The 1049153-nt window shown below is 35.6% G+C and overlaps 15 protein-coding genes and 4 non-coding genes across 29 annotated transcripts; 12 read left to right on the forward strand and 7 right to left on the reverse strand.

Moving 5' to 3' along the window:
- Positions 1 to 52004: 52004 nt before the first annotated feature.
- Positions 52005 to 456166, forward strand: Smr (Smrter). 6 transcript variants are annotated; one of them, XM_069827907.1, is made up of 23 exons: positions 52005 to 53858; positions 232579 to 232810; positions 235942 to 236252; positions 243221 to 243368; positions 258672 to 258956; positions 264775 to 264831; positions 265216 to 265268; positions 271867 to 272173; positions 281363 to 282321; positions 325441 to 325538; positions 425356 to 425649; positions 427171 to 427478; positions 428308 to 428461; positions 429894 to 430096; positions 430530 to 430673; positions 433752 to 433965; positions 435029 to 435297; positions 438709 to 439038; positions 440709 to 440936; positions 442685 to 444485; positions 447031 to 447257; positions 449663 to 450129; positions 453112 to 456166. In XM_069827907.1, exons 1-23 carry the CDS (start codon positions 53761 to 53763, stop codon positions 454358 to 454360), a joined length of 8436 nt encoding a protein of 2811 aa, XP_069684008.1. In that variant the 5' UTR covers positions 52005 to 53760; the 3' UTR covers positions 454361 to 456166. The 6 variants fall into 6 exon arrangements, with proteins under 6 accessions (XP_069684008.1, XP_069684005.1, XP_069684007.1 ...); XM_069827904.1 differs by lacking the exon at positions 52005 to 53858 and adding an exon at positions 216920 to 217038; XM_069827906.1 differs by lacking the exon at positions 52005 to 53858 and adding an exon at positions 216920 to 217038 and having other exon boundaries at positions 433755 to 433965.
- LOC138701228 (B-cell lymphoma 6 protein) lies at positions 328336 to 331069 on the reverse strand. Its single transcript, XM_069827911.1, has one exon. It carries the CDS (start codon positions 330761 to 330763, stop codon positions 328730 to 328732), a length of 2034 nt encoding a protein of 677 aa, XP_069684012.1. The 5' UTR covers positions 330764 to 331069; the 3' UTR covers positions 328336 to 328729.
- A 2838-nt stretch (positions 456167 to 459004) lies between the features above and the next one.
- TRNAY-AUA (transfer RNA tyrosine (anticodon AUA)) lies at positions 459005 to 459076 on the forward strand. Its single transcript has one exon. It is a non-coding gene; the product is annotated as a tRNA-Tyr (tRNA).
- A 9419-nt stretch (positions 459077 to 468495) lies between these two features.
- On the reverse strand, positions 468496 to 468567 carry TRNAS-GGA (transfer RNA serine (anticodon GGA)). Its single transcript has one exon. It is a non-coding gene; the product is annotated as a tRNA-Ser (tRNA).
- Positions 468568 to 468665: 98 nt separating this feature from the next.
- Positions 468666 to 468737, forward strand: TRNAS-GGA (transfer RNA serine (anticodon GGA)). The gene has a single exon. It is a non-coding gene; the product is annotated as a tRNA-Ser (tRNA).
- A 1164-nt stretch (positions 468738 to 469901) lies between these two features.
- On the forward strand, positions 469902 to 726545 carry LOC138701230 (rabankyrin-5). Of its 2 annotated transcripts, XM_069827915.1 has the most exons (23): positions 469902 to 470137; positions 470233 to 470422; positions 471298 to 471407; positions 475931 to 476075; positions 479466 to 479589; positions 487570 to 487719; positions 678671 to 678836; positions 681678 to 681882; positions 687215 to 687416; positions 688596 to 688709; positions 691312 to 691534; positions 693216 to 693335; positions 696845 to 696965; positions 698392 to 698565; positions 701940 to 702053; positions 704451 to 704607; positions 706658 to 706858; positions 708475 to 708669; positions 711205 to 711550; positions 712027 to 712165; positions 714070 to 714168; positions 714786 to 714936; positions 723253 to 726545. In XM_069827915.1, exons 1-22 carry the CDS (start codon positions 470119 to 470121, stop codon positions 714913 to 714915), a joined length of 3444 nt encoding a protein of 1147 aa, XP_069684016.1. In that variant the 5' UTR covers positions 469902 to 470118; the 3' UTR covers positions 714916 to 714936; positions 723253 to 726545. The 2 variants fall into 2 exon arrangements, with proteins under 2 accessions (XP_069684016.1, XP_069684015.1); XM_069827914.1 differs by having other exon boundaries at positions 714786 to 726545.
- Positions 489272 to 647774, reverse strand: LOC138701231 (uncharacterized). Its single transcript, XM_069827916.1, has 3 exons — positions 647510 to 647774; positions 502817 to 502993; positions 489272 to 498973 (listed from the first exon to the last, which is right to left on the reverse strand). Exons 1-3 carry the CDS (start codon positions 647592 to 647594, stop codon positions 498684 to 498686), a joined length of 552 nt encoding a protein of 183 aa, XP_069684017.1. The 5' UTR covers positions 647595 to 647774; the 3' UTR covers positions 489272 to 498683.
- A 4348-nt stretch (positions 726546 to 730893) lies between the features above and the next one.
- Positions 730894 to 732026, reverse strand: LOC138701235 (cytochrome b-c1 complex subunit 6, mitochondrial-like). Its single transcript, XM_069827919.1, has 3 exons — positions 731875 to 732026; positions 731674 to 731763; positions 730894 to 731203 (listed from the first exon to the last, which is right to left on the reverse strand). The coding sequence occupies exons 1-3, from the start codon at positions 731875 to 731877 to the stop codon at positions 731030 to 731032; spliced, it is 267 nt and encodes an 88-aa protein (XP_069684020.1). The 5' UTR covers positions 731878 to 732026; the 3' UTR covers positions 730894 to 731029.
- Positions 732027 to 732180: 154 nt separating this feature from the next.
- Set1 (SET domain containing 1) lies at positions 732181 to 766361 on the forward strand. Of its 2 annotated transcripts, none has more exons than XM_069827913.1 (14): positions 732181 to 732426; positions 732689 to 732945; positions 733058 to 733150; positions 733251 to 733428; positions 733523 to 735698; positions 740726 to 740855; positions 746100 to 746294; positions 747441 to 747551; positions 750578 to 750864; positions 755279 to 756330; positions 758331 to 758452; positions 758621 to 758815; positions 762066 to 762323; positions 765491 to 766361. In XM_069827913.1, exons 2-14 carry the CDS (start codon positions 732691 to 732693, stop codon positions 765662 to 765664), a joined length of 5226 nt encoding a protein of 1741 aa, XP_069684014.1. In that variant the 5' UTR covers positions 732181 to 732426; positions 732689 to 732690; the 3' UTR covers positions 765665 to 766361. The 2 variants fall into 2 exon arrangements, with proteins under 2 accessions (XP_069684014.1, XP_069684013.1); XM_069827912.1 differs by having other exon boundaries at positions 732181 to 732362.
- A 342-nt stretch (positions 766362 to 766703) lies between these two features.
- Positions 766704 to 770756, reverse strand: MED21 (mediator complex subunit 21). The gene is made up of 4 exons (XM_069827917.1): positions 770337 to 770756; positions 770103 to 770220; positions 769928 to 770028; positions 766704 to 766990 (listed from the first exon to the last, which is right to left on the reverse strand). Exons 1-4 carry the CDS (start codon positions 770376 to 770378, stop codon positions 766796 to 766798), a joined length of 456 nt encoding a protein of 151 aa, XP_069684018.1. The 5' UTR covers positions 770379 to 770756; the 3' UTR covers positions 766704 to 766795.
- A 197-nt stretch (positions 770757 to 770953) lies between these two features.
- Positions 770954 to 773759, forward strand: RpLP2 (ribosomal protein LP2). Its single transcript, XM_069827918.1, has 5 exons — positions 770954 to 771277; positions 771558 to 771730; positions 772785 to 772886; positions 773277 to 773366; positions 773673 to 773759. The coding sequence occupies exons 2-4, from the start codon at positions 771559 to 771561 to the stop codon at positions 773348 to 773350; spliced, it is 348 nt and encodes a 115-aa protein (XP_069684019.1). The 5' UTR covers positions 770954 to 771277; position 771558; the 3' UTR covers positions 773351 to 773366; positions 773673 to 773759.
- Positions 773123 to 773198, forward strand: LOC138702335 (small nucleolar RNA SNORD51). The gene has a single exon (XR_011332843.1). It is a non-coding gene; the product is annotated as a small nucleolar RNA SNORD51 (small nucleolar RNA).
- A 640-nt stretch (positions 773760 to 774399) lies between the features above and the next one.
- Positions 774400 to 866967, forward strand: Chc (clathrin heavy chain). The gene is made up of 30 exons (XM_069827920.1): positions 774400 to 774595; positions 808037 to 808262; positions 810840 to 810989; positions 812161 to 812279; positions 813514 to 813675; positions 815094 to 815207; positions 817251 to 817601; positions 824553 to 824678; positions 827254 to 827442; positions 828260 to 828442; positions 830322 to 830571; positions 839856 to 840013; positions 841501 to 841647; positions 845668 to 845886; positions 848519 to 848784; positions 850175 to 850324; positions 851350 to 851434; positions 851623 to 851768; positions 852507 to 852690; positions 854002 to 854194; positions 854606 to 854763; positions 855276 to 855421; positions 856997 to 857123; positions 857340 to 857507; positions 857679 to 857828; positions 860264 to 860395; positions 861133 to 861414; positions 861887 to 862108; positions 862336 to 862411; positions 866010 to 866967. Exons 1-30 carry the CDS (start codon positions 774554 to 774556, stop codon positions 866120 to 866122), a joined length of 5034 nt encoding a protein of 1677 aa, XP_069684021.1. The 5' UTR covers positions 774400 to 774553; the 3' UTR covers positions 866123 to 866967.
- A 6128-nt stretch (positions 866968 to 873095) lies between these two features.
- On the reverse strand, positions 873096 to 880214 carry Pop4 (ribonuclease P/MRP subunit POP4). The gene is made up of 5 exons (XM_069827923.1): positions 880061 to 880214; positions 875752 to 875894; positions 874391 to 874599; positions 873491 to 873678; positions 873096 to 873415 (listed from the first exon to the last, which is right to left on the reverse strand). The coding sequence occupies exons 1-5, from the start codon at positions 880071 to 880073 to the stop codon at positions 873279 to 873281; spliced, it is 690 nt and encodes a 229-aa protein (XP_069684024.1). The 5' UTR covers positions 880074 to 880214; the 3' UTR covers positions 873096 to 873278.
- Positions 880215 to 880374: 160 nt separating this feature from the next.
- Positions 880375 to 906619, forward strand: PIG-L (phosphatidylinositol glycan anchor biosynthesis class L). 2 transcript variants are annotated; one of them, XR_011332481.1, is made up of 7 exons: positions 880375 to 880906; positions 881002 to 881095; positions 886646 to 886742; positions 895711 to 895810; positions 898538 to 898668; positions 900922 to 901125; positions 906483 to 906619. XR_011332481.1 is itself a non-coding variant. In XM_069827922.1 (6 exons), exons 1-6 carry the CDS (start codon positions 880573 to 880575, stop codon positions 901057 to 901059), a joined length of 894 nt encoding a protein of 297 aa, XP_069684023.1. In that variant the 5' UTR covers positions 880426 to 880572; the 3' UTR covers positions 901060 to 901207. The 2 variants fall into 2 exon arrangements, 1 of the variants encoding a protein (XP_069684023.1); XM_069827922.1 differs by lacking the exon at positions 906483 to 906619 and having other exon boundaries at positions 880426 to 880906; positions 900922 to 901207.
- A 3576-nt stretch (positions 906620 to 910195) lies between these two features.
- LOC138701241 (ankyrin-2-like) lies at positions 910196 to 931029 on the reverse strand. The gene is made up of 8 exons (XM_069827926.1): positions 930633 to 931029; positions 926861 to 927014; positions 920719 to 920846; positions 917217 to 917321; positions 915890 to 915941; positions 915677 to 915796; positions 914176 to 914337; positions 910196 to 912541 (listed from the first exon to the last, which is right to left on the reverse strand). The coding sequence occupies exons 1-8, from the start codon at positions 930690 to 930692 to the stop codon at positions 912444 to 912446; spliced, it is 879 nt and encodes a 292-aa protein (XP_069684027.1). The 5' UTR covers positions 930693 to 931029; the 3' UTR covers positions 910196 to 912443.
- An 88-nt stretch (positions 931030 to 931117) lies between these two features.
- On the forward strand, positions 931118 to 953062 carry Tes (Testin). The gene is made up of 11 exons (XM_069827924.1): positions 931118 to 931339; positions 932058 to 932146; positions 932732 to 932856; positions 933219 to 933358; positions 935480 to 935634; positions 938992 to 939052; positions 940863 to 942147; positions 943247 to 943398; positions 946185 to 946289; positions 946811 to 946969; positions 952313 to 953062. The coding sequence occupies exons 1-11, from the start codon at positions 931277 to 931279 to the stop codon at positions 952499 to 952501; spliced, it is 2523 nt and encodes an 840-aa protein (XP_069684025.1). The 5' UTR covers positions 931118 to 931276; the 3' UTR covers positions 952502 to 953062.
- Positions 953063 to 957693: 4631 nt separating this feature from the next.
- On the forward strand, positions 957694 to 972605 carry LOC138701240 (serine/threonine-protein phosphatase PP1-gamma catalytic subunit B). The gene is made up of 7 exons (XM_069827925.1): positions 957694 to 958104; positions 958411 to 958542; positions 958647 to 958877; positions 959473 to 959687; positions 964238 to 964351; positions 966342 to 966485; positions 971189 to 972605. The coding sequence occupies exons 1-7, from the start codon at positions 958050 to 958052 to the stop codon at positions 971282 to 971284; spliced, it is 987 nt and encodes a 328-aa protein (XP_069684026.1). The 5' UTR covers positions 957694 to 958049; the 3' UTR covers positions 971285 to 972605.
- A 6761-nt stretch (positions 972606 to 979366) lies between these two features.
- On the forward strand, positions 979367 to 1027949 carry Hira (histone cell cycle regulator-like protein). Of its 3 annotated transcripts, XR_011332482.1 has the most exons (19): positions 979367 to 979689; positions 979865 to 979927; positions 980357 to 980467; positions 981971 to 982072; positions 985400 to 985576; positions 987615 to 987775; positions 991263 to 991430; positions 993188 to 993469; positions 998716 to 998990; positions 1003309 to 1003557; positions 1007443 to 1007636; positions 1010270 to 1010587; positions 1014964 to 1015140; positions 1017885 to 1017990; positions 1018641 to 1018766; positions 1022846 to 1022997; positions 1025243 to 1025337; positions 1026999 to 1027587; positions 1027829 to 1027949. XR_011332482.1 is itself a non-coding variant. In XM_069827927.1 (18 exons), the coding sequence occupies exons 1-18, from the start codon at positions 979653 to 979655 to the stop codon at positions 1027116 to 1027118; spliced, it is 2913 nt and encodes a 970-aa protein (XP_069684028.1). In that variant the 5' UTR covers positions 979367 to 979652; the 3' UTR covers positions 1027119 to 1027949. The 3 variants fall into 3 exon arrangements, 2 of the variants coding, with proteins under 2 accessions (XP_069684028.1, XP_069684030.1); XM_069827927.1 differs by having other exon boundaries at positions 1026999 to 1027949; XM_069827929.1 differs by lacking the exons at positions 979367 to 979689; positions 979865 to 979927 and having other exon boundaries at positions 980421 to 980559; positions 1026999 to 1027949.
- Positions 1027950 to 1049153: the final 21204 nt, after the last annotated feature.

The following is a 1049153-nucleotide window of genomic DNA, read 5'->3' on the forward strand; positions in this document are numbered from 1 at the left end:
ACCATAGGTAATATCATGTAATAGAACCAGAACATTTTGATAACTAAGATACTGTTCTGTTTTGTCTTTTTGTCTCATTTAAACATTTATAATATTATTTATTTCAATGATGTATGTTATTCAAAGTTACGAAATCTTTCCACGCCGACCAAATGCTATTTCGAGAATGATGAGCGAGACTCGAAGCGCACGAGAATGGCGAGACGAAACTCGAAAGACAAATGCAACGAACACAGCGAGAGAGAGCGGCAGTTAGTTTTGTTCATCTATATTAAGTTTGTTTCTCCTGTCATATTTTCATCCCTTTTCCATCGTTATATCATAACCATTATAAAACATTAAGGGCCGTATTCATAGACATTTTTAGCGCGGGCTTCCGGTGGATGATCAGCGTTTTTCGTATTCATAAACCAGTGTTAGCGATAGGATATGATTTGAATTCTGTACTAGTAACCAGTGAATAGCCGGGGCTAGCTTAGTACGCTCGTAGTGCGTGCTGCGAAATGTCTATGAATAGCGCCCCTAAGATAGCAATCTGTAGACTAAAGTGCACATTTTCACGTAAAAGGAATTTAATTAAATGAAATAGCTATTACATTGGAGTAGCTACAATATCTAATCAAACGACAGCTTTATCCAAGAACTGTCTGAATAAGCATTGAAACAGTTCTTTCTAGTAGTTCACAAGCGGTTTTCTTAAGTAGGCTTATAATTTTTATTGCAATAACATCATTCTTACAAGCTGAACAGTATAATAACCATAACTGTAGTAGAAAATAAAATAACTACATAATAATAAATACACTAATTTGAATACCAACCTCATGCATAGTTAAGCAGGCTGTCAAGACATTTATTAACTTCCCATTCGTATAATAATTTTGTTACATTAAAACATAACAAAACTTATCGAATTAGCGTTCAGAAAGCAATTCTATTTATATCTCCAATCGGGATTTACCTTCAGATCTCGAAAGTCTGGTCGCGTTTATCAAATAGGCCTATAATTGATCATCTCATTGCATAAATTGTTGCACTTTGCATCACTGTCCCGTTCTTAAGATAACTGTAGCCAAAACAAATCTAACATTATATTCTATTATGCAACGTGTTTTGTTATTACATAATCAAATACTTAACCTTGTTACACAAAGTTTTTTTTTTTTTCGGACTTGATGACCCAAAGTTGCTACAACTGCACCATGAACACAAACGCATATTAATATTAGAGGAGAAAAATTCGCTCCGGCGCCGGGGATCGAACCCAGGTCCTTGGTTTTATGTACCAAGCGCTCTCACCATTGAGCTACGCCGAAACTCAATCCAGAGCACCGGATCGAACCCTTCTCCTCCAGTGTTTTCCCTTTGTGGCTGACTCCAAGTTGGGCATGTATATTGACATTTTACAGTAGCGTGCAAATTAATCCGAACAACGTAATTACTTATGCAAAAACACTCAAACGGGATAAAAAAAAAGGATCTAAGACATACCTCAGTAATCTATGTGACCTCCCTTGTTCCTAATAACAGCTCTGAGACGATTTGGCATGGATTCCACTAATTTCCCACAAATATTCTTCATTTCTTCATCGCGAAACCATACACCAATGAGGGTAGAAATCATCTTCTCCTTTGTAGAACAGTCCATTTTTTGCATTCTTCTTTTGCAAATTGACCACAAGTTCTCAATGGGATTGATGTCGGGTGAGTTGCCTGGCCAGGGGAGTACCTGAATATTCTTCTTGTTGAAGAATTCTGTAGTTTTTCGAGACGTATGGCATGGTGCCAGGTCTTGTTGGAACACACCTCTGCCATCCGGAAATGATTTTTGCAGCTGGGGTACGATTCTGGTTTCCAATAAGTGAATATATTTGTCAGAATTCATCATTCCCTTGATAGGTATTAATGCTCCAGGCCCTTCATGTGTAAAACAACCCCAAAACATTACTTTAGGGGGGTATTTGGGTGCTTGTTGGAGATGAGCTGCTGTTACTTTTTTGGAGCCTTTCCGTACGTAAGAAACACGGTGGTCGTGGACCTCGAAATGAGACTCATCGGAAAAAATTACATTCTTCCAGTCATTCACTGTCCAGTGTTGATGTCATTTTGCCCACATTAAGCGTTTTTTGCACATAACAGGAGTTAGCAGTTGCTTCTTAATAGGCTTACGAGCCCTTCGTCCAGCTTCCAAAAGCCTACGCCGCACTGTTGTGACGTGAATATTCGCCCCAGTGGTAGCCATTAACTCGCGGGTTAAGTCGACAGCAGTTAGTCTAGGATTTAATTTACTTTTCCTGACAATTAAACGATCATCTGCAGGTGAAGTCTTCCTTTTCCGGCCACAGTTTCCTTTTTTCTTGGGTGTGATGGATCCAGTCTCCCTGTATCGTTTTATGATCGAATTAACAGTAGCCAAACCGACGTGACATTCTGCAGCAATTTGCCTCTGTGTCATAGAAGAATGCACTGCTAATGTTATAATTTTAGACCGTTTTCGTGGAGTTGTATCCATTTGTGAAGACGACAGAATGTACACAGGATTGCAGTATTAAGTCTTCAACACAACTGAAATGCTTATAAGTACAAAACGACAGGCAAAATGTCACATATTATAAAAAAAATGATGACAGACCTTCAACAATGGAATTACACGTACTACAGATGTCAATTAAAGCGGTATGAACAGCTGTGAGGCCAACAATGGCAGAAAATGTAAAAATATGTCATGTTCGGATTAATTTGCACGCTACTGTATATTAAGTCAACTGCCATTGTACAAGGAGCGCATCCAGTTGAGTGACTTGGTGGCCGGGATTCCACAGTAATATGTACTGTTGCTCGAAGAATCTACGTAAAGATTTTTTTTTTCACTCCTACAGAATACATCTGTTATGGTAACAATATTCTTCGAGTAATTAACATTTTAAATAATTACAATACTTTCACAGATAGGGCTGCTACCCCATAGCTCCCTTACATCAGTCGCCACTGTGTATACGGAAAATTACAGGGAGGCAAAACTTAGATGACACAAAAATATGATCTTCAAAGGAAATGGGCATAGCAACCGTTCCAACTTCAAAATAGTTTTCTACTAAAGTTATTTGTGTAATGCTTCGTTTGTGTAGACAACATAAAGATCAATTAGTGTTGACAGTTATTATTTACTATTTTGTCTACGTTTCTTTCTTAATGTACTAGTATATTTAGCTTAATTATATAGCTGATCAGGTATGATGCCCACACGGTATATTCGTAGACTTTGTGTTCAAGGATATGTTGTTGTGCTAGCTGGCAAGGCCGAGCACTTCTAACGGCGTAGTGATAATGAAGCAGAAATGCTATATTGGTAGAAGATAGTAAAGGAAGCGGGAGAATGCCAATAAACCCTGTCCAGGTGAAGAAACAAGTTCAGCAGAGGATACAAGATGTTAATGTCATGCTGTACCAATGTGAAATCGTTAAATAAGCATTAATTCCTATACCACAGATTACTTCCCAGTTCATCAATGTAATTGCACAAGAACACAGACGATACAGAATTCTGACTCCACCTTCGTCCTCATTATTTACCGTAGCCCACTTAATAACGTCATGTACTCATATATTATGTGAACCATATCATTTAAATATTTCAGAAGTTCCTTTTACAACAGTTGTTGAACTTAATATTATTATGTTAAATAGTAAAAGAGAGGGCAAACTAAATTTCAAGACAAGATATTTTTAGTAATATGAAAGACCTAGGATCACTAAAATACTATAGGGAGGTGAAGCAGTTTTGGGAACAGGAAGAATATGTTAGACTAAATTCAAGGGAAGAGAGAACAGGAATGGCATGGTGGAGATTAGGTATCTGGAGACTCAAGAATAGGAGAGGGTACGTAGAGAAGGATAAATGTCCCTTGTGTGGACTAGCTGAAGACGCAATGCTTATTGCGTTAAAGTGTCAGGCAACGAATGATTTGAGAAACAGTTGGGTGGATAAAAAATTTCTGCAAATAAACGCTATAGTAGCTTATAAAAATGAATGGTCACCTAAACGCAAGCAATCTGCATAAATTAGGAAAATTTCTGTTTAGAGTTAAAATTAGATGGGAAGAGAAAGTCAAAGCTCTAACGGAGATGGAATTATAAATGTTGAGGAGTTACACGATAAGAAACTACGAAGAGTAGTCAGTGAAGTAATATAATAATTCTTAAAGAGTAGGAGTTTTAAATAAAAGAGGTATACTTATTAGTTGATTATTATTATTACTTTTATCATTATTATTATTATTTTTATTATTAGTAGTATTATTATTGTAAACAGAGGATACTTACAGAGATACGAATATTTGGAACATTTTTACTTTCTCTTATTCGAAATATTAAGAAAAAGTATTGTTGCTCTGTAAAAATATCGATATTTTCATGGAAATACATATTTCTAGCTTCCCTGATACTATGATGTCCTTTAACCGTAATCTATATCATAACGTGTCCCAAATTAATTGCTCCGATTTTAATATGATTTATTTCGAAAAGTATGTAAGCTGTAGGAACGCTGTCTCAATAGATAGATTGTTAGGAAATGGCGCTATCGAAACTTCAGAGAGCTTTTGTGTCCTAAATTTCGCAGCTCATAATTCTGTTGTGACTGCAGAAAGAGGAAAATCATTGCGAGCCACAATGTGCTCGCGAGTCACATTTTCGCCACGGCTGTTCTACAGTACTTGCAATCCATGCCATAATTCCCCTTTTCATCCCTGATATAGGCCCTATAGGCCAAATTTTTGCGTATCGTGGAATTTTCGGCCATCGTCATTTGATTTTATATATTGATAAGGCAGTATCAATTTAGTAAGCGATTTAGTTTTCTGGAATATTTTTCTTTCCGTGACTGTATGTAGACTTACTTCTTAATTCTGTCTGTAGTTATTAATATTCCTTTTTTGTCTTTAGTAGTAGTAGTAGTAGTAGTAGTAGTAGTAGTAGTAGTAGTAGCAGCAGCAGCAGCAGCAGTAGTAATGGAAATAGTATCATCAGCATGTTACTTTACTCACTTTTTCTATCTTAAACACTGTAAGTTATTGTTACAAAAGATTATACAGACGATACAGAATTCTGACTAGTGAAATAGCAGAAGCAACTTACGTTATCGACTTCATATCTCACCGCCATCATGGAGACAGTCTATCACCTGAAAAACGAAGCTGTCTGCAAGTAATGATCAGCCCCCATCTGTTTCATAAAAACTAGCAGGATGTTGAACCAGCAAGTGCGGTTCTAAGTTCGAGTCCTGCACATGCCGTGATGCAACTCACTCGTGACCACTATGCCTGGTTTCGTAAGAATCAGCAGGTTCCGTTGCGAAATCTGACACATTGCCACACTAGACTGCACTTCGCAGAGGCGATGAATCAGACCATTGTGAACGTACACAAATAAATTTGAATGGGAAGTACAATCATCGCCATTATCGTCACCAGCATCATCCCTCATCATTATCATCACACCACTTTCATTATCACTACTACCTTTATCGTACGTATGTATGTATGTATGTCTGTATGTATGTATGTATGTATGTATGTATGTATGTATGTATGTACGTACGTCTGTATGTATGTATGTATGTATGTATGTACAATGTATGTATGTATTTATTTATTTATTTATTTATTTATTTATTTATTTATTTATTTATTTATTTATTTATTTATTTATTTATTTATTTATTTATTAACACTACAATTGGGTATACACCCGGTGGCAGTGATATATAATATACGATAATACCATTATAATTCTACAATAATTACAGCAATAAAAGAAAAAAAAAGAAGGAAAAAACAAAAAAATAAAACAATAAAATAAAATAAACCTAAATTTATTTCTAACTATAAATAAATAGATGCAATAAACCTAGGACTATAAATAAAAACTATTCTATAATAACGCCTATAATAAGAAAAAGTAAACCTAACTTATAAGTACTTCTATTTCACCCAACTCTTACCAATTTAAGTAATTACATATCACCTTAATTAATTACAAATCAACTTAATTAAATATCATCTTAATTAATTACATATCACCTTAATTTATTTACATATCAACTAAATTACAATGTATGTATGTATGTATGTATGTATGTATGTATGTATGTATGTATGTATGTATGTATGTATGTATGTATGTATGTATTTATTTATTTATGTATGTATATATTCACACTGTAAATGGGTATATACCCGGTGGCAGTGGTAACTAATTACACTCAGTAATGACAATTAATAAAAAGTACAATTAATAATAAATTAATAATAATAATAATAATAATAATAATAATAATAATAATAATAATAGGGAGAATTCTAAATTAAATGAAGCACGATCACATAAAATAACATTTAAAGTAAATCTAATTTGTATCTTAACCTACGTTCGAACTAAAACCCACGAGTGGTCAGAGTACCCGGGGCCACTGCAAGACACCACACACGCTTGGACAATGGACAGACACCCAGTCCCCATGAAGAGGTCGAAATTAAATCTCCCTGACTTCACGACTTGCTTCCAAAAAGTGGATCTCACTTATCTGTTTCATTGAACATGAAATTTAACATTCGTTGTTGTATAGTGCCGTGTTAAACTTCAGTAGTTAGGTGAATTACATGCGTCGTTGATCATCCTCCTAACCTCGATAACATATCCATCCGGCCTGGGACGGTTTAATCAGGCTGCCATCGTCACCTCGTTACTAGCAGGACTGAGGATAAGGTGATCAAAGCGTGATTATGGTCATTTTATAGGATGGATTAGCGTTATGAACTGAGTCAAAAAATAAACAAATAGGAGAATATATTTGAATATACAGTATACCTCTGATTGAGGTTCTGGTTGATTATGTACATCTATTATCCTCACCTGGAATGTCTCACCACGCGAGAAACAATGAGCCACACCTCTTTTAGGAGGTTTTGCCCTTTAAGGGACAAAACGGCTAAATTCATTCATTCATTCATTCATTCATTCATTCATTAGCAGGCAGCACATCTCATTTGACGATATGTGTCAGAGGAAGGACAATTATTGTGTGTATACATATGAAGTCTGATTAGAGTAATATGTTGCTAGACAGCGATGTATGCAATGGAGGGGGAAAGGAACTAGCCACACTATCCCATTATCTCCTGGCTTAGTTGCCTCATGAGTGATGCCTTATTGGTGTCACTTATGAGGTTCAAACCTGTCTTCGAATAGTTCACTAAACAACAACAACAATAACTTCAATATAAACTTTCATTGACGCCAAATGGATCCAAGCCCATGCAATAATTGTTCGTATTATTATTATTATTATTATTATTATTATTATTATTATTATTATACTTACTTACTTGCTTTTAAGAAACCCGGAGCTTCATTGCCGCCCTCACATAAGCCCGCCATTGGTCCCTATCCTGAGCAAGATTAATCCATACTCTATTATCATATCCCACCTCCCTCAAATCCATTTTAATATTATCTTCCCATCTACGTCTCGGCCTCCCTAAAGATCTTTTTCCCTCCGGTCTCCCAACTAACACTCTATATACATTTCTGGATTCGCCCATACGTGCTACATGCCCTGCCCATCTCAAACGTCTGGATTTAATGTTCCTAATTATGTCAGGTGAAGAATACAATGCGTGCAGTTCTGTGTTGTGTAACTTTCTCCATTCTCCTGTAACTTCATCCCTCTTAGCCCCAAATATTTTCCTAAGCACCTTATTCTCAAACACCCTTAACCTATGTTCCTCCCTCAAAGTGAGAGTCCAAGTTTCACAACCATAAAGAACAACCGGTAATATAACTGCTTTATAAATTCTAACTTTCAGATTTTTTGACAGCAGACTGGATGATAAAAGCTTGTCAACCGAATAATAACAGGCATTTCCCATATTTATTCTGTGTTTAATTTCCTCCCGAGTATCATTTATATTTGTTACTTTTGCTCCAAGATATTATTATTATTATTATTATTATTATTATTATTATTATTATTATTATTATCATTATTATTATTATTATTATTATTATTATTATTATTATTATTTATGAGACTGATTTACTTTAACTTATACCTCAAGTGTTTCAGCCCACCCAGTGTTTTCCAAAAGTTGGCACTACTGTAAACATTAACAGAACACGGGGAATAGTTGGTTTCCAAAATCAGTAGTACACTAGAAGCAAAAAAGGACGCAAAAAGACATTATAAAACAATAGACTACTGAACCGCAACAGAACTATGAAACTTTTAACTTTGGTTATATTATCTTTCTATTAGATTACTTTATGGCGCTGTACGAACTATTAGGTTATTGACTGTCGATGGAATTCGTAATGGACGAAATGGTATTTGGTGAGATGAGGCCAATGATTCGTCATGTATTTACCTGACATCCGCCTTATAGTCTTAGGACCCACGGCCGAAAGCAGCTCCGGATCAACAGATAAAGGAGCTAACTCCTGAACCGGTGGTTATTATTATTATTATTATTATTATTATTATTATTATTATTATTATTATTATTTAACGACACTGTAGCTAGCTCCTGAACCGGCGGTTATTATTATTATTATTATTATTTAACGACACTGTAGCTAGCTCCTGAACCGGTGGTTATTATTATTATTATTACTATTATTATTATTATTATTATTATTATTATTATTATTATTATTTAACGACACTGTAGCTAGCTCCTGAACCGGCGGTTATTATTATTATTATTATTATTATTATTATTATTATTATTATTATTATTATTATTATTATTATTATTAGTTTCTCGTGACTTTTCATTCATTGACTCCGCGGGTTTCTTTAGGCCAAGTGAAGTTCAGTGAACTATATTTTCTTTGTCTGCTTATTGACTACAGCCCGTAAGTTGTTATGCTGTTAGGACGCTATTGCACGTACTCAACACAACAGCCTTGAGCATTATCATGAATGTGTTGTCACCGATGTCCAGTTATTTAAAAACCCTTTGAAGTGTACGTGGACTTACACCTGTTGCTGATATGATTATTGGCAAGATTTGCACATCAGTTATCTTCTAAAGTTGTGTAATTTCTTTTGTTCGGTATATTTTGATATTTGGTTATGCATGCAGACTGTAGTTACATTTCCATTGTCTGGAATTATTACTTCTATCACAAACTCTGTATTTTCCTTAATTTTGTCCACAACTATAATGTCACCACAAAATGAAATACTACATTTCGGCTACTAGATATTGATAATCGATCAACTGTTGAATTTCGTTTACGTTTCTAATTTATATGGTTTAAAATAAAACACTACATTTTCATCGCAGAAATAAAATGTCATTTTATTATTATTATTATTATTATTATTATTATTATTATTATTATTATTATTATTATTATTATTATTATTAAGACTTATCAATATCTTCAGTGTTGTGCTGTAGGCCTGTTAAAGCCCAATTGTTGCAACTCCCAATATATAGGAGAAGGTGGTAATATGGGACGGGTTTTAAAATGGAACACGGCGTTTTTCTTAAATTAGTGGCGCTATCTGTTACGTACAATAGCATATTTTCCTCCTCGGGTAATCTTTGTCTGCAGTGGGATGCAGTAAGTCCATCGAGTGAGAGTTGTGCATGACAGGTCATGTTCATTACGCCAGAGTTAAAAGTTTTTGCAGAGGGTGCTTTTCTCGGCTCTTACGCAGTAACAAATTAAGGTAGAGAAATTCTCTTTATGCGTGAAAAAGGTAGGATGTATAGATTTGTAATGTCCAGCATCATGGAAATCAAGTGCCATTGTAAATTAAATTTATTGAAGGTTTTATGCTATGATATGAGTGGTGGTATTATGGGATAGGATTGTCCCATATTGCAACATTACTCTTCGTGTGAGAAAAATAGATGTTCAAGACAAAACTAGAGTCTTAGAACCTTCTAATTTTTTTAAGGTACTGATAAACGTGTATGAAAAGTGTCGAGAACAAAACTAGGGCCTTCACCTATGGAAAACGGAGAACTTCATAGTTTTACATAATATCAAGACATTGACTTCCATATGAATTCTGTGTCTAATGTTTTACCAGTGTTCATGCTTTAACATTGAATGTGATTCAAGGCTTAAATTTTAGAATTTATGCAGGCAGTTTGTTTTGTCCCATATTGCAACCTTATTTTATGGAAGTCCAATTATGCGGCATGAGAACTTTCTAAAACATAACACCTGATTCCTTGATATAATCATGTTATGATTTTGCACGCATAAAGAGAAATGATATTCCTATAAGGGATCATCTCAAATCCCTTTTTAACTTCGTTGTTTTCAAATTAGGAACTGCAGAAAAAGAGTGTCCCATATTACCGTCTTCTTTTCTACTATATCGTGGGTCAAGACTTATAACTAGGTCCCGAATTTCAGAGTTTTGAGATAATAATTAAGGAAATAGTATTTGCACATACAACTTATTGTCACCCTGTGTAGGAATGCTACATATCGAACATTAAAATAAATGGGCCTTGTTTAAGAGACTATAATTGAGTCGCCTAGAATGAAACTGCACTTTATCAAAAAATCAGATTTTCCAGAAAAGACGAAAAACTAGTGCAGTTAAACTCAAAACAGTGGATTTTATTACTAAAGTTAAGGCAGATAATTTCCAGTTGAACCTCAAATGAGCAGTTTATCACATTCCCTGCAAAATTCTGCACTACCTTAATCCCATATTTTATAATTTGGAGAAAGTGCAGTTTGATTCTAAGGGACTCAATATAATAATATAAGAATAGTTTTTATAAAAATATAATCAATTATTTTACTATAATTATTAAGTACTTTCAGTCCCAGTACATATTTATTGAATTACTTTTTTGTAAATTTATTATTATTATTATTATTATTATTAATAAATTTAATTTCGCTTTTTATTATTTTATTTCATTCCATTTGTTGTGTTCCTTCCTTATGTGTTTTCCCTCTTAACTATTATACTAATTTAGTTATTATGTTGTTTTCCAGTCCGTAGATCTGTATTTTACTTTCTTGTATTGTAGTATTATTTTCTTTTTGTATTGTCTCAATTTTGTTATCATTTTGTAATATGTTAGTATTTTTTTCATTGTGTATTTTGTGTAAGAGTGTAAGAGAATACCTTAAGGCCAGTATAAATAAATAAATAATAATAATAAGTAAATATTATTATTATTATCATTATCATTATTATTATTATCATTATTATTCTTATTTATCTTACTACTTTTAGTACTGCTATTACATCTACTATTAGCATCAGTAAGGTTCGGATATTTATCACAGTTCATATTTTTGTTCAGGTTTTTGTTTTCATTCTGAATTCTAATCCGTCATTAATAATTGTGTTAATCTATACTGTTTATATTTTGCGTGTTTTATAATTATAATACATAATTTTGATTATGCATTGAGGATGAAGTGCGTATTTTGATTATATTTAGAAGATAAAATTATTTCGCATCTTGTTTTAACATATATATTTTGAAATGACTGTACTTTTAAGATAGAATCACTGTTTGGCATAGCTGTAGTTGGTAGTCTATGTGTACAGTACAAGAAGACAAGGCAGTAGCGGCAATTTCAACCCTTCGTAGCGAAACTAACAGCAAATGCAGGTAGCCTAGCTGCCGCACCGTCTAAAGATAATATTATCGAAGCCTGTACGGGTGACCTACGTCATAACTGAGGATGTTGAAGAGAAAGTGCATTCTTCACTTCTAGGTAATATAAAACAAAATGTACAAACTGAAAACACAACATATTTGTATATACTTCATGTTGTTTAACATCTTATGTATTTGTCCTGACTCGTAATAATAACAGGTAACCCACCAGACAACTTCCAGATAATGTTTCTGTCCTTTACATTTTCATTACCTTGCTCTTTTCATAACTGCCGCACTCGAACATACAGCAACTCCACTGTGGCATTAATAATCCTGTACTCTTCCTTCATATAACAAGTACATTTCACAGGAATTTACAGTTAATCTTCCAGTTAGTTTAGGTGCTTGAAAGTAAATATTTAAGTGATTTTATATTATACACATAAAATACATATAAAATCTATATGGATTAGTCTGGAAATTATCGTTACAACACAGTTCAGGCTTTCGGGTAAAAAAAATCAAACCTTAACTTATCTACGTATGGTCACCAAAACTAATCAGTTCTATACAATTTATTAAGCGTTTTATACAGCGAGTTTTACAAACATTTCAGTGTATTACTATAACTACAAGATTTCACTACAAAGTCACAAATGCAATACAAAGAAATAGTCCAGAAAATATACGAAGGTACAAACAGTCAAATGTCTAAACATTCAAATCACATGCGGATCCCGGCCAACTAGTCACTCATAACGAGTGCACCTCAGCACATGTGTGGACTTGAGTCCTACGTTCATAGACATCTATGACGTAGTGCAGAGGGCGGCCACTAGAGGGAACCCAAGAGTTGGAACTTAAACTGAGACGATTCTGTCCGACGCCGGGGTGGGTATCCGGTGTGGCTTAGTGAATAAAGCATCAGCACGTAGATCTGAAAACCCGGGTTCAAATCCCGGCGCCGGAGAGAATTTTTCTCCGTTCCATTACGCTTTCATCGTATGATGACGCAGAATATCTGCATGGAAATATCATATGTACTTCGGTACATTAAAATAATATATATGATATGCGTAAATCACTCCGTGATTTAAGACGGCGCTTATTTCGTCGGATCCCGGCCAACTAGTCACTCATAACGAGTGCACCTCAGCACATGTATGGACTTGAGTCCTACGTTCATAGACATCTATGACGTAGTGCAGAGGGCGGCCATTAGAGGGAACCCAAGAGTTGGAACTTAAACTGAGACGATTCTGTCCGACGCCGGAGTGGGTATCCGGTTTGGCTTAGTGGATAAAGCACCAGCATGTAGAGCTGAAAACCCGGGTTCAAATTCCGACGCCGGAGAGAATTTTTCTCCGTTCCATTACTCTTTCATCGTATTAAGTGATTTTGTTAAAAACTGTAGTCAGGAATATTTTAGTTCTGATTAAAACAATTCGGTTCTATGAACTTTGTGAAGTTAAAGCTATATCTTGGAAGCTATGAATCTGCAACAACATTGTGATACGGCAAAACGTAAAAAAAAAAATAATTCCAGCCGACAAAACAGTCACAAAAACCGTCAACGACTTTTGCTCGACAACACTGGAACACCTTTGCCATCAAAGAAACTATCGGGACTTTTTAAACGACATGTGTGGAATTGTGATTGAACAGAGTTCAAATTGTTATTCTTGGAGAAATACACCACTCAGTTAATTACATAGGAATCAACACTTCGAAAAAATTATGTACTGTATCTGTTTTTTATTTAAATATTCTAAATGGAATTAGATATGTTAAACAAGACGGAGACCATGGTTGTCGCAAGAAAAATAAAGAAGGTAAACTTGCGAATTCTAAATGAGGCAGTAGAGCAAATGAACAGCTTCAGATACTTGGAATGTACTGTAAGCAGCAACATGAGCTGCTGCCAGGAAGTCAAAAGGAGGATAACAATGGCAAAGAGCGTATTCCGAATCTCAGCGGTGAGCAATCTGATGGCATCACGGTGTTCCGAATTTCACCCATGGAGCCACTGATGCTCCACCGGTGTCGCACCGGTGCCAACAGCTTGCAGAGGTGGTGGCAGTCTCCATCAGCCGCCATCAGTGAATCTGATTGGTTCTTGTATAGGGCGGGAATTAGCAGACGAATGACATCGTGCACTGTTGTGTCATGGCCGTGTGTTCTGCTTTGGTTCTGCTGTATTGTTTGTAATGAGCAAAACGTAAAAACAATATGTTAATGGCTTATGAGCGAACATGTCAACGGACCAGTTATTACTACCGGTTCAAGAAATAAATTGTTTATGCTCTCTTTTCTTTGAACGAGATCGCAGTACGAAAATTTCGCAAAATTTTGCTAGCTCAGCACAGACAACAACTTATACAGTCGCCATGACAGCCATCGATCCTTCCAGCAGTTTTGTTCCTATTTCGCTCCAGCGTGACGTCATTGTTGTCCACCGGTCCGGTGAGATTCGGAATACTCTGAAAGGAAGCTTTTAATAGAAAAAGGAGCATCTTCTGCGGACTTCTGGAAAAATAACTAAGGAAGAGACTAGTGAAGAGAAACATGGACATTACGACGAAATGAAGAGAAACGAATAAAAGCATTTGAAATATGGATATGAAGAAGAAGGGAGCATGTGAAATGGATAGACAGAATACAAAATGAAACTGTGCCAGAAAGAGTGGGTGAAAAGAAAATGATGCTGAAACTGATCAGGAAGACAAAAAGGAATTGGTTGGGTCACTGGCTGAGAAGAACCTGCCTACTGAAGGATGTACTGGAAGGAATGGTGAACGGGAGAAGAGTTCGAGGCGAAAGAAGATATCAGTTGATAGATGGCATTAAGATATGTGGATTATATGCGGAGACTAAGAGGAAGGCAGAACATATGAAAGATTGAAGAATGCTGGGTTTGCAGTAAAAGACCTGCCCATGGGCAGAACACGTCTTATGTATGTATGTATGTATGTATGTATGTATGTATGTATGTATGTATGTAATAACTTTCGATAATCATTTAAAATGGAACCAACACATTAATTACCTTTGTAATAAATTACGTAAAATAGTATATTATTTTGTTTTATTGAGGAATTACTTGTCAATAAGTTTATTACGCACAATATATTTAACTTTATTTCAATCGGTAATTATGTATGGAATTATAGGATGGGGTAGCTCATTTATATCTAATTTTAATCCACTTTATTTATTACAGAAGAAAATAATTAAAATATGTCTTCATAAACCTATTGATTTTCCATCTCAAAATTTGTTTTTAGACTTTAATGTACTTAACGTAAGACAAATTGATTATCTTGTATTAATAAAATTCATACATAAAAATCGAAATTATTTTGAATTGTATTCTCATAGTTATGAAACAAAAGGTATGAATTCTTTTAAGATTGTTTGAACCAAAGTGCAACACTGTTACAGTATTTAATCATAGTAGTAATATAGGCCCAAGAATATATAACAAATTTATATTTAAATATCCTAGTCTTGTCAATTCTAATAGTTCTAGTATTAAATTTAAAAAGTTATGTATGGATTTTATGAAAATTGAAAAATTGTAAATTTAAATTTATGTACTATAATTGCATAGTAGACATACGACAAATTATTGTAGTGTATTCTTATTAATTTCAATTCAGGAATCCTCCCCTGAGCACGAGTTCTCCTCTTTCAGGGGCGAGCTAAAGTTTTTTCTGTATATACTATATGTTGTGTTATAATTATTAGCAAAATAATAATAAATATATATATATATAAATAAATAAATGTATGTATGTACGTACGTATGTATGGGCGACAATAAAACCTGGATTTCAATTCATTAATTTCATTTGCTATTGCAGATGATAGATGAAATGAGGGGAGGTGGAGAGTGTTGGTGGAATGATAGAGGGCAACGGGAGCTCCCTGACTAAAGCTCTGCAAAATCTGCTTTATCCACCACAGATTTCATCACGATCTAGCCGAGGATCGCCTGGATTGGAGATTAGCACGCTAGTACTTAAGCCATAGAAGACCATTCTTATCATTACTGACGTTATGAAACCTGTAGAAATTAAACTCACGCAAACATAATGTACACATACATTGTACAGGGACATCATTTTATTTTTACTTCAATTTTTATTGTACCTGCGTTTCTAAATGTAATTGACTCCCACCCCTTTCACAAATATCCTTGCTAACGTCAGTCACACAAACTTTCGGCCGCTGTTGCTAGCAGCGAAATAAACAGTACAGAGTACAGTGCGTTTCAGAAATATGTTGCATTTTCTATAGAAGAAAAAGCTTATATTATTGAAGTTTATTTTCACACAGGTATGGTGTGTAGCATAACTGAATTTATCTGTGTGGACTGAGCACAAGTGAAGATTAGAGTTACCGAAAGTACGATACCCTATAATGTGGTACGGTACTTAACAGCATTATTTGAACAAGAGTTTTGTTTTACTGTTTGTAGGTATGAAGGACGATGATGGAAACTGGATTATTACAATATAACCGAATGTGAACAACAGTTTTTTTTCCTGATTATATAATTACGAAATATTTTCGTAGAAATGTCATTAATATGGTAGATAAATTTAGAGCAACAGAGTGTACAGAAAGGAAGAAAAGTGTAAGATGGCGAACAAAGGTGACAGAAGATGCTGCAGAAGATGCTAGAGAAAGGATGCAGCGAGGTCCTAATAAGTCAGTCAAGAAGTTAGCTATAGAAATTGGGGTTTCTTACGGAAGTGCTCACAAAATTCTCAGGAATAAATGAGGTTAGTAATATGCTGAATAAAGTAGATATTACATAATGTGTATAACCGCCTGAAGAGTTGAGTTTGTGAAAAAAAAAATGTTGCTATTCTACTGTTTCTTTTTATAAAATACTGTAAAAGTAATGACCAAACTGAAAATCGTAATACTGTATTTCCCTGTAACATAAATGGATACACTACTTTTCTCTCCTCCTATAGCTAGTAAAAGATTTGTTTGCATATTGCACTAGCAACTCCAAACTCCTGTAATGGAAGAGGGGTAACAGTGTTTCCGAGTATAGCCAGGTTAATGTTAAAAATATTGGTAAAAATAAAGTGATATCCCTGTATATGGCATGTGCATACGTGGCCAGTGTAGGTTCATAGAGAAAATGCGACCATAGGACATCTAACGTAAGCCCTCTTATCTTAAATTCCTTATGAAATAAAGTTGCTCCTTTGGCGTGCATTATTATTATTATTATTATTATTATTATTATTATTATTATTATTATTATTATTATTATTATTATTATTTCAAGTAAATGACTTTGTCAAAATGTAACAATGCTGGACTTAATTAACATAAATTTCTGTAACAATATATTACACAAAGAGTATTAAGGACTTACTGGTGTCGAGTTCTATGATGCTCAGAAAAAAAATCGACTCTCGTAAGGAGTTAAACTAGTTTAACTAGTCTAGCAACTAATAACTATAACATCAAAAGAGACAGGCAAGATTCCTGAATTCTATTGAAGTCACTCTCAATAACTCATATTATATGGCGTATATATACATTATACATGTTCTCTATTATCTAGGCTATATGACTTAAAACTTTTAATGATGGAAATCTTCTCGAACAGAATTAGCGGAAGTTGCGAAATAAAGTTTAGAACTTGAACAGAATAGTTTAAGACATTTTTTTTTTTCCAAACCTTGTAAAGAAATGTGATTTAAAGGATGATCTCTATAGTATGACTTTTAATTTATAGTTCTGTTCTGCATCCACCTTTGTTAAAGAAAGGAAGAAAACATAAACTCGTCATAGTCTGTATTCCTGTGCGTGCATTAAATTCCTAAAATGTTTTAACAATGTTTTATTAAACTTGACAGTGAAACAATGCTATTGACTTGAATACTATACTATTAGCTTTTTTTTCCAGGAAAGGAAGAAAATGTGTATACTTATAAAATAGCATTTTGTGTGTATCTGTGTGTTCATTTTTAAAAGATGTTCCCGGTTTTATTTACTTTTTTTTCTGCCGGTTATTTAATGACGCTGTATCAACTTCTAGGTTATTTAGCGTCGATGGAATTTATGATGGTCAGATGATATTTGGCGAGATGAGGCCCGAGGTTTCGCCATGAGTTAATCGACACTCGCCTTATAGATGGGAAAACCTCGGAAAAAGCCCAACCAGGTAATCAGCTCAAGCGGGAATCGAATCCACGCCCGAGCGCAACTGCTGACCAGTAGTCAAACGCATGAGCTACGCCGCTGGCCCTGTTTTATTAAGGGGTTAGGTACAGCTTAAAGCAGTAAATTTTTGGAAATATTCAACATTTTTTCCTCCATTATTGTATCTTGTACAATAATAAAAATTGGTGTGTGTGAAACACTGTCCTTCTGCTACATGAAAAAAAAATATTTTTACGACTAAAAAAAATTATTTACATTTTTTTTTTAAATTCAGTTCACTGTGCAGTGATGAAGCGTTTCCCACATAACTCAAAAACTATTCAACATTCTGGGATGACATTTTTTGTGTGTATTTCCGCATGTCATATCTGCAATATGATGCAAGATCACTTCTCTACCTTTGATAGATTGTGTAATAAAAAATAAATTCATTAAACAAATGATCAGATATCAGTATTTTCTTCTAACACAAAATAAAAAAAATATATTATTTATTAAGGAATGTAGTTGAAAGAGCATGATATTGTAAACATGAGTTTCAGCAATAAAATAAAAGCGATTTATCTATCTATCTATCTATCTATCTATCTATCTATCTATCTATCTATCTATCTATCTATCTATCTATCTATCTGTCTGTCTGTCTGTCTGTCTGTCTGCCTGCCTGCCTGCCTGCCTCCCTGCGCCTGCCTGCCTGCCTATCTATCTATCTATCTATCTATCTATCTGTCTGTCTGTCTGTCTGTCTGTCTGTCTGTCTGCCTGCCTGCCTGCCTGCCTGCCTGCCTGCCTGCCTGCCTGCCTGCCTGCCTGCCTGCCTATCTATCTATCTGTCTGTCTGTCTGTCTGTCTGTCTGTCTGTCTGTCTGTCTGCCTGCCTGCCTGCCTGCCTGCGCCTGCCTGCCTATCTATCTATCTATCTATCTATCTATCTATCTATCTATCTATCTATCTATCTATCTATCTATCTATCTATCTATCTATATATCTATCTATCTATCTATCTATCTATCTGTCTGTCTGTCTGTCTGTCTGTCTGTCTGTCTGTCTGTCTGTCTGTCTGTCTGCCTGCCTGCCTGCCTGCCTGCCTGCCTGCCTGCCTGCCTGCCTGCCTGCCTGCCTGCCTGCCTGCCTGCCTATCTATCTATCTATCTATCTATCTATCTATCTATCTATCTATCTATCTATCTATATATCTATCTGTCTATCTATCTATCTATCTATCTATCTATCTATCTATCTATCTATCTATCTATCTATCTATCTATCTATCTATCTATCTATCTATCTATCTATCCGTCCGTCGGTCCATCCATCCATCCATCTAGTTATCTATTTATTTATTTTATTCTTTTTTATCTACCTATTTACCTGTCTATCTATACCTATATATTTATATTGTACCCTATTTGGTCTAAATCAAAACTATTCAGCAGTTTTACTGTTGTCGAATGAAATTTCAAAATAAATTTGTCGTAGGATAGATAAAATCTGTAAATCACAATTTTATTGTTCAGCACTGGTGAACTCATTGGAACATTACAAACATGGGTGTGATGAGAAACATTTGTGAAAAGAGAGAAATAGTGATAGCATATAGATAAAGATTATAGCTTGAGTTCCACAAGTTAAAAAACGAACGTAGCGTGGAGCTGACCAATCATCTCCTCTTAGTGCCGAGATCACCTAAACGTGCGAGTTCTACTTCTCTGGACCCGTGTGTCATCATGACGTTTAAGTAGGCATCTTTAATCCGTGGCGTGACAGCCCATGGAGGACTGAGGCCGACAAGTCGACTGCTGGCCTCACGTCCACATGCCACAATAAATGTGTTTTATTTTATTTATTTTTTATTTTATTGGGTTATTTTACGACGCTGTATCAACATCTAGGTTATTTAGCGTCTGAATGAAATGAAGGTGATAATGCCGGTGAAATGAGTCCGGGGTCTAGCACCAAAAGTTAACCAGCATTTGCTCGTATTGGGTTGAGGGAAAACCCCGGAAAAAACCTCAACCAGGTAACTTGCCCCGACCGGGATTCGAACCCGGGCCACCTGGTTTCGCGGCCAGACGCGCTGACCGTTACTCCACAGGTGTGGACAATAAATGTGTATGAATATCCAAGCAGGACGGAGGTAACATGTTGTTAGCACGATAATCCTCCCCTTGCCATAATAACTGGCTTACGAAACCAGATTTCACTAATCTGTACCTCTCGAATTCATCACAATTCTGGGCGGGCACCTGTCCCATACACTGTTCGAAATTTCATGAGAAAATTTCTTCCATGAGATTCCCAACCAGCGCTCGTTCCGTATTGCTAGTTCCATGAATGACGCCTTAGACCACGCAGCTACGGCGCGGGACGTGTGGACATCTTACCTTTTTTTTATGTAACTTTAGTACCGGTACTGCAACTTTATCCTTGACACAACGTAAAATAAGGTCAGTTGAAAGAACATAGTTTACTTACAAAGGAAAAATAATTTTCTCTGTACATTACGCTACATCTAGATATCGATTAAATTCAGGTTGTCATGATGACATATTAAAAAGTTCACAAACTAAACTACTTACCTACCACCGTTTGTTTCTGACTTTTGTCTATGGAATGAAAGGGGAATGACCGACACAACTTTATATAAGTTGGAACTTGAGAGTGTATTGTATGAAATATTTGTGGTTGAGGGGGATTATTTTATCATGGGGAAAATTGTCCTCCGACCACTCCCTTCGTTTATCATTAGCACGCGGCCTTTTGACATTCGTGAAGAATGGAAATTTTCGCTGACATCCAAGTAGGGCCTATATCAGATGGGAGGGAAGGTACTGGTTTCTTGTTTGGTAGATGTCGTCGATGAGGATCTTTTTCATCTCTTCTAGTCTGGTTGTGTGAAGAATTCTACTTCTGAGACGAGAGCAACTGTAAGCAATCATTTTATTTTTACTAACATTTTTAATATTAACCTGGCTATACCTTTGGATCAACGCCATTTGCTACCCCCTTCCACGACTGGAGTTCGATGATACTGGCGTAATATACAAACAAATCACTTTACTAGGTATAGGAGGGAAGAAAAGTAGTTCATCCATTTACGTAAACTAGGAAATATCGCGCTTTTGAGTTTGATCATTTTCGTTAGGTTTTTGTTTAATCAAAATACAGTACAGTATTAACAACGAGTGTTTTTACTCACGAACTGAGCTATCCATGTAGACGTACTCATTATGCAGCAGTGTACGAGTATATTATACTGTCTACAGCACATTAGTGTACAATATAGAGAATGAAGTTAAATTGAAAAATAATCATAACATGGATATTGAAACACATTTTTGAAAATAGTGGCCGTTCATTTCGATACAGGTTTCAGTTCTAATGTGCATATCATCGCACTATAGACTATTGTACCTAATCCCAATTACCAGTTTCGTCCTTCGTACTAGTAACTCAAGTTGAAATAATTCTGTACCTACTCTATAAAAGAGTACCTTACATACTGTAAATTCAATCTTCACTTCTGCCCGATCCGAAAAGATAAAATTACTCAGACATACTATCTACTGTCCAAGTGGTTATGTTGTAGGGTCGTAGAAAGGGAGGAAATCACGTAACAGTTAATTACTTAACGAGGCCCTTTTATTTAAGTTATTTTAAACAGTTGTATAATATTACGTAGACGTCCAATTCCTAACAGAAAGTAATGTTCTCAGAAAAGAGCTAAGACAGCCCAGCCACTAGCTGGCAAATAAAAGCTGGTGGGGGGAAACCGGGATACGACGTAGGCAAATGAACGACAGGACCTGTGCGAAAATGATTCAGTATTGAAAGCTCTTTCGTCACTGGAAAACGCGAAATATTTTTGGAACGTACTGTTTACTATGACCGTAAGGCTACTATGACTGTATATGCGGTCTTGAATCTGTGTGGAGGACGGTTTAACTTCATTAATAGAAGGGGTGGGAGTGAAGTACATTCAAAAACTCAGGTACAATAAAAATTGAAGTAAAAATACAATGATGTCCCTGTATAAAAGATGTGCATGATGACTGGAGAAGTTGAAGTTTTCGTAGGTAAGAAATTTTTCATTCAATTTTGCCTGAGACCCACTCTTGAGTTACATATTGTCGCGGTCATTCAGTTTCCTACCGACAAGCTTTGTGTTGAGTACTGTACATCATTTTTGCACGCATCAATACTTGTAATGTCAAGCGATGTTGTCACGTTTTCGTTGTGAAGAATATTCCTAATTACAGTTATTTTTATACCGACATCAGTATATTGTTTTCTACCACCATAATCCACAGAGAATAAATTTTAAGCTATAGGCTAAATGACTTTTAATTAAAATTGAAATTAAAATTACTAACCTTTTTTATCGTCCCGCGCCATGGCGTCGTGGTCTAAGGCATCCTGCCTAGGACTCGCGTTACGGAATGCGCGCTGGTTCGAGTCCTCATGGGGGAAGAAATTTTCTCATGAAATTTCGGCCAGTGTATGGGACCGGTGCCCACCCAGCATCGTGATGCACTTGGGGAGCTACGATAGGTAGCGAAATCCGGTTGCGAATGCCAGCTGGGGGGATCATCGTGCTAACCATACGATACCTCCAGTCTGGTTGGATGATCGTTCACCTCTGCTTCGGCATGTGGGCGTGAGGCCAGCAGGCGGCTGGTCGGTCTAGGCCCTTCACGGGCTGTAGCGCAACGGATTATTATTTATTATAACCTTTTTTGTCATCAATCAACTAGAGATTTGCGACGTTGTTTTATAAACTACGTGGAGTTGTCATTTGAAAATCTAACGCATCATTGGTATACATATTATAGGCCTAATACCGCTTCTTGTGATTGGAGCAATGTCCGAGAAGGTCTAATCAATAAACAAACTCATGTTTTTCTTCAAAGGAAAGCGTCCGCTTTTACAGTGGCTGGGTATTAATCCAACGAGGGTATTATAGTTTCCAAAGGAAGCCATTCCTATAACACATATGCATTAAACTTTTAAAATTCATTGTGAACCCGAGAGTCTCGGATTAATGACAATCTTGATAGCCTCTCGATTAAATAACGACCTTCTCTGAAGAGATGGCAATAACTTGTTTTGCTAAATAGAAGTGTTTTCGATACTCATACCAGATTGGTTATGTGCTTAAGAGCATGTGATTTGAATGTTAAGACATTTGACTGTTTGTACCTTCGTATATTTTCTGGACTATATCTTTGTATTGCATTTGTAACCCTGTAGTGAAATCTTGTAGTTATCGTAATACACTGAAATGTTTGTAAAACTCGCTGTATAAAACGCTTAATAAATTGTATAGAACTGATTAGTTTTGGTGAGCATACGTAGATATTTTAAGGTTTGATTTGTTTTACCCAAAAACCTGAACTGTGTTGTAACGATAATTTCCAGACTAATCCATATAGATTTTATATGTATTTACGTGCCCATGTCTGAACGTACAGTTTTAGCCGTTGCAGCGAAATTTAAGGTCTGTTTACACGGTAACAATTATTGGCTAGCCAGTTTCACAGTAGCTGGAATCCCCACTGCCCAGGAGCTACTGGATAGACAGTTGGATTGGCCATTGTTCGTCACACTGGTCACATGGTGCCAACTATTAGACAGGCAACCCTGATCACATATATCAGATTGGCCATTTCCATGTTATGAAATGGCAACATATAAAAGAGAACAACCATCAGGATCTCCACTGTCGAAAATGAATGTGTTGGTAACGAACGCTATTACCACAATCTAATATATACAGTCACGAAACTCAATACGTAGTAAATATGCATCCATAGATAGTTGCTAACCACTAGGATCGCTACTATCGCCTCATTACAGACAATGCGAAATAGTACCTGCACAGTCTATTGTTCCTAGTACCCTCATAAACTCAAACTTCGTGACTGTGTATACTAGACTGTGCTATTACTCTATGCAATTCCATTAGGGTTATAATGTGACTTTTTTTGCTGTCGCTAGATGGTAGCATAAAGAAATTGATAAAAGTTGTCTTGAAAGTCCATTAGGCTGGTCAATCTGTTATAATTATGTGATTATGGCAGATAGTCAACTCAGCCTTGATCTGTTATCCACTGTTTATAGTTGCGGCAAGATGCCTGACGAAGGGAGACTTCTAATTCATAAGGCAATACGATCATTTTCGTTAATGTTATGTTCTGAGTTTTTAGAGATTTCACTTGAGGAGAGGAGAAGAGTAAGGGAACTGTGGGTGATAGAATGGATGCGTAATAGATCATTGGGAGCATCTGTAACAATTTTGAGAGAGCTGTAGGCCTATATTCACGATCCACAGAAATATAAAGATGTGCTGAAAATAACACCCAACCAATTTCATGAACTGCGTGATACTGTATCAGCAGGAGGATGTTGGCTACAATATTAGCTTTTATTGCCTCCGCAACGAACTTTGTGATTTAAGACGGCGCTTATTCCTTCGGATCCCGGCCACTTAGTCACTCATAACGAGTGCACCTCTACACATGTGTGGACATCGTGCCACTGTCATACATCTATGACGTAGTGCATGAGGATAGGCCACTAGAGGGAACCCAAGAGGTGGAACTTAAACTGAGAGGATTCGATCCGACATCAGGCTGGGAATCCTGTGTGGCTTAGTGGATACACCGTCAGCACGTAGAGCTGACAAACCCGGGTTCAAATCCCGGTGCCGGAGATAATTTTTCTTCTCTGTTCCACTCTTCCATCATCATATGATGACGCAGATTTTCTACACTGAAATATCATATATACTTCGGTACATCGTAATATAGAAGTATAGAATGTTATTAATATTATCTTTTGAATATCAAAGACCTCTGTCTTTTTAAAAAATGGTGCCTGAAGTTTGTTATGCAATCTATGAGAGTGTGAAGGAATACATAAAAGTAAGAACAGCCACAGTTTTATTAATGTGTAACAAACGCAAGGAAGAATTCTGATTTAATTATATATTTTATATTTTCATAAATAGTTACTACACTAATGGACATTGTAAAAATATTTACGAAAATCCAAAATATTTGGTAGTGTTTTAAGTCTCGCAATTAATGAGTGTCGTGAAACCTTAATGCCATAAATATCTGGAATACAGAAAAAAAGATGAATAAAACTCCATTGTAGCCTTGAAATGTCTGTATTTCTCAATAATCACACTTATAAAGAATATTATACTACAGCCAATGTCTTTCGAGTAAATTCAGCAATGGGAGAACTTGTTGAACTCATAATCATTATCACGGCCATCTGACTAATCAGGTTCCTATCTACACATAACAGGATCAACTGTCATTACCGAAGAAAACATCGTTGCACTGCTAGTAGACGTATGTGACAATAGTGTTTCTGACCTTCAGTTTATGTTTTGAAGTCTGTATTTCATTAAAACCTGTTGAATGTCAACATTAGCCATAATTCTGTCTTTTATAGGTAATTCTCTTAGTTGTATTGCAATGTGTCTTCCAATTACATCACACTCGTCTTCTACTTTCAGTACATTTTGATCAGGAACGCTTAAAATTTTATTCAAATTCTTGAGTTCGCTCACAGCTTCAGTTATTGCACCAATTATTCGTGGACGTTTAGGCGATTTATTAGATGGTTTCTCCAACGTCCTGTTAGTCTGTTCAGCAGAACCTAAAGTGTAATTAGATTCACTTTCAAAACTTTTACTATCTTCGATGACGTCATCTTCTACTTCTTCATTTTTCTGTACATTGATCTTTTGGGAATCTTCTATTTCACTTTCACTTCTAGGCTGATTTTCTAGTTCCTGCAACAAAAGCAAAGTACTCCTATTAAAAATTGAGGACCGTTTTTGCAAAACTTGCTAACTGCAAAATTTGCAAAATTGAGATTTTGATGGATTCGTTAACATAAGGCAGGCCTCTACATGATGTTCAAGGCGTCTTAGTGAAATTGGATTATTTCTCTTCATTGTAAAGTGTCAAAGTGTGATCGTTTTTTCAAAACTTGCTTTCTGCTAAGTGAGAGTTATAGCAAAAATTTGCTTATTGTAGTGTTTTGTCTCTCCTGTAAAGTTTAGTTTTTTTTCAGTTAGCAAGTTTTGCAAAAACGGTCCTCAATTATACTAGTAAAAGTATAATTGAAGCGATAGTTTAGGGAACTAACTGAGGATAATACTTATAAAACCACCAACAAAATTTAGAGGGAAAAATAGAGATATACGAGTATTTTTAAATTTGTAAATCACAAGTAATGTTTCAATTATTATTATAGTTCTCAATTACCTGTGATTGTTTGTGCTTGGATAAATAACATCTCTGTACTATTTTAACAGGTAACTAATATAGAACTAAGACAGGAGATACAGATTGGGTTGAATGACAAATGGAACTTTCCTGAATGCTGGAAAGCATATATTAATTCAAGCACTTCCTATCAACTTTATACTTTGACTATAAAGGTTGAAATAGTGTCACTCTTCTGGCAGTTGTCGATTATGATTACTGCTTCACATATTTGGATATAGGGTCATATTGGTAAAATTCAGATGGAGTCTTTCAATGAAGCAGCATATATCCGTTTAAACGAATCATTACTTCCCAAAGATAGATATAGGTGGGAAATAATGCCTTCTCCTTAAAACAATATTTGTTAATATCCTATTCAAAACAACAGCTCACTAAAAAAGAGAAAACATAGAACTACAGGACGAGTAGAACACGGAGAATAGTGGAGAACGCATTTGGCATCCTGGCAAATCTTTTTCGTATTTTCAGTAAATCGCTTTCGATTAAGGTTGAAAGTATAGTGAAAATTACTGAAGTTTCATGTGCCTTACACAATTGGCTGCGCAAAATTTCGCACTCTACATACAAATCCCTCCGGACTGTAGATTGTGAAGACATCTTGAAAGCTACTATGGTTCAAGGTCAGTGGAAATCTGAGATGATGATGATGATGATGATGATGATGATGATGATGATGATGATGATGATGATGATGATGATGATGAAGAAGAAGAAGAAGAAGAAGATGATGATGATGATGATGATGATGATGATATTTATTAGTAGTCAACAGTAGTCAATAGACTTATATACAATACTATACAATGATCATTGATCATATGATGGCAGGACCGTGATCCATTTTCTAGTTGCATACCACCTCGGCGGGTCATGCTGTACATGATGTGTACCTATTGAGAGTTATGTCGTGTGCTAGGGTGAGTGTATGTGTAAGTGTTCGTGTAGGTGTAATGTATGGTGAGGATGATGATGAAGTGAGAAAGGGAGAAGGGGAAACCCGGTGCCGGCACGTAGCCTACTCCTGTCGAATAGCACCAAGGAGGCCGCCAAGCTTAACGTCCCCATCCGACGGACGAATCCACTATCAACAGTAACATATGCCTTCTCTTCATATGCACTGCGGAGAGATTTAGGATTTAACCCAGGCATATAGGTGCACAATTTAGTGACTAGAAGTTGTGCACCGCCATCTCTCCTAGTTCCGAGGTAGAAATTTTACATGAAATTTTCTGACCCCGCTGGGGATCGAACCCGGGCCGGCAGACAGACACGCTACCACAGAGCGGCGGACTATCGGCGGACTATTACTGGAAATGGATATTCTGTAAAATGATATTTACATAGAAATAAACATTTGAAATGTGGATTTGTAGAAGAATGAAGCGTGTGAAATGGACAGAATAAGAAATGAAGCTGTGCTAGAAAGAGTGGGTGAAGAAAGAATGATACTGAAACTGATCAGGAAGAGAAAAAAAATTGACTGGGCCACTGGGTAAGAAGAAACTGCCTACTGAAGGATGCACTGAAAGGAATGTTAAACGGAAGAAAAGTTTGGGGGCAGAAAAATATATCAGATAATAGACAACATTAAGATACATGGATGATATGCGAAGACTAAGAGGGAGGGAAATAGGAAAGATTGGAAAATGCTGGGTTTGCAGTGAAAGATCTTCCCTAGGGCAGAACACTATGAATGAATGAATGAAATAAACATGTTACTTACATGGCTGGTATAGGTTTCTTTCTCTTTTATAGTGGAATTCTTAATGATGTAATCCATAGCATGGAACCATTTTATTGTTGGTGTATAAACGTCATCAGCTCCAGCTCCACTAGCTTTACTCCTGGCGATTTTTGTAACCTCTAGATGGTATGTCGAGCGCAAACTCTTTATCTTCTTAGACACATCCTTCACACTAAAATTAGGCATATTCATTTCCCGTACCATGTGTTCTAGAGATGCCAGCCGGGCTTCACGATTTTTATATTCAGGAGCAAATACATTCCATAAACTTTCATAGTTCTTATACATATTAACAAACTTCACTGTTTGTTCTTCACTCCACCTGCCCGTCATTTTGTTTTATAATTAGCCTACAACAGTTATTAAAGATCATTCACAATAAACACTAAAGAAACATTCGATTATCCTGCTCGTGCCAATGTACGCCAGCAACTGGCGTGTGCTGTACAGTGTTTAAACGGTGACAGCAACTGGACTGTGAGGTGGTGGGGGAAAGGCAGTAGGCAGTGAAAACAAAAATGTTTTAATTAACTGGCATGGCCAGCTATTGTCCATCTGGTCTGTCTTGGCGGCCCAATGCTTGCCAACTCAAAAATCAAAATATAGCTGAATGGACATTTAAAAATAGTACAATTCCAATTAAAATAGCTCTATTTAAGCTAAATTTAAATAAATTATTAACCCTAATCATTTCAAATCAAACACGAATATCATAATTAGGGTTTATCTATATAATTTAGTGTACCTAGTTGCTTTAATTGAATGCAATTAACACAGATCTAATATAAAATATTGCCTCATTCATCTTCCATGTGAGAGAAAGCAAGTGGTTGAGAATCAACAACATCAAAATTAAGTCCAGAAACCTACTGCGTTGCATTACTGGAGAATAAATAATAAATGAGTGAGTGAGTGAGTTAGTGAGTGAGTGAGTGAGTGAGTGAGTGAGTGAGTGAGTGAGTGAGTGAGTGAGTGAGTGAGTGAGTGAGTGAGTGAGTGAGGGAGTGAGTGAGTGAGTGAGTGAGTGAGTGAGTGAGTGAGTGAGTGAGTAACTAAAAAAATCATTAATTGATCAATTAATTATTTAGTAAATGGTTCATTAATGAATAAGAATTTAAAAAATTTTCCTTAACTTTTTCAAACACTGGCTATCTTTCGTATTATTTTATTGCTTAAATACTACTAGAAATATTAAAATCATACCTGTTTCGATTCGCCGGACATGTTCCGATTTTGAAGCAAACGGTACGTTGCTAGGGTACAAATATTCAGTAGAATCCTTCTTATCCTGCACCAAAGGGACCAGACTAGTTCCAGATACGACATTTTGCCGGATAATTGATTAAATACCGGTAGGCCTATATACAAGGAAAAAAGTTCGTATTTCATGGTGCCAAATGTTGAAACTGCAGCCATGTGAAGCTTATTTCTCTATCACTTGCCCATAACTGAATGAGCATAAAAACTGTGTGGATTTTCCTTATTAAAACACATCATACAACAGAAATAATACACTAATTTTAGGTTCGAATACTCACTGAAAATTAAAGTTCGTGCGACCTTCCTAACGTGGCAACACTGACGGTCCGAAATAACTTACTTACTTACTGGCTTTTAAGGGACCCGGAGGTTCATTGCCGCCCTCACATAAGCCCGCCATTGGTCCCTACCCTGAGCAAGATTAATCCATTCTCTATCATCATATCCCACCTCCCTCAAATCCATTTTAATATTATCCTTCCACCTACGCCTCGGTCTCCCTAAAGGCCTTTTTCCCTGCGGCCTCCCAACTAACACTCTATATGCATTTCTGGATTCGCCCATACGTGCTACATGCCCGCCCATCTCAAACGTCCGAAATAACTAAATAAACATAAATGCTGTGTGGGTTTTCCTTATTAAAACACATCACACAATACAAATAATACACTAATTTTAGGTTTGAATATTCATTCAAAATTAAAGTTCGTGGTCCACACCTGTGGAGTAACGGTTAGCGCGTCTGGCTGCGAAACCAGGTGGCCCGGGTTCGATTCCCGGTCGGGGCAAGTTACCTGGTTGAGGTTTTATCTGGGATGTTCCCTCAACCCATTATGAGCAAATGCTGAGTAACTTTCGGTGCTGGACCCCGGACTCATTTCACTGGCATTATCACCTTCACCTCATTCAGACGCTAAGTAATCTAAGCTGTTGATAAGCGTCGTAAAATAACCTACTAAAAAAAAGTTCGTGTGATCTTCCTAATGTGGCAACACTGACGGCCTGGACATAATTAAATAAACATAAAAAGTGTGTGGATTTTCTTTATTAAAACACATCACACAACACAATACACTAATTTTAGATTCGAATATTCACAGACAATGAAAGTTCGTGCAAACTTCCTGAAATGGCAACACTGACGGCCCAGACAGTGGCAATGTGGCAGATTTAAACTTTTTTTTTTCGCCCAGCCAAAAGTGCCGTTGTTTTGGTATTGCTGGTTATTTGGGTGCGGGTTACGAGGGATTTTACTGTGTGCGTATATTTTTTTCATTCTTGGATACACTCTTTCAATACTTGTATAATCACTGATGAACGTTATTCAACAAGTAATAACTACGTCACTGTGTTAATACTGTAAATTTTGGTGGTAAATTACCTGGTTGACTAGTTTCTCGTCGTGAAGTAGTTATTACTTGTTTAATAACGTTCATCAGTGAGCACAGATATATTATGTTGAGGTTATCATTCGAAGGGAGTGACTGTTGCAACATTTCCCATGGCGTCTTAACCAGCACGAACCTGATAACTGCATTTACCAAATCAACACAATTCCTAGTCTCGTTTTTGAGTATCTTCAGCTGACTGAAAATACACTACACTTCACCGTTAGCACAGAAAAATACAATAATCGAAATTGTAAGCCACTAAGTTCACGGAAAGAGTTCTTTCCTCCAGCATCACGATATTATAATTATTGCGTTATGGAGAGGGCTGAGAGATGGAGGGAGGCCCATTGTTGAAATGAATATATATATATATATATATATATATATATATATATATATATATAACACTTTTTTTACAAACCAGCTATCTTGAAATGATAAATAATGCAACACGCTGTTTAAAAATGAAAATAGATAGAAAATAGCTTACCATATTGAAAAACTGCTAGAACTCCGGGATCCGGCTATAGGCTCCATGCTTATAAATAGCTAGATCTAGCTATAAAACAGCTGTATGAGTGACACTACTACTGGCTGATAAAATAGTACATTATGCTTTCGCTCGTTTCATAAACATCCATACTCGCTTCTTAATTACTATCATTATAGGCGCGTTTCATACGACTTTTTATGCTCGACCATATTTCTAACTTTAATTTATTGAGATCTATACATTTTATTTGTATCTGACAAGATCGGAAGTGACCTTGTTCTAGGTCGTGAATTGTGACATGTGCGCAGACGCGAAAGTATTGATTTTTTTCCGAGGAACAATAATGTCATTGACCTTGATGTAATCCCGTTAAACTTGATATAACCTTGATTATTGAATTCGACATTGAAAAACGAGATGACAAATTGAATTTATTTGAATATTATTTACAATTAACGCTAATTATTTTAGTAACAGAACATAACCTTCTGCGACAGTATTGGATTTCCAGCCTCCGTGACTTTTCGCTAATTCTTTTTCGATTGCATATCCGAGAATAATCGATACTTTCGGTTTTATAACGCTACAAAGCTGACTTGTCATTGGCTGAACACCTGTAAGCTGAGTTGTCATTGGCTGAACACCTATACTTTAATGAGTAGGTGTACTTTAATGACATGCATTAAAGGACTGCTACCATGTGTATAATTACTACATTTCGGCATGGTCGAGCATAAAATATAATTTTAAATAGTTTCATTTATCATCACAGAAGTGAAAATAATTTGAGTGGTGAAATGTAACATACTACGTAATATGAATTATAATAATAATAGTTTTATTTTCCCTGGCAGAGTTAAGGCCATCAGGCCTTCTCTTCCACTCAACCAGGATAAAATCACATACAAAAAAATACATACCGGTATACAAGTATTAACTTAAAAATAATAATAAACATAATTAAGTAAAAAGAGAGATTGAATGCATATGCACAATCAGTATTAACTTTAAAATAACAATAATAAAAAATATGTATATAATAAAAAAGAGACTGAATACATAATCACAAACAGGAAAATACATCTAGTATACAGTATTAACTTAAAAAAAATTAATACATATGAATATAATCTCACAACTAAAGGAATAGTAGAATTAGTATGATCAGCACAGCACGTGTTACATTGAGACAATGACAATTACCTAGATATAAGTGTTAATGGAAAAATAAAGTATTATAAGACTATACTATAAGATTACCATGATCATGAACAATCTGGAAGCATGCGGTAAAAGTCAAAGAAGCCTTCTCTAGGAAAGCTCCACGAAGAGTCCTCAAAAGAACAACAAATTTTGTGTTTTCTCTTTTCATATTGGCCTCTGTGAACGGGATGACTTCTTCAATCAGCGGATAAAGGAAAATAAACGAAGTCGGCATTACGCACAAAGACACTATCCATTACCACAATGATATGAATTCGAAAAAAATACAAAGACAAAAGATGCCGGTGAGAAACGTGAGGAAGACAATGTCAAAGTGCACATGATAACCGTCTACAGCCTTTGATGACTAGTAACTCAGTATCGACGCGGCGAGTAGCTAAGCAACACACAGTGTGTGGTGTCGGCGTGTCGTTTCATAGGATAGAAGAACTGAAGACTTCATATGAAGAGCTCGAATGAATTGCCATAAGTCATTCATTCATTCATAGTGTTCTGCTCAAGGTCAGGTCTTTCACTGCAAAACAAGCATTCTCCAGTCTTTCCTATTTTCTGCCTTCCTCTTTGTCTCCTCATATGATCCATATATCTTAATGTCGTCTATCATCCGACATCTTCTTTTACTCCGAACTCTTCTCCCGTTCACCATTCCTTCCAGGGCATCCTTCAGTAGGCAGTTTTTTCTCAACCAGTGACCTAGCCAATTCCTTTTCCTCTTTTTGATCAGTTTCAGCGTCATTCTTTCTTCATCCACTCTTTCCAACACAGCTACGTTTCTTATTCCGTCTCTCCATTTCACACGCTCCATCCTTCTCCATATTCACATTTCAAATGCTTCTAGCCGCTTCTCTTCACTTCGTCGTATGTCCATGTTACTGTCCACATCTGTGGAGTAACGGTTAGCGCGTCTGGCCTCGAAACCAGGTGGCCCGGGTTCGATTCCCGGTCGGGGCAAGTTACCTGGTTGAAGTTTTATCTGGGGTTTTCCCTCAACCCATTATGAGCAAATGCTAGGTAACTTTCGGTGCTCATTTCACCGACATTATTACTTTCACTTCATTCAGACGCTAAATAACCTGAGATGTTGATACAGCGTCGTAAAATAACCCACTAAAAATACATACATACATACATACATACATACATACATACATACATACATACATACAGTCCACACCTGTGGAATAACGGTCAGCGCGTCTGGCCGCGAAACCAGGTGGCCCGGGTTCGAATTCCGATCGGGGAAAGTTACCTGGTTGAAGTTTTTTCCGGGGTTTTCCCTCAACTCAATACGAGCAAATGCTGGGTAACTTTCGGTACTCCGGACTCATTTCATCGGCATTATCACTTTCATTTCATTCAGGCGCTAAATAACTTAGCTGTTGATACAGCGTCGTAAAATAGCGCAAGAAAATAAAAAATAAATACATGCATTACTTCTGATTATGTGGTGAAAGTAAAAATTTACTTCAGTTTCATGTTGTAGCTTGTTCAGTTTGACTAGACTTTGCGAAGTGTATGCATTTCGTTGAATAAAGGACACTAATATGACGAGTTCAAACCAGAGGGGAGTGAGTTCGATTGCTGCAGGAGACAGGAAGCTCACGTGAAAGTTGTAACCATTAAGGTTTCGCATCAGCTGCTGCAGCGTCAGCACCCATACAGCTGTCAGCACAGGGTCTGGGTCCCCTTATCTGAGCGCTCATCTCCCTTCGGAAAAATAGAATCATTGTACGATACGATTTCTATTCTTGTGATATGATGAGGCATGCGTAGGAGCCATTTCCTCTTAAATCTATTTGTAAACTGAGAAAATAAATTTTCGTACTGAATACCGTATAGGACAATCTGAGTTTCGAGTACCGGTAAGGAAAATGCAAAGAAATAGATCCAACTTCCTATCTCCTGTAAACCATCCTGATCGGCAATGATCGTTAGTCCACATCTGTGGAGTAACGGACAGCGCGTCTGGCCGCGAAACTAGGTGGACCGGGTTCGATTTCCGGTTGGGGCAAGTTACCTGGTTGAGGTTTTTTCCGGGGTTTTCCCTCAACCCAATATGAGCAAATACTGGGTAACTTTCGGTGCTGGACTCCGGACTCATTTCACCGGCAGTATCACCTTCATCTCATTCAGACGCTAAATAACCTAAGATGTTGATAAAGCGTCGTAAAATAACCTACTTAAAAAAAATTAAAAAATGATCGTTAGTGAACTCTAGCACGGTTTAAATACATAGTTATTTACGGAAATGTTAGTCAAATTTCATCTCTATACGTTTCCTAGACTAATTGACTCGAATACAATAAATATGAAAACAGTCTATCTGATAGCTTGGTAAAGTGATGTTAGCTTTGTCTATTGAACGGGAGCTGCGCTCGGGTGTGGGTTCGATTCCCGTTTGTGCTGTTTACCTGTTTTTTTTTTTCAACCTCAAAACAAATGTCAACTGATCATCACTAATCATAATGGCGACTCGTCGTCTCATCTCGCTATCACCAATTCCATCGACCTAAATAACCGAGTAGTTAATACTTGGTCACTAAATCACCGACTACAATTGATAGAGACTTATTACTGATCGGGTACTGGGAAGTTGAGGCTCTCATGTTAAAAAAATCGGCGTTAGTAGCAGTAGGGATGGTATTCCTACGTGCTTGCGCTTTTACCCACAAGGAAAAATTCTTGGTAATCATTTTTGTTGGAGGCAGAATTGAAAGATTAGGTCAATTGCAAAAAATCCATGATGCGATCAGGAATCGAACCCGCGACTTCCAACTTTGTAGCATAAAGGAATCGGGAACGCTGGAAACTAGTTTTCGTCAGAATTTTTAAAATTGATTTATTTATCATCAGGGTTCATCACAACATACGTAAAAGGAATTTGAAGAAAATACATCTGACACTACTTTCCAGACACAATAGAAAATGAACGTCAGTTGATGATTCATGTCGTTCCGTATGTGTTGTACACTGGATAGCAAAAAGATTGAGTTAAAGTAGTATTAAATTACGTTAGTATAAGTTGAGTGACTGGGATATGGAGGGAAAAATGTGACGCCGTTGCCAAGGCAACCGATTAAGTCGCTCAGTCACAACCGCGCGGTTGCCATGATGACAATACAGTGTTGCCTGCTGTGGTATACACAACTGATTTTACCTCTCATGCTTTGCGATAATAATAAGAGGCTCAGCTTATCTTACTTCGCATCCGAACCGTAGCGTGGTCTGCGTCTCTGCAAGGTCAAACGTTCTCATATACCACGAGGTTACCGCCACATTACACAAAAATGTCTATCGCATAATTATAATACGAATGTTTTGATTCGGGAGCAGCTGTCTGCATATTGCAAGAGGCGGGGCTATGAAGCCACACTTCGCCTTCTATCAAATGATTACCGGTGTTTTTCCCGTGAATGAAGATAGTCGGAGCACGATAAACTTAGCATTATGATCATAATGTTTCAATAACAGGAAGTCCACACCTGTGGAGTAACTGCTAGCGCGTCTGGCAGCGAAACCAGGTGGCCCGGGTTCGAATCCCAGTCGGGAAAGTTACCTGGTTGAGGTTTTTTCCGAGGTTTTCCCTCAACCCAATATGAGCAAGTCCACACCTGTAGAGTAATGGTCAGCGCGTCTGGCCGCGAAACCAGGTGGCCCGGGTTCGAATCCCGGTCGGGGCACGTTACCTGGTTGAGGTTTTTTCCGGGGTTTTACCTCAACCCAATACGAGCAAATGCTGGGTAACTTTCGGTGCTGGACCCCGGACTCATTTCACCGGCATTATCACCTTCATTTCATTCAGACGCTAAATAACCTAGATGTTGATACAGCGTCGTAAAATAACCCCCCAAAAATATATATGAGCAAATGCTGGGTAACTATCGGTGTTGGACCCCGGACTCATTTCACCGGCATAATCATCTCCACTTCATTCAGACGCTAAATAATCTGAGATGTTGATACAGCGTCGTAAAATAACCTAATAAATAACAGGAATGTGACTTTCGTAGTATTCTAGTGTAGATAAACTCAAGGAAATGAACAGATTCAATCTGCTTTTTGTATTCCTCATAACTGTTATGCAAACTATTGATCCACAGGCTTACCAGTGCTAATTGATCGGAACAAATGAGATATAGGTATAAAGTAAAATAGAATAAAATAGAAGTGGTGACAATCCTGTGTCTTCTAGCGCTAATCAAATTCACTCTAACAAATTCATAGGTATGTTTTCTCCGTCTCGTTGGTTTAAACACACGAAATACAACTCGTACTTAGACTGCAGAATGCTGGTAATATTAACTCTGGACATGAAAATATTATTATTATTATTATTATTATTATTATTATTATTATTATTATTATTATTATCATCAAGGTTCTACATTGGGACCTCTCCTATTTTTATTATTTATAAATGATATAAGTAAGAGAATAAGTTCTAGCTGTCTTTTATTTGCGGATGATCTCAAAATCTTTCGTAAAATTAATAGTTCGGCTGATTGTCAAATTCATCAAAATGACATTAATTCAATTTTACAATGGTCTGTTGAAAATGGAATGAAAATTAATAAATCCAAAACTTTTGTTATTTCCTTCTCACGGAAAACTACTTCCCAAAAATTTAATTATTCTCTTAGTAATGTCGTAATTACTAAGAAAGATTGTATTAGAGATCTTGGTGTCTTACTTGATTCAAAATTATATTTTCATGATCATGTGCAATATATTTATACCCATACATTAAGAATGCTTGGTCTAATTAGGTCTATAACTTATTTTTTTCTACTCCTATGTGTTTATTAATTTTATATTATACATTGGTTAGATCCAACTTCCACTGACTCGGCTAAATTGGAGAATATTCAAAGAGAATTTATTTCCCTGTGTTCTTATAGATTTTTACCAAATTTCGATTATAACTATGAGACTAATTGCGAATATTTCAATTGCGGTAGTTTGTTTACCAGACGTCAGGATCTTGATTATTTATTTTTTGTAAAGTCATTAAGGGTGATATTGATTGTGAATCCTTCATAAGCAATATCAGTCTTCGTATTCCTGCTAAGGGTTTAAGATTTCATAAAATGTTTTATAATAGGAATTCTAAATCTCTGTCTCCGGTCTGCAGATGTATTAAATATGCTAATTTGCATGGATTGAACTTGGATCCATTTAATGTGTAGTATATACTTTTCGAGTTTTATGTCAGTTTTATTATTTATGCCATTGTTAGATATGTATCATACTATTCTCGTCATTTGCATAACTTTACAATATTAGTTATATGATTCCTGTCTTCATTTATATGATTTCATTAATTCATTTGTAATACATTTTATTTAATTGCCATTATTTTAATTATATCACTGAACTAATTTTAATAATATTATTTGTGCTATTTATTTTGTTGCATTTTGGTCAATTGAGTAATGTAGACTATTATATTGATTGTATTTTCATCTCATTGCCATTTTCTATCATTCATTCTCATCATCATTTGTTGTTTTGTTTCGTTTTGTACCTGTGCTAAACTGTAATTGGCCTTGTGCTGTTGTTTCGCACATTAATATTCTAAATAAATCAATAAAATTATTATTATTATTATTATTATTATTATTATTATTATTATTATTATTATGGTTTTATTTAACTTTGCGGAGTTACGGCCATAGGGCCTTCTCTAACACTCAACCAGGAGTAAAACTAAGATACAAAGAACATTAAAATTACACCAAATATAGTACACAAAAAAACTGAAAGAGATAATCATAATACCACTGTCTAATATATAGTCACGAAGCTTGAGTTGTGAGGGTGCTAGGAACAATAGACTGTGCCGGTACTATTTCGCATTGTCTGTAATGAGGCGATATTAGCGATCCTAGTGGTTAGCAACTATCTATAGATGCATATTTACTATGTATTGAGCTTCGTGACTGTATATAGTATAGACTGTGATAACACAATGAAAGCAGTCAGCCAATACACTACGAACGTTATAAAAGAAAACTATTTTAATGCAAATTAATTCTATAATAATGTTTTACAAATAGTGGAAGAATACCTTTGTTTCAAGATTCTGATACAGACTTTAAATATTAGGATGCCACCGGCGTAGCTCAGTCGGCTACAGCGCTTGCATGCCGATCTGAAGTTGCGTTCGGGCGCGGGTTCGATCCCCGCTTGGGCTCATTACTTGGTTGGGTTTTTTCTGAGATTTTCCCAACCATAAGGCGAATGTCAGGTAATCTGTAGCGAATCCTCGGCCTCATCTCGCTAAATACCATCTCACTGTCACCAATCCCATCGACGCTCAATGACCTCGTAGCTGATACAGCGTCGTTAAAAACCAAGTAAAAAATATATTGGGATGCAAACGTAACACATACTTAATAAATCCAAAATTATTTTAGGATTATAATGCAGCATAGAACGTTATACACATCCGGGATGCAGGTATATAAAGATCGTGAACAAAACAATAATCCCGGACTCTTAATTTCAATAGCTCTTGAGTTACTATATTGACTTCTGTAGTGGTACCATGGATGACTACAAATGCAGAGAACATAGGTTCGATTCCCCCTACTCCATTATCTCCTGGCCTAGTTGCCTCATGAGTGATGCCTTGTTGGTGTGACTTGTGGGGTCCAGACCTGTCTTCGGACAGTTGACTAAACAACAACAACATAAAAACAATCAGTGTGTTTTCTTGTCTTGTGTTGTCTTGAAGCACATGCCCAGGAAGTTCCGTTAATAGTGAAATGTCAGTTCATATTCCTAAAAACTGAGTCCTTGAGGTAGATAATGGTGATAAATTCTGATAAATACTGTGAAATGATAAATTAGATCTTATGTTTCTTCGTTTCCATAATGTATATTTCACACTAAATACTCTGAATTTGTATATAGCTAATACAAAGTTGTAATTTAATAAGTCAGTAAGTTAATTATTTTTAATTTATTTCTACTCTTTATATCACTTACCTTCCCTGGTCCAGTAGTTTTCAGCAATGAACCAAATTATCGGATTTGTGTATTTTATAGTTTATTTCTTCCCATGCAGCATGAATATGTAATCATACACCGTCGATGATAATTAAATAATATATAAAGGGAAATTATAACTGACAGCTGTTGTCTGTGATTACAATGTAGAAGTACTAAATGTTTACTACATTACCATGGGTTTAAATATTATTACATAAAAATATACAATCCATGTCATAAGTAGAGCATTTATCTCTGTTGTGAAAATTCAACGAACAGTTTCACCCATTGATATAAAGTAGGCCTATACTTTTGTGCAATATGTGCACACAATATTCATAATAATACAAGCAAACCTCTTATATAAATAACATTAATAATTCATCCTGCTATGTACTGTATACTGTATTATTTTGTAAATGCTCGTACGCATGGAAAAAAAAAGGAAGAAAAAAAAGTCTTTCCTCAGGCTGCACATAAGCATTGAAACCGGGACTACTGCTACTTTCTCTCGTTATGATCTATCATTCCCATTTCCACATTGCAAATTTCAGGTGTAGAAGCTAAATCCTAATATGAATAACTATGTCCGGCAGGAAATCAATACTTTGTGCGCTATTTAGCCCTCTGCTTTGGAATACTCGAAGAAATATCAGACAACAGACAATTTGCTATTCTGGTAGTGATAGTTAAACTGGTTTAGTGTAATAAGAAATACTTTCTCCCCATGTTAAAAATTCCAAATTTAAAATTACACAACCCACAATGAAAGTTTTACACCAAGAGCATTGAAATCAATAATAAAGTATCTAATCACCGTAAATTCGACATTTTTTAACCTTCTGTTCTTCACGAGCATATAATAATTTTATTTCTCATTTGAAAGACTGCATATAATATATCAAATATAGTGTACACTGCTTCACTTAGTAATAACAGCCCCCCTTCGAATATAGAGTTGAACTTAATCAGAAAGCATATTGTTTCATTGTAAAAATGTATGCACTGTACAACTAGAAGACTTTTGTTGTATATTTTCGTACTACTGTATGATGTGAGAATGATATCACGTATTTTGCTTCTGTAAACATATTTAGGGAATCTGTATATACGTAAATGTAACTGTCTCAAAATTAGTATATCCTGACTAGTTCCTTAAATATACATAATTATGTAGGCCTACAAATGAATGTATACATATTCATTGTCTACCTAACGTGAGAAAATGTGTAAACTTCTTATAGAATCTAATGTCTAAAATGTAACATATCTTGTTCTTACATATTGCTTTAATAGTTATGTACTATAATATAATGAAAACTTTTGTAACTTTTGCGTCTAGAAGATGAATACTGGAAAGCGGAATCTTAGGCCATTTATGGTGCGTAACTCACCGTAAGTTCATATTGCCGTTACCCGCGCGTTGGAGCTTTGCTGGCGGTCACGAAGATTCGGATTATTCCGCACGCCGTGAACTGGTTGCAGATAGCCTACATTTGTTTCTAAACATTTAAGAGCCAGGAATTTAATTGAACACATATTTATTTACCTTTTAAACATCAGAAATTAATTATTAATAAATTCTTATTGAATAATAATGACAATATCAATAATTACATTAAAATATCACCAAACAAATTTGGCCTAAATATTTCTTCGAAGTATTTAACTGTCTATTATAAGTTTTGAGACAAATCCATCTTCGTGGGGAATTACTGAAGCTAATACGCAACTATAACTTCCATAATATCACATAATACAAAGTTCTTGCAATATTATTATGAAAATTAATTTGTGTCTGCGAACATTGAATTCTCGAAAATCTTTGTTTTACGAAAACAGTGTAACTGAGGTAAGTTTGTGAAAAATGGTTTGAAAATTAAACCAAACGGCTAGAATTCAACTAGAGTCTGGTCACATTCATTTATCAAATTAACAGAATTTTCTATAATTACTATGTATTTGAAATTGTTTGTACAGACAGTGAAACAAGGTATTACGTGCTCATCATCGTTAGTAATATTCAACATTATGAGCATATGTTTGTGAATGCATGTGTTTGTTATATAATGGAAATAGATTTTACTTTTTAACCCAAGTTTCTACGACCTGTTTACATACGCTCCAAGTTTCCTTCGTCTTGTACAGTACATTAAAAAAATAGACCATTTTTTTCTTTCTTCATTGATTTGTAATATTTGTATGCATCTCAACTAGCAGGTCAAATAACATTATTTAATATACGCCAGAGGATATGTTGTGCTCTCAAGTACTTCCTCACTGGAAGGTAGGAAAAAAGAGAGCACTCCTGGAAACTTATCCAAACATCATCTTCGTCCACCAAAAATTCAATTTTTAATTTGTCTGAATTTGTTCTTGTGCCTCCTTCTTGAAAATTCGATGTCATTGGGAAAACGTATAATAAAAAATACATTTCACTTGTCCTGAATTTGAAAGGTTCTGTATTTTTAAATGATGGCGATGATATTCAAATAGTGAAACTATAATACTAGATTTCTGATTTGATGTAACCTTCAGCATGTGGACAGAGTTTATTAAAAAAATAAAAACAGTAAGTATATTATATGTTAAAATCTAGAAATTCATGAAGAAGAAATATAGAATGTTGATACTTCTAAGTGAGGTCTTCATTTATAGAGTTTCATTTTACTGGAGTGTAGTAGGTGGGTGAGAACGAAATTCTTGACAATTAATATTCAAGAACAAACAAACCCAAGTAAATTTATGTTAAATCCGTATACATGTATACTTGTTAATCTAATGTCGGATATTGAAATATATTAATACTACAATGTATAAACTATGTATTGTAGTAGTCAGAGGTTATATGATTTTTTCTTTCTCTATTTGTATGCCGAGTTATATTTATTATTATTTTTTTTTGTTTCTGAAATATCCAGGGCCAGTACTTTTCATATAATTTAGGTCTTATTTTATCACAACCTTCATAGATTAAGTCTTTTCATCATACTATATAAGTATTTGTGCACAAAATCGCTAATCAATAACAAAATACAATCGAATTCGTCTCTCTCCAATTAAATATAAATTAAAAATAAATAATATATTAATAGATAACTGTATAACATAGTAGGCCTATATACCTGTAACCTATTATATGTTCTTGTTTAGTCAACTGTCCGAAGAGGACACCATTTATGAGGCAACTAGGCCAGGAGATAATGGTGTAGGGTGGCCAGTTCTTTTCCCCCTTCATTGCATGTATCGCCGACTAGCTACATATTACACTAGTCAGACTTCAGATGCATACAAACAATTGTTCTTCCTCTGGCACATAGGCCTATATATATATATATATATATATATATATATATATATATATATATATATATATATATATCCTCAGTTTCTTGGTTTCAAACGTTGTTATTATACACGGTACAGTATAATTTATTAAAATGAAGTTCTAAGAAAAATATTTGTTAACAATTTACTAATTGTTCTATACCAGTGCTTTTCTCAGTACATACTGTTGGTGGTGATGCTTTGCTATGGTGACCGTCAACATAAAGAAATGTGTAGAACTGTTCATTTATGTCTGTCGGTAATTGGAATATTTCCAGTAAGTTAAACATTGCTTAGAACTTAATTGAAGGACCTAAATTTCTCAAATATGAAATCTCATTCCTCAAAATTGTGTTCAAATATGATTGATTACCTTGATGATAAATAATGATTCTTAGATTCTGACAAAGTGTTCATGGATGTTAACTTCAAGGAACAGAAATTTGTATTTTCTAATACTGCAACTAGAATATTAAGAAATCACAATGTATATAGCTATATGTGAAATAATTGATATATTTTATTGTTTTTTTGTTTCTTTGTATTTATCTAACGTACACTGCTTAACTAGGTTATTAAGCAGTCAAAAAACATAAATTTCATTTTATGGATGTAACAGCTTTTAGATATTTTTAAACAACTAAAATATTTCTATAAGAACTCTAATCTACTCTCAACAGCTTAGAAACACTTCCAAATGAAATAAAAGCACAAAAATGGAAAAAGAGTGTAAGCACTTTCGTTGCAAATTTTAGCGGAAAGGAAGATGTGTTAAGCGGGAGTATTACTTTAGTAATACCGGGAATGGAATAATTAGAATGGCTTATTTTAGAAGGTCCAGAAATGCATATAGAGTGTTAGTTGGAAGACCGGAGGGAAAAAGACCTTTAAGGAGGCCGAGACGTAGATGGGAGGATAATATTAAAATGGATTTGAGGGAGGTGGGGTATGATGATAGAGACTGGATTAATCTTGCACAGGATAGGGACCGCTGGCGGGCTTATGTGAGGGCGGCAATGAACCTTCGGGTTCCTTAAAAGCCATTTGTAAGTAAGTAAGTATTTTAGAAGGAAAACTTCATCTTAGAATTCGAGATATGTATTATGAAATCAAGGTGAGAAAGAGGATGTTAAAAAGTTGAATTGATTTATTGTATTAAGTCTAACTACTGACAAGATTATTTGAACATCGAATGTAACTAATTGTAAGAGCGTGATAAATAGTAAACATAAACTCCATCTGAGAACTAAGAATTAATCATGTAGAATACAGAACTGGATTGCTTTGTTGCTTTATTGCTTTCCTTTCTGCATCAATGTAGACAATGATTTCATTTTCTTTTACTACTTCTCAACTACAGTTCATCTTATTTTTCTTTATTTATTTATTTCGTGTCTGCTCAGTCAGCCTGCAGTCCTGTGCTTGGGCCATAATTGATTTATCCTTCAACTCCTGTGTCTAGCCAACACTTGTGCATGCAGTCTTCCAGTGCAGCTACAGACAGTATGCTTCAGGAATTCAAAAACAATTATTCTTTAGATAAACTTGCCTAACTTTGTAGGAGCACAAAATCCCCAAGTTTATCAGATTATCACTAACACCATCAGTGATCATTACTGTATAGGCTGTTCTTAAACTCCAAGTACACTGGATTGAGTGCAATCCAAGACACTCGTTTTTATAATTCTTACGATTAAAAGTTGCTTAATTAAATACATTTCTCTCTCCAATGCTGTGGAGAGCTAATATTTATGAAGTAGATGTTTGTTTCTTAACATTTCCAAGAAATTTGTGGTTGTAAGGAATAATATTTTGGGGAAATTCTGCAGATAGTAAAAATATATTCTTATTACAAAAAAGAGCCATTAGAATTATAGTTGGAGCAAAGGCTAGAGAATCATGTAGATTATTTTTTTAAAAATTAGAGATTCTAACCTTAACAAATCAATACATATACTCTACAGTAAATTTCCTCTTATGTAATAAAGAAAATTTTCCAACTAACTCAGCCATACATAGTATAAATACCCGCAGAAGGAATGATTTTCATACGCCATCATCAAATTTATCGTGCTTTCAAAGGGGAGTACGTTACATGGCGATAAAAATGTTCAATAGTCTTCCTGAAGACATTAAGAATCATAGCCAAAATCCTGCATTATTTAAGGTAAAACTAAAAATTACTTAATATCTCACACTTTCCATTCTGTAGATGAATTCTTGACATTTCACAGTACTGTGTAAATATTATAATACTATTAAATGGTAAACATATTACATTGTATAAAATATTATTGTTATTAAGGTATTAATTCTGTACATATTCCATATTTGCATTTTATATGTATTACATTTTATTGTTAAACGTAAAAATTGGACATGTTCTTTATTCTATGCTATAAAGCAAATGTAAGAATATTATGGAACGAATAAATCTATCTATCTATCTATCTATCTATCTATCTATCTATCTATCTATCTATCTATCTATCTATCTATCTATCTATCTATCTATCTATCTATCTATCTATCTATCTATCTGTCTGTCTGTCTGTCTGTCTGTCTGTCTGTCTGTCTGTCTGTCTGTCTGTCTGTCTGTCTGTCCGTCCGTCCGTCCGTCCGTCCGTCCGTCCGTCCGTCCGTCCGTCCGTCCATCCATCCATCCATCCATCCATCCATCCATCCATCCATCCATCCATCCATCCATCCATCCATCCATCCATCTATCTATCTATCTATCTATCTATCTATCTATCTATCTATCTATCTATACGCACTCGGAGAAACTCTGCTCTAAAAGTCACTTAATTGAAATCAAATCTTTCAGTATGAATCAAAGATCGAACCCTAGTTCCTTTGATAAGAAACCATAAGATGTATTGAAAAGTCATGTTTTACAGAACTACGATGTAGCTCTTATTAATGTGTGACTGTGTTATAAATTATTATTTAAAATAATGAACAAAGGAGGAGTTAGGAGGAATGGAACTGATACTAAAATATTATTGTAGGTCACCTATCTATAATAAATGCTAAATGAATAATATTTGAACTTGAACGGAAAGCTAGTTCACCAGCCTATAATCTATGTATTCTTGTTCATTGCCTTGTACTATATGAATTTAATTCACTCGCAGTAGTAGTAGTAGTAGTAGTAGTAGTAGTAGTAGTAGTAGTAGTAGTAGTAGTGGTGGTGGTGGTGGTGGTGGTAGTAGTAGCAGCAGCAGCAGCAGTAGTAGTAGTAGTAGTAGTAGTAGTAGTAGTATTAATAATAATAATAATAATAATAATAATAATAATAATAATAATAATAATAATAATAATAATAATAATAATATACTTAAGACTTTGTTTTAGCGGTTTAATTACTGTAAATGTCTAGGATATCATAATAAATAATTCAGTTCAGATATCATGGTAGGCCTACTCATAAAAATATAATTTTTCTGTGATATGCATTATAGAGAATACGGATAGAATATTTAGACAGGTATGTGACAGAGATTACAATTTATTGAAGTCCTTAGTAATTACATTATAACGAAAGTCATCGTTGATTCTGGAACACACACTATGAAAATGATCGTTATTTTCAGCACAGTGAAATTATTGAACACGAAGATGAATTTTAATGTTTTTAACGTTATTTTTTATTTTCCATTTTGTAGGTGCCTCACAACTTTATATGCGTATACCACATTCAATATTAGACGCGAATTTGCGTATAATGTACGTAAAATTCATATACTCCTCAAGAAGGGCAGTCTTTGAGATTTTCCCAACTTAATTTCAAAGACACGTAGATCTTCCGTGAGAATGAAAACTAAACCAAGAAATTCGCATAATTTTTATTATCGTTTCGTTGGATATAACGTTGGCGAAATAAAAATTAAAATAATAGAATAATTTGAAACGTTGTGAAAATGTCAGACTTAAGATAGTCCTCATAACAATAAATGTTTTAGCAGTTGCAGTAATAATAATAATAATAATAATAATAATAATAATAATAATAATGTTACATTGTATTTATAGTTGCATATGACATAATTTCTCTCATGTATAATGTAAACACATAAAACCATTATATGCATAATACGTATGTGATCATACGGAGGTGATCCTTTTACATTTTTACCACGCATAAATAAATTTCAATTTGCGAACGAACTCTTCAAACTGTTCTAGAAGTGAAGAAACAGTTTGCCCTTACTGCAGAGAGAATGGCATTTGTTTGATCAGTAACTTCAATTTGCATGATTTTATGGCATAATAAAATTATCTTTTGAATGTGAATAGTTGATTATCTTTGATGAAGATATAGTCTGGGTGTTAATGGAAAAATGTACAATACTATAAATAACTATACCATACTGAATCTTCATCATAATGTTATTTTTGACGAGATAAATACGAAAAGACTGTAGTATATTTTATGTCAACAGTTGTGTCACTAATAAAAATCTTTGTTCTTTAATCATTCGATGGAAACATAAATGAAATAGGACTATGAAATACAAATGTGAACAATTTTGTATCAAATTAATTCATAATCGAATGCAGACAAATAATTACTATACAGCTGATTTTATACCAGACTGTATTTCCATCTTCCGACAAGTACGAAGATAAAAGCTGTAGTAGACAAAGGCGATAGTGAGACAGATTTTCTCGAGGTCTTACTGTTTCCTCTGTCGCCTTTACAATGATTCTGTACTTTCAACACCTCATCACATTTATGAGAAAGTTCAATGTTATTTTCACAAGTTTGAACTTAGTGGTTAGAGTCAACTTCAGGCCATCTAACAAGAGGCTGACTTGATTACATCTTCTGTTTAGAGGAATTTGTTACACGTACTGTATTAGAATAAAGCTTTAATCTTTCATACGATGAAATAATATATAAATTAATATATATAAAATAATATATATTTAATCTTTCAGCTCAAAACCGGTCCATCTCACAGTCTCACACAATAATTCAATGGTTAACAGATCTACCTTCTTTCATAAACGTAACAAAAATGAAACTGAAAATATAAATTCACTTTACACTTATAACATAGTGATTAAGTTTTGGCATTTTGTGCTCCCAAGCAGAAAATTATTAAATTTATCAATCTACCATAACCTTGTCAATAAATATTTTCTCACTATTGTTTTCTTGAGTACATCATCTTAATCTTTTTCTCGTTTCGTCTATTCTGTGTTATTCAATCAGCATTTCATAAATATCTTGTCCCCCTACCATGCATGTGATGTCCCATGAATCATAGCCATCCTAACCTAGAAACTATAAAAATGTTAAATATAAATTGTAAAACTATATTCAATTTTGCGTTCCTCATGCACAACAATGCAAGATAATAGTCGCAATTGAGATTTGTTATATCCTAATTTATCACTTATTAATAAAAGAAGTATTAATGCATAGAAGGAGATTTGAACTTGTGGCAGTTCAGTTGTTAGTATCAGTGTATAATAATATGGGAACTGCTTTCCAATACTATTGCATCTGAAAATTCAATAGAGCCTTGTTCACTTTGGTACATAACCTTAAAATTTAATCAAGGACATCACCGTATATTGTTAGTGATGAGGAGGCCTTTCATCATCATTGAAAACCTGTCGCTGGTCGCGCTGTTGTTTTGTTCCTGTACCTTCACTTTTTCTTTTATGGACCTTATGGTGCTCTATTTTTCATTCATGTATCTCAAGTCTTTTCTGACTTTTTGTGTATTTATTTATTTATTTTGCTTAGTACATTTGTAATTATTAAATAGTAATCATAAAAGTAGTTAATCTGATGGTCTTGCATGGAATTCATGTCCTTTTTTGAACATGGAAGTGAATATTTGGGACTATTTTTGTAAATATATATGGAATGTGAAAGTGAATATTTATGAATATTTTTGTAAAAACGCAAAATTAAGAGATAAAAAAACATCAGTTATTAACTCGATTTGTATTTTTTGTTGAAATGTTATATTCTATCGTCACCAATACTGTAACTGCTACCGTCTTTTAGAGTTTAGCTACTTTTTGATTAAATATTTCCACATACGTACCGGTAGTTGTTTGGAATGGTATAGCATCAGTCAAATGCTAGTAGTATTGTTTTCATGAATGAGTTCGAATCGTGCTAACTTGTAACTGAAATCTATGGTGGAAGACTGTGTGGTTTAGATTTTCTTCTGGTATCACCCTTTCTCCTGCCATGATACCCTTAATTCTTCCCTATCATTCGATATCAAACCAAAAGAAAGTAGGTGGTCTTACTTATCAGGACACAAAAATTGCTCTCAGATGTAGGCCTATGACTAATAATTTTATAATATCTTACTTCAGTTAAATGCAGATTAAGATGGAAAAATGGGAATCATATCTTTGATCTTTCTGATTCACAATATACTAGTATGTAGTAGTAGTAGTAGTAGTAGTAGTAGTAGTAGTAGTAGTAGTAGTAGTAGTAGTAGTAATAATAATAATAATAGTAATGATAATAAAACCGAATGTGCGAAAATATTACCAAAATTAACAATGAAATATACTCCAAATGAAAGAAGAGAATAGAACACCCACGAAGAAACTGTCTGCTGAATTCTAAGGGTACACTTGAAATCTTGATGATGATGATGATGATGATGATGATGATGATGATAATAACAATAATAATAATAATAATAATAATAATAATAATAATAATAAATTCTTGTGGTATGAAAATTGAACATATTTGATTCCGTCCGTATACTGGTGTATTAAAATACAGTAAAATGATAATAATAGAAATCCATAATCAATTCATCCATAGTGTTCTGCCCAAAGGCAGGTCTTTCACTGCAAACTCAGCATTCTCCAGTCTTTCCTATTTTCTGTTTTCCTCTTTGTCTTCTCATATGATCCATATATCTTAATGTCGTCTATCATCTGATATCTTCTTCTGCCCCGAACTCTTCTCCCGTTCACCATTTCTTCCATAATAATAATAATAATAATAATAATAATAATAATAATAATAATAATAATAATAATAATAATAGCCTATGTTTAACATTACGAAGATAAACTGTATTCATGTATGAACGAACATTGAGTTGAAGTTTATCTAGCAAAGTTTGGGTGAATGAATTTGACTATGCATTTATACTGTTGTCAAACAAGATTCATTTGGTTATACAGTGAAATCTCAGGACGATCACTAAGAGAATGGTGATTGTGGCATTAATCTATGTTTAATTTATTAATTTGTTACTGTAAATGCTTTGAGGCATTTATTTATTATGCCTTTATGGAAACCGGTTTGACGGTAGTTATCTAACAGTTTATTGTAGAGAATAATGTATAGAAAATAAAGCAGAAGAGCGAATTTCAGAAATTATTTTGTGGTCAAAATGACTCCGTGTTATCCGAATAATTATACACTGTAGTTTTGCTTATATTCAGTTATGTATATGACGCAAATTAAGTTTTTAACTGATTCCATAGTCTTACAGGTATTTCAGCGTTGTGTAGAAAGGATTGGTAAGCCTACTCCCAAAATACATTCTAAATAAAAAGAATATTAAATAAATAAATAAATAAATAAAACATTGCAGAGTATGATTACACAATAATTAACGTTCTCTCGTGCACTTAGGAATATAGTGAATTGCTCTTGGTAAGTCGTGGTTACCTTGCTCAACAATTTTCATCTTCCTTGGTTAATTTCCGACCAATGGCGAAGGGACTTTATGGTGATGAAATTCCGTAGCGCTGTTTCCTTCACAAGAAACATAAGACAGAGATCCAGTCACTGCGCTAGTGTGGGGGGACATTTGAGTGGGCAGAGCATAATCAGAGTTGGCAATCCCATTTCCTTGTGCCTCACATCGTTGAAATTATATTATGGAAGTACTAACAAAGGTAAATGTTTCTAATGGTAAATATTACAAGAAAGTAAAACATGAACATTGCCTGTATGCTAAACATTATAAAAAAAAATTGAAATAACGAGTAAACAAGTTGCATCTGCACTTCCAGTTTTTACATGGAGTGAGAGGGACAAAAGGGTAATTACTAAACCACCGAAGCCTCCATGAACTTTATTTTTAAAAGGGTTAGATACAAATTTTTCAGTCAATATGTTGCTAATTTACCATCAAATTAGGGAAAAATTGTATGCAGGTCACATTGTAATACATTGTCAATGGTGTCTCTATAATAATAAGGCAATCGTCAGAATGTGAAGGCTTTTTAGAATGTTGAAATTATCGATGTTATTATATAAGTTCGAGGAACAGTTTGGATAATTGGCAGTAGACTACTGTATTGTATTAAATAAAGACTATAAGTAGATACATAAAATTTCCAAATTTGGAGTCTGCTCTCTGTAGCAGTACTCAAAGTTATTGAATATTCGAGCATAAGACGAAATGTAAATATAAATACAAGTAGAGAAGCACTCACTTCGTACTACAATTGCGCATCAGCGGCTTTATTTTGAGGAATAATGTATACATTGTGTTGATCCGGAGATTCCCGTTACCATGGCAACCATCTCGCTCGCTCGCTCTCGGTCGAACGAGGAAGGAAACAAACACTCGGCCGCCATTTTGGAATCCCAAGTCGACGGCTGCTGCTCGAGAGTGAGCTGGCAGCCTCGCTCTGCAGCAGAAGGGTTGCTTGGCTAGCTTCTTCCAGCATCATGAGCCAATGGACCCGATTTTCCTGTTCTAGTAGACCCGAGAGTGAGAAAGAGATACATGTTCTTGATGGCAGGAGGGACATTTAATTTTATGTATCTGCCATCCATGCTGAATAGTTTTTACTTCCCTATTCGAGTTCAATTGCAGTCATCTCATAGAGATATATTTGTGAGTGTAGAATGTTATTTTGTGTTTCTTGTAATGCGTAAATTCGCTCGTATTGATTATAACACAGTATTATCAAGTTATGTAGATGGAGCTTATTAAAAGTATGCATGAGGATAGCTTACATACTGAACATGCACGAGTGCATGACCGATTGTGAGACGGCAGTCTTTTATTAGAGTATATCGACTTTAACCTTGAGAAAATGACGATTTTGCTTGGTAGAGTGGGGGGAAAACGTAAGGGGAAATTGCAATCAAAAAGTATAGTGCATAACAATAATATTCGAAAAAATACTGCAGTGTTTTGTTTGCATAGAGATTTTTTAGGTTGCCCCCGGTGGGTGGAATGAGATGCCCCCTGTTCAACCTTTACGACAGCTCTCCCCCATACCCTCCTCTCTTCTACTAAAGCCCCCTAGAGCCCTCATTCCCTCCGCACGTTCCTCCCTCTCCTCCACACGTCATCCCACTCCTCTCACTCCCCTCCCGCCCGGCGCCTGGTTTTCTCTCTCCGGGTCCCATTGATAGAGCTCCGAAGCACCCCTCTTCCCTTTTCGGAACATGGACTCGTCCAAAACCTGTTTGCAAGCCTACGAGCCTGCTGCCTACCCTGGCCCTCTACTGCTGGTGCTGGTTTTCTGTATGTGTGTGAGTGTGATGGTTTTCTAGGGCTAGTTCAATGACTTTAAAACATTTAAGGGAGAGGTATGGTAAAAGACAATCGTAAGACATTGGACCTCACGAGGGTAAAATCAAATTGATCAGAATTTAAGTGTCCACGAGTGTACATAATTTTTTCGAAGGGAGTCAATATTTGGAACGCGCAGTGGACTGGTGTGGTCTGATGACTGAATACCAAGGTCTGACGGACGGCTGTTGGTTGTATGTACCTCACTCCACTTCCATTTACATGTGTGGTCGACTACCGTGTGGCACAGAAGTTATTATTGTTGCAAGAACACATTGTTAACATGGCCGACCAACAGTGTCAAGTGTATTACTGCGTGTGATTCAACCATACATCGATACGTTACTATTTGTTTCTGCTAACTATTATATTGTGATAATAGTTTTCTGGTCATATTTTAAGACGTGAACAGAGCTGTAGAGGACAGTGTCGTCGTCTCGTATAGAATTATATTAGCAGATTTCTGCTTAAGTAGCCATAGGCCTATTTTACATACAAAGCAGCAAGGCTACGTAAATAAACATCGCATTGAAATAATATAAACGCAAAATACATATTCGATATACACGTGCAAGAATGGCGGCAAGATAGTGTGTTGTCACAGTAGTAGTAGCAGCAGCAGTAGTAGTAGTGATGGTTTCCTATGTCACACATCCAACGGGCAAAAGCGTGCAATTTCCGACAGAGACTCGTCAGTAATAATCCCCACATGTATGTTATATGTTATTGTTATCGGAGTGGTAACAGCTGCTGTGGCGAGCAATACGATTCAAGTGCGGTGTTCCAACAGGTAAGCACAAATAGTAGCAATGGTCGTCGACGATGCAAGAAGGCTACTACTACTGCCGAACAAACCACTAAGTCAAGCTGCTTCTACCACAACTCTTCTTCTCAAGACGAACAACGCAACGAGAAACAGCTAGCATTTTGTGCCTAGTATGGCCGCTAGCAAAATACCGAACTACAATGTAGTTGCTGCAACGCTATCACAGTTCTCGTCACTATTGCTTCCTTGTTTGCATCGACCCGTATTGTGAAACACGGGGTAGAAGATAAAAGAACTGCAATATGAGGGGGTAGCAGGTGTATGGCTTTTTTCAGCCGTTATTAAAAAACTCGTATTTTGAAACGTGAACGTAACAAGAAAGCAAGAGAAAATATCGCTACGGTGAGTGGTTTTTATGTAAAACTTTTAATTTTTTAATATCGTTCTCCACGTGCTGAAGAGTATATACGTGTGCATTGTTTTTGTTTCATCATCCACCAAGATTTTTGTCCATCGTGCTTCATAATCCCGTGCGTTGGATGCCACTTCTATCCATCTGTTTATGTAAAACGAGAAGCGTGCGAAAGATGAAGAGTCGACTAAAATCTGCTACGTTCTACGACAGAGGCGGAATCAAGATGGTGAAGTGAAAACGTAATCCCCCTCCCCTGTTCCCTAAAACCCACCCACCCCCAAAAATTAAGAAGAAACAAGAAGTTTTATAAGTGTGCAATGAATGAAGTGCAACAATAGGAAAGAGTAGAAAAATAAGTAATAGTTTCGTGTATTTTACTTGTGCTTAGACGGTGGCGGCGGCGTCGAAGAAGACCCAACAAGCCCTCGGGCCTCCCCCGCATTCATTATTATGGAAACTGTTCAACAATCAGTTGTACATCTTGAACATGGTGGAATGCCACCTCAGGCTCAGATGGCATACGCTCAACGGTCCCCAGCTCTTCACAGGTGAGAGAAGTCCCTTGCAAAAATGCATTTTAGTTTTAGTAATTTCATTTCAATGATTCATAATCATTTAAAGTAAACATAATTATTGTCGACAAGGAAGATAAACTAGATCGGGGCGGCTCGGGTGAAAGTACCGTTAATACTGTCGTGTGGTCCTATATTTCATTTACCTTTTTAATTCGGAAGATTGGTAGCAAATAGTTTTATTACAATTCATAAACTGGGAGTTTTTATGATGGTGGAATGTACATGTAGGGGCCACGATAGCCTATAATTCCGTAAAGTTCGTCTACTCTGCCGTAGTCTGAAGGTCATTTCAGGCGTTGGAAACAAAAGCTCGGTGATTACAGTTTGCGTTGCTTTTTAATTAGTCGTAAAAATAAAGTTTTAAGCTGATAGAATGGTCATTAGGAACGAAATTGATACCATGACATTGCTGAGTTTCCTTTAGTGCTGCTGCTTTCTTTCGTGTTTTTGTAAGAAGTATTTATTTATTAGATACAGCCTATTTATTCATTTTTCAATATTTATTTATTATTCAAGATTTATTTATTTTTCAAAGATACACAAATATAACAGTTCGTGCGTATTAGGGAATTTCGGTCATAGTTCCTGTTGACGTGGAATCTTGCAGGGCTTGTGAGGTGTGGCAACAGCGGTTGAACGAGTGCATGAGTGATTACATTGGTGCCAGTTCGCCCCGTCTCGTATGATATGGCATCATTGTAATCATAAAGGCATTCTGTACCTGGATTATTATTTTTGACAATAGAAAAAATGTTGGAGGAGACAAAGCGGGATGGTCGTAACTTTTTAATTGTAGTAAGAAAATATTCAGTACACAATATAGGTAGACTTCAGCTTCTATAATTGCATCTTGGTGTTAGGGTATTTATCAAAATTGATAAAATTCAGTACCTCATTTTCTATTTTCAGTTATATTCGCAATGGGTTGCCCTATTAGACATGTAAATACGGTAGCTTTGCGTATGTAGAACATACGTTCTACGTTTCTCCAATCTGCAGCTATCGAGCCTTTAAAATAACGTCGAAGAAAATTTATGTTATTGTACATATTGTCTGGCACAGTTTGAATAAATAAATGCAATAAATAATACAAGTAACAGAAAGTCTTTGTGCATTATCGTTAGCCACGCAGTCAAACAGTGCTAATGATAAATGCTAGCACAATGTGGCGTACTTTTTACGTAATGCTTTTTGTGGCGTGAGATCGATGCTTTTTTAAATGTACAATTCGTAGAGAATGTATGCATTGGGCTTACTGTACCGTAAGACTTTGGCAAAATTAGTGGCGTCCACAAAAAATTGTGACTATGTGCCTAAGTCATACGAACGACAAATCACTAATGGCGGAATGTGATGTAGAATTTTCGGTATAGGCCTACCTTCGTTTTCATAAAATGTAATATCTAGATATTATAGTAGATCACTTCATTAGCCGAGATAGTGAACATGTTGCTGTGATTATTCTGGAACTGTTTACTTTAGATTTCGTAAATAAGTAGATAAATTTAATGTATAGGCGCATAAATAATAATGTTTAAAACCACGTTCATTAAGAGGTATCTGGTATGAATTGTAGGCCTATTCAAAAGACTTGCGTGTAATGAAACTTATCATAGGTAGGCAAATTTAGTTGGTTCTACATTTATAAATAAGGAAAAATCAGTTTACAATGCCATACGAATGTGCAGTTACCCCTAATTTAATCGCCTGTCGAGGCTGAAGTGGACAAATAGGCTAGTGTTATCAAATGCAGTTTATTAAAAACTTTAAGAGGATTATAAAATAATTAAGTAATTATAACAAAGGCAATTGTAATGTGTTAGTACGCATACAGCGAAGTACAAAAATATGTAGGCTACTATCATTATTGACATAGCTTTTTCTTGTAGCGTAATGAGTTTGCAGGCATGCTATTTATGAGACTGAGATTTGATTTAATACATTTTTTCCATACTTTATGCACACTTCCATTATTTCGTGTTTATTTCTTTCATCCTCAATCAGAACTTCTCTTCTGAAATGATTTACATACAAATTTCAGGTCTAGAAAGAAATTGTAAATTATTGATATGTGAACACTTCGCAATAAAAGTGTTAGACAAAAGTTGAACGTAACTCCAGCATTCTTCAACTGGCGCAGATATTGGAATAACATTTTTTTCATCTGAATTGAGATTATTACTGCAATATCACCGCCTTGCACAATATTTTCCAACATTTGGACGATTTTCTCTTTTCCAAAGGCTGCAAATTTGTATCAAATGTGATCTAGTCGTCATGATCCATTTCACTGGATAATGTTCGTCGCAGTACATTTTTAACGAAAAGCATCGTTCTTTAAAGATTATAATTGAAATGGAGAAGAATGAATATAATAAAGAATTGCAATAAACGTTAGGCTTGTTTGTTGTAATGTTCTCAATTGGAAAAGCACCGAAAAACCATCGGCAGCCTCGTATTCGAATATTCCTTTTTACATTAACTAGTATAATTCTGTGGTATGATAGTTTTCACATTACTGAACTCGTATTAATATTGGTGAATTGTTGTATTATGTTTACTGTAATATTTAATTTAAACCATCAGGTCGGCTCTTCTGATTGTGAAGACTTAGCCACCGCTGTCCAAGCAGGAGGCCTTGCCCCACTGGGGATTTACGGCTTTATTATTATTATTATTATTATTATTATTATTATTATTATTATTAATATTTAACTCATTTGAGTGACTATGCTACGAATTTTTTCCCTGTTACATGTGCAGAGAACGATAATTATTATAGATATATGTACACCATTAAATAAATACTGATTATTTTACAGTTACAATTTTTAGAGCTTGAGACGTGATTCAAAACGAAAAGCGTAGAAATTTGTTCAGAAACATGCGAAAAATGTTCGAAGCCGACGAAATTAGGTTGCAGTCCAGATACTAATGTAAATAGTGTTAAGACGAATAATGTATTGGATCTTCTTCTAGAAGAAAAAGTTAATTGAAAAGTAATTTACGAAGAGTCGTCTCGTTACCACGATTCGAGTCATCTCATATTCCTTTCATTGGACGTAGTTTTTACACGCTATGTTTTAAGATACACATTTTGTTTTAGTTGTTAAATTTTCAACATTGGAATTTCCATTAATTTACAGTTAAGTGCAGAAGATTACAATCAGAAAGTTTTGTGCACTTTCACTTGTTTGTCATGGAAGTAGACTGTAGACTGTATTACGCCTAAAGAAGACAATGTTCAACAAATTCTATAGTTATCAGTGTATTGTTATTCGTATAGACACAAATATCCTTATAGAAATTAAAAAAATAACAATAAAAAGAGATACTGAGTTACTGTGATTTTAATAATTTTTAATTCGCATTTTTAAGACGTGTAGTTTGCATTGCGTGACGGGATCAGTATCAAGATTACGCATTTCTTCAAAATTACGTTTTCTACAAATTACTTATTTAGATAATAAGTTACTAACTTTTTATTAGTGATAAGTAATTAAAGTAATAATGGACCTGTAAAATTCTGCAAAATACAATTAATTAATACCCGTATATCGAAGTTAATCTCATTTTTTATTCGGTAGACCAAGGTAATGTTAGGACCTTTGGAATTTTATAGTATTGCAGTAGGCCTATAATATACAGTAGGCCTATATTCCTACTATTTTTTCCCAGTCTGACTAGATAAACACAGTGGGACTTTAATGAACTGGAATCAGCACGACTCCATATTCGTTGTATTAGATACAAATTAGAACTGTTATATAATAATACAAAAATATTTTAAAATAGGCCTATGTATTACTTCTACGGTATTTATTTTGTACCGCTACATCACAGAATTGGTAACTTGGGAACGTTCGAGTCTAAAAGTTGTAGATAGTATTTATCCACTTCTGGTAACGCTGCATTCAAGTAGGATAATGTTTACCATTAAGGGTAACTTTATACCACTAATAATTTTATTAGTTTCAGGTGACTTGTGTACCATCTGCTGACAATACTTTTTGGACAGTACTATAACTTTCTACGTTGTATTTCTTGTACAAACATTTTAATTCAAGTCACTTCAGTCGTAATTTCCAAGTGGTACAAAGCTACCCTGACTTGTAAGAAGTTACTGGAATTAACTGTAGTATTCCTGTAGAGAACGTATTTCGTCCATGAAAATCCTGTGTCATTGACATTTTACTGCAGAAACCATGAATCTTTTCTTCAGTAACTTTTATAAATATTGTAATTCTCCGTGTAGTAGCCTACTTCATTCCTGTTATTGATTAACATAAACGATAGTAACAGATAATTTATGGAGGAATATGCTCTGGCTTGTGAACAGAAATGATTCAAATTAAAAGTTATTATTTTGTAAGAATTTTGACTTACGGTGCATTAAGAAATTGTCACTTTCACTTTGGGAAGAAATTTAATTGATGTGTGTAACAATATTGATAAAAATTGGAAATTTATCCTTTGAAAAGGTGGAAAAGTTAAATATCTTGGAGCAACAGTAACAAATATACCTAAATGACACTCGGAAGGAAATTAGATGCAGAATAAATATGGGAAAATGCCAGTTATTGTTTGGTTGAGAAGCTTTTGTCATCCAGTCTGCTCTCAAAAAACCTGAAAGTTAGAATTTATAAAACAGTTATATTATCGGTTGTTCCGTATGATTGTGAATCTTGGTCTCTCACTTTGAGAGAGGAACAGAGGTTAAGGGTGTTTGAGAATAAGGTGCTTAGGAAAATATTTGGGTCTAAGAGGGATGAAGTTACAGGAGAATGGAGAAAGTTGCACAACGTAGAACTGCATCCATTTTATTCTTCGTAACCAGACATAATTAGGAATATTAAATCCAGACGTTTTAGATGGGCAGGGCGTGTAGCACGTATGGTCGAATCCAGAAATGCATATAGAGTGTTAGTTGGAAGGTCGTAGGGGAAAAAGACCTTTGGGCAGCCCGAAACTTAGATGGGAAGATAATATAAAAATGGATTTGAGGGAGGTGGGATATGATGGTAGAGAATGGATTAATTTTGCTCAGGATAGGGACCGATGACGGGCTTATGTACGGGCGGCAATAAACTCCGGGTTCCTTAAAAGCCATTTGTAAGTAACAATATTGACTTGCTGATTGATTTATCATTCATTCCCATCGCAGACTGTTTAACTTAACAGGTTATTATAAACCCAAGGAAATTCAGTTGAAATTGAACTTTTGCATGGCAATATTGTTCATCCTGGTTTTCAAAATTAGTATGGACTCTTAAAGAGGAAGAAGTATAATGATATCAGATAGATGGGCTTGGAATTTCGGTTAGTTGTAAGAGTTGAACACAAGAAGTAGGCCTTCATTTCTATGAAGAGATAACTTCCTGATCACTTCTACCTGTATATTACACAAATTCTCATATAAAACATTTAAAAGGATAATGATGGAAATATACTGTACATAGTTCATACAAACCTATGTACACATAAACTTCTAATGTGGTGTGTAATAGACAGTGAATAAAGAATATTTTAATTCTTTAATTCAGTGCATAAGCCCTGTAACCTTCAACAAATTACTAATGTTATTAGGTAATATGGATCCAGACCTTTTATTTATCATCTCTCTTATTGTGACTGCTGTGTTAATGGGCCTAAGTAATTACATCAGAGATAGATGAAAACATACTGCATTGCAATCTTGTATTGCAATTTTTTTTAACTTTGAATTTCTTAGAAGAAGCTATGTAAGAGTTACAGGGCCCTTGCACTGATCCACAGAATTCAGGTCTTTATTTCATACATTTATTAGAACATGAAAATCTCTGCACTCAAGTCATAATTGTGTGCAGGATACACATTTTACGTTGTAATGTGTAACACACAGTGGTTTATATAACAGAAGGTGAATTCTGTTGTGATTATTTCCGACAGGGAATAAAAAAATACAGTACATGAAATAGTAAAGAAAAAAGAGACGTTGCTTTACACATCGAAGATGTTTAGCCTTGAAATAACTTCAGAAATAAAGAGGAGTGCCTGAAGAAATTTGCACACGTAAATTTAGATCATTTTACAGCAGCCAAATGGTACATTTTATAAATCATTTTGAAGATATACATATAACTAATTTTTGCATATTTTAATTTAAATATTAATGTTTGTCTGTAGAGAGTGAGCACAAGGAAAATATAGTATATTGTAGGAATTTACAGACTACGCTTTAGTAAGCATTAAATGTAGAACACTATACGTAGTTTTGTAAAATATGCGCTTTTTGAAATGTATTGTAATCAACAATAGTGGATGGTCGTAATAAGAAAAGGGTCGGCAAGGTTAGATTATTTGTGATTATTTACACACAAATTCCACAATTTGGGACATTGGCCGAAATCTACGGCTGACCACTAGGATCCAGAATACAAAGCAGAGGTGAAATTAGAAATACAATATGATTGCGGAGAGAATACAGAACAATGATAAATTTAAAAATAAAGTACAATTTGATTTCGGAGAAACATGAGATGAAAATACATTGAAGAGTAATGAAATGAAGTAAAAAAAAATTACATAGTATTACTTCCTACTATTAACTTCTTGAATATTCAATTGCTGTTAAGAAATAATTGTAGTCTGTCGTAGGCCTATTATAACCACCGTCTGAAAATATAAGAATTTCTTCTCTGTGAACTAGTATTTTTTATTTTATAAAATCAACTTTGTACTTTAAGTAAATACTATAAAATGTATTTCTTAAATGCTTAATGTAAGAAAGGAATATACTATTATTTATTTGCTAATGATGTGATGAGTTTGCGATTTACATCTTCCTGTGTGGAAACGTTATCTGAGAAATTATAAGCACATTTAATTTTATGAAATGTTGGAAATGTTGTCTTAATTTTTATGAAATTCATTTTCAAGTATTGTCTTTTATGAAATCCCTATAGGCCTATTCTTTTTTTTAAATAGAGGCAGCATTTCCTACATCATTAATAATGTATCTATTAGTGAGGCAGTAAATGTAAATTGGCTTAATGTAAAGAATGTGTAGGCCTACCTGAACTGCCTAACTCATGGTATGATACAAGTAAATTTAAAGTAAGCCCAGCGTACGATTTCCTTTGTAAAAACTACAGTATACACAGTAGGTCTACTATAGTACTTTGTATGCTTTTGTCATTGTGAAACCCAAAACATGAGAAAATAATTGTAAAATGAACTGTCATACGAATATTTTATTCTGAAGAGTTGAATAATTGACAAAATGTAATCTTACTTGTAATGTTTTTTTTTTTTTTACATTGTTAGTATTACTGAAATGTTGGATATGTGTTATATGGCCTATGTTCGGAATTTATTGAATTTCTTCTTTTGCTACTAACGTAAATACACGACTGTTATTTAATCAGACAAAACTTACCCAAGAATTTGTTGTTTGACAGTTTCACATACAGTATTTGGCTTCTGAGACACCATTTTCTTTTAAGATCGTATGTTATAGCAAATCGTTAGCCTAGATCTAATACACGTATGTGATTTTTCCAAAAATTTCAAGAGAGACATAAAACTATTTATTATTTATACCACTGAACCACTGAAAAGCACAATAATCAGTAAGAATGCGGTACTCTTTACATTAGTTTGAAGTCCACCGCTGTAGAGTAATTTGTTTGACAGTTTCACATACAGTATTTGGCTTTTGAGACACCATTTTCTTTTATGATTGTATGTTATACCAAATCGTTAGCCTAGATCTAATACACGTATATGATTTTTCCAAAAATTTCAAGAGGGACATAAAACTATTTATTATTTATATCACTGAACCACTGAAAAGCACAATAATCAGTAAGAATGTGGTACTCTTTGCATTAGTTTGAAGTCCACCGCTGTAGAATAACAGTTAGTATGCCTGACCGTGAAACGGGCGAGCCCAGGTTCAAATACTAGTTGGAGCAAGATACTTGGTTGAAGTTTTTTTTACGAGATTTTCTCCTCAACTCATTAAGAGCAAGTGCTGGATAACTTAAGGCACTGGACTCTGGACTCATTTCGCCGGCATTTTCACCTTCATCTCATTCAGACGCTAGATAACCATATCAGTTGATAAATCATCGTCAAATAACCAATTGAAACATTAGTTTAAACCAGCGTCTGTGATTGATTGTCCAATTTGTAGTCTCCAAAGAATGACCTAAGAATACTCCTATCTCTAACACCCTGCCTAGATATTTGCTAATGAGGGTGGTAATAATCAGAATCTTATGTTATTTATTCGTGGAAATGCTGGAGCCTCTAATATTAATGGAATTAATCAGTTACCAAATCCATCAATTAGAGTTGGTATCGCTATAAATAAAAATATGTATCGACTACAAAACTTTTTAGCACGAATTCCGAGCCAGTCCCATCAAGTTATAAAATAATAAAGCATTGCATGCCTTTGTCTGGATTCTGAGCGTACCCGACATCAACCAGACTAACAACCGAAGGTGGAAAATCTTTATTTTCAAACATACATCCTATAGGATCTAAGCCAACACTGATCGTTACATTGTCGACGAAAGTGAACAGGAGAGGGTCAATATTGTCTTCGCAGCGAAAGATACATTTCTCAGAGATTTGTATACAGAATAGGTGTGTTTTATTCTGTTGTTAATCAATTTTTGTGTAGGAACAATCTTGTATAGAACGTACTAACGATGTGCGGAATGAACGTTGCTTAATTCTGAAACAACAAACTAATACTAAAAAAATGAGGTAAAATCAGTAACCTTACACCAGGAATAATGTTATTTGTACTCTAAGTTTGTAATAGTCTCTCTGTATATTAAGAGTTGTGACATGATCTGCAGTATTTTATTTGACAGTCTACTGAACATAGGGTAATCAGTTGTGATTGGTTGCACAAAAAACAATATTTTCTTTAGTCATACCATATTTAATCTTCAGATCAATTATTCACGCATAACTTTTACTGTGCTTTGTATTACAGGACAAACAAATGGAACATTGTGTTCTGTTTTGTAATAAAAGCGGAGTAATTAAAAAAAGACATCTGTGAATTAATTTTATGATTAAATATGCTATGGTTAAAGTAGTAGTGATTTTTTTTTCTAATTAATCAAAACTGATTAGCCAATGTCTCAGCTGTTAATGTACTGGGACTCTAGAGTAGGTATGGTGTGGTAACATAAGCATTGATTTTTGGTCCAACTGTCAATTGATTAACTATATGATGTCTCAACTGAAACCGTACAGGGACTCTAATTCGTAGCAGTGGAAAAATCATGCACTGATAGACGTTGAAATCTAAGCCTTTGTCACTACTCATCAGTAGGTCTATTATTGTGTGATGTATAGCCTACGTCTTGTCTTATAATGTTTTTTTGTTAACTAATTACGTCACACTTTGAAATAGTGTCATAGAATAACTTGTATTTTTCAGTTAGTTTTGTTATTTCCTCTATTGCAAAAGTAAATCGCAAATGCATAGTGTTATGTACAATTTTGTTCTGGGAGCACTTTCATAAAGTTTTGTTTGTGAGCAAAAGTATTTCTTCATTTTAACTGTTGTCAGATTTGTGGGCATTGAAAGTAAACAAGTACATTTCAGTAAGGCATTTTCTTATCGTTGTTAATATTAAGGTCCGTCGGGGTAGGTTAATTATGAGACAGAAAATAGTTGAAATTAAGAAATTTTTATTTTCTGATTAATAATCTCAATACTTCACATTATAGCCTACACCGATGTGATGCTTCTAAGGGAAGCATTCTTTTAATCATTTGTAAGCTACATTCTTCACATTGGCCACTTTTTCCTTGAATGCTGCATTTTTTCACGCACTTCACTTAAGATATCTTATACTTTGAATTTCTCAGTCTAAAATCCTAGGAAGATATTTTAGAGTTTGTCTAGTTCACGATTGAGTCTGATAATATCAATTTTGTACAATTTTAAATGTAAAATCGGGTACATATAAGTTAAAAATAATTAAAAGGCAACAGTGAGAAATTTTGTACACTTGTCCTCGTTACTTAACTATTTGAATTTCTACTTCTGTCTCGCTGCAGTCTTCTTGAAACACGATAGCTCTGCCATCCAGATTACGAATATAGCTTTGCCATTGCCTGTTGACGCCTCTTCTCGATTGCCTGTTGACGCCTCTTCTTGATTGTCTGTTAATGTCTCTCCTTGATGTAAGCCTATCTGCAAAAAAATTCCTTTGAGAGTATTCTTCTTTCAAAACTAAACGCACAGAAAAACATATGGCTAAGCAAAGAAGAGTGCACCCAACAGCAGAAGGTTATTATTTCTGAAAAGTTTTCCAACTCGTGAGAGAAAGACAAAATACAATAAAAAAAAAAAACTTGGAACTGTAGTAAAGGTTGACCATCAAATCTAAAATGGAAGAAAATCTGATGTCTGTCACTCAACTTCAAGTGAGAGTGAATATTAGGCTGTGTCTCAAAGCTCAAGTCCATTCTACGCACTAGTGACTAGCAACTAGGTGACTTGTAAACTACACACTATATAGGGAGCTTTGGACATATGTACTTGAAACATGGCCTTCTTTTATAGACTATTTTTCTAAAAACCATGACATCACGGTGCAGCACTAAATTAAGAAGGCAGTGTCCTAATGCAGTTTCATTACGAATTATGTCGAAAAGATAAGGGCTTAATATATTACAATAATGTTTAAAATATTGTACAGAAGGTACTAACAATGCCAGTGTTCAAAGTTAACGTGTTATTCTACATTATATTTACATTATTTCACTTCCAAAGCATTTTTAGATTTAATAACCCCAATTGCTGATGAGGTATCCATGTTTGTTTAGTGAACAAGTCAACAATCAAGCAAGCATTTTCGTTTACTAGCTACTACGGACTTGATTGCTATGCACTATGTAGCTTTGGATCATAACGTCTGACGTCACATCCGGCTATTTAGTCAACTATCTAGTTCACTTCAGCTGAAAATGTAGCTTTGAGACACGGCCTTAGCAGTAGTGGTGACAGTCTTGATAATATTAATTTGCTCGGCTGTAATAGGTCTACTATGAAAATTGCATAGCAGGTGAAGTGAATGCTGGCAACTTTGTGCTTGAACTTTTTGAGAGCTCTGCTAAGCGATATTTTCCAGTTATAAATTAGTTATGGAGGATATAGATATAAAACGATGTGCCTAAATTAAGGGAAAAACAACAAAGAGACTTTTTAAACATATTGAAATCTATATATCCATTAGTCCATAGCCCAGAACTAGTGACAGAAGTGTACATTCCAGTAACAACAAGGAAAATCCTAGGCATAACGTTTGCATTTTCAGGAACAGTAGAGGTTTAAGCAAAATACAAGGTTTATGTCACTTTCAGACTAAATAGGACACTGTTGCATTAATTAGGTCGTAAGAAAGATCGTACCAATAAAAAAGTTACATTTTTGTACCATCTAGAGTCCGGTTGACACTGACATTCTTTTCCTTTGGATGTGTAAGAAGTTATTAGAATGATACGAAGCTCATCTATCATATAGGCCTAGTACTTGGACAGTATAGTAATAATAATAATAATAATAATAATAATAATAATAATAATAATAATAACAATAACAACAACTTACAAATGGCTTTTAAGGTACCTGAAGGTTCATTGCCGTCTTCACATAAGCCCGCCATCGGTCCCTATCCTGAGCAAGATTAATCCAGTCCCTAGCAGCATATCCCACCTTCCTCAGATCCATTTTAATATTATCATCCCTTGATACAGCGTCGTTAAATAATCAACTAAAAAAATATATATATATATATTATCATCCCATGTAGGTCTTGGCCTCCCCAAAGGTCTTTTTCCCCTCAGGTTTTTCAGCTAACACACTATATGCATTTCTGGGTTCACCTATACGTGCTACTTGTCTTGCCCATCTCAAACGTCTGGATTAATAATAATTATAATATGAATAAAAAAATCCAGTTGGTAGACGTATTTCTCACAAGAAAACTACAGTAAACTATAGTCTCATTTTTGTAGTATAGAAATTGCAGTGTTGTTTTAAAAATAAAACTGAGCTATCTGCAGTGCATTAGCCTACAGTTTTTTTCTGCCTTCGAGCTATCTCACATTATCCCATTAGCTCTTTATGATATCGCAGGCTTATAATATGTCTCTTATTTTTTTTCTCTTACCTTGTCTCATATTTCTTCCCTTGGAGGGTTATAAACGAGACATTCATATTATAATTATGAAAATAATAATAATAATTATAATTTATACATTGTAATGAAACCTGACGTTATTTTTAATAGTAATTGTTAATTGTTGTAACATATTAGAACATCTTATTTTGCATAGTTCTAGCTATTATATTTTAGATTATAAGGAAAGTACTAAAAATGTATGATTTTACGTTGACTGACCATAATTTAAATTGTTTGCTAGGCCTACATCACGATACTAGGCCTAACTAGGTCTATATGAAGTAAGTTAATTCAATTTTTCACATGCATTGCTTTAGATAATTCATATAGCACATAATTAGCATGTAATCTATTAGCATTCAGGTTTTTCAACTGATATTTAGCTTGGTATTTATTCGCCGCTTCTATGACTGTTGTTTTAAATTTTCTTCAGTTTTCGAACGAAACAAAATGCTCATTTTCTTACGGCCTTCAAGACTGTGAGTCTTATTTAATTTGCAGCAGAATCTTCAATATTATTTATTCCAAAGTTACTGATATGCCTAAGTGTTAAAAGTGTGTAATCAAGATGTATAGAACTCTTTAATCTGTGCAGATAATTTAATCGCATTTCTTCATGTCCTGCTTTTTATTATAAAAATGTGGACTGCAACCTCTTGAGTTTTGGACAGAGTTTTACCGTAACTTGTAGAGTAAGACAACATGTGGAAAATAATGTTAAAGTTCTATTATTAGTATTATATTTTTTTTGTAATCAGCTCTGGCTACATTCCTTGGAAAAGTAGACAATTCCGTGATTCCTTCAACCTGTTATTTTAAACTTTCTTTTCCATTCGTTTTTATTTTGTTTCATGTAACGTTACTACATTTCCGTCGTGGTAAACCGATATATTTTACTAGAAAGGGTTTTTTTATGTAAAAGTTGCTGAAATAGTTCTTAGTGAAAACTAATTTTCCCGATACTACACTTAATCTTTTTAACCATTGTCTGATACAGGACATATAAATTTCAATAGGCACTACTTGTCCGTGAGCTATGTACATATACTTTTTGTTGTAAAAAATGCCATTATTCGCATTACAGTAGGATGGGTAAGACATTATTTAAATATAATAATGCAGTTCAATTCGTCTGATATAATATGATTCAATTTTGGTAAAAAAAAACTAGTTAGCCCCAAATATTAGTCTTCTACAAACAATAAACTAATATACAAAACAAATTTTTAAGTTCAATTGTTAGTACTGCATCTGTAAATAGAGTCGTTCTTATAGAGACTGTCTTCATACTTATGCTCAAGTTCTCTCACTTTCTACTCTACTACTAATGTTGCATTTGACTGTGTGAATAACCTGCACTGCAGTATTATCTCTTTGTCAGTTTTGAGGAGAACAATGGTGTTCTTGATATAATTATTCGTATAATGCATGCTGCTTAGAAATATAATACAAATGAAATTTTCTTCAAAACGAATGATGAAAATGGTTCCAGTTATTATTTCATTTCCCGTGTACGGTCAGTATACATTGTCTTTATAAGTAGTGTAGTTGAATTATTTTATTAAGTATCTGAAGCATATTTTTTGTGTTATGACTTCTCTGTTAAACAGAACAGTATTTTTGTGTTAATATTCACTACTTACTGCTCGGAAATGTGAGCATGAATTGTCATATTTTCTATTTAAAATAGAAGTAATTTATTTCAAAACACAAATGTGAAAGTATGAAAATGACATTTTCTTGAAATCTTGTAAGTCCCCCCCCCCCCATAATTTGTCCTCTGTTGAAGGGATAAAGTGAGTAATAGTGAGTGCAGCACTTTACTTGAAATGTTTCCATAATGGAATAATAAGAAAGAAATGCCGGGTCTGTTAATTGTATATAAATATGTTATTTCGAGAAGAGACTAACAGTTAAATTGAAGTGACAAGTTTCGATGATACGGAATAGTTAAAAACAAATGCTGCTAGCTTTTTAATTCCAGTAGGCTACAACTTGTATTCACGTTTGTGAAGTCGTAGAAGAATTTACATTAGAATGATTGTAAACTATTGAGTTGCCACAGACATTAGCAACATTTTGATTTATCTACAATTGAGGTCGGCCTGGGTGGCGCAGTCGGTAGAGTGCTTGCCTTCTGTGGCAGTTACATAAAATATAATTTAAAATTTTTACAATGAACAATGAAGACCTTAAAATTACAAAGGTGTTACGCGCCAAAAATAAGAAACAGAGTTATTTCAGAAAAACTGATACTAGTACAAAGAGCTATGGAGTACCTATTGTCCAGTGTCATACACTGATCATGGTTTGAACTGCTTAGAGGTCTCGTGGTACTTGTCTCGATTGATATGTAACCAGAAAAGGTACATAGCACATGTATCAATGTGAAAATCTGAATTTCGAAAAAAAAAAATCAGTTAACACCTTTGATATTTCAAACCCTCAATTATTGTGCATCATGTATAAGAAAAGTAGGAGCCATTTTATTCTGCACTTTTATTTTCATGTTCGTTGGTAGCAAGCATCTTACTTGTGATTTGAGACTTGTCACGGTGATCAATGTAAATATATCAATTTGCAGGCTTACAATTTACTTAATCAGGAAATTTGGAGTTTAGTGAAGATTCTGCTGCAAATACAAATGGAATAATAAGACATATTATCTTAAATGCAGTAGACCATAAAATAATGAGGATTATGTTTTAGAAACTCTGAAAGGGAGTGTTACGTTCGGAAATTGAAGGAAATTCAAGATAATAGTCATAGAAACGCCGAATAAATACTCTAGTTAAATAATCAGTTGGAAAACCAGAATGCTGAGAGATAGCATGTTAATTATATACTATTTCAGGAATCTCTAAAGCCATGTATGTGAAAAACTGGAGTGATTTAATTTAGTTTCGTCATGTAGAAAACTGTCCTAGATGTAGAGATGTCCAAGGGAGGAACATGGTCAACTCCATCATCAGGAAAGATGGGCGAAAGAGGAACTGGGAATGAAATACTGTGATACTTCAGAATACTTTTTCGAGATGTCGACCGAAATGCAGGTCTTCAGCATTTCCGATACAAGAAAAAAAAAGTTTTTGACATACTTTTCTTTCTTTCAAGATGATTTCTCATGAGTTACTGGGCGGGTTGTATTCATTATCTAAGGAATCAGAAACATAGCATAGTTGTAGTGATGAATATTTATGTCATCCGAGTATAATGAAGTGGAATATAATATTTTGTTTGTAAGAATAACGGATCTTTGTTTTAAAAAATGCTTCTGTATTCGTAATAGCCTCTTAACTACTACTCATGATTATTTTTAATATAATGCACATGGTATATGTATATATATATATATATGTGTGTGTGTGTGTGTATATATATATATATATATATATATATATATATATATATATATATATAACATTCCATAAAAATTGTTTGTGTTGTACATTGTAAAAAAAAATTGGACTCTTGTTTTTCCAATACAGTGATCGCTTAATTTTGCTGTAATTACGTTTGTGGACCTGTAGATAAGGCAGGATTTCCAGTAAAATAATCGTAGTTGACACAGATATTCGTAAAATATTAATTCAATTAAACATTGTGCAACATTTATAATGAAAGTACGAACAATTTAATCCTGCATGTTTCATATATTCATGTTCGTTAGTAGCAAGATTTTTTTTAGTTTAATTTTCCACTAAGTAGATCAAATAGGTAAAGGTATCCCCTATATACCCCATGAAGGCGCTTGGTGGGCTCCGTGCTTTTATTACCCCGGCACTAGAATGAAGTGGTGTGATCAACATCACGCTCCGACCTCCTTTTTAAACCTGGGAAAGGCCCGGTATTCAGTTTGATAGGAGACTAAGTGAACCTCGAGGCCATTCTGAAAGTTTTGACAAGAAAATCCCGTCACCACTCGGAATTGAACCCAGGACCTTACAGCTCTGCACTGCCTTTTACACTAAGTACAGAGAGAAATATTTTTCGAGATTTTGACCAAATACAAGTACTCAATATCCCTGATCAAAAAAAAAAATATAGCCTACTATATATATTTTTTTTTTGCCATACATAGGTAAATTATTGGGCGGATAGTGTTTATATTACCTACAAAATTAGAAATATACTTATAGTTGTGACACCAATTCCATCAACGCTAATAAAACCTAGTAAGTTAGTTGATCAGTTTTAGCGTCATTAAGTAATAAAAAAAGCAAATAACAAGTAGAATTTGTAACATACAATCAATTGCAATGTTATATAACACGAGGCACGTCCATTGTTTCGTCTAATAAGAATAACCTATATGAGATATTAATACATGTACCCATTGATATGTACACTGGAGATAGTATTTGCAGCATTTCTATGCACTGAAAAGTGAGACCGATGTTATTTTTCCTTCTCTCCAGGTAAAATTAGTCGACAACTTGCATATGCGCGTACCTTTTACCTTTTGTTCTACACACTAGTCCGCAACTACAGTCGAGTTGTACACTCTCACTCCCTATGACGGCAGTCTTACTTCCAGTTATATATAGAGTTTTATGTTACAATACAGTCGATTTTTTTGTCTGTTGGTTGTAGCACTGTCTAGTATGTACGGTCACGAAGCTAAATACGTAGTAAATATGCATCCATAGATAGTTGCTAACCACTAGGATCGCTAATATCGCCTCATTACAGACAATCCGAAATAGTACCGGCACAGTCAATTGTTTCTAGCACTCTTACAACTCAAGCTTCGTGACTGTAGGGCCTATATACTAAACTGTAGTATTAGTATTTTAGTATTAGTATTTATTTATTTAACCTGGTAGAGATAAGGCCATCAGGCCTTCTCTGCCCCTCTACCAGGGGATTACAACTATAATATGAAGAATAAAATTACAATTAATATTAAATTTAAAATTACAATTACAATAAAAATTAAAGTACGACAAGATTACCTGATTAATGAAAGCTAGACAATTAATCATAGAAGTTAAGAACAAAGAACATTTTTGTATTTACTGAATTACAAATTAAACCTAGAATAACAAAATTCTATAGTGATGAAATTACCATATATTGAGATATTTTGTGATAGATTAAGAGAACTGTGGTTCTAGCATGAAGTCTTGCTGTTCATCTATTTTATTGGAATCGTAGCTAAAATAAATTCCTTATAATTGGTACAAACACATTTTATTTATTTGTTTTACATTCTTGGGAAATATAAATGTAATGTAATTATTTCACATAAAAACTAAAACCCTTCTTACTGTCGTTTGTTGGTTCGTAGAATAATGGCTGTCGTTGGTTTGAATAATTGAAGTAGGTGCGAAGTAATGCATAATCCTTAGTTTTTATACTGTAAGATACACATTATGTACTGTAAGTTCTTCATTTATACCGTAAGACTTTTTTTCTCGTATGAATGAAGTCCAGCTAATTATATTTTCCGTTGCCTGAAATGTGTCTTTTGTATGATTTGAACTAGCCTTAATAAGAACTGAAGTTTGGACGATTCTAAAATGCTGACTTCAAAATTATTCTCATCTTATATTAACAAACCTGCCTTCAAGGCTTGCTATTAGTCTTTAGCCGAAAATCCTGTTCCAAATCCCGGTGAGTTCAGTCGGAATTTGTGATCCGTGTTGGGTCATATTTCCTCGCAGTACTTGTTTTCTCTTCCCACCAATCACCATTTCTCCATCATCTCCAAGTTATCAGGATCACCATCTAGTGAGGAATGTGTAACACATCATCAGGCATATATGAGCTTCATATTAACCAATAATTGACCTGAAAACAGGCGAATATACAAATAAAAAATAAAAATGAAGCATTGAATGGGTTATGCGTCGAGGTTTGTCATTGCTTAAACTGTTGGGGGGGGGGGGAACATTACTAGTTTTCAGTCTTTCACGGCAAAGGGTTTGATGCAAAACTAGTGGGTTGTACAGTGTTGAAGATAGCAGACTCAACGCTTTGGAAAACTTCTGCCATGAAGATGAAATCAGTAGGTTGTTGAATTTATTCTCAATACGGTACATATAGTCGAAAGATTTGACTGAGAGAGACTAGTATTATTCGTATCTTGTTAAATTCGAACTTACTAATTATGAAAACGACAGGAACCAGGAGAGCAGTGTCCTGTTTCGGATGCAGGGATCTATGTTAAACTGGGCTTGATAATTTTATGCCATCGGATATACGTACCTCTCTACAATACTTCCATTTGATATCAAAATGTAAAATGCGGATAGATTTTCTTATATGTTGTTGTTCAGTCAACTGTCCGAAGACAGGTCTGAACCTCACAAGTGACACCAGTAAGGCACAACTTATTAGGCAACTAGGCCAGGAGATAATGAGGTAGGTTGGCCAGTTCCTTTCCCCTCCTTTTTTATTGTAGAGTTATATTTTCATGATCGTAACATATTATTTTGTCTCAAAAAATGACTGTATTATGAAACAACAGTGAAAATATTGTAGAACGTGCACTAAGTTGTTATGAACGCCAGGAAAATACTACAAGTTTGTTTGTAAGTCCTTTATTGGAATTGTATTTTCATATTCATGACATATTACTTTGTCTCAACTGATAATAAAATGGCTGGATTATGAAACAGTAGTGAAAATACTGTAGAACGTAATTAAATTGTTACGAGCGCCTGGAACATACTAGAATTCTGGAAACATTAGGGACTATGTAAATGAGGTAAAGAGTAGACTATAGTAGAATAGGATAAATTGATCGTTGGAAAAACTAGCCAGAAAAATAAAAGAAAGGTGGACGAGGGAGACCAAGGAAGACATGGATGGAAGGGATTGTGAAAAGCATGAGAGCGAAGAGTGTAAAAAAAGTAGAATGAAAAGACTGGAACAAGTGGAGAGAAAAAAAGTAATTGTTAAATTGGGCACAGGAATATGTACTAAGCATCGCATATCTGTGTGTAATGTATTACATAAACGACCTACATTTACAAAATGTTCCTTTATATTATATTTAAAGGTTTATTATTTTAAAATATAAAAACCATTAGATACAAGTACTGTAATAGTTAAGAAAATTTCCTAAAGGTAAACGAAATTTCCCTCTGTTGTGCATATCTGTGGTCTTACTTAAACCTTAATGTTTATGTTGCAGTGTGTTTATTATCAATAATATGGCAAAAACGTTATTTGAAGTATTGTTCTTTTATTTTTGAAGTAATTTATTACAATATGCAAAATTGCATAAGTTACAGGGTAAATTTTACCACTCCACATCGTTACTCTATGATTATATGATATATAAAAGAAGATTTAACTGTTGTGGTGCGATGAAAGATCTGCTTCGAGATTTTCACTGAAGTACACGTTTTCAAGATCCTCGGTAACGGAACTGTGATTTTGACATGCAGTCCGTCCCTCTGGTTCTACGTCCGTGTATAGCGATTTCTCCTAAGAATCTGGTGAATATAGACAACTTGTAACGTTCCACGAAAGAGTTTGTCAGCATTTCTATCGATTGAGAAAGAAGACTTTCATAGGGTTGTTGACAATTATATTGTTGATGTTTAGAAAGAACTTTACTGTAGCAGCAGCAGTGGTACCATAGTATTCTCCGAATGAAAATATTAGATCAATATTATCACAGATGGCGAAACTAAACTGCTTAATTATTATATAACTTGCTTTACATGTGAAGTTATCTTTGGAAACATATGCACGTATGTAAAAATGCAATATGTCTCCAGTAGCCTAGTATTGAAGTGTTGCCATGTGAAAATACCTGATTTTCTACTGTCCACGTTATGTCTACCTACCCTAGAAAGTTCTTAGCTTTTTGTTCAAGTTTTATCCCAAATATAAATTTTTTAGGACGTTGTTATGTATGGTTGTGAAACTTGGACTCTTAGAGGAACAAAGCGAGATTAAGAGTGTTTGAGAATAAGGTGCTTAGGAAAATATGTGGGACTAAGAGGGATGAAGTTACAGGAGAATGGAGAAAGCTACACAACACAGAACTGCACGCATTGTATTCTTCATCTGACATAATTAGGAACATTAAATCCAGACGTTTGAGATGGGCAGGGCACGTAGCACGTATGGGCGAATCCAGAAATGCATGTAGAGTGTTCGTTCGGAGGCCGGAGGAAAAAGACCTTTGGGGAGGTCGAGACGTAGATGGGAGGATAATATTAAGATGGATTTGAGGGAGTTGGGATGTGATTGTGTGGACTGAATTGTTTTTGCTCAGGATAGTGACCGATGGCGGGCTTATGTGAGGGCGGCAGTGAACCTCCGGGTTACTTAAAGGCCATTTGTAAGTAAGTAAGGAGGTTAAGTTGATTTATGGAAATTATTACTTCATGCAGTTTTTTTACGGATTGAAAACATCATCTTAATTAACTTTTTATTCGTTATACTACTAAATGTGTAATTTCCAATTACATCCGAAAAGTGGTCAAGTTTAACCCGTTTTAGTACATAGAGAAGTAGCGTACAGAACCTGAGTGTGTGATATGTGGAATTGGTCGTATATTAACATTATGTATAGTAACTAGCTATTATATTTAACTCTTGCAGCACCAGAGTAACGGTATCTTGGTTTGTAAAATCGAAATTCAATACTTTTTTTTTTTCGGAAAGAAAGTTACTGTTGTAACATGTTAGATAGCTGCAAAAGTGTAGTTTCAACAACTAATTTTGTGTTCATTTGTGCAGGTCTTGATCGCATTAACAGTTCAGGTCTTGTATTATGTACAGATACGTTACTACGGCATTTATACAGTATGTAATATTGTGTATGTGCTGTCGTTGTTCGAGATGAATTTTGTATTGCATTCTTTGGAATATTGTTTGGAATACTACAGTCGACTTCAGAATATGGCATAATCAAAATTTGTGTTGTAACAGAGTAGAAAGAAAACACTTTAAATTAGAAATTCTGTAGGCCGAATGGGACTAGTCAAAGAATAGGTGGTGGTGGTGGTGGTGGTGGGAGGAAAGATAAGGATTGTGAGTTATTGCATGCATATGACTGCCCTTCTTTCCTCCTTCCTAACATTCTCTTCACATAAAAAAGCTGATATGATTAATTTAAAGCTTGCGGCTTGCCTGCTGACTGTATATGCTGATTACAAAAAGAAAATCGATTTGGTAACCCTCTGCCACTTACGGTAACTTACGCGATACTATATATAGGAGCAGCGTCGTACTTGCGTGTGTGAAATCATAGGAAACAACTGGCTGGCCTTTGTATCGGAGTTTTCAAAGTCATTGTCATATTACTGTAATTTGAGTAAATCGTCACTGATGAGAAATTAAATCAGGAAAATTTGCTGTAGAATTCAGCTGACCTCTACGTAGTACTTGCTGAGTAGCATATTTCCAAAACTGGAAAAATATATAAATTCTTTTTCGTCGGAACCAGAAAGTGCTATATTAGTGCATTCATGTATACAGTATAGTAGTATCTCCTGATATTTGGCCCCAGTATTGAAAACGTTTTGGTACAATTACATATTTTATAAATAAATTGTTACTTACTGGCTTTTAAGGAACCCGAAGGTTCATTGTCGCTCTCACATAAGCCCGCCATTGGTCCCTATCCTGAGCAAGATTAATCCAGTCTCTACCATCATATCCTACCTCCCTCAAATCCATTTTAATATTATCTTCCCATCTACGTCTCGGCCTCCCCAAAGGTCTTTTGCCCTCCGGCCTCTCAACTAACACTATATATGCATTCCTGGATTCGCCCATACGTGCTACATGTCCTGCCCATCTCAAACGACTGGATTTTATGTTCCTAATTATGTCAGGTGAAGTATACAATGTGTGCAGCTCTGTGTTGCGTAACTTTCTCCATTCTCCTGTAACTTCATCTCTCTTAGTCCCAAATATTTTCCAAAGAACCTTATTCTCAAACACCCTTAATCTCTGTTCCTCTGTCAAAGTGAGAGTCCAAGTTTCAAAACCATACAGAACAACCGGTAATATAACTGTTTTATAAATTCTAACTTTCAGATTTTTTGACAGAAGACTAGATGACAAAGGCTTCTCAACCGAATAATAACAGGCATTTCCCATATTTATTCTACATTTAATTTCCTCCCGAGTGTCATTTATATTTGTTACTGTTACTCCAAGACATTTGAATTTTTCCACCTCTTCGAAGGATAAATCTCCAATTTTTATAGTTCCATTTCGTACAATATTCTGGTCACGAGACATAATCATATACTTAGTCTTTTCGGGATTTATTTCCAACCCTATCGCTTTACTTGCTTCAACTAGAATTTCCACGTTTCCCCTAATCGTTTGTGGATTTTCTCCTAACATATTGACGTCATCCGCATAGACAAGAAGCTGATGTAACCCGTTCAATTCCAAACCCTCTGTGTTATCCTGAACTTTCCTAATGGCATATTCTAGATAAATAAATTGTTAGCCTACATTACCATTATCATCATTATCAATAATGATCATTAATATACTTCAAAGAACAGCTTGACTTAACGGCGAATGATTCATTTTCGATCATAATCAGATCTATTGTCGACGGATTACCTTTAGTTTTTCCTTTTGCAGCTTGGTGATCCAAAGTAGAGTTAGGTTTCTTCATATTCTGTTGTAAATGTATTTCAAATAGTTCGTCGTCCTGCTTGCAACATATCCAGCCCGTTTTCTTTTCTAATCTTAAACGTCATATTTTATCCCAATTGCGAGGAAATTACATGATTTTCACTGTTCGAGTTTCAGTGATAATATTTTGCATCATTGTCCACGTCTTAGCAGACTTTTTTTTTCCTAGTTACTGGTTATGTAGCACCATATTGTGCCCTGACAAGCTTGCTTTGTACATTTTGACCGAAGTGTTTCAGGCTGTCCGAATATAATAATTATTTCTTATTTCTACCAGTTCAGTATATCTGAAATAAAATTGACATTCATGGAGAACCTATATTGCAAATGTTTTGGTACAATTTACATATTTTATAAATAAATTTATATCCTACACTATCATCATCATTCATCATCATCATCTCAGGAAACGACTCCAGGCTCGTTCTCTCCTCATTATTACGAAAATTTTGAACTCGCGTGAGATATTTGCAATCAGTGTGACTATGACCATGTGATCAATATATCGCAAGGCCATAGCATAAACATCTTGGGAAATGTAAGACAAGTGACACACATTAATGTCCATGGAAGGGGGAGAAATTTCTAGTCTGCTGGGACAGGAACAGGATCCACTAGATTTGTAGTTCCATACGCACCGCCACTGTAATGCATATTTCTTTTCATTTAATTTGTTGGATGAGCAATCTGTGTTCAACACCGGCGTAGCTCATGCGATAGGCGCGTTCGCCTGCTGATCCGGAGCTGTACTCGGGCGTGGGTTCAATTCCCGCTTGGACTGAACTCTTAGTTGGGGTTTTTCTCGAGTTTTCGTCGACTGTCAGGCGAATATTAGGTAATCACATGGCGAATCCTGACATATCTCTCCAAGTACCATCTCGCTATCACAAATTCCATCGGCGCTAATTAACCTAGTATTTGATATAGCGTCGTTAAATAACAGATTAAAACGACCTGTGGATTTTGAGTGCCGAAATATGTATAATATTTGGGATATTATGTATGAATCACCGTAGTCGTCTTTTGTCTCGGAATAATTTGTCAGTCTCGTCAGTTTTCTCCTCGTCCTCCCCATATTCTCTTTCTCATTTTCCTGACAACAACCACCACCACCATCACCACCATAGTCGTTTTTCGTCATCAGCAGCGAGAATGATCTATTATCCTTCTCATCATCATTTCCTCTTTCTTTTCTCTCTTCCTCCTAACCACCATCACGGTCATTAAAAAGGAAATTATCTCAGAAAGTATCACTCTTAGGAATATTAGACAAATTTAAAAGGCATGATGGGCCGATAAGCTAATTTGTTATTAGTGACAATCAAAATATATTTCATGTGCCGTCTGTGCTTATCCTTATTTAACAACTATATTGGTTTTACAATATTTTGTTACATAATATATCAGTTGAACGTTTTCGGCTCTATAGAGCCATCATCAGAACCATGTATGCCCATATGTATGATATAAGTACACAATATATTGCCGTACAAGTGAACTCGATTAATATTAAATAACATGCTTCTGTATAAAATCGATGATTATATGGCAATAATTACATTATAAATACAAAACGGCTATGTAGGCCGTATTCAAATGTTAAAATTGTTAATGTTAAAATTACATAAAATGCTTTAAAATTATTATAATCAGAGGTAATTATTGCCATATAATCATCGATTTTATAAAGAAGCATGTTATTTAATATTAATTGAGTTCACTTGTACGGCAATATATTGTGTACTTATATCATACATATGGGTATACATGGTTCTGATGATGGCTCTATAGTGCCGAAAACGTTCAATTGATATATTATGTAACAAAATATTGTAAAACCAATATAGTTGTTAAATAAGGATAAGCACAGACGGCACATGAAATATATTTTGATTGTCACTAATAATATTAGACAAGTTTATGGCATTCCGTTTATTAAATTTGTTAACTAAAATAATTTTAAAGGCTATTTTTTAATGCAGGTCATTTTTGTTCTTTTGCACGAGTGTCTTACTTATTAGGTATTTGTCAGGTTGGTGTATAAGTTTGAGGCTAGAGGAGGACGCTTTGAGGAACGTTTTGAGTGGCATCAAGTAGCACGTGCTAACTAGTAGGATGGATATATTATTTAAGTCATAGACAAATAAATAGATTTAAATACACGAAATTAATAATCTAAGTACATGCCGATGTAGCTTTAATAGTCATACTCATAACGTAAAATATGACCTTTGCTCTTGTTAATTCAGGATTTAAATAGTTTGGAGAATGGACTTTGTTTTTAAACACCATTGGATCTATGCTCTTGCTGATAACGAAGAAAGAAGATTCCCATACAAAACAGCTGACAATAGTTTATAATTGATTGTGTCATCAGTCTTACACAAATTTGAAATCTTGTAAACAATCTTTCTAATCGTCATTGCAACATCGAGATTTACTCGTAGCACTTGTTCAAATTTGAGAAAACAGAGAGAATCTTAACATCGGATGCAAGACTATGTGCTGTCCGGTCGGATGTGGTTTGCGAACCTCTCTGATAGAATTCATGAAGTTGCGATAGCATGATGTTGTAAGTTATTTGCTTCAGTTCAGGAAATTCACGTGTGATACTCGAAAAAATGCCGGATTTTCCTCTTTTGTCATGCTTGCATTCATGTTACTAAATCAAATTTTTTTTGTAAATCAACTTTTAATAATAATTGGCTCGGATGTCGTATTTCGATAGCTGTGCTATTATATTCAGAACATATTTTATAAAAAATGTAACCTTTTGCTTGCTTTCAGGGAGGAGATAGGAAATCATATATAAGTACATACCTGCAGTGATGCATGTATTAAGGTAGCTTACAGCATGGGATCAGATGTACATTATTTTACATATTATTTTTAATTGTAAAGAAAAACATGTAACAATTTTTTCATCTCTTCATTCGTAACTTAGAATGTATCATACATGTTTTTTTTTTTTCTGTACGCTATACTTAATTAATGGATATTTAATTTCATTTAGAAGGGCAGCTTATTTAGAAATGAAGTAAGCGTATGTACTGTGCGTATCACTTTGCAAAATGTTAATGGATCCATTACATTAGAGGGGTATGAATTTGATTAATTTGTCCCAGTAGCAAAATTTGTTATGGATTTACCAAGTAACATTGATCACACAAAGATTAGAAGAGAAGGTCCTTTAAATTACAATTTATTGACAAAACTCAATATTTTACCAGTACATTCATAACAAAGTAGATTATGTATTGTTTCAGTGTAGGGGTTACTGCAAGTGTTATTGTCACAAGTGTATTGACGAAATCTTCACTACTAATTGAACTCAATTTATATTAAGTAGTAATCCTGAGCGTGACAGCCCATAGAGGGTCAAGGTCGTCCACATTCTTCAGCAGAGGGAGATGATCATCCAACCAATGCAGGGGCATCGTGTTTTTAGTACGGTGAACCTCCCAATGATAGCTGTTCGCGGAACCGGATTTCTCTATGTGTCGTAAGTCTCCAGATTTTTAACGATGCTGGGTGAGCATGGTGCTATAGATGTAGATCTAAATTTCTTCCTCTTTGAAGACTCGAACCAGAGCTCAGTTCGTAACGTGAGTCCAGGCATTATTCCTTATATCATGACGCTACGACGCTGGAAAATTATAGCAGTATTGGATATTATTCAGTTTTTTCATAGTAATTGTTTAATGAAGTTGAATGGGACCTCGGGTTATTTGGGTACCAAAAGACTTTGGTGACTGGCAAGAGATACAATTAAGAAATTCGTACTTTACATGAATATAAGAGAAACCAATTCGAAATTTAGCGACTGTTGCTCACAGTAAAAACATGTCTAGGTAATTGGAAAGGATTTCAGGTGTGAATTATTTTTATTTAAAAATTTGCAGTTTTGAGAAATTAGACAACTCTGTAATAGTTTCTGCTTATCTCCGCAAATAGGAACGCAGCGTCGATGGAATTGATGATAGCGAGATGATGCCGAGGATTGGCCATAGATTACCTGACATTTGCCTTATAGTTAGGGAAAACCTCGGAAAAACCCAACCAGGTAATCAGCCCAAGCGGGAATCGAACCCGCGCCCGAGCGCAACTCCGGATCGGCAGGCAGCACCTTAGCCGCCTTAGCTACGCAGATATCGAAGGTCCATATTAGTGAAAAGGGGAAAACCCTGAAATTTTCGATTTACTTCATTGGACTCATAGTTCGCGGGTTCAAAACCGGCTGAGGGCTATTTTAAAGGGTGACAACATTTTTAGCATAGCTTCCTCTGATATGGAATTAAAAGCTGTGGGAACTCTGGCCCTGATATAGGATCCAGGCAAAATTTGCTGGCCATTTCTCGCCCACCTTTAATTTTAAAATTGAATAATTAATAATCTGTGCAGTTGAAAGCATGTTAAATAAAACACTACCACTAAATTATTATTCTTGTATTTTTATTACAATTTTTGTTTTAATGTGTTTTTAGAGCGAGTACTGTGAATTGTAATAAATTAGTTCTTTTGGTCATGATTTGATGTACGAAAGCATATCCTGATTGTCTTAACGAAAGGAACCTTAATTGTATGGCAAATAAGATTTTCAGAATATCATGAAGTATGAAGTTACAGGATCAACATTCTTAATATTTGACATATTCTCAAAACCTTTCGTGGAACATTTGTGATATTTTTATAGATCAAGTTGAATATTACCTATAGGCCTATCTCATTATAGATTTCGTTTTATAATTGGTCCACTAAGTTGTCATTTTCCGGTTATGTATAACGTTAGAGTTCAAAAGCATTAGTGTAATGGTCAGTAGAAAACAGGAGACTGAATTTTTTGTGCTGATCTCTCTCTACCAAAACCATGTTCGGCCTATAAACTGTTTATAACGCTTCTTAATTTTTTTTTTAACGTTTTGCACAAGCAGAAGGAAATTGCTTATATTTATTTTTATGGAAATGTATACCGGACCATTCCATTAAGAACAATAAAATCGAAGTGGAATTTCGCATAACGCATGTATAATGCATGTAGCGCTGCAATGTTTTACTGGTACCAACCAATATTATACAAAGATTTAATTCTGAATCTAAATATTATATCCAGTACTCATTTCTGTTAAAACTAGGTAATTGTTACGGTTTGAATATTTATTTTCAGTCAGGTATTTCTTGACGTACACGCTTCGTTCCTCTCTCGTCTCCTCAAGCGACTTCAATTGTTCAGCTTTATTTCCCGCCGAATGTACGACTCTCTTTATTCCCTTGCAGCCCGCCATCTTGTCGACGAGTACTCCGTTCGCGGTATGCTTCACCATGTGGCTGGTTCCAGATGATGCAGGCTCGGACAGGCCGCGCTCGCTTTCTCTCTCTCTCTGTCTCACCCTCCCTCTTTCTCTCGTACTCCTCTATCTTCTTCTCTCCACGTCATTCTTTTATATTATCTGAGATCACGATATCTGTCCTCTCTGTCTATACGTATCTCTCTCTTTCGTCTCCACTCATTATACTTCGTTCAGGGGTCAAACAATCAGGCTGTGAGATTACGTAATGCCGACTCATGCATGTACCAAGAGGAATCGGGCGCCTATTTTTATCGAATATCTGCCCTGAGGGAAAGGAAGGCTTTGCAGAAGTCCTTGAGAAAGACAAGACTTGGAAATGTGAAAGTATTCAGCACCAACAGATGGAGTGGTGTTATGCATCACTGCCTAATCTTGTTAATAAACCAGTACATTTCCTTTTTCGTCGTCTTCCAAGTTTATAGTTACCGGCCTTATATTATCTGAATACCTGCTGGTAATGTTTCCAGGTCGACCATGTTGGTGAGGGGAATTTCCTGCAGTCAGTTCGCTAGAATGACGTGGGTGGAGACTTCGAGAAATCATTTTGGTGATCCCATCTGATGCGAACCCCAAGGACAACATCCATTCCTGGAAATTGATACTGTATGTTCCTATCCCATCACATTGCACGTCTCTGTCGTACGATAGTTTCCCAACTAGATTGCCAGGTGCACTGGAACGAGATAAGTTACAGCAGAATATTACAGACCATTAAATTAATAGTTACATTCTCACAGTAGAATGCTATTTATAATGATTTATTTTATGATTGCCTGTTTGCAATTTAAAATTCACGTTGTTCGATTAGATATTTTCTCGCTTTAGATATATGACAAAAGTCTTCACTTTGGTGTTTTTTTTTTTACATCAATTAAAGTGAATTTGAAAACTCTACATACGGAGATTGGAGCTCTATTGTTATTAGAATATGTATGTAGTCTACAGTTTTCATTGCAGTGCATACTAAAGTGAAGATTGAAAATACTTCGAAGCCAGTATTATAATCACTTTGTAAAACTGCTTTTCATTGTGAGAACACTTGATCTAAAAATGAGACAACGATCGAAGTACATAAACCAACAAAGCAATGTATTTCAAGTATTGTTTAAATAATTTACAATTCATGTTTTGATATTCAGATAAGTCGGTTATTAAATAGTATTAAATAGTTAAAATGTTTAATCTTATGGCTTATCAATTTAATATTAACATTAACATTAATATTACAAATTTATTTTATTGTATTAATAAAATTCATATATAAAAATCGAAATAATTTTGAATTGTATTTTCATAGTTATGAAACAAAAGGTATGAATTCTTTAAGACTGTTTGAACCAAAATGCAACACTGTTACAGTATTTAATCATAGTAGTAATTTAGGCCCAAGAATATATAACAAATTTATATTTAAATATCCGAATCTTGGTAATTCTAATAGTTCTAGTATTAATTTAAAAAAATTATGTATGGATTTTATAAAAATGGAAAAATTGTAAATTTAAATTTATATACTATAATTGCACAATAGACATAAATTGTATTGTATAATTATTAATTTCAATTTAGGAATCCCACCTGATCACGAGTTCTACTCTTTCAGGGGCGAGCTAAAGTTTTTCTGTATATATTATATTTTATGTTACGATTATTATCAAAATAATAAATAAATAAATTTGTTAATACACGTTAAATATAAATAATGTATAAACATAGAAGCAATATCTGATGATGCCGTAAAAGGCGAAAACGTTTGTACATTATTTATTTTTAACATGTATCAACAAATGTTAATACATTACATTGATAAGTCATAAGATTGAACATTTTAACATTATTTATTGTTTAAATGTTACCTTTCAACAAATCAACTGTGGAATATGAATGTAAGTGCCGCATATTTAAAAATGTTATAAGATGGAAGTTGTCCTAGTTGAGTGTTAGAGAAGGCCGTATGGCCTCAATTCTGCCATTATTATTATTATTATTATTATTATTATTATTATTATTATTATTATAAGCGAATGATAACCATTATTATCATTCGCTTATAATAATAATAATAATAATAATAATAATAATAATAATATTATTATTATTATTATTGACGCCCCACGTCATGCTGACACCACGTTAGTCTCTTTGCTGTATGTCGAAAACATGAGGTTTGGGTAGGAGTAATTCCATTTAGGAGGCATGAAAAATTCTCCGTAGTTAATATGTCCAAACTTTATGAAATTATGACAGTATTGGACTTCGGGAGTAGGAGCAAAGCTCACGGTTCTACGTAAGTACAGGATCCTCAAGTTGTTGAACTGCCTCTGTGTCTGTGTACACTACTAGCATTGGAATACCATATTTTTTCGCAAACGGATGCTACATCTTGGCAGCTGCTGTCGCCTGGCTCGTTCACTTACCGACAGTACACTGTTGCAAAATCGTGATTCTGTGCTTTTCCGACTTCACCGACAAATCTCCATATCAGATGCGTACCGGATGTTTTTTTTTTTTTTTTGTAAGTTATATAAATCTTTCATGTATATGCTGTACGTCGTAAGAACCACAGGCTGTTGCATAGAAACCAAGTGTACTTAAAGTAATAAATTCACTAGGCCCCTATTTTGATTGTAAGCTTATGGATTTAAGGCCGATTTTATATGCTGGAAGTTTTGGTTATTTTTATAGTTAACGTATTCAATTGAAAGTCGTTGTGTTTGTAGCGTGGTCATGTGGCACTGATAACAGGAAGGTAATTACAACACACTTCGTAATAAAAATGACGTAGTTCATGCCATACACTATACTTTAGTGTTGCAGAAACTGGGTAGGGAAATTCCTTATGATATTTCGGGTCCAATTGTGAACTTATAGCATAGAATTTCATCATCATCATCGTCATCATCATCATCATCATCATCATCATACTTCACAAATTAGGCCTCCGTAGACCTGTTTCGGCCCCATCTAGCAGTCTTCTAAAAGGTCTTCCTGGTCGACGATGTCCTTTAGGTTTATACTGCATCATAATTTTTGGGATTCTTGAATTTTCCATTCTTCTTACATGATCTAGCCAATTGAATTTGTATCTGCTGATTTTTCTTCTATTGGCTCTACTTCTAATTGTTCCAAAATTTCTTCATTCCTTTTTCGGTCTAAAAGAGTATATCCTGCTGTCCACCTGAAAATTTTCATTTCCGTTGCTTTGATTCTGTTCATGTCTTTTTTCTTTAATGTCCATATCTCACTTCCGTATAAAAGGGAGGGTAATGCTAGTGTATTATATATTTTTATTCTTGTAGATATTTGTGCTAATTTAGCTTTTAATGTATTGTTTATTATTCCTAGAATTTGTGTAAATTTGGTAATTTTCTAGTTCACATCTTTTTCATTTTGATAAGATATTTCACAACCTAGATAATTTAAATTTTGTACTTTTTCGAGGCATTGGTTATTGTGTATTATCTTACTTTTGATTTTTGTGCTGAAATTTCCATCCCAAAATCTTTTAATATTTTATTTAATGTATATAATCCTCTTTGTAAATTATCCTCTGAATTGGAAATTATGACTTGATCATCGGCATAGAGTAATGTATTTAATGTTAGAGCACTGGTTATTTTGATTCATGATGTGTAGATTTGGTTCCATTTTAAAATAATTTCATTTATATGAATATTAAATAAAGTTGGTGATAGTGGACAACCTTGTCGAACTCCATTATTAACTAATTTTCTTTCGGATATACAGTTATTTATTTTGACACTTATTTTGCTGTCTGTGTAGACTTCTATTATATTTTGTAATAGCAAATTTGGAATAGAATTAGAATTTAGTTGTCGCAAATTTGAAAATTTGATCGAAATAGTCTATTAAAACATAGATCATGTAGCTTACATGGTAAAGGAGAGCTGTGAGGAGGATCAAGTTTCAAAGCTGAAAGGAAAAGAAGAGCGTTATCGAGAAAGCAGAGCCGAATGAAAGGAATTTTTTTACAAAATTTTCTAGACCATTTATGTATAAACAGAAATAATTACACGTACAGTGCCTGAGGCCTTTAACTTTTGAATTTCATGTATTTTGTAGTGCAAGAATGTAGTTAGTGAATTATTCTATAAAAAGGTTGTGTAATGTTATTGAGTTTAACGTTTTAGTCTTGCTTCTTACATAGTGCTGCATCATAACGTTATTCGAATAAACACGTAAATACAATGATGTTTGTTCGGTCAGCGTATTTCGTTTCATGAAAAAATCAGTTTCGTAATTTTTAAGAAGATATGTTTGTGTAAATTGAAGCCTAGTCTTAACTGGAATGTTTGAGTTCCAATTCCATTTCGTCATTTCATGTTTGTTTTTGTAAGCTACGTTGTAAGTTTTGTCCGTATCTTTTATTCTAAGAAGATAACTAATCGTAGCTTATAAAGAGTCTGAAAAGATATATTTAAGATTTTGCTATTTAGATTACTGTGCAGTCTTTGCTGTAAGTTGTGTTACTTTATTTAACTATTAATAAGTTATAAAATAAAAAATTCAGGGCTGATTTTAAATTAACCAAGGATACTAACTTATTATGTTTTGTAGACATACACATAGACCTACCCAGCCCCGTATTTAGATACTGCTACACCTATGGAACCCAACAAATTTTGCGCCCCCCACGAAATTACGCAAATTTCAGACGTTCAGCATTCAAACTGTAAAACAAAGTGACATGTAGTAAACAATTTAAGAGGGAGGACAGGCGAAATGTTGGTCATTTCCAATAAAAAATATTTGCTTTTTTTTGTGAAACTGAATTAACTATCTCTTATTTATATGTTGAACAAGTTTCATTGCTTTGCAGCGCTTGGAAGCTTAAAAATTACGCCATATTTGAATATCTGCACTCTTGAATTTGAATTACATGCAGACTTTACAAGCTCTTTTTTTTCACACATTTTTCAGCACATTTCGTCATTTAAAGTGTAAAGACTGTTAAAATTTTGATGCTAGGAACATGACATTTTTACTGCAAGTTATGTGAACTGTGGTTAAGAAAACAGTAGTAATTTTTTATAAACTAAATACTTTCGAAATGAAATATAATTCATAGTTGACATTGAATTTTGAAATGTTGAAGACGCATATATTTTTAGAACATTTTCTTTCCATTTATAGAAGTAATTTTAAACACTGATTAACTTTGTAATTTTTTTACTTTGTTAATATAAGAAATTTACCTGGTTGACTAGTTTCGAAGTGATATTCTTCATTGCCTGATGCCTAGCATAGGCTTGAAGAATATCACTTCGAAATTAATCAGCCAGATAAATTCCTCATATTAACACAGTCAAGAAGTTACAAAGTTAATCAGTGATTATATAAGTGTTAGAAGTGTATATATAACAATGATGAAGTAAATATAAAATTCTGTAGACCTATACTTCTTTTCTGATTATCAGACATGTAAAAAGAGAGTCATGCATGAAACTTAAGTTTTGTAAGAGGATATAGATTTTTGAAATAATGCATTTTTTTCATTTGAATAATTGAAAAACCATTCATCTGATCATAATTAAGCTTATATGCAATAATTACTTATAGAAAGGGATTGAAGTGTATAAAATATTAAGTGTCTACATTAAAAATTGTAGAAAACAAAAATTTTTCCCGTCATCCTCTTTAACATATGCTACTACCTAAGGCAGACATCTACGAAGTAGGAAAATATCGAAAATTTATTTTCAGTTCGATTTTCTTTTCTTGTCTCAAAATGTTTTTGCCCCTACGAATTTGTCGCCCTGGGCCTGAATCCATGTGGTACATGAGTAAATGAGGGTCTACCCATTTTCTTAAGTTCTAAGTACTTATGTAGCCGTCAGTATTGATTGCATTCTACCTGTAGTAGGTTTGACTTTACTTTATTTGTAACCTTGACTTTAAGACTTTATTTTCTCCTGTGTAAAAAAAATAACGTACGTAGAAGGGAAGGTTTCCAGCAAAATTTAATATATAATAGGACCTACATTTGCTTTGTATGCAACGGAATGTGATCACTACCGTTTACGAACCGTTTAAGATTTTTCGCTGACATAACTCAATGTTTGTGGTTGATGTACAAAATCGTAGTTTCTTATTTTTGCTATATGAATCTCGCTGTTGTTTCGAAAGTGAAGTGGTGGTTAAAGACAACGTAAGACTTCGTCATCACATTACGTTAGTTATGGTGAACATAATTTTAGATTTTTTTCTTTCAGTAGAATTCTTGTTCATTATATATTAACCCATTGAGACTGAAATATAGTTTATCTTTGCTGAGAAGAAGTGAAATCATGTATGTTTAAATACCAGTAATTGTTATCATTAGAACCATAAGTCATTAACACTTGAAAAGTGGGACAAGATTAAAATAAAGTTGTTATATCTTGTTGAAAAAAAATGGACGTGGTAATTATTTGGGTGGAAGAAACCCACGAAAATTTACATTCAAAACCATACATCGGATTGTTTTTCTTCTCTTTCTTGTGCACTTAATAGATTATGAGAATCTCCTTTTTCGAATTCATAGAAAATCTTTCCAACTTTTTCGTGGTCTTCCTATATTTCGTGATCTCGACGTTCTATATTGATAGGCAATCTTGTTTTTCCGTTCTCTCTACATGTTGTTTCCAGTTAGTGGGGCACTGTTGAATTTCATCGTTTATTGAAAATATTTGTAAATCATTTCTAATATATTCATTTTTATACGATCTAATTTTGTGCATCCTTTGGTCCTTAGAAAATTCATTTTTGACTTTGTTTTCTATTTTTGTTTCTCTTATTGAGTGCCCATGTTTCACTGCCATACAAATGCAAAGGCAAGTTATTGTTTCATAAAATTGAATTCCTCTTTCTTAATGGGCCTCATTGAAATAGTAGCTATTTGTTCATTAATTGGAGACTTTTGAGGAATACTGGTGGTATCTTACACATGGTGTTAAGATGTATTTGAATGTATATTTGTTTTGTTTGTTTGTATTTGATTAAGCTTTGCACATATAGAACTGCATTGTATTTAATTAAAAGAGAAAAAATTATCTTGTAATCTTTCCAATTTTTTCGTGGTCTTCCTATATTTCGTGATCTCGACGTTCTATACTGATACGCAATCTTGTTTTTCCGTTCTGTAAATTGTAAATAAATTTGAATTTGAATTGCATTCACATTATGTTCTGTACATGTACAGCAGCTTTTATTATGTTTCATGTGCTAATTCATAATCAAATGGTACGTCCATAACAAAATCAAAAGTTTGATCTGTAGAATATTTACATAGTTGGCTAGAATAAAGAATGACAAAATTTCGGAGATAAAAAAAATACCATTACAACATGCAGTAAGTTATATGTGCATAGTGGCGCACGGAAATGAATGTGAAAAGAAAACTTCCAAATATTGAGTTTGAAACTTTTGATTGCACGTTGAAAAATATCTCAAAGGTATTACCAGAGTGTCGTTTGCATTTTGTTTACACTTTTTTATCTCTCTATACTGCAGACTATATTTGTTTTGTTTGTATGTATTTGATCAAGCTTTGCACATATAGATCGGCATGGTATTTAATAAAAAGAAAAAAATTAATTAAAACGTATTGCATATCAAATTCCAAAAACCTGGAACGTCCACAGTCGTTTTAATTAACAGAAACATACGAGCTATACTGTAATGTAATGAGAACTATTATTTACAGAGCTTCTATTGTCCTTTTAATGTTCACTGTTATTGCATACAGATTTTATAGGTTATTTCCGTATATTTAAGTTCGAGATGTAAGATGTCACAGTAAAATATTATTATATATTTATTAAATGGCTAGAAGTAATGAGATATATTGAGAAGGCTTTCAGAAAATAGTTCTTACATAGATCAGTCGGGAATTAATCTGGGAGATGTTTTATAGTGTTGCGACAAAAAATACAGATGTTTTAAAAGAAATTCGTAAAGCTTTAATATCACTTAGCATTTTCTTTTTTTTTACTTTACGAATTTCGTAACAATAACATGAATAAATTAAATAATTCTATCAAAATAATCCTGCGCTATTAATAGTGAGAGTAACTATCACAATATTAGCTATAATTAGAGAGACGAAAATATGATACGTGAGTTATATGTAACGTAAAGTAAGGCCATTTCGAAGAGCCTGTGATGGGGGAGAGAAAATTTGCTGCAAAAGGGTATTTTATGTCCGGTTTCATTTGTATAACTCATTTGTATAGCATAAAATAATTTTTATTTGCATATTAACGACAGTCATGAACGTGATATAATATTAATATATGTATAATATAGTTAGTAGATCTACATTTCTTAAAAAAATAGTTCTGCATATTCTCGTATTTATAGGCTATTTATTTGCGTTGTGTTGTAGACATATTTGTTGTCGTTTTTCAGTCAAACGGTTTTGTCCTTCTGAACCAATGAATTTGCCTGTGTATGTTATTCGTTAAAATGTGTAACCTTGATAAATAAACTTCAGTAATTTAAGTTTGGTGTCACTTGATCTAGATTTCTAGATCGCAGTGGTATTTAAATTTCTGAGGAGGAAACCAGCGTATGGCTCTTTTCTCGTTGTGGCATCAAAGATATGAATATCTGAAAACAAAACGCTGATAAGATATGTGTTGAAATAATAGGAACACAGAAGAAATTACGTAAAGATGAAAGCATTGTTGCGATAAACAAAAGTGAAGGTAGATTGGCGATTTAATTCAAACACATCGTTCGTTTGATTAGATGTTGATACCTTGGGTGGGAAATTAAGTGGCTAACTTTCTTAGAATATACAACTTCGATATGAGCTTGAAAACTCTCCATTAATAATAATAATAATAATAATAATAATAATAATAATGATAATAATAATAACAATAATAGTAATAATAATAATAATAACGCACAGTTTGAATCATTACTACTTACTGTAGAAAGCGTATGCTATGTGTAATGCTGCATTAATATGACATGGTCCCATGCCTTACAAATCTGTGATGTGCAGCAAAATTAAAATGTTTCTTGATAATGAAATTAATACTGGGATATAGCTAACGTAAGAAGAGTGATTTTGGAAACTTTCATACTGTTGAAATTGCTCATAGTGTAGTTATTCAGAATCTGAATAAAAATATGACTCGCTGTGACCATTCATATAATGCAATTTGTTAGGAGTTTTGAATGTTACATTATCCACGTGTAACTTTGGTAGTTGTACCCTATCAGAAATTGTAGTTAAACGTACTTCTTTCCTGTGTTCTAGATTACAACCTAAAAAATTAGGTATGTAGGAAATAATGCATGTATGTATGTATGTATGTATGTATGTATGTATGTATGTATGTATGTATGTATCGTCGTTGTTCCTGCAATAACTCCTATGCGACATATTTATCGATTTTCAGATTTTTGCTCTATTAAATAACTTAAATAGTGATACAGCAAATAATAAAATCTCCTATATGTAATTATATTTCTTTGTTTCGAAAATGTAAGAATTCAGTCTCCTATGTACGGCTGCCATAGGATGAATAAATGTGTTTTTTCTTTCTACTGAAAATTTTTATATTTTGAACATAGGAGTTATTGCAGGAACAACGACGGTATGTATGTATGTATGTATGTATGTATGTATGTATGTATGTATGTATGTATGTATGTATGTATGTATGTATGTGTGTGTGTGTATGTATGTATGTATCGTCGTTGTTCCTGCAATAACTCCTATGCGACATATTTATCGATTTTCAGATTTTTGCTCTATTAAATAACTTAAATAGTGATACAGCAAATAATAAAATCTCCTATATGTAATTATATTTCTTTGTTTCGAAAATGTAAGAATTCAGTCTCCTATGTACGGCTGCCATAGGATGAATAAATGTGTTTTTTCTTTTGTACTGAAAATTTTTATATTTTGCACATAGGAGTTATTGCAGGAACAACGACGGTATGTATGTATGTATGTATGTATGTATGTATGTATGTATGTATGTATGTATGTATGTATGTATGTATGTATGTATGTAAAATTCACTATTAAGAGTGGAATGAACTACTGAAGTATGTCTATTGTTCGTTAGATCTTTGCTTTATTTATTCGCTCTGTTATACTATTGGCCTTGTGGTCCAGCAGCACAACAGCAGAGAGAGAGAGCGAGAGAGAGAGAGAGAGAGAGAGAGAGAGAGCGAGAGATTTTTCATAATGTTGTACTGGAACCAGTCAGCTTGCTTTATGCTTGCCGGGTTTGAGCGGGGGAAGATAGATCCTGCTAGTCATTTAGTTCTCAGACAAGAGAAAACGAATTTGGCAACGAAGGCAAAGATTTTCAAGGGCATCATAATTTTCTTCATACTATACACGTCTATTTACCAAATATTTCAGGGTGTTGAGAACATTATGAAAATGATTGTCGATTACCATTAAAACATTTAATCAACAAAGATTTTCCAAGGACATTTGTAATTTTCTTCACACTACTATATACGTTGTCTATTTATCAAATATTTCAGGGTGTTGGTAAATTTGCAAATGGATCTTGAATACCGATATTGTTGTTGTTTAGTCAACTGTCCGCACACAGGTCTGAACGTCACAAGTGATACCAACAAGACACTACATATGAGACAACTAGGGCAGGAGATAATGTGGTCGGTTGGCCCCCTTGTTTATCATTAAGAAATTTAATCTTACTATTTAATTCATTTTTTGTTCTGGGAAATTATATAATGAACATACTGAAATATCTCCTTAAACGAAAAATGTTTGTATAGCCCAAATGGTAGTGTGGATTGTTACTTCATCAGACGACAAATCGATATGAACTAGTAAGAGTCTAAATAATTATATGTTCATAATTTCAAGTTCAATAAAAACACAGTCTAGTATATACAGTCACGAAGCTTGAGTTGTGAGGATGCAAGGAACAATAGACTTCCTGTACTATTTCGCATTGTCTGTAATGAGCGATATTAGCGATCCTAGTGGTTAGCAACTATCTATGGATGCATATTTACTACGTATTGAGCTTCGTGATTGTATATACTAGGCTGTGGTAAAAGTATTAACTTAATCTTATATTTTCAAAGTTTACAACTTCAATATGTCATCTCCATGGATTTTGCACAGTCGTAAGCATAAACCTACTGCATTAACTGATGGTAGTCGAAATTCGTTAATGCAAACTCTGTAAATACAAATAACATTTTTACCATAATTTCGGGTAGTTAATTTGTATCGTCAGTTCTCATAGTCTTCATATCTACAGTACACTTGATGCCTATATATATAGGCGTCATTCTCAAGTTAAAATCCGATTAAAACCTAAAATAATGATAGCACATACCAGTCATACTTGATGGTCTTGAGGTTATCATGCCGGCCATTGAGTCCAAGGATCGCGGGTTCGTACCCGGACGAGGGTGTTATATTTTAAAGGCCGATGAAATGCTTAGCATGGCTTCCTGTGGAAGAGATTAAAGCTGTAGATTCTGTGTCGTAGATTTACAACACATAAAAGAAGTTCCTGATAGAAGGCTCCAGGCAATCTTGACCATTTATTACCCATAATAACGTCTACAGTTAGAAGTGTCAAATAAAATATTGCTGCTGTTACTACTACTAAAGGGCATCAATAAAACGTCTATTGTGTGGCAGTTGCTTACGAATGTTACGTTGATATTTATTTTAAGCAGTAAGGCATCTTCGCTGTGACTAAGGTTGTCAGCTTTGAAAGTGAAAATAAGGAGGATTTTGAAAATTGTTATATAATTGTGTGATTTACACTGGAAATAGGGATTTAGGAAATATTTATATAGGCCTATAACTGTACTTGAAATTTTTCAGAGCATGCCTACTCAAAGCATTACGTATATTTGTATTCATTTAGCATCCTTCACATAATTTGAAGAAATATTCACAAGAAAAGTTGAAATTCGTAATAATTTGTAACTAAGCTTTAATGAGTTCAGCAGAACGTTTGTTTCTCAAGTTTGTTCTGTTCGCAAATACAAAAACATTATTAGTGTGGATATTCGATCCTGGAATACTGATCACTTTCGATACCCATAATCGAATAAGTAACACTAAGTAACAAATACAGCACATGGACTCCTTTTAGGCTTTACCACACAGAAATGATGCCGTGCAAGACAAGGAAGTATGCAAGCAGAGCAGCTGCGACAACTTCTTTTCGAAGACGGAACTTACGTCACGGAAGCTTACTAACAGGAGGAGAAAAAGATAATAAATTGAAAATGCAGAGTATGACGAATCTGAGGTTTCGAACGACATGAACATTTTGGCGGAATATTTAATAAATGAAACAAAAATGCACATGAAAGTCGGGAGAAGTATTATTAAATACGTGAGCCAGGAAGCTTAAGAAAATATGTGTGAAAGAGTAGAAATTTCAGGAAATCTACGAGACCAGGTATCCCTAGCTGTGACGTATACGATGGCGTTTTTAGCTACAGATCTAGCATGCAACAGATCTTAGAAGCTCAGTCGGCTGAGGCGCTTGCCTGCCGATCCGGAGTTGCGTTCGGGCGTGGGTTCGATTCCCACTTTGACTGATTACTTGGTTGGGTTTTTTCCCCGAAGTTTTCCCTAACCGTAAGGCAAATATCAGGTAATCTATGGCGAATCCGCGACCTCATCTCGCTATCACCAATCCCATCGACCTAAATATAAATAACCTAGTAGTTGATACAGAGTCGTTAACTAACCAAGTAAAAAAAGTAAGTGAAAATTATCTATTTTCTGTGGATATTGGTTGCAACCCTCGTCTGGTATTTGCCCTCTTTATCTGTGGCGATCTTACTCTTCGGTCTGTGTTCATTACTGTGCTCCAACCACGAGAAAGTCTCCGCCGGATGAGACGAAGGGGGGTAATGCTGTGAATGAATGTTGATGTCATAAGATGTCATAAGGTCACACACGTGGGTACTCTTATCTCTTTTGGCTAGCTTTCACAGCATAAACCATAACATTGATACAGACATATTGATACTACCCTAGTTACAAAATTAGATCACAGTTAATCTCCTGGTCTTTTAATCTCTTCATACAGGAAATAACATGCAGGAGAGCGCATGGTTTTTAAACTGGCGTTATAACGGTAATATTATTTATCTACTTCGTTCCAATAGATGAGGCAATAGTAAGCACATTCCTTTCACGGTTAATCTCCTGGTTGGAGAACAGTATGTAACTGATCTTGCTCATTTGATAGTCCTGGGTTTCTACGTAGTGCGGGTTCGTAGGCCAATTCTTACAGGAGTGAGGATGAAACAAGGCAAAGAGCTCAATACGTGAAAAGAGATTGTGGTGATGTTTATAATTGAAGAGTGTGATACCAAAACTCGCCCAGTGCATTTGGCCATTTTTATGATTTATAAATATACGAGTTTATGGTAATGTTTGAGACCTCTGTCATTATTATTATTATTATTATTATTAGTATTATTTATTATTATTACCGGTATTATTATTATTATTATTATTATTATTATTATTATTATTATTATTATTATTATTATTATTATTATTATTATAAGCTTGTTTTCTCCCAAAATAACGCCAATCTTTGTCTAGAAGTTTGTGTTATTGTGCATTTCACTTGAAAACCGACTCACTCTGTAGACCGGTGGATAGTCCTTTCATAAAAATGGACTGAACGCACTTTCATTTTTTCAATTATTATCATTATCATTGTATCGAATCCAAAACTTCACTTCATAGTTGGAACAAAAGAACTCAACTGCAGGACCAGTTCCTACAATGTTTGTGGTTATGAAGGTTTCGGACCCATAGTGGGCCAAGCGCCATTTATTAAAAACGGAGAATGCAAAGGTTAAAGTTAAGTGAATGCCATAGTTTAATGAAGATTGACATCATTTAGTTTTAATTTGTATACTTTATATTACTTGCTATATGTTTCCGGTAATAACTTCATTTTAACCCTTGTTTTCTACGGTTTTAGTAAATGGCGCTTGGCCCACTATGGTTCTGAACCTTTCATATGTCCTGGTGATTCCCGGTGGCAAGTGCGGACTGAAATCTGAATGTATGTGCATCAAATTATAATTAAATTAAGTGGCTTCGCAATTATTGTCTCTTTCTTTGGTCAGGATACATTTGTTTCGTACCAGATGACGATTAAAGAATGTAAGTTGGATTAAAAGAGGTAAATTGGATCACGTGCTCAAGGCTCGTGATTGTGAGTGACCTTCATTAGAATGTGTGTAAACTCTTTCACAAAAATCACACCATCCGATCATATCCTTGCAATCCGTGTATTTTGATTGTATTCTTATATAACTAAGCCATAAAAATAAATATACAGTTGTGATGTAAGCTGAACAACGACGTCTGTTTCCTGTTCCAAGGACAAATTTACTTCCCCCCCCCCCGAGAAGTCTGCGCATTTTAACAAATGTTATGTTTTGGTGTTTATAGTAGAGAGATTAATTTTCTAACGAGAAAGAAGGTAAATTATAAGTTTTCGGTGTCAGGAATTCATAGGATTTATTTTCATGTCACCCAAAAATCCTGTGACATTTGCACTGTTAGAAATAATACATTAGTACATTATGCAACGAGCCTATAATGATAGTAATTAAGACGCGAGTATGTTTGTTTATGAAACGAGCGCAAAATAGTTTCATAATTTTCATACGAGCGTCCTAATTACCATTATAGGTAAGTTTCATACGACTTTTTATGCTCGACCATATTTCTAATTTGAAATTATTCAGAAGTATTCATTTTATTTGTATCTGACTGAAGATCGGAAGTGATCTAGTGCATAGCTCGTGTGAGATGTGCGCAGACGCGAAAGTATTGATTTTTTCCGAGGAACAATAATGTCATTGACCTTGATGTAGAGAATAACATGAACTAATTTTTATATAACCTGGAAATTGATTTAGAATTGAAAAACGAGATGACAAATTGAATTTATTTGAATATTATTTACAATTAACGCTAATTATTATAGTAACAGAACATAACCTTCTGCGACAGTATTGGATTTCCAGTCTCCGTGACTTTTCGCTAATTTCTTTCGATTGCATATCCGAGAATAATCGAAAACCTGAACTTTAATGAATAGGTGTACTTTAATGACATGTTTTAAAGTACTGCTACCAGGTGTATAATTACTACATTTCGGCATGGTCGAGCATAAAAATTTATATAGGTACGTACAGTATATAATAAAAACTATTCATTAGAATTTAATATTTAAATATAATATTATGCATATTTCAGATTGACATCTGTTAGAATGTTTTTGTATATTTATATTTTCATCATATTTTAACTTAGTATTCTGACATATTTTAGTGAACTTTGTTTCTGTGATAAATGCAGTGTTTTTCTGTGAAATCGAAAAGAAATTTAATATTAATATAAAATAACGATGTCAGAAGTGAATTTTATTAAATTTGCTGTTTTCATAGTTATTTATAGAAACATAGAGAAACTTATTACGAATACACTATGGTCGTTTATGGACTATCGGACAGTGGATGTCTAGATACAGAGTAACTGGAATCTGTAATTAGTTCGTTAGATGCATGATTGAATATCCCTTTCATCAAAAGTATATTCATCCAGCTTGAATACAGCTGCGTTAATATTTTGTTTCTTAAAAGTCGGTCTTGTTGGAAGAAGAGCGTTTGGTTGCTTGTCTCGTCGATTTTGGTGATAGATCGCGTCTGTTATTTTAGCCATCCTTCGAATTCATGGCCAACTACTTCCTCTCTTCCAGTCGTAATTTGTAACCTTTTACTACCCTTAATATTGCCCCGGATCCCTGGCACTAGGATATCAGTTGTGGTGCATTTAAATCCACACCCATCTCTTCTGTGATTGGTGGACAGTAAATATGGGATTCAGGACTAGGGGAAAGGGTACCGCCCATCGCTCTCGTATTCACCTTCAAAAATTCAACTTTTAACTTTGGCATTTCTGCAAAATGGTAGTGTCTTCTTGATCTCTACCACAAGCGACCAATATATCTATAGAAACTCTCGAAAAAAGTTTATTAAAATATTGTTAAAGTACAAGTTTTAGTTCACGGCAGGACGATCCTTGGTTAATGATTTCATGGCGACCTACCTTCAAGGTCTAAGGCATTTAACAAGTCTAAAACTCTTTATTGTTGTTGGAAGAAATACAGGTTCTAAGAACATAATTTATTGAGTTTGGTTTACTTATTTATGAATGTGTTGGTGAGCTTTTACCTACCTTGGTAATAGTTTAATCTAAATGCTCCGTAAATCTAACAATTCGATGTTGTGAACCAAGAACAGTGTTTCTTCTTCTTTATCACCAGCCATCATTATCATCATCTCCCTTCAAGACGTAGCCTTTTAGTCCTATCCTCTTCCTCTCATGCGAAGCTATGAACCAGTACTGAGTTTGTGGTCAGCATTGCACAAAGCAACCGCTCAGACCACACAAGAAAATTTAAGAACAATTACACACACCGAGTACCCGAGAATAAAATCCGAGGCCGTAGTTACACAATGCTTAAGAAATCAGTATCATGTAATGTTACCATTTTACCTTTGAAGTTCTAAAGTGTAACTAAAGTATGTATGTATGTATGTATGTATGTATGTATGTATGTATGTATGTATGTATGTATGTATGTATGTATGTATGTATACAACAGCATGCTCCACCACTAGTTCCTGCAGTACTACATGCCTTGGTTTACATTTGAGAATATGAATATATCTATATACAATATTAACATGTCATGAATACTTCCTTGCTAACATTTAACGTTATATACTCACTAATCCTGAGCTATCTAATTATTATTCCTATTTACATTTCATTGAAATATACTGTTCATTGATTATAACATTGACTTAGCCTAACAAGTTATGGTTCTTATTTGCACTTACTTAAATTATAACTCATCCTAACAAGATGTGTTTCCTATTTTCACTTATAACACTGACTAATCCTGACAAGTTGTGATTAACATTTACACTCATTTAAAATAATATACTGTCCATTACAATCCTCTTAAGTTATTTCTATTTACACTTACATCACTGACTAATTCTAAAAAGTTGTGATTCCTATTTTATGTCTTTGTTATATCTTTCTATTGTAGTTTTCCTAGGTCTATACTATTCACAAATTTGATTAATTGTTTTGTATACTTATTAGCTAATTTGTATGTATGTATGTATGTATGTATGTATGTATGTATGTATGTATGTGTCTTAATAGTTTAAAATTCTTCATAAGAAAGAGCTATTCACTGAACAAATTTTCATGAGTGAATACTGAGTGCTGTTATGTCAAAACATGTATCATCTTCCATTCGGTCTTGTGCTTTAAACATTCTGACTCATAGAAGTAATGAATTTATATGCAATAACATTTCGTTACATAAAGCTTCACTGATATGATTACAAACACTAAATAAGTAAAAAAATATTTAAAAAAATAATGCTTGTGGTATAAAATACTTGACCATTATCTAAAAGTAATAGAAATAATATACTTATGAATAACATTCTTGCATATTCAGCCAAAAAATTAATTCGAATATTTGCATATTAAATCCATTAACTTGCCACTCATCTTTATTTTCTCGAAAAATAATCTTAATAGAAGATTCATAGCTTGGTAAATAGTCTTACTTTCTCATGGCTTTTTAGGAACCCGGAGGTTCGTTGTCGCCCTCACATAAGCCCGCCATCGGGCCCTATCCGGAGCAAAATTTATCCAGTCCCTATCATCATATACCACCTCCCTCAAATCCATTTTGATATTATCTTCCCATCTACGTCTCGGCCTCCCCAAAGGTATTTTCCCCTCCGGCTTCCCAACTAACACACTATATGCTCTCTGGATTTGCCCATTCGTGCTACATGCCCTTCCCATCTCAGACGTCTAGATTTAATTTTTATAATTATGTCAAGTGAAAAATATATCATGCGTGCAGTTTTACGTTATGTAACTTTTTCCATTCTCCTGTAACTTCATTCCTCTTGCCCCAAATATTTTCCTAAGCACTGTATTCTCAAACACCCTTAACCTCTGTTCCTCTCTCAAAGTGAGAGTCCAGGTTTCACAACCATACAGAACAACCGGTAATATAACTGTTTTATAAAGAGATTTGGTACTCGGTAAATAGTCATCATACGTACATAAATAAATTACTGTTGCACATAGCTTTTTAATAGTTTCAATAAGTACAGTTATAATTTTGTACTTCAATCACGTTGAACTGATTATATACAGGGAATATATAGTCGACAAGTGTAGGCCTATGTAATTTCATTATACTACGTTTTCAGAAGGAAAGAATTTTATTAGTCAGACTCACAATGACACATTCTCAGACAAATACACACAGCACTCATTCAGATCTTTCTTGGGATGCCCTCGTACAGTCCATATTCCAAGAGTGAAATGTGAGCTGTCTTCATCGGTTCATATTTCATGTTATTTTGTTCATCTTTGAGTCACCATAATCAATACGGATAACGTAATTGCTTCTTTATAAATAATTTTATCGCAAAAATACACAAGACAAACATCACAATTTTACTAAGTGTCTTTTATTAAAAGTTTTAAGAAAGAGATAAGGAAAGTAAGGCTGATGAGCTAGAGGCAATCTAATCTACAAATCATCAGATGGCCACCTTAAGAAAACGTTACTTTCACTTCCTGCTTATGAGATAGCCAGACATAAGAGGTATTTTCTAGCCCAACGACTCATAAACTGCTCTATCAAAATTTATAAACACCCTTTGAGTCTTTTTAAAGTAAACATGTTTTTTTTTTTTTTTCATGCAAGGCAATATGGACTATGACAATATACGTACGTAATCATCAACTATTATAATGTTTGTTCAGTTCGAGATGTCACAATCTGAGGCAGTATGGTATACCATATTTTCAGAAACCTATGAAACAATTTATATTAAAATAAAACTTGCGAATTGCCATTCTTTATTGGTTTTACATTAGTATCATCAAAGATTTTGTATCTGACATTTTACACAGACTTCTCGGTACTGTCATAGTTTTTTAAAAGCTCTATCGATAAAATATGTTATGAGTAAAAGAATTAACTCAGAGAAAAATAAGGATTTCTTTTGAAAGATGAAATTAATTATAAAACATAACTATTAATCTACATATTCATTTTGACCCTCGAATATTTATACACGGAACTCAAGTTATATGACTCGAATGTGTTATATTATTGTTCAGAACTCACCTACATTACCTTTGCTTGTGAAAAACCGAAGCCTACGACTTAAAAAAAAAGTAATTCATTAAAAGCAGTGAATTTGCATACATCTGTGTAAAGTACGTCTACATGTATTTTGTGATGTTTATATATGAATGTATATTCGTATGTGTATAATATGCGAGCTAATTTTAATCTGTGTAAGATTTAAATTATTTTGTTATCTTTTGTACCATCCATTGAATGTGTGAAATGAGTCCGTGTTGGCTTAATAAAAATTGCCAACTAAAATTTTTATCATTGGAGAATCAATGCAGCAATTCCATTGGACTAAAACAAAATTTTCATCAATGACATGTCTTTTATTACCAGTGTAATGATATCTGAATTTCCAAAACACGCTATGAAATGTTTAATAGAAAATAATTTTTATCTCGAAAAGGAAATAAAACCTGTTGTCTTACATATGGAAGACAGTAATTTCATCACTATACAATTTTGTTATTCTAGGTTTAGTTTGTAATTAAGTAAATATAAAATATTCTTTGTTTTTCTATGATAAATTATCTAGCTTTAATTAGTGAGGTAATCTTTTCGTACTTTGATTTTTATTGTAATTGCAAATTTAATACTAATTGTAATTTTATTTGTAATTGTAACTGTAAATTTAATACCAATTGCAATTTTATTCTTCATATTATAGTTGGAATCTCCTTGTAGAGGGGCAGAGAAGGCCTGACGGCCTTATCTCTACCAGGTTAAATAAATAAATACTAAATACTAATACTAATACATGTGATATGGACTGTTTTGTTTAATGTTAACATTGCAAACGTACACAATATAACATTGTTTCTAAAATATGCTGCAGCATTCCCTTACGACTGCATACTGATGCTGTATTTTATCATTTGGTTCTTTCTTAGAGGTTATGGAAGTCTGGACCGACAGTTCGGCAGTACTTGGCATTTAATTCGGTTATTCTCGGGGAATCTTGATCTCAGGTAGACTTGTCACAGTAATCTTTTATTCTGAAGGAACACCTTACTTTTGTGAAGCACGGTGGAAAGTGTACATTAGTGATTGAAGAACTGGGTAGCAGAAGACCTCAGGCTGTGCTCTATACAACCCTCAGCCCGAGTACAAAGAAGGGGAGACCTTGAGAGTAGGCACTTGTCTGTCAGGGAGGTATAATTTGGGATGTTTTTATGGTTCTGAAATATTTTACCCCTAGACCTTGCGTTCTAAGGCCGCTTGTTTGAAAGGCAGAAGGGTGTTCCTTCCGCAGGGAGTCATCTGTTTCTTTCTTTAGCCATAGCCACTGTACTCTCCAGCACCGACTTTGAAGGAACGGTTTAGAAACTCCGAGGTTGAGGGAGAACAGCGTCTGCTTCTTGTCCAAAATTTAGCTGATATTCTCTTCTGCGACAAGAAAAGAGAAGGACTAAATTTACTCAAGGAAAAGTTGCCCGGTGTGGAAGCGACATTAACGACACTGAAGTTGTTTTCACGTTCTATGCTTTCCGTAGCCCTGATGTTAGCAGGACATTTTATGCAAGGTAATTTCTGCCACCCGTAGTCATCTTATCATCATACATTTACAACAATGTTACCACTACATTCTGTATGGCACTTTTAAATAAATTAATGTCAGCAATACCGGACTTGATTTTTGCCCATTGAAGAAATTGGGTTGTCTCTAGTAAGTAGCAGTAGCGTTTTTTAACGACGCTTTGAACCACAGAGGTTATTCAGTGTCGAAATACATCGTGGGTCAGAAAAAGGTGGACAGATTTTGACTGGGGTGTCCACAGGGATGGGATTCTTTTATACGTCGCAAATATACATGAGTCTCTAAACTTTACTTTCCTCCCAAGGGGAAGCCATGTTAAGTATTTATTGACCTTTAAAGTCCATCCCCGTCGGTCGAGTTTGAACCCAAACATCGGACCTAACGGCTATCAAAGATGCCTCTCCAGTCAGTAAAGTAAGGCATTTATAGAAAATGTAGTCTTGGAAAACAAAGATAAAATAGTTGCAGAATCATAACCTTTTTTTTTTCTCATTTCTTAGATTAAAAGCCTTATCTTAACAAGCAGGGCTACGCCCTTTTCCAACGAATAGCTTATTAAAGATTTGATCCTCGGTGTCCTAGCATTGTTAGAATTATATTCTTTTGCATCTAATTTGAGAACGAAGTAATGTTGTTTGTTTGTTAAAATAATAATAATAATAATAATAATAATAATAACCGTAAAACAGCTTGTTACGAATCCATACAATAAGCCTCGGAATGGGTTAAGGGTGTTTGAGAATAAGGTTCTTAGGAAAATATTTGGGGCTAAGAGGGATGAAGTGACAGGAGAATGGAGAAAGGTACACAACACAGAACTGCACGCATTGTTTTCTTCACCTGACATAATTAGGAACATTAAATCCAGACGTTTGAGATGGGCAAGGCATGTAGCACGTATGGGCGAATCCAGAAATGCATATAGGCCCTAGAGTGTTAGTTGGGAGACCAGAGAGAAAAAAAAACCTTTGGGGAGGCCGAGACGTAGATGGGAGGATAATATTAAAATGGATTTGAGGAAGGTAGGATATGATGATAGAAACTGGATTAATCTTGCACAGGATAGTGACCAATGGCGGGCTTATGTGAGGGCGGCAATGAACCTCCGGATTCCTTAAAAGCCATTTGTAAGTAAATAATAATAATAATAATAATAATAATAATAATAATAATAATAATAATAATAATAATAATTTTACTCTAATATTGATAGTGTGACATCTTTCACCTTTAAGTTGTGTATATATTTTTTTAATTCTTTATCATCACCATCATTGTAATCATCCCAATCACTATCCTCGTCTTTGTCGCTCAGCGAGAACTTGAATTTGTGTTTGTCTGTGATAATGTATTTTAACGCACGAGTTTTACTTCTAAAGTAAAGTTTTGTATCACGTTTAGAAATAGGTTTTGGGCCACTTAGTTTTTATAATTATCTTCCGTCTCATTAAAATAGGCTAAATGCTTCTATGTAAATTAGGTCACGGTCGCTTTTCCGTTATTCCCGAATGTCTATTCTATACCCCGTCGTTGACGTTATTTGATCTAGCAATTTGTAGTGAAATGGATCACTAAGTAAAGCAAGAGATGCGTTGCACTGCGAGCGAGTACAGACGCATAAAAATCCTTCGGTCGTCTGTGTGATTGGCTATAGACGTGCACTTGCCGAGAGCTATAGTTATACTGGGAGTTGTGTGGAGAAAATATCTTTGCCTTAGGATCTAGGGGTTTGCTCTGATTAGGAAACTCATGGACTGTAGAATCGGGGGGAAGGGTTGGTTTTATAACTGTTCCATTGTCCCTGGAATGAGCTGAGCTGAGCTGGCATGAACTAGAATTTCCGGGAAAGATGGCATCTGGATGATGGTGGCGGCGGGGTGCTGGCTATTGATTGTATTGTTGGTAGTGGCGCCACCGTCTGTTTCAGAGTTCTCCAAACAGTAAATCCATTTTGAACACAACTAATGGTAGTGCTGTATGATTCAGTAACAGATCCGGACATATCTGACTGTCGAAATTGGCTCCTCTGCGGTGCAGTTCAGTCGCAAAGCATTCTTGCGCAAAATGTGATGCGCGAACCTATAAAGAGCAAATGTAGAGATTTCCAGCATATTGGTTTATTTAACGATGTGGTTTTGCTACGGCGATAAAATGGCAGAATGATTGTTCGTCATAGAGGGAAACTATAGTAGTTTGTTTCAAGATAGTCCCCTAGCATTTATGTGAAGAAAGCGAGCGTGGGTATGAACATCCTTATCGTATAATTACGGTAATCGAACTAGTTTCTTGGGAATACCAAATTCAGTAAGGATATTATATAAAACTTCTCTCTTAACTGAGTCATATGCCTTTTTGAAATCTATGAATAACTGATGTACTGTACCCTTATACTCCCATTTTTTTTCGCCAATATCTGTCGAATACAAAAAATTTATACCAACTATTATAGAGGACTAAAATTGTATTTCTAGAATACAAAATTGTTACTGGAATATGGGATTATGTTTTGATAACATTTTGCATAAACATTACAACCTTAGACCAGTGTGAAGGGCAGTCATCACCATCATCAACAGTAGGAAATTTCCTTCCGTTGGTTCTCAAGAGCGCTCTTGATGCCTCATTTTGATTACTGTGACACTCTCTACACTGACCTTAACATGAGACTGACAAACTACAGCGTGTTCATAATGCATGTGTTCGATTTTTTTTTGCAAAGTCTGTAGATCTGACCGTATCACACCTTCACTAAATATGCTGTCCTGGGTCCGTCTCAAAGAGCGAAGAACTATTCACTCTCTCACTTTACTCTTCAATATTCTTCAAACCTCTAACCCTAGCTACCTAGCTTCTCGTTTTCAACATTTGTCCTCATATCACGAAATAAATACTCGCTTACAACACCATATCACACTCTCCATTCCTAAATACAGACACCCTTCTACTCTTCATCTTTCACCGTCTCTGCAGCTCATCTCTGGAATTCTCTACCACAACATGTTAGAGACTGTCGGACATTGTCTAGTTTCAAAAATAAACTAAAATTGCACTTTTTCAATTCAGATTCAGTTATAAGCCCTTTTTCTCTGCGATTTTGTAAAAATATATATATTTCTTTTCCTTCCTTTCCCCTTTTTCGTTCTCTTGATCACCAGATGAATATATTATGATACCCTTTTTATTGTGAATTTTATTTAATTTTCGTATTTCTTTTTTATTATTATTTTATTGCATTCCATTTTGTTATATTCTTCCTTACGTTTTCCATATTAACTGTTTGTACTAAATGAGTTGCTTTTACTATATTCCGATGTATTTTACTTTCTTTTTTTTCTATTATGGTATTATTTTCATGTTATTTAGTGTCCATTTTATTATGCTATTTTTATTTTTTTTTGTAATATGTTAGTAATCTATTCTTTAACTTTTGTTAAATTTTGACTGCTTGTGTACTTTGTGTAAGAGAAGGCCCTATATCCTTAACTCTGCTAGTATAAATAAAGTATTATTATTATTATTATTATTATTAGGCTATCACCATCATTATCAATATCATTATTATCATTATCAGTCAATCTATTAAATGTGTCCATTGAAAGATTGGTGCCTTTGGCCTGTCCCTTTCTAAATATTGAAAATAAAATTATAAACCAGGACAAAGCATTGACAGAAGCTGGACTCTGGGTTATGTGGTCAGAATATCGTAAAGCCACTATAAGATGTCACAGAAAACAAGGCAGCTACATTCTCTCTTTCTCAGTCCATCTAGATTTCCCAGCTGTGAATGGAATTCGGTTCTACTGGGAATTAAAGTGCGCCCGGCACAGAAATGTGCAAACATTGTAGTGTGTTTAGATTAGTGTTACATAGGCATTCATATGTTGTCATTGCAATTATTTTAAACTATAGGATGCAAACGCAGTCATTTTTGTATCGTAGTCATAATATAGATGAATACAAGTAAACGTAGCGATAAAGATTAGTGTTACATAGGCATTCATATGTTGTCATTGCAATTATTTTAAACTATAGAGTCTACTGAGAGTTAGTGTAATGTTATGGAGATATTGTAGCAATTACTGAGCGTTAGAGAGAAGCCACAACTCTCATAAGAACGGTCGGGAATTGATACTGAGTCATAGGAACCTCAGAAAATTGACACTGACTCATAGGAAACGCATAGAATCGACGCGAAAAGATAGGAACCGCATCATAAAATCGAAACTGTCATAAGAGCCGCCGTGATCGATACCGAGTTACAGAAGCCGGAGGGAATCAATACCAAGACTTAGGAACTATCGGGGATCGACACAAAGTTTCTTTGATAAGAAGTCATCAGCTAACATTCAGAGTCAGAAACGAATCGTTAACTTGTTGGTACAGAGGTAATTCTGATATAGAAATAATTGTTTTAACGATACAATGAATTCGTAGAACTACGAAGAATTGTCCATGATTTCGAAATGGAGTGTGGATCTTGTGAATACATAGGTGTATTCGAAACTAGAGGAATTACCTCTACGGATGAGTGGTTGTATAGGTATAGGACCGTTGCTGATTACAATCGCTAAACTAAAATGTCTTGTCAAAATGAGTGCATATTGAAGTAAATGTAAGTTAATTGCTCCTTCCAAGTTACCTTTTCCGTATTATTCCGACGTGACTAAAACAAAGGAGATCTTGATATTTGATCTATGGGCCTCCCAATGTGAGCTGAACACGCAGAGCAATGAGTCATTCTGGTAGATAATATCACTTGGACTTACTGTATGCGATATCTTATTTAGCAAGGAACACATTTTTCATGAATAAGTTGAATAAAATTGTAACCCGTTTCGTCGGATGGTGAACAAAACATTTCTCTCTTAGATTGCTGGATTTATTGTTGTATTTTACATTTGAGTTAGATACTTCGAATATTTGTTGCTTGATCGCTTTGAAAGCAGAATAACAAAGGAATATTAGAGGGATCGGGAGAAACTGCAACGCAGTACAATTCAGTAAAGTTTTCATATATCAAAGTTGGAGGAAAGACCGGCCTTAAGTAGCTAGTGAATATCTATACATCTGTAATCACCGAAATTCGATATTTTTTACAAAATATTTTCCATTAAAAGAACCACCTTCCTTGTAAATGTTAAGTGACGAGTGCACGTAACCAGGGGTTCAGTTCTTGAGGATGATGATCATCTCTGTCTTTGAAGGTTATGAACGAACATTACGCATTCACAATAACGAGCTTTGCCTCTCCAGTCATATTTCCAGCACGGCTCAATACAAGATAAGGGACTATTTAGACTGTTAGAGGGAAATTAATTTTTAATTTCTTACTGAGAACCGAACTTTAGTCTGCTGGATTTTTGGCTAGCAACGCAATCGTTTAAACTATAGAAAATATGAGTAATAGGATTATGTTTGTGGTGAGTGTGAACCTTGAGCGTTACGTTTTAATGCGTTAAATTTATAGTGTATCGACAATAAATGGGACCAGGTTTTGATTCTAACAGCTACTGAGATAGCTTTTCCCTGACTACGTAAGTTCCCAATTCTCATTTCATCATTCCTCTATTGTATCATTTGCCTTAATCACGTCTGCTGTAAACAACCTTCTTATTTTAAAAGAGTTGTGTAACATAAGAGTTGAAAATATGCATATTTAGTATTTCTGAAAATTACCAAGTTCATCACATTTTTGGAGTGGGTCATCTGAGGCTGTTACAATGCTTGACCGTCTGCAAATACAGCATGTGTAGTCAGCAATGTGGGCTTATTGTATAGAATAGTGTACAGCTATCTTGCCATTAATTTGTGACATGGTTTAAGTAAAGATTAAAAAGGACGGGTGACAGTGAGCACCTCTCCTGTCGAATTCCTTAAAATTTTTTGTTACTTTTTTAGTTTTCTTTGTCAATCATATTCGTTTCCTTGTATTGCTCGTTTGGGGTGTTCTGAAAGGCCTTTCAATTGAAGTATCTCTCATAATTTGGGTTTCTGTTTACCATATGAAAAGCATTATTAAAAACTGTTACGGCGATGTAGATTGGAAGGTTGAATTCTTCCGTTTCTTCTATTAATTACGTGCTCTTAAAAACAGTCCTTTACGAAAACCATGTTATTCTCCATTAATATATATGCTGCTACGAATATTTAATGTGGTCTATTTTACATTATTTTTATTTAATATATTTTATATGGGAAACTTATTAAACTCATGTCTCTATAGTTTAATCAATAATTTACCAAGTTTTAATGGAAGAATAGCATGCGAATCCTTAAACCTATGTTACGTTAGGCATATCTGTTTGTGTAGTGAAGGTCGGAAGAAAAAAGTAAAAACAAGAGCTTACAATGAACTTCAATACTGTTATGAAAAGCCAATGATAAATACATGTTAATAACGCACTGATTAAGCATTTTTGTACGTATATGAAGTAAACTAATAAACTAACGACATGTCCTATTTTCCGGAATCCCAAAGACGCGTTTTACATGCACAAATTTGACTGCTTATGAACGTTTAAAAATGGAAATATTCGATCATCTTGTCTTGCTTTCTCATTGGTATAAGACCGTTATATTGTTCCCACCTTGGAGATGCTCGAGAGACACAAATTATGAGTTCTTGTGCTGTGAAATGCATGCATTGTGTGTGTGGAATTCCTGTCTCGAAGTTGGTATACGCCGGCAGTCCTTGGTGGCTTTCATGCACTTTATTGATTACTGCCCCACTCCTGCTGCAAGACGTACGTGGTCTCTACCTGCGCACCGGTCTTTGGGAAGCGTATTTTCTCCTGGGCGATGCAACCGGTGGCTACGCTCAGGGCGACCATAACTCTTTGTATGCTTGGAAAGCATTCGTAGTTAAAATTTCAACTTCGGTGTAAAACGTAAACGAAACAGACGGGCCAAGGGCGAGGTAGTGTATTGTATTGAATCACTATGCCGGAGGTCCGGGTTTAGGTCTATTCCAGAGTTCTGGTTTCTTAGTCCGTCCAGGTAAATTCTAGACTTGTATATCCCAAAATATAGTGACCATTCCTGTCCAAATCCTTTTCCCCAAATTCTGAGGTGTTTGGTCAGAACATGATAACTGCAAAAAAAAAAGCTGTTTTGAGATACAAGCATTTTTATTTTCAATTTTTTCTTTAAAAATCAGAATTCTAGTTTACATACAAATGTGAATGAAAATAACATAGATTAGGGCGCTATTTAATTATATGCACATGCTCATGCTTTTCCATACGTAGCGTCAAAGTAGCCTACCAGTAAGTGTAGATAGCAGGAAATGATCATTTTGGAGTTATCATGTTCTGACAGAATTAATATAATTAATAAAGAAAACCCACTGCAACAGACGCAGCGGTAGACAGCTTTTAAACGAAGTATTTTTTCAGCACCAGAATTTACAAGTTTAATTATTATAGGTACAGGGTTCCTACAAAAGACCTTTCCGTTTTCGAACATACGTAATTTACGTTACTGAGGTGCATGAAAATAGCACCAATGGAAAGAAACTCAAAAAGTTTAGTTGTGGCAACATTGTTTTCCTAGTTCATAACACTGCCTCATAATAGCGCATATGATATAATATGAAGAATCCACTGCAAGAATGATGGATGTCACTTCCTTGTCGAAAATGAACCAAGACTGTCAATGCATAGCTTAAGACATATAGAATGTACATAGAGAGTTATATGACATTAACACTGATAGTCATTGTCCAGTAATGATCGGAAAATCACAGTTAAGCTTTGAGCGCTAAGCATTTCAAACTTTCAATTGCTTCACCTGCAAAATGCATTCCAAATGACATCCATCATTCTTGCAGTGGACTCTTCATTTATGATATATATCTCTCAAAATCTTCGGTCCTGCTGGCTCTTCACATTTCTATATTCGGGCCAGCATTCCCTTACTTGCACTATTTACAACTTTAAACAAGACGTATTTTGACACTTGAAGCCTGTTCTTGTTATGTCTTTCATGTCCCTTCACTTTCACTTGACCATCCTTTTACTTTATCCACTACTATTCTACTTCCCTGAAAGCTAGTGCAAGACAAAACAAATATGTTAATAGGTAAAACGTAGAAATTGTTTTTAAATAATTATATATCTTTGTGTAAAATTGTTGTATGTAATGTGTCTGTGATCTATTATATATAATAAACCAAACTATTCTACTTCCCTTCTCTTATTCCCAGTTCCCTTAAAAATCATTTCTACTTCATAACTAACTTAATACTTTAAATAACAATACATATAACTTATGTAATATATAAGACCTAACCCTTGTTGACTATTTCACTAAAAATTTGAACTATAATAGCGCATATAAACAAATTTGTTAATTGTTGAAGCGAAATGGCTGCTATAGAGGACAGAAAAGCTTGATTTTCATGTGAACCAGTCGGTTATTAACGTGCAACGGCATTACCGAACAAAGTTTGGTACAGAGCCACCCAGTGGGCGTACAATCCCTAAATGGTATACTGATTTTAAGGCAAATTTCTTCGCAAGCGGTTGCAATTTCATCCGTACCGACTACAGTTGCTGCAAGCCCTAAAACCAGAAGTGCTACGAAGAAATGTGTGCATAAGTATGCAGTCTTTAATTGAAAACGATGATGAATTTATTCGTTCCGTAGTGTTTTCTGACGAAGCCACTTTTCATCTTTCTGGTAAGATGAATAGACATAACCTCAGAATCTGGGGGCCGGAAAATCCGCGTACCTACGTGGAACTTGACTGTAGGCTTGATGTGTGCCGTGTTACCAAGGGGGGGACACATTGAACATCTTTAAGGTAATGAACTAAACTTTTTCAGTTCCTCTTTTCATTGGTACTACTTTCATGCACCTCAGATACATAGAACGGTCCACATCTGTGGAGTAACGGTTAGCGCGTCTGGCCGCGAAACCAGGTGGCCCGGGTTCAATTCCCGGCCGGGGCAAATTACCTGATTGAGGTTTTTCCGGGGTTTTCCCTCAACCCAATATGAGCAAATGCTGGGTAACTTCCGGTGCTGGACCCCGGACTCATTTCACCGGCATTATCACCTTCATCTCATTCAGACGCTATATAACCTGAGATGTTGATACAGCGTCGTAAAATAACCTACTGAAATAATACATAGAAAGTAAATTACTTGTGTTCGAAACCGGAAAGGTCTTTTGTAGGAGTCATTATTATTCACAGAAAACCCCGTTAACTTTGAGCACTTGTGTGGATATTCCTGCTTCCGTAGTTAACCAACTATCCTGATAAGGTTGTCAAGTTTCCTTTAGCTAGGCGACGAAAATTTCGCATACTATCTTGTTCACAGTCATCATATTGTACAGTCTTAGAAAAAAGTTTTGTCGCACAGATACTTTTAAGTCCGAAAAAGGAGGCAGTGCGCATGATCAGACATACAATGAAACAAAACTAATTTTATTACCCCAACTAGTCCTTCTCTTGTGAACCAGATCGCTCGTTCTCTGATCATGCACACTGCCTCCTTTCTAGGGCATATAAAATACCTGTGCGACAAAACGTTTTTCTAAGACTGTACATAGATCGACTTATAATGTTTACCCCACTAAAAAAAGGCGCCGCATTATAATTGTTCACTTCAGTAGAAGTAATAGCAATATTTAATATCCCAAAAGTCTTGTGGGTGTTTCAGTGTTTCCTTGATGTAAAAAGGTAAAGGTAAAGGTAAAGGTATCCCCGTAACATGCCATGAAGGCACATGGGGGGCATGAAGGTAGAGCCCCATGCTTCCTATGACCTCGGCACTAGAATGAGGTGGTGTGGTCGGCACCACGCTCTGACCGCCTTTTACCCCCGGGAAAGACCCGGTACTCAATTTTATAGCAGGCTGAGTCGAGAAAAAAAAGCTTGTCACCACTTGGGATTGAACCCCGGACTTTCCAGTCCGTAGCCAGCTGCTCTACCAACTGAGCTACCCGTCCGCCCGTAAGAGAAAATAAGTAGCTAAATACTGTAATTATTGATAAATTCATATTACCTGTACCTTCCAGAAGGGTGTTTGCGATGTGAACTTTGTTTTATGGAGGAGGGGCCCAAAGGTTTGCACCGCAGCCTGAGACTTATTATTGTTACCACTCATGTTCTTTGGATGATATTTGTCGCCGAACTGCCGCGCTCATGTACGAATACAGCACGCTGCACCGTGAACTTAACCCAGGCTGTGGTAATGATGACAGTGACATTTGAATAAATGATTGCGAAATGAGTCCGGGGTCCAACGCCGAAAGTTACGCAGCAATTCTGCTTCAATTGGTTGAGGGGAAAACCTCGGAAAAACCGACCAGAATTTGAACCCGAGCCCGCTCGTTTCACACTCATACACGCTAACCGTTACTCCACAGCGGTGGACTGCGATGTGAATTTAGTATTCAGTAATAATTATTATTAGCCTTCTTCATCTTCAGGTGTATAGTCGTGTTTTTTTTGTCAGATAATGACGTCGTATTGGGTGTAACATGGTTGAAGTTTGTATGTTTCCCGACTACTGTTCTCCAACCAGGAGATCAACCGTGAAAGGAACGTGCTTACTATTGCGTCATCTATTGGAGCGAAGTAGATAAAAAATATTATCGTTATAACGTCAGCTTAAAAACCATGCGCTCTCCTACATGTTATTTCCTATATGGAGGGATTAAAAGACCAGGAGATTAACAGTGATCTAATTTTGTAACTAGGGTAGTATAAATATGTGTGTAACAATGTTATTGTTTGTGCAGTGAGAGCGAGCCAATAAAGATACGAGTACCCACGTGTGTGATCTTATGACATCGTATGACATCAACATTCATTCACAGCATTACACCCCTGCGTTTCATTCCGCAAAAACTTTCTCGTGGTTGGAGCACAGTAGTAACTGTTTTTAAATGGTGCAGTAGGTACTGTAAATAGGATTCAGTATTTTAGTAGTGCGTTTTGAAGAGGATAAAACCACGGAAACACTTGGGACGGTGGAACTATAGCTGAGGCAGATCATTTACCTGCTCTGATCTCATATCTGGAAAAGTAAATTACATGTCAATTAATTGAGGACGAAGTTGTCGCATTTCCTGTTCTATTAAATGAAATCTATGGGTGCTGGGGTTTTATACTGAATCATTCTAGAAACATATCTATCGTACCATTCTTGAGACTGATGATTTATTTTAGCTTCCTGCCGCCTACGGACCATCAGACGCCAACTTTGCAACTCAGAATAGAATTTGTGTTTGTTACCAGATGAGCGGATACATACGAACGAGCTATATGTCTGTACATTATGGCAGCGTATCCTAGACCTAGATCATTGCACGAGGATTCTAAGCTAGATGAACAGGGATAAACAAGGAAGTTCCTGAAAGTTCGTAAAGGATATCAGATACTTATAATTAGGGTATGGATTTTTAGGTCGTTAAAATGTAATTTTACGTGCCTAAAGGATAATTCACACGGGGATAGTTTACAGGAGTCAAGTGCTTGGAGCAAGTCTACTTTCCTTCAACTTTACCTGTGTGATATGGTCAAGACAGTAAAGTTGTGACTTGGCGGTCAAGCAGAATTTGAGTTGACGACCCGTCAACTTTTGTGTCCACTTTCCCGTCACGTGACCAACTTGACTCCACTACTTCCCCTGTGTGAATGCGAACTTGTAGCAACTTGGCAAGTAGAAAGTTTGTAGTTTTAGGCCTATTGTCGAAGTAAATTAATAATTATTAATAATGAGCGCCCCTAAGTGGAATTCCAACGATATCATAAAGTTTTTGGAAGTGTATGAGAAGTATGAACTTGTATGGAATACCTCAATAAAAACAAGCGGGAATTATTATTCCAGAAACTAGCCAGTGAACTCATGGAAGAAAGTTTCGAAAACATAGACGTAGAAGTGGTTCGAAAAAAGTTAAAAACCCTTAAAACAGGACTCATTCTGAGATGTTTCCTGTATTCTGCAGGATCTTCTTCAGCTAATTCTTTCAACAAGGTATTAGATGCACCGTGCATTATTCTTCTACGAATCCATTCCGTAACCCATATTCTCTTTTCCCTTTTTTTTCAAGAATATTTTGTAATTCATACAATAACAAGGCGCCAATTAGCTGCACACATGCTTGAATATGTGCTGGTGGCATCTTCAGTTTCACCAAACTAAAAATGTCAGTTCACTATTGATTTTTATTAACTATAACAGAATACAAGAATTCAAACACCACTACGAATACAACATTCAGCGCGCGCTTTTTTCAAGCATGGTTTCAAGTTTAATGTCTCCGTGTGATCACAAATATAGCATCAAGTTTAGAGGCTTCAAGCACTTGACTCCTCTAAACTATCCCCGTGTGACTCGGGTTTAAAAAAGGGCTTAAAAGTGTAGGAAATAGTCTCTAACAACTAGTTAGTTGTCTACTTATAAATTATACACCATCACTGAATGTATTTGATTAGAGTTATCATGACGCAAGACAACCTCCTGAAACAGCACAATGCAGTCAACAAGTCTCAGGGTGAAGTCATCATGACGTGAAACAAAAGTCTGAAATAGTCCAGAGCAATCCCAAACAGGACAAACTCTAAATCCTTAAGGAAGATACAGAAATGTGTAAATAATTTCATCTTCGAGGAAAAAATATTTCCATTAATTACGTATTATTATTATTATTATTATTATTATTATTATTATTATTATTATTATTATTCCACGAACGATTAGGGAAAAGACGGGAATTTTACTTGAAGCAAGTACAAGTAAAGAGATAGGTTTGGAAGTAAATCCCGAAAAGACAATGTATATGATTATGTCTCGTGATGAGAATATTGTACGAAATGGAAATATAAAAATTGGAAATTTATCTTTTGAAGAGGTGGAGAAGTTCAAATATCTTGGAGCAACAGTACCAAATATAAATGATACTCGGGAGGAAATTAAACACAGAATAAATATGGGAAATGCCTGTTATTATTCGGTTGAGAAACTTTTATCATCCAGTCTGCTGTCGAAAAATATGAAAGTTAGAATTTATAAAACAGTTACATTACCGGTTGTTCTGTATGGTTGTGAAACTTGGACTCTCACTTTGAGAGAGGAACAGAGATTAAGGGTGTTTGAGAATAAGGTGCTTAGGAAAATATTTGGGGCTAAGAGGGATGAAGTTACAGGAGAATGGAGAAAGTTACACAACACAGAACTGCACGCATTGTATTCTTCACCTGACATAATTAGGAACATTAAATCCAGACGTTTGAGATGGGCAGGGCATGTAGCACGTATGGGCAAATCCAGAAATGTATATAGAGTGTTAGTTGGGAGGCCGGAGGGAAAGACCTTTAGGGAGGCCGAGACGTAGATGGGAAGATAATATTAAAATGGATTAGAGGGAGGTGGGATATGACGATAGAGAATGGATTAATCTTGCTCAGGATAGGGACCGATGGCGGGCTTATGTGAGGGCGGCAATGAACCTCCGGGTTCCTTAAAAGCCAGCAAGTAATTATTATTATTATTATTATTATTATTATTATTATTTTATATGACTAATTAATAATAGGTTCGGGTAAAATCGAGGCTTCAGAAGTGGGAACGCTCCGACGCTTTGTTACTGTCATAGCAAACTGAGAGATTAGTTGCAAAACTGCGAAGCCCCCTCTTCGAGGCTAGTATCGATCTGTTGCTTTCGCTTGTATCACGTGCACATTCATCTGTAAGAAAATGTATGTATCTTTAATTGATCTTTTTTTTCCACATGCAATATGAAACTTAGCACAAGAACTTTGGAGGTATGTTTCATAGGGCATCGTACTTGATCTGGATGTTGCGGTCGTAATCGCGTCGCTGATTACGATAACAAAGTTCAAACTAAAAAGCCACAAATAACATGCGTCGCATTTTGTGCCACGCACGTTACATGCCCAGCAGAGGATGCGCTGTGGTTAGGACTACTCAAGTATCGGTGTACTCAATAGGAATTCCTGTGAACATGCATTTTCGTCGAGATAGCTGTGGACATTATACTGTTTTCTTTTCCCGGCGATGGATTGGAAGTGCATCTCTTCCAGCGTTTACAAGTCTGCCCCAGGCCTTATCTTCGTCTTTTGGTGCTTCAGGCGATGATCTGTATCGTGCTGACCACATTATCGGCAAGACCAATAACATTGAAACTCCTTAGAACGGGTCACCGGCGTGGCTCAGTCGGTTAAGGCGCTTGCCTGCCAGTCTGAAGTTGCTTTCGGGAGCGGGTTCGATCCCCGCTTGGGCTGATTACCTGGTTGGTTTTTTTCCGAGGTTTTCCCCAAAAGTAATGTGAATGCAAGGTAATCTATGGCGAATCCTCGGCCTCATCTCGCCAAATATCATATCGCTATCACCAATCTCATCGACGCTAAATAACCTAGTAGTTGATATAGCGTCGTTAAATAACCAACTAAAATAAAAATAAATCCTTAGAACGACAAATAGCATCGTCCTTTGACAGAGATGATGACGGTGATTATGATGAAGATGATCGTAGTAGGTCATTTTACGACGCATTATCAACATCGTAGGTTAGTTAATGCCTGAATGATTTGAAGGTGATAATGCCGGTGAAATGAGTCCGGGGTCCAACACCGAAAGTTACCCAGCATTTGCTCATATTAGGTTGAGGGAAAACCCCGGAAAATACCTCAACCAGTAGCTTGTCCCGACCAGGAATCTAACCCGGGCCACCTGGTTTCTCGGCCAGACGCGCTGACATGATCGTAGTAACAGTAATAATTAACGATAATTATATGTAATGGCCATTATTAATGTATAATTATATGTATTGGCCATTATTAAATTCTGAGTCGACAGAACCCTCCTTTCTCATATACTGTATTTGCATGCATAATTCATGCACATTTTTAAGCGATACTTTTATTTTCTTATTATAAGTTGCTATTTATTTAGCTACGAATACTGACGGTGATCCATTATACAGTCACTTCCTTCACCTACAGTCTTCTCCACACAACACTCTCATATTCCGGTAACTTATCTTTAAATAATTTTAAACATTTTTTTTTTTTTTTGGCCTCTTAGTGCTGTCTTCGATGCATTTGTTTGAGCAAGAATCCCTTTATGTTTCCTCGAATAGCCTGGTAATGAACTCAAGTTCAGCTGTTCTGTTGCCATGCTTTGGCTCTTATTCTATCACTTTTAATTTGAAACTCACATTACGGCTTGAATATTGAATTTTGTTTATTGTCGAATATTATGTGTAAACTTCAACACATTCACACACGTTATTTATTTGCCAGTCCACAAACATTACAACTGGATACGTACAGTTAGTAAAATACGAGGCGTCCACACCTGTGGAGTAACGGTTAGCGCGTCTGGCCGCGAAACCAGGTGGCCCGGGTTCGATTCCCGGTCGCGGCAAGTTACCTGGTTGAGGTTTTTTCCGGGGTTTTCCCTCAACCCAATATGAGCAAATGCCGGGTAACTTTCGGTGCTGGACCCCGGATTCATTTTACCGGCATTATCACCTTCATCTCATTCAGACGGTAAATAACCTAAGATGTTGATAAAACGTCGTAAAATAACCTACTAAAAAACAATACGGGGCGTTCCAGCTGCACACTTCACTGAACTGGTACAGAAAATTCTTTATATTGCTGAGTAAAGTCGCATCTATTCTTCTAGTTTCCAGCTAAACCAAATCTACTGTTATAACAACTGTTACACAGTTGCTATTTTTATTTTAGAAATACTCAAGGCTACTCATATTGCCACAATTCAATATGGTAGTAAGGCTCGTCAAGTATGAAGATAACGGTACCTACTAATTCATGACACGCATTTTGCAAAACGTTAAACGTATGAAATATTCGACTATGTATAAATATTTAATTTCATTGTAAAATTCAGATGCGTGAATTATGCGAGTAAATACAGTAGTACCACAGTCTAGTATATACAGTCACGAAGCTTGAGTTGATGAGGTTGCTAGGAACAATAGACTGTGCCGGTACTATTTCGCATTGTCTGTAATGAGGCGATATTAGCGATCCTAGTGGTGAGCAACTATCTATGGATACATATTTACTACGTATTGAGCTTCGTGACTGTATATACTACACTGTGGTTAGAGATGGCCGATATTTCACAAACCGATATTTTGTCACAGGTATTTTTTTGTCACAGATAAACCTGTGACTGATGCGAAATATCTGTGACAAAATATCGCTATCGAAATCTGCTCCGTATTCAGTACACTGTGACTGATATTTTCTCCTCTACGTCGTAGGTTTGCGCGTGCGCATGATACAATAACAGCGATCTGGCGGTAGTTCCTCCATCTTATTATAAATGATGTAGTTATTACACGATTTAAATAATAACATCATTGGTTACCAGTACTTAATCTTGTGTAAAATTCTGTCTGAACAACTGTTTTGTTTTGTAATTATTTTCCAATGTTTTTTCCGAATACTTTTGTTTCGTTAATTTTTATTCTATGACTGAATACTATAATGTTAATGCACGACTTAAAAATAATTTATCCATTATGTTATATACAATAAAAAGGATCAATTTTTAAAACGATTAGGATAATCATATAACCTCAATTTCTCCATACCCAACTACATTTAAAAATGATCAACTGGTTCAATATCTATAATATAACCTCTTGGTACATGAGGTTAACTTTCGACATGTTACTGTTCAGTTAAGTATGTATTTATCTGTTAATGGTACATGTACATAATTTCTTTGTTGGATTTTCCCATATAAATCACTGATGAGTGGTGTGTGTAGAGAAATCGTATTCATATTTCACTGCTCTTCAATATTTCCTGCTAATTTTTATCGGTGTGACAAAATCCCCGATAAAAGTCACAGATATTTAATTGTCACAGTCACAGTTGTCACAGATACTTGAAAATATCGTTTAAGCTCATCTCTAACTGTGGTGGTAGTACATATCTTTGCATATGGAGTAAATCGATTTGATCTTCGAATGTGAACGTTATCTTCCCCTCCTCCTTCACCACACATATTTTATTAGTATAAAAAACAATCTAATAGGTTGCTTGCGTCACAGCCCTTAGCCGTTCTGCAGATTATTTGAAGCAAATGGTTTCATTACTGATGTTATATAATCAAGAAGTAGTTTTTACGCTTGTACGTGTATCAAAAGATTCTGTGATTAAGGATCCAGCTTCTATACTTGATTTTATAACATTCTAGTGGACATTAAATTGTTATGGAACAGATTGTTTGATTATACTCGTAAATAGCAAAATAAAAAGGATATTGCGAAATCGCCACTGCCTCGTCTGAGAACATGCGACCTGATTGAAATATCGGACCTCCTACTATGAAATAAGTGCTCAGTTGCTAATCAGAGGTAGGAAAGCATCACTCATGCCAAGATGTGAAACCGTTATGTGCCATTTGTTTTACGACGTAGCATTAGATACTCAGTTGTGTTCAGAATCTTACATTGAGAATACTGTTATTTGAATTATGCGAAATAGGCTACTCTGCTGTTTTATTTGGTGAATAGAAGTATTGAAGAAAGTGGTTAATTTTCCATATTTGCATAGAACAATAAGTCCTTATTCAGATAATTCCCATGACCAATTGGATTCTAAAAATATATATTAGAATATTCAGCTTAAGTATTGTTTTTAGTTCGACAAATTACATTGAGTAACATATTGGCTATTCTTTTAGGTTTATGAAATCACGATTTTCATTATGGCCAGAGGAAATGGAACATATTCTATAACATCGCTGTAATATCCATAGACACAATAAACCGGCGCTTTCTTGGCAGCGTCTCCCTACCTAAATAAAGTATCGAAGATTTTTATGTCCCCAATTCGATTTTCATTCATTCATTCATTCATTCATTCATTCATTCATTCATTCATTCATTCATTCATTCATTATTTTATACCTAAGGGCAGGTCCTTCACTGCAAACCCAGCGTTATATTTTTTTGTGGAATGAATATTCAGTATTTTTTTAACCACGAGCCACAATGAAAAGTATGAAACTCGTTATACTCTACTATACGTATGTAGAAAGTTTTCCTTTGGCTTCGCGCCTCGAGTTAGGCATTTACCTTCCCTCTCACTTGAGCTCGCAAGGCCTTACACTGCAGAAACGGAAGTAATAAAGAATGGTTAATATTATTAGGTTGTCATAAGTTTGATTTTAAAACTTTTTTTTTTCTAGGTGTTCAGTTCTTATTGTTTACATAATTATAGAACTTTATATTTTGTTCACATACTTTGAAACTACGTTTTAAGTATACAAAATTAGGGCGAAGTTCACTACAGTATTAGTATTAGCAGATATTTATAATTAAATCACTGTGGCCCATATTACACTATAATATTATTGAGAAATTAGCTATACTGTGCACCATTATTATATTGTAGAGATGCAAACTTTGTACTTCGAAACCAGCAGGCAGATGTTTGTGGAAAAGATTTTCTGCTTTCCACAGTGCAGTACGAATGCATAACCGTCCCTTTCCCCCCATTAGTCTGCCATAAAATGATACCTACTTCTTGTGGTGTGGAATCTATTCATATGAAATACGAAGACCAGTTTTGAATCACTTGTAACGGCAAGTAGAAGAAATTCTATTGTCTCGCTTAGAGGACCTTGCAGTTGTTTTTATATTATTATTATTATTATTATTATTATTATTATTATTATTATTATTATTACTATTGACAAAAGAAAATAAAAGCATAAAGTAATAATGTCAAAGTTATATCCAAGTTTGTCCAATAAGATATGCTCAGACATTGTGGATTCCTTCTTAATCGACCCACCCTTACCATACAGACAATCCTCGATTTTTATTACTCTGCTAAATTATCAAATATGAATAAAGATTTACAGCTTGCAACTATTCTAGCTCTGTCACTGTTATTTAGCCAGGGAACTGAGCCTATGACTTTTAGCCTGCCTCAGGGATCGATAATAAAGCGTTCATTATATATGGTAGGCCTATTTTGGTGACTAGTACGAAAAGGACACACACATACATTTTCTGTCTCTCTCATTCAGTCACTCAATAAAATAGATGAACAGATACACTCGAAAATATTAGCTATAATTATGTGTAATTAATGTAAGTTTACATACACAAATTAATTAAAAATTTTTGAATAATACACGAGCCGGTCCCGACCACACGGTCCGAGGTTCAGTTTTCGACCTAGCCAATGGAAGAAATTTATCTGCAATGGAACTGGATGTTTGTCCATTGTCATGTGATGTCTCAGCGGTGACCCTGCGTCATGTCGATCTCATTTGTGAGATGTCTAGTTTCGATCTAATGAATGCCCTCCCATACTCACAGTGGTGTGCAAGTAGGATAAGAGGAGAGATAAAGCAGAATAAGAAAGAAAAAAATGTACGATTTTACGTAGGTCGTATCGTGAAGAACCAGATAGAAGTAGTTCGTTGCTGCTCTGTGCTCCACTTAGATGCAATAGGAAATAAGTAAGTCGGGTATTGTGAATCTGAGAAGTAAGCATGAAAACGAAGAAAATTGTAAAGACAGTGGAATGACAAACATATTTCTTTTAAGTGAAAGAACACAAAAGGAAACAAAAGGTGGGGGATATGTCTTCCTAGAAGAAATTGTTGATAGAGGAATTATCCCTCCCCCAGAAAAAAAAAACGTGCTATGAATATTTTTGCCTTAATATTTTGATGAAAGAAATGAAAAATAGAGAGGCGATCACGTTTATTTGTGTTCCATGGTTTTGAAACTGCTATCATTCGGAGAACTGAATCTGACAGACATCAAATGCCATGAAACTCTCTGCATTACTCGGGTAGATGTATAAGCGCTCTGTACTGACATTTCCAGAATACAAATAACAAATTTTCATCAATTTCTTTGGGGATGTTTTTAATCTGCTTCTGCGTTACTTATTGGAAAGATTTCTTTGAAAAATAAAACGTTCATTTGTAATAGCTATAATTTGTTTCATAAAACGAAGTTATACCGTATACTGTATGTAGAATATATATATACACACACACACACACACACACACACACACACACACACACACACACACACACACACACAAAGGAAACGCATAAATATGAGTACTAAAATTGGTAACCTTTCCAGCTAGTATGAAAATGAGACAATATTTGTATGTTTCAAAGACTATAATGTGAAGTTATTTGAAATTGAGGAAGGAAAAAACTTCTTTCTGCTTTCATCGTGAGTATGAGAAATTGAGCTAACCTACTTTCGCTCAGTTTCAAGTCATTCATAAGTACAACTTGTGTAAATTATAAGCTTCCCATTAGATAGATGGTTGGGCATATCGTTTTTTACATGTGGGACAGTCCTGTTCGTCGGATGTCTTAAAACGCCAAAAATAATTTCCCTCGAACCACAGGTAAACATTACAATTACGTGTTAAGACATAAGAAAGTAAGAAGGTTATTAATAAGTAGTCCTAGTATCCTCGAGCTGAAACAAAAGCTCTTGTGAAAATGTAAAAATAATATACGTTGCTCTGCTATATTTTCATTTCTATCAGAATTAATACACACATTGTTTGTGTAGAGAGAATATTAATTAATTAATTAATTAATTAATTAACTGTTAGGAAATAATCATATTTAGCGTCTTAATTTGCAAAAATTATTGGAATCAAGTAGGCCTACTGCATGTGGACAATTTACAGACATCTGTGTTTAGATTCGACGAAATTTTAAAGCTATGCGCCTTTATTCTTTCGGATATAAAATATATTGCTCATTCCGTACAGCACAATGTCGGACTGTTTCTGTATTTTTGTGACTTGATAGCGAACAGGTAGGATGAGTGGCTTGATCGTCAATTCGTCATTCTTCTAGTTCACGCCATTTTGTTATCACTGTTCAGTACTCACGTGTACACGAGAATGAGCTCTTCTTACATACTTTATGATAAGCAAGCACGTACAATAACATGCGCCTATTATAAACAGCAGAATCACTTCATATTTTTCTTTTGTTTCGCTCCGTTGAGATAAAGGCCCCAACGAAATTTACAATACAAAATATTCGAAGTTAATTTTTAACTGTGTCTAATAGGGTAGACCGGGGTAATTGTAAAGAGGGGGTAATTGTAAACAAATGCTGTGAGAAATACAAAACTGTCAATATAAAAATTTTAATTCGGAGAATATTTAAATTAACATGTTGGCTAAGCTACAAAGCAGATTGACGCCAAATAGGAGTAACTGCTTAGTTGTGAACGAATGTTTTGTAAGAGTCTACAAAAAAAAGTTGATAAAGAATTTTGCTTCATCTTCATTTTTGGCATTGTGAGTAAACGTACAGTGCTATTTTTAAGGTTATGTTGTTTTTATGAGTAATGTATGATAGTTAACATTTATTACAATGGTTTTGAGATCTCACATAACCTCAGTTCATTAAATTATGACGTGTTTACATTTGCCCCATAGTTTCAATTGTTTGGGGTAATTGTAAACATGTTTTACTATGGTTACATTTCGTACTTTTCAGCAATCAAAGAGACCTCCACCCAACTACACTGTAGAGGATATAGAGGGGGTTGTCACAGATGTGAAAAATGGTAACTACAGTTATCGTGAAGCTCAGGAGAGGTACTGAGTTCCTATATCCGTCATATATCATAGGTTAAAGGGACGAAATGTACCAGTAACCAAAACTGGAGTTGGAAGAAGTACAGCTCTTTCTTCTGAAACAGAATAAAAAATGTTGTCTTATAGCCCGTGCAAAAATTGGTGTTTATAATTGCCCCCCTCTTAAAGGGGTAAATGTAAACAGGTGAGGTAAATGTAAACTAGCAATTAAAATATGAAAATGTCAACCTTATTATTTTAAACCCATTTTCAGGGAAGAGAAAGATCTAAAAATAACACAATGTTCCTTTGTCATGATTTACGTTACTGAGGGTTGTGTAATGTTGAAATATATTTGAAATCGGTGAAAAGTGTTTACAGTTACCCTGGTCTACCCTATAGGAATATATACGTAACTATTGCAGTAGCATATATATTATCATGGGCTATATGTTACAGGTTCTCTGAAATCTGCTTTTCTGTGTTTGACCTCATCTCCTTCTGAGTCGCTCGAAGTTCCTCCTAGGCTATAGGAGATACATTGCAGATTGTTTTTCACGTTGTAGGATCCGTGGAAAAAGTACTAGGTTTTGCATATGAGTTAAAAGTAAAAGTATTTTGAATATGTAATGTAGCTACGTGAAAGCATGTATTATACATTGTACATATCCCACACAAATTTTTCGGATCGAATGTGATGCATTATTTGGTACACAAAACTGTTCCAAGTTATTGATTCTGTACGCTCAATGTTATTTAATATTGTCGACGCTATTTTAATGGAATTAATTTTGTGCATTCTGTAGGCTTATATGGGGGGGGGTGGCGCCACAAAGGGGGCTTAGCCCACCCAAAGTCAACCCGTGCCCCACTCCGCACAAATATGTGAATTGTATCGAGAATATTTTCAGAACAGTATCAACTGAATTTACTAATTGCTTTAATTATCGTTAGATTTAACTCACAATTTTTTCATAGCAATTACTACACCGCTTCCCTTGTGGGTGTGCATAAATTAATAAAGTACATGTTTTAATTTTTTTCTCTAAATATAAACTAGTTTTAGTTTCACTTCGCATGTAGGTGATATGCAAATGGAAAATGAATCGTAAGCTAGTAAACACTAATATCTAGTATTAGAAATATTTGCCATGAGTAGTAATAATTTAGTATTATACCAATGTCAGTAATATGGAGTACAAGGAACATTTATCCTCCCCCCCCCCCCGAATACCTTCCAAACAACAAACAAATCCGTTGCGCGACAACCCACGGAGAGCCAAGGCCTGCCAATCGACTTTTGGCCCCACGTCCCACATGCCTCTGTAGAGATGAACGATCATCCAGCAATTAACATGATGATTTTTTAAACGTTACAGCTGGCTTGCGAAACTACATTTCTCTACTCTCTGTAGCTCCCCAAATCCACCATGATACTGAGTGGTACCGGTCCCATCCACTGGCCGATATATATTTAATGAGAACATTTCTTACTCTATATAGGCTAGACTAGAGCCAGTTATCATTCCGTTAACACTATTCCAAGTCATAATCTACAACTACTACTATTCCAAGAGATGGTCCTGGTAGAACGGTACATCTTCTAGGATAATATGCTGACGTAGAAGTTTTCAGCTCATAAATGTTTTTGTTTCATTCTTAATCTTCTAGGTTTATATTAGTAAGTTTTTTTCTAGCCGACCGCGTTGTACTCAGCTTCCATTCTGTTTATGTTACTTCGAATCCCACGTAAGACATGGATGTGATGTGCTGAGTTGTCTTAGAAGTTCCGGTATCATATTGACCCCACGCCACGGGAATCTCGTTACATGTTCGTCTATTTCAAGTCACAGTAGACCAAAAAATTTTTATTTTATTTTTATTTTATTTTATTTAAATTTAAATGCTCTAAGGGTTAAACCTACGACGACGATTATTATTATTATTATTACTAGCTAAAAACACCCGGCGTTGCCCGGGTTTACCTTTCTGCTTCTATTTTGAATTAAACTGTTTATTAAATTTTCAGAAATCTCGGAAACCTAACTATACACAACCAAAACAAATTGTCTTTACTAAGCTTTCCTCGCCCATAAAGATGAGTCTTTACGTAACGTCACTTGCATGAATTAATGAAGTCCTTAGCCAAATGCCTGCCAGGGTTAACTCAATTTAAAACAGTTGTAAATCAGGCACCAAAAAGAAAACATTTCATCATGTGCCTGACGTTACACTGCTGTTTTAAATTTATATATTTATTTGTTTTTATTTATGTATTTATTTATTCTGGTGTAGTTAAGGCCATTTCGTGTTAAAATTTCCAAGGCCTCGTGAAAGTCGATGTTGAACAACAGACAATAATAAAAAACAATTGACTGTAGAAGATTTTGCATTTTAATATTATACATGAATTTTGATCTATTTATTTTTATTTTTTATATTTTTAATTAGTTTAACGTCCATTTGCACAATTTTAATGTAGCCTATGTTCTTCTCCTGGTTATGAAGGTTAAATGTGCAAACTTTGGCACATATCGGTCAAAGCGTGTAGATTTGTATAGAGAACACACATACATACATACATACATACATACATACATACATACTGTACATACATACATACTGTACATACATACATACATACATACATACATACATACATGCCCACATTCAGTTTTATATATTAAGATTATATACAATTGGCCGAAATTAAAACGTAACTGTAGCAAAGTACTAAGCGAGCAAAATGTGTACTATCATCCAACATGGAGTTTGTACTCAAGATTCTGTACACATTCATAATATAATTATTTGATTATCTCATATTGCCCAGCAGTTCGCTACAGTAACGCACATAACGTATCCCAATGCCCTGCCAATATATTTCACCGATTATAATTATAGAACGTTATAATGGAAATTCCACGAATTCCATGGCCTGAACTGTCTCGTATGATAATTCCGGAATGGCTAGTGATGAGCAGAGCTTGGAAGTTGGCACCAAAACTGTTCAGTTGTGGTGAGTTTGTACTATATCTCTACCGAAGGAAAAGTAAAGGCTGGTTCACATTAAACCGGGAACGGAAACGAGAACGAGAACGAAAATAATGTTAAAATAAATGTATTTAAATGTGAGCATTCACAGGAAACGACAACGAGAACGAGAACGAATAAATGTTAAAATAAATGTATTTAAATGTGAGCATTCACAGGAAACGACAACGAGAACGAGAACGAATGAATGTTAAAATGAATGTATTTAAATGTGAGCATTCACAGGAAACGACAACGAGAACGAGAACGAATAAATGTTAAAATAAATGTATTTAAATGTGAGCATTCACAGGAAACGACAACGACGCCTGAATGAATTATATTCATATAACCTATAGAAGCAAAGCTTGTAGTCACAATAACTGAACAATTAAACTTTATTGGAACTTAGCGTTTTAGGTATTTTTATATCTGTCTAGTTTGTAGTAAACGTAGATTAAATATGTTTATGGACGAGAGTGAGATTTTCGGACATGGTTAATTCATTATTAATACGTCTATTTTCTTTGAGTTTACAATTTCATGTAATGACATGAAACCTGCGAACTCAAAGGTCCCGGGTTCTTGCCCTGATGATGAATTAGAACGACACCGGGATACAGTCAACCTTCTGTCAAATTCAGTACCGGTCTTTCCGGGAGTAAAAGGACGGATGCAACGTGCTCCATTACCTTCTAATGCCGAGGTTAAAAAGAATGTCAGCTGTACTTCCATGCCGCCGTACGCCCTACCATACCTTACCCTATATCGTGTGCTTGTTCAGAATCTTGCAGGTGGAAGTTGATTTCTAAAGAAAAGCTGTGTTACATTACAAGACCTGTAAGTTTTAAGGATCGATAATTTAAATATTAATGACTCGAAGTTCTTCAAATTCAGTAGGCTGTGTTATGCGGACACATAGTTTGAGAGACTTAGGTCAAAACGAAGGAATGTTTTCCACAGTGACCTACAATTCGTGAACATAAATTCTATATCATTTGTTGGATCATTTGTTGTGACTGTGTACTTTTGTAGGAACTGTCCCGACACCGAATAAAACTGTTCCCTTATTTTGTAACTAGGTAATCCAACATAGCAACAAAAATAGGCCTATTTGAGTTGTTCTATATTTTAACTTCAAATGGGCTTATGAAATCGCTGCGAAATTTCGTAGGAAAAGAAACTGGGAAGAAGGTGACATATCTTAATGTAAAATGACGGTTTTGTTAGCTCCTATGCGAAATTTATGACCAGAAATGTCTGCAATTTCATGTTTCTCTCTCTCTGTTCGTATTAATTTAGTAATAGTGGTTATAGTTGTGTTTTAACGTCGCTTTTACCTACAAAGTGGGCGAAAAATGTCCAACAAATTCTGTCTGAAGCCGTCTGTCAGGAACAGAGTGCTTACTTTACGTGCCGTAAACTCATGAAACGAGACTGGCAGCTTTACTTCCCTCCCTGCTAAGGATTTTGTAGCTCTTAATCCATCGCTGGTGACCCGAGTTCGAACCCTCAAAGAACGGATCCAAAACCTAATATGGCAGCCATTTTACACCATTTGGGACCACTATATTGGTGTCAGATTAATGCCAAATTAACAGCGTTTTAAGGCATACTTTGCTAATTCGTAGAAAGTGAAGTAACGGCATTGTAAAATTGTTCTTTATCACATATGCAAGGTTTAAATAGACGAGATTTGGCAGGCTACATTTACTTGCAGTTTATATAAAAGTAATATGATCTATAATGTAAGAATTTCACATGCGAGATGTTTCTCAGTTCGAATAACATTACAGGATTGTCTGGTAGGTTCGAATCTCACGTGCGGTATGCGTGTTTTTCATCCTTGAGTGAGATGACGCTGCGCTGATTACACAACATATTCGCCTACAAATTCGTCGTCGATTAATTGCCGAGTAAAATGTGCAAATTTACCCAAAATGTTCATTAAATGTCTTCATTATGCAATTATTAAAATAGATGAAATGAATGTTACTTGCATCACATTAATTTGTACCTACTATATCTAGAGTTCAACGGTGGTCTCGCGGCTAGATCGCTGGACTTATAATCGTGTGGATCCGGGTTCGATCCCCGGTGTACACCCGATTTATAACTTGTGTTGGGCAAGCCCCTGGTACAGGTAAAGGCTGGTTCACAATAAATCGAGAACGGAAACGACAAAAACGACGAGAACGAGAACGGAAATATTGTTAAAATAAATGTATTTAAATATGAGCATTCACAATTAATTTTCACATTCCCATTCCCGGGCTCCGCCAACCTTCTCGTTAATTATGAATGCTTACATTTAAATACATTTATTTTAACAATATTTCCGTTTTCGTTCTCGTTGTGGTTTACGTTCTCGGTTTATTGTGGATCAGCCTTAACGTAGGGGTTTTATCCGGGAAGCTCCGGTTCTCCTGTGACATCCCAACAAATCTCCATAATCATCTCATCGCGGGTGTAGTGTAGACTAGCCTCCTATAGCGCACCCTGGGCAACGACTCTGTCGGTGAATTGGTCTACATAACTGGCTTCATATGGGTGAATGATGTAGTAAAGTATCCGCAATTAGTTAAAAAATATCTAGAGTTCATATTTGTAAGTTCACGTTGTAATGCGAGCAGTATTAGCAGACAGTAGAGTTATACGCAATCTGAATTCTTGTACTGGCTGCAGATAGATAATGAAATGTTTCGGTTGGCCTACATATCCGCAGGAAACGTAGAACACACATCATTCTCTCGTGCCCAGTAAAATTTGTGCATTTCATTGTCTCTTTGCACACATTGCAAGTATTTTATTGATGTTATTTGTGGTTCTTCCATATAGAAACTCTTCTTATTCTGCCAATACGCAGTTTTGGGTTGTTTCTCGTCTGTGAACTACAAATGAAATTGGCCCGTCCAACGTCGCTGAGGTCTGCCTAAATCTCTTCGTCCTCGTGGATGGTAATACAATAGTCTCTTTGGTAAACGATATCCAGTCATCCTAAGAAGGTGGTTTCTCCATTTACGTTGATACTGTTGGATGTCTGTGGTCATCTCCCCAACTTCCCACTAATTTCTTATGTCTTCGCTCCTAATGCGGTCTCGCAAGGTAACTCCTGTCAGTGATCGTAGAAATCTCATTTGTGATGCGTTGATTTTATTTATTTCCTTTTGCCAAACATTCACTGCCATATAACAGAGCTGGTTTTGATATGTTGTGAAATCGGATTTGGACCTCTTTTCGCATTTGTTTTCCAAAGTTCCTTCTCAAGATACCATTTAATTGATTATATTTCAATATATTTTTATTTATGTCTTTTTGATAATTATTATACAAAGAAATATGACTTTCTAAATATACAAAATCTGTCACTTGTTCTATTATTTTGTTATCAACCACTATTTTTGCTCGTATAATGTTTTAAACTCTTAGTGCATTTTTGAGAAATGAGAGTCGAACTAGCGTTCTTAACAATACACACAAAAGCAGAAAGCTACCACCGTACGTACTAAAATTTATGTACATTTATTTTAGTCATTTATTTATTTCTGTAATCGTAGCAGCTGTAACAACAAATGTTGTCTGCCTTAAGTTTGAGGCCAAATAAAAGAGGACAATTTTGTTTTAAACAGGTCATAGCCGTGTAAATAGAAGCAGATTCTGCGTGGTCTGTGGTAGTTGAATAACCCAAATATAGGGGAAGAGAGCAGACGATTGAGAGTTGAAAAAGGTCATTATAATCCATGATGAAGGTCAATGAATGACCTTTAGTAAGAAAGTCCCCTCTTTGCCAAGTGATAATAATTGTGTGGTGCGGAAATAAACAGCAGGCAGATAGTAACTCAACATGTGAGTGTCTGGCTGGACCAGCATCAGTAGTATGTCATGAGATCACGGCGCGTGACGCTGTGTTGAGCGGATTTGAATACTCGTCACCATATGTGCTCCTTTTGAAGTAGCATTTTTATCACTAGTGAAAGAGTCCACATTATAATTTTGATGAAGAGGATAATGCTCAATGCAGGAGAGTAGTATTTCTAATAATTCCAATCGCGTTGAAAGTTGTACTTCACTGAACATTTTGTACAGATGTCTTCCATCCTAAGCAGTTATCTGTAACCAGAGATTGCGAAGATTCGTCACGGTTCTGTATGCCGTTGGGAAGGTCTTTCTTTCATGCACAGACTGACGGATACCGAGAATCTGAGTCATGAACGGTACCTAACAGAAATATTTTCTGTCCTGTTTTCTTACAGTCTTACTAATAAATAGTGTATAGTTTTTATATGAGACTTATGTAGAGTTGAGACAGAAAACGTTACTAATAAACCGTGAATAACCTATGGACGTATAAACAGGCTGTAACTATACAATGGGAATTGCTTTGCAGTAATTATATACACGTAACCCCTTGTTTAAGCGTTGTATATAGGGAAAAAATGGCCGCCCCTCTAACAGCTGTTCGTATCGACTGTCATTTTATTATGATGGTTGCCTTGTAACCACAGAAGAACAAACCAAAGAGCACAAAATAATATTGCTGTAGCTTGTACTCTTCGACCAAAATATAGTGTGGTTATCGATTAGAGCCAGTTGTGCTATCGATACTTAACACGCCACACTAGAGCGCTCTACTGGATGCAATAGAGAACCTCAGATATTCTATTACCTTTCGTAACGAAATAATGACGAAACTATGACGTAGCTGTATAACAGTTATACTGTTATACACGACATATGTACTAATTATTAGTAAGGAATTTACACACGACATATAAACGAGCTACTCATTGTATAAGGCAGTTAAACGTCTGTATATAGAGTTTTTATTAGTAAGACCGTTAGTTTATAGCCTAATTTTGACTACAACGTCTATGTAGAAAATTACATACATTATATATATATATATATATATATATATATATATGGTATATTAATGTGTCATTTTTGGGATACGGAATTTTCGTCACCCGGTGATTTCGTCACATATTACATTTTTCCACTACAACATTTTGTCACGGATTCACTTTTGTCACCACCATATTTTGCTATCATTTTAATTTCCTCATCACTATTCGCCACCACAAGTTTTTCTCCTTTCGTGTCGCATCCCTTGCTGATACCTATATAAAATGTTATGGATGAGCTAACCTCAATCTTCGATTACTTTGAGAATAATTATGTCATGGGTCGTAGATGTGGCAGACGTAGGCAGCAGTCCATGTTCCCTCCAAATATATGGAATTGTTACATTCGTACCAGGGAAAAACCTGCCCAGAACAACAAATACTTGCGAAGCGCGGCATAGACTCTCAATACTTTAATGGGCAAAGCACATTCCTCCTTTTACCATGTCCTTCAGTTGCTACAGGAGGAGACTGCAAGGATAGATCAGGACATTGAGAAATTAGAAGCAGGTCAGTCTCCACCCAGAAAAAAGAAGAAATAGATTGATGGTAAAATTCATGTTCTGGGAATAATAAGTTAATTAAGTAGTAAAACATCGCTGCAATCGAAAAGTATTGGGAATAAATTTGAATAAGGAACAAAAAAAAAGTTTTCTTTCCGGGAAGGATTCGAACCACGAAATTCTTAGTTACCAATCTATCGTGCTCTGAGTGAACAAGGCTCTGAAATCAGTTACAAGGGTCGGTCCGGTTTTTTTGCCACTACTGTACATGATAGTTTTGTATTAAAAAGTTCTTCAAAACGGACAACGATGTGTTTAAACTTAATGTGTAGCGATTGAGCGTCTTTACCAGTACCTACCAGAAGTTTGCAGTTGAGAAGAGATACATATAGATTAGACTTTTCCCATTGCTGTTAATGAAAGTAATTCATGTTTCGATGTTTCGCCTTCAGTCGAAAGAAAGGTGAGAAAGGTCTCCTGCTCGTTGGGGTCGTTACAAACATATTCTGCCTGACTAACCCACTGTTTATTTACGAATTGTTTTGTTTTACATACAGACTGTCTCGTGTATGTTTTGATGAAAGCAGGAGTATGTTTCTTTCTCACTTGGATGGTCTTGGTTGAATTACACTTGGCCGATATTATAATCTCAGGGAACTGATAGGGAAGTTACGAAAAGCTGCAGTTAGACTACTATAACCGGTTGGTATGATTCAGTAACAGGATTTGCGAGCATAGCGTGCTACTTTATTTCAACCAGTTCCTCAATTGCTTGAAATTTTGTTTGTCACCGTGCTGATTCTTGTGGTAGGTTTAAAGTGTGTCACTTTGTTACTGTATGGGCCTTTATTAATGATATTCCACATAATGTTCACAGATATTTTCTTTATTTCTTGCATTTATCTAAGAAATAAACGTTTGTGTAAATTGTGTGAAACTTTGATCTATCTATCTATCTGTCTATCTATCTATCTATCTGTCTGTCTGTCTGTCTGTCTGTCTGTCTATCTATCTGTCTGTCTATCTATCTATCTATCTATCTATCTATCTATCTATCTATCTATCTATCTATCTATCTATCTATCTATCTATCTATCTATCTATCTATCTATCTATCTATCTATCTGTCTATCTATCTATCTCTCTGTCTATCTATCTATCTCTCTGTCTATCTATCTATCTCTCTGTCTATCTATCTCTCTGTCTATCTATCTATCTGTCTATCTATCTACCTATCTGTCTATCTATCTATCTGTCTATCTATCTATCTATCTATCTATCTATCTATCTATCTATCTATCTATCTATCTATCTATCTATCTATCTATCTATCTATCTATCTATCTATCTATCTATCTATCTATCTATCTATCTATCTATCTATCTATCTATCTATCTATCTATCTATCTATCTATCTATCTATCTATCTATCTATCTATCTCTCTGTCTGTCTGTCTGTCTGTCTGCCTGCCTGCCTGCCTGCCTGTCTGTCTGTCTGGGAATTCTCACTTGCAAAGCCTAACAACAATAGCTGTAAATACAACAAAAAACACGATCGTGCAAAAAAAATTGTACCATAAAAATAAGGAAACCCTAAAAAAATGCACTATAAAGTAGTTTAAGTCACATTGTGAAAGCGAGCGTTATTCGAATAGGAGATGATGATGATGATGATGGTGGTACAATCTTGCAGTCAAATGGACTAAATTATGGAAAATTGTAGAATATTCAGTAGTTTATCGTAGACACGTTATTTGAAATGTGGCACAGACAGAAAACAGTGATACAAACTTAATACGTACGTCGCCAGAATAACCCCGTTGTATGAGTGCTGAGGGTAACAATTTAACTTTGAATGAAAGTTTTTATATAGGATTGAATGAACATTAAAAGTTTTTATATAGGATAATAGATTTATTGGAAAGTAACTTAAATCTAGGATTTTATGTCTTGGTAACTTTATCATGTCGTGGAAGTTGGCCAGTAATGTAAAACTTGGTCTTGCATTCATAGAAGGTAGAAATTAAAAAATTGAGGAGGGGGGGGGCAAGACGCACGATACCAACTTGGTCACATGGCCATGCAGAAGTACGATAGCGTGCGTGGTTAGTGCGTGCGTTCACGCTACGACATCGATTTAGGGTTTCGATGTTTGGATCATTGATGTACTGGACTTTTACTCGTAAATGGGTCAGTGCTTACAAATTGGTGGGTTCTGGTTTATTTTCTTTTTAATTTTGGAAGCTATTCAAACGTAATTTGTATTTTTTTTTTCAGTTTACAATATGAACCTTAAAATATTTATTCAAATTTGTTATACAGGAGTAATAAATTACTTCTCAATTACAGAGACTCTTCAGTTGAATGCAGGAAACGAATGTTTTGTTACGTATGAGATACTGTAATATATGTGCCCGTTCTGATATCGAATTTCAAGCATCCATTTTATCATAATCGGTGCCATTCACGTTTTAATAAAATCACGCAGATTAACAATTTTTTGTATGTCGTAAAGAAATTGTCATTATTACAGATTGTATTGAGTTCTGCAGCAGAAGTGCTATGAAATCTACCCGTTCATTGGTTACTGCATTTACATCCCTGGCTCGATTTGCTTCAATTCAGAAAGTGTGAGAGAACTTTCTTTTTTCTACCAATTTATACTTCTTTCTTATTGCCGTTTTATAACAGGAAAGTGTTAACTGGTAAAATGCCTTCTTGGCTTGTATGATACGTACTTCCAGTACTAGGTGCAGAGGTTCCAGTCTGATTCACCTCTCGGCAAGTCAATGACCTCTCTTAACTGAGATCATTTCACAAAAAATCTCGGAATTTACAAGATTCGCTTGTAATTTCGACGTTGTTTTGTTACGAATACATTTGTGGAGTTGGAACATTCATACTGCAATAATTCAGGGTTAGTACAGTAAGATGTTAAACCGCAGTTTTTAAATCTTTTCTGATACTGCACAGGAATATACTATAGATCTACATTTTTCTCATTTTTTTTTTTTTTTTTAGTTGTGCCAATGTTAACTCTAGTCAAAGATTGAGAACGTCTTCTTCCATTGTTTTATATCCAGCTTGGAATAAAATGCCATCATGATTCATACAAACTTTTCGTATGATCGTGTTTAGTTGTCCTTTTAAGGATATATGTACGTGAACGACCACAAATATTATCAAAAAATGCAGGCTAAAATTTTATAAGAAAATGAACTCACAATTGGACAAAAATTACAAGGTACCACAACAAGACTTATTAGAATTTAAATATCTGATAAAAGTAGGCCTATAAAAAGGTTACTAATAATATTTTTCAAACCAGTTTTATCAGAGTATGGGGGGGAGGGGAAACAAAAAAATCTGCAGTTACATCATTTGGTAACCGTAACATTGTTATGGTCCCTTTGACATCTTTAATATTTTTCCTGCGTGTAATAACACTTATTTCTGAAAAGTAGACTACTCTCAGACATGTAGAGTTGTTTATTATAATACAATTAATTTTTTATTTGTTCTATATAAAATATATTAAAATTTACATAATATTTTGTGACCTAAATTTCTATTTTCAAAGAAATGGGCATTATAGTAGTCTACCGTTTGTATAAATGCTTGTTAAATCAGTGTACAAAATTTCAGAATTCTATCTCTAATGATTGTGGAGTTACGAAATAATATGTGTGAAAATTTTCAAATTTTGGAAAATTTAATTTATAGTAAAAAGTGAATTCTTAAAAATATTATTAATAACCTTTTCATACTTTTTATCAGATATTTAAGTTCTAATAAGTCTTGTTGTTGTACCTTATAATTTTTGTCCAATTGTGAGTTCGTTTCCTTATAAAATTTTAGAAATTTAGAGCCTGCATTTTCTGATAATATTTGTGGTCTTTCACGTACATATAGCCTTAAGAAAAGACTATAAATATAAATTTTGTCAATGGTTGTACCACTTACGACGCTGTATTTATCTGCTGCCAATTCACCTGACGGAATTTCCACGATGATTAGGAATTAAATGGCTATTATAAACTGTTATGTAATTAATATTTTTCTGGGATAGTATGAACTCATTTAGTTTAAAATGAACATCTTAAGGTACTCTGAATTTTCATGCTGTTTATGTTTAACGAACTTTATTTTATCTTGTATTTTACACTAAAGAATATTACTTTGTCAACGATCATGAGTCTTCATTTTGCACGCTGTTCCTTTTTAGTCCCTTTTTATGCTTATAAGAGTGCGAAGTACGATGTTCGTCTGTTTAATGAACATTACCTGGTCATGAGACTGGTGAAGTTAGTGCTGAATAAGCAGTGTAATGTATAAAAATAAGTTAATGTGTTTGTTGTATGCAATTATTGTCATTGATCATTATTAAATTCAATGTTGCTTTACATTACCATGCGATGTGCTTATACAGTGATCTCTTAACCTATACACTTGCATTTAACAGTCCCTAAAATATACAAAATATAGACGGTGTGATATTTCGACGCCTCAGAAATTACATCACAACATTCATTTAACAAATATGTGTGAGATACTCTATTGTAGACCATCTTTATTGTTTATTATAAATAAGACTGAAATAATTTTATCGCCTTTCACGATATCTAATTTCCACGGAAGTGTCATATTTGATATTGTGTAATTTACCGTTTTGCTTTCTGATCCGAACGCAGGGTGTGGAATGAGTTGCGGAACATTGCTGGCGCTCCCAGACTTCAAATTAAGTACAGTAGTGCTGAGTAACGTGGCAACATTGGCTGTTATCCCCTATGGTGTAATTACCTTCCCGGATGTTGGCAGTGCGGTGGAAGAATAAATAATGGAATGTATTAAGGAAAAAATAACACAGCCCAAATTTAAAACTGTGGAATTATACATATCTGTTCTGTGAGGGATCTAGGAAGCCAGATGAAGACGTTTGTCGGTATCTGAGTATGGACGAAGTCTGCGTATGAGATACAAACAAGTCGGTGCACGCATGTTTTGAACGTGGTTACGGAGTTGGCAGTGTGGGCCAACTTAATCTTGGTCTTGAAATAGTGCCGAGAGAGGCCAGAAATAGAACCCCACTCTGGGTTAGTATTGTGTGTACCGTCCAGACTTTCTTTCTAACTACAGGTTTTTAAGAAAGATTGTTGGCACGGAACTTATAGGAAGACATTTTGTTAAGGAATGAGTTATTTGTTTCGAACGGTGAACTTCACGTTGAAAGAATAAGGTTGAGAATTTCTTTTTTCTAAATGTAAGGGCCATAGAGATCACAGAGTTCATTGAAAGCCAACGTGTTTCCCTAGTAAACCCGCATTATGTCACTACAAACTACGTCATAAAGGCTTACGATGCGGGTCATATTTGAAGGTAAAATTGAAGTATTATACATTATGCATGCGCATAAGTTTCGTCATATAGTAGAAACTCTATAAGAATAGGCGGCAAGTTCAATACGTGGCATGGTGCAGTAACGGTTATATTAAAAAGTATAATCGTAATTTTAAGAAAGTGATAATCACTGTTAAGAGATGTGTAGATTCGGTTCCCATCTATTAAAAAAATTTTTTTTTCCTCATACAGGATATGCTTCATACCTACCCTACAGTACGCAGCCTCCGCTGTCTGTAAAATCTCTGAAAACGAATAGCAGCTAAGGGCCGATTGTATAAACCATTTAATCTTAAATCAGAGGTTAAATTGATCCTCGTTTAGCTGAACTTGGAATTTTGTGTTGTATAAAGTCTAATCTGAGATTTATTTGTCTTAAACTAAAGTCAACTTTGACTGAAGAAATTTCTCCAATTAAGTTAGATGATCCAAATTCAGTTATTTCTTTTCTGTTTGAAATATACGAGTGGCAGATTGTGCAAAAAGAATAACCATTATTATTAATATTAATATATATATATGGTAGATACATATATATATATATATATATATATATATATATTTTTTAATTTCTTGCCTTAATACACAAACATTTTTATATTTTATAAGTCTTGATCATGTTCAGCAGTATCAAATAACATAACCTATAATTATATTATGTTTATAACAACCATGAATTATTAATGAATATGATAGGTGCATTCATAAATTGTATGACAAAACGAAAATTTTCGTTTTATAAAGCTTTATTATGTTTACCAGTATCAAACACCATAACATAACAATTTGGAGAACGGTCAACCTTCTTATTATCCGCCATTATTTACATTGCACAAACAAACCAGTGTCTCCAACAGAGTGTACGGAAAGTCACCAAAAAGTAATTGGAAAGTCGCTAGATTTCTCATTATCAACAAAGAAAGATTCAATTTTGTCACTATGGGGTGCTAAAAAGGTCGTTAAATCCCTATTTAAACCATATAACAGTTAAAAGAAATTGTCGTTGAAAAAGAGTTAAAGTCGCTAAATTGGCAACACTGAGCAAACCCGAACAACATGGTCCGCGCATCACATACTTCACCTGTTTATGCGATGTTGCCCAATCCTTTTCACGTGAACTTAAATTGCATTTGAACCTAGGTAATTTGATCGCAGAAAAGTTTTATACAATAGAAGAAGTGTCTGAACTCGGTTCAGTTTCCGATCTTCGATCAAAGTTTATCTTTAGTCAGGGAGTTCTATACAATTGGGCCTAAATACTGTAGTAACAGAAGTCTTCGAAGAATAATGTAGTGCATTTTGTATGTTAAAAGATTTCATTGCTTTGTGTCCTCAACAGTTGAACCGTTTGGTTTGATAGAATATACTATACTCTTGATACGATAATATTATCTGAAACTTCGCACCTTGCTGGACGGTGTAAAGTCAACATCTCCAGGAACTTTAATTACTTAGGCACATGGATTCTCCCGTATAAAACAGCAAACTTTATTCCTTTCCGTGAAATGAAATTGTCATTGCTGCGAAGAGAGTGCAGTTTTCAAATGCCCTTGAAATGTTGGGTCACACGAACACTTCCTATCTTGTTGTTGATAGATGAATGTTTATTGTGTAACAGAGTGCCATACACATAACGCGCGTACTTTGTGCTACACCGCCAGGTTCCTTTAAGGTCAAGGACTATGTCACTTGTCCTTTGTGTTACTGAAATCAGTGTCGACTCTCCACGTACGTAGAATGATTTCCAGACGTTCTCGGATCTTGCCTTTTCTTCAATGTGAATAAAGTGACTTTGTGTGTGTTTTGAGATTTAATAGTCACGTGAGGGTCAGCCACGGCCTTGGCGTTTGCAACTATCGAAATGACAGAAACCGGATGAAGATACCGACATAGTAGTCTGATATATCGGTAACCTGAAAACGATCTGGACTGCACCAACATGTGGTTTTAAAAATATATACCGTAAATGGGGTAGATCTGTCGATCGCAGCTACACTGCTGGTCGTTTCTGTAAGTTTATACAGGGACATCATTTTATTTTTACTTCAGTTTTTATTGTACCTGAGTTTTTTAATGTACTTCACTCCCACCCTTCTACTAATGATGATGGTGATGGTGGTACTATTCTTTAAGAACTAAAAACAAGTGTGAACTGTCGCTTTGCTCAATTGTTTGAATCGATAACGGGAAGATATACAGGGACATCATTTTATTTTTACTAACATTTCTAATATTAACCTGGCTATACCTTTAGAAAACCGGAAACACCGTTTGCTACCCCCTTCCACGACTGCAGTTCGATGTTACTGGCGTAAAACACAAACAATCACTCTGCTATGTATAGGAGGGAAGAAAAGTAGTTCATCCATTTACGTAAACTAGGAAATATCGCGATTTTGAGTTCGATAACTTACATTAGGTTTTTGTTTAATCAAAATACAGTACTGTATTAAGAATAAGACGTGTTTTTACTAACGAACTGAGTTATCCATGCGAACGTATTCATTATGCAGTGTATATTATACTGTCTACAGCACATTAGCGTACAATATAGAGAAAGAAGTTAAATTGAAAAATAATCATAATATGAATATTTAAACACATTTTTGAAAATGGTGGCTGTTCATTTCGATACAGGCTTCAGGCTCCACACAGAATCAAGCCGCATATAGTAAACAGCACTGAGTTAGTGAGTATAGTACGTTCCAGAAATATGTTCGCGTTTTCCAGTGACGAAAGAGCTTTCAATATTTAATCATATTTTCGCACAGGTACTGTCCGTTTGCCTACGTCGCATCCCGAATTCCCCCACCTGCTTCTGCTCATCCCTCTGTAAAAGCTGGACTGTCTTAGCTCTTTTCTGAAAACATTAATTTCTGTTAGGGATTGGACGTTTACGTAATATTATACAACTGTTTCAAATAACTTAAATAAAAGGGCCTCGTTAAGTAATTAACTATCACGTGATTTCCCCTTTTCTACGATCCTGCGGCATAACCACTTGGACGGACAGTAGATAGATAGCATGTCTGAGTAATTTTATCTATGCGGGTCGGGCAGAAGTGAAGATTGAATTTACAGTGCGTAAGGTACTCTTTTATAGAGTAGGTACAGAATTATTTCAACATGAGTTACTAGTATGAAGGACGAAACTGGCAATTGGAATTAGATGCAATAGTCTATAGTGCGATAATATGCACAAAAGAACTGAAGCCTGTATCGAAATGAACGGCCACCATTTTCAAAAATGTGTTTAAATATTCATATTATGATTATTTTTCAATTTAACTTCTTTCTCTATATTGTACGCTAATGTGCTGTAGACAGTATAATATACACTGCATAATGAATACGTTCGCGTGGATAACTCAATTTGTGAGTAAAAACACGTCTTATTCTTAATACAGTACTGTATTTTGATTAAACAAAAACCTAATGAAAATTATCGAACTCAAAATCGCGATATTTCCTAGTTTACGTAAATGGATGAACTACTTTTCTTCCCTCCTATACCTGGCAGAGTGATTGTTTGTGTTTTACGCCAGTATCATCGAACTACAGTCGTGGAAGGGGGGTAGCAAACGGTGTTTCCGGTTCTCTAAAGGTATAGCCAGGTTAATATTAAAAATGTTAGTAAAAATAAAATGATGTCCCTGTATTTCTTCCCTTATCGATTCAAACAATTGAGCAAAGCGACAGTTCACAATTGTTTTTAGTTCTTAAGGAATAGTACCACCACCACCACCATCATCATCATCATCATCATCATCCCATCATCATCATCATCATCATCATATTAGACCAATGACATCTGTTCCGGTGTCACATTTTAAAACTGATAATGTAAAGCTTCCTTTAGTTCTCTAATGTGTTTTCCTGTCCTCATAAAAGAGTACTAGTCGCGGTAGTTCATTTGGTTCCATATGTTGAACATGCCTTTTTAGTAGGATTTTAATGACGCTGTACAAAGTACTAGGTTATGGATTTGGTGATTAGCGAGATGTTTTTTTGACGACATGAGGCCGAGGATTCGCCATGGAATTAGTTGGCACATGCCTCGGAAAATAACCAAGTAATCAACACATGCAGGAATCGAACCCACGCCCGAGTGCATCTCCGGATGAGTATGAAGACGCACTACCGCCTGAGCTGCACCAGTGGCTTTGAACCATGCTTGAAACATTATGAAAGCTTTTGAGTAGTTCTAACATTGCAAGGTTTAAAATGTAATTCAGTAATAAGACTGGTTTTAACTAGAGATAGGTCAATACCACATTTTCTCGATATTCGATACCGATACCTGTTTTAAAGCATCGAAACTCGATGTCCGATATTCGATGCTGAAACTTTAAAAAGTGAGCGTTTTCGTTTTCTTCGTCCTTTCGGGTAGTCCCGTAATCAGAGTAACAGTAGCGGTTAAAATTGTTTGCTGCACAGAGTCCTTTACACTTGATAACACTTTACTAATCTATTCCGCGCCTCATTGTCCACATCTTATTTGAGAAACAGGTAAGGAATTCCCAGGTAGAAATAAATTATTTTTCTGGGAAATACTGGACCTTGTCAATTTTAGCCAGACATTTGGACTTCATTCACACGTCTGATGTCTGACCGGAAGCATTGTGGGCGGACGGTAGCAATGTAGACCTTTTACAGTATTCCCTTTTTCTCTGTGAATTTCTCTTATGCACCACTACCGAGATTTTCGAAGCTCACGACTGGAGCTATTGAAATATTTGCATTTGTGAAGATTATTTTATAACCCACTATTATGAATGGTGGAAAAGAAAACAAGAAAAGTTTCGAGTCCTTTTCCCTAAAGTATCGACGGCTCAACTTTATCCTTGAGGACTAATTACATAGTTAGATCTTTATCTTCTCTACTGTAGCTGTTATATCATCCACAATGTCAGATAAAGTAGAAAACAGTTTTGAAAGCTCTATTTCGAACATAAAAACATCCTGCAATAAAAATAAGATTGTATTTTGGATTTGGCTGTTTGAAGATAATCATACAAACTGAATGCTTAATTATATTATTTCGTATGAGATGTTTCGCTTTCACGGTGATTTGTGTTCAGGAGAAAGTTTTGAGTTTCCATTGTGTCTTGAAATTGTCTCCATTCTGGTTGGATGATCGTCCACCTCGGCTTCGACATGTGAATGTGAGGCCAGCAGCCGGCTGGTCGGTCTGGGCCCTTCAAGGAATGTGGCGCCAAGGATTATTATTATTATTATTATTATTATTATTATTACGTAGGCCTACATACTGTAATTGTGGTTATTTTCCATTTGTTAATTGTACTATGATAATGCAGTAGTGTAATTTATTTGTGGAATTGGTAATTTTAGTAGTACACTGCTTCTGTGGTGATTCATTTTCTAATATGTTAGATATTTCGTGAATAAGCTAGAAATTGAATACCTAGGCTTGGAAGTAAATTCCGAAAAGACTAAGTATATGATTATGTCTTGTGATCAGAATATTGTACGAAATTGAACTATAAAAGTTGAAGATTTATCCTTCGAAGAGGTGGAAAAATTCAAATATCTTGGAGCAACAGTAACAAATGTAAATGACACTCGGGAGGAAACAAACGCAGAATAAATATGGGAAATGCGTGTTATTATTCGGTTGAGAAGCTTTTATCATCTAGTCTGCTGTCAAAAAATCTGAAAGTTAGAATTTATAAAACAGTTATATTACCGGTCGTTCTGTATGGCTGTGAAACTTGGACTCTCACTTTGAGAGAGGAACAGAGATTGAGGGTTTTTGAGAATAAGGTTCTTAGGAAAATATGTGGGACTAAGAGGGATGAAGTTACAGGACAATGGAGAAACTTACACAATGCAGAGCTGCACGCATTGGATCCTTCACCCGACATAATTAGGAACATTAAATTCAGACGTTTGAGATGGGCAGGGCATGTAGCACGTATGGACGAATCCAGAAATGCATATAGAGTGTTAGTTGGGTGGCCAGAGGGGGAAAAGATCTTTGGGGAGGCCGAGGCGTAGATGGGAAGATAATATTAAAATGGATTCGAGGGAGGTGGGATATGATGGTAGAGACTGGATTAATCTTGCTCAGGATAGGGACCAATGGCGGGCTTATTTGAGGGCGGCAATGAACCTCCGGGTTCCTTAAAAGCCAGTAAGTAAGTAAGTAAGTAAGTAAGTAAGTAAGTAAGGCTACTAGCTTCACTTTGCCATCAAACTCATCAGCAGTTGCTTTCTCGTTTTGTTAAAGATTATCGACCGCTATTTCAGAGGGTGAACTGGATGGAAAATAGGAACAATTGATCTGTTTCGTGCCAGACACACATGGCGGACGCGGTCTTTGTCCTTTTATCATGTTTTTGAGCCATGCAAACGGGTCATTTTACACATGAGCAATTAGATATGCCGCACGCGGACGAATTTTCGGTCTTTCATATATGTCATACAATCATACATGGGGCATTCTTTCACTTTTTTATTACTGCAGAGTGCAGCTGTATCGTTTCACCATTAAAACTGAGAAAGTTGTCTCGTGTTTGAGAAAATATTAATTTTGTTTTGGGCATTCGTTTTAACGGATTTTGTTTGAAATCTATGTGTTTGTGTGTGTGTGTGTGTGTGTGTGTGTCTAATGCCTACCCACTTCACTTACGTGATTCGGGTTCTACATACTGCGAATAGTTGGCAGGACTGTGACCCATTTTCAAGTTACCACTTCGGCGGGCCACGTTATGCATGATTTGTAACTGTGAAGAGCTATGTCGTGTACAAGGGTGAGTGTATGTGTAAGTGTAGTGTAAGAAATGAGCGAGGATGATGATGGAGGGGAGAAGGGGAAACCCGGTGCCGGCACGTAGCCTACTCCTGTCGAATAGCACCAAGGGGGCCGCCAGGCTTAATGTCCCCGTCCGACGGATGAATCACTATCAACAGTGACATATGCCTTCTCTTCATATGCACTGCGGAGAGATTTGAGATTTGACCCAGGAATATTGATGCACAATTTAGTGATTAGAAGTTGTGCACCGCCATCTCTCCTAGTCCCGAGGTAGAAATTTTACATGAATACATAAACATTTCTGACTCCGCCGGGAATCGAACCCGGGCCGGCTAGTCGGGAGGCAGACGCGCTACCACAGAGCTAACTCGGCGGACTTTGTTTGAAATGTTAAAAATATGTAAATTTTAAACTAAACTTTAAACGTCGTCACTAATTAACATTGTACTTTTATGAAGTGGAAATGAATTTTCGCTATACTGCATGTCTTAAATTAAAGAAGAAAAAATGCAAATTCTGACATATTGATTGTGCACTTAAAACTTACATGGAGTTGGATGTTGTGCATTGTGTAGTATGTAGGATCTCAAATCATAATGTGAGAATTTGTATTTTTTTTACATTTTTTGCTAGGCTGTATTGAAGAGGAAACTGAATGTAGACTGTTCATACTGTGAATTCGCCATCTTGGCCAAATGGACGTGAGTCCCATTGAATTGCTCAGCTAACGCGTCGGGCGTTGTGTAAACATATCGATCGTCCGCATACAGTCGATATATAGGAACTAGCGTCTGTACAAAACGTTGTTATAGCAACGGAGATAGTACTGGAAACGCGATAACATTGAAGATTGGGAAGATTGAACATTTAAAATGTATTTGTGTTCATAATTGTACAGTGAAAGATACAAGAATTGCTGTTCTAATGTGTTGCAAAGGAATGTCATCAAAGAATACATTGTGGAATCACCACATTCTTTATAGCGAATTGTCTGTTACTTCCTGTGCGTTAAAGGTCGTATACGATTGAAAGATTGAGTAGTGCATGCCGGTTGTTGTAATCACGGATAATATCAGTCGGCTGTTATCACTTTTAATCCCATACTAGATACTAGAACATTGCAAAAATTTGTTTGTTGTAATCAAAGATTTGGTTTATATTATCACTCTTTTATCAATTTATGAATTGCATCCCTCATTCTTATCATATTACCAGTACACAAAAGTGGTCATAATATGCGGTGTGTGTTGTATGTACTGTTTTACCCTTTTCCTCTCTTCAAATTAAATGCACAAGGCGCTTAGTTATTACAGTAAGTAGGCTACATTCTGTATTGTACATTTGAGACTCCCAAATTTAAAGTTGGCTATTATGTAATAACTGAAATTAATAATATCCTTTCACTTAGAATTCATTAACATTTTAAAGTGTGGTTACATACGGCATTTGTCACTATTTTTAAAACATGGGAAGGTGATGGTTTAAACGAGCAGGTGATGTTACTTCAACCGTTTACTCATAGTTAAGATTACTGTCATCCAAAACGACGTATAGCAACTGTGAAATGTAGTTATGCGTTGTGGAGGAGAATGAGTTGAAGAAATATTCGAGAATGAATTTTCAAATTATGAGCATTTCTTTTTCTTAATGTTTTATTGATAAGACAGGTCAGCGTCTCTAATGCAGTGAGATGATAACTTATGCATGACTTGACGAATATGAAAGAATTTCGGATGAAAGTTTCTGTATAACCTAGTGCTTTGCATTATTTTGTCAGGACAAACATACTACCATACAGCTTAGGCGTTCTTTTTAATTAGATATTCAAACACTCGTGATGCCCCACTTCGATTTTTGTGATATTCTGCTTACTGACCTAAGCGTTAATTCGGCGCAGAGACTACAACGTGTTCATAATATATGCGTCCGTTTCGTCTGCAATATTCGCCGGGCTGATCACGTAACACCATCCCTCGAAATGTTGTCCTGGCTCCGTCTAGAAGATCGTAGGAAGATCCGCTGTCTTTCCCTTCTCTTTCACATATTGCATTTCTCCACTCCTGTCTATCTTGCGTCTCGTTTTCAAAATTTATCCACCCATCATAACCTAGACACACGATCACAACACTCCTCAATATTATCCATTCCCTCCCATCGAACATCCTCATATTCATCTTCTTTCACTGTGGCTGTTCCTCGGCTTTGGAATTCCCTACCGAGTAATGTCAGGGACTGTCAGACATCAAACCAATTTAAGAATAGACTAACGAAATATTTTTCTAACAATTCTTGTTAACAATAATAGCTGTTTCAGGTTTCTCAATGTCTAATGGTTATATAGGCTATATCGCAGAATAAATATTTAAATTATCTCATTATTACTATTATTATTATCATTATCATCATCATCATCATCATCATCATCATCATCATCATCATCATCACCACCACTATTTCTTACCAATGTTCATTATTGTCACACTAACATTACTTATCCAATTTTCATTATTTACTTTCATGTTGTTTTATGGTCTAGATATTAATGTAATAACTATGTAACCAATTGTATTCAATTAGAATTAGAGTCTGGCTGGGCGGAAGAGAAGGCCTACTGGCTTTAGCTCTGCCAGATTAAATAAATTAATTATTATTATTATTATTATTATTATTATTATTATTATTATTATTATATTGGTGAAATATCGATCGCATTGCAACCCGTGTAGGTATAATTATTATCAGTAATGACGTTTACGAAGTTTCGTTCCGTTGATATGTGGCATTTTTAAAATGACTGTGCATTCGTGTGTTTTAACAACAAATTTAAAAATATCTGTTTGTTGAGTGACTCAAATATATCTACAGTCTAACAATAAAACTGCATTAATGTAACGGATTCCATATCAATATATTGTTAATTTTGATGCTGAAGTATGTACATGTTCATTGAGGAAGCCTCCCTCCCCGAATCCCTTAATTTTCAAGTTCCCGTTATAATTCCCAATGGTCTGGACAAGGTAATTCCTTAGCGCCCCTTTAACTGTTGGACAGGATCTCTCGAGGGACGTACGATGTTGTCGGATTTCCACTCGGCATGATAGTATGTGTATTCTCCGTCTCCCTCTCTCACCGCGGTGACTTTTCGAACAGGAGAGCAGTGTTGCCAGAGCGAGCAGAGACAGAGCGGAGAGCGAGCGAACGAGAGAGAGAGAATGTGTTTCCTCAGGGTAACCTCATAATACATCCAGCACGCTCCTCCTTCAAAGAGTTTAGATCCCAAAGAAGGCTCAATCTGCTTTCCGCTCTTCACCCGCATTCCTGTTTTTAGCACCATTGATGAGATGAAATGTGTGAACGCTGGAAGCGCCTACCTCCCGCAGCCGAGAGTTATGTTGTACATTCGTACGGAGATAAGAAACGTTGTGCTTTGAGTAATCACACGTTTCAAACTCTCTCTGAAATTAGTTTTGGACAAAATTCAGTTGAAAGAAGAATTCAAGACCTGCAGATGTCACATTCTCTTTAGCGAAGTTCACAGAGTGATGTACAGTTAGCTGTTGCAGTAGGCCAGCGGCTTCGTTTTTAGGGGAAGGGGCACATATCAAACGTTATGAGTATGAATGAATATGACATAAACATTAAGGTTTGTGAGTAAATTCATAATTCGATTAGCCACAGGTTTATAAAGCTCAGTTCTGCGCCGGACGTTCAGTATGTATACCTGACACGTTTGGCCATGCCTTAAAAACTGAGCACAAAATGAAACTTGAATATAATTTGAAATGTTTCTCTTGTAATCTTATTTTATACCCGTGTTGTTTGTAGCAGGATTCCTTTCATGGCAGTGTGGCCTAGAACGCGATAAGAACGAAATGGGACGGTGAACATGCGGAATTTCATATATGACGATAAACATATTATTTGTTGTAGATTCGTCGGGGTACTTCTTTATTTTAACCGCCTCCAACCTGCAATGGAAATCAATTTGCCTTATTATTTTGGTAATTAAAACGATAGTTGTTAAGGCCGTAATTAGAATTTAACAATTTCACTGTCCACACCTGTGGAGTAACGGTCAGCGCGTCTGCCCGCGAAACCAGGTGGTCCGGGTTAGATTCCCAGTCGGGGAAAGTTACCTGGTTGAGGTTTTTTCCGGGGTTTACCCTCAACCCAATATGAGCAAATGCTGGGTAACTTTCGGTGCTGGACCCCGGACTCATTTCACTAACATCATCCCCTTCATCACATTCAGACGCTAAATAATCTTAGATGTTGATAAAGCGTCGTAAAATAACCTACTAAAAAAAGAAAACAATTCCACTGAAGTTAGTTTCTAACATACCTTTGCGGGGCTGAATGGTCAGACCTTCAGACTGCCACGCGTTCGGCCCGGGTTCGATTCCCGGTTAGGTCTGAGATTTTTTCAATGAAAAAATCCACAGTGACACTTGTGGCGGACAAGGTCGCAGTTGGGGGTTTTCCCGTTTTTGCCCAAATTAGGCATTTACATAATTCTGTCACCATTTCTCCATTTTGTTATCATTCCGTAGCATTCTCCCAACGTCGGCTGGCGACGCATGGAGGATGCTAGCTTAGGGACGAGTGGGGTTGCCTGCTCGAAACCTGGGCACATAGAGAACCTTAAGGCTCATTCACAATGAAAATTAAACATAACGTAAGCGTTAACTTAAGAATATAAACGTTGCGGTAAAATCAAGAAGTCATACCATCATTCACGATGGGAACATAAACATAACAGCAAACATACTTGGTAACCATGGAAACATAACAACGACGCCATTTCCTCATATTCTGTCGTATACTTCAGCATTGTGTTCTGTTTACAAATCACGTAAGCATAAGCATGAAAGTTTGGAGTTTGCAAACTTTCATGTTAACGTTTTACGGTAATGTTTATGTGAATCATTGTGAATGATCCCATTTGGTAGCCTGGGCGCAAACTTCTGTGTTTATGTTATGGTTATGTTTAATTTTCATTGTGAATGGGCCTTCAGTGTTGTCAGTCGGTTTGGGAATTCGTCACCAGAGGGCAAACGCAATAGATCTTAACAGGTCGCAGTGCTGGGTCATAGTGCCCCCTCCGTTAAATTCAATTCAATTGTTTCTAACATGAGTTGTTGATGACACATGAAATGCAATAGACTAATGATTTATAATTTAAATTCTGTTCTAAATAAAATACATTTTCTTTAAACAATCTCTCTCGATCTCTTCAATAATAGGTAATGACTTGTACATTAAATTTACTGCAAAAAAGTGGGTTTAGTCATTGATGGTGACATGATTATGAACTAAGTAGACTTGGCCAAGTCATTTGCAATTTGGCTTCAACATTTTGATAGTTATCAAACATTAAGTTTACATGTGTCCTTATTTGATCAATTGGGTTGTGTGTTTATTTACTTACTGAAAGTTAATGCGCTGTAGTGAAGGAAAAACAAAGCTATGCTGTATGGCCCCTTTCCAAACTAAATGTTTCTTCTTTAGAGGGGGGAGTCGCATTGATTGGCAATATGTTATGCTGAGTTTAGAATCATATGAGTAACAGTATAATATTAGTTCAGTTAGAGTTAGACTTTGAGTATCTGTCTTTTGTCCAGTTGTTCGATGGTTGACTTTATACCGGGAGTTATATTAGGCTGTTGCTAGAAGAAACATTCTCATGTGAGTGACTTACTGGCTCGAATACAAGAATGTGTGCGTTGTTGCTCTTGAAGGAAATAAAAAGAGATAGGCATGCCATACGCGTAAATACCCCACGCACATACATGCACATGGGACCCGCTGTGCTTGTCAAGTGCCATGTGACGTCTCTCAGGTCGCACACTACCTGAATCCTTGTACATTCAGTTGGCTGAACTTACCTTTGGAACAGGTACATTTTGTGCTGGAAATACATACTACCTTAAGGTCATATAATTTATACGGAAACGAGTTATCACAAATGGGTGTTAGTACGTGTGCCCCTATTTAAAGTAGAAACATTTTATATAGGCATATCATCATAGATTTCTTTTTAAATCGTACTTACTAGAAACAACTTAGGCATTAGAAACGTCGTTGTTGCGTAATGAAGGCAAATATCACGCATGAAGGTAAAGATACACGCATTACTAACCGCGAGATGGAGGTGAGTGTCTGCTTTACTTATCTTTATATTAACTGATTAAAGAAATATTCCATTTTATTATGTTCAAGGACATAGGTTAAGGGTGTTTGAGAATAAGGTCCTTAGGAAAATATTTTGGGCTAAGAGGGATGAAGTTACAGGAGAATGGAGAAAGTTACACAATACAGAACTGCACGCATTGTATTCTTCACCTGACATAATTAGGAACATTAAATCCAGACGTTTGAGATGGGCAGGGCATGTAGCACGTATGGGCGAATCCAAAAATGCATGTAGTGTGTTTATTTATTTATTTATTCTGTTGTAGTTAAGATCATCAGGCCTTCTCTTCCACAACACCAGGAATACAAATACAATAATAGAAATAAACAGAAAAAATACACTATATACAAAATAAAGCTACACAAGAAATAAAGAGAGAGAGAGAAAAACACACTATAAACAATGTAAAGCCACACAAAAATATACACAGGTTGCAGTCACACAAACTTTAAATGAGCGATTAAGTATCGTAATTAATTGTATCCTAACTAATCAGCTAACATAAAAAAGAAACTTGGAATTTTAATCTAGATTAAAAAAGAAAAAGAAAAAAAAAACATCATACTTCTAGCAATACCTAAGAACATTAACTAAGACAAAATTTTCCAATTTAATTTTGAATTGTGATAAAGTCCGGCAGTCCCTGACGTCATTAGGTAACGAATTCCAGAGGCGAGGTATTTCTACAGTATAGGGAGATGAGTATAAAGACGTTCTATGATGAGGGATAGAAAGAAGTGCTTGATGTCGGTTTCGAAGAGTTGTAAGGAATTGAAAGCGCGATAACAGATAATTCGGAGTAGAAGTATGCATGATTCTAAATAGAAGAGACAGTGAATGTATTGTTCTTCGGTCCTTCAGACGCACCCATGAAAGTAACTGGAGGGAGGCCAGAGGGAAAAAGACCTTTAGGGAGACCGAGACGTAGATGGGAAGATAATATTAAAATCGATTTGAGGGAGGTGGGATATGATGATAGAGAATGGACTTTTCTTGCTCAGAATAGGGACCTATGGCGGACTTACGTGAGAGCGGCAATGAACCTCCGGGTTCCTTAAAAGCCAGTAAGTAAGTAAGTATTATGTTCAAGGATATTTCGGAGCTATTACATGGTGTTCTTATTTATTTATTTATTTATTTATTTATTTTTCTTTTGAGTAGTTTCAATGAGGGTTACTTTATGTCACATGGAATTTAAGGGATCATTTGAGGTTATAAACGTATGAAGTGAAATGAAACAATAATTTGTAGACGAATATGTTAGAAAGAACTCTGGGAAGTTTGGTTTTGAAAGTCTTATTCTTGCAAATCATGTGAATTTTATTAATATATTTAAACCAGAATGGGTATTGGAGGTTATGTAAAAGAGTCCTATATAAAATTTTCTCACCTCCGTTTTTCAAGGGCTCTCGGATTGGTGGAAAGGCGAGGCAACGTTTGTAGTACTGATAAGGGTTGCGTCGTCGAGTTTGGGGTTCCATTTAGTGTCGAGGACTCTTATTGATGCACTCTCTGTAACAGAATACCTATCCTTCATTGTTTGCTTGCGGTGAAGGGGCAATGTAGACATACTCGTATTTGCACAGAGACATTCACTCATTTAATTGTAGGACTAGAAGAGCAAAGCTTGCCTCGTCTCCTCGCCAATCGAACAGTTGACCCATCCCTCGCCCTCATTCTCTGGTGGTGACTTGGCATTTTTACATTATCTTTAATATGGAATAAAGAATCAACTCTGTGAAGTCTTTTTATCCATTTTCCTCTTCTCTTCGTTTCGGTCTTATCGACTATCGTGAGCCTTAAAGACGTGACTTTTCCCGCCTTTTTGTCAGGCGTTTCACGGTTCGTTCTACAATTTCAAAAGTTGGGAAGTATTCCAAAACGGAGTGTGACTTGCGAGAGGGGGAAATACAATTAGATGTAGGAACTCGAGGGTACGAGCATTAAAAACTGAACACCTGCTCCATTGCGAGGTGTGGGTGTTTCACGTGTTGAACTCAACGGCCGCCATCTTGAATTGCATGGGTGCTGTCATTAGTAGCCCTGTTGATTGTTGCATTAAACCCGCAATTTGTTAAACTTGACTGTCTGTGAAGCTGTGGCTGTGAAAACAAAGTGACACAGAAGTAAGAAATCAATTATTTATCTCCGATTGTGCGTTTTCAGAGACGCAAGGCTTGTGTATGTGTTCAGAATGCGTTTCTTACATTAAGTACAGTTCGTTTCATGTTCTGGAAGTTGTGTTACTTAAGAGAACTTACCAGCTTCTGAGTTCTTGATGAGGAAATTTCAGATTCATGTTACAGCTTATTTCAGGTATGAATATGAAATCAGAATGTATCCTACCTCCCCTACACAGGACAAGTGAGGCAAACTAGTAAAATGTGTCCTAGCCCCATTACACAGGACAACTGAGGCTAAGTATTAAATTTAACCTTCCCCTGTTGCAAGTTTATTTTTTGTATAATTAATGTAACTTATTCTGTAAAGTAAGGTTTTTTTTTTTCATCGTGTAAATGTCCACACCTGTGGAGTAACGGCTAGTGCGTCTGGCCGTGAAACCAGGTGGCCCGGGTTCGATTCCCGGTCGGGGCAAGTTACCTGGTTGAGGTTTTTTCTGAGGTTTTCCCTCATACCAATAGGAGAAAATGCTGGGTCACTTTAGGTGCTGGACCCCGGACTCATTTCACCGGCATTATCACCTTCATTTCAATCAGACGCTAAATAACCTGAGATGTTGACAAAGCGTCGTAAAATAACCTACTAAAAAATCATCGTGTAAAATAGTATAAACAAGAGACTGTAATTGAAAGTAACGTGGTATTAGACATGTGTTATTATTGAGATATTATGTCTGTAATGTATTACATTTCTGGAAAATTTTTCGTAGCACATGCCGTTCCATAGGATGAGTCCTAGCACGAAATTCTTATTTATGGCGAGCGAATAAGATTTTCACAAATTGTGCTTTTTATCTTAACTGAATCTGTCTTTCAAGTGATAACGTAATGATAGCCATGTAAAAAGTAAGTAAAGGTTTGCCCGTTAGACGCCCTGAAGGGTATGGTGGGCATGCTTTTTGTCTTTGGCATTAGAATGAAGTGGTGCTTCCACCGTCTTTTTTACCATCGGGAAAGACCAGGTAGTACTCACTTTGATAGAGAATGATAACCGTGCGACTAATGGAAATTACTGATATACACGCGTATATTCTTATCTACAGGAAAACCAAAATGGTTGTAAGGTAAACTCCGCCAGGATTATGAAAACCCATTACATATCTATATACTCTGTTTACTCGAAAATAAGACCCTTCCCTCTTTTTTCCAGATTTGTATTCTCAAATTTAGAAGGGTCTTGTATTCACGTTGATTTTAAAAGCGAATATTATGCAGAAGATTTAAAATGCCAAACGAGACTATTTAATGATTGATAAAAACACATTATATAAAATTATTAATACTGTAGGTATATAATAACATTCAAACGTTTAAATCTACCGATATATAAAAATTAAAATCATCACATTTTGTTCGTTGATCTGCATTTAGGCCTGTGTACATCCATTTTTCATCTGTCTGGAAAATATTACAAATTGAGACCGTGTATCACTAACTTGTTTTAATCGGATTTTTTATTCTAATGAAAATAATATTTTAAACAAATCACTGCAGTGAAAGCTAGAATAATTCTTAGATGTAGGCAAAAAGTGATATGGCAATCTTTGGAGAAAATAGAATTTGCGGTATATTGTACATTATGATGATATCCTTATTGTGGTAAAAGATGATTCGCATATGTCTGTTATTTTTCTCTCTCACCCATTGTTATGAAACACAATTCCTATGATTTTATACAGTCGTTCAAACTTTAAATGCTCGCTCCTGGAAAACAGCAAAAAATGACATCACATTTTTCCTTGGAGCCACAGAATTGTTTTAATTTACTCCAAATGTTAGGAGGGACATTTAATGGAAAGTTTTTATTTTAGAATAATTACGTTATGATACATAAAAGGCATGTATGTATGTATGTATGTATGTATGTATGTATGTATGTATGTATGTATGTATGTATGTATGTATGTATGTATGTATGTATGTATGTAATTTTACTGTGGTCAAGACGGGTATTGAGACTTGTTGCGTATTCTTTTTTGGACAGATGTGACCTGTCTTATGTGAAGTTTACACTCCTTGGATAGTTACCAAATTGTGCAGTCTGTTCACATAGTGTTCAGTCAGCAGATTTTACTGTCATGCCGACATAACCTCTGAGTTTTGATTTCTATTTTACAGTGTACTCGCATTGAATGATATGTGTACATAATACCTACGTTCATTTATAGCGAAATAAAACATTTCCTGTTAGAATGCGTCACTTGATGAGTTACATTCAGGGGCAGTTCTTAAGATAAGACGAGTTTAAGAGCATAAATCATAATGTTTGTTGGCGCTGTTTTCTTTCCGTCTTCTACGTAAGAGGAAAGTCTCGTAAGTATGATTCCATCTACGAAAGGTGTATAGTGGATAAATATATGACGTTTTATTTGCTCCTAATACAGTGTGACCAGATTCACAAAGATAAAAAAGAGGACACTTTAAAAAGGAGGACAGTGTTCGAAAAAAGAGGACATAAAATATGTACTTAGATTTAGGCTGTAGTCTATATTATACTTTAAATTACGTCAATATCTATTTTATTACAAAATATTTACAGTACAGATTTAAAGCTTATATCATACTTAAAAGTATGTTAATATCTATTTATTACGAAATTATTATAAAAAAAACTTGATAATGGTTTTACAGTTACGTAGCTACAAATGAAAGTCAAGGAAACTATAATTATTAAATAGGACAGAATTTTACATTCGCACTTCGATTTCTCAGCTACCTCAGAGCAATGACCGTAAGGAGGAGCAAAGAGAGTTATGATCTTTGGCAAAGATTATATTCCGTCGATGTTGCTGCCAACTACAGGCAAATTACTTGAATGGCGTCAAATCAGATTATTTCAAAATATCAGACATACAAGTTACGAAAAGGAGCACATTTTATTTTGTTTTCTTTTTTAAATCCGCCCGGACCCCGGACAAAGGCCTAAAAAAGGAGGACATGTCCGGACAAAAGAGGACGTCTGGTCACCCTGTCCTAATATAATATACTGTATTTCATATGGGTCGGGTTATTGGATGGAACTTGGATTTTATGAATGGAAGAATAATAATAGCTATATAGGTTACTTGCCTGGGAATTTTGGGCTGATAGTCTTACATATCGGTATTGATTCATATCCTCAAGATTCCGATATGAAATCCGAAATTAATCACATAAGAATTGGAGTTTGAATTTAGTACTCGAATCATATCCTTAACGGTATCCTGACACGAACATTATCACTCATAAATCTATCATAGAATAATGTTTAATTTGAGTTCTAATCTAAAGGATTGTCGCGCTTACATATTAATATTAGAGTCATATCGTTATGATATTCGTCTCAAGTCACCCACAAGATTCTTTCTTCACTTTTTCAAGGATCTGATGTTTTCTTCTGTTATTTGAACGAACGCAGGAGAAGAAGCCATGTTGACTTCGCTTGGCTAACTTGGCTAGTAGCGCCTGGATGGGTCATCACATTATGCAAGCTGCAGTCTTGGCCTCTTTTGTTGATGGTTGTTGGAATTGTTTTCTCTTTTTTGTGTTCCCGTGCCTCCTCCTTTTGTTAGAACCGAGGATGACGACTACGTCATCATCGTTGACAACGGATGGAATGAAACGAAGGAGAAAGAGTGGAATGGGTCGTTGACCGTTGCGCCAAGATAAATTATAATATTGTACATATTTAGTGGTATTATTTTATGATACATTCATGTGTGTATGCCATTACATGATGCTTCATTAGAGTGTTGGAACAGCCATTATGCTGTTCGACACGTTCAGAGGTAATAAACCGTATGCATAACCTTATGGATGGTGCCATCCCTCTTGCCAGAAATATCACTGATATGTCTTATGTCATTCGAAATTTGGACTAGATCTACCGCCTCTATATCGCGGGTTGATACGAATCTCAGAAGTGAAACTTCTCGAATAGTGACTTAATCTTTGAAATAGCTAGACCCTTAAATTACATCGCCTGAAAGGATGTGAGGGGAAAGTTGCGACAATTAGAAGGTAGGGAAACCTCCACTACAAAGGATGAACTAAAAATATCCAAGTTCTTACGACGAAGACTGGGGAGGGGGAACCTTAGAATTGAGAACAATACTTCTGTATGTACAACAGATTTATTAGACCATTGAAGGGGACAATGTCTCATAAAATGTTCCTGTTTGTGTACTCTGTCGTAGGAGGAGCTGTATGTTTTCTACAGGCCGTCTTCTCTTCTGTCCAGCGTTGTATGTAGGCCTATACTTGGAATTTCACTCTAAACATTTTATTTCCTTTTTTATGATTATGACATTTATGGCTAACTGTAATTGTCGGTAGTTTTTTTTCAGCCATATATTGGAGGCGAAATAATTTTGTAAAGTCTAAACAGATGTGATTTATTTGCGTATGCTCTGTTAGGTGATTTTTTCATTCGTGTATATGAAGAAATTATTACTATTATTATTATTATTATTATTATTATTATTATTATTATTATTATTATTATTATTATTATTATCATCATCATCATCATCATCAAATACTTGGAAGCAACAGTAACAAATATAAATGATACTCGGGAGGAAATTAAACACAGAATAAATATGGGAAATGCCTGTTATTATTCGGTTGAGAAGCTTTTATCATCCAGTCTGCTGTCAAAAAATCAGAAAGTTAGAATTTATAAAACAGTTTTATTACCGGTTGTTCTGTATGGTTGTGAAACTTGGACTCTCACTTTGAGAGAGGAACAGAGATTAAGGGTGTTTGAGAATAAGGTGCTTAGGAAAATATTTGGGGCTGTCATATATTGGAGGCGAAATAATTTTGTAAAGTCTAAACAGATGTACTTTTTTTGCGTATGTCTGTTAGGTGATTTTTTTTCATTTGTATATATGAAGAAATTATTATTATTATTATTATTATTATTATTATTATTATTATGATCATCATCATCATTATCATCAAATACCTAGGAGCAACAGTAATAAATATAAATGAACTCGGGAGGAAATTAAACACAGAATAAATATGGAAATGCCTGTTATTATTCGGTTGAGAAGCTTTTATCGTCCAGTCTGCTGTCAAAAAAACTGAAAGTTAGAATTTACAAAACAGTTATATTACCGCTCGTTCTTTATGGTTGTGAAACTTGGACTCTCACTTTGAGAGAGGAACATAGCTTAAGGATGTTTGAGAATAAGGTTCTTAGAAAAATATTTGGGGCTAAGAGGGATGAAGTTACAGGAGAATGGAGAAAATTACACAACCCAGAACTGCACGCATTATATTTTTCACCTGACATAATTAGGAACATCAAATCCAGACGTTTGAGATGGGCAGGGCATGTAGCACGTATGGGCGAATCCAGAAATGCATATAGTGTTAGTTGGGAGGCAGGAGGGAAAAAGACCTTTGGGGAGACCGAGACGTAGATGGGAAGATAATATTAAAATGGATTTGATGGAGGTGGGATATGATGGTAGGGACTGGATTAATCTTGCTCAGGATAGGGACCGATGGCGGGCTTATGTGAGGGCGGCAAGTTAGAGAATTTTTCTCCCTCTAGAGTCTTAGCACTCTCTTCGAATGGGGATCTAATTCGTGCATTTTGGGTGGAGTTCCCTATATCCAATTTTTCTGTTTGTTTTCTAGACATGTTTAGTTGCTACGGTACCTACGAAGCTTTGCTTTTGAAGAAACACCTTTATTTGTTTTTCTTTCACGCCACTTCCTTTCTGTTTGAAGAGAGAGTAGGCTTACAATATCACCGTGTGCTGTGTAATTGTGTTTCCCACCAATCATTTTTACAGACTAGTCGATTTTTAGGATTTTGGTACGAATATAACGGCTCGCTCGACGTCACTAATATAAACATCTTCTGTTGATGTCCAGTTTTAGTAGAAGTGGGAAGCATTAGTTCTACCCAATTAAGAATTTTGAACTAACGTAAGATTACGATAATTTGAAATGTAGATGTTTTCTTAATATTAAATATGAGGAACGTGTTTGAAAGCTATAACAAAGACATTGCAGTTTTCATTTTATACGTATATCAATAGATTTATATTTATTATGTTTGTGTATTTTTTGGCTTTGAGGTTCTAGCTGATACATTCATCACTTGGCGATATGTGTCAAAAGAAGAACAATTATTGTTGTTTGTATATATCTTCAATCTGATTAGTGAAATATGTTACCACTCAGCGATGTATGCAATGGATGGGAAAAGTAATTGGCAACTCTACCCTATTATCTCCAGGCTTAGTTGTCTCACAATTGATGCCTTATTGGTATCAATTATGAGATTCCAACCTGTGTTCGGGCAGTTGACTGAACAATGATTTGGATTATTTATTGAAATTTTGGTATTGGTAGGTTTATTGCATCTATTTATTTATAATTAGAAATAAATTTAGGATTATTTTATTTTACTAGCTGAACCCGTGCGCTCCGCTGCACTTGTTAGAAATAAATATAAAGTAATTACATAATTAATATAGGACATCTGGTCCAGGGAACATTCGTGTTGGATAGAAGGATAAATCATTTAATATGTCACTTAATTTAAATTTTATTTAAATAATTAAAATGCGATCATTTTGGTCCAGAGACCACTCATTTAGTGCAATGATAATTAACATATTTGTTAATTGTTATTACAAGCAAATAATTAAAATATGATCATTTGGTTCAGAGAACATCCGTTTTTGGTGCAATTTGGTTCCATCAATTTTGCTTGGAATGAAACGTATCGGAAATCATTTTTAAAGAAACTTTTGTTATGCAACATTTTTCACAAAAATTAATAATAAGGGAGATATTTCGATTTATTTAATTCAAGCCCCCTTATAACCTCCCTTTTAAATAAAGTATTTTGAATGCCATATAGCCTAAAATCTAAGTTACAACGAACTTAATTTATATTTCAATTTTCATATAAATCGATTCAGACATTATCGCGTGAAAAGGTAACAAACATCCAGACAGACAGATAGATAGACAGACAGACAGACAGACATACAAACAAAAATTACAAAAAAACGATTTTCGGTTTCAGGATGGTTAATTATACATGTTAACACCAATTATTTTTGGAAAATCGAAAATTACCAGAAAAATTTTGGCTACAGATTTATTATTAGTATAGATTATTCTTTTATTGCTGTAATTATTGTATAATTGTAATGGTATTATTGTATATTATATATCACTGCCACCGGGTGTATACCCAATTGTAATGATATAAATATATACATACATACATACATGAAATTGGATTTAATTGTAAATCAGTTAATGCTTTGTTAGCAATTTTAAATCAAGGTTGTATTAATTTATTTGTTACAAGGGCCACAGTGAGTATATTAGGCGGTGGATTTAGATATTGTGATTTTGAAGATTAATAGTAAGGTGTAGTTCTGAAGGCACAGTATTTCGTGACTACCACGCTTTGGGTTCCAGGTCCTTCTGTCTGAACATAAATCTTCTTGAACTCTTATCTCAGTGATAGATAATGCCATCATGAAGGATTGAGATTTAAGAAGTGAAAAACGACTGGCAAAGGTATACAGTAAAGGAAGATCTGTGTTTGCCACTATGGCTAAGACGACAGACTGAATTTTTCTATAATCAGTAACTAGTATGATTTAACATTAATTCAGGAACTATTTGTATATGTTGACTGTCCCAAGTGAGTGACCGATTTACGTCTTGAGTTAATAAAGCATTTAAATTTATAATTCTGTGTTCCGATACTTTAGTAATCTTTATTATGCATAAAATTAAAGATCATGTTTTAATTTTCTGTAGGCCTATTGTAGAGGTATTGTATGATAAGTATATTTTATTAACTTTAGGATACAGGCAAAAAAACAAATTTCAGTTTTTGTCTTTTATACCTGTTCCTTCTATTTTTGTATGTTGGAACCATAAAACTTAGCCTATAGCTCGAAAATTATGATACACATAGAAGTATACAGAGTTACGTGGAAATTATCGTAATGTGTTCTTAATATATTTTAGTATTAGTATTAGTATTTGTTTATTTAACCTGGTAGAGATAAGGCCGTCAGGCCTTCTCTGCCCCTCTACCAGTGGATTACAACTATAATATGAAGAATAAAATTACAATTAATATTAAATTTACAATTACAATTACAATAAAATTAAAGTACGACAAGATTACCTGATTAGTGAAAGCTAGATATTTTATCATAGAAGTTAAGAACAAAGAATATTTTTGTATTTACTTAATTACAAATTAAACCTAGAATAACAAAATTCTATAGTGATGAAATTACCATATATTGAAATATTTTGTGATAGATTAAGAGAACTATTTACAAGACACCATGTCTGAACGAGTCTTAATACTGACCAAGTGCCTAGTAAGTTTGCGTTTGATTTTTTCATCTTCTTTTGGAAAAAGAAAGAAACATGAAATCCGAAATCAGTTCTCCCACGACTTAACAGAATATACTTTCGGATAGATCTCACCCTAAGAAATTCAATAGTGCTATATCTCAAAATTTATACATTTGGACTTACACAGATTTGTTCCCTTGAGTCGTAACGGCTTGGAATCCATGGACAGTAAGAACTGGAGCCTGTTCCACAAAGATATGATGTTGTACATTACAAATTACTAATGAAAGATGTTGTAAAGTATGGAGTTATATCTTTCTGTTTCATGAAAGAATGAAAGTGTGCTGTACATTACAAATGAATCGCTACTAGTGACGTCATTCAATAAACATACGTCATAACATGAAGCAGCTGTTTATCTTCGTATTTCATTCATCTAATTAAGTTATATTTGAGACAAACGTAATGTATTTTAAGGTAGGTTATACAGCAAATATTAGTAGATTATATGAATTTCTTCGCTCCGGCGCCGGGGATCGAACCTGGGTCCTTGGTTCTACGTACCAAGCGCTCTGACCACTGAGCTACGCCGAATTCAATCCACGGCACCGGATCGAATTCTCCTTCAATGTTTCGCTTTTTCAATCTTTTCCTCGACCATGAAAACGTCAACATACCGCTCTTGTAACGTATATTACTATTAAAAAGTTACTGAATTTTCGTTGTGAGCTTGGTGTTAGCGTTCCAAAATTTAATCAAAGGAGCAAGAAGCAAGGTTATATTCCGTTTGTCAAATTGGCTCATGCAAGTACATTGCATAACACTAAAAAACTAGCAGAACTCAGAACCCAATACACGCAGGTACGGAAGTAAACATACATGGAAGCAGCAATATATGGCACCGAAGCCTCTGTAGAAACGTGTTTTTTTAATCTTCGTTTTCCACACGTTACCTGATCACGGGTGCATTTCTGCGGCTTCGTAACATTCAATATGGCGTACCTGTTTCCTTCTTCCTCACATGGGAACAAAGGCTTTGTGATATTCAAATTATCGCACAAGAATGGTAGAGGGTCCCGTGTCTGTGTCCTTTGTAATGCCAGCTGTTGTTGTGCTAATTAACAGTAGGCTGTTGGGTGTCACATTTTTGTGACTTCTTGTGCAGCTATAGTGTGCCGTTATGTGCTAGTTTACCTAGTTCCACGAGAGAATAGAGGTGCTTAGGATTGATTTATGAGACACTGTTTTACTAGACTTCGATTTGATAGTACGGTAGTTGGGTCATCTTCGCTATGAGCGTCATTCTTCGTAATGTTTGAGAATATTCATTAAGGGGAGAGGATGGTATTTTTTTTAACTTTTTTCCTATTTGGTGTAAAATATTAATTTTTGTACGTAGAGAGCTCATAGCTGTGGCAACTCAACCAAATAAAAATATTTTGAAAAAAAAAAAAAAAAGAAACATTTTTTGGGGGCCCAAATTTGAAAAAAATATATCCAATGCAGGATTGTACTAAAACCGATATACCTAAACCGTTTTTAAAGATAGATTCAAACAGTGTTTTGCAATGTATTTTTTTAGTGTATTTATTTATTTATTTATTTATTTATTTATTTATTTATTTATTATTTTGCTAATAATTGTAACATAAATTATAAAATATACAGAGAAACTTTAGCTCGCCCCTGAAAGAGTAGAACTCGTGCTCAGGGGCGGATTCCTGAATTGAAATTAATAATTATACAATACAATTATAGTTAATAATTATACAATACAATTTGCAATTATAGTAGTATATAAATTTGAATTTACAATTTTTCAATTTTTATAAAATCCATACATAACTTTTTAAATTTAATACTAGAACTATTAGAATTGACAAGATTAGGATATTTAAACATAAATTTGTTATATATTCTTGGGCCTAAATTACTACTATGATTAAATACTGTAACAGTGTTGCATTTTGGTTCAAACAATCTTAAAGAATTCATACCTTTTGTTTCATAACTATGAGAATACAATTCAAAATTATTTCGATTTTTATGAATGAATTTTATTAATACAATATAATAAATTTGTCTTACGTTTAGTACATTAAAGTCTATAAACAAATTTTGAGATTGAAAATCAATAGGTTTATGAAGACATATTTTAATTATTTTCTTCTGTAATAATCCTATAATTCCATACATAATTACCGATTGAAATAAAGTTAAATATATTGTACGTAATAAACTTATTGACAAGTAATTCCTCAATAAAACAAAATAATATACTGTTTTACGTAATTTATTACAAAGGTAATTAATGTGTTGGTTCCATTTTAAATGATTATCGAAAATTATGCCTAAATACTTAACTTCAAAGACTCTTTAATAATCGGACATTTACACTGTATAAGACAACAATCAGAATTATGTAATTTAATACTTAATATAGATGTAGGAGGTTTGTTATATTTTTCAGATAATGAGAATGGAATAATTTGCAAAAGCATGTTCTACAAACTGTCTGTAACTTAATTTTGATATTAGTCCCTACGTTTGTAAAATAAACAATTACAATTTAATAACAAATTTCTGGTTTCTTGCAAACAAACGGACGTATTTTTAAAATGAAATCAATTAACAAAATTCTGTTACAGAGACAATTTTTCTAGTAGTCTAAAGAATGTGTGTTCTAAATTTCATGCATGTATCTTTAATAGTTCAGAAATTATATCCATTTTTGTTTGACAATGTAGCAAAAAAAAAAAAAAAAATGAAGTTAAAAGAAACCGATAAAATCGGGCGTGTGATTTAAAAATCCGTAGCGCAGGAAATTTAAAAATGACGTCTCAACATCCGATAAGGGCACAAATACCCACAAAATGTTATGCAATGCATCCCACACATATCAAAGGTTATTTTAAAGAAAAAAAAATGAAAATTAAATTTACCGGAAACAACAATAAAAGTGGGAGAGTGATTTAAAAATCCATAACGCAGGAAGTTTAAAAATGGCGACGTAACATCCGATAAGGGCACAAATACCCACAAAATATTATGCTATGCATTCCACACAAGTCAGAGAGTATTTTAAAGAATTTTTTTTTTAATTTACTCATTTTTCACCAAAAAATACCATCCTCTCCCCTTAAAACCTCGCTAACCTTTATGATCAGTTAATGTTCACATTACTATTTTAAACGTGTAGCTTTATAATCATAAATGCGAAATTGTATATAACATACGAAATGTATATTTTGTTCATACGAAATAACAAAATTACATTTTATGAAACATTTTTGTGTTTTTTGTAAAAAAAAAAAAAAAGTCTTAACTAATGGTCCTACTACATGCAGTTTCTTACATTTTTTTTTCAGATAGTTTGCTGGCCCTTCCATGCTAACTTTTACAGTATGATTAGTAGAGGAATGTGACCTACCTGATACCCTCTTTGTTGTTATCTGTACCGTTATCTCGAGTTTCAACTAATCTCTTTGGTGCTGGTTGTAGAATATTTGTTGTTTATGCTATCTTTTTAGGTCCAGTATTTCACTCAAAAAAAAAAAATTGTATGAGGTAGCAGGTGATCATGTTAGAGTAAAAATATGGATCGGGATAAAATCACACGATATCTTTTGGCATGTTTCTTAATATTTACAATTTTACTGTAATTTTATATGTTCTTTTACTTATTTATTATTGTCAAGAATTTTAACCGGAAAATCTAGAAAATGCACTTGTTATCACATTGATGACATTGAATTTCTACAACCAAATTTTCCATAAAATTTTTTTCAATCCAAAAATGCTACGAAATGCTAAGTTCTAACATTGAAAGTGCTATTAAATGTTAAATCTAATTTCTAAAATGATAACTTTTTAATTTTAAGTTAACTTTAATTATGATTTTAACATTCACACCTGTGGAGTAACGGCTAGCGCGTCTGGCCGCGAAACCAGGTGGCTCGGGTTCGATTCCTGGTCGGGGCAAGTTACCTGGTTGAGGTTTTTTCCGGGGTTTTCCCCTCAACCCAATATGAGCAAATGCTGGGTAACTTTCGGTGCTGGACCCCGGACTCATTTCACCGGCATTATCACCTTCATATCATTCAGACGCTAAATAACTTGAGATGTTGATAAAGCGTCCTAAAATAACCTACTAAAAATTATGATTTTAAACTTTTTTTTTTGTATGAAGAAGTCTTCCTTCTTAAAAGCTCAGATAGGTAAACTTGCAGAAATAAAGGATTCCCAAGTGTTATTGTCTGTAAGTGGATTTTATTCTTGTTCATTATACATGAAATTCTGTAGTACGTATTAACCTCTATCAGTTGTTATAGAAGACATGAAGGAAGACTTCCTATAAATAACTTAATTACAAAACACTGTTTCCACTTCAAGTTCAAGTTCTATATAAAATTTCTGTGAAATCTGAGTGTATTCACTCGATGCTTGTTTACTTTAATCCCCATAAATGTCTATGTTGTACACACATCCATTATTTAATGAATTGTGTATATGTGTATAATATACATACGTCCAATTTTCATTTTTTAAACGTAGTACTTCTTTCGTGTTGGTATGTATCAAGTGGTAAGTGGCCATCTATCATGTAGACCTACACGATATTTGGTATGCTCATGGTTTGAAGACATTTCCACTTTTGTACGTAGAACGTGCGTGATATTTGTATTTTTACACCAAGAATTTGTACAATTCCTGAACCTCTACGTGAAGTCAAGGATGAATCTAGTTTCCCGTAATTGGGAGGAAACTATGGGAGAGGACAGTACGCCTAGTTTATCGGTACATGACATGCTGACCGGCATATGGATTTACCCACAGCAGTTATTGTGAAGTTAGCTGTCTGTACAACTGGGAACATTTTATTATCAAAATATTGTTCGTAATACCACAGTCTAGTATATACAGTCACGAAGCTTGAGTTGTGAGGGTGCAAGGAACAACAGACTGTGCCGGTACTATTTCGCATTGTCTGTAATGAGGCGATAATAGCGATCCTAGTGGTTAGCAACTATCTATGGATGCATATTTACTGTGTATTGAGCTTCGTGAGTGTATATACTAGACTGTGATAATACAGTAATTATTTCTAAGTGCTTATAAACAACATGAAATGGGGAGGTATATATATTTGAGTTCGTAGTTATTTTTGTGTGTATTAATAATTATTATAAGCTGCGAGTACAAATTTACACGATACAGGTTTTTGGAGCAATCTGGCTGTTCGCCTCTAGTATGGAAGTTCGAAAACGTTGTCCTTCTATTGAGGGTTGGAGCCGTACCTTTATTCCAACACTGTAGTTTTGTATTTGATTGCTTTGAATAGATAATACCGATCTCTGATAAGACAGTAATTGGATTTCAGAATGAATGCTCATAATTAATTTCAGTTGAATTTTAACTTACGAGTTTCCTTGAAGATGAGCCCATAACTAAAATGTCTTAATTTCGAGAGGGAGAATGGAAGGATTAGAACTAAAACTTTCGCTGGAAGGGTGCCAGTTGGTGTGTGATGAGGGATGGTTTGAGTATTCGTCATTTCGGCGTTGACACGTAGATTTCTCATTTAGCGAGTGTTTTTAACGGTAGTAGACATTCCGCACTGGAATTTCTTGTAATGTATCCTTTACTACTCTGTAAAATGTTTCTTCTTTCATTCGTCCCATCGCCATCGACTTTCTGACAATACCATTCCAGAGACGTTTTCTTCCGTCGTATATTGCGACCTCTTTCTTCAGCCCTCCTTCCTACATTCTTCACTTCACGAAGATTCAGCTTCCTTCCTCCCTTCAAGATATCATCCATTTGTTAAGACCTTTTCCGTGCAGATTTCACGGTTGTGTAACCGAGCAAGATAAATTTTCGTGTCGTACCTCATCACATTCCACAATTAAACTGCACAGGTACTGCGAGGAGTAGCGCAATTCTGGAAGACCATTGCATAGGAACTGTTGCACTTATTCGTATAACGCGTTGTGATGCTCATAATGATGAGAGTCCTCTAGATTTACAAACATTTTCTCATTTTATTAAAGAATATTAGGTTGTTGCTGTAATATTTTCACCAATCTATGTATCACTTCATTGTACAGTAGTGGAAAACAAAAAAAACCGGACCGACCTTTGTAGCTGATTTCAGAGCCTTGTTCGCTCCAGAGCACGATAGACTGGTAGCTAAGACTTTCGTGGTTCGAATCTTGCCTGGGAAGGGAACTTTTATTTTATTCTCAATACTTTTCGATTGCTGGTAAAATTCATATTCTTGGAATAATAAGTTAATTAAGTAGTAAAATATCGCTGCAGTCGAAAAGTATTGGGAATAAATTTGAATAAGGAACAAAAAAAAAAAGTTTTCTCCCCAGGTAGGATTCGAACCACGAAAGTCTTAGTTACCAGTCTCTGCTCTGAGTGAAGAAGGTCCATTTATGATTTCCTAATGCTCATGTGGAGGCTCCAGTTTCAGGTTCAATAATTTTGGCTGGTGAAATCAGCTGCAAGGGTCGGTCCGGTTTTTTTTTTGCCACTACTGTACATTAAGCTTTCTTCGTAATTCTTCCTCCTCTTTTTGGTCATAATATAAGCCTTTGTTTTTGTATGACAGTAAGTGTTTCTCTAGCCTGATTTAATGCGTTTATTTTCTACATATGTCCAATGATTGTCCTCTTGACAATTTTCCGAAAGCCACTCACTCACTCGCTCACTCACTCACTCGCTGTCACTCTCACTCAACCACTTACTCTCATTCAACTACTCTCTCTCTCTCTCTCTCTCTCACCCACTATTAAATGAGTTTTGCTTCCTTTAAGAAGAACTGTATGCCACATAGTGTAAGAAATTTAACTGGAGATTAGTAACTACGATCGGTACAATATTCCACGATGTACAGTACCAGAAAAAAGCAATGAGCCGACTCTTGCTAGTCGTTTCATAGCGCGATTCACACGATAACATTCGTAAGGACATTGGCACGCCTCTCAGAAGTGCAGCCTTTCCTCTCGTCTCAGGAGCTCAGACGGTTCAGACGTCTCTATGTCATGCGAAAGGGAGGATATTCGAGCCTCATCCCAGTGAGGTTTTTTTTTATTTCCTGAATAACGTTAAAATTGAGTTTTACAGTCTTGGGACTAATGTTTCAGTTTGTTTAATAAAAAGTGGAATAATTACTGCCCAACTCCTATGAGGTTATTAAGCTTGACCTTGAAGTAATGTTACAATGATTAGCGGTTAGAAAATTCTGCTGCAACTTTTATTTTCAGGTTTAGGGGCACAGATTGCTCGGAGAAAGGTATTGCATATCTGAGCAAAGTAGATTTTCTGAAAGGAAAGAACAAGTTCTTGACTACATACTGAAGAAACTAGATTTAGTGCACTGTACTGATGACAGTATGTCATTGTAAAGAATAATGATGACAATTTAAATACAGTGTTTAAAAAAATGGACAAAGTAATCGAACTCTTCCAAAAGTTTTAGCTGACACTAAGAGCAATCAGTGGTTGAATTATACTGTAACTTTCTCCGAAAATGCGCTAAAAGCAATTGCACCTTATGAAACACCAGTATCTTGTCCTGAATTGACACATGGTCCCAGCAAAGGAACGTCCTAGAAAATTGGGAAAAGCAGCAAGAAATCTAAGAGACCAAAAATAGAGGCATCATTAGCAAATATAAGTACACACAGACTAACTTACGCTGATCAGATTATTTTACGATCAAAATAACGTTGAAATGGAGTTTTAGAGGACGTCTTTGTTTTTAATAATTGTGTTTGTTTATTTTTATTTTGTTTGAGGAAGGCAAACTATCTTCCAATAAATTTTTTAGTTTGCTTTTTTGAGCCAGGTCAAGCGTAATAATAACTGATAGGAGTTGAGCAATAAGTATCTTAATTGTTGTTAAACTGAAATGCCGGTCCCAAGATTCTGTAAAACTTCATTTTAACGTTGTTTAGAAAAAAGAAATACTAAGGTGAGACTCGAACCTGCTCCTCTCCGCATGACACTCGGTTGTCTGAACCATCTGAACTACTAAGACGAGAGGTAAGGCTTTACTTTTGGGTGGAATGTCAATATCCTCACGAAGGTCCAAATGTCGAGAGATATTGTATATTATTTACAACAAATCCATTTTCTTCTTATCTTTTCAGGTGCGCGTTGGAACGGGTTACAACACTCGAAATAGAACCAATTTCAATAACTTCGTTAGCCATAGCTTGTGTGTCCGTGCTGTGGGTATTCTATATGCAGTATATTGCATCTTTGAATATTCAGGCGGCCCATTACTTTTTTCTGGTACTGTACATGTTTGTTAAATTGTTGTATATTGTGGCTCAAAATGATTGTCCACAAGAATGATTGTCAAAATCATAGCTCGTTTCCGACTTCCTAATGACTGCCTGTAGGGCTGATGGATGTGGCCGCTCCTACTGCTAACAACACTCCTGTTAGTTTTGCTGATAAGCGCGATGTTCAACACACATTGAAACTCGGAATATCACGTGACAGAAAGAATACATAAATCACTCACTATGTAGAAAAAGAAGGCAAAGGACAGTAAGAACTTTCAATTATCATTTAATTAGTGTGTTGTTCAACGACGTATTACTTTTTGATCAAGCGTGATGACGTCAATAATAATCTATATAGCTATTCTATATAACGCATCGGAAATACTGTATAGATCTAATACAAAGCACTCAATGTATCATAGTAAAGGCAGAAGAAATAGGCGGGTTTTTGGTCTTGTGCGGAAACTACTCACTCCACACTTTCTCTAGCGGTTTATGACCTGACGGTGAACAAAGAGACCTTCCTGTCGCTGCGTTCGAATGCTAGTTGTTGACAAGTGCCCGTCTGTGACATTACTGGGATATCATAATAACATAATAAACAGTATTTCAAAATACTAATCATCCAAGTAATCGCTATCATGTCTCAGTCGATATCAGAATTCATACTAAAGGCGTTATTTATCAAGTTTATTGTTTCTTGAAAGAATTTAAAGATTTTGAGGACATTAAAAGTGTCCTATCATCAACACAAACTGCAGCTGTCAAGGCGTGTGGTGTTTCTCAACGATCGTTTAAGAGAACCTGTGCAGAACGATTTTTTAGTCCTACTCATTGCGTTATTGGTTTTGTTAAGCTAAGCCATTCTTAAGTGTGCTTCTAATGCAGTACCTAAGTATTTTTTTATTACGAAACTCATTCTTGTTACAATAACTTACATTTTCTACACACAGTAAAATATATGAACTGTTTGTACTTTAATTTTTAATTTCCTCGTGATTCACAAAGTTGATAACTGTCTACACATTATTTAATAGTTATTATTTCAATACAATATTCTGAAAACATAAAAACAAACAACTAATTGTGTGTAATGCTAAATATTTTGATTTCTCGTATTAGGTTTACATTACATGATAATTTATTTATTTTTTTATTGGGTTATTTTACGACGCTGTATCAACATCTAGGTTATTGAGCGTCTGAATGAAATGAAGGTGATAATTCCGGTGAAATGAGTCCGGGGTACAGCACCGAAAGTTACCCAGAATTTGCTCGTATTGGGTAGAGGAAAAACCCCGGAAAAAACCTCAACCAGGTAACTTGCCCCACCGGGATTCGAACCCGGGCCGCCTGGTTTCGCGGCCAGACGCGCTGACCGTTACTCCACAGGTGTGGACCATTACATGATAATAATTATTACATTTGTGAAATGGCTAACTTGCGAAACATAAATGATAATATCATCTAAAGCCTAATTAGTGTAATATGTTACTATTCAACGATATATGAAATGGAGGGGGAAAGAAAATAGGCCACCATAACCCATTATCTCTTGGCTTAGTTACCTCATTAGTGATGCCTTATTGTTGTCATGAGTTTCAGACCTGTGTTCGGACAGTTGACTAAACAAACGAACAATATTCAGTAAATCGGGTATTTGTAATTACTAGAAATCACGTAATTATTTTATTTGTTCTTTTAAGTTTTTCTGTAGTGCAAAACGTGTGAATGGAGGAGTAAGTTATTTGGGACAGGACCACACACCAAGCAGGTTCTGAGGGGTATAGGGGTCGGAGTAGTGAATGAGAGGTTCGCCATACCCGCCTATTTCTTCTGCCCCTAATATAGTCACGAATGTTATTCGCAGTGAAACATACGTACGTCCGAAGTCACTGCTGTCTAGTGATTTGGTAGACTGGATATACAGTATCCAGATGTTGGACGTGTACTAACCTCAATTTTATTTCTCGACTCTGTTACATGCATGTACCTACAGTTGGGTTAAACAGGTTTTATCTTATTATTGATCGTGTTTTCTACACTCAAAGAGGAAGAGGAAAGGAAGCGAGAAGCTGAAATTCTAACTATTTTGCACAATTAATTATCCAGCTCTCAACGACTTTCACTGAGACAGAAGAGAGAAACCATAGCTGTATGAACAATAATCATTCTTCTCCTCTTTCTCTTTCCTCTCCGTACGCCAGTCTGATCATAGAAGTTGTGATTACGATTCATTTATTTGTGTTTGTATATCACGACTACATAATTACGGTTGAAAAATCAGTAACACATTATTCGTATAAAATTGCTATAAGAAACAGTGCAAATTAGGTTAAAAAGAAAACACCTTGCTCTTTCTTGGTCACACATATAGCAATGAAATTCCTCAAGGATCAATATTAGGTCCCCTACTTTTTCTAGTGTTTATAAATGATCTTGCCCCCCCTAATAAAAGATGTAGGTCATCCCATATTATTTGCAGATGACACAAGTATAGTAATTACAGCCAATAACTCCAACACATTCCAATCTGCAACAGAGGAAATTCTCTTCAAAATATCTGACTGGTTCTCAGTCAATAAATTGGTATTAAATTGTAACAAAACTAACATAATTCAATTTAAATCCTGTGAAAATTCAACCTCGCAAATTCCTAGCGCAATAATTAACAATAGATCCCTATTAGAAACAACAATAACCAAATTTCTTGGCTTAAAAATCGATAATGTGTTAAATTGGAAAAATCATATTAAAGAAATTACCCCCAAACTAAATTCAGCTTGTTTTGCTTTTAGATCTATGCAAAAGATAGTAAATATCAATACCTTAAAAACAATATACTTTGCATACTTCCACTCGATAATGAGTTTTGGAATAATATTCTGGGGAAATTCCACAGATAGTAACAGTATATTTCTATTACAAAAAAGAGTAATTAGAATAATGGGAGGTGCCAAATCTAGGGAATCGTGTAGGACTATTTAAAAAAAAATACAAAGAATGCCCATGGCTTGTCAGTACAGTATATCTTTTCATTAATAATCTTCCTCGTATGTAATCGAGAAAACTTTGTATCTAATTCAACAGATCGTAGCATAAATACACGTCAAAAAATGACTTTCATACTCCATCGGCAAGTCTATCGTGCTATCAAAAAGGAGTGCGTTATATGGCAGTAAAAATTTTTATAGTCTCCCTATCGATATAAAAAATGAAACTCAAAACATAAGATTATTTAGGGCCAAATTAAAGAAGTACCTAATTTCTCACGCCTTCTATTCTGTGGATGAATTCATGACATTCAATAACACTTCATGAAATTGATACTAAAACTTTGTGTTGTACTAGTAGACTATATTGTAAATCTCATCTGTATATATTTAATCTAGACTGTGACTATAAATTAAGACTTTATAATAGTATTAAGTTTTTTGACTTGTTCTATATTCTAGTTGTAAAGCAATGTATAAATACCATGGAATGTTAATAAATACAATACAATACAATGAGAAGAAAATTCAGTGTCTGTATTTCTAACAAAGTCGGACTGAAGGTTATGCTGATTTTGTTCATTCTGAAGAAGGAAGATGGACGTCGTCTCTTTCAGCCAACAAGCAGCAAGTTAGGCTATTTAATGCAGATAACAGTGACTGGGCTTACAGTGCTCACGAGCAGCAGTTCGGGATTCACTTCACTGAACTGTTGTAGTACAGATTCGGTTGGTTGAACGAGTACGAAACTGGCCAACCATTGAGTCAGGGTTGACCAATTTCGTATCCAAAGACCACTAAAATAAATTGACGATATCGCCTGTATTGTACAGTATTAATAGGCACTACGTTTCACTGCGTGCGGAAGGGCTTACTCGACACTACAATGCTCTTCCTCAGACCCCGTCGTCGTCATCGTCGTCGTCCCTGTTCTTTACTTCTTGCTCAAAACGTTGCTGCATTTGTTAATCCCGTTAGGTTTTTCAGTTGGCAGATGATTTTCGTAACGTACGTTTATGTACTTCTAGTTTGATACAACAGAAGGACTTGCGAGAAAGAATAGCATTTAGTAGACTTGGGAATTATATAATGAAATCTCGCATATCTGTTGCTAACAGCATATCCTATATAGAAGTTAATACATTCTAAAGAATCAAAGCGTCCGATCTTTCTTTTTTGTGTTCATCTTTCTGGTAGCTGATCGTTCGCCGCGATTGCTCAGTGAGTAGGCATAAAACTGCCAATGAAAGGATTCGATTTTTGAAAATTTCGTATTTTATTGTCATTTTTGTCAATACGTTGAGTACTGAGCACATACAAGAGGAAGGGAACGTAGGCCTATTACATTTCTTCTGAAATATGATTGCTAGAAGTACCACGAACATTTTATTCTTCTGCGGACGGTTTTCGAAAGAAAAAAGTTCTTTGAATAATTTCAAGGAAAAATTGTTCCGGAGCCGGGTATCGATCCCGGTACCCTTCGCTTAGCGCGCGAACGCTCTACAGACTGAGCTACCCTAGGAACTATACACGACACCTTCACAATTTTTCCTTTGTATCCACACAACTCAAATGAGCTGACAAGACGCCAGAACTCAACTATGAGTGCACACAATACTGTGTGACTTAATTTGTGGCTTTCTGTTAACGTACCTCCAGTAACGAATGCATTATACAAATATGGCTTTCAGGTCACACAGTAAGTATTGTGTGTACCGGTACTCATAGTTGAGTTCTGGCGTCTTGTCAGCTCATTTGAGTTGTGTGGATATAAAAGAAAAAATTGTGACGGTGTCGTGTATAGTTCCTGGGTTAGCTCAGTCGGTAGAGCGTTCGCGCGCTAAGCGAAGGGTCCCGGGATCGATACCCGGCTCCGGAACAATTTTTTCCTTGAAATTACAGGGAGCTAGTACCTGAAAGCCAGATTTGTATAAAAAAAGTTTTTTGTTAAAATTATGATTGCGGATTTAATTTAATTATTTAAAAACACGAGTTGTGTCTTTTGTAGAGGAGTGTAGAGTAAGCTATTTGTACATTATTTTAATAGTAAATTTAGTTATATAAGTACATGTTTGGAGTAATCACCTACAAAGAAATTGCAAATTTCCGTTCGTATAATGTACTAACGCGACTGGAAAGTCAGGTACACTGCAACCAGGGTACCTCAGGTAAAATTCACAAGCCAATCGTTTCTACATTAATATTCTCGAAAAAAATCATTCTCAATAAATTATTAGTAGTATCAAAGCATTTTATTTGACAAAACTTGCTCATAATGACCTGAACTTTAACTCATGTGAATTAATACAATATGTAAATGTCACAGAACCTTCGAAAATACAAACTTGTTGAACATTTCGGAGACAAGAGGATTTGTGTTCCATTGTGCATATATTAAAAAAAATCATATAATGGATAAACGTCAGGGGAAAAAATTGTGTGCCTGGAAGAGATAGAAATGTCAGGAAATTTTAAAAATAGATTTGGGTGGATACCCTGAATAAGAAAGAAGTCACATTTGATTTGGAGGTAATCGCTATTGTATGTAATTCTGCAGCTCCAAGATAAAATGTGATGTCATTTTTGCAGTTTTTCAGGAACGAGAGTCTAAAGTTTGAACGATTATATAAAATCATATCACGTTTCATAACAAGTTAGAAGATTAGTAGAATATGCATGTTCATCTTTTTCTACAATAAAGATATCCTCAGGATGCACTGCATATCACAAAATCTCATTCTCGCCAAAAATTGACATCACCGTTTGCCAGTATTGTTGATTTTAATTAGAGGTTCATTAATAATTTTTCAGCTTATGCCAAATCGCTGTGCACAGACAGATGGGCGGTATCTCAGAGCCTCTTCTTCGGTGTCAAGGATGTTGAAAACGTGCGTTTCCATGAAAACGCCTGTATCGATTTTTTGCAATGTCACCTTCGTATATTGAGAAAGTTAGGAAAACACACAAACTAAATTAAAAATCTTATTATAATATAATATATCTAACGACTAGTCCCGGAACTATTATGGCGACTTGAAGGAAGTTGAATAAAGATAGTCTAAGTGTAAAGGAGATAGACAGTATATAACTTCTGCTACCAGTATCTTGTCAACCTTAAAACGTTGTATAATTTTGCTTTGCCCTCCTTCATTGTACATGGTAAACGTCAGAGCAGAATAATCAGACAATGATCTTAGAATCTTCCTTCTGTGTAAGCTTGATCTCACACCTTTGTTGTGTATTGTAGTTTTGTATACTCTGTTCGATCCATTGGAGAATTTCCTTTTTTAGATTTTATAATTTGTAATTATGCATTTTACTTGTTTTCATACTATCACTTTTTCGATTAAGACTGACCTACTGTGGAGAAAAATTACCACAGTACCGGACTCTAGATTACTGTAATTTCTTTATATCTTGTGGTCTGCACACTCGATGTTGGCTTGTTTTAATTACAGATGTATGCCTGGATGTCAAGAACTTATGATTAGACAATGATCTTTCTGTGTACACACTCTTTTTCCTCTCTTTTCTGTCCGAAGACTTGCACCGCAGTCTGAGGCTTATTGTGGCTATCTCCTTATTGTGAGATGATTGTTGAAGTCCTTAGGATCGTATTCTTGTATGTGATTCACTTCTTGGTGCCATCTTATCGATTCAGCTACGGCATTCAGGTCTGACGAAGTCTCTCTGTTGTCCACAGCCTCCTCAGACAGATGCTGACTGTTGGCAAATCACGTACTACGTCCTCCTGCATCCTATATTGACCTGAAGATCGCAGTACTGTAAATAACGTGATTCGCCATTCTGCCATCTGTCCGAGGGAGCTACACAGAGCTACCAGATCCCTTGTCTGTTGTGGTCCGCTGTGGAAGCTCCTTCGGTTCCCTGGGATCATTCGCAACTCCCCAGACAGAGACATCTGTAGGTGCCACGTTTGTTTGATCTCCGGTCGACGTGAAACTATTGTAGGTCATCGTGATGACTACACGTTATTCCCGTATTGGTTGGATGGTCGTTCACTTCTACTGAGACGTGTGGAGGTGAGGCCAGCAGCCGGATGTTCGGCCTTGACCCTTCATTGGCTGTTGCGTCACGGAAGAAGAAAATCCTGTCCCTGATAGAGGACTTCAGGCAAAATTTGGCGGTCATTTCTCGCTCACGTTGAATTTCGACGCTGAAAAACCTCTACACTTTACATACCACTACCACTATTACCATTACTTTAAGATTGTTTGAACCAAAATGCAACACTGCTACAGTATTTAATCATAATAGTAATTTAGGTCCAAGAATATATAACAAATTTATATTTAAATCTTGTCAATTCTAATAGTTCTAGTATTAAATTTAAAAAGTTATGTATGGATTTTATAAAAATTGAAAAATTGTAAATTTAAATTTATATATTCTTACTGCGTAGTAGACATGAGACATTGTATTAGGCCTATAATTATACTTCTTAATTTCAATTCAGGAATTCGCCCCTGAGCACGAGTTCTACTCTTTCAAGGGCGAGCTAAAGTTTTTCTGTTTATATTATTACAATTATTAGAAAAATAAATAAATAAATAAAATTACTACTGCTGCTGCTGCTGCTGTTGTTACTATTACTGTTCTCCAACCAGAAGATCAACCGTGAAAGGAATGTGCTTACTATTGCGTCATCTATTGGAGCGAAGTAGTAGAGTCATACGCTCTCCTGCATATGTTATTCCCTGTATGGAGAGATTAAAAGACCAGGAGATTAACAGTGATCTAATTTTGTAACTAGGGTAGTATCCATATGTGTGTTTCATTCTTATTGTTTGTGCTGTGAGAGGTAGCCAATACAGATACGAGTACCCACGTGTGTGACCTTATGACATCTTACGACATCAACATTCATTCACAGCATTACCCCGCTTCGTCTCAGTCCCCAAAGACTTTCTCGTGTTTGGAGTACTACTACTACTACTAGATGGACTTTGTGGTAGCCAGGAACTGTTGTGTGAATTTCGATCGGGACATTCTTCTCCTTCCAATATAATATGAACATGTCCGATCATTTTCTTGGAACGAGTACCTGTGAGGATAGGAATTTGTAAATAGACGAATTTTCTGTGAACCATTCGGAGATCGGACCTGAACAGCAGAAATTTCGCTTTATCAACTGAGCGTGAATTGTAGAAAAAGCTCGTTTCTTGTCGAATATAACATTTTATTATACATTGAAATAAGCCGGTGGTTTGTTTCCTAGTAATCATTGACTAGATTACTTCACAACCGTGCTCAGTATAATGAAAAAGAGAAAGGAGTCTGTAGCTTCTGTAGATCAAATTTCATTTGTTGAATGTCAGTTCATTTTAGGACGGAAGACGAGTAAGAGATATCGTGTCCCTGAAAAGCAAATTCCCTTTGCCATAATAATATTAATACGCGTCCGTTCCTGGAATCTCTGTAAATTGAAGCCACTCCTTGTTTCTGCGGAAGCGAAACTGGATGCCGCAGGAACAAAAAGAAATCTTGGTTGTCTCGTGGTCTGATGCTGTAGTGTCGTCTGCCGTTCTCTTGGCTCTACATTTCTAGAATATCCAGTTCCTGTGCTACAGACGGAATTCACCGTCGTCATCGGGCTCGCAGGAGCTACCTACCCCCTTGAGGTGGTTATTACGGTGATTACTTGCTCCGTCCTTCCCAACAACCGGCGTGCCACTTACGTATGCGTATGCAATATCATTTGAGTGTAATGCTCACTTTCTCCTGGCATGTACAGTACAAGTGCTCTGATTCGTGCAAGTATCTCTCTCATTTTAGTACTATGATCAAGACTACAGCATATCAGTGAATCAAAGACGTAAAACACCAAATAATAGTACTACTAATAAAAAAGGTTTTATGCCCCTTTAGACGTCATGAGGGCGTATGTTGGACATGGAGATAGAGTTGCGTGCTTTCATAACTTCGGCACTAGAATGAGGTGCTGTGGTTGGCACTACGCTCCGACCGTCTTTTACACTTTTTTTTATTGAGGGCCTGAAGTTTTGTATCGTAGCCGAGGCTTATTGTGACGACGTCATTATGGGGACGTTTGTTGAAGTCCTCAGGACCATATTCCTGTAAGTATCGCGATTCACTGTTTGGTGCCATATGTCGATTCAGCTATAACACCCAGGTCCGACCGAATCCGCACGGAGCAACCAAGAACGCCCTTCTGTCCCCCTGGGATTGATGCCATCTGTCCGCGAATCATAGTACTAAATCCTGCTGCATCCTATATTGACCTGAAGATCGCATTACTATAGATATCATGATTAACTATGATGCTGTCGATTCAGCCATACAGCATCCAGATCCAACGCAGTCCATTATGAAAGCTTCTCCATTGCTTTGGTATTTATGCAGTTCTTTCATCTGCCATCTCTATGCAAAATACACTACTACATCTGCTGCATCCTCGGTCGACCAAAAACAATTAGAAGATGATAGATGAAGTTGAAATTAATGAAGGTCAAACGGGTCCGAGGTCCAACGCCGAAAGTTAGCCAGCAGTTATACATAAATTGGTTGAGGGGGGAAACCAATCTCCTGAGCAAGATTAATCCAATCTCTATCATCATATCCCACTTCCCTCAAATCCATTTTAATATTATCCTCTCATCTAAGTCTCGGCATCCCCAAAGGTCTTTTTCTCTCCCGCCTCCCAACTAATACTCTATATGCATTTGTGCATTCGCCTATACGTGCTACATGTCCTGCCCAACTCAAACGTTTGGATTTAATGTTGCTAATTATGTCAGATAAAAGAATACAATGAGTGCACTTCTGCGTTGTGTAGCTTTCTCCATTCTCCTGTAACTTCATCCCTCTTAGCCCCAAATATTTTCCTAAGTACGTTATTGTCAGACACCTTTAACCTCTGTTCCCCTCTCAAAGTCAGAGTCCAAGTTTCACAACCATAAAGAACAACCGGTAATATAACTGTTAGCATTTATCGAATAATAAGGGATTATCCTACGGCCATTGTCGTACATCATAAGAAAGTCAAAACTATCATACAAAATGATAATTTTATTGTCGTACGAGGTGGCAACACTGAATTGTAGGTCTCCTTAATAGTACGAATTCATTACCAGTCTCTCTCTCTCTCTCTCTCTCTCTCTCTCTCTCTCTCTCCACAGCTTGCACGTATGAGTTTTATGCATAATGTCATCAGCTTCTGTTCCAAGATACGTTATCTGTTCAGGAAGAATTACGTAATCGAACTACACAATGCATGTTTATTCTTAAACATCATTGACGTAGTTCTTTGCGTAACATTCATGCACACAATCTCTCTTTACCTTGAAGGTACTGTACCATTAGGTTTATAGGGCGAGACTAGGTAAATTTAAAGTGTATCTAATGCTCTAGCAAATTGGAATTGCAAACTTTTCTCATGGTCAATGAGGAACTTTGGAGAGGATTCGGAGTGGTCGTTTTTGTGTTATTTTGACAATGTAGCTACAACAGTGGCTTCTTCAGTTGCAGGGATGTTTTCTTTTTCTCAAATATGCATGATATTTTGCTACTAATGTAAAGGGAACTAACAATTCACTCGTGCTTTGTAATAGTAATATGCGTTACAAGAGCGGCATGTTGAAGTTTTCATGTTCGAGGAAAAGTTTGAAAAAGCGAAACGTAGTTGAAAGAGAAATTTCTAATTAGTTGCAATGAAATCTCCATCTTGGTTCCTGTTCAATGACGGCAATTTTGGAAAACAAAAATATCTATCTTCAACATTGTTGCTTTAAAATGTTTTCTGTGTTTACTATACTCCAGCAGGCCGTGATATACGTCTGTCTTTTTTTTTTCCCAGTCTATAAATGCGAACTTAAAACAAACGGCTTCCTTAATGTTACATGCATCACGAAATGCAGTAACTTTAGTGGAGTTGTAGAGTTTACTTAATTTTTGCAAATATTTAAAAACAATAATTAGCAGTGCAATTTAGGTGAAATTGCAGTGGTAAGTTTCCAATTTATAATTGTTACTATATTGAACGTCTCTAAAAGTAATATATTAAAAGCCTAAAGCAGTAAAATCAATATGTCACTTAAGCGGTAAGAAGAGGGAAATTGTTATGTGTGTTAGGTTGGGAATATTGTATGTGGAATTTTAGACTTTCCGCGGATTGGTTTTGTGCGGAAACCAAGCAAATACGCACGATCTCGCACAAAGTTACTTACATTATAGTTGAAGTAGATGCTGTACTTTATGCATGGTCACATTGTTTTCTTTGCTGTCGAGATATAAATATTAAAATGATCATGTAATTATAGTTTGTATATTTGATATAACTTACATATTTTAAGCTGGTTAATAGCGTTGTAATATATTTCTTAGAATTTTCTATACACTAAGTGTTAGGAAGCAGTACAATGTATGTGCACACTAAGATATGATAACTAGCATATCCACTGGAATCTTCCTTCCATTAGCGACTTAGCAACTAGATTAGTTCAGTGAATTCTGTCTGCTAAATATTTACCAAGGCTTTGCACTTTCAATCTTCTCTGAGATTTTCAGCACAAACAAGAAAGTAAAGGATTTTGTTTCACCTAGACCTGCTCTTGCTGCTGAACAAGACGTTTGCTCTTTGGGAAACTTTCACAATTTGAGTCTTCGTTGTGATCTTGGGTAATTTGAACTCAAGGAAAAGACTAATAATAATATTAATCCGTGGCACCACAGACCTTGAAGGGCCCTGACCGACCAGCCGGCTGCTGGCCTCACGCTCACATGCCGAAGTAGAGGTGGACGATCATCCAACAAGAATGGAAGTGTCGTGTGGATAGCACGATGATCCTCCAGCCGTTATAGCTGGCTTTTGCAACCGAATTTCGCTACCTACCGTAGCTCCCCAAGTGCATCACGATGCTGGGTGGGTAGTGGTCCCAACACTGGCCAAAATTTCATGAGAAAATTTCTTCTCCCACGAGGACTCGAACCAGCGCTCATTCCGTAACGCGAGTGTAATTCAAAATTAATAATTTGCTTGCAGCTAAGCTGTTCTAAAATGCAATGCACTCTACACACAATCGAAGTTTCTAAGTCCTGTCACTATAATAAAATGAAATATCCTGATTTGTTACGTTGGCAAGTAAACAAACAGAAAATTGCATTATAGTGCCTATATTATAATAGTTGACAGGCGGCGAAATTCGAGTTTAGCGAATGCATGGAAGCCTACGAACACTTCCTGTAACTTCTGCTGCAATCATATTGCAGCGTTCTAGTGACAAAATCTTATGCACGTGCGGAGGAGACAATAAGGTGGATTTTTGCTTTGAATAACTGTTCTTTGAATCACAACTTTCATCTGTCATAACATCCCAATATTGTAAAGTTGCACAGAGTCAACAATGTCTTAATATAATGCTTCCTTGGTTGTCAAGGATTTGTCCAAAACGATTCGCTGATAACAGTGCACTGTCTGCATGTTGTCAGATTGCAGTAAATAAAATATAAATCCTGTAACGTGTTTCAGTGCCTGAGTTTCTTCTGTATTCCATTTTTCCGATTTTCCGTATTAATGGTTACTAGCACTACGAACTATACGGAACATGGGGTGTTAGACCACATCTGAGTGTCGTTGATCTGAGCTTGTAGCGTTTTCTTTAAACATACTTATATCACAGTCTAGTATATACAGTCACGAAGCTCGAATTGTGAGGGTACTAGGAACAAAAGACTGTGCAGGTACTATTTCGCATTGTCTGTAATGAGGCGATAGTAGCGATCCTAGTAGTTAGCAACTATCTATTGATGCATATTTACTACGTATTGAGCTTCGTGACTATATACTAGACTGTGCTTATATCGTTATGTCTCTTTATTTTGAGAACTTTTGACCGTAAGATTTACAGAGCCCCTTATGATTTTTATCTTTTATCTTGTCTTTGAACTGCTACTCCCTTGACCTGCCCTCGCAGATATCAAGAGTCTTGTGTCTTATGTTAGTGCACTTCCCAGTTCAATTTAAAATTAAATTTTCCTTTTCTCAAAGTCTTCTTAGGCTTTTTAAGATTTAATTTTTTTTGTAACAATTTTGACTTTTCTTCACTTGAAATGGAATTTCTTTACGTACCTGTTTCTTTCCCGTTACAAAATGAAAAAAATAAAGCAGATCGATATCAGAAGAGGCAGTTGTCATCGAGACAAGGTTTGAGTTACTGTTTTCGATTCGAAAGAAAACCATTTCTTACATTTTATTGAAATAACGGACAGTAGATACTCTTCCTCCTTACTTTATCATAATAACAAATTAGGTACAAGTAACTTGGGTGATGATAGCAGACACGTGATGTCTATTTAAAGAAAGAGATAAGTATGCATATTAGGTTATAATGTAGAATTTTACTGGCAACTATTCAACAAAACTTGTCTTTAGTATACGCTGTGTTGACCCTTTTTCCTTGAACATGTCATAGATACTTGCAACTTTGCCTCCCTGATTGATTTCCAATTTTTTCAACCAAATACCCTCTTAACATTGATAGTCGCTCATGTTTCATTATCTACATATTGATTTGTGATTTTGAACTCCTTGTGGTTAACTACCCATTTGATACTACAGACGTGTGCAAATTATTAGACTCAACACCACATTTTTTACATTTTCATAATTATCATGAATAACTGGACACAAAATGATTCTGTAGGACTCTATGCGACAGGATCAGTACAAAAAGTCGTAGAAACCCGAATTTTTTCACAAATGAGGGACTGCTTCCCTGATGGTGACTGCGTCTTCATGCAGGATGGAGAACCCTGTTACAAAGCCAGATCAGTAACTAATTTTCCGGCTGAAAATAATGTAGACGTCCTTCCCAGGCCAGGTAACAGCCCAGACGCAAATCCAATTGAAAATCTTTGGCCTATCGTAAAAAAAAAAGACGTTACCATCAAGGTGGGCCTGATAGAAGCTGGCTGAAAATAATGTAGACGTCCTTCCCAGGCCAGGTAACAGCCCAGACGCAAATCCAATTGAAAATCTTTGGCCTATCGTAAAAAAAAAGACGTTACCACCAAGGTGGGCCTGATAGAAGCTGGCTGAAAATAATGTAGACGTCCTTCCCTGGCCAGGTAACAGCCCAGACGCAAATCCAATTGAAAATCTTTGGCCTATCGTAAAAAAAAAAGACGTTACCATCAAGGTGGGCCTGATAGAAGCTGGCTGAAAATAATGTAGACGTCCTTCCCAGGCCAGGTAACAGCCCAGACGCAAATCCAATTGAAAATCTTTGGCCTATCGTAAAAAAAAAGACGTTACCACCAAGGTGGGCCTGATAGAAGCTGGCTGAAAATAATGTAGACGTCCTTCCCTGGCCAGGTAACAGCCCAGACGCAAATCCAATTGAAAATCTTTGGCCTATCGTAAAAAAAAGACGTTACCATCAAGGTGGGCCTGATAGAAGCTGGCTGAAAATAATGTAGACGTCCTTCCCTGGCCAGGTAACAGCCCAGACGCAAATCCAATTGAAAATCTTTGGCCTATCGTAAAAAAAAGACGTTACCATCAAGGTGGGCCTGATAGAAGCTGGCTGAAAATAATGTAGACGTCCTTCCCTGGCCAGGTAACAGCCCAGACGCAAATCCAATTGAAAATCTTTGGCCTGTCGTAAAAAAAAGACGTTACCATCAAGGTGGGCCTGATAGAAGCTGGCTGAAAATAATGTAGACGTCCTTCCCAGGCCAGGTAACAGCCCAGACGCAAATCCAATTGAAAATCTTTGGCCTATCGTAAAAAAAAAGACGTTACCATCAAGGTGGGCCTGATAGAAGCTGGCTGAAAATAATGTAGACGTCCTTCCCTGGCCAGGTAACAGCCCAGACGCAAATCCAATTGAAAATCTTTGGTCTATCGTAAAAAAAACGACGTTACCATCAAGGTGGACCTGATAGAAGCACTTATCCAAATATGGCACAGGGATGAAGACCTCAAGAAACAATGTGAAAATATCATGAACAGCCTGCCAAACCGCATAAAATTGATGATAAAGAACAAAGGGGTTCATACTAAATATTAATTGTTGCAAACAGTGTGTAATAAATGAGTTTTGTAGAATAAATGTTACTTGAATCATATGTGAAGAGTCCACTGCAAGAATGATGGACGTCATTTGGAATACATTTTGCAGGAGAAGCAATTGAAAGTTTGAAATGCTTAGCGCTCAAAGCTTAACTGTGATTTTCCGGTCATTACTGGACAATGACTATCAGTGTTAATGCCATATAACTCTGTGTGTACATTCTATATGCCTTAAGCTTTGCATTGACAGTCTTGGTTCATTTTCGACAAGAAAGTGATATCCATCATTCTTGCAGTGGTCTCTTCATATTTTATCGTTTGAGTCTAATAATTTGCACACGTCTGTAGAACATTAAATACAAGTCATTTTTCATCACAAAAGCAAGAGGTAAATCAGGTTATTATTGCATGTTCGAGTTTCACAAATTACGCAAAGAATACTGTAATTGAGAAAAAGAATAATCAGTTTTCACTTTTTTTGAAACTATGTGAAACTCATCCACCGTACTTCTGGGATAACTCTTAAACACTGTAACGTTACGATCTGTTTAACACAGGTTCAGTTGTTTAGCTATATTTTTTTTACTAGTACTCATCATTAAAAATGAAATTTAATTAATTTCGAAGTATGCCTAACATATAGCTACAAAGTTCTTCCATAGAAGTAATTTCAGCAAGTCAAACATTTTGAGGGTGTTACAAAATATTACCGAACAGTGTGGCATGTTTTCATTTGCACGTAACTGTTGGCCATGCATAACATGGTTCAGTTTGAAAGAGAGCGTCATTAAACATCAGTGTGCGATGCTTGCTACTGGAACTCCAGCCAGGATGTGTTGGGGTTTCCAGCATCCAACCAGGCAGCCAGCTCGATGCATTACGTTCCTCTCCTCCCAGCCACGAGAAGCGGCAGTGATCAATACTCGCAGACGCACCTTTCCGTCCCGTCCCGTCCCACCTCTCCCCATTCGCGCACATGCCACGTTGCCGGCCCCGAACTAAATGTAATAATAATAATAATAATAATAATAATAATAATAATAATCATCATCATCATCATCATCATCCTTCACGAATTAGGCCTCTGTAGACCTGTTTCGGCCCCATCTAGCAGTCTTCTTAACGGTCTTCCTGGTCGACGATGTCCTCTAGGTTTATATTGCATCATAATTTTTGGGATTCTTGAATTTTCCATTCTTCTTACATGATCTAGCCAATTGAATTTGTATCTGGTGATTTTTTCTTCTACTGACTCTACTTCTAATTGTTCTAAAATTTCTTCATTCCTTTTTCGGTCTAAAAGAGTATATCCTGCTGTTCTCCTGAAAAATTTCATTTCCGTTGCTTTGATTCTGTTCATGTCTTTTTTCTTTAATGTCCAAATCTCGCTTCCGTATAGAAGGGTGGGTAATGCTAGTGTATTATATATTTTTATTCTTGTAGATTTTTGTACTAATTTAGCTTTTAATGTATTGTTTATTATTCCTAGAATTTGTGTAAATTTGGTAATTTTCTTGTTCTTGTAATAACTTTTTGAGGCTAGCAAAGTTAAATCAAATGTGTTTATCGTTGTTGGTGGTCCTATGTATGTATGTATGTATGTATGTATGTATGTATGTATGTATGTATGTATGTATGTATGTATGTATGTATGCGCACCGCTACCCCAATATATTTGGCTTCTCGTTTTCAAAATTTATCCGCATATCATCAGCTAAGTACAAGATCTCATTATAACAATTTACTCATTATACCCTACCACAAGACATCTTTATATTCTTCATCCTATACAGTTTCAGTTGCTAGAAATTGGAACTCGCTTCCGAGTGATATAAGGGGTTGTTGGACAATAGCTTCATTTAGGTCAAAATTACATAAATTCTTACTTAACAGATGAATTGCTGATTAATATTTGTTACTTATAATGAAACTAACATCTGTCCATTCTTATTATTATTATCTTTAATTTCTCTAAATAGATTTACAAAACCTCTAATGACAATTACATTAATATTCTCATTATAGAAATAGAAATATATATATTCTCCCTGTAACATAGTCCTAGTAAGCTTATATTAAATTAATTTTCATCATTTTACTAGCTATCTCAAATATTAAATTAATTATAATTCATTGAATTAAATTAGCTCATAAATTAAGTTACTACTTTACCTTATAGATTTATCTAAATTTAAATAAATGTGTAGTGAAGATTATTGCTGGAGAACCTTTTAAGTGTAGTGAAAATATTTGTAATTTAAATTTATGTATTGTATTGATTAAGGCTGGTTGAGTGGAAGAGAAGGCCTTATGGCCTTAACTCTGCCAGCGAAAATAAAACATTATTATTATTATTATTATTATTATTATTATTATTATGTATGTATGTATGTATGTATGTATGTATGTATGTATGTATGTGTAACTGTTGTACTTTTAGCACAGTGTACCTTTGAACATTTTTTTTTGTTTATTTTTTGCTGCTATCTAGAGGACTCAAACTGAAGTAGATAGTAGAGAAAGCCGCTAAGTAGCTCTGGTCGTAGTTTCAGTTGGCTTTACTGCAAAGTGTGAGTTCCGTGGACAAAAGAAGTTTTTCTAGCACCAAAAGTAAACATTTCGTTCATTGATATATGTTTTCTAACACGAAACCAGATTGTATTTGTTAATATCTTTCATGTAAAGGGTGTTCCCTATCATCTGATGAGTAATAACATATTTTAATTTCCATGATTTATTGGAATCTCTAGTTTTGGGAGCCATATTTGTTTAAACGTGCACCCTCTTGTACCTTTGAACACAAAACATTTTGTACCATGGAACATGTTCCAAAGTACACGATACTATCTATTTTTGTTTTTATTTTATTTTACGATCATGTCACGAAGTAAGTCTGGAATTAAAGAGGCCTTCAATTGATACGGATGTCTTGAAGAAAGTTGCTGAAGCAGCTATTGCTCCTCCAGAAAATAAAATCTCAATCAGAGAAGCCTGCTCTAGTTTATGATGGCAAATACATTTTAAATATGATTGTCAGTTTTTACAGCTATATTCCCACCTATATTCCATGTGTTCCGACTTAAAAGAGGGTATGTTCCAAGGTACATGAACCTGTTGTACCTTTGAACACATTACATATCCCTTCATTTTATTTTTTCCATCCTCAATAGATCTGTAAAACAGGAAAATATATACAGGAAGTTGTAAAGGAATCTTCAATAATTATATCAAGCATTTTTTCATTTAAAAATTACATTTCCCAAAATTAAAAAAAAAAATAATATGTGAAAAGTGTTTAAACGTACAACAGTCTCCCCTATGTATGTATGTATATGTATGTATGTATATGTATGTATGTATGTATGTATGTATTAGTCTTCTCTTTACATAGATATTTGAAATGGCTAAACCTTAATGATATAGATTGACATAACATTGGCATTGAGTTCTTAAACTGGAAAGGAATTCTATGAAAGAACACTAGTTACAGGACGTTGATGTTTTTTTTAAATTTCGAGGGTAGAAAAAAATGAAAACTAATTACTGAAAAGTTCGATTTGTTCATATCATATTTGGCTCTTAGGCCTACTATAGCCATTAGTGCCCTCAAAGGATCGGTTCAGATATTGAGAAATCATTTGTATGGGAGTTATAATGGAAATTTCAAGTTATCTTAACCGATGGCTATTGATTGGCTTAGATATCAATGCCAGCAAATCCGTACTATTATTTTTCTCGCGGTATATGGCATTCAAATCATTCTAACCTATCTGATGATATTTTTTCTCCCCTTTCTTAACTGTAAATGAGCACAAATGCTACTTAGGTGTAAATTTTTCTGACGTTTTGTATATTCGATTCCCTAACCGTTTCAAATGTAAATCATTTTACCTTTTAGGTGTGTTTCCAAATTATATGTAATACGCTTTGTCAAATCTGGCAACCTTTTCATAAGGGAAGCTAAATTTATTTATTTATTTATTTATATTACTTACTTACAAATGGCTTTTAAGGAACCCGAAGGTTCATTGCCGCCCTCACATAAGCCCGCCAGCGGTCCCTATCCTGTGCAAGATTAATCCAGTCTCTATCATCATACCCCACCTCCCTCAAATCCATTTATTTATATTACACTATCAAATTTATGTGTCACAGAAATTTGATTATATATATATATATAGGCTATATGTATATATGATAAAATCTTTTACAGTGTAAAATAACATCTTCGATCAGAGCTAGCTGTGACATAGTTCTGTGATAAAAGTTATGGTCATCATCATACCGTTGATAAAATCTGTGACTGAGAAGAAAGAAAGAAAACGACGGACATTAAGTACACATGGTCTGTGAACACCACAAAACTTTTAATATCACATTATGAGTCACATGAAATGTTTCATCATCCATTATTAAATAGGATTTCACACCTTCATACTGAAGTTCCGTAAGTATAGTTTGATTGATTCCTTTTGTATCTTTTCTCCCTACCCCAATCTCTAACCCAAATCGTCGGCTTAGAGTGTAAACCTGCTAGCCAACAAAAAGGAAATTTTACAGAGGAAACAAAAACTGAGTAACTCTGAAACTTCACCACCTGTACTTTGGATTTGGTTTAAAATTTCAGAGTTAATTTATACGGTTACTCAGTTTTTTCTCCTGTAAAATTTACTTTTTTTTATTAGTTAGCAGGTTTACACTCTAAGCCGACGAAATAAGTTCTTTCTTTGGTTTCTTCTTTAGTATTAATGCAATAACCATTACTGCATTTACAATTGCAACAAACATAGAAGTGCAGTGGATCCGTTGTTAGAACTATGATGAAAGATACGATAAAAGCTTTGACATAGTGTAATATACTCAAAATCTTACATTTGATCATATTTATTTGATCAAAAATGTTGTCATATTGTGTGACACAGAAATTTCATAGTGTAATATAGGCCTTACGGAAATGAGGAAGCTGTGTGATCCCATGTGATCAGTTTGACATTCACTTCAGACTAAAGAAAGGTAAATAAAAATGAAAAGCAAACATATTCGTCATTGCTTGAATTATTGTTTTCATTACGTACATTTAAATCCACCCGATATGAATTATAATAACAAATAAGTAGGCTACTATGAACTTGCAGTAATCACATAGTGCATGAAGACAGCGTATATTATGTGCAATATACTCTTTTTTATGTTATGAAGTCACCAGATTTGAAGTATAGAAACTTCCCATTTACATTTTGTATAATTTGTATAGGTATATGATTATGTCTCGTGACGAGAATATTGTACGATATGGAAATATAAAAATTGGAAATTTATCTTTTGAAGAAGTTCAAATATCTTGGAGCAACAGTAACAAATATAAATGATACTCGGGAGGAAATTAAACACAGAATGAATATGGGAAATGCCTGTTATTCGGTTGAGAAGCTTTTGTCATCTAGTCTGCTGTCGAAAAATCTGAAAGTTAGAATTTATAAAACAGTTAAATTACCGGTTGTCCTGTATGGTTGTGAAACTTGGACTCTCACTTTGAGAGAGGAACAGAGATTAAGGGTGTTTGAGAATAAGTTGCTTAGGAAAATATTTGGGGCTAAGAGGGATGAAGTTACAGGAGAATGGAGAAAGTTACACAGCACAAAACTGCACGCATTGTATTCTTCACCTGACATAATTAGGAACATTAAATCCAGACGTTTGAGATGGGCAGGGCATGTAGCACGTATGGGCGAATCCAGAAATGCATATAGAGTGTTAGTTGGGAGGCAGGCGGGAAAAAGACCTTTAGGGAGGCCGAGACGTAGATGGAAAGATAATATTAAAATGGATTAGAGGGAGGTGGGATATGATGATAGAGAATGGATTAATCTTGCTCAGGATAGGGACCAATGGCGGGCTTATGTGAGGGCGGCAATGTACCTCCGGGTTCCTTAAAAGCCAGTAAGTAAGTAAGTATAATTTGTATAGACACGAAATTTCCATCGTATTTCCTCTGGTCATTTACTGCGTCGTCGTTACCACCACCACCACCACCACCACCACCACCACCACGATGTAGAAGAGAGAGAAATTACCGGCAATGAAAAATAAAATATTGTTTCTACCAAAATATGAAATGTTATGTAATATATTTTTTTCTATTATATAAGTATTTCTCCGGGAATACTTCCATAACCTTTGCAAATATTCCAGAAAGTTACATATTAGGTCTACCATTTCGCAATCATCTCTCTGAGAACTGTCAGTTACGATTAAAACGCGTAATAATATTTGCCGGCAACACTTGTGGAGTAACGGTTAGCGGGTGTGGCGGCAAAACCACGTGGCCCGTGTTCGATTCTCGGTCGGGGCAAGTTACCTAGCTGAGATATTTTTCCGGGGTTTTCTCTCAACCCAATATGAGCAAATGCTGGGTAATTATCAGTGCTAGACCCCTGACTCATTTCACCGGCATTATCACCTTCTTCTCATTCGGACGCTAAATAGCCTAAGCTGTTGATAAAGCGTCGTGAAATAACCTACTAAAAGTAATACTTGACAAGACGAAAGTGAATCCACTCCTTCCCATAGTTTGAGTAAGACATTCAGAAATGTATAGAATCAATAGTAGTAGTGATGATGATGATGATGATGATAATAATATTAATAATAATAATAATAATAATAATAATAATAATAATATGCCTATTGTAAAATTCCGTATAGTGTAGTGATAATTTTTAGGCTATGTAAGCAATTGTTTTTAAATTATTTTTAGTCAGTGTTTGTTAATGAGTATTAATTAATTTACGAGACTTGTCTGTTCATTACAGCCTTCATCTTGTACCTATTTAGTTTGTGTTAGTGCGAAATTAAAAATAATGGTTTTAAGGAAAGTGTAGTAAGGCGCCGCACCCAAGCTTTGAAAAATGATGTGGGCAACGCCCAGGCCCGCCCAGGTTCGATTGCAAAGCTGCGAGCAGAGACGGGCAAAACAAAACCTTTTATATTTGTGATACCCCGATGGATTAGATCCGAAAAGTGAAGACTACTCAAGGACATCCACATCACATTCTGGTTTTTCGTCAGAAGTGGTTAAAGATCTCGTTTTCTCCGAGCTCCCATAAATAAAATTGTAGGTGGAAAATCAAGTGGTCTCAGCTACACAAAATTTCGTTCTTCATAAATTCCTTATACGTCGTTCAGGGAGTAGCGTTAACCTGTCCTCCCGAGCAGAGTCTGAAAGACTGTATTTGTTGGTAACTGCGCTGCTGTTCTCCAGCTAAGAATATGTTGAACGGGATACGTGAGTTTAATTTACGAGGGCAATACTTTGCCCAGTATGATCATCGTGGCGTTAATATTCTGGAATTCCTATTTTGTGTGAGGAAATGGAGTTAATCTTTAAATATTATGCAAAAACTATATCTGTATTAAAGTTCTTTGACAGCGTGTAAGATGAGAGATTCTGAAATTTTATTATAATATACACAGATTATCACTTTCCCTTTGAAATTGATATTGGAATCTAGTTTAAAAATAATAATTCTTGTTACTACTACTACTGCTGCTGCTGCTGATTCCGCATTCGTGTTGTAATGGATAATGCACGAAGTGTATTTTCATATTATTGTACACAGTGTTCCTAAACATAACGACCTATTATTAGTCCATCGCTGTGGAGTAACGGCTAGCAAGCCTGACCGTGAAAACGAGCGGGCTCGGGTTCAAACCCTGTTTGGGACAAGTTACCTGGTTGAGGGTTTTTCCGGGTTTTCCCTCAATCTATGAAGAGCAAATGCAGATAATTTTCGGCCCTGAACCCTAGACTCATTTTCGACATCACCTTCATGTCATTCAAACGCTAGATAACCACAGCAGTTGATAGAGCGTCGTAAAATATTATTATTATTATTATTATTATTATTATTATTATTATTAATTATGGTATACTCTGAATTTATTATTTTAAGTTGCTTAATTTTAACAACTGAGATTTTTAATTCAATTTAATTGGCTATATTTTCAATTTTGTTTAAATAATTCAATTTTGTTCAAATGGTTCTTTATACCTGTAATCATGTTTATGTCGCTCTTACGATGACCTCACATAATAGTTACAGTTCTTGTCATTTGTTCATATTGAATTTCCATTAATTTAGTGATTAAGTATTAACTTTGACTGTAACAGGAATACTGATCTGATATCGGGGATAGATAGATGCATGGATGGATGCAGGTCCTGATTTAGGCAGGAGCCTATGGTACCTCTGCTCAGGGCCTCATGATTCTGGGGGCCTCAAAATTTAGGAACAAGCCTTTATTAAATGAATTATGCAAAATGAAATAGACAACAACTCTGCCAATTGAAAATCAGAATTGAGGAAATAAATAATTACGTAATGAATTATGTTAGAAAACGCATAAAAATCACTTTATTGTTTTAAGTTTAGAGTCATAAGTTGATTGCAGAGTTTAATGTGTTCAACTTGTGAAAGTTGGCTACAATGTACAGGTATTCCAATTGTAACAATAGACCCATTTAAATAATAATATAATAATAATAATAATAATAAATTCATGCAGTCAAGGTCAACAACATTGTCAGTTCTCGTTGTATTGAGTGTCAAATCTAGTGCCTAGTGCTTATGTTCTTTGCAGCTTATCTAATTTCTGTTGGTATAGGACCATTTTCGGTGTGCAGTGGTAATGTTAAAATGTTTTCGTAGGAATGTCCATAATTAAAAATGGAATTCCCAAGCAAATTTGAGTTAGGAGCCAATAAAAGAAACCGGAAAGCTATTGAAATTCAACAATAGGAAAAACAACGCTGATCATTGAGAAAGTATGTTCGTTATACTAGTAGAGTCAGAAAGTACCGGAACTTCGGGTGGCAACGCCAGGCTCTGTAGGCAACTTCTCTGCCTTGTCCGTGTGGTATGTGGCATACCCTCCAGGCGTATAGACTCAGTGTGCCCGACCGATCAAAGGGGAAAGTAATGCTTTAAGTGCTCTTCGGTATCCAGGGTCTCGTAAATTTCGAGTTTATTCCTAAGGATCGAACTGTCAGTAAGGAGATGCATGTTGCAATTCTTCGACATCTTCGTGATGCAGTTCGACGAAAAAGACCCAATTTGTGGCAAGGACAGAACTAGGTTCTCCATCATGACAATGCCCCAACACATCGGTCGCTCTTGGTGAGCGATATTCCTTGCACAACACAAAATACCTGCCCTTTCACAGCCACCATATTCTCCAGATCTTGCTAGTGGCTGCCTGGAGAGTAGGCCACATGCCACATGGACAAGGAAGAGAAGTTGCCAACAGAGCATGGCGTTGCCACCCGAAGTTCCGATACTTTCTGACTCTACTAGTATGTTCTCAGCAGTAACTTCTTTACCCACAAGGACCCCAAGTTTCAAACAGTTAAGAATGTTTTAACACAGATTAATGAAGATGTTGGCATAGAGAGAGAAAAATTCGCCACAGCTACTAAATTGTGGAGAGCCAAGGTTTTTTTTTTTTTTTTTTTTGTATAAGCCTAAGCCATAATTTAGAAAAAAAATTAACATTCCTTTCAAACTCCTGCATTATTGCACTAGAGGAAACAAGGGATAGTACCGTTACTACAACCAATACAGTCAGCTCTGACCTGTCTTGTGGCCACACACAATCACTGATACCTTAGGGGAGCACTTTATTTTTAATCCCTCTTCCCAAAATAGAGAATTAATAAAAAATTACGTGAAATAAATGCATGGTGAAAGGAGATAGATGGCAGAATTTAAATGAAATAAGATAGGCTATTTATCATAATATGAAAAGAAGGGGCTCAGAAAGGAAATTAAGCTTCGGGCCTCTGAAATTATAAATCAGGCCCTGGATGGATTGAAGGATGGATGTGCTTTATTGAGTTTGGCTTGTATCTGCAGACAAACAAACTAAGTCAAAAGACAATCAAAATAAGTCAAAGTAACACATTCTTGAGCATACCATGAAAATCACTTATTTTTATAACATGGATGTTCGTGTAAAAGCAGCAATAACATCACAGTTCTGATTTCGAGCTACAGTGCGTAAAGAAAAACGATGGCTAGATAAGGAGAGATCTGTGGTCTGTCTATAGTTTTATGTTAATGTGGTATAATTCTTATGGCACCAGTTATATCCCTGCCACTGGATATTTTCAATACTTAAAACGCAGCTGTATTAGTCAATTTTTTATCGGCGTTTTTATGTTATTCTTTGTTCTGTTCCCTTTAATCAGGTATGTGAAATTTGATTTTTCAATTGCATAGCGGTCTCACATTTCATTGTATTTGTTCATTAAGATAATGTGACATTCGAAGTATCGCAAGAAGTATTGAGTTTTTTTTATTATTTATTAAGAAATAACGTTAATAACAATTGGAATCTCAGGTGTGGAGGCAAACCTTTTTGTCTTAAGGTTAGTGAAGTTTAATGTTTATTGTGAACTGATGTTACTGAAATTGTTTATGTTTGAAAATAAATTGTTATACATTTATAATTATATTAAATGGCTTGTTATAAATAATATGACTTTTTATAAAACAATTAAATTTTAACATCATAATATATGCAGTAATAAGAACATAAACACGTTTAGAAAATTATCCTAATTAGCAAAGTTTCACATATGGACACCGAAACAATGTGTTTTCTTTTCCTCTCTCAGATCTTATCACAAGCACACTTAATTGTTAACGCTAGAGTCTTCATGGCCAGCTCAAAGTTAATTCTTATGTGTCTGAAATGGGGTCATGTGACGTGAATCCTGTGTGACTTCGTAAGAGAATAAAGCTGTGATGGTTTAGTCTTTTTTTAATTATTACTTTATCACTTCCTGTATCAATTGTTTTTCTGGCTGTTAGTCTGGCAGTATGAAGGATTGAATTGCTCAGATGGGGACACTTGTAAGATCAAATGCATCTCTCCGATGGTAGACGATTCTACTTTCGTCTTCAGGTGATCATGTATATGAAATATTTCCTTCTCGTGGGTGTTGTTACAAATGGAAAAGTCCACTTGACAGATTCGTTACAATTTCTTGCTTGAAATTACGAGTAATACAATTTTGAGCGTTTAGATTTTGCGCTATGGAGCATACATTATGTAAAAGGTGTCATTATCAGCGCGTTATAATAGTACATCTTATCCTAGAACGGATTGGACTGTGTAGGTGTTTTACTTATTCCTGGTTTATAAATTGAACTGTGTTCATGCGATTGCTTTCTTTTGAGTTTTTGATGCATGTATTACCTTACATTATGTGTGATGTCATTATCAACACGTTATTGTACTATTCATCATCATCATCATCATCATCATCATCATCACTAGCTCTACAACTCATTGCTGAGTCTTCGTTTCCTCAAGGACTCGTCTCCAGCCATCGCGATCCAAAGCTACCATCCTCCAATTTCTCACCATCTACTCCATCAATCCATATAACTATCCAATTGATCCAATAGCATTTTAAGAGCTCCAGGTTTATACAGCGAGAGTACATTCCATGTCGCTAGCCTCAAATCTTTGCCCATTTTCTTGCCAGGTTCTGCCATTAATCGTGTCCGGCTATATTCGTGTCCTTGAAGTTTCGTAGCAATGTTTTTTTTTTCTGGGGTGGAGTCGCCAACCCCACGCCAAACCCCCAACCTGGAGGACCAGACCTCCACATTTATGTCCCCTGGAGACAGGGTGGCCCAGCTATACCCCCAGGCACTGGGTAGCTCAGGCACCTCGGGGTCGCCGCTCCCCGTACCCATCACAGTGGGCCCCTGAAGGGTATTGTACTGATAATACATCTTATTCTAGAACGAATTGAAATGGTTTTTGTTTGTTTTACTTATCCCTGGTTTCTAAATTTAACCGTGTTCCATGCGATTGATTTTTTTTTGCATGTGTTACCTTTTCTCATAGACTCTTTGTCTTCGTTTATTATCGCAACCGTGATCACATCATAGTGATAGTATCAATCTACTTGTATTTCTTCGATTCCCTGTACGTAGGAACGTAGGATACAGGCGTCATCTATAGTCTCTCATAACAAAGGATGCAGTCTCTACCCGCCATCTAGGATAAGGCTGGTTCACAATAAACCGGGAACGGAAACTGCAACGAGAACGAGAACGGAAATATTGTTAAAATGTATTTAAATGTGAGCATTCACAATTAATTTTCACGTTCCCGTTCCCGGGTTCCGTGAAGCTTCTCGTTAATTGTGAATGCTCACATTTAAATACATTTATTTAACAATATTTCCGTTCTCGTTCTCGTTCTCGTTGTGGTTTCCGTTCTCAGTTTATTGTGAACCAGCCTATAGTTCTTTTCTATCATCACTATCATTATGCACTTATCTAGTCCGTTACCCTAGGTGTGGGTCCTTCTCCATGTACATACAGCCGGATCAGCTGAGTCCAGGATTTTTAAGAGATGTACTCCTCTTTGGATCTTAAAATGGAGTTTGGATCATCTATCTGTGGCGAAGTTATGGATGAGAGTTTTGCGTACCTGTTGATTTTTATCATTATAAATGAATATTTCTTATATAAAGCATATTAAGTTATGCATAAAGTACCAATTCTTCGTGTTAATCGATGTAGGCCTGCAGTTGTTAGGTTCACCTATAAATCTATACTTTTCAATCTGTGTATGAATTTTGTGTCAAGTTTAGATGCGATTGGTGCATTTTTCTATACCTTGTTGCAGCGAGAATAAATCAATATTTGTGAACTTGCAAGTGGTGTGATGTGATGTAGACTCAGGAAAATGTTTAATGGACAGTATTAGGATAATACTGAAATCGTCTAATTAGTACTATGAATTCTGAATTCTGTAAGGACAAAATGTAGGTTGGCGATTTGACAAAAATAAAATGTATTTACGGAAAGTAAATGGTTATCAAAATTATATATATATATATATATATATATATATATATATATATATATAATACTTCATATTTTGTTTTATGACATTTTGAACTCATCGTAGAAACAGGAGAAATATAACTATTGAAATGTTTATATATATATATATATATATATATATATATATATATATATATATCCTTACTGAAATTGTGGTTTATTGGGAAGTTGTAAAATCATGTTGCAACAATTATGTTGAATATAAATAAAATTACTTTTTCCTGAAACTTTAATAATAATAATAATAATACTAATAATAAAATTTACCTCTGATTGAGGTTCTGGCTAATACTTCTACGAATATTATCAGGCAGTACGTCTCACTTTACGATGTGTGTCAAAAAAACAGTTGTTGCACACATCTCAAGTCTGATTAGTGAACATTATCTTTTGCTTAGTTGCCTCATGCGTGTTACCTTATTGATGTCACTTATGAGGTTCCAACCGTTCTTCGGACTACTGACTAAATCAACAACAAAATAATAATAATAATAATAATAATAATAATAATAATAATAATAATAATAATAATAATGATAATACTAATAATAATATAATAATAATAATAATAATAATAATACTGCTGTAAAAGTTGGAACTGAATAGTTTAAAAACATTCTTCTTGCATCACAGCACATTTTTTACCAGCTGCACCGAACTCCCTTCCCCTTCACACTGCCGGTCAAAGTACATAATGACTTGACAGAACCCTTTGGTTGTCAGCATTGACCTCTGTTTTGAAGCTCGTTCTTTGTTTGGATGCATGTGTTTGTCAGTTCGGCGGAGTGTCAAGTATGAAACTATTTTTTTTGCTGATGGCCTTGCTGAAGCGAGTATAAATATAATTTAAAAGTGTAGGGACGGGAAATTTGTGCCTCACATCAGGGAATGTAGTCAGTCAATCACTACTCTTAACAGTGTGGGTGAACGATAAATGCGTTTGCACTTGCGTGTCTGCGCATGTACCTCCTCTTTCTTTCTTTTTTTTAATCTTATCTGTGACTAATAATTTTTGTGTGTTATCCGTATTATAACTTATTTAACGACCTTGTTTATTTAGAAGTATAAGAAACAGAAGTAAACATACGTCATTCTTTTGTTCTCCGAGGTTTTCAGTCTGTGTGCCATCGTTTAGTGCTTTAAATTTATCCTAAAACGATTATTATACTGATCTTTAAACAAAGATATGCTGTTAATGCACTGAAAACAGTGTGTGAAGTTTATGATTTCTGTAGGTGAACAATACAGTTTGACTTGATTTAACGTTACATCCAGTTAATATAGAGTTTTCAGGATCTGTGATACTGAAAAGTGGTTTTTGGCATCCCATTTATCTGTCTGCTTGTGTATAGTAATTTCTTCTTAACCACTGGACGATTTTTTCTTTCATATTCATTATCTGCGAGTCAATTCAACCGGAACTGATACATACATGAAATATAATTTTTGCGAAATAATTAAATACCGGTAACCTATGTTTAAAAAATACCATAAGCAAAGTGATTTATTTCAAATAGGCTGTAACGGTTATTTTCGTTTATTCTTCTTACATATGATCATGTGATAAATGTAGGGGATAGCTGGATAGTATCGGACATCGGGTAATATCGGGCAGTGAGTTTCTTTCATCTACCACCAGATCGTAGTACCTGAATGACATGGTTACGTTTCTGTATGCGACATCACACAAACGTAACCATGTCATTCAGGTACTATCATCTGGTGGTATATGAAAGAAACTCACTGTCCGATATTACCCGATGTCCGATACTACCCAACTCTCCCATAATGATAGTCTGGATTTCCAAGCGCTATCAAATCTTAAAACATGCATTCATTCATGCACTCTCATGTGACAAAAGATTGTCAATGAAGCGAAAAAAAAAAAACAATAAAAATATGCACTATTAAATTCAGTTCTACATTATGTTACATTTTTATTTTCTTTTGAAACGCGCACTACAATTAATTTATCAAAATTTTCTTTACTTTAGCTCATTGTTAATCGGAAGCACGTTCTTGAACATAGAAAATGATCTTTCTATGTCACGAAAAGTGACGGATGCGAAGAAATTTGGGACGAAGTGAGGTCGAATTATAAGTCTTTTGCATTTCTGCATGACCATGACCCCATTAGGAATCGAACCCGCGACCTTCCGACTTCACAGCGTTATGCCTTAACGCGACGTTATCGCGCGCCCCAAAATACATAAGTACTTACGTCTTTATTACAACAATCACAATAAACTGCATCACCATTCGTCTTTAGAAATTCCTTTTCCTCAATCCATTTTAATACAAGATCTCTTTTTACAGTTCTAACAGGAACTATAGCAGCACTTCACAATTTGACACAAAAGTATACTAAATTGCAGTTTGCAAGCATGCTGCGTTTCTCTTCCTTTCTTTCAATAATTTGACCTCAGGCTTGTAACGAGCAAGAGTTGGGAGTTGGAAATTTCGGTGTAACAAAGAGAGAATTTAGTAGAAAGTCGAAAGACTAGTTGTCGGGTAAGATGCCGCGAAACCACATTACCAGTAGCTTTATTTTATTTTATTCTCAATAGACAAATAACGTGAAAATTCTACGAAGTAACATTCATGAAAGACATTATTAAGCAAGTTAACGTATTATATGCATTACAATCAGAAAAAAAGGACATAATATGCAGTAGAAAAGTCAAAATATGTGTTATTAAATCTAAAATCTTCAAAATATGCATTATGCACGAATTTACTTTCAGAAACGCCAAAACATGCAAACATGCACGGAAAAAGTTCCGTTACTTGGAATCGATGTCTTTACATGCATATTTGCAAACTTTGAGAAGTGTAACTAGCTAATATAAAAGCATGCATTTGCATGGAAATTCGGGTTCTAGTGATATTATAGTCTGTATGTCTATACTTTATATTCTAGACTGCTCGGGAAAAAGAGTATAAGTAAAAAAATGGCCAAAATAAGATAAGTCAATATTCTGTTGCACCATGACATGTTCTACAGATTGGTATAACAATATAAGTAAAATAATATAATTATTCAATTACTCGAAAACTTTGAGACAAAAATGTTAGGAATTAATTTTTTAGCTTTCACGGTGACTGATCAGAATTGGGTTTTGAGAATTCCACCGTGTTAGTGGCATTATAATTGCTCTCTTTTTAAGATTAATTATTGTTCAAATGTTATAATAATACTGTGAGTTCTCTCCCCATAGAGACTGATTAATGTTTTTTTTAGGTGTGGTGCCGACCACACCACCTCATTCTAGTGCCGAGGTCATGGAGAGCATGGGGCTCTACCTCCATGCCCTCCAAGTGCCTTCATGGCATGTTACGGGGATACCTTTACCTTTTTTTTTCATTGTGACTGTGATCAGAATTAGGTTTTTGGATATTCCAACATGTTTCTGATATTACTGCGAGTTTCTTCCTCATAGAGACTGATTATATGAGAAGTAGTGAAAAAATCTTCAGGAAAAAGAAAATTTCGTTGATTGTTCCAAAAACTTGTTTAATGATTCACCTTTCATAGCCTATTTTATAATTCGTTTATCCCTATGTCACTTAAGCCCTAACATATGCAGCTAGGCAGTTGTAAGGTGAATACATAATTGTGATGTGCGTGGTTTTATTTATCAGTCATTTTCTCAACTTTCTGATTTTCGTCACATTTTAAATTCAAAATACTCTAATGAATAAAATTTTTCTTCAGATGGCTTGAAATTTTGCACAGAAGGTCATACATATTTTGTAAAGAAACTGACTTATCCTGATTATTGTAGCTACTAATTAAAATATTGTGACCATCAATTGTTGAAGTTGTAATAGTTAAAAAATTGAAAATTAGAAACTAGAAAGTTAAATATATTTTTGTAACAAAACCTTCTTTCTAAAAGCAAAAATCATACTCAGTTTCCTTATTCATGTACTGGAAATATAGGAACTTTTTTTAAAGGAAAAATAATTTGAATGATAAAAGTTAGAGCATTATTTGTACGCTGTTAATACACTTAAAAATTAATAGCTTAAAAATGACAAGATACCAGGATGAAAATTTGTATGATGCTGAATCATATGGCCTATGCGTATTTAAAGTACGTTAGATATCAATAAAAACTTTGAATACGTGTAGCATATTAGTTTCAACAGACTGCATGTTACTTGAAAATAGTCTGAAAACAATTTTATAACGCAAATATTGTAACAATTAGTTGTATCGCGTATTAACATAAGTAAATTTAGTTTTAGGGTTGTAACAAATGTACTCTGTGTATATACATATAGCTTGGAAATGTATAATAAAATCGTATACATATTAACGTTGTCGAGTTCGTTGATCATTACATATTATTATTATTATTATTATTATTATTATTATTATTATTATTACTTTGATTACACTGTTACTGTATATAACAGTGTTCAGCATACAATATGCTGTAAGAGTGCCATGAACTTTCATGCTTTTTGTTACTAACGGTCGAAGACACGAATTGTCCCCCATGGTAACTCTCTTTCACAACAATGTGACCATTGTCAATACGCGAAAATAGTAAAATGACGTCATTGGTTCTAGTCGTACAAATACACGTTTATCGGACGCAAGAATAGCCCGAGTACACGTAAAAGAATGGTGCAACGGGCTATTCCTGTATGTATCTGCCGTCCTCCTCGCTCTCAGGCCGCTGTCCTACTCTCGGCGGCCATGTTGGTTCGTGCGGGCGGTCAGGGGTGGGGGAACCGTGGGACTTTTAGGGAAGGTCCCGATGACTCTTATAGCGAAGGGCAGAGGGAGGGGGTGCTTAAAGTTTGTTCCCTTATCTTCCCCTCTAACTCCGCCGCCATCTCTTTTCGTTGTATGAGACGAACACGGGGTCAGGGGAAGGGGCCCCCCCAAGGCCACAGACTTTGGCTGCCATTGAGAGCAACGTTGCCGTCATCGAAATAATTGTCTCCAGTGAGACCTGGCAACGTTGCGTCCGGGTGAATGTTTGTCTCTTTCTAATGGTTGTCCTGTCTCTTTTGCTTTTATTTCTTTCTTTCCATCATTACATGCCTTGTGTTTTCAAAAAGAGTGCTACGTTGCCAAGTTCTATTTGGTTTCACGACGTTGCTGCGGAACTGCACTGCATGTAGAAATCGAACCGCCAAATGGCGCCTAAAATGGTTGTTTGGTTCCTTAAAAATGTTGTTAAGTTTGTTTCAAGATGTAGGAAACTTGCGTTGTCTCTGTAACTCAATCTTTATGTTTGACTTTGGCGCAAAAACAGGAAAGTTTGTGGTAATAATTTTTGGAAGATATGATGTGTGCTTGGATTGCGACATTTTAGAATCTTTATGACATAATTTGAACAATTAATGTTAGTTTAATGGGATAGATAATTATGCCATCACTTGTAAGTCTTCTGAACCGATTATGTTTCAAGATGTTTTGTGACTTTTCTGTAAAAACTGAGAAATGATATTCTGCATAGCATTGAGTTTGAGTGTGAATATGTAAATTCGTGTATTTTACTGTACTGGGCACCAAGGATTTCCAGTAAAAATCTGGTCTGCTGAAGATATGCGAGCATTGCTTGTATTAAATTCGTGAATTATACTGGGTATACAGTATATAGCTACACACTCTGATGTTTGCGAAGTACGATATTGTAATGAAATGTCTAAAAGTATGTTTGCCTGCTAGGATACTGATGATGGCAAAGTACGATATTGTGATCGAATGTTTAAAATTATTTTTGCCCTTCATGTCTCCGCAGTATCGCCAGTTCCATGTTGTACGTTCTTAATGTTTCATGGACGAGTTTATATTGTCTAATATTGGAGTTAAGCATTTGACGTGAATGCGAGTCAACATGTTCACTAGATTTTTGCAGTGAAATGATGAGATGTCTGTATAATTCTACATTGTTTCGTCTACTTTGGCTTATAATAGAAAACAATGGCTTGCAACGTTCATACAGGTATGACAGAAGAGCTGATTATTTCGTGATTAAAAATCTAATTATAAAGGGATATTTGAATTTCTGATTCCTTTGTGGTTGATTTTTTCGTGTTGAAGGCTTTAATTGATGGAGTAATCTCTTTTTTTAATTCGATACTGGGAAAGGGTGAGGGAGGGGGCAGGCTTGGCGGAATAGCGTGCTTCCTGTTTGCTTTCGCGTAGTACACTGAAGATTTTCTGCTTCCATGGTTACGCACATCTAGTGCGCATTCGCTTTTACGCAGTCTGTATTTGCGCACACTCAGACCGAGTGTTCCATTTTTTTCCCTTCATTTTAAATAGCCGAAAGGCTCAGACCAACATGGTGGGGAGATAATGATGACGTATATTTTTGCGAGCCTATCTTATTATCTCTGCTTTTTAGTATATTGCGACCAATCAGAACTTCCGTCGCAATGCGCATGCACGGAGTATGTAGCCGTGATTGGCCGAGGGCGGGCTAGTACCATGAGTGATTGGTTGGAGGCGGTCTCTTATTGTGAGTCATCGACCACATGAGTTGAACTTGGGAAGCAGTTGCAATCAAGGATCTGTGTTGCGCACGTCTGTATGCTCGGGCGTCTGATAATGATGTTGCTACACGCAGACCGCATCTAGGCGGTGCACGGACAACATGTAAAGTTACAGATGTCCGTTAACCGAGGAACAACGTAGCGACTTCTGCATTGTTTCCGTATATGAATAAAGTTTTCCATATAATGACTTTTATCCCTCAGCAATTATACCCACAGAAAGCTATTGAGGTTTGATGTTTCAACTGTAGTGAATATTCACTATGTTTCAACGCATTTACAAAACATAACAGTGTTTGTAATCTGATAACATCTATGTCTAGGTATGTTGAAGGACTACGAAAGTTAGTTATTTTCATAGACAAAATGACAGGGATTTTATTTTACTGATTGTGTTACGGAGATAGAATTGTAACAATCCCTAGCTTCCCCATGAAAATTTTATTTCTCATAAATATTCTTTGTTCCACATTGTAATATCAAAGTCCTTCGGATTATTTGAAATACCGAAATAGTGCTGCTTCTAAGAATACTGTGACACGTTTAAAAGTATTGAGTGGAAGTACAGTGAGAGTATTTCTATAATTATTGTGGATGGAATTGTTTAATTATCAGTCTTTATGAAGTTATCGTCAGCGATAATAAGTTATAATCAGTTGGTAAACGTTACCCTGACTTACGAAAGTACCTGATAATTTTTTATGTACAGATGTGCATCATCTAACACACTATACAATGTGAAAGAGTCCTTTAGAAACAGAAGTATTGACATATCCTGCTATTTTTAATTGGTTTATTTTACAACGCTGTATCAAGGTTGATTATTGTAGCGTCTGAGTGAAATATGGTGATAACGTCAGCGAAATTAGCCCAGAGTCTAGCGCCAAAAGTTACCCATTGTGTTGAGGGGAAAACCCCGGAAAAAAGCCTTAACCAGGATTCGAACCCGGGCCATCAGTTTTGCACTCCGACATGCAGACCACTACTCTACGCAGTGGATTTCAGCTTATTATTCAGAAGTATGATTTAATGTGTTTGAAATGACTAATGACAAATGAAAAAAGAAATTGGTTTTCAGAAACTAGCGACTTGTGAAGTCTGTTTTCTTCACACTCCGACATTGGAAGAACAGAAATTCATTCTTCTGGTAATGGAAGTTCGTTAAGGAAATAATTTGGAGATGTTTTTGAAAGCAAAGAAATGGGTTAAATGTTGAAAGAGCATTTTGAAGGTTGTAAATATTAGCCTATCGAATCTCCAATATTCTTGCATTAAGCTTATGATCTTGAAAAGTCTTTCTCACATTTAATGTAAAACATATAATCACCGGTTATTTTTCTGTAATGTAAAATATTCGAGACTTGAAGTCAGTTTCGATAAGTTTTGGAGAGAAATTACAGAATATAAACATATATTACTGTGATAGACAAAAGTATGTATATTCCCTTTTCATGATTTTATGTCCTAATAAATTTACATCACCAAGCGAGTTGGCTCAGACGGTAGCGTTTTAGACTCGCATTCGGGAGGTCTTGGCTTGAAACCTCATGCCCGGCCAATCTGACTGGGGGTTTTCATGGTTTCCCTCAGTCACAAAGGCAAATGCCGGATTGGAAATTTACATAGGCCTACCATGATTCGTCACCGCCTCAATTTCAAAATCTAAATCAGTTACATGAACACAAACCTCTACAATACACAATAGAAATAAAAACAGGAACTCAGCTATAATAACAACGGCCTACTGGTATACCCAAAGATCCTAAACACGCGATATGACCACAAGTGTTAAAGCGTAGCCTAAATAAATAAACTTAATACCCAGTATATTCTGGCGTTCCGAATAATCTCTCTTTACCTCAGATTGTTTCAGTCGTATAATAAGCACCCCTCCATTAGCTCTGTGTTGAAGAGCGCTTTCATTTTTCGAACTGGGTTTGTTTGTGGGGGATGAAATCATAGGATGAGGTTCTGTTCAGAAATATTCCGTTTCCGTCATCATCACACATTTCATTTAATCAATTTCAACTTATATTTCTCACTTCATAGCCTGGTGATGGCGAATGGAGGTAGTCATCCAGATTAATGTTTCTCTGTGCTAGATGAAGAATGCTTTTCTGGCGGGACACGCTAGTATTGTAGGATGGTATGTAATATCGTGTGACCGTTAGCAGCCTGAGTCAGTTCTGCGCTATCTCCGGGGCTGTAAAGTCACCCATAGGATTTTAATTTATCTCATTCCAACCTCTAGGAGTCTATATGTATTGGTGTACATGCGGAAGTACGTACTTTGATCTTTTTTCTCGCTACACACATACACACACAATACCAGGGAAATTGCAGAACATAATATAAAGGCGCATTTCGTAGGAGGAAATTTCAGTTCTTAATTTATTACGCATACAAAGAGATCCCGTAGTAACCGAGACTTCTATCGCGTGTAGAAGATGAGGCAGCGAATGCAGGGTGAGATAGACGGGTATGCGAGTTTTTCGCAGACTTCCGTCTGCAATATTTTTTAGCGCCGTTTTAGTTGGGCATCTTCACCTACACGCAAAACACGGCTTTTACAATAACTAGTTAAATGCTAGGCAGGAGGGACTTCATAATGAGAATGGTACGCATGCCGTTTTAAACGTTTTACAGAATTTGTTTCAGGACCTCGAATGTTAGTAGAATTGTATACTCTATATAATTCGTCGTGTGCCCTGATGTCATACTGAGGCGTGAAATCTGTTGCAAGCTTAGGAGAACGTAGTAGTCCTACTGTTTTTGCTTAAGATATGCAATATAATGACGAAGAAGTTTCATATTGCTTTCTGCACTGCTGTTATTGATGACGGTAGATTGTAAAAAATGTCAAGAGAAATAGTTTTGCTTGATTATATTCAAAATGTCCGTAGTGATCTGTAAATATCATCTAATAGTTTCTATGTGTTGAGTTCACATACCGTGCGTTACATGACTCTTCAGACATCCACTGCCATTTATAATAATAATGGTAAAAAATTGATCCCTACATTTGAAAACGCCACTCACATATTTGATGCTTTAATACCACTACAAATTTTACTCGTCGTTATAATGTAAAATCAATACAAATAAAATTGCATACTAGAATCGGACAATTGCACTTGCTATCTGTATGTTAGTTAGATCTATTATGTTACTAATATTAATATGTTTACGATTACAATCCTAACGGATCGGGATTAGGTTTTTAGCAGAGTAGTGGAACGTTTATATATCCCACAGACACTGAGTATGTGTTCCACGTCTGTAAGAAGTGGTCCTGCGTCATGATGACCACATGATCATGGAGTATATCTACTTGTGAAGTTGTAGTGTATGTTAAATAACTCATGAGTAGGGCTAGGATTTTGATGACCTATAAATTATGAAAAAATGTCCTAAAAAGAATGCATTTATGACCTAAAATCTTTCAAAATTGCCCTAAAAATTGATCTTACATAATTGGCTTAGTAGGAAAAGAGGTTTTGTACTACTTAATATTTAGACTAGTAATTAAATTAAATTAAATTCTAGTACCAACATTTAAGTTTATTTAATTTTATGTATTTTTTATGTAGTACGCTTTAATTAATTATTCTACCTGATGTAGTTTCCATGTAGTCCACCACAAGGCCACTCTTATCCGGAATTAGCAGGTATAAAGGAGTCTATATTGAAGGGGTGGTTGGACTGATCCATTACATGGGGTGTACTACGTTAAAATGGCAATGTTTGTGTAGAAAAATGATTAAAATATTATACAAAATAATGAATATTAATGGACAAAATATGTAGAGAAAATATCAAGGAATATAAACATTATTTTACATAACTCAAAAATTTCTCGGGCTTCCAGCCAGGTCATAAGTTGGTGATCCACCGACGTTTCGAGGATGTTCATCTTCCTCATATTCAGGGTTACCCTGATCACGTCGGTGGATCACCAAGTTATGACCTGGCTGGAAGCCCGAGAAAATTTTGAGTTATCACGTCGCCAGGAAAGCTTCAGTAGTTATTATTTTACATTAATAATGGGGATTTATGGCCAAAATTAAATGAAAATGTCTAAAAAATGACCGAATAAAACAAAAAATACTCTTATGGCCCGAATAAAACAAAAAATACTCTTATGAGCCGAAACAGGCAAAAAATTCCCAAACAAATATGTCTTAAAATACTCAGTTTATCACATAACGTAAATACTAAAGCAGCAATGTTTCTGGATTACTAGAAAAAAGATGCAATTTCATCATAATCCTAACCCTACTCATGAGGGTGAGAACGTTATGGGCCAAAGCCTAAGATTTGAAGGCAGTGATGTATATAAGATTTGAATTGTAAACTGCAGAAACCCCACATGTCCATTTCAGTAAATTTTTCAGGAGACACAAAAAAACTGATTATCTTCAAAAGCGTTTGGTATTTTGAAATGTCTATTTTTTTTCGTTAAAGCATAATAATAAGATGTAACTTATTGTTTGACACATGTAAACTTGAATGTTTTTCTTTAGCATTTACTATAAAAAAATCTGAATTGCCTAGATGTGTGGGGATTTCTGCAATTCATGACTAGTAAAAATTATTGTATTCCTTTAAAACAATAATTAAATGGAGAAGTCTAAGAAGCTCAACTAAGTAGAAAAATTGGTGAGTACTAGTCAGAGATAAAAAGGTTTTTTAAGACAAACAGAAAATTAGGGATATCAGTAATGAAAGATGACAATGATAGTAGTAGAGATGGATGAATAGATGTAGACGAGAATGTTTCTATACAAGAGAATGATTGACAGAATTGCATAATATTCGGGAATGGGATTAAGGGAAGATAAAGAAGGTGCAGAGTTGAAAATACTGTACTTCTAAAATTATGGAGAAGAAATAGAAATAGGGTTTAACTTCACGCAATTGGAAGATACCGACCCTCACAAGTACTAACATTGTAACTCACTTTCTTACATTTTTCAGGAGATGAAAATAAAGTTTTAAAATGATCTTGTAAATTAGTGTATACAGATATGTAGAGTAACAATAAGATTTTACATACTATTGGGGAGGTTTAGAGTTACAATGATAGTACTGGAAGAAAAAGAAACAATTTAAGACCATATTAACTAGGATAACTCAAAACCATAAAAAAAACTGAGTTACAATATTAGTACTTGGGAGGGTCGATATGGGGAGATATAGATGATAGGAGAAATATATTAGGATATATGATTGACCGTATGCAGAAATGTGAAAGCCGTATGATGATAATAAATATGAAATATGAAAGAAGCTCAATTTTTTATCTTCTTAACTATTTTAAATGCACATTTAAGTCAAGAAATTGAAAAAAAAAGAAGTACACAAATATACAAAAATGGAAAATCCTTAAATTACTTTAAACCAATAGAAATAAACAAAGGAAAGGAAACAAACATTTTTTGGTTTCTAAAAATTCACATGTCCTGGACTTGTGATCTTACAATTCGCTGTAAGTTATTGCCACAGACAAATGTAGGCCTACACTGAGCACAGAAGTCCACACCTGTGGAGTAACGGTCAGCGCGTCTAGCCGTGAAACCAGGTGGCCCGGGTTCGAATCCCGGTCGGGGCAAGTTACCTGGTTGAGGTTTTTTCCGGGGTTTTCCCTCAACCCAATACGAGCAAAATGCTGGGTAACTTTGGGTGCTGGACCCCGGACTCATTTCACCGTCATTATCACCATCTCATTCAGACGCTAAATAACCTTAGATGTTGATACAGCGTCGTAAAATCAATAATAATAATAATAATATGAGCACAGAACGTGTGGGGTTTCTGCACCATTTGAAAGGCCTGTGTATGAATATTACAACCATATGAAAAGCTGAATTTGAGAAAAAATGTGACTTGTGGGGTTTCTGCAATTCACGATTCATTTATGTTCACAAACGCATGATTGTATGTTTAGGAATTCCATCGTCTGCACATGAATGAAACTGAGTGATTTTTTTCCACCCACTGTACAGAACTCTTGGGGAAGTGGGGATGGTGTTGTAACAAACTCCTCTCCCGCACCATGCAGTGCTGCAGGCCCTGACCTTTTAGTGTAAAATTATCTTCACTTAACCGTGTATAGGGGAGTGTTTCGAAGTTCATGAAGAATTCATACATAATACTAGGACTCCTCCTAATAACTGGTTCAGTGGTAGAACTCTAAACAAATGTTAGAATAGTACCAACACTGAGTGCAATTTCATAACCTGTGCTGGCGCAATAATTTTTGTGCGACCTGGTTTCGACCTTGAAGCTCGTACAAACTGCCTATACCTGCACAAGTGCAAGTAGATGAAACATGTTCAATGATCTTCTAGTAGGGCCTATATTAAACACTAAACGCTGGTTCACAATAAACCGGGAACGGAAACGAGAACGAGAACTGAAATACATGTATTTTAACATTATTTCCGTTCTCATTCTCGTTCCCGTTCCCGATGTATTGTGCACCGGCCTTAACATAACGTACTGTCCTAGGATTGGGGTTCACATACTATAGACCTACCAAACGAAAAACAGCGTAACAAGATTTCATACATAATATCAAAATTATTAACTAAGGCAGGGTCCACTGCAAGAGGATCTGTGTCACAAAATTCTGGAATATGAGATTTAATGTGTTTAGACAATTCCTATCATCTGTTGTCCTTTCTATCTAAACTATATAGATGTGGTATTGCACCAGCCAATGCTAGATCACCCTAATTCTAGGATACGGCCCTTTTCGTAAGTGTCTTACTTTTCTCCCTTTATGATTGTTATGGCATAGTTCCTTCTTGCAGTAGACCTCACATTTGTAAGAATTGCAAAAATTCAAACATACAGGTTTTGCCTTTGGGCGCCATGAAAGCGTATGGGAGGCATATGCTGTTATGACCTCGGCTGTAGAATGAGATGATGTCGGTACCATTCTCCAATCGCCTTTTTAACCCCGGTATTCAGTTTTGAAAAAGACTGAGTGAATCCCGAGGATCGTTCTGCAAGTTTGGCAACGGGAAAAATTCCGCCCCTGTACGAGATTGAACCTTAGACCTTCCAGTCCGTGTCCAGTTACTCAATCAGTTGAGCTATTCGGCTATCCGAAACGTATCGAGGTAGTTAGCCTAAGATACGTGGCCACGTGGAATTCTTTATGATCAGACATGTAATAATGACTCTTGTAAAAGGTAATATTATAGAGTATAGAGTAGTGACCGATTGCGAATAATGACTGTTCAGTTTTTCGCCACGGTTGATGGCAAAGACAGTTGCTTTCATTATTTTTCGAGAGAAAGTTGCAGGGAGTTGGACCTGACACATCTTACGTACCTATCCGAAATATAAGTTGGTGTAAAAAGTCTGTTCACTGTAGTTTTAATCCTGATGTAAACAAAACAAATTGTATTCATCCGCAAGCGACGACGGCTGTGACTAAAGAAATAACGCGGAATACTGATACTGTACTCCAACCACGGGAAAGTCTCAGGAGAATGAGACGCTGCGAGGTAATGCTGTGAATGAATGCTGATGTCATAAGGTCACACACGTGGGTACACGCATCTCTATTGGCTAACTCTCACAGCACAAACGATAACACTTATACATACTTATACTACCCTAGTTACAAAATTAGATCACTGTTAATCTCCTGGGGTACTATGCATAGACATTTCGCTAGCCCGCGCTACGAGCGTGGTAAATTAGCCCCGGCTATCGACTGATTACTTGTACAGGATTCATATCATATACCGCTAACACTGGTTTATGAATACGAAAAAGTTAGTTCGCTGATCATCCATCGGAAGCCCGCGCTAAGAATGTCTATGAATATGGTCCCTGGTCTTTTAATCCCTCCATACAGGAAATAACAAATGCGGGAGAGCGCATGTTTTTTAAACTGAAGTTATAACGGTAATATCATCTATCTACTTCGCTCCAATAGATGACGCAATAGTAAGCACATTCCTTTCACGGTTAATCTCCTGGTTGGAGAACAGTATGTAGACCTACTATTTTCATATGCCATGTGGTAATATATGAGTACTGTATCTTTAAAATGACCTCAAGCAAAATACAACAGTGGTGACAGTAAGATTAAGATTATTATACAGTAACTAATAATTCAATATTAATTAACATTACTTAGAGTAACAATCGCTGTCAGATATATGATACATACAGATATAATTTTAAATAAAGTATTTATCTGTAGGACTAGCCTAGACGTGGAAATTGGTATGTACAGTACTTGAAAGAAAACAATAGGCTATATTATATTATTTTAGACGCTACGTTAGTAAGTTGTTTGTAGAAATCATTCTACCAATGGCAAGAGAATAGGTACAAGTGAGTTTGTTGACATCAGGATTAAAAAATATATAATGAACAGACCGTATGTTTGTCAGCCTCACATTCTAACGAAAATCCGAATAACGGTATTAATTATTGTGCACTCTTTTACGAAACATCGCCATGTGATAACAGTGCATAATTCTTTCACGAATCCTACCTAGTTTGTGCTTAAATTTTGTCACGGATTGATTTTTATAGTATAGGCATTAAGAAACTTGAAGCTTATTTCTGCACTGAAATTTGGGGCGGGGGTAACTGAAGCCTTAACTATCTTTACGTGGTCCTAGAAACATTGAAAGTGAAAAGAGGGTGATAAAGTTTATGAGAAGTTTCAGCTTAATACTCAGACAGTATACATGATTCATCAACCCATCGCCAGCCGCTTTTTTATCCCACCATCTGCTCTTACCAGTGTCCTTCGTTTCTATGAAAGACTATGCTGTATAATGCAGTATCAGGAAATATCTTGGTACCGACAGTTTTTTTTATTCGTCTGTCAGTGTGGTGGTAGATTTGCTTTGTAAACTTCAATGACTGGCGCACAGTTTATCTATGAAACAGGAAATGTAGAAATTAACCTATTTTAAACCTTTGTTTTCCATGTTCCGCATGATGCTCACAGGAATCAGGTATTCCAGTTTGCGGGCCAAGTTCACATGTTTGATAAAGAAAATAACAAACACAAAGTTCTATCGACTGGTATGTTTTGTAGTATAAAATTCGTGTTATATGTTCAAGCATTGCTCAAGGGTTAAGTATGCTTAATCTGCTCACTAAAATGCTCTTTTCTGTTGTAAAGAATAAAAGTAATAGTTAACTTTGATTAGTATGACATCATGCGTGGTTAATTAACGACATTTTTTTTTATTTTTATAACATATTTAGCTAACCACGCTTAAATTAAGGACTGGGTAACGTCATTTTTTTCCTCCAAATATGACTTTCGCGTTTTGCAACAGATGCTACGCATTGGTATGTTATTGCGATAAATTGATTCTTGTAAGCCTTTCGGAGGTTGCTTCTCCCCACCACCCCTCACTACTTTAAAATCTCATTTCAGCTTCGTTTATGAGAACCCCGTTTCGGTTACTGGAGATTCGGATTACTTCCATCGAATTTTTTTTTTCTTTAAATAAGCGAAATTTGTTCAATTTCCTTGCTTCGCATACGGGAGAGTGAAACTGGGATTTGTTACATACGAGAGAAAATATTTGTCAACTGTATTCAATCAGTTTGCCTATTTACAAGGACTGTCATACTTAATTTAATGCAATATATGTTGCAATATTTTGCCTGTTTGAACTTGGTATGTATACATAATAGATTATATATGCTTTCTGCACTGTTATTCTCATCCGGAGTATATACGAGGCACACAGTGAGTGGACAATTTGTAGAAGCGTGAGACGAACCTGGTGACGTTAGCACGTTCATTAGGGCACAGAAAAAGTTTGAGTAATTTACATACAGACACGTACCATTGTCTTGCAAGTCTTGTTAATACTAGCCACGATTTTGATGTCAGGACAGTATTAGTCTGCATGACCCTGTCACAGTAGGTCTTTCAATATTCGGTTTTTTCAAAATTGCTGTTCTTTTAAGAAGTCTAATTTTGTTTATTTTAGCTGTGTATTTTTTGTCATACAAACCAATTTTTTACAATATCAATGCAGGTAATTTATTACTATATTATGATTATGGATCACTTATAGAGATTTTTCTAAATACAATTTGGGATTGTTTTTTGATCTTCAATAATAATGGCGTTCTCAATTACAATTACATATCATTGGTTAGACGGTGGGGTAGTTAATTTTGAAATGGAGTTGTCGTCTTTTCGAAATAGTGCCCCGGAATTTGGAGATAAAACGAAGAAATTTTATTGCTGTAATGATAACATGAGGATCTACACCAGAATTTTCACTACACAAAACCACAACACTTACTTACTTACTGGCTTTTAAGGAATCCGGAGGTTCATTGCCGCCCTCACATAAGCCCGCCATTGGTCCCTATCCTGAGCAAGATTAATCCAGTCTCTGTCATCATATCTCACCTCTCTCAAATCCATTTTAATATTATCTTCCATAACACTACCAAGTTCTTTATTTATCCATTTTTTATTAATTTTAAGGTAGTATTCAATATTTCTCTAGACCCATCATTTAGGTTAACAACAAATTGATACTAAAATGAGGCTAAGGATTTTTCGGCATAGCTATCGCTCAAGTAAAAAGTTTTTCTGTTTATATTTTTCTCCCTCATGATATACAAAATATAGAAGAATTATCTGAATGTCGAAAAATTATGTTATATATATTTTTTTTTATTCCGAAAATAGGTCTACATTCTTATAGCATTTCTGATGCCGAAAAATTGATTTTAACAGCGATCTCTCCTAAACTATTGGGCGGAATTTGTTTATATTAATTATTTACGAGTTACTTCTTTCGAAATGATGCACAATATGAAATGTAATCGTTATCATTAAACGCGAGTCTTCTTTTAAAAAAGGAATTTGTTCTTATTTATGATGAAGAGACAAATGGAAACCGTTCACTTCCACTGTACTGCTTGGTATGTGGCGAGTGAACAATTCTGTACTTAGAATTCTATTATAAATCACTAATACCGTTTCATATTTTTCAACTTTATATGCCCATTTTTGTAAATTTCAAAGTAAAATGATAAGTGTTTACAGTAGGCCTGTACTAACAGAATGTACAGTATAATATTAATTACTTTTCAACTAATACTCCAACGATGGGACTTATTTATGGTGTTTATACACCTTAATTTTTTAGGATTATGAAGTGTAATTTGGACGCAATACAGAAAACAGAAGTTCTGTATTTTTATTTGGGCGCATAGTAAGTTACTTAATTTACTATGACAATTGAATGATAGATTATTAAATAAACTTCATACGGAATATCATTTGCAACAAACTGAAAATTATTGTAGACAAAATGTCGTCTTCATGGCACTTTTTAGTCTTCGTTTTTTAAATAAAATTTAGTTCTAGGACCCTTCATAAAATATAATTATGGATTTAAAGAAATGTGTTTAAAATTCGGAAGAACATTACTATGATAGTGCCTAATATATTTTAATCTTATTTATATGAATTATGAACCGTGCAGTCCACACCTGTGGAGTAACGGTCAGCGCGTCTGGCCGCGAAACCAGGTGGCCCGGGTTCGAATCCCGGTCGGGGCAAGTTACCTGGTTGAGGTTTTTTCCGGGGTTTTCCCTCAGCCCAATACGAGCAAATGCTGGGTAACTTTCGGTGCTGGACCCCGAATTCATTTCACCGGCATTATCACCTTCATTTCATTCAGACGCTAAATAACCTAGATGTTGATACAGCGTCGTAAAATAACCCAATAAAATAAAAAAATAATAATAAAATAATGAACCGTGCAAGATACACAGCCAGCATGCTTTGTTGTAACCAGCTTCAAAGATGTTAATTAAACTATATGACGTCGTACATGTTTTGAAAGTTCAACACTTTTATATATTTTCGTGATAAGTTCTTGCAATCTCAACGTTGAGTAGCTCGTGGATGACAGTAAAACTGCTTATTGAATATGTTTCATGTTTACAGTTTTATAAATAACCTTTGATATACTCTTTCGCGGGTATTCGCACTCAATAGGAAATAGTTCAGTTTGTGTTCATGAAGAATGTCGTCTCGTATCGTGGTGCTATTAAACTTTTGACATAATTACATTTCCACCTGAAGAAGATCGCACTGTGTTATTGGATGTTTGTTGAGATTACAAATCCAAGAGTACCTCTGTTTATCTTGCGCTTTTTTCACGTTTTCCATTACGTACATCGAACGAGCAGCTGCTTGTTCGATTTGGAATCGTAGTGGGCACCCCTTGCGCATTGGCTTGTTATGTAGGGCGGCTGTCGCAGTAATGACCATGGTTATTTAACGACACTGTGTCAATATGATACAGATGGTGCAGTGGTGGAGTGAATCGAAGAAAAATGGAGCAACCCGAAGAGGTCTCCGTTGCCAAACGCTTGTTGAAAGCTTCACTGGAAATCTGAGGTATATTGTGAACAAAACAGTAGGCCTATGTAACGCAGAGAATGCGTCTCGTACAGTTCTTTTTTGTTTCAAGTTTGGTTTGTATGTATGTATTGTATGTATTTATTCACGCTGCAATGGGTATATACCCGGTGGCAGTGGTAACTAATTACACTCAATAATGACAATAATAAACTTATTAATTAAAATACAATTAATAATTATACTAATAATTAATACTAACAACAATAATAATAATAACAATAATAATAATAATAATAATAATAATAATAATAATAATAATAATAACAACAACAACAACAACAACAGGGAATATCCTAAATTAAATGAAACGATCACTTAAAATAACATTTGAAATATATCTAATTTGTATCTTAAACCTAAGTTCGAACTAAAACCCACGAGTATGATATGTTCATATCTGCACAAGTACCTTTCAACATTACGCTCATTTTGCTGTGAACTCACTCACTGCACTGGAACTACGACACATTTCACTGATTCTATCCTGATTTCACTAACACTTCAAAAACATTTCACTGTTCAAATACTTTGCACTGCCACTATAAACTAGTGCTCAAAGAAATTGTTGCATATTATTTTATCGAAAACTTATGAAGAAAGATGCAAATTTATTTTTGTGTTAAAAATATTCATATTTCTTTTTAAGCTGAATTAATATGCAGCAATTTTTTGAGCAAAAACAAATATATAACTTATCGCATTTTCGTAAGTTTGTAATTGATTAATCTGAGGAACAATTATAGTAGTCTAAAGATTATCGTAATAGGAACTACCGGTAGAAAAATAAGATCCTAACATAATGTGTTTGAGAGATGTGTTCGCTCAGACTCATATACACGAGGATTTACCGTCACTTACGGACCTTATTTCCAAAGGCATTCTGAGCAAAAAATGTCATAAGCATGTGTCCTAATCTCAATATTTTCAAAGTTACATTAATTTGAAGTTGTTAGTAAAATACCTTTGTTCTTTAGTTTTAAGGGTAAGAAAATATTACAAATAGAGAATGAACTATTCAGAAGTGTCATTTCTTTAATTGACTAGTGTTCTGAAGCTAAAAGTGTCGTGTTTGTTCCGCCTTCTTATAAAAATAATTGCTGTTCTCCACCCCCTTCGTAATGTTTTAACCGCTTAAGAATTTTAAGACATATTTTGCAATTCATTTTTCATATGAAGTTTGTAATATTTTTGTTGCTTCTGTCATGTTCCAACATTACAGGACACTAATTTCCACAATTTGAAAATCGCAGATTTTTTCATTGAATTTTCACAATATGGCTGTGAGTTACGTTTCTGATATAGCTACTTTCAATAGCGAAACGTTGGTGTTCCACTGATGGAATATATAGTTGCCCCACTGTTAGAGAATGGTTATGTAGTTCAACTCTATCCTATACTAACAACGCGTACAGTCAACAAATTCTTAAAACGACCCACATATTTTCGTGTCTGTTACTAGTGTGTGTGTCTGCCTGCCTGTCATTATTCTCTCTTTAGTCATTTAGGACCGTATTCATAGACATTCTTAGCGCGAGCTTCCGGTGGATGATCAGCGAACTAACATTTTTCGTATGCATAAACCAGTGTTAGCGATATGATATATGATATGATATGATATGATATGATATGATATGATATGATATGATATGATATGATATGATATATGATATGATATGATATGATATGATATGATATGATATGATATATGATATGATATGGAAGAGCTTGCGGGAAAAACGATGAATGTCACAGTTTTCTTAAGGTTGATGTCATTATCTAATTCAATGGATCACTGCGAAATTTAATGTTGTTGTTATGAAAAATGGTAAAAAGGAGAATTATCACCACGAATACAGTAATCCTTTCCTTTATTTTCTATAGAAACAGCACTACATCTTGCAGTTATAGACTCAATTAGATCATTATGTAATCCTTAATAGAAACGTGACATTCATCGTTTTTCCCGCAAGCTCTTATATGAGGTATATGATATGATATGATATGATATATGATATGATATGATATGATATGATATGATATGATATGAATCCAGTACAAGTAACCAGTCGATAGCCGAGGCTAGTTTAGCACGCTCGTAGCGCGGGCTAGCGAAATGTCTATGAATAGCACCCTTTGTCTGTTGCCTATACTGCCATGACTATTAGAATGGTAACGATGTAATGAAGTCCCTCCCTCTATTTTTGGTACCGAAACGAGTTACGATAAAGCCGGAATCGCAGTAGGGAATACAGAAGTCCTTGAGAAAATCTAACATTTACCCTACAAAGCATTTATAGTTGGACTAGTCGAGACATGAACCCAAGTCCTTCGGCACTAGTCATTCGACTAATGGCGCATCGCTTTTGTATGTAGATTGCCAATAAAGATCTAAGTTACATATCAAGTTACATAAGAATACGCCTGTAACAACTGCAGTTACTGCAAGATAGAAACAGACGCTAGGATTAGAATTCTTGGCCAGCGACATACATATAAGACAATTCAATGTGAGATCGAGAAACGGAGGTTTGCTTAGCAAGTTACTTGCACGTGTGTGTAAGAGGATAGTGTTTAATTTGCTTCGTAAAGCAGTTTTGTGTCTTGTGTTGTGAATTGTTACAACACTTGTACACACAACGGAGGCTTTTCAAATGGAGTATTATTTACTGTATGTAAGGAATGAAAGAATATCTTATTGAATTAAGTTATGCCGTGGAAAATTATTATGAATATCACACAGAATATATTTTTATTGTTTTTTTACTTTTAGATTATTATTCAAACTGATCAAGCTTACCAATATTTTATAACCCGACAAGTATGATAGGGTGGGACATGTAGGATGTGTGAGAAATCGTTCATGTATAATACTTGAGAGTTCTGAGAAATATACATATATATATATAAATATAAATATAAATATATATATATATATATATATATATATATATATATATCCACCGGCTTGGCTCAGTCGGTTAAGGCGTTAGTCTGCCGGTCTGAAGTTGCGCTCGGGCGCAGGTTAGATCCCCGCTTGGGCTGATTACCTGGTGGGTTTTTTCCGAGGTTTTTCCCAACCGTAGTGTGAATGCTAGGTAATCTATGGCGAATTCTCGGCCTCATCTCGCTATCACCAATCTCATCGACGCTAAATAACTTCGTAGTTGATACAGCGTCGTTAAATAACCAACTAAAAAAACTATATATATATATTATTTTCTTGTAGTTCATAATTTCATAATACATATAAATGTCTAAATAAAAGGAATATGTTTAAGATAAACATTTATTGGAACAGGCTATATCAATTTATTAATATTTATAATCTCGAACGATATGCAGGCCTAAAACGACTTTTTTTATATTTAATTTGTATTTATTTGTTGCTGAAAACATGCGAATAAAGTAATTGGCTGAGAAAGCTTTCAACATAACATCCACTAATAAGTTTGTCCTTGCAGATAGAAGTATACATGTATTTTAGCAGTGTTGTCACCTTCTGCTACTTGTTCCTGAGTTTTTTTAAGTCCGTTGCCATGGGGATGTTTGGAATGTGACGTCAGATAATATATTCTGTGATCGACTTCGTAGAACAGAACAAACAGTCGCGTACTGAAGTTTCTACAGAAACATGGGGCTCCGTCCCAATGTGTGAATTACAAATGTCACCAAGAACGGTCAGGGTATCTCTTTTTAGATGGATTTTATTTACCTAGAAAATGTATTTTATACTGATGAAAGATGAAATTTAATATAGGCCTACTTCATTAATTTTTAATTGGACAATGCCGCATTTATTATAGAAGAATTTCAAAAGACATTCCAGAATGATGTATTCAAACGATTAGTTACCCCTATGGCATATTATTACTATTTTTATATAATTTTCTTCTACTTATTTTCTTGTTATTTCAGTATCACAACAGTCTAGTACAGCGTTTCTCAAACTTTTTTGAAGTGGGGACCACTTTTTAAAGTCAGAACAGTTCCGCGGACCACCTTACTCTTGTTCCCTTCGAAAGCAAATTTATCATTTTCGTAGCATATTTTAATGCCAGTATACTTATATTTTAAAATTGAATTAAGGTTCGGTACTTTGGTCCTCTGTTATGAATTCGAGTGGTCCCTGGCTGGGTTACAGGCGCGGCGCTAGATGTGCAGGGAAAATATGTCGAGAAACACCACTATATAGGCTTTAAATCCCTCTTTTGCTGCTGAGAGTAGAATGGGAAGTCGGTAGACGGGTAGGGTAATAAATTTCATAAAATGCAGTACTGGGAGAAAAAGTGAAATTCGATTGCCATGTGTCATTTCCAAACTCTGAGATTTTAAGCTATAGTGTGATACGCAATTCGTTTGAATTTAATTTTTTCTTCTGTCTTTTTTGAAGGACCACAAAGGCAGACCTCGAGGACCACAAGTGGTCCGCGGACCACAGTTTGAGAAACGCTGGTCTAGTATATACAGTCACGAAGCTCAATACGTAGTAAATATGCATCCATAGATAGTTGCTAACCACTAGGATCGCTACTGTCGCCTCATTACAGACAATGCGAAATAGTACCTGTACAGTCTGTTGTTCCTAGTACCCTCAAGCTTCGTGACTATATATATTAAACTGTGGTATTACGTTCACTAATTAGACTAGAATAATTATATTATTATTTTAGCCTATAAATATTTTTAAACAGAAAAGAACACAAAAGTGATAAAGATGTATTAAGACAACTATCGCGCACGCTGTAGGAATACTTTCTTTTGGAAGGTGGAGCTAAAATACATTTTGCGTGGCATCCTTTCTCGGGAGAGTTAAAGACTTTATATTATATCGTTAATGCACCAATCTAGAAGCACTGTATTACATAGAAAGTGTTGTAGAATATTAAATATTTTTCTGTTAGAATCGTTCCCATATTATATCAAATAGTCATATGAGGCCGTAGTGTTCATTTGCACTCCTGTGGGAGAAAATCGAATACAGGTCCTTAATTGATGGTCACACTAACAATGTAGTTTTATGAATCGTAAGCTAATTGGGTAGGTGGAAACTGCACACTTTGACCCAGAAACTGAACACCGCTTTTCGAGGGACCCACTAATCCTATCCGGGTACTGCACACTGATTTACGAAGGTTTTACTAATCCTGTCTGGAAACTGCACAATTTACAAAATATGTTTATTTTGCATTTGGCTGACTTTAAATTGAAACTTCGCTCACTTTCTTCCTTCATTGCTTTGCAGTTTAATATAAGTTTCAGTTTGTATGTCCAAAAGTTGATTCACGAATTTATACAATGAAGGATGACTGCTGTAAAAACTGACAATAAAATGCTTGTGAAATGATTCACAGCCATTTGTTGTGCGAGAGGTCGATGCAGTCACGGTTGCCCATACAGTAGGAGGGAAACTTGCATCTTCGGAGATATATGTTTCTAGTAAATAATCTGGAAATTTCTCAAGTCTAGTAGCTATCGGTTTTACCTCAGCCAGTTCCATAGCGAAGAAATTCCTGACTTCCTCTCGATTCAAATACATTATTCCAAAAACTATCTTGAGCCGCTGTCTAGCTCACTGTCTTCTTTGTACTCTTTCGCCATTCCTACACACTGTATTTTACGCCACCATGCTTGCGCAAGATGGAAGCGGCAACCTACGAGTATAATAGTATCGTATTTCCAAGTTTTCACCACTGTAGCATGTATAGCTAGTTCAAAGTCTATTACTAAATTAGATGGAGTGAAGTATTTCAATTTCTTGGCTTTATCAAATTTACAATCCTCATATACCAGCACTAAATTTCCCCATTCACTTTCAGATGTAAACAAACGCTCCATTTCGAACAAAATTAAAATACTTTGATAAAATAGAACTATGTGTAGTATCGGCAAAGCAGGTAGAAAACATTTTGGTGTGCAGTCTCCATATGGCCGTAATCCAGGTAGAAAATGTTGATGTGCAGTTCCTATATGACCGAAATCCAGGTAGCAAATTTTGGTGTGCAGTTTCCGGCGCCCGAGCTAATTTTAATCGGTTATTTAACGACTCTGTATCAACTATGTAGTTGTGTAGTGACGGAGGAATTGGTGATAGCGAAATGATATTTTGACGAAGTGAATCGGATGATTCGCAATGGAATTACCTGACATTCGCCTTGCAATTGGGGAAAACCTCGAAAAAAACTCAACCAGGTGATCAAATCGAGCGGGATTCGAACCCACACTCGAGTGCAGCTTCGGAGCACGACTTCCGCTTGCTGACCCTAACCCTAGAATATTGCGGTAGTAATGTGAAATTAATAGAGGAATTAAGTCCAGATGTATTATTGTCATAGTCTCGGGTAAATGAGAAGTATCTTGCGTTTCTCTTTCGCGTGATTTCCATTTTCAGCAAAATTGACTTTTAACAGTGCATTAAGACTAACGAGAGATCATTAGCAGAAATGTATTCGTGATAGACTTCTTGTATGTGGTATTAATACAGCCTGTTTTCTGCCGTTAGTTTCTGCTACTGCTGCATACGAATAAAAATGCCAGTTTTTTTTTCGCGTTGTAAGTTTGCTGCAAGTTGCTGTTCCAGCATTCTGTTCGTAGGCACCCGAGCCGATTGCCAATACGCGTCCCCATGTAGTCGCCACGTCCATGTTCGAAGGCAAATTGACCGAGCATCGTGCGTTGAACTCTCCTGTCTTTCGCCTGAGGTGCATTTAAATTTGCTTAAAACTGTGAGTAATGATACAATTTCCATTAGCAAAGCGTTAAAAGCGACCGGCACGTTAAGTTGGAATTTTATTACGAGTTTTTCTAATCTTCCTTTGGCATCAACATCGGAATTACATAAAGCTACCTTCAGTATTTTATATTTTATTTGTATTTAATGCATAATCAACTCTTACATATCGGCGTTGTTCCTGCAATAACTCCTATGTGCAAAATATAAAATTTTTCAGTAGGAAGAGAAAACACATTTATTTATCCTATGGCAGCCGTACATAGGAGACTGTGAATTCTTACATTTTCGAAACAAAGAAATATAATTACATATAAGAGATTTTATTATTTGCTGTATCACTATTTAAGCTATTTAATAGAGCAAAAATCTGAAAATCGATAAATATGTCACATAGGAGTTATTGCAGGAACAACGACGATATTATACTTAGACATTCATTGTTATGTCTAAGTATAAATATATTTAAACGTCGACATTTTCTATACTTTCATATAGCCTATGGTTGCTATTAGAATTTTTAGATTTTGGTACTTTTATTGATAGACTACATTTAGGAATTGTGAGCATGCACATTTCAAGGCAGCTGTTTTCGTTTTGCTATTATTGTTAAAAGCTAATAGGCCTATAAACTCGGATTAAACTGGAAAATATGATCATTCATTTGGCCGGAGAACTTAAAATTGTTTATTGTTGAAAATAAAACATCAGTTTTTACTTCTATATACAATCGTTAAGTGAAACTGGAAGCTAAATTAGGTTTATGCAGCACCACATTTCTTTTCTTGGCTTGGCTGATACCTTTATTTTTTTTTTCAGAACTGTGACCTTATTTAATTAGAGTTGTAATTCTTAATGTAGGTACGTTAATCACGATATGGATTGAAGTAGTGGGTTGGGTAAACTTATGCTCACTTGGGTCACTCAGAGGGGCTCTTTGTAATACTTCCACATTTTTACGTGGCAAGAAATGATCGGTGATTCTGACCAAAGAGCGCGTTCTTTCACGTGCTGTGAATCTACGGTACGAGTATCTTCACCGGGTTTGAATTTGGCGAACCTTGGACCTAGGGGCATTCTGGTGGACGACCAGACAAAAAAAAAAAAAATACTTAACGTAGTTGTCAATCGTCATCGTCGTCACTACCACCACCACCGTCATTAGAGATTAGATTTTATGAATTCAGCCTGTAAGGTCATCCGCTCTCAAGGACGAACTGTTCTACCCACCGTTTCCTTGGTCTACGTACAATCCTCTTACTATAAAAATTATTTTATTACCAATCTTAAAAGCAATATTTTGAAATTAAATTGGGATTAATGTTCTATTTCAGTAAAAGATCTTCACTGCACATATTCAAAGTATAGAGAAGGCATAGTTTCCTTCTGTACTTCCGCTGTAGCGCGACATCTTGTTTGTTCTGTCAGCTATATTCGTTAGGCGACAGAGAGTTTCAAGTCTGCCTGTAGGTTCACTCATTCGCATTTCCTGCGTTTCCCTTCATATGGGAGTACCTCTGCGAAAATGTATGCAATCATATTACTGACAAGTTCACTTTTCATTTCTAAACTTTTTGGATAACTAGAATGCAGCTTTGAAATTATCTTTTTTATATACCATTTAAATACATATTTAACATACCTATTTTTAATAGAAGGCGAGCGAAGATACCTCAACTCAATGATATTTGATTTAATTTCTATAACGTACGGTGTAATTAGATTAATTACTTAATTATAATTAATTTCACACGAATTCATATCAAATAGCTAGTCGTATATTGTAATTATTTATAATAATTTTCTATGTATTTACAGAAATCGTATTTAAATGCCATATATAGGCTATGTCAAAAAATCTAGGGGAGACCAGGATAAAACGATCCCTGGAGGAGAGGGCTTCGGGACATTTACTAAAGGAAGCGCTTTCCTTGAATATTTTTCTGTTAGGTTTAGCAATAGTCTTTTTTAAAGTGTAAGTTATTTAGTATTTGAGAAGGTTTTCTAAAAAGTCACGGTAAATCTCGGAATTTAGTAGAAGCTTTCTTGGGCTTGACATCGAAATTAAGGGCAATATATAGTAATTCAATACTTATGCTATTTTATTGCAACATACTTTAAGAAGAGCCATTATATTGCAACATACTTAGGAAGAGCCTTTTCGTATTAAGAAATTAAGCAATTTAAAAATGAATTATAGTCATGCTGACCATTCGATTTATGTAAATGTAAACGTGGTTTTGTGAGCAGTAGGCCTACATACCGTTACTCGTGGCTGGAGAAGAGCTCGAAAAACCAGATGGAGCGAGAACAACGAAATGTGCTTGGTCTCGCTCACGCTAAAATCCCATTTCTACAGACATCTTCCATTTTTACATGCGTAAATTCATACATAGTTTACACATTGTTATACACAATATATAATCTAACAATTTTATCCGCGTCATGTATGTACCAGTTTTATGCCCACTTTTGTAAACAGGCAACAAAAAAAATCCTCAATATCACATTATTTTCAGCGATATCACACAAATACAGATTATTTAGGGTCCTTTCATAGACAGGATAGTAGCTTCAGCTTACCAACTGCGTCCATAAAATGTTTCACTTGATAAGAAGTTCGGTCATCAAGATGTTCATTTGTACTTGGACAGTCACTGCTGTATATTACGTTTAAGCCTACATACACATGTTATGTATATGTGCATTTGTATTGTGCTGTACGTATTTATTAACTTACAAAATACGCCTAACTCCAAACGATTGCAGCAATAATATATTATATAGAATACCTTCAAGATTAAGCACATTGTGTTATAGGTATGCATATTATATCTTTTGGCCTGCATAAATACATTTTAAGAGATCTAACAGTTGCAACACTCAAAGGATCAATAGCTATTTTAAGGCATCATACGTATGGACCATGACTTTAATTCGCATCTTCTTGACGTTACTTCGTTTATTATCATGTTTTTCAATCTAATTAAAATTGTTATTTTTCACTCTAACAACAATGTATCACTAAGCCTCAAGGCATTTACTCTATTTATTGTATCATGGTACGCTTTGTCAATGGCAACCTGTAGTGGTTACAGGAAGAAATAAATAAATAAATAAATAAATAAATAAATAAATAAATACCAGCGGATTATTTTGTTAATGGATTTTTACGTTTGATGTTATTAATGATATCCACGATCATATCACTGACAGTACGATTTTGACTATATTTGATGATGGTGGTGGTGGTGATGATAATGATAATAATAATAATAATAATAATAATAATAATAATATAATAATAATAATAATATAATAATAATAATAATAATAATAATAATAATAATAATAATAATAATAATAATAATAATAATGAAAGAGAGAATATCCTTTTTCTCGAGAAAATGTGTTTTATTAACTTTGTTGTATTTATATCCATCACAGATTTCGATATTCAGAATTGGAATTTCCAATGTGAAGAGTGAATATTATTGTGCAACGTCTTATTCGCTTTATAATGCTTGTAATTACGTGTAGTAGTCACTATTAAGATTTTTTCCTAAATTATTATTCAACATACTTATAATGATTAATTGAATAAACGGCATTTTTACAATAAAACGTTTTTTTTAAGTAATAAGTACATGGACTAGTGATTAATAAAACCAGTGGCGCCAACTTTTGGAAAATATTGGGTGGGCTCAAACACTCAAGTTATAAGTTAGCCTAAATAAATCTCATAAATAATAATGATGATAATAACACGAATTATTGGGTGGGCTCGGTCCCTATGAGCCCATATAAGTTGGCGCTACTGAATAAAACTATAATAAAAGTTATGTTGTATTAGAAACTTCATCATTTAATACATTGTGATACTTCCACTACAACAATGAAATTAGTGAATAAATGGATTTAAACTAGGTTTTCATAATCCAAGTAAAGCATTGTTGACCGGGAATAAAGAGGCATAATATGTTATAATCAAGGGTATAATAAGGACAAAAGGTTCTGGTGATTAGTTTTAAATAATTATTTGGCTTTTTCAGTTTTTGTGTTAGAGCGATCCATGAAAATTCTCGAGGAAATTGAAATGTGCAGAGGACGATTTGCCTCTCCAAACACTTCTTTCAGATCACGTGTGCTATACGAGTATACAGTGAACAGCAGTATTTGTTACCGTGACAGCATGTACACATTTTGGTTTTAGGCATTGGAAGATATACTGCTCTGATATAACTGTAAAAAAATTGTTACAACTAATTTAAATTCGTATTACAACTCTCGTTAAAAAAAAAGTTTTTAACGAGGAGAGTGAATGTGAAGATTTCTTCGAAATGTTTCTACATAGAAATGTAACTGGAATTACGAATGAGAGGAAAACATTAGAATGTATATTATGTAACGGGCATCATGTGCTATATATAAGGTATTGATACACACTTTCTGAATTACTAACAATAATTTCTGTGATCTGAATATTGGAAGGTTTTTTTGGACCTTCATCTCTGTTCTTAAATAAATGTACTGGAATGCTCTACGACTTCTTAGCCGACATTATTTTTTTGATCTCTTTCGAGAATAAGATCAAAGTCTTTCTGTGGTGTTCAGAGTTCAGGTAATATTTGATTCACAAGTCGTCTTTTCGCTTAGGGAACAGTGCATTTTGCAGGAAGTACTGAACATTTGAAACCAACCTTGCTTGTCCCATATTCTTTGTCATTCTTTCTCCACGTGGAGACATAAGGGATCTCACAGCTAGTATCAGTGTAGCCGTGGTGATGGTTGCGTGGAAACCACTCCAATTGCTGCTTCTGTCATTCATTAGGATGACGTCAATCACTTTGATGATGCTAGGAGTTTTGTGGTTGAGGAAACGCCCAGCCATGAACACGAACCCGTCACAAATAGGCCTACTCTGGTGACTGGAGCGATTGCTCAATGTACTTTTTCATGTTTGTGTAGCTGGAAAGACAAAAACTGAAGGTGCACACTGCACACTAAACGGCCTTTATTATGAAGTCTTCAGTAAATTTTAAAACGAGAAATGAACAGCTTTCCAATTTTAATGAGGAAATGGTGTACTTATTTAATTAACTCAACTGATATTGAAATTGTCAGAATAATATACTGTATAAAATAATTGTATGCGTCATTTAAAGATATTATTTTTTATTTCCAATTTCAGTAATGAATCTTTCTAACTTACCAATACGGTATACAATATGTTTCAATTGACAATGAACTGTTGCAGTTTAAGCATATTTCAATAATTATTATAAATGATATTGTGAAATGGAAAACCGAGGTATATTCTTAATGTGCGTTGCTCATATTCTGTAGATAGATAGTTAGAAAATTATCTTATGACGAGTTGCCAAACTAACTTACTATTATGACAAATGTTGTATTGCATGTTTCCACGTATTCACTTTTTTATGTTCTAGTGATATTTAACTTATTTTATATTTTTGTTTTCATATTTTCCGATAATGGTATATCTCTAATGTGATAAGTTGAGCTATATATAATCATAATTTTCCTTACTGTGTGTACTTAAAAATATTGTATTCATTGTATTCTTTGTACTGCACTATTTTATTACTACTATTAGTATTATTATTACTATTAGGCCTATTATTATTATTATTATTCTTATTTATTATTATTATTATTATTATTATTATTATTATTATTATTATTGTTATTATTGTTATTGTTATCAACAGGGAACGGATTTATATGGACTAAAAATATATGAAATATGTAAATATATATGTAGTTATTTTTACCAAAATATGGAATTAAATATGGATTTTTACCAAAATATGGAATTAAATATGGACTTAAAATTATAAAAAAATGACTATGTACGTTAAATATTGGTACATTTTAATCAAACTAAACAAAAAATATAATGGACGTACCTTATCTTCCAATGTAGTTTCAACAAAACACAATTTTTATTGTCTGTTACCATAACAATAGGTTACAAACATTTCTTTCAAGTGCTGAAAAGTGAATCTTCTTCTATTGTCTCTGAGGATAGATTTATACTGACTAAAAGAGCGTTCGACGTCACAAGAAGTAACTGGTACATAATTCAATTTCACAATGTCTGCTGGGGATAAGTCCAAGTTAATCTTCACTGTTGATTCACCACTCATCACAGCAACAACCTTTTGTAGTTCTTCATATCCAGGGTTTTTTGAAAGTACAGTGTCCACCTTAGCTCTTACTGCATCTGCAACTTTATCTCTACCACGATTCAGTTGTTCCACAGTACTATTTATAATTTCAAAACTTTCAGATAGTGAAAGGTGCCTATTTTGGAGACTTTTGAGCGTTTTTATGATGCATGAAAATGTATGCTGAATGTGAGCTAAGTCATTCTTCACACTTATGTCACAGGTAACTGTTTTCGCAGTATCAATTGAGACTGCATCTTCAGAGTCCAATGCAAGGAGAACATTGTTAATAGAGTCTATATGTTCGGCATAATATTCAACTGCTTCTAGCCATGTATCCCATCTAGTTAAAATTAGCTTTGGTGGCAATGGAATTTCAGGGTACATTTCTTTCAACACGTTAACTCTACTGGGAGCTTTGAGAAATACTTTTTTCACTGATGAAATCAACAAATCTACTTTAGGGAAATTGTCTCTGACCACTTCTGCCACACGATGAAATGCATGCGCCACACAAGTAAAATGAGTCAATTTAGGATATACAACAGATAATGCTTGTCCAGCTTTGACCATATAAGGGGCAGCATCGCTAATAAAGAATAACACATTATCGTACATAATACCCTTTGGCCACAGGATACCCATAGCTTCGTTGAACAGTTTAACTATAGTTTTGTTATTGCACTTTTCTAGAACATCACAATGTAAAAGAATTCGTTCAGAATATTGTTCACTTAACAAACCGATAACTACATTACCAACAAGTCTACCTTCTTTGTCGGGAGTCTCATCAATGGAAACCCAAATTGAACTATCTTTAATTTCATCTCTTATCTTCTGTATTGTCTCATCGTAGATGGATGGAGCATACGTCTTCCTAAGTGTTGACTCATCCGGGATTGTATGTTGAGTATATTTTTCAAGGAATTCCCTGAAGACCTTATTCTTTAGTTTGTAGAGAGGAATATCAGCAGAGATGAGAGAACGGCACAGGTCGATGTTAAACTCAGATCTTACATTCGATGTTGTTGGTTGTGTTAAAAACAATTGTCTCTGCTTGGAATTTAGTTGTTTGTTGGCCTGATGTTTACTAGTTGTAATGTGTTGTTGCACCAGGAACTTTTGTGTAGATGATACTGCACACTGACACAAATTACAAAATAATATTTTATTGTCAGTTGATAAACCATCTTCTTTAAATTCTGAAATGTAACTTGTTAGTTTTGATTTTAAATTGACTGAATGACGTACTTTTGGCATATTTACCGTCTTTATAGTATGATTTACAAAACTGAACCTATGTGTACTCTGACTGGCATTTAACTGTTGAGCTGCACAACTGAAGTCTGTTAAAAATTTTAAATTAAATTAATACAGTTTTGTAACTTACTTTCCCATTGTTGATAGGACTGCTAATTTTCAAATAACTCTGATGTTAAAGGGATTACTGAACATGTGTTTAAATCTCTATTGTTGAAATGTATTTTTAAAAGTTAATGGAATTTTGTTTTGTTTTATTGTTAAACCTAATATAATATGGACTGTTTTATATGAAATATGGAAAATATATGGAAATTAACGAAAATATGTACTAAACTCTAAAATATGGAAAAATATGGAAAATAAAAGTAGGATTTTTCAACCCTACACATTGTGAAACATAAAGATAATGCAAAATATAAATTATATTAGCTTTATAAGTAAATATGTATTTACATATAAATCCTTTCCCTGGTTATCAATAATTGTCTTATTTTTTTATACTTTGTATGCCTCATTTATTTTGACCTGCTGTTCACATTTTATTATGCTTTTTTCTTTCTTTCTGTATGTTATATATTATGTCTGATTTCTTCTTACTTGTTGTTTACATTTTATTATTATTATTATTATCTTATTCAGTTTTGTGTGTAAAATTGTAGTATACTTTGTAAATTTGTAGTGTTTTTGTAACGCAGTTTTTACTCCTGGTTGAGTGTTAGAGAAGGCCGTATGGCCTTAACGCTGCCAGGTTAAATAAATTATTATTATTATTATTATTATTATTATTATTATTATTATTATTATTATTTCTGTTTTACATTATTTGTTCAGGAATGTTTATTGATTTAAGTCTTTGTTCATGAGAAACTGTGCTGAAGTTATTTTATGCGCATCTTTTATGACACCCTTATATTTTAGAGAATTGCTAAATCGCTCCTATGGCAGTAGATTATGACTGTCCATTTTAAAACATTGCAGATTTTGTATTTAACAAAAAAGATTAATTTTTTTTTTTTAAACTGACGATGCTCTTAACTATAATTAATATCCAAACATAAAGAAAGTATGAGAGTGATACTAAAAAAATTTAAGGAAATCTTTTTGTAACTTAAATTTATGGAATGTATATGAATCGTAATTCTAACATATATGCAATTATATGTATTTCAAAAAGCAGCAATGTTTTCTTTCTCCAGATGCAAGTTGTTTATGTCACTCTCAATGTTGAAATCAGAGTATTATGCAGCTTACTAACTGGTTAGATTAAAAAAGAAAAAAAAAAAAAAAAAAAATACGTCCATAATTTTTAAAGTGAATTTTTCTTTATTGTTGCAGGGCATCGCAGCCGGGCGATGGTTCACCGTACAAACCACAACGCCCGTCAGTTGCCCCCAGTGCTGCATCACCATTGTCACCAGGTTCAGGGCGAGCTGGGGCCACTGGTTACACAGGCTACACGGGTGCTGCGGCCCGTGAAGCTACTGCTGCTGCTATGCGCTACGTACAGTCTCCATATGGGGGTGCTGTGCCCTATAGAGAAAATCCGTATACTGTACCTCGTAATCCGGTAAGGCAAAAAGAAAATTACTGATGTTAATTGGCTTCTTACAGTGAATTTCCATGTTAATATTTCAGATATTTCGTGCTGAATGCCTAATTATTATGGGTCACATTCATCAAAGTCTCCTCTGTGTAATCTCTTTCCTACTGATAGTAGCCTACCGATCTTATAAAGACAGTAGACCTTGTGTAACTTAAATACCAACTTCAACTGGAGTCTCAACTGGATACCTTCATAAGAAAATTGACGAATAACCTATATTGTTATTGCTGGAAAAAGGAAAGCTCTGGTACGTTGATATGCTTCTAAAAGAAATGGAGAAACATTCCCAAATCTGTATGTGGAGGTAAATTTTCAAAACTGATATGACTAACACATCCCAGTCCTACTTTAAGCATACTTTTTGTTCTCTACTGGTTCCTGTTGGTATAAAACACTTTACGCTTATTAGTACACCATGCATTGGCGCGTCCTCAGGTTGCGGTTAGAAAATACACAAACGATTAGGGAAAACATGGAAATTTTACTTGAAGCAAGTAAAGTGATCGGTTTGGAAGTAAATCCCGAAAATACGAAGTATATGATTATGTCTAGTGACCAGAATATTGTACGAAATGGAAATATAAAAATTGGAGATTTATCCTTCGAAGAGGTGGAAAAATTCAAATATCTTGGAGCAACAGTAACAAATATAAATGACACTCGGGAGGAAATTAAACACAGAATAAATATGGGAAATGCGTGTTATTATTCGGTTGAGAAGCTCTTATCATCCAGTCTGCTGTCCAAAAATCTGAAAGTTAGAATTTATAAAACAGTTATATTACCGGTTGTTCTGTATGGTTGTGAAACTTGGACTCTCACTCTGAGAGAGGAACATAGGTTAAGGGTGTTTGAGAATAAGGTTCTTAGGAAAATATTTGGGGCTAAGTGGGATGAAGTTACAGGAGAATGGAGAAAGTTACACAACACAGAACTACACGCATTGTATTCTTCACCTGACATTAATTAGGAACATTAAATCCAGACGTTTGAGATGGGCAGGGCATGTAGCACGTATGGGCGAATCCAGAAATGCATATAGAGTGTTAGTTGGGAGACCGGAGGGAAAAAGACCTTTAGGGAGGCCGAGACGTAGATGGGAGGATAATATTAAAATGGATTTGAGGGAGATGGGGTATGATGATAGAGACTGGATTAATCTTGCACAGGATAGGGACCGCTGGCGGGCTTATGTGAGGGCGGCAATGAACCTTCGGGTTCCTCAAAAGCCATTTGTAAGTAAGTAAGTACATCATGCATTGTATGAATATGAGAATCTGAATCACACTGACACTTTACCATCTTAATGATTTTCTTTACTGGTTATTTTACGACGCTGTATCAACATCTCAGGTTATTTAATGTCTGAATGAAATGAAGGTGATAATGCTGGTGAAATGAATCTGGGGTCCATTATCGATAGTTACCTAGCATTTGCTCATATTGGGTTGAGGGAAAACCCCGGAAAAAACCTCAACCAGGTAACTTGTCCTGATAGGCATTCGAACCTGGGTCACCTTGTTTCGCAGTCAGATGCGCTAACCAAAATATTTTATATTGCCTATTCAATGGAAAAGGTTTAGTCCCTTCTAGTCCATCCTCACATCGAAAGTATGGTGAAGTATACTTGGACAGTAAAGAAAAATTCTCTCAAATGAACAACGTCGTCGTCCTCCTCTTTTTCTACTTCCTCCTCCTCCTCCTCATCATCATCATCATCATCATCATCATACTTCACAGCTTAGGCTACACCATCTGTTCCAGCTCAGTATTTTGCTTCTATACTCTTCAGTGAAAAATTATTGTTTATTTGAATACTGTAGGAAAAACCGAAAAATATGCAGAAGTGACAAAAGTAAAGTTCCCATATTTTTTTTCAGACAACTGAATAATATTGAGACAAAATTATATGTGATTGTGAGTTGATTACCAACAAGAAACGAAAAAAATATACTATAGTTATTATTGTTTTTTGTAATATACTGTATTATATTTTGAGCATTTAAAACTTTATGTATTTTTTACCATTAAAGTCCACAACATTTCTGGTTTTCTGGGATAATTATGTGATAATTCTACATACAGCCAACCAATATTGAAATTTATTACATTGTGATTTTTATTTTTCAATTATTAAATCACAATGAATCATTCTTTTTATAAACTTGCACAGTAACAGGAAGGATATGACCTTGGCAAAAACAAAAGCACAAAAGAAGCATTTTAGGTATAATTATTAATTACCGATAATAAGAACGTAATAAATTGTGACATGGTCCATTCCTCGAAAAATAATTATTGAACCTTTAAGATGAGATAAATTACTCATTAATTTTTATCGGTAATGTTGGTTACAGAGTTGCTGTTTAAGATTGAAGGGTAAGCGGGGAAAATGATGAATGTCACAATTCTGGTAAGGGTGATGTTATTTTCTAATTCAATAGATTACTACAAACTTTAGTGTTGTTCTTATCAAAACAAGTAAAAAGGAGAATTAACACCACTGATATAGTAATTCTTTCCTTCATTGTCAGTAGGAACAGAAATAAATTTTGCAGTACCAATAGATACTGAATTAGATAATTATCTCACCCTTAACAGAAATGTAACATTCATATTTTTTCCTCCTGTAACCTTAATTTTTCAATTATTGTAAATACAAACGTAAACTTGTTTTGAAATTCAATCAGTCTTTCATATGATATTGCAAATAACATTATTATTAAAGTTCACACAATTTGCTTTGTGACTGAATAGCACCTGCAAAGTAGATAAGTGGGCAAGGGAAAAGATGAAAATTCTATGTAAAATTTCTGTTGAATTAGTAACATCATGAAGGAAGATATTAAGGACAGGGTTGACTTTGAGGTCTACTGCAAGTTAGCATAAAATCTATTGCTAACAAAAAGTCGAAAATGCACACTGTAGGACTGTTACCATCTCTTTTTCTCCAGAATTGTACGCACTATTGGATAAAACACTGAATAAAAATTGCTATTGGTTAAGTTTTTCATTCTTTGTAAGTTTTACATAATATATTTTTTAAATTTATCCATTGAATTTTTATTCAGTTTTATGTTATTCGAAATTGTTAGCAGGTTGTTGAGCGGCAACAGCAACAACAACAGCAACAGCAGCAACAACAGCAGCAACAGCAACAACAGCAGCAACAGCAACAACAGCAGCAGCAACAACAGCAGCAACAACAGCAACAGCAGCAGCAACAGCAGCAGCAGCAACAGCAGCAGCAGCAACAACAGCAGCAGCAACAACAGCAACAGCAACAACCACAGGTGGAATATGTACGGAATGAAGGTCCTCCTTCCCAGCTGAGGCCTCGCATCTCGTTGCTTCCACCACCACCTACTGAGTACCTGGCTGCACTTCCAAGAACGAGGATACAGCAGTAAGTGTGGTCAATTGCTTTTATATACCACTACTACTAACATCATTACAAAAGCAGTGCCATCACCATCATTATAGTCCTCAAAGTTCGATTTCTTTGCCCCAAACTATATCCCTAGCAGTCAGTATTATACATTCACAAATATGTGATAAAATTAAGTCCTGTGATTAACGTGAAGCAAGGCCACTAGTTGAGAGTGCATAAAACAAACACAAAATAGAGATTCAGTTCATACAGGATAGATGATAATTTCCAGTGATCACTGAAGGAATGGAACCTAAATCCGATTGGTTGGTAATAGGTTCGTTCCAACAACAGTCAGGAACCGTCTGTAACTATCATGAGCATGTGCAGTGCAGAAACAGCATTCCAACACACTCCAAACCAGTTCTGAACCAGAAACATGTACTGCAGTCGGGCGTTCCAACAAACTTTCGACACTGGTTCGGAACGATCAGAAGTAGTCAGCAGATTGAGGCATGTATTGAAGAGTACGCGAGACGCGCATGCGCATAACATCACCAACATCTCCTGGGTACTGAAGAAAGATGTCATCTACTGTTCACATCAGTGAGGTTAAGATGAAAAGTGACGTGCAAACGAATAATAAAACTAGAGATTTAATTTAAATTTTCGCCAAAACGAAAGAGAATGAAAATTATTTGGATATTGAAATAGTTAATTACAATTTCAACATGCAACTTTGATTAAAAGTATATAAATTAATACTTAAAAAAAAGAAACTATTTTTAGATGAGAGTTCCCCAGTACACAACATTGAATTAGCAGAATTCTTGCCTTCCATATTTTTTTGCCATTTTGTATAGAAAATGATCGAAATTCTATTTTCTGCAATTAGAATTAGCTGCGAAACGATAATAATTAAGCATCCCGTTCTTAGCAAAGATGATCACAATTATAGTACCTTTGGATTTAGTACATAACAATCCGTGAAAGTGTTCCAACAGCATCCATTCCAGTTTCAATCCCATAGCAGATGCTCAACTAGCGCATGCCCAAAAGTTAGTACAGGAACCGTACATGAACTGATCCATGAACCACTTGTTGGAATGAACCTAATTACACACCAGACATGTTGTTCAACAACAGGAGACAGTTGCATCACCACCATCACCCTCGTCATTATCACCACTATGATTGTCGTCGTCATCATCATCATTATCATAATCATCTTGAGTAGATATCGTAGTACAAAGGCCATGAGCTAGTCTGTATTGATGTGGAGAGTAAATTTGCATGTATATATGGTATTGCCATTGCTTGCTTATGCATAAGGCAAAGCTGACTTTAAAACGTGTATGACGTCCAGTATGATAAGCATATTGAATAAATGTGTAATACACAGGTAAAGTAAAGAACATTTTTAAAGACACAGATACTCCACAAATAGCTCCTGGATAATGCAATAGGATAGATGCACTAGTAAGAAGGAACATAGTAGGATATGATCAGTAACCACTGTCTACATCAGAGTGGAGAACTTGTCTATGTAGGACTGTACTAAAAAATCTAGTTGTATGGTACCATGCTAACTTCATATTTGGAGGTTCATTTACAAATCTGGCTATCTTAACTGATACTTTTTAGTTCCTGTAAGCAAATACCAGGATAAGGATAGTGAAGTAAACCATGACTGCTTTCTTCAGATCTCTCCCCTTTCTTGTAGTTCATAACCATACTGTTTTTACCAGTGTTAAATAACTCCCACCATTGAAAGCATCACTAAGTAAGTAGGGTTATTATATCACCATCACTGTAACCATTATTATTGACTACAGTTTTGTTAATGACGTGAATGTAATTGAAAAATGCGTGGCATTCTCACAAATGCATTCTTTCTAGATTCTTACATTCATTACAACCTGTAGAAGTGGAGTGTACCTTGCATCTTGTGCTTCTCAGACATTTTCAAAGATATGAAAGAATTTACACAGAGTCGGAGTTTGATCTACAGAAGTTGTTGTATGAAGGATGATGAAATGCTGCTGAACAAAGTAATTGTTCTTAAGGAATTAAACTTTATATCGATGATTGGTTTGATACAAAATGTTAGTTCATGCAGTACACTCATAGAGACGTAAAAATTGAACTGTCATGTTGGTGTCGAATTGAAACACTTTCCTGTAGGGGGGAAAATGTAAATTGGTGGAAAGTGGAAATTAACTGTAAGTAAAATGAATCCTGTGAAACAAAACAAAAGTAAACTAAAAAATCGCCGAATAAAGTGAACAGCATTTCTTCAAGTGTGTTTATATGAGATACTATTGCCAACCCAGAAATAAATTTATTAAGGAGTGTTTTCTGCAATCTAGATTACATTTTATACTCAGTCTTGTTCACACTTACTGTTTACTGTATTTCTTTATAAGGCTAGTCAGTTTTGTTACTGAAGAGGAACATAAAAAAATATAGCTGTAACATTGAGTTAAAATTTACCTTACTGCGTTAAATTATAGTGGAAATAAAAGGAAAATATTAAATAACGGGAGTAGAGATCTGAAGACTTACATCTTCATTTATCTTGAACTGTCATTTTTGATATGAACTGTTGTATGTTCAAGATAGTGATTTGAGATATTTAGTTCTCAAATAAACGTAAGCGCACAGATAATAATGTAAGTAGTTGAACTGAAATATTACTTTGGACGTGACAATTTTTTATACCAATGGTAGCCCTATAGTGTTTGTTGTTCCCTAAATTAATAATAATATATAATAATAAATATAATAATAATAATAATAATAATAATAATAATAATAATAATAATAATAATAATAATAATAATGGCTATACATATAATGAAAAATGATTATTTAACCATAGTTCATTATAGAACTACTCTCTGACTGAGTGGTTATGTCGCATCTCAGTTTCCCCCACCCTTTTCTGTTGGCCTAGTGGCTGAGCTTTTTCCTGAAAATATTTGCTGTACGGAATTAGAATTCTACGTAATATTATACAACTGTTTAAAGTAATTTAAAGAAAAGGATCTCATTAAGTAAGGAACTGCCACGTGATTTCCCCGTTTCGACGATCCTGCGACATAACCACTCAGTCAGACAATATGTTTGAGAGCAATTAATTTTGAAAGGTCATTTGTTCAGTTTCCCCATATACTGCTCAGGGACGCTTTAAGAGGAAATTCATTAATGTTTAATTGTTTATAAGTTAGTGATCGGTGATGAATCCTAATCTAGACTGCTGATATTCAGAATATATTTTTGAACGGGCCCTTGAAATACTCATGAGTTAAATATCATGCCTGGTTTATATCCGAGTCATTTTTTTGTCGAATTTTGGATTTATGTGGCACATTATTGTTTTGTCTCGCTATGTATTTTTCAAAGAAACTGAAATTCTAGATGTTAATCTATATTTAAACCATTTGCTGTAGATTTATAATACAGGCTTCCACAATACGCACTAGATCATAATTAAGTTTTGTATAATTTGAAAATTGGTTAAAATTTTAATTGCAATTCATGATTTTTACCTAAAACTTTACAATGTTACTCGTATACTGGGCTGCAAAAGAAATGCAGAGTCGAAGTCACTATCGATTTGAAATATTATCGTGTTACAAAGACTTAGCTGTATGTATGAAATAGACACTTGATAGCCGTTCGAACCAGGTTTTAATAATCGGTCTCCTAATCAATTCTAAATGAATATTTATATTTAATTGAATTATGTTTAGTTTTTGTTTTTAAAACGGTAGAAACCCTAGTTAGGTAGGCTATCATTGAAAAATTTATTGAAAATACAAGAGACAGTTTACAACATAAATTACATTTTATAGCGAATGTAATGAATGATGGTTGATTATGGAAATCGATGACTTCAGTGCAGTGGAGAATATCATCTCCAGGTTGCTGGCAGGAACTCGTAATTTCTGGAAGACTTCTAAGGAGTCCCATGGGATTGCACCTCTAGCCTCAACCATAATTCCAATAATGTTAGGCTTAAGGAGAATATTGACGAAATTACCATAAGGCTTAGGATGATGATGATGATGATGATGATGATGATGATGAAAAGAAGAAGAATAATTAGCCACTGAGATGGACTTTTGGAAAAGGGCAGCGAGAAAATCAAGACGAGATAAGTTTCAGAACACAGTTATACGGGAAATGTTAGAAGTTTAAATATAATGTTTTGTGGGTGACAGAAGAAAGAAGACTGAAATGGTATGGGCATGTTATGAGAATGTCGAAAGAGAGAATGCCAAAGAAAATTTTAAATTGGTATCCAGAAGGCAACAGACGAAATGGAACACCAAAACAAAAATGGATTGTTGAAGTAAAGAGAAGCATGCACAGTCATGGGCTTACAGAGGAAGATACAGCAGACAGATATTTATGGAACTCTAAAAATTAAGTTCGGGTGAAGGAAAACCATTATTTATGGAAAATTCCTGTTAAAAATAATAATAGTATTATATAAAATTATAATGTATTGCGTAAGTTTGTTTTTTTAAGTAAATATGTGTTTTTGCTGCATATTGAAAAAGAGAGGCGCATTATTGTAAGCTCAGATTTTGTATGCATGTGTGTATTTGGGACAAGAAGATTGTACCTCCATAATGTATCTTGGATTTGACTATAAACATTTCGTAAAAGGTTAGGTTACTGTCAGAAATGAAATGAGAAATGAATGGTAGTCTGGATACTACACAGCCATAATTCTTTGGATAAGTTAGTACCTTGGGATTAAAGGTCTGCTGAGCATGAAGGTACGTTCTATTTGTGAAAGTTTAAAGTTTTCTTTCTTCCTTTACAACTTTAGTGAGAATTGAAAACAGTGATGTTTTGCTTGACCGATCATTACACCTACTGCATTGTTTGAAGACTCAAGACATGACGTTCTACTGTCTTGTAATAGTAATTGTTTTTATATTTTCAAATTAACACGTTAATCACGCGAGTGTATCTTATTGGTTAACAAGAACGTACTTCTTCCTGCTGCTATTGAGGCTTATGTATGAAGCATTAGCAGAGAATCACATGCTTGACGTATAACCTTCATGCTGCTTGATTATGTTTTAATGAGATTTTAATAGGATAATAGGACAAGTGAGTGCTGTTTTGCTGAGAAGGAGGTTCATATCTAATCATTAATTAATGCTGACCATGTTATGAAATTCATATACAAAATACACACAGATAATAACAGTTTTATACAGTAGGCCTTATTGAAGAAATTCTAATTTATTTTTCACTGTGTTATGCAAAATATATAGAAAGTATTAACATAATGGCAAAAGTTGATTGTTGTTCGACGAAAATAAACATTAGCATAGTCTCTAACAACCAATTAAAGATTTTGTTCGTCTTTAGTAGGTAATTGTATTTATGCATTGCAAAGATAAGCAATAATTTTAATGTACAGCATCTTAAATTTCTATTTCCATTAATTAATGCTGACCATGTTATGAAATTCATATACAAAATACACACAGATAATAACAGTTTTATACAGTATTGAAGAAACTGTAATTTATTTTTCGCTGTGTTATACAAAATATATAGAAAGTATTAAGATAACAGCAAAAGTTGATTGTTGTTCGACGAAAATAAACATTAGCATCGTCTCTAACAACCAATTAAAGATTTTGTTCGTCTTCAGTAGGTAATTGTATTTATGCAATGCAAAGATAAGCAATAATTTTAATGTACAGTATCTTATATTTCTATTTCCCATTAATATCACATTTATATTAGTTTGTGGTCCTGGTGGTTGAGACATTGTCCCATGGTTTTATTTAATTGGATTTATTTATGTACTTTTTGTTATTTGTAATATCGTTTGGTTGAGTATGACCATTATACTATTATTAAAATTTGGAAAGCAGATATTAAGAATATAATAAATTGACATACAAATAAGTAACTCTGGGAAGTAGAATGTTTAATTGCAGTTCGTCGTCTATTAAAAGATATACGCACAAATAATTAGTTAATACTTATATAAACTGTGAAGTACATTATTACAAATTTAAGAATGTAGGTACTTAGTATGAACTGTGAAGTACATTATTACAAATTTAAGAATGTAGGTACTCAGTATGAACTGTGAAGTACATTATTACAAATTTAAGAATGTAGGTACTCAGTATGAACTGTGAAGTACATTATTACAAATTTAAGAATGTAGGTACTCAGTATGAACTGTGAAGTACATTATTACAAATTTAAGAATGTAGGTACTTAGTATGAACTGTGAAGTACATTATTACAAATTTAAGAATGTAGGTACCCATTATGAACTGTGAAGTACATTATTACAAATTTAAGAATGTAGGTACTCATTATGAACTGTGAAGTACATTATTACAAATTTAAGAATGTAGGTACTCAGTATAAACTGTGAAGTACATTATTACAAATTTAAGAATGTAGGTACTCAGTATGAACTGTGAAGTACATTATTACAAATTTAAGAATGTAGGTACTGAGTATGAACTGTGAAGTACATTATTACAAAGTTAAGAATGTAGGTACTCAGTATGAACTGTGAAGTACATTATTACAAATTTAAGAATGTAGGTACTGAGTATGAACTGTGAAGTACATTATTACAAATTTAAGAATGTACTCACTATGACTACAAATTTGTATTATGAATAACTTTTTTACAATGCCTGTTCTAACTTAGATACAGGTCTATAGGCGGTTAAAGTAATAGATCTAGGTATGATTTTGTATTTCTTATTTATCTTCATTGCTTAGAGACTTTTTTTTAGTCACGTGGTACAGAGATCATCACTTATCATGCCCTAATGTGAGATATAGCCTAACTGTTTATACACTCATACTGATAAAAGCGACTTTGACCTCATTGAAAGTTGAACTAGGAACTAAACTTTGCATGTCACCTTGCAGTTTAATATTTTCATTTTGCAATGTACATGCTTTCGTAAATTCAGAATATCGTGTATGTCTTTCAGGGCAGAACAATATCGGGATGGAATGGGACCTGCGTTGGTGCCAACAGGTGGTGCGGCTGTTCAGCTTGAATTGGGGCCTCCCTTCAAAAAGATCCGATTTGGTGAACCAAAGCCAGATGTTCAGCAACCACTCAGGATTGATACAAGGGTGAGCATTATGCCAAACTAATAATGAATTAAAATCTTTATAATGGAGAAGACAAATATAAAATTATTATTTAATGGTGTTCCATTATTATGGTCGAGCAATTAAAAGTAAGTAATATATTTTACACAAATGTAATTTAATTACTGTACATGGTTTTATTTTGAAATAACCAGACTGGTGCAGATATTGATTTCATCAAGAAAGTAGTTTGGATTGTTAAGATTATCTTATTTGTTGTTCCGTTAATTCGTAAAAGGATCTACTTTAAAACCATGTTTTCAGTGTTGTGTGGCACATACTGTAACTATGGTGACAACGGTTTTTTTGTGATACTGTACTACATATCTAGGATATGAGGAATTGTACTCTATAAATTGTACACAATGGTGTGCATGTGCGTGCATGCAGTCTCCACCATACTGTATACTGTACCAACTTCACCGCACCAGTACTGACACTATCATTACTACCACCACCACCACCACTACCACTGCTACAGCCACTATCACTACCATAGCTACCACCACTATCACTGCTAATTCCATTACTACTAACACTACCACTATTACTATCATCACAATCATCACCAACACTACAATCTCCAATTCCCATTACTACCATCACGATCATAATCTAGTTCTTATTTGCTTCTTCTCTTTAACTTTATCATTCATTCTGCTTACCCTTTTTGCTTTCTGTTTCACTCTCTTTTCTAGTGCTCTGTATCTTAATAAATACACCAAATTTGTTTGCACCTATTAATTTATTGATTGTTGATATTTCATGGTTGGTAATGAACTTCCGAGGATTTAATATGTTTACTTCGTATTCTGCTGTTTTTTCAAGTCAGCTCTCAAATGTTGATGTTTTGTTGATGTTATTATTATTATTATTATTATTATTATTATTATTATTATTATTATTATTATTATTATTATTATTATTATTATTATTAAATATAAGGGTCTCAGCCTTTTCAAAGCTCAATGGGAAGCATATTTACAGCATCTCAATATTTGCAACACATTATTGAGAACCTCGAATCCTCTTGTCGTTTCTACAAGGAACATAGCAGCAGAAAAGAAAGTATGTTCCAGAAAGTTAAAAATTCCACCTGAAGATCTGGATATAAGTAACATCAATGTCCATAAACTACGACAAAATCTTAGGAAACAAGAGTACGACAAATGGTGTGCGCTTCCACATAAAGGAAAAGGTGTTATTTTATTTCAAGAATATACTCCCGGAAATAAATGGATTTTTTCTAAGGAGGGTCTATCTTCCTCTGAATGGCGGGACACAATTAAGATGAATGCTAACGTAGCACCAGTGAGAAGTCTTCATGGGAGATCCTTGGACGGTTTCCGTTGCAGATACTGCAACGAGATTGAAACCTTAGCACACGTCCTAGGATCCTGTCAGCATGGAGAACTCCTGAGAAATTCACGCCATCATAACATCCGAAAACTAATAGCACAAGCCCTTAGAAACAAATCCTTCGAGGTCCATGAAGAGGTGCACTGCGTTGCGTCTGAAGGCGGCGGAATTAGAAGAGCGGACATCGTGGCTCTAGACAAGACTAATAGTAAAGGCTTTATACTGGACCCAACTGTTAGATTTGAGATGAGCCAGACCCAACCATCCGAGGTCAACAAAGAAAAACAACAAATTTATGAGCCTACTATTCCGTATTTTCGAGAAAAATATCAGATGGAAGGCACCTGGGAAGTACATGGTTTAATGATTGGAGCGAGGGGCACCATCCCACGATCAACTGTAAACACTATCAAAACATTTGGAATCCATGACATCATTCCAAAAATAATTACTACTTCAACCATTAAAGGGTCTGTGGCAATTCTGAAAAATCATTTATACGGAATATCATAATACCCCCCCCCCCTTTTCTATTCGTTAGTGTGTGATTGTTACAAATATATGCACAAATTTATTATTTCTTAAACTTAAGCTCCTAGTTCACATTTAAATTTGGCTCATCTATCTTACTGTAATCATTACTATTCTTATATGTGTGTTATTCTGTGTTTTTGGCAACCCAGGATGCCTGGGCAGACTATTTCTTGAAATAAATTATATATATTATTATTATCATCATCCATTCATTCCTCATGATTCGTCGTCCTGAGAGTTCAATTGTACTTGATTAATAGTTATTACTTGTGTGACAATATGTTGATAGAGACTGAAAGAACATTGTGGTATACAATTTATTTTGTACTTTCTAGCTTTCAAACTATTGTCTGTTGTTGCCATGACTATAGTTATATTTTAAATTTTTTAAATCAAGCCACAGTCACCATTTCTTGAAACATTACATTATTCATGGAACTCAACAAGACATTAGTAACGGCTAATACAAAACTGTATAAAGCAAAATTCTTTTACACGTTTCATCCCAAATTGAAGGTAATATGTGTTGGAAATGAAAGAAACTAAATGTGGTTGTTTTAGCTCAGATATCTTAGATTTCCAGAATGCAGTTTAAAGTTTTATAGATTTTCTAAAATAAAGGAAACATGGCAGACTACCATTATGTTTGAGGCACTTTATTAGTGTTATCATTTAATCAAAGCAAAGCTTTCACACTTTTGATATTTTTTACAAAATTGAAAGTCTGATTAGTGTAATATGTAGCTAATCAGTGAAGTATGCAGTGGAGGAGGAAAGGAACTGGCCATCCTACCCCATTATCTTTTGGTCTAGTTGCCTCATAAGTGGTACCTTGTCGGTGTCACTTGTGAGGTTCAGACCTGTCTTTCGACAGTTGACTAAACAACAACAACAAGTTACATGTTTTGCACAGTCTTACTTGAATTGTATTACAATATTCATATCGAATATTAATAATTTGAATTATTCTGAAAACACTTTCGTGTATATTAAACACAGCATTAAAGAAAGAATTTTAATTTTTTTTTTAACTCATTGCACAACGAAATACTTGCAGTGACTTTGGAAATAAACTCTCCTTTTCTGTTAAAATGCGCATGTTTATTTCAACAACTTGAATACTTGATTTTTGCATTGAACGAATATTATCTTCATGAATGAATGTATGAATGAAAAATAAAGGAAGGAAGAAAGAAAGGAAGAAAGAAAGAAAGAAAGAAAGAAAGAAAGAAAAAAGAAAGATAGAAACAAACAAAAATAGAGGGAGAGGGCAGGTAAAAGGAGAGGGGAAGGGAAAAAAAGAGAGAGAAAGTGATATATGAAACCAAATTAACAAATAAATTAACACAGTAAATAACGAAGTATAAACATTGAATTGGACATTCAGGATTTTATGGGTACTAAGTGCTGGATTTACGTTTTTATGTTGTCAACCTCCAATTTGAGCCATATAGACCCTATCAAAGTCAAACTTTAATTATCCAGAAGTTATACGTTTATACTGATGTAAACTCTCTATGAAGTGATCATTCTGAGCTGCTTAATTATTGCTGCAATCAGTCTTTGTGGCAAGATTAATATTTTTTCTGGTTATTATATTCGTAACATATTTATGATTAACATTTACCGTACAATACACATAAGTTTTAAGTAATGGACAGGTGATTAGAAGAAGGGAGAAAGATGTACGCACACATAGTCATATTACCTTCAAACATCATAAGCATAAGTTGTTCCTGAAGGAAACATGGTGATGGTGACTCCTGAACTTTGGAAAGTTATTGAATTATTGCTACATTAATATCCAACACTTTTAATTTAAACAAGAGAACTGTAACCTTAAAGCAGAAGTTCTTCTGAATTACTTTAACTGAAATTTGTTAGTGACCAATGTGTGTGCAAAGCAGAGAAGAAAATATTTGTGGGTAAAGACATCTAATCAGAAAAAAGCTGTACTCATTCTTTAAAGCTTGTGATCGAAGAGAACATTGTAAGCTTTTATTCAATGAAGTTGGAATTCTAACTCCTCCTCCTTTGTAGTTTTTTGCCAACATTATGTTTATATATGAACATCTACATGAATAAGATTCTTTAATACGGTACATTCTCGAGACTGGAAATAACTATAACCTAACTGTTCCTAAATGTAAATTAGTCAATGTTTGTAATAGCCATTTTGTTGTGGGTGTGAAACTCTTTAATAAAATTCCTCTTAACATTATAAATATTAATAATATTAGAATTTTTAAAACTAAATTAAAAGACATGCTCTTTAGAAAAAACTTTTACACAGTACAGGAATATATTGAATGTAATTTTAATCAATTTGTGTGGAAATAGTTTTAACTTTGACTAAGCCTATTGTAATGTTGTATTATTTAATGGCTTTTTAAATAACCTAAACAAAACAACAATGGAATGGATCTAGCTTTGTTCTTGGAAAATTGTCTTTCATTCTGGGGTCTACGATGCATTCATATCAATCAGCATTAATTTATGGTCATGGTATAAGTAATTTAGATGGCTAAGGCAGTTGGTTTAATAAGCAAAAAAGTATTTTTGTCTATGCGTATTCTATGGAATATTATTCACTGCAGAGTCATACATCTGTTTTATCTTGATACTCTTCATACACAGTGTATACATAGTATGTTATGAAAGAGTGTTGCTTGTTCATTATTCAAAACAGCTTGTATAGATAAAGCGAACTAGATCATTCTGGCATATGCACATTATAACCTACAATACATTTATGTTAAAAATACAATAAATTTTACGTGTGGCATACTACATGTTTGGAAATATGATAATCATATTTTATCATACTTAAACTTTACTTAGACTGAGAATACTACAGTAGAATATTTTTCTGTGAATGTTTCGTATTTTATATGGAAGGAAGGGTTTTGTTTTTTAGCATTTAGTTAATTTAATTAGCATGTATTTATGTGTTGTAACGAAAGGTCTAAAAGGTTAATCGGTTAAATGAATACTCTTCAAACAAGGGAGCACTCTAGTTATTTGTTAGCAAACATGTTTTCATGTTGTATACGCACTTGAGAGAAATGAAAACAACTGGAATTTTAAACCTAGAGAATTATTTCCTTTAAGTTTGTTTCTAGGTTTTAACTGTACTGCATTTCTGGATTTTAACTATTGCATGATTTAGTGATATTAATGCATGAGACCTGGAATAGCGAAACACAGCCTACATATTTCAGGTTGTTTAAATATAAAAATCTAACATGAATAACAATCGAATTCGATATTTTTAGTATTGTGTCACATTCATTATTTCCAAATATTGGTGAACTTTCCCACAGTTCCATTGTTTTCCAAAATTTAGTAAAGATAGCCTTAAATGAAACTTGCCTAGTTTTCTATAAAAGAGTCTACTGGAAAGATTGTATGAAAACATATATATTTGTACTGGTTAAGTTCTTTATGTGACATATAAACGTTTATATACACATTTGCTGTAACATTTTGTGTATATTTCTCTTGTTTTGTAAAGCTTTAGAATTTTTCTTTTCTGTGCTCAGCTGTTTAGCAGCGAAGCCATGCCAGCTTAAAACTGAATAGTGTTGAACAGTAACAGTCTAGTGTTGAACAGTAACAGTCTAGTGTTGAACAGTAACAGTCTAGTGTTGAACAGTAAGTCTAGTGTTGAACAATAACAGTCTAGTGTTGAACAGTAACAGTCTAGTGTTGAACAGTAACAGTCTAGTGTTGAACAGTAACAGTCTGAGGAATAGCTTAACAAATCAGTAGGTGGTTGGTATTCATTAGTAAATCCTTTTTCTAGAATTGTGTAGTAAGCCATATACTGTATGTAGGTTTTGGTTTAACATTACTTTAAAACGAAACTTGAACTATTTATCATTTTGTTGCTTTCATTTTCTAAAATAAATCCTTCAACGATAGTTTCGTATTTTTTTCTAACGTGTCAACCTAGGAACTTTCTTAATTTTAAGTTAAATTTATCTTTGTAACATGAATAGCGATTGATAATAAATGTAAATGGTTTTTACAACTTCAGATTTCATGGCTTTCTTCCATTGTGGTATGATATAATTATCAGATTTCAATCAAACTTGGATCTTGACGATAAGATTTTGAAGAGCTATTTGATGTCAAGTTTTGTATAAAACACATCCTGTGCAAATAAAATTTTCCTGTGGACATTTGGATAGACACAATGAAAACTTAAGTTACCATTTGCATATTTACTGTATTAAAAAAAAAAATCCAGTACAGTTGTAATTTTTGTGCAAAGAAAATAATCATACGAGAATTTGTAATAACTGAAGTACAACTAGAGAATAGCTTGATTCTTTTGCATCTTATTAGGTTATTTAGAAACTTCGGAATTAGAGTCAAGCAGCCTATATGACTTGCAGATTTCCTACAAAATACATTTCTTTTTTATAACGAAAATATTCTCCATATTTGTACTTGTGATATAGTATGAGAGGAGGTGCCATTTGTTAAGGTATAGAATTATATAAATGGAGGTTAGGACAAACCCCAAGGTTTTTTTTTACCATGGGCGATGAATATTGGCAGATTATCTGAAATACTCTCATTTATGGACAGGGTTCTTTTACATACTGCAATTCTTTGATACAGACCTCCCAACTCTACTTCCCTTGTGTAGGAAGCCATGCTGAAGTTTTGTATCACCTTTCAAACCTATCACCCTTCATAGGTTTGAACCTGGATTCCCTGACAAGCATGGTTAGCACTAAACCATTGAGGACCGTAGTTGAGATAGACATGGAAGATGGTGGTTGATATCTAATCCGTTGTATTTGACGATCATATCATACTCTGAATAATTTCAAGGGAAAAATTGTTCCGGGGCCGGGTATCGATCCCGGGACCTCTGGTTGAACGTACCAGCGCTCTACCACTGAGCTACCCGGGAACTCCACTCGACACCGTCTCAACTTTTCCCTTTATATCCACATAACTCGCGTGGGCTGACGAAACGCCAGAGACCCACAACGAGTGCACACAATCTCTGTGTGACTTGGAATTGTGGTTTTCTGTTAATGTACACAGTAACGTATATATTATGCAAATCTAGTCTTTCAGGTGAAGCTCCCTGTAAAGCAGATTTGAATAATTTCAAGGGAAAAATTGTTCCGGGGCCAGGTATCGATCCCGGGACCTCTGGTTGAACGTACCAGCGCTCTACCACTGAGCCGGCCCTGGAACAATTTTTCCCTTGAAATTATTCAAATCTGCTTTACAGGGAGCTTCACCTGAAAGACTAGATTTGCGTATCATACTCTTCATTCCTTTCAGTATTTAGTTCTGAAAGGTGATGACTGCACATATCAACAGATGTATTACATCATTTCCTCTTCATTGTCACAGGATGAAATTGCACGTTACTAAAGTAATGTGGAAAGATTGTGACTGAATTTGTACCCTTTGACTGTAGACCATAAATTATTCTGTTAGCTGAATCCACGTATGTTCTCTGTATGGGATGTGAATAGAAGGATTGATGACAAACATTACAATCAATCACCATTTTCGTGGAAACATCTTCCTTAAAGTGGAATAGTTTAAGCAAGTTATATAAATGAAGTGATAAACGTGTACCTACTCTTAGCAACACTGAATGAATTCATATTGAATTACCATTATTTAGAATACAGCTTCCTTCAGCAGACATTACTGATTTAATGTGACACTCGAGTAGCAATTCAAATGAAACAGATCGAGGGTCGTTGATCTGTTTTAATTTCGAACTTCAATAAATAATAAGGTTTTTGCTCTGAAATGTTGATTTAAGACTGACCTAAGAGTGCTCTTTTGGAACGTCTTCAGTGAAAACGGACTTTGCATTGACGACACATAGGCGTACAAGTGTATTGTTCTTCAAAACTTCAGCTTGTGCTAGTCTAGCAGAATTGTACACATGTATACACATTTGAAATCTGGTTTAATAATAATGAAAACTGTATATCAGAGAAGAAATGCTTGCAACTTTAAAAATTATGTTATTTCATCAGGATTCGTAAGTTCAGTTTCGTTTACTTACTAGCAAACATTCTCATGGGGGCAGATAAAAAAGTTATTTTTTTTTTCTTTTGCCATGTTAATAATGTCAAAACAAGCGCTTATACAAATTTTGGCCATTTGAACGCAATTACGAGGCTGTCCAGAAATTAAGTTTCCCTGGGATCTTTACAGAAATAAAACACAATTTCACGGAAAAATTTATTGGAACAGATACAGCAATTGTTGACTTATTTTTCAATACATTTTCCACCAGAATTGAGACATTGTGTTACTGTGGTATCAGCAGAGCGGTGCAGATGGCTGTCACACACTGGTTCTGATCCCAGGCGGCAGATTTCTGCGAAACAGGAATACAAAAGTTGATCCCATGTTATGACAGGTCTCATTTCCGGTGGGGAAAATGTTGAAAAATTGCTCAACAATTGCTGTATTTGTTTCAATAAATCTTTCCATGAAATTGTATTTTCATTATGTAAATAGCTTCAAGGAAACTTACTTTCTGGACTAATCTCGTAATTGCGCTTGAGTGGCCAAAATTTGCATAAACACTTGTTTTAACATTACTAACATGGTGAAAAAGAAATAACTTTTTTAGATATTTAAACCGAATTTCTAGTGGGAAGTTTTTTTAGTTTTTGTACTGTTATGTAGTTGTAGAAACATCCAACCTTTCACGTGCTCCATTAGGAAAATCAAAGAATGAAGAATCTACCATGAGCAAGAGTACAGGACTAGTAATGGATCCATAAATTCTTTGCTTTTCCTGATAATGGAGCAGGCATGAAGCTATGAGACATAAAATGCTTTATATTTAGGATGTTGTGCAGAAACCCTAAGGCCTCACACTGTGTTGAACACAATGGAAGCATAAAACAGAATATTGAATTTCTACTCCTTGTTTTATTGTCTGTTATTGTAAGTTGTACTTAGTATACTAAAATTCGAATTCAGACACCTGAGAACTGGAGCTTCCCTTATTGATCAGTAGTAGGCCTGGGTTTCTGAGAGTGTAATTAGCATATGTAGGTAAAATGATACTGACTTGTGTTGGTGAGGAAAGAAAGGACAGTATTTGCCAAGTGTATTATGTGAACTGATGTTGCATAATTTCTGCATTTAGATAGTGTTTGGTACATCATCTAATGCTTGTAGAGTTTTGTGTAGTTATTTAAAGATGACTCTCCTTTCTAGTAACATGCTTTTTCAAATTACTGTTCCGTAGAATAATAATAATAATAATAATAATAATAATAATAATAATAATAATAATACTAATAATAATAATAAAATAAATAATAATAATAATATCTATTTATTTATTCTGGCGAAATTAAGACCATCAGGCCTTCTCTTCCACTTAGTCAGAAACAAAAGAAGCTGATACAGTTTTACAGACTAATATTTAAAGAGCACTAATAAAAATTTATATAGTTATACAAGCACAAGTCGAGTAAAATAATGCGAATATACTAAATAATAATTACAAAATAATACAAAGAAAGTACTCGTAGATATTTATCTTGTATTTGCTTTTAGTGAGTGGCTTTGTTTGAACATGCTGTTTATTTTGTGGAATTTTATGTCTATAAAGTAAGGAGTGATTACATGTTATGTTTTTTAGGATTCTAATTAAATTATTGGAAGTAATGGTATTAATGTTCGTTTGGAATCGGGAAAGCTTCAACAGGAAGTGCGTACAGATTTATTGTGCGTTGTCGAATGATATAATAAAATGTTATCTTTTCCGTAATGAAAGAAAAAAAAATGGTTGTTATTACTATCTCAAAACAAGAAGAAAAAACATTCCCGTTATTGCGAGTTGTTATGGTGTGTTAAAACACATACATAAAAATTCGATGACGTCTGTTTGATTATTTGAAAAAGACTAAGAAAAATATCTTAAACAAAAAATTAGATAGACTATGTTAACCACGAAAACTGGTACCTGTATGTATGTTCGAGGAGTGAATAGTATGAAGCTGTAAAATGTAGCACAGTGAACTGATGATAAAAGTTGACGGAAAAAAAAAAAAAAAAAAATGTTATTGACGATTTGATCCTTTCCTAGAGGAATACTAACAACGTATTTAGAATATATACGAAGTACCCATTGTACGTTTAGGGACAGTACTCTACTGTAGTACTGTCATCTCTTCTTTAGGGAAATTGTGAATAGTGTGAAGCTGTAAAACGTAGCATAGTAGTGAACTAATGATAAAGTTGACGGAAAAAAATGTTGTTGACGATTTAATCCTTTTCTAGAGGAATACAAACTACGTATTTAGAATATGTACGAAGTACCCATTGCACGTTTAGGGACAGTGCTCTATTGTAGTACTGTCATCTCTTCTTTAGGGAAATTGTGAATAGTGTGAAGCTGTAAAACGTAGCATAGTAGTGAACTAATGATAAAGTTGACGGAAAAAAAAAAAAAAAAATGTTGACGATTTGATCCTTTTCTAGAGGAATACAAACTACGTATTTAGAATATGTACGAAGTACCTATTGCACATTAGGTACAGTGCTGTACTGTAGTACTGTCATCTCTTCTTTAGGGAAATTATGAATAGTGTGAAGCTGTAAAACGTAGCATAGTAGTGAACTAATGATAAAGTTGACGGAAAAAAAATGTTGTTGACGATTTGATCCTTTTCTAGAGGAATACAAACTACGTATTTAGAATATGTACGAAGTACCCATTGCACGTTTAGGGACAGTGCTCTACTGTAGCACTGGCATCTCTTCTTTAGGGAAATTGTGAATAGTGTGAAGCTGTAAAACGTAGCATAGTAGTGAACTAATGATAAAGTTGACGGAAAAAAAATGTTGACGATTTGATCCTTTTCTAGAGGAATACAAACTACGTATTTAGAATATGTACGAAGTACCCATTGCACGTTAGGTACAGTGCTCTACTGTAGTACTGTCATCTCTTCTTTAGGGAAATTGTTTCGGGTAAAGCTGTTGGGCTCTGAGCAGTTCCTTTCTGCACAATCTTGGCCAACCCTACATCTCCCTCCCATTCCCCACTCTTGTCTGCTTTTCTATTTATCTACTTCTCCTCCTTTCCCCTCGCTGAAGGTCAGTGGCACCCTCCCCTTCTTTCATTTCTCACCTCCTCCTCTCTCCCACCACTCTCCACCAGACTGTTGATTAGTATGCAGGCAGTGTACACCACTGCAGGAAATACTGTAGCTACACACAGTATCATTATTTACTATAGGAGGACTGTTGCAAGAATGAGGAGGACCTTTTACCAGGATAGCTTTTGGCAATAGTTTTTACTGGCCATAAAAATGCATTTACATTCTTCGAGTCATATAAACCCAAAACCCAAACTATTGTTTACATCCTTGAAAGGATGGCCCCAGTTAAATATAGATTTTTATTTACAAGTCTAAAAAAGATTTAGGAATGCGTTGCCGTGTGCTGTATCAATATAGTAACACTACCAAAACTAAGAAATGAAAAATAATTTTAGAACATTTTCGAGCTTGGAAAGTTTCAAATTTCGCAACTTACTGAGGATTCAACTATGAACTTCCAGCACATACTAAACTGCGAAGCTATCAACATTTCAGATAGGCCTATTTGTAAAATGACATCACAGACGTTTACTGGCATATTAGAAAACAAATGGAGAAAATCTGTGCATTTGATTAATGTTAATTACATTTTTTCTCTCTTGCTAATTTATTATCTTGTCATAAGCTTCCTCTATATATATATGATACAGAGCTTGTGATTTTATCTGGTCTGGATAGCAACTTGTAGTCTTGTAATAAATATTCTGAGCCAAAGCAAATGGAGAAACCTTTCCCATTTTTTGTTACTACATTATGTTTTGATTATAAACAATTTTGAAATTCTTATGCTTTTAAAATGGTACATGGAGATTTGTACTTAATTATAAGTCATAAGATTAGAAGTTGTAAATAAAGATTTCCTTATGATCTTAAAACTATTGTTGGCATTTTTTGGGGAGCTGTGTAGTGTTCATGCAATGGTTCATGAGATGTGGTCTCATAGTCTTCTCATTGTAATAAAGGAATAGAAGAAATTTATAGCACAAAAATATAATAAAAGCATAAACATTATACATGATGTAGATATCTTTACTTTGAGAAGGGTCTCTATTCATTCAAGTGTTAGACGGATTTTATACATTTCTTTATTGGTAGGGCCATTTCTCAGTTATTTTACAAGTCAATAAATTGTCCGTGTATATTTATAAGAAAATTGAAGCGCAGAGCAATGCATTCATTTAAAAGAGTCATTATTTTTTTTTAAGAATACGATTGTTTCATAGGACATTTATTAGATCTAATGCTGTTTATAGACCGTAGGTAATTCTTTACAATAATAAATATGTTGTTGTTGTTTTCTAATGCCAGGCGTTTGACAATAAAGTCATTTGATCTCTTGCACTCCAATATTTTTCAAAGATATTATCATGGCCAGCCACTGAGGCACAGATTTTGAGGTGTTCCGAATCCATTTCTTGGTTTGAGTTGCACAATGGGCAGTTAGGGGACTGATATATTCCAATTCTATGCAGGACAATAATAAATATATGCCACTAAATTTAGATAGCAGCATACATTGTTTTGTGAAAGAATGCTAACACGGTAAGCTACTGAATATTTTTGGCTGTGCTTGTATGGAATTATAATTTTCGGTCATAAATCGACGAGATACTTGGCTTAAGTCACTCACCCAAGTGTCCCCATGACGCGCCGAAGCTTGTAGTTCTTTTAGCTGCCACAAAGTTACTGCCTTTGGTGTACCAAAGGAGACATTTTATGTAACACTGTATAATGATGATTAATGGAGCAATGTTGGAATCCTGCTAATGGGAACGAGAGTACCCCGCGAAAACCTACCATCAGACACCGACCTTGTCCACTACAAATTCCAGTTGGATCCACCAGGATTCGAACCCATGGTTACTAGCATGGAAAACCGACGCTCTAGCTGTTCAGCTAACAGTGTGCTCGTAATTGAATATAAAAATGATTCTTTTCTTGTTTTGTTCTGTATACAGAGTAGATGATAACCTCTGCACCAAAATTTAAGAGGTGATTCTACATGTTTTTTTAGTAGGTTATTTTACGATGCTTTATCAACATCTTAAGTTATTTAGCGTCTGAATGAGATGAAGGTGATAATGCTGATAAAATGAGTCCGTGGTCCAGCACCCATGGATCAATTAATAAGACTGAAATTGCTCCACCTAAGCATTTTAATATAATTTATCATTTACGCAATTCTGTTTTAATCTCTGTTAGTTTGGTTGCTGGTATTGTTGAGTTAATTATACTTTACAAGCTGTATTATTCATGCCACATGCTCATTATAAATGTCATATTGTAAGTTTGGGATTGTGCGATTTTATTTTTGTTTAGATACCATAAAATTTACTTGCAATTATACAGCAAAATAGTCGTGCAGAGATTGAAATAGATAATCATCTGTACTGATAATATTGAGAATCCCTAGTCACCAATTTTCAGTAGCACTTACATACTGTACTGCACATTAACAGTTGTTTGAAACTGTTACTACGTATTTTTATACACTATATTATGTATATTAGAATAATAATATAATATAATTTAATTTTAAAGTGTTATAATTATGTAACAGTATTAAATATAAACAAAATTACACGTAGTGTTTGGTGGCCTTTTATTTGTTCATAGATTGATATAAATAAATGCCATGTTTACATATTTATACATTATTTATACAGCGTATAATTATAATTACAAGGTTTTCGATTGTTTATTGTGTAGTATAAAGCAAAGAGAAACAACTTACAATATGATGTTTTATTAATAGAAGATGAATTAAATAATTCTTTTGTGTTTTAGCTACGTAGTATCTAACTACGTGGTATCGAGTACAATAAAATTCAATAATTGTAAATAGACTTAAGTGACTAGCAATGTTATACTCACAGAATGCTTACAAGTTACTTACTTACTGGCTTTTAAGGAACCCGGAGGTTCATTGCCGCCCTCACATAAGCCCGCCATCGGTCCCTATCCTGAGCAAGATTAATCCATTCTCTATCATCATATCCCATCTCCCTCAAATCCATTTTAATATTATCTTCCCATCTACGTCTCGGCCTCCCTAAAGGTCTTTTTCCCTCCGGCCTCCTAACTAACACTCTATATGCATTTCTGGATTCGCCCATACGTGCTACATGCCCTGCCCATCTCAAACTTCTGGATTTAATGTTCCTAATTATGTCACGTGAAGAATACAATGCATGCAGTTCTGTGTTGTGTAACTTTCTCCATTCTCCTGTAACTTCATCCCTCTTAGCCCCAAATATTTTCCTAAGAATCTTATTCCCAAACACCGGTAGTCTCTGTTCCTCTCTCAAAGTGAGACTTAAGTTTCACAACTATAAAGAACAAGCAGTAATATAACTGTTTTATAAATTCTAACTTTCAGATTTTTTGACAGCAGACTGGATGATAAAAGCTTCTCAACTGAATAATAACAGGCATTTCCCATATTTATTCTGTGTTTAATTTCCTCCCGAATATCATTTATATTTGTTACTGTTGCTCCAAGATATTTGAACTTCTCCACCTCTTCAAAAGATAAATTTCCAATTTTTATATTTCCATTTCGAACAATATTCTGGTCACGAGACAGAATCATATACTTTGTCTTTTCGGGATTTACTTCCAAACCTATCTCTTTACTTGCTTCCAGTAAAATTCCCGTGTTTTCCCTAACCATTTGTGGATTTTCTCGTAACATATGCACGTCATCCGCATAGACTAGCAGCTGATGTAACCCATTCAATTCCAAACCCTCTCTGTTATCCTGGACTTCCCTAATGGCATACTCTAGAGCAAAGTTAAAAAGTAAAGGTGATAGTGCATCCCTTTGCTTTAGCCCACAGTGAATTGGAAACGCATCTGACAGACTGACCTATACGAACTCTGCTGTATGTTTCACTGAGACACATTTTAATTAATCGAACTAGTTTCTTGGGAATGCCAAATTCAATAAGAATATCATATAAAACTTCTCTCTTAACCGAGTCATATGCCTTTTTGAAATGTATGAATAACTGATGCACTGTATCCTTATACTCCCATTTTTTCTCCATTATCTGTCGAATACAAAATATTCTTACAAGTAGCAGCTGTAATATGTTTGATAGTAAGCCATGTGTCATTCATTGTTGCTTGAAGAAGCAGTGTTTATCGAATGTAGAAAATTTGGATGGCAGATGCTTGTTTTCATAGGAGCTCTGTTTTTCCAATGGTTTACATCACTGTGTGATTGTGGCAGTGCGTGCACCTAGTGAATATTGGTGCTTTGTTGCAGGAGCAGCCAGCATACAATCCTCAGGTGGAAGCAATTTCACCAACATTACCACCTGACTCCATGCAGGAGGATGCAGCATTCCGAGCAACCAAGGATGATTTACTGCAGCAGATTGGAAAAGTAGATAGAGAGATTGCTAAGGCTGAATCACAGATCTCTAAACTCAAAAAGAAACAGCAGGAACTGGAAGAAGCAGCAAACAAACCGTCAATAAAGAAGGAAGAAGAGGAAATAGCTCAGCCAAAGCATCAGAGTCCTGCTCAGAAAATCTATGCTGACAATAGAGTGAGTTATATCATAATGTAGAGGTAGATATTTACATTATAACTGTTGAGTTTCGTTGTACTGCTAGTGCAAGAGAATACAGTACAGTAGAACCCCTATTATCCATCACGCTATTAACTGACTGGCAGATTATCCGACTGTCTATTTCTCGCTCTTTTTTCCTTCTTCAGAAATAAATAACTTATGTGAAGTACTGTTTTGTACATCATATTAGTAGGTTCTACATATGTTTTTGCTAGAGACTGTTATTACAAATCTTTATCGTTACACAGCATTGTCTACTGTTCGAATTGCCGTTCTATAATATAACTTGTATATAAAAAATCTTCCACGGGTGTTAAAAGAAAACGTGTTGTGTTAAGTATCGAAAAAATATGGAAATAATTGAATGGATTGAGGAAGAGAAACTGTGGCTCATCTCACATCAAAATACGAGATTGGAGTTACAACTGCGCGATTTAATAAAAAAAACAAGGATAAATTGTAAAAAGGTACATAAATCTACAACACGAGACCTCCTTTATTCCTATCCTTCCTGAGACAATCATTACAAAGGGCTTCCTTGTTCCTTAAAAACCCATCATTGACAACCAGACTTAAATGAGTGAACTTCTGATTCACTACCTAGCGTGTTAAATACAAGACCATGGAGGAAATTACAAATTCTTTCATGGTACGGATTATCCTAATTTTTAGATCAACCGTTCAGTCCATCCCCTTCACTACCACGGATAATAGAGGTTCTACTGTATGTGCAATGTAGGAGAATGCACGGAGGTTTATGCATGAAGGTTTGTAAATGTTGAACCCATATTGTATGAGAGAAGGAATAAGGGAAGACTTACGTCAAGCCATTCCATAATTACAATGAGTTGTTATGAAAATAATTCATCAGTAGTACATGACAAACAGATTCTTCCTTTAGAAAACTTTTCATATATGCGACAAAACGAAGTAAATATGAAACTTAGGAAGAAATTAGTTCTCAGTAAACATTGATAGGGATAAAAAATAATATGACGAGGGCTGTTTTAACCATTCTGGGGCTATAGCCCAGGAGCGCCATTTGGGAAGGGGGTGCTGGGCCAGAGCAAAGAGGCAGCAGGAATGATTTTGTTATTTGTAAGTGTTAAAAACTAATACAGTAGAACCCCCCCTTTTTAACGACTCTCTGAGGGATTACTTTTCTTTTCCTTAAATAAAGGTTTTCTTTAAAAGGGAGTGTACATAAAATGGGAAGGCAAGGCTAAAATAACTAGTACTAATTGTGTGTTATATACCAAACTTAGCCACTGGCGTAGCTCAGTCGGCTAAGGCACTTGCCTGCCGATCAGGATGACATTGGTCATCAATTGGAACATTCTCCTAGAAAATCACTTAAGCATCTTTCACAACAAGTACGAATTTCTTATGGCTCTATGCAAAAGAGCAAATTATTAAAGTTGCAGCCATATAAAATAACTAAGGCACATACTCTTCACCCGGGTGATCCTAGACATAGACGCGCATTTTGTGAGTGGATGCTGAATAATATTCACAACGGATTAATAGACCCACCTCTAATATTTTTCTCAGACGAGGCATAGTTCCACCTCCTTGGTTATGTGTGTTTACAAAACAATCGTTACTGTAGTGTTGAGAAACCTGATCTCGTTCATGAAATACCTCTCCATGAAGAAGTACCCTATGCACCTTGGAAGAACTGAAATGTAATGTCTATTACGAAATTAACAACATTAATCGATAAAAACTACAACAAGTTTTGGGACATTTCATAAAGAGGTACCAAAAATATGTGGACAACGAAGGTGGTCAGTTTTAGCACCTCTATCAATAAAGTTGTGAAGTAAGGCACTTTTTAAAATAGTTACGGAAAATGGTTGTATCACCATAACTCTACACTGTCCGTTCCCCACCACGAGAGCATCGGCATCACATCTCATCTGAGCTTTGTAGAACAAGGGGAGGAGTATTGTATTGTATTGTATCATTTATTATACTCCATAGATCTTACATGAGCAATGAAGCTTTAAGATGTGGAACAAGTCAAAATTTTACAATATTACAATTACAATTTTTACAAATTTTTACATTTTACAATTTTTACAATTTTACAATTTGGTAATTTTCTACAATTTTTACAATTTTCTGCAATTTTTTACAATATTTTGGCGAGATGTAGTGAGATGAGGTGAGGTCCGAGGATTCGCCAAAAGATTACCCGACACTTGTATTTTATTTATTTACATTCCATGGTATTTGTATATTGCTTCACAGCTAGAATATGGAACATGTCAAACGACAAAAAAAAAAAAAAATCTTAATAGTATTACAAAGTCTTAATTATAGTCACAGTCTAGTTGAAGTATATATAGAAGAGTTTTACAATATAGTCTACTAGTACAACACAAAATTTTAGTAATAATACTTAATGCAACACAGAAATATTCATGAAGCGTTGTTGAATGTCATGAATTCACCTACAGAATAGAAGGCGTGAGAAATTAGGTACAGATGGGATGCGATCTTAGAGGCATTCAGGCGTAATCCCACGGATGGTAGCTTTGCACTACCGGCCCCTCGATCGAGTGCTTGAACCAAATGAGTAAATGCCTAATGATATCTAACCGAAAGTTTTTTTACTGCTTAAGACAAGTCTGATTGTGAAAAAGTTCTTTTTATACATCACATGATGTGACTAGAGTAATTCTAAAATGTGGGATATCAATACTTTGTGTTTTGTTTGAACATATAATATTCTGGGCTTTTTTAGAATCTAGCATTACATTTTATATAACACATCAAGGAAGATCCTAGGTTTTTTTCAAGTATGCTTTTCAGCCTTTGTTTCACTACCATTGGTAGATACAATAGAACCTCTATTATCCGTGGTAATGAAGGGGATTAATCGAAAAAATCGGATAATCCGTAACAAAATATTTTCGTAAATTAAGTGAATAACATTTGAATTTTCGTCATTTCCTCCATGGTCTTGTGTTTAACACGTTTGGTAGTGAGTCAGAAGTTCATTAATTTAAGTTCGATTGTCAACGACATATTTTAAGGGCTAAGAAAACTCCTTGTAATGGCTGTCAGCAGAAAGATATAAATAATAGAGGTCTCATGTTGTAGATTTACATACTGTATACACTTTACCTTTGATTTTTATTCATTTGCTCACAGTTGTAACATCAGTCTCATATTGTGATGCGAGATTACACACAGTTTCTCTTTTGCCAAACCACTTAATTATATGCATTTTGTTTGATACTTAGCACAACACATTTTATTTTAACACTCGTGGAATACATTTTATGTAGAAGTTGTAGAGTACAGCAACTCGAACAGTAGACCAAACTGTGTAAGTGTAAATGCTTGTAATAACACTATCTAGAAAAAAAAAACATATATTAATATAATGTACAATACAATCTACTTCGTATGTTTCTTTAGAAAAAAAAAAAAGGAGCGAGAGAAAGACAGCCGGATAATCTGCCAATCGGTTAATAGGGTGACGGATAATCAGGTTCTACTGTACATCTATTGACTGGTTAATTGTTTTAGGTAATTCTTCCACCAATCAATAAATTTTCTAATAGCTGTTCCAAGATTAGGCATTTAGCCGCTGCGATTGATGAACTGTCTTAACTATCGAGCATGTTAATTATTTTGACTTAGTGCAGTACATTGCAGCCTCCAGCCACTCTTATCTTGTGATATGAAACTGTCCACGTCTGTGTAGCTTGATCGAAATACTTCTCCTGCTTTACGCAGAACACAAACCAGACATATTAGGATGTTAAATAACTCACGTGTTTGTAAAAGTATTGTATATCTTCAGTTGCTTTCACCATAAATGTACTGCAGACCGAGAAACAAAATTCAGGTGGCCCAAATTTTCTTTCTGGGTCTGTACCATCAGATTAAAAAACAAGGACGTTTCCTCTCATGATTCCATTTGGCCGTAACGGAAACATTGATGTTTCAAACAGATTTGGTACAGATGTATGGTTAATTTTATAGAAAACCTCCATTGTTACTAAAAACAACTTACCCCACTATTAGGAGAGAGGATCCCAATAACAACATAGTGACATACCTTCCAGTTTCATCTGTGGTTTCGTTGAGAGCAACAAGAATTTTTTGTTTCCTGTCACTTCATTTCGTTTGTCACCTAATACTTTTTCATATAATACCATCAGATATCACATATGCAAGGTTCAATGGGAGGGAAGTTTTCTTCCTACGTATTTCCCCTTAAAAATGTCTGAAACTCTAATCTTCTAACTTGTAAAAAAGATGTTGGCACAGACCAACATTTTGCACAATTCCTGAGGAGATTCCGACTGTCTGTTTGGTGTTGGTTTATGTGACATTCCTTTCCTTGCTGTGATGGTATTACTTTGTCTCTCTACTATCCAGCAACTTTGTGTTTAAGTTACAGCATGTTTATGGCGTTGTAATGTTCCTGCATACCTTAGATCTTCGTCTAGACACATATTTGCATAACTTACAAAACATAGTTTCTCCATTTATGAAAGAACACTTGTTTTCAAAATCTTCTGCAAAAGTATTTAATTTGGATTGTTTCGAATGTACCTATTGTTTTTTGTAGGTTAATGTTACTACTACACTGTTAGTTTCCTGACCTGTTGTACTGGTCAAATTCTTTACGTACTGAAACGAACATGCAACAGAAAATAGATAGGAGTTATGTAACCTCTTGTGAAGGGAGTACTCCCACCACGTTCCCTCTAAGCTAGGTATGTGTTGTTTCATAAAGTGTACACGAACTTTTAAGAACGGATATTATTCGAAACTCTGTTTATTGTTAACTTGAATTCATTGTTCTGGTGCTAAAAGTACCAGTCCTAGTAATAAGTAGGAAGGGGGAAGACGTGAGGGGGAAAAAAAGAAAGATGAAGGTGACCAATGATCAATTACATTAACAACAAATCGTTAACCACAATATCGTATATATAAACTTAATTTTACAAAAGAATTGAACATTTAATACTGCTAACTATATTAGCCTATGCAAATCAGTGATCAATCTTCTTAATGTATCCAGCAGTTTGTTGACAACATAAAGTCCACTATAGTCCACTGTAGTCTATTCAGTTGTTGTTTTTCACGAGAAATGAGGGGTATTATGATCGGTCAATATATACTGCAGGGCTGTGTCTTCTGCAACTGGTACTGATGATTTTAATTTACTTCTTTTGTGGTTTATGGGTGGACAGTATAGAAGAGTGTGTCCAGATCTTCATCATGATTATTACACCACAGACAAGTAGGATTATCAGAAGTGTGAAATCGGTGTAGGTACATATTATGCAGAATAAAGAACTTAAAAAAATACTGTTGTAATGCTAAACAGCAATATACAATATATTATATGCAAAATAAGTTCAAAGTAAAGAAAGAAGAAGACAAAATATCATTTACTTATTTATGATATCAAATAATGGTGTAATACAAAGTGACTCCTTAAAAAAAATGACTTTGTACAACTGAAGTTGTTAGTAATTGTTACTTTTTAACATGTTTGTGTCTCAAACAAACCTAATAGAAGAAGAAAATATTCAAAGATCTAATATTGTTGTTGCTATCACCATCATCACTATCATCATAGTGCAGTTGCCAATACATACAATCACTGCAACATATTTATTATGGCTCCCCATTAAAACACACCCACATTCCTCTGTTTTTGCAGTTTTGTCATAAATCTTTCTCGTTGCTTGATGTATTTTGTGCTTTCTCTTATTTACTAGTACTGTTCTGTTTTGTTGAGCAAATTATGTTTCTTTTTCAGAAAAAGGCACAGGAAGCTCACTCGCTGTTGGAGAAACTGGGACCGAAAGTTGAGCTGGTAAGTAATATGCATGAGTCAGTAACTATCTTAAAGCAAAGAACGTTACTCTGTAGCCTTTTAATGATATCTACTTATTCAATTTGCAGTTTACTATGAACAATATATTTTCTGTTTTCTATTACAAGAGCCATATTTTGAAAACTACAGAAGTTGTTTTTCATAAGCATTTATGTTTTATTTACTTATTTGTAAAGTATAAAATGGATGACCTTATTCTCTAATTCACTTTCAGACTGTAGTTTGCTATAGTTTATCTACTTCTTCGGAAAATCTAGCATTTATATGAAGCTTAACTAACTTATCAATAGATCGTAGCTGTAGAAGTTATGTGTGTAAAGAAAAATGTATTAGTTTACAAAATGTTCTGTTTTTTGTTTTCAGCCACTTTACAATCAGCCCTCAGATACTGCAATCTATCATGAGAATAAGAGAAGGTGTGTTCCATGCTGTTGATAATCTATATATAAGTTAAGATAAAGATAAGTGACTGTACTAGTTTTTTCTTTCACCCTCCAGAGATTACAATGTAATAATATTTTATTTTATATTAACAGTCGTTTGTATAGCTGTGTATTACAAGAGTCATTTTCTTATGCAGAAGAAACGAATGCAAGAAAATAATTTGCAAATGAGACACTGTCAAACTAATACTGTTATTACACTGTACACGCATATGTTTCATATTTTAGTAATACAATCGTATAATTTTTTATTCGTAACATTATCGCCAAGTTGTAGGCTATTTAGTAATGAACAATTTTCAGAAATTACTATGGGGTAAATTTTCTAGCAGTGAAAGCTTCAGTTGCATGATATATATATATATATATATATATATATATATATTTGATTTAACACTTGCTTTGTGTGTTGTTGACGCATTGAAAAATATTCAGGAGGAAACTGACGGTTCATTGTAATTGTACTGTAATATAAATTAATATCCCTTGTGTTTTCTACATAAAGGAAGTGGATGCAAATTAATGATGCACTTGCCCAGTCAAAATGATAAAAAAAATTCCTGCTCATTTGCTAGTTCACTGCTGTCAGAATATGTGTTTTTTTTTTTATGAGAAGGTGGGTGGGGAAGGAGAGCAGAGGTGTTGGTGTGGATGTGTTTGTGTTTGTGGAGGTATGTGACTTATCCTAAGGTTCAGTGAACCAAAACCATGGGTATCTCTAGTGAATGGGTAATTAGTTGTTTCTGCTATTGATAATTAAATCTGTTGGCACATTACAGTGACAGTAAATCTTTGTTAAAGTTGCATCCTGGGTTGCCAAAAACACAGAATAACACACAAATAAGAATAGTAACGATTACAGTAAAATAGATGAGTCAAATTGAAATGTGAACTAGGAGCTTAAATTTAAGAAATAATAAATTTGTACATATATTTGTAACAATCGCGCACTAACGAATAGAAGGGGGGGGGGGATTATGATATTCCGTATAAATGATTTTTCAGAATTGCCACAGACCTTTTAATGGTTGAAGTAATTATTTTTGGAATGATGTCATGGATTCCAAATGTTCTGATAGTGTTTACAGTTGATCGTGGGATAGTGCCCCTCGCTCTGATCATTAAACCATATACTTCCCAGGTGCCTTCCATCTGATATTTATCTCGAAAATACGGAATAGTAGGCTCATAAATTTGTTGTTTCTCTTTGTTGACCTCAGATGGTTGGGTCTGGCTCATCCCAAATCTAACAGTTGGGTCCAGTATAAAGCCTTTACCATTAGTCTTGTCTAGAGCCACGATGTCCGCTCTTCTAATTCCGCCGCTCTAATGGAGAGATGATGGCAGAGATAGGTGAAACGAGAGTACACACTTAAAACCTTCCTCAGTACTGGCTTTGTCCACAACTATTTTTATTTGGATGCACTGGGATTTGAAGGCTGTTTTCTAGTGTGGAAAGCTGTTCTTCTAGCTGTAGGAACACAGATATACCCAGTACTTCATTGTTGAAGTTTAAAAAAAAAAAGTACTAAATATTGAAGTTTTTTTTTTTTTAAGTATTAAATAATATACAGTCTTCCTTCTTGGGACATAATGTTTATAGGTCACCAGACTAGTGAGGAATATGATCTTTCTATTTCAGTCTTACCTAAATTCTTAAACTCTTCTGCATGATTTTTTTTGTACGTCATTTATTACACCTGATACTTATCTTGTCATAGTAGAGCCCTGTTTGTCCGAAATAAAGAGGATAGAGCCATTTTGGATAACGTGTTTTTTTTAAAATAATCAATGATAAATATTTTCGATAAAAGTGGGAAGGAAAAAAGATTGTTAAGCATGTAAATTTTAAATAAAAGAAACAAACAAAAATTGATGTGCCATTACAATATTAAATTCATTGAATTTCCACACGCCTCATGGCTTCTAACTTATCCTTTGTGGATACAACAACATGTTTTCTTACTTGACATCGCACTCGCGTAATAAAAAATAAGATGTACCGATAATGCGATAACTGCAACACAACTAAAGTGAATGAGAAATTGGAAACTTACCTCGAATGCATATGCCAGGGATGCAGAATTTGTAGCATCAGGAAAGCATTGGTTCCTCTTCCACAGTCCACTGGCAATGAATGACTTCTCAGTGACTCGTGTGGTGGATTACGACAAACTCGTGCTCACGGAAAAAATGACGAAAGTTCAGAAATGAGACAACGTGCTTTGTGATTATTTTGAATACAGAAATATTCATTTTCCCCATTGCTCTTTATTTTCGACCGATATTGCTTTGACTTCCAACTCTAGACAATGAATACAAATCTTCTGTACCTTGTCATGTGGATGATGCGTGGCCTTGAGGGAAGGGAAGCTTGTGACGTATGCAACAATTGGAGCACACTTCTGTGCTACAATTGGACCGCACTTCTGCATCATTGGCATACACCATAATCCTGTAATTCACGGGTAGGTGTGAGGAGGGGCAGGGAAAGAACATCTCACTTAGGGACTGGCCAACGGGACTGACTGGCCACGTCTGGTTACTATACAAAACAAGTGTTTGGGTGATGGAGGTGGAAAACAGATGTAACCTTGCTGTGAGAATATTGACACTTAAATTTGTAGCCAAACTGTAGGGGATGAACTAAATATTGCAGGGATAAACAAAACGTTAGCTGGTCCCCCCCCCCCCCCCCGAGAGGTTTTACTGCAATTTCTCTGTAATATAATCGTAATAGTCTTTTTCATGCTGTGGAAGTTTAACAAGTTTTGAGCTACGTGTTCTGAAATACCTATTCAGTTTCAAAGAAGAAAATATCACCACCAATGGTTTTGGACTGATGTACAGTTGAGATGTGTTCCATATATTACAGTTACCAGATAGGTCACATAATAGTCCTTACCACGAACTCCAAATGTTCATTTATGGTTACATAACAATAAAATCGAAATAAATAATATCCAGGAACTAAACTAAATAACTGGCTCTATGTGTCAGCACACTTTGTAAGTGGGTGGTGCAGGAAGGCAACAAGGCAGCTAAGGCCCCTGTCTGAGACAAAGTGAATTAAAACTTCAAGGTTTCACGTACTACTCCAGCTGATGTTCCGATATGACCATAGCCATTAAAGTGCCAATAAATAAATAAAATTTTTAAAAGGATACAGTATATATCATTTTTAAAAATAAAATGATATAATTTTTATGCACTTTTTAATAGCGAGGTGGCACATACTTTCTGGACACGACTCGTAGAAAGAATTTTACATATAATCATATATAGCGACAGGAAGTAACATTTGCATGCAAGCAGAAATAACCTGTGGCCAGACTTCTGCCATCACATCCCACACAAATATTGGATGTGCGAATAGAACTTGATTCAAAACACTTTCGGTTCAATTTTCTCATTACAGTAAAACCCCAATAAGACGCTGTTCAAGGGACCGGATGTAAACCGCATATTAACTGGGACCGTGTATTAGGCGGGTATACTAATTTTGACTTATATACATATCTATTAGCATTTTTCTTTATTGAAATACATGATCCATGAAAGGTAATATAGTATTACTCCATTATGTAATTACTGTACTGTACGTCAAAGACATTTACAATAGGTGCTGTACTTAATTCTTTCGGAAAAAAAGTCATTTATAGTTGTTTGCCGTGTGTGTGTTCTCCAAGTCTTTATGTTTCAGTTTCCTGCAATTATATCCTCCCGACGACGTCACAACTGTAGTGATTGAGTCGCTATTTTTTATTATCATTCTTAATGTCGATGATGGGATTCCTAATGACTCAGAGTTGTTTCTGAGTAAGAGTATTGTTCTCATCATACTTTCGTAAGATTTCCAATTTTTCCGACACAGAAAGTGCTTTTCGTTTAACACTCATTGTAATGACATTCACAGACACTTCAATACACTAAAGGACAACAAACTGCCCAGCAAAAATTTCCAGAATTTTATTACGGCCGAGTGAGGAGTGCTGTTTGAGAGAGAGGGTTAGCAAGAGGGTGAGGTATTGTAACTGTATGTAGGCTTTAAGCGCGCAAGTAAAGAGTCGAATAAGAAAGCGTAACAAGAGGGTGGGGTATACTAAGGTATGAAGTATGAAGGTTTATACTTGTTTTTTTTAAAGATGGGACATGACAGGAGCGTTGCGATTGGAAAAACAACTGAATGTCACATAGCGTGGTAGACCTGTTGCTATGGTAACAACGGTTGAGTTGCCAAACTTACCGTTCCCACATGGTGAGTGCTTAATAGCTCTCTTGGCGACATTTATTGTGCACACAGTGTTAGCATTGGTACGTTTCGTCTTTGATTCTGTGCCGATTTTTGTGTTGTTTTCTTACCTTTGCGCCAATTGTCAATGAATGTTTTAACGTCAGCCATCGTAACGTCAATTGATACCTTCCATCAGCTGGCAGCGTGGTAGTCCATATTGGCAACATAGCACTGTAGTTCCAAGTTCGGCCGTTTAACTGTCATGTCCCATCTTTCAAAAAAACAAGTATAAATGTGCAGGTAAAGGGTCGAATACCAATACTTTTCAGGTTAATGGCACCAGTGAGTTCAGTGACCTTCATTACTGTTACAGTACATTGCTGAAAATTACATCGAAAATATTCCACAAAAACAGCGTATTATGTGGGACTTGAGCGCAACAAATGGGTTATTTTATAAAAGCGTTATATATGAAATGTGCAGGGACCGGACAAAAAAAGCGTATTACACGGGATAGTGTAATAAGCGGGCGCGTCTTATCGAAGTTTTACTGTACTTTGTTTTATTTTTTCTTGTGTTTAGTTCACAGTGTTTTCGTAGCATTAATTCACAGTTTTTTTATTATCTTATCACTGTACATAACCAACACTCTTGTAATTTGTTATTTTTTTTAGCTGTAACTATTTAAGTTTCTTTTGACGAGGTAGTGTGCAAATGAAAAATTGTATGACTTGAGGCTTTCCTGGCGTTTGATGTAGAATAACTCTTCTCGGGTTCTCAGCCAGGTGAGTTGGAGATTAGCTTCCAAGCTTTCGACGGCTAGTTCTGCCATCTTCTTCAGGGACGAAGTGATGTGGGACCACGTCTAGCCGGTATATATGCAAAAGTAGGGCTTCCCGCTGCGGGCCAATCAGGAGCTAGTTCCCAGTCCCGACCGCCAGGTGCATTCTGGTTGGTGGACACGTCAGCCAATCAGGAGCTACTTGCTGGTCCCGACTGTCTGCCGTGTGCTGGTGGTCTAAGCGTATTGATGACAGGTTTCCATGCTGTACTCAGCTGTAGACCCCCGTCTCTGTTGAAATTATTGTCATCTAGCTGGATTTCGATGGCTTCCTTGATAACTAAGTCCCAGTAACCTGATGTCTTGTCCAAGATGGTGGTGGCGCTGAAATCTATCTTGTGGCCAGTTTCTAGGCTGTGTTGGGCTACTGCAGACTTATCAGGATAATATAGTCTTATGCTGCGTTGGTGTTCCTTGCAGCGTTCCATAATAGTTCGTCCCGTCTGCCCGATGTAGCATTTCCCATACTCACAAGGTATTCTGTAGACACCAGGTGTCCTGAGACCAGAATGCGCCTGGCGGTCGGGACTGGGAACTAGCTCCTGATTGGCCCGCAGCGGGAAGCCCTACTTTTGCATATATACCGCCTAGACGTGGTCCCACATCACTTCGTCCCTGAAGAAGATGGCAGAGCTAGCCGTCGAAAGCTTGGAAGCTAATCTCCAACTCACCTGGCTGAGAACCCGAGAAGAGTTATTCTACAAATGAAAAATTAATCATAAGCTAATCAGTATTAGGTAATGTTTCAATATAAAAAACTTCTGCTTTGGCAAATAATTTATTTCCATAATAATTAATGATGTGTCCAACGAGGAAAGAGGAGTGTCCTCTTGGAATAAGTTCTGCTAGCGTAAAATGAAAATGTTGCTTGTGCTATACTGTTTGCTTTTCTGACTGGCGATTGTATTACTTAAATTTATTCAAGGAACTCTTGTCATTATAATGCGCCTGTCTGCATTTTATCGAAAATTATTCTTATGCACATTATATTTAGCTGCTAAATGAACATGACGGTGACTTCATAATTGTGAAACAAACACTATTACTGCTTGTTAATGTTTACTTTATAATTTTTCCTGTGCTAATAGCTACAGATGTTAGGAAAACTACATTTATATCCCCTACTTATATTTAATTAACAAGTACAAGATTGTAAGTTGTGTGATGCATTCATTTTATTGTGCGTGTGCGTGGTGATGTCTTTGTAGAAGATTTTCTCTCAGGAATGCAACAAATGAAACATAATTTTAGCAGTGTAATTTATTGAGTTATGTTTTTTTGTTATATAGATTATTGTAAGTTGTACGAATATTCCTAATTTCTTGACATCTGAACTAGGAGTGATTTTAATTTTACATGTACCTACTACAAGTGGAAAAGAAATCTGATTGATACATGGGGGATAATTTTATCTTATTGTAGCGAATATGTGAAAAGTCCTGAAATATTTGTCTCAACTATGAAGGTACATAATTGAATGCTGGTGATTTGTGCAGGCATTTAACATTCAAGAGGCGTCTGATGGAGTATTTCAAGAGGAAACATGCGGACCGCGAAAGCCGGGAGAAGTACCTGACTGCCACATACTCTAAACTGATGCAAGAATGGCTCAGAAAAGTCGAGAAAATAGAAGCATCACAGAAGCGCAAGGCGAAGGAAGCAAAAAATCGTGAATTTTTTGAAAAGGTGTTCCCCGAATTGAGGAAGCAACGAGAAGATCGGGAGAGGTTCAACCGCGTTGGTGCACGCATCAAGAGTGAGGCAGATTTGGAGGAAATAATGGACGGGCTGCAGGAGCAAGAGGTACAGATATAAGCAAACCTGATTTCAGCGGCTCAGGGGGTCCCCATAGGGTCCACCAGCCGTACGTCATCATCATAATGTGATCCAAATTCAGGAACAAGAGGTGAACTTATAATTGCAATGGCTGTTCAGTGAAGTATAGATAACATAGATAACATTACTCCTTTCATTTCCTCAGTTTTATGTTTTATGTTATCAGTCATAACCTTATCTTGAAAAATCACATGTGTCAATTGATGTTGATAAATTGCTTTAGTAGGGATAAAATAAGACGAACAGTTTCCTGTTGATGTAAATTATGACAATCATTCCCCACATCTCATCATTCCCTGATATTATAGATTATATAATAATACTCATTCATTCTCCCATGGTCAAAATAATAGGTTAAAATGATAAAAACATATAAGTATGATAATATAAGATCTGATTACTTGAATATCATGAAAGATCACAAGATAAAGCCGTATGTCGGTGTTTTATTTAAAAATAGTGATATACAAATTGGTTTTTACATTATCATTCATGATATAGACTAATTGTTGGCATGCAGAAAATAAATAGGAGTGATGATTATCTTATTATTTTGTTATGGCAAGTAAGAATCCTTCAGATTTGAAGTTCAACAGAAATAAAAAATATTAACACTTTGTGTAGAAGTGATACGAAAAGTTTGACCTGCATTTAAGGAACTTACTTGTGGAGTACTTTTGAATAAAGAAGTGTATATGGACTTGGGTCCAATTCCCAATATAACTATATATCTATAACAGTTTGAATCAGAAGAAAAGTAATAGTAATTGTATTAACTAGGGAACAAAATTAGATACGAAATACCCGAACAATGCTTGCCAGAGTATTATTTCATTAAAATGTGGGCTTATAGAGCATTGAAAGCTTTTAGTCTTGAAACTGCATAACATTTTTATATATTTTAGTCTGCAAAATTAATTTTTATTGTTACTTTATTTCACTGAACATAAAACATAAACAGTACTTTATGAATGACATGTTTGTATGTAGTAAGGTATGTTATCTTATTGCAAAATTACTTTACAGTAGATTTTCAAGAACTTCACTTTTCCAATCTACTGAAACTGTCTGCAAAAGTACGAATTGCATTGCCTAAAAGATCTGATTGTATAGTAGTACACCCACATCTGTTAGGGCTATGTTTGTTATGTCTGCTTATATGAGAAAATTGAAGGTTCACATTATGATTTTGAGTTCTTGGTAGCATATTCACTATTGCTTCTACATCAGTGTGATGGTTCTTGGGTATATTATGTGGGAGTTCACATTAACATAGAATTGTATTCTTTCCGTAGGTAAGCAAAACTGGTCGATCTACAGAAGATTGTTTTAAAATGACACTTTCAAAATGTGGAATCTCTGCATAACTATTTAGAATTGAACCCATATTCACATGAACTCTTTTACTGATATTTACCGCATGAATAAGCACCATAAATGTGGGTCAAACTTCGTGAATCATTTCGCATGTTGTGTCATATCGTCGTATCATATGTCATGTCATGTCATACATCACATCATGTTGCCTAATGTCACACGTCATGTCATATCATATCATATATCATATCATATCATATATCATATCATATCATATCATATCATATCATATATCATATCATATCATTCTGCTCAAGGGCAGGTCTTTCACTGCAAACCCAGCATTCTCCAGTCTTTCCTATTTTCTGCCTTCCTCTTAGTCTCTGCATATGTTCCGTATATATTAATGTCTATCATCTAATACCTTCTGCCCCAAACTCTTCTCCCATATACCATTCCTTCCAGTGCATCCTTCAGAAGGAGTTTCTTCTCAGCCAGTGACCCAGCCAATTTCTTTTCCTCTTTCTGATCATTTTCAGCATCATTCTTTCTTCCCCCACTCTTTCCAACACAGTTTCGTTTCTTATTCTGTTTGTTTATTTCACATGTTCCATCTTCATATCCACATTTCAATACGTCTAGTTGCTTCTCTTAACTTTGTCGTGATGTCCATTTTTCTGCCCCCATACAATGCTACACTCCACACAAAGCACTTCACTAGTCTCTTCCTTAGTCCTTTCTCCAGAAGTCTGCAGAAGATGCATCTTTTTGTATTAAAAGCTTCCTTTGCCATTGCTTTTCTCCTTTTGATTTCTTGGCAGCAGCTTATGTTACTGCTTATAGTACACCGCAAGTATTTGAAACTGTCCACTTGCTCTACTGTCTTATTTATAATTCTCAAGTTTACCTTCTCTACTTTTCTTCCTATGAACATGGTATTCGTCTTGTTTGCATTTATCTTCATTCCATACTGCTCACAGCTGTCATTTTGCTCCAGTAGCATATCCCTTAGTATCATTTCCTCTTCTGCTAACACCACATCATCATCATCAGCAAACGTATGCACTTTATTCTTCTTCCTACTATGACTCCTCCCATGTTCTGAAAACAGTTCTTCACTAAATCCTCCAAGTAGATGTTGAACAGGGTAGGTGTTAGAGGGATTCCTTGACATACTCCTCCTCCTATTTCGCTCCCTACTGACATTTGTTCTCCTATCCTGATTTTGACTGATTGTTTCATATAAAGTTAATTGAACAGCCTCCTCTCTTTCCAATCCACGCCAATTTTCTTCAGAATGTCCATCAGTTTGTTCCAATCCACACTGTCAAATGCCTTTTCTAGGTCAACAATTATATTCTTCTCGAGGTATCTTTTGCCGATTGTTCGTAGCAGTTCAATTTCATCTCTCGTACCTTTTCCCTTCCTGAAGCCAAACTGCTCTTCTTCCAACTGTTCTTCTATATCATACATCATACATCATTTCATATCATGTCACATGTCTCATGTAAGATGTCATATGTCACACATCAATCATGTATCACGTAGTATCGTATCATATATCATTCTGCTTCTTCATCCATGGTCTTTTGATTGGGAATACCTATCCTATTTTTAATCTAATATTCCTATGTAATGCCATAGCATATTCTATCATAACATTTTCAATAGGATGTTTATGTGACTGTCTTACAAACTTTTAGGACTGATAGAAAAGATCATTATGAAGAACTTTCATATAAGAACCTGTGTCTGAAAATGTTTCATTTGGTACATAAGGAACATGATCAGTGGCGGCTCGTGACGTAAAAGGCGTGTGAAGCAGTGTTAAGTCGACTTCTAATTTTATAACAAAAATCATGTATAGGCTTATGTATATTAAATACCGGTATATTTAAAATACGTGACATTGATGATGATGACGATAATAACAGAAATAGTAGGCCTAATAATAATAATAATAATAATAATAATAATAATATTAATAAATTAACGGTAATAAATAATCATACCAATTTTTTAAGACAAGTTGAATCCTTCTATTCCTGGCAACGAATTTATCACTAACATTGTTGCGGAAAGGATGAATTTTTTATAATTTTGTGCATAATTTGCTTCTGCATAGAAATATTTTGCGATTGACGAGCGTCTTTGTTGTGACATGCAAATACGCAAATAGTTTTTAATGCGATATAAGAAAAACCTCTTTCCGCGGAAAAAATTTGTTAATAAACAGCCCAAATCCCTAAAGCACGTTGATTTTTATGAACAAATATTACTCGTAATTATTTAAAATAGTCCTAATAATTAATGTAATAAGAACAGTAGAGAAAATAATATCACAATGCAAACAACGCGATCTTTATGCACACTCGCTCACGAAACCGCAGAAAAATTTAACTTTGTACATAGGCTACAGTAGTACCTACAACGCTAACGCTATAGCTGCTTTTCAATTCCTCTTACATTATATTTCCACTTTTTTCAAGACTCGTGCTTGCTTCTTTAGCAAAGCAGTTAAAAAAATTACAAATATATATTCATTTAGTAGGCCTATAGCTTTTCTATGGGTAAAATTAATTTTATGCTTTTAAATTTCTAATTTTCATTATTAGAGTTGGCTACCCTGAATAGTCCCTTTGTCGTTGATTGGCGGAACGTTGCGAATTCGTCTCTTCTACTATTTCACGTCCGACCAAAGCCACGATACTAACTATTGTTGCGGAGTGAGGGGTGTAGCCTTGTTGCCATGATACCATAGCTGAGTGAAACACCAACAGGAGGAAAATCGAGCTCACTTCACCGGCGCAGAACTTAAACGTATCAGAGTCTTGTTGCTACGGTAACCATAGCAAGCGAAATAGAAAGTCGCAATGCAAGAAGTGGATCCACCAACACTATGTTTGTTAATTCTTCAGCGCGGCGCGATTTTTGAATGTACATAAATAGAAATATAAAATCAGTCACACTGTGATGTGTAGTAAAAGTAAAGTGAATTTTTAAATTTTTTAAAATTCTATAATGAAGTTGTGCTTCACTTGGTTCACCTGAAAAGCCGCCTCTGAACATGATGTGTGTGTTTATCAGTCTAAATAACATAGGAGAGATACTGTAAAATAAGTCATTTTGTTTTCTTCAGTGTATGTCATAATGTTGCTGTGGTTATTTTTGTAAACATTACAAAGTTCATGTGAATAGGTACAGAACCTTGTTTACAACTTACATTAAAATAGCCATTTGGCATCGAATTCTGGCCAATACACTGGTACCTCACCTCGTAGACTTATTTTGGTTATTTACAATTTTTTTTTTTAATATTCTTGTTATGAGAAGATTCACATTAAGGGGAACTTGCTGATATGCATTTCATTTATAGAAGAGGAAATGGAAGAAAAGCTGCAAGGCTTTTATCAGACAAAATATTATTTACCATGCCAACTATCCCACACAATGTTTATAAGAAGTCACCAACATTTGCAGGAACAGACCTGTAACAAAACTTCAGAAAGATGTCTGGAGTTCGATGCTATACTGTTTTCGCTGTAAGAAAAATCCTAATGTAAACATAAGCACGTTGCTGTCATACCCGTGATTGGCTACCAGTCGAAACACTCACATGACGCAGGAAAATATAGTTCGTATTTGGAAAACATAATCTTGTATCATTTGAAAATAAAAAATTGAATTCTAGTTGTTAAATACGATAAAACATTTAACTTCATTCATTTGTAAAACGCTATGTAAAATAAATGCTACTTTTATATTTTGTTATGTACTATGAACGCGGATGAATACCAATAGTAATACCGAGGTAGTCTGTTCTTGTAACAAGCTGGCGTCACTTGAGCTCGTAGTTGTTCACGTAAGCACGTGGTACTGAAGTATGGCTTTTGCATTCTCAACTGTCCATTGTGAAGACATAAGACCTAAAAATAATTTTAATTATAGTAATTATAAAATAAATGTTTCCCAAGCAAACGAATGCATAGCAGTGAGGTTAGGCCTACTTGACGAGTAACGGGAAATGTTTAACATGAAACAGAATGTACAACAGTAGGCGGGAACACGTACTGAGAATCTATGGCACCAAACAGCGGCCAATGAAGCCTCACTTCAGTCACGTGCTATTGTTTACATTAGGATTTTTCTTACAGCGAAAAGATTATAGTTTGCTATCCTTACTACGCATATCAATTACCAAACGAAACATTTGCAGACATAGGTTCCTGTATGGAAATTGTTCATATAGACCACCTCTATCACACTTAAAAAAAGTTCGTAACAAAGTCGCAGAATTATCTGGGTATATAACATGTAGAAGAATGTGGGAGTGATTTCACTATTTTATCGAAATAATGTCTTGCGTGTCCCTGATACAGATAAAGACATCTAAGAATAGGTGTCTCTTTTTGTTCTGAAAAATTGATTTCTTTCTTAAATATTCTGTTATATGTAATTCTTAACTGTCTAGAAGATCTATTAGTAACGATGTCAACCTGATATTGGTTGAGTTTCTGAGAAAAGCAGAAACATGTCGATTCATAGACCTGCTGGCTACAGCACAATCTGTGTATGATCCCCAAAATATACTAGTAAAACTGTAAAAATTGAAAATTGTTATAACTTAGACTGAGATCAGTTGATACATAGTCATCAGTTGCCTGGTATTAGAAATCAAGCAGTCAACCAAACAGCACTCTGTAATCTATTCTGATGTGCAGTAAGATATTTTATTTCAAAGTAACAAACATTTAAATCTTTTTGTCCTTCTCTAGATATTCGGTGGCTTTTCGCAAGCAGTAAACTAGATTTCTTTTTCTTTTGATTATATGCTCTATTTTTTTTATTTTCTAAATCAGCAGTATGACTACATTAAAAATTAAGTATAATGTTGTGTAGATACATGAAGCATAGTGTTGTGGTAAGGCTGCACACTGTGTTTACAGTACGTGTAGTTTTCCATCAATAATATCAGCATAACATTTTGAAGTTCCTTTACATTTGGAATTATTTACTGTTGTTCTGGTACAGTGAAATTTATTTCTTGGTACTCTCTACAGATGAGTTTCTCCAGTTCTTCTTGTTGCATACAAAATATTTCTATTCATGTCTTTTGCAGAGTCATATGTTTTGACACATCATACATGTATTTTGAGTACTTTGATTGCAAAATATTTCATTACAAAAATTGTTCATTAAAAGATACTGATGATACTGAAATTTATAATCTTTAACGAGGTTAAGCATCGTGGTCTATTTTGCTGATGTTGACTTTATAGCTACTTTTTTTAAACTTAGGTATTTAATTTGTGTTTAGGAGTAAAACTGTATGTATTAAATGGAAGCATTTTTGTAGTATTATGAAACTTGTTCATAATGGTATAGCATTCTTGATATTTAAACTTTTCAGAGATTGGGCGAAGTTTAAATCACTTTAATAATCACATCATTCATATAGAAAAAGAGTATTTGTTTATATTTGCCTTTCATGATATCGATTTGAAGGAACATTTTGAATTTTATTTTTCCTTCTCATCTTTCACATCATTCCCCATTCTCTCTTTTTCTTCGTTTTCTTCTCTTCTTCTTCATTTTGCTCTATGAAGTTTTGAAGGCTGTAATATTACGTTTCCATATTTATTTCATTATAAGTCCTACCTGGTGATTGTCGCATCTGGAAGAGATCCTATTGTGAGAGTTTATCACATACATAGTGTCAGTTAAATTCATTGTCATCTCTAGCGCACATAAACAGTTGGGGAAGAGTGTTTTAGAGGAGGAGAGCAATTTAGTGATGTAAATCCCAGAACAAAAATCTCATTAACAGAGCCAAAATTTGACAATTTTCTTCTTATATTGTAAGCAAATTGCAGTTAATTTGTGTTTACTGTCATATAACTTACTTCTGCATGCCTAATTGTTTCCTCAATCATTTTATAGTTCAAGCAGTCATATTACTAACGAAATGCCTAGAGAATATGACATTTAGCATAAAGTTTATTTATCTGAAATGAATTGGATGATTTTAATGCAATTTGAAAGTGCTTAATCTAATGTAGAATAGATTTTAATACATATTACTAATTAAAAAGAAATGCTATCAGGATAATGCATTTATGGAGGTATTTTCAGCATATGTTTACCATGTACTTTTTCTAAATCTTTAAAAATCTTATTTTGTCGTGTTCATTTTCCAACTTGGCCTAGGAAGATAGACTATTATGATCATTCGAAATGGAAACAAAAAGGTTAGCATAAGTAGGTATCATTTTGAACTTTTTTTTTTTTTTTTTTATATTTTGGATGAACTTTTTACATAAAAGAATACTGTGTATGCGAGCTTTATAAATAGAAAAGAAAGAAATTGTAGTGCATCCGAAACTTAACAACTCCACTAGTATAATACTCTTTTCTCCAGTTGGAAGAATTGAGGGAGTCTGAATAATGTATCAAAAGTGGTGCTCAAAAGGCCGAGTTGATTTACTAGAGTACAGTAGAGAAGGCAAGACCTATCCTGTGACCTTATCATGTGTTGTGGCTATATGACCAATGAGTGTAGAGGAGGAAGATAGGTTTTAGTCCGAGATGAACTTCCGTGTTTGTAGATTCATATAATACAAACCCTCATGAAACAAACTCTCTTTCTGATAGATGATTCTTTCCTTCTCCCACAGCTCACATGCCAGGTCTCGCCTCCTCATCTGTACATTGGTCGTGAAAAACTTACAGTTAAGGCTGGTTCACAATAAACCGTGAACGGAAACAAGAACGAGAACGAAAATGAAAATAATGTTAAAATAAATGTATTTAAATGTGAGCATTCACAATAGTTAATTGTGAATGCTCTCATTTAAATACATTTACAGTAGAACCCCGATTATCCGTCACCCTATTAACCGATTGGCGGATTATCCGACTGTTTTTTTTTTTTTTTTTTTGCTACAGAAACATATGAAGTAGATTCTATTGTATGTTATATTAGTATAGGCCTACGTTTTTTTTTTCTAGAATGTGTTATTACAAGCATTTACACTTACACACTTTGGTGCACTGTTCGAGTTGCCGTACTCTACAACTTCTATATAAAATGTATTCCACGAGTGTTAAAATAAAATGTGTTGTGCTAAGTATCGAACAAAATGCATATAATTAAGTGGTTTGGGAAAAGAGAAACTATGGGTCATCTCGCATCAGAATATGAGATTGATGTTACAACTGTGAGCAATTGAATAAAAATAAAAGGTAAAGTGTATACAGTATGTAAATCTACAACATGAGACCTCTACTATTTATATTTTTTCGCTGACAGCCATTACAAGGAGTTTTGTTACCCATTAAAACTACGTCGTTGACAAACGAATTTAAATTAATGAACTTCTGACTCACTACCAAGCATGTTAAACACAAGACCACGGAGGAAATGACGAAAATTCAAGTGTTATTCACTTAATTTATGAAAATATTTTATGGTACGGATTATCTGATTTTTTCGATTAATCGTTCCATCAACCCCCTTCATTACCACGGATAATAGAGGTTCTACTGTATTTTAACATTTCCGTTTTCGTTCTCGTTGTCGTTTCCATTCCCGGCTTATTGTGAACTAGCCTTTAATAGTAATATTGGTGAAAAGAGTAATATGTCATATGTACTGCAGTGAAATATGAAACTGTTCTTCATGTTTGATTTTGTGCTGACTGACATATGAAACAGTTTCATTTTCATTTATATGCAACTGTACATCGATCTTATTCATTTTCATTTGTATGCAACTGTATATCAATCTATGAGGTCAGTATATTAGAACTTCTCAGTTTAATCGAAACTTTACTCTTTCAGATGGAGGACAAGAAGATGCGTTCCTATGCTGTAATTCCACCAATTTTACTGGATGCACGGCAGAGGAGGGTGACTTACGTAAACAACAATGGACGAATAGAAGACTTCACTGGAGAGTACAAAGAACGTCAGTTATTGAATGTTTGGACTGCACCGGAACATGATTTATTTAAAGAAAAATATCTGCAGCATCCAAAAAACTTTGGTGTGATAAAAACGTACCTGGACCGAAAAAGTGTGTGCGATTGTGTCCAACATTATTACTTGAGTAAGAAGACTGAGAACTATAAACAATTGCTTAGAAAGTCACGACAGAGGACAAGGGCAAGTCGGAACAATCCACATGGGAAACCGTCGAATGCATCTCAAAATAATCTTGCGGATGTTCTTAGTGGTCCAACAGGTGTTACAACACGGTTACAAAGAGAACAGCAGCAGAAACAGGAGCAGCCTAATAGCAGTGCTTCAAATGCTAATAATAGTGCTAGTGCTACTTCTACAAGTACAACTGTGACGACGACAACGACGACGTCGACGTCCAATTCCACGAGCACCACCACTAGCCCGACAACAACATCAAATGCCATCACTTCGAATTCATCGACTTCCACAACCACTTCAGCGTCCGCCATTTCCACTGCCTCAGAACAATCCCAACTGTCAGCGACAATAACAACTACAACGTCAACGACAGCGACAACCACGAACTCTACATCATCGGTTACTGTGACAACGGTTGCTCCTTCGACAATAGCATCATCGATATTAACAGTTTCTGTGACGTCCTCGAGTCCTGTCTCTTCTGTATCAACAACTGCCAGTGTGAATGTTGTGTCCAGTAGTTCTCTTAGTAACAATAACAACAACAGTAATAACAATAATAATAACCTCACACCTTCCAAGGATCAACATCTGCTCAACGATAAGGATGGTGTCGACAAAGAGAATAAAAATAACAGGTAAGACATTATTTTCATATTATTATGTAGAGTTATTTATAATGATTTATTTCCATCTTGTGTGAGCAGAGCAGTTCAGTTTTGTTCCTGCTTCTGCTTTGGTGGTCTGTAAATTTAACACCTTCACCTTAATTATTGTACTGGGCAGTGGCGGATAGTGGGTTTGAAAGTTGAGGAGGCCAAGATGTGACTGATGAGAGTTTGCATTACATGTATTAAAAATATAAAGCCTGTAATGTATCTCATTATCAAGCACAGAATTTATAGGTTTTAAGAAACTAAAATTAGGTTTTCCAATCTATGTTTTAGGAATTTTTTTTTAGGATTTTAAATCTCATGTTTAGGAGTTTAAATGATTTTACGGGGAAAATAAATAAAAATAAACAACATACTGTTAATATATTACAATACTATTAGAGTTATATTCAAATATCCGTTATTATATCTAGCTGTATATCATGGCTATAAATCTAAAAACAGCCTGCTGATTCACGTGGTGATGATGGAATGTTTTATGGAACTATTTACCAATATTAACACATATTAATAGTCTATTATGTTTACAAACTGTATCTTTATTAAATTATTACTCCCGCAAACCACTCATTTAAGTAGTGTTCCTGATATGAATTAGGTATCTTTAGCAATACAGTTGTCAGTGATAGGTAGGACGTCTCCAAATTCGGCTACTCTCGCGCGTTCTAGTTAAGTTTAAACACTCCGCTAACCAGCTAGCTTATTGGTTGAACTGCTGTTGTCATGGTTACCAGGGAGCAGAGTGATGTAGCTTCTCTCCCGCTCTCGCATAGACACTACAGGCTGCTAGATGTCGACTATACAGGTTACAGCGCTACCTGTTATTTTTCGGTACGAATTATTTGTACTATCTACAGTATAGCGAGTGGGCATCACCAACTGGATGTGGTCGACTTGATGTCGTAGTGAATAGTAAAATTAATATAAAAAGAAAAACGTTCAGCCTCCCTTGCCTCCCCTGAAAATCCGCCACTGGTACTGGGTGAAACCACGATGTGATGACCCAGCTCTCTGCCGAGCTATTTGCAGCTTTTGGTTATGCAGACAGCTTGCTATATGTGATATGCAATGCAGTATTAGTACAATAATTCGACATACCACAAACTATTAATGTAAAACATTACTAAATATAAGCTGTTCATGTACTCACCCAAAGTAAGAGAGGAGGTGCTGAAACTGTTTGCCATATTGTTCCAAATTTATGTGCCTGTTTATAAAGTGGTGCATTACTGGCTGCAGTCCTACTAAGAAATGAGGGTGATATATTCCGAATGTTATTTTCTAGTTCTTCCTGAGTATGTGGATTATTTTTGTATACATTGAAGATCCCCGGAGATAAGCCACAAGGGGTTAAGTCGGGAGATCAAAATGACCTCGCTTTCCTACTGATAATTTTATCCTCGAATACTTTCTGAAATTTTTTCATAGAATAGTCGGCTGTATTTATGTGCTGTCACAAAATCCTGTTGGAAGATGAACATGCTTTTGCTTTTTCCCAACAGGATTATGTGATAGTACACACAGCCGACATATAGCAGAATTTAACGAATTACTTTGTATGCTGCTGTAGAGCCTAGAAATGAGTTTTATAGATAGATTAACTCTTACAGTCAGGAGGCAACAGTGTTCGAACTTATAACATCCATAAATTTGAACTGGAATAAATATGGTGTCACACATGGCAAAGCTCAGTTTTAAAACTGTCTTACCAAAGTGGATAAGCACATACGCTGTGTATATGTACTAGTTCTTATAGTATATACCAGGGGTTCTCAATATTTTTAAGATTGTGAGCACCTCCCACATTAATACTAAGTGAGCGAGTACCATGAAATCTAAGAGGTTTAATATATGAATACATAAATAAATTAAATAACAAATAAAATATACATTTTTGAAACACTCACCAGTTAATGTGATCCATGAACTTGAATGTTATTAAAAATTTCAGTGATGTCCAAGTAGAAGTCGCTTAGATGTGAATAAGTAAATTAAGTGTGAACATCAGGTATTTCATAAGTGAGAAATTCTTTTCGCATAGGTAGGTCGTCCCGAATGTAGCTACACATTTAAGAGGAATACTCCATAGTATATTCTGCTTCCTAAAGGCTCTGCATTTCTACATTTAAAACATTTCAACGCTAAGGAGGACTGGAAATCTGTCAACTGAACTTTCTCACGGGCAGCCATATTATTCTCTTGAATCATCTTGATTTTTCTGATTAAATCCACAGTGAATAGAAAGGGATTATACACCATGAAATCCGAGAAGGGCTATTCGGTCGCCTAAATAGTATAATGAAACAAAGTTTGCATTGAAAACAGGACCTCAGGAGTGTTTGTGCTCCCAAGCAAATTTTTATTCACATGATGAGAGCACCAAATGCCATTAAAAGAGCACCATGGTAAAGACATATAAAAAATTTATTACTTGGTGTCGAAATATGTTACATTTCGGTGTGAAGAACAGGAATTGGAACTGAGTCTATAAAATTAGGAATTGCAAAAGTTGAAAGTTAATGTGAGATAATTTAAATTGAAGAGATTCAAAATTAGAACTCTGTAATAATAGGTTTAATATATATATATATATATATATATATATATATATATAATGCACAGTCTTGAATGGAGATATACAAATTCAAAACTGATCACTTTCAATTGATTGCAATGAATTCATTCGTGAAAATTTGAATATCTGAAGAAATGATTCTACCACATTGTATCGTTGATATTTTATGCTCAGATAGCAAGATTATGCAGTAATTTATGTTTTTCTTTATGATGCGGAGACAAGTAAAACATGTGGAATCATAACAGGTTCCCTTAACTGTCATTAATTACAAATTTGTGGGCAGGGTTTTAAGTGTCCATTTAATGAATTGGCAATTTGATCTTGTTTCATGACTTTCTTTACTCTTGATAAAAGCCCAACGAGCTCTGAGTACAAGGTGTAGAAATAATAGCTAAAGAATTGAAAGTCTTATAATGAATATTTTAGTTTACTAAATATCATATTTAAGCGTAATTTTTAGATATCTGCTAGCATAATGTCTAAAATTACTATTAGACCTATTTTGTAAAAGGCAAAACATTACATTAGTAATGATTCTAAGCTGTTTTGAAATGCAGATAAATTAGTGTGTGTCATGTTTACCATATGCAGTGCTTAGATTAACATAGCATTTGAAAATTAACAGAAAGGAATGAGACGAACTAGTTGGCTAGATCTGTGCTACCTGAACTCCAATTAATCTGTGCCAAGTATAAAAATTCATTGATCTGTTTTGACTCGCTCTTCACCATAAAGAATGAATGAAAATGATATAAGAAAATAAGAAGTAAATTTCTGTTCTTTTAAAAAGAAGATATTTTGGAAGTATTGAATATTGTATAATTATTATTCTTATTGAACTTGCTTTAGACAGGTGTTCAACAGTAATAATATTATTACACCAAAAGATTAAATCTGTTTGTAAGATGTTGTGCTCTGTAGCCTAGTGGTTGGTACTCTTTCCTCTGAATCCACGGTACATCAGTTCTATACTGGCCAAAGACAATGGATTGTTAGTTGAAAAAAAAAATCCCTATTGTAGTTTCTGTTGGAGAAATTACAGCTCTTGATCCCATGTAGTATGTTTACTGCATGTGGGCCTAAAGACTTTCGTTAATTCATAAAAGCGAAATTCAATGTTGAAACTCGCCATTAGTCTGTTCTCAACTCTTCTTAACGAATTTAACCATCCAACTCATCACCTGTAAGACAGAGCCTTACTGAAGTGCTATAGATCCATCACTGTGTAATGGCAGTCCGGAGTAAGCATTGATTGAGTGATACGTGCAACGTAAACTGTAAGCAAATATAGCCTGGTAGAACCAGTGCAATAAAAAATCCTGCCATGCTGATACTCGAAGTTGAGATGACCCTGGGTATGTCACTTGACAATTCACCTTGAAAATGTTGTTCGTTCTTTCTTCACCACCTAGGATTGCCAACACCAGGAAAACCAGGTATTTTTATTATGGCGTCAGTTATTGACAACCAGACAAAACTGTACACAGCATTAGGGTTGCCTAACTTAAAAGGATGGTTTTAGTTTGATGTTAAAGTAGCGTGCAAGATTTCATTCGTTCATTCATTATGCTTCTGTCTTTCCCTTCATTTTCTGTAGTATTTTTACTTAATGCATGCAAAAGGTTATTTAGTAAGTACAAGTAAGCTTCGCTAAGAGGATCAGAAAAGAAATCTTTGAGCACTTTAGGGAGATTTTCTTGTGACATGAAATAAAACTTCAAGGCTTCAAACAACTTCAAAAGTCTCTCTACTCCAGTAACTAAAGACCAGCCATCGTGTTTTGGTATGAGAAAGGACAGATTGGTACTACACTCCTACAAGATCGCAAAACTGTTTTAAAAGCTTTGTTCTTATAATATACATGTCCTATGGTAAAATGTGAATATATCTTCATAAGTAAAATTTCAATGTCAGTTGAGAACACATGAGAAGCAGTCTGCATTATGTTATATATCATTCTCATTTTCAATCACATCACCCAATGTCTTCTGTTTCATCATTGTTTCAACTGTCTTTCTTTGAACTTAGCATAAATCTACACCTTATTAACGCTTTTTGGAAGCCTTCCTCCAAAATTCGTTTTGTAGTTACTGCCATGAAAAGCAACACCATGGTTTCGGTTTTAATTCAGATGCTGTCAATATTTCAATGCTCATTTCTGCAATTGTATCACCTTTTTCATCAAACAAACAAGTAAGTTGTAATAGTTTCACTTCCATCCCATTTTCTCGAGTGAAATTCTATACAATAGGAAAAATGATTGCTTACATAAATTGCTGTTGCAGAGGGGTTAGCATTGTTTCTCGTAATATTTAATACAGGTTTTACTGAATGTGGAGCAATCACATTTTTTATTAATGATGCAATTGTTGTTCTTGCACTTGAAAACTTTTCAGCAATCTTTGAATCGAGGAAAACCGTATGAAAGAGGTTGTACAGTCATTCGTATTAAAGATGTGATGTTACTTTTATAACATGATATGTTGGCGTTAATTTAGCTGTTTGCACTTTATCCTTTTCATCAAAATTCTTCTTTAAGACATAGTTTCCTACAGATTCTAATGACAAAGTAAGTCGCAGTTCATATTTCCTGGTATTAGTATGCTGAATTATGTCAGACCTCCTGCCACGAGCTATGCTAAATTCTTAGCTACAGGACTTGCATTGACCATCAAAGTCTGTTTTTTTCCCCTTCCCATTCTTTTCCATACTCACTGCTAAATTCACATTTTCCTTTCAGCGTAGCCAAACAAACAATTTACAACACAATTCAAAAATAAATTGTAAATGAACTCAGTTTTTTTTTTTAAGATTTTATATCACATCTGTACAGCAGTACTACCTTCTAATGTGTGATATTTTCTGACTAGTGCTAACAACCTTTCCAATCCTGTTTTCATGTATAGTGAGGGTGACGTAAGAACAGTTCCTAAACATCACGTAAGAACAGTTCCTAAACAGCAAATATTGCCGTCTTGTCAGTGTTGCTAACTGTTACCAGATATCACCATTTGAAGTAAAATCATGCTCCTATGTACTGAATGACTTATTTACTTACCGTACTTTACTTTATGTTGGAAGGTTATTCTAAATAATTCAATAATTTGTAACATATTTTCGTAGGCAAACTATACGAGAAAGGGATCAACATGTTAGGTATTTTGTCTGGCAATATGACAGTCATTGGTTCGACTAAATAATTGATTCACGAGACCTAACCTAAAAATGTATTTTGTTTGACCGAAAGCCAAATATCACCAAAATATATATGCTTAAGTTATTAGGACCAAAATATATTACCTATATTGTTTCCAGCAATGAAATTTAATGAGAGTGAACATGCAATAGCTGTATCAATCTTCCGAAATTGTAGTACAAGCTTGTACATTGTGGCTTGTTAATGGCAATACCTTTACATAACAAAATTTGCCAGATTTAATTTTTTTTTTTAACTTTTTATTTTTTTTTTTTGCATAATCCTTCCCCACCTTTCATCACTAGAGCCCCTCGGTTATAGCTTCATCAAACACTAATCAAAAACTATTGTTGTTTAGTCAACTGTCCGAAGACAGGTCTGAACCTCACAAGTGATAACATCAAGGCACCACTCATGAGGCAACCAAGCCAGGAGATAGTGGGGTAGGATGGCCAGTTCCTTTCCTCCTTTGTTGCATACATCACTGACTAGCTACATAATACACTACTCAGACTATAGATGTATACAAACAGTTAATTGTTCTTTCTCTGACACATATTGTCAAGTGAGCTGTACTGTCTGGTAATAGAAATCAAAAACTGGCCCTGGATTTTTTGATGAGCTTGAAACTAGACGAGGAATATATTAAGATAATGTGAATTTGAGAGAGCAGTTGTGTGAATTTTGTTAACAGTATCGAAAAACTATTGTCTGGTGTATCGTAAAACATACAAAATGATGCACTAGAATGAAAGTGAAAGAATACATGTAAAACATTTCAGCACGGAAACGCGAATTATAGATAAACTGATCAGATGTTCCCCTTTCGGCAGGACAGTCCTGCTTTGGGAATGTTTGTTCTTCCATCTTCCACGAGTCTGGCAGGACGCCTAAATGTCCTCTTTTGTAGAATGTGGACTTCAAATGTCCCACTTTTCCTCAAAATGAAGAAGACTTAGTTAAGAAAGAAAATTTGGAAGAAACTGCAGTAACTATTTATAAAAACTGTGTAGAATATTTAGACAGCTGTGCAACAAACACTTGAAGAATTTAGATATTTTCTAGTAGGCTTCGTTGGAGCATGTTCCTCTGTGGTTTGATGTGAAAAAGAGTGCTGAATTGGTAGCTAAGAAAGGACTTTTTAAAATATTGATAGGATTGTTTGACCAGTTTTCCTGCCTGATGAAGAATGTAATTTCAGAACAAGTAAGTGGAATAGGTCAGAAGATTCTATAGAATGTCGACAAACGGAAAAAAGTATATGTTCGTTTCAATGTCAGACATCATCGTCGTCGTCGTCGTCGTCATTGTCATCGTCATTGTCATCATCATCGTCATCGTCATCATCATAATCTTCTTCTTTTGTGGATCATTTACTAATTCATTTGTCTTCTAGGTAAAAATGCATTTGTAAAAATAGTAAGTCTTATAATATTCCAAAATATACAAAATTTGGACATTCGAAAAATGTTGATTACAAGTAAAAACAGTAAAAAATTTTGTCATCCGATGAATATAAATATAAAAATGAAGGATAAAAAATAACACAATTCTGTCCTCTGATAAGGGTAAGCATATACTGTATCTGTAATCAATCATTAATAAAATGTTATTTGCATTGGGTACAATAATCATTGCACTTTTAATGCCATAATTATGATGACACATTTTCTTTCAAGTATGCAACTATGGCTGTCCTCCTTTGACCATCGAAAAATCTGGTCAGTTTAATTATAGATGAGCTCTTGACAGTGAGGAGGAGTTTTTACATATTCATGTGTGTTTTTGCAACTGTTTCTAAATGTTGTGAGGTCGTCTATCCATCTGAAGACTTCACTTTTGAGTTATTCGTACAATTTCACACATGTAAAAGCTCCGTGCTCTCGAGAAAGTGCTATTGAAATGAATCCGAAATTTGCATAGGCTGTACAAAATATAAAGCATATGGTATGGGTTGAACCCATTAAGGATGCACCATGAAGTCATGATAAGAAGCTAGCTACATTAGCACTGGAACTAGTGGGTAGGCTATTAAATACTTTTAGGTTTTCTATTAGTAGGTGGACCGTAGTGTTGACCACACCACTTCATTCTAGTGGTTAGGTCAAGTAATTATGGAGCTTCAACTTCATGCCTCAAGTGCCTTTCGCATATATAGGACATAATTTTATCTTTACCTTACTCTTCTTGTTAGAAAACAATACAAACTCACAACTTGGATTTTTTTTACAAAACCTTTTAGTCTCTGCTGCACTCATCAGAGATTAAATCTGTTAACTTAAATTTATTTAAATCTGGACATTGGTTTCTCTATTATAATTATAATTAAATAGGATAATATATCTGTAAGTTTATGATCAATGTAATAGTTATTACTGCATTGATGATTTGCATTCATTTATCCAAGACCTTAGTAAGACTAAGAAAGTAATGAAAGCAGAATTATAGCTAGTTAGTGAGATGAAGTTCATGTACCGAACATTTGGGTATGCTGTGTGCATTTGTAAAAGGAATGAAAACATATCACATGAACTTGAAATGGAACCAGTACTGGAATACATACATTACGTAAGTATCAAAATAAGTGGCGTTAACATGTTAACCAAATGTCCAGAGCAAGAATCCCTAGTGCAGTCTTGAATTAGTATAAACCAACAGAAAGATGACCACTGGTATGCCCCATGAAATGATGGGGAAAAACTTTTGTACACTGTAACAGTTCTTTTAGAGCTATAATCTCTCAGGATGATGATGATGATGATGATGATGGTGACTGGTGTAGCTCAGGTGGTAACGCGTTTGTCTACTGATCTGAGACTGTGCTCGGGTGCGAGTTCGAATCCCGCTTAGACTGACTACTTGGTTGGATTTTTTCGAAGCTTTTCTCCAACTGTAAGGCGAATGTTAGGTAATCCTATAGCAAATCTTCGGACTCATCTCACCAAATACCATTTCTCTATCACCAATTTCACCTACACTAAGTAACCTAGTCGTTGATAGAGCATTGTTAAATAACCAACTAAAAGAATAAAAGATAATTGACTATTGAAGCTCTACATAACAGCATAACACAGTAAAAAGTACCAAAACTGAAAACTTGATTTCCATCTTTTTGTTAATGAAGTGCTTTTTCATCGTATCTGAATTAGTTTATGTAATGAATCTACTATCTGGGGAGGGGGAAGCAGGTGTTAAGAATAGATTATGGAAAACGATAGAGGGGGAAGGAATTCGAGTATGGGAGATGGTACTTTAAAATCGACAGTGCTACCAGAGGGCTCAGGAACAATTGGGTGGACTGTACAGATCTTCTTTCAACCACAAATTTTTAACGTGTTCATGTATTTTGGTCTTTCAGTGATCTGCGTCCATGTGGTAGTTCTTCCAAAACTCTCTTAATTTTATTATTATAATGTATCGAAGTACATATGATATTTCCGTGCAGAAATTCTGCGTCATCATATGATGAAAGATAAGTGGAACAGAGAAAAATTCTCTCCGGCACCGGGATTTGAACCCGGGTTTTCAGCTCTACGTGCTGACGCTCAAACGTCACTCAAACGAGTGCACCTCTGCACATGTATGGACATTGTGCCACTGTCATATATGACGCAGTGCATGAGAGTAGGCCACTAGAGGGAACCCAAGAGGTGGAACTTAAACTGAGAGGATTCAATCCGACATCGGGATCGGAATCCAGTGTGGCTTAGTGGATAGAGCGTCAGCACGTAGAGCTGAAAACCCGGGTTCAAATCCCGATGCCGGAGAGAATTTTTCTCTGTTCCACTTACCTTTCATCTCTTAATTTTGTTTTCTTTTGAAGTTCTTACTAGCCTACATATCCTACCTACTTTAGCCTTTCAGCTTTGATTTTTGCAAGAACTGGGTTTTGCATAAAAACGTAAACTTCGTTTGTTAATCTTCCCCATTCCAATCTGACTGACCTTCAATTTCTGTTTTCTAATTGTCCAAGTTTCAGAAGCATGTCAGTACAGGAGCAGTCAGCAAATATTATGAATACAGATTGTCAAATGAAAAATACAGTCTGTTCTTAGACGTGTACGAATAAGAGCAGTAATTTTGAACTAAATTACTCTTCACGTCAGGAACTTCTTTCGATAAAAGCATTAGATAACTAATTACTTACGATACATTGCAGTACATTTGATCTCTTTTGTAGTTAGAGCTAAAAGAGACACAGTGCAGGTTAATTTGAGCAAACATAGACTATACAAGCAGCAGGTGATTCTTTACCACATTGATTTTAGCACTAGTATTCATAATGCAGAGTACGCTATTAGAATTTATTGAAATTAGCACTTTTTTATTTCTCACGTGTTTGAAGAAATACAGAAAGAAATAACACTTGTTTCGCAAAAGAATACATTTACAAGGATTCATACTTTGTGAATATTATCAAGTAATTGACATAATAGTGTGTTTGTAAATTTACGTAAAAAAATGACAATTGCCGAAATATCCGGAAAATAAAATTATGTCACTATATTGGGGACCCTGTAGTGCTTGCTACATTTATACAGAACTTTAGGTAAGAATCTATTTTCTTTTAAGGATAGAAATAATAAATCTTTCGTGGATATTTATGCTCAAATCTAGGGGTTTTATAGGACCCACAATGCGTATTTTTACGATAGCGACTTCCGCCCCCCCCCCATTTTTCTGTACTTTTCTGTTGTCAGCTATTTCGCCAATTTTTCATAGTTCAGTACGCAACAGCCGTAGGCTGCAATTACACTATCGAAGTTCTTTGACAAAGAATATGATAAAATATTTTATCAAAGGTCTTTGATAAAAGATAAGATTTAAGGTATTTTACACTACATAAAATCTTTTATAAAAAAATTATCAAAGATAACCTAAAATTAGGAACAAAAGCTCTTCTTAACACTTGTTCCACAACAGTGAACACGTATTCCGAGGATTTGTTGATACTAATATTTACGCGTTAAGTTTATGTTGTGTTGATAATAAATATTTACACCTTAAGGGTTTATAATTTGTTGATACTAATATATATGAGTTAAGTTTATAACACCATGAATGAAGAACAGTATTATGCTTGTCTAGCTACAATTAGTTCAGTTATTACAATATGCATGTTACTAAAAAAACGGAAGAAGAAACGCCTATGGGCTAAACCATGGATTGCAGAACGTGGTAAGTGAGGTATATCAGAACTTATTAAAAGAGCTACAATGCGAGGACTTGAAAAGTTATACAAATAATTGTTATTATTATTATTATTATTATTATTATTATTATTATTATTATTATTATTATTATTATTATTATATTATACAAATGGTTTATTTATAACATTTCATTTCCTTTATACTCCGATATCAGAAGTTTTGTGGTAGGAACAGTCCAGTTATATTTGCGTTGTGCCATATTTGTTTCAAGATATAGAAATCTTTTATCAAAGATAACTAGCTGCACTTACATTTTGTAAAAGATCTTTTATCAAAGAAACTTTTATAAAAGAAAGCCATTACACTGTCATATATATTTTTATGAAAGATCTTTGTCAAAGAACTTTGATAGTGTAATAGCAGCCATATAATAGCGTGTTGAAAGTTCGTGCATGTACACAAATAATTCTGCAATAATGCAACATTTAAAAATAGATCTACATTTTACGATTATTTCGCGTAATTATTTCGTTCGTATTGTAAGTGCGGCGTATTAAAGCAGCAGCTAAATATAAATGAAACCGAAGTGTCGAAGATAAAATCCACGAAACTCTTTGTGTTTTCAAGTGGCTTGAGAAATGTCCGCATTTTACGACTGATGAGAAAATATGTATTGTATCGAGCACAGTACAATGTAAATTGAAACACTCTCCAGTGATATAAGTGAATTAGAATTTTCGTTTACATCTTATACGTTAACTCAAATGACAGACGTCACAGTTGAAAAAAGGTTCTAGTAATTTGACACACTTGTTAATGTTAATTATATTTCCTCTGTTAACTGCATATTATGAGGGCGCTTGTGATTGTTTATTAGAGTCAAATTCGTAATTTCTTTAAGTTTTCTGTGTACTTATTTTTGGAGTATGTTTTGTGTTTGAGAGAACCAAATTAGCCCTCCTCAGAAAACTTGTTTTAGGCACCTACAATATAGGCTATCTACTTTTTACTCGATATCTAACCATTACACACGAGAATATTATAAATTGCGAGCAAAGCTAAAATGAGTCCATAAATGACTGTAATATTTATGCTTTGATTGTCACGCAGATTACTAAAGTGAGATTGGTTTCAGTATGACACTTCAATATAAATTATGAATCGTCAGGGGAAGCAGGCATAATCAATGAGAGCATGCTGCAATGATCACATTCAATGGACAGGACGTTAGTGTCTGGAAATTGTTTAGTTTGCCATTCACCCTCTGTTACAATCATAGTCATAAAATTGGTTTGGAAATCGCAAGGCTTTCTGTAAATTGAGAACATTGATCCACAAATAACATTATCCATCCATTTTGGAATGAAGAATTGATAAAATTTGTCTGTAGAATGATAATGTATATCGCATTATGAAATTGTTGCTTACGTATTGCAAGAATGTTCTCACTTTCTAAAGGTCAAAATTGTTCACAAAATTTTGTCTGAAGTATTGAATTTGTTTGAAAATTAACCAAATGAATACACTTCACCTGTTACGACTCTCGTCGCCGTGATCATCATCATCATCATCATTCTTGTTCATTTTTTATAGGTCTGTTTACGTGAACTGAATTTCCTATTGGTTCGCTAATTAATATAATATTGATAAAGAAGACTAGTGACTTACTGTACGAATTTATCATTATCGCGCAGTAATGTACATTTGTCCCGCGCCGTGGCGTCGCGGTCTAAGGCATCCCGCCTAGGACTCGCGTTACGGAATGCGCGCTGGTTCGAGTCATCATGGGGGAAGAAATTTTCTCATGAAATTTCGGCCAGTGTATGGGACCGGTGCCCACCCAGCATCGTGATGCACTTGGGGAGCTACGATAGGTAGCGAAATCCGGTTGCGATTACCAGCTATAACGGCTGGGGGATCATCGTGCTAACCACACGATACCTTCATTCTGGTTGGATGATCGTCCACCTCTGCTTCGGCATGTGGGCTTGATGCCAGCAACCGGCTGGTCGGTCTAGGCCCTCCAAGGGCCGTAGCGCCACGGATTATTATTATTATTATTATTATTATTATTATTATTATTATTATTATTATTATTATTAATGTACATTTGGTTCAGGAAGCGTCTCATTACATGATAGGTAAGATTTATGATGGGGGGGATAGAATCCTAGATAGAGAATACCATACATAAAATTATTATTATCCTCATTCGATACGGCTCAACGCTTGGTCGCACTTAGTTGCTTGTCTTGCATCTTGATCATAATACTTATATCCATGAGCAGGCTTAAGATAGGATATGTAATTTCTAAATTATTGATTGTTGTCATCTTGCTGATGATAAAATACATCAATATTACTTTCTTTGCTTACTTTAAACTTTATAAAGTACATATATTCGTATTAAAACAATTACATTTTGTGAGGGTGTATGGAAGTTATCCCTGACGGGGATGTTAATATGATTTTATGAGAGGGGGGATAACTTTGCAACATGGGGGGAAATCCCCCCCGTTAATTCGCACCCGGATTAATGTGTATTTCTGGTTGTAGGGTAACGGTACAAAGTTCAGGGACTGTAAGTAGCCTCTTAGGTAATCATTGGCTCTGTAATTAGTAGAAAGAATTAACGGAAGTTTTGAAAGCGATCTGTTTATTTAGCTACAGTCCAGTCGGTTGTTTATTATGGAATAATAGGTTCAGGAACTATAACAAAATCTATTTTGAAATTATTATTATTATTATTATTATTATTATTATTATTATTATTATTATTATTATTATTATTATTATTATTATTACTACTACCGTAAGCAAAATCTTAAGATGACAGAGTTATCTACAACTTTGGTACATTATTCATAAAGAAGTACACGTGGGTCAAAATTACCGATCGATCTTTGGATGAAAAGAAGATAATTTCAGAATCTGAGATGAGGTTGAACTCGTATTGTCACTTTTTCGAAAATTGTTATGGATTCAGTACGACCCCACTATACCATATTATAAGGAAAAATATCATCTAACGTCGATCGAAGTTATTGGATTACTGATTGGGGCTAGAGGGACCATCACAAAAAGATTCGCGCATTTTTGCAAGCAGTTTGGTCTAGACCAGGCCTGCACAAGGTTTGCGTTCTCCGAGCCGGCTCACAGCTCATGAGCGGAATGCAGATATTAGCTGCGCTCTGTATAAAGAGTGGACTGGAAGAAGGAGTGATCTCGTACAAAATATACACAAAAGGAAGTACTATTAGGTGCTTATGAAATGAATTCCCGTTCAGTATTTGCAAAACTATCTTGGACTATTATTAATTAATAAAGAAATATTTATTTTACAGAAGTAATAGAAATTATATAGCTACTTAAATGTACAATATCATTTTGTTATATTTTTATTTATCAGTACATGAAAACGAGGTTTTATGCTGTTGGCAGCTGAAAGGAACAGTACTGATCGTAATGAAACATCAGTTACAGATGTTCGTTGTCTGCCTTTATTAAAGTTGATTATAGAAAACAGTTGCTCAGAAATATAAATGTTGAGCCAAACATAGCAATCATTTTCACAGCCACTCTGTGTAGTAGTGGATATTATTGCTAATGTTTAGTCTTGTAAAACTCAACCAGGCTAGTAGTATTATTCAAACGATCTTTAGCCCTTATGTCACATTGAAGATCAATAAGTTGGAGCTGTAAATCGTTAAATGTTATGTTCCGTCTTTTAGATTCCTCCATACTGTACTGTAGTAGTAGGTAAGCAACGTGAAACAGTTACTGAGAATAGGCCTACACACTGCACTCCACTATATAAATGAGTGGTCGTTTCCCTATAACAAGTCTATGTCATTCTGACGTATCTTCCTCTCCGTTTCGGCGAGCGGTAAACACCGCTCTCCCGCTCCGAACGAGCGCGCGCGCTCTTTGAGCGCTGTTTGTGCAGGCCTGGTCTAGGACAAACTCTTGTGACTGAAATATCTCTATCTGCAGTGAAGGGATCTATAAAAATTCTAGAAACCATCTCTACACGTAAATATATTGATCTCTTTCCTATGGCGATCTGCTCACTTAAGTTGGGTCTTGCAACTAGTGCTAAATAGACGACTGTGATCACTAATAGCAAATAGATACCGTACTAGGAAATTTTTTTTTTTTTCTGGAATTATATCTTTTGTTTAGTCGTCTTCAATTATTTATAATTGTGTTATTTCTTTTTCTTTTTCTTCTCCATTGTTTTTTTTTTTATTATAATTGTATACCTACCATTTACTCAAAAAACAACAATTTTTTGGTGAGCTTTGTCTTCTAGGCAGCCTTCACTTGAAGGAAGCTGAATAAAAAAAATAAACATCATGTTTATGCTAGCATTGTATTTTTCGTTTAAATTTCTTTTGCGAGATGAACAGCTTCATTAAAATGCATTCGTGAACTTTTCTTGTATGAACTCTATCGTAAAATACGAACATTTTCACACGCCCCCTCTCGCTCTCTCTGTCTTTCTCAATTTATGTTTTAAAACTCAATTAGAATAATTGGCAGTTACAAAACAGTTCATGTGATATCGGAGGGTTTACGAACCCGCGACCGAGTAGTGAGTCATTACTAATTACTGCGGTTGGTACGATTCATTATTCAAACACAAAATAAGCACAATGAATACAAACAGCACCCTGTCCCCCCTCCCCCATTCTAGTTCCACAACCTTGCTAAAGTACAAAGGATTGACGCCGTATATATTATACTATAGATTATTCGGTTCGTGCGTCTGTGGTTGCATAGCTCCAAGAGCTCATACCGAAAATACCACTGCATCTATTGTATTAAAGGTTTTTGTGTCAGTCTAACAGATTCCAAAACTGTAGGGCCTTAAGATTTACAGATAGTTTACTTTTAATTGTATTTGCAAAAACTGCTGTAAATAATATTTTTAAAACTCTTTCAACTGCAGAAAGTAGTTAGACATTAGGATGATAATGTTTGGGTGAGTAAGAATAGATCTGGGAGATTTTTTATTTGGTTATTTTACGACGCTTTATGAACTACTATGGTTGTCTCGCGTCTGAGTGAGATGAAGGTGACAATGCTAGCGAGATGAGTCCAGGGTCCAACGCTGAAAGTTATTTGGGAGATGTTAGACCTACTAACAATTTAGGGAATTTTGTGTCCGAGGAAGAACGAACAATATCTACTTTGTGAATCTAATAGTGTATCTCGTATGTGGCACATAATATTAAAACCAATAATTGTTTTCAAGAAAATTTTTCATTTCTATTGTAATGACAGCTAGGAAGTTCGTGTCGTAATTCCGATGTTGAACTTGGACTGTGAATGCATAGCAACTCGAGACGTCAACATTTAACGAAGAATAATTCGGGAAAAAATAAACGTGTTACACACTCCTGTTTGCATAATTATTTAATAATAGATGAGTTTACTTTTTTGAAATCATGAATAATATTAACTTTACGTAAATATTACAATAATAACAATAGCTCACTTTGTTCAGAACCTAAAATATTAATATAAATTAACAATATTCTTCAAATTCAAATTATTCACGACTCAACATAGGTTCACAGAATGATACTATGCGTTGTTTATGTGAACTGCTGTAGTTTGTAGCAAGCGGGAGCAAGACGAGGCGCGGGTGACATCTATACTCCTCGCTGTATTCATATGAAATCTACTGTTTTGGTACGAACTTTCTACCTGTAGTAATGAGTGCCGAAATGCAAACGTCGGACAGTCAGCTATTTACGATAAACATTGCATTTTGTGGTAAATTTGTTATTAGAAAAACATGTTACGACGAAATAACGTAAAATGACAATGTAATGATTTTTAATTTTAAACTTGGTTATTTAACGAAACTATATCAACTACGAGATTATTTAGCGTCGATGAAATAATTGGTGATAGCGAGATGATATTTGAGGCCGAGGATTCGCCATAGATTACTTGACATTTGCCTTACGGTTGGGGAAAGCTCGGATAAAACCCAACCAGATAATCAGCCTAAGCGGGCATCGAACCCGCGCCCGAGCGCAACGATGTATTGATAAAGTAATAATAATATAATCATAAAGGTCTACTATCGGGACTAATGCTAATTACGGATAGGCTGTAATATTTTTGTACTAAAAACTCCCTTTACTCCGGGTTGAATTAAAATAATGTATCTACAATGATGTAAATAAATGATCAAAGAGATAAAAATAATAAATTAGCCGAAGGGTCGAACCCGGTTCCACGTACGTCACATCCTTTAATTTTACCACAGCGTAACTTGTAAGTTGAATTAGATCGTTATAATTGCTTTCTTGTTTGTTGCCTGTCCTCGTATTTTTAATTTATATGCTTTCGCGTGTATTAAAAATTAGTGAATTTCTTTCCATTCGACTAAAAGAAGTCGCTGACAATAGAGGTTATTGGTCACGCAAAAACAACCATTTTCAGTGATAACTTAATTTTGCAAAAATATATTGAAGAAAACATACAATTTTAAGTAAGAAACGTTCTGATTGTGAAGTTGTAGGCCTTAATAATAAAAATAAAACAGTCATTGCTGGGCATCGAACACGGAACATTTTCTTGACAGGCTAACAAGCTACCATTCAGTTTTGATGGAGATACGGAATGCATGAGTTTAACGTTGAAGCTGGTCGGTGTAGTAATAATAGTAATAATAATGTTTTATTTTCGCTGGCAGAGTTAAGGCCATAAGGCCTTCTCTTCCACTCAACCAGCCTTAATCAATACAATACATAAATTTAAATTACAAATATTTACACTACACTTAAAAGGTTCTCCAGCAATATTCTTCACTACATATTTATTTAAATCTAGATAAATCTATAAGGTAAAGTAGTAACTTAATTTATGAGCTAATTTAATTTAATGAATTATAATTAATTTAATATTTGAAATAGCTAGTAAAATGATGAAAATTAATTTAATATAAGCTTACTAGAACTATGTTACAGGGAGAATATATATATTTCTATTTCTATAATGAGAATATTAATGTAATTGCCATTAGAGGTTTTGTAAATCTATTTAGAGAAATTAATGATAATAATAATAATAATAATAATAATAATAATAATAATAAGAATGGACTGTGTTTATTTTATATTTTTCGATCAGCAAGGATTTAAACATACAAGTATAGCTTCTCAACATTCTTTCTAAATCTTGACTATGATGCATGTTCTTGTATGTCACAACATCAGAATTCGTTTTAATTGTATTATTGTGCTTTATATTCATGTTGAATTTATGTACCGATTAGCCGTCTGTTCAAGAAACACGGGTGGCCGCTTTGTTTCCGAGAGTGTACATGTAAATCTGGATAATACAGTGGTTTGCTGTAGGCCTAATGAATTATTTATATTTTCTCTTGTATTCAACTCGAATGTTTGGTAATATGAAGCACCTGCTGTATTTCAGAGAAGATAGTAATTGAGGTAACATTGATGTTTTTCGTATCTCGACACGAATTTATAAATACAATAATGGTGTGTATTCTTGTATAAAACGGTTACATTAAAAATATTCACTGTAGCGCATACTTGGAAAATTGCAAATAAAATCATGATGGATTCCGAATCTATCTATCGGAGCATTAATGATTTTGATACAAGGTTTATTTCTATTTTTGAAACCCGTCTGAAAACCGTGTCATGATTTTCATGAGTTTTATTTGTTTGATCTTGACTTTGATTGGCTTACGAATTTTACTTATTCTCTTTCAGTTAAGAGTGGTATCATTGACCCAAATATAGGAGTGTCAACGATGGCAGTAATGATAATAAGGATAATTATAAACGATAATATAATAATAATAATAATAATAATAATAATAATAATAATTATTATTATTATTATTATTATTATTATTATTATTATTATTAATGGTGCGTCCTCAGGTTGCGGATCGAGGAGACGGCCTCCAGATATGGAGGGTAGCTGTAAATATATTGAATAAGCAGTCGCGGACAGCCGATGAGGGGTGGTCCTCTAGCTTGGGGGTTGGGCGAAGGGCTAAAAACCCATCACCGTAAAAAACAGCTTGTTACGAAACCTTCAAATAAACCTCGGAATGGGATGGATTTGAGGGAGGTGGGATATGATGATAGAGACTGGATTAATCTTGCTCAGGATAGGGACCAATGGCGGGCTTATGTGAGGGCGGCAATGAACCTCGGGGTTCCTTAAAAGCCAGTAAGTAAGTAATAATAATAATAATAATAATAATAATAATAATAATAATCATCATCATCATCTGCCTGTCAAATAATAGGCCTAGTGGCCTATTAAGGTCTCTCGCCATCTTTGGAATGGTCGACTCACAGATTTCTTCCTCTGGGAATGTATCAGATAATAATATTAAGATCGGCGAAAAATAGTATGCATTACATGTGTTAAATGCGTAACAGAATCTCGGAAATAAAGAAGACTCGACTCGTCTCGTCTTTTCTAACTTTTCCTCGATTCTGTTATGCACTTACCACGCTTGTATCGTAATGTACTATTACTGTACTTCATCACGGATGGTGTCCAATAGGCCATCGAATATGTCTTCCAAATCGACCAAAGGGACGCAGGGTAAAGTAAAGAGTTTTTACAGTGACCGAGAATGTCTGTTACCGAAAATATACGGTGACCGAAATGTCTGTTACGTACAAGACCCTTGTTGATGTTGGACATACTGTGTGTGGACTTAAATTTGTGGACGATATGACGATGACCGAAAGGTGTACGACCATATTTTAGGGGGACAAACGGAAGTAACCGAAGTCTCCTGGAGGCCAGTGATCATATTATCTATATTGCATGCATATATGGTAGGAATTGAATTTGTCTCATTACATCGTGTAAGCCTACTTTCATAAGCATATTCTTGATATGCATTGAGAATCAGCTCTCTCAGAGTTATTTGAAGGACTAGAAAGAATCATTACTATTACCCTTACAATTTCGTATTCAGAACTGGGAGTAATAACTAAAGTGCGAGACTAGATCACGCCATGTTGGTGTGGTTCATATAATCGTTATGAAGACCTTTGTGTTGAGGACCTCAGGGAAGCAATATTTTCGTTTTGCTTTCTTCATAATATTACATACAAAATAATCGATCTTGCAGTTCTTTGAAGTTTATTACTTTGCTTTGATGCCATTTCTCGCCATCTCGCTTATAAATTAATGTTTTGGAAACTATTGACAATATGCCACATCTGTCCCGAGATAACTCTAAATGTTAAAAAATATTCTGATATTCCTCTTGCATATTTTGATCAATGTGTGGAATTAGCAGCTTGCATTAATTTAACGGTCTTATCCATAATAACATATACATACAAGAAAATCCGGTAGTACATATTGGACTTGAATTGACTTAGAAGTAAACATCCCGGAACTGCCAGGTCTATAGCTTTGAAAACTCTTGCACCGATAGGTGCTTCGAAACAAATGCTACACATAAAAGAAGCTACTAATGCGAACTGTAAGACAGAGAACTATTTCCAAAAGTAGTGTAAAATCTGCAATTGAGTATCTTTTTTGTCAAAATTGTTGGATCACACGTGTTTGACCTCTGCGATCCTTCTGTTTTCATCAGGAAGATCTATAGACGAAAGCATTTTGTCTTTGATCTAATTTATCATACTGATTTGGCTTTACGAAGGTTGATGGTCCGTACACTAAAGCACGTTTGGCCTATTGTGCGCCCTATGTATGCAATGATTGTCTAAGTCCGACAGGTGACCTGGGTGGCATTCGTGAATCCTACACTTACAGGTGGACGACCCTTCCTCAGCCCCTGATAAAGCCAGGTCCCGTTTCGCGGACGAATAGCCTAATAAGCGTGCTATTTGTGTAATTATTTTTTTGAACACTGTAACACAATATTATCGCATAGTTTATGGAAGCCAGTGCTGACCTTGCTGAAAAAAGAATATACTGTAAGCATAACGGTAGTAAAATCGGTACTATGTACCAAGAAAACGATGGGCAGAACAGTAATATTGACTGCTTGCTGCAGGCAGAGTTTTGTAATGCTTGAAGAATTATGATTATAATGATGTATTAAATTTATATGAAAACAATATATAGATACTTATTTATAAAAAAGGTAAGGTAAAGGTATCCCCGTAACATGCCATGAAAATACTTGGGGGGCATGGAGATAGAGCCCCATGCTTTCCATGACCTCGGCACTAGAATGAGGTGGTGTGGTCGGCACCACGCTCTGACCGCCTTTTACCCCCGGGAAAGACCCGGTACTCAATTTTATAGGAGGCTGAGTTCTGAAAGTTTGGCAACGAGAAAAAATCGTGTCACCATCTGGGATCGAACCCCGGACCTTCCAGTCCATAGCCAGCTGCTCTAGCAACTGAGCTACCCGGCCCCCTGTTACTTATTTATAAGTATTAAACTATTTAAACACTTGCAATAAAAATGTAGACTTTGTACGCTTAAGTTTTAAAGCTGCTGTTCTACAGATAGAGTGAATTCTGAATCACAAGCTCCAAATCTTTAATATAAATAAATAAATAAATTGATACGTAGATAAATAAATGTATGGAAAAATAAATAAATACACAAGAGAAGTACACAAATAAATGAATAAATAAATACTTAAATCTTATGGCCCTAAATGATATATATTTAGCGTCACACATTTCTGCAACGAGAAAATGCGAAGAAAGTAAAGTCTGTGAGCGAAATTACACAAAGAAAATTGTGAAGTGCACTCAGTTGGTGAACAGAAGTAAGAACTGCCTTAATTTGTAATAGAGATTACATTCAATATGGTGTAATACAAAATTCAAAACATATACGCCAGCATTAAACAGTAGTGTAATCTCTTCTTTGTAATTATAAAGGCAAGAGAAGACTTCAGTTTGTGTGTATAGGCTGTGTATGTATCATAAACACATACACATAATTGCCGAAGGTTGATGTGGTGTAGCGGTTAATCATGCGTCGAAATAGCAAGTTTGCGGCTTTGATTACAAATAATAATCACTCTTTTTGTAATTAGTGGATTGCATTTTATATATTCCGCAAAACTTTGTGTTTGGAAATTACCGTATCTGTTCGATTTGCGTTAATTTGTAGTAGTGTAATACAATTAGAAAAATGTTAATGTCACGAGAAGACACTGAAGCATGGGATCTACTTAGGATTACACGCGCCGCCTTTACGGATTAATTTGTCTATTAATTATATTGTCTGTCTATAATCTATAATTAACGAGCTTCCTGCCTCTCTATCCATTTGTACGAGTACTTCAGTACCCTTTGCCATTCTAATTTCACAGTTAGTGTATAATCTCTTTATCATCTCACTGACTTTGAAAAGCCTACATAGCTAAAATTATGCTGAAAGAAAGTTTTAATGTCTGTATCTATTTATTCTGTTCGTTATTCTATTTCGTAACTCTACATTCCTTCCCATTCACTTTGCTCTCTTTTGTTTTATGTTTTCTTTGTTTTAAGTCTACTCTGGAAATGAGTTGAAATATGTAAATATTTTGCTGAAACAAATTAAAAAATAATAATTTTATATATAAAGGAACAGAAAGGGCGCAATTCAGACATAATCTTGTAACTTCAAATAACTTTAGCTCCGGAATAATTCCATGGAGAACAATTGAAATTAAGTTTATAGAGTAGAACCCCGATTATCCGTCACCCTATTAACCGATTGGCGGATTAACCGACTGTCTATTTCTCGCCCTTTTTTTCTTCAGAAATAAATAACTTACATGAAGTATTGTTTTGTACATCATATTAGTAGGTTCTACGTATGTTTTTGCTACGGAGTGTTATTATGAGCCTTTATCGGTACACAGAATTATCTACTGTTCAAATTGTCGTTCTATAATATAACTTGTATGTAAAATATCTTCCACGGGTGTTAACAGAAAACGTGTTGTGCTAAGTATCGAAAAAATGGAAATAATTGAAGGTTTGAGAAAGAGAAACTGTGGTTCGTTTCGCATCAGAATACGAGATTGGAGTTACAACTGCGCGATTTAATAAAAAAACAAGGATAAAGTGTAAAAAAGTATGTAAATCTACAACATGGGACCTCCTTTATTCCTATCTTTCCTAAGGCAGTCATTAGTTCATTACAAAGGGCTTCCTTGCCCCATTAAAAACCCGTCGTTGACAACCAGACTTAAATTAGTGAACGTTTGATCCACTACTGTACGGATTATCCGATTTTTTCGATCAATCGTTCACTCCATCCCCTTCATTTATATTGATTTTGGCAAAGAAAATATGCCTTATGAGTTATGATAGATGCCTACCCAAACACTGTCCACGATGCTTTTAGTACCTCAGTAATTTTACTTTCTTGTTAGAGAAATTATACGAATTATGCAAAAAAAATCGAGATATTTTCGCGAAAGTATATCTTTTCTGAAATCTTGATATGGAAAAAAATAGTTTTGAATATACCGCTGTCTGTACTTTTGTCAAATGCATTCAGTATTTAGAATGTGTCGGAAAGAAAGCAAATTTGTTGCACCACCTATCGCCACTGAGTAAATGGTCATATTCTTCAGACAAACACATATACACTACGCACAGACTAATAATTCGTAAAGTATGCTGAGTGTGATTATAATGCAAAGCAGAACATAGATCCGAAAATTATCTTTTCAGTGGCCTTACTTTGACGTAGTTAACTATTTGGCCACTTTCTGCAATACTTCTACAAGCTCAGGAACACGTGATTTTTAAACAAGTGTTTTTCTCTGGAGAATATGAGTAAATATTATGTCAACCCTCGCCCGTGGCTGAGTGGTTAGTCTATCTGCCTTTCACCGTGGCAACCCGGGTTCGGTCTCCGTCTGGATCATGAAGAAATTTGTGGTGGACAAAGCGGGCGCAAGGGGTTTTTCTCGAGGTTTCCCGTTTCCCCTCACCATTAACATCATTCCTCTAATACTCCTTGATGAAGTTTTATCTATTAAAAGGTTTTATTAAACACAATTATACACACTTTTAATGGCAATTAATATTGAATTGCTTGTTCCCGTGACATCATCTTATGACCAACATTATATTAGTACTACATTTATCTCCTATTTTTTTATATATTAGCTTTATAAAAATCTGAAGAGCAATGTATCTATGAATATGCTTCAATGAAAAGTTATCTTCCTCTTTTCTTGAAAGTTGAGTAGAGCCTCCACTTGGTTCATCTTGGTTATTAGACGGTGCAAGATTTCTTACCTTGGTGTCTTTGGGTATGGGGCTGCTAATAATGAACAGTCGATTCTCGTCCATCAGGAAAACTGATACGAGCAGAACTTGGATTTGCCTCGAGTAACTTTACTTCCTCTACGAAAGACTCATTTAGACTGTCGAACAGATCTCTTCATGTCGGGGCTCAGTAGTCATGAAGGAGTAGAGAGTCCGTTTGTAGATGAGCGAGGATAGGCGAACGGCCTTTCATGGGGAGTCGTATTCGTGACAGTACAAAGAAGTGATATAACACAATGGAGAGCTTCTGATAGAACACCTTTCCATTTTGATATGTCAAGATTTTTTAATTTAAAAAATAGCTATTTTCCAAATGATTCCATTGCATCGCTCAACTTGACAGTTTCCATGAGTATTACAAGGTGCTGCATGATCTGTAGTTACTCCAATGGAAAGTAAGAAGTTCTTTGGTTCCTGTGATACAAATGAAGTTACACAATCTGACTATATGTACGCTGGTGTTCTGAAGATACCAAATACAGTAGCGTGCAAATTAATCCGAACAACGTAATTACTTATGCAAAAACTCTCAAACGGGATAAAAAAAGGATCTAAGACATACCTCAGTAATCTATGTGGCCTCCCTTGTTCCTAATAACAGCTCTGAGACGATATGGCATCGATTCCACTAATTTCCCACAAATATTCTTCATTTCTTCATCGCGAAACCATACACCAATGAGGGCAGAAATCATCTTCTCCTTTGTAGAACAATCCATTTTTGCATTCTTCTTTTGCAAATTGACCACAAGTTCTCAATGGGGTTGATGTCGGGTGAGTTGCCTGGCCAGGGGAGTACCTGAATATTCTTCTTGTTAAAGAATTCTGTAGTTTTTCTAGACGTATGGCATGGTGCCAGGTCTTGTTGGAACACACCTCTGCCATCCGGAAATGATTTTTGCAGCTGGGGTACGATTCTGGTTTCCAATAAGTGAATATATTTGTCAGAATTCATCATTCCATTGATAGGTATTAATGCTCCAGGCCCTTCATGTGTAAAATAACTCCAAAACATTACTTTAGGGGGGTATTTGGGTGCTTGTTGGAGATGAGCTGCTGTTACTTCGGATCCTTTCCGTACGTAAGAAACACGGTGGCCGTGGACCTCGAAATGAGACTCATCGGAAAAAAGTACATTCTTCCAGTCATTCACTGTCCAGTGTTGATGTAATTTTGCCCACATTAAGCGTTTTTTGCTCATAACAGGGGTTAGCAGTTGCTTCTTAATAGGCTTACGAGCCCTTCGTCCAGCTTCCAAAAGCCTACGCCGCACTGTTGTGACGTGAATATTCGCCCCAGTGGTAGCCATTAACTCGCGGGTTAAGTCGACAGTAGTTAGTCTAGGATTTAATTTACTTTTCCTAACAATTAAACGATCGTCTGCAGGTGAAGTCTTCCTTTTCCGGCCACAGTTTCCTTTTTTCTGGGGTGTGGTGGATCCACTCTCCCTGTATTGTTTTATGATCGAATTAACAGTAGCCAAACCGATGTGACATTTTGCAGCAATTTGCCTCTGTGTCATAGAAGAATGCACTGCTAATGTTATAATTTTAGACCGTTTTCGTGGAGTTGTACCCATTTGTGGAGACGACAGAATATACACAGGATTGCAGTATTAAGTCTTCAACACAACTGAAATGCTTATAAGACGTACAAAACGACAGGGAAAATGTCACATATTATAAAAAAAATGATGACAGACCTTCAACAATGGAATTACACGTACTACAGATGTCAATTAAAGCGGTATGAGCAGCTGTGAGGCCAACAATGACAGAAATTGTAAAAATATGTCGTGTTCGGATTAATTTGCACGCTACTGTAGTCGTTGAAGACAAACAATGACAGTCTCACTGGATAAATCAGGACATGGAAAGGCAAATGAAAATCTTGAGTATTTTCGCAATGCAGGTCTCCATCATCAATTTCTTTTTTTCTTTTTCTTAATTGCTTCCTTCTTTGTTTTCCTTTTTTTCATCTGTTTTATCCTCTTCTTTTAGTAACGACTTACAATAGAGGAAATTCTCTTCAAAATATGTGACTGGTTCTCAGTCAATAAATTGGTATTAAATTGTAACAAAACTAACATAATTCAATTTAAATCCTGTCCAAATTCAACTTCGCAAATTTCTAGCTCAATAATTAACAATAGATCCCTATTAGAAACAACAACAACAACAACAACCAAATTTCTTGGCTTAAAAATCGATAATGTGTTAAATTGGAAAAATCATATTAAAGAAATTACCCCCAAACTAAATTCAGCTTGTTTTGCTATTATATATATGCAAAAGATAGTAAATATCAATACTTTTGGAATAATATTCTGGGGAAATTCCATAGATAGTAACAGTATATTTCTATTACAGAAAAGAGTAATTAGAATAATAGTAGGTGCCAAATCTAGTGAATCCTGTAGGACTGTTTTCAAAAAACTAATGCTCATGGCTTGTCAGTATATCTTTTCATTAATAATCTTCCTCGTATATAATCTTGAAAACTTTGTAACTAATTCAACAGTTCATAGCATAAATACACGTCAAAAAATGATTTTCATACTCCATCGGCAAGTCTATTGTGCTATCAAAAAGGAGTGCGTTATATGGCAGTAAAAATTTTGATAGCCTCCCAATCGATATAAAAAAAACATAAGATTATTTAGGGCCAAATTAAAGAAGTACCTAATTTCTCACGTCTTCTATTCTGTAGGTGAATTCATGACATTCAATAACACTTCATGAAATTGATACTAAAACTTTGTGTTGTACTAGTAAGACTATAGGATATTGTAAATCTCGTCTGTATATATTTCATCTAGACTGTGACTGTAAATTAAGACTTTATAATAGTATTAAGCTTTTTGACTTGTTCCATATTCTAGCAGTAAAGCAATGTATGAATATCATGGAATGTTAATAAATATAATACAATACAATACAATACAGTACAATACGGTGTGGTGTAGAGGAGAGTATATTCATTATTTATCTTACGGTTGGTGTAGGGTATGCGATAAAATTTCAGATTGAGTCTCAGTTTCAGCTGCTGTTAACATGTTCGGTTTGGTGTTGTTGAAAATATAAGGAAGGGACAGAGAATGTTCAAATGTTTGCAGTTCAGCTGTAGAACAGCAATTAAATTTAACAAACTCGTGAAATCTCCCGCAAAATGGGTAGATTCGGAGGGAATGCATGTTGATGCCGAGGGTTGGAGGGTTGAGGATATTCTCACTTTATGACAAAAATATAGACAAGACATGTTATAAAGCATCGCCAGTGAAAATATGTTCTGTTTCAAATTAAATAAAAATGAAGTCTACGAACGAGAAAATAGAAAAAATTGAGTTTTCTAAGAGACGTTGTAGATTTGGAATCAATGAAAATAAGCATAACGTAGATAAAATATGTGCTGCTAACAGGCCTCATTAAATACTAACATTTCTCGTACTTATCCATTCCACTACTGAACCGAGTTGTAAGATGACCAAGTTGTGCTAATTGCCCGCACGTGGTTTTATAGCACCCGTGCATAAAGGAGGTTAACGTCGAAATCCCTCTCACTTCCCATACTCTACAGAAAGCGGGTGCAGAGTTTGAGTCACACATATTACGGAATATAGAGCGAGCCGAATGATTAAAAGCTTTACACTTGCCGTGTATTTTCCGAAGCAGAACCCTTTATGTATGTAAAGTTTCATTGTGCTCTAGTTGGTAAAATAGATCTGTCTTCCATCATAAATGCACTCGCGCATAGCATAGCATAGCATAATAATTTTTTTATGTTTGGAAGAGTTTTGATCTGAGGTACCAATTAATGCAATGTTGCTGTAAGGCCGAGTTCTTAAATATAGAATCTGGTCCAGGGAAAAATACCCAAAAATCACTGCATTTTAAGTGGAAATAGGAGAGTGTAATTTTTTGCGACCCAACTAAACAATTTTTATAAAATATTACCTAGCAATAGTCATAATCAGAAATACAAAAGAATTAAAAATAATACTATTGATACTCTATATAAAACTCTAGTTAGGAGTAAGCTAGAGTATGCGTCTGTAATATGGTCACCTCAGTTCCAGTTCCATCAGATGCAAATAGAAAGGATACAGAAAAGATTTTTACGTTATTTATATTTAAAAAAAACATCACGTGTCGTCTTATGGCAAGCAAATTTCATATAATCAGTTATTTTTTTAATTCAATTATAAAACTTTAAAATCTCGACGATTAATAAATAGTCAAATTTTACTCTATAAGACTGTTAACAGTATATTGAATAACTGCGATTTTTTTAAAATTCCTTCAGTTCAGTGTAAAAAAAAAACAGAATTACGTCATAGGCAACCTTTTGTTATTCCCATTCTTAGAACTGTTTTCTTCAAGAACTCTCCATTGTTTATGTGTAATACAAATCTGTCTTTAAACTGTGATTCTCAATTAGATTTCAGTTTAACAGTTGAAAAATTTCATACAATATTAAAAAGAATTGTATTTCCTTAGATATTTAAATTATGAAGAAGTGTATTATAATGTTTTTACTCTAGTTTTTAAATAATTTTGCATCATTATATTGACATTTGGCACTATATTAACTGCAATATTATATTCTAGCATCTATTACCGTTATGTATTTTCTTTCTTTCGTCTGTGTTTTTGTTTTTTTTTCTTATTATGTATTTTGTGTATGTATCTGTGTAAGCCACCTGTAATTGGAAGCCTGCTTCTGTTGGTGGTGGATTTAAATAAATAAATACATTAAATTATGCTACCTCTGATTGAGGTTCTGGCTGATATGTATGATACATATATTATCAGTCAGTACATCTCGCTTGACGATATGTATCAGAGGAACAACAATAATTGTTTGTGTACATCTGAAGTGTGATTAGTAAAGACGAGAATTTCATGCAAATGCATGTTTTTATAGGAAGATAGGACGTAGCTCAAACTTAGTACTTATCCATTTCATTACTTTCCGGTTTCAAATATGTGTACTTTTTCCGTGCGTATTTGCATGTTTTGGCCTTTTTGGGAATAAAAACATGCATAATGCATATTTAAGTAATTTTTAGCTTAATCATGCATTTAATATGCATTATATTCGGTTTAAGTGCATGTTTGAATTGTTTTGAGTGTATACCTCAGTTTCTCGATTTTTATGACCCTCATTTTAGCTTCAAGAATCAGAATTGAAAAAGGAAAAGAAAGAGAAAAACTAAATAATAGAAAAAGGTTCGTTCAAGTTTGCACCCATAATTTCTTGCGATGTAGAGAGGCCATTCTCTGCCTATAAAAACATTCTGACTGACAAGCGCAGGAACCTCACAGAATTTAGAAATGCGGTTAGTTGTTAACCGTGCAAAAAAAAAAAAGTGCAGTGAAATAAGAAATTTGGAACAAAAATGAAAGTGCATATTTTTATGTATTTTTCGCTTGATCGTGCATGTTTCATAGTTTGATAGTGCATGAATGCATGCATATTTTGGGATTTTATAGTGCATGAAATTCTCGTCTCTAGTGATTAGTGTAATATGTATGCAGGAGGGGAAAGGAACTGGCCATCTCACCCCATTATCTCCTCGTTTAGTTGTCTCATGAGTGATGCTTTGTTGGTATCACTTGTGAAGTTCAGATCTGTTTTCAGACAATTGACTAAACAACAGCAGTCATTATGCTCAGGGTTGGTCGCGTAAATTACATTATACATAATTTACATGAATTACACTCACGTAGAAAAACTATTTTGTACAAGATCTTCTACGCGGCGTAATTAATTATTTTCAGTGAAATAAATTAGTGAAAAGCCATGACAGTACAATCGGTAAGCATTAAATTTTAATTGTTCCGCTTGTAATCACTGAAATGAAAATAATTTGAGTGATTAAAAGTAATGTACATTACATTAATATGAATTATTATGAAACTAAACCATGATCACGAACTATGTAGAAGAGTGTAGTAAAAGTGAAAAGTGTCGTCTCTGGGAAAGTGTCCACAGAGAGATCTCAGACGGACAACAAATTTTTTATTTTCACTTTTAATATTGGCCTCTGTGAACAGGACTATTTCTTCTGTCAGCCGATAAAGGAAAATAAACGAAGTCGGCATTACACACACAGTCACTGTCCATTACCACAATTTATGAGTTCGGAAAAAAATATGAAGACAAAAGATGCCTGTGGGAACCACTGAAAAGACAAAATAAAATCCACATGATGAAAACAGTCGGCTGTCTTTGATGATTAGTAAACTCTGAGACCTGTATCGGTGCGGCAGGTAGATAAGCAACACGCGGAAACTGTGTGGGGTCGGCGTATCGTTTCAATGGATAGAAGAAATTACTTAATATGAAGATCTCGAAAGAATTACCGCAAGTACAGTAAAGCACGCTGCTAGTCTGGGAACTCGAATAACAACTTAACGCTTTGTTTATTACAGCAAGTTTTGAATTTATTACTCATAATTCATTTTCATTTTCAAGGGTAGGTATTTCACTGCAAAAATTCAAATACCTTGGAGCAACAGTAACAAATATAAATGACACTCGGGAGGAAATTAAACGCAGAATAAATATGGGAAATGCGTGTTATTATTCGGTTGAGAAACTCTTATCATCCAGTCTGCTGTCCAAAAATCTGAAATTTAGAATTTATAAAACAGTTACATTACCTGTTCTTCTGTATGGTTGTGAAACTTGGACTCTCACTCTGAGAGAGGAACATAGGTTAAGGGTGTTTGAGAATAAGGTGCTTAGGAAAATATTTGGGGCTAAGCGGGATGAAGGTACAGGAGAATGGAGAAAGTTACACAACACAGAACTGCACTCATTGTATTCTTCACCTGACATAATTGGAAACTTAAAATCCAGACGTTTGAGATGGGCAGGGCATGTAGCACGTATGGGCGAATCCAGAAATGCATATAGAGTGTTAGTTGGGAGACCGGAGGGAAAAAGACCTTTAGGGAGGCCGAGACGTAGATGGGAGGATAATATTAAAATGGATTTGAGGGAAGTGGGGTGTGATGATAGAGACTGGATTAATCTTGCACAGGATAGGGACCGATGGCGGGCTTATGTGAGGGCGGCAATGAACCTTCGGGTTCCTTAAAAGCCATTTGTAAGTAAGTAAGGTATTTCACTGCAAACCCAGTTCTCTCCAAGTTTTTTTTTATTTCTGTCATCCTTTTAATCTCCGCGTAGAAGAATTTGTTATATTTATTACATAAATTATACATTTTTACGCGTATTTTATGTCGTGTAGAAACCTATAACCTCCCAACCCTGGTTATAGTATTACACAAACATTATATACAAGATCAAGAGAGATTTGACTGATACGCGCTGTATAAACGATTCTTTCGCGAAATCAAGAAACTTCTGTTTACATAAATGTCCAGTCTGATATATTTGTTTCAGCATGTGTTAAATTGAAATGGAAACACTGTAAATTGTATAAATATTTGTGCTCTTTCTCCGAGTAAAACTCTACTGTTTTCATTTTTAAAATTGGTTATATAACGGCGTTGTATCAGCTGAGCTTTTTATATATTGTCGATTAAATTGGTGATGGCGAGATAGTATTCTGGCGGAATTAATTCGAGGATTTGCCATGGGGTTATCCGAATTCGCCGTGCAGTTGGAGAATACCACGTAAGAACCCCAAAGAGGTAAATTAGCCCAAGAAGGATTCTAACAGACGAGACGCCCGAGTTCAACCTGGGAACACGATTCCACTCGGTAGCTCCCTAGAACACGTTGGCTCTGCGTTGCTGTTTGGGTGAATGGTCAGAGTTTTGGCCTAGATCATATCATATTATATAATGTGATCTGGGATTTTGGCAGTCTGATAACATTTAACATCATTATTTTTACCGTCTACTTATAATTTTTTGCTGATTTCCCCTTTGTTTTCGGTGATCCAATCTCGTGAGGCCTAATAATTGTCTTAAAAATTCATTTGTGCTGTTTCTAACTTCTCTGCATTTCTTTTATTTAGCATCCAAGTTTCCCTGGTGTTGACAAGATATTATGTTACCGTAATTTAGTTTGAGCTATTCGCCAAAGTGTCCTTTAATTACTCCATTGATTTTGTTTGTATTTTTGTAATTTAATGATCCATCCGCAATATGCGGAATTAGATAAATACATATGCATGTCTTTTTCTTCACTTGATATTAGACTTTCAAAAATATGTGAAATTACTGTAGTTACTTGTTCTATTATTTTATCATTTAATAATTTTTTACTTTCTGGGGATGTTAACCATATATTACCTTTTGATTTTGGGTCTCAGATTTTCATATTATATTTTTGACGAATTTGATTTTATTCATTAGCAGCTTTCTCAGATTTGACAAATATAACTTGACCATCGGCGTATAATAGATTTTGGATTTTATTCCTGTTGTTGAGTTGAATGCCACTATTTATTGTTTGTTTCCATTCTTTAAAAATTGTGTTAATATAGATAAAATAAATTGGGAGGTAGTTCGCATCCCTGTTTGACTCCCTTATTAATGTTAAAAAATTGGTTCTGATAAGTTGCCATTAGAATAACTTATTTTATACACATTTTGAAATTCCTGTAAAGACTTTGAATTGTTTTTTGTAACTGAAGTGTTATGTTTTTTTCTTTCAAAGTTTACCATAATTTTTTCCTGTTTACATTGTCATTATGCTTTTTTTTATTAAAGGCTGTGTGATGTATCTTGTCTCACTGTGAAAAGAGAGAGAAAGGATATATGTCTTACTTCGTCTGTGTTATGGCGATGGGGGAGTGGAGCGATGCCGTCCATCCATCCAGTGGCGGAAGGGACTAGTTGATACATTCTGTAGCGCAAAATAAAATAACAAAATATCTCTCTTCGTACTGTGTAGTTCCGTCACTGAGCTTGTCTTTCAAGAAACTGAGTTCCGGTAGCCTGTACAAAAAGATTTTGAAAGGAATCCTGAAAATTTACAACTCTCCTATAATCTCCACTCTCATTTGAAGGGATTTGGTTTTATTGCTACTGAGACAAGGTAAACCTTACTAGGTATAATCAATAAATAAAATAAATATTTGCAAGTTGAATTCCCCCCCCTTTTTTTTTTCCAAAATTTGTTGTGAAAAAAATAGTATCTATTGTACTCCTCCCTTTTTTCAACCCACATTGTTCTTATAAGTTTTAATTCAGTTTGTACTTCACTATGTTGGAGCATGATTTTGCTGCAGCTGATATACTGTTATTCCTCGATAATTATTGTGGTCGTTTCTGGTCCGTTTTTTTATGTACACTTATTAGTGTTCCTGTTTCCCAATTCTTTGGTATCTGTTTGTACCATATTGTATTGAATAGTTTTCCACACCTATGGAGTAACAGTTACCTGGTTGAGGTTTTTTCCGGGGTTTTCCCTCAACCCAATATGAGCAAATACTGGGTAACTATCGGTGCTGGACCCTGGACTCATTTCATCGGCATTATCATCTTCATTTCATTCAGACGCTAAATAACCTGAGATGTTGATACAGCGTCATAAAATAACCTACTAAAATTTGTATTGAATAGTTTCAGCATTGCTTCATTTATACCCTACACTTAAATAAATAATTCAACATTAAAATTATCTATGCCTTGATATTTTCTGTTCTTTCATTTTTTAGTACAGTACTATGTCTAGCCCTTCCATTTTTATAATTTCCTTAATGTTAATGTAGGCCCACAGTCATCTTCAACGATTTATTTCATTCCAGGATAAATCTGCATAGTGATTATTCCACTTTTCTGGTATATGATTTAATCCGTATTAATATGTTCGTGGATTTTCAAATCACGGAGTCAATGTTTTTAGGACAAGGAGTGATGAGAAAACACGCACGTGGTTCAGGAAGGAAGGAGTTGTGGACATTGTTGACATTGTTTGTCAAACACAGATTTTAATCACAAGTAGTTCACAAAACCAGCTGTTAAAGCGTTGACTACCATTTCGACACTAATCACATCTGTTCTCTACCCCTATCCTTCCCAACTTCGAGGGTCGCGAAACCTGAGCCCGGAACAATAGCCGAGATAATATCACTGCTTCCGGCTTTTTCTCCAAAATGTGTTTAAAAAGAATAGATTTCGTGTTGATATGATGAAATAACTGAGAAATCTAATACCCTAAAATCTGAAGTTTTTAAAGCGTGACTCAAAGGCAAGGTATACTGTATTTTATTTCATGGAGTGCAGTTTCATAGAAAGGACTTTGCCGACAGACCTTCTACTGCCCCCCTACTAATTGGTTGTCATAAATAAATGTCTTCCTTACTGTGACGGAAATCTTGTCTTCTCCTGTCAGTAACCAATCACAACCCTCGTTCAGGAGAATTGACAGGCTCCCGTCAAATCCACGTGGAGGCAGAGGTATCGCATATTTTCCGAATTCCAAGAATCCCGTCAGTCTCATTGTCTCATTTCGAGGGTCACCAGGATTGTGGCAACTGTGCAATGTTGAGACGAGGGGACAGGATGGAATTGTCAGAGGTGTTTGTGTAGGAAGTCATAAATCTGTAAGTGGGCGTTCAAAGAAGCCACCGAACTGCACTCCTTGAAATAAAATGGAGTATACTATTGTACTTTTATCACATTCTTTACATATTCATTTAATTGCTGTTTTTAGTTACAAAAATGTTTATTGTTCTTTTGTAGATTTAAAAAAAATATATAAATCATAATATGTAGGGGGGAGTCGGGTAGTATCGGACATCGGGTAATATCGGACAGTGCGTTTCTTTCATCTACACCATATGGTAGTACCTGAATGACATGATTACGTTTCTCTATGCGACATCACAGAAACGTAACCATGTCAATCAGGTACTATCATCGTGTGGTAGATGAAAGAAACTCACTGTCCGATATTACCCGATGTCCGATACTACCCGACTCTCCCCTAAATACGATAAAAGCATGCTCATGTTGCAATGTTTCTATAGCTTTTACACCTTCTCAAAGCATTCATAACGCCTGTTTTACGTTCCAAACAAACATATGATTAGTAGAACAAATCGTCGTTCCTGCAATAACTCCTATGTGCAAAATATAACATTTTTCAGTAGAAAGAAAGAACACATTTATTCAGCCTATGGCAGCCGTACATAGGAGACTGAATTCTTACATTTTGGAAACAAAGAAATATAATTACATATGGGGGATTTTATTATTTGCTGTATCACTATTTAAGTTATCTAATAGAGCAAAAATCTGAAAATCGATAAATATGTCACATAGGAGTTATTGCAGGAACAACGGCGAAATATATTTTGTGGCTGTCGTCTGTAATTTATTAATACAGTAATAACCATCATATTTGTTATTATTTTATTTGATCCTTTCTTATAGAAATGTCATATCTTAAAAGTCTAATTTGTAACTGTGCTATAATATAATGTCATACATCTACATGAAAGAACTGTCAATCTCGATTGTATTTTGAGTTTCTTGTAAGTACGTTTTCGCTTTACTGGAGCTACCGTAGAAGTAGATTGTCCAAATGAGGCATAAATGCCTTTGATCCAATTTATAAGAAATAAGAATCACATATTATGAAAAAGAAGAGTAGCCTCTCTTGCTCTGTAGCTGCGTGGTGTAAGGTGTCATGCCTTAGCTTAGTGGTACCGAAATGGTGCTAGTTCGAGGCGTGATAGAGGAATAATTTTTCTCATAAAATATTTGACCAGTGTATGGGACCAGTGGCAACGCAGTGTCGTGATAAATTTGGAGAACTATAAGTAAGTAGCGAAATCTGGTTTCGTAAGCCAACTATAACGACTGGATAGATCGTTCTAACCACACGTTACTCTTGTACTGGTTGGATGACCACTTACTGAGGCATGTGGACGTGAGGCCAGCAGCCGCTGATAGGCTTTGGCCCTTCATGGGCTGATGCGCCACGGATTATTATTATTATTATTATTATTATTATTATTATTATTATTATTATTATTATTATTATTAGACTATGAATAGGCTACAATTACATTCTTACTTAGGAGTTTCGAAGGAAGCTACACAAAATAATTTGTTATCTATAGTTTATACCAGTAGTATTCAATCTTTCTTGCTAGCGTACCTCCAAACTACATTTTGTTTTACCTTCGTACCCCCAAACTGCATTGCAGCTCTATAACAAATAACAAAATATTATGTTTGATTATACAGTAGTTACTGATGCAATAATAATAGTATTGGATTAAGTAAAATGTTATTAGTTAATTAATTTATTTATTTATTCTGGTATCGTTAAGGCTATCAGACCTTCTCTTCTATACCACCAGAAATACAAATACAATAATAGAAATAAAAATAAAAATCACAATATAAACAAAGTAAAGCCACACAAAAATATACACAGGTTGCAGTCACACAAACTTTAGATGAGTGGAGTTATTGAAGCAAGGAAAAACAAAGAGGTGATGTCAGCCAAATTTCAGCAACTGTTAAGAACAATCAAATCAACTGTATTAAAGAAAGTTCGACCAGAAACAATTTTGAATTCTATAATTGTTACAATATTACGGGAGAACTTGGTAATCTTGTGGCTATCATGCTGACAGTTGGATCAGAAAGTCGCGGGTTGAAACATGGCCGAGGTCGATGGATTTTAGAGGACGATAATATTCTTAGCATGGCTTCCGCTGGGAGGAAAGTAAAACCACGGATCCCATGTTTGGATTTGTGCCATGTAAAAGAGCCCAGTGAAATTCTCAAGCGGTTATTTATTTTATATGATCGAGTTATTTTCCCGTAACCCGGTTGTCTGCAGACTTCGACTCTCATCTATTCGGGTGATCTGTCAGGGATCTTATCCCTTAGCCTTTGATGTACCAAAATCAACTTACAAGGTAGCAAGTCGTCCTTTGGCAAGAAAAGATAGACGAAGAATAAGGGCAGCAGAAATGAGATTTCTTCGTTTTCTAGCTTGGTATACTCTCATGGACCAGGTTGGAAACTCAGATATCAAAAAAGAATAAAAAATTAAGTCAGTTTTGGAAACGAAATAGAGTAGAGCATCGATTATCCGAATACCGATCCACCGAAACATCGGTTAACCGAAAGCGTTCCAGTCGGCAAATTCAAATTTGGGCGCTCGCCATGTGGAAGTTCCGCTAGCACTGTGTGCGAGATTTAGCGACAAAAAAACGAGTCTCAGCTCTGAAGAAGGAAAAAAAAAATAAAATAAAAAATAAAATAATAGAAATGAAAATAAAAAACAAGGACTTCTTTTCCTAAACTGTAGGCCTACTTTGATGGCCATTTTGAATTTGTCAAATTAGTCTAGTCAGTTCTTGTGTTATTTGTGAGATGTGATAAAAATATATGTACAGTTTTATGTTTAATATCAGTGTTTCTTTGTTTCATACTGCTCCTATGACACGGCACAGTTGCTTCGTAAACGATCGGTTATCCGAAATATCAGCTATCCGAACACCTCCCGTCCCCAACTGTTTCGGATAAACGATGCTCTACTGTAGATCGCGTTGGAGAAACTTGTTGTCATACATCTAAAGAATGCAAGAACTCGCCTTAATATTACAGTATCAACCAACAGGTCGTAGATGTGTAGGTTGACCAATGACAAGATAGATGGACGATCTTGACGCGTTAACAGATCATGAGGCCTAAACCTGACAGTATACGAGTATCATGTTGATGATGAAAAGAACTCTGTCCCTGATAAAAGGTCCCGGACAAAATTTTCAGCAATTTTTTTGCTGACGTTTGAAATTCGATGCTGAATAACCCTTGCAGGTGAAAGCGTCGTTAAATGAAGTACAATAGCCTCGATTATCCGACCTTCGGTCATCCGACATACCGTATTATCCGTCTCTGTTCGCGGTAGATCTCGCAGCGAAAAAACGTCAATCAGCAAGCAAACATTAATGACACATTTTTTTAATACTGTACTATAAACGTTTATGGGCGTAATGTGTTTTTCATTGTTCATTCACGTTTTGTTATACTTTTTTATTCAATAAGTAAAATATTTTATTATAACTCTTATTTTATTATTTATTTCTTTGTTATTCTGTATTATCCGGCATTTTACCTTATCCAACTCCTTCCAGGTCCAGTTTATGTCGGATAATTGAGACTACTGTACTTCTGCTGTGAGTTAGTTTACTTGCACAGAAAAACCTAATTGTTACGTAGACATGCACACTGTTTACTATACATTATAAGTAATATATTAATTTATTAATACTTGGTTACTTACTGGCTTTTAAGGAACCCGGAGGTTCATTGCCGCTCTCACATAAGCCCGCAATTGGTCCCTATCCTGAGCAAGATTAATCCAGTCTCTACCATCATATCCCACTTCCCTCAAATCCATTGTAATATTATCTTCCCATCTACGTCTCGGTCTCCCCAAAGGTATTTTTCCCGCCGGCCTCCCAACTAACACTCTATATGCATTTCTGGATACGCCCATACGTGCTAAATGCCCTGCCCATCTCAAACGTCTGGATTTAATGTTCCTAATTATGTCAGGTGAAGAATACAATGCGTGCAGCTCTGCGTTGTGTAACTTTCTCCATTCTCCTGTAACTTCATCCCTCTTAGCCCCAAATATTTTCCTGAGAACCTTATTCTCAAACACCTTAATCTCTGTTCCTCTCTCAAAGTGAGAGTCCAAATTTCACAACCATACAGAACAACCGGTAATTAACTGTTTTATAAATTCGAACTTTAAGATTTTTTGACAGCAGACTGAATGACAAAATCTTCTCAACCGAATAATAACAGGCATTTCTCATATTTATTCTGCGTTTAATTTCCTCCCGAGTGTCATTTATATTTGTTACTGTTGCTCCAAGATATCTGAATTTTTTCACCTCTTCGAAGGATAAATCTCCAATTTTTATAGTTCCATTTCGTACAATATTCTGGTCACGAGACATAATCATATACTTAGTCTTTTCGGGATTTACTTCCAACCCTATCGCTTTACTTGCTTCAAGTAGAATTTCCGTGTTTTCCTTAATCGTTTGTGGATTTTCTGCTAACATATTCACATCATCGGCATAGACAAGAAGCTGATTTAACCCGTTCAATTCCGAACCTTCTGTGTTATTAATAACACAGGTAATTAGGATAGAGGTGTGTAATCATATAAACGTATCTATAATATTTGAAATAGTAGGTAATATGGCCATTTAAACGAAAAATAATATCTTCAGTTTAGTTTCCTGTGGGTTACCCGTAAAACATTCTGGCATTTACCTAAGATAAATGTGCGGTTTGTATGGTGCGGTAGTGGCTACTAGTTTTGTTACAAGTAATAGCGGAAATTTTATATTTTATTATATTTTAATCACTCATTACATGAAATTTTCAGCGGATGGGTATAAATGGTTCTCATAATATACGTATTGATGGAAGTTCACATTGTAATGCAGTTTGAAAATGATTACCCTGAAATGCAGTGCAATGTCAGCAGAAAGAGCAATCCATTTAGTGGTTAAAGTTTGCATTTGAATGATCAAACATTGTTGTTCGGTTGGGAAGACATTAAGTAAATTGTTATGCAAATCATGTGAACCCCTCTTGCCTGCGAATCTCTGCTTCATATTCTCTATTTTGTGAATTGCTTTAATGAATGCAAAAAAGTATTACATTTTTGACATAAAGATGATCTTACTAATGGATTTGCTATGAATGGATGGATTTAATTCAATATTCCGTAGTGGATTTCTTGATCACTTTAATGCGAATTCATTTTTTAGGCGGTAACAACAGTATTGGAACCAATTAATTATTGTAGTGGAAATGTTTGTCTGCGGGATTTTCAATTTAATGATTACTGTTGCCCTGCAACTTCCATTGAGCTCATTCTGGGAATCCAGCAGGATATTTGCTAATTAATACTGACAGATTTCAGTCATTCAATTATACTTTATGGAAGAAGCATTGAATAATGGTTGGCGTGGAGTCCGTTAAGCCAAATTCTGCGGTGAGTCGCAAGGAGAGAGGAGTTGTGCAGTTTTAAACATTGGTTTCGCAATCTCGAAGTGTTTTGTCATTATTATACACTATATTCGTTTCGGTATAATTTTATTAATTTCAGTGTTTCTTCTGTGTTCAGATATTACGGTATTTAAGGTATGGCAATTGTGTTATAGGGAGGGGATATGAGATTTTGAGGGATAACACTTATTTAAATGCTAGCAATGGAATTAAAGTAGTGAATAATTGGCTTAACTCTAGTCTCCTGTCCTTAAATACTAATAAAACTACCTATATTCCATTTTCTTTAACCTATGAATAATTATCACTTAGTAATACATAATATTTCATGTAATGAATTAACAAATAATTATTGTGATTGCCCACACCTAACACCTTCCACACAAGTTAAATATTTAGGAATTATTATAGACTAGCATTTACGTTGGAATAAACAAATTGATTTCATGTGTACAAGTATAAGAAAGACAATTTATAAATTCATAATACTTCGAAATTTTATCACTAAGGAGGCATTGAGAATAATATTTTTAGCTTTGGTACAATCATTAATACAATATGGTATAATAAATTAGGGTGGAGTATCATCATCTATACTTAATCCATTAATTTTATTACACAGAAGATTAATAAAACTTTGACCAAAAATATGGATTACCCAACAAATTTAATTTATACAGATTTTAATGTATTAACTATTGAAGAAATTTATAAATATAGTTTACTAAGTTACTACCACAGAAATCAAATAAAACATAAATCTAATCGACATGAATATCGCACTCGAAGACAAAAGTCTACTTCCCCATTAACCCTTTCTTACCTATAGATACCATATGGCAATAATTAACTTTATAGCATATATATATATATATATATATACTTGTGTGTTACATATGAAGGTAAATTTTGCTGGATAACTTCTATTTCAATACATTTTCATCAATATAGTTTTGTTTCAAATGTTGCCACTCCCGTAACTTGGTCACTGAATTGGTCCTAATACAACTTTTTATTTCAACATGGATTGCTTGTAAATTTAATTTGGGTTAGAAAGGGTTAATTGAGCCTCAATGTCATACAAGTGCAGCTCTTAAACATAGTGCTAGTTTCGGCCCAATACTTTATAATAAAAATTACAAATCATTTTCCAAATTTGAAATATTTTAAAATTGAAGCTTTTAAAAAAGAAATTTGTAAAATTATCGATGATATATAATATTAACAAATGTATTTTTTTTACCTTTTATTTCTGTCGACTATATTCATGTTTTTATTGAATACCGTTGGCTTCTGTCGGATTGTCAATTTATATTAAATGTATATTTTTCTCTTTCTTCTTTATTCTTGCTCTTGTGTTGCATTTATTAGTTTGAATTAAGTTATTTACTGTATTTAGTCAACTGTCCTTGTAAATGTTATGTTATATTATTGACTAAGACCACACCGTACACGAGCCTGGCTCTTACGATAGTGGCTAGAAACATTTTTGTTTTATAAATTTAATTTGTACTTACTAGCTAGATAGTTAAATAAATAAAATAAATAAAGGTCCGCGTATTTTAATGCGGGTACATTGACCTCTTGTCATGGCATTAGAGTCTAAAACTATTTTCTTTATCTTTTATAATGTGAAGTCTGTTTCTAGACTGCTACATCAACAGAATTTCCTACATTGCAGAAAACATATGTGACGAAGTATTTTTAATTTATATTTTTTAATGTTTATAATTTTTATCTACAAGCTTTTCAATGAGGTGCTGAAATAAAATATATTAAAATACTTTGACTAAAAGTTGTATCTAACTTGGTATGAGTAAAAATTAATTTGGAATTTGGGTATGCAGCTTTTGAAGACGTAATATTTTTATAAAAAATGAACAGTTGTAGTCTTCGCCAATAAGTTTACTATATCCTTTTAAATTAAATTAATACTCTAAGCATCGTGCAAGAGTTCTTTTATGTGAATAAAAAAACGATTTTAGTGTCGTTGCTATGATCAGTGTGCCGTAACACGTGCATATAGTTTGTGAAATATTTTGTTTCAATATTAAAATGAACACTGATTAGACCATTGTCAATTTTTTTTAAAACCAATCGAAATATTAAAGGCAATAGGAAGTATACTTAGCGCGTAACAAATACATTAGTAAATTAATTTGATTGAAAATTACGTTAAGTGATTAAATGAATTACCCGCCTCTGTTATTTAATTATTACTAGTGGAGTTATAGGTAAATTTTATGTATTTTAAGCGAAAATGTGTATGACAAAAATATTGCTGCAGTAAGCCCTCTTTCAGCTTATGTAAGAAAACAATATGCCTATCTCCTATGACCATATTACTTAAGAAAATAATCATTGTGTACCTAAGGGCTGATATGTTTGCAATAACGGAGTGGTTTATTGAAAGACTGAGCTAAGACACAAATATTATAAAGAGTTCATTAGTTTCCGACCCTGACAGATAGAAAATGAAACTTAATATTCAGTATTTTATTTGTCTGACTACTTCTTTCGGAAGATAATCATTACACTTAGTAACAGGAACACATGTTCACAATTGCTCGAACGCGTTAGATTTTTTATTTCTCTTTTTGGGTAAGTTAACAGTTTCAGCAATTCAATAGTGAAGTATTATTAATTTTTTTTTGCTGAAAATGAAACACTTAGTGTTAACGATGATGATGATGATGGTAATAATAATAATAATAATAATAATAATAATAATAATAATAATAATAATAATAACGAACAGTCGTACGTACGTTTAAAGATACTAGGTTGCACGAGGAATTGTGTTCTGTGTTGTTTGATACTGTCATCAGATTGTTGATAAAATGTGAAAGAAATGTTAATTCATGTACGCCTTCGTTTTAATTTACAGTGAGGGGAAGATTGAAAACAAGAAGAAGGAACGCAGAAAAGAGGACAAGAAAAAGAAGGAAGAAATGGAGAGTAGCGACGAAGAAGTTGACACACAAGGTAAGTTACCTTTAACTTACTAGCATCCAGCAAGTCTAGATCGTTAATGATAACTTAAATTACCTAAGAACTTATTGAAGGTCACTTGAAGGAGGTTTATAAATAATTTTACACGGTTTTCAGGTTCGCAGTTAATATTGAAAACTGATATTTTGAATGAACTGAACCCTGTATTATATCATCAAGGATGATTGAAAATGTCTAGATCTCACTTCCATAATTAATTAATTAATGTGTATATGTATGTAGTTCAATTATTAAGATATATAAATTTACACAACTTCTAGTTTATATTTCTGGAAGACAAACGAACAGTGGATATTTTATTTTCCTCCTTCGTGGACTGATTGATTATGTGTTGTTGCATGTAACGCTCTTCCGCTATGATGACCAGGTGGCCACGGATCTCTAGTACGTGTGGTAATTTACTGTTGGCTCATAATGCCCACAAAATATAATGATCAAAAAGATGTAGTAGCCAAAATGGGTAATCGTGGTGATGACAATGTTGATGACTGCTTGATATAAAGAAGTAGACTATTGCGTAGAAATTCGATTATGTTGGGTTTAATGCTCTAAAAACCTTGGATTTCCATTTTCTTGGTATTTGTAATCTAGTATCCACTAAACTTAGACCAAAGCGCTAAATAATGTAAACCTGTGCAGCGAAATTATTGTAGTACCTCTGTCAAACATAATGCCGGTAAGAAAATTCTTTATCGAGTAACATGGTACTGGTAGTTATTGACACAGGCCAATGCTACAGATTTGAAATTGGGGTTGGGGGTAATAAGAATCATCATCATCATGCATTTATTTAGTTTACTACGGTAATATATTATTTGATTTCTAATATGTAAATAATTTATATACTATTATATTAATTTTTAATGAGAGGTTTTAATCCTCATTCTGAAGCTTTCTTTCCTCCATTTCTGCACAACCTTCTATTGACAGTCGTACCTTAAGAATGCACCGAATTGGTTAAGATCTGCATTCACACGTGGTGTGGTGTTAAAGACAATATTACCTACATTTGATAGGCCTACTATATCTCCATATTATTCTAATTTTTAATAATAATCATTACACGTACTTCTGATTGCGGTTCTGGCTGATACGTACATCTATTATCAGGTACTACATCTCACTTGACGATATGTGTCAGGGGAAGAACAATTGCTTGTATGCATCTGCAGTCTGATTAGTGTAATATGTAGCTAATCGGCGATGTATGCAATGGAGAGGGAAATAAACTGGCCACCCTACTCCATTATCTTCTGGCCTAGTTGCCCCATAAGTGGTGCCTTGTTGGTATCACTTGTGAGGTTCAGATCTGTCTTCGGACAGTTGACTAAACAACAACAACAATCATTACACGGTTTCTTAAAAGTGCAAATAAAGATTGCGGAATTTTACTTGTAACATACAACAGTGTTATAGAAAGTAAATGGATGCGTTTGGTAAGCAAGTATCACATTTGTCTTTTTCCAGTATTTACATCGTGTTTGTAATGAAGAAATATTTAAATTGCCACTAGTGTGTTTTATTTTGAATCTTATAGAAAAAGTAGGAACTGTACGAAAAAGGAAGACTGACAGCACGTGGTATTGTTTGGGAAGAATTTCCTGCTTTAAATTTCGTGTGATTTTATTAAAGAATACTGTTTAGAGAGCATTCACAGGTTAACAATGTGAACATGTAATTAAGTCGAAACGAAACATCGATTTCTCGGGTTTCCATGTTTGGTAGAGACGCTGGTATCCATGTGTGACACAAACTAATTCTCATAGACCCACTGAAACTGTTTAAATTAATTAAATACATCACACTTTATACGTGTTATTTAAATCTGATTTTTTTTTCAGTCAAATTTTACGCAATGATGTCTGTATGAGTTCATTGCAAGGTAACAGGTCATCTAATTACTATCTACTGTAGTCGATATTAATTAGTGAAGTGGATATGGCGACTATAATTGCACTTCAATTTGTATCTTGATTACATACCAGTGAAATGTTTTACAAGATGTGACGTTTTGAAATAAGAAAACTGCAATATTCCTTGCAGATTATAATTCATGACTGAAGTAAAAATTGTTCGGAATGAACAGTTTTTAAGAGGATAATTTGTAATGAGAATTCTAGCAATGTAAATTAATAGTGATTCATATATGAAAAAAAAAACATTTTGAAATAAGAAAAAATAAGAAACACTAGGAAGAGTGCCATCTACAAGTATAAAATATATTATCTCTCACATTTTGAAATTATTATAAGGAGAGATAGTAAATGATGACACAGTATTTAAGACAATTACACATTTTAATTTTGTCCATTATTGCATTTTGTTATTAAGTTTTCGTTTAATGACAACTAAAATTCAAAACACATTAAGATACACAGTATATATTTCATCACGTATATTTCTTATTATAAAATTTCCCACTGCAGTTCTCTAGAAGTCTAAATTTTGTGTTTCTTTTCGAAAATAATTTAGTGGACAGCCCTGTCCATTTTTTTCTATTGAAGTTTATATTGTATAGAATTTTACATAGAAGGCGACATTATATTTAGACTGAAATAACTGTAGAAATGAGGAGTAGGAAGATTTCTTTTGCGTTAAGCTTAATGCTAATATGTTAAAAATATTCTCGATTCCTTGAAGTTTTTATAATATATCTAACAATAATTCACACATAATCTAGGAAAAGAATGGACCCCAGGATAAATTTAGATATATTTCTTATATCTTATTGGTCCACAGACAGTGTAAATTGTACACTAAGAATATAGGATGCTTCTGGATTTGTTACATAATTGAATTAGGATATTTCAGAATATAGGAGCTGACATACATAAAATAAGTTAACATCGTTATTGTTTCGTTTGTGGTTGAGTTTTATTGTTGAGCTAAAGATATTTTGTTGGCTATTTACTGGTAACACTGCAACGAAATGTGGAGAAGATAGCAATTTACATGTATCATTTAATACACTGTTGAGCAAATGGAACTGAGATTTTTTCATAATTATTTCTATAGGTTCTTTAATACTTTTATTACTCTTTAAGTGGATAGTTTATTCTCTTGTATTTTCTAAGTTGTACGATATATAGCCCCCTACTATTGCACCACTGTTGTGTGGGGCAGAACCATCACATTATCAAGAAGTATGTAACACGCAAATCACGTCACACGGATGTCGCCGCCTGGGACTGAGAGCGCGATTCCTCACTTCCAACAAGCGATTCAGTTTCTTCATTGGCGTGACACATTTTGCGATGCTTGTGAACGAAATAATAACTCGGGAACTTTGAGCCACAAGTTTTGCACGGGTAATACTGTACATTCATGTCCAGCAAACGAACCTCTCTGCGTACGCCTCCTCCTCCTCCCCCTCCTCCTCCTCCGCTTCCGTTCACTTTATCCTTTTCTACACCAAGAATCTTGCACACTGCCACTCCTTTATTAGCGCCAAGTCTCTCTGCCAGCCTTGACAGATCTATCGTTACCGGATTGATGTGACGTCTGGCGTGTTTCTGGTAGCAGTAATGACTCTTGAATGTGTGGTTGCAGTAGAGGCAAGTATAAACAGTCTCCAAGTTACCACTGTTGCCACCAACTTTCTCACTCGTCATTGAAGCAGATGATGACGATGTGTTGCCATCACTGAGGTTCGGCGCCGAACTTTCCTCTTTGTTTTTCTCTGAGACTTGCGGTTCCGACAGGTTGCTCGTGTTTCTATCTTCGGAGCCCGCCGCCATGTCCGCATCCGTTGTGCCGCCCTCTTCGACAACAACGTGTTTTTGCATTGTGTTTTGGTCCAGATCGTCGTTAGTATCTATTGCCATTGGATGCTGACTGGTGTGCTCTTTTAGTTTTTCTTCTTTTTCTTCTTGGGGGTTTATGGGGTTGGGTTTGTGGACAGCTGAGAGGCGGCCCAGTTCGGTTATTTTTGGTTCCTGATTATTTTGAAGAGGTGAACTATCGTGTCGTGAAGTGTTCTCTTCAGGAGGTTCGCCAGCAAGTATGTCATCGAGGGTGAGGCCATAATTGTCGTTGAGGACTCTGTGGAAGCGCACGGGACCGTCACAGCAGGCCACGTCGATGATGACTTTGCTGTTGGTGCTTGTTCCCTGGGCACTCACGTCACTGGGTTGCTGTTTCTTGCACGGAGCTTTGGAAGATGGTTGGTGCTTCTTCTGAGGTAGTTGTTGCTGGTGTTGACTCCGTTCACTTCGCGGTCTGTGTTCTTTTACTGGAAGATCACTCACCACGTTACGGTCCTCGGAAGAGAAGGAAGCACCGGAGAGGCATGGTGACACGCTGGATGGCGTCGAAGGAGACGTAGCACGTAGTAGGACACTTCTTCGGCTAGTGGACGTCGAAGGGATGGCTAACGGCGACTTGGGGCGTCGTCTGGAATTGTTGACACTGGCATGAGGCGTGGGAGGTCGAGCCGGAATGTCGAGGACAGCAGGCTGCATCAGCTTCAGCGGTTCGTGATTTTCGCGGATGCTCTCTGTGTCCATTGCGACCGAGGTTGGAAGAACAGACCTAAAAGGTGAGCTATCGGCCGACGGGAGCATTAGTTGGGGTGGCTGTGGAGGCGGCAAGGGGTGGTGATATGTCGGAGGTGGCCAGAACGGAGCTGGTGGCGGCGGGGGCGGCGGTAAACTGCCCAGCCCTAACAGTACCGGTAGCATTTTCCGACTTGGTATGGGCTTCACCAGTGTAGGTAACGACGGATGTCCCATCTGCGGGGGAGGGTGCCGAGAGTGCGGTACTAGCGAGGTCTGTGATTGCGGTTGCTGGTTCTGTACCAGGAACGCCCTGCAGAGGTCCAAGGCTCTAGGCATATGCAGCAGATGCGTCGCCAGCAGCACTCCGTAGATGTTCTCGTGGGTGACGTCCAGGTAGCCGGTGTACATGAAGGTGAGGAGAGGGGCGAACGCCTCTGGGCTCACGTTGGGGACAGAGATGGTTACCGTGTTGGAGTTGCCCGAGGTCGGGCTGGTGGCAGCTGCGGTGAGGAGCGCCTTGAGGTAGCCGCTGTGCGACGCCAGCACTGCGCGATGCGCCGCGAACTGGTGGGTGGAAGTTGACCTCGGCGGTGAAGCGGCACCTCCGCTTCCTCCGACGTTGATGATGACGTCTGGTGGCGACGCTAGAGTGGCGGCTGCCACCGCGTCCCTCATCAGCCAGGCGCGGTACAGAGAATACATGTTCTCAACTCGCTATTCACATCGCAAATGTAAGAATTCCGAAGTGTGCCGCGACATTGCGGCGCTCCCGGTGGCCGACCACGTGAAGGATGTCCGCAATCGATGTGAGTGTTAATTAAGACGCGGACGGGCGTGAGTGTGACGTGTGTTTGCTGTTACACATCCCCGACACCGTGCGACGGTCTTATGAATTTGTATTTTAATACTGCGAGGTGGTCACTTGGTTTCAAATTACGATAATGAGCCGTGCAGGTTGCGTGATATCTGATAGCACACTGAATCACTCACAAGTCACAAGTGTTCGTATGTACTTTCACATTGTACTGCAACATATACATGACATTTGTTTCGGGGGGTTGTGCGAGTGTTCTGGGAGGGGAGCAGAGGGGAGGAAGAGAAATGAAGATAGTTATGATGAACTCGTTAACTGCCGCCCGCCGCGCACCCACATTGGTTACTCGCTTTATCACGTGCTTGAAAGCGGTGATTTTGGTTGGCCGTGGTGGGAGGAGCCTCATGCGCACCCAGTACAAATATTGGAACTTCTCATAACGATCTTTAGTTTTGACAAGCAATATTTTGTTAGAGAAGGGATAAAAATGGATAAATCAAATTCATAAAATCTGAATGAAGTCTCGTATATACTAAAAGGTTTGAAATAGTTGCCGCACCTGGTAAGGGCGAGGTATAGCGAAGTGTTATGCACGTTTCGATTATGCCGATAATAAATAGCGGGCTACTTTAGCATATTAAAATCCCTACCCTTTTATTTCGTTATTGACTTACTATCATTTCATTTCGTAACAAACACGCAATACTGTACGCCTCTATGTAGAAGGAAAAGCACTACAAACAATTTATTTTATGGCAGTTGCGACCAAATTGTGAGGCAGTTCCCGACAGTTGTCTCGTAGAAATCTACGCTTGTATTGCGAGTACCCAAGTGTTAATGTATTGCCGCTTGTTTATTTTTGTATTTAATGTAAACTTCCCTTGTGTTTTTAACACAGGCACGTAGCGAAGTTAGCGGATTGGTACGAGAATACACTATCGTATATGAATAAAATACTAGGGTTGTGATAGGCGTTGTTTTACGATTCTGTAACGCTATGAAGAATGTAGTAGAAATTTTCTTTTCGATTAGAAACCGGAAAATAAGCATTGCTATGAAGTTCTACATAAACGATCATTTTCGAGCTCGGTTTAACTGGACAACAGTTTATTGGTAAATATTTTCGAAATATAGGCCTATTTATGTATATCTGAAGCTATGGAATTCTTTTATGCAGCACAGACATGTAATAGTAGTATTGGCTTCTGATTTCTGGAGCTTAGATTAAACATGACTTTGAATAGCCTATTAAGTCTCATCATTATATCAGTACACAATTCGTATCCTCTTGTATGAAATCGCTCTCCTTAATTCCTGATCAATATTAGAATTGAAAATCACAAAAATATGTTTTAGCATCAGTGCAAGCAGAACTCCGAAGTATAGGTCCATATAATTTTTTGTTGAAAATGTAAGTTTTATATTATTCATTTTCATTACATTATAATGTTTCCCTTTGTAAGTTTTTGAGATGGCGTCAGACGGACAGATTCTGATATAATGTACGTGTTCTTAAACGTGTGTTATTTTGTAACTATAGTCAGATTTATTTACGCCCTCCCACTCTATTCTCTACTAAATTGTTACCATTATTGTAATCATGGTGATAATTATGATAATGAAATAATAATAATAATAATAATAATAATAATAATAATAATTGTTACAATAGGTAGAAAAACTTAAACCACTAACGAAAATAATTTAAGCCTGGTCCTTACTTTTCATTTGGTTCAGGAATAGCGAGTGACCGTTATATAAAAAAATCTCTTTCTAATTACTATATGCATTTACGATGCATTACGTACATATTATACATACATATATATTATAATAATAAATACCATGATTTTTTTTTTTTTGTAATTTAGAAAAAATAACACAAGCTTATTACCCCAAACATTAACGGATACAACCAATTTGAAAAGTTATCTGTGTGGTTTGTAGAAATATTTAAATTAATTATTAAAGTTTATATAATGTTCATATAATATCATCCGTTTTTCGAGAACAGCGTAGCAGTGCCGTATAGAGATAAAGAAGTCAGGACAGATATGATGATAAACTGTAATAAGCCAACCATCTTGTTGGAAAAATTCCAGAAGGAAACGTTACATTATTGCCGCTTCTTTTCTGCCAACTTAAAAAAAAATATTTGGAATATCTGCTCAGAAATTAACTTCATAATTTGAAAGCAGAGGAAATTATAGTTCAGCCAATAATTTTGTCAGTAATAAAACTATATCGTATTATTTAAAACAGCGTTAAAATTACTCTCAACAACTGCATTTGGAATTAAACCAAAACAATAAAGTACACATGTAAAATTACATAAAGGTGTCAGAAAAAAGCGCATGTATTGCCGTTTCTTGTCTGCTGACTCAAGGGAAAGAGGTCAGAAATCAAATTTTTAAGATCTGGAAGTAAAACGCAGTTGCATTGAGCCAATACTTTTATCAGAAATAGGAATAATATATCACTTAAAACTCAGCAGCAATCCAGACAATGTCAGATGACATAATTCCTTAATCTTCGCGTTAAAGCATCAGCTATAATAATAATAATAATAATAATAATAATAATAATATATTTATTATTACGAGTGTTACCATCTGTTCAACATTTTATCATGTCATAACTGTAGGCAGGTTAGGCACGTGTTTAGGTAGGCAACACGCACATTCGTAGTGTCGGAGAAGTTGCCGCATATGCAGGGAAGACAATATTGTCAATTAGCTACTGTATTATTTCTTGTAGTACCGGCACGGAAGTTTTTTTTTTTATTTCGGCAGGTTTACATGATAGTATCATTAACCTATGCAATCTTTAAAAAAGAGATTAATAAGAATCAATATAATATTACAAACTACTAAAATTACTACACATAATATGGATATATAAACAATAGTTATGTTGTCTTTGTGGGGATTCACTGAAGTAAGAGTCAGTCTTCATTTTTATTCTGTAGTACTGAAGTTGATTACAATGTACTGCCTTTGTCCAAATTCGTAATTTTTAGGTACTGCTTCTTACTAAATGAGCAGGGACAGGATTGCTCACGAATTACGTGCATACCTAAAACGTACATGCAGCAAAACATCATGTGAAGATACATAATACATTGGATCTCAACTTACTTCTTAGTGTTTACTGAAAGTTACGTAAAATTTTGCAACAATCTGCACATGTATCTATAGAAGTAAAACTAATTTTGACCGGTTTATAATAAAACACCTAAACAGGTCCAAACTGAGTATATTTCATCTCTCGTGGTAAAAATTGGTGAGTCCAACACTGAATGCGCATTTCGTGCACGGTGTCGTGACTGAAATATTTTTACTATTATTATTATTATTATTATTATTATTATTATTATTGTAATATTACGGTGCATAATGATCCATTGTAACTCTGAGGTTTATACTCGTGTTATTTCTGTAATCATTGCTCTTCTAATTATAAGTATACATCATTAGGTGGTTTGCGGGCTGTTCGTTGAGATTATTTCCTAGCAAGAGAGATTGACATTAATTTTGTAATGCTTTGTATTTTAAATAAATTAAATACAGAATAAATATGGGAAATGCCTGTTATTATTCGGTTGAGAAGCTTTTATCATCCAGTCTGCTGTCAAAAAATCTGAAAGTTAGAATTTATAAAACAGTTATATTACCGGTTGTTCTTTATGGTTGTGAAATTTGGACTCTCACTTTGAGAGAGGAACTTAGGTTAAGGGTGTTTGAGAATAAGGTGCTTAGGAAAATATTTCGGGCTAAGAGGGATGAAGTTAAAGGAGAATGGAGAAAGTTACACAACACAGAACTGCACGCATTGTATTCTTCACCTGACATAATTAGGAACATTAAATCCAGACGTTTGAGATGGGCAGGGCATGTAGCACGTATGGGCGAATCCAGAAATGCATATAGAGTGTTAGTTGGGAGGCCGGAGGGAAAAAGACCTTTAGGGAGACCGAGACGTAGATGGGAAGATAATATTAAAATGGATTTGAGGGAGATGGGATATGATGATAGAGAATTAATTAATCTTGCTCAGGATAGGGACCAATGGCGGGCTTATGTGAGAGCGGCAATGAACCTCCGGGTTCCTTAAAAGGCAGTAAGTAAGTAAGTTGTATTTTTAATAACGTTTTACAATTTTAAAATGAAACAGAGTGTGAATTTGGTAATGCTTTGTCTGTTGGAAGCGTGAATTTTGGCTGAAGAACTTTAATTCGGATTCTTGATGACAAGAATGAATTTCTTCAGGTATTATTTTTTAAATTTGAAACCAACTTGGATTAGAACTACCGTATAAATAAAGAACTCTTAGTAGGCGCTGAGATTATTAATGGGCCTTAAGGTACTTTCGCCATTTTTTAACTTAATACATGTTTTCTGTGAAAATCGTGTTTGCAGAGGTGTACCGAGGAATTTGACTCAGTTTCTTATTGAATTGTTTCGTCAGAATAAGGCATTTTCTGTATTAAAACCTCTATACCTGTGTGTTTTATTCTAACTTTTAAAATGTAAAAGATATGAAATATTAAATAAACAGCTGCAAACGGGTTTTGCAGAGTAGCAATGAAATTAAAATATTCTATCAAGAGAGACTGTAGAGCGCTTCAAGTTTTTGCTCTTTCGTTTTCTACAAGCAAGAATAAGGAGAAGAACTCTGTGATTTAATTAAATGAACCGTAGAGTAAACGGTGTGCAATAATAAAATGTAACAGGGCTCCTGCTTCTCCTCCGTGTACATAGTGGGCCCACTCATACTGACATGCAAGTCGGGTTCCCTCTGAATAATTGCCATGAGGAGAAATTACTTGCCATATCGTCTAAGGAAGGGCAATCAAAAGCTTTATTTCAATGTTTCATAAGAAATTGAAATGGAAAAGTTTCGGTCTATGTTAATGTAATGGAGTGTACAAATAGGTCATTGAACATCGCCGCAATAGCATATTTAAAATAATGCACTCCAATCGGCTCCCATTCGCAACCTGTTGCTCGCGGGCAGCGTGATATCCGTCCGTTTTTGAAGAGTGCTGGAGTAATTATTTCCAATGGATTGTCTGTTTTTAATTGCGTTTTGTGGTGAATATGGCATCATAACTGAGAGAAGTGTTGACCAAATGAGGTTTATCACAAATTGTGTAGAATTTAGAGTACGCAGTCCAAACTCTTACCTGAAGAACTGGATGTTGCGAAAATTGAAATCAAACTATTCTAATATTTTCAGTTAAGTTAAAATGATTATTGTTGTTATTACTGTTATCCGTCAGTTTTGATCCAAATAGTGATGTCACCTGTAAATTCAGCGAAGTCCGTTTCGATTTCCAACAGGGACTTAAAAATACATCTCCCTCTTATATGGAGTGGACTGGCTGGTCTCGAGTTTGCCCCACGTTGTTTTCGCTCTAGCCGGGTGCCATGTGAGCTCGAGCTCCACTATCTACGAATGTCTATTGTTTATAATCCTCTGAGTGAGAACTTAACGAACTAAAGGTCCCCTTCCTTGAAGGTAAATGTGAATGGTGTGTAACGATTTCGAAGTAATTTTTAGTTTCTCATTTCGATTTTATTAATTTCATTGCAGAGTTTTTAACATGCATTATATACATTTGGTGTATTACATCGTTTGTTTTACATTTACAAATCCCCAATGTTATTTATTCGTGATGGCCATAAGCGCATGCGCATGAAAACTGGGCTTTGAAAGATTTGAATAAGCAAAGCCTGCAGTTCGCAGAGATGAGATTTTCAAGAAATGTGGCAGAGTTGGACTGGCAAATGAAATAATGGTTTTATAACTAAATTAAAAGTTAACAGACTTAACTAATTCTATATTAAAAAAATACTATAGACAAATTTTTCATGAATATATTAAAAGTGTATACCAAAACAGACTTACAAAATATAGATATTTGGGAATGTAAAGCGAAAGTATAGATAGTGTTAACTATAGAGTGAATAGGGAAAGGTGAAATGATCAGCTGGAGTCCTAACAGGTTTAATTAGGTCTAATACTTGAAGAAGGAGAAAGGCTGTATTTTGTACGCTCTTACATTGTACTGATAGGCCTATATCTGTAGGATCCGTTACTAACGACTATTATCCAGAAGAACGTAAAGATCTCGCGCCACGATGAACACCGTGAATACCCTAGAGCAGTGGTCAGCATTTCGTCACTCGCGAGTCAACCCCTTAGTACACAAGTACGGCGGAGGAGTAAGGCATGATCTCCTTCCCCTTAGCCAACACTTGTTCATTCAACGCTAATAAGCAGTTTGGTTATCCTCCCCATCCTACTTTCCCTCTTTGCTGTGTATTGCGGGCTGCATTTTATTTAACGTAATCTTTCCCAACCACTGGCCTAGAGTGTACAGTACGATTATTTAGTCCTGACAGTCATCGGAGATGTGCGCTTGGGTCAGGCGAGTCCATTTAGTTACGCCAAGGGGTGTTTGGTTTAGTCACTCGCTTGCCTTCGGAGCGCTCGGATGTCATGCGTGCTGTAATGCGGTATGTTTCTAGTACAGGTAAGCTGCACTGCATTCCTTTACCGACCGCTCGACCTTATCTCTACTCCGGAGTTCTCCCCACTACTCCTATTACAGCCGCTCTTTCGCGTCGTTGAGCTGTCAGGACTAAATAATCGGTCTGTACGTACTTACACATCTGTTTATACTTACTTACTGGCTTTTAAGGAACCCGAAGGTTCATTGCCGCCCTCACATAAGCCCGCCATAGGTCCCTATCCTGAGCAAGATCAATCCAGTCTCTATTATCATATCCCACCTCCCTCAAATCCATTTTAATATTATCTTCCCATCTATGTCTCGGCCTCCCCAAAGGTCTTTTTCCCTCCGGCCTCCCAACTAACACTCTATATGCATTTCTGGATTCGCCCATACATGCTACATGCCCTGCCCATCTCAAACGTCTGGATTTAATGTTCCTATTTATGTCAGGTGAAGAATACAATGCGTGCAGTTCTGCGTTGTGTAACTTTCTCTATTCTCCTGTAACTTCATCCCTTTTAGCCCCAAATATTTTCCTAAGGACCTTATTCTCAAACACTCTTAACCTATGTTCCTCTCTCAAAGTGAGAGTCCAAGTTTCACAACCATAAAGAACAATCGGTAATATAACTGTTTTATAAATTCTAACTTTCAGATTTTTTGACAGCAGACTGGATGATAAAAGCTTCTGAACCGAATAATATAATGTGACAAAATTAGGGTATACGTAGGGTAAAGGTTGGCAATAGTGTGATATGAGTAATATTATGATAGTTCTTTTGAGAATTTATTACAGTTTTACTGAGCGAGAGAAAGATAGGTTTTTGCGTCATCGTATTAAGGGAATGTTCGTGGACAAGTTTATGCAGAAAACCGGTCCTTCTCTCACTCAGTAAAATTGTAATAAATTCTCAAAAAGAACTATCACAAAATTACTCGTTTCACAATACTACCAACCTTTACTCTACAGTGAAATTTGACTATATTTTTGTTAGTCGGAAGGAGGACCCCCCCCCCCAAGGCACGCTATAAATAAATACTAATTATTATTGACAAAGTAAGCAATATATTTTTAATAATAATAATAATAATAATAATAATAATAATAATAATGGTTTATTTTAACTGGCAGAGTTAAGGCCATTCGGCCTTCTCTTCCACTCAACCAGTATGATAGAAAATTACTACAATGCTATGAATATAACATAATTAATACAATACAATTCAAAGCAATACAGTACTACAATACAAGACAATATAATACATAATTAATATAATACAATGACAATTCTTTTCATCTTCACAACACCAATAAAATAATTATGTAATAATAATAATAATAATAATAATAATAATAACAACAGTAATAGTAATGATAGTCGTACCTAAATTAAATTAAATTTTTCTTGAAAGTGGTTATTGTCTGGCAGCCCCTTATCTTCTGAGGTAGAGAATTCCATTCACGGGGGACTGAGACAGTAAAAGAGGATGAATAGTGGGATGTTCTGTGGGCAGGAATTACTAGGATTTGGCTCTCCTGTGACCTGGTGTTTAGATTGTGATTGGAGGATAAGCAGTTAAACCGGGAACGAAGATAATTTGGAGTAGAAGTGTGGAGAACTCTAAACAGAAGAGACAGCGAATGAAGTGTTCTACGGTTGCTAAGTTGCAGCCAGGATAAAGATTTGAACGAGGGTGTAATGTGGTCAAATTTGTGAGCATTGCTTATGAATCTGACATTCATGCAAATTGTAGTGTATAAAATTTTATATATACATATTTTGTATAGCATTATCCATGTTATCGGCCAGAGAAGCTTTCGTCTTTGAAGTGCTAATCTGTACTGCATGCACGTCTAAGGCCCAATTGTATAAAACTCCCTGACTAAAGATCAACTTTGATCGAAGATCGGAAAGTGAACCGAGTTCAGACACTTCTTCTATTGTATAAAACTTTTCTGCGATCAAATTATCTTGGTTCAAATGCAATCTAAGTTCACGTAAAAAGGATTTGGCAACTTCGCATAAACAGGTGAAATACGTGATGCGCGGACCATGTTATACAGGTTTGTTCAGTGTTGTCAATCTAGCGACTTTGACTCTTTTTCAACAACAATTTCTTTTAACTTTTATATTGCTTAAGTAGGGATTTAGTGACCTTTTTAGCACCCCATAGTGACAAAATTTAATCTTTCTTTGTTGATAATGAGAAATCTAGCGACTTTACAACTACTTTTTGGCGACTTTCCGTATTACACTCTGTTGGAGACACTGGTTTTTTGTGCAATGTAAATAATGGCGGACAATAAGAAGAAGGGTGACTGTTCTCCAAGTTGTTATCATGTTATGGTGTTTGATACTGCTAAACATAATAAAGCTTTATAAAACGACAATTTCGTTTAGTAATACAATTAATTGAACATTTATGAATGTACCTATCATATCCATTAATAATTAATGGTTGTTATAAACATAATATAATTATAGGTTATGTTATTTGATAATGCTGAACACGATAGAGCCTTATAAAATATAAGAATGTTTGTGTATTAAGGCAAGAAATTGAAAGAAATATATATAAATGTACCTAACATATCTATTAATATTAATAATAATGGATATTTTATTTGCACAATCTGTCACTCATATATTTCGAACAGAAAAGAAATAACTGAACTTGGATCATCTAACTTAATCGGAGAAATTTCTTCAGTCAAAGTTGACTTTGGTTTGAGACAAATTAATCTCAGATTAGACTTTATACAACACAAAATTCCAAGTTCAGCTGAAACAAGGATCAATTTAACCTCTGATCTAAGATTAAGTGGTTTATACAATCGGCCCTAAGTGAAAGAGCTACCGTGCTTCGCAGTCTCAGAACTCAGAGGTTCAGGTGGTCGAAGAACAGAACCGGATCCACGAATCTGGAGTTCTTGGGCAAGACAAATAATACGGTGGTGCGATTATTAATAGTGTATGCAATCCGATGTTTTATTACTGTGGGACTCTGCGAGCGGAACAATGTGCGGCCTATGCATCGTGCATTCATTAAAATGAGACGCAGTGGCAGTGTTTGTGCAGAGTTACGTGGGCGGAGCGGAATTGGCATAACTCACATGGGACCGGTCTTGGAAAATGTCTGTGCAATGCAATGTCCCTTCTTCTTTTCCTCGCGGTTACTTACTGCTGCCTCCCGCGCCGCCATCAAATTTAGAGGCGAGCTGGCGGGCGAACAGGCGAAATGAAAAGATTTGATGGAAGGGTAGCCCCATAATACAGACACTATACTAACTTGGCGTATGTGTGTCTGTGGTCCCTTATGAATTGCTGAATAAAAGCACTTGATGTCGCGTTTTTCTAGTCTGCCTAAGCTCGGTTTCTATCGTTTTTACCGCTTACGCTCTGCAGCCCACAAAATTTATACCACTTCTTTTTATTGTTAAAACAGACTTTCTTCTTCACAATTTTGAGATATACTACGCTCATAATATTGTTACCTTCTTTGGCATAGGTAATTATCGTTATACTTCACTAGTAACATGGTTTATTTTTTTAGTTGGTTATTTAACAACGCTTTGTGTGGAGTAACGGTTAGCGCGTCTGGCCGCGAAACCAGATGGCCCGGGTTCGGTTCCCGGTCGGGGCAAGTTACCTGGTTGAGGTTTTTTCCGGGTTTTCCCTCAACCCAATATGAGTAAATGCTCGGTAACTTTCGGTGTTGGACCCCGGACTCATTTCACCGGCATTATCACATTCATCTCATTCGGACGCTAAATAACCTAAGCTGTTGATAAAGCGTCGTAAAATAACCCATTAACAACGCTTTAACAACTAGGTTCTTTAGCGTCGATGGGATTGGTGATAACGAGATGGTATTTGGCGAGATGAGGCCGAGAATTCGCCATAGATTACCTGGCATTCACCTTACGGTTGGGGAAAACCTCGAAAAAAACTTTCGGTGTTGGACTCCGGACTCATTTCACCGGCATTATCACCTTCATCTCATTCGGACGCTAAATAACCTAAGCTGTTGATAAAGCGTCGTAAAATAACCCATTAACAACGCTTTAACAACTAGGTTCTTTAGCGTCGATGGGATTGGTGATAACGAGATGGTATTTGGCGAGATGAGGCCGAGAATTCGCCATAGATTACCTTACGGTTGGGGAAAACCTCGAAAAAAACTTTCGGTGTTGGACTCCGGACTCATTTCACCGGCATTATCACCTTCATCTCATTCGGACGCTAAATAACCTAAGCTGTTGATAAAGCGTCGTAAAATAACCCATTAACAACGCTTTAACAACTAGGTTCTTTAGCGTCGATGGGATTGGTAATATGAGATGGTATTTGGTGAGATGAGGCCGAGAATTCGCCATAGATTACCTGGTATTCACCTTACGGTGGGGAAAACCTCGGAAAAAACCTAACCAGGTAATCATCCCAAGCGGGGATCGTACCCGGGCCCGAGCTCAACTTCAGACCGGCAGGCAAGCGCCTTAGCCGACTGAGCTACGCCGGTGGCTAACATGGTTTATCACTAACAAGCAAACGTTCTGATGGGGGCAGATAAAAAAGTTAAATTTTTTTCTTCCACCATGTTAATAATGTCAAAAGAAGTGCTTATACAAATGTTTGCCACTCGACCACAATTACGAGGGCCTTAAAAAAATAAGTTCGCCAGGGGACCGCTAACAGAAAAAAAAATACAATTTCATTGGACAAATTTATTGGAACGGACACAGCAATTGTTGCGCTATTTTTCAACATATTTTCCATCGGAATTGAGACATTTCTCATATCATGGGATCGAGAGAGAGAGGTGCAGACGCAGTCCAACGTTGGTTCCGATCTGAGGCGACTGACTTCTACGACACAAAAATTGGTCCTATGGTATGACAAATGTCTGAATTCCAGTGGGGGATATGTTGACAAATAGTGCAACAATTGCTGTATCTGTTTCAATAAATATTTCTATGCAATTGTGCTTTTCTCTATAAACGGCCCCAGGGAAAATCACTTTCTAGACTGCCTCGTAATTGCGGTCGAGTGGCCAAAATTTGTACAAGCACTTCTTTTGACATTATGGTGGAAGAAAAAAAAATAACTTTTTTATCTGCCCCCATCAGAATGTTTGCTTGTAAGCTTAAGGGTTAAGAATATTTTCAGTCGAAAACATGATTAATTTCGGAGACTCTCTTGTTCAGATGTTTAGACTGTTGTAAAAGATTTTGGTGATCCAGCAGGCTATAGCCTATTTCAGTTTATCTAGCTACTTGTTATTAGGCCAAGTTGCATGAGAGAACATAGGCAAATCAGAGTTTTTTCGTGCCATGAATTTGTTAAGCAAAGTTAAGAACTGCAGCCTTGATGACGAGTTCCTATTTTGAATGGCAAGTTCTGCACTGATTTTGAATATGCAGAATTCTTGTCAAGTATCACAGCGTGAAACTGATAACTATGACAACTAGATGTCTGTATTTTGTTGGGATAATAAATTTGAGCTTCGCATATGTTTTTGCATATGCTAAAGCAAAGAACAGTGTCACACTGCTCTAAATAATTATTGATGTTTATAAAATTCGTTACTTCTTTGAGTGAGACGTGTAATGCATTTATTACTACGATTGTTGTGTGTCTCATGGGGAAAAGGTGGACTGAAATATGTATCAAGAGTCGAGCTTTCATATGCGCGGGAAATGACGGCTAAATTTAGCTTCAAATTCGTTTTTAGAGTCAGATTCTTTTTCTTGATTTAAATATTCTCCCCGGGTCTTCGGCTCACTTCTCTTTCAAAGATAGTTATGCTCAAAAATTTCACCGCCCTCGATCTGATATGAATCCGCAAACCTCATTCATTCATAGTATTCTGCCCAAGGACAGATCTTTCACTGCAAACCCAGCATTCTCTAGTCTTTCCTATTTTCTGTCTTCCTCTTTGTTTCCTCATATGATCCATATATCTTAATGTCTGGGATCTTCTTCTGCCCCACAAACCTCATGTATCGTGATAAATATACGACGAGTACATTCATAATTATTTAAATTTGGAACTATGATTAGGCTATACAGGCTGGACTTATTGTAGGAGAACATTCGCCATATTCACACAGACCTACTCTTCCCCTATTCCAAATTTTTGATTTGTGTTTCAAACTCCGTTTATCCCGACAAAGGATCTCTTTGTTGACGGAGATGAAGAAACGCTAGTACACAGTCTGTATTCACGCTTAATATCCCCGATGTCAATTAGAATATGTGATAACGCATCGGTCATTGTTCGCATGATTTGAGGTGCATAGAATATTGTTGGTGAACCAGAAAGTACCAAAGTTCAGCTGGCGGTTATCACCCGTAATTTTGTAGGAGTAAAATTCGACGCAAGCAAGCATAAAATATATTTCCTGTCTCTTCCCTTCAGCCACAGCAAAGGCTACTTTGCCTTCGGTTGGTAGGATTTTGTTCCAGCATTGAACTGAAATTGTGACGGTTCGTGAACATAATATTCAGATTGTATGTGTAATTTACGCCATAAATTAAATAATATTTCTCCCAGCGAGTACGAACTGAACGCATCGACAATTTCTGTATTTACTTTTGAGTTAATTTTAACGAAGTCCATATTTTCAAGGCTCCAGATGTCTCTCTGTGTAATGTATAAAAGTAAGTTGGAGCAATAGAATTCTAATTCTAAGTAATGAGTTCATTTCTTGCACATTTAGTGCTTGTATTAGCTAAGGTTTTAAGTATTTAACACATTTTATTTACGTCAGTGAAATAATGGCATGGAAAACAGTTTTTATTATTATCTTCTTACAGTTAGAAATAGGAGGAATAAGGAGTCTTGCATTGGATTTCTTATTAGTTTCACTTTATTATTATAGATCTCACCTTAATGGCTATTGTGATTATAACGTACACTGCAATCATAGACTTTGGAACATGAGTGTAATTAGGTTAACAGTAGTAATAATTCTAATAGTAATATCACAGTCTAGTATATACAGTCACGAAGCTTGAGTTTATGAGGGTACTAGGAACAATAGACAGTGCAGGTACTATTTCGCATCGTCTATAATGAGGCGATAGTAGCGATCCTAGTGGTTAGCAACTATCTATGGATGCATATTTACTACGTATTGAGCTTCGTGACTATATATACTAGACTGTGGTAATATCTACTACTGCTGCTGCTTGGCATCACAGCCCAAAGCCGGGCCCTTGCTTCCTCAGTCTTCTTCCTCCACCTGTCCCTGTCCTGTGCTAATCTTCGCCAGGCAATTCCGAGATAGTTCTGTGAATCGATCTTTACCGCATCTATCCACCTATTTTTGGGTCTTTCAATTGGTCTTTTACCATATATTTCCCTTTCTAAGATCATCTTTGGTATTCTGTTTCCTTCCGTCCGATAAACATGACCGACCCATTCAAGCCTCCTTAATTTAATGAAAGTTTTTTTTTTTTTAATCCATTGCCACCAGGTTGTCTTTTCGACATTTCTGATCTTCTCTCCTGGCCGTGGCTTAGTTGTAACTCACTTCTGAGGTTGGGGCGCCTGGAAGGCGGAGTTACATTACCCCGATGATGTGATAGGATGATTATGATAATGTGAAAGTAATGAAAGTAACAATATCGAAACTTCTATATAATTTAGGTATATAGTTCGTTATTATAGCGTATTCTCCATTGCAGATTTTCTTGTACAGGTCCAAAAATTCTTCTGATTATGTTACGCTCAAATATACCAAGTTTAATTTCTGTCTCCTTAGATAATGTCAAAGTTTCGCTTGCATAACAGAGAATAGTAGTATATCAGTAACAACAAATTTTATTGTTGTCACGTCATATGACTTTAGATAATTTAAGATTAATGGACCAGCTACTCATCCAAAAATAATAGCTTATTTTACATGATACGAATGTAATTAATGATTTCTTCAGATAGTTAGAAATAGTTACCTCCCACTTTAATGTTTAAAGTAGTAACCGGTCTCGTTGTCTCACCCATCCTTGCATACGAGAGCTGCATCTGTCCAGACAGCTTTACAGTGTTGTCACAGCGCAGCAGGGTTTAAAATTCCTTTGCGGAACGAAAACTTCCATTGGTTCGGATAAAATTTCTGCACATTTAAAGGACAAAACTAAAATTCTTTCAATCATTTATCAACAGTAATCTCACTAGACGTTTTGATTTATCTAGAGAAAATCAAAACTCGAGTGGGATTTAATTGACTATTACACGATTAGAAGAAAGTATATAAAGATTAAAGAAGTACTCCAATACAATAAAATATTAATTGGCTTACGAAAATACAACTGTCTTCAAATGTATTATTGTACCATCTCAACATTACACATATTACGCTAGATGCATGCTAGATGGCAGTAGTGTCGTTATACAGACACTGTAATGATTACTATTCAATAAATCTTAATATTAAACAATCTCTGATACGTGACTATCCATAATATCATATAGCAGAAGTTCTTTTTATCCTCTCAGAGCAGAAGCTATAACATAACCTAACTAATATACACAAGTGTTAGAAAAGTTTTAATTAACGACGATGACATAAAAAATAAACATGAATAATTTTAAAAGGAATAATTATTGAATGTACAATTTTCAAATTTGAATGTGGTTGGTGGTTCAATTGATGTTATATTGGACGTGTGCGTAATAGAAGTAGAACTCGTTGATTTAGGCCTACATGGTGTATTCAACTTATTCAGAATTTCCGAATGAATAATTTTAAAAGCAATAATTATTGAATGTACAGTTTTCAAATTTGAATGTGGTTGGTGGTTCAATTGATGTTATATTGGACGTGTGCATAATAGAAGTGGAACTCGTTGATTTAGGCCTACATGGTGTATTCAACTTATTCAGGATTTCCGAATGGTGCTCTTCATTTATTCGTAAATCGGATTTCAGAAGATGCATAGGTATGATCAGTGATTTTTATTAATTCTTGTTCTTGAATGCCAATGCGAGTCATATTTGAAACTGCTGTGCATCGACTGGAGTGGTTTGTAATTTTATATATATATATTTTTGACGTCCAGACCAGCGCAGTTTCAAATGTTGGCAAACAAAGAAACAAATGCTAGGGACGCGATAAAATTAAACAAATGCTAGGGACGCGATAAAATTGTGCGATAAGCAGCCATGATTGGTTGAAATACGCCCTTTCGTACCGTTTTATTGGTCAAAAGTAGTATGACGTAGTAAGAGTGTAATAGTCATCATAATACACTCCTCTTCTAAACTGACTGAGCATATTGGGAACTAATTCAATAGCTTTCCCAAAATATGCTATGAAATGTTTCACATAAAATATATTTTTTTTCTCGAAAAGGAAGCACAAAGGAGCAAAATTGTATTTAACTTTTTTGTTTTAAATAACTCAAGGAATAACCCCTTGAAATTAATGACATTACTTACGGTTCAATCTGTATGTAAGTGGAAAGCTCGTTACATATCGCCCCTGTTATGTATGACTTTTCTAAAAAAAATAATATGCTAAAAACTATTAGTAAACTTTAAAATATGAAAGATGTCATTGTTGCAACTGAAAATAGTCATTATTTTGAATTAATGTCAGTTTGATAGCTCAATAGCTTTTATCATCCAGTCTGTTGTCAAAAAATCTGAAAGTTAGAATTTATAAAACAGTTATATTACCGGTTGTTCTTTATGCTTGTGAAACTTGGACTCTCACTTTGGGAGAGGAACATAGGTTAAGGGTGTTTGAGAATAAGGTGCTTAGGAAAATATTTGGGGGTAAGAGGGATGAAGTTACAGGAGAATGGAGAAAGTTACACAACGCAGAGCTGCACGCATTGTATTCTTCACCTGACGTAATTAGGCACAGACTTTTGGGAAGGCCGAGACGTAGATGGGAAGATAATATTAAAATGGATTTGAGGGAGGTGGGATATGATGATAGAGAGTGGATTAATCTTGCTTAGGATAGGGACCAATGGCGGTCAAGATAAATTTTTTCTTGTAGTATAAAATAAATGATTTGTAGGTTATCCCTTTTTTACAAAAGAGGGGCGATATGTAAAATAATTATAGTGCTCTTTGTTTTAAATTTGCCAGTTCAGTTTCGTAATATTAATTTGAAAATAATTGGCTGAATACTGTAGAACTAATTACTTTCCATGTAACACCAGTAGAGCCTCTGCTCATTGAGCTGCCGGAGTTCCGTTCTCAGAAAAATGTGTTAGATGTCTGGAGGACAAAAGCCAGTGGTAGGTTTTCTGCGAGAACTTCATTTCCCCAGCCTTTCTAGTTTAAAATTGTTATTATCGAAGTAAAAGGTAAAGGTATCCATAACATAGGCCATGAAGACCTTGAAGAACTTGAGGCTCCCGCGTTTTCTAGAAAATTGGCATTTGTAGTAGTAGGGATGTTAGTCCTTCTTGCTTGTCTCCTTTACTCCGAAGGAAATAGGCCTACTCTTGATACTTATTTCTGTTAGAGACTGAGTAAACCTAGGTCTGTAGTGCGGCCGGAAGATTTAGTTTAATGAAGAAAATCCATGACTATCAGGAAGGGAACCCGTGACCTTCCCGCTTGCAGCGCAGCGCCTTAACCGCGACGCTACCGCGTGCCCACTGATTATTTATCAAACTACATTATTACAGCATGTATTAGATATACCGCTGTTATTATCCTCCAACTAATTACCTTAACAATCTTTAGAAATGCCTTTTATTATCATAATTACCTTAAACCTTTTAACTGTGAACAGCAGATTAGAGGAAAGTCTTTTCTTAATTGTCGTGTGAACAAAATGATTACCAAAGAATAGCTATAACATTTAATTTTTCTGTGTTACATATCAGACGAGTCTAACCCTCTTCGGAATGGATAGACGCCCTTAAAATGGTAGGCTATGTCGCTCCGGTCAGAGCTGTACCGGGTAGAAGTCGGGATGGTACCCGCTGTAGGCGCTGTCTCAGCGAGATTGAAACTCTTCCCCATATCCTTGGCTTCTGCCCCTATAGTGAGGCCCTTCGCAACATCCGTCACCATGCTGTCCGTTCTATGCTGGCCGAGGCATTGAAGGAGGTAGGGTTTACAGTCCATCAAGAGGTACAGGGACTAGCCACACAAGGAAGTGTTCGGCGAATTGATATCATTGCCATTAAGAACAACTCGGCATACATTCTCGATCCCACCATCAGATTTGAGACACATGCAGATCAACCGCATGAGGTGGACAGTGAAAAGAAACTGATCTATGAACCAACAATCTCGTTCTATAAAGATAAATATAGCCTGTCCCACATAGATGTAATAGGTCTGATGGTGGGAGCACGAGGTACCATACCCTCCTTCTTTGCCAACAAATGTAAAAACCTGGGGCTAAGACACAGCATTGTGAAGGAAATAGCCATAAGTGCCCGCAAAGAATCGGTTTCAGATATTGAGAAATCATTTGTATGGGAGTGATAATGGAAATTTCAAGTTATCTTAACCGATGGCTGTTGATTGGCTTAGATATCAATTCCAGTAAATCTGTACTATTATTTTTCTCGCGGTATATGGCATTCAAATCATTCTAACCTATCTGATGATATTTTTTCCCCCCTTTCTTAACTGTAAATGAGCACAAACGCTACTTAGGTGTAAATTTTTCTGACATTTTGTATATTCGATTCCCTAACCGTTTCAAATGTATATCATTTCACCTTTTAGATGTGTTTCCAAATTATATGTAATACGCTTTGTCAAATCTGGCAACCTTTTCATAAGGGAAGCTAAATTTGTATTGTATTTATATTTAATGTTTTCAGAGTGCTCTGGTATGTGGTCGTAAATAAGTTTGTATTAACGAATTAATAATCTCTGGGTTTGATGTGTGCATTATACACTATTGAAATAAACACTATTCTGGAGCATAAAGTGGCGTGGAGTTCGAAACTATTCGTGACTTCGAGCTGAAAGTGCAAATGGCTGGAAAATAGTTTTCGAGAATCCTATAGTTTGGAATATTATTTTGTGTTACCAGTTTTCAGATTCTGGACTGATTTGGCTTTATACTGTAAGTTTCTTATATCGTGTTATTCTTCTTTATTTGACCACCAAATATGAATGTTTCAAATTCAGCTTTCATTTTATACTTCATTTTAAATGATGATATCGCGTTCCAGTGATCAGGATCGTGGGATTAAAGAAGACTGTGTAAGTTTTATTACACATTTCTGTCTAAACAGTAATACATTTATGAGATTTGTTCGTATTGACTGTTAACATAGATGTAGTTTGATTTTTATTGCTCTCTGTTCTTCTGTACGGTATTCATTATTGATAATAGTAGGCTATATGCTTTCCTTTTTTCGGCTTGTTAAACATTTTTCCACTAGGTCATAATGCATAAACAAGTTAATTTTACAAATGCGAGCAAAAACTAAGATTTGTGGTGAAATATAATAGTCCTTTATGAGGTTCAAATTGTTAAAAGTTCTGGCTGGACCTACAAAGACCAAATTAATAAAGGTTTTATCATATTTAAATTGAAACAGGGGGACTTTTTATTTTACTCGCATTCTCTGAGGTATAACGGCAAATATCAGGACGTGGACAAACTTACTTTTTCATGTAGGCTAATTCCACAATATTTTCTCAACTGTTATGTTTTAATAACAAACACACACTGTGTGTAAAAACGAGGGACTGAAATGCCATTCTAAAATTAATTTCACCACTTACATTCTACATTCGGATATAGGAAGAATTTTACTTTGTAGATGGTAGTATAACATTACATTCAAATTAATTGTACGTGGGAGGATCTCTTTTGACTCCAGTACACCAATAATTGTATTAACTAAAGACATTTTCTATACGCTAAAGACAGATTTCGTCGTTCTCAGTGGTCTAGGGTTAAAGCACTCTCCTCGAGACTTCAGGGTTGCGGGTTCAAACCCAACTGAGGTCGATAGATTTTTAGGACGCAAATATCCGGAGCGCAAATCCTCCGGGAGAGACTTTAAGCCATGTTATCCCGTGTTTTCCTTCCGGCACGTTAAAGACCTCCAAACCTAAATTAGAACCTCTGAACCAAATTTCTCCTCCCTCGCGTTCTAGTAATACCTTAGTTGGATACTACGTGGCGTTTTGAGGGGATGTCCTTCAGAGTTCGTGGATACCCAGAGTAGCGCACTCGGCCGTCATTGTTATTTAATTTCAATACGCTTGGGATAGAAACATTTAAAGTAAAACTCAATTTAGGCCAGTGTCTGTGGCCCTTAAAATTGAAAATATTTGACTCCAACATTTTGTGAACTCTCGACGGAAAAATTGCTAATATTCCGTCTGTTGCCTTAGTAGTTTATTAGATTGTCTTCCCGCGTTTTTTTATGCTTTTTACGTTAAGATAATTTTTCCATCTGGCACATTGATTTTTCCAAAATCTTACAAGTTTCTTACGGAAAGCTACAAAATTGTATGTAAGGTAGGTGCTTCTGTTATGGCCATGTTCCTGATATGGCCACCCCCCTATTGTGAGTTAGTTAACCAAAAAATCCACTAAATTGCAGCAGCATCCAGTGAAAGGGCATCCTGGTATGTCACTTGACCGTTTTCCATCCAGTCAGGTTGAGCAATATGGCGTCAGTTGCCTGTTTTGCGGTTTTCATGTGACCTCTTCTTATTTTTCTCTGGTAAGCCTCCTTTGTTTTATGCATGTTTTTCAAATACTTGTTTCATGAAAACCATCGTACTCCATTCCGTTTTTAATGTTCTGTTGATTGGTGTTGTAGTTGATGGCGTATCTTTTACAAGTTGTTCATAATCAAACGATTTTCGTGAAAGCTTACCTGCTCCTGATATGGCCATATCAAATGCACCATGGCCATATCGAGTTCATTTCACTTTTATTTTTTCACCTGACAAATTTACATGCCTTATAGCTGTGATTACGCAAAAATGTTGTATTTTAAGAAAAACAACTTAATTTTTAATGGGAAAACCTGTTTTGACTACACTTTTGAATTATACAAAAGATTATTCATTTTACACGAAAATTATTTAATTTTAACACAACTGCGCTATCAAACTGAAAACAATCACGATTTGTAGAAAATGGAACAAGGGTGGCCGTATCATGTGCACATGTTCCTGATATGGCCACTAGGCAGACTTTTGGAATTTGGGACTTTTTGGACAATTAAAGCTATTTTTATGGGGAAAGGAAATTGTTTTAAGAAAGTCCATTAGACTGAGAACGAGTAAGAAAAAAGTGGTTTACATTTTTATTTTCAAAATGGCGGATAGAAAAATTCTCAAACCTTAGCCTCGCCATATCAGGGACACCTACCTTATTAACGTTAGAATAAATTTTCTATCCCGAGATATTAAATTTCCATCGGTTATCTTATTTTATTGGTTGTTTGTTTTATTTTGTGGACGTCACTGGATTCCCGTCGGTCATTTTATTGTATTGTGTTCGGTATTCCAGAAATCTTGTGAGCTGTCTGTGCCGAGTTATTAATTTTTCGTCTTGTCACTTTAGCAATTGATTCGATTTAGTCGTCCGAAAATCTTACGACATTTGTTTCGGAATACGGTTCAGAATCGTCTCAGATTATTGTATATTTATATTATTATTTGCCGAGTATTAATTTTTCGTCTGTCACTTTAGCAATTTATTCGATTCGGTCGTCCGAAAATCTTACGACATTTGTTTCGGAATACGGTTCAGAATCGTTTCAGATTAGTATATATTTATATTATTATACTTTCTAAAAATGCACATCCTGTTAAAGCAAACAATGAATGGATATTAAGAATGCAGTTCACCGGAATGATATACGACTTGCTGCTGAACTTGGCTAAAGCTATGTTGAACTGAGTGTACACTCACGACTTCACTGAGCTAGCCACTGTAGCTTTAGGAGAGGAGAGCCTTTGGTCGTCTCTTTCTGGCCAATTAAGCCGCCGGGAGGTTTCATCGTGTTGAAAACAAAACGGCATAAAATATAAATCGCAATTACTGACGGTAGAAGAGGATTTTGTGTGTATATGTATGTGTCCATGTTTTTGCATTGAAGGGTAGAAAGAGATAGGAAAGACGGATGTATGAAAGGGGATGAGTAAAGGAGGTTTGGGGTTGGAAGGGAAATAGAGACGATAGATAGGGTAGGTAGATAACGGAGACCGAAAAACATATGTGTATATATAATAAAAGAGGTTTCTGGTTTGGCAAAGTTTACTCAAGAATAGATGCAATTTAAATAAAAGGTTTGCATGTGTGTCTGGGGGCCGTGTCGGCTGTTCTGTGAATCTGTAGCTAAAGTATGTATTGCACGGGTTGTATGCTCAACGTTAACCCTCCCGAGATGGAAAAGGTGGGCGTTATACGTTATATTAGATGATGTTGAGGGTGCCCCCGCGTTCAAACATGTGTTTTCAAGTGCTCTGTTAATTCGAGCAGGGCCATTGTGAAGCAGAGAAGATATTTTGGTGGCCTTATTCGTACTTCTACTAAGTCTCGTTGACCTTTCATAAATAACTCTCGATTAGAACCGCCCCTTACCTTGATTTGCTCACTTTGTATTGGTTGCGATTTCGTTGTTTTGAAATGAAGTTTCACAACCGTAAAGAACAACCGGTAATATTATAACTGTTCTATAAATTCTAACTTTCAGATTTTTTGACAGGTGACTGGATGATAAACGCTTCTCAACCGAATAATAACAGGCATTTCCCATATTTATTCTGTGTTTAATTTCCTGCTGAGTATCATTTATATTTGTTACTGTTGCGCCCATGTATTTGAATTTTTTCACCTCTTCAAAGGATAAATTTCCAATTTTTATATTTCCATTTCGTACAATATTCTGGTCACGATACATAATCATATACTTTGTTTTTTCGGGATTTACTTCAAAACTTATCTCTTTACTTGCTTCAAGTTTTCCCCAATCGTTTGTGGATTTTCTCCTAACATATTCACGTCATCCGCATAGATAAGCAGCTGATGTAACCCGTTCAATTCCAAAACCTCTCTGTTATCCTGGACTTTCCTAATGACATACTCTAGAGCAAAATTTTTAATATCATTTTAATAATTTTGTATGTTGCGTATTGCGGCTACTCACCTTATAGGAGTTTATCGAGGCAGTACACAGCATACGGTTTTTATTATTTCGAATAATTGTTATTCATACAGAGCTCTTGTGAATTTGCTTAATCTCCCAGGAAAGAATCCGAAATGGGTTACAAGAAAAAAACAATCGCTATAATCATTTCTTCAAATTTTGCTACTAGGATATTAATTTCTTTTATTGTTTATCTTTTTAATCTGCACTCCGTGTTATAACGATTATACAGTCCTATTTCTTCGTATGTGAGAAACACAAGAATCGTCGTATTTGGACATTGGTTAACTGGAGACTTCGAAAGTAACATTGTTCCCTGTAGAAGCTGGTATAATTTTTTTCCACTCTTCTTGCGGTCGTAAGTTCTCTTTGGTCGCTTCTATTTGAACAAGGAGGGCCCCGAAGTCAAAAAGATGAGTTGCCTTATAATTACGTTTATGGTGCTCAAAGAGGGAGGCTGAATAAAACGGGCGAATGAAGCCGAGTAAAAAGAGGCGGGGAGCGAGAAGCAAGGAGTGGAGTAATGGAAAGAGGGTAAACTCTATATTTCATTACGAAATACGCCATGAGTCATGTTTATTGTCGGTTAAAACGCATGATTAAAGCCATTTAATTAGGCCACCGTAACCCATCTTGCCATAGCTCATTTTCAGAGGATTTGAAAGAAGTAATGCAATTTGAAGGGCACTGATTTTAAAGTAAACACATGGTACACTCTTCTATTCATGTGGTTTCTGAATAATTTATATGTATTTGTTCCCCCTCGCAAGAAAGCAACAGAGGCACGTCAAACATTTCAGACGATTGCAACTGTGATTTCTTCCTTTGCCTCACTCTTATATTCACAAAGGAAGTGTATTATTATAGGATGATCCGAATATTGTCCCTCTGTTGTACAGTTCTTTATACATTTAAGCGTCCATATTTTATTCACACATGTTTTAATCGGATTATTGCTACTATCACTACCAATGATGGTATGGGCTCATTTTTTTTTTAAGTTCCCGATGAACTCGATGACATTGTATTTTCATCAAGTAAGTACTGACGACACCATCTCTATGCAGACGATCTTCAAATATACATAAAATTCCACACTGACGAAATAAATGATGCAGTAACTAAAATTAATGACGATCTGGACTCAATCTGGACATGGACACGGAAATTACGACTTAAACTAAATCCAGAAAAATCACAATCAATCATTGTGGGCCATTCACGTTTGTTAAGCACTATTACCATACCAAATGTGTCCCTGATTAAAATATACGGCACCGAAATTCCGTTCAGTGAATCAGTAAAGAATCTAGGTATTTATATGGATAAAAGTTTAAATTGGAACATTCAAGTTGCAGAAACCTGCAAAAAAAAAAAAAAGTATTCTCATTAATCCACTCGTTTAGGCGATTGAAGAATTTTCTACCCTTTTCCATGAAGAAAATGTTAGTGCAAACACTCGTGATGCCCCACTTCGATTACTGTGATATTCTGCTTACTGACCTAAGCGTTACTTCGGCGCAGAGACTACAACGTGTTCATAATATGTGCGTCCGTTTCGTCTGCAATATTCGCCGGGCTGATCACGTAACACCATCCCTCGAAATGTTGTCCTGGCTCCGTCTAGAAGATCGTAGGAAAACCCACTGTCTTTCCCTTCTCTTTCACATATTGCATTTCTCCACTCCTGTCTATCTTGCGTCTCGTTTTCAAAATTTATCCACCCATCATAACCTAGACACACGATCACAACACTCCTCAATATTATCCATTCCCTCCCACCGAACAGCCTCATATTCATCTTCTTTCACTGTAGCTGTTCCACGGCTTTGGAATTCCCTACCGAGTAATGTCAGGGACTGTCAGACATCAAACCAATTTAAGAATAGACTAAGGAAATATTTTTCTAACAATTCTTGTTAACAATAATAGCTGTTTCTGGTTTCTCAATGTTTAATGGTTATATATATCACAGAATAAATATTTAAATTATCTCATTATTATTATTATTATTATTATTATTATTATTATTATTATTATTATCACTATTTCTTACCAATGTTTATTATTGTCACACTAACATTACTTATCCAACTTTCATTATTTACTTTCATGTTGTTTTATGGTCTATCCGGCACATCCGGCGACGCTGATATAACCTCTGCAGTTGCGAGCGTCGTTAAATAAAAACACATATTTTATGGTCTAGATATTAATGTAATAACTATGTAAACAGTTGTATTCAATTAGAATTAGAGTCTGGCTGGGCGGAAGAGAAGGCCTACTGGCCTTAGTTCTGCCAGATTAAATAAATAAATAATTAAATTATTAAAGTCATTAAGAAATTCTTCGGAGCTCTGTGTGCTCGTGAAAATGTTAATCAATTTTCATCAGCATCAAAATCTTTTCCTCAAAGCGGGAACAGTGTACATTTCATCTAGTATGAAGAAGAATGGTAGATATTAATCCAAGTTAGATCGAGATATCGATGAGTGAGAACCAGACTGATCCAAGTCCATTTTACTACTTTTTTTTTTTTTTTCAGGAGAGCTATTTTAAATTTTTGTCTTTCAAAACTAGACACGGAACAATTTGGAATAGCCTCATAGCAAGCTTATGTGGAGGAATATTTACAATTTTATTCGATTCATATATGCAGACAAGGACGTGAACTCAATGAAACACAAATCTCCTTTCTCTAAAAAGTTGAACTTAGAATAGCCTGATTTTCAGCCGTCGATATGATGATGTGAATTATAGGTATTACAATTTCAGGCTATCAAGAGTTATATTTGAAGTTAATAATATTAATGGAATTAAAAAAAATTAACTGTAGTTTATGCAATTATAGTAAGTGTTCATTACTTATTATACAGAAGCATAGGATTTATTTCGTTAACCTGGATAACAGAGATTGTATTGATTAGCTTTCTTTCAGTTTTGTTTATTTCGTAATTTAATTTTGTTCTTGCACCGTATGTGCGTAGTCTAAACCACCATGCCTTGGACTAGCGTTGCGGATTGAACACTGTTTTCTTGGGAGAAGAAATTTTTTCATGAAATTTTGCTCAGTGTATGGGACCGCGATGAATTTGAGGAGCTAATCCGGTTTCGTAAGCCAGCTATAACGACTAGAGGGAATCAACGTGCTAACCACACGTTACCCTGTTACTGGTTAGGGTTAGATGATCTTTAATACTACTCGGGAATGTGGATGTGATGTCAGGAGTTGGCTGATGGACCTTGGTTCTCCATGGGGAAAATTCATTGCATTTCATTTTAATTCAATGTAATCTTTCGCGTGCCCACTATCTTCTCAGTGTTCCTGAATTCCAATTAGGCAATGAATAATATAACTAGAGACATGCAGTATGTTAATGTTTATACAGGCTGTTAAAGTAAGTATCCAGTATTTTAGGAGGTGCTAGTATGCATCAAAACAAGAAAATAATGTCTAATAAATATGAGTTCTACAATACATTTTCTGAGATCTGAACACTTGTTCATAGGAGGTGCTCAATGTGACGTCCATTCATAGCAATGCATTCCTCTGCCCTTCGGCGTAAGGAACCGTGCACTCTTTGAAATTTGTTTTAATACGTTAATAAGAAAGTCCTGATAATGATCCCCAACCACCGGCGTAGCTCTGTCGGCCCCCTGGTAGAGGGGCAGAGAAGGCCTGACGGCCTTATCTCTACCAGGTTAAATAAATAAATACTAAATGCTAAGGCGCTTGCCTGCCGATCCGGAGTTGCGGTCGGGCGTGGATTCGATTCCCGCTTGGGCTGATTACTTGGTTGGTTTTTTTTTTCTTCGGGTTTCCCCAACCGTAAGGCAAATGTTGGGTAATCTATGGCGAATCCTCTGCCTCATCTCGCCAAATACCATCTCGCTGTCACCAATGTCATCGACGCTAAATAACCTCGTAGTTGATACAGCGTCGTTAAATAACCAAGTAAAAAAATTAATAACGATCCCCAGTTAATCTCTGTGGTAGCACGTATAGCCCTATTAATCTATCACACAAGAACGCCTGCCCATAAGCTGATTGAGAATCGGTGCTGATGCCTTGTTTCTTTAGCTGCATGGGGATTTTCATCAGCCTACACATGCTGATTACGAAAATTCACAACACCATCTGTGTTGAACCCCGCTGATATCCGCAACCAGTTTTGTTTTCAGTATTCCTTGCGACGTATCATTATTCCATGCCAGGGATGTCAGCTATGGTATGATTATCTGGTAGTCTGCTGTATTATAGGGCAGAAAAATGCTTTGTCATACATGGATGTCACATTGAGCACCTCCTATAAACAAGTGTTCAGATCTCAGAAAGTATGTGTTGTAGGAACCATTTTTATTAAAAATTATTTTCTTATTTTGATGCATACTATCACCGTCTAAAATATTGGATACTTTTTTTTAACACCCTGCATACAAATCTTACGGTTCTTAAAGTGAGTTTCGACTTAATCTTAAAATACTTTCTTTGTAAAATATGATTTTGGTGCCGATGTGATATCCTGTGTTATTTTTGGTGGAAGTCCGCCGACATGCTGGTTGCACATTACTGAGGCCTCCATTTATTCGCCAGGTCGAGGAAACTTCCCCTTACCGAAAGAATAGAATACTAAATTCATCTTCCAATTCCTAAAATGGTGTAACAAATATATACATTTAATTTATATACAAATGTTTACATACCTTAATATAGTTACACTTTCTTACAATAAGAGGATTAGGCCTACAGCATCTTTTTTGCACAGCCAGCTGTCCGGAGTGTAGTTATAATCAAACGAAAACGTTCAGTAATCATGTTTGCAGAATTTCTGGATGTTTTATGATTTTATAATTGAGAAGTTGCCTTTTAAATCACGAATGCCCTAGTCGCTCATTGTATTTACAGTTTTGTGCTAAAATTATGTGCAATATTTTTGGTTTTGATTAGCACTTGCTACGTATTTGTTTTAAGATGTTCTCGCAATTACACCACAAAGTCTTTTCAATTAGAACTTATTTTGTTATTATATTTTTAAGTAAACTATTGCAGATTAACGTCGGGAAATAGATTTTTTATTTTTGTTTGCGTACTCCAATTTTTTCTTTTATGACATATACCTAATACTGATTTCTTTATTTTCGTCATGTGTGTATGTATGTGGACATTACATGCTACAAATACTACTCAAACGGAGAATTTCATTATTATTATTATTATTATTATTATTATTATTATTATTATTATTATTATCATCATCATTATTATTTAAGAAATTTTTGATAAATATTTCTTTTGAAATGCGTTGTTGAATGTGGTATAGATTAACTGATTTATACATTAGTGAAAGATATCATTATTTTGTTAAAATATAAATGAGACTGAGAAAGTAGAGTTAGCTACAGAGTTCCTCTTGTTCCCGCTCTTGATTTATTTGCGTTAGACGAAGTAAATGATCGTTAGAAGATAGACTACTCGACGCGTTTTCCTTACTTCCCTTGTTTTCCTTTTATCGTCGTTTTTCTCATTATTGTTATTGAAAGAACAATATAAGCGATGAGTGAGTGGTTTCGTTTGAGTAACGATTGTACAGGTTTAACAGAAAGAGAAGAATTTTTAGTGTCTCGGGGTCCCGCGGGACGCAGGAAGTACTTGTGGTTGGAGCCGGTTGGATGAATGAAGGAGTGGGCTGGGGAGTGTTTGTACATTTTGAAAGAAGGCCTATCATAACGATAACTGTTGGCGGAGGGGTGCGGAGGACTTACCTTATTCTGCTCAGTTAATTTGAGAAAAAGTCCTGCCCCATACGTTTGTGCTCGTTTCGAAATTCGTTAAATGATATTGCTTTCTGGCTAATGAACGTAGCGGATGCCATTTTTTTGTGTATGATATTGAATTAATCCCTTTTTTATAACGGCAAAGTTACTTCGATCTTATTACCATTATCTTGTACGGATGACAAAACATACGAAGGCTCTAATAAATACGAATAGCTAGGAGTTCTATTCGAATTTGGAATGTATCACCTTCATTTGTCTGTGAAACTTTTCAGAGATAGTTTGTTATATGTCAAGATTACAGTTATTGACTACATTTCGCTAAGTAGAAAACTGAGAACTTATAATAATAATAATAATAATAATAATAATAATAATAATAATAGTAATAATAGTAATGATAATAATAATAATAATAATCCGTGGCGCTACAGCCCGTGAAGGGCCTAGACCGACCAGCCGGCTGCTGGCCTCACGCCCACATGTCGAAGCAGAGGTGGACGATCATCCAACCAGAATGGAGGTATCGTGTGGTTAGCACGATGATCACCCCAGCCGTTATAGCTGGTATCCGCAACCGGATTTCGCTACCTATCTCAGCTCCCCAAGTGCATCACGATGCTGGGTGGGCACCGGTCCCATACACTGGCCGAAATTTCATGAGAAAATTTCTTCTCCATGAGGACTCGAACCAGCGCGCATTCCGTAACGCGTGTCCTAGGCAGGATGCCTTAGACCGCGACGCCAAGGCACAGGACGAGAACTTATAATACAGTATATGAATTATGAGTGCAGGCTGGAGCAGCCCACATCTACTAACGCCACTGTATGAGCACATTGTGCTAGTTTCTAATTTTGATGTGGGCAAGAATGGCCTGAAAATTTTACCTATCAACGACAGGATTGTGTTGCAGGCCGTAAATCTACGACATGAACCCTCCAGCTGTCTTCCTTTCCCGGAGGGAGTCTTATAAGGATATTATCGACCTTTCAAAATCCATCGCTCTCGACCGGGTTTGAATTCACGAGCCTGTTGTTGTTTATTTTACCTATCAGGGACGGGATTGTGTTACGGGCCGTAAATCTACGACACGAACCTTCCAGCTGTCTTTCTTTCCCGGAGGGAGTCTTAAGGCTGGTTCACAATAAACCGGGAACGGAAACGATAACGAGAACGAGAACGGAAACAATGTTAAAATAAATGTATTTAAATGTGAGCATTCACAATTAACTATTGTGAATACTCACATTTAAAAAACATATATTTTAACATTATTTCCGTCCTCGTTCTCGTTGTCGTTTCCGTTCCCGGTTTGTTGTGAATCAGCCTTTATAAGGATATTATCGGCCTTTCAAAATCCATCGCTCTCGACCGGGTTTGAATTCACGAGCCTGTTGTTGTTGTTTATTGACATTTCTGGCTTTGAGCCAGAGGCCGTTTTAGGGTCTTATACGCTCAGGATGCCGTCTCCAGCCATTGTACATAAATAATAATGAAAATATATTTACATATATGACACTATTTCTGGCATAAGTGCCAGTAGGTGTGTGAGTGCAGTGATTGAGTCCTTTTATTTTGGTGTAGGCCTAATTTGTTAATTTGCGATATTTAAGGAATGGTGAATGGGAGAAGAGTTCGGGGTAAAATATATCAGCTGATAGACAACGTTAAGGTATTATGTGGGGAGATAAAGAGGAAAGCAAGAAACTGGGAATAATGGGAAATGCTGGGTTTGCAGTTAAAGACCTGCTCTTGGCCTTCTAACCGGTTGCAAGCACTGAAGATAAAAATGGAGAGGGGTGAATCGCACAATAATAATTTTTCAGATTTAGTTCACTGAGTAGAATTAGTTTAAACGTTCGAACAACTCTTTTCTGTTGGTAATCCGCCTTTTAAGTAACCTGTTTTCTGCTTGTTAGAAGCACTTTCATTCGTGATAATGGATTTGATATGAATTGGGAAGGGTATAGCTTAGATTGTTTATTGTGTACGAATGCAATTTTGACGTCTGTACAGGATGGATGGTAACCTCTGCACCAAAATGAAACTGGTCATAGATCATGGGGAAAGATAAGAAAAATATAAATAAGTTTTTTTCTCTAACATTCACCGTTTTAGAGGAAATCGTTATCTTCTATAGCAACATCACGGCTACTGCAATAACTCTAGCAAAGCGCGGCCTGCACTCCTTACTTCCCCCCCCCCCCTTCCTGCTGTACTCAGTCGGTACCACGCGACATGCGCTGCGTTGCAAAATTTATTTCAACGATTTTCGCTATTATTCAATTTAAATTTATGGCTAAACGGTTTAATTTGCAAAAATAGATTCAAGGCATTACTGTTCAGATTACTTTTTCCTATGTGTTTGTATAGCAATCAGCCATTTCTCTTGGGACCATTACCGCAATAGAGCGCTGCAAACAATGGACAAAGACTACTTTTTTTTTTTTTCCTGCGTAACAGTGCTTATCGAAGGAAGAGCGTAATAAAAGTTTTGTTATATTTAACATGTAGAATCACCTCTTACATTTTGTTCCATCAGTCTCCTTCCACTCTTTAATCTTACTGTATAGCCCGTACAGTTTTTTTAATAGATTCTGGGTTTCTATTTTACCTTAGGTAAATGCAAATACAGTGCATCAAGTAAACAAATCGTTTATAGGTGTAATAAAAGGCAACGGGTAAAGTACGATTTACTTACACAGTTTTTAGTTTGTTTACATGATTTTTGCCTATACCTGTTTTTTATTTAGGTTATGAGTGGTTCTCTGGTTACTTTTAATTTTATTACGTGATATTTGGCTTCACCTATTTTGCTTTACGTTAGGTTTGGTTTTCTCAAGCTACATTTAGTCCATTTGCACGGTTTAAGTTTTTGTTTGCTTAAATTAGTTTTTGTTAACGCTTGATGGCAGCCCTCATGGTTGGTAAATTGAGTCTCACCTCGATTTAGGTGATAGGTAAATTGAGTCTCACCTCGATTTAGGTGATAGGTAAATTGAGTCTCACCTCGATTTAGGTGATAGGTAAATTGAGTCTCACCTCGATTTAGGTGATAGGTAAATTGAGTCTCACCTCGATTTATGTGATAGGTAAATTGAGTCGCGTTCTGTAACAGTCTGTTAGAGTTACCCAAGAAACACCGCGTGAAAGTTGGCTGGATAGTACCCTCAAAATATCGTTCTTATTGAGATACTTGTAATAGTTTTGCCATTCGTTTCGTTGAGATGTTTTCTTTCATCCTACAGGTAAAAATTTGAATTGAAGTGATTTCGCAAAATCAAATTCAGATATGTCATCTTTCCTCAATTTAACCATTTGTTCCGTCAAAAAAGTTCCTTTTTTATAATTTTGTTTTATTTCTTCTTGCTGTGCTTTGCAACTGAATATACACATCTGACAGTATCTTGCAGAACGTCAATAAATTTTTATGTAGTCTATATAAGTTAAAACAGGCCGTTTAGTTTAACATGTTTGTTGTACTGTTCGTGGTAGCTGTGAATTAGCCCGAATATCATTAACAATTGCATTTTCCTGAATGTATAGTATGTCTCCAAGATATAATCCGTGAATTATTATATTTTTGTATCTTCTGTAGGCTGTACGGTCATCAAATTTGTCTATGTCATCTGTGCTTAACAAGGGAGATTAAAGAAATATAAAAAAAAAAAACATGTGCCTTTTTCTGAGCTTAATTTTTATTCTATTGCTAAACCAAGTGCTTGTATTTTGCGCCACTTATTTTGCCGTAGGTGGAAACGACGCCTTTTCATGGAAACTGAAGACCAAACAAGCTTAGCGGCTATGTGTATGGCTGCCTCATGTATGCTCTTTTATGTTGACATCAGACGTCACAACCCCAAAGTCAATAATCTCAAGAATCTAATCAGACAGAAGCCGTTCATCTGAAATTATGAATATTAAATACAGTTGCATTAAGTACATAGATGTACTCAATTTACCACACCATGTTAAGAAATCGGAACTCAATTTACCACACCATGTTAAGAAATCGGGACTCACTTTACCCCATAGTTTAAGAAGGGTGGAACTCAATTTACCACTAAACTCATTTCGGACTTATTTTACCTAGACCCGCATCACTTGCTCCTGCTTCTCATTGGCCAGGTCGTTTCACGATGATGTACAGAAACGCCTGTCTGTCTTCAGTCTCTCCACACGATATTGTAATACTTCTTACCTCACTGCTCTTACGTTTAATATTCAAAATCGGGTTGACATTAATGACATCAATAAGTGAACAAATCCAAACGCCTCAATTTCCTAAGTTGCGATAGAACTAAATCGATGTGAAATAAGTTTATATCGAATATTCTTGGTATCGTTTTACTTATACTTCATGTTTATTTTCCATGTACGTTATTTTGAAATTAAATTTCGAATGTCATTGACACCTTGTGTCAAAAAGTCTGAAAGTTAGAATTTATAAAACACTTATATTACCGGTTGTTCTGCATGGTTGTGAAACTTGGACTCTCACTTTGAGAGAGGAACAGAGATTAAGGGTGTTTCAGAATAAGGTTCTTAGGAAAATATTTGGGGCTAAGAGGGATGAAGTTACAGGAGAATGGAGAAAGTTACACAACGCAGAGCTGCACGCATTGTATACTTCACCTGACATAATTAGGAACATAAAAACCAGACGTTTGAGATGGGCAGGATATGTAGCACGTATGGGCGAATCCAGAAATGCATATAGAGTGTTAGTTGGGAGGCTGGAGGGGAAAAGACCTTTGGGGAGGCCGAGACGTAGATGGGAAGATAATATTAAAATGGATTTGAGGGAGGTGGGATATGATGGTAGAGACTAGATTAATCTTGCTCAGGATAGGGACCAATGGCGGGCTTATGTGAGGGCGGCAATGAACCTACGGGTTCCTTAAAAGCCAGTAAGTAAGTATGTCATTGACACCATCAATATGCAAGTATAATATCTTAGCATCTCTTCCGACCGATCATGACTACGTATATTTTTAAATATAATATATTAAAACGATTAGTGTGTGGCTCATTCTTTTGCGGTTTAAATGCAATTATAGTGGTTGGTAATTGGTACCGATATTAGATCAATCGTCAAAGTATCAATCACATTTGGCTGTTCGGACCGATTTCTGAATCTGTTTCAAAACGCATAGTGAAAGATGTAGCGTGAAGTCTACTATCGTCATCGTTTTGCCTCGAGAACATCGAAAATAGGAGTGAATGTTAGATGTTGCCAGAAGTTGCAGGCAAACAGCGGCCAAAACTTGCTCTTGCATAGTTATACCGTATTTTTGGTAGCAATCTGGAGAACGCTGTTTGCCTATCCAGAATGTATGATGCATTACCCATCGACGTGGTGCTGCCACCAAAGATTGTGAAAGCGCTGTAGCAACAAAGTAATTTAGCGACCACCCGTACCCATTTGTGTAATTACCGCTTGCTTGGGACCTAGCTGCAAGCCACATCTAGCCCCCATATTGGAGCACACGTACAGAACACACCACACACATTGTTAACGGAATATGATATGAGCATTTTGCAATGAGTGCTGATGTATTATGCAGCACATTCAGAGGCATTTGTACTGCAGGTTGGCTTACTTAGCCTATTGGGGGATATCAGTACGGGGGCTATCTGCATACCCATACTGTCTAATCTCGCAATAATTAATCTCTTATTTTGAACAGCGCTACGCGATGATGCAACATCGATATCGATAAGATTCAATTTATACCCGTAAGTACGGCGCTAATACTTCTTTTGCAGTGTTTCAACGTCCGCTCATTTAACACATCCTATTTGTAGTTGAATTTACTGCTATATATTCATTATCATCATCATCATCATCATCATCATAGTCGTCGTCTGTCTCCCACTATCTCTGCTCTTTGACGCAGCTCATTAAGGGTATATGTACGTGAACAACTACAAATATTATCAAAAAATGCAGGTTCTAAATTTCTAAAATTTTATAAGAAAATGAACTCACAATTGGACAAAAATTATAAGGTACCACAACAAGAATTATTAGAACTTAAGGGGAGACTGTACTGAGCCGGTACTCCTATCTCTGCTATGTTAAATTGGTGATGTTCAAGTGCACATTACTAAAGAAATATTGGAGATAGACTTCTGAATTTTTTATATGTTATTATCTATGATTCTGTGAGCAAAAGCAAGCAAAAATCAATACTCATTTAATTTATTTTGAATTAATGTTATTTTTTTTTAAACTTTAAATTTTATATGAAATTTTCAACAGAAAATTTTTCGCCAAGAAAAAATTTTGAAATAAGAAAATGAACTCACAATTGGACAAAAATTATAAGGTACCACAACAAGAATTATTAGAACTTAAATATCTGATAAAAGTATAAAAAAGATTACTAATACAATTTTTAAACCAGTTTTATCAGAGCATAAAAAATAAAAACAAAGAAATTTTGCACTTATATAATTTGGTAACCATAACATTGTTATGGTCTCTCTGATATCTTTAATATTTTTTCCTGCATGTAATAAACACTTATTTCTGAAAAGTAGACTACTCTAAGACATGTAGAGTTATTTATTTTAATACAGTTAATTTTTTATTTGTCCTAAATAAAATATATTAAAATTTACATACTGTTTTGGGATCTAATTTTTCTGTTTTCAAAGAAATGGGCATTATTGTAGTCTACCTTTTGCATAAATTCATGTTAAATCAGTGTACACCATTTCAGAATTCTATCTCTAATGGTTGTGGAGGTATGAAATATTATGTTTGAAAATTTTCAAATTTTGGAAAATTTAATTTAAAGTAAAAAATGAATTTTTAAAAATATTATTAGTAACCTTTTTCATACTTTTAGCAGATATTTAAGTTCTGATAAGTCTTGTTGTGATACCTTATAATTTTTGTCAAATTGTGACTTCATTTCCTTATAAAATTTTAGAAATTCAGTGCCTGCATTTTCTGATAACAATTGTAGTCGTTCACGTACATATACCCTTAAGGTCCAGTTGTACGAACACGGAATAAAGTCCTGTTAAAATTAATTCCACGGTTATGCGAGAAATGTGTTGTACGAACTTGGAATAGTGCATTATTCGGAGGATAACTTCCGAATAAGCTGTTCCATGCTTCCAGTAGTTGTTAAATTTATATCTAGAGAATAAAATATAAAATGGCAGCAGAATTAGACATGAATCTCTGATAGTGATGAATTACATATCATATATTTTTGAGAGTGCGGAAACAAAGGAAATAAGGCACAGGCTTTATCTATTAAACGAGTGTAACAATGAAGAATTTCTGGCAAGATTCAGTCTAAAAATGGGCACTGCTTAAAGCGTGCTGGTATTGATTATTGATTATTGGAACATATTATAACACACGGGTAAAAATAGTTCACAATTTCATCATTGTAAACAAATTGTAATTTTTTAAATAATTAAAATTAAATTTAAGCAAATTCATAGCACAATATTATATCAGTATTACGTTTTGCATTATTATAACCTAGCTATAGACTCCCATGCTCTTGTCTTTTATTTAAAAGTTATGGCATCAGTTTTTGCTTTCTAGCACGTTCTTATAGTCATTCACTATCACAGCTAGCTTAAGTGTAATCTTCTATCTAATAATTTTGACTTCTAATTTATTTTGATTTACTCATTTCTTTATAAAAAAAATCTGTACACAAAATAATATGTTCAGAAAATAAATTTCAACAATTATTGGTATTCTGAATGTACTTTATAAACAGAACATCATCTAAAATATTGCCAACCTCTGTTCCAGCTCGGCTAACTATGGAATAGATAACATTGGAATAAACGAACGTCATACAACACGATACTCCATTTATTCTATAGTTAGGCTATTCCATGAATAGCTATTCCAAGATTTATTCTGTGATCATACAACTGGGCCTAAATGATGCAATATTTACTGTAATTAGATTTTGAAAAAAAAAAAAATTCACGGACTCTAAATTCGTCTCTGTGAAGTGAATTTCATAGGAAGAGTTCACGGGAAAAACGATGAATGTCACATTTCTGTTAAGGATTAGATAATGATCTAATTGAGTCTATAACTACAAGATGTAGTGCTGTTTCTATAGAAAATAAAGGAAAGGATTACTGTATTCGTGGTGATAATTCTCCTGTTTACCATTTTTCATAAGAACAACATTAAGTTTCGTAGTGATCCATTGAATTAGATAATGACATCAACCTTAACAAAACTGAGGCATTCATCGTTTTTCCCGCGAACTCTTCATATCCTATTGGTCATCGTAATTATACGAAATTACTTCTCCCTACGTAACTTAAGCAGGGATCAGGATGACCAATTCCATTGTTATACGCTATCTAGGTATGATAAATATTTGCCATGACTGTCAAAAATGCAATAATATCATATTTGTTGCAATTAAAATAATATTTTACTTATTACGTTTATAGATAAACATTTGCGAATACAATTACCGACTTATTATTACGAAGTGGTATTGATAAATTCTTAGCCTAACCTGGAAGAAGTTTCTGTATATAAGAAACAAATGTTTTTTTGTACATCAGCATTATAAATAGTCTTTACCTTTAGTCAAAATAGTGCATAATATGCCACATTATTGTACTAGTGTTGTAAAAATATTATCACAGTGTAGTATATAGTCACGAAGCTAAATATGTAGCAAATGTGCATCCATAGATAGTTGCTAATCACTAGGATCGCTAATATCACCTCATTACAGACAATGCGAAATAGTACTGGCACAGTATATTATTCCTAGCACCCTCACAACTCAAGCTTCGTGACTCTATTATACTGGACTGTGATATTATCATGCCAATTGAAACGTCGAGTTAACATTATGAAACGATTTGCCATGCTATAATATTTAATACACAATTGTGAGACAGTTGCAGGAAATAAGACCTAAAGTCGGATTTTTCTTTTTTTGTGGTTTCAAAAAGAGGATGAAATACTGAGCATTGTAAAAAATGCATGGTTCTTGGTGCTATAGTTTTTAATATATTACTTATTGAATGTTCATATTACATTATGTACTTTTCGAATATGTTTGTGTTGTCAGGTATCACGAAATTAAGTTGTGAATTTATTCTCTGAAGTCAGTTAAGTTAATTTGACATTACAAATGGCCACTGTTATTATTTTAACCGTCTCTCTCTGGGAAGGAAGAGAATTTTAAGTCGTTGCCTAATTACTGGAAACTCAAGTAGTTTTCATATCAAACAGAGAAAATGATTAGTGATCACTGTTGTCACTTGCATCTAACGGACATTTCTTAACTTGTCTAAAATGTGCTTCTTTGTATTTGGTGATGAATAATATGGTTATCCTCTGTTTTCTAAAATGTTTAAGTTGACTATTTCGTTCATATGACGTCATTCCATTTTCGACCCATGAAGTGTAATGAAATTTTGAATTCCAACCAATCACAGTCAGACTTTGCGATAATTTCTGCAGCTAGATTTATCGCTATCAATTTATCGCATGGTCGTCCTTTTGTTTAGTCGTTGTCGCCAACTGTTTCCCCGTAAATTGATGATCATGAATACATTAAGATGCAACTACACGGTTAAACTTTTCTTTCAACTTTAAAGCAATGAATGCAAGATTGATATTTAATATTAATTAATATATTTACGCAGTGAAGACCACGTTCAAAACGGCTCACCATGTAGACACAAAATCCTTACGCTTCTTAATTGAACGTACCTTTTAAACTTGATTCTATTCTTCCCAGATTGCACGCATATGCGATTGGAATATTGAACTGTGTAGATGCAGCTTTAGTTCCGTCACTACAGCGAGAATGCGTTTGTCGAGCTATAAAAAATGCTTTCGTGTAGCACTCATTGTAACGGTCGAAACAAGGCACAGCTGACATTGGTCCTGCTTTCACAGGTAGGCCTAACGTAAGCTATAAAATTGTAGCCTATAACATTTGTATTGAAATTAAACAATTAATAGACGTTCAAATTTATGTAACATCATCGCATATCAAACTCAAAGACCTTGCATAGTAATAATGTCTTTGATCAAACTGCCTTTCGTATGGCGTAATAGAATTCGTGTTTTAATTAGGCCTATCTATACAGAGATGGCTTCACTGTGTAGCAACATGTCTCGCTGTGAATACATAAGCATTGGTATATAGCTGTCCCCACTGTTACTGTTAAATTAAATTATGATATCAGCAGATAATGAAAATGTATTTGTTATAATAATAAGAGAAAAGTGCAGTACATGTAATTAACAATGTTAAACCTGTATTTCGATTTTCGCAATTGGCATTACTGAATAATAACATCGAATTTCTTTATTGCAATAATCGATATTCATCTACGAGTATTTCAACTTCACAATGTCTGAATAGGTTAAGTATTCGTTAATATACAATTATTAACATTTTGTGATCGAATTTTAGAGATATATTATTTAAATGTTTATTTTATTCACGAAATAGTCCTAATAAATGTCACTCGAGGTCTGAGATTTCCCAGATAAATCCACTCGCTTCGCTCGTGGATTTATCGGCAGATCTCAGACCTCTCGTGACATTACTACAGATAATATTACACAGTTGTTCCCATCCACGTAGTACATAACACCTATAGGTTTCCAAAGTCATTGCAATTTGTTTAATTTTGTAAGGTTAATGACTGATTAGACAGTATGGTGTTATTTAGTGATAAGAGGGGTTTTCTGTTAGTTGGACATTGCTGGGTAATTATGCGAAGAGGAATTTTGAGCTACCGCAGTGTGAGGGTGGGCGCAATGAAGGGAGTTCGCGGAAGGACATGATAATTACTGAAATAGAACCACCACACGAGCAAAGAACTGTGGGACGAGTTACTGGATGGGAGCAGAGGAAGGATGGAAAATTAAATACAGTACAGACTACAGGAATATACGAAAAACACGTTTGTTGAACCGCATTTACCTTGCATTTGGCATGGCTCTTCTTCCTAAAAATCTTGAATGTCAACCATAGTGAAAGTGTTATTCTCGTCACGGAGCATTTTGTGTTTAATTTTATTATACTTTAGGGGAAGATGTGTGAAGTCGACGATATCTATGAAACGTTACTCCATTGTCCGGTTAATTATTTAATCCTGTACTGACTGTACCTTATAACTACAATAACACTTCTGGTGATATTAGAAGTATGTTGAGTTGGCTCGAAAATATATTTCAGCAATGGATAATTTCTTCATAAAAGTTATTTGTACGTAAGCACATCCAAAATTGAAATGTGTTAGAACTGTATATATAAAACACTTATTAGTAAATAGCCTACATTAATTACCAATCATGTTTATTACTTTTTAGATAATAATTATAATATTATAATAGTACTCAATAGTGATGGGGAGAATCGAAAAATCTGTTCTCGAATAACATTAAGAATTGAATAATTTATTCGAATAAAAGTTCTCGAACACTTCTATCATTCGAATAACGATTTATTTGATTACTCACCGGCAGGTTCTTGCTTCTCGGTTCTTTTATCCAACATCCAGCATGATATCGTTGATGATAGCAGTGACAGCAGTGTATTGTGCAAGAACAAGAATTTACATTTTTTATTCTAATCACATGCTGTAGCTATCTGTAACTTTCGATAAAGATGTAGATTGCTGCGTTCCATAATTAGACGAGAGAAAGAAAGAGAAGAGAGTTGAGACAGAGAGAGAGACTATCTGGAGCAAGTCTTTATTGCATGCAACCACCTTATGTTTGTGGGTGGGGTTAGCCGAATGTATACGATTGATGATCAATTGGTGTTCTCGAGAACTTATGTTTTCATTCTTCACTTCTCGCAGCGTCTACCATGTGAGCAAAGTATTCGAATACTTATTCATGATTCGAGATATATCTCGAGAACATACAAGAATCGAATAGTTCATTTTTCTTTTGTTGAAATACTCCCATAATCGTAACATAATCATGAACATTTCTTATGCGATCAAGTTCAGAAAAAAAGCGGTAAAGAATCTCTAAATGTGCACTGCATCCAGAGAGACGTCGAACCTTGACGATGTTAGATGGGGATGCCCAAAGGGCAAATCTGTTGCTGGTGTATTGCAGTATGTTCCTGGTATTATACAATCACTTTGGGGCGAGTCTTGCTAGCATCTGAAAATACTCGTACTATCTCAGCTAGAAGTTCTAACATTTTGTACGGATAGCACAGGTATTTTAGTTACGTGCACAACGAACTTGGAAATTGACTGTAAGAGAATGATTAGTGTGATAAACTACTGTATATTTTATGGGGTAGGAATATTTTACATAGAACTAAAGAATTGAATACCCCCTCGGAATAAGGGTTTAGGCTAAATTATTTCCCTATTTAGATATACCCTTATTCTGGGGGAATATTCAATTAATATTTTAGGAATTGTTACAAAGTACTTTCTTATATGGAAACGAAACGTGGACAGTGAACAGACAGCAAGCCGAAAGATAAATGATGGTGCAAATATTTAAAACATATGCCAGAGAACAGAATTCCAAGGAAGGTACTGGATTGGGAGGCGGTAGGGAAAAGAGGGAAAGATGGTCCACGAGAATGCGGGAGGGATGGAATCTGAAGAAGTATGTAGGGATAGGGTCTATTTGAGGAAGATGCCATAAAAAGAGACCTGTGGCGGGAGAAGAACGCTTTGGAATGAAAGAGGACCATTGTATTGTAGAATATTCCCAATTTTTTTAATTGGTCATTGAACAACGCTGTAACAACTGCTAGGTTATTTAGCGTCGATGGGATTGGTGATAGTGAGTTGGTATTTGGCGACATGAGGCCGAGGATTCGCCATAGATTACCTGACATTTGCTTTGCGGTTAGGGAAAATCTCAGAAAAATCCAACCAAGCAATCTGCCCAAGCGGGAATCTAAACCCATTCCCGAACGCAACTCCGGATCGGCAGGAAAGTGCCTCATCTGACTGAGGTACGCCGGTAGCTAATATTCCTTGATAAATAATAATAATATTATTATTAATAATAATAATAGTTTACGTTAGTTTAGGATTTTAGTGAGAGGTTAAGTTAGGATTTTAGTGACAGGTTAGGTTAGGATTTTAATGACAGGTTAGTTGAGGTTAGTGTAGGATTTTAGTGACAGGTTAGGTTAGGTTTGTTTAGGATTTTAGTGACAGAATAGATCAGGTTAATTTAGGATTTTAGTGATTGATTAGGTCAGGTTAGTTTATAATTTTAGTGAAAGGTTAGGTTAGTTTAGGATTATAGTGACAGATTAGGTTAGGTTAGGTTTTGGATTTTAGTGACAGGTTATGTTAGTTTAGGATTTTAATGACAGGTTAGGTTGGTTTTAGGATTTCAGTGACAGATTAGGTTAGTTAGTAACAAAATAAATTTTACCTTTAAGGTATAATAATAATAATAATAATAATAATAATAATAAATAATACTAATAATAATAATGTAATATAATATATAATTTATTGTTATTATTATTATTATTGTTATTGTTGTTATTACTATTATTATTATTATTATTATTATTATTATTATTATTATTATTATTATTATTATTATACCTTAAAGGTAAACTTTATTTTGTTAATTTGTGCGAATGTAGAAGTTAAGCAAGATTATAGCCACGTGCAAAGGATCAGTTGATGGGAGTTTGAAAATCTGGCTGACGTAGTTCTATCATTCCTTACTTTGGGAACGTCTCTCGTCTTGCTGATGATTTGAGTGAGTAGATTATTGTCGCGTGAGTTAATTGGGATTAAGCAAATTAAAGACGGGGCCTTCTCCCACTCCTCATTAGACTGCGCGCTCGCTCAGGCTGTCTCGACGGACCAGCAGCCCGAGCGAGAGGTAACGAGTTCGAAGAAGCTGCCGCACACAATATTGAAAGCAGTCGGGCCGCTTTCGTGAATTATTACTGCTACAGTAGAATGCCGTTATGCGTCCTAAAGAAGGCGGAATCATTTCGGATAATCCATAGGTGCTATATTCGGTACCTAGTGAAAGAACTACTCAGAAGTAGTACATGTAACAGTGTTAAGCAAAGCATGCACTTTATTATAATACATATACTCTACACAACATACGTATTGTATTGTATTTATTAACATTCCATGGTATTCATACATTGCTTTACAGCTAGAATATGGAACAAGTCAAAAAAACTTAATACTATTATAAAGTCTTAATTTATAGTCACAGTCTAGATGAAATATATAGGCCTACAGATGAGATTTACAATATAGTCTACTAGTACAACACACAGTTTTAGTATCAATTTCATGAAGTGTTATTGAATGTCATGAATTCACCTACAGAATAGAAGGCGTGAGAAATTAGGTACTTCTTTAATTTGCCCCTAAATAATCTTATGTTTTGAGTTTCATTTTTTATATCGATAGGGAGGCTATTAAAAATTTTTACTGCCATATAACGCACTCCTTTTTGATAGCACGATAGACTTGCCGATGGAGTATGAAAATCATTTTTTGACGTGTATTTATGCTATGAACTGTTGAATTAGTTACAATGTTTTCACGATTACTTACGAGGAAGATTATTAATAAAAAAAATATACTGACAAGCCATGGGTATTATTTGTAGTTTTTTGAAAATAGTCCTACACGATTCCCTAGATTTGGCACCTACTATTATTCTAATTACTCTTTTTTGTAATAGAAATATACTGTTACTATGTGTGGAATTTCCCCAGAATATTATTCCAAAATTCATTACCGAGTGGAAGTATGCAAAGTATATTGTTTTTAAGATATTGATATTTACTATCTTTTTCTTAGATCTAATAGCAAAACAAGGTGAATTTAGTTTGGGGGTAATTTCTTTAATATGATTTTTCCAATTTAACACATTATCGATTTTTAAGCCAAGAACTTTGGTTGTTGTTGTTTGTAATAGGGATCTATTGTTAATTATTGCGCTAGAAATTTGCGAAGTTGAATTTGGACAGGATTTAAATTGAATTATGTTAGTTTTGTTACAATTTAATACCAATTTATTGACTGAGAACCAGCCACATATTTTGAAGAGAATTTTGTTGACATCGTGAAAGCACACACTTGATAAATCATTTAATACAATATGCATTAACATCTGTTTAACACCAACAGAATCACGGAATTGAATACACGTGGAATCAGTTGTCACCTCTAAATCATCCACAACTGTTTCCACAATTCTTGGGGTAGAGGATAGGTGAATCAAAAGGTACGTAAACAAAGCTCTCATTTTATGAGACTAACGTACGTGCCCCTTGGCCGCTAGTAAACCACAAAACAGGTGAACTAAGTAGATTTCTCTACCTACTGCATTTCTTTACGAGCATTCACTCTTATCTTTAGTCCTGCTGTGGGTTGCAAACAATATGGTAGCCATCTAATTCGTATGTATTGACAGACCTTCGGAACATATGTATATATCTTAACCCTTTGAGTGCCAATTACGATTACATCGTGATTTTATAATTGTGCTAGAAGTGCCGGTCACGATCTAATCCTGATATGGTTCAATGGAGCGGTTCACTTGTGTACATTTAAGCTAGGTGCTCACTTACCGGAAAAAAATTCGTTCGTTGTGTTCGGATTTTTATTACACTATCGCTCACTTGTCCGCATTTCCGAATTAATCATCAAATAGTGTTGTAATTTACCGCTAGAGCGCATTATTTCGTTATAGTGTTCTGAACTGAACCTGGAAATAAAATGAATAGCTTTGTAAAGGCTGGTTCACAATAAACCGGGAACGAAAACGACAACGAGAACGAGAACGGAAATATTGTTAAAATAAATATATTTAAATGTAACCATTCACAATTAACTATTGTGAACTCTCACATTTAAATACATTTATTTTAACATTTTTTTCCGTTCTCGTCCTCGTTGTCGTTTCCGTTCCTGGTTTATTGTGAACCAACCGTAACTTAAAGTATGAAGTATATAGGCCTACCTGGTTAATTTAGTATTTTCCCAGCCTCATTCCATAAGTTCTTTCTTAATATTACATTGCTATAATTCTATTTTCTTAAATATTATACAGCTCTTCATACAGTTGGACTTAATAAAATAACCTTCGCGTCATCCATTTCATTATGCCTTCAATATTACCGCGATTGGAGACCTTGAAATCGATATATTTGCCATGGCATTCCTTATTTCGATCTTTGACCGCACGGAAATGCGTTTAGAATTCTTTGGCCAGAATTGTGGACGGAATCCGGTCATGCCGACGGAGGCGATACGGCGAAGTGGACGGTGCTCCATTTAAAATAATGCAAAGAATGAAAATCCGAACGCGCCGTACGGATCCGTTCTGGTAAGTGAGCCGCGTACCTTTGCCTGGCATTTTTCACAGTAGTGTACTACGCAAAGGGGGTTGGTAATAAGAGGGTTAGCCACGGCAACTGATAGCATGACGTGTTGATTATTAATTAACATTAATGGCCGGTTTTTCCAAGTATTGTTAGAAAATTTAACGACTGTTAAACTCTAAACAGTTTGTTAATTAATAAAATTGTATGTTTTCAACACCAGTTTGGTTTAACAGATTGTTAACAGTTTGTTAATTTTAAATGTAGGATTTCGGGCAGTTAACTTGTTTAACAGTTAGTTAAAAATGGCCGATGTCTCCACAGCTGTTCGAACAGAAGTTGCGAAATTAATATTTTGTGTCTCTCTGTAGGGAATGTTTAGCATATGACTGGTAATATAACATTTAAAAAATACTTTGGACTGTTTAAATACATCAGTGTTATTTTATTTCTTTCGTATTTCGTATCCATAATAGCAATGAGGAAATATAACCTTATTTTGTAATTATTATTCAGCACGTCACCTACAACTTTCATTTGTCAACTGTTTGTTTATGGAGCGTGGCCTACTATAACAGGTTGTCATTTTATGCAAGTTTCATGACTCACTCTATAATATAGAATTTAAAGATTAATTTTAGCCAATCAAAAATTGTCGTACATGTATACGAGTAGAATCATTACCAACTGCTGTTGAGTAGTTAAAATAGTGCTAACAGACATTATAGCTAAGTGTTGGTTATCTTAAACAAAATTATGTTGAACAAATGGAAAATACATTAACAAAGCGTTAAAAATAAACAGACTGTTAATTTAACATTCGTTAAGCAAAATTAAACATTACTTGGACAAACTGGCCATAAGTCAATCAAAGATGTGTGATTAATTATAAATAGTAATATGCGTTACAAGAGCGGTATGTTGAAGTTTTCATGTTCGAGGAAAAGTTTGAAAAAGCTAAACGTAGTTGAGCTTTTTTAATTTCCGAGAATTGAAAGAAAACATACCGCTCGTGTATCGTACATTATTTTGTGCGAAGATCGTTTATTACATACCTGAAAGAGGAATTTATAATTAGTTGCAATGAAATCTCTATCTTGGTTTCTGTTCAATGACGGCAAATTTGCAAAACAAAAATATCTATCTTCAACATTGTTGCTTTAAAATGTTTTCTGTGTTTACTATACTCCAGCAGGCCGTGATATACGTCTGTCTTTTTTTCCCCCAGTCTATGGAATCTTGTTGATTTTTTTCACGGCTTCCTTAATGTTACTTGCATCACGAATGCAGTAACTTTAGTGGAGATGTAGAGTTTACTTAATTTTTGCAAATATTTAAAAACAATAATTAACAGTGCTATTTAGGTGAAATTGCAGTGGTAAGTTTCCAATTTATAATTATTACTATATTGAACGTCTCTGAAAATAATATGTTAAAAGTCTAAAGCAGTAAAATCATTATGTCACTTAAGCGGTAAGAAGAGGGAAATTGTTATGTGTGTTAGGTTGGGAATACTGAATGTGGATATTTAGACTTTCCGCGGATTAGTTTTGTGCGGAAACCAAGCAAATACGCACGAACTCGCACAAAAAACATTCCGCATTCATTGTAAAATGTTTATAAGATAATGGATAAGAACAAGGATTATCACCCTCACGACGTTTGTGCTTTTACCTGCCTATTTATCTGTGATTTATATTCGAAAAGTTCGGTGGATGTGTTACCATACACGTTCAATATATTCCTTCAATGTTTTGTTCGATACGTGCATTTTGAAAAGTAAAAATTGTAGTCAGTAGTCCCGATTTTGTGTCCGTTGAGCTCTTGGAGAGTTTTTTTTATGTACAAAGAGTGGTAAACGCTAATCTAGCAGATTTCTAGTTAGTTTATATATTAGAGCGAGATAGCAGGTCCTTGTTAGGAGGAACAGTGGAAAGTAAACATCACTAGTAACAGATCTGGGTTCCATGCTGTTGACTCTGCGGGCCCCGTGCTAATTAGTGGTGAGAGGATGATTAAATCCAGTTTCCGTAACTAGCAAGCAAACCTCCTACTGCTGATGTACGTATGATCCGAATCCCATCCCTCCCGTCTCTCCGCCCCTTCTCATCTCGTTTCCCTGAGCTTCGTGTCCGTTTTCATTTCTGTATCAGACTCGTATTGGCCTGATGGAATCAGCGCTGGGAGAGAAAGGGGAGGGGGTCAGACGCGAGCACAGGTAGATATTGTGTTCTCGTCACGTCAGCAAGTGGAGAACTTTGACCCTCGAAGGGGCGAGGAGTCCGCTGAATAATTTGGGGGAATTCTGTGATTGTGTACCACGGGACTGTAACTATTCATGCCGTGGTGGGAAAATCTGTCAAGTCAATTTTCAATACACAGCCATCCCGTGCCTTGGCACTCGTGGGAGGTGAGGAAGTCGTGACCATGACCTATTCTAAAATTTGATTTAAGCTATTTCCTTATACAGGCCAACCCATTAAAAAATTAATCCCTTATTTCTGTGTCTCAGAGAAATAGGTTCCCCGGCATAGTGGCGTCTCTTGGCCTACAATTTGTCCGGGGCTATTTGATTATAGTTTGTCATGCGTGGTACTACAACTAAAAATGTATTTCATTATTGCTCATAAAATTACATTATCTTTACTTTTATTACATTATTTTACCGCGACAGAACTGAATGAGCCCCAACCGAAGTCCCTCTCCCGACGCCTTCACTCGCAACATATGTGTTATAGGATCTAGCATCAACGTGCACTAAGCGCTACGCCGAACCAGGAACTATGTCATACTCTCCTCGTAAGGTCTATATTGGGGATCTGGCATCTCCGGGCTAGAATTTATCTGTCGCTTCCACAACAAAAGACTATAGCATCTCCTCCGCGCAGATGAAGTCCAAACCTTGACTATAAAGAGAACAAGTCTTCCTCTATATTTGAGAATTGTTCGTAAATATCTGAAATAATATATTACGCAAATTTTCTTGCGGGGCTGAGCCCCGAAAGCCCCAAAGGACGAGACGCCCCTGCCCCGCCGATTCGAGGATTTAGGAGAACGCAGAAATATTTGCGGATCAAGAGAAGTGTGGTGTTTCCGGCTGAGCAGAACACCCCAGAGCTTCATCAGGAACCATCTTTGTGTATTCTCTCCTTGAGTGAGAAGTTAAACCAGCAGCATTGTAGGGGACATACGTACATTCCTTCTTCCAAGATTCGTTCTTTCGAACAGCATGGACTAAACTTGTCAAATCCAGTCTGTACTTCCGATTTGCGTCTACAACTAGATCTCTTTCATTGCAAAGAATTAGAAATTTTGGCACTGTGAACTCGCCTATTGTGCTGTTGTCATGGGTGAAAGGAAACTTCTATTATTCTACTGCTAGTAATGAAATATTTGTCACAATTGACGACACCAACTGTACAATAACGAAGAATCTTTAAGCTGTTAATCTGATATTGCCTGCAGTTACTATACAACTGACTGAGTAATGTACCATAGTATGACACTTCTCGTATCCCTGTTCATAAGTTCGGCTATTTCTACATCTTTCTCCAATCACCAGAGCCGTAGATTCCAATCACGGGCAGTACTCATTAGTTATAAGTGTGACAGGAAGGCATTGTCTGTGTAGGATAAGTGGAGGTATTTCAATATTGCCATTAGTTTTCTGTTTTGGAAGAATGAGAAAGTTAAAAGGTTGGAAAATGTCTACAGTTAAGGGTGTATGTAAGGATTAAAATTGGATATCTTCTAATGGTACTATTTTGTGATTAAGAACATTATCAAAGGACACATTTGTGAAGCATACTGTTCACGTATGAAGTCTGACGGTTTTAACTGGAGTTGAAGAAAAGTTGAGTTGTAATACACTCGTCGATATGTAGGGCTATACGAGGAAATTGCCGACTTTCCAAAAATCCATTGCGAGAAATTTAGCGACACAAATTATTATATTGAAACATACAGTATCTTGCTGCTCCGTCGACGAATGTAGAATATTCTTCGAATGGGAAAATAGTCGTTTTAAGAATTATTGAAAATGTGTTATCCAGTGAAAATTTTGTAATGTAATACTAGGGATGATTATCTAAAGATGTACTGTAATTGTCTTTTCGATAACCATAAAGGCAGAGAGCTGTATACTACTGTTCTCAATATAAATAATTTAGGCTATATCTTCCGGAAAGTATATAATATTATGCATTAGTTACGTAGTTAGTTTAGGTAGTTACGATATCATAAAGTTTGGGAAATTGTGACTGGTATCGATAAGATACGAGTTTTTGGTCAATTCCATTATAATCAATGTCAGTATCGAATGCATATTAGTTATTTCTGTATGTAATGTGTTTATATAGAAAGATTTTGTTATTGTGGTAATGATCTTACATTTTAATTCTTACATTGTCTAGAATCTCATTGCTGTTGCCAGTGGAAATTATTTGAACTGAATTCCTACCTATATAGACCACATTTCTGTTTATGAAATCATTTTTGTATCTTTCGGCCGATGGTAAAATCAATTATTTCATATTCACTGTTTAATCGAGTAAGAGTTGCGGAATAATTCTTGGGTAAACTGAGGAAGTCTCTTAGCAGGCGTGTTACTTTTGGGAGGAAAATCGGCTGTATACAAACTTTTAGTCATTAATAATACCCTCATTATGTACATATGTATTGAATTTTGGAATTATGTGCATACGATCCCAGTCGAACCATAATTACACACATATCGCTGATATGGTTGGTATGTTGCTGATCAATACTGCACTATAAACACGGGGGCTGGGAGAAAGGGTAAAGGAAAAATGGCCAGCATTAAATTGGGTGGTTTTGATGTATAACATCAAATATTGAGTTTTGAAGTTTTTGTTTGTATACGGTTGAGGGAGTAACGTTTACAAATCGATATAATATGTATGTTACACTTGTCGCATTGACTGTAGGACTGGCATACGTGCGCGTTCAGATCGGCATTATTGCTGTAAGTGTGCACTTCCATTTGTGCGGAGTGCTTCCGGGAAATCCTCACCTTCTTTGTGACAGAGAAACTGTAACTTAATACCACTGTGTTAATACTATCGTAATCTCGTATTTATAACAAGGTCCTGTCTTAGCAGTTGTTTCAAATCTTATCATCACTTTACAGGCCTCACACAAACGATGTGGACAACTTGGGCCGTATTCTTTTGAGATCGCTATGAAAAGGCTTCGTGAAATACTGTCTTGCAATGGACTCTGTGTATTTTCTTGATCACTACGAGGTACAAAGGTCAGAATGAAGCAGTGGCGTACGCAGAATTTTGTCATGGGGGGGGGGGGATATTATTAAAACTGTTTACAATTTACATCATAGATATTTCAAATTGTGTATTATTATTATTGTGGTCCTCCAGCTTGGGGGTTGGACGAAGGGCTAACAACCCATCACCGTAAAAAAACAGTTTGTTACGAATCCTTCAAATAAGCCTCGGAATGGGACAAATCCACAAACGATTAGGGAAAACACGGGGATTTTACTGGAAGCAAGTGAAGAGATAGGTTTGGAAGTAAATCCTGAAAAGACAAAGTATATGATTATGTCTCGCGACGAGAATATTGTACGAAATGGAAATATAAAAATTGGAAATTTATCTTTCGAAGAGGTGGATAAGTTCAAATATCTTGGAGCAACAGTAACAGATATAAATGATACTCGGAAGGAAATTAAACACAGAATAAATATGGGAAATGCCTGTTATTATTCCGTTGAGAAGCTTTTATCATCCAGTCTGCTGTCAAAAAATCTGAAAGTTAGAATTTATAAGACGTTATTTTACCGGTTGTTCTTTATGGTTGTGAAACTTGGACTCTCACTTTGAGAGAGGAACATAGGTTAAGGGTGTTTGAGAATAAGGCGCTTAGGAAGATATTTGGGGCTAAGAGGGATGAAGTTACAGGAGAATGGAGGAAGTTACACAACACAGAACTGCACGCATTGTATTCTTCACCTGACATAATTAGGAACATTAAATCCAGACGTTTGAGATGGGCGGGCATGTAGCACGTATGGGCGAATCCAGAAATGCATATAGAGTGTTAGTTGGGAGGCCGGAGGGAAAGAGACCTTTAGGGAGGCCGAGACGTAGATGGGAAGATAATATTGAAACGGATTTGAGGGAGGTGGGATATGATGATAGAGAATGGATTAATCTTGCTCAGGATAGAAACCAATGGCGGGCTTATGTGAGGGCGGCAATGAACCTCCGGGTTCCTTAAAAGCCAGTAAGTAAGTATTATTATTATTATTATTATTATTATTATTATTATTATTATTATTATTATTATTATTATTATGTTACGGCGTATTTATTAATATTGCACTACTCACGAATAACCATTATATAATCTTTGAACTGTAATTTTTCACAGCCATCCAATTTTTAACAAATTTTAACTTCTGTTTAATTTTGTATAATAAAAAATGCTTGTCATTATTACACTTACCTACAGAATAATATATTTACTCAACAGTTATTTGTATGTGATAGGTAAGACATTTCAGTTTACATAACAGAGAAATCCATGGAAACAAATATATAGAAATAAATTAAACATAGGGGAGAGTTGGATAGTATCGGACATCGGGTAATATCGGACAGTGCGTTTCTTTCATCTATCACCAGATGGTAGTATCTGAATGACATGGTTACGTTTCTGTATGCGACATCACAGAAACGTAACCATGTCATTCAGGTACTATCATCTGGTGGTAGATGAAAGAAACTCACTGTCCGATATTACCCGATGTCCGATACTAACCATATCTCCCCTAATAATGAAACATGGAACCCACCAAGGATGAATGAAACTGGCATGATTATTTTGAAGGAGGGATAGGAGGACTAAGTCTTATGTCGATGTAGATTTTGTTACTCTGACAGTGAAAAATTAGAGAAGGGAAAACGATTATGGATAAAAAATACTCAAATCTAAATATGTCATTTTTTTAGTTCAAACCCGGTAACACCCTGGAATGAAGTGACATTGTGATATATTGTCATGTTTTTTAAATGTTTGTTGCTCCTTGTGTTAAAACATATTTTGTTATAGTTCTGGCAATAATTAGGCATATCTCACTCGATCACCCTATTTATAAAGACGAATACATGCAATATGGAAATTGTCTTAATATATTGTATGACAACTGAAGAAAAGTTGGCATACTTTGGTTTGGTATCGCCAGAAGTAAGACCGGTTTGTTTATTCCTACGTAGTTTATACGTCTTTATTACTTTCTATATTATTACGATGTATCGAAGTACATATATTTCCTTACAGAAATTCTGCGTCATCATATGATGAAGGATAAGTGGAACGGAGAAAAATTCTCTCCGGCACCGGGATTTGAACCCGGGTTTTCAGCTCTACGTGCTGACGCTCTATCCACTAAGCCACACCGGATTCTCATCCCGATGTCGGATCGAATCCTCTCAGTTTAAGTTCCAACTCTTGGGTTCCCTCTAGTGGCCTACCCTCATGCACTGCGTCATAGATGTATGATAGTGGCACAATGTCCACACATTTGCAGAGAGATCCCAAGAGGTGGAACTTAAACTGAGAGGATTCGATCCGATATCGGGATGGGAATCCGGTGTGGCTTAGTGGATAGAGCGTCAGCACATAGAGCTGAAAACCCGAGTTCAAATCCCGGTGCCGGAGAGATTTTTTCTCCGTTCCACTCATATTTCATCATTATTACTTTCTACTCCTTCATTAAATGGTACTTTTGTGTCTAAGAGATTTTGCCCAATCCTTCGTTATGAAATTATTTATTTGTCATTGTTTTATTTGTTCACGATTTTCTTTTCAGTTGAAAGTAGCCTACTTACATTTTCAATCCATTTTGTTCAGATCAATCAGCAAAATAGATGTTGCGAGTTACATTCATGTGAAAAATATTTATGATACGAAAGTTGGGAGTAAAAACTGAACTTTCATGTAATTTTTTAGCAAGTTTGATTATCATTGTAGTTTGTAATTTGATAGTGCATTCGTTGTGACCATACTAAAAGGTGGGGTTGTTTTTTGATTTTCATAGAATGTGAAGAATATTTTATTGCGTTCGTCAGATAAATTAGTGAGTGAGAGAACGGAATATAAAAAAAGCGAAAATGTTACTTTGATTGCTCGTAACTAGTTTGGCGAAACTCTTAGCGTTCTGTTCTTCGAGTTAAAGCATAGTTTTTGTGTTTGTTTTCCAAATTTGATATGAATTGTATGTAAGTGGTGGTTTCCCCTTTCAGTATAAACGATAATGACAACACACACTCGCTGCAGTAGATCGGGAAACGCATATGCACATCCTCACGCACGAACGGAACGGAGCGGGGAAGATATAGTGTTGCCGTGTGTGTATGTGGAGGGGTAATTTAATGGAAGTACTTTACTTAGTGACTATGAAGCTTATCTGGCCGCGCCATCTCAATCGTCGAGTTGTTTCAGAGCAAACAGCCCGGCCACATATTGATAAAAATCGTCGTGAAAAATGTATGAGTTGCCCGTCCGTCTCTGTCTCGCTCCATGGAACAATAATATGCTATATGGAATTTCATTCCGTGAAACTGTGTACACACAAGCGGACAAAAATGGATACAGTTCGTCGTATCTTCGGATTTAAAGAAAAGACATGCTTCATTTACGGAAAAAAAAAAATGCTACATAGAGAATCTGATTTTGTTTTACCAGCACTTCCATCCTGATTATAAGGTCGAAGTAGACGACTTTGGTATGGCATTATGCTTGTGCTCAGGTTCTTGTGCTTCAGCGACTTCTTGCATTGTCATATTCGTTAAAGCTTTTGTCTCAAAAATTCTGATATGATATCCAATCACATTTATTTCAAAAGAGAATCTCAAATACGCTTGATACGGGCCTGCATATTTTGGGATACTTCAAACATTTTAGCTCTGAACGTGTAAACGAAACCAACATGTCATAGTTAATTGAAATCTTATTCTAAAATGTGAGTGTGGAATACAGGGTGTCCGGGAAAGACCTGACGAAAAAGAAGTAATTATATATCTGAAACTGTTACAGTTATTACCTCAATGTTTTCACAATTAGAAAGAGAAACTCTATAAGTTTTGTTACCTAGCAGCATGTTACACGCGTGCGCATACCATTGTGCTAGGAGAAAACGAGAAAAAGCTCGTTCTGCGCGGCGTATATAGTTAGCCTTGCTCTCAGAGCTGGGAATGCAAGTTGTGCGTGTACCAAGTGAACAGCCGAACAATGTTTACCACAGTACAAAAAGCAGAATGCGTTTTATGACTGGCTGCATTTAAGTCAGTCAAGCGTGTACAACGTCGTTTCCAAACGGACAAAAGCTCACAGTAACAGGTAACACATACCTGGATATGCTGCGAAATTACGCTGTCCCACAACTACCACCAGAAACCGTGTTTCAACAGGACGGAGGTCCCCCCCCCACACTATACTAACCCTGTGCGCGCTTTCCCCGATGACACGTTTCCTGACCTTTGAATTGGAAGAGGCAAACCTACACCATGGCCATCACAGTCGCCGGACATGACCCCACTGGATTTCTTTCTGTGGGGTTTGTGAAGGACGTGAGTTACGTGGCCGAATCTACGAAGCAGTAAGACTAGTCACACCGGAGATGCTTTCGTATGTGTGGCAGGAGATTGAGTATCGCCTGGACATAGCCCTGGTCAAAAATGGTGCTCATATTAGAGGTACATTAAAACTTATTGTGTTTCTCTTTGTAAGTGTGAAAACTTCACGACAATAAATGAAATAGTTTCAGAGATATAGTTATTTATTTTTCGTCAGGTCTTTCCCTGACACTCTGTATAATCACCATGGAAGTTCGTACCAAAACAGTAGATTTGAGTTGAGTACAGCGAGGAGTATAGATGTCACCCGCGCCTCGCTCTGCTCCCGCTCGCTACAGACGATACACAATATGTTCACATAAACAATGCATAGTGGCATTCTGTGGAGCTATGTAGAGTCGTGATTAGTTTGAAGAATATTGTTAATTTATCTTAATATTTTAGGTTCTGAACCAAGTGAGCTATTCTGTTATTATTGTATTATTTACTTAATGTTAATATTATGCATGTTACCAAAAGAGTAAACTCATCTGTTATTAAATAATTATGCAAACAGGAGTGTGTAACACGTTTATTTTTTCCCGGATTATTGTTCGTTAAATGTTAAGTCTCGTGCTGCTATGGATTCACAGTCCAAGTTCAACATCGGAATTACGATACGAACATCTTAGCTGTCATTACAATAGAAATGAAAAATGTTCTTAAACAATTATGGGTTTAATATTATGTGCCACATATCAGATACACTATACTATTAGATTCACAAAGTAGTTGTTTATCTGATGATAGTAAGATATACTGTATCATATTTCAGATTTGCTCCAGGAACGTCTTGTGACGTAGAACGAATATTTGAGATACAAATATTGTTTTTTTTTTCTGAACATAAGAGTATTTCTTTTGATAAAATGGAAATGTCCATTTTTATTTGTCATAATGAGGCTAGAATCATAATTGTATACTTTGTATGTTATTTTTATATGTATGAGTAAATTATTTTAGTTTGGTAGTTACTAAGTTTATAATTACGAATTATTGCTTTTTTATTATCCGTTTATTATTTTCTTGTTCTAAGGCTGTGGACGAATGGAGCACATGTTTGGTTACCATCCGGTTGTACACGTTTGTCGTTCTGGATCACTGACTTTTAGAGATGCGCTGTTACTTTCCATTCGGTGGAGATATAGTCAAAGTTCACACAACTTAACGGTTTTAGTACCAAATTCCTAGCTCTGATAAGCACTTCAAATACACGTACTGTATTTCCTTATTACATGAATTCTCTCATTGTAGAATCGTTAGTCAACTCTTGTTATTTTTATTTTAGTTGGTTATTTAACGACGCTGTATCAACTACTAGATTATTTAGCGTCGATGAGATTCGCCATAGATTAACCTTGCATTCACATTACGGTTGGGGAAAACCTCGGAAAAAACCCAACCAGGTAATCAGCCCAAGCGGAGATCGAACCCGCGCCCGAACGCAACTTCAGACCGGCAGGCAAGCGCCTTAACCGACTGAGCCACGCCGGTGGCTAATATTAATTATTACAATGCGCTGCCTTATATCGTTTTAGAACAACGTTACTGTTTTGCTGTAACTGGTGAAACCCACGCAAGTTTTTGTAATTACTGCTTGAAATTTTGACGACTGCATGCCTGAGACAAATTCAAGTGGATTTTTTTTTTTTAGTGAAAAAGATGGCTTTGCACAGAACGTTCGTCATAACCCCGTTTCTGCCATTATGCCACGAATCTCCGTAATTCTCGATCATTTGGTGCAGAAAGCTTATGCCATTCGATCGTCCTTCCAGAAATATAAATTATCCTTCGAAAGGGAAATAAGAGCTGGGAGTTCCATGTCATGGATTTGACGTTACCTAAAGAAAAAAAATCTTTCCCTTGTAGAGGGTTTCAGGCAAAGTTTGCGCCATTTCACGCCCACATCAAAATCTGGAGGTAGCGCAGTCGGCCCATATGAGTCGATCATTATTTGGTTGCACGCGGCAGTCAAGCAAGCTAATTTCGTGACGTTGTCGTGAGCGGGGCAATACAAACAGAATACATTCAATAGAATGAATTGCTAAGGTAACATGTGGAGTGTTACCTTGTGTAACTGTACCTTCTGTGCCCTAGTACAGTAGATGTAAACACAATACTAGCACTACTGACATCAGGCGCGACCTACCAAGTCTTATTTGTTCACAGTATTCGTACAAAATGCATAAATAAATAAATAAATAAAAAAGGAAAGTTTTGTCTTCCTATTTTGTATTTGTATATAACTAACTTTGATTGGTTGTATAAACAAGTTTGGTGGTGCAGAAACATACCGTGTTACGTATATAAAATGTACACATATTTAGAAAATGAATGTATATAAATAGGCCTATGCCTACGTGTGTGTTTTCTCTTCAAAATAAATAGGAATTAGAGCCGTCTTTATATTTCAACATAATAATTGCAATTTGTCGGATAGTTAGTTTGTCCGAAATCCAAATTCAGTTTTTCTAGCGAATACCATGATGACCTTTGGATCTTAGGTTCGCGAGTTCAGACCCGACTGAGGGCGTTGAATTTTGAGGTGCGATAAAATCTTGAACATGCATTCCTCCGGGAGAGAAATGAAGGTGGGAGGGTGCCACGAAAACGGTTTTGCCCACGTTGAATTTCGATGCTAAATAATTTCTGCATCTGAAAGCCGTTAAATAAAGTACTAATGTATTTTATTTTTTATTGGGTTATTTTACGACGCTGTATCAACATCTAGGTTATTTAGCGTCTGAATGATATGGTGATAATGCCGGTGAAATGAGTCCGGGGTCCAGCACCGAAAGTTACCCAGCATTTTGCTCGTATTGGGTTGAGGGAAAACCCCGGAAAAAACCTCAACCAGGTAACTTGCCCCGACCGGGATTCGAACCCGGGCCACCTGGTTTCGCAGCCAGACGCGCTGACCGTTACTCCACAGGTGTGAACTAACGTAAACTTGTGAAGATAGCATGCATAGAAATATAACTGTGTTCGAACACCAATATTTTTTTCCTGATGCATACGTGGTTATAAGTTATAAAAGTTATGTTTTATTTAACGACGCTCGCAACTGCAGAGGTTATATCAGCGTCGCCGGATGTGCCGGAATTTTGTCCCGCAGGATTTCTTTTACATGCCAGTAAATCTACTCACATGAGCTTGTTGCATTTAAGCACACTTAAATGCCATCGACCTGGCCCGGGATCAAACCCGCAACCTTGGACATAGAAGACCAGCGCTATACCAACTCGCCAACCAGGCCGACACGTGGTTATATGTATATACAGGATGAACCGTAAGTATTATCATTAATTTCAGAGGGTTATTCTTTGAGATATTTCAAACAAGAATTTAATACAATTTCCTCGTTTTTGCTTTCTTTTCGAGATAAAAATTGTTTTATATGAATCATTTCATAGCGTGTTTTGAGAAAGCCATTGATTTAATTCCCAATATGCTCAGTCAGTTTAAGAGAACAGTGTATTATGGTAATAAATGATTGAAAGAATTTTAGTTTTGTCTTTTAAATATGAAGAAATTTGAACCGAACAAATGTAACTTTTCGTTCTGAAAAGGAATAAATTGTAAAATATTATATTTGTGGTGATCAAATTACTGCACATTTAAAGGACTAAACTAAAATTATTTCAACCATTTATTATCATAATACACCACCTCTTAAATTTTTTTATTGGGTTATTTTACGACGCTGTATCAACATCTAGGTTTTTAGCGCCTGAGTGAAATGAAGGTGATAATGCCGATGAAATGAGTCTGGGGTCCAGCACCAAAAGTTACCCAGCATTTGCTCGTATTGGGTTGAGGGAAAACCCCGGAAAAACCTCAACCAGATAACTTGCCCCGACCGGGATTCGAACCCGGGCCATCTGGTTTCGCGGCCAGATGCGCTGACCGTTACTCTACAGGTGTGGACCCTCTTAAATTGACTGAGCATATTGGGAATTAATTTAGTAGCTTTCCCAAAATACGCTATGATTGTTTCAGATAAATAATTTTTTTTCTCGCATAGGAAGAAAAAAACCAGCAAAATTGTATTAAACTTTTTTGTTTAAAATATAAAAAAAGGATAACCACTCGAAATTAATGACATTACTTACGATTAACCCTGTATATATAAGATTGTTATGTAACGTAATTATTGGTACATCACGATATGTGCAAGTGGTAGGAAATTGTCTTCATACTTGGAAGGCGCTCTTGTGACAAAAGCTGCTTATACCGAACCGAAGCAACGACATTACCAGTATATTTTCTACCCATTTTCCAAAGGTTTGTAATACACTTTGGAACCCGCACGACAAAACATTAAAGATATTAGCTATGGAAAGAACAGATATTATGGTCCCTAAAGTGTATATTGCTTTCCTAGTATGATGTATTGAAATTCGTGCTCGCTATCTGCGCTGCTGCTCGCACTCGAGTAGCGTTTGTAGATATGAATAATGAATTTCAACACAGGCACCAAGTGATGTAATCTGGAGATGGACAACGTAGTTAATAGCATGCAATGAGAGTTACCGCTTCCGTCACATGATGGAGGCCCCCCGTGGTCTTATGGGTCAGCTCTGTGGCCAGGGCTTAGACAAGACATCAACTTAATTTGCTTATTGACGTAATGAACCTTTATGAACGCCGGTATCTTGCGCTCTTAACGCTCACGTGTAACAAAAGTAATTACTCCCATGCCAGCATGTCTCGGCCCTCATCTCTTAAATGGAGATGAATTCCGTAGTGGAGGGTAATTTAGGTGGCGAGGATGACATTACCAGATTGTTGTCCTCCAAAATTCAATGAAACATAGAGATTGGCGTGTCAGCATACTGATTTATACTTAGATCAAGTATTTATTACATCAAAAAGTGCCAAAATATGTATGCAGCTATGCACTAAAATCTTATAAATATGCGCTAAAAATTAAAAATAAATAAATAAATATAGTAGAACGTCCATTATCCGTGGTAATGAAGGGGGTGGACTGAACGGTTAATTCGAAAAAATCGTATAATCCGTATAATAGAAGATTTTCATAAATTAATTTCACAGGCCTAATACATAGGTTGGATAAAAAGTAATGGCAACACTGTTGTCACGTGACGATGGTGCGTTCGAGAGTTGCCAGCTTTATGGACATGAACAAGGACTGTTAGATGAGTTAGTGCAGCCAGCGGCGACAGTACTCTGTCAATCTACTGCAGTGTGTAGAACGTTGACTTTGATAGGGATAGTGCGAGCTCCCTAAGACCACGTTTACAAAACTAGAGCAACGTTCCTGGATCAAAATTGAAGTGACACGAGGTCATAGTGCACAAGAATGTTTTCAGGGACTGCATGAAGCATATGCCGATGCAGCGTTGCCATGTCCCAGAGTGGCACGATGGGTTAAAGCGTTCCGGGAAGGCAGGGATGTGAAAGTGATGTTCATTGTGGCGTATGACATTGAAGGGGTAATACTGCACCACTCTGTACCTCCAAGGCAGACGGAAAATGCGGACTACTGGAACATCCACCGTACTCACCTGATATGATCCATGCGATTCACCAAAGTGAAAGAACCACTGCGAGGGACCCGGTACAATACCAGAGATGAACTTATCCTTGCTTTAGGGCGGTCAATACGGAACATCAACAAAGATGGACGCGCTGATGGTGTACGACGCCTTCCAAACATTTGGCAAAAGGTAATAAATAAGGGGGGCGACTATATAGAAGGTACGTAAATGTTGTACCCCTGTGAATAAAGCCATGTCAGAAATATCGAACTGTTACCATTACTTTTTATCCAACCCAAGTACTTAGACTATAGTTACGCAATTTTCTACGTGCTCTTATGCTTAACATGCTAGTTGGTGGGTCAGAAGTTCACTAATTTAAGTTCGGTTGCCAATGGTGAGTTTTAATTGCCAAGGGAATCCTTGTGATGGTTGTCTGCGAATAGATTGGAGTAGAGATATCGTGTTATAGATTTACATTCTCGTACTTTTATTCACTTTATCTTCGTTTTTTATTAAATAGCGCACAGTTGTAACGTCAAATTCGTATACCTTATTTTATTTCAAGGAGTGCAGTTCGGTGTTTAAATAAGCCACCGAACTGCACTCCTTGAAATAAAATAAGGTATATTATGATTCGGCATGAGCTATAGTTACTACTTTCCCTAACCCCTCAATTACTTGCACTTCTTTTTTTGGTTACTAAACAAAACACGTTTTCTTTCGACAGTCATGGAAGACATTTTGCATAGAATTTAAACAGTACCGCCATTCGAACAGTAGGACAGGTTTGCAATTGTGTGAAAGTTATTGGGGTGATTTATTTGAAAGCAGATAGTGACTATTTTACTAGTTGGAAAAACACCCCCTTCACAAGTAATAAGAGACTGCTCCTGTACACGGAAGTGCGCGGAAGCATTCCTATGAAATATTGTGTAATGGTAAAACCAGGGCGAGAAAGACAGTCGGATAATCCGCCGATCGGTTATTAGGGTGACGGATAATAGAGGTTCTACTGTAAGCTAACTATGGAACGCTTTAAGTCTGATAATACGTGGTACAGTCATTAAGTTCTGACACTTACGCCTGGAGGGTAGGCACCCACAAGAATCTGGATGTCTCAGAAGATGCCGCGTGATACGGCGTACACTTAAACAGATCGACATCCTCCCTCAATATAGTCGCCGTTGGCCGCTATGCACGTCTGCCAACGTTGGTATAGCTGCTGGAAGCACTGCTGAAAGTTGTTGGCAGGAAGATGCCGTATGGCTTCTCTTGTGGTAGTCATGACCTTTTCGGCCGCATAAAAATTACGCCCACGTATGATTGATTTCATGAGGGTAAAGAGAAGAAAAATCGCATGGTGCGAGATCAGGTGAGTACGGAGGGTGTGGCAAAACAGCGACCTGTTGCCTTGCAAGTTCCTCTTGGACAAGGATGGAGCGATATGCAGGGGCGTTGTCTTGTAGCAACAGCCAATTCTTCCTATGCCAAAGCTCAGGACGCTTACGACGAATTGAATTGCGTAAACGGCCAAGAATCTCTTTGTAGAGGATCTTGTCTACAGTTGCACCTTGTGGGATGAATTCTATGTGAACAATTCCATTTGAATAAAAAAAACTGTTAAAGCATCACCTTGCCTTTTGACCTGTCTTGTTGCGGATTTTTCTGTCGTGGAAATAATGGCGTTTTCCAGGTGGCGGATTGTTGCTTCAGTTGCGGATCGAAAAGGAAACACCATGTTTCGTCTCCAGTTATGATCGGTTATAGCAGTTTCGCCTAATTTCTGACAGAATGTGACGTTTGCTCGTTGCTCAAACTGCAACATACTCGAGTTCCGACGCGCGCATTCAAATCACCTTCACAACAATGACCGTAGTTCTCCTTACACTATATGCACGTAACTGTATGATGCTGCAACGAGAGACTAACTGACAAGGTACCATATCACGGCGCCACCTATCCGTTCTAGTGCACCACACCGCCACTATGCCCTCAGTCTCAGAACTTAATGAATGTACCACGTATTTCTATCTCTACTTTTACTTCAAAAAAATCTGATAACAAATATCAAATAATTTGGCTTGTTGTAATGCAACTACTTTTGCCGCAGTTTAATGGCAATAAACTGTAAGGGTTTTTTTTTTTTCAGGTTTTCTTTTGTGAAGGAAGGCCTTTTTTCGTTTAATAGAAGCCTGTATGCTTAAAATGAACGCTCAAAATCACAGGATGTAACTGGGCCAAACTTAAAATGAGGAATCCTTTAAGATCCACAGTACTTTCCCCAGTTCATCTGCACAATGGACCTAAGTGCAAGGCTAAGTACAAGGTTCTCGTAAAGCGAATTTTACTGCTGTAGTAGCTGCGTTGTCTAGTCCATCAACCTGTCAAGCAGGCTATCTCAATCATTGCTCTAATTTTTCATTGAAAAATCCATTGGGACACTTGTGGCACACAAATTCGCAGTTGGAGACTTCCTCGGGGTTCTCCCTTGCCCTCAATATAGGCATCAACATCATTCCGTCATATCCACTCCATTACCATATTCATCAGCCGGTCCACACCTGTGGAGAAACGGTTAGCGCGTCTGGCCGCGAAACCAGGTGGCCTGGGTTCGATTCCCGGTTGGGAGAAATTACCTAGTTGAGATTTTTTCTGGGGTTTTCCCTCAACCCAATATGAGTAAGTGCTGGGTAACTTTCGGTGCTGGACCCTGGACTTATCTCACCGGCATTATCACGCTAAATAACCTAAGATGCTGATAAAGCGTCGTAAAATAACCTACTAAAATAAAATAAATTCATCAGAAGTTATACGATTACTGATGACGACGTGAGGAAAAAACTGTACATGAACAATGGGCGTTGTTTGCTTACACCGTGGCTACTTAGCTATCTTTAGCCCAGTCGACTGATGTGGGTGAGAATTTTCTCTAACTAGGGATTAGTATAATAGTCCAGAGAATTGAGTTATAAACCTCCTCCCATACAAATCAGTCAGGATACAGAATTTGTAATTATTTTACGAGCATGTTCAACGTAACTGTGCCAAAAAGGTATGAAGTATACAGGTGCCTCCGTAGTGGTTCAAGCACTAGTGTCTTTGGCTAAAATGCAGGGAATTCGTTTTTGATGCCCGGTTGGGATGTGAAGATTATTATTTCCCTCCGGTGGTGACTTGATACGCCCTTGTCTTGTGATTTCTTAAGCTGTGATTGTGCGACGTGCTATCTAATGCTATTTTAGCCCACATGGTAAATATATATTTTATATATATTTTGATGTACCGAAGTACATATGATATTTCCATGCAGATATTCTGCGTCATCATATGATGAAAGAGTGATGGAACGGAGAAAAATTCTCTCCGGCGCCGGGATTTGAACCCGGGTTTTCAGCTCTACGTGCTGATGCTTTATCCACTAAGCCACACCGGATACATCATATGATGACGCAGAATATCTGCATGGAAATATCATATGTACTTCGGTACATCAAAATATATATGATATGCGTAATAAATCACTTTGTGATTTAAGACGGCGCCCATACCGTCGGATCCCGGCCAACCAGTCACTCATTCGAGTGCACCTCAACACATGTATGGACTTCGGTCCTGCGTTCATAGACATCTATGACGTAGTGGAGAGGGCGGCCACTAGAGGGAACCCAAGAGATGGAGCTTAATCTGAGACGATTCTAACCGGCGTCGGGGTTGTATCCGGCGTGGCTTAGTGGATAAAGCATCAGCACGTAGAGCTGAAAACCCGGGTTCAAATCCCGGCGCCGGAGAGAATTTTTCTCCGTTCCATCACTCTTTCATCATATGATGACGCAGAATATCTGCATGGAAATATCATATGTACTTCGGTACATCAAAATATATATGATATGCGTAATAAATCACTTTGTGATTTAAGACGGCGCCCATACCGTCGGATCCCGGCCAACCAGTCACTCATTCGAGTGCACCTCAACACATGTATGGACTTCGGTCCTGCGTTCATAGACATCTATGACGTAGTGGAGAGGGCGGCCACTAGAGGGAACCCAAGAGATGGAGCTTAATCTGAGACGATTCTAACCGGCGTCGGGGTTGTATCCGGCGTAGCTTAGTGGATAAAGCATCAGCACGTAGAGCTGAAAACCCGGGTTCAAATCCCAGCGCCGGAGAGAATTTTTCTCCGTTCCATCACTCTTTCACCACATGGTAAAGACATCGTGTGAAAGGACACAGTTATACAAGGTGAATACTGATAATTAGGACCAGGATTCATATCATCATCATCATCATCATCAGTTAGCGCTACAACCCGGGGTGGGTTTGGCCTCCTTAACAACAGCCTTCTGTCTTACTCTGTCCTTTACCATGTTAGTCCATCCTCTCACTCCCATAATTTCAAGATCTTGGGTACCCCATCCATCTACCTTAACTTTGGTCTACCCTTTCTCCTCCTGTTATATAGTCTACCCTTTAACATTTTAATAGGAGTGCGTGTTTCAGGCATCCTGTTAAATGTCCCAGCCATCTCAGTCTTTGAGCTTTCATAAATTTTACAACATCTTGACCTCCTATCAGGTTAAGAAGTTCATTGTTGGAGCGTATCCTCCATCCTTGATGATCATTGACTGGGCCAAAGATTCTACGCAGGATCTTCCGTTCAAAACTTCTTAAGTAGTTCTCGTCTTTCTTTGTAAATGTCCATGTCTCTGAACCAAAGGTAACTACAGGACGAACTAATGTTTTATAAACTTTAATCTTTGTCATCCTCGATAACAACTGCCAGGATTCATATGCAAATGCGTATTTTTACTGGCCAGTTGAAAGTTATTCAAAAGCATTTTATACCTGTTTTGAACGTCTGTAATGACGAATCTGCTAAGTTAATCGTGCATATTTTTACACATTTCAGGCGTTCCTGCATAGGCCTATAACAGACTTTTGTGCATATACTGTAGCATATTTTCAGGATTTTGTTGCATGAATCTCCAAATTTGCATATTTTGTAACAAAAAAAAATTAAGTTCTATGTTGTTTGGTTGCCAGCGCAGTATTTTTTTGGTTAATTGTACTTGATAGCTGGAAATTCCTTGCATGTGACACAGTATTTTCTTGATTAACTGTACTCGATGGCTGGAAATTCCTTGCATGTGAAGAGTAGCGTTTGTTCCACTTGCCCTTGAGATGGAAAGTGATGACATAGAATTACTGCACAACAAGAAACATTTCCAAATATCCCTGTCTATCTGTTCTATGTTTTAAAATATTATTCTCACTGCCAGTTGGCGCTCCAGCAGTCCGAGTGTCAAATGCGTGATTTTGTTGTATCCTGTGTGCAGTTTGTGTGACTGCGTTCCCTAACAAAACATTTTCCACGCATAAACGCCATTGGTGAGGCTGTAAAGATAAAACTAAACCTGGTGCTATATAAAAAACCTGGTTACAGCATTGTGCTCAAAGTATAGAAGGTCTTGTGCCATTGAAGAGTCGCCCTGGTTGGCAAGTTGGTATAGCGCTGGCCTTCTATGCCCAAGGTTGCGGGTTCGATCCCGGGCCAGGTCGATTTAAGTGTGCTTAAATGCGACAGGCTCATGTCAGTAGATTTACTGGCATGTAAAAGAACTCCTGCGGGACAAAATTCCGGCACATCCGGCGACGCTGATATAACCTCTGCAGTTGCGAGCGTCGTTAAATAAAACACAACATTAACATTAACCATTGAAGTGTGGCTTGCTTGAGCCTGAGTCTTACTAAATCACAGTTTCTACGCTAACATTTTGTCCAGCAGCCTCGGGTGATATTATTATTGTTTATTGTTAATAAAATAACATTGACAAAAATACAATCTTAGTTCTTCCCTGAAGGAGTAAAAAACTCGTGCTCAGGGAGATATCTAAACACAAAGATAAACACAAAGATAATTTTTTGACACAAACTGGGTCAAGAAAAAAAATTACAGGAATAAATTAAATTTAAAAATACAATTTTAATTTTAACAATTTAAGTCATACAAATACGTATACATATTAAAGCAATATATATTCTTTAAAAATTAAATTCCTAACGCTATTTTTGAAATTTATGATACTAAAATTTTCCAAATTTGGGTATTTATCAATTATTTTATTGCATAACCTTGGACAAAAGTAGGTACCATGGCTCAGAGCTGTGCTTGTGAAACACTTTGGTTCCTCTAGTCGTATAAAATCGGATCTTTTAGTTCCATATTTATGATGATACAATTTGAATTTATTACGGTTTTTAAGTATGAAGATTAATAAGACAATATAATAAATCTGTTTAATTTTCAAAACATTAAAATCAGTAAACAAAAGATCGTATGAGTAATCAATTGGTTTATTAAGGCATATTTTAATAATTCTTTTCTGAATAAGTATTAGTGAAGTGAGAACGATCATTTTCAGCATTCAAAAATATTCTTGTAGATAACAAAATATGACAACTGTGAACATTGAATTTTTTTGTTTTATTTTCTAACCAGAAAAAGTAAGGTGCACAAAAAAAAGTGTACAGACCCAGAAGCAAAATTATGTTTCTGGTTTTGTTCATATTGAACCATAATGTCAAATAAAAATACATAAGTTAAGCCTATATACTTACCTGACATCATTCACATTTTTTTAGGAAGGTAGTAAACCTTACAGAAGTTGAATTTTGTATGTTCTTGCATATTTCTTGTTTTGTTATGCATATTTCAGAATTTTTGTGCATATAAATTCTGACCTTACTGATGATGATGATGATGATGATGATGATGATGATGATGATGATGGTAGTGATAGCAATTAATTGTTTCAAAACATTATTGACTACTTCTGATTAAAAGTAGTCTTGAAGATTAAAGTAGTTATGTACGCAACTCTTTCTTGTATAAATTCATTTTTTAATATATTGTTCATTACAATGTAATCAAAGATTGTTCTGTTATGCTTTTTTCGAAACTCCATTCATTTGATCTATTGCTATGATATGAGCTGTAATAACGGCACGGAAGGAAGTTGCTTCAAACAATCAATTACAATTACAGTACGTATTAGAGACACATGCTAATGTAGTACCCTTTCATTGTTAATACATTTACTTTCGATAAATGACCATTAATGTCGTCATGTAACAGTTACCTACCAGTCATATTGACTTATATAAGTCCACATGCAACTGACGTCTTCAACTGGATAGGAAAGACATTTTTATCGGCCGAAAGCAGTCTTGTTTTCCTAAGCTATTTTTTAAAATTCAAATTGGGTTTTGTATGAGTTCGCGTGGAATAATCTGTGTAACAATTTAATAGAGTACGGTAATTCTTTGCATATAGAAGGGCTATGTGATTTTGATCTAAGGAACCAAATCCGGCAAAGGATGAAATAATTCGGAAAGAAGATTTAAATTAGAAAACCGCATAGTTCTTGATCTTATGAATAACACTCGCTATACTCAGACCAGCAGCTAAATAGTGTCCAGCACAGTTTTTGTTATCTGATAACCAGATGTTGGGCTATCACTAGACCTGGGATTTTTAAACCCTTAGGTAGACACTAAAAATACAGTTTAAGGGCTGTATTCATAGACATTCTTAGCGCGGACTTCCGGTGGATGATCAGCGAACTAACGTTTTTCGTATTCATAAACCATTGTTAGCGATATGATATGATATGAATCCCGTACAAGTAACCAGTCGATAGCCGGGGCTAGTTTAGCACGCTCGTAGCGCGGGCTAGCGAAATGTCTATGAATAGCACCCTTAGTGACTAAAATACAATTTCGGGCAGCTAAAGATACGATTTTATGCACCTAAACGTTTTTCTACCTACTCAAACTGCAATAACTATATAAAATTGCAATTAATTAGTGAATATTAAGCAATACGCTATACAGTGACAACAGTAGAATATTATTGTGGTTAAAAACGTTTTTAATTGTGTAGTAAATTATGAATAATTATTATTAATGAATTTATCGATCTCATTGCTCTATTTCTGCTGATACGTAAGTGTTGATATTTTCTTTATTTGAATGTCTGAAAGCAAGACAAGGGTGAAGTACGAAGCCCCTAGAATGAAGATAAAACTCCACTCACAGCAAGAATCGAACCACGGACCGCTTCGTTGAAAAACACACGCACTATGTACAGAGAAATAGTGACAGACCATAAATTCAACCTGTTACGAATTAAAGTCTAAAAATTCCTTTGCTTGAAAATTGAAATAGAGCGTATTTCTTAATATTCATGAAATAAAATACAATTTATGGCAACTTCCCTTTACGGGTTGAAGGTTTCCTGAATTATTTGTGTGTACTTGCCGCACTCAGAATGTGTCATCGTATGCGATCTTACCGTCATAAGATGTAGTATTGCAAATTCTCATACATATATCTTAATTTAACTACGAAGGCAAGGGATCTACAGTTATCATTCAGCCTTTACGTTTTCTATATGACCAATATTCGTCAAGTGCACATAACTATTTTTGTGCCAGAAAGACTCAAGAATAACCGATGTAAAGGCATAGTTTTCCAACTATAATCACATAAATTGTAATAATAAGAAGTGTGTTATTTCTTTTGTTTTTTGTCTTCTGAAGCATTAAGGACACTTTAGCGCCCAAAAAATTTTCTCTCACAACTCTACGCACAGCTTTTCTTTTTAAATTATGTTTGAAGAGCCTCTTAATTTAGAGTTGTTTAACTCTCTACTTCACTTGTACTGATTAGCTATTCGTGGGCATTATTTTAATTAAATAATTTAACTAGAAAAGATGTAATTTAGTACAAAAAATTAACTGACAATCAGAAGACGTTATGAAGCAGTATGGTCCTGGATTCGTTATCGAGGCAACTGTTTTGTCATTGCACGAGGGCAGGTTTACTCTTACTTCTTTGTTGAAATAATAAATAATTAAATCGCCTTCAAGTCTAGTCTATTAGCCTGTCAAGCAGGGTATCCCCTTTCGAGTCCCTGTTATACGTAGAATTTTCATTGAATAATTAGTAGTGATACTTGCGGCAGACAAGGGTTTTTTTTCTCGATGTTCTCCCGTTTCCCCATGTTAGGCTTTGACATTCCCGACCGATTCCCGTTTCATTCTCATATTGCATTTCTGCGATCGTGTTGACGACATGTGTAAAGGGCAAGTCTAGGAACATATTGCCTGCATGAAACCTGAATACGCAACGAACCTTAGCAGAGTCAACTGATGTGGCCGGGAGTTAGCATTTCACTACTAGGCCCTAGGGATTCACCCTCCGCCTTCATGTTAATAAATCGCCTTGAGAATAGAAAAGTCTTTCGTTACCGTAACTGGAAAGTTGCCGTTACCTACATTATTCTATTCCGACAACAAAATATCGCTCAGAAAAAGTTAGCAGTGCGCGCCTAGCTTTATGTCTGTTCGTAATCGTCAAAGCAAGCCTGAGTACAAATATCGCCGTTGAACATCGTAATCAATTAGTAGACATCGCCCACACTCACAAGTGACGTCCTGCTGGAGGGTCAGTTTGCATGTTGGGAAGTGGCGAGATTGTAGGCCGATAACAGTTCTCATTCATTGATTAAAACAGAATAACTCGAAAGAGATCTTGTGATAACCACAACATGCTGTCCTTAATGAGACCGAACTCTACACTCTGCTCGTCGGTTGTCGCGGATCGTTTTATGTAGAGCAGAGAAATAGCCACCATGATTGTCTTTGTTCAGCCTATAAGAGAAATAATATTTGTACAGGGACATCATTTTATTTTTACTTAAATTTTTATTGTACCTGAGTTTTTGAATGTACTTCACTCCCACCCCTTCTACTAAGGAAGTTCCAAATCCACACAGAACCAAGACCGCAGATAGTAAGCAGTACTGAGTTACTGAGTATAGTACGTTCCAGAAATATGTTCCCGTTTTCCAGTGACGAAAGAGCTTTCAATATTGAATCATATTTTCGCACAGATACTGTCCGTTTGCCTACGTCGCATCCCGATTTCCTCCACCTGCTTCTGCTCGCCCCTCTGTAATAGCTGGGCTGTCTTAGCTCTTTTCTGAAAACATTAATTTCTCTTAGGAATTGGAAGTTTACGTAATATTATACAGCTGTTTAATTTAACTTAAATAAAAGGGCCTCGTTAAGTAATTAACTGTCACGTGATTTCCTCCCTTTCTACAATCCTGCGGCATAACCATTTGGACGGACAGTAGATAGCATGTCTGAGTAATTTTATATTTTCGGGTCGGGCAGAAGTGAAGATTGAATTTACAGTACGTAGAGTAGGTCAGAATTATTTCAACATGAGTTACTAGTACGACGGACGAAACTGGCAATTGGAATTAGATGCAATAGTCTATAGTGCGATAATATGCAAAAAAGAACTGAAGCCTGTATCGAAATGAACGGCCACCATTTTCAAAATTGTGTTTAAATATTCATATTATGATTTTTTTTCAATTTAACTTCTTTCTCTATATTGTACGCTAATGTGCTGTAGACAGTATAATATACACTGCATAATGAATACGTTCGCATGGACAACTCACTTCGTGAGTAAAAACACTTATTCTTAATACAGTACTGTACTTTGATTAAAGAAAAAACCTAATGAAAATTATCGAACTCAAAATCGCGATATTTCCTAGTTTACGTAAATGGATGAACTACTTTTCTTCCTTCCTATACCTAGTAGAGTGATTTGTGTTTTACGGCAGTATCATCGAACTCCAGTCTTGGAGGGGGGAGCAAGCGGTGTTTCCGGTTCTCTAAAGGTATAGACAGGTTAATATTAAACATGTTAGTAAAAATAAAATGATGTCCCTGTACATTGTTATGTTAAAGTCCGCCATAGCCAATAGCTGCGAGGTTCGATTCTCGGCGTGTGCAATGGGAGAAATTTATCTTGAGTCCACGGGAATGGGTATTTGTCCTTTGTCTTGTGATTCTTGCAATGTTTCAGCAGTGACCATGCGTCATGTTGAGGCCCGCGTTTGTGAGATGTCTAGAGTGCAAACCAATGAATCGCCGTCTCTTAGCCCTTAGTGGTGTATAAGTCGGATGAAAGGGAAAGTAAAGCAGAATAAAAAAGAAAGAAGTCTTGTTAAATCGTGTTATATTCTACAGGATGTCCGATGAGTCCCGAATAATAGGCGAAATCATAAAATATGTTCAGTATGACCTCCGGTTTCCAGACATGTCTGGTGGCGGGACGTCATGTTATTCACAACGCGGTGTAGAATATCGGCGGTGATTCCACGACGCTTTTCCTTCATTCGTATTCGTAGATGTTGAAAGTCATTAATTTTCGCTTTATATACTGGAGGTCACGAATTTCCACTTATATCTTTTCCATCCTCTGATTGAGATACTGGGTGCTATGTAGGCCTACTTATACTGGGTGTTCATTTCAAAGTGTGTCATGACGTCACTGTTGAGTCAGCGATTTGAAGCGAGTTTCAGCTTTTTTGTTATAGAAGTTGCCTAATAATCAAGGCGTTCAATCTGAACTTGAGAACGTGTACGGTATAACTTGAACGTCGTAGCAACAGATGACGGTCTGTGTGCTACCATAACCTCTTTCGAACTGTGTTTTGCGCGGCCAAGTCGTACGCAGGGTATTTGTTATCATCGGTTGCGTACCACAACATTTCACAACACAAATCAAATATTCTGTGTCCATGTTGATCGTCGAAATTAATGTCAACAAATGCGTAAGTAATCGTCTTAACCCTCTCCCCATATCTCGACAGTAAGAAAAAAACTCACCTCAGTACATGTTTCGAAGCAGTTCACATTCCTGCCACTACCGGCGTTACCGTACGTATCGGTAAGTACTCTCCAGAATGAACGCCGTACATGTTATGCAACTTCTCTGGTACATAGGTAATACACCTCTGCGGAAGTGTAGGAAGATTGAATTCTCTAGGCTCATCGACTAGCCACATGACGGCATACAGCGAGCCATGACACACTTTGAACTGAACACCCAGTATTTTTAGGCAGTACATTTTATTTGACCATATGTGTCAGAGGAAGAACAATTTGTTTGTATGCATCTGAAGTCTGACTACAGTCTGTGTGATGTATCTTTTCTCACTGTGAAAAGAGAGAGAAAGGAGATATGTCTTACTTCGTCTGTATTGTTATGACGATGGGAGGACTGGAGCGATGCCGTCCATCCATCCAGTGGCGGAAGGGACTAGTTGATACACTCTGTAGCGCAAAATAAAATTACAAAATATCTCTCTTCATACTGTGTAGTTCCGTCACTGAGCTTGTCTTTCAAGAAACTGAGTTCCGGTAGCCTGTACAATAACAAGGTTTTGAAAGGAATCCTGAAAATTTACAACCTTCCTATAATCTCCACCCTCATTTGAAGGGACTTGGTTTTATTGCTACTGAGACAAGATGAACCTTACCAGGTATAGTGTAATATGTAGCTAGTCGGCGATGTATGCAATGGAGGAGGAAAAGAACTGGCCACCCTACCCCATTATCTCCTGGCCTAGTTGCCTCATAGCGGTGCCTTCTTGGTATTACTTATGAGGTTCAGACCTATCTTCGAGCAGTTGATTAAACAACAGCAATACATTTTCCTTAAGCTACCTCGGAAGGTAAAATCAAGTTGATTTAAGTCAAACCCCACCCTCAGAGACCTCTGCGACCTATCCACCGATCGAGGAAGTTTTCGAACCAATTCCGCACGAGTGTTCCCTGCACCAAAAATAAATAATTCAGTAATGCAATAACGACACTACTTACGCGGTATTCTGAAGTCGTTTCGAGTCCCGTTCCGCTGGAATCTCTCCTACAAGATATAGAACATCAATCCAACATCCAAAAGGGAAAAGTGGTGTCCTAACCTCAAAGCGAGAACTATATGCGGAACAACTGGATAATACGCACGGCAGACCAATATCGATAGTCGACTCTACTCGCTGGCCACTAGTCACCGGGCCGTACCGAGCCGTATCAAACAAAATATAATCGAAATGGTGGTAGTCAAATTCGCGACTATATTCTTAAATAATTCACTCCACTAGTCAAGTTCAAGGTTTTATGTAGTACAACGGCGGTTTTTTGAATGCATTAAAAGAAAATGAAGGTGTAGTAAGATAATAAACTAGGTTATCACAAGGAAATTAACAGGAAAAAAGGTGTGTTTCACGGAATACAATTAAAATGACGGAAAGTAAATTTCCGGTTAATGTTCGCCAAAGCGTAAAGTACGTAATTATGACGGCGTTGCTGTTTTATTTCTGGCCTATAGAAAAATACCCAGCCTTTTACGAAAAAAAATTTAAGGACCATGAAATTATTCACCGCTTTCATTATAGGCCTATTATTTTTTAACAATATTACGAATCAAAATCTGTCATATTATATAATTTTAACTACTATATGGACGAATCAAATCAAGCTAATCCAACCAAAGCTAACCTAACCTAACCAAAGCTAACCTAACCTAACCAAAGCTAAGCTAACCTAACCAAAACTAATCTAACCTAACCAAAGCTAATCTAACCAAAGCTAAGCTAACCTAACCTAAGCTAAGCTAATCTAGGCTAACCTAACATAACATAACCTTCGTAAATGCAAGGCCTGTAACCGGAGCAAAAAGGGATCTCAATCATTTAATCTGCAAGTACACGCAAAAATAAATTCAAGTAAGGATCACGCTCCCACTGCATGAGAGGTCCGCGCATGCGCTACAGCAAAACTGTTTCTGTCCCGAGCCTCTCATCTAAGGCACTCGTCATAATTTACTCGCAATATTTACGCAAATACACATTGTCGCTAACAGTGGTGCTATCTCTCAATAATGTTCAGAACGAAGGAGGTAGACAGAGAGAGAAAAAATTTCTCCCGCCAACTACGCCACACACCAACGTCATGTTCTTATGTTGGTGACATTGTGTATTTACTTAAATTTGGTGGTAAACGTAACGGCACGGTTCAAAGTGACCGTGCTAATTCTCCAGTATAGCGCTATATGCATTGGTTGCATACTAGCTGTCAGTTCCGTGCGTAAGCAGATAAGCACGGAATTTCTAAGATATCAGTGTACAAATGTGCCCACAGGGTAGTTGATGTTGTTAATAGAGTTAAATACGAAGCAGGTTTTTGATCACCAAAATGTTATTTACTGTAGCACAGAATTTTTATGCTGCTGCTGCTGCTGGGATCACTATGTTTGTGAGTTTATGGATGCAACATTAATAAATACTGATGGATCAACACAAAAAAATGAACCTGATTTTGTGGTTAGACATTGTCATTATTTTATCAATTGCATATTTGTGCGTGGATCAAATCTGTTATTTACTTATTTGACTGAATTTGGCGCTAACTTTGGTCATTTAAGTAATATACGTATTGGTATACTCGACCAATCACATCACATGAAACTCCATTGTCGCCAATATACAAAAATCTAAATACTTTTAATTTTTTTAACAATACTTTATATTTTCTGTTGGTGAAATATGATTCAGCACTCTTAGAGTAATCTATTTTAGTACAAAATATAAACATATGTATCGATAGTGGTAAAGATAGAGCGACTTAGCGATTTTTGTAAAGTGTTGTTGGCGGTATTTTGTAACCATAATGCTCATTTGTAAATTTCTTTAGCTGATTTTGTAAAGTTCGTCAAACTTTACAAATGAATAAGTTAGCATTGTGAAACACAATTTACAAGCATTTGTAATCTTTTACTTGTTATTTGTAAATTGTTAATTTGTAAGGATTGTGAAACGGGCCCCTGATCGCAGTGTTAGAAGAGCAGGGGCGGGAATGGATTAATTGGTATTATATCTAGAGCATTATGCCGGAAGGGCATCAACAAATTTTGCGTTATTGAAAAATGTTTAATGGAACCTATTTATGTTTGAAAACGATCTTAAGAATTACAGAGCACACGAGAAAGAATGAAAGAAAGTACCTTGCTATGTAGACAAGGATAGGAAATATCATTTCATATTTATATGGCTCTATATTAAGCTTGCAGTTTTGTTGATACGCCCTTCTGGCATGATGTCCTCGATATGTAGAAATATGTACTATACATGCGACGTGCTACTGACAAATCTTAGTGCAACTAAACCTAAGGTCAGTGTTTTGGGTCACAAAACTGATGTTGAGACGCTTTTCTCAGGGTGAGGCGAAGCACGGGTGAGATCTATACTTCTGGCTGTACTTAACTGAAATCTATTGTTTTGGTACGAACTATGCTAATCACATAGGGCCGTATTCATAGACATTTTTAGCGCGGGCTTCCGGTGGATGATCAGCGTTTGTCGTATTCATAAACCAGTGTTAGCGATAGGATATGATTTGAATTCTGTACAAGTAATCAGTGGATAGCCGGGGCTAGCTTAGTACGCTCGTAGCGCGTGCTGCGAAATGTCTATGAATAGCACCGTAGCGTTTACATACTCCTTGAATATCTTGTATTTGTTTTTTAACTTTTTTCTATTATCCAGGTACTCTTGGGATGGGTAATGCGAAGTGGCAGCTATCGTTACGATTTCGGAACAAATCTTGACTCGCGAGTAGAGCGGAAAAAACGTCGTATTTAATATTGATTTTCACACACAGTTTAAATAAAAACTGAAGGCATTTGCTTCCAGTCGCCTTTCCTTCGTCTCGAATTATCAGCAATATGATCGCGTTCATCAATAATCGCATTAGCAAACAAAATTTAATAATACTCGTCTCCGCGTTTTTGGTTTTTATTTACAGTTTTATTGCACATATCAGAGGAGGAGGAGGTGGAGAAGTTAGAATGTAAAGCGTCATCATCCTTTTGGTTAATCTAATTGGTTCTTGTTTCAGTGTTTATTTACTCGGGATAGAAATGTGTTTGTTTGTGGGACAGCGTGTGGAACTTTAAACGAGAATTGTTTTCATTCCCTGAAGATTGCCGTGGCGAACAAGAGTAAGCGAGTGAGTGAATAGGTTGGCTGAGGTGGAATAATTGTGTTTGCAGTTTCTAACGGACAGTTTTCCACGGCGGTACTAATTTGCTTGTATGTGTAGTAGCTTTTCGACCCATGGGTTCTGTCCACTCATCTGCGCTCTCACGTGGAAACAACCGACACCAGGCGGTTTGCTTCCATCTCTGCTTAACAATGCTATTTCGTTCTTGCGAACAGCTGTCAATAAAAATAGCGACAGTTAAAACAGAATTTAATTACTTCTGACCAGACGACGTTGATTTCTTTCTCTGTTATAATTTTGTTAATTGATGTACTGTACGCTTCAATTGAATATCTGTTCGTGATCCGTGATATTGGACCTCTTCTATAAAGTGTTTGAATAGCGGCATTGAAAATATTAATTACACTTTCGTAAAGTTCATTTATTGTTTTCACTCGCAAAGTTCTAATCTTAAAGATTACTGACGATTCATTTATGAATCACAGTCATAAAAGATGGGTTGGGAATTTTGACAGAGGCTTCATATTAACGCAATTTGTCTCCTAATGTTCCCGTAGGTGATAATGTGTCTGCTTGCTTACTTACATACAGAGAACCCGGAAGTTCAATGCCGCCCTCACATAAACCCGCCATCGGTCCCTATCCTGAGCTAGAATAATCCAATCCCACCTCTCTCAAATCATAATGTGTCTGCTGTTACAAATATGTTCATATTATGTCAATATGTAGGCCAAGAAATAATTAATGGCACATTCATAAATAAAATATGTAAATGCGTATTATTTTTGTTATTTACCGGGAATGTTCAGCATTATATGCGCCAGTACAATTCATATTACATTTAATTTATTTTAGTAGGTTATTTAACGACGCTCTATTAACTACTATGTTATATAAGATCGATGGAATTGATGATGGTGAAATGACGCCGAGAATTCGCCATGTGATTACCTGGCATTCGCCTTACAGATTGGGAAACATTTCATTTATTGTATTCCATATACATTAGCATTGTAGCTTTGAGATGTGAAACTTATAAATTATACAAAATAAATAATATTATAGCAAGTAGATTAATAATTTACAAGCATAAACAGTTTATCAGTTGAGAAGAAGGTATGGATATGGATACATTTTTTTTTTCCTATTTTACCTTCAAAGCTAAGATAAATACGTAACAATTTCCCCTCTGTTTATCTGAACCGAGGTAAGTTGATAGATTGACCAGCATGTTTGATTCTAAGCTGAAGTAAGGGATTTTCTCCTCCCTTTTCGATATAATTTTCGGAACGATATCAGGAGACAGTTCTTCTCCTGCCAAATAAATACCAGAGTTATTTTCTGTGGTTAAAAGTGCCGGTGCGAAGCAATCAACTTCTTTCTTTCTAATTTAAATTTTGAATACATTTTAAAGATTGTCAAATAAGTCGGAATATGATAAAGAGATAATATAGTTTTTGTTTATTTTCCGTCTTGACTTATTACGATGTTAACTTAAAAATATTTTGTTAACACATTTATTTTTCTTATGAACGTTTTCGCCCTATTGTGGGCATCTTCAGACAAAGATATTTGTACCTAAATTGCATAACATATGTTAAAGTACACAAATTAATTAGTTAGAATATATGGATACATTTAAAAATATTTTCTAAAAAGTATACTAAAACACAGCAACAAATTATGTAATAAATATGCATATTTAATGTCATATTCTTCATGTTAGCTGGGGATCCTGAACATGTTATTGTATTTTTTATTCCAACTAATTAATTTGTGTACTTTAACATATTTTATGCAATTTAGGTACAAATATCTTTGTCTGAAGATGCCCACGATAGGGCGAAAACGTTCATAAGAAAACTAAATGTGTTAACAAAATATTTTTAAGTTAACATCGTAATAAGTCAAGACGGAAAATAAACAAAAAATTATATTATCTCTTTATCATTCTTTCTTTCTGCTGCCACATTTATGAAATAAGGAATCTTTACCACCGTCATCTCTGTAGACCTTCATGAACTATACGTGTGTTGCCTTTGTTTTCATTATAATTACATGACTGAATTAATTATTGTGTTTTCATTAGTCAGAAGTGTGTATATTTAAATATTGACAGTGGAAACAGATTCTTGCCATGTTGTGTGTTAAATTTCTCCGCAGTCTTTGCAATTAACTCGCTTTTGGTTTGAGAACTTAACGTTCGATTGTCACATTTCCATGTTATGTAACTTAATTTTGAGCATTCGAATAGTTTATCGTCCACACCTGTGGTGTAACGGTCAGCGCGTCTGGCCGCGAAACCAGGTGGCCCAGGTTCGAATCCCGGTAGGGGCAAGTTACCTGGTTGAGGTTTTTTTCCGGGGTTTTCCCTGAACCCAATACGAGCAAATGCTGGGTAACTTACGGTGTTGGACCCCGGACTCATTTCACCGGCACTATCACCTTCATATCATTCAGACGCTAAATAACCTAGATGTTGATACAGCGTCGTAAAATAACCCATATAAAAATAGTTTATCCGAAGAACGAATGCCTGAAGCATGATGACTTCGATACAACGAATTGTTTTTTTAGGTCTAAGTAACAACAGCAAGCACTGTAACACTCAAACAGAAATTAATAGCTCTGTTAAGATTGTCTCCTCTCGCATTAAAGTTTATTTAATCAGCTCCAACATCCGAGATGGACACGATCAGTTGAACATCCAGTCTGTTTTGGCCCGGATTGTGAGTCTCAGCCAACATCAATTATCTTAAGACAATCTTGTTTGTTCTTGTATAAATGCTTGAAAGTCTATCTGTTAATTTGATGCACTGTAGGCTAATCTTTTGCAGCTCATATCCTAATTCGAAAAGTAAATATAGTAGATATGATGCAGAAAGCAATCCTACACAAACATTTTACTGTCGCTTGTAATGTACACGCCATTAGCAGTATTAACAGGACATTGATATTTCTGCGAGGTCAATCATATTTCTATTACTTCGCTTCATTCCACATTCAGTTATAACCAATAATCTCTGTATATGTTATTAATTTAATTAAAACAGTTGACAATCCAACAGTCGGTTGCGCCGTTCTTGGGCGGCAATTTCTCCGACTCCCGTGTGTAGCGGACAGTAATCCCTTGTGCCGTTAAGTCTTGATGTCGTTAGGATGTCTCTGGCACAGGTACACGTCCAGTCCGCATAGCATTCATTCAATTTCACTTGTGTTAATTCCCCGTATGTTTGCCGTGAAATCCGGTCTCCCCCACTCCTGCCCTCCCATCTGCCATGGCTTTGCCCGCCGTCATATCAGTTGTGACACGTATACCTAAACAGGTTAATTTAACGATAGTGCACAATTGTGAATAAATAATTGTATATTGGGTCGCTTTTATAGAACGCAGTTGATATGTGTGTATATTATGCTGTGTAGGAGAGAGGAGGGATGATATGAGTAATTTCAAGCCCTTTTCTGCTATGGAGTAATCATACAAATTTACGCATGCATTATTTAATCGCGTAGGGTGACCGTTTTTGCTGACCAAAACGGAATGTAAGCCGGGACGAGCCCAGTACATTGATTAGCTTAGCGATGCTAATTTAAATTGGTGCGCTTCATCCCCTATTTGTTTATGTGCCGTGATAGCGCTTTTCCCAGTCTTCGTCGTCTCATATTATTAGCCTCGCCGGTCTGCATGTGTTTGTAGGAGGAGGGCGGCTCAACTATTTCCAATTAATGTCTTCTTTTTACTTTGGATGTGATGTGCACGCGAATAGGTTTAGTCAACTCTCTTTCCGGTAAATTGAGTTATCCTCTTTTGATAATCACATGCGTGGCTGGGTTCTATTTCAGCTTTGCAATGGCTAATAAGGGATACCTACTTCGACGGGATCACGGTTCGAAACCAAGTCTGTTATATCTCATAATTTGACATGAATTGTCACGGACTCAAAAATCCACTCGAATGTGATATAATAAATAGTTTCATGTGCTTAAGTATTATTTATCTTTTGTCACATGAATATTTTTCTAGATATAAACCTTTCGAAAGTTACTGGAAACCTGCAATTCACATCCGTTTATTAGGTCTCTGTGAAAGCTTAAAGTCTTAGTCCATTTCTAAAATGATTATATGACAAACTTTTAGCAAATTATGTTTATAAGAAATTAAGCAACTTGACCACAGCGAGTAAATCTGTCCTGTCGGTGTTTTGCATGTGACTTTATTTATTTATTTTTTAACAATTTATTGATCGATCAGCGCATTTAGCGCTATACAGATCATTTCTAAAAATTACAAATACAATATATGACACTAAATTGAGGGCAGCCTAGATTGGGCTCCTCAATGAACAAAAATAATTGTTAATAAGTAATTGTTTACATAGGTTGGTGTGATAAATTTTGATTATAATATGAGGTCCATTGGAAGTCGGCTCTTGATTCTGGTGGGAAATGTGGACTTCTTTCCGAGAGAGTAATGGACGGCGCCTGGAACATTTTCTAGGTTGTCATAGAACTTCTTAGCTTGTGAATGAATAAACTGTTTGATTGTGTCAATACCAGTTTCTCTGTTTAGTTGGCTGTTACGGACAAACCAAGGAGAATTGAGTGAAATTCGTAGGACTTTATTTTGAAATGACTAAATGTGTTTAAATGTGACTTTATATCGATGGCTAAAAATGATACCTCGTATCTTCAAAAATGGTAATTTAAACTACATTATTATTACCCTATTATTATTATTATTATTATTATTATTATTATTATTATTATTATTATTATTATGTTCACAAAATTGGAAATTTAACTAATTATTTTGTTTCGGAATATGTATGATAAGAACTTTCTTGTGTTAAATTTTAACGTACCTTGTTAACATGTTTCGACCTATTTTCGGTCATCTTCGGAACTGGTCGTTGTTGGTCTTGGCGCCTCTTGTTTCCTGTGTGGGTGCGTTCGTAGTGTAGAGTCAAAGAGTGTATGTGTTTTGAAATTGAGTTGTGTATTGAGAATATCGTTGGGGTGTGTTTTCGTGTGTCTGTATATTTCATATTGTTCTAGTGTGTTGAGTTTCTGGCTTTTTGGTTGAATGTGCAGTATTTCCATGTCTGTGTTGATGTCTCTGTAGGTGTGGTTGGCATTTGTGATGTGTTCTGCATATGTGGAGGTGTTTTGTAATTTTGTTATGGCTGCGATGTGTACTTTGTAACGTGTTTGAAATGATCTGCACACACCCCAACGATATTCTCAACACATAATTCAATTTCAAAACACATACACTCTTCGACTCTACACTACGAACGCACCCACACAGGAAACAAGAGGCGCCAAGACCAACAACGACCAGTTCCGAAGATGACCGAAAATAGATCGAAACATGTTAAAAAGGTACGTTAAAATTTAATACAAGAAAGTTCTTATCATACATATTCCGAAGTGATACAGTGTTAAAAGTTGTGTAATCAAGATGTATAATTTGTCTTCGAGTAGGAGATCTTGCAAGCATATATAAACAGTTCGTCTATTTTGAGAAAAAAATAATTTTTAAATCTTTTTTTTTCCATTCAACTACAAATTTACAGATACGAGGTATGCGCAAAACTGCTTTAAGCAGAAACGTTTTTGCTGTACCTGAAAACAGTTTTGTTTCCCCAAAAAGCATTTTGCTTAAAATGGTTTTTTCTGGAAACAAAGACGTTTGCTTTTCCGAGAACATTAGAGTCATGGCATACTAGAAGCAGACACATAAACTGCTCTTGCAATGGCGGTGGAGATGATGTGTTTGTAGTGTTATGGCACTGGATGGACTCGGGTTGAAATTCACTATGCTTATCCGGTTTGGGCCGGGCTCGGGCGTTAAAGAAACGAAAAAATTAGATTTTTTTGCGAATTATGTAATGATTAAAAAAATAATACGAAGATTTCAATGCATACACTATTAGATGTCCACTCGGCACCCGTCCAGAACAGTAAACTACCGGTACGGTAAGTTATTTAGTTCGACTTCGTATTCGTAATGGCATTTGTATCGTGTCTACTGTCATAGACACAGAGCATAGATTATTTGTTTTACCTGGCAGACTTGTAGATTACTCTTTTTCAGGCTCCTACTGGAGTGACATTTCACATCTTTATGAGCTGCTTTATCTGTTCTGCATATTCCAAGCGCATGCGCACAACGAAATGTTTTGCCTTCAAACAATGGTCAGTGTTTGTGTGGCGAGCAGTCCCAGTTCTGGTCAAACTTGCTGTATCGTGCTGTACAGCGTTTTTGCTTTTTGCTCAGTCATGCTTAATCGTGCTATACGTTGCTTTTGCATTTTGCTCAATCGTGTTTAAGCCTGCTTAAACATGCTGTACAGCGTTATTGTAATAGCGGCATTCCTACATTAATCATTGGAAAAACATGTTTAAGCAAAAACGTTTTCGCTTAAAGCTGCTTTGCTAGATAAGTGTGCTTAGTATAGAGCTCACTGGCCCAGCCCTACTTGTGGAATGGAGTAGGCTGACGCATTAGATTGACAGTTGACTGTAGAGCCAATCCGCGGCAGAATGAAGTGGTTTCGATTTTTCGTATCAACCTTCTGTCCAAAGCCGTGCAGAACCTGAAGCATTTCAAAGTGAAACAGACGAGACGTAATGTAATTTAGCAGTTAAATATTAATGCTCCTTTGTTGTAAAATTGAATTATTATTATTTTTATTATTATTATTATTATTATTATTATTATTATTATTATTATTATTAAACAGTGTCAGCCTTCGTATTCCTATGAAGGACATGAGACATCACAAACTCTTCTATATTAGAAATTCTAAATCTTCCTCGCCGGTCTCCAGATGTATTAAACATGCTAACTTACATGTAGGCGATTTCGGTCCATTCAATGTATAGAAGTATTAGAATATGGCAATGTCTTTGCTAATATTATTTGCATAACCCTATATTAATTGGTAGTAAGAATCAACTCCTTTCCCTAATAATTTATTGTTTTAATTCTTGTAAATTAATTATTGTAACTATGTTCTTTATTTTGTTGTTAACTCAAGTATTTAATTTGTACCATAGTCGTTCATTTTAATGTATTAATTGTATCACTTTGCTGGACTTTTATTGGCCAATGGCTATTGTCCAGCACATAAATATCAATAAATAAATAAATAAATTATTATGCATCGATGGGAAATTTTTGTCGTAAATGACTGAGGAATGACACTCGTAATTCATATATTTGTTACATAATTCAGAAATATCTGTGTAATTGCATAGCCTATGTCTGGGAATCCCAAGAGCTGTTTTTATAAAGTTTACAAAGATGCATTTTATAAACAGTCTTGTCATGAGAACGTAAGCACTGCTGGCTGACTTTGTAGTAATGTTTCCAGTTTTGCACAATACGTTTAACAGTCTAAAACTCTGAGTTGTGTCATTATTTATATGTATATATGTCATTAAGGCGTACAGTTTACGTTAGTCCGCTAAAATATAGAGTTCAGCCTTCGAGTATGTTGAAAAAAATTCTCCACTGTAGCGCAAAAAGAAAGCTTCGCGATAGAATTACTGTGCAGGTCCCTTTTAATGTAGAATGCAAGATGTAGTCGTGTGTGATGTATATTTTAGTTAACTTGCGGTATACACTGCCCCTTGGTGTTCCCCCACCTCCCTTCACATTTCTGTGCTCTTTACTACATTTTAACTGTACAAGCTTATCCCCCTCCCCTCTCGTTGCCTAGACTGTTACGTACTTACCTTCCAACCTACTCAGTGGTAGGTAGTATATGCTCTTTGCCGTTGTAGGGTGGTCTTAATTGTTTGTGAATGTGATGAAAATATCAATTATTCAGAGACAATTGGGATAAATTGGTTGGGTTGCATCTAGTATGTAACAACTCCCACCCCTGCCTCTTCTGTTCCCTCATCCATAATGTTTTTAAGCTTTTGCAAGCCAAAGCTCTGTATTCTGCTCCCTTGCCATACATAATATCTCTTTTATATGGGTTACCTTTGAATATACCTTTCCAATGATGTTAATGCTCGTGGGAATGGGGTTGTGCATTCAATGATGCGATGCATTACACATATATTTTGTTAACGTGGCTGAATTTTGAGCATAGGGTGAGGCATTGCCTTGTCATGTATGGATAAAAGTTTGCATTGTCAATGTGGCTGAATGCATAGGTGCCCAAGAGGCATGTGATTACATTAGTGAATGGATAACGGCAGTGTGCGTTTGTTTCAATGCCATGTGCTCTTGTTAAAATACTGGTTAGATTCGAGTGTGAAACTGATTGCGGCGGGGATTGTGATTTTTTACGATTGGATAATGTTTATTTCTGTTCAAGAAAGTTCATAATAGCTTATGTCTGCTTTTTTCCCCCCTAGAATTGAGGCTGTTTGCGTAAATTTTCCCTGTGATGATATCGTCATATAATTTTTAATTTGTTTGCTAGTATGTTGGATGTTGTAAAATGTATGCTTTAGTTCTGATACATGAAAGCAACACAATAGTTATTGTCTTATTATAAATTATATCACACTGGATTAAACTATACATGGATTACTTAATACTTGTCTTTGTTTATGTTTCTCTACCCGAAGGAAATGAAAACTTAGCCTACATAAAGCAGATACTGGGTGTTCATTTCAAAGTGTCATGACGTCACTGTTGTGAGTCAGCGATTTGAAGCGAGTTTCAGCTTTTATGTCAGAGAAGTTGCCTATTATTCAAGGCGTTCAATCTGAACTTGAGAACGCGTACGGTATAACTTGAACGACGTAGCAACAGATGGCGGTCTGCAAAGTCTCTGTGCTATCGTAACCTCTTTCGAACTGTTTTGCCCGGGCAAGTCGTACGTAGGGTATTTGTTATCATCAGTTGCGTACCGCAACATTCCGCAACACAAATCAAATGTTCCATTCCATGTTGGCCGTCGAAGTTAATGTCAACAAATACGTAAGTAATCGTCTTAACCCTCTCGCCATATCCCGACAGTAAGAAAAAACTCACCTCAGTACGTGTTTCCAAACAGTTCACATTTCTGCCACTACCGGCGTTACCGTACGTATCGGTACGTACTCTTCAGAATGAACGCCGTATTTGCTAGGCAACTTTTCTGGCACATACATAATACGCATCTGTGGAAGTGTAGGAAGATTGAATTCTCTAGGCTCATCCGCTAGCCACATGACGGCATACGGCGATCCATGACACACTTTGAACTGAACACGCAGTAGAATCGCATATTACATCTAAATACAATAATTAAGTATTGCGACACATTCACTTGATGAATAAATTTAAAATATTGATCATGGATTTAAAATCATATTATGGAACTTCCCCCTCTTCCCTAAAGATGCAGAAGAGAATGTTTTGGTTGTCAAGGTTTATGCTATATAAGAAAGATTAATCGGTTTTGACAGTATAATAATTTTTTTGTAATATGAATAATTATATTTTTATTAGGGTTTTAAACATACACAATACACGTGGAGCAGTCTTGGAAATCACTTCAGAAAACATATATGCCTGTGCCTAATGTTGAAGATTTTGAAAAGATTGCCAAAGACTATTTCGAAAAACTGTTTAGTCAAAACATATTAGACTGAAGTATCCAGCTAAATCAGGTAATATGTTTTTCAATTATAAGCATTTTTCTCGGTAGTACTACTGGCAGTTCTTAATGCAGAATATCGATTTTTAATGATCGACGTGAACGTATATGGAAAAGACAATGATGTATGCATAATTTCATGACTCAGATATTTATCAAAACATAAAAAATGCGCTTTACCTCCCCCCCCCCCAAAAAGACTCCATTTTTATTCATAGGAGACGAAGCATATCCTTTAAGAACATAGGCTATCTAAATGGGACCCTAACTAGAAGACGAGTTCAAAACAAGATAACGGCCTCATATTTCAATTACCGTTTATCACTTGGAAGAAAACTATAGAATGTTGTTGAAATCTATTGAAACTAGTGTAGAAAATGTGTTTCATATTGTAAAATCATTTTCACAACGCTATAATTGACAAGGAAGAGGATATCAATGTCTCGGAAGATAATGTGACACAAGGAAATCATAACTTTCAGCCCTCGAAGGCCAACAGTCGTACCGAGAGGAGTAAGACATCTTTTATCAATAATTTTTATTGAATGCAATTTAAAGTTTAAGTATAGGCCAGCCAAGTTCCGATTACCAACAGCAGGAGTCCGAACTACCGAGCTCGTTGCACGTTTCCTGTTTGTAGCGATAGCAGCGACCTCATCTCCAATCGGTAATAAGAAGTTGATGGACCTATAGCAGTCTCATTATCACGGGTTTTGAAAACAATATACATTGCTTAAAACCTATAATTTATAAATACATATTTACTTCTTACTTAGGTAATTTAATATATCCCGTACTATCAGCCATAGAATCCCATTCTTTGTTAATACCTAAACGATCCTTGTACTGAGGGTTTCTTTTGTTCCACAATGCATTTCTTGCAACGAGCTAGAAGTATTCTTATTTCTAGCTCGTTGATTTCTTGTTTGTACTTCGGAAATTTAAATTCCAAACAACGCGTGCGGTACGGCTTCGCAGCATCTTATGAGTCGCACGCGTCACGTAATCACGATGGACAACTCCATTTATTACACACAGCTTGATCGTTAACGTCAACCGCAATGAACGCACCGCACGCACGCCAACCTTGGACATAGCGTTGTTGCTACCTCAGCCATAAGACCTTCAAAACTTTAACAAAGGATTATGGCAAGATTGTAACTGTTGAATTTATGTATATTGTTTAACATGGAATTCCCACATTAAATGTTTGTATGGTGTCAATTAAAACTTCGAAAATTTCGCTAACAATTGATGCACATCATATTATCGTATCATTAGTAGTTACTTTATAATATGCATATGAAATTGTTTCCATCATTTTGAATCACTCTGTACATATAACCATTTTTTGTACTCCAGCATTGTAAAAAGTGTTTATCGCTAGTCAAAATCGTGCATGTTACATTGTCACATTAGTGCTATAATATTATCATGACAACTAAAACGTCATGACTTTTATTAAGAAGGTATAGCTTGTATCATAAAGTTAACATTATGAAACTATTTGTCAACTCTATAATAACTTTGTTGTCATAGCAACCTCTTTCTTCATAGACCATTATATCAAACTACCTATCATTGCAAATCTGATGTTATTTCTTTATAAATTATTTTATAATGCTGTCGTACAAAAATAGCGTATGAAATTCATTTATAATGTTATGCAATTATTACATTACAAAGTTATTTCGTAATATACTATTATGCGAATTTCTAAAACATTAATTACACATATCTACTTGTTTGTTGTTTAGTCAACTGTCCGAAGACAGGTCTGAACCTCACAAGTGATATCAACAAGTCATGATAATATTATGGCACTTATAAGGCAACTATGCCAGGAGATAATGGGATGCTGTGGCTAGTTCCTTTCCCCCTCCATTGCATACATCGCTGACTAGTAATGTATTACACTAATCAGACTATACAAATAATTGTTCTTCCTCTGACACGTCATATCGTTAAGTGAGATGTACTGCCTGGTAATAGATGTACAGTAGTGGCAAAAAAAACCGGACCGACCCTTGTAGCTGATTTCAGAGCCTTGTTCACTCCAGAGCACGATAGACTGGTAACTAAGACTTTCATGGTTCGAATCCTGCCTGGGAAGGAAACTTTTTTTTGTTCCTTATTCAAATTTATTCCCAATACTTTTCGAGTGCAGCGATATTTTACTACTTAATTAACTTATTATTCTCAGAACATGAATTTTACCAGCAATCGAAAAGTATTGGAAATAAATTTGAATAAGGAACAAAAAAAAGTTTCCTTCCCAGGCAGGATTCGAACCACGAAAGTCTTAGTTACCAGTCTATCGTGCTCTGGAGTGAACAAGGCTCTAAAATCAGCTACAAGGGTCGGTCCGGTTTTTTTTTCTTTTGCCACTACTGTACATATCAGCCAGGAACTCAATCAGAGGACACATATATACTTTATGCGTACAATTTAAACATGAATTCAAATGTCTTAATTTTTATGAATGTGTAATACATGTAAGCCAGAGAACTAAAAGTTCTTATTTTTATATGGGTGCCTATTAAATTTCTTCAGCTTATGTCTTTTGAATGCAAAGTTCAAGAAAATAAACTAAGAACTGTAATATATTTCGCGCCGTGGTGAATGAGCTGAATTATTGCGAAACTCCTAGAACTTTTATAATGAGAAAGTATGTTCCTCCTTTGTGACACTTTCAGTCCATTGTTTAACGACGCTTTATCATCTGCATGGTTATCTAACATCGGTGGAATTGATGATAGCGAGACGGTATTTTGGTCAGATGGGTGAAAATATTTGCCATGGAATTACTCGCTTTAAAGCTGGGGGAAACTCGGAAGAAATTCTAATTTTATTATCAGCCCAAACAAGATTCGAACTCACGCTCGAGCGCAACTCAGAGCAAAAGTCCCGCTGGCTATCCCCTGGTCCATGCCGGTGAACACCTATCATATTATCTGACACATTACAAATTATAGTTTGTTATATGAATAATTTAGACTGTTTTTAAGAGTTTATTTAAAATTGGAGCAACTTTGTCATAACATTATTCAACACAAATACTCCTTCCTTTCCTCATTTTCTTCCTTTCTGTCTTCATTTCCTCCTTTCTTTCTTCATTTCATTTCCTTTCTTTCTTTCTTCATTTCTTTCTTCATTTTCTCCTTTCTTTCTTCATTCCCTCCTTCCTTTCTTCATTTCCTTCCTTTCTTTCTTCATTTCCTTCCTTTCTTCCCTCATTTCCTCCTTCCTTTCTTCATTTTCTCCTTCCTTCATTTTCTTCCTTTCTTTCTTCATTTCCTCCTTTCTTCATTTTCTCCTTTCTTTCTTCATTCCCTCCTTTCTTTCTTCATTTCCTCCCTTTCTTCATTTCCTTCCTTTCTTTCTTCATTTCCTTCCTTTCTTCATTTTTTTCTTTCTTTCTTTCTTTCTTCCTTTCTTTCTTCGTTTCCTACTTTCTTCATTTTCTCCTTTCTTTCTTCATTTCCTTTCTTTCTTTCTTCATTTCCTCCTTTCTTTCTTTATTTTCTCCTTTCTTCATTTCTTCCTTTCTTTCTTCATTTTCTCCTTTCTTTCTTCATTCCCTCCGGTCCACACCTGTGGAGTAACGGTTAGCGTGTCTAGTCGCGAAACTAGGTGGCCCGGGTTCGATTCCCGGTCGGGGCAAGTTATCTGGTTGAGGTTTTTTCCGGGGTTTTCCCTCAACCCAATATGAGCAAATGCTGGGTAACTTTCGGTGTTGGACCCCGGACTCATTTCACCGGCATTATCACCTTCATCTCATTCAGACGCTAAATAACCTTAGCTGTTGATAAAGCGTCGTAAAATAACCTACTAAAATAAAAAATAAAAAAATTCATTCCCTCCTTTCTTTCTTCATTTCCTTCCTTTCTTTCTTCATTTCCTTCTTTCTTTCTTCATTTCCTCTTTTCTTTCTTTATTTCCTCCTTCCTTCCTTCACCAAAGCCGTAAACTAATGAAGTAATGATTTATTCTGCATTGCGACGTATTCTGGGCACTTCATGTCTATAGAAAACTTCAACTTCATCTTAAAACTTATTATTTATACCGTAGTGGTGGAGCATTGCCATAACACAGCCGTCGTGAAACCTTGTCATTTTTATTTAGGCCTAACATTTAAGATGCGCGCTTAGGATTGCGTAGCTGCATTGGAACGTTTTGTGAATTATAAATTACGTTTTAACTAATTTTGTGGAGTAGAATTGCCCAAAGCAGTGTATACCATGGAGAATATAGCCATACTGCAAAGCTTGAAGGAGACTGGTCCCGTGCACTGCGATAATGAAGCCAGTCAGTTGCATTGACGGCAGCAGAGTGCTACTTGATTCAATAACTTGTCCGGCACGGGGGTAGGGAGGCTGCGAAGTGACTGCCTGCTGATATCCCTCATGGCAGTGGGCCCACAGGTCTGTCAGATGGGCAGGTGGGGTGTCGTAATATGACGAACCTGTGAATTAGATTCCCCAGTTGCAGTACGTAACCCACACAGTGGCAGACAAACCATTTGTTGCCAACCGATTCACATGTGTCAAGTCAATCAAGCTGTCTCCCCTCTACACTCCACCACCCATCAATCCCCCTGCCCACTCTCATAATACGTCAGATACTAACTGTCATGGGTATGACATTTACATATGTACACTCTGTTCAGGTTAATAGGCCCGATTGAAAGAAAATCATTTCGGAATTTCAGTCCGTTAAGAAATCGTAATACATCAAAGACGAAAGTCAAAGCTTTTTATTTTCTTTATGCTCGACCATGCCGAAATGTAGTAATTATACACCTGGTAGCAGCCCTTTAATGGACCTCATTAAAGTACAACTATTCATTAAAGTTCAGGTGTTCCACCAATCAGAAATCACCATTGTAGCAATATGAAAGCGCAAGTATCGATTATTCTCGGATATGCAATCGAAAGACAACTAGCGAAACGTCACGGAGGCTGGAAATCCAATACTGTCGCAGAAGGTTATGTTCTGTTACTATAATAATTAGCGTTAATTGTAAATAATATTCAAATAAATTCAATTTGTCATCTCGTTTTTCAATGTTTAAATCAGTTTCAAGGTTATATCAAGATTAATGTTTATTTTACTCTCTAGATTATATCAAGGTCAATGACATTTGTTTCTCGGAAAAAATCAATACTTTCGCGTCTGCGCACAACTCACAATTTACGAGATATTGCACAAGGTCAGTTCCGCTCCCCAGTCAGATAAGAATAACATGAATACTTATGAATCATTTCAAGTTAGAAATATGGTCGAGCATAAAAAGTCGTATGAAACTTGCCTATAATGGTAATTAAGACGCTCGTATGAAAGTTATGAAACTCGCGTCTTAATTACTACCATTATAGGCTCGTTGCATAATGTACTATTGTAGATTGCTATGAAATTTAGTTACTTTCTTATCATGGTGTGCCATTGCGAAATTTTGTTCTAATAATGCCAGACTTTTTCATAGGCCTTCTATTTCTTTATGTTTGGTATTATTTCAGTATTATATTATGTTTTTGACTTAGAACTCCGTTGTCTTTGCAATACATTTAATTAAATAATTTATAAAATTTAAATATAGCAGTGAAAGCATTGGTTTTTAGCTTTTGCGGATCCTGTTTAAAATTTTGGAAAACTGTTTACAATATATTTTGGTAATTATTTTATTTATGGCTTGCGTAAATCTTTAATTATACATTATATTAAGGGGAGGCAGAGATAAAATTTTCGAACAAAACTGAAGAAAAAATAAAAATTTGGTTTTTTCCATTTTTATTATCTTTATTTTGATATTCGGATGTTAGTTTTTGATTTTGTGCCCTTAAAAGTATGAAATTAAAACCAAGATAACTGTATTACTATATTATTCCCATAATAAACTAATACTTATCATTATTTATATACCTTCTCTGAACATATAAATAAAAATAAATATTGAAAATTTCTTACAATATGGTGCATGGAGCATTTTATATCAAACGATATAAAGTTTTATAAAATTATTAATATTTACATAACTATTGTACTTAGAAAGTTGAAATTTGGTATGTCCATTACTAATAACATACTTAGTATCCATGATCAATTTCAAACAAATCGGATAAATTTTGTGGATTTTGAAATATTCACCTCTGCCTCCCCTTAAATCGCGCATCCAGTTTCTTCTGGAAGCTATGTTGTGACAGCAATAAGGATATCAACTTTTATAAACAATTGATTTTCATGTGTAGCATGCACATTTATTTGAAAATCGAACATGAAGGTAAATTCATATAATTCCAGAGTTGAATATTTGGTATGAGCTTTCTAATAATATTGCAACATAGAGATGCAGAGTATTATAATTATATTTGACTATTATTTTATTTTTGAAACTTTTGGCAACCTTTAGAAGTTGCTACTCATTTCCTTCTTTCACAAACGTAATGACTCTGGCCTACTATAATAGTGTGGGGCAAATTTAATTTCAAGGTCTTTAATAATTTGTGCAGCAATGTATGTCAAATGCCATTGTATTGAAACTTTAAATTCAACTGTTTTGGAAGTTGGGAGGCTAACATCATTATTACATTGTCACATGTGCATCTGCACGTCTGTCCATCATATCATTAATCAGATGTGCCTGTAGTGTGTTGGTTTGGCAAACCATATGTGGATTTCCCTCTCAAATGAGGGTGTGAGGTTGACTGCAGGGTGAGGGAGATGATACAACACACGTTTAAAAATAAAACAGCAGTCTTTTTCTGTACTTTTTTATTGTTTAAAATTTGGTATGTAAAGGTGAAAAAGCGGCAGGTGGTATTTGGCTGGCATTGTGATTATGTATTCAGTGGAAAGCAAAGTTTGCCTATGTGTGATTATGTAAAAATACACAATGTTGGACATGCACACATGTATATGCAGTAGTGTTATTGGTAGAATTGTTTGTATATTCGTGTGGACATCATCAATTTCTGTCCCTGTGTAATTCAGGAGACAGGATGAGATGGGACTAACAACATGTGAGTCTGTCAGTGATAAATGGGTTGTGACTTCACATATATGCAGTGTAATGAAAAAGAGTAAAGAGGATTTTTTATTTCTTCTATATTCGAAATACACGGTATTGTGGATATATTAACCTAAAATTAAGGAGAATTATCGTCATATTTGACTCTGTATACAGTCGTTTGTCTTCCCTTTGAGAAATATTTAGACATTCTTTGTCTTTTCCGTAGTTTTGTTTAATATTTTAAAGACCATGTCAGAAATGTTGCCTTTCGTATTTGGTTTTGTATTACGTTTATTTAAACAATAGTGACAACAACAAATTGTCAGATAAGGTTATAGATTGACCTGTATCATCTAGGGATTGAAATTGTCATGGACTCTTGTATCAACTTCAGAGTATTTAAATACCTGCAGCAAACTTCATGAATTTAACATGCAATGCTTTTACTAGTGCATAAACGAAACACGTGAGTGAATGATGTTTAATGTTGTGCGTTTTGTCGGAAATTTTTAATGAACACGCACTTTTCTATGCTTTTAAATAATTCAGCTAGTTAAAATTTTGCTCTATCTCTTCCTAGTGAATAAAGAGTCTATTGTTATAAATAGGCCCCCGGATTTTTATGTAATATGAAAGTGCGAAATATTTACATAAAAATGTAGTAAATATCGGGGAAATATGTCATTAAATATGTAGTATTAATGAAATATGTAATTTAAAATCACCATTTATTTATGCATTAAATTCACAAAAATGTCTTCACAATTTAACTGGTCAGTTGAAGTGGGAGGATATAACCTGGAAAGTGAATTGCCATTTCCACCTCATTATATAGTTTGCAAATACAACTTGTCTTTGCCACAATTTATGCTTTTTTTTTTCTTGAGCCTTAAGATTTCCTAGAAAAGTATTTTTCTGTGACACACATAATGGTATTTTGATTTGCCTGACACCCGACCCAAATCCCTCCCTAATAGCCTACTTTACGCTAGTGAACAGTGACACCCTTCTCATAACTGCACATTTGTGTGCAATTCTCATATTATTATTAATAGCCTACTTTCGATTTGTAACATAGTTAAATGACTGGCGCACCTGACCATCCCAGATTCTGAGAAAGCACTAGGGCAAATGTATAAGATTCTGAGAAAGCATTAGGGCAAATGTATAGGGTTGAGGCACTCCGAACTACTATGTTTTACAGACAAAGAGTTGTAATCCCTAGTTTTATGTTTGTTTTTTTTTTTTTTTATAAAAGAACTATTCTCTTAAGCCAGCTTTAGAAATTGAAGTATTTTCTACAGTTGTGAACAAAACATAACGACGTCAGTTCCGGGCCCTCCCTCTATACCAGTATCGTGTACTATAGCGAGAACAAAAGGTGGCCCTCCAATTGGAGTAAAGAGCAGGGATGTTAAGACATATATCCAAGTATAGAGTATATGAAAAAAAATTCAATAATTTACTCTGAAAAATAAAAAGAATTTAATAAAAAAATTTAAAACTCAATAATTGCCTATATATATATATATATATATATATATATATATATATATATATATATGTTACATTCTTTACATAATATGTAAAATATGTAATATTACTAAGAATATGTAAAAATATGTAAAATTAAACTTAACTATAACCATATCAGAACCACAAATCGCCGACATTTGTCATTTTCAGTAGTCTACAAGCAAAGGAATGCAATATGTAATTACATAAGAATCCGGTCTCTAGTTATACATTGGGACTCTTAAACTTTTTTCTTCATGTATTAGGATTTACAGTTTAATTAAACTGTTGTACAAGTTGGTCAACAGAAATAACTGTTCATCAGCAGCTCTTGTTGTTTTTAGTCGTTGTTAGTTTGGGTTTTAATGTGAATATTAAATAAGAGTATTTTATTCATTATTCTTAAGCTAATTTGTATTGTTTTGTAATATTTTATGCAACTCAATTATACGTAATTTATTTTACTATACTTGTTTTCTTTTCTTTGTTGTTTCAGAAAAAGGTACTGCACATCCATGTATTGTGTGCAAGACACAAATAGACCAGTTCCTGCAGTCACGACCCTTGCTTCGAACACATGCTCAATATTATGGGCTGAGCGAAGATGAAGTGACTCCAGGGGCACGGGTATGCAACACATGTCGTTGTAAGTCAGTACGCAGCCGTTACACTCACTGTCCACTGCTTTCATGTCCAAACAGCAAGAGCAGAGTAAAACGACTGAAGTCTCTGCCGGGAAAATGGAGTGAAATCCCCCCTGAAATCAAGGACCCAGTCATTGCTGAATTTCGTAAGTTTTATTCATAGTTTATAGTGCTCCAGTATTAAGTTTTCTTATTATTTTGGAAATAATTTTGTTACCTTAAAATATAAATAGGAAAATGAAGAAGCAAATGAGCATTTATTGTTTAATAATAATAATAATAATAATAATAATAATAATAATAATAATAGTTAAGGCCATTCGGCCTTCTCTTCCACTCAACCAGTATGATAGAAAATTACTACAATGCTATGAATATGGTGCAAGTGTAATTGCATCTATTCCCATTTTGATCAGTTATCTATCCGATTGTTGTGATTTGTAGTCTACCTTTCATCTCCAAATATACATCACATTTTTATATGTATTTTTACGCTTATTCCAAAATAAAGTAGGTTCTGACTATCTGTAATAAGTCAGTGACCTTAGCTGTTATGACAAAACTATTTTTTCATATAATAGAATATAAAAATATCAAAAGAAAGATTACAGTCCTCACTTTATTTCTGAATGATTGTATTTACTTGCTCTTTGATCGAAGAAATCACATATATGAATATTGTGTGTGTGTGTTTGTGTGTGCGTGCGTGCGCATCTGTGGTGTGATTGCTATGGTATGGTAATTGTAATAATGGACTCATTGGAAAGAACATTGCAATGAACTGGTTGTGGATTGGATGTTGCTAGTGTCACTAATGTAGGGATTTAGTAGTAAATGTTGATTAACTTGTTAAAAATAAGTACAAAAACTACTGTATATTAATCTTTTCATGTCGTTAAGTAACCATTTTGAAGTATAGGTGTGTTTAAATCCCTAGTTTGTCATTATATCTTTATTAACCATTTACTTTTAAATCTGAATATTTTAGCTGCATTCTGTCTCTCTAAATTCTAATATTTAATTTTTACTGAATGAAATAAGATACATGTTATATCTACTGTACTCCAACCACGAGAAAGTCTTTGGGGACTGAGACGAAGTGGGGTAATGCTGTGAATGAATGTTGATGTCATAAGATGTCATAAGGTCACACACGTGGGTACTCGTATCTGTATTGGCTAGCTCTCACAGCTCAAACCATAACATTGATACACACATATTGATACTACCCCAGTTACAAAATTAGATCACTGTTAATCTTCTGGTCTTTTAATCTCTCCATACAGGAAATAACATATGCAGGAGAGCGCATGGTTTTTAAACTGACGTTATAACAGTAATATTATCTATCTACTTCGCTCCAATAGATGATGCAATAGTAAGCACATTCCTTTCACGGTTGATCTCCTGGTTGGAGAACAGTAATGCTTCTACATTTTTGTTGTGAACAATTTATTGTTCTATTTCTAAAAGAGGCTTCAACAACATTCTACCTTAAAAAGAAAACATTCTAAAATTGATAAATTCACTGTTCGTTGCATTCATTGATTTTATAATACTAAAGCTTCTTATATTCTACCATATTAGTCTTGTACTCAATTATTTCTGCCATTATTTTGTGCTTTTTTTTTACATAAAAAATAACTGTCTTACTTCGATATTTACAGAGATACCACCAAATGTAACTAAGTGCTGTTCAGCATGTTTCAATCGCATCTCACGACGAATGGCACCTCATCTCCAAGATTCGGGCAGTGCGCAAGGTGAGGATGGCGACCACAGCAGTTCTCAGCAATTGCGCTGGACAGAGGAAGAGACGGAAGCTGCCAAACGTGCCATACGTGAACATGGGACCAACTGGGCCAAGGTTGCAGAGAAGGTTGGCTCTAATAAGACTCAACATCAATGCAAGAACTTTTATTTCAACTACCGCAAGAAACTTGGTCTTGACAACTTGGTTCAAGAGTACAACAAGGTAACAGTTCATTGATGCACTTACACTGAACTTTAACACAATGGCGTTCATAAGATCGTTGTCTTCACTACCACCTCTTTTGGCAATAAGGATGAAATAATGTCATAAAGCAACAATATTTTTATGCTTGAAACTTTCTATGAACTTAATTATTCCTGGACATTACTGTTGTGATTGCAATGAATTATATATTTTATATGTGAATTGTCATACTGTGCTAAAGCTCTCTGTTCTACTCTGCTATGATAATATTTCAAGATGAAAGCTGTAAGTTTAGTGAATCTAAAGCTTCAGTGTAATAGGCAGAGTCAAACAGAATGCAGACGCTAAAAGATAACAATCTTCTTTTTTCTATGTACATTACTTAACAGACAAAATTTACAACTTGCTTGTAAAAATTAATGTTTGACATTACTAACACAGTCAGAAGAGGTTACTGGAGGAGAAAATACATTAGGGTTTTTTGATCTGTTGCAGATATGTAATTTGAATTCATTCCTTCGAAACAATTTTCATTAGGCTCATGAAAACAAAGAATTTGATGGTAAAACACTACTTCATCATATAAGCAAATAGGAACTCATATCATAGTCTTCTTGACAATCAGATCCAAAATAACTGGAATAAAATATATTTAAGCTGGTGCTAGAATAATTGGAAAGGTTTGAAAATTTTTATCAAATTATTATGTAAGAATGAATTAGAGCAAATGGTATTCCTGTACTTGATATTTAAACTTGAAATTGTAAGATAATATTATGAGCAAAGTGGAGTATCTTTGGAAATACATTAAAATAATTTTCTACTCTGAATTATGTGCAATTTATAGAATCATCTTGGTGAGGAGAGAAAACCTACAGTAACAGATGAGGAAGAATCTGGGTCCAGTACATCTTCTTGTGATGAGCTGACTCCTGGTGGTATTCCACGTGACAATAGTGACACAGACAGTGCTGCCTCACCTGGGAATCGAGAACAGACAGGTAAAGATACGTATATTGTGTAATCGATCAGCATTGGCCAGTCTTCCCTCTTAGGCTTCGCATAGAATCCATTTATCTTAATGTTGTCTATCATCTGATATCTTCTTCCGCTCCAAACTTTTCTTCCGTTCATCATTCCTTCCAGTGCATCCTTCAATAGGCATTTTCTTCTCAGCAAGTGATCCAACCAATTTCTTTTTTCCCTTCCGTAATCAGTATCTGCTTTATTCTTTCTTAACCCACTCTTTCTAGCACAGCTTAATTTCTTGTTTTGTGTGTCCATTTTACATGCTCCATTCTTCTCCATATTCACGTTTTATTATTATTATTATTATTATTATTATTATTATTATTATTATTATTATTACTACTACTTATTTTAAAATCTTTTTAAATAAAGAGGAGTTAATGTGCATTATGCAACGAGCCTATAATGGTAGTAATTAAGACGCGAGTATGTTTATGAAAAGATCGCAAGCGAGTTTCATTATTTTCATACGAGCGTCTTAATTACCATTATAAGCAAGTTTCATACGACTTTTTATGCTCGACCATATTTCTAACTTGAAATTATTCATAAATATTCAAGTTATTCTTATCTGACTGGGGAGCGGAAATGACCTTGTGCAATATCTCCTAAATTGTGAGATGTGCGCAGACGCGAAAGTATTGATTTTTTCCCAGAAACAAATGTCATTGACCTTGATATAATCTAGAGAGTAAAATAAACATTAATCTTGATATAACCTTGAAATTGATTTAGACATTGAAAAACGAGATGACAAATTGAATTTATTTGAATATTATTTACAATTAACGCTAATTATTATAGTAACAGAACATAACCTTCTGCGACAGTATTGGATTTCCAGCCTTCGTGACGTTTCGCTAGTTGTCTTTCGATTGTATATCCGAGAATAATCGATACTTGCGCTTTCATATTGCTACAATGGTGTTTTCTGATTGGTGGAACACCTGAACTTTAATGAATAGTTGTACTTTAATGAGGTCCATTAAAGGGATGCTACCAGATGTATAATTACAAGATTTCGGCATGGTCGAGCATAAAATTAATTAATTATCTCCACATGTAAATTAATTTGAAATGCAACATTGCTACAGTCATTAAATTTGTATTTGGAAGAGGATTTAAAATTGTCAGAATTAATTTAATAATAAAATTGTAAACGACATAGTTTCAATACCACTGGTATTTCATTATTTTATTCAGTTTCAAAAAGTTATTATTTCTATGTAAATACTCATATATGTATTGTCGGAGATTTGTATATAATTACGCAAAACAGTGAAAGAGAGTTCAGACCACAAATCATAGTCACTGCTAGCATATCATGTTTTCCCCTGATCGTATTACTGTAATTGCATAAAATGCATATTGAGCAACTTTTAATAAACTTCTTCTCTATTCAAGATGACAAAGTAAACGCAAGTGGAGCTGCAATGGATAGCAAACTTGAACGAGACTTGCCAAACAATGGTAGTGGGAGTAGCAATGGACCTGGCTCTGTGGCAGGTTTGAGAGTCATTGACAGTGATGGAAGGACTCAGGGACAGCAAGGACAGTCTTCCCAGGCCAATGTTCCTACCAAGGAGGACTACGATAGTTCAGCCACAGTAAGTATTGAAATTATATCAGTATTGCATGAATAAGAATGGGGAAATGGAACTTCATGCATAAAAAATAGCATTGTTCTCTATCAGTAAAGAAGTTACAGAAATTACAAATATGAACATTAAACATTAATGTGTGCTACTCATTACTGTATCCATGTACCATTGCATTGGGTATACATAGCAAGCTCATCACTTATCTCCATCTGGTGCCATGGTAAAGAATACAGGACACTCTCCTGTAGAGAACCTGTTTGATTATGTGGTGAAGTGCATAGTCACAGGGTAGGACTTTGCTTAAATCCTTTGCCACATTTCCACAAATCTACGTCTGATGTTGTATACTTTGTGAAGGTTTGACATCAGCGGTAGACCTAAGAGTTTAATTAAGGAATCAAAAACTCGTTTGATCTCTAATGAAAAACATATGTTGCAGGAAACTGCAGATGAAGCTGGAGCTGATGGGGACTCCAGACAATCTCCCAAAAACATAGGTGGCAATGTTACCTATCCTCCTCCATCTACTTCTATCACCACGGTGACAGTTAGTCAGTCACAAACACCATCGCACCAAGGGGAGGTAAGTGCTAGTCGTTGCAACACACGTTACAAGGGATACTTAAAAGGCATAATAGGATTTTCAGTAAGAATTATTAGATTGAAATTGAATTTGTTATATCCAAAGTATACTAGTTCCATGGTAGAAAGTCGTTATATTTTAAACTGCAATGGTTTATCAGTTTCTTAACTGTGATTCAGACCACTCTTCTCTGTGCAAGTCTTGCAGAAGCTGAACAATTCTTTATACAGGGTGTCCCATTTATCTTGACCACCCAAAATAACTTTGTACGCAAGTACCAAATGAAAAATTGTTTCATACAAAAGGTGTACAACTGAAAGGAGGAAATAATACTAATGGGGAGACAACTTTGTAGCTTTATTTATTAATGAGATACGAGTACTATACTGTTTTCGCTGTAAGAAAAATCCTAATGTAAACACAAGCACGTGGCTGTCATACCCGTGATTGGCTCACAATCGAAACACTCACATATAATCTTATTATTACTGTATACTGCAATGTAAATTTCCCCCGTGATATGCCTCAGGTGAAACACGGGTTGTAACCAATTTCTTGAAAAATAAAATAATAAATAATAATAAAAAAAAGCACGTGGTACTGAAGTATGGCTTCTGCATCCTCGGTGTGTGTGGTTATTAAACATAAGAGTGGAGACCCTCTCAAAAGCGGAGAAAAACAAATAGTCTTAAATGTATATAATAAGTTATGTGAGATTTAATTACAGTAATTATAAAGTAAATGTTTCCTAAGCAAATGAATACATAGTAGTGAGGTTAGGCCTACTTGACAAGTAACGGGAAATGTTTAACATGAAACAGAATATACAACAGTAGGCGGGGACATGTACTGAGAAACTATAGCGCCAAACAGCGGCCAATGAAGTCTCACTTCAGTCACATGCTATTGTTTATATTAGGATTTTTCTTACAGCGAAAAGATTATAACATTGTTTATTTAAATGACACTGTGTACTTATTATTCAGTATTTCAATGAAGCTAGTCAAGACCTGTCCAAAAATGTATCACAGTAGGTCATTCTATAGACACAGTGTTACTTGGTGCTTCGATGGCATGGTTCTTATGCATAGTACATACAAAGGAAGTTATTTTACTGAGTGGTGTAAACAATATGTAGTAGGATTACATTGCAGATACCCAGGGTCACGTAATCCATTCCACGTAGCTTTGGTTTACAGTAAACACATGAAACCAAATGTAGCGCAGACCACCCACTCAGTAATCAGTGTTCAGTAGAATAAAACCAAAGCTACGTGTAATGGGTTACCCTGAGTGTCATCTGCAATGTACTACGTATTGTTTACACTTCATCATATGTACAGGAACCATGCCGTCAAGGTACCAATAAAATTCCATTTATTAACTCGTTCTGTTTATCAGAATGACTCACTGTGACACATTTTTTAAAAGGTCTTGACGAGCTTAATTGAAATATTGAACAGTAAATACATAGTACCAATCAAAGAAACAATGTTAATACTCGTATTAATAAATAACACTACAGGGTTACGTCTCCATCAATATTATTTCCTCCTTTCAGTTATACACCTTTTGTATGAAACAATTTTTCATTTGGTGTTTGCATACTAAGTTATTTTGGGTGGTCAAGATAAATGGGACATCCTGTACAACTTTCATTTCAAACCTTCTAATTTGATAACTTACAAATTTATTTAAGTGTTCGTGTATTAGTCAGTCTGTGTAGTTGAAATAAAACCGAATGTTAAACAATACAATAAACTTATTTACACCTGCAACATTCTTAAACATTGTATCATAAATATTTTAATTTTAAAAAGAATTCTTTGGATATAATTTTAATTGTGAAGTAATGTATTCGAACTAATTAATAAGTATCGAACATTTTAAAAACGATCAGCATAAAATAGTATGTAGTAATCTACATTAGACTTTTTTACTTTTCATTATAAGAATAAGTGACACTAGTAGCATTTTATTTATTTTAACTGTAGAGGTTATTCGGTGTCGAAAATATAGTAAATTATTCTTTTTTTTTTTTTTTTTAATGTTTCCATTTTTAAGGAGTGATTTAAAAGGTCCTGGTAGAACTATTATCATAAACATAATGTAATTGATATCCACTTCTAGGAAAATTCAGCTTCTAAGGATTCATTTGAATGAATTTGCAAATACACAATCCGTTTTAGTGATCAGTTTCTGTAAAATACATTTTACATGGTGACACCGTTGTGGTGCTAGCAGCAATATGTTGAAATCTAGATCATGCATCAGTATCTCGACTGAAAAAAAAAGTGGTAGAAATGTTATTGTGATTTATAAAAACTGTACATTCAGTTGCAGTACAAATAAGTTATTGTGATTTTATAAAAATATATTGTGTGTTTACTTTAGTTTATTGTTAATGTGCGATTACTAATACCGGTAGTAAATTTAATGAGTATTAAGAATATGTCAATATAATGTAGTTAAATGCCTAAGGATGTTTTAATGTCTATCCCCAGCTCTTCCATGCTTACATTAAATGAAATCTTAAAAAGCTCGTATTTAAGGAAAAATAATTAGTCCCACCAGAGATTTCTTTAAAAACCATTTTTACTGTATTTAAATAAGAATTAACTACCAGTTCACCCCGACTAGAGAAGAAATTTAACTGAATAAATAATGCCTTGGATGATCGTCCACCTCTGCTTCGGCATGTGGGCATGAGGCCAGCAACCGGTTGGTCGGTCTAGACCCTTCACAGGCTGTAGCACCACGGATTATTATTAAATAATGCCTAAATATAGAAAGAAATATATTGTTACCTAACATTGAGTGTGTAATACAGTGGCTAACTTTAAAATGAATTCAGTGTTTTAAAACGAAAACAATATTAAACTGGCACACTTATGTGAAGAGAGACGCCGTATCTGAATTACAAGATTTTCTTGATCTAAAAGTGTTAGCGATTTTTATCATTCCACATTTTTTACTTATTTTTACTCTCGATAAGTAGGTGTAATCTGTTTGGTATTCAAATATGTACGTGTTTCGAGAATTAATTAACTGTAATATGTACGGTTTTTTCCCTTCCAGCAGGTTAATGGACCTTCATCTCCATTAAATGTCCGGTCTGTAAAGGAATTGATGTTAGGTGTCATAGAGATGCAGATTAAGAAGAACACATGTGGACAGGGTGTTAATACTGCAGTAAATGTGGTAACCAGTGAAGTGACGCCTACGATATCATCAATACTGAGAACAGATCATCGAACAGATATGCTTCGACCTTCAGCAGACTTGGCTAGAGGTAGGTTACTGAATTACTTACAATTTTTTTTTGGTACGAAATCATATAAAACCTTATATTCAAATAGGGTAATTTGTATTCATGTTGGCAATTATATACTTGAACGGGCTTACTAATAAAAACTCTATATACAGACGTTTAACTATAGTATACTTATACAATGAGTAGCTCATTTATAAGTCGTGTGTAAATTCCTTACTAATAATCACTACATGCGTCGTGTATAACAGTATAACTGTTACACAGCTACGTCATAGTTTCGTCATTACTTCATTACGAAAGGTAATAGAATATCTGAGGTTCTCTACTAGATCCAGTAGAGCGCTCTAGTGTGTCGTGTCAAGTATTGATAATACAACTAACTCTAATCGATTACCACGCTATATTTTGGTCAGAGTACAAGCTACAGCAATATTATTCTAATTGTTCTTCTGTGGTTACAAGGCAACCATCATCATAAAATGACAGTCGATGCGAACAGCTTTTAGAGGGGCGGTCATTTTTTCTCTATATACAATGCTTAAACAAGGGGTTTCCTGTATATAACTACTGCAAAGCAATTCACATTGTATAGTTACAGACTGTTTATACATCCATCGCTTATGCATGGTTTATTAGTAACGTTTTCTCTCTCAACTCAGCATAAGTCTCGTATAAAAACTATACACGGTTTAATAGTAAAACCGGAAGTATTTTTCTGTATTGTTGGATTCTTTAACCTACAAAAAAAATGTAATATACTACAGTATTTATCTGTACTGTTGCATTCTCTGGAGAGAAAAAAAATTCTGTTTCTGCCATTTGAAAACATAGCCATAGATGCTTCATTTCAGCTACAGAGTGAATTTTCTGAATAATAAAATTGGTTGTATGACGATTTAATTTCGTTATTCGTTTGAAATTTTGTGACATCCAGCATTAGTTGTATGTAATAAATTAAGAGGAGCCAAAAAAAAAAAGAATTGGTTTGACTATTTAATTTCTTAATCTTTTGTTTATTTTAGCGGAGTGCAAATAATTGGAAAATAAGTGAGTTTATATGGTATTACTTATTTGTTTAAAGATATCACATTCGTCCGTGAATACCGAGCAGATGCGAAGCAACAGCAGCAGCAACAGGCTTTGAGAGTACAACTACCTCAGGAGACATCCATAGCAACACTGTCTGTCGTGAACTCTCATCATCACAGCAACAGTGCAACTCTAGGAGGCGCTTCATTGCAGGGTTCTGGAGCCACCATTCTGCAGCATGTTCCTCAGATGCAGGCAACAATTACACCCTGTCCCACCACTGCTAATGAAATGCCTCGTGAAGGACTAGTTGTTGTTCAGGTAACCTAGTCAGCTTAGAAGTTGAGCATGTCAATTAAAATTCAAAAGCTCTACTTAACATACTGTGCATTTAAATTAAAAGTCATATTGGAAAAGATGTTGAAGAGTCATTCAAGCACCCAATTACATTTGTTCTATCAAATGTATTGACATTGCCTAGTCTCAGCACATAGAAAGCAGTTCCACATGCAGGTTACAAAAAGATACTTGCATTTTAAGGTACGGTCACACGTCACTACTTTTGCAGCGCAACTTTTGTACTGCAGCTGCAAAAGTTGCGTGTCGTGTTCACACGTAAGCCAAAAGTAGCGCGCTGCACTCTACTTTTCGTGCTGCGCAACCCAAGTGCAGCAAAAGTTGCAACTGGAGGTTCACACACAAGGCGCTACTTTTGCAGCCGCAGTCATGCTGCAGGTTTCCATCTCCATATTGACTTCTCAATATACATTTTGTGGTTATGTTCGCATTATTAATAAACTCATGCGAAAGCTTTTTTATCTATTATTTGCTTTTCTGTCCCAACTAGTATTCAGAAATTGGCATTATTTTTACTATAAAGCTTTTAAAAACGCCTATATACTTAAATGATAACCAACAGCATATTCACGTAATCAATGTTGGCAACCCTCCTGTTTGAAACTACGCTACAGAAAATTAACAAAGTGAATTATATCGTCAGCAAATATGCTCAGACTGTGTTGTGCATTTAATAACTGTTACAAATAATTTATTTTCATCACATCTAACATTAAAATGCATCTAAACAATAAAAGTATCATTGGCACATTTGGATGGCAACACTGGTCGCAACCGCAGCAAAAGTTTCAACAAAACCGATATCAAAAATGCTGCGGCCGCAACCCTGAGAACCCTGTTCATACGTCGCTACTTTTAAGCTGTGCGCAGCATGGAAAAGTAGCGGGCAGCAGGTTCGGCAGCCGCTACTTTCCAGGTTGCACCGTTGTTCACACGTCGCAGTATGAGAGTTGCGCAGTTTTTTGTATTGCATCGCTGCAAAAGTAGCGACGTGTGACCGTACCTTTATAGTAATAAGCTATGTTGCTACACTTTGCTGATGAAAATAAATACAAATCTCTAAGGTAGCGAAAATCTTCTGCAAATATTAATTGATTACAAAGAAATAGGAAAACATAAGTACCTCATATATATATATATTTATAATATAGGGTTACCAGATCTTTTGAATACAGTCTGGAGACACTCAAATAATTTTTATATATCTTGATTACAGAACTTTTAACACTATATCACTTCGAAATATGTATCTTATTTATTTCACGTGTTAAATATTAGATACAGTACCTTGTTGACAATTTTTTCAGCGTGTTATGGGCTATCTTCAGAAGTGGTTGGTGCTGGTCTTCGCGCCTTTTGTTTGCATTTCCTGTGGGAGTGTGTTTGTGTAGTGTAATGTGGAGTCAAAAAGTGTGTGTGTTCTGAAATTGAGTTGAGGATTTCATGTGGTTGTGTTTTTGTGTGCCTGTATATTTCGTATTGTTCTAGTGTGTTTAGTTTCTGGCTTTTCGGTTGAATATGTAGAATTTCCATGTCTGTGTTTATGTCGCTGTAGGTGTGGTTGGCATTTGCTATTCACCCAACACAACACAAACAAGCTGCATTCCAATCAATGGTACACAGACTACTCAGCATACCAATGAGCTAACAAGACTACAAAGAAGAGCTAAACACAATCAAATACATAGCACAAGAAAACAGATACAACCCTAACACAATAGACAACATAATAAGAAAGACAAAACATAATCACAAAAAATATAAGAATACAACACAAACACAAGAACATAAAAAATATATCACACTTACATACGAAAACAAAAACACACGCAAGATTGCAACCTCATTCAAGAAATTAAATTACAACATCGCATACAGAACAAAAAACACTCTACAAAAGCATCTCAATACACAAACAAACAAATACAACCACACAGATGGCTCAAATGCAACACCTGTAACAACTTCTACATAGGACAGACAGACACGTTACAAAGAACACATCACAGCCATAACAAAGTTACAAAACACTTCCACTTATGCAGAACACATCACAAATGCCAATCACACCTATAGTAATATAACACAGACATAGAAATTCTACATATTCAACCGAAAAGCCAGAAACTAAACACACTAGAATAATACGAAATATTTAGGCACAAAAAAACACATCCGCATGAAATTCTCAACACACAACTCAATTTCAGAACGCACACACTTTTTGACTCCACATTACACTACACAAACACACCCCCACAGGAAATGCAAACAAAAGACGCGAAGACCAGCACCAACCAGTTCTGAAGATAGCCCATAACAGGCGAAACTAGTCAACAAGGTACTATATCTAATATTTAACATGCGAAAGGAATATAATACATATTCCGAAATAATTTTTGTTTCATTACATCATTGATTATGCACTTATTACCAATTTCGTGATGTTTTTGTATATTTGTCTGCACCAAGAACCTTGCGCAGGAAATCATTTCTGTTTTTCAATTTCTCTGACAATTCTTTGCATGTCATATTGAAGGTCCTAATCACTGTTAATATTGACTTTACCAGTTGACTGTCTTTGTCATTGAGAAGATTTGTAACGAATTCATACATGAGAATAGTCTCTCCACAGAGCTAGATTACTACCAGACATGCATGAAGTCAAATCCACTAGTTTTCATAGCTCCTTAAACAGGCAGTAGTTTGAAAAATGGAAATATTCTTCAACTCATCTCTCTGATGTAATATATTTCTTAGACCTCCATTCCTGTATTTTCTCTAGTGTGATACTTGAATGCCATCTCAGATAAAGCATCAAAATAAAATCCCTAAACAGGAACGTTTTGATGTATTCATGAATAACATTTTTATCGAAGATAACGAATAGCAATTTGATTGACAGCATGTACTGCGAACAGCCATGGTTATTACATGGAATATCCACTCCAGATTGGTTTGGATTCTTGAACATTTTGATATAATTCACAGAAAAACCATTCGAATTAAAGGAAATCAGAACTAGGCACATTTCAGGGACAATTTTAGCTGAGGATGTCACAAAAAGGTCAGGGACTGTTTCTGGAAATTGGGGATGTCTGATAACTCTACTCATATGGTAAAATGGATTAAATTTTAAATTAAATGAACATAAATGGATTGCATAAGTTGAATCTTCACCACAATATATTATCTACTTAATTATTTCAGTCCATCAGCATATGTTCTCTAACATTTCTTCTTGTATTACTTTTTAGTAAATGAAGGTCTCAATAACTTTTTGTAGTTAGTTATCTTACATCATTATTTGCAATAGATTTCTAAGCGAAAGTAGTGGAATTGGGCACTGAGATATGATATAATTTCTTGCTTCAGGTACAACAGGTGCAGCGCGAACGAAGTGAGAGAAATGAGAGGAGTGAACGGACTGAACCAGAGGGGGTGACCCTTGATTTGAGCATCAAGAAGCCGCGTGAATGTAGTCCTAGTCCTATGGCCTCCATGGTGCGTGACTCCAGTCCAATGGGATCACGGGGTGACTCGCCATACCATCCACATCATCCCCAACATCGAGATTCGCCTTCATTACCTGCTCACACAACGTTACACAGCATCCCTCCTCCTGCTCATAAATCTGGCCCTCATCATCCTCCACCCCCTTCAGTGACTGTGTTCCGCACCGAAACTGGCTACTATCCTCCTCAGGTATGTTAATTTTTCATAAAATATTGGTAGCCATAAGGATATTGCCGAATTTTAAAATACAGTTCATTTTTCTTCAAATTATTTCCACTTGTTTCAATTTAATGTTATTAATAAGAAAGCAGATGTGATCCACAGTGGCGTAGCGTCAATGTAAGCTAAAAAGCTCAGCTTCCCCAGTTAATAATAATTTCATAATAAACCTGCAGTTTATGAACAAAATTATTTATTAATTTTAATAGAGTTTATATTTACGCGTTAAATATTGTGATGCGGCAGCTCAAGATGATTTGTGATGCAGCAGTAAACAAGAAGCCTGCACACACCAGCTTCCAAGCAGACCGGTTTCTTTCACTCATTCTTCTGTGTAACCCACCCCGCAGATTTTCCATCCCTTTCTAACTAAACTACCCTGGTCGCAAGGCTCGCAAGAAGCTAGCTGCGGCATTGCAAATAATTTAGTTTCCGAGTTATCCCTTTCGTGAGTTGTGTTCAGTTGAAGTGTTAGTGTGCATTGTGTGCTAATATAATAAATAATGAGTAAAATAACTTCCTGACACCAATTTACTTGAATTTTTAGGACAATTCTATTATCAAGACTGACTTACGAACAAGAGTGCGATTTAAAAAACAAATGACCGTGTCTATTTGTTAGAGATATGTTTGTGTAAACCATGAAATCATATTTTACTACGTACGATTTGAAGTCATGCCTTATTGGTGTTACTTACGAGGTTCCAACCAATCTTCGACTGCTGACTTGACACTGACTATTATTTATTTTAAGATTATATTTTTGTAATACGTTTTCTCATATGTACATGAAAGACGACTTGAGTTAGCTTCCCCTGCTCAAAATTTCATACTATGCCACTGGTGATCCATACATTAATTATAATAGTATCTTTGACTTGTATATTACAAAGGAGGTAATATTATTAATTCATTTCACAAAATTGTGACAGCTGCCAAAACGAAATTAATCGAATCACTTTAACCTATGTTATAGCAACAATTCATTCTGAAAATTAAACGTAGCTAACAATGTCTTTCTTTTAAGTTACAACTTTGGAAAAATTCATGCATTACAAGAAATATCATTTCTTAACACCATTCACATTTTATTTAATAAAAATGATTAAATTCATTACATTTCTTTTAGAACTTACTAAGCTTAATAAATTCTGTCAAATTCTGTAAACCAAATTGCGTGTTTCGATGGACTGTCATGTTTGTTTGACGACTTCGACACTGAACTTAACAACTTACATGTTGTTAGATACCTATATAACAAGAAGAGTGGAATTAAGAAATGAAACACTCAGGTATGTTACTGAGTGATCAAGATTGTGCAAAAGTTACTCATCGAGGAAAAATGTACCTGTACATGATTGATTAGTAGATTTTCGATGATAATCGAACTCAGTGGTATCAAATAGAAAAATAACAATAGATAGTCGAAGCTTGACTGTATCTCTATACAGTAATAAGAAATGTGGAAGAAAAGAATAAACAAATTTGCTAACTTTTATCTGCAGAGTAATTCGAATATATTACATTTTACTGTTTAGAGAAATGTTTCCTATGACAGGCAATATTCCATGCATATTTTAAGGTAAATTAATTAAACATTTATTATTTATTTATGTTTACATTTGTACTTTCAATTTTAGGTGGTAGTGTCTACTGAGCAGCTTCGGAGTGTTTCAAAATCTCCATCTGTGTTTGTGTCTGCGTCTGCCGTCCTCCCGCATTCAGATAGTAGAGGAGGAGGGGGAGGAGGAACAGGAAGTGGTGGAGGTGCATCTGTCTGTGGCAGCCAAACTCCCCACTTGGTTATGAACCAGCAACCACCTGCTTCCCGAAGTGGGCCTCAGGGACCCAATACCAAGTTGTCCAAGGTTAGGATCCCCTTTGTACTTAATTTTTATGTTGAAAGCATATTACGGAAATATTATACCTTATATTGAAAGTGTGTAACGGTTATTATTTTCACCTCTTATTTGGGAGGTCCACGGTTCGATCCCTGAGGCTGGTTATCCTGATTTAGATTTTCCATGGTGTCCCAAGTATCTCCAGGTCAGTGCTGGAATAGTACCAATTTCAAGGGCCATGATCCGTCTTCTTTCCAGTTCTCATTACCCCTTCATCATTATTTCTCACCGATCATCTCCCCACAATAAGCCTTCCATCTGTTCGACAGAGTGATATACCAGCGAATAGGGATTATAAAGAATGTACACTTCGTGTCGGTACCTTTGATGTAGCCGGACTGATTTCAATGACCTTCAAGCCGCTAAAGCGTGAGATTCTGCTTTCTCCCTAGAGTTGGCGCTGACATCACACCAGCTAGCAGTCGACACAGCGGAAATATAACACATACAATTAATACATCTAGGTACATTATGTACTCAAATAAAATAAATTGGATCCATAAGATAATAAATCCTTCATTAACTGTAATGTCTAGACTCTAGAGTTCCTTTATAATGAGAGTTGAGACGTTGACCCCAACAACAATTAAAATATGTAATGATTTGATAGTGCTGAAAATGGAAAAACAAAACTCTTACGAGAAGTAAAACCATATACCTATATTATATTATTATACAAATATTATACGAATTCGATACTTAATTTTATAATGTATTATATTATTTTATAATATAATGTAATATATCTGAAGCAACAGTAACAAATATAAATGACACTCGGGAGGAAATTAAATGCAGAATAAATATGGGAAATGCGTGTTATTATTCGGTTGAGAAGCTTTTATCATCTAGTCTGCTGTCAAACAATCTGAAAGTTAGAATTTATAAGACAGTTATATTACTGGTTGTTCTGTATGGTTGTGAAACTTGGACTCTCACTCTGAGAGAGGAACATAGATTAAGGATGTTTGAGAATAAGGTGCTTAGGAAAATATTTGGGGCTAAGAGGGATGAAGTTACAGGAGAATGGAGAAAGTTACACAATGCAGAACTGAACGCATTGTATTCTTCACCTGACATAATTAGGAACATTAAATCCAGACGTTTGCGATGGGCAGGGCATGTAGCACATATGGGCGAATCCAGAAATGCATATAGAGTGTTAGTTGGGAGACCGGAGGGAAAAAGACCTTTGGGTAGGCCGAGACGTAGATGGGAGGACAATATTAAAATGGATTTGAGGGAGGTGGGATATGATGATAGAGACTGAATTAATCTTGCACAGGATAGGGACCGATGGCGGGCTTATGTGAGGGCGGCAATGAACCTTCGGGTTCCTTAAATGCCAGTGAGTAAGTAAATAAGTCCCAAGTATATCCAGGTCAGTGCTGGAATAGTACCAATTACCCGCCTTCTTTCCAGTTCTCATTACCCCTTCATCATTATTGTCGCCGATCATCTCCCCACAATAAGCCTTCCACCTGTTTGACAGAGTGGCACACTGTGCAGAGCTGTACTGGCCGTAATATGGAAAACTGGTAAAAAATAAAAAGTAATATCTTAATGTTTTTCCAATGTCATGATGTGTAATTATAATTAAGAATGTGTGTTTTAATTGTATCTATTTTTCGCTACTATTTTTAGACATTTGCAGCGTAAATGCTATTGAATCAAAAACTTATGTATACTAAAACATTGTTTTCTAAAAACTACAGGTACCCTCCTTGCCCCCTAAGCTGTCTCCAAAGCTTCCTCCAGTTGGTGCGAAAACTGGCTCAATTACTCACGGTACGCCAGTATCATCATCAGCATCCTTAATGGTAGGTGGACCAGCCTCAATACATCAGCTGCAACAGCAACAGCAACCTCGATATGATGGGCTGTTGCGGCAGATGACTCCGCCACAGCAAGGGAAGGAGGGGAGCACGTTGAGCGGTTCTATCACTCAGGGGACTCCAGTGCACCATCCTCCACATCATCTGACAGCACAAGATAAGCGTACTGATAGAAGTGGACTACCTCTTGTTTCTCAAGGACAAGGACCAGTGTACGACTATTACAAGAGACTGTCGCCTGCTGCTGTAGCCCAGAATGCTGGCAGCAACACCGCAGGACCTGCAGGCAGTGGTGGGCAGCCAGGATATTCACCGTACCAGCGCGATGCCCCCGCTCCACAGACAACAGCTGCTGGAGGATTCACCTCACCTTACCCACATCAGTCCAACCGGCCACCTTCATCTTACGTCATTGATCAGCAGCGCCAGATAATAATGAATGACTATATTACGTCACAACAGATGCATGGTCCTCGCAGAGGATCCTCTGGGTCAAACCCACCTTCATCAGAAAAGTCGCAACAGGATTCACCGTCACCTCGTGGTATCTCTTCTTCACCTCATTACTATTCCACAACAAATGCACCATCCGTGTATCTGGCAGCTGATGGGAGGTTGCCACGATCGTCCCCTGCAAATCCTGTCGCAATGGAGCAGTCACAAACTCCCCCTCACCACACCCCACCCCCGCCAACACGTCAGGGCGTTATTCACTCTACTCCAAGACATAACGCGGTTCCAACGAGACCTCCAAGTAGTGGCAACAGTGGGAACCCTAAACCGCCATCTCCAGCTGCATCGCCGCATCAACGACTTCACCACTTACCACCCCATCATCCGCAACACCACTCCCACCACTACCCACCACCACCTGGTCATCCGCCACCGGGCCACGAAGCTTTCTCTTCCTTGGTGGATGTGGCAGTCCAGCAGCCGAGCCTGCCTGTTCCCCACAAGGATTCTGACAAACGACAACAGTCCCAGCAACATTTGCTTCCTCCTCACCACCCTCACCACCACGAGGGTCTCGGTAAAACCATGGCCGACTCATTAAATAGTGCGCGCATGCTGGCTGATCACCATCAGATGCAGGAGAGAGAAAGATTTGCAGTTGCTAGGGAGCAGCGTGAGCGCGAGACGCACCATTCTGCAGAGCAGCAGCGGTTTGTGTCGTCAAGAGACAGCCATGCCGAACAGCAGAGGTTTGTGCGAGAAGGTCACCATCCGGAACGCTACAGCCAGTCCACAAGAGAGCGGGATCAAGAACAGCGCTTTGTAGCTTCAAGTAGAGAGCGAGATAGAGATCGTGAGAACCACCAGATCCAGCAGCAACGGGAGTTGCAACAGCAACAGCAGCAACAGGCGCACTTGCAGCAGCAGATGCATCAGCAGCAGCAACAGCAGCAGCAAGCGAGGCTCTCTGCAGTAGAATTTGATCCACGACAGCAGAGACACCATCAGCACCAACAACAGATGGCATATCGTGCAACTGGGTACCGAGACCATCGTGTGTCTGACTTGGACCGAGAAACTACGAGAATGTTTATTGGTGGTTTCCAAAGAGATGGACCAACTGCTGGACAAGCTCAACCTTCTTCCAGACTTCATGCTTCGTCCCAACAGCAACAACAACAGCAGCAACAGCAGCAGCAACAACCACCCCAGCAACAATCACAGCATGGTGAGTACACCCTCATTGTAGTGTTGAATAGGTATTTGGGGGGGGGGGGATAATCTAGACCAGGCCTGCACAAACAGCGCTCAATGAGCGCACACGCTCCTCCAGAGCGGGAGAGCGGTTTTACCGCTCGCCCCGAAACGGAGAGGAAGATACATCAGAATGACATAGACTTGCTATAGGTAGAGGAGAGGGAAACGACCACTCAGTTATCTAGTGGAGTGCAGTGTGTAGGCCTATTCTCAGTAACTGTTTCAGGTTGCTTACCTACTGCTACAGTACAGTATGGAGGAATCTAAAAGACGGAACATAACATTTAACATTTAACGATTTACAGCTCGAACTTATTGATCTTCAATGTGACCTAAGGGCTAAAGATCGTTTGAATAATACTACTAGCCTGGTTGAGTTTTACAAGACTAAACATTAGCAATAATATCCACGACTACACAGGCTGGTTGTGAAAATGATTGCTATGTTTGGCTCAACATTTATATTTGTGAGCAACTGTTTTCTATAATCAACTTTAATAAAGGCAGACATCGAACATCTGTAACTGATGTTTCATTATGATCAGTAGGCTACTGTTCCTTTCAGCTGCCAACAGTATAAAACCTCGTTTTGATGTACTGATAAATAAAAATATAACAAAATGATATTGCACATGTAAGTAGCTATAGAATTTCTATTACTTCTGTAAAATAAATATTTCTTCATTAATTAATAATAGTCCAAGATAGTTTTGCAAACACTGAACGGTAATTCATTTCATAAGCACTCGTAATAGTAGGCCTACTTCCTTTTGTGTATATTTTGTACGAGATCATCCCTTCTTCCAGTCCACCCTTATACAGAGCGCAGCTAATATCTGCATTCCGCTCATGAACTGTGAGCCGGCTTGGAGAGCGCAAACCTTGTGCAGGCCTGATCTAGACCATTCAGTCTGCACTACAACTACAGAGCAGGAAATGTTCACTCTAGATATTGTGATCCAGTTTGTAGCTATTTAAAAAATATGAGAATATACTTTTCAATAATAATTGTTAATATGCATATGGTCCTCTTGGAAATAGTATTGATTATTATGCATTGTTGAATTTAATTCTGGTGTTACTTTTGTAGTTCGTCTGTTTCTGAATATAATTGAGAGTCTGATGTAACATAATGATAAACCACACATTTGTTGAATAGAGATTTCAACATAACTGATTGTAGAAAAGCATATATATATATATATATATATATATATATATATATAGCCGTGCTGCATCATTGTTTTGATTTTGCCACTATATAACATTGTTTAAAAAAATATAAATATATATACAATTTTAAATTATAGTTTGGATATAAGTATATAATGAAGTTTTACTTTTCTGACATCTCAAACGGATCACTTTGTATTGTAATATATACACTATTAAGCAGGGGCGATTTCTCAGGGCATGCTATGCTTACTGCGCAAGCCCAATATTTTCGTAGAATGTGTATTTCTCAAAATAGCATTACGTACATTAAAATTTCTTTTGATTTTTGGAATAATGTATAGGCGTAATACCATCCGCAGGTTGCACACCGCAAATATCGCAACGCTTGCTCGTTTCTCGGAGCTACAGGAAAGACGTAGAAATAGCGAGAATATGATGCGCGCGCAAGTGCCTTCCTCCTTAGTCCGTCCTAGGCGCACATGCTTCTGTTATGTGTTGTTTGAAGCTCTGCTCCGAGAGCAACACCAACGACTATTTATCATTACACTGACAAATACTGACAGTGGGAATGTGCTGTGATTTGCGAGTGCAATGTAATTGTATGAACGGGATGCATATGTTAGCTGCTGCATGTATTATTAATTCTTAAACACTAATTTGAAGTATTGCAATGAGTTCGGAATTGTGTCATTGAAACCTTATTATTAAATCCATTTTCCCGAAGGACTATTCAAGAGAAGACAGACATTATAGAGAATATGTGAGCTCGTTCACTGCAGCTCAATACAACAATGTGCATTGATTGGCAGGGTCGAAAAAACTAAATAAACTGTTTTGTTGAACATGTTTGTTGTATTATATCGAACTTCTACGTCTGATAAACGAATATGATCCATGACTCATAATGATTTCATAATTATAAAATAAATTATTTATGTGGGTCTGATTATTTTTATTAATTATGAATTATTATATCCTCCCATCTTCCCCTATGAATAAAAGAGCAAGCCTAACTTTCGTGACTAGCATTCGCCCCTGCTATTAAGTTAGGTACTCTGTCGTCATTTGACTGAAGATATAGAGGGAAATAGTGAGAATCTTGATCAGAACATTTTTTTTATCGAAGATTGAACTCCGGTCTTATGAAGTATGGCTGATTTATTTGATGTTTTGGTGTCACAAGCTCGAAAATAAATGCTAGTTCTTAGTTGTTATATTGCAGACAATTTCTGTTATGTAGAGAAAACTTTCTGAGTTATATTTTTTTAACAATCTCATAGAATATTTTTGTTTCTCATGAAAAAGAATTGTAATGGAAAGTTGATGGATTTGATCTGCAGGAAATGAAGGATCTCGTGAACGTGAAGGGGTGTCACGAGGAGGTAGTGGTAGAGGTTCAGGGGGAAGTGGTGGTGATTCTTCAACACTAACTGCAGCCAGCCTCATTGATGCCATCATTACACATCAAATCAACCAGAGTTCAACAGACGGTCCTGGTGGTGGTGGTGGCCAAGGAGGGGTTTCAAACAATTCTACACCTACAAGGCCAGGAGATAGACTCTTTCAGGTAATTTTTATGAGTTCTTGTTAAACCAACTAATATACAGAGTATTTCAGGAGGAATAGTAAATATTTTAGGAGGTGGTAGTATAGACGAATTCGAATAAAAAATTCCACATAAAATATATCCAATTTTTATTGGGTACAGAGATACAGCTGTTAGAATGTAACCCAAGAAGGTGTTAAGCAAAGGCAAATTCCATCACTGACTTCAATGCACTTTCGACTTCTCTTGACAACACCATGTGTAGCTCTTCTGGGGTTGTTTTGGCGTTCTTTTATGAGGGCAGCACTATTCATAATCTGAACGATTAAGTCGGCTCTTGTGTTTACTTTTTCTTTGTAGACTTCGTTTTTCAACCATTCCTACAGAAAAAATCTAAAGGGGTAAGGTCCGGGGACCTTGGTGGCCAAGAAACGTGACCATATCTGCCGATCCATCTTCCGGGGAATGTTAGGTTTAGATGGTGTATCACCTGACGACTAGAATGTGCAGGGGCTACGTCATATTGGAAGAACATACCCGTCCTTGTAGCCAAAGGAACCTCTTCCAATAATGCTGGAAGCTCGTTTTGAAGAAAGTGTAGATAATGGGGTCCTGTAAGACTATGCGGTAACACAACAGGCCCAAGCAACTGATTGTCTATCATACCACACCATACATTTACAGAGAAGCGTTCTTGAAAATGTGTCTCCACAATGGCATGCGGATTTTCTTTGGATCACTGATGTGAGTTACGAGTGTTATTGATACCGTCACGAGTGAAAGTGGTTTTATCAATGAAGAGTAAGAATGGGATTACTCGGCGATTTACAAGTAGCCAACGACAAAATTACAATCTCCTTCATCTCCTGCTCTTAAGTGTTGAATCCACTGTAAATGATAAGAATAGAACACGTGCATATATAATGTCCAGCATACTCTTGTATGTAGAGTACCAAGACTGATAGCTGTTTATACTGTTTACTGAGTCAGATAGTAGTGAGGTAGTTTCTTCTGTTGTATAGAGATTAGACCTATGTACTGTTATTGCAAGTTATCTTGAACCTTACATCCCCTAAGTCTGTCTTTCGAACTGCTCGGTACGGCATGTACTCATCAACGTAACGGCACGGCAAGGATGCCCCTCCCTCGGGTAACGTGACTCTTTTCAGAAAACGTTGATTCTTTCACTTTACGGCTCTCTACTGTAAAAGAACTTGGTTCAATACAGACATCATCATCTGACGATACTCTGGTTCTGAGAGGAGAACATGGTTTCGTAGTAGGTTTTAATTAACCTGTAATGAGTAAGTATTTAAATATAATCGTGTGTACATTCCTCCTCTCTCATCCAGGCTGGGGACCGGCAATAGCAGAGTTACTACAGCTATTTTTATACATTATATAGACCTAAATGACTTACACCTATAGCTAATATATACATATTCTGATAACAATATTTTACAGGCTTATTATTATTATGATTATGATGATGATTATTATTATTATTATTATTATTATTATTATTATTATTATTATTATTATTTGAATTTACATTAATTTACAATTATACACAATCCATATCGCTATCATTGCTGCCATCATCATCATCGTCTTCAAAATTGATTATTATTTCGTCAATGACATCATCCATTCGGAATTATCTTCTTAATCGTAGGTACTACTTTCTGAACAAGATAGAATTCTTCAATTGTATCCCGAATGACATGTTGATCGAAGTCGTCCACTTCAACTTTACACAAGCTCTAATTCTGGAATGAAATAATATGTTTTGCAGAACTATAACAAAATAATAACTTACAACAGTAATTCATTATGTCGCTCACAGTACACACATTATTGTACATAACTATTATAGCAATAATTTTTAAACATTACATACCTATTCTTTCCCGGAGTAGTATGTATTGTAATTCAATATTACTCTTAATTCTCTTCACGGAACTAATACTTTTGCCAGAGTAGTTAGCCGCTCTCTCATATTCCTTATCAAGAGGTTGCAGCAAACATTTGTTTAATTTTTCCTCCTCGCAACACTTAATTATATTTGCGATAATTTCTCTTTCTCCACTGAAAATAACAGCATTACTTCTTCTCCGCGGTGGTGTGATTTCACCATAATTACTACCCTGTGGTTACTGCTCCATGTTAACACTACTGGTAAGCAGTGAAGGAAATAGTCCTATGTTTCTTGACAAGAGATTATGATTCGGAGTATGCGCAAACAACTCAGTTGGCCACATCCATGTTGCGTGTTTCCTTCCCTCTGCCCCTCTGTTCCCGCTCAGGAAGTTCAAGATAACTTGCAATAACAGTAGAAGGACTAAGTCCATCAAGTGTAAAACTCTTGCTTAATATGGAAGATGTTTAATTTTGTATTCATCACTGCATTGTGACTTGTGTTACAGAGTTTTCAACAGCCACCCACATCATCTCATCAGCAGCAGCAGCAGCAGCAGTCAACACCACAACCACCATCATCTCTCCACGTCCCTGAGTCAAATGGAAAAGCATCACCACTCAAATCCTCTCACAGTCCCAGTGTAGTTCATTTGGATCACGATGGTCCCCCAAGCAGTCAGGCCTCTGATGGATCTAGTAAGGCCATCACTTTGGGTGAACATATTGACTCAATTATAACAAAAGACTTCAGTGGTAGCAATCCCCCTCCAGGAAGTGCCGGTAGTGGTTATAGCCAACAGCAGCATCATCGTGGAATGTACGCATCAGGGCCTCACCTTCCGTATCACCTGACTCCCCCTACTACTGCTATGGATGTAATGGCAGAACACCACAGTTGGAAACTTCGTAGGGCGTTACAACATAAAGAGATGGAAGCTGCAAGGGAAAGGGAGAAGTCTGCAGCTTCGTCCAGGTAAGACTATCACACATTTATGTCCAGTACTCAGACCCTTGACTCAGTGTCATTCGTTGTCGAGCTTCCCAATATAGTGCTGTTACTTTTAACAATTTCTTGCACTGGAGAAAATATATTTAAAATTTATGTACGATATTCAGTTTCTATCTGAAGCTTTTCCAATTCACTGTGGGCTAAAGCAGGGAGATGCACTATCACCTTTACTTTTTAACTTCGCTTTAGAATATGCCATTAGGAAAGTTCAGGATAACAGGCAGGGTTTGGAATTGAACGGGTTACATCAGCTTCTTGTCTATGCGGATGACGTGAATATGTTAGGAGAAAATACACAAACGATTAGGGAAAACACGGAAATTTTACTTGAAGCAAGTAAAGCGGTCGGTTTGGAAGTAAATCCCGAAAAGACAAAGTATATGATTATGTCTCGTGACCAGAATATTGTACGAAATGGAAATATAAAAATTGGAGATTTATCCTTCGAAGAGGTGGAAAAATTCAAATATCTTGGAGCAACAGTAACAAATATAAATGACACTCGGGAGGAAATTAAACGCAGAATAAATATGGGAAATGCGTGTTATTATTCGGTTGAGAAGCTCTTATCATCCAGTCTGCTGTCCAAAAATCTGAAAGTTAGAATTTATAAAACAGTTCTATTACCGGTTCTTCTATATGGTTGTGAAACTTGGACTCTCACTCTGGGAGAGGAACATAGGTTAAGGGTGTTTGAGAATAAGGTGCTTAGGAAAATATTTGGGGCTAAGCGGGATGAAGTTACAGGAGAATAGAGAAAGTTACACAACACAGAACTGCACGCATTGTATTCTTCACCTGACATAATTAGGAACTTAAAATCCAGACGTTTGAGAAGGGCGAATCCAGAAATGCATATAGAGTGTTAGTTGGGAGACCGGAGGGAAAAAGATCTTTAGGGAGGCCGAGACGTAGATGGGAGGATAATATTAAAATGGATTTGAGGGAGGTGGGGTATGATAATAGAGACTGGATTAATCTTGCACGGGATAGGGACCGCTGGCGGGCTTATGTGAGGGCGGCAATGAACCTTCGGGTTCCTTAAAAGCCATTTGTAAGTAAGTAAGTATTCCCTACAAAATACGAGAAATGTAACAGAAGATACACCGGGGACAGAACAACTAGAGGCTTCAGTGACGTTACTACAGAAGCGTCCACACACACAGCAGAATTGTTCGTTGAACTACAAACTGAAAACATTGACCACCTACTTTCACTGATCCAGCTGCGCTCTCACAATACAATAACTTCCGTTCAGAAAATGTTTCGCAGATGAATGGTACCGTACCTGCTAGTGCGGGAGGAGGGGGTGGTCAGAACGCTTAAAAGTAATGGCCTCCAAGCTTCTAGATGTTCTGTCCCCGGTATACTTCATTTTGCAAGAGATACAATCTCTGCGAACCATCTCTCTGGGAAAAATGATAAACCTTTTCACACTGAATTGAAAATATATAAATTGGCTGCTCAGTTGGTATTCGGTTCCTTGCCAAGTATTTTTGAGCACTTCTGATGTAACGGTTTCACAAGCACCAGTGATTCTCTGAAGCAAATCAGTCAAATCCATTACACTGTAATACAGCTTGTCCAAGTCAAGTCTGCGAGTGGGGATATCGGGATGGAATGTAGAGGCAAAACACAGTTGCCATATAGGTCACTTGACGCTCAGATTTCAACGTGTGCACATCGTTTAAAATACACTACGGAGCGCACGGATTTTTTGTCCTTGTCTTTAGATAAAGGCAACAGTTACGCTGTCTCCCAGCCTTCCCCCTCATGCAACTTTCTCTCCTACGCCCACGCTTGCCAATCGGAACGCCAAACCTCACTGTCAAGCAGAAGTAGAAGTACAGTCTATTTCAAAGCGTCTTAAGTTGTTACCGCTCTATGAACTGAAGCGCAGTAGGAAAACTTTGCTGTCATGTGAGACTGTACTGGTCTCCTCTCGTTACCGCCCCCTTTCACTACAGAACTGCCTCCAACTTCCCCTCTCGGCTCGCAGACTTAATTTGGTTGAGCTGTAGACATTGTCCTTTATGTATCTCAAAGAAAAAAAAAATCTAAAGGAGTTACATAGGTCTTCTGATCTAGGAGGCCATAGCCACTGGCGTGGCTCAGTTGGTTAAGGCGCTTGTCTGCCGGTCTGAAGTTGCGTTCATGCGCGGGTTCAATCCCCGCTTGGGCTGATTACCTGGTTGGGTTTTTTCCGAGGTTTTCCCCAACTGTAATGTGAATACAAGGTAATCTATGGCGAATCATCGGCCTCATCTCGCCAAGTACCATCTAGCTATCATTAATCTCATCTACGCTAAATAACCTAGTAGTTGATACAGCGTCGTTACATAACCAACTAAAATAATCTAGGAGGTCAAGCTATTGGTCCACCATATCTATCCAACATCATTAGGCGATTTCTTATGTGTTCTGCATAATGTGGGACAGCTCCATCTTGTTGAAAGAGGTATCCATCTGGTACCTGAGGAATGGCACAATTTTGCAGCATGTTCAAGTAAACTTTTCCATTGATTGTGTTTTTGTTGTATTCTGATGCGAAATGAGCCACAGTTTCTCATTCTCAAACCATTCAATTATTTCCATTTTTTTCGATACTTAGCACAACACGTTTTCTGTTAACACCCGTGGAAGACATTTTATATACGAATTATATTATAGAACGGCAATTCGAACAGTAGACAATGCTGTGTAACGACAAAAACTTATAATATAATAACACTCTCTAACAAAAAACATATGTAGAACCTACTAATATGATGTACAAAAAAAAAAAAAAATTCATGTAAGTTATTTATTTCTGAAGAAAAAAAGAAATAGACAGTCGGATAATCCGCCAATCAGTTAATAGGGTGATGGATAATTGGGGTTCTACTGTATGTACAGCGAGGCTTTTCCTACCTTAATTGTTGATTACAATGTATTTTGTATTCACAGGTCTAGCACACCGTCCATGCAAGCTGACGAACGCCAAATCATCAGAATAGCCCAGCCAGCCTCTCCGAGAGGGAGTAATGCTTCTTCAGGAGGTAAAGCAGCACAGTATCATGTTGAACCTGTTTCACCTCCTGAGTCGAGTGGAGGTGGCAGCGGTGGAAGTGCTGGTGGTCACCACTGGCTTCCAGGTGGTAGTGGCAGTGGCAGCAGCAGTGCTGGAGGAAATGATCCCATGGCATTCCTTGCTCCTCGGAGATTTTACCAACCAGAACCTGGTGCCACAGGCAAGTCGCATCTTTCTCCGCTGGACTACGTCAAGAATCGGATTGTGGAGGTAATGCGTACATCGGAGGATGACAAGCCAGACCCAACTTCCCAGCAGTCGCAGCAACAACAGCAGAGACACCATCAGCAACAACAACAGCAGCAACAGCAACAACATTTTGCTGGTGGAAAGCAGCAACCACGACCTGGTGTAGGAGATGCCCACGGAAATAATCCTGAGGAGAAATGTACGTCACAATTTCCTAGTGGGGAAGGACCTGATCATCAACTTCGGATGAACGATGAAGATACAAGACACCAGAACCAACGTCAAGAAGGTGATGTGCATCATAGGAGTGAAGCATCAGTTAAGGTTGTGGACCGTCGAACAGATAGTGACAAGGGAAGGGACGAGGGTAGAGGAAGGTGTGACAGTCCAGGTGATATGGTGATAGATGAGGGTTCTGCAGTGACTCAGCAGAGTTCTGGTAGTGGAGAGGGTTCTGTGTCCGGGACAAATAAACTAGATCCCATATCTCCTCTTACAAGCAGTTCTTCTAAAGTTCCCTCGCCAAGTAGTGTGGATGGAAGGGTAGTGGGTGGATTTCCACGATCGTCCCCTTCTCCAGCAAACAACCCAGCAGCACCAACATTCTCAGTGACGGCTCCAGCAACAACCACCCCATCATCCGTAGCTGCATTTGTTCCCACTTACCCCTTCTCCGCACTTAGTGTTTTATCTGCTGCACGATCTCCAAACTCTGGTCAGCCGCCAACCCAGGCCCAGACTAACCAACCAGTTTCGTCGGCGAGCGGTACAGCTGGGATGGCTCAACAGAACAAGCAGACAGCATCTAGCGGTCCTGGTCAGACCCAATCATCAGTCCCTCCACCAAGTTCCCCGGCAGACACACCATCCTCCCGGTCTGCGGAGCCGGCACCCCTTCTGTCCTCTCAGTACGAACCGCTTTCTGACGAGGATTAAACAGAGTGACGAAATCGAACTACTGCTTTCAGCTTTGTGTAAAGAGCCAGCCTTCAGTAACAATTGTGCTTAATTTCTTCACTGTGCAAGAGAAACTTAGGGATGGGGCCAGAAGAGATAGAAGTTTATATTAAACAGGTGCAGTTTCTATCACATAGGGCTTATAAACCTTTAGCTAAGAAAAGATGACTTATAAGTGAATAATGAGTAAATCCAGGCGTTAAAAAACTTTTGGACAATTTGCCAGGGTACCGAGAAGAACTCCTAATAAGTGTTGTGACTTCTATAGGAGTGGATACACTTTTCTATTTGAAAGAAGAAATTGTAATGTGATATCACATGGCTCCATATGAAACCGCCCGGGTCAAATAGAGGCCCTGTAAAATTGTCATAATATGACCAACTATGTGTTGGTGGATAATAAAACTTAAAAAAATTGCGGTGAATATAGGAGTGTCATTAATGTTTTCTGTTCAGAAGTGATGATTCATGGGAAAGTTTCCCTAGGAAATGTCATTGCACTTGATTGAAAAATCAGTTGTATATAATTCATTCTTGGTTGGTAACAATAATTTTTCTTCTTTCCTTGTATTCTCCTAAAACACAAATGTGATGGAAGCTTAATATTATTAATACTGTAAATTACTTTTTTTAATGTATGACGTGCTGCTAATTAATATGACCTCGGAAGTGTATTGCTTTTATTCGCGGTTTTAAGAGACCTAAACTCGAATGTAATTTTTTTTAAAGATATAAAATAGCGACTCCGAACCTGTTCGCAGACAGTTCTTTGTATGGGTTTTGAATGATTTTCTTCCTCGTTTGCAAAAGATGGGTTTGACGGGTGAGCTTGAACTAGAACGTTTCAAACAAGCCGTGTTCTCTTTTTTATTACATTTTGTCTGACTGGTGACACTTGTTTAGTTCGTGGTTGATAGGATTTTCATCACCAATTTTTTTCTATCCATAATGTAAGAAATGTTTTGAAAGTGAGTGAATGTCGCTTTTAGTTTTAAGTTGAGGAGACATTACAGTGAAATTTAAAACTAAGCAAAGACATCCGAAGGTGGAAGAGGAATATGTAAAAAATAAAAAAGAAAAGAAAAAAAAATGTAAGAAAAACAGAAAATAACTTGGGTCTTGACAAAATACTCAGGTCTATGCTATGCTAGCTATTTGATTGTAATGTAAATTTCAAAAAATGATGAAAAAAATGAATGAAAAAAGTTGGACACAAAAATTTAGACTTACGATCAGTACCTTTTATTGCTCATGGTACAAACTTTCTTCCCTTTAATTATCTAGTTCATTTTTAAATTGTTTTTAAATGGTGAATGACAAAAATATGTGTCAGGTTTAAAGAAAACAAAGAAACTTGCAATTTCCCCTCCCCCTTTCTTTTTTCAAATGCTTCCAGGAACAGTTTTCCTCTACAGTGATGGGCGTCTTGATGAAGTGTTACTTATCTGGAAGCATACCATCTTCAGGGTTGGTTACTAATGTTTACTGTTTCCTGTTGGGCATCTTCCCTCTTGAAGCCCTTCCCTTCCCATCGCAATGCCCCTTGGGTCATTAAGTGATCCATTTTTAGGGGACTTCAGGCGCTCCTCCACCTCACTGACAGACAAGACAGACACATATACACAGAGACACAAACACATACACACACACATACACACACAAGTACACATACACACAAGCAACACATCTTAGATTGTAGGAACTATACTGTAGTAATCTTTGATGTATTAAAACAAATTGTTATTTTTGTTGAAAATAAAAATCACAAGTGTCCGTTAAAAATCATACTCTTGACATCATTCCTCTATGGCATGCCCTTTTCTCCATTCCATAAATATAAAAATATAAATTTGTATTTTTATCTCTTTGTCAATTTGCTTTTCTTATTGCAAACGAATTTGTAGTTCAGCATTGACATCACATTAAAGAATGGGCAAGACCTGAAAAGTGTTAGTGACATACTTCATAGTCAAACTCTGAATTCTCCCAAATTTTTGTATGAAAAATAGAGAAAGTGCATAAAAAATATCTTTTTATAGTACATGTTACATACAGAATAGTTGAAGTTGGATATGTGAACTGAAAGCCAATAGCTCTCTATGTAACCACACTTTCAAACTGCAGACTCTTATTTCAAATCAGTGAATTGATACGAAAATAGTACATTATGCAACGAGCCTATAATGGTAATAATTAAGACGCGAGTATGTTTATGAAACGAGCGCAAGCGAGTTTCATAATTTTCATACGAGCATCTTAATTACCATTATAGGCAAGTTTCATATGACTTTTTATGCTCGACCACATTTCTAACTTGAAATTACTCATAAGTATTCATGTTATTCTTATCTCACCAGGGAGCGGAACTGACCTTGTGCAATATCTCGTAAATTGTGAGATGTGCGCAGACGCGAAAGTATTGATTTTTTCCTAGAAACAAATGTCATTGACCTTGATATAATCTAGAGAGTAAAATAAAGATTAATCTTGATATAACCTTGAAATTGATTTAGACATTGAAAAACGAGATGACAAATTGAATTTGTTTGAATATTATTTACAATTAACGCTAATTATTATAGTAACAGAACATAACCTTCTGCGACAGTATTGGATTTCCAGCCTCCGTAACGTTTCGCTAGTTGTCTTTCGATTGCATATCAGAGAATAATCGATACTTGTGCTTTCATATTGCTACAATGGTGTTTTCTGATTGGTGGAACACCTGAACTTTAATGAATAGGTGTACTTTAATGAGGTCCATTAAAGGGCTGCTACCAGGTGTATAATTACTACATTTCGGCATGGTCGAGCATAAAAGAATAATGTTGTGAAGAGAACACATGGGTAATCGAAGTATTTTGAGAAAACCTATCTAAATACTTTGTTCACCACAAATAATGCAGGGTCTGCTGGATATTAAACGTGGTGATTATAGTGAGAAACTGTTAACTGACGACTGTGGATGTGTCCTGTGGAGTGGAGTGTAGTAATGCAGTTAGAGAAGAATTCCCATGATCATAAAACTCATCTACAATTCACTCAGCCTGTAAAGTAATCATTAGAAAGAGCGTTTATTTTAGTCTGAAGCATAGGATAAGGACCTTAAGACACTTGATGTAGAAAATAAGCATTTTATTATAATGAAGTTAGGTAGTTTAATTGTAAATATTTATGAATTATCAAATATGCGGCACAAGTTCATGTGAGAGCCTACTTACTAATGCTAGTTATTTGACATATTTTTTTTTTATTTAAACAGGTGTGTCATTAAAGCAGCGGTGTACTGTGTTGTGTATATATAGACAGAGAGTAGAGTACTATATATACTAAGAAGGTAAACGACAATGTATGAACCATAATATTTAAAGAGTTTACATTACAATATTTCTGAATATATTATATATTGTGTATGTGTTGTGGAGATTCTAGATTTATGCTTCATGTCGAGCATTTATATGGAAAACCTGAGGGCTGAACAGGTAACATGTAGCACATTTTGCCAGAAACAAACATTCTCTTTTAAATCTTGTACAGTTTTTTTTATAAAATATACTGTTTGAAATCATATATACAATGCAAAACATATTTCTGATCACATCAAATTTATTATCTTTTTCAGTGTTGGTGTGCGTTATATTTGAACGAAATTAGTTGCATTTCCATTGCATATTTTTAGTACCCTTATTATTAACGTATTGGATTGCAACATCGAAATGTTTACACTCACTGGAGTGCCAGTGTTGATGTATGGATCACATCTGTAGTTGGGGAGAGGTTTTATATGAAAATACAATACTCTATTGCAACTCGACCTTCCAAGTGAGAAGAAAGAATATTCTCATGCAAATTGACCATTTTCTATGAGCATGTGATTGTCATGACAAGAAATGAAAAGTGTCTGCTGCGGTTTTATATGTTACTGAAATCCAAGGAGTTAGTTGGTGAATCTATTTTTGAATTGTTATGCTTATGTCAAAGGGGAAAACAGTATTTATAAATATGTAAGAAAAAGGCTCTCTTTGTCTTACAAAGATTTATTATAATGTACCGAAGTACATATGATATTTCCATGCAGATATTCTGCGTCATCATACGATGAAAGAGTAATGGAAGAGAGAAAAATTCTCTCTGGCGCCGGGATTTGAACCCGGGTTTTCAGCTCTACGTGCTGACGCTTTATCCACTAAGCCACACCGGATTCCACCCCGGCGTCGGAAGAATCGTCTCAGTTTTAAGTTCCAACTCTTGGGTTCCCTCTAGTGGCCGCCCTCTGCACTACGTCATAGATATCTATGAAACTAGGACCGAAGTCCACACATGTGCTGAGGTGCACTCGTAATGAGTGACTAGTTGGCCGGGATCCGACGGAATAAGCACCGTCTTAAATCACGAAGTGATTTACGCATATCATATATATTATTATAATGTACCGAAGTACATATGATATTTCCATGCAGATATTCTGCGTCATCATACGATGAAAGAGTGCACCTCAGCACATGTGTGGACTTCGGTCCTAGGTTCATAGATACCTATGACGTAGTGCAGAGGGCGGCCACTAGAGGGAACCCAAGATTTGGAACTTAAAACTGAGACGATTCTTCCGACGCCGGGGTGGAATCCGGTGTGGCTTAGTGGATAAAGCGTCAGCACATAGAGCTGAAAACCCGGGTTCAAATCCCGGCGCCGGAGAGAATTTTTCTCCATTCCATTACTCTTTCATCATTACAAAGATTTATTTTTTAGTATTTTTATATAGATTATCCACAGAAGAGAATTATATTACTTCCAATTAGACATTCAGTAGATAAATTGGTTTCGAACTGGAAAAGAAACAAGAATTTGATCTTGAACAGCAGCAGGAACATTTCATCAGATTTGAGACTTCTTCAGTAGTTGCGTTGTGCAACTTTTGATGTTTAAACTATTATTGAAATAGGAAGATTACAATTTCTCACAGCTTGTTACGGTGTCATCTTCAGAAACATATTTGTCTCCTTAGAAAGTCCACCTACTCTAGTTGGGAGTACTCAGTTATGGCCAGTTGTCATTTAGAATCAAAAATAAATATTGTTCTGCATTGTAGTTATTAAACAAGTGTAAAATATACACATAATTTGGTGGAGTTCTCCAAACATCCTTTTTATTGGTTCATGTGGGCAAAGGAAGAGGAATATATAATTGTTTGTGCATACTGTTCAGCTATACAAAGGATTTTGAAAGACATCATCAATAGTGACGTGTTTTTAAAACACTGTTCCAAAAGTTGATGAGAACTATAGTTTGACAACTTCAAGTGAGACCCCGTAAAACACGCCAGCTTCTGGAATATCTCTCTTTCTTTCTTCTCTCTCCCTTGCTCCTCGTCATTCAGTCATCAATCCCCCGTAAGTATCTGAGAGGGTGTGTGTAGGCATCGTGACCAATAGAAGAACCACTCCAATATTATCACAATAACAGATTCTTCATTTTTGCTCGACTGTCGGCTAGGAAGACTCCATTATTCTAGCATTGCAGGCAACTAGTCAACCTTTTAATGCTTTTGTTAGCAGGTTTGACAAACTGTGAGTGAACCTGCAAGTACAATACAACTGTGACCACAACGTTGCCGATTTCAGTCTAGCTGATAGTGAATTGTGTTGTGTCCGTGTATAAAGATTCCTAAGCTACAGTATTATCAAATATTTAATTCACATCGATGGAGACAGGCAAGAATAAAGTTGTACTTAGTGAAGGAAGCAGTATTGTTGCCAAGGTAATTGAGTTTTTTGATGCTGAGAAGAACAGGAATTTCTTTAATTTGCCACTGTGTCAAGCAACAAAACGAGCTGCAACAGCAACTGGAAAATCGGAATCATTCATTAAAAAAATTAGAAGAGAAACGAAAGTAGCCGACAGCAACCGAACCAAATTATCCACACCGGGTGAAAACCGAAAAGTGAGCAAAAAAATCATATTGGTTCACATGGATAGGTGCATTATAAGGAGAAAAATGCAAGAGTACTACACACTAAAATGAAGTACCTACATTAAAGAAACTCTGCACTACATTGCAAGATGAAATAGGTTATAAGGGTAGTGGAGAGCACCTCAGACCTATACTAATAATATACTAATTCTATAATAATAATATGTATCCCTGTTACTAAATGTGGCAACGCTGAGTTCATAGTGCTCTCTCCCTTCCTCCCATGCTTTCTCACTTGCTCACTCCAAGACAGCTAGCGCTCACGTAGTAACTCGGTCAGGGTTTCAGTTCGATTTGTCAACCTATAAGAAAAACTACGAACATTCTCAATGAAGATTGCCAAAATTACAGATTCAGTCCAGATCTTATTAAGTAAACTAATGTGGTAACTTGAAATAAAGAATATTTGCACTTGTAGATTGTCTTCGTCCATCATCATCATCATCATCACATGTTATCTATGAGAATGATATGTAAATGCAAATTTCTCTTTTCTTACAAGAAACATACTGTTCATGTGACAGAAGAAAGTCACGATGTGTTTCAGTTTTTAAAGCTGTAAACATCTAGGAAATAGCTATAATTAGGCAAAGCACCTTGAGCCTTGATCTTCCAACCCTGAGACTCAAGTTGAAGTCCTAATACGTCCAAATGGAATTTATGATGGACAAACAATATATGGGGCAGGTCCATATGAGTACTCTGTTTTCTGTACCAGTTTTTAAATTCCTATTGGACAAAATATTGTTATATTGCAAAAAATTGATATAGAGATTTTTGACGAAATACATTTTTTCAGCATTCCTGGCAGACAAGCCCATATTTACCAATGGCAGACTGGGGCAATTGCTTCGAGGCAGCAGAATTTAGGGCCTGCGAAATATTCGCGAATTTTGTTATGAGTGAGGAAAAAATACACTTTAAAAATCGGTACTAAAAATTTGTATCATGTAATTTTTTCAGGAAAAAAAATATATATATCATGTTACAAAATTTAAACAAGCCCAAAATTAATAAAATAATACTTTTGCTACTACAAAGAGCAATTACCAATTCTTCTGTGAAACAGCACATGGTGTTGTTCTCTTTCTCAAAGCAACAATAAATATGCAGCATTAATTAAAACAGTCAGTGATATTTGTATGGAATTAGACTAAAAAAATAGCGATAATGACATTTAATATTATAAGAAAATAATGGAAAGGGATTGACAAACTAGCTGTTTCTACCTTGTACTTATTTTTCAAACTGCACAGTGCTCTCTGTCGAATGGCAATGGTAAATTTTAACAGTCCTTGTAGTTATACATTTTTTGCACGTGATGGTAGCCTGGTAGGTTGGTCAATTGGTGTATAATTTAGTGATTAGTTAAAATTATTAAAGATTGAGTGACTGTAGCGTTAAATTAAATGATGCACAATGAAGAAATAATGAAAAGTTTGGCTCAAACAACAACCCGGTACTTCAGTGTTCACTGCTTGTGCACAGACAACAATTCTTCGCCAGTAAATGATAGTGACATTTTATTTCCTCCTACAAGTACAACATAGTAAATTAATTTATCAAAAATATTAGTTGACTGTTATTTAAAAATATATATATTTTTATAGTCATTTAAATATTTTTAAAACATTTTTAAGTTATGCTGTTTGAAGCTGAGTACACATGATTTATGACTGCTAGAATTTTCGAACTTTTGACTGTTTGCATTGCAATAAATCGATTAAAGAATGCGGTGCAAAATATAAACTACCCCAGGCAGCAGAATGTCTAATTATGACTCTGCTGGCAGAGAAGGTGCAAGGTACCTGAATTTCTGGTGACTGTTACATTACGAGTGAGAAAGAAAAGGAATGTAAGAAAGACATAAGAATAAATCTCCATCTGTACAGTAGAGCTTTCACAGCACTGCATCACTCAGCTGAATACGAGTATATTGACACCATTTTGTGAAGTTTTGCATATGATGTAGATGGTTTTGCTTCGTTTTAATTGTTTTCAATAGAAATAAATGCCAGATATACAGTTTTTTTGTATGAGAGAACATGCGTTATGTTTCATCACAAGAAAGTTGTAAACTGTTTCTTGTAAATAGACAAGGTTGATCTTTTCACTACGTGATATACAGTAGTACATCACTCCTCCAATCTGTGGTGTAGTGCAATGCTTTTATATCTTGTGATTACTCTATAGAAAAATTATTTAGAAGTGGCGGTTCATGGTATAATTGGTAGGTGGTTGCAGTTACCTTTTATCTATAAATTTTACCTTCTGAAGGTAATCTTCAAGCCGTGCAACATTTAACCCCATGATTTACCACGAAAATAGTCTGTAGCTGCATTTAGATTGGCAACAGGCCATGATTGTTTGGCCAAACACCTGCATAGAATTGGAATATATGAGTCCCCTAACTGCCCATTGTGCAACTCAAACCAAGAAATGGATTCGGAACACCTCAAAATCTGTACTTCAGTGGTTGACAATGATAATATCTTTGAAAAATATTGGAGTGCAAGAGGTCAAATGACTTTATTGTCAAATGCCTGGCATTAGAAAACAACACATTTAACCCCAATAGAAAGAAATAAGTAACAAACTATGAGAAGGATGTTTCTTTTTACAACTAAATTACAAATAAAACATAATTATGTACAGGATGAACTTTTATTAAAGTCATATGAACAATTAAAATACCAAATAATAATGTACCTATATTAAACATCTTCCTTGAGAACATTTATCAATAATTTTCTGGTTAAAATATAAAATGTTAATGATGAAATCTTTTTCCACTAAAAGCATTGCTAATGTCGAAAACCTCTCTTGTCCCATGGTATTTGTCACAAATGTTTTTATCATCTTCAGTTCAAAGAAACAACTCTCAGCCTTTGGAGTCGTCATTGGGATGGTTGTGAACAGTTTAACAGCTTCACACATTCACTGAAAGTGTCTTCCAAGTTATTTACACCTATGAAAGCATTGAAACCTACAGCCCCATATATAGAATGAAATTCTTTATTGCTGTAAACTATTTTTTTTTAATTTGTTTAATGAGGGGTACACTACTTTACACTATTGAAGTGTCTGTTGAGTCATATTGATGAAACATTTATGGTTAAAATAATGTAGCTATATTTAGATGGTCTGTGAATTTAAATCTTTCCTTGATCTGACAAATAATTATGTCACATACTTCTTTTACCTCTCTCTTTAGTTTTGAGTTGTCAGTTTTCCTCTTGGCTCATTCACAGTACTTTCTCAAATATTCTTAGATCAACATTTTCTCTAATTGCGATAAATTTTTCCTCAAGAGCACTACTGTATTTCCTAGCATGACTTGGATCAATATATATATTTTCGCAGCTGAAATGTGGCATAATTTTATGGAAAAAAGACATTTTTACTCCGAGCTATTTTTCTGTGTCCTGATGCAAGTGAGGTGGTCTTTATGTTTGCAATTTTGTCGTCACTTAAAATAACACTGAAACACACTTTTTTTTTCCTATTTTCAAACTCTGCTTACAGTTTGAGAATGAAAGGTCCATCTGGTGGGAAATGAGCATGGTAGTCACCTTTTCACCACTTGATCCAGCACTGCAGTTCATTGTGGACTAGTGGAAAAGAACGTGCATATAGTTTGAAGATCAGCAAAAAAGATATGCAGTTTTCTGTTACTTGATGCTTCCACATCCGTAACTTAGACGTGGGATACATTCAAAATAGCTGTCCTTCATTAGGAGAGGTAGTTGTGCACTATGGAATTATTATTATTATTATTATTATTATTATTATTATTATTATTATTATGCTAGGTTTTTATTGAACAAATGCTGTTGACAATATTAATAAGTACCGGTATATTATTATTATTATTATTATTATTATTATTATTATTATTATTATTATTATTATGCTAGGTTTTTATTGGTCAAATGCTGTTGACATTAATATTAATAAGTATCTTATTAGTATTGTTATTATTATTATTATTATTATTATTATTATTATTATTATTATTATTATTATTAAACTGATGCAGCAACGAGTATCACCAAATTTAATTTATAAGCATGGCAATGTATATATTCAGTTTAAGGATAGTATGTTTCACAATTTCCTGAACTCTGCCAGACGAGCTTCTCATTCTGTTCTCTTGTGACACACCTCAAGCATAATTTGGAGAATTTTGTTTTGTATTGTTTTATAAGTCCCCTTGAAAACAGAGGCCTTCTCTATATGATCCCTTAAGGAATAGTGTAATACATACTGAAATTTACTAGCCTTCTAAAGGCACTGGGATTTGTTGAGAATTCAGTTTTGTCATATCCACTTAGTGCCAACACGATCCACAAATCTTATGCAATTTATGAATATATTTAAGACATACATGCATTGTTATTAAACTCCTCATTATGCATATACAATGATTTTGTCTATTCACTGTCTTAACTGACTTGCAACATTCAGTTTCCCAAACAATGATAAGCTTAGAACATGCTTAATCTATACCTTCGAGAATTCCTGCTTTTTGTTCTTGTCTCTTATGATTCATATCTTTTCCACTGACTGTACATTAGGCCTACATAGTCCATAACGAGGATAAGCTAGATGATATCCTAGCCAAAAAAAAAAAAAAAAAAAAAAGAAATGTTGATAGCTGCTATATCTGAAATGAAAAAGAAATTACAAGATAATAAATAAACTCAGAACTACATTTAATATTTTATTCTAGGGTGAAGAGGAATATTAAGGGTCAAGCAGGGATTATCTTACTGATTCACAAAAAATTTAAGAACATTATCACTAATTACACCTATTGGAATGAAAGAATCCTTTATGCACTTGTAGAAGATAATGATAAAGAGAGTGAAACATTTTATAATCAATTACAGCTAGTTTTAAATAAAATTAACAAGAATGACTTTAATGGGAGAGTTTAATGCCCACATTGGCAATTTAAAAATGGGTCAAAATATTGGTAGATTTAGTGAACCAACATCAAATGGTAATGGTCTCTCTGATTGGTTTTGTCCTATATAATCACTGACTTCACCCATGACATCTGCTGGGTCTTTGTAGTCAAATCTGCTGCTTGATTGAAATTTGCTGTATTCATCAGAACTTGTACCTCCACATTCTCTTACATTACTGAGTTTTTACTTCTCACGACTTTACCATTACTTCTAGTAGAGTTTTTATTTACTACATTCCTTACTTTTTCCTTAATCTCTGTTCTTTTTTCCTTCATTTATATTTTCTCCTATTTCAGGTTTGTTAATGTTTTCCAAACAGCATTCTACATCGATTATCTCACCATTGATTTTTTATTTGTCCGTTACTAATCTCACTTAGTGTCCGTTGATCCTCACTGCTTTCAGAAAGGACATTAACATTTTTCTCCTACACCTCACTTCATACTCAAAATCTTTCTCTATACTAATATTTGAGTCTTTTAACGCTTTCCTGTTGCATACAATCTTCTCTTTTATCATCGAGTTTGCCAATTAGACCAAAATGAGCCTGTTATTACCACGTCCAACCTATAGACTTCCTTCACTTGTCCATTCAAAATATCTATTTCCATCTAGACCCAGCACACTTTTAATAACACTTCATACGTTTCCCAAGACTGTTCCTTTTTGGCTCATCTATCCCAAAAAATATTAAATTATTCTTCCTTTTCTCTTCTTCTAAGTATTTCACCTTTCCTTTCAACATCTTGTTCTCCTTTTGTAGATCTTCTATCTTCTTATTAATTACTAGCCGTACCCGTGCGCTCCGCTGCACCCGTTAGAAATAAATATAAAATAATTACATTAAAAAAAATAGGACATTTGATCCAGGGAACATTCGTGTTTGATATAAGGATAAATCGTTTATTATGTTACTTAATTTAAATTGTATTAAACAAATTAAAATGCGACCATTTTGATCCAGAGACCACTCATTTGGTCATAAAAATTATTTTAGGAAATACAGGAAACGAATGTACAGAACAGCCTATCAAGTTTTCTGTGCATAAGAAGCTATTTTAATCTTACCTGTCCTCGATTCACTCAGAAGTTACTGTAATAACATTATAGCATTATGTTCATCTAGAGAAACTACACTTTCCAATGGTGAATTAATAATTAATTATACAAATCGGTTAATTTAGCTTCCGATATTACTTCATACAAACACAGAAACATTATCTGTAGGCTATCTTTCATAGCTTTCGATTGTTGCTGTCCAAGGCCCCTTATAGACGAAGTCACTTGTTTTTTAATTCATTACACGGCCTTAGATGACAGTTATTTTAAGCTTAAAACTCATTTATCTCATTAAATATCAGTCCTATCAAAATTTTTCAAGGAATAAAACTTATCGCAAATTATTTTTATAGAAACTTTTGTTATGTAACATTTTTCACAAAAATCAATAATAAGCGAGATATTTCGATTTATTTAATTCAGGCACCCTTATAACCCCTCTTTTAAATAATGTATTTTGAACGCCATATAGCCTAAAATCTAAGTTACAACGAACTTAATTTATATTCCAATTTTCATCGAAATCGGTTCAGCCATTATCGCGTGAAAAGGTAACAAACATACAGACAGACAGACAGACATACAAACAAAAATTTCAAAAAAGCGATTTTCGATTTCAGGGTGATTAATTATATATGTTAGGACCAATTATTTTTGGAAAATCGAAAATTACCAGAAAAATTTCGGCTACAGATTTATTATTAGTATAGATAATGATGCTTTCCCATAGACTTTCGATATCCATTTTAATCAGAACCTTCACTTCACATTACTTCGCTTTGCTATGCTACAAGGTGCGTGGTCACTCAAGTCTTACTCATTGCGTTGCTTGTTAAGAATCCTGATTGGCTTTTACTTTTACTGTTTTATCACGGTTGGCAAGATAGTACCTTCCCATCAGTGGTCAATACGATTTTAAACTCACTAACATACTGGTAAAGCTGTGATATATTTGACAATCTGCAAATTTTACACAATAATAAAAATACAAACAAATTATACAATATATACGCATAATATGAATACAAGGATTCAGAAGAAATATTCTGTAGTAACATAAATTTCACATAATGCCGTACATAAAATAAATTATAAAATCATTTCTCCTTAGGAATTTTGAATATATAGGACACTGCTTGTTTCAAGCTCTGCAAGCTACTGACAACTGGAAGGTATCACATCTCACAGCTATCAGAAGCAACTCTTTATGTTATGTAGCCTATGTATGCAGGGACACCTATGTTCGTAAAAAAAAATGAATCTGTTCCCTAGCCATGGGATTATAAACTTTCTGGTCTTTTTACATGATGTTCGTTTCAACATATTTTGCCGAAATTTACAGTTTATTGTATTATGTCTGTTGTCTCTGTTGTCTCTGAGACATAACAATCGAGAGTGGCAGAACATCTGTTCAATTATTTTATTTTTAATTACAATTTTTCTTCAAATGAGTTGTCTACCCTTAAAAACTATTGGAAAAGGATGATGATTATATAAATTTTATACAAATATGTAGTATATAATTAATGGGAAACCTTGGTCCATAAGGAAAATGAGAAAAAGAACGAGGAAATAATATGGCACTGTAGAGAAAAAAAAATCTGTTCTGTACCAGAGATACACTGGCATGTAGAATACATCACCCAGTTTTGGAAATGAAATTACAATTATGTTGGTTTGAATGCTTTTTATTTCGGTTTACAAATGGAGAGTATGAATCTATGGTAAGAGAAGTGTCATTAATGAAGGGCATGCAATATATTTTCTCTTCTTATGAAGTGATTTTCCAAAAGTAGTCCCAACTACACACAACAAATTTTTCACTACGGTTCACTCAGAATGTATGATATTTGCTTGTTACCACTTTAATCTTACAGAACTCGCAATTACAAATTTTGTAATATTGCAGAACTCGCAGTTACAAATCAAACGAGTGATTGCACACATGCGCAGGCCTGTAGCTGCTCTCGAAGCTGAGATTACTGAGAGATAGTGCAGCATGGCTAATTTTATAGGCAACTTCGGTGCCTTAATACCTGTAGCGAGGGGAGGTGGTGTGTTTGGGCGTACTCATACAATGATGAGAGAGAGATAGAACGGAGAAAAATTCTCTCCGGCGCCGGGATTTGAACCCGGGTTTTCAGCTCTCCGTGCTGATGCTTTAACCACTAAGCCACGCCGGATACAATCCCGACACCGTTGAGAATCGTCTCAACGGTGTCGGGATTCTCGGGATTGACGATTGTCGGGATTGACGATTCTCAACGGTGTCGGGATTGTATCCGGCGTGGCTTAGTGGTTAAAGCATCAGCACGGAGAGCTGAAAACCCGGGTTCAAATCCCGGCGCCGGAGAGAATTTTTCTCCGTTCCATCTCTCTCTCATCATCTGAGAAAGCAGAATATCTGCATGGAAATATCATATGTACTTCGGTACATCAAAATAAATAAAAAGTACTCATACAAGTTACAATTGTTTCATGGCCAACTACTAACACCATTAGCATTCGGCTGTGGCTGTCATGCTACAGTAAGCATTTGAAATTCTGCCATTTTCTGTTTCACCACAGATCCCGGAACGAGTGCCCATACAAGTGCGGGGAAAGACGTATTCTGACAGTGATGAGGAAATAGGAAAGTATGGGGAAGATAGTCAGTTACATATTGTTACACGTACCCTTCATCAATCATAATAATGAAAATGTTAACATGTTAACAGTAATTTTTTATTTACTCTATTGTATTTCCTTACAGCGTGATACCACAGTCTAGTACTGTAGTTACAAAGCTCAATACGTATGGAATATGCATCCATAGACAATTGCTAACCACTAGGATCGCTAATATCGTCTCATCACATACAATGTGAAACAGTACCCTCATCAACTCAAGCTTCGTGACTGTACGTATATACCGGTAATACTAGACTGTGGTGATAACCATTAAATCGAGGCCCTTATTATATTCATCAATGCTGATATTTCAGTTTCAGAGTCGATTCTTCTGCCATCTATTCCTGTCTTTTGACTCATTCTTTAGTGGTTGTGTCGGCCACATGCCTAGGCCGGTAAGATTACATACTACTTTATTACTATTATTGCTACAGACATGTCACGCCGTCACGGCACGGCTGTTCGTACAGTTGTCTGTGTATGTGTGGTGTGTGATCACTGCTGTACAGATATTTATCTCTTACCTCCACGAGTGAAAAAAAAAATCATACAAATTTAAAAAAGTTATAATATGTTTATCACTTCAATCAAGGATTTATAGTCATTAGGTTTAGGTCCTTTTGTTGGATTAATAAAAATGTATTTACATGGCATGATATTATAAAATAAGAGAGTTTAATACGTAGAGTAATATTAGTGTTGAATAATTTGGTATATTTTAAAATATCGCATTCATTTATGGTAGATGATATGCACTGAATACAGAAATCTAACCAGAATACTGATCAAAGCCTTTAAGATTGCCGCCGGCCAAATACGATCAAGCCAATGATCCATTAAGGATAGAAAAAGTCCGCGAGAGAGTGTGACATCTGTGGCAAAGACACGCATAGAAACTGAGTGCAGGCGGTGGAAATATATTCAATGGAGTTGTGATCAAAGTGGGAGTATCCTCATGCGATTTGAGAATTGAAGGGACTCAGTAAAGTAGTATTGTTATGTATGAAATTAATTGTTTTCACGTGTAGGACCACGGTTCACATTAATGATATTTTGTATAAAATATGGCCAATGCAGATAAAGGTAAGTTTGTTTGATTTAAAGTACATGTTCGACAAACTAGTTGACATTTTTCGTTATAGTTAATACGATAATTAACATGACAAGTGTTGTTACAGGCGAAATTGCTAAACTGCAGCAGCATTTAGCCTTACTGAAGGAACAATATGTAAAACTGCAAACACACTGCAACGAATTAGAAAGGAAATATGCTCTTGCTGCAGCAGCTGCAGGTGACATTAATGAGAACAGCTTTGTTGCAAAACTGCTGAAAACTGTAGCAGAATTGTTTGATCAGGAACTGTACAGGTAAATAGAGGCGGTAGTAGAAATTATTTACAACTTTCAGAGTGTTCGAAAATGATAAAGAAATTTTGCTCATTAAACGTTCTTTCTTCTCACACTTTACTCTTATGCTTTTTTTTTTTTGTTATTAATGTTCATGTTATGCCTAAGTAAGAAATGTTCCCAGTAACGAATATCATTTTCTACATCAATTCAGTACTGTAGTCATTTTGAGTGATAGAACTTGAGTTTGAAATAATATAAACGGCTAAACTAATTTGTGACAGGTTAGGTTGGTTCGTTTAGGCTATTGCTATGCCTTGCATATACGATGAATTGCATCTTAAAAAAAATAGGGCTACTACTACGATATTACGAATGGTAGATAGTTTTGAATGTCAAACCAAATAGTGGACTTTCCAGTTTTCTTCATATCTTTTTCTTTGCCTCTTGTCGAATATGTTCATGGAGACAGCATGTAAGGAGGCCTTCTTATAGGAGTCCTATAATAGGATGAGCTTCATGACTATCATATTAATATTGTTCTTTTTAACTTGAAATTTAAGACCAATATGAAATGAATTTAATAAATTAGATATAGCCTAGATTAACTTCGCTAACGTTTTTTTAAGTTGTTAGAGTAATATTTGTCATTTTGAGAGAGAGAGAGAGAGAAAAGCATTTGCAATGCTGACTTAAAGGCTTATGTAACGAGTACCGGGTACTAGGAAATTTACGTATATTTTCTAATAGCAGCTTCTCTAATGAGTAATAGTGTGCAGTATGCTTGAAACAAAATTTGGATGTGAGAATTCATTGTGAAGTTTTTACCTTTAACCGTTTAATTAGTTGTATTTTATTTAGGTATTATTGAATGTTTTGTAATTTTGTTCCTGCAGCGATATGAAAGTGAAGCTGAATGGACAACTAATTCCAGCTCACCGGTTTGTACTAGCAGCAAGGAGTGAACGTTGGGGTGTTCCATCATTAGCAGATGTTGATTCTCTTGGTACGTAACACAGCACATTAATTTAATATTACCGTAATATATTCGAATACTGGTTGAGGTGATTACCTGGTTGGGTTTTTTCCCCGAGGTTTTCTCCAACTTAAGGGGAGTGTTATGTCATTCCGTGACGAATTCTTGGGACTCATCTTGCCAGATTTCATCTCGCGGTTACTGATTTCATCGATGTGAGATACGGTTGCCAGATTTTAAAAATATCAAAAAGGGACATTGGTAATTTCCTAGTGTCAGTGTTCGAATATATAAAAAAGTTTGGTGAAACTTCGGTATCTCCCCACACTACACAATTCTTCGGCCACATAACACTTAAATAATCCCCTCAACTAACCCAGTAACCTTGTCACATACCTCGGCTTGGAAATAATGCATGACGTCACATATCTGATGACTGATGCTAGGAAATTACCAGGACATTTTACTACAGTTGATATACAAGCGACTTAGTAATAATGTGTATAAATTTTTTGCAAACATACAGTAAAGACTGCCTGCAATAACGGGCTTCCAGCAATGAACAGAATAGATACAAAAGCATAGAAGTTACATCATTAAAAATATATATATATATATATATATATATATATATATATATGTTGTTGTTGTTTTTTTTTTCTAATGCCAGGCATTTGACAAAGTCATTTGACCTCTTGCACTCCAATATTTTTCAAAGATACTGTCATGGTTAGCCACTGACCCACAGATTTTGAGATGTTCTGAATCCATTTCTTAATTTGAGTTGCACAATGGACAGTTAGGGGACTGATATATTCCAATTCTATGCAGATGCTTGGTCAAACAGTCATGGCCTGTTGCCAATCTAAATGCAGCTACAGACGATTTGCGTGGTAAATCGGGAATTAACTGTGGATTTTGACGCAGAGAGTTCCATTTTTTCTCTTGAGAATGGAAAGTTGTAGCCGATTTAAGTGAACACCATATTTTAACGTTTTGGTGGTTACTTCATTCACACACAACCCCCAGAATGTCTGGAGGACCACACCGCTATTGGTCGACGGGTCCATTGGACCTAGTTGGGAGATCTTGTTGATCACCAACTTTCCCTCCTTAAGCCACTGGAGGACGATTTTAGTGCCATAGCAGGTCAGCACTGGGAACAGAAAAGTAGGAAGTGTAGGAAGGAAAGTGAAATGAACCCCTAGGCCTCGAATGCTCTAATGCCGTCGGGGTCGAAGAAAGTAAGAGTTCAGTCAGAGGACTCGATAGGAAAGGGTAGAGAGGGAATTAGGTATTGGATAGAGGAAAATTGTACCAAATTCAGCCATTAACTCATCAAGCTGACCAGTGCTAATGGATGAGTAGCCCCTCCCTTTAGTTCAGCTTGTAAAATTATGCTTACTAACAGCTGCACCACGGGAAGGTAGGGATGGGACATTGGGTATTTGTCCAGGTTGGTTCCTTAAAGCCTTCAATGGGAAGGATTAATGGCTCTCCCCCCTGTATTCGACAAATACCGTTTTGCAGCCATATATATATATATATATATATATATATATATATATATATATATTAACAAAACAATAAAGAAGTTGAAGATGTTGATATAGCGTAGCATGGGATAATTAAAGAACTGTAAACAAGGGTCTATGTAAAAATTGAGTTATTTACTGAACAAAAGTTTATGACATCTCCTCATCCTTATTAATTTATTATTAGTTTCTAATAATATGGCATCAAAATTCAGAAAATTGTTAAGTGAAGTAAGCTGTTGAAATTCCAGCATAAGGGTCTATATTGCGTGTCGAAGGAACAAGCTGCATTTACCTGAGTGAGCAACAACTATGCTATATAATTAATTATATGTTTAATTACTTCACCTTTCATAAACGAAATAGAATGTGTTCAAAACCAAGCTCTCAGGCTCATTACTGGTGGAATCAAAACAACTCCAATAGATTCTATGAAATTCCTCACTAATATTAACAGCATCAAAATGACAATAGAAGAAAAAGCACTGATTCAATATGAAAAACTTATCATATTACCAAGAAACAATTGGCATTCATACAGTCCTCTCTGTAGATTGAAAACTCAAAAAAGTTTAATATCCATGGTTCAAGAATTAAAACAGAAAATCAATATCCCGAATTTAAAAGAAAACTTACAAATTAAACCAAACCCTTTAACTCTATTAAATATAGAATATAATCTAAATTTAACGGAAGAAATACTGAAATCAGAAGTAAACACTGAAATAATGAAGCAATTGTCTTTAGAGACAATTAATATTAGGTACCCTCCACAAAACTGGCTTCATTTATACACCAACGGATCCTTGATCTCCAGAGAACAAGGTGCCGGTGCAGGTGTTACGTGCTGTCTCTTCTCACTTTATAGATCTCTTGGATATGGAACAACAAGCTTTGATGGAGAAATCGTTGCAATAAGTGAAAGCTCAGGAATCTTCTCTGCCACATCAATAAATTTAAGAATGCAGTTATATTGTCAGACTCCAAAGCAGCTATTCTATCACTACAGTCAAGCCGTTCTTATTTCCGGCAGCAAATCACACGACAGCTTCTGGTCAGCTGACACGCTGCTTCACTGGCAGTGGTTGTCGTCAAGGTTATGCAGACGACATACTGCTTCCCGCTCACGGTGGATGTTACTGTGTTGTCAAGTCTACCCTTGTACTCTTAACGAAGTTTTAGCACATGTCTAGTCTTAAACATCGAAAGAAAAATAATTTCCTACGATAAATAATTAGTAATATATGAATACATAATATTATATATTATTGTTATTGTTGATCCTAGCATCCCAGGACACAGAAGACTTACCATGTTGTGCTATAATTGGTTTTTCCTATCATTTGAAATAACGATTTTCGTAAATACAGAAACAATATTAGAAATTACTAAAATGGGAGAAAGCTGTAAAATATAATAAATAAACATTTTTTTATGTGAATGAATAACTAAAACCACACAACCTGTAAATTAAGTAAAATATGTTAGTATTAGAAATTTTGTCATGATAAGTTATTGCTACATAAAAAAAATTACACGAAGAACCTTGCCTACCGGTATTGTTCAATTTAGAGGTGCTACGCCTAGATCGCTACAATCATTGTTGGTACCTGCCGCCGTCATAGTTCTCCGTTTATTTTCTTCTTTGCCGGATTGTCCGTACGTCTCTGTCGTTATTTGAGAAACCGTGCACTTGTTCACATCACACGCATCAGCTGTTCTTTGCACTACTTGCATTAAAGGCAATAAAATACCCTTATTTTCACGTTCCTTTTCGAAATAATCTCTAACGCTAAGAATCATTTCTCTGCTTTGCGAATTGATGGCCTTTCGACTCCGCAGCATTGTGATGCTCAAAACTCAGCGATAACATAGCACTAACAACAATAACACTGCACTACCGACTGCGTTCGTTCTCTATTGGCTTGACAGAGATTTAGCAACACCACTATTGCCTACCTTCATCGCGCCAAAAGTCGAGAAGGCGTGGCCACGCCGGAAATAAGAACGGCTCGACTGTAGTCTCTAAACACACACCTTCGTCTCAAACAGCAGAAATAACTAAAATGCTCTCTAAATTAATATCACTCAATAAAAGAATTGTATTCCAATGGATACCATCCCATTGTGGAATCCTGGGAAACGAGAATGCGGATGCATTAGCAAAGAAGGGCAGCACTGCTACTTACAAACCTGTTACTAAATCTACGTATTACTCTGTGAAAAGATTTATTAAATCTACATACTTAGACTTCAACAAACAAAATTTGATAACACAATCACAAGGGAAAAAATGGAACTCTCTGCATCATAATCCACAGTTAATTCCCGATTTACCACGCAAATCGTCTGTAGCTGCATTTAGGTTGGCAACAGGCCATGATTGTTTGGCCAAACACCTGCATAGAATTGGAATATATCAGTCCCCTAACTGCCCATTGTGCAACTCAAACCAAGAAATGGATTCGGAACACCTCAAAATCTGTGCTTCAATGGCTGACCATGATAATATCTTTGAAAAATATTGGAGTGCAAGAGGTCAAATGATTTTATTGTCAAATGCGTGGCATTAGAAAACAACAACAACTTTTTTTTTTATAGCTGACCTGTTTCCAATTACATTTGTGATATTGGCCTAATTAATTACATATTTTTTTTATAGCTGACCTTTTCCAATGACACTTCAGTATTGTTCTGTGTCGAGAAATAGTAGTTCACAATCTTAGTTTTGAAATTTATTATATTTTAGTTACACATTGTGATAAAATATTTAGCAATTTCATCTGTGGAACAAGGATCTATGTTATCTCACAGTTGCATATCCCATCTCTGCACGTAACAATGTACTTCAGTGAGCCTCTGCTCAAAATGTGAGAAATGTAACGTAGAGCCTTGTTCATCGCTGTGCCACAGTTAATGATAGTGAACTATGTTTATAGAAACTGTACAGAATTTCTTTCCCACTTAAGACGAAACGGCAAACTAAATTTACAAGTGTGACAATTATTTGTTTTATAGATTGGAGTGATTTGGTACCAGAAGTAGGTGCTGCAATGCTCAAGTGGGTGTACACAGATCAAGTGGACTTCTCACGTGGCGATACTTTTACACTTGATCTTATGAGAACAGCGAATACATACAAGCTAGAAGATCTTGTTGCAAAGTATGTTCTATTATTTCTTTAATAAGATTTTATGATGATTTCGAGGTTTTTTTAGATAAATTTGTGAAAATTTTTATATCATGATGTTAATTTTTCAGAAGATAATGTTATGTGACTACAGTAGAACTTTGTTATAGCGACCTCATTTTGTGCGACACCTTACCTATGACGTCAAATATTCTGTGGTCCCAACTAATTCCCCATAAGACATAAGCTTTTCTACTTTGCTTAATACAACAAACGTATATGCATCTACCTCACATATAACGTCATTTTCAACCTCAGTTTGGAATACGATTTTCTAAGAACCAAAGTATTTTAGGATATATTTTGTTGAAATCTGGTAACCTGGCAAATTCTTTACTGTCCCCTTCTGTCATAGACCCCTGAAATGCAGGCAGATTCCTCACCCCATTGTAACCCGCCCGAATTCATGTGGTATTGCTGGTAGCTGCATGCGATCAATTTTGATAGGAAGTTTTCACTAAATGGACGCATTTTAACGCAGTATGGCCACTAAAAGAAGAGTTTTAACATTGGAAGAAAAAATTAAAGTGATTCATCAAATTGAGAATGGAATTAAAAAAGCTTACATGTGTCATGAGTTAATTTCACAATCCAAATGATTTGGAAGAGTTAAAGATAAAATTGTTGCTGCATTTGAACAGAATGGATCGAAGCTAGAGGGGGGAGCAATGAAATTGTAACTGAAATTATGAACATACTCGTAGAACGTAATTTAGAAAGTGTGTATTCGGCAAGTAGGAGACAACAGAGTAAAATGGCTGATTACTTGACTCCTAAGTAAAGAAGTTTAGTGAGTACGGAACAAACTGTTTTAATACAGAATACTGTATTGTACGTGTATTTTATTATGTTCATGGTAGGCTTAAAAAGTGAATACATAAATCTAAAATAAGTCTAATTAAATTTGTTATTTTTCATTTTCCACCTCACTAGACTGATAATACTAATCTCGGTTACTACGACACTCGTTTATAACAACATAACTTTGAAGGTCCGTTGAATGTCGTTATAACCAAGTTCTACTGTACTTTTAAATCTGTTAACGTACGTTAAATATGTTACCATAACTTCGTAAAATTCTATTGTAATTATATGGGAATATCATCACAGAATGTATTTTTTTCCTTCCTTGTAATCACACGAGATTTTGAGTAAAAACTGAATTTCAAAAAATATTCTTATTCTCGTACAGTAGAATCCCTCTTATCCGGCACCAAAGGGACCAGACTAGTTCCAGATACGAGATTTTGCCAAATAATTGAATAAATACTGGTGGTACGTAAAAAAATTCCGGTTTTGAGAGATGGTAGTATTCATCAAAACAAAAAAACAATGTCTAATAAATATGGGTCCTAAAATTAATACCTTCCGAGATATGAGTAGCCATCAACATCATTGGTCGTGCTTATTGTGATTTCCATTCATTGTACTAATGCATTCTTCAGCCCTCCATCTTAGGAAATCAGACTTTGTTACCCTTTTGTTTACTGCATTTCTGATATGATACTGTATATCCAATAAGAAACAAGAGTTCACATTGGAAGATACGCTGTTCTTACAGTACCAGTTTCAAAGCTGTTGTTTTGTACAAAATTTAAATTTAGAACGAATGTTCATTAGAATTTTTTTTATTGTTTTGATGAATAGTGATTTTTTTTTTTTTTTTTGCAAAGGAAATCACATTGAACATCTTCTGTGATGTTGATGAACAAGTATTCATGTTTCGAAAGATGTTAATTTTAATACCCATGTTTATTAGACTCTGTTTTCTTGTTTTGATGAATATTACCGCCTCTCAAAATATGAAATGCCGTTTTTTTTTTTTTTTTTAAAGATCCTGTATAAGCTTGCGTTTTGATGTAAAGTATATACGAGCTATTCCATCTGAAATCGACCGAAATATAGAGAAAATTGATTTTACAATTTCTAAATACAATGAAACTTTTTTTGTACGTAGAGAACTCTGATACAGTGCTTTGTGCAAAGTTTGAGGCATCAGAACTTCATAGTGTTTAAATTAAAAATATTTAAATTTATCGTATTTTCATAAAATTAGCAACTTTAAACTGTTGTAGCTCCGAAACCCTTTCACCCAATGATCAAAATCTTGGTTTATTTTGATGCTGAGAAATTAAAGTTTATATTCACATATAAACAGAATTTTCTTACTTTTTATGGAAATGGAGAAATTTAGATTTTTCCTCATTAAGACGCCTTTGCCTAGGAAAAAATATTTTAAAAATATATAGTTAGATTCCGCATTGAAAGTACAAATAAACACAGACTTTTTACTGATGGTGTGTTGATAAGAAAGTATTGAAAATATCAAATAAAGAAAATAAATAGTACGCGCGTGAACTAACCTGCTGACTGTGAGACGGGAGCTAGCCGAGACAAGCAAGGCCAGGAGACAAACACGTGATGTTTCGTCTAGTAGCGCGTAGCTGGGCTAGCTTTATCACAAGTTTTCATAAACACAGGAGTAAAATGACGCCCAACGCTAGCTTATCATCATCTCTCGGTCAGTGCGTGTGGTACTGCGCTGTTCAACTCTGGGCATGTGAAAATAATTTATTTAATACCCTCGAAACTTATTGTCGTACCACTAAGCAAACAATGCCGAATTTCTCTTAATAATGCAGGGTTTTTCTCTATTTTTTTACATTTTTACAAATGAGCAAAAAGCCTAAAATTAAGTAAAATCAGATTATGTAGTTTCTCTGCACACAATAAAAATAAGGATTACGTATCATAACCTACCAAATGTCATGTTCAAAATAAGCCCTCGTTCAATGTTCTACAGTAGATGGTTCCAGATTTCTGAGCACTGAAAGAGGCTTGTTTTTCTAAAATATGCTAAATTTGTCGCTCAACAATACGAAAACCGTTTGACTTTCGATAGTATATTTTTGCAAATGCACTCTCCTCAGCACCTTCTATAAATAGGGAAAAAATTAGAGTATAAAAAAATGCGAGGTTTTTTACTGATCGATTTCATATGGAATAGCCCATACTCACTGTGACATAGTTATTATGATAATTATCATCGCCATCATCAATAATAATAACAACCGTGTTGTCCCTACAGTCATCACTATCATAGTTATAGAGATTGTCATAGTTGTTATGTCATCATTTTCATCAATTATCAAATTTCTATTGCGTCTTCAGTTAATGCTTCATTGTATTATAGAATACCTTACTTAGACATGAAGTTTAAATGATCTTTCTTATGTAATTATAAAGCCTGTAATTAATTACTGCCTAATTCTAATACTAGAATCAGTATAAAGTCATAGGAATAGAGATAATTGAGCATAAGAGATGATGTTTTGATTAATTATTAATGTTTATTCTTTACAGGTGTGAAAAAGCTTTAATGGCATCAGTTAATGTAAGAAACTGTGTCAGGTATTACACAACAGCTGATGAGATTGGAGCAGAAACTCTAAAACAGCATTGCTCTGGACTTATATCAGCGCACTGGGTAAGTAATAATAACAATAATAATGATTATGCTGATGGCGATAATGATAATATTATGAGAGAGGGAATGTTTTACAAAACCATCTTGCTTGCCACCGTGTTTTAGTTGGAGTTTAATTTACAAAGTGCACCACATGCAGCCTTTGAATATTACAATCAGGGGTAGGACTCCAACTAGTAATATCCGAATGGTCGTTTCCCTTCAGAACATCATCTTTGAAATAATGTAACTGTTCACAGACTTCCAAGAGTTGAGCAGAACTTTCAGAATTGTTTCATTATTAATTTACCCTTGTTCGAGTTTTAAGAAATTTCCAGTATCAATCTATCATCTGCTACTTTTCCGTCTTGTACTTGACATTCATCACCACCATCATCTCTATGACTCTCACATTTAAGTTCACCTTTAGATTCTACAGTTTCGTCTAAATAATAAACTTGAAACTCTTATCTCGTTACCTTTTCTTCATGCAGACAAAAGATATTGTGTTCTAAGTAGCTCCAGCTGTCCTTCCATAATATATCAATTTCAGACCATCCTTTCTGAACTTATACCAGAAAAGTTCTTGGATCATACCGACAAATTAACAAAATGGGAAGCACTATCACAACAAATTAATGCCCTTCGAAATCCTGCCATACAAATACATCAGGTTCATGAAGAGAGCATTAAAAGTGTCCAATCCCTGAACATTGTTCCAGACAGTGGCGGCTCATGATAAAATATTATGTGTGTTCACAATCTTGTGTTCCAAAATCGAAGAGAATTTGAAATCGTACGTTTTTGGCCTGATATGAAATGTCATGATTTCATTGTTTCACTGTCGAAAAAACCGTATATAAATTCAAAACAACATATTATTATAATAATAATAATAATAATAATGAAACCTAGTCTTTTTATTTCTAATTTTTCCTGCTAAGCCAGTTTACCCAGTTATTTACTCTTCAAAATTACTTGAACAAAGTTCATTGCTTACGTTTGTTAAAAATTAATACATAACACAATTTACAAAAGCATGTGTTCAGTAGCCTAATATATTTTGATTCACAACACACTGATACACTATAGCCTATACCAGTACTGGAATCCCATTCGCATAGATTGATTACTATAAATACATGCCAGTAAATATTATTCTTGAATAATATACACCACCAGACAGATATTTAAATTCATACCACCATCACATTCAGCCAGCACGTCTTTGAAAGCCAAACTATGCTATATGCCGACACTGAAGTGTAGTAATTCACAAACTACACTCTTGTAGCAGCGCTGTACACACATCCACATAAAGTAAACGTTCCGACAGTGAGATGCTGACACCTGCAGGCTAAAATACTGACTGATTAAATTTCCTCCTCGAGATATAGCATGCAAATGATAGGCACTGATGCACCTGACATCTGTAGGATAGATTCACTGTTCACTTAACGCTTTGTGCTCTTGACGAGTCATAAGCGGCCAGCGAAAGACAATTTTCTCCTGCACATGTGTGTAATTCCTGTAACCTTCTTGAAAAATGCACGGCTTGTACGTGAACGGACATTGCCAAGTTTATATAAGAAGTTTATGCAAGATGCGGGAAGTTTAAAATACTCTGTTCTGATATTATACATCCCCACTACGTCAATACGGTATTAAATAATAAAACTAGTCTTGCATTAATGGAAACAAGGTGTTCACGTGCTCTTGTGCTCTTATTGACGCACCGCCACTGGTTCCAGAAGATGCCTTATTTCACAAGAATTAATATTTCTTAAATGCTATAAAGATTCGTGACCTGAGGAACAGAGAATTTGATATTTGGTGTCGTCATCCAGAGAAAAGGGAAAGGTGTAGTTTTGTTTTAACAGTATTCTGTTGCAAACAAATGGATTTGGAAACATGAAGGACTCTCCAACAGTGAAATGGCGAAATTACATTAAAATGGTTGAAAATGTTGCTGCAGTACATGCTCTGCTACAACCAGTGTAGTCATTGTCACAACAAAGTTGAAACTCTTGCATGTGTCCTGGGATCCCGTCCACATGGCGAAGCTCTGCAATACACTAGACACCACCACCACCACTACCAAGTATGATCAATTATAGGCACTGCCCTTAAAGATGCTGACTACAACACCTTTGAAGAAGTACATGGTCTCTCCATCACTAGCACCACACCAATCTACAAGATACAGATTCATAATTGGTCCCACCATGAATTTCGAAATGAGTAAGGAACAGCCGGTAGAAGTAGATAAGAGAGGGAGGGGAAACTACAATCCCATCATCATCATTAAAAATGGCTCGACAGCCCAGTGTGGGCCCTTCCCTTATTTAGAAGCTTTCTGCATTCCTCCCTATTAAGAGCCTTGCCCTCCCAGTTTAACATCTTGGCAAGTACTGTCTTCCCATCTCAATTTAGGCCTTCCAACTCCCCTCTCGCCCTCTGGTTTTGTTTTAAAAATTCTTCTTGTAATTCTCTTATTATTCATTTGTATTATGTGCCCTGCCCATTTGAGTCTATTAAGTTTAATGAACTTAGGTTAGGATTGAATGGGACCGTCTAATGCTTATCTATTAATATTGTATTAATATACGAGGCCTGTCTAAAATGTATCCGACCTTAAATTTTCCCGCGCAAAGTAGTGATTCTAAGGCGGCACCACTGTGCACGGTGGAAGGAGGAACCGTAATGCGCATGCTTGAATTTTTTCACCGCATTCGCTTGTGCCAGTCACTGGCTGGTGGTCGCCAAGTAAGGTGCTGTTCTAAGTGTTTGTCGGATTTAGTTTTCTCGCAAGATGACTGAACGAATTGAGCAAAGATACTGCATCAAATTTTGTCAAAAGCTTGGTGATTCTCAAAGTCAAACAATTCGTAAGATTCAGCAGGTGTTTGGGGAAGATGCGATGGGTGTAACACAAATTAAGGAGTGGTTCAACTGATTCAAAGATGGCCGCACATCAGCGGAGAGTGAGCAGCGTTGTGGCAGGTCCCAAACTGCTCGGAGTGCAGCTGTTGTTGAGAGGGTGCGAAATTTGGTGATGGCAGATCGTCGTTTGACCGTGCGGGAGATTGTCGAAGAGGTTGGAGTGAGTAAAGATTCTGCACATGCAATTTTGCGTGATGATTTGAACATGAACTAAGTGGCTGCGAAATTCGTGCCCAAGTTGTTGTCCCCGGAACAAAAAGACCTCTGTCGTGACGTTGCACAGGACCTTCTGGACACCGCCAACACTGATCCTGGGTTTCTGAACACCGTGATAACTGGAGATGAGTCATGGGTGTACGGGTACGACCCTGAAACAAAAAGACAGTCGTCGCAATGGAAGCATCCCTAGTCTCCAAGGCCGAAGAAAGCGCGGCAGGTGCGAAGCAAAATCAAGGTGATGCTGACTGTTTTCTTTGATGTCCGTGGAATTGTGCATCACGAATACGCACCGGAAGGACAAATGGTGACAAAGGAGTACTATCACGATGTTCTCCGACGACTCTGTGATGCAGTTCGGCACAAAAGACCAGACATGTGGACGGCGAACAACTGGCACTTGCATCACGACAATGCCCCCACACATTCATCCCAATTGATCCACATTTTCTTGGCCAAACATGGAATTACAACTGTTCGCCAACCTCTCTACTCTCCAGACCTGGCTCCTTGCGACTTCTGGTTGTTTCCAAAATTGAAGACACCACTGAAAGGATCCTGTTTTGAGAGTAGAGAAGAGATAATGCGGAACGCGACGACGGAGCTGAACACCATTCCAAAAGAAGACTTCCAGAGGTGTTTCCGGCAGTGGAAGGATCGGTGGGCTAAATGTGTGCAAGCACAAGGGGCCTACTTTGAAGGGGATTAGGGTCCCAACCCCGTCAGGTATTTGAAATATTTTTTCTGGCTAAAGGTCGGATACTTTTTAGACAGGCCTCGTATTACAATTTATTGTTCATGAACGTTTTCGGCACATATATATGCCATCTTCAGATGTTAAAAGATAGTCTTAATACATACTTGATAATGCCATAATGGTAAAACATAAGTAACAGCGACATAACTGATATATACTATTCAAATGACCTTATGGATTACAATGTTCACACCGTTGTGAATTACACACTGTCCCTTCGTAATGAATTAAGCACACATACTAAATAAAACAATTAAAACAGAGATTTAAAAACATAAGCTTTGGCAATAGCAGATAATGCTTAATAGATTCAAAATGAATGTCATTAATGTCAATCACTTGATTGCATTATAAATACCACATTAAGATAATTAAATCTTCAGAATGACTAAAACAGAATATAAACCATGAGCTTTGACATACTGGCATGTGATAAAATTGACAAATAAATGTCATAATGTCAATCACTTATTTACATTTTAATAAAACATGTTGAAACAATCCCAGCGTATGTGGTGCTTACGTAGTGTGGTTTCAGTCATTAGCAGTTGGAGTGCAGTGATATTATTATCTGGTATCAGCTTACAATGTTGAGTTTTAACAATTTCATGTTGTCACTTCTCGAGTTTCAGAAATAGCCAGGCATACTGTGAACACGTGAAACATATTGGGATGTTATAAGTTAATGCTTTTTGTAATTTCTATATTTGAAAAGAAAATTGTGGAAGTAACTTACGTGCAGAAGCTTGTTGAATGATGCGTTCATGTCGGTGTTTCGGCTCGGACTGAAAATCAGGAAGTGTTTATATTGAACAACCTTAGACTAGTGGACATCTGGCGGTACCAGAAGTGGGGTTAGGGGTGAGGAAACCAGTATGGAAGTTTGCCATGTTTGTTTGTGTGGAATTAATTTAAATAAATTAAATAGAGGATTGGAAGTGTTACTTATTTGTTCATTTATGATAGAATTCCCCTTATTATAACTTTTAGCAATGTAATATTGTTCAGCCGTGTCGATTAAAGAACTATTATTAATGACCTCCAAAACTACCTGCTAAAAGAGCTTGAAGTAATTGGACTTCTGGTTGGACCAAGAGGTACCACTACTCTCTTCATGAAAGATGGTTTAAGATGCTTGGGATACTTCAATTTTTCTGGTTGTAACTTTAGCTGCTTCGAAAGTATCAATTGCTCTACTAAAGCATCACCTATATTCGTTAGCTCTTTTACTTTTTCGTAATATTATCTCGCTTTTAAAATTGGTATAGTTCTACTAATCTAAAAATGTATTCACAGCTCTGTATTTGTAGGAGTTTCACTTTTCAAAACAAAATTATGGTTCACTGAACTTGCAACCATAATTTTATATGCTTAAAGTACTCTTTGTCCTTCGTGGCAGCTCTCAAATGGTGAGAAGGTTTCTGAACTAAACCACCATGTCTGAGCATCCATCATAGTGATCTTTTGTGCAGCAGTCACCACTTGATACATTGCTACTGTCTTCAGTTTTTTGTCTTTCCACACCACCAAAAAAAGTATTTTCGTATATTCATATTTGGACAACACTTGCACACATATTAGGCGATTAAAAGACGATTAATTTAAATTAGGATGAGCAAGGTTAAATATCAAATGAACATTACTTACAACCACATACAATAAACAGTTTGATCTTGCTAATAATACCAATCTTTGAGTGCAATGAGGACAAAAAATAACAAATTAGTGGCAATGAAGATAAGAGTTGTGCCTACACACCACATGATGCTGTTCAAGCATTCATGGTTTCAGCACTCTTTTTTTGTTGGATTGTTTGCGGAGGGCTTCTGAAAAATGAAAAAAAATAAATAAATAAATAAAAACCTCGGTGATAGTGATGAAAATTTCCCAGAAAATTTTCCCCTTGTAGAATTTTTTTTTTTTTTTTTTTGGTTTACTGATTTTGCTAAGTTTTATAATTGTATTGATATAATTATAAACTTTACTGAAAATGTTATAATTTTTAAGCTATTTTTAATTCAGAGAATGCCTTAATTTCAATAATGACGATCTTGAAAGTCGTATTATTGTGGATATTATTTTATGCTCGACCATGCCGAAATGTAGTAATTATACACCTGGTAGCAGTCCTTTAATGCATGTCATTAAAGTATACTTATTCATTAAAGTTCAGGTTTTCGATTATTTTCGGATATGCAATCAAAAGACAACTATCGAAAGGTCACGGAGGCTGGAAATCCAATACTGTCGCAAAAGGTTATGTTCTGTTACTATAATAATTAGCGTTAATTGTAAATAATATTCAAATAAATTCAATTTGTCATCTCGTTTTTCAATGTCGAATTCAATTTCAAGGTTATATCAAGACTAATGTTTATCTTACTCTCTAGATTATATCAAGGTCTCGACATTCGTTTCCCGGAAAAAATCAATACTTTCCCGTCAGCACACATCTCACAATTCATGAGGTAGGCTATTGTACTCACTCACATAACAATAACATGAATATTTATGAATAATTTCAAGTTAGAAATATGGTCGAGCATAAAAAGTCGTATGAAACTTTCCTATAATGGTAATCAAGACGCTCGTATGAAAATTATGAAACTCGCTTGCACTCATTTCATAAACATTCTCGCGTCTTAATTACTACCATTATAGGCTCATTGCATAATGTACTATCACAGTCTACTATATACAGTCGCGAAGCTTGAGGTGTTTTTTTGCAAATCTCGTGATAAAGCGCTCCAAGCGGTTAGCAACTAGAAACAATAGACTGTCCATGGTCGACTTTCGACTGTGTCGTATTTCTATCGAGTGCTAGCTCGTTGCATATTTCACATTGATGCTTTTGAAATGTTCGTTATTGGTTGTAATGAAAATGTTAATGGCTAAAATATAATAATTGGAATAATAATATGAGACAAGGAGGAGACGTTTGTAGTGCTATAAATTGTAGCAACAGTAAGAGAAAGAGGCCAGAGTTATCCTTTTTCCGATTTCCGAAAGATTCAGAAAGGTTCCTGGGTTTCCACAAGAATGCTGTGCAAAAACAAAACTCTTAATTTTGAAGTTCTTTGTGACTGTTAGAATACATTATATCCTTAAATTTCACAATGAAATGTTTCAGTCTAACCGAAAGGACATTAGATACCGGTTAAAGTTCTGTCACTTAGGCTGCTAAATTTCCAGAGAAATAAAGGTTAGGTCTACTTTTTTTTTTCAGAGGATATATTTTTAATTGTAGCTATTAATTTTGTTATTATTTTTATGTGTTATTTTACTAAAGACGTAGAAAAATTAAGTTTATTTTAATGAAATTTATTGATCACGTTTTATTTTCAATTCTGGTGGGATTATTATTGCTTAGGCCTACTTTTTTTTTTTTTTTCAAAGGATATGTTTTTAATTATAGCTGTTAATTTTGTTGTTATTTTTATTTGTTGCTTTACTAGAGACGTAGAAAAAGTCTGTTACAATAAAATTTATTGATCACGTTTTAGTTCCAATTCTGGTGTGATTATTATTGCTTAACCTCATCCCACTTTGTTACCTACGTAAGCCTACACTACGAGTACCGGTACACGTAAGTTATTCCATTAATTCATATTTCCATTATTATTGTTGTAAAGGAAAATGCAAATTAATATTTATTGGTTTCATAGTTAATTATCGCTATAATATTGAATGAGTGAAGCTATTATAGTACATTTCAATTCGTTTTGCACAAACAAAAATTATATATAACATTTCTTGCAGGCATCTTCGAGTTTATGGCGGAATTTAATATACTTCATTAAAATAATAAATTAACTTTATGCATTTAATGTTTCAATAATGGAAGGAAGGTGTTAATTTTTCCAAAAGAACACGACAACGAAAGTGTAACATATTTTTCGTCTGCTAGGAGAGAGATCTGCGATGCTGAGGTGATAGTAGCGATCCTAGTGGTGGGCAACTACCCATGTTTGCATTTTTACTACATATTGAGCTTCGCGACTGTATATAGTAGACTGTGGTACTATTAAACTGTTGTAGTTTATACTATATGGTCTCCTGAAATATATGTTCTTTTTCCTCTATAGGATGACTTTACGAGTGAGGACTTCGCCCATATGAGTGCACCTCTGTTGTTTCGGATGTTCAAATCAAAAACTGGTTTCCCATTACATGCAGCTGTTCGCTTGCAGAGAGAAGATGTTGTGTTCCTTTATCTGGTGGAAAACAATGCAGAGGTAAGTAATATGTATATTTCTTATTGTAGCAGTACTGAATTGAATGCAGGATGTTTAGTACTTATGTTACGTACATATAATTTCATCTCATAATCTGCTTATTTGTTTATTTTTAGGAATTAGCGTGCTTTCATTTTACTAAGTACACAATATTTCATATTCAAGTTTGATTTTTCTTGTATAGCAAAAAAAAAGTGTATTGTGATTTTGAAACAGTCTGTTATATTATGACTTTTACAAAAAAATCGTCGAAGCATTAATAAGCAAATGTCCTTTTTTTGCCTTGAAGGTACTCGTTTTTGTAATTCACTTATTTCATTAGCCGATTTTTGTTCTCTTTCTTCCTTGCATTGTTACTACAGTGGACTATAGTGGACTTCATGTTGCCAGCAAACGGCTGGATACATTAAGATGATTGGGAAAAAAACTTCATACTCAGATTTCTTGTTTGGAAAAAATGTAAAATTGTATGATTCATATTAATGCCGCAGTTAATAACTATTAACTATAATTAATAAGAATAAAGTAAAGGAAATACGCAAATAGGCCTACATGTGGCACTTTACTAATTATTATTAAATAAATAAATAAATAAATTAAATAGTATGTTGCTCCACCGAACTTCATCCCAGTTGAAAAGTTAGGAACTTCGTAAATTAAGTAGTGAACATCAGTATACCACGAAAATGGTGTATTGTAAATATGTGCTGGAACAGACCAATCATGTAACTGTAGAAAGACAATAAACTGTTTTCGTGATAGACCGGGACGTTGTTTGGCTGTGAATGTTTTTCATTTTTAGCATCTGTGGTAAAGTTTTGTTAGTCATAGTATTTTATTTATTTTTATGGTCCACACGACATGATTTTACATTCTTATTTGTCTCAAGTTTGAAGTCCACGAAACAAGTTTAATAAATAGTCACAAGGCATAAAACGAGTGACTGGGTAAAATTTCTACACATTCATATGTAAAATTTAATGGAGATTCGGAATATGTAAATTTTAATATAGAGTGCCATTAAAAAAAATAAAGTTTACTGTCACACTCTATATGCCTGAATAACTATCTTCTCTCGAACACTGGTATCATATTGTATGGTTTATCTCCAACGACTTTCGTATAAAACTTTTTTTTTTTGTAAAATTAAAATTTAGGAAATCATGAGTAATATTCCATACTTTTGAACACTCTTTATATATTTTTATAATTAAAGCAGACATGATTAAAAAAGATATGGCACTAACAAGAAATTTTCTTTCGAGGCCATGCTGCGTGGTATAAACAGGTTGGATCAACGATGATTTGCGACTATTTGTTCTGTGAAGACAACATGATTGCAAACATTTACAAACTTTACTGACTTTTTTTTGTGGATATGCCACTTTAGACTTAATATTGTATACATACCTCTGACTCCCGTGCTTAGAAGACATTCATTTGGAAGTGGTAGCTCATAGTGCAGTCATCATTACAAGTTTGTATTAAGGAATTAGATTTTGTTGTGTAGAGAGAATTTATAAAAACAAAAGTAGGAAATTAACAGACGAAATAATTTGTAAAAACAATGCGATACTTTATTCACATTTATAATATCCTTTATATACATACACACAAACTTAAAATCTTTCTTACTTTTTCATTCATAATCATACATACATATATATACACAAAATAATGAGATATAATAGTAAGGAAGTTTAATTTATGTGAATAAGTGTTGATTGTCTGTTGAATGAAGGTGAGGAATTTGAAAGTAAGAAATACAAGCCTCGTAAAAGGTACCGAAAGGAGACCTTCATATTTTGCTCTCGGTTTAAATCCATATTTTAAGATGCTTGATACAATATATAAGTACTTTTCATAAAGTGTTAGATATTTCGCGTATTTCAGTACCATGAAATAAGTTTATACTTTATACGAGGCGTGTTCTTAAAGTAAGTTCCGTTTTCAATTATAGCCATCGCATCACTGCAATCGTTATTTTGCGCATGCGTGTTTTCTTCTTCAGTCCTCAGGCAAGCTGTGCATGCAGTTTCAGAGCTTCAGTCCGTGTGTGTGGTTAGTTGTGATCAGTTGAAATGTTTAAAGTGATCGAGCACCCCGCCGACTGTGAGATGCATTCTGTTATCCGTTTCTTAAATGCGAGAAACATCAAACCAGCTGACATTCATCGTCAACTTTGTGAGGTGTATGGTGATGATGCCATTAGTGACGGAATGGTCAGGAGATGGTTTAGGAAGTTCAACGAGGGCCACGTCTCTGTGCATGACGAGCAGCGTACCGGTCGGCCATCTTTGATCAATGACGATTTGGTTCGTGCTGTCAATGAAAAAATTCATGAGGACAGGACAAATTGACCATCCCCCCCTGCAGCCCGGATTTGGCTCCTAGGACTTTCATCTCTTCCTGCACCTCAAGAAGTTTCTCGGTGGTCAACATTTTGATGGCGACGACACCCAAAATCTCATCTCGAAATTTGGCTGGGAACAAATTGACCATCCCCCCTACAGCCCGGATTTGGCTCCTAGTGACTTTCATCTCTTCCTGCACCTCAAGAAGTTCCTTGGTGGTCAATGTTTTGATGGCGACGATGAAGTGAAAACAGCAGTGCGGGAGTGGTTCGCATTGCAGGCGGGCGAATTCTACAATGAGGGGATAGAAAGACTTGTGCCACGACTCGATAAATGCCTCAATAATGGTGGAGATTATGTTGAGAAGTAATTGAAGTGTGGGGAATACAATGCAACAAAAATGGTTTGTAAATATTTTCCCGTTTACTTACTACACCCTTTTGGAACTTACTTTAAGAACACTCCTCGTATATGCATCAAAGTGGTTGGAAAATATTTTAAAATCTTGATTGATTTATTTTTTTGTGCTTGTTTTTAATGTGACATTATCATTAGAAATTAGGATGAACCATGGTATTAAATTTTGTCAACTTAGAATAATATAGTGATCATGTTTCAAAATCTTGTAATTAAGTTTTGTTAAAACTTTCTCACTAGTACTGTCTTGGCTTGGCTTGGCTTGACTTTTCCAAGGGCTGGACTTGGGTCCATACATTTAGGTAATAGGAATGCTTTGGCCCATTGTGCGCTCTGTATATTATTATATGATGATTGTCCAAGTCTTACAGGTGGCTCGGATGGCTTTCGTGAATCCGACGCTTACAGGTGGCCCACCCTTCCTCAGTCCCTGATAGAGCCAGGGGTATAGTCTCATTTATGTTAATTATAATTGTTTTTGTCATTAGGTATAGATTATATTCGTTGTTTTTAGTTATACAGTATCTTACTCATTCTGGTCTGCACATGAAATTGCTGATACCAGTAAAACAGTTTTTAAAATTGACAGTAACCTCTTCTGCTTTACAAATTAGGTTTAATAGACATTCTTCCAGTACTTTTTGAGCATAGTTCCTATAGACATTGTTTTGCTTATAAAATTAGCTTATATTGCTATTGATTTTCAAGAAGAAATCAAAGCTCGGTAAGACACCCCTTTTATATTGTATCATATTACTCTTTATGTATAAGACTCTCCATTCATGCGAAGTATATTGTATATGATATTTTATCTGAAATAAGGTACTATAATAGTGTAGAATTAAAGATATTACTATAAACATGTAAATCGCATGGCCTGTTTTTAGTGTAACCTAGGAAATGTAGTCAGTCTCTCGTTTTTAAAATCATGAAATTAGTGGAGTGAAACTCGAAAATTACAGTCTTTATGAATATTTAATATGTCTTAGGAATCTATTGTACGGAAAAAGAGCATTAATTAACGTGTGTTAACATATACAAGAACAATTGGCGTTTATTTGATAGTTAAATATTTTTAAAGTCAGTCCTTAAATAATGTGACCAGAATTTCTGAAGCTCAAAATGGGACACTTACTAATAATACAGCTCGCAAAAAGCTGCCTCTCCTAATCGTACAACATTCGGTACCGGAAATAGAAATTTAATTCTAAAGCAGAGATGTAAAAATGTGACTTCCGGAGTGATTTGCCCTCATTACCTCCTCCTACCAATTTAGGTGCGCGAGATGAAATTTAGGGAGGATCACGTGGCTTTGACATAAACAACCCCTCTTTCAGCGTCACATCAATGCTGTGGAGGGGAGCAATACATCACGCGTGATTTCTCCTCATTTACATCCCTGTTCTAAAGTAATGTAAACACAATGTAGACATGCACTGTTTTAAGAATTATCATAATCCTATACATAACAAAATTACAAAAACAGAAAAAAATTTCAAAATTGTGTTGCTCATGAGTAACACAAAATACAAAATTACATTAGCCTGTTAATAACACTCTTAGGGTACGTACATGTTGGAGCAACGATAAACGATAAGAGAAATGATCTAGCGACACTTTGGTATTATCAAAGAATCAAGTGTTCATATCGGAGCAACGAGAACGCGGGAAGCGAACATTTTGTTTTATCAGTAGAAGATATTCTATGCATCCACTTAATGAGAGAAGATATATAGGAAATATCAGCTGCTAAGTTCAAGGTTAATGTAACTTAAATACGTACAAAATTAAACCCGTTTCTCATCCCGAAGATAGTATAAATTCGTTGTGTTTTGATTGGTTCTTGTGATCACATAACATATGAGGGGAAATAAATACACAACTGATCAATTTTCCAATATCTACAATAATTAATTTAATAAGCCGAAATAATAATACATCGATTAATATTCGGATATATTGATAACCACTGGTAATTATACAGGTTAATATTATCTTAATCAGAGATCATATGAATGACAAGAGCGAAGAAAATGGAACTTTGGTTTTTCGTCACTTTTATCGTTACTCCAATATGCACACCTCAATGACAATGCATGCTTCAATTCTCTCTGATATAGCATTGCTGCTTCTTTTATCGTTTATCGTCGCTCCAACGTGTACTTACCCTTATTGGGTGTTTTTTTTTCTGATGATTGAATTTCTATGAGAAGTTTCTTGTTCTCATTCAAGGAACCGAAGAAACCAAAGCATCTGTATTGAAATGTAACATTGGTAATTAACAACATCTTCAATAATATCAACCTTCTATTGTGTTTTCCTCTGTACATACAATGTATTTTGTTTACTTTGACAAAAACTCTTTCTACAGGACCATTGGTTACAGACCAAATTTTACAATTTGAGCAATGTTTCTGTTTGACAATTATTGTTGAAAGGAAAAATTGTCTTTGACCATTGATGTTAATCTGTCATTTTAATAGCGGTCATAGTTGGTTATCTTAGGTTCGTTCCAACAAGCGGTTCATGGATCAGTTCATGTACGGTTCCTGTACCATCTTATGCGCATGCGCTAGTTGAGCATCTGCTATGGGATTGACACTTGACACTGTTGGAACGCTTTCGCGGATCGTTATGTACTAAATCCAGAGATGCTATAACTGTGATTATCTTTGCTAAGAACGGGATGCTTATTATTATCATCGTTTTGCAGCTAATTCTAACTGCAGAAAATAGAATATAAAAATATGACAAAAAATATGGAAGGCAAGAATTCCGCTAATTCAATGTCGTGTACTGGGGAACTCTCATCTAAGAAATAGTTTTTTTTTTTTAATTATTAATGTATGTACGTTATTTATTATACTTTTAATCAAAGCTGCATGTTGAAATTGTAATTAACTATTTCAATACCCAAATAATTTCCATTCCCTTTCTTTTTGGCGATAATTTAAATTAAATCTCTAGTTTTATTATTCGTCTGCACTGTCACTTTTCATCTTAACCTCAGTGATGTGAACAGTCGATCATGTCTTTCTTCAGTATCCAGGATACGTTGGTGAGCTTATGCGCATGCACGTCTTGCGTACTCTTCCATACATGCCTCAATCCACGGACTATTTCTGACTGTTCCGAACCCGTGTCAAAAGCTTGTTGGAACGCCCGACTGCAGTACATATTTCCGGTTCAGGACTGGTTCGGATTGTGTTGGAACGCTTTTTCTGTACTGCGCATGCTCACGATGGTTACGGACGGTTCCTGACTGTTGTTGGAACGATCCTCTTATCTTGCAATGGAATGCTCCTATTATCTTGTGTTAAAACATTGCATAAGGCATTATAATATGGGTCCAATAATTTTTTATATTATTCACGTCTAAGAAAACCGAAAATGGGTCCTTTTTTTTTTTTTTTGCATTTTCCAACGAAACGAGACTAATGGACATCCCAACAAAGAACTGTTGCAACACCGGGAGATGTGGGTCCAAAAAACAGGACTGTCCTGTTCAAAACGGAACATCTGGTCACATTATCTTAAAAAAAGATATGCCTAAAAGGAAACAATTTTCTTATTCTCCAGTAAGAAATTTCTTAAAATTGGGATATTAGCTTTGTGGAGATATAAGACAAGAGTGTCTTGTAAAGTTTGATTGCAGGTGCATAACAAAGATTTCCCATTTCTTCATTGTTACGGTGAAAAATTATTATTAATATTCTTTTTATAGTCGGACCATCGGATCTGTGCCCCAGTAAGATATGCGAACTGAACCCTAATTCCTTCTCAGCCTCGGTAATTCATTTCTCTCCCTGCATTCCTATCTCTCTCTTTTCTATCTCTCTCCCTTTCTGTCCCCCACTACTCACAATTTTGGCCTTCTTGCGGGACAGTTTACAATATTTGCACTTGCAGTCCAGTGTTGTCAACTCAGTATGAATACTGTAGCACAGAGTGGTGAAAGAAATATTATTAAGCAAGTACTTAATAGCGATGAAGAGAAACAAACAGGTCAATATCTGTTTCCTATAAATCAGGCAATGAAAAGAGTAACTGATATCACAGGTGAGGCGTATTTTATTTCAATTGATTATGTATTAAAATTACTTACTTAACTAATACTAATAATACAACATTTTATGTAATTTATATAGACAGGTCAGAACTCCTAATAAAGAAAATCAGGAGAGAGGGAGTCTGTGCTGGAGATGAAAAGCTAGAATCACCAGAGAATAACAGACCAAGGGAACTTTTAATTATTGTAGATGATATGGACCGAAAAGAAAGATACAAGAATTTTATATCGTTCAGAAAGAAGTTTCAACATTAAAGAAATTACTGAAGCTTGCAAGAGAAGCAGTAATTTCCGAGGTTGGAGAGAAAAACTATGGAAAGTGATTCGAGACATGGGATTTAGGTTTAAAAAATGTAGAAATACAAGATATATTTCGATTGAAAGAAATAATATTGTAGCATGGAGAACCAGTTATTTATGACACCATTTGACGGAAGTTTGGCAACATTCCTATTCGGCAAGGTTTGTGGCCTGCTGTTTAACGTGGTGGGAGGAAAGCAGGTGGAATGGAGTACAGGCGTTAACTTTTCCAAGAATGATGGTAGCGCTGAAGGGGCACAGATCTGATGGTCCGACAATATTAATCATTAGCTGAGGAAAGGCGTGTTAAACTATTTAGTTTTTGTTTATAATTGCTTCAGTCCAACCAGAGCACAAGAAATCCTTAAAGATTTCAAATCGTGCCCATGCAGACCTCTCATGAGTTGCAGTTATTAAGTGCTGGTAAGAAAGTTGAGAAGTAGGTAGGGAATGCTATTAATAACATTTTACTTGTAGACCACTAGAGGGACATTTCACCAATAGTGATGGTGAATGGAAGGTCTTTATTCTTTTAAATACTAGAATACCAAACAGCTTTAAATTCCAAATGATTAGCATCATGGCTGGTTTTTTAATTAGGTGTTGAAAATAATATATCTTATATCATTAATTCTCATCTGTGTTTGTCTATCTCTAATTCAAAATAAAGTGCAAAATAAATAATTTATACAAAGTCTAGGCCTACTTATTCTAAAATACAATTGCTATAACCGAAAAAGATTAAAATCTACTTTTTATACATAATCTTCTCTACATGTAGTCGCTCATTATCTTGACTAGTTTCAGATAACAGCAGAGATACACTTTCAGTTTCTTTATCCCATCACATATTATATCTATAAAAATTAAAGCATAATAAATATTAAGAACATAGCCTGTAATATCCGAAGGTAGAAGCTTAAAGGCACATTTAATTTCCATTATTCAGAGAAGATCAAGCTGAAAAAAAATCACAATAATCCATACAGATTATAGCATCATCTGAGTATGTATTCGTAATTAAACTTGTGTTTAATTTTCTTCTTTATGTTATTTCGTTCTTAGTTACGAAAGATAAATCTTTAGAATATCTTATTGGTATGCATAAATATAAAATTCAACAATCTTATAATTTCATAAAAATAACAACAAACATTTAAAACATCACATACTACTTTTGTATTGAAAATATTCTGTAACGAATCCATATGTAACATACGAATTTAATTTGTGTGCATGATTAGTTCCTGAATATAATAGTACAAACTTATTTTATATTATAACATCTCGGAAAGTTTATAGAATATAAACAGGAACTAGCAGATTTTTAAAGGATTTCAGGTAGTGACAGCGTTTTAATGGAAGATGATCACCCTTTAATGAGTAATATGTTGAAGTAACAGTAAAATGTCGAGAGAATATAAAGTAATGATATACTTAACCTAATTAAAATATAATGGAAACTCGATAGAGCACTGTAGGAATGAAAAATTACATGATATCCCAGAAAATTTGGAAATATCGACCAGTAGAAAGAAGATTATAGCTATACCAAGAAAGAGGTGGTGAGTAAATGAAGTAAAGGCATTAGTGATATTGTGTCATTGTAACTGTAACATCACGGCCAATAAAAATATTGCCAATTTTGATATAAATTAATTACATTTTATTTGATTATATATTAGGGTTGACATTTAAGAGATAGATTGAAAATATATTACCATGTCGATCAGTTTTTCTTCAGTGTTTGTTGTTTCTAATCTCTATATATTGCACTGTTCAATAATGAACACAGGAACTACAGTATTTATTGATTGATTTGAAAGTGGTTAGAGACGGTGAGGTCCCTGTGCACCTAAACCTTTTGCAGGTGTGTTATGTCTCCTATAGTACTTATAGCAGTTATAGGAGACCAGTCCTTGAACTATACAGTATTACTCATTCTTAAAAAAGTCATCTAATTATATCTTCAGGAATGTTGGAAAATGTTCAATTTCGAACTGTTGCATGCATTTGCCATGCATTTTTAAAATTAAAGTAACTGAATAGGAATGTTAATTATATGTGTATCTTATTTTAAAATTATTTAAATGAAAAACACTAAAAAAATTGTTAAAATTGAGATATAGGCCTGCATTATTTATTCAAGCCTTAAAATATTTGTATGTCCAGCTTTAAGATCAAATATTTAGCAAAAATGCAGTGTCCTTATGTTGTTTTGCTACGAAATTCACAATTATTAACATTTTACTGCCTTATTTTATTGAAACATGCGTGAATACAAAAGTTTACCCTATTCCGTTGTGTTTATTGTATCTTTAAGAAGGATGTACAACGGAAATCGTAATTGCTTAATAATAATTAGATTAAAAAAATAGAACTTCATATAAAAGTTTTGAACAAAATTGAGATATTTTTAACTTTTTATATTTTACACTTACCTTTGAAGTTACAATGAATTCTGTGGCCGGGAGGAAAAAAGTCTTGAGTAAAAATTTTATACTTTTCAGGAGAGCAGTAGAAAGATTGAAATTGGTGTCAATTATAGAATTTTTTTTAATTAAGGGGTTTTTCCTGGGTATTATTTGTTTCTATTTCTTCTAAAATAGGCAGTGTTGCTCATTTATCAACTTTCTTGATTATTTCCAAAAATAGCCGCACTTAAGCCCTTGTAAGACTAGAACCGAAACTGAGTAGAAGGGACTATTTAAACATAAGACCTTTTTCATGTCAAAATAAATGGGAAATGTAAATAATTAGGAATGCAAAATGGGTCTTAAACAATTATAGGACTGTTTACCCTGGTGTTTAAAGTTTTAAAAGGAAAGGGCATCAGTATGTGATAAAATGGCTAAAATACAAGTTAGAACTTTTTAATAGGGAAGCATGAAAAGTAAAAATGTGATGGTTTGTAAGGAATAAAGTATTAAATATTCATAAGTCCTTTATTCTGTGTGTGCTCGATTCAAAAAGTACTTAGGACATTTGGTAACGCTCTATAAATCCAGTCAGGAGTCTTATTTGACTTTAGCCGTTTTACCAGATTGTAGAGAATTGTTTCTGCTTTCAGAATATATAAAAATCTCATTTTCACAAAAAATTGACTTAAGACCTTTTTCCTCCTGGCCACAGAATTAAACCAGGACGTAAATATTATTAACCCATTCTTGTTGCACAAATTTTATGATATTTGATTAAAAAGTTTGTTTTCAGAGCTCGCTACATAGATTCTTTTGCGTGTAATTTGTATACATAATTTAAGGTTCGAAACAGAGGTTTATGAACTCTTTTTATAATGAGGTTGGATAATTCAATGTTATTCATGAATTTTTAAATTTCGTGTATAGATGAATATATTTAAAAGGGTTATCATCTCATTAACACTAGAGCAGATTGTCATTCTTTGGTAGGTAAAAATGTTTCATTCTTTGTGATGCTGACATTCTCTTGCAGTAATTCCAATACTTAAACTATTTCATACACTTAATTAATACTCTTCTTGAAATTCAGTTTATCACAAAATCTTTAATTTAAATTATTTTTGTTCGAAATAAAATCATTTTTGTCAGACTATTGATTGCATTATACATATTTTTGTGTGGCATAAGAAGGACTATAGTACCAGTTCTAAAATATTACAATTAAAATATTTTTCTCTTGTTTACCTTAACGTTTATGTTTCTTGCATTGTCTTTCATTGATTGCAATATATAAATAATGTTTAATATATGTGTAAAATGCTTTACACCATCACACTTGTCTGACTTTCGTTAACATTTTATTTCATAGTTCTCTGAACCCCTGTATTTGGTTCACATGCGCGACTACCTCAAGCTGCGTATATATTTCATAGCATTGAAGACAAATATAACAGCCATAGCATCAGTGTGGTGGTGGGAAGCTTCACTGGAAGGCTTGGCTCCATTGCACAGATTGCCACTACAGTAACAATATTCAGTTGTTGGACTCTTGACTCCATGAGAATCACTAGGATGACAACCGGCAACATATGCTTTATCTGCTACAGCATCCTGTGATTGCCATTTTGTTCCGTCATAAGTCTGGTAGTTGTATCTCTGCGGTGCACAATCCCGAATAACACCTCGCGCAGTCTCTGTAAAATAATTTTATGATAGTTGCAGGTTAAAAATTATACAATAGACCAGGGATGTCAAGTGCAGGCATGTTGTACCCTCTGACAAGGAGTCCAGGGACTTTCCTCTTTCAGAATCACATGCAGACATATGCTTAAAAGAGATTCTGCGTCACTATTACACGTAGTTTAAAGGTTAAAAATGCCTACGCTTGACATGCCTGCAATAGACTGTAAGACTTGTTCTTGAATGAAAATCTTATTCCAAAAATAAATAAGAAATATTATCCATGTTGAATCTTTCGTACACTACTTTTAACACTTGAATATAAATAATTGATTAAATGGCGATCTTACTCGTGTTAATTGTGTAAGCATGTGCGGCTTACAACACTACAATGAAGACGTGAACACAATCAAAGACATAGCACAAGAAAATGGCTACAACCCAAACATAATAGACAACATCATAAGGAAGACAAAACAAAAACTCAACAAACACAAAAACACACAAAACACAACACAAACACAAGAACACAAGAAATACATCACACTAACATATGAAAACAAAAACACACACAAGATCGCATCCTAATTCAGAAAACAGAAATACAACATAGCATACAGAACAGAAAACACACTACAAAGACATCTCAACACACAAACAACACAAACAAATAAATACAACCACACAGGCGTATACAAACTCACATGCAATAGTTGCGACAGTTTCTACATTGGACAGACAGGCAGATCATTCCAAACACATTAAAGCAATATTAAGAACACATTAAAGCAATAACCAGAGGACACAATACATCTACATATGCCGAACACATAACTAATGCTAACCACACATACAATAACATAAACACAGACATGGAAATCCTACACATACAAACCAAAAACCAAAAACTCAACACACTAGAACAATATGAAATATACAGACACACTAAAACACACCCTGATCAAATTCTCAACACACAGATCAATTTCAGAACACACACACTATTTGCACCACATTTCAACACTCAACAATCGAACACACCCACACAACAGGTAGCGAAGTTCGAGATGATGCCGAGATCTAGTAGGCTCTGAGGATGGTGTGAAGAAGCACCAAAACAGCTATAAGCCGCACATGCTTACACAATTAACACGAGTAAGAGCGCCATTTAATCAATTATTTAAAGAAATATTATTTAAAAAAACTGCTGGGCTGACCAATCGTATCACTATTCTCTATTTTGATTACGAAGTCTTTTTACATGATGCACGTAACTTCTGTTATTCCATTTTTAACTTAATGCAACTTACTCAGAGATCAGAGAATACTCTTAAATGGGAATATATCAAGAGCACGTGAACTTCGTACTGGATGATACCCCAACAGGCAGTTACCTTGTGCAAGAGCATTCTTACGAATTCACCATTTACAAGAGACGGGCATATTTGAGAGGAATGTTTTAGAAAAGGTCCAACGTAAGGCAGCAAAATATGTCAAAATGGGGAAGGGACATGGTGAGGAGATAGTAAAAGACTAAGGGTGGGAACTTCTCAAATCAAGGCGACGAAAAACCAGACTCACCACATTGTTTAAGGCACAAATGGGACACAAAGCATGGACCGATATCAATGCTAGATTAGCAACACCATCATACTTAGGCAGGGCTGATCATATTAGGAAGTTTAAATGTAGAAAACAAAGAACGGACGTGGCAAAATTTTCCTTTATTAACCGCACAATAGTAGACTGGAACAGCTTACCTGCTGCAATCTTTCAGGGTGGTCCTCTTAAAATCAATACATTTAAGGAAAGGTTGAGAAGATTAGAGTGAAAATGCAATTGGAGGTGCAGTGTAATTATTTAAGTTGTGTCATGTAATTAATTGAGTTGATATATAATTAATTAAGTTGATATGTAATTAATTAAGATGATATGTAAATAAATTAAGGTGATTTGTAATTAAGTTGGTATGTAATTAATTAAGGTGGTATGTAATTACTTAAATTGGTAATAGTTGGGTGAAATAGAAGTACTTATAAGTTAGATTTACTTTTGCTTGTCGTAGGCGTTATTATAGAATAGTTTTTATTTATAGTCCTAGGTTTATTGCATCTACTATTTATAGATTTACGTTTATTTTATTTCATTTACGTTATACCCAATTGTAGTGTTAATAAATACATACATACATACAGATTCTGGAAGATCAAGAGAGGTACGAAGCTGTGAGATTTGAGGAACGAGTTCTTCCTAAGGTGGACGAAAATTCATCAGATAGTACAAGAAGACTTGCGTTAAAAGAAATAGTTAGCCATAAGACTAGAATATTCTCCATGAAATCTTCTGTATCCCAATCACCTTTAACTTACAGTACCATGGTCATGAGGAACATTCTGCCAATGCATGCTATGACATTGTGCTGTGTTCGTGAATTTCTTGGCTTTTATTTTGTTCACTGACAAGACTGGTTTTACACATGACAGTGTCGTCTGCTATTATAACAATCAAATTTGGGACTGTGAAGATCCCTACGTAATATGATAGGACAAGCATCAACAAAAGTTCAGTTAAAATATTTGGATTGGAATCATTCATGATTATCTTATTGGTCCCTAATTCGTACATCGTCATATGACAGGAGCCAGATATCAGCAGTATCTCAGAAATAAATTGCACCGTTTAATGGATTATGTACACCTTTTGACACGAAAATGATAGCATGAATTTGTCTTGAGTGTCATTCGGGTTACCACGAGATTCACATGGGAATATATTAAGCTCTGATATCCAAGGATGAAATCAAGCCATAGCAGCGACGTATCTGTATGTCACAAAATGAATATTCTCTAGGAAGTCTTGATGGCTTAAAGGTAGAACCCTTCTCATTCCAAAGAGTGCACTTCGAATTTCTCTATGTAAAATGCACTCGTGTGAACACAGCACACACAATGATTCCCGAGCTATTCCAAGATGAGACTTAGTCCCTGAACAGTGACCAATTTCCGTGTCGAAGGGTGTACCTCTGGCCAAATGTGGTATATGCAAGATAGCGCTCCAGTTCACTTTCGTATGAGAATTCGTCATCATTTGAATCGCTGTTTTTCCCCAAGATGGATTGGTAGAGGGGGGCCCATTGAATGGCCTGCCTGATCGCCAGAATTAAATCCAATGGATTTTTATTTTTGGGGACATTTGAACTCCATAATTTATACAACTCGTGTATCTAATGTTGACGTTCTGAGAGAGAATGTATCTTAAATGGATTTGAACAAATACAAAACTCTCCAGGCGTTTTCAACAGAGTATGCCAAAGGCTCAGGGAATGCATCGATGCAGGATATTTCACTTTGAACATCTTTTTTAATATGTTGTTTTCTTGTAATAAGTTGTTTAATAACATCAATTGTGCTGTGAATTTGTTTTTTAACAATAAAGTGACGTATTCCTGAAACTAATGACCATGTTTATATGAAAATTTTTCAGTAGTGTGTTGTGTTAGAAATATGTGGAAAAATATATGACACCAATTTTCATATTGCCGCTGCACCTCCAAAATCTGTTATGTGCATTTAAACAGGTTTTTCAGGAGAGAAAAAAAAATCACTTTTAATTCCCTTGATTTGCAAAACTACTTTCGGTATAATTTCATCATTTTTCATGTAATGATTGAAATTATTCTGGAAGGAGCTTTGAAAATCAAGGGAATTCAAAGTGATGTTTTTTTTCTCTTGAAAAATCTATTTGGATGCACATAGCTGATTTTGAAGGTACAGCAACAATATATTTCGTATTTTACTGAAGTGACAGACGTTTTAAATCTACGCAAACATGTTTTTTTATCTTGCTTTTGTACTTACTTCCTTTCTGCAGCTGAAGATCGAAGGTTTTTTTCATGCAGAAAGTAGAGTAGGGACATTCCACTTCGTACATAGATGAACCATCAAAATTAGAGCAGAAACGGGCACTTCTGTTGCTGTTGGCTGATGGTGGTTGAATTGTGCAGTAGTAACATCTTAGTGACATGGCATTGGAAGCTGAAATTAGCAACGAACAAGGAAATAAATGGACAGTTAATTGAAAGGGTGAGAGCAGGGACAACAGGAGCAGTGGGGCTTTGGTGGACTATTGCCAAACCTGTGCTTACCCTTCTGTTCCCCTGCTTCATACAGATATTGCAAGGATACTTAAATCAGAACAATTTCAAACCAATTTATATTTTACTTAAATTATTGTTATTTTTAGTGCACAATTTTTCTTACTGCTGTGCTTAAATTTACGATATTAAGTTTTCTGTATTAAATTTTATCTTCTTATTTATTTTATTCGCCTTTAGTTCGTGTGAAATTGGAAAATAAATTGTATTTTAGCCAATACTAGGCCCTAATATTTTAATATTAAAATAATAAATAGAGAACAGTATCACAACATGAACATTTCTCATTTGTTATGCAAATACATTTCATTCTTCTTTTGATTTCACAGTAAATCAACTATTATTACATTCGTAGTGGAAAAGTACTTATTGCCCAGAATATTGTATGCAATTTTTGGGGGACAAGGTAGAAGTAGAGTTGCCAGATGTCCCAATATGGCGGGACATTCCCGATTTTGAGAAAATTTTCCCGTGTCCCGCTCATACCCGTTGTGGGACGCGGATTGGGATATTGAAAATATTACCCATTCCTAAGGGGAATTGAAATTGTGCATGACGCGAAACAAATTCACCACTCAGCGTATTCAGATTGAGGGGTATGCAGATTTAAGAGAGTATTGCCTACCGCTTTAAATTTGTATTTTGATATTTATATGTTAATCTAAATGTTACTTAACAAAAATGTATTTTTTTAAATATTAAATTGTCACATTAAATTCCACTATATTGTAAATTATAACAAATATAATGGTAAATATTCATTAAAATTCTGAAAAAGTAATTATTTAATTATCCTATACATACATAGGCTACTCTGTGTTAATACACTATTATTAAGTCGCTTGTATATCAGCTGCATTAAAATGTCCTACTTTCATATTTTTAAAATCTGGCAACTCTAAGTAGCACTGAGTTAGAATTCTCCAAATACAGTACTGTAATTTTCACTGCACTTCTCACAGTATTACTCTGTTGTCATATTATCAATTAAATTATCTCGCGTCATTTAAAAGGATTACTAAGTAAAGATGAGTCCATATCAAAATTTCTCAGTGCTTAGTTTTGATACCTGTTTTAGAGCTTTGATAGTTCATACTACAACCACAGTCTAGTACATACAGTCAGGAAGCTTGAAGTGATTTTTTTTTTTTAATTTCTCGCGATACAATGCTCCAAGTGGTTAGCAACTGAGAGTGCTAGGAACAATAGATTGTGCGATATTAGCGATCCTAGTGGCTAGCAACTAAAGTTCAACTGTCATTGGATGCATATTCCCTACGTATTGAGCTTCGTGACTGTATGTACTAGACTGTGCTACAACTTTAATAAAATTCGATAGTCGTTACCGTCCTACAACTTTAATAAAATTCAGTGTGTTTGTTTGAGATTTTATTTATTACAGTTTTCTCAATTCTCTCGGGTAATCCCATATTAGGATTAACGTCCACACATGTGGAGTAACGGTTAGCGCGTCTGGCGGCGAAACCAGGTGGCCCGGGTTCGATTCCCGGTCGGGGCAAGTTACCTGGTTGAGGTTTTTTCCGGTGTTTTCCCTCAACCCAATATGAGCAAGTGCTGGGTAACCCCGGACTCATTTCACCGGCATTATCACCATCTCATTCAGACGCTAAATAACCAAAGATGTTGATAAAGCGTCGTAAAATAACCTACTAAAAAGATAGGATTAACGAAGACACTTTAACAATAGCACTTGCAACTGTTTGCGGCAGCAGGTCATCTGCACTTATTAAAACTTTACTCTTATATTCTGCGCATCGTCAGTTACGTCTCATTTAAGAACCATGTAAGGAATTCCTAGGTTTATATAAAATATTTTAATCACTGTCATAGCTCAGGTAATAGCACGTTTTCCTGCTGGTCCGGAGTTGCACTCGGGCGTGGGTTCGATTCCCGCTTGGGCTGATTATCTGGTTAGGTGTTTTCCGAGATATTCCCTAATCATATAGCGAATGTCAGGTAATCTGTGTCGAATCCATGATCTTTTCTCGCCATACATGTCGCTGTCACCAATTCCATTGACGCTAAATAACCCAGTAATTGATACAGCGTCGGGAAATAATCATTTTCGGTTGTTTCCTAGTATCCGGTATTCGTCACATAAGTAGTTTTTTGTGCAAATTACGCTTTCAGGAATAACTCCATGTAAAGTTAATTTGAATAATTTCGAGGGAAAAATTGTTCCGGGGCCGGGTATCGAACCCGGGACCTTTGGTTAAACGTACCAACGCTCTCCCACTGAGCTACCCGGGAACTCTACCCGACACCGATCCAATTTTTCCCTCTATATCCACAGACCTCAAAGTGGACTGACAACAGTCAAGCAACCAACATTTGAGTGCACACTGACTCTGTGTGACTTTAAATTGTGGTTTTCTGTTACGTACAGTACGTGTATTATGCAAATTACGCTTTCAGGAATAACTCCCTGTAAAGTTAATTTGAATAATTTCGAGGGAAAAATTGTTCCGGGGCCGGGTATCGAACCCGGGACCTTTGGTTAAACGTACCAACGCTCTCCCACTGAGCTACCCTGGAACTCTACCCGACACCGATCCAATTTTTCCCTCTATATCCACAGACCTCAAAGTGGGCTGACAACAGTCAAGCAACCAACATTTGAGTGCACACTGACTCTGTGTGACTTTAAATTGTGGTTTTCTGTTTTTTTCTGTTTTTTTTTTTTTTTGTGTTTGTAGTTCTTTCCTGAAAAAAAAATTAATAGTTACTAGATGTGATTTTAGTCAGTTTGTAATATATTTTTGGTCCAGGGAAAATACACATCTCTTATGAATATACAACAGTGGCTGACTTAACAGCTTATGTAACGAGTACCGGGAACTAGGAAACTTCCCTATTTTTTCTCGAACACATTTTGTCCCCAGTTTACAAGTAAAAAATATGGATGCGCGGCTAATTCGAAATAACATTGGCAACATTGCCCAATTTTTCCTCTCGCACAGTTCCTAAGGTGATAGCACATGTTATTATCTTCCCGCGCGATTATTTCAATTCTTAACATTGTTAAATGGCGTTTGGTTTAGAAGTACGTTACAGACTCAAGTTCAAGTGCGTCTTATATTTTCAATGGATTCGTGATGCGTGGACACCCATATCGCTCCCTCAAAAAGAGATTAAAAAAGTTTAACATCTTCATTCAACTGGACGGAACAGAGGATGATCATGTATGGAGAAGTGAGTGAAGACGAATGCCCGGTCGACGACGTTGGTGATGAAAACAGCGCAGAATGAAGAAGTTAATAGTAATGACAGATATTTATTATAATGCAAAATAAAGATAGTTATTTACTGACGCGTGCTATTAATATTGTAGGATATCGTATATACGGCCGATTAAGCAAGATAACTGACAAGCATGCAGTGCGTGCGCATAGGAAGGGTTTGAAATGCGTCCTGTTCCAAGATAAAATGTATTGTTAACTGAACTGTATTTGTGTTTGTTTTTAATTTATCGTGAATACATTTGTTGAAGTTTAATTTTTGTATATTTTTTCTTTTCCTCCTTTTCAAAAGTGGGGTTCGCGGATTATTCGAGGGCGCGGGTTATTCGAGAAAATAGGTATATAAAATATTTTTCTGGAACCAGACGCTGTCCGAGGGTGGACTTAGACAAATTCACATTACAGAAGATTTGTAATTTTTGATATCTAAGACTGTATTGTCTGTATAAAGGGCCCAAATTTTCTCGGACGAGGTGGAAGTGGTGGCGGCGACAGCGGCAGCTGAGGCTGTAATGGTGACGACAGTAGGAATTATTCCATCTTCCTCTCTTTCATCCTCTTTTTACTACTTAACATCTTCTTCATTGACGTCACTCGTCACCACCATAGCAAGTTGATGGTTTTGTTTACTTGATTGGTTCACGGTTGAATATCACTGCCTTTTCCACTGGTTTAAAATCAATTTTCCATTTTGGTGTGTTTTTGTTTAGGTTGTCATGCAACTGAATTCTTCTTTATTACAGTTTCGTTCACTGCACTATTTCGGAGGATAATTCGTAGCTTTCATTTTTCTTGTAATATTTAGTGTATATCATTTCCCGTTTCAGTTTTCATGTTGCTAGTACATTCTGTAATTTCCCGAGCTCTAGGTGATACAATACCTCCACAGAAAATAAACTAGTGATAAAATGTTAAGTTTTATTGCCTGCTTGGCGTTTAACTTGCGCTCGTGCGTAAATAATTTTCTGTTGAGTAGGGCCTGTTTACGTGCGTTAACATTCCTCTGTTGAAATGCAGATGAAGAGATACTGTATGTCACAAAGCTGTACTTGTTTGCTTCACCCCTACTGAATTCCATGTTAACACATCAGCATGCCGTGTTTGAGATATCCAGCTTTAACTTCTGCCTTTACTCATGGCTAAGTTTCAGCGTAGCACTGAGAACAGTAGTATTTCATGACTTTCTCCAATTTTTATACCCGCAGAAATTAGTGGACTATAACTTTTATTTCGTTAATATAACATTGATGGTATTATATTTCGTTCTGTGAATGAAAAGCCAATTTCTCCACTTCATTTGCTCTGATTTTCCTTCTGGATTAGTGTTACTTTTTGGTAGCCTAGTTTTATTGTGTCCAGTTAATGTTAACATTAAACTTAGTTTAGAGACATGTTGCACCGTGATTTTACTTACGTCCTGTATCATGTAAGGAATTTTCTCATTTTTTCTAGTTTTAAATTCCATAGAGCACCACTAAGAATTAGCCAGCAAAGCCATCTTCGCCAAAAAGTGGAAACTGCAGATGGGCCTGCTCTTCGAGAAATTTGCGTACAGCATGAATTAGTCGTAGGTCATAAGGTCCTTTTATCTTCTTCTTCTGACCTGACAAGTGTTAGGCCACAAGGCCTGTTACGGTCTCACATAAAATTTTCACGCCATCTCTTAGCAGGACGACCCACAGATCTTTGGCCATGTGGTACATAATTATAAATTGCCTTTGGGAGTCTACTATTACTCATTCTTTCCTAATGATGTTTCCAATTAGACTGATATTGAACAGTGTAGTCGAAAACTGGTTGACTTTTTAGTTCCTTTAAAATTTCACAATTGAGGGGTTTGCCGGAAAAAAGGGCGTATACGTCAATATGGCGAATTGAGATACATGCAATCTAAGATTTTAAAACGCACCTGAATAAAATGTTATACACGCACGCAGCCCTGTCCTGCAGGTATGTACAGTACAGTCAAAACAAAATTTAGCTACTATAATTATTCACTACATTTTAAACCGTTTTCCCGAAGAAGGGCGTATAGGTCTATCCGCCTTTCTTCCGGCAAAGCCCTCAGTTTCTTTTCATATCCCATTTAGTATAGACCGCTGTTCTTCGCATGAATCGCATTTCACAAGCCGTTATTCTGCTTTCCTCAGTGTCCATGCTTCGCTGCCATAGCTGAGCATCGGTCGTGCTAATGTATTGTAGAGATGTATGCGGGTGTGTTTCTGAACCAAGGATGGTTTCATCACACTATTTATAATGCCCATAGCTCTTGTGTATTTATTAATTTTCTGTGATATGTCCAATTCTTCAAAAGTGGAAAGATTGTAACCTAAATATGAGAAACTATTACATCTTTCTAATATTTTATTATCGAGACAAATTTTACTTTGTATTGGGTATTTCCCACAGAATGCCATAAGGTCCTTTTATTTGCCCACAAACTTAGAATTCCAAAGCTTTACTTCATTCGCGAAGATATTTATATACTTGCTTTAGATTAATTTTTTTAAATGAAAAAATCTATCACACACAGTAAGTAGGCACGGGGAAATTGGCATTTTCTCACCAGATGCTTGAAATTTATTATAGCCATAGTGCACTATATTTTTATTCAATCTGCCTGTCAATAGTGAGGTTATACAGAGCTAAAGAAATGGATGACCATAATGTAACATAGAGAGATTGGATATTACCACAGTCTAGTATATGCAGTTACGAAGCTCAATACGTAGTAAATATGCATCCATAGATAGTTGCTAACCACTAGGATCGCTAATATCGCCTCATTACAGACCAGCGGCGGCCCGTCCTTATGTGCTACAGTGCTACAGCACAATGATAATTTTTGCTTAAATAATGTATTTGCATTGCCATAGTATTTAATCTGTCATTTGACAATTTCCCGTGGTTATGTTCATGACGCGTTATAAAGTGTTTAGTCTTCGCTCTTCGTTCTTTGGTGCCTCAGGGGGTTCGTTGTGCTACTCAGAACTTACATGAGAATGTAGATAATTATTGCGCATGTGCGAAGCTGAAATCACTGCTCTGATTGGCTATTTTTACGCGGGGAAGTGCTGTAGTCAGCTTCAGCACAACACAGCTTGGAGATTGCGAAAGTAAAGCGTAACGAAAGAATGCTTGTTTGTGGAAGAACTCGGAACTATGTACAATGTATTTGGTAATTCAAGTGTCCGACTGCTGCTGCCATCTACCAGTTTTTTTAGGTTCCTCCTGAATCAGTCAGCAAGCGACGGAAAATGGAATCCGAAAATTGAAGCCAAGGAAGTATGTGACCGTATAATTCAGGAAACTACTCATCGTTTCCAGTCTTTAAGCTACCTAGACGCAACAAAACTGTTAAACAGCAAATTTTTTGCATAATTTTCCTGAACGCGAACTTGAAGTTGCTGTCAACAGCTATACTGTACTGAACAAAAGAATGTTAAAGACATAACTTGGGGTTCTATATGGAAGACTCGACTTCCGAAATATAGATGGAGCTGTTCAATTGTTACAATACATAGCCTCCAACAATTCACAGGATCCATTCTGTGAAGTAACGAAGTTAAATATTTTTGGTACAACACTAATGACCACTGCTGAGCCAGAAAGATGATTTTTAAGGAACACTATGTCCCAGGATCGCCTCACTGTTCTTACAATACTGTCAATAGAAAAGAGTATAATGTCCAAGATGGAGGGTTTAACGTTTAACACTAGAGTAATTCGTCACTAGGCGAGTCTCAAATTAAGATAAATACATGTAAGTGTATACAGTAGGCCGATATAGAGATTGTAGCACACTCATTATTTTGACCACCAGCCGCTACTGTTACAGACAATGCGAAATAGTACCGGCACAGTCAATTGTTCTTAGCACCCTCACAACTAAAGCTTCGTGACTGTATATACTAGACTGTGATATTACAAAGAAAACAAAAGTAGTCCATTTCGTAACAGATCTCAAACAAGCATGGTGTTTGACATCGAAGTCTAGCCCTTTTGATGAAAAGCTGTCAGATAATAGTTATTTTAAATGGTTCACAATTAGCGTCAAACATGTTTTTGTTTCTAGTTATTTTATCAGGATTTCATTTCTTGTTACATGATACGACTTCAACACTGGCGTATTTTGTCTACTGAAGCGAGACTAGTTTTTGCATCTAACTCTCATTTGTCAGAACATGACTGGATTCTTGCCAGTCCTCCCTGTTTAACATTGGAGGTCATCATCATTTAATAACGCTGATCAGTGTCATGTGTAACACATATAAACAGTGACCATATATCGCATAGGCTATGTGCTGCATGTTACAAAACCATGCAGCCTGTTCACATTTTCTTTCCTATTGCACCTTGAGATTATGCATGGAATCTACATGGAAATTTTTTTTTTTTTTTTTTTAATTCAATGTCAAATAATGTTGTATAGCTTTATTAGTTACGGCATGTGCCTTAGTCATGAATGGCATGATATTAATTCAAATTGAAAAATGTGCTTGTTCATGTCATGTAGAAGTTAAGCAAATAATTTTCTTCATTTTTAATTCAAATTTACGGTTTTCTGCTTTGCTTACTCTTTATAAGGACCATTTTATTTTAAGAAAATGTAGTCTAATATGACAGAATGTTGGAACTTCTGATATTGGTGATAAATTACGTGCAGTTAAGAATCCCATTTGACTATTTTTCACTATGTAGGTAGGTATATATCGGGGTTGATCATCTGCTGGCAATATTTAATAAAACATCTAACTGCAGAGATTTGTATATACTTATTTCCGAATGTAATAATTTAATTTTTACTTAGAACCAGCGCTTTTTTTCAGCCGGAACGGTCCGGTTCCGGTAAACTTTTTGCCATTACAAATTCCAACGAGATAGATTTTATAAGCTAAATTGAAAATTAAAATTGCCGCCACTGCCGAGTCCAAGAGTTTACATTTTCTCATTAATATTATCGTTGGTGCAAAAGTAACTCATGCAATGTAGTGCTGCCATCTTCCGTTATTGATCCTGAAACTATAGCTCGAAATCGCAAAATTTCCGTTATGCTTAAAATCGATAAGCTCTGTTTGGAACTTATTGTAATTTAAGGTATGTATGCCTAATATTTTTAAACCCTCGTTTTTGTTGTATAATGTGATCGAGTGATAGAATTCCGGTAAACTTTTTTCCAGAAAAAAAAAAAGCACTGCTTAGAACTACATCCTTCTCACTATATAAGGGTGAATGTAACTTGGGAATTTACCCTCACATAAAAATGCAACCCTCTCTCCTTGTCGGCCTCTTGCTCTCCTTATATTCCCCTTGTTCTCCTTGTATTATCCTTGTTTTCTTTTTACTCTCTGTGTTCTCCTTATATTCTCCTTGTATTCTCGTTATCCTTGTCCTTCCTTTGTTTCTCTTGCCTTCACTTTGTCTAAAAATATGTAATAATAATAATAATAATAATAATAATAATAATAATAATAATAGCGTAACAAAAATGGATTACAGGGGTTCCCTCTGTCGCACTATAGGTTGAAAGGGGTTCCTCGGTGGAAAAAGTTTGAGAAACCCTGAATTAAAATATATGGAACGAATTACTCTTGTGAGTCTAATTTTATTTAACCAGTAGTTCAGACTGTAGTTTATGATAGTGACTTTGATATACGTAAAATAGGTATATTCATTTTATAACTATTTCTTTAAGAAATACATAAGCGCCTAAAGGTCGCTAAAAATGATGTAAGATAGGCATGTTGACATTTTTCGAATATATCATTAAACGTTATTCTGAGAAGAAGGTATTTTTAGTTTGTGCTGTATTTATTTAATTATTTACATCAGTAGAGTTGCTTACATAATTTTAAAATGTTGTATAAGGGAAGTAACGCTATAACCCACTTTAAAAAATACGTGTATAAATAATGAACCTGGCCTTATTTATCAGCTTGGCCCAGTTGCGTGCTTCAAATTGCATAGACTGACGTCATCCACGAAATGCACGAAGATTTGGGACCATTCACTTCTGAGGTCATGAACCTTCAGTTTCTAATATTTTGGTGCAGTGCACAAATGTAAGAAGGTGAAGTGTTTCCGTTATACTCGTGCGACAGGAGAACTAGGCCAACTCCTGCAGCAACCGCGAGGCTGTGCTTGGATACAAGAATTAAAAAGAGTTCACTGACCGCCAGTAGGTTACTTCAGTTGTCAACAGCCGGTTTATCCAATCCAAGTATTCTGGGTCGCATCTCGAGAATTGCCGTTATTGTCTCCCGACCAGGAAGGAGAGGAAGATATTGAATCAAATGACAAACCCGTTAGGTAGTAAGCGATTGGGTTTTCGTTTCAGAGAGTAGATCTCAAGCTATGTTCTCAAGATCATTAAAGATTTTACGCTCGACCATGCCGAAATGTAGTAATTATACACCTGGTAGCAGTCCTTTAATGAATGTCATTAAAGTACACCTACTCATTAAAGTACAGGTGTTCAGCCAATGACAACTCAGCTTACAGGTGTTCAGCCAATGACAAGTCAGCTTTGTACCGTTATAAAACCGCAAGTATCGATTATCCTCGAATATGCAATCGAAAGAGAATTAGCGAAAAGTCACGGAGGCTGGAAATCCAAAACTGTCGCCGAAGGTTATGTTCTGTTACTATAATAATTAGCGTTAATTGTAAATAATATTCAAATAAATTCAATTTGTCATCTCGTTTTTCAATGTCGAATTCAATAATCAAGGTTATATCAAGTTTAACGGGATTACATCAAGGTCAATGACATTATTGTTCCTAGGAAAAAATACTTTCGCGTCTGCGCAAATCTCACAATTCACGACCTAGAACAAGGTCACTTCCGATCTTGTCAGATACAAATAAAATGTATACATCTGAATAATTTCAAGTTAGAAATATGGTCGAGCATAAAAAGTCGTATGAAACTCGCCTATAATGGTAATTAAGAAGCTCGTATGAAAATTATGAAACTCGCTTGCTCTCGTTTCATAAACATCCATACTCGCGTCTTAATTACTATCATTATAGGCTCGTTGCATAATGTACTATTATTAATTTGTCCTACAGAATAATATCTGTAATATTGACAATTAATATTTGAGGAGAAAAATTCGCTCCGGCCCCGGGGATCTTTAATGATCTCATAGCTAGCAGTGCATATTTCTGTACAGATTACTGTGCGCTTAACTGCGGAATCCTGGCCAAACAAGTCACTCAGTTGAGTGCGCCCCTAGTATAATGGCAGTTGACTTGGACATAAAATGTCAACGTACATGCCTAACTTGGAGTCAGGCCACAAAGGGAAACACTAAAGGAGGAAGGTTCGATCCGGTGCTGTGGATTGAATTCGGCGTAGCTCAGTAGTCAGAGCGCTTGGTACATAGAACCAAGGACCCGGGTTCGATCCCCGGTGCCGGAGCGAATTTTTCTCCTCAAATATTAATTATCTATGTTCTGAAGGTTTTTACGGATTATAGATTAGGAATTTTTTTAACCACAGGCGAAAACTAAGTGATTTCAAGCTGTGTGAGGATTTAACCAAAGATTGTGACTTCAGAATTCAGAGTTTGAAATTAGGGATGGCTGTTCTACCTTGACTTTTGCGTCGTTTCCAAGTTCTTGCAGGAAACTATCATAAACGTTTTACATCATGTCGTGCGAAAACCACCAATTAAAACTGAGAAAAAAAATGGGGCATTGATCTTCGTTGGTTTTGTACTGCTGCCGCAATTTTGTTCTCTTGCAGAATTTTCTTCCAGCTCATAGTATGGGCATAGCAACCACAAACTTGTGCAAAGTTTTGCGATGGAAAATTAAAAATGGAAATTCCAGTAGCCTATGTTGGATTTTGAAATATTATTTCGAGAAGATTGTTACTGTTTTTCCCCCTGCTCATTGATTTTGATCATATCTCTTTCGACCCTTGATATTTTAGCTGTTGAGAAACCCTGATTCTTAATCAAAGAAATTGAAAGTTCACCTAAATAATTATTATGTATTGATTATATTTAATTACTCAAATTTGAATTTGGTAAGAAACGTCGTTAGGAAATGTAGAAATACTAATAAATTATATTACGGTTATGAAAAATTGCAGTAAACAATTTTTTCTAGTATTTACAGATCAATGGACTTGCATTTACTTGGATTAAGTTTTAATTCAGTTGTGTTTTATTACGTCTTTCTTTCTTTCTTTCTTTCTTTCTTTCTTTCTTTCTTTCTTTCTTTCTTTCTTTCTTTCTTTCTTTCTTTCTTTCTTTCGTTCTTTTCGTATAAACCAGCTGTAATCCACTCACCCGTTTCATGTAGTCTATTTGATTGCGTTGTGTGTAACTTGATGTGATAGGTCCTATAATTATTTCAGTAAAAATTTATTGTATGATTCCTGAGGCTGGGATAAGGGACCAATGTGGCATTTGCGTTTCACATAAAGCATGCATATTCTCTGGGTAGACTATTTGTCAAAACGTATAAAACCATATGTGTATATAAATTGAATTATCTGAAATATTTATGAAGAGCAACTCTTGCTGCCTGCTAAAATATCCTCAATTCTGAGAATAAGGAATATTTCAGTTAGCATTGAACTTTAGAAAAACTTGCAAAGATAGAATGATGTCTGTATACTTATATTCGTCCCACGCCGTGGCGTCGTGGTCTAAAGCATCCTGCCTAGGACTCGCGTTACGGAATGCGCGCTGGTTCGAGTCCTCATGGGGGAAGACATTTTCTCATGAAATTTGGCCAGTGTATGGGACCGGTGCCCACCCAACATCGTGATGCATTTGGGAAGCTACGATAGGTAGCGAAATCCGGTTGTGAATACCAACTATAACGGCTGGGGGATCATCGTGCTAACCACACAATACCTCCATTCTGGTTGGAAGATCGTTCACCTCTGCTTCGGCATGTGGGCGTGAGGCCAGCGGCCGGCTGGTCGGCCTAGGCCCTTCACGGGCTGTAGCGCCACGGATTATTATTTATACTTATATCCATGATTGAATAATCAAGACTACTATTTAGTAGTCAACATGTACACATATTAATTTGAGAAAAATTCGTTCCGACACCGGGAATCGAACCCCGTCTAAAATGCAGGTAGTAGGGCATTGACGATATAATGAGAAGAGTTCGGCCGGCGCCGTGGATCGTGTTCCGGAATAGCTCAGTTGGAAAGAGCGCTCAGCGCGCAGAGCTGAGAGGTCCCGCGTTCGATTCCCGGTGCCGGAACGAATTTTTCTCAAATTAATAGGTATATAGAGTGATGGGTTTTTCTTTCCTTTGGGAAAAAACATAGTTTGTTGTATTCCATTTTATCCATAGAAGTCTAAGAACGTGTTTATGAAAACAGGAATGGAATTTTAGCATTTATACAGTTAAGCCTTCGTGCAAGTATATCGTTGATGCATTTAGGTGGGACAGACCTTCGATTGATAATGCGTTTTATTCGCTGCTGTCATTGTAGTACAAGTTGATTTAACAACCCACGTTTCTTCTTCACTCATCAAGGGCATCACGGCTTGAATGTCTAAGCGATTCTCGCACATCTGTAGAGGTTTCAATTGTCACGTTGCCAGGCAGACACAATGACCACATTGGTGTCAGTCTTGTGTTTTCATTAAGTGAATACGAGCCGTCAGAACTGGATCGTGGACAGAGAACCAAAACCTTGCATTTCCTGCTCTGGAGTTGGTATTTGGCGAGACTGTACTATAAATTAGCAATTGAATTGAAATCCTTTAACCAATATTTTCTGGTTTAATGCCGTCAGTACGCCTTAAACATATATTCCGATTGCAAATCAAGCTTTCAGGTATAACTCCCTGTAACGTTGATTTGAATAATTTCGAGGGAAAAATTGTTCCGGGGCCGGGTATCGAACCCGGGATCTTTGGTTTAACGTACCAACGCTCTACCAACTGAGCTACCCGGGAACTCTACCAGACACCGATCGTTGGTACGTTAAACCAAAGGTCCCGGGTTCGATGCCCGGCCCCGGAACAATTTTTCCCTTGAAATTATTCATATATTCCGGTTGTTTTCGTTGTGTATCAAGTCGCTGTTGCTTGTGAATATTTGTACAGTAGTGGCAAAAAAAACGGGACCGACCCTTGTAGCTGATTTCAGAGTCTTGTTCACTCCAGAGCACGATAAACTAGTAACTAAGACTTTCGTGGTTCGAATCCTGCCTGGGAAGGAAACTTTTTTTTGTTCCTTATTCAGATTTATTCCCAGTACTTTTCGATAGCTGGTAAAATTCATGTTCTGTGAATAATAAGTTAATTAAGTAGTAAAATCAAACACCTTGCTATAATAAGACCGGACAGCTGTATACTAGCAGCATTGGCGTGAGTGCGAAATATCGCTGACCTGACATCTAGCGGAGAGGGATGGAATTACGTCCACATATACAAATATTAACATAGCGAGATTCGGACTATTGTTTAAAACGTGAGTTACTAATGTGGAATTATATATGAAACACTTAAGAAATGTTGAATAATATTTAATGTAAAATTATTATCTTATATCAAAGCTGCATATTATGAGAAATATTGCATACTTCATATTACTTTCCGAAATTAATTGTTACATATGTTTTCTTTGATTTACCGAGACAAAATCAATCTGATATTAGGAATGAATTTACAGTAATGTTTTATATACGCATTGCTGACAACTGCAAAGATAAAATTCATTGTAATCTGATGCTTGTAATAATTAGTAAAGGCATGTGGACAACAATAAAACTTAATTTGATAAAACCTTAAAATCCAATACATTTTAACTTCTATTCATTTATTAGGTCTAAATAAAAAAACTAATTTGTATTTTTCTATCAACACAAAGCCGAAGGAATTAGGTCTACTAAAGAATGTTGTTGACTCACGTTTTATGAATTGTCGGAAATCGAAAGTACGATTTGGAGCAATTTGTAATGCTGCAATTGTCACAATTATAAACAGCACACATACACCTTGACATTTTAACACAGCACTAATTAATAAAAATATTAACTAGCCCAGCAACAATATACATTGCAGTTGATTACAGCTTGTTTCGCGAGTATCACCACACCGGCAGGTAGGTAGCAGCACTAGTGTCGTTCGCACGCAAAACTGCTAGCTGTCCGGTATTATTATAGTAAGGTATTTGGTAAAATATCGCTGCAATCGAAAATTATTGGGAATAAATTTGAATAAGGAACAAAAAAAAAAAAAAAAAAAAATTCCTTCCCAGGCAGGATTCGAACCACGAAAGTCTTAGTTACCAGTCTATCGTGTGCTCTGGAGTGAACAAGGCTCTGAAATCAGCTACAAGGGTCGGTCCGGTTTTTTTTTTGCCGCTACTGTACAGTTTTTTAATCTCATCATGTTATAATCAAAAGAACTTTGTAATCTTAGCAGTCCATTTCGTCTCTTTTCTGATTTGTTTGTTCAGTCTCACATATTTACTAGTATTGTCGAGAATTATTTTAGAACATTCACAGAAATATGTTTAAAGCGGAACTTTGAGCCGAACCAACAGTTAAGAGCGAAAAAAATTAAAGCCAACCCTAACGAAAAATTATTTTGAAAGTGTTATATACCATTCTTACGTAGATAGCTCACCATGTTTCATTAATGTAAACGATTTTCCAATCTCACTGCAGACAAATGAAGCACAATTGTTTGAGTAAACACTGTTGCTGTGTGTAGGATCAAGTAAACATTGCCTTTGTTAAATAAACTTACATAAATCATCTGTTCGATTCGATGAACAGGTGGAAACTTGGTGTTAAAATCGTTTTAAGTTTACTATTACAGTAAGCGAAATGTTGAAGTAATGTACGAAGTAAGGAAAAAGATATTTTCTCTCGATAATTGTGTGTTATGTTTCTTATGTAAACCACTGTCTGTGCCTGGAAATTTAATTGTACGTCGTTGTTAGTAGTGTCTTAATTTTAACATGAGGCGAAAGAAAGAATAAATAGCTGGAATAACGGAATATAAAACATTTGGAAACAATCTGAAAGAATTACATGAGGTAGTACTCTGAAATTAATAAATTGTTATGGATTCTTTGGAAGGAGACGTAGGCCTATTGAAAGACCAACGAAAATATGGCTTCAACAACAGATTAAGACAACATAAGACAATTTTAAGTTTCAATTTCATGTGACCGAAATAGGCACAAGAGACCTAATCCTCGTAGAGGTTACGACAGCCGTGGCGAAAATGTAATTGTGCGCCGAGCCACTGTGTAACCTGCAACGTGCATAGCACCTATGGAGGGAGGCGGACACCCGAAGGGGAAGTGAAGCATCTGACTTATTAACGGATTTTCATTTTCCTTACGTCAAGCACTTAAATATAATTTTATACAGTACAAGGCTACAAGCTAATGTTTAGTACGTGTAACGAAGAAAGAAATGAAGAATGAAACATAGGACACAATATCACAACCTAAAATTAACTGTCTTCAGAATGTCTCTGCGACAGAGTTTCAAACTCAGGACTTATGTCACTTACTGCCAATCGTAGTTGATCACGAAGGGATTTGTCTGTCAGTCGCTATCTAAATTTGTTTTTTACTATTTTCATTGTTGAAAATAATTTTTCACAAACGTAAGTTGTAGCGAACATAGCTTCAACAGAGGAAGCGAAAGAACGAAGGTTCAAATATTTATTTTTTGCCAAAGATTTCAAAAGTTCAACATTTGTCAAGTCCTTACATCTAGCTTTCATTTAACATCACATTGTAAATAAGTGAATTTAAATTGAAGATCTAACCGCATTATTCGTACATCTGCTGAAAAAGGATCGACGTACAGCGATGATGATGATGATGATGATAATAATAATAATAATAATAATAATAATAACAACACTTAACCTTTTAATGTTTTATCAGTAACATGTAGTAACTTATAATGCCGTTTTATGTTATACAACCGTTTTCCTAGTAATATTTGTGAATAAATTATAGCCTACATTTAATATTCTCATCATATTGGCAGCAAAAAATGCATCCTCCCATCCTACTTGAAACTTTCGTTTTTATAGAGGTACATGGTTTCGAAAGAGACATTGCGACGATACGCCACTCGCAGGTCAGAGACAAATATACATGGAACGGAGTTTGACTCCAGTGAGTGAGAGGATGTGGGTTGGGGGAGGTAGGAAGCAAGTGAAATACCTAGCTATCATTGCGAGCCATAATGTGCTCGTGAGTCGCATTTTCGCCACGGCTGGGTTACGGCGTTAATGATGATGATTATGATGTGGTGTCACAGTAAAAGGAAAGTAATGAAACATAACATGCCGAGTCATGCCTTTGTTAAACTAATTCTGAGTAACATAACTCTATTGATGGATGCTAGCAATTTTTTTAAACAGAAAAGTTCGATTTGACCCAGTATTTTATCAATTCATTTTAAACATACGTATGTCGTGCAAACATCAAATTTATACATTATAGTCTAGTTTTCATATTTCTGAGCATACGGAATTTCATTTCAAACAATTTCATGATATCTTGTGATAAACTTTGCGCTGACCTTTCGCGTGTGTGGTGGTAATATATCATGACGCTTCCTGAATTCCGGCACATCGGAGTTAACGTGATTGGTACAAAACGTTACCATGATTAATAATATATGTGCTCCTTCAAAACATGTGATCGTATGAACTGATTACATGTACTACATAATTAGCATGTATGCTTGTCTGTGCTTGCGGGAATGTATAAATGCGTATAACACTACATTCGATTTCTGGATGATATTTTCAGTTTTATGAGTCTTCGTAGTTAAGGTATGTAAAGCGTTAAATGGACACCATATTACTGAGGCGTATGGGCTTACGAATTTCTAGAGAGCTGATTACAAAGAAAGGAACGTAATTACATTTTATACATACAGTAGACTCAACAATATAAGCATGGTAACAGTCATTTCAAACCGTTAATCAATCATTTGATTTGTACACATGATTTTTTAAATATGTTAGACATAAAATTGTAATATATATATATATATATATATATATATATATATATATATATATATATATATATATATATATATTCTACAGCCATCATATTGTAAATTTATGTATTCGATATTGTTTGATCAAGTGCCTGATGATGGCCAAGGGCGAAAACGTTATTAAGTTGTCCTTAACATTCAATGAATATTTACATTTGTAAGTGTTGTTGATGTTCTTTAAACTATGATAAGTCATTTAGACTGAATACCAAAATAAACATTATATTATATTACATTCAATAATATAAAATACAAGGACTCTATGAACACCTGTGACTTGTTCACTATTTAGTTTTTGTCTTAAACTTATCAATTCCCACCAAGCCAAATATGTATATGGTATGTTACGAACAGTACAGCTGTTTCTTATTGATGCTGACAGTGTTAATTTATTTACAAGTATGTGAAGAAGAAAGTGTCAGTAATTATATGAGCCCTTGAGAGCAAAAGTGATTTAAGTCAAAATTGGATAATGAGGTTTAAAGTAAAAATTATGTAAAATACAGCGCAAAGTAGCAATTAATATGTCGTTCGTGCTATCCACTGACTACTAATAGTTTAAATAAAGTGAATATTAATTGCTACTTTGCGCTGTATTTTACATAATGTTTACTTCAACCCTCATTACCCATTCTTGACTTACACCGCTTCTGCTCTGAACGGCTCATATATGTCAGGGACACTGTTATGGTGTTCATGCATTGTATTCATTTGTTTCTTATTAACATTTTTGCTTTATAGGAAGTTCATAGTTCATTTCAGTGACCGATACGATCTTCGGAATATTACAGAAGAATATCTCGAACTGTATCATACTTATCAATATTGAATATCTGTTAGTTAGTCGTCGTCTTGAAGTGACCTTTCAGTAAACGGGCGTTACCATAGTAACATGTTTTGGAATCATAGTATTGAGAGTTTGATATACTTTTTTTCTTGCGTGACTTGCATGCATTAGTACGTCGTTTGGTCCAATATTAACCTAATTAAAATAGGAAGTTAAAATTACTGCTTCTGAGTGACCTCGGATGTCACGAGTCTGTAAAAGAGTCGTTGAACCGAGCGGCGACTTCTTGTTCCAGAGTTCGGGTTTCGATTCCACAACTGTCTAGTATATACAGTCACGAAGGTTGAGTTGTGAGGGTGCTAGGAACAATAGACTGTGCCGGTAATGTCTGTAATGAGGCGATATTAGCGATCCTAGTGGTTAGCAACTATCTATGGATGCATATTTATTACGTATTGAGCTTCGTGACTGTATATACTAGACTGTGATTAAACCTCGGACTTCTTGCGTCTTCAGATCTCTCCTACGTTGAAAAAACCGATGCACAATCAGTATTAGGTTTTATGCATCCTTCATTATATTTTTTGTGAATGTGATTTATAACCAACTTCAGAAACATTTTGTGAAAAAGGAATGTGTTAATTGCTTTCAAGTAAATGTGAAGCTGTAAATTAATAATAAATCAGCAACATGATTTGCTTCAAATGGAAAGGAGAAAGGGAAAAGAAAGTTAGAACCAAATTCATAGACATTCTTAGCGCGGGCTTCCGGTGGATGATCAGCAAACTAACGTTTTTCGTATTCATAAACCAGTGTTAGCGATATATGATATGAATCCTGTACAAGTATCCAGTCGATAGCCGGGGCTAGTTTAGCACGCTCGTAGCGCGGGCTAGCGAAATGTCTATGAATAGCACCCTTTGTGTTACAGAATTTAGCTTAATTTTCTCTGTTGCTTAAATGTTCAATAATAGTACATTATACAACGCGCCTATAATGGTAGTAATTAAGACGCGAGCATGTTTGTTTATGAAACGAGCGCAAAGTATTGATTTTTTTCGAGGCCGAATGCCATTGACCTTGATATAACATAGAGAATAAGATGAACATTAGTCTTAATATAACCTGGAAATTGTTTTAGAATTGAAAAACGAGATGACAAATTGAATTTATGTGAATATTATTTACAATTAACGCTAATTATTATAGTAACAGAACATAACCTTCTGCGACAGTATTGGATTTCCAGCCTCCGTGACTTTTCGCTAATTGTCTTTCGATTGCATATCCGAGAATAATCGATACTTGCGGTTTTATAATGGTACAAATGTGATTTGTCATTGGCTGAGCACCTGAACTTTAATGAATAGGTGTACTTTAATGAGGTGCATTAAAGGGCTACTACCAGGTGTATAATTACTACAGTTCGGCATGGTCGAGCATAACATCTATTGAAATGGCGAGTGCGGATGAAGACGGATTACTTAAAGTAATGGGTTTTAATTTGAAAAATTATGTAGCCTGTGCATATGTCTATCTAATTTTGTTTTAGATTTTGTCGACTGTTGACTGACTGAAACAACAAGTTTGTCTTATTTTGATTGAAGTAGTCCGCAAGCCATTCCTTCCTCAAGGTTTGGCAGTAAGTTGTCGAGCTTTTAACTTGTAACGCGATGTTTGAGTCTCAAGAAATGGAGCATTGTTTCCATTACAATGTTGATGCCTTAAACTGGGAAAATGTGTGCTGTTTGGAAACTCTCCTTACGCCACGGCCATGTTGCGCGACCTCAGGCGATGGCCTACGTTGACCTAGTGATGCGCCTTCATCGCGTGTTCGCAGAACACAGGAATTTTTTCGGACATTAATTAATTTTCAGAATTGATATATGCAGCGAGAAGTTTAAGAGGAGCATGTCGGCAGAATTCTCATTTTATCCCACAATAACTCGTGTAACTAAATTAGGATTTCTGTTCAAACGAAGTACTCTTTCTTTTACAATGCTTGATTCAAATTTGTAGTCTGTGATGTACAGTAATGGCAAAAAAACCGGACCGACCCTTGTAGCTGATTTCAGAGCCTTGTTCACTTCAGAGCACGATAGACTGGTAACTAAGACTTTCGTGGTTCGAATCCTGCCTGGGAAGGAAACTTTTTTTTGTTCCTTATTCAAATTCATTCCCAATACCTTTCCATTGCTGGTAAAATTCATGTTCTGGGAATAATAAGTTAATTAAATAGTAAACTATCGCGCAGTCGATATAATATGTAACTTAATTCTTTGTCTTTACAGTAGTTTTGGACGTTTTAGGCCTATTCAATACTCGAAAATGGTGTAGGCTTAAAAGAATATGAAGCAAATGTGATTTTGTCTTCTTATTTTAAGTTTTATGCTACTGGGGCTTTCCACGCAGTACTAGCCAATTATATGTGAAAATAGAACCATACTACATTTTAGTTTCAATTTAAATTTTAATCCAGTTAATATTTAGGTTATAAATTCCTTAGAACCGGGATTTCAGATAGTTAATGTTGGTAGTAGTTATGAACAAATGATAAACTACAGTACTAGCCAATTATATGTGAAAATAGAACCATACTACATTTTAGTTTCAATTTAAATTTTAATCCAGTTAATATTTAGGTTATAAATTCCTTAGAACCGGGATTTCAGATAGTTAATGTTGGTAGTAGTTATGAACAAATGATAAACTACAGTACTAGCCAATTATATGTGAAAATAGAACCATACTACATTTTAGTTTCAATTTAAATTTTAATCCAGTTAATATTTAGGTTATAAATTCCTTAGAACCGGGATTTCAGATAGTTAATGTTGGTAGTAGTTATGAACAAATGATAAACTACAGTACTAGCCAATTATATGTGAAAATAGAACCATGCTACATTTTAGTTTCAATTTAAATTTTAATCCAGTTAATATTTAGGTTATAAATTCCTTAGAACCGGGATTTCAGATAGTTAATGTTGGTAGTAGTTATGAACAAATGATAAACTACAGTACTAGCCAATTATATGTGAAAATAGAACCATACTACATTTTAGTTTCAATTTAAATTTTAATCCAGTTAATATTTAGGTTATAAATTCCTTAGAACCGGGATTTCAGATAGTTAATGTTGGTAGTAGTTATGAACAAATGATAAACTACAGTACTAGCCAATTATATGTGAAAATAGAACCATACTACATTTTAGTTTCAATTTAAATTTTAATCCAGTTAATATTTAGGTTATAAATTCCTTAGAACCGGGATTTCAGATAGTTAATGTTGGTAGTAGTTATGAACAAATGATAAACTACAACATAAACGCTCGATTTGTGCTAATTATTTGGGCAATATCATTCTGGTACCTAAAAATCCGCTCCCTATTAAATACTAAGCAATGCTAGCATTTTAAACGCACACGTATTCTGTAAATTAATAAATATAACAATACTTTAGCTGAGAAAAAAAGAACGTGACTTACTGCAATTCAATAAAAATATTAATCCCGATGTTCATTTCTTTCTAATATCGACTGTTTACAAGAATAAAAATAGATTCTTAGCTGCATTGCCATATATAAAACCCACGAACTTTGATTTCTTCTCAAGCCGCGTCTCGACTTCGTTTTAGAAATCGCATAAGGATTCAGACCTCGTTCGCAGTTTAAAAACCGAGGCTTGCAACCACAATTTAGTTCGTGTTTTAGAAATCGACTCTTAGTCACTCGTAATGAGTGCACCTCTGTACATAGTGTATTGGACATTGTGCCATTGTCACATATTCTATGACACAGTACATGAGAGTAGGCCACCTAAGGGAAAACTGATATGTAGAACTTAAACTGAGAGGGATTCAATCCGGAATCGGGGCTGGAATCCTGTGTGGCTTAGTGGATAAAGCGTCAGCACGTAGAGCTGAAAAAACCCGGGTTCGAGTCCCGGTGTCGGAGACAATTTTTCTCTGTTCTACCCATCCTTCATCATTCGCCTTACAGTCGGGCAAACCTCTGAAAAAAATCCAACGCGGTAATCAGTCCAAGCGGAAATCGAACCCGCGCCCAAGCGCAACTCCGGATCTACAGGCAAGGACCTTCGACTACGCTGGTGGCTAGAATGGTCTTGACCTAATTGGAGGTCAAGAGCGAGCTTTCGTGCTCCACTATATTATTACTACGCTCCACTACTCGCATGTATGCACAGTATATGTTAACATTTTTCATAAACCGATTCCAATTAACGACGACACTGCTTAAATAATGCTGAGTAACAAAGTTTTAATGAGCTATAAAATGGAATGTTGCAGATATAGGGCAAGATTAAGACTGCAAGTAGATTCAACGTGCCTGTCAGCAAAATAATACGGAATGAATGACATCAAATATTCCGGATGTTTTAAATACCAAACAACTATGCGCAGTATCGCAAAAAGTGAACTCTTATTGCTTTCAAGATTAGGAATGGGATCGCGAGAGACTGTCGAAAGCAAGATTATTTCAGACTATCCCAAGGTCTTTGACTTGATGGTATTGCCGCGTGCGCCGTCAACATTTCGCCGAAGACATGCTGACTAATGTCTCCACTCCACACAAAGATTTTTAACTTGTGGAGCATGATGATTATGATGAAGCATTACATCAACACATTCTCTAAGCTTGCTGGTACTTCCTCAGACTCCCACGACCATTAAAGGGGACGCTATTCACACAACATGACAAATTCGACCTCATAGCTTTTCTCTTGGCATTGTCCTTATATTATCATAGTCTTTCCCAGACTTCTCAGCTCGGAATTTAATTTTTTCCGTTTGTGATTGAAGATGATGAGCAGGGAAAGGATTTATATGTAAATACATATTTACTTATAAAGCTAATATAATTTATATTTTGCATTATCTTTATGTTTCACAATGTGTAGGGTTGAAAAATCCTACTTTTATTTTCCATATTTTTCCATATTTTAGAGTTTAGTACATATTTTCGTTAATTTCCATATATTTTCCATATTTCATATAAAACAGTCCATATTATATTAGGTTTAACAATAAAACAAAACAAAATTCCATTAACTTTTAAAAATACATTTCAACAATAGAGATTTAAACACATGTTCAGTAATCCCTTTAACATCAGAGTTATTTGAAAATTAGCAGTCCTATCAACAATGGGAAAGTAAGTTACAAAACTGTATTAATTTAATTTAAAATTTTTAACAGACTTCAGTTGTGCAGCTCAACAGTTAAATGCCAGTCAGAGTACACATAGGTTCAGTTTTGTAAATCATACTATAAAGACGGTAAATATGCCAAAAGTACGTCGTTCAGTCAATTTAAAATCAAAACTAACAAGTTACATTTCAGAATTTAAAGAAGATGGTTTATCAACTGACAATAAAATATTATTTTGTAATTTGTGTCAGTGTGCAGTATCATCTACACAAAAGTTCCTGGTGCAACAACACATTACAACTAGTAAACATCAGGCCAACAAACAACTAAATTCCAAGCAGAGACAATTGTTTTTAACACAACCAACAACATCGAATGTAAGATCTGAGTTTAACATCGACCTGTGCCGTTCTCTCATCTCTGCTGATATTCCTCTCTACAAACTAAAGAATAAGGTCTTCAGGGAATTCCTTGAAAAATATACTCAACATACAATCCCGGATGAGTCAACACTTAGGAAGACGTATGCTCCATCCATCTACGATGAGACAATACAGAAGATAAGAGATGAAATTAAAGATAGTTCAATTTGGGTTTCCATTGATGAGACTCCCGACAAAGAAGGTAGACTTGTTGGTAATGTAGTTATCGGTTTGTTAAGTGAACAGTATTCTGAACGAATTCTTTTACATTGTGATGTTCTAGAAAAGTGCAATAACAAAACTATAGTTAAACTGTTCAACGAAGCTATGGGTATCCTGTGGCCAAAGGGTATTATGTACGATAATGTGTTATTCTTTATTAGCGATGCTGCCCCTTATATGGTCAAAGCTGGACAAGCATTATCTGTTGTATATCCTAAATTGACTCATTTTACTTGTGTGGCGCATGCATTTCATCGTGTGGCAGAAGTGGTCAGAGACAATTTCCCTAAAGTAGATTTGTTGATTTCATCAGTGAAAAAAGTATTTCTCAAAGCTCCCAGTAGAGTTAACGTGTTGAAAGAAATGTACCCTGAAATTCCATTGCCACCAAAGCCAATTTTAACTAGATGGGGTACATGGCTAGAAGCAGTTGAATATTATGCCGAACATATAGACTCTATTAACAATGTTCTCCTTGCATTGGACTCTGAAGATGCAGTCTCAATTGATACTGCGAAAACAGTTACCTGTGACATAAGTGTGAAGAATGACTTAGCTCACATTCAGCATACATTTTCATGCATCATAAAAACGCTCAAAAGTCTCCAAAATAGGCACCTTTCACTATCTGAAAGTTTTGAAATTATAAATAGTACTGTGGAACAACTGAATCGTGGTAGAGGTAAAGTTGCAGATGCAGTAAGAGCTAAGGTGGACACTGTACTTTCAAAAAACCCTGGATATGAAGAACTACAAAAGGTTGTTGCTGTGATGAGTGGTGAATCAACAGTGAAGATTAACTTGGACTTATCCCCAGCAGACATTGTGAAATTGAATTATGTACCAGTTACTTCTTGTGACGTCGAACGCTCTTTTAGTCAGTATAAATCTATCCTCAGAGACAATAGAAGAAGATTCACTTTTCAGCACTTGAAAGAAATGTTTGTAACCTATTGTTATGGTAACAGACAATAAAAATTGTGTTTTGTTGAAACTACATTGGAAGATAAGGTACGTCCATTATATTTTTTGTTTAGTTTGATTAAAATGTACCAATATTTAACGTACATAGTCATTTTTTTATAATTTTAAGTCCATATTTAATTCCATATTTTGGTAAAAATCCATATTTAATTCCATATTTTGGTAAAAATAACTACATATATATTTACATATTTCATATATTTTTAGTCCATATAAATCCGTTCCCTGATGATGAGACACATGGTTACGAATTGTGATACATATTCAACGCTCAAGTCGCATTTTCTATTGGCGTGAGGAAGTCCATTCTAATGAGCACAGACCGGAGCTTTGGCAGAATGCCTTTTTAAATGTGTTAAATCTATCGTCATGTTGAAAGTAAATGTGTACGAATTATAAAGGGTGCGTCAGAAAGAACGGATGGATTTCAAACTATCGATATGCAGCGAGGTGAGGGATATAGTGAGGGGGACCACGACTGTTGGGTCAGCCAGAGAATGCAGTTTCAGTTGAGAATATGGTGTTGGTCTGGTGTACAACGTGCTTTCATCGTAGAGATATTTTTGAAAAATGAAGAGACTATGATCGCCACTCAGGACTCATTTCGACATCGGACGTCACGCTAGGATTCCAACTCGGAATACAATTTTGCGGTGGGTGGCTTCATTTCGTATCACAGGTTCAACATTAAAGAAGAAATCACCTGAATGAACACGGAGCGCGTGTACACCTGCAAATGTGGGGACAAGACACTTGGTTTTCCAGCCACCTCAAAGATCAGCCCGCAAACATGCTATTGCACTGAGATTGTCCGAGGCTACGGTAAGATCTCGCGCCCTGCGACTTCTTTCTTTGGGACCATTTGAAGGCGTAAGTTTGTAAACATCGATCACATATACTGGATGAACTGAAGACGGCGATTCGTGAAGAAATCGTGGCAATTGCACCAGCTATGACTGTGAAAGTGATGGCGAACTTCAGAAAAAGCCTCGATGCCTGTATTGAAAGCCAAGGACATCATATGGATTATGTTGTTTTCCATAAATAAACTGTATGTATTGGTGAATATGTTGATAACAATAAATTTTTGATTTGACGAATCCTTACAATTTTCTTGCCATGTGAAATCCATCCGTTCTTTCTGACGCACTCTGTACCTTTGTGATTGAAATGTCACAGTTTTATGTTGCCCTTTTCTGCTTTTTTAAATATAAATGCCTAATTTACAAAATAAATGCTTTTTTTTGCATTTATTTGAATATTTATCTATTTTTTGAATCACAATATTGTGAAACCCTACATGTCCATTTTTTACGAAATTGAGTTATACCATATAATATGATTTCGTATTCGAAACATGTAGACTCATGATATTATGAATAGAAACCCCACATATTCCCATCAACATTCATTTTAGCTAAAATGTTAAGAAAAAATTATTCGAGCACAAATCTAGGACCTGAGATGTTTTTTGTATCTCCTGAAAAGTTTAGTTTTCTAGACATGTGTTTCTCAATATTCCTGTTCATTTATTAATTTATTATTAAAATTTTCCTACAGGTATATTTTAATTTATTTCTATAACCGCTACAATGAAAGTGACTTCACCGAATGTATATTATTGTCTTTCAGTCAGTTCATATTCTCTTTGCAACAATGAGTGCTGCCGTGCAAAAATGTATAGCAGTAAGCGTTTTAATTATCGCTTGTGTTTATTTGACAAGGCAACATTGAGTGCGGGTCTAACGTTATTTTTCTTTCAGTTTTCATTGCGACGTTGTTGTAGGTAGCTAAATATTTCATATCGCAACAGATCAGTACAACCAAACACAAAAATGCACTTTCCAAGGCTACTGGGAAGAAGATTTCTTTGCTTCCAACAGTAATTGCAACACCGAATCGAAAATCTCAATTTGCATTCGACTTGTGTAAAACTTTTCTTGCTGCCGAAATCCCTTTGTGGAAAGTGAAAGGTTGTAGGTCTAGTGCAAGGTCTTTGTAATTGCCTTTTATTGCGTATTTTAGCTATTTATGATGCCTTTTTGCCTGCCTAGTTTAATGATTCATAATGCCTAAGCTTCCGGTCTCTGCTAATGAGTAATTGTTACGATGTGGCTCAAATTTATTACACAGATTTTCGGTTTAAGGCTATAGGAACTAAATAGCATGGAAGGCCACCGGCGTAGCGCAGTCGGCTAAGGCATTGCCTGCCGATCCGGAGTTGCGCTCGGGCGCGGGTTCGATTCCCGCTTGGGCTGATTACCTGGTTGGTTTTTTCCGAGGTTTTCCTCAACCATAAGGTGAATACCAGGTAATCTATGGCGAATCCTCGGCCTCATTTCGCCAAATACCATCTCGCTATCACCAATCTCATCGACGCTAAATAACCTAGTAGTTGTTACAGCGTCGTTAAATAACCAACTAAAAAAAATCAATATTTGAGAAGATTCGTACTTTTAAGTACGCCGGTAAGAACCTTGAAAGACTGCAGCAAACTCTGAATCTCGCTCCTCGACTGTTTCTTCCGGTTTAATTGTTTCAGGGACTCATATTGGCAATTTGAAAGATTTTTAGATAGTTTGTTTCTTAAATTATCGTCTTTCGCTGAGCTGAAATGTTATTGTTATTAGTGAACAATAAAGAACTCCCTTGATGGATAACAAATTTATCTTGTCTAATCGGGTGTTGAACCCGTTTCTACCAGACGGAAAGGCGTTGTTCTAGTCATTCGCTTAACGGAGCGAACTTAATGCTCAAGATTAAAAAGCCACACTGTTTCGTTTCCCATATCTTTCTTAATCTGTGTTTGAGATCGAGTGGCTGTTTCGATGTGAGTTCTACTGTATTCTCGGGTATACAGTATATTAGTGGTGCTGGAACGGTCGGTCATGAGTTGATAATAATGAGATGAATGAGATCTTAATTATAAAGGAGACGGGGAAGGTCAAGGAAACCTGCCACGACACTATCTTCCTGCACCGAAAATTACACTTGAACTGTTTGGGTCTCGAGTCTGTCTACTCCAGGCCTGGGCGTAAATAACTCGATTGAGTCACTGCAGAGCACACCATAACTCCCCACTCCAACTTCCCCGACTGAGACAGTAATGTATGATGCAGTGCGAGCAAACAAGAAAGTCAGTGACGGATTGTATCAGCGGGTATCATAGCTTTCACGAACTTTCGGCTCTCGCTGATCGCTTAAATTCCACCGCTGTCGCACAGAGCCTTACTGCGCGTTTATAAGGCGGTGTAGAGTACGATTATTTAGCCCTGACAGTCGCCGGCGATGTGCGCCTAGGTCAGGCGAGTCCATTTAATTACGTCAAGGGGTGTTTGGGTTATTCACTCGCTTGCCTTCGGAGCGATCGGATGTCATGCGTGCGGTAGAACGGTATGTTTCCAGTACAGTTAAGTTGTACTGCATTCCTTTACCGACCGCTCGCCCTTATCTCTACTCCGGAGCTGTCCCCACTACTCCTATTACTTCCCCTCTTTCGCGTCGCTAAGCTGTCAGGACTGAAAAATCGGTCTGCAAGCTATAGGCATCCAGCAAGGAAAACTCGGTGCTCAGAAACCAGCGGGCGTGACTGTCTCTCGCATATGACGTATGCTCCCGTTCCCAGCATGCTCTCGCGCCGCGACAAGTCCGAGCTGAGTTTTGCTTGTAGGATGCCTATAGAAGGACATGGGCGGAGGTTTCTGCATCCCTTTCACTTCCCCTCTTATGCCCAGGGTTATTCTACATCAAGAAAAGTGTACCTACTAATATAAGTTTCCTTTGCCGAGAATTAAACTATAATCTTTTCAGTGTTACTGGATGTATGGACTAGTGTCCTGCAGTGTTGGAACATGAGAGAGGCAACCAAGTCATTACAAATTTCGTCTTATTTCGTATGAAAAACTAATCTCAAGATCTGTGCTAAAATCCTTAAACGGTTAAAACATGAAGAGGTGGCAGTGGAGAAGTGTAAATATTTTTATAACAAGGTGGAACAAACACGACAGACCTTCTGCAGAGCGAACATCGGCGAATATCGAACTTTACCACACTCGACAAATTTGAACCTAATATATTGTCTGTAATGGACGACACTACTGGGTGTTCATTTCAAAGTGTGTCATGACGTCACTGTTGATGAGTCAGAGATTTGAAGCGAGTTTCAGCTTTTGTGTCAGAGAAGTTTCCTATTAATCAAGGCGTTCAATCTGAACTTGAGAACGTGTACGGTATAACTTGAACGTCGTAGCAACAGATGGCGGTCTGTACGGTCTGGTCCACACCTGTGGAGTAACGGTCAGCGCGTCTGATCGCGAAACCAGGTGGCCCGGGTTCGATTCCCGGTCGGGACAAATTACCTGGTTGAGGTTTTTTCCGGGGTTTTCCCTCAATCTAATATGAGCAAATGCTGGGTAACTTTCGGTGCTGGACTCCGGACTCATTTCACCGGCATTATCACCTTCATCTCATTCAGACGCTAAATAACCAAAGATGTTGATAAAGCGTCGTAAAATAACCTACTAAAATAATGTACGGTCTGTGTGCTACCATAATCTCTTTCGAACTGTGTTTTGCGCGGGCAAGTCGTACGCAGGGTATTTGTTATCATCGGTTGCGTACGGCAACATTCCAAAACACAAATCAAATGCTCCGTGTCCATGTTGACCGTCAAAGTTAATGTCAACAAATACGTAAGTAATCGTCTTAACCCTCTCCAAATATCCCGACAGTAACAAAAAACTCACCTCAGCACATGTTTCGAAACAGTTCACATTCCTGCCACTACCGGCGTTACGGTACGTATCGGTAAGTACTCTTTTGAATGAACGCCGTACTTGCTATGCAACTTCTCTGATAAATAAGTAATACACCTCTGCGGAAGTGTAGGAAGATTGAATTCTCTAGGCTCATCGACTAGCCACATGACTGCATACAGCGAGCCATGACACACTTTGAACTGAACACCCAGTAGTATGAACTGTCAACATAAATCGCAAAAGAATATTTAATATTTACACTTTGGTCCCTAGGATACGTTGCCAGTTTCCTAAGTGGCAGAAAGTGTTGCTTTTGTGTTGCAAACAGTGGACTTATCCACCAAGCAAACGATGTACATCGCACTATGTGAAAGCGAGGAATTCCAAAAGCAATGTTTGGTGAAGGTTATGGAGTCTTTTAGAAGTTCATTCAACTTATTTATTCTTCAGTCAATTCTAGAGCCGCGTGGTTCCTGGTTGCTTGTTTTACGAGTAGTCTCGGTTTAAAAAACATTTCGCGGAACGGCACTCAACCTCGGAGTGCGAAACAATGAGTCAGTTGTGTAAGAGAATGTTTGAAATTTTATTAGCCCTGAGTTAAACCAGTTTCTTTTAACTCATAGAGACACTTCATATTAAACAGATGATATTTTTCCATACTTGTGGTCTGATTGATTTACAATTTTCGTGGTTTCTCTCGCGTCCACAACCGTGTGCTCAGTATTTGACATAATTGTAACCATATTTATGTATTTATTTATTTACTTACTCTGGTGGACTTAAGGCCATCAGGCCTTCTCTTCCACACCACCAGAAATGCAATACAACCACAAGAAAAATGATACATCAATGCAATTAATCTACAGTAATAACGAGTGACAGAATGAATATGGCATAAAAAAAAAAACAAAAAAAAAAAAAAACAAAAAGTAAAAACATATACAACAAATGCAGACACAAAATAACAGTGTAACTCAACATCATTGCTATTAACCAAAGGACAATAAGCTGTTCTGGTATCCTGGCACAAAGACAAGAAAGGATTAATCCAACAAGACGAAATTATTGCCAAATTTCTGCATAAATCTAGCAGCTTCTCAGAAACGGATTTCGTGAGATAAAACGTACTTTTCTAGTTTACTTTTGAACTGTTACAGTGTCCGGCAATCCCTGACGTCACTAGGTAACGTATTCCAGAGTCAAGGCAATGATACAGTATAGGAGCATGGGTATAGGGAAGTTCTGTGACGAGGAATAGATTTATTGATTGATCATCGAATTTCGTGTTTTTCGTGGTGAATTCCGTCTCTTCCTCGCTTCTACAGCCATGTTTTCAGAAGTACTTTACCATCCTTGTTACCATTTTGATTGATTGATTGATTGATTGGTGAATATCGCTGATTTCCTCGCGTCAAATCATATCCTGAGGTAGTATTTCCCTGATATTGTGACTAAATTAATTGTTTGGCTAATGTTGTGGTTTTACTAATCTTTACAACCATATGTATTACGTAAAAGTCTAAAGGCTCATTCACAATGAAAATTAAACATAACGTAAGCGTTAACTTAAGAATGTAAACGTTACGGTAAAATCACATCATTCATGATGGGGACATAAACATAACGGCAAAGATACTTGGTAACCATGGAAACATAACAACGACGCCATTTCCTCATATTCTGGCGTGTGGAGTAACGGTCAGCGCGTCTGGCCGCGAAACCAGGTGGCCCGGGTTCGAATTCCTGCAAGTTATCTGGTTGAGGTTTTTTTCCGGGGTTTTCTCTCAACCCAATACGTGCAAATGCTGGGTAACTTTCGGTATTGGACCCCGGACTCATTTTCACCGGCATTATCACCTTCATATCATTCAGACGCTAAATAACCTAGATGCTGATACAGCGTCGTAAAATAACCCAATAAAATAAAATAAATAAATAAAATAAATATTCTGGCGTATACTTCAGCGCTCCACAATTGTGTACTGTTTGCAAATCATGTAAACATAAGCATGAAAGTTTGGAGTTCGCAAACTTTCATGTTAACGTCTAACGGCAATGTTAATGTCAATGTTTATGTGAATCACTGTGAATGATCCCATTTGATAACCTGGCCGCAAACTTCTGTGTTTATGTTACGGTTATGTATAATTTTAATTGTGAATGGGCCTTTAGACATAAGCCAGTATTGGTTATTAACTGTTGCAGCTAGAAATGAAAACTAATTCTTTCATCGGCCTTGATAAAAAAGCATAAATAGCAAAAGATATCGTGCTAAATCCTGCTTCACTGCTGGTCTTAAGTGTGTCTTCGTAAATTTGCTCCGCATTAAAAATCTTCTATGAAGATAAAAACAATTAGGTCAAAGTAGCTGTATGACGTGATTCGCATCTTGTTTCGTGCGGGAAATGGCACCTGATAGCGCACCCACGCAAAGTTATTCTTTCTGTTAGATCCGTCGACTGGTGGAGACGTTGACCGATGAAACGACTCTTCCTTGCTCGATGGGAGATTGCATCTTGACCTTGTCGCTGAAGAAACTCAATTTTCATCTTCGTCTCATGATAATATACTTTTTTTTTTTTTTTTAAATACATAGCTCTTGGAGAATATGCAACGATATAATGCTATGTAAAATGTCTGCGAAATATAAGATGGCTAAGAAAATGCTTACTTCTTCATTTCATTTACTTTTCTTCTCTAAGAAATAAACTTAAGAAATCATTATAACCATGTCGAATAAATTATCATTTTGTGTTTCTGCTTTCAAATGAAGACTCGGTAATTTTTTTAACTATAGTACATTATGCAACGAGCCTATAATGGTAGTAATTAAGACGCGAGAATGTTTATGAAACGAGCGCAAGCGAGTTTCATAATTTTCATACGAGCGTCTTAATTACCATTATAGGCAAGTTTCATACGACTTTTTATCCTCGACCATATTTTAACTTGAAATTATGGATAAGTATTCATGTTATTCTTATCTGACTGGGGAGCGGAACTGACCTAGTGCAATATCTGCTAAATTGTGAGATGTGCGCAGACGCGAAAGTATTGATTTTTTCCGAGAAACAAAATGTCATTGACCTTGATATAATCTAGAGAGTAAAATACAAATTAATCTTGATATAACCTTGAAATTGATTTAGACATTGAAAAACGAGATGACAAATTGAATTTGTTTGAATATTATTTACAATTAACGCTAATTATTATAGTAACAGAACATAACCTTCTGCGACAGTATTGGAGTTCCAGCCTCCGTGACGTTTCGCTAGTTGTCTTTCGATTGCATATCCGAGAATAATCGATACTTGCGCTTTCATATTGCTACAGTGGTGTTTTCTGATTGGTGGAACACCTGAACTTTAATGAATAGGTGTACTTTAATGAGGTCCATTAAAGGGCTGCTACCAGGTGTATAATTACTACATTTCGGCATGGTCGAGCATAATAGTACATTATGCAACGAGCCTATAATGATAGTAATTAAGAAGCGAGTATGGATGTTTATGAAACGAGCGCAAGCGAGTTTCATAATTTTCATACGAGCTTCTTAATTACCATTATAGGCGAGTTTCATACGACTTTTTATGCTCGACCATATTTCTAACTTGAAGTTATTCAGATACATTTTATTTGTATCTCACAAGATCGGAAGCGAACTTGTTCTAGGTCGTGAATTGTGAGATGTGCGCAGACGCGAAAGTATTGATTTTTTCCAAGGAACAATAATGTCATTGACCTTGTGTAATCCCTTTAAACTTGATATAACGTTAATTATTGAATTCGACATTGAAAAACGAGATGAAAAATTGAATTTATTTGAATATTATTTACAATTAACCCTAATTATTATAGTAACAGAACATAACCTTCTGCAACAGTATTGGATTTCCAGCCTCCGTGACTTTCCGCTAATTCTCTTTCGATTGCATATCCGAGAATAATCGATACTTGCGGTTTTATAACGGTACAAAGCTGACTCGTTATTGGCTGAACACCTGTAAGCTGAGTTGTCATTGGCTGAAAATACCTGAACTTTAATGAGTAGGTGTACTTTAATGACATGCATTAAAGGACTGCTACCAGGTGTATAATTACTACATTTCGGCATGGTCGAGCATAAAAAAATATTATATTTCACGTGTACAAATTCCCTTATGAATTAACTTGTAGGCATACTAAATATGAAGGAAATCCGTCAAATACAGGGCGATCCATTTGGAAAGGTAAAATGAAAACGCTGTAACATGGGAACGGTTACTATTTATTTCACAGCAATCTGTAAATACATTCTAGAAGGATGGGAGTTTTGACCGCATAAAACCGCAATGTTCCCGCCATTGTGTACACAACACAATTCACATCGTAAAGCTATTAGCTAATCCGTCGCAAGTGATGATCTTACATCTCAGAATATTTTGTTCAAAAGCAGAGATAATTTCGCTTTGAAATCATCTATATCCCTGAGTTGCTGCACATAGACGTCTACCTTTATAAAACCTCAAACGAAAAAATCGGGTATTGTCAGGTTTAAACAGTTTGGAGACCATGTAATTGGCCCTCCACAACCGTACCAATTGATGTCAAATTTTATTAAGATAATCACGACCTTCTCCTCGACGTGGTGTTGCGCCATCCTGTTGGAACACTGTGCCCAAGTGGTTTTCCTCTCGGATCTGTGTTACGAAGAGCAAATGTTATCCATTTCTGCAGATCGCGTAATGTTCGAACATGAGAGAAACAACCGAGACACTACATACTTCGTCTTATTTCATACGAAAAACTAAACGCAAGATTTATGCTAAAATCGTTTTTTTTTTTTTTCGTGAAAAGATTGATACAAAACTCCTGTGTTTTTAACATCATACTGAAACTGAAATAACCTCTGTATCACCCTTGATATAATTTTATGGCAATTTTATTTCCTGTTTTCCCAGACGGATTAGACGGTAGTTCATGAGAACTTCCCTGCGAATTCCTTTACACCATTGCTCATCCATCTCCATTTATCTTATCGACGCTTGGTAGTTCATGCATTTCCGATAAATAAGAAATATATTCGGCCCACTGGAAGACCAAATATTTATCATATTCTTCGTAATATCCCAGCGGCTTCGAAAGAAGTTTTGATCTGTGTTACATTTCACCCAGAGTTTTTGTAAAGTGATAAAGGAGAATGCCAGTTTCTCACACTTTTGTATCTTTGAAGTATAACATTTGCAGTAAATGCATTATTGCGAAACTTTAAATAGTAACTTTCTCGGTATATAAATTGAATCAGAATTTAATTTCCGTCAACATATAGCTGTCGGAAATCATAATTTCTATCTTTAAAGTTTTGCTTCCTTTTCCGAGGCTTCGTATATCATCCTGCTTATTTAAATGAATCACTCCGTCGTTTTTGTGGTCAGTCTGGGCTCCTTTTCCCCTCGGAATTTCGTCCCGGACTGTTCTCACTATTCTTCGTCTGCCATTCTGGAGACGTGGTAGCTCTTATCTTCGCCACTTAACCGAATCTCCTGTCTTCTCGTGTACTCCATGCCCGTCTTTAATACAGTTTTTTTTTTTTTTTATTTTTTATTTTTATTTTTTTTTATTTTTGGAGGGGCGAGAAGCCCGTCGTTGTCTTCTCTACAATCCTCGTTGGAATCCATCTCCAGGAAGTAACGTGGCATTTGTTTTCGCTTCAATGAATTTTTGCTAATATGAATCCCAATATGGTTTTTTTAACATTCTTCTTGTTTCGGTATATACAAAACATTCTGTTAATTTAAAGTAGTGTCAATTTGATAGTATATGTTTGTTGCTGTTGTATTGCTGCATTCCTGGATTGCCGTTATCACTCTTTTTCCGAGATATCTTAAGCTCTATTTGTTTGCTGTCAGTGTCTTAAAACACATAGCGGATTGGTTCGCTTTTGTTTGAATTGATAGTTTCGATGGTCGATGTGTTCGTATATTTCTGAGCTTTAGCTGCATTTTAACCCAAGTGGGATGTTAGATACTACTATTACTACTACTCCACTGCCACTACCACTACCACCATAATTTTCCTTTTAAACAAGAATGGGACAGTGTGCCCGTTCCGAATGTTGATGTCTGCTTCTTAGCCTTACTTTCTTGTAGTCCATCGCTGTTCTTGGAAATCTGCTTCCATTCTCTCAACGTATCCATTCTCTCTTTAGTTGTAGGCTACGTGAGTATTCCTCTTCTGATCTTTTACAGTCGCTTCTACACATTTTAATACTGTATAAATCACGATCAGTTGTTACCAGCTATTACAGGGATGCAGAACTGGGAAAGAGAGGGGTGGAAGCATGGGGAAAGAATTTGTTCCCCCGTCCACAATCCTCGGCCTTCAATGACGTATCTGTGACGTTTCGTAAGCACACTGAATATATAGCTTTTCTCCCCCTACCATGTCCAATGACGCGAGGGTTGAAAGGAAGGGATGAGTTACATGTTCCGGCTTGTGACGTCTACCACACTTGTAGCACAGTTTTTCATCCTTGAACTATTATATTACAGGAAAAGCGTAATCAAAGGTAGAATAGATAGTGATTTATTCAGAAAATGTTAAGAACTTAAATGGAAAGTATTCACTTTGCAATATTAGGTTGTCAGTGACTCATATTGGTTATAAATTGAGGCATTTTAACGTAACAGAAATTGTGGGACAAAAGTTGCCCATAAATATGTCATGTTAACCGAAAATGTACCATGTTATCGTTATAATTCAAGCATAATAGAAGACTGGACATAAAAAGGCTGTAAGTGCAAAGAGAAAAACCCCCAAAAACAGGCTTTCTTTTGTAAGATTAATCGATCAAAAACATTTAATCGAATAATCGAGTCGATGAAAACTAATCGGTTGTAGTTGGTATTAATTATTATTTTGTTAATACAAACTCATACTAAAAATTCCAACAACATTCCTCTCTCGGAAATTGCTTACGTAAAAGCACAAATATGGAGATATGAGGACAGTGACCTAGTCTATCTCTATTGAAAGTTGAAGCACAATGCGAAACCCTTATTAAGTTTTATAGTTTTCCAAGAAAACTTCCACCTTTTTGTCACTCATCTTCCTAGCATATGAAGTACATACTTTTCTGGGATTCGTCCCCCTCATCCCTTATAAAATAGCCATGTCTACACTGTGTACAAGTGAGAGCGTAACTATCTTCTTCTCTTTCTAAAATCTGGTAATTCTATTACGATAGGGGCCAATCTTCTGTTTCGACCGCTGTACTTTTGCAGTTGCAGTTTCTGTACTGAGTTTGTATATGAAAGTTGTGTGTTTAATTTGATAAAGAAAAAAAATCAGTTTTCTGTGGTCTGTGAAAAGTGTAAACTCCATTGTGTCATATGAGAATTTGAGAGATAAACTCGGTGAAACGTTTAAATTTAAATTGAACGATCGTGGAAAAGTGCTTGACAGAAAAAAAAGTTTTTTCGTGTTTAGTGATGCAGGAAACATTGTTATTAAACGTAGACAGGCACTTAATTCGGAGCATGTGAATGCTCTTTCATGTTTAAAATCATGGATGAAGCAGTATTGACTGGGCGAGTCTTCAGACTTTTTGTTATTTATGTTTGTTTAAAAAATTCCCGGAGAAATTGACACAATAAATTATAAGCCTCATAATAAATATGTTAGTAAGTAATTAAAATAGTTGTTTTGTAATATAACAATACAATATATACATATACAGAAATACAATATTTAATACTTATGCTTATCACCGAACACAAGTTAAATTGAACAATAATGTGTATTACAGTATATTAAAACATTTTTCAAATCGATCAAAACTCGATTAATCTATAGATTAATTGATTAAATTCAAACAGTTAATCGATTAAATATTTTGATCGATCAACAACACTAGTTTATATACGTGGGTCAGTAACAGGAAGTATTGAAACACTTAATTTCAGATTGCATACTAGTCTGGCAGATCCCTGTATCTTTCGTCACCTGGTTCATTCAGTAGGTATAACGGAACTCATCTCCATAAGTGTTTGAAGTGGAGCCAAGAAGGCGTTTGATAAACATCGAGACTCTTGTCATTTCGCCAGTCCCTTATTACCGCTAGACTAACCTCTCTACTGAAGTCGTAAACAAGAAAAGCTCGCCAGTATTATGTAGGAGACTGCCTCATCTCGGAGGAACGTTAAATCTTCACAGCTAATTATACGTAGATCATTTTCTGACAGCTTACCAGAACCAGTAAGATGCGTGACTCACAAATGATCGCGATCGTGATTTTAATGGCTCTTTCAGTCTGTTTGTGTTAACTTTCCTACACTGATCCAACATCGTAATTTAATAACGTTAACGCTAAAGAGAAATTATTGAAATATAATAAACTTATGGATGACTGTACTATACTTCCTATCAGCGGTTAAACTGTGTGTGGAAGATCAAAATATGTTTTGTAACACTCGAAAATTAACGACTCGTAGCTCTGTAGTTGTATACAAAATGAATTTATGTATAAGCATAGATACTCGGTATCTAATTTGTATGTCAAGAAAGTAATATTTGTAGTTTTAGATCGCTCGCGCCGGCAAGTATTTCACGGCATTCCGTAGTATTATAAACATGGTAGACCGCAGTTTATTTTGATTGCTAAAACACGCCTAGTAAGTTTTCTTTTTCTTAAATATTTTCCCAGAATAACTGACATAATGCAACCCGTGCTCCATTCCTTGTTAACCAGCAGTGAACCTGCTGTTATAGTGCGTTCATCAAAGTTTCTCAAGGCTCAATCATAACACCCTGCGAAGAAATGATTATCATATTTGCACGAGCCCTACCAAGACTTGAAATATAATAATAATAATAATAATAATAATAATAATAATAATAATAATAATAATAATAATAATAGTTCATTTAATCTGGTAGAGTTAAGGCCATACTACCTTCTCTAACACCCAACCAGGAGTTATTTCAATATAGATTTAATGTAATTTTGTAACGTAAATATATCTGAATCCCCCACCGTAGCTGCGTCATCTAAGGCGTTATGCCTTTGGATTAAGGGGCACGGAATGAGCGCTAGTTTAAGTCGTCATGTAGGAAGAAAATTTTTTATTACATTTCGGCCAGTATATGGGACCGGTGTCCATCCAGCATCGTACTGAATTTGAGTAACGAAATACGGCTTCGTAAATCAGCTATCCCTGATCACATATATAACAGATTGATCATCTCCATGTTAAAAACGGTAAAATCTGGAAGAGAACAACCACCAGGATCGCCACCGTCAATTGCGAACGACCGTTAGGTGGAAGTACTGTTGCAATTCAAATGAGAGTTATAACGTGACTTCTTATGCAGTAGCTAGATGGCAGCACAGTGAAATTGATAAAAGTTGCTGCCGTCAAAGCCTATAAGGCTGAGCAGTCTGTTATGTGTGATCTATGGTAATACCAAATAGGCCTGTAAGATTGTCACATCTGTCCAATCGTGTCAGGTATCTCTCTGAAAGCACCCTAAGCATTAGATTGGACGCTGTGGTTAATGCCATGAGATTACATTCCACTGTAACTTTTTCTGTGGATCCACTTGGAAGACTGTTGATGTGGAACTTAAGTAAACAACAAAGTACACCTATGGGAACTTACGCAGAATGGATGCTTCGAAGAAATCCTGTGTGTACGAGCAGATTCGACAGTCTTGTATGCAAAATGCTTTGGTTTGTGTAGAGAATGGAGGAATTAACTTGAACATATGATATAAACTTAAAAATACTCTGACCTACACTTAATGAAGTCTCCAGTCAAATTTATTTGTGCCCGTTAAAGAAGCACCTGCGACCCCATGTTCATAGGAACATTGTTCTTATTTTGAGTCCAAGAACACGCATCAAAGTATTTACTGACTCACCACATAAATTTTTAAATAGTTACTGTAAAGTCTTTCTTCCTCTATAACGAGGCCTTTTAATTTAATGACAGCGTATAGTGTATAATATATGTATTATTGTAGTCCTACTTTTATGCATTCATTTTATAATTTGCATTTAAATGAGCAAAACTATCTTATGCGAGCGTTTGTTATTTTAGATTACCTCTAGTTTCCTCCTGGTTCTATTATTTGCTTGTAGAGCCAGTGCATACCGAGATATTCACTCTTAATCTCCATTAATACAATCACAGTTATAATCCATAGTCTAGTATATGCAGTCACGAAGCTTGAGTTGTGAGGGTGCTAGGAACAATAGACTGTGCAGGTACTATTTCGCATTGTCTGTAATGAGGCGATATTAGCGATCCTGGTGGTTAGCAACTATCTTTGGATGCATATTTACTATGTATTGAGCTTCGTGACTGTGTATACTAGATTGTGGTTAAACTGTTGTAGGCGTAAATTCTAATCTCTGTCCCACACTAATAAAAATGTCGTCCGCAAGCTTACGAAAGTAAGCTACTAAACTCCTACCAGTGCTCTGCTTGTATATGTATGCATATATCAATCGAGCAACATCGTCCATAAAAGAAAAAAAATATTTAATCAGTCACTGAAAATAACTCTTAAGTCGAATTACTAAAAAAAACCGCATCTGTTTGCAAGGTTAGAGCATACTCTTCTAAGAACACTAATTCAGTTTTATCACCTTCCTCCAGTGAGGCTTATTAATGACACGATCTTTAGCAGTTACCTACCACAATCTGGTTGAGCGTCTGTCATTTTAGATTAGCTCGGGTCTCCTCCCGCTTCTGTTTTGCTTGAAGATCCAGTGCATACCGACACATTCACTGTCAATCTTCATCTCTACAATCATAATTAAACTGTTGTAGGCGTAAATTCTGAACTTTGTCGCACACTGTCCTATAAAAATAATCTCTTTCAAAAACTTCTACCTCGGTAGCGTACTTGGTATAGCGCTGGCATTCTATGCTCGAGATTGTGGGTTCGATCCCGGTCCAGGTCGATGGCATTTAAGTGTGTTTAAATGTGACAGGCTTACGTCAGTAGATTTACTTGCATGTAAAAGAACTCCTGCGGGACAAAATTCCGACACACCGGCGACGCTGATATAAACTCTGCAGTTTCGAGCGTCGTTAAATTAACCGTAATTGTTATTCAAAAGCTTCTAAAACTGCTAAACTTCTCCCATTGCTCTGTTTGTATATCAAGCAATAGAATTGTATACAGCGCCCTTTCCAATATATTTATTGCTGAGTTTCAGCATCTGTTTCTTTTACTTACTTGCAAATGGCTTTTAGGGAACCCGGAGGTTCATTGCCGCCCTCACATAAGCCCACCATCGGTCCCTATCCTGAGCAAGATTAAGTCCCTAGCATCATATCCCAACTCAAATCCATTTTAATATTATCCTCCCATCTACATCTCGCCCCCCCCAAAGGTCTTTTTTTCCCCTCAGGTCTCCAAACTAACACTCTACGCATTTTTTAATTCACTGGTATGTGCCCTGCCCATCTCAAGCATTTGGATTTAATGTTCCTAATTATGTTAGGTGAAGAATACAATGCGTGTAGTTCTGCGTTGTGTAACTTTCTCCATTCTCTTGTAACTTCATCCCCCTTAGCTCCAAATATTTTCCTAAGCACCTTATTCTCGAATACTCGTAACGTCTTTTTCTCTGTCAAAGTGAGAGTCCAAGTTTCACGACCATACAGAACAACCGGTATTATAACTGCTTTATAAATTCTAACTTTCAGTTTTTTTTTAAGCAGACTGGATGACAAAAACTTATCAACCGAATAATAAGACATTTCCCATATTTATTATGCGTTTAATTTCCTCCCGAGTGCCATTTATATTTGTTATTGTTGCTTCAAGATATTTGAATTTTTCCATCTCCTGAAAGGATGTATTTCCCAGTTTTATATTTTCATTTCGTACATGTCCTGGTCACGAGATATAATCTGTTCTACATAAATATTAAACTGTATTAAAATTAACGCTATCCTCGGTGACTCAAGTGTTAGTTTAGGCCTATTTGGCCTGTTTCTATTTCTGGCAAGAAAATGGATGTCACTTCTCTTCCATAGAGCCTGAGTGTCTCCCTGTTGTCTCTTATACAGATTTAAATGGTGGTTTTGCGGCCTACGGAATCCCGCTTTTGCTGCTATCTAATGTCCCTTGCAATCTCTTGCAAAATCCACTTTGCAGACGAATGCTTACGTTCACCAGACAATGAAGTAAATTGAGTCAGATGTCCAATCTTAATTCGTGACTTGAGAATCGTGCCTCGGAGAAGGGCTCCTTTCGCTTGTCAGAGAGGCTGGTGAATATTTTTTCTAGCACTTAAATTAAACGCTGTATTTCTGTCAGTGACTGTACTGCTTGTTACTTGGCGACCTCCCGTTTAGTTGCTTCATATATGCACACTTCTGAACATATGGCAGCGAATCCAACAGTGCCAGCATTGTCTTTCCGTACCGGCATAAGCCGACAAGTTTATCAACTAGGACATTGCTGTAAAAAGAAGCAAAACCAAAGTGACTGAAGGAGAAATATTAACAGTTACAAAGAATGCTCTTTGGACAGCTCGCGTAGAGTAAAAAGTGACGAATTCTCAAGCGACGTTTTTTTTCTTTATTGTCGAGTCATGTGCTATGTATTAGTAGTAAAGTTTAAAATATGATTATAGTGTACTCGAATTGGTTTTTTCACAATCGAGTATTTAACGATTCTATATTAATTGCGATACTATCTAATTTTGGAAATTGTGATAGTGACTTGGTATTTTGGAGAGATGAGACCGAGAATTCATCATAAGTAGGGCTAGGATTTTGATGACCTATAAATCATGAAAAAGTGTCCTAAAGACAATGCATTTATGACCTAAAAATCTTCCAAAAATGCCCTAAAAATTGATCTTACATAATTGGCTTAGTAGGAAAAGAGGTTTTGTTCTAAATATTTAGATTAGTAATTAAATTAAATTTCACATAATTTTTTCTAAGTAGCACACTAATTATTTTACCTGATTTAGTTTCCATGTATGATAGTTCACCTCTGCGTCTGCATGTGGACGTGAGGTGAGCAGTCAGCTGGTCGGTCTTGGCCCTTCATGGGCTGTAGCGCCATGGATTTACTTTACTTTTAGTTTCCATGTAGTCCACCACAAGGCCACTCTTATCCGGAATTAGCAGGTATAGAGGAGTCTATATTGAAGGGGTGGTTGGACTGATCCATTACATGCGGTGTACTACGTTAAAATGGCAATATTTGTGTAGGAAAACGATTAAAGTATCATACAAAATAATGGGTATTAATGGACAAAATATGTAAAGAAAATATCAAAGGAAATAGACATTATTTTACATTAATAATGGGGATTTATGGCCAAAATTAAATGAAAATGCCTAAAAAATGACCGAATAAAACAAAAGATGCTCTTACGAGTTGAAACAGGCAAAAAATGCAAAAAAAAATGCCCTAACAAATATGTCTTAAAACACTCAGTTTATCACATAACATAGTCCACACCTGTGGAGTAATGGTCAGCGCGTCTGGCCGTGAAACCAGGTGGCCCGGGTTCGAATCCCGGTCGGGGCAAGTTACCCGGTTGAGGTTTTTCCGGGGTTTTCCCTCAACCCAATACAAGCAAATGCTGGGTAACTTTCGGTGCTGGACCCCGGACTCATTTTACCGGCATTATCAACTTCATTTCATTCAGACGCTAAATAACCTAGATGTTGATACAGCGTCGTAAAATAACCCAATAAATAAATAAAATAAATCACATAACATATAAATACTAAAGCAGCAATGTTTCTGGCTTACTAGAAAAAAAGATGCCATTAAAGTTTGTCGGTAGAGTTCAGTTACACCCTGTATAGTAAGACACGTTTACGGCTATTGGAACCCCACTCATATTCGCTACTTCCTTTCCTCTCCATCATCCTTTCCTAATCATCCCGTTTCTGGTTTTTCAGATCGGTCTACAGGCGGCCTCTCGGAACTACTGGCTCTCTCGACCGGCTTCCGTGGAATGTAGCTAAGCGACGTTAGATGGCTTCTGCAACGAGCACCTGAGGCGGACCTACTCGGGGGAGGAGTTTCGCCTCGAACCGACAGGGGGGCCTTGGGGGAAGTTGCCGAAGCAGGAATGGTATACGGATTTCTGTTGGCTGTAGGGACCGGTCATCAGGGAGTCATGTGGTTGGGTTGGTGCGCGTAGGGGATCTATGGCACGCAACTCATTCCATATCGAGGGTTAGCACAATAGATCTCAACAGGTCGCGATGCTGGGCCATCCGTGCTCCCCTCACTTAAATTCCATTCCGTTCCAAGACATGTTTTCCATTCTGTCTAGCATATTCTCACAAAATTGCTATAAAATTGATACATTCTCACTTGTTTTTCGTGTTGCTTTGAACTGAATATCTTTGGACTTAAGGGTATATGTACTATGTACCACAAATATTATCAGAAAATGCTGGGTCTAAATTTCTAAAGTTTTATAAGAAAGTGAACTCATAATTGGACAAAAATTACAAGGTACCACAACAAAACTTATTAGAACTTAAATATCTGATAACAGTATAAAAATATTACTAATAATATTTTTCAAACCAGTTTTATCAAAGTACGAAAAAAAAAAAACAACAATTCTGCAGTTACGTCATTTGGTAACCGTAACATTGTTATGGTCTCTCTGACATCTTTAATATTTTTCCTGCACGTAATAAACACTTATTTCTGAAAAGTAGACTACTCTCAGACATGTAGAGTTGTTAATTTTAATACAATTAATTATTTATTTGTCCTATATAAAATATATTAAAATTCACATAATATCTTGTGACCTAATTGTTCTATTTTCAAAGAAATAGGCATTATTGTAGTCTACTTTTGCAAAAATGGATGTTAAATCAGTGTACAAAATTTCAGAATTCTATCTCTAATGGTTGTGGAGTTATGGAAACTTTTGTAAAATTTAATTTAAAGTAAAAAGTGAATTTCTTAAAAATATTATTAGTAACCTTTTTATACTTTTATCAAATATTTCAGTTCTAACAAGTCTTGTTGTGGTACCTTGTAATTTTTATCCATTTGTGAGTTCGTTTTCTTATAACATTTTAGAAATTTAGAGCTTGCATTTTATGGTAATATTTGCGGTCGTTCACGTACATATACCCTTAATATTTTGTGAAGACGATCCACATTCGCTCGAGGGTTTACTGTCCATAACTCACTGTATTGCCAATTATTGTTATTAGTAAATATAAAATATATCATCGCGTTATGTGCAAATATAGCGTGGAGCCACAAGAGCTGTGTAAACTGTGATACTATCGAGTTCTGTTACCGTACAGTGTGGAGAAAAACTAAATGAGAAAACTATTTTGTTTGATCCAAACAAACATATTTCGTTTATTGTTATCGAAAAATATCAAACGGGCGCATCTTTTCCTTTCAGAACGCCTCCAGCAGGAAGCGCTGAAGTTACAGAGTACAGGGGCAGTGCGTTTAAGTGGGTCTTAGGTCTTTCTATATTTGGATTAAGTACGCGGCACTGGAGTCCGCTGGCGAAATGAGACGCGCGGTAACTCCTGCTCAATTCAATTGAGGTTACACAACTGGAGGAAAAGCTTTGCAGTCTCTGTGGGCAATATTTCATCGTTGTTCACCTTTCCCTACATGCAGTGAATCATACGAGCTCAGTTTTTAGAGACGTCTGTGTTGATTAGATTTCTCCAGAGGATAGTTACGCGTACTCGTATTTCTTATTAATGCATTCGAAGTGTGCGATGTGGTAGGTAGCTTCAGTGCGTGATTTATGAAATTGGTGTTAATGGAGTAAATAAGAATACTAAATAAACTGAAAAAATTGCAGCCGTTTTGATCACATCTCACGGGACCTACAAGAGTTCGAGCTACGATTTTATCAGAAGATAGCTAGCGCAAAAATGTGACAACCTCCGGCCTGTTTTCCATCGACTAGCTACCGTCGATGACACAGCTCATCTGCCCTAAATCTTGGGGAAGTTAGGGGTGTTGTTTAGAGGGGTGTGAGGCCAACTTTGGAGCAAGCCGCTGGTTAACGGTACTTTTGGTGTGAATACCCTCTGCTTAATTCCCTTTCTATTTTCTCCAAAAAAACATTTCTCTCTCTTCATTTGTACTTGGAAGACGAAGATGAACGTTTGCTTAATAGAATTACTGGTGTAAATATATATTCAAAGTTAAGACGTAGCAATATAACTTTTATATGTAGTGTACTCCATAGTAACGTGGCGCGGAATTGGTAAATAAATGTTTTTTTAATTCATGCTACATTGTATTTCTACCTTTCTCTCCATCCACTACTAGTGCGAAACTACTAACCCAACTTCGCATTCCTACCAGGGCAGATGAACTGTGTCACTGACAGTATATATTACGCTAATCAGATTTCAGATGCATACAAACAATTATTGTTGTTCCTCTGACACATATCGTCAAGTGACATGTACTGCCTGGTAATAGATGTAACTTACATATCAGCCAACACCTCAACCGGAGGATAAGGTGCCATGTATACAGTATAATTAATATGCTTAATTTTAAATATGATTTCATCAATATTTCATGTAATATGTCAAAGGCATTTTTGTGGAAATAAAGTGGGAGAGAATAATCCAATTCTGCACACATTTAATCATTTGGTTTCTTATGAAACAATAAAACTATTTTTTAAATCTAGACATTGATAGATTACATAATCTATATGAAAGAAGGCCATATAGACTACACGTAGATTACACGTAGAAAACACGGGTAGACAAAATTATAGTCTACGGCACGTCACTGATTAAAATGTCGTTCGCGCTACATATTTCAATATTTCATGTAATATGGCAAAGGCATTTTTGTGGAAATAAAGTGGGAGAGAATAATCCAATTTTGCACACATTTAATCATTTAGTTTCTTATGAAACAATAAAACTATTTTTTAAATCTAGACATTGCTAGATTACATAATCTATATGAAAGAAGGCCATATAGACTACACGTAGATTACACGTAGAAAACACGGGTAGACAAAATTATAGTCTACGGCACGTCACTGATTAAAATGTCGTTCGCGCTACATACGTTTATTTGGAAGGGGGGTGAAATTTGTGTACAGTAGTGGCAAAAAACCGGACCGACCCTTGTAGCTGATTTCAGCGTCACAGATTCAAATTTTGCTAGTCACAAAACACATCCATGTTGTATAATTAATTGTAACAATGAAATTTATTGCTTTTGTTCGATTCTTACCGTCTTTTGTTTCCTTCAGTGCCTCAAATTTACATACGATAAAACTTTGAGAGTTTTATTTTCATCTGGCATCAATATTACATTTCTACCTCTATTCGGCAAAGATAACTGTTTATTTTTACATTAAATAGCAGTACATACCTCTGGCTTCACTATCAATATTGAAATTACCACAGTTTGACACAATACACAGCACAGGATTCTTTTGTATCAGCTACAAGGGTCGGTCCGGTTTCTTTTTTGCCACTACTGTACATAATGCACATTCGCGCAACGTGGTCCTCCGGACAAGAATGGGCGTCCTTGCTGTATCCAAAACTTCAGTTTTGGCGTCTACTCTTAGCTATACTGTTCTTCGCAACCCGAAGCACTTCGGTATGTGTACGTGTGAGCAGCAGCAGGAGAGTAATGTCTTTCTTAAATTTTCGAGCGTAATGACCCCACTCGGAGCGAGGTTGATGAATTTTCAAGAACTCCATTAATGCAAAATGCGGACGTCGAGGTTACTTGCGTTTGTCCTTCTGGGACAGTGCCGCCGCTTGACCGACTTCCTCGGTGTAGCATCTCCAGTTCTAGAATAGTCGTAAGTTGTATCGAATTCCTTGACGTCCGTCCTAGAGATATCGGATTTCTTTATATGCCTATATAAACGTTTTTAGGGTATCAGAAATAAACGATTACAAATTTCACTATTTTTATTCTAGGCCTATAGGCTATTATTATAGATCCAACTATACGCATGGAGAGAGCTAAACCAAGCTCATCAGGTTGATCATGAAAAGAGGGCCATTTATGAACCTTGTATTCCTTACCTTAGTGCCAACTATAACATCCCTCTCTTCAATTGGTCAGTGACAGGTTTATTTTTTGGTGCTCGGAGTTCTTTACCAAAATTTACATATAATTGTTTAAAACAATTATCAATATTATCTTTTTAAATTAAAAAAATCATCTCGCAAATTCTTAAAGATTCCCTGCGGATTATACAGTTTCATTTATACCACTCAAAAAGCCTTAATTAAGGATATGCTAATTTTAAATAAAATCTTTTATTTATAAGTATAATTTTATAGTCATCTTCTAAGATTTTATTTTATAATTGGTAATCAATGGTGCTTAATTATTACATTTTATTTGTATAACAATATTCATATTTAATTGATTATATTTGTTTTCTATTAATTTCCGGATCCTCGTCGTCATCCTTAATTAAGGCCGGACGAGTTCTCTCTCTCTCTCTCTCTCTCTCTCTCTAATATCAGGTATCATGCATACAGACATGAAGAGCTACTAATATTAATATGCCTGTATTTATCTATTTATTTTATCCTGGTCAAAGAAATCGAAGTTCGATTTTCGACATCCTATGGGATTTATGGTGAACAATTCGACTGTTGTGTATTAGGTCTTCTTTCGAGTACTTTGGTATGGTTTGTCACGGCAAGGACCTACGTAATTTTATCCTCAAAAGCTTATGAATTTTTCAAATTGATGCATTCACAAATCGCTGCCATTCGCTTGTCGCTTTAGGAACTTATTCCACCTTCACTCGCTTAGTGTGAGTCTGAGCTAAGAACTTCGTTCCCTTGAATACCTTAGGTTAGCGACATGCGCTTCTCGCTCCGTCCCGATTAACACATTAGGCGATTCTGTCTTGTTACTGTTCAACTATGCTCTGCAGTATTTCCATCCATTAGATCATTCTGTTTTCGGCTTTTTTCCCTTCAAAACTTCTCTAGTTTCTTCGTTGAGACAAGTGACATACCGGCTTGGAGCCCACATATATTCTTTCTTACAGCCCAGATCCCCTTAAAAACACGCGCTCCAAATGTTGATGTGGATGAGACATGACCGATAAAGTTTGCCTTGGGCACACTTACTGAGAAACATTCCTTTTACGTGTCGTAATCAATCTAGATATGCACCTCTTAGCTTTATTTCCCTTTAGAAAGAACCCACGTTAAAAAGTTATGTCGCTTCGGCAGGATTTGAATCCGCGAACCCCGGATCTTATGATAATCATTAGACTTTGAGGTTCTGTTGTTTACATTCCTCTACTATCAATGTAACATATCGTCCACTTTGAACAGCCTTTTTAATTTAAATGTGACCATTAATTAAATTAGTATCAGCCCCATCATCATCATCGAAACACTGAAGGATGGGTGTCCAAACCAGGAGATATTGTACGTCAAGCATGCTCTGCTAAGGTCAATAACTTTCCATATAAAATAGAAAATACGACCTTAAAGAATATGCGTTGCGGGTTGCTTACGCCAGGAGTTACCTCGTACGAGTTACAAATTGGACATCTATGCACTAAAGGTTTTTGCTCGCTCTGTGCTCAGTCGAGGAATGAACCAACATTAAACAGTCATAAATATAGGTCTCGCAAGCGCGGAATACCGGCGGAAGGAATGCGAATGAAACACTGCGATAAGGAGGAGCGGGCGACAGGAAAGGTCACGAGATAACTTGAATGATATTCAAGAGTACAGTCGGAAGAGAAATGACATCAATAGAATCAGTCTTGCATTGTGGTAGTTACATTACGACTTCAGTTTGTTTCATTGCATGTGAATACGTGTCTTGTATCGCACGGTATTATTATTTCATTCGTAAACATATGTTGCGCGTTCAATTAGCTTTGAATTTTTCTCTTGCTACGTTCTTTATTTCTACAGCGATGTCCTCATCTGTTCATCTTCTTGGAAGAGACAGTACTTCCATCGGCTCGCATCTCTCCCCCCTCGGCGTGCCTACATACACACGTCAAAACAGACAGCAACGCCACCATTGGTTTTCGGTAATCGTTTCTTGCGCGAGCTATACTTTGTTGTTACAGCACAGGACTAACGCAAGATACTGTAGGTATATATCACACTTCACTTTGTATATTTTCCTGTTATTTAACGACGCTGTATCAACTACTAGGTTATCGTCGATGGAATTGGTGAAAGCGAGGTGGTATTTGACAAAATGAAGCCGAGGATTCGTCATAGATTACCTGATATTCGCTTTATAGTTGAGAAAAATCTCGAGAAAAAACCTAACCAGTTAATAAACCCAAATAGGAATCGAACCCACTTCCTATCGCACGGAACAGCAAACAAACGCGCTACCGCCTGAGCTATACCGGTGGCAGTTCTTACTGGAGGAGATGAATTGCTGCTACTCTGCCGGGAATCTAGTGTGTCTGTAGGCATTAGCGTTATTACTTGAACCATAGCGAATGTAATTTCCGCAACTATGTTACTTGCTATTTTGTTTCACGACCTTGGTTTATAGAGTGTCGGTACTTGCTAATTTATCACAAACTGGTTTAAGACGTCATTGCTTGCTTTCGGCCATATGAAGATTATCTTACCTTTGAAATTCAGTTATTGAAATAATTATTTGTTGAATAGAACTAAACATTATAACATGAGTTATATTTTGAAACAAAGTCCTACCAGTTATTTGGTCAGTTTTGGAATAATCAGTTGCAACAAATCTTGTCTCAGCTACATACTATATTAAGTAAATTTTTTTATAAGTTAGCGAACTCTGCAACGTACTCCGGAATCAAGGCAAGACCACTTTGCACAAGGTCATTTACGGAACCATGTGCAGGTGTATCCAAATTTGGTTTTCGTAGTCTGACGATGCATGTGACATACTGTAGGGTTAATCAGTATGTCGGATTTAAGCTCAGTGGCTGAGCTACTCGTTCACCTTTCATAAATTATTCATGATATCAGATATAAGTTTATTTAATGAATTGTTTGGCGTTTACCACGTACTTGTCTTTGGGGTTTCGACGACTTTACGTGGTCATGAAGGAAAAGAAATGAATGGGCTTGCGGAATACGTACATATTTCGTAATTAGTGTTATAAGTTAAAACTAAATTAGTTTGCTTTGCCCAAAATCTTAAACTCGTGATCATTCAGTATATTTACTGAGAACATTGCCAGACGAAATCGCTTGCAAGATTCTGTGATTGTAAATTGAATAGCGAGGTGTTTATTTCAAGATAAAAGCTTTGCATAGCAATATTATAGATTATTCCCAAGAAATGATCAGTGCATCTGCATGTAATAAACTATAAGTTCCCTTAGTTTTATCGCAGTCTAGTATATACAGTCACGAAGCACAATACGTAGTAAATATGCATCCATAGATAGATGTTAACCACTAGGATCGCTACTATCGCTCATTACAGACAATGCGAAATAGTATCGGTACAGTCTGTTGTTCCTAGCACCCTCATAACTCAAGCTTCGTGTCTATATACTAGACTGGTTTTGTGTTGTTATCGTCTGCAATATATCGCCTGGAATTCAGTGATGTGAAAGTCTCATAGCTATATTTTCTGCACAAACTTTTACACGGACCAAGTATTCGCATTTGAAGAAACAGCGTATTGTGTAATACAGATCACCACAGAAGTTTATGTCGCTATAATCCCCCTACGCTGCTTCCTTTCTGAGGATTGCAATCACTATATAAGGGTCTTATCTAGTTTTTGAGAATAAAGCTTTTATTGAAACTTGGTTGTCAGGTTATTTGGTTTATGTCTGTTTCGAAATCAAGACGCAGCCTTGATGTTAATTGACTTTTATTTTGGAGGTTAAGCTACCCTCTCTACGAACCCAAAATAATTTTAACTTTTTAAAACCAATTTTGACTGTAGTCATTATTATTTATACAATTTTATTTGTAATCCCACGTGAAATAATTCATACAGACGCTATACGCAGCTGTACTAAATGCATTTACTTATATATATATATATATATATATATATATATATATATATATATATATACTGATGTATGTAATGTGTTATTATTTATGTATACATATATATAATATGTAATGTAATACTTGTATATAATGTAAAGAAATCTGTAAATAATCTTTTAGAAAATATTAATGAAAATTAGTTATTTGGCTCTCCCACACCCCTGTACTTAAAAGGATAGTCAATAATATTGTCAGCAGTATTTTTTATTGAAAGTTTTGTTACGGCATTCTCCTAGAAAGAAATGTGCTTATAAAGCGGAACTATTTTTACAACGTAGCACATATCATTTCTATTCGTAACCATTATGAAGCATAAAACATTAGTAGGCCAGATTCATGTGGAAACTTTCATACTTAAGTTGTCAGAATCTTACTTTCTTATGACATAGAGTACAATCCTAGAGACAGTCCTCAAATATGCATAACCTGGATGATTTATTATAATCCATGGATCGGTTGCAGTATATTTATATTTTCAAAAATAATGTTATTTAGTTGTGCTTTGACACGGGCCCAAAATAGACGCGTGCACAATACATGCGTAATTATAGAAAGTTAATACAAGCTTGTCTCGCATGCAAATTGATAAAATAACACAATATTTACGGATATTGTCATGTACTTCTATACAGTATACTAATTAATTGTTAATATTGTCTGTGGATCAAAATCAGTTCTTTACTTGTCCTCTTAATTATATGTTCTGTTTTTATCCATTATTATTAGTAACAGTAGTGATAGTGCCAGTAAAATGTGTTTATTCTATTACGGATTACTCTAATACCTCTATAGACGTCACATGCATCCATAGGAATATCCTGAAATCCCTTGCCACTTTTTTTGTGTTGGTACGTTTGTTTTTCCGTGCAACAATCAGCAGCACTAAACGATGGCTTCACATATTGAATACTTGTAAAATTGTAACACAATCACAGAACTAAGTCTTAATTTAGCAGGCCTGGGAGTAAATAACTCGATTGAGTCACTGCAGACTACCTCTTAACTCCCCACTCCACCTTCCCCGGCAGTTTTGGTGCGGTTCGAGCAGGTTGGAAGGTCAGTAACGGATTGTATCAGCGGGCATCATAGCTTTTATGAACTTTCGGCTCTGGCTGGTCGCTTAAATTCCACCTCTGTTGCACAGAACCTTACTCTGGGTTTGTTATAAGGTGATGTAAGCGAAAAGGACATGGGCGGGGTTTTCTGCGTCCCTTAACGTCTCCTCTTATGTCCAGGGCTGATTTATAGAAACAAATTTAGTCAGAGACTTTTTTTACCCCTCAAATTATTAAGATTTCGTTAATTTATAACTCCGAGAAAATACAACTGAAATGTAAAAGTTTTATTGACGGTAATAAACAATAATTTGATTCCCTTAAGGAAATCGGAAGAAAATGAGCTGAACGAAAGCGGTACAAAATTTGTCCTCATAGAATTAATCTATGCTAATAATAAATCTGTAGCCGAAATTTTTCTGGTAATTTTCGATTTCCCAAAAATAATTGGTCCTAACATATATAATTAACCACCCTGAAACCGAAAATCGCTTTTTTGAAATTTTTGTTTGTATGTCTGTCTGTCTGTATGTTTGTTACCTTTTCACGCGATAATGGCTGAACGGGTTTCGATGAAAATTGGAATATAAATTAAGTTCGTTGTAACTTAGATTTTAGGCTATATGGCATTCAAAATACATTATTTAAAAGAGGGGTTATAAGGGGGCCTGAATTAAATAAATCGAAATATCTAGCTTATTATTGATTTTTGTGAAAAATGTTACATAACAAAAGTTCTTTAAAAATAATTTGCGATAAGTTTTATTCCTTGACAAATTTTGATAGGACTGATATTTAATGAGATAAATGATTTTTAAAATTAAAATAACTGCCATGTAAGGCCGTGTAATGAATTAGAAAACAAATGACTTCGTCTATAAGGGGCCTTGAACAGCAACAATCGAAAGCTATGAAAGATAGCCTACAGAGAATGTTTCTGTGTTTGTATGAAGTAATATCGGAAGCTAAATAATTAATTATTATTTCACCATTGGAAAGTGTAGTTTCTCTAGATGGACATAATGCTATAATGTTATTACAGTAACTTCTGATATAATATAATATAATATAATATAATATAATATAATATAATATAATATAATATAATATAATATGTAATATTATATAATATAATTTAAGTTATTTGAAGGGTTCACAACCATAGTGGGCCAAGCGCCATTTACTGAATACGTAGAAAACAAGGGTTAAAATTAAGTTATTACCATAATTCAATGGAAACCTATAACAAGTAAAATAAAATATACACATTAAATCTAAATGATGTCAATCTTCATTAAACTATGGTTGCATGTAATAAAAATTAAGAAACAGGTTAAAGGAATTGTCATTGCACCAAATGAGTGTCTCTGGACCAAAATGATCGCATTTTAATTATTTGGATGCAATTTAAATTAAGTAACATATTAAACGATTTATCCTTCTATCAAACACGAATGTTCCCTGGATCAAACGTCCTATTTTAATTATGTAATTACTTTATATTTATTTCTAATGGGTGCAGCGGAGCGCACGGGTACGGCTAGTATGGAATAAAACAGTATAATCTATCTATGCCCGAAACGTTTAACATGGAAAAGTGATATTCTAAAAGTATTCGCTTCAGACTAGATACCTTCGTTTTATCATATATTAATACTTCTAGGAAATATCGGACTACTTTGTTTTTCAAACCATATAGGAAATCTCTATTACATATACTGGTTATTTAGATTTATTATAATAAAGGAATGACTCTGAATTGCCAGAGAAAAATGGATTGCTAAGTTGATGGCCGTGTAAAATAATTGAGTCCAATGCAAGAATGATGGATGTCACTTTCTTGTCGAAAATGAACCAAGACTGTCAATGCATAGCTTAAGACATATAGAATGTACATAGAGAGTTATATGGCATTAACACTGATAGTCATTGTCCAGTAATCGGAAAATCACAGTTAAGCTTTGAGCGCTAAGCATTTCAAACTTTCAATTGCTTCTCCTGCAAAATGGATTCGAAATGACATCCATCATTCTTGCAGTGAACTCTTTGTCATACTTGGGTTATTGGTAATAACAATAATAATAATAATAATAATAATAATAATAATAATAATAATAATAATAATAATCCATGTCGTACTTTTATTAAAATGTTGGTTTTATTCGGTATTGCGTAAATATATCTCGACGATGGCACGTATTACAGTCGGCCTTGCTTTCTTCATGGAAGTATTGAGCTTCTACGACATTCTGTTTTCTAGCGCTTCGTTGAAAAATCCTACGATCAAAATATAGTTTCAATTCTAAATATGTACTGAATCAAAGAACTGCTTTTCTATGACTGCAGATGGAAAAAGAATATCATATTATCCTTGTTTCGATTGTGAAATTAGGTTAGTTGATGTGAAAGTTGACCTTGAACCAAAATATTTTCGTTAAAATGTCTTCGATCATTCATACACATGCATACTGGTACGTTACGCCTTACTACAAACGCATATATCAGTATGTATGCAGCCTTCAATAGGAGTGGTCTGTGGTATAGTTCGCATTTCCGAACCAAGTGCCGACTCTGTTTTGGAATTAGAGGCTCACGACGGAAATGTGGAAGCCCCTGTCTTGCGGGAGCGCTGGAATCCTGTGACGTCACTTCCTCTTCACATTCCCGTTGCGCAATCATCTCTCCCTCGGTTGGATGTTATATTTTAATCATGTTTCGCAGAATTTAAATTTATTTTTTATAAAGATGAATGTTGTAAAAGCTCTCGAGTTCATTTAAACTCTTTTCCTATTTGTTTAAAGTGTGAGAGTTCAGAACCGTAATGATATTAAGTATAATAAATTGTCCGATTTTCCCCGTAATTTTTTTTAACAGATCGTAATGTTTACGAATTTTTTAATTAGTAATCAAGAGAGACATTGCTGTCTTGAATTTTTCTTGCTTTCCATCCATTTATTCTATGTTTTGTCACGTTTTTGCTTCAAACACTCCACGGAATATAGGTAGTGTTTTTATACGATTCAGATCATGACTCTGTTACTCCGGGTAAGTCAACCAGCATCCAATTACCACACGTACGTGTATCTTGCATTCTCGTACTATTCGCTACCTAGTGAATGTTCCTCTCCTAAATATTTACACAGCTGCTCTCATAGACTGAAGAAAAAAAATTCCATAATATTTCATTCTAATTAGACGTTTAATCACAGTCTAGTACATACAGTCACGAAGCTCAATATGTAGTAAATATGCATCCATAGATAGTTACTAACCACTAGGATCGCTACTATCGCCTCATTACAGACAATACGAAACAGTACCTGCACAGTCTATTGTTCCTAGCACCCTCACAACTCAAGCTTCGTGACTGTATATACTAGACTATGGTTTAATCTAGGATTGCCATACATTTCGAAAAATCTGGAGCATTCGGCGTTTGGGCTTCAATGTCCCGTCCGAAACTAATAAAGGAAAAAGTCCCACTTTGAGAAAATTGATAAAAAATTAATTTTGCTTCCGTTACAAAATGAACATTGTGTGTATAATGCGATAGGTCTACATTTCTTCTCTAGCTTTTTATTGTATTGTTTTTAGAGCAAAATGTCTACTTGATGTAGTTACTAGTATAAAATTTGTGAGTTTTATAATTAATTTTAAAACACGAATATAAGTATATCATATTCTTTCAGTGCACAAAAAAAAAAAAAAAAAGATTAATTTTAAAAACCGAAGTACGAAATTCAGTTACATATGTGGCACAATCAGATGAACTTTTGGTAATGAAGTAAGAAAAGGAACAGTGTTAATATTTTATAAGGTTATGTGTACAGATGCCTCAAACTAGCAAGCTGTCTCGTTCGCGCAGGCGCATAGAGTACTTCTCCCCTACCACTGTCCGGCTACTGCTGTGTACTGTGAACTTGAAAGGTACAGCTCAGTTCTAATAACAGTTGAGAAGGCTGCATAGGGAGGGTACATCTTGAATACATTGTCAAGAGGTCAACTTTTCAGATAATATGACTATACCTGGGTATCGGAGCCTAGGTGGGCCCCCTTCGTTAGCTCTACTACTTCCCCTATCCAGGCAGATTCCTAGTTTGAGACATCTGTATATCTTCCCTCTTATATGGCAGTGAAACCTGAATCTTGAGGGAAAAAGTTAAATCAAGGTTGCAAGCAAATTAAATTAAATTCCACAGATATGTTGCAGGTCATACAAAACTAGACTACAAAAGATATGATAATAGCCGTTTACAATTATTGTACAGTAGTGGCAAAAAAAAAAAAAAACGGGCCGACGGAATAACCAAAGTCCCCGAAATGAGCCACTGCGCATGCCACGCCCGCATTCACAAGATAGCGAGTAATCTATTGAAATTGTTGTAGTTTCGACTGCCGACGTAGCCCATTTCGAAAGCCATTAGAAAATAAGCTGGTAAAATTCATGGTCTGGGAATAATAAGTTAATTAAGTAGTAAAATATCGCTGCAATCGAAAAGTATTGGGAATAAATTTGAATAAGGAACAAAAAAAGTTTCCTTCCCAGGCAGGATTCGAACCACGAAAGTCTTAGTTACCAGTCTATCGTGCTCTGGAGTGAACAAGGCTCTGAAATCAGCTACAAGGGTTGGTCCGGTTTTTTTTTGCCATCCAGACGTTTGAGATGGGCAGGGCATGTAGCATGTATGGGCGAATCCAGAAATGCATATAGAGTATTAGTTGGGAGGCCGGAAGGAAAAAGACCTTTAGGGAGGCCGAGACGTAGATGGGAAGATAATATTAAAATGGATTTGAGGGAGGTGGGATATGATGATAGAGAATGGATTAATTTTGCTCAGGATAGGAACCAATGGCGGGCTTATGTGAGGGCGGCAATGAACCTCCGGGTTCCTTAAAAGTCAGTAAGTAAGTACTACTGTACAACACAGAAACGTTAAAAATGATTTTATTTGCTGCGGGCTCATTTCGCGAACATTCCTAATCACAAAAAAAAAAAAAAAAAATTATTTTAACATTTATATCGAAAATAACTATTATGAATGCTATCTACTGTCAAAGTTTGTAACTCTTTATTAACACCCTGTACAGAATGGAATTAAAATTCACCTCTTTTACCGCAATTTGTGTATAGGTACAGGGACATCATTTTATCTTTACTTCAATTTTTATTCTACCTGAGTTTTTTAATGTACTTCACTCCCTTCCCTTCTACTAATGAAGTTCAACCGTCCTCCACACAGATCCAAGACCGCATATACGTCATAGTAGCCTTACGGTCATAGTAAACAGTACGTTCCAAAAATATGTTCGCGTTTTCCAGTGACGAAAGAGCTTCCAATATTGAATCATTTTCGCACAGGTACTGTCGTCCATTTGCCTACGTCGTATCTCGGTTTCCCCCACCAGCTTTTATTCGCCAGCTAGTGGCTGGGCTGTCTTAGCTCTTTTCTGAGAACATTAATTTCTGTTAGGAATTGGACGTCTACGTAATATTATGCAACTGTTTAAAATAACTTAAATAAAAGGTCCTCGTTAAGTAATTAACTGTCACGTGATTTCCTCCCTTTCTACGACCCTACGACATAACCACTTGGACGGACAGTAGATAGCATGTCTGAGTAATTTTATCTTTTCGGATCGGGCGGAAATGAAGATTGAATTTACAGTACGTAAGGTACTCTTTTATAGAGTAGGTACAGAATTATTTCAACATCAGTTTCTAGTACGAAAGACGAAACTGGTAATTGGAATTAGATACAGTAGTCTATAGTGCGTTAATATGCACATTAGAACTGAAGCCTGTATCGAAATGAACGGCCACCATTTTCAAAAATGTGTTTAAATATCCATATTATGATTATTTTTCAATTTAACTTCATTCTCTATATTGTACGCTAATGTGCTGTAGACATAATATACACTGCATAATGAATACGTCCACATGGACAGCTCAGTTCGTGAGTAAAAACACTGATTGTTAATACTGTACTGTATTTTAATTAAACAAAAACCTAATGAAAATGATCAAACTCAAAAGCGCAATATTTCCTCGTTTACGTAAATGGATGAACTAATTTTCTTCCCTCCTATACCTAGTAAAGTGATTTGTTTCTATATTACGCCAGTATCATCGAACTCCAGTCGTGGAAGGTGGTAGCAAACGGCGTTGATCCAACGGTATAGCCAGGTTAATATTAAAAATGTTAGTAAAAATAAAATGATGTCCCTGTATATGAATAGGTTTATACATCGGACTTTATTTCACATATCGGGTGAACATATGGCGGGAATCCCGTGACATGGGGTCAGTACGACGTCCTATTTGCACCTAAACAACACCGGATAGCACGAGACAACAGGAAAACACCCATGACCCTGGACGAATTCAAATCCATCATCGAGACTTCCACGCAATTAAAGCTATGCGCTTAAACTCCTGCATTCGATTTGAATTTCATTAAAAATAACCAGAGAGAAATTAAGTCTGCAAAACTAAGTACATGCTACATGTCAGGTGATAACGAATGCACAGACCATTAAGAAGTAACTTTCAAATTCTTACATTTGCTCTCCTACCGACACAGCGAAACCGGGTTTGCTTCCTGTGAAGAAAGTGTTAGTTAATGTTATTTACACAGCAAGTAAATTTCTTTTCTGTGTATGTCCTGTGTTACCTCACAGAGCAGTCTTGCGCTACGCTTACGTGACCGGGAATTCCCCGCTAATTGTGAATACTTTGTGACGGTATGCTAACGTCACGCGAACGAAATGGTTCAAATATTCTGTTTTTGTTATCGTCATTCATTACAATAATATATAATTCCATCCCCAACTTGGAGGACCAGGGATTTATTTTCGAAGTTATTTTCCCTAATCAGTGATAAAGCAACTCTTTAGTCCGCTATTTAACGGCGCTGTATCAACTATTAGGTTATTTAGTGTCGATGGAATTAGTGATAGAAAGATTATCTGGTAAGGTGAAACCGAGAATTTGGCATGTTATTACCTGACACACACACCCTGAAGTTGCGAAAAACGTCGGAAGAAACCTAACCAGATGTTCAGCCCAAGCGAGTATCGAATTCATGCACAAAACAACGCCTGATCAGTAGGCAAACATGTCTACCGCTTGAGCTATGCTGGTGGCATAAAGCAACGTAAAATCACAGTCTAGTACATACGGGCTATTCCATCTCAAATCGACCGAAATATAGAGAAAATTGTCCTTGCAATTTTTAAATACAATGAAACTTTTTCTGTCCGTAGACAACTGTGAAATAATGCTTTGTGCAAAGTTTGAGGCATCAGAACTTAATAGTGTTTAAATTAATAATATTTAAATTCATCGTATTTTCATAAAATTAGCAACTTGAAACTGTTGTGGCTCCGAAACCCTTTCACCCAATTATCAAAATCATGGTCTATTTTGATGCTGAGAAGTTAAAGTTTATATTGACATGTAAACAGTTTTTCTTACTTTTTATGGAAATGGAGAAATTTAGATTTTTCTTCATTAAGACGTCTTTGCCCACGAAAAAATATTTTTAAAATATATGGTTAGATTCCGCATTGAAAGTACAAATAAACACGTATTTTTTACTGGTGGTACGTTGATAAGAAAGTATTGAAAATATAAAATAAAGAAAATAAATAGTACGCGCGTGAACTAACCAGCTGACTGTGAGGCGGGACATAGCCGAGGGAAGCAAGGCCAGTAGACATAAACACGTGATGTGTCGTCTAGCAGTCATGGCTGTGCTAGCTTTATCACAGGTTTTCATAAACACAGGAGTAAAATGACGCCCAACGCTGGCTTATCTTCAGCTCTCGGCCAGCGCGTGCGGTATTGCGCCGTTCAAGTCTAGGCGTGTAAAAATAATCTATTTAATACCCTCGAAACTTATTGCTTAGCCATTAAGCAAACAATGCCGAATCCCTCTTAATAATGCAAGGTTTTTTCTCAATATTTTTTTACATTTTTACAAATGGCAAAAAAGCCTGAAAGTAAGTAAAATCAGATTATCTGTCTCTCTGTGTACAATAAAAATAAGGATTACTTCTTAACATAACCTACTAAATGTCAGCTTCAAAATAAGCCCTCGTTCAGTGTTCTGCAGTAAATGGTTCCAGAATTCTGAGCGCTGAAATAGGCTTGTTTCTATAAAATACACTAAATTTGTCGCTCAATAATACGAAAACCGTTTGACTTTCGATAGTATATTTTTGAAAATGCGCTCCCCTCAGCACCTTGTATAAGTAGGGAAAAAATTGGAGTATAAAAAAAATGCGAGGTTTTTTACTGATCGATTTCATATGGAATAGCCCATACAGTCACGAAGCTTAATACGTAGGTCGTAGGGAATATGCATCCACTGACAGCTGAACTTTAGTTGCTAGCCACTAGGATCGCTACTATCGCACAGTCTATTATTCCTAGTACTCTCAGTTGCTAACCGCTTGGAGTATTGTATAGCGAGAAATGTAAAAAATCACCTCATTCTTCGTGACTGTATGTAACTTCTAGACTATCTATCACCAAGGGACTAAGATTTGATTCCTGTCTTAATTCTGTGGGATGTGATGGTCAAGGAGTCTGGAGTAGGATTTCTTCTTTACTGAGTTTTCCTTTACGTATTTCATTCTTATTCGTCACATCTTCTCGCCGACTTTTAATCCCGTCTCAAAGTAATGACGTCGCCATGTAAAGACGTACCACTATCAAGTAACTTACAGTGTAGACTGAGGGATGACATGCATTGTAAGCAGCATGGTAGTAAGTGCTGAATAGTCTGAATTAGCGATTTGTACTGCGACGCGCAGAATAACCAGTTCAACAAAATGCTAGACTTACAGCGTTGTGATTTCATTGTGAAGTGACGTGGATCTATTCTCGAGTAAGGAATTTTATGACGTCACTTTGTAACAGCCCTGAAATTATCATGGCATAGCATTTCCTCTGAAAGAGCGAGGCTGCTTGAAATGTGACTCAACACATCACGCTTATTGTGTTATATTTTACTTTTTTTTTTTTTTTTTTTGTCTCTTAATGTGATAAGTCTTTAATACCGACGAAGGATATTTATACAGGATGGTTCACACAAGAGTGAAAGTATTTACAAAAATTTAGTTATCTGTAGTTGAATGTTTGTTAAGTAACAGGTTAAAGAATGATTCGCAACTCAATCGTTCTCATATCGTTTTGCGGTTTCCGCAGTCCTGTGTTGGCAGATTATTTGTGTTATGGTCAGAGATTTCCGTACACAGCGACGGTTTCCTTCCACATCCTTCCATTCGTGTCATTTATAACCATTTGTACGTATTACTGAAAGATTTATCTGGATGAGAATAATGCACTCTAATTTTGCTTTAATGTAAGGAACTGGCCAAATCTTGTTCATAACAGAAAGGAATGGCGTAAAGTAATTGAGAAGGTCAAAACTTCGACGAAGTTGTAGCACCTACTGAAGAAGAAGAAGAAGAAGAAGAATTTTGCTTTATATCATTATATAGGCCTACACACCAAGTAAGCTGAATAGAAAGCCCCTTTCCAATTTAACTCTTATTTTTGAACCCTCCGCATAACAATACATCTCTTTATAACAATATTTTTCTTTGTTTCTCTAAGACAAAGTATATGATTATATCTCGTGACCAGAATATTATACGAAATAGAAACATAAAAATTGGAGATTTGTCCTTCGAAGAGGTGAAAAATTCAAATATCTTGGAGGAACAGTAACAAATATAAATGACACTCGGGAGGAAATTAAACGCAGAATAAATATGGGAAATACGTGTTATTATTCGGTTGAGAAGCTTTTGTCATCTAGTTTGCTATCAAAAAATTTGAAAATTTGAATTTATAAAACAGTTATATTACCGGTTGTTCTGTTGGACTCTCACTTTGAGAGGGGAACAGAGATTAAGGGTGTTTGAGAATAAGGTTCTTAGAAAAATATTTCGGGCTAAGAGGGATGAAGTTACAGGAGAATGGAGAAAGTTATACAACGCAGAACTGCATGCATTGTATTCTTCACCTGACATAAAATTAGGAACATTAAATCCAGACGTTTGAGATGGGAGGGCATGTAGCGCGTATGGGCGAATCCAGAAATGCATATAGAGTGTTAGTTGGGAGACCGGAGGGATGAAGACCTTTGGGGAGGCCGAGACGTAGATGGGAGGATAGTATTAAAATGGAGGGAGGTAGGTTATGATACAGTAATAGAGACTGGATTAATCTTGCACAGGATAGAGACCGATGACGGGCTTATGTGAGGGCGGCAATGAACATTCGGGTTCCTTAAAAGCCATTTGTAAGTAAGTAAATATCGAGAGTAAGTAAATATAGAGAGATTTAACTCTTATCGAAAGTGTAAAGAACTGAGTCGTTCAGAGAGAGAGCTGACCACAGTGAAAAAGAAAAACGTCTTTGGTTAGTGTGTCCATTACTGCGACAGATATTTGTAATGCTTAAGGATACAGAACAAAGTTCAGAATAATTTATTAGCCCACCTCCTTCATCTCCCAGCTCAAGCTCACATAACTCATATCAGACCTGGGATATCTACTAGCGTCGTGTATTACAGGCGCTATGTTCGGTACAAGTTTGTCGAGTACGGCGAAGTTCGATATTCACCGATGTTCGCTCTGCAGGAGGAGATCTGTCCTGTTTGTTCTACCTCGCTGTCCTCCGCTCCCACCCCTTCATGTTTTAACCGCTTAAGAATTTTAGCACAGACTTTGAGATTATTTTTTTCGTATGAAATAAGACGAAGTTTGTGATGTCTTGGTTGCCTCTCTCATGTTCGAACATGGCAGGACACTACTATACACCAACCAGGAGAAAGTCTCAGAGGAATGAGACGCAGCGGGGTAATGCTGTGACTGAATGTTGATGTCATAAGGTCACACACGTGGGTACACGCATCTCCATTGGCTAACTCTGAAAGCACAAACGATAACACTGATACATATTTATACTACCCTAGTTACAGAATTAGATCACGGTTAATCTCCTGGTTGGAGAACAGTAGTATCCACTGTCTGCGCCATTTCTTATTTCACAAGCCAGAAGGAAGTAAATCCAGAATCTCTATTTTGAGATATGATGAGATTAATTAATCACTCCTTTCAAATGTTCTCTTTCTAAATTTTATACCAGAGTGATACGAAACCTGGTATTAATTAATTTAAATGGCAGCAACTGATTTCAATACACGTGTCTTGCTTTGTTTTGCCAGCAATCAACAAATTTTCACACAACTACGTCACTTAATTCCTTCGAATGTCGAAAATATGCGCATTTAAGTGTATATGTACGTAAACGATCACAAATATTATCAGAAAATGCAGTTCTAAATTTCTAAAATTTTATAAGGAAATAAACTCACAATTGGACAAAAATTACAAGGTACCACAACAAGACTTATTAGAACTTAAATATTTGATAAAAGTATGAAAAAGGTTAATATTTTTTAGAATTCACTTTTTACTTTAAATTAAATTTTCCAAAATTTGAAAATTTTCGCACATATTATTTCATAACTCCACAATCATTAGAGATAGAGTTCTGAAATTTTGTACACTGATTTAACATGCATTTATTGCAAAAGGTAGACTACAATAATGCCCATTTCTTTGAAAATATAAAAATTAGATCACAAAACATTATGTAAGTTTTAATATATGTAACTTATTTCATATAGGGCAAATAAAAAATTAATTGTATTAAAATAAACAACTCTACATGTCTGAGAGTAGTCTACTTTTCAGAAATAAGTGTCATTACATGCAGGGAAAATGTTAAAGATGTCAGAGAGACCGTAACAATGTTATGGTTACCAAATGATGTAACTGCGGATTTTTTTAATACTTTGATTAAACTGGTTTGAAAAATATTATTAGTAACCTTTTTTATACTTTTGTAAGATATTTAAGTTCTAATACGTCTTGTTGTGGTACCTTGTAATTTTTGTCCAATTATGAGTTCATTTTCTTATAAAATTTTAGAAATTTAGAGCCTGCATTTTCTAATAATATTTGTGGTCGTTAACGTACATATACCCTTAACAATCCCTGAAATTCGGGAGATGCAGCAGCAAAACAAGCATAAAATGCTACATCTGACTCAACCATAACCTAAAAATCAATGTTTCGGCGCTTACTTCCTTTTGCCTTCTGACGCAAGATTTCCTGTCTCTTTCTTTTAGTTGACAGTGCTTAAGATTTGAGGTTAAGTTTCGGGAATAAGCACTACTATCGTTGTGGTATTCGTGATTTAAATAAATCTGTTGTAAAGGCATGACCGTCATCTAACATGACCTTCTCACCGATTTCCTGCAAATACATCATTTGTTTGAGAAAGGATTGTACGTTAAAAATGAACACTTTGTTATGCCGTGAACATAAATGCAAATCTTCAATGCTTCGCATCTTGTACTACGTGATATTGATGTCGTGAGTAATATTAACACGGACCAGGTAAGCGAAAACAGACCTTCAGCTGTCACATCCCGAAGATTTGGTTTACGCAGCACAATCACAACTAAATCCAAGTGCAGAGAAAAAATTTTCCGCGCGCTCCTTGTCGGAGTAACGTTGAATTTCTACATTTATGTATGTCGTCCCCCCTGCTTCTGTGGGCGTCGTCTAGAGCGAAGTACTATTTTATGGTCTTCAGCTCTCTTCCATAATTGCTTTTGAGCGAAATTACGATTTCTTAGAACTTCAGCCTGAATATGAATCCTGCAAGTCGTCTCTGAAAAAGTTCTGACCTCGCACGAGATAGACCACAAGCTTCCCATTTGCAGGACGACGGCTTATGCGATCAGTCGGGCGGGACGTGTTGTAAAATTTCATGGAATTGATCTAAAAAAGAAAAGTATATTTCTGAAGAAGTATTCACTTTGCGAAAGAGCGCCGTTTGTAGAGTCTGTGAAATTTCTGTATACTTAATATAATACAGTGAACTATGCAATGCAATATAACATAATGTAGTTGTAGTGTAAAACAGTGAAATATGAAATCCATATGTGGGTTCGAATCCCATTTGAGACGATTATTTAGTTCTGTTTCTTCCCTAGATTTCCCTAAGTTAAAGGCAAATGTCAGATAAACCAATGGTGAACATTTTGACTCATCTAGCGATAGTATCTCGCTATTACCAATCCTGTCGATACTAGATAAACTCGCCGTTGATAGGTTCCTTGAGTAACGATTATAAATACAATAGAAACAGGCCATGTAGACTAGTATTATAGTATTATGTTGTGTTTATATGTATATTATTTTATTTCATTTTATATTGTATTATATTACATTAGAATGGTGACTTGCTTGCAGACTTTCATTCAATCCTGAACAGATGGAAAAACTATTTTGGGCAACTACTAAATGTACATAGGCCAACTAGAAATGATCGGGACGAAATTCAAATACAAACTGCTGAGCCATTTATACCGGAACCCACACTTTCTGAAGTCGAAATTGCGATAGAAAATCTGAAAAAGTACAAGTCATATTTGGGGCTAAGAGTGATGAAGTTACAGGAGAATGGAGAAAGTTATACAACGCAGAGCTGCATCCATTGTACACTTCACCTGACATAATTAGGAACATAAAATCCAGACGTTTGAGATGGGCAGGGCATGTAGCACGTATGGGCGAATCCAGAAATGCATATACAGTGTTAGTTGGGAGGCCAGAGGGAAAAAGACCTTTGGGGAGGCCGAGAGGTAGATGGGAAGATAATATTAAAATGGATTTGAGGGAGGTGGGATATGATGGTAGAGACTGGATTAATCTTGCTCAGGATAGGGACCAATGGCGGGCTTACGTGAGGGCGGCAATGAACCTCCGGATTCCTTAAAAACCAGTAATTAAGTATTATATTACATTACTAAGGAAGATCTTGACACTATCCCTAACGAGATGAGGAAAGTAGGACAAACACATTCTTAGATGATGAAACAGTTATTTTCTTCAAAAAGACGAAAAAAAAAAAACATCTAATGACTCCATGAAGTAGGTAACTTATACGGTATTTTGCCATCTAAAAATGTGTTTTTCCTACATTTTTCCTCTCGATGAGGATTGTGTTAGAATGTTTCTTGATATTGTTTTTAAAGTAATATGGATTGAAAGGAAATTTATTTGTCCCTAACAAAATTCATTCATTCTTTCGTTAAGGAAGACGTAAAGACAAAAAGCGCTAAGTAAAAAACAGATATGAAATTATTGATTTTGTTATTCAGCTTTAAAGAGTCTGTTGACGTTTTTTGTTTGTGACACTTTAACTTACGCAGCACGAAGTATCATTCCTTTTATTCGATGTAGCCTTCTGTTTGTATTCAATTGAAGGGGTTAATAGGATTGATAGCATACCCGTTCTCTTAGATTCGCACAACTAGAGAGGTTATATGGCACATCGTCTTAACACGCTGTATGAAGAAAGCTACATTGCATTTACTTCTTGAATGAATGTTGAATGAATGAATGAATGAATGCTAGCCATGATGTCCCATGTTGGGCACAGGCCTCCTGTGATGGGGTTAGAACCCCCTCGACAGGGATGGCTCAAGTGTACTCGCTTGGTGAGCCAATCCAGACGAGCTATTTACTTCTTACGTGATAAATGATTAATTCGAGTTTAGTCTATACTATTCGTGCGAAAGAAATAATTTTCAGTACAACGTCGTTGGTTTCCCGTCGCTATCCTTTTTTCGCTTCTCTTGGGAGAGAGTATTATTTATACGTTGTAAATATGATGAGAACATGTATTTGTAGCAATTAATATTTTTGTGCAGCTGTTACCTTGTTTTAACCGTGATATTACATAAGAGTTCAGTGGTGTAAAAACAGCTCTTTTACATGTTAATTATTGAGCATGGTCACTTTCTCTCTTGACTTGTATAATGTTGCAGTTCCATATTCAGTTCTCTGGCCACAAAAGAATTCGTTGGATGTGTCCATCTATTCGACACTTAAAAATGTGTTATAGCTACTGGACCTCTTATTTTCAACAAGCTGTTATATTCAGTGATTCTAATAATTGTCTGTCGAGAAACATCACTGTTTTCAGGCAGGATTCGAACCTACCACCATGACTTCCGCGCAACATTAAGTTGCGCATCGCATTTTGCATATGGTTTGTTGCTGAATTCGATATGCCTCTGTACCTAAACATTCTACACCATATTATAAACTCGATAAAATTATAGACGATGTAAACCCGTTCACAACTTCTTCGTAAATTAATGTAGGTGCAAAGTGAGTAAAATGTATTGAATACTGCTTGTAGATATTTTTAATTTTATGAGGAAAGCCTATATACAAAAGTTATATGGGATGAGAAAAGGAATATTTTAACATGTTTTCTGAAACTATCCTTTTCATATATAATAGGTGTGCCAAAGAATCAGTTTTGTTAATGGCACCGTGTACTTATTTTTCCATTTCACCATTCCTCAGTCTCGAAACATACAGAATACAAAAAAATTTATGCTTAATGCCAATACTAATACAATGCATAGAATTTAAAGAAAGAAAAACCATTAAAAACAATTTAACATTGTTCTAATTGTGTTGCGTGTTTATATCAGTTAACAGAAGTTGCTCCCATTCACTGCCAAATAATACATAATTCTGAATAATTTCAAGGGAAAAATTGTTCGGGGGCTGGGTATCGATCCCGAGATCCTTCGCTTAGCGCACGAATGCTCTACCGACTGAGCTACCGTCACAATTTTTCCCTTTATATCCACACAACTCAAGTGGGCTGACAAGGCGCCAGAAACTTTGAGTGCACGCGAACTCTGTGTGACTTGAATTGTGGTTTTCTGTTAATGTACCTACAGTGACGTATGTATTATGCAAATCTGGCTTTCAGATAAAACTCCCTATGAAACAGACTTGAATAATTTCAAGGGTGTCGATTCCGGGACCCTTCGCTTAGCGGACGAATGCTCTACCGACTGAGCTACCCAGGAACTTGAAGTTATTCAAGTCTTCTTCACAGAGAGCTTTACCTGAAAGCCAGATTTGCATAACGCATAATTCTGTCTTGGAAATTATGTAATGTTTTCAGTAACACTAATCAGTTGATCTTTTGTATCGCATTTCTAATTCTCGTGGTCGGTTCTGATAGATTCTTAACTACAGTTAGTCCCACAAGAAAAAATCTACTGTACATATTGAGATCAGGGAATCTTCGGTCCATTCAAGAGCCACTGTTATTCAATTTTTAATAAACATTTGTGTATGACTATTTAATTCACGATCCTCTCATTCTCCATAGCGATACACTGATATAGGCTACTGAAGGGTTTCTCTTTGTCAAGTAGGCCTACATCTACTTGGGTTGCGGGTTCGATCCCGGGCCAGGTCGATGGCATTTAAGTGTGCTTAATTGCGACAGGCTCATATCAGTAGATTTACTGGCATGTAAAAGAACTCCTGCGGGACAAAATTCCGGCACATCCGGCGACGCTGATATAACCTCTGCAGTTGCGAGCGTCGTTAAATAAAGCATAACATTAATATTAACATCTACTTTGGATAATTAAATGTGAGGCAGTTTTGGAAAATAATAATTTATAAATTATAAAAAAAAATGTGATTTTCTACATTTTGAAACCTGAAGAATTAAAACATATAAAAATAAATACATTGTGTCATTCAAAAGAACCGACGCCTTGGCACATTCTTTAAAGCCTACATGAAAAGCACGGATTTTGAAAACATGTTTTTTCCATCCCCTATAACAGGGCCGGGCATGAGAGCGGCTCCATTTAGTCGGCCAGAGCTGCTCTCGCTCCGCAAGGCACTTCAATTCCAAGCCAGAGCAGAACGCTAACTCAGTGGCGGACTCGCATTACCTTCCTTGCATTAATATAACAAGAACCACGGTTGTTCTAGTCATTCAGTCTGTCAGTACATAATAGTTTATAAGGATATTACATCAATCCATTGTACATTACATAATTTATAACACTTATTAATTTAATGAAATGATATATAATATTATGATATATGATATATCATGAACTGTAATATACTATACTATGATATATCATAATACTTGTAGAATTTAAAATTATATATTACTAAATGTATAATAACCTATAATGCAATGTAAATATCAAATAGATACTCTAATATAATGTACCTGAGAAACATTTTCTTGAAGTTGTATTAATTTATGGCGTTCATTACCAACATATTTGTCATATTCAGTAGCATGTTGTAAAGAATAATGTCGTTGGATATTGAACCTCTTAATCAGTTTGGAGTGTTTTATGCCAAATTAAACACTTTGCTAATCCACTGCTCTCTACCAAAAAGAACTCCTCCTCCCATGATACATTAAACGCATTGGCAATAGCTGGACGGTTTAGTGTATGAGCGGAACTCCGTCTTCAAAGTTCGCCATCATATACTGCAGAATCACCACTGCATCGACACTGAATGACGTACAGTATGCATACGTCAGAGCGCTCGCAAGACCCGCTCTTTAAAGCACACAGCGCTCATTTCTCAGAATGACGTAATGTGTCCAGCCCTGCCCTATAACTATCACATATACTTAGGCCTACAGTAGTAGAATTTCTTCCATAAAATTAAAAATAGGAAAGATACAAGTAGTGTTCTATTTTTTTTAGTAATTTGGTATAAAATATTTAAAAGATTATGAATTAAAATACCAATACAAAAAGGAGAGGCACCAATAGTGCATTGAAATAATCGTACCAGGCGGAAAGTGAATGATAATACCTGTTGTTTAGCCTTGAATTTTCCAAGTTGCCAGTCGTCTGCTTTACGTATTCCAAGGATACGCACATAACATAGTATCCATGCGAATTGATTCTGAAATCTTTACAAATTTTATAGTGTTGCAAAACGTGTGTGGAAGGTCAACCGGTCTGTACTGTGAATGCAGTTTTAAATATTGATAGCTTTTATGGCTACTAGTCCAATGTTTGGATTGCTTGCATAGGAAATAAATACAATATTTATCTGCTTCACCTTGTAGCCCATGTCCAAGGACTCGTCCTAATAGGAATGTCTAATTTTGACGCAAGAAGCCAATATACAGACTGTAAGAGGTTGTGGATTGCAGAGTTAAAAATACTTAATGCAGTTTGGTAGCTCTTATCACAGCTCAGTTGGCTATTTAGGCAGTGGAATTTGATTCTCTATTCATGAGTGTTTTGTTACATCCGTAACCTAGAAAAGGATCAATCTGTTGGCTTATTCGATAAAACTGGCAAGGGCGTAGAAAAATCGGCGCCGAGTTTGTGACAGAGACTCGTGCCTTACAGGAACTTTTCTGGAAATTGGTCCCTCCCCAAAAAAAGTGATTCGGATTGTAGAAAATTAAAACGCTACTAAATCAAAAAAGACAAGTTCTCAAACTTTTGCTCTGGAACTAGAACAAGTTAACATTTTTAGTCCATTTTGTTGTCTAATATTCGAATTGTAATTGTGTATACTTGTGACACATACTTTTATAATTATATACACATATTTTATTTCTAATGTGATACGTGGATACCCAGAAGATAGTAGTGTAACTCATTTAAGATTACGAGTTTTAAGGTTTTACTAAATTCAAACGGAAAATTTAGAAAGGGAAATAGTGCAATAATAATAATAATAATAATAATAATAATGATAATAATAATAAATTTTATTTATTTCGAATATTAATGTGCAAAACAACAGCACAAGGCCAATTACAATAATAATAATAATAATAATAATAATAATAATAATAATAATAATAATAATATACAGGATGTTTCATAATTCCTATTACAAACTTCTAGGAGTTGTAGAGTGGACTAAGTAGATAAAGTTTTGATTAGAAACTCATGTCCGGAAATGTATCGTTTCGATGCAAAATAAGTTTGAAGATCGATTCTATTTCTCATCTCCCACTCTTAAGGGGAGAGGACGGTATTTTTTGGTGAAAAATGAGTAAATTAAAAAAAAAAAATCTTTAAAATACCCTGTGATATGTGTGGAATGCATAGCATAACATTTTGTGGGTATTTGTGCCCTTATGGGATGTTGAGTCGCCATTTTTGAACTTCCTGCTTTGTGGATTTTTAAATCACTCCCCCACTTTTATTGTTGTTTCCGGTAAATTAAATTAAAAAAAAATGTATTTCTTTAAAATACCCTTTGATATGTGTGGAATGCATTGCATAACATTTTGTGGGTATTTGTGCCCTTATCGGATGTTGAGACGTCATTTTTAAACCTCCTGCGCTATAGATTTTTAAATCACACGCCCGCTTTTATCGGTTTCCAGTAGGTAACTTCATTTTTTTTAAATTTACAATTCATTTTTATATTTCAATATGCCTAGGTAAAGGTAAAGGTATCCCCGTAACATGCCGTGAAGGCACTTGGGGGGCATGGAGATAGAGCCCCATGCTTTCCATGACCTCGGCACTAGAATGAGGTGGTGTGGTCGGCACCACGCTCTGGCCGCCTTTTACCCCCGGGAAACACCCGGTACTCAATTTTTTTCAATATGCCTAGTGAATTATTAAATAAGTATATAATGAATTTTCAATCTTAAGACATATCAACTTGCAAATGTTTATTTGCTATTTAATAAGATATATGAACGTTTTCGCCGTTTGGGGCATTTTCAGATATAACAAAAACATATAATCTGAACCTATAATAATAATAAATTATGCAAATAACAAGAATAAAGAACACTGTATGTATGCAATGCATGAGATTCATGAGCTTTATGTAAAATGTGAAATAATATCGGATAATTGTTGATGTAATCTTTAGATTTGAAATTGAATTGGACGGATATTTAATACATATAGCTCATGTTACAAATAAAATATACAGTTATGATTAAAATTTGTCTACATTGCCAGACAAAAATGGATATAATTTTTGAACTATTAAAGATACATGCATGAAATTTAGAACACACATTCTTCAGACTATTAGGAAACTTTTCTCTGTAACAGAATTTTGTTAATTGATTTCATTTTAAAAATACGTCCGTTTGTTTGCAAGAAAGGAAATTATAAAATTGCTATTAAATTTTAATTGTTTATTTTACAAACGTAGGGACTAATATCAAAATTCTGTTACAGGCAGTTTGTAGAACATGCTTTTGCAAATACATTGCAAAAAACGGTTTGAATCTATCTTTAAAAACGCTTTAGATATATCGATTTTAGTACAATCCTGCAGTGGGTATATTTTTTTCAAATTTGGGCCCCCAAATAATTTTTTTTATTTTTATTTGGATGAGTTGCCACAGCTATGAGCTCTCTACATACAAAAAATTAATATTTTACACCAAATAGGAAAAAAGTTAAAAAAAATGCCATCCTCTCCCCTTAAGGAATTAATCCTGCAGAAATATTGCAGAAGGCTGGGAACTCAGGAACGGTTACAGAGAGAACGCCCCTCCCGTAAGCGGATGAAGACACGCGTCTTGACCTGAATATGACTATTGAATGAGATGAAGAAGATGAATGATGAGATATGAAAATATCTAAATTCTTTTTCTACACGGGAGGGGAAGGGAAAATGGCAATGAAAATTCCAACCCGGCATTTGCCTAAGTTACTGTGGAAAACCACGGAAAAACCACAGTCAGGTTAGTCGGTCCGGGAATCGAACCACGGACCTCTCGAATGCGAATATGCACGTAACACTGAATTGAAATTGATTATTACGTTTGTCTATTGTAACATTAAACTCTGCAAAGAGTGGCATGGTAATCTTCATTTGTTACGGCTCTGCAAGTCTACGTTAGTTCATTCAGCGTTTTTGTTTTATGAAGATAACTGCTTTTGCCTTGACCTATAAGGAGAAATGAAAGTAGAGAAGAGTGCTGGAGCAACAACAGCTTCTTTTGTGTTACTTCCCATGCAAATGTTTGTCTTCTCACGTTTGTTCTATCCACACGGATTATGCTTTCTTAGCCAATACAGCTAGTTGCGGTCGGGACGGATGTGATAACCTTCATTTTTGAGGCCCTTTTACCGAGTTTCCGATTGTAATTTGCCACGTCTCAGCTCTAACAGAAACGAAATTTCATTGCTCTTTCGCAAGCCCGTCACCTGCCTTTGTTTTGTGCCGTGACAGTCCAGTTCACGCTCTCTGTACCTGCCGCTTTTAAGTTCTTTTGTCTGTCCTCGTTTGCATCTTAGTACAGAGCCTTGTCTGATTGTCGGCGTCAATTTCAGAGATTGCTCTGTTAATATTCCAGAGTCCATGATTTGTTGTTATTTTATATTTTTGTTTTCATATTTTCCGATAATGGTATATCTATAATGTGATAAGTTGAGCTATATACATATAATCATAATTTTCCTTACTGTGTGTACTTAAAAATATTGTATTCATTGTATGCTTTGTACTGCACTATTTTATTATTACTATTAGTATTAGTATTATTATCTATTATTATTATTATTATTATTATTATTATTATCAATAATTGTCTTATTTTTTTATACTTTGTATGTCTCATTTATTTTTACCTGCTGTTCACATTTTATTATGCTTTTTTCTTTCTTTCTGTATGTTATATATTATGTCTGATTTCTACTTACTTGTTGTTCACATTTTATTATTATCTTATTCAGTTTTGTGTGTAAAATTGTAGTGTACTTTGTAAATTTGTAGTGTTTTTTGTAATGCAGTTTTACTCCTGGTTGAGTGTTAGAGAAGGCCGTATGGCCTTAACTCTGCCAGGTTAAATAAATCATTATTATTATTATTATTATTATTATTATTATTATTATTATAGGCAGTAGTTTTCCCCTTGGATTTCTACACCGATCTTATTAAATTTCATGTATGTAATGTATGTATTTTTTTAGTCGGTTATTTAACGACGCTGTATCAACTACTAGGTTATTTAGCGTCGATGAGATTGGTGATAGTGAGATGGTATTTAGCGAGATGAGGCCGAGGATTCGCCATAGATTACCTGGCATTCACCTTACGGTTGGGAAAAACCTCGGAAAAAACCCAACCAGGTAATCAGTCCAAGCGGGGATCGAACCCTCGCCCGAGCGTAACTTCAGACCGGCAGGCAAGCTCCTTAACCGACTGGGCCACGCCGGTGGCTTGTATGTATGTATGTAATATGACGTTTCACCAGATCCACTGAGCCAACTCCATGAACCCCTCTAATGGATGTGCAATTATTGTGTACACTTTCGCCGTAAGATCGTGGATCTATCCCAGTGGCAGTATGATTTCGTTGATCTATTTCTTATCACGTATTGTATTCTTCACCTGACATAATTAGGAACATTAAATCCACACGTTTGAGATGGGCAGGGCTTGTAGCACGTATGGGCGAATCCAGAAATGCATATAGAGTGTTAGTTGGGAGGCCGGAGGGAAAAAGACCTTCAGGGAGGCCGAGACGTAGATAGGAAGATAGTATCAAAATGGGTTTGAAGGAAGTGGGATATGATGATAGAAACTGGATTAATCTTGCTCAGGATAGGACTGATGGCGGGCTTATGTGAGGGCGGCATTGAACCTGCGGGTTCCTTAAAAGCCAGTAAGTAAGTAAGTATTTCTTATCGGATGGCAGTGATTGGAGAGGGGGTGAAATGATGTCACGGAAAACGAAAGTACCTCGAGAACATTTCCCGAATACTGTCTTCGTCTGCTACAAATTCTTTCTGAGCTCACCAACATTTGAGAGCTGGTTTTCGAAAATTTGATGTTCTTATCGGAGCGTCATAAGCCTACCTGTTATAAAGTTTATCTACTGCAGTTGTGGAGAAATTGTGGAAGTGTGCCCCGAAAAAACCTGCATCATCTTAATTCACAAATATTATCTTGGAATTTTCAAGATTTAAACTCCATTCCCCGGTGCTGAGTCCGATTCATTAGTCATTTGACTAACGCAACCGCATATCAGCTTCACGTATTGGACTTACTAGCATGTGAAAATCTTATGCGAAGCTCTTAAGTTTGTGTTAGCTACCGAAGAATCTGTGACTAGTTGAACGTTGTTAGAATTCTATTAATATGAGCTATAAAAGATAAGTAATTTTGTACGCTGTCATTTGTTTCTTTTTAATCGGTTAATTAACGACACTGATCAACTACAAAGTTACCTAGCGTCTGTGGAATTGTATATATGGAAATATATTTGACAGGGGAGTTCCATGATTCTCCATGGGGTCGGCCTGGGTAGCGTTCTCGGTATAGCGCTGGCCTTCTGTGCTCGAGGTGGCGGGTTCGATCCCGGCCCAGGTCGATGGTATTTAAGTGTGTTTAAATGCGACTGGCTCATGTCAATAGATTTATTGGCATGTAAAATAACTCCTGCGGGACAAAATTTCGGCACACCGGCGACGCTGCTATAATCTCTGCAGTTTGAGCATCGTTAAATAAACCATAATTAATTTTTAATTTTTCTCCATGGGGTTACCTGACTTTTGTCTCACACTGGGGGAAACTTTGGAAAGAAAAAAGTAATCAGTCCATGCAGGATTCGAACCCACGTCTGACTGAAGCTTCGAAGCATGAGTCTCACTCATTACCTTTGGCCTATATTTCAAGAGTTTCACAAACTTACGACATGGGACACCTCAATATTCTTACTTTCAGAGTGAAGTCCTGTTATACATTTTTATTGGTCTTAAATTACGGTACCGGTACATCACCTTCGGCGTGTTGAGAACACGCGAAACTTTTATTCAGGATCAAGTATTACAGTCTTAGATGTAATGCAAATAACATTTTCCTCGCGCGTTCTTTGTAATGCTCCAATTATTCTTTGATCGGTCACTGCATCAAATTGTTTCAATAATAACCGATATGATATATAAATAGTCTTCAAGCATGATAGTTACGCAGATTTCCCCTTCTGATCTCTTAAACTAAAAAAAAAAAGTATGGTATTCGTTAAGTGCAACGACACTTGCAGCTCGGCGTGTGGTAACCCTTGAGGGGTATGATGTTTCTTATTCTCTCTTATGCCTCCCCTCCCCTCCCCTCCCCTCTTCCCAGCAACTCACAGGCAGTGCAGAAGCTGTTGAAGTATTTGCGTATTTTTAGCTGTTTAAGAAGATTTAACCCTTTTATGACGAAGGATAAATCGATGCGGAAATTTGTAACCTTATTATCATTGTTAAGTCACCAGATTTCATGGTAGATCAGCTCAGAAATAATGGATTAGGCCTATATAAAATAGTTCATTGCAGAAGAAAAGGTTTAACAGAACATGAACTCAAATGACCGACTGATCTTCTAGACTCGACTTTTATTGAGTAGTAAACACATCCGTATCTACGTCGTTTCCTATCTTCCACATAAAAACTTTGTGGTTCGTTTTCTGGGAGATACTACGAGATTGTGATAACCAAAACTGTTGTGGAGTTGGCCTATATTTCCGAAATATATCGACCTTTAATATTTTGCAAAACCTCCGTTATCGCAACGCCATACAATTGACTGTCAGTATTATCTGTAATTAAGAGTCCACTGCAAGAATGATGGATGTCATTTGGAATACATTTTTCAGGAGAAGCAATTGAAAGTTTGAAATGATTAGCGCTCAAAGCTTAACTGTGATTTTCCAATCATTACTGGACAACAGTCGCGTAGCGTCAATGTAAGCTAAAAAGCTTAGCTTCCCCAGTTAATAATAATTTCATAATAAACCTGCAGTCTATGGACAAAATTATTTATTAATTTTAATAGAATCTATATTTACACGTTAAATATTGTGATGCGGCAGTTCAGGATGATTTGTGATGCAGCAGTAAACAAGAAGCCTGCACGCACCAGCTTCCAAGCAGACTGGTTTCTTACACTCATTCTCCTGTGTAACCCACCCCGCAGATTTTCCATCCCTTTCTAACTAAATTACTCTGGTCGCAAGGCTCGCAGGAAGCTAGCTTTGACATTGAAACTAAGTAGTTTCCGAGTTATCCCTTTTCGTCAGTTGAAGTGTTAGTGTGCATTGTGGCTGATATAATAAATAATGAGTGAAATAACAGTTCCTGACACCAATTTACTTTAATTTTTAGGACAATTCTATTATCAAGATTGACTTACGAACAAAAGTGTGATCTAAAAAACAAATGACCGACCCCTTGCTGTCAATGAAGGACACAACCAAAAGACAGACGCATACTTGCGTACTGTAGCTATTGACCGTTAATATTGTGATTCCTCTATGACAGGGAGTGAGCTAGTGTTATACTATACGTGTCTATTTGATGTGTAAACCGTGAAATCATATTTTACTACGCACCATTTGAGGTCATGCCTTATTGGTGTTACTTACGAGGTTCCAACCAATCTTCGACTGCTGACTTGACATTGACTACTATTTATTTTAAGACTATATTTTTGTAATACGTTTTCTCATATTGCACGAAAGACAACTTGAATTAGCTTCCCCTGCTCAAAATTTGATGCTACGCCACTGCTGGACAATGACTATCAGTGTTAATGCCATATAACTCTCTATGTACATTCTATATGTCTTAAGCTATGCATTGACAGTCTTGGTTCATTTTCGACAAGAATGTGACATCTATCATTCTTGCAGTTGACTCTTCAATTGACGATTTTTAATTGAAATGTTCATGCTTCGTTATTTTAGATTTTTGGGCTTTGTCTATAGAAAGCATTGTTTTCAACTTTCGAACATATCGTTACGCATAATGGTCTCTCACGTGGCCTAAAGGACGATAATGCTTATCAAGGCAGTTAAAATGCATATGAGACTTCAGAACTGGCCTCAGAACAAAACTTATGGCACCAAACCTGCAATTCGTAACTCTCGGACAACGTAAGGACAGTGTTATCCATCACTACTCACACGAAACTTACAAAATCGTTGTGTAAATACAGGGTGGTCCGTTTGGGTATGGATAAAATAAAAACATTTACTACTGAACTTTATTTGTTGAAACTTTGTGCATACAACACTGAAAGATGGGAGATTCCTCAGAGCTCAACATGACCCCCATTGCGCACCCTGCACAACTCATAACGGTGATGTAATTCAGCCTATGTCCGTTGTAACATGAGAGGGGTGATTTGTTGAAAAGCTTGAGTAATTATTATTTCTCAGATCATCAATGTTCCTGGGTTTCTGTGAATAGACAATGTCTTTAACAAAACCCCACACGAAGAAATGAAGAGGAGTTAGATCTGGGGAGTTTTGGGACCAAGCCAAGAGATAGCTGCTTCTCTTATTGGGTTTCGCCTGCAACCTCCTGGATGTTTTTTTTTAAACACAGTATCTGTTTCTACAAATGTTCGATACCACAACATTATGGAATCGTATTTAGATACATTAGGCACACTATACTCACGTCAAAATTCCCTTTGAACTCTTTTCACACTCAAATTTAGCAGACCAAAGAACACGTTGTGTCCGCTGTTGATTTGTAGTAGCCATTTTAATCATCTACGATTTTCATTTGTCCTCTCAGATTATGCATTGTTGATTGTTATATATGGAAACACCCATCTTTTAATCATAATGTAACCAGTAAGAAATTTTTCCTACTATCATAATAGCTTTATAATAATAAATTAATATTATCCATACCCAAACGGATCAGACTGTACTATCAGCTTTCAACAAGGAGAACTACAATACCAACACAGTCACCAATGACAGCGAGATATTCTATTCATTTATGGCATATAAATCATTGACTAAGTTTAAAAATTTCGACAGCCCAGTTTATCTTGAAGCACTTGCATAGAATTCGTTAGCTGATAATCCTTACTCGTGTACTCGATTCCCACTTGGGCTGGATTTTTTCGAGGTTTTTCCCCAACCGTAAGTCAAATGTCAGGTAATCTATCGGTGAATTCTCGGTCTCACCTCATCTCGCCCCCCTCCCCCTCAAAATATCTATAACTCTTAACTTGCTCCACATCTTGAAGCTTCAGTGCTGATGTAAGATCTGTGGAATACAATAAATGAATTGAATAGAATAACAAAGAAGGGGGGAACCAAAGCATTGGAAGTAGGAGAGTACATAGTTTAAAATGGTAGAAAATTTTGAATATATGAGTTCTCTAACCAAAATAAGACAAACAGAAATTAAAGAAAGATTTGATGCAGATCAACAAGATAGAGAAAATTCAACAGATTTAACACGGATCGTATGTTAAAATTAATATAATAATGAAATATTGTGAGATTGGTTTTGAGTACTAACCTAGAGAGTTCAGAGATCCATACGATAATGACGATGCTTGAATGTCATTCCTACTGTATGTATGAACTCTGAGGACATTACGAGTTTCGCTTTCATTTAATTAGTTCATGCATTTTTAATTTAGTACTTTTCCGTGCTCAGTATAATAAGAAGCATGCGTTGTTCATGGCGTTTGAAGGCAGTGACCTACTTCCGGTTCTAATGAAACACACTTTTATTGTCTAGATAACTTTGGAATTTAGTAACTTGACATTTAAAGGGCGCAATGATAGTATAAAATGACATAAATAAAATTAGAGCAAAAGCACATGAATAGGTCTAGAACAGCAGCGAGTAACAAATATGTATTAGTCAATGGAACTTGTTGCTGTACTTCATTAAAAACTCGTTAGCAGAAACAAATTCAACCATATTGATTAAAATCTTGAAATGAATATCTAATTTTTCATACCGAATTTCAGTTACAGCCCGTTAGTTCTAGCGAGCTTTGAGGTTTTAAGCTACACAAGCCACAGTGACGGGAAATTAGTTTTCTGCATTACCGTTTTAAAAGCGTTCGACACAGATTTCAATATTTCCTTTCCTTTTTTTAAAGTCTGTTTGATACACACTGGACGGTATAGTTCCGTTACTGTTGTGATTGTGTACTGTGTTAGTAGCTTTTACAACGCATTTTTGTTTGTGTACTGTATATTATACGAGCAGGTAATTTCTTGAAATATATTCACAAAGTCGGAAGTCATTAATGTAACATACTTGGCACGCATATACATAAACATTGGTGATGTAAGTGTGTGTGTGTGTATGTGTATCCTTTCTAAAGAAAAGCGAGATGAAATACAGGGACATCATTTTATTTTTACTTCAATTTTTATTGTACCTGAGTTTTTAATGTACTTCACTCCCACCCCTTCTACTAATGAAGTTCAACCGTCCTCCACACAGATCCAAGACCGCATATACAGTCATAATAGCCTTACGGTCATAGTAAACAGTACGTTCCAAAAATATGTTCGCGTTTTCCAGTGACGAAAGAGCTTTCAATATTGAATCATTTTCGCACAGGTACTGTCGTCCATTTGCCTACGTCGTATCCCGGTTCCCCACACCAGCTTTTATTTGCCACCTAGTGGCTGGGCTGTCTTAGCTCTTTTCTGAGAACATTAATTTCTGTTAGGAATTGGACGTCTACGTAATATTATGCAACTGTTTAGAATAACTTAAATAGAAGGTTCTCGTTAAGTAATTAACTGTCACGTGATTTCCTCCCTTTCTACGACCGTACGACATAACCACTTGGACGGACAGTAGATAGCATGTCTGAGTAATTTTATCTTTTCGGATCGGGCAGAAGTGAAGATTGAATTTACAGTACGTAATGTACTCTTTTACAGAGTAGGATAGAATTATTTCAACATGAGTTACTAGTAAGAAGAACGACACTGGTAATTGGAATTAGGTACAATAGTCTACAGTGCGATAACATGCACATTAGAGCTGAAGCGTGTATCGAAATGAAAGGCCACTATTTTAAAAAAATGCGTTTAAATATCCATATTATGATTATTTTTCAATTTAACTTCATTCTCTATATTGTAGCTACGCTAATGTGCTGTAGACAGTATAATATACAGTGCATAATGAATACATCCACATGGACAGCTCAGTTCGTGAGTAAAAACACTCATTGTTAATACTGCACTGTATTTTGATTAAACAAAAACCTAATGAAAATGATCAAACTCAAAAGCGCGATATTTCCTAGTTTACGTAAATGGATGAACTACTTTTCTTTCCTCCTATACCTAGTGAAGTGATTTGTTTGTATATTACGCCAGTATCATGGAACTCCAGTCGTGGAAGGGGGTAGCAAACGGCGTTGATCCAGAGGTATAGGCAAGTTAAAATTAAAAATGTTAGTAAAAATAAAATGATGTCCCTGTATAACGTTGTGTCTGTGTTTAGAACCGTCGTATGCGCGCGAAAGGAAATTGATCCTCCAAGGAAATTAATGGTAAGAAGGACAACTATATTTCAAGTTTTTCCTTATAAGCTATAGCTGTTTTAACACGGAAACCAGTTCGGCAAGAGTAGAAAAACAGTTAATATGTATATGCAGTCTTTCTCCCGTGTCTTACGGGGTAACTAAACATGCAGCAGAAGTGTCGGTTTCTTTTACTTAAATTTAGAAACCAGTCTTTCTCTATGGTATTCGTTCCCGAAGTATGGGTCGCGCGACCACTCGGGGGGGGGGGTATTGTCAATAGGTGAAATGGGTTGCGGGATGATTTACAAAATAAAACAAAAACATCCTATTAATGTATATTTATTTTGTATTTATCTTTGAACACATACAAAAATAGTACATTATGCAACGAGCCTATAATGATAGTAATTAAGACGCGAGTATGTTTGTTTATGAAACGAGCGCAAGCGAGTTTCATAATTTTCATGCGAGCGTCGTAATTACCATTATAGGCAAGTTTCATTCGACTTTTTATGCTCGACCATATTTCTAACTTGAAATTATTCAGAAGTATTCATTTTATTCGTATCTGACTGAAGATCGGAAGTGACCTTGTGCATAGCTCGTAAATTGTGAGATGTGCGCAGACGCGAAAGTATTGATTTTTTTCCGAGGAACAATAATGTCACTGACCTTGATGTAATCTAGAGAATAACATGAACTAATTTTATATAACCTGGAAATTGATTTAGAATTGAAAAACGAGATGACAAATTGAATATATTTGAATATTATTTACAATTAACGCTAATTATTATAGTAACAGAACATAACCTTCTGCGACAGTATTGGATTTCCAGCCTCCGTGACGTTTCCCTCGTTGTCTTTCGATTGCATATCTGAGAATAATAGAAAACCTGAACTTTAATGAATAGGTGTACTTTAATGAGGTCCATTAAAGGACTGCTACCAGGTGTATAATTACTACATTTCGGCATGGTCGAGCATAAAAAATGTTTCAGTAGTTAGGCCCATAAAGTAAAAAATTAATGCCATAAAAAATGTGCCTTTTTTTTTTTTTTTTCAGAAAATAACTTCTCAGATCTGAACTGTGTATTCCACATACCTACACAGTGATGTTCTTTTCAAGTTCAAGGAAATTTCTCGCTTTGCTTCAATGCAGCGTTTCTCAAACTTTTTTGAAGTGGGGACCACTTTTTAAAGTCAGAACAGTTCCGCGGGCCACCTTACTCTTGTTCCCTTCGAAAGAAATTTAGACCTATAATTTTCGTAGCATATTTTAATACCAGTATACTTATATTTTAAAATTTAATTAAGGTTCAGTACTTCGGTCCTCTGTTATGAATTCGGGTGGTCCCTGGCTGGGTTACAGGCGCGGCGCCAGATGTGCAGGGAAAAGATGTCGAGAAACACCCTCTCTTGTTGCTGAGAGTAGAGTGGGAAGTCTGTAGACGGGTAGGGTAATAATTTCATAAAATGTAAGTACGGGGACAAAAAGTGAAATTCGATTGCCATGTGTAATTTCCAAAGTCTTAAATTTTAAGCTCTAGCATGATACGCAATTCGTTCGAATTTTATTTTTTCTTCTGTCTTTTCTGAAGGACCACAGGTGGTCCGCGAACCATAGTTTGAGAAACGCTGCTTTAATGGGAATCACAGACGAGAATCTTACTTTGTGTAAATACAAATAGTACAACGTTAGAAATTTATAAAAAATTTAAGAGGTGCTTTTGCAAGCTCGAGATAATCTTGCTTTCTTTTGATCCAAAAGTGATCTAGGCTGTAAGAGGAAAAAAAAAAAGCCTAATTTCAACATTTCGTCAGTAGGTGCATATTTAATTGAGTTTTCCCTGCATATTTTATGGAATTTCATCCACTTGAGCGCAAATGTCTAAAACGGATTCAATATCCATCTGTGATTGTCGTAATTGTATTGTTTCTTCCGGAAAATATTCCAAAAACTGTTGTTTAAAATTGTGCAAACTTAATTGCATGTAATGAAGGATGGATGGAGTGTAGAAAAATTCTCTCTCCGGCACCAGGACTCGAACCCGGGTTTTCAGTTCTACGTGCTGACGCTTTATCCACTAAGCCACACCGGATTCCAGTTCCGATGCCAGATTGAATCCTCTCGGTTTAAGCACAGTCTAGTATATACAGTCGCGAAGCTTAATACGTAGTAAATATGCAAACATTAGATAGTTGCTCACCATTAGGATCGCTAATATCGCCTCATTACAGGCAATGCAAAATAGTACCGTCACAGTCATTGTTTCTAGCACCCTCAAAACTCAAGCTTCGTGACTGTATATAGTAGACTGTGGTTTAAGTTCCATTTCTTAATTTCCCTTTAGTGGTTAACTTAAACTGGAGAATTCAATCCGGCATCGGAACTGGAATCCAGTGTAGCTTAGTGTATATATTTCAAATTGGTGGCTGCAAACCCGACTAAGAACGATAAAAGTTATATTCCTCCAAAAGAGGAAAATGATGTGGTGGTGGCGGCGGTGGTGGTGACACTTTCAACCTGCAGGGGTTATTCAGCATCGAAATTAAACATAGGCAAGAAGTGGCCGAAAATTTTTCCTGCAAGCCACCATCAGGGTTAGGGTTCTTCTATGAGCCGTCAATCTGCTACGGAACCCGTTACTTCCCTCTCGCAAGAAGCAATGCTTAGAACTTTATTCCTCTTTAAAATATATCACCCTAGGTCGGGTTTGAAGCCTCGAACCTTGGATCGAATGGCCATTACAGTATGCTAAGTGCAAGACCATTCAGAAGTAAAGTGGGAGACGCAAAATAACCTTAACCTTGAATTAGATCTGCAACTGAAATACCCTGTGGCCACATGTCGCTCTTCCTGTTCCACTCGAATGGGAGTCTACGACGGTATGCAATTCTCGAATTAGAAAAATATAAATCAGGTGCTTGCCTGTTATTATTCGGTTGAGAAGCTTTTATCATCCAGTCTGCTGTCTAAAAATCTGAAAGTTAGAATTTATAAAACAGTTATATTACCGGTTGTTCTTTATGGTTGTGAAACTTGGACTGTCACTTTGAGAGAGGAACAGAGATTAAGGGGACACTCAACTTAAAAATTGGAGAAAAAGTGTCATAGAAATGAAAAATTAAATTTCTACACTAATTTACGTGACAGAACTAAATCAATACGCAGAATTCTTCCCCTATTCATTGAAAAGTCACAGTCAAATGCACAAAGCCAAAAAATAAAAAATGATAATTAAAAGTGATATTTCAATTAATGATTGATTAAAAATGTAAATATTTTTTATTTTGAAAAGTATTGGATCTAATGAGCTGAGATTTTGCATGTTACTTTCCATGTGTATATTAAACTTTTTCTCCAAATTTGAAAAAGATTGGTCAAATAGGAAAAAAGTTCCAAAATATAGTTGAGTGTCCCCTTAAGGGTGTTTGAGATTAAGGTTCTTAGGAAAATATTTGGAGCTAAGAGGGATGAAGTTACAGGAGAATGGAGAAAGTTACACAACACAGAACTGCACGCATTGTATTCTTCACCTGACATAATTAGGAACATTAAATCCAGACGTTTGAGATGGGCAGGGCATGTAGCACGTATGGGCGAATCCAGAAATGCATATAGAGTGTTAGTTGGGAGGCCGGAGGGAAAAAGACCTTTAGGGAGGCCGAGACGTAGATGGGAAGATAATATTAAAATGGATTTGAGGGAGGTGGGATATGATGTTAGAGAATGGATTAATCTTGCTCAGGATAGGGACCAATGGCGGGCTTATGTGAGGGCGGCAATGAACCTCCGGGTTCCTTAAAAGCCAGTAAGTAAGTAAATCAGGTGCTGCATTGTTGCGAAGGTTCTTAAGTACTTTTAAAGTTCATTCGCTCCGAGGATGTGCAGGTCGGCATGCTTTGATGAAACCCTTGTCCCCTCTAACGGGATGTATTTCAATTTTATGACCTTCAGAACTCATAGCTGAAAGCGTGGCATGTCACTCAAACCCTGCAAGAAGAGAGCGTTGCCAATATTCCTATTAGTCGTCCAGTTGCAGCTTGCAGTAATTATAGAGCTGCAGAAACGTTTCCAAAATAACATCTCACTTCATCAATTCCATAAACGCTATTTAATCGCTCAGTTGATGCAGCGTTGGGAAATAGCAGATTTTAAGAATTGTAACCACAAAGGTTATCTTTGGAAGATACGACTATAAATAAGATCTGTTCTTTAAAATCACAGTGTATGGGCTATTCCATCTCAAATCGACCGAAATACAGAGAAAATTGACCTTGCAATTTTTTAATACGATGAAACTTTTTCTGTCCGTTGACAGCTGTGATACAATGCTTTGTGCAAAGTTTGAGGCATCAGAACTTCATAGTGTTTAAATTAAAAATATTTAAATGTATCGTATTTTTTATAAAATTAGTAACTTTAAACTGTTGTGGCTCCGAAACCCTTTCACCCAATGATCAAAATAATGGTTTATTTTGATGCTGAGAAATTAAAGTTTATATTGACATGTAAACAGTTTTTCTTACTTTTTATGGAAATGGAGAAATTTAGATTTTTCTCCATTAAGACGCCTTTGCCCACGAAAAAAATATTTTTAAAATATATGGTTAGATTCCGCATTGAAAGTACAAATAAACATATTTTTTACTGGTGCACCGTTGATAAGAAAGTATTGAAAATATCAAATAAAGAAAATAAATAGTACGCGCGTGAAGTAACTATACTAAAAGCCAGGTTATGAACCGACTAAACCGGAAGCAACGTTCTGTTCCTCTCTTTCTGAGCTCTGTTGCCACACAGTGGCGCGAGATTCAAAGCGTGTTCAGCGTTTGTCACCGATATGTTTAAAATAATTACTGCCTATAGTTCTCGATAACACTATCAACAATATTAGTAATTAAAATTACTGTTTTAAGAAAGCACGAGCTAATGACGCTGGTACGAAATGCGACTCGCAATGCACGTGGTACCGCAAATGGCCTGGGAAGTTTGGCTACACTGTCTCCGTGATTCCGTTGCCAGATTTTCGTTAGCAGACGACATTTTCACGTGAGGTCCAACGAAAAGCTCCGTTTTCCTTTCCCCCTCCACACCGCCATACTCAACGTGTCATCGCTGCACAGGCTACCCCTCTAACCTGCACTTTCCTCTCGCCCTGCCAACTACTTCCTGTTTAGTCGGTTCATAACCTGGCTTTTAGTATAGCTGACTGTGAGGCGGGATTTAGCCGAGACAAGCAAGACACCAGGAGACAAACACGTTATGTTTCGTCTAGTAGCGCATAGCTGGGCTAGCTTTATCACGAGTTTTCATAAACACAGGAGTAAAATGACGCCCAACGCTGGCTTATCTTCAGCTCTCGGCCAGTGCGTGCTTTACTGTGCCGTTCAAGTCCAGGCGTGTGAAAATAATTTATTTAATACCTTCGAAACGTATTGCCGAGCCACTAAGCAAACAATGCCGAATCCCTCTTAATAATGCAAGGTTTTTTTCTCAATTTTTTTTTTTTACATTTTTACAAATGGGCAAATAGCCTAAAAGTAAGTAAAATCAGATTATCTGTCTCTCTGTATACAATAAAAATAAGGATTACTTCTTATCATAACCTACCAAATGTCAGCTTCAAAATGAGCTCCCGTTCAATGTTCTGCAGTAAATGGTTCCAGAGTTCTGAGCGCTGAAAGAGGCTTGCTTTTATAAAATACGCTGAATTTGTCGCTCAATAGTACGAAAACCGTTTGACTTTCGATAGTATATTTTTGAAAATGCACTGTCCTCAGCACCTTGTATAAATAGGGAAAAAATTAGAGTATTAAAAAATGCGAGGTTTTTTACTGATCGATTTCATATGGAATAGCCCGTATGGAAACCAAGACAACTAACTAGTCCGTGAACAAGGAGGAACCACAATAATTTTTGACGATATACACAACATAATATAAAATTTCAACTTAGAACACAACATGGTTTAAGTTTTCTGGAGTAAATGAATAAGGCGCCTACAATCAAATGGAATAAAAGTGAGAAGAATACGTGACTTTCTCAAGTACAGATAAATGTTTTACTCTGCCATTTTGCACAACTCAAAGGAGAAAGGATTATTTCTTCGACACAGTTTCTCCAAAGTCCTGCACACTGTCGGCACAATAAAATGAGGTTAAAATAATGAACAAAGAGTTTGTTCAAAGAATTGAATTGTGAAGAACCGTTCCAGACGAAATTCGATCCGCTCTCGAGCTGTGCTGTAGACTGCAAGGATTCGTTGCGCCAGGAAGTGAGGAGTTGGGGGGGGGGGGGACTGTTGCCAAAGCAACTTCAGTGTTGTAAGGGATAAGGTGTTCGCGGAAAGGCGTTACTGCTTGAAATCGTAGAATTCTATGAGTTCGCATTTGTGAACTTCAGACAATATGACAGAAAGTATTAAAAGAAAATAGATTTTAATGTTAATTATAGAACTGTGGATGGAATTATATTTCTTCTAGATCAGACGTGGGCATTTAAAGAGATGCGCCGTATTACTCTGATTGCTGGAACACGCATCACCTGTTAACGTAAAGGCTGGTTCACAATAAACCGGGAACGGAAACGGCAACGAGAACGAGAACAGAAATAATGTTAAAATATGTTTTTTGAATGTGAGCATTCACAATAGTTAATTGTGAATGCTCCCATTTAAATACATTTATTTTAACATTATGTTTTCGTTCTCGTTTCCGTTCCCGGTTTATTGTGAACCAGCCTTAATACTCAGCAGTGGATCGCGTGAAGTATTGAAACACGGAACGTTAAGTAATTAAGCAGGACAAGAAGATACAGTTTTCTGCAAATGTTATTTTTATGAATAATGACAATGAAAGAAAACAATTTTTCCAAAACAAGTACAAACTATTTTACAAAAAGCTGAAACATAACTGTAGGCTATTTCTAATATAAACAATTACTGTAAAAACCTTATACAATGATATAAAACGTACAATTCCACAACAGTTAAAAAGTAATGCCATAATCTGAACCTATTTGTTTTGAAAGGGCATCAATCACTAATTTGCATCCTTTCAAAATAAAATTAAGAAACTAAGGAAAAATAGATTCTTAACAAAATATCAAGCAGATTACTAAAAACAGAAAAACAACAATTAGGCTATTTTTTTAACTTCTTACTGTAGTTCTTTGTTGTTTTTGTCAATTTACGTCAATTGACTCATGCCCTTAAAAGAAAGGATTCGTTTATTCTTCTTCGTCACGTAAATCAGCAAGTGTTTCAAAATTGAGAGTTATGTCAGACATTGCAATTGTGAGCTGATAGAATAAATTTTCGTCTGAAATGCGTGATCTTGATTTGGATTTTACAATGGCCAACTGAGAAAAAAAACTGTTCACAAATAAAGGTTGAGCCAAACATAGAAGCAATTTTCATAACAAAACTCCGAAGATGTGAATATTTTACTTTGCAAAGTTGTTTAAGCTTATATACATCTAAACCAGCCATATTTGTGCACTTGCACTTGGGGTTTCGCGGCCAGACGCGCTAACCGTTACTTCACAGGTGTGGACTACTATTATTATAAAAAAATAAAATAAAAAAAATTGTTCCATTAAAATGAGTCTTTTCATAATGTCGCTCAACGTGCTAGTAAAATTTTGTAGCATAATAAGCACCTAACACTTTCCCCTTCTTCGCAACAAAATAATTCATTTTTACATTCTTTGTGGAAATAATATTTTTGGACTTTTTTTTACTTCAGGAGCTTCCTTAGTGAGCGACATTTTTTTTTTTTAGTGAAATCCACCGCTGACCGCCAGTGCTTCAACCGGTCGGACAGGTACCCCAACTAGGGGTGTGGAGGGAGGGAGATCACGTCCTTGCGTTCGACTCCGTTCGACATGTACTACTGATGCCCACGTCTGTTCTAGATACAGAACATGAAATAGTGGACTTCTAGGCTGAGGCCATTTTGGAGCGAATGGTATATTACTCATATGGTGTCTTAAAAACGAAGCCACAAGAGTTATGTTCGTTGTAGCAGTTTACCTGTTTTCGTAATTAAGTAGGGAATACCAGTGTCGTAATGCAATGTTTATGTGTTGGATGATGCATTTTGAAATTATTTTAATAAAACGCTGTAGAATATTGAGAGTTACAGTAATCATTATTCTTACTCAACTTCACACTTCAGGATCATTAATGTATTAATAGTAACGTTATATCGTTAAATTCTTTCATTTTAATTTGATACTCTTAGACTAAAAGATATACAGTATGATGATCAGTCAAAATGCAACGTGTGTACTCAATATTTGACAGTAGTGGCAATAAGACATATGACAATGTTGTAGTGGTGGTGATGGTGGTGGTAATTTAACTACGCTTTCAACGGCAGAAGTCAAAATTCAGCATGATAAAAAATGGTCGCCAAATTTTACCTGAAGCCCTGTACCATGAACAGGGTTCTTTTATGTGCCATTAATCTACGATACGGGACCCATAGCTTTGCTTACCTCCCTGAGAAAGCCATGCTAAGAATTTTGTCATATTTTAAAACCCGTTGCCCTCTACCAAGTTTGAACCTTTGAACTTCGGTTTTAGTAGCTATCACTAGACCACTGGTGAAGTCTGCAGTTTATGGGCAGTAGGTCACATACCACACGGACAAGGCAGACAAGTTGCCTATAGAGCATGACGTTGCCACCCGAAGTTCCGGTACTTTCTGACTCTACTAGTATTTCATATTTTGCACGATTTTCCTCCCCCCATTTTCCGTTAATATTCCTGTAAGTACCACTGAAACGGACTTTCAAGCTATTATAAGGAATCAGTAGAGATGTTTTTCATGAAACACTTAAAAAAATCCAAGCCACCCGTTACTTACACCAACATTGCGAGATTCCCAAAGCAAGTGAAATCTCCAAAATCCCCATTAGAGTCATTGAACTCGTAGCATCCATGAATTCGGAAATCCAGAACAAAAGCAACTTCCATCTTTAGCCAGCCTCTTGGTCCAGCGGTTAGCAATGCTGACTTCTAACCAGAAGGTTTCGGGTTCAATTCCCGATTATGCCAAGGGATTTTTCGATGATTAGAAATTATTATCCCTTTGTATGTATGGCCTGGGTGTTTGTGTCGCCCTTAGGTTTAAGTCGACTCGATGGACTTACATCCATCATTCAGCCCGTCCTCATTCTTTCGAATCTAATTAATGTATTGTTTTTATGTTTATTTATGTACGCGTGAATTAATGTTTTAAAGGGGTTTCAATCATCAGTTTTGCTGTATACTTAATTTCTCCTCGTTTTGTTTTCATCGTACAAAACGTTATTTAATGACATAAGGTATAACTTTTTGCCAGATAATAAAAAAGTCACTTGTGTTGTACTATAGCCATTGTTGATTCTAACCAATGTACTAATATATTTTTTAATTCTTTTCAGTGTAAAAAATATAATTATCCATTTTTTGCATTTAGTAAGGATTTGATGATGCTGGAAAACGGTTTAATATTTCAGATTTATTGTATTTGATTTGGTAGCATATTCGACTCTAAAGGCTTGTTTTGTAAATAATGATGTAAACTTGCTCGAAATGGTTTAGGAACGAAGGCATTTCAATATTGAAGTTTACTGTATATTTCATATTATCATATTTGGTAAAATAAATTTAATATTTTGGCAAACTTTTCTTCGTATTGTGCGTGTCTCTAGTTATAATTCTTCCCTCTCATCTCACGTATTCTTATAACGCATACTTACTTACTGGCTTTTAAGGAACCCCGAGGTTCATTGCCGCCCTCACATAAGCCCGCCATTGGTCCCTATCCTGAGCAAGATTAATCCAGTCTCTACCATCATATCCCACCTCCCTCAAATCCATTCTTATAACGCATACCATAATAATAATAATAATAATAATAATAATAATAATAATAGTTTTATTTTCCCGGGCAGAGTTAAGGCCATCAGGCCTTTTCTTCCACTCAACCAGGATCAAATCACATACAGAAAAATACATACCGGTATACAAATATTAACTTAAAAATAATAATAAACATAATTAAGTAAAAAAGAGAGATTGAATACATATACACAATCAGTATTAATCACAAACAGGAAAATACATTGTAGTATGCAGTATTAACTAAAAAAAAAAAGAATTAATACATATGAATATAATCTCACAACTAAAGGAATAGTAGAATTAGTATGATCAGCACAGCACGTGTTACATTGAGACAATGACAATTACCTAGGTATAAGTGTTAATGGAAAAATAAAGTAATGACTGTGTAAAATAATAATAATAATAATAATAATAATAATAATAATAATAATAAATAGAAATTATACCTAAAAACTAATTCTTTGCATTTAAAATATTTCTAAACAACCTAATTTTAAACAACTGAGGACTAAGACTACCCCTGATTTCCACCATAATAGAGAACTAAATTATTTTTGTAGAATGTTGTTATGAACAGTACTATAATTGCCACATATCCCATATTCGGCGGTATTATCCTGAAAATGTCTGATTTATTTATTCCCTGTCCCGTCCCAGTTATCCACAGATGCTATTTTATTACTCTGGCATGTGGTTTGGAATCGGCAGAAGCAGGAGAGTTTGTTTTGTATTATGTTTTCACCAAACAAATCCATAGCCTGCAAGAACAACATACCATCAAATGCAATATACGATTTCCACTAAAATAGCCTACTTAACTTATTCCTTCTACATTGAGTTGTTACCAAATTAATTTAAAGTTCTCTTTTATCATTAGTTCATGCTATAATTTGTCCACACCGTGGCTGCGTGGTTTAAGGTGTTATTTTTCGAACTGACGATACCTTAAACGCGCTGGTTCGACTGTTCACGAGTGAAGAAATTTTCTGATGAAAATTAGGGTAGTGTATGGGATCTGTACCCACACTGCATGGTGAGGAAAATGGGAACTACTTAATTCGGTCCGGTCATCGTTGTCGCATCGACATCTAAGCATGATGCAGTGCGTTATTGTAGTGGAAGTGGGCGTGGTCTGTTGGTGTCTGCATTCTGTGCCGTGTGCCTGTAATTCCAGTAAAACTTCGGTATAATTAACAGACTGAGTTCGTGCAAGCTTGAGGAGGGCGTGTCATAATTCTTCCTTCGGAGTAATTTCTTCCCTTAAAATGTGGGTTTGTAAGTCAACACAGCAATGTTCAATCATGTTAAAAGTCTTTGGATTCGTTTTATTGTTTTGCCTCACTTGAGTGTTTGTTCTTCGACTTGTAAATAGCTCACCAGGAGCTGGAAATGTTTATATTTTGAACTTCTGTAAGTGAAAGCAATTAAAGTAATCAATCTTCAAAACATATTGTTACTATTTTCTAGGTTATCTTCAGATTCTCTCTAGGCAAAGACGACTTTCGCTTGTTCACAAATGAAGGGTACACGGGAAAAACGAACAATGTCACAATGCTGTTAAGGGTGATGTCATTATCTAATTCATTGTACAGGGACCTCATTTTATTTTTACTAACATTTTTAATATTAACCTGGCTATACCTTTGCATCAACGCCGTTTGCTACCCCTTCCACCACTGGAGTTCGATGGTACTGGCGTAGTATACAAACAAATCACTTTACTAGGTATAGGAGGGAAGAAAAGTAGTTCATCCATTTACGTAAACTAGAAAATATCGCGCTTTTGAGTTTGGTAATTTTCATTAGGTTCTTGTTTAATCAAAATACAGTATAGTATTAACAATGAGTGTTTTTACTCATGAACTAAGCTGTCCATGTGGACGTATTCATTATGCAGTGTATATTATAATGTCTACAGCACATTAGCGTACACTATAGAGCAGGCGTCTCAAGGCCAACGCATAAAAGTTGTTACAGGGAGCAAATGTAGATAGCGTAGTCAGCAGAAGAGATAAGCGCAATACCCGAAGATAGCCGATCGTTGATTCATATTACAAGCATGAGCGAGCTACGTTGTAACTGTCGCGGGAGAAATGCCACAAATCTGCACTTTTGAGTTGTACTGTCACAATAGACGGTTATTTTCGGAAGGAATAAAATTTCTTAAGTAGTTTGCAATAATAATAATAATAATAATAATAATAATAATAATAATGATAATACATTTATTTTCTAATGATATATCAATGAGTAAAAATAAGATATCTGAAGCATGAAGAATCATACATGTTACGTAATTATTTAAGCACAAGGAACTGGCCATCTTATCCCATTATCTCCTGGCTTTAAGTGATGCCTTGTTGGTATCACTTGTGAGGTTCAGACCTGTCTTCGGACAGTTGACTAAACAACAACAATACTTCATTTCTAGTAAATGGTTTTTGGTATCTCTCTTTTTTTAAGTGTACACTATATTTAATTAAATAAAATTCAATTAAATAATAATAAAATTACAATTAAACTTGTTGGTTGTTAAAGTACGTATTTTTATGATACGTCAATATTAATATATTAATTACAATAATAGTTAAATAATATAGTTCGTGATGTTTTCGATAATTAAAAATAACCAAAACATCTTATAAATTCAAAACATTCTTAAATCTGGTCTCAAATTCTTTTCTCAAGTCCTTCAGTACTTCATTATATTTGTTACACTGGTCTTGATTCGAATTAGGTAACAATTTTAGATTAATAAAGTAGTAACAGTTACCCACTGAAACTTGCAACTCTCACAATTTCACTTGCCCTATGAAAGCTTTTATTTCTTCATACATTTGCGGTAATAAGGACATCCTTTCTTCGGAGCTGGACACAACATCGTAGCGGTTGCAGATGTTTATTCAAATGTCGCGGTCAATGACGTCATCCGGAGATACACGAACTGCTCCCGCATCTTGTTCCACTTTTACATACAAAAAATAGAGAGAGGAGAAAGTGCTCCGAGGAGGCCCTATTGAGACGGCTGCTATAGAGAATAAAGTTAAATTGAAAAATAATCATAATATGGATATATAAATTTATTTTTGAAAATGGTGGCCGTTCATTTCGATACAGGCTTCAGTTCTAATGTGCATATCATCGCACTATAGACTATTGTACCTAATCCCAATTACCAATTTCGTCCTTCGTAACTAGTAAGTCATGTTGAAATAATTCTTTACCTAATCTATAAAAGAGTACCTTACGTACTGTAAATTCAATCTTCACTTCTGCCCTATCCGAAAAGTTAAAATTACTCAGACATACTATCTACTGTCCGTCCAATTGGTTATGTCGTAGGGTCGTAGAAAATGAGGAAATCACGTGACAGTTAATTACTTAACGAGGCCCTTTTATTTACGTTTTTTAAACAATTCTAAAATATTGAATAGACGTCCAATTCCTAACAGAAATTAATGTTCTCACAAAAGAGCTAAGACGACAACCCAGCCACTAGCTGGCGAATAAAAGCAGGTGGGGGAAACCGGGATACGACGTAGGCAAATGGACGACAGTACCTGTGCGAAAATGATTCAATATTGAAAGCTCTTTCGTCACTGGAAAACGCGAACATATTTTTGGAACGTACTGTTTACTATGACCGTAAGACTACTATGACTGTATATGCGGTCTTGGATCTGTGTGCAGGAAGATTGAACTTCATTAGTAGAAGGGGTGGTAGTGAAGTACATTCAAAAACTCGGGTACAATAAAAATTGAAGTAAAAGTAAAATGATGTCCCTGTATTACTACAAACTTTAGTGTTACTTTTACCAAAAGTGGTAAAGGAGAATTATAACCAGGGATACATTCATCATTTCCTTCATTTCAAGTAGAAACACCAATAAATTTAGCAGTAATATACCGAAATAGATAAATATCTCAACCTTAAGGCCCATTCACAAAGAAAATTAAACATAACCGTAACATAAACACAGAAGTTTGCGCCCAGGCTACCAAATGGGATTATTCGCAATGATTCATATAAGCATTGACATAAACATTATCGTAAGACGTTAACATGAAAGTTTGCAAACTCCAAACTTTCATGCTTTTGCTTACGTGATTTGCAAACAGTAAACAATCGTGGAGCGCTGAAGTATACGACAGAATATGAGGAAATGGCGTCGTTGTTATGTTTCCTTGGTTACCTTACCAAGTATGTTTGCTGTTATGTTTATGTTCCCATTGTGAATGATGGTGTGACTTCTTGATTTTACTGTAACGTTAAGTTAACGCTTACGTTATGTTTAATTTTCATTGTGAATGAGCCTTTAATGGAAATGTGACATTGTTCGTTTTTCCCTTGTACCCTTCAAATGTGTTGGACTTCCTCACTATCTGTAGGCTTCATGTCGCTCAGTTGACGGTGTATCTTTGATCGGATTAATCTCTCAGCAGTTAGTGACGGTCGTTCACGAAACTCTGCCGGGAAACATTTTGAACAGTTACCGCGCGGTGTCGTGTCCCAGCAAAACATAACATTCCCCTGTCGCGGGTGTGAAATTAGGTCACCTTCCTTTCCTATTTACATAACTAACATATTTGTTGCCGTGCTGATAGGTTACTTCCTTTGTATCCCTCACGCTCCCATTCTCTCTCCCTCAAACGTAAATTTATACATTTTATGCTCGACCATGCCGAAATGTAGTAATTATACACCTGGTAGCAGCCCTTTAATGGACCTCATTAAAGTACACCTATTCATTAAAGTTCAGGTGTTCCACCAGTCAGAAAATACCATTGTAGCAATATGAAAGCGCAAGTATCGATTATTCTCGGATATGCACTCGAAAGACAACTAGTTCTGTTACTATAATAATTAGCGTTAATTGTAAATAATATTCAAATAAATTCAATTTGTCATCCCGTTTTTCAGTGTCTAATTCAATTTCAAGGTTATATCAAGATTAATGTTTATTTTACTCTCTAGAGTATATCAAGGTCAATGTCGACATTGTTTCTCGGAAAAAATCAATACTTTCGCGTCTGCGCACATCTCATAATTTCCGAGGTATTGCACAAGGTCAGTTCCGCTCCTCAGTCAGATAAGAATAACATGAATACTTATGAATAATTTCAAGTTAGAAATATGGTCGAGTATAAAAAGTCGTATGAAACTTGACTATAATGGTAATTATTACTACCATTATAGGCTCGTTGCATAATGTACTATTAAGACATTTTGTATGTTAAAGGATGGCATTATACGAGAGAATGTTGTACCACTTTTCATGTGACTAAACAGCACAAACCATTCGCACTTAAGTAACTTTGCCTAGTTGTAATGTTAAAATTCAGTCGCTGTTAGTTATAGTAAGTTAAATATTACATACGCCCAGACAAAATATTGTAGCCACGAAGAAGATGAGACTATGAACTAAGTCGCGTGAAAAACATAACAGCAGTAATAGAAAAAAAAGATTTGATTGCTTGAATGCGAGGAGCCTTTCTCCGCTTCCGCTATAAGAATCTTAGTGAATGGCGCTAGGAGTTCCGTCTTTTCTGAATTGAATCTCTCTGTTTCACCATGCCTGTTCACAGATAAACGTAGCTTCATTTACATAAAATAAAATATCTATATTATATACAGAGTGAGTAAAGAGTAATAGTAAATATTTTAGTGCTTGGTAGTATGGATTATTTTTTATTAAAAACGTTCCTATAAAAATGTATTTAATTTCCAGTAGATATGGAGATACAAATGTCTGAATGTTACGCATAACTGCTTTACAAATGGTATGACGGAACGACAAATGACTAAGTGCGTGCTATTAACTACGTACAAAGGAATAGTATTTGTCGCTCTTCTGAGATCGTCTGAGGATATCACTATTCATAATGGGTAGGAGAGCATCAGCTGTTTATAGTTCCCTTGGCTACAAGGATAGGCATGTTCTCCCTGCATGACGAAGCCCCTGTTCATTTTAGCCGACAGGTAACACGTCGTCTAAGTCTTACATTTCCCGAACGATGGATTAGCTGCGGTGGTCACGTGCACTAACCACAAAGGTCTCCAGACTTTACTCCTGTCGATTTTTATCTGTGGAGGTGGACGGAAGGCAAAGTGTACAAAACAAAGTAAAGACAAGGTACAGATTCGTCAAACGCGTTATGAATAGTGCTGCCATCATAAAAGAACAGGACGACCTCAGAAAAACAGAGTGGAAATATAGGCCTATTGATACCATGGAAATAATAAATGTAATCACTGTCATTTTTTTCCTTCTTGCCACTTGTAACTCTTGTTACGCGTAAATAAACAAATAGCTTACAGAAATAATAAGTACAATTACTACTACCTTTATAATGCGATATTATAAACAGGAAGTTTCATGAGAAAAAATAAATGTTTTAAGTCGTGGTAGTATAGACTGTTTCAAGTAAAAAGGTTTGTTTAACACAATGTTCAATTTTCAATGGGTGTGGAAATACAGTTGTGTGAATGTTACGCATAAAAATAATCACAAAAGATATGAAGGAGAAACAAATAACTTACTGATGCATTTATATTCTTTTGTTTACCTTTCACATACGTCGCTCGTCAACTTATTTCAATGAATTCTAACTTTTTAGTCCTACAACGCTCGTGGAACTATTAACAGCTAAAGCTAATGTTTATGTTTATATGAACAGCAAACAAAAGAAACCTAAGATAGCCCTACTATCTTTCAAAGTATTGCCCTATACCGATTTTTTTTTTTTCAATTTTGTTCAATATAGCTATAAAAGTTGTTTTTGCATAAAATCAGAATCTGACGAAAAAAGTGTGGGCTGTCATTTGAAAAACTAAATTCACTTAAAAATGACAGTGATAAAATCCACTGAGTCAATAATAACTAATATAATTGTTTTTCCCCTTCAAAGGAAGAAACGTTTATTGAAAATTTTCTTGCAAACGCGTTGTTTTTTAGATAAACAGCTGGAAAATTTAAAAAATGTACATCTATTTAAGCCTTGCTGATTAGAAAATAAGCTAAATATCTTACTTCGGGGTCATAGATATCTTTTTTTTTTTTGCATAAACTATAAAAAAGGTAATCTTATTTGATTGTGTGTTAAATGATTTAATTTGTGTCTCTTCTGAATTAACATTTCGAGGAGGTAAACTACTATGTATATTCAGTAACATCATTCGCAACATGATAAAGAAACTCAATTGTTACGAAACGCGTAGAACTTAGCTTGTAATGAGAAGGCATGGTTCAACTTCGCGACACTTTTTTTTTCTTTTGAGAACAGATACAACAGTGCGTTATGACTTTATCTCTTATGCCTTTTACGGAAACACCGTAAAGTGAGACTAATACGGCTTCAAATAAATGTACACTTCATATGTGCAGTATAAATGTGCAGCCCCGCTCGGTTGACTCAGTTTTTACCAGTGAAGTGCGGAAGTGACTGTCCGTTCCTACTTGGGCCTTAATCACCCACCCAGTCTTGACGACTCTTACATAAGCATAACCATTTATAAGAATGAAAACCAGATTCGGTTCTTTGATAAAAATAAACGGAATTGGACGTTTCAAAATGTAGTTATAGAAACGTATTATTGAATTTCAGAACAATCTTTATCATTTATATCCGTTGGAGCACAACAGTCCCCAGGAAGTTCAGCCAATTGTAACATAATTTTGTATCATTAATGTTCCATGTTGAATCGATTTCTTCAGCAGCTTTGCGTGTTGTTTGAACCAGAGACCCACTTTACTGACGAGTTCCATGCGATTTCTTCGGTCAGAATACCGTGCATGACCTTCGAAAGGCAGTTTTCTCGTTCATTAGCGACTGCATTGGTAGAATTTCTGTACATATCGTGATTTTACATAATTGTTAGTTGTTAAATGAATAGTTTTATTGCCTATTCAAGATGTAGTCCTCCATAGCTATTGGGCTTCAACCAGGTAAAGACAGCTTATGACTGCATTTATATTGAGTGTGCTCAACCGTTTGTAATTTGGTCTGCAGTATCTACACAGTTGGCTTCATATGAATTAATGACGAACAGACCCGCTATTAGGAAAACAATTCGAGTGTGCACAGCGCAACGGTAGGTTTTTTTATATGACTCGTGTTTTTTATATCGTACAGTACTCTTGAGTACGGAAGGTGCATCAGTTACTCCAGCCAGGGGGTTCATTGACTTTTTCGTTATGTTTCTCGAGCGCTGCAGGGGAATTCCTGAACATGATGACTGCTGTCTTTCATTTTGTCTGCAGTTTGCATTTGCTGAGGGCAATTAGTCAGTCTGCCTTCCACACTGAGTCTTCTCAAATTCGTTAGACCATCTCAAAGAAACAAAGTGATCACTTTTGCAAAAAAAAAAAAAAAAAAAAAGCCTTACGTTATCGTCATCCGTCCTTCTATTCGCATGAACAATGTAAGTGTAGGATGGGCACAAAGTCACGTTACCCCCTATAAACATCTCAGATATATATACTATGTAGTTCCGGACATACATCCACTTTACATTAACTGTGTGTCCAAAGTGTCACTATGTCCTCCATAATTTTCCTCACACAAAATAATGCTACTGAAATTCCACTTCAGAAAACACGAGTGGCTATACAAGGATTGTAAGAATATATTTTGTCATTTGTTTTCAAACACATCCATGATAAAATATTTTATTGATTTAAACCAAAATCTTGAACTAAAAGCGCTAAACATTAAAATTGAAGAGTCCACTGCAAGAATGATGGATGTCATTTGGAATACATTTTGCAAGAGAAGCAATTGAAAGTTTGAAATGCTTAGCGCTCAAAGCTTAACTGTGATTTTCTGATCGTTACTTATCAGTGTTAATGCCATATAACTCTCTATGTACATTCTATATGTCTTAAGCTATGCATTGACAGTCTTGGTTCATTTTCGACAAGAAAGTGACATCCATCATTCTTGCAGTGGACTCTTCAATTAAAACATGCTTAGGTTTCTAATTTGAACACATGACCTTCTGGATAGGTATTACGATAATCTATAGGAAGTATGAGGAAGAAACAGAAAAACTAGTGCAAAGTTAACAAAGCGTATTCGGAATAAGAATAATGTTTATGTACTGACCATACTTCTCATAAATTAGATGAAATGGTATTAAGGAATGACGTAGTCCGATTCACTAATCGATTCATCCTTGCTATCATGACCTCCATCACCGACGTCTGTAGGCTAATATTTATTGGAAGTGTCTGTATACTATTCGACCCTTAGCCAACTATCTGAAGAGTATTTCCAAACAGATCAAGATCTTTACTAATTTTCCCATCTTTACGAATTCTGGCCCATGACCACACAATCAATCGAGGCTAAGTAAACTGTTTACTTGGTGCAGCATCTCGAAATTAACCTATAAAATAACATCATCCCCGACTACAAGACCACATAACCATGTCCGTTGATAAGCACGTGCAATCTGACCTCCTTCCCATCCTCTTCCCTCGGCAAACTGGAGCGAGGGCGTAGAACTTCCTCCTTACGTGTTGCTGATTGTGCTCCAACTTTATCTGCTCTTTCATCCCCTTTAAAGCACAACGGCAATTCAACGTTACTATTCCGGAGAGAGAGAACCGCGATAGCAAGTTTACGACTCCACTTTGGTCACTCAAGTTAAACCTCCCAAAAGATAAATAGCTTTACTGACGACAAATTTACAAATAATTCCTTAAAGGCTAATTCACACGGGGATAGTTTACAGGAGTCTAGTGCCTGGAGCAAGTCGACTTTTCTTCAACTTTCCCCGTGTGATATGGTCGAGACAGTCAAGTTGTGGCTTGGCGGTCAAGCAGAATTTGAGTTGACGACCCGTCAACTTTTGTGTCCACTTTCCCGTCATGTGACCAACTTGACTCCATCACTTCCCGCGTGTGAATGCGAATTTGTAGCAACTTGGCAAGTAGAAAGTTTTTAGTTTTAGGCCTATTGTCGAAGTAAATTAATAATGAGCGCCCCTAAGTGGAATTCAAACGATATCATAAAGTTTTTGGAAGTGTATGAGAAGTATGAACTTGTATGGAATATACGTGACAAAGAATACCTCAATAAAAACAAGCGGGAATTATTATTCCAGAAACTAGTCAGTGAACTCATGGAACAAGGTTTCGAAAACATTGACGTAGAAGTGGTTCGAAAAAAGTTAAAAACTCTTAAAACAGGACTCATTCTGAGATGTTTCCTGTATTCTGCAGGACCTTCTTCAGCTAATTCTTTCAACAAGGTATTAGATGCACCGTGCATAATTTTTCTACGAATCCATTTCTTAACCCATGTTCTCTTTTCCTTTTTTTCAAGAATATTTTGTAATTCATACAATAACAAGGCGCCAATTAGCTGCACATATGCTTGAATTTGTGCTGGTGGCATCTTCAGTTTCACCAAACTAAAAATGCCAGCTCACTATTGATTTTTATTAACTATAACAGAATACAGGAATTCAAACACCACTACGAATACAACATTCAGCGCGCGCTTTTTTTTCAAGCATGGTTTCAAGTTTAATGTCTCCGTGTGATCACAAATATAGCATCAAGTTTAGAGGCTTCAAGCACTTGACTCCTGTAAACTATCCCTGTGTGACTCGGGTTTAAAAGTTGCATATAAAGACAGCATCTGAGCTACTGCCAAGTTTGTTTCATATAACGTGACACTTATTAAACATTTCGGATAAGTCTACGTACGAATTGTCTGCATGCAGACCAATTAACAAGAGCGCGTTGACATGGTAAGAATCGGTATCATCTTGAGGCCCGTACCTCTCTAAAGAAAATGTTGATGGTTTCCTTGTCACTTCCGTCGATCAAAGACAATGCTTTGTTGCTTATCGCGAGTAACAAGAAAACACTTACTTACCTAGATTAATAGAAAAGAAACAAGAAAATGATGTGCTACTTATCTCGAGTAACAAAACAGTTGGCATGGATAAGCAGTCCTATTTATTCCAAGGCACAAGGAAATTTACTGCAATTTATCTCCAGTAACAGAACGACAAGAAGTGACTTATTTCATGTAATAGAAAAGTGACAGCTTACGCTAATTATTTCGAATAAGTGAAAAGTGACAAATCCATTAATCGAATCAGGTAACGTATAAAACAGGCGAGAATCGAACCCACGCCCGAGTGCAGCTTGGGAACAGCAGGCTAACGCGCCTATTACCTGAACTACGCCGGTGGCTTAGAAAATTGATCAAAAAAGTTTATGATCTTATGTTAAATAACGCATATTTAACCACACTTCAATTGTATCGTTAGGTGTCATAATAGATGGTACATAAGGAAAAGTGTAAAAAATTTGTGGAAGACAACTCTGTGGAAGTTTACATGATAGGCACAAAGTCCCGTTACCCCCCACCTCCTTTAAATACCTCAAATATAAACACTACGTAATTCCAGTCATAATGTAAACATGCATCCACTTTACACTAACTGTGTGTCTTAAGTGTTCAAAGGGACAGTACGTCCCCTATCATTCTCCTCACACAATAGTAATATACGTTACAAGAGCGGTATGTTGACGTTTTCATGGTCGAGGGAAAGATTGAAAAAGCGAGACGTAGTTGAGTTTTTTTAATTTCCGAGAACATGAAAACAAACATACCGCTCGTATATCGTACATTATTTTGTGCGAAGATCGTTTATTACATACCTGAAAGACGAATTTCTAATTAGTTGCAATGAAATCTCCATGTTGGTTTCTGTTTAATGACGGCAACTTCGGAAAAGCAAAATATCTTTCAACATTGTTGATATAAAATGTTTTCTGTGTTTACTATACTCCAGCAGGCCGTGATATACGTCTGTCTTCCCCCCCCCCCGTCTATAAATGCGAACTTAAAACAAACGGTAAGGTTATGTAATGATTTATTTTTCATTTTAATATTTTAACAATATTATTTATATAACATATTGCAGTAATAACATCTGCATCTGGAATCTTGTTGATTTTTTTCACGGCTTCCTTAATGTTACTTGTATCAGGAATGCAATAAGTTTCGTGGAGTAGTAGACTTTACTTAATTTTTGCAAATATTTAAAAACAATAATTAACATTGCAATTTAGGTGAAATTGCAGTGGTAAGTTTCCAGTTTATAATTATTACTATGTTAAACGTCTCTAAAAATAATATGTTAAAAGCCTAAAGCAGTAAAATGAATGTCACGCTTAAGCGGTAAGAAGAGGGAAATTGTTATGTGTGTTACGTTGGGAATACTGAATGTGGTATTTCACACTTACCGCGTATTGGTTCTGTGCGGAAAACAAGCAAATACGCACGATCTCGCACAAAATAATGTATCGCCAGTTTCGGTGTAACATTCGCCTGCTGGTGTAATCTGTTGGAAAGCGCATCGCACGGCGTACTTCAATTATTCATCAATGGTGTCGTATCGTTCCTGTGCAGCAATGCTCTTGATGAAACTCCACAGCGCATTGTCACAGGTTGTGAGGTCAGGGCTGCGAGGTGGCCAGTCGACAGAAGCTGGTAAGATGGGTGACCCACGGCCAATGGAGTTTCATCAAGAGCATTGTTGCACAGGAACGGTACGACACCATTGATGAATTGAAGGACGCCGTGCGACGCGCTTTCCAACAGATTACACCAGCAATGCTGAGGCGAATGCCACACCGAAACTGGCGTAATACGTATCCAGAAGGTCATGTGTTCAAATTAGAAACCTAAGCATGTTTTAATTTTAATATTTAGCTCTTTTAGTTCAAGATTTTGACTTATATCAGTAAAATATTTTATCATGGATGTGTTTGAAAACAAATGACAAAACATATTCTTACAATCCTTGTATAGCCAGCCACTCGTGTTTTCTGAAGTGGAATTTCAGTAGCTTGTAATTATGAACCAGCCTAGTCGACCTTCTATTTCTGATCCTTCGCTTAACGACCGGCTATTCTAGGAAGACGCTACAACCGGCTACAATTTTTTTGTCCACGCCAGTTCATTCACAATATTTACTACGTTATAATATCTGTAGACTCGCCCGTGGCCAAGTGGTTAGCCTCTCTGCCTTTCACCGTGACAACCTGAGTTCGATCCCCGTCTGGTTGAAGGTGGAATTTGTGGTGGATAAAACGGGTGCTAAGAGTTTTTCTCGAACTTCTCCTGTTTTCCCTCGCTTTTTTTCGTTTTCATTCAACCAATACTCCACAATCACCTTGACTCTGCGAAGTCCCGAGCCAGGTCACCAGAACAAAAAGAAAAATGGTTAGAAAGATTATTAAGTCGTACACATTGTGTTTAATAGAGGTTATACTATTATCACTAGGGCTAGGATTTTGATGACCTATAAATCATGAAAAAATGTCCTAAAAACAATGCATTTATGACTTAAAAATCTTTTAAAAATGCCCTTAAAATGCCCTAAAAATTTATCTTACATGTAATATCTTAGTAGGAAAAGAGGTTTTCTACTATCTAATATTTCGACTAGTAATTAAATTAAATTCTAGTACTAGCATTTAAGTTGATTTAATTTTACACAATTTTTTCTAAGTAGTACTCTTTAATTTTAATTATTTTACCTGATGTAGTTTCCATGTAGTTCACCACAAGGCCACTTTTATCCGGAACTAGCAGGTATAGAGGAGTATATATTGAAGGGATGGTTGGACTGATCCATTACATGGGGTGTACTACGTTAAAATGGTAATATTTGTGTAGAAAAACGATTAAAATATTATACAAAATAATGGATATAAATGGACAAAATATGTATAGAAAATATCAAAGAAAATAAACATTATTTTACATTAATAATGGGGATTTATGGCCAAAATTAAATGAAAATGCCTCAGAAGTGACCGAATAAAACAAAAAATACTCTTATGAGCTGAAACAGGCAAAAAATGCAAAAAAAAATGCTCTAACAAATGTGTCTTAAAACACTCAGTTTATCACCTAACATATAAATACTAAAGCAGCTATGTTTCTGGCTTAATAGAAAAAAGATGCAATTTCATCAAAATCCTAGCCCTAATTATCACAGTCTACTATATACAGTCACGAAACTTGAGTTGTGAGGGTGCTAGGAACAATAGACTGTGCAGGTACTAATTCGCATTGTCTGTAATGAGCCGATATTAGCGATCCTAGTGGTTAGCAACTATCTATGGATGCATATTTACTAAGTATTGAGCTTCGTGACTGTATATACTAGACTGTGCTATTATTGTATTATATATGGAGACTGTGGTCGAGACTATGATCGTAAGGAAGGGCCTACCAGAGTAATCTCGGAGTAGCAAACAAAACTCATAATCAGACTGCTTCCAGGCGCGAGTTCGAATCCCGATTGAGCTGATTGCCTGGTTGGGTTTTTAAATCGAAAATTTTCCCAACCTGTAAGGCGAATTTCGGGTAATCTCATGGCGGTTCCTTGGAAATCTCACTTTCGCTAATGCACCGACGCTAAATAACCGTGTAGCTGATCACTATTGTTATATAATTTTAAAATGAAATAAAACAATAAAAAGTAGCAAAGGATTTAAGGAAATTCCAATGATTGTACCTTTTTAAAACTGTACTGTACTGTACAACGAGACGAACCGCGTTAAAAACTACTTGATACTACTTTTTCCATGGTGTTACGTATGACGTCATCATATTACAAGAAAATGGGACAGTTTTATCCGCTTAAATGTTTCATGTTGAAGAGCAATGGAGGTAAAAATCTAACGATTACTGGCTCTTCAGATATTAGAAGTTGCTAAGCTTATGGTTTTCGTAAAAATATGAAGTATGAGATACGTTTTAATTGCAAATAATTTCTCTGTTGCGACTAATAGCGTTAAAATGAGTTATGGATAATCCCGTTATAGCATTTAATTCGAATGAAGACATAAATTAATAAAAAAATCTGTGGTTTTTACATCTGCAGTAAATAACACTGCAGTTCATTGCATAAGGTGTACTCATTTTTATACTGTATCAGATTGATGTGAAACTTAATTGGTGCCTCTAATTTTTTATTGTGTTTCATAAGATTAAATTGTGTCATCTATAAGGGAACAGGCAAGTTAAGTATAATTATCATAGGTAATTTATCCAAAAGCAGTGAAAACGGCGATATTGTTTCGGGAATAGAATAATGAATAAATAATTAAAATAATGAAGCCAATAGCACATAATATTTTTGTTATATTTTGCTCGCATTTGCAAAGGAAGACTGAAAATATTTATATACAAATACGACTAGAGCTATCTAGTGTAATTAGTCATCATTATAATGAACTTCATCGTTTAGACCAGTTGTCGTCAGCACTCGCTGAAATGGGTAACGGGTAAGGAGTGTATCGAAATATGCTCCGTTGTGCAGAAGGAAGAAGGGGAAAGCATACCCACCAGCAGAAAGGTAGCCATAATGGGCCAAGCGCCATTTATCAATAACGGAGAAAGCAAGGGTTAAAATTAAGTGAATACCATAGTTTAAAGGAGCAGTCCGCGATAAAATTAAGTTGGCTTTAATCAAACACGTTTTTCAATCTAAGTAGAATGTAATTTGCCGCATGTCAATGCGAGGCATGGTTCTTGAGTTGCTGACTCCGCACAAATACTTACGACGTCACAGCCACTGAACTGGTGTGATTGCGTAGTAAACCGAGAACATCGGCGAGTGTAGCGCAGCGCTTTGTATTAAAATGAATAATCTTCTCTCGCCGTAGTAAACGTGAACAGAATTTCGGACTTAGTTATGATTGTGTGAAGTCATGTTTTGCTTTTCATTTAGAGCGATGCGACAAACGCCGTTAATCCAAGGATTACTTTGGTAAACATCCTATAATATAATGGAAATATGGAATTTTATCGCGGACTGCTCCTTTAATTAAGATTGACATATCATTTAGTTTGACTGTATATACTTTATATTATTTGCTATATGTTTCCATTGAATTATGGCAATAACTCCATTTTAACCCTTGTTTTCTACGGTTTTAGTAATTGGCGCTTGGCCCACTATGGTTCTGAACCCTTCATTTGTTCACGATGTTCTGTGCTATAGTAGATCAAGTCGCCAAAGCGTTGTATAAATTAACATCATAGTTGTTTTTATTTCATAAATCTAGAATTTGAGAATGGCGCAATTATTGCTAGTCAAATTAGATAATCCACTAGAGCAAGTTAACTTTAAGTCCTATTATCTCGAAACTACGTCTCATGGACTTGATCCACTTTAGCTCTGAATGCCTCAATTATCATCATCATCATTCTTCACGAATTAGGCCTCTGTAGACCTGTTTCGGCCCGATCTAGCAGTCTTCTAAAAGGTCTTCCTGGTCAACGATGTCCTCTAGGTTTATACTGCATCATAATTTTTGGGATTATTGAATTTTCCATTCTTCTCACATGATCTAGCGAATTGAATTTGTATCTGCTGATTTTTTCCTCTACTGACTCTACTTCTAATTGTTCTAAAATTTCTTCATTCCTTTTACGGTCTAAAAGAGTATATCCTACTGTCCTCCAGAAAAATTTCATTTCCGTTGCTTTGATTCTGTTCATGTCTTTTTTCTTTAATGCCCAAATTTCGCTTCCATATAATAGGGAGGGTAATGCTAGTGTATTATATATTTTTATTCTTGTAGATTTGTGTACTAATTTAGCTTTTAATGTATTGTTTCTTATTCGTAGAATTTCAATTATTAAAGTATTAAAATAGACTTAAGGAGACACTCAACTTAAAAATTGGAGAAAAAGTGTCATAGAAATGAAAAATTAAATTTCTACACTAATTTACGTGACAGAACTAAATCAATACGCAGAATTCTTCCCCTATTTATTGAGAAGTCACAGTCAAATGCACAAAGCCAAAAAATAAAAAATGATAATTAAAAGTGATATTTCAATTAATGATTGATTAAAAATTGAAAAGTATTGGATCTAATGAGCTGAGATTTTGCATGTTACTTTCCATGTGTATATTAAACTTTTTCTCCAAATTTGAAAAAGATTGGTAAAATAGGAAAAAAGTTCCAAAATATAGTTGAGTGTCCCCTTAAACCGCAAATGTGATAGAAACATTATGCGAAGTATTTGTTGAAGCCGACAACTCTAATATGAAGACATTTGAAGTGTTTTTTCCTAAATGTATTTAGAAGATAATGAGATAAAAAATTATATTGCACAGTATTTCTGGGAAATCGAAGCGCAAAGAAACAAAATGGTAGAGGACTTTTCCGTTCATATTATGCCAAGAATTCGTCCCTAAAAGTACTGTCACTGAACATCTTTTCTCTGTATGTTTGTTTATGTTCTGATCTCATTAATAGACAAACGCTCTCAATCCCGGATAATTAAGGGTGCTTTCCACTGAAGGTCAGCTTAACTCAAGTGCTATATTGCGTCTGTGTGGACTCCCCTTGGTTGAAGTAGGACGCCTCTTAATATCTGCGGTAATGGAGTTGGGTGGAGCTTTAGCTGTGAAGAGAATGTGCGGTTTTTTATAGTCTGCCACGCTCTGAACGTTTCAATTGTGGGATGAGCAGTGAACCTTGGAATTAGAAAATCCCAAACCGGGTATCAAGTAACGTGTTGATTTTGCATGGAGATTTGAAGGCGAGATACGTCTTGCGTGGTCTCTCATCTGCTAGCATAAACTACGCTTTGGCCAAAGCGAAAAGCCTGTAATATAGCCTAACTGTTTTATAAATTCTAACTTTCAGCTTTTTTGACAGCAGACTGGATGATAAAAGATCTTCAACCGAGTAATAACAGGATTTCTCATATTTATTCTGCGTTTAATTTCCTCCCGAGTGTCTTTTATATTTGTTACTGTTACTCCAAGATATTTGATTTTTTCCACTTCTTCAAAGGATAAATTTCCAGTTTTTATTTTTCATTTCGTACAATGTTCTAGTCACGAGACGTAATCATATACTTTATTCTTTCGGGATTTACTTCCAAACCTATCTCTTTACTTGCTTCAAGTAAATTTCCCGTGTTTTCTATAATAGTTTGTGGATTTTCTCCTAACGTATTCACGTCATTCACATAAACGAGCAGCTGATGTAACCCGTTCAATTCCAAACCCTCTCTGTTATCCTGGACTTTCTAAAAGAATCATCTAAGGTGGTTAGGCCTACATAATATGAAGATTGTATTAAAGAGCATATTATTCAATTAAAATCATAAAAATAATAATGTTAAATTTATGCATTAGTATCACATTTTGTTGATGTATTGTAATCTATAAATCCTTCATGTCGAGAAGGGTCAGTGATGATGAAAGATCATGTATATAAGTCGTCGTATTCTCGATCGCATTAATTCCCGTTTCTCCCTTCACTAATGGACGTTTTCTGATTCACTCTTCTGCAGGACTGGCTGTCTTAAATGTTTTTCTTTTCCGGCAGGTCTGGTGTTCTATCCGGTTCTCGTGGACTTTTTATGTTCTTTTTTTGTATATTATATGTAAGCCTATTACATGAAACTAGCGACGTAGCATTACCGCTTTCTCCTTGATCCCTTTCTAGTGACTAATCATAAATCATGTTGTTACAGTTTTCATCGCTGAATTTTGAAACGTACGTCAATGAAAATGAAGGGACTGAACAACACGCATTTCGTTAATCTCTATATGACTGAACACTTCTCACACTGTTGTCAAGTAGGCTGTAAGCTCATTAATGAAGCAATTTGTGCTGCAAGAGGTCACAAGCCGTCACTGTGTGTCGAGAGAATTTCGCTCGTGGCTAAACGTACAACAGGAAAAGCAAATATGTACAATGAGTGTATTTGGTTTACAGGCAAAAATACATTTGGCAGCATCAGTAAACTTCAATAGACATTGAGTTGTGTGTATTGACTACCTGTTGTCAGCACTGTACGTTGTTTCTCGAGAGCCGCGTCCTCGGTTTCTCCACTTATCTGCGCAGTGACTCATAAAGTCGACGAACTGAGGTATTGAATTTTATTGCAGAGATACATTCTTTGTGCCAATATGCATCGGAAGACGTACAGTAACTTGTTAGAATGGCAAGTGTACATTTACGAGTAGTAACAAAGAATCTCTATCCTCTCCGTGGAAGGTTTTCTTTTCATACTGCTTGCGGGTTTACTTCATACTTGCTCATATTTGAGTTTTTTTTAGTCTTGAGAGATATATGCGACGTGGAACTTCCGTGAGATGAGATCATCACAGGTCGGGCGTCTACCTAAGGTTGACAATGAAGAAACGTAACATCCTAGAGCCAGCGTTTCTCAAACTTTTTTGAAGTGGGGACCACTTTTTAAAGTCAGAACAGTTCCGCGGATCACCTTTCTCTTGTTCCCTTCGAAAGCAAATTTATCATTTTCGTAGCATATTTTAATGCCAGTATACCTATATTTTAAAATTGAATTAAGACTCGGTACTTTGGTCCTCTGTTATGAATTCGGGTGGTCCCTGGCTGGGTTACAGGCGCGGCGCAAGATGTGCAGGGAAAAGATGTCGAGAAACACCACGTATATAGTGCTTTAAATCCCTCTTTTGCTGCTGAGAGTAGAATGGGAAGTCGATAGACGGGTAGGGTAATAAATTTCATAAAATGCAGTACTGGGAGAAAAAATGAAACTCCATTATCATATGTCATTTCCAAACTCTGAGATTTTAAGCTATAGTGTGATACTCAATTCGTTTGAATTTTATTTTTTCTTCTGTCTTTTTTGAAGGAACACAAAGGTGGTCCGCGGACCATAGTTTGAGAAACGTTGTCCTAGACTAATCTATAAACCCACCACGGCTTGTATCAACGGAAGATAATGAGAATTATGTGCCTATTTTATAGATCTAAGTAAAGGAATATATAAAAATAGTACCTAAGGAACCATACATATAAAAATACTAAGCAACTAATGAAATAGTAAATGCAGCCTATGTTCGTGGTTTCCATGCAACGTTATATCTATGCGCGATAACTATTGCATACGCCAAAGCCGGAAACATAATGGTGACAACTGATAATGCATTGAAAAAACAAACATTCAAACATAGGCTACAGGAATAATTTATCGATAGGAATATAGTTGTCACAAGAAATAAAATGCCTTCGAGAAATGGATTGTCTTAATTGTACCAATAGCAGGCATTGAAAATAAAATACGTATAGAGGCACGTACCAATTACTGCATATTGGCCTCATAATATTAAATAAATAAGCTTCATCAAGTAACAAAAAACAGTACTCAATATGTTCTACGTAGGGAACTTATTACAGTACACCTTATGTAAAGTACTTGACATTTTTGCCGTCGTAGACATGTAGACATTTGAAGGAAAAATTGCAGATACTCAGATGTAATAATAATAATAATAATAATAATAATAATAATAATAATAATAATAATTGCCGCCCTCACATAAGCCCCCTCATCGATCCATATCCTGAGCAAGATTAATCCATTCTTTACAATCATATCTCACCTCCCTAAAATCCATTTTAATATTATCCTCCCATCTACGTCTCGGCCTCCCCAAAGGTCTTTTTCCCTCCGGCCTCCCAACTAACACACTATATACATTTCTGGATTCGCCCATACCTGCTACATGTCCTGCCCATCTCCAACGTCTGGAGTTAATGTTTCTAATTATGTCAGGTGAAGAATACAATGCGTGCAGTTCTGTGTTGTGTAACTTTCTCCATTCTCCTGTAACTTCATCCCTCTTAGCCCCAAATATTTTCCTAAGAACTTTATTCTCAAATACTGTTAACCTTTGTTTCTCTCTCAAAGTGAGAGTCCAAGTTTCACGACCATAAAGAACAACCGGTAATATAACTGTTTTATAAATTCTAACTTTCAGATTTTTTGACAGCAGACTGGATGATAAAAGCTTCTCAACCGAATAACAGGCATTTTCCATATTATTATTATTATTATTATTATTATTATTATTATTATTATTATTATTATTATTATTAGTTACGGATTCTCTGATATCTCTGAAGTGGGACCAAAATATAAATATTAATGAGTTGTGGGATCCTTTGATAGTTCGCCATCATGTCATTAGAGAAAACAGCGTTAAGCAAAGTATACATACAGTAAGCCTATATCTCTAACATAAGGAAGGCTGGTGAATCATGACTCCCTTGTCTCGGTTTTAATTCGGGGTTTGCTTTTTTTTCCCCCCACCTTTGATACGGAGGAGAGACCCGAAGGCTAGCACTGTAGCATTTTTTGAAGTCTATATAGTCGCGCTTTTGTAGATATTGTGACTCAGCTGTGTGCTGACATCTGTCGATTCAGTCTGCACATCGTAAGGTTCCGATGGAGTCCCACTAAAGTGCGCTTTTAAAAGGATACTACGCCTTAAACTTTGCTATCTGTACGTGTCACAATATCACATAACACCGACTGTTTTGGGCGAATGTTAATTAATATTTAAATGAAGAGTGGCGTTAGAATTATAGAGGAAACGAAAGAACCACGAGACAATCCTCAGGAACCTTGTATTCGTCCAACAAAAACTATTTCGGGATTCGAACCCGGAGTTGCAGTCCTAAACCAGTGATCTGCTGATTAAGCTACCAAGATGAACTGGCATTTGTTAAATCACAGAACAAAATTAAGGAAGGAAAAAGAATGGGTATTAACTTGTATAAACCATGTGATTTATAGCTCAATTTGACAACCCACCATTCCGAAATATTATGAAGCGTATAGAAACACTCACACCGTGACCGCAATGGTAGATAAAAACCTAGGCTGTCGTTTCTATGTTAGATAAATCTTGAGGTGCAAGTCATGCTGTGAAATTAAAATGCACTGAAGAGACTATGTGGAAATACTTTTCACAGCTTTAAGTACACTTAGCATGCAATAAAGAAATCAAAATTATAAGTTGGAAATGTCAGAATATTAGCACATCGCATTTGTCTGTCTTTGAGTACAAAAGTGGCTACCACAAAGTTACGAATTGTCTGGAATTGATTCATGCTTCCCGAAGAACATGCTTTTATTCTTCTTTTCCGAAAGCTGGTGCATTCCGATTTCTAGATTCTACTGTTCAGGTTTACTATTCCTTGATGTCTGTATTGTCTGTAGACATACACAGAAAATGTTACGAGCAGTTTCTACTCCATGAATGGATGAAAGATGATACATGATTAAATCAGTTACATTCTGCTCAAGGTTTTGATTATCTTGCGTTGTCGAAGGATTGAGAAGAATCGTTATTGTGTAGGTTATGCACTTCGTGCCTGCTGAAGGTCGTCTTCGTTGTGGCATTGCCATGTACGCGTATGCTACCCACATGGAGTGTCGCTGTGATTATAAAATTGCGGTACCGGTATCTGCTGTTTGTGAATTGTATTATTTTGCAGTATAAAATCAGATGATGGCTAACAGCGAACAAAGCAATATTTAAATTCACTTGATACTAATCATTCTATGGACATCGGTAGTAAATTACCGGTCACTGTATATGTTTGGAATAGGAAATGAGTCATAGGACGTGATCGACACGCTAAATTTGTCCCGTCTCTCAACTTTCTTCTTCTTCTTCTTCTTCTTCTTCTTCTTCATCTGTTTTCAGCTCAAGTGATTGGTCGGATATGAAGACCATATCGATATGCCGGCACTGCCCCAACTTTAAATAATGTAAATGCATTCGTAAATCGCCACTCAAATGCTGTAACATGGATTATTGTTTGTACAAACTTAATAAAGTTTAATTTAATGTAGAAATTCAGTTCGTAGATGACGTTTATAAATATTTACAGAACAACCAGATACTTATAAGTTATGCTTTTCTTTAAATTATGCTCTGTTATGTTTTTTTTTATTTCTATACTAATTCATTGTGGATATGGAGAAGAATGGAACGTATGAAATGGACAGACAGAATAAGAAGTGAAACTGTGTTGGAAAGAGTGGGTGAAGAAAGAATGATACCACAGTCTAGTATATACAGTCACGAAGCTTGAGTTTATGAGGGTACTAGGAACAATAGACTGTGCAGGTATTATTTCGTATTGTCTGTAATGAGGCGATAGTAGTGATTAGCAACTATATATGGATGCATATTTACTACGTATTGAGCTTCGTGACTGTATATACTAGACTGTGTGATGATAATGAAATTGATCAGGAAGAAAAAAAAAAAAAAAGGAATTGGTTCGGTCACTGGCTGAGGAGAAACTGTCTGCTGAAGGATGCACTGAATGGAATAGTGAACGGGAAAAGAGTTCGGGGTAGAAGAAGGTACCAGATGATAGACGACATTAAATAATTGGATGAGATGCGAAGACAAAGAGGAAAGCAGAAAATAGGAAAGATTGTAGAATGCTGGGTTTGCAGTGAAAAACCTGCACTTGGGCAGAAAAGTAAGAATGAATGAACTTATTATTATTATTATTATTATTATGATACAGTGAAACTTGTGTAATTCGAATCTGAAGGGCATAAGAAAAAATTCGAATTATGGAAAAATTCGAATTAAAAAAATGGTACTGCAGAAGGCAAACTACAGGTGTACTGTATGTACTATGTATTACTATAACATTTCAAGACAACAGGGTATTATAATACAAGAAAATATAGTGCTGTATAATGATAGGCCTATTACAGTACGGTACAGTAATTAGTAAACATTTATGCACAACACATACAGTAGTTAAAAAAACATACCTTACTAGGCCTTTGTTAAGTAGGATGTGATTTTAGTCTGTTTCTTTTTATTGATTTGCTGGGTTACTGTAAAGTCCTCCAGTTTATTTAATGCATCAAACAGAGAACCATGCACATTTTGGTGTCCCTCAATGAATCTTCTTAGCTCCCGGAAGTGAAAGATCGGGGTTTCGGGGTTTATGAAAAGCAATGCACAGTGACCGTTTTAACAGAGTACGGTAACTGTACTTTCGAGGTGAATGACACTCCAAGGGTTGCCACCCGCACTGGGACCACTTTCTCCGAAAAGGAGATACAATGCATTCCCGGTTCCAGCCTCCAACCCCTATGGTCAGGTCAATTTGTTACAGTACTGGCTCGTTCCGCCTTTGCCACATTTCACTGTAAAACTCATGCCCATTCTGGATTTTTTCTTCGAATTAAACAAAATTATGTTCGAATAAAAGACGATATTTATGCACTGTTTCCATAGGAAATTCAAGGGGACAAAGGAAAACTTCGAAATAAAGAATAATTCGAATTAAAAACGTTCGAATTACACAAGTTTCACTGTAATACGTTATTTATCTATGATCCGTACACGGTTACATATATTCGGCCGATCCCATGACCAGGGAGGTCCGTATTTTTAGATGTCTTGTGTACGATGGATGCATATTTATTATATATTGAGCTTCGTGTCTGTGTATACTAGACTGTGATGGTTCATTGGATTGAATTTAATTGAAAGAGGAGAATTGGGAGGAGAAATTTAAAGGTACGCAAAACGCGTCCTTGCAAGGGTTTCGGGGCTGTAAGAAACTAAATATATGAGCTCCAAGCTCACACCTTTTACATTTCTCCTCCAAATTCTCCTCTTTCAATTAAATTCAATCCAATGAACCATCACAGTCTACTATATACAGTCACGAAGCTCAATATATAATAAATATGCATCCATAGATAGTTGCTAACCACTAGGATCGCTACTATCGCCTCATCACAGACAATGCGAAATAGTATCTGCACAGTCTATTGTTCCTAGCACCCTCACAACTCAAGCTTCGTGACTGTATATACTAGACTGTGGATCCATCATTCACTACCCGCAATAGTGTGTATGTTGATAAAATGAGAAGTTAAGCAGAATAAGAAAGAAAGAAAATTTCAAAGAATTACTTTGGACAGTGTCTTATATCCCAAGTGAAATATTTTCATTATTGGAACTAGGTTATACAGCAGCAACTTTCTTTTTCTATTCATTCCATAGGCGAGATTCGAACGAACGACCATGGTTTTCACGCAAAGTCAAAGCGAAGACTTGACCGTTGCGCACGCCTGGCCGGGCAGTTGACATTTACGGAGCCATGTGAGAGTGGTTGTTGAGTCCAGTTGTTCTTAAAGTGCAGAGCACATCTTCTGGAGAGAGTACTCCTAAACCCAAATTCGGTTATACTTTTTAATCGCAGGGCTAAGGAAATTCATAATTTTCATTGCAGCTCGCAACTGAAAAATTTTGCGCAATCCTGCAGAACACTCTAAACTACGAATATATCTTTGGCACCACTGGAAAAGTTGAACTCTCGACCCAAATAATGGTGTTGAAAAGCGCATGCCGAATTGTCCCGCTGCGAAATCATCAGATCGCCCTGCTTGCTGTCGATTTTAGGAGGCATCACAAGTAGAGGTCCGATCACCTTATTTGCAGCGCGCAAGCATAATCCAGACGAGCTCTCAGGTTGAAGCACTCGTGTCCAGGGTATCGAACCGCCTTGTTAAAACAAAACTAAAGTGGATGACGTGGTGGGTGTGAATGCTCGACCTACACGTTCGGATGACCTTGTTTAGCGAACTCTCAGCATCAGCGCGGCTCCAAGGGATGCCAGATCTCTCTTCCTTCCAGGAGAGGAGGAGGAAAAGTAGGCTACCCGGCCGACAAACCAGTTGCGTGCGTGATGACCGATCGCGGTATAGGCAGTGTCGGAAGTCAGTGTGTCATATTAGCTTTTACTTGTAGTTATTCCTGTATTTTACCTACATTCGTAATTTTTTGTTCATTATATGCGTACTCGTACACTGTTAGCCGAGTAACTGGCGAATCTGGTTTTTAGGGTGAAGACCCGAGTCTTGAACGTGATGAGTCTAACGGGATGAATTAGTAGCAGAGAGAGTAAAAAAGAACTGGTAGGACATGATTTCTCGAGTTTCCTCATTTCTCACTAAAATGTTTTACTAATGCTTATTTGAGTACCTACTGTGTCATGAACAGAATGATATAAAAATTATAATAATAAAAATTTAATTGTAATTGAAGAGTCCACTGCAAGAATGATGGGTGTCACTTTCTTGTCGAAAATGAACTAAGACTGTCAATGCATAGCTTAAGACATATAGAATGTACATAGAGAGTTATATGGCATTAACACTGATAGTCATTGTCCAGTAATGATCGGAAAATCACAGTTAAGCTTTGAGCGCTAAGCATTTCAAACTTTCAATTGCGTCTCCTGCAAAATGTGTTCCAAATGACATCCATCATTCTTGCAGTGGACTCTTCAATTTTAAAATTACATGTAAGTTCAGGAGCATCTTGTGCTGTTTCTCTGGAAAAAGAATTAAGGAAGAGCATAGTGAAGTGCTTTGTATGGAGTGTGCCATTATATGGAGCAGAAACATGAAAATTAAGACGAAGTGAAGACAAGTGACTGGAAGCATTAAAATAAAAAATATATATATTTATTAAGAAAATTAGTTGAAAGAACATGATATTGTAAACACGAGTTTCAATAATAAAATAAAAGAGAGAGAACATGAAAAAGTTAACAAGTTATGAGGGAAACGCTTCATCACTGCACAGTGAACTGCCACCATTTTGAATTTGTAATATATATATAATTTTTTTAAATCGTAATAGTACATTTAGCAACGAGCCTATAATGGTAGTAATTAAGACGCGAGTATGTTTATGAAACGAGCGCAAGCGAGTTTCATAAATTTCACACGAGCGTCTTAATTACCATTATAGGCAAGTTTCATACGACTTTTTATGCTCGACCATATTTCTAACTTGAAATTATTCATAAGTATTCATGATATTCTTATCTGACTGAGGAGCGGAACTGACCTTGTGCAATACCTCGTAAATTGTGAGATGTGCGCAGACGCGAAAGTATTGATTTTTTCCGAGAAACAAATGTCGACATTGACCTTGATATAATCTAGAGAGTAAAATAAACATTAATCTTGATATAACCTTGAAATTGAATTAGACATTACTTTGTCTAATCTCCCGCTAGTTATCTTTCGGTTGCATATCCGAGAATAATTGATACTTGCGCTTTCATATTGCTACAATGGTATTTTCTGATTGGTGGAACACCTGAACTTTAATGAATAGGTGTACTTTAATGAGGTCCATTAAGGGCTGCTACCAGGTGTATAATTACTACATTTCGGCATGGTCGAGCATAAAAATTATAATAATAAAAATTTAATTGTAATTTTGAAATTAAATGTAAGTTCAGGAGCATCTTGTGCGGGTCTCTGGAAAAAGAACTAAGGAAGAGAATAGTGAAGTGCTTTGTATGGAGTGTGGCATTGCATGGAGCAGAAACATGGAAATTGAGACGAAGTGAAAAGTGACTGGAAGCATTAAAATAAAAAAATATATATATTTATTAAGGAAATTAGTTGAAAGAGCATGATATTGTAAACATGAGTTTCAATAATAAAATAAAAGAGAGAGAACATGAAAAAGTTAAAAAAGTTTATGAATTATGGGGGAAACGCTTCATCTCTGCACAGTGAACTGCCACCATTTTGAATTTGTAAAAAAAAATATATATATAAGTAATTTTTTTAAATCTTAAAAATATTTTTATGCTCGACCATGCCGAAATGTAATAATTATACACCTGGTAGCAGCCCTTTAATGGACCTCATTAAAGTACACCTATTCATTAAAGTTCAGGTGTTCCACCAATCAGAAAACACCATTGTAGCAATATGAAAGCGCAAGTATCGATTATTCTCGGATATGAAATCGAAAGACAACTAGCGAAACGTCACGGAGGCTGGAAATCCAATACTGTCGCAGAAGGTTATGTTCTGTTACTATAATAATTAGCGTTAATTGTAAATAATATTCAAATAAATTCAATTTGTGATCTCGTTTTTCAATGTCTAAATCAATTTCAAGGTTATATCGAGATTAATTTTTATTTTACTCTGTAGATTATATCAAGGTCAATGACATTTGTTCCTCGGAAAAAATCAATACTTTCGCGTCTGCGCACATCTCACAATTTACGAGATATTGCACAAGGTCAGTTCCGCTCCCCAGTCACATAAGAATAAGATGAATACTTATGAATAATTTCAAGTTAGAAATATGGTCGAGCATAAAAAGTCGTATGAAACTTGCCTATAATGGTAATTAAGACGCTCGTATGAAAATTATGAAACTCGCTTGCGCTCGTTTCATAAACATACTCGCGTCTTAATCACTGCCATTGTAGGCTCGTTGCATAATGTACTATTTTCATATGGCAAAAGGACAGTGTTTTACACATACCGATTTTCATTATTGTACAAGATACAGTGATGGAGGAAAAGATGTTGAATATTTCCAAAAATTTTACTGCTGTAAGCTGTACCTAACGCCCGCAAACATTATCAGAAAATGCAGGCTCTAAATTTCTAAAACTTTATAAGGAAATGAACTCACAAATGGACAAAAATTACAAGGTATCACAACAAGACTTATTAGAACTTAAATATCTGATAAAAGTATAAAAAAGATTACTAATAATATTGTTAAGAATTCACTTTTAATTTAAATTAAATTTTCCAAAATTTGAAAATTTCCACACATTTTTTCATAACTCCACAACCATTAGAGACAGAATTGTGAAATTGTGTGCATTGATTTAACATCCGTTTATGCAAAAGGCAGACTGCAATAATGCCCATTTCTATGAAAATAAACATTAGATCACAAAATATTGTGCAATTTTAATATATTTTATATAGGACAAATAAAAAATTAATTGTATTAAAGTAAACAACTCTACATGTCTGAGAGTAGTCTACTTTTCAGAAATATGTGTTCATTACATGCAGGAAAAATATTAAAGATGTCAGAGGGACCATAAACAATGTTACGGTTACCAAATGATGTAACTGCAGAACTTTTTTGTTTTGTTTTGTTTTGTTTTTTTTTTTTTTCATACTTTGATAAAACTGATTTGAAAAATATTAGTAACCTTTTTTATACTTTTATCAGATATTTAAGTTCTAATAAGTCTTGTTGTGGTACCTTGTAATTTTTGTCCAACTGTGAGTTCATTTTCTTACAAAATATTATAAATTTAGAGCCTGCTTTTTCTGATAATATTTATGGTCTTCACGTACATATACCCTTAAAGGAAGAGCAAATTTTATGTAAGGAGAACTTCGGTTTATAACTAAGCGATCCATTAGAATGCCGCAAGTTCTAACTACTGTAGATACAGTTTCTTTATTATTTCCTGGTTTGTTGAGTCAGCAACTTAGTAATGCAGACATACGCTGCTAGTCGCAATTAGTGAACAGATAGTTTTACTTTCTATATTAGTGGCATTAAAAAAGTCATCACTGTGATACGAAACGTGAAACTTGTGCTATGTGATGAAAGCTTTCAGACTGCACGTCACAGACTACGGGCCGATAGGTGTAGCGTATAAAAATGGACACATACCACCTAACATCCTGTTGCGCATTTGTATTCACTGCACTTCTAAATCCTTAACTTGAAGACGAGGTCATTATGTCTTGACTTGTAGATCGTGACCATAGGATTAGCTGGTCTCCCTACCAGGCGGGGGCACACAACCATATCATGACCATTGATTTCCGTCTGGTAGTCAACCGTGCAGCTGGGTGTATTCTGGCTTACCTAAATAACACATTACACTGACTCCACTACAGCCCTTGCCTCGCCACAGATTGATGTCTGCTGGTACAATTGTAACAACTGAAAAGATATAGTTACGTACTGTCTTCCTCCGACGAGTTTAGCGCTGGGACCTGAGGTATTCTTGCCATCGGTGCGGGGGGGTTGCAGGTAGATTCTTTTGTTGCTACAGCTAAGCCGAGCGGAGTGGGAAGTATTAATCGTCCAAAAATATGCAGTCTTCAGTTTGTAGTAGTGTGTGAATATTTCATATACATATTGTTTACCTAGGCCTATGTGATTTTGTTATAAATATATTAAATATATTGTTGCAATTTTTGCTCAAACATCTCCCTGATGTTAGCTATGTTAATATTTTATGAATGACTCATATTAAATATTTCACCGTTACAAGTCATTTTTAAGGAAACATGCTGTGGAAAATGGGTCAACGAGACGAGTAGATATTTTAGCGTACAATGCTGACACTAAACAGGGCATCATTGTGGACCCCACGATATGTTTTGAAGTAGAATGTCATCAGTCAGCCGAGGTCCACCTTGAGAAGAAGTCTATCTATGAGCCTACAGTCAACTATTTCAAGCTGAAATATGCCTTAATTCACGTTGAGGTATTCGGCTTGCTCATAGGTGCTCGAGGGACTATACCAGATTTTTTCGAAGAATTTCGACGGTAGTTTGCTCTGCCAACATCTCTGAGGGATGACATTGTGATAATTGTGTTAAAAAAATCCTGCCAAATCCTAATTAATCACATGGTGCCACATTAATAGCAATTGTAATTTTTCACGCCTTTTTCTTTGTTTCCCTTTTTTAAAACTTATTATCTATGTTTACATATGTATAATAATTTTTTTGAGGATGTACTGTGTCCGTAAGGGCTACCCTCAATGGGGGGGCAGTTTAATAATAATAATAATAATAATAATAATAATAATAATAATAATATTATTATTTTTTTTTTAAATTGATTACTTTACAAATTTAATTCAATTCTACTAATCACTCAATTTTATAGTATGATTCTTCTTTTCATTTATATTATTGTAGTTTTATTATGATTTTTATGTTTATTTTATTGTATTTGTATTTCTGATGGTGTGATGGCCTTAACTTCACCAGAATAAATAAATAATAGACTAAATAAATAAAATGTTCTACAATACTTTCCTTCTCTGAACACGTAAATACGAATGGTTGTACCTCTATCTCGCCAAAAATACGTTAGAAAACTAATAGGCATACTGCTCTCGTAAATTGGGCGAATGTTTCCAGTATGATTGTACTTCCTTCCAGACTGGCGATGTTACTGTTCCCTCCCACTCCAATACCGCGCTAGACTAGTCGGAACCGCATTCCTCTCAGCCCTAAACTCCTCAGAGGATGACAGTAGTTTATCACCTTTTGAAACAATTATCTAACAATCACAAATATAAATGAAGTCTCTTTTTTTGTCATGTATATATTTTTTTTATATATATTTAAGGCCTATTAAGTCGTAAGACAGCGAGTGATAATCGAATTGATTAAGAGTAACAGGAAAAATGAAAGTAGGCTAACCCAAACAACATCCTGTTTCGTTCACTATAAATCTCACTTCAGAGTTTTGAATCTAAATCTCCGATCTCTCACTTAACGTATCGCGTTAATAAAATTATCAGTACTTCAGTAGACTACGAACAGAAGGGATTCAAGACTCCAGTTCTGAAAGACCTCGACGACGCTGACGATGACGAAATAATTTATTAAGAACATGTCAACTCTAGAAAATGTTTAGCGTTAAAAGCGATAGGATAGTGAAGACTAAGGAGGCTTTATTGTTGTTGTTGTTATTATTATTATTATTATTATTATTATTATTATTATTATTATATGATAATTTCTTGGATTATTCTTTCAACAAATAGTTTACCATAAATTAATACTAAGATGGTTGTTAGTATTATTATTATTATTATAATTATTATACGATAATTTCTTGGATTATTCTTTCAACAAATAGTTTACCGTAAATTAATACTAAGATGGTTATTATTATTATTATTATTATTCGATAATTTCTTGGATTATTCTTTCAACAAATAGTTTACTGTTATTATTATTATTATTATTATTATTATTATTATTGTATGATAATTTCTTGGATTATTCTTTCAACAAATAGTTTACCGTAAATTAATACTAAGATGGTTATTATTATTATTATTTTTATTATTCGATAATTTCTTGGATTATTCTTTCAACAAATAGTTTACTGTTATTATTATTATTTATTATTATTATTATTGTATGATAATTTCTTGGATTATTCTTTCAACAAATAGTTTACCGTAAATTAATACTAAGATGGTTATTATTATTATTATTATTATTATTATTATTATTATTATTATTATTTGCTTTATTATTGTTGAGGGGTAGTTAATGAATACGTGAAAAATTACGTGTAGGTCGAGTACCTGTATGTGGCATTGGCTCTAGAGCTCTTTAGCACCGTTTCTCCTTCCCCCAGAACATTCGTGCATCATTATTTCCAGTGTTTTGAATGTATTATTGATCTCCTCATTTTATATTTTATACATGTGTTAATGACATGTCATTAGTTACTAAAAGCAAAACAGATTTTATCAGAACTTCCTAGCGACAGACGCCTATGTTCATGCACATAATTACGATAATTTTTTAATGATGCAGCTATTATTATATCTTCGTCTGTCTTTCGGTATCATTATGTGATAGCTTAGAAATTTATTCACGTCATTCATTATGCGCTTATGTAGGTCCGTGGCCTGTGGTATCTTATTCTGTACCTTCTGCGCTTCCTGGTTATCATTCGAGTTTCTTCTATTTTCTTGTCATTATATGCCTCCAGTTGATTGAATTTATCATTCTGTCTAGTCAGCAAGGAAAAGGAAATATAATTGCCGATTTGTTATATGTTAAATTAAATAATATTAACTGTTGATATACATTCTTACACTTCACTCTATGGTAGCATGCGCTTCGTTGCAGTATTGTTACAAATGTATATTCTAAAACAAACATCAGTAAATTTAACCTGGCTTTTCATGCACTTGTCAACTATAGCACTGCTTTTATTTATAGCTGGAAAACAAGTATCTGGAAATTTATAAGAGAACGCGATCATAAATGTTTTATTTCCATTGCTAAATATACTTCCATATTTGAAACAAGTAACCACACTGCTTGTTTACTTATTCAACAAGGGTCCGTCCATTCGCCTCTTAGCTACGGATGCACTGCAACCTGTTGACTTACTGCGCTTTGTCCTAGTTCGAGCTGATTCCAATATTCTTTAAAATCATATACATTTGGTTGCATAGGCTATACAGCTCGACCAAGTTAAGTCTGCGAGCCGAGAGGGGAAGTTGGAGACAGTTCTGTAGGGAAAGGAGGCGGTAACGAGAGGAGACCAGTACAGTCTCACATGACAGCAAAGTTCTCCTACTGCGCTTCAGTTCATAGAGCGGTAACAATTTAAGACGCTTTGAAATAGACTGTACTTCTACTTCTGCTTGACAGTGAGGTTTGGCGTTCTGATTGGCAAGCGTGGGCGTAGGAGAGAGAGTTGCATGAGGGGGGAGGCTGGGAGACAGCGTAACTGTTGCCTTTATCTGAAGACAAGGACAAAAATCCGTGCGCTCTGTAGTGTATTTTAAACGATGTGCACACGTTGAAATCTGAGCGTCAAGTGACCTATGTGACAACTGTGTTTTGCCTCTACATTCCATCCCGATATCCCCTCTCGCAGACTTAACTTGGATGAGCTGTACGTAAGCTACTAACGCAGCCGTCTGGAAAAGCTTTGTACTGTGAGAAGCTGACGAGAAAGTCTCTGCGAGGTGTATTTCAATTAGGCGCGGTGTGGGGAGGTATTGATGAATGGAGCACCGCTCTTCATAGAACTGACCAGAGATAAGTTATGAGTTATGATCCTTATGACACTGAACAGATGACATCACTGTCGCCACATGATGTTTAATTATACCGTGGCTGAAAATATCAGATAATTTGAGACTAGTTCTGTATCAGAGTGTTGTATACTATAAGTTGAAACTGTTGGTTTATATTTTAAAAGTTGATCAAATGTTTCACATTGGTTAGTTACTGTAATGTAGTTGGTAATGTGTCATTAATCATTATGTCGTTTTCTGCGAGCAAGAGTGGCGTATGCCACCGGCGTGGCTCAGTCGGTTAAGGCGTTTGCCTGCCGGTCTGAAGATGCGCTCGGGCGCGGTTTCGATCCCCGCTTGGGCTGATTACCTGGTTGGTTTTTTCCGAGGTTTTACCCTACCGTAAGGTGAATGTCAGGTAATCTATGGCGAATCTTCGGCCTCATCTCGCCAAAATTTCATCTCGCTATCACCAATCTCATCGATGCTAAATAACCTAGTAGTTGATACAGCGTCGTTAAATAACCAACTAAAAAAAGAGTGGCGTTACACTGGCTGTTGCCTGCGTGTAAGATTGGCATTACTCCACATTTCTACCAGGGCTGATTTCGTGAGCTCCCCACAGTAGATATTTCCTGCATGTTACTGTAATCATTTCTTGCTCTCCATATTTTTTGTTTTCATTTAAAATTGCAATGCTTTATGCATTCGTGACCAGAATATTGTACGAAATGGAAATATAAAAACTGGAGATTATCTTTCGAAGGCTTGGAAAAATTCAAATATCTTGGAGCAACAGTAACAAATTTAAATGACACTCGGGAGGAAATTAAACGGAGAATAAATATGGGAAATGCCTGTTATTATTCGGTTGAGAAGCCTTTGTCATCTAGTCTGCTGTCAAAAAATCTGAAATTTAGAATTTATAAAACAGTTATATTACCGGTTCTTCTGTATGGTTGTGAAACTTGGACTCTCACTTTGAGAGAGGAGCAGAGATTAAGGGTGTTCGAGAAAGGTTCTTAGGAAAATATTTGGGGCTAAGAGGGATGAAGTTACAGGAGAATGGAGAAAGTTACACAACGCAGAACTGCACGCATTGTATTCTCCACCTGGCATAATTAGGAACATTAAATCCAGACGTTTGAGATTGGCAGTGCATGTAGCACGTATGGAGGAATCCATAAATGCATATAGAGTGTTAGTTGGGAGACCGGAGGGAAAAAGACCTTTGGGGAGGCCGAGACGTAGATGGGAAGATAATATTAAAATGTATTTGAGGTAGGTGGGATATAATGATACAGAGTGGATTAATCTTGCTCAGGATAGGGACCGATGGCGGGCTTATGTAAGGGCAGCAATGAACCTCCGGGTTCCTTAAAAGCCATCTGTAAGTATGTAAGTAATGCTTTATGTATCACTGTGCTCTCCGCCTCATCTCTCCCTAATTTAATCGTTAAATTTGTTCACCTATAGCATTATTAATGCACGTTACTGCTCGGTCGTAAAGCTGTCTGGACGTCGTCTAGCAGGACATTAACCTCAATGTCATCAACTGACACTGAACTTACGTATTATTATTATTGGTTAGTTGAACACAGCTGTTATTGCTTGGCAAATAGAAATATTAGCGTAACGAGTGTAACTAATAACAAGCTTTGTACTTGAATCAGCCTCTGCGAAATTTCCACGTTCGTAAGAAAGGTTTTGTGTGTTAGTACTCGGTCACAAAGACATCCTATAGGTAAAGGTATACTCATACATGGCATGAAGGCGCATGGAGAGCATGGAGGTAGAGTCTTTTATTAGAATGAGGTGGTGTGGTCGGCACCTCACTCCGAGTCTTTCCACTTCGGGATAGATCCGGTACTCAATTTTACAGGAAGCTGAGAGGACCTCGGGGCCGTTCTGGAAGTTTTGGCAACCAGAAAAATCCTTCGACCATCCGGGATTCAACTCGAAACCTGCCAGTCCGTAGCCAATTGCTCTATCTTCGTCATTTAAAGAAATAAAAAACATTTACGCCAGTGATTCTTAACCGGAGGCCTATGGCACTCTGCAAGGGGCGAGATAGCAATTATTATTATTATTATTATTATTATTATTATTATTATTATTATCATTATTATTATTTATTATTATTATTTATTATTATTATTGATTATTGATTATGTCTCGTGACGAGAATATTGTACGAAATGGAAATATAAAAATTGGAAATTTACCCTTTGAAGATGTGGAAAAATTCAGATATCTGGGAGCAACAGTAACAAATATAAATGATACTCGGGAGGAAATTAAACACAGAATAAATATGGGAAATGAGTGTTATTATTCGGTTGAGAAGCTTTTATCATCCAGTCTGATGTCAAAAAATCTGAAAGGTAGAATTTATAAATCTATTATATTACCGGTTATTCTTTATGGTTGTGAAACTTGGACTCTCACTTTGGGAGAGGAACATAGGTTAAGAGTGTTTGAGAATAAGGTGCTTAGGAAAATATTTGGGGATGAAGTTACAGGAGAATGGAGAAAGTTACACAACACAGAACTGCACGCATTGTATTCTTCACCTGGCATGATACTCGTAAATTAGGAACATTAAATCGAGATATATTTTATTTTATTTATTTATTTTTTTATTATTTTCTATATTTCTCTTATATTAATATTGTATTATATAATTTCTGTAACTGTAATTTTAATTTTTATTTCCTATTTTATTTTATTTTATATTCTGTTATAGGCCTATTAATATTATATCTGAACTGCGACCGAACACGAGCGCTGCTCATTCGGTCTCAAATTTTGTTAATACTACTGTATCTCCTTTTTTATATTGATTGTATTATTTTATTTCTATTTCTCTTGTTTGTAATTATATTCTTTATTCTGTATATTTAAATAAATAAATAAATACATAAATAAATAAATAAATAAATAAATAAATAAATAAGGACGTTTGAGATGGGCAGGGCATGTAGCACATATGGGCGAATCCAGAAATGCATGTAGAGTGTTAGTTGGGATGACGGAGGGAAAAAGACCTTTGGGGAGGCCGAGACGTAGATGGGAAGATAATATTAAAATGGATTTGAGGGAGGTGGGATATGATGGTAGATACTGGATTACTCTTGCTCAGGATAGGGACCAATGGCGGGCTTATGTGAGGGCGGCAATGTATCTCCGAGTTCCTTAAAAGCCAGTAAGTGTTGTTATTATTATTATTATTATTATTATTATTATTATTATTATTATTATTATTATTATTATTAATTTTTAAGGTATGTGAAAATTTAAATATCAGAGTGTTTTGCGTTAAATAAAAACGTAATTAAATAGTTACGCCTTTTTAATTTCTGTCTACGTTTTTCTTCACCCTTACCTAACAAAGGCAACTTGTTTCAGTTAGAACAGAATAAAAGAGAGAAGGAGAATAAATTACTTTCCTTTTAGTTCATTGTTGGGATCATTTAGAATAACTATCGCGCTCCGTAAACACACAGCCTCATCTCTCACACTCGCTCTCTCTCTCTCTCTCTCTCTCTCTCTCTGTTCGATTGTCGTCAAACTCCAAACTAGATCGTTCAGAACAGTGTTGCCAAGCCATAAGCTTAAATAATAACTAAAATAGTAGAGGAAGTAGAAGTATTTGGTGAAATGCTAATTTGGTACCTATAAATTGAAACATACTTTCGAGAAGGTTATATGAATAGCAGCAGTTATTAGTTCTTTTTAGGCTGAAACTTACAAGCAAAATGGCATAATTCAATGTTTATATCATTGCCTTGTTTCTTCATTTTGCCTTTGCAACATAAACCAAATTAAAAACACGTTCTACATCAGCATTTAAATATGGCAGACTTAATATTGAAAATGTCAATAACACAAATTCTAAATAGGATTTCCTCCATTCGCATTTCCGTATAATACAGAAATACTAGTGAAGATCGGGTTTCCTTGAATCATAGTTGAGGAAAAGTGATGAGCGGGGAAGTCCATATGCTGCACCCTTGTGCTTAAGACCAAATTGTAAATAATTATCTTTAAGCTAGAACAAAACGTCATGTAACCGGTAGGTCTACTTTGTGTTTTTATAAATCATACATGTTTTCACATTACTATAAATTATATTTTAGTACTACTAGAACGAGTTTTTTATTAACTCGTTTGAAATTTATGTTTTAAAGAAAATATCACATTTTTTTTCTTAAAAAAAAAGTGAAACTAACAAACGAAAGGCTTAAATTATTAAAATATAGTTGCAATTAAAAATGTAACTAACAACTAAATTGGCCCACGTCTGTGGAGTAACGGTTAGCGCGGTTGGCCGCGAAACCAGATGGCCGGGGTTCGATTCCCGGTCGGGGAAAGTTACTTTTTTCGGGGTTTTCCCTCAACCCAATATGAGCAAATGCTGGGTAACTTTCGGTGCTGGACCCCGGACTCATTTCACCGGCATTATCACCTTCATCTCATTCAGACGCTATATAACCAAAGATGTTGATAAATCGTCGTAAAATAACCTACTAAAACGAAGTAACTAAATTGAATATTTTGTAGCAAATAGCTTCTCAAAATAGCTAGATTTAGCTATAAAATAGTTAAATTGACAACACAGAATGAATTAAAAATCTGTTATTATTATTATTATTATTATTATTATTATTATTATTATTATTATTATTATTATTATTATTATTATTATTATTTGGTCGGAGGTCTCACTAAAGTAACGTGACGAAAAGAGGTGCTTCAACTTCAAAAAAGTTAAGAAACACTGCTGTACGCAACAAAGATTTATTTAAACATCATCATTCGTACTGCAAGACCTAGATATTTTGCAATTATTCAGTAACAAAATGATTATATTAATAAGATTCATAATATTCTGCCTATTATAGTGTGCAGTAACTATAGTACATGGCTTCCAGCAAAAGCTGTCTCAGTATGTATTACTAAGCTATTGTTAATTTATAATTAAGTCACTTAAATTATTGTAATTATACACGAGATACTGTAGTTTCAAACGCGCAAAAACGACATTGACAGACGGCTGCTTTTGCTGGTGGCCTTCATTGTACCCGCATAAAAGGAAGTCTTTAACCTCTGAAACAAAACACTTTCGAATAACCTGATTGCTTGAAACCTGTAGTTTGGAAATACTTGAATTATTTCGGTTTACATACCGAAATGTCGTCCTGGACGATCTTACTATTACGTGCTGGCCTTTGGATCTCAGGTTTGGGGGTTGAAGCCCTGCTGCTAAAATCTTTAGTATGGCTTCCTCTAAGAGAGAAGTAAAACTGTGGGGTCTCATGTCGTAGATTACGGCACATAAAATAACCCTATCTTCGACGGAGGGCGGCAGGCAAAAACTATCAGCCATTTCCCACCCATTTTGAACTTCGATATTGAATAATCTTTGCAGTTGCAGATGTTAAGTGAAACGCTGCTACTACATAGCAAGATAAATAAATTTAAACCGAATGGAAACTATAAAAATAATTACTCGATAGTTAGGCTACATTCTGTTTTAGAATTTTTTTCATTCGTTCAGTTTATTTCATAGCTTCTATGATGTGCGAGTTTAGGTTCGCCGACTAGTATACACAGTCACGAAGCTCAATAAGTAGTAAATATGCATCCATAGATAGTTTCTGACCACTAGGGTCGCTAATATCGCCTCATTATAGACAATGCGAAATAGTGCCGGCACAGTCTATTGTTTCTAGCACCCTCACAACTCAAGCTTCGTCACTGTATATATTAGACTGTGGTCAAACTACTGCGTATTTCTCTGTAGCAACCAAAAACTATTATCGTCGTGAATGGAAAGTACTAATTTGAACTGTACACTTTATGAATTAGCAGTGCCATATTAAGTATAATAGTTAAGCGTCATTGAAAATTGACCAGCTGACATCACTTGCGTAAGTCGTCACGTGTTAAGTAACGGAGTAGGTCTTAGTACCAAATTCCATGGTAGAACATTGTTTTTAGAACATCAAAGAGCAACTATTTAATATACAGGGTAAACCCTAAGTAATACCATTAATTTCATGAGTTGAGATATTTCAAACAAAAAAAGTTTAATACGATATTGCTCTTTTTAAATTCCTTTTTGAGGAAAAAATTACTTTATATGAAACATTTCATAGCGTATTTTGGGAAAGCTATTGAATTAATTCTCAATATTCTCAGTTAGTTTAAAAGAGCAATGTATTATGATAATAAATTGTATTGAAATAACTTTAGTTTTGGTGTGCAGGAATTTGATCTGAACAAATGTAACGTTTCGTTCTGATAATGAATTTTAAAATATTACATATTTTGTTCGAATCAAATTTCTGCACATTTAAAGAACAAAACTAAAATTCTTTCGATGATTTATTATCATAATACAATGCTCTCTTAAATTAAATGAGCATATTTGGAATTAAATCAATGGCTTTCCCAAAACACACTATGAAAAATTTAATATAACAAATTTTTATGTCGAAAAAGAAGCAACAACGAGCAAAATTGTGTTAGATTTTTTGTTTGAAATGTCTCAAAGAATAACCCCCTGAAATTATTGACATTACATTTCACTTTGTAAATTACATACTGGAAAGTTACTTTTTAAGATTGTTTCCGTCTAAAGTTGTTTAAACGATATAACAATTTTTTCAGGTTTCTATTAATAGGCTACTTTCTGTTAATTTATCATAATTAGTATAAAACTTAATTCCAAACAAGGTTAGGTCTACATAAAAACAAGATATGAAGTACAATAACTTCGTTACAAAGTCGCTTGTATTAGCTGTCAAATGTCCACTGACAATAGTTCTGTTCATAAAGTAATTTCGAATTCCGTAATTTGTAAACTGTGTTTCTAAAAATTATATTTGAGGTTGGTATTTTTTTTTTTTTCCTGGCTTATTGATAGAAAGTATTCAAACTCATTGTTTCATTTGACCTTCCATCATGCTTAAAGTACCAGAATAACTTCTTGTGCGATAAACTGTGAAAGTTTGACTAAAAAAACTGGTATAAATATCACGTCGCTCATTGAAGGTTTTCATATATGTAGGTATAGATGTCAGTTTCTTCTAATTTCAAGTGCTGTTCTGCAGTGGCGTAGCGTCAATGTAAGCTGAAAAGCTCAGCTTCCCCAGTTAATAATAATTTCATAATAAACTATAGGCTATGGAAACAATTATTTATTAATTTTAATAGAATTTATATTTACGCGTTAAATATTGTGATGCAGCAGCTCAGGATGATTTGTGATGCAGCAGTAAACAAGAAGCCTGCACACACCAGCTTCCAAGCAGACTGGTTTCTTACACTCATTCTTCTGTGTAACCCACCCCGCAGATTTTCCATCCCTTTCTAACTAAACTACCTTGGTCGCAAGGCTAGCAAGAAGCTAGCTTCGACATTGAAAATAAGTAGTTTTCGAGTTATCCCTTTTCGTTAGTTGTGTTCAGTTGAAGTGTTAGTGTGCATTGTGGCTGATACAATAAATAATGAGTGAAATAACAGTTCCTGACACCAATTTACTTTAATTTTTTAAGACAATTCTATTATCAAGACTGACTTACGAACAAAAGTGTGATTTAAAAAACAAATGACCGACTCCCTTGCTGTCAATGAAGGACACAACCAAAAGACAGATGCATACCTACGTAATGATACTAATATTGTATCTATTGATTCCTCTATGACAGGGAGTGAGCTAATGTTCTACGTATACGTGTCTATTTGTTAGAGATATGTGTGAACCGTGAAATCATATTTTACTACGTACCATTTGAGGTCATACCTTATTGGTGTTACTTACGAGGTTCCAACCAATCTTCGACTGCTGACTTTAAAGTGACTACTATTTATTTTAAGACTATATTTTTGTAATACGTTTTCTCATATTGCATGAAAGGCAACTTCAATTAGCTTCCCCTGCTCAAAATTTCATGCTACGCCACTGCTGTTCTGAATATTACAGTTTCTTTAATGACAAAGATATTTAATATCTGCAGGTTAATGTGTAATAATTGTACCGCTATGAAATAAAATTGAGAAATGCCAGGCAATACAGTTTCCTTTTATGATGGATTTATGCAACGTAATAGCTTTGTGCTGATGTAAGATAAATATAATAGAATTCCAGCTGCTCTTCCACGTCATGGTGAGCTTTTCTGGCTACTTTCCTTCTTCTGCTTAAGCAGAAATAACATAATCGGTTATTAACAACTTTGTATAAAACGCGCGGGTATCTAGCATCGATGAAATTAGTGATAGCAAGATGATATTTTGGCGAGATGAGTCCTGGCATTCGCGATGAGACTGTCTGACATTCGCCTTATATTTGAGGAAAAACTCGGAAGAATCCCAACGAGCTGATCAGTTCTATCGGAATTCCAATCCACGCCCGACCGTATATTAAAATATTGTGAACTTTATTAATTATTCGTTTTCATATCGTCTTAACACTGGGTAACGTTTTTATAATGACAATTGATTACAAAACACTAAGACGCAGTTACTCCCTTCAGAGACGGACGGACTTTGTCACTGACTTGTTGTGTCGCAAATATATCAGTTTTGTAGGCTATATAAACGTTCTGAAGTACAAGTTTCGCATATTATCACTGTTGTATGCATACTGCTAAGCAGAAATATTTCATTAAGTTGAATAACTTATATCTAGACAGTGGATGCGGGATGATTTATCGTTGAATGTAGGTGCACGTTTACTATATGTTACATTTTTTTTCATTCAGACCATTGGCTTAACAGGTTTTAAACGTAAACAGACGACGTCAACATGCTACTGTATCTCCGTACAGTCAGAAGGAAAAGAAAAATAACGTACCGGTACTGTAGTAGTGTAGCACATACCTTGCAAGCTCAGTCCTCGTCATCATTGATGCAATTACCAGCGTTGCAGTAAACGACGATATATTCTCGTAAGTTGTCGAAGCTGAATCGTCTTCGCCTATCGCTTAAACGGTTTTTGTATCGAGAGAATTTCTGAAGAAAACCTCTAAAATGGGGATCACTCAATTTCTTTAGAGGAATATTTGCACTGAATCATGTTGCACGTGACGTTTAGACCCGCACAACTAAATGATGATGATGATGATGATGATGGTTCCTCAGATTTCATTTCAACGCATTTCCAGTGCGATGTACTGTTGCACTGTTTCTCTATAGCCTGAATTGTTCTGGTTTTTATTTTAATTGTACATAGGTCTCATACTTCTTAATTGCATTTCGTATCTCTAAGCGAATTTTAACGTTTTGACTTCGACATTATGAATGGATCAGCACTACACTATTCAACTCTTACTAAATACCTGAGCAGGATAACACAACTGCACACATTGCGTTGTAATGTAGACCGGGGTTCCTTCGTTCTGTATGCTGCTGTACTCGCCAGGTACACAAAAGACGGACGGCGCGGCAAGTGCCATATACTCCGATACGAAACAACTTCACTTTTCCTTAAGTCATCCCGCATCCACTGTCTACTTATGTCTAATCAAGGGAATTGTCTCTTTGCGTCGTGGGTTTCTTTCTCTGACGATAATGTTGCAGGAACTTCATGCTGATCACTTGTCTCATTCAAACGCCGTGATTGCCAAAGCAAGGAGTTCTACCTCCCTGTTCCTATGTATTTTCATGGTATATGCGAGAAATAAATTTACCCTTCTTAATCCTTGTCATAATTTTAGCATTAAACGTTGCTATAAATAACCGACGAGCAGTTATCTTTGTCTGTAAAGCATCAGACTTCGAACTGAAAGAGTTTGAGTTCAAGCCCAGATAAAGGATAGCGGTCTTCGTCTCGTCATAACTTCCAGAATGGCTTCGAGGTACAGATACGGAAATAAAATTTGGAGCTCTCTTATTGTGTGTTTCGCTTACAATACACTGCGCATGTGCAGTAAATAAGAGCCCCTGTAAATATGCTATTTGTGGACAGTTGTGTGAAATTGTTGCCTACATATAGGTGATCTTCCATCAAAACCCGCTCCAAATTTTAATTCCATATCTGTACACTCAGCCCTCTATGGAGGTTATCTCGAAATTCGCGCACACGGACTACATCATGTGAATCCGGGATGAAAATGGAGACGAAAATGTTTGTAACAAAATTTTGTTCGAAGAATTTTTAATCGCACATTTGGGCAACAGTGCACAACATATGAGTTTTAACAGTCCACTAAAATGTAATGTTTACTATTTTATCATTGTAACTAAGAAGCAATTACATGACAAGGAATAGATAAGCAATAATTTATTACGAAGTTTTGAAGCACCATAATGTAACATAGAAATAATTCTTATATTACAGAGAGGTAATTAAAATAAATAAAATAAAAACCGAGGGAAGTGATTTGAACAATAAAATTTATTTTTAAAGCAGCGTACGGATAGGCTGAGCTACGATCACAGGATTAACATTTATTTATAAAATACAGCGATGCCACTTTGTGCAATTAAAAATTCTTCTATTTCATTTAATGTCGTTATTCCATTTTCGGCCAATGAAGTGTAATGAAATTTTGAATTCCAACCAATCAGTCATACATCGCGATAATTTCTGCAGCTCCATTTATCACTATCAATTTATCGCATGGTTGTTCTTTTGTTTAGTCAGTGTCGCCAACTGTTTCCACGTAAATCGATGAACGTGAATCCATTGTACTAAATAAGTGCGAAATCCTACTTCCACATCTTCATCTTCTAATTCCATGTACATTGTATCTAAAGAAAATGACACTCCTTCATAACAGTTGTTCATTTAATTAATGTATTAATCAGGTTATTTGTAATTATGCTATAAAATGTTTAAATTAAATGATTTCAGCAGATAATGAAAACGTATTTCTGTTACAATAACAAGAGAAAAGCGCAGTACATGTAATTAACATTTTTGAACCTGTATTTTGCTTTTCTCAATTGGCATTACTGAATAACATTCAATTTCTTAATTGCAGTAATCGTTATTCATCTATTTCGATTTCACAATGTCTGAATAGGTTAAGTATTCATAAATATACAATTATTAACATATGAGCGAATTCTAGGGTATATTATTTACATTTTTATTTTATTCACGAAATAGTTCTAATAAATGTCACTCGGGGTCTGAGATTTTCCAAATAAATCCTTGTGACATTACTATAGATAAAATTTTGTTGCTAACACTTTCATCTCCATTTTCATCCAGAATTCACAGTATGTAGCCAGTGTGCACCAATTTTGAAACTCCCTGATTAATTGAGGACCGGGTCTTAGCTGCAGCTTAGGTAGAATAGATAGAGTGTATAGTGTTCCCCGTATCACATGCTCGCGAGATCACGAAAGCATGAAGCTTACCTCTTCCTCTTCATTGTTGTGCGGGTTAGTTGCATTTAACGGGGAAACCTTTGCCTTTGTTGTTTACGGTTGATGAACATGATCGACATAGATCCAGACACTTTGCGCCACCTGTAAGAACTCCATGTGGCTGGCTATATGCCCTATAGGACAGTCTGACATCAGATTGCATGGAGGTTCTGACTTAGAAATTGGACGCGATACAGTAATTTTCTATGATTTGGGTTTTGGTAACAAGATGTAATAATGGATTATGGAAAAATCATGGAATTAGGGACATAATCAGAGAAAATTCTAATGTAAGGAAAAGGAACGCATGAAGTTTACACTTTGCTGATTTACGAGCTCAGCCATAGAAACTGTGATTTCCTGTCTAACAAGGGAATCTTGAAAAATCATCGGATCTAAACTTCCGTTGGGAAGTCGTAGTTTGAGAGGTAATGTGAAAAAGAATACAAAATCAGCTTCCGAAGATAGCTTAAACTGTACAATTGAGTAGACATTTTGACATGTTGGAACACAAGAGCTTGACACAGCTAGCTCATCATCAGTTAGATCTGCAGACAAAATATAAAGATTGTTTCTTTGACATTTATCATATTGTATTTCTGTTGACAGATAGAGTAGGGAATTATATACAGAACAGAGTTCATAGTACACACTGATTTGAGCAGGAGCGGTCCGTCCTTATGTGCTACAGTACAATGATAATTTTGGCTCAAATAATGTATTTGTAATACCACCATAGTATTTGATCTGTCATTTGACAATGTCCCGTGGTTATGTTCATGACCCGTTATAAAGTGTTTAGTCTTCGTGCCTTCTTCGGTGCCTCAGGGAATTCGTTGTGCTACTCAGAGCTCCACATGAAAAATGTAGACAGTTATGCGCATGTGCGAAGTTGAAATCACTGCCCTGATTGGCTATTTTTACGCGGGAAAGTGCACAACACAGCTTGGAGATTGCAAAAGTAAAGCGTAACGAAAGAATGCTTGTTTGTGGTGGAACTCTGAACTATTTACAATATATTTGGTAATTCAAGTGCCCGACTGCTGCTGCCATCTACCAGGTAAAGTTGCTGTCAACAGCTATACTATGCTGAACAAAAGAGTGTTCCAGATACAAGTTGGATTTCTATACGGAAGAACTGACTTCCGAAATATAGATGGCTGTTCAATTGTCATAATCAGGGAACGGATTTATATGGACTAAAAATATATGAAATATGTAAATATATATGTAGTTATTTTTACCAAAATATGGAATTAAATATGGATTTTTACCAAAATATGGAATTAAATATGGACTTAAAATTATAAAAAAATGACTATGTACGTTAAATATTGGTACATTTTAATCAAACTAAACAAAAAATATAATGGACGTACCTTATCTTCCAATGTAGTTTCAACAAAACACAATTTTTATTGTCTGTTACCATAACAATAGATTACAAACATTTCTTTCAAGTGCTGAAAAGTGAATCTTCTTCTATTGTCTCTGAGGATAGATTTATACTGACTAAAAGAGCGTTCGACGTCACAAGAAGTAACTGGTACATAATTCAATTTCACAATGTCTGCTGGGGATAAGTCCAAGTTAATCTTCACTGTTGATTCACCACTCATCACAGCAACAACCTTTTGTAGTTCTTCATATCCAGGGTTTTTTGAAAGTACAGTGTCCACCTTAGCTCTTACTGCATCTGCAACTTTACCTCTACCACGATTCAGTTGTTCCACAGTACTATTTATAATTTCAAAACTTTCAGATAGTGAAAGGTGCCTATTTTGGAGACTTTTGAGCGTTTTTATGATGCATGAAAATGTATGCTGAATGTGAGCTAAGTCATTCTTCACACTTATGTCACAGGTAACTGTTTTCGCAGTATCAATTGAGACTGCATCTTCAGAGTCCAATGCAAGGAGAACATTGTTAATAGAGTCTATATGTTCGGCATAATATTCAACTGCTTCTAGCCATGTACCCCATCTAGTTAAAATTGGCTTTGGTGGCAATGGAATTTCAGGGTACATTTCTTTCAACACGTTAACTCTACTGGGAGCTTTGAGAAATACTTTTTTCACTGATGAAATCAACAAATCTACTTTAGGGAAATTGTCTCTGACCACTTCTGCCACACGATGAAATGCATGCGCCACACAAGTAAAATGAGTCAATTTAGGATATACAACAGATAATGCTTGTCCAGCTTTGACCATATAAGGGGCAGCATCGCTAATAAAGAATAACACATTATCGTACATAATACCCTTTGGCCACAGGATACCCATAGCTTCGTTGAACAGTTTAACTATAGTTTTGTTATTGCACTTTTCTAGAACATCACAATGTAAAAGAATTCGTTCAGAATATTGTTCACTTAACAAACCGATAACTACATTACCAACAAGTCTACCTTCTTTGTCGGGAGTCTCATCAATGGAAACCCAAATTGAACTATCTTTAATTTCATCTCTTATCTTCTGTATTGTCTCATCGTAGATGGATGGAGCATACGTCTTCCTAAGTGTTGACTCATCCGGGATTGTATGTTGAGTATATTTTTCAAGGAATTCCCTGAAGACCTTATTCTTTAGTTTGTAGAGAGGAATATCAGCAGAGATGAGAGAACGGCACAGGTCGATGTTAAACTCAGATCTTACATTCGATGTTGTTGGTTGTGTTAAAAACAATTGTCTCTGCTTGGAATTTAGTTGTTTGTTGGCCTGATGTTTACTAGTTGTAATGTGTTGTTGCACCAGGAACTTTTGTGTAGATGATACTGCACACTGACACAAATTACAAAATAATATTTTATTGTCAGTTGATAAACCAGCTTCTTTAAATTCTGAAATGTAACTTGTTAGTTTTGATTTTAAATTGACTGAATGACGTACTTTTGGCATATTTACCGTCTTTATAGTATGATTTACAAAACTGAACCTATGTGTACTCTGACTGGCATTTAACTGTTGAGCTGCACAACTGAAGTCTGTTAAAAATTTTAAATTAAATTAATACAGTTTTGTAACTTACTTTCCCATTGTTGATAGGACTGCTAATTTTCAAATAACTCTGATGTTAAAGGGATTACTGAACATGTGTTTAAATCTCTATTGTTGAAATGTATTTTTAAAAGTTAATGGAATTTTGTTTTGTTTTATTGTTAAACCTAATATAATATGGACTGTTTTATATGAAATATGGAAAATATATGGAAATTAACGAAAATATGTACTAAACTCTAAAATATGGAAAAATATGGAAAATAAAAGTAGGATTTTTCAACCCTACACATTGTGAAACATAAAGATAATGCAAAATATAAATTATATTAGCTTTATAAGTAAATATGTATTTACATATAAATCCTTTCCCTGGTCATAATACATAGTATCCATTCTGTGAAGTATCGAAGTTGTTAAATATTTTGGTTACAACACCAATGACCACTGCTGAGCCAGAAATATGTGTTTCTTCCTTGAAACGCATAAAAACGTTTTTAAGGAACACTATGTCCCAGGATCGTCTCACTGCTCTTGCAATACTGTCAATAGAAAAGTGTATGATGTCCAAGATGGAGGGGTTTAACACCAAATGACAAGTTCTGCAGTACGAAAGAACGTCGTATGGACTTCATATTTCATCACTAGACGAGACTCCAAATTAAGATAAATACATAAGTGTAGGCTTTACAGTAGGCCGATATAGAGATTGTAGCACACTCATTATTTTGACCACCAGCCGCTACTGGATTTGAGTAAATTTTTACCTACAATTTATATTGTAGCTTAAAGTGTAAGAAATGGAGACATTTTAAAGTAGGATTAAAATGCAACATTTTACACTATATTTCAAACGATTTATTTTTAGCCTATGTATTACAATATTTACCCGTGTGCAAGTTTCCAAGTAGGATTTAGATCTGCAGTTATAGAAGATAATGTCAGGAACGACACGTGTTCAAGGCCTGATTTAGGTACAGTGCCGCCCCTAGGCAGTGCTAAAATTTGCAGCCCCCCAACTCCCACAAACACTTTATGATCAGCTATTATACAGGTCATGTTTAGTTTAAATTAGTTTTAAATGAAATGTAGCAATTCAGAAAGCAATAAATTACTGGAATCAAAATACATGCTTCTTACTTGTGAATTATAAAGATTTTTTTCGCACTTTCTTCACAGAGAAAGCATTGATGATGTCATCAAAATCGATCTGACGGAGCATATCAGACTCGATGGAAAGAAACTTATTCAAACTTATTCATTGTTGAAACAAAATTGATTTCTAAAAGGCAGGCTGTGATTTATTTTTAAACATTGGTTTTGTTGATGGTATATTTATTACGGGTATTTTTGTTTTTGTTGGTGGTATATTTATTACGAGTATTTCTTACTTCGATAGCAAGTATAAAGTAAATTGAAAAATAAACTCCAACTCTTTGCGGAATAAACCTTTTATATCGAACTAGCCGTACCCGTGCGTTCCGCTGCACCTGTTAGAAATAAATATAAAGTAATTACATAATTAAAATAGGACGTTTGATCCAGGGAACATTCGTGTTTGAGAGAAGGATAAATCGTTTAATGTGTTACTTAATTTAAATTGTATTTAAATAATTAAAATGCGGTCATTTTGGTCCAGAGAGCACTCAGAAGTTACTGTAATAACATTATAGCATTATGTCCATCTAGAGAAAGTACACTTTCCAATGGTGCAATAATAATTAATTATACAAATCGGGTAATTTAGCTTTCGATATTACTTCATACAAACACAGAAATATTCTCTGTAGACTATGTTTCATAGCTTTCGATTGTTATTGTCCAAGGCCTCTTATAGACGTAGTCATTTGTTTTCATTTCATTACACCGCCTTAGATGGCATTGTATTTTAATTTTAAAACTAATTTATCTAATTAAATATCAGTCCTATCAAAATTTTTCAAGGAATAAAACTTATCGGAAATCGTTTATAAAGAAACTTTTGTTATGTAACATATTACACAAAAATCAATAATAAGCGAGATATTTCGATTTATTTAATTCAGGCCCCCTTATAACCCCCCTTTTAAATAAGGTATGTCGTATAGCCTAAAATCTAAGTTACAGCGAACTTAATTTATATTCCAATTTGCATATAAATCGGTTCAGCCATTATCGCGTGAAAAGGTAACAAACATCCAGACAGACAGACAAAAATTTCAAAAAAGCGATTTTCGGTTTCAGGGTGGTTAATTATATATGTTAGGACCAATTATTTTTGGAAAATCGAAAATTACCAGAAAATTTTTGGCTACAGATTTATTATTAGTAGTATAACGGTCAGCGCATCTGGCCGCGAAACCAGGTGGCCCGGGTTCGAATCCCGGTCGGGGCAAGTTACCTGGTTGAGGTTTTTTCCGGGGTTTTCCCTCAACCTAATACGAGCAAATGCTGAGTAACTTTCGGTGCTGGACCCCGGACTCATTTCACCGGCATTATCACCTTCATTTCATTCAGACGCTAAATAACCTAGATGTTGATAAAGCGTCGTAAAATAACCCAATAAAATAAAAAAAAAATTATTATTAGTATAGATTACTGTATATAGTGCACATGCTGGAAAGTTATTAATTAATATTGTTGACGTATTATACTGGAAATGTAACTGAGAGTTCTGCTTACTATTCATAGCGATAATAATAAACACATCCAGTTTGATTTTCAACAATGCATTCTTGTTTATACAAGCAGTTAAATTTAATGAGATCCATAGTATAATAACGTGATACCGGAATTAAAATATACAGTAACTATGCAGCTGCATACTACGATCGCAACAATGCTATAACAAAACAATATTCGACTTCCCCAAGGCGTTCAAGAAGAAACTTCAGAAAATATTTACCACCAAGTGTTTTAAAAACAAATTTCACTGTAAAATGAAAAATAGAAAAAGGAAAGACAAAGGAAGAGAAAGACAGACATAAAATCCCGCCCCCCCCCCCTGAAAATTGCCGCCTTAGGCAACTGCCTAGGTTGTCTAGGCCTAAATCCGGCACTACGACATGTTCCGAACGGAATTGTGACTATCGAAAGGAAATGCCTGTAAGAGAAATAGCTCACGTACAACTTCGTCGGCTCTAAATTACACGTTGGTCTATGCAATTTTAACTCGAGTCTTTGGCGTAGAAAGCAGATAAGTCGTTAAACTAACGGTGCATCTACTTGGAGAAAACTGACCTTGTGACCCGACTTAAAAGCTGCAGTTTGCGCACTTCTGACCTTAATACAAGTAATTATTTAAATAAACCACGATTGTAGGATTGGTGCGAAGGGAAACAGTATTGAAGGACGTGTTATGTTACATACCATAAAATCATGCGTTTGGTATGTAAAACTCGGGCCCAGCAGGAAGGGAAATTATTGTAATTAATATCAGCAGAATTACGGCAGCAATCACTAAATATTTAGGTAGGATTGCTCGCGAAAAATGTATTTAAAAATAGGCTTAAGGACTTTACTAATAGACGGTAATTATACACAGTATTTAAAGGGTGTAATTGATATTTTGTTATTGAAGTGTTGTATCAGTGAAGAATTATGTTGTCAGTGAAGTGTGTTGCGTAAGTGAAACGTGTTCCTGTCAGTGAAGCTTTATAGTTTATAGTGGCAGTGCAATGTTTTTGAAGTGTTAGTGAAATCAGGGAGGTGGGATATGATGGTAGGGACTGGATTAATCTTGCTCAGGATAGGGACCAATGGCGGGCTTATGTGAGGGCGGCAATGAACCTCCGGGTTCCTTAAAATCCAGTAAGTGAAATCAGGGTAGAATCAGTGAAATGTGTCGTACAGTAGTTCCACTGCAGCGATATGAGTGTAGTGCTGAAAGGTACTTGTGCAGATATGAACATATCATACTCGTGGGTTTTAGTTCGAACTTAGTTTTAAGATACAAATTAGATTTACTTTAAATGTTATTTTAAGTGATCGTGCTTCATTTAATTTAGGATGTTCCCTGTTATTATTATTATTATTATTATTATTATTATTATTATTATTATTATTAGTAGTAGTAGTAGTAGTAGTAGTAGTAGCAGTAATTATTATTATTATTATTAATTGTGTTTATTATTGTCATTATTGACTGTAATTAGTTACCACTGCCACCGGGTATATACCCATTGCAGTGTGAATACATACATACATACATACATACATACATACATACATACATACATACATACAAGTCCACACCTGTGGAGTAACGGTCAGCGCATCTGGCCGCGAAACCAGGTGGCCCGGGTTCGAACCCCGGTCGGGGCAAGTTACCTGATTGAGGTTTTTTCCGGGGTTTTCCCTCAACCCAAGATGAGCAAATGCTGGGTAACTTTCGGTGTTGGACCCCGGACTCATTTCACCGGCATTATCACCTTCATTTCATTCAGACGCTAAATAACCTAGATGTTGATACAGCGTCGTAAAATAACCCAATAAAATAAAAAATATACATACATACATACATACATACATACATACATACATACATACTCTTTCGTTAGCGCGAATAGTAACTTGCTTACGTGTTACCGGTCTTTCGTGATCGCATTCCTTTCCGTGTTAGCACTCAACGTTTGTCTTGTCATATTAAGAATGGAACCATTACGATTAATACGCATCACAATAAAACGATGTTGAATTGAGTGAATAATAATTGTACGTACCTAGTTGAAGTACTAAAGCTGCGAGTATTACTAGATGTCCATACTCTGTCTTAACAAACATGTTTGCTAAATTTTCCGTTTTCATATATGCAGTCTGAATTTGTGTGGAATATTTGGGGGCCGTATCCTAGTGTCACTAAACTCCTAGGTCGTCGTCACCATGATCACAAATGACGCCTTGCAGCTCGCGTCGGCTGCAGTTGACATGACACATACGCGCGCTGTACGTCCGCACCACACTGCACCAGGAAGGCAACTGAACTGAACTCGCGGCGCGGCGCGACGCGGCGAGAGCCTGCCTGGTCGTGAAATCACGGTCACCCGCGAGGCTGCGGTCGCGTTGCTGACACACATGCTTCGAGTAGGGCACTTCGTCATTTTCCCGTTTTAAGTAATCCTCTTAGCATTGTCTTTCTTCTTTCGTATAAGCGTGGTTATAGTTTACATATCTATCGCAATTATCTTGCTATATAGTCATTCTGTGTAATATTGTCGTACCTCTGAACGATTTTCTAGGAACTTGATAAAATAAATTATATCACTTGGTTTTTATTGTATTGAGGAATTCCAATACGTACATGCCAATAAATCTTCATATAACAATTTCCTATTTTGTGTTTTATTTCAAGGACAGTCAGTGTGTTCTCTGGTAATTGAAAAAATAAAAACACAGACACAGAATAAATAGTCTGTCATCTAACTAATTAAATTAATTAATCCATTCATTGTTTAAACATAATGAGTAAATCTAGGTATAATAAAAACTTTCATTTAGCCTACTGTAAGGTAAAGGTTGGTAATATTGTGATAGTTCTATTTGAGAATTTATTACAATTTTACTGAGCGAGAGGAAGATCAGTTTTTTGCGTCAACGTATTAAAGGAATGTTCGTGGACAAGTTGCTGCACAAAACCGGTCCTTCTCTCGCTCAGTAAAATTGTAATAAATTCTAAAAAAGAACTATCATAATATTACTCGTATCATAATATTACCAACCTTTACCCTATGTAAAATTCATGGAGCTTTAAAATATTCTAATTATTAACAACAAATATTCTTGGGGTCAGAAAAGAACCCAGATAAGTAATGTGAAATTTTATAGTCGCGACGCTGTTATTCCCGGCGTGACTCCTCCTCTTCGCTTACGTCTTAGGAAGTGAAGGCTCTATAAAGTCTAGGTAGGTAGTATCGTTCGCCATTTTTGTTCTTTCGTTGCCGAGCTACCATACGAGGAATCTATTTGCCACACCGTTAAACATTATCATGTCGTAGCTCCTATGATAATAAATCAAACGCACTGTAATTCAGCAAATAATTGAGCGGCAAATAACGTCTTCGTGTGCTTTCTGCGAACACCAACGAAAGAGCCAAAATGGCGGGCGCTTATATTAAGTATTTATTGAACCTTAGGAAATGAATTACGTCTTCCTCAGCGAATCACAAGACGCACAGGTTTAAATGTAGCCGACCAGCAACGCGATTGGCTGCCGGAAATTAGAGCGACGGGACTATAGAGCAGCTAAGTTGCGAGGGTTAAGACCCATTAAATTTGTACGAAATCTTATTTTCTTTTTCGTAATTTTCAGATGAATTTATCTGTGTGTAATAATTGAACAAATACTTGTTTTGATGATACTGCTGTGTACAGACAACATACCTAAAACTACTTTTTCGGTATAAGGGGTGCTGAAATGAATATTTCCGTGAAAATCTCGAAATATATTCCCATTAGCAGCATCGCAGTATCATGTCTCTATACTTAAAATTGGAAGGTAGGCCTATATGGTATTTGTAATTTTTATTCATGTTTATATGCCTTAAAATCCCGCAAAAACTAAATTTTTACAAACTTTTTCTTTGAGTCGAAAATCGAAACCAATGATAAATACCGGTGTAGATACGCGTATTAAACACTACAAAACATGGCATGGACAGTTAAGTAAGAAACATCTCTTTTCCGGGCACACCTAAACTAGTATGAGTAGGCCCTATACAAGGAGCAGTCAATAAGTTTACAGATTGCCCTGAATATAGGCAACACACAGGGCATAGGAAACTGAGAAGTTATCTAGAACCAGGGAAAAACGCCTGGAATCTATACTAAATGCATCAAGGGATAGAAGAACACTAGCCATAATGCTTATATGGAAGGATTCCAGGAAAAATCGCAATAGATCCTTGACATGTTTGCATAAAATCTCGTGTATTAGAAGCTCAGTCCTTGCAGACAGTCTGGCTCTGATAGACTGACTTAATGATCTTCAGTGATACGCGCATGTATGTTTAACGGTACAATAAATACAAATGCAGTTCGGAAATATATTGATTGCACCTTGCTTTCAAACTTTTCATTTGATAAAGGACCAGATTAAAATCAACCACATGTAAGTGGACTGTAATAATTATTCTGGTGGAAGGTATTCCGAACTGTGAAAGTATTTTTATAGCGTGTGCACTCGCCAGTAAAGTGGTTCAATGTTCGATTCCCGACATGGGCAATGGAAAAAATTACTTTCCGTTGACGGGACTGGGTATTTGTCAGTTGCATTGTGATTGTCCCCTGATATCTTTGCGATGGCCCTGCGTCATGCCGACCCCAGAACCAGGGAGGCTCGCACTTGTGAGATGTCTATTGTTACGATCCTAATAAAATATGTAAATTGCTAAAACATTAATTGAAATTTACTGAATCACTTAATTGTCGCCAGAAAAAGTATCTGGAATAAACGTTTATGTATATTTTGTATTATGTTGACATTCGGCAGGTCACAGCTTTGAAGGCTGGATGAATAACATTCGCACAGTCTTGAGCTTCCTTTGCATGCCGTGTGCTTCGTGATATGAGTCACGCTCCCAGGTCTGGTCTTCGAGGACTCCAATCTTCACATTGATTATTGAAGAGTTGAATCATAGCAGTAACCGGAAAAATTACAGCAATAGTAGTCGTCATTGTGAAAATATGAATTCGTGAACGACAGGCTGTATAAGACGACGAGATTAGACTATGTGTTAATTTTACATGATGTTTTAAGTTTTTCTGTTAAAGTTTTTATTGAAGTCCTATCAGAAATGAAATTGACGTAATCGATGTCTACTGTAATAGACAGTATTTTTAACACAAAGATTGCAAGAATGCACGCTGCTCCCACAATTTGTTTTGGCGTTTATACTCCCTCATCTGGAAGATCTGGTAACAAAAGTGAAGCGCGGAAGGAGGAGGAGACAGAGAATGAAGACACTGACATGGACTACCCCTCATTGTAAACCCTCATTAAAACCTATAGTTTTTCCTTAAAACCTTCATTTTGTTGCATGCTCTTTTCCTTTATCTTAGATAAGTTCCAGGACGTTGTCTCCTCTCTCCGAGATTTGCAGGGCAGTCTTTGAAACAAGGTGACTAATTTTTAAGAAGTTGAGGTGCGAATGAATATTTAAATGTCATTTTCTTTTAATTTTACGTCATTTTCCATTAGTATAAGGGCATTTTAATGATCATTTTAAGTAGATTTTTAGGTCATCAACATCCGCCCCCTACTTATAAACTTTTTCGCTTCCTCATTTTAGAAAAACACAGTGGTATTCAGGTAAAATCTGTTACGTTTTGTGAGAACATACTTAAAAAGAACTGTTTTGAGATACATAGGCCTAAATTTTATTTTCACTTTTCCTTTCAAAATCAGAATTCTAGTTTACATTCAAAATGTGAACGAAAATAACATAAATTAGGGCACTGTTTAATTATATGTACATGCTCATGTTTTTCTATAGCTTCTAAGTAGCCTACCAATAAATGTAGATTGTAGGAAATGACCATTTTGGGGCTATGTTCTGACCAAATACCACAGAAATAAAGTCAGAGACTCTTCGCGGCTTCATCTAAGATAACACATAGTATCACCACAGTCTAGTATATACAGTCACGAAGCTTGAGTTTATGAGGGTACTAGAGACAATAGACTGCAGGTACTATTTCGCATTGTCTGTAATGAGGCGATAGTAGCGATCCTAGTGGTTAGCAACTACAGGGACATCATTTTATTTTTACTAACATTTTTAATATTAACTTGCCTATATATCTGGATCAACTCCGTTTGCTACCCCCTTCCACGACTGGAGTTCGATGATACTGGCGTAATATACAAACAAATCACTTTACTAAGTATAGGAGGGAAGAAAAGTACGTAGTTCATCCATTTACGTAAACTAGGAAATATCGCGCTTTTGAGTTAGAACATTTACATTAGGTTTTTGTTTAATCAAAATACAGTACTGTATTAACAATGAGTGTTTTTACTCACGAACTGAGCTGTCCATGTGGACGTATTCATTATGCAGTGTATATTATACTATCTATAGCACATTAGCGTACAATATAGAGAATGAAGTTAAATTGAAAAAATAATCATAATATGGATACTGAAACACATTTTTTAAAATGTGTGGCCATTCATTTCGATACAGGCTTCAGTTCTAATGTGCATAGTATCGCACTATAGACTATTGTACCTAATTCCAATTATCAGTTTCGTTTTTCGTACTAGTAACTCATGTTGCAATAATTCTGTACCTGCTCTATAAAAGAGTACCTTACGTAGGCCTACTGTAAATTTCATCTTCACTTCTGCCTGATCCGAAAAGATAAAATTACTCAGACATGCTATCTACTGTCCGTCTAAGTGGTTATGTCGTACGGTCGTAGAAAGGGAGGAAATCACGTGACAGTTAATTACTTAACGAGGCCATTTTATTTAAGTTATTTTAAACAGTTGTATAATATTACATAGCTGTCCATCCCTAACAGAAATTAATGTTCTCAGAAAAGAGCTAAGACAGCCCAGCCACTAGCTGGCGAATAAAATTTGGTGGGGGAAACCGGGATACGACGTAGGCAAATGGACGAGAGTACCTGTGCGAAAATGATTCAATATTGAAAGCTCTTTCGTCACTGGAAAACGCGAACATATTTTTGGAACGTACTGTTTGCTATGACCGTAAGGCTACTATGACTGTATATGCGGTCTTGAATCTGTGTGGAGGACGGTTGAACTTCATTAGTAGAAGGAATGGGAGTGAAGTACATTCAAAAACTCAGGTACAATAAAAATTGAAGTAAAAATAAAATTATGTCCCTGTATCTATGGATGCATATTTACTACGTATTGAGCTTGGAGACTGTATATACTAGATGTGATATCACATTGAAAGGGACAAATATTAATTCCTTATTCAGGATTCAAATCCATTATCGTGGTCGTTGGCTATCGAACTGAAGTCGATGTTTATCTCTTCTGATCAGTAAGATTTAAATTCTCATAGTCGTAATTGCGATTGTGATTATTTACCATTCATGTTTTCTTCAGAAACTTGAAAGAACACTGCAGTGATGTGTGGGCTGTTAATCACCCCATTAACGATAGGAGAACATTTAGTGCGTGTCGAACTGTAACACCTCACTGTCACGAAATACCGAAGTCTCGAACTTCTAGCCGCGGTCCGTACTTAGTAGCCTACAAAACTAGTCGATATACAGTTTCCATAAATAGTTCTGTTTCGTGTCCGTCTGCTAATTGTAATCGGGTACTTGCATCGATAGAGTTAAGATAACGTAATTCTTCTGGACGTTTCGAGCGTGCGGTTGCCTTTTTTGGAATCCACTGAAGTTGAATGTTTTAAAGATCCGTTTACACGCTTGTGTAAATAATTTGAGCGAACTGGCTTTGCGTGTAAATTTGTGCAAGTAAATTGTACGCGGAAACTTGAAATTACGGCTTGCGCAAATAAATTAGTTTCGTTCGATTAAATTCAAAGCAGTATGTGAAAAATGAACCTAATGCATATTTTGTTACGCGTTTTACAGAGAAAGATGAGAACTGCGTAACTGTTAAAATGTCTCTAGTTCTGTAGCCTACGCAATTGTTTTAGGCATGTTTCAATTTAGAGGTTTCTATGTATAATTCGGATACTTTAGGAAAGTTACAAATAATTTCTTAATTAAATTAGTGCGGAAATTCTTTTTAATAACCAGGACTTCACTTACCTTCTTCTATGTCATTTCGTTGGTACTTTTTCTTGTTTTTAAATCAAGCTTAGGCCTAACAACCGTTTATTTTTATTCGTTATAATTCACCCATAATTTCCAATTCTTATTACGTGACTACTTATTCTACTTCCCACTGAAGATTACTTCAGCAGGTTCAGTTTTATGATTATAAATATTTTTGTAAGTAGCTTATCTTACGACATAACATCTTAGGTTATTTAGCGTCTGAATGAGATGAAGGTGATAATGCCAGTGAAATTAGTACGGAGTCCAGCACCGAAAGCTACCCAGAATTTTCTCAAATTGTGTTGAAGGAAAATCCCGGAAAAAACCTCAACCAGGTAACTTGCCCCGACCGGGAATCGAACCCGGCCCACCTGGTTTCGCGGTCAGACACGCTAACCGTTACTCCACAGGTGTGGACTTCAATAATTATAAGTTGCTACTACTACTACTACTACAACGACAACAAACATCAATCAATAGTAGCCTACTACTATCGCCACTAACGTGACCACTAAAAGATGTGCATCGTAGCTAGTGGACTGCGTCCTGGAAAGTGAACCTTGCTATTGGTTGATTAGCAATTATCCTTCTTTCCTCTGCCGGCAATGTTTCCGTCGCCTGTTAGACATTATGGAACTCAATATAGTATTGCTTCCGACTTCCTTTTGCCGTCACTGAATGCGCTGTTGCCACGTCTTTCTGTCACACACTTCGTTACCGATTTTCAATGAAATTGCAGCCAAGCTGTGAATGTTACGCAACAAACCAATACAGGACACATTTGTTGGTATTTATTCTACAAAATCTCACATCACCTGTTTAACATCTCCCGTTTTCCTGGAATACAGTTTCCAAAATTCAACTAAGAATGTTATTTTTATCAAAACCCGTTCACCAAAGATCATAGTGATATTACACTTCTCTGTTTAACGCATTGTCTTGATCAGGTCTTAGCCTTATTAACTCGATTGAGTCACTGCAGACTACCCCTTAATTCCCCACTCCACCTTCCCCGGCTGAGACAATTATGTTCCTGAACGATACGAGTACACAGATAGGCAAGCATTGCTGAGTGACGGATTGTAGAAGGCAGGCATCATAGCTTTCGGCTCTCGCTGGTCGCCTAAAGTCCACCATTGATGCACACTGCCTGACTATGTGTTTGTTTCTAAAGCGGAGTAAGCGAAAAGGACATGCCTTTATGCCCAAGTCTGGTTTTGATTCATCTCTCAAAAGGATGCTGTTTAGTTCCCTTTGACCCTGCTATAGCCTACTTAACATTTATTCAGTTTCCCATTCCTTGCTATAAACGACATTATGAAGCTTTTCAAGGCAATTCAATTCGTTTGTCGTGTTGTGATTAATAATACTGTATAGTTCTTCTTGGAACTTTTATTCGAAAACATATATAAATGAAATCTTTTAATATGCATCAGAATTTCATGAGCTTTCTTTCCTGCATTGCACACAGGGAAGGCATTATATAATCATAAACGTGAGGCATTTAACTTAATGTTGCTATATAACTTATTTACTGTTTAACCACATGTAATTAATTGTGCATAAATTTACATAAAATAACTGTACGTACATTCAAATAACTTTTAATGTTATTATTCTGTTTATGAAACTCAGTATTGAAAAGTGGTTCACTCACGCGTAGCAAACGTGTTTTAAGATTAGACATGCTAACCCTGTGACAGTCCACCGCTGTGGACTAACGGTTAGCGCGTCTGCCCATGAAATGAGCAGGCCTGGGTTCAAGTCCTGGTTGCGATTTTTTCGGGGTTTTCCCTCAATCAATTGAAGCAGATTGCTGGGTAACTTCCAGCGTTGGACCTCGGATTCATTTTTCCGTCATTAATTTACATATCATAATCCAGACAATAGCCCAGGTTAAGTTTACTGTGCTGCATGCTGTACTTGTACAAGATCGTGGCCGTTCGGCTACCCAATCATTCACAGAATAGGAGTGGTAAGCACAATAAATGCTAAGCCTTCGGGTCCCTCCTCCGTTCAAGGTAAAACCATGTGACAGTGAAGCGATCTCGCTAGAATGTACAGTAGTGGCAAAAAAAAAAAAAACCGGACCGACCCTTGTAGCTGATTTCAGAGCCTTGTTCACTTCAGAGCACGATAGACTGGTAACTAAGACTTTCGTGGTTAGAATCCTGCCTGAGAAGGAAACTTTTTTTTTTGTTCCTTATTCAAATTTATTCCCAATACTTTTCGATTGCAGCGATATTTTACTACTTAATTAACTTATTATTCCCAGAACATGACTTTTACCAGCTTATTTTCTAATGGCTTTCGAAATGGGCTACGTCAGCAGTCGAAACTACAACAATTTCAATAGATTACTCGCTATCTTGTGAATGCACAGTGGTTCATTTCGGAGACTTTGATTATTCCGTCTGTCCGGATTTTTTGCCACTACTGTACATATGAGATAATGTGCAACAAAAATATGCCTTTCCTATCAATTCCTTCTTATTCCTTCAGTTCTATAATTTTATTCAATATTGCATTTTTTTTATTTAATAGAATATAAACTAGTAATGTGAATTACTATTTTCTTTTAAAAATAGAACCGAATGGAATTTAGGTTTTTTTTTTCCTATTTTGGGTACAGGGGTGTCGCACGGAAAATACGACACGCGAAGAACGGCGCTGTCTCAAAAAGTTTGGGAACCCCTGAGATAAGTAATTTCATTTCTGTCTTGATCTCATGGAAGAAACAACAAAAAATCGTTCAATTTGTATCGATTTCATCGCCGTTTTTGATGTTTAATTGCAAATAAAGATCTGTTAACCCGTATACTAAGATTTATGACAGGCTTTTTCATGTGCGTAATTCTCTGAGTAATTGATTCATAGATACTGAATATTAACGAAATCCGTCCAATAATTTAGGAGAGAAATCGCAGTATACGAACGGACGGTCGGACAGATAGAATATGGTGCGCAGTAAATCTATTTTGTTGCAGTAACGCAATACTTTCTCTAATAAGAAATGAAATAATGAACCCACTGTGCATGCAACAATATAAATACATGACTTTCTCTTGACACTGATTTTTTATTTACTGACCAGGTTTACAATGTCTGTGACATCTTCCTGTGCCCAATACATCATAATTATATCTTAATACCAAAGGAAAAAAAAAGTAACAACTCGTGAAATTTAATGATGTACATACAATCCATTAAATAAGTTAAGTATTAGATTAATTTATTAGATCTTCTCCATTTTCCCGTGTCCCAAATCCTCGCTTCATAGTCTTCTTTCCCTCATTGTTGTCCCAACCCCTTTGCATTTAAGTTATGTCAGCTTCCTTCTTCCTCTGTCGCCAATCCCATATTCTTGTGGGGAGTCTTCAACCAGATATTCTTTCCACTCTTTTTACACTTAAGAATTAGGAGGTATTCAGCACTGTTGAAATGTTTTGTCGATAACAAGGTCTTAAAATTTTACGTTATCATGTTGTTCATTATTATAGTGCAGCGATTTTCAATCAAGATGTGTTTCAAACGACATTTTAATTAATCTTAATTTTACCACCTTCCTGGAATATTCTTTGTTCATCTGAGACGTTTGAAACAAATTCAACAGCAGTGAGTTTGCCTGAGGAACTTATCTTGGCTAGCAAGTCTTGCGTACCTAATTTTTAGTTTTTTTTTTTTTCAATCTAATCTTCAGGGTCTAACTTTAACTGTGTTCGCCGTTGAGGATAAGACTGAAAAAAGAGAAATAAATTAAACTTGTGCAGCGATATTTTACTACTTAATTAACTTATTCCCAGAACATGAATTTTACTAGCAATCGAAAAGTATTGGGAATGAATTTGAATAAGGAACAAAAAAAAAGTTTCCTTTCCAGGCAGGATTCGAACCACGAAAGTCTTAGTTACCAGTCTATCGTGCTCTGGAGTGAACAAGGGGGAAAAATCGTATTAATTCTAATCAACTATAATGAAACTGTAAGTCTTCAATTTCGCATACTATAATATTGCACTATTGGTTTTAATTTTTATTTTAATCAGGCATTTGATTTCTAATGTTGAGCCATTTCTTGATTAGTGCCAATTGTTGTTACTAAATAATGTATTTAATTCGTAAATTTTAAGCCATCTCTTAGTGTAGCTATTTATTGCTGCTAAAATAACATGTTTAATAGCTATTGTATACATATATATATATATATATATATATATATATATATATATATATATATATATTTCTTCCTATAACCATTAGATATAAATATAGAGACATGCCTTGAGGCTTTATGAAACGATCCATTCTTTCATTAAGGTGCATTCTTGTACATAATTCATGTGAATTGTAACCTTGACCACAATTTTGTATTATAATTTTATTATTGTTTATTGCTTATAAAATATGTATTTTGATACCAACTATAACCCTAATATACCTCAGGGTGAAATAGGGTTTATTAAATTGGATAATAAAAAAAAGGCTATGAAATTAGCTACAAAGGTCGGTCCGGTTTTTTTGCCACTACTGTACAATTTTTTTCCACCTACACCGACTCTGTGTGTTTCGCTTGTGACATTAAACTTTGGAGAATCATGTCATTCCAAATGAGTTGTAAAACAGTAATCGGTTTATGAATTTAAGATCTAAACACAAGCTACATTTTATTACGTTTCTTCATCAGCGGTTCTCATCATTTTAATTCGCTCTTAGTCTCCTCTCTGCTTTGAAAATCAAATTGCAAATATGCGCTTTATTTAACTTGCGTCTACTTTTGTTATTCGTTTAATTGGCCGCCATATTCAGACTCGACTGTCTAGACATAAATTAATATTGTAGCTGACTAGCGAATCTGTTTTACTCTTGATGTATGAGATCGCAGACATTTAAAAATAATCCAGTCTTTGTAACATGGAGCAAGTTCACGGGGCAGTGCTTTATCTCGCACGTTCTCATCTGCGGGGAGCAGAACGATACTTGAATCTAGGGCGGTGGGCGGGTATCGCAGAGTTCATTAGGCGACCATCCCATGGGATATCCGCGGGAAAACAAGGGCGATGGCTCTCTACAGAACGCCCCTGGCATCCGGAAGCTTGCAAGCTTACGTGAAGAGCACAGGGTAGAAGCCATAATAACGGATATCGTCCAGTAGCACTGGAGCATTTCGAGCTATCGATTGTGTACTAGGTTGCAACTTGTGGTTCTTGGGTATCTTAAGTTAAAAAAATGCGAAGTGCGTTCGCAGTATTTCACAGCAGGAGTGTATTCGTCGCTGGGCAAATGAGACTTATGCCCCTTTTAATCAAAAGTTCGAAACCGAAGAAAAAGAACGCAGGAGGCGTTTAGCTCATCGCTCATGTCTAATCTTTCAAGGGGTTCCAGTGTTGAAAAAGCTAACTGAAAGACAAGATCTCCGGGAAAAAAGTTTTGTTACTGACAAAATTCAAATGAAGCTCATCAATCAAACATTTATGCACAGATAAAGTTCGTAGGTCCTTCTAAAAATCGATGCCATGCAGGTTTTATACTTTCTCCCTATAAGTTTCACAAGTCATTTATCTGTAATATCAGTGATAGACATATTTTTCTTTACAGTTAATTTCTTGAACTCTAATTTTATTGAAAACCAAACCAAATTAGATAAACTTTATTTCCGTGTGAATATACCTAACTTGCCAGCGGCGTAGCTCAGAAGGTAGCGAGCTGGACTCGAGATCCGGCTGCGCTGGATCGTGTTCGAATCCCACTGGGTTGCTTTTGAGGTTTTCTCCAAATGTAAGGCGAATATCAGGTAATCCTGTGGCAAATCCTCGTACTTATCTCGCTATCACCAATTCCATCGATAAACACGATAAGCCTTCAGACAGCGGTGCGTTCGGAATTGAGAGCTAAATAAATGTACTAGTAATTCAGGAACAATAGTAAATATATTACGGAATGGTAGAATGGAGTACTCCGAATAAAATAATTCATATAAATAGGCCGTACAAAAGGTATGAAGGAGAGATAAATGGCTTGCATTTATTGAATAATTGAATTAGACTTACAAGCCATTGTAGACAGTAGTCTATTTTACCGGGTGATGCTCGACCTGTCGCCCGGGAACCAGATTCCGTGCTACGGCAGCCATATATATTAAGAACCATGTACAAGAGCGAATGTTCGCTTCTCATATATTCTCTAGCTCTGTCGGACAAGTGCAGAGATGATTTGCAGAGAATTATCCGAACGGCAAACTTCTTAGTAGTTCTACAGTATCTTGTTAGAGACTGAAAGTAGTCTATACAAGACAAAAAAAGAGGAATGCACCAGCGTAGATAAAGACGGTAGCGCGTTTGTATGCTGATCTGAGGTTGTTTTCGGACTTGAGTTCGAGTCCCGTTTGGAATGTTCACTTTGTTAGACTTTTTCTCCATACTGTCAGATAATTCCATACCGAAATCTAGGACTCTTCTCGCCATGTATCATCTTACTATCATCAATTCCATCTAAGATAGGTAACTCGCACTTGATATGACGTCATTAAAGAAAGCTTAAGAGGTGGAGACTTGCTTTATCCGAGGAAGTCCTAAAGGATATCATATTATAACACTTCGTGTGTATGGTTTAAATAAATCTGTGTACGGTATCTTATTTTAATTTTTCTCTGAGAACAATTAGTGCTAATAATGAGTGGCTATCGAAGACATTCTCTTGCAACTACATTGCAGAGCACATGACTAGACCAGATAATACCCTGTTATGGAATTTTCATTTCCATAATGCCTAGTGCTACTTAATTAAAAAAAATAGTGACGGTATCTTAAACCGTAAAATTTTAGTTACAGAGAGTTTGGATTGGTGGCGTAATTATGTAAGTACCTGTACTTAATTTATATATAAAAGTAATAAGTAGACTTCGTGGAATTGCCACGAGAATCGCAAGGTTTACTGCGCACGCGGTATAGACTGTATGAGAACGGGGCGTGCAATGGATGGATTATGCCTCTGATGTAAACACTGAGCAGTATACTGCGGTTACAATAAAACCTGTATCCTGAATTCAAGAAATATAATGAATGATCATTGAAGTAGGAAATGTCTAAACAAGTAAATACACAATTATTTTATAGTGAGATATATTAACTCTTAAAGTTTAATGTAAGGTACTCACATCATCCTTGAATATGTGCATTGCAGTGAAGAGTTACGTACATTTTGAGCAACTGCAAAGTAACCTCCTCCGATGGTCACTTAAACAGTTTTTATGTTGGGAAAATGTATGTTCAACATCACACGATGTAATACGTACATATTTGAAGAACGAGAAGTCACTACTTTTTAGTACACCAACTTCAGATGTCTTGACGTGACCTGATGGTACATCATTTATAATACGAAGTTGTGAATAGGCAGAATTTTTAGCAATAATGTTTCTCAACTTACATTTCACTTTTTCTGAAATTAATGAATTGTTATTTTGGATAACGGTTTGTGATACTTTATCCACTATATTAAGGGCTTCTGAGAGTTTTAGTTTAGACGATTCTAACAGGGTGATGCTTTTGGACACGATTTTAAAATTAGAATCAATGAACAGAATATCATCCAATAGCTGTTCAGAAGGCAATGATTTTGCAGCTGCAACAGCGGAACTGTCTGTGCTATCCAATGCATCAATTACCTCCATTATTTTGCCGTAATGTTCTGCATAATAATTAACAGCATCCAACCACGTTCTCCAACGGGTCAAGACTGGACCTAAGGGTATTCCAGGGGCAATTGTTTGGAACAGCAACACTCTCATTGTAGTATGTTTGATTGAATTCTTGTCTGCACTGAACAAATGTTAAGCTTTGACTATTCCAACCACAGTAATGCAAAAACAAGTGCTTACATAGGCATACATTAGCTGTAGCTGCTCTATCTATTCGGACCGGTCACATCTCTTAACATGAACTGCTTATACTATGAGACCGGGCAGTCGCTCACCTCCTCTATACTACCTACATCGGCAACCTGATTGCATGTTGCGTGTGGCAATTCAACGAAGTCTAGTAATAAGTAATCATGTTACTATATTTTCGCAGAAACATGGTCTGCATTAAATTTTCTGATTATAATATATGAGAAAGTGTAAGGAAAACCTAATCATAATGTTTCCCTTGGGATGATAATTACTGCTCCAGTGATAAACAGCACTTGTTGTTAAGCTTAATTCTTTTATCCTATCCTTGTATGTGTTTTAATATAAAATCCACTCTTCATTATATTCGGTGATTCACATATAATTATATTATTTATTTTTATATATAATATTAATATACTACTAGTTAATCTTAATGTCTATCTGCTTTGTGTACACACTTGAACTTAATAGTTTAACTTCATTCTTGGTGGTGGAGGTCACAATGACCCAGCACTTCGACATAGTAGAGCTATAGCTCTAATCCTCCAGCTAGGCGCATTCCCAACCCACAACAGCTGACTAAGATTCACTGAGACCCACGTTTCGAACAGACAACTCCACTCCTCCCTAAACCACCCTGTTCCATGGGCCACAAGCCGGTGATCGAGAATGCTATAGGACAGTGATATCAAAGCAAGCGCATTTTTCTGACCTTGACGTCGTGCGCAGGCAGCAAGCGCTAAGTATGGAAAGAGGAAGGGTTGTGTATATGAATAAGCAACCTGTTGGATTAAGAAAACATTGGTGCACAAACTTCAAACGGAACGTGAAATTTTATGTCGTTATTTTTATATGGCTTCTTTCTGTTTAATAGTATCTATATTGTCTGTAAAACAGAAGTACTAACACTGATTTCTTAATATTGCACTTGTGTTTTAAATCTTAATAACATAATAGAGAGTTAAGATGGAATATTCACTTAAATTCCATAGTAGTATAATATTACACTGTATTAAGTGGATGAAACACATTCATAAAGAAAGTGATATTCCAAAGAAAGAGATTGAGTATGACATGATAAGTTGGATTTATATTGATGGTACCTTTAGCCTTACAAAAGTAATCAATAAACTAATCAAAACAGTATTACAGTACAAAGCAAAGTTACCTAGGTACTGTATCTGTTTTAAGTGTAACTAATATTACATAACAAAACTCCCATCGCATTATGCCTTTAAGGTGATATTTGTGAGCTATCATCAGAATATTAAATTATTTTCTCGAAATGTGCTGAAACTATAGAGCTGACATTTTTACAACACATGGGCACGTATCTTTTGCTTATGATGTAACAGTAGTTGCTTTGTTAATTCATTTCCTTACAAACAATTTCCATGCCAATATTTTCAAAATTTTTAATGCACTATCTTCAGTAATACGTATATACGGTACGGTATATTAGATTTACGAAAACATTCTGTAAGGCTACTAAATAAATAGGCCTATACCTGAAAATTTCACTTTTCTATACGAAAAGTTGAGAAAATATTTCTTTTGAATAAAAAGTGAAACTTGTGAAAAATGATCATTAAAATTAAAACTTATATTCTTACAATGCACTTATACTTCTCAGGCAAATCTACAAATTAACATGGATACAGTTTTAATAAGTTATCTTCCCTTTATCTATTGAATCAGTGCTGGTCATCCCTGAATATAGCTCTACCAAGCGGCATATACCACCTCTTTCGTCTGTCTCTTTCCTTTCCGCTGTAAAGCGCTCAGGCTCTCCTGGGCTCTAAAGCGCGCGCTTGCTCCTGTGGGCATCAGTTGACATACCTGATATAGGATGATAATGGAACGACGATCGGACGGAATGATGGTTGTGGCTAACATGGGAAAACAGGAGAACCCTGTGAAAATACCTGTCACCTTCTACGATGCAAGTTCACTAAGGAATTTTCACTTCAGAGATGAAATAATAGTTTATTTATTTATTTATTCATTTATTTGTTTGGTCGTTTCTTTATTTATTTGTTTATTTATTTATTTATTCATTTATTCGTTTGTTCGTTCGTTTATTTATTTATTTACTTTTTATTTCATTTCTTCGTTTGTTTCTTTATTTATTTATTTATTCATATATTCGTTTGTTCGTTTATTTATTTATTTATTTATTTATTTATTTATTCATTCGTTTATTTATTTATTTATTTATTCATTTCTTCGTTTGTTCGTTTGTTTATTTATTTATTCGTTTATTCGTTCGTTTATTTATTTGTTTATTGAATTGTTTATTTATTCGTTTGTTTGTTTAATTATTTATTTATTCATTTATTCGTTTATTCGTTCGTTCGTTTATTTATTTATTTATTCGTTTATTCGTTCGTTTATTTATTTATTTACTTTTTATTTCATTTCTTCGTTTGTTCGTTTGTTTATTTATTTATTTGTTTATTCATTTATTCGTTCGTTCGTTTATTTATGTATTTATTTATTTATTCATTTCTTCGTTTGTTCGTTTGTTTATTCATTTATTCGTTTATTCGTTCGTTTATTTATTTACTTTTTATTTCATTTCTTCGTTTGTTCGTTTGTTTATTCATTTATTCGTTCGTTCGTTTATTTATGTATTTATTTATTTATTCATTTCTTCGTTTGTTCGTTTGTTTATTCATTTATTCGTTTATTCGTTCGTTTATTTATTTACTTTTTATTTCATTTCTTCGTTTGTTCGTTTGTTTATTTATTTATTTGTTTATTCATTTATTCGTTTATTCGTTCGTTTATTTATTTACTTTTTATTTCATTTCTTCGTTTGTTCGTTTGTTTATTTATTTATTTGTTTATTCATTTATTCGTTTATTCGTTCGTTTATTTATTTATTTACTTTTTATTTCATTTCTTCGTTTGTTCGTTTGTTTTATTTATTTATTTGTTTATTCATTTATTAGTTCGTTCGTTTATTTATGTATTTATTTATTCATTTCTTCGTTTGTTTGTTTATTTATTTATTTGTTTATTCATTTATTCGGTTATTCGTTTATTTATTTGTTTATTGAATTGTTTATTTATTCGTTTGTTCGTTCGTTTATTTATTTATTCATTCATTTATTCGTTTATTCGTTCGTTTATTTATTTATTTATTCATTTATTCGATTGTTCGTTCGTTTATTTATTTATTTACTTTTTATTTCATTTCTTCGTTTGTTCGTTTGTTTATTCATTTATTCGTTCGTTCGTTTATTTGTTTATTGAATTGTTTATTTATTCGTTTGTTCGTTAGTTTATTTATTTATTCATTCGTTTATTTATTTATTTATTCATTCATTTATTCGTTTATTCGTTTATTTATTTGTCTATTTATTTGTTTATTTATTTATTTAAGTTATTTAATGAGCTTTGAAAACTAAGAGACTGTTGAGAGAGTTGATAAGGTGGTGATAATATTCTCCGGAATGAGGATGGCAGGAAATGCGAAGTAGTGAGAGGAAACTGTTCCAAAATCCGCTTTCTCTGCACAAGTCTATTTATGTCATTTTCTCAGCAAGTACATGTGCCAAATTACTACTACTACTACTACTACAACCACCACGACTATTTACCACCGCCATTTTTATTAGGCCTAATTGTTCTGGAGTCCTTACTCGGGACATCGCAGAGTGAGAGTGATTATGGAGAATTGGTGGAATTAAGATAATGGTGAGGGAAAACAAACCTGCGAAAAAAAAAAATCTCTCTCGCCCGCTCTGTCCACCACAAATTCATGATTCAGAAGGGTCAATTTACTCTTTTTTTAATATCTTATACCCTAAACCTAGAGTATAAGCCGGTTATAGCCATCTGTAGTTGAATGTAGGAAGGATAGACGATAGGATGGCGGATTTGAGACTTTTGCGTATGACATCGATTGAATGTCGTAAAGTTATTTTATAGGTCAGAAAATTAATGTGGCATAGGACTACAGTGCACTTCCCTGTGGGAGGAAGCCTTACTTTCTATTTTTTTATTAGAAAAATGAATGGCGCTCTGCCGGGTTTGTGCCCTGAGTCCAGAGACAGGCATGGTAATAACTGGAAAACATACTCGTAGTATGTAGGATATTACAAACCATACAGAATCTGCTTTCAGTGAGAAGCCAGCCAGGTGGTTGGTTACCTACGACAGAGATCGACCGTAGGATGCAGTGCTTCTGTTGTATAAATATTTTTGTAGTGCCATAACGTGAAGTGGGTCGTTTCCATACAGTTGAGAGTGCGTAAAGCAGGCCTTAAATGAATAGAGGAACAGTTGAAAAACCTATGCGGCAAATACTTCACCACGCGCAGTGCGATAAAATAAATTCATGATAAATATCACTGTAGAACATGCTGTAAAACTTTTATCATACAACAAAATGTACAAAATTGATTTTTACTGGTACATTCACTTTATTGTAATATTTATGGTTCGTTATTTATGATATTAATAATGCCTATACCTCCAGAAATTGAAGGTAGCAAATTAGGATCTGACACATTTGATATATAATTAGTCTGAAGCTGACATAAAGTTATTTTTCTTTCCCACCGGAATTTCCTCAGGATTATCAATTTTTTCTTCCACGCAATCTTCGGCCACGTATGTCTACTTCAGCCTACCGTGCCGTTTCATTGTTTGGATATCTGCCACAGAACCAGTCACCAGAGTAGCTGAAGACCTCTTAAAACTATGGCTCGTAGTGCCTTACTTATATATTTATCGATACATATTTCCAAATACTTCGCTGTCAGACTTGGAGTTGTAGAAAACTGGTTAATTGCGACTAATTGAACGCTGCATTTTTCATTTGGATACTGAAGACAGGATGATCTGTATTGTACATTTATTGATCGAAGTGATATGCAACCTACTTTCTGCAAATTTCTACGAGGTTTACGTTATTTTCTTCCTTGTTTGGAATTGTGAACGCACATTCAGTGCGTGTTTTTGAGTCTGATATTTTTGGTATCGATTAAGAACCTTTATCTTCCATAATTCTACATAATCATTTCTCATCTCGACAAGTTCATCTCGGCGATAAGCTCCTCGCTAAACACATTTACATACTTCCTTACTTATTTACTTACTTACGACTTTTAAGGAACCCGGAGATTCATTGCTACCCTCACCATAAACCCGCCAGTGGTCCGGTGTGGTTTCGTAACAAGCTGTTTTTTACGGTGATGGGTTGTTAGCGCTTCGTCTAACCCCCAAGCTGGAGGACCAGCCCTTATCGGCTGTCCGCGACTGCTTATTCAATATATTCGCAGCTACCCTCCACATCTGGAGGCCGTCTCCTCTATCCGCAACCTGAGAACACCCTATGCCGTGGCGATAGGGACCCACAATAACAAAACTAATTTTATCATGAAAAATGTACCGTGCAAGGTACTTTTAGTAAAATGTTGCTTACCTCGTACCTCTTAAAAGTATTTGCCTTTTTAGGTCTATATCCGTCCGACCTTCCTTTCAGAAAAGCCAAAAGGACCTATAGAATAAGTAGCGATAGATTGGAAAACGTGGAAGACTTAAGAAGACTTGCAGAAGAACTACAGAGGAAGTGGGGAAAAACCTGGAATGTGAAACGATTGGCAGGAGACACGAATAGATGGAAAACTTTCACTTCAGGCCTTTGCTCGATAGAGAGCAACAGGATGTAACTGAACTGAATTCCTGTATTAGATTAATGCATAGTGTTATCTCTGTCCTTTATGTAGAACTTATTGATTCGTTTCTTTCATTCCGCTATCTTGTTTCAGGTTTATCTACTTTGTGTTATTACTTTTCGCACTTACTTCTAACGATTACTTTTAAGTAATCCATGCTAATCGTAACTATTGTAAGCCTGCGAAATTTCAAATTTCCTGACACTTTTATGCAATGTTAGTACTAGTTGCACTGCAGAATTTCAGGTCCTCTCAATACTTTCAAACGCGTAAAGAATTTTCTAACAAAAGAAATGTATAAATAGCAGCCCGGCCTCATAGGAGGCAAGGCTCGCAAAGCACGTCTATTACCTCTGGCGCCATTTCTTTGCGATTCCTTGAATTGAAAAGACATCCACTTGCCATTAAAGTATTGTTAACGAGACACTTGAAAGCTAGTATAGAAATTGTAGGCGATGAGAGATTACATTACATGGTTTTACATGTCCTTTATTGTCGTTCTCGATCGTCTTCTAAACTGCGGGAGATGGGGAAACTAATGCCATCTATTAAAGATATATTTACCCATTTAATACAAAAAGAAGATTATCACCTTCATCTCATTCAGACGCTAAATAACCTAAGATGTTGATAAAGCGTCGTAAAATAACCTACTAAAATGATGCAAATGCATCACACAGGAAACGAAAAAAGTAAGAAAAACTGGAGTGTTCTTTTAGGCAACACGATGAAAAATAGTGAATAATCGAATTGAAGCAGTGAGATCAATAACCATTCAAGCTCACTTTTGGTAATTCATTTTTTGCAAATTTGAAATAAAATTTAGGATATTTCCACAAGTGTTACGACTTCAAAAGTTGGTATACTACTTTGTCCTGATCTCTAAAATAACCAGAAATATTACGTGCAAAAATAGTAATTAAGTAATAAAAAAAAGTTATTTGCATTTTTCTCGAAACTTGTGTAAATGGACTTGAATGGTTATTGATCTTACCGCTTCAATTGTATCCCTTTGTGATGTTTCATTGCTATTTAAAGATGTAATAAAATTAAGAAAATCTTAATAGCATATCACAAGTATAGGCAAACAAATATTTTTCCTTATGTGTATGTTTTTAATAGTCACAAAATCTTGCTTCTGATCGTTTCGATATTATAAATATTATTTTAAAATGTTACAGTTTCAGGACTAACCTAATTTCTCTTTCTCTCTTTGTATCTGCTGTGAAGTTAAATACACAGCGACTTCAGAGGTCCAACTCCTGCCATTTCTTTCTCGTAATATAGGGAAATTATTGACTCCTTTCCCAATCCCATCGAAACCGCGGTTCCCACCAAATTACATCCCTATTCACAATATTAAAAAGCTTGTGGTAGACATACAGCTCTCGGATTTTATCTCTTCCTCTCTGCAACGTCACATTTGCGCAGGGGAAGTGAGGGGATAAGTTAGAAGGAGAGTTGTAATGCTTTTCAATACGCTGTCGTCCACATTGTAAGATAAGTCATTTGAAATTTAACGGCCACTGACCGGCAGAGATATAATCCGAGATCTGTACAATCTATAGACCTTATATTCTTTACATTTTCTTTTATATTATTTTATCATGTATTTAATTCACGTATATATTGCATTATCAATTCCTTTCTAATGTTTACATTTTCCTTGTCCATTAATCTGTAGCTCGTCGAGTATCTTCGAGAAAACGAAGTTTTGTTTGCCTGTTTATGACCGTTTTCGGATAATTTCAGCAAATTTATAATATCTTGCTTAGCCAGTTGTATTATACAGATTAGTGCCTTGTCTACCTCGGGATTTCGCAAATCTCGTATTTGTTACTAAGATCGACGACGTGCTCCGTCACAGGTGTTTCCTGTCTATCTGTGAAAACTTTGTGGTATGTTGATGGTCACTTTGTTACCGCAAGTTGTTGCTTGTACTCTCAGTTTGTTACATCTTAGCCATCTGTTTCCCTTTCCTCTTGGTACAGGTTATAAATGGGATACTCATGTCCACCCATATCCTGCATGTTGCGGCTGAAGAATTGTTTTTGATGGGCTTGGCAACTTCAAACCTGATAACTAAGGAAATGATGGACAGTTTTTGTCAGTGATGTAGTTCGTGTACAGACAACAGAATTAAAAGCTATTGCAAAAATCTAAATGTTCGGTAATAATTAGATTCGATACGATGGAAAATGAACAAAAATATTTAAAAAAGATTGCGACGAATGATTCTGTGGCCGGGAGGAAAAAAGTCTTAAGTCAATATTTTGTGAAAATGAGATTTTTATATATTCTGAAAGCGGAAACAATTCTCTACAATCTGGTAAAACGGCTAAAGTCAAATAATACTCCTGACTGGATTTATAGAGCGTTACCAAATGTCCTAAGTACTTTTTGAATCGAGCACACACAGAATAAAGGACTTAAGAATATTTAATACTTTATTCCTTACAAACTATCATAATACTTTCCATGCTTCCCTATTAAAAAGGTCTAAATTGTATTTTAGCCATTTTATCACATACTGATGCCCTTTCCTTTTAAAACTTTAAGCACCAGGTAAACAGTCCTATAATTGTTTAAGACTCATTTTGCATTCCTAATAATTTACATATCTCATTTATGTTCACATGAAAAAGGTCTTATGTTTAATAGTCCCTTCTACTCAGTTTGGCTTCTATACTTAAAAGGGCTTAAGTGCGGCTATTTTTGGAAATAATCAAGAAAGTAGTTAAATGAGCAACATTACCTATTTTAGAAAAAATATAAACAAATAATATCCAGGAAAAACCTCTTAATTAAAAATACTCTATAATTGACACCAATTTCAATCTTTCTACTACTCTCCTGAAAAGTATAAAATTTTTACTTAAGACCTTTTTCCTCCTGGCCACAGAATTACAAAACGAACAATAAAGATTACAGATGAAAAAGAGGATTTTGAAAAGACTGGATGAGATCGATCCAGACCTACTAAAGCCTAATTTGTGATTGTGATTGTGACGACAACCATGACGATGATGATGTTTAGTCAACTGAAGACAGGTCTGAACCTCACAAGTGACACCAATAAGGCATCACTCATGAAGTAACTAAGCCAGGAGATAATAGGGTAGGATGACCAGTTTCTTTTTCCCTCCATTGCATATATCGCCGACTAGTTGCATATTACACAGAGAAATCAAACTGACATATACAAGACTCTAATTAGGCCAGTGCCAACATACGGGTCAGAATCATGGATATTAAAAAAGGAAACGTGTACAGTAGTGGCAAAAAAACCGGACCGACCCTTGTAGCTGATTTCAGAGCCTTGTTCACTCCAGAGCACGATAGACTGGTAACTAAAACTTTCGTTGGTCAAATCCTGCCTGGGAAGGAAACATTTTTTTGTTCCTTATTCAAATTTATTCCCAGTACTTTTCGATTGCAGCGATATTTTACTAATTAATTAACTTACTATTCACAGAACATGAATTTCACCAGCAATCGAAAAGTATTGAGAATAAATTTGAATACTTATTTACTTATGGCTTTTAAGGAACCCGCAGGTTCATTACCGCCCTCACATAAGCCCGCCATCGGTCCCTATCCTGAGCAAGATTAATCCAGTCTCTATCATCATATCCCACCTCCCTCAAATCCATTTTAATATTATCCTCCCATCTACGTCTCGACCTCCCCAAAGGCCTTATTCCCTCCGGGCTCCCAACTAATATTCTATATGCATTTCTGGATTCGCCCATACGTGCTACATGCCCTGCCTATCTCAAACGTCTGGATTTAATGTTTCTAATTATGTCAGATGAAGAATATAATGTGTGCAGTTCTGCGTTGTGTAACTTTCTCCATTCTCCTGTAACTTCATTTCTTTTAGCCCCAAATATTTTCTTAAGAACCTTATTCTCAAACATCATCTGTTCCTCTCTCAAAGTGGGAGTCCAAGTTTCACAACCATACAGAACAACCGGTAGTATAATTATTTTATAAATTCTAACTTTCAGATTATTTGACAGCAGACTAGATGACAAAAGCTTCTCAACCGAATAATAGCAGGCATTTCCCATATTTATTCTGCGTTTAATTTCCTCCCGAGTGTCATTTATATTTATTACTGTTGCTCCAAGATATTTGAATTTTTCCACCTCTTCGAAGGATAAGTCTACAATTTTTATAGTTACATTTCGTACAATATTCTGGTCACGAGACATAATCATATACTTAGTCTTTTCGGGATTTACTTCCAAACCTGTCGCTTTACTTGCTTCAAGTAGAATTTCCGTGTTTTCCGTAATCAGACAAGAAGCTGATGTAACCCGTTCAATTTCAAACCCTCTCTGTTATCCTGAACTTTCCTAATGGCATATTCTAGAGCGAAGTTAATAAGCAAAGGTTATAGTGCATCTCCCTGCTTTAGCCCGCAGTGAATTGGAAAAGCATCAGATAGAAACTGGCCTATACGGAGTCTGCTGTAAGTTTCACTAAGACACATTTTAGTTAATCGAACTAGTTTCTTGGGAATACCAAATTCAATAAGAATATTATATAAAACTTCTCTCTTAACCAAGTCATATGTCTTTTTGAAATCTATGAATAACTGATGTACTGTACCCTTATACTCCCATTTTCCTCAATAAGGAACAAAAAAAAAGCTTCCTTCCCAGGCAGGATTCGAACCACGAAAATCTTAGTTACCAGTCTATCGTGCTCTGGAGTGAACAAGGCTCTGAAATGAGCTACAAAGGTCGCCCGGTTTTTTTTTTGCCACTACTGTACACAAATAGCAATTTTCGAAAGAAAGATATTGAGAAGAATTTTCGGAGATATACATGGAGAATCAGAACTACAAGGAGCTGTACGATATGTTTAAAGAACCAGATATTGAATCCTTCATTAGAATATCTAGATTGAGATGGTTGGGACATGTTGGACGTATGGAGAACCTTAGGAGGGTTAAGGTGGTTACCACACAAAAAATAGAGGGAACAGGATTGAGGGGAAGACCACGATCGCGTTGGATGGATTGTGTGGAATGTGATTTGGGAGGTTTGGAATCCGGAATTGCATGAAGCAGGCTGAGGATCCTGAAGGATGGAAGAGGATCATTAATGAAGTCAAGGCTCCCTTGGGCTGTAGTATTAATTGAGAAGAAGAAGTTACATATTACACTAGTCAGATTTTAGATGCATACAAACAATTTATTCTTCCTCTGACACATATCGTCAAGTGAGATATACTGCCTGATAATAGATGTAGGCCTACATGTCAGCCAGAACCTGAATCAGAGGCTAATTGAAGCGTCGGCTGGAACAACGTTATAAGTTACATTTAGTAAAATTTACAGGAGCTGCAAAAATGTGTACACGTACAACGTTGTTCTTATAGGGTAGCAAACTTTTGAGTGGACAAATTTAACGTACTGCATCGATGGGTAGTTGCAAACCAAAGAGTATAGCAAGATAACATGACATACAACATTATTACACGGAAACACGCCGAATGAAAATTGTGTAACTTACAACGTTGTTCCAGCGGACGCTTCAATTATTGGTTGATAATTTTTATTCGTGATACACATGAAATAATAGATAGATTTCAATCAAACTGTGATAATTTTTTGCGATAATTAGCGCATGTGTGTTTAAAATGTCGTGGAAATCTTTCAGGTGGCGAAGATTCGCTTGAAGGGACTGGCATGTAGACGGACAGTTTTAACGACAAACTAGAGTGATAGAGAGAGGGAGGGTTGGAGGGAGGGAGGGAAGGAGGGGAATGAAGGGGGAGAGGGAGAGAGAGAGTTTTTTTCATGCACAGTATTGTACATAATAGCTTGTATCATATCTTCATTTTAAAATTTGTTTGAAATAGGTACCTACCGAATAAATATTGCAGTACACTTGTAAAAGAGTCTGATTTGATCTGTGTTGCATGAATACGCAGCACAAAGGTCAGCGTTGCCTGTGTAACGATAAAACATTTTTATCTTCGTCATGAAAGGAATATGTAGCAACAATAAGGAAACTGTGAACTTGCAATCACAATAAAAGCGGACGAGAATATTACAATTTGACATGAGTTATAAATATGCAAATTCTGTTTTGTTTCCTGCTAAATATATGTAAATAGTTTTGTAGAAGTTCTTCGTGACCAGGAGACATTGCAGTAACTTACTAGTGTGTTCTTGGGGCCTGTTTCATAAACACAGTAATATTATTACAGTCATGAAAATAATTTTATTAACTGACTAAATTCTGTTTCATAAACTCATAATATACGTACAGTAATATTATTAATTTCTTAATGACCGCAATGGTTGTAGTGTGTTTATATCATTTGCAGTCATCATAAATAAATTATTTGAGGTTAAGTTTGACAAACATAACCAAGTATTGGTGTACAGCTTTTTATATTATAAAGGGTGCGGCAAAACATCCTCCCTAATTTAAAGTTTAAATAAAAAGAGATGTATCAAAATAAGGAAACTTTATTAATATGAATGGTATCTTAACAGTGGGAATTTTTCATTTTTTTAATAATGTGTCTCTCAAGTGGTGTCCTTTACTATCAATGCATTGTTGAATGCGACTTCGTAAATCCTGCATCACTCTAACTAGCATTTCTTGAGGAATAAGACCAATTTCTTCCTGTATTGCATTTCTTAGGTCTGGCAAAGTCCTCGGCCGATGTTTGAACACCTCAGCCTTAAGTTGCCCCCATAGAAAAAAAAATCGCAGGATGCAAGGTCTGGTGATCGTGCTGGCCAGGGGACGTCGCCACGTGAAGAAATTAAGCGTCCGGGAAACATCTGAGCAGCGACAACGGAATTACCACTTACCAGAAACGATACCACAGCGTAAGCACGTTCTTCACCCGTCCTCGGCATAGTTGGGATTCGTTACAGATTACAATTTGCACTAATTGAATGTCAATTCCGTGTATTCATGTCCTATTCAATTCTTGTTGTTTTGCGCATGTCATTTGATATCGCTATCGCAACGCATGTAAACCTAAATTTCCCACTGTTTAGATACAGTTCATATTAATGCAGTTTCCTTATTTTGATCCATCTGTTCTTTATGTAAACTTTAAATTAGGGAGGAAGTTTTGCCGCACCCTTTATATTATCTCTCTGTTAATAGTTGCTAATCTATACTAATAATAAATCTGTAGCCAAAATTTTTCTGGTAATTTTCGATTTTCCAAAAATAATTGGTCCTAACATATATAATTAACCACTCTGAAACCGAAAATCGCTTTTTTGAAATTTTTGTTTGTATGTCATCTGTCTGTCTGTCTGTATGTTTGTTACCTTTTCACGCGATAGTGGATGAACGCATTTCGATGAAAATTGGAATATAAATTATGTTTGTTGTAACTTAGATTTTAGGCTATATGGCATTCAAAATACATTATTTAAAAGGGGAGTTATAAGGGGGCCTGAATTAAATAAATCGAAATATCTCGCTTATTATTGATTTTTGTGAAAAATGTTACATAACAAAAGTTTCTTTAAAACTAATTTGCGATAAGTTTTATTCCTTGAAAAATTTTGATAGGACTGATATTTAATGAGATAAATGAGTTTTAAACTTAAAATAACTGCCATCTAAGGCCGTATAATGAAATAAAAAAACAAATGACTTCGTCTATAAGGGGCCTTGGACAGCAACAATCGAAAGCTATGAAAGATAGCCTACAGATAATGTTTCTGTGTTTGTATGAAGTAATATCGAAAGCTAAATTAACCGATTTGTATAATTAATTATTATTTCACCACTGGAAAGTGTAGTTTCTCTAGATGGACATAATGCTATAATCTTATTACAGTAACTTCTGATATAATATAATGTAATATAATATAATATAATATAATATAATATAATATAATATAATATAATATAATATAATATAATTTAAGTTATTTGAAGGGTTCAGAACCATAGTGAGCCAAACGCCATTTACTGAATACGTAGAAAACAAGGGTTAAAATTAAGTTATTACCATAATTCAATGGAAACCTATAACAAGTAAAATAAAGTATACACATTAAATCTAAATGATATCAGTGTTCATTAAACTATGGATGCATGTAATAAAAATTAGAAATATGTTAAAGGAATTGTCATTGCACCAATGAGTGGTCTCTGGACCAAAATGATCGCATTTTAATTATTTGGATGCAATTTAAATTAAGTAACATATTAAACGATTTATCCTTCTATCGAACACGAATGTTCCCTGGATCAAATGTCCTATTTTAATTATGTAATTACTTTATATTTATTTCTAACGGGTGCAGCGGAGCGCACGGGTATGGCTAGTATTGAATAAAATAGGTTTCGATGTACTGTGTATAACAGCAACAACAGAGTAAATTGTAATGTGTATAAATGTTTGGGAGACAATTTATTTGAGATAGGATTCGTTCTTTTGGAAAGTCATCAGCTTATTTCTCTCAGCAGCTGTAACGTAGACTTTTGCCACGAACATACGAAGTGTGAAGAAGATTTGCGATATTTGTTTGCTTATTTGAGCTCATTTTCTGGTCAGCGTGTCACGGATCACACCGTACATTTCTTCTTGGCAGATATTCGTCGATTCGTGACCGCTACAAGCTACTTCTCGCATCGCCGGGCCATGTTTTTGTCATAGCTTGGAAGAAAAACCAGTCCAGGATTGCTGCTTCAAAGGAAGTAATGATCACTTACAGCTTGTTTGTAGGTCACTATGCTACCTGAAGCCCAGCCTGCGATCGTACCTTGCTGTCAGGTTTAAGATAAACTAGCTGCAAGCGAAAACGGAATTCTTGGTCTGAAATGTTTTATGAACGTAAATATCTATGTCATGAGATGGTACATACTTTCTCGGATATTTTACGCTTTTTACAATACTTTATTGTGTTGCCAATGATATTACTGTTTCTGAAACCATCATTTAAAGAAATAATTTGTGGTACACCGAAATAAAAGATAATATTTCGTTTTCTCCATTGCACACAAAGGATATTTCTGCAAATTAAGGTACACGGCTTCTTTTGTATATTGTACGGTTTAAGAAGATTCGTGGAGTTCATTTTTCACTGATGTACAGTACATGCAATAGTTACTTGAATTATATTTCAGTCGCTTCAATTATGGTTTTATTTACGGAAATCGCTATTTAAATTGATGGTAATAGTAAGAAAGATACAGATTTTAATGAGATTATCATATTACCCACATGACAAATATCCGACATTAGCCTGTAGGTATAATGCAGAAGAGTTTATTATAACCACTGCCTTCTGGATCCTTTCGCCTAACGAGACGCGGCGGTGATTATAACCCTCTCAAAATACCTACCCCAAATAATTTGTGGTGGGGGAAAACGCTGATACTGTATAGGCTGGTTCACCATAAACCGGGAACGGAAACAACGAGAACGGACTTTTTAAATAAATATATTTAAATGTGAGCATTCACAATTAACGAAAAGCTTGCCGGAGCCCGGGAACGGGAACGAAGAATTGGCCAAGTTTTAACTTTGGCGTTCTCGTTTTCGACCCAGCCTACTAAAGTCATTCTGTTGTCATCAAAAAGCTATTTGATCGTCATATATTTTGTAGCAAGAGGTCGTGACATAATATTTTGTCCATTCATTGCTTGTAACTAAGGCAGAAATTCAGTAGAATCATTTTCCATATTTGCTACGTGTATATGTGACCAGACTACTAGGTAAATTGAGTTCTTAAATATTCCATGTCTTAAATGTCGAAGTTGGTTAACATATTTTTAAGTTGGCTGGCTTATACTCATGAGAGAATGTCATTGTTCAAGTTTACAGAAATAACATCAGAATGCGTAATATCGACTTTACATATCGTTATTGACATACATATCGATATGCATAGTCGTTTCTGTTCTCGGTTTATTGTTATTTATCTTCACATTCACGTCCTTCACTTCCCGTTCTCATTATAGTTTTGGTTTCCGGTTTATTGTGGACCAGCCTGTATACGTATTCGACTTTATTTACAAAGTAACAGTTTCATCTAAAAATTAACTCATTTGATATTTTTCCGTAACTATGGAATTAATGTCATTTTTTAGAAAGTTGTATCTTTAAGCTATAATGTTTTAAGAAGTAGTTTTTCGTTCGAGACCACTATGTAGATGTAGGCCTTTCATCTTCCTAGTGGACGAATGCCATAAAAATGAACTGCAATGTTATCTCTGTATTCAGCGTCCCAGGTACGAGCCAAGATCCCCGTTGCCGTCACTGCAACAGGAATGAAACTCTCCCTCATGTTTTCGGTTTCTGTCCCAAATGGGAGCTATTAAGAAATAAGACAACACATGGTAAGGAATAACATTGCCAAATGCCTTAGAAAATTTGAAAACTTTGAAATCTATGAAGAAGTTGCGTGTATTTCAACTGAACGTTTTGAAAAACGTGATGAATAGAACAGAGTAGTAGATCGTGAAAAGAAGAGGCATTATGAACCTTGCTTCAAATATCTGGAAGAAAAATATAACATACCAGAAAATCGATGGGAGGTGATTGGATTGTTGTTTGGAGCATGTGGAACTATTTCAACTTTTTTTTGTAATTTTTTTTCCATAGATTTCATATCAATACATCAGTTCTCCAGGATATATCTATACAAATTTTAAATTCCTCTTTGTTAATTGTGAATCACCATTTATACAGTTTTATAAATGAATAAATAAATATATAATTCGGTTAAAGGGATGGCTGCTAATAAAGGAAAGAGTGAAACTTAACTATACAGAAATAGTTTCTTTTTACATAAACAAAAATTAATTACGTGTCTGTAACCAAACTGTACTCCTTATAGGGTAGCTATCTTCTTTCTGGATTTTTTTTTCCTCTCTAAGAAACTAATTTTGAGGCAAAACACTAGAGCTCATTTATAGTAAATAACCATTTCGTATTAATTTGTCAAATAAGAACTCCTTAATTTTTATTTTATCCTCTGATTGAGGTTCAGGCTGATATGTATATCTATTACCAGGTAGTACATCTCACTTGACGATATGTGTCAGAGGAAGAACAATTGTTTGTATGCTTCATGACAATGCTCGCCCCGCATGTTGCGGCTTCTGTTCGTGAGGAAATCAACACATTTGGTTGGGAGGTGCTCTAGCATCCACCATACAGTCTAGACCTTGCACCGTCGGACTTCCATCTGTTTGGTCCCATGAAAAATTCCTTGCTGGCCATCGAAGACACCGCACATCAGCACTTTCTGACTAGTAAAATTCAAGAACATCCTTGATACTAACCATATCTGGAGACGTTCGAATTTCAATTAAGAAACCGATGAACTTACATGCAAAGTTATGGCAGGTTTATTAAGAAAAATATTTATGCACTTATGTCAGAGCTGAAGTTCAAATAGAATTCTTACAATCTTTGCGGTAACAAAATTCCTTGGAGAGAAAGCCCTTGAATATTTTTGGCACGAACCGAATAAATAAAGCTTCACATGCTTTGTGTGTTATGTCGTTTCTTAATGTGTGCTGTTGTGTTTTTAGTTGTCGACGCTTGTGAACCAACTGGATGGACGTGGGGAACTGGCACTAGATATAGCATTGTGTGCTGAACAGAGCAGCATTGCTCGGACTTTGGTGGAACATCAGGCAGACCTCAATGCCAGAGATATGAGAGGTTACACCTTGCTTCATCGAGCAGTTGAGAGAGGTTTGTGCTATTCATTGTCTAGAAAATATCTGATCCAGAATATCTTGGCTCTATTTATGTGTGTCCCTTTTTCATATAGATACTGATACAATATATGACTGCATATGCAAGTATTGATAGGTACGAATTTATATATTTTGGTAGCCCAAACGTTACATAATGTAAGCTTCATCCATATTCAGTGGCGTAGCATGAAATTTTGAGCAGGGGAAGCTAATTCGAGTTGTCTTTCATGCAATATGAGAAAACGTATTACAAAAATATAGTCTTAAAATAAATAGTAGTCAATGTCAAGTCAGCAGTCGATGATTGGTTGGAACCTCATAAGTAACACCAATAAGGCATGACCTCAAATGATACGTAGTAAAATATGATTTCACGGTTTACACATATCTCTAATAAATAGACACGTATACGTACTGTATAACATTAGCTCACTCCCTGCCATATTTAGAGGAATCACAATATTAACGGTCAATAGATACAGTATTAGTATCATTACGTAAGTATGCGTCTGTCTTTTGATTGTTTCTTCATTGACAGCAAGGGAGTCGGTCATTTGTTTTTTAGATCACACTTTTGTTCGTAAGTCACTCTTGATAATAGAATTGTCTTAAAAAATTCAAGCAAATTGGTGTCAGGAACTGTTATTTCACTCATTATTTATTATATCAGCCACAATGCACACTAACACTTCAACTGAACACAATTGACGAAAAGGGATGACTCGGAAACTACTGGGTGTTCAGTTCAAAATGTGTCGTGGCTCGCTGTATGTCGTCATGTGGCTAGCCGATGAGCCTAGAGAATTCAATCTTCCTACACTTCCGCAGAGACGTATCACCTAAATGCGAGAGAAGTTGCCTAGCAAGTACGGCGTTCATTCTGAAGATTACTTACCGATACGTACGGTAACGCCAGTAGTGGCAAGAATGTGAACTGTTTGGAAACACGTACTGAAGTGAGTTTTTTTCTTACTGTCGGGATATGGGGAGAGGGTTAAGATGATTACTTACGTATTTGTTGACATTAACTTGGACGGTCAACATGGACACGGAGCATTTTGATTTGTGTTGTGGAATGTTGCCGTACGCAATCGATGATAACAAATACCCTGCGTACGACTTGGCCGCGCAAAACACAGTTCGAAAGAGGTTATGGTAGCACACAGACCGTACAGACCGCCATCTGTTGCTACGACATTCAAGTTATACCGTACACGTTCTCAAGTTCAGATTGAACGCCTTGATTAATAGGCAACTTCTCTGACATAAAAGCTGAAACTCGCTTCAAATCGCTGACTCACAACAGTGACGTCATGACACACTTTGAAATGAACACCCAGTATTTATTTTCAATGTCAAAGCTAGCTTCCTGCGAGCCTTGCGACCAGGGTAGTTTAGTTAGAAAGGGATGGAAAATCTGTGGGGTGGCTTACACAGAAGAATGAGTGTAAGAAACCAGTCTGCTTGGAAGCTGGTGTGTGCAGGCTTCTTGTTTACTGCTGCATCACAAATCATCCTGAACTGCCGCATCACAATATTTAACGTGTAAATATAAATTCTATTAAAATTAATAAATAATTTTATCCATAGACTGCAGGTTTATTATGAAATTATTATTAACTGGGGAAGCTGAGCTTTTTAGCTTACATTGACGCTACGCCACTGTCCATATTATAGTTCAGCAAGGTATAATTTGTAATTACACAAAAAATTAGTTTTGAGGTTGAAAAGGACTCGTTAGTGAACATATTTTCTTCACGTATAACGTCGATTTACACATCGATTTCAGTATTACAATTTTAAATATGTTTCGCACAAAATCGGTGTAAAGGTTCCTTCAGGTTTGCTCTTTTACATAAGAAATGGTAAATAATGAGTGGTAGTGTAGGCCTATTTGCTTTAATTCAGAATATCATTTTTTTATTTCAAGCAGTTTTTGCTTTCTAATATACCAAGAATTAAAGTTTACTCTCTTTTTTTTTTTTTTTTTCCTATATATAAGAGCTAGTCATTACAGCATTATCTTTTTTTGTCCTCTTAGAATATAAATATTTATAATTACAGTACATTTTAAGACAAATTTTCCAGTCTCCATTGACGTATTGCATATTTTTATTCATGGAAAATTAATTTAATCTCCCATCGGTCTTGAAAATTCAGTGAAGTATCTTTATGCATTGTTATTAGTGTTATTACTCTGGAAATCACTGTAATTTCCTGGTACAAAACATATATTGAGTTATTATCTTCATTTTGATATATGGAAAAGTCTTGTAAATTTTTTTCCAGCATATTTTTCTTTTTTCAGAATGAGAAATAAAAGAAAAAAATTGACACTATATTTTGAGATAATGTTTCACTTACAAGAATGATAATTTTGTGTCCCTAATGCCAAATATTATTAAGTATGTATTTTTGGGAACTAGAATAAATGAGTCAGAAAATATCAAAACTTTATAATATATACTTTTTACCAAAATTGTATATCAAGGCTATATGAATAGGTACCTATAATCTGATTGAGGTTCTGGCTGATATGTACATCTATTATCAGGCAGTACATCTCACTTCACGATATGTGTCAGAGGAAGAAGAATTGTTTGTATGCGTCTGAAATCTGACTAGCGTAATATGTATATATTCGGCGATGTATGCAATGGAGGGGAAAAGGAACTGGCCACCCTACCCCATTATCTCCTGGCCTAGTTGCCTCGTAAGTTTTGCCTTCTTGGTATCACTTGTGATGTTGAGACCTGTCTTCGGACAGTTGACTAAACAACAACAACAACAGTAACAATGGTCATCACGGTTTGTATTCCCATTAAATTTGTTGCAGGTGACGGGTTTTCTGCGAGCTTCCTTATAGGTCATGGTGCATCAGTAGCCACTGTGACTCCAGAGCTGGGCGACACTGCTTTGCATATGATTGCTAGTTATTCACCCACTACATCTGAGACAGATGTTATGACAGCCATGACTGAAGTAGCAAGACAGATGCTGGAAAAGGGGCTTGATCCTAACCTCCAAAATAAACAAGGCTTGTAAGCTAATCCTTAAGTCTTATTGGTTTCGTATATTTGAATTGTTAGTACTGTTCTCCAACCAGGAGATCAACAGTGAAAGGAATGTGCTTACTATTGCGTCATCTATTGGAACGAAGTAGATAAATAATATTATCGTTATAACGTCAGTTTAAAAAACCATGCGCTCTCCTGCATATGTTATTTCCTGTATGAAGAGATTAAAAGACCAGGAGATTAACTGTGATCTAATTTTGTAACTAGGGTAGTATCAATATGTCTGTATCAATGTTACGGTTTGTGCTGTGAGAGCTAGCCAATAGAGATAAGAATGCCCACGTGTGTGACCTTATGACATCTTATGACATCAACATTCATTCACAGCATTATCCCGCTACCCTTCATTCCCTGGAGACTTTCTCGTGGTTTGAGTACAGTATAACAAATGGAACATTTTAATTCATTTATCAAGTGGGAAAATAGACACCGATTTATTCATCTTCGGTACTGGTGTTAAATGTTATTATGGTCGCGAAGAAAGAAGCTTTTGACAGCTTCGTAACGTATATTTTTTGAACTCCTATCCACTTTCAACATCCATCAGCCAATGGAAGGGCGCAAATAGCCATTGTAGCTGACGCGCCTTTTTTAAACCCCACTATCTATCTTTCAGCCAATGGAAACTGGATACGTCACGTGCCTTTGTGGTTCACACACGAAGTGAACACGACGTTGTCACATACGTAGTAGAGTCATTAAGTTCGTGGACTGGCGCCTGGAGCGTAGGCGACAAGCAGAATCCAGGTTTCATGTCAGTTGCCGCGCAACACGGTGTTCACTTACACAGATCTATATCATCCGTCAAAATAGTCGCCGTTGGCCTTTATGCACGTCTACCAACGTTGGTATAGCCGGCGAAGGATCTCCTTGTAGCACGTGTTGTATACGATGAAAGAGTAATGGAACGGAGAAAAATTCTCTCCGGCACCGGGATTTGAACCCGGGTTTTCAGCTCTACGTGCTGATGCTTTATCCACTAAGCCACACCGGATACCCATCCCGGTGTCGGACAGAATCGTCTCAGTTTAAGTTCCAACTCTTGGGTACCCTCTAGTGGCCGCCCTCTGCACTACGTCGTAGATGTCTATGAACGTAGGACTGAAGTCCACACATGTGCTGAGGTGCACTCGTTATGAGTGACTAGTTGGCCGGGATCCGACGGAATAAGCGCCGTCTTAAATCACGAAGTGATTTACGCATATCATATATATTATTTTAATGTACCGAAGTACATATGATATTTCCATGCAGATATTCTACGTCACCATACGATGAAAGAGTAATGGAACGGAGAAAAATTCTCTCCGGCACCGGGATTTGAACCCGGTGTGGCTTAGTGGATAAAGCATCAGCACGTAGAGCTGAAAACCCGGGTTCAAATCCCGGTGCCGGAGAGAATTTTTCTCCGTTCCACTACTCTTTCATTGTACGATGACGCAGAATATCTGCATGGAAATATCATATGAACTTCGATACATTAAAATAATATATAGGTGTTGTATAGTTACTCCGTTTGGTATGAATTCCATGTGAACAATTCCCAATGAGTCTAAAAACAGTTCAAGCATCATATTGCCTTTTGACCTGTCTCGTCGCGGTTTTTTCCGTCGTGGCGATAATCCCGATTTTCAGGTGGCCGATTGTCGCTTCAGTTGCGGATCGTAAAGAAAACACCATGTTTCGTCTCTTGTTATGGTTCGGTTGAGAAACGTCGGATCATCGTCAGCACTACCGATCAGGTCACCGCTAATCGTCATGCGATCGTCACGTTGGTCTTGCGTCAGGACGCGTGGCAACTATGCTGGGTAACACGCGACATGTTCAAGTCATCAGACGGAAAGAATCTTGTGACGCTGGTGCTGCGAGATCGTCTACCGATTGGAAGCGGTTGGCACGCACCAACATAGAAACTTCTTGATCTTGCAGAAACTTCTTGATCTTGCGTTCAGTTCGGGTCGTTTGTGGCCGACCGGTACGCTCGTCATCCACCAAGCTGTCTCTCACCTGTGAAAAAACGTTGGTGCCACTTAAACACAGCACTGTGGCCCAAGGCGTCGCCATTGCTTCATCATCTGAAACGTTTTGCTAGAGGATTTGCCTGATTTTTGGCAGAACTTGATGTTTACCTGTTGCTCAAACTGCGACATTTTCGAGTTCCGACGCGCGCATTCAAATCACCTTCACAACAGAGATCTTAGTTCTGTCCTAGATCACATATAGATTGCTCATTCCTATGTTAAAATCGGTTGCACTTTGAAGAGAACAACCGCCATGATCGCCACCCGCCCGCCGTAAATAAACACGAGATGGCAGTACAGTCGCTAATGTAATTCAAATGGGAACTATGACGTGACTCCTTATGTAACAACTAGATGGCAGCATAGTAAACCTGACAAAAGCTGTTACTGTCAAAGCCTATAACCCCCAGCAGTCTGGGTATATATGATCTAGGGTTCTGCTGTAGTGCACCACAGCGACAAAATCTGCCCAGTCCACGAACTTAATGACTATGGTAGTAGATTATATTCCCTAACTTTCCTTCTGCGTTCCTCTGCCTGCCCATTCACTTGTCTGCCATCAGAGTGAGGGAAGAGGGAATGCTGTTTAGTTGCAATGTCGTGTGCTCTACTGGAGATGTTAGAAATTGCATCTCTTTCTGCAACCACAACGTACAGATTCTGACTGAACAGGTACAAGAATCATACAACACAAACTTAACCACGACTCTAGCTAGTTGTTAGTGAGAAAGCAGTATATATGTGGGTTCTCACACTGGTTTTCGAATTTCAGTGATCTGGGCTGAATAATGTAACAAGTTTTACTTCATGGCATACGATGATTATTTACTTCTTTTATTGTTTCTTAAATTAACTTTACGATAATTGGTACTACATATTTGCATTTTTTCCGTAACAGCAATTGTTTAAATTTTCCAGTTCTCTTCTTCCTTTTTAATAGTTGGCATTGCAGTGCATAACAGTTATTTTTTTTAACATCATCATTATGAACAGGTTCGTTTTAGATCAAAATGGCCTGTGACAGTGAACCTAGCAAAGATGGTCTTGGTATTTCCAGTGATGTTTTGGTCGTCTTTTTTCTCGATGTCCTGTTGGAGCATACTGGAATGCTAATTTTGGGAGTCTAGTTCTTTCCATTCTCCGCAGATGCTGTTGCCATTCTTGTTGGTATCTTGTTATCTCCTCTGTTAAACTGGGTACTCCAAGTTTTTCTCTGATGGCAGTATTCCTTTTGTGGTCTGATCTAGTGACTCCTAACAATGATCGCAAGAAACGCATTTGGGCTACTTCAAGTTTATGAGAGTTTCTATTATTTAAAATCCAAATTTCACTTCCGTATTTGAGAGCAGATTTTGATGTAATGTTATGTAATCTTAATTTAGTGTGTCATCATCTGTTTACTAAAATGTCTTTGTATTATATTATATTTTTTTATACTTTTTCAAAACTTAAACTTTGTCGTTTATCTGAGAGAATCATCTTGTATGCTGAAAAAGGTATCTCAACAGACACCTAAGCGAAGGAAGCAAACTTAACTTTAGGTACAACTGACATGCTTATTTTCTCTGATAGATCTACATCCTCTCTATTCATAACATCTGATACTATACATAAAATTACAAAGCCAGAGTGTTTTTTTTTCGGCACACTTTTCCATTTATTCAATAATTCTTCACCAGCTATTCTTGTTGCACTTTTCTTGATAATAAACATGTGTTGTATTCATTTTCTCATTTTTAAGAGCAATAACCCATCTTTTACTTTGGTTTAGTATATTCGTGTACTAACACTCGCCATAATGCTTTACAGTTCCTGTCATGCGTGCCATAATTGTTTATTTGGTGTGTCACTTTGCTTGCCTTCTCCGTGCAAGAAATTTAAATATGTTTATAAAACATGCTCGTCAGCTGTGGTTTAGTTAAGTACAGTGAAGCATGCCGAAAGAGTCACCTACACATAGTGGTAACCTAAGTCAGTAATATTCTCCCTCTTCTGAACTGATTTTATTTTTCATAAAACCCACCATGTAAATAACCTCACATTTCAATGATCGCCTACTTCCAGACAACTTCTGTAGCTTCATCTCTGTTATTGTTTTGTATTTTCTTTGCTCAAGAATAGAGACGAGAATTTCATGCGCTATCATTACATGTGATGTAACTGTATCTTAATGGCATACATTAAAGTACTGCTATTCATTATGTTATTGAAACTGTCGATTTCCAACTAAGCATATGCGATATTGATTAATATCATTTGCGCAACATCCCTCAAGCCATGAGAGCACCAATCAAAAATGGCATGCATGAGTGTTGAAAGTGACATTGATCGAATCATTCAAATAAACATTAACCCAACTTCAAACATTCCACTGGGAGCCATTCCCCAGATAAATTTCACAAACTGTACAATCAACAATATGTATTTAAAATAAAATAAATTTTACTCATGTTAATTTTAATGTTCTAATAAATTGAGTTAATTTCCTATGTTTTAATGTGTGTTGCTTTGAGGTTAAAATCTCCATGCCAAGTCCTGCAAAAAATCAATAAGTATGGTGTACATGCCTGCCATCTGTTGCACTACTCTGGAACACGCTAAAAAGACACTCACACTCGTGCTATCTGTTGCAATAGTCGAGAACACGCTGAAAATACACGCATGTTGACCATTTCATTGTAACTAAAGTAACAAGATTAAAATATTTGCAAAAACTCAGAACTTAAGACTTTTAATTATGGTCGAACAAAAACAGTCGTAAAGACTATAATGGTAATTAAGGCGCTCATGAAAATTATGAAACTGGCTTACACTCGTTTCATAAACATACTCGCGTCTTAATTACTACCATTGTAGGCTCATTGCATAATATATTATTAAGGTATGGTAAATTATATGTATTGCTGTTGTATTAGCATTAAAATTATGAGCAAATTGAATATCTAATCCTATTTCTTCTATTATAACAGCATAAATTTGCAGTTGTAATTGCCTGAATTTTAGTTTGTAAAATTTGTGTTTGATATCTCGCATCTAAGAAGTGTCCTAGCTTTTACTTTCAAAATCTGGTCACCTTGGTTAAGGATGATGAAATTCATAAGCATCTAGCAAATATTTATACACTTGAAGGTACACCATTCCATGTATACGTTTTTATTACATTAAATTAAATAAAATTAAATATAAACACAGTATGTGTATAATTATACATTTATTTTTCTTTCACCTTTGCATGGGGAAATTTTTCTATAGTATGTGTGTATATTGTTTGGCAGTACTCCTCTCCATCTGTCAGTGATGGCACAGAATGAGTCAGTTTTCTCTCTACTGCTGAGCCGCACTTCACAACCTGTAGATTTAAATCTTCGCACAGAAGAGGGTCACACAGCTCTGTGGTTTGCCTTGCTCACATCCCTAGAGTATGGAGAAGAAAGCTTTGCTGCACAGCTGATTAAAAAAGGAGCTTCTCCCAATCCTGTGAGAATCACTTATGAGTTATTTTTCAGTTAATTAATACTATAAAATATACATATTTTAGCCAACGGTGTTTTCAAACGTTTGATGACAAAATCTGTAATATTATTTCGCTATAGCAGTGAAAAATTTATTCAAGTCTGATGTTTGCTTTATTTGAAGATGCAAATAATATTACTCATAAGAATATCTGATAATATAAGATCTCGTATTTTTGTAGCCTATTCTTGAAATCTTGATAACAAAATGGTTTACTGCTGTAAGCTATGTAATTTGAACATAAATATAATTATAAAGTATTATATTATTCCATTAATTTGAAATGATGATATTGCTCTAGTTGATTTAACTTAATTGATTGCTTCTGAAATTGCGTGTGTTAACTGAACTATTATTATTATTATTATTATTATTATTATTATTATTATTATTATTATTATTATTATTATTTGAGCATTTTTTATTTCATATGGTTGAATTAAGAATGTACAATTTAAATGTATACTAACAAATTAGGAGAATTTAACTTCAGTTTTTACAGTTAATTATGTTCCGTGCATATTATTTTACAAATTGATAACCTTGTATTTATTTATTATTTTGCTAATAATTGTAACATAAAATATAATATATACAGAAAAACTTTAGCTCGCCCCTGAAAGAGTAGAACTCGTGCTCAGGGGTGGATTCCTGAATTGAAATTAATAATTATACAATACAATTTGTCTTATGTCTACTAAGCAATTATAGTATATAAATTTAAATTTACAATTTTTCAATTTTTATAAAATCCATACATAACTTTTTTAATTTAATACTAAAACTATTAGAATTGACAAGATTAGGATATTTACATATAAATTTGTTATATATTCTTGGGCCTAAATTACTACTATGATTAAATACTGTAACAGTGTTGCAAGATTTCATGTTTCACACTAAATGTTTCCACTTTAGGGATAAGTTAACATTATATGCGAAGCTTTCTCTGGCATATTATAAACAAGCATGAATAACTATTTGTTCTATGTATAGGTAATTTTGTGAATTTACTTTCATTATACATTGTATGTGGACTTCAGTTCGGTGGCATATGAGGTTTTATTAGGTGTATAATAGGCCTACTAAAGTTTGTCATTTTCAGTGATACAATATCACAGTGTTCTTATATCTTGTTTGCAGATTTATTCATTCTCCGCTGATTCACTCCTTCATCTTGTCTGCAAAGAAGGTTTGGAAGAAGCAGGACTTTTCCTGTGTACTCATGGAACAAACCCCAATCATGTTAACAAAAAGGTTTCTGATCCTTACGTCATATTTCTATTGTTAAGGGTCTATAGCCAATATTTTAAGGATTATTATATCAAAATTTAGTATTAGGAAAGCAGACAGAATAGGAAAAAATTAACATAAGAGTAAGGATTCAAAATCATTTATCAGATGAATTTATGACACAGAAAAGACTTCGTCAAAGCGATGTCTTGTCATCTCTCCTGTTCAGTATTACCCTTGAAAAGGTTATTAGAAAGTCAGATGTCAGATATGGATACACGAGATACATACAACTGGTAGCATATGGGGTTGATATGGTATAATTAGTCGATCTGAAAGGCCAGTCAGTGAAACATTTATTAAACTAGAAGAGGCTGCAGAGAAGCTGGAATTTATAATCAACCAAGATAAAACCAAGTATTTACAAATGTTAGCACACAACCTTAAGGAGATCACATTTGAAGAGTCCACTCCAAGAATGATGGATATCATTTGAAATACATTTTTCAGGAGAAGCAATTGAAAGTTTGAAATGCTTAGCACTCAAAGCTTAACTGTGATTTTCCGATCATTACTGGACAATGACTAATCAGTGTTAATGCCATATAACTCTCTATGTACATTCTATATGTCTTAAACTATGCATTGACATCTTGGTTCATTTTCGACAAGAAAGTGACATTCATCATTCTTGCAGTGGACTCTTCATTTGTGATTAATGGTTACTAATTTGAATGTGTTACAGAATTTAAATATCTTGGAACCATGATTACGGAACATGATAACAATTCCAGAATAAACTTGGCAAATAAAAGTTATTATGATTCAAAAAAACAACTTTAGTCTTGTTGCCCCAGAATAAAAACCAAATGAAGGGTACACGGGAATAACGATCAAAGTCCATTTTATAAAGTTTCGAGAAAAACGAATTTTAAAGTTTAAGCACTTAATACTTTGTTATGTGTGTATTTAATAGAAATTGACGTAGTGGAATGTCAAGAACATGTTTTCTTATTACTAGCTAGACCACATGATAGTACTTCCTTTCCACTATAAGATAGCATTATTAACTCAATTGCGATTTTTGATGGACCTTGATCGTTTTTCCCGTGTACGCTTCAAATGTAAATTATATACATTGAGTTATGTGAATTACATTTAAAATTAGAATATGCTTCATTATTGTTACTTACTTACTTACAAATGGCTTTTAAGGAACCCGAAGGTTCATTGCCGCCCTCACATAAGCCCGCCATCGATCCCTATCCTGTGCAAGATTAATCCAGTCTCTATCATCATACCCCACCTCCCTCAAATCCATTTTAATATTATCCTCCCATCTACGTCTCGGCCTCCCTAAAGGTCTTTTTCCCTCCGGTCTCCCAACTAACACTCTATATGCATTTCTGGATTCGCCCATAGTGCTACATGCCCTGCCCATCTCAAACGTCTGGATTTAATGTTCCTAATTATGCCAGGTGAAGAATACAATGCGTGCAGTTCTGCATTGTGTAACTTTCTCCATTCTCCTGTAACTTCATCCCGCTTAGCCCCAAATATTTTCCTAAGCACCTTATTCTCAAACACCCTTAACCTATGTTCCTCTCTCAGAGTGAGAGTCCAAGTTTCACAACCATACAGAACAACCGGTAATATAACTGTTTTATAAATTCTAACTTTCAGATTTTTGAACAGCAGACTGGATGATAAGAGCTTCTCAACCGAATAATAACACGCATTTCCCATATTTATTCTGCATTTAATTTCCTCCCGAGTGTCATTTATGTTTGTTACTGTTGCTCCAAGATATTTGAATTTTTCCACCTCTTCGAAGGATAAATCTCCAATTTTTATATTTCCATTTCGTACAATATTCTGGTCACGAGACATAATCATATACTTTGTCTTTTCGGGATTTACTTCCAAACCGATCGCTTTACTTGCTTCAAGTAAAATTTCCGTGTTTTCCCTAATCGTTTGTGGATTTTCTCCTAACATATTCACGTCATCCGCATAGACAAGAAGCTGATGTAACCCGTTCAATTCCAAACCCTGCCTGTTATCCTGAACTTTCCTAATGGCGCTTCATTATTGTAGACTGCAATATTTAAAATGTTATTTAGTTTTCGTATTTGTATAGTATGTTTTTAATTTTACTTCTCTCCCCTCTTTCTTCTTGTGTGGAAACTATCATCTATCTACATCCGTCAGTTGTCCTGTTAATCTTCTAATATTTGGGCTGATTAATTAGTTTTATAAATTGGTAGGTATGATCAGAATAAGCACATTTCAAAATACTGTTTAATAAAACTCATTTTTATATTCTATATTTCATACATTATATATGGTTGGATTATTGATTTCCAGTGTAACACACTTTTCTCCCAGCTTCTCAGAAAGGCCCAGTTAGGTTTTTTGACTGTTGTTCTTCTGTTAGCATTATATGTTTTAACAATACGTGGTGTATTTGGTGACACATTTTATTGCTTAATGTCGAGAATTTCATGACAAATTAGTAGAGCAATTTGTATAATAAAATTATTCAGACGAAGTTACATAAGAAATTTGCATAGTCATTGTCTATAGTTACAAGTGGCTATATTATAAAAATGTTCTGTTTTTACAGGGTGAAAGTCCTCTTCACGTGGCATGTGCTAAGGGCCTCAACAAGTTAGTGACTGCATTGCTTAAATCTGGTGCTAATCCTAATCTGCAGACACTTCAAGTTGACGACAGAAATTATAAAGGCATTGGCGACACAGATTCTCTCGCATACAGGCAGACACCACTTCATGTTGCAATTTTTGAGAAACAGGAAGGAGCCATAAAGGCAATCATTCAGCATAAAAGTATGTGAGAAGGATCCAGATATTGTATGTTACTTTACTTCGAACAACACTGACTTTAATGAAAATGTGTGTTTTATAAGCTATTTCTTCCCTTTTATTCTAAAATTAGCCCCATTTGTAGTGTGGCAGCATATAATTTCCCAACAATCCTTTATTTTATCTTGAATTTCTTACATACTCTCCAGTCACAGATGACTTTAAACTTTCCATTATAAACAGAGTAGAAAAAAGTTTCTTACTTAAGATAGCTAGTTGATATGGAATTCCCAGGTTAAAAGACCAGCAGTAAAAATATCCCAAAATTTGATTTCAGTATAGGCCTAAGCATAAAAGCCAATTAAGTTATTAAGACTAAAACATTCTATGTCTTAGTTTCATTGAGCATGAAACCATTACCTCTAAACCATTGTGGAATCAGCTTGCATTTTAACATTATCGAAATTATGATTTTTACTAACAAAGGTTATGTTATCAACAAACAATAAGGACACTGAATGTACGTTACTTACTTACTGGCTTTTAAGGAACCCGGAGGTTCATTGCCACCCTCACATAAGCCCGCCATTGGTCCCTATCCTGAGCAAGATTAATCCATTCTCTATCATATCCCACCTCCCTCAAATCCATTTTAATATTATCTTCCCATCTACGTCTCTATATGCATTTCTGGATTCGCCCATATGTGCTACATGCCCTGCCCACCTCAAACGTCTGGATTTAATGTCCCTAATTATGTCAGGTGAAGAATACAATGCTTGCAGTTCAGTGTTGTGTAACTTTCTCCATTCTCCTGTAACTTCATCACTCTTAGCCCCAAATATTTTCCTAAACACCTTATTCTCAAGCACCCTTAACCTATGCTCCTCTCTCAAAGTGAGAGTCCAAGTTTCACAACCATACAGAACAACCGGTAATATAACTGTTTTATAAATTCTAACTTTCAGATTTTTTGACAGCAGACTGGATGATAAAATCTTCTCAACCGAATAATAACAGGCATTTCCCATATTTATTCTGTGTTTAATTTCCTCCCGAGTATCATTTATATTTATTACTGTTGCTCCAAGATATTTGAACTTCTCCACCTCTTCAAAAGATAAATTTCCAATTTTTATAGTTACATTTCGTACAATATTCTGGTCACGAGACATAATCATATACTTTGTCTTTTCTGAATTTACTTTACTAGACAAAACATTAATCATAATGAGAAAAAGTAACGAACCCAAAACAGAACCCTAAGGAACTCCACACTTATGATGGAAACTTTAGAAATTTTTCCATCCACACAAACAACTTCTTTCTGACATCTCAAAAATTTAATTCTTCACTGAAGAAGATTTAAATTCGGTTGACGAACTGCTGATTCCACATACAACAATTCATCCTTGTCACACTCTCTCCACGAAAATTAATAGGTTTGAAAGTCTTTCAAATAAAAATTAGATGTTAAAAAATTACATCTCATTTTCACGAGATGATTGAGATGTTTCATTGTCGCTTGACACTGGCCTGACCTGAACTTGTAAGTCAGCTTGTATTTAATAAAATCACATTTCCTGAAGTCCAGCGGCAAGCTGAAAGAATCACCACCTATTGACACATGATTCATATGAGGTAAGTGAAGTTTCACAGTTACTATGACTCATCAGTTTGTCAGATATGTTTATATTTCTTTCAGAATCAGAGGAACCAAAATCCATTCCAGTGGATTTCAATCTGAAGGATTCGTCTGGAAGTACACCTCTTGCACTTGCCCTAGTTACAGGAATGCAACACATGGTGGCTGAACTGATTCGAGGTAAATGACGAAGAGGGAAGGAGAGCATAGTGAATTATTGTTGTCACGCTGTATGTAGGAGGTATTTGTAGTAATAATGAGAGGAAAAGCATTGTAATTGTATCGAGAGAGTATAAGAATGAAACTGAGTAGACATTTTCATTTTGTGTACCCCTGAATGAATGGTTTTCATAATGCTGTTTGTCGGGTGTTTATCATTACATTTTTCTATCCATTTGTCTGCCCATTCATACACCAATTTGCGTGTTATCTGTGATACCGTTGAAATAGATTATAGTAGTGAATACTAGGACTATACAGGGTGTCCCATTTATCTTGTTTACCTATTGTAACTTTTTTGTTTGGATAGGTATTGGAATTTTTGTTTTTGAGCATTATATTAGAACGAGGGGCTAACATGAGTGTGGAGATTTGGTGCATGTAATTACATTATGGTACAAGATACACGTGACGTCATCAATTTTTCAAATAACACTACAAACTTTAATCATGTTACATTGATTACACACATTAAGAGTTCAAAAATGTATCACAATGTCACCTTCCCAATCATAACAACAACAAAATGCAAAATTAATACCCTCAGAATGTGCCGTTTGTTGTGGTGCCCCATTCATCTTGTGCATTAACTTACACAAAACGAAAGACAACTGACGTCCGTACACGTCGTGTGTTGTGTGTTTGCTGTCTTAACATGTAAACAAACCACAACAACTGTCGACGCCACAATCCACATACAGTGGCCTGCACGTTCTTCGGACCTGTCACCATTCGATTTCTTCCTTTGGGGAACTGTAAAGGACAGTGTGTACCAGAACATTCTGACAACACCAGACGACATGCAGCAACAGATTCGACAGGCTTGTGTGTCCATTTAGCCACACATGTGGGGCTGTACGGAAACGAAATTGCAGACCAGTTGGCGAAGGAAGCTGCACAGGAAGACAGTGGGGAGGTAATATACAACAAGATCCCTAGAACTCACATCATTCGGGAAGCAGAGGAGAAAGGACTACGCAGGTGGCAAGACCAATGGGAGAAGACAACCAAAGGAAATTCCAGCAAAGGGTTTTTCCCGGTAGTGCAGGAACGGCTAAAACTGAGGATCCCACTTAACGGCCAAATCACAGCCACCCTATCTGGTCACGGTAAGACTAGGGATTACTATTACAGATTAAAAATTGCTGAAAGTGCAAGGTGTAAGTGCGATCAAGAAGAACAAACCGTGGATCATTTGATATATGAGTGTTCTTTACTGAACAGAGAAAGGAATGCATTAAAACTAAGCATTAGACTAAAAGGAGGTCAGTGGCCGACAACTAACTGCGATCTCGTCGAGGTCTACTTAAAAGAATTTCTAACATTTGTAGCCAGAATGGACTTTGACAAGCTTTAAGGCAAAATGACATTATTGGTTTTTATTATAACTAGAGGAATTGTAATAATAATTGTAATCGAAATAGTTCATTCGTAATCCTAATCCTAATTGTAATTCAAAGAGTTTAAAGTAGTTCAAGAATTGTATGTAGTGTTACGATGTAACGAAGCATACAGTATTTAAAAAAAAAATGCCAGGCAGTCATACGGTCTTTCGGGGAATGCCTTCGAACGTGCATTAATGTGAATGGTCACCATTTGAAACATCTTCTGTGACTCTCAAAGCATAACATTATCACATTGGAAGTACGTTTTTGTTTCGTTTTGTTGTTGTTGTTATTGTTCTGAACATATTTCTTCTGAATATACAGAGTCTTAAAAAAAAAAAAAAAAGTATGCAATATTTTAAGAGGCGCTAGTATGCATCAAAACAAGAAAATAATGTCTAACAAACACGGGTCCTACAACACATACTTTCTGAGATCTGAACACTTATTCATATGAAATGCTTAATGTGACGTCCATTGATGGCAATGCATTCCTCTGTCCTTCGACGTAAGGAATCACGCACTCTTTGAACTTGACCTGGTTGTTCTTGTATGCACTGACATGCATTGAAGACGCGATCATGTAATGTCTGCACATTGCTGATTGGAGTGGCATAGACCAATTCCATCATGTGTCCCCATAACCAAAAGTCTAGAGGATCTAGGTTTGAGGAATGAGCAGACCAAGGTGTGGGGCCTTCCCGATCAATCCAGCGGTCCTGATGTGTCAGTGTCAGGTGTTCACGCACAATGCAGAGAAAATGTGCTGGTGTGCCATCATGCATGAACCACATCTGTAGTCTTACTGACATGGCACATATTCCAGCAAGGTAGGTAATACGTTAATAAGAAAGTCCTGATAACGAGACCCAGTTAATCTCAGAGGTAGCATGTATGGCTCTTAATCTATCGCCATGAATGCCTGCCCATACGTTGCCTTGTTTCTTCAACTTCATGGGGATTTTCATCAGCTCACATGCTGATTACATCTTTGCTGAACCCCGCTCATATCTGCAACCAAAGTTTTCTTTTTAGTATTCCTTACGATGTATCATTATTCCATGCCAGGGATGTCAACTACAGTATGATTATTATCTGGTAGTCTGCTGTATTGTAGGGCAGAGAAATGCATTGCCATGAACGGACGTCACATTGAGCACCTCCTATGAACAAGTGTTCAATTCTCAGAAAGTATGTGTTGTAGGACCCATGTTTATTAGACATTATTTTCTTGTTTTGTTGCATACTAGCACCTCCTAAAATATTGGATACTTTTTTTAACACTCTGTATATCAATAGTATATTCTAGTGGAAATCAGTTTATTGCCTACATTAATACCTAACACATGACTATTAATGTAGTGTCAGATGTTGAATTCGTTTTAGTTACCTGAAATAAAACATTGTGCATTTTCCAGTGTATTATTGAGCACTGGGTGTTCAGTTCAAAGTGTGTCATGGCTCGCTGTATGCCGTCATGTGGCTAGTCAATGAGCCTAGAGAATTCAATCTTCCTACACTTCCGCAGAGGTGTATTACTTATGTGCCAGAGAAGTTACCTAGAAAGTACAGCGTTCATTCAGAAGAGTTCTTACCGATATGTACGGTAACACCGGTAATGGCAGGAATGTGAACTGTTTCGAAACATGTACTGAGGTGAGTTTTTTCTTACTGTCGGGATATGGGAAGAGGGTTAAGACGATTACTTACGTATTTGTTGACATTAACTTGGACGGTCAACATGGACACGGAGCATTTGATTTGTGTTGTGGAATGTTGCCGTATGCAACCGATGATAACAAATACCCTGCGAACGACTTGGCCGTGCAAAACACAGTTCGAAAGAGGTTATGTTAGCACACAGACTGTACAGACCTCATAGACTGCCATCTGTTGCTACGACGTTCAAGTTATACCATACATGTTCTCAAGTTTAGATTGAACGCCTTGATTAATAGGCAACTTCTCTGACACAAAAGCTGAAACTCGCTTCAAATTGCTGACTCATTAACAGTGACGTCATGACACACTTTGAAATGAACACCCAGTATTGATTACAAGAGTAATCAGTAATATATGGTGCAGGTGGTGCTGACGTAAATGTCCGGAATGGGAAGGGATTGACCTTGCTGCACCAGGCTATCATGAAAGAAGACTCTGAAACCTCTATTTTTCTGTTGGATCAAGGTGCAGACATGAATGCAGTGTAAGTGTAATTTTTAGTGAAAGTATCTTGGTGTCCTAATAGTAATCACCTGAGTTGAGCTGTTAATGTAATATGGGCCACGATGTACAGTACAAACAAATAGAAATATACTTAAAATGCAGTGCTATTTATTGTTGTTAGCCATAGTTAGGGTTGTTTTTACAGTGCAGTGTGACTAGACTGCAGCCCAGAGTTTCTTTCAGAACAAAACATCTGGATTTCGTCATGAATTTTTATGCTGGAACTAGTAATATGTCGGTAAGTTCAATAAGTAGTTGCCTCTTTAAATTCTGTAACCTAAAATGCTAGCATTATGCCATCTTCATTTTTATGCTCTTATAATTCGAATGCTGTTCATAATTTTTATACATATCGCTGCATTCATATGAAAATAAAATTGGAAAATCTGAATAGGCAACATAATGAGCTTCTTTATTTAGAAGATTACAAATTTTAAACATACAATTTCTGTAACTTAGCTAAATTTAAAATGAATGTGCAGTAACTTCCTAAGATAAAACTCAAAAATAGAATGGTAAGGAATGATCCTTAAATTGATGTGGAATTAAAACAGTGTATCTTCAGTAGTTCTAACAAAGATAATACGGGAATTCAGTTCAGAGTAATAATTCTAAACTCTATTTTATGCAAGGGTTTCTTCGAAATATTGTATTTGATTTCCTCGCTCTTACAAGTACACTTTAATTATTTTTCACCTCTTTACTGTTAAATGGGCATTGCATTCGATTATGCTTAAGTGCCGTCACCTGCCATTATGTAGCTCTACAGTTACTGCTGTTGAAAATTATGTTTGATATTTACGAAGCTTTTTATTGCTGAGCATTAAATATAAATGTTTTGTTGTATGCTTTAACAGTACAAAATGTGACTATGGTTTGTCTTGAATCATTTTTAAAAATATATTTTTTATTCTTTACTGAGCTCTGCTATATTCATGAATAGAGGTAGAAAAATATAAGATAATGCTTTTGTTACATAACAGACGTGTACACTTAATATTAATATTTTATTATGTTACAAACATTTGTACTGCAAGTATTTTATTATGTTACAATATTTTACATGTTTAATATCAACAAGAATATGTAATACATAACGTGAACTATGCTTAGCTCACTTAGAGAACACTCAGAAGAGAAATGGAAGAGAAGAGACCAATGCATGCATTATCTTCTTCTTTCGGGTGTTTTAATAATATATTAGCATATACATTTAAATAGAAAATGGCGTGAATAGATTAAAGTGGTCTTATTTTCCCTAAATCCAATGAAGGCACTCCATCTTGTCAGTAAACATATATAGGAAGAAAAGATAAATCATATTTTATAAAAATATTTATATAAATCTGTCAAACAGTTTAAGAGATTAATATAACTTACCATATCCATTCTCTTCCCGGTAATAGGACCACTGACAATGAGACTCCACTCCAGCTGGGCATCAAATGCCAATTGCCAGATGTAGTTGATGCCCTGTGTAGAAGAGGTGTGGATATGTCCGTCCTAGATGCTAATAACAATTGTCCTCTTTGGGTGGCTTTGGAAAGTGGTCAAGAGAACATTGCGTCAATCCTTGTTAGGTAAGTGTCAAACATTTGAAAATTGTTGGAATTATTTTATGTACTAAAATTGTTAATTTGTGCGAGATGTGGATCTGAAAATATACAGTACCTCAACTGTCTGTGACGGATTGCTCATTGGCCTCTTGCCCAGTTGTTGCTCCGGTCACTGCTGCAATCTCCAGTTAAGGTACGGTCACACGTCACTACTTTTGCAGCGCTACTTTTATACTGCAGCTGCAAAAGTTGCGTGTCATGTTCACACATAAACCAAAAGTAGAGCGCTGCACGCTATTTTTCGTGCTGCGCAACCCGAGTGCTGCAAAAATTGCAACTGGCGATTGCGAGTCTGTTCACACGCAAGGCGCTACTTTTGCAGCCGCAGTCATGAAGCAGGTTTCCATCTCCGTATTGACTTCTCAATATACATTTTGTGGTTATTTTCACATTATTAAGAAACTCATACGAAAACTTCCTTATCTATTGTTTGCTTTTCTGTCATGTCTAGTATTCAGAAATTGACATTATTTTTACTATAAAGCTTTTAAAAACGCCTATATACTTAAATGATAACCAACAATATATTCACGTAATCAATGTTGGCAACCCTCCTGTTTGGAACTACACTACGGAAAATTAAAAAAAATGAATTATATCGTCACCAATTATGCTCAGACTGTGTTGTGTATTTAATAACTGTCACAAATAATTTATTTTCATCACATTTAACATTAAAATATATCCAAGCAATAAAAGTATCATTGGCACATTTGGGTGGTAACACTGGTTGCAACAGCAGCAAAAGTTTCAACAAAACTGACATCTAAAATGCTGCGGCTGCAACCCTGAGAACCCTGTTCACACGTCGCTACTTTTAAGTTGCGCGCAGCATGGAAAAGTAGCGGGCAGCAGGTTCGGCAGCCGCTACTTTTCGGGTTGCACCGTTGTTCACACGTCACAGTACAAGAGTTGCGCAGTTTTTTGTACTGCATCACTGCAAAAGTAGTGACGTGTGATCGTACCTTTAGTTGGGGGCACATGTAAGCTGTGTTTGATAAACACAGAACAGGAGTACGTGCCTGAGTTTTAGTTAGACTGTGGTTAAGTATAGTTTGTTTCTCTCATACATACCTGAGTTTTAGTTCGACTGTTTTTAAGTATAGTTTATTTCTCTCATACATACCTGAGTTTTAGTTCGACTGTGGTTAAGTATAGTTTATTTCTCTCATACATACCTGAGTTTTAGTTCCACTGTGGTTAAGTATAGTTTATTTCTCTCATACATACCTGAGTTTTAGTTCGACTGTGGTTAAGTATAGTTTATTTCTCTCATACATACCTGAGTTTTAGTTCCACTGTGGTTAAGTATAGTTTATTTCTCTCATACATACCTGAGTTTTAGTTCGACTGTGGTTAAGTATAGTTTATTTCTCTCGTACATACATGAGTTTTAGTCCCACTGTGGTTAAGTATAGTTTATTTCTCTCGTACATACCTGAGTTTTAGTTCCACTGTGGTTAAGTATAGTTTATTTCTCTCATACATACCTGAGTTTTAGTTCGACTGTGGTTAAGTATAGTTTATTTCTCTCGTACATACCTGAGTTTTAGTTCGACTGTGGTTAAGTATAGTTTATTTCTCTCGTACATACCTGAGTTTTAGTTCGACTGTGGTTAAGTATAGTTTATTTCTCTCGTACATACCTGAGTTTTAGTTCGACTGTGGTTAAGTATAGTTTATTTCTCTCGTACATACATGAGTTTTAGTCCCACTGTGGTTAAGTATAGTTTATTTCTCTCGTACATACCTGAGTTTTAGTTCCACTGTGGTTAAGTATAGTTTATTTCTCTCATACATACCTGAGTTTTAGTTCGACTGTGGTTAAGTATAGTTTATTTCTCTCGTACATACCTGAGTTTTAGTTCGACTGTGGTTAAGTATAGTTTATTTCTCTCGTACATACCTGAGTTTTAGTTCGACTGTGGTTAAGTATAGTTTATTTCTCTCGTACATACATGAGTTTTAGTTCCACTGTGGTTAAGTATAGTTTATTTCTCTCGTACATACATGAGTTTTAGTTCGACTGTGGTTAAGTATAGTTTATTTCTCTCGTACATACCTGAGTTTTAGTTCGACTGTGGTTAAGTATAGTTTATTTCTCTCGTACATACATGAGTTTTAGTTCCACTGTGGTTAAGTATAGTTTATTTCTCTCATACATACCTGAGTTTTAGTTCGACTGTGGTTAAGTATAGTTTATTTCTCTCATACATACCTGAGTTTTAGTTCCACTGTGGTTAAGTATAGTTTATTTCTCTCATACATACCTGAGTTTTAGTTCTACTGTGGTTAAGTATAGCTTATTTCTCTCATACATACCTGAGTTTTAGTTCGACTGTGGTTAAGTATAGTTTATTTCTCTCATTTATTGTGTGGTAATGGTCAACCAAATATTCATTGAAGGAACGTATATACATAAAGAATAAGATGTTGCGTGGCAAAACAAAACTAAAATTTAGACGTGAATTTCCTAATAGGCCGAGTCCATGTAGAAATATAGATGGATGGATGGACGGACGGACGGACGGACGGACAGACGGACAGACAGACATTTTATTAACCGTTGGAATACAATTATTCATGGCATCGTCAGTGTACATTAATCTAACAATGATACAATAATTTTACAGTCATCTTAATCTATGGTAGCATGTCACATGCTTATTTAATAGAATACTAGTTACTTAGAATATAATGTATTTAATCACTAAGCAAATAACGTACTACTAATACTATTAATTCAGTCAATAATGCATAACACACTAGAATAGTTACTTGTAAATAAGATGCTGAGTTTATTTTAAGAGATACACAATTAATTATTTTGTAATCTCACACACTAGCAGGCAATTGATTTTCTTTCGTCTGAGTCTTGATGCTGCCCCTCTTCCAGTAGGATCTCCAGGTACACGAAACAAGAGAGAACAGAATTTCAAATTTAGTTGATATAAGAGAACAAGGTTATTTTATTTTTATCTGATATAATTTCTTTAAAAATTCACGGCATAGAATCGGCTAATCTTTTTATTACCAAACATGGAGTAACTGTTTATCAGATAACATACTCTTTTTCATGGTAATCACTTTCATTTTTATTTATAATGAAAGTCCAAAATAACTACATATCAGTAGGCCTATCCCTTGGTATACCAAACATTTACTGAAACTACATATTTTTCAAAAATACTATATTTTCAATAGGAAACAGAAGGTGCTGTAATGTTAAAAAGTGCCCAATGGAAAGAGAAGTTCTTATGATTAAATAAAGTATAAAATATTTTTTCGTGTCTCCCTAAATACTCAGTTTCTCACTGTAATGTTGTGATTTTTGACAGGAATGGTGTTGACACCGACTGCTGGGGAGAAGGTCCTGAGGGATGTTACCAGACATTACTCCATAAGGCAATAGATGAAAACAATGAACCAATTGCTCGATTTCTAATTCAAAGGTATGATTTTATATTTATGTAGTCACAAACAATAACGAAAACACTGTTGATGTTAGGAGTTTTTTTGTCATTAAACTGAAGTATTTGCATTTACTAAGTCCACTAACTCTGACACATTGAATGTGTGTTCATGGTATTGGGTTCTTTATCTCTAGTAGGGCATATTTCGTATGTCTTTGTAAAAAAATATGGAATGAGAACATCATTTTAATTTATACCAGATGATTCAAAAGTTCGTGCCAAATTTTGAGGCGTGGTAGAGATGAGCACAATGAATATTCTTTTATCAGACTACATAGGGATAGGGTCAGCATCGTGTTGTTGCTGTGCCTACACAGAGAGGCAGCACATGTGATTTCAACAGATGGTCTCACAACACATTTCACGTGCCACTAATCAATCTACCAATGGAAAGCAAATTATATTGTGTATTGTCTCAGCAACGTAATGGAGGGCATATGCTAGGCATATTATAAGAATCAGATTAGGAAAAATACTTTTTAATGTTTCTTCTGATTTGACCATATAACAAATAAAAGTACCTCATCATATTATTTTATGCCGCCATATTAGTTTCAAAGAATTCTTTACACACTGGATTACAGTACATTGTTAGTGGATTCTAATTGACACAAATTAAGTAGGTACAATATAGTATGTTGTTCCTTACTTAAGGTACCAGTACTGACTTACGTTTGGAGTGAACTGGCTGTTGGAATTGGTTTATCTGTGGACAAACTGATCTGTTAGCTTATGTAGTATATTTGAGGTAATATTACTCTAACAACGTCCTACAATATACATCCTAGCATGGGAATTCACATTTTCTATTATACATCTTCCTGCTTGTTTTCGTTCATGTGATCAGCTGATGAGATGTTCGTAAAATGGATTTAAGATCGAAACAAAACTCGTAAATCTTATAAATATGCCATATAGGCATTAAAGTATAGAAAATATTATGAATTTATAAAAATATTTAAAATATGTACAGTAAAACCCCATTTTAACATTTCTGTTTTTAAGGAATTCCCGTTTTTAAAGAATAATCTGTTAAGTCCCAGATCGATCAATCAATCTTCTTATACATCTTGATTACACAACTTTTAACACTGTATCACTTCGGAATATGTATGATAAGAACTTTCTTTTAACGTACCTTGTTAACATGTTTCGACCTATTTTCGGTCATCTTCAGAACTGGTCGTTGTTGGTCTTGGCGCCACACAACTCAATTTCAAAACACTTACACTCTTTGACTCTGCACTACGAACGCACCCACACAAGAAACAAGAGGCACCAAGACCAACAACGACCAGTTCCGGAGATGACTGAAAATAGGTCGAAACAGGTTAACAAGGTACGTTAAAATTTAACACAAGAAAGTTCTTATCATACAATCTTCTTAATGTATCCAGCTGTTTGCTGACAACATAAAGTCCACTATAGTCCACTGTAGTCTATTCAGTTGTTGTTTTTCACGAGAAATGAGGGATATTTTGATCACTGTTCATTTTAAGTCCCAAATAAATTACCGGTACCATAATAATAATGTAACTAATTCCCATTTTTAAAGAAACCAGATTTAAGGAAAATCCTGCTTTTAAGGAATACCATACGTGAATACTCCACTCATATTTTTTCTGGAATTTAGCAAAGAAAAACAGGTGCACGCATTATTTGAAATAAGGTTGGTATCACTTCACCTCAAACATTTTTTAATTTTCTGTCCTAAATTTAGGGTGCGCTGAGTATTCCCATATATATATATGATACTTTTCAAATGGGGGCGGCCGGGTAGCTCAGTTGGTAGAGCAGCTGGCTACGGACTGGAAGGTCTGGGGTTCGATCCCAGGTGGTGGCAGGATTTTTTCTCGTTGCCAAACTTTCAGAACGGCCCCGAGGTTCACTTAGCCTCCTATAAAATTGAGTACCGGGTCTTTCCCGGGGGTAAAAGGCGGTCAGAGCGTGGTGCCGACCACACCACCTCATTCTAGTGCCGAGGTCATGGAAAGCATGGGGCTCTACCTCCATGCCCCCCAAGTGCCTTCATGGCATGTTACGGGGATACCTTTACCTTTACCTTTTACTTTTCAAATGGATTTTGTTATTAATGAAGCCCGAAATATCGACTTGACTTTCAATAATCAATAGAAGTAGTATATTCGATAGCACATCTCAATTCTATAGTAATGCAGCACCAATTTACTGACAAAGTCATTTTTAAGGATTCTTGTAAAAGTTAAACTAATCCAATAGGTAAGCATAAAGTTAAATTCTTCCAAGACTCACATTTGGAAACATTCAACACAATCTGTTTAATCCCGGGTTATTCTAATACATTCCAGCAGATTTTCTTGATACTGTAGTTACTGTAAGCTTTCTTGTATATTTCAGTGGCTGTGACTTGAATTCAGCAAGGAAGCCAGGCCCAGGGGGTCGAGGGGGTGATGAAGCCCGTGACCAGGCGAGTCCTCTGCATCACTGTTGTCAGTGGGGCCTGGAGACGGTAGTGCAGACACTTGTGGAGCATGGTGCTGCTATTAACAGCAGGGTATGGAGAATATCAAATACGAGAGTTTAGTGTTAACATGTGAGGTAGGATCACTTGAGCGCAAGTTAGCTGGTAGCTTCTATCCAAGTGAATTGAAATTTGATACCGAGTAAATTCTGCATATTCGTGGTGGATAGAATGACTGAGATTGGTTCTCTCGAAATAATTCTGTTTCCCAGATAGTCTTACTCCAATATTGCTTTATTATTGCCATCTCACAGTTTTTAGTAACTACTTAAATAAAGAACTACTTATCCTTAATAATCAGCATTATATCAACAACGATTCTGGAAACAATTTGATGTGTGTTGATGGCATATGAATCATATTACAGGTTACTTCTTTTCGGAAATGTCATAAAAATAACTCCTTTAACAAAAATGCTTATCGATATTCATTGTATTAACTGAATTGTACAATTAAGTAGGTAGTTGTGACCCAGTTGTAAGTTTACTATAGTCCCGTTGCTATTATTTCCGGCAACCAATCACATTGCAGGTCGGCTACATTTAAACGTGAGCGTTTTGTCATTTGCTGCTGATGATGTTATGCACTTCCAAAGGCTCGATAAATATTTAGTACAATAGCCCGCCATTTTGGCTCTTTCGTTGGCATTTGCAGAAAGCACACGAGGACGTTATTTATCATTCAATTATTTCCTCAATTACAGTGCGTTTGATTTATTATCATAGGAGCTACGACATGATAATGTTCAACGTTGCGGCAAATAGATTCCTCGTCTGGTAGCTTGGCAACGAAAGAATAAAAATGGCGAACGATACTACCTACCTAGACTTGATAGAGTTTTCACTTCCTAAGGTATAAGCAAAGAGGAAGAGTCACGCCAGAAATAACAGCGACATGACTATAAATGTAAACAGCATGGCTAGAGACTGAGTTTAAAAGCCCTTGGATTGAGAGGATATTGTAAATATTTTATTGCTTCTCTGAAATTCTTCTTTGAATTCACATATTGTCATTGCTATTAACAGTCTTGAATATGTATCATGCCTCTAAAACCAGTACTGTATATCATGAACCTGTAATTAATTGTTACACAACGCAGAGCTGCACGCATTGTATTCTTCACCTCACATAATTAGGAACATTAAATCCAGACGTTTGAGATGGGCAGGGCATGTAGCACGTATGGGCGAATACAGAAATGCATATAGAGTGTTAGTTGGGAGGCCAGAGGGGTAAAGACCTTTGGGGAGGCCGAGACGTAGATGGGAAGATAATATTAAAATGGATTTGAGGGAGGTGGGATATGTTGATAGAGACTGGATTAATCTTGCTCAGGATAGGGACCAATGGCGGGCTTATGTGAGGGCGGCAATGAACCTCCGGGTTCCTTAAAAGCCAGTAAGTAAGTGAGTAAGTAATTAATTGTTACGGGTATTTTGCTGTCACTTTTAAAAATCCACTGTACATAATTTTCAATTTAAAATGTGGAGGAGGGACAGAAAGAAAGAGACGAACAGATGAACAGTTCTTTTGACTGCTTGCATAAAGAAAATGCCAGGAATAGCGCATTAAGTTAAGCTAGTAACTTTCTCATTGTTAATAGTAGAAGTTCATCTACCATGTAAGAACGAGAAAGTAAAAATACTGTTGTGTGTTTATGAGATAATGCTATATGGAATTAATTAAATTCGAAGATTTTACAGTCAGCAGTACTATGGCCAACACCTTTATTGTCTGTTGAGGAATAGGATGTTGACATAAAGATTTATATTGTAACCATACTTTTTTTTTCTGAATAGTTTTATTCGGTATAATTTTGATTTATATAATGTTGGCTGGAATCTGTAATTTATTATATGCTGTAGAAAGCAGCGATTATTAATAGACAATATATTGCAAATGAAAATAAGCCTGTACTGGGAAGCAAGAAGGAAAATGAAGTTAAGTCAAGATCCAGCTATTGGAATCTAACTATAATGCAAATGATAAAAAAACTATGATGATACCATTTCGTTACATTTCATATATAGGTATACAAGATGCTATTACACTGTATATCATATGTGTCCGTTTGATATTACAGGATGCAGAAGGAAAAACTCCTCTTCATGTTGCTATTCAAAACCAGCATTCAGCCATCATTACATTGTTGTTATGCCATCCAGGTATTGATCTTTCTATCAGGGACAAGAGCGGTCTAACACCATTTGCCACAGCACTGACTTACAGGAACAACAAGGCAGCGCAAGCCATTCTTGACAAACTGCCCACAGCTGCAGAACAGGTATGGAACAATAAAACACAAGATCTGTTTATAATAAACAAAATATGTACAATTTGAATTACAACCAGAGCATAAGTAATGTTAGAGGTGCAAGGATTTCGAATCTGATCCTTCTAAATGTCTTTCAGACTGTTAGCATATTAAACTAGTAAATTTATAGTAATTTGTATTTAATTTTGCGACATGCACAAAAAAAAAAAATTAAAAATATGTATAAGATCGCTGGATTAATCTCCTTCGAATCTGGAGTCAAAAAACATTTCCCACTATATATATATATATATATATATATATATATATATATATATATATACTGGGTGTTCAATTCAAAGTGTGTCATGGCTCACTGCATGCCATCACGTGGCTAGTCGATGAGCCTAGAGAATTCAATTTTCCTACACTTCCACAGAGGTGTATTACTTATCTGCCACAGAAGTTGCCTAGCAAGTACGGCATTCATTCTGAAGAGTACTTACCAATACGTACAGTAACGCCGGTAGTGGCAGGAATGTGAACTGTTTGGAAACATGTACTGAGGTGAGTTTTTTCTTACTGTCGGGATATGGGGAGAGGATTAAGACGATTACTTACGTATTTGTTGACATTAACTTCGACGGTCAACATGGACACGGAGCATTTGATTTGTATTGTGGAATGTTGACGTACGCAACTGATGATAACAAATGCCCTGCGTACGACTTGGCCACACAAAACACAGTTCGAAAGAGGTTATGGTAGCACACAGACTGTACAGACCGCCATCTGTTGCTATGACGTTAAAGTTATACCATACACGTTCTCAAGTTCAGATTGAACGCCTTGATTAATAGGCAACTTCTCTGACACAAAAGCTGAAACTCGCTTCAAATCGCTGACTCATCAACAGTGACGTCATGACACACTTTGAAATGAGCACCCAGTATATATATCTGATTGCTTCAAAGACAGGACATGAGAAAAAAATATGTGAAGAAGTTCAGTTTAGTAATAGTAGATATTTACTGAAATCAGATCAGGCAGAGGCTGTCAATTAATAATTTAATCTATCTCGTAGCTGGGCTTCACTTCAAGGCATTGTGAATTTCGTAAGCAGATCTTTCATTGCCTTGAACACAGCAGTTGTAAGGAGTTTTATAAGGGTTCTGGTACAAAAGAATGTGAAATTTCAATTTTGGCCAAAGTATATCTCTTCATTATCTGATACAATATGTTAGAAAACTCACACAAGTCGAGATTTATTATTTCTTTCCAATTAACCTGCACATTTACTTATTAATTACATTTTTTATAAAATTAAAATAAAAAAAGTGATAGATATTCGTATACTTTTTTCAATGTTCTGCTTTAATTATCCACAAAATTTGGCCCATAATAAGTTCAAAGAGATGGAAAAGAAGATGATTATGATGATGATGACTACGACTATTATGATTGTGACAGTGACAACGATCTGCAATAAATATTAGTTTCATTGTTTTCAGGAATCTTTAATTAACCTGAAAAATTTGATTTGACATGAAGCTTTGATTGCTTATGATATGATTATACTTTTTGAATAACATAATGAATTCTTATAATCACGTTTATTTATATTCGATTATATTTTGTTACCACAGTATGACAACAAAGGTCGCAACTTCTTGCACATGGCTATTCAGAAAAACGACATGGAAAGTGTGCTATTTCTGTTGTCAATTCACGTTGATGTGAACTCGAGAGTTCAGGATGCTACACAGACTCCACCACTTCATCTAGCTGCAGCTTCAGGTTCAGAAATGCTTGTCCGGAGCCTTCTTCTGGCAGGAGCAAGGGTAAGTGAAACAAGATTATATTCACTAGTCGGAAAACTTACTTTAAAGTTATAAATAATTTATTATAATCATTCGCTTTGTTTGTATTGAATATATTAGCAGAAGCTTTTGTGAATAAATGTGGATGCTTAGTAGGTGGTGGAGATGTGATGTAGGAGAGTTCAATTACCCTTAAATCTATTGCTGTTTGCCACATTTAAATCTGTGATGAGCATGATCAGCATGGTGTGATCAATCAACCACTACGGAATACTTCGTCAGTACATGTAGATGCGAAAAAAATTCCATGTCTTATTAACATTACTAGAACTTGCAGAACTTAAAACAGGTCTTGGTGAATTGATTGTAGGTAAATAATTGATTAAATGGCGATCTTAATTATGTTAATTATGTAAGCATGTGTGGCTTACAGCTGTTTCGGTGTTGCTTGATACCATCCTCAGAGCCTATTTAATCAATTATTTATATTCAAGTGTTAAAAGTAGTGTACGAAAGATTCAACATGGATGATTGTAGATATTTACGAATTAACTTGTATAAATTTTTTGTAATTACAAGAAAACTTCGATTATGCAATATTTCAGAATTGTGGGCAAAATGAATATTGTGTGTGCGTGCGTGTCCCCCCCCCCCGTATTTAGAAGCCTAAAAGAATGTTGTGTTCCACCATCAACTAACTTATCTCCCCCCCCCCCACCAAATTTTTCTCCCCCTAAAAATTTATCACTCTGGGCCCTGTCCCTTGAGTAAATTCGTGCATGTATGGCTGGGTTTTTATATAACTGATATCTTCCTCAGCATTTATCATAGATCGAACAATCTCATGTTGTATTCTGTCCATCCTGTAGATTCTTACCCTTCTTCGTAAGAAATCCATTTCTACTGCTCTTATCTTTTGTGTAATTCCCTCCCTAAAAACTTACATTTTGCTTCACAGGACTCAATATTTTCCACCACTTTAAAAACTATAGATGTTGATCCCACCAAATAAAATTCAAATATCCAATCATCCTCCTAGACTCTCATATGCTCTCTTAACAACATCACCAGCCCATGCCTAATTATTGTGACTCTCAGATATTTGGAATGTTCAACATTTCTAAGTTGTGTATCGTTGGTGATAATTCTTGGCTCTGCTGAGTTCATATTGCTGTGTATTTAGTTTTATTAAGAATAATTAGTAGACTCACTTGTAAATAGGCGTCATGGAGTTTTTGTGGCATAAATTCTAGGTCAAATATTTTTTGTGCAATAATCTGGTCGTCCACAAAATATTGTACATTATATTTATTGTCCTAAGAAAAAGACTAGTGAATTGCTTTGTGTGGAGTATAGCATTGTATGGGGACAGAAACATGGACATTACGACGAGGTGAAGAGAAGCGAATAGAAGTATTTGAAATGTGGATATGGAGAAGAATGGAGTGTGTGAAATGGACAAACAGAATAAGAAACGAAGCTGTGTTGGTATGAGTGGGTGAAGAAAGAATGATGCTGAAACTGATCAGAAAGAGAAAAAGGAATTGGTTGGGTCACTGGTTGAGATGAAACTGCCTTCTGAAGGAATGGTGAACGGGAGAAGAGTTCGGGGCAGAAGAATATATCAGATCATAGACGACATTAAGATATATGGAGCATATGCTGAGACTATGAGGAAGGCAGAAAATAGGAAAGATTGGAGAATGCTGGGTTTGCAGTGAAAGACCCGCCCTTGGGCAGAACACTATGAATGGATGAATATTTATCGTCGAATTGTATTAGTGCCATAGTGAAACGGAGTTTCATGAATTTAAACATAGGAAATAAAACTAAAGGAATATATTTATTTCAAACTCAACTGTTCACTTAGTGGTCTCAGATATATTTTTTTCATCCTATCACTCTGTCTCATACATCTGTACACACTCCATCACATCACTTTTTGTCATTTCTGAAATTATATATATATATATACACACACACACACCAAATTTAAATTGTTAACTGCCTCCCATTGGAGGTAACCCAGAAAGACTCAGTATACTCTCCTACATGAATTTCACAATATTAAATGTTTACATAAATTTTGTTGACAGAAAATTAAAATAAACTGTAATTATACTTTCTAAAAAGTGCGAGTTTATTTACGTAAGAAGTAAAAAATGTTTATAGTGATGATAAGACAACCTTACAAGAAAGAGAGTTAAAAAATGCCATTTCTCAGAGGGGAGAAATATATAATCACAAGACTACTCTTCCATTTATATGTTCCTCATCCACCATGCACTCACCAATTCTAATGCAATTTACACATCTATCTGCCTACTCATTTGAATGTCTTAAATATTAGAACAAAAGAAATACAAATTAGAATAGTCAAAGATTTTGTATTGAGTGTGATTAATGAACAAAGCGAAACAATTACGCATCTCAAATAATAGGAGAAGAACAGAATAGTGAACTGGAAAAATCATATGTGAAGTTTTGCCAACTGCTGTGATGATAGTTCAGATGATAAAATCTTTATGGTTAATAATAAAATCATTGTGGTTTCAGGCTGATGATCGTGATGCACACCGTCGCACAGCTCTGCATGTGGCAGCCGCTGCAGGCCATGCCAGCGTAGTGTCTGCACTTCTTCAGAATGGTGCTAATTTCGATGCTACAGACTCAGAAGGCGATAATGCCCTTCACATTGCCACGTGTGAGGGACATCTACCTGTAGCACGTGCCTTGCTCACTGAATCTCGTCTCGATGCAGAAGCCATTAATATCAAGGGTCGCAATCCTTTACATGTCCTAGCTCGGTACTCACGTGACAATGCTGCTGCCATCTGTGAACTCTTCATTGAATGTATGCCTGAGTACCCTCTAGACAAACCTGATTTGGAAGGCAATACAGGTGCTGCATTACGATTCATATCTATATACTGAAAGATTTTTTAAAAATTTCTTTACAGTATTAACAAATGTAAATTTATTTTGAAATTAGTTTAGTATATCACTTTGTTTGATTTATTAAAACTTCCTCATTTGAATTGCTTTTGTAATATGAAATTAACTTCTAAGAAGTATGTAGAGTATAACCTGAAATTTTCCTCATTGATGGTTTTAATGGTACTTACAATGGAGGGAATATTTGAATTCATGTAGTTCTCAAATACATAACCAAAATAATAAAACAGCAGACTGTGAATTTACCATATATTTGTAGTGAGATATTTTAAAATAATATTTATAATTTGCTTAAGAATGTTTGTATCTGCAGATTAATATTGTGATGAATATAAATTGTTCATTTTTTAACTCTGTTTTTAACCTCTTTAGCAATACTATAAACTATTCTTATTTGTTTCACTAAAATTTATTTGCTTGCAGCTCTCCTTCTGGCATATATGAAAGGAAATGGTAATTTGTGTCGCACTTTGGTGAAAGCAGGAGCATGTCTTGGAGCAATGAACAAAGATGGAGTGACAATCTTTAACTATCAAGTGGCAACAAAACAGCTTCTTTATAGGTACAAGAATGCATCTTGCACAGATATAGATTTATATCGTACTGTTTACTCTGTTTCTTGTTTACTTAATAAATGTTTGTGATGTGGTATGATACATGATATGAATATATAGATGGCTAAGAAGTGATGCCTTGTATCTATAAAAATAGTAATTTAGTTTAACTACATTATTATTTAAATTAACTATGTTATTATTATTTTTACAGAATTGGACAGTTAACTACATTTTTTTCTCTTGTAGAAGATCTTGCAAAACAGAAACATATATAAAGAGTTTTTTCTATTCTGAAAAAAATTAATTTTTACAACATTTTTATGACTCACCTGCAAATTCACAGATACGAGGCATCACTTCTTAGCCATAGATATGATATAGCATTTAATCTGCTCATAATCATTTCTTTCGTCTTTAAATTCTCAAACTTAACTAGTATTGGACGCATGTTTTCCTTGCCTAATCTTCTTATATGTGGCATGTGGCCTACTATGTCTACTTTGAATATTTCCTAAGACACTCTCCAGACTGTATTATACGTTTCTTCTTTATATTCTCTCTCGTCTTCATTTAGTCCGAAAATTATCAGATTTTTCTTCCTCTGACTATCTTCCAAATATCTTATTTTCTTTTTCAACTTATTTAACTGCTGTAGCTGCTCAATTCTTTTCTTGTCCTCTTTGTTTGCCTTCAGATTTTTTATTGTCTGTCTGAATTCGTGTAACTGCAGTTTTATTTTTTGGTTAAAAATGTTAACTTACAAAGATGTTTACTACTATTCTAGTCCTTAGTAATAGAGAATTGGCTTTGCTATGGAACTGTTAAATTCTACATTTTGCAGCTTTTATGCTTTATTCCATTGAGTGACAGTGGACACCACACATGGTTAAAAAATAAGCTGATTTTCTACGATGGGTGATTTTAAAGGACAATAAAATCCTAAGCATGGCTTCCTCCAGGAGAGAAGTAAAGCTTGTTGGCCTTAACTCTACCAGAGTAAATAAATAAATAAAGCTTGTAGGCCCACAGTGTAGATTAAGGCAACCTATTCATGATACAGCTGTCAACCCTGCGAAAAGTTCACATTAAATTTCGACACTGAATAACCTATACAATTGAAAGTGCGATTTAATAAAATACTGCTGCTACTGATATTGTCACCACCACCACTACCACCGATTTTGTAGCAGTAACATTCCAATTCTTGAACGTATGTATCTTCTGAATGAACAGATAGGAACATATTTTCTTACGCACTTAATGTTCCTGCCATGTCTAAAAATTGGCTGTACTGTCTCTTTATTTTCACAGGTACAGACTTAAGAAAAAGTGACAGAACATTCTTAACACTTACTCTTTTACAGAATATAACCATCTAGGGAAGCATACCAAATTTTTTAAACTCTGTAGACACTAGAACCTTTTTATTTCATTAAATACTTTGCATGACACAGGTTAAAGGAAAAGACCAGAGTCACAATATGTTAAGGTTATACTTTCAAATGCTATTTTAACGCATGTAATAGGAAATTCTCAGGATTTTAAATATACCAGTAATGAATGAAATTTTTGTATTAATTGGATTTGTAAAGATACGACGATATGAGGTGATATTTTAATATTTCAATTGAGCTGAAGATCAAAGGATATTTAATTAAATTTATTTCTAAGGTACTGTAGATTAAAATAATCATATGTGACCGAAAAAATATGACAGTACAGCTCAGTTAGGCTGTCATTTGTTTTAAGTCGTCTTCAGGTCAGTGTGATTTAGAGTGATAAAATGGTTTCTGCAGTTCTTAATGTATCTAATATGCTCTTGACCCATAACTAAGATCTCTTTGAACGAATTAGCCTATATTCATTTACTTTCACCACGTATAAAAATTGTTTTATTTTGTTTTATCAGGCTTCTGGATCATTTATCTCAAGAACCACCTTGGGCAGAAGGAGATATTTGTTTGGAATGTGGTGCTAAATTTGGATTAACAATGAGGAAACATCACTGGTAAGAACGATTTGTTGCTATAGGTAGTTTGAGATTAAGTATAATAGTTGTAATTATAATTCTTCATATGGGCTGTGGGAAATGGTTTAAGATATTTCAGGACAATATTCTGTCGCAGCATGGGTTATTATTACTATTATCATTATCAGTATTATTATGTTCGGAAATAGGTGTGGAATGCCTCATTACGATTTATGCATTTTATTTGACAGATATAATTTTGACTTATTGGTAATGTATAAGATGTCCGTCACTATGACTTCGTGTATAGTATATGTGATTCCCTACTATGGTTAGAATCCCGGCTGGTGCGAAGATTTATCTCCATTGCATAGGACTCTGTATTTGTCCCTTATCTTTCACTTGTCCTGTGATGTCTCTGCTGTGGTCCTGCAGTATACTGACCTCAGGGAGGTACACTATGTGAGAGAACTGTAGCACCTCCAGAAGAAAAATACTATAAAATAAGATTTCATATGTACACACATTTTCCAGTCTTGAAGAACTGAGGAATTCTTTGTGATATGTACTGTATAATCTTCCTTAAAAATACAAGTACGTATTTTAATTTTAAACGTGACTTGTTTTGCACTAACTTTTATTAATTTATGTTTCAGCCGACACTGTGGACGAATTTTATGCAGTAAATGTTCAGATCGAGATGTTCCAATACTTAAGTTTGGTTTAAATAAACCAGTAAGAGTGTGTATGGTGTGTTTCGATGTACTGCAAGTTGGAAGTGCCTAATACTCACCTTGGATTTCCAAGGTATACAAAAGCCTGGTGATATTACTTTCCATTTTAGAATACGTGTAATGTTAGCGGTACACAAGTAGAAAGTTTATAATGTATGGGTGACAGTGGGAATGAGTAGGACTACAGGGATATATATACATAAATAATTCATAGTTGAACTGTAAGAGAAGAGAGACCGGATATAATCAGTTTAAAAAACTTTTATTCTGGAAACTCTCAGAAGAAGGAATAGATAAGCAATTACCTTTTTCTATTATATATATACTCATTGCCCCAAGTAGCCATTCTATTTTTGGCATTTTCCCATATTTTTCCATGGGATATTTTCAGGTTATGATAATTTTATGAAAATATAGCGTGAATGATAGAAAATCTGTTATATTAAAAATGTAACAGTATCCATAAGATATAGATTGACTTACTATATAATTGCATATTAAAATATTGCAGAAGAATATTAGATTGTTAATATTTGTTAAAAATATTTAATTTTTTTTTTTCCTGAAATCGTTATGTATGAATAATTTAATAAAGGTTCTTAAATTAAATTGGAACTTTCGGATCTGTAAATTGTATAGAATTATAGTGACAAAGTTTTTCTTTATCTATAATTTTTAATGCATTGCCTTTATGTAAACAATTCTACAAATTCACCATATTAAATATTATTATTGCTATTAAATAAAAGTGTTGATTTCTAAGTTGACGGGCAATATTAGTATATTGTAGTGCTGGAACAAATTCGAATAATGGTGCGCCCAGATAAAGTGATAGTGATTCGAGTTACAGAGCATGACATTACGAATATTATAAAGTTCTTTATTGTTAGCTAAGTAAGTCTGTATGCATAATTTATTACATGACAGCTTCTATACTTCGGTAGAGGATGACAAATTTATTAGAGCAGTTTTTGAAAGTTGGCTCTTTAATTACATTTTAGAGTTACACAGTAAATTACAGGCTCTTAAAAATTGAATTTTGTTATTTGGAAGTTAGTAAATTATAATTTAAAATAATACAACAATATTGATCCGAAAACTTGCTGCAAATGAGACTCGTTATGCATGTGGGGAAGTGAGGAAACTAAAATATTCCAAGAATTTATATTCGTTAGCTCTTTTTGTACTAAAGTAAATTGTTAAGGCACTTAATTTCCGAGTTTTTATAGTAAACCCTAAATCCTTTCACTTGCTACAGAACATTCTAGGAGTTTTTTGAGTACATGTTAATTCTTTTTCTGTTTCTTTGTTTTTATCAAACATGGGAGTTAACTGATGCTGAACATTTAATGGTGTTGCTGTGTAATTTTTTTTTTCTAATAGCGGGTACTGACTGTTCGTCATTTATCCATGTGAAGCCATTTGTGTAGACCAATTTACCTGCAGATCGTTGTCCAGGGTGCACCATAGGATGCAGGTCTATGCTACACCAGCGTTGAAATGATGATGGTGATGAAGATTTGTTGGGGTTACAACAGAGAAACCAGAACTCCCAGAGAAAGCCCGTGTCACTTTGACCATGGGCTTTTCCAACACAAGTCATAAATTGGGGTTATGCTGGGATCGAACCCAGATCACAGGATTATGAGTCCAATGCTCTAGCCACTGGACTACGATGGCGGCTGTGTAAAATATATATATATATATATATATATATATATATATATAGGGACATCATTTTATTTTTACTAACATGTTTAATATTAACCTGGCTATACGTTTGGATTAATGATTGAGACCCGGAAACACCGTTTGCTACCTCCTTCCACGACTGGAGTTCGATGATACTGGCGTAAAATACAAACCGATCACTTTATCAGGTACAGGAGGGAAGAAAAGTAGTTCATCCATTTACGTAAAGTAGGAAATATCGCGATTTTGAGTGTGATAATTTTCATTAGGTTTTGTTTAATCAAAATACAGTACAGTATTGACAGTAAGTGTTTTTACTCATGAACTGAGTTATCCATGCGAACGTATTCATTATGCAGTGTATATTATACTGTCTACAGCACATTAGCATACAATATAGAGAATGAAGTTAAAATGAAAAATAATCATAATATGGATATTTAAACACATTTTTTAAAATGGTGGCCGTTCATTTAGATACAGGCTTCAGTTCTTTTGTGCATATTATCTGACTATAGACTATTGTACCTGATTCTAATTACCAGTTTCGTCCTTCGTACTAGTAACTCATGTTGAAATAATTCTGTACCTACTCTACAAAAGAATACCTTACATACTGTAAATTCAATCTTCACTTCTGCCCGATCCGAAGAGAGAAAATTACTCAGACATGCTATCTACTGTCCGTCCAAGTGGTTATGTCGCAGGATCGTAGAAAGGGGGGAAATCACGTGACAGTTAATTACTTTTATTTAAGTTATTTTAAACAGTTGTGGGTGAGGGAAATCGGGATGCGACGTAGGCAAACGGACGACAGTACCTGTGCGAAAATATGATTCAATATTGAAACTCTTTCGTCACTGGAAAACGCGAACATATTTCTGGAACGTACTATACTCAAACTCAATACTGTTTGTGTTTATACGACCTTAAGGCGACTTTGGCTGTATACGCTTGGTTCTGTGAGGAAAACAGTTGGAAGTTTACTAGTAGAAGGGGTGGGAGTGAAGTACATTAAAAAACTCAGGTACAATAAAAATTGAAGTAAAAATAAAATGATGTCCCTGTATATATATATATATATATATATATATATATATATATATATATATATTTATTAAATGCTATAATACAAGTTAGGAAAGAATCTGCACTTAGATCCATCTCGTTTGTGTTCAGTAGGAACATTCAATGGAACATGTTTAATATGTTTCATGCTGTACCTACCACTTATAAGAAATTGCACATGCATTGTACAGGATGTGGCATAGGAACCAAGTGTTTTTAAAATAATCATAAAACAGTTAGTTTTTGTTTTCAACACATTTTATTCGTAGAACAACGTGTGTGAGAACATACCATTTCAATTATGAGCGGCAAATTACATCTGACATGTGATGTCTGTCTGTGTTAACGCATTGTTTAAGGCGCTGACGAAAATTCACCTCTATTCTTTGCAGGGGATCTCTGTTGATTTGGGTGATGTGTTGATGTTCTGTGTCCTTTAATTCATCTAATATTCGGGGCTTATCCTCGTAAACACGTGCCTTTAGGTACTCACATAGAAAAAAATCACGTGGACAGGTCAGGGGACCGAGGGAGCCATGGAACATCACCAAATCTCGAAATGAGACGATTGGAAAACAGGGGGCGAAGAACTGCCATTGATGCTCTTGAGATATGCGCTGTGGCCCTATCTTGCTGAAACTGCCTATCTTGTATGGGTGTAAATGTAAATCGCCATGCAAAATCCGTCTTACCGTACGATTGCTGATTCCAAGAGCAGTTGAATGTCTTCGAGCAGAGCGGCCTGGGCTGCGCAGTATCGCTTATCTGACTGAAAATTTTCTGGAGTACGCACTCTGTGTTGGGGGCCGGGCGATTTATTCTTCAGTATTGGGCTTTTTTTTTTTTTTTTTTTTTTTTTTTTTTTTTTACTCAACATAAGATTGTGTCACGCACGGGAACAGAATCATTGCGATTAATATTGAATCTGTAGCAAAACTCACGCCGTATCGAGGTCACCGACTCGCCATTTCTAACAAAACAGTCATACGCAAACATGCGTCCTCTGCTCCATGATGCCGACTGCAGGTGAAATGCTATGAGCCACGGAATGGACTGTCACATGCCGCACGTCTCTCCCTTTCATAATGACCGAGTACAAGCCATTTAAAAAACACTTGGTTCCCATGACCCACCCTGTATATATAATTTATTTTGAGTCGTCATTTTTCAGAAGATAAAACGAAGTTTCTGTTCAGTCATGGATATAATATACCCTTTTCGTAGTCACATGTTGCAGTCTAAAAGAAGTTTGCGTTGTTCAGCTCAATATGAACATGTTACTCATGAACACTAGAATGCACTGTGGCATGAAAATTCATGGAATAAAGACATTATTTTAAAAGCTAAGTATCACACTATCCATTATTTTCCGTATTATAAATTTTAAGAAAGTGCCATTAATTTTATTGTGCAATGAAATGTTCTTTGTTTTTGATGGCGCTAAACTAACTCTGTGTTCAAGTTTGATAAAAATATATTGTTAAGTTTGTAATGTTCAAGTAAAAATTCTTTTATAATAAGTGTTTAAGTTAGCTAATCCTCTGTTTACTAGATTCTGTATATTTTTAGCTGCAGTTGTCCACATTTTGAGTCATTGATTCACATAGTTAACTCTCTCACAATTATTTTCAGCATAAAATTAATCAAGAAATTTAAATCTTAACATATTAATCAAACATATCACAATAATTACTCTTTTCGTCCAACTCTTGCATTTTATCTTTTTGATACTACATATAAAATAATGCAATACATAAGATTTGATGTGGATTTGACAGAGCTATTCAAACACCATTTACGAAGATATTTTAAATATCAATTACAACACTGGAAAAGTGTATACAATGTATGGAAGAACATTTTTTGTGTGTTAAATTAGATTATTTTATTTTACGATGTGCCATCAAAATATATCAAGACTGGGCCTGTATAAATGTTGACACTTGCCTAATTTAAATCTGACCACCATGATCTCCGAAGTATTCCCCTCCTGAATTGATACAGCAATCCCAACGCTTCTGCTGTGCTTCAAATCCTTTCCGGAAGTCCTGTTCTCGAACTCTGTGAAGCACCTCATGCAATTCAGCCCAAATCTCTACAGTGTCAGAATGCCGCCCCTTGAGCTTAAGTTAGGGAGGGTGCAGGATCACTGTTAAGGTACGGTCACACATCGCTACTTTTGCTGTGCAACTTTTGTACTGCAGCTGCAAAAGTTGCGTGTCGTGTTCACACGTAAGCCGAAAGTAGCGTGCTGCACGCTGCTTTTCGTGCTGCGCAACCCAAATGCTGCAAAAGTTGCAACTGGAGGTTGCGAGTCTGTTCACACACAAGGCGCTACTTTTCCAGCTGCAGTCATGCTGAGGTTTCCATCTCTGTGTTGACTTCTCAATATACATTTTGTGGTTATGTTCGCATTATTAAGAAACTCATGCGAAAGCTTCCTTATCTATTATTTGCTTTTCTGTCGTATCTAGTATTCAGAAATTGACATTTTTACTATAAAGCTTTTAAAAACGCCTATATACTTAAATTATAACCAACAGCATATTCACGTAATCAATGTTGGCAACTCTCCTGTTTGGAACTACACTACGGAAAATTTAAAAAATGAATTATATCGTCAGCAATTATGCTCAGACTGTGTTGTGTATTTAATAACTGTTACAAATAATTTATTTTCATCACATTTAACATTAAAATATATCCAAACAATAAAAGTATCATTGGCACATTTGGGTGGTAATACTGGTTGCAGCCGCAGCAAAAGTTTCAACAAAACCGATATCAAAAATGCTGCGGCTGCAACCCTGAGGTTCACACATCGCTACTTCTAAGCTGTGCGCAGCATGGAAAAGTAGTGGGCAGCAGGTTCGGCAGCCGCTACTTTTTGGGTTGCACTGTTGTTCACACGTTGCAGTATAAGAGTTGCGCAGTTTTTTGTACTGCAGCGCTGCAAAAGTAGCGACATTGACCGTACCTTTACGTCGCATGTTTTTAGACAGAGTGAGCAGGAGGCATTGTCGTGCAGAAGACAGTTTCTGTCATGCCAAAGTTGCGGTCTTCTATGATGAATGCCCTCATGCAGCCTTCTCAAAACATTGCAGTGGAAGTTGGCATTAACCATCTGGTCAGGAGGAATGAATTCCTGGTGCACAACTTCTAGCATGTCGAAAAAGACGATCAACATGTCTTTTGCTTGACTTCTGACTTGCCTCGTTTTCTTTTGGCCTCTGAGATTCTGGACTCTTCCATTGTAACGACTGCTGCTTTGTCTTCGGATCATAACTGTAAGCCCAAGTCTCATTCTCTGTGATGATCCTAAACATGAATGTAAGGGTCATCATTTGCCAGTAGGAGATCTTCGCAGATGTTGACTACAAGGCCTTTCTAATCCAGAAGCAACAGATGGGGTACGAACTTGGCAGCGATGCGTCACATCTTCAATTAGCTCGTGATGATTGTCTGAGCTGTAGCAAATGAAATTCCAGTTATGTCTGCATCTTCTTGAATCGTAATCCAACAGTCATTCCGAATCAGTGTTGCAATTTCTTGAACATTTTCAGGGGTTGTGCTTGTGCGGGTTCGTTCGGACTTCTCATCATCCACCAGCGATGTTCGGCCATTTTTAAATTGAGAATGCCACCCAAAACACTGAGTTCGGCCCAAGATGTCATTACTATAGGCCTTCCGGAGCATTTCAAGGGTCTTCACGGCAGACTTTCGAAGTTAACGCAAAACTTGATGTTCACCTTTTGTTCCAGTTTCGAATCTTCTTTGAAATCAGCACTAAGTTACAAAATTACATGCAACGAACTTTACAGCCTTCTCAGCTTAATGCAGCTTGGCAGACTGACACACAAAGAACTCTACTGCCGCGAGAAGGTACAGTCCAGATACATTTTGATGGCACTAATATACTATAAAACAGAAGTGGACAAATGCCATTGTATTCTTCAGCTTACAGTAAGTAATGGACAAACGAAGATAGAAATTCCGACAGCTTTTAACAACTGAATACATATGTCCTGCCTGTTCTGTTTGCACATCAAGTTTAAATATGTCCAAATTATAATTATCAAAGTGATAAAAGAACTCATTCTTACTGCGATATATATCGTTATTTTGTTCGTAAATCAATAATGATCTGCATTGCTCTTTGAGACATATCACTTTGTCGTGGTACAAAATAGAGTTTGTCAACCCCTAGTATTACAAATCGATAAAAAAAGTATGAAGCCCTATATAAAAATATTACGGCATATAAAGAACTCTGCTTCGAAGAGGGAAGAAAGAGAAAAGAGTGTATGCGAATTAGCTTTTCATTTCTTAATTAACACGTGCACTTAGCATATTTATTTATTACAAGGCCTAAACAGGGAATTACGATTGACCACATTTCCCAAAATGCCATGCTGATGAACAATTGCAGTGGTAATTTTAAAGATGTTCACACTTACTGTACGAAAGCATCTTATATATTATTTTAATGTACCGAAGTACATATGATATTTCCATGCAGATATTCTGCGTCATCATATGATGAAAGAGTAATGGAACGGAGAAAAATTCCCTCCGGCAGGGGGCGGCCACTAGAGGGAACCCAAGAGTTGGAGCTTAATCTGAGACGATTCTTTCCGACGCCGGGGTTGTATCCGGTGTGGCTTAGTGGATAAAGCATCAGCACGTAGAGCTGAAAACCCGGGTTCAAATCCCGGTGCCGGAGGGAATTTTTCTCCGTTCCATTACTCTTTCATCGAAAGCATCTTAGTTTAATTTATCATATGACTTTTTTATATTTAATATCCCTCGGAATGGGACTGATTCTTTGGCGCGACCACAGCAAAGGAATAATATATTCTTCACCTAACATAATTAGCAACATTAAATCCAGGCATTTGAGATGGGCAGTGCATATAGCATGTATGGGTGAATCCAGAAATGCGTATAGAGTGTTAGTTGGGAGGCCGAGACGTATATGAGAGGATAATATTAAAATGGATTTGAGGGAAGTGGGATATGATGATAGGGACTGGATTAATCTTGCTTAAAATAGGGACCGATGGTGGACTTAAGTGAGGGTGGCAATGAACCTCTGGGTTCTCTAAAAGTCATTTGTAAGTAAGTTAATATTCTCATGTAACTTTATTAACTGTGTTTGAAACTTTGTCACATAAACTCAACTTCAATTAAAATAAATCGTCAGCTTGTAAATCTGCAAACAAATTTATTTCTTTACATACATGAAATGCGGGAAATGTCTATATTAGTTCGAAAATTAAAATTAAATCTGTACTACACAATAAATATGCAATAGTGCCATAAATTAGGATGTCAGATTTAGAATAAAAAAAACTGAACATTATGAAATGATTTAAAGTAATACTAGGTGATAATTCTAGTGAAAATAGTGGATAATACTAATAAAACATATTAGTGCTGTAACATCTTATTTATTTTATAAGTATTTTCGCAACAAACAGAACAATATTCTAATTCCACAAGAAACATGTACCAGCATTTATGTAAATTCGTGTAATTTGTAACAAGAAACATCTTGAAAAGGAGATTTTAATATGACACTTGCTTTGATTGTGTCCATTTAGAACCTGTTTTTCTCATCTGTCCACAGAGAACTTAGTATCGAAAGTATCCTCTCTACTGCAGCCATTGATTCCTGAAATTGCTACCACAGATTGTACAAGAATAAAAGTAGTTTCATTACCAAGTCTTTGAAATATGTCAGACCACTTTTCCTTAAAATCAGTACAGTATCAGAATCCCATCCACTTTTCTTCTCTTCAAATACGTTTATAACATGACTGATCTCGTCAGAGTTTATCTTTTGACATAGTATCCACATACTGTTTTCATCCACACCAGACATGCACTTCAGACACTCATATATTTCCTTCCAGTTTAGAACAGTTTTTAATGGAATCCAGTTGAAACATTCCAGAGCTTTCAAAGGAGTTGACCATTTTTCTAAATATTCAATAATGATGTCAGAAAAGTTGTAAATTTCTTTCTACTGCATAATTTTCAATAACTCTTCATCTTTGAGTTCTCTCAATAGTGACTGCAGTCTCATTGTTTTAAAATGTTTTTCTTTTCTGTTTCTAATTTTACTTGATAGGCATTCCAGTAGATGGATTTTTATATCATCCAATGAATTAAAAAAAACGGAACATACGTCATTTTTATATACAGGGTGTTTCATAATTCCTATTACAAACATCTAGGGGTTGTAGAGGGGACTAAGTAGATAAAGTTTTGATTAGGAACCCATGTCCGGAAATGTATTGTTTTGATGCAAAATAAGTTTGAAGATCGAATCGATTTCACATCTCCCATTTCACTAGAGACAATGAGCTCTTGCCAGTGTGCACTACAAGAGTGGTTCCACATACCGCCTAACGGGTCTCAGGTACTTGACCTTCCTGCAAGAGGTACTGTTAGAGTTACATGAAGATTTGCCACTGGCACTACATCAGCAAATGTGGTTCCAACATGATGGTCCACCCACGCACTTTTCACTTGCCGTCCGCAAACATCTCCACCAAACATTCGAGGAAAGATGGATAGGTCGAGGTGGTCCAACTCCTTGGCCACCACGGTCGCCAGATTTAACTCCTCTCGACTTTTTCTTTTGGGGACAGATGAAGAACTTTGTTTATGAGACCCCTGTAAAGTCGAAAGAAGATCTTCATTGTCTCTAATGAAGTTGGAGATGTGAAATCGATTCGATCTTCAAACTTATTTTGCATCAAAATGATGAATTTCCGGACATGGGTTCCTAATCAAAACTTTATCTTCTTAGTCCTCTCTACAACCCCTAGAAGTTTGTAATAAGAATTATGAAACACCCTGTACATATATTTTTCTTTTTGTTAGGACAACAGGACACACAGTTAAAAAAAAAAAAGAGAGACAATCCCGTTAAAAACGTGACATCTGGTCACCCTACCATAAAAAGCTGTGCATTTCTATTCAGTTCTATTGTGTAAAACAAAGAAAATGGCGATTATTTTGAACTTAACGGTACACTGAAAGGAATAAATAAAATATATCCATATTGTTTTATGACGTGTATTTTGTGCTGCTATTTATCGTCTCCATCATCCAAAAGAATTGCATTTTAAAACTATAAGTTACATTGAACACTGAGATTGTTTTCTTTTGTACGAAAGAAATTTGTACTAGTCTTTGTAGAAGGAATTAAGGTTAACAATTATGTTGTATTCGATTTGAAGAAATTTCTAATAGTAGCAATTGAAATGTCAGTAAACTTATTTACACTTATTAAACATAATTTAATTCTATATTAGGTCAAAATCTCATTCTTTAAACTTAAATGGAGACAGAAGAACAATATTGATGAGTCTACATTGATTTTGATTGCTAGGGACAGTGTTCTTAAAGTATACCCACTTCCCCTGCCATTATTTTACTGTTATTCTATTAATTATCTTCTGTGATATGAAATAAATGCATAAAGTTGTATTGACGCTGTGATGTGCTCACGAATCAAAAAATTAAAGGCAGACATAATAGTTACCTACAGGTTGCTTATATTTGTGGCCCAGTAGGATATGGATGTCACAACAGCTTCTTGTACTCATAGAAAGTCTTTCATTAGATGATCAAAGATAATCTTGTAGGTATACCACAATTTTCATTGCAACTTCCCGATGTATATGTGTATACGTAAATTAATTTTGTTTACTTATTTTTTTAAATGAGAGATTTTACCTAAGTTGGGCAAATTTCAATTAAGTGTAAATTTTACTTACATAGTGAATGCAATAACTTTTATTTTTCATTACTTATACCTTAAAGCATTATAGAATGTCATACAATCTGCAATACAATTGAAGTTCAAATCATTCAAAGCACCATTATGTCACTGTTCCAATTTATCATATCAATTTTATTAACTTCAGGAGTTTGTTATAATTAAATTAAAATATACAAAGCATAGTATGCCATTTTATTCACTGTTATCATTTGGAAGACGTTTTTGGGTTCATGTTTAAGATATGGAAAACTTAATTACATGCAAACTGTAAATTAAGTTCTCCATGATCATACAATAAAAATAATGAGCAATAGAGCAACACTGGTGTTCCTTAATATTGTCGTATGATTCTCATCATACTACTTTTAGTGATGTCCGACATCAATACATTTTAACATTCTGATTTTAAAATCAAAATATGTAAATAAAGTTCTATTATTATTATTAGCAGCAATGTATGATTTAAAAATAAACAGAATAGTCTATTCAAAACTAGGAGCGAAAAAAGATTGTGACATAATTATTTGTGTTAAAAAAAACGTATTAAAATCAAATACTATATATGAAAAACGAAGTGGCATTTTGTAATTTTTTTAACATGTATACTTAGAATAAATCTGGATTCTGAGTTAATTACTAATATGCTTGAAAAGTTTTATCCATTTTTTTTTAATGTTTTACTACATTTTGTGGCTCACAGATGAAAATAGCCTTCAGTAAAATATTTTATTTGTTGCAATAAAACTATTAAATGACCAAATAAGTTCATATGAACTGCTGATATGATGAATTCTTGAAAATGTATTTTCTAAGACTGTACGAAATTGCAGTCATAGAAATAGCATTTTACATTTTTATTTATTATTCTCGCATATTTCAGATGTAGATGGAAAAAATATAACATTGCACAGTTTTAATATGAAGTACAAGAATTATAGCCTCTCCCCTCATGATATAAAAATTGTATTACTAGTTTATATCCACATACCTTTTTCTAGGGACCAAATCAACATCTGAATATTGGATCTGAGAGTTATTCCATAAATATGTCTTTATAGCAAGCTATATTCCAGACATTTTTGTGTACTGTCAACCTTTTGTAATGCAAATAAAGTCTTTTCTAAATACTTCTCCACTCTCTTGTTTATACCCTTGTTGAAGTATTTTTAGTTCTTTATTTCTTAACTCGAGTTTCCAGCTTCATATGTTGTTGATTGCTCGACGATTGTATAGCTGCTGAAATTAGTTTGAATCATCTCTAGTACTGTTTGCTGTATTAAGGGGTGTAGTTGTGCCAGGGCGCTACCCTATTACTTTTTTTCTGCAACCTGGAAGTGCTCTGCTTCTTTATTTTTACTTTTTAAAATAATAATCATCTTATGTTCTTCTTACTCAACTTTATATTTTATAAATATGGATTAATAGTACTATGTATAATAGCAGCAGCATTACTAATAAGTAATAATAATACTTTTCGCAATGCTCCCTGGTACAATTTTGTTTATGACTACACCCCTGGCTCTACTGCATGTTTTGTTTCTGCTTTGTTAACAGAACTGAGAATCTCGAAGACTATTTATTTTAGCTCACTCTTTTGATGTGAATATATCTTTAAAATCAGACTGTAGTCACAACGCTGTCATTCCCAGCGTGACTCCTCCTCTTTGCTTACGTCTTAGGAAGTGAAGGCTCTATAAAGTCTAGGTAGGTAGTATCATTCGCCATTTTTGTTCTTTCGTTGCCGAGCTACCATACAAGGAATCTGTTTGCCATACCGTTAAACATTATCATGTAACTCCTATGATAAACCAAATCCACTGTAATTGAGTGGCAAATAACGTCTTTGTGTGCTTTCTGCGAACACCAACGAAAGAGCCAAAATGGTGGGCGATTATATTAAGTATTTATCGAGCCTTAAGAAATGAATATCGTCTTCATCAGCGAATCACAAGACGCACACGTTTAAATGTAGCCGACCTGCAACACGATTGGCTGCCAGAAATTAGAGCAACGGGACTATAGTAGTTGACATTTTTATTTATTATTTTCGCATATTTAGACTAGGTGGAAAAATATAACATTGCACATTTTTAATATGGAGTACAAGAATTATAGCCTCTTCCCTCATGATATAAGTATTATAGTACTAGTTTATATCCACATAACAGGGGTACCAGGACTAAAACGGTAATGTATTGTTTGCAGGGTAATCCATTTCGACACTGTAACTTCGTGATTAATAACACGATTGAAATAAATGTGGTCTCTTTCGATCGGGTATATGACTACGATGCGAGTATAACCTTGAGTTGGCACCGCCTACGGTGACTGGTGACCATTTTGGGTGTGGACGAAAATTTCAAGGCAGTATATCTCGTGACTCTGATGTTCTAGATTTTGGTGCCAAACGAAAGATCTCGTTTAGCTCTATCAATTTAAGCTAGCTGCATTCACGTAAAATCCACAGTCATATCCCTGTCACAGCCACATCCCAATTTCTTTTTCCATGGTTGTTCGAGATGTATGCGGTATCCCATTGTCCTGTTGCAAGAGAATTCTAACACTGGGTATGTCTCCCTCAAAACCTTAAGAACTCGTTCTAATTGTTCAGAATAAAGATTGGCATCGACTGGAGGCTGCACGTCTGTTGGCAACAAACTTCCAGTGAATCACACCTTCAAAATTCCACCAGACACAACATTATTTGGGGCCAAACTGATTTTAACGGCGACTTTAGCAGGCTGATAGAGTAGAGCCACTGTTTGAGGTGTTAGGGTTGCGGCAATATACCATTTTTCATCACCTGTGATAATTTTTCTGACAATCATTCATGGGATTAGCAATAGGCTGAGACAGATATCCACTATGTTGAGGTGTAAATTTATAAGGTACAGATCTACAACTTCTGTATGATTTTCCATGCATCTTAATGTGGCGCTGTATCTTTTGAAGCAACAAGTTCTTCTGACAACCTACGACTACTATTTTGTGGATTGTTTTACAGAACTCTTGTGTTTATTTTCAATATTCCATATCTTAGGTTTTCCAAGACGTAAATCTTTAATGTCTCCTTCTTTATTGTTATTGAAACAACCATCATTATGCTGCATGCTCCCTAACAACACCTTCACCTTTACATATTTTTAGCCGTGGCAGCAGCTATTTCAGTAGTGCTTTAGGACTCTAATTTCAAACATCACCTCCATTTTATATTCTTTATATTAACAATTGACGATTGTCACATGCTCACAATACGCAGTAATAACCATAAATCCTTTAAATTGCATTGCCCAACAAAGGAAATCATTAAAATCTTACAAAACACAAACTTAAAAGAAAAAAAAAAGATACTGAGTACGATATTAAATTTACAGCTTTATACTTGCAAATTACTCCAAACTGTTCTCGAGTTCGTCCATGAAAGTTATTGTTCAGTTGATATAGGACTTTGCTTTAATCGGAGGTGGTTCTTTCTGATACCGTTCCTGTCAATATTCTATTAACAGTCGAAAGGTTTGGGTGTGATTCATTATAACTGTGACTGCCTTTGATGATAACTGAAAATAAGTATTTAAAAGGAAATGTAATTTAGAACACAGGACTTCTATCATTCAGCTTGAAACGGTGTGCGATTTATGGCTTTCCTCTGTAAAACCAGCAGTAACTTCCTGGGATAAGAGAATAATCTCGTATATTTCACTTTGGCTTTTTTTTTTCAATTCTATTAGCCCTCAAATTATGTTGCATTCAGTTATATAATATTTTTACTGTAAAAATATAATTTGTATTAAAATAAAAGAAATTAGAACAGAATGCATTGTATCTTGTTAATGTCATTCCAATTATCCAGTATTATTATTATCAAAACATTCCTTGTTCCTGTTTAGATTACAAAAGAATGTTTATTTTTTGTGAATTTAGTCCCAAACTAGTAATCCCTTTGCCATACCAGTACTATTATTATTATTATTATTATTATTGTTACTGTCGTTAATGGAGCAACTGGGAGTATTTTCCCTGAACACTTTTTCCACCACAAGTTCAATGCAGATCCACACACTTTGAGTGGATCCCAAATTGTGTGTTATGATGCCCTAGAGTACGACAGTAAGCTCACATAGGCGCTGTTCAATTAGGAAAATTTTTCAGATTCTGTTTTGCAATTAGATTCCAAGACCGAGGCTATGCACAGACGCAAGTCATTGGTAATTATAATTACTTAAAAATGAAATATTCTTTTTCATATCAATTAATGTGTATTATTTTGTGTAACAACAATGACGTAAATATAAGCCGTTAGGACATAACTATTAAATAAATGGACTTGTTAGATTCTTTTAGACCTACAGGCACCTTGAACCTTGTAAGTTTGGAAACCTCTGAGAAAAAGTAACACATAGCGTGCTAGACTCCTGATAAAGGTGGCCCGGGTTCGATTCCCGGTCGTGAAGTCAGGGGGATTTAATTTGGACCTCTTCACAGGGACTGGTTGTCTGTCCATTGTCCAAGTGTGTGTGGTGTCTTGCAGTGGCCCCTGGGTACCCTGACCCAATAAATGGGGGAGTCCTGCAGTGTGTGTGTTGAGAGTTTAGGTACAATAAGCCTCAGGCTGCTGTGCTGAAATTAGTATTAAAAATAAATGTAATATATATATACCATATAGGCATGCAATAAAATGCAATATCCAAGATTGAGATTTGTTTTTCAGTCAAAATGCACTAGAATTTTTCCTCTACAATTGTACCAGAAACAGCATTCCATTATGACTGGTTTTGTATCATTCCAATCATGACATTGATCCCCTTAATATCAAGTGTATCATGATTATATATCGCAATTCGTGAGAAAATAAAGTTTCGGAAATTATTTTGTTAGAAAAATGACTTTGGTACGAATTATGTGATTGCAGATGACGTCCACTAATACTAAAAGATAACCTATACCGTGTGTACATAGGTCTAGATGCAATTTGAACAAACACACCTGACGTAGGAAGGTCAAGAAATTTGCGAACTTGCTTAATTATATTTACATACTTATTTCATTTCTAGATCAAAAAAAATCCAAAACATTAGATTGTCAGAACGTATAATATGGAGAAAAAACTAACCTCTATCATAAAAAAATTCCTACTGATTGTCAGAACGTAAAATAATATGGAGAAAACACTAACCTCTATCATAAAAAGATTCTGACTGATAAATATAAACAACTTCCATATATCATAATGATAATTTATATAGGCGTTCACTTTTCTATTTAACCTAATCAACATAAAAACAATCCATTTTCTAAAATTGTACAACACAACGTTTTCACAGCTTTATCACTTCGTAATTTCAGAATTTTGTAGCGTGTTATAAGATGTAAATTCCTTTTCAGAATCTATATTTCGATTGAACATAGGAAATATGAATCGCAAAACAGTATACAACTGTGAATACTCATTTGCCAGAGGAATTCTACACAACAATAGTAAGTATATATTTTTTTGTCTTTATTTTATACAAGTGAAAATAATATACAGATTGCTGACAAACATTAATCTAGTAGGCTACACTATATCCAAACATTCGAAAGGGCTGTACATAACTAGGAAATATTTCTACGCCTACTTAAGTTTTGAGAACAAGGTTTTGCTAACACAGGCATCTATACAATGAAGGTAATCGAATAATTCTTCACTGCAGATTTCTGTTGTCTTGCTCCTAGAATTAACTCGATCGTTGCAAGCAGTATATTTTTCGTGAAGATCGCTGCATTTCTTCAATTCATGACACTGTTCCTACGAAAAAGAAAAACAAAATTTCTAAATTTAAGTTGAAAGGATATGCTTCTCTTGAAACCTTAATGATGTAGCGTAGTATACTACATGATTTGTGTAATGTAGCCTAACTGAATAATAACTTTTGAGTCTGTTTGATCAATAGTGAATTTCACATTTCTGCCTAGAAACTACCCAGTATAATGGTTTACAAGCAACGGTAATGGAGTCGCTTTTGTCCCATATTTTCGATATCTCTTGATTTTTCTAACTTTATATTCCAAAACTGAATGCATGACATGAGGGAGAGGCAACTTGGACGTTGATACTTCTTATGAATCAAGGGACCCCCCCCCCCCGGGCAACAAGGAAGATTGAAGAGAGAATTGAATTTTCCAATAAGCCACTACAGAAATCATCTACATTATGGCTACCGACTAATACAATTTGCAGACTTAAAACGGGAAAGGATATTATTAATATTTTAATACCCTTAGAGTTTGTTGGGGGTCAACCAATTCTTCATCTTCATCCTGTGCCTTTACACTAGGGATGACTGGTTTCACGGATACTTTGTTTCCCTAAAAAATAAAAACGGAATATTTAAAATAATGTTTTAAACGTATTATCATCGTGAACATATACACTGAAACTTATATATTCTATAAACGTAAGAAATTTGCAGAAAGTACCATCGAAAATATATCTATTCCACCTTCTCGCCGAAATACCAAGATTCTATCTCATCTACCTAGCATAGAATGTATAAAACACTGTAATTGGTAGATCTGCTGCTCCCTGGTATTTCTCTACCAATCAGGAAGAGGATTTGAAACAAAGTACAATAAGAGTCACCTCAACCACCCCATAATTTGCTCGAATAAATAACTTTATCTATAAGCAATGCAAATTTTATGTAGTAGTATATTGTAAAATTCTTATGAAATAATAAATTAGTTCCCCCGTATACTGAATAAATATAAAACAACTGTATGAAACTAAAATTGGGTGTGGAATTGACAGAGGTTAGGACTGTGAAACGACGATGTAGAAGAGGGTATCTTGCTCTTCGTAACTGTGTTCAATGAATCTACTGAAGATATATGTGCATAAAATAGATTGATTTAGATAAAAACAGATTTATTCATGTTTGTTCTAGTGACATGTATTTGAGTAAAGGGTTAGTGTATTTGTTTTTAAAACTTTTTCAATAGTCTGCCCACCGCTTGCCGTGTTCAAAAAAAGTGAGCATCGCGGGTATAATACTGTTGTTTACTAATAATTTCACAATGTGACAGAGCTTATATCGATATCAAATTTTTACTATTGAATAAATAGACCATCATTATGCCATATAGTTATTTAGATATTTTTACTTTTGAGGTATAATAAGAAAAAAAGTAATTGATAGTTGTGTTAGTAGCTTCACTGTTCATAAATAGTTTTGTCATTTACCATTTATTCTTGTCACAAACTTATAAATTTATAATTTTATTTTGTTTTCAGCTATGAATGGTATGATGGACTCCTCTCACTCTGGCAGTCGGTCTGGATCACATCATCACTATCATCATAAACCAAGGAACTACAAACTTGTAGTTGACCCCTTTCTAGTTAAAGGTGCATCAAAGTTGTACAGATATGATGGGAATGTACCAAATGACCCAACATATCCTCCAGTACAAGTTCGAGATCCAAGGTCACAACTTACCAGGATATGGACAAGGCTTGAACCACTTGATATTCCTGTACCTAGATTTAAGGTTAGGTTCACACTGTCTCAACATTTGAAACTGTCACTATGGCAAATGGTGTAGAGTTTGCCAGATGTACTTAATTATAACAATATTTGTCTTTATTTTAATCTGTTTACAGATTGACGCAAATTATGTAGGAGATCCACCACCATTAGAAGTAACAATATGTAACTTGAATGACAATATTGATAAAGCTTTTCTCTCTGACATGGTAAGGAAGCGTGATCAATTTTAATTAATCAGTTTGTAACTTAATTCTATGACAAATGTAACCACTTATTTACTTATTATGAAATTTGTTTCTATTTTAGGTGCAGAAATTTGGCTCAGTAGAAGAATTATTTATATACTATCATCCAATATCCAACAAGCATTTGGGCTTAGCCAGAGTGGTTTTTGAATCTGTGAAATCAGCTAAAGGGTGTGTGGAGAAACTGAATAATACATCTGTTATGGGAAAAGTTCTTCAAGTCTTCCTTGATGCATTTGGTAAACAGAATTGTTTTATAAGTATGGATTAAGGTCTGTTATATGACTTTGTCGTAACTAATTTTGTTTTTTGTTTTGTTTTTCATTTTTCAAGGTGAGGAATGTCGAAAAATTTTCCAAGAAAAAACTCAAGATAAGAAGTTGGAGAAAGAAATTGCATCTGATATTGGTTTGGATGAATCTTCTTCAGGAGCCACGGACAAAGAAGATATTCTTGTGAAAAAACAGTTGCCAAAGAAAGTTGGAGGAACCTCTTCTGATCAAATATCGGATGATTTAGATCGGTCGTGGCCAGATAAGGAAGAATTGTTATCTCGTGGTGGTGTGAATCATAAGAAAGAGCACTCATCGTTTGCTCATCATGATAATAGGGATTATAGTACCCCGACAGATCACAGAACATTTCCTGTATCAAGACATCGAGACTATGCTACCCCAAGCTCCAGTACGAGTGACTATGGCACAGCCCCTAGTGAGACAGGAAGCTATTCTGAAAGAAGTTACGCGAGCAGCAAAGACTACGGTTATCATGGTTCAACGCCTTCAAACCATTCTGCTCATAGTACACCTGTTAGCTATGACTATCACAACCACTACACTTCTGCTCCTCCACCTCCACCTCATTCTACCCATTATCCTCCCCCATATCACCCACAGACTAGCCAACATCATCCGAGACCTCCAATCGCACCTCCACCACCTTACAGTCATCAGATGCACCCTCCTCCTCATACGATCCAGACTCACATGCCTCCCCCTCCAATTCATCACTCTCACACCCTGGTCCCATCACTACACTCGAGTTCGCAACAATGGCAACAGCCCTGGAGTGAATCGCAACAGATGCTGTCACACTGGGAACAGCCATCCAGATCTATTCAACAGTCAGCGCTACGTCATATCCCAGTGCACACCGGAACAGTAACGACTCTTCCTCCAGCCAATGCCACACCGACATGGACCCCTGTTTCTGGTGACGGTCACAATGTTGTTTTCTCACCAGAAAGGGGTAGTGGGAAGAAAGATGTGAAACCAAGTAGCAAGGGGAGTGCTTCTCTGAAATCTAGTGAAAGTGCGAGTCCAGAGACACCAAAAATTTTAGACTTGGACACGAGAATTGAAATGCTACTCAAGGGCAAAGGAACTGGCGGTATGGCTCCTCCATTCCTCCAGCTAGGAATTAGTAGTGATTCTGAAGAGGATACACCTACTAAATCTGTTGGAAAGGTGTCATCGAGGCGCTCGTCAGGTAGTTCATCGAAGCATGGCTCCATGAGACATCGCCATTCTTCCTCATGTCGCCACTTGGACAGATCTCAGCAGCCCTCTCGATCATCCAGCAGTTCTGATACAGACGGAACAGCATTACCTCCCCCGCCTCTTCCTCTTCCTCCTCCTCCAGGTGACGAAGAACCACTGCCCCCACCTCCGCCACCCGACGGAATTGATCCGGACGAACCATTATCCACGCCACCTTCACCGTTTCTGTCTGCAGAAATATATTTGGAGTGGCATCGGATAGGGATTGAACAAGCACGGAAAGCTAGGGAGAAAGAGCAAGAAGAAACTACAGGTCTACTGGAGAGTGTGAATCTGAATAAACCTGTTATTGACAATGACGACTTAGGCAGCATTATTAGTAGCAGTGAGGACGAGACGCTCACAGCCACACACATCGATACTGGTAAAAGTGGAAAGACTCAGTCTGAATACTTCAGCCCACAACAGCAGCAGAGGCGAATAGAAAGCAGTACTGAGGATTCGGATCAAGCAACCCAGTTGCCAGTATTGCTGGATTTGCCTCCAGGTGTCGACCCTGAAGGTGGTAGTAGCCGCAAGTCAACTCCGCTGCAAGACGAGCATAGAGATGACGATCGTATGTCGCTCTCCAGTCTCAGCTCCGGCGATGAGAAGATAGAGGTGGCAGCTCAACCACCTGTCACAATGTATCCAGCCCCGCCCCCATATACTGCCTATCCTCCTCAAGGCTATCCTCCACCTCCGTACTACCATCCTTCAGCACCTCCCTTATATCCTGGCATAAATGAAGTATATGCCTGGAGAGCTCCTACTCCTGGAAGTAGCTATCCTTATCCACCAACAATGTACCATCTTCCACCACCACCAGGTTATGCATCCAGTACTCAGTTCCCACCGCCTCCACTAGGAACGCCAATGCAGTATGGATATCCAAGCTTCCACCCAAGATTCCCACAGACACAAGGACATATTCCATATGAGAGCACGGACCCACAAGCACCCACTATTAAGTAAGTACTGTATTGAGTATGTGATAGATGATAGTATTTAGATACTGTTGACTAAACGAAGAAAATCATTTCCAAATGTATTTTATTTTATAAACAACATTTTTACAGGAAACAGAAAAGTGACTTTCTGGTCATTCATTTAAATCTGACTGAAAAGTGCATATATTTTGTCATATAAGCCAAGATTACACGTTATTTTATCCAGAAATAGACAAAGTAGTTTTTGAAATTATACTCTTCAAATCATATTTAATTGCTTGAACCAGTACTTACAAAGTGAGACATTCATTTTATAAAGGTGGAGATATTATTAACCTGTAAATCACTTAAAAAATGTTAACTTCTAATGCCCTTCAGACAATAAGATTGCTAGTAAGTGATAAGTGATCTTCAAATTAGATTTCAAGTGCAGTAATTATATGTCATTTCCAAATCTATTTTATTTTATAAACAACATTTTTACAGGAAACAGAAAAGTGACTTTCTGCTCATTTGTTTAAATCTGACTGAAAAGTGTATATATTTTGTCATATAAGGCAAGATTACACTTTATTTTATCCAGAAATATGCAAAAACAGTTTTTGAAATTATACTCTTTAAATCATATTTAATTGCTTGTACCGGTACTTACAAAGTGAGACATTCGTTTTTTATAAAGTTGGAGATGATATTAACCTATAAATCACCTAAAAAATGCTAACTTGTAATGCCCTTCAGACAGTAAGATTGCTAATAAGTGATAAGTGATCTTCAAATTAGATTTCAAGTGCAGTAATTATATAGGAGGAAACATCAACCTTCCCATAAATATTGATACCGTACTTTAAAAAAAAATATTAAACAAATTATTGTTGAAATATGAGAACATGACAGTTGTTTAAATTTCAGCTTCTTATACTTACTAAGTGAGATATGGGCAGTACCTTTGTTAGCCTCTAGCCAAATGCTAAAAAAATGCTAATTTTTTTATACTGTCAGAAGAAGAAATTGGCTGAAATGTGACAGGACTGCGTTAAGTTTGGTTAGGTTATTAACTTAAATACCAGTAGCATCTTCATTTTCCCAGAATGTGACTTTGTACTAACACCAGGAGTGCAGTGAAAATTGTTTGACAGTAACTGAAGTTTTTTCGAAAAAAATTTAACTAAATTTTGAATACCCAACTAAATGAGCTAGAGTTTATTATCTTTTGCTGCCTCATTCAGACAGTTGTATTAGCATTTCATCAGTTATTAATCGAATCCATGCTAAACTAGAAACAGTATTGAACTGGGAGGGGAGTAAATTACACAGAAGATGGCATCATTATAGATAGTATTTCATTATATCAGAGTTATCCTTGCTAAAACATGGAAATTGTTGTTGCTGTACAAGTACCGATATCTTAAAAAGTTTATCAACTTTTTCAGGTAAGCATGTTTTATTTCTCGTATGATTTAAGATGGGTAGTCAAAATTGCTACACTCTTTAAAACTCGTTAATTAATTTTAATCTTCTGTATAATAGTGAGAAAATATTGATTAGTACTTGGGCCTAGTAGAAAACTGATGGGATGAAGTGTACTGGGCAGAAAACATGAGTAACATTGCCATTTTTAACAATATGAATGTGCGAATTTCAAATGACATAAATACTGTTAACGTAGATATATATTTTAATCTGTCCACGCTCACATGCAGCTGCACTGCGCACTGCCATTTCACTTTACCTCCCACGTGTGTGGAAAGATAAAATGTATGCACTCTATATTGAGTAGATTATTTCAATGTTTGTTTATGGGGTTTTCTAAGTAATTATCTCATCTGTTGACCACCTGCTGTTAAATTTTCTGATATGAACCATTGTTTTATTGTTGATCATCACTTTCTTGCCTTAATAATGTGTGAAGCAAAGTGTCCAGTAACTGAATATTCGTTTAAAAGTTATGAAACGAAAAGTATTATGTAACACTGAATAATTGTAATCTAGATACTCATTTATGGTATATGTTCTACCATCATTCCACTAATCTTTCATAATAATTTAATCACCAATATGAGACAGAGTAGGACATATTTTTATAGGAATAATTTCTCAAGAATTGTGCCATAATAAATTGTTCGTTATTAACAAGCAAATCGTAGAAAAAAACAAATACGCTCATCTTAATAAAAATTACCGGTATGTCCTTGTATACACGTCATTAGGACGTACAGAGAGGTAGAACTCCCATGTTCTTCTGGACCTTGGTACTAAAATGTGATGATGGTCAGTACAACACACTAGCCAGACTAGCCACCTTTCGCCTTTGGGAAAGATCAGGTATATAATTACCCATCTCATATTCAGTCCATAATGTTTTACCAAATCCCATTTCAGCTTAAAACTATAATTTTTAAGGACTGCAATCATTACACTTCATGATGTGCAGTTTTATGGGACATAAAATCTTGATTTCAGTATGAACTGTATTCTTTATTATAAATTTTTTTCTCCTCATCCGAGGCACTACCACCTAGATTATACGGCCTGCCGAAGATCCACAAACCGAAAGTACTACTCCGCCCAATTGTCAACAGTATTGGTTCCTCGACCTACGCATTGGCAAAATATCTCACAAACCTCTTGAAGCCATACATAGGAAAAACGAGCTCCCACATCGAAGACTCTAACCACTTCATCGAGAGACTCAAGATGCTGGTTGTCGAACCACAAGACATTCTAGTGAGCTTTGATGTGGTGTCACTGTTCACTAGAGTACTGGTCAGCGACACCGTAGAACGACTAGGTGACATCTTTTCTGAAGACATCGTGGCTCTCTTCCGACACGTTTTGACTACCACATTTTTCCAATAGTCACAGATTTTCTACGAACAGATAGACGGAGTGGCCATGGTGAGTCTCCTTATCCCTGTAGTGGCTAATTTCTACATAGAATCCTTTCGAGGAGGCGACCTTGGAATCTGCGGCACTTGAGCCTGCCTGTTGGTTCAGATACGTGGATGATACTTTCGTCATCTGGAACCATGGAAGACAAGCCCTCGAGGACTTCCTAATTCATCTGAACAGCCACCGCACACAGATTCAATTCACCATGGAGACAGAGAAGTATGGTCAGTTACCCTTCCTTGATGTGATGGTCTACAGAAAGGAGAATGCTTGCCTTGGTCACAAAGTCTACAGGAAACCCACCCACACTGACAGATATCTACACAACGACTCAAACCACCACCACCGGGCCAAACGGGTCTCCGATCCACAACATCTAAAACAGGAAATTGGCCACCTCATGTCTACACTGGAGGCCAATGGCTACTCCACAGAAAAAATTAAAAGAGCCTTAAAACCAAGATGGCAAACACCACCTGATCCGAGACAAGGTCAAACCAAGAGAGGCATGGTTTTTCTTCTGTACTACAGACAAGTTACAGACCGTATCAGCAAGATACTACAACAACACAAAGTGGAGACAATTTTCACTCCTACTAGGCAGACTCGTAACTGCTTACGGTCTGTTAAAGACAAACGTGACCGACTTTCATCAGCTGGAGTATACAGAATCCCGTGTTCCTGTGGGTCAGTGTACATAGGTACAATACAGCGTAGCTTCAAGACCCGAATCACCGAGCATAGAAGGAACTGCCGTCTAGGTCACGTGGACAAGTCAGCCATAGCCGAGCATGCTTTTAATGATGGGGATCACAACATCAGGTTCCAGGACACCGACATCCTAAGCAGTACGCCACACTTCTATGCCAGGTTACATCGGGAAGCTATTGAAATACATAAACACAAAAACAACTTTAACCGTAAGGAGGAAGGACTCAAGGCAACAAAGCTTGGTATCCGGCCCTCAGAAGCACACACATCAAATCCTTTCTTCGATAATTAGACATTATGACAAACAATCAGAACACCGAAGCCACTAGTGCGGACTGCAGCGACGACAAGCAACAACAGTCCCACACCTTAAATATCGACGTGCTACAAGTCTCAATGCCAGTTCCTGATACACACAGCAGATCTCTCCGCACACGTGTACCACGCCACTGAAGATGTCCACCGGAGTAGTGGACGAAACGTTTGGTTGTAACACTGACAGGTCCACACCTGTGGAGTAACAGCGCGTCTGGCTGCAAAACCAGGTGGCCTGGGTTCGATTCCCGGTCAGGACAAGTTACCTGGTTGAGGTTTTTTCCGGGGTTTTCCCTCAACCCAATATGAGCAAATGCTGGGTAACTTTCGGTGCTGGACCCTGGACTCATTTCACCGACATTATCACCTTCATCTCATTCAGACGCTAAATAGCCAAAGATGTTGAAAAAGCGTCGTAAAATAACCTACTAAATACTGACAGACCTGTTGATAAAGCGTCGTAAAATAACCTACTAAAATAAAAAAAACTGACAGACCACGACCTTCTAGCCCGGAAAATATGCATCCTATCAATGCCGACCGTGAAAGCCTACATTCAGAGAACAGTTAGACGTTGTTTATAGCGTTGGGGATGGGAGGTCTTGCCACACTCTCCCTACTCTCTCGATCTTAGTCCTTGTGACTTCGATCTTTTCCCTAAAGTGAAGAAGCCATTGCTTGGGAAATGCTTTGCCAACACAGAAGACGTCACAACTGCAATTCGGCATGAGGGGTCACACATTAGTGAATCTCATGCACCGATGGTATTTTCTGTCTTCTCCATTAATAGCAACGAACTGTGGACAACCTAGAAGACTACTTTGAAGGATGTTAAACACCTTGTACAAATGATATTAACAAGTAATATGAGAATAAGATGTTGATTTCAAAATGTCATGTTTGTCCTTTTATTCTGCCAGGTTCCTGCATCCATACCTTATGTGGTGCCAACTTTAAAAAGTACATGTTGTATGCTTTCAAATGTATATATTAAATTTTCTGCATTGGAGCATTTTCAACAGAGAAAAAATAGTTGCCATGACTTATGAATCAATCCTCGTATATATTGTGATATGAGACCATTTTCTTTTAATTTTAAAAGTTGTAGGTAACATACATTCCATTTTTTGCAGTGGCGTTATTGAGAGGGTGATCGCTGAACTGAAACAAATATTGAAGAGGGATTTCAACAAGAAGATGATAGAGAATACTGCATTTAAATCGTTTGAAAGTTGGTGGGATGAGCAAGAAAGGAAATCTAAGGTAAGATTTTACTTAATCATCTACTAAAATTTATATAATGTGCAACTTTATGTACTAAAAGATGTCATCAACATCAACAAGTGGCTTGAGTCAAATGGCTAGAGAGTTGGATTTCCACACTGGTAATCCAGTGGATCACTTGGAATTTGTAGTGGGCATGGACAGTGTTCGGTGGTAGGTTTAATGCCTATAGTGGCAGAAATAATGGCTTTGGTGTGTCACTCATACATGGTGACACTTGTGTGAATAACGTAAAGTCAAGCAAGCCTATCTGTCATTGGATAAAAGAAAATGTTTTATTGTGTAGAGCCTAACTGCTTGAATTGTTGTTTGCTCAATATCTGTCCTTTTTTTATGGACAGTAAGATATTTGTGTGTTTGATGCACAGACTCGGGTGACATTCGTAGGCCTAGCCCATAGGCCAGATTCGAGTTGAAGTTCACATATGCTTGTTGGGTTTGGACTGGGATCATTTTTTTCTGCGAATTATATAATACTGATTAAAAATAATACGAAGATTTTATTGCATGCACGATTAAAGTCCACCTGACACCTATTCATAACATGATAATAGTAAAATGCCCTTTTCATTTAGTGACCATCAGAAAAGATTTAAATGTACAGATATGGTATTATGGAAAGCTTTTATTTTTGCCTTTTTTGTCCTTTGCTGCCTATTTCGTATGATTCTGCTTATTTTTTTATTTTATTTTTATTGTACTTTAGTACTTGTTTGGCAAGATTGGCAAGATTTATAAGTAACTGTTTGTTCTAATGCAGCTGTTATAAAGAATGTCTTGTAGATTTCATTTTACGATGTGCGTTCAAGTTGTAAGGTCTCCAATTTTTTTTTTTTTCTGACAATGTACTTGCCCTAAAAACTTGAAACTTCTGTTACTTCTCAACGTAATCTCCCTGCAGACGTGAACATTTTTCACAATGTTGAGCCATGGCATGCCGCTGCAAATGCTTGCTTAGGGGTCTGTTTTGACCACTGGAAAATCACTGATGCAATAGCAGCATGACTGGAGAATGTGCGACCATGGAGAGTGTCGTTCATTGTTGGAAAAAGTAAAAAATCGCTAGGAACAGGTCAGGTGAGTAGGGAGCATGAGTAACCACTTCAAAGTTGTTTACATGAAGAAACTCTTGCGTTATGTTTGCGCAGTGAGCAGGGGCATTGTTTTGGTAAAATGGTAATCATGCAGTCTTTTCTGGCCATTTTTCTTGCAATGCAGGAATGATCTTCTCCTTCAAAACTTCTTGGTAGGATGCATCTGTCACTGTAATGCCTTTTGGAATGCAGCAAGTGAGAGTTACGCCGTTGCTGTCCCGTAACATGACCATCATCATTTTCTTACCACTTGCGCTCACTCGAAATTTCTTCAATGGTGGTGAGTCAGTGTGCTTTCAATGCGCTGACTGGTGCTTTGTTTCAGGATTGAAAAATGCCATCCATGTTTCATCCATTGTGACAATTGATGAAAAAGAAGCACCATTCATGCTGTCATCACATGTCAACATCTCGTGACAAATTGCAACGTGCACAGCTTTGTTGTCGTCTGTGAGTGTTTACGGCACCCACTTAGAGGACACTTTCCGCATTTTCAGGTCTTCTTTCAGGATTGTATGCACAGATCCCATGGAAATGCCAACTTTTAAGGCGATATCTTTCACAGTGAACCAGCGATCCTCCAAAACATGTTTCTCCACTCACGCAATCATGTTGTCAGATCAACTGGTGTGAAGCCAAGGTTTTTTTGGTTTATTGTTACACAACACTCTGCCTTCTTTGAACTGCCGCACTGACGAACGTATATTCTTCACATTCATGACACCATCACTACATGTCTCACTCAACTGATGATGAATTTCAATGGATGTCACACTACGCAAATGGAGAAAACGAATGATTACATGCTGTTCCTGTAACGAGAATGTCGTTCTTTTAAATATCAGAATTGCTTCTTACTCTAGCTGCTGCCACTAGATTTTTGTGCGTTATTCGCTGCTGCCATCTCTGTTATGCATTCACAAAGAGTGCCCACGTCTTTTAAGTCAAACCACATGTTTCTATCTGCTCCCAGTCCCGAGGAAAAAAATCAGGGACCTTAGAACTTGAATGCACCTTGTATAAAGAAAATGCACTAGCAGTGTGTTCAAGTTTAAGTAGGTTGCTTTCTGGTGGCATCCTTTATTACACTCAACAAGTGATAGGCTCCCCTTTCACAACATTTTCATTGTTGCCCATATTTAGTAAATGTCTTACGGTTGGACCTGAGTTCACAATTTCATACAATGCCGAAGAGTGAGCATTTACATTGGAAAATTTGTTAAGGAGTTTGGAAGTCATATTTTTTAACAAATGGAACAATTTTACTGTGTAAAAGTTCATACAACTGGATTTTAGAGGATCGAGGATTGAATTCTTTATTATTGTTTCAAAGCCATGACTGCATATCCTTTTTAAGTGTGGATGAAGTAGATCCAGCCACTCACATGAATTTTTGTGAGCGGATGCTGCAATCCATTCAATGAATAATGACGGAGGAATGTTTGGTTGCATTTAAGTGGTTATGTCCACTCCAGTGGGACACTGAAAATCCTAATTTAGTGCATGGACTTCCTCTTAATAATCAGAATGTGGGTGTATGATGTGCCTCTTCATAATCAGAATGTGGGCGTATGATGTGCCTCTTCATAATCAGAATGTGGGTGTATGATGTGCCTCTTCATAATCAGAATGTGGGTGTATGATGTGCCTCTTCATAATCAGAATGTGGGCGTATGATGTGCCTCTTCATAATCAGAATGTGGGTGTATGATGTGCCTCTTCATAATCAGAATGTGGGCGTATGATGTGCCTCTTCATAATCAGAATGTGGGTGTATGATGTGCCTCTTCATAATCAGAATGTGGGTGTATGATGTGCCTCTTCATAATCAGAATGTGGGCGTATAATGTGGGTGTATGATGTGCCTCTTCATAATCAGAATGTGGGTGTATGATGTGCCTCTTCATAATCAGAATGTGGGCGTATGATGTGCCTCTTCATAATCAGAATGTGGGTGTATGATGTGCCTCTTCATAATTAGAATGTGGGCGTATGATGTGCCTCTTCATAATCAGAATGTGGGTGTATGATGTGCCTCTTCATAATCAGAATGTGGGTGTATGATGTGCCTCTTCATAATCAGAATGTGGGTGTATGATGTGCCTCTTCATAATCAGAATGTGGGTGTATGATGTGCCTCTTCATAATCAGAATGTGGGTGTATGATGTGCCTCTTCATAATCAGAATATGGGTGTATGATGTGCCTCTTCATAATCAGAATGTGGGTGTATGATGTGCCTCTTCATAATCAGAATGTGGGCGTATGATGTGCCTCTTCATAATGAGAATGTGGGCGTATGATGTGTCATTACTGCACTCAGAATAATTAGCCCCATTTTCTTTTATGATACAGTCAATTCAGAACGTTATGTGAGAGACATGTAATATTGACTGAAAATGAAAGACAGTATGCTTACTTCCAGCAGGATAACTTCACTGCACATACAGTCGCTGTATAGGTAGAAACATTAGAAAAAAATGTTTCATGATTGCATAATTAATCGTTGACGTTTGCCAGCTTGTTTCCATTAGCATCTTTGAGGATAGAAGACAAAAATTTTCAGTGGGAACATTGAAGAACTGTTCTTCCCATTAATCATGAAATTTGTATTTAAATGTTTTTGTTGGCTTCGAAGGCTCCATGATGGCTTTCCAGTCTGCCACCGATTGTTTTGATTTGCATGGTGCAGAATAAGTGACAAGAGAACAATACTGTGGATCATAGTTCCATCTGTCGACATTTAGGGAAGGGAGAATTCTCGAACCATTTCTAGTTCTACTTGTACATGCTTATGGATGACCTAGGCACTTTGTATTACCTATGCCATGGAGGGTACAGGCTGTCATAGAAGCAAAGGGTCAGCTTAACTCATATTAAGTCATTATCTGTATTGTTTAGTGTTTTTAGAAAGGGTTTTTAGGAGAAACATATTTATATGGCCAACTACGCCAATAATAATAATAATAATAATAATAATAATAATAATAATAATCTGTGATGCTACAGCCCATGAAGGGCCAAGATCGACCAGCCGGCTGCTGGCCTCACAGCCACATGCCGAAGCGGAGGTGGACGATCATCCAACCAGAATGGCGGTATCGTGTGGTTAGCACAATGAGCCCCTCAGTGTAACAGGATTTCGCTACCTATCGTAGCACTCCAACTGCATCACAATGCTGGGTGGGCACCGGTCCCATACACTGACCAAAATTTCATGAGAAAATTTCTTCCCCCATGAAGACTCGTACCAGCACACATTCCGCAACGTGAGTCCTAGGCAGGATGCCTTAGACCACGACACGGGATGCCAATGCTTTTATTTAATTACTGCATGACTACTGTTATGGAAAATAACTTCCTTACCATAAATATAATAAAATTCTGTTTTATTTTTTATTGTGTATTTGCCCCAAGTACATTGTATTATAATTGACCACTGTCTGCTGGATCACATCCTGTAGCTGTGTAAACTGCCTGCTCAATCAAAGTTATTTTGCCTCTAGGTGGCAGACAGTGCCCACCGCTATTAACATTATCAGTATATGCAAAGTCACTACCTCGCACATAAACATTGATTGAGCAGACAGTGTAAGCAGCCATAGGATGTGATCCAGCAGGCAGTGATTATAACATAGCTGGTTAAAAAAAACAACAATAAAAGGTCAAGATTTGAACATAGAACATTGCAATTATAAGCCTCGATCTTACCCCCAGACTATCAATATGGGACACTACAACTCAGTTTTTTAAGAGGCACTTCATTTCAAACATTGGCAACGAAGTTAGTCAACTATGCAGCTGCGTAACGAAGTCGTGCAAGCATGAATCCAGCACTCAGGAACTCACACAAAGCTATCTGAGGGGGACTTACAACTTGAAGGCCAATCTTCTTTCCCCCAATCTCTCTCCCCAAGGCTGTACTTATAATCCCACTTCTGATGTTGATTCAGTTATGTTTAACAAGTGATGTAAGGAATTTTTAGCATGATTGTAACTACACATAGTCAATTAATTTTTAGCAGAAATATGTTATCTCAATCTGAAGATCTATGTGCTGTTACTGAAGGACATAGGTTCGGTTCTTATGATGTAATTTGAATGTAACTTTTATTTTTTACTTTTAACAGTCACAGAGTAATTCACTGGATATAGAGCCTGTGCCACATGAGAAACTGTCAACTGCTCCGCCTAGCACCAAGCAAGAAAATCTTCTGAACTCAATTTTAGATACGGGTAGAGAGAGTTTCGGTCTGGATTCTGTTGGCCTTGGAGGATTTGGGCTTGGCTTCAGAGCAGCTTTTCCAAAGTTGCCATCCTTTAGGGTAAACATAAATATTTTCACAATTTTATATAATATTTTTAAAGTAAGAAATCACTGAGAGTAAATATATATCTCATTACAGATGTAAGTTACTACAGTAGAGCATCAGTTATCCAAATACCGATCAACCGAAACATCGATTAACTGAAAGTGTTCCAGTCAGCAAATTTGAATTTGCGTGCATACCATGTAGAAGTTTCGCTAGTGTTGTTTGCAAGATTTAGCGGCAAAAAACCGAGTCTCAGCTCTAAAGCAAAAAAAAAAAGTTTGGACTTATTTTCCTAAACTGTAGGCCTACTTTAATGGCCATTTTGAACAATTTGTTTTTGTAAATGATTGGTTATCCGAAAATGGTTATCCGAAAAATCAATTATCTGAACACTCCCTGTCCTCTATTGTTTCGGATAATCGATGCTCTACTGTAGTTACTATCTTATGTTTTCACAAGTTATGTTATTGTCTTAAAATACATGATCACTAGATTGGCCAAATATATTTCATGTTATGAAAAATCTTACTGATGAATAATACAAGTCCACTGCTGTGGAGTAACTGTTAGCATGTCTGACCGTGAAACGAGCGAATCCATGTTCAAATCCTGGTTGGGAGAAGTTATCTGGTTGATTTTTTTCCGGGGTTTTCCCTCAACCCAATAAGATTAAATGCTGAGTAACTTTCGACATTGGACCCTGGACTCATTTCACTGGCATTATCATCTTCACCTCATTCAAACCAACAGCCAACTAAAAAAATAATACAATAAAGCAAAGTGTGCAAATAATTGAGACACAAAGTGCTGATGTAATTAACAGTTGTCGAACTGGTAGGCGAGTTGGTATAGCACTGGCCTTCTATACCCAAGGTTACGGGTTCAATCCCGGGCCAGGTCAATGGCATTTAAGTGTGCTTAAATGCGACAGGCTCATGTCAGTAGATTTACTGGCATGTAAAAGAACTCCTGCGGGACAAAATTCCGGCACATCCAGCGACGCTGATATAACCTCTGCAGTTGCGAGCGTCGTTAAATAAAACATAACTTTAACTTAATTAACAGTTGAATGAATCAAGTCAGAATCAAAATATACACTTTTATGAACAGATAGGAATGGATCAGGTTTTTATTTAAATTTATTTCTCTACTTTTTAGCGAAAAATCAAAGTACCATCACCTCCACCTCTGGATGAAGATGACTCTCGGCGAGAGTTGGTAGAAAGTGATCAAGAAGAAATGGTGCAAGCTTCAGATTCTGAAATACAGGTATGGTAGTTATTTCGTCATATTGAATAAACTGAGAGTAAGGTACTTTCCAGTGACTTTTGTAAAACAGCCTGAATTCCTAGCTCTTCTGAGTCGAGTCACTTTGTTAAATATGGGATGTAATTTTAAAAAATGATTTCTAAAATGACTGTTATTGACTTTATACAGAAGGAACTGCTTTTCAGAAAGAATCAGGAACTGTGAACACAATATGGCAATTCATTTATTTATTTATTTATTTATTTTTTTTTTTTGGTTTCTAGAAGAACTAGGAAAATGGTGTAATAAGATGATAAAGTAATGAATGCATTCTATACTATTGATAGTGCTGAATATCTCTATACAGCAGTAGTATTAATAATGTTGCCTTCCTCCCAAAGAATAAAACACTTGAATTTTCTATAGTGTATGTAGATATTAACTGATTAAACTAAGAATTTTGTTTACTTATTTTTTTTGCCTGAGTCATTTATTAAGTTTATATTTAACTTTCAATTTTGCGTTTGCATATTGTTGGAACCATAAACTGAGAAAAACTCCCAATATAAAAGAGGACAATAGGATCTGATAGGGGTAAAGTTATGGTTGTCTCATAACATGATCCAAGCAAGCAAATTACTGTTCACTACATAATTTAATAACAATATATATATATAATAATAAAGGAGCAAGAATAAAAAAATTAATAATTATATAAAAGATGAAAAATCGGCTAGAGCCGTAAATTTAAACTCGTGTAGCTAGCCTGCAAGACTCTTAAAATAATGTCTTCAAATATACAGTCACCAGGGTCAGATGTAGAACACATAATATGACTCGTAATAGTCCAAGGAGTCAAAATGCGCCTAGGCAGGACTAGAATAACCTCATGGGTAATAACTGAGAGCCTATAATATGAAAGAGGATGAATGGAGTCAGAAACCGAAAACTAAACATTGCAGATCATACACCAACAGGCACAGACATAGATACTACACAGGAAATTACAATGTTTCACCCAGCACAGTTCTAGAAAATTCCACAGTAGGACAGTAGACCAAACGATAATAAAGTACAAGTCCCGGTTTGGTGAACGTGCAACACTGAGTCCAAAATGTATAATCGTTAATGCCCTGTTGCCATGCTGGTGAATCCTACAGATATGCGGAGCCATGCAGAATCCCATGCAGCGTGTCTCTTGTGGAAAACCAAACACTTAAACTCGCAACCCAATATCATAACTCAAAAATTTGTGGTATGCTGGCTCTCTGGTATCAACCAGAAATTCCAGATGATATCCAATATCCTTGACTGGATGGAAAAGTGTGGCGCCGTTCTCCTATCGTCAATATAGAATGTTCTAACAGGTCTGTGTCTCGTTGGCAGCCCCAATTAGATGTCCATCCTCTTTCGTGGTAGGTGCTTGGCTCCTTTTCGCATCATCTTGTGATGCCGTCACGATGCATGGAAGGGGTGATGGCTGTTAAGGCTGGTTCAAAATAAACCGGAAACGAGAATCGGAACGAAAACGGTAAAATTGTTAAAATGTGTACATTTAAATGTGAGAATTCACAATTAACGAAAAGCTTGCCAGAGCCTGGGATCGGGAACGGAGAGTTGGCCAAGTTTCAACTTTGGCGTTCACGTTTCCGATCACAGCCCACTAGATTCATTCTATTGTCATCTAAAAGCTATTTTGTCGTCGTATATTTTGTAGTAAGAAGACCGTGACATAACCTATACATTATTTTGTTCTGTGCTGTGCATCATGGAGCAAGTTTTATTTGATGAGATTCTAGTGTTGAGGAAAATCCTCACGTTTATGATAAGCAGCGCGCCTTGTAGAAAATGAAGGAGAATACGTGGCTTTCAAAAGCCGTATCTTTGAACACCAATCATAAGTGAATCATATTTTATTACTATATTGGTTGTATTACACACTACATATTCATGCTTCAATTCAATAACTACTGTTGTGTTCATTTTTGTTCTGTTACAAATGTTTCTTCTCTAATTAATTTACGTTATGGTAGACTTAAAATAGGTTGTGATAATAAAGATGCATGGGCATATTTATAGTACCATACCTAATGAAATGTTTCAGTTGAAATTTCGAAGTTGGTTAATCTGTGTTTGTATTGGCTGCCTTGTACTCATGAGAGAACGCCATTGGTTAATTATACACAAATAACATCAGAATGCGTAATATCGACTTTACATATCGTTATTGACATGCATATTGATATGCATAGTCGTCTACGTTCTCGGTTTATTGTGAATCAAAAATTTTCATATTCACGTTCTCTGCTTCTCATTTTCATTCTGGTTCTCGTTCCCGATTTATTGTGAATCAGCCTTTAACATTCAGACAAGCCAATTAGACTGTAAGCCTTGACCCTAATAAAGAAAGGAAATAAATCTCATAAAAGCAATATAGTACAATAACGCTCTCTAGCAGAAAAATACTAAACGCGTTAGAGAGGATGATAAATAATGAAGGATGAAGATAGCAAACCTTTAAAAGATAAAGACCTAAAAGATAAGAGAGAGAACCCAAGAGGTGGAATTTAAACTGAGAGGATTCAATCCGACATCGAGATGGGAATTCGGTGTGGCTTAGTAGATAGAGCGTCAGCACATAGAGCTGAAAACCTGGGTTCAAATTCCGGTGCTGGAGAGAATTTTTCTCTGTTCCGCTCATCCTTCATCAAAGAGAAGAAAGCGGAGAAAAGAAAAATAAAACTAGTGATATAAGAAATGCCACAATATATTTCTACTTTTCTTTTGGTAAATATTTTATTCCTTTATTGTTGCTGTGACATTTCATGTACATAGTTCATTTTTGTCTTTATTGGTATTGTGTCACAAAGCCCTTTGAGATATGTGTTAGTTGTATATCAGTGTGTGTGTCTCTCATTGTCTTGATATTTATAGTGCAGTAATGTCGCTTTAGCATTTCTACAGACTACATGCCAAGCTGTTTAAAATATGTTTTTTTATATAATACAATTATTAGGTTTTATAAAATTGTTTTACATTGGTTGTAGGTTGATGTTGCAAGGTCACACTTTCAGCGACGAGGTGAATCTGATGATGAATCATCCAAGTTGTCACCCATCTCATCGAGGACAGAGAGCAGCAAATCTTCAGATTCAAGTTCATCAGAGTCATCGTCTTCGTCTTCTTCTGGATCTGCTAGTTCAGAGAGTGAGAGTAGCTCGGAGAGTGAAGCAGAGGATGAAGGCGAGGAGCGGATGGAGGAAAAGGAGCGGAGAAGAAGTAGGCTCTTGGACCTTGTTGACTTGGAGGATCTTGAAGCATTACACAGGCTTAGGTACTTCACTACTCTGAGATTATTAAGATTATGTCAGAAATTCTTCTCCACTGCATTGGTGGTGATTCTACTATAGTTTATTGAATAATATATTTAGTATTTTCTGTCTCTTATTAATATCTGTAGTACCTGAAAATCGTGCAATATAAAACAAGAAACTTAGCTTTTGCTATTTTTAGGTTATAGAATTAAATAATACTAGTGGCCTGTACAGCAAATGCTGCAAACTAAGTTCATTAGACGTTCAAATAAACATTTTTCAGATTTATTTTCAATGAAGAATACCAGACATTCTGAAAGTTATTTGCTTCCTTAATAATGAAAGATACTCTCTCTCGAGCCAATACTGAAGAGAACCACGCATATAAATATCTACACCACACTGCCATTAAATATATGAAAAAGACCCAACCCCACTTGATTAATAACTATACAAATATTTGATTTTTAATAATATTATCTTATGTAAGTTTTATAGCTTTCAGTAACATATACTATATATACTATATAGCCGCCACTCAGTAAAATACAGAAATCAAAATCTAATATAAGTTATTCTCTACATCTACTTATATAACCCCAAAACGTTTCACTTTCATATCATCAATAGCATTAATGAAAAATAGTCACATCATGGCATGAACTACAATAATATTTTATTTCTAATGGTAATAATGTCATCAAACCACCTCAAGTTTTGTAGTTCTTAATATCCAATACACAGTTGTACCCAGAAAATTACACACCACAGAATCGAACCTGTAAATTATTTTTAGTAAGTTAAGTTTTTAACAAGAAATTTAATTTGAGCTCTAAATATGTCAGCATTCTTGCAGATCATGGCCTTCGTGTAATATTATTTACTGTAGTGTGTGTTTTGTTTTATTCTGAAATGCAGTTAGCTAGTTCTCAAAACCGACGACAGATGGATGTTGGAAAATAGGAAAATTATGTTAAAAAATTGACATTTCACCGAAAACTACTATTTTTCTGAAAAACTTTGAGTTCCAAGCTTCAAAATGAGTGGTTATTTATTAAAATCCGTTCAGCCGTTTTCCCGTAATTTCCATTACCAGTTCAAATTATATATATATAGATATAGTCTGTGAAGTCGTTCTCAGTGGTCTAATGGTTACGATGCATGCCACTGGATACAAGGTTCACGAGTACAAACCCGATAAAAGGTGATAAAAATCCAGAGTATGGTTTTCTTCCAAAGGAAAGTGAATCTGGAGAGGTCTCTTGTTATAGATTTATGGCACATAAAAGAAACATGTCCCCGAATGAGGTAGCCCCAGACACAATTGACCTGCCATTTCTGTCCCTTGTTAAAATTCACTTCTGGGCCCAGAGGAGTGGCCAAAATGTGCTTGGGTTTGCCCTGTTCTCCATCAGTAATCATTCCATTCAGTCACGTTTTTTTTTGTCATCTTTCATGATATAAACATTGCAGTGGAACTGAATAGCTATGCTGTGATTAGAATAAGAAGGTGTATGGACTCAGCCAGTACACAGTCCTGTGTTGCTGGAACATACGACAATAAAGAAAGCAGGGAGAGAAAAAGTTATGTTACTCTTTCAGCTGGAAATATCGAAATATCCTTTAGTACTATCCCGTATTCAACAGCATTTAAATATGGCATAACCCAAACCAAATTCCTGTGTTCACTACACATATTAGAGTCAATAATTGGTTGTGCAACACTGTTATAAGCTTACATTATGTTCCACAATTAATTGTACTCGTAAGTACTTGAATAAATATAGTAAATATATGGTATGAAAGACTTTTAAGTACATGTTTTAAAAAATATAGGTAGAAATATTTCAAATAAATTATTTAAAATTTAAGCCTTTTTAAACTTTGTCCCATATGTAACACAAAATTACACCACTGGAAACATTTTCAAGCTTCATTTTAAAATTCTGCAAAATTATCCATGGATCTAAGTAACAGAGATTTCAAGCTTTAAAATGATGTATTACACAATTGTCTTTCACTTATTTTATGTCTGGTCTCTTCTGAACAAATACTGTGGCTTCACCCTACTACAGATATTTCCACCAATATATTGTTCACTGGAGACAAGTAGTTGTTGTTGAACACTGTTAGCTGTTTTACAATAAGAGCAAATTCGTATAGCACCATTCGAAATTTTGTCAACTACCACTCAACCACTGAGGAGAGATTTCAAGAGCAGTTTCAAAATGTTTTGCAAATCATCATGCCAGCAGAATTTTTACATTGAGAATCTCGATTGTACAAAAGCACAGAGATATATGATGTATTGTATTCCTAGAGTGAATAATAAACAGTGTACAACTAGTCCAGTGAAGGTACTTAGATCAATTGCGTTTGTAAAATATGATATTAATGGTGTGACAGTACTGTAGTACAGTAAAAGAGCTTTAAAGTATGTTGCGAAAACAAAAAAAGAATAGGAGAAACAAAGAAAGATTTTTTATGGTAAACACTGTTAAGTGTCAAATGGACTTAAAGGTTTTCCTTCAAAGAGGAAGGCTGTACATATTGTCGGACCATTGGATCTGTGCACTGTTGTCGTTCTTGGAAAAGTTAACGCCTGTACTCACTCCATTCCACCCGCTTTCCTCTCACAACGTTAAACAGCAAGCCATGAACCTTGCTGAATAGGGATGTTGCCAAACTTCAGTCAAACAGCATCATAAATAACTGGTCCTCCATGCTACAATATAATTTCTTTCAATCAAAATACATCTTGTATTTTTACATTTTTAAACCTAAACCCCATGTTTCGAATCACTTTCCGTAATGTTCCTCTCAAACCTCGGAAATTATTGCTTCTCTCGCAACCTTCAGTAATTTCTTCAATGTTGGAACTTCTTTCTGCATGGTATAAAATTCTTGTATCTTTCTTCTTAAAATACATCGGTTCATATCATCTACAAGAATTAAAAGTTCCCTTGTTCTGTTCTTCCCTGGTGATTCTAGCTTTTCATCTCCTGCACAGACTCCCTCTCTCCTGATTTTCTTTATTAGGCGCTCTGACCTGCCTATATAAATTACATAAAATGTTGTATTATATCAGTATTAGTTAAGTAAGTAATTTTAATACGTAATCAATTGAAATAAAATAAGCCTCACCTGTGCAGCTGCTCTTTTCGTTGCCTGATTTATAGGAAACAGATATTCACCTGTTTGTTTCTCTTCATCGCAAAACGCTATTACATAGGTACTTAATAATATTTCTTTTGCCACTTCGTGCTACAGTATTCTTGTTGAGTTGACAACACTGGACTGCAAGTGCAAATAAACTGTCCTGCAAGAAGGCCAAAATTGTGAGTAATGGGGGAGAGAAAGGGAGAGAGATAGGAATGCAGGGAGAGAAATGAATTACCTAGGCTGAGAAGGAATTAGGGTTCAGTTCGGATATCTTACAGGGACACAGATCCGATGGTCCAACAATACTAGGGTTTCACTAGTATTGAGTACCAAAATAAACCACCTAGAAGTGTCACTGGCATTTACTGTGAGTATTACAGGATTCTCATTGGCACATGCCATACCTCTGAAAAAGTGAAATCAGTAGATTGTGGCACTTAGGTGTTTCCTATAAGAAGTTTTCATTATTGGTCAGTCTTACAAATGATACTAAAAACTTTAAAAGCATTCATTCTACTGCGTGTTCAGTTCAAAGTGTGTCATGGCTCGCTGTATGCCGTCATGTGGCTAGCCGATGAGCCTAGAGAATTCAATCTTCCTACACTTCCGCAGGGGCGTATTACTTAAGTGCCAGAGAAGTTGCCTAGCAAGTACAGTGTTCATTCTGAAGAGTACATACCGATACGTGCGGTAACGCTAGTAGTGGCAGGAATGTGAACTGTTTGGAAACACATACTGAGGTGAGTTTTTTTTCTTACTGTCGGCATATGGCGAGAGGGTTAAGACGATTACTTACATATTCGTTGACATTAACTTGGACGGTCAACATGAACACAGCGCATTTGATTTGTGTTGTGCAATGTTGTGGTATGCAATCGATGATAACAAATACCCTGTGTACGACTTGCCTGCGCAAAACACAGTTCGAAAGAGGTTATGGTAGCACACAGACCGTACAGACCGCCATCTGTTGCTACGACGTACAAGTTATGCTGTGCAAGTTCTCAAGTTCAGATTGAATGCCTTGAATAATAGGCAACTTCTCTGACATAAAAGATGAAACTCGCTTCAAATCGCTGACTCACAACAGTGACGTCATGACACAATTTGAAATGAACACCCAGTAGTTATTTCTCGCTCATAAAGTAAGTTGTTATTTTAAGATGTTTTCATTTGATCACTCCTTCACTGTATACTCAGCTTATTTATGTGTCAGTTCGTAGCCTTAGCTTGGAAGTGTGTGTTAATTACAAACTGTATTTTGTTATTTAGGGAGCAGACACCTGAGAGAAGTGTGACACCTATTCCAGCAGAAGATTTATTTAGTTTCGAGGAAAATGAAGGTGATAGTGAAAATATTCAGAGTAGGGCTGATTCCAGTGAACTGTTTCCATCAGCTTCATCGGGTGACGTCGATAGTGCAGATAAGTTAGCACCAAGGGAAGAATCAAGAATAGAAGATTCAGCCATAGAAGCTTTAATGGCCCTTGCAGGAGAATCAATGGGTCGTAAAACAACGGTTCAAGACGAAAAGAAGTTAGAAACAGATGATACAACAGAGACATCGAGACAGTCTCCTCCTAGTTCAGATGACGAAGCCCTTGCTGTTAGAAGGCTGAAGAAACAACGTGAATCTTCGTACTTGATAGAAAGTAAAATTGAAGTTGACGAAAGGACAGTGTTAAATAAAGTTCCTAACAGAACACATGGCACAACTATTAATGGTGAAGTGATCGGAAGGTCTAGTGCTGTAGATAGGATGGATGTGTCAACAGAAAATGAAGTAGAGGAGGAAGAAGAAGAAGGATCGCCAGCCCCGCAAATTGCTATGGAACATTCGTACAGTCTACCTCCTCAGAAGGATCCATCTTCTTCACCTTCAAGCTTGGCTGGAAGTGATGGTTCCGTAAAGAGAAAGTTTTCACACCATCAGATATCTCAGCAATCACCAGAGGAAGCTGCATTTAATCACGATCATGGTTACATGATGCCACAACCCAAAACACCACCGAAACCTCTCGCAACCATCATGGAGGATAATGACACTATTATAACGCCAAAGTCAAAGAAACCTAGAAAGTCACTGAAGTTCGAGGGTGTTTTAACAACACCAAAGAAATCTATTCCCAAAGTCACTCCTCCAACACAACCTGTAGTTTTTGCTAAGAGAGACATTATGGCCGAAATGACAGTGTTGTATGAATTCTTGACCCGTGGCATTGATGCAGAAGACATCAACTACTTAAGAAGAAGTTACGAAGCAATGTTGGCAGATGACAGCCAGGGCTACTGGCTCAATGATACCCATTGGGTTGATCATCCTGATATCCTTTTACATGCTAGTTTAATTGACTTACTGACGTTTATTTTAAGTGCATTTTTATGTTTTTGAGGATTGTCATGGTTTAAATTTTGAATATAAAATATCACTTTCATTCCGATATAAAACCCCATTGCTCTTCAGTGTCAGAAAACTGAGAAGGGTTTTATACCAGATTATCTAAGAAAGAATATGGAGACAAGGATTACATAAACGTTAAAACTGCAAATAACGTGAAAATACTTTGTAGCTATGTAATCATCATCATTATCATCCCCTTGACAAGTTTTAGGCTATAAGACCTGTTACAATTCTATATAAATTTTTCATGCCATTTTGCAGGTCTGCCTATCAGTCTTTTTCCTTTTGGTATATAGGTATAAACCAGCCTCACGGTCTAGTGGTCAGAGCTTCTGGCTATAGTTCATGAGGTCCTGGATTCGATTCCTGGTTAGAGCACAGGAATTTTTCCTGTGTTCGTCCATGGTCTGGAATTTAGGTTAAGTTTAGATTTAAGACCTCTCCTGGCACCACATTATCATAATCATCCTATCACATCATCGGGGTAATGTAACTCCGCCTTCCAGGCACCCCAACCTCAGAAGTGGGTTACAACTAAGCCACGGCCAGGAGAGAAGACCAGAAATGTCGAAAAGACAACCTGGTGGCATTGGCTAAAAAAAAAAACATTATAATATACTATTAATCATAACTCATAACTCTCTTATTTGATTGGATGTCTTTACTTTTATAGGTAATGTATATTTTATCTTACTTTGGTTATTTTATATACTGGACAAAAGTAAATCACAACTACATATGATTTAACATGTTTATGGTTTGCTGTAATTATGGTACCATATTATTTTTCATATTTTACTTCACATAGAACGAACTAATGTTGTCTTATACAAATCTGGCTTTCAGGTAGTAGCTCCCTGTAAAGCAGGTTCGAATCATTTCAAGGAAAAATTGTTCTGGGGCCGGGTACCAATCCCGGGACCCTTCGCTTAGCACACAAATGCTCTACCAACTGAGCTATCCCAGGAACTATACACGACACTGTCACATTCGTGTGTTAATGTTCTCTTAAATCACAAAATTATAAAATTCACTTCTAGCTTTAAAATATCTTCCTTATTTTCTTAACACATGTTAACAATATATGCTTTATATCTTCTATTTTGCCACGTAATATGAATCTGTTATTTTCTACATCATCTCTAAAACGTTCCACTTTTCATACTCCTAACCTAGCACTTCTATTACATATTGTTATATGTGGTTCTTGACATCATACTGTTTTAACTTTCCTGTAATACTGTAGTGAAGTTTTGTTATTCATATAACTAAATAGTTGTTTTTCTACATAATTGCACCCTTGTCTTGCAATACCTTAAACATTGTTTTCTCTTTCATGATTTTCTCTCCACAGTTTTATTCAGTTCATTTTTTAAAGGGCTAGCCCAATTTATTTTATTGCCATTCATTACCAAATATCTGTAACAAACCTTAGCAATCTCGTTATCTTCCATTTTTTTAATTCTTAACTAAAATTTTGCTATTTTTATTATAAATTCTCCCTGTTACACATTCCAATATTGTTGTTATCTTTGGTGTGCTAAATTAGGGAGCTGTAAGACTCGTTTGTACAATACTGTATTACATCAATTACTGTATTTTCTCTCAACTGGTACTCGTATTAAAATGCCTCCGTATCTCAGTACCGTAGAACATCCTGGATTTCACTAGTAAACAGTTATTAAGAATTGTTATGTCGATGTTTGGTGTTTTAGCTAGACACATGTTTATTGTTAACAATGCCTGCCTAGCGATCGAAGTTGCTTTTTGAAGTTGATTATTCAATTTCCCTTGTGAATCTAATATACACGCGGATGATTTATTTCACTAGGTATGAACTGTCAGAGAATCAAAGTAAAAATGTGGCACTGTTTAAATTCTGTCTTAATTTACTTGAAAATATTGTCCTTAACTCCAGAGCACTTACTGACCTTGCTTCTCCAGCGAAGAAAAGAAAACGTGATGACAGTAGAGTTCATGCAACTGGATGTGCCAGGACAGAAGGGTTTTATAAAATTGATGTTAGAGAGAAAGCAAAGCACAAGGTATTGTGAACTAAGATGTATTTTATATATAATTGAATTCACATAGTATTGTAGGCTCAGTGAATTTACTAAATTTGTTACATTTTGTTTCATTGCATTTCGTTTTTAATTAAAACTAATAGTGTTAAGAAAACTGCACCTTTATAATGAGAGTTTTATCTGTTTCAGCACCATTACGGACAGATTATTCAGCAGGCAGGTGGAAATGTTGAACTTGGTGTTGGTGGTATGGTCGAAATGCCGAAGTCTGTATCTGGGAAGATGCAGGCTTTATCTCGAGAAGCACGTAGTAATCAGCGACGTCTTCTTACAGCGTTTGGCATTGACACAGATAGCGATCTTCTTAAGTTCAATCAGTTAAAGGTAAGATTTGTAAATTATAACTGAAACTATATCTCATTACTATATTTTGTTAGATTCCTTTTACGAGGCGCGTCCAAAAAGTAAGATTTGTAAATTATAACTGAAGCTATATCTCATTACTATAATTTTTTTAATAGATTTCTTTTACGAGGTGCATCCAGAAAGTAAGTTTCCCTCTCAGCTCAAGCATGCCATGCATTGCGAGAGGCTAGTGTGCGTGCATGACAGAGTAATGAGATGGCAATGGTATGCGTCAGGTGACAGAGCCTGATTTCTCTCAATAGCACCAGTATAACGGATGAATATGGAGGCTCTAATCCATCCCCTGTTGATTGCGAGATATAAATCAGATATAAATTGATTTAGTCGATCTGGTGTTGTGTTGGTGTTTACATCCAATCTTGGAACTATTCATGAATGTTGTTGTTGTTGTTTTCTAATGCCAGGCGTTTGACAATAAAGTCATTTGACCTCTTGCACTCCAATATTTTTCAAAGATATTGAGGTGTTCCGAATCCATTTCTTGGTTTGAGTTGCACAATGGGCAGTTAGGGGACTGATATATTCCAATTCTATGCAGGTGTTTGGCCAAACAATCATGGCCTGTTGCCAATCTAAATGCAGCTACAGACGATTTTCGTGGTAAATCGGGAATTAACTGTGGATTTTGATGCAGAGAGTTCCATTTTTTCCTTTGGGATTGAGTTATCAAATGTTGTTTGTTGAAGTCTAAGTATGTAGATTTAATAAATCTCTTCACAGAGTAATACGTAGATTTAGTAACAGGTCTGTAAGTAGCAGTGCTGCCCTTCTTTGCTAAAGCATCCGCATTCTCGTTTCCCAGGATTCCACAATGGGATGGTATCCATTGGAATACAATTCTTTTATTGAGTGATAATAATTGAGAGAGCATTTTAGTTATTTCTGCTGTTTGAGATGAAGGTGTGTGTTTAGAGAGGATTGATAGAATAGCTGCTTTGGAGTCTGACAATATAACTGCATTCCTAAATTTATTGATGTGGCATAGAAGATTCCTGAGACTTTCACTTATTGCAATGACTTCACCATCAAAACTTGTTCTTCCATATCCAAGAGATCTATAAAGTGAGAAGCGACAGCACGTAACACCTGCACCGGCACCTTGTTCTCTGGAGATCAAGAATCCGTCAGTGTATAAATGAAGCCAGTTTTGTGGAGGGTACCTAATATTAATTGTCTCTAAAGACAATTGTTTCAGTATTTCAGTGTTTACTTCTGATTTCAGTATTTCTTCTGTTAAATTTAGATTATATTCTATATTTAATAGAGTTAGAGGGTTTGGTTTAATTTGTAAGTTTTCTTTTAAATTCGGGATATTGATTTTCTGTTTTAATTCTTGAACAATGGATATGAAACTGTTTTGAGTTTTCAATCTACAAAGAGGACTGTATGAATGCCAATTGTTACCTGGTAATCTGATAAGTTTTTCATATTGAATCAGTGCTTTTTCTTCAATTGTCATTTTGATGCTGTTAATATTAGTGGGGAATCTCATAGAATCTATTGGTGTTGTTTTGATTCCACCAGTAATGAGTCTGAAAGCTTGGTTTTGAACATATTCTATGTCGTTTATGAAAGGTGAAGTAATTAAAATTTCTCCGCAGTATGTCAGCACTGGCTGTATAAACATTTTGTATGTAGTGTTCAAAGTATTCCTAGAGCATCCCCATTTCTTTCCTGCTAGTCTTTTTAGAAGGGAGAACTATTCATGAATGTAAAATGTATTCTAAATATTTGTCTCTGAAGCACACACAAGTTTTATGCATGTCTTGTGGCAGAGTATTTGCAACTATGTTAGCTATAACAATTTTACTAACATACTGCACCAAAGGTTGCAAGAGACTGGAGACGGACCCAATATTCCTCCTCTCCTCCTTACCTTCGACCCATTCCATATCAAATCATCAACCAAGAGGTGTAGACGTCAAAGTCTCAGATATTCATGACTTTTTATTAATTACACGTGCCCATGAAGTAAACAAAAAATGCAAAATTTTCATAATTTTTTGACCCAAAGAATGTGCGTTCTTTTCTAATTTCAAAGTATGAAAAATTACTCGATTTCCTACATATTTTGTGGAACAAAAATGTCAGTAATTCCAAAACTACTACAGTTATATAGCTGGACCTAGTGTCATTTTAAAGCTATAATGATGTAGGCTTTCTACAGCTTTAAAATTCTCACACCGAGTTAAGGCAGTGATCATCAGCACTCGCTGAAATGGGTAATGGGAAAGCAGTGTATCAGAATATGCACAATTGTGCAGAAGGGAGAGAGAAAGCATACCCGCCAGCAGCCACAGATGCACACTAGTGCGTCTTATCCGTGGGTAAGAGACACTAGCTTGAGGGTGCACTGTGCTGATGACTGCTGGGTTAAGGGAATGCAATTTGAGTGTAATTCTTTTAAACGCTAAACCAGTGTGTAGCAGTAACATATTAAAAAAATCTGTTTCTTTAAGAGCCTGTTTTTTCTCCATCCTCAAAGTTTGGTAACAGTGAGGAAAGGTGTAAGAAGAATGTGTTTTCTTTAGGGGAATGGAAGGGTGTGTTTTTCAGTTTTGAATAATAAAAAAAAATTGGATTTTGGAAAAATTGAACAAATATCACAACATAATTTGTGCTCCATATCAAATGAAATCCTATAATGTGGACTTTAAAATTACACCAGAATCTGCTGTATAGGTGTAATAGTTCTGGAGTTACATTTTTTTCTCATCCTTTGAGAACTCAAAACAAAAAAGAATCTGTACTGTAAAAAAAAAAAAAAAATCCTAGAATTTGTAGTTTGTTAGCACCATGGGTACATTGAAATACCAAAAAATTAAGAAAATCTGAAATATCACGGTCCAAAAGAAATTTCACAAATGGTTGATTTTACATGGAATGGTTGCCCTCGGTAGCATAGTTGGTATAGCTCTGACCTTCTATGATCGAGGTTGCCGGTTCGATCCCGTTCGAGGTCAATGGCATTTAAGTGTGTTTAAATGCGACAGGCTCATGTCAGTAGATTTACTGGCATGTAAAAGAACTCCTGCAGGACAAAAATTCTGGCACACTGGCGATGTTGATAAAACCTTTACAGTTACAAGCGTCGTTAAATAAACCATAATTTTTACATGGAATGATACACATTGAAGAGTAGACAAATTATATTATTGTTGTTTTATATGTATGCCTCTGTATAACTTGATTTAATTATTACTTGCAGTTCCGTAAGAAACAACTCAAGTTCGCCAAATCTGCCATTCATGACTGGGGCTTGTTTGCAATGGAACCAATAGCAGCTGATGAGATGGTTATAGAATACGTAGGCCAAATGGTTCGTCCAGTTGTCGCCGATTTGCGAGAAAGGCACTATGAGGCAACAGGAATAGGAAGCTCATACCTATTTCGAATTGATGTGGACACGATCATTGATGCAACAAAGTGCGGCAACCTGGCTCGATTCATCAACCACAGTTGCAATGTGAGTATTCTTGTGCGGTTTATCATAGAAGGCAGTCATTTTCAGCACAACTTATATTTAAGTAATGTCTTATTCTTTGCACATTGAAGTTGTCCGTGTTTCTTCTATTGTCAGGAACAGCTATAGGTTAAAACTTAATTAGAACTATACATTCTAAAATTCTCCAGCTTTATAGTTTTCTAAATCTTCCCCTTCAACAATCTGTTACTAGTCTACCACAGATTTTATATTTATTAATTTAGGTATATGGGACTAGGTAACTGCCAATTTTTTAAAATTTAATTTAAATTGTTTTATGATAGTATATTTATTATGACATATAAATTGTGCATAATATAATTGAAGGGCTTGGGGCAACATAATGATAAGCCACACTCAAATTTTACAGGAAAACAACCCTTAAGTTTAAATCTTTAAGAGTTGTTTTCCTGTAAAATTTGAGTGTAGCTTGTCACAATGTTGCCCCAAGCCCTTCAATTCAAACTAAAAAGATCAGCTACCTGAGAGAGTGACTTGCTTACGACAAGAAACCTTACAATAAACAAGATCGATAATTATTTTTGTTCAGATATGGGTTTATTAAGTCTTATAAATTGAGCCTAATTAGTTTCTAGGATATTAAAAATGTTTTATATTCTGGTTGTGGTTGGGTATTGTCATATTATCACAATGCAGCTGACCAAAAAATTCTTTGTAGATTCAAGTCATCAATTTCTATTGTATTCGTATGTTAGGTGTACAGGGTTAATGTATAAAATGTACTGGAGGAATCTAAAAACTATTACTTCACAAGACACAGCATATTTCGAAAAGGAATGTGAAACTAATGGTCCTTTATTATGTGGATAATACTTGCGCTTCCCAGCAAAACAGTTCAAGGTTCGATTCCCAGTGTAGGCAATGGTTAATTTACCTTCTATTTCTAGATGAAAGAGTAATGGAACGGAGAAAAATTCTCTCCGGCGCCGGGATTTTAACCTGGGTTTTCAGCTCTACGTGCTGATGCTTTATCCACTAAGCCACACCGGATACCACCCCGGCGTCAGACAGAATTGTCTCTGATTAAGTTCCAACTCTTGGGTTCCCTCTAGTGGCCGCCCTCTACACTGCGTCATAGGTGTCTATGAACGTAGGACCGAAGTCCACACATGTGCTGAGGTGCACTCGTTATGAGTGACTAGTTGGCCGGGATCCGACGGAATAAGTGCGGTCTTAAATCACGAAGTGATTTACGCATATCATATATATTATTTTAATGTACCGAAGTACATATGATATTTCCATGCAGATATTCTGCATTATCATACGATGAAAGAGTAATGGAACGGAGAAAAATTCTCTCCGGCGCCGGGATTTGAACCCGGGTTTTCAGCTCTACGTGATGATGCTTTATCCACTAAGCCACACCGGATACTACCCCGGCGTCAGACAGCATTGTCTCTGATTAAGTTCCAACTCTTGGGTTCCCTCTAGTGGCCGCCCTCTACACTGCGTCATAGGTGTCTATGAACGTAGGACCGAAGTCCACACATGTGCTGAGGTGCACTCGTTATGAGTGACTAGTTGGCCGGGATCCGACGGAATAAGTGCGGTCTTAAATCACGAAGTGATTTACGCATATCATATATATTATTTTAATGTACCGAAGTACATATGATATTTCCATGCAGATATTCTGCGTTATCATACGATGAAAGAGTAATGGAACGGAGAAAAATTCTCTCCGGCGCCGGGATTTGAACCTGGGTTTTCAGCTCTATGTGCTGATGCTTTATCCACTAAGCCACACCGGATACTACCCCGGCGTCGGACAGAATTGTCTCTGATTAAGTTCCAACTCTTGGGTTACCTCTAGTGGCCACTCTCTGCACTAAGTCATAGATGTCTATGAATGTAGGACTGAAGTCCACACATGTGTTGAGGTGCACTCGTTATGAGTGACTAGTTGGCCGGGATCCGAAGGAATAAGTGGTCTTAAATCACGAAGTGATTTACATATATATTATTTTAATGTACCGAAGTACATATGATATTTCCATGCAGATATTCTGCGTTATCATACGATGAAAGAGTAATGGAGCGGAGAAAAATTCTCTCCGGCGCCGGAATTTGAACCCAGGTTTTCAGCTCTTCGTGCTGATGCTTTATCCACTAAGCTACACCGGATACTACCCCGGCATCAGACAGAATTGTCTCTGATTAAGTTCCAACTCTTGGGTTCCCTCTAGTGGCCGCCCTCTACACTACGTCATAGATGTCTATGAACGTAGGACTGAAGTCCACACATGTGCTGAGGTGCACTTGTTATGAGTGACTAGTTGGCCAGGATCCGAAGGAATAAGTGGTCTTAAATCACGAAGTGATTTACATATATATTATTTTAATGTACCGAAGTACATATGATATTTCCATGCAGATATTCTGCGTTATCATGCAATGAAAGAGTAATGGAATGGAGAAAAATTCTTTCTGGCGCCGGGATTTGAACCCGGGTTTTCAGCTCTACGTGCTGATGCTTTATCCAGTAAGCCACACCGGATACCACCCCGGTGTCGGACAGAATTGTCTCTGATTAAGTTCCAACTCTTGGGTTCCCTCTAGTGGCCGCCCTCTACACTGCGTCAGAGATGTCTATGAACGTAGGACCGAAGTCCACACATGTGTTGAGGTGCACTCGTTATGAGTGACTAGTTGGCCGGGATCCGACGGAATAAGTGCGGTCTTAAATCACGAAGTGATTTACGCATATCATATATATTATTTTAATGTACCGAAGTACATATGATATTTCCATGCAGATATTCTGCGTTATCATACGATGAAAGAGTAATGGAATGGAGAAAAATTCTCTCCGGCGCCGGGATTTGAACCCGGGTTTTCAGCTCTACGTGCTGATGCTTTATCCACTAAGCCACACCGGATACCACCCTGGCGTCGGACAGAATTGTCTCTGATTAAGTTCCAACTCTTGGGTTCCCTCTAGTGGCCGCCCTCTACACTGCGTCATAGATGTCTATGAACGTAGGACCGAAGTCCACTTTGATATGTCTAATTTTAATCTTGAGTAATATGGTAGATCAGAAGTCCACCCAGGTATCATTGGTCTTGTTACTAATAAAATTGCGTAATTGGACTGAAATTATTTGCTTTTGTTTTTATTTTTTCAGCCCAATTGTTATGCTAAAATCATCACAATTGAAGGTCAGAAGAAAATTGTTATTTATTCAAAACAACAGATAAGTGTTAACGAAGAGATAACATACGACTACAAATTCCCTATTGAAGATGAGAAGATTCCATGCTTATGTGGCAATGCACAGTGCCGAGGAACACTGAACTAAATCATTGTTGGTGTAGGAGGTTCATCATGTACAAAAAAAAATTAAATAACGCACTCTGCTTGATCCAAGCACAAATTGCATTAATTTATGATGTGGTAATCTTGGATGAGCGGAACATAACATCGATATTAAATGTGCATTCCAGTGATCCTACATGGAGTCTGGTGCTGCTGTGAGGATGCTGCAAACAATTAGCAAACTCGTTTACAGTGTGATTGTAAAGACCAAGTTGACTAATATAAATGTGGTTTAAATTTTTAACTAGGTGGAATTGACTTCCCAGCCTGGCCAATAGATGTACTTGTGTCGTGTACAGTGAGAGGAGTGAATGTAAAATCAACATATGCTAGAATAATAGCGTTATTCTAGCTGAAAGGGTGGACACTTAGTGCAGTGAAAGTGGTGTGTGAATTTTTTTAGACCTAATAGCTAACGCTTGAACAATATTGCAGTACGTAGAATCTGTCCCCATTGTACAGTTGAGAATGCCAAGAGTAAAACCCCCAGATTTTTTTTTTCCCCCCTTCCCGAATGATAATTTCTGCACATATCCTTTTGTTTTTCTTTTAGTTTAATTTTTTATAGGCATTGAAAGTTGGATGAATTTTGTGAATCTTGTTAATTATCTGTCAACGAGATCATGAACAATTTTGTTTATGGTCAAGAACCTAATGTGAAGTATATCAGATAAATGATACCAGTTTTTTAATATATACATATATATATTATATATTTGTAGAGTATGAGTATACATATAGCATAGAAACATAGCCATGTCCAAGAAAGAAAGAAAAAAAAATATTTTCTGATGAAATTAACATAATGGCATGTTTTTATCTTAAATCTATGCTTGAAAATCAATATATAGTTTTCATTTGATGTTTCAACTCTAATTACTGCAATTTTATAAACCAGATGTTCCTAAAGATCTTTTTATATAAAATCTTACAAAATCACTAAACTTATCTCAATGCAATGAACAACTCTATCTAAAATGACAGTTTGGTAATATATTATCAAAATTACTTAAAAGACCTCATAGAATCAACTTATATTTTATTAACAATTTCATAGCTACAGTACACCATCATGCCACCAGCCTGGAATAAAATATCACACAGTCATGCAAGTTCATGAAGGCATGTTCACATTTGATTGCTTGGTGGTATTTTCAGCTTGGAGATGTTGCATGTCAAGTTGGCTCTGAGCAATATCAGCAAGAGCTGCCTGTATTTGTTCCAAAAGAACTTCCCCACGCCTTACAACTTCTTCCAGTCTTTCTCCTGCTTCCTTGTTGTCTTGCTCCAATCTTCTGAGACTTGCCACCTAAACGAAAATTATATATTAGCTGTTACTTAGGCTATAACATTTCGTACTCATTGAAAATTACTAAGCTGCAACTTCAAAATACGTCCAGAGTTCTAAAATCAGTACAGTAGAAACCCAATATAGCGTGGTCTGATATATCACAAATTTGGATACAGTGGCAAAAAGTATGTCCTCCAAGAAAAAATACCATTATTAGTGAAATTCGTAACTACAGAGATTCAATACAACAATAATAGTACATTATGCAAAGAGCCTATAATGGTAGTAAGACGCAAGTGTTTATGAAATGAGCTCAAGCGAGTTTCATCATTTTCATACGAGCATCTTAATTACCATTATAGGAAAGTTTCATACGACTTTTTATGCTCGACCATATTTCAAACTTGAAATTATTCACAAGTATTCATGTTATGGTTATGTGAGGAGCAGAACTGACCTGAAATGTGTGCAGACGCGAAAGTATTGATTTTTTTCCGAGGCACAAATGTCATTGACTTTGATATAATCTAGAGAATAACATGAACATTAGTCTTGATATAACCTGGAAATTGATTTAGAATTGAAAAACGAGATGACAAATTGAATTTATTTGAATATTATTTACAATTAACGCAAATTATTATAGTAACAGAACATAACCTTCTGCGACAGTATTGGATTTCCAGCCTCCGTGACTTTTCGCTAATTGTCTTTAGATTGCATATCCGAGAATAATCGATACTTGCGGTTTTATAATGGTACAATGGTGATGTCTCATTGGCTGAACAACTGAATTATACTGAATAGGTGTATGTACTTTAATGAGGTGCATTAAAGGGCTACTACCAGGTGTATAGTTACTACATTTCGGCATGGTCGAGCATAAAAGTCATTACAATTTATCACTGAACTTATTTCGATTTTAGAGACAGTCCCATGACATTTTTAGTCCCCTTTTACTGTAATTCTGCATGACATGAATGTTTAAATTCTGAACAGTTCTGTGAAGTGCATGGAATTCCTAACCGTTTAAAATGAAAATTTTCTATTGACTATGCAGCAAACAATTTTGGCTATTTTCAGAAAACTCTTAATAAAGAGTTCTATTTTTATTCCCTAAACACTAGTAAAAACCCTCGCCTCTTTGTCACAGGTGTATAGCCTTAATCATACAGTACATTCGTGTATTATTGAGTCTTGCAGTCAGTACATGTGTAATGTCTCGAAACAAAAGCATATTTAGTTTGTGAAGTTTATTACGTCAGTGCAGCAACCAGAAGAAACAAAGGGTGGCTGAAAGGTGGACATAAACTTGGAAGTTCTGTCAGTCTATATATATCACCTCCCGATATATCACAGATAAGCTATAACACGGGTGAAATACATCTCCTAACAATCACGTTACATCAGGGGCTTCTACTGCATTATATATTTTTTTTAACAAAACATCAGCTTTGGTAAGTCAGAAATACATAGGAGGAAGCAAATTTCCATGCTAATTACATGGAACAGATTGAAGAAATATCTTATCTTCGACAGTTATTTACAAATATGACATATCAGATTGCTTGACGTAAAATATTCAATCAATATAAAGTATTGCAGAATTATGACTATCATATAACATATACTATCTTCATTCTGTTTTCTGGAAATAGTACAAAATGGTAAGTTAATATACCCTCTTCTTACAATGACTCACAAAGCTAAATACCACAAAATTATGAAGTTTAAGGACAAAAATGCACACTCTGGTAAACAAGTTTAATTCATAGCCATTTACTAGTAACGATGATAGACAAATGTATCAAATATTTCATTCTATACTTATTACAATGATACAATATCGTTAAATGTTGACAATTTTAAGAAACGATGCAAGTCTTCATTTTCTTATAGAGTAAAATAAGCTTGTTATGTAAGAAAAGCTTATAATACAAAACTAACAAAGTAATTTAGTTACTAAAAGGTAATGTTAGCATTTGCAGCACAATGTAGGCTATTACGTAGGTAAGTTACAGCTAAATGACCAACAGTGCTAAGTGGACTTCATTGGAAGACAAGACACAAAATGGGTTAAATGTGAGTCAGTGAAAATCAACCAACCATATTTCTGACAAATACTGCGTTTTCGAAAACAATACGCAGAGAAACAATGGAGATTGGATACTGTTATGAAGAAATTGAGAGGTGACAGACTTGTGAAGTCTGTCATTTCGCGTAAATGAGATTAGGATGAAATTAGCACAGCGCTGAGGTAGTTCTGGGGAGTTCAGAGGTGAAAATTGTTTCGTTTCATTTATAAGGTTTTTTTTTTTTTTTTTGGGAGATGCAGTTGATCGTACATGCAAGTCAACCAAATCTAATCTGTATATACAAGGTGTACAAGCGGAGTACGAAAGGAATTACCTCATTGCTAGTGATGTTCATATGTAGGGGAAACTTATAGGCAAAATGTGTGAGAATAATAATCATCATCATCATTCCCGAAATAACTTGAGAAAACATTACCTTGACAAACGGAAACGAAAAATGAACCACAATGAAATAGATTAGATGAAGCCTCAGAGTTTTTCTTCACAAAATAAACTATGCAGGTACTATATAGGCCTAGTACAGTTTTCGTGAAATATAAAATTCTTTACTCTTTCATGTTTTATTGGCAACGCGACATAATCAAAAAGAACAAGTTCTGAAGACATTCTAACTACTTCAGCACAAATAAGGTAATATTTTATTATTTTTCTCCTCGGTCGCAGCGGCCATAAGTAGGCATATTTACCGCTTTGGCGAAGTTTACCTCATGTGTAGGACTATGTATTGTAAAGTTTTATACTCCGGATTAACAATAAACATTCATCATAATACTTAATCGTTGCGTTTCATACTTCATACAAAAAGGAATCCAATAAAATGACATCAACTTACAAAGTACCACATCCTAAAAGCACATACCTGAAGATCTGTGGATGAGTCTTCATTGGGAAGTGATTCTATAAGTACATCTATATCCTTCGCACACCTAGCAATTAAGGTTGCGAACAAGTGTGCATAATCTGAAATAAAAAATTTATCAATAATTACGTTTGAAATTCATGTATTAAATATATAGGGGAAATCAAACTCTCACCTTCTTGTTGTTGCTGCTGCTGTGGCGTTTGTGAGCCACTTCGATCAAAACCTGGAAATTTACTTGGAGTAGAATACTGCTGCAGAATACCAATACTGTTACAAAAATGATCAGCTTGCTGAAAACAAAAAGGCAATAAAACAATTCTTTCTTCCTTAACCTTAAATTTAACTATGTGACATGATAAAAATTTGCAGTTGGCATTTTAAGTACAAAACTTGCTAGCAACATTACCTGGTTTATAGTGTCTTGCAATTGTGTTAACCTATCCGCCATTTTTAATTTTAATTTTCACATTTCGTGTTGGAGAACTCAAAACTATTCACTGTGTGATTACCAAACGAATGACAAAAGACCACTTGACGCAATGGATACAGTTGGGAATAGGTAGAGTTTCGGTTTTTCAAATTCCCTTCCGGATTATACGCCTTCTATGCTCCTATGACTTCAACCTGTGATTCTACCTGTCCATTCCTCGTCTCTACCCTGAGTCGACAACAATATCTGTCAAAATCAGAGCCTGGTCAAAATTAATTAAAATCATGTACTAAACAACATGAATTAATTTTGGTGAAATTTCAGTATACGGATACCTCATTGATAACTTAGAGGGAAAGGACGATATCCGTGTTCTGAATTTGTTATTATCATTCAAGTAATATTGAATAATTCCGCTAAACTGGAGAAAATGTATGCAAGCGCAAAAATTTGGTATGTGCTGCCAGAGCCATCTACAAACGAAATCAGAGAGTACAGTAACCTTCAACACGGCCGTGTCTTCAACATTCTCTCATTCCGCTATTATTCTTTCATTTTCTGTCTATGCACGGCCGACTTGATGCTCACTTCGCTTTTCGTGGTCTTACCAAAGAGTTTGGGTCTCACCGTCTCATGAAAAATTACAGTACAATCCCATACCACATATTTTACAAGGAAATAAAATACACATATCATAGGATGGATTTTGTTATACAATATGATGTACTTCTTTAAGAAATTTTTAGTAATGTGTCACAGAGATAATCCCAAATGTATGTATATTTGACTTATTATTCTCATTTCCTGTGTGGGTGAACCCCCAAAACTTCGATTTCCGCTTCCGCAAAGTTCTTGCGCGATCATTAGCAAAGGAGAAAGAAGCGTGTTGCACGTTTCGTGTCTATAAGGACTTAAAGGTATATTAGTATGTAGTTTTACTGTTTTACAGTATTATTATTTGAAAATAAATAATGACAAGTTGTTGTAGGAAAATCGAATCTCTTCAAAATTTTGTTGCAAATGTGATTTTGAAACATCTCTACCACGTTACAGTACAATGTGTTGATTATAGTTATAGTCTGCTTTTTACTTCTTATTTATGTAGGACATTTATTATGTGACCAAATTACAAACATAGGGCTTGTTTATTAATTTTTAAGTCCTGTGACGATGCATAAAATATATATTTTATTTCAGAATGCGTTACGTGGCCGCTTATTTGCTTGCTGCCCTTGGCGGCAAAGACAACCCCAGTTCTGCAGATATTGAAAAAATTCTGAGTTCTGTTGGCATTGAAGCCGATGGAGAAAAGCTAAAGAAGGTGATCAGTGAGCTGAATGGCAAGAATATAGAAGAGCTGATTACTGCTGGTATGTTTTGTGCTGCAGTGAAAGGCTATTAATTTTGCTCTGTGGACGGGGTGTCGTATTTATTTCTACGGGGCGCTTCTTAACAGGCATGTAGAGCGTGCAACTTGAACAAGGATCTTAATGTAGTCACTGATATTAAATAGGATGTCTTTGTTAGAAAATATTTGTATTTTGCATCTCTGAATTCTTGAAAATGAGCACGTGTATATGAGAGTTTGATTTCCAATGCTATACCATATGTTAAATTCGGGGTTTAATTATAATACAAGTAATGTTTATGCCTAAGATACGGGAAGATAAATACCACATGCACGAAGATTGTTTCGGTTTTGTGAACTATATTTGCTATCGGATGATTTATAGCTACAAGATTTCCGACGTTTCTGACACCTTCGTTTTGTAGGCTCTTTTCTGAATAAAGATTTGGAAAAGAAGTTTAATTAACTATAATCTGATCTTCATTGGTTATTGCACAGAATTAATCTGACATTTGTTACATTGATATTGCGATTTTCCTTACATTGTGGTAAAATATGTTTACTCACAAAGAGGCCTGATGGTGAAAGTTTCATGTTCACCGCTGTGGAATAACGATTAGCATTCCTGACCGTGAAACGAGTGGACCCGGATTCAAATTCTGGTTGGGACAAGTTACGTGGTTGAGGTTCTCTCCGTTGTTTTCCTTCACCCAATTAAGAGCAAATGCTGGGTAACTTTAGGCCCAGGATCCTGGACTCATTTCGCTGGCATATCATTCAGACACTAGATAACCACAACACTTGCTAAAGCGTCGTAAAATAACCCACTAAAAAACATGGCGGAAAGGAAAGATAAAGATCTGCAATAAGTTACATATGTATATATGCATTCATTTTTTATTCTATTTATTTTATACATTTTGAAATAAAATTGAAGCTTTGCTTAAATTATTTTTTTTTCTAATCTCTTTATAGTATCGGAATGCCAAAGTGAAAAAGAAGTTCAGGCTGCCCAAAATGAAATAGTCCTACTACGTGTGCAATATATTGTACTTAATATTCTGTTTTATTTCCAGGCCGAGAAAAGCTTGCGACAATGCCTGCTGGTGGCGGTGGTGGCGCTGCACCTGCCGCAGGAGGTGGACCTGCTGCAGCAGCAGCAGCTGCACCAGAGAAGGGTTAGTGTAACAAACGTTTGGTGCATTAAGTAAGACAATCACATTTCAAAGATGTTCATGGTTTTAAAAGGACGGTTTAGAAATAGTGCAAACCAATGATCTTTTTTGTGAAAGAATAGTAATAGATCATTTCAAGTTCGTGAGATTAATAAAGAGTATTTTAACACTAAAAATATATCTTTCGAACATTTGATTACTGAGTAGTTCAAATGCTTAGCGCAATAACTGTTGGGAATATCATGCCATGATGATTTTTTTTAATCACCATCTTTCGACTGAGTTGTTGATGATCTTTTTTTTTCTGAGTGCGTGATAATTAACAAACGGGTATACTTTTAACGTTCTGTTTTCATATTTTAATGGCAGTTTATTTTTTTTTTTTTTTTGCAGAGGAGAAGAAGGTTGAGAAGAAAGAAGAATCCGAATCAGAAGATGACGACATGGGCTTCGGTCTCTTTGATTAAACTTCATTACATTCTTGTATGTTGATACAGATATATATTTGTATGATTTTGTTATGAAGTACATTGTAACAAAGCATGTAAGCGTTTAATTTCCTTGCTTTATTTTTATGAACTTTGGTATGAAATAAAGATAAGAGTAAAATTTATTTCACTTGTTTGAATTATGTATGTGCTGTGTTGGTATGATGAAGTAAGATTCTAATCACCATCTTTCGACTGAAGAAGGCTGATGTCTTTTCTTGGCTGACAACACAGTCCTATCTAAAATATGTAAGTAATATGTGAAAGTTAATTTCTAACACCGTATTTTCTTTTGTTGCAGTGTCACCAGAAGACTAATTACATTCTACAATCTTTCTTTTTTTTATAACCTTGAGGTGTAACATTGTTAATAAATTAATGAAGTTGAGATGCAAGTGTTTCATTTTTTTCCTCTCCTATCCTTGTTAATAAATAAGAATGAAGTAGTGTGATATGTTTCGGGTTTCCTACCCAAAGTGAAATAGGGTGGAAAGTTGAGATTCCTTATTCTTTATGAGGGGATTATCGTAAATGATAAGCTGAGATTACATTTATTTTCAAAGAGGGGTTTGTGATTGTAAATGGCAAGTTGAGATTCCTATTCTCTCATATTTAGGGTTAGGAGTCGAAGTTTCAATCGGAAACTTCAAAATCTAAAGTGAAGTTAAGGTTTATATTTGGGTACGTTTGCCGCCACAATTTAAAAGGCACTACAAAATTGGAAGGTGGGGAGGAATGTGATTTTACTTGTAGTTCAATTTGAAGTAATTACGTCGCTAGTAAAGCCCGAACATCAATAAATGCCTATCATCATGCGCAGGTTGCTCATGTGGCAGGTGACGTCATCAGATATTCATCCGCGGCGAATTTTAGAGTTTCCATCGTAATTATATTCTTATGATTGAATGCAATATAGGAAATGAGACACAGATAATTTTCGTTTATTACATTTTAATTTACTCGGTTGATTTTTATGGACATATTTATACAGGAAATTGTTCTAATGTTCGAGAGCAATTTCAGAACTATTTTCACTATGTGGTGGGAAGCCATGTTGGGTGGCAGTGAATGGTACTCTCAGTTGTGAATGTGAAGTTCTGTGGTAGAATATACTTATTTAGGTTTATCTGAAAGCAGTGCAAAGCAACATTTCACACTGGAGTCAGTACAGCATTAACCATCATGTCGCAAATGTTACCTATACGTTTTCAAGAGCATCTACAGGTAATTGAAAGTCGGTCAGACGCCCCTTATTAATACCGCAGCCGAAAAATTTTCCATTTGTGTATTGGAGTACTTTGTTTTATTTATGTCTTATTTATTGGTATGTGAATAAGTGTAATAGCTCATACGATTTTTATGTAACATTTTTACATGAATTTTATGAACAGTTTTGTATATTCGTAAAGTATCTTCCACTGTGACAGTTGGCAGAAGACAACAGCGTCTTGCCATGTACGTCCTGTATGTGACTTTACGTTATGCCTTGTTTCATCATATCTAACATAATTTTTTACTGAAACCATGGTCCGAAAATTGTCTTCATTTGTAATTTAATTCGTATTTGTATTTAAACAAACATATTTGACATTTATTTTAAACTTTTAGCGTTACACTTTGGTGCCACTCCTATTTCGTCATCAGCCCGGAAATATGCACTACTGAACTTATTGACATAATACCGTTAATTAATTGATGAAGTGCTCAGTTCAGAAAGTTTTAGTTGCCATTTGTTTAGATTTTATGTAGACCCCCGTTCACTTCGTTTATTCTGGTGTAGGCCTACTGCTATATGCTAAAATGGGCCCTCGTTTTCATGTCCTATTAGGAAGTAGAATAATTGAAATTTTCGTTTTTTAATGTTTATTTTATTGTAGCATGGTTGAAAAGTTTCGTGAAATATACTAGTTCATAACCTATCAGTCTTTACATTCTTTTGCAGTACAGCATAATGTATGTACGGCATTTTCTTTTTTTTTTTTTTGATTGGGGTTAGGAGGAAAGATAGCTTACGTGCACACATTATCATGTGAACAAGAATACAAAGCTATAGTCCGTATTTTTTATTATTATTTTTTTTTTTTGCTGATATTCATTTTTAATCGTGTAGACCTCCCACGTTGAACTGAGCATTAATGTACTGGTAATTAATTCATGAATAATGCCGGTAAGGCTCTTCTGCCAGATTGACAATCACGTGGCACATTTTGAGCCAACTTAATACGTGTGATTGCAAAGAATAGGTATAAATACGAGATAGAGATGATACAGAGGAAATTCGGACAAAAAGCGATAGGCTAGCTGCATGTACTCTCTATTTTGTTGCCATCAGTAATATTGGGTATAATTTAAAGAACCTAAGTACCGGTACTGGTATTTTAAATTTAAAATAAATAATGTTGTGATTGTATGTTCGTACTGGTCAAAACATGCAAAATAGCGAAGTCTTTACGTGTGATATTCTGTGTAGCCTCTTTAATGTTCAACTTTATGAACCTTTATTTAATAATATAATACAGACTACAACAATATCATTTAAACAGACTTCAGACTAGAACTCACTACTCTTATGTTTCTGCAGTTCATCTTAGCTTTGTAATAAACACAAACTGTACAGTACGTAAACTAAACTATCATAAATTTGTAGGCTACATGAGGTTTTGTTGTAATGCGATAGACATTGAGTATAGTGGATGAGAGTTTGTCCTAGTTCATATTCTAGACACTTAAAGTGCCTACCTGATCTGACGTTGTTTTTCTAAACGTACCGGTATGTGGAGATGCAGAATCTTTCAGTGTTAAACATAGATTGAATATCGATGACTAGAAAGTTCTATGAGATTTGTGGTAAACAGACTGCGAGGCAGGTTTTCCCCAAGTAGGCTGCTGTACTTCAGTTTCTCCTGTTACTTCAGATTGTATCATTAACACTAAAAATATCGGATAATTTCCAAGATTCTTTGGCTAAACTAGCGCTGAAGTAGTTCCCTTCATATTCTGCATATACGAATCTGTAACAGGTTAGTTTAGGCTTTTATTATGCCTTGCATATACGATCAACTGTATCTCCACAAAAAATTCCTTATAAATTCAATGATTTTCACTTCCGAAATCATAGGAACTACCTCAGTGTTAGTTTCACCCTAATACCGTCATTTCCGTGTAACAAATCTTGGAAATTGTCAAATATCACAACCGAAACTTTAAATACATTCTGTTCTTTCAAAAAGTAGGGAACTATTAATTTTATTATTAATGTTGTACAGTGGGCTACCAGTACAATTAAAATTAGAAAATAATAAATAGATTTGATCATTCCTGTAGGTTCTAATTGGCACTCTTAAAATTACCTTCACATTGGCCAGAATTGCATTTTTACCGTATAAAACAGCTTTGCAATTGGCATGAACTACTTGATAAATATGAATTAGGGCCTATAATGTTGATTGTTGCAGTAGAAATGCTGTGCTACATAGAATCTGTTGTCAGTGTTGCTGAACTTATTTTAAAGCTTCATAAATAATTAAAACAAAGCTATAGGTCTATCAGTCAGTTATATTGAACTGTAACCGAGACCATGATATTTTCATGACCATCAAACGCCATCATCAGTTCATTATTGTTCTAGGCACACTGATCTTCAGCTTCACAGTCTACTTTGTGAAGATAACTAATTGGCCTAAGTTGTGGAAGGTTTTTAGCCTGTCGTACCACCTCTGACTTCGAAGACATTGCAATTGCCACATTTGCTGGTTTTGACTTGTAGTTTTATTTTTTATTTTTTTTGGATACCATAGCACGTAACCCACAGAATTCTCACTGTACTTGGCCGTAACAGGCAGCCCATTATTTTGTTTGCCTATCTCTTGGGATGGGCACCACTAAGATTAAATATTTCTGAAAGCCACCTTGAAACTTTGAATTAGTTTTCTAAATTCATTTGTTGTTTCGTTCATGAGGATGCTTCTTGAAATATAGGCTAGGTAAATCATTGCAGAGTTTCAACTAGGTACTTGCTGTAATATACAGAACACTGTAGGCCATTGACAATTCTTCTGTACTGTCTGCTAGTACAGGAGTAGAATGAACTCTGGTCATGGTATGGCTGAAGGATTGCATCAATGAAGAAAATTTATGACCCCATCAGGAATCGAACACGCGACTTTCATCTTCTAGTGCAACACTTAAAACTGTTATGCTACAATACACACCCTCATTGTACAGCAAAGCAAATTTAAAAATTGATGTTAGATCAGTAGGTCTAATGTTTTCAGTGATTTTCATCTTTTAGTTTATATTCAATTGTCTCTCTATTACAGATTACAAAAGACTGCCAGAAAATTTTTTCCTATTTCCGAATTGCCCAATATGTAATCAGATAAATGGTATACCTTATTTTTTTTCATGGAGTGCAGTTTCATAGAAAGGACTTTGCCGACAGACCTTCTACTGCCCCCTACTAATTGATTGTCATAAATAAATGTCTTCCTTACTGTGACGGAAATATTGTCTTCTCTTGTTAGTAACCAATCACAACCCTCGTTCAGAAGAATTGACAGGTGCCCGTCAAATCCACGTGGAGGCAGAGTTGCCGCATCTTTTCCCAATTTCAAGAATCCCGTCAGTTTCACTGCATAATTTCGAAGGTCACCAGGATTGTGACAACTGTGCAATGTTGGGGCGAAGGGACAGGATGGAACTGTCAGAGTTGTTTGTGTAGAAAGCCACAAATCTGTAAGTGGGTGTTCAAAGGAGCCACCGAACTGCACTCCTTGAAATAAAATAAGGTATACCTATTGTTTAATGTAGTGCTTTTGAATCTTTCAACTTAAATTTTCCTGTTCATCTGACATTCAGCTATGACAATGGCCATTGATAAGTTGATTTTTATTTGGTTTTGACATTGCCATACTGAATGATCTTTCCAACAATGTTTGAAACATCATATTATATTGATATTTTTAACATTGAAAAATCTTGTAATGTCGAAAAACAGTCCTTTTATGATCAAGGCTTTAAAATTCAGGGTAAAAATTTCACTAGTCATCGTGGTCGAGCCCAAGTAATGATTCTAAACCTATATTCATTCCATGAAGAAAAGATCCTTTTAAACTGCTGATAACGTTCTAATCATTAAGGTATTAATCATATTGAAACAATGTGAATGTTGAAGGTGGGACAGAAGAGCTTGGTAAAATTTACTTAGCAGTGTTTAGTCCGCCCCCTCCACAATACCAATCTCACAGAATTTCTAGGAGATTATTGTGCTTACAGGTTGATAGTATGAACTGTTCCTTACAGTATTTCTCAGCATCTAATATACTTTGTAAAAAATTACTTATTTCATCCACTCAATATAATACAGAGTAGAGAATAGTGATAACAGTAGTAATACATGCAGTAGAATTGTATAATGATAATTTAAACTTAAACAGTTACAGTCCAATACTACTCCACAATAAATAACCTGAAAATCTCTGTAAAACAAAAAAGCATTTACAGTATCAAAGAAAACTTAAAATGGATACCGGTAGTAAAGTAGTAGAGCAAGTAATGAAATGCAAATAACTAGACACAGATTAATAACACAAGACAATAATTGATGAGGTGATAGGCCTACACTTCTCTCAAGACCTGAAATATGTCCATGAAGTTTAGCTAACGAATTTAAATCATTTCAACAGAAATGCTGTATGTCAACAGTAGGCAATGTTTTTAGTTATTACACTTTGTCTAAATAGCTACTGTATGTAGGTCTAATTTCGAATTGTTCACTTCTTTGAGGTCTGAACACATTCACAGCACTGTTATTTGATTTAATGTAGCTTAGGTTACATGCAGATTGAATTTTTCGACTAGTATATTTCAGACGACTCAATTTTGTTAATATGTTTCTGATAAGTAATGTAGAGCTCTTCACTCATAGAACTTCAAAAAATATTTGAGCATTTGCTTTAAACTAGGTTTGTAATGGCTGTCCTATGTAATGAGGAAAACTGGAATTGAAGTCCGTGATTTCGTCTATAGATTTCCAGATAAATTTTAATTAAATTCTGAATAAAATTTTAATTAAATTCTGAATACGAACGCAACTAACACGATTTTTGAGTTATCAAGACTTTACATGTGTGGGTAGATGCTTGCTAAAGGTAGCATTTTGTATCAGGAATCCTGAAAGTCTCAAACTGAATTATCTTTTTGGTTGGCTCTCTCATCTTAACGAATCATTACAAAATCATTTTACTTATTTTTCTTCGAGCACGTAAAGAAATGTCTATAGAAACTTTTTTTTTTGTATTAATCATATCTGTGTAGACTTTTTATCTCTATGTAGGCCTGTAACATTTCAACATAAGTCCTTATCAATGAATCGTTAGTAATTTGTGATAAGTTCGCTTCTGAGAAGTAAATTTATTCATCACACTTGCTAGCCTATTATAAAGGCTTCTCACGCACCTTCTTATCCTCGGCAATTCATGAGAGAGTAGGGAAATGCGTATTTATAACATAATATGCAGCGATATTTTACTACTTAACTTATTATTTCCAGAACATGAATTTTACCAGCAATCGAAAAGTATTGGGAATAAATTTGAATAAGGAACAAAAAAAAGTTTCCTTCCCAGGCAGGATTCGAACCACGAAAGTCTTAGTTACCAGTCTGTCGTGCTCTGGAGTGAACAAGGCTCTGAAATCAGCTACAAGGATCGGTCCGGTTTTTTTTGCCGCTACTATACATAGCCTATTTTAAGTTTCATTCTGTTATCCTTGTAAATTATTATTGTTGTAAGTAACGGATTAGGTAAGTTTGTTTTAGGATGTGAAACAAGAATGGTCTTCTTACTTCAAAAGCTTTTTCATAATCTGTGAAGAGAAAAATGGGTTTATAGATTAGTCTCGTTTCTTTCCTAATAAGAGCCAAGGCTGCATTAATATAAGATCGTCCCGACGAAATCCTCGTTGGGCTTTATAAACGTTTCAAATTTATTTCATATTTTTACAATCTTATAATAAGAGTTCAGAGGACTTCACTGCCTATAGTTACTGGGATCTTTATCGTCTTTTTAAATATTGGGATAATGATGTCATTCCATTCTTGGGGAGTTTCTCGTGAGACATTAATTTCATTAAGAATTAATGACATGTTAAATTTTTCTGACGAATACTGGGATGTAGGCTACGTTGTTCAGAAGGTAGATTGTTTTCCACTGAGATTTTTCCGTTTTTTAATTTGTTCAAAGCCATTTCATGAAAGATCCATCTACCGGTAATTAAATGCAGATCTCGTATTCCAAAACTGCCCTAGTATTTGAAGTGCTTAAAATTCTTACCATAATATGGTGGTGGGACTGATTTCAATAGTAATTTGATCAAGAATTGTGGTTTGAACACGGAAAACATTTTGAGCAACAATATTCAAAGAGATACATTCTTCTTTTGTAGATGACATTTTTCCTATCAGTGGACTGGCTATGAAAACGAACTACCTTGCAATTGTATCTCTGGTAAAGCTGCAGATTTTGGTGCTATTAAATGCATAGAAATTCCAAGATCTACGGAGTTGTTTCTTACAGGACATTCCAGGATAAAGCTAGAGCTACATTAGCAAGGAAAGTTTTTTATATATAAATTTTTCACTGTCACACTTTCTGTATGAATTGAATTTGTTTTCGATTGTGTACACCTAATATACGTTATGTACATCAAGCACAACTTACATATAAAATAATTTATAAACCAACGTTAATTGTGTTCGACTTTTCGTGAATAGACCTAGGCCTAAATTTAGTTCGTGTGCTTTCTCCTAAATTCGACCCTCACAAGTATTAACGTTGTAACTCACTTTCTTCCATTTTTCAGGAGAAGCAAATGAAGTTTTAAAATGGTCGTGTAAATCAGTGTATACAGATAGTAACAATAAGATTTTAAATTCGATTGGGAAGGTTTAGAGCTGCAATGATAGTACTGGAAGAAAAAGAAACAATTTAAGACCATATTAACTAGCATAACTCAAAACCATAAAAAAAATTGAGTTACAATGTTAATATTTGGGAGGGTCGAATTGTCTTTCTTCCAGTCGCGGTTAAGAATAACCAGGATTTTAAACTTCTCTGTACCTGTTAAACTAACCAATATTGTAAGTTAAGTGTCTGCAAGAAGGATGCATTGTAGGCGGAGAATGTTAAAGGGTAACTTTTTGAGCAGTTTTGCATCAACTTCGGCGATTTTGCCTGGTATATTACAGTATTGGCTATATGGTTAAAGATCGTATGTCGTTATGAAATTTTTTTTTAACATTTTGTGAGTCGGCCTGGGTGGCGTGGTCGGTATAGCGCTGGCCTTCTGTGCGGGTTTTTTATCGTGCGTTTCCAAACTTGTCTATCTATTTAATTTGTTACTGTAAAAAGTTTTCGAAGTTTATCTCAAACCAGTAGGCCTATCCGTCTTTGCTGTCAGATTTTATAGATTTATTTCAAGGAAATGATAGCACTGTATACAGAAATGTGAAGGGCCATCACGACCGATGTAAGCTTGTGGAATAAATCGAATCATAGGTTTATTAGACGTTAGTCGTGTTCAGTGTGTAATTTCTTTGTTAGTGTTGCCAAAGTAAGATTTAAATGTCGGAGGTTGCCCCGCGTATGTTGTAGCTGAAATTGAAAGTATAATAAATTCTACATTGTAACATAATTTTTAGGTACCGGTACTTAAACTTGATATTAGGTTTATCTTGACATATGCTTAAGCATGGAGATAAAATTTATAGTAGGTGTACACATTTTGTGGCTAGTTCTCAATGAAAAACAGACTAGGAGATGCTAATACAGTGCTTTTGGCATCGTCTTCTGAAAACGTCGGAATGAATCAGCTGTTTGCGTGCTATTTTGATCTCTGTATGTGATGTACACATTGGCTACTGACATACAGTTTGTCAAATGACAATCTTTTATGCCCGCTGGCATATTTCTTCTTAGCGTTTTTCATTTGAGAATTCTCTCATTTAAAGTAATGTACTAGTCATACTACTGCATAGTTCGTGTGCTTCAGTTACTCTGCAAGAAGAATGTTCGAATAGTTACGAATAGTTGTTGAAATTGTTTAATTCATTACCATTCGTGTGGTTTAAACAGAAATCAGTTGAATAAAATTGCTTCTAAATTCATATTCTTTTGCCCATAAAATTTAACATTAGACAAGTCCGAAAAATACTAATCCTATTTCTCTCGAGAACATATTTAGTCCGCGTCTTCACTATCTGCTGTGCCTCTGAGATTAATACATAGGTAAATGACCCTCCAGGCGCTGAATAAATTCAGTTTCACTATCTACGGGCTGGCATCTATAAAATTATTTCAAAAAATGGCTAAAAAGTCCGTAGATTTGGTCTGTAGTTACACGCTTAATTCTTCCACCATTATAGGAATATTGTCTGTTTCTCTTAAATACTTTGTATCCACCTTCTTTTTGGCTATGTATGTACTTTTTCCAATTGAAAGGCCGGCCCAGCAGCCCAAAGGTGAATATTGTTATGTTCACAGAACTGCAGGCCACAGGTGAATATTGTTATACTCACAGAACCAATACACACGTAATTAAAGTAACAACATTCCAAAGACTATCTACGAGGCGGTCCACACCTGTGGAGTAACGGTCAGCGGGTTTGGTAGCCCAGGTTCGAATCCCGGTTGGGGCAAGTTACCTGGTTGAGATTTTTTCCGGGGTTTTCCCTCAACCCAATACGAGCAAATGCTGGGTAACTTTCGGTGCTGGACCCCGGACTCATTTCACCGGCATTATCACATATCATTCAGACGCTAAATAACCTAGATGTTGATACAGCGTCGTAAAATAACCCAATAAAAAAAATTACGAGGCGTGGCTGTGATCATAATGTTAATTTCATATCCTGGTGATATTTATTATAAAGAAGGAAAGTTCATAGATAAAAAACGGCAGCTGTAGACATTTGTATAATGTTAATGTTATGTTTTATTTAACGACGCTCGCAACTGCAGAGGTTATATCAGCGTCGCCGGATGTGCCGGAATTTTGTCCCGCAGGAGTTCTTTTACATGCCAGTAAATCTACTGACATGAGTCTGTCGCATTTAAGCACACTTAAATGCCATCGACCTGGCCCAGGATCGAACCCGCAACCTTGGGCATAAAAGGCCAGCGCTATACCAACTCTCCAACCAAGTCGACGACATTCGTATTCGTACTAGTTTTCTGAAAACATATATTCGATCAGATGTCCTAAGTGGTATCGAAAACATTAATCTGAATTGAAATAATAATTTTTTCAAAACTTCTCGTATGATACTCCGCCATTCTACTTGAAAATAAAGTGCGTAATGGGAGGCTTCACTGATACCATTCTAAAATGCTCCTTAGACATCCAGGACAAAATATATTTTATTTGATTAGTACTATATTTTAATTCGTTATCTTTAACTTGGACGCTGTGTATAATAGCTATCCGTACTTCAAACTGAAAAACAAAGAGGTACATACTTTCATATATTATTTCTTCCAAAAGCAAGCTTTGTAGTGTGTTGAAAGATTTTGATTGTGAAGTGATGATGTGGTATAATGTAAGCTGTATGCATCTCGGGTTTCATTCCGTTATTTTGACGCCCCTAAATGTTGATAAGAGTTCTATCAGTCAGATGTGACATGGTATAGGCTACATTGTACACTCAGTTCACATAAACAGCTAACTGTATGTTTAGTTTGTGAATGAAGGACAACTGTTACACTATTTCTAACTATTCTTTCCTTTGAGTTTCAGAATAAGAGTTACAGATTATGTTCACTTCTATTGGTAGGCGGTAGGACTCAATGCCATTCATTTTGTATGTCTTTAAGTTTAGCACAGAAAATGTTCACAATAAAAAAAACAGAAATGTTGAACCATTTTACATATTAGTGATGGAATCTACACTTTAATAGGTTATATACGTAAAAGTGAATTTACTAAATTAAACGTTTGAAACTGGTTTTTAATAATGATATATGTACGCTTACTTCCGGAATATGAGATTTTCACTTACAACGTTTAGTAGTGCTTCCATTAACCGACGTGAAACATATTACACACAGTTTTATTTCTGTGGATACCAGTAGTTCACGTCAATGCTAAAAGACAAATGTGAGTCCCTGATGAAAATAAAAGTAAAGTTTTGGAGGAATTACCATACGGACGCATGCTACCGAGAAGATCGAAACTTCGATATTTAAATAGAAAAAAGAAAGCCATGAAGACGTAAAGAAATTTGTGTTGAAAAAAATAGCTGTATAGGTTTACTTGCAACAGGGTACGGTGTCATTTTGTCATTTCAGCGGGAAAAAGCTTTCATAGCTTGGGCATCTGATACAATAATAATAGTAATAATATAATATCCGAGGCTTCTTCCAAAAGCCATATTTCAATACCGTCCCCTGGGGAAGAGATTTTCGGGCCGTCAACAAAAAAAGAAACTGAAACCGTAACAGGCCTTGGTCTTTATACTTGTTTGGATAATAATAATAATAATAATAATAATAATAATCCACGTGTTACAGAGACTCTTCGAGCTGCATCGTTAAAATTGTTGGATAGTTTACCACTACTGTCCCATGAAACTCCTAATGAAAGGAGGTTTTCAACGTCATCGACGCTAAATAACCTAGTACAGTAGTTGATACAGAGTCGTTAAATAACAAAAATACAACTATCCGTAACTATCCCAAATGTTAACCACCGCCATGCAACATTGTTCTTGCCGAATAATTGAAATACACGCGAACTATGCACAAATATGGACTAAACTCACCGCATTTCGAACTTTCGGATCAAGGTCACGTACAAACCACGCTCGAGTCACTGAACTGATAATCCCGGCTGTCCCAGCTGACTTAAACCCGAGTCACATGGGGATAGTTTACAGGAGTCAAGTGCTCGAAGCCTCTAAACTTGATGCTATATTTGTGATCACACGGAGACATTAAAATTGAAACCATGCTTGAAAAAAAAAAGCGCGCGCTGAATGTTGTATTCGCAGTGGTGTTTGAATTCTTGTATTCTGTTATAGTTGATAAAAATCAATAGTGAAATGACATTTTTAGTTTGGTGAAACTGAAGATGCCACCAGCACATATTCAAGCATGTGTGCAGCTAATTGGCGCCTTGTTATTGTATGAATTACAAAATATTCTTGAAAAAAAAGAAAAAGAGAACATGGGTTAAGAAATGGATTCGTAGAAGAATTATGCACGGTGCATCTAATACCTTGTTGAAAGAATTAACTGAAGAAGATCCTGCAGAATACAGGAAGCATCTCAGGATGAGCCCTGTTTTAAGGGTTTTTAACTTCTTTCGAATCACTTCTACGTCTATGTTTTCGAAACCTTGTTTCATGAGTTCACTGACTAGTTTCTGAAATAATAATTCCCGCTTGTTTTTATTGAGTTATTCTTTGTCACGTATATTCCATACAAGTTCATACTTCTCATACACTTTCAAAAAACTATACGATATCGTTGGAATTCAACTTAGGGGCGCTCATTATTAATTTACTTCGACAATAGGCCTAAAACTACAAACTTCCTACTTGCCAAGTTGCTATAAGTTCGCATTCACACGCGGGAAGTGGTGGAGTCAAGTTGGTCACGTGACGGGAAAGTGGACACACAAGTTGACGGGTCGTCAACTCAAATTCTGCTTGACCGCCAAGTCACAACTTGACTGTCTCGACCATATCACACGGGGAAAGTTGAAGGAAAGTCGACTTGCTCCAAGCACTTGACTCCTGTAAACTATCCCCGTGTGAATTAGCCTTTAATTAGGAGAATTTGGAGTAAGCACACGTGGCAAATGCAATCCATTGCTTGACCTTGATCCGCCAGTTCGAAATGCGCAGAGTATAGTACTTTTTCTCTCCTCTTGTACGAAGGAGGGACCCGAAGGCTTAAACTGCAGCCTGAGGCCTATTGCTTACCACTCCTTCTGTGAATGATTGGGTAGCCGAATGGCCGCGCTCTTGTACAAGTACAGCACGCTGCACCGTGAACTTAACCCGGTCTATGGTATGGATGATGAAATGTGAATTAATGATGGCGAAATGAGTCCGAGGTCCAATGCCGAAAGTTACCCAGCAATTCTGCTTAAATTGGTTGAGGAAAAACTCCGGAGAAAACCCCAACCAGAATTTGAACACAGGCCCGCTCGTTTAATGGTCAGACGTTCTGTTACTCCACAGCGGTCAGCAAATGTAGTACATTTTGTACAAGTAGAACGCGACTTCTCAACCTGGCGGCTAAGGTAGGTTTGCTGGGGTCACTGTAGAACGGCTGAAAGTATAAAATGACAACTGCTTTATTTAAACTGTGAGAATTCTCAATGTTAGATGTCATACCCTGTCGGTAATGTGAAGATGGTTATGAAATGGCGAGAATAAAAGGCAGGAGGTGAGCGTAGTTTAGTTTACCAACATTTTGCAAAAGGCAGTTGAATGTTAAAAAAAAAAAAAATGGGTAGACTGTGTGAATCAAGCTGTGAAATTTACGAATTCCAAAAGCAGGGACATTTCCCTACAAGTAGTTCCTATTCTAATATTTAATGTGTGTTACATATTTAGTTAGCGATAGCATGTATGCGTGTACGATAATAATCAGTAGTGAAATTGTGAATGGTACTGATTGCTGCCTTTCCGTATTGAAAGGATAATCAGCTGCGGAATTTACAAATTGCGAGGTCGTCAAATGTTGAATGATTGTTACGCTATGAAATGAAGTAGCGGTTAAGAAGGGTTCAAACATTGATCGAGCTGCATGAGAAAAGCAATCTCTGTCGTAACACAATTTCTGGATAGTTTTACTATGTCATTTGACCGCTAGTGACCGGTCCTTACAAGTTAAACAGCAGGAATGGTGTGCCATAAATGTGAGTCAGCATACAAATGGCACGTTATCATCTTACACAAGCCTTTCGTCGTGTGAGCGACCTTTCTTGAACAGTAACTTGGCTTATAAATGTCGCGTTTTGTACTCTGTCAATGTAGTGATGGTGAGGTGGAGTATTCGTAATTGGAATGCTGTAGGTACATACATATTCATGTTACACAGTAATATTCATCTCATACCAGTCTCTTTGTTAGGCTTCTTGAATTTTTAATCCGATGAACTTGAAACATTCGCTTATTATACACTGCAGAGAAGATGTATTTTTTCTTTTAGCAAAAATGTGCGTCTTAGTCATCTTGACAGGTGGGTGTATCTTTAAAATTTTACCACAGTCTACTATATACAGTCACGAAGCTTGAGTTTTGAGGATGCTAGAAACAATAGACTGTGACGGTACTATTTTGCATTGCCTGTAATGAGGCGATATTAGCGATCCTAGTGATGAGCAACTATGTAATGTTTGCATATTTACTACGTATTGAGCTTCGCGACTGTATATACTAGACTGTGATTTTACCATGCACCATGCATGATGCAAGGTCGTATTTTATCAGTTACATATTTATGAATAAGAATTAAAATATCTTGGTCTGTCATAAACTAGTATGCATTTATTAACGTAGTAAGTTTTTGAAATGTAAAACAATTTTTTTTTATTGGAAAGTTAACTCCGAATGTATGGATTTTGACTTCTGCCCAAAATAAATATGACGAGATGTATAGTTTTAGGGCAAATGAAGGATGCACATAGAAACATTACCTACATCGTTTCTCTTTATTACACACATTATGGATAAAATGTACAGTGATCAAAAAGTGAAAAGAAAAAGCATAAGATGCAAATCTGGCTTTGAGGTAGTAGCTCCCTGTAAAGCAGGTTTGAATAATTTCAAGGAAAAATTGTTCCGGGGCCGGGTATCGATCCCGGGACCCTTCGCTTAGCACACGAATGCTCTCCTAACTGAGCTACCCCAGGAACTATACACGACACCGTCACAATTTTTGCTTCATATCCATACAACTGAAATGGGATGATAAGACGCCAGAACCCAACTTTGAGTGCACACAAATTCTGTGTGACTTAAATGGTGGCGTCCTGTTAACGTACCTTCAGTAACGAAATATATTATACAAATCTGGCTTTCAGGTAGTAGCTCCCTGTGAAGCAGGTTCGAATAATTTCAAAGAAAAATTGTTCCAGGGCCGGGTTGTGTGATATAAAGGAAAAATTGTGACTGTGTCGTGTATAGTTCCTGGGGTAGCTCAGTCGGGAGAGCATTCCTGCGCTAAGCGAAGGGTCCCGGGATCGATACTTGGCGCGGAACAATTTTTCCGGGAAATTATTAAAAAATCATAAGTGTTGTGAAAAGATTCACAAAAATACATACCGGTAACATTGATATTTATTAATAAATATTGTTGAAAATGAGTCGTAAATATTGTGTGTGATGTCTGTTAGCTAATTTTAAGCACGTGGAAGGTTCAGAATATTGCGCAAGTTGCGTAAGTTAATGTCTGTAAAAGAATTGGAGACTAAAATTTCATACAGTAGGTACGTAGGATATAGCGGTCACAAAGTAAGCAGAATGTTGTAGCCATTCAGCACTCGGTAAACATTTCAATTCTTACGAGACACGCTGGACGCAGTAGGAAGGAATATATTGAAAGCGAAGGCAGAATCTCTTATTCACGTATGTGATAATTACGAAGCCTTCATTTACATGTAATTTTTGTTTGATATAATAATATGGAGCTCTACATTATTAACATGCATTAAACAAACATATTTTATTGACGTTTTTAGCCGTAAACAAACTGGAATTTCACATTCGCTGTATAAATGGAACTCCGCGGAGTATTGTATGTGACGCATGATTACTGGTATAACATGCCCAGCAGGCTTCACTTTTGAGAAACGAGCTGAGCTAACTTGGCGTTAACTGTAATGGTCGATTACGTAACCATGGCGCCATGTTCTTGCATAAATTGTGTATTTTACGTTTCTTGAGCACAGTTGGTGAAAGATTAGAAATCATCCCATTGTGTTAGGAACTACATTTCTCACATGTAAAGACCTACATTTCTCACATGTAAATAAATGTCTGTTCTTATCTTCGATGTAGTTGTAGGCGTTTGCATTCAATTCCACAGTTTCCACTGGAATATCAGATCTGAGGAATGAAAGATCAGTGGGTCCAATTCTTAAATTTTTCCATCGATATTTCATGCCATACAGAGTAAAGTTCTGTTCAGAAACTAGCAGTCCTAGCTCAACTGCCCCACATAAAAAATATGTAATGTAATTTGTGGGTGTTGTAACGTGATTGCGAGATCTGGAGTGCAGATTCTTGATATTTGGTCAAGTGTTAGCTTTAGATTTGTTTCACAAAGAACGTCGTGTAGTTTGCATGTGACATAAATGAACTGTATACAGTAATGATGGCTTTGGCGTATAAATATAAGCCTATCGTACTGTATTGTTTGTGGAAAGATTTGAAATGTCTTTTAAACATTGAACACGAATAGTTGCGTGATCACAGGCCAGTGCTTCATGAAATACGATGTTGATAGAAAAATTAGACTTCCGTGTTATTAGTATATAGATTAAAATATGTAATTTTGTTTCCTAAAAATAAACATTATTACCCCCCCCCCTATGTTAATGCTAGTGCACCATCGTAACCGATTGTTTCTGAATTTTCTTTCATCCTCTACAAAATAAGAGGGGAGGGGGCCGACCTGACACGTGAAATAGATCGCTTTGCTGTTGACGATTCTATTACAATTAAGATAATAAAGATTAATTATTTATTCTGACATTGAAAACATCGTTCGACAAGCTAAATGCAAATACAATAAAATCAAACCCATACACTTCATAATCACTCCTAAACTATCCTATTGAAGAGGATATTTTCTGGCATATCATTCTGAACGATCTGTCTGCTGGTCATAAAATAAATTTTTCTATATAGCCTCTAGTCTTTCATGTTCGTGGTTGCCCTTATTTCTTTCTTCTTTTTCTTTTTTTGGACTTCAGTTATATGTATTTTTTTGAGGGAGAATTATGCTCTCAGGTATTCTCATAACATGTCTACACCATATTAACTTACTTATTGGCTTTTAAGGAACCCGGAGGTTCATTGCCGCCCTCACATAAGCCCGCCATTGGTCCCTATCCTGAGCAAAATTAATCCATTCTCTATCATATCCCACCCCCCTCAAATCCAATTTAATATTATCTTCCCATCTACGTCTCGGCCTCCTTAAAGGTCTTTTTCCCTCCGGCCTCCCAACTAATACTTTATATGCATTTCTGGATTCTCCCATACGTGCTACATGCTCTGCCCATCTCAAACGTCTGGATTTAATGTTCCTAATTATGTCAGGTGAAGAATACAATGCGTGCAGTTCTGTGTTGTGTTAACTTTCTCCATTGTCCTGTAACTTCATCCCTCTTAGCCCCAAATATTTTCCTAAGAACCTTATTCTCAAACACCTGTAGTCTCTGTTCCTCTCTCAAAGTGAGAGTCCAAGTTTCACAACCATACAGAACAACCGGTAATATAACTGTTCTATAAATTCTAACTTTCAGATTTTTCGACAGCAGACTGGATGATAAAAGTTTCTCGACCGAATAATAACAGGCATTTCCCATATTTATTCTGTGTTTAATTTCCTCCCGAGCATCATTTATATTTGTTACTGTTGCTCCCAGATATTTAAACTTCTCCACCTCTTCAAAAGATAAATTTCCAATTTTTATATTTCCATTTCGTACAATATTCTCTTCACGAGACATAATCATATACTTTGTCTTATCGGGATTTACTTCCAAACCTATCTCTTTACTTGCTTCCAGTAAAATTTCCGTGTTTTCCCTAATCGTTTGTGGATTTTCTCCTAACATATTCAAGTCATCCGCATAGACAAGCAGCTGATGTAACCCGTTCAATTCCAAACCCTCTCTGTTATCCTGTTATCCACCATATTAACTGTATATATTAATTATATGTTGATGTATATTAATATATATTTACTTTATATTTATAATATGTATAGTATATTAATATATTTACTTTATATTTATAATATGTATAGCTTATAATGAGGTGTTTAATTGCAAAATCAGATACATCACTAAAACACAATTTTTCAGTATGAAGGAAAAAAAGTATGCAAGGAACCAAGGATTTGCAACCAATGCTATCTTTCATCATACAGATCCATGTGATCTATTTGGTTTTGGAGCATAACAGTGCTATAGCAGTTGTAGAGTCGTATGAAGATACGAAATATAACATTAACTCATTTCGAAAAAAAGTGATGTATCTGATTTTGCAACTACACGCCTCATATGTTGATTATCAAATATATCTAGTCGAACTGTTTTCTCTCTGGTATTAATTCTATAGGCATCCGACAAGGAAAACTCAGTGCGCAGAAACCACCGGGCGTGACTATCTCGCGCAGATGATGTATGCTCTCGTTCCCAGCATGCTCTCACGTCTACTGCAGGAGGTTAAGAGGGATATAACATGCGCGCCGCGAGGAGTCCGAGCTGAGTTTTCCTTATAGGATACCTATAATTGTGTAATTTCGTGATACCTAATCAGGTCACTCCGGATATCTATTACAGTTCATTTTTGTTTAAATGTATGTTTCTAACTGCCAAGTTTCGCATCCACAAAAAACTGTACTTGAAGCTATTGCATAGTAAGTTAAATTAGTTGTTTTGTTGGGAACTTGTTTATCCTACTAAATGCCGTTAAAATTGATACAGTAGTTTATTTTACCTTTAATTTCTGAGCTTTACTATAGCTAGACTCCTAAATATTTATATTTCTCGTGGAATTTTTTAGTATCTTTAGCTTTGATAATGAAGTCCTGTTTCATACATCCAGTAAAATACCTTGTTGTAAGCCTTTGTTAATATGAAATCCAGATCGCACTTCATTTCTAATTTTGATATTGGCTATTTAATTTCTGTATAGATTTGGTGTTGATCTAATAAGGTAATATCTTAATAGTCATTTTGTATTTCGTTAAGTTAGTTTAATTTAAATTTTAGATATGATTTTCCATCTAACTTATCATTGGTTCGAATATTTTTTATTTATGTTCTTCTTTTGAGTCGGTGATATTCTAGATGTTGGAAAATTCTATCTGGAATAAATATGAATTATTAAGTTAAGCTTAAATAATGTCTCTTTCGAAGATTTATACAATTTTATCAATGGAACTGAGTTACAAGCCTTTTCATAATCACATCCTGATTATACGCTATAGCTTTTTCAATGATTTGAGTTAATGAGGAAAATTTGATTATTTCTGTGGCTTTCTATTCGTGTATACTACTTTTTAAAATATTTGCAGTATGTACTCGTATATGATTTTTCATCGATCACTTCTCTAATATTTCCGTAATTTCTGGGTTCTTTATGTATTGTCGAAACGTATGCTAGTTCCCAAGCTTAAGGCACAAACTTCTTAATTATGTGTGCATTTTTTTTTTGTAAATAAGACTCAATTTTTCCCATAAACTTACTGTACAATTTTTAATAAATTGTGGAGGAATATCTTCCCATTTAAATTTAAAGGAAGTGAAATTGGGAGAGGAGTACGTCAAGGATGTCCTTTATCACCTACTCTGATCAATATCTACTTGGAGGATTTAGTAAAGGATTGTTTTCAGAACAAGGTAGGAGTGATAGTAAGAGGAAGAATAAAGTGCATAAGATTTGCTGATGTGGCGTTGTTAGCAGAAGAGAAAATGATACTAAAGGATATGCTACTGGAGCTAAATGACAGCTGTGAGCAGTATAGAATGAAGATAAATACAAATACGACGAGCATGGTCATACGAATAAAAATACAGAAGATAACTTGCGAATTCTAAATGAGGCAGTAGAGCAAGTGGACAGCTTCAAATATTTGCGGTATACCATAAGCAGTAACATGAGCTGCTGCTAGGAAGTCAAAAGGAGAATAGCAATGCCAAGGAAACTTTTAATAGAAAAAGGAGCATTTTCTGCGGATCTCTGAAAAAATAACTAAGGAAGAGACTAGTGAAGTGCTTTGTGTGGAGTGTGGAATTGTATGGGGACAGAAACATGGACATTACGACGATGTGAAGAGAAGCGAATGGAAGCATTTGAAATGTGGATATGGAGAAGAATGGAACGTGTGAAGTGAACAGACAGCATAAGAAATGAAGCTGTGTTGGAAAGAGTGGGTGAAGAAAGAATGATGCTGAAACTGATCAGGAAGAGGAAAAGGAATTAGTTGGGTCACTGGCTGAAAAGAAACTGCATACTGAAGGATGCACTGGTTAAAAAGTTATACCTCTTCGTTTTAATAAATAATCGTAGTTTTCTTCTTAAGTCTTCTTGATAGGTCAGATCTCATGCCTTTAAATAGTTAATTTACTTTTTCTTAATAGATAATACATAGTTCTTGTTTCATTGCTTCCCCTCCCCCCTCCTTTTGGTTTTCCTTTCCGGGACGGTAACTGTTTCTAAAATGGAATAACGTCAGTGTTGAATCTTCACTTCAATATTATGTCGAGAAAATAGTCAGTTTTGTGGACCATACCCAAGTTGTTGGTTAGAAATTGAAACGCTGTTTTTTTAGTTGTGTTGTACAGTAGATGTGGATCTTAACGGTACTAACAACTCTCGATCGGAAAGTAATTTTACAAATAGTAATTTGTATCACTCGGGCAGCAACCTCGTCAACCCGATCGCTTTGCTGGCCAGGCAAGAAGCTCTGTTTGTGTTATGTAATAAATCTGTTTGCCAAGTGCTCGTACTTGTAACGTCGTCAATAGTTTATTTATGTTATACTTTTTTCACTCCTGAAAATATTACAAGATTAAAATCGAAACAGACGTGTTTTCCTTTGTAGTTCTGTAGAGAAGTTTAAAAGCCTAATATACTCGTACACTATTGACAGTACAGTAGAGCCCCGCTAGTCCGAACTTTATTTTATTAGGTTATTTTACGACGCTTTGTCAACATCTTAGGTTATTTAGCGTCTGAATGAGACGAAGGTGAAATGAGTCCGGGGTCCAGCACCGAAAGTTACCCAGCATTTGCTCATATTGGGTTGAGGGAAACCCCCGGAAAAAACCTCAACCAGGTAACTTTCCCCGACCGGGAATCGAACCCTGGCCACCTGGTTTCGCGGCCAGACGCGCTAACCGTTACTCCACGGGTGTGGACTAGGCCGAACTAATTGAGACCAGGACCTATTCGGATTATCGAAATTTCGGATTAAGCGGGGAACAAGAATTCAAACAAGGAAACCAGCCATACCTCTTTCCCACCCGTCACTTCCCACCGCTTTGTTCAATTTCGAGGTGTATGAAGCGTTGACAGGACGTTGCCGCTTCGTTAAGATTATCTGCTCTTCGTCAGAAGCAGCTGACAGATTATCATAATAGTAAAGAACAGTGTTTCTCAAACTATGGTCCGCGGACCACCTTTGGTCCTCGAGGTCTGCCCTTGTGGTCCTTCAAAAAGACAGAAGAAAAAATAAAATTCAAACGAATTGCGTGTCCCACTATAACTGAAAATCTCAGAGTTTGGAAATGACACATGGCAATCGCCTTTTACTTTTCTCCCAGTACTGACATTTAATAAAATTTATTACCCTACCTGTCTACCGACTTCCCACTCTACTTTCAATAACAAAAGAGGAATTTAAAGTACTATGAATGAGCCATCTTTTCCCTGCACATTTGGCGCCTGTAATCCAGCCAGGGACCATCCGAATTCATAACAGAGGACCTAAGTACTACCGGACCTTTTCATATATTTATGACAGTTTTAATAGTTTTAACACACCAATAATACAACTCTGAGGTCACAATTTTAAACTTATTTTTCAAGTAAATATGACGAATTTTCATGAGTTCGTGATCCCTTTCATTGCGATATTGAAAATAACAAACTTTCGTTGAGTGAAAGAGAACAGTTAATTGAACTCTCGAATGACACCGGACTTAAAATGAAGCGGAAGGTATGGTTAATTTCTGGACTTCATCGCAAGTGAAAAGAGAATATAGTGAACTGTACAATGGTGCTTTACAAATTATAATTCATTTTGCTCTTACGTATCTGTGTGAGAAAAGATTTCATCACTAATAAAAACAAAGTAAGCTACCGAAATCTACTCGGTGTATGTGACGATCTCCGACTTGAGCTTGCCAGCATAAATCCAAGTATACAACAACTGTGCAAGAATCGACAGGCTCATCATCTCATTAATGCGAGTACCATTTATTTATTTTTTTTAGTTAATTTGTTAAAGATTATCCAAAATCTAATACCTTGAATTATTAAAAAAACCAAACTGAATTTTCTTCTATTAACATTAACTTAATTAGTTAATACTAATATAAAATTAAATGAATTAAATTAATTTTAATTAACTAATTCTATTTTAAAATATAAGTGTACTGATATTAAAATATGCTACAAATATGATAAATTTGCTTTCGAAGAGAACAAGAGTAAGGTGGTCCGCAGAACTGTTCTGACTTTAAAAGTGGTCTCCACTTCAAAAAAGTTTGAGAAACGCTGGTATAGAAAATAAAAACTAATTTATTCACTATGAAAAAAAGTAAGCAGCACTGTATATTATGCATTTTGAGTTTTTAAATAGTTTGTTCAAATATGTTTCCCTTCCTAGTCTTTTTTTTTTTTTTTGTCATGTTCGAATTATATTATTTTAACTAGCCGTACCCGTGCGCTCCGCTGCACCTGTTAGAAATAAATATAAAGTAATTACATAATTAAAATAGGACGTTTGATCCAGAGAACATTCGTGTTTGATAGAAGGATAAATCGTTTAATATGTTACTTAATTTAAATTGTATTTAAATAAAATTAAAATGCGGTCATTTTGGTCCAGAGAGCACTCAGAAGTTACTGTAATAACATTATAGCATTATGTCCATCTAGAGAAACTACACTTTCCAATGGTGAAATAATAATTAATTATACAAATCGGTTAATTTAGCTTCCGATATTACTTCATACAAACACACAAACATTCTCTGTAGGCTATGTTTCATAGCTTTCGATTGTTGTTGTCCAAGGCCCCTTATAGACGAAGTCATTTATTTTCATTTCATTACACCGCCTTAGATGGCATTGTATTTTAATTTTAAAACTCATTTATCTCATTAAATATCAGTTCTATCAAAATTTTTCAAGGAATAAAGCTTATCGCAAATTATTTTTAAAGAAACTTTTGTTATGTAACATTTTTCACAAAAATCAATAATAAGCGAGATATTTCGATTTATTTAATTCAGACCCCCTTATAACCCCCCTTTTAAATAATGTATTTTCAATGCCATATAGCCTAAAATCTAAGGTACAACGAACTTAATTTATATTCCAATTTTCATCGAAATCGGTTCAGCCATTATCGCGTGAAAAGGTAAGACAGACAGACAGACAGACAGACATACAAACAAAAATTTCAAAAAAGCTATTTTCGGTTTCAGGGTGGTTAATTATATATGTTAGGACCAATTATTTTTGGAAAATCGAAAATTACCAGAAAAATTTCGGCTACAGATTTATTATTAGTATAGATGTACCGAAGTACATTACTCTTCCATCATATGTTCGAATTATCCGGAATTTCGGATTAGCGGAGTTAGATTGTTATGAAATTGATCTTAACTATACAGTGGCCGTTTCAGTCATAGTTTGTAAAAACATTCTGTAGTAATGTTGATAATTTTGTAACGTCCTGGATATTTTATATTTGTTAATAGTTCTAGAAAAGGGCTGGCGCCACCGGTGTGGGTGGGAGTAGCGAGCAATACTCTTGCTTCAAGAATGCTTACGGGCGTGGGTTAGAATAACGCTTGGGCTGATTATTGTACACGGTTTGGTTTTCCCAATGTTTTTTTTTACAACTACAAGGTGAATACCAAATTCAAACTTTCGAACTTGTCTGACCACCGCCAATTTTGTCGAAACATTTGATACAGCGTATTGCAATAACATAAAAAAGGGCTGACGCATTACATTCAAAATCTGGCGGGGAAGAACGCCTACACACTTCCAGTCGTTGGATCAAAGTTTGGGGGAGGAGGGGTTCACAGAGAATCGATGCCTGGCTTATGTTGAGTTCGTGGAGGACCGCTCTACTACTCGTAACGAGGGCGGGGGAGGGGGTATCGATTTTGACCTCGTTATTTGCCGCCATCGCCGTCGCAGCTATATAGGGCAAAGCGTCGGCGGTTCTAGTATTATCATCCACCTACGCATCCGGGTGTTGGTAACAATACAGAAATAATTTACTTGCGCGAAAATTGAAGTCAAAATGCATGCGTGGATGAAATTTGCATTGACATTACTGCACACCATTAACACTTAAAAACGGTTCTGCAATGTATGCTGATAATGGTATTTTGTAGCTTTTCGTGTTTTTTTTTTTATAAAATATGGTCTTGATTTTTGTATATGCAATTACAAAAGAAAAATATCACGAAACGGCCCATCCTATGCGGCAGCATGCTAAATGGTTTGGAGTCTGTTATAGGAAGCCTGCTAACGACAAATTTTCGTTATTTTTCCTATCCTCCACTCCACTCCACTCCACTCCACTCCACTCCACCCAATGATGGAGTACCATAAAGGGCCGCCTGGTTTATTTTCCTATCCGTCACTTCATAATAACCATACGAACGCTTAGTATATTTAGTGGGACTTACTGGCTTTTAAGGAACCCGCATGTTCATTGCCGCCCTCACATAAGCCCGCCATTGGTGGTCCCTATCCTGAGCAAGATTAATCCAGTCTCTATCATCATATCTCACCTCCCTGAAATCCATTTTAATATCTTCCCATTTACGTCTCGGCCTCCCTAAAAGTCTTTTTCCCTCCGGTCTCCCAACTAACACTCTATATGCATTTCTGGATTCGCCCATACATGCTACATGCCCTGCCCATCTCAAACGTCTGGATTTAATGTTCCTAATTATGTCGGGTGAAGAATACAATGCGTGCAGTTCTGTGTTGTGTAACTTTCTCCATTCTCCTGTAACTTCATCCCTCTTAGCCCCAAATATTTTCCTAAGAACCTTATTCTCAAACACCCTTAACCTATGTTCCTCTCTCAAAGTGAGAGTCCAAGTTTCACAACCATAAAGAACAACCGGTAATATAACTGTTTTATAAATTCTAACTTTCAGATTTTTTGACAGCAGACTGGATGACAAAAGTTTCTCAACCGAATAATAACAGGCATTTCCCATATTTATTCTGTGTTTAATTTCTTCCCGAGTATCATTTATATTTGTTACTGTTGCTCCCAGATATTTGAATTTCTCCACTTCTTCAAAAGATAAATTTCCAATTTTTATATTTCCATTTCGTACAATATTCTCGTCACGAGACATAATCATATACTTTGTCTTTTCGGGATTTACTTCCAAACCTATCGCTTTACTTGCTTCAAGTAAAATTTCCGTGTTTTCCCTAATCGTTTGTGGATTTTCTCCTAACATATTCACGTCATCCGCATAGATATTTAGTGGGACTTGCTAAAAATATATAAAAGTATTGGAATTTTAGAGTGGAAAATCATGCGTTATGTTTCAACTGAGGTATTTTTATCCCTATCAGTATCCTCTTTTAACAACCGGCTTATCAAACGTAAGTGGTTTGCTTTTGTTGGCTGTCTCAATACCCATTCTTAAAAAGCGCAGTTGTCACGTTTACTAATGAGACCTGAGAAGAGCGTGCGCGTGTGGTGAGATGTACGGAACAAGATAGCCAATGCTGCTGTTCGTAAGAAGGGGAATGTTTCTAAACGCATAACAACACTACTGCATAACAATCATTGACAAAGTTGTGGGTGTCATGTCATGTCTCATCTAAATAAATCTTGAAGCCTGATGATCTGAACATAAAGTCTTGTCAACTATTGGAGTAGTACCTCCATGCTAACTCCATAATTGTCTGTTGTTGAGACTGCAGAACCGAAATTAAAAATACCCCCTCTCTAAAGTCTGATTACTTTATTATGTGGAAAATCGCAGACACTATCCCATTTATCAAGTGACCGGAAAAACTTGTTTATCCGTCGTCGAACCAGATGTCACGTAAAACAGTTTTTTTTTTTTTTTTTTTTTAATAGTTCTTTGCGTGTAAGTCCGGCGACGGTTTGCCAATCATCTTCATTGTTTTAGCAAGGTCACTTAACCCAGTTTTCTTAATGTATCACACGTGTTCAGTATCGTTACTTTAAGAAGCACACTTATTGTATTAGAATTACTCTCTATAAGTCGCGTGATGTTGACCCCCACACGCTTCACTTTCACTATTACTATCATAAATTCTGTACTGTTACCTTATATTCCCAAGGTCTTCACATTCTAGAAATTTATCACTACTGTGTAACTATAACAATCAATTCTGGGAGATAATACAGATATCGGAAACTTGGACACAATATTATAGAGCCACCGGCGTAGCTTTGTCGGCTAAGCGCTTGCCTACCGATCTGGAGTTGTGTTCGGGCGCGGGTTCGATTCCCGCTTGGGCTGATTACCTGGTTGGGTTTTTTCAGAGATTTTCCGCAACCGTAAGGCAAATGTTAGGTAATCTATGGCGAATCCTCGGCCTCATCTCGCCAAATACCATCTCGCGATCACCAATCCCATCGACGCTAAATTAATAACCTCGTCGTTGATACAGCGTCGTTAAATAACCAAGTAAAAAATATATATATTACAGAGTAATTGCTAATGAATGGGCACCACACACAAACGCAGCTTGAACCTACAAATCCGTGATGTTGTTCTACAGTTGAAAATCTTAACTATAATAACAATGTCCTTATTCCACGTGGAGTAGACTTCTGTATCTGTTTTCGAACATATTTAATTTTATTATAAGAGGAAATCATTTCGGTGATGCCGAAGTGACTTAGGCCGCAAATGGGGATCAGTGGCGCCAACTTTTGGAAAACGCTGGGTGGGCTCAAACATTTGAGGTATAAGTTAAATCCCATTAAGTATAATAGCACGACAAATTATTGGTTCGGCTCGGACCCCACGAGCCCATATAAGTTGACGCCACTGATGGGGATCTTCTCTAGAAGTGATGAAGAAGGTAAGACAGTTGTTAAACTTGCAAGAATGAGTAATAATAATAATAATAATAATAATAATAATGAGACAAGACTATAAAATACTCCTTGTTTCCTGATGTGAGGGGGAGGGGGAAATTCACATTGCAGGATGACGTCTTTGTTTTCATGCTTCAATGCATGTTTCATTATAGATATTATGGAAATACCATCTCGAGTTATAACTTTTTCCAACTTTTGTTCTCTCAGCATCCCGTACGCATAATATTTACGAGTAGGTACGTAAATGCGCTCAAAATAGAACCATTTCCGGAGCAGTGTCTTCTTTGAGGATTTGCTTGTATGGCCAGGGTCGTACTCAAAATGTTGGGTGAGTTTTCATGCAGCGATAATGCATGTGCACGTTTTTCAATTCTACGTGAATTACATTTCAATAAAAATAATTGTATCATATATATTACTCTTCTGTGAAGTATCCATGTGCTTGTGACGACGAACTTGGCTTTTATAGCTTCAACTTCCAGCACGGAAACTAGATAAATATCGGCTTTCCTTTGTTTCTGTCGGAGCCGAGTTGGCTCTGTCGGTAGAATGATAGACAAGCAGGAAGAGCATGAGTTCAAACCCCAGTGGTATGTGTAATATTTCATCTCTGAATAACGTGCAGAATTGCTCTGATGCTCGCTCACAAGCAAACGTTCTGATGGGGGCAGATAAAGTTAATTTTTTTTTCTTCCATTATGTTAATAACGTCTAAAGAAGTGCTTACACAAATTTTGGCCACTCGACCGCAATTACGAGGTCGTCCAGAAAGTGATTTTCCCTGGGGCCGTTTATAGAAAAAAAAAAGCACAATTGAATAGAAAGATTTATTGAAACAGATACAGCAATTGTTGCGCTATTTGTCAACATATCCCTCACTGGAATTGAGACATTTGTCATACCATGGGATCAATTTTTGTGTCGTAGAAGTCAGCCGCCTCAGATCGGAACCAGCGTTTGACTGCGTCTGCACCTCTCTCTGTCGATCCCATGATATGAGAAATGTCTCAATTCCGATGGAAAATATGTTGAAAAATAGCTCAACAATTGCTGTGTGCGTTCCAATAAATTTGTCCAATGAAATTGTGTTTTTTTTTCTGTTAGGGGCCCCTGGTTAACTTATTTTTTACGGCCCTCGTAATTGCGGTCGAGTGGTCAAAATTTGTATAAGCACTTCTTTTGACATTATTAACATGGTGGAAGAAAAAAAAAATTAACTTTTATATCTGCCCTCATCAGAACGTTTGCTTGTCAGCGCCTTGTAAAATTGAGTACAGTGTCTTTACAGGGATAGCGTGATGCTGACCACAACTTCTAGTACTAAGATAAAACGTGAGATCTTTACCTATGCACTTCAGTGGCGTGATAGTTCTTTTATTCTCTATTGTTTCCTTGTCTTAAAAGTTTTTCTCGTATATTTATAAAATAATGATATATTGCTTTTCTTAAGAAGAGTAGTAAAGTAGTAAGCTGATCTGGACTATACCTTATCTCTGTTGGACATTAGAAACTTTTTAAGTAGAAAGCGCTGTCACTTATTTGCGTGGGAGGAAGGGGAGATTAGTATAGTACGTAATATTCGTCAAGCAAATTTCTTCCAGATTCCAGGAATTCAATTGCAAAGGAAGGGAAGGAAAAATACGTAAACTCTAAAACAAACGACATCAATGGGATCTTCTAACCTTCATAGATAAAAAAAAAGTGTCTCGCTACTCTTCAAATACTGTATATTACAATAAATTATCTTTTTCCTTGGCCCCTTTGGGAGAGCGGATTAAGGACATGATCTCAGCAATGCACGAACTTCGACCTGCGACGACAAGTTTACTTGTGCAGTGCACTGTAATGTGCATTAAACCCGAGTCACATGGGGATAGTTTACAGGAGTCAAGTGCTTGAAGCCTCTAAACTTGATGCTATATTTGTGATCACACGGAGACATTAAAATTGAAACCATGCTTGAAAAAAGCGCGCGCTGAATGTTGTATTCGTAGTGGTGTTTGAATTCTTGTGTTCTGTTATAGTTAATAAAAATCAATAGTGAACTGGCATTTTTAGTTTGGTGAAACTGAAGATGTCACCAGCACATATTCAAGCATGTGTGCAGCTAATTGGCGCCTTGTTATTGTATGAATTACAAAATATTCTTGAAAAAAAGGAAAAGAGAACATGGGTTAAGATACGGATTCGTAGAAGAATTATGCACGGTGCATCTAATACCTTGTTGAAAGAATTAGCTGAAGAAGATCCTGCAGAATACAGGAAGCATCTCGGAATGAGTCCTGTTTTAAGGGTTTTTAACTTTTTTCGAACCACTATGTTTTCGAAACCATGTTCCATGAGTTCACTGACTAGTTTTTGGAATAATAATTCCCGCACGTTTTTATTGAGGTATTCTTTGTTACGTATATTCCATAGAAGTTCATATTTCTCATACACTTCCAAAAACTTTATGATATCGTTGGAAATCCACTTAGGGGCGCTCATTATTAAGAATTATTAATTTACTTCGACAATAGGCCTAAAACTACAAACTTTCTACTTGCCAAGTTGCTACAAGTTCGCATTCACACGCGGGAAGTGGTGGAGTCAAGTTGGTCACGTGACGGGAAAGTGGACACACAAGTTGACGGGTCGTCAACTCAAATTCTGCTTGACCTCCAAGTCACAACTTGACTGTCTCGACCATATCACACGGGGAAAGTTGAAGGAAAGTCGTCTTGCTCCAAGCACTTGACTCCTGTAAACTATCTCCGTGTGAATTAGCCTTTAGGGAGGGGTGTGAGATAATACTACGCAGACGGGAGATTGTACATCAAAACCTACTTCTTCTTTTCTCCCCCCCCCCCCAGTGTTAGGGGTAGAGAAAACTTGTGTGTGATTAAAAATCTGTATATGATTTTTCGAAGATACTAAATCTTCCGTAACGATAGTCATGTTTTCAGGCATTAAGAACTTCACTGTCGAAATTACACGTAGAATACAGAAACACATTTTTACTTTCGTCTTTATACCTACCCGACCGGTATTAAATTCTATCCTGCTGGTACAGAAAGTTTATTTAGAACCACCATAGTCTATATTCTATGTATCTTCGTTCTTCACTCAAAAAGCCATTCAACATACAAGTTTAATAAGTTTGTACATAATATACCCGGCTACAGTTGTTCGCAGGTAGAAACTTTACAGAAGAGAGTAGGCGGCTGTAAGCCTTGCTGATCGTGATGTAAAGATACGAGAAACCCCCGGTCAAGGGTTGTGATCACAAAATCTCCTTCATGGTCTCTTTGTTTTGTCAGATGAGTGCGTACAGCATAACCGTGCTAAGAGAGGTCATTGAACGGGTAGATACAACGTGCAATAGTAAGTTGTGTGTTGTCCCACCCAGTGGAACCGGCTTTTGTGTGAACTGTTACTTCGGGAAGGTGTTCATTGCCATTTTTGCTACACATTATGGTGCCCCAAGTTATATTTATGTAGAATCTGGCAAAAGATTCTTACAACTAGACGTTATTGAGCGTGCAGAGATTAATACTAAAGGCTGGTTCACAGTAAACCGGGAACGGAAAGACGAGGACGGAAAATATTTAAAATAAAAAATAAATGTATTTAAATGTGAGCGTTCACAATTAACGAGAAGCTTCCCGGAGCCCGGAAACAGAGAATTGACTTCTTCTTTGCTCACTTGACGCCTGTCTTAAACGTTTGTTGTACAGTACTGACACCGTAACATAAGTCTAGTATATACAGTCACGAAGCTTGAGTTGTGAGGGTACTAGGAACAATAGACTGTGCCGGTACTATTTCACATTGTAAAGAAACGAAATTAGCGATCCTAGTGGTTAGCAACTATCTATAGATGCATATTTACTACGTATTGAGCTTCGTGACTGTATATACTAGACTGTGATAACATGTTTATATCCCATAAAATGGAAAAGCATCGTATGTTTGTTCGACGACATTGTTTTTTAGACCTATGTTTCATTCATTCATTCATTCATTCATTCATTCATTCAGTGTTCTGCCCAAGGGCAGGTTTTTTACTGCAAACCCAGCTTTCTTCAATCTTTCCTATTTTCTGCCTTCCTCTTAGTCTCCTCATGTGATACATATATCTTAATATCATCTATCTTCTGATCCGAACTTTTCTCCCGTTCACCATTTGTTCCAGTGCACTCTTCAATAGGCAGTTTCTTTTCAGCCACAGACTCAATTCTTTTTTTCTCTTTCTGATCAGTTTCAGCATCATTCTTTCTTCACTCTTTCCAACACACCTTCATTTCGTTTTCTGTCTGTCCACTTCACAGGGTCCATAAGTTTATTATTATTATTATTATTATTATTATTATTATTATTATTATTATATTTTTTTACTTATTTTATTGAATATTATCAACCGTCAAAGTCTACAACCTTTTTCTTGGACACATTATACAGGGACATCATTTTATTTTTACTAACATTTTTAATATTAACCTGGCTATACGTTTAGAGAACAGGAAACACCGTCCGCTACCCCTTCCACGACTGGAGTTCGATGATACTGCCGTAAAACACAAACTAATCACTTTACTAGGTATAGGAGGGAAGAAAAATAGTTCATCCATATACGTAAACTAGGAAATATCGCAACTTTGAGTTCGATAATTTTCATTACGTTTTTGTTTAATCAAAATGCAGTACTGTATTAAGAATAAGTGTTTTTACTCACGAACTGAGTTATCCATGCGAACGTATTCATTATGCAGTGTAGATTATACTGTCTACAGCACATTGGCGTACAATATAGAGAATGAAGTTAAATTGAAAAATAATCATAATATGGATATTTAAACACATTTTTGAAAATGGTGGTCGTTCATTTCGATACAGGCTTCAGTTCTTTTGTGCATATTATCGCACTATAGACTATTGTACCTAATTCCAATTAGACCTACCAGTTTCGTTCTTCGTACTAGTAACTCATGTTGAAATAATTCTGTACCTACTCTATAAAAGAGTACCTTACGTACTGTAAATTCAATCTTCACTTCTTCCCGATCCGAAAAGATAAAATTACTCAGACATGCTATCTACTGTCCGTCCAAGTGGTTATGCCGCAGGATCGTAGAAAGGGGGGAAATCACGTGACAGTTATTCGCTTAACGAGGCCCTTTTATGTAAGTTATTTTAAACAGTTGTATAATATTACGCAGACGTCCAATTCCTAACAGAAATTAATGTTCTCAGAAAAGAGCTAAGTCAGCCCAGCCACTAGCTGGCGAATAAAAGCAGGTGGGAGAAACCGGGATACGACGTAGGCAAATGGACGACAGTACCTGTGCGAAAATGATTCAATATTGAAAGCTCTTTCGTCACTGGAAAACGCGAACATACAGTATTTTTGAAACGTACTGTTTGCTATGACCGTAAGGCTACTATGACTATATGCGATCTTGGATCTATGTGGAGGACGGTTGAACTTTATTAGTAGAAGGGGTGGGAGTGAAGTACATTCAAAAACTCAGGTACAATAAAAATTGAAGTAAAAATAAAATGTCCCTGTATAATATGAACAAAGCCTTTTCGATAGTAACTTTTCCATGTTTGGAAGTTAAGATTATTCAACGCAGAATGACTATCGTCTTTACTTGTTATAAAATATATCGTGATTGTTGACAACTTGTTGGAATCGAGGACCTTAACGTGTTAAATATTGTATTTGTCTTACAAGTAAAATCCAACATCTCTTATGTACGTAAGTTTTTTTTTTTTATTGGTATCATCCATTTTCTACAAACTTCGTAATATAAATCTTTCGGAATCGTGCTGCTTAATTTCAAATTGAGAGCACAGTTTGCGCTTTACGCAATCCTGTTTGTTTGGTCTGTATCCTATAACTATTTTGTATTGTACATACTCGCACAAAAGATTTCTTTTCAGTTTTATGATCTAGGAAGGTGTTGGTTGTACCCGAGATTAGAGTCCTTAAGGAAGGCTATTGTTAGAATCCATTTGAACCAATTTTGATTGACAAATTGCCATCATTAAGAGTACAATCATGCAATAAAGTCAGGGATATCCAGTCATTTGTCGCTGTTTCAGTTGACTGTTGTAAATCTTGTTCATGGAGTTGTGCACTGTAAGAGTGTGCATTATCTTTAAAAAAGATTATCTTGCATTTTCTAAAACAATACACTTTGTGTAAAATAAATTTAGTTGATTAAACTCTTCAGCTTTAAAAGGCAGGAAGAAATTGGTTTCTATGCATGAAACATTACTAATTCACCAAGTCAATAGAAGAGAGGTCAGATGTAAAAAGTTCATACCACAGCTATTGTGACATACGATAGTGTAAAGAGAAATGCATGTTATGAATCGCTCTTCACCCATATTGAATTCGTGATGTTTTCCAAGTCAGAAAGGATGACAGTAGTAATAAAATTGCAGTCCTTTTGAAGGACAGGATCTTACGGCCTAGTCCTTTTCATGAACTATTAGAAACACTTACTTACTTACTGGCTTTTAAGGAACCCGGAGGTTCATTGCCGCCCTCACATAAGCCCGCCATTGGTCCCTATCCTGAGCAAGATTAATCCAGTCTCTATCATCATATCCCACCTCCCTAAATCCATTTTAATATTATCTTCCCATCTACGTCTCGGCCTCCCCAAAGGTCTTTTTCTCTCCGGCCTCCCAACTAACACTATGCATTTCTGGATTCGCTCATACGTGCTACATGCCCTGCCTATCTCAAACGTCTGGATTTAATGTTCCTAATTATGTCAGGTGAAGAATACAATGCGTGCAGTTCTGTGTTGTGTAACTTTCTCCATTCTCCTGTAACTTCATCCCTCTTAGCCCCAAATATTTTCCTAAGCACCTTATTCTTAAAGTGAGAGTTCAAGTTTCACAACCATAAAGAGCAACTGGTAATATATCTGTTTTATAAATTCTAACTTTCAGATTTTTTGACAGCAGACTGGATGATAAAACCTTCTCAACCGAATAATAACAGGCATTTCCCATATTTATTCTGTGTTTAATTTCTTCCCGAGTATCATTTATATTTGTTACTGTTGCTCCCAGATATTTAAACTTCTCCACCTCTTCAAAAGATAAATTTCCAATTTTTATATTTCCATTTCGTACAATATTCTCGTCACGAGACATAGTCATATACTTTGTCTTTTCGGGATTTACTTCCAAACCTATCTCTTTACTTGCTTCAAGTAAAATTCCCATATTTTTTTTCTAATTGTTTGTGGATTTTCTCCTAACATATTCACGTCATCCGCATAGACAAGAAGCTGATGTAACCCGTTCAATTCTAAATCCTCTCTGTTATCCTGGACTTTCCTAACGGCATACTCTAGAGCAAAGTTAAAAAGTAAAGGTGATAGTGCATCTCCTTGCTTTAGCCCACAGTGAATTGGAAACGCACCATTAATGCTACTTGTAAAAATAATTAAAACATTGCCGTATTGATTTTGTATTTCGACGTCGCATGTATTCTACTTCATGCTATTTGCTTGTTTATTTGGTAGAATAATTGAGTAATATACTTGTTTAATTTCAGCTCACAAATGTAGGGATCAATCAAGCCAGTGTGAGCTTCAACACGCTCACCATGGAGTCTGACAAATTCATCTGCGTTAGAGAAAAGGTGGGAGAAACATCACAAGTAGTAATAATCGACATGGCTGACCCAACCAACCCTATCCGAAGGCCCATTTCTGCAGATTCGGCCATTATGAATCCAGCCAGCAAGGTCATTGCTCTCAAAGGCAAGGCAGGAGTTGAAGGTAGATATGGCATATTAGGTGATGCTAGTGGTTCCCAACCACACACACACCACTGTGACTGCATAAATTCACTTATTTTTGTGTCCTGTTTCATGTTTAAATTTTGTTTTACTGTATATACGATCAATCTTACTTTTATTATTATTGGAGACATAAAGTTAATCTCAGTATTGAATTAAGATATTCAGACAGGCAGAATATGTACACTTTGTTGATTTTTAAACATAATTATTTCATTTACTATCCATGTTGAATATTTCATACACTACTTTTAACACTTGAATATAAATAATTGATTAAATGGCGATCGTACTCGTGTTAATTGTGTAAGCATGGCGATCTTACTCGTGTTAATTGTGTAATTGTGGCTGAACACATAACTAATGCTAACCACACATACAATAACATAAATACAGACATGGAAATCCTACACATACAACCCAAAAACCCAACACACTAGAACAATATGAAATATACAGACACACTAAAACACACCCTGATCAAATTCTCAACACACAGATCAATTTAAGAACACACACACTATTTGACACCATATTTCAACAATCGAATTCACCCACACAACAGGCAGCGAAGTTCGAGATGATGCCGCGATCTAGTAGGCTCTGAGAATGGTGTGAAGAAGCACCGAAACAGCTGTAAGCCGCACATGCTTACACAATTAACACGAGTAAGATCGCCATTTAATCAATTATTTATTTCATTTATTGTGATATCGTACTAGATACAGTGAAAGTACTGTATATAATTGATATAGAATCTAAGACTTAACAAATGAAAGTTGGGAACTACTGCTTAGTACCGTAATGCTTAAGTTTTATTTAATATTAATGTTCGCTAATTATTACAGTACTGACTTGTGAAAAAAATATATTATGTGCATTACACTTGAGCTTTGTCTCTATTTCATTCGAAATTGTGGCCAATTCGAAATAGAGCTTTCCCATATAAAATTATAGATTTGTGTGGCCGTCTTCTTTGAAGATACTCCCAATTGAGAGAGGAGGGCAAGGAAAAAAAGTAATGTGAATTACTTTCTTGCATATGAAAGTGTAGTTGAAGCATTCTATTGTAATCAAGTTAAGGCGAATTCATAAAAAAAAAAAATAGAAACATGGGCGGTAGAAAAAAAAGGCGAGTGGGGATAAAAAGAGAAACCAAGAGTTAGGAAGTGATGGGGAAGAAAGTAGTGAAAAGATTAAGGGTGCGAGTGTAAGTGGAAATCTAGGATGTGAAAGTGAAAGCGTGGGGGGGGGGGGAATAAAAGAGGAATAGAAAAAGAAGAAAGAAATAGAAAGAAAGAGATAGAAATAAAGCAGAGACGAACAGTAAAGAAAGGTCAGAACCTGCGACAGCTGAGGATATAGCAGAGGTGTTAGATATGATTAAAAAATGTGGGGAGGCGATCAAAAAGTGCAAGTAAAGGGAAATTGTAAATGATCGAGAAGTATAGGGGAGAGAGAGAGTGTATAAGCTGATGTGTAGAGAGTATTTATAGGAAGTGAGAGTAGTGAGAAAGGATTAGGTGTAAGTAGAATAGTGAGAAAGTGAAAGTGAGCGCAAATAGGAATGAGTGAAAATAGTGAAAAAGGGTTAAGAGAAGTGAACAAGTGACAGCATAAAATTAGTACTAACATTTGAACGTTGGAACAGTAAATAAATGTAAGAGAAAAATAGGAGGAAAGGTCAAAGAACAAGTAGGACAAATAATTCAATATGATAATTTATAGAGAAAAAGTGAAATTGAAATTTTAGTGAATAGTAGTTAGAGGAAAAAGGGGGTTTGAAAGGCGTATATAATTTTAGATATATTAGAATTAATGATCAAATAGAGAATAGCAAATGAAATGTAGGAGAAATACTGAACGGGAGATTGGACAAGTAATAAAAAAAAAGGTACATAGTGTAATTGGGAGTATTTGTGTAGACGTGTACTGCAAATAATGTGTTACTGTAATATGTTAATGGTGGCACCGGATACAGAAATGTGAGGTACACCATTATATGTAAAGAAGTGCTGTGACCAAATATATCATATCATTTTTAAAAATTCTTGTATAATATGTGACAAATTAATGTAAAGTTTTAGAGAAAATCGAAGTTGCCAAATTTGGTATTTGCATTATTAGCATAAGCAGCAATTGATTAAATTAAGTAGGGTCCTTAATGTAAGGATATTGTTTATTGTGCTTAATCAACAGAACAAAATAATACTATGGTATACTGCATATTGCATTAACAAGTGAAACATGGTACTTCATCATACCGAGTTCTTGCAAAAGATTTTCAAGCTTAGGTCTATCTCTACACTAGCATTAAGTGTGGCTGTATAAATAAATACAGTATCTTTCATGAAGGTTTATTAGACATGTTAACATGCAGTATGTTCAGAACATGTGAATTGAGGCTGTATCGGCAATGATTATTCCCTATGCTGAAATAATGATCAAAAAAGTTTACTATGGTACAACCTTTGTTTTACTCATTTGAATTTTTCTTTATTTTAAGTGTGTGTTTTATTATGAAATGAGAGGTATCTGATTTTGTTTGTGTTAGCAGCCCAGAAAACGTTACAGATCTTCAATATTGAGATGAAGAGTAAGATGAAGGCTCATACAATGACTGAAGATGTCATATTCTGGAAATGGATTTCTCTGAACACACTGGCCTTGGTTACAGAGACTTCGGTTTTTCATTGGAGTATGGAAGGTAATATTTTATTATTATTATTATTATTATTATTATTATTATTATTATTATTATTATTATTTTGTGTGTATATATTGTTTTTCATATTGTAAATATGTAAATATATATATAATATTGTAACTTTTATTACAAATCAATAATGAAATTTTATTGCTTCAACAATAGTCACTTCCAATAATTTAGTTTAAATACTCCCGTCAACAATGGGATTTCCACTGCACACAGTAACACAGTATTCGTTGCACTCCACAGACGACAATGACAATTTACTTGGATTATTGAGAACAACAATGAGCTGTTAATCTTAACTAATGTTCACAAAGCACTATTTACAAAACAGAACTGTCAGTTCACAGTTCGTTTGCCTTGGCTAGCTCTTCTAGCTCAGTCACTCAAGTTCACAGTATTTCGAACCCCAGACCTTCAGAGACAATCCGCTGAACTTCGAACTCAGGTCCCCCAACTGCAGTCCACTGCACTCAAACTCGGAACTTCCGGCTCCCACAGTTATGGACACAACTCAAGTCGAACTCCGGTCTCGAAGCTGGCTTCAATTTTACACAAGACTGGCTGGCTTGCTGTCCAACGATTACAACAACAACTGCTCAAGTTCACTCGCGTGTCGTATTTTATAACCAAACCATAGTTACGAGAAACTACGATTTCGCGAACAATCTTCAGATACCGAGAGGATGACGCCTATCCAGACTTCTCTGGATTTCTCCCCTCTCTGCTGCGGTCGCTCTCACTCCTCTCCTCTCCTCTCCATGCCACAGCACATGCCCCAGGAAGCAGATGCGCGCGCAACTTGCGCCGAACCACGGCCAACCTAGCCCTTCTTCTGCCGGTCGTGAGATCGAATCTCACGTGGCTGTCACAATATATTTCTTCCCGACTTTTACAAAAACTGCAAAAGATTAAAATTGTGTGTTCAAATTTTTATAGAGGATCTTGGGCTTAGAATATTGTTATGGTAGTGTATATTTTTGCTGAACAGATATCTTCTAAGAGTGACAGTGCTAGAAAATTGAATCCTTTCTCATTGTGCAAGATTATAAATGCGAAATGCAATATACAGTAAATACATTTTATTGCATTGTTCATTTTTAATCAACAAAGTAAATTACTATTTCGTCAAAGCTGTGGTACATTAGTGTGTATTCTTTTGCAGGTGATTCAATTCCACAGAAAATGTTTGATCGCCATTCCAGCCTTAATGGCTGTCAGATTATTAACTATCGGACTGATCCCAAACAAACTTGGTTGCTGCTTATTGGAATATCAGCACAGGTATGCATTACATATTATAGTGTTTTTTATAAGCATTAATAAGAGCCTTTTATATTTTAAATATTTCGGATTGAGCAGTCACAATTCTTATTTTATGCACAGAAAATTTGAAATTGAAATAGAGCACTCAATTGTAGTTGATAAAATAAATATCATTTCATTGAATATTAGGTAGAAGTTAGGAGTTTTTATTTCGAGCCCCAATTGAATGTGAGTTTCCTTTTTTATTGATATTTGAAGTGTTACGCCTTTTTAAATTTAATTCCTGTTGTAATTACATAACAAAAGTTAATGAGAAGTGTTCTGTTGTAACAACCTGAAGTCCACCCTGTGGAGTAACAGTTAGTGCATCTGCCTGTGAAACCAGGTGGCCCGGGTTTGAATCCCTGTCAGGGCAAGTTACTGGTTGAGGGTTTTTCCGGGGTTTTTCCTCAACCCAATATGAGCAAATGCTGGGTAACTTTCGGTGCTGGACCCTGGACTCATTTCATCAGCATTATCACCTTTCATTTCATTCAGATGCTAAATAACCTGAGATGATGAGACAGAGACATTAAAATAACCCAATAAAAAAAATCTGAATAAAAAAACATGTTAAAAAGTGTCTGATAACCTGTACAGTTGAAAACTTAATTTTTCGATCTTAATTAGAAGAAGAGTATTTTCATATGTTCTTTAAATCTGTGAGAATTTCTTATAGCTGAATTTAATCATGTTATCCAAAACTATATATCTGGGAAACTGAAATTTTTTTTAAAATAATTGTAGTGAATATATTCGAATTTAATAATGGGAGTCCACAATTCATAAATGCGTCAGTTTGTGTGTTTGTTACATGCATTTTATGGTAATTTTTTTTGTCAGACTTTAGGTTAAAAATATATCAGTTTTGAATGTAAAATAAAGGTTGAACGAAGAAATTGGCCTCATATTCTTGTTTCCAATAGTTTCTCACCCCATCTCTCCAATCTCTGTTCACAAAATTTAACTCCAATGAATAAACAAGATTAATTTTCTGCTTCTGAAGCTTGGATGTAATTTCTCTGTGTTGGAAATGAAATATTAAAAGTTACAGTAGATAAATTTTCTATCTCCAAATTACCAAAATTAAATTATATTTTCAAGGTCTTTTACGTTTGTAAGGGGATGTAGAATAATTAACATTTTGTATAAAATGTATGTTTACTGACTTCAAAGTGTGATGTAGGTAATTCTTAACATTATCTCTGTTTAGCAAAACCGTGTGGTAGGAGCAATGCAGCTGTATTCAGTGGAAAGAAAGTGTTCGCAACCAATAGAAGGCCATGCAGCATCATTTGCTCAGTTTAAAATGGAAGGAAATGCTGAATCATCGACTCTTTTCTGTTTTGCAGTAAGAACAGTTCAGGGTGGAAAGGTAATTATTATTATTATTATTATTATTATTATTGTTATTGTTATTGTTATTATTATTGTTGTTGTTGTTGCATTTCAACATGAAAACTTAAATTTCTAATGTCTCTTAGTTCTAACAAGTAATCCAGTTTTTTAGTCACTGTTTGATTCCAGACTTCAGAGTCATAATAAATAAATATAGTCAACTCCGGATATAGTGAACCTCTGTGAACTTGCATATTTCGTTCACTATATCTGAGGTTCACTAAATCCGAAATGTCTCTCCCCTAACTTTAAATGACAGAAAAGAATGAAATTTGAACAAAAAAATAAAATATTTAATTTTTGTAGAATGGATTACACTATATACTGTTACTCACAGTTGATTTACTTAAACTGTACTGTCGACCCACATCCGCTTGCAAAAGACCACGTTCAGTGTCACTTATAATATTCGCCTTATCTTCCAAAGAAAACACTAGAAATAGACGATCAGGTAGAAATGACAAATGCTGTTATGGTGTGACTGCGTACTCAGCCTTGGAATTTCCCGGGTCACTTAATGGAAACTGGGAGATAGTTGATAGAGTTTGAAAGCCATTGAAAGCTTACCTTCGTTTATGCTCTGGACATAATGTCCGTACCCTTTTAATAAAAGAAGGCAATTTCATTTTCCGTTGTTTCGATGCTGTCCGTCATAATGGAAATGTTTCTGAGAACAAAAGACAACCTTTTGACGGTGGAGGATTAGAGATAACAATAGAGTAGAGTGCCTGAGAACAGAATGTCAACCCTTCGACAGTGGAGTGAGGCAAGGTCGTCACGCGTTGCCTGGATTTACAGTACAGCTCTTGTCTAGGAATCACTAATCCTATCTTTGTCCTTTGACTAAAGGAGTAAGAAACTTAGAATGTTGATCTCAATACTTTCTTTCAATTTTATACAAGAAGGTCTGACTTCAAATAAGAATTTGTCAGGATACAAGGTTCACTATAAACGGAAATATTAATGTATGTGAGTTGGGACCAACGATTTAGGTTCACTATAGCCGAATGTTCACATATCCAGAGTTGACTGTGATTCCAAATGTGCAAAATATCTGTATTGGGTATATAGTGAAAATCTAAACACCCTTTCTATGGGTGGGATCAAGACAGTAGCTGTCACCTTGGCATGTATTGACAGGCTTTCAAAACATAACGTTCATTTATATTTTAGACAAGATTTTTTAAATAAAAAAAAATATGGTGTGCGGTTTTTTTTTTTTTTTTTTTTAAACCAGATTTCAATTAAATGAAGACAGGTTATGTAGGGTTTTGCTGTATTGGGAAAGTACAGAAATATTGACAATTCATTACTTACATATAATTTCCTAATAATTTTAAGATGTCAGCTACAAGTATATTGTAAGTTGTTTATGTAAATTAATATTTGTTGCAGCTTCACATCATTGAAGTTGGACAGCCACCTGCAGGAAATCAGCCATTTCCTAAGAAAGCTGTTGATGTATTCTTTCCACCTGAGGCACAGAATGATTTCCCTGTGGCAATGCAGGTTAGTGGAATCATTTAAATAGGGTACCCATTTTCAAGAGTTACACACTTGAACTATTCTTCATATTTCTGAATACTTTATTTTGCACAATACAGAATTAAAAGTTACGGTTCAGTTATATCTTATTAATTAAATTAACACAACATCTCAAGCAAATACTACATCTTTTGTAACATGTAACTCCAGAATTGTTGTGGGCTTCACTACTCCCTTATCAGATGGATGCTGGGGTTCTTCATTGAGAGGACAGTGGTACTATGGTCAGAATACATTGCTGACCATTTCTTTCTAGCACTAAGGTTGTAAGAGCATGAGAGCTCTTGGATGTCCTTTCCTTGAATTTCTTCTCTTGTGAATATCTTAATGTGAATGGTTGCAGAACTTAAAGTGCCATGTTCAAGCAGTGCAATAGTTCGCAAGTAGGTCATGTACAGGCAGCAACCATCACGCCTCTTGCTGTACCGTAGTGGCAAAAAAAAAAAAACCGGACCGACCCTTGTAGCTGATTTCAGGGCCTTGTTCACTCCAGAGCACGATAGACTGGTAACTAAAATTTTCGTGGTTCGAATCCTGCCTGGGAAGGAAACTTTTTTTTTTTTTTTTTTTTTTTTTTTTTTTTTTTTTTTTTTTTTTTTTTCAAATTTATTCTCAATACTTTTCTATTGCTGATAAAATTCGTGTTCTGGGAATAATAAGTTAATTAAGTAGTAAAATATCGCTGCAATCGAAAAGTATTGGGAATAAATTTGAATAAGGAACAAAAAAAAAAAAAAAGTTTCCTTCCCAGGCAGAATTCGAACCACGAAAGTCTTAGTTACCAGTCTGTCGTGCTCTGAAGTGAACAAGGCTCTGAAATCAGCTACAAGGGTCGGTCCGGTTTTTGCCACTACTGTACATGCAACATAATTTTCCATAGAAAAAAAAGTGGAACTATTATTTGTGTTAATAATGTACAACAAAACACCAATTTCATAGTTGATTGAAAATTTAATGTTCTCTGACTGCCACTAAGCATAACTAAATTCTTAATAAATTTGCAAGTATTGATGAGAGAAATCTACCTTTTTGATATTATCATTCAATTTTTCTGAAGTGTGGAAATTGTATTTACCGTATATACTTTGCTTAAACTTTTCATGGTGGTACAAATGACAGAGTGAAATCTAGAAATGTAGTTCCAATTCCAGCCAACATTTCTTCTGTCTGCTCTACTTTATGCCGCCATTTCTGTTCATGTAAAATAAATGCATTATTTTTTATTTTACACTCTTGTATATGATGTTTATTTAAGGAATAGTTACTTGTATATTAGAAAATTCATATGAAAACTTGTTTTCCCCCAAAAAGTAAGTTTCTCTGATTCAAATTTCATATAAGCATTATGTACCATCACTTTGTTTTCAGGTCTTAACAAAACCAAAACAAGTTAAAGATCATGCGCACATTTCTAGCTATTTCATGGAAAAATATATTTCAATGACCTGAATACAAAGCTATGGTATACATCATGCTTGTATGATTTGAATCAAGATGAAAAGTTCAACAAATTTATGGAATTAAATATTGAGTGTTCCGTTTAAAATCATAACTTTGTGTTACTACAGTCTAGTATATAGTCACGAAGCTCAGTACGTAATAAATATGCATTCATAGATAGTTGCTAACCACTAGGATCGCTACTATCGCCTCATTACAGACAAAGCGAATTAGTACCAGCACAGTCTTATTGTTCCTAGCACCCTCACAACTCAAGCTTCGTGTCTGTATATACTAGACTGTGGTGTTACTTCAAATTTCTGTAACATTCAGTATAATCACAAACTACTCCAAATGGTAGTCTTTGCTCAATCCTAGAACGTAAATACATACGTAACTGTTTTTAGATACACTAAAATACTCTAGTTACAGGAGTGTCTCAAAGGTTACGAGACCTAAGCAATTGCAGTTGTAGTGCTGTATTCATAATAAAAGGAGTTCAGATATTGAAATATATCTAATAAATACAGCTAAATCTTAATTACTTTGTATTTTTTTCTTTGTTAGGTGAGTGCCAAGTATGATGTTATTTACCTCATCACAAAATACGGCTACATTCACCTATATGACATCGAATCAGCTACATGCATCTATATGAACAGAATCAGTGGTGATACTATATTTGTGACAGCACCACATGAATCCTCTGGAGGAATTATTGGTGTCAACCGGAAGGGACAAGTTCTGTCAGTGAGCGTAGAGGAAGATAACATCATCCCGTATGTTAACAGTGTTCTTCAGAACCCCGACCTTGCTCTTCGCATGGCTGTTAGGAACAACTTAGCTGGCGCAGAAGATTTATTCGTGAGGAAATTTAATCTTCTGTTTCAAAATGGTCAATATGCAGAAGCAGCAAAGGTATGTAGGCTAATGGACAACTTCACCTGTAATAAACAAAAGTTGTTGATTTCTCTGTAGTTTACTTAACACTGCTTTTTTTTATATTTCTTATTGTAGATTCTGAAGTTTCAATCATTTATTTCGTCACGAATTTATGATGTTTAATTTTGATAACACATGTTCAGTTGCTTTTTAATTACTGAACTCTATCAAAAAGAGCAACTGTCAACAACTCAATATGGTTAATAAATAATTGATATTGTTTACTTTTTGGAATTGAAGCCACCAGAAACGATTTACTTCCTGGTACATACAGGTTTAACCAGGTGTCCCTTGTAATTTTAAATATGTAATCTGTTGTGTGGAAAACAGTGTGATTAATATTTCCCTGTTTCTTATTCTTACACTATATGATAACAAGTCACTTCACAGCATAAGAATAAAACGATTACAAAAAAATGTCATTCTTTCATATATGGAGTTAAGATGATGTGCCAAGTGATCAGGTAAAGTAGAATGTTTTTAATCCAATGCCATCAGGTTGTCTTTTCGACATTTCTGGTCTTCTCTCCTGGCTGTGGCTTAGTTGTAACCCACTTCTGAGGTTGGGGCGCCTAGAAGGCGGAGTTACATTACCCCGATGGTGTGATAGGATGATTATGATAATGTGGTGCCAGGAGAAGTCTTAACTCTAAACTTAACCTAAATTCCAGACCATGGACGAACACAGGAGTAATCCCCTTTAAGGAAAAATTCCTGTGCTCTAACCGGGAATCGAACCCGGGACCTCATGAACTATAGCCAGAAGCTCTGACCACTAGACCATGAGGCTGGTCGTAAAGTAGAATGTGCAAGTGACTTAAACCAAGATACACAGTGCATGGTCACAATGTACATTTCCTGTTTTACGAAAGGAGTAAATAAAGTAATGGCAACATTATCGGGAGGGGACCATGCACATGCTCATGTGTTAGCAGGCAGTAGGTGGTGTTAGAGCCAATGTTGCTGTGTGTGCGGAGTGCCAGAAGGAGTTAGTACAGGAAGAGAGGTTCTTGCTATGCGTAGTTGAAGCTATGAGTGTCGTGTGTACCTCTCTAAAGCATTTTTACAAAATTTGAATAGCAATCATGGGTAAAAATTAGGAGTGGATCAGGACAGCACGTTTGCACATCTTTTTATGTTAGGTTAGGTTTTTTTCAAACTGAAATGAGTGAAAATTTTGTCACAGTTAAAATTACTCTAACCTAACCTAACCTAACCTAACCTAACCTAACCTTTTAATATGCATATGTTTTTTTTAACAAAGCAGGGATATCCAGAGTGTATATTTTAAATTCTTACATATTTTTCAAGATGCTCAAGAATACTGGAAATATAAGATAAAATACTTTCAAAGCTCCTTTTTATGTTATGTTAGGTTCAGGACAGCACGTTTGCACATCTCCTTTTTATGTTAGGTTAGGTTTTTTTCAAACTGAAATGAGTGAAAATTTTGTCACAGTTAAAATTACTCTAACCTAACCTAACCTAACCTAACCTTTTAATATGCATATGTTTTTTTTAACAAAGCAGGGATATCCAGAGTGTATATTTTAAATTCTTACATATTTTTCAAGATGCTCAAGAATACTGGAAATATAAGATAAAATACTTTCAAAGCTCCTTTTTATGTTATGTTAGGTTAGGTTAGAGTAATTTTAACTGTGACAAAATCTTCACTCGTCATTTCAGTTTGAAAAGAACCTAACCTAACATAAAAAGGAGATGTGCAAACGTGCTGTCCTGATCCACTCCTGTAAAAATTCAGGTAGCCCATGGAAAAAAAATGCCTGGCAATGTTAATCAAGGTTTACTTGAAGCCTGTGGCAATGATGCTTTATCTTATTGAGTGGTAGCAAGATGAGTCAATGTTATTTGTTCGGGCTGGGATTAACTAAGACATTTGGTCCACACAGGTTGCCCATCCATTCCTGATGAGCTGGTAGAGTTAGTGTAAGGTCTGTCGTTGATCGTCAATGGACTGTCATGGTCTGTTCACACTTGCATGTCGCGTCATGTCATGCTGCAGCGATACTTTCTCTAGTAGACTCCCATTAGTATGATGTGGTGCAGGACAGTGTAACATGGAGCGGCTAAATAAAATGGATCATTTGATTATTTCTCACCTGTAACGTTTCCTAGTATGTTACTTATTTCCCTCAAAGTATTATTACGTGTGTCTTTATTTTAATAATATTTGTGGCTTTTATCATTAAGAAATAGACAATTTCTCCACCATATTAATCAATTTTTCGCAGTCAGTTTTAATTCCTTATCTATAAAGAAGTTACGCACAGATGGGCTATATAAAAAGACAGTTCACTGTTATGTCAGCAGTTGGTCCCTATTGGAAAAACCCGAGTATCTACCCGACAACTTCAGACTCTGATGCACCTTCAAAATTATTCCTGATGAATACCGAATGCACTGCGCTGTACTGCATTGCTCTGCAGCCTCCCATTACAATGCTGCAGTGTGATGTATAAGTGTGAGTGGATCATCAGAGAATTATTCACAGAAGTTGGGCTCAGTTATCAAACAGTTTGACACATCCTGAAGAAGAAACTCCACGTGAGGAAAATTGCGGACACTGGGTTCCCCATCACCTCACAGAAGTAAAGAATTGACATTGGTTTGCAGTAGCTGGTCTCCATCGCAATGAAGGGAATATATTCCTGCAGTGCATTGGTGTATTGCAGCCATTGGTGAGATAGGGGTACGGGCCTCTGAGCGTGAACTGAAGTTCCACTCTAATGAATGGTGCCACCAAGGATTGCCACATCCAAATAACACGTTTTGTTTTTTTCTAATGACAGGCGTTTGACAATAAAGTCATTTGATCTCTTGCTTTCCAATATTTTTCAAAGATATTGTCATGGTCAGCCACTGAAGCACAGATTTTGAAGTATTCTGAATCCATTTCTTGATTTGAATTGCAAAATGGGCAGTTAAGGGATTGATATATTTCAATTCTATGCAGGTGCTTGGCCAAACAGTCATGGCCTGTTGCCAATCTAAATGCAGTTACAGACGATTTGCGTCATCCAAATAACGTTTGAAAGGAATAAAATAGGGTGAAGATTATGCTGATAGTGGTGTATACCTGCAGGTCAGAATGTCAGTGCATTGTACCACCAATGACTTCTCCAACACCACCTGCGTCTGACTATGCAGAACAAATGTCCACATTCCTTGAGGGACAGTTCTCCTTGAATTGTGCATGCCGGCACTCATCATGTGGCAGTAGCAGTAACAGACTTATTATGAAGATGGCATTGGGAGGTTTTGGAACGCCCTGTGTTCCCCTGACATGAGCCCTTGTGATTATGACTTGTTTCCACGGTTGGAAGAACCTCTCATAGGCATCAGATTTCCTGATATTCCCTCAGTGTTCCACGTGCTAGAGTGCTCCACCACTGACCAATAGAGACTGCCTCACTGATATTTGATGGCTGTCACAGATTTGACAGAAGGTGCAGGACCTCGTTGGTGATCATCAGGCCACGGATGTTCGGTACGTCTGTGTTCTCCGCGCGACTACGGCTTCAGATAGGACGGGGGGTTTGTGCTGGTAGTTTGCGTTGCGAGTGCACAGTGACAGTCACAACTAATAACAAAGCGGGCACATAAAAGTACAGCATACGGACGAGGTAACAGAGTCATGGCGAAGCAATTACATTCAAAGAAGTGCAGGTAAGCGGACGTTTTGAGAACTCACAGCATACGTGTTATTAGAAGTGGTGTTATAAAAGTTTAATAATACTGCTTTGAATTGTAGGTGAATTGTTTCGTGGAGGAATTTGGAGATGAAATATTTTCTTCGAATGGAGAATTTATAATTTGTAGATTGTGCCGCACACAAACTAGAGGCTGGAAACGAGCATTCATTGAAAGACATTGCAACACAAAAAAACATAAGGCAAGTGTAGCTTTATTGGAGCAGGAAGTAAACAAAGTTCCATCTACTTCTCTCTCAAGTCGGAAGTCTACATTTTTTCGGGACGTCTGTGAGATGATGGTGGGGGCCAACATTCCATTCCATAAAGTAGAGAATTTTTTTTAAGAACTTCATAGAAAAATATACAGAAAAACAACTTCCTTCTGAATCAACTCTTCGCAAAAACTATCTGCCAGATTGTTATGCAGATGCTTTAAATCAAATAAGGAAAGCGGTAGGAAATAATAAGATTTGGGTTTCTGTGACGAAACGACTGATGAAACAGGGCGATTTGTAGCACATGTCGTTGTCGGAACAATGAGTCCTGATGGACCTGGTGAAAAGTTTTTGTTAACCGCAGAGGTACTTGATAAAGTGAATCATGCATCCATTGTAACACTATTTCAAAACTCAATGTCTCTTTTATGGCCAGACGGAGTTAAACGTGAAAATATCCTCCTGCTAGTCACCGATGGCGCTGCTTACATGATGAAAGCAGGCAGACAAATAAAATTAAGCTACCCTAACATCTGTCACATGACTTGTCTTGCTCATTGACTTCACAGAGTAGCCGAGACTGTGAGGAGTTCCTATCCAGATGTGGACCGGTTCATATCAAATATGAAAAAAATATTTTTAAAGGCACCTACTAGGTTACAAGTATTTAAAAATATAGCGCCAGAAATTCCCTTACCTCCAAAGCAATCATAACACGTTGGGGTACTTGGTTGGATGCTGCAAGCTACTATGCAAAATACTACGAAAAAATAGTAGACGTGTTAGCAGTGCTCAATAGTGAGGATTGTTCTTCAGTTGCCATAGCTAAAGAGTTAGTGTCGGAACAGCTAAGAGACCACATTATGTATATTGAACAGAAGTTCAAGGATTTCTCAAAATATATTAAGCTGTTGGAAACAAGTGCCATGGAAATATCTAAGTCTCTTAAAGTAGTACAAGACTTGTACACAGCCCTAGATCAAGTCAGAGAGGGGCCCGCCCAAGCAGTGACACAAAAACTGAAAACAACTATAGACAAAGATGTTGGATATTCTGATCTTTGCCAAATACGTGATCAGCTAGCAAGTACTGAAAATCAAACGCATAACAGAGACAGTGAATACATTCAGTATTTTAAGTTTGCACCCGTCACGTCTTGTGACGTGGAAAGAAGTTTTTCGCGCTTAAAATCGGTTCTGACAATCGAAAAAGTTTTGAATTCGAAGACCTTCGAATGTACATAGTTATACACTGTAATAAAATGTACAGAGCACACCATTAAATTCAATGTATTTCCCAAGGTTATTAATAAAATATATGTTGTTCTGGACTGAAGTCACTTTTCAAGCGGATCTGACAGTACCTCCTTTACGGAAGCGGGGTTGGAATGAGTGTATGTTGACATTGAAGTCGGTTACTTACGTACGTGCAGCAACACAAGTCTCCAAGGTCCGGGCCTTGGTGATCATATTGAAAGGATGTAATCTATTTTTTTTTTTACATGTAAAATGTTTGTACGTCCTGCGTCGTGGTCGTAAGGCATCCTGCCTAGGACTCGCGTTACGGAATGCGCGCTGGTTCGAATCCTCATGGGGGAGGAAATTTTCTCATGATTTCGGCCAGTGTATGGGACCGGTGCCCACCCAGCATCGTGATACACTTGGGGAGCTACGATATGTAGCGTAATCCAGTTGCGAATGCCAGCTATAACGGCTGGGGGGATCATCGTGCTAACCACACGATACTGCCATTCTGGTTGGATGATAGTCCACCTCTGCTTCGGCATGTGGGCGTGAGACCAGCAGCCGGTTGGTCAGTCTAGGCCCTTCACGGGCTGTAGCACCACGGATTATTATTTATTATTATTATAAAATGTTTGTACTACCTACAGATTGTTGCCATTACTTTATTTACAAACCATCTGCATACGTTTCATTTGTTTTGTGAATGTTCTGAAAGTGCAATAATGCTTTCTCTTATTGAATAATATTTGGCTTAAGAGTCATTGTGTCTGCTAGAGTGTACGTGCAAATGTATCAGTTTCTTAGTAATTGCATACCAGCAGGGACCGATGGTTTAACTGTTTCATAAACTGCAAATTGCATCAAACTGAATTACAAGGGGCAGCTTGTTCAACTTGTAGATGTTGTTATCTAATGCCGGGCTTTGGCAACGAAGCCATTAGCGTTCTTGCTCTCCAATATTTCTCTGTGGTGGATCCATCAGGTAGAACTTCACAGGTTTGTAGATGAGCTTCATTCATTTCTTAATTAGCATAAGTGTAACCGTTTTTTAAGTGGGCACCAATTTTTTGTTTGTAATGGTGGTTACATCACCCACTCACGTAAATCCCCAGTATGACTGGAGGGCCACACCTGTCGTTGGTTAATGGGTCCATCGGACCTGGCCGGGAGGAGTTTTAGAGTCCACCGACCTTTCTCACAAGCATAACTTGTGGAACATGTCTACACTGTGGCAGGCCAGCGTAAGAGATGAAATAGCATTTCCTCTATTTCTGATGGTGTGGCTATACCGCCATTACTTGGTCCCCAGAGCCTCATTTGTAAAAGCAGGTTGCACCACGAGCAGGTTGAGGATGGGTTTTGGATAGGAGAGGTTATGGAATGCACTTCACTATCCCTTGCAACCCTCAACTTGTAGATTAAATTTGCAATTCTGCTTTTATCCTCTTAATACTTGTCTCACCAGTGCTGTGGTCATGAGATTCAAAGCATACATATTAGTAAGTATTGAAATATTCTTCTTTAACATCTTTTCCCAGCCCTTCTCCCTTCTTTTATTTATTTCTCTCTATCTCTGTGTTCCCTTCATTATCTTTTTTGCTTTCCTGTCTTCTCTCCCCATCTCTTCCTCTTCTCCCACAGTTATGTTTGTTTTGTTTTTGTAACGTTTAAGTTCGTGTGAATTGTAACAAGTACACAGAGATAGTGCTTCTAGTGAATCCATTTCTCATGTTATAACTGGTTTTGTTACAGGTTGCAGCTAATGCACCCAAGGGAATTTTGCGTACACCTCAAACAATTCAGAGGTTTCAGCAGGTTCCAACTCCACAGGGACAAACATCACCTCTTCTTCAATATTTTGGAATTCTACTTGATCAGGTACTCGAATTAATATATTTATCTATTTGAATATTGTGGTGCTGCATTGAAAATATGTTAGTCAATAATTTAACAAGACTATCCTTAGAGTGAGAGATTAAGAAGAAGACTGAATAATATAGACACTTATCCTGAAAGTTGTTGTTGTTTTCTAATGCCAGGTGTTTGACAGTGAAGTCATTTGACCTCTTGCACTCCAATATTTTTCAAATATATTATCATGGTCAGCCACTGAAGCACAGATTTTGAGGTGTTCTGAATCCATTTCTTGATTTGAGTTGCACAATGGACAGTTAGGGGACTGATATATTCCAATTCTATGCAGGTGTTTGACCAAACAATCATGGCCACTAGCATTGGGTGGGAAAATGAGGATAAAAGTAGAGCTTCGTGTATCTAGAATGTACGTTTACATTCATCATTGAAATCCCGAAATTATTTATGAAAGCAAAGTAGTCAATTTTCCTCTTAATTGTTGCTATAGTCTAGAGAAATTAGTTGAAGATAATGCTGTATTTTAACTAGTACATCAAATCAGAATTTACTAATTTACTAAAATTTAGTTTCAAACATTGTTTTTCACTTGTGTGATTATCTGGCCAGTCCCGCGCCGTGGCATTACGGTCTAAGGCATCCTGTCTAGGACTCGCGTTACAGAATGCGCTCTGGTTCGATTCCTCATGGAGAAGAAATTTTCTTATGAAATTTCGGCCAGTGTATGGGAGCGGTGCCCACCCAGCATCGTGATGCACTTGGGGAGCTACGATAGGTAGCGAAATCCGGTTGCGAATACCAGCTATAATGGCTGAGGGGATCATCGTGCTAAACACACGATACCTCCATTCTGGTTGGATGATCATGTGGGCATGAGGCCAGCTGCCGGCTGGTCGGTCTAGGCCCTTCACAGGCTGTAGGATTATTATTATTTAAGATTATCTGGCCAATGTAATTAAATTGATAACACTATTTGTTGAAATTCAGTTCAAAATTATAACTATTACTGGATTGCCAAGAAAGTAAATTAATTACGTTGTAACACACTTCAATGTAGTGGGAGATTTTTTTGTGGGGGGTGTTGCACTTCTGTTATAGAAACGGAAACATAAATAATTTCGGAGCTGTGTATCGGTTCCATCAGGGAAGGCAAGGTTAAGAGGAAGCTGTCTGTTGGATCCATAGCAAGAATTATTCTCTGGGCTGGTCTAGTATCAGATCAACTGATAGATTATTCTTTTCTCTGCTTCCATGATAACGGAGCTGATCATAGCTCTGAAATGTTGGATCTTTCTGCGTTTGACATAACACAATTAAAAAACACACAAATCTTGCATCAAGTGAATGGGATACTGGTCTTAATTGTTATTTATTATAATTTTCCTTTAGTGAAGTCTTTCGCTATTTTATAAGAACTAGAATTTTCAGTTTGTTGAAGTTTTTAAAAATATATCTGATTGGGATTTTTGTTTTATACATTTATGTGGTTCTGAACAAGACTTCAGTTAATGCATGTATGAATAATACTTCAAACTGTGTTAGACACTGGGGATGCTATTCATAGACATTCCGCTAGTCCACGCTACTAGCGTGCTAAACTAGCCCCGGCTATCGACTGATTACTTGTACAGGATTCATATGATGTATGTATTTATTTACACTGCAAGTGGGCAAGCACCCAGTGGCAGTGGTATACACAATATAAACAATACACAAAAAAAAATGATAAGCAATACACAATACAATTATACAATACACAATACAATTTTATACACAATATAATAAAAATACACAATATAATTTAACACAATAATAATAAAACATAAATAAGATACCTAATTTTACATTACAACCTACATAATTATGTATAGGCCTTACATAATTTTCAATAGTCTTTCACTTTATTCTTATCTCGCTCACTGTAGTGGCACTATAACACATTTCACTGACACTATAGAACACATTTCATTGACGCTATAAATTATCACTGATTGGAACTATTCACTGCACTGTAAAACCATAACTCCACTGACTCACCTCGCTTCACTGATACAACAGTTCAAATAAGTCAAATAATTACACCCTTATGCATACTGCACTTATAAACAGAACTACATTTAAACTAAACATTTCTAGTCTAAGGCCCTCTTACACGCTATTTTTAAATAATTTACAATTCAAACCAAGGAAGTAACTCGTAACTCATCAGGCTAAATAAATACATGTCACCTTAAAAAATTAAATGTTAAATGTCACCATAATTTTAATTTGCACTTGATACACAACTTTTTAAATTATTCTTGAAACTCCTTAAGGAAGGACAACCCTCAAAGACTGCTGCAGGTAGGTCATTCCAATCATATCATATCGCTAACACTGGTTTATGAATATGAAAAACATTAGTTCGCTGATCATCCACCGGAAGCCTGTGCTAAGAATGTCTATGAATACGGCCCTTAAATTCCATTGTTACATAATGACTATATGTTTATTGTGAATAGTGGAAAAAAGAACACTTTAGGCAATATTCAGTCATGCCTTGGTTTATGACCTTACTGAAGCTGTATTCTGATTTTAATAGGGTCAGTTGAATAAATATGAATCATTGGAATTATGCCGCCCAGTTCTCCAGCAAGGACGAAAACAATTACTTGAAAAGTGGCTCAAAGAAGACAAGTTGGAGTGTTCTGAAGAACTGGGAGACCTAGTGAAACAGGCTGATCCCACCTTGGCACTGTCAGTCTATCTTCGTGCTAATGTACCAAACAAGGTAGGTTGACATATGCAGCTTGTTTACCATACAAAAGCAAAATTGAAGAATTTTCATTACTTTTTATTGTAGGGTTTCCTTCAAGTATAGGAGATAGCAGTCATATTAAAGCTATGTTCTCTTAAGGTAAGCGTTCACTACTACGTATCACACTCCTCTTACGAATTGCACGCAATGGATATTTTAAGTGCAATGCGTTCACTGTAACGGCTCTACCTCAACGCCTCATCGGATTCCCTATCAGCTGTTTAAAACATGACGTCGTACAATATTGACATTGCTGAAAACAGAGGAGTTCGAGGTTAGGTCTATTAATTATGAGTGTTAGCAAATAAGAATTTGTAATTGCTTCATGCTTCTTAATTGAAGAGCAAGAAACGACAGAGATATTGGTTACATAATAGATATGTAAGAAACGACTTGATTACTGTAATGGGAATGCCTCAAATTTTATAATTCTTCGCAATTTTCTACAAGCGAAATGTTTTCAGTCTGCCATTTTGGCACGACACTGAACATGGCACAACATAATAGTAACAGTTGACCAATTAAAATTGATTTATTAAAGGCCATGATCACACGCATCGGAAAAGTTGCTCATCTGAGAAACGTGAACGGATTTGCCAAGAGGCAATGCATGCAATATGATGTAGTAAACGCAGTTACATAACAATTACAGTAAAAATTGTCATTTCCGATCCGTGCGATATGATGTAGTGAACGCTTACCTTCATGTGATACTTGAACAAACATTAATTACAAAGTAGTCAGTGGAATATTAAATTACCTTTCTGTTTATGTACATCTTTTATTCCAGGTGATCCAGTGTTTTGCTGAGACTGGCCAATTCCAGAAAATAGTGCTGTACGCAAAGAAAGTGGGTTACACACCAGACTATGTCTTCTTGTTGCGTAATGTAATGAGAGTCAATCCTGATCAAGGAGTTGCATTTGCTCAGATGTTGGTTCAAGATGATGAACCTCTTGCTGATATCAATCAGGTCAGAGAATACTCTATTAGTGGTTTGCGCTGCATTTAAAAATTGAATGGCATGATATGTACGCATTTAAAAATGAATCCAACCTTAAGATTTTATTTGTATAATTGTCGAATGTTTTCCATAACTGACCTGTAGACTCAAACAGAATGTCGTTCATTTTTTAAATGCCTTAATTGGTTTTTGTGTTACTTGTTGAAATGTTGTTTTAACTGGCTAACAATGATAGATGTTATGCTCAAGGATCTGTGATTATAACCCATCTTACGGCTGTTCACACACTGACAGACTGTGATGATTCCTTTTTGTATGAGATCACTTGTTGACATAAATAGTCAGAAAATTATATTCACATTAATAAGATCTAATTTTGTGATTTTAAAATCTTAAATGTTGCTTCAATTTTTCTGGTGAATCTTGTGATACGTGAATTCTTACTTTTGAAGATAAGTTTCTCCATACAGGTTTATTTCTTCATAAAGGTTTTTTTTGGGACTATGTTGGAATCCGTTGAACAGTTGTGATACTAATATAAAGAATGTTTCCAATGACTAACTCGGTATTCAGAAGTTTCGAATTTTGCACTCTGTGTGAATTGCATTTTGTGTAATACATTTATGCATGCAGTGATGAATTCAGGGGTAGTTTGGGGTTGAAATTCTTCTCTGGAGCTCAAAATCCCCTTCTCCTGGAAATTTCAGGTACTAGGACATTTATCTGTTGGTTTATTTTTTTTATAAATTTTTTATAAAAAAAATTTAATTAAAATTGATGAATTCTTCTCCCTCCTCGTGCCTGTCTTAAATAGAACAGGCTAAACAACAGAGGATTTCCCTGCAGATGATCTTGAAACTTACAAAATTTTACGTAGGCATAAATATAAACTATACATGCAGTTATTTTACTTGATTTTTTAACTTTAGGACGTAATAAAAATACCATTCTACCTTTGGCAAGCTTGGTGTCTGTCATGCATATATATACATGAGAGACAGATGGTGATACCTAAATGGAATTCAAAAGTTTTAATGATGATACTGTGGCTTTATTGACTCCTATCTGTTTCCTTCCATTATTTTCTTTCAACTTCTGCCCCCCCCCCCTGCAAAAAATAACCTGAACTCATAACTGATGGCATGGAAGCTAGTTAAGTAAAGAATGTTATTGCACAAACTGGTTGGAAGAAACTAATTCCATTCCAGATATGAGAATCATACACTTTGAACCTACAAAGACAGACAATATTATTACAGTAATATTGTCAAGTTTTAATTTTTTTTTTTATTTTAAAGAAATAACGATTTAATCAATACTTGAAAAATTTGATTCATTTATTAGAATTGTAGTAGAATGTAGTTATATACTTACTACAAGCTAGAAGTATTGCTAACCAAGAAAAACTAATAAACGTATATAAATATTCCTTCAATTAAAATACTTCTTGTCCAGTCTTGTAGGAATTATAACTGTTTCTTTGTATTAAATTCTTTTTTGTGTACTAAATTATTGGTTAATGTTCACTGTTGCTGATTTATTTTTCACACTAGAAAATTGATTTCAAAAGATGTTTAATTGATTATGTAAACTTGAACTGTTAGCTCGAGCTTTTAATTACTGGAAATGGAGTGATTTTATCTTTGTTTAGTAATGATATGATTTCTAACTGTAATTGGGTTTTTGGAGATTTTTTATGTTTCATAGCATGAATTTTCTGCTTTTCTGTAAATTATAATTTGAAGCATCATTTCCTCATTATTTGAAAGTGTTTTAGTTTAGTTTAACAATAAATAAGCTTTTTCTGTTGAAAATCGAACAGTTGAATAATGAAGTAATTCAGCAGTGTACAGTACACGAAAATTGTAATTTTATGTGAATGTTGTAGATCGTTGACATCTTTATGGAACAAAACATGGTCCAACAATGCACAGCATTCTTACTGGATGCCTTAAAAAATAACCGTCCATCAGAAGGTCCGCTCCAGACGAGATTGCTCGAGATGAATCTAATGTCAGCACCACAGGTGGCAGACGCCATACTTGGAAATCAGATGTTTACACATTACGATCGGGCACATATTGCCCAGCTGTGCGAGAAAGCTGGACTTCTGCAAAGAGCCCTGGAACATTATACAGGTAAGAAAATGAATTGTTGCTTAAACTGAATTTTAGAGAACACAGACAGCCTTGTTTTATGAAACTTGTATATTTTTATAGACTTAACATCATGAATGTATCCTCAGTACTCGTATTTTTTTCTTGTCACAAATAATTCAAAAGCTACATAAGCCCACGAGAGATCTGTCCTGTAAGAGCATTATTAAACTGTGGCACGCTAAGTATACCTCTTCATAGAACATCTTGTTATTCATCATCTTTTACAATATCCACCTCGTGTCCATGGAATTCCTTGTCACAAAGTATTAGGGGCTGCAAGACAACAAACACCTTTAAGAACAGCTTAAAAGATAACCTTATTAGCATTTCACTCCAATCATACTGATTTAAACTATCATTGACTACATTGTTACTTTTTTCTTTAGACATCATCCTGATTGTGTTGTATTTTCAAAATTGTCTCATAATAATCTCTTTCTATTATCTGATATAATTTGAAATATATTAACATTCTATGTATTTTAGTTTAATTCTGCTACACAGTTTATTTCAGTGTTTAATTAATAGTTCCTAGTATTTTGTTGTTTAATTCGTAAATAACTCTTGTATACATGTAACTCTCATCTAAATCAAATTGAATTCTTTGTAAGTTCATGCATATGTATATACACTTTTTTGCTGGTTGAGTGGAAGAGAAGGCCTTACGGCCTTAACTCTGCCAGCTAAAATAAATCATTATTATTATTATTATTAATATTACTATTATTATTATTATTATTATTATTATTAATATTACTATTATTATTATTAATATTACTATTATTATTATTAATAATATTATTATTATTATTAATATTACTATTATTATTATTAATAATATTATTATTATTATTAATATTATTATTATTAATATTAATATTATTATTATTAATATTAATATTATTATTATTAATATTATTATTATTATTAATATTATTATTATTATTAATATTATTATTATTAATATTAATATTATTATTATTAATATTATTATTATTATTATTAATATTGTTATTATTAATAATAATAATAATAATATTATTATTATTAATAATATCAATATTAATAATAATAATAATAACAATATTAATAATAATAATATTGTTATTATTGTTATTATTATTATTATTAATATTGATATTATTAATAATAATAATATTATTATTATTATTATTATTATTATTAATATTGATATTATTAATAATAATAATATTATTATTAATATTATTATTATTATTAATATTGTTATTATTAATAATAATAATAATAATATTATTATTATTATTATTAATATTGTTATTATTAATAATATTATTATTATTATTATTATTATTATTATTATTAATAAATATTGTTGAGAAAAGAGAACAGGCAAGCTTACTGTCAGGTTTCTGTTGATTAGGTGATATTTTCATTTTCTTTATTATTTTCTGCAGTTTAACTTTGAGATGTGGACCAAATGAAAATATACATGTATTCATACCAAAAATATGAACTCTCTCTGTCCCAAATTATAATACAGATAAAAGTTCAAAGAGTGAGATTAGTGTGCATGTGCAACCTATTGCCTGTTACAATACGGCATTACGTGCAGTATAATACGAAGCTTCCACTGCACGGATGTCACCAGTAGCAGTCTGTTGAAGAGGAGAAAAGCATCGTATTTACATAGCTACATATGAGCGGGTGTCAAATGGCCACCAGCAGTGGTGCTAGAGTTAAAGACGAGGGTTCATCAATCCAGCCAAGTTGGGAGAAGAATCTCAAAGAAACAACAATTGACAAGTGAATGCTGTAATGTCATTCTGCAGTTCCTGCTGCATTACAAAAAAAAAAAAGTGGAAGTTTGCAGTGTGTGCTATTAAGAAAGCAGCTGATAAGCTTCTATACCGAGAGTCACATAAGAACAGTTCCTAAACAGCAAATATTGCTGTCTTGTCAGTGTTGCCAATTGTTACCAGATATCACACGATCCTACCACAGTCTAGTATATACAGTCACGAAGCTCAATACGTAGTAAATATGCAAACATTAGATAGTTGCTCACCACTAGGATTGCTAATATCGCCTCATTACAGACAATGCGAAATAGAACCGGCACAGTCTATTGTTTCTAGCACCCTCAAAACTCAAGCTTCGTGACTGTATATAGAAGACTGTGATCCTACGTACTAAATGAATTGTTTACTTACAGTATTTTATGTTGGAAGGTTATTCTAAATAGGTAATTCAATAATTTGTAACATATTTTCGTCGGCAAACTATACGAGAAAGGTATCAACACATAAAGTATTTTGGCTGGCAATACGAAATTCATTGGTTTGACTAAACAATTGACTCACGAGACCTAATCTAAAAATGTATTTTGTTTGACCATATGAAATTATTAGTACTAATTCCGAAAACTTACCTGACTATAGTCTTGAATTATAACCACAATGCAACACACAAAATAACTATTATGTATTAATATTAATACTGATATTAATTAATTATTAGTATGTTCAAATTTCATGGAACTCCAGTACCAACAAATATTGTCGATATTTGTCTCAGCTGCCAACATATCGGTTACAAAATCACTACCATTTGTAGTATTTGTCAGTATCGAAATTCGAAACGAAGTTGGCAAAAGAAAATTCAACCTGCAAACTAGAAAATCACCATAATCCACTAGCATATGTAGTAATGGGGGGAAAAATGGTTAGGTTTCACCCTTAGAGTATGAAATAAACTGACCTTGACTATAGTAACATCACTAACTATATCCGAAATTTAGCACTGTGCTAAACAGTATGATAAAGGCAAGCGTCCACACCTGTGGAGTAACAGTGCGTCTTGCCACGGAACCATCTGGCCCAGGTTCGATTCCTGGTCGGGACAAGTTACCTGGTTGAGGTTTTTTCTGGGGTTTTCCCTCAACCCAATATGAGCAAATGCTGGGTAACTTTCGGTGTTGTACCCCGGACTCATTTCACCAGCATTATCACCTTCATCTCATTCAGATGCTAAATAATGTTAAATGTTGATAAGGCATCGTAAAATAATAGACTAAAATAAAAATGAAGGCAAGTTGTGCGCTGTTGTAAATTCTGGGAAGAGAGAAAATTGTGGTTGCAAACCCAAAGACCATTCTGCAGAACTGAGTAAAATAAAGGAAATTTCTTTACACAAACGTGGGACAATTCGATCTTTGTGTGCTATTAAAATGCCAGAAACAACTGTTTCGATATTTCAAAGAAGGCAAAACAATCGAAAGATTTTCATCCACGCTAAAGCCTCATCTCACGGAAGATAACAAATGAGAACGTCTATAATTTTGTTTATCTATGGTGGAAGGTAATGGTAAGTTCAAGGCTATGTACGATTATGTGCATATTGATGAGAAGTGATTCTAACTTGCTACATTAAGGACCAGCATAAGTATTACCTCATGATAGATGAGGAGTCTCCACAACGGCAATGCAAAAGCAATATGTTTATGGCGGCAGTGGCAAGATCTAGGTGAGACTTGCACAAAAATCATTCATTTAATGATAGAATAGGCATTTGGCCGTTTATTGACATGAGGCAAAAAAAAGCAGCAAGAACTGACCAGATAGCACTCCTGTCATATGTCCTAAAACATCAGTGACACGAAATGACATTCAGGAAATGTTTGTGCAAAACATCATTCCAGCTATCCAACAACAGTTTCCAGCAAGTTGGACGAAGAAAAGATCACAATTCAGCAGAATAATGCAAAACCACATTGTTATGAACAAAATCCAGCAATTATTTTGGCAGTCCACAAAAATGGATGGAATATTGTCCGGAAGAGGCAGCCACCCAACAGACCCGTTGTTTTGAACCTTTGATTTTTTAATGCAGTCCAGTCTCTGCAACATCAGAAAAATCTACGAACAACACAAGAATTGGTTGACTGCGTTGTCGAAGCATTCAACACCCTTACAAAAGAAAAATTAACTGATATCTTTCTCACTTTACATCAATGCATGCAGTGTTCCATGATGAAAGAAGGAAGTAATGCATACAAGCTGCCTCATATGGGGAAAAACAGCAGAAGAGACATAGAAGAAGATATTCGGGAACTGGAAAAAATAATAGACTACGCTAAGGGAAACGGTTTGCTCATAGCCATGGACAGTAATTCTAGAAGCAGAATGTGGCATGACACTGTAACCAACCAACGCGGACAAAATCTGGAAGAATTTTTTTATTTGTAACAACCTCTATGTTATGAATGAAAGTACCGATGCTGCAACTTTCCAATCCAGTAGAGGAAGTAGTCGCGTTGACTTAACAATAATTAATAACAAATTGCTTCGTTATTTTTCTGAGTGGCAGTGCGGGGAGGAAGAAAGTTGCTCGGACCACAACATCATAAAATTCAGAATTGAAAGTTCTAACATTGGAGAATGCAAGACGAGCTACTTGGGAGTACGTTACATCACTAAGCAGGAGAATTATAAGAAGTTTCAAACTAGTCTGGTCAACAATTTCATCTCTACCTTCAACTGCTCCAACCAACTAGAAGTAACGAAGCTCGACAAGGAATTACGAGAAAAAACTAAACAGTACAACGCTGAAGCATTAATACAGGACTGTTTCTCGTGTATAACAGCAGCATGCAATACAGCTTTTAGGATCTCAAGAAGTAAAAAGCAAATAACAGGTAGAACTGTTCCATGGTGGTCCACAGAACTACAAATACTACGGAAAAAAACAAATGCACTACGTCGAAGATACCAATGAACTCGGAACAATGAAGACCTAAGGAGCGAGCGGAAAACACAGTACATGGAAGGAAAAAGGTTATACCAATCCAGAATAGAGGAAGAAAAATTTAAATCCTGGCAAAAACACTGCTCCTCAATTGAAGGGAACAATCCATGGGATACAATTTATAAAATCGCGTCTGGAAAAGCAAGAACCATGACCTGCCTCTCAACTCTTCAAACATCAGATGGAACCTTCACCGATAATGCAGAAAGCACGATTAGTCATATGTTAGATGCTTTCGCCCCCAAGGACGAAGAGATAAACGATAGTGTAAGTCATAAGCGAATTAGAGAGCTAACAACGGAGGCCATACGTACTGAAGATGATAAACTCTTCACTCGTGAAGAAATTTTATATACGATAAAACAATTCAATCCTAAGAAAGCACCCGGTGAAGATGGACTGACAAGCGAGATACTCCTTCAAGTTTTCAAAGCTTTTCCAGCATTTATGACTGAGATATACAATAAATGTCTCAAAGAAAGCTGTTTCCCACAACAATGGAAGAAATCTAACATAGTGGCGATAATTAAACCTGGCAAAGAAGAGGTTAAGGACGTGTCAAAATATCGACCTGTCAGCTTGTTAAACGTGGCGGGTAAAGTCCTAGACAAATTAATGATTAACAGAATCCTGCATCATGTGCATACTAATACTGCTGGTTTGAACAGGAATCAATATGGTTTCATGCCCCAAAAAGGAACAGTGGACGCATTGATGGCGGCTAAGGAGATCATTGAAGAAAACTTAAGTGAAAATAACTGTATTGCAGTAGTTAGCTTGGACGTCCGAGGAGCATTTGATGCGGCTTGGTGGCCAGGCATTCTTTACAATCTTAGAGAATTGAAATGTCCTAAGAATCTCTTTAATCTTGCAAGAAGTTATTTCAGCAATAGAATTGCTGCTCTAGGGACTATTACTTTTAAAATAGAGAGACCTGTGACTATGGGATGTCCACAAGGTTCTTGCAGCGGTCCTGGGTTCTGGAATATACTGTATAATTCGCTGCTCAATTTGGACTTCACTCATCGTACGAGGGTCATTGCTTTCGTGGACGACTTAATGGTTCTAACGCAAGGAAAAACCACTACGGATGCAGAGAATTATGCCAACCTAGATTTGAAGAAAATTGAAAAATGGGCGAGAGAAAACAAAATGCACTTCAATGAAAAGAAGTCCAAAACATTATTGATATCAAGGAAAAGATCAGGAGACGACAAAACACTGAACATCTACTTAAACAATAAACGTCTGGAGCAAGTATCCGAACTAAAGTACTTGGGTATCTATCTCGATACCAGATTTAATTTTGACAAACATGTAGATTACATTACAGAGAAATGCACTCCGATAATAAACATGCTAGCAAGAGTAGCTAAACTCAAATGGGGTCTAGAACATCGGGCACTAAAAACCATATACATGGGTGCAATTGAACCAGTACTAACATATGGCGCACCGATATGGGAGAAGGCCTTAACAAAACAAAACAACTTAAGGAAATATCAACGTGTTCAAAGACTAATGAACATAAAAATAGCGAAGGCATTTAGAACACTTTCATATGACGCCTCATGTGTAATAGCAGGAGTTCTTCCAATTCGTCTAGTCATAGAAGAAAAGGTCAGAATTTATAGAGCCACCCACAAAAACATGGAGTACGATGCACCTCTGGAAGTGATTCACTGGCCACACCCAGCTGAAGAACCACTCATAAGAGCGCCTATGGAGGATACGGCAAACAAAATAGATATATACACGGATGGAAGTAAAATCGGAGGGAAAGTTGGAGCTGCTGCGGTCATAATCCAAAACGACATGGTCATCCACCGATCCAAATACAAACTGCATGAAAAATGTTCTAACAATCAGGCAGAACAAATAGCAATCTTGAAGGTACTACAACACATTGAGAATGTAGAAATAACAGAAGAAACAGAGAATATTGCAGTAGTTAACACAGACAGCAAAGTGACACTGGACACTTTACAGAACAAGAATAAACATAATCCAATAATTGAAAATATAAAGAGAGAATTGAAAAAATTGGAGAGACAGCAATGGACAGTTCTCTTTAGGTGGGTGAAGGCCCATGTCAGAATAGTAGGGAATGAGATAGCTGACCGTCTTGCCAAACAAGCCGCCATAGAAGATGAAGGGGAAATAGCTTATAACAAAATACCGAGAGATACCATAGTAACAGAAGAGAGAGAAAAGACCTTAAGAAAATGGCAAGAGCAGTGGACTATCTCAACTAAGGGCGCAATAACGAAATCATTCTTCCCATCAATTAAAGATAGATTGAAGATAAATTTACCTGTCGGGGCAGAATTTACTTCTATTGTGACAGGTCACGGCTTCACAAGATCGTACCTTCACAGATTCAAGATTATTCCAACTCCAATGTGCCCTTGCAGACTAAAAGAAGAGCAGACAGTCAACCATATAATATTAAGATGTGCCACACTGATAAAAGAAAGAAGAATCCTACGAGCTAGTATAATACGCACAGGTCAAACCTGGCCTCCACCTTTTGATCAGTTCACAACAGCATACCTCAAAAGCTTCAGAAAATTTATAAAATCCATAGAATTTGGCAAAATGTAACAGAAATTGAAATTAGAAATAATACTAACAATTATGGTAACCTAAAATATAAGAAGTACAATTAGGCAACACTTCTATCTATAAGAATTTCAAGATCGCAATCAAAATTGTAAATATCTTGTTCTCATAAATTATGTAACTAATTATTGTAATATTTTATGTAAAGCATGTAGTATTACTCCAATGTAATGGAGCATGCTGATATACAAAAAAAAAAAAAAAAAAAAAAACGGTCAGGAGGATTTTCCAATACACTTCAATGCACTCAAGAGGCTATAAAGATGGCACAATCAGCCTTAGGGAAGTGAAAATGCACCACAGTGCAACTTAACACACTCCTGATATTAATAGGAGTATCACTTCAAATTTATTAAATAATGAAGTGAACATTTTTATTTGTGATTGTTATTTATGTATGTGAAAAATTTGTGGTTGCTACTTAAATATTTTGATTAAGATAAGGTATCAAGTCGTTATTAAATGGGATCCTATTAATATTCAAAGTGTAAGTAATTATATGGCAACATACTGTATATCACAATATATAACGGTGTAATATCCATACCATATTTTGGAATTAAATAAATGAGGGATATCTATACCATAATTTGGGACGGAGGGAGTAATATCCCTTAGTATCATCCCCTCTTCTGCAAATCTTACATGCTTTATTCTTTCTCCTACTATCACTCCTCCCTTTTTTCTGAAAACAGTTCTTCACTAAATCCTCCAAGTAGATGTTGAACAGGGTAGGAGATGAAGAGCATCCTCGTCATACTCCTCTCTGCATTGCACTTCCTTCTGACATTTCTACTTCTATCCTGACTTTGACTCGTTTCATATAAAGGTTACTGAATAGCCTCCTCTCTTTCCAATCTACCCCAATTTTCTTTAGGATCCCCATCAGTTTATTTCAATTAACTCTGTCAAACTCCTTTTCTAGATCCACAAATACTATATATACTTCATTATACTTCTCTAGATATCTTTCGTTGATTGTTCGTAGCAGTTCATTTGCATCTCTCGTACCCTTTCCCTTCCTGAAGTCAAACTGCTCTTCTTTCAACTTAGAATATAAACGTCGATTTGGTATTTGCAGAAGAATCTTTGCCGAGTGCGATATTAGACTGATAGTCCTGAACTCGTTACATTCCTTTGTATTATTTTTTTTATATTGGAAGCAACACTGTCTCCGTGAAATCTTCAGGCCAGTCGCCTTGCTCATATATTTCGCTACATAATGATAGAATTTCCTTTTTGTCTTCACCCAAGCATTTCACTAATTCAGTGGGGATTCCATCAACTATTGCAATCACAGAATCGCCACTTTTTTAAATATGCTTCAACAAAATACACTATGTTCATCTGTTCTCGCCATGATGGTAACTGAAATGGCATGGCTTGTGCTGCTTAAAGATAATATCACTCAAGTGCAACTACTAAGGAACCTGTGAGGTGGCCAATTCAAACTGGAGAGGTCATTCTGCCAGATCCTGCATTACAGTAGAAGTGATAGGAAATATACTAGAAGAAACCCGAATAATAGAAAGGTCAGATTACTGAGGACTGGATTAGTGAGAGTCTTTTGAATGATGGTTCAAGAAAATGACTGTTAACAGGAATGCTGTTGGTAATAATAAAGAACTGAATAGTTGCAAAACCCGCAAAACATTAGGAAGAATCATCCTCATGATAATTGTTTTAGACAGACATTTAACATGCTCTGCTGCTGTTACAATTAAAATGTTTATTCAATGATTGTCATGAATTGGTGACAATTTGAAGATGAATTTTAAATTGTTTAATTTTATATATATATATATATATATATATATATATATATATATATATAATATATTTAATATATTTTGTAGATCTGTATGACATTAAGCGTGCTGTGGTTCACACTCACCTCCTGAATCCCGAGTGGCTCGTTGGATACTTCGGTACATTGTCAGTTGAAGATTCTCTGGAATGTCTAAAAGCCATGTTGACAGCAAACATAAGACAAAATCTTCAAATATGTGTTCAGGTAATTAGTCTGTAATATTTTGTAGTGTCATTTTGGGGGGGGGGGGAAATTGGGTGATAGTTGCACATATTTCATAGCAGTTTTTGTGCTTTTTATATTAAACCATTCACAGAAATTACTGTTGATATATTTTTACCTTTCCAAATGATGAAATTTAATTTCATGTTCATGTTACTGGTATTCGTTCAGATTTCATTAATAGAAATAGAGAGATCACTTAATATTAGAGCTCCTATTTTGAAAATGTCTGCCGAGTTAGCTCTGTGGTGGCATGCCTGCCTCCAGACTAGCCGGCCCAGGTTCGATTCCCAGCAGGGTCAGAAATTTTCATGTAAAATTTCTACCTCGGGACTAGGAGAGATGGCGGTGCACAACTTCTAATCACTAGATTGTGAACCAATATGCCTGGGTTAAGTCCCAAATCTCTCCGCAGTGCATATGAAAAAGAAGGCATATGTCGCTGTTGATAATGATTCGTCTGTCGGATGGGGACGTTAAGCCTGGCGGCCCCCTTGGTGCTATTCGACAGAAGTAGGCTATGTGCCAGCACTGGGTTTCCCCTTCTCCCTTCCTCATCTTCATAATCATCATCACTCATTCCAGACACTACACTTACATGAACACTTACACATACACTCACCCTAGTACATGACATAACTCTCCACAGATACACATCTTGTACAGTGTGACCTGCTGAAGTGGTGTAAAACTAGAAAATACGGAACCCGAATTACGCAAGTGAAGTGGGTAGGCATTTGATATAAACACACACACACACACTATTTTGAAAATTTAAAGATCAAAATGTCTTGTTTATTTACAGTAGTTCGTGTGTTTTGATAGTCCCAATCCTAATAAATGTTTCTGTATTTGGAAAGATGGTATTTAAATTAATGACTTTCATGAGATCAAATTTAATAGTGTGCATTTGCTGTAAAAATCGTTAGGCATTGTTTTTGATAAAATATTTGTGTGACTAATATTTTACAATCGGATATTAACTCTTGAATTGATTCATACGTTACATTGTAAAGGCAGAATTTCAAATCCAGTCCTTCATATATAAGAGAGAGACAAGATTTTTGTAGATATGTTTCTCTATAGCTACTGCAAAACATTTCCAGGTTCTGGAAGAAAATCTTCTATTCTAAGTTACCATGTCGATAGTTCGTGATTTACAGTTTTTCCACCGAGATTCTTGTAGAATTAATGAGCTTGGAGTTTCCACACCATTTTGTTATTCTGTTATTAAACAAGAAATTAAAATTGCTTCAGAGATACAATTTATACTAAAGAAATACATTTTGTATTGTTTTTAAAGAATAGATTTTATATACACAGAACTCTCAAATTATGTATTTATTACATAGTAATGCGATTGCAACTTTTAAGTACAGTATGAACACACTAAACGTTCTATTTAAACCACATGAAATTTAACTAGAACTAATTGTGTTACTCTTATGTCGGATTTGTTTTATTTTCAGATTGCCACGAAATACCATGAACAACTGACAACAAAAGCCCTCATCGACCTTTTTGAGTCGTTCAAGAGTTATGAAGGCCTCTTCTACTTCTTAGGTTCTATAGTAAATTTTAGTCAAGATCAAGAAGTTCATTTCAAATACATTCAGGTATGGAAAGTTGTTCATTATATATCTATATACAAAAGGTGAATTAGTATTAAAATTTATATTTAAGACTTTAAACTAGCAGTTTTTGTCACATGGGTAATAATGTTTTACATGAAGTAATTCTATTTCCACTTGCTCGTTTTTGGTTTACAAAACATATTAGCTTAATTAATAATTTTTTCCCCGCTTGATTTGGGAAACTATACCCATTTTAATTTTATTACGTAATAAGTTACCCAATTTTTACATTAAGACTGAAGTAGTTTTGAGTTTAAAAAAATTTCAATTTAACATCCTCTCTTTCATAATGCAGCTGTTTCATGATACAGACTTGTTTTTAATATTAATGTGAAAATCGTTAAGAGTGTTAGTAAAACAATAATAAGTATATAAAAAAATAAAAACAAAGATCCTGACATACTTGCATTGAAAGAAAGATAAATATTCAGTGTGTATTTAAGAGCTACTACTGTCTTTTGAAGAAGCTATTATTTAGCTTTTTGCTTCTTTTCATAATCATCCTAGGTGACATAATCTGCAGTATTAGGTGATTAAGTATGATGTAATATTAGCATGACATTAATATGCATGCTGCATGATGACCAGATATGTCTATTATGCAGTGTGATAGTTTCACTGAAGTAGTGGGACAATATAGAAAAGGTGTGGACCTATGATTACAAACTGCCTTTGACTAACATGAATGATGCAGAATATTAACCAGATATGAGGTCTAACCACAACTGCTTTTGATGTTTATTAATTCACTTTAAGTAGATCTATCTTGTGCATCCGCTTTTTAAGCATTCATCTAGTAAATACTACATTAATAATAAATATGACTCTTAGAAGATTTCTGCTTGCTTTCAGTGTTCAGAAAATGTGTGTTTGCCCGTAATTAATTATTCTTATGGGCTATTCCATCTCAAATCGACCGAAATATAGAGAAAATTGACCTTACAATTTTTAAATACAATGAAACTTTTTCTGTCCGTTGACAACTGTGATACAATGCTTTGTGCAAAGTTTGAGGCATCAGAACTTCATAGTGTTTAAATTAAAAATATTTAAATTTATCGTATTGTCATAAAATTAGCAAATTTAAACTGTTGTGGCTCCGAAACCCTTTCACCCAATGATCAAAATCGTGGTTTATTTTGATGCTGAGAAATTAAAGTTTATATTGACATGTAAACAGTTTTTCTTACTTTTTATGGAAATGGAGAAATTTAGATTTTTCTTCATTAAGACGCCTTTGCCCACGAAAAAATATTTTTAAAATATATGGTTAGATTCCGCATTGAAAGTACAAATAAACACATATTTTTTACTGGTGCACCGTTGATAAGAAAGTATTGAAAATATCAAATAAAGAAAATAAATAGTACGCGCGTGAACTAACCAGCTGACTGTGAGACGGGAGCTAGCTGAGACAAGCAAGGCCAGGAGATAAACACATGATGTGTCGTCTAGCTTTATCACAGGTTTTCATAAACACAGGAGTAAAATGACACCCAACGCTCTCTTATCTTCAGCTCTCGGACAATGCATGCAGTACTGCGCCGTTCATGTCTAGGCATGTGAAAATAATCTATTTAATACCCTCGAAACTTATTGCCATACCACTAAGCAAACAATGCCGAATCCCTCTTAATAATGCAAGGTTTTTTCTCAATATTTTTTTACATTTTTACAAATGGCCAAAAAGCCTAAAAGCAAGTAAAATCAGATTATCTGTCTCTCTGTGTACAATAAAAATAAGGATTACTTCTTAACATAACCTACCAAATGTCAGCTTCAAAATAAGCTCTCGTTCAGTGTTCTGCAGTAAATGGTTCCGGAGTTCTGAGCGCTGAAAGAGGCTTGTTTTTATAAAATACGCTAAATTTGTTGCTGAATAATACGAAAACCGTTTGACTTTCGATAGTATATTTTTGAAAATGCAGTCCCCTCAGCACCTTGTATAAGTAGGGAAAAAATTAGAGTATAAAAAAATGCGAGGTTTTTTACTGATCGATTTCATATGGAATAGCCCATACTTAAAGAATTGTGATTTTGCTGTTGCAGTACTTCCCTTACGAAATGCAATATATGCATGTAAAGTTCTTGCAAAGTTTTTCCATATCAATTCTTGTCTTAAAAATAAACTGAATCATGAATATACAGTACTCCAGTTCATTCTATATTTGGAATGCTACTCAAGAAGTTTTAGATTCGGAAAACTGTAATGTTTCTACTTTGGATATGTAATGGATAGAACTTCATTTTATGTTTCAGATATATGTTACATTTAAAAGTTAGTCAGACTACATTATCGGATGTTTACTTGCAATTAGCATTCCTCTGCTTTCAATTGCTGCATAGCAGATAGATGCCTTGTAAAATATTGCAACAGAATTTTAAGATAGGACTACATTACCTACTTGATCTTCACTGAACTATATCTATTTTACTGTAAGGGCTATTCCATATGAAATCGATCAGTAAAAAACCTCGCATTTTTTATACTCTAATTTTTTTCCCTACTTACACAAGGTGCTGAGGGGAGTGCATTTTCAAAAATATACTATCGTAAGTCAAACGGTTTTCGTATTATTGAGCGACAAATTTAGCGTATTTTAGAAAAACAAGCCTCTTTCAGTGCTCATTACTCTGGAACCATTTACTGCAGAACATTGAACGAGAGCTTATTTTGAAGCTGACATTTGGTAGGTTATGTTAAGAAGTAATCCTTATTTTTATTGTACACAGAGAGACAGATAATCTGATTTTACTTGGTTTTTAGGCTTTTTGATCATTTGTAAAAATGTAAAAAAATATTGAGAAAAACCTTGCAGTATTGAGAGGGATTCGGCATTGTTTGCTTAGTGGTACAGCAATAAGTTTCGAGAGTATTAAATAGATTATTTTCACACGCCTAGACTTGAACGGCGCACTTGCCGAGAGCTGTAGATAAGCGAGCATTGGGCGTCATTTTTCTCCTGTGTTTATGAAAACTTGTGATAAAGCTAGCCCAGCCACGACTGCTAGAGGAAACATCACGTGTTTGTCTCCTGGCCTTCTTTGTCTCGGCTAGCTCCCGTCTCACAGTCAGCTGGTTAGTTCACGCGCGTACTATTTATTTTCTTTATTTGATATTTTCAGTACTTTCTTATCAACGTATCACCAGTAAAAAATATGTGTTTATTTGTACTTCCAATGCGGAATCTAACCATATATTTTAAAAATATTTTTTCGTTGCCAAAGGCGTCGTAATGAAAAAAAATCTCAATTTCTCCATTTCCATAAAAAGTAAGAAAAACTGTTTACATGTCAATGTAAACTTGAAATTTTCAGCATCAAAATAAACCATGATTTTGATAATTGGGTGAAAGGGTTTCGGGCCCACAACAGTTTAAAGTTGCTAATTTTATGAAAATACGATAAATTTAAATATTATTAATTTAAACACTATTAAGTTCTGATGCCTCAAACTTTGCACAAAGCATTATATCACAGTTGTCAACGGACAGAAAAAGTTTCATTGTATTTAAAAATTGCAAGGTCAATTTTCTCTATATTTCGGTCGATTTGAGATGGAATAGCCCATAAGAGTTACGAAAGTAGCTGCTGTGCATAAAACTGTATTCTACTTATTAGATGGTGTAGGGTAGAAGGTGTATTAGCAAAATTTACTCTTCATTGAATATGATGTAAATGCTCACAACAAAGTAGTTTTATGCTGTTCAACATTGCTCAACTCATCACCATCATCGCTATGTAGTTAGGCTTTCCATGGTGCAGTGAGGGCAACACCATGGTGACAAAGAGTTACAGCTTTGGCATGTTGCTTGTAGATGGGGGTGCTTGGATGAATGACGACACAAAGTCAAGTACCCACTCTTGGATTTAAAAAAAAAAAAAAAAGATTGTGCACTGAATGCAAGACTTCGCTAAAATAGTTAAATATTCCTAGATAATATGTATATAATATTTCTCTGTGAAGTGAGTGATCTATGTCTATTAATTCTGTGTTCACAGGCAGCATGCAAGACTGGACAAATCAAAGAAGTGGAACGGATATGTCGAGAGTCAAATTGTTACAATCCAGAGAGGGTGAAAAATTTCCTGAAGGAGGCTAAACTCACAGACCAACTTCCCCTTATTATTGTTTGTGATCGTTTTGACTTCGTGCATGACCTCGTCTTGTACTTGTACCGAAACAGTTTGCAAAAGTACATTGAAATCTACGTCCAGAAGGTTAGTTACTTTAAGTAAACATACTAATTTGGCCTTCAGCCGACATATTGTTTTTATCTAACTGAACACCATACAAATTACTGAGGATATATTATATAAACAAATAATAGTGGCTTAACTTACAATTTGTTAGATTTGACGACTCTTTTGGTTTTCAGTAATCATATTACTTACTTACTGGCGTTTAAGGAACCCGGAGGTTCATTGCCGCCCTCACATAAGCCCGCCATTGGTCCCTATCCTGAGCAAGATTAATCCATTCTCTATCATCATATCCCACCTCCCTCAAATCCATTTTAATATTATCTTCCCATCTAAGTCTCGGCCTCCCTAAAGGTCTTTTTCCCTCCGGCCTCCCAACTAACACTCTATATGCATTTCTGGATTCGCCCATACGTGCTACATGCCCTGCCCATCTCAAACATCTAGATTTAATGTTCCTAATTATGTTGGATGAAGAATACAATCCGTGCAGTTCTGTGTTGTGTAACTTTCTCCATTCTCCTGTAACTTCATCCCTCTTAGCCCCAAATATTTTCCTAAGCACCTTATTCTCAAACACCCTTAATCTCTGTTCCTCTCTCAAAGTGAGAGTCCAAGTTTCACAACCATACAGAACAACCGGTAATATAACTGTTTGATAAATTCTAACTTTCAGATTTTTCGACAGCAGACTGGATGATAAAAGTTTCTCAACTGAATAATAACACGCATTTCCCATATTTATTCTGTGTTTACAAATTACTCTTCAGCCGCCAAATTACTCTTCAAGGAACGACCACTCATATAAATTGAGGGAAAGAAGGCAGAGGACGGACACTGGAAAGTTTTCTTTTCTCAATCGTACTATCAGGGACTGGAATGCTTTACCTGCAGACTTACTAAAGGCTTTACCAACAACCAAAAATGTATTTAAAAATAGGCTTAAGGACCTTACTAATAGACGGTAATTATACACAGTACTTAAAGGGTGTAAATGATATGTTGTTATTGAAGTGTTGTATCAGTGAAGAATTATGTTGTGTCAGTGAAGTGTGTTGTATCAGTGAAGAAGTATGTCGTGTCAGTGAAGTGTGCTGTGTAAGTGAAACGTGTTCCTGTCAGTGAAGCTGTATAGGTTATAGTGGCAGTGCAAAGTATTTGAACAGTGAAATGTTTTTGAAGTGTTAGTGAAATCAGGATAGAATCAGTGAAATGTGTCGTAGTTCCAGTGCAGTGAGTGAGTTGACAGCGAAATGAGTGTAATGTTGAAAGGTACTTGTGCAGATATGAACATATCATACTCGTGGGTTTTAGTTCGATCTTAGTTTTAAGATACAAATTAGAATATTTCAAATGTTATTTTAAGTGATCGTTTCATTTAATTTAGTATATTCCCTGTTGTTGTTGTTGTTATTATTATTATTATTATTGTTATTATTATTATTATTATTATTATTAGTATTGTCATTAATTGTATTTTTAATTAATAAGTTTATTATTGTCATTATTGAGTGTAATTAGTTACCACTGCCACCGGGTATATACCCATTGCAGTGTGAATAAATACATACATACATCATTTATATTTGTTACTGTTGCTCCCAGATATTTGAACTTCTCCACCTCTTCAAAAGATAAATTTCCAATTTTTATATTTCCATTTCGTACAATATTCTCGTCACGAGAGACAATCATATACTTTGTCTTTTCGGGATTTACTTCCAAACCTATCTCTTTACTTGCTTCAAGTAAAATTCCCATATTTTTTTTCTAATTGTTTGTGGATTTTCTCCTAACATATTCACGTCATCCGCATTCGGTAATCATATTGATTTGAAAAAAATGGTAAAGTGCTAATCACTTTCAGTATTTGGGATTAATCTAGAACTAAATGAATGCAATATTTTTGTCGAATAAAAATGTAACTTTTAATTAACTGATGCTGCTATATGGAAAGATGGAAGTTACTAACTTCAATCCTGTAGATCTTCTCCCCTCTCCTCCCCCCTCCAAAGTTACAAAATTCGTATATAGCATATTTATCAAATATATAAATGCATTTGCCCTTGTTTCAGCTGTACCAATTTTAATTGCTGTGATAAATTCATCCATTGGAGCTTAGATGAGAAAAATTAATTTCCAACATACTCTGTTGCTTTCCCCCTGTTTCTTTAGCATGTTGTTGAACAAATATATAGCTGCATAATAATACGTTTTTTTTTTTTAATTTCATAAAATTCGGATCTTGTATGTTATCATATTGAAACCGTAGTGTTATTTCATGTTGTATCCATACATAAATTTGTTACTTTATATAAAGACAGAAGAAATTTATTTTACAGGATATGAAATTAAGGGTTCAGAACCATAGTGGGGCAAGTGCCATTTACTAAAACCGTAGAAAACAAGGGTTAAAATGAAGTTATTACCATAATTCAAAGGAAACATACAGCAAGTAATATAAAGTAAACACATTAAAACTAAATTATATGTTAGTCTTCATTAAACTATGGTATTCACTTAACCTTAACCCTTGTTTCTCCATTTTTAATAAATGGCGCTTGGCCCACTATGGCTCTGAACCCTTCAAATATAGACACACATCACATTATTTTTAGACGATTATTTTATCTATAACATATTCTTTTAGGTAAATCCATCACGACTGCCAGTAGTGATTGGAGGACTGTTGGATGTTGACTGCTCAGAAGATATAATTAAGAACTTGATCTTAGTGGTGAGAGGTCAGTTCTCAACGGATGAATTAGTAGAGGAAGTGGAGAAGAGAAATCGCCTAAAGCTCCTGCTCCCATGGCTTGAATCTAGAGTTCATGAAGGCTGTGTGGAACCTGCCACCCACAATGCACTTGCTAAAATCTACATTGACAGTAACAACAATCCAGAGAGATTTCTCAAGTGGGTATTGCATCATAGAGAAGTTTGATTTGTTGCGTGATTATTAGGGAGCGGATTTTTTATGTGCTAAAAAATTTAAATATATTTATTTTTTATGTGCTAAAAAAGTACGAAAATATTTGCTAAAAATAAAAAAAAAAATTTTTTTAATATGACAAAAATACCTTACTTAGCTTGAAAAAAAAAATGTTACTAGGTACTCACCTACTACACTTAAGTGCTAGTAGTTGGCTGAGAATTGCAGTGAACAACAAAGGTCATCTCCAAATTCTCCATCACAAATGTGTGCCGATTATCTCTGAACAACGACTTATACTGTGAAAATGATCTTTCCACATCACAGGACGTCAGACATGCATATTTAAAGAGGAATGTCACAAACACAAACACCGTCAATTTCACCTACAGGCACACCCTCCAATACTTGAGCAACTTTACACATTTTTTTTATATCCACTTGTTTTTTCCAAACACATTCTGGAATCTGTCCCTTAATAATTGTGCTTCTAAACCTGGTAGCGAGTCTAGTTTAATTTCCACAGCACGCTTCTCCCTGTTTCAGACAGCAGGTTTTTGGATGTTTCGAGTTTTTTTATGGTGTCACACAAAAAGCTTAGATTTGCTAATAGGAAAGCCAAATCGTTTTTTAAATAACCATCTTTCAGTATATCTTGAAGAATATTGATTGACAAAGCCCGATAACAGGGAATGACAAGATATATTGCCTTACTTGATAGACATGAGCGAGAGGCGAGAGATTTGTTTAAATTAAATAATGTTCATACCCGAGCTCTTATCTGTTGTGTTTCACAAAAAAGCGTGGAATGAAATCATCTTCAGCAACAATAAACATTCCTAATTATGTGTTAAGAGATCTCTCCTCCTTGTCCATGTTAATTTATTCTCTATTCAGCACTTAGAAACACGAAGCAACCAAGAATTCTTAAAAAAGATAACGCACTTCTGAGTGATATAATTGATTTGGTTTTAAAATATTTAAAAGTTCTTGTAAAAAAATTATTTAAGTAAAAAAACTCCTACTGGCCTTAGCTCTGCCAGATTAAATAAATAAATAAATAATTATTATTAGCATTCGAAAAAAAAAAAAAAAGAATTATGTGTTTATAATAGATTTCCTGAAAATATGTATTTACATAATTTTTTTGTGAAAATATGTATTTTTATGTGAAATAAAATTCGGGTTTTAAACTTGAAACTTCATGTTCGGAATTTTTAACTTTGTTAATTGTGTTCTATCACACGCAAAAAGAATATTTAATTACATAGGAATCTGCTCCCTAGTGATTATTGTATATATAAAAAAAATCATTCTCCAATTTTTATAGGACCTTACTTTCACATTTATTTAACCTAACTTGTGCTTTTGCAGGGAGAACCAGTTTTATGACAGCCGTGTAGTCGGCAAGTACTGCGAGAAGCGAGATCCACATTTAGCCTGTGTTGCTTATGAAAGAGGACAATGTGATAGAGAACTAATCAATGTGTGCAATGAAAACTCCCTCTTCAAGTCTGAAGCAAGGTATTTCTTTCCTAATACTGTACTGATTATTTTTTATTAACAGTATGAAAATATTAAAACACGATAATTTTATTGCATTATCTCATTTTCCATGTTCTGTAAAATATAATTTCCAGATATTTTTCCAATCATGCTCAACTGGTAGAATCTCTGATAAAGACACAACTTTATTCCATTTGTTTTTGTTTCCATCTGTTTTATTTTTCTAATACTGCTGTCCATATTGCAGAACTTTCATTTTCCTAACTGGAACTGGATTTTTTTTTTTTTTTTTTTTTTTTTTTTTTTATAAGTAGTTGTGAAAGATCTTCTTGTAATAATTATCTTGTTACGAGATACTAAAGTAGATTGTTGTTGCTCTCCTTGGCATTTCATAACTAATTTTTTTACACACAAGCATGCGAGTGTTTTAAGATGAACTATATTCTAGTTGTATTTTTAGTTCAATTGGAATACTATCTATCTATCAATCTATCTATATCTCTCTCTATATCTCTCTTTATCTATCTATATCTCTACCTCTATATCTCTCTATATCTATATCTTTTTTTATCTATCTATCTATATCTATCTATCTATCTATCTATCTATCTATCTATCTATCTATCTCTGTATCTATCTATCTATATCTCTCTATATCTCTATCTCTCTCTATATCTATCTATATCTCTATCTATATATCTATCTCCATATCTATCTCTCTATATCTATCTATCTATATCTCTATATCTATCTAGCTACCTATCTATCTATCTATATCTCTATCTCTCTATATTCCTCTATATCTATCTCTCTATCTATATATCTATATCTCTATCTCTCTATATCTATCTCTATATCTATCTCTCTCTCTCTCTCTCTCTCTCTCTCTCTCTCTCATTTCTGAAATATTACTTGCACAAAAGCACGTTTTATATTCAGTAATGCAAGGAATTATTTCTGCATAGTGTATAAACAGTATTCAGTGATTGCATTATGTAAAAATTCCTCACATCAGAGTCTTACTTAAATGTGTTTTTTATTAGGTACTTGGTTCGAAGACGTGATCCTGAGCTTTGGGCTGAAGTTCTAAATGAAAGCAATCCTTACAAGAGACCATTAATAGACCAGGTAAATTGCAATGTGTCAAAGTATTTTTTTTTTGTGATTATGATTTACCACTTTATCCAAATGTATACGGCATAATTTTTTGTTATTTTGTAGTTTTTTTTTTTTTACATTAGTCCAGTGATTTGCAAATATAGTAAGGAAGGTCCACGAAAGTAAAATAATGTACATGTATAATATGTTGTTTATAGGTTGTACAAACAGCGCTCTCTGAAACACAAGATCCTGAAGACATTTCTGTAACAGTAAAAGCCTTCATGACAGCAGATCTGCCAAATGAACTTATTGAGCTTCTGGAGAAAATCGTTCTTGACAACTCTGTATTTAGTGATCATAGGTAAGATGACATTACAAAATATTTCATCACCTTAATCACAATAAATCTGAAGTATATGATTGTAGTGTATTCTTCGTGGTTAGTTATGGAATTCTTTAATTACAATTTACAGTCATTTTAGATAGCCTCCACTATTTAGTACACAATTTTTACATGGTTACATCTTATTTATTATAATAGAAACATAAGTAAATTCAACAAAATTTTACTCAGAATAACAAAGATAGACTCCATATGAATAATTTCTAATTGTTAACACAGAGCGACTCAAAATAGTTTGTCACACATCCTATTGTTAGTTTATAATGTCTAACACTTGGTAATGAACCTATTCATTCTGTGGAACCAATATTTTTCGTAGATGCTTTAGTCTGGGGAATTGGACATTTAGTGAGGTGATTATGATCTATTTGTTCATTTAGTCTGCATAATGGACAAATGGGTGATAAGGATTCCAATTCTGTGTAGGGTTTTGCCATACAGTCATGGCCTGTGATTAGTCTGAAAGCTGCTACAACTGATTTCTAGGTGCGTCTTGTATTGTTTGGGTTGTGATACCTCTTCCACTTCTCCCCTCTTGGGGTTCTCTTATTTTTTTTTTTTATTTATTTATTTTTTTTTTTTTTTGCCTTATGTTTTGTGATTCTACCACAGGTTCGATTTATTTCTTCATTATACATTGGAAGAATTTTAGAATAAAAATCATTAATATCATTTATGTTCTGTTTATAATTACAGAAATCTCCAGAATCTGCTGATTTTAACTGCAATTAAAGCAGATAGAACTCGTGTTATGGAATACATAAACAGGTTGGACAACTATGATGCGCCTGACATTGCTAATATTGCAATAAACAATCAGTTGTATGAAGAAGCTTTTGCTATATTTAAGAAGTTTGATGTCAACACATCAGCAATTCAGGTAATAAAGTCTTATGTCTCCTTAAAAAGTAGTGGGGTCATTTATACATATTTATATTCACCTGAAGAAGAAACGCACAAGTGAGAAAAGCATTAAAATATCTGAGAGAGCATTTGAAGACTATACACCCAGGAAGAACAAATTAAGTTAATTTGGTAGTTTTTTTTTTTTCAAGAGAAATTTAGATCTTTATAGTTAAACTATCTTAGAGTAATTAAATTTATAATGCATACTATTGTAGAATTTAAGATTGTTAGGAAAACTTAGCTGTAAAGAGCCAAAGATTGCAGATATATTAAATTTCAAACTCCAGTCCAAAGTATTTTAATAAATTGACTTGACCTTCCTGTGTGATCTTCATTTAATGACATTGATTATTTTACAAAAAGTAAAGTTATTTTGAACTCTTTGCTCTGAAGGAATAAAGCATGTTCTCAAATTGTGATAACTCTTTCATAATTTGTTCAGCTAAATCATGAAGTGTTACAAAATGTTTCACATCTCTAAAGCAATGACAGCATCATTAAAGTGCATAAGATTGTTGACATCTTCGAATTTCCACAATTTTCAAAGTAGGCCACATTTTAATAATGAACACATGCTGTATTTTCGTGTTTTTACATTTTCATGGCAATCCTAATTTCGAGCATTAATGACTTAGAATGTATAAATGACATTTAGTATCGCCTAGTAGGGTTAAAAAAAAAAGATCATTTATGTGTAAAAAATGAATAAACGAAAAACGTATATCCGAAATAAATTTACATGAAAAGTATAGAAATGTTGCTGGGAGCTCGGAAATGACGAATAGGTGTGAAAAACACATATAAAACTAGTTTTACTGTAGTATGTTATTTGACTATGTCAAAGTGTACTTACCAACCATGACTCCCATTTCACAATTCTTAAGTAGACTTACAATTATCCTATAGTATTCGTTTGTGTATAAATATGTACGAAAGAAAACTTGTAGGATCCAGTAGGTGTTGAATTTTCAGCTCAAAATTACCAAAATGACTTTTTTTATACTAGATTTTTTAACTCTTCCAATCCAGCATATTGTTAGTAAAAACGTGTTTGTGACATTACAAGTACATATCTGTATATAGACTGTTCTCCAGAAATACTAGACAAATTACTATTTAGTGCATCAAGGAAGTATAGTTAGAATTTAAATTACTGTAAAAATAATTGTACCTTTTCCAATTTCTCGGAGAAATCCACTAAATGATTTCCACGAGTCAATTACAGAAATATTTTCTTTGTAACATTTCGAAATTAAAAGAAGGCTGTGTAATGTCACTATTTTAGGTGTTGATCGATAACGTAAACAACTTGGACCGAGCTTATGAATTTGCCGAAAGGTGCAATGAACCAGCCGTATGGAGCCAACTGGCAAAAGCGCAGTTGCAACAGGGTCTTGTTAAGGAAGCAATTGACTCTTTCATCAAAGCAGATGATCCATCAGCCTACATTGATGTTGTCGAGACTGCACACAAAACAGGTACTTTTGAAGTGTCTAAGCCGTTTCATTTTACTTAGCCTGTCACTCTCACTATACAAATACGAAAAATAAACTTAGATCATAGGATTGTTTTGTATGCAGGTTAAGACCATTAATTTGATCTATTCTTCTTGTGTTCAGTCAAGTGTTTTAGAGTTGTGATGCTTGGATTTTCTTGAAAATAGGTAAATTTATCATAATTCGTCAGTTACTGTAGACCTACTTAATGTATTAAGATGAAATGTGATGGACCTGTGGCATTATAAATGACATTTTGTCTTAGAACTTTCAAAATCCACATAATATGAAGCCGCATATTTTTGTGTGCTTCCAAATTAAATATATTTTTAATTATTAAGGAAAACTGTTCGATAAATTAAAGAATGATAATTTTGTTTTTCGTCAATGAAGAAAGTTGGGAAGATTTGGTGCGGTACCTTCAAATGGCTCGCAAGAAGGCAAGAGAGTCTTACATCGAATCAGAGCTGATATATGCATATGCAAGAACAAACAGATTAGCTGATCTTGAAGAATTCATCTCTGGTCCTAATCATGCTGATATTCAGAAGGTAAGGAAATTATTTGTAAATGTTGTTTTTTATTTATTAATTTAATTTTTCCAAAAACTACTATAAATCGCAGAATTAAGAGTGGGTGTAGCAAAGAAAATATAAAGATATCCATATGCAGTAGAATGTCGTTAATCTAGAACAATTGGAGAGATAAGTTGTCCGAATTAACTGACATAACCTAAAAGAACAGTAGAAAGTGCACTAAAACTACGTTTACAGCAACAACACGTCCATTATACATTTAAAGGGCATAGATCTAACATACAGTATAAATTACTGATATCTTCTAGTGATACTAGTGATGTAGATAATCCAGTGAGATTGGTGAAGGAAATGAACTCCAGTGTCCCATCAGAATATAGACAACAGTTTTAAATAAATTTCTGCAGCAAGAGTTTTTAATGTACTGTATTTATTTAATGTATTTAATTGTTAGTCAGTAATGCAATATACACTTCATGATATGCCTTAAATTTGTTTAAATTAAGAACAGTTTACTTCTTTTTCAGATTGGTGATCGCTGTTTTGATGATGGAATGTATGATGCAGCCAAGCTTTTGTACAATAATGTATCTAATTTTGCTCGTTTAGCTATTACTCTAGTTCATCTGAAAGAATTTCAAGGGGCAGTTGATGGTGCTAGAAAGGCTAATAGGTAAGTGGCTTAACTTATGATTGAGGAAGATATGTCATAGGCCTAACCTCTTTCGACAGCCATTCCTAAAAGTAGATCTTCTATTGCTAAGGCAAACTTGTTTAAAGTTTACTATTGTGCAGAAAGAAGCATGTGAAAAGTTTTTTTACACTGATTTTAAACCAATATTCAGTGGTTTCACATAAAGTGTTACACAGCAGCATTTGCAAGTCATCAATAAAGTGGTTGAAACAATTTCAGCCCTACTTTTAAAAATTACTGTTTTTGGTTAACTGATTAAGAAACTTACACAAACGAAATAAACTGTTTTAAGAATCAATTTAGTAATAACTATATCAAGAATTTAAATGTAAATTATATAAACATATGGGACACCAGGTTTGAATCGGGGACCTCTCGATCTGCAGCCCAATGATGCTCTACTACTGAGCTATGCTACTATCCATTTTTTAATATGCTGAAGTTTGACCATTAGAATGAGGGGGAATACAGCATTGTAGAAGTCTGAGAAATTGTCTTTATACCTATGTAGATGATCGGCTGTCTAAAAAATAATATAGAACATGTTAAAAATGATTTTATTTCACTTGCTACACCAGCAATAAATATCAGCATACAGTGAAGTTGCTCAGAAAGATATACATCACATTAGGATATATTTAGTTTGTCTTTAGGGGTGCATAGTAGAGTGCAAAGCTAGAAGGTCGCAGATTCGACTCTTTATGGGATCATGGATTTTTTCCATTGATCTATTCCTCCTGTCCCAGGGTTTATTCAGTCTCTAACAGAAATGGGTGCCAGAGGCATTTTGTTGTGGGTAGAAGTGGCAAACATATTGGACTGACATTTGAAGAGTCCACTGCAAGAGTGATGGATGTCACTTTCTTGTCGAAAATGAAAGAAGACTGTCAATGCATAGCTTAAGACATATAGAATGTACATAGAGAATTATATGGCATTAACAGTGATAGTCATTGTCCAGTAATGATTGAAAAATCACAGTTAAGCTTTGAGTGCTAAGCATTTCAAACTTTCAATTGCTTCTCCTGAAAAATGTATTCCAAATGACATCCATCATTCTTGCAGTGGACTCTTCATTTGTACTGCCATTGTTCTTAATGATGTATATGTTGTTTTCTAATGCCAGGCATTTGACAATAAAGTCATTTGACCTCTTGCACTCCAATACAAAGATATTGTCATGGTTAGCCACTGATGCACAGATTTTGAGATGTTCTGAATCCATTTCTTGATTTGAGTTGCACAATGGACAGTTAGGGGACTGATATATTCCAATTCTATGCAGATGCTTGGCCAAACAGTCATGGCCTGTTGCCAATCTAAATGCAGCTACAGACGATTTGCGTGGTAAATCGGGAATCAACTGTGGATTATGATGCAGAGAGTTCCATTTTTTCCCTTGAGATTGTATTATCAAATTTTGTTTGTTGAAGTCTAAGTATGTAGATTTAATCAATCTTTTCACAGAGGAATACGTAGATTTAGTAACAGGTCTGTAAGTAGCAGATGATATATATGTAAACTGATGTCTTAATATATGACAATTGTTTACAGCACACGGACATGGAAGGAGGTTTGCTTTGCATGTGTGGACAGCGAAGAGTTCCGTCTGGCCCAAATGTGTGGCCTTCACATTGTAGTACACGCAGATGAATTAGAAGACCTAATTAATTATTATCAGGTATGTTTGTTCCTGTTATATGGGTTAAATTCGCCAAATGACGATGTCTGTGATGAATTGCGATTATTGTATTGTCTTTGAATTTGGATGCAGTAGAACACGAATTAGGTGATCTTTTTTTTTTCATTTGCAATAAAATTATTTGATAAAGTTCTGTTTGTAGTGACTTACCTTACTGTTGTGTAATCCTCAGCCATAATTGTTCTGTTTTCCCAGGATCGAGGATATTTTGAAGAACTGATCAATTTGTTGGAGGCAGCACTAGGTTTGGAGAGAGCACATATGGGTATGTTTACAGAACTGGCCATACTGTACTCCAAATACAAACCTGCGAAGATGAGGGAGCATTTGGAACTTTTCTGGTCTCGAGTCAACATTCCAAAGGTTGGTAACCATTTGAAATAATTGCTGTAATGATATCCTAGTTTAGTGACATAATCATTTCTCTTTTATGTACACATTGGCTCTTAAATAGTTCTCAACTCAAATAATTTTAATGAAATGCAGTATATTTTAGGTTTGAAATTCATTCTGTTCTTAATGTGTCTATATCAGGTCCTTCGGGCAGCAGAGCAAGCTCATTTATGGGCAGAGTTAGTATTTCTGTATGACAAATACGAGGAGTATGATAATGCTGTGATAGCGATGATGAACCATCCAAGTGAAGCATGGAGGGAAGGACACTTCAAAGACATCATCACAAAGGTATAATATTGTAATAGTAATATACGTTACAAGAGCGGTATGTTGACGTTTTCATGGTCGAGGAAAAGATTGAAAAAGCGGAACGTAGTTGAACTTTTTTAATTTCCGAGAACATGAAAACAAACATACCACTCGTGTATCGTACATTATTTTGTGTGAAGATCGTTTATTACATACCTGAAAGACGAATTTCTAATTAGTTGCAATGAAATCTCCATGTTGGTTTCTGTTTAATGACGGCAACTTCGGAAAACCAAAATATCTTTCTTCAACATTGTTGCTATAAAATGTTTTCTGTGTTTACTATACTCCAGCAGGCTGTGATATACGTCTGTCTTTTTTTTTCCCCAGTCTATAAATGCGAGCTTAAAACAAACGGTAAGGTTATGTAATGATTTATTTTTCATTTTAATATTTTAACAATATTATTTATATAACATATTGCAGTAATAACATCGGCATCTGGAATCTTGTTGATTTTTTCACGGCTTCCTTAATGTTACTTGTATCAGGAATGCAATAAGTTTCGTGGAGTAGTAGACTTTACTTAATTTTTGCAAATATTTAAAACCAATAATTAACATTGCAATTTAGGTGAAATTGCAGTGGTAAGTTTCCAATTTATAATTATTACTGTGTTAAACGTCTCTAAAAATAATATGTTAAAAGCCTAAAGCAGTAAAATGAATGTCGTGCTTAAGCGGTAAGAAGAGGGAAATTGTTGTGTTACGTTGGAAATACTGAATGTGGTATTTCACACTTACCGCGTATTGGTTCTGTGCGGAAAACAAGCAAATACGCACGATCTCGCACAAAATATATTTGTATATAAAATATCATTTGAAGTTGCTTCATATTAAGACTTAACAGTTGTATGTTATTTGGTATGGTATTGTTTTATGGCTTAGAACTTCCTTTTTATTGTTCTCTGTAGTGAAGAGCAATAATTCTTTTAATTCTAAATATTATATTTATACTAGGGCTGGATAAAAAGTAATGGCAACAGTTCGATATTTCTGACATGGCTTTATTCACAGGGGTACAACATTTATGTATCTTCTATATAGTCGCCCCCCCCCCCCTTATTTATTACCTTTTGCCAAATGTTTGGAAGGCGTCATACACCTTCAGTGCGTCCATCTTTGTTGATGTTCCGTATTGACCACCCTATAGCATGGATAAGTTCATCTCTGGTATTGTACAGGATCCCTCGCAGTGGTTCTTTCACTTTGGCGAAGAGATCGTAATCACATGGACTCATATCGGGTGAGTACGGTGGATGTTCCAGAATCTCCCATTGCCAGCGACGCAAGAGGTGTGACTCCTTGCATTATCATGAAGAATGATGGGATTCTGTACCACCAAGTGTCGTCGTTTTCTCCTGAGGGCTGGACGAAGATGGTGCTGCAGGAACCTGCAGTAGTATTCCGCATTTGCCGTCTGCCTTGGAGGTACAGTGTGGTGCACTATTACCCTATCAATGTCATACGCCACAATGAACATCACCTTCACAGCACTTTGTGTAGGGTGCACTTTCTTCGAACAAGAAGAACCTGGATGCTTCCATTCATTTGATTGACGTTTCAAGTTTGGTTGGTTCGTATGAGCGAGCCCAGGTTTCATCATAGCGACGATTCGTCCAAGAAAGTCATCTTTCCGACCGGTCCAACAAGGCCTATGCAACTGCATAGCGGTGCCATTGTTAAACCTCTGAAATTTCATGGGGTATCAAACGCCCTGTAATTTTTCGGTAACCCAGAATGTCTTGCAGAATGTGGAGCACAGTTTTGTGACATACTCAGACTTCCGCTGCTAACTCACATGCAGTCCATCAGCGATCAGCATCCAACAGGGAAGCAAGGGGTTGAACTGTGTTGTCCTCCACGTGGGGTCGTCCTGTACGGAGGTTTTCCTGAACGGCATCCCTGCCTTCCTAGAACGCTTTAACCCATCGTGCCACTGTGCGATATGGCAATGCTGCATCGCCACAAGCTTCACGCAGTCCCTGAAAACATTCTTGTGCACTACGACCTCGTGTCACTTCAAATTTGATCTAGGAACGTTGCTCTAGTTTTGTAAACGTGGTCTTAGGTCGCTCGCACTGTCCCTATGAAAGTTAACGTTTTACACACTGCAGTAGATTGACAGAGTACTGTCGCCGCTGGCTGCACTAACTCATCTAGCAGTCCTTGTTCATCTCCACACAGCTGGCAGCTCTTGAACGCACCATTGTCACGTGACAACAATGTTGCCATAACTTTTTATCCAACCTCTGTAGTTTGACTTAAGTTTCAAGATAGAACCATATTTTTATTTTGGCTACAATTATGCTTGGTTAATATGGTAATGAAGTTTAGAGGTTTAGAAACTAAGCAATTTGATAAGAAATAAAAATATTCTTAAGAATTTATGGGTTTCTATGCTTCGTATTGCAGGTTGCTAACATTGAACTTTACTACAAAGCAATCCAATTTTATTTGGATTACAAGCCACTGCTTTTGAATGATGTGCTGTTGGTTTTGGCACCTCGCATGGATCACACAAGATCTGTAAATTTCTTCACAAAGGTTAGTATGTGAGCTTATGGTAACAGAATTGCATATAGTAGGTTTAAGAAAAAGGCCACTTCTTTTGTCTTTGTGAGGCTTGTGCCATAAGATGTTAATATGACTTGCCAGTATTCTTAGTTGAATCTTCACATGTTTGTTTTTCCAATAATTTTTAGCATTTTATCTTCCCATTCATTATTTTCATCAAATCTTGTTCATCAATGAACATAACTCCTAAAATCTGGAGTCTTTACTTCATGTTGTCCTAATAGTTCAAGAAATGCCAAATTCATACATGAAAATCTGTAATTATCATATTGCATTTGGAATTATAAAAAATGTGGTCATGGTAGTTTCTTATTTCTTAGAGATGTTCATTTATTGCTCATGTATGTAGATCAGAATTAAGACCAGATCTTTGAAGATATTGTTCATTTCCAAATGTTCAAATTTTGATTCAACAAATTTTTTTTATAAGTTTGTAGATTCTTGAATTTGCATGTGTAATGACACTTCTATAGGAAGATTAATATTTATAAACATGAAGAAAATCAGCATTGGATTTTTTGGTCAAACAGTGTAATATTAATACTTTCTCTTCCAGAGAAAAATGCTAAGTAAACTGGGATTAGTAGGGCTATACTATATTGTGTTCATAGGAATTGGCAAACCTGTTCCTTTTTTCTGCCCCTCCCTCCACCCAACCTTTCATTTATATTCGTAGGATGGGTTGTGATACATTTCTTTATTTACAGGTTAATCATCTGCAGTTAGTAAAACCATACCTTCGCTCAGTTCAGAGTTTGAACAATAAAGCAATCAATGAGGCTCTCAATAATTTGTTAATCGAAGAAGAAGATTATCAGGGACTCCGTACCTCTATTGATGCATTTGATAACTTTGACAACATTGCTCTTGCCCAGAAGTTGGAGAAACATGAGCTGATAGAATTCAGACGTATTGCTGCTTACCTGTATAAGGGTAACAACCGCTGGAAGCAGTCAGTTGAGCTTTGCAAGAAGGATAGATTATTTAAGGTAGATAGATATGCATTATCAGTGATTGTCAGACCCAAATGTCACGAATTACTCTGTAGAAATACATGAAAAATATTTTAATGAAAATTATTATCGTAGTTTTTTCAAATGCTTTTTTCTTTCATTAACAGTAGCATTTGTTGTATTTAATTCTAATGCCTCTCAGTTTTCATTGGAAAAGTTTACTTAAATCACTAGGAAATATATTAGCAAACTATATTTAAAGAGAAAGTTCGTATTTCAACAAATAAAAAGCTTGTTCAAACAACAGATTCATTTTAAAACCTGTATAATATAACTAAGCATTCATATATAGCTTTCTGAATTTGTATGTTTTCATTTCATATATTGAAATTTGTTTCTTGTTAGTGTTCTAGTATTTCTGGGAATGAAAGTTATATTTTGTAACAGAAATCTTCAGTAATGATAGTCTTTATTCTTTTTTAACATTGTACTTGTGTGTATTTTTAAGGATGCCATGGAATATGCAGCTGAATCAAAGAATGCAGAAGTAGCAGAAGAATTATTGGCGTGGTTCTTGGAAAAGGGCAGCCATGATTGTTTTGCTGCATGTTTGTTCCAATGTTATGATCTGTTACATCCTGATGTGATCTTAGAATTGGCCTGGAGACACAATATCATGGATTTTGCGATGCCATATCTTATCCAGGTTACCCGAGAATATATATCAAAGGTATGCTTTTTGTTGTCCTAATCAAATCAAGTTTTATTAGGAGAACTTTGATTTAAAAGTACGTTGTTCGAGCAGGTATGGATAACATTCTCAATTACCAGGACATTTACAGTATATACTACTCCAACAGTAACAATTTCTAGCTGTTCTTAGGTTATTTGTGAAAGTGTGTTCACTAGGCCCTGTATCTGCCAAATTTATTAATTTAAATAATTTTTTATCACTAGGTTGACAAACTTGAAGAGTCTGAATCCCAGAGACTAGAGGAGACTGCACAACAGGATCATAAGCCTATGATCATGCGTAAGTTTCTTTAAAATTACATGATGCTGTTAATTTCGAATAATAGTTATTGAAAGTTATAAAAAAATAGATTGGGCTTGAATGCATCTAATATAAATAAATGGATAAAACTCTTTTCTATCTCGTAAACACAATTTCGGTGAAGTTCAGACCTTCACTTGTAAAGAAATTTTCACTTCATCATTCATAATTCAGTAAAATATTATTTACTGCAACTAGATACACGAAATTTTGACAGAAGGAAAATGTTGTCAAATCCTTCATTAAAAGTACAGTAACACCCCGATAAGACGCTGTTCAAGGGACCAGGTGTAAAACGCATATTAACCAGGACCACGTATTAGGCAGGTATACTAATTTTGACTTATATACTCTATTAGCATTTTTCTTTATTTAAATACATGATTCATGAAAGGTAATACAGTATTACTCCATTATGTAATTACTGTACTGTACGTCAAAGATATTTACAATATGTACTGTACTTAATTCTTTCGAAAAAAAAAAGCCATTTATAGTTGTTTGCCGTGTGCATGTTCTCCAAGTCCTCATGTTTACCACACTTCAGTTTCTGCAATTGCATCCTCCCGACATCACAGCTGTAGTGATTGAGTCGCGATTTTTTTTTATTGTCGTTCTTAATGTCGATGATGGGATTCCTAATGTTTCTAAGAGTACTGTCTTCATTGTACTTTCGTAAGATTTGCAATTTTTCCGACACAGAAAGGGCTTTTCATTTAACACTCATTGTAATCACATTCACAGACATTTCAGTACACAAAAGGACAACAAACTGCCCAGCAAAAATTTCCAGAATTTTATTATGGCCGAGTGAGGAATGTTGTTTGAGAGAGAGGGTTGGCAAGAGGGTGAGATATTGTAACTGTAAGAGGGTGGGATATGCTAAGGTATGAAGTATGAAGGTTTAAATGCGCCGGTAAAGGGTTGAATACCAATATTTTTCAGGTTAATGGCACCAATGAGTTCAATGACCAAGATGTTTCATTGCTGTTACAGTACATTGCTGCAAATTACATCAAAAATATTCCACAAAAACAGTGTATTATGCGGGACTTGAACACAACAAACGGAGTATTTTATAAAGGTTTTGTATATGAAATGTGCAGGGACCGGACAAAAAAAAAGTGTATTACATGGGATAGTGTCTTATCGAGGTTTTACTGTAAATGGTTTTTAGAATGTCGATTATGTATCTACATACAAAATTCTCATCTTATTTTTATAGTATCTTACACACATGAATTCTGTATTCTTCAGACCTATAGCATCTAAGATACTTGTACATGTAAGATACAATAATTCACCTTCATATGGACATGACTGAAAGTTTTATCCTGAGTTGATTACTTGCCTTAAGAGTTGAATATTATTGTTCAATTAGTAACTTTACAGATATTTCATTCAAGAGACATAGGAATTTGGAATTAAGGTAACAGTATTGCATGAACTAACAAATCTTACAAAGTGAAAGCTGATTATATTAAAGGTATGGAAGTTCCAAAAACATATACTATAGTCAGTGCTGTCATGGTAAGTTTTCTCTTGGCCATATGCCTTACCTGTCTTCTCCCTTGAAATATATTTTACTTTCCACTTTCTATCTCCCTGACTTTCATTTAATGATTTTTTTAATATTAAAGAAGTAAATAAATTGTTTTGCTTTACATTTTAATTGTACAAGAAGTTTGATTTAAAGAATACACCATGTAGCACCACCGTAGATGCACACTTGTCTCGATGAATCTTGGAGTGTGTATTTGCAGCACTTCTTGTTTTTCAACCATTATTTTATATAATTCTGGAATCCTGGGAAACGAGAATGCGGATACTTTAGCAAAGAAGGGCAGCACTGCTACTTACAGACGTGTTACTAAATCTACGTATTACTCTGTGAAAAGATTTATTAAATCTACATACTTAGACTTCAACAAACAAAATTTGATAACACAATCTCAAGGGAAAAAATGGAACTCTCTGCATCATAATCCACAGTTAATTCCCGATTTACCACGAAAATCGTCTGTAGCTGCATTTAGATTGGCAATAGGCCATGATTGTTTGGCCAAACACCTGCATAGAATAGGAATATATCAGTCCCCTAACTGCCCATTGTGCAACTTAAAACAAGAAATGGATTCGGAACACCTCAAAATCTGTGCTTCAGTGGCTGGCCATGATAATATCTTTGAAAAATATTGGAGTGCAAGAGGTCAAATGACTTTGTCAAACGCCTGACATTATAAAACAACATATAATTCTGGATTCCAGTGCTGCAGAGGTGGACAGTTTTTGTTTATGAACATCAAACAAAATACATTAGGAACAGCAAGAGATGATCTAATATCTGTACAGATCTCAACATACAAAACTAAGACTCCCATATGCCGTGTGGCTCCATACAGACAAATTTTCTTTTCCCCATACGATTAATTTAAAAAATTGTAGGTTCCCATACGGTGTATGACCCCATATGGCCTCCATGACAGCACTGCTTATAGTAGGTGGCTGGTTTGTCCATTGAAGTTCTATTTTATTGCCAGGTGTAATGTAGACATTTTATTTGATGACACTAAGTACACAGACGTGGTGTTAATTTTTTATTTCTGTTAATTGTTTTGTTTGTGACTATATTTGAAGGAATGTTCATAAGAAGAATATTTTCGAAGTATTTTGTACGACTTACTTACTGGCTTTTAAGGAACCCGGAGGTTCATTGCCGCTCACATAAGCCCGCCATTGGTCCCTATCCTGAGCAAGATTAATCCAGTCTCTACCATCATATCCCATCTTCCTCAAATCCATTTTAATATTATCTTCCCATCTACGTCTCGGCCTCCCCAAAGGTCTTTTCCCCTCTGGCCTCCCAACTAACACACTATATGCATTTCTGGATTCGCCCAAACATGCTACATGCCCTGCCCATCTCAAACATCTGGATTTAATGTTCCTAATTATGTCGGGTGAAGGATACAATGCATGCAGTTCTGCGTTGTGTAACTTTCTCCATTCTTCTGTAACTTCATCCCTCTTAGCCCCAAATATTTTCCTAAGAACCTTATTCTCAAAAACCCTCAAACTCTGTTCCTCTCTCAAAGTGAGAGTCCAAGTTTCACAGCCATACAGAACAACCGGTAATATAACTGTTTTATATATTCTAACTTTCAGATTTTTTGACAGGAGACTAGATGACAAAAGCTTCTCAACTGAATAACAACACGCATTTCCCATATTTATTCTGTGTTTAATTTCCTCCTGAGTGTCATTTATATTTGTTACTGTTGCTCCAAGATATTTGAATTTTTCCACCTCTTTGAAGGATAAATCTCCAACTTTTATAGTTCCATTTCATACAATATTCTGATCACGAGACATAATCATATACTTAGTCTTTAAATTTAATATGTACTCTTAAAACCAGGTTTGTTTTATTTTGAGTCCATAAAAAGTTGAGCAAACAAAGGATCGAAATATCTGTAGGTATTCCAAAGACGAAGTCCTTGGCAATATTGGACACGACATATATGTTACTTTTGTATGCTGACATTCTGTTCTGACATTGTTCGCATGTTTCCTGCAGCAGAGCCACAACTAATGCTGACAGCAGGCCCTGGAATGATTGGTCCTGGATACACTCCAGGTTACCCAAATGCCTATGCTCCAGGCATGCCCTATCAAGGCTACAGCATGTAGGTAAGCCTGAACTTACATTGTGTAACTTTGTCTTCAGTACTGCTCTAAAGTCCAGGAGGAGAACAGAGTGGTGAATTTCAGATAGATTGGTTTTTTAGTTCGGAGTGAAAACCTGAAGGAGTGAAGCGTATTGGTAAAAATAAAAATTGTTCGGTGGAATAGACTGCAGTGTTAAAATCTGTGCACTGGGCTACTGTGTTGTTGTTACGAGTCTGCGGCAGAATGGACCTGAGTACAGTGTGTGTGTGTGAGTGTGTGCAGTGATTGTTACAAGAAAGCATAAACAATCGTACATGTGCTCTGGTGGGTTCAGCATTTAAAGTCGCAGTTGATATTGATATGAGTTTTGTTGCTGTTCCATTTTTTTCATTTCAGATAGTATGGTGGGGGAGTATTGTTAATTATATGAAATAATTTGATGTTCCCCCAATATTGTTGATTATATTTTTTCTGTTGAAGGAATGAAAAAATGGAAGTAATTGTAGATAGTTGAGTGACGAAGAGAGTAGGCAAGTATTTACGTAATTACTTAGGCAAAATGGAATACAAATTAAATATGAATGAAAGCTTGTTACTAAACCAAGTATTGGTAGGTAATTTGAAGGGAAAATTGTAAAGGATGTAATACAAAATATATCAACTTGAAAGAAAGCAGTACATCTCCCAGCCAGTCTCCTTCCTCCTTCAAATAATCTTAGTATATATATTGTATATTTATGAATGTCAGGCAATACCTAGAATGAATGATGAACCACTAAACTAAATGACAATATTCTATCCCTGCAGTGATTTCTTTCCACTGTTTTTTTAGAAACTTTTTTTTTTTATTTCTTGTGTAATCAATTGGTATCACAGCATGAATGGAGCTAAACTACATATGACTGGACATGTTGGTTTCGTAAGTCCAGACATGTTGTTACCGTCTGTCCTACTTCCTGTTTTGTTATTAGTACATAAAATTGTAAATCCATTCCAAAAATACAAAGCAGCAACGTGAAGGAACGTAGAATGTTAGAAGGAATGAAAGTATTGCACCTCCATTAGAATGTGGTGGTAAAATTTGAGGATTTGCAATTATAGCCTGTTAATTTGGAAAGAATGTTTACTTTCCATTTTACACTTCTATAAAATATTATATATATAATAATTTATTGTTACTCAGATCATTATGTTAACAAATTTGACCAAGAATTGTAATTGTTGTTGCAAATGCAACGCAGCATTGATTTTGTATATTTATTTTTTGATTTTATAAGGCACTGTCAAGCAATCTGTCAGCAGCGTGATTACATTTACTAAGCTGTTAATTACAAACACTAACAATGTATTTACTACAGTGAATACTTTAACTCCTTGTAAAGAGATGAATAAAACAAAAATAGAAGTAATTTAATAGTAGATTAAAATTGAAGAATGTGGCTTTGCGTGGTTCTAAGAAGATATATATATTTAAAGAAAAACTTGACTTGTTTGTGGATAAATTAACGGTTCCAAAAACTTCAGTTCATTTCATTTCAACTTGTAATTCACTAGAATCATGTGGAAAACAATCCAGTGTATTGTGGTCAGAAAGCATTAAAATAATGTGTAATTCTCATCCATTTCACCATTTTCTTGAAACATTTCCAACCCATATATGTAACCATTTTGTCATACATTCCTACCATTCTGATTACGTCTACTTCACTTAATCATATTCTTGGTAAAAATACTTCGACCTTGTCCTATTTTTTCTTTCATAGGTATAGAGTAGACACAGAGATGGTTGAAGTTCCGCCATACCATTACTAAACATTTGACGAGGTCACTATTGAATGATTCATTAAGTCTCGTCTAGAGATAGTGCCTAATTTATAGTTTCTCCAAGAACTGTGAAGCACAGAAGAGTGAGATCATGGATGGGTGGAGTTGAAGATTGTTTCCACTTGTTAATTTTCCATAGATCAGTACAGCTAACATAGCATCACAGTCTACAATATACAGTCGCTAAGCTCAATATGTAGTAAAAATGCAAACATGGGTAGTTGCCCACCACTAGGATCGCTACTATCGCCTCATCATCGCAGATCTCTCTCCTAGTAGACAACAAAATATGTTGCACTTTCGTTGTGTTCTTTTGGAAAAATTAACACCTTCCTTCCATTATTTAAATATTAAATGCATAAAGTTAATTTATTATTTTAATGAAGTATATTAAATTCCACCATAAACTCGGAGATACCTGCAAGAAATAGGTTAATATTTTTGTTTATACAAAACGAACTGAAATTTACTATAATCACTTCACTCATTCAAGATTATAGCGATAATTAACTATGAAACCAATAAATATTAATTTTCATTTCCCTTTACAACAATAATAATGGAAATATGAATTAATGGAGTAACTTACGTGTACCGGTACTTGTAGTGTAGGCTTACGTAGTTAACAAAGTGGGATGAGGTTAAGCAATAATAATTACACGCATTGTATTCTTCACCTGACATAATTAGGAACATTAAATCCAGACGTTTGAGATGGGCAGGGCATGTAGCACGTATGGGCAAATCCAGAAATGCATATAGAGTGTTAGTTGAGAGACCGGAGGGAAAAAGACCTTCAGGGAGGCCGAGACATAGATGGGAAGATAATATTAAAATGGATTTGAGGGAGGTGGGATTAATCTTGCACAGGATAGGGAACGATGGCGGGCTTATGTGAGGGCGGCAATGAACCTTCGGGTTCCTTAAAAGCCATTTGTAAGTAGGTAAATCACACCAGAATTGGAAATAAAACGTGATCAATAAATTTTATTGTAACAGACTTTTTCTACGTTTCTAGTAAAGTAACAAATAAAAATGTCAAAATTAACAGCTATAATTAAAAACATATCCTTTGAAAAAAAAAAAAAGTAGGCCTAAGCAAATAATAATCCCACCAGAATTGAAAATAAAACGTGATCAATAAATTTCATTAAAACAAACTAAATTTTTCTACATCTCTAGTAAAATATTATTCCAATTATTGAATTTTAGCCATTAACATTTTCATTACAACCAATAACGAACATTTCACAAGCATCAATGTGAAATACGCAACAAGGTAGCACTCGATGGAAATATGACACAGTCCAAAGTCGACCGTGGACAGTCTATTGTTTCTAGTTGCTAACCGCTTGGAGCGCTTTATCACGAGATTTGCAAAAAATCACCTCAAGCTTCGCAACTGTATATAGTAGACTGTGATAGCATTAACTGATGCACTGGTACATTTCCTACTAACATTTTTGAAGAACTGCAATTCTTAGTCACGCTCTTGAAGTCAGACTTGTGATATTCCTAATTGATTAAAATAAAAGCTAATGTATTGTTTTGTGTGGATCTTTTTGTGCCGTCCCCCCCCCCACCCCCTAATATTTTGTTTAAAATGTTTAATGTAAAAATTTTTTCCATATTAATAATTGCAAATGCGTTTTTTGTAATTTTCTTCCAAGTTAAGAATTGGTGTACATCTAACAGGAGTAAGACTAGTATCATTAATAGAAGAGAGTGTAATTACTAAATATAGTCGAAAATGTTTAGAAAACTTACTTGCCAGAAGTGAGATATTTATTAATAGCAATAAAATGGAAAGTTAACAACATGACTATTAAAAGCAGCCGTCATAATGTAGTGGTACAGCACAATAATCTAAAATGGCAAGACCTAACTTCTCACGAATTCATATCTGCAAATTCTGACAAGTTAACAATACAGAAAAGGAAATATAAAATTTGTACAAATGAGAGATTTTGAAAATATCACATTAAAAATCTTTTCTAATTAGCATATTATACTTACTTATTGGCTGTTAAGGAACCCGGAGGTTCATTGCCGCCCTCACATAAGCCCGCCATTGATCCCTATCCTGAGCAAGATTAATCCAGTCTCTACCATCATATCCCACCTCCCTCAAATCCATTTTAATATTATCTTCCCATCTACGTCTCGGCCTCCCTAAAGGTCTTTTTCCCTCCGGCCTCCCAACTAACACTCTATATGCATTTCTGGATTCGCCCATACGTGCTACATGCCCTGCCCATCTCAAGCATCTGGATTTAATGTTCCTAATTATGTCAGGTGAAGAATACAATGCGTGCAGCTCTGCGTTGTGTAACTTTCTCCATTCTCTTGTAACTTCATCCCTCTTAGCCCCAAATATTTTCCTAAGAACCTTATTCTCAAACACCCTTAATCTCTGTTCCTCTCTCAAATTGAGAGTCCAAGCTTCACAACCATATAGAACAACCGGTAATATAACTGTTTTATAAATTCTAACTTTCAGATTTTTTGACAGCAGACTAGATGACAAAAGCTTCTCAACTGAATAATAACACGCATTTCCCATATTTATTCTGCGTTTAATTTCCTCCCGAGTGTTATTTATATTTGTTACTGTTGCTCCAAGATATTTGAATTTTTCCACCTCTTCGAAGGATAAATATTATATATGCACATAAAACTAAAGTTTCAGTTTTGTATTGGTAGGGATAAACGAAGAGTAAAAAAGTCTTAATTTTTCAGAGAATAATCTGTATATTGAAGTTCAGGTAGACACCTACTGACATTCAAGCATAGTGGAGAGAATATAGTTCTGAAATAAATTACCCACATCGATTACATTACCTTTCTATGTTCCATGTTACACTTTCAAACAAATTATTGCCATGGATCAGAAATGCAGTGAACGAAATTATTTTTATGATACACAGGTACTGTAATGGTTTGATGCATTGTTACCAAATGGCTAGAGCATCAGGTGTTTATACTGAAGACTCAAATTCAAATGAATGATAATGTGGATAAAAACAGTGTTGAATACTTTCTTACTTTACCTCCATCTTATTACTAGTGTAGTTGTAATAGAAAACTACTGCACCATACTGTCTTCCTGAGGAGAAAAACTCCTAAGTGATATGGTAAGTTATCTACTGAACACACTTGGGGATCACCCATAATTCGTGCTGTTGTATGACTGAATATTCAGTTATAACACATAAGCATTGAATTGACATTATAAGCAAATAAAGTGGATACCTCATAAAATAAGTAATGTATTTTTATTTGAAATTTAATGCATTGATGTGATACAGATAAGCCAAACAATCGTGTCCTGTATGTAGCCTAAATTCTCCAGTTGCTTCTGTTCGTGGTAAGTTATTCCGTCTGTATGTTAATCCATTATTAATGTGATTTATCCTCTTTGCTTTGTGCATTGATTATTATTGAGTTCTGATTTAGGCTGTATAGTGATTTGGGGGGGGGGGTATTTGAAGAAAGTTTGATCAGCCATATCGTTTCCATGTAGTCCTATATGTGAGGAAGTAAGTCTAAACATCATAGAGGGATCTGACCTCGGTGGGGGACAGGGAAAGGGAGTTTGTCCAGTGAGTGACCCCACTTTTTGTGTTGTATATTTGTTGCCGTACCTTCCACAGACAAAGTTAGCAGGCACTAACAGTAGAATGACAGGTTTCTGTTGCTTCTCTAGGTTCGAAGTAGTGTCCAACTTTAATTGCTTGTTGGATGCTGTTGCTTGTATTGCTGTTTTGGAATTTATCGAAATAACTGCTTTGTTAAATTTGTAGGCCCTGTGTATTAAATTTATGGTTATGTTTATTGCTGCCTTTAACCCAGTGTTATGCAGTGTGTAAATTCATTACTGTAAATATGAGCGCGATTGTTAATTGAGGGCTGATTCTAGATCCATCTGTGTATATTCTCTAGCCATTCAGATTCTGGATATCTTTCATTTAGGTGGATAATATAATATTTAAGTTGTCGCTGTTCATGTCATTTTTCTTGTTTGGCATCAGTATGTTAATTTCTAGCTGGAGTCTGTAGGTGTGATATTCGAGTGTGTATATTGATGGTGGTAGTTTTTGTGGGGAGGTATATTTTTGTTTTTCCTCATTAGTGTCATCTGTGACATTCTAAAAGGTGGTTCAGTTTTAAGTGTCTCCATTCAGTGTTTTGTAGGATCTGCTGGCGATAGGCCTCATCTTGCTGTCACCAATTTCAACAGTAAATGACCTAGTAGATACAGTGTCGTTAAATAAGACTAAAAAAATATCTGATACAACAAGAATAGAAGAATAGCTCAGTCCTTGGAAGAATAGTAATTAATGAAAAGTGAATTATGAAATGAAAAATCTTAGACTGACCACAATAGCAATAAATGTATTTAAAAAAATAAAAGGCTGAAGAGAAGACGTGAATTCAGTATAATTATGTTTTGTGTACGTGTGTGCACATGCTCTTGTTTTCTCTCTCTCAGTTGGAAGTAACGAATATGGATATGGATGATTTTAAGTTAAAATTGTAATCTCACTTGTTTTACGAAATTCGTTTTGAACTGACATGAAAAAAAAAAAGTGCAGATTTCGTCATTGAGCCATGAAGGGAAACTGATGTCTATACAATCAACTTTTCCACTCACAATGAAATTCCCTGGCAGCTATCTTTCATTGTTATCAGTTAAATTATAAAAATTGCTGACCATGGTAGTTCAAAGCACGATAAAATTAAAACTAATTTGCTACAATTTCAGGCATTCTTTCTATCTTCGTAAGATTGACGATTGCCTCTTATTAAATGTAAATGTCATTATTTTCATGGTTATACAAGACAACACTAAACGATTAAAACAGTGAAGACTTAGTGTAGTGTCTTTGCTTCTTGAAATATGCACTGCGAGGTTAAAATTGCAATATTTTCTTGACAATTGGAAATCTTAAAACCTCACACTACTAAAGACAAAAAAATATTTCATTAAAAATAATATTTTTCACTAATATTTTGAAATATAATTTTTATAAACAAGGCACAATCAATAGGCGCAACATAGTGCTTATGTTTGGTTTATACATGAAGTTTAACTTCTGGATACTGTTAATCCGTTTTAATGAGATATTTTTTTTGTTCAGCAGTGCAAAGTTTAAAATAATTGTTATAGTTCATTTCAGTAATGTGTTTATTCACATTAATTTCAGTATTGTGAACATAAGAAAAACATTTTTCATGAGGTATTTTATTTAGCACAGAGGTCGTAGTAGTAAAGTGTATTCCTCCCCCTCCTGTATATAAGGCCATTTAGTCATGTGTAAAATATTATTGTAGAAAGTAAATACACATTTCTTCATAAATCTGCTATGATGTGTGTCCTTACTTTCTTGACACTTCTATCTTGAGGCCGGTAACAAAAATATTTTCCAAACACAGTCCAGGTATAGCTGTCGAGTGTTATAGTGAACACACAAGACTCCTTTGGTATAGCTATAAAGAAAAGATAGAGTTAAACACATTCCACCAAGTTTTCTCGAAGTATGGATATTTACCTCAAATACTTACTTCTTACTATGTTGTCTGTTCCAATGAGCTTGAATGTATTTTTTGTATCAAACACTACTATTCCAGACTTCCCTACAAGACTGCTGCAAACTGATCTCACAACTTTAAGGTGTGCCCCATGGAAGTCAGCTTTCATAAGTAACTGTGAAAATTGGTTCCAATATTTATTCCCTGGATCACACGTGAATCTAAAACATATATAAGCATTACACTTTCAATAATAATAATAATAATAATAATAATAATAATAATAATAAATATTATATTAACAATTTCTAACACATGTAAAGTACCAGTACTGTAAAAGGTGGAGGTGTCTTGCATGCATATATGAATTATTACTATTTAATACGAGAAAAATTCGTACTGGCACGGGAATCGAACCCAGGATCTCTCAGCTCTGCATGCTGAGCGCTCTTTCCAACTGAGCTATGCTGGGACACGATCCACAGCACCAGCCGAACCCCTCTCATAATGCTTTTACGGCCTTACTACCTGCATTTGAGACAATACAAGTCATATATGCAGGAGCGCATATTTAAATGATTTTGTGGCTATATTCAACATCAGTTTGTGACAACTGCTAACAGTTAATACATCACATATTCATTTTGTATGAGGTCTTGCCCACCTCATTGAATATTACACGGCTACTATGAAGTAGCCAATATGTATTATTACTATTTAATACGAGAAAAATTCGTACCAGCACCGGGAATCGAACCCAGGACCTCTCAGCTCTGCGTGCTGAGCGCTCTTTCCAACTGAGCTATGCCGGGACACGATCCACGGCACCGGCGCATATATGAAGGTCACAGGGAGTAAAGAACTTGATTCTGATAGTAAGAGAGACGTGTCGATGTCATGACTTTATGTATATATTATAAATGTAATAAATACCCTCTTTGTTCTAACTCTTCCAAATCCAAGTAACTTCTCATATATTCCGTCCAGAGTGTGTGAAGAGGTTGAAATTCCTTATATTTCATTCCTTTTCTATAAACCTTATAGAGTCCGAGTTCGCGTCTTCGTTTCTGTGACAGTCTTTTTTTCTTTTCATTTCGATGAACTTTTGCATCCAGTGTTTTAAATTTGAATAGAGCAAAAGTCTGTAACAGTAATCAATCATTAAAACTCAATTATTTTCAGCAAATACTAAATATTATGTTCTTGTTCAACATCATAATCGCTATAGTGATTTAATAGAATTCCTATAGTAATATGATCAAGGTACCATAAATATATTAACATTTAAAGCCAGAAGGTATTTAAATATCCAGCATACTCCTCTGCCAAAGCTTTTAAATGCCCCCCCCCCCCCACTACGAAACATTTTCGTGAAATGAGAGCATTTAACATAGGGACATCCATATTTTACCATGAAAATTAGATGAAATGGAGTGTCGAATGGTTAAGAATTCACACTGATATATTTGGTTTTTCTCGATAAAAACTCGCACACTGGCATACTATTCTATTTACATATCCCAGCCAACCTTGTTCCTGATTCGAAAGCTCTTAACGATTGGAAATAGGATGATTTATACAAGTGTAATTAATATGCTTACACAAAGTATTTCCTCTGTTAATCATAATATGGGGCAATTCTAAATTACTGGTACAAAAAGTAAACATTGTGACTGCTGTAATGAATTTATTTCACAAATACAAATATAACATGAAAGGACTCTTCAAGTTCCAATTGGCAACAATGAAAACCATGAAAACTCGTCATTGCTTACTTGAGGTGCTGTTAATCAAAATGGAGGCATCAACAATAGAAAAGGAAGTGGGCAAAGAGCAAGGTTTCTTATCGAGTATTGAACAACTGCAGGAGTCTGAAAGAAGTAGGCCTTATATTAAAGTGCTTATCTCTATATGCATTAAAATAGTAAACCTTGCAAGGTCAGCACAGTTTACACAATACTCAGATCTAAATGTTGCATAAACTTATGTATCAGGTACAGTTTTTTTAACTTAAGCACGTGCCTATTTCTTTCTGCCAATCCTGTGCTGTTATCATAGAATATTTCTCCATCCCTTTGTTTACACCAGGAACAAGGTTGGCTGGGACATAGAATAATACTATCACCAGTTTCAAAGTGTTGAGAAGTATCTGATAAACTTCTAGAATGAGACAAAAGGAATTGTGTAAAATCCAGGAAATAAACTTCGAAAGCTGAATATAGCTAATTTTAATAAAATACTTTATCACATCTAATAAACTAAAGATAGCGTGATATGAATACAAATTTACGTACCCTTTTAAGCTCACCATCAATCGTAGATTGTGTTGACGTTGGCAAGGTTGAAGTTACAAGATGTTCAATAAATGAGGTACCTGGATGCGCTACTTCATCTGTAATTGAGTTCGTAATTGCTTCTGGCAATTTGGAACACAGTTCTGAAGGAAAAAAGAAAAGTAGCAGAAAATTAATTTTTCAAATTCAGTAGGCCTATAATATTAATTGTGAAAATAATGACAATTTCCATAATAGCTCATAGTACTGTCTGCAGACACTAACAGAAAATCAAAATATTTGGAGAAAATATACAGTATTCTGAGATGTTCTGTCTATTCAAAATCTTACTGAATCTGTGGGAGATCGAACATGTGTTCATTGATGAGTTCATGTCAGTTCTATAATTGGAACAGAGGGCTAATAGGCCTGACATCAACTCGTATCATTTGCGTAAAGCACTTGTCACTAAACTACAGCCTGATCTGTTTATGAGACATACAAATTTTATACTGACTTTATTTTATAACAGGAGTGATGCAAAATTTATTTTAGTTAATATGATGCTAAAACACAGAGCTTTGTATCATTACTGTTACTGCAATAAGAAACAAACGAAGTTACTTAGCAATGACAGAAAAACAAAATGCTGTTTACTGCAAAGCAACAAACGAAATAGGCCTACATGTCGTCGTTGTTCCTGCAATAACTCCTACGTGACATATTTATCGATTTTCAGATTTTTGCTCTATTAAATAACTTAAATAGTGATACAGCAAATAATAAAATCTCCATTTCTTTGTTTCGAAAATGCAAGAATTTACAGTCTCTTATGTACAGCTGCTATAGGAGGAAAAAATGTGTTTTTTTCTTCCATGCTTTTAAGAAACCCGGAGGTTCATTGCCGCCCTCACATAAGCCCACCGTTGGTCCCTATCCTGAGCAAGATTAATCGAGTCTCTATCATCATATCCCACCTCTCTCAAATCCATTTTAATATTATCTTCCCAAAGGTCTTTTTTCCTCCAGCCTCTCAACTAACACTCTATATGCATTTCTGGATTCGCCCATACGTGCTACATGCCCTGCCCATCTCAAAAGTCTGCCTTTAACGTATCTAATTATGTCAGGTGAAGAATACAATGCGTGCAGTTCTGTGTTGTGTAACTTCCTTCATTCTCCTGTAACTTCATCCCTCTTAGCCCCAAATATTTTCCTAAGCACCTTATTCTCAAACACCCTTAACCTATGTTCCTCTCTGTTTTTTTTCTTCCTACTGAAAAATTTTATATTTTGCACATAGGAGTTATTGCAGGAACAACGATGATGTTCTGGTTTGCTACATTTGAAAGTGTAACATTAGTTCAACGCCATTTTCGACGTTAGTATGGTGTTTGGAGGGCTCTGAATTACAAATAAATAATGTTACAGTAACGCACATTTGAAGAAAGAGAGTCTTAAAAATGGTACACACAGGTGTCTACAGGTGTGTTCCCAAAACTGAAGCTGCTAACAACGCTGGTATGACTAAGTCCAAGAAAAGTCTCGGGCAATTGACTATAGACATGGCTATGACATACAAAACATGTTCAGGCATTATGCAATGTTGATCACCTGCAGTGGTTCACGTTTGCATCAACCATGTGCGATTGTATAGAGGGGAAGAATAAATGGGCATTTTCTGATGAAGCAACCTTCCATGTCAGTGGGCGAGTGAATATCCATAATGCAATCTTATGGGGAGGTGAAGCATGTCTGATACACATTGAAAAGGGCTAGTCATAAAGTTTATGTATGATGTTCGATGAGTCACTATAATCTATATGGGCCATCCATTTCTGCAGAGGATACAGTTCGATCAGGACATGTTGAAAACTTTTTCGAATCACAGCTGCAACAGAAAAACAACATGGGTATTGTGTTCCAACAGGATGGTGCACCACTTCAATGGCCAACGGACATTTGTGATTATATGACCTCCAAATTCCCCAGACTTTACACCACCTGATTACTTTTTGTGGGATTTTGTAAAGAATGTTTATGCACAGCATGCCAGGAATACTCATGATCTCTAAGAAAAGATTTTCTGAGCTTTTGGAAAAAAAAAAAAAAGTTACACCTGAGATGTTAATTCACACATGGGAGGAATTAAGCTCACGATACTGTGTCGTGAATTCAATGGCAGGCACAATAAGGTCTAATTTGTACAACACTACCATTCCTCTACAATGCATATACAGAAAATATAAATAGCAACAGTTCTCATGTTACCGCATTTTTATTTTTATGTCTTCCTAAACGGATTACCCAGTATCTCCTATCAAACCCTACTTAATCTTATCACTGACAGTGGGGCTATTTGAAAACAGCTATAGTAATCCATGGTAATGTGTACTTAAACGGTTTCACCACAAATTTGGTCCCTGGTAAAAAAAAATTAGATCACATTTTATTTTAGCTGACAGCACCATTTCTCAATGAAATTCATTCAGAACTCCTTGATTTGACTTGGGGAATGCGTACAAACTACTAAAATTGAGCGGAAAGCAATCTTTTCATTTTATCTAGTTAGTATTTTCGAATTTAAGTTATATAATCTTGGGTAGACTTCAGTGTGTAGTATAGTTGGCAGGGTGATTGAAGTTGGTATGTGTGTGGGTTTACAGTATTTGGCATATATTAGTGGTAGTGTCTGATTGTGGGGATCCTGTTCCACTGTGTTTTATTCTTCACTGGTGCAAATGTCCGTAAATATTACGTCTTAAAGGTTAAGTTAGATGAAGGGATAACTAATTGACTTAAGGCCGAGGAATGTGACAAGGTTTGAGTGGTTAGTTGAAGGAATAACTAAGTGATGTGAGGCCGAAGAATGTGATAGGTTACAGTTGGTTATATGAGGGGATAGGAGAGCAAGGACTGTGGCAAAGATAGAATGGGTTAGACGAGGAGATGACTATGTGACAGGAGACCGAGGACTCTGACAAGGTTAGAGTTATTTTATTATTTCTTTCCCCTCAAATTACCTCTGCGGTGGCTGAATGGTCAGACCTTCAGACTGTCACGCAGGCAGCCCGGGTTCGATTCCCGGTCAAGTTTGAGATTTTTTTATTGAAATTTTAAAAACTCATAGTGACACTTATGGCGGACAAGATCACAGTTGAGATTTTTCCCAGGGTTCTCCCGTTTTTCCCCAAATTAGGCATTTACATCATTCCATCACCATTTCTCCATTTCATTATCATTCCATAGCATTGTTCCCTGAACGCCGACTGGCGATGCATGGAGGGGGTTGGCCTAGGGACGAGTGGGTTGCCTGCTCGAAACCTGGACCAGAGAACCTTAGTGTGGTCGGCCGGTGTGGGTTTGGGAATGCATCACCAGAGGGCTAGCGATCTGAACAAGATCGCAGTGCTGGGTCATAGTGCCCCCCTCCGTTAAATTCAAATTCAATTCATTTCCCTCAATTTTAGTAAGTTAGATTGTGTGTATTCCCCAAGTCAAATCAAATAGTGCTAAGTAAATTTCGTCGGGAAAACACGCAATCGGGTAAAGTACATAATTTTTTACTCCATTTATATTGTATTTCTAGTTCAGAGAAAATACTCGTCTATAGTTACTTACTGATTTATAAGTACTGCCATGGACTGGGAACTACTTGTCATTAAGAAGAGGTGGAGAAGGAATTAATTTTTTCGGTAAAAACGGCGCAAGTGAAAGATTTAATTAGTTTATTTTACGACGCTTTATCTACTATGATAGTTATCTAGCGTCTCAGTGGAATGAAGGTGATGCCAGCGAAATGAGTCTAGGGTTCAGCATTTGCTTTTATTGGGTTGAGGGAAACCCTCGGAAAAAAAAAATCTCTCAATCAGGATTTGATCCTGGGCCCGCGCGTTTCACGGTTAGACACGTTATTCCACAAAGGTGAACCAAAGGGATAAATTTCAGAACACAGATTCTTTCCTTTCCCTTTTACTTCAAAATTCCAACCTTGTGCACGCAAAACAAATTATTGGCACTGAAAAGCGCCTTTTCGTAAGCATGATGATGCGCATTCGACAAACACAGAAAAATCTGTTCTTTTTAGTATTTTAAGGTATAATTGTCGGTGAGGGATCCTTATACTGAAATTTTCTCTCGATGACATATGTAGAGCTTTCGTCTTTGATACTCATCGCACAGGATGGATTCAGACCTGCAAACGCTCATATGATTACCTAGTCGACGTAATCTTTTTCATTCTTCTCTCAAAAATAAAACAAAAACTGATTGTTTTATAGGTTAAGTTGCATCACTGAAAGTAAAATTTCTAAAATAAAAAACAAAATACCTTCATCATCCATTTTAGAATGTAAGTTCTGCTCATGAAACAGATACTGATCACTCGTAACGTATAAATTATCAGTATTCAACTGTAATATTCAACACTACTTGCATTGCTCCTATACATTTGCACATCACCTGATGGCCGATTCGTCTGTTGTTTTTGTTTTGTATAGAGTCGTGTGACCAACGTCCGAGCCAACGAGCACAGAAGACAACTCGTTGGATATGAATCCACCCGACATCTGATATTCTCTGACTCCAATCATCGTATGTTTGTATCCCTGATACGCGACACTAGCGATTCAAGTGGTAAAATATTTAGCTATTGTGCACATTTGTTTTTGAAAATGTCGAGACTGGTGGCAATGTTTCAGAAACATAAATATGTTGTGTGATATGTCCTACAAGTAGTATTTTCTTTGAAGGTATGCTTCAGCGTCGTTTATTACTCTCTCTGTGAAAAGAGAGAAGTTCAATAACTTTTGACAGAAGCAGTTAACCCAAAAGTCATTGCTAATGTCGGTCATGCTTGAAGTATTTCCACTTAATGAGAGATTAGAAGATTTGAGAAAACTTAGTGATCTAGTTGTACAAGAAACTTTTAAATATGCCAAAGAAACTATGGAACATCTGACTTTTGCAGTGTTGGCATACATTGGCGTTTGTGTCGTTTTTTATTTTGCAACTGCGTACCTGAAGATCTCATCAAATTATGGACATTTAAGAACAGTAAAACGGGTGTTATTTGTGACAGCCCATCCAGATGATGAATGTATGTTTTTTGGACCCGTTATACTCAAATTAGCTCAACAAGGTGACTGCCAAATGTTTCTATTGTGCCTTTCGGAAGGTTAGTTTGACTTTTTCAACACCATAAGTGTAACTCCGTAATTAGGATCTTTTGGAAGAAGTTAAGATTTTCTGTGATAATCTCTTTGTTCATAGGGGATTACAACCAAGAGGGCTCAATAAGAAGACAGGAACTATGGGACAGCTGTAAAATCCTTGGCATTCCTGACAGCAACATCACTTTATGCAAGTGAGAACATATCCTTCATAAATTTTCTGCCACGTATTTAACGTAGAAGCTACGTTGAGGATGTCTATTTAGTATTTATTAATGGAATTTTAGAAAAAAATTTAATGACAGTTTAATAATATACGTTTGGGATACACAATCTTGATTTTTTTTTTTATTTTGTATTAGAATGTGGATTTTACAATAGGCTATTTTCTCCAAACACAATTCATGTAGTTTCAGTATCAAATTTGAAAAACAACGTTCTGGTGACGGTACATAATAATAAATTATATCTTGGGCAACAATAATTGTTGTGTTACGGTGTTATGATGTTACATTTATTAACATCATAACACTGTTGTGCCTTAAAAACTCGACTAGTCCATCACATAATGGAAAGATAAATCAGTATTTTGGTTCAGAGAGAGAGAATAACTGATGTTAAGTTAATGGTTTGTTGGGTTATTACCATATACAAGGTTGTAATACCAACATGTTGCGTTGTAGTGAGTTTATTGAAACTTGAATACGGGCACATCACTTCGCAGGTGTATGGTGTGTAGGCTCATATGTGGCAAGATGTTGAAGGCTTTCACCTTGTAAGACAGTCGGCTTTGAATAATAGTGGCAGTGCCAATCCTATTTGCTGGCCACCTTTGCAAACATTGGTATTCATTTCTTTTGGAGAATGAGTGAACCCAGGGCCATCGTCTGTTCAGAAAGATTAGAGCAATGGGAAAAATTCAGAAATAGAACCCATTTTCCCTTCTGGTGTAACTTCTCACTCCCAATGACGTTTCAACTGCTTATATTTAATACTTTACATTCCTAATATTTTGTGGTTTGTTGAACCACCGATAGTGCTGTCTCCATAACCAGCTTATGGAGTGCACCTCTGGGATGACTAAAGTTGCCTTTTTTGGGGGGACGCAGGAAATAATTTATTCACCCAGTAAGTAAGATATGATACTGATTTTCTATTTAAGTTCTAGAATATCTCCACTTATTTTATTTATAGCTATGTAGTATTTTTATGTTAAACTTTTTCTATATTAATATTTTTGTTTTATTTTATTGTATTCTGTTTTATTCTATTCTATTTCATTTCACTTTATTTTATAGAGAAGTTCGAAGCGTTATTGATATAAGGGTCATTCCACGAAAATGCGACATTTTCACGAAAAATAAAAATCTCACGAATCTCTGCTTGTTATATGCCATTTTTTTCGTTATGATCCGAATTTTTTTAATCTGACAACACTCATTGTGTAACAACACGTATGTGGGAGAAAAAGCACCAAGAAGTCTGTGGTTTAAGAGCGTGAAATTATCTACTAGAAATCACATATTTGAATGCACATTTAAGGCAAATAAATCATTACTTCTTTATGTTAAATGCAATTAATAATGAAGTGCGGACCTTTGTTAATAATTACAATGCATAGAAACCGTAATACAATGATTATTTCGTACTTGATTGCAATTATTACAAGGAAAGGTTGAGAGTTCGTGTGTCACGCTCAAATGGACATTTGTTTATATTTCTTCAAAACCATTTCATTTTTTCATGTTTCATAAATGTAAAAGCGAGACACATCACATAACAATCAACTTCTTATATGGACAACATTTTGATTTATGTACGTATTCTACAAGAAAAACACGTGACACACGTAACACAATGACTGTGACACATGAACAAAAATGTTATGTTCGTGTGTCACTAAGGTTTATCTTAAAATCCAGTTACAATTTTTGTTGTTATTGGAGGTCTTTACGTCTAAACATAATTAGTAGTGGAATTTCAAATACTTATTGTTGATTTAGATCATTTTGTGTGCGTGCACATGCACCTGTGTGTGTTTTTTTTTTTTAACTGTAGGTTAAACACTCTTGAAAATGTGTTCCATAACTGTTGTAAGGGAGAAAGGAATTGGCCACGCTATCCCATTATCTCCTGGCCTAGTTGCCTCATAAGTGGTGCCTTCTTGGTATCACTTGTGAGGTTCACACCTGTCTTTGGACAGACTAAACAACAGCTGTTGTAAAAATATAGTGTGTAGGCCTAAAATTAGCATAAGACAATTTATGCCCAAAGTTCGTATAAAATATTATTTTTTTTTAATTTCTTGAATTAAAAACTTACAAAAATTGGTTTATGTTAATTTATTTCATATAAAAAACCAAGCTTATGCAGTACATTTATATCGTAAATAGGTAGCCACCATACTAGGCCTATGTATAAATAAATTGGTGTAATTATTTGCACATTACGTAAATGGTACTAAATTTCTGATATTAATTTAAAATCGTTTTATTTAATAACATTAATTAACTTACCCTTACGCTATCACAAATCCCATTGACACTAGTAGTTGATACAGTGTCATTAAATGACCAAGTAAAAAAAAAGACGTCAAATATAGGCTACATGTGAAGTTACAAAATATTGTGGTGGCGAAGAATTTGAAGTGTCTGTGGTGTCTAAGGAAGGGAAGTACTACAAATGGCTGACATATTGGTATATTCATCACATGACATTACACAGGAAATATCACCACATATGGTTGTAAACAACCGTGGATATTTTAAATTTAAAAGTGTATTTTTGTGCAATCTAGTGTTGTTTTGTATAATAAGAACTGTAGGCATAGTGTATAAGACTTACACAAGAAGTGATGTATTTATAGTGCATTTAAAACAATTACTAACCAACATGACAGAAATGTTCGTGTGTCATAACATATTTGCAATATTTCGTTTCTTAATGGCACTGTTAATTTTTTTTTGAAGTTCGTGATTTAGCAGTTACATGTACTACACAAGTGTCTTAATTGTTTGGAAAACAACTGAATGCATTTATGTCATTTGGCACAATAATATGAACATTTTCCATTTTGGTAATAAATCTAGTGGCAAGAAAATGTTCGTCTGTCACACCATACAATATTTAATATTTTTTGCATTATTAATTATTCCTTTTCATTAAGAATTTGTATTTATATTTAGGAATGCTTATGTTAAAAGACAGTAATGTCTTTTTCATGAATTACTAAGTATTTAATTAAACATCCTGTGAAGATCATAGTTAGGTACTTAAAAAATGTTACGTGTGTCACTATGGAATCACCCATAAAGGTCACAGAAGTAAATAAACATCCCTCATAGTTTACAGGCTTAGATTTTTTTCTTATCAGTGTTTTATTTATTAAATTACATAGGTCTTTGGTTACAGTGATTTTACTATAATTTTTTTTTAAGTATGAAAAATAAAAAAACTCCTATACTGTGAATGATTGGTTAGCCGAATGGCCTCACTCTTGTTCTAGTAGGGCTACAGCATGCCACACCGTAAACTTAACACAGGCTATAGTATGGATGATGATATTCTGCTTTAATTGGTTGAGGAAAAGCTCTGGAGAAACCTCCAACCAGGATTTGAACCGGGGCCCGCTTGTTACACAGTCAGATGTACAGGCTCGTACAGACATGTGTGCCGAAACCTGTATCGCAACCTCGTCGCGCGCCAAGGTTACTCGGGGCAAGGTTATGCACTGTGGTTGCGCGTTAAACTTTTCCAAGCCATGCCGGAATCCGCAACACTTAGCCTGCAAGCGTTTCGCCAGTTCAAGTACTCCTACTTTCAATCATGGACGTAGCTGCAGCAGCCTATATTTATTTGCACTTTGCTTGCAAAAGAAACAGAGGCAATGGTGGCAAACACAGGTATATACAAGTAGAAATAAATGTGGTGGTTTAAATTTGCTGGCTGATTTCAAGTTCAAAACAGTTGGTGGACATTATAAAACTTTTACAAGAATGTCACCTACAGACGTTGAATATTTGATTAATTTGGTAGGGCCTAAGGTTGCAAAGAAGGATACCACATTCAGTTCAAGAAAGAGTGGCAATGACGGTGCAATTTCCGGCAACCGTACAATAATATGCAATAACATTGCTGAATCAAAACACCAGACTAAAATTAGGTTAAGAGTCATAAATGAAGCATCTTGAAAGAACTCTGAAGCTAAATTATATAATAAAACCTGGAAATCAGTAAATGATAATGAAGATATGAATAGTAAATTCAATGTGTTTCATAATACATTCTTAAATATCTTTTAATTTTTTTTTAAGGTAACACACTTTAATATGCTCAAAATATAATTCTAACCATCAAATAGATTGATTTTGCAGTGTAACCCTGATCAACAGGGCCAGGCGGGTAGCCGAGCCACGACATATCCAACGGGAGCTGAGCCATGTATCGACAGCACTCATGGCCAATGGCTACTCAAGGCCGGAGATAAAGAGAGCCATGCGCCCCAGAGTAACACCGTCGATGCGGTCACAGGAACGAGCGACTAAGAAGGGCATGGTCTTCCTACCCTACTTAAGGAATGTGACGGACCGTATCAGCAGGGTGCTGAAGCGTCATGAAGTGGAAACGACCTTCCTGCCGACCAAGCAAATCCGGAACATGCTGAGGTCATCCAAGGACAAACGAGATAAGCTGCTGTCCGCCGGAGTTTACAGGATTCCGTGTTCGTGTGGGAAGGTCTACATCGGTACTACACAGCGGAGCGTCAGAACGAGACTGACAGAACATAATAGGAATTGCCGCCTAGGACAGATTGACAAATCGGCAGTGGCAGCACATGCCTATCAAGAGGGCGATCACAACATAAGATTCAAGGACACGGACATCTTGAGCACGACGACGCACTTCTTCCCCCGTCTACATAGAGAAGCGATCGAAATACATAAACATAACAACAACTTTAATCGCAAGGAAGAAGGCGTAAAGCTAAACAAGTGTTGGTACCCGGTCCTAAACAGAACAGATAAGAAGCCACTACAACAAAAGGACGGAACCCAGAACGGGAGCAGCGAACAAAGCGGCGCGGACCGCAGCGACAACAGGCCTCGGCCCGCGAGCCGCACTATAAATACGCCCGCACAACCAGACACAGGATCAGTTGCCTCAGGTACGCCGAGAAGAGTCTTGCGACCTCGGATACCACTCCACTGAAGATGTCTGCCGCAGTTGCAGACGAAACGTCTGGTATAAAACCAACTAATAGACCACGGCCTCTCAGCCCGGAAAATGAATCTACATAAATAGATTGATTTTTTATTATTGAAATTTAAACCTGATAATTTATTGATATATGTGTGTAATTCTTCATCATGTACAGTAATAGATTTTTTTTTTGTAACGAGTTATTATCTTCATTCTGATTAAGTAAATCTACATATTTTTGCAGTGCTTTGATCTGTTTATGATTTTGTTTAAATTTTATTTTTTTTTTATCTTTGGTATTAATTTATTTGAAGATCAATAATAATATCTCTTTTAAATAACAGATATCATTCGTAACAAATTATATAATGAAGCATCAGTGAAACAAACATGGTAGTGAAAACTGGTATACTTGGAGGAAACTTGTTCCACTGCATCTGTCTACCACATACTTCACAGGGTCTGATGAGAATCGACCCCCCCCCCCCATCTCTCTGGTAAGAAACATCAACTGAGTTTAAATAGGTAACGTTTTCTCGTTTTAGGAGTTCATACTTACCTGATGATCCTGCAGTGAGATGGCGTGAAGATATAGTAGCAAATGTTCTTTTAAATCATATTGAAGCTTTATCAATAGATACTGTAAGTAACATGCTCTATATTAATTCTACTTGTTTATTTCTTAAACTAATCTAGTGTCATTGTTAAATTATAAGTAACTTAAGAGTATGGCCAAAGTTCAATAAATTTTCCTTAGGCATTAAAAAATTTCATTTTGGCTTCAATTATTAGTGTATTAAACCAAATTGCTTAATTTTAGAAGCAGTTCCTTTTACTTTCGTAAGACCAATGGCATGCCCTGTATATTTACATAGTTTTTTAGAATATACAGTATATTTGGTCTTTTTATGTACAGATTCAGAAACAAAATTCAGCTGGCCAAAATTTTGTTTCTGGTCTGTACTATAAATTAAAATAAATTTGCTATATTTGCTGCCGTATAAGATATGCACGTGAACCTTTTTTCTGTGGACATTTTGTAGAAAAAAATCATTTTAATACATCTCATATATTTAATACAAAAAATACATCTATTTTGTTGAAATCAGACACAGAGTTATTACTGTCTTCAAGTGATAAATTATCTTTGCTACCATCAAGGTATTACTAACACCAATTTCTTAAATGATTTTACACTTCTTCTGGTTTCACTGCATTCCACAAAATTTAGATGCTCACATATATTCAAAATACTAGACTTCTTCCTGTTGGCATCACTTAAAAACTGAAGACTGCATCCAGTTGTCCCACTTCCTTCTCATGACTGGTTTAAATGATTTATTAATAGAACATTTTGAAGGTTATAACTGGCTCATTAAGCCTCCTGGGCTTTGTTATGTAACATCTACATTAAAACTGATCCAACACTATTATCCATCGTACTCAATACTGAAACCTGATGTTAACAAATGCACTTGTTGTGATGTCTCATGACTTGCCATCTATTACAATACATATCGGCATAAAATCGTATAGTCCAATATATTTTATATTCTAGCATTTATCTTTATTTTATTTATTATGTGTTAAATAAATAATTATATTTGGTAATTTCCTAGAAGACGGGCAAAATCCAACATGGCTGATGAAAACTACCAAAAACGTTCTGCCAACTATGAAATCCAAATGTCACCAAACATCGCAAAATCAAAGATGAAAAATCAAATATATATTCATATTTTTAAAGAAGAACAAGCCCTCCAAAAAAATGAAAATATATTTAATTTTTCGCCTTCGATTTTTTTGGTGTTTCGTGGCATTCGAACTTCATAGGTGGTAGTACTTTTCTGGCAGTTTTCGTCCGCACTTTACCCCCAAAAATCACTAAAACACAAAACAAAACATAATAATTTATCGTCTTATCAAATAAAATTCAATTCTCATCGACGTCTTCAACGACAACTTCTTCACTTCCAGTATAAATGACACAGGCTTTAAGGCAATCTAAACTTAAACCATGCAGGCAACAAAGAACTAAACCAACACTTTGTCGTACAGTCAACTTTGCATAAATAAACCACGTGTTTACACTAAATGAAATTCTCTTCGAACACTTATTACATCTTAACTTCTACAGAAAATTCAGTAAATAATTCCTTTAAACCACAGAAAAACATTCAACACAATCCTTCTTCACCAGCGAAAGAACTAAACCAAAATCGACACAAAATTTAATAGATAAATTTCAGAACACGGTTTCCTTCCTTTCCCTCTTACTTCAAAATTCCAACCTTGTGCACACAAAATAAATTATTGGAACTGAAAAGTGGCTTTTCGTAAGCATGATGATGCGCATTCGACAAATGCAGACAAATCTACAATGTAACACCACTCACGTCAAACAACCAAGAACATCAGGACAACGTCATTATCCATGAAAAATTAATGAAAATTCTAGAATAAATGATAACTATAACCAATCAAATCGAAAGAAAATCACAAAAATCATAAAATGAGAAACTTTCAATAGCTTTAGCCATCAGACACAACATAACACCACTCACATTAAACAACCAAGAACAACTGATAACGTCATTATCCAGTCAAAAGTAACGAAAATTCTAGAACAAATGACAACTATAACCAATAAAATTAAAAGAAAATCACGGCGACACCTAGTACAAAAACCTAGAACTAACATGTAAAAGTCACTAAAAGATCACTAACATTTAACTCTGAAATAAAGAAGTTGGTAATACTTACTACATTCAACCAAGTGCCCGTCTTCTATGAAAATACCTTATATTTTAATTTCAAATTTAATGTAGCATAAGAATTACATCATTCAACACTCAGTTATCAATTCATACAACAGCTGCTCATAGAATGACGTAATTTTTAAGAGAAGCACGTCTATAAAACAACACAGCCCACTCCACAGTTGTGACATTATAACAGTGGACTGTCCACACTTCACGAGATGATCTCTGCGAGGGGGAATGGTCCTTGCGGGGTAAGAGACGAGGGTAAGGAAATGTACAATAACTCAGCGCGTCTGAAAGGGCAGGTAGATGAGGGGGTGCCATTGACTGCCTGGGACAAAGTTCAGTGACACTCGACCTGAAAACGTTGGTTTTGCAAACTATGCAAGCATTTTAGTTACTGTTGAGATTTTATTGTAAGATGTTGATGTTGTGAATACTGTGGATAACAAGTGTAGTTTATATTAAAACATTCTTAAATCAGATTTTAATTTCTTAAGTTAACTTAAAGATCGTGCCAGATTGGCTTTAATTAGACAATTATCTTAAATTAGTAATTTAGTTAGACAATGAGTTATGCAGTTGTTTAGTCAGTGAAATATTTAGTTAAGTAGTTTTAAAGCGAAGTAGAGTTCTGTTTGATTTCAGTAGTGTCACATATCAGTAATCATAATGTTCACAAAGTGTAAAAATGGAAAAACTATGCATAGTGAAGCACGACAAAGTATAGCGAATGTAGTAAAGATGTGTGATGAAGAAGCAAGGCAGAAGTGATTATTGTGTCCTTTGATGAATGCTACAGAAAGCGCTGCTAAATACGCAGGTATTTATTTATTTTTTGTAATTTAATACTAATTTCATTTACACTGACTTAATAATATTCTTAGGCCCAATTGTATAAAACTCCCTGACTAAAGATCAACTTTGATCGAAGATCGAAAAGTAAACCGAGTTCAGACACTTCTTCTATTGTATAAAACTTTTCTGCGATCAAATTATCTTGGTTCAAATGCAATCTAAGTTCACGTGAAAAGGATTTGGCAACATCGCATAAACAGGTGAAATACGTGATGCGCGGACCATGTTATACAGGTTTGTTCAGTGTTGCCACTCTAGCGATTTTAACTTTTTTTCAACAACAATTTCTTTTAACTTTTATATTGCTTAAATAGGGATTTAGTGACCTTTTTAGCACCCCATAGTGACAAAATTTAATCTTTCTTTGTTGATAATGAGAAATCTAGCGACTATACAATACCTTTTGGCGACTTTCCGTATTACACTCTGTTGGAGACACTGTTTTTTTTTTGCAATGTAAATAATGGCGGACAATAAGAAGAAGGTTGACTGCTCTCCAGGTTGTTATCATGTTATGGTGTTTGATCTGCTAAACATAATAAAGCTTTATAAAACGACAATTTTCGTTTAGTAATACAGTTAATTGAACATTTATGAATGTACCTATCATATCCATTAATAATTAATGGTTGTTATAAACATAATATAATTATAGGTTATGTTATTTGATACTGCTGAACACGATAGAGCCTTATAAAATATAAGAATGTTTGTGTATTAAGGCAAGAAATTGAAAGAAATATATATAAATGTACCTAACATATCTATTAATATTAATAATAATGGATATTTTATTTGCACAATCTGTCACTCGTATATTTCAAACAGAAAAGAAATGACTGAACTTGGATCATCTAACTTAATCGGAGAAATTTCTTCAGTCAAAGTTGACTTTAGTTTGAGACAAATTAATCTCGGATTAGACTTTATACAACACAAAATTCCAAGTTCAGCTGAAACAAGGATCAATTTAACCTCTGATCTAAGATTAAATGGTTTATACAATCGGGCCTTATAATATCAACATTCATCATCACTGGAAGAAGGATACAAGATGTTGAAGAAGCCTTGATAGCATTGGATAAGGAAACTCAGAAGCTGGGATTTAAAATAAATACAAAGAAATCTAAATTTATGTCAGTCACCAAAAGACAAAATGATCAAGTGAAGGAAGTTAAAATGGGAACATATAAGTTTGAAAAAGTAAAAGAATTTACATATCTCGGATCAATATTGACAGCAAATAATGACCTAAGGAATGAGGTACAAAGAAGAATAAATCTGGCTAACAGGGCATATTATTCACTTTTACCAATTGTTAAAAATAAAATAATATCTAGAGAAATCAAAATCAAGATTTACAAAACCCTAATAAGACCCATTATAACATATGGTACAGAAACATGGGTTCTGAATAAAAATACATGCAAACAACTAGCAGTATTTGAGAGGAAAATCTTAAGAAGGATATTCGGAGCAATTGAAACAGTGGATGGATGGAGAGCCAGATATAATAATGAGATATACGAACTGTACATGGAATCGGATTTGGAGGCGCACATAAGATGTCAAAGACTGAGATGGTTGGGACACGTCACAAGGATGGAAACAACAAGGAAAGTGAAGATTGTCTTCAATAACAACCCAGATGGAACCAGATTAAGAGGAAGACCGAGAACAAGATGGTGGAACTGTGTACGAGTGGATGTGAATAGATTAGGAATAAGGAATTGGAGGGAGTTGGCGATGGATAGAGAAGGATGGAAGAGAGCCATAGAGGAGGTTAAGGCCCACCTGGGCTGTAATACCAAATAAGAAGAAGAATATCAACATTAAATTATTGAAACTTACAATAACTTCAGTTAACCACGGGCGTGACTTCGAGAGGGGAACAAATTTAAAACTTTAGTTAGCTCAAAAGTACACATGAAGCTGTAATATCTCATTTAAATAACATGCAGCATTATACTCGTAAAAATTTTAATTTCTATAGTATATTTTAAAAAATCTTAATAAATTGAATAATTAAATTAATTTATTATTATTATTAGTAGTAGTAGTAGTAGTAGTAGTAGTAGTAGTAGTAGTAGTAGTAGTAGTAGTAGTAGTATTAATTACTATATTGTAAACCAAAAATATAATATTTACGTTGACTGGTGTAGAATAACACTGTCAATGAATAATTGCTTTCCGTAATTAACTTAATTAATGAATTAATAATCCGGATACAAAGTTAATGTTTTACTGAGGGACAATGTTTTCACTGTAGTTGATAGCGAAAGTTTAGAGCACACAAACCCGGTTCTGTCTCGATGTTCAGTTGTGAGAGTGGGGGAAAACCTTGCATTCCTTGCTCGGATCATCTCGTGAAATGTGGACAGTAGTATTCAATCATAAGAAGTAACAGAACTGTAAAGAGTGGAGAGAAAACTATTGTTTTGAATGTTTTCAGACTTTCCTTGAATGTTACCCTTGTGCTAGCTCGTGTGAGTTAACTAAAATAAGATTGGATAAGAACAGGGCATTTCTCTAACAACCTGTGATATTCAGAAAGAACACGTGTGTGGTGAAGATAAGAGTGCGTGGAATGAAACTGAGAGGAAGTTACTATAGTTAGATAGATGCTGTGAACCAATTACATCCTTTACATTGTTTATTGTAAGGTTTCTTTCTTGAGCTGACGGGATAATAAAGATGCAAGTTTATTTAATAACATTCCACCAGGATGGTTTGACCACACGTTTTGTGTTTGCAGAGTCATACCTTTTTCATCCATCCAGCTTCGTAGATAATGATGAACAAAACTTTGATCAAAATCTCCCATGAAATGTTAGACTTTGATATGTAAGAAGTGGTATGTTTTTGAGATAAATTTTTGGAGGGAAAAAAGTGCATTTCAGACTCAGCAAATACAGAAATTGTCTTTCCTCTAGTTTAATGGCGTGACACGAGTTCATAATATCTAAAAAGCGATTGTAGTAATGTTTTCCCTACATTTGAAAGTCATACTTCTGTCAGGTACTGTACTGTACTGTAGCACCTATTAAAAATGTAACTCATTGGTTACATTGTTAGCTTTGTGTAGTTAACTTTTGCTTCGCCATACTGTTTTCCAGACTTACTGATTTTGGAATGATTTGTCTGCCCCACATTACCTTTATTACTCCCTCATTTCATGATCTGGTTTTTCTCTTTTAATTGTTCTGAAGCCTTCTGCTAATGTACTACTTTCATCCATTTTTCTTGTCTCATTCTCATCACATATCGGAAGCGTTTCAATCTTCATTTTTCATTCTTCTGACTACATTAATTTTTATGATTTTCTCACCTTTTGTCTTATTACACCTCATGTATTCTAGAACTATGCCTAAAGTTGTTTTTAAGTGTAGCCTCCACCTCCTTGGTCTGTTGGTCAGCATGCTGGCTTCCAGATCAGGAGGTCCCGGGTTCGATTCCCTGGCTCGGCCCTCGGTGAATTTTTCTTGAAGAAGAAGAAGAAGAATTCCTTCGGTGTCTAGAGTCTGGAAATGTGTATGAATGTGAGTGTGCCAGGTTAATATTAACCAATCATCACAAATATAAAAATGCGTCAGAACGTTTCAGCGTCACATTGTTGACAAGTAACTCCGTCTGTTAGCACAACCATAAAGCATCTAATAGATGCTATAGAGTTACCAACAACGAAAAAAAGAAGAAAAAAGTTTAGCCTACATTTTTTGTATCATGTACAAGATTCTTTATTTCACTTTTCATCATACAAATGATACAGATCTGACTGCTGTTTGTTTCCATCAATTGTTGTTGTTGTTGTTGTTGTTGTTGTTGTTGTTGTTGTTGTTATTATTATTATTATTATTATTATTATTATTATTATTATTATTATTGTATATTTTTAATTTTGTAAAACATATTATCCCTTTCTCAAAGAGAAGCAGAGATTCTGGTTATTCTGAAGTAAGAGTATAACAAGAAATTACATAATCAACTTCACAGTTCGTCAGAAGTAATTAACATATTTCTACGCCACTAGTGCTGGTTAGGATATGTAGCAAGAAGGTGAGAATTAGAAATGCAAACATTTTTATGGGGAAGTGTCAAAATATGGAAGTTATGAAGTATCGTCCAAAAGTGGGTTGCTCCTTGAGAAAGTTTGGGACCCACTGGATTAGATCAGTGGAGAAAATCCATGACCACATCAGGAATCAAAACCGCGAATTTCCAGCTTCCAGCACAATGCCTTAACTGCGTGTCCGATTTGTATCTGAAATAACTTACTTTATGCTCGACCATGCCGAAATGTAGTAATTATACACCTGGTAGCAGTCCTTTAATGCATGTCATTAAAGTACACCTACTCATTAAAGTACAGGTCCTCAACCAATCACAAGTCAGCTTTGTACTGTTATATCGATTATTCTCGGATATGCAATCGACAGACAATTAGCGAAAAGTCACGGAGGCTGGAAATCCAATACTGTCGCAGAAGGTTATGTTCTGTTACTATAATAATTAGCGTTAATTGTAAATAATATTCAAATAAATTCAATTTGTCATCTCGTTTTTCAATTCTAAATCAATTTCCAGCTTATATCACACTAATGTTCATTCTTATTCTGTGCCAAGGTCAATGACATTCTGCCTCGGAAAAAATCAATACTTTCGCGTCTGCGCACATCTCACAATTCAGGTCAGTTCGCACATAACCATAAAAAGACCTAATTTTCAATACTTACAAGTTAGAAATATGGTCGAGCATAAAAAGTCGTATGAAACTTGCCTATAATGGTAATTAAGACACTCGTATGAAAATTATGAAACGAGCGCAAGCGCTCGTTTCATAAACAATCATATTTGCATCTTAATTACTACCATTATAGGCTCGTTGCATAATGTACTATTATATTACCTTATGGTGCATAATTCATTGTACAGTTACTTTTATTGAACTATTCTATAGTTTTAGGACTCAACAATGAAGTTTTTCTTAAAAAAATAAATAAATGACAATGAACAGAAAGCTGTAGGATACATTAAGTTCGTTTGAAATGTATTTTGAGACATTTTTAATGTTTTAATTGTGCTTCATTTGAATGTTCAATTTAAGGAAGACAAATGTGTTGCAGATTTGAAGGCTTATTGATAAGTTCTAAAATGGACTGGAATCTTCTCTCTACAGTTCCAGAACATATATAGGATCTCAAAATAGGAAAATCTAGACATCTGTCTCCTTTTATAAATTCACCTTCATTTTGAAATATATATATATACATATATATAGTGAGGGAAGTGAGACGGTATGATGTGCGGTATAGAATACCGCCACTGGTTTCTATGGCTAGAAAACATACCATTAGTGAAAAATGACATACTGTCACTGAAAAAAATGTGATCTGTAAAAATTTGTTTCTACATTTCTTCACAGCAAAGAATACTATCTGTTTGCTTCGTAAATCTAAACCTCAGCCTTCTGGGACTGTATTCATTGTGTATTTAGACATGTTTATTTGATAAGTCAACTCTTGGAATGCTTACACCAGTAGCATTTCAAGTATAGAAGGCTGTGGTCTGTAGCTTCTGGTGGTCATTGTTACCAATTTAGTGTCTGTTATTTTTGTTGTTATTGCACTTTTTATTAATAATTAAATAAGGTACTTTGAAGCTTTAACATATTTTTAAATGATAAGTCTCTCTCAATGGATATTCCAAAACAATCTTGTAAATAAATTAAGTAAATTGAAATTATTTTGTTAAAATATTTAATGTGTTGCGCAACTTAAAAAATTCGTGTTACTGACCGCACAAAAAAATGTGTTATGCAAATCATGTATGTGTATGTTGTAAGGGAGGGAGTATGCCTTTTTTAAATGGAGGTATGCCAGGGGAAAATTTTGGACTAGCATATTGCCTCTGGTTTTTTCCCCATTTCCCTCACACGTTATCTGTATATCGAACATTTTTTGCTTTATTTATAATATTGTTTTATGTTTCAGGTAATAACATTTGATAAACTGGGTGTTAGTCGACATCAGAATCATGTATCAATATTTTATGCTGCAGCATACCTCTGCATGGAACGGAAGCTACCACCATGTGAGTTACACATGTAATATGAAGATCTGAAAAATAAATTGCTGATATATGTATATATTTGGCATTGTTCATTCATATCGCCCTTAAACAGATGAATTTCATTGAAAGAGTCCTGAATAAAATATGTTGTTGTTTTCTAATGCCAGGCGTTTGACAATAAAGTCATTTGACCTCTTATTGTCAAACGCCTGGCATTAGAAAACAACAACAACATATTTTATTCTCGACTCTTTCAATGAAATTCACCTGTTTAAGAATAAAATATTGTGCTGTACAGACTCGTCTCTCCTGAGGGGACTTTCTGGTGTTTCTCTCCTGTATAGACTTCATTGGTGATCTTGCTTTATGCTGGCTATATAACTAAATAGTGTGGTATCACTCAATGATATCATTAAAAGATCTCTGACTTCTTGTGGCATCCCGTCTCTTTTGGAACCACTAGGTATTAGTCGCGCAGATGGTAAATGACCCGATGTTCTCACCCTAATTCCAAGGTCTAGAGGAAAATCTTTAATTTGGGACTCCACTTGTGTTGACACTCTAGCTCCATCTCACTTACCGAATACCTCCAGACGCGCAGCATGTGCTGAATTAGCTGTGAAGAATAAAGTCAATAAATATGCTCATCTTTTAGACAATTATATCTTTGTCCCATTTGCTGTGGAGACCTTCGGTCCTTGGAGTCATGACGCTAAAGTTTTGGTATCTCAAATCGGCCAAATTTTGATCTCCATTACTGGTGATTGTCGTTGCACTACTTATTTTCGTCAATGCTTAAGTATTGCTATTCAACGCGGAAATGCAATGAGTGTTTTGGGAACTCTTCCAGAGCCCAGCCCTTTGGACGAACTTTTTCTCCTGTAAAATTTATTATCTCTATGTAAATGTTTATATTTAGTTTTTATATATGTGTAATTGTAACTGTGAAAATATTGTTAATCAAATAATTAAAAAAAAATTTTTTTTTCATGAGTGTATATTATTTTTGGGAGTGTTTTTGTATACGCAAACGCATTATTAATTTGGTTATAACTTTTATATCACTTTTATAAAGGATAAGAATAAATTATTCTGTAAATTAGTTGTTGTTGTTTTCTAATGCCAGGCGTTTGACAATAAAGTCATTTGACCTCTTGCACTCCAATATTTTTCAAAGATATTGTCATGGTAAGCCACTGACGCACAGATTTTGAGATGTTCTGAATCCATTTCTTGATTTGAGTTGCACAATGGACAGTTAGGAGACTGATGTATTCCAATTCTATGCAGATACTTGGCCAAACAGTCATGGCCTGTTGCCAATCTAAATGCAGCTACAGACGATTTGCGTGGTAAATCAGGAATCAACTGTGGATTATGATGCAGAGAGTTCCATTTTTTCCCTTGAGATTGTGTTATCAAATTTTGTTTGTTGAAGTCTAAGTATGTAGATTTAATCAATCTTTTCACAGAGGAATATGTAGATTTAGTAACAGGTCTGTAAGTTTTTCCTGGTAATCTGATAAGTTTTTCATATTGAATCAGTGCTTTTTCTTCTATTATCATTTTGATGCTGTTAATATTAGTGAGGAATCTCATAGAATCTATTGGCGTTGTTTTGATTCCACCAGTGATGAGCCTGAGAGCTTGGTTTTGAACACGTTCTATTTCGTTTATGAAAGGTGAAGTAATTAAAATTTCTCCGCAGTACGTCAGCACTGGCTGTATAAACATTTTGTATGTAGTGTTCAAAGTATTCCTAGAGAAACCCCATTTCTTTCCTGCTAGTCTTTTCAGAAGGGAGAATCTTTTACGAGCTTTTTCAGAAATATATTTCAAATGGTTGATCCATGTTAACTTACTGTCGAAAATAACTCCAAGATATTTGGATTCATAAGTCCTAGGGAGGTGTTGGCCATTGTATTGGATATTGAATTCTCTTTCTTTTTTACCAAGTGAAAATATTTGGTAGTTACTTTTGCCTAAATTGAGTGTCATCAAATTTGATGTATTCCATTCATGTAGTTGATTTAGAGCTTTAAGAGCAGAATTTTGAATTTTGTCTCTATGTCTGTGAGATCCGGAAGTCCACAAAACTATATCATCTGCAAATAGTGCTGTTTTCATGTTTGATTCCTCTAATAGGAGGGTAAGTCATTTATATAAATATTGAATAAAGTTGTGCTGAGGACAGCGCCCTGGGGTAGACCTCGATATGTTTGTCTGTAACTAGAAAGTGAGTTATTGAATTTAGTGGCAATGAATCTTTGACTAAGGAATTCTGATATCCATCTGAATTAAAATTAGTAAATATAACAATACCTTAGCTGTGAACAAAAGAATGTGACTTACTGTAATAATTTAATAAAATTACTAAATAGTTGCGATATTAATGTCTGGTGTTGTGTTTCACGAGTTGTGGTTTCATAATAGAAAATACTATCTCTTTCAAGTAAATCTTTATCTTTTTCTTTTCGTTTACTTCATTTGTGGAATAGAATATAATTTAGCCATTGATGCCAATTATTCCATCAGAGAATAGAATGTCACCAATAGCCATCTTCCCGTCATAGTTATGACAGAATATGTACCACACATTTTATCAACATGGTTAAAATTAAAAAAAAAAAGTGTGATTAGTACTTAGCCTACATGATTGGACGAACTTCATATACAGAAGTAACACTATTTTCTATTACTTCTGGCAGTGAATTTTTTTAACATGATGTTCCCTCTATTTGTTTACAGACTGCAAGGCATATGCACTGGAGTCCATAAATACACTGAGGAAGTACTCAGCTATGTTGGACATTCCAATTAGCTACCTCATGTCTTCATACTTGTATATTATCTCACTCAGGGAACGCAAGACTTTGAAGGTGAGAACTCAGAACTAAAATTTAACACATCTTGATTACACAACTTTTAACACTGTATCACTCCTGAATATTTATGATAGGAACTTTCTTGTGTTAAATATTATTCACGTACCTTGTTAACATGTTTCGACCTATTTTCGGTCATCTTCAGAACTGCCACCGCCACTGATTTCTATGGCCAGAAAACATACCGTTAGTGAAAAATGACATATTGTCACTGAAAAAATGTGATTGTAAAAATTTGTTTCTGCATTTCTTCACAGCAAAGAATACTATCTGTTTGCTTCGTAAATCCAAACCTCAGCCTTCTGGGACTGTATTCATTGTGTATTTAGACATGTGTATTTGATAAGTCAACTCCTGGAATGCTTACAGCAGTAGCATTTCAAGTATAGAAGGCTGTGGTCTGTAGCTTGTGGTGGTCATTGTTACCAATTTAGTGTCTGTCGTTTTTGTTGTTATTGCACTTTTTATTAATAATTAAATAAGGCACTTTGAAGCTTTAACATAATTTTAAATGATAAGTCTCTCTCAATTGATATTCCAAAACAATCTTGTAAATAACTGAAGTAAATTGAAAGGTACGTGAATAATATTTAACACAAGAAAGTTCCTATCATAAAATTTAACGTTGCATTTTATGCATTACAGTGGAACCTCGTTGTAACATTCCCGTTTTAAGGAATACATATGAAAGAATTTGCTAATACTCACCTGTTTAAAGAGATTCTGAACCTATTGCAAATGTTTGCGATCAATTGCTGTACAAGATACATAGACCTATGTGGCACCAGCACCATGTGAAATTCGTAGGTCACACAGAACTGTGTGCTAATAACAGCTTGGTATGTGAGAATAGATGAAACTTTTGTATATCAGAATTGCGATTTGTTACCTTCATGAATTGCAGGTAAGTTGAGATATCCCCTTAATGATCTGCTGAAAGCTATGAGCAGGGCTGGGCAAAATACTGATATCCAAGTATTTGAAATACAAATACAAAATACTTTAAAAAAATTGTATTTTGAAATACAAATACAGAATACTTTTAAAAAATTAACCAAAATACCTACATTTGTATTTCAAATACTCAAAATACATTTGTATTTGAAGTACTCGATACAATATATAGGCCTAAAGAAATAAGAATATTACTGAAAATCTAAAATATTATATTAACATTAAAAGTATTTTTACCTCGAAATTTTATATAAACACTGAAACTGAACATTCTTCCTTTTCCCAGTGAACAATGAAATTATGCTACATATGAATAATTACTGCTCCCTTAAAAAAAAAAAAACAGTTTCTCAAGAAGTTTATCAGGTAAGGATCCCCTTGCTTGTGAATGAATAAATCCTGCAAAACAGAACAGTCTTTGTACAGGCGCAGAGGTACACAAACTTGTATTATACTTTATAAAAGCTTGTTTCACTGTTGGGTAATCCTCTAGAGTGCACAGGGTTGTCCCTTTGCCATTGAAGATGAGATGGCTATCTGACACTGCCTCACCAAATGATAAGAAGAGGACACAGAATATGTGTGTGAAACCAGCTGAGCAGTTCTCTGTTACACCTGTTTATATCATGTTTGAATTGCAATATTTGAGAGACTGAGTCACGAAGAGAAATCCATCGAGTTGGGCAAGGAAATTTTGATGAATATTTCAAGACACCTGATATAATTTCTGAGGATTTGGGTCTCCTAGACGCATTCCATAATGCTGAACATTTAGCAAGTGTTGGGTGATGGATCCTTGATGTTGTTGGAGATTTCTTTATGACATTAAGGGAATCAGTTGTGGCAAGAAAACTAGCAGATCTGAAATGGATAGGCAAATAAGACAAAAGTTCATTCTTCAAATCCAAAACCAAAACTTGAAGGACAAGAAGAAAAAAAAAAAAGTATTTTAAGTATTTGAAATACAAGATACTTTCGAAAATCCTTACAAATTACAAAATACAAATGTATTTCAAATACTGCCCAGCCCTACCTATGGGTCACACTGTGCAGTGGCGGCTGGTGACCGAAATCCTCGGTGAGACCTGATGCAACTAATTTAAATAGGCTACTTTCCATACAAAATTGTTATTATTGATGATACTTTATTATGATCGAGATTATTACTATAATATCATCATCATCATCAATGAAAAATAATATGTTTTGTGATGTTTTCTCAAATAAGTTGTAATTGTAATTGTTTTTGTACAAATAATTTAATCTAAAAATTGTGTACTCTTTTTGTTACAGTTGGCAATGGCTGCACATAAGTCACAGTATGTATGGTTCCGGAAACTTTATATGAATTTCTCACGATATGCAATTGTTAACACATTTAAGGAAATCGAGATTTTGGATCTAGAACTGGATTTGGAGCTAGATGACTAAATAAGTGTTGAATGTACAAATCGGCAGACTGTACTGCCAGTCTGTTTCAGCATTTTCCATCCATAGGTTAGTGTCAGTAACAGGTAATATTATAGTAGTGGTAGTAGTATTGGTGGTGGTAGTGGTAAACTAATGTAGTAGTAGCTGGTAGTTGTAGTAATAGATAATAATTATTTCTGAAATTGACAAAATGAATTAAATGGCATTCTTCAGTCATTAACCTTATTGGCTTTATATTCAAGATAAAATTAGCATTGAAAGATATTATTACAGATTTATTAGAGTCGACTAGAGTTTTGGAAATAGAATATATTTGGTTATGATTGGAGGTGTATGGATATTGCTCCTGTATTCATGCATAATTATGTTATACATACGTAGTGTACATCATATAATAAAATTTTAGTACATTGGCTTGATGATGGTAATTTCCATAAGACTATACATGTGCAGCCAGCTTTTCCGTCTTTGAGGCCGCTAAAATATTTATAAAACTAATCTTAATATTGTTAATACTATTGTTACGGTACCTTGTTTTATAATAAATATTGCAATGAAGTCCTCCACAATTTTAATTACTATGATATACAATTTCCAAGTATTTACAGGTTAAATGCATTTTGTAATGATATTAATATTGTTTGTGATTATTTTATAATAAAGACTTTTATGATGAATCTGAGATATTGAGACTTCATTGAATTCATTGAGTATTTGATGCATGTCATAGTGAAAATTGTTTGGAGTAATTTCAGAACATTATATCATTCTATGACAATGAGATAATGTGGTTTTATTTACCTTTCATTGTTGCAATTAAAATACAGGAAGTGGTAACACATTTATCCAGTGAGAGTTAACATGGTTAAGCAGCACATATTCCTTTATTAATGAAAGGTATTCTGAAAAATATCTGCTACACTATTTCTAAGTACAACACATGACTTATGATTTATTGAGTTGTAGAAATATCATTTCGTATTTATATGATATAAGATAATCTTTTACGTTTTTATAGTTTTATATGCTCTTGAAAAATAATTCATTATCTCAATATTGAATAGGACTGATTTCAAAAAAATTCCAGCAAACTTTTGCACACTAGTAGGAATCCATTCATTTTCTTCTTCAGATATTTTGTATATTTTTCTGTGACGAGATAAAACAAAAGAAAATTATATCTACTTCTATAATTACATTAATTAATTTTTTTGTTTTAAATAGCGTGCATAATTGCATTATGTACCTTGTTTCCTCTCTTTGTTGCTTTACAACAAAAAGTACAAGAATTTGTTGTTTGTATATTATACTGGTGCACGCTGAAATCACACAGTGCTTAAGCTTCACAGCTTCTGTTGTAACACTCTCTAATATGACCATCAGTTCTCTTCTTATGAAGTTAAGTGTATTAATAAACTAACTAAAACTTTAATAATTTCAAGGGAAAAATTGTTCCAGGGCCAGGTATTGAACCCAGAACCTTCGGCTGAGTGCGCCAACATCTACCGACTGAGCTACCCAATTTTTTCCCTTATATCCACATACCCAGTAGCGGCTGGTGGTCAAAATAATGAGTGTGCTACAATCTCTATATCGGCCTACTGTATACACTTACATGCATTTATCTTAATTTGAGACTCGCCTAGTGACGAAATATGGAGTTCCTTCCTACTGCAGAACTTGTCAATTACCCTGGTGTTAAACGTTAAATCCCTCCATCCTGGACATCATACTCTTTTCTATTGACAGTATTGCAAGAGCAGTGAGGCGATCCTGGAACATAGTGTTCCTTAAAAACGTTTTTATGTGTTTCAAGCAAGAAAAACATCTTTCTGGCTCAGCAGTGGTCATTGGTGTTGTAACCAAAATATTTAACAACTTCGTTACTTCACAGAATGGATCCCATGAATTGTTGGAGACTATGTTTTGTAACAATTGAACAGCCATCTATATTTCGGAAGTCGGATCTTCCGTACAGAACTCCAAGTTGTGTCTTTAACATTCTTTTGTTCAGTACAGTATAGCTGTTGACAGCAACTTCAAGTTCGCGTTCAGGAAAATTATGCAAAAAATTGTCAAAAAATTCGCTGTTTAACAATTTTGTTGCGTCTAGGTAGCTTAAAGATTGGAAACGATGAGTAGTTTCCTGAATTATACGGTTACATACCTCCTTGGCATCAATTTTCTGGGATTCAATTTTCCGTCGCTTGCCGATTGATTCAGGAGGTACCTCAAATAACTGTTAGATGGCAGCAGCAGTCGAACATTTGAATTACCAGATACATTGTACATAGTTCCGAGTTCCTCCACAAACAAGCATTCTTTCCTTACGCTTTACTTTTGCAATCTCCAAGCTGTGTTGTGCTGAAGCTGACTACAACACTTCCCCGCGTAAAAATAGCCAATCAGAGCAGTTATTTCAGCTTCGCATATGCGCATTAACTGTCTACATTCTCATGTAAGTTTTGAGTAGCACAACGAACCCCCTGAGGCACCGAAGAGCGAAGACTAAACACTCTATAACGCGTCATGAACATAACAACGGAAATTGTCAAATGGCAGATCAAATACTATGGTATTGCAAACACTTTATTTGAGCAAAAAATATCATTGTGCTGTAGCACTGTAGCACATAAGGACGGGCTGCCCCTGCACATACCTCAAGTATTCCTCACTAATATTAACAGCATCAAAATGACAATAGAAGAAAAAGCACTGATTCAATATGAAAAACTTATCAGATTACCAGGAAACAATTGGCATTCATACAGTCCTCTCCATAGATTAAAAACTCAAAAAAGTTTCATATCCATAGTTCAAGAATTAAAACAGAAAATCAATGTCCCGAATTTAAAAGAAAACTTACAAATTAAACCAAACCCTTTAACACTATTAAATATAGAGTATAATCTAAATTTAACACAAGAAATACTGAAATCAGAAGTAAACACTGAAATAATGAAACAATTGTCTTTAGAGACAATTAATATTAGGTACCCTCCACAAAATTGGCTTCATTTATACACTGACGGATCCTTGATCTCCAGAGAACAAGGTGCCGGTGCAGGTGTTACGTGCTGTCTCTTCTCACTTTATAGATCTCTTGAGTATGGAACAACAAGTTTTGATGGAGAAATCATTGCAATAAGTGAAAGTCTCAGGAATCTTCTATGCCACATCAGTAAATTTAGGAATGCAGTTATATTGTCAGACTCCAAAGCAGCTATTCTATCAATAGTCTCTAAACACACACCTTCATCTCAAACAGCAGAAATAACTAAAATTCTCTCTCAATTAATATCACTTAATAAAAGAATTGTATTCCAATGGATACCATCCCATTGTGGAATCCTGGGAAACGAGAATGCGGATGCTTTAGCAAAGAAGGGCAGCACTGCTACTTACAGACCTGTTACTAAATCTACGTATTACTCTGTGAAAATATTGATTAAATCTACATACTTAGACTTCAACAAACAAAATTTGATAACACAATCCCAAGGGAAAAAATGGAACTCTCTGCATCATAATCCACAGTTGATTCCCGATTTACCACGCAAATCGTCTGTAGCTGCATTTAGATTGGCAACAGGCCATGACTGTTTGGCCAAGCATCTGCATAGAATTGGAATATATCAGTCTCCTAACTGTCCATTGTGCAACTCAAATCAAGAAATGGATTCAGAACATCTCAAAATCTGTGCATCAGTGGCTAACCATGACAATATCTTCGAAAAATATTGGAGTGCAAGAGGTCAAATGACTTTATTGTCAAATGCCTGGCATTAGAAAACAACATTTTCTTCTTTGAAAGTAAATACCAAATAAAATATGTGCCTTGAAATTCGAGGAAGATTCGATAATTTTTAAGTTCACAGCTATAAGAAAATCTCGGTTGATCGAGTTTTAAACGATGCGCGCTCATGTGCTGTACAAAACTGTGAGAAAGATGCGAGATTGTCTGTGTGGAGGAAAGGCACTCCATTCCTCCTCTACTGCAGTTAACACACATAGACATCAGCGCACTAGTGGCCAGAGAAAGAAGCAGAGTTTTAAAGCAAGTAAATGAATGGCGAGGGAGGATATCCTCTGAATCGGTCATGGGCGGGAAATAGAAACCGACTGGTCGTGCAGCAAGCTCGCTACCACTGCCACTTAACAATGTTGCATTCAACTGGACTATAACACATCTAGGAGGAGACACAACAAAAACAGTTTTAACGCAACGCTATGAAAGACACCATGTAAACTTTTTTAAAATTATAAATCAAAAATATTATTCATTGCACTTTATATAGGCTACTATTCATGGTTTGGAACTTTCGTGGATATTTGAAAGTTAAAGTCGGGTTTATGTAAAACAAAGAGGAAGTAGTTCTACGTAGTTGGCCCCTGAAATTCACTTCTATTCATTGTTTACTAGACAGGGCAACAACCAAGTTGTCAGTTTTGTACAAATATATTTGAAACTGAAAGTAGGTACTCCAAACTACATAATTTTTAACATAAAAAATTAATCAGTCACCGGCAGCTTTGAACAATAACTGACATTCTTCAAAAGCATGTGATACTGAACTTGTAAAATGTACATGTGGCAACACAGACCACGTGGGTGGGTGCAGTGTTCTCGCTTTCCTCAGAATATTTCCCATTCCCATTTCTGTAAAACGGTTCCGGTTACGAGTTAGTCGCTAGCCTCTTTCAATACGTGTGATGCTGTAGTGTGCTCGAAAAATGCTAAGAGGTTGTGAATGTCCTTGCAATTGTTAATTTGCGCAATTATTCAACAATGAATGGAAGTGAAAATATAATATATTTTGGACAATTTAGGAAACTCAGTTTACAAGAACAGATTATTGCTATACAGAAGGGAAGGCCAACCCCAACACTACCTGGTCTTACATGTATGCATGTAGGCTAATTTGTAGCATGTTTCATTCAAGAAGGTGTCATTTCGTGCTGTTAACTTCTTTCCTCCTCTTAAGAAATATGCAGGAGCCGCCACTGCATTCTGTCAACCCACTTGAGGTATGTGGATATGAGGGGAATAATTCAGCCGGAGTCTGGTACAATTCCTGGGTAGCTCAGTCATTAGTGTGTTGATGTGCTCAGCCAAAGGCCCAGGGTTCAATATCTGGCCCTGGAACAATTTTTCCATTGAAATTATTCAAAGCTTTTCAGAGAGCTATACTTGAAAGCCAGATTTGTATAACTAAAACTTGTTTGATTTCTTGTGCAGGATAGTTAAAAATAACACATACACATCATATCGAATTTTCAATTTCTTCACATACATAATGTAAGATTGGACACATCTGCATTGCTTGCTGATAGTATAGTTTCCATCCTTAGGTTTGCATTGGCTCTGAATCATTTGATTGTAAGGCATGTGGCTACATATTTTTGCTACATTTTTGTTGCAGTAATGTGTCATGGTTGTGCAGATGGCATCCCCAGATCCGCGTTAGAATCTGAAGTAGCACCAAACATTTTGTGTTCGGATTGAATCATTTGTAGTGATGAAGCTAGTAATGCTTCAATCTGTAGGAGTAATCAAGAATTTATGGTCAGTTTTTGGGTTTATTGGTGCTTGATCTTCATACATTAGCAGCTTCGATAACATGTCCAATATCTACAAGAGTCCAACAGTTTTGATTGTGCATGTGTATGTAAGGAGAACTTTTTTGAATTTTGTGAAGATTTAAATATACTGTACCAGTTGTGTAGAAATGTACATATATATACACACTGTTTTAAAAATCATGTTTCTAATTTATTCAGTGAATATACAACAACAATCTAAAGAAAAGTTTATCACTATTTTGTGATATTTTGTTATTCCTGTGCATGTTGTGCATTTCCTTGTCATTTTTCTGTAGGAGATCTTTCACAGTTTTCATTTTCTAACTGCTTGCTTCCAATACATAATCTAAACCCTTCAGTTTATAGCAACAAAAGGAATCATTCTGTATGTGAACACATTATTACAGTGTATAAGCAAATTAAATGCGTTTGTCGACCTGGTTGGCGAGTTGGTATAGCGCTGGCCTTCTATGCCCAAGGTTGCGGGTTCGATCCCGGGCCAGGTCGATGGCATTTAAGTGTGCTTAAATGCGACAGGCTCATGTCAGTAGATTTACTGGCATGTAAAAGAACTCCTGCGGGACAAAATTCCGGCACATCCGGCGACGCTGATATAACCTCTGCAGTTGCGAGCGTCGTTAAATAAAACATAACATTTAAATGCGTTTGTTTTAACTGATTTAGACAGACCAAAATATTACTGTCTTTCTATCTTTAACAGTATCACACTTTTCATTTCAAATATAGTCTTTATTACTACACTCAGGTATTGGTCTAAAAATCACATGAATTATAGCCTACTTTCTTCTTTTGGCCCTACCTAATTAGTGAATGACATTTGTTTGAAGCGTAATATAATATCTTGATCATATAATGTGGAAGAAGAAATGTGTAGAATATTTTGTTCCTCAGAACGAGGAAAATTCTCAGACTATTATATATAGGCACACACTTATTTGTGTGACTTAACCATTCCTAATACGTATTTTGATACAAAAGAGAAATACAGACATAGACTGAGATCTTTTTTGATTCTGAACTTTTAGTAAGAAACTGAATTTGTAGTAGACTTTTTCATTTCTTTACAGGATAAAACATATAAAAATTAACATTTCTTCTCTTATGTTCTTATATAACTTCAGTCATATTAGAAATCCTACATTTATTTAGCAGTGGCGGTTCCTCCATGGAACAGCGGGAACAGGCTGTTCCCTTCCTCCCTGTCCCCTTAACTGAGATTGTGAGATATACTTCATTCTAAAGGATAGGCTACTTGCAGTTTTCGAAAAGCGAAAACAGCTATCGTTAGCAGGCTTATTGCAGTGAAGTGAGCCCTTCTCGTCTGCTGTGCATGATGATGTGAGTGGGAGTCTCAAGCAATGTTTTCTTCGAAGCAGGCTCGAGCAGACACGAACTTACCCGAGTATCGCTGGAAGCTGTAGAGTTACCTCTTCCCTCGCAGAGTATTGAGAAGTGTGGAATATACTATTTCATCAAGATAGTTTATTTATATAGTGATAATTCGGAAAACAATTACGTTCGAAGAGTTTTTCGTGTGATATAATATTGTGTGTGAAATTATACAATAGTTCTTAAAAAATCCGTACGATTTACGCATTCGCGGCCTGAGTTAAATCTGACGAAATAATGGCAATGGAACAGGTGACTGCTGCCTGTTCCAACTTCAATGAGGCCGAGCGCCAGCGCCTTGATGCGAACCAAGACAGCGAGTGTTGGGTTATCGATCAGCTGAAGTCGAGAGTGTTTAGTTCGATCAATGTTGCTGAGAAAAGCGCGGTTATTTTGAATGGCAAACCTACTCCTCTCTTTACATAACTTAAAACTAAAACAAAATCTTATACAAGACATTTTCAAAGTAGTTACTATAATTCTGTGAAATGGTTAACTGGGTGCTCATCAAGCGGTAAATTGTAGGTTTAATTTAGGTTTATTTATTTTTAGTTAACGATTTATATATTTAGGCCTAATAATAATGTAAATATAATATCATTAATTTGTTTCATATTAATATATTCTTTTTCTGATTAAGTTGTAAATGAAGTAAAAAAAAAAGAATTGGTAATGTTGCTAAATTATTATTATTATCATTATTATTATTATTATTATTATTATTATTATTATTATTATACTTACAAATGGCTTTTAAGGAACCTGCAGGTTCATTGCCGCCCTCACATAAGCCCACCATCGGTTCCTATCCTGTGCAAGATTGATCCAGTCTCTATCATCATATCCCACCTCCCTCAAAACCATTTTAATATTATCCTTCCTATATGTCTCGGCCTCCCCAAAGGCCTTTTTCCCTCCGGCCTCCCAACTAACACTCTATATGCATTAACAGATTATTATTATTATTATTATTATTATTATTATTATTATTATTATTATTATTAGTAGTGTTGTTTCTGACCTGTTCCCCATCGAGAAATAGCACCGCACGCCATTGTTACTTAGCAGATAAATTGTTTAGTATGTTATTAGATTTACTCGCATATTTGACAATAATTAAAAATTCAAATGGATGCATGAAGTCAAAGATGGAATTACAAGAAATCATAGATTGTATTGTGCACATTCTTTGGGACAAATATCTGTGCTGCACGATCGTAATGTAATCATATAATTTAATGTAAATACTTATAATTATGCTAATAGAGGTGATCAAAATCGCAGTTTTACCATATAATACATCAATGCCTTTTTGTGTGACATAATTTCTGATTTTTTAATTTTCATACATATTAGTGATTATTATTGATTTACTTTTCATATTACCTACCCAGTAATTTAGACATTAAATGACAGAATAACTGCTAGCGAAATGAAGTTCATGAGAACAGCCAGTTATACAATATGGACATTTTTCAAAAACTAAAAGTGTCTTCTGTTATGGACTACATTATATATACACGACTAATTGGCGGAAACACATTCAACTCATGGATCGAACCTGCATCCCTTGTCAGATTTTTAATAATCATCTTTAAAGAATGAGATCTTTTTTTTTCTCTCTCTTTTATGGAGGAAGGATCCAAAGACTTGCACTGAAGTCTGAGGCTTTGTGCTTACTACTCCTTTTACGTTTGTAGCACCACATTCCTGAGAATTGTGATTTACTGTTAGGGTCATCTATCAATTCAGCCATATCCAGTTTGAACAGAGTCCACAATTAACACCCCTTCATTCCTCTGGGACTTCTGCAGCATCCTCAGAACGATGCCTTCTGTATGTAAGTAAACAGTACCACATCCTGCTGCATTCTGTATTGACCTGAAACTATTGAATGATGATAGATGAAGTAGGAATTCATGATTATAAAATGAGTCCAAAGTCCAATGCCAAAAGTTATGCAGCAATTCTGCTTCAATTGGTTGAGGGAAAACTTCGGGAAAAAATTCGAACCAGAATTTGAACCTGGGCCTTCTCATTTCACGGTCAGAAACACTAACCATTACTCCACTTCAGTGGATTGAGAGATCCACTAAAAAGATGACATGAGACTATAATGGGCCACTAGGCCTAATACATGGAAGGATGATGATGATATTAACGAATTATTTGCACCATGAAATGAACGCTACTGGGGAAAGAAAAGATACTATTTTGTAATTCTATAAAATAATAGTACTGTATGTAGTACCAAGAGAAGCATGGACCTCGACAAAACATAAAATGCACTATATTGAACTCATTAATGTAGAAACAAGTTATCACGTGCTAAAATTTATAGTTTTAACCAAGTAAAGTGTAACAAAACCAAAACAACTTGTTTAATCATTAAATTTAATGAAAATCCAAAAAAAAATTAATTTATCATATTATGTAAATTGTCCTGTGCTACAATTGCATGGTCTTAGGCTAATGGTATGGAATGAACGCTAGTTTGAATCATGGAGGAAAAAATTGTCTCACGAAATTTCAGCCAATGTATGGGACTGGTGCTGACCCAACATCATGATGAATTTGTGCAACCAAATACCTTACTATAATAATACCGGACAGCTAGTAGTTTTACGTGCGAACGACGATGGTGCTGTTACCTACCTGCCGGGATGGAGATACTCGTGAAACAAGCTGTAATCAACTGCAATGTATATTGTTGCTGGGCTAGTTAATTTGTTAATAATTTTATCAATTAGTACTAGTGTTAAAATATCAGGGTGTATATGTGCTGTTTATAATTGTGACAATTGCAGCATTACAAATTGCTCCAAATCGTACTTTCGATTTCCGACAGTTCATAAAATGTGAGTCAACAACATTCTTTAGTAGGCCTAATTCCTTCGTCTTTGTGTTGATAGAAAAATACAAATTAGTTTTTTTTTATTTAGACCTAATAAATAAATAGAAGTTAAAATGTATTGAATTTTAAGGTTTTATCAGATTAAGTTTTATTGTTTTCCACATGCCTTTACTAATTATTACAGGCATCAGATTACTATCAATTTTATCTTTGCAGTTGTCAGCAATGCGTATATAAAACATTACTGTAAATTCACTCCTAATATCAGATTGATTTTGTCTCGGTAAACCAAAGAAAAAATATGTAACAATTAATTACGGAAAGTAATATGAAGTATGCAATATTTCTCATAATATGCAGCTTTGATATAAAATAATAATTTTACATTAAGTATTATTCAACGTTTCTTAAGTGTTTCATATATAATTCCACATTAGTAACTCACGTTTTAAACAATAGTCCGAATCTCGCTATGTTAATATTTGTATATGTGGACGTAATTCCATCCCTCTGCACTAGATGTCAGGTCCGCGATTTTTCGCACTCACGCCAATGCTGCTAGTATACAGCTGTCCGGTATTATTATAGGAAGGTATTTGGTGCAGCTACAATATTATCAGAATAACACTAGCTTCTCTAGTATGTTTTATACTCAAGTGAATTCTCCCATAGCTATTGGCATTAGAACCAGCATAGAAGCATGTGAATATCGTGCACAAAAAATACTAGCTCGAGAAGAAATACCTCTGATCGAGGTTCTGGCTGATATGTACATCTATTATCAGGCAATACATGTCACTTAATGATGTATGTTAGAGGAAGGACAATTGTTTGTATGCATCTGAAGTCTGATTAGTGTAATATGTTACTAGTCGGCGATGTATGCAATGGAGGAGCAAAGGAACTGGCCACCCAACCCCATTATCTTCTGGCTAAGTTGCCTCATGAGTGGTGCCTTATTAGTGTTACTTATGAAGTTCAAACCTGTCTTCAGACAGTTGACTAAACAACTAGAAGGAAGTCTTAAATAAGAAAAAGGCCACTTATATATTTATTAACTGATTATTTACTCAAATTTATGCACTACTAGAGTGTACAAGTAACATTACTAGTAAATCGACCATCTTACAACTGCAAGACAATAAAAGACAAGTGTACAGTATTGGTTACAAACGGACTCTAACATTTACAATTTGTAATCTTGCGACAAATTCTAATGTTATTGATGTCACACTTAACAGAATCAATTTACTTACTACTACGAACAGAATTCCATAAATGTTATATTTCCAATCAATGTGAAATATATTAACAAAAAAAATTATTATACTTTAAAACATGAATAACACTACGAGATAAACAGTGAACTAAAATACAAGACAAATTTATATGAAGACAATCAGTGACTGAATGATCTGTTTACCGGTATTTTGTTACAGTCTATAAAATAAATTTAAGTTCATTAATGTAATATTGTATTGAAAATTGGTTATATTTTTGTATTAGCCTCACAGGACATACTCATTGCAACAAGATTTCATGACTGCCTGCCTCTTTTATAACATCCTAAAGTTGATCTTTGTCGAGTTTCGTCTCCAAAATGAATAGTGAGCAGAGAGACAACCTTCTGATGTCCTGGTGGAAAGAAAAAGAAAATTAATTTAATTATATAATTCATATTTTTTCTTCACATAACAGTGTGATATCTTAGGAATTCTTAGGTCATAAACATACCGAGATTGAATGAGAATAAGTAAACTATTTTTAATTCTGATTAAGGGATTTGAAAATTTTATCGTCTATGGTTGATGTGTTAATTACTATCAAAGAAACGTCACCATCTCCTTCTGTTTTATTTCTTAATAATATTAAATACCAATTATTTCATTATAATTTTTAAGGGATACAATTATGGATATTTTATCTTGTTAATTTATGATCAAGTGAAGGGCTTACAGAATTAAATATCAAGGTATCTTTCCATTAGTGTTTTAATATAAAAAAATAGATTATAAAAAAATACATCAATATAGTGAAATAATTTTTTTAAAAACCTCTATTAAAATTACAGAAATGTAACATAAAATTAGAAAGAAATAATTAATTGCAGGGGTCATTTTCCAATCTCCAAGTCATCTGCTTGTTAAACTTCTCATTGTTCACAGCTAGCAGCCCTCATGTAGATTGGTCAAAAATGAAATTAATGTGGAGATGCAGTGCTTGAATAAACCAAAGGAATTTTATAACTGATTCTGAAAGGTTGTTTATAATTCTTTTTATAGAATAGGATCATTACTCGAGTATTCATGTATTCCTGCACCACATGTTGCTTTAAAACAATTAGTTACTGTACTTAAAATATATCCACATTTAATATATTATGCTCATGCCTAAAAGTCATTTCTCGTACTTATTGAACTGCCTTCACCTTATTTTAGAATACTTTGTTAGTTAATTTATACGAATTAACTGCATTGGAGCAAGGTTTGGATGATGTCTTATTAAAATAGCAAAGTTTTCTGTGTTATATAACTGAATATCACATGAGAAGCACTGAAACAAAACTCGGTAAGTTCACCTCCAATCATAACTGAGTTTGAAAGGAATTCATCATTATTTTCTGAAAGGCCCTAATCGGACTACAAACTCCATACAAAGTGAAATAACTGAGTTAGAAGCATATGGAGCTTGTACCAAACTGCAGAGCCAAATCTATGGCTCAGCACTAGTCTTCTGTCTAGGCAGCCTGGTTTCGATCCCTGGCCAGATCATTATGAAATTTGTGGTGGACAAAGCAGATGTTGTATTGGGGTTTTTCTCGAAGTACTTTCGTTTCCCTCTTCATTTCAGCAACAACTACCTCCCCTCATATCATCTATAATAGTTAAAAAAAACCTAGGGTGAGATCTTGGTGGTATTATGGTTTTCCAATGCCAATATAGGAAGGGCTTGGGACCTGGCTTTGTCAGGGCTTAGATAGAATGGCCCTTATGTCAGCATCGAATTCACGAATGCCATGCAGACCTCTTGTTGGACTTGAACAATGCACAGTGGGCCAATGTAAGCCTAAGTGCATGGATTCGTTACTGGTCTGGCCTTAAAAAGCTAAGCCCAATGTAAGGCCTTTAAAGAATATGAATCTCTTTCAAACTCTGTTATGATTGAAGGTGGACTTAATGGGTTTTGTTTTAGAGTCCCTCGAGTGTGTAATTTTATGAACATGGCTTGTATAAAATGTATAGAATTCTAGCCTGTCAAAATTGTCGTACCATGCACATTAGCAAAATCCACCGGTTTCTTGTTACATTTAGTGACATTATCAGGATTAGCCCCATGTGCTAAAAGCCACCGAACAAGATCTTCATTGCCAGCCTTGGCCGCCATGTGAAGAGGAGTGTAGCCATGTATCTTGGGCTTGTTAATATCACAACCTAAAAAATGAAAACACATTAAGTTCAAAAATTGTGTAGGTAGTAGCATTAGTAGCGTCCCCCCCCCTTTCTGAGGATGGCCCAAAGACTTGCATCATAGTCTGAGGCTTATTGTGCCAATCTCCATATTCTGGATGATTGTTGAAGTCCTTAGGACCACATTTCTGTGAAAAAATTGAAAAATATTGGAGTGCAAGAGGTCAAATGACTTTATTGTCAAACGCCTGGCATTAGAAAACAACAACAACATATTTAACATATTTATATATATTTTATAATCCACAGTTAATTCCCGATTTACCACGAAAATCATCTGTAGCTGCATTTAGATTGGCAATAGGCCATGATTGTTTGGCCAAACACCTGCATAGAATTGGAATATATCAGTCCCCTAACTGCCCATTGTGCAACTCAAATCAAGAAATGGATTCAGAACATCTCAAAATCTGTGCGTCAGTGGCTAACCATGACAATATCTTTGAAAAATATTGGAGTGCAAGAGGTCAAATGACTTTATTGTCAAATGCTTAGCATTAGAAAACAACAACAACATTTCTGTGAGTACATGATTCACTGCTTAGTGCCATCTTACCGATTCAGCTACAGCATCCAGGTCTGACTGAGTCTGTGTGAATAGAAATACCTCTCTACCTTCCTGTTGATATTCCGCAGCTTCCTCAGATCAGTGCTATCTGTTCACAAATCACTACTATGTCCTGCTGCATCCTATATTGACCTGAAGATCGCAGAACTAGATATCGTGATTTACCATGGTGCCTTCTATCTGAGGGAGCTGTGAAAGTCCCTCTGTTCCCCTGGGATCTATGCAGCTCCCCCAGACAGATAACATCTGCAGGTGAATTACAGTGCCATGTCTGCTGATCTCTAAGTCGACGTGAAACTAATGAAGATGTTAGATTAAGTTGAAATAAGTCCAAGGTCCAACACTGAAGCAATTCTGCTTTAAGTGGTTGAGGTGAAAAACCTCGAAAAAAACACAACTGGGATTTGAACCCGAGCCAACTCGTTTCACAGTCAGACATACTGTTACTCTACAGCAGTACACAGTAGTAGTATTACTTCTGAATTATTTTTATTTGTGTCACTGTTAAGCTGTATCTATACAGTTGGCAAGAAATAGCTAAGCAAATTTTTGATGCAGAATTTATCAGAGGCTGTATCGAAAGTATGTGCTTACTGATTAAAATATCTTACTAAAACATTTTGCTATGCTAAATCTCACGTGACCACAGCTCGTCAAATGAGGCGATTGGGTTAAAAGAAATTCAGGTAAGTGATAGACTTTATGATTTAACTTAATACTTTTAAAACATATTACCTGCTTGGTAAAGTAAATTTATGCAGGTTGGATCATAAGCTTGAGGCTTCTTGGTTACACTGTAAACAGCCAAGAACATTGGGCTGTCACCTTCCTTTGTGCTCACTGTGATGTCGGCACCTACACAAATTTTAAAAATAAACTTACTGCCTTAACAGTTTTCGGTATTTGTATTTAAACAAACTTAGTTTTGTCGAACATAGTACAACTCACCAATTTTCAACATGTACTCAATAACACGAGCATTTCCACACCAACAAGCCCTCTGTGAAGAATAAGAGAAAATTAATATCCAGTGATTACGTTGAGAAACAAGAAGAACCAAGAACCTATGTGTTAAAAACAATGATTATGCATTATAAATTGCATATTATTATGCAAAATGAGAGAGACGAATTGTTCTGTAGGACATATTTCATATGAAATTAAGTAAATAGAATAGCAATCCATTTTTGTTGTGTATAGTTCAATGGGACAAAAGGAGGAAGTGATTGTTTTGGTTTTTCCACAGCTATCCTTCATATGAAAAGAACTTTTTTTTTTTTACAAAATATGAAAAATTTGGGGGTTTGTGCAACAAGATTCCGAAAATATGCTACAATATATGCACGATTAACTTGCATTTTCATCATCACAAACATTCAAAACATGTAGAAAAATACGATGAAAGAGTAATGGAACGGAGAAAAATTCTCTCCGGTGCCGGGATTTGAACCCGGGTTTTCAGCTCTACGTGCTGATGCTTTATCCACTAAGCCACACCAGATACCACCCTGGCGTCGGACAGAATTGTCTCTGATTAAGTTCCAACTCTTGGGTTCCCTCTAGTGGCCGCCCTCTGCACTATGTCATAGATGTCTATGAACATAGGACCGAAGTTCACACATGTGCTGAGGTGCACTCATTATGAGTGACTAGTTTGCAATATATATATGTGTGTAGAAAAATGTTTTTGCACTACTTTCAACTGGCCAGTAAAAATACGTATTTGTATAGGAATCCTGGTCCTAATTATAACATTTGTCAAATCTATATTCTATGCCCTTCTATTCTGAAGGCTCCTGGACTAAAGTTCTTCCGGTGCTAAATTGAAGACATTAGAGTTCGATCTTGGGAAGATTGTATGAGATATATAATAAGCAAAACAGTTGTGGGGAAGATTTTCTCAGAATACTGCAGCTTCCCCTGCCAATCTTATTCCACCATTATTTTGTTATTACCATTATGATCATGTCAACGCCTTTGAATAAGTTTGGTAGCCGAAAAGTGGCAAATAAATATTATAAATTAGTATGCTGTGTACAGACATTCAAAAATATTAAAGTCAGTGATGAAATAACTTATTAAATGTTATTAACACTAATTTTTCATATTTGCATACAAGACCAAAAGAATGTAGAAGTCTTAAGTTAGTGAAGGATACAATTTTTCAATTTTATGAAGACAAGTTTTAAACACCTAATATAAGCATAAATCAGCTTTCTATGAAATGAAAATGCCACAATAAAACACCTATTATAGTTTTCATTAAATTACTCACCAAAAATGGAGTAAACATCAGTGGAGGTTTAGGATGATTGACAGCTTCTGGACATTTCTGTAATAACGAAATGCATCTATCTTCGTAGTATTTCTGATGCAGTCTCTGTTAATAAAATACATTGTATAAATTTAAAACCACTGGGTCTAGTTAGAGTACTAAGTAACTGGAAACAATAGCATTGTAGAGTGTTTTAAAAGAGTTTGCAATTTTCTAATATGCAGTGTACAGTAAATAGTAGACTTGCTTCAACTTTTCTCTGGCATAAAATACAGTTATTTAATTTTTACTTATTTATTTGTTGTAATCGAAGTTTTTATAAGTTATAAGATTCTCTTATTGAAATACGTCAACTTGTCAGCTGCAAATTTCAATTTTCTTGTGCAGTGATGAAATAATTTTTGGATATAGATCAATAATAATACAAATTCATTGTGTAATGCATTAAATTCGCGAGGTTTATGGGTGAATTATGTCACATGTTTTCGTTCTTGCATGTTTCAAAGTTTTTATCTAGTACTGATGATTCATCACCTCCATATATCAAACAGTCATCGTCGTCGTCGTCGTCTTCCTAACAAGTATTAGGCCGAGTGGCCTGTTACGGTCTCAAACTAGAATTTTCAGTCCATCTCTTCTTTGGATGGCCTAGAGATCTTTTGCCATACGGATGGTAATGAAACAGTTCTTTTGGAATTCTGCATCGATTCATTCGTTCGAGATAACTCTTCCACTGAAGTTGATATTTGCTGATGAACTGCATAATGGGTTCTATTTGAAGTTCTTGCATTATGTCCTCATTTTTTTTATGATCCCAGCGAGTATATCCAGCTGCTGCTCTCATAAACCTCATCTCACTTGCTGTTATTCTACTGACATCTTTATTCTTCACAGTCCACGCTTCACTACCATAACTTAATACTGGCTGTGCTAAGGTTTTATACAAGCCTATTCTTGTGTGTCTTTGTACTAGTGAAGGTTTCATGATTTTATTAATGATCCCCATGGTTTTATTATATTTACATATTTTTTCAGCAATATCTACTTCATCATAAGGTGATAGTGTATAGCCAAGATAAGTAAAGGTATTTACTCTTTCTATTATTTTATTATTCAAACAGATTTTACTTGGTACAGGGAATCTCCCACAAAATGACATGATTTTCGTTTTTTCAATATTAATTTCCATGTTATATTTTTCACTGACCATATTTAAATTGTGTACTGAATATTGTAAATCATCTTCAGTTGATGCCATGAGAACTAAATCATCAGCGAAAAGTAAAGCATCAAGCTGCAAATTTCGATTAATTAGAATAAATCCATGGTGTGTCTGTCGCCAATCTTGAATGATTCTATTTATATATATAATGAACAGAAGTGGTGAAAGGCCACAGCCTTATCGTACTCCACTATAAATGGGTCGCCACTGTGAAAGTTTATTGTTGCTTCGAATTGCTATGATGGTTGTTTTATATATGTTGTAAACATTTTGTATAATCTGTTGAGGCACTTGATCATCTGCCAAAATCAAACAGTAATAACAATAAAAATGAAGAAATGTCTTTGTACTACTGTTTCAAATCCAACTATATATTTGGTAGGTATAGCAATAATTCTGACAGTGTCTCATACTCTCTATGACAATTCTAATTTGGATCGAATTATTTTATATGTCAGTTTTTATCTCTGCCTGAAGATTAAAGGGTACTTAATTGGATTATTCACAGTGAAAATTGGAAGAAGTGTTTTTCTTCATGTCGAAGTTATCAGAAAACATGTTTAATTGTATTTTAAACCTGCACATTAAAGTTCTGTTTATTAGCATAATTTAAATGAATGAAAAAAAAAAAATCCGCTCATGCTACATACTTTACAATCATAATTTTATCGTCACTGTATAGCAGTGATCGCCAAAAGCTGTGTCACGACACATGCCCCTGCCCCCACTCAAGCGTAACCATGGCATCATATCTCCACCCTCTGTTTACAGCCATCACTTCGATATGAGTAAAGACATTTATTAGCAGCGGATGTACACATGTAATGTTACAAGTGTAGGATATGTTTCGATGTCTTTTCCAAAACAGAAAACAGATAATAAGCAAAAACTTAATTTTAAGGAGTATTTATTTTATGCAGATGGCAAAAATATGAGATACTTAATTTGTTGTAAAATTTTAAATAGCGTATAAAAGAACAATGTACATTGTCATTATTCTTCTTGTTATGAAGACTACCACGCCCTTACCTGTAACTTGAATATTTCATTAATAAACGAATAATAAAATGTATCGGCTTCTATGTCTTAAGTCCACACCTGTGGAGTAACGGCTAGCACATCTGGCTGCGAAACCAGGTGGCCTGGGTTCGATTCCCGGTCGGGGCAAGTTACCTGGTTGAGGTTTTTTCCGGGGTTTTCCCTCAACCCAATATGAGCAAATGCTGGGTAACTTTCGGTGCTGGACCCCGGACTCATTTCACCGTCATTATCACCTTCATATCATTCAGACGCTAAATAACCTGAGATGTTGATACAGCATTGTAAAAAAAAATAACCTACTTACTCTATGTCTTAATCGGAGTAAAATACTTCGACTTTTTTTTTTAAATATGTAGTGAAATTTACAACTTCGTGACCATTCTGGTACGTTTTTCTAATTTCAAATATGTGCTGATGTAAAGTACACGTTCTTTTTATGGTAAATAAGAAAAGAAATATATTTTAGTTTATTAATAACACAAAAATAATGAATAGGAGGATAAAAAATTAACGTGGAAGAAAGTGTGTATAGTTAATAAGTAGAAGGATATTATATTGTTTTTGTTTTTTGGTCACAGTCCGCCTCTGCACTGTTATTCACTGCATTACCTGAGGAGATACCCACTCCACCTCTCTCCCTGCGATAGTGGTGTGCGGGTTGCATTTCTATTACGTCACAATTTCGTGGTGTTTGGCAACCACTGTTATATAGATATCTATAGGTCTACTGTGTTGGAGGATGTAATCACTGATATGACAGGAAATTGTTTGGGGCAAACTGCGCGTATCTTTTTATATTTCAAAATGGAGCTTAGAGATATTCTTATAAATATTATCAAGGATTCTCTTCAAATATTACATCATCATCTCTATTTCAATTAATCAACTTATATTTGCCTTCAACAATTAACTTTCTTTTTTCTTTAATGTATCACATCACATTATTGTACATGTTTATTGTATACAGGACCCTTGTGGTCACTCAAAATTCTTTGAGCTGATGTCTTTAATTTAGAAATTTATATTTTTTTGAAGAGAAGTCTAGTCAATGGTGTACGTCGGAAGTTTTTATTTTCTTTTATGACAACACACAGGCTATTGATTTTCGTTCAAGGCAGCTGATAATATTGAAGGAAGAAAACTACTCAATTGTGTGTGTTGCGTGTGTATGTACACATTTTCTCGCAGTGCATTTAGTGAATTATGTTTAAAAATTAACTAATTTTAGCTATTACTTACTGTTGCAGCATAGTGAATATCACTTATTATGCTAACATTTACATGTTCAAGATCATATGTTTCTTTGTGCTGTTTTGTGTTCTCTTCGGATAGTCCTCTAGGAAATACTTGCAATTCTTGTGTTGTACCTACATCCGAAACAAAAATGAATGCGTATTATAATAAGGTAAGTACTAGTTGTCTTTGTTTTCATTAATATACAAATGTAGATGATTCAGTGTTGTCCACATTTTATATACTTCCATCAGTGAACAAGAGAGAACTAAAACACGACTTTTATAGAAAAAGCTAAATAAAATAAGCTTCTCACATCATAATCAATGTTTTACCCGATTTGAATACTAATATATAATCACTAAAGGAATTCACGTGACAAGGGGTTAGCCTGATGCCCAGTCTTCCCTGAAGGCAGCACTGACCAATACCACAAAAAATAATAAACTTTATAATGGATTTTGAGAAACAATGTGTGTTTGGACATATCTTTAAATCTATGCCGTAATATTTCAGGAAAATTTTAAATTAAAATTCCAAATATGACAGATAATCAATTTGGAGAACATATTGGAAGCTTGAGCATTCAATTCATTTTACTGTGAATATTTTAATAAAAAATGTATGAAATTTCTGTGCATTCTATTCTGGGATTTTAGGGCAAATGTCTATATTGTTCCTTAAGCATTAATACAAAACTTTTAAAAAATGTCCAAGTTTCATGAAAAATAATGAAATCCGGTACACTTTTATAGTTCCATGCCTGTATGGATTGTTAACGTCTATTTCACGCTTTTAGTATCTAAAGTGCCCATTTTTATATATTAAAAATTTGTCAACTTATATAACTTTTACAAGCGTACCGGTAAGTAGTCAAACTGTATAATACACATTCTATCTGTACTATGTACTTAGTTGATCTTTCCAACAATCAACATAAACAGCTGTTCCACAATTATTCAAATTGTGACAGATCAGTATTATGCTTTCGGTAATGTATATAACATGACTCAGTGGGCTAGTATATCAAAGAAAAAAATCCAGATTTTGCAGAGCTGTGGCATGTGAATCAAGCCACGGATGAAGAAAGTGAACACTAAAAAAGGAAAAATATTTGTATGGAACATTCTTTTTCATCTTACAAAATGATATTGATGGGCGAAAGGTAAAGCTTGAAAATGGACAATTTGGAGAAGATTGTTGTGTATTGCAAAGCAAATTATTAATGAAAGTGTTTTAATTTTTCGATTCCATAACTTGTGTTAATTAGCTATTCATTCTCGATTTATAATATTTGTTCCGTCATTATTTGGTGATTTAATGCAAATTTAATCTGAATAAATGTTTTAATCCAATTGCTTATTATTTTATCAGTTATTCAAATTCTAGTAGGCCTACCATATTCTTAAAAAAAAATTATGATATTTTAAGTGCCTTTGGTATCATTACATGAACTTTTTTTCCAGAATGCCTTATTATAATACCTTTACCACTATTATGTTGAAATTCATGAAAATAAAGTAATATAGAGAACATTGGCAGACCAAAGAAGCGTTGGAGGGACCAGCTGAATCCAGGAGACGGAACAGGCCCAACGGCCTAATCTGAAGCGCATTTGAGGAGCATCGTTTCAAAACGTATTAAGTCCACCAGTGGACGAAATTAAATTTGTTACTTTCTATTTATTTATCTTTCATGCTGTGAAGTCTGATGATTCCAAATCGGCATATTTGTAAACTGTGAAACCAGTACTTAAAAATGGTTTTGTGTAGTGTTTTGAAAACTTCTCCGGTTTACGAGTAATCCAGTTTTTCGTCGTTCATGTAAAAAAATTTTAAGTTGCACATAATACGTTTTGAAACGATGCACCTCATTTGACGATGATGATAAAGAACATTATGTGCATTAATGAACATATCTGTTCAGATTTTTCATTAAGGGCTACCAAAAAAAATCTGAACCCATAATTTATTAGATTATCTGAACCTGCCATGGTAGTATTACGGAATTTTATATAACTGGTTATGGAGTATATTTAGATAGACTTCGAAATACTGTTCCTTCATTAATGACATTGTAAGGACCATACAATTAATTTTAGGTATAGTCTACCTAAGTAAGCCCTACTCCATCACCCATGTAATATCATAAACGTTTGTATTTTCCTAACAATTCCATTAGTATTGAGTACATCTTCATGAAGTTCTGAACAGTTAAGTACCGGCAAGCATACTATTTACTTTCCATTTACTTACAATCTAGATGCCAAACAAAAATAAAGCTGTTAAAGCTGAAATTTAAAGATTTAAATTAAATCATGTACATTTGTTTATGCACAGCGATATAAGAAATTGGGAATTAACTTCTAAGGAAAAATTGTGAAATATGCAGTGGCGTAGCGTCGATGTAAGCTAAAAAGCTCACCTTCCCCAGTTAATAACTCCATAATAAACTGCAGTTTATGAACAAAATTATTTACTAATTTTAATACAATTTATATGTACGCCTTAAATGTTGTGTTGCAGCAGCTCAGGATGATTTGTGATGCAGCAGTAAACATGAAGCCTGCACACACCAGCTTCCAATCCCCTCCACAGACTCGTTCCTTTCACACATTCTTCTGTTTAACGCACTCCACAGATTTTCCATCCCTTTCTAACTAAACTACCCTGGTCGCAAGGCTCGCAAGAAGCTAGCTTTACTATTGGAAAGAAATAGCTTCCAAGTTATCCCTTTCATGAGTTGTGTTCAGTTGAAGTGTTAGTGTGCACTGTAGCTGATATAATAAATAATGACTGAAATAACAGTTCCTGACACTAATTTATGTAGTCTAAAATAATCTACTGATAAAGATTTTAACGTTGATTATTTTACTTGGTTATTTAACGACGCTGTATCAACTACGAGGTTATTTAGCGTCGATGGGATTGGTGATAGCAAGATGGTATTTGGCGAAATGAGGCCGAGGATTCGCCATAGATTACCTGACATTTGCCTTACGTTTGGGAAAAACCTCGGAAGAAACCCAACCAGGTAATCAGCCCAAGCGGGAATCGAACCCGCGCCCGAACGCAGCTGCGGATCGGCAGGCATGCTCCTTAGCCGACAGAGCTACGCCGGTGGCTTTTAACGTTGATTGATGTAATTTTACTAACACTGTAGCTATTGAGTGTTGTGTTTTTCTAAATATGACAGGGAGTGAGCTAATGTTAAATTATACGTACTGTATGTGTCTATTTCTTAGAGATATGTGTAAACCATGAAATCATATTTTACTACCACATGAGGTGATGCGTTATTGGTGTTACTTATGAGCAGGGAACGGATTTATATGGACTAAAAATATATGAAATATGTAAATATATATGTAGTTATTTTTACCAAAATATGGAATTAAATATGGATTTTTACCAAAATATGGAATTAAATATGGACTTAAAATTATAAAAAAATGACTATGTACGTTAAATATTGGTACATTTTAATCAAACTAAACAAAAAATATAATGGACGTACCTTATCTTCCAATGTAGTTTCAACAAAACACAATTTTTATTGTCTGTTACCATAACAATAGGTTACAAACATTTCTTTCAAGTGCTGAAAAGTGAATCTTCTTCTATTGTCTCTGAGGATAGATTTATACTGACTAAAAGAGCGTTCGACGTCACAAGAAGTAACTGGTACATAATTCAATTTCACAATGTCTGCTGGGGATAAGTCCAAGTTAATCTTCACTGTTGATTCACCACTCATCACAGCAACAACCTTTTGTAGTTCTTCATATCCAGGGTTTTTTGAAAGTACAGTGTCCACCTTAGCTCTTACTGCATCTGCAACTTTACCTCTACCACGATTCAGTTGTTCCACAGTACTATTTATAATTTCAAAACTTTCAGATAGTGAAAGGTGCCTATTTTGGAGACTTTTGAGCGTTTTTATGATGCATGAAAATGTATGCTGAATGTGAGCTAAGTCATTCTTCACACTTATGTCACAGGTAACTGTTTTCGCAGTATCAATTGAGACTGCATCTTCAGAGTCCAATGCAAGGAGAACATTGTTAATAGAGTCTATATGTTCGGCATAATATTCAACTGCTTCTAGCCATGTACCCCATCTAGTTAAAATTGGCTTTGGTGGCAATGGAATTTCAGGGTACATTTCTTTCAACACGTTAACTCTACTGGGAGCTTTGAGAAATACTTTTTTCACTGATGAAATCAACAAATCTACTTTAGGGAAATTGTCTCTGACCACTTCTGCCACACGATGAAATGCATGCGCCACACAAGTAAAATGAGTCAATTTAGGATATACAACAGATAATGCTTGTCCAGCTTTGGCCATATAAGGGGCAGCATCGCTAATAAAGAATAACACATTATCGTACATAATACCCTTTGGCCACAGGATACCCATAGCTTCGTTGAACAGTTTAACTATAGTTTTGTTATTGCACTTTTCTAGAACATCACAATGTAAAAGAATTCGTTCAGAATATTGTTCACTTAACAAACCGATAACTACATTACCAACAAGTCTACCTTCTTTGTCGGGAGTCTCATCAATGGAAACCCAAATTGAACTATCTTTAATTTCATCTCTTATCTTCTGTATTGTCTCATCGTAGATGGATGGAGCATACGTCTTCCTAAGTGTTGACTCATCCGGGATTGTATGTTGAGTATATTTTTCAAGGAATTCCCTGAAGACCTTATTCTTTAGTTTGTAGAGAGGAATATCAGCAGAGATGAGAGAACGGCACAGGTCGATGTTAAACTCAGATCTTACATTCGATGTTGTTGGTTGTGTTAAAAACAATTGTCTCTGGTTGGAATTTAGTTGTTTGTTGGCCTGATGTTTACTAGTTGTAATGTGTTGTTGCACCAGGAACTTTTGTGTAGATGATACTGCACACTGACACAAATTACAAAATAATATTTTATTGTCAGTTGATAAACCATCTTCTTTAAATTCTGAAATGTAACTTGTTAGTTTTGATTTTAAATTGACTGAATGACGTACTTTTGGCATATTTACCGTCTTTATAGTATGATTTACAAAACTGAACCTATGTGTACTCTGACTGGCATTTAACTGTTGAGCTGCACAACTGAAGTCTGTTAAAAATTTTAAATTAAATTAATACAGTTTTGTAACTTACTTTCCCATTGTTGATAGGACTGCTAATTTTCAAATAACTCTGATGTTAAAGGGATTACTGAACATGTGTTTAAATCTCTATTGTTGAAATGTATTTTTAAAAGTTAATGGAATTTTGTTTTGTTTTATTGTTAAACCTAATATAATATGGACTGTTTTATATGAAATATGGAAAATATATGGAAATTAACGAAAATATGTACTAAACTCTAAAATATGGAAAAATATGGAAAATAAAAGTAGGATTTTTCAACCCTACACATTGTGAAACATAAAGATAATGCAAAATATAAATTATATTAGCTTTATAAGTAAATATGTATTTACATATAAATCCTTTCCCTGCTTATGAGGTTCCAAACAATCTGTGGACTGCTGACTTGACATCGACTACTATTTATTTTAAGACTGTATTTTTGCAATATGTTTCCTCGTACATGAAAGACAACTTGAGTTAGCTTCCCCTGCTCAAAATTTCATGCTACGCCACTGGAAATATGGTAATACCTTAATGAAGAAATGCATAAATTGGATTAGAATCTTGGGCACTACTAGCAAAGCTCCTCTGCTAGTGCTTTCAAGGTACTTAAGAAATTTGGTAACACATTTCTCACTGATTTAGGCTTTAATCTAATTTAACTTAATTTCACTTCATACTTTAATTGCAAAATTTCTACTTAAACGAATTCACATGTTTATTGTTGTAGTTTTCAATGCTAGATGCTGTGAGAAGATATATCTGTACCTACGCCTTGTGCTGCTCATGCATAAATTAGTTTTCCCATGCAAGAAGTGGAGACCAATGACATAAAAGAAAGATACATCAGAATGTTTCCAAAGGCAAATTTTAAGCTGCGAGAATAATCTGCAACCATTTCTATTCCTATTAGTACTCAGCAGACAACTGATATGATTATCACACAGACATGGAGTAGATTCTGTTTGTGTTACGTAAAAATGAATGTTGTATTTAAAGCATTACCTGAAGGTAGTTTAAGTGATGATTTCTCCCTCTTATATCCAACAATTATGTAAAATATATACAGAAATGTTATGATTGATATACAAATTAATGTTATTGAAACAGAATCAAAATTCGTGAAGACATAAAGTTTGCTCAGTGAATGTATAAATTCCTGTAAAATAAAGAATGTGTATTAGAAACGGATATAAATATAAGCCTATATTAAAAATATATAAATAATGAAAAATATTCATAAATATACATGGTGCGCACATGATAGCAGATCATTAATAGACTATGTAATAAATAACCGAATAACAAACAATAAAATGAATTCATTAGTGCATGATGTTCGAGTCTTAAGAGGGTACGATATTAACACACACCATTATCTCTTAGTTCCAAAATCAAGAATTCCCCAGAAGTGGGAGAAGCCTCAGAAAAATAAAACCAGTAACAGAATACATACACTTATAAAGTTAGTCTTTTGCAAGATGAAAGTACAAAGTGGCTTGACAGAAATAGAATAGCTCAGATTACAAATGAAACTCCTAAACCAGAGGTCTCCAAAAAGCGTGTCGTCTTTTGTGCTCTCGATGCTGCCCGCCGAACACAGTGTGCTGTAAGGCTAGAGAAGGGGAAGAGACTCGTACCTCAACAGATGGGAGCAATCAGTGGGGGATCGTGGCAACGGTGTGCTTATGTTTACAAATAATAACGTCAAATAATAAGAAATATCATACGTTTGTATATTATTTTCATATATATATATGAAGCTGGAGCCCCGTCTGTTGCTATTCACACAAGCCATTGCAAATTAAACCTCTTCTGTTCTATGGTGCCTTTCAGTGCCTGGAAAAGATCTTCTCCAGTTGTATTTTGTAATTAGATCTAGAAGACATTCAGACACAGTAAAATGTTCATTAACTCCTCGGATGAAAATTGATAGGTGAGCTTTGTCATTTCTATCTGTGCTTTCGTCCAATGCAAGTGAGTAAGCTACAAATTGGTTAATTGTGGTTTCGACTTCAGATTCAATTACATTTACAATCTTGCAATTCCTTCTCTGAACTGTAATTGGAAACAATTTAATTTTCTTAAGCTTTGACTTTGTTCTGGACACAGTATTTTAGTAACGTCCTGTATGCACGATTTTATAAATGATGCTTTTGTAAAGGGTTCATTCATTTTCCAATATTCCAAGCTAGAACATAGCTAGCAAGAAGCTTTTATTGTTTTAAGACTGAGAACACGTGTGTGATTAGTGTTTGTATTTTCTTATTTTACATTTATCAAAATATTTGTATGCCTACGCACTTCCCTAAAATTAAACGAAAAACTATATGTTTGTCATGCGGAACTGAGTGTAAACGTTTTGTAATATACTGATTATTATGTATAACCAACAGTTATACAGATAGCCTCAAAATAAATTCTTTTCACATGTCCAACATGCGGAAATAAATTATTTTCACATGTCCAACATGCGGAAATAAATTATTTTCACATGTCCAACATGCCTGTAATTGTATTATATTCTTTAAAAAGAGTCGAGTAGTATCGCTGCATGTTGAATTTTAACACACCCTTAAAATTTTTCGAAAAAATTAAGCATTTCACATTCTCTCCACTAACACAAAAATATTTCTCTTCCCTTTCATCCTTGAATGTACTACGGCCATGATTAGAAGACAATGTGAAACGGTCGAACACTCCGACCAACACAATGATAATGGCAGTCCGCCACTGCTCTTTGTTTACGCATAAACATTGAGTACAGTACAGGTAGGGATTGGGTGAGGTGGAGCACGCTCTTGACTTACTGGCTTCGGTTGTGTTCAGGGGCTTACTCGCGAGTACACTTTTGGAGACGTCTGTCCTAAACATTACAGTAGTCCGTCTCTGTGGAGTAACAGCTTCTTAGCCGTGAAACGAGCAGGTCCGAGTTCAAATTCTAGTTGGGATTTTTCCTGAAGTTTTTCTTTAACCACTCGAAGCAGAATTGCTGGGTAACTTTCAGTGTTGGATCTCGCCTTCATTAGTATCATTTCGCCTCCATTAGTATCATTTCCATTAATCATCTTAATAGTTACAGGTCGACCAGAAGAACATGGCGCATGTGGTTCTATGATCTGCCTATAAGCAGCATCCATCCGCGGGAGCTGCACATATCCAGCGAAGCCACAGGAGCTTTTAAGCAGACTTTTGGTGACTGGGATAGTGTAGCTCCTTTGGACACATGACGCCTTGGTGAGTCGTGGAATCAACTGCGACATACTATTCTTCTGGTTAAGGATGCCTTAGAACAACATCACAGGCAGGTGGAGGTTCAGGTCTCCAGTCATGCTGGATGCTGTGGCTGAATCGATATGATGACATCATGCAGTTCAAAATTTAGGGAAATTAACCAGGGAGTTAGACAGCCTTTGTCACCTGCTTTATTCAATTTATACATAGATGAAGTCATAAGAAAATGGCAAGAAGTTTTAAGTAATAATTATACTTTTAATAGAATTAACTTGAATACAATATTGTTTGCTGGTGAATTTACAGAAAGCAGTTTATCAATTGAATTCATTAGCTAAAGAATATAACTTAGAAGTATCAACTAGAAAAACGAAAGTTATAGGATTTAAAGGAAATTATCACATGAGTACTGAAGTAGAATTGAAAGGGAAAGTAACAGAGCAAGTTTCTAAGTTCAATTTGGGTGCATAGTATCATAATACAAAAAGCAAATGACTTGGAAAACAAAATTGGTAAATATCGGTGTTTGATTGGCACAATAAAAAAAATTTATGAAAAATGTAGCCTACGAAAGGTACAATATTGAAATTTTATAAAACACTGGCTATCCCAGTGTTAACATATGAGTCTGATATTTGGACATTAACCAACCAGCAGTTAAAACGATTGGAAGCAGAGAAATGAAATTGCTTCGCCCTTTGGCTGGCTATAATTTATTAGGTCATCAGACAAACGAAAGCATATGAAATAAATTGAATATGAACTAACAAAATTCAACAGTACAGATCGAACTGATATCATCTACTGTAATCATCTACTAAGGATGGAACTAAACCATCTCCCGATAAAACTTTTCAACTACACACCAATATAAAAACGAGGTGTGGGTTGCCTGAGGAGATGATGGAAAGACCAATTGTGATGCCGGAACGGGTCATCAGGTCCAAGTCATGTGGAATATGATGATGATGATGATGATGATGATGATGATGACGACGACGACGAATGAGAACTATATTGTAACGACGTGTAATATCACCATAGGAAGCGGTTTGAAGCAGAAGTAAAACAAAAAGTCATTCTGTTTATTTATATAGCTTATGGAAAAATACACAAATTTTAAATTAAAAAATGTGTAAAAACTGAAAAGTAGCCTAATGGAGTCAATGCACTGATATAAATGTGCAGAAATACAATTGAAATAAGAGCGAGAATTCGCCATAGATTACCTAACATTCTCGTTACGGTCGGAGAAAACCTCGGAAAAACTCAACTATGTAGACCTAATCAGTCCCAGCGGGAATCGAACCCACGCCCGGGCACAATTCGGGATCAGTAGACGCTACTACCTGAGCTACATCGGTGGATAAAATATGTTCATGAATGCATGTATAACTTATACGAAAAAAAAGTCTTTGATTAATAGCAATGAATATGGAAAATACAAAAATAAAGCGAACATATAAATGTGTTGTTAAAATAACGTATTACAATAAATACATGCATTATACAAACATACAAGAAACTTTAACTGAGTCTTTACATAATTAGAGGTATTGTTGAGTAACATATAATATTCACCACGATTTCGATAATTTGCCATACTGCTTGGAATTCAATTATTTTGTCATATTCCGTTCCCTTTCCATTTCACCGCCAATTTTGATTGGTCAAAGCAGCATAGATACACAAGTTGACTGTATAGTGCTGTACAAATTGAAACACTCTTGTTTAACAAACATAGGGAACTTAGGTCATTGTGGTCTGCAAAATGCGGCATAATAAGGCTATTTGGAGATGAAGGCTACATCGAACTTCACAGCATCCGTCGATATCTGTGGAAAGATCAGTTATATAGGCTTTTGTTGTCAAAATTATTGTAAATATACTACAGTGATTTTCATTATGTGATCGTTGAATTACGTTTCAACCTTCCCTCGTTGCCGCGACTGGCTGAGTGAGCCAACGACGAAGGCCCAGGCACGAGAATGGAAGCAAATGAAGATGACAGATCAACAGATTCGAGGGGGGGGGGGAGTTCTCCCCACGGCATGATTCATCCTCGCCACCATCTATCGTTCTTCGAAGTAGGTGGGGCTGTTGATATGATAAAGTTACGCGTTTCAAATAAAAGTTTATGTCGTTACATTCTTGTGACCTTTAGATCGAACGCAGCAGAAAATTAGAATGTCTGAGGAAACTGCAAAAACACCAGAATGGATGTTATTACTTGAAAATAAGAAAAAAAGGGTGAGTAGGCCTATAATAATTTATTAGTGCCGGTATTCAACAAGTTATTGCTATTATATTCAATTCGTAAGTAGGCTATGTTACAGAAGTGGGACCTGTAGGTATGTGAAAGAGCAGTGAATAACTTGATTTTGACGTTGCAATCCATTGTCAATGCAAGAATGTCATCGTATATACGAGATCAGTTTAAGATATTGAAGCCCTTCCTTTGTTTACAAGTCTTCTTTCATGACCTGTAAAATTTAGAGTTGATCAATGTGATAACCGTATAGTAGCTATCAAATTATTACAACACAAGTATATAATAAAAAAATATTCGGTTAAGATTATTAGGCCTATAACTAAATCATACTTTTGTAACAATTGGAGGGGGGGACGTAAATGACTACAGCAGTGCATTAAAATATAGCTTACAGGTACCGGTAAGTATCAAACAGTTGTTATGCTGGAGGATTTGTGGCTGCAGACTAAAAGCATATGTATATCACGATATAGGTACATCTCACAGAAACCAATGAAATAAAATAAAATTGCTCCTTCTTTGGTGTAGCTTTTCTGGAGAATTACCAGTAAACATCTTTGATATTAATATTTTTATATGTATTGCAAGTTCTTTTCTGCAGAGAACACAGTTTGGTGACGTATTGGTACTTACCTATATTAGACTTACACAATTATTGGTTGGTTTTAGTTTTAATTTATTCTCCTTTATCTTCAGCCACATCGCTTAGCACACGAGATTGGAGCAGGTGCACCTTGTCTGAGCTGTGGAGATGCATGTCCAGGGTTAGATTTACATTTTTGGAGGTAGGTCTAAGTGCATGATTGCTTTCTGTCAGTATAGCAACAACTAATTGAACCAGGAGAGCCTTTACCACATAGTTCAAACAGTAGAGAATTTTATTTTGATAATGAGGGATAATGATACCAAGAAAGAAACTATTTATGTAATATTTTCGTTATTTCATGCACAGTGCTTTAGTTCGTTACGTGATCAATTTGACCCAGGAGGAAATAAATACAGACGTAAAATACGAATAATCATAATTAACAGCATAATTTATATTAGTAGGTATTTATTATTAAGTAATTATTCATAACTGTGAGAAATGTTGAAATAATAAATAAAATTTGTGACTATTCGTGGGAATAAACTCAGTAGGAATACCTATGCCATTTTCCTTTTTGTCCAGGTTTTCTTACTTTATATTTTAAGGGTGAAACTTACCTGTCTTCCTCTATTACTACATATGCTAGTGGATTATACTGATTTTCTAGTTGTCTAATTTGTCAACTTTGTTTTCATTTTCGGTACTGACAAATACTACAATTGCTAGTTACTTTCTAACTATATATCCATGTAAGTCATATCTTATCGTATTAATTTTGTAGGAAGTCATGTCGAAACTGTAGATGCAAGAAAGAGGAACATGATGTACGAGATGACGAAGGTTATGAACAGTTTGAAATTCTCTTTGCCAGTACTGGTGTTGGAAAAAAGAAACGAACTGGCGCCTGTAAGTTTTGAAGACATGTTATTTTATTTTTTATAGTTTATAGCACGATGATTAATCTGAAATGGTGCTTTTGTCGAAAATTATTTGATGAAAGCTTAATGTTCATGTGTTTTTATATGGATATTTGAAAATATGTATTTACATTTTAAAAATTCCAAATAATGTGAAATAAAATTTAAAATATAAACTCGGGTGACTTTGTCCGAAACTTAAAACACAATTACGAGTTTCTATTACAGCGTAAATAAAATATTTATTTACCTAAGAATCCTAGCCCTAGTGATTATAGTTTAAAATGACCTTGAAAACTCGGCATATGTCTGTTAATAAGGTATTAATAATGTACATTGTTTCTCTTGTAGTTTTAAATATAAAAGTCCCTGAAACATCCGTTAGTGTCTCCAATACAGTTGGAAGTAGTGGCAATACCAGCTCTAACACTACTGCAAATAAGAAAGGCATTGCATTTGATTGGATTCCTCCAGATGTCCCCGAGGATGTGGTGAGTTTAAATTATCTAACATTTTCTGTTTTACCTCATCATAACAGTTCAAAAGAGTTGAGAGTGTGGGGAGGAGCTCCTAAAGTTTATAAAATACCCCAGTTACTAGCGTCTCGTATAGCCTCTCTTCATTAAACTCCTCACACTTGTCTGCTGGAGGAGAACTGCTTTTATTCGCACCATAAAACTGAATTGCTTGGAGGAGGTATGTTTCCTAGTCTTGAATGGCCACCTGCTTAATAGAAGGTACAGTGAAACTTGTGTAATTCGAACGTTTTTAATTCGAATTATTCTTTATTTCGAAAGTTTTCCTTTGTCCCCTTGAATTTGCTATGGAAACAGTGCATAAATGTCGTCTTTTATTCGAACATAATTTTGTTTAATTCGAAGAAAAAAAATCCAGAATGGACATGAGTTTTACAGTGAAATGTGGCAAAGGCGGAACGAGCCAGTACTGTAACAAATTGACCTGACCATAGGGGTTGGAGGCTGGAACCGGGAATGCATTGTATCTCCTTTTCGGAGAAAGTGGTCCCAGTGCAGGTTGACAACCCTTGGAGTGTCATTCACCTCGAAAGTACAGTTACTGTACTCAGTTAAAACGGTCACTTGCATTGCTTTTCACAAACTCCGAAACCCCGATCTTTCACTTCCGAGAGCTAAGAAGATTCATTCAGGGACACCAAAATGTGCATGGTTCTCTGTTTGATGCATTAAATAAACTGGAGGACTTTACAGTAACCCAGCAAATCAATAAAAAGAAACAGACTAAAATCACATCCTACTTAACAAAGGCCTAGTAAGGTATGTTTTTTTAACTACTGCATGTGTTGTGCATAAATGTTTACTAATTACTGTATCGTACTGTATTTATGTAATAGGCCTATCATTATACAGCACTATATTTTCTTGTATTATAATACCCTGTTGTCTTGAAATGTTATAGTAATACATAGTACATACAGTACACCTGTAGTTTGCCTTCTGCAGTACCATTTTTTTAATTCGAATTTTTCCATAATTCGAATTTTTTCTTATGCCCTTCAGATTCGAATTACACAAGTTTCACTGCCCCAGAATTAAATTTTGTCCTGCAGAGTGGAGATTAAGTAAAAGGCAAGCAGCCCTCTTCCTCGAAAAAAGAAATGTATGCCACATTTTATAATCAAAATATGTATATTAAGAAATGGATGAGAATTAAGAATAGGCCTATGGCAAATAGTTACACTATATGGTACAATTTTTTCGATGCATTGCATGAAAATTAACGAAAATGGCTTATACATGATCAGTATCAGGACCTTCGACTAGTGAATGGATATCTAGCCTGAAAATGGCAGCAAATTTAGCAGCAGATCTCTCGACAGTACCCAGTGCAGACATGGCTGCCCGGAGATTGAAACTTTAGCACACGTCTTGGGATTCTGTGAACAGGGATTGCTCCTGAGGAACTCTAGACATCATCTTGTAAGATACAAAATTGCTGCCGCATTAAGAAATAAGGGCTGGATAGTAGAAGAAGAAACCTCCTATCTAGCTGAAAATGGGTCAACGAGACGAGTAGATATTTTAGCGTACAATGCTGACACTAAACAGGGCATCATTGTGGACCCCACAATACGTTTTGAAGTAGAATGTCATCAGTCAGCCGAGGTCCACCTTGAGAAGAAGTCGATCTATGAGCCTACAGTCAACTATTTCAAGCTGAAATATGCCTTAATTCACGTTGAGGTATTCGGCTTGCTCATAGGTGCTAGAGGGACTATACCATCTTTTTTCGAAGAATTTCGACAGCAGTTTGCTCTGCCAACATCTCTGAGGGATGACATTGTGATAATTGTGTTAAAAAAATCCTGCCAAATCCTAATTAATCACATAGTGCCACATTAATAGCAATTGTAATTTTTCACACCCTTTTCTTCGTTTCCCTTCTTTAAAATTTAATATCTATGTTTACATATGTATAATATTTTTTTTTTTGAGGATATACTGAGTCCAGAAGGGCTACCCTCAATGGGGGGCAGTTTACTATTATTATATTATTTTGTAAATAGCAATAGTGATCGTCAGAAAATCTAGTTTAATTGTTTGAACATGTTTTTTTTGTTCTTCCACTTTTAGGCTGCAGAGTACATGCAGCAGTTACCTCCATCCAAGCTTCCAATATCAGGTAGTGATGGTGCATTGTATAGACGGCAGCAGTTAGAGAAACAAGTTCCATTGCATGATTTGGATGCTTCAAAGTGTCATGGATTGACACCAGATGAAATACAAGGGTTAGTATTTTAAAATAATCCTGAGATCAGTGTTAATAAATCTTCTAGTTATCTCGTTACTGTCCACCACTGTGGAGTAACCCGGGCCGGGTTCAAATTCTGGGTGGTGCAAGTTACCTGATTGAGGTTTTTTCCGGGGTTTTCCCGCACCCTACCAAGAACAAATTCTGGGTAATTTTCGGTACTGGATCTTAGACTCATTTCGCTGGCATTATCACCTTCATCTCACCCAGATGCTAGAAGATAACCGTAGTAGTTGATAAAGCATGGTAAAATAACCAATTTAAAAAAAATCTCGTTACTGGAACTTAATACAATTAGTACATGGTGTTATAATTAATTGCATTTGTTATGAATAGTGAAACTTCATTTAAATTATACTGGAGTAATTTTTATTTCATCTATCATCTGCCATGTGTTAGTACAATTAATGTAATTATATTATCGTAAAATATTGTATTGGCCTGAATCTAGTACGACCTCGAATATAATATCACCCGAAGTTTTCAAATGTTAGGATGCGTATTTTCCGGGCTAGAGGGCCGTGGTCTGTCGGTGTTACAACTAAACGTTTCGTCCACTACTCCGGTGGACATCTTCAGTGGCGTGGTACACGTGTGTGGAGAGATCTGCTGTGTGCACACGTGTACCACGGAGTAGTGGACGAAACGTTTAGTTTTAACACCGACAGACCACGGCCCTCTAGCCCAGAAAATACGCATCCTATCACGCCGGCCGTGAAAGCTTACATTCCAAGATTTTCAGATGTTGTTTTTAGGAAAATAAAAACATTACACTATATACAATGTACACATTACAAATGTTATAAAATGGAAGAAAACTAATAAACTGTACCTTTATCTCCAAGTTCTAAGTTTTTAGCATCACACACTTCTGTTTCACTCCCATTCTTCCTCTTTTTCGCAGTCCTCACAGAAATAACAAAAATAATTTTAGGGAGAAAGGAACAACACTAAAAAGTAATTAAGGTAGTACCGTAATTTCTTTCAAATCCTTCATTACTTTCCACATTTGTGGAGTAATGGTTAGCACATCTGGCCGCAAAACCAGGTGGCCCAGTTACTTGGTTGAGATTTTTCTGGGGTTTTCCCTCAACCCATTATGAGCAAATGCTGAGTAACTATCGGTGCCGGAATCTGGGCTTATTTCACCAGCATTTTCACCGTCATCTCATTCAGACGCTAAATAACTTAAGATGTTGATAAAGCATTGTAAAATAACCTACTCCTTCAGTACTACCCATTGCAGTATCTGATTGGTAGTTAGATTGCGATTGTTGATTAATTACGTAAATAATGTGCACTGCATCTTTGTACAGATATAATTATTTACAGACTTTTGCTTTCGTATTTTACATGAATTTACTAATTCTTCAGACTTAAACACGTTAATAGTAATATACGTTACAAGAGCGGTATGTTGACGTTTTCATGTTCGAGGAAAAGATTGAAAAAACGAAACGTAGTTGAGCTTTTTTAATTTCCAAGAACATGAAAACAAACATACCGCTCGTGTATCGTACATTATTTTGTGCGAAGATCGTTTATTACATTCCTGAAAGACGAATTTCTAATTAGTTGCAATGAAATCTCCATGTTGGTTTCTGTTTAATGACGGCAACTTCGGAAAACCAAAATATCTTTCTTCAACATTGTTACTATAAAATGTTTTCTGTGTTTACTATACTCCAGCAGGCCGTGATATACGTCTGTCTTTTTTTTCCCCCAGTCTATAAATGCGAACTTAAAACAAACGGTAAGGTTATGTAATGATTTATTTTTCATTTTAATATTTTAACAATATTATTTATATAACATATTGCAGTAATAACATCGGCATCTGGAATCTTGTTGATTTTTTCACGGCTTCCTTAATGTTACTTGTATCAGGAATGCAATAAGTTTCGTGGAGTAGTAGACTCTACTTAATTTTTGCAAATATTTAAAAACAATAATTAACAGTGCAATTTAGATGCAATTGCAGTGGTAAGTTTCCAATTTATAATTATTACTATGTTAAACGTCTCTAAAATAATATGTTAAAAGCCTAAAGCAGTAAAATGAATGTCGCGCTTAAGCGGTAAGAAGAGGGAAATTGTTATGTGTGTTACGTTGGGAATACTGAATGTGGTATTTCACACTTACCGCGTATTGGTTTTGTGCGGAAAACAAGCAAATACACACGATCTCGCACAAAATAAATTTAACCAATGTATGAGAGAGTGTAGGGTAATATTATGGTACTGCTACAGTAACAGAAATCGGGAATAGGGTAGATCAGATTGAACATGTGATCTTGACAGTGGCAGGCCCAGTCCTGTACACGTCACAGAAGAAGATGCTGCATGATAAGTTGATAGTACAGTCTGCGTAACATATAAGGAGGCTTCTTTCACATTTGAAATGGCTTAGGCCTCGATTATAATATGAGTCCGGTTTTTGTGGCATGGTTTTTATGCAAAAAACATCATGTTAGATTCGGGCCAATACGGTAATAAATGGCAGATTTTAAATGAAGATGATGTATGCTCACAATTATTAATGGAAGCAATTCAAGGCTTATATCAAAATTCCTTTTCTTTTTTTTCCTTCTTTCCTCCTTGATAATTTCGTTTCTGAGTCTTACAAGTTAGTGCCCTTAGAGGAGGAATAATAATATTCTTTTGGATGACACACGAGACATGTAATGCAGCTATTAGGGAGAAACTTATAAGATAGACTGAATGTCTTACATGTCAGTATATTTATTTATTTATATCTATAACAGAGCAAAGCCCCAATTACAATAGACAGTACAGATATTTGTTTAAAAACATAGAATTGCAGATAATATGAAAAAAGAGATAAATCAGATACAAATGCAAGATATAAGTTTAAATACAAATTAAAAATGAAAAAAAAAAAAAAACACAGATACTACCTAAATAAAAGACACAGATATAGATATAAATGCAAATACAAAATAAAAATACATGGAAAATAGTTAAGTATAGATGGCATAGCCAGAAGTGTAAAATGTAACTATAATTGGCAAATTACAGAGTAACAAATAGATAGCAATATTATTTAAAATCAACTACCTTCAGTATATTAATAAGAAAATGTTTATATTTCATGTAAGAAATGCTGAAATCTAAATCCCATTTGAACACATTTTTAACACTGATGAATTTTTATGTGCTCAAGTGTTTTTTATAATATAACAATTGACGATTTCTTAAATGTGATGTTCTAGCGTTAATATTACTATAGGATTTAATATAATTATTAGATAGTTTGAGAAGTCTGTACTTTATACACTTCTAATATTCTGAATAATATTTGCATTTGCTTTCAGACTACAGCAATACTTGGAAAATTTGAAGAATAATGTTGTGGGCCAAGGTCGTGTTACAAAGGTAACTGTTACTCTCTTGCCTTCCGAATTTGGAGTTACTTATGCACTTTGTTTGAGTTGAAATAACTGTAACTTGAATTATTAAATTTTTTAACACCTTGATTTACATTTATTTAAAAGGAAATGTGATTAATTATATCACAAAGACAAGGATTTTTTTTTGTTGTTAAAATGTTATTGTATTCCAGGCTAAGAAGTCAGAAGCTATTTTTTTTTGTGGAGTTAGAGTTTGTGTGAAATAGTAGACTTTGATGTAAAGTCTTTTAAACAAATACTATTTTAACATTTTTGTTACTCTGTAAATCATAGATGGCATCAATTTTCTTAAGGAGATTCAATATTGCATTGATTCATATACGGAAATAATCTTTGTAACCTTGACTTGTGTACTTTGACTATGTCCAGACCAATCTATACTCTTTTTGCTGTAAGAAAAATCCTAATGTAAACAATAGCACGTGACTGAAGTGAGGCTTCATTGGCTGCTGTTTGGCGCCATAGATTCTCAGTACGTGTTCCCGCCTACTGTTGTACATTCTGTTTCATGTTAAACATTTCCAGTTACTCGTCAAGTAGGCCTAACCTTACTACTGTGCATTCGTTTGCTTAGGAAACATTTATTTTATAATTACTGTAATTAAATTATTTTTAAGTCTTATGTCTTCACAATGGACAGTTGAGGATGCAAAAGCCATACTTCAGTACCACGTGCTTACGTGAACAACTACGAGCTCAAGTGACGCCAGCTTGTTACAAGAACAGACTACCTCAGTATTACTGTTGGTAGTCATCTGCATTCATAGTACATAACAAAATATAAAAGTAGCTTTTCTTTTACATAGCGTTTTACATATGAGTAAAGTTAAATGTTTCATCGTATTTAACAATTAGAATTCAATGTTTTATTTTCAAATAATGCAAGATTGTGGTTTCCAAATACGAACTATATTTTCCTGCGTCATGTGAGTGTTTCGACTGGGAGCCAATCACAGGTATGACAGCAACGTGCTTATGTTTACATTAGGATTTTTCTTACAGCGAAAACAGTATAGTGCGGTAAATTTTTGCTGACTCTCTCTGTATAACTTAAGTCTGACCCTTATAATCACTTTCAGTTGTGAAAGAGTAATGGAACGGAGAAAAATTCTCTCCGGCGCCGGGATTTGAACCCGGGTTTTCAGCTCTATGTGTTGACGCTTTATCCACTAAGCCACACCGGATTCCACCCACCCCGGCGTCGGAAGAATCGTCTCAGTTTTTTAAGTTCCAACTCTTGGGTTCCCTCTGCACTACGTCATAGATGTCTATGAACGTAGGACTGAAGTCCACACATGTGCTGAGGTGCACTCGTAATGAGTGACTAGTTGGCCAGGATCCGACGGAATAAGCGCCGTCTTAAATCACGAAGTGATTTACGCATATCATATATATTATTTTAATGTGCCGAAGTACATATGATTTTCCATGCAGATATTCTGCGTCATCATACGGTGAAAGAGAATTTTTCTCCATTCCATTACTCTTTCACCGTATGATGACGCAGAATATCTGCATGGAAAATCATATGTACTTCGGTACATTAAAATAATATATGCTTTCAGTTGTGATCTGCAACAATAACTGTTAACAGTCTGGGAGTTCTTATTTTGACATTGAAACTCAAAACAGTTCTGGTGAGCTGATATTTTCTGCCAGTGACGTGAGATAAATATTGTACACAAGGAAATTATTGTTGGCAATAAATTCATAAGATCGACTTTGTAGTTGTATATAGCACGTTTTTCTAAAATTGCTTTTCTTTTCTTACACAGCTTCCTGTCCTGTATGCTGAACAACGGTTGCCTTACTCAGGACCTGCTCGACACCAGTCTGTCACTGTGGCACATTCAGCTGTTACAGGAGAAAGCAGACCAATTAGAATTGCAAGTTCTCACTCTGCTCAATGCCTCAGGTCACTTCCTTCAATACCTCTCCCACGTCCTTTCACCACACAGCACTACGACAAGGATGATCCCAATAGTTTTCCCCCTCCTCCTCCTCTGCCAGATTCTCTTCCTACCAGTACCACAAACTTGAAAACACCAAGTGCATTTCTACCTTCAGTCCAGAATAATGTCATCTTTCAAAGCAGCTCTGCTGATTCACAACTTGTTGCTGACCATTTTCCTTATGATTTGGTGTATTCTGAACAGGGTGTACAACCTTCTGCGCAACTTCCAGGAGGGAAGCAAGCAAATTTCCTTCCTTCAACTCTCACTAAAGGTCATATGAGTGGTGGTCCAACCTTAACACATGCTAGAGATGGAGCTTTTGTTTCAGAACAGCAAGCACACGATATTGCCTATTCCACACAAATTCCTGTTGGACTGGTCAGTCAGCAGACAAGAGCATTGAATACATCAAAAGAAGGCTCTCAAACAGATAAAGAAAATCAACTGCCTCCATTTCATAATGCAAATATTCCATCAAAAAGTAATTCTTCTTCAAGAGATGGGATTGTTACAGCATCCAAACACCCATCAGCTGTTTCGTTTTCAACAGGACTGCAGTCAGGGACAGCTTTGATTGGAAATGCACCGAATGTAGGTAGAGCTTCAGTGCAGGATGAAACAAGTCCTGCTATTCTGAAACCTATTGATGGCTCTTATTCCTCCCAGTTAGGTGATAACTTAAGCCATTTTCCAAGTCTTCAATCAGGTAATTTCTTGCAAGGTGGAATTATATCTTCAGAAAAATACCCAAGTGACGTTGCACAGTCTTCAGTACATCCAGGGCACAAGCATTCTCTTAATACAGTTCCTTTGAACAGAAGTGGTGACAGGATACCTCGGGATGATTCTTTCTCTCAGAGCACTGGCAGTCTTTCAGATAAGTCTGTACCTCATGGAAACCAGGACACTATTCTTTCTCACGATGCAACATTTGTGCCATATTCCTCAAATATTTCGGGGCAGGTAGTTCATTCCGAATCTATCGGAGGAGACTCCATGCCTAAATCAGCATTTGTGATGCAGCAAAGTCATCTTCCACAGCAAGAGGGACTTGAAGTTGCAAATGTTGACTATTCTTTGGCAGAAAAACTCGGGCAGCTATCAGGTGTGTATTTCATTTTTGTGTCAGATTTTATATTCGTTCTATCCTTTACACTCCTACATGCAATTAAAAAACAGTGTCATGAAGAACAAGTAATGTGCTTTTAATGTTTCCGTCTTGACTTATTTATAATATCAATCCAAAAATCACTCTGCATTTATTAAACTCAAAATTACACATCAGACTAAAAGACTATACTGTACATAACTTCAACAGATTTTCAAGATTTCTGAAAAGAGAAAGCCATATCTCAGGCGAATTGTATTGAGAACTTGTTGAGGCAGGGTTTATTTCCCGTAAGTTCTGTTCAATCCTTAAAATGCAGTTTTAAGCCCCCAAACTACAGCCATTGTCCATTAGGGTCGTAGCATACCTGACTACAGTGGTAAATTGCACTGCAAGAACGTGCTATACAAGAAGCTCTATGCTGGCTGCAATATTTCACTGCATTTGAAATATAAAAATTGAAATAAATTTTAAAATTTTGGGGTACACAGTTCCCCCATGTTAGATACGAATTCGCAGTATATTGGACACTATTAAATGGGACTTCTACTATATTACAGTTTATCAAGTTAAAAGAAATATTCCCATTTGTATTTTACATAAAATATACATAAATGGAGTTCCGCGCCATGGCGTCACGGTCTAAGGCATCCTGCCTAGGACTCGCATTACGGAATACGCTCTAGTTCGAGTCCTCATGGGGGAAGAAATTTTCTCATGAAATTTCGGCCAGTGTGTGGGACTGGTGCCCACCCAACATCGTGATGCAGTTGGTAGCAAAAATCCAGTTTCCCAAACCAGCTATAACGGCTGGGGGGATCATCGTGTTAACCACACGATATCTCTATACTGGTTGGATGATCGTCCATCTCTGCTTCGGTATGCGGACGTGAGGCCAGCAGCCAGCTGGTTGGTCTTGGCCCTTCATGGGATGTAGCGCCATGGATTTTTTTTATATACATAAATGGAATCATATATTGACGAGGTAATGAAAGGTGAAAAATACCTCCCTATTTCTCCTGCACCTTCATGCCTTCTTATGTATATGTGGAACAGCTTTGCAATTTTATACTGTATGTATATATCTTTTTGACAGGTCTAGGAGATAGTACACAAGTTGAGGAATACCGTGTGGAGTGCCATAAATGCAAAGAGGTTTTGCTGGGAGGTCAGGTTGCTGTACTAGCAGAACGAGCAGGGAAACAGGCAGCTTGGCATCCACAGTGTTTTGTTTGCTGTACTTGTGAGGTGTGTTTATGTTGTTTGTTTTTCGTATTGAATTTGTTAATATGTGAAATCGATCAATTGAGAACTTCGTAAAGTTAAATAGTTTACAAATACAAATTACGTCTAACATTGCTTACATTACAGCAGGCAATGCTGTCATGGTAATTTTTCTCTTGGCCATACACCCCACCCCTTGTTTTCTCCTTTGAAATATATTTTACTCTCCTCTCTCAATCTCTCCGACTGTCATTTAATATATATATTTTTTTTATATATTAAAGAAGAAGTAAAGAAATTGTTTTGCTTTACATTTTAATTGTACAACAAGCTTGATTTAAAGAATACACCATGTAGCCCCACTGTAGATGCACACTTGTCTCGATGAATCTTGGAGTGTGTATTTGCAGCACTTCTTGTTTTTCAACCATTATTTTATACAATTCTGGATTCCAGTGCTGCAGAGGTGGACAGTTTTTGTTTATGAACATCAAACAAAATACATTAGGAACAGCAAGAGATGATCTAAGATCTGTACAGATCTCCGCTTACTAAACTTAGGCACCCATATACTGTATGGCTCCATACAGACAAAATTTTCTTTTCACCATACGATTAATTAATATGGCCTCCATTTCAGCACTGACAGCATGTATATAAATATTTAATAAAATGCTCAAAATCACTCCAGACTATTAAACATGATTATCTAATTATAAAGCAATTAAGTAGTTTATAAGGCCTTTATAAATATAACATTAAAATGGTGGTCTAGTGACTAGAGTGCTGGACTTATAATCCTATGGAGCTAGGTTCAATTCCTGGAATACCCTCGATTTATAACTTGTGTTGGGCAAGTCCGTGGTCCAGGTAACACAGGGGTTTTCTTCAGGAGCTCTGGTTCCTCTGTGGCATCCCAACAAATCTCCATCATCATCTCATCTTGTTGTGGATGTAGCATAGACTAGCCTCCTATGGTACATCCTGGGGCCCGTTTCACAATTCTTACAAATTACAAATTAACAATTTACAAATAACAAGTAAAAGTTTACAAATGCTTGTAAATTGCGTTTCACAATGCTATTTTATTAGTTTGTAAAGTCTGACGAACTTTACAAAATCAGCTAAAGAAATTGACATCTTTCTCTTTCTAACTCATTGAAATTTACAAATACACATTATTGGTTACACAATATCGCCAACGACAGTTTACAAAAATTGCTAAGGAGCAGAGCTGAAGTCGCTGTATTTTTACTACTATCGATACATATTTTTACTACTATCGATACATATGTTTATATTTGGTACTAAAATAGATTATTCTAAGCTTGCTGATTCATATTTCACCAACAGAAAATATAAAGTATTGTTAAAAAAAAATTAAAAGTATTTAGATTTTTATATATTGGCGACAATGGAGTTTCATGTGATGTGATTGGTCGAGTATACCAATACATTTGTTACTTAAATGACCAAAGTTAGCACAAAATTCAGTCAAATAAGTAAATAACAGATTTGGTCCACGTATAAATATGCAATTTATAAAATAATTACTATGTCTAAACACTAAATCAGGTTAATTTTTTGTGTTGATCCATCAGTATTTATTAATGTTGCATTCCTAACCTCTCAAACATTAGTGATCCCATGAGCAGCATAAAAATTCTGTGCTATATTAAATAACATTTTGGTGATCAAAAGCCTGCCCCGAATTTAACTCTTTTAACAACATCAACTACCCTGTGGGCACTTTTCCACACTGATATCTTAGAAATTCCATTCTTATCTGCTAACCCACGGAACTGACAGCTAGTATGCATCCAATGCAAAACAATACAGTTCTCGCTTTGAGGTTAGGGCATCACTTTTCTCTTTTGGATGTTGGATATGATGTCCCATATCTTGTAGGAGAGATTCCAGCGAAACGGGACTCAAAACGACTTCAGAATACCGCGTAAGTAGTGCCGCTATTGCATTATTGAATTATTTATTTTTGGTGTAAGGAACTTCTTTATTAAGTGTGAGTATTTAGGTATTAAATACAGTCTTCGTATATAAATACTTACGCGGTATTCTGAAGTATAGCGCGGGACTCATTCGAAACCTTTCTTTAAATTTATACAATGATATGAACATGTTAGCCTATTAATTCTTGCCCGGAGAATTTTACGTATATGTCTTTGTTTGGTTAGGCCTAAATTCAATATCTTCGTTTGAGTCATTAGAACTTCTTAATAACATCAAAATTGCTTTAGTTTAATTCTTAATATTATCCAGTTACTCAAAAATTAATTTAATAAGTATGTCTTTATTGTATTTATTCATAATTTGTTGCAATATCAAACTTTACACATCTCAGAGGTATTGTAGAAAATGTGCTAATTTTACAAGTAAAATTTACACGTTTGTAAAATTACTTTTCATTGTGAAACAGAATACTTGTAAAATGAGCAAAATATAATTTGTAAAGATTTGATTTCCTAAGTTCAACATTACAAACAAAGATTGTGAAACAGAAGTTTACAATTTACAAAGATTGTAAACATTGTGAAACAGGCCCCTGGGCAACAATTGTGTCTTCATAATTGGCTTCATATAGGTGAATGATGAACAAATTACCTGCCATTGGTATTAAAAAAAAATAAAAAAACAACCTCTGTCTTGTACTAAGATGTATGCATAAAAGTGTAACACAAAAAAATGGGGGTCGGAGTTGAAGTGTAATTTTATGATAGGCTTGGCTGAACATTTTACACAAATTTGACTATATTTTGAAGACTTATTAATAACTTATGTAAATTGTTCTGTAGGAATTGCTGGTGGATTTGATTTACTTCTTCCATAAGGGTGATGTTTATTGCGGTCGTCACTATGCAGAACTGCTGGATATTCCTCGATGTTTTGCTTGTGATGAGGTACGTAGAATTTACTGTTATTAACCACCACTTGCAGCGACATCAGATATCACTCATAGTGTATTTCTCTTAGGATATTTACCTCTAATTTTTAGGCAGTATTAAAATAGTCGTCTCATAGACTTTTTTACTATATCAAAGATATCTGACATATTGTCTTGGGCAGAAAATATTTATTTTCACTCTCTCTACTTGCTCATACACCATATATCCATTTCTTGCTATGGCTGCACTTAAAAGCGGAGACCAAACGTAAACAGTATCTCAATTGAAGGCAGAGTATCAATTGTCTGTTGGAGTGTTTTATGTTAATCAGCATTGTTATTCTAAACTGTTTACTCTGAAACTTTAGTGCTTTTGTTTCAGATACTAATGCAGTCCAGACACGCGGATTTTATTATTATATTTCTTTTGTTTTCTTCTATAATATCTACGAGTTTGTAGTATTATTTCAGAATCATCCTGTGTATGTGTGTGCTGGAAATATACTTATCGTCTAATTTTAAGATTTATTTTTATAGCTGATTTTTGTAAAAGAGTACACATGTGCGGAAGGAAAGGCATTCCATGTGAAACACTTCTGTTGCTACGAATGTGACACCCCACTTGGTGGCAAGCATTACATCCCTAAAGACAACCAGCCAGTGTGTCTCGAGTGTTACGAAACCAAGTATGGCAAGGTGAGGAATTTTACATACAATTTTTATGTTGTCAGAAAATAGCTACTGTAATTAGCTGAAAATTAGAGCGATGTGCAATAATTTATATTGAGAGAAGATATGAGGGTAGGATACAGGGTACTGTCTTTTAAAATTCGATTCCTGAGATCGATTTTAGAAGTTATTACAGAAGAAAAGTTAAGAAATCAGATCTCAATTGAACATTTTAAATTAGCATGAAAGGATTGTTCAAAACTACTTGAACTGGCATGATCATGTACGAAGAATGAATCTTGACTGAGTAATCAATCAAACAAGTCTTGTATTGTGAACTTAAAGGTCAGGAAGATGTTGGAAGGCCAAAATCGAGAAGGATTGATCAGTGAAGTTCGTATCAGACCGAAATTACCTAATTCTTGAGGATATAGACTGGAAATAGAAACAGTTACTTCCTCCTCTTTTTTTTCTCCACTCACACAAAAAAACAGTATGATATGTTTAATGGAAGTCCTCAGAACACTTTAAAATTCCTATTCTGGACAAAAATATTTTGAAAACCTACATAAACAAGATACATCCAAAACTACACTACACACTAGAAATAGAGAACAACAAATCCATTTTAATTTAATTTATTGGTCTGACCCAATATTTTGGGTTTGTCCTGGGACACAGAATAGCTCACAGTAAAATTTAAAATGAAAAATTATATAAACAGGTTTCAGACAAAAGTGATTAACATATAAGAAATAAAAATAGAACCAAGTATAATTTAAATTGAATGTACGCCATAAAGATGCTGACGAAATATCGCTACAGAAAAGACATCGCCATAACAAAATTACTGGTTGTTCTGTATGGTTGTGAAACTTGGACTCTCACTTTGAGAGAGGAGCAGAGGTTAAGGGTGTTTGAGAATAAGGTGATTAAAAATATCTAGCGCTAAGAGGGATGAAGTTACAGGAGAATGGAGAAAGTTACACAACGCAGAACTGCACGCATTGTATTCTTCACCTGACATAATTAGGAACATTAAATCCAGACATTTGAGATGGACAGGGTATGTAGCACGTATGGGCGAATGCTGAAATGCATATAGAGCATTAGTTGGGAGGTCGGAGAGAGAAAAAGACCTTTGGTGAGGCCGAGACATAGATGAGAGAATAATATTAAAATGGATTTGAGGAAGGTGGGATATGACTGTAGAGACTGGATTAATCTTGCTCAGGATAGGGATCGATGGCAGACTTATGTGACGCCGGCAGTGAACCTCCGGGTTCCTTAAAAGCCATGAGTAAGTATCATCATAACAAAAAAACATACGTTCAAAATATATAGGAAACCCACTACCATGGTAAAACACATGCACAACATCTCCAATCATCCCACACAACACAAACACACAGCATTTTGCTCCATGATACACAGACTCATCAGCATTCCTATGAACCAACAAGACTATAAAGAAGAAATACACACTATCAAATACATAGCACAGGAAAATGGATACAACCCCAACATAATAATAGACAACATCATAATAAAGAAAACGCAACACAAACACAAGAACAAAACAAATACATCACACTAACATACGAAAACAAGAATATATACGAGAATGCATCATCATTCGAGAAACTAAAATACAATATTGCATACAGAACACACTATAAAAACATCTTAACACACAAACAAATACAACTTAACAGGAGTACACAAGCTATCATGCAATAGTTGCAACGACTTCTACATTGGACAGACTGGAAGATCATTTCAAAAATGTTACAAGGAACATATCACAGCCATAACCAAACCACATAACAATTCAACCTATGCAGAACACATCACAAACTCCAATCACAACTACAACAATATAGACACTTACATGAAAATACTACACATTCAACCAAAAAACCAGAAACTAAATACACTAAAACATTATGACATATTTTATAAACATACAAAAACACATCCTTTTCAACACAATCATAAACACATCTCACCACAACAGGAAACCAGAAGACAGCACAGGATCTTCACTAGGCTTCGGACAATGAAGGATACCACTTCGAAACTAGTCAGCCAGGTAACTTGCAAAAGTTAACAAAGTAAAAACATCATAAAGTTATTCAGTCAAAAATATTTCGTTGCTGCTCCTCTAAGATCCATTATATGCTTTTAAAAAGATTTTTCAGGAGAAAGAAAACAGCATTGTCGATTTATGAGATTAAGGCTCATTCATTTCTAAGTTTTCTTATATCTTAGTAAAATAACTTTCGGAGTGTCTTTTTTCTCAATCTACATGTCGTTGTTTTCTAATAGTGATTGAGGTAAGCAATTTTCATCACTCCTCTTGCATCCAGTACATTCCAGTTAGATCTTCTGTTGTTTGTTTAGTCGTATCAAGCTTCTTGCAGTGTATTGAGGTAGTCTTGATTGAATATTGATCCTGGTTCTTGACATATGCTGCACTCTTGTGATATGACCCAGTTGAACTTGAAAATGTATTTCAGAAGTATTGATTTAGCAACACTGAATTTGTACAGAAGTATCAAGTGTGGATACTTTTTGAAAAGCTCTTAATGAGCGTTATTCAAAAATAAAAAAGTATATTGGGTGTTCCATTTAAAATAAGAGAGTTAGAGTTACTTCTGATTAAACCGGAAATAGAAAAATCGTAGTAATACCATTACTGAGTTCTTAGTATATGGTTATCCTCACACACCAAGTTTCATGTCACTGAACCACATGCTTCCAAAGTTATTTAGGTGGTGCGGGGCTTTTAACTAACCCTGTATATGCTTACATAATAATGGTAATTTTTGTACTTTAGTTTCCTTAAATAATTTAAATTGATTGTTTAGTGCACTCTTCAGCTTATAAAACATTAGGCCCGTGTTTAAAGATAATGGGACTAAAAGTATTAAAAACTATTGCATTTCTCCTCATTTCATGCTGCCCATGGTAGCTGTGGTGTACTTTGGTACTGGCAGCTTTAGTTCAACAAGGTAGGTATGGAAAGGATTAGAAAGCTTTTTATAATTGATTTTTAAGTTGTGATGCTTTATTTTATTGTGCTGTTGACGAGAGATGTTTACATTTTTTCTGACAAAAACTGCTTTGCTGTTACAAAAATAAGGGACATTTATTAAAGCAGTACTGGTACTTTTGTAAAATCGAAACCAGAGCTGTTGAATTTACAGTGCTGAACTTCAGAGATAGGCTGAGTAGCAAGTATCTCAAAATAGTACATTATGCAACGAGCCTATAATGGTAGTAATTAAGACGCAAGGATGTTTATGAAACGAGCGCGAGTTTCATAATTTTCATACGAGCTTCTTAATTACCATTATAGGCAAGTTTAATGCGACTTTTTATGCTCGACCATATTTCTAACTTGAAATTATTCATAAGTATTCATGTTATTGTTATGTGAGTGAGTGCAATAGCCTACATCATAAATTGTGAGATGTGCGCAGACACGAAAGTATTGATTTTTTCCGGGAAACGAATGTCGACGACCTTGATATTATAATCTAGAGAGTAAGATAAACATTAGTCTTAATATAACCTTGAAATTGAATTCGATATTGAAAAACGAGATGACAAATTGAATTTATTTGAATATTATTTACAATTAACGCTAATTATTATAGTAATAGAACATAACCTTCTGCGACAGTATTGGATTTCCAGCCTCCGTGACGTTTCGATATTTGTCTTTCGATTGCATATCCGAGAATAATCGAAAACCTGAACTTTAATGAATAGGTGTACTTTAATGACATACATTAAAGGACTGCTACCAGGTGTATAAATATTACATTTCGGCATTGTCGAGCATAAAGTATTTTTATCGTATTGTGCTATTCAGTATAGCATTGTGTGTGATAGTAGTAATTGCATCAGAAGGCACAAATTCATTTAAGGGAGAAGATATGAAACCTTAAAACTGGAGTAAAATTATTAAATGCATTGAGTAATATGAGTTTCAGTTCATGTTAATCACATACAGGATTCTAAAACCCGTTTTAGTTGTCTTGTTTGAAGGTTGTTAACGTACATGTAATGTAACATCACTTTATGATAACATTATCTTCAGGAAATTGTGGATGACTAATATCCAGTACAGATAAAACAGCTAGTTGCGTAAGCATATCCATCCTGACAACTTTCCTTGTTTCAAGTCTTCCATGATCCACTTCATATGTGTATGCCCATCTTCTATTCATTGACATTGAGTTACGGGACTTCTTATGACCTGGATACTACAATACAGTTTAAGGGTATATGTATGTGGACGACCACAAATATTATCAGAAAATGCAGGCTCTATATTTCTAAAATTTTATAAGTAAATGAACTCACAATTGCACAAATATTAACAAGGTATCAGAACATGACTTATTAGAATTTAAATATCTGATAAAAATATGAAAAATTTTACTAATAATATTTTTAAGGATTCACTTTTTACTTTAAATTAAATTTTCCAAAATTTGAAAATTTTCACACATATTATTTCATAACTCCACAACCATTAGACATAGAATTCTGAAATTTTGTGCCTGATTTAACATGCATTTATGCAAAAGGTAGACTATTTATTTGAAAACACAAAAATTGGGTCACAAAACAATATGTAAATTTTAATATATTTTATATATATGACAAATGAAAAATTAATCGTATTAAATTAAACAACTCTACATGTCTGAGAGTATTCTACTTTTCAGAAATAAGTGTTTATTACATGCAGCAAAAATATTAAAGATGTTCGAGAGACCATAATAATGTTATGGTTACCAAATGATGTAACTACAATTTTTTTTTTCATACTTTGATAAAACTGGTTTGAAAAATATTATTAGTAACCTTTTTTGTACTTTTATCAGATATTTAAGTTCTAATAAGTCTTTTAGCGGTACCTTGTAATTTTTGTCCAATTGTGAGTTCATTTTCTTATAAAAGTTTGATAATATTTGTGGTCGTTCACTTACATATACCCTTAAGTGAAATAAAAGTTAGAAATGCGATATAAAATGTTCTCTTTTACAATGTTCTCTTTTACTTTACCATTTTTTCAAGACATATACATTGTATTCTGAAAAAAAGAAATAATCCATGTCAAGGTCCATGCATTTTGTAATAACAGGGTCACTACAATTGAGCACTACTGAAGACACTCACAAATAAGTGAGGACCATACTTTCATTTATAAAATCTTCAATTTAGAGATAATTTTTATTTCTTCTTTCATTTGTGAGGGTAGTTGTGTGAAGGGACCAGTAATGATGAGGATATTTATATTACAATTGAAATTTACAAAATATTTGTTACATTTTAATTTATTCTTTGTTTCAGAGTTGTCATACATGCAAACTGAAGATAGCTGCAGGGGACCAGCGCGTGGGATGGAAGGATTTGAGTTGGCATGTGTCACCAAACTGTTTCCGTTGTGCTCAGTGCACAAAATCTCTCTTGGGTGGCAAGTTTGTAGTGAAGAATGAGAAACCATTCTGTAGCAAAGAATGTGTGCAGTTAGGAGCTTAATTTTTGTAAACAAATGTTAACGATAATTCCATGTGGAAAATATTTTTCATCTCCATTCATTACGCAGAGAGTATTTGTATGGAAAATATAATGGGTGACAGTGCATTATTTTTATAGCATATTTTAAATATTAGACTTCATATTAATCAAAAATGGTAGTTATACAGTTTGAGTAGATAATTACATACTGCATTTTATGCTACAATAAAAGAAATAAAATTCAGAAGATATCATTTATTATAAAAGTGCCATGTAATACCGTTTTAATGGAAAATGTCGACTTGTGGTAGCTTGCCTTGATGACGGCTTAGGAATAAATATACATTCCAGTAACGTAATACTTTTTTATAAGCTTTATATCTATGTTGAAGCATTGAATTCATGTTAGTACAGGGTTCAAGATATCGGCGGTTTTATTATGTTGTGATGTAATACACTATATTTTTGTGATAATAGATTTTTAGTTGTTTACAGTCTGTGTAACTTCTTATAGTATATTTTCGATACAGGGACTTTAAATCAAAACCTTTTTAAAACAATAAAATTTTTATGTACTTTGTACTGGTAGTTATTTATTCGAATATCAACCTGTTACAGTCTTCATCCTATGGTAAGAACTGAAAAAAGTAGGTCTAGTCATATATTGTATATAGCCACTCACGTACTTTGCTCACTTTTTTTTACCTTTTTTGGCCACTGAAAAATTGAGGTGCTTAAAATAAACGGATATTTTAGTCAAACTTTGATCTAGGTTTTATTCTAATGTAATTGAGAATACAGCAAGTTGTGCCAATATTATATTGCAATTTTTTGGCATTAAAAAGTTTTCGTAATCTTGATTTAGCAATAATTAAATTTATTGTAAACATAATGAATGTATTATCATAATCTATTCAATAGTCTATAATAATTAATAAGATTAATCAATTGATAGTTGATTGATGCACTTTGATGTTTGTGCCTAAAATTCGTGGAACAAACAAAATCCAAAATAATTGTTAAAAAATTAAGGTGCGCAAATTATGTGAGCAAATATGGTAGTATGGCTGGTTTCTAACAATAAATTCCACATTAAATTGTTCCTGTTACAATTCTACGTCATCTATCAATATGACAGTGTCCATCCTAATAATAGAGGTAGACCATTATGATACGAAATGCTGTACTGCATAAAGAAATTTTAGAGAAATGTTCTGTAAGATTTTTTACTTAAAACAGTCCCACCTATTAAACATTTTTCATGTTAAATTTCTTCTTTGTCATCGTCATCGTTATCATTGAGCCGATCTAAGTTGATCACGTGTATTTTCTTTCCTAATTGTTCAATAGTATTAAATGTGATTCTCTCTCTTTCTAAAGATGACAACTCCTTCCCTGCTCTATATAGTTCATCTTTACTCTGTATGGAGTTCTAGCTTCTATAAAAGTTTAATTTTTTTTTATATGTGTATGTAAGAGTTTAACATTCATGATGAAATTCAAAACCCACAAGCATCTTCTTTGGAAACAATTATCAGCTAATAGGAATAACTGTCTGAAAACAAAATTACACGAAACCTATGTTCCCCACACGGACATTAAAAGAATAATGTCTGCTTTCAGACTGGATGTGTATAAATTGAACTGTCATGGACAGAAACCTTGTAAAGAATCTTCCGAAAATTTCTGTTTTATGATATGTACTCTCCATTTTACTGTTTACTTTGGCGTGTATAGGAATAATTTTCTTAGAAGTTCCTACTAAAGTCAATTAACATAAAAATTTGGTTAGTATGCATGTTGATGTTGAAGTGTGTGAATTATTTTTATTTGATGGTTTAAGCTCTTCAATTGAAAATTTTAAATACAGATACAAATAATACAGATCCATTCACTTATAAGCCCAGGTACATAAACGGAAACAAATTGCAAAATCAAAATTAGAATTGCAGTGAAAAATTTATATCGAATATTTGTTCTGTTTACTTCATCATTAGCCTCCGACATTTCTTGTTAACATGATAAAATGCTGCCATTTGATTTGGGAAGTTCAACTCTTTTGTAATCCATTTGTTAAGAACAAGGAAATGCCACCAGATTGGTTATTATTTCGTTAAAAAATTGCTAGTGGAATCACAGTTCCGAGAGAGCCTTCTTCTCTTTTAGATTCTCTTTATTCTCGCATGTAAGTTGTTTTGAATCGGACATATTGACGTTATTGCGTCACAGTGTGACTAATGAGAAAGACAGGCTATGGCACAACATCACATTCCTGGAAATGGCACCAGATTGGTTATTATTTCGTTAAAAAATTGCTAGTGGAATCACAGTTCCGAGAGAGCCTTCTTCTCTTTTAGATTCTCTTTATTCTCGCGTGTAAGTTGTTTTGAATCGGACATATTGACGTTATTGCGTCACAGTGTGACTAATGAGAAAGACAGGCTATGGCACAACATCACATTCCTGGAAATGCCACCAGATTGGTTATTATTTCGTTAAAAAATTGCTAGTGGAATCACAGTTCCGAGAGAGCCTTCTTCTCTTTTAGATTCTCTTTATTCTCGCATGTAAGTTGTTTTGAATCGGACATATTGACGTTATTGCGTCACAGTGTGACTAATGAGAAAGACAGGCTATGGCACAACATCACATTCCTAGTCATAATGTAGCCAGCATTGAACAAGTTTATATATAAATGCACGTTTAACATGAGTTTAATATAGAAATTTCTTTGTTTTTCAGAACTTTGAACATGTATTAGTATAATTATTGAATAAAAGTACTTTCCCAAGGGTAGCTTCAATTTGAAAATAAAAATCGTAAATAGTGATAACGCAACTGTTTATTTTTATTTTATTTGTTTAGTATGCTGTGTCTTTTGGCAACCCTTACTGAAGAGCAGCTACCCTTGTGGGATTTAGGTATATATCAGGCGATTGTTCCAGATGGCCATGACTAGACCATGATAACCACATGACTCTGACACGTGTCGTAGCCTGTCTGTCTCATTAGCTATGGCATCGCAACATATGTCACTTTCATTAGTTAAAATCCAAGCAGTGTTGATTTTACTATGTTTATTAACTTAACTAAATTATTTGAGCTATAGTGAATCTGAAAACAGATTCTGAAAGCAGTAAAATTCTACGTCTGTCCACAGCCTAGTAAATACAGTCACGAAGCTTGAGTTTATGAGGGTACTATAGAAACAATAGACTGTGCAGGTACTATTTCGCATTGTCTGTAATGAGGCGATAGCAGCGATCCTAGTGGTTAGCAACTATCTATGAATGCATATTTACTATGTATTGAGCTTCGTGACTATATGCTACACTGTGGTATGTCATAGCCAAAATGTCTGAATTCATCCCTGCCATTTAGGAGAGACAAGCACTTAAACACACTCATTGTGTAAAATTTCATACATGCATTGTTTAAGTCTGTAATAAATTATGGTATTGGTATGGTTAAAGGTGTTTGAGAATAAGGTGCTTAGGAAAATATTTGGGGCTAAGAGGGATGAAGTTACAGGAGAATGGAGAAAATTACACAATGCAGAACTGCACGTATTGTGTTCTCTACATGACATAATTAGGAACATTAAAGCAAGATGTTTGAGATGAGCAGGGCATGTAGCATGTGTGGGCGAATCCAGAAATGCATATAGAGTGTTAGTTGGGAGGCCAGAGAGAGAAAGACCTTTGGGGAAGCCAAGGCATAGATGGGAGGATAATATTAAAATGGATTTGAGGGAGGTGGGATATGACTTAATCTTGCTCAGGATAGGGACCGATGACAGACTTATGTGAGGGCGGCAATGAACCTCTGGGTTCCTTAAAAGCCATAAGTAAGTAAGGATTGGTAGTAGTGGTGGTGGCGGCATAGGGCCTTTATAGAAGCTCACTGGTTAATTCTCTTGTTAGTCATCGTCTTGATCTCATTTCTGCTTTTTCTCCGTTTCTTCTGCTTCAGTGCTATGTTATGCCACATTATTTTAGATCTACCCTTTCTTGTTCCTTGGGGGATTCCATTCCATAGTTTCCTTGATTATATTTCCATTTTCCCTTCTGAATATGTGGCCAATCCACTTCCATTTTCTATATTTTATCTTGCACATTTCTTAGTTGGTTCACTTCTATTGTAATAAATTATACTATATTGTATTTACAATACAACAACTTAGAAATTATTAAAGCACTTTATTTTCTGTACATTTGACGTTTAGAGTCTAGCTTAAATCGTTGCGGAGTTATTACATTTGAAGAGCGCACTTTTGTATTATCATGCTGTCATAACAGAAGTCTACATTGTACCTCGCAGGTAGACGTCATGTAAAAAATGTATTTTGATTACATTTTAAGACAAGAGGAAAATAACGCAAATAGCATAATTTTTTTATGTACTCATTACCATTTTCATGAACAGAAACAATAAAAGATTGACAATTTCTCCACAATTTGAAAATGGTAAATTTCAATGTAGTGGCTGGGTAGCTCAGTAGAGCAACTGACTACAAACTGAAAGATTCCAGGTTAAATTCCGAATGGGAGCGGGATTTTTCTCCTTCCCAAAACGACCCTAACGGCCCTGGTGGTTCACTCAGCTTTCTGTGAAATTGAATATAAGGTATTTTTCTGTTATAAAAATGCCGTCGGAGCGTGGTGACATCACGGTGACGGCGCAGTGTAGTACACACGATCGCGAAGCTCAATACAATATGCATCCAAAGACAGTTGAACTTTAGTTGCTAGCCGCTAGGTTCGCTACTATCGCATAGTTCCTAGTATTCTCAGTTGCTAACCGCTTGGAGGATTGTATCACGAGAAATCCAAAAAAAATCACCCCAAGCTTCGTGATGGTCTGATGCAGTTTGTCTAGTTTGTGATGACCGCAAAAGCAGAGCCTTCTTCGGGCACAAGTCATTCTAGTGCCGAACTCACGAAAGCACGGAGCATGTCTCCATGCCCACCATGTGCCTTCGTGGCGTCTTAAAGGAGATACCTTTTAAAATTTTGTTGCACATATCAAAATCAGAAATAGAAAGGGTTGGAATGGATAAATAACCAACATTTGAATGAATAACCTTGGAGTTATTTTCATACCACTCCGCATATAATCCCGACCTCCTTGGCTCAGTAAACAGTCTCCTTCACAGAGCACACCGTTTGTCACAAATTCATCTCGGTCTCTCTGACTCGCTTGTTGATAATCTGTGCTCGAATCTGTAATGAATTACAAAATAGCGATATTGTTTTCCAAATAGTTAATGTATAATTACTAAAGACAAACTCCTATAAATTTTATGTAGGGTTATGATGTACTCTATAATATCATGATAGATCTATTTGAAAAAATTGTTCAATTTCTTCTTTTCCTTGGATTGTTTTAACGGAACGCCATGGAAACGCACTCAAAGTGACGTCATACAACAAGCAAGCTGGATCAGAGCCGCCATTTATAGGATAGAATCAATTGCTAAATTGAGAAATTTTAATCGTGATAATACTGTACCATCTTGAAGTATTTGCTTAATTTAGTTTACTAACCCGGTTTCATACTTAGTGATCTGATGGCTGAAACAGATAAATTGAACATTGATAGTATTATAGCACGGTTATTAGAAGGTAAATACATGGTTGGATTTGTTAGTTTACATTGAATTTGAGGTGACAACTCGACTTCCTTCCCGTTATTCATGAAGGTTTCCTAATAAATGTATATGTTTTGATCTACTATTGTGTGACTGTTTTTACTTGTATTGATCATCTGTGGAAAGTGTATACTTTTGTATACTTCAAATTTACTCGCTTGAAACTTCATTTATTGGGTGGTTACAATTTTTTTAACTGAATGTTTTTTATATATGGACGTAAATTTTTAAAAATAAAATGTAGTATAATAAGTGAAGAAATGTGTTGTTTTTTGTGTAGTTCGTGGAGCAAGACCCGGAAAAAATGTCCAATTAACGGAAAGTGAAATCCGGGGTCTCTGCCTGAAATCTCGGGAAATATTTCTTTCCCAACCCATTCTTCTGGAATTGGAAGCACCGCTAAAGATATGTGGTATGTAAATAATGTTTTATTTTCAGTATTGTGAATCATTTTCTCACAAACGTATTAAGACGAAAGCTTGATAAACAGAAGCTGTAGTTAATAAATGTTTTCAGGTGATATTCATGGTCAGTATTATGACCTTCTCCGGCTATTTGAATATGGAGGATTTCCTCCTGAATCCAACTACTTGTTTCTTGGTGACTACGTGGATAGAGGAAAGCAGTCTCTTGAAACAATTTGTCTCCTGCTGGCTTACAAAATAAAATATCCAGAGAATTTCTTTTTGCTCAGGGGTAACCATGAATGCGCAAGCATTAATAGGATATACGGCTTCTACGATGAATGTAAGTTCTTATTTAATATACTTGTGCACGAGTTAATGTGAATATAAGCAACAAATTTATAGTAAAACCTCTTCAGGCCTGTTTTTGGGGTGGTTACCTCAAATAATTCGAGCTAAATAAGCAGTGTTGTCAGTGATGTAAACATTGGATCCAATTAATGATTCTAGAGTGAACAGAGTTTTATAACTGAGACAAATTATGCCATTTGCGCAACAGGCAAATGTTAGGAATTTAACTTCACTCATTTTAAGTGCAGACATTATTAGACTATTACAAGTTTATTGGGGATTACTGAAGAATACGATACAGCCATAAGTTATTATACTTCAGTGATGAAACAAGAATAGTGACGATGACTATATGCAAGGCATACCGATAGCCTCAACAAACCTAATTTAACCTGTCAATGATTATCTGTCTTACGAAAACTCTCAATCTACCATAAAGCGTAAAGTTTTGTATCGTATTCTCCGGTAGACCCGTTAATTGTTTACTGTGTACATAATGTTAATGAGTGCATGGGAATATTGACCTTATTTTAATTAAATACCTAAATTATTGTAAAGTGATACATGTACGAATCTTTATTTAATAGGCAAACGGCGGTATAACATAAAACTTTGGAAAACTTTTACGGATTGTTTTAATTGCCTTCCTGTGGCGGCAATTGTGGATGAGAAAATCTTCTGTTGTCATGGTGGCCTAAGTCCTGACCTACAGAGTATGGAACAGATTCGACGGATAATGAGGCCGACAGATGTGCCTGATCAAGGGCTTTTGTGTGACTTACTATGGTCAGATCCTGACAAGGTACGATCGATACTGCCATTTTACTAACGTGTTCACAGTGTTTTCATGAATGGTACAGTGTTTGATACAAACCCAAACCGACTAACTGCAATTTCCATCATGATTAATAAAAACATAAATTTGTCCATTATGATAGTATTAACCCAGATTTTCCTACCGTCCTTTTTTAAGGACAGTTGCAGTGCCTTCGGATATTATGTCATTGTTGGTGTTAGGGACATTTTATAAGTTGTGCGATAATGTTGGTAGTTGTTAGCTTTAGAAAATATACGTTCCTTGTTTCAGTTTATTTCAACATCATTTAACCGATTTTTGAGAGTAACTAATGTGCTACTGTATTTTTATCACAAAAAAATTTTTGGGCTTATCTGGGTTAAGTTAAAATCGCATTTTTCGGAAAGATAATTGGAGAGAGAGTTGCCATTTGTTTGAAAGTTGCATAGTTACAGTTTTTAGTTTCTAAAATTTGACTTATCCCACTGCAATTGTTTTATTACTGGTATATTTCCTGCAGTGTGAAGAAATTTTCTCAGGAAATCTTATTGAACACTAATCGATTATATAAGTAGGCTTGTATTATATTGATAGTTATTGAGCTTGGATAGACATCTGACAAGTCTTTCCATTAGTCCTTTTTATGACCGAAGTTAGAAAACTGTTTTATTATATAAATAGTGATCAATTTGAGAGAGAAAGTATTAATCTTTAAATAACTTAAATTCGTCGACCTAATGAACATAGCATTAGTACAGAGCCATGATTTTATGTGGACTCACTTTCAGCAGTGCTGTGGCTATATGCACTGACCTACTGACATTCCAGTCCCCGCACGGTTGACAAACTGACGCAATGCACACATTCTTATGCATCAAGATAAATCGGATGCATGGGCAAGGTTAATTCAGTTTCATCATTTTGCATATTAAAATTGTGAACATGCCTAACATTGCTTACATTTTCAAAGAGGCAGATTGGTTAGAGACAGATATTGTAGCATTGTAACATTTTCATTCACATTGTTGCAACTTTGCTTGCGAAATGTTGGCTAATTCTTTCCGTATATTTTCAATTCACCCAGTGTTCGCGGATTTCATTTATACACACACTTTTTCAAATTTAAAGTTCTCCACAAACAAAAATCGCATGGTGTTCAGTCTGTGGATGAAGTTGGCCACAAGCTTGCACTAATTTTACTTCTGCAGTCGCATGCAATGAAGTTCTAGCTGTATGAGTTGTAGCCCTGTCCTGCCGAAATTCACCATGCTGCATTCATTCTTCAGTTAGCTGAGGAAAAAACTCTTCCAAAATTATAGATGCAGTATGTACCAGGTAGTATTATTGTTTCCTGAAATAAAAGGTAATTCTGTAAGACGACCACTCCATGGTTTCCGAACTCCCCCCCCCCCCCTCCACAAACGATTATTATATGCTTTACTTTCGAAGGTAATAAAAAAGAATCGGAAAAAAAACAATTTCGACTGTAACCTAACATAACCTACCACAACCTAATTAACCTAACCAACCCTAGCACAAGCAAAACTAAGCTAACATAACATTACCAGGTTAGCTTAGGTTTGTTTAGTTTTGCTTGAGTTAGGTTAGTTTAGTTTAGATTATGTTAGGTTACGGTAAAAATTATGTGTTTCCAATATTTTTTGTGTTATCTTTCGAAAGATCGAGCATAAAATCGTCGTTTGTAAAAAAGAGAAGTTTGGAAATCGTGGAGTGGTCGTCCTCCAGAATTACCAAAAAAAAGGGCTAATTATTCCTAGTCTCAATATAGAGCTAATTATTCTTAACCTCACTCAGCAGCACACAGCACTTCAATCTTAGGATCATGTAGCATACTTTGAATTTTATGGTGACCCGTACCAAATATATTTTGACTTGTTACTGATAAACACTAATTACAGGTTTAAATTGTTGTCACATACAGAATCAAGAAACCAGGTGCAAAACTGTGTCCTTTAAGGCTTGCACTTCTGTCGTTTTATATATGGTGAAATTTCAGCAATCTTGTTGCGTTGTATGTTGACCCATGGGTGACTTTTGCATGCTGGGCTAGCTTGACTTTCGTGACGAACATTCTAATCGAGCACAGACATCATCGAGCTTTCCTTCTGTTAAACGTGCCATCTTCGTTTTTTTCTTATCCACAACCTTTCTGTAGTTTTGAATTTGTTGGCTGTGTTAACGAACTTCACTTCTGTTATACAGATCAGTCCCAGGAGAGCGTTCCTGAAATGCTGTAAGAGACTGAGCAATTTTTTATAAAACTAGGTGGACAAATTGGAAAGTAGAGCCGTAATTATTACTTAATATGGTGTTTGCAAACAATTGCTATCTCTTATATGAAATAAACATTATGGTAGAATACTGGAGACACAAGCATAATATGTCTGTGATTAAAACAACGGATCCAATTCCTGATTTTACAATGGAGAAATATTTGAGTATGAGACAGTATGTCTTGTGTACCAGTGCTTATTTACTTCATCAGTGTGTTGAGAGAATGAGATTGCAATAGGTTATAATGTATGGGTGTTACATGAAGGAAAGAAATAGTGCAGTAGAACCTCTATTATCCATGGTAATGAAGGGTGTGGAGTGAACGGTTAATCGGAAAAGTTGGATAATCCGTACCATTTCATAAATTAAGTGTATAATACAATTTCTTAATTTCCTCCGTGGTCTTGTCTTTTTAACATGCCAGATAGTGGATCAGAAGTTCTTAATTTAAGTCTGGTTTTTAATGACGGATTTTTAAAAGCCAAGGAAACTCCTTATAACGACTATCTGTGGAAAGAGAGGAATAGTACAGGTCTCATGTTGTAGATATACGTACTTATTACACTTTATATTTCTTTTAATTAAATCGTGCAAAATTGTAATTCCTATTCTGATGCAAGTTGAACCACAATTTCTCTTTTCCCAAACCACTCAATTACTTGCACTATTTTTCGTAGCACAACTGCTTTTCTTTGACACCTATGGAAGGCATTTTATATAGGATTTAGGCCCCTCAAAGAGTAGACCATACTGTATAAGAGTAAAAGTTTGTAAAAAAAAACACTGTAGAAAAAATTCATACCTACTAATATAATGTACAGTTACTTCATATTTTTTCTGCAGCAAAAAAAAAAAGGGCGAGAGAGAAAGACAGTCGGATAATCCACCAATCGGTTAATAGGGTGACGGAAAATCGGGATTCTACTGTATTATGATGCAAAATTGATACACTGTATCTTTTCAACTTCAAAGGGTCTTGGATTTGATTTAGTCAACTGAGACATAGATTAATTAGCCTTTAGTTCTGTATCCACTTAGCTTGTAATTTGATGAGTTTTTACAACTTTGACACAGATAAGGTATAAAAATTTGTTGTTCGTTGAATTTTAAGAGAGGAGACTGGTGAAATTTTGGTCATTTTCAGTCAAAAATTGCATTTTCGTTTTCTTGTGAAAAATGAATCAGCATTCTCTTACTTATTTATATGTTGAGCAAGTTTCAATATTCTGCGGTGCTCGAAAGCATAAAAATTACGAAATATCTAAATGGCTGCACCTTGAATTTTAATTCCCTGCAAATTTTACAAGCTGTTTCCTCACACTTCTTTTTTTTTTTCAGCACATTTCGTCAGGTTCGATGTATAAAGGCTCTTACAATTGAATCAGTCGGAGCTGAAAGGAACTAAGTCACTTTTCACAACTTTTCAGGAGAAGCAAAAAACATTCCACTATATTAATATTTTTATGTTATAGAAGATCAAAGAACGTTTAAAAGTCTGACTTAGTTCCTTCTTCCACCGTTTGATGTGCGTGACATCCATTGTTCAAATGGTTGCATAACCCATAAACTGCATATTTTGACTTCTTTCCTTTTAGCTCCAACCGATTAAATTTATTTTGATGCTGGGCACATGACATTTTTACTGAAACTTCTGTACACCGTGGTTAACAAAATACCGCATGAGTTTTATGAGTAAATGAATGCTTTTTGAAATAAAAAATGGAATATTTATAGTGTCAATGGAAAATGTTTATTTTTAGATGGTACTGTAGTTATAAAACTTTTTTCTACTTTTGTAGTAAAGATACAGGAAAACTAATGTGTGATGTTTTTTTTTTTTTTATAAATATGCCACTGGTCTTGCAAAAAAAAAAGAATCAGGCATTTTACTGAAAAATTGAGTGACACATTTCATTTTGAAATATGCAAATTGTTGTAAGTATTTTTGTTAACTTAAACTAATTGAATCAAAGAAATAAAACTTCACTGCATCATTATCTGTCACACCATGATTATGTGTACAAAAAATCAAGGATGTAGCTCGAAAAATGTAGAAAATAGAAATTTCACCCATCACCTCTCTTAAGAGACAATATGAATGTTGTAGGTCATAGTCTAATCTGTCAACAAGTCTTCACATTAAAAAAGTCGGAAAACTTTTATTTCAAAATAATTGTTTTAGAATAGTAATTTATTATTTTGTCATTAAATAATTGCATTTCTTTAACCACAATATGTAATACTTTCTTTTTTTGTAACAGGATACAATGGGTTGGGGTGAAAATGATAGAGGTGTCTCTTTCACATTTGGAGCAGAAGTTGTTGCCAAGTTTTTGCATAAACATGACTTCGATTTAATCTGCAGAGCGCATCAGGTATGAAGAATTTAGCTAAGTATTTCATAGTTTCCTTACTGTAGTGGATCCTCAGTTTAGATTACATGTAAAAGAAGGGGGGGGGGTTTAAAGGAATATAATTAATTTTTATCCTTTTATTAACATACTATGCAAATTTCTATTTTGAAGACAAGCTTAATATTAATTTTGTGTTAAAAGCTTGAAAATTTGGTGTGTAAGAATTTTTAGTTTTCTTCTTTTTTTTTTCCATCTATGGCATAGATTCCGTGAGATGATGATTCAGGGTATTCAATAACTCTTTAAGATTACAAAACTAAGTAATATACGTTAGCTTCTCAATATTAATGTATCATGAACTTAAGAAAACAGAAAGCATGTCTGTGAGGTACTGTTACTAGCCTGCCAAATTGTGTTATTTCACATCTTGTAACAAAATTGAACCTTGAACTAATAAATATGGTTGCATGCTCTGGAAAACTATGCCAGTAATTAGCTACCAAGAAGACCTTTGAGCCTCATTTTGGGTATTATTTATCGAGGCCAACATTAGTAACAAAATAAATAACACATCATCTCCATAGGGTTCAACGTATCAGGGTCTAAGGCAGTGGTTTTCAAACTTTTCGAATTTAAAGCTCTCTTGACTTTTACAAAAGTTCTCGTATCTCTTTATCAAAGAAAGTTTCATTATTAATAGTTAACTCACTATATGTTAAAAATGGCATTTTACAAAACAAAGGCAGCAGACCGTGTGTAACAAACCCTGCAGACAAAACAAATTAATTTTTATCTTGTGTAATACACTAATTTTTAGTCAATTCTTTTCATTGCACTGTTAAAAGTAGGCCTACTCTTAGAAATGGTTGTCTTAAAAAAATGAAGTATTTATTTATTATGTGAGATATAGTTTATCTTGGTTGGCTCAAAAGATTTAAAAGTAAATGTTTTTATGTGTAAATTTATAAAGACTTAGAGATTGAAGAATAAATAAACTATAATTGTAAAAAATTATGTTGTTGTTGTTTTCTAATGCCAGGCGTTTGACAATAAAGTCATTTGACCTCTTGCACTCCAATATTTTTCAAAGATATCATGGCCAGCCACTGAAGCACAGATTTTGAGGTGTTCCGAATTCATTTCTTGGTTTGAATTTGTAAAAAATTATAAATTACAGACTGTCAATAGTGTGCACCTGATTGTGGCATGATCAGGTATAGTTTATGTTAAAGGGGTTAGATACAGCTTACAGCAGTAAAATTTTGCAAATATTCAACGTTTTTTCTCCATTACTGTATCTTGTACAATAATGAAAATTGGTATGTGTAAAACACTGTTCTTCTGCTATATGAAAAAAATATTTTTACGATTAAAAAAAAAATTATTTATATATATATATTTTTTAAAAAATTCAAAACGGTGGCAGTTCACTGTGCAGTGATGAAGCGTTTCCCTCATAACTCATAACCTTGTTAACTTTTTTATGTTCTCTCCTTTTTATTTTATTGCTTAAACTCATGTTTACAATATCGTGCTTTTTCAACTACATTCCTTAAGAAATAATATTGTTTTTTATTTTGTGTTAGAAGAAAATACTGATATTTGACCATTTTTAAAGTGAATTTATGTTTTATGAGACAATCTGTCAAAGGTAGAGAAGCAATCTTTCATCATATTGTAGATATGAAATGCATAAATACACACAAAAAATGTCATCACAGAATGTTGGATAGTTTTTTAGTTATGTGGGTAACACTTCATCACTGCACAGTGAACTGAATTTTGAAAAAAAAAAACGTAAATAATTTTTTTAAATCCTAAATATATTTTTTTCATATAGCAGAAGGTCAGTGTTTTACACAGACTGATTTTCATTATTGTATAAAATACAGTAATGAAGGAAAAAAATGTTGAATATTTCCAAAAATTTACTGCTGTAAGCTTGTACCTAATCCCTTAAAACTTGATTTATGTGGATGTTGGATATAATTTCTTCTTTTTTGTCTTTCAGGTTGTGGAGGATGGTTACGAATTCTTTGCCAAGCGTCAGTTAGTAACACTCTTTTCAGCGCCCAACTATTGTGGCGAGTTTGACAATGCAGGTGCCATGATGTCTGTGGATGAAACACTTATGTGCTCCTTCCAGATACTTAAGGTATTTGGCAGTTTTGTAACTGAAACACTCTTTTGTTCTTTACTTTATATTTACACAATTGACATAATACTGTAGAAGGTAAATATCATCCACTAGCTTAATTGTGACAGTCTTCAAATGTCTGAGTTAATTTATTTATTTATTTCCACAAGTTAAATATTTAGGCATTATTATTGACCAACATTTAAAATGGGACAAGCATATCTCCTTTCTGTGTAACAGATTGCGTAAAACAATCCACAAATTTTCCATTCTACGCTCTTATTTACCTGTTTATGTTCTGCGTACTGTGTACTTAGCTCTGTTTCAATCAATAATTCAGTATGGTATTTCAGGTTGGGGAGGAATGGCAAAATCTACTCTCCGTCCTTTAAATCTGCTCCAAAAAAGAATTATCAAAATTTGTCTATATAAACCTTTTGATTACCCAACAAAATTAATTTTTCAGGAATTTGGCATATCAAATCTAGAACAAATTTATAAGCAAAAATTGCTGATTTACTTCCATAAAAACCACAATAAATTTAAATATGATCCTCATGAATACCAGACGAGACAAAACTACAGTTTCTTTCTAAATACTCCCAAATGCCACACAACTGCTGGATTAAAACACAGCAGAAATTTTGGACCCAAAATATATAATACATTAATTAGAGCTTACCCTGAGCTAAGTACACTTAACACACATAGATTTAAGAAACAAATCAGATTAATTATTTAATTGTTTAAGCTAATTGAGTTAAAATTATTACTCTAATATTCATGTACTTCTGTATTTTCTATTTGTATATAGACCCTGTTATTACGTGCTGTATGTATTTTACCATTTATTAATGTGATTGTGCTCAATGAACTCTCGTAATTTTGTGATATATTTTGTATAACTGATCTGAACTGCGCCCGAGCACGAGCTTCTGCTCTTTCGGGCAGCAATGCCTAATGTAGCTCAAGTGTATAGTATTAATAAATATTATTATTATTATTATTATTATTATTATTATTATTATTATTATTATTATTATTATTATTATTAAATTGAATTGTGGAGTATGAAATAGACTTGATAGCTTATTAATTAGCAAATAAAACATGCTCCATTTATCAAAACGAAATAGAGATGATTTGCTTATCCCTATTTGATAGGAAAATAAGAGAAATAAGGATGACATAATATACCGTATTGGCCCGGATCTAGTACAATTAGGGTTGCACCCAGAGAAAATCCCCTGCATCCTGACATGGGTCTATGGGGATGGTAAAATGTCCCTACTTTTCTACTTTTAATGATTAATTTGATTATACAAATCTGGCTTTCAGGTAGTAGCTCCCTGTAAAGCAGGTTTGAATAATTTCAAGGAAAAATTGTTCCAGGGCCGGGTATTGATCCTGGGACCCTTCGCTTAGCATGCGAATGCTCTTCCAACTGAGCTACCTCAGGAACTATACACGACACCATTACAATTTTTCCTTTGTATCCACACGACACAAATGAGCAGACAAGACGCCAGAACTCAACTATGAGTGCACACAAATACTTGTGTGACTTAAATTGTGGCTTTCTGTTAACATACCTCCAGTAACGAATGTATTATACAAATCTGGCTTTCAGGTAGTAGCTCCCCTGTAAAGCAGGTTTGAATAATTTCAAGGAATAATTGTTCCAGGGCCGGGTATTGATCCTGGGACCCTTCGCTTAGCATGCGAACGCTCTTCCAACTGAGCTACCTCAGGAACTATACACGACACCATTACAATTTTTCCTTTGTATCCACACGACACAAATGAGCAGACAAGACGCCAGAACTCAACTATGAGTGCACACAAATACTTTTGTGACTTAAATTGTGGCTTTCTGTTAACATACCTCCAGTAACGAATGTATTTTACAAATCTGGCTTTCAGGTAGTAGCTCCCTGTAAAACAGGTTTGAATAATTTCAATTTGATTGTTATTTTTTTCTGAAATAAAATTATTATTTTAATTAATTAATTGGACCCACATTTTTTTTTCTATTGTTTAAGATATTAATCATATCTTACTAGGATGAAAGCTCTCACACATCACAATGCAAGCTTCTGGGAACATATGATAAAAATAAAGATGACATATGGCTTCTGTCTTGTTCTGACCCCAACAGACAAATTAAAAAAAAAAAAGATGTGTGCAGTTGCTGGTTCAGTAGATAATTACAGCATATAATAGCATTAGCAATGAGTCAATTATGAATGATTTATAAAGATGCTTTGTTTCTAATAACATTGATGGCAGTGAGAGTGACATTTTGTGAGAGGATTACCAGTTTGAAAAATTCAATTCAGAAGATAAAGTGATACGAGGAGGACATTTTGTGAGAGGATTACCAGTTTGAAAAATTCAATTCAGAAGATAAAGTGATACGAGGAGGAGAAAGATGATTATGATGATGACTGTGAATGATAACCATGTTGCTACAGTCGAAATAAAAACTTGAAGGTCAGTTTTTATGTGTTTTCATTCTACAACATTTTCAAAGTGTAGATCGTATTATATTGAGGTATTTTTATTTCCCCGTACTATAGAACACCTGAAGTCTTGAGGTCGTATTATATTCAAGGTCATAGTATATTTGGGGCTATGCATTATAGATCTCAATTTTGTTGATCGAGGATTGTAGCATTTTGTTAGAAGCAATATCCATGCAATTTCATAATGTTAGGAATCCTTCGATAACGTCTGAATTATCATCCAGAATGTAAATGAGAATTATGAGGCTCGAACAAATTTTCAATCCCAATGTACGAATTATTAATTAGAGACCAAGCCACATAGTAATTGTTGACAGTATTTGGGTGGTCTGTGGCCAGGGCGCCCGCAGGTTCCAATTTCAGTGGTAGCAAAATGGTTAGAAAATTAGAGGAAACGGATGGACGAGAAGAAAGAAAATTGAACGTAAAAAAATAGCCAGTTCTGAAATATAAATCACCCAACACTGCAACTTTTACAGTCGATCAATCCTAGTGAAATGGAGGAATACACGAGAGCAGAATAAGCAGACCTGATTTTCGAATACGGATGAGCCAATGGGAACAGTAGACAAGCTCACAGATTGTATTGGGTCAAGTACCCATGTAGGAGACATCCGGCCCATACCATTTTTCCACGACTGTTCCAAAAGTTAAGGGAAGGAGGACACGTGGTGCCAAATTACAATTCCATTTCCACACAACTATTTTTGCTTATAACTTTCGACTCAGTCATTTCCGGACCATGGTTTCTTGTCTCAAAATGATACATGTGCCCTTCGCCGTCATCCCTGAAAGTTTGTAACACCACCTCGGAAACACTCTGTATAATTTGATGTCAACTGCTGGAGTTATGGCAACACTATTATTTGAGATGGTTTCAGGTGGTGGATAAAATCGTTTTATGAATTGTGTTAGGAAGAGTAAAAGCCTTATTTTTTTTTTGTTAAGCTAGATATTCTCTTCACTTACACTAGATCATACCTGCACAAACAGCGCTCAACGAGCGCGTGCACTCTTTGGGAGCGGGAGAGCCGCATTTACCTCTCTCCGAAACGGAGAGGAAGATACGTCAGAATGACATAGACTTGCTATAGGTAGAGGAGAGAGAAACGACCACTCAGCTATCTAGTGGAGTGCAGTGTGTAGGCCTATTGTCAGTAACTGTTTCATGTTGCTTACCTACTGCTACAGTACAGTATGAAGGAATCTAAAAGACGGAACATAACATTTAACATTTAATGATTTACAGCTCCAACTTATTGATCTTCAATGTGACCTAAGGGCTAAAGATCGTTTGAATAATACTACTAGCCTGGTTGAGTTTTACAAGACTAAACATTAGCAATAATATCCACAACTACACAGGCTGGCTGTGAAAATGATTGATATGTTTGGCTCAACATTTATATTTGTGAGCAACTGTTTTCTATAGTCAAATTTAATAAAGGCAGACATCGAACATCTTTAACTGATGTTTCATTACGATCAGAAGGCTACTGTTCCTTTCAGCTGCCAACAGCATAAAACCTTGTTTTGACGTACTGATAAATAAAAATATAACAAAATGATATTGTACATTTAAATAGCTATAGAATTTCTATTATTTTTGTAAAATAAATATTTCTTTATTAATTAATAATAGTCCAAGATAGTTTTGCAAACACTGAACGGGAATTCATTTCATGAACACTAGTAATAGTACTTCCTTTTGTGTATATTTTGTACGAGATCACCCCTTCTTCCAGTTCATCCTTACACAGAGTGCAACTTATATCTGCATTCTGCTCATGAGCTGTGAGCCGGCTCGGAGAGTGCAAACCTTGTGCAGGCCTGCACTAGATAATGTATATTTCGCGTTAGTATATATTTCGCGTTAGTATATATTTCGCATCATATTAGAGCTTACATTTGACAAGATTTGTCCTTTATATTATTCCTTTAATAAAATATATATTAAAGAATGCCACTTCTAATGCCAGTGATGAGAGAAGTCTACTGACATAATCATGTGACGATATAACAACAGATGTCACCAAGTCTGAGGCACCTTTGGCACAAGTATTAACAAAAAATTCTTGCAGTTTCCTTATGGAATTGTAAGCTGCGCCAATGAGAAGAGTACATTGTTATTCTTAACTGTATTCCATTGATTAAGTTTGTTGAACTTACTGTTAATGTCATTTGTTCCATTTTCAGCCGGCAGATAAGCGCAAATTCACATACGGTGGCCTGAATGCTGGACGTCCAGTGACACCCCCTCGCGGTGCCACTAATAAGAACAAGAAGAAGTGAGCTATTGCATAGGTGTGGGCTCCGTTCGTTGGTTGCGTACCGTGCTCCACTCCTCCTCAAAACAGTCAAGACGACATGTTGTCGCAACAACAAGCAAACAACAGCACGGACCTCTGCTCAGTGGAGCAGACATAACAACATAACTTAACATTACTTCGCTAAAAGTATCAATCATCATAACTTTGAGAGGGAAAAAACTTTGTATTTTTTTTTATTCGTGTATAAATAATTGAGTGAAATATATCGGTGACAAGATGCCAAAATTTTTCTCTTGGACTGTGATGTTTTTGACGGGGCAATTTTTTTTTATTTTTTTCATTTCCTTTCTTTCAGTATGTGGCCATTTGATTCCTGAGCTTAGTACTTTCATTTTTGTTTTGATTTTATTATTATTTTTTTGTTGCAAGTGACTGCTACATAATTTGATGCCTGTTCACAGTCTGTGGAACAAATGAAGTAAATCTACAGATGTTGGTAATAATGTAGTGTGACATTGGTTTGTAGTTTATTGTGCAGAGGAAGTACCATATTTTCTCAGATAATATTTTCTCCATCTCTTCCATGCATAAGTGACGTAAATTTAAAGTTAAGGAGAGAGGGATTTTCAGTGATCCATTTGATGGTTCTATTTTCTTAATTTGTAATCCTTCTCTTTAAAATTGAGCGTTGTACTTTTATGCCATTCATTTTATATAAAAATGAGGAATGAAGTCGTTCAGAATGTGAATGATAAATGTGAGAAAATATGGTAACAATGTTTCAGTGGCCAGGCTGTGAAACAATGGCTGCCTCCTTACCCATGACCTGTCCTTCCCCACCTACATTTGAAGACGGCCCCTAAATTAGTCATTGTAATTTACTTAATACCAGCATTGCAGAGATGTATAGTAATTCTTGAATGGTAATGCATTAATCTATTTAATCTTTCGTCCATTGAAGTGTTGTACACGTGTTTGTAAATTATTACTGTTGTAGTATGTCCCTTATATATGTCCACACATTCATTCACATCTCCAATATAGATTGTAAGAAAGGCTGTTATGAAATGTAAAGCATTAATTAAGTACATCTTGCCAGATAAAACAGCTGTAAAAGTATGATTTGGGAAATGATTTTGACAGAGGGGAATGGAATTTTGTTACATCAGTCCTTCCATTAATTCCATCTCTACCCATGGGATATTTATGTTACTTTATACATAAGATTAGGATACATTTGAATTCTTGTAAATACTTCACCAGCTGACATCTCTAGGGTAGAGTAATAGGTTATTTTTCTCCTTTCATGTTTTAGTCTCTAATAAAATCTTTTAGAGAATATATACTTGTTAGTTTCTATACTTATATTTTTCTTTCACAACCTCTATCAAATATATTGATTCTTTGTGGTGAAATTTTATAAAACAATCCGGGATAGCATTTCTCAAACTGCATTAAAGAACCAAAATGATGAATATTGAATAATGGTATTGTGGTATTGGTCTTGGTATTGTGTCTTGAAATGAAGAGCCTGATGGTCCGTTATTCTCAACTGTACTTCTTATTGATGAGTATTGTCTTGGTGTGATGCACATTGGCATTGATTCTATAGTACACTGGCGTTCAAAGATATCTCACCTCCAATTTTCTGATCATGTAAGTGAACTTTCATACAAATGATTTAATAAATCGACAAACTTTGAAATAGTTCCGCTAGTTCTCAAAGGTGACCCTATTATTGGGATGGGTAAAATAATTGGGAAAATGTTGATGTAGATTGAGTATAAATTACTCTCATAATTGACAGTTTGTGGTTTTTCGCTAAATGTAGCGTCCCCCCCCCCCCCCCATAATCATTAGAGGAGGTTGAAATTTTGGATTTTATAATGTACTATTGGCGACACTGACTTATCTCCGCCATCTATTCATAGAAGTAATAACTAAAGAAGCAACACTTACACAAACAAATTATCGAACACTATAATGTTAGTGGGGTCAGATATCTTTGAATGACAGTGTACAAGAAAAATGGAAAGTGACACTTCGTTCTTGGTACAGCAGATACATAACCAAAATTTCAGTTGTCTTAAATTTTGAATTATTGTTAATGCATACTTAAGATGAATCTCAAAGTAGTGGATATACAACAATAAATGAATTTCTGGGCATTCTTTACAGAAGTCTCGTCGTTTATTTACTCTTAATGAAACTTTTTCATTTAAAATACTGTATAAATAGTTGAGTGGGGTGCAAGTGCCTTATAGTTCAATTGGCAGAGCATTGGCTTAATGATGATGGTGGATCCAGGTTCAGATTCTGATGTTGATGGAGTTCATTGTTTCAATAGTATGGTGTGGTGTACTATTGCGACAAGCATAAAAATAGATGGCATCAGTCTGAGGAGCCTTATTATGGCCTTGTGAGATGAAAGGGCACTCCTAGTGAGACTTCATTAGACCTTAAGCATACATGACTGAATCTACAGATGACACCACATAACTGAGTCATCATATCCACAAAGGAAGTAGCCATTAGGGCTTAACATTTCCTACAGTCTATACAAATCTGGATAGGTATTGACAGTTCTCTCTCTCACATGCGGGAAAGGGGCGATGTTGTGAAGTTGTGCAGTAGTGCGGTGTGACTGATTGCACTGCTGCCGTCTGTGTCTGAATCGAGCAGCTCACAAACTCGTAAATTTGTATCAGATTCTTTGCCTAGGGTCCAGGGGAAAAACCTGTTAAGTCCAAAATTATCAATTTTTTGTTTTGGATGCCATGTAATACCTCAGGCAGTAGAGATTTCTGTGGTTTAATTGTACAGAGTAGAGGTGGGATAAACTGTTCTTTTTACGAAACAGTTTCGACTGTAACTGTTTCATGAACGAAGCTGTTCCAAAATACGTTTCATAAGAATATGTTTACAACATCAGTGCCAAGTGTTCCATCTGTTTCAACCTCTCATCTGCTTCAGGAACATGATTCAAAGCCCTTGAATCGTCTTTAAATCAGCTGTTCGGTGTATTATGACAACGAAAGTCATTTTTCGTAGGTTACTGTTAAGGGTACAGTAAATAACTACAATTCAAAATGAATCGATTTAAGTAAAAATAGTAAAATATAGCCGATGATATTTTTCGCGGTATATTAATAATTAACACTATGTTAGGACATCATGAACATATTCTCCTAATGACTGCTAATAATTAATATCAGATTTATAAGGGAATTTGATTCGTACAATTAAATTGCGCGATCCTACATAGGCTACTGTTGCACGAAGGCCGTGTGGAACCATGGATAATATTATATCTACTTTCGATTGGAGGTGAATGATAGTGCTACACTTGCCCTTTGCAGGCAGCAAAGAAGAGGAAAACTGTTTAGAAATTGAACTGTTTATCTCTTGGAACTATGTGGAATGTTGGAGCAGTGTAACACTCTTTGGAACAGTTGGAACTACGAAACAGTTTCAAATAAACTGTTCCAGCTTTTTTTTACCTATCTCTAGTACAGAGTAAAAACTTGATTAAGCCAGAAATATTTGAAGAATGATACCTCAGAGACAATAGAATGTAATGGACCTTGAAACTTTTAACTTGCTCTCCTGTAAAAACAGTAAAATGTGACTTAGCAGGTTTTTCCCCTGGACCCTTCATAATAATATTATTATAAAAGTAATAAAAGAGTGAATATGAATATGTTACAGTATGCAAACGACATGTAGTATAAACCATAATAAAGATTTCATGCTATAAATTTATTATTTCAAATTATAAAGGAAAGATACAGTTTTTAACTCCATGGACTACCTTACATCAGCTAATGTCTCGTGGAAAAGTGTTGGGCTACATAAATTTGAGTGTCCTAATGTAGCAAACAATACAGAAAATAGGGGGTGTGTGGTTTATCTGAGCCAGTCGTCTGAGATATTAGTATCAGTAGTAATAATGTAAAATCAATTAGGCCTATTTCATATTATACTGATGATTTAAATAGGGTGAAAGATGATAGTGATCCTATTCTGACGATCCTACAAGTTGGATAATAAACTAATCCCTTCACAAGCTTATCGCTAAATGGATGTTTTTAGGAAACGAATTTAATGAAGGAAATCTTATATCACAAAAAGTAATGACTTAAGCTCTTTTGCTCGACCACTGGAGATATGAAACCTAAATTCTTTACGATAGTGTGCATAGAAGAAACATTGCAGTAGAAGATTCCGCTTCTCATAGCGAAATTTGCATCCTTTTGAACATAGTCGGTAATATAAATACACTTGCCACAGGAATACCTACGAAAACAGTAGTCACGACAGAACCAATATTTCTGTTACACAGTACCGAAGATTAAACTCTTCCGAACAAAACAGCTTGCTACCACATGCTCGCTGTGAAAGTCAGCAACACCGACCTGTCACCATGGATTCTGGTTGGCTGGTTTGAGCGGTTGCCATGGTGACGCCTTGAAGTCGCTGAACTGTCAATACCTTTCTATTTTTGTATAGACTGTACATAAGACAGTGGCACAGCACAATAAGCCCGCTTGAGGCTGCAGTGCTGGCCTTTGTGTACAGAGGGGGTGGGGGAGAGGTTCAAGTTATACATCCATTATATAGTCTCCAACCTTTAGTGTCAAAATTATACAGATGCTAGATGACTCTAAACTGAGTGGTCGGAAATGGATATTTCTGACACCACAAGATCTTGAAAGTGTACGTGATGGACATTTCTGTAAACTGCTTTAATTTTCGTAACAAAAACTGTCTGGCACTTTCATGGTGATATTTGTTATTGCTTACAAAATTTGATGCATCGTTATAATGCATGTATTAAGACAGGTGGTCGCCACTTTCAACAATTGCTCCGAGCTCTTAAGTTATTGCTATGAGGTATATGTTGTTTTGGAAATAAAACATTAAATATTTTGTTGTTTGCAAGAGAATGTGATTGTAACACTGCCCACTTCATATCCATGATCACAAGGCAATATATTCTTACCTGCCTGGCTCATTGTACAACAGACACCAGGGATATTTAAGAGTGGAGCAAAATGTCATGCATTGTTATGGATGTATCAAGGCTGGTGATCACCACTTTGAACAGTTGCTATGAAATGTAAGTTGTGTGTAAAAAATTAAAGCAGCTTGCAAAAATGTTCTTCAAACTTATTACACGTTCAAGAACTATATAATATAGCTCCTGAAATATGCATTTTCGACCACTGCACTGGTTCCTTATGTTAAAATGTTCTGTTTAGAGTCCTCTACAATCTGTAATTTTGACCTTAAAGGCTGGAGACACTTTAACAACACTGAAGCATAATTTTAGAATGTTTGTAGTTCTGTTTATAACAGCGCTGGGCAGCAAGAACGGATTCTATTCTCTCACGGGAAGCCATATGATTTCTCTTCATCCCCTTTCTTCCCTGCCAAACACTGCAAACCATCGATTCGGTGATGGCTGAATATAAAGCATCCCCGTTTAGAGACTTGTTCCGCTCCAGATGCCCAGCCCTGGTTTATAACTACAGTTACAACAAAGTTCTCCATCATGTTTGGCTTATTGAATGGGCAATAATGCATAAAATGAGTCCTATATCAAGGGTAATTGATAAATATGGGTCGTTATATAAGAAATACAATCTCATGAAGATAATTCACACTTTATAATACATTGCGTTTTACAATTCAGTTCTTTTATTATTTTAGCAGTGATATCAGTTCGTAGTTTTTCTTGAACTGCTGTGCAGAAAACACACATGAGATCATTTACTGTGCACTGAAGTAAGGTAAATCTTCATTTTATGAATTGTATGGTTAAAATAGATGCATGTAATTGTTCACACATTGACACAGAATAGCTCTTTCTCTATCATCACTATAATGTTAATTTACGAAAATAACCATTAAAAATTGATAGTTATTACAATTATGTTACTTGAACTAAGCCCGATGGAATAACTAGCGGTGAATGGAAGGAGGCTATCAAGATAACTGCCAACGTAAGTGCTGTAAGAGCCATACCCGGTAGGTCTCAGGACAACCACTGCAGGCGATGCCTCAGTGAGATAGAAACCCTTGGACATGTCCTGGGAGCCTGCCCTTATGGCGAAACATCGTGTATACATAGGCACCATGCAATTAGAACTAAACTGGCCGATGCCCTTAGAAAACTGAAATACACTGTCTATGAAGAAGTCCACGGAAATGCCGACAATGACAGTAACAGACGAATTGACATAATCACCATTAGCGAATCCCTATCTCAGGGCATGATAATCGACCCCACCATTAGGTTTCAAATGTATAAAGAACAGCCTGAAGACGTACATGAGGAGAAACGAGCATCCCGTATTATAAAGATAAATACCAACTTAACGATATCAGTGTTATGGGATTGATTGGAGCAAGAGGAACAATACCTAACTTCTCTTCTCAATTCTGTAAGACCCTAGGACTGCACAAATCTTTTCTGAATGAACTGGCCCTCATAATTAGAGAGTCAGTCAAACTTTTACGGAACCACCTATATGGATTCTAATTCAGTGTACTGAAAAAAACTGACGCCCCATTATCATCTTTCTTTCTCTTATTAGCTTTCATTGCTTCTTTACTTGTAACTTTTTTTATTCTGTAAACTGCCATTGTTTCATTGTTTGTGTACTTGTTTACTTTTTTTCTTACTCTATTATCTTTCATCATCTATTTGTTCTTGTATTGTTTTGTATGCTTCGTCTAATGGCAGCCTCTAATTTGAGGAAGCTCAATAAAATAAAATAAAAATTACTCTTTTCCTGAATTATAAGTCTGGAAACTGGCATCTCTTTTGCGCATTTTTGGATAAACCAGAGGAAATACAGCTTTTTCCGTTATAATATTATGCAGTTAAGTATTATTATTACAACACCCATTGAAAGACATACAGAGCTTTTCTTCTTCCATATCCCTGAAGTGGTTCACTTTGGAATATGAGCCACTCTCTTAAAAGTGAAATAATTATATTGTCTGTTTTCTTGAAATGATGTTTTGAAGTTCAATTAAAGTTAGTATTCAGTTAAATACTACTGGGTGCTGTGTGCCTGTGCTTTCACGGTTGTGGTTAGTCAGCAGAACCAGCTGTTAAGCCTCCCGGCTCGACCATGCTGAAGGTCACATCAGGCGTCAGTGTGAGTTGTACTCTTTTAAGATATGGATGTATTCCTTAGGCGACATAATACGTGTGTTAATTAAGTTAGTATGGCTCAATTCAGGTATTTTATTCTCCAAAGAGTATACAGGTATGATACATATGTGCGTACAGAATCAACTCGTGCTGTAAGGAGATTATTTCAAGAGAGATTCCCTGGGTGAGTAAATTACTTATACATCAATTTTTAAGTGTGCATTAGTGTTTATTTTTAAGTGTTTATTAGTATTAATTTACTCGACAAACTGTAGTTAGATTTTTTAAGTGTTTATTAGTAATAATAATCTACGCGAGAAACTGTGTTAAGTGTTTATTAGTAACAACTTACGCGACAAATTAGGTAGATTTACTGCGGACGCACGGAGGATTCTTCACCCAGTTCATCTTATTCAGTGAAATTAATTTAAAACTGCGTCTGAAAGTGAATTTCGCATGAGCTGGATTTACTGGTAAAATGCTGCTATACCCTTTTTTTTTTTATCCCAGAGGAATGATACTAATCCTAATTTAAATCGGGCTTTTATTGCAGAAGATTATAAAATGTGTACACTGGATATTATGGATAAATCGTATTGTTTAGTCAACTATCCGGAAACAGGTTTGAACCTCATACGTGACACCAATAAGACATCGCTCATGAGGCATCTAAGGCAGGAGATAATTTATTGTATATTTATTTCCACGTTGTTCCTCAAGAGATTAATTAAGTCGGGCGAAGAAAAAACCTTGCAGATTAGCATGACTTGATAATAATATTTTCGACATCTCTTTGTAATTTCCAGATAGTGAATCAAATGCTTGGGAATTATGGTTTTTTAATCCGGTGAAGAAAACTGAAGAACATCTTGCCACAACTGATTTTGCCTTGAATTTGGCGCGTTTATTTGGGCGTAGTTTGCGTTCTTAACAAAACAGCATAATTTAATGTTTAAAGACATCATACGACAGATCATTTGAGTAGTGTACATACGCACAATTTGGCAGATTGGTGACAATTCAGAAGTCGATCTGTTAGAAATTGGATCAATTGAAAATTCTACATTGCGTTATTGATTCATGAACAGTACTAAAAGATGGCGCAAAGATAATGGCGGCAGTGCACACCGTGCACATGAAATGTGCAAATATGATGCGCAGTGATCTCAAACTTTAATTAGGCGGTTTTTAATTTTAAATAACGCATTTTTATTTTTTCACAATCATGAAACTATTGAAACCAAACTGGGTTTCTCATGATGGTAATGAATTTAAACAGTAGTGCATAATGTAGACTCCTTGCAGTAGTTGAAGGTTGCCATATTCTGCAGAGATTTCTTAACCTATTTCGTGTAGTGTTACTTGCGGCTTTTGCCATTTCTGAATGTAATACATAATATTATTTACTGATTAGTATTGTATTTACTTTGTTTTTAGACCTGCCAATATTTTCTATTGATATCCATCCTGATGGCTCAAGATTTGCAACTGGTGGCCAAGGTGAGGTTATAATTTTTGGTCAATTATTTATTATTTATGAATGATACACTGAAGAGTATTGATCTGTTAATCTACAATAAATTTATACTACTAGAATACAATGAAATATAGGAAGAAAATCTTATATTCTTCCATTGTATGCATCATGAATCTTACAGAATTGAAATATAGAAAGAAAACTTACTTTCTTCCATTGTGTGCATCATGAATCTCACAGAATTGGTCTGTGATAGAATTTTTGTATTTGTTGCAAGATCATTAGCATACAAACTGAACTGCAACAAGATTTTGTAATTGTAAAATTAATTATTATGAATTGTAGGCCTATGTGCTACAGTCTTATAATGAAGTTATATTTAATTCCATATTGTTTGTGTATTCAAAGTGATTTAAAGGATTGGACATGATTTATTTTCTATATTGTTACAGGAGAAGACTCCGGTAGAATTGTTATATGGAATATGGCACCAGTTGTTAGTGAAAAAATTGAGAATGATGAGAATGTTCCAAAAATGTTATGTCAAATGGACAATCATTTAGGTTAGTTAATTTGTTATATTCGGTACGGTACATCAAGAAAATGCGTGGTATAGTAAACATCACATCAGATCATTTTGTAAAATAACAAGAAGGTATTTGCATTAATTTTATTCAGTATCCCATTGCTTTAGACAGTTAATTTTGCATTATGTCAAAATTCTACAGAAGAACTGGACCAAAGGAGACATAATTTTTTCTTTAACAGTTAGGTACTACGAATAGTATAGTTTGTCAAACACGTGATTTTACTTTCCAGCAACCAATACTTTACACAGAATAATCTAGAAATATTCATCTGCTGTACATAGTAACGAATGGATGTATTGCAGCCATATTCTCCACACTAAACGTCACGAGCGAACGGATCACAAATGTAAAACACGATTGTTGATTATGACGAAATACGACAATTATCTCTATCTGCACTGTCACTAAAAATGATTTCTTGCTTATGCAGTCCAGGTCCAAAACACCCACTGTCCAGAAATTTACACCTTCACTGGTACCTACTAAAAATATTTTCTTTTTTTGATGCAGTCCAGGCTCCCAAACACCGACTGTTTAGAAATTTGCCTCCACTGACACTAAAAATTCTTTCTTGCTGGTGCGATCCAGGTATCCAAATGACCATTGTCCAGAAATTTGCACCTGAACCTCTCGAGCAAATTTACCCAAGTACTGGTATATAAGTTACATGGCTCATCAGTGCATGCCATTACAGCGGCAATACATCCATTAATTACTACTTACAACAGGTTAATAGTTCTAGGTTATTCCTCAGAAAGTGCTGGAAAGTAAATTCACGTGTTTAGTAGGCCCTACTCTATACTATTCCTAGTACGCAATCTTTAAAGAAAAGTACCTCCTTTGGTCTGTTCTAATGTAGAATTACCATATATATCTTTCATACTCGCACGCAATTTATTATCATGATATTAAACGCTGATTAGTAAAATGATATTAAGGTCTAAGTTACTTGAAGTGAGTATGCATTAACAAAATCCAGAAATATTATAAAGAGATTTTTAATAATAAAATTGTAAGCCTATTGTATTGAATGTTGTACACTTAATCATAGGTGAATATTTACAAAGTATACTATTTATGTTTGTGCAGGTTATTTCTGGAACGTCATCGTTTATGCTTCTAATTTAACAGTTTTATATTGAAAATGTCTTGTCGTAAAACTAGTGAAAATGTATATTTGGATAATAAATTATCTTTTCCTAAATGTTTTACTTAAATGAACAGGGCCTAGACTTATTTCAGCATTCAGTAATACCGATTGTATTATTTTTCTTTGATAGCAAAAAGTATGGGTAAATTTTGTTTTAATACTTAAATCTGTAATTATAAGTATCTTCGTGTGATAACATTTATGATCTCACTATTATACATTTTTATTTTTCTGATATTTCGTTTTATATTTAAATTTTATTTTGTGTAAATAATACATTAATTTAAGATTGGTTTGTGCATTAATCTTATATATCATCTCTATAGCTTGTGTGAATTGTGTAAGATGGAGCTTCTCTGGCAAATTCCTTGCTTCTGGAGGAGATGATAAGCTGATAATGATCTGGAAAATAAGCAAGTATGCATCAGGTGAGACCGTAGGTCCGTGGATAATTAAAGGAAAATAAATTCTTTCTCATTTTCGTAAAACGAATTGAAAGAAATAAAAGTAATATATTCTTTATTTATTAACTAAATAAAATAATATTAAAGAAGTAATTAACACAATTTATGTAGAACTGTTACATGTAAGTAACCTATGTTATTTCAATTTCTTGATAGCCGTTAGAAGTTCCTTGTTTTCACATCTGGAGCGAAGTCAGAAGCAAAGACAGGGGGAAAGACAAAAGAAGAGAATCACAAGCAAACTTTATTCATTAATCAGACTATTTCTGCAAGTTCTGGTTAAGAAATGTTATTTTAAATATGTTTAATTGAATATCTACCAGCTATGGTTGTTGATTGTAGCCTACCATTATTTTAAGGAAATTATAGAACCAATTTATTTAATCTACACAGAATTAAATGACACTGAACTCTAAAATACAGGTAAGCAAACAGTTCAGCATTGGTGACTATGCTGTGTCGAGCCTTGAACCAAAAGAGTGGAGATACAAGTTAAATTCAATAAAGATGGATATGTAATGTATTCCGAATAATTCATGGACCAAAAATTTGGCTAGCTTAGCGGATGTTGCAAAATATCAAGTTCAGTAATGAGTAATGAGATAAGTACTTCCCCTGGACCAAAAAATTATATTTCCCTTTGCAAAAAAAAAAAAAAGAATGAAAGGGAAGTATTTTTCTTAGAATAGTGGCTTTACAAACTTCTCTTTACAGTTGGCGTTGATTTCTCACAATGTTGCAGTATGGTTTTTAGCTGCTTACCTATATTCTAGAATCGTTCCTTAAATAAAAGTCAATAAACATATCGAAAATAACTATCCAGTTACGATTGTAATATAGGAGGAAAGTGAACCTTTCTTAGATGAAGTTATGTGGTTAATGGGTATGTAGTGTTTTTTTCCTTTTTGCTGAAGGCTGAAGTAGAATCAGTAAAATAGTTCCCTGCCTTATAATATTAATTGAGAATCATAAAGATACTTTGCACGAGACGAATATATTCATTGATAAAAGACTTATTTTTTATTTAATGAAAAAAGTAAAGCATTCAATTTTTTGTTTTCTTTCATTAAGGCAATTGATTAAATGTAAGTGGAAATTATCAACTGTCATGATTATATACTATACTAATAGATTAAACCGTATCTATATTAGAATATCTAATATAACTAATGCCTTAAAATACAGTAGATATGTGAATTTCAGTAGTGCTTCACAAAGAGGCACTGTAAAATTCAGCGAGCTGTTTAAAATGCAGTGGTTACATTGCAATGACGTTGTGTTTCCATTATTACACAAGTATTATTTTACAACTCTTGTTAAGAGGAAATTTATGTTTAGGGTTGATAATTTTATGAAAGTACAGTATTGAAGTGTTTTATGATAACTGTAGATAAGTCCTTTGTCAGCTACATGATGTATTCTCTTGCAGCCCAATTTCATTGCAGTACTAGGTTGCAGTTCTATATTAAGAATTTAAGCAACAATATGGGTAATTCAACACTTATCGAAAATTTTGTTAAAATAATAATTTTCTGGCAATGTTGAAAGTTCATTTAGTTACACTAACACCACAATGTGCAATGGATACGTGGTGTTCAGCTTTTATTTATCAGTGTTTGCATAGCACATATGGTAGGTGTGATCTGGAGCTGCACTTTGGTGTGGGTTCGATCCCCACTTGAGCTGACTATCTGGCTGAGTTTTTCCGAAGTTTTCCCCATCTGTAAGGCGAATATCAAGAAATCTGATGGAAAATTCTCAGTCTCATCTCATAAAATGCCATCTAATTCACTCTGTAGCACTACAGTTCTTGTAGAATCTCGGCTGCCTTACAAATGCCATTCCAGATCTTCGTATATTCAGTCAGCTTCTTTCCTCCATTTTCTGACACCGATTTTTCTTAAATCACACTTAACCCTACCCAACCATGTTCCACTTGATCTGCTTCTAGTCCTTTTTCCTACTGATTTACCTTCCAGTGCTTTCTTTTGGTATCTATCATTCTACATTGTCCCAACTATTTCAAATGTCTGTGTTTCATTGGTGTGGATAGATCCATATCTTGGAACAAATCCTTCTCTTCTTTATTTGTTCTTACCCTCCACAAACTCCGTCATCAATTAGTCCTCATATTCTTAATAATTTTTTTGCCATAGGCCTATATTAATCTGTAATTTCATGTCATTTAGCAAGTACCTACTTGCCCAGACATGTTCAGACATTTTTAACAAGAGCCAAAACAGGTCACATTGTCACTTAATTGTACCTACACCGATTTCACATTTCTGATAATCCTACTTGTCTGTGGTGTAATAATCATGATGAAGATCTGGAACACATTCTTCTATACTGTCCATCCATAAACCACAAAAGAAGTAAATTAAACTCATCAATACCGGTTGCAGAAGACACAACCCTGCAGTATATATATTGACTACACCCCAACTCTGGCTACTAGTAACAGGCATTTATAATGAACACCGATCAAAATACCCCTCATTTCTCGTGAAAAACAACAACTGAATAGACTACAGTGGACTATAATGGACTTTATGTTGTCAGCAAACAGGTGGATACATTAAGAAGATTGATTTGATTGAGCAAGTACCTAGGATTCACTATCATAAATTATCAAATGCCATCTTACTATCACACCATCATTAAATAACGAACTTAAAAAAAATCAATGTTTTAGTGAAACATTGAGACTCTGAAGTTTGCTCTATACCAATACAGTACAATGGATATTTCACATGGTGGTGTTCTGCTTTTATATATCAATATTTTGATGAAAAATAGATTTCTACCATGCAATTTGTCAACTACAATATAAGACAGGTTTTTATGATCTTCTTCATTTCCTTTTCCGAAGAGACTATAAAGTGTAATTGTAAATTAAATAAGCATTGTTATGTTATACTCTGACAAGCCAGTGGGGGCCACTTTTCTTTCTGTAACAGCCATTTTAAATTTTTCCTGCGATTTTGCATCCCCACCATTGAAGATGATGGCAAATCATTTCTTGCTTGGAGTCTTTGAGTGATGAATAACCTGGATACATTTTCTACATCAAAAGAATGATGATTTCCCATGTCCAAACTTCCCATTACTTCATAAAACCAACTTGTCAGAACTAGCTTTTTCGTTAATAATTTAACAGTGTTTTAGCTAATGAAGAAGAAGAGAGAAAGTGTTTTAATAATTTCAAGAAAAGGAAACCTTAAAACCTGTTTCCAGCTGTGTAAAGAGTAACATCATATTTACTTTTCTCTCTTTATTATTTCAATGTAGGTGGTAATACTGTTTTTGGAAGTGGGAATGTAAATGTAGAGACCTGGCGCTGTGCTACTACATTGAGAGGGCACAATGGTGATGTCCTGGATATGGCATGGTCACCACATGATGCCTGGTTAGCTACTTGCTCCGTAGACAACACTGTAATAATATGGAATGCTCTGAAAATGCCAGGTAAGTTCTCTATCATTATATAGAAATTTTATTTTCATACAGCAATATCTTAGTATCCAGTAAGAGGGTCAAATTCCCCTTGTTTTCACGAGTGAAAGTGTTTTGAAATACGAAGAGGCTGCATTTGCTTTCTCCTGGAAGCCCTGTTACCTTTCATTTTGAAATATGACCAGGAGGTTTCGAACCAAGGAAATTAATCATAGTTTATTAAGAAACCTCACAGTGAAAATATGGAGTATATTAAAAGTTACAGACTCATCATCATCATCATCATCAGTAGCTCTACAACTCATTGCTGAGTCTTGGCTTCCTCAAGGACTCGTCTCCAGCCATCACGATTCAAAGCTACCATCCTCCAATTTCTCACCCCAAGAGCTCTGGCATCACCATCCACTCCATCAATCCATCTCGATCTCGGCCTTCCTTTCCTTCTTGTCCCATCCGGCTGTGTTAGCTTTACTCTCTTTGGGATCTCTGCCTCTTCCTTGCTTATCAGGTGTCCTGCCCATCTTAGCCTGGTTAACATTATGTATTTAGAGACTTCCACATCTTCACAAAGAGAATACAATTCTTGGTTATACCTTTTCTTCCATACACCCCTGTCACACACTGGGCCATAAACTCTGCGCAATATTTTTCTTTCAAAACACTCGAGAATTTGTTCATTATTTTTGTTCATAGTCCATGTTTCACAGGCATACAGTAGTACTGGTCTTATGAGGGTCTTATATAATTAGACCTTCACAGATCTTGATAATATGTTACTCTTCATATGTTGAATCAGATCAAAATAACATCTATTGGCCATCTTGACCCGTTGTTTGATTTTTTGCGTAACATCATTGTTCATTTGGACTGTGGACCCCAAGTAAGTGAACTGGTGTACTAATTCAAAGGTATATTCTCCTATTTTTACATCAGTTCTATTAAAATAACTACTGTCAGATGTCATGTATTTAATTTTCTTTTCATTAACAGATAAACCCATTTTCTTGGCATTTCTTTCGAGTGCAAGGAAAGCTTCTTACATAAAAGTTATAGACTACTCAGTCTAAATGACTTTAACTTTGGTTTACCACGATAATGCAAAGAGACATTATTGGTAATGATTTATATATTTGTTAAATAAACAAATTTTTAGGTTCTCTGTGTTATTATTAAAAGTAGTTACTAAGGTGAAATTGCGAACATAGTTTCAATAATAACACAGTGAAGTTAAAAAGTTGTTCATTCAACAAATGTACAGGTTTGTAAGTGTTTATAAAAATAACAGCTTCAGACAAGCAACTAGTAAAACAGGAAATGACAGCAATAAAATTATCATAGATTCCACTGTGCGCTTTGAAACTTCAGTTGAACAACTTGTAGCAGTACATGAAGGAAAGTGCACCATTTATGAGCCTATGAATCAATACTTTAGGAATTATAATCATATACAAGGACAGATTGAAGTCTTTGGATTATTGTTTGGAACAAGGGGAACAATTCCAAAATTCTCAGTTAAATGTTTTAAGTCTTTTGGAATTCCTTTAGCATTTTTACTGTAATACTATAGACGTAATGAAATATTCTTGTCAAATTTTACGTAATGACCTGTACACCTAAATTACTTTTATTGTATCTGATTATTAATAATTATTGAATACACTTACCTTCCAAGGGTAGCTTCCTTTTGAAAAAGGAAATAATAATAATAATAATAATAATAATAATAATACTGATAATACAAATTTCTATTTTTTATTTGTTTAGTATGCTGTGTCTTTGGCAACCCTTACTGAAGGGCAGCTACCCTTGTGGGATTTATATATAGGTTAAAAATTTATGTTAGTGATATCATTATTATTACATAACTCTTTAACTATACATGTGAATAGTTTCTAATACTGTTCATAAAGTCAGTTTCTGATTGAATACCATGAAATGGATTTCATTAGGCATAAGTTTGTATGTAGTCTTGTACTTAATATTGTTAAAACCACCCGAAATGTGATAAGTTTGTGTATGTTGCTGTAACTTGAAAAAAAAATGTTTACAGAAATGGTGGCTGTTTTAAAGGGACATTCCGGTCTAGTTAAAGGTGTTGCATGGGATCCTGTAGGGAAATATGTGGCATCACAGTCTGATGACAAGACACTCAGAATATGGCGAACAGCTGACTGGCAACAAGATGCTGTCATAAGTGAGCCATTTGAAGAGGTAGTATTGAAATGGATGTAGTAAATATTTATCTTTCTTTTAAAGAGTAGTGATTCTCTTATAAATTAACTGTTCCTTTGCAAAGAAAAGTAAATTAGTCACACTTTAGTTCATTTAAGCCGCAGTTATCACTATATATTACATTATTGTCATTCTCTTATCAGATATGATCTATAGGTTTGCAAATTTATATGATAGAGTTTATACATTTGCACATTTGAATAGTCTTTTTCAGTTTACTACTATGTAATTTCCATGTAACTCCACGTAATGTTTTCTTAAATTGGCATTTCTTTTTAAATATAATTAAATTAAACATGCTAGTTTATGGTCTGAAGTATACACAAACTGTCTGAAATGTTATAGAGGAGCACAGTTTTTTTGTCATACAGGATGTTTTAAAAGTGATTGTCAAAAATATAGGTATGAGAAGTAAAAATCACGAGACAGTAAAATTCGTAATGTTGGCTTCAACACCACAGAAATGTGATTTAACATACTGTTCACAAAAGAAACTTTTTTTGTTTGAACAGTGAAGTTTATTGATAAATAAGGTACTATACAGTATGAACATGTTAACTGAAGAATTTTACAGCAGGTGTTCAAAATGCTAACCATGCACTTGAATGCATCTGTCTAGTCTTTTCTGCAGAACCAGTGAATGCGTTCGAGCAATTTTGGGTCATTCTTCATCTGCTGAAAGGCATCTACAATCTGATGCTGATGTTATGAAAACAAGACTTTTTGCATAATCCATACACAAAAATCCAAAGTATTTAAATCCAGTGATCTAAGTACAGACCCTCTCTACGTATCCAGCGTTCACCATATCATCTGTTTAGATATCCTCTCATACTTAGAAGGAAACGAGATGGGGAGAGTGTGGCATACGTATGAAGAATGTTGCTACTTTACCATATCTAGGCGCTTGATTCACTGACTGCCCCAACCAACAAAAAAATGGTATTATCTCGCAAACAATTTAAGGACCCATGTTTACTGGAACGTTTTGTTTCTCATCCCTAAATTTTTTGACCATCACTTTTGAAACACCCTGTATGTTTCAGACAGTGATAATTTCTTCTCTAAAGAAGTTTGTAAAGGTTTATTTCCTGATTTAGTCTTTTATTAGAGCTTAAATGAATTTAATTTGTTTGAGTGCTGTATAAATTCGGACATCTTTTATTTTTAATACCTATGAATTCGTTCGTCCCATGCCGTGGCATCCTGCCTAAGACTCGCATTACGGAATGCGCGCTGGTTTGTGTACTCATGGGGAAAGAAATTTTCTCATGAAATTTCGGCCAGTGTATGGGAACAGTGCCCACCCAGCATCGTGATGCACTTGAGGAGCTACGATAGGTAGCGAAATCCGATTGTGAAAGCCAGCTATAACGGCTGGGGAGATCATCATGCTAACCACACGATATCTCCATTCTGGTTGGATGATCGTCCACCTCTGCTTCGGCATGTGGATGTGAGGCCAGCAGCTGGCTGGTTGGTGTGGGCCCTTCATTGGCTGTAGCGCCACGGATTTATGAATTCGTTCTATTTCAGCATTGTTACTTTTCATTATTCTATTAAGTCATTAGATGACAATTTTCTCAAATGGCTGCAACAACTATAAAAATTGAACTTAATTTAGCCATGTGCAACTTAAGATTTCGAGAGCTAGAGCCGTCTTCTTATAGAAGAGTAATGGTGGACATAATACAGATAAGCAGCAGAATCAGTCAATCATTTCAGTGGGGGTTAGCTCATGTTTTTGTAATAAATAGACATGACAAATCCAGAACTTAATAAGTCGAAATTGAGACAACAATTGACAGATTTTATTCTAAAACATGCTATCAGAGAGTGCTTTGTTTCAAGACATTACACCGAGCATTACGAAAGTACTTATGGAAAAGAAGTCACTCAGATTCAAATATAAGGATTTTACCAGCAGTAACACATCAGGTAAATTGTGATTCTAGAAGTTACATTTTTCAGCACAATAAAATATCTAACTGCATAATTAACAGTGGCGAGTCCACACCTGTGGAGTAACGGTCAGCGCGTCTGGCCATGAAACCAGGTGGCCCGGGTTCGAATCCCGGTCGGGGCAAGTTACCTGGTTGAGGTTTTTTCCGGGGTTTGCCCTCAACCGAATACGAGCAAATGCTGGGTAACTTTCGGTGCTGGACCCCGGACTCATTTCACCGGCATTATCACCTTCACTTCATTCAGACGCTGAATAACCTAGATGTTGATACAGCGTCGTAAAATAACCCAATAAAAATAACAGTGGCAAAGCTCTTAAGAGACTTCTGAGGCGTAGCCTGCCCAAAAAATTTGAGTTATTATATCTAGTTACATTAGGGCTATAAGTTCGTAATAACAGTGTATTGTAACATTTGGTTTCACTCCGATCCTTCCATATATTAAATTCACTGTTGGCAGTGGAGGCCGAGGAGGAGGGGGTATTGATTCACTTCAACTCAATAGCAGGATGCAGGGTTAGCCTTAACTGCGTTATAATACACCATGCTATGTTTCTTTTTTTTTTTTTTTGTGAATGTGCTGCATTGTTGACTGTTAGTTTAATCAAAAGTGCATGCATGTATGTGTTACATACTAATTTTGTGTAAAGTGACTCATACTGAGAGAATATTGAGGTCATTATTTGCAGAATTAAAAGAGAAACCATTTTAAAGTTGAGCGTATGAAACGAAATGGGCTTACAAAGATAGAAGATCGACATATATTAAAATAGTGATGGAGGAAGACAAAATAGAAAATTTCAATTTTCATGTTATAAGACATGTCTTTGGCTAACAGAGTGCTCTGAAACAAATAAGATATTGTTAGACCTGTATTCTGTTTGGGGGTGAAAATGAGTGGACATTATCTTCTTGTAGGGTCTGTGATAGAAAACATTTTTTATAGAAAAGCCGAGAAACATCTGCTGTATAAAAAGATACAAGGTAAGCAGATTTTTTCAGCCAACCCAGTATTTACACCTTAGCTTTGCCACTGATAATTAATAATACAACGTTTTATTAAAATAATGTAATGTAAATAGATCTGTTAAAAAGAATTTGCTCACATTTCATAAGCTAAATGGATGTGCACATTTTAGACAGGAAATGTACACAGATAATTCTTTTTAATTAGAAAGTGAATGAAATGGAAATTACACATTCTTTCTGATCAAACAACTTTTCCATTGACTATTTATATTTGATTTTAAAGAAGTTACAAATGTATCCATAGTATTGGCACTGAATTTTTTGTTAAACATAGAAGATTTTTATAGTAAATGGAAATGTCTGTATAATAGGAAAATTAAAAATAATAATTTACTGTTCTTGTAAACAGTGCAGACAATTTTTGTTGTATTTATTCTTTTACTTACACTTCAGTTCTAACTTGAAAATTTTTTCGGCTCCAAAATAATTGAGACATTTTTAAACATGTTTGAATTGATTATGTTTATGTCTTACAGTGTGGAGGTACAACTCACGTGTTGAGATTAAGTTGGTCCCCTGATGGTCAGTATTTGGTTTCTGCTCATGCTATGAATGGAGGTGGACCTACAGCACAAATTGTTGAAAGAGAGGGTTGGCGCCAGGATAAGGATTTTGTGGGTCATAGGAAAGCTGTAACGTGTGTAGTAAGTATAAGACTTAACCTATTGAAAATGTAGACATTTAAAATAAATTTTTATATATGTACAAACTAAAGTAGAAATTCATTTTAGACTACATACTGTAGGTCATTCATTACGCTAGTTGCCTGAACACAAGATTAGTAAGTTTTTGTTAACATTATATTACTGTAATAAGTGCATCATTCTAATTCAACGTAAAATGTGGAAATGACAGGCAAACATCCCAAGAAAAAAATAACTGAAGAAACAGTAGATTGTATACGAACTGCATTCAACTGGAGCCGCAGGATGTTTGTCTGTTTGTGAAATCAAGAGTTCTATCCCACTGCAAAATTGATTTCAACGTAGGTGCATCCACATTGAATTCTAGACGAAATTTGCGTCGAACTCTGGTAACAGATTTAAATTCAGCAATCCAAAGCACGCATTTCACTTTTTGATGTGGTTCCACATTTTACATTGAATTAGAATGATTAATGTTGATTGTTAGCAATTCGTGACATATATCACAATGATAAATCGTATCTTTTTTGTTTTTGTTTTTATTTATTTATGTTTGTTTGTTTTTTCAATTTCCTCGCTTTGTTGTATAGATTTCCAGCATTGTTATGAAAATAAAATCTTGGAGAGTTTCTGCATCCTATGCCAAACAATTTATACTAATAATAAATCTCTAGCCAAATTTTTCTGGTAATTTTCGATTTTCCAAAAATAATTGGTGTTAACATATATAATTAACCATCCTGAAACCGAAAATCGCTTTTTTGAAATTTTTGTTTGTATGTCTGTCTGTCTGGATGTTTGTTACCTTTTCACGTGATAATGGCTGAACCAAATTATATGAAAATTGAAATATAAATTAAGTTCGTTGTAACTTATATTTTAGGCTATATGGCATTCAAAATACTTTATTAAAAAGGGGGGTTATAAGGGGGCCTGAATTAAATAAATCGAAATATCTCGCTTATTATTGATTTTCATGAAAAATATTACGTAACAAAAGTTTCTTTAAAAATAATTTTCGATAAGTTTTATTCTATACAAAATTTTGATAGGACTGATATTTAATGAGATAAATGAGTTTTAAAATTACAATAATGTCATCTAAGGCGCTGTATTGAAATAAAAACAAATTACTTCGTCTATAAGGGGCCTTGGACAACAACAATCGAAAGCTATTAAACATAGCCTAAGAGAATGTTTCTGTGTTTGTGTGAAGTAATATCGGAAGCTAATTAATTGTTTAATTATTATTTCACCATTGGAAAGTGTAGTTTCTCTAGATGGACATAATTCTACAATGTTATTACAGTAACTTCTGAAACATATAGCAAGTAATATAAAGTATACATATTAAAACTAAATGATATGTCAATCTTCTTAAGGTTGCATGTAATAACAATTAAGAAACATGTTAAAGGAATTGTCATTGCACCAAATGATTGATCTCTGGACCAAAATGACCGCATTTTAATTATTTAAATACAATTTAAATTAAGTAACATATTAAACGATTTATCCTTCTATCAAACACGAATGTTCCCTGGATCAAACGTCCTATTTTAATTATGTAATTACTTTATATTTATTTCTAACAGGTGCAGCGGAGCGCACGGGTACGGCTAGTATTATAATAAAATATCCTTCTGTTAATAAATGGTAAACAATTATTTCAGCCCAGACATGGTGTATTATAATTCGAATTGTCTGTGTAGAAGTAAGAATATTATACACTAATTATACTGTCTCTTTGTTTACAGCGTTTCAACTCGAACATTCTCCAAAAGTCATATAAGTCATGGTGTAAACCACAACAATATTGCTGCTGTGCGATTGGTTCTCGGGACCGCTCTTTGTCTGTTTGGTTAACAGCACTCAAACGCCCTCTTGTTGTTATCCACGAACTGTTCAGTAATTCTGTACTTGATCTATCGTGGTCTGGATCAGGACTTCAGCTCATGGCATGTTCCTGGGATGGATCAGTTGCTTATGTTGAGTTTTCAGAAGAGGAGCTAGGAAAACCACTTACTTTTGAAGAAAAGGTATGAAAATAATTACTTTGGAGATGTCTTTATTTCTCCCTTTTATATCTAAAATAGCGCACAAATCTGAGAATATGTGATCAATGGGCAAGAAGTGATACCTCATATCTATAAAAATAGTAATTTAGTTTAAGGGTTTAGGTACAGCTTAAGACTTCAAAAAAATTTTTTTCAAAATATTTTTTGTTTAATGCACAAATTATTCTAGTATATTTTATCGTGGCGTCGCGGTCTAAGTCATCCCGCCTAGGACTCGCGTTACAGAATGTGCGCTGGTTCGAGTCCTCATGGAGGAAGAAATTTTCTCATGAAATTTCGGCCAGTGTATGGGACTGGTGCCCACCCAGCATCGTGATGCACTTGGGGAACTACGATAGGTAGCAAAATCCGGTTGTGAATACCAGCTATAACGGCAGGGAGGATCATCATGCCAACCACACGATACCTCCATTCTGGTTGGATGATCGTCCACCTCTGCTTCGGCATGTGGGCGTGAGGCCAGCAGCCGGCTAATCGGTCTAGGCCCTTCACGGGATGTAGCGCCACGGATTAAAAATTTATATTTTATCGAAATGGTATTCATATGTAATATCTGCATACTCACGATTATAATTAAGGAACTCAGCCCATAAAAGTATGTTACAGTTTAAAACATAAGTACAAATGATTGTGTTTTATATTTCAGTAAATAAATATTGCATACTAATATCATTATTTCATATAGCTGTAAATAAGTGCTCTATAGTTTTATGGGATTTCAGGTTTTCCTAGTGTTTTGATTCTAAGGAAGAGTTGGTTTTTCAACCCTGTATTGAGATTTTATTTCTCTGATATTTCGGAACTGTTAATAGGTTCCAAGACCAACAGAGTAGCAGTCCGACATTACAACAATGAAGATGTGGCTTTCAAATCTCAGAGAATGTGTATCTTGATACTTGGCTGAAAATCTCAAAATCTTCTTAAAGCACTTTAGTTGCTATTAAATACACAGGAAGTGACAATGTCATAAGACTTCAGTCGTATAAAGTATATAGTATATGCACAAACGTTTTAGACTGTTACAATAAAAACATATTTTACAATGTTACATGCTACTTTACTTTGTCTAAAATCTCGTGCTATTTATATAATTTTCTTTTTACTTTTATTCCATGAACATTGTTAAGCTACTGGCCACACTTGCTGGTTTTACTGCTCACTATTTCTTCTGCAGTGAAAAACTTGTACATTATGTTCACACACAAGCCAAAAGCTGCGTCCAGTATGCTGTTTTTTGTTTTGTTCCACCTTATAGCTCCAAGAGTTGTTACAGAAAGTTGCGAGTCTATTTACACATAGGTGATACTTTCGCATACTTCAGTTCAGTTTTATGTCTCTGTATTCATTTTCCAATCCTTTCATGGTTAGATTTATGATATACCGTATTGGCCCGAGTGTAAGCCGCACCCGAGTATAAGCCGCACCCTTAATTTTAGGGGGAAAGGAGAGAAAAAAAAAAGAAAAATTGAGTGCAGAATGAGAAAAAAAGGAAAATTGAGTGCAGTGAAATTTACCTGTCACATTATCCAATTACAAAACTGTTTACACTATTTAAACACTTTTTCTTCAATTACAGTATTATGTGGGTAAATCACCAAAAATACCGGTACAACTAATCACCGTCTTCTCCAATGTCACTGCTGACTTCACTACTACCAGTACCGGTATTTCTTTCATCACTGTCATTTTGTTCATCACTCTCCGCCCAAAGTACGTCGTCCTCACTGCCATCCAGAGCATTAGACACGCAGCATTTCTTCAAGCCTTTGATGATTGAATCTGGTGATATCGTGTGCCATGAAGAGAGAATCCACTCACACATAAGGCTGACAGATGGCTTCTTGATCTTCCCAGATGGAGTGAATGCATGACCCCCTTCTAGAAGCCAATCCGAATACTGTTTTCGGAGATGGTCTTTAAAAGGCTTGTTCACGACGACATCAAGCACCTGCAATTTTGATGTCATACCTCCTGGTATGACGACTAGGTCTGTCTTCAATGCAGTAATTTTCTTCTTTACTTCGGGTATGAGGTGACCTTTAAAGGCATCCAATACTAACATAGCCCTCTTACAGAGCAGCGCACCTGGTCTGCGATTCCAAACCGTAGCTAGCCAGTCCACCATTAGTTCGGTTGTCATCCATCCTTTCTCTTGGCAACGAATCACTAATCCCTTAGGTAAATTCTCCTTGGGCATAGTTTTACGCTTCAGAATAACGTACGGAGGCAGTTTTCCTCCATCTGCCATAACCGCCAGCATCACAGTGATTCTTTGTTTTTCATTTCCAGTTGTTCTCAATGATATGCTTTTCGCCCCTTTATTGTCAACTGTCATATTGCTTGGCATGTCCCAAAATACGGGCGTCTCGTCGGCATTGCCGATCTGGTGTAATGGGTAAGAGTGGCGCTGACGCAATTCAATGACGTGCCTCTGGAAGTTGATGAGTTTCTCAGTAAAATCCTCTGGCAGTCTCTGTGCTAATGAAGTGCTTCGTCGGAGAACAAAGCCACTTCTACGCATAAACCTGCGGCACCAACCTATACTCCCATGGAATTCTATCTGTGGAATGTTTAGGGTCTTCGCTATTTCCAACGATTTTACCTGGATTACTTGTCGAGAGATAGGCATCCCTTCTTTCCTTTTGTCTTGTACAAAGGAAAGGACCCTACGTTCTAGTTCAGGGTATTTCCCAGCCTTGGGTCCTCTGAAAGATTTTCTGGTTCTATTGGCATTTTTCAGTTTATCCTCCGAGGCGATCCAGCGCCGCACATTAGACTCATCCACACTAAACTTTTTGCCGGCTTTTCTATTAGACGTACTCCTAGCATGACGAATAACTGCAAGTTTGAAACTAGCGTCATAACTGCGCCGAATTCCCAAGCTTGTTGAAGCTTTTCTTTCTACGTTTCCGCTCATGGCTGAACCCGTAGCTACGTACAAACTGTTTTAATCTGTCCTATCATACAAAAGAGTACGATCACTGTAATATGAAGACTGGTACATTGTTGCGTCATATACCATACGACTGCTGACAATTTCAAACACGAGCGCGTGGCATTGTTGCTCCATTTCAAAATGATAAAATTACCGGTAGAAACATGCGCTACATTTCAAGTTTAAATTTATCGGCCGCGCAAATAAGCCGCACCCCAACTTTTCGAGTTTGAAATTTGAATAAAAAGTGCGGCTTATATTCGGACCAATACGGTAATAAAACTAGCTCGATAATGTTCTTAGTTTCTCCCTGTCTCAATTAATATTCAAAGCTAATGTTAGTACAGTTGATTTCTGATAATTCGCATACAGTTAATTTGCTTTGTGGGTAATTCCCGATCCTTTTTTTTATTAATTTTTTTTTTTTTGAGGTGGAGAGGGGGCGAAGTAACGTCATTTCTGTTTCTACACGATTTATGCTGTCTCCCTCTTCTGAAACTTCTTCCCTCTTCTTTCCCACTCCAACAACTTTCAATCCATGCCATGTAGGCCTAGGCCAGTATCAGCTGAGAAGCATGACAATCGAGTCTGTACATATGCTGTGCATCTTATTTCATTGCAGTACTGCATAATATTATATTGTTTCGAAATGTTTTGCACTTTCACATTTTGCACATGATTTTGAAGTGTATTTTAGTAACTTTTGCTAGACTTTAAATAATAATAAATTTTGCGAATAATTCGCGATTTTCGATATTTCGCGGAAGTTCGCACATTAATTACTGCGAGTTATCAGAAGCTGGCTGTACTTTCATCTTAGTATTAATATAATTCTAATAATCTTCAATATACAATAACTTGTAACCCCGACAAATTGTTGAATCATATTATCGTAATAAATTGATATAAAGAGATTAAGGGTATATGTATGTGAACAACCACAAATATTATCAGAAAATGCAGGCTCTAAATTTCTAAACTTTTATAAGGAAATGAAATCATAATTGGACAAAAATTACAAGGTAACACAGCAAGACTTATTAGAACTTAAATATCTGATAAAAGTATAAAGAAGGTTACTAATAATATTTTTAGAATTCACTTTTTACTTTAAATTAAATTTTCTGAAATTTGAAAATTTTCACACATATTATTTCATAACTCCACAACCATTAGAGATAGAATTCTAAAATTTTGTACACTGATTTAACATGAATTTATGCAAAGGGTGGACTATAATAACGGCTATTTCTTTGAAAATAGAAAAATTAGGTCATAAAACGTTAAGTAAATTTTAACATATTTTATATAGGACAAATAAAAAATTAATTGTATTAAAATAAACAACTCTACATGTCTGAGAGTAGTCTACTTTTCAGAAATAAGTGTTTATTACATGCAGGAAAAATATTAAAGATGTCAGAGAGACCATAACAATGTTATGGTTACCGAATGATGTAACTGCAAAATTTTTTTTTTCGTACTTTGGTGAAAGTAGTTTCAAAAACATTATTAGTAACCTTTTTTATACTTCAATCAGATATTTAAGTTCCGATAAATCTTATGATACCTTGTAATTTTTGTCCAATTGTGAGTTCATTTTCTTATAAAATTTTAGAAATTTAGAGCCTGCATATTCTGATAATACTTGTGGTCGTTCACAGACGTATACCCTTAAGCCAATGTCTTTATGCAGCCACTTGACCCATCTACTATTAATTAATGCAAACAAATAGATAATTCATTGTGTGTTTTGAAATAATGCCAAAAATTCTCGAAAAGATAAATAATTTATATCATCACATGTACCCTTATCTACATTGTACATTTGTCAATTGCCACAAGATGTTTATTGTCGTGATAAGCCATGAAATATATATAAGTAACGTATAAATAATATATTGTTTAAAGGAACGATATTGCTTGCACCTGCTACAAAACTGTAAATGAAGCTAATATCAAAAGTAATGTGGCTGCAAAAATGGAAACTTTATTCATGCATGGTTATTTTAAAACTGCTCATAGCAAGCAGAAGTTGCAAACAGTAGTTTAATAGCGATAGCATTCATGCATTGCAGTATGCTAACTGCACATGCATTGTACTGCCGTACTGCAAAAGTAACTACATTTGATCACATAATTAAAGTGATTCACCTTTTACATATTTTTTAAATATAAAATAAGTTTGCAATTTTCTTAAGATTCAGTAGAAGATTTGATTTCCAAGCAGAATATTTATTTGAATATTTACATAAACTTTTGTATTGGACAGAGTACGTTGCATGAGAGGATGTATGGGAAATTCCTTTCACCATCAGCACGCCAGACCTGTATAGTTGAAACAGCTGAACTTCTTGAAGTGCGAGAAAAGCAAGCTGAAACAAAAGATACGCCTGTTACATCTAACCAAAATGAACCTGCCACTGAACAGCCAGTTACTCAACGAACTCCAATGAAGGGACCAATTAACAAACAAATAGAGACTCGAACGTCAGATGGCAAGAGACGTATAACACCCATGTTCATTCCACCAGCACCTGACTCAGGGTAAGAAGTTTGTACACCTGTTGGTGTAAAGTAATTAAAAAAATATAGAAATAGCATTCTTGTATTTATGTGGTGTTTATTTAAGGGTTCAGTACTTCAGTTAATTGAATTTTGATCGAATTTCTACATCTAGCAGTGTTCTGAGGTGTGCATTTATGTTTTTAGGAAGATGCTTTTGCTGTACACATTTATTTTAAGTCTTAGACTCCAAACAGAATTCATTAGCAATTTTACGTCCACATTCAGATATTCGTTTATTTTTTATTGTGTTGTCTTACAAGAAAACTGTTAATGAGCTCATGTCGAAGTGTTGATTGTTTTTCAGAATGGCCAGAAACTAATTTCTGGATCTCCAATAAGAATGATCTCTAATCATCACAGAGAACTAATGCTATTAAGATGGATTGAAGAGTCCACTGCAAGAATGATGGATGCCACTTTCTTGTCGAAAATGAACCAAGACTGTCAATGCTTAAGACATATAGAATATACATACAGAGTTATATGGCATTAACACTGATAGTCATTGTCCAGTAATAATCGGAAAATCACAGTTAAGCTATGAGCACTAAGCATTTCAAACTTTCAATTGCTTCTCCTGCAAAATGTATTCCAAATGACATCCATCATTCTTGCAGTGGACTCTTCAATTGTAACGTAACAGCTGTCAGGAGTATGACTGGCAGGAGTCGAGTAAATTGCTGCCAAGCTTGCAGCAAGACTGAAATCCTGATGCATGTACTTGGCTTCTGCAAAAAGATTAAACTTCTCAATAACAGGCACCATAAAGTTCTCAGTTCCATTGCAAATGTTTTAGAAATGCTAAAAATTACGAGATATATGAAGCAGAAGTTTGTACTTTAGATGCAAGTTCTATAAAAAGAGCTGATATCGTAGTTTATCAACAAGTACAAGAAATAGGACTGTGTTATGGACCATACAGTGTGATCTGAAAAATCTGTAAACTGAATAAAAGATGTTGATATAGAAAAGAAACAATGTTACCAATCTTGCTGTGCTTACATGGTAGAAAAATACGACTTTCAATCCTTGGTAATCATCGGAATTCTTTTTGGTGCTTTTGGAACAATTTTCAGATCATATTGACTCCTGAACAGTGAGTGGCGCTAGTACTGCTCTGTGGAGATTATCACAGAACAACAAGGAAAGCTGTAGACAGTTTCATCATCGTCATCCAGACATTCTAAAACCATCACACCAATGTATAAGCAGTTTATGTACTACATAAATTTAAAAACAATGTTTAATGTGTTCAGCGTGAAATGAGTGGTCATCCTGAATAACATTCAGTGGATGTGATTGCAAAGATGTTAGTCAGCCTAAAAGGTCATTGCTTTATGTGCTCTAGACATAGGTATTAGTAGAGAATCTGTTTGCAGAATATTGAAATCTGCATGTTTTCTCCCTAAAAACTCCATCATGTACACATAATGCAACAAGATTCATTTCATGGAAGAGTCAAGCTTACTGCAACTGGATCATGCTGTGTTTGCATATTGACCAATCCTTCTTTCATCATGTTTTATTGAGTGGCGAATGCCTATTCTTTCTGCATGAGTATGCTCATACACTATTGGTCCAAAGAAATCCCAAGATGGATGTATGAATCCAATAAAGTGCTCAAAAAGTAATAGTGTGGAATACTGGATGTTATGATTGTAGGACCATTTTTTTTTTTTTTTTACTGAAATTTGAACGAATACATATTTTTCGAATTGTTGGATAGCATTGTAATGAATTTCCTATATGATTTACCATAGAAATAATGGATTAGAATATGGTTTCAGCTAGATGGGGCCACAGCACATTATCCTATGTCAGTTCATAAGAAATTAAATAACATATTCGTTGTGGACTGGATCAGACAATGTGGACCTCAGTCATGACCTCCACGATCACCAGACTTCACATCTCTAGATTTTTTTCTGTGGGGGTATATGAGACAAGTATGTTTTTCAAAGAGAACCTGTATCTATAGATGAATTTAAACAAAGGTTCACCCGTGTTAATCAACATATTCAACATGCAACACTTTTAAGAGTGGCAGAAGTCTGTCAGGATAGAGTGAGACACTGTCTTCAAGTTAATGGAACATTCTTTGAACATTTGTGATAGTGCACTTAGAACAGTGATCATTACATATAAACCTAGTCATGTTTACCTGAGAGTAATGCAATGTAATAATGTTGTAATGCACTGTATTTCACGGCAGAATGATTACTAAGAGATTTTTTCGAAAGAAAATAATTTGTTATGCCTGCATTTTTATTTCAAAATAATGTTGTTTCCTCATTTGGCAAGTGACTTTTGTGTCACACAGTACATATACAGTAGAACCTCTATTATCCGTGGTAATGAAGGGGGTGTAGTGAACGGTTAATCAAAAAATAGGATAATCCGTACCATATAAGGTTTTCATAAATTGTATGCATAATACAGTTTCCTAAATTCCTCCATGGCCTTATGTTTTTACATGCCAGGTAGTGGATCAGAAGTTCACTAATTTAAGTGACGGGTTTTTAAGAGCCAAGAAAGCTCCTTATGACGACTGTCTGAGGAAAGATTGGAATAGTACAGGTCTCATGTTGTAGATTTATATACTTATTACACTTCATATTTGTTTTTAATTAAATCGTGCACAGTTGTAATTCCTATTTCGTATTCTGATGCTAGATGAACCACAGTTTTTCTTTTCTCAAACCACTCAATTACTTGCATTATTTCTGTAGCACAACTCCTTTTTTTGACACCTGTGGAAGGCATTTTGCATAGAATTTGGGCCCCTCGGAAAGTAGACCATACTGTATAAGAGTAAAAGTTTGTAAAAAACACTCTGTAGACAAAATTCGTACTAATATAATGTACAGTACTTCATGTTTTTTTCTGCAGAAAAAAAGAGCGAGAGAGAGAGAGAGAGAGAGACTGTCGGATAATCCATCAATCGGTTAATAGGGTGTTGGAAAATCGGGGTTCTACTGTATGTTGTTGTTGTTTTCTAATGCCAGGCGTTTGACAATAAAGTCATTTGACCTCTTGCACTCCAATATTTTTCAAAGATATTATCATGACTAGCCACTGAAGCACAGATTTTGAGGTGTTCCGAATCCATTTCTTGGTTTGAGTTGCACAATGGGCAGTTAGGGGACTGATATATTCCAATTCTATGCAGGTGTTTGGCGAAACAATCATGGCCTGTTGCCAATCTAAATGCAGCTACAGACGATTTTCGTGGTAAATCGGGAATTAACTGTGGATTTTGATTCAGAGAGTTCCATTTTTTCCCTTGGGATTGAGTTATCAAATTTTGTTTGTTGAAGTCTAAGTATGTAGATTTAATAAATCTTTTCACAGAGTAATACGTAGATTTAGTAACAGGTCTGTAAGTAGCAGTGCTGCCCTTCTTTGCTAAAGCATCCACATTCTCGTTTCCCAGGATTCCACAATGGGATGGTATCCATTGGAATACAATTCTTTTATTGAGTGATAATAATTGAGAGAGCATTTTAGTTATTTCTGCTGTTTGAGATGAAGGTGTGTGTTTAGAGACGATTGATAGAATAGCTGCTTTGGAGTCTGACAATATAACTGCATTCCTAAATTTATTGATGTGGCATAGAAGATTCCTGAGACATTCATTTATTGCAATGATTTCACCATCAAAACTTGTTGTTCCATATCCAAGAGATCTATAAAGTGAGAAGAGACAGCATGTAACACCTGCACCTGCACCTATTTCCCTGGAGATCAAGGATCCATCGGTGTATAAATGAAGCCAGTTTTGTGGAGGGTACCTAATATTAATTGTCTCTAAAGACAATTGTTTCAGCATTTCAGTGTTTACTTCTGATTTCAGTATTTCTTCTGTTAAATTTAGATTATATTCTATATTTAATAGAGTTAAAGGGTTTGGTTTAATTTGTAAGTTTTCTTTTAAATTCGGGATATTGATTTTCTGTTTTAATTCTTGAACAATGGATATGAAACTTTTTTGAGTTTTCAATCTACAAAGAGAACTGTATGAATGCCAATTGTTACCTGGTAATCTGATAAGTTTTTCATATTGAATCAGTGCTTTTTCTTCTATTGTCATTTTGATGCTGTTAATATTAGTGAGGAATCTCATAGAATCTATTGGCGTTGTTTTGATTCCACCAGTAATGAGTCTGAGAGCTTGGTTTTGAACATATTCTATGTCGTTTATGAAAGGTGAAGTAATTAAAATTTCTCCGCTGTTCTACTATATGTGATTTCAGATCTAGAAAACTATGTTTAGCATAATTACTAATATGTTTTTCAGGGATGTACCTCTGCCATTTGGAGCCAGTGGCTCACAACAACCTACATTCAGTAGTTCATCAGAGACGAAGAGTCGCATTGTTATTGAGAAGAGAGACGACATAGTGACTCCTAACGTGAGTGCCACTGGCAACACAAAGCCTTGCGAAGTAGCAACAACTGTATCTGCAACTCCCGTCACAAACAGTCAACCAGCAATAAGTAGTCAACCGGTTGTACAGAATAAAGTAACTTCAAACACATCTGATGGGTAAGAACTATTGATTTTGTATTGTTTCACTCATGATGAAATTTTCCGAGTTTTAGTAGGGGGTTTGAAATGAAAGCATTATAAGACAGTGAATTATATCACATAGGCTATACCACCAAACTTACCAAAATTGATTTCTCTCTAATTGATATTTGTTTGTGTTCAGCTATTGACATTTCTCTGAATATTCCTTCTTAATGGGGATAAATACTGTAAAGGAAATGTGATGTGAAAAATGTAGATGCCAGTACAGTTTGTAAGACAAAAAATGGAATTTGAAATTTGGGGTAAAATGTTCTGTTTTACTCGTATACATGAGTAGCTTTTTTTACTTTTACTAGTGAGCAGAGGAAGATTGGTCTAACTTGTAAGTCACTATTTAATACAGGTGACCTCCATATAACGTTTAACATTGAAATTTCACGGTCCCAGTAATTATTACACAGGATTAATGTATTTTCGTATCTGATTTAATGTTACTCTCTTTGCTGTGAAACCCTCATTTTACGTTAAAAATTGTTTTTAAATTTTTTTTTTTAAATCTCCACTAATGCAAAAATAAATGAAGAGTACAGGGGACAAACTACCAAAGTCACAATTCTCATACGGTTGATGTCATCATCTAATTCAGTATATTACTGCAGAATTTATTGGTGTTCTTAATGAAAAAGTAGGAAAGAATGGCTGTATCCGTTGATAATTCTCCTTTACCAGTTTTGTTAAGAAAAAACTAAAGTTTGTAAAGTTTTTTTTTTTATTCACTTTATATTCATATATGTTTATTTTAATTTTCTTTCTACAAAATTTATGTAAACATTTAATATTGTAAAATTCATGTAGGAGAGTATACTGAGTCCTTCTGGGCTACCTCCAATGGGAGGCAGTTATTATCTTATCTTATCTACTGAATTAGATAATGACATTGCCCTTATGAGATTTGCGACTTCGATTGTTTTTCCCCTTTACTCTTCAAATGCATTTTGATTCAATGCGTAAAATACAAATTTTTGGAAGGATCATTGACTTGGCAATGCTGCTGCCTCGTCACATGATTCCCCCTCCTTCACTACGTATACAGGGTGTTTAAAAAATACGTGGCATAATTTCAGGTATGTATTTCCCACATGTAGACAATCAAAATAGTTCATTACAACATGTGTCCGGAAATGCTTTATTTCCGAGTTATGGCCTTCACAACATTGAAATTCACCGGAACGTTTTTCTTCCCGCAGGTCGTTGCCGTCAAAGGAGACATTAAGAGGGCACTCTGACAGTTCATTCCAAGGCGAAGGTTACATTCAGTGTTGTGTAGGCTTAGACTGTGCCACATGTATTCAAATCAAGAGCTGGCAGAGATACACTTCATGTACGGTAAGGCGGACGGCAATGCTGCGCAGGCTCGTCGTTTGTACCAGGAGAGGTACCCACAGCGACAATGTCCAGATCGGAAGACATTTGTACATCTCCATTACCGTCTGTTCGAATATGGAAAATTTAACTCTCCTGGTTTGGGAAGGGGACGACCAAGATCAACTCCAGAAGTACAGGAGGAGATTCTGGAGGCTGTGAACATGACTCCTTCTATCAGCACACAAAGGGTAGCATTGCAAGTCAATGTTCCTCATACGACTGTCTGGAGACTGTTGAAAGAGTATCAATTGTATCCTTATCATTTGCAACGTGTACAGGCCCTGTCACCAGCAGATTATCCTGCACGAGTTAGGTTCTATCAGTGGTTCTTGCAGCAGTGTGGTGTAAATCCGAACTTTCCTGCCTTAGTATTATTTACAGATGAAGCACAGTTCACACGAGATGGCATAACAAATTTCCACAATCAGCATGTATGGGCGTATGAAAACCCACGTGCAACTGTTCCATCTCATCACCAGGTGCTGTTCTCCCTCAACATGTTGGCCGGTATCATTGGTGATCGATTAGTTGGACCCCATGTACAGTACTTGTACGGGGCAGGCGTACACAAACTTCCTGGAAAACACCATACCTCATGTTTTAGAAGACACTCCACTGATCAATCGTCAACACATTCACTTCTTGCATGATGGCGCTCCTGCACACTTCAGTCGTACGGCTCGCCGGTACTTGGATCGAAGGTTTCCTGATCGATGGATAGGTAGAGGTGGCCCAATTGCTTGGCCTCCACGCTCACCTGATCTGAACCCTCTCGATTTCTACTTGTGGGGCCATTTAAAATCATTGGTTTATTCGTCTCCGGTGCCTGATTTGGAATCCCTTCGGAATCTAATTGTGGCATGTTCTGAGGACATACGCAATACTCCTGGAGTTTGGGATCGTGTTCGCAGGTCAATGAGACATCGATGTGAGGTCTGTATTCAAGCAGGAGGTGGACATTTTGAACATCTTCTGTAATGACAACGACCTGCGGAAAGAAAAACGTTCCGGTGAATTTCAATGTTGTGAAGGCCATAACTCGGAAATGAAGCATTTCCGGACACATGTTGTAATGAACTATTTTGATTGTCTACATGTGGGAAATACATACCTGAAATTATGCCCCGTATTTTTTAAACACCCTGTATATGAAGCTGCGTTCGTATTTGTCTGCTAATTCCCGCCCTTTGCGGGAACTAATTACTAGCATTATAACACACAGAAGAACAGAACACATTCTGCTAATTCCCGCCCTTTGCGAGAACCAATCACGAACAGAATAACATAGCAGAACAGAACACGAAGTCTGTTAATTCCTGCCCTTTGCGAAAACCAATCACGAACAGAATAACACAGCAGAACAGAACACGAAGTCTGTTAATTCCTGCCCTTTGCGAGAACCAATCACGAACAGAATAACACAGCAGAACAGAACACGAAGTCTGCTAATTCCCGCCCTTTGCAGAACAGAACACGAAATCTGCTAATTCCCGCCCTTTGCGAGAACCAATCATAAACAGAATAACACAGCAGAATGGAACACGAAGTCTGCTTATTCCCGCCCTTTGCGAGAACCAGTCACATTCAATGATGGATGTAGCAGCCATCCTTAACAGTCGCTCCTAGTCTTTGTTGTGCTCACTGAGATGTGTGGTGTCAGTGTTGCTACAGCGAAGAGATGGAATTTTTTTATCGTTACTGTACATATCACTAGAAAACAATGACTGTGAAAAGGAAAACGCATTTTCCTCGCGGAAATAGTTAATTTAATTCGCAAAATGGGAAAAAAAAATCGAAATGATAAGATATCTAAGATTGCGAGAAGAAGTCTTGGTTGACATCCAGCTTCCCCTTATGTTATCCATTTTTAGTGCAGTATTGTTCATAACTTACTTACTGTAACTTTTTTTGCAAAAGTATTCAGACATTTTTAAACAAAAGTACCAAACTCTTGTATAGTGTCAACCCTCACTTAAGGTTAATTATTCCGTGCCCTCAGAAAAACGTTAAATAGAGGTTCTACTGTATGTCTGTATACAATGGGCTCTTCGTAATGCTATCATCGAACACTTACGAGGAATGAATGCCCTACCTTCTCTGGAAATACAAATCTAGTATGATATATAAGGTCGAAAATAGAATGTTTATATATTTTGATCTACAGATCTATTAGATGGGGAAAAGTGAAGAATCACTCCTTGGAATGTCCTTTTGTTAGCTCTGTTTTCATTTGAATGTAACTTATGAAAGAATACTTCCATTATTCCTGTTTGGAGTTCTTTTAATTTTTGGTTTTATTTTTTTGGTTTTTTTGTTAGGTAATCAATTATTACGCATTATTAATATGTCGCTCACATAATCCAATAAATAAGATCTTTTTGTTGGCAATATTAAAAACAACAATATGTAACAATGTTGTGTTAAAGTTTTGAGTATTATTTTGCACACTATTTTTATTATCTTTTACGTCCATAGAAAACTGGAAGTGCAAAAGGTGGATCGCAGTGTACCGACTCCAATTGCAGTCAAACGTCGAGCAGATATTTCTGTCAGTGTTGGAACAAAGTTACCTGTAGTTAAACGAAGCAGATTGTCTGTGACTACCGGACCTGAAAAACCAGTACAACCAACCACCTTACCACAGTCAGCTGGCAGTGTCAGTGTAGCAGGTATGATGACGACTAAAACAAGTGTTTTATTATTTAAAATATATTGTCATCACATCAGTAAAGCCCGGATTTCTAAGCAAAATGCATATTCTTTTCCACACTTTTAAAAGTAAGCAGAAAGGTTATACTTCGTAAGACACATCTAGATAAGCAGTTTTAACTATGTTTGTTAGTGCTTATAAATGTTTATTTCGCACGAAAACGTTTTTGATGACTTATTTTACGATTTCTAATTAAAACAGCATATTTTACCCAAAACTGTAATTTTAAAAGTGCATATTTCACTTCTAGCCGTCATTTATCACTGATTTCCTGTTTTTTATTAGGTAATAAAAAATTAACTTGAGTCGAATACATAAGAAAGCAATGCTAGGGTAAGACCCAGGATGTTGTGAAATAATACTGCGTAGTTTTAATTAGGAGAGAACCTTGGGATTTACCGTCAAGCTTCTGCGACTAGGCAGGTCAATCGGTTATCGCACTTTTCGCGTTATCGGAATGATGTCATGTGGATGGATGGTGAATACCTGAGTTCCAAGCTGCAGTGTGCAAGTTGTGCAACACGCGTTGGTTCAATAAGGTGCAAGAGATTGCTCTCTGTTGTAGTTAAGGAATGCCACCCACAAAAACCTCTCAATCAGCATTCTTACGTAAATGCTTAAATGAGTTTGGAAGTAATATTTTCAGTGAGGATGGCAGTGTCTTATTTTGTTTCGTGTGTGAAAAGAGTGTTTCTGCAAAGAAAAAAAAAATGACATTGTGCAGCATATTAATACAGTACATAAGGAGAGGTTTAAGAATAAATCTAAGTTAAACCAGCAACTGATTAAAAGCAATGTGGGTGAACAATCGAGTTCTAGTGATACATTTTTCGAAGACTTGTGTTTAGCATTCCGTTGTGGAAATTGAATAATGTGCAGCTTCGAGTATTTTTAGAAAAATACACAAACAAAGGGTGCCAGACGAATCTGCATTGCGCAAAAACTACATATGCCACAGTGTTTTCAAAAAGTAATTTTTAATATTCGGAATAAACTGAAGCACAAAAACATATGGATTTCTATTGATGAAACCACAGATGCACCGGGACAGTGTGTATGTAGTGCTGTAGTTGGTGCTATGAAAGCAGGCAACAGATCATTTCTTCTTAATATACAAATACTTGACCAAGTAAAATCATTCCACTGTTGCAAAATGTTTCAACAATCTCGTTACTTTCCTTGTGGCAGAAGAGGTTCGGTTTCCATGTATTCGTTTTTGCTTATTTTGGTGCTTATTTTCATAATTTGGCTGCAAAAGGGTATCTGTCGGATACAGGGGGGAGAGCCATTAATCCTTCCCATTGAAAGTTTTAAGGAACCAACCTGGACAAATACCCAATGTCCCATCCCTACCTTCCCGTGGTGCAGCTGTTAGTAAGCATAATTTTACGAGCTGAACTAAAGGGAGGGGCTACTCATCAATTAGCGCTGGTCAGCTTGATGAGTTAATGACTGAATTTGGTATAATTTTCCTCTATTCAATACCTAATTCCCTCTTTACCCTTTCCTATCCAGTCCTCTGACTGAACTCTTACTTTCTTCGACCACGATGGCATTAGAGCATTCGAGGCCTAGGGGTTCATTTCACTTTTCTTCCTCCTCTTTCTACTTTTCTGTTCCTAATGCTGACCTGCTATGGCACTAAAATCGTCCTCCAGTGGCTTAAGGAGAGAAAGCTGGTGATCAACAAGATCTCCCAGCTAGGTCCAGTGGACCCGTCGACCAACAGCAGGTGTGGTCCTCCAGACATTCTGGGGGTTGTGTGTGAATGAAGTAGCCACCAAAACGTTAAAATATGGTGTTCACTTAAATCGGCTACAACTTGCCATTTTCACTCCAGTGGAATCCTGGGAAACGAGAATGCGGATGCTTTAGCAAAGAAGGGCAGCACTGCTACTTACAGACCTGTTACTAAATCTACGTATTATTCTGTGAAAAGATTTATTAAATCTACATACTTAGACTTCAACAAACAAATTTGATAACACAATCTCAAGGGAAAAAATGGAACTCTCTGCATCATAATCCACAGTTAATTCCCGATTTACCACGAAAATCGTCTGTAGCTGCATTTAGATTGGCAACAGGCCATGATTGTTTGGCCAAACACCTGCATAGAATTGGAATATATCAGTCCCTAACTGCCCATTGTGCAATTCAGACCAAGAAATGGATTTGGAACACCTCAAAATCTGTGCTTCAGTGGCTGGTCATGATAATATCTTTGAAAAATATTGGAGTGCAAGAGGTCAAATGACTTTATTGTCAAACACCTGGCATTACAAAACAACAACAACAACAACATTTTCATAATTTTTCGTGCTTATTTTACTGTTTCCGTCTATTCGTTTTTGCGTATTTTGGTGCTTATTTTCACTATTTTTCGTGCTTATTTGCTTGCTTATTTTACTGTTTGATTGTGAGTAGAAATCCGAACTTTGGTCATTAATTTATGTGTATTATAGATTTATGTTTTGGTTACATGATGTTTAATTAATTTGGGAAAAAAAGATCCATTAATGTTATACGTGCTATTATGTTTAGTAGGTCATTGTCCATGTCCAAACTTTTGCAAATCTGTACTACTTGCAGGTGTGGGAGAAGTTGATCCAAGTCCAGGACTCAAGTTACCACCACTCAGACTTCAGGATGGCAAAGGAGTAGTAGTCCGAATCACTGGTGGCAATTGTTTGCTCAGAAATAGACGGTTAGAAATAGAGAATGGTGCATGTGGAAGCACATATGGTCTACTTACGAAAGTTCGAGTGTTTTCCGAAGGTTGCTCTTCTGGTGACGTGCCACTATGGGAAGCAGTGTTGGGCTCTCCAGTATGTGGGTCTGTGGCGAGTAGTCAACTAGTTGCCATTGCGTGTGAAGATTCCACTCTTCATTTACTCCAGACCGATACTGGTATGGTATTCCTTTATTGTTTTTTATTATAATAACTAAAGAATGTATTGATTTTGTGTGTGTGTGTGTGCGTGTGGGTGTGCGTGTGTTCACCCACTTCACTTGGGTGATTGGGGTTCTGCATGCTGTGGATAGATGGCAGAACTGTGACATTTTCTAGTTGTACACCACTTCGGCGGATCATACTGTACATGATGTGTATCTGTGAAGAGTTATATCGTGTACTAGAGTGAGTGTATGTGTAAGTCTAGTGTCGGGAATGAGTGATGATGATGATGAAGATGAGGAAGGGAGAAAGGAAAACCCAGTGCCAGCATGTAGCCTACTCCTGTCGAATAGCACCAAGGAAGCCGCCAGGCTTAATATCCCCATCCGACGGACGAATCACTATCAACAGTGACATATGCCTTCTTTTCATATGCACTGTGGAGAGATTTGGGATTTAACCCAGGCATATTGATGCACAATCTAGCGATTAGAAGTTGTGCACTGCCATCTCTCCTAGTCCCGAGGTAGAAATTTTATATTAAAACTTCTGACCCCACTGGGAATCGAACCCGGGCTGGCTAGTCTGAAGGCAGACACACTACCACAGAGCTAACTCGGCGGACTGTATTGATTTTTGTATGATAGGATTATGCAGTAAAACTTCTTTTATACATTTCGCATTTATACGCTTTTTTCTGAAGTCCCTGCAAAATTCTTATGCTTTTCATGTTAATTCATTTTGCTTATACAGTAGAACCCCAATTATCCATTACCCTATTAACCGGTCAGCGGATTATTCGACTGTCTGATGTGAATAGTGCATATTACAGTTACTTTCCAGAACACCATTTGCGACCAGCTGTGCGCTGTAAACGTCCAAATCTCCTGAAATCTCATTCTATTGTGGTACATGATGGTGCTCACTCTCACATAGCTGCCCCTGTGGTTAATTTACTTCGCAGATGGAACTGGGAAATTCTGGAGCATTCTCCATACTCCCCAGATATGAGCCCATGTGATTTTGACCTTTTCACGAGAATGAAATTACCCATTAGAGGAGTTTGCTTTAGAACCAGACAAGCAATTATAGCAGCAGTAGAGCAGTCTGTTTGAAGATTAATACGAGGCGCATCCAGAAAGTAAGTTTCCCGATTTTTCCCCCTTGAAAGTAAACGTAATTAGCCATGTCAATTGCGCATGCGTAACAGATCTATGACGTATCAATCATATGCCAGCCGGACAGGTCCCGCCTGGTGCCAGTAGCGTGGCAACAGTGGTCCGAAATGGAAGCCCTTATTCCTTCTACTGCCGCCTGCGAGGTTCGGTCGGTGATAAAGTTCTTTAATGCACAAAGCATTGCGCCAATTGAAATTCATCGGCAGCTCTGTCAGGTCTATGGGCTGAACATCATGAGTAAGCAGATGGTGCGTCGCTGGTGTAGGCAGTTTTCCGAAGGTCGTCAAAGTGTCCATGATGAAGAGTGCAGTGGGTGACCGTCCCTCATCAATGATGATCGCGTTGAGCTGGTGCGGCAGTGCATTATGGAGAACCGTCGCTTCACGATTGCGGAGCTGAGCAGCCATTTTCCGCAGATATCGCGATCCTTGTTGCATGAGATTGTCACTAAGCACCTGCTGTTCAAAAAAGTGTGTGCCAGGTGGGTGCCGAAAAACCTGACACCCGAACACAAAATGCAACGTTGACATTTCTGCAACGGTATCACGATGACGGCGACGAGTTCCTCGACAGGATCGTCACGGGCGATGAGACTTGGATTTCGCACTTCACCCCGGAAACCAATCAGCACTCAATGCATTGGTGGCATAGTGGATCTCCTGTCAGGACGAAATTCAAACAGACGCTGTCGGTACAAAAAGTGATGTGCACGGTGTTCTGGGACAGGAAGGGCATTCTGCTCATTGACTTCCTTCCAAGAGGTGAAACAGTGAACGCTGACCGTTACTATGAAACACTGCGAAACTTGCGACGTGCCATTCAAAACAAGAGGCGTGGAATGCTAACTGCAGGTGTTGTGCTCCTCCATGACAATGCTCGTCCACATGCGGCTCGGCGCACAGCAGCTGTTTTGACGGAATTTGGCTGGGAGTTGTTTGATCGCCACCCTACAGTCCTGATCTTGCTCCCAGCGATTTTCACGTTTTCTTGCACCTCAAGAAATTCCTGTCCTCCGGTGAGTGTTCTGGCAACGACGAAGAGCTGAAGAAGTCTGTCACACGCTGGTTCCATTCACAGGCGGCAGAGTTCTGTGACAGAGGGATACAAAAGTTGATCCCACGATACGACAAGTGTCTCAATTCTGATTGTGGCTATGTTGAAAAATAGCTGAAACATTGCTGTACCTGTTGCCAGTAAATGTTTTCCTGAAAGTGTGTGTTCTTTTTTTAAAAAAAATAGGGAAACTTACTTTCTGGATGCGCCTCGTACAACAAGATGCTGAGGATGGCATCAGTTGTCTCTCTGAGGTGTGGAGGCGGGTTCTTCATGTTGGAGGAGATTACTTCTAAGCACTGCAACAATGTGACTGTCCCAAAAATGTTTTCTTTGTTGTTAATTCAAATGTTGCCACTAATTATTGAATGACCCATGTATTTACAGGAACTCACCTTATCAATTTAACAATTGTAGTGGGTGTCATCCTCATGTTTCCGACATTCATAAATTTTTAATTTCTGGAATGACGTTTCTATGCTCTCCTGCCCAACTAAACCACTTAAGGCTGGTCCACAATAAACCGGGAATGAGAATAGGAAGCGGAGAACATGAACGTGAAGATTTTTGCTTCATAATAAACTGAGAACAGAAATGACTATGCATATCAATATGTATGCCAGTAACTATATGTATAGTCAATATTACACATTCAGAAGTTATTTGTGTATAATTGACTAATGGCGTTCTCTCATGAGTACAAGTCAGCACCAACATGAACATAGGTTAACCAACTTCAAAATTTAAGGCACGGAATATTTAAGAATTCATTTCATGTGGTAGTCTGGTCACATATCCATGTATTACATATTAAAGTGATTCTACTTAATTTCTGGGTTAGTTACAAGCAATGGACGAAGAAGAAATTATGTGACAGCCTCTTGCTACAAAATATACGACGACCTAAAAGGTTTTTGATGGCAACAGATTGAATCTGGTAGGCTGTGATAGGAAATGAGAATGGCAAAGTTAAAACTTGACCAATCTTCATGTTCCTTTCCCAGGCTCCGGCAAACTTCTCATGAGTTGTGAATACTTACACTTAAATACATTTATTTTAACAATATTTCCATTCTCGTTGTTTCCAATCCTGGTTTATTGTGGATCAGCCTTTAATATAATAGTACTAGTGGCTTGTGCAGCAAATGCTGCAAACTAAGTCCATTAGACGTTCAAATAAACACTTTTCAGACTTATTTTCAATGAAGAATACCAGACATTCTGAAAGTTATTTGCTTCCATAATAATGAAAGATACTCTCTCTCGAGCCAATACTGAAAAGAACCACGCATATAAATATCTACATGACACCGCCATTAAATATATGAAAAAAGATCCAACCCCTCTTGATTAATAACTGTATAAAAATATTTGATTTTTAATAATATTATTATCTTACGTAAGTTTTATAGCTTTCAGTAACATATACTATATATACTATATAGCTGCCACTCAGTAAAATATGGAAATCAAAATCTAATTTGTTATTCTCTACATCTACTTATATAACCGCAAAACGTTTCACTTTCATATCATCAATATAGCATTAATATGTATAATTAATGAAAAATAGTCACATCAGGCATTAACTACAATAATATTTCATTTCTAATGGTAATAATGTTATCAAACCACCTCAAGTTTTGTAGTTTTTAATATCCAATACACAGCTGTACCCAGAAAATTACACATCACAGAATCGAACCTGTAAATTATTTTTAGTAAGTTAAGTTTTTAATAACCAATTTAATTTGAGCTCTAAATATGTCAGCATTCTTGGAGATCATGGCCTTCGTGTAATATTGTTTACTGTAGTGTGTGTTTTGTTTTATTCTGAAATGCAATTAGCTAGTTCTCAAAACTGACGACAGATGGATTTTGGAAAATAGGAAAATTACTGTATGTTGAAAAATTGACATTTCACTGAAAACTACTATTTTTCTGAAAAACTTTGAGTTCCAAGCTTCAAAATGAGGGGTCATTTATTAAAATCCATTCAGCCGTTTTCCCATAATTTCCATTACCAGTTCAAATTATATATATATATATATATATGTGTAGATTATACCACACTGAAGGCTTTTTTACATTTGATTTCACACAACTTGGGGTAAATAATTTTTATTTAGTTGTGAGATTGTTATATGTGTCTTGCACAGGTCAGAGACCTCTTCCTCCACTTGTCCTGTCATCACCTGCATCAAGACTGGCTCTCAATGCTTCACAGCAGCTGATGGCTGTTACATGTCGTGGTAACGTTTCTGTTTGGGATATCCCGAAAGGAAAAGCATTGGTTCGGAATGAAAGTATACTGCCAGTCATGCAAGCGGAACCAGGTAGGATACTGCATGGAATTTAAAAGTGGAAATTGATTTTTTTAAATATCAGTCTCCTAAATGTTGTTGTTTTCTAATGCCAGGCGTTTGACAATAATAGTACATTATGCAACGAGCCTATAATGATAGTAATTAAGAAGAAAGTATGGATGTTTATGAAACGAGCGCAAGCGAGTTTCATAATTTTCATACAAGCTTCTTAATTACCATTATAGGCGAGTTTCATACGACTTTTTATGCTCGACCATATTTCTAACTTGATATTACAGTATTCAGATGTATACATTTTATTTGTATCTGACAAGATCGGAAGTGACCTTGTTCTAGGTCGTGAATTGTGAGATGTGCGCAGACGCGAAAGTATTGATTTTTTCCGAGGAACAATAATGTCATTGACCTTGTGTAATCCGTTAAACTTGGTATAACTTTGATTATTGAATTCGACATTGTAAAACGAGATGACAAATTGAATTTATTTGAATATTATTTACATTTAACGCTAATTATTATAGTAACAGAACATAACCTTCTGCGACAGTATTGGATTTACAGCCTCTGTGACTTTTCGCTAATTCTCTTTCGATTGCATATCCGAGAATAATCGATACTTGCGGTTTTATAACGATACAAAGCTGACTCGTTATTGGCTGAACATCTGTAAGCTGAGTTGTCATTGGCTGAAAACACCTGAATTTTAATGAGGAGGTGTACTTTAATGACATGCATTAAAGGACTGCTACCAGGTGTATAATTACTACATTTCGGCATGGTCGAGCATAAAGTCATTTGACCTCTTGCACTCCATTATTTTTCAAAAATATTATCATGGCCAGCCACTGAAGCACAGATTTTGAGGTGTTCCGAATCCATTTCTTGGTTTGAGTTGCACAATGGGCAGTTAGGGGACTGATATATTCCAATTCTATGCAGGTGTTTGGCCAAACAATCATGGCCTGTTGCCAATCTAAATGCAGCTACAGACGATTTTCGTGGTAAATCGGGAATTAACTGTGGATTATGATGCAGAGAGTTCCATTTCTTCCCTTGGGATTGTGTTATCAAATTTTGTTTGTTGAAGTCGAAGTATGTAGATTTAATAAATCTCTTCACAGAGTAATATGTAGATTTAGTAACAGGTCTGTAAGTAGCAGTGCTGCCCTTCTTTGCTAAAGCATCCGCATTCTCGTTTCCCAGGATTCCACAATGGGATGGTATCCATTGGAATACAATTCTTTTATTGAGTGATATTAATTGAGAGAGCATTTTAGTTATTTCTGCTGTTTGAGATGAAGGTGTGTGTTTATAGACTATTGATAGAATAGCAGCTTTGGAGTCTGACAATATAACAGTATTCTTAAATTTATTGATGTGGCATAGAAGATTCCTGAGACTTTCACTTATTGCAATGATTTCACCATCAAAACTTGTTGTTCCATACCCAAGAGATCTATAAAGTGAGAAGAGACAGCACGTAACACCTGCACCGGCACCTTGTTCCCTGGAGATCAAGGATCCGTCTGTGTATAAATGAAGCCAGTTTTGTGGAGGATACCTAATATTAATTGTCTCTAAAGACAATTGTTTCATTATTTCAGTGTTCACTTCTGATTTCAGTATTTCTTCTGTTAAATTTAGATTATATTCTATATTTAATAGAGTTAAAGGGTTTGGTTTAATTTGTAAGTTTTCTTTTAAATTCGGGATATTGATTTTCTGTTTTAATTCTTGAACCATAGATATGAAACTTTTTTGAGTTTTCAATCCACAGAGAGGACTGTATGAATGCCAATTGATCTCCTAAATGTAGATGATAGTAAGTCTTCCTTAAGTACATTATGTCCTTGAAGGGTTCAGGATTATTGGGAGATTAATGCAAAGGGTAGCATAAATGATCCCGAAGGATTGAAGTGCTAGGTTCATTGATCGAACCTCCTGTAAATACAATAGATAATAATTGTACCGATATGTATTATTCATTACACAAATTTAGATTTCACTAATTACAATTACAATAAAACTTTTTTTATACGGCTCTCTGGGAGTGTAATCACTTTTTCCTTAGATGCGATTTTTTCTTGAAAAGAAATTTTCGCTCAATATAAGCAAGGAAGGGATGAGATTAAAAATTAAAATATCCTTAGACCATTCAACTACATTTTATTTACATATTGTTAATATCTGTTAATAAATTTACTATTAGCAAACCCACATCAACAAGCTCTCTCAGACACACAATACAATATTTTTACACCAGCCTCATGGTCTAGTGGTCAGAGCTTCTGGCTATAGTTCATGAGGTCCCGGGTTCGATTCCCGGTTAGAGCACAGGAATTTTTCCTTAAAGGGGATTATTCCTGTGTTCGTCCATGGTCTGGAATTTAGGTTAAGTTTAGATTTAAGACCTCTCCTGGCACCACATTATCATAATCATCCTATCACATCATTGGGGTAATGTAACTCTGCCTTCCAGGCGCCCCAACCTCAGAAGTGGGTTACAACTAAGCCACAGCCAGGAGAGAAGACCAGAAATGTCGAAAGACAACCTGGTGGCATTGGATAAAAAAATATATATATATATTTTTACAAAATCTTAGTACCTTTACAATATTTTTAAGTACTGTAACTCAATCTACAGTTTTCATTTATAATATACTCGTACATTATATTAGCGTGTGTGAAAATTGCCACATTAAAAAAACGACATTCATACCATCCATTTATTATCTCAATTTTATTCGTTTCAGGTTCCATAGTGACGATACTTAGTTGCTCTCTAACAGAAGAAGGCCATCCTATTGTATCTTTATCCACGGGGAAAGCATATATGTTTTCCTCAGAACTAGGCTGCTGGTAAACTATTCTTTATATTATAGTGATTAGCAAAATACAGATTCATTTCATCAGTAATGAAAAATTAGGTCTTTTGTAAATACACATGTAGTGCTTATTAAGGAGTCATTATTTCTATAACAATTTCTTTAAATACTTTGTTTTTTACTGCAACCTAAATAATATAATTAGGATATCTTATTAGTTATATATTTTATGGCATACAGATTTTTATCTCTTACCATATCATATGTTATTGTAGAAAAAAATTTTTGCTCTAGCATTAGGGATCGAACCCAGATCTATGTGTTGAATGCTCTTACCAACTGAGCTATCCCAGGGACCATCCACAGTACCATCTTGAAAGACAGGCTACAGCGTGACATCTCATTCTTAGTCATAACAAGGCCGACATTGAACAAATTTATATACAAATGCACGTTTAACAGAAGTTTAATATAGCAACTCCTTTGTTTTTTAGAACTTTGAACATGTACTTATATTAGGCAATTGTCATGATGACCATGACTAGACCGAGATAATCACGTGACTCTGATTTGCGCCGTAGTCTGTCTTTCTCGTTAGCTGTGACAGGAACACATTTATATCCCAGCCATAAAAAAATGTATAAGTAGAAATAAAAATCACATTTGAGGTATATTTTTTGTTAGGTTGATTCTGGCAAACAGCAGTGATCCTGTACAACGTTCTTCAGCTCACCGTGCCTTTGTCTCTACACTTCCTACCCAGAATTCTGGAGGACTGCCATTAGCATGCCTGCAGTCTCATGTCACCAGGTAACATGAATGCATAATATATTAGCAATATATAGACTATTTTTCTTCACAATCATTGCAAGAAAGTAATCTGATGTAGCAGTCTCATGATCTTGATCAGCTGTCGACAGATTTGTACTCACGACATCACTGAACGCAACCCACATTACATACGATGTAATAATATTATTATTTTTTATTATGACTATTACACTCTTACTACATCATACTACTTTTGACCAATAAAACGGTACGAAAGGACGTATTTCAACCAATCATGGCTGCTTATCGCACAATTTTATCACGTTCATAGCATTTGTTTCTTTGTTTGCCAACATTTGAAACTGCGCTGGTCTGGATGTCAAAAAAAATATATATATATAAAATTACAAACCACTCCAGTCGATGCACAGCAGTTTCAAATATGACTCGCATTGGCAATAAAAATCACTGATCATACCAATGCATCTTCTGAAATCCGATTTACAAATAAATGAAGAGCACCATTCGGAAATCCTGAATAAGTTGAATACACCATGTAGGCCTAAATCAACGAGTTCCACTTCTATTACGCACACGTCCAATATAACATCAATTGAACCACCAACCACATTCAAATTTGAAAATTGTACATTCAATAATTATTCCTTTTAAAATTATTCATATTTATTTTTATGTCATCGTCGTTAATTAAAATTTTTCTAACACTTGTGTATATTAGTTAGGTTATGTTATAGCTTCTGCAATATGATATTATGGATAGTCACGTATCAGAGATTGTTTAATATTAAGATTTATTGAAAATCATCTGTCAAGTGACATTGATTACTGGGATTCGGATAATTGAAATGAAATGCAACTGTTTTAATAATAAAAATGAAACTGAATCAACAAAGCCTTCTTGACTAGTAACATTGCCATCGTGTATAGATGGAGAACTTCTCGACGAGAAGGCATTGCTCACTACTGCCATCTAGCATGCATCTAGCGTAATATTTGTAATGTTGAGATGGTACAATAATACATTTGAAGACAGTTGTATTTTCGTAAGTCAATTAATATTTTATTGTATTGGAGTACTTCGTTACTTTTAATCTTTATATACTTTCTTGTAATCGTGTAACAGTCAATTAAATCCCACTCGAGTTTTGATTTTCTCTAGATAAATCAAAACGTCTAGATGAGATTACTGTTGATAAATGATTTGCCAAAAAATATTTATAGTAACTCGATTGTATTTGCTGATGATACTACTTTGTATCATACTAATGATGACATAATTGATATAAAGTTTGTTATGGACAATTCCTTTAATGAAGCAGCTGCCTGGTTTGAGGCTAATGGATTTTGTTTAAATCAGACTAAGACACAACATGTGTTGTTTACATTAAGTGATTCCATAATTTACAACTCTCAGCCATCTGCTAAACTTTTAGGAATTGTACTGGATTCCAAATTATCCTGGGCCCCACATATTGATTATGTTTGTACTAAACTCTCAAGGGTTATTTATTTATTAAGTAAATTGAAATCACTGGTGCCTAAAACATATCTAAGAAGTGCTTATTTTGCCTTCAATAGTATAATAACCTATGGTATTTCTGTATGGGGAAATAGTTCTAGTGTATCTAATGTTCTCCTTCTGCAAAAAAAAAAAAAGCCTTACATATTTTAACTGGTTCTGCTTATGATGCTCACCGTAAGCCACTATTCATAAACGAGGCTATTCTGACTGTTATTAATCTTTACATCTTCACTTCTTTGCTGAAGGTAAAGAAAAATTTAGCAAATTATTATCATAGATCTGATCATCATAATTATAATACAAGATACAATTTTCACTTGACTGAATCTAATGTTAGACTGGAAACAACTAAAAAACTATTTATGTCCATGGCAGTATCTGTGTTTAATAGATTACATATGTCTGCACACACTGTTAACTGTAACACATTTAAGAATGTTTTAAAACGCTGGATGATTAATCATCCCTTTTATAGTATTACGGTCTTACTAATAAAAACTCTATATACAGACGTTTAACTGTCTTATATTTATACAATGAGTAGCTCGTTTATAAGTCGTGTGTAAATTCCTTACTAATAATCACTACATACGTCGTGTATAACAGTATAACTGTTACACAGCTGCGTCACAGTTTCGTCATTACTTCGTTACGAAAGGTAATAGAATATCTGAGGTTCTCTACTGGATCCGGTAGAGCGCTCTAATGTGGCATTTTAAATATCGATAGTACAACTGGCTCTAATCGATTACCACACTACATTTTGGTCAAAGAGTACAAGCTGCAGCAATATAATTCTAATAATTCTATGATCTTTGGTTTGTTCTTCTGTAGTTACAAGGTAAACATCATCATAAAATGACAGTCGATACGAACAGCTGTTAAAGGGGTGGCCATTTTTTCCCTATATACAATGCTTAAACAAGGGATTTCGTGTATATAACTACTGCAAAGCAATTCCCATTGTATAGTTACAGCCTGTTTATACGTCCATAGCTTATTCACGGTTTATTAGTAACGTTTTCTGTCTCAACTCTGCATAAGTCTCGTATAAAAACTATACACTGTTTATTAGTAAGACTGTTAATGAATACTTTGAGTCTTCTGTTAATAACTTATGTTTCTAATATAATTTTATTCACTCTGTTTTGTTTTATTATGACTATGTCCATAGTATTTGTATAATACTCATGACTTTAATAAAATCTAATCTAATCTATCAATTGATGTGTATAGAGCACTCTGTTCGGATCCCAGTGGCAGACTCTTAACACAAGCATCTGACATAGACTACACAATATTGATTTATAGCTGTACAGATTATGTATTATTTCACCTTTATTTTTACTGTGCTGCAACAACCTAGGAAAGTTCGTCACAAATTGACATTCATAATGCAACTCGTAAATTTTCGTCTGCTAGTCACGATCTTTGTTTAGATATTACAAGTTTTCGTTCAGAAAACAAGTGTTCCGAAATATATTGAATATAGAGCCAAACATAGCAGCTATGTAGGGTAGCAGCAGGCGACCTAAGATAGGACTACACATATTTTCTATAGAGAGCATTTTAAATAAATCTAAGCCAGTCTGGTGTGTTATATAATGGCAAAGTTTTATGTCCTCACTTATTTCCAGCTCTCTTAATAACACGTTACTCCACCTAGTAGACATCAAGCAAATATTCTTTATATAGAGAGATCCTTTGTAACACCGCAAGTGAACATTACTAATTCTACTATATAAATATCTGTGTTTCCACCTAAAGCGACAGATTAGATCACAGTTTATGCATCTTTGATTTCATTTCTCGTTCAGCTAGTGTTTCAATATCCGTTATCCTCCTTTGTATTGTTCGTGTGGATAGTTTCGTACTGTTAAAAACTACAGATTATTCGGGAAAAATAATGTTAGCAACTTTATCCAGAATGTTTTAATGAACTGTCCTTCATTATAGCACTTCAATGATTTTGCGATTTCCAAAGCAATAACATAACTAGCATGGAGTTCCCTTTGACTCAGCTTGTTTCATCATATTTTTAGTACTGGAACTGTTATTTAAATTTAGTTATTTTTTTAATGTTTTAATTGCTTCGCCCCATCCAGTCCTAGGAAAAGAAAATTATGTTTATACTTATTTTCTACTGTATACATTTTCGTTTACAATTACATTGGATATGTGCATGTTTCCTATGATTTCGTGATAATCTTATGACGTGTCGTAATATTGCTAGACATTTGATTTATAAGTGCCTATTAGAATTTTAGAACACAATAGGCGTCTACATTGTCACCAAGTGGACAACAAATACTGTTCCTCCTATTCTTCCTTAAACACGCGTTTCCGAACAGACATTGAAGGTTTTGAGAAAGAAATGATCTAAATGTAATCAGGTAACCTGCCACTGATAGATGCCTGTATACTGGAGTTGTAGGGGAGTTGGACGGAAGAGAGGGTGTGAAGCAAAGACAGTTTACTGCGCTGCCCTTGTGATGTTACTATTGCTAGTGATCACGATGACATTTTTACCAATCCCTGCTCTTAATCATTGTATTTTTTATTTGTTTATTTTCAGTAGTGGAAGTTTGCTGGGGCAGGGCTCACCAGTCAATGCCTTATGCACAGCAACTTTCCTGGAGCAGCAAATTGCTGCATGTCGTGCCCTTAACTCAAAGCAAGAGTTCCACAGTTGGCTGTTGGCTCTTGCTCGCTTCCTTTCACAAGAAGGTGAGTTCATGCTTTTGTTTATATAGATTATTATTATTGTCTACAGTAATGGTTTTAATGACTCTAAAATAGTTCATGTTTTCATTTACTCGTTTCTTTTTTATTTATTTTTATTTTAGTTGGTTATTTTACGACACTTTATCAACATCTTAGGTTATTTAGCGTCTGAATGAGATGAAGGTGATAATGCCGGTGAAATGAGTCCTGGGTCCAACACCGAAAGTTACCCAGCATTTGCTCATATTGGGTTGAGGGAAAACCCCGGAAAAAACCTCAACCAGGTAACTTGTCCCGATCTGGAATCGAACCCGGGCCACATGGTTTCGCGGCTAGACGCGCTAACCATTACTCCACAGGTGTGGACACTCGTTTCTTGTACATTAGAACTTCATTATTGTCATTAATTAGTTCCTGAAAAGTACTGTGGATACCAAAATAAAGCTTATGAAATTATTTCAACTGATGTCATAGTTATAAATCATTCTGGAAATTAAAACAAGTGCTTTTAAACGTATTTTCGTCAGCGCGTCTGGCCGCGAAAGCAAGTGGCCCGGGTTCGAATCCCGGTCGGGGCAAGTTACCTGGTTGAGGTTTTTTCCGGGGTTTTCCCTCAACCCAATACGAGCAAATGCTGGGTAACTTTCGGTGCTGGACTCCGGACTCATTTCACCGGCATTATCACCTTCATTTCATTCAGACGCTAAGTAACCTAGATGTTAATACAGCGTCGTAAAATAACCCAATAAAAAATAAAAAATAAACGTATTTTCATGTAGGTTTTGTCTTGAAACATTTAAGTATATGATGTTTCATACTTTGTTATAAGCACCGCCTGCTTGAACGCATCCATGCATCCGATGGCTGATTATATTGCCTGCCCATTCAATGGTCAAACATATAACATGACCTATATATTATGCCTATATCCACAAGCTACTTCCCTGACTGTTAGGATCTGCCATCTAGCGACAATTTTTTCTATTTAATGAGTAGCTTACTTACAAAAGCTGCTCTGTCAGTCAATCGTCTTAATGTATCCAGCTGTTTGCTGACAATATAAGGTCCATTATAGTCCACTGTAGTCTTTTCAGTTTTTGTTTTTCATGAGAAATTAGGGATATTTTGATCGGTGTTCATTATAGATGCCTGTTGCTAATAGCCAGAGTTGGGGTGTAGTCATTATATACTGTAGAGCTGTGTGTTCCGCAACTGATACTGATGATTTTAATTTACTTCTTTTGTGGTTTATGGATGGGCAGTATGACAGAATGAAAAATAGTTTTCAAGTTAAAATTGCAAATTAACTACCAGTAGGAAATTTTATGGAGCTTGTAAGGTTAAGTTGTTTTTGTTCTTAAAAAAGTGACGAAGACCATAGTATATTTGGTGCTGCCACCTATCATTTCATTTTTCCATTTGCGTTCTTGCTTCCCAGTATCGTAATGATAGATCTATAGCTGTTATATTTTTACAGTTTTTGAGTTGTCATATCTATTATAGTATTATGTTTTTTATTAAGTAAACAATTAGGAGTAGGACAAATAGGCCTATTTATTTTATATAGGTGGACAGCCAAACAATTATGCTCTGTATGTAATCGAAAAAAGTGCGACATCTTCATTCGTGGACATTCTGGAATTAAATCATTTCAAGAGAAAAATTGTTCTGGGGCCGGGCATCGAACCCGGGATCTTTGGCTAAGCACGCCAATGCTCTACCGACTGAGCTACCCAGGAACTGTAACCGACTTTGGCTCAATTTTTCCCTTTATATCTACATACCTCAAGTGGGCAGACAAGACACCAGAACCCAACACTGAGTGCACACAAACTCTGACTTGAATTGTGGTTTTCTCTTAATGAACAGTAACATCTATTATGCCAGTTAAAGGAAAAATTGAGCTGGTGTCAGTTACAGCTCAGTCAGTAGAGCGTTGACACTCTCAGCCAAAGGTCCCGGGTTCGATATCCCTCCCCCCGGAGCAATTTTTCCTTTGAAATTATGCAAGTCAGCTTCACAGGGAACTATACCTGAAAGCCAGACTTGCATTCTGGAATTAAATTTTTGTTGTTTAATAAAATATTCCCTTGCTTATTTACACCCTCATGTATTAATTTTTCATGTATTTCTTGTTGGATGGTTTTCTTAATTATTAGTTTTGAGGAATGAAATGATAAACATGAATTTGTAATTGAATCATTGTGCCCTTTTTTGCTAAGGAATCTGCTATTTCTGTGTGCTATAGGTTTGGAGACAAGGTTACGACTAATCTGTGATGATCTTTTGGGTCCTACTCATAGTCGTGCGAAGCACAGCAAATCATGGGAAACATCTGTGATGGTATGTTTCAGCATCAAACACGAAATCTGTTTAAGTTCATGTAAGCAGAAGAAAATTTTATTATTTTCTCTGTTGATGTTTCAGTGGGCGGTTTTATAGTTTACTGGTAAACTTGTCAGCTCAGTGAAGTGTAGTAATAATGAATAATTCCTATGTTAACAGTTTTGGTTAAACGAGCGTTGAGTGACTTCTTTTCCTATTGCGGATATGCATCTTCAGCCGTCGTACTGTCGTACCAACATAACTTACGAAACATTACTAACGTTTCACACTAATTTACAATGTTCCAGCGGGATAGAAATTCGGGCATTTTCATACCTCAGGGAAGTGTGTAGGGGTAAGAAAATGGAGTGTTATGACAGGTTTGGTTAGTTTAGACTTTTATTATGTCTTACGTACTTATCTGTGACAGGTTAGGTTAAGGTAGTTTAAGGTTTTGTTATGCCTTGTATAGGAAAATCTGTGACAGGTTAGGTTAGGTTAGTTTAGGATTTTAGTGACAGGTTAGATTAGTTTAAGATTTTAGTGACAGGTTAGGTTAGGTTAGGTTAGTCTTTTATTATGTCTTACTTACTTATCTGTGACAGATTAGGTTAAGGTAGTTTAGGGTTTTGTTATGCCTTGTATAGGCAAATCTGTGACAGGTTAGGTTAGGTTAGTTTAGGATTTTAGTAACAGGTTAGATTAGTTTAAGATTTTAGTGACAGGTTAGATTAGGTTAGTTTAGACTTTTATTATGTCTTACGTACTTATTTGTGACAGGTTAGGTTAAGGTAGTTTAGGGTTTTGTTATGCCTTGTATAGGCAAATCTGTGACAGGTTGGGTTAGTTTAGGATTTTAATGACAGGTTAGGTTAGGTTACTTTAAGATTTTAGTGACAGGTTAGGTTAGTTTAGGCTTTTATTATGCTTTGCATATACGAACTGTGGCAGATTAGATTAGGATAGTTTAGGCTTTTGTTATGCCTTGTATAGGCGAATCTGTGACAAGTTAGGTTAGGTTATTACTATTTAATACGAGAAAAATTCGTACCGGCACCGGAAATCGAACCCAGGACCTCTCAGCTCTGCGCGCTGAGCACTCTTTCCAATTGAGCTATGCCGGGACACGATCCACGGCGCCGACCGAACTTCTCTTGTAATGCTTTTACGGCCTTACTACCTGCATTTGAGACGATACAAGTCATATATGCAGAAGCACATATTTAAATGACTTTGTGGCCATATTCAACATCAGTTTGTGACAACTGGTAACAGTTAATACATCACATATTCATTTTATATGAGGTCTCGCCCACCTCATTGAATATTACATGGCTACTATGAAATAGCCAATATGGATTATTACTATTTAATACGAGGTTAGGTTAGTTTAGGATTTTAGTGACAGGTTAGGTTAGTTTAGGGTTTTATTATCAAGATGAAGATGAAAGCGAATGAGTGTGGCACTCTTGAACAGGTAGTGATTTTTTGTTTTCTATGTTGGCAGTTCAAGTCAGTCGGTGTCTATTCCAAATTCGGCGGAAGTCACTCAACGCTTGTTTCACCACAGTTTTTATATACTACTTTGACATATCACATTTTACATTTGATAGTCTGTTCTGCAGGAAATTTGTCACTTGTGAAAATCCCAGTTTCGTTGTTTTGATTTAATTTCACAGGGATTCTCGAAACATGCACTTCTGCGAGAGATACTGCCTTTAATAGGATCCAATCTACGTCTTCAGAGAATTTACACAGAATATAGTGATCAACTCGCCATGCTGTCAGAGGGAAAATAAATAGTAATGTGAACGTGTCGTGAGGTGATGTGTTGTGTAATGTTATGATTTGATAGTAGAACGTGCTACTCAGTGATTTATTTGCTCCCCCCTTCCCGATTATATAATAAAACTTTTAATAAACAATTAATAAAAATACTGGCAGCAGTAATAAGGGCTTAGCAAAAGCGAACACATGAAATGTGCAGCTGCATTGGTAATATAATAAAAGTGAATGTTGTCAGGATATGCCCTGTCAACATTGTTGTCTTTGTGTGGTGTGTTCAGCATAGTGACAATCGTGGTATGATTGAATGTGTTGCAGAGCTATAATGAGAAATGTGTTTTATCTGGTCATTTGCAAGACATATGTTTATGAGATATAGTGATGGATCTTGCTTATACGAAAGTACTTGATGGCAGCAAGCATCTAGTATTGGTACCTGCTGTTCTTCCTCTGTTACTATTACAACCAGTAATTTGAAAGAAGGTTAGTAGAAACATAGTTTGTAATTACTTTCTTATTACATTCTGTGTAGTGCTTGTTCTCGAGCTATACTGTTTGCTAATCTTTTTTTTTTATTATATTTGAAACTTAATTTTACTATTTAATTGAGTGATCTGAATTTTTCATGAAATTTTTACATCACTGCCAGAGCCAAATGAAATTGTTTGGAGTGAACATTTTAAGAACATTCCAAATATTGTGTAATAAAATTATTTTGTTATAGGTAAACACATATCAAGCAGACAAAAACAGAGGTGAAGATTACTTGTATTCCGTAGAAGTATTGCTCTTAAAAATGTAGACTAAAAAAAAAGACAAAAGGAATATATCAGCTCAAAGTCGAATTATTATGATCTGTAATTTGGTACACACCTAAATGACACATCAGTTATTATCAGTTAAATTACACTCCATTTCTGACCATCATCCATTTCCCATCTAAAACTGAGTTTTACTAAGGACAAAATAAATTTATTTAGTCAGAGGTTTCAGTGGAAGTCCAGAATATTCTGGAAACTAAATTATATAAATGTTATCTATTCTTTAATTTTATTTTAACTCTAGGTACAAAGAAAAATTTCTGATTTTTTTTTTTTTTTTTTTTTTTGGTAATATGATAATATAGAACAAAAACTGAGTTGAAAATTATTAGACAGAACCCTATGCAAATGATTGTTTTATACCTTGTAAAGCCTGCTTACATAAGATTGATTATATTGAAAAAATGAGGATAAAAAGTCGAAACAATCTTATAATTGCTTTAATTTCTGTGTTCCTCTCCTGATATCTTTCATTTAACTATGACTTAATTTTTTTAAATTTAATCGGTCATTGTTAAAAGGCACTACCGGTAACTCAATTCTTGACGAAATTGATATTTTGATGGGTTCCTTAAGCTTCTAGATTTAATAGAGGATGAAACTAAACAATTATACTTCCTAACTTAGTATTATCATGCTGAGTGATACATAAACACACAGAAACATAATTTTAAAATTATTAAGCTAGTGCAGCATTTCTCAAACTATGGTCCGTGGACCACCTGTGGTCCTCGAGGTCTGCCCTTGTGGTCCTTCAAAAAAGACAGAAGAAAAAATAAAATTCAAATACACTGCGTATCACACTATAGCTTAAAATCTCAGAGTTTGGAAATGACACATGACAATCGAATTTCACTTTTTCTCCCAGTACTGATATTTTATGGCGGCCGGGTAGCTCAGTTGGTAGAGCAGCTGGCTATGGACTGGAAGGTCCGGGGTTCGATCCCAGGTGTGACAGGATTTTTTCATGTTGCCAAACTTTCAGAACGGCCCCAAGGTTCACTCAGCCTCCTATAAAATTGAGTACCGGGTCTTTCCCGGGGGTAAAAGGCGGTCAGAGCATGGTGCAGACCACACCACCTCATTCTAGTGCCGAGGTCATGGAAAGCATGGGGCTCTACCTCCATGCCCCCCAAGTGCCTTCATGGCATGTTACGGGGATACCTTTACCTTTACCCTTTTACTGATATTTTATGAAATTTATTATCCTACCCATCTATCGACTTCCCACTCTATTCTTAGCAACAAAAGAGGGATTTAAAGCACTATACACGTGGTGTTTCTCGATATCTTTTCCCTGCACATCTGGCGCTGCACCTGTAACCCAGCCAAGGACCACCCGAATTCATAATAGAGGACCAAAGTACCGAATCTTAATTCGATTTTAAAATATAGGTATACTGGTTTTAAAATATGCTACGAAAATGATAAATTTGCTTTCGAGGGAAACAAGAATAACATGGTCCGCGGAACTGTTCTGACTTTAAAAAGTGGTCCCCACTTCAAAAAAGTTCGAGAAACGCTGAGCTAGTGGAGCAGTTTTGTTTGATTAAAACAATACTGAAAGAAATTACTTAATATCTTTTAACAATGACTGATTCAAATAGAAATTATTAAACTGCTACTACTACTTTGTTTTTCTGTTACTCTGTCCAGTGCAATATATTGGGTCATACATATATCTCTGAACCGGAGCTGCATGAAGTGCCTCAGCTGACAACAACAACGCGTTTGTGCTGCAGGTGGGAGGGGAGTGGTCTGCGGGGATAACTGGTTTATTCAAGATCTTGCAATGCAATTTGTTCTGTGTTTCAGTGAGAGTAATGGCAAATAATAGACGTAATTATTCTATTCCACATCGGGTGTTTATTTACGATTCGTATGTCCGTACAGAATCCGCAGGAGATTATTTCAAGAGAATTTTCCAGGTGTTCAAGTCCCAAGTCGTGGGATGATTCATAGATTAGTCAGTCAGTTTCATGAAACAGGAAGTGTTCTTGATAAGAAGCGAAGAAGACGACATACAGTGCTCACAGAAGAAACTCTTGATGACATTGAAGAACACTTGGAATCAATCAATCTTCTTAATGTATCCAGCTGTTTGCTGACAACATGTTGTTGTTTTCTAATGCCAGGCGTTTGACAATAAAGTCATTTGACCTCTTGCACTCCAATATTTTTCAAAGATATTATCATGACCAGCCACTGAAGCACAGATTTTGAGGTGTTCCGAATCCATTTCTCGGTTTGAGTTGCACAATGGACAGTTAGGGGACTGATATATTCCAATTCTATGCAGGTGTTTGGCCAAACAATCATGGCCTGTTGCCAATCTAAATGCAGCTACAGACGATTTTCGTGGTAAATCGGGAATTAACTCTGGATTTTGATGCAGAGAGTTCCATTTTTTCCCTTGGGATTGTGTTATCAAATTTTGTTTGTTGAAGTCTAAGTATGTAGATTTAATAAATCTTTTCACAGAGTAATAAGTAGATTTAGTAACAGGTCTGTAAGTAGCAGTGCTGCCCTTCTTTGCTAAAGCATCCGCATTCTCGTTCCCCAGGATTCCACAATGGGATGGTATCCATTGGAATACAATTCTTTTATTGAGTGATATTAATTGAGAGAGCATTTTAGTTATTTCTGCTGTTTGAGATGAAGGTGTGTGTTTAGAGACGATTGATAGAATAGCTGGTTTGGAGTCTGACAATATAACTGCATTTTTAAATTTACTGTTGTGGCATAGAAGATTCCTGAGACTTTCATTTATTGCAATGATTTCTCCATCAAAACTTGTTGTTCCATACCCAAGAGATCTATAAAGTGAGAAGAGACAGCACGTAACACCTGCACCTGCTGACAACATAAAGTCCACTGTAGTCTATTCAGTTGTTGTTTTTCACGAGAAATGAGGGGTATTTTGATTGGTGTTCATTATAGATGCCTGTTGCTAGTAGCCAGAGTTGGGGTGTAGTCAATATATACTGCAGGGCTGTGTAACAAAGCGGTACCCACATAAGCTGCATTACCACCAATGCAGTCCCGCTATATTTTTTCACTGCTTATATTCATGGAGTCCCTCAGTGTAAAATTCTCGAACGCTTGGAAAATTCCCCTAAGAAATCTCTTAACCATATTTCTCAGCAAACGGGAATTTCTTATGGTTCTGTACAAAGGACTATGAAGTTATAGTTTGACAACTTCAAGTGAAACCCTGTAAAACACGCCAACTTCTGGAATCTCTCTCTTTCTTACTTCTCTCTCCCTTGCTTCTCGTAATTCAGTCACCAATCACCACGTAAATATCTGAGGGGGTGTGCGTGGACATCGCGACCAATAGAAGAACCACTCTCCAGTATTACCACAATAACGGATTCTTCATTTTTGCCTCGACTGTCGGCTAGGAAGGTTCCATTATGCTAGCATTGCAGGCAACTAGTCAACCTTTTAATGCTTTTGTTAGCAGGTTTGACAAACTGTGAGTGGACCTGCAAGTACACAGTGCATAGTGCTCTCTCCCTTCCCCCCCGTGCTTTCTCACTTGCTCCTCCCCAAGACAACCAGCACTCACATAGTAACTCGGTCAGGGTTTCAGTTCGATTTGTCAGTCTATACTTAAGTTAAAAGCCTATAAATGTATAGTGATGAAAGAACTTAAACCGGGTGTCCTGTATGTAGGATTAGATTTTGTGACTGGATTTTGAATAAAATGCATGATAGAGAAATTGATCCTAATCTCATTCTCTTTTCAGAAGAAGCGTGGTTTCATTTACGTGGGTATGTAAATACTCAAAACTGCCGACATTGGAGTGCCAAAAAATCTAATCTGCTTCATGAGGAACCTCTTCATGAGAAATTAGGGTTGTAGTGTGCGCAGTTTCCAGTGATAGGCCCAGTTTTTCTTTTGAGGACACAACAGTGATAGATATGTGAAAAACATTTTGCAATCTTTTTTGCTGAATTAACTGAAAGGGAACGCAGTTTCACGTTTTTTCAGCAGGATTCGGTGATGGCTCATACAGCCAATGTTTCATTCAGGCAATTTGACGATAGAGTTATCAGCAATAACATATGGCCCTCAAGATCCCCTGATTTAACTGCATGTGACTATTACTTCTGGGGATCATTAAAAAATAAAGTGTATAAAACGAATCCACACACTTTAGACGAACTTAAGGATAACATTTGCCAAGAGATCAATTCAATTTCTCAAAGAGAACTAAGAAAAGTAATAGGTAATTTCATAAGAAGATGCCAGAAATGTGTTGGAAACGAAGGCAGGCAGTTCCAGCATCTCTTTTAGTGACATGGGTGTGTACATAACTTTTAAAGTGCTTTAGAATTTATTAAGCCGTCACTCTAGCTTGCTAAACATCGGACTCTTGTATTGCCCGGCCAGCGGTGATAGCCTATGAGGATCCCACCTCAGCTGCGGTGCCATGATATATGGATGACCCAATACTTCTCGCAATGTGTAGTTAGCATCACAGTAATTATTAGAGTTTAACTAATATATCTTTATGCACAGAAATAATTGTTTGGTGTATATGTTGCAGTCAGAACGTGAAGTCCATCAAAACCCGAAGTTTCTGGAAAATTCTAGTTCAAACAAAGCTCTTTAGGAAATTATATTTTTCACTTACATAATTCAGTTATATCTAGAAATAACTATCAATTTTTAAAGTTCAATAAACCTACCTGCATTATACTTTATTCAAAATTCCATCCTTTGTTCCAATTCTGTACAGTCGTCATTTCTCTCAAGCCATACCTCGGTCCTATCAGAATTTCTGAGATTTTATTTGTTGAAATTAATTTGTTGGTAGAGCTAGATTTTTTCCACAACATTAAGAAGTAAGTTTGGCTAAGCATCTGCATAGAATTGAAATATATCAGTCCCCTAACTGTCCATTGTGCAACTCAAATCAAGAAATGGATTTAGAACATCTCAAAATCTGTGCGTCAGTGGCTGACCACGACAATATCTTTGAAAAATATTGGAGTGCAAGAGGTCAAATGACTTTATTGTCAAATGCCTGGCATTAGAAAACAACAAGAACATCATTAAGAAGTAACAATTTAGATCTTCAAAAATAATACGTAAACATGTTCTGAAATCGTTACAAGGGTTTTTAATAATAACAGTCAGTTATTTCTAGATCTAACTTAATTATATTAATTAAAACTAGAATTTTCTAAAGAGCTTTGTCAGAATTAAAATTTCCTAGAAATTTCAGGTTTTAACGGATTTTGCATTCTGACTGTAACATAGCCTATATAACCAAACTTTATTATTACGTATTATTATTATTATTATTATTATTATTATTATTATTATTATTATTATTAATAATTTATTTTTTACATATTTAATATTTTCTCTGTGCTTTTGAATTTCCAGCTTAATATCATTTGTAACACATAGGATTTCTATAGAATTGATAAGAATTAAGACCAGTGTAATTTTAAGAACTTGGAGAATTATTCTTAATTCATGGTAAATTACATTACATCAATTAAATTAAAAATTTTTTGTATTTAAAAAATAATAAATTTATTACTCGAAATTTAAACATACAATATTCTTGTTTTCAAGTTTTGATATGTATTATTACTAGAGGTGCGAAATTATAGAATTACATTTTTGTATAGCTGCCACAGTGGTCTAGTGGCTAGAGTGCTGGACTTATAATCGTGTGAACTCATGTTTGATCCCCAATGTATGCCCTATTTATAACTTGTGTTGGGCAAGCCCGTGACCCAGGTAACACAGAGGTTTTCTTTGAAAGCTCCGGTTCCCCTGTGACATCCCAACAAATCTCCATCATCTCACCTCATTTCGGGTGTAGCATAGGCCAGCCTCCTATGGCTCACCCTGGGCAATGACTCTGTTGGTAAATTGGTGTACATAACTGGCTTCATATGGGTGAATGACGAACAGTCAAGTAACCGCCATCCATTAAAAAAAAAGTATTTACAGCAAAAATGTTTTTAAAAGTAGCATTTTATAGCATTATTTGAAGTAATAGCATTTATTAGACAAAACCTGTTTTGCTATTTTATTTATTTTGAGAGAGGTAAATGAAAATAAGATACACTGAGAGGAAGAAAAGTGAGTCACAAAACTAGAAATTAAGAGATTTTTTTTATTTTCAATATGCTTCAAACAATGTCTACAGACTTTAGATCTGACAATGCAGATCTAAAGAAAAAAAAACACAGAATACAATTGTTGTAAAATAGCGATTTGTAATCACGTCCTAATCTTTAAACATCTGGTGAAAATTTCACGTTTCCATTCACCTCTATAAAATTTTAAGTTCTTATTCTTGTAGCACATTATCTGAATTTGTGTAGAAATGCCATTAAGTGCAACTGACACAGCAAAAATTATAGCTAGCTGCAATTGAAGATGGAAGAAGCCAACTATACGTTGCTGCAGCTCTCGGGATACCGGGAGCATCGAGACAGAAAATAGTCCAGCGCTACAGGGAGACTGGAAGGTATTGTAGGGAACATGGTTCAGGACAACAACTAGCAACAACAATTCGTGATGATCGCTTCATCATTCGGAATATGTTGAGAGATCGCTACTCTACTGTCGATTTGACTCCTGAGAAATGGAGTCAAGTCCTGTTCACAGACAAATCCAGATTTTGTCTACGATCTCCAGATGGACGTGAGTGGGTCTGGAGAAGAGAAGAGCGCTATGCTGCCTGTAATTTCAGCACTTGAAAAAGTTTTTAGGGTTGATCAGTGATATTGTGGCCTGGTATTTCGTATTTAGCTCACACAAGCCTCATTTTCATTGAAGGAGGTTCTCTGACTGCAGCCCGATACATTGAGGAGATTCTCAGTGAATATGTTCTTCTCTGTGCTCCATTTATAGAAGAAAAATTTTTACTAATGCATGAGAACACCTGTCCTCATACTGCAAGATATGTGAATGAGTACCTTCAGGAAGTTGGTGTGAATAGAATGGAATGATTAGCACTAAGTCCCGATATGAACCCAATAGAACACGTGCGTGTGTCCACTTTTATTCATGGGCTTCAATTCTGGACTGACAGTTAATTCTCTTGCTGTAATCTGTGACTGATTAGCTTAATTGTACCAGAATACAAGGACTTTGTGAACCAAAGTGCATGAATCCATCTCAGATCCAGTCCTCAAAAAGCCAACCAGCCAGTGGTATATTTTTATATACGGTACATAGATGTTCAGTGATCTATAGGGTTCCATGTTGCAATTAGATTCCAATTGCATACGTTTAAATATGCCATAGGAAGGGCGAAAAAATCTGTATCACAAATTTACTTGCACTGTAAAGTCGACAATCCAAGATGATAGATTTATGGCACACAGAAGAACTGTTTCTGACTGAGAGGAAAACATGCAAAATTTACAATGAATTTCGCACATGTCAAAAGTAATTTATTTCCATTATTTTCGCAATCTTCCTATAAATTCGAAAGAATTACAAAGACCTTTTTTCACTATGTCTAGAAGTACTAGAAATGAACCAAACATGTTTTTGTCTAACTTCGAAAAATGCATGTATTCCTAAATAACACATTTGTGTTCTATCACACTTAAATTAAAAGTATGTGAAAATAATGTTGGTGACATGAACACACATGAGAACATTATGAATTGTGCTGATGCTGCAGATGAATCTTTTTAGATTAACAAAATAGTAATGTTCAGTACAGTTGAATGTTTTTACTGTTGATGTGTTATACATTTTAATTGAAAACAAAGTTATTATTTTATCGGACATAATTATAAAACAAACGATTTTCTGAAATGTTTTGTTTAATATGTGAACTCTTAAAAGTTTGTGTAGTATCAAAAATGTTTTGTATATTATATATTATTTTAATGTACCGAAGTACATATGATATTTCCATGCAGATATCCTGCATCATCATACAATGAAAGAGTAATGGAACGGAGAAAAATTCTCTCTGGCGCCGGGATTTGAACCCAGGTTTTCAGCTCTACGTGCTGATGCTTTATCCACTAAGCCACACCAGATACCCACCCCGGCGTCGGACAGAATCGTCTCAGATTAAGTTCCAACTCTTGGGTTCCCTCTAGTGGCCGCCCTCTGCACTATGTCATAGATGTCTATGAACATAGGACTGAAGTCCACACATGTGCTGAGGTGCACTCGTTATGAGTGACTAGTTGGCCGGGATCCGATGGAATAAGCGCCGTCTTAAATCACGAACTAGTCACTAATAATATTTTATCTCTAACATTTCTGTATAATTTAAAGCCTACCATTTCCAATGATGCAAAATTTTTTAATGAATGCAAAGTGAATGGTAAATATCAATAGTGCTATGATGCTATGAAGGTTGTTCTAATTAAATATTTTTTACAATCTACAATAACAAATTCTCGTTAATTTAATTCATCCTGTTTTATAAAGAGTTTGGTAAAACTGTAGCCTATCATAATAGTTTTTTATTTTCTTTCAGAATGATGATATTTCATGATTTTCCAAAAACGAAAATTACTGAAAAATGACGGACGATCCAGTTTAAAGTTATAAACTCAAATGAAACATTACTAATTTCAAAATTCGCTAAAATTTAATAATTTCTACGAAAGAATACAAAATAACTTAAACAATTTTACATTTAATTTTTTCAGTTTTTGCACAAAGAACATATTTGCAAGATATAATGATCTTTATAATAGCTGCTCATAAACTGTTTGTGGGAATTGGGGGCGGCAAATTTTAGCACCGCCTATGGGCGGCACAATACCTAAATCCGGCCCTGGTTGTTATGATGGGTAGCATTTTTACCAAGGGTTTTTCACTAGGTATATAAAAATTTCTAAATGAATGCAAAGCAAGTGGTAGGGGAGAGTTGGGTAGTATCGGACATCGGGTAATATTGGACAGTGAGTTTCTTTCATCTACCACATGATGATAGTACCTGATTGACATGGTTACGTTTCTGTGATATCGCATACAGAAATGTAACCATGCCATTCAGGTACTACCATATGGTGGTAGATGAAAGAAATGCACTGTCCGATATTACCTGATGTCTGATACTACCCAACTCTCCCCTAACTATTAATAGTGCTATGAGCTTTATTGTAAATTACTTTTGTGTGTAGTTATATATAGAAGGTAAAGTACCGGTATGTCAATAATGGAGTGATGGGACAATTTTGACAATTTCCGAAATCTCCTTACACAATAAGCCTCAGACTGCAGAGCAAGCCTTTGGGCTCTCCTCCATAAAAAAAAATACTGGTCTGAAGGAGAAGGCAATAATTTCAGTATCTTGGTACTTTTTTTTTCTCCCCCTTTCTGAGGAGGGCCTGAAGGCTTGCACCACCAAAGCCTGAGGCTTATTGTGTCGACCTCCTTATTGTGGAATGATTACTGAAGTCCTTAGGATCACATGCCTGTGAGTACTTGAGTCACTGCTGAGTGCCATCTTAAGTATCAATTCAGCTACAGCATCCAAGTCTGAAAGTATCACCCTGTTTATATTCCACAGCCTCCTCAGATCGATGGCATCTGTTCAAAAATCGCGTACTACGTCCTGCTGCATTCTATATTGACCTGAAAATCGCAACACTTTAGACATCGTGATTCACCATGGTTCCATCTGTCCAAGGGAGCTGCACAGATTGGTGGCTCCCCGGTCTGCCGTAGTCCACTGTGAAAGCCCCTAAACCTCGCTGGGATCTATGCAGCCTCCCTAGATAGGTGACATCTGTAGTCGAATCACATCACATCTGCTGGATCTCCTGCTCGACCTGAAACTAGTGAAGATGATAGATGAAGTTGCAATTAATGAAGGCGAAATGAGTCCGAGGTCCAATGCCGAATTTTACGTAAGCTTCAAGTGACTGAGGGAGGAAACATTGGATAAACCCCCAATCTGGTAACTTGTCCCAACCAGAATTTGAATCCGGGCTCATACGTTTCATGGTTAGGCATGCTGTTATTCCACAGCAGTGAACTTCTTGGTAATTAATAATATAAAAAATTTTTCAGCTTCTTATTTCTATAGCTGTAAGTGAAAATTTTTAATAGTTGTCTTGAATCTATTCGTGTTGATACATTTGTGATATCTTATTTCAGGGTTCTTTTGGCACATAACAGATTTGCATTTAGACACATCTGACATTACAACTGATGATGCTAGTCATGAGGGTGGTAAAATATAACTTATATGTTTTATTATGTACAAATTATTTTATGGTGGTGCAGAAACTCGTATTTGTTGTAATGGAGTTGGAAATAGCTTTCTTTCTTCTAGAGTGCCATAATATAGTCCTACTTCGAAAGAAAAACATATTTTTGTTAATGGAAATTCCAGGTCATTTTGGGAATTATAACTGTGACTCACCTGCCACTCTCATCAATTCAATGGCTACAACAATGGCAGAGATAGGCAGAACAGCTGATTTCGTCCTTTGGACTGGGTATGTCAATTAATAGGACTAATTTTTGTGCTTCAGAGGTAAGGTACAAAATGAAAATATTTAAATTATAGGTAGTTAATTATAATTTCTTTTACTTCCATGTAGTCATAGAAGATTCCAGTTATGTATATACGATTTTCAGAGATAATGTTTTAACATTTGTATGTTTTCTTGAGTAATAAATAATTCGTCTTTCTCAATGTGTCCGCAGAGATAATCGTAAAATTGATGACAAGACTGACAACAAGGTTGTGTTGATTTTAAGCATTGAAATGATTATTGGAATTTTACAACAGTCCATACCAGATATGCACTTCTATCCATGTCTTGGTTCAACAGATTTCTATCCCCGTGGTCATCATATAACTATTACTAAGAACACCAACTTGAATACAAAGCATTTAATTTATGATTCACTTATCCATTCTTTTAAGTTTTGGATCACAGAGCTTAAGGTAAATCAGTTATGTTGTAGTATATTATTTTGTTGTTTTAAAGCAATATTGAAAAATATGTTGCATGAAATGAATGAAGTCTGCTGCTACAGCTCTGTGGATAGCCAAGCAGTCTGTGGTTTGAGTCCTACTTTGATGGAGATCTGTCTTCATTCCACGAGACTGGGTGCCTCTCTCTTGTCTTGTACTTATCCTGTGACACTTCACGATGGCCCTGCATTGTGCTGAGAATCTAATGTTAGTTTGGAGATAATCTTCCCCCTACACTGTAATGGTGTATGAGTTGGTACAAAAAAAAAGACATAAATAAGACAAGACAAGAAAGAAAGGAAGGAAGAAAAGAAATAAATGAAACAGAAAGAACTAAACTTTAAAACTTAAATTGAATTGAATTGAATTGAATTGAATTTATGGGAGGGGGCATTATGGCCCTGTACTGCAACCTGTTACAGTCTATTGCGCTAACCCTCAAGCTAGCCACATTCCCAAACACACACCGGCTGACTACACTAAGGTTCACTGCGTAGCCAGGTGTCGAGCAGGCAACCCACCTCGTCCCTAGACCAGCCCCCTCTCTGCATCGCCAGCTGGCATTTGGGGAATGTTATAGAATGATGACGAAATGGAGAAATCGTGACAGAATGATGTAAATGCCTAATATGGGGAAAAACAGGAGAACCCCGAGAAAAACCCCAACTGCGACCTTGTCCGCCAAAAGTGTCACTATAGATTTTTCAATGAAAAATCCCAGACCTGACCAGGACTCGAACCTGGGCCGCCTGCGTGACAAGTCAGAAGTCTTACCACTCAACTACCGCAGGGGTTTAAAACTTAAAACTTTCAAAAGTGTTAAAAATGTATTTAAAAAGAATAAACGATGAGTGATCCAAATTACTGTTACCCAAGATACATTACCTTTTTAAATACCGCACATTTTTAACATTTAAAAGTTTAAATTTTTATAGTTTAACAATAAGTGTTATAAAGTGAACTTAAAAAATGATAATGAAATATATTTTTCTCTTTAATATTTTTTATAATAATGTAAACACTCTGTTCTTGATTTTTTCATTAGTTAATAATGACATATTTTATTAATTTTTTATATGTATGTACTTATTTTATACAGAGTGTTTTCGGGCTGGTGTTACAAACTTTCAGGGATGATGGGGAAGGGCACATATATCAATTTGAAATAAGGAACCCTGGGCGGGAAATTACATGTACACAATTCTGAAACGAGAATTGTCTTCACAGTAGAATATAAACGTCAATATAATTTACATCGGAGTTTATATGTCATATTTTAACTTAGTGTTTTATAAGCAGTTTGTTTTTATTGATTTATCTTTATTTCTATCCCCATCTAGGCAAGAAAAACATTCTCTACAAGTGGCTATTACGCACAAACACACAAGCCATACAGATTACGCATTGTTGTATTGAACACTATTCTCTTCGCCCACAGTCATATTGCTTCCACTTCAGACGATTCTGGAGGTCAATGGAGTTGGTTAGAATCCGAACTGAAGGAAGCGTGTCGTTTCAAATTGAAGGTGATGACTCAGTTAATTGAAAGAAAGTTACAGTAGATATTTTATCGGAAGGTTCATGTTTTCCTTCAGGTGCACTGTAGCCGAATGGTTAGAGCATTGGCTTTTCACGCTGATAACCAGGGTTTGAATCCCAGTGGATTCAGATGAAATTTGTTGTGGACAGAAATGATGCTCAGTGGTAGTTTTTCACAAGGTACTTCCATTTCTCCTACCATAATTCCATCATTGCTCCATTATTCATCATCATCATCAACTGGTGCTATGTAGATCGTCTCCCATGTGCACCAAGGACAATGCTACAACAGCAAAAACATCTGCAGTTACGACATGTCACTTCTAGAGAGGAATACTTGAGGTGAATGACGTAATTCAAGTAACCTGCCATTGAAAAAAAAAAAAAAAGAGATTTCATCATCAAATCCATTATCATCCCAAAGGGAAGAAAGAAATGCTTGCAAAAATTCTGCTTTTTAGCTATTGTAATAAAATGTACAGTAGTGGCAAAAAAACCGGACTGACCCTTGTAGCTGATTTCAGAGCCTTGTTCACTCCAGAGCACTATAGACTGGTAACTAAGACTTTCGTGGTTCGAATCCTGCCTGGGAAGGAAACTTTTTTTGTTCCTTATTCAAATTTATTCCCAATACTTTCGATTGCTGGTAAAATTCGTGTTCTGGGAATAATAAGTTAATCGAGTAGTAAAATATCGCTGCAATCGAAAAGTATTGGGAATAAATATGAATAAGGAACAAAAAACAGTTTCCTTCCCAGGCAGGATTCGAACCACGAAAGTCTTAGCTACCAGTCTATCGTGATCTGGAGTGAACAAGGCTCTGAAATCAGCTACAAGTGTCGGTTCGGTTTTTTTTTGCAACTACTGTACAGTATTTCTTCTCAAGAAATTTAACTTACAGGAGAAAGAGATTATGATGAGATTTTAAATTGGTAAGCTAGTATTCATACACAGAATTTATGAGACATTATGAAAACTTCATCAGGATACATGGATTAAAAAAAATGTTACTTGCATAGTCTTTACGTCTAATTTATGTATGTGTATTGTGCGTACGTGTGTGTGCATGGAATTGAAACAAATATTAATAAAAAATATATATTACACTTATAGATGCCTTTTTATTTATTAATTAATGACTCACATTAATGAATTTAATATTTTCTTCTAACAGTAATTTTCCACTGAATTCATCAGCATGCAACTCACGTACAGTCGTCTTGGTCAATGTGGAGTAAGAAACAACTTCATTGTCTACATTTTTAGCTACGTGTGTCATGAAATATGTCTCTAATTGTAATGGAAAATATTTAATCAATTGCGATTTCTGTGTTGATTTATGAAATGTATCTGGACTTTATTTACTTACCGTATTTGTTTATCAGTTTCTTTGTTTGTTCGTCTGCTCACTTATTTATTTATGTACTACTGGGTGTTCAGTTCAAAGTGTGTCATGGCTCGCTGTATGCTGTCATGTGGCTAGCCGATGAGCCTAGAGAATTCAATCTTCATACACTTCCGCAGAGGTGTATTACCTATGTGCCAGAGAAGTTGCCTAGAAAGTACGGCGTTCATTCTGAAGAGTACTTACCGATACGTACGGTAATGCCGGTAGTGGCAGGAATGTGAACTGTTTGGAAACACGTACTGAGGTGAGTTTTTTTTCTTGCTGTCGGGATATGGGGAGAGGGTTAAGACGATTACTTACGTATTTGTTGACATTAACTTCGACGGTCTACATGGACACGGAGTATTTGATTTGAGTTGTGGAATGTTGCCGTACGCAACCGATGATAACAAATACCCTGTGTATGACTTGCCCGCGCAAAACACAGTTCGAAAGAGGTTATGGTAGCACACAGACCGTACAGACAACAGTGACGTAATGACACACTTTGAAATGAACACCCAGTATATACTTATTTATTAGTTAAATTACATCCGGATTCTTATTTTTCTTAGGTTTATTTAGTTATGTCTATACCACCAGGTGTATTTGAAGGTTCTTATACATTACTGGTATTCAATGGTTCCATCCTTATCACAATTGAAGGCATATAAAACTAGTTTGTGTATATAGTGATGTTATAAAAGGAGAGCTCGCTGGTCATCATCATTCTGACGACGTTAGAATCTTCTACAATAAACAAGGTAATTTATATTAATTTACTTCAGATAATTTTTGAAGCAGACAGTAGTGTGACTTGAACTACGTATGCTATCAGATATTTTGTTTTAACTTTGCAGAAACACCCATTTCATGGTTATTTTTGGCTCCTTCAGTAGCACCTCGTAATACTATGCTAGGACCGGATTTCATCTCTTACAACAATCCTGGAATTCGTCTTTATGCTTTTGATACAGACACGCTGGATGTAAGTTCATTTTATTACCTTTTTTTAATGAAGTAGTGCAGATTTTTATTAAAGAATATAACATAGATAACTTATTTCACAATTGGAAAATGTGACAATTTTTTTTAGAAAACAACTATACTGTGGTATGTGAATTCATATTACAGGATGTTTTAAAAAGGACTTTACAACTTTATTAGCCCATAGGAATGTATTCAGATATCTTACAGAAATGGTTAAGGTGTCATTTTAAAGGACAATACATCAACTTTCTACCAAGCAGTTATTTTGGTTCGATTTGACTACCGTTTGTAATATGGCAGACATCCAACTTATAGTCAATTTCTTGCCACACACGAGCCAGTAGATCAGGAGTCACTTTTGCATCTGCGACATTAATTCGATTTCTCAGCTCAGCGAGATAGGCAGGTAAAGGAGGAACAATTTGATGAACACCTATAAGAGAAAATCGAGGGAGATCAGATCTGGTGAGCGAGGTGGCCAATACAGATGGCCCTCCATGACCAATCCAACGACCTGGAAAACATCGTTCCAGTATCTTACGAATCTCGAAGCGGTAGTGAGGTGGTGTCCCATCTTGCTGGTAGTGAGTGCGTCTGTCTTGTTCATGTTCGTCACTCTGCGAAATCAGGAAATTATCGAGCATATCTTGATACACAATATCGTCTATTGTGAATTTCGTACTACGGCACTGCATGAGTTAAACTCGATGTATTGTCCTTTAAAATTACACTTGAACTGATCTGTAAGATATGTGGATTAATTTCTATAAGCTTCCAAAGTTGTAAAGTTCTTTTTAAAACGACCTGTTGCTTATGGAGTATCGTGATTTAAGCCTACAAATTAATATAAATATGCAGTATTCATTGTATTTCAATTAACTTGATTCATTTATATCTAATCATTAGATGTCAGTTCTAATTAGCCTTTATCTCCTTGTAAAAATAAGTTACAGCATTCCATATATCATTGTATACCTAAGTTTTATACTGTAAAATTATCAAAACAACTCATTCATAATTCAGAGATTCAGATTTATTGTAATTGTCGCTAAACAATGAGATATGGGGTGTTTAAGATAATGACGCTGTAATAGTGAATACATTTATATAATTCCATCATGCAAAAGTTAAATGTAAAATCGAACAAGTGTTAAGGATAGCATAAGTGACATTAAACCATGTATGGTGGGTCCCTATCACCACGGCATGGCGCGTCCTCAGGTTGCGGATAGAGGAGACGGCCTCCAGATATGGAGGGTAGCTGCGAATATATTGAATAAGCAGTCGTGGACAGCCGATAAGGGGTGGTCCTCCAGCTTGGGGGTTGGGCGAAGGGCTAACAACCCATCACCGTAAAAAAAACAGCTTGTTACGAATCCCTACAATAAGCCTCGGAATAGGACTGATTCTCTGGCACGACCACAGCAAAGGAATAAGGTTTTGAGATTTGGCACTTGGAACGTAATTAGTCTTTATAGAACAGGAGGGGTAACATTAGTAGCAAAAGAACTAGCTAGATATAGAATAGACTTCGTGGGAGTACAAGAGGTTAGGTTAGATGGGAATGGCATCACAAATAGGAGATTACTTGTTGTATTATGAGGAAGGAAACAATAATCACCAATTAGGAACAGGATTCTTTGTTCATAAAGAACGGATATCAGCCAAGGGTAAACGTGATCAAGGATGAGAATGGTGACTTGCTTGCAGACTCTCCATCAGTCCTAAACAGATGGCAAAACTATTTTGCGCAACTGCTGAATGTACATAGGCCAAATAAAAATGATCGGGACGAAATTGAAATACAAACTGCTGAGCCATTTATACCCGAACCCACGCTTTCAGAAGTCGAAATTGCGATAGAAAATCTGAAAAAGTACAAGTCTCCAGGTATCGATCAGATTCCAGCAGAATTAATACAAGAGGGTGGAAGTGCATTATATAGCGAAATTTATAAACTTGTAGTTGCTATTTGGGAAAAGGAAATTGTACCAGAACAATGGAAGGAGTCCATAATTGTACCTATTTTTAAGAAGGGGGACAAAACAAACTGTGGTAACTTTCGAGGAATATCACTTTTGTTGACGTCGTACAAAATTTTGTCCAATATTCTTTTGAGAAGATTAGCTCCGTACGTAGATGAAATTATTGGGGATCATCAGTGCGGTTTTAGGCGTAATAGATCGACTATTGATCAGATTTTTTGTATTCGACAGATAATGGAGAAAAAATGGGAGTATAAGGGTACAGTACATCAGTTATTCATAGATTTCAAAAAGGCATATGACTCGGTTAAGAGGGAAGTATTATATGATATTCTTATTGAATTTGGTATTCCCAAGAAACTAGTTCGATTAATTAAAATGTGTCTCAGTGAAACATACAGCAAAGTCCGTATAGGTCAGTTTCTATCTGATGCTTTCCAATTCACTGCGGGCTAAAGCAGGGAGATGCACTATCACCTTTACTTTTTAACTTCGCTTTAGAATATGCCATTAGGAAAGTTCAGGATAACAGGCAGGGTTTGGATTTGAAAGGGTTACATCAGCTTCTTGTCTATGCGGATGACGTCAATATGTTAGAAGAAAATCCACAAACGATTAGGGAAAACACGGAAATTTTACTTGAAGCAAGTAAAGCGATCGGTTTGGAAGTAAATCCCGAAAAGACAAACTATATGATTATGTCTCGTGACCAGAATATTGTACGAAATCGAAATATAAAAATTGGAGATTTATCCTTCGAAGGGGTGGAAAAATTCAAATATCTTGGAGCAACAGTAACAAATATAAATGACACTCGGGAGGAAATTAAACGCAGAATAAATATGGGAAATGCGTGTTATTATTGGGTTGAGAAGCTTTTATCATCTAGTCTGCTGTCAAAAAATCTGAAAGTTAGAATTTATAAAACAGTTATATTACCGTTTGTTCTGTATGGTTGTGAAACTTGGACTCTCACTCTGAGAGAGGAACATAGGTTAAGGGTGTTAGAGAATAAGGTGCTTAGGAAAATATTTGGGGCTAAGCGGGATGAAGTTACAGGAGAATGGAGAAAGTTACACAACGCAGAACTGCACGCATTGTATTCTTCACCTGACTTAATTAGGAACATTAAATCCAGACGTTTGAGATGGGCAGGGCATGTAGCACGTATGGGCGAATCAAGAAATGCATATAGAGTGTTAGTTGGGAGACCGGAGGGAAAAATACCTTTGGGGAGGCCGAGACGTAGATGGGAGGATAATATTAAAATGGATTTGAGGGAGGTGGGATATCATGATAGAGACTGGATTAATCTTGCACAGGATAGGGACCGATGGCGGGCTTATGTGAGGGCGGCAATGAACCTTTGGGTTCCTTAAAAGCCATTTGTAAGTAAGTAAGTAAGTATAAGTGACATTAAAAAAAGTTTTTTTTTTCAACAGTGCAAAATTTGACTACAGTTAAAGTGAAACCGAATCTTGAAGTTACATGTAAGGCTCTTCATGTAACAATCATCATACAATTCAACATATGTCGGTTTCAAGTAAGGTAGGCAGTCACACGTAAAGAATGATTCCTATTACATGCATATTGCCGCCAGTGATTTTAATGGAAAATATTTTCTGAGCAAATTATTATTTTTGGTAGGGTTAAATTATTATTGACAAAAGAGTGTTTTTGAAAGAATTACGTAATTTCATTCTCTAACTACATACAAGGTGCAATCATATTTCCGAACTGCATTTGTGTTTATTGTACCATTAAACATACATGCGCGTGTTACTGAAGATCATTGTTTCCATGCTTGTTGAATCAATCTATAAAGCTGCATTTACACAAGACCTATTGTCGAGACAATAATTGTGGACAAATTGTCCCCAAAATGTTGCAAGACAATCACCGTCTAATCAAGTCGAACGTTGACCTATTCACACGAGGAAAGTATTACCGTGGCAGTAGTGACGAAAAATAATGAGTGTGCAGCGTCTGTGGTGTCCCGGGTTGCTGTTTTGCGAACTCTGTGTTGAAAGTGCCACGGAGAGACTTAATTTTCGCTTTGACCTCAACAGCACCGAATTCTTCAACGTTCATCTCACCAACAATGTCAGACAATGCCTTTTCGCGAGCATTTTTGTTCTTGTAGGCCTAAAGCTCAACGAATTTCATATTAATAGCGTCACTCCACTTTGGGACCATTATTACAACGGAAAAATACGTGAAAGAACTCCCTTCTCGGTTGACTCAAGCCGACTAATCCCAAAAACAACGTAGCAACTAAAATGTCGCTTTCACATGACGACAGTTGCCGAGCCAATAGCGTGCTTCCGGTGTTGTTGTTTAGTCAACTGTCCGAAGACAGGTCTAAACCTCACAAATGATACCAACAAGGCACCACTTGGAAGGCAACTAGGCCAGGAGATAATGGGGTAGGGTGGCCAGTTCCTTTCCCCCTCCCGGTGGTGGTGGGGAGGCATTTGATTGTCTTCAATCTACCATCGGAGACAATAGACTGGCTCGGCAATTACGTAGCCAACTCGCTAGGCAGTTGGCCGAAGTGTTCACAGGAAGCCAATAATTTTATGCTAGTCAACTGTCTTCCAACTATTGTCTCATTGACCGGCCAAGTGTAAATGCAGCTGAAGAGTCAGATTGTGTTTTAAGCACTAAGCTTCTACGCGTATACGCCTTATGGCTAATCTTCTCTGCCTTTCAAGTGATGCGTTTAGTATAGATTCCAGACGTTTCACTGGTTCTAGATAACCTCCGTTTCCTATGTTCTGTGTGTTGCTTACGTTAAGGACATACCGGAAACTTACTATTAGTCCCGTCGCTGTAATTTTCGGCAGCCAATCGCGTTGCAGGTCGGCTACATTTAAACGTGTGCGTCTTGTGATTCGCTTATGAAGACGTTATTCATTTCTTAAGGCTCGATAAATACTTAATACAATCGCCCGCCATTTTGGCTCTTTCGTTAGCGTTCGCAGAAAGCACACGAAGACGTTATTTGCCGCTCAATTATTTGCTGAATTACAGTGCGTTTGATTTATTATCATAGGAGCTACGACATGATAATGTTTAACGGTGTGGCAAATAGATTCCTCGTATGTTAGCTCGGGAACGAAAGAACAAAAATGGCGAACGATACTACCTACCTAGACTTTATAGAGCCTTCACTTCCTAAGACGTAAGCAAAGAGGCGGAGTCACGCCGGAAATAACAGCATCGCGACTATAATTGCCCCTATGTTTCCGCATACTTGGTGTTTTGTTACATGAAATAGTTACCAACATTAAAGCAGTTTTTTTTTTAATATTTCATTATTACATAAGTTTTTAGGAAGAAAAGATTAAGGAACAAATTCTCTCACATTACGTTTTATGTTAAGGTATCTGTACTGCAATTTCTGAACTAGGCATAATTATATATGATCTGTGAAGTTTACATTTGATCTTGTTCTTTTTTCTTCTTTGCATAACTTTATTAAGTCACTTACATGAGTTGTTTAACCTGACGTTCTCACAGAAGGGGAAGAAGAGGTTTAATTGGTCAGGCGGTATTATGTTGAATTCTATGAATAAAAACAATGCCTTGTAGACGAAACTATTTAAATTTTACTTCATGAGGAACAAGGTAAATAGAATCTTATTATTGGATTGTGAAAGAAAGCGTGAAACATAAGTAAATGGAATGTTTTGTCGTACAGTATGTAGGTCAATAAATCGTAACAATATGTTATGAAAGTAGTATATAATTATTACGAAAATTGAATTATAGGTATATGCTTATACCTGGCTACACAGCATATGTCAAGATAAAAAAAAATAATTTTTTTACCACTTATTACATTCCAATTGTAGTTAATTGTGAAATAACTCCCTTCGGTGTAATCAGCTTGTTTAACATTGCAACGAAGTTGTAAGTCAGCATAATAGACAGAAATGGAACTGAGTAAATTTTCTGATCTTCATAATCGTATCCAAAATTATTTCTGTCAGTTACATTGGAAGAATGCTACTTTTTAAGAACAAGATAAATAAAATAGGATTGCACATCGTCGGCATTTAAACGATATTTAAATAAGAAAGATCAATGCATTAACCGTAAATTTCGTAGAGGAATGACAATATATGAGCCGTTCAGAGCAGAAGTGGTGTAAGTCAGAAATGGGTAATGAGGGTTAAAGTAAACATTCTGTAAAATACAGCGCAAAGCAGCAATTAATATTCAATTTATTTAAACTATTAGTAGTCAGTGGATAGCAAAAAGGCCATATTAATTTCTACTTTGCGCTGTATTTTACAGAAGTTTTACTTTAAACCTCAATACCCAATTTTGACTTACACCACTTTTGCTCTGAACGGCTCATACGTCTAGTTGCGTA

The sequence above is a fragment of the Periplaneta americana genome, chromosome 6 (assembly GCF_040183065.1).
Source record: "Periplaneta americana isolate PAMFEO1 chromosome 6, P.americana_PAMFEO1_priV1, whole genome shotgun sequence".
Classification (NCBI taxonomy): Eukaryota; Metazoa; Arthropoda; class Insecta; order Blattodea; family Blattidae; genus Periplaneta; species Periplaneta americana.

Excerpts from the sequence above, each read along its gene's own strand:
- Smr (XM_069827904.1), top strand. The coding sequence starts at position 216,935 with ATGATACAGATGGTGCAGTGGTGGAGTGAATCGAAGAAAAATGGAGCA. Across the intron at positions 236,253-243,220 it reads CCAAGAACGAGGATACAGCA|GGCAGAACAATATCGGGATG; the intron begins GTAAGTGTGGTC and ends TATGTCTTTCAG. Across the intron at positions 428,462-429,893 it reads TGGGAATCGAGAACAGACAG|ATGACAAAGTAAACGCAAGT; the intron begins GTAAAGATACGT and ends TCTCTATTCAAG.
- LOC138701228 (XM_069827911.1), bottom strand. The coding sequence starts at position 330,763 with ATGTATTCTCTGTACCGCGCCTGGCTGATGAGGGACGCGGTGGCAGCC.
- LOC138701230 (XM_069827914.1), top strand. Across the intron at positions 693,336-696,844 it reads GGTGGCTGAACTGATTCGAG|GTGGTGCTGACGTAAATGTC; the intron begins GTAAATGACGAA and ends TATATGGTGCAG. Across the intron at positions 712,166-714,069 it reads ACAAAACAGCTTCTTTATAG|GCTTCTGGATCATTTATCTC; the intron begins GTACAAGAATGC and ends TTGTTTTATCAG.
- LOC138701231 (XM_069827916.1), bottom strand. The coding sequence starts at position 647,594 with ATGAAAACGGAAAATTTAGCAAACATGTTTGTTAAGACAGAGTATGGA. Across the intron at positions 502,994-647,509 it reads AGCTTTAGTACTTCAACTAG|CTTCCAATGCCATGTCACTA; the intron begins GTACGTACAATT and ends TGCTAATTTCAG. Across the intron at positions 498,974-502,816 it reads TCTTCAGCTGCAGAAAGGAA|AGACTGCGCGAGGTGTTATT; the intron begins GTAAGTACAAAA and ends ATTATTTTACAG.
- LOC138701235 (XM_069827919.1), bottom strand. Across the intron at positions 731,204-731,673 it reads ACCCCCAACAAACTCTAAGG|GAACAGTGTCATGAATTGAA; the intron begins GTATTAAAATAT and ends TCTTTTTCGTAG.
- Set1 (XM_069827913.1), top strand. The coding sequence starts at position 732,691 with ATGAATGGTATGATGGACTCCTCTCACTCTGGCAGTCGGTCTGGATCA. Across the intron at positions 732,946-733,057 it reads TTCCTGTACCTAGATTTAAG|ATTGACGCAAATTATGTAGG; the intron begins GTTAGGTTCACA and ends ATCTGTTTACAG. Across the intron at positions 750,865-755,278 it reads GAAGCATTACACAGGCTTAG|GGAGCAGACACCTGAGAGAA; the intron begins GTACTTCACTAC and ends TTTGTTATTTAG.
- MED21 (XM_069827917.1), bottom strand. The coding sequence starts at position 770,378 with ATGGCGGATAGGTTAACACAATTGCAAGACACTATAAACCAG. Across the intron at positions 770,221-770,336 it reads TGCAAGACACTATAAACCAG|CAAGCTGATCATTTTTGTAA; the intron begins GTAATGTTGCTA and ends TTTTGTTTTCAG. Across the intron at positions 770,029-770,102 it reads GCAGCAGCAACAACAAGAAG|ATTATGCACACTTGTTCGCA; the intron begins GTGAGAGTTTGA and ends TTTTTATTTCAG.
- RpLP2 (XM_069827918.1), top strand. The coding sequence starts at position 771,559 with ATGCGTTACGTGGCCGCTTATTTGCTTGCTGCCCTTGGCGGCAAAGAC. Across the intron at positions 771,731-772,784 it reads AGAAGAGCTGATTACTGCTG|GCCGAGAAAAGCTTGCGACA; the intron begins GTATGTTTTGTG and ends TTTTATTTCCAG. Across the intron at positions 772,887-773,276 it reads AGCAGCTGCACCAGAGAAGG|AGGAGAAGAAGGTTGAGAAG; the intron begins GTTAGTGTAACA and ends TTTTTTTTGCAG.
- Chc (XM_069827920.1), top strand. The coding sequence starts at position 774,554 with ATGTCGCAAATGTTACCTATACGTTTTCAAGAGCATCTACAG. Across the intron at positions 828,443-830,321 it reads CTCTTGCTGATATCAATCAG|ATCGTTGACATCTTTATGGA; the intron begins GTCAGAGAATAC and ends TGAATGTTGTAG. Across the intron at positions 848,785-850,174 it reads AATCCAGAGAGATTTCTCAA|GGAGAACCAGTTTTATGACA; the intron begins GTGGGTATTGCA and ends GTGCTTTTGCAG.
- Pop4 (XM_069827923.1), bottom strand. Across the intron at positions 873,679-874,390 it reads GAAGAGTTAGAACAAAGAGG|ATTCACGTGTGATCCAGGGA; the intron begins GTATTTATTACA and ends TATATGTTTTAG. Across the intron at positions 873,416-873,490 it reads AACAGACAACATAGTAAGAA|CTATACCAAAGGAGTCTTGT; the intron begins GTAAGTATTTGA and ends TTTTCTTTATAG.
- PIG-L (XM_069827922.1), top strand. The coding sequence starts at position 880,573 with ATGTCGGTCATGCTTGAAGTATTTCCACTTAATGAGAGATTAGAAGAT. Across the intron at positions 880,907-881,001 it reads TCTATTGTGCCTTTCGGAAG|GGGATTACAACCAAGAGGGC; the intron begins GTTAGTTTGACT and ends CTTTGTTCATAG. Across the intron at positions 895,811-898,537 it reads GGAACGGAAGCTACCACCAT|ACTGCAAGGCATATGCACTG; the intron begins GTGAGTTACACA and ends ATTTGTTTACAG.
- LOC138701241 (XM_069827926.1), bottom strand. The coding sequence starts at position 930,692 with ATGGCAAATTATCGAAATCGTGGTGAATATTATATGTTACTCAACAAT. Across the intron at positions 920,847-926,860 it reads ATCACTTAAACTACCTTCAG|GTACAACACAAGAATTGCAA; the intron begins GTAATGCTTTAA and ends TTTCGGATGTAG. Across the intron at positions 914,338-915,676 it reads AAATTTACTTTACCAAGCAG|GTTGTGATATTAACAAGCCC; the intron begins GTAATATGTTTT and ends TTCATTTTTTAG.
- Tes (XM_069827924.1), top strand. The coding sequence starts at position 931,277 with ATGTCTGAGGAAACTGCAAAAACACCAGAATGGATGTTATTACTTGAA. Across the intron at positions 932,857-933,218 it reads AAAGAAACGAACTGGCGCCT|TTTTAAATATAAAAGTCCCT; the intron begins GTAAGTTTTGAA and ends TTTCTCTTGTAG. Across the intron at positions 935,635-938,991 it reads ACACCAGATGAAATACAAGG|ACTACAGCAATACTTGGAAA; the intron begins GTTAGTATTTTA and ends ATTTGCTTTCAG.
- LOC138701240 (XM_069827925.1), top strand. The coding sequence starts at position 958,050 with ATGGCTGAAACAGATAAATTGAACATTGATAGTATTATAGCACGGTTA. Across the intron at positions 958,543-958,646 it reads AGCACCGCTAAAGATATGTG|GTGATATTCATGGTCAGTAT; the intron begins GTATGTAAATAA and ends AAATGTTTTCAG. Across the intron at positions 964,352-966,341 it reads TAATCTGCAGAGCGCATCAG|GTTGTGGAGGATGGTTACGA; the intron begins GTATGAAGAATT and ends TTTGTCTTTCAG.
- Hira (XM_069827927.1), top strand. The coding sequence starts at position 979,653 with ATGAAACTATTGAAACCAAACTGGGTTTCTCATGATG. Across the intron at positions 980,468-981,970 it reads TCAAATGGACAATCATTTAG|CTTGTGTGAATTGTGTAAGA; the intron begins GTTAGTTAATTT and ends TCATCTCTATAG. Across the intron at positions 1,018,767-1,022,845 it reads CTGCAGTCTCATGTCACCAG|TAGTGGAAGTTTGCTGGGGC; the intron begins GTAACATGAATG and ends GTTTATTTTCAG.